This window comes from Anas platyrhynchos, chromosome 3 (genome assembly GCF_047663525.1).
Source record: "Anas platyrhynchos isolate ZD024472 breed Pekin duck chromosome 3, IASCAAS_PekinDuck_T2T, whole genome shotgun sequence".
Taxonomy (NCBI): domain Eukaryota; kingdom Metazoa; phylum Chordata; class Aves; order Anseriformes; family Anatidae; genus Anas; species Anas platyrhynchos.
In genome coordinates this window covers 6687715-7662889 of record NC_092589.1, presented here as the reverse complement: position 1 = coordinate 7662889, position 975175 = coordinate 6687715, and the positions used below count along the sequence as shown (strand labels likewise).

Sequence of the window (975175 nt, the reverse complement as noted above, 5' to 3'; positions counted from 1 at the left end):
TGACTGCACATGATTTGGTAACATTCTAAGAATAGAGTTCTCTGGGTTGTAGAGGTGGAATTACCAGGAGAAAACAAAACAAAACAAAAACCAGGAATTACTTGCCTGAGGATATATTAAATGTCCTAGCTGGTTGACAGCTGTGTTTATGCAACATGGCTAGAAATCCAGAGTTTTAATGGAAATAACTGGAAACATGCTTGTGTTAACTGTTGTTCTAAATGCCAGTTCAGGCTTGGACCAGCTTTTATAAATAAACTGAGTCAGAATTTTGCTTTTTGAACATAAATGCTATCTTTTTTTCAGTCACCTGGACATTTTACACGATAGGTATACATAAGAGATGGTACCTGCCTGTTACTGGAGTTTTAAGTCTTTTTTCTATTATGTCCTAGGTTCACCTCCACCACATGAAATAAAATGTGGTGCTGAAGTCCAATATGACACAAGAAGTTGGTGTAAATTTTTTTTGTGCATTGATAAGCAAGTCAAATCTTGATGAGATCCCACATTAATGATTTACAGACAGAAATACAGAGTTTAAAAGTGGAAAGTAGGATTAAAGAGTTATCCTGTGAGATCTGCAAGCATGTCTGGAAAGCCAGTTTGTATTTCGGATTTTGAAGATTATGCTAAAAAATTTCTCCCCAAATCAGTGTATGATTATTACCGATCTGGAGCAGATGACGAGGAGACGTTAGCAGATAACGTGGCAGCATTCTCAAGGTAGGAGGATAATTTAAGGTTGTAGAGTGCGTAAGTTATGTTATTAGGAGATGTAGTGTAATATTCTTTTTGTGTCAACAAAACTTACTTTTTCTGAAACTTCTTTATTTTTTGACTCAAAGAATTCCTTCTCAGAACATCTGTCTCTCTCCTTTTTTTTCCTTTACCTTACATTTTCTATCAAAAAGCAGTCCTAAAAATGCACTAGCATGATCTAACTTTACCTGCATTTTGTGTCTTTTATTTCAGGAAACAAACTTTCCAGTTGTAACCAACATTTCATAAGCTGATGGAAGTGTAGCTTCTACATTTTAAGCTATTATACAGGGAACACATTCTTGTATTATTGTACTTTTTAGGTCCTGAGTCAGTTTTAACACAACTGTACCTCCTAAACTGAGTTATTTTTGTGGCCTTCCCTGGTAAGTCTGTGCAACGCTGCTAAATTGCAGCTTCCTACCCTAGCGGTGTGCTCTGGAGAAAGCTCTGAAAGCCAGTGCTCAGCACTGTGTGGCTGCTGTGTGACTGTTCAGATTTCCAACAAAAGGTCAGCACTTCACCATGAAGTATTGTAAATGATAGGTACTATTGTAAACCAGTTTTGACTTGCAGACCATAGCTCTGGGCTCCTGTCGTCAATACCTCAAATCACTCAACCCTTTGTCCCAGAAGCGCAAGGTCAGCACAGAGTAAAGCAGCAACATTTCCTGTCAGATTCAGTGGATGAGTGTCAAAACTCCTGTCAAATCACTTTGTGTTATGTTGGCTCCCCGTTCCCTGAATCTGTGCTGCAGCTCTGCTACCAGAGCATCATCCCTAGCAGAGCAGAAAGGAGAGAACGTGGCCAGCAGGCTGATCACCTCATCCTGGTTGAGCCCAGTCAAACTGTTTAAACATGCAGGTGTTAACTTCCCTTTCCTTCTGTTACTCTCTGTTGGTGCAGACATCTAACTCTCCTGCGCTCTTCTTTTGCTAATCTCTTAAGGCTTTGTCTTTAATCCTGCTGTGTCTAACAAACCATAACTATTTTTCCCAATTTATCTTTAATCTTTCTCCCTCCCTACTTTGATTTTCTTTCAGAAATGTTACCCATCCTGGCAGCATGGCTAATAGTTTCTGCCTTGAACTCAAACAAAAATGTCAAATGTGGACAGATGTTACATGCTGCATTGCAGGAGTAGTCAGGATCACTCTGCATTTTTTTTTTCTTTTAACATCAGAATAGGGTAGAAATTTAAAGTTGGCACTAATGAAGAGTCACTGAGTGAGCTCAGTCTAATCTCAAGTGGTGTGGATGTTCCCATGCCTGTAGAAAAATTTACTAGGCTGGATTCTCACATCCTTATGGGGTATGGCTCAATTCACCACAGTACCTTCATCTCACAGCACCTGCCACTAGCTGGACTTCAAATCACTTTACAGTGGTGATAGGTATTGTTTGCCTTATGCCTTTGAAATGAAATATCAGCTAAGGGTTAGAGGAAGGGCAGGTATTTGTTTCAGTGCTAACTTCTAGGCAGCTTGCTGGGTTAGGACCTGCACACTCAGAGGGAGCTGGGTGCCTGAAAGGAAACCCACAGCACCAGGGGACTGATTTTGGAATGAGTTAAATGGAGTTAAAAATGGATCAACAGGTTTGAAGGTACAAGTCTTTTAAATTCAGGCTCATTTGTAGCTAAATAGTTGCCTGTAGCTTCTTGTATATCCAGAATTAAGTGATTTATACAGATATACACAGAAAGCTTTTGGCAGAGCAGAATATTAATGCTGTAGAGCAGCAATCCTAGTTACTGCTCCTGTTACTTTTCCACAGGCAGTGAGCAATTCAACTGGAAATCTCATGCAACTTTCTTAAGATTCGAGAAAACTTGGTAATTCATCTGGTGGCATTTCAAAAGTCAGCTCTAATGTTAGGGACATACATAGAAAAGCTTTACAGTGTCAGAAGACAACCACTAACCTACACTGTGACTGGTTATTTCGGACCTTCCATCTCTATGCAGAAGCCCCCATTATCAACTGAAATCTTCTTGTGCTTGGTGGTGTTCATACACAAATGAAATGACTGCTCCAAGGAGCAAATAGAAGCAAGAAAGGGTGTAATGCTTCTTCATTGAATGTTTCCAGATGCCTTGTAAAGGCTATTTACCCTAATAAAACCAAAATAAAATGTTAAGAATAGCACGTTCAGAAGAAGTGATCAGAGGTAATAAACTATAAGGGTAGTGTGTGTATTTTATTTTTTTTAAACTACTGCCTACTAGAGCTAATCATGGTCATAATCACGGTTACACCATGAATCATAGATCTAATCTGTATGGAAACCAGCTAACAAAAAATGAGTATGTCAAGTTGCCATCTTGGTATTAGTGGGGCTAAATGTTAGTGATGAGAGCAGCTTTGCTCTGAAGTTTCCCACTGCAGGAGCAGACTCCTCTCATACAGGCCTTCTTGCATCAGCCTGGTCACCTGTTGGATTCACCTCTTTCCTGCAATCTTTCAATGTATTTTCAGCCTCCAGTTTTAGGCATTCAAAAACTGCAGAGCTCACAGGGAGGCTGTGACTGAGGGTGGTATTAATTAGAAGTGCCTTGAACAGCCTGAGGGAGTGTAACTTTGCCAGATCTTGGTGTGACTGAAATGCCCGTGTACTGGCTTCCTCCTCCTCAACATTAAAGTTACAAGCGGGGGTGGTTCTGGAGGTGGAAGCTGTGTTTCTGTCTTTGCTCTCCCTTAATTTGTCTGAGTATTAGATGATCCTATTCCAGCAGTTGCTCTAGACCATTTAAATGTCTTCCAAAAGGCAGTTAATAAAATCCAAATGACTGACAAATGGGATTTGTTTTATTAAATCATCAAACAATTTATCAACAGCCAAAAAGAGATGGCATGGGCCAGAAATATTGAAGTCAAAACTATGCTTGTTACCTTCCCTTCACTTCCCCTCTCTCTCTGTATAGACCCAAGGTTATCTAGTTTTTAAGACTAATTTCAGCATGAGCAACTTCAAAAACCTTTGTTTTTAATATGATGCTTCTGTGAGAGAAGCATGATCTAACCATTATGGATGCAGGGCTGCTACTCACTCTGGATTCAGTCCCTGAGTTGCATAGTCTTTGTCTTAAACATGTTATTGGTTATCTCCCTACTCCTGAGTGCAGATCGTAGGTAAATATAAAGTAAGATGGACTTTACACCCACAAAGATCACAGAGTCAGATGACTTTGTGAAAGAAGTACAAAGAGCTTTGCTTCCACTGACCAGAGAAATCTCATTTTGATTTCTACTGTCAAAAGTTTAGTAAATACCATTTCAGGACACAGGGTTCGGTCTGTTTAAAGATGTTTACGGTATTTAAATATTTATTGTTATCTATATAAATATTTGTATTCAAATGGAAAAGAAAAAAGCATGAAATTGGACCAAAAGCATGAATTCTTAGCTAGTATTTTTGTAATGCATGGTGCAAGATTGTTAAGGTGAGACAGAATGATAGGACACTTTCTATCTGGAATAAAAAATCAGTCAAGTTTGTGAGCTCTTAATGTTTTTGGCAACTTAGTGGTTGCATTTACAATGGAAATAGATTATTATTAAGGAGAGATCTAGCAAATGAATGGCTGTTGATAAATAATGCAATACCTTTGGAACGGTCTATGCAATTTTTGGAACAGCACGATTCATATCCATTTGATAAAATCACATGTCCTGGCCTCTTGACAACACATGAACTTAAAGTAGTTTGGACTTGTAATTAGATACTGGAGCATAAAATGCCCCCAGAAGACCAAGGTTTCAGATGAAGTCAACGCTAGGTACAGTCATTCTGCTCTAGCTTCCAGTTTATCTGAGATTTGATGTTGGACTGATGAACTGGTGCTTGCATTTCAACATCAGCATTTTCCTGCTAAGGCCAGATAATTCTTTATTCAGTTTCTAAATGAAGTGGAAATGGTACTTGCATAAGTGAGGCATTAAGGCCAGAGACAATCATTTAAGGTGTCAGAGCATCCATTATTCCCTATGGCATCTGACTTTATTCACCTTGCATTTGTTCTGTGTCTGGAAACACTGAATGTCCTTCCAACACTGTGCTGTCTGGTGATTAAATTCACACTCAAGTTGTCAAGAAAGCAACAGGCCTGAATAAAGAATAGATTTTATGACAAGGCAAGGCTTGGTTGGGTGCCTTTGGCTTGATGGCACTCAAGAAATCAATCTAAAATCACCTCTTTCCGCATTTTAATGTGGGTAGAAGTATGTGTGTTTAGGAATACATTTCTGATAATCTGCTGTGACATGTTTTGCCACTGACTTCCCAGTGGCGTTTGAAGATGCTGCATTTTGTTGTCATGTACCAGGAGCTTGTTTATCAGTGACAGCACTGATGTATATTTTCTGTAAATGTACCATCATCTTGTAGCTAGGTATTAAGGGCATTAAAATGATTGGGCACATGCTTTTTTTGACCAATATTTAAATTAAGGCTGAGAATGTGATTGGGGTCAAACAAACATGTCAAGTTGCAGGGAGGGGAAAAGAAAGGAATGCTTGTAATAACAGGTTGGTTATCTTTCTGCAGCGTCTTTCACCTCAGATTTAGCGTGCTCTGAAAAGAATTGTTGTGTGGATGGTGAGACATCCTGGTAGAGAAAATGTATTTTCCACGAGCAAAAGCAGCTGTTGCTTGGCCTTGTGCAGCCATGGTACGTGCCCCTTGTGATGGGAAGTAGAGGCAGTAGGGGAGATTAAGGTTATCAAAGAGGGTTGGAGCTGGGATGGGGCCTTTGCCTGAACACTGTGTCCTTTCCCAAGCACACTGCTAGCGATGCAGTGTGAAGGGATTATTTAGTATGAATTCAGAAGAGAAATGAGAACAGCTGCTTGAAAAATGTGCTAGATTTTGAAAATTTCAGCAGTTTTTCAAAGCTGAAAAAGGGTCTGAAAAATGAGTGCTCTCCTCTTTATCTTACTCAATTGAAGAATAATTTACATTTTGAAATTTCTGAACAGGGAAGGAAAAGGGAAAGCCCATTAATCCCCCTTCACTTTCATCCTTCTTTCAAAACAGCTTTCAGCTGAAGTTGTCTGAATTGGGAGAGCTCACTACCTTCCCCAGTGCAGCACTTTCCAGCCACCAGCTGGTAAGAAAGATGCAGCAACTTGTAATTAGTGATTATAACATGCAAGTGTGGGCCTTGTTTAAAAAGGTGTGGGTGACAAGATAAATAACAAATGTACAAGGTCTTTACAAAATACCTTGCAAATGCTTTTGCTCAACGAATTGGAGGAAGCATGTCTTGTGTGGCAGTCTAACAAAAGTGTGCTCTGGTTACTGGGAAATAATGCTCTTGGTTTATCCTTACTGCTGTTAAGGGTATATCCCTACGGATTGTCCAGAAAATACCTAATTTCAGTTGTTTGGTAAAGGCACAGCTGAAAAAAAATCCATGTTTGATAAAACCTGTTGCTGCTTTTGTAAAGAGCATATTAGTAAGATAATGATCCCTTTGGTGGTGTTTGTGGGACCCAGGAAGTGCTCAGTTATGAGTGTTGATTTGATGCTGGTCTAAAGCGTGTGACCTAATAAGATGCAAGGAAAGAAGAAGCCACAAAATCAATCAGGAGAAATATTTGTTTAAATTCTGGGGCTAATAAATCTGATGGCCCCAAAAAGCTTGTGGACAGAGTTATTTGATGGTACATAAAGGTGAGTGGGAAGGAAAGCATTTATTGCTCCTTATAACAGTGTCATTTCTCTTGTATACTCTACTGGGGGGAGATAGGGGATCTTTGCTCTTTCTGCTTCTTTTCTGAGCTAAAAGAACTAAAGAGATTTGGTTCTTCAGGACTGACGCTCAAATGTGTGCTTTGCTTGCACCATGTAAAAAAAATCCTACAGGTCAGGGACAGCTGAGAACTAGGTGGCTGGAAAAGGGTAAGTTATTTCACATCCTTATGCTTTTGAGTTAGTCTGTAAACTTGAGCAAGATCATTAATGAATTTGTATTTGCTGGGAAAAGATGCCTTGAAGCTGGGAGAAAGCCTTTGGAATGAAGATTAGGAAGAAGGGGGAAAAAAGTCATGTTTTCTTTGTCCCACCCTCAGCCTGTCCTCCCCTAAAAAATAACAATCTGACACAGAAGCATGAAAACAAGTCCGAGGAGACATACTTCCAGTGTGTGTCTTGGCATCGAATAATACAGCTGACTCCCACAACTGCATCTCTTCTTCCAAGCATCATAACCGTCCTTCTCCTCCCTGGGGAGCACATTCTGGAGAATGAGCATGGCCCGGTGCTCTACAGCATAAGAAATTTGGGTCTCATCCTGGCTGTGTCTCAGGCTTCGTATAGAAATGAAAATTGATCTTCCTATAAAATGAAAAGACTTTTTTGTTTCTTTTCTTCCTTCCTTCCTTCCCAACCACCCCCAACCTGCAGCTTAGTATGCAAGCTCAAGCTGACCGCTACTCAGAGTCAGAGCACGGTCTGAAGATAACTGGCTCTGGTTGCTCTCTTCATGCTAATAATAACAGTATCCATCTCCCTCAGGCATTCTAGTGCTGAGCAGGTAGTCAGGTTCGGCAGTACTAGAGATTAAGCTTTTAATTATTTTCTTTAATTAAAAATTCAATAGCAATCATCTAAAAGTGCGGTCTTTCAGAGGGAAGGATGCATTAGTAAGACATTGATGCAGAGCCTATTACTGCTTGCAGAGAACGTTGGGACCTTGCTCAGAGCACACCCCTGAGAGCCAGCACCTGCTGATGCACACCCTCTTGTGGCTTGTGCTAACAGCGGCTGCACCATGACATTGCGTGGTTGATGAGAAAAAGCCCACTTTCACATGTACCCCCATGAATCCAGCCACATTAAGATAGGTTTGGATACTGCCAGTGCTGTCTAGTTGACCCTGTGACAGGGTTCCTTGGCTTGTTGTGCCCTCATTTGGGAGCGGGAAGGAGGAGATAAATTTTTGTGTCCAAACCTGTGATGTCCAGCCTGATTGCATCTTCAGGTGTGTTGTGGGCGTTTTAGTTCTCTTTTGGAGTCAGCTTCCACTTGTACCCAAGCTCAAGGAGAATGAAACCCTGGGTTGGTGTGGTTTCTGGTGGAGGCATTGGAAGCAAAGCAAGGTCAGGAACAGCTGAGCAGATTCAGGGCCAAGTCATTCAAGGACTAGATTGTAATTTAGTCTCTTGGGAAAGTAATTGTGCTACTTGATCTTTTCCTGTACCAAATTACAGTGGCTGTGTTTGGTCTTTTCCTGGAAATCTCAAGTCTTTGTGGTATGACGGGCTGCTCCTGGGGCTGCAGTCACTTTTCAGCTAAGCATGTGATGCACAGCAGCCTGTGTCTGCTGGGGTTGGGGCTTCTCCTGGCCTAGCGGCTCTCAAAAGGTGTCAGCAAAGATATAATGCAGTGAATGTCCATGCCCCTCTGACCTGAGAAAAGCCAAGGCAGTGATCCTGCTCACCTGTTTTCCACTGGAAGAAGTGTGGCAGCTCATTTTTCTCAATGCAGAGACCCAGAGCACAGGGACAAGAAGGGGTGAGAATGCTAGCCAGGCTCATTTTATACAAAAATCCTGTATCCTTTGGCTCCCTGGCCCATCAAACAAGCAACCAAGGGAGCTGAGAGGGTGACTAATTTCTTCTGTTCCTGCACACCTTCCGTCATCCAGCTCTGTCCCAAGGTTTTCTGGGAAGCAGGGATTCACTAAATGTTCTTTTGCAGCTCCCATCTTTTCTTTCAAATGATACCAGCCAACTGTTTTCAAAGGATCTTTGCCTCTTTCGCTCTCCATTGATTTTGGTCCTTTCTTGCCTGCTTGTTCCTTGCTTTGTACGTGTTCTCTACAGCTCCAGGTCGCACAATGTTCTGCTCTAGCAATCTCCTCCCTAGAGCCTTGTTGCAGCATCCTCCCCTCCATTTTTCACCAGTTTTCTCTTGACAACAGGAAAATCTGCTCTTGGACGTTAGGAACTATAATTCCAGTGATGCAGGTATTTTATTCTATTTATTTGTCAGGTGGAAGCTGTACCCCCGGGTGCTCAGGGATGTGTCTGTAATGGACCTGTCAACTTCAGTCTTAGGGCAGAAAATCAGCATGCCCATCTGTGTTGGAGCAACTGCTATGCAGCGTATGGCTCACCCTGATGGAGAGATGGCTACTGCTAAAGGTAAACCGTGCAGCATCCCTGCAGTCCTCTTATCTCTGAATAAACAAACAAACAAAAAAAATGGTGGGAAGGGAGCAGGTGGGCACTTGTTTCTGTGTCTTCAGATGGAAAAGGTAGATGCCCAGGACATCAGAACAGGAGGTGGCTTTGATCTGGATCCCAGACTTAAGGCATACACAGGCTTTGCCCAAACATCTTCAACAGTGGTTGCAGTCTGACACATCAGAATAGTAGTACTTAATTCTCAAGGGTGAAAATGGAGGGGAAAGAATTACTATTAGCTTTAGTCCATGTCACAACAAATACAGATTAATGTGGAGAACTGGACATGGGTGACGCAAAGTGCAGCAGGTTGTGTGACCCAACTGGAAGAGGCCAAGGAGAACATCTGATGTCCCTCTGTGGGTGAGCTGGAGCTGTGTGATGGCTCCAGGATTCCTCTCTTCAGCCCTCTGTCTGTTGTAACTGTCTTCTGTTAAAGATTGTGTCTTTCTGGAGAACCAGCAGAAATATTTTTGTGATCCTCTGTAATAAAAATGCATCCCTAGCTTTTTAGGGCTACGAAAGACTACAGTATTTAACTAGTATGACTGCATTATGTTAGCCCTGCAACTGCTGGCAGGTTGTTTTTGTACCACTTTGGCAGCACCTTTTTAGGAAAGTCATTTGGTCTTGTTTTGGGAATAAAGTGGTAGAAAAATCACCTTTTTAAAAAAAAATAAATTATTAGTTTTTAAACAGAAATGGCAATTAAAATAAATAAATAAATAAAAGCTGCCTCTTTCTGGCTTGAATTTGCAAGCTGTGGATACTTTTTGCTTGGCTGAACAGTCACCTGGTGCCAGAAATCTCCCCTTGGTGTCCTCCTTGCCCACTCCACCAGAGCATCTGTGCTTTCTCCTAACTATGGATGTTTCACAGGCCTGCAGGAATCCTTAATATCATTTTTCATCAAAATAAAAATTGAAAACATCTGTATATTTATACATTCTATAAATGTAAATGTGTATATATTTTCATGACAAGATATGCTTCCTTTCACAAGTCTGTTAATGGACACCAGTGGTCATCCATGTCTTTGCCTCAGAAGCCCTTGCCTATCTTAAGACCTTTTGCTTCAAACATGGCATTTTTTTTAGGACATCCCAGGCAAGAAAAGGGCTCCTCCAAGCTAGATGATACGCAAAGAGGTTGCTGTTGTGGAGCCGGCATCCTTAAAGTGTGTGAGAAATGGGGTATTAAACAGAATTCAAATGTGAAAATTTCTCACTCCTTTAATCCAAGTTGCAGAATGACACAATCTCAGAAGAGGCCACATGGTGTGTCTGCTGCATACAAAAAGCATCAGGGTGTGCGTTTCAATGCCCAAATGCTGGTAGAATGGAAACGGTTACAGAACAGAAGTAGTCCTGTGCATGGATGAGTTATTAATTTAACAGCAATTCCATGACCAATGCAGCAAATGCTAGTGTGAAGTGAGTCTGATTATATGCCCTGCAGTGACAGCTGGTCTTGATTCTTGTTAAAATGCGGCATTGCTGGGAGGTTCACTGTGACGAGCTGCAACACTTCAATATTGTTTCCCAAGGCCTCCAGCAAACTCAGCCTTGTTGTGAGGCTTAGACTTTGCTTCTCAACAAGGAACAATCTGAGTTTTCCTTTCTGTCAAAGGAGGCTTTTTTTTTAATTTATAGTACATTTGGGGATTTATTTATTTATTTATTTATTTATTTATTTATATTTTTTTTGCTAAGAAATTGATTAAGAAGCCAGATAGCATGCGTATTGTATGTGCAGGCACGTTCCACACGATGGAGCTCGAATACCTTGAACTGGTTGGAGAAGCAGCGTCCTGTCAGCTGCGTTAGTGCTGTCCTGGCCTTTGGCAATGCTTGTGAATTATTTCTGGCCCAGGTTATGCTGGGAGGAAACTCTGAAGCATAATACTGTTAAGTGCAAACACATTAATGCAATGTTAAGAGTGAGATTAGAAATATACAAAACCCAAGATTTTTCTTAACAAAAATATCCACCAATACTATGGCCTGGCCACATTTTATATCATAAATCTAAAACTGCATATAGAGTTGAGTGATAAAATAAGGCTAACTACTAGGGTTGAGTTATGGTTGTGGTAGATAACTTAATTTTGGAATTTCCTGACTCTTTTGCACTTAGTTTCAAACTGTAACATGATTATTGCATTTAATATTCCTGGATTTTCAAGCTAGGGGAGAGCTTAGTGTACTGGCAATGGTCTGAAAATGTGGTCAAATAAACATATCCTTGGGAGTTGATAAATTTTTCATCTCTTTAAGGACAGTGTAATTAAAATCACACCCTCTGTATTGCATTAGCATTTCTTGTAGAAAAAGTCCTCAGTTTTGTGCTCTGTTAGAGGTGGAGCAGGGCAATTGATGCCAAGCTTTTGGTTTGACCTTATAAGATGACAGGGATTAGCTGTAAAGTACACGTTTGGCTTAAAGCTTCCCTTAAATTTGGGACATTTGGGATCAAGGGTTTTGTTACATCCAACTTCTCTTAAACTTAGTGATACCTCAGAAATACAAGTGGCCAGGCTGTTGGTTGCTTTAAATCCACATTTGTTTCATCTGCACTGGTTTATGCAAGGCAAGAAAGTCTGATCCATAGTCTCATGGCTTTTTCTGAAAGCAGTATGTACTTGTAAGCTTGAATTTTGGCTCAGGTGTATAGGAAACAATGCATACAGCTGTTGTGATGGTCCTTACAAAGCACAGCGTGGTCTGAGCCTAGTCCCCTCCTGGCTTGAGTAGCTGTAGGACCAGGCATCATGCATCCTGACTTTCACTGGGGGGCATAGCAGCTGCCCAGAGGAGCGCCCACAGTGCACGTGTGTGCGTGTGCCTGGGCACTACCCTGCAGGTGCCACAAGAAATGCAGCTGCCAGGTTGGGATTGAACCTCAGAACCTTGGATTCGCGTCATCTTCACCTACAGAACAGGGTGGTGCAGGTAGAAATAGCAACTTTTTTTTTTTCCCTATGTTTTTGTATTTCATCAGCAATGTCTAGTCCTACCAGTGACTTCCCTTAAGCAACAGCATTGTGCTTTGATCTGCTCTGCTCTTCCAGTGTGTTTGCCTGCAGGCTGCTGCATAAATGTCCTCTCTGGGGAGAAGGGCATTGATGTCATGCTGTCTCTCATTAGGTAAAACTTCCTTTGCAGACCCCTTGCTTCAGGCAGGAGTTGTGTTTTGGGGAGCTGCTGTTTCTCCTTGAGGGAGGCTGCTCCACAAATGACCACACTGGTGTAAAGGAGCATGTGTCTGACTTAAAATAGGTCAAAGTCTTGCCACTTGCCGTAAACACACCTTCATCAACAATTTGGTTTCATTAGTAAAGGTTAATTTTTGGGGAAAAAAAAGTGTTGAATTGTGATATTAAAAGTTCCTGATGGTAGGCAATTGAACACAATGTTTGTAAGTTACTCCAAAAGTTAACTCCACTCTGAACAGTATAAGCTGTAATTGTGGTCAAAACTTGTATAGCTTCAAATTCCAGAGGTTCGATTTTGTTATACTTGTTGGCTAGACTTTATATATATAGTCCATACAGGCTGCAATAAGTTTGCTCGTCAGTTTTCTTTGACATATCTAAAAGGACATGGAGTCCTTCCTTATTGAGTGCTTTCTCATACTTTAAACCATTTCATGGACCTGGCAGAAGTTATTCTTTTTTTTTTTTTTTCTTCTTCAGGGCTTTCTTCAAGTGTATTCCCTAGCATTTTTGTTGTAGTTCGTCTGTGGCAATTTTTCAAATACAGGATTTTCCTTTTCAGTAGAAACTGAAAAATTGGGAGGAAAATTGTTTTGGATTAACTGAAACGTTTAATTTGATCCAAAAGGCAATGTTTTATTTCACTTTCCTACTAGCTAATGCTTTTAACCATAGCTCACTTTTGAAACAAAAGTGTTAGCTCAGAAGAAAACATTTCCATTTTGAAAATATCAATGCATGACATTTTGACTTTGGTGAATTTTTCTTGTCCTTCCCACTCCAATTTCAGCTTCTTTAAAAAATATTTGCCAAATTCAATGAATAATCTTAGCCACCATTAAAGAGCAAAGGGCTGTTCTCTAAACACTTTTCAGCATAATTTTTCCATTTTTTTCCCTTGTTTGTCCATTGGAAGATTCACTGTTCCTCAATGCAAATATATTCATTTCCATCCTGACTTCATGCTGTACTTGCAAACCAAAGTGATCCCCATGTTGTTTTCTGTCTGTACTCGCCCATGAGTACAGTAGCACTCATGGTCCTGTAAATAGGACCCACCTTTAAGTACGTTGAAACAAAATCTTGTGCATTATCCAGCTGCTTAGCAAGAAATAGCAAATTTTTTGAAATCTCACTTGATCATGAGCAGATATGTAGCATTATTTTATCAAGATTTCTATTGTTATATAGTGATGCTAATTGCATAACGCTGTCTTAATTCTTACTGACTGATTACCTTGTATTCTGTTGGTTTAGCCCGTAAGTGGTACTGCAGTACCTGACTTTTCTTAGATTTACTGAAAATTGGGCTGAACAGCTTAATTGTTTTCTTGGCCGGATCTTTCAAAAAATTTGAATGCTAGTTGTTTAGATCTGGTGATTTTATGTTTACTCTGCAATTGCTCTCAAACAGCTTTCTGAGTTACTGCTGACTCAAGAAGGATTTCACCATCACCTGTGATGCATCTGCACAGTCTGCTTTGCCAAATAGAGAAGAGGAATACTGGCTGAAAAGTGTTTTTCCCACCTGTTTACTTACTGTCAGCTCTATCATTTTCACCTAGACTGGGATCAATACCTTTGCTCCCTTGGCTCCTAACAGGCTTCTGAAACACTTTTTGTTTCTTTAATGCTGCTGAACATCTGAATTCAGGTTTCTTGTGCTCATCTGATGTTTCCATGACTGAGCAAAGTATTTTGTGATCTGCTGGTTTTTGTGCTCAGTCCCATGGTGACAACAGCAGGACTTTGCACCCATCTCTCACTTGCTACTTATATGATCTAATAAAATAAATTTCAGGGTATGGCTACTACACAGAGTCATTGAAAGGAAAATATTCATGTGGGACAACACGGGACCTAATCCTCACTCCCCCAGAGATGTGTATGGCCAGGGGACTTAATGGTGCAACTATATACAGGTGCTCTGGCATGACAGCCCTTCAGACCTGGCAGCGTGTTTCCCTGCTGCCTTCCTGCCCAGCTGACAAAATGTTGTGTCAACAAGCTGTCGGCCCAACTTGCACAGAGAGTTTTGAAAGGGGTAAGTGAGGTAAGTCTGGGCAGGGGATTTCTCAGCCAAGTGTGTTTCGTCAAGAGAGCAATGTTAAGTACTTTAAACAACTCTGTTTCTTAGGAGATGCAACTCAAAGAACATAGCTACTTCTCTTGAGAAATACCACTGTGCCAAAAGGACACCATGTTGATCCCAAACTTGTCCTTTGGCCCCGAACACGGGGACAGTGGATTCAGGGAAAAATGACCACAGTGGGGCTTTTTGACCAACATGCCTCTGAGATGCCCCTAAAAGGCAAACAGTGGGAAGTTGCAGAGCAAGAGAAAAATAGCGAGATTTACCCTTTCCATACAAGGAAGGTAACCCTGACAAAACAAGAAAAGTTAAACTGGGACCTTCTCCAGTGCTCTCCACTGAGGTACGTTGCCTTTGGGTTGCCCACAGGAATAAACTCCGTACCTTTTCAGTATCAGTTAATGTAGTGATATCCCAGCAGAGTTAGGAGGGAAACATGGTTTAAAGATGAAAAAAGGGCTGAGAATCATTATTATAGAGTTACAGGATGGTTTGGGTTGGAAGGGACCTTAAAGGCCATCTAATTCCAACCCCCCTGCTGTGGGCAGGGATGCTTTGCACTAGACCAGGTTGCCAAAGCCCCATCCAACCTGGCCTGGAATGCTTCCAGGGATGGGGCATCCACAACTTCCATGGGCCACCTGTTCCAGTGTCCCACCATCATTGCTCTGTTCTCCTGTGGACTTCACAAGTAGGTCCTGTCCCATGATCAGCCTTGATTCGTTGCTATGTAAAATAGTTTAGTTGAATTCCCCAAGAAAGGAGACAGTCTTGTTTTGTTTGCATTTATCTTTCTTAATGAAAATAAATGTCCTTGTATCTCAGTTCAGGTGTTTCCAGTGGCTCAGGACAGGTGGGAATGGGGCTGAGACACCTGTGCCTATGCAAAGCAGCTGTGGAGCGAAGTCTGTGGAGGTCCTCTTTCTTAAACACCCCATCATATCCCAATTAGAGGTGCATTTGGCCTTGAACTAAGGTGGAGTACAAAGAACTTAAAGCTTTATCGTCCTGATCTTGAAAGCTCCCCCTAACCTCCTGTGTGTGCCTAATGCCATGCTTTCTGCTCTGCCACTGACCTCAGTGGGAACCTGCAGTGTGTACAGAGGTAAATGTATGTTTTGGGCAATGCTCAGGATTTGGGTTTAAAAGATGACCTTAAAAAAAAAAAAAAAAAAAGGTGGTCTGAAATGGCATGAGGAAAGGCTGGTTTAAAAAAAATCTGATGTTTAAACTCTGGCAAATGTCACATGTTGCTGCAAGTTTCCCGTGGGAATACGGATCTAGGACTGACTTGTAATAGTAAATTAAAGTATTTGCAGCACCCCTAAATTGAAATATAAAATATAGTTGTTAGAGGAAATGAACTGCTTCTGTTTTCTTCAACTGCAGTTATGCATGTAAGAAGAAGTATATTTTGGCAAATCCTGATTTGAGGTAGGGAAAAAAACTAGCAATACTCTGAGACTATGTATCGTATTTTTGAAAGCCTACAAAATTGTCAAAACCTTAAAAATGATCAAAATAAAAACACAGGTCAACTAGAACCAAAAGCTGAAATCTCCAAAACTTTGAAAACTGTTGTGTGCATAGACTTTGAATTTGACTGTGAAAATAACAGAATCCTTCAGGTTGGAAGAGACCTCCAAGATCACCTAGTCCAACCTCTGACCTAACACTAACAAGTTCTCCACTAAACCATATCACAGAGCTCTACATCTAAACGTCTTTTAAAGATCTCCAGGGATGCCCAAAATATATGTGTTGAGCCGGTGCTTTAGCAGAGAGTGGTTAACTATAAAAGTAGAATGAGAGAGGAATTTTGTGAGTACACTCTTATGAAAACTCCATAGCCTAATTTGGGATAGTTGAACTTTGATTTTTATCAAAAATCTAATCTTAAATAAGATGAAAGTGTTACCTTCTCTATTGCCACATATCCCGGTAAGTTGAAAGGATATTTTTTGTGTGTATTTAAAATGGTATTTTGTGTTTAAAATCTTCTATTCAGTGAATATACTGTGTGGTTTCTATTTCCATTTCTGCTTTTGCAATTGTTCTTGTGTCCTTAGGGCTGTATATATTCAGAATAAAAGTAAGAATAGAAATAAATGGATACCTACAGACAAATTGAACCATAACATTTACATTTTTCCCTTATCTGATCTGAGAGTTTTGCAATTGCTGGGTTAGTAACCCCTCCCTCTCATTCATGAACTCATATTTGACAGAGCAAAAGGAATGCTGCTCCCTTGTTTCTTAGCATCACTTAATGGACTTGATTGAGTAAATCACTTACAATGGGATTTGTGACAAACCACCACAGCTGATCTGAGCAAGATTTTTATTATTATTATTATTTTTACTAGTGACTAGTGTGAGCTAGGCCTGGAATTTTAAATCGGTCAATTGTTTTCTTTTACTCCTCTGAATCAGATTTTATTTTGAGTCAGTTAATATTTATACCTTATTTCAGTTCAGATTTTTGTTCCTGTATGTTGTAGTAAAGCAAACACAGCAGCAGCAAGAATAATTGAACATGACTTTAAAATTGCAGTGATTGAAGTGGAGGGCTGTGGTGTGATGCCACTCACCTACCTTTAATCATTTACATGTGATGTATTCACTGGAGGCTGCCTTTATAGACAATGAGGAGAATTATACCCTGTAACTATTTCACTTCACTTCACTTCAAATGGAGTCTAGGAGACTATCCCATATGCACATGCTTGTATTTGCTCAGATACATCAATCTTAATAAATTAGGCAACAGATGCATTTCCAATCTGATTGACAATGGAATACTATAAAACAATTGACCTGTGAGGATTATTCAGCAAAGACTTCAACAGTTTGACCCACTTAGCTTTTTGATTAAGTTGCAGCCTGATTGCAAATGACTGGTTTGCAAAATACAACACAAATCGGTGGTTTCTAATGCACCTTTTCTTTGGGTAGCCAGAGGGTGAAAAACATTACCTTACCTCAGGTTCCTGTTCGGGCAGCACAGATGCATCTGTATTGTTTTGTGTTATATGCTGTCTCTTGTGATGTATACCTTTTTTCTTTTTGGGAGTAGAAGGTGATTTTAAGTGGGCAGCACTTTCTGAAGCTTGTTAGATGTTTCTTTAAGCTGCTCCTTAAAATCTGTTGATTCTGCAGTTTGCAGCTCTTCATGAGGTAGCAAAACCTGCAAGACAAAAGGCATGGGTATTTTCACTGATTGAAAGCTGCCTTGTGGCTGTATCCAATTTATTTGAAAAAGCTGTTCATAAGCTTCAACCCTGAGATTTGTAATCCTTATTTAATAAAATGCTGTCATAAAGACCACTTTTTAATGCCTTCATGGGCTGGAGATGAGGTTTTGAAACAGAGGTCCATTTACATTAAAAAAAAAAAAAAAGCGTGCTGTGGTAGACCAAGAAAAATAGGCTTTATATAATATTTGAGTTTTACAGTGTTATTTCCTTTATTTTACTTTAAGTGATAGATTACTTCTAAAAGAATAAGTCATATATTCATAAAAATGTAGTTGTATGAGGTTAGCTGGTTTGCAGTGCAGCCCAGTTTGGAAATCACCCTGTGGAGGTAGCTGGCACAGAGCCTTGAGCTGCCTGACCCCATCTAGGATTGTTTGGTGATGTTTGACCATGGGGCTGCCCACACCTCAGGAGTGATTTCACTGTACAGTTATTGAAGGTGAAGGAGGGAAGTGCAAATAACATTTGCTATGAACTCCCCTCCCTTTGGCCTCTGTGGAGATTTTTGGACACCACTTGTCTGTTGTACCTGCACATCTTCTTTTTCTCCTTTAGGGACTCCTGGATGGGGACTGCCACTTGGGGTGTTTCTCTCACTTTCAGCAAGACCAGATTTTTATTTTTAGTTTCATTACTTTTCCAGAAGAGTGAAGCTTTATGTGCAGGATCAGGTGATGGATGTTGAGACCCACTCCTTTAGGTCATGAGATAGGATGCAAAGATGTCAGAGGAAACACAAGTGGAGGTTCCCCCTCAAATCTTTAAAGGCCCACCGAAAAAAAGCCTGTAGAGGCATTGAATCTAAGCATCACGTTGGCTCTGATCTTTGGGTGAGAGTGTTCATAACATTAGCTTTGTAGTCTTAGTTTACCACCACTCTTCTGAAGGTTTGGAGCTGGATAGGAGCCCTGTTCAAAGATTAGTTGGAACAAACTCATCTCTCAGTTTATCAGTTGGAGAAAATGTGATTAGCTACCTAATCTGTTATTGGCTGAGATGTATGACAGCACCCTTTTTCTTAAGTTCATAAACATTTGTACTGTGTACCTACATATGTTTATTCAGCTTGCACTATTTTACAAGCAAATACTTCACAAACTGATGTTTTTTTCTGTTTGCACGAAATGGTAAATGAATAGCAGAATGATGATTTAACATTTTGCATAATACAATATCGAAGAACAATCTAAAAATGCAGACAGGGAGGAAATAAAATTCGTTCATGCATTGCATGCAAGAAACTGAAATGTTCCCCTGTGAAACCAACCATCCTTACAGTTCAATATTAATTCATATGAGAGGGACAATGCACTTTAGCTGGTGCTTTTGGCTTACATCTGTGGAAAGTTCTTCTGTGGAAAATAAGAAGCCCTCAATCTTGAGGCCAGTAGCTACCTTTTTATAATCAACAAGAGCTATAAAAACAGCAACACTTGCTAGGCAGGAGATCTTGGACAAAACAGGGATCACATCTGTGTAATAAGGTTGCCTGCTGGACTGTGTCCTTTCTCTCTTCTGTTATTATGCCCTGAAACACCCTGTAGGGATGAAAACAGGTGCTTGCTCAGAAAAGTCCTAGGAGATACCTTTATTAAAAGTGCTTCATGCTAGCGAACATCTTGAAGGGGGGAGAAAGTAGTCAAAGTGCTATGATAAAAACTTGGAAAAGTAGCAAGTGCTCGAGGGGGCACATGTGGCAGTGGCAAGGAGGACCAAAGAGCAATGTTGACAATGATAGTCCTGAAATGCCAATCTGCAGCAATGTGGCAGCATTCCAAAAGCTGGAAAAATGAATTTTTTTTGGGGGGGGGATCATTTAAGACTGTGTGTATGCAAGTATGCCCTTAAATGTGTGCTAAAATTTCTCGACGAGTGTTAGCCAGACTCTAGGGGCTTACAGACAGACCCCCCATAGGATGAAGAATTAGTAATGTGGGATTAGGCTTATTCTGATTATAATGTCTTTTATTTCCAGTATTAGAACAGGAATCATCCCAAGCATGCACACAGCAGTTGCCAGAAATTGGCCAATGAACACAGAGAATAAGCCAGAGAGCTCTTGCAGCAGCCCACTGCTGTTAGTAACTGCTAACTATTAACATAGCATGCACTGAAAGACTAAAAGCACATTCACGCTGAAGAAAGGCAGTGTGGAAGCACATGCACTGACACTCTCTTATGAGCCAAGTGCTCCTGTTTAGAGGAGCCTCTGTGTTTGGGGCAGTCTTGAACATGACCTTGTGTTCCTCCAGCCTGCCAGGCCATGGGGACAGGAATGATGCTGAGCTCCTGGGCGACCTCTTCCATCGAAGAAGTTGCTGAAGCAGCTCCTGACAGCCTTCGCTGGCTGCAGCTTTATGTGTACAAGGACCGGGAGGTTACCAAATCCCTAGTGAAGCGTGCGGAGAGAGCAGGTTACAAAGGGATCTTCGTGACGGTGGACACGCCGTTTCTCGGAAGGCGCATCGATGATGTGCGAAACAAGTTCCAGCTTCCTCCCCACCTCAGGTAGGTGCCTGCCGGTGGGATGTGGGATGAGCATATGAGTTGGTACACTGTACAGACCCTGACTAATACTTGCTGAAGTGCTGGCAGAGTGGTAGCAGCCAAAGATTGGCTGGAAGGGTAAGGAATGAATGGGATGTGCAGGACTTGGATTTGCAGCAAAACAGAGCTAAAATCTTGCCAGAATCTTGTACTTACAAGGTTCTGATACTGCCCACAGTATCAGGACATATTTTAAGAGTACTGTGTTTGCTCTTACTCAGAATCTGGAAATGAAAACAAAATTGAAATTAAAAAGAAGAAAAAAAATGTATTTTGAAGCATTGATTTGAGTTCTGAGTGAAAGTTAGTTTTGAATACTACTAATGTATCTGAAGTGCTCTTCCAATGTCTCCTACAACTGTTATGTATGTACATGTATGTACCATATGTAACATGAACATACCAAGAAATAAAAAATCACATCCTGAGGTTCTTCATTTTCATAATACTCATTTCAAAGGTAAGCTATGGGACTGCACAATAAATCTGATTGTTCACCTTGGAGGTATAAAGCTCCAGAACATGGGCTGTCAGATCCCATGCCTATATTCTAGTCCTTGAAGCTAACGTGAGATAGTGAAGACTGACAGAACAGCCTTAACTTTGCCTCTGATTTCTATATTAAAGTACAATCTTATGAGAAAAGCACCAGAAGACGCAAAAATCCCGGACAAACCTGACAGTAAAATGTAGTCCGCTGGCATGCATATGCCCCACGTATTAATCCTGCTGTAGATCCGTGATTGACAAAGCTTTGTTGATACACACTGAAATTTTACCCAAGGAGAAGGTATTTTTAAGAGCTTTTTTTAGGGGTAGTATCATTTTAAGGCCTGGGGTTAAAGATAAACAGTTTTTGAATGAGAGTCAAATAACTCAAGAAATATTTGAGACAAGCAATAGAGCATTTCTGAAACACTTTGACCCCACCTGACCCACCAGTAACAAGGTTTTGTTTGATTGAACCATATGAAATAATATGAAGTTGAAGTAATTTCTAAAGGTTAAAATTCCTTCAGATTTCAGAATGACTCTCAGTGTTTTGTTGCAGAGTTGGTGGTGAAATTCTCTAGTGTGGGGCTCTGCTTAGTTATGTGATAACTTTTTCTTGGCTTCAGATTTTCAACAAAGTTTCAAAGCAACAACAAGGTGCCATTGTGCTCAGAAATGTATGTAAGGCAACATTCATTCAAGTGTTGATCTGTATTCCACAGTCCAAGAAAAACAACAGTTATTTATATAATCTTATCCATGGTTCTGTTTTTCTCTGGGTACCCCACCCTTCACAAACCAACAGCTGAAAAGCTGAATCTTGCTGAGAGCCTGCTCCTTTCTCATTTTCTTCTTTGCTTGGAGCTGAACAGAAAACCCGTGTGAAATGTTGCTTGTTACAGGCATGAAATCAGCAGTGAAACTAGCCAGTTTCCGTGCAAAAATAGTGTGTGTTCCCAAAATGTGGAATATGAGTATAAAATAGCACAACGTGGAATGACATGCAATTTCCAGAGAACAGAGCAATCAGCCTGGTGTGGAACAGGGGTGTCCTTGGTGGTACTGGTGTCACTGATGGTGGTTTGGTGTTTGTGAGCGCTCAGGCACTCAGTTTCTCTATGCACCCTCATTTCCTCCTCTCCTGCTTTGTCTAGTAAGACTGAACTCTGATGCCAGGGGCTGATACTTACCATTTGATTCCTAGAACTGATTAGATTGCTTTGGTGCTAAAGAGCAAATAATAGCTAAAGTTTTCATGTGAGCTTTGTTCCCGTACGTTTTACAAGCAAATATACAAAAAAAAAAAAAAAAAAAAAAGATGAATTGTACACAAGAGGAACTGTCTGGATGTTGGTCTTGTCAGCCAGATGAAAATTCTGATTTCTTTGCAAGGCTTCATGCAGTTCCATCTAATTCATGGAACTTAGGAAAATTTCCTTTCCTTTTTCTGCTCTACCATCTACATGTTGCCCTATTTCCTTCAGTGCTTGAATCCCCTGGATTGGGGTGGGGGAGAAGTGGCAGGAAAATACTTGCTGTGTGAAAACTAAGGGCACTTCTGCTACAGATACGGGTAAGTAGAGGTGCACTTCTTGATGTCTGTGGGTCTTGGATTATGTTATGAAAGATCAATGTTCCCTTGGTACGTGTAGCCTTTGCTGCTCAAGAATCTGAATAGCCCACAGTCTGATGCATTTATCCTCACAGTGCCCCTGGAGATGCTGGGAATCTCCATATGGTGGGAAACTGAGGCCAAAGGAGTGGCTAAGGGTTGTGCCCTATTTTGCACGCGAGGTCTATGGCGGGATAGATGGTTGGGCCCAAACCCTAAATTAGTCTTTTCATTGGGTTTTGCCTCCTGATTGTGGATTTGATGACAAACCTTTAGATTTTGGACTTCATTCTATTTCCTTCAAAAACATTAGGAGTGCTGCCTTGTGCCAAAGAAATTTGCACCAAAGTTAACAAATGTTTTGCCAGCTGAAGATCTTGACTTTGACAAACCCTGATACAACATCCTGGGGTAGGCTTTTTTGCTCCTGCCCTACAACACAACACAAATTTAGCACAGGTGTGTTGAATGCCGGCACTAATATTTTTATGACTCCAGTGAATATTTCTCAGACTATTTTTCTGTGTTCTTTGTCATTTTAGATTAAAAAATTTTACAAGCAACAACTTGGCGTTCTCCTCAGGAAAAGACTTTGGAGAAAACAGTGGACTGGCTGTCTATGTAGCCGAGGCAATTGATTCAAGTGTTAAATGGGAGGACATCAAGTGGCTTCGAGGGCTGACCTCACTGCCCATCGTCATGAAAGGAATCCTCAGGGGTGTGTAGTTCTACTGCTTCCTATGGAGCAGGCAAGGCGCTCTCTTGCATAAGGTCAAAGAAGGGGGTTTTGCATTTTGCTGGTTGAAGGTACAGGTCAAGGTTTGTGGTTTATCAGGCCTGAATAATAATAATAATTCTATTTAAGTTCATAGGTTGGTGTAACATCAGTCGTATTGGAAATCACATAGTCAGGAAGATCAAATATTTTACTTGTAAACCCTCACTCTAACATGAGTTGTGTGCTACTTAAAGGAAAGCTGGATTTCTGTTCTGTCAAAAGAGCACTGAGGATGGTAAAATAACTTCATTTACTATGGATTATTACTGCAATCTTATTGATAACTACGGCATTGAGAAAATCATTTAGCAGAAGAATTTTAGGGAGTGCTCCAGGACAGAGAAAAGAGAATAAAAAGACTGGCCATCAAAATGGCTGATAAGCCAAAATGAAAAAATATTCTGCTCCAGGATTTCAAGTGACATTTCTAGTTTTTTTTTTTTTTTTGCTTAAAGACAAAACTGTTATTCTGTGTTGAGATGAGCATTTGGAAGGACGAAGCCCTAAGTAGTTTCCCAGTATCTTGCAATTTATTTTTTTATTTTTTTATTTTTTTTTAACTGATGCCATAATTTCCCTCATGATGTTGCACTCCCAGTTTTGGAAAGGAGTATTTTCTTATTACTTTTTTTTTTTTTTTTTTTTTTTCAGCTGATGATGCTAAAGAAGCTGTAAAGCTTGGGGTAAATGGTATCCTGGTGTCAAATCATGGAGCACGACAGCTTGATGGAGTCCCTGCAACTGTAAGTACTGGTGCCAGTATGCAACAAGTCCTCTCTGTCTTCGGCTTCTTGTTTTCTTCTGCTGAATACATGGTAGCTGGAGGAAAAAAACTGTAAATATATCTGTCTAATGCCTTAACCTATGAGCCCGTCTCCCTCTCTTTCCTTCTCTTTAGTATGTCACAGCATACTTTGAGTTAGAATCAGCCTCCGCTTTGTCAGATCAATTGAAAAATGCCTGGAGGGTTTACGTGTGACTTTCTTCAAGCTACCTGGGTACCCTTTCCTGGCTGCAGTAGCCAGCACTGGAATCCAGAGGAGCAATTTCAGATAGCATATTACTGGCAGTTACACTGTTAGAAATTAGGATTATTTTTCTTTTTTCTACTCTTGTCTTTTTTGTCTTCCTCATTCCTTTAGAAACCCTTTGTTGCAGTTTGTAGATCACCAAAGATTGCACTAAAGATGCTATCCCCTTTTAATATTCTCTGGAGACTTCTGAAAATTTAAGTTAACAGAACAGCTAAAGACAGAAGGAAACTCTCCCCTTTTCTCCTTTCAAACCTTTTCACCTTTCAAAAAGGTACAGGGTGGTTAAATTACATGTTTTTTCCTTCTTCCTTTTCCTTGCTATGCTACCCTGTACATCTTCCAAAGGTAAAAAGGAATTTGAGAAGTTCTCAATTGACAAAAATGAAAGAAGTAAAGGAATGTGAAAAAGGTTGTGTTCAGGCTGAAGGAAAACCCCCAAAATTCCAATCATCACTCATCATGCTTCATTTGGTGTGAGAAAGCTGCACAAGTAAAGAGAGAATGAATGGGAGGAGAATCAAAGCCCAGATATGACTGTTTCAGGATTCCTGATGTGCCCTTGATGAAAAACCTCCTGTTTTCCATGAGGATTTTCTGGAGGGAGGAGACAAGCCCTTTTCCATTGCAGAATGTTTTGTATGTGAAGTCTTAGCAGTTCAGCCCTGCAGGCCCACTAGTGTCCCCCCCTTCTTGCTCTGAAACATTTCTACTTTTCTCCTTGGGGGCAGCTGAGGATTTCCCCAGTTGATTTCATTCACCAGCTGATCCTTCAGAGGTCTTCACGTGGACCCATTGATTACCTGCCTTTTCAGAGGGTGGGTGCCTAATGCTTAATAAATTTATCTTCTTTAACTTCTGTCTTCTTGTCACCTTTTAAGAATGTATGCCTCAGTTTTACCGAGCGTATTGGAAAAATCTTGGGCAAGTCTGTGTGAGGTAACCCAACAGGAAGAATGTATGAGGATATTGAAAAAAAAAAATTGAAAAATGAGAACTCAAGAAACAGAATTATTATTTTTTGCCAAGTAGAACAAATTAAAATTGTGAACTACTTGTTTTGAGTTATTCCTTTGCAACACTGTTCACTGTGCAGATGAGAAAGCACTATCAAAGCTGGCATGTTCACTGGAATTCATCTTACAAAGGACTATTTCACAATGCAGTTTTCATAATGTAAATATCTGTATTGGAATACGCAAAGTGTTTCTGGTTTTGAAACAATTTCATGGTTTTCCAGAATGTGAGCTGAACCCGAGCTGGTTAATATTTCTAGTGTCTAGTTACACATTGAGGAAATCTATGTTTTAATTATTGTTTGCATCATACTTTAGTTATTATAGCACTTTAATGTTGGTACAGTTTGTCAGGATGTAGAAAGTGGTCTCTGTGTATGGAAATAGATCCAAAATATGTTTGGCAAGAGAGCAAAACCAAAGGGAGGGGAAAAAATCACAGCAAGTGCCAAACTTCAAGAAAATTTTAATCCAAATCTAAAAACAAACTGTACTTTCACGTTTTTTCCCTCATCTCCTGGTCATTTTTTATCCATTAGAAAGGAAATGAATTGCATCCGTATTTGAAAGACATGAATTTGTATGCCTTTTGTCTTACTACCACACACTGTTTCCAGTCTCCTTAGTACTTGGCTTCCAGTTCTGTGTCTTTCCTGATATTCATGAAAAGGAACTATTGAGGCATTATAGGAACAGTTGCTATGTAATGCTTGAGCCTTGCATTCAGGAGGTTCATCTCTTCCTGGGACTTCTTGCATGGTGTTGACGTGTTAGTAAATTCCCTGGTTACTTGTCTGTACCTTGGGAACACTAAGCATTCTTTTCCCCCTTACCTTTACCAATGGTGTAGGGAGTAAGGGGAAATTGGTAAAAGCAATATACATAGTAGAAGAAAATAGTAGATATAGTAGAATAATAGTAGAAGAAAACATTTTCCATCTTGCTCAAAATTCAGAGAATGCTAGATTTTCCTTATATTAAGAAGCTCCTTCTACAACTATTCCTGTAATCAAGATGCATTTTCAAATGGAAAAACACATTCTTTGTTTTTTCTGTCAACTCTAAGAACAAGTTCCTCATGACACATCTCTTACTCAGTGTCTTTATGTACTATGCCCACTTTTGTGTTCCTTGGTGCTAGCTGGCACTCATTAAAATTAATGATGACTTCAAGGAAGAAAGTGAAGATGGTTATTTAAAAAGCCAGTGATTCAATTTTATCCCCAGCCTACTGAACACTGAAGGTTTGGGGAGGGCAATATCAAGGAGCAGACCTCATCTGTGCCTGGTATTTCTTAAATTCTTCACAAGTATTTCAGACTGGCTTGTGTTGGATACATGTGATAGGATTAGATGGACATTTTATGTGATCCTGCTGATTCTCATTTTATTTATCTGACTGTCCAAGTAAATTTGACCTTTTTGTGTATCCGCTAACATTCTAAGTCAATTCTGTTTTTGAACACAAAGCTGTATTACTAGTGCATACAATTAAGCAAGCAATTACTCATTTAGCTTTTTTAAGCTTGAATTCAAAAAATAAATTGTGCTGCAGAAGTGGACGAGCTGTATTCCTGGTTTCACTCTTCTAGATTGATGTCTTGCCTGAAATCGTTGAGGCTGTGGAGGGGAAGGTAGAGGTGTTCCTAGACGGTGGTGTAAGAAAAGGCACCGATGTTCTCAAAGCGTTAGCCCTGGGTGCCAAAGCTGTATTCATCGGAAGGCCTCTCGTCTGGGGCTTGGTTTATCAAGTAAGTCACAAAAATCTCAAACTTATGTTTTTAGATACCTAGACTAGCTGTTCAGGCTTAGTGTATGTGCACGTGTCTATGTGTGCCTGTAGGGGTGTGTGTGAGAGAGGGTTTCTGAATGCATGTGGTTATCCAGATCTTTATAATAATCTAAAACTTTCTATCAAATCCTTAAGAGTCAGGGTTGTCCATGAAATGTTCTTTATATGTTATCTGTATCTACACACGAGCTACATGTACATATAATAGTGCACGTTGTTTCCTAATTGCCTAGGGTGAAGAAGGAGCAAAAGAAGTTCTCCAGATGCTGAAGGAAGAGTTTCGCCTGGCAATGGCCCTGACAGGTGAGACTTGTTTCCTCTCAGTAACAACCACCTCTGTCTCTCGTTTCCTCAGAGCTTTCACTTGCCCTGTGCAAGGTGCTATAGTAACCTACAGAAGGGAGATAGAAATGTAGTATAAACAGATTAAGCTGCAGAGAGATGAGAAAAGAGACTGCTGTTAACCCTGTCCTATACATGGGGAACTGAGTAGATTAAAGTAAAAACAAGTATAAATGTTTTTGACAAGGAAAGTGATAAATCCATAGAAAAGTAGTGGCAAAAAAAAGTCACTAGGGGGTGGTTTTTGTTTGATGATGCAGATAGAAATGCGATAGGAAAAAAAAAGAAAAGCTTAGAATGGGATAGAAAAGTGAGGCTTTTGACCAATATGTAACTTGTCCTCTAGGATGCCGCAGTATAGAAGAAATTAGCAGGACGCTGATACGAAGACATGACGTATTGCTTTCCAAGATTTAGGTCTGAAGGTGACCATCTTGCCTGTTGTACAGAAAGTATGCCACCAAATAAAAAGCAACTGTTTGCTCTTTGGGCCTCAAGCTGCAGTCCTGACTGAGAAGGGGTCATTTGTAAGACATCACTTGCCGAAGAAAGTACATGAAGCAAATTTTACAGGTGTTTCTGTATTCTGCTAGGCTCCTATGGAAAGCTGCTCTGCTGGTAGTTGTGACTAGAAATCAGTCTTTATACAAGATCGGCACAAAAGCTACAAGGTGTTTCTGCAACAAATGTTAATACTAACTTACAAACCTCCAATAATTTTTGTTAAAATGAAACTATAAACAGAAATGTTCTGATGGCAAACAGCTGCTAGAATATAGACATTTAAAATGTAAAAGATATTTCTTGCTCACTGTTTAGAGAGACTACGCTGTAGATCAAAGAGTAAATTTTGCTTTATGAACAATGCCTTTTCCCTAGCAACTACGTGCTATTCCTTTTTAAGCATGTGGGTTTGTATGATGTAGAAGCTCAGAGGACTAGTAGTTGTAAAGAGCTGAACAGCAAAGCAAAACTGGGGAAGTTCTGTTCTCTGACACAAAGCCCGTTGCAATCAGACATCCACTATGCTTGTGTGTCAGATGTGCATCAGATTCCAGGTGTGTGCAAATCCTTGCAGTCCTAATACCTTTTCCAAACTATGCTGACAACACCCAGCTTGAGCCATAATTCATGATTTCTACCTGGACTCATTTACTGACAGCTTTTTAGATTATTAATTGGTTAAGCCTGTGGTGTCCTGCATCACTACTGCATAGAATTGATAGGTAGAGGCTGGCTATAGACCCCAACAGACATATTGAAAAGTTCCTTCTCACTTTCCATGGACAGAGAAACTCAGTTGCCAGCAGGTCACTATTCCTGTGTTATGACTGTAAATATAACTGAGTTTGATCCATCCCTTTCCATCCTCTCTCTGTTTTTCATAAAGATGGGAGAGTTTGTAGGATTTGCAGTCATGTGTAGAAGAAACTTGGATAATCGAGGTATTAACCCAAGATCTTAGTGGGAAGATCCTAGTGGCTCCATTCAGTTTCCATGAACACCCTTTATAGAAAGCTGAGCATTATTCACTTTATGAGGAGGATCAGATAAATACAGGACATGCTTCTCTTCTTGGAACAGTCCAAATACCTACTGAATACAGGAGAAAGAACATAGGAATATCTTCATATGGCAACCTGTCCCAGAGTGAGCAAAGAAGGTAAGACTCTATGAAACTCATCTTCAGTGAAATTAAGAGTGGCTCTTCATCTGTCACACTCTTGTTGCAGGTATGGCAATATTACTGGAAGCCGGGAGATAGGCCAAAGCAGAATGGTTTTGAAAATCATGTTCTGGAAATAGAGTGTTCATTTTTAAGGAGGATTAAAAAAAAAAAAAAGTGCCTTTATTTCATTGTTCCAGAGTCACCGACATCACCGTCTCCACCATTTGTTTTCCATCAGTGTCAGAAGAACTCATGCATTCTGATTCTCCCTTTTTGCTCTGTTTGAAATATCCCATACTGAGCTTTAGAGGCAGCATTGTAATAAAATGATGGAATATTACGATGTGAACTTAAGCTGGGACTGGAACTCAAATCGGGGAGAAAACCCAAAAGGCCACATGCTTGCCCTTCAGTTGTAAAATTTGTACTCTTATTTACTGCAGAATGTAGTGTGTTGTGTGAGGGTTGCGTAGCAACAAAATAAAGTTTATCTGTGTAGAGAAATATGAATGTTTCTCAGAGCATAGAGAAGCATAATTTCTACTGTTTACTGCACTTATCATATCTGTTGCAATGTGGACTGTGTCAGATGTCAATTACAGACTAACTTCAGAAAGACTGTTTATTTTAGATAATATAAATGTTACTTAAAAGAGAGGGGCATAATATCTTCTGTTTACATGTTTAAGATCCATTTCTAAAGTTCAGAAGATGCAGTTTCCTGTCTTTGCCCCAACCACATTCAAGAAAAGTTCTGTAACTCTGTGGTCCAGGATAAATTCTGATGGTGAGGAAACTGGGTTTGTTACTTGTGCGTAATTAACTATTTCTAGTTCCTTTGGGATAACAAGCTTATTTTTTTTCCTGCTTGTTATCTGAGAATTGTCTGTCTGCCTTCCAGTTCAACCCTAGTAAGAATATACATACATTAAAAATCAAAATTAGAGCCAAATACTGAAAGGCTGTGAGACACAGCTAACAGACATCAAAGTGATTTGCTTGGTAGAAAAGAATTCAAGAGAATTTTCCTAGATTTGGAGACATCCAAATACAACTGCTTCTGGAAATGATTAACAAAAGGCAGTTAATCTTTTTGGTTTTGACTTCAGGATAGAAAGCAGGAAGACCAATGATAGCCTCCTCAGACAATTTAAATGCTGAAAAATGTCCAGTCAAAGCAAAACTCTACTTTACAGTTCCTCCACCTGGAGCTGAGAAGAAATCATATCACACCTATCAGAGTAGTGGAAGATATTTCTAGAGTTTGTGAGGGTGTTTCTGAAGAAAATACAAGCAAATAACTAAAGAAAATAATAGATACTTGTGGGATATGTTAAAGAAAAAATAGATTATTTTCCTATGAAGTAACAAGCTCTTGGGAACAAGTCACAGCCCTCCAATCAAGGCACAGAAGAAGGGCAGAAACAGAAAGTGTTTTGCATTTCTGATGCTTTAGTATCCTGATGGTTTTAATTGTAAAATTATTTTCTGAATTTACCTTTGCTCTAAGTTAAGCCACAGATACCAAAGGAAAATGTCTGCATATAAAAAAAAAATATGTAGCATTGTGTATTATGTATCCAGTGAGAGAGGGTCATTGAATCATATTTACCTACCCAGAAAGCCAGCAGTCAACTGATGTGCTGGGTGCTTTAAAAAAAAACAAACACACCACCACCAACAAAAAACAGTCCATCTGGGAGGCTGGTAACTGAACTGAATGGGGTTTCCTAACCACCTTTGAAGTAGACCTGTAATATTCCCTGAAATAGAAGATTACAGCTCTTATTGAGAGAAGATTTATTCAGTGTTTTGCGGAGAGGAAAGATCCAAAATCAACACCTGAGAGTGTGAGAGATGAGGAAGATCCTAGACTTCTGAGGAGAAAAGGGGTATCTCCCAAGACCAGAAGATGTGAGGTAGGGTTTTACATTACTGATTTTTTTTTAATCCAGCCCTTGTGTAGATTTCACTGGTGATGTCAGCTTGGAAGACTGTTTCTGGAAGTGTTCCCACAAAGTTATCTCCTTGGCGTCCATGAGCTCGTAGAGGACTAAACCCACCAGAGAGAATACAGAAGAGCACAGTGCTCTAGAGAGGATATGTAGAAACAACTGGGGAGATGCTGAGAGGCTTCAGCTCTTGTCTGGAATCGCAACAGGTTAGCCCATTTTCTAGCAATTACTACCAAAGACAGTCTGTGTCAAAGCAACGAGGTCAGTGAAAGAGCCTGTGACGTTGTCTGGACGTCTCGCAGAGCACATCAAAGCTGGACATGCAAGGAGCAGGACCCTCCTCGGAAAAAAACAACATGCTTCTGTGAAAGATCTTGAGCAGCAACACACAGGTGGTCTGTGCCTGGAGGACAGGTTTGGCTGTTTTGGGAATGTACTTGCCAGGAGAGATGGACAGTTACATACAGCAGAGGAGAGTGCTGAAGTGTGGAAGTGCAGGGCTGTAGGCATGGCAGTCTGTTAGGCAGAAGGTGGCAGGAGTCAGCTGAGGCTTGTGAGACCATCTGACCTTTCAGATATGAAGTGAAGGAGGAAGTTAGTGTAGCTTTGGGATAGATCTTACACCCTCACTCAGCCCAAGAGTTCTTTGAAGCAGAGGCCTGCTGTTTTTTGAATGTTTGGAGCCTGCGCACGGGGTGGGGAATCCAGTAAGTAAATAATAGGAGTCATAATTCAGTTCACTGAAGCTGAAGAGCTGTGAAAGACATGATCTGTTTTCTTGTGACCTCCACCTCTTGCTGTAACTCTGGGACACATTATTGTATTTTGCTTTTTACTGGTGGCCAAGTCAAACAAATAGCTCTGGAACTGGTAAGAACTCCACCTCCATCCCCAATTTTTCAGGTTAGGCAAGAAACTTGCCTGTCTTACAGAGAATTTCTGAACATAAATAAACAGACACTTAGAGTAACTCGGTTTGATAAATGGGCAGTGTAGGTCAGGGCCTGTTGGATATGCAGGCAACTCAAAGATGAAGCAGAGCTGGGGAAGTAAGCAGGAATGGCTCTGCTTTTCTTGGCCCCTCAAATGGTTTTCAGGCTGAAATCAAATACTGAGAGCACGAGGAAAGCTGCCTTCTGAAGTCATGATTTTGCACTGAACCTCACTGTAAGGATATCTCTTATAAAGCTACTTTTGATGTGGAAATTTGGCTCCCAACCACACTGAAGGCCATTATAAATAACCACTTCATCACGGGACACACAGAAGTTGGCTTCCTTGAACAATCCTAGAAAGCAAGCCTAATGTTATTGAGCCATAACCTCAGCTAGTGTAAATCAGAGAAGCTCCATTGACTTCATTAGCTCACACTGATTTACACCATCTGTGACTGTGGCCCACAATACAGCAAGATATGTCAGCTTTTAAATTCTATCGCTGAGTGTTGAGCAAAACTGTTTTTAAAACAAGATTGCCAATCCCAAATTTAGATACTAATGAGACACAGCACTGTAATTGTTCCACGATGTCTATATGCTCCATTTTGTTTTCATTTTGCCTTGCTTCTGTTTTTCTTATCTCCTGCCAAACAGAGGGAGAGTACCACATATGTTACATTCATAACAAAGATGTTTTGCTTCTTTGAGAACATGTCCTCCAGATGCAAAATGCCTTTGTGCTGGAGTTCAGCTTCTTTCTTTGCATAGGTATGTTGGTTGTGTGTCAATATAAGAATGCCCTTGAGGACCAGCCCCATGTTTCTCCAGGCCCTGGAGTTCTCAAAGGGGCACCCAGAGGCTGTCCCTGCTGGACTTCAAAGGTCTGATTTCCCCTCAGGGATTTCCAGCTCCTAAGTCATTGTTTCAAATGGACAGGAATGCCCTGAGACCATCAATCCATCTCTGTAACAATTCTGCTGGGTGCTCATGGAGTTAACTCTATTGAGTAACCAATTGCACTTGCGGCACCTTTATGGTATGCAATGCTGGTAGATACATACAGATGGCTTGTTCGGGCAGGGAAAACATTCATATAACTAGATTGACAATGATTAATATTTGTTATTATTTTGTGACAACAGCAGCTGCAAGTTCTAGTCAAGGTCAAGACAGTATTGCTCACTGCAAAGATGCTTTGCTGCCAGCAGCAGTCTCTACCCAGTAGAATCTGAAGTATAAATTGATAGGCATGGGAAATCTTTAAGAACAGCCACTACGACATCAAAGGAAAGTGCAAGAATCCTACAATAAGCCCATGTGGCAGAAAATTAGTTTTTATACACATTCAGGGTGTGGATTGTACACTCTTCTAATCGGTATGGCTAGTTCAGTGTGTTATTTTTATCGGACCCAGAAATCTAGCATAGATGTGAGATAAGCAATCTTCATAACAACTGAGATCTGAATCACAGAATCATCTAGGTTGGAAGAGACTTCCATGATCACCAAGTCCAACCTCTGACCTAACACTTGCAAGTCCTCCACTAAACTAAATCACTGAGCTCTACACCTAAATGTCTTTTAAAGACCTCCAGGGATGGTGACTCAACCACTTCCCTGGGCAGCCCATCCCAATGCCTCACAACCCTCTCAGTAAAGAGTTCTTCCTAAGATCCAACCTAAACCTCCCCTGGCACAACTTTAGCCCATTCCCCCTCATCCTGCCACTAGGCACGTGGGAGAACAGACCAACCCCCACCTCGCTACAGCCTCCTTTAAGGTATCTGTAGAGAGCAACAAGGTCGCCCCTGAGCCTCCTTTTCTCCAGGCTGAACAAGCCCAGCTCCCTCAGCCGCTCCTCGCAGGACTTGTTCTCCAGGCCCCTCACCAGCTTCGTCGCCCTTCTTTGGACCCGCTCAAGCACCTCGATGTCCTTCTTGTAGCGAGGGGCCCAAAACTGAACACAGTACTCAAGGTGCGGCCTCACCAGAGCCGAGTACAGGGGGACGATCACCTCCCTAGCCCTGCTGGTCACACTGTTTCTGATACAAGCCAGGATGCCGTTGGCCTTCTTGGCCACCTGAGCACACTGCTGGCTCATATTCAGCCGACTGTCCACCATCACTCCCAGGTCCTTCTCTGCCTGGCAGCTCTCCAACCACTCATCTCCCAGCCTGTAGCTCTGCTGGGGGTTATTGCGCCCCAGGTGCAGGACCCAGCACTTGGCCTTGTTAAACTTCATGCAGTTGACCTCAGCCCATCATTCTGATTAGAGAAGGAAATTTGACCAGCAGGACTATCTATCGTACCCAACCTTTCTTCTGAGTCTGTAGACTAAGTAGGGTCTCTATTGTAAGTTTAATACAAGGTGTCATTGACTCCAGATGTACACGTCTGCTGCCACCGGGTAGCTAAGAGTAGCAAAAAATACTGAATTTAGGGTAAGTCATCTCCCTTTGACAAGCATAAGTATCCATTCAGGAAAATGGAAAAACTTTTTTTTTTTTTTTTTAAATAGAAAAGTGCCCTTCATATATTCTTTAAAAAAGTTACAATCAGAAAAAATTATATTAGGAAAAGAGAACTTGGTCACAGTCTTAGGAAAACACAACAAAATATATCTGCAAATAAAGAATAAGAGCTGGCAACAACCCACCGCATTTCCTTCCTGCCTACTGGCAAGTATATTCCACAGCTTCTAATCCATGACTGTAGGTTCAGGGTGCCAGCAGTGCTTGATCCAGCTCTGCTTTGTTGCAGCATTGCATCTTGCTGCATCCTGCCTACTGCCGCCATTTCCAGCTTTTGCTGCAAAGTCCTGAGGTTTGATCTCACAAGAAAGTTGGAATAAGAGACATGTCTGGGACCTTTGGGCAGAGCCTTTGCCATTTGCAAATACTTCCAAACAACGTGTGGACACGTGGGTGGTGGTGAAGGGCATTTGGCCAGAAGGTAAGAGTTCCTTTCATTTTTCAAGAACCCCTTAGCATACCCAGTACTGAAGTTGAAGTCTTGTTATAGTGGTTTCCCAGATGGGACAAGGGAATCTGAAAAGATGGCAATTTGGCATGAGCTACAGGTTGCGTGCAGTGCTTCAGCAGCACTTTGTGTCAGTAGAGAGAGCATGGAGCACATTGTCATGGCAGAGGATCCCAGTTTCCAGGCTGCATGCTGCCTAAAGAATTTAAAAACAAGGCTGGCAAAGACCTTAAAGTACTGTTGTCTACGTTGTTATCCACTCAGTGGTGTTGTTCTGTGGCCAGAGAGGTTAGGGATTGCTGCTCCAGAAGTTCTGCTGTAAGGGTCATGCATTTGGGTAAATAAAGAAGCCCCCTACCATTACAACATTTGTTCCACTTCATCTGTTTAGATGCTGATGCTATCTTTGTCTAAAATGTTTAGGACCAAATCTTGAACTAGGATAGCTCTGTTGCAATCTGTGGAGTTGTACTGATCTCTGTCAGCTGAGAATCTGAACCTACGGGCTCCTCTCTCTATCCTCCCAAGAGACAAAGTTTTTACCCATTTAAATGAAAGTTTTGTGTGCACCCTACCAGGCCCATAGTATTTGAATTTGTGATATTTGCAGTTATGCAAGGTTTTCAAATGTCACTTTTTATTGGGAATTTTGAGACAACAGCTGGAGGAAAGCAGCAGGTTCTGTGCTGAGACCATAATGATTGTTAGCTTGGCAAGACTTGTACAGTTATCTTCTGAACGCTGCCAATGCTTCCCAACCAAAGTTGTCCTATTACACAGCCAATATTGAATATCAGAGCTTGCTCTTGTGTGAATGGAAGAGCAAACAGCCCTGGCAAATGACATACATACTGAAATGAATGAACGAGTGCTTCATGACTTCTTCGCTCTTTATGCTGTCTATCCATAAACTGTACCTTACCTGGATTTTCCACCTCCCAACCTCCTCATTTTATGTTCACTGTTAACCTGGAAGTCTGCTACAGCTGTGCAGCAGGCCTAAAAGAGATCTCTGACAGTCCTAGCCACAGCTTATTTTCTGGCTACACAGTGGTGCCAGAGAAACTCTTAAGACCTCACGGTGCATCATTAACAGTGTCTTCTCATGTTAGTCTATGGATAGTCACTCACAAATAGTTATGCGAAGGTTCATAACTGCTGCGTAACAGACTGCAAAACCACACATGACCTAAATAATTTACTGGCATGCTAATGAACAGTAAACCCAGACAGTTTAACCATCTGCAAGCTCTGCTTTTTATCAGTTTCAAGTGTGTTGGATTTGGGTGTTGTCATCCTCCGACATAAATATATGCTTTTGATCTATCACAGAAAGGCCTTTTTACCATAAAGATAAGTATTCCTTTTGATTCTCAATCCTTTTTCCATTATTGCTCTGATATGGATGGGAGTTATATTGTCAGTTATTATAGAAGACATAGAGAGCATTCAAAGAACAAGGAACTGTAGGGTATATCCAGCCCACAAACCTATTTATTAAGTTGTGTTGCTGCTTACTGGTATGATTGAAAATTGTTGGCCCTACATGATGAACAAAGATTTTGGCTGCAATTTCAAGTGTGTGTTGCTGCTGTGGTCTATAGAGCTACAATCGTAGCACAGTCATGGAAAAAGTCTCCGTTCTGACTGAATCTTCCTTGTGATGCACTAGATAATTTACCTTGGAGGATTTTTCTTCTCTCTGCCAGAAGCTTTTTAGTTATGAATAAAGGAAAAATAATATGTATTCAGATACATAGCTGTATGGCTCTCCATGTATTAATGTATCTCAAGCTTTGTTGTTTTGGATGGTTAGAAAATCGCAGACTGACATTTTCTAGAGAATTCATAAGTTTTTTAAAAGCATAATGTTTTTTATAATTTTAAATAGTTTTATTTATTTATTTATTTATTTCCACAGGAGACAGCCATACTAAATAGTATTCTTTTCTTCACTGCTTTTTCAGTCCCACCTTTGTGCTGCCTTGAGAAAATGGCTACAGAAGAAATTCTGCTCGCTTATGCAGTTCCAGACACTTGCATTGCCCCAACAAGAAGCTTTTAAGCAGAATGGCAGCATGTAAACAGCTGAAGAAATGGGGTCATCAGCCTAGAAATAACTTTGGATTTTTGGATATATAGTGATTTTCTGCAAGAAAGCAACCACCATGTAACTTTATGGGGCATTTGGTGTCAAAAGCAGCAGTTCCCGATGTATTTGTGTCAGTGCAAATAAAAGTGTACATTGATGATTATTGAGAGGGTTGAGAGAGGATTGGATCTTGGTTTGGAAGTAACAGGGAGATAGTTTTGAGGCTCTTTCATCTCAAAGTAAAGACATACAGGATCCAGTGGCTGGAAGCTGGAGGTATGAAAAACAAAGTACGGGATTTATTTTAGCAGCAAGGGTTATTAGTGTTGGAATGTTCCCAAGGGATGTGGTAAATTGTCCATCCTTTGTAGTATTTAAATGAAAAATAAATGTGTTTCTAGAAGATATGCTCTATTTTGGCCACAAATTGTTGGAGAATTGTTGAGTGAAACACTGAGTTTTTCATGGTGGAAATCAAATTAGATGATTACAACACCTCTAAAACCTACCAAGACTGTCATTTCCTTTCGATTTTGTTGTTGTTGGTGGTGGTGGTGTTTTTTTTTCTCTCTTATTTATGGCGGAATTGGTGTGAGACAGGGAAGATAGATAAGTTTGCATGACTTCAGCTACAAAGGAGTGTACCTGATCATGAATGGTGCTGAGCCTCTTTATCAGAAAAACACTATGACCATTGGGATTTAGGATTTTTAAGCCTCCAAGATCCAGTGATGCTTTGGATAAGCTCCTCCTCTGGGTCCATCAATACCGCCTTTTTAGCTGGGTTAGTACCTTGTTTAATGAGACTCAAACAGGATCTGCACTGTTTTCTTGCTTTTCTGCTTTTGACTTTGCTGGTGTGGGTACATCAGATACCTTGTTGCCTCACTGACCCATAGTAGGTTTGAGAGCATAATTCTAGGCTTTGTATGAAGGGAACATTTGTAAAGCAGCAGTCTCATGCTAATCTGCAGAGGAAAAGCACGTATGACAGGCGGTGGGGATTCCATTTCTCGGGATCCAGAGTTTAAGACAGGCTTAAAGGAGTCTTATTAAAAGTGTTTTCCAGTGCATGTGGCTCCTTCTGACAGCACCCAGGTGGTTCAGAAACCAGTATTAAGAATAAAAGCTGTTTCTCTTTTCTGTACAACAAATGGTTCAAGTGTCTGGTATTTGATTCAGAAAGGAAACCTGCAGCAGTCATGTCCCCTGAAATAAACCAACCAACATTTTGAGCTGCCAACACTTCTGTCTATTACGTCAAGGCATCACAAAGTTTAAAGCATAGCAAAGTAATATATATATATATGTTTTTCTGTAATCCCAGGGTAAATATTAGGTAGACAGTATTTCTGCTTTGTGCATTAAAAACCCGACTGAATTTGAAAAGCCTGCAAGTGCACTTTGGGGATTTTGGAAAGTGTCATTTGGCCATGAGCTAAGACCAGAAGCTGCCATTTTGCAGATGGGGCAGGAGGGAAAGGCGTTTGGCCTCATTCATAACTTCACAGCTACTGCAAATATCAGCTGATGAATATTTATGTTATGCCTGGCAGAGGCTCGAAAGGCAAACGGGGGGAGGAGCAGAGGGGGAAGCTTAAGTTAGGAAAATGGTCGTCTGAACTCTGTGGGATTTCTTTACCAACACTTTCCATGCTTGAACAGTAGCTGCTGAATGAAATCATTATGCACTGAGCCCCTGCGCAGGAAAACAAAGTTTGTCAAGACTCTGTTCGTTAGCACCTCGTACTTTGTTTGAACCTTGGACATTTGCTGGACTCTGTAAATGGAAACTTTTTTTTTTTTTTTTTTTCTCAAATCAAACACACTGTAGAGCTAGCCTGTTTTCTTTTGTTTAGTCATTGCTACAATGGTGATGGTGCTAATGGTAAAACAGTGTCTCATCATTGGAACAAGAGGGGTCAGACAGAACATGAAGTGCTGCAGAGTGGTGAGGGTACTGAGGAGGTCCTGCTGCAAGACCAACTGAGATAGCAAATATGGAAAGGATTAAATTAGGTGTCGTTATTGAACATACCTGTAGCCTTTAACTGTGTTCAGCTGTGTCTGTTGGTGTCTGTAGGCTCATCTCCCTTGCCAGGAACCCACTTGAAACTGGATCTGTCCTTCAAGTTGCTGCACAGCTATTGATAAGAAGAGAAGTAGAAATTGAATGATCTGGGCATAGAGCTGAGAGATAACAGAAGCCAGAGATGCTTTCCTCTATACTGTGCTAAATTTAGAAACAGCACATATATTGTGTTGCATTTAACTGCTGTGGGCAATAAACGTTGGGTTAAAATGAAAGTCATATTGTTTTTCACAATATTTTTTTTTCTACAATAATTCCTTCATGTGTTGGCAGTCTCCAATGTTACTGCATTAGTCAGTACAACACCCAAATTTTAAGGAAGCAAAGCAAGTGAGTGCCCTTCTCCTGTCAGATATGCCATAATTCGAAAGTAAGGTATTTCTTCCTATTTGTATTAAGATTATTTCAAGCCAGCCATTGAGGAAAAAAATCCAAATCTCTTCCCTCTGCCTTCACCAGGCTGTAAATTAACAGCAAGGAGCAGCTTTGAATAAAGCTCATGAACATGACTTCACTGTTTGGATGAATCAAGCCCAGGAAGGAAACTGGCTGAAATAAGTGACTGCTGAAAATCAGGTAGGGTTTCCTAAACAGCCGGTCGGCTGCGGGTGGCCAGGCTGAGCACCTTCAGAGGACTGCAGGTCGGAAAGCAGTGATGTGGGACTGCATGAAATGCAGTCTTTAAAGGCAGGCAGCTTGAGTTAGGTACATAGAAAATACAGAGGTGTCCAGAATGAACCAGTCACTACAAGAAATTATTCCCCAAGGGCTCTGCAAAATTTATTAGGCCCTGCTCTATAGGAGTAGGGAAAAGCCTAGATTTTGTCCATTACACTTCTTCAGAGAAAGAGCCTGCAGTTAAATTCCTGAAGTCCGAATTATTCGCTGTCTGGGAGGTGGCTTTTTACTGAGATGACTTATTCAGAGGTATTTCACTTAAGAAGGAAATTATTTATGAAAAATCCATGCACAGGAGGTAGCAGCGCCTTCACACCCCTAGAAAACCACCTGCGAGGCTGCTGTGCTCCTTCCCGCCCTGCAGGGAGATGCCTCTGGGTCCAGCGTCCCGAAACCAGCAGATGGTGCTGCAATACACCAAGTGTGAACTCTCTGGAAGGAGAAAACTTTTAGCGCTGGTGTGCTGGGGCTGCCCCCGGCCCCGCTGAGGCAAACCGGCTGCCGGGGCAGCTCCGTGTGCTGGCAAACGCCGAGGGGGCAGCTCTGCGTCTCCCAGCCTGGAGGAGAGAAATCCCAGCGCACCCACAACGCTGACCCCATTATATGCTCCCCACAAACACCTCAAGTGGTTTCCAGCCCCGGGGTCCCTTTCGGTTTGACTTTTCCTCACAAGGCAGAGCAGCAGTGGGGTGGGGGGCGGCTGGCAGGGGCAAGGTGTGCAATGCTCACAGGTAGCTGGTGGGGAAGGCTGCCACCCCCTGGGGGATCACCCTGCTTGGGATTTGCCCTGGCAAGGGGTTTGGCTGGCAGCACGGGGTTGGGTTTGGTGGGTGCCCCTCAGAGAGGGCAGCCTGGCCCCAGCTCACCTCCTTAATGGCGAGCTCCGGGTAATGGCGGTGGCTTCGTGCCTGCGGCTTGGGGCAGAGGTGAGTCCTGACCGGAGTGCTTAGGGTGCTTTTCCTCGTAAATATATATAAAAAAAAAAAAAATAACAACAAACTAAGAAAGAAATTATGATGTTGTGCCCAGCACTGCATCTCTGCTGCCAGGCTGGCCCACAGCCTGCCCCTCTTCCCCCTGCCCCGGAACCCTCTGGCACCTTCCAGAACCTTCGGGGAACGCTGAGGAGATTCCGCGCTCCCTGGCAGCGGGGGCTGCAGCAGTGCTAAAAACTGAGGGAAAATGCCCCAAAAAAGGGGCAGCAGAGGAACGAGAAGAGTTCTAGTGAACAGTAGAAGTGCACACATGACGCTGTGAGCAGGTAAGGCCCTCTGTAAAGCACGGCGGTGTTAACTGGAGGTGGCATGGATGGGGTGCGTTGTCGTTCCTCCCCTGTGGAGAATCCTCAAAACATTTGCCATTTATTTCTGAGGTTGTCCCTGCCTGCCAGCCCAGTGCCTGGCATCTCGCTGCCATGAGGAGAAGTGGCCGAGGAGCTGCTTCACAGGCGGGCGGCAGCAGGGACAGGGAGAAATATGCTCGGGGAGGGACCCGACAAGGCCGTGCAGCTGTTTTTGTTATACCACCAAGCTGTAAAGCTGAAAAATGATTTGAAAAGCAAGAGATGTGCCGGGAATACTGGCGCGTCCTGCTTATGGGCGCTTGGGGCATTCTGTGTAAATTGAACGTTTTCCCCCCACCCCACCCCCCCCTTTTTTTTTTGGATGGCTTAATATCGTGGAAGGGAAGAGCATCAACATGCTTGGAGTGCAGAGCCTCTTCCCTGATCCCTCTGGCACAGGACTGCACCAGAGTGAGCTGAGGACAGAGGCTGCTCCCTGTCTTTTCATTGCTTTAACCCAAAGCTCGACGGTTACTTCAGTGCAGAGGTTGCATATGAGAAGGCCCTTAGAGACCTTTTTTTATGAAAACATCAAATAAAGACAAAATCAGCCAGGACGAGGATAACTTGTGTAACCCGACAGCAGAGGAGGGAGCTGGCACAGACAGGAGGGGCCCTGCAGGAGATGGAGCCATGTGCAGGGGGGACACCGGGCCCCTGGGCTCTGCCCCTGTATTTATTTGTGTGCTGGTGCTCTGCAGACGGTCACAGAGCCCAGCAGCAAGGCTACCTGCTGCCCCTTTGCAAGTAAATAACAATGTGCAACCTTCTTTTTTTCACTGCAAGATCATTTGGTAATTGTGAGTTGAGTGTATGTGGAGATAACCCTTTTTATTTATTATTTTGTTTTATTTTTTCGGTCTGCTTGGAAGCCTGCTTCGAAGGTGACCCATTTGTTTCCAGCCAAAGGCACCAAGGAAAGCCTGCCCCCTGAGAGGAATTACTCATTTTAGTGAGGGAAAAGGGATGGAAAGACAATCATTTTGTCTTGTGGCTAGTGCAATATGTGACTCAAAGCGTTAAGCAAGAGTACAGTCATGATAGACTCTTCCTCGCATCTTGAATTAAACGTGAGAGGTGTCAGGTTGAGATGTGAAGTAATTCCCCTGAAGCCAGGTTGCTCTGGCTGTATATCCAAAGCATCTGGAGTTGGAAGTTAGTCTGTAACCCAGAGAAAATGGAACCATTTAACAGGCTTATTTCTATTGCAAACACAAAAATTTGAAAGCCTTTGTTGTAGTCTGTATGTTTTGATTTAGCAGATAGAAAGTGTATTTCATGCAAGAATGCAAGAGGGTGCTGCGGAGGTGAAGCAGCCTCATGGTGTCAGGGTGTGCAGCTGCGCTGGAGGCTCCTTCTGTGGCTCAGGCAAAATTTGGGAACTATCCTCCTCATTCCTCATCTTGTCCTTCTTGCCAGGCTCTCCCCCGTCATTCTTGGATTTGTACAATGCAGTTTTGGACTTGATCTTGGTATGGGAAATGGGTGCCAACGTTCCTTTTGCAGGATAAGTATTGTGAGCTGTTTTTCCTGTCCTTCTCTAACGTGCCTGTCCATGCCCCTTCTCTAAGGGATTGAGGGGTTTTAATCAGAAGGCAAGGATGGATCTTTGCAGGGGCTCCTCATGTGTATGAGAGGGAATGTAGAGCTGAGCTCTGCGCAGAGGATGAGTAATTTGTTTCAGCTGGCACTTTTAGATTTCAGAATATGACTTTAGGCTGAGTATGAGGGACAATAAAAATAATTATTCTATAAAAATTGGAGAGTTACGGGAAATCCAGTAAGTCTCCCAGAAAACTGAAGTTTGTTTTGAGAAAATGTGAGGAGAAAAAGAGGAATTGGACTCTCTACCTTTGTGTTGAAATTAAAAAAAAAAAAAAAAAGTTACTATAACTTTTATATATATTTTTTTTTCCTTTGGGAAATTTCAGTATAGAGAATTCTTTTGTTACCATGGGAATTTTATCTTCCTGTTCTGTACAACAGAAAACCTTGATTAAGCAGACTTGTTTCATTAGGATATTCTGCCATTTCATTAGAATATTTCTGCTGGGCAGCAATTGCCCGTGGGGTTTGCTGGGTACTTCTTGGGAAAAATGATGCTGTAGTCCCACTGTGCAGGGGCCTGTTACAGTGTGACCGTGGTGCTATCAATTGAGCACTGGAGAAGGATGTGCATTGAGAAAAGAAAATCCACTACCACTGTCATTAATGGCTCAAGTCTGTGTTCTTAGCAGTGACTTTGCTTGTCCCAGTCTGTACTGAGGCTCTGGTAGCAGTTTTACTGGTGGTACATACTGAGGTGGTTTTGCTCTTGGAACAGTCTGTGTGCACTTGGTTTCTCTCCCTCCTATGCAAAGACACGCTTATCTGGAATGATGGATCCCGGTACATTACATATAAATATATATATATATATAAACAGAGCAGCTGTTGCAAACACGTCCTGCACCATATATGTGTTTTCAAACCTACAGGTTGCTAGTATTGGTTCAAAAGAGGCAAGGAAAGTCACACTTAGAAAGAACGTGAGTTGCAGAAGTGTCTCTCTATGTCATTACTCTCTTCCCTAGCCTTACCTCTTCCTCCCCTCAAATCTCACATTTATGGTTTGGGGCTGTGAGCTTGAGCACAGGTCTACCTTCAGGTAGCACATGTGGAAGAAAGTGAAGCTTTAGGTAGACAAAAATTCTTTCTTTTTTTTTTTTTTTTTTTTCTTTTCTTTTTATGGAAGCCACTCACTGCAGGAAGTGTCTTTGAAGAATTCTGGCTAGGCCATCCTGCGTGTGGGAGAGCTGCCAGGAGGCTGAGCATCTCGGTGTGGGGTTAAAGGGACTGCGGGGTGAGTTGGGGCAAACTGAAGGTGAGCGAGCCGGTCTGTGAGCTAATGTCCTATAGAAAACAATGTTTTTCCTCCTGCCCAGAAATGCTTTGTGACTATTTACACACTTAATTCAGAGCCAGTCACAGGATGTAGCACACTCATGTGACTCCTGTTGCATTGTATTGCTCTAGATGATGTTTTTTTTTTTTTTAATGAACAATAATTTCCCAAAACATGTTGTCCTGTGTTTTGCAATAGGGTGGTAAAATACTGCTTTGTTTGTCAACTATGGGATATACTGTGGACAACAAACGATTTGTTGTCTAGCAGACAGGAATTTCACTTGTAAGAAATGCTCTTAATTTGGCTTTAAGAAATCTGCCTTCATTTTATTTATTTTATTTTTCCATGGAAGTCTTTTGAGAATAAGATGAATTTGGATCAACTCTCCCAAAGGTAGTGACAGTAAAAGGGTGGCATCTTAAGCCACAACAGATTTGACCATAATTTGTACAGCTGCTTTAAACATTTTTTTTTAGCTGTGACTTTATTTTTGACTTCAAAGAAAGTAATGCCTTGCTTTGGGTTGTGACATGCAGTTCTTGTCCCTGAAACTGGACAAAACCAAAATGGATAACTCAGGTCTGCTTTGGAAGGGTTTACAGTTTTCTTGTGGAGGTTGCTGAACTTTAGGAGATCATAATGTACGTCCCACCCAGGAAGGTGTCATGTGGTTTGAGGTTATATTTTCTACAGCTCTTCTCATGCTAGATTCATACTTAAATGGAAGCCCAGCAAGGCAAAAGCCAGGTGTTTAGGATGTGGCATTGGTGACTCAGTAGGTGGTACATTTCCTTCTCCATCAACATTAAACAAGTGCCCTTGTGTGGTAACAGGGATGGGTTGTTTCTTGGCTGACATGAAAAAAAAAAGCAAGGTCAGTACCAAGACTCTGGGAATTGTACAGGAAGGTCTTCTGTTCTCTGCAGTGGTTGGGAAATTATTCTCAAGATCACTTAAACTGAACAACCAGCACCTTTTAAAATGAAAACTAAAAGGGTTGTATTGCAATAGGAGCTAGAAACCACAGCTGATGTCAGGGTCCTGTTGTGCCTCATACTCCCACAGACACTAAGATACCCCGTTCTTGCTCTTTGGCTCCAGCTGGACCTAGAACAGCAAACTTTGGAGTCTTGACAAAATGAGAACTTCTCTGAGTTCAGTTCACATTTAAAATATGTTTTAGCCACAGAAAACAAAAAAACTTGTTATCGTAAACAGAAACTCAGATTGTACATTACAGTTAAGCAGCAAGTAGCAGCGTTTGTGTCTTCTGAGTTACAGCTTGTATAGGCTCTCAGTCTTGTTTGAAACACCACAGCGTACTGTGCAAGTGTAAGGGTTTGAGCTTCATTGCCTGCCAAGATTACAGTAAATTCATGTTTCGTCTTCCCGTGGAAGTTACATCTGCATTATTTCTTTTGCTACACCATATTATTATATAGGATTATGTAGTATTATATTTTAAAAAGTTTCAGGAAAAATGTGTATGTCCTTCTGAATGCCGTACCCCTCTTAAGCATCTGCCTTACAATCAGTGAGGGTTGGGTCCTTAAACTCCTTAGAGGCCTTTGAAAACCCTGTCAAGTCCCTATCTGCTTAAACAGATTTGAAAAGCTGATCTGTAGCCTCTCTCTGCCTCATTTGCACCGTTCTGTAATAACATAAAGAAATAGCTGGGCTCTTCTGCTAGAATTAGCCATCTTCTTGACTTCAGTGCCCACAGAACAGCGTTGGCTGTCCAGTGGAAATAAACCTTGTACAGCTCCCAGTATTTTATAAACAAAACACAGCAGTTATGCAGCATGAATAATTTATAAACTCACGAAAAATCTTTTTCCTACTTTCAGACAGCCAAATAATAGGCAATGGTCAGGACACATTGCAGGTGAGTATCACGTGGCTCACTTACAAGAACAAGGAGCAGCAAATCACTAATCTTGGGATTTTTTTTTATCCCAGGTGGTAGGAATTAAAAGGTGATATTCTTATTTACAAGGTGATGAAAACCTGTGTCCCATGTCATGGTCTACGCAGAAGCAAGGCTCCTTTTGAGAAGCAGATCAGGAAAACTTACTGCATTTCCTAACAGAAAATGAGGAAGCCCTGGTGGTGATGATACTTCTGTCAGTCATTGCTGGCTGGATCCAGCTCTTCTACAAGCACTAAGTAGTCTGTGGCACCTGCTAGTGAAGACTTACTCTGGAGAGCTAGGAGGAAAGGAGCATGTGTATGTATGTCTTCACTGGTAAGCGTAGGAGCTGGAGTAATGTTTCCACTGTAATGTAACTGTGTGCACTTAGTATATTTTAAGAAAAGAGCAGGAAAAATACCTGGAGTTATATCCTGATTAGTCATTTACAAAGGAACTAACACTAAGGAAACTCTTCACTGAACTGTAGTGCTTACTCATGGTGAAGTGGTACATTATGATTTCTTAGCTGGAGACTAATCTGGGGATTAGTGCTGCAGAGAGACACCCAAAGGATGACTAGAGAGGGAAACAGGGGCCCTATTCGTTTTGAGCTTCCTGGCAATTTCCACTTGGTGCGAATGTTAGAAGTGTTTTATTTCTCTGGTGAACTTCTGTCATTTTGAAAAGCTGAGAAGCATTTGGTAGGAGGGCTTTAGTTTTCTGGTGTTCTATGGAAAGCAAAGCTTCCCTTGGCAGAATGAGGACCTTTCTGGTGGACAGGTTGCTTTAGATGTAAATGCTTCCTATCAGCTCCACACATCTGAAAAAAAAAAAAAAAAACACAAACGAACAACAACAACAAAAAAAACTGTTTCTGAATAATCTTCCCCAGTGACAGTGAAGTTATTTCAGTAAATCTCGTGCAGGCAGAACGCGCTGGGATTGTCATACGGCTGGGCTCATTGCAAACTGTCCAACTTCAGGTTACTTTTAAGACAAGTAATTTACATTCCAAGACTCTTCACATTGCACAGGAGCAGCCACAACAGCACCTTGTTTTTGGTAATAAATTTACTGTTATCTATAATGACTCCTGTGATGTGAGGCATTATATTGAGCTATGTGATGTAACAGCTATGATTGCTAGGGCCTGCAGTAAACAAAGAGCTAGTGTTTTTTTGCAGAGAATAAAACTGATTCATAGGAAAGTTGTATAAGTTCCTGCATGCTCTACTGGCCGTGATTTGAAGGTAGTTTGTGGTCTTTCACTCTCACTCAAATGAATCCCAAATTTCCAGCAGAACTTTTTTTTTTTTTTTTTTAAATACTTGAGTACTGATAAAGACACAGTTCTTTAAAGTTTACAGGAGCTGGGTAGTTTGAGTGGCAGCTGAATCTCCCTTCAGTGCAGAAAGGAAGGTGAACTCGAGTGGATGTGAAGGTAATGTGAGATACAGACATGCACTACGTGACAGGAAAATTTTCTGCCGGGTTGGTGTGGCTGTCCTAGGAAGTGCTGGAGTACACACTGAGATGTGAAGATGTTAAAAGATCAGTTTCTGCAGGAAAGGCTGGAAGGTGAGCAGCAGGGAAGCGATTTGTCAGGGAACCCAGACCGTCACCCAAAAGGATCTCACAGGGAAGCAGCAGGAGTTGTGTCCTGGCATGCTGTGGACCTGAATTTACTTCTACATTTGCCAGCACTGCATTGGCTTAGTATGGTGAGGAGCACTGAGGAGGAGGTGAACAGTGTGGGGCAAGGAATGGGAGCCTGCAGCTGATGGATCCCATGCAGCTGCAGGTTCTCCTATCTTCCCTCAGTCATCTGTGGTGCCATTGATTCTCATGACCGTGGGATTTTGCTGTGGAAGTTAAGTTTTACAAATTGCTATCATTTATTTCTAATTATAAATAGTAATAAAAACAGAGACAGTTTCTGGGCTTAATTAATCCCTCGCAGCAGGATTCCCCCTTGACACCGATCTCTGTTCCAAGCCACCCTCTGGTCCTCTTTCTGTACTAAACTCTCCCTTCTCCAAACAGTAACCCTGTGTTACAAACAGATCCCAGTTGCAGAATAATGCTCCACGGTGTGAATCCCACTGTCTCTCCTACCCCAAGACTCTCCTCCCTGAAGTTAATGTATTTTGAATTTTATCAGCTTTCTTTTTTAATTGTTTTATTTTAATGTGAACACCCTCAATTTTAATTTAATATTTTTTTTAATCATCAGCCAGCTCTGTCAGCCAGCACAGGAGGCTGCCTCTAGATAGATTTTGGCCATCATCAAGTTACGAGTCATCAGCTGAGCTGTAGCAACTGATCACACGTGTTTTTTTTTGACTGATGCCTATAATTAATATGAATGGGAACTGCATGTACAGCTTCCCTAGTGAGATTTGGACTTCTTGACCAATTTTAAAATACTTTTTGTTTTGTTCATTTTACTCTAGAGACATCTGTTTGTTTTTATTCCAATGAAAATTAAAGAGCTAACCTTGGTCAAAGTTTAAATTTGTTATTAATGTTACATTATATTTTCAGAAATTTAATCAAGCCTAAGTTCACTCAAGGAATTCAGCTCCTCTTAATAGCTCAGCCTTCTCTTTTTCAAAGTTCTTCATTGACAGCTTGTGTTGGGTTTTAGTGAGCAGAATTAAAACCAACATCCTGCTCATTGGAGTTCAGGGTAATACTGAAGGCAACGCAACCTCGTGTGCTCTTGGAACTGGCTTTAGGAACATGAATTCACAAGCCAGTGTATTTACTTCCCCTCAGTATCTATCAGAAGATCATATTTACATGTGAGGTTGAAATTTAACAGCCCCTCTCCCCCCTCCCCACAAAAAAAAAAAAAAAAAAAAAAAAAGATTAATTTTAATGCAAGTGAAATGCTTTGCCTTTCTTAAATTGTCATCATCTGGATGTCTGTGGAATTGTCACTGGTGGAAAAGGAATTGTTTCTGTGGCTGCACAGAAAGAGCAGTTTTGATAAGGGACTGAACGGTCTAAGTAGCAGCTTTTTTGTACTAGTGAATTTTTTGAAATTAAGGAAGTTGGTCAATGGAGCCTGTGAATGGGAGAAGGGGAAATCGCTCTGTATAGCTGCGTCAATACACATCCTGCTGTATATCACTCAGAATAAGACTTTGCAGCTTAACATGTGCACCTCTGAAATCTTACATCATACATCTTCAGCGTTTCCTCTATAAAAGGATCAGAAAGTTCTGAGAGGGCTGTTTGCCTGAAATAAGTTATTCAGTCCTGCATCCATCTAATCCAAAGCTTTTCCATCAACACTAGACCAAAAGTTTCCTGTTCCTTGGTTCTCTGTGGTCTACCTTCTTACTCACCATAACCTCCTGACTGCCAGGTCATGCATGACTTGTAAGTTCAGACCTGCATTTGATTATAAGACGAGCTCCTAAAACCCTTAATATGGTTACTAATTCCATTGGGAAAGGCTGAAATAAAAGTATAAAAACAAAATGTTATTTACTAAAACCCCCATTTTAGTAGTATGTAAAAAAATGTCCAGCTCCATCTAAAACCAGTTTTTTTCATCTTATGATAAAATAGTCTGGTGGCATCAGAGGGACACGTACTGTATTATTTTTGCCCCATTCAAAATGGCTTTAACTCTATCTTGTCTCAGCCAGAATTGTGGCAAAAGGGGTCTAAAAGGGGGCTATAGTAGCCACACTGAGAAGGTCATTTTTGCTTAGGTTGTTGGGTTTGCTCAGTTAAACCCTGGGGCTTAGTATCTAAAGAATATTTGATTAGCTTGGATGAAGTACAAGTGCTTCTCTGCTGGAAGCCAGTCCTGATAGCTGTTACAGGATGGTTCAAGGTACTAAAACTCTGAATGATGGCAAGTTAAAAGGAAGGAAGACCTTGCTAGGCTTGCCCCTGGAAGAAATGTCAGAGTCAGAACGACTCTGTTACTTCAAGGAGGATGAGCAGGAGGGCGTTGGGGTGCTGACTAAGGCTGACAGAGCCCTGATGGCTGGGGAGGTGGGAGTTATGCACCGTTTCCATTATGCTAACGTCAACTTAAAAACACAAATGCCCATCTTTGTACCTCTCCCTGCTCCCCAGAGCCTTCTAGCAGCTAAAACAAGTAACAGCCTAGCTGCCCTGTTCCCCCTCCCCAAACTCCGCGTAGCATTCAGCTCTTAAGTCTTTTAAGGTGAGCACACAGCGGGGATGGGAGTGAGCATTATGAGCAACAGGGTGCATATTCTTCATGCAAAATAATATGAGATACTGGCAGAGGCTGTGAAGCAGTTCCTTTGACTTCCACTGAGAGTTTCTTGAGACTGGGAGCAATTCATGTAGGGGAGATGCTAGTAACAACGTGTCAGGCAAGGGGGAACAAGCTATGAGGGGAAAGAGAACTAACTGGCTGAAGTACATGTGGTCAGACAGCATGAGGGATGGAGTGAGAAAAAGACAGATGTACGCCAGGATCGTGTTGCTGAGATGCCTCTCAGGCTGTATTTTCTCCTGATGGTTCTTTTTTGTAAACCTGCGTGTGTGTCTTGACTTCTGGGGAGTTGAGAAGGTGAAGCCCATGCAACTTCCTGGAAAAGCAGTGGGTGGCAAAGATACCCTTTGTGTTTTCAAACAGGATCTGTAACAATGCCCTGATACAACATGTTGAATAATCCACTTCAGCCTTGTTTTATAGCTACCTTTAAAGCTTTGAGGAATTGACATTCATTGGCATATTTTTACTAAAATTTTCCTTGGTCCTGACTTCTTCTGCCATGGTATTATCCCTGTATCTGTATTTTAGAGATTATGTAACAAAACATTAGGTTTCTTGACTCTCCAAATTTACTAGAATTTGAATTATGCTAGTTAAGGATGAACAGTATATTTCATTTTACTAGCTCCGTTCTGATTTTTTGCTTGTTCATTTTATCAGACTGAATTTAGATAAAAATTGGAATTGAATGACAAAAAAAAACACAACAACAAAAACCCTTTAAAATGTTTTATTAGTTGTTTTAAATATGATGTTACTGAACATATAGGAAGGATGTTTTGCATGTAAAACTAAATTGTTAAATGCAAAATAAAGGAATTGAAAGGTCAGCTTCTGATTATCATGTACTTCAATGCTTCAGAGTCCTTAGGCATCATCATTTTATTTATGGATTGTAAGAGGAAAACAGGCTTTCCTATTCATACAGGGATTGTAAGAAGGAAAGAAATCTTCCTTCTTTTTTACATCTCAGTCTCTTTACCAATTCTGAATGAACGAGTCCTTTTAGAGACCTGATTTAATGAATGAGAATTTCTTTTTTCCCTATTTCTTTTTTTTTTTTTTTTTTTGGTAGGAGAGGGCCTGCTGTCAGAAGCTAGTTATCAGTTCAGTAAGTGTTCTAACAGTTCACCAATATTGGTCTACTCTGTGCTTCAACTTTCTATGTGAGCTTAACAATAAATACGTGTACAGCATCATACTAGTTTAAAAATGCAGTTTAAAATAATTTAATAATTTTGGGGCTTGAGCTTTACCATGGATTTGTCATTATTGAATAAGCATTTCTTTTTAAACAGGAAAAATATCTAAGTGGTATTGAAATGGACAAATTTATATTATTCTTAAACTATTTTTGAGCCCTAAAGGAAGGAGTCGGAAACACACGTAATGCTGATGTAGGTCACTTTGTACTGGGGAGTCACAGCTAAACTCACAGGCTTTTTTCCTGGCTATTTGAATGTCAAACACAGCCACCTGTGGTGATTCTGGTGTTTGTGCACTTCCCTTTTTCACTAGGCTGGTGTTGTAAGCCTTGAGGGACTTCCAATCTGTGTCTACATTGGTGTAATAATGGAAATGGGATGCTCTGGATCGAACCCTTGGATAAGGAAAATCAGATCTTTTCATAACAATCTGTGGATGGCCCACCTAAGAAGGCTGAAAACATGTATGTAGGTTTTAGAAAAAAATCACAAATGTCTTTCTACTTAGCTTTTGTATCGATAACTGGTTGTTTCATCACCATGACATGAATTTAATGAGCTCTTTTGTTACTGAGGCACTGTTTACCAAATGGTTGGTTTTAGGAGCCATTTTATTTGTAATAATTCACTGTTCAGTAACTTGGCTCATTGTCTCAAGACAGTTAGACAAACGCTTGCTCAGAGAATTTTCTGCACAGGTACTCCTGCTCCTGCTCTTTCTGTGCTATTGCCTCTACCTGAACAGATGGAAGCAGCATATTTTAAATCTGTGAAAGTCAAATAGAGGAAAATACAGGCAGATTCCTGATTCTGCTGATCCCAGAACTGAAAAGAACAAAGAGCTATCAGGTCTGCAATTTGTGAAGTTGGAGTCCTTTTGCATTGAAACAATTCTAAGACCTTATACTGAATTCATTCAAGTTGGTTGCAAGTCTTGCACTGATCTCAGTTGAAGGTTCAGGCCCTAGTGAGATTAACAACATAAACAACGTCTCTAAGAATAAATGCCAAAGAAACAGGAAAAGTGGACTAAATTTCTATGTCTTTGACTTAGGTCAGGAAGAATGAAAACAACAGGGATAGTGTTCTTTTCACAGAGAAATGGACAGGAAGCACAAAGTGTGAAATAAATCTATCGTGCATTTCCACTGCTGTTTGTTGGAAAGCAGTGAGAAACTTTTTCCTGCCTACTTTACCATGAGGAAGGAAGGGCTGAACAACAACAACAAAAAAATCTGGGCTTTAACTCATAGCTTTTCTACAGACCTTTTATGTGACCTTGAGCAAGTGATTCTGAGCATTTTAGTGGCAAATAGAGGATAGGAAGGTTTTTTTTTTTTTGTTAGCCTTAAAAAAAATCTGTCTATTCACCACTAAAAATGTGAACTTTTTTTTTCTAACTTACTTTCTAGAGAACGAAGATGGATGGACACCTACAGAGACATCCCATCCCTTCCCATAGATGGGATGAATTGTCATTTGAATGTACACATCTCCTTTGGCAGTACAGCTAGGCTTTATGACCAGCCCTTAGTTAGTGGCTCACTTTTCATGTCAGACTCTAAGCATGGGCTCTGTTCAGCCCCTAGCATGTCTGGTGTCCTGTTTTACTTGTTCTTATTTCACTATGAAATATGACCTGGAAGCAATGATATCATGGGAGGGTCAGAAGACCCTGTCAGGGTGGCTCTTAAGACTCATGGCTTCCTGGGATCAGTGATACAGGATCAGTTGTTGCATAATACCCTCGTTAAAAAATTATTTCAAATGTTCACTCACGGCATTTGCAGAAACTTACAGAAGGTTGGTTAATTAAACAAACAAAAACATTGCTGGAAACAGAATTGTTCTCAAAGTGGTTTTGTTTTTTTTTTTTTTAGGCAAGTTTTACTCAGCACCATTTTGCAGGTAATTTGCAGCTCTTTTTGTCCACATGTATAGTGTGACATGTTTCCACCAAGCCCAGACCCATTTCCATTTCTGTGCAGCAATCGTGTCAAACACATGGTTTGGCACAAATCAAACTGAAAGCATGAAGTGGGCAACTAGTTGACATTCATACCTTGTATGTTTATTTAACTGGAAATGAATAGACTTGCTGTTTTCTGGACTGTTTTTCTGAAGAGAGCACATGTATTAGAGATGTGAAAGACACGCACGCACACTCAGAAGTTTGAAGCCCTTGGGCTTCTGTGAAATAATAGGAATTAGACTGTACAGTCACCACCAGAAGCTTTATTGACCAAGACTGCTGGGTGACATGGTGGGCCTGCAGAGGTCCAAGTGTCTTGTGTTTAGTAGTCTAGGATTTCACCCATCTCACATCGTGTAGCTGCAATATTGGACAAGTTCTTGTTGTCCTGAGAATAGTTATGACTGTGAGAACAGAAATCCTAAACACAAAAAAACAAACAAACAAAACCCACTGAAATTCTAAGCTGTGATTGTCTTCTGTATGTGTGCTTGTGTATTATTTCTGGCTACCATGGCATTTTTCCTATGAAATTTGGCTTTGTTAGTTGATGGTATTGCTTTGGTCTAACCAACTACATTTGCAGACCTGGGCTGCACAGACCATTACAGAGGTGAACAGAGGGGTTTTTAGCAAATAACCTCATTAATCTGCTAAGGTTTTTGCTCAGCAAGAAAATATTCAGTGTGCAGTGTCACAGTTCTCTGAACTCCTGAAACTGGGTGGGATTTGTCCAGCTTTTCACGAGCTGGTTTTCTTTCTCGTCACATGTTCTGTGCTGTTTACCACACATGGGTTACAGATGGTAATTTCAATTTAGAAACCCAAATGTAATAAATTCAGTAGATTAGTATTTGGCCAGGATTGAGTACTGAGATTGTTCAATTGACTATTATGGAAAACACATCAGCCAACCTCATCTCTGACCAGAGAGCAGTGGTTCCATCCCCTTACAAACAAAACCTTTGTTATGTCTTCCTTGCACTATGGCTCTGGTCTCTACTGTGCGTTTGTTTCCAAAGCAAAACAAAGAATTCATAATCCTTGGCAGTTTGAATATTTCAACTTGGATTTTCCTGTTATACAATTTACCTACTAGACAATGGAATATAAGAGATGACCTCACTGCAGAGGAACAGTATGTTTTCAGATGCATTCAGCCCTATTTGTTTCTGGTTCAGCCTTAAACAAGAGTGAACTCTAAAGCAGAGTCTGAGGATCTGGGCTTTAGTGCTGATATCCCTTACTTTATGCAAGAGGAGCACTCGTGCCTGCTTATTTGGCTATAGTTTTCAAGAGATACTAGAGTTTGGAACTTTGGGGTTGAGGTTTGGGTTGTACCATTGTTAAATATTAAAGAAAATAAGGGCTTCTTTTTTAAGGTAGTTTTGGAAAAAGGAAAATCTATTGCTATTGGCATTTTCAAACTTAAATAGGATAATATGTACACACAGATACTTATTAGTACATACTTTGTAGTCCCTGTTATTTCATTATAGGAAAAATCTTCCTGTTTTACGAATACAAACACACATAAATGCATGATTTCGATTCACTGTGATAAAAATATGGAGGAATAAGGATAATCGGCAAGTATCATACAGCTTTTGATTGTTTTACCCGTATTTTACCTGTTGCTTTCCTCCTGGTTATTTGTAACGTGTCTAGACTTCTGTCTGATTTAATGAAAAAATCATAATGGCAACAAAGATTTGATTTTTTCCCTCCAGGTTTTTCACCAAACTGACATTGGCTTGGAGTTCAGAATGAACACCTTCATGCTGTGAAGATAGTCTGGAAGTCCTGTCATGTTGCAGGTATGTACAGGTAGAGATTTTAGCTTTACAGTGAAACCATCATGCCACTTAATTTTCCAGTGAGTCATAATATCAATTCCTTATTATTTTGACCATTCTGTTTACACTGGTTTTAAGTGTTTTATTTAATTTATTCCCCAGAATTGAAAACAACATCCAAAGATGCATAACAGTAGAATGTAGAAGAAGGAAAAGTAAAAGGCTGTAAGGTACCAGTTTGCTGTTTGATTTTTGTCCTTTATCAGTTTAAACAGCATGATCTGTTAACTGCACGGTCATTGGTCATAACTGGGTGGGCCTTCAGAAAATCAGCTTTTAACTTAAAAACTGAGTACACTGCCTAGGTGAGGACCGCATCAGTATTAGTCTTGAAAAATGAGCAATGAATGACTTTTACTTTTTTGATGAATATTTGTAGGATTAACATATAAAGCTGAAAGTTGAACAAGCAAGATGAAGTGAAAACGGAAAGAATGACACAGGCTCCTCTGCCAATCACTTGCTGTCTCAGAGAGTGCACTGTTTGGACAATTAGTAATAATTATTTATTTTAGTATTTTAGGATGTCAAGACCCTGACCAAGACTGGGGTTTTGTTATGTGTCACACCCTGCTCATGTAGGGACAGTTCTGCTCATAGGAATTGCAAAGTGTAGGAACAAAAATAAAGGCACACAAAGGTGCTATTTGTTTCCACAGGGTGATGAAAAAGGTTAAGCAGCAGGACAATGGCACAGCCAAGAGTAAAGCCCAAGTGTGCTGACTCCTGGTCTTGTGTCCTGCTTGCTGAACATTGCCTTCTTTAGCAGGAAAATGGAAGCCAAAATGCTGCAATAGTCTGGGGTGGGGAAGGGGTAGCAAAGAGACAGAGAAAAAACATGTTCAGCTTTTTATGTAACTACCATAATCAGGACTTGGTACTCAGTGACAAAACTGCCTGTCCATTTTTTGTCTATTGAATTTTGCTACTCATCTAAATTTGTTAGTAAATCTTGACTGCTAATTCTCACCCTATTTCAACATTTCCCTCTACATAATCATGATATAGTCTGGTACTTCTTTTAATTGTTTTATAACTTTCCAGTGACTAATAGCATATACGTACAGTAGGAATCTATATATTAGACAAGTTCAGCATCTTGTGCATCTTTAAGTGGTGAAGTGATGAAAATTTAAAGCCTGGCAAAGTCAGCTTTTTGGGAGGAGTTGGCCAAATATTCTGTCCATTCTCATGAAGCTTTTACAGACTGATAAACGAACAGTCATTGCCATAACCATTTACTAGAACTCTTTTTCCATTTCTGACAGTGAACAATACTGTGGTGTCTGCAGTGTTCATTGTGCTCACTGTAGGAAATGGATAAAGCATACTATGCATATGGTAATAAAGGTGAGTGCCTGCCAGTTTCAGATGTATCTGATGAGTACTGCATGGGTAAGAACTGACATGCTCAGAGTATGATAGGAGCGCTGGGCTAGGAGTCATTTTACTGAACAGTGCATTGATTTAACTTCTACCGTTTACCACTGAGACCTAGATTTATGTGTTTATAGTCATTTCTATGTTAGTGCGTCAGTGCTTAATGCAGATCAGTTCCTTCTGAAGTAGACAGGAACGATCAGATTTCCTCTTTACTGATGGGTGAACTGGAGCCACAGAAAGACTTCATGATTTGTTCACATAGCCAGCCAAGACAAAATATGGGATTCCCAATTCCCAGTTTGTTATTCTAGTGATTGGTGGAGGCTGTTTCCATTCCTCAACTGTTAAAGAACACTCCTTCCTATTCCGTATTCTGAACTAGAACAAATTGTACTGATCTGACCCCAGTTGTAAAGCTATAAATTTAATTTACAAGGTCATTTATATGGGAGGAGATGTAGTGTCAAAATACAAGAATCTATGCAAGGAGAAAACAGAAGAGGCATAGATAACATAACCCCCATAAAATGTCTCCATATGTGATTTGTGTGGAAACAGTTGCACTGAGATCAGAAAGAAATCTGTTGCTTTTGGCAAAACTGGTAACTCTACAGCTCAGTAGTTATTAGGGCCTCTGTGTGATGCTTTTTGAGCTACGGACTTATCTTAAATACTTCCTGTTTTACAGCTTTTAGCCCTGTCAAGATGTATGCCTTAGTGTGATTCAGTTCTGTTGTTATAATGATATCAAGATTTAAAATGAACAGTTAAAAGATTAAAAGATAGTCTGGCTGCAAGCATGAAGATGAACATAGTTTGGAATGGAAAGTAAAAGACTACAGAAGCAAATTTCAGACTGGAAGTTGATCTGGCAGTATTTTAGGCACTCTTTGTTTTCTGTATATGTCAGTCAAGTGAGCCTGTCCTCACTATAACACTCATTAGCTCCAAAAAAACAACCCTTTTTGCCATCAGCTAGCCGCAGTAATTCTGCATGGTCTAAAACAATTGCAGGAGCAGATAGAAATGACCAAATTGAATTCATCAGATTTGAAAAATATTAAGAATGTTAATGCAGGAGTAAGTAGAGAATATGCACCTCCTTTGTGCTAGGTGCTGCACACAATTACGTATGTGCATAGAGGTGGTCTGCTGTTTGGTAGCTACAGTAAGTGATGTTAAACAAAAAAATGGAAATACCTGTCTCTGTTTTAGGTTGTGGACCCGTAGGGCTCATTTTGAAGGTAATAAAGGAAATTATAGCTGCATTCATGTGGGACTATTTGGGGAGAGAGCCTTGAAAATAAACCTTTATTTGACAAAAGGATCTGGCCATATGTGGTCTTCCAAAGGCAATAAAGGATCTGACCATTAGTGGGAAACACTACAAAAATTTCATCTTTATAGTACTTTCATGAGCTTTCCAGGACTGACAGTGTCCTTGTATCTCAAGACTCTCCAACCCTGTAAAATGCATCATACCAAATGACAGTAAAAAGCTATCAAGTAACCTGATCTTAAAATCACAAATCTATGCACTTGGAGAAAAAGAAAAAAAACATGCCAAAGCAGAGTTTTTAATTCCCCAGGCAGTACAGATAGAAACCTGTAGGATCTTTTATGGGACACAGTGCGTGCTCTCAATTTCTGTCATTTTCATGTATCAGGACACTGAGGTGCTACTGAAATGTGGCAACGTAAAATAGAGAATCAGGTAAATATCCTAAGAAAGTACAGCGGAACCAGGTGTTTTTTATCAGCAGTGCTTGAGGTGTGGGACACCACTTTTGCCTAGAGGTTCAGCTTTCTTTCCCGAGTAATGTAATATGCATCTCAAAGAAACAGATATAGGCATGATTGGAGTTCTTCTTGTCTGAGGTTTATCTGTACTCCAAAGAAAATACTAGCTGGGAGAGAATGGGCAATTCCCATCGGTCTGTAAAGCAAACTGGGATGGATGTGGCACACTTGTACAACCTCTGTGTTAGAACTCATAGAAGTATTAAAACATGAGATTCTGGTGAAATACAAACAGAAAAGAACACCCAAAGCAAGAAAAATGAAAGGGATCTGCCCTTCCATACAGCTTTGTGCTCCATTTTTAACTCCCAATACAACACAAGTGTAGCACTGACCTCAGCAGCATTTGGGCAACTGTTTTCCCCCAAGCCACATGTGATGACTGGAGTACTTGATCTAAATTTATGACTTGCTGTTCCTTGTTAGGCTACAGCTTCCAGCCTGCCTGGCAGTGTTTTTGGTAAAAGAGCAGCCTCCAAGATTAAGATACATAATGCCTCTAAACGATGACTGTTACACTTTCTTACCTGACTGTAGAAAGGAAAAAAACAACAACTCAGAATTGCTTCTTTTTTAAGTTTCCTAGTCTTAGCTAGGATATGTGAGGAGGGAAATGGTTCTAATTAAATTAGTGGGAATTTTGCTGTTATCCTGCAAGAGATCAAGATTTTACCCAGGCCTCAAAAACAGGCAAGTCTGAAAGAGTAGGTAGAGTGCCTCTTGTTCAGCTTTGAAGGCAAACACATGGGCTAACCTGGGTAAGCTGGGCATACTTCAGTATTTCTTCTTCAGCCACTGGAAAGATGAGAGAACTTCAGGCTGTTTTGGAAAGTGAAGTTATGACTTAAATGTCTTAAAATAAAGTGTGAAGGGATGAATGAAATAATGGACTAGTTCATAAACTTACAATTAGTCACGTGGTCTCCTCCAGTGTAAAGTCACCTTTCTCCTTTCACTGGCAGGTTTTGTTGTCAGATGTAGTTAATAGTCTAATTAAATAAAAATAAATTTAGCATGAAGTTTTTGCTGGCCTTCCTCTCACATTCATGGAATAAGTGAAGAGATACCTATCTGACCTGGCCCTATGACACATGGGGCCAATCAGTCAAAGGGTTTGCTTTATAGAACAGTTGTTTAGATAGCAATTCACAAGATTTACACCGGAGATAAATTAGACTGGACTCCAAACCACACCATCTCCCTTGCTTGTCATAAGGTTGAAAGGGGAAAAAAAACATTTGCGAAGGGGTAGAGGACTGGACAGGAGCTGAGCTCTTACTCTTGCTCTGCCACAGAAGTAATTGAATGTGTAGCTGCTCTAGGCTGCATTCACATGTATGGCAATCGGATATTTCTGACTGTGCTGCTGAATTTGATGCAAGCATGGGCACTCAGAAAGGTGCTGATTTACTAACTCTTAAACTCAGTAGAGGTTCTTGAAGGGATGCTGAAGCAGCTTTGGAAAAAGCAGCTTATTTCTGTTATTTTGGGGAGAAGAGAGCTTCAGTGGCAGCAAACATACTGTAATAGACTGAAGATTTTTTGTATTGTGCTTAAAAAAAAAAAAGAGAGAAATCTGTTTTGAGCTGTTATTAGTTGTCACTGTGCAATTGAAAGGTCAAACCTGATGTTCTTGCTCAAGCAAAACCCTTCTCGAAGCCAATGGAGTTTTGCCTGAGAAAATACTGGATAGAAACATGCACAAATGTCAGCACTGGGACTGGATTTGAACTGTATTCAGGCACTAGTTAAGAGAGTTCCAGAAAAAGCTCTAAATGTAGAAAGAATGCTACCTTTAAAGGGTAGTTTTACATAAGAAATATGAAGTGATATCCTCAGTTTACAAACTCTTGGGGATGAGAAGTAAGTGGCTGTAATTCATGGCTCTGCTCCCTCAGTTCTAGAGATGCCAGTTATCAAAATGTTATTAAATAAGTCTAAGGTCAGTCTAAATGCTACTCCTGCATGGAGCAGCTGGCTGTCCACAGCCTGACCCACTCCTGAGCAGGTGGTATAAACCTGCCTTTCAGTTCAGACCCCTTCACATTGCCTCTGCAGCCATACTTCCCAAAAAACGTGAAACAGCATGAATATTTACAGCGCAGTTAGCCATATATAACACAACAACTAGGAAATGCTAGTAGAAGCAGGATTCATTTACGTAGCAGCTGCATATGGGGCTTTGCTGCACGTCTTCTCATCCTGAACTTGGTTCCACACCAAAACGTGCCTCCCACATTCTGATCTCTTCTGCTGTGATCCTTGTTCTGTAACATTCACGAGACTGTTTTATATGTGACAGCTTAAGCACAGGCTGAAACATTTCTTATTTCTGGTAAAGTTCTTAATCTGACCTTTGCAGATTTGGTCTAAGTACCCAATCATACGACAGAAAAAGTAATGACTAATTTTGGTAAACAACTTACACAATGCAGTGTACTAAATTAAATTGTAAAAAGTTAACAAAAACTTCTCATAAGTTATTCTGGGAGGGAAATGGCAAAGAAGTTCACAAGTCCTCTCAAATAAATCTGAGAATATCTCAAGCTACTCACAAACAAAAGAAAAGAGATGGAGATTTTCCAAGGAAATTATTTTATTGCTCAGCTCTATTCCTGTCCAAAAGGTTGGGTAAATGAGTAGTCACTTCTAGCTTTTGCAGTTTTAATTTCTAAGCAGGGCAGGACACAGAGTAATGAGTCGCTTGTGAATACTCCCAACACTGAGTGATGTCTCCTGGAGGTGGGATCAAATGTTTGCAAGTCTATAGAGAGTCCGATCTTCTGTTGCTTATGAGACATTCATGTTGACTGTTCATAGTGGTATTTTATCTGTTCCAGTTACATTGGCAAGTACAATGGATGGAGGTGAAGGCGTGTGGAGGGGTTCTTGACTCTTAAAATAATAATAGTGATGGTAATAATAAATGCTGGTGAGACTAAACTAGATATCAGCTATCCGTGCATTAAGTCATAACTTAGTCTTTGTACACAGATTATTTTCATATGCTGACTATTTAAAGGACAAGCTAAACTAGATTAAATAAATAACACCCCTTTACATCAAAAGACAGAAGTATTTCAGGCTCTTCACTTTATTGAGAAGTGGCTTGCTCACAGTGTACAATTTTCTAAATGGTTTAAAGAGCATAATTGTAGAGTTTTGTCTACTGAGACAGATGAAGGTGTAATAAGAGCCAACCACTAGAAGAAGGAGGATCCATTCAAAGTAGGGGTAAGGCTGCATTTTGAACAATAAGGGTATTTAACAACTTTGAAAAAACATTGTCTAGGAATATGGTGGATCTCCTTCACTGAAAGTCTTTAAATCAAGAATGAAACTCTTTCTCATGACTGTGCTTGATGCTGTAGCAGGAGTTATAGGCTTGACACAGAAATTACTGGGTGAAATTCCATGGCTTGTGTCATCCAGGAGGCCTGAGGAGAAGATTACATTTGGTCTCTAGTGGCCCACTAGTGCTTGCAAAGCATTCAGCTGGATTTCTTCTTCAGCATATGTGGAAGAGGAAAAGTAACATTTCTTATATCTGGACAATAGATGACAAGTGGTTTCCACTGGAGCTACAGATCAGGTTTCCCTTAATTTTCCAGGCAGTGCACTAATTTGTCAGGGAATAAGGAAACTGCCAAAGGACCTTTTGGTTGTTTTAAATTTGTGCAGCCTTTCCCCTCCTCCCACTTGTTCTCCCCTCCAAACCCAGTGTAGAGGTAAACAATGCATAAAAGTAGTCTACTGGTCCAAGTATGAAAACATTGGCACTGAGTAACTGTGTTTGCATTGGGCATCCTTTAAATTATATTAATAAAAAGGTGACTGGATTTCTCTGAGTACTCTGAAATGAGTTTTGAAAGAAAACAGCTTTTAGCAATTCGAGAGAAAAAAATACATATATTTCATTTGCAAATGGCATATATTGACTGAGGTTGGCCATAATATTTATGAATAACCATAGAAACACGACAAACAGGATCTACACAGTTACTTCCAAACTTCATTGCCAGAATCAGTATATTCTTATAACACTCCTAATCTGATATACCAGGTAATGGCAAATATTACGTTCACGAAAGAGAAGAAACAAACAGGCGCACTCCTTAGTGAAGTTCTTCGGCAAACAGACCAACACTATGCACACACTTTGAGCAGACCGTAACCTGTTAATTAAACCACAGAATATCTGCAAATATTTACTGTGGTTTGAAAAAGCTATAACGGTACATAAAGTAGATTTGCTTTACATTTCAACACACTTGCTGGTGAGAATAAATGATAGGAAAAAAAAAAAAGAAGGAAAAATGAAAACAAACAGATTGTTTCCAAAATCCTACCAAATATGTGATCCACTGAAATTATCAGACTGTTAACTGCTTGTAAATCTGCCTAGACTGGGGATGTGAAATTATTTTTAGTGTGACAGTAGAAACCTTTCTAATGCTACCACTGTGGCACCGTGTCAGCCTGAGTAAGAAGCAGCAAGAGTGGCATAATAGTCAACTGAGCAACCTGAGAACAAGGCAGTTTAGCAATACGTAATTTTCTTTCCAAATAGAAGAAGTATACTGATGTAATTATGTTTACAGCCTGTGAACTTCTGAAATCCTAGCGAGAGTAAATCTGAGGACACTGCCATCACCTTACATAGTCCAACTAGCAGCTACATAATTTTCAAAGAACATCCAGAAGCCTGAGAAGTTTTGCTCGGCTGCTTAATAGGGTGTGTAGAGCTCTGTTGTACTTAGTCGAAATGATACATCTCCAGCATGACAATTTGGTATCCATTACTGTTAATATCCATCCTGCTGAATCGTATTTTGTGCTTCCCATAAATTGTAAACTTGGTCCAGAATGGAAGAGCTTGAAATAAATGCATTTTTAGGTTTTTTTTTTTTTTTTTTTTTTTTTTTTTTGGTTCATTTATTTATTTATTTATTACTTGCTGTCTGGTTTGAGATTTTGGGACTGATAGGGGATGAATTTGCTGTGGTCTCATGAAGCATTCTTTCTTCTGTGTGAGAAAGTGGCTTTTGCATTGCCCATACATCAGGCTAAGTTATGGTGTCAGCAAGGAGGGCTTTTCTTTGGAAGAGAGCAGAAGAAGATGTTATGGAGGTGTTCAAGAGACTGGGAGAGCTTTGTTCCTCTCTGCCCCTTGTGGTTTTGCTTCTCATTGTGCTATAGATTGTTTGAATCACTGTCCTGTTTCAGACAAGTTGTACAGGCAGATGCTGGGCACGTGGCAGGATTTCAGATTTTCGTTGTTGTTTTTGTTGTTTTTTTAATGGCACTGGAAAAAAATGTAGATTGCAGAAGTTCAGCTGAGCATTTCTGCTGTCATCCTTAGCAGGGGAAGAGTAAACGATGTTGACACAATCATCTTTTGGTTTCAGATTTACTCTGCTAGGATGGGAAAGACAGGAATTCACATCCCTCAAATATTGTTTCAAGTTGTCTACAGACTAGAGAAGCACTACACTGCAACAGCTTACTTTTTATTTTTTATTTTTTCTTGTAATTACAAGAAAGGATGATTGAATTTCTAAGTGTTGATTTCAGTGGGAATAGAAATGTAAAGACACTTTTGGAAACTTGTCTGTGATTTATTTTAAAAATTAAGCTTTAGATTTTTAATGTCAGTTCTCTGAAAAATGTCAATGATGGAAAGAAAACAGTTGGCCATTCATATTCTACCTGAATAATTCTGACGAAAATACACATAGTTTTGTGCAAATTAAATTGCTCAGAGGTATAAAGACCTAAAAAATTAAACTTCAGAAAAGTGAAAACTAGTTTTTGAACATCAAACTAAAATGAACTCTTTACTTAACTCTGTAAGTTGTACCAATTCATTTCTCCAAGCTTCCCGGACAAGATGAGCGTTGTCTTCCAAGCAAATGACAATATATTATACAACGGTGTTGTATGCAACATAAAATGGCCTCAGCTTTTTTATGGAAATGGGAAAGATTCTCAGGCTTTCTGTTCCCAGTCCAGTTTAATTTCAAGTCTCATGCTCAGTTTCACTTTCGGAATGCCCTAAGAGAAAATGTAATTTAGACTAGAGCTGCATTTGCAAGTTAATGGCACTGACTGTAATCCTTCAAAATGATAGATACTGGAATTTTCCCCCCTTTACAGGAGGAATTGCATTTCTCAGTGTCACATAAGGAAAAGAAACAAACATGCAGAAACAGCAACTGGCCTTCAAATCTTTGAAGATACATTTGTGTTTCCAAAACTGAAGCAATTTTCCTGCCAGAAATCAATGCGACCTGAAGTTAGAACCCCTGTATCTGTGCACTATTTACAGCGTTGACTTTCTTAAAGACACCATTCTATGTATTATAGAAAAAATTGGAATTGGAGTGGGAAGGCAAGAGATCATCAAGCAGGCTAGGGGTTTCTCTGTCATACAGAAGAAGTTTAGACACAAAACTTGGCTTCTTTTTTTTTTCTCTTGTATTCTGCATACTGCTAACTGTCATCAAATGTTTAAATGCAAGTGTTTGTCAGTTTTGACTTGTTTTGCAGTATTGTATCTTCTTTTGCTATATTTCAGATGGATTGATTTGCTGCCATTGTTTTACTTTTACATCTATGCTGTGCATTCAAGGAGGTTCCTTGCTGAATGGCCATATCCTCAAAACATTGTTCTTCAAGAACCTTTGAGGGTAAGAAATTGCTGTTTCCACCTGAAAGAGGTGGTTAGAAGGATGATACAGAGCTATTCTGATCTCTTCCTTCAAGTAGCACAAACCCTAGCAGCAAGAAAGGAGGCCTAAGAAGGATCTGCCATCCATAGTCAATACAGGGAAGGTTGTTTCAATTAGAATAATTAAACCCCAGACCCACACTCACCATTTCTGCAAAATTATCTCTGTCCTTCATTGGAGCTAGATAGGGAAGGTAATTCTGTCACTCTGAGACTATTGGATGGGGACAATCCTCTCACTTAAGCTCAGCCCAGTCAGTGAACAAAGGTCAGAAAATCCTAAAAACACTGGAAGCAAAAGCTGGCAGAACAGCATCCTGTCTCTCCTGGCTAATAAATACAGGTGGTCTCTGCTGTTAATGGAACTACTCGGTGTCTCCTTCAAATAAAGTGCATATCAAACTCATAGAGAAATGTAAGGCTTTAGCTGTTCAGACGAATGGTACTCATCCTGAGGGAATAAGATTCATTACATCCTTGCAACACAGGGCATAATTCAGCATCAGTTGCATGGATGTTGTACTCAGAGCTACCTGTCAATCTTCACCAGGTTATTTCTCTTCCAGATGACAGCTATCCGTTCAGCATTAATGGAAGCAACATGCGCAGAGATGCTTTTTTTTTGCCACTCTACAGTGTCTTACAGCCACAGAGTTGAAACCTCAATGCTTACATTGCTGGACTTCGCTGCAGCTTCATCAGAGTGAAGTACAAGGTATTACTAGTATAGTACAGGAGGAGCAATATCCCCAGAAATCTGGACAAGAACATTGCCTGGAACAATATTAGTAGCTTCTCCTGTCCCGTAATGTGTTGGAATATCTAATACGAATCAAACCCTATTTATGCTAAGGTATTGCAATATTGGATGAGGGTCTGGTGTCATCTGTTTGCTTCCTTTAGTTTTGATTGCCATGCTGTAGAGGGGACAGAATGGGGGAAATAATCAGGGCATGCATTTAATACATGTGGAAGGTGATTTTCCTGGGCCATAGATGGTATATCTGGGTCTTGTCAATATTTTTCTCTGCTCAGTCTTTGCTCAGGTGCCTTCTTCCAGGAATCTACCCTTTCATGTGTGTTTACTGCCTTTAAACAGGGAATAAAACCAGAGGGGAGAGGAAAAATAAAAACATGACACATAGTAAAAGGAAGGTTACTCCTTTGTTGGTGTTTTGGGGAACAGTTTTGTGTAAAGATTCTTAATGTTTGTTTTTGCAAAGAGATATTTACCTTAAATCTCAGGTACCTGACAAACGAGCTGGAATACCTTACTGGATTGTATCAAGACTGCTTGGTGATGCATTGACATTTGGTGTCATGACTCCATTAATCAAAAATATTTTGGAGGAAATTCTTCCTGGTTCATTCATCCACAAATAATTTACACTGGGAGCAGTGGGTCTAAACCTCCTTGGCAGTCTGAAATCGAGGAGCATGATGAACAGCTAGCCTGGCTCCTGACTGACCAGACACCCACTGCTTACCAGGGGTCTCATTTTTTTCAGGCATGCAGTTAGTCTGTTGTGCCTGGAGGGAGCTCACAGTAGATATTTGTGAATGATAAAAGAAAAAGGGACTGAGGGGCCAGGGACTCAACACAGGCTCTCAGGTGAAAGAAAGCACAGTTGTTAACCTTCCTGTGCCTGATATGTGGTTTGTCAATTAGGCAGCAGAAGCTGAGTTGGTTGTATATTGACCTACAAGCATTAAACAACTGGCTGGGAGCCATATCCTGTGAAGACTGCACTGTCTTTTTGATTTAAAAAGCAGCACCACAGTTGCAGTTCCACTTAAGGCTGGTGTTTTTTTGTTTTGTTTATAATTTCAACTCCTATTTTGAAACATAGTCTTTAATAAAAAAAAAAAAATATAGAAAAATATCTTTCACCAGGTGCGCTCTGACTATTTATTTGGAAAAAAATAAAAATGATTTTGCACAGAAGTATCCAGAGTTTTCCAAAGGTTATTAACATGCATAGCCATGCCTGGCTTGACCGTGCAGTATGCTCCTAGACAGAATGACAAAGCTGGAAAAATGAAGTCAAGGAAATATGAGCTGATTTATTTTTTATGTGTAACAAGCTAAACCTTGATCCAGTGCATCTGTGGAGCAAAAGAATATTTATTCAGTTCCACCATCAAAAACACTGACAAACACATGAGGTGAGTGTGAATTGTCTCAGCTGAACTCATGTATTCTCCAGACATAATTAAAAACTGGCCCAATTTTTAATGTGGGCTACTTAATTGGATGTCAGAAATTCCACATTTGGAGGTTCAGTTTGACCTTTAGTTACATAAAAGAAGCGTTTAAGAGCCTCCAGTGAGTGTCAGTGTTTGAATGCAGATGCCATATTTGAAAACTGTGCTCCTTTACAATGATGCATTCCAGGCTAAAAAGCCCTGATCCTGCAAACAGTTTTGAGCAGGCTTCAGCTTGCTGCCACTGACACCAGGCTGCTGGAATCCACTCATTCCAGGCAATGGTACACTACTGAAGATGAGTACATATAGGGAGCAGTTCAGGTCTAAATTAGCAAGAGATTTTTCTCTCATTTAAGTACACTGTAAATTTGAGAATTAAAAGGTGGAGATTCAAAAATGAAAGAGAAAGTGCTCAGATAACTCTCTCTCCTAAATGCCAGAGGATTTGTCGGGGAAAAAAGCAAATCAATTACAGGGAGGCTTTCAGTAAGTGGGAAAACTTGTTAAATAAAGCTAGTGTGACCAGGTGAAAATAGGACTTTTGCATACACACAGGGTTGTTCTTAGTCCAGTCAGTCTAAAGGAGTTATATAGCAGTGACACCGGGCTAGATCACCTGTAGTTCACACCGCCAACTTAAGGAAGAAGCAAGAGATGTAGACAAGTATTCTTGTTTGCAGCTGTTGGAAAAGTCAGTAATCCCTAGTGAAGGGACCCAAAGGAACACTTTTGGAAGAGGGAAGACCTAAAGCATCTGAAGCTGCTTGCTCAGTGGAGCTTTGTCTGTGCCTCATGACATGGAGAGACTATTGCAGCTCCCGGTATCTCAAGCTTGGCTTGTGTCACTACATTGCACAGCAGGGTTAGGTAGGCTTGCGTAGGCTGAGGCTCACATCATCTACCTTTGCCCCCAGTCTGTGATTCTGTTTCTGGAGTTAAAAAAAATTGGTTATGGTACAACATCAAAAAATTAACTCATAAAATGATTTTTTTTTTTTAATTATTATTTTTTTTAATGCTGTGATCTGCCTACAAGATTTGCAAATGATGTGAGAGCCTCCAGATTCAGCTTTGGTTTCTAATATTGCTTGGATCTGTATGTGCAGGTTCCCCTTTACTATGATGTTATGCTGAAACATGCAAACTGATGTTCTTGTTCCAGTATCAATTTGTTTTGGTCAATTAAATTAACAAAAATGTAGCTGTACGGGTAAAGATGTCATCAGTAAAAGGCATTGCTCTCTGAAGCGTGTTCCTCACTTGCCAACTACTACTTGGCAGGAGTGAACAGAGGAGGTCATTAGTTTGGTACTTTCTGGAGAAGGATGCAGTGTGCTTCATACAAACTGCAAAATGCAGGGGAATGCCAGACTACTGGCATAGAGTTATTTCGTTTGCTGAGCACAGGGGATGTTAAATATCTGTAGATAATTTTTCTACTTTAAACAAATGTTCTTACTGTGTATGGCTTGTAGTTCACATAAGGCAGATAGATGTTCATGGGAAAACAAAACCAGGTGAAAACTGGGCTGTCTGTCAGTCAGGACTGAAAGTGCTCCTATAACTTGGATTGCATCCGTAGTTCTTGGTAATGCAGCTATATATGAAAATCAGTTTGAATTGGCTGGTGTAAGTGTAGGAAGTACTCCAGCAAACAGGGAATTCCCCAGGAGAATTATGTTTGTCTTTAAAAGTAGTTCATTGTCTCATTCAAAACAAACAAAAGAGTTTCACAGATAAAGAAATGTAAGTTCTTTCCAGGAAGGAAAAGTATTGCATGATAAATAATGTGTGAATTGGATAATTCAAATGGTGTGGATCGTAACCTATGGAATATAGAGGGGAGGGATCTACAATCTTATTATTTGTAATGGTTCTTAAATCACACACAATAAATGCTTACAATATTATGACCAAGACTTAAAAGAAAAGGCAGTTTTAAAATAAGTTACTTTTGTTTAAAAATAATCTAGAGTGCATGTTTTCATTTTTTTTTCTCTCTGTAATTCTGTGGACTAAAATCTGAAAGAAAAGGAGCACCCAAATTCCCAAGATTCCAGAAAGTGGAACTTCCTTTCCTTTTTTTCCTTTTTCCTTTTTTTCCTTTTTCCTTTTTTTCCTTTTTCCTTTTTTTCCTTTTTCCTTTTTTTCCTTTCTTTTTAGAAGAAGCCCACCCAGTATCAGAGTAAGTAGCAAAAATGAGTGTGGCAATCCTCTTGTCACACTGAATTTCCTGCACTTTTTTTTTTAAACAGATGATGGCCCTGGTGAGAGGGTGAGACTGTGTACAAATGTTTGTGGTTTAGAGCCCAGTTTTCCAAAGAGAAGTCCAGAGTACACAATACGTCACCTGTTTGTACTCCAGCTCCATGAGGAAACTAAGACAGAATTATACAGCGTTTCCAGATCAGCTCTCCCATGGGGCTTCAAGGCTGAGTTTTGGTCTCTGCAAGACACAAAAATGTTTCCCCACATGAATTCAAATATTACTTCTTGGCTGTACAGCGTGCTACAGGCTTTATCCACTGGTGTTACACTTTTATACTGTTTTAACCATTCCCAAACTAAGGTGGGGAGTGTGGGTTTGCCAGTGTAGTATTAGTCTACCCTTGACTAAGGGAGTATTTGCATTTCTTGCTATTACTGCTAAGTAGATTATTCACTGTTTGTGTGAAGCAAATTTATAATGTCTTGCAAGGTTGTAGCGCACCTAATGAGAGACAGAGGGGATTATGCCAAGTGGGATTCCTCTACCTCCAGTTTAATCCACTTTAATAACTGACTTTGGGAGCAGCAGAAATCAGACCTAATATGTATGGTTTTATTTGATGGATTGTGAATTTAGAGCCCAAATGAATACCTGGGCATGTCAAAAGAAAGGTTGCTGTTATCTTCAGTAGCTTTGGAGGATATCCCAAAATTCCCTGAATCCTACCAACAAAGACTTTACTGAAATGAGAACGTATGCTGGCATGTAGCTCCTCCTCCATGCCTTTCTCCCAGAACGTAGTGCCAGGCTGTGAAGGGTAAAACTTGCCCTGTAAGAAAGAAGAATTTGATGACAGTATTCGGCTTCTTTGTGCCGATAGTCAGTAGGAGGATCAGCTAGTGTCGCAAGCCCCACTGGGTGTGTATGTTCTGTCCCATGGTCATCTGTATCGGAGCACCCATTGGCTCCTTTCCTGGCCATGCTCCCTGCTTGAAAGACGTATGCAGGCCATGTTCTTGTTCCCAAGACATGGAGCAAGTCCAGCAAGTGGACTTGAGCACACCTCTTGTGTCAGATTTCTGAGAACAAACACAGAAGGAGCACGGAGCACAACTATTGCATACACAGATGCAGAAGCTAGTTATAGATGGGTCTTTTTATTAAAAAATTTACTCACATACCAAGCAGATTCTGTGATTATTATTACAGTTTTTTACAGTTTAATTTTTACAGCTATTTCTGTTTGTTTAGTTGTAAAAGGTCTTTGGCTGGGTGGCTTTCAGCTCTCAGGTGACATTGATACCACAGGCAAGCTGTGGTCATATGTTCAGAATCCTTGTGGTCGTATTTTGTCAGGAATTAGGGAAAGAATAAGACCTTTCTTCTCCTCTCTGTGGTTAGAAATACTGGACAGAGGCATCTTGCTGGTGTTGTTTCATGTTTGTTCATTTTGGTGTGGACAATGGACAGTGTCAGTCACGCTGCGGTGTCAATGGAGCAGAAAGACTAGGCAAGGAAGGGAATTGATGTGCATGCTTTGACTCAAGGGAGTATATGCTGTGCAAGTCAATGGAGAAGGCAGGCTACTAAGCCACTGAGTGTTCCCTTTGTACATCAGATTGTGATTTTTGGCTTTTTAAGGCAACTATGTGAGCAAAATACAGCAAGGGATAGATTTTTCACTAGCCAGCTCCAAGCTCTCCTTTGCCAAGAAACTAACGTTAAGTGCAAACGGAAACCCAGTCATATACAAGTGCATGTTGAACTTCAAGGGATGGAAAAGTTGTGTGAGACCCAGAATCCATGTTTGCATTCTTGATGTGTGTGCTTTTTTTTTCCTTTTTCTTTTTTTTTTTTTCCTCTCTCCAACAGAAAAATGGGATTTGGAGTGGGGAAAAGAGGGGAAAGAAAGAGCTGGCAGAATTGATAAAGGAAAACACTCTGACACTACCTGACCATAACCTGCATTTAACTGCCAACAGAGGCAATGCTATATAAACACGAAGCTCTAACCAAGCGTTACTGGCTAGATTTAGTTTTTGTTTGTGTGTGTGTGTTTTTTTTTCTTTTCTGCCCTCAGTGTTTTTGTTAATTATAAGCTGCAGCACTGAGAATATTTAATTTTGTTGAAAGGATGTGTGGTTTTCTGGGTGGTGGGTGTGAAGTAGCTGAGCGTGCTACAGAGGTGAAGTGTCCAAAGTAAAGATTTTAAAGCATTAAATGGGTCCACCTAAGCAAGTGACTTGTAGTGTTGAGACTTATATATAACTTTACCACTGAGGCCAGCTTTAGGGTGTTCCCTGCACATACCCTTCTAGTTTCAGTGATATAACTCTAGTTCAGCAAGGGTGTTCAGTTACACCATGATAAATGTATATATACCAATTTTGATTATTGTGCTGATATATATTTACTGATTTTAAAACATACATGCAGAATGCTAGTATTATAAACTAAGGACCTTTGTACAAACGGTGTGAAGACTGGGTCTGTGTGAATATCTTTGTTGAATATACTTTTTCCTATTGTTCTATGCTATGATTATACCTGTCTGCTTCTGGAGGCATCTGCTGTAACCTAGAGGAGCTTACTGGTGTAAATGGGAGGCATCTACTTTTCTATCAGCTTCTCTGGAAACTTCAATTATTTGTCAGGACAGAGTGAAGGAGAAAGCTGAGTTTTCAGCAGCTGTTGAAGCCATATGGAGCTCTAGGCAGCTGATCTGCTTCTGCATCCTTTATACTTACCTTAAGGCTGAGGCTGCCATTTAATGCTCAAGGAACTTAATGCCTTTTCTCTCCACCCCCACCTGAAACACCAGCTGGGAGTTCTGAAAAGATGTAAGGCCTATCGACAAATAAGTCAGTCCTAGGTCACTTGGTGCATTCTACTACAGCTACTCTAATCCCTGTGAAAGGATAGCTTGAAACTAGCTAGTTCTGTGGGTACAGACTTCTTGTAAAGTGCTGTGAAACAAGGCCCAGAATTTTATACCCTTTGTTTTTTACCAGAAACCCCTCCAAAGACTTAGTTTCAGAGACAAGCTCTTATTTCTACTTACGGCTTAAATACATATATATACATGTATTTATATGATTCCTTAGAGAATGCATAGAGCTTATCTGTTGGCAGGAACCAAGAATGAAAGTTCTCAGTCTAGTTATTTTAATTTCCATTTTATTTGTCAGGAGGTGGCTGCAAAGACTCTGTAGATGTCTGTCCTCCAGCTGACTACAGAGGGATAGGATGCTCCAAACTTAGACATCTCCTCTAAGTCCCTAAATGTAGATAGCAAGAACCTGGAATGAATGAATTTCTGTGGTCTTATTTTTTCTCTTTACTTATTTTTCCCCCTTTTTAATGAAAAAAAAGTTAAAAATAAAACAAAAACATTTTTACAAATAGTGGCCAAATCATAATAGCATTTTCCTGTTTCTCTTGCTACCATTATCCATGAAGAAAAAGACGTTTTTTCTTGGAACACTGGATGTGAAGCTGAAATGACCATATTAAATTCAGAGTAACTATGGCTGGAAGACAAGAACCAAAGTCATGCAGGCCTTTGGAATTTAGGTTTGAAGGGAGAAAGTGATAACACTAGTCACAGCTTCAACTTTTCAGACTCAGCCATGGGCTCTGAGGGTTGTGTCTGCTCAAATGATCTTCAATAAACAGGTTAACAGCTTTTGTGGCATTTGTATTTTCCAGGTTGATTCTACTTTTGATGGCCTGTTTATCTCTACCTGTATGCTCAGGGAAAGACAGTCCTGCATCACTTCGGATTTGGTGAGTTTTCTTTGGGATGGCAAAAAAAGAAAAACAAAAACTTTAAGCTGAAAGTTCAAATCTAGCATAAGTTGATATCAAACGAAATAAATGCTTTGAGACAGGTATTCATCTGTATGCTGATACCTCTACAGAATGGTGGAAAGGTGTGGAATATCTTAGGTACAGCAATACAGTGAGTCTGCTGTACCTAGCTAGATTTTTATAAGATTGGCCAGCTTCATGGTGTCTTAGTGGCTGTTCAGTTCCCATAGATTTGCTTGAAGTTAAGGCTGATGTTTAAAAGCAACAACAACAAAAACACAGACAATAATCTGTCACAGCATAATGTTTATTCTGCCAGTGTTTTGTCAAAATAGAAGCCCCCCAAAACAGCAGACCTGGAAATAAATGTTTCTGAGGTCTTAGCAGCAACTGGATGGTCTGACTATTCAACAGTTGTTATCCGTTATTGAAGACTACTGCATGAAGGTAAGTGTCCACAAAAGTTAAGTACTGGAGGTTGCACTTCTTTAAATAAAAGTGCACTCATTTATACACCTTTTAGCTTCACTACGTAGTTATTAGTTCCCATATTAATGAGCCACAGATTATTTGTATACATGCCTTGTCTCCCAGTTAATTGGTTTTGTATTCCTGTTAGCTTCAAGAATGCAAATATATCTTTTATTTTGCATTTTTATACTTCTTGAGCTGAGTTTTAGAAGCAAATGATCATTGGTCATTGTATTTTGCTCAGGAACGGAAATAAAATGCTTCATTCTGCACCCTGGGAAAATTTTCAAGAAAACCTAACCTACGTTATACACTATGAAAATTGAAAATGGTCAAAAGTTTAATGTTTTGAGCTGCTGGAATTCCACTGAAACCTAATCTTCAAGCTTGAAGCAAAGGGCTAAAGCAGAGCTGTTATATTTTGTTGTTACTAGGTCAGCACACAAGGATGCCATCAGTACTTAGGTAGCTGAAAACTGTGCTTTGCAAGGTTACCAAATTTGCACACGGAGCTGGTCAGAGAAACAGGAGGATACTGTTGGGAAGCACTTCAAATTCAGCAGTGATATAGTGGTGTTATTTGCAAGGTTAAGTAGAACTATTATTTAGCTATTCTCTCTGCTTCCCTCAATCCTCAGCAAATTAGGTACAGCAAATTTAGATACTAAACCAGTTTAAATTTTTAAAATTTCAGTAATCATGAAAATTGGGAACTGTTAGATATATTTTTATCAAATGCATGTGTTTATACTCATAAAAGCCTGCCAATTTTATATTTATGTTCTTAGACAAATATATGTAATGTGTTTGCATTGATATCCTTGTACATAGGCACTTTTGGGATCTTATTTGTTATCCTAGTAATAGGTAGAGCAGAACAACTTACAAAAGTCTTGCTGAAAGAATAAGTAATGGCACGATCAGACACACTGGTTATCATCATGCTCTGCAGCATTGTGACAGTGGAAGGAGCAATGTATATTACATAGAAACATAATCTTGCCAAAGCTGAATTATATAAAAGGTTTAAAGTGATCTAAAGAAGGAATGAAGAGGGCTGTGCTTTCCAAAGACATTTGTTCAACATTTTCTGACATCAATTGTCATGACAATAGGTGGCACCCTTATGCCAAGAAATACCATCTTGTTTAGTTTAGCTATGTTTCTCTGGATATTTTTCTACTGCCTTTTTTTTTTTTTTTTTTTCTAATTCCTTTAATCAAAATTATTGGGATTAAAAGCAAAAGCAAGTTATCAAAACAGATTATTCAGTGGGAATATAGGGGACATGCCTAGAAAATTAAAATATAAACTCCATTCTGATTACACAGTATAGCACGTCACAACTATCACTACCGCTCTGTTGAGGAGGAATCTGAGAATTTAAAGTATGAGCATGTACTGAGTGATGCATACAAACTGTGTTAGTGTATGCTTTATAATTGATTAATTTGACTCCTTTGGGAGTACTTAAAAAAGCAAGAGAAACAAGATGTGTCCTGTTTTATTTTTCCTGTTACACAAACACTTGGTTGCATGGGGATATCCAGATGATCTGAAACTTACACCTGTGCAAAATCAGAAAGGGAATCTCATAAGAACGAACCTCTCTCAGTAGAGTTTTTGTCACTTTTACTTCCAATGTGAGGCAAAACCTGGAAAAAATGTTAACCAAACTTTGTCAAACCACAAGCATTTTGGCTTGCGGTTTGGATAAAGGTTCAGGTCACTTCTCACTGTACCCTGAAAAGACCTTATTCACTGCTCCTCTGCTGAGGTTGAAAGGAGATAGGAAAAGGCAGAAGAGAGAAGATTAAAAATGCCTAAATGCATTGCAGAATCATGGAAGAACACCACTTATTAGAAAGTGTGAAAAGACATCAGTTTTTATTGTATATTTATGGAATTGTGTATAAGAAAAGAAGAGTTTTGCTAAGCAAAAAATTTATGTTTGTTTTTTTCATGAAAATAGGCTTTAAAGATCTGATGTAATACTGGGGACATAAATTGTCTCAGGCCTGCAGATGGCCCATAAAATTTGCAAAGCCTTGACCATTTATAAGCTGGAATTAGATCAGAAAAAGCTTCAGGATTCATTGAACTTTGCTAGTCTTGGCAATGTCTCTGTTACACTTTTGCTGGCATTCTGTTTCATTCTGACATTGCAAAAGTATCGTCTTATGGTGGTAATGCAAAGTTGAAGGGGAAAAAGAATTTTGAAAGAATCAACAGAGCTAATGAGGTACTATTTTAATTTATGAGGCATAGTTAACACAGCTGTTCTCTTAGGTAAAATTTTGCTGAAGTAGTTATGATACTATAGGCAAAATTAAAATTTCCAGTGTTCCATGAAATGTTGCTTATTTAAACCTCTTCCTTTCCCTTTCATCATCTCATACTGTTTTTTGTAGTTTTTTTGCAAAGGAAAAAACATTGCAAATTGTACATTGGCAAATTGTATTTGGTGCCAAAATGGGTATGTTGATTTCTGCTTAACATTGCTCATCTGCAGCAATGAGTCTGGTTTTGGACAGGTGGTTACAGAGCCAGTAGGACCCAGAGGCTACTGCAAGTCAGTTAAGTCTAACACATTGTGCTTAAAGTGTCTCCATTTAACATCATTTACCAAACACTTTCATAAGCTCATCTTGGACTGACAAATATCCTATTGCCACTGTTAAGTGTTTCTTGTAACATTGTCATATTTTGCAGGGTTTTTTTTTTGTTTGTTTGTTTTTTTGGGGGGAGGTTGGAAATACGAATACTAAACTTCATTATAAATTGTTTTAGGTTTTAAAAAAAATCTGTAAATTCTGTTTGTTAGAGCATAAAAACAGCTTAAGGATCTGCGTCTTTCCAACTGTTTCATGTGTGTGAATGTTCTTTCTGCAGAAGATATGCATATTTCCTGATAGAAATACGTGTAATAGCTTTGATCCTTTGGTATGATGCATTTTAAATATTCTTTTCATTATCAGTGAGAAAGAAAATAGAACTAGATGGAAGGTCTTTGTCAGTGTTGCTGATAATACTCTAACATAGCTTTGCCAAGAGAAAAGATTTATTTATTTATTTATTTTTAACAGTGCTATTAGAGTAGGCAGAAGTCATTTCATTGCAATAGTTATTGGTATGTGGGGGGGGTTGCCAGTCCAAACCTCTTCCATCGAAGCTGTCATTTGGTAGAAATACGTTGTGCTTTTTTAATGGGAAAGTAATTGAAATGGAAAAAATCAATTGTCTTTTCATCTTTCATGAACTAACTTCTGATAAAGTTTTTGAGAGCATAAAATGTTACTAATCTGCAATTTCTGAAAAAAAAAAAAAAGAAGAAAACATACTCTGTCTATTGAGGGAACGGTGTGATGGGACTGTATGGAAGACCCCTTTCCTATTGTATTTTTCTTTCATGACTAGAGTCCTATTTATCTGCCAGTGATTATTTCCCCTTGTATTTTGCATATACAAATCATTCATATCAGACATAAACTGTCAGACATCAGTGGTAAAAACTAAGCACCAACTCTGGGCCAGACACAAAACTAAGCACCAACTTTGTCTTTAAATAACACTTTTCCTGAAGAAACTCTTTCTTCGTACTGATGCATGATGAAAAGTGCAGACTTGGAAAAGTCAGTTGCTTTTGAGGGACCTTGCTTTGTAATGATTCAGATATAGGATGAAATGGTAGATTTCTGTATAGCTGCTTCTATGAAGCTTGTTGTACTCAATCTCCCAAAGTACGTGGGCATCAAAACAGTCTACTCGGGATAAGTTGCATAAACAATATTTCATAAATGTTTTAGAATTTCTAAAATCAAGATCCTGCCTACTCTAGTGCATTCAGTATTATAATTAGAAACTATTATGATATTCAACATTATAACTCTATATATTATAATTATATTCAGTGTTACAATTATTTGGTGTTAGAAATAAGATAGTTCTAAATACTACTTTCAACTTTGGTCTTGATAGGATGAAATTTAGGACTTTCTAGAGCATACTGCACTCTGGCATTGGAGCTGACATTGTCCTCTGTCATCTTTGTAGTTTTTCTTTAAGATAAATTATTCATATTTTTCACATTGCAGTCATGTTTGTGATTATTATTTTTATTATTTTTGAAGTAATTTCACAGTAATTTTTACTGGTTACTTTCAGAAAATTGTCCTAACTTAGAGTCTGAAGTCTAGGAGTTAAAAATACTTACAAAAGTAAATGCCATGGTGTATCAAGCATGGGAAGAGCCCTTCTTCATAAGAAAGAAAGAGCTTATTTACAGCTCGTTTATACGTGTACAGTGTATGAAGTATCTTGGCTCATTGATCAGCTAGCCAAATTTTGTATAAAAATAAAGTATTCCTCAGAAAATAAAATTACAGATTGTGTGGTTTGCAGGGAGTTGCAAAACTAAATGAAGCACGTTAAAAATACATTTCTGGTCTAATTCTATTTTCCAAATCCACACATTAAATGTAAATGTAATAGTGCAGGTTTCAAAACCAACAATGTTCTCCTTAGAACTCAACATCTTTGTTTTTAGAGAGCTGGGAGTTTCCATGAGTGATGCTGTACTCGTAGCACACAGACCTGGATGTGGGTAGTATGACACTGGCTTTAACCTAGCACTGAGAGCCCAGGAAATCTTGAGCAATATGAAAGCCAAAGCTAATGTCCATGTTCACAAGCTTCATTAAAAGTTTCTCAAGGTTTTTGGTTTCTCAACTGTGGAGACTCGGATTTAAATTCCAACCTACATTGGAACCTTTGGAGGATATACATACTTTTCTGGAAAAGGGTCTTACCATCTCTGTGTTACAGCTCTCTATTTTCTGCTTGTGGATTGTGCCCCTTTGGCAGTAAGCTCTTCATGGCAGAGTAGTCTCCTTCTGTTGATGTATACAGATCCTTGCGTGAATGACTCTGTGGGTCCAGACCTGCTTTTTTCTTTTTTTTTTCCTCAGTGAACAAGACTCTGGAAAGTAGCGATGTAAGTCAGCTGAGTGAGTCTCAGTTTTTAGGGTGGGACAGCCCCCTCAGGTGTTGTAATGATGTGAATAAGTAGTTACAGGAGATGCTAAATTACCCAGTGAAGTAGCTGTGGGATTGAGGTAAGCTTAGGCTTTTGTAGGAGTGTACAGCTTCTGACGTGCTCAGTGAGACAGACTTTTGGCTTTCCCTTATTTTGCTTCCAGCAGCACAACAGAGATGTAAAATGATATGTTGATGCTACAGAGCAGGTCACTGCTTATTACCTCCACTTTCTGTTGCCTCCATATTTAGCAGCAAGCGGTTAGATAAGGCATGATAGACCTGCTAATCTTCAGACAATCTAAGTGCCTTTGTGCATCAGACATTTCCACAGGACCTGTGGGGAGACAGCAGTAGGGTTGACCACTAAAATGTGCTATTTTATTGGACATGGGCAAACAAATAAGGTTATGGTCAAAGCGGTTAACAAAGACCAAACTGGCATGCTACTTGCTCATTTTTCTGAAAGCTGTGTGTGTGCTGGGGAACTTCGGGCCTAGCTAGAAACCTTGGATGCTGTTAATGAGTCTCTGTGCTTTCGTTATGAGCCTTCAGTGCAAGGTTAGAAAGAAAGAAATCCCAGACCTGTTCACCATGCTGCAGAAAACTTATTTATCATGCACAGATCTCTGGAGAAGTCTCCCACCAAGCTGACATTAACACTGACAGCCAGATGTGCAACTCGGATCAGAGCAACAATGAAAATAGACTGTGGTTTACAGCTACTTACAACAATAAACAGAGCATATCAAAGGATCCCCAAAACACACTTTCTCTGTAGAAACCTACATGGTTTTATTTTTCCAGTCTCTAACTTTAAAGCATTTTTGTCTTTTTTTTTTTTTTTTGAAGAAGAAGAAGAATTGAATAGCTGCAGATTCCTACCAGGGACAATTGTCAGGGACTGGACTGAACTTGCTGGTCAACCACATCCATCCCAAAGAGACTCTGTGCATAGTCAGCAAAAGCTTCAGAAAAACATTCCTTGCCAAAATCTACTTTCTTAAATTTATGATGCATTTTTACAGGGACATTACTTTATAAGGCTCTTCCTACTGCCCCATACAAATCATTACGAATGTCATTTTATATGGCTTCAGATGGACTGTGTGGTCAGTCCTTTGCTTGACTGTTGGTGAGTTCATCTAGCTGGTTAATGGGATGAAACAAGACTGTCCATCCCCTCCAAGCAAATGTTATTCTTTTTTATAGGTAGACACAAATAACATGAAATGGCATGGCAAAATGCTATAGGAATCCTTTGAAACACATTTCAGTGCGTAAACATTGAAAGTGAGTAAGGTGGAAATCGAAGTGTTTCTCTGTTAAAAATAAATAAATTCAGCTATGCAAGCTGATCCAGAAGAAATAGTCTGTGAACAGGAAAGTGACAAAAACAACTTTAATATGGAAGTGAGTAAAGCCTCTGTTTCAGCTTGCCTCTTTTTTTTTTTTCTTCTTCTTTTTATTCAGTCCTGAATCTATTTTAAATCTTGAGCATTCTTCTAGCTTCCAGATTTCAATAAAGTTGAAAGATGCCTTGTTCTCCAGGGCTCATATCACCTTACTAGGAAAGCCAGGGAGGAGGACTCACAATGTCTTCAATTATAGAGCTATATCTTCATGTTGACATGAAATTCTTTGCTAAATTTCTGGCAACAGAGTTGGAGAAACTTATTCCCTAAATTGTTTCAGCTGATCAAGCAAAATCTGGAATTCTCTCTGTGTCCTGGAACTTCAGAAAGCTGATAGTTTGTATTATCCTGAATCAGTCAAACTCATGTCACTTTCCTGGAATCTCTGTGGGCTGAAATACTTGGGTATTTTTACTTTTGCAGACATCTGCACTCCGCCATGGGATTAAACGTGAGAAAATTTTAGTTGTGTTTTATTGCTTCAGAATAGTTCCATGTAAGGCACTCTAGGTGGAAACAGCAGACAAAAATAATTGTCTTAGATTAATTTCTTCTATTCTGACCCTCCCCTTTTTACCTTGATGTATTACTCCTACAGGGTTGTGGATTTTCCTACATTAAGGTAAGGATGATCATCAGGTAACAAAATATTGACATGATAATTTCACCCATGTGTGCTACGTCATCAGATTTCAAATAACCTTGCAGAATGTCATTCTTTCCTTGCTTCTCAGAGGTAACAGTTTAGGAAGCCAGTTGTTAAGGGTGTCGGGAAAAAAAAAGAAAAAGCCTGCAAAGACATCTGAGTTGACTGAATTACTGGAGAACGAAGGGCTGATTTGAGGAATTTGCTGAGATGCAATGATACTTCTTGTAGCAGCCTTTGTCTCAGGTGGCTGTTGACCTGTGGTATCACATTGGGATGTACTCTTCTCCAGCACTGAAGATGGAGCTCTGTAAGAAAGAGAGATGCAGGACACACTGTTAAACACAGTTAAGGAGGATCCTGCCTGTAAAGGCCTAGTGATTATGGAACTCTGGGTGTGGACAGTTGTGATCTCTTAAGTTTTAACTTAGATTAAAATGCTCAGAAAGTAGAGACCAGAACTGAGTGACCTCCTCCTCAGGCCATGCAGATTCTTTTGCTGAGTGTTCTGAAGACCCAGAGAGCTTGACATCCTTTGCTGCACAATGGTATGGCTACAGAAAGGAAGAGGGTTAGTCCTGGCTGTGGGAATGCAAGCTTAAACATGAGACTGAGGAGAACATAGAGCTCATGCCTCCTGCTTTCAGGACGTGTCCTGTTCCCTGAGTTACCTGTGAGAAGGGCAGACAGCATTGTCTGGGTGTTGCTATCATCATCTCCATATTTATCCTTGCTGTAGCTAAACAAATAGATATTCCACTGTGGCCCTCTATTCCTGATATTTTTGACAGACTACAGATTTATCAATGAGTGGAAGCGGGGTAGAAGCTGAAGTGCTTTCCTAACTGGCTGGATCATCTTTACATGCTATAACAGACAAGTTCTTGTGGTCATGAGATTAAAATATTACAAGTTTTGTTTTGAAACAATGACACAAGGAATGTTCGCAACGACTCCTTGTGCAGTGGTTTGTGATTTAGCTCATGTTTGGAAACCACAGTTTCTAGATTGCAGGACAGCTCATAGCTTGGGAATTTCCAAAGCAACCATTAACTGGAATGTCAGTTTATATAACTGTGCCTGTGTGAGTTTAAGATTTGTCCTGTTACAGGTGGCGGTGGTGCTGGGCAAGGGGATGGAGAAAAAAAGGAAACCTACTGCAGTTCCTTTTGGGTGGGTGTGGTGGAAATTCAAACATTCATCTCTCACCCATCATGTCTGGAATTAATCTATCTGTCTGGTAAACCGAGTATAATCATGGCAAGAAAATGTATTTCCTATACTGAAGCTTTTCCTATGGGCCCCATCCTGCTTCTTATGAGGTCAATGGCAATGCCTTTGTAGGCTTCAGTGAGGCAGGGCAGCTCGAGGATGCTCTAGGTTCTTCTAGTCTTAAATGGATGCAAGAGCCTCCATTCCAGAGAGCGCTGTAGGGGAGCTCCGTCAAGGTGCATAGGCACCTGAGACACTGATAGCACTCTGAGGTGCTTAAATACTTGACACATTCAAGAACATGAGCAGCTTCCTTAGATCTCTGTGGTTAATGTACAGCTCCACATGCTGAGGTACTTTTATACTACCAATTTTTTTGTGCAACCAATTTCTTCATTCTGAAGCTAGACATTGCAAAATGGATAGGATTGGAAAAGAGGGGAGAGAGTGTTTGAGATCCTTCACTAGGAAAGAGAAATACCATCTCTGTTGTGACTTGGTATTATTTATTTATTTATTATTTATTAGGGTAAAACAATTACAGTCCTTGCAGAATACTGTGAAGTTATTTCTGACCCTTCGGTCCTATAGAGGAGCCCCACTGCACCTATACATTAAGTATCTAACCTCAGGCAGGGGACGTGGTTTCAGACGCACCTCTTCAATGTTTTGCACAGCGATTGTTAGAAATCTCAGGCTGAGATCTCTTTCTTTTTTTTTTTTTTTTTTTTTTCTTTTTCCTTTCAGTTTAGGTGAACTTAGGCACCATTAATGCTAGCCATGCCTGGTGGTGCCCAGCTCTGCTACGGTCTCTTATACCTCCTGAAACAAAAACATGCAACTCCAGTCTCTCTACAGTGTAATACTGGCTTAAATACTAAGAGGTAATGATAAAGAAACAAAAAAAAGGACCATGATATTACCACTGAATTCTTTTTACTTGCCTTCTCTTTCACTTGAAGGTGACTGCTTATTTGTAGTTTTAACTCTTTTGGAATTCAGTGCTTTTAAACTCCCAAATAAGAGGAACACCTAGCTTTCTTCACTGTCTAATTAGTGCTTTTTCTTTAGTCACTAATGATTCTTTGAAATTTTCCTCGTATTTATCGTGATTAGAAATGTATGTTTTTAAGGTGAAAGCTTTGACTGCAGTTTGGTGTCTTTGGCTAAGACATCTTTTTGATGAGAACCGTAAATATTCAAGGATTCTTAAGGATGGTAAGAAATGTTAACATTACAGATATATTTACAGAAAAGTGGTGCAAGTGCAGTAAAAATGGGTGGTGAAAGCTAATGAACTGTAGAAAATTAATGTGCTGTAGAAAATTAAAAGCTGCATTCAGATTCAAGACCCTCATGCCAGAAAATGTGGCGACATGCTTTCTTCATAAGTACGAGTTAGCAGAGTTTTACAGGAATCTACTTCTGAACCTGGCATAGATATTTTCCAGAGATAAACTGCTGCTCAGACTCTGCAAATCTGAAGATTATTGGACAAAGAGGGACAGTAGTCCTCTCTTCCGAGAAGATCTTGAAATATTTTGTGGAATCCAGAACTTTTGCTAATACATTATAAACGTAAGAAAACAATGATTGAAAGGATTTTAAGAGGATTTTTATCTCGACAAGTGAGTGATGCATTTTAATGCACCATAAACATGTAACCCTCACCTCTTCTGCATTTCAAGGTAACATATTGTTTTGTTTTCAGTTTACCTCCCACCCTCTAACTGTTGTTCTGTTTTCCATTACTGCAGCTTGCAGTGTAACAACAGAATTGTTGAATCATATGAGAAGGGTCCAGCAAATCTTATTTGTTCCACCAAAATTCTTTCCATGTGTTCAAGCTTCCTTTTTTCTTTTGCTAATTTTTGTCAAGAGCTTCATTTTAGTCATTTCTCCCACATACTGCAGGCTAGCATCCTTCCCTCACCACTGACAGGTTTTCAGGTCCTACAAGAAGTAACCAAAGCCCATTGCACTTACCACATCCTTTGAAGAATGTAATAACTGCGCATAACTAAAAGCTGCTCTTGATAAAAGCAGAGTACAAGAACAACAACAAAAAGACTTAAATAATTGAGCATGATTCAAATTAGAGATGATAAATGGTATGAGAAGAGAGCTAGGCAAGAGGTAGACCTCTCACTGATGTTGGAGGAATGTTTGATTTTGAAATGGGCATCTACACAAAATTAATTAGCTGAATTCAAATGAGGGAAAGCATCACACCTCCAAGATAAATTAAGCAAGCTTGTATGGGAAAGTGCAGGGCAATGTAGGATTTCGAGCGTGTTTTTGCAGGAGGTCCTTTGAAGTCCTTCAGCTAGAGCTCAAAATCACGCAGGATTTCATCAGGAACTACTGTGAACTTCATTTGCTCAACAACGCATTTTGTGCATATATGTTTGGGGGCAGGTTTCCAAACATTTAATGCTTCTTTCCTTCCTTTGGGAGAGGATAATTTGGGTCATTGGTCTCTAAAGAACTTTTTCCAACAACGGTTTTGATTTGTTCAAGGAAAGTGAATGGGAATTCTATTAGAAGCAAATGCATAACAGAGACATCTACTACTGCCCTTTAGCTGCTGGAGACTTTGCTCTTGTGTGTTTTATTCACCTCATAAAAAAAAGCTTAGAACCTTGTAAAAAAAATACATATCACAGAAAAGATGTGAGACTTAGCACAAATATATGCCACACACATAGGGTGGTCTTTTCTTTGTGTGTATCCAATAAACTTCCTTTTTTTTTTTTCCTTTTTTTTTGCATGTTGTTTTTGCCAGCTTCCCATTGTTTCCTCTTATATGAATTTATTTTGGCTTGGGCCATGCTGCCTCCATTGTTTTTGTAGGGTTCTCCTCTCTCTACGGATTTATGGTTACCCAATAAAGAAAAATGTGTGAAGATGCACTTCATTATCAGAACCAAAATATGTAAATGTTTGGAAGAAGTAGTGGTTGCATTAATCTTAAGTAAACTGCAAAAACATCTAAAACTTAAAAACTTTATACTTTCTAGACACTATATTTTGGTACAAGACTAAAACTTACGCTAACAAAATGCTGAGGATGAGAGGACTGGAGCTGAGATCCAGGGCTGTCACATTGAAGTTTTGGATCTGGAAGGTTTTGAAAACAGTGTTTGAAAATAGGATTTGAAAATATTTGGTTCATATTCATAGGCAGGCCCCAGAGGAATCTTTGCATTCTTCCAATGGGTCAAAGGCCTGTACTAAGCGAGGTGGAGGACTCTGTGTGCTTCCTCACAGCCAGTCATCCACCAGTACAACTACTGTCCTCATTGCCTCTGCAGTTGCTGTTCCTTATTTACATGCACACTGGAGAAGCCAAAGGCTCCGTGAGATGTGGATTCTGAAGCATGGTCTAAATTATCTGTCTTTTGCAAGGCAGAAGTTTGCTTTTCAGCACAGTCTTTAATTGCACAGAAGTTAGGCAGAGCATTTGTACCAGCATGCTACTTATTATCAACATGGTTTTAATTTGAGAACTTAAAAAAAAAAAATAAATCTATTTGAGATTACTCTCCTTTTTTAAGATGTTGGACTTTATTTTTCTTAATCTTCACTCAAGCTTCCTGCAGAGGAATAATTCATCCATGACAATCCTCTGTCTATTTTAGTATACTGTTATACATATGAGATGAATTTGCAATGCTGTTTTTTAGTATAGATGTAGGCTTCCACAGGTCAGAAAAGCCCTGAAAATCGCTATTTTGACCCTACTGGGTATTACTGGCCTTTGAAATCCTACCTGCAACCCTTCCTGGGCCCCAAACCTGCAGTTAGATTAAAACATTCGAGAGAAAACGATAGTTTGAGCAATAACCCTGTGTTGCCATTCTTATGAAGGAAACACTATAGCAGTCTCTGTAAATTGATTTGTTTTTTATCTGTTTTGGTTGTGGTTTTTTTCCTTCTTCTAAAAATGATTTTGTTGTTGTTGTTCGGGGAAAACACTTAAAGATGTTACTCTTTAGTTTTCCGTTTTGATGCATTTTGGTGTATGTGTATGTTACAGGCAATGTTCTTTGGCCTCTTTAGTGAGATGTTCTTTGCACAATCTAGGTCTGAAGAACTAGAAACCTTCGGAATGAAGGTTTCAACAATTTCTGTTTCATATCAGGTTGTGTGAAATTCAGCTTCTACGTTTAGAAGTAGCTACATAACAAAAAGTGCATTTCTTCATCTCTTTCCTTGTCTTTCACCTAAGTGTGACCGTTTATTTTGTTAAAATGCAAGTTGATCCCAGTAGGTTTTTGAAAGAAGTTGATAAACTGTGATTTTTCAAGTGGTGTTTACTGTATCTATTTCTGAAGTCATGATTGTAATAGAAACTTCATGGGCATTCTGAACACGTTGCTGGTGATGTCAGAGATCTGTGAAAACCTGAAGAAGTTAAGCTTTAACGATGCAATGAGCCAAATATATGCAATATGAAGTGAGCTCAAGGAAGTCCATAAAGCAGTCTGTAATAAATAAACAGCATAAATCACTGAATGTGAAGCCCTGCCTTCCCAGTGGCCACTGCTCTGTAAAGCTGGCTGAATATTCTGCTTCCATGAGATTCCTCCATGGAGGGCTGTAGTTGGGAACTGTAGGACCCTGTGTTCTCAGCAGTTATCTCTTATTTGTTCCAGCAAGGACATTTCCGTCTCATGACAGCTCCCAGGCGTCTGAAATTTTTCTTTATTCTGCCTTGGAAGGAAGACAAGTTCACCCAAACCAATGGTGCTTTCACAAGAATAAATGACTTCTGTTCCAATCCCAAATAGAAAACCCGATGGTTTTGGCAAAACTTTTTTTTTTTTTTCTTCTCCTGAAAGTGACTAGAAAGCTTTCCTGCATGTTAGGAACATTACTGTGAAAATCTTTTTCCATGGAACATTTTAACAAAGCTCTATTCTTTCATGTAGAAAAGTTCTGTCAAAAAATTTCTGACCATCTTCTAAAAAAATTTTCATGAACAGTTTCTAACCACCTTGCTCTGATTTGCGCTTCCTTCTGGCATGCTTCTCTCTCTGAAATGTGCCTACTGTCCTTTGGGCAGCAACATTTCTGTGGTGAGATACTCCTTTCAAGACTGATATGATACTGCCTGAAGTTTTTGCCTCTTCTCCTCTCCTTCCATCTAAGCCTTTCCTCATTGTCACTAAGGAAGTCCCCACAAGGAAACCTGTCCATTTCTATCCATGGTAACTTACTCATAACCAGTTCTGTATTTGTGTCTAATTCAACTGAAATTGGATAGTGGGCTCAGAAGTTCCTGGTGGGGGGGAAACACCCACGCCCACAAATGCAACATGCTCTCATAAGCCTCATTTCCTTCGGAAACCAGCTAAAAGCCACAGAAGTGTAAATTACTTCATGTGGTGAAAGACCTTGGCAAAAGAGGCCCCACGGTCCAGTCCATGGTCTGAATTACATTAGCAGCAATGCAGATGAGCTGCAGAGACATCAGGGCGGCTGAGTCCAGGTCCTGCAGCCTCAGCAGTAAAGCTGTGGCCTGGGGGGTCAAGATTGCAACAAAGATTATGAGGACTCTGAAATAAACAGTCCATGCTTCTTCTGCCTCATTGGCCATTTATGCTAGTCTCAGTGCAATTTTTCCAAAAAGTTAATGGGAATTATCCTTGCTGACTGTAGAAACACTGTTATCACATACTGACTGTTGCTATCTTTGGTCTTTTCTCAGTGTTGCTGTCTGTCTTGAATGGAATCAGGGAAAAGATGTCTTAGTGGAACTGAACTTTGCAACCTTCTTTACTTAAATAGGTTTGAAACTGGTTTACATACAGAGAAAAAAAAGAGAGTTCACAAATGTCCACCAAGAATTTTTCCTTTTCACTCTCCTCAAGCTGTAATTGTTTCTCTTTGGTGGTCTTAAACCCAGAAGACTCCCTCCAGAGTTCTGCTGCTCATGCCAGATGCCTGCAGTGAAATTCAAGGGTGGTAGGAATGGGCTGCAGCCATTATATGACCACAAAAATCTCCTGATGATTCAGAAATTTCATTTAAACAATAAAAAGCAGGGTACAGATAACAAAGAAAAGAAGAATAGAAATAAGATGCAAGTGTGTCTCTCCTTTACAGTTTGTGGGCAACATCTGTTGTAGCTAAAGATTTCATTAGCGCAGCTGTTGTCTTGCACTGTCTACTTTATACTTAGCTCTTCCTGTGAAAATGCAATACGCTAAGTCTGGGCTTACTGCATGAGATGCCCTGGTCTTCAATATTTACATGCCACTTTGTAGATTGGACTATTGTCTATGTAAAGCTTTAGGGGCTATCTAGCAAAAAAGGGGTGGTGGTGGAAGGAAGTTACTTGAGTCAGCTGCTGTGGGAAAGAAGGAATAAAAAATTGGAACATTTCTTTTTATATGCTTGGCAATAAAACTGAGACCAAAGGCCAAACTAGCAGCTGCTCATTCTCATTGAGATGTAGCTATTTCTTGGGGAGATCCTGAGTCACATTTTCCCCCTGTGACAACCATGCTAATCCACTGATGTCAACTGAGGAGGCATCTGACCTCGTGACTTTTCATTAGCGATGGTATGGCTGCAGAACTACAAGAATTGCTCCTCTAGAGCAGAAATCCTCCCCTGAGTGTTTCTGATGTATGCAGCTTTGTTGCTGATGCCTGTGATACTTGCTCTGTCACTTGTAAGTCAGGCAGTCATAGAAATGGGAGTAGTGCGAATCAGATCCACAGCTGCTGTGAGACAGCAATTTGCAGGTGTAGCTTTGCTGCACAAACTAGCGGAGTGAAGGCAACCAACTCTCAACTCTCAACCAACTCAAGTTTTCTCTCCTTACATCTTTTTTCATGCACATCTGTTGACATAAGTCCTCATGGTGGGAAAGGGAAATCAGAGCACAGGAAAATCGTAGAAGTTTAAACCAGTAACTGCCTGATGTTGGACAATACTTCAGAAATTGTCTTCCTGAGGGAGGCAGCTCTGATGAGATGAATAATCAGCTTTTCCTAAATTAGGAGAATATCTTAGGTCTTGCTAATCTTCAGCCACCTGTGCTCGTTTCTTTGATATTCCTGTTTCAGGTGTGGCTCCTAGGGCCCTCTGGTTGCTTTTTATGAGAAGAAATAGCGCACTGTGTGTCCTGGTGTTAGCTGTGAACAAGATGACTTGTGAGTCAGTCATGACTGTTTATAGCTGGTGACAAATATTTAAGCATGCAGAGAAGATGGTAACAGTTTTATAAACCTACGGAATTAGCTGTCATCTGTCCATGAATTTTGAAAGACGTGAATTTTAGGTTCTGCTGGAAAAATTATTAATATTTAAGGTTTGAGAGGTATGACCAAGAAGTTTATCCTACCAAAAGAAACATTCCTTTTGACCAGAAGCTAGCAGGCTGCTTGTTTCTGTCTCCCACTTCTGAGCTAGGAAAATGCTGGGTGTGCTGCTCCTACAGGCCCCACCGCAGTGTCAGCTCTGGCAGTTCAGATCCTTAAGGAGTCCATCCCTCCTAGGAAGGGGTACTGGGCTTTGCTAACACATAAATGGTTGTCTGGAGTCCCTTCTTCCCAAGAATGCACACCTAGCTTTGTAAGCATTAGAATGATTTTCCTTACCTGTTTGATATCTTTGAAGTTGTTTGTGAGTCGGGTCTCTGCAGCCACTGGGTAGAGAAGACAGGGGGCAGAGAGGGGATGCTGCCGGAGCATTCCCACACTAGGATCGTAACTAGTAAAGCTTCTGTCTGACCTGTCCAAAATTGTACTTGTGTTATTACACACTTGGAGTGCTGATATTCTCCGACAAGGTCAAACGCAAGTTAATTGCCTACATCTCTTTTCTGGTTGTAGTGTCAGTCGCACTGTTCCAGTTGAATTGGTAGTTGCTTTGTGCTCATTTGAAAAACCAAATGGCTGCTGCAAGGCATGGAAATGTTTTGCCTATGTGGTAACAATATTCTGAATCCTAACTTTGAGCTTTGTGTACTGTAATCAAGAAAGTTATCACATAATAATTCAGGGAAAATATTTCCATTCAAATAATCTTCAAGTGACCTCAGACATGTTCTATTGCATTCTCTGGTACATTTTTAACATGTTAGTGGACTTTTATATCTCATTCCATTTGTGCCTTTCTCCTTGGCCTCTCATGAGATTTTTTTTTGTTTCATCTTACTCTTCATCTAGCAAACAGGGTTACATGAACAAGATTTTAAAAAAATATTTGCTGTTGGAAAGTAAATTTTAATCAGTCAGATGGCTTCCATGTATAACAACTGTTTAAAAGCAAACAAAAAATTATGGGGAGAATTCCATACACAAATAACTCTGGGCTTTAGCTTATATTCCTTATCCAAATGAAAATACATTGAAGTCTCTTAGTTCTCTGCAGAGAACGGAGAGGAACGTGAGACACGGAGGATCAAACACTGATTCTGTTAAATATGGCTTTTTACCCCATTTACAAGACAGTGACTTACTTCGATATTTAGACTCTGATGAAGTAGTATCAACTGGTAGCAATGTAATTAAGGAAAACACCAAATGAAATTCTGTACAGGCTTACCACAGACTTTTGAGAAGGTTTATTATTCGTAGGCACAGTAGCAATGAAAGCTTCTCTTCCCAGGTACATTAGTATAAAGCATGATGTATATCTACCGCTGTAAATGGAGTTCCTTCACATCTGCTCTGTGCATCACATAAGGTTCAGATGTCTTTGAACAACACTTAACATTCAGACTCCTTTACTATCCCAACATATTGCTGGCATGCAAAAGTTACTGCTTAAAGTGAATCTGATTAGTCCTCAGGCAGATAGCCTTCTAATGGCATTATCTTCAGTGGGCTTTAGGCTGACACAGAGTAGAGAGGGCTCAAGCCTGTTGTCTTTATATCAATCCCAATGCTAATGAGAAATTAGAAAAGTTGCCCTGGACATAGTCCTGGGCAACCTGCTCTACATATCCCTGCTTGGGCCGGGGGTTGGACCAGGTGGTCTCCAGAGGTCTCTCCTAATCTTAACCATTCTGTGATTCTGTGAAAACGCCTAGTCCTTAACAAAAGGACCAGGCAGGATTTTTTTTTTTTTTTTTAGGAAAGTATTACCATTTGGAAATGCTGTTTTTTATCAGGCAAGAACAGCTTTCAGGATAAAAGTCAGTTTCAATCAGTTTCTAATTTCCATACTCAATTTTGAGCAAAACCAGCACCAAGTTACACTTTGGACAATGTTTAAATGAAAGAAATATGTATATACATTTCCAGAGCTAAATGATTATTGGAGATTCAAACTCCTGTTAAAATAATAGGCAAAAAGGTCAGCATTAAATACCATGTATCCCAAAGGAATAATTTCAATTAAATATTCATATTCACATTCACATTCATATTCATTCAAATCTACACACTAGTAAATAGAGAAATGGAAGTCGTGTATCAATATCAAAAAAGTTCTATCTTCCTGCCATTATTCCCCTTTTACAGATGGAATGACTGAGGCAAAAGAGAAGAAACAAATATTCTTTTCATAATGTCTAAGGAAGGTAGGAATCTAAAGGTACATCAATAGGCTCATGCTATTTGTGTTGTACTGTAACAACAGGAGATGCAGTTCTGCCTAAGCGCTAAGAGTATTTGCATGGTCACAGCTCTTGGAGCACAGGCAGATGAGTTTGTACCTAGTTGTCCCAGTGTAGGTAGCAATATCCTGTAGAAGCTGCACAGTGACCCACAACATTAAAAAGCCATTGTCTTTTCCAACCTGGTGTTTATATTTGGCCTGTTGATAACTCTGGAATGGGCTTATTTGCTTGGATGTGAAAACAGAGATGAGTGTTACAACTTACCCTTCACTTGTCTAGACCACAGAATAACGTTGGCTGCAGGAGAATGGCATCGGTCTAACTTCTTGCTCAAAACAGGGCAGCATCAAAGTGGGGTTCGCTTCAGAGTTTGATGGGGTTGCTCAGAGACCAGACTAATTCACAAGGTTTGGAAGATGTTTTGAGCAGATTTGTACACCACCTCTGCACTTTGGGAGAGGAGACATTTTACAACTGATTTGGATAATGCAGGCAGCAGCCTTCCAGGGATGAACAGTAAACGTCCCACAAACTTTGGCTTTTGAACTGCTGAGAATAAGGATAGAAGTCATCATCAGGCTTGTATGTAATACCTGTGCAAGCAGACAGCTGACAGAGCAGCAACAAATGCAACAAGATGTGTCTGCTTGGTGGCAACAGCTGGCTCCCAGGAGGAGATGGAGCATGGATGGCATGGATGCAGCAGGTGGAGATGCTGCTGGCAGCGTAGCTCAAGTGTTAGCAACTGGATTAACAAATCTTTTAAAGACAGGAGCTAGCAGGAGTGTGCTTTGTTCTCTCTGAGCAAACGGTGACAGTAGCTAAGTGGTTCTCTGATGAGCTGGCCACTTCATCTCCCCATTATGTGTGCGTGGCCCAGCCAGGAGCAGACACTGCCCTGACCACGTAGCTGTGACATGATGCTGGAGCCCGGCAACATGCCAAGCGGTCATGAGAAGGACCAACCATCCCCTGAAGCATCTCTTCGTCTTCTCTCTAGTCTGCATGAAATTATGCCCTCCTGTTCAGGCTGGCCATTCTGAACTGGCGTGACCTAACCGAAGAGATGCTCTGACAGTGATTCCAGGAAAGAGATGGATCCCTGGGGAAGCTGGTTGTGTACAATGGCTTGTGACCTCTGGCTGTGGCTGAAGCTGAAATGTTGTAGTGGGGTGTGGGTTGCAGAGCTCATGCTTGTGGAACAGTCTGCTCATGCAGTCTTGGCATGGATGGGGATTTAGCACCGAAGCACCACGTTGAGTTGGTAACTGGCTCATGAGGAGCCGTGCAATGGCTGTGGCTGCATCTGGATTGCCCTGAGAGAAGACAAAGGAAGCTAGGGAGGGGGTGAGAAGGTATTTTGTTTGCAGACAGCGTCATTGTGCTTGATTGTGCCAGGCTCTACTGGGCCTGGAGGGCTTGTGCCTTCTGTGCTGATGGCAGCAGTGGCCTTGTGGCTACCTGATCAGCCCCTTGTTGGAGTGGGCAAGGGAAGGCCACCAGGGACTAGCAAGGAGCAGATGCAGCCCAGATCTGGACCTAGGAATGTGAAGCTTATGAAGAATCAGTCTGCCAGGAGTCAGGGATCTGGTTGTGTGTGTTGATGTAGAGGGGTACTTGCTCTCTGCAGTGAGTTCTGCTCTGGACATTTTGGTCCTTTGCCTATGACTGTGGTGGAGCTAAAAAAGATGAGCTGGATATTTTTCTTTTAGAAATGTCCTAGAGGGATAGGCTGTGGGACAGTTTAGATTGTGGTGTTAATAATGGAAGAATTCAAAGACAATTGCTGGCAGAAGGGGAACTGGAAGCTGCCCAAAACATTAGTATTTCCAACTGCAATGGGAGCACCAGCAATAGGCTTCCTCATTACCCCTTAGCGCAGCACACACATCAGCAATAACAATGTAGGGCTTGGTGGAAGAGCCAGACACTTCTGAAGGGTATTTCTTCTTTGTGATGACAATGCAAAATAATGAAAGCAAAGTATCTGAATATTCTGGCTCATAAGAGCCAGATAGCAAAATCCTGGGGAAAATAAAAAAAAAAAAAAAAAAAAGGGAATGGAAAGGTTTTTGTTTTGAACATGAAACAAAATACATGTTTGTCTTTTGAAGAGGGAGCAATATTTGCTCAGTCCAAATAATTGGGCCTTTGCAAACAATATGAAGCTGTGACAGAATTCAACAGTCAGTAAGCACTAGTGGCTGGATCTTGTCAGCATGCAGAGTGGTTGTGGATGGCACCAACAGGTCTGAGCTCAGCTATGAACACAGCATGGACTTGTACCACACCAGAGAACATGGTCACAAGATCCAGATTCTGTGCTTGATCTCACAAAACCTGGATAGAAGAGAAAGCTCACACTTCTAGGCCGAAGTAAAATCTGCTAGAGTAAGGAATTGCAGGTAGTAAACCATTTGCATTTTACGGGGAACAATGTCTGTAAGAAAACTTAACATTGCAATCATTTGCAGAGGTTTGCATGAGTTTAATAAGTTGTTGCAGGAATTATGGACATTTTCCAGAGACTCCCAGTAAATGTATCACTGCTTAGCAGAGGATAACCTATACAGAGGAGTGGTAGTACTGGCAGAAGTGATGCTGAAAATATATCAGCACTTGAAAAGGAACTGAGAAGAGAGAAGGCAAAGAATTCATGTCTTACCAACTAATTTTTTGTTTTCCAGAGCTGGGAAATAGTGTGTCTGGTCTGTTGCATAGGAAGGGAATATGGAGTCATGGCAACTGAGTACAGTGAAGCCTTGGAGTACAACTGAACTGAACATCTATGTTTGATTGAAGGAGAAATGAAAATACACCCTACAACCTCCCCACACATTTCCTCCCCTTCCCTCTCTGCATACCACCTGCGTGAAAAATGGCAGAGATCATTTTTAGAAAAACGCCAGAGATCAAAACAGCTGTGAACTTCTCGCCAGCCCCGGTGTCTTCCTAGGTGCAGAGCTGAACTTCTGTCTCACTTAAATGGGCCTGGACACAGAACATGAGATACCGGTCTTGATGCCATCCACTGTATTTATACAACAACTAAGAGGGAAAATACAATGCACAAAATAGTAGTGGCTTCCAAGAAAAGAACAGAAAAGGAAAGAAACGAAATGAAATGAAATGTCAAAATTCTGTCCTTTTGTGGATTTGGCAGCATTTGCTCCAAGACTGGCAACACCTGGTAAGGGTGAGGCATTTTGGGAAGCATTATTCTTCTGTGGGATGAGAGCATGTTTTCACAGGGTTATGTGAAGTATATTCTGCATTTTTTGTGTAAAATCTTTGGCTTGGAGCTATTTAGGTCAGTAAGAATATCTAGAAAAAATAGTGAAATGTGATCGGTGTCACTAGTTATGCCAGCAGATCGTCCTCCTGCAATGCGTGCTCTGTGGAAATGTCCTGGACATCTGGGATTGGAACATAAACTCTCAGTAGCTTTCTGACTAGGAAAATGGCTGGTTTTAATCAGAGTGTACGCACACTTGAAGTAAGTAAAAGACTATGTAGCAACTTTCACCTTGGAAAAACTCACCCATCTTGCCACCAGCCATGGACAGGACACTTGCTGAGCAAAAATGAAATTAAATCTCTTCCAAATTTCCATGTCATCCAGACTCAGATTACCAGGGAGGGGTAATCTTTATAGTGGAGATGAAAAATAAATGATTAATGGAAGCATGGAAATGGTTTATTTGGAAGGCTATGAGCCCAGCCCAGATTTTGATAGGAAGGAAAGTTAGGTTCTCAGCATGCAAGTGGGAGTGTAAGAGAAATAATCCTCTGAAAAAACAGTCCTGGGACTTATACCAGAGACTAGACGTTGTTTCTGAAGTTGGGTCAGTCACTAGTGGCAACTCAGATTCCAGGCTGGATACTGAAATGACCTGAATTTAAGGCTGTTAGTGCTGACTACGAGATACGATGATACCAGGATGTCTTGTGAATTACTCAGAAACAGCAGTCTTTGTGCTGGGGCGGTGGCCATCTGCAGGAGCAGAGGCCAAGATGAGATGACATTATTTTGGGAATGCCCAAATCAGATACATCTAGAGCTGCTCTGCCAGAAGACTGCCAGAAGAAGGCCTTGGCCTCAGGACAGAACTAGCAGCTGTGTTGAAGCCCTGCCCTTGGAGAGAGATGACTGGGCTGTGAATGTAGAGATGTGGCACAAAGGAGAAGAGTGATTCTAATGCTTGTTGTGTTATCTAGACTCATACAAGTAGTGCCATGCTTTGCTCCTCCTGTGCTTTCATCCTGTTTTGCAAGTGGAACCTCAGCTTTCTCTCACACTTTTTTTTTTTTTTTTTTATTGTGCCCTTTGTGGTCTAGAAAAGCACAGTGGTGATGTCCTGCCTGGGGTACTTTGAAGGAGAATTTGAGGAAGGAATGAATATGGACTATTCGATGTTTGTATGTGTGTGTATTTGTAGGGTGCTATCAAACAAATAAACTCAATTGCTTGCTTCAGAACTGAAAAACTACTTTGGAAAAGGTTCTGTCAACAGTGGAAAGAAGAATCATGTGGAAGAGGGAAGGGTCTAAGAAAGGCCCCCAGCAAAGAAAAGAAGGCAGGCAGCTGACTGCTGTAGGAGGGTAGCTTCATTTAGGAGAAGCTGAAGTAGAGAAATTCCTTTCTCAATGTCCAGTTTTGGACACACGTGTGTTTTCCTAGACTTTTTCTCTATGCCCTGTGTAAACAGAAATGGTCTTTCTCTCAACTGGAGGTGATGTTGCGTGGTGATCAGGTGGCCAGTAAATACACTGGAGAAGGTAAATTTGAGCACAGTGGTTTCTGGAGCTGAACCACAGCAAAAGTTCAAGTGATTGTAGTATCCTTTTCCTGCTTTGTTTTTTTTAGACAGTTGAATTGCATATTCTGATTGCAGACCTCTGCAAAACCATGTAGCTCATACACAATGCAAAGTAGAGGTAGCCTTGACAAATGCATGGTCTGCTGTGTATAGATTCTCTGTCTGTGAATGGGCCTCATTCACTGAGTTCTGCCTCACTTAGAGTCCCAGTGAAAAAGCATCTGGTTATGTCCTTTAGGGATGTACTGTATGAACTGGCTGAACCTTGCCTGTGCTGCCCATTTATGTGGTCATTTTTCAACAAAGGAAAACTTTGCATGGTGTGTTACAGGCCATTCAGGGAGCAGATCTCTCAGAAATACGTGATGAGTGCTCAGGATGTTTGGGGCAGAAGAGTACAGAAAAGCAACTTGTGAAATTGTTGGCAAATAACTGAGAAAGCATATTGTTTGCTATAAAATAAATGAACAAAATACAAAGGCTGTGACCTAAGACACATAGAAATAACCTGGACTTTGTCAAGCCTGTGTGCAGAATTCAGCTTGACATGATAGAAGCTGAACAGCTATTATAGGAACTAACATAAACAGAGGAAATTCTTTAATGGTGTCATACTTAGCAATAATGAAACTGGCTGTCGCAGGGAGAAGGCTGATGGAGGTAAGCAGCAAGCGTTCCAGAGTTACTGCCTGTGCCATTTTTGCCTCTGTTCTCACTGGCCCCTTGGAGCTGTCCAGCAGAAGTCACACAGGTGCTTTGTGGAGGTGTCCTGGGGGAGGACGAGCCTCGAGCTGATCTCAGCCAAGGCACCCATGGTTGTTAGCGTGTTTCTAATGGACAGAGAAAGCCCTGGCACACATCTGTTTAAACAATCATTTATCTTTCATGGCAATTGGCCAGAAGAGCTGAGCAGCTTTCCTCAGAATTTCCATCCTGAAGAAATCCTGACAAGTTGATGCTTCTTGCAGTTCCAAGTCTGAATTAAAAGAAAATATAGTGGAAGATTTCTGAGTTGAAAAGTTCTGAAGGGTTTTCATGAGAAATAACTACTCAGCAGAGTGAAACAGTTTGGTCCAAACCAGTCTGTCCTTGCACTTGCTCCAAGTTAAGTCCTGGAGAGCAGTGGTTTCAGAGCTTTTAGCTTGTTATTTTGCTTTTCAAGTCATGAGCTTGATTTGGTTGGTGCATTTTTCATGTCAGTTATTTCCACCTTTGACCGTAGCACTGGATAAAAATGATGTTGCTAGTGTGTAATTGTATTATCATGAGCTGTGCACAGATCAAGACTTGTGACTTCATTGACTATACAGAAGCTTTTCTTAAATGCATGAAAAGAAACCACACTGACAGTGCTTTGGCTTTTGTTTCTGATGTCATAAAAGAGATGAATGTGATTCCTCCTCTAGCTTTGTTCTTGAACAATAAATGAGGTCAGCAAGACAATTCAGACCGAGTATGCTCCCATCAGAAAATGGGATTTAGCTAAAATAGAAATAAATCTCTGCATCTGTTCAGTGGTGGTGTCCTGTAGGACCTACAGTTAGTTCCAGGATTTTCCTGGTTTATCATCTCCCCCAGGACCTGTGTGGCATCTGCATTAAACTGCAAAATTTGCTCTGCTATTGCACTGCTTTATGAGTGATGAAGTCTGGCAAAACCAGCAGGTTTTAGAGATGCAGATGCCCTAAGTCACCTGGCACTACTCACCTTCAGCAGTAGTAGGGATTCCTTCAGGAATAGTAGGGATTCATTTATTCATTGAAATGGATGTTGACCTCTAAAAAAATATTTAGGTGTGATTTTTTTCTGACAAGAATTCTGTGGAAATCAGTTCTTTCCTGCAGAATAATAAGATTTACTTGTCATTTTTCAATGGGAAAAAGAATTCATTTGATTATTTTTTTCTAATTTGTTATTATTTTCTGTATGGAGGTGATGAAATTATTGGTAATGGTCAAGGTGATAGAGATAACCTACCTCCATCTCTTCAACTTCCTTTATTTTGGTATGTTTGCAGTCTTGGCTCCATATTTAACCTATATGGAGAGTGGTTATGTACCTTTGAAATGTGATTGGGTGAACCTCCTAATTTCACATGTGCATGAAGCAAGAGTGGAAAATGATCAGTTGCTCTGTTTTATCTTGAGACGTTGGAAATAAGATTATTTAGGCTTCTGCCTAAAATAGCTTGGACCTGGTTTCCCAGTATGCTGCTAAAACATCAAAATACCTCTGTTGAAATCAGTTATTTCAGAATGCTTGAATGAAGGCAACTAGGTTTAAATATTTAAGGTACAGGCAATTTCTGTAGGAAGATAAGTCTTTAGGGAAACTTTCAAATACCATAATACCCCTTATTCTGCATGGTTATCAATTTTTTCTCAGTTGTGGCTTCTGTGGAAGGCTAATTTTCTCCATCCCTTGCTCCAAGAAGTTATTATTTTCCTTCACCCTAAGAAAATAAACTTAATGGAAGTACATATAAACATGTGCTTCAAGCTGCTCCAGTAGGGCCCAAAACAGTATGGACAGAAGTATTTCTAGTAACTTCAGTTTGATCATTTCCATTCAGTCCCATAGTGAATGACAGTTTTTTTTTTTTTTTTAAAAAAAAAAAAAAAAAAAAAGAAGGAAGCTTTGCTGAAGAATAGCAGTTGGTATCTGTAAAATGAATCCAAGTGTTGCTGGTTTCCATTGTTTAACACAGTTGTGTCCTGGGTAATACCTGTAGCAGTTTACTCCTGTTCAGAAATACTGATCTGCATTGAATCCTGTTTGATCTTTAGCTCCAGATGTTACTTCCATAGCTATGCAAATTCTTTACAAGAATGATTTAACCAACTTGGTTCCTAGGAAATTATTGCTTTCCCTGAAGCATTTGCAATGGTATCTGAACAAAAACGCATATACAAAGCAAGTCTGGAGAGTTCCAGTTAAGTCTACTGGGTTCAGAGGGCAGCATTCTTGCCTCACCAGCACTGTGTAAGTCAGGTCCACACATCGTGCTATGGAGTTTGAACAAGTCTGACGAAAAGTCAGATCAACCTCCTCAGCTGTGAATGGCTTTACAGGTCATGATCACATTTTGGCTTGTTTGTGATACGAACACATAACCTTACACAGATGTGTCTATACAGACTCCTTGTTTGGGCAGGTTTTCTCTCGATGATGTGTCATGCAGCATGCCTCTTTGCTCTAGCCAAGCTCAGATAGGATGTAAATCATAGGAAGTTAGGGAAAAAAAAAAAAAAGAAAAAAAAAGTGTGGTTGAACCACAAAACCAATTTCCAAGACAGAAAATCAAAAATAGAGATGTTGCAGAATGGGATGCCAAAATGTCCTTGCCATCTGGGAAGAGGCCATCGGGCAAATTTCATAGAAATTTTCTGTGGAGATGTTACAAACGGCAAGCGTTTTGCAAAGCCTGCAAAAATCTGTGTATCCCTTGATTTGGATGGCTGTTGGACTGGACTTTGAGTGGCCACTTAATATCTTGATTCTTTATAGAGAAAATGGCGTTATTATTTCCCTTAGATCAACTGTAGCTTTTTCACCTGTGTTAATTGTCACCACTCACATATGAGCTATTTGTGTAGAATGGAATCACTGGTACACAGGAAGCTGAAGGTGGTGGATATGTTTCCCCCTTACCCTCCTTGCTGCACAGGTAGAAGAAAACAGCACTGAACTCTGGTGTTAGCTGCCAGTAGTTACCTATTGCTACCTGGATTGCCAGTCCCTAAAGCTTGACTCGCTGTCAGAAGGATGTGACACATATTTGCTGCAGTGTCACAGTGTCATAACATCCAGAAAACTACCCAAAACAAAATATTCAACAATTCAAGAGGGAGATTCATTGTTCTTCTTTTTCTCTGCTATCACAAATATAAGATGCTACTTTTTATTGCTTAGTCTTGGGCATTAGCTGTGGCAATCTATTTAATAGCACCGTTTTTTTAAAGAGTATACAGTCCAAGGAAAATGATCCTTTGGTGTAAATTGACATCATTTCACTGATTTCACTACTGAGACAATCATTTGTATGAAGTGAGTATCATACCTGGAGTCTGTATCTCCGAAGGTCACAGGTGTATGCTACACCTCCTGAACCTTCTGCACTCATATTCAGTGCAGAGGTATGTGAGATAGCTTGACCATTGAAGCATAAATTGGTTTTAAGAGGACATTGCATTCACAGACATGGAGGTACCTGAGAAGACCTGGACATATCTGTGGGTTGAGCAAAGTATCCCAAGATTACAGAGCAAGGAAAAACTGTAGACGTCTGTCTGTTGGGCTCCCATTTTACCTGATAAATATCTGACGGTTTGGTTCAGTTACCTGTCTTTGCTAAGGGGATTTTTTTTTAATTTATTTTATTTTTTAGCATTCAGTATGACTGAGAGGGAAGGGGAGGGTGTTATTTCTCACCTGGAATAACACAGCTCTCAGCTGCATTTTTTATTTTTATCAGAAGAAGCCCAGAGTAAGAAGAGTACCAAGTTAAAGGAAACAACAGGAGTGTAAATGTCACTTAAGCATATACATCTGCAAGCCATTCTATCCTGAATGCTTGGAAAATTTGTTGCCTAAATACTGCTTTTTCTTACTCCTTCCCTGCTCTGTCTAGCTCTGATAATTTTCAGCCTTGGGACAGAAGGTGGGTGTGGTGCTCAATACCAACAGTACACCATCACTGCAGAAATCTTTATAAAGTCCAGATATTGCTCCATGCAGAGCAGTTGAAAAACTCTGTCTTGAGACAGGCAGGTGGAAGCCTCGGCAAGGAGCCCAATGCAGGAACTAAACCGTTGCATGCACAGCCCCATTAAAGTACCTTTCAGTTTGGAAACGGGAAAAATGCCTTAGGCAGACCATTCTCAAAATAGCATTGTGGACACAAAGCCAATATAAACATTAGAAGCTCTTAAAGTGCATTTGTTTGAATCATGGGTTTGAATTGACTCCTTCACCACTGACAGACAGTGCATCTATCTCACTTGCAGCTCTCCAGAGGATTCTCAGCTGTTTGCATCGACACAGAAACCATTCTTCAGGGAGGTTTCTGTAACATGGCTGTTTCTAGAAGGTAAAAGGTCAAAGCAAAATTCTAGAAACCTAGCAAAGAAAAGACTGTGACAGCCCTGCCCATCATCTGTGTTGATAGAATTTTCTTGCAGCAATTAGCGTTATTTATTTGTTTTTACAACAGCAGCACTAATTTACTGTTATTAGAAGCGCCAGCTGTGGCTGGGGTTCCATTGTTACAATCAGTGGAGGGTCATGGTGTAATAGGCAGGTCCTCTCTGAAATGTTAATGCTTTATTCTGAGCTGCAAGACAGGGTATGGGAAACAAGAGGGATTCTTCTTCTTATCCTGCAATTGGAAAATGGTGGCATGCGAGATTTCACAAGTAGTCTAGGGCCACCCACAGTACAGAAACTGTAAGCTGGGGGTTGTAAATCTATCAGCTTTAATGAGGTGTCTGGCTAAAGAGAATCTCATATGAGCCCAGTTTAAAAGTTAAACAGAGAAAGCACTCAAAGGTGCCATACCCAGCATACTGTGTGTCCTGTTGATACTGTTGAAGGCAGCACAATGTCTCCACATACTCAGAGTGCACATGTGTGAACACTCACCCTGGTCTAGATCAAAGCACGAAAATGGCAGATTTCAGCAGAGGACGAGTTTGCTGAAAACGCAGACCATACAGCTCTGAAATGACAATTTGCCTCCTTTTTTTCCAGAGTGAAGCAGAATGTATGTAGACTGCTTTTTCTGGACATAACAGCTCTTCATACTGTAAGTCTACAGCTTCTTGACCTACTCTTTTAGGTGTTTACCTTCACACCTGCAGCAATGCAGGTGCTCACGGTTAGTTGTATGATGTTGCCTGGCTTTCACCAGGAGGTCAAATACAAAGCATAATGAGAGACAAAATAGTCTAGCATATGGTGGTAGAGACGGCAAAAAGGAGTGAAAATGAAAATGCTTTCCATTGTGAAGCAAAGAACTTTTAAAGGTTAGTTCGTGAACTCTTAGTGGCTGGACGTTTCCTGTCTTCCCTCATTCTGTATTTTCTGATATATGAAGTTAGGATGTTCCAGATGGAACAAGCTGCCAGGATGACGAGAGGTTGTTTGTGCAAACTGAAAGCCTGAAATGTTTTCCTTTCTTGGGTTTGGGAAGATGATATTCAGTGGTAATATTTGCATTGCTCCAGCTCCTGAAAGGAATAGATTGCCAAAGTCATGCAGATAACCCCTGTTGTTGTCCTGCTTCAGTCCCTGATCAGCTATTTTGAGCAACTGCTTGTGGACAAGCAGCAAGCTGAAGAGGAGAAGGTCTTTTCTTGCCCAGAAAGATGGCAGAATGCTGCAGAGAGGAGCTGAGTTAGTGAAGGTACAGGAAGTCACTTTTCATCAGTCTCCATTTCCTTACTGGCATTGTGCATTGATGAAGTTAGGGTGAAGATATTATCACAGGTTTCCCAACATACAATTCTAATGCTGTAAGGCTGATAAGGTATCTGAAGGACAAACAAGGAACTCTTCTAGGGATGAGCCTGATTTGCTGCCAGGTGAGGTCAATGCAAAGACTTCTGGCCAATCCAGCTAGGCTTGTTTTTTACCACAGTAATTAAATGTTTGTTGTGATTCTGCCTTCCTGTTTCACCTTCCAGCAGACAGTAATCCTTTAACATTGCAAGTGTTCCCTTTTCTGAAAGTGCTGTTTTTGTCAGGTGGGGTGGGAAGTGCAGACTGCATCAGGCTACTCTTGATGTTCCCTGATTGGGAAGAGACTTACGGGCAGTCTGCTGGGACCCTGCTGCTCTTGACGATGCAAGGACCCATGAATTCTCCACAGCACACCATTATATTCCTTTTTGTGTGATCTGAATGAAGTTGTCCCCCACACAAGAGCAGAGCACCTTGTCATCAGGTACGTGTCTGATCATGGACCGAAGCACACGCTTGTACTTATAGCGAGGCAGCTTTCATCTACCGGCAATGGGAACGTGGCAGAGAGGCATAACTGAACCTCCTAGAAAGAGGCAGAATAGCTTGAACAATTCCTCGCTGGCGGCGTCTCGGGGACCCGCAGGACACAGCAGTGCAGAAGAGAAGCAGACTGGGTGAGCAGCCCAGCCCAGGCCTAGGGCAGAGATTAGCCACCTCTGATGCAACTTACCATAAGGCGTTGAGGCAAAAAAATAAGGAATCCATTACTTCCCTCTGTCTTGTCTGTATATACTGTACTAATAATTCACAATGTAAGGAAAGGAAGATACTCCTTTAATTAGGTGTTAAAACAGGCTACTTCTGGCCAGTCCCATGTGATTGGAAACACTTTGTTCATCACTATCTAATTTTCCCTGAAGTGTTCATCACATTTGTTCTTGATTTTTTGCAGATGTTAAGTAAAGAAACTCCTTCAATTTCAAATAAAGAACATCCTAAAAATAACTGATTCTTAGGAATCAGAAAAGTACCTAAAACATATCCTAATAGACTTTTGTTTTTTTCTTTCCTTCTTGTCACTACATTAGGGAACTCTGAAAGTATATCTGCTGTGGTCCCTAGCAGGAGGTGGACTGGCGTTTGTACCTTTAATATCGTGGCCAGCCCTGAAGCCCTGATCAATTTGCCAAAGCTGGGGTAGTCTTGGTTCTCTTGTTGCTTTTATTTGTTTTTGTTTTAAATTAAGGAAAGACGGTGCTAGGCTCCTAGGGAAAGGCTGGTTTGTAAGCTGTATGTTTGTGCTGTGTTTATGGAGAGCTGTAAGCAGAGGAAAAGCTGGACTGGGAATATACTGCTCTATGAAAGTGAGCTGTAGCAGTTCAGGTCTTGGGACAGCACTCTTTTCATAGCGTGATGATGTTAAGTTGAGGAATACTGCCTGGGATGAAAACCGTTGCTGTGAAGGTGCCTCCTGAGGAAAAAGAAATCACGTGGGGAAGCAGCAAGGGATGGAGTTCAGCAGTTCAGTGCAAGGTTTCCTGAAATCTCTGAACTTTCCCCCTTGGAAAAGAGAAGTCTGCTGAGGGCACTGCTGAGAGTAAAGATTGAGAATGAAAGGCTGTGCAATGCAGCAACAACCCTGATCCTCCAGCAAGTCCCTGGTGGCAGGGAAATGGGGCCTGGCAAGCTTACTGCAATCCCTGTCAAGGCTGAAAGATGAGCAGAGATGAACTCTGATGAGCTGGGCTGGGTGTGAGATCCCAGGTTGCTTCTCCCTCAAAAAAACCTTCATTTGAATGTCTGGGGACTTGAATAATGTGCTTGCTGTTCCCTGTCTTCGGATGGCAGGTGAAACCCTGCTTCAGACACAGGCAGCCTGTGGAAGTGATGCAGCCTTAGAAGCTGTTCTGGAATGGTAAGTGTGTCCGGTGAGACCTATGTTTGGCTGTATGGTGCAAATGTCTTTGATCAGCCTGTTTAGGATATCGTGGTTGTTAATATCTTTGACAGAGATGGTGGGCAGTGGGTGATATTATTTTATGAACGTGCATGTAAAAAGGTAGAAGTGCAGAACTGTGAAAGTTAGCCTTCTACCTTGCTTTGCCTGCGTGTGCCCTCTGTCTGTAGCTCTCCACAGTGTGTTCTCTGCAGCTAAGGAAAAAAAATAAGGCTGGCTTGTGGTGCAGTCTGATACTTAAGCCTTTTTTTTTTTTTTAAACTGATGGTGTGTTGTTGGGAGAGTGTCTATGAAGTTAAAGCTCTTATCAGAAGCAGTGATGCTTTTAGTATAAAGAGAATGTTGTAAATCCTGGAGTACTGCATGTTCAGAAAAAGGGTGGCATCATCTACTGACATGCTTTTTTTAAGCTGATTCATCATAATCTGCAGACATTTAATGGTCCAGATGAGTTTACAAGTGGTTCATGTCTGACCTCTATTTCTTTTGCAATTTGAAGGATTATGACAGATACTGAAATATATTGCTATTATTAATGGGAAATGGCTTGAAATCTTTTGTCCTAGGATGTAAAAATTTCATTTTGCTTTTGTTAAAAAAGAATAGTTAAAATACATTTAACTCATGGAGCATAAAACATGACTTGTCATCATCATGTGTAAAGTGATGGCCAGTGGGTTGCTAATCGACAGAAACATCTGAAGCTTGCATGAAACTCTTATGCAGCTTTCCAACTGCTCATGCCTCAAGTGATTTATGGGAAAGTGGATAGAAGAACTAGTGCATAAGTCTTGGCTGGAAAATCGCAATGAAACACTACTCCTACTACTGTAAGGGAGCTTCCCTGCCTAAGCCAGTTGTAGATCTAGACCAGGTTGGGCTGATGTGTGTTGTTTGCCAAGACCACTTGGCGTACAGGACTTGCTTTGAATAGTATGTTCTCGTTGATCATGTGAGTGGTCAAACTGGTGGTGGTGGTGGTTACAGACAGCACTGGTGAACTTGCTAGCCCTCCCAGTGTCTTTGCTTGGGGCCCTGGGAAGGCGCAGGATGATTCCCTGCATTTCACTTCCTGAGCAAAAGATGCCTTTGCCACACCTGATTCTTGTTGTAACTCTGTAATATGCTGCTAAATCCAGTCTTTGCTGCTTCTTTCATTGATATTCTTCCCTTCCTTATAATGCTGAGAGGTGGGAGTTGGGGAAGGAACCAGAAGAAGCATTTTAAAGCTATAGGAATTCCCTTCTCTTCTTTCCCCGTTCTTGATTTTTGGCCAGAGGTATTTAGTCATCCCTTTCAACTAGTGGAGCACGCAGAGTGACGAGGAACACAAAGTCCCAGGAATGTTAGTAATTACTTTTTGCAGTCAAATATCCAGGAGAGTGAAAATACTAGCATAATGGTTTGCCAGTTCCTTGTGATACCTGATGCAAATAATGCCTCTTTTTTTGAAGCAGGCTGTGGTTTGGGTGGCAGAGGGGGCTAGGAATTGTTATTCATCAAACCCAGCCCTTTCTGTAGTTACTCTATTCCCGTATGTATCGGCAGGGATGCTGACCAACATGCATATGGTCCAGAAGCTGGCTCACCGTCTAAAGCATAGAACTTGCTGGCCTGACCAGAGTTCTGTAGTGACCAACGTTACTTTGTGTGCACTTTGTTTGGGTTTTGCTTTTCATTAACAATTATACTGTGGTCTGTTACGACTGGATCCTGTGAAGCTCTGGTTGGATCAGGAAATTATTTCTGGTTGGAGACCGCTGAATCAACTTCAAGAGAGCAGGACTGAGCAGGTAGCAACATCTCAGCAGTGGTCTGAGACCTGCCCCTCAAGGAGATGCAGGGAAAACACTGCTTGGGAGTAGCCAGCCACAGCTGAGAGCAGGATTGAAAGACCTTTGCAGGGCCTGGGCAGAACTCCAGAAGCCTGTTCTGAAGGGGAAGGGGATAGGAGGAACGGTTGGTTTATGAATGTGTCGATTGTCCACGGGAGCTGAGCATAGGAGATGATCTAAGAGCCAAGCTCTGGATGGCTCAGGGTGCCATTGCAGGCTGTGTTGGTGAGGCTGTTGCTTGCCACTTGTCGTGTCCCTACAGAGTAATGGTCCTGTATCCTGAGACCTCATTAGGAATACCTGACTCCTTCCCCCCAAATTTATATGCACACATACTGTCTTGTTTTACTTCCTTCTAGCCAATGTTTTGGCTCAAGTGATGAATGGTGTGGTAGAAACCTGTCTTTTCCCTCAACCCGTCAGCCCCAGAAGTCTGAGGGAACTGGGGGGGGCCTCTGCAAAGAATTTCTTGATCAAATATTTTTTCAGAGTCTCAGCAGAAAGACCATAAGAAACATACATAGTGGGGAGCAGTAAATGCAATGTGTGCACTCTGTAATGGAGGAATAATTTTTGACACTTGCAGCTTAAATTGAATGTTTTTTTCTAACCTCACAGCTTTTTGGAATTTCTGCCCTCAGAGATTTCCAAGACTCAACTAGACAAGTCCTTGAGCAACCTGGTCTAATTACACAAGCTCTGAATTGGGGGTTGGAGTAGATGACTTCCAGAGGTCCCTTCCTGCTTAAATTATTGTATAATTTTATTAAGATTTTCCTATACTCTGGTACTTTTCTCACCGGGTGGTGTGTGATATGTGTTACACTATTTTGAAAGGGATTTTCTAATTCATTGAAGTTGTTCACACTGAAGTAGTCCTTAAAAAGATTAATAAACATTATAGTACACCACATTATCTTACCATTTGTATGCTCCTCTTCATATCAGTTTTTGACTGAATTCTTGGCTGCTGTAAATGATTTTAGCTATGTGGATGGTTAGTTGCAACACATATTTAAATTTTATATATTCATGTGTGAAATTCATCTTTCTAAGTACTGTGTGTCCAGTGTGCTCTGGCTAGAAGGAGATCTAGAACGAGAATCTTGGGGTGTTAAAGTTATCTGGGGTGTTAAAGTTATCTATTAGCATCTAAGTGCATAAGGAATACCTCTTTCTAACCTGGGCTAAGACCCCTTCTCGGGAGGGGAGCAGGGGCAAATACAGTTCAATATTACTTCTAATCTCTTCCTTGATGCTACTATGATTTAAAATATCTTGTGTAAATGAGAGCTAGGTCTTAGCATGCTTCATTTTAAGATAGGAGTCCAATATTTATTTAATGTTAACCGCTTTCAAGCTGGTGAAATGCCATTGATTTTTATTGGCAGAGAATTTGCCATATTCTGCAGTGTTTGAGGGTTGACAGATTGAAGATCCAACCTCTGCCAGTTGGCTTGGAGGGAACACCAAACCTTGGATGTACATAATCTTGCGGGAATCTTCCAGACTGCTTCTGGAAATCGGGAAACATTTCCCTGAACTGCTGATTGCTGGAAGACTACACCGCAGGAAGGATAATTCACTTGCTTTTTTTTCTGTTCCTAAACAGCTGTTTCCTGGACATGGCTGGAAACAGGGTACTGGCCTAGAAGGACCTTTGATTTGACTCATTATGGTGGCTGTTGCTTCTCTGTGAAGTAATAGCCAGTTGGAGCTATGCCTAATAACGGTTGGTAAAGGAGGATCCAGACAAATGATACAGCTGGGGATTAAGAGAGGTTGCATTGATGAAGAGTTATGGAAGTGGTCTTACTTGACTGTTGAAATGAAGCTTAAAATTGCTGCTGTTCAACAAATACTGCTGCTGTTCAACTCATGTTGCTGGCTAAAATGTCCCTTGATTTTTAAGGTCTTAATCATATTGCTCTGACAATCAGCAAAATGGCCATATTATGTGGACCACAAGATGTCAACAAGACACACCCACTGTCCACATTTGGCAGATTATTTTTTCTAAAAAGTGAAATAACAAGCTCCAAGAGAGCCAAACCAAACCCAAAATGAAGACAAAACCAGAAGGACCATACAGATGGGTGTGACACTGTGTCTATTATTTGAAACAGACCTTTTTTCAACAGGTCTCATGACACACTTGTCCCAAACTGGAATCTCTAAGTCATCAGGTTTATGGTAACAAATGACTCAAAGTGAGCAACTCCTTCCCTTCTTCTGAATGTTCAGGTTTCTTTAAAATTTAACTTCTATTGTAAGATGAAGGGAGAAAGAAATTGATGCTTGTCTAACCTCAAACCTCTAATGCAGAATTCCATTATTGGTGATGAATAGCATGTCGTGGGCATACTAACTGCAAAATGTTTTGATAAGGTTGATTCACACCTTAATTCTGGCTTATCTCAGACACACTTGGGGCACCCAAGTCCCTCTTCTGAAGGACGTGAAAATATAACTGTGCTTCAACGTATGAGGACTAAAGCAATCGGAGAGCCACCTGAAAACATAACTGTTGTTACTGGATAGTTTCTACTTACTTTATCACCTATCGCATGACTATCAAACAGTATAGGCAGCTAAATCTTCATAACCTTTTGTGCTCCACTGCTAATGCAGAACCATTAGTCAATTCCTGGTATTAACTATTTAAAGACATTTTTTATTATTCCAGAATATAAATCAATAGTATAGTTGTTCGTAACATCTAACAATGTTATGTTTCATTTATAAAATGGGCTCTCAACAGTTGTTTTTTTTTTTCTTCTTGATATTAAAATATTAGCTACAACAAAAATATCTGCCTAACTTTTTGAGTTAAGTATCTCTTGGGGTACCTCATCCAGTTTTTCAAATCTGCCACAGTCAATTAAGGATCACAGCACTTGCTTATTTCAAGTTGAAATTTTGTGGCAAGGATGTTATTAGAATGTGTGGGATCTTCCTTTCTCATATACTGGTGTTTTGGAAGCTACCACGTGTGCTCTTCATCTTTGGCCGTAGAGAACAGAGTGGGTAGGCAAAACTTTCCATCAGTTCATGACATGCGGTCAAAGTCACATTTCAGCAGGCACTAAAAAGATCTCACTCTGTTTAAGTTGGTTGACATTCAGGGTTGGAAATGAAATCATAAAAATGATTCCTTATTACATATACACTAAAGTGCTCTCTTCTGCAATAACTTCAGAAAGGAAGTTAAAGTTTGCTTTAATGCATGGTATATTATTAATGACAGCTCATCTAAAAATCCTCTTCTGTCTGAAGGAGGCTAGAGAGTATTTACTCCAAGCACGCATTCAGAACTGATAGGTAAGCAAGGCAAGGCACTTAAACTTTTTACATATTGAAACTTTACCTAGAATTTCTGTCTTGTATCAGCAAAACTGATTTGTGTTTTCTTTGTAGAGGCTTTCTGTATCACAAAGTACTTTTTTTTTTTTTTCAATGTCTTATCCAATTTCATGATTATACTATTGGATCACAAATTCTGTTTCTCTAGTACCGTTTCTTCCTATATTAAATAATTATTGTATTTGTGATTAGAGGTGTCCCAAAAAAGTGCTGAGAAGTGTGTGGGCGGGTGCTTTTCTGGCAAACTACTTTCTAAAATATGTCTGGATGGGTTTAAAAATATATTTCAAACGAGCCTATGAGACTCTATCATGGTGTAGGGTGATCCTGTCAGGTGTCGTGTAAATATAGTTCTATAAAAATTAGCATCTGCCATGGAAGGGTATAATTTTCTTCTTTCCTTTCAAATTTTGTATTAGGCCTTATTGTCTTTTAGAAGCATCAGTAATAACCTAGTGTTTTTCCTGTGTGCATTACTGGCGATGTCTTGGTTTTTAAGTATCTTCTTTGTGCATTTAAAAAAAAAAGAAAAAAAATGATGTAACAGAACATGCAGATTACATGTTGTGCCAGGCTCCATTTGGCACACGCAATCAGACTGATTCACTGTGATGAGTTATTGTGAAGTTCAGTGGACATGTGATAAAATATTACGTGGCTACTTGTCAAAGAAACTTACAGCAGCACTCTCGAGGCACTTCTTGAAAGGGAAGGGAAAGCTAATGGGGTCATCTGGCGTAAAGCTCTTGGTGGTGAATGAATTCTGACGCTCAGATTGTGTGACTTCTGTGTTACTTCACACTCTGAGCAGCAGTGCCTTGCTGGCCTCTGGGTTTAGCTGTGATGCATCACATCTTTTGCCCATGGCAAAGTGTAACAGGGAAAGTTGTGTTGATCTGATTTCCACATTTCAAAGCTGCAGCTTCTCTGGTATCAGAAAGCTTCCCAATGGACTGAAAGTGTAGCCTCACGTCTTACTATGACCTTCGTGTGAAGGTGTCTGTATTTGTGGGGCAGTCCTTTCTGCTCGGTTGTTGCAAATCTCACTCTGTAAGGGAAAACGCATATTATTGGTGACAGCCTGCTCTGATCTTTTTGTCTCCTACTGCAGACAGTGCAGTACATCGTGGTGATCCTTCTTAAAGGTTTTCAGAGTCTGACTGCCTTTCAGGTATCATACGGTTTCTTTGGACATAGAAAATAAAATTTCTCTCAGCGGCAGCAAAGACTTGCTATGTGTTGTAGATGAAGAGCTGATCAACCGGTGTGGTTGTGTGCAGGAACAAATATAGATGGGAGAACACCCAAGCTGTCTTAGAAAAGGGTCAGAAGATCTCAGCAACCTATTGCAAGCTGGTAAATGACTCAAGGATACGATGGCATAAACCAACAGTAATGACTTAATGACTTTAGTTTTACGTGATTGGCAAAACTGTAGGAAAGCTGAAAGAAGTGACTTTTAAATAGTAGAAAGAGTGGTTTTCTTTTGCTTTCATTACCTTTGGTGTATGAGTATGCATTTCCTAAGGAAGATGCTCTGTATTTGCAGACTGGGGCACTTGCCAAGCACTGCTTCTATTAGAATAGTAAATATTTGTTTTTGATTGAAAGCCCAGTAAATATTTGTGTATAACCCATATGAATAGTTAGGGGCATTTTAGAGCTACAGCTAAACAGACACAGCCCTGCACTGGCCTTTCTGGAAAGTTTTCTTCTTTTTTTTTGACAACTAAGTAATATTTTTGTGGGATGAAACCAGAAATGGCTGCTATGCTCTGCACCTTCCAGGGATCTGGAGGTAGGAGCCATGTCAAAACACGCAAAGATGATCCCCAAATGCTCAGACTTTTCAGAGCTTGAATTTTGAGAGGTGAAACCTTGATGCAGCTCTCTGTATTATAGGCCCATCTGTAACTGTAATGTTGGTTTATGCTGTAAATTTATTTATTTATTTATTTTTGGGGGAAGGAAAGCGGCAGGACGGAGGGGTGGCTATTTGAGATGCACTGTGAAAGGGCTGGTTGCTCCTTATTCTTGAAGTTCATCTGGGAATCCTGGTTCTTTCAATAGATTTCTGTCTTTCTGCTTGCCTACCAGACGTGCATATTCTCTTCTACTGGGGTCTAAAAGGTTTTGTTGTTTTTTCCTATATTTAGCAATCATCTTGCTGGGCCTTTACAAAAATGGCTCTTCAATGTATACAACCACTGCAACATTAACCATTTGTGTTTAGCTGTGACTTTATCTGTGGTTCAGTTTTGTTCTGAATTCTTCTTTGTGGCAGCATCTTCACAGCGGCATAAATAATGTAATCAAAATGCCTGCTTCATTCTCCTGCTTTGACAGAAGCCCAGTGCTCTTCCCAGAGTCATTAAACTGACGTGAAAACTGGGTGCGAGTCAAGCTGTCAGTGATTTCCGTCTCTGTTCTTCATATGCTGAGGAAGAGCTTATGCAGTACGGTTAGTCTGCTGCAGTATGAGGTCAGCAGCAGAAAGGCAGAAAATGCTGTCCTTGCTGCTGGTAGCCTTTGCAGGGGCAGGAAGGGATGGTCTCTCCTCTTCCTGTTTGGGGAGTGTAAAAACTGTGGGAAGCCTAGAGCAGGGGGTCAGGGATGGGAGGGCTGAGAGTGTTAGGAAAAACAGTAAGACTGAGAACATGCATGTAACACTGGAATAGCAGCTCGCTCCTCAGTATCTGTGTGCAAGACTTTTAGTCGAGAAGGAAATGTTCCACACGCGTTCTTATTTCACGCTTGCTCATCACAGGGCTTATTCATTTCCTTAAAGCATCTGGGGATGACTTTTGTCTTCACAAGACTTGCTCAAAGATGACTTCTCTTTTAGCACAATCTAGCAATTTTCCTGATAGCTTCCTAAACAGGAGGCATGCCTAAATATTAGAGGGGTGTAGTGGTAACCAGATCATCAGTATGTAGGGTTAGTCCAGTTCCATACAAGCCATATCCAGATGTGCAGCACACTAACACTACTTCAGAACAGACTGTAGAGTATAGACTCTTCCCTGGGTTTGGGTCCAGATCCTCACCTTTGAGGAAAATCCAAACCTGGAGAATTTTCAGGTGTATTCACTTCATGAATATTTCCGTGATGGGGGCTCTATAGGAAACCAGTCTCTACAGAAATGAAAGAATAATAATAATAATAAAAATAGCAGCTGAATGGAATGCAGTACTTTTGGAGCATCTTCTAGCTCTGAGCAGGATCAAATCAGGCTGTCACCCCTTACAGATTTTCTCTCAACCTGTCCTTAATTCTCCTAATGGTGGATGTTCTGTCCAAGAAAAACATTCCTGTGCTTCACTATTCTTTACTTTCAATGTTTTCTTTAATATGTGTAACTTAATCATATTTCTATTTGTTCTGACCACCGTGGATTAATTCTTTCCACTTTTTTTCAGCAGCTCATTTCTCTTCTCTTTAAGCAAACCCAGTTCCTCAGTCTTTTGGCAGCTTGTGATTTCTGAACTTCAGACCATTCCCATGACTCTTCTCTGGAATTTCTCTAAATGGTCCAAATCAGGGCATAATTATTCAGCTGAGGTCTTACAAAAGCTGAGTGAAGTGGGCACTTCATATGCCTTGCAGTTTTTACTCCTGCTCATATGTTCCAGGATGATGGTTACAATTTTATTTATCCAAAAATCTGGTTCTCTTCATGTAGGCAGCAGTTCTGTACAGTCCTCACATCTTCTATCCATGTAGTGGGTGCGTATTCCTACTTCAGTGTAAGAACATTACACTTAGTGAACTTCCCCTGATGTTGTTTTTATTGTACATTTTATTATTATTATTTGGGATTTCAGTTCTCTAAGGCAGATTCCCCTTTAGCTGCATCGTCATCCAAGTTACATTTAACTTGGTCAAAATCTTACATATTAGAACTGTAGATGGATGCAATTTTAAATCCCATTTTGACTTAAATTCCTGGTCAGTCCATACAGGAAAGGTGTAGTAAGAGCGTTGCATCCTATTTTGAAGATGAGGGAACTAAGGCTCAGAGGAATCGGGAACTTGGTCAAGGTCATGGAGAAAGATGTCAGGGGAATAGGGTCCAATCCCAGCTGTGTCAACTCCCAGACCAGCGCCTTAACCACAAGCCCATCTTTCTGCTCACTTAGTCTTTCTGTCTGCTTCCTGGGCAGAGCCGGAGGCCTTGGTGAAAGATCAAGATACACTGTAAGCAAACTTGTGTTTATTTTAAAATGTGGTACTTCGTAGGCTCTCAGATAGTCAGCTTGGCTGCTGAGTTTCTGGAGATGTTGGTATGCGTCATGGGGGTTTATGCTACATTGGTATGTGCATAAACCCTGTGACAAATACCAGTGTAGCCAAGGCAGGCTTTAGGAAGCAGGAGGCACCTCAGCTGGAGTTGATTACCACTTCTGTATATCCTGTTGGCTTGGGGAAAATCTGGCAAATAAATGTTGGGAAGAGTGGATACTGAGAATAGGAAGGAATTAGTGGTCATAGAGAGGTCAGAGTGAGTGGCACAGCTTGTTAATATTAGTCCTGAAGCCAGATGGGCTCACAAGATATATTGAATTTGGGAAAGGTGATGCACTGACTCCATTTGGATGCCTCTCCTATGAATTCACTGTGACATTTGGCTAGACCAGCTTCATAGTGATCCCAGCTGCCTTGGTTTAACATAAGTCCTGGAAGTTAGAGAGATAATTATGGCACTGTTTGTTTTTTGGCTGCTTATCACAGGAAGTGTGCACCTACTTCACTGGTGGCCCATCTTGCAACTCTGTTGAAGTATTGGGCCCTGAAAACATCAAGCAAATGTCAGTGAAGGATAGACTTTCTGATGAAGATTGGCCTCTCTTGCTAGCTAGCTGTTATCAGGTATTTATTTCTGAGAAAAGATGACAGCTACTTCCAAGAACATCATCTGGTTTAACCTACTCGGATAATGATCCAGCAAAAAAGCGCCATCTCAAAGAAATTTCTAGCAGTGATGTCATTTGCAGAGGAGATCCTTATGGATCAAGCGTCTCTGCATTGCCTAACTATGTAAGGTTCTAGGGTTAAAATTGTGCCGTGCAGGTTCTGAGCAGTCCTGGAGTGTTGAAACGGTAGGGATGAGGCAGGAATGAGAGGTAATGATGTCTGGGAGAAGCACCTATGCTCGAAGCTCCTCCAAGAAGCAGAAAGAAAGAAGGGGTTAATGCAGCTTGTGGGGGAAAACAGGAAATGTCCCAGCTGGAACTGATTACGTCTGCTGTGTAGACTGTGCTGCTCAGATGGGAGACACATGGCAGAGAGGAAGATGTGTTGCTTAGTGCACAAGGATCTGCCATCAGCAGTGAAACGGGCCTTCTGCGGTGGTGAAGCCTCCCACCATATTTAGGGATGGATCTGCTGGTCTCTTGGCTAAATGTCAGGTCACACTTAACCTTTGCCACTGTCTGAGGACAAGACACATGAAAGAAAAGTTGCCCATCTTCCAGCACCTGGCCAACAAGCAGGCCTGCCTGCTGCTGTGTGGTTTTAGAGCTGTCCGGTGCCTCACCGTTCCTGCCCGTGTGCCTGTATCTCGAGGTAAGACCATGACACAAGACGGCTGGGCAGCTCTGAGTATTCAGAGATGGGAGTGTGACCGAGGGAGCCCTGCTGTCAAACGGCCTCCTGCAACTTGACAACTGCCAGGGGCATGTTAATTGTGGCTGTATCTAATTAGCAGGGCACATGACCTCTGCACGAAGTCCTAGTTCATAAGCAGTTACAATACGTACTAATTTCTTCTGAGTCATCAAAGCAGGTTCATGCTTCTTCTATAACAAACAGAGCCATGGGCACAATCGCGTGTCCAGCAGTGGTTAGTACCAGGATCTGTGCATAATACTCACTAATGAACAGCTGTGGGACAAGCCATCTCCAAAATACTTGTTTGTGGCTATTTTGGTTTTTAAAAAGCATTTGTTACAGAGTACATCCTTTTTTCTTTCTTTCTTTTTCCTCCCCACATTATGTAGCTGAGGCAGGAGTTTCTAGAAACACTCCACGCTAGACACCTGCTTGGTTAATTTTCTCCATCTTTACAAGGTGTCTTGCAACCTCTGTCAGATCCTGGAGTTTCTCCTTGGACTCTGTAGGCAGCAGCTGGGGAGTATCAAGGCTCATGCGCTCAGGCAGGGCTTTGATGTTGCTCCAGTGATACTGTTGATAACACCTGATTGTTTTCCATCTCGATCTCCTCAGAAATTGAATTTGATCGGACACATGTTAGGCCCTGTAAAACTAGACAAAGGCTTCTCCAATGGGGCTAAAACAGCAGTTGCACAGCTTTTGGTTTTGTTTTATTTAATAAACTGGTACTATTTCTCCTTTTTTTCCTCTTTTGCTGCATGTGGTGGTGCTGGTGGAAGAAGCAGATGTGGGGAGAGACAGCTCATGCTGGTGAGAGAGCTGGTTGCATTCCTGCTAATTAGAGCTGCATAAAGCAAGTCATTTTTACCTTTAAGTAAGAAATTCTGGTATTACGGCAAGAAATTTGCAGCTAAGCACTATTCAGCGGCCCTGACAGATTCAAATCCACTATCTGCTTTGCACTACAAGGGCTCTTCTACCAAACTGCTTCTCCATTCCATAAAGAGCTACTTCCCTGATGGTTTAGGCTTTGTCAGAGCCCGGAAAAGTGGAAGGTTGGTGAAATTCCCATTTCTGAGCACATCCCTCAAAGTTCTGATGCTGAATAGATTTGAACAGATAGAGTTCTTCATCTGTTCTGGGAAACAAGACGGACACCTTTTCTTGTAAAAGGAAGGTGGGCATTTCTTCCACAGCTTTAAGATCTGCAATAGCCAGAGGCAGTCCTTCCTGCTTATTTGAATCTGACTGGTGTAAAAAGTGACCGAGTGCCCACAGCTGGGGTCAGATTGCTGCTTTTTTTATTTATTTTTATTTTTGAGAGCATTTTTGAGGTGATACTTAGCATTTACACAACAATAGCTGTGGAATTTCAGAGTCATTTCTGCAGAATGAAACCCACAGATGTATGGTTTGAGGAGACTGTTCTTACACGTACACTAGTCTTTGTTTCTTTTATTCCTCATGGTAAAATTGAAATGGTGGAAAAGATCCCCCACATGGGGATTTGACGGGGAGGCAGCCAAGCCTGACACAGACAAGGGAAATGATTTAGTGGTTCTCTGCCACATAAAGGTCTTGGAGAGTGGAGGTCTCGCTGCCAGCCAGCCCCAAACCCGGTAGGAGAATGAAATCCTCCCCTGAGCAGGGGGCGGGCACTCAGCCTTTTTGCCACTTGAAAGGGCTGGGTTGAGACAGAAGTGATGCCTAGGCCTGGCTGCTCAGGGGTGCATGGCTCCTGCGGAATGGTTCTGCTCAGGGTAACGACGGGTGGCAGTGCTGGTCCGGTTTGGTTTTCACCTACCGGTTAGGGACATGCACAGCTTCAAACGCTGTAGTAATTCAATTGACTTGATCCTGTGCTGCTGAAACCACTGGTAAAGCTCCCGTCTTAACTTTCAGCACAGCGCGGTTGATGTTGCAGGAGCCGTTGGGGATAGGAAATGCAGCAAGATGGGAATTGTTCCTGTATTTGTGAAATACAAATAGCTGTATCATAGTGCAAGGCTAATGCTAAAGTTTCTCACTTGGTTTTTGCTCCAAGAATTTGCACTCAGTTTGTAATGAATGGGGAGATCACTGGCAGCATAGTAGAGGGAGTCTGTACTGCTCTGCTCGTTTCTAATATGCAGTAAAGCCTGAATACATAACTCCAACTTCTTTCCCTGGTGGAGTTTGCCTTGGCTTGGTGACTGGGCTGCTTATTCAGTCGCTTTTCTGAGTTTTATCAGTGCTCCAACACTCTGGCAAACACTTCCATGTCTCACATGTTTGTGGCCCTTGAAATTTTTCTTAGATTTGTTTAAGTGTGATGACACAGATGATGTAAAAGCTTTTTGCTGGATAATTATTTGAGCCTTAACATCTTTAAGTGTTTTGTGATGTTCTGCAGCTCAGTATGTGACTCGCTTTTATTTTTTTTTTCATGATCTGCTTTTGTGGAGATCTTGACATCCTCTGCTTGCTCATGATGAAACAAATCTGTAGGCAGAACCTGAATCTTTATGGAAAACATCTTTAGTTCCCTTAATGATGATGTTTTAAACACCACTGATAATTAGATTCTAAGTGACTTGCTGGAGTTCAGACCAGATCTTCAAAAGATCAGTGACCTAATGATTGAATGGCTGTTCTGTTTAAATATTTGCAGAAATGTACTACCCAGTAGAAGATTTATGATGCAGCAACTGAAATTGTTTTAATTGTTTTTGATGAGTAAAATGACATCTAATTGGACAGTAATTGAGATATACCTGAAGATACTTCTCAAACATTTCAACCTCACAAAAAACAAATGATGTTTGCAGAGTTCCAATTAGTATCCGGATAAGATCTGAAGTCTATTTTATTAAGTATGTTTTTTCTTATTTGCAAAAATAAGGGTCAGGCTGTTATGGTTAAAAGAACCACTGCCTTTGTGCCATTCAGAAACATGGAGGTACGGGGGTTCCTTGCTGTCTCCTCAAATCTGAGCCTTGTCTAGTTTTGGCCTAGCAATAAAAATTACAGCAGTGCTGGTGAAGACTCACCCCTTCATCTCTGCCCAGTTCCTTGTGGGATATGCTGCAAAAAGAGCACGGACGTGAAATAGGGTTGATGAACTGGCTGCTGCTGCAGCACAGCCCTGCTAGGCAAGTGACGCCAGCTGGAACAGCAACACGGCCATGGCCAGGGGGACAGGAGAGGTGGTGGGACTTCCCCTCTCCTGGCTCAACCAGGCCAGGAAGGGAGATGGCGATCTGAAGTACAGGCTAATTTTTAGCATTTTCCCCCTCTTTTTTCCACTGCTGCAGTAGTGTTTCATTAACAAACCTTGCTGATGAGACCAGATGAGTCTGTAACCCACATGGGAAGGGAAGAATGAAAATAATTCTGATTGAATTCCCACATGCTGTTAGTGACACAACGGGAGGCAGTAGGTGATACTCAGCGTGGCTGTAGCTAAGGATCTGGGTCATATGTAACTGAGGTACTCAGTGGCCTGGCCAGCTGTAATGGGAAGAAAAATATTACAAGTTTTTTAGCTGATCTTATCCCTAAGTTGAGAATAAAGTCCCTTTCTCTTACAGATGAGCAAACCCCAGTCCAAAACAGGGAATGAATTTCTGCATGTGGCTTAATGGGTAAGAGAATGTAATGTTTTATATGTGATTCAGCATTCTGGCTCCCAAAAGGTTATTCAGCTAGTCTAAAATATAATATGCTTGGAACAATGACAGCACCCCTTCTGTTATATTGTAGAAACTTTTGCAGCATTTTGTTAAGGATCAGTGAAAAATGAAACATTACTCCTTAATCCCTAAAGAGTCATCTAGCAGAGCAGTTGAAATGCACAAGGAATAGTTATGAAGAAGAAAATAATGGACTTGCTGTTTAGCCCAACAGAAAGTCTTAGGTGGCAACTCCTGTTTTGCCATGAATAGCGATTTCTCTGTGGCCTTTTATTTTGCGTTGATGTAGGTCAGTAGAGCAGCAAAATTCATACACAGCCAGCAGTCAAACTGATGGTTAGTTATATACCTGGACAGAAAAGGCCTGCTTTCTATCTCTGCACTTGTAAATTATGAAATGTTTACATTGGGAAGATTGACTTAAGTGTGTGGAAGCTGAAGACCTGCGTGTCTTGAAGCCATCCTAGCAGAAGAGCAAGGCATCGTCAGTGCAGCAACCCTTGTATTGTCTTCTGGATTCATTGGCAAAGAACGAAGTAGTTACCAATAGACTACTGGACTTCACAGTGTGCAGAAGTTACACTGGGGGAGGAGATTTCTCAAAACTATAAGGCATTGGGGTAGGTGGTTCCTGCTAGGTTTAATTTGGGGATTGGGATATTTAGTTCTCCAGGTGGCTCCGAAAACTGTACCCTAACCGGCATTTAAATGCCTGCTTTCAAAAATTGCTGATACTTACAATGCAGTGTTAGATATTGACCCAGACAGGGCTGTAGAATGGGATTGCATTTCAGGAATGCATTTAAAATGTAAGATTTAGTGTTTTCCAGCTCCCCCTTCTCTGACACTAACATTCCTTGGTTACTTAGATGCTTAAAATTCTCGTCATCAGCCTGCACACTGGGGTAATGCTGCTGTGCTTTGTGCTGCTGCCACAGTTACCTTGGGACAGAGGAGGATGTAGACATGAACGCTGACTTGCTGCTCCTCTCAGGGAGAGCTATGGGCTGTGCAGAACCACTGCTAGTGCGGATCAGCTTGCGGAGGAGCTGTCACCAGCTCAGTAAATTGACTAATGCTATCTCCCTTTCAGCTTGGAAGGACTGTGGCTTGGACAATCATGCATCCAGATCCTGCCTAAAAGCGGATTTTAAGGCTATGCCAAAAACTTAGCATTCAAAATGCAATGCCTTACTCTGGCCTTCTTAGTCTAGTGCATGTTGTTCTGCCTTTTTTTAACTAATACTGTGGATCTCATTAAAAGGTAAACCAATATCATAGTATGCTATTGACTTGACTGTGGTATACCCTATATTTAGAACGGATGCCACAGTATGGTATTTATACTGTATCCTGGCCAATGTTTACTTTTAATGATGCCATCTGTGCTTCAATGTTGCTCTCTTTCAAAGGCTTTAAAATGGGTAAAAGAAATTCAAAGTAGGAACTGATAGTTAAAAATGAGTTGCAATGTCTTTGACGTGCTGTCCATTGTCAAAGATTTTGCAGAGCTGTGTAATTCCAGACACAGTGATGGGACAGCCGCCACTATAAAACTCTAGAGAATTCACTCAGCTAAAGGGGACCCTGGCATATGAGAGCAATAAGGTAATAAAAATAAATAATCAACAGTGGGTTTTTCTTTAAACACACACAAAAAAAGAAGGAAACCCAAGAAAACCACAAAATCCTCCTGCCCCAAACAGTATAAAATCACTGCAAAACAATCAGACAGCTAGGAGGAGGGAGGGAGCTTTGCATTTTGGAGCTGAGCATGTGTAAAGGCAGGGTCTTCTGGCTGAATGCATCCTTTAAGGAACCTTCCTTTCAGACGAGCTGTCTGTCATTCTGGGACGGCTGCTGTCTTAGCAAAGCATTGCTTGGACACCGGAGGGCAGATGGACCTTGTAGCTTTATGACTTTGGGTAAGCAGCTCCTTTATAAGTGAAGACACTAAAGGAGTGCTTCCAAATAGTATTGCTGAGGAGTGCAGCACATAGAAACTCCCCAATGTTATGCTGGATGTTTTCCTTGGTCTGTTCCCTCCATTGGCTGAGTTGAGAAAGTGGCCAGCAGGTGAAAAGCTGAAGGTGCCCGTGCTGCTGCACAGGGCTATGTGCTGCTTCTGCCCTGCTGAATGCTTGCAAAATGCTTCTGAACATACACATAGGTGTTTACAGGTCCAAGTGGGAAAGACCATGCTCCAAAAACCTCAGGGGCTGGCAAGTAATGTAAGAGCAAAGCTCTCTCCAAATGAGAGCATTGATTAAAACATTAGTTCTTATTATGACTGATTATTCAGTGCATCTCCTGCAGAACTTTGTGCATAATTCTGATTTGTATGCTGTAGTTTTTTGGCATTTTGAGCCAAAGCTGTAAATAGACAGACTTGGAAATATGAGTTTAATTATATGGTATCATGCAAGTGTAATGTTTTTTCTTTCTGATTATGAAGTTGTTGGGCACCTTTTGTTTAAAATACTATGCATTTTCAGATGGATATTAAATAAGCAAGCTGATCAGGATGACCACCTTTTTAAAAAAAAAATAAAATCATGGAGGAAGGGAGGGGAACCTCTCCTGAGCCTTGTGCAGCTGCCTGTTCAAATTTTCAATGGTGCATAGAAACTGCAAATAATGTTTAGGACTGATACTTTTTGCAGGCCCTGAAGGGGCATCCCATGATTTACTTACCAGAGAAGAGAAATGTTACACTGACAGAATCTGTTATGCAAATACAGACTTGCACTGGACCAACGCTGGACAACTCTTCAGCTACTGGTGCTCTTCCTTAGCTTTATAGGTGGTCTAGATCGATGGTTAGTGTAGCATAACGGTAGTAATTATGATATCCTGTCTCATGGTCCTTGATATGGGTGGGAAGACCCAGGGAAAAAGGAACACATAATGCTTACTGGCAAACTATAGATGCTTACACAACTTATCTAAGGCTTATATAAGGCTGTAAGCAAAGATCTGGTCAGGAATATCCCTAGCTGGATAACCATAAATAAATACATTTATTTATTTATTTATTTATTTATTTTTAAGTTGTTTGCTAAATGGAGTGAATAACTTTGCAAGTTTTGGGGGCTGGAAGGAGAAAAGCTACTTCTGGTCCCTGTACATAGCACTCCCAATTTGCTGCGATCTACCAGGATTTGGGCTTCAAATGGAGTAGAAAGACTGTGTACCTTGCAAGGGCAAACCCTTTAGTGGAATTAATTGCACAGAAAAAAACGTGTGGTCTGCAGGGTTGTGAGAGCAGAACTTCTCTGTGGGACATGGCCACAAAGTCTCACTGCTGGTGTGTTGGTTCTCAAATTCACTTCTTTTATCTGCAAGGTGAGTTGTTCCGCATGCCCATTTGTTAGGCATTGGAACAGGCTGTCCAGGGAGGTGGTGGAGTCACCATCCCTGGAGGTCTTTAAAAGACGTTTAGATGTAGAGCTTAGGGATATGGTTTAGTGGAGACTGTTAGTGTTAGGTCAGAGGTTGGACTCGATGATCTTGAGGTCTCTTCCAACCTAGATGATTCTGTGATTCTGAGGGTGTCTTTGCTCATAGACAAGGAGTTAGTGGAGAGTCCCTAATTAATGCCTGCAGTTTTTCTCAAAAGCTCTTCATCACCTAGAAAGCAGTACTTGTTTATAAGGACAGCCTCTCAAGAAGCAGAAGGAAATTTCCTTCTGCTTCTCCCTTCTGTCTTTGAATACTGACCTTATTTATTCTGCCAGAGGTTTGCTGAGCCCTGGACACAGGCAGTGTAAATGCTCAAATCTCTGTGTGGAAGAAATGTAATTCTGAGCGACTGGCTACAGCTCGCTTAACAAAATGTTGTTAAGATGAAGTTGGGCTGAGTAGCTTTGACCATGTGAGTTGTTAAACTGCACCGTACTCTGGAAGGAAACAAAAACTAATGGAACTGATATAACTTGGAAAGGATATGGGATACCAATAACAAATTAGCATTTCCTATTGCCTTAGATCCTATTAGTAGTGAAATATAAGCTGCTGCTTAAAGGAATTTACAGTAGGTCGGCAGATTACATGTAGCTGCTGCAGATAGACTCAGTGTTGCTTAGTAGTAGATAATGGGGAAAAGTGAACTCCAGAAAACCTCTGGCTCCTTTCCTAAGCATTTAGGCAGCTGAGTTACTGGACCCTTGCTGGAGGCTGGCTGTGTGTTGGCCCAAGTGTCTGAACGATGATTTCTTCAAGTTATTTCCAAGAAACTGCACACTTTGCATGGCTCCCCGTGTCTCTTTCTGTACCAGGAAAATGCAAATTAACTCTGATTAAACTTTGCCGATGGTATCTAAATCATAAAGCGTCCTGATAGATTCCACCGGCAACTTGGGCAATGAGACTGGCGGGAGCTCTCCTCTAAGAGCCCTGAGGCCTTCAAAACCAAGGGACTGCTGGCAGGACATCCAGTGCATGGCTCCATGGGCTTTTGTATTTCTGAGAGCTAATGAAGCAAATGAGCCTAGGAACAGCCCCAAGGCCCTTGTCACTTAACTGGATGTGATTTGTCAGAAAACCAAGCTGTAAATGTTAGTCCTCTGTTCACAAGCAAGAAAGGCTTTTTAGCTGCGTAAGGAGACAATGAGGGCTCAGCCCAGGTGATTTGGCTCTGAGTGAAACAGGGGGTGCTGGTGGCTTTGTGCAAATCCACTTCTGGTGGCCAGCAGTGATGGAGCAACGAGTGTGCTTCCCATTAGCAGCTGTTGTTACACAAGAGGACAAATTGCCTCGCTGGCAAGTGATGTGGGTCCTTTGCCAAAGTCAAAAGTTTTGTTCCGTGTCAAAACTGAGACATTTGTGCATTTTCTCAAATGTGAAAAATTATTTTTTCCTAAGTTGTCTTCAGTATATGGTCATTTCTAGGACTGGGCTTTGACATGGAAGGCCCTGTAAGACTGGACAGCCGAAACAAGACTTTACTGCTATGGGACTCCTTTGTTTATCTTTGCTTCTTTGGGAAAAATCACGATGGAGGTACATCGTTAGCCTGCTGGACTCGTTGTTTGAAGGCTCCATAGCTGCCACCTGTGAGGATTGATGAGGGTATAGCACTAACCAGTTGGATGGTGCCTGATTTCTGTATTAAAATTGCTGGTGTGCTGCTACTGGCTTTGTTGCACTGTGGGAAGAGAGGGAAGGAAGGAGAAGAGGGAGGTGAGAGATGGGTGAGAGAATAGCAGGGTGAGAGAAGTCACCCCTGGTGTGAAGTTATTCAGACAATCAAAACTAAAGCTGCCAGTGCAAAAGGCTGCAGAAAGATTTCATGACAGTGGCTGACTAAAAGTCAGAGTAAGTGGTACATATTGGGGGGGAAAAAGCTTAATTTCACAAGGTGCAACAGCAGACTTTAAATTATCCATTAGACCTCAGGAGTGAGGTCCTAGAACCAGCCAAGGCAATGACTGGAGAGGACATTGTTTTGTGCTCAGCAGGCGTAAATATGGCAAACATCACTTTAGAAATTGTCAAGGAAGAGTTGAGAAGAAAACAGTGAATGTTATTAGACCATTGTCTAAATTTATAGTGTGCTAGCATCTGAATTGTCCTAAGTGGTCCTCATCACCCTGTCTCAGAAAAGATGCAGCAGAACTGGAAAAAGTGCAAAGAACAGAAAAAAGAAGTTGCCTGTGTTATAGCATGGTCTTTGTATGAGGACAGATGAACTGCGCTAATGCTCATCAGAGGAAAAAGTAGAACCAAGCACAGGCTGTAATAGAGATCAGCATTATGATGAGTGATTGGGGAGAGGGAACAGGAAGGAAATAAAAGATTTTTTTCCTATTAAAGATGACATAGGAGCAGCCAGTGAAATTCAGGGAGAATTCAGAATGGATTCTTGCTGTAAAGGTATACATCCACATAGTAGAATTCATCGCTAAAAAATGTGGTTCGAAAGTATCTCCTCCTACCCCACAACACCAAATAAATAAATAAATTTTAAAAAAGGTAACTGTATTCACGTAGGGGAAGGCTTTGGGCTGTGGAGCAAGGCCTGTCAAATGCAAACTTTTGTCTCCGGAGGTCCTGTGCCAGAAGCTGGGAAGCCACAACAGAAGAGGGAAGAGAATGCCTCTATATACCTGCCCCTTGGTGCTTTCCTAAAGAACAGCAAGACCTAGAGAGCCTGCAGCTTAACTGATGGGTGGGTCTTGGGTTATATACACCCAGACTTCAGCCCGGGTGAGGAGCTTATATTCCTACCCTGCAGTCTATTCCAGACACCTCTTTTCCTTCCCTGAGAAGCCAGTGCTGTAGAAAAGATGCTAATATCCTAATTTTTATCATCTCTTACTCCTAATTCCCTTTGGTCTTGTAGGAGAACTCCCAAGATCTTACGCTTTTGGTGGGAAGCGAGGTTTCCTCTCTGGGCCTGAAGGCAGCGAGGAAACCCCCAGCAGCATGCTGGCACGGTGTTATCCACTGCCCGATCAGTCGGGTTGTATGCTCTCCCTCAAGCTGGAAGGGCTAACACTTGCCGCAGCTTGAAATGCACCTGTGGGGAAGTTGTGGTTGGTATCCTTGACTCTGGCAGCGCGGTCTTCTTGTGGCTGTTGCAAAGGCCAGCATCAGTACGGAAAAGGTGGGGTCAAATTAGCCCCTTTTTAGGAGGTAGTGCTTTTATTCCTGCCATTGGGAGGAGGAGATGGAAGTGTTTCACAGCACTGGCGGTGCTGGTGATTGTGCTGCCTGTCCTGCCAACACCAGGTCATGTAACTGGGGCAAATGTGCTCTTCCTTAAGCAGTTCGGAGGCTGCTGTGTTGCAAAAGAGTTTTTGGTGCCTGAAACATGAGCCACGGTATTAGCGTGTGCCTTTATGTGTAGCTTCTAACCTTGCTGTGAATTGCATGTGCGTTGTTCTGTCTTGTTTTTTGTTCTATCATCAACTGGTACCAGGGTGTTCAGGACATTTAAATGGAACTGAATGTTACCATTTTTTTTCAGTGCTAGAGCCTTGTCTTGCTGCAGATTTTTCTAATGTCACTTTCTCTTGCTGATTGCTGGTGAGATTTCTGACCAGCTGCTGATAGACACAAATCTCTTTATGATTTGTTGCAATGGCTGGAGTTAATTCAGAGCAGAAATATATCTCAAAGAATTGTTGTTTCCCCTTGTTCATAGCAAAGCATGTAGAGCTTCCAGTGCCCGAGAGCACGTATGGCTGCTAACCGAACAACATCCTGTTCAGATCCATCCTCCTAGCTATTGATCACAAATCCTGCGGCTGCTGCTACTGTGGTATGTTTCCTCCCTGCTCCACCCACTCCAGGCTGCTGCTGGTGGTCTCCCGCTCCATGCTTCCTTCATCAAAGACCAAACTGTCCATGTTGCAGATGGTGTTAATAATAACAATTGTCTCCAACAGTGCTAATGGCCATGGGCTCCGTTTCATCCATCTCAAATGTTTGAAATCATCTTCTAGCACCAACCACACCTTCTTCAGTCAGCGCAGTGGGGCGGTTTTGGCTTATGCTGGAAATGCCAGCAGGGATGCTAATGATGAAACGAAATCTTAATTGCAGTACCCAATGGATTCCCCGTTTCCACTCCTTCCTCAATGCTAGCAGTGGAATGAGATAGCACCTATGAAGCGAGATCTGAAATTGCAGTGGTAGGAGTAGCCCACTGACTGTTGATCCATCTGATGTGAGCTTAGAAACTTCTTCCAAAGATTTGTTTGAGAAATAAATCTATTTCTAGGCTTTTTATGTGCTACAAATAAAACCCAGAAAGTGAATGGAAACCTTCAAATGCAGCCTTTCTTAAGTGAAGGTCACATCTTGATTTATGGACAAAATTTACTGTTTTCAATTTTTTTACCAGTTCTCCTGTTTCTTTGACCTATTCAGTATCTCTGAAACACATCCTCTCTTTTTCCAATATGCAAAAGTAGGAGTGGAACACTGAGGAAAGTTGTTGGCCACTTTAGGAACGACGGTAGGCTTTGAAAGAATAAAACTCCTGTGATAAAGGAGGCTGGAACACTCAGTAAGTCACTGAACACTCCAACTACATCAGTAAATGTGACATTCCTCTGTGCTGGGTCTGGCTCAGTGCACAGCACTACAAGGCCTTCCTCTGGGTGACATTTTCAGCCCCTGAGCTGTTACGGGAAAACATGAGATAGTTCTTGGAGTTGTCTTGTAGAAAAATTGGGCCAGGAGTCAGCTGACAAATGCCTTATTTTAGGCTTTTCCTCTGCTCTGCCATATATTCATATGGATCTGCCTACTCTTATCCACATCTCCTGAATTTCCTGTCTGGTTTTATAGTTTCTGATCTGCTTTCTGATTTACTTCCTTAGGCTGCTGTGCTGGACGCAGTGGACCAGACAAGTGCAGGCTCTCAGGTGGTACTAAAATATTACCACAGTTTGAACAACAAAAACTTGTGAGTGTAATGCCCAAAGCACAGCAGGCACTGAGGAAGGAAACAAATTACTACTTCTGGAATTACAAAACAAACAAACAAAAATCCCACTCCCTTTCATCTCCTGATTTTCACAGTGCTATGCCCCTGGTTCAGATTTTTGGGGACTCAATTATTGTGTAACTGGAGAGTAAAGCTTTTTCAAAACTAGGGAAGAGAAATTCTATTTGACTGTTCCTGTGGACTTCGAAACTGCTAAAAGGTAATTGTTACAGGTTTCAGCCTTAAAGGGGAGTTTGCTTTAAAAATCGACTCAGAAAAATACTCCCTCTATTGTGTTTAATCTAGGCAGTTTGTTGCATTAAATGTGTGCTTTCTTCAATGCTTTTTTTCCCTCTTGGAAAACAGATTTTCAATGAGGAAGTGTCTTCTGAATATTGATGGCGGATGCCAGCCTCAGTTTGAAACAATTGCAAATTAAGAAAGAATGAGCTGTCTGTTTTGAATCGCAAGCTATTTACAGGAAAAGTAGCAGTTCTCAGTATTCCATGCTGACCCTAGAACCAAACACAATCAGTAAATATTCTGGTCAAAGTAATTTTTACAGTCAGTTGAGTTATGCAAACTCTCCTTGGAGAAAAGCGGGAGGAGAGATGACATACAGAAAAAGCCCACCAACGTGACAGTGGGTTAGAACAAAGCTTTCAGGGGCATTCAGAGCAATCCTTCTTTTCTTGTTTGAAGGCTGCAGCTACACTCCTTGCAATCCACAGTGTCATTTTCCAATAAATCGGGAGATGAGGAAGAGGATGGATAGAGTCACAGAAGGCATGGAAATATGTAATAAGTATGGCTATGCGGCTATCACCGCAGTCCTTGCGTTTGCCTGGCGTACTTTGCTGTCTTTCTCCATGAGCTTCTAGTTTTGCTGTTTTTCCTTAACTCTCAGCATCCAGCATAAAAGGCTTAAACCCCCAGGCCAAAATGCCGGGTGGAGTAAAGCAAAGGAGTTTCTCAAATGAGATTTTGAACTAGGTCACTTTAGGGAGGAAGATGCATTAAACCGCTGTCCCTCTGCAGAGGCTTTACTAGAGCTGTGAATTTCTATGCTCTGGAGTACCAGTCTTTGTGGGATTTCAGACTCATCTGTTACAAAAGGCAAATGACCCTGATTTGAACTTCCTCCAAGTCTTCCCCTTATTGCTCGAAAGAGTTTTTTCCAGCCAACTGAGCAACAGTTCAATCCCACCCCTTCTCCCTCAAACACCGCTTAAGTTACTGAAAACTGTCCTGTGTATTGTAGCTAATGTACACCGTATCTAATGGCTTGAGCTGTGTCTTGTTACTTGTGGCATTTCTGGCAGAAGGGATTTTTGACTGCTGTGTGAATAGTTGCCCAAGTTTTGCTGCTGCTGAAGAAGGGATGCTCTCAAAGCTGCATCATTAGCAACGATTTCACAGCAAGGATATGAAGTTCTCAGAGCCAGATGGCAAAGATTGCTAATCTCTGCAGGGTTTGCCTGGGAGACAGAATCACGAAGGGATCCCTGTTAACTTTTTGGATATAGCTATTTAGTAGAAGAAACAGTGCTATTTCTCAGTCTGCTCCCTCATCTTATTGTAGGCACTGACATTGCTCCTGCTCTAAGTTTCTAATGACTTCTGTGGTCCCCAAAATCTTCCACTCGTACTCCTTTCAATCACCCCCTACTGTTGGTTTATTCTTCCTTTATGTTAGACAGAAGGGGGGCTAGACTTTAACTGATCCATGCTATTTGTTTCACAGACTGCCATGAAGTGTAATGGGAGCTGAACACCTCCTTTTCCCAAATGAATATCTGTGGCTTTTCTCCCTCCTTCTGTCTTCAGGAACCTCTGTAACAGACACCTGGTCAAAACCTTCTCCATCAACACCACCCACCATCAGCTCTACTGGAAGCAGCCTTTGTCTGATGGAATTAAAGCAACGCACGATGGGAGCCTGTTTTGTCCTTTATTTGGTTAGGTCTTACAAAATCTCTGATAACTGGGAATAGAGAATATCTGCAAGTCCATTGTGAAACTGCATAAATTCAGAACTTAATGAATTGTAATTAGTGACATCATAATAGGCTCCATATGTTAGTAAGTCATTTAGTAAGAAATACAGTTGTTTGCCATTCTGTGCAGCACTATGACAAATTAGGATTCAAACCATACAAGCCTCTGTCTTTCATGGATCTCTTATACAATATGTTTGTCAAGAATGTACTGATACGAAGTGATGTGCAAAGCAGGATGCACGGAACTGTTCCGTCTTGTTTCCATGTTGCCTCTTTGTATGTGAGGGAATCAAGTACATGCGTGCCTGGTTCTGTGGTGCAGGAGGTTCAGGCCATCTTGAGGCTTGGCTAAAGGAGTGCTCAGACTATAGGTTACCTTCTGTACTTATTTCAGTATATCCTGGACTTACAAAATAACTGCTTTCCAGGGAGGGAAGTATTGTCTAATAGATTTGGTTGTCATGCCTGAAGGTGCTGTATAAATGACAAACAGACATATGTTTGTATAATCTTCATTACTTTTAACACAGCTCAATATAATTTCACAAAATGTTTCATTTATTTTTATTTCAAAGATTGTGACAGTTAGGATTTTGAAGTACAAGTTGCCATCTGCAATCAATTTATGATCTCTCCCTAGTGCAATTGTGGAAAAAAAAAAAAAAAGAAAAAAAGAAAAGGAAAAAAGAGAGAATTATTTGGAGTAAAAAGCATTGAAAAACAAGTAGAGTGGAGTAATAGCACATCTGTTTTCGTAAGAAATCATGGAACCTGGACTTTTTTCAGTGTGGTATTTTACTACCACATGGCTTTAATCCTACATCTGGGCCTGTTGTTTTATGAAATATTTCCCACAGATGATGTCAATTATAATTTTTGTCCCACTCGTCAATTTACGGACTTTTGGAATAAGACAAAATGAAACAACCAGAAAAAGAACAACTTATGTGGTCTACTCTCTGACAAAATTATAGCTGTGTGATACACTTCTAAAATCAATAACTCTGTTAATGATTAGCAGAAAACATTGCTTAGTTTATGAGCAGAGATGTGGCCCACACTCGCCAGATGTTTGGCTCTAAGTTGCATTCTTGTTTGCTGTGTATTTACCAGCAGATGTTCAGCAGTTTATTTAATACCTCTTGTATGAGCCAGTAGTAGGTCTAAGTCTGTGCGACATTTATAAGCCATCTGCCAGCAATACAGGTGGAATGCTTTTATGATTTTTCTCTTCCCTCTCTCTCTCTCTTTTTCCAGTGGTGATCTATCAGTGAAATCATAGATAAGTCTTTATAGATTTATACAGCTATTAGGAAATAGAGCTCTTATCTTTATAGGAATACCGTAAAATGTATACCTCAACAGATGTCTTTTAGCTGTTCTTTTGTAATTACTATTTTTACGCTTCTTAACCTACAGTATTATATGGAAGATCAGATGAAGCTCTTCTCCTCAGAGAGGTATTCCAGCTGTTTTTAAGTTTAGACCTTGATTCAGGTATTGATGTTGCTAAGGCTCATGATTGTTGGAGTCTAAACTTTTTTTTTTTTTTTTTTTTTGCATTGGTCTTTGAAAGAGGGACCTGGGCAAAGTAAAGATCCAGCTTGCGTTCCTGGCTTTCCCAGAGTTGAGGAGTATTTGAGTTTAGGGTTTATAGTGAACTAGACTTAAATTGTTTCAATGCATGGGCATGCAAAAATTCCAATGCTGGTTTTAGTTGGAAATGCTCATGGGGTCTGATCCAAAGCCTATTGAAGTGAAAGACTCTTGTTGACCTCAGTGGGCTTTGGATCAGGTCCATGGAAAAGTGTTTCTATGAAAAGAATGCATTTACTGTGGCCCTGATTCAGCAAGGTATTTGAGTATGCACATAGTGTTTCAACATGTGTATGGTCCTGTTGATATACACATGTGTTTATTGTTACGCAAAGGCTTGCATATCTCCTTGAACTGGGGCCCTCAAGAGCCCCCACCCTGTCCGAGTTGGGTGAGGATTTATTCCCTGGTAGGAAGAGAGGCTTGGCCCCAAGCTCCAGAAACCTACTCTATGTAAGGGGAATCCGTACAAAAAGCTTGTTTTCCTGGCTCAAGGCTATCCCGACTGGCTCTCCAGGAGCATAGCTGGAGTAAGTAATAGGATACTATCCTGCTTCTGATTGTGTATTGGACTAGACTGTACTTCAAGAAATGGGACTCAAGGGAGATAGTCAAGGGAGCATAGTCGGGCAAGGCAGTCCCTGGTGCCTGATAAACTGCAGATTCATAAGATATCCCAGGCTAAAGCTACCAATAAATTGCAGAACCACATCACAAGTTATATTATCATGTGAATTTAATTCTTATTGTGTATTAATATCACTTGGATATATACATGCTTCTCCTGAGCGTTTGCCACAGTGTCCAAAACTGGTACATACGGAAATGCTTTGATGTGAATAAATGAACAAACAAAAAAAAAACCTCTCTATTGCTGTTTTAGAGGAAGGAATATCTAAAGCAGACTAAATACAGGCAACAGACAGAAATGGACATTAAAAGGTATATGGTGATTGGAACTGTCATTGATACTGTCACTGTCTACTACATATTCTGGCTGTGTGAAGTGTTGAATTTTTTTTTTAACTTTGTTCCTTTCCTTGTGTTTATCCCCTTTATATCCCCCAGTCAACTCCCAGTCAGTCTGAAAAGAAATACTTCAATTTCCAAAGAATAGCTTAGGGTTGATGGAAAACACCTGTTGAAGGTGGGGAGATTGTGATCTGCTGAAATAGTTCTAAAATATTTCTTTACTTCTTTAAATTAAAAGTATCATCTGTGTCAGTCCTCACTCAGTTACAGTGTCCGCTATGGTGGATATAAAAGCTAGATGAGCCATTCAGCCTCCAATCTCAGTGTAATCCTGTGGCATGAGCTAGACCTTTGAATGTGTACAAGAACACACACTAGCGGTGCTTTTCCTTCTCTACACAGCATTAGGGCTCGCAAAGAGAGCCCAGTCCTTCTTCCTGGGAAGTAAGTCAGTGTAATTTTCAAAGCGAGCCTCAAAAATAAGTCTAAACTTAAGTATGGGGCTTTTAGACCTCAATTTATTTAGCTGAAATTAAGGTGCTTTGAGCATCATGTAGACACTTGCATGCAAGAAGACACCGGGATGGTTCCAGTTTGCTGACATGCAGAATGAGATCTAATGGCTGGTCAAAGTCCCACTGCTTCAGCCTGGAGTGAAGGTGAAATTTCCTAACAGTGACGTAAGCAAGCCCTGGAACAAATTAAGGGGGAAAAAAGTATTATTTCATCAGCACTTAAGGTTCTCAGCGTGAAAGTTAGGGACTTGATTCGGTCTCCTGCAGACAAGACATCTCCAATGGCACTTAATACCTAAGGTCTTGGAGAGACTGAGCTGAGGCTTGCAGAGTCAGCAAGGGCTCATAAGAGTGCAGGCACTTGTGCCCTCCTGGAGGAGCAGCCCTAAGTGTCTCCATGCAAGCAATGGAAGCAAACCCTACGTGCCTGTCTGAAGCATACCAGTGCTTTAATCAAAAAGAACAATGAGAAATTATTTAGTATGTTAGTATTTGTTCCCTTCTTAGGGAGAATATAAAGATCTATACTGGTCTCAGTGTGTCCTAACCCCATCAAAATGTGAAACTATAACCAAATATCATGTTTCAGGGCTTCAGCCTGCAGGACTTGAGAAGGATTTATTGTTTGCTTTCCTCTGAGACACCAGATTTTTCCCAGCTGGAGACATGACACTGGAGGTAGGCCAGTGTTTGGATGTGGTACATAAAATCCTCTTTTTGCAGATGACTGGCTGGTCAACCTGATTTGATTACCAGATTTGGGAAGAAATTTTTTTTTGCATCACTTGATGTGGCACAGAGCCATAATACGGTGTTTTCATTAGAAGGGCAAAGCAGACAAGACTCCATGGTATGGGACATTAAAGGAATTAGCTGAGCCCACTGACAAAGTCTTGGTTGTAGTCAGGGCTTCAGGGGTAGATGCCCAAATTCAACCCAACCATGAGTTCGGTAAGGTGTCTCCTAGCCCTCTCACCTCTGTCCCTAGGAAGGGAATCTAGGCTGGGCTTCACTTACAAATCCTCAGGCAAAGTTTCTAGCACTGATATTTGCTGTTCAGTGTAGTCATGCTTCCCCACCTTGCTAGTCCTTGGGCCTTTTGGATGCCCAAGGTCATACTGGCTAGTTTTTCTGCTGTTGCATAAATGCTTTGTTTCCCTCCCTCCTCTGGAGAACAAGCCTCTTCTAGCTTGCCATGCAGCTAGGTGAGGAGGCAGGAGTCCAAAGTGAAGTGCAAAGGGGTTCATCTTCCTCTACATCTGAAAGCTCCCTTAAGGACCAGGGGAAGCTCCAAGTTCTGGTAGCAACATTGTATGCCACAATGTGAAGCAAGACTAGCACCTGTTTAAACTGAGAGACATTCCTGTCTCTATTACTCAAAGGCATTGCGCTTGATGCCCTGGAGGCTGCCTATGACCAGCTCAGATTGTATAGCCTCCTCTGGCCTGATTCAATCAGTTGCTGACAAAGCCTGAAGAAAATAGAAGCAGTGGGGAAAAGTGTGTGGATTGAGATAGTAAGTGCCATCTGCAAGATCAGGATGTTTAGTTGAAACACATGGAAATGGAGTGCTCAGATCTTCTAGAATACTTTGGAAGTCATTGGTATATCTAACTGCACTCAGGCTGTATGGGAATCTGGAATAATGTTCAGCAGCAGGATCTTTTCAACTGACTGAAACAAAATAGCTGTCTTGAAACTGCCTGTTGACAGAAATCACAGGTTTTCAATTAAGCTTACCTTGAAAAAATGCTTGCTTTCCAGGGAAACCTTTTTTCTTGAAACCTAGTTCTTGAAATTCAAAATGTGTTTCCATCTGGATAAGCTGCAGGGGTGGTGTGGGAATTTGTTGGTATTCTGCAGCTTCAGATTCCCATTCATTTCTCTAGTGTGTGTCCCCCCAGGAATTAGGAAATACAACTTTGGTGATGCAGCAGCTCTTGTCTGGAAAAAGGGAAATCAGCTGTATCATGGGGCAAAAAGGGAAATGAGAGTATGAGACTTGGAATTCCATCTCCCAGGGCACCATGCAGCAGCATTTCCTAATGGAAATATTTTGGGTTTTGGTTGAAATATTTTGGTATTTGAGTTTCAGCCAAAACATTGAATTTTTTCCTTTGAAAAATTGAGATGAAAACTATTTTGTATTTTCCTTGAAGTTTTGCCCAGGAAAAATAAAACACTTTCCAACCAGCTTTACTGAAGATCACACAAATCAGACTCTCCTTTTTTTGACCATTTAAGCAGCTGTTAGAGGATTAAGATGGATGCTACAGGCAAGGAAAAAACTTTAAAAGGCAGTGCATCAAAAAACACTAAGGTTCAATTTTTGTGTTTTTTGTTTTTGTTTTTTTTTAGAACAGGGCTTCAGCTGTGTCAGTGAATTGCGTATATAAACACAAAGCATTAAATGTGCCTTCTAAATGTGAAATTGTGCATGAAAGCTATGAAGGTTTGTCTGCCTCTTCTGTTTTGTCTATGTTAGTATTTGCGGGTAGTCTATACCAAGATACATACAACACTTCAGCATAACTGAAAATGCTCATGAAAATGTGGCCTATCTCATTGAGTGCATTTCCTGGATCCCTCTTTGCTTACCAACAAGGCAAAAGAAGAGAACAGAGGTTGAAGCTCTCAGCCTGCACGCTCTTGCAATTTTTTTACATTATCATGAGACCATGCCCAGCCATTTGGCATACCAGCAGATCAGCATAGTGTCTGCCTGTGCTCTCTGTGTGTGCGTGTTCCTTGTAGTTCTGAGTAACAGCCAAAATGTATGTTAGAATAGATACAGCACAGCCTCAGCTATGAGCATCTCTCCCTGCTTTACTATCTGAGTCACTTTGCCACTAGCAGAAGGTAGTGTTAAGAGTGACTCACTCCTCCAGGCCCTGATACGGCCCACGGAAGGTGTACAGAGTTGTGTGCCTGGTGCTTCTCACTGCTCTGCCTCCAGGAGTGAGCCAAAACAGCACCTGGGGGTGTGTGCACTGCTCTGCTCTATCATTCTCTATGCAGGTCATACACAAACAGTGTGCACTTACATGAACGTGCTGGTTCTAGTTGAGGTTTTGTTGTGTTGAGAGATGCAAGCAATGGTGACTGAAGAGTGGATTCTTTAAGGGAAAAACTTGAGAAAGAGCTTATCTCTATGGGATGTTTATGAGTGGAACTGTAACTGTGTGACTTGAGCAACTGCAAGTCCTGCATGGACAGTCTCAGTCCAAAATAAGTCTTATTCCACTTAAAGCATGTCACCAGCATACAAGGAAAAACACTAATTTTTCAAAGCTTTAATGATATATTGTGGCCATGCCATTGATAATTATGGTCTACGTAAATCCCAAGACAAGGTTAAATCTATCCTCAAGGCACCCCAACCACAATGTGTGTTGCAATGAAGCTCCTTCCTGAAGATGGTCAGTTGTTATTATAGGGTTTTACCTAACATAGAAACAGCATTTTGTCCTCTGATGGAACTGCTGCACGAGAGGATGAAATGTTACCCATCCACACATGCTCGTGACAGTGCAAAGACACAAATGCTGTTTGAGGTGGTTTATGTGATCTCAGTGCACCTCTGCCTGCATCGTGGCATCTTCCCCTAAGAAAGGCACAATCCCTTGACATGATAGAAGGTCAGAGCAGAAGGCCTCTTACCTTTGATTTCAAGTGTTACCTTTTTGAAGTTTAGAACCATCATAAAACTGATAGAAAATACCTGAGATTCTTCTAAAAGATTATGGAAGCTCGTATCTGTACTGATGTGGGAAAATGCTCTTCCTCCTTACCCTGGGCATAGGGCTACTTGCCACAGGTGTAGCGTGACTCGAGATGGGCAGTGTTCTTTCACTGCAGTACAAGACCGAGACAAAAATATATGTAGCTGATGAGGGTTGCTCTTTGTACCACCAGTGATGGAGAAAAGAAGGATGCAGATCTGGAGACAGCTAAAATATCCTGGGTTGCACAACTTGAATGTTGGTAGTGACAGAAGCCTGCATGCCTGGAGAAGCTCAGGTTATGCATCCTATGAACGTTATGTGCAAGCTATTTGGTACTTGCAATTGGAGGTCGGTGCCAGGAGTTTGTTGTGAGTAAATGGTGATATGTAAATGGAGGAAATGCCCATACAGTGTCACCGTGATTAGACAAATAAAACACAAGTCCAAATGTGGCTCTCTGTGTTTAGGATTTGAGGCAGGTAGTGCTAGAGCACTTACAAGATTTGTACTTTTGAACCTGCTGTATGCATGTTCTGAAAATCTTCAAGTAATGGGCAGGAATTCAGGTAGTCTTATCGCAGAAGTTAAAGAGCTAAGGCAGCTCAGATCAAATCACTTCCTCATTTACCTTCTAAAGGATCCCGGTTTGCTGTCTGCTCTGTCAAACACCTTGCACAATCTCTTCCATATCTGTTGCAAATGGATTAAGTGACATTTATCTGCTGATACGGGATCTGCTGTAGGAAATCAGGTACTGTTATTGCAAAGAGCACGACAGCATGTTCATGGGTCATAAATTAAACTCCTGCCTGGACTTGCTTAAGTGTGGTCCACAGAGGAACACAGTTTCTTGGTTTTGTTTTTTAGGTTGTTAGGGTGTGTTTTTTTTGCTTGTTTTGTGCTCCTTGTATTAGAAAAGTTGCTTACTGAGCACAAATAATTGCCATTGCTGATAGTGTTATTGCAAAGGAGAAAGGTCCTAGAGATAATTTGAACAACTCTATCAGACCCTCTGATAATTTAGAATTGGCATTGAATACAAGTGTTGTTTGCAACACCAGCTATCAAGCACAGTTTCAAAAAGTTTCTATGTCAGTGTTGTGCCTTCAAGGCGTCACGATGGTGACGTGATGTTGTGTGTGATCCTCTGCTATCAGTGACCAAATGCCCCAGAGTGGAGAGCAGTTATTGAAAAACCACTAAGTGCAGACATGGTTTCAGATACTTGTTGGAAGTTATTTAGACAGAAGCTATGATCTACCCTGTTGGAATTAATTCGTGGACAAAAATTAGTAATGTATTTGTAACTGTTTGTTATTTTCACATTAGGACATGAGGAAAACCTAGAGCAGGTAATGGCTGAGCACAACTTCACCTGAATCATAGCCCCTCGAGGACTCTGCCTTGTGCATCCAAAATCAACCAGAGCATTGCTGTGTGAATACCTGCATGTAGACACAGCCATTCCAGGGCAAATCATAGCAGCCTCAGCATAAATTTGGTAATTTTAGCAGTCTGTAATCTCTCTCTTTTTGCTCTGATTGCTTTCTCACTGTTTATTATCACCAAAACTGCATTTTGCTTTTAGATTCTCTTAGTTTCTCCTTAATGATCAAGATCAAGCTCCCTCTGCCTGCCCTTTTTGCCTTCCCTGGACACCATAATTTTGGAAAGGTAGCAGTACAACGGGTGTTACAAGAGGTATCAGGAAGCCTTAAATTCCCCTTTGGGGAATCTTTACAGCTAGTAGATTTTCAGTAGGAAAAAAAAATTCTAAAACATAATCTTCAAAGTTTAGTATTTACTAAACCCACATACGATTCTTAACATTTTTCTTACTCTTTTATCCATTCTTTCAGCAATTTAACTTGTGTTTCTGGATAGGCTTTTTCTCCTGCTTGCTTTTCCTGAAAAATCTGTGCCTTCTGTATTGATATTCCTGTCACATGAGTTATGCCATTGTATCTGTTTTGCCAATTAACCTATAATTTTGGTTCTGTACCAATGCTTCCAGTTCTTCCTTTTCATTTCCCATACTACTTGCATAAATATGCAGATATCAGCAAACCAGCCCTCCTTTTCCCTTTCTGTCCCTTCTATAACCTTGTTATCACTACCCACATTCCCTTCCCAAGGGTTAGGCATTCTTCCAGGTCACTCTGTTCCCTGGTTGCTCTGACATTACTTCGGCAGTCAGTTATACATGCACAACCAATGTCCAGGCAATCTCTTCTCTGAACTAGGCAGTAAACTTTTTTTTTTTTTTGTCTCATGTTTTTTTTCCATTTGTATGCATTGTTGGGAGGATGTGAAGAGTCTGAAAACAAAAACAGAATTGAGGAAGGAGCCAGCAAGCTCAAGAAAAATCATTGGTGTGTAGGAAAGATGTAATAAACAAAACAAAATAACCTGCATGCTGCTTTAGGGAAACTATAGTCCAGTGTTTGTGACTTGTTAGGAGAACTGCTGTATTTTATCCTGAGTTATTGGAGTGTTGCAGTGTACCATTACCACCAGTGAGTATGTCTGCTGGTGAGTCTAGGAGGTTTTATAGTCTGTCTTGCACCTAAATTATTGCGAGTGACATAGAACCCCTTCAAATGGGGCATTTGCTAGAGGACTAGTGCTAATGACATGGGTGGTCTGGGGATTACTAAAGTGACTTTGAGTCATTTTAATTTTCCCTTTTATAGACATAAAAGGGAAACCTGTGTGGCCCTACAGGAAGGAGAATAATGAGGGAAGCACTCATTAAATGTGGAAAAGGGATCTAGTTACTCATTTTCAGGTGTGTCAGCATGCGTAGATCCTATATGGAAATGTCAATGTATAAATGAAGGGAAAAATATGCTAAACGTGAAAGCTTGAAATTCTGCAAGCCTTGCACCTGCCTTGTGGTGTGACACATGACAGGGAAAGGGGGAAAATTGGCTGAGTGATGCCAATAAAACACTTGAAACCTAAAATAGCAGTGAGAGTTTTTATATATCAACAATCCCTGTAGCACAGGAGTTTGCTCACTGCCGGGGGGAGTGGGAGCTAATAGGAGGGGCCTTTTGAAACCAAGGGTTTTCCATGTGCTTAGTATGTGCATGACCTCTGCTACTCTACCAGAGAAACTCTTGAAAACACTGCTCACATTCCTCTGCAGGCATCTTGGTCTGGGAGCAGCGCTGTTTCCTTGTCTCTGTTGCAATGAGATGTGGAAAAGCCACTTGACAAAGCCCATGGATGCAGGTGTCTGTAGGTGTCAGGAGATCCTGACATCAGCTTCAGCCACTGCCCTGTCCCCATTCATTGCTTATACATTCGGTATATGTGTTTCTATCACTGCTTCTCCTAACTTCCTGTAAAGGGCCAGTCATGGGTACCAGCTTTAGAGACAGAGGGAAGGCAGCTCATACCTGTGTGAGTTATGGCCAGCAATAACAGCGAGCAGCATCTCCCAAATGATGTGTGTTCTCGTCCACGTGCAAACGTTTTCACATATTTCACATAGTTCTCACTGCAACAATATTAATGTCCTACATTTTATGAGTCCACCTGCACCATCTGTCCCTTTTCAAGCTCCCCTTTACCGCCGTGGTGCAGGATCAGGCACCCTCAGCAGAGAGACACTGGCTGCGGTCTCAATTCTGCGACTATTTCTGAGTGGAAATCCACCAGCAGGTAACACAATAAGGGAACACATGGTAGGAAAATTGTCCGGTGCACAAAAGAGATCCTGGATGACATTAAACAAATGGCCCAAAGTAGCTTTAGAAATGGTTTCATGCATCTTGGGCTGTTAGCTGTTTTATGTTTCCTGTCTGGAACGAAGAGAGAGACAGAGCAAAGGAGTCAGGGCCTTGTTTATGCTCATGTGTTTATTGTATCAGAGACATTTAAGTGGGAGGATATGACAGGTTTTCAAGGGGACAAGGTATGACTCAAATCCAGGTGCAGTTTATTTTCCATGAAATGCATCACTTGCCTATTAGACATAGATTTACCGGCGGCCAAAACAAATCTTGGCAAAGTTGGCATTCTTCTTACCGTAAATGAACAGCATCTCAGCTTGTTATTGTTATTTTACAAATGTAACAGGTGTTGCTGATTTCTGCTCGATAACCTGCTGTTTAAGGGGAGTTGTTTAACTTACACACACAGATAAGTGGGCTGTTGAACCAAATTCATCCCAGGTGTAACTGCAGCATTTCCTTTGGTTCTTAAACCATAGATTCTTATCCTAAATCCTATTTATTAGAGCTGGACACATGTTACCGTGTTCTTCCTAAACTAGTGGATTTAGAGGTGTGTTTGCTTCAAGGAGTTGAGATTATTTATTTATTTTTGGTTTGTTTTTTAAGCTCCAATCATTCTGGTGCCTTCTAGTTGCACTTGTCGAGGAATAAATGTAAAACTTTCTCCATTCTTTGAAAAGTAGATTTTGTTATGTGGACGTGCCAGAAATCTAGGTCACAAATGGGATTTCAGCCTGCAAATGCTCCTGTACTATGTAAGGTAAAAGAAAGCACATTGTAAGAACTTGGAGGGATTCGTTTAGATCATAAATATGTTTTAGAAACCTGTGTCCTTTGAGAGATTAAATGAACATGGTCTGCTTAAGGCACACTGAAGCTACTGCAATGTTTTAAAACTTAAGCTAATGAAGAACTGTCTATAGGCTTCACTGCAGTTTTAGGGGAGGGGAAGAAAACCTGACTTTTTTGGACAGTGGATGTTTAATCCAAGGGAATGGTATTTCCAGGTAGCCTGCCAGCATTGGGTGCTGCATGCAGCACAGCAGATAAGATCTGCTACGCAGTTTAAAGATATTTGAACACTCCCAACATTTCTGCATGCTTCCAAAGAGAGAAATACCACAGACCTGAGGTTATGGGTGTCTGTGTGTTGGGTTTGGTGGGAGGGAACAGATTTGTCCAGTCACCCCACTGCACTGAATCATTATTTCCAGAAATGTTACCTCCTGAGTCAGTCAGTCAGTAATTTGGGGGTATCCACAAGTCCGTGCCTGTAGGTGGGTATATAAGTACTCACTCGCAGCTAGTCTAAATACCACTGGCAGGATAACCTCTGCGTGAACTACTGTGCAGCAGCCCTTTAGGAGCTCGGGAGTTAGTGTGCCTTCAATGGGCCTTTGGTTATGCTAAAAACTGCCCAGCAGCTACTCTTGTCCGTGGATGGAGACAGTTTCACTAACTTACAATTTCATAAGCTAAATCATAATAATGCTTTTACAGTTATGTCAAGTTCCATCTCCAGCATGATTCATCAAAACGGCATGCGGATCACAGCCCCACATAACGTTGCTGGCTGTTGTATCTTTTGTTTTGGTTTTGACTACAATTGCTGGTCTTTCCCATAAAAGTTTTTGAAGTTTTTTTTTATTCTTATTTTTATTTCTCAGAAGAAATAAAAGCAGCAGAGATGTCTTTCTGTGTGGCTTTGTGAATGGAGAAGATACGCTGCCACTCGTGCTGCCGGTTGCTACAACAGTTTTATTGCTGTATGTGCTTTAAATCGTGTACCATAGATTGAGGGAGTTTGGGTTGGTTTGTTTTTAAGGTTTATTTGTTTCTGTGGACTCCAGTTGACGTGGTGGCCTCCTCTGCTTAATGGTATATTTTTGAAATTGAGGATGGTTTCTGGTCTTGAGAGCTTTACAAAGTCAGCAGACACAACAGGCAGACAATATGTTGGAAAATAGCGTTAGCTGCACGTTATTAATGCACAGAAGGCTTACAAGAGAAATTAAGCCACCAGCCAGTAGGTGACACAGAAAAATTGTGGCAGAATTAGGAACTATTTGATTTTAGAAGTGAAGTGAAAACCTTGTACTTGAAAAATGTCACCAGTTTCATGGTTTATGTTCTCAGACTGTCTTTCAGTACATTCTGGTGAACTTCTAACAGCCCAGTGACAAACAGTGCCAGCAAGAGCCTTGCAGCATGTGTATCCAGTCATGCTGGGTATGCAAACATGAGAACGAGTCAACCAAGCAGAAACGTGTTTGTTTGCTTGTTGAAAATCCAAAGCAGCCCATAGCATACCTGATCTTTTTTTGCTGAATTTTGCTTCATTTAGTGGCTTGTTGCATTGGCTGTGCTCATTGCCTAGCATTTGAACCCCTTCTTTATCTTCGGTGATCCGCGGGAAGCTCTCTTCAGGAAAGTCACATAAAGCTTTGAATTCTGCTGTGCGTGCCAAACGATAACCAGGTTTTTAAAACATGTCTGAATAGTCTCTAATTTATCCCAATGTGTTCTTGCCTTTATTAATCTCAGGACAGTGTAGAGTGAAGGAGAATAAATTTGTGTAGTTGCTCTATTTTATTGGCTTTTTCTTTGTGTGCTCTTAGAGAACAGAAGTTTGATCTCCGCCTTTGTATTCAGAGCGGGAGAAGTGTTAATTCCTGGGGAGATCTTGAGCTACTCCCAGGCGGGAGCTTCCTGCCCCCAGCCCTTCTGAAGAGCTGCAGACGCTGCCAGCAGAGCTGCCTCCAGGCACAGACACCCAGAGCACCCTCACTCAAAGTCAAGACATAACCAAGCGGGTTTGGGTGTCACTGTGAAACAACCTGGCAATTTGGTTGTGGCAAGTCTCTTTCTTCTCCCGTGTCACTGGTTTGGCTATTGTCCCCTGAAAACTGCAAATTTATAATTGCTTCCCAAGTCTCTTCCCCCTTGTTGCTTCCTACTGCCAACTCAATTAGATGTGTCTTAACTCATCTCCCGTATCCCGGACAGCTTTTCTCCTGCACTCCCCATGTGTTGGCGACATCCCCCCTTGTCCAAACACCGAGGTATTGAGGCTGATTCCAATTGCTCTGCTTGCTTGGAAATGCAGCTGTATGAGCTAGAAGCCATCCTCTCCTTCCCCATGATACTCTTTGGGGTCTAGGACTCCTACAAACAGCTGTTGTCCTCTTCTCTACCTTTATTCCAGTTGTATCTTGCTCTGGCAGCTGCCTTTGTCAGACAGGGCTTTTTTTTTTTTGTGTGAACTCAGTGTTCATGTTGCAAAATATGCCTCCGTGAGACATGCTGTGCAGATGGCAAACAATAGCTGTCTCCTGCTGGGGAGGAAATCCATTTGTCACTGTTTCATCATCGGTCCCCATTGTGTCGCCTTCAGACAAACCCATTTATCAAGACAAGTTCCAAAGTGCTGGCATTTACCAGGGATACTGCACAACCCCTGTCTGCTTAGCTGCAAGTCCTCCCTCTGTGGTTTCTAGCGTTGCTCTTTGTTTCCGTTACAAGGATGTCTAGAAAGACCACCTGAGGTCAGCAGCCTGTTTGCAGGGGATGTTTAGTTTTCCTCCCTGAGTGTGTTGCTGGTAAAAAGGACAGAATCTAGGACCTTTTTCCTGACAGCCTGTTCAGCCTAAGTGAGAATAGATGGCTTTTATTTAGTCAGATGAAGTAGGATGGGAGCTTGCATGCACTGTCCTCTATGTGCTGCCCCACACACCTGCCAAATACCTCATACTGAGAGGAGCCCATCTTGTAGACTTTGTGGAAATGGCAGGGCAAAGGTGTGGAAAGGGGCTAAAAGATGTCTTTGTGTGTATCAGGGTAATAGCAGGGTCTAGACAGCACCCAAGTTCTTCTTTTCAACTTCCTGTCCACTTCCTACAGCTTTCTTCTGAGACTGGATTCTTCTCTGCTGATGTACTGATACCTGCAGAAAAATGCAGGCTCTGAAGGAACGCCTGTGGTCACACAGCCAACCTGCAAAGCACAGAGCATGGGGTTGTAGCTGCAACTCCTGCAGCCCAGGGGAGCAGCACTCGATGTCGGGTGGCTGTGCCACGAGATGCAGCGCTGGTGCCAAGTGGGCACCATCTCAGGAGGGACAGTGGGTACAGCAGGGTCTGTCCCCGCACCCCCAGGAGCCTGCCGTCAGCACTGGGCTGCATGCAGGAACAGTTCTGGCAGTGCCAGGTGAGCCTGGCACAAGTCTTTGGTCTCAAGCTTCATTTAGATTTGAGGCATTTTCAGCCAAATTTTTGCCTGTTATAGAGTAACAGTGAGGTGTTGCCTGCCATGGGGAGACTCAAAAAGAGGCTACGAACTGGTTGGGTAAAAGGTCCTTGAGATGGCAACAGCTGTGACAAAAGCAAAATCAGGTATTAAAAATATCTATGTAAGAAAACTGACGTTGAATTTTGGGTAGTCTGCAATCACGAGAACGCAGCTGGGAGAGAGGCTGTGGGGTTCGTTCACACAGCCAGAATGTGCTGGGGCAGGAGGGCTTATCCAGAAACTGAAGCGAGGATCAGGCAGACTGGGGGTTATCTAGGAACACTGGTGTGGGGACACTGTGTCGGAGGCACTGAATTAAGGGGTTTCTGGCCAGGGTGTTTAGTGAGGGAGTGTTCATAACAGTAAGCAAGCGGATGCTGCTAATCAGAACAATATGGAGCAGGCAGGCACCCTTCATACTGCCGGGCTTTTCTTTTGCCTTTCTTTTTCCCGCTCCCCTCCCTCCCCAACATGTCTATCATGTACTGTGTGAGGGCCTGGTGATGGCGCTTGGCACACCGAAATCCGCGAAGATAGGCTGCGTTACAAGAGCCGGGGACACAGCACATGTAGGCTTAATTATGAAATGTGCAAATAAAAGAAGTGTTCGGTGTACCCGAGAAATCACGGAAAGGTTTAGTGTTTCACCAGGAAGCTGACAGCACCGCAGTGGACCACAATTAAGACTTTAAAATATGTAACAGCATTTTTATGACATCAAAGTGCAGTTGCCGCACAAAGCAGCGTTTATGAAAAGATCCCTGCTCTTCACCCTACAATCATGATGTACATATTGGCAATAAGGAAGTCAGCAATAGCTATTTACTGCTCTCCTGCAGCTGTGGACTTATAACTTAGGTCCCTAATTAAGTAGAAGCAGGGCTAACCACGAAGCACACCACAGTGCCTTAAAATGGCTTTCATACTGCGGAAATCTGGTGTTTGGTTACTCCAGAGAGTGGGTTTTTTCCCCTTGAAAACTATATTTGCACATTCAGAAATAATTATCTGGAGATTAAAAAAAAATGCTGTCTTGATGCACCAGGAGATCTAAAGAGCTTTTCATGGAAAGCATTTAAAAAAAAAGAATCCCACTCTATTCGGGAGATATTGACACCAGCCCCAACTTTGTCATCAAATGTGAGTGATTGTTAGCAAAGAAACTAGTCATGCTGCACAAAAGAGATCACAGCGTGTGTGTAAATCTGCATAATCTAATTGACTATCTTGGGAACGTGATCTTCAGCTGTAAAAACCCGCTTTTGACAAAACAAAAAAGTTAAAAAGGAATGTCGCATCATTATGTTCCTTAAATGTCACAGGAACTGCAGTAAGTGCATCTTGGCAGAGGCGAGCCTACATCATTAGTTCCTCTCCTGGTTGCTTTTAGGTTTTTTGTTCCACATGGCCTGACTTGACAGGACAACAAATAGGCCTTTTGCATCTGTACACATTTATTAGTGGATTTTATCGTTGGACATCAAGGAAATTGAGTCTCATCTAAAGGTTTATGACTGTACACATCTGTGGATTTTACTGCCCTCCTTTCAAACAAACAAACAACAGCAGCAGAAAATTATTTTTGGAAAGTACGCTCTAAGATTGAATAATCATTTGATGTTCGGAGAGGTCCTTGGCTGTTTGGCCAAACGCTTGCTGAACATTTGTCGAGCACTTCGCTGACTGGCGGGGGGGGTGTGTAGGAGGCTGGGGGCGGGTGGTCGGGCACCCTTCTGCCCTGCATGAAAAGGTGATTTGTGTAATCACAGCCTTTCTCTCTACCCCCAGAATAGCTGGCTTCTGACAGATCATGCGTAGAGACGACTTACAGGGGAATAACCATCCGCCTTTGTGCATACAGCAATTCTGCCTCTAACCGATAACATGCAAAGGGGCATTAAAGTGGGGCAGAATATTGCCCTGTGCTGCCCTTGCTGTGGCTTATTAAGGAAGATTGCAACTCCTTCCAGTTGGTTGGTGGGAGAGGCTGAAATCTAGCTAAGGGAAAGCAAGGCCTGGACGGTCGGCATGCTGCACTCAGTTAAATTCCTGATGATATTAGTGGGTGAAAAAAAAAATGTTGAAGATTTCCTCATAATCAAATGTCAGGAACTTTACACCTGGCTATAGTCTGAGCTGTCGTATTTAAAAAATAAAATAAAATCAGAATCCCAAAACAGATCTTGGAAGCAGCAGCTGAGCGTAAAATGCAATGGTGCATGCCTGACATTTCGGAGGAGCTTAAGCAACGCGTTTGAGTGAATTACTGCCTAGTTTTTCTTAATGCTGTGTTTATTCAGAAATGTAAAAATGGGAGCTTACATGCAAACACTCTGAAATGTTTTGCTGATAATAATTTAAGATTCATAACTCCTAGTTGTCATTGGAAAGGGGCTCTTCGAGGTAAAAATTGAGGTCTTAAGTTAATGGAGCTTGTTTTGATGAATTATGCTTTGTTCATGGATATTTTGATAGCTAACATGAAGGAGGACTGGAAGCTGATTTTTAACTAATTTTTTTTCAGACTGGGGATAAGGATAGGGGAGCACTTTAGCCTAACAGGAGATGCTTGCTATCTACCTTACACGAAGGGAGTTGTTTCATCAAAGCAGCTTCAACCTGCTTTATTTCAGCTTGCAGGTGTTTCACCTGTGATGTTCTTTTTAATGGAGAGGCTGACTGGTAGAAAGAGCCTGAGAAGACGGTGTTTGTTAATCCTGGTTTTGTAGTGAGAAAACAGGACTCTCAGGTCACCTTACAGACTGGTTTTTACTCTGATGTATGCTGATAGATTTGCTTTGAGGCAGGCTTTCGTACACCAGACTGTTGACAAAGTGCCTGGAGAAAGTGGAGAGGAACACTTGTCACTTCTGTGCAGATTGGTAAATGAAAAGCAGGGGCAGTGGGTTCAAGTCTAGCAGGAGGAAAAGGCTCTGCACACAGCAAAGTCCACTGAGCTGTGCCACACTGCGGACATCAGTTCAAGAGAATTTGTGAAGGTACTGGACAAGTTAAAGAAGAAAGGAGATGTCTGGTGAATGCAAAGGGTGACACCTCTGCACGGTGATGTTTTGACACCTAGGAGAACACTCTGTGGAAGCATTACAGCAGAGAACTGCACGTCACTCACAATTTCATCAGACATGTTTTCTTGGAGGCCCCAGGAGACAGGCTACCAGACTTCCCTGCTGCATCCCTGGAGAGAGGACAGCTCTTCCTTCCCGCTGTGATCACGATGGTCCACTTGGAGGCCCGCTTCAGGACAAGTGCCGTGCTTGGTCGTGCTCCTTTCTGACTGCCAGAAGGTCGTGACAGCGCCTGGAGCCGGGCCAGGGCCTCCATACAGACCTCCCAAGTCCCCGCGCTGTGGCCTGACCTCAGGATCGGATTGCATTGTCATCCCTGTTTAAATAGGGCTGCCTGGATAAAGAGAAAGCTGTATGTAAAACTAAAATAATAATCATCTTAGAGATGTTTAGCCATCGGTTTCTCCATGGAGCCCAGCAAAAAGCCCCAAGAGCAAGTCTTCAGGACAGAGGATAGAGCAGTGCTTATGCCTTTTGGTGTGCTGTTGCAGCCAGCTCATTTAACAGTTCTGCAAAGGCAAAGTTTAAAGAAACAGTTGCTTGCTGGGAAGAATAAATGTATGTTTTCTCTATACCACACAGTGCAAGTGAAACTGCCACTGAGGTGAAGAAAGCCTGTGGCAGTCCCTCTGCTCAGTCATTTGTAAACCTTTGAATGAGTTCCCAATGCGAATTGTTACTCCGCTCTGCAGTGGGCTACTTTTTGGCCAGCTCAAAGAAGCCCCAGAAAATATTGCACCCATATGCGCTTTTTTTTTTTTTTTTTACATTCTCATTAAGTTTATAAAAGCCACAAATTTAGACCATCTGTCCTATAAATGTTTCTAAACTACACCAAGATGAAAAAGCTGTTCTAGCTTTTTGATATAAGCGGTCAGCAAACCAAACACAAAACCAGAGCAAAGCAAATATTTTCTTGTCATACATGCTTCCCAACCGTGACGGATGAACTGTTATTTTTGATGTGTGTTTGGATCCAAATTTTTGAGAGAAATGCCTCCTAGATATGCGCACTTAACACCAAACCAGTTTGATATGAGGAATTCTTGTTGGGGAGGGGGAAACAGAGGGAAAGTTGCACCACATGCTGCCTATGGACTGTATTAAAGAAGCTGTTTCTTCAATTATTCGTCTTCCAGCTGCCCTGGCGACTGCTATAACAAAGCCATCCCAGGCATGGACTATGTCAGCCCAGTCTCGGGGTAAGGTGTTCACGCTTCCATTTGACCCACCTCTCTCTTGGATGTCAATGCAGGGATGTTCATGGTCCCCATGTGAGACTCCAAAGTGTGGCTGGAGCACGATAATGAAGAGAGGCTGTTTGCAGGGCCTGGCTGACAGGTGGGATTAAACCCAGGTCCTTGTTCACAGGCAAGCTCAACAGCAACCAGGCTATCGAGAAAAGGTTCAGTGAGGCGAGTGGTAGAATGTGGAAAGCTCACTTGAGTTCCCTTTTCCTGGCGTTACTATGGACACAGCAAATTCCCAGTCTAAACCCTTTAGGAATGAGAGGGCACTGTTAAAATTGTATATTCTGCTTTGGTATTTAGAGCCAAGTGGAAAAAAAATCAATCTGACTGCATCCAACTGCCTTTTTAACTTCCTCTGCTGTTGACACATAACTGCTTCGAAGGCCAGATCTTCACCCAAATATTGGGTCGAGGGTGTCTTAAAGATGTAGGATGGACCCTGACTTTATATAGAAAGATATCTTTCGCTGTTTGCTTTAGGTATTTTACAGCACCTATGACTGCAGCTCCTGCAGGCCAAAGCACAAAAAAGCATAAAGTGTTGCATGTGCAAGCAGAGCTGTTTAGTTTGTTTGTTTTTTGCTTATTGTGTGTGTGTGTGTGTGCCATTGAACTCAACTTGCCTATCTTCAGCCATTGTCTGTGCAGGTATCCACAGCTGATATTCCTTTGGGCTCTCCTTATCATCAGTAGGATTGCACTTAAGGACAATTCAGCTAACCTGTTTTAATTGTCTATCTTTGTGGTAAGACGTGACTTAAAAATGCTTATTTTTCTCTGTTGTGTGTCTGGGGGCAGTTGAGATAAATGGCTTGTAGATGCCTACGCTTGGGCTGAGGAAAGCATCCTGGATGTCAGTTCTCTGTTCTGCTACCAGCTATTTTTGCCTACAAAGCCATGGTGCAAAAGCACGAGGTCCTAGTTAAACAAGATAAAAGCTGAGCTGCCATCACCACTGCCATCACTGCCTGACTCTTTCACGGTATTTGAGGTTTCTGCATCTGCACTTGCCCAGCTCAAGTCCAATTCCAGAACTGTACAGCTCTTCTGACACTTCACCTTCTATTTCATGTACCTGCAGGTACCGTCCTGCCTGCTGGTCGCCTCACGGAGCTCTGCTCCTCATTCTGGGAAAATGAAGGTTTATTCTTCTGTCCTGGGTTTGGGCTTTGACAGGTCTATCAGTTTTTATGGCAAAGCAGTTACTTCAATGAACAGCAAATCTGCTGAAACAGATGTGTCCTCCATGAGGTTGGGACAAATTGGCAAACAATTTTGACTTAAAAGCTCTGTGTGGACAGAAGAGATGTTGAAACTTTGTCAGTGCTTTATTACTATATCCATATTTGGGGAAATTTGAAACATTTAAGTTAGGTTTTACCTCAATAGAACTTCTGGTGCTTTGATTTTTCAACTTTTAAACACAGAAAGGGACCTTTCAGGAGCAGGAATGATTTTTTTTCTTTGCCTGCAAAGCCCAAAGCTTGCATTTGACACAACCAAGCTGGGCTTCTTTCCCTTGTCACCCAATGGATTTGTTGGCTATTTCCACAGCCTGAGTTGTAACTGCTGGGGAAAAACACTGCTTTCTGGATCATGGCTCTGTTAACAAGAGAGGCTGGGCAGTGCATCAGGGTGCGATATGTGTCGTGTGATGTGCCTGTTTCCTATGGGGTGCTCCAAGATCACCAGGAGTCTGTAGGGGCACCAAAGGATTTTCTATTTATGACTTGGTGGGAGTTTCATAGGTCATCTGATTCCTACAGCCTCCTGTGTATATCTAGTGTTCTATAGGAAGTGCAGTTACATTATCAGCCTAAGACTGTGCACTTTACATACAAATCCTTAAAAAAAACACACAACTTTTAACTAATGTACCTATAGATGAAAACTTTACATGCACGCATTTGCTCACATGCTGGACAAAGATCTGAATTCACTGCTGAATTGCCTTCCTGATCCGCCAGGCCTTGCAGCCAATCAGCAGCTCTTGATAAATCAGTTTTTAAAAAGGAAAAAAAAAAATTGGAACACCTCTTAAGAAATGAAAGCGGAAGATTGAAAAGAAACATTTTAGAACCAAGAGAAAAAGCGCACAAAGAAACCATTTTGCGAAAGATTTGGAGAAATCATTAACTCTGCTCCTTCCCCCACTAAAAAGAGTGGAAATACAAATTGTCAGTGTTCTCTTCAAAGGTTTGCAGAAGTTCAGCGTGCACCAGGCTAAGCAGTGACATTTTTTCTGTTCATTCATTTCCAAAAATAAACAGGAAATTTTGCATTTTCATTCCGTCTAGTGAAACCCCATTACAGCCCTTCCTGATTTTTCTGAGGGTTTTCCCCCTAATGCAACACAAACACACGGGCACATGCATTACTGAGTGTCTGAAGTTGAAGTGGGGTCACTGATACTGCCACGGGCAGTGCCGTGCTTGTTTTAGCCAGGCTTTTCAGAGCCAGGCTTAGATCCCAGATCCACACCCAGGTGGGCAGCCATCCCTCCTCCAGTCCCCCACACATCCTCTGTGGGCTTGGGGGGGCTGCAGTGGAGGCCAGGAAGGGAGGAGGAGCGTAGGTGTCACGTACCCTGTCCGGTTATGAAAGAGCTCAGGAATTTAGGACACCAGCGAAGCGCTCCGGTTGGTTGTCAGTGATGTCAGCTAATACCTTTGCCAGTACTGCCCAGTAGCTGCCTGCTGTATTTCCGATGCATCGACATACTTCTAGCAAGTTGCTTTTCATTCTACACAGCGTGTTTCTTTCAACAAGAAGAAAAATAATTTATTTTACTGCTAGGGAGAAATACCCTTCTTTGAAAGAACTCTGAAAACCGCAACAGATTCATCCTGTTGCATCAGGCAAGTGTATGTGAAGGTTTAGTTTTAGGAGCTGGATCCAGTTGTTGCCCTCTTCTTTGGGTTCATGTGCCTGCAATGGATGCATTTAATTGCTCATTTATTTATTTAGTAAGTCACCAAATACCGGTGTCAGTATTCTGCAGCCCTCCACTGTCACACCTCTGCCTGACTGTATTCTACAGCAGAAGGATGCTGACTGCTCTATCTGTTGTCTGTACCTGTTTTACTTTTCTCTTGAACTGGGGATGTCCTTAATTACTCTGCTTATGGTACGTTAGCTGCCAAAATTTGAGTTTCCCCCCCCCCCCCAGTGCAGCAAGAAAGCAACAAGATGTTTGCATTAGTGCAATCAAAGTAGGGATGTGCTGTTATCTTCCCACTTTGAAAACAGAATTGAACTGGTGTGAAAGGTACATACTGACAGAAGTGATGAACGTGTTTGATGCTTTTATAAGTAATTGTACTTACACATCACTTAACATGGTTGAATTGTACAAAAATGCAGAAAGATGCAATTCTTTCTATTGCTTTGTGTCACAGCAGTATTTACAGAATCACAGAATCACAGAATTTCTAGGTTGGAAGAGACCTCAAGATCATCGAGTCCAACCTCTAACCTAACACTAACAGTCCCCACTAAACCATATCCCTAAGCTCTACATCTAAACGTCTTTTGAAGACTTCCAGGGATGGTGACTCCACCACCTCCCTGGGCAGCCTGTTCCAGTGCCTAACAACCCTTTCAGTAAAGAAATTCTTCCTAACATCTAACCTAAAACTCCCCTGGCATAACTTTAGCCCATTCCCCCTCGTCCTGTCACCAGGCACATGGGAGAACAGGCCAACCCCCACCTCTCTACAGCCTCCTTTAATGTACTTATACAGAGCAATTTAGTTGCTTTGCACACAAATCGGTAGCTCTAGTGAAGTCCTAGAGTAGTCTATTTTGTCTGGCAGTAATTTATTTCCTCATCATGAGCAAAACAGGTTGAACTGTAGGTCTTCCTTTGCTGTTACCCTTTGCACTAGTGCTTGCTGGAGGTGTGCAGGATAGGAAGATCTAATGCTGCAGCTAGATTCCTATGAACTTCGGACACGGAGCCGTCAAGTGCCATATACTCGTGCAGAAGCAGAGATTTCCATAGTGGGAAATACTGTACTTTCACTCCACGAGTACCACAGAGACCAGCATTTATTAATTATTTGCTTGCTTGGACTTGTTTTTCCCTCTGTCCGTGGGTTTAGATGGCAAACTGAGAATGGCTATGATTTTTTTAGCTGCACTCAAGAGTGCTTTACTAGAAGTACTGCTATTAATAAGGACAAATGACAGAAAACATTGATTTATGTCTCTGAGTACAAAACCCTCAGCAATACTTGTGACACCCATCTCTACACCAGCGAAGGACCTTGGTTCTCAGGTACCAGATACTTTTCCAGCGTTTCAGTTGCCAAACACAGGAATTGATCCAAAGCTCACAGAAATTAACAGGCAGCATTTCTGTTAACTTCAGTGCAATTCATGTCAGACTTGTGCTTTGGAAAGGCTGTTTTGTTTTCCTTCCCTCCCCAAAATAAAACAGGTGGCTCTTGCCAGCAGCAGCGATGGCTCTCGTGCAGAACTGAGTCTCCTCCAAGAGGCACACCATCTGCCCGCTGAGCGATCCGCCAGTTAAGAGGTTCTTTTGCCAAGTCTATTATATCTGCAGTATTTGCTTTTTGACATCTTTGTGTGTATCTAGGAAGTAATTAGGAGTTTTCCTGTCTCGTGTCAGAGGACTGACCCTGCCTGATGTGCTTTTAAATAGATAAAATGATTGATGTGCAAGTTTTCAGTATTGACAGAATATAATCAATTCACTTATCATTGAATCTTCTTTGCAGCGAGGTATATAAGCAGCCCCATAAATAAACAAAGTTGCTATTAAAATGTTTCACCAGAACACAAACCTACCAATTCTCTGAATTCAGTATGATTTTTTTACAGCTGATGAGAAATTGTGAAGCGTTGGACAGTATCTCCCAGTCAGAATGTTTCCTGTGCTGAAGGTACCACCTGTTAAGCCCAGTATCCCTCGTGCCTTCGCGTGTCAGCAGGTAGAGGAATCAGGTTGTGAGTGAATGAAGCTCACAGAGAGGCTAACACCAGTATAATTAGCACTGCCTGGAGATGAGCAAATCAGCATTCCCATATGCAAAGTAGAGTGGAAAAAATACCTGTGGGCCCTTCAGGTTGTGATCAGTAGGGTTTGCTGCTTTACTTGCTTGATGAGGAACAGCTGTGGATTAGCAGAGGGTAATCAGGCACAGCAGACAAGCTGGTAGGGTCATTGTGCATCGCTCCTTTGAAATGCTCAAGTTTATGGGGTGTCAGAGCAAGCCAGGGCATGAACCAACCCGGCTGAGTTATAACGATAGCTCGCATCACGAAGGGACGGATCATCAGCTGGGTGAGATCAGGTCAGTTCTGCTGTGCGGATAAATCTGTTTGCTCCAGGTGGGATTTTGCCCCCAAAAGCTTTCTCCTGATATCTGCCAAACTTCTATCAGCACAAGAATTTGATATGATCTCGGTTGGATAGATGACTTGTCGGTCCTGCAGCCACCCCAAGTGAGAGGTGCTGTAATGGATAGGTTTTAAAAGGAGACCGCACTGAGCCATGACCTCATTTTCAGAAATGACCAAAAGAGTCTGTTTTTTGTGCGGACTGTGTTTTGAAAAATGACTTTTTTCTAGATTAGAGATTGTTTTTTGACAAAAAGAATTTATTTTTAAATTGACATATGAAAACTGAGGGATTTTTTTATTATTACTATTTTTATTTCTCCAGTTGTATGGCTTTAAATTTGTTTCCTGCCCATAGGTGTGTCTTCCTCTTTTTTTTAACTACCCAAATTGAAGAAGTTATAACAGTTGAAAAAAAAATAGAAAACAAATGATGGAAGGAGAAAAGCAAAAAAAGTCTTTTTAAGAGAAGATAAGCAAAAGAATGAACTAAAATAACAATACTGACTACATTATTTAATGAAAAATAATTTTTTACAACTCTGTCATTTAAAGTATTCTTTTCTACTGGGCCTCCTCCCAGTTTATTTTTTGCACAAGAAATATGCAAGCTTGTCTGTCAACGTTTGGTCCATTTCAACTTTGTAAACATTTTTTGTTCCTTGCTTTCTCTTTGCCATATCCCCTCTGAGATTCAGGGTTTGTTTTTTTTAGTTATGCTCTACCTTTTAATTCAATGCAAGTTATGTGAAATAAATTTCTAGACTGGAACTGAACATCTCAGCTAAGCACTTTTGGAGATGAACCAAATTTTTTTAGTGCTGTTATCTCCTTGTGCCAGATCATGGACTTGGATGTTCACCCCTGCAAGACTGTGCAGCAAGTTCAGCAGCAAACCCTGTCCATTAACGCAGGGCTTCTGCGTTCACTTGTGGTGTTTGTCTCACCCAAATACATTTCCCAAATGAGTTAGAATAGGTAGGGGACATTTACTTTCCTTTTCCACCCGTGTTTGAAATTGCTTGGGATTTCTCCCAGTACGTAACAGGAGTTTTGTTTATTTTTTTTATTTTATTTTTTTAATTGAGGAGAAAAAAAATAATAATAAATTGCCGGGGGGGGGGGGGGAAATTTTGTTCAGAAAATCCATTTTTAATGGAAACTATGTCAGGTTTGACATGCTAATGTTTTCCATCATATCCTTTCCCATGACAACTCTCTTAGGCACAGATCTATCAATTCAGATAGCCTATATTGGCCTGTCTTAACCAAATTCAGGTCTTTTTTTTTTTAGATACTGCAATGCTCCATATTTTCTGTGACTCTTTGTCCATCCCACCCTGTTTTCAGCCCCTTTCCTTTCTGAACAATTTCTGTAAATGGTAAGCAATGCTACTCGTCCTGAGTTGGAGGCTTTGCATTGATACCTTCATACAGATCTGTGTTTCCCAGTCCTAACTGTGAGCATCATTTCTCTGCCAGACTGCCTTAGTCTTATTTCAGGACTTGGTCGCCAGATACTACATATCCAGATCTTGTCTCCTATGAGATTGGAAGGAAAAGTTATCATAAAACATTAGTAACTTATTTACAGTTGGCTTGATCAGAATCAAAGTCACGTTTCCTTTTAGCTTAATATGTTCACATCTGCAGTCCAGCAGGCAGATCGGTTGTGTCTGAGCAGGAGTAGCGCTGGCAAGGGTAAGAGCCAACCAGTCATGCCTCGTGCCGGGATTAGAGGCAAATACTGGGGTGCTTGCTGTCGCCAGGTCACAGGAGTTTGAGCTCTGTGGTAAGGTTGATGTCCCCAGTGCCTGTGAGGAAGGTGCAAAATTCCCCCTGGTCCAGCAGCATGGTATAACAGAAGGTTCCCTGGTGAAAAAAAGGCAAATTCTGGGGCATGTGTCTGTGAAAGTAAAGAAACTAAAACAGGGAAATGATGGCCATAAGTCAGCTGGTGCATTAAGAGTTCCTCCTGGATGTCACCAGCCAAAGGCCTTGTCTGTTGATACCTTCTGGGCACGTCTGAACAGAGTGGTCCTTTATTTAATGCAAAACTGGGCATTTGGGAAGAGGCATTTGCAGCAGTTGAGTAAAGATTTGGCCCCGCTCAGACATCATTGCCTCTGCCAGTGCACGCGTAATATAAAATGAAGGTGCCTGATTTGCCCTTTGGCAACGAGACAGCCTGGCTTGATTTTGTTTGTTTTGCAGGTGTTAACATATGATACTACATAAAAGTGAGTTAGTCCCTACTCCTCAAAGAGAAATGAGTAAATAATCAGGGGCAGATGGGGAGGAGGGTGTGGGGGTAAGGAAACATTGCATATTGTTTGCTTGCTGCTGTTTTTCAGCTAGTCCTGCCCTCGTCCTCCCTGTGAACACTGGATAATTTAAGGTCCATTCCCTATAGCTGACCCACACTTCACAGAAAAGCAACAGCATTTCATCAAAGACAACAACAGCCTGTCCCATGCCTGTAGGACTGGAAATAAGATTTGAGAGTGTCCTGCTTGCCATAAAATGGGAGCACAACTCACAGTGCTGCACCTGCACCCTTTTTCATAGTTATGCAATATGCTAGGCCTGTAGCATGCAAAGCATACAGGGGCAGGATCAAACAGTGCTTGCTTCTGCTCCTCTAATACCAGCTTCAGCACACTTTCTGCTCTCTGGAGCTAGTCCCCTTTCAGCCTCGGTATTCCCATCTACTGCTGATGTTAGCGCTTGTTGGGGAGATGCGAAGTGTTCACAGCAAGTCTAAAACTTTCCTTGGGAAGTGTTGAAGTCCTAACATGGAATAAGCATTAAGAAAAAATGGAGATAATCACGTGTTGAAATTTGAATTCAAGTAAAGGTCTTAAACATCTACAAAAGGGTATTGGAGTCCATGGAAATCCACAGGTGCCATAAAGCTGTGGATTTGTACTTAAATGCTTCCCTGAACTGAAGCCTTGTGAGTTGTATAAGTTCTCCTTGCTATAGTATTAGGTGGTGTCATATTCTGTAAACAGATCTCTCCTCCAGACAGCCCTGCTTTAAAAAAAACAGTGCTATAATTCTTTTGCAGATGAGGAAATTGAGGCAGAGAGAGCCTTGTCTGCCTTCTGGAACATCACCTGTAGTAATCCTCAGGAAACATATCAAAAGCTGAGCTTCTCATACACCTCTCTGAACTGCCCTACTGACTTCAAAAACTGAATTACAGCCTGTTACTTTTTTTTTTTAACTTGTATGTGTATGATGTGTAAAAGATTGGGGTTATTACTTTACAAATTAGCCCAGGGTAGCCATGGGAGTTGATGTATTCTAAAAAGCACAGAAAGAACTGGAAGCGTTCCAACTGTTGTTACCACTGATTTAGGATAACATGCTAACTGAAATCGAAGTATGCTCTCTCATAAGTGGTACAATAGTTTAAGTTTTTTTGCTCTATTGCAAAACTTGTAGTTTATGCAACCGGTGTCAATGGAGCTATGGTAACATATGCCAGCTGGTCTGATATTTTTGCTTATTAGTTTTGCCTTGGCAGGAGAAATACATAATACTGTTTTTCCCAAAATATTGGCTGAATATTAGTCATTATTGACTAATTCTGGGGTTAGCCAAGTAGGACCAAGATTCCTTTCAGTAGTGGGAACATCGATCATTAGGGTGAAACAGATTGTATTTTGCTGAAAGAAAAGCTCCTTCTGTTTATTTGTAGGGCATAAACATCCCATAGGGCTGCTCAGAGTTAGAACGGTGTAAATCCATTCTAGCCGAGTGGAGACTCGAGCCCATTATTTTTCAATGAGTGATATTCACCTGTTTGCTTAAATGCTGCCAGGTGGACAGAACCTGCTTTAATAACAAATTTAAACTCCTCATAAACAGAGCTTTAATTTCCCATCTTCTTTGATTTCATGCTGCAGCCTTGAGAATGGTGGGGACATCTGTACAGTTGTGCTGAGGCATAAGAGCAGGTGAAGGAAAAATCATTTGTCCTTATCCCCGCTGCACTGAACAGATTTGCCTGCTCATGAGATCCCAAGTCATATGAGGGGGAGCTAAGTTACACTAATTTTTGGAAAGTTAACACTTTCTGAAACTCGAAACTCAAAGCCTGGCCCTGTTTTGCCTGCAAGTCCCTTTTGCAAACAAGTGGCTCAACTTCAGCAAGTGTCGGCACCCTCTGGCTCTTCCAAGCAATGCTGATTTACACCAATTTCAACATGGCACTTTCAAGCTGCCATGGGCTCGGCCATGGCATAGTAAAGCAGGACCTGCAGCAGATAGGAAACCTGGACAGCAGATGGAAGATGCAGGATTTGTCACAACATGCGTGGTGGTGATGGGGGCGAAATGGATCACTGGGTGGAGAAAAGTCGCAGAAGAAGAGGCAGGGACAGGTATGGAAAATCTCAGTAATTTGTTACATGCATGTTGGTGCTAGTCCTACCTCCTAAATTCATTCAAGGGTGCAGAGAAATGATGGAAAAAGACTGAGACTTTCTTTCCCTGTTGATAAGACGTTTCAGAGCAGCGTCTGGCTGAAGTCTGGAATCAGTATTTTGATTTCAGAGCAGGTCAGACTGCCTCTTGTTCTTTAAAGTGCCAGACATTCAGCTCACAGTAGGGCCTTCATCTTTGTACAGGGTGAAGTTTCTGTAAAAATAATAAGACTCAGGAGAAAGAATTGCAGTAATCCTTCCTGCAGGTGACAGAAACAGGGCTGACCATTTCCAGGTCTGCAGGAGCCTGGCAGGACTGAACGTTAGCCAGAGTCCTGAAAAGACAGCAAGCTGCTTCAGTCCGTCTTAGTACCAGGCTTATTAACAGAGGGTTGTGGTTCCAAGGTAAATGCTCACATTTCTCACAGATGTGCAGGAGAGGAGCTAGTCTTCTCCAGAAAATGCATGCAGCAAGGTTTGGGTTAAGCAGTGTTTTCCCAGCCTTCTAAGTATTTGTACATCTGAGCTTTGCTGCCTGTTTGTAAGGCAGCCTTCTGTGTTGACAAATACCATGTGGCTGGAGCTGCATTTTTTTGATGCACTCTTATTCTTTTAGTTGCTGAATTAATTTAATTTTTGCTGAATTTTTCAGTACTGAATGTGCCCCCTTTATCCTTCCATAACCTGGTCAGCACCTTTAAAAGACAAAATAGCACCTAACGCATTGTAAGCAGTGAGCACTTCTCAGTTGGCTTTGGTTTTACCTGTGCAATGAGTGGAAGGGAAACGAAGAGCCAGACTTCTCAGAAGTCACTGCTTGGTATGTGAATAGTTTTTCTGCTCCTCTTCTGATATATCCCCAAGCTAGGCTATTTCACAGGGGAAATTTGTACTGGTGTAAAAGACAAATTCTCACCTTAGCAGTGCATCCAACACCCTCATCTGCCCTGCCTACTGTCCCTGTGCACTCTGGCACTGTGGCTGAGGTCTATGGGATCTGCCACTGTTGGGAAAACCCTGCAGCTACTCCTCTGAATCTAGCAGAGGCTGCCACCATGCTCATGGCTACAGGAGGGAAGAGGCTTTTCTTTATAATATCCTGTAAGTTAAGATGAGCCAGCAAAGTGATGGTGAGCAGCCAGCCGCTAACCACATCTCTTTACTTAAGCTCATGGTTTTGTTTTAATTTAGGACACTGCATTTTTGCCAGTTTCAGGGTATTCTCATTCAACCCGTTCTAGGGGCTGTTAGAAAACACTGTGTTCCAGCCACCGTCAGGAGGTGTCATTACCAGATGTAAATCCTGGATCAGGAAGACTAGTTTTGCTGCAAACAACTGGTCTGTAATAAAGCACACTTGACCTGCTTTGAAGTCTTCAGATCAAACTGCTTAGGCATTTTTTTCATTCTTCTTCCTGCTTTTTGGTGGTAAGATACCCGTAACGTACTGTACTGTGCAAGTGCCCCAAACTCTTCGTGTCTGAATGGGTGACGTTAGGGATAGTGTGAAGCCATCGGCGGTGTTCGCGCAGATTTCACCCAGTGTAAAGGCACCAGGCTCTGGCCCTGGCTGACCAAGGCCCGGTGGCAGTCCATGGGAGCTGGAGTGCCTACCAAGGACAGCTTCCCAAAGGAAACCATCCCTTTCCCCTTGTGTTGACCCAGATGCTCTGCTCCATCCCAGCTCCGTCACCCCGTAAGGTGTCTTGCATGTTGAGCCTTGGCAGCCCGTTTCACGGTAGGCAGATTTGGCTGGAAGACCAGGGCTCACTTCTGTTCAGGTTTCTCGTACTTTAGCTTTCCATTATAAATGTCTTACTATAAATTCTTGGCTGACCAAAGAAGTTTGGCAATTCCTAACTTCTGGATGCTCATCAAAACCAAAGCTTGAATTTCATCCACCATGAATCCTAGTCTATTTTTAATGCTGCTGTTTGGAAGCATAGCTCCATGTGCTCTTAATAAAATAGTGGAAACAACATGCGGCAACTTTGTAAACAAACTTAAAAATTATTATTTTTTTTTAGAGAGCCAACTTATTTGTAAATAATGTACACCAGATGTTGGCCATGACATGAATTTCCACTATTAGTATTTTTTTTATAGCCCTGGACAAATCACAAGTCTGTGCCTCAGTTCCCCACCCAAAAAAGGTGTGGTAGCTTGTGTGGACACTAATACTTCAGGAACAAGGAGTTACTTAAATAGGAGACAAAATTTGTGCTTAGACCATAGTTGAGAGTGCTGGAAACTAGAGGCTCTTAGGCGCATGGTTTTTATACTTGCAAAATTGCCACGATCTTAGGACTTGTAGCAAAGGCCCAGCACAGTCCAGCCGGTGTTTATGTATTTAGGATATATTTTGGATAGTGCTACTTGTAGTTGTGCTGAAGTCACAGAGTAGTAGTAGAGGCAATAGTAGAGTAATAGTTGAGGCAAAGCTGGCCTATTTATAAATAACCTAAAGGTTATTTTTTATTTTATTTTATTTTTTTTTTCAAAAAAGAAGCCTGAGGTAGACCTATTTGCTAGTTCTAGGCCGTGGGTTTGATTTAAGGATAATGTTTGCCTGAGTTGGGGGCCTGAAGTCAAGTTTCTGGGTAAGACTTGCAAAATGACTCGGAGTTCCCGACCAACAAAAAGTGTTGAGCTGCCAAGCTAGTTAGGGATTACATGCTTTTTAAGGTACTGAACCTAATTACTTAAGTGGTTAGAGACAACACGAAGGTGTTGCCTCAACTGCCAGCCAATTAGGTGAGCAGCCGTAAGCATTTGTCAGCTCCAAGTGATTAGCAGAGCCCTGTGCCATCCCAGGGCTGCTGACCCTTCTGAAAAGTGACTGCTCCAGCCTTGCCAGAGCTTCTGATTTGGGTGTTGGCAGAACCAGCATGGTGATGTGTTTACCAACAGCACAGACGTGCCCATGGTTGCTTTTAATCTGAATTTCAAGCTTCTGAAGCAGATACAAAAACAACTGAATTTTCTAACTAAATCAGTCTTTTTTATGTGTGTGGGTGTGTAGTGAAAGTGTCAGCATTTCTTCATACCTGAAAGCACCCGCACTGTTTTGTTGCTGAGCTCCTCTGTATCTTCTAATAATGAAAATAACAACACCTTATTTTCGTCTCCTTTCAGTGCCATCTTAGTTTTGATTTCAAATTAATTTGTTCTTACTTGCTTTTCCAATGCCTTCTGCAAAGATGCGTGAAAACTGAAGGAGAAAAGACCAGATGTACAGATCAACTGTAATATAAAGCTTCCCAGCCCTAAAGTCAGCACGACCAAATAGATCCGATAGCTCAGCAGCTGAGCAGCTCCCCTTCAGCGTCCCTCAAGGAGAGATAAAAGAGCCTCTGGATTGTTAGGCAGGGTTTAAGAAACCTCATGCTTTCATTCATCTCGGCACAAAGTGGAGTGGATTGTAGCTGCACACCTGCAGCTGTGTTCCAGTTTGACCTTTCTTGCTATCCCTGCCAAAAAATAGATCTTGACAATAAATTCAGAAGAAGCTGGTATGCTTTGGAAAACAATAGCAGTGTCTTATTTCTCCTTTATTATTTCCACATCTGAGAGGCAAGTATAAAAGAGGAAGCAAACCCTATGTGCAGGTGGAAATGGGGTGGGTGAGATTTAGCAGAGTGCACAGTGGAGCAGGTCGGATGTAACTCACTGCATTTCTGAGGACTTTTTCTGCCTGAGCTAAGTATTGTTTCTAATAGGGAGACCATTTTCCCTGATGGTAGTGTGACCATTTTTTTTTTTTAATCTTTGAACTTTTTTGTTGTTGTTGTTGTTGTTAAATGTAAAATGCTGACAATGGCTATGCCTATAAAAGTGTTTCCTCTGGGTGGGCTGGGAGAGGAATGTGTCCTAAGCACTCCCAGGCTGCATGCTTGTAAGACTTGTTTAAAGTTTCTTTTGCATTGGATTTTCCCCTATTTTGGCAGAAGGGGGTGAGGAAGGTGAACAAACATTGCTGTAAACTCAGTGTAGGTTTTCCACAACTGGTTCTCAGACTAACAGCAGAGGATTATTTCATTGTATTTGTTGGTAGATAAACAGCTAAAAGGAGGCCAGCCTGCTTTCTTTCCCCCTGAGGTCCAAGGTAGGATGCAGGGAGGTAAATACAGCCCTGTGCTGCCGGCGCTGCAGGGCACACAGTGGCTGGAGAGGGTTTGAGAGCATCATTCAGGGCAGCTCTGCCTCCACTAGCAGTACTGCTTGCCAGATTGCTCCAGCAAAGGGCTTATGCACCAAAGGAAGCATCTTTCCACCCATTTTGTTGGTTGTCTCTGGGTACCAAGTCCCCATTGCTGTCTGCACGCTTCTTTTTCTTGTTGCAGGACCATGCCATTTTTCTTCTTCCCACTGTGACTCCATCCCTCAAACATCTTTCAAGGACTCTTCCATTTTTATCTGCTTGCACTTAGCCCTGTTTTTTTGTTTTGTTTTGTTTTGTTTTGTTTGTTTGTTTGTTTTTTCTTTCTGTGTCCCTTCTCCTCTTGGTATGAAGAAGGAAGGGTCTGTTCTGCCCATTTTGCTTGCTCTTGCTGAAGTCAGTGAGACGGCTCCTATTTGCTGAAGTGGAACGGAGTTGGGCTTCTTGCTGTGGGATTGAAAGTACCTGCTGATTTTGGTTTTGGAATGGAGGTTCACCTTGTGACTCTGGCTGCCTTCAGGAAGGGGCATACGGATAAACATGAAGTCGGTGGAGATCTCCGTTAGGTATTATCCACCCATTCAGTGCAGAAATGGTCTTGTTTGAGCCCCCCAGGTAATTGGCTCTGTGTTCAGGAAGGAGCAGAAAGAGCCCAACAGCTCGCACGGGACATTTTGCAGTTTGGGAATTTTCTGACTGGGGAAAGAACAGTGATTTTTTCAGGACTTTCACTACTGGAGGTGGTTGGAGTGGTTTTTATTGCTCAACACATTCAGCGTGATGAATGCCACATCTAAAACTAAAAACACTCTGAGGAACAATCAGGTTTGGGCTCTGAGTGTGGGGTGGTGGGGCACAGGGGGACAGCCAGCTGTGAACAGCCCCAGGGGGCTGGCTTGTCCCATAGGCCCACCCCTTCCTCGGGGAGGGAAGCAGGCAGCACATGTAAACATGTACCTTGTGTACCTGATGTAATTTTTCAGATGTTCCTGCTCTCTTTATCTCGATATTTGCAGCAAATCCAGCCCTTTACTCCAAAGCATGCATGTGGAAAACTCCCCCCCCACACACACACGCTTTGGACAAACAAAATTATTGAGAGAAAATTTTCCCAAACGAGCTTTGTGACTAGGGGAAAAATGTAATTACTACGTTCAAGGAAAATAGACATTTTCCTCTAATTAAAAATCTGATTTTCCACTGGGGGGAAAAGAAAAGTGAAGTTCAACATCTATAGTCACAGTATGTGCTTGAAGTGCGTGCAGAAAATTGCACAGATGGCAGCTCTGTGAATGAGAAAGTGGAGACAGCTAGAAAGGTCAAACTGTTTGAAGGCTGCATATGCATGGACTGCTTTTTAACATCCCTTGGAGATATTATTTTTTGGCTTTTTCCTCCTTTTACTGTGGAATTTTCCCCCTTTTTACCCCTATTTAGACGATTTAGAAAAAAATGTGAAAAAGGCAGGGAGGGGAAGTCGAAGGAAAACTTAATTATATTTGAACCACAGGCATTTTGAAAGAGCTTCTTATTCTATCTTGAAACTTGCAGGACTTCTCTCCTCCCGCCCCCTGCATTGCAGATACGTCCATCGGCCACCAGTTGCCACGTTAATCCAGCCTGCTGCTGCTCCGATAGCCTGCCCGCTGGGAGGTAGGCTTCATGCGATTGAGAGGTGTCAATTTGGCTCTGCAATTTCAGCATAGGGATGAAGAGCCAGGTTAATAAGGAAAGTGACCACAAGATCTAGCCAGCAGCCGTGGTTTCTCTCCACGCTGTTGGGTGTGATCGTGGCTAAGGGCTTGGGTCGAAGGGAAGAACCAGGGGAGGCCGCGCTCCGCTCGCACAAAGGAGGTTCTGTAGCTGTCTCAGTGGTTGTCCTCTTTCAGGGTGGTTTTGCATTTATTTTTTTTTTTTTCTGCTCTGAAGGCGTATTTCATGGGACACTTCACAGAATCAATGAAACTCATCAGCAAATGGGTGCTGTGTGCACCAGGGCTGGAAGAGGCAGGCATTTGTTTTCACTGCACACCAGGGGCTTTCAGTCCTGCACCGACACCGAATGGGTCATCCTCCTGCCGATCAAGAGAGGTTTTTGCACAACCACAATTTACTCTATAGATACAATTGGTGCTCTGGTAAAAATGAGATAAAAATCCCAACAGAAGATTTTTTGACTCTAAGGTGACAGGCCACAGCCGGTTAGTAAGCAGCAAGCACTAAAGTCCGGAGATAAAACATCATCAATGATAAGGCCTAAATTATCTTCCAGTCAATTTATTTTTTCCTGCACATCTGAAGCTAAACAAGCCCTTCATAAGAGCCCTGCTAAATGCACCATTTCAGAGTTTGTAGATAATGCTTGTTTAAAGTACTTAAACTACCAGCCCCATGAGGGAGGCTGTCCTGTACAAAATAAGCAGCCACCCTTTGGATAACTGTTCCTGTACAGAACCTTACAGAAGGGGAACTTGCAAAAACTGTGCACGGGCTCAGACAGTGCACGTGTCTGTGCAAGGAGTTTTGCCTGTACTTACGGAGTCAGCCTCAGGCTTTCTGGTGCTGCGCATCAGCCCCCAGCAGCCCTGAGAGATCGGCTAACGAAACGCGAAGGTGTTTGGGAGGTAATCATGGAGGAAGCTTGCTCTTTAAGCTTCCCTCTGCCTTCTGAGCCTTTTTGTGGGGGCTTGCTGCTGTGTTGTGTACAACCCCAATGGCCAAGGATGCATTTTTCTGCGTACTGTGGAGTCCACAGAGTAACTTTAAAAAGACAAAATAAAAATCAAAAGCCCTGCATCTGTACCTACTTTCCAGGTACATATTTTCAATTATTTAAGTTTGTTATAAAGGAGGACAAAATAAAATATGTTGGTCTTCATGCACGTATAGCAAAATGAATATGGATATTTCCCTGTCTCACCTGCTTTAATTGCTGGTTCTCTTTAGGCTCTTTCAATGTTTTATTTTGTTGTATTTATTTTTTTATGATGCTTAGTTCAGTAGGAGCATGCTCTCACTTAGTTAGGATCTCTAGTAACTACTGTAATATAAGTATCAGTATTTTAAAAAATAAATTAAAAAAAAAAAAAAAAAAAAGGAAAAAGAAGAGATCTGACCTACAAATGGGCCCACTATGGAATTTCAAGCTTTTGTGGTTCATGTGGTTTGCTGTCGTTTAGGGAAGTGACAGTGTTCTGTTACCCCAACTCCTGAGTCAGATCTGAGTAAGATTTCTGTATATGACAACTCTGTTGGTTTCTTTTTTAGTTTCTAGTGGTCTAGGACGAGCTGACGTGGGCAGTGGCACCGACTAAATCACACTCTTGCTGTCAGTGTTACTTTGCACAGGAAACTGATAGGCTTTATTGGCAGGTACGTTGTTCCTTCTCTAGGAGGATTCACTTACATCGTGTTATTGGAGCAGCTTCTTATTACTGGCTTCTCTTAAATGTGGATGATGTTGCCTAACGTTACATTAAGAAAACCAGACTCCAGTTGACTCAAGTATTATACAGTCAGGGGACTATGTTCTTAGTGTCCACATCGGTTCACACTGATGATGATCAGGTCTCAGCCAAGTTTAAAGACTTAGTTCTAAATGGCTTATCAAAGATCAAATAATTAGGTAGTAACAGGCTAAGGAATAAAGCCTGGCTATCCCTGATCGTTAGTCCTCCTTTTTCATCACTCAGCAAGATAGCCCGCCTTAAGAGGAGGAAAATGTTGCTTTGTCTACAGAGCAAACTCCCAGAGCCAGGGGTTTAGGACAGCATCTTCTGATGTATCCACGTATGGAAAGCCAACAGGAGAAGTTCTGCCCACGTTTACACATACGTAACCCAAGTTTGCCGTTAACTGAGTGCAGAATGCTGTCCTGCATACATAAATATATTAGAAAACATGTGTGTCTTATAAGGATCGTACTACTGGTTTTCAGCATGGTTTTATTTAATGAAAGTTAACATGATATATGGTAATTGTTTGTGCAGTTATGAGTCTTTGTTGACGTAAGCATGCAGTCATGAACCCACTCCTAGCACATGGTTTTAATTTTTTCTTTGTTACTTTCACAATTTGACACTCTTAGCCAAATAAAATATTTTTTGAGAATTGATTGATGAACATGCCCTGATTTATAACAAGACTGATTTATAGAGCATTAATAAGAATAACAAAGTTTACCCTAAGATGACTTAGTCTTTCTTTTCTGGTTGCTCACTAATGTGGCAGGTGATAGAAGATAGCAAAAGCATTGTAATGAAAAAGGCAAGGCAAAATTCCAAATTTGTTCCACAGGAATCCAGGAATGGGAAAACTTACCATATACTCTAATATTTGGGCAACTTTCGGATGACTGCAGTGGGTCTGAGTAATCTGCTGTGGAAATGGTAGTTCCCCTTTTTTAAAAACTGTTCTAGTGGTGCTGAATAACATAGGTGGCTTGGAACTTGCTTGCAGTGGAAGTGAACTAAACTTGATGATCTTAGGAACTGATACCTTTGTAAACTGTGAGCGTTGGTATCGGCACACATGCCTTCATCGGGACGGGGAGGGATGAGTGAAATGAGACAGCTCACAGTCTCCAGAAAACCAATGCCTACTGCATCTGGCACAGCAGCAAGACAAGTACTATTCTAATCTCTTTCTGTCATACTTCCTCTGTAGACATGGCTTTTGTGAAAATTTAATTACATCTCATAAAAAATTACAACAGAATGCAATAAAAAAATTGACATGAAGAAAGAAAATATGAGGCTGAATAAACACCACGATAGTATCCATTATATGATAGTTCTTATTGTAGTTTTGCTCTTTGAGTGCTTCATCAATTTAGCTATTTAAAAATCCCCATATTTGATCCTTTTCCTGCAGCAATCAAATCTTTTTAAACTTTTATACATAGATCCACTCTGTGGAGCTTGTGCCAGGTGACCAGCTTCATCAGTTCGCGTCGCAGGATTAGCAGAGTGCCGTCATGGTGAGCTTCTTCCATGGGCCTGTTCCTCAGGGCACCTTCACCCCACCTTGGTAAAAGCATCCCAGCCTCAGTCCAGCACTATGCACACCAAAGATGAAATTACTCTAGATGACTGAGATTTGGGGGATTCTTGTACCTGTCCACTGTGCTCTGGGCTTCCAATTTTAGCTCATTTTAGGTGAGCCACTCAGCAACTGCTAGATAGCAATGGCCCTGTCCCTGCCATTGGGTCAGATTCAAATCAGTGACCTGTAGCAGAAAAATAATGCAGGCTGCAGCCAGCTCCTTAGTTATACAGACTTCCCGTATTGCAGGGAATGAGTTTACGGGCTCCTATTTAAATCTGCCCTTTCTCGCTTTTTCAGTATCACTTTCTTGCTTTGCTTTTTGGGCAAAATTGTCAGGGAATTTGTGCCCTGTCTCATAGCACCAGACTGAAAATATCATTAGGGATTCCTGCTAGGGGAGCAGTTCTCTATCTTGCTGTGTTGCTCCTTCTTCAATTTCAAACCATATGAGGTGAGGCGTACTTTCTTTATTTTGAAAAATCAGCATTTAAACCCTTAGCAGGTGCTCTGGACTAATTTAGAACCAACACTTAATTTCATCTGCAAAGCAGGCCTCTGTGTGTGCTCAGTTGTGGGGTAGGTAGGGAAGGAAGTATGAGAATAGCGTAGAAACATTGTCTTGCACTGGGGTGAGTTACAGAGCTTTGCTACAACCTGACTGCGGATGGCTGCTGGGGTTCCTATGCCCAAGACAAGTTTCCTCCAGCTCAGGGTCCCCCTCAGCTTTCCCTTTCAGGTGTTAGCTTTGTTTTGTGCCCTTGAGCATCGTGCTGAGCACACATCCTTTACAGAAATAGGTTGTCATCTTGGTGTACTGTGATTTCTGGCTGTGTTAATGAAAGTTTTCTGAGGTGGAAACAATGAAACATAGGGAAAAATAGAAGACAGAGGGTATGCACTTTGGTCTTTGCTGGACAGCTTGTCTAAATACGGTGTAAATGAAAGCCATGAAGTCCCTACATAGATTCTGAGTGATCAGAAGGGTTAACAGTTTGGCATGGGGCTGTTTTCAGGGCTTGGATCCCCAAAGGGCTTTGGATTGGTATTCATCTCCCAGCAGCTGTGCCTTTCCCGAGCTGCGATAGCTGTGAGGTCCCTTAGGTCAGCTGTTGACCAGAGAGCCGCAATAGCCTCCGGCTGAGCAAAACGGCTCTACCTGCCAAATCCTGCATTCCACAGCCAGAATTACCAAATGGAAAGAGCAGTGTACCTTCACGTGGGATGAGTAATACCAACCCAAGAAAAGCAGTAGTAACAAAAGAAACGGTGGTTTAAAAAAATAAATAAATACAAAATCTCATGCTGTGCCATAGATCTTTGTGGCCGCATATTTACTTGTTCTGTGCCTCGCTTTCCCACCTATTAAGTACTTAGAGTAAGGCTTCCTTTGCCATGTCTGCGTAGATTTTAAGAGCTTTTGAGCGAGCTGTGCCTTGTAGGAGACTGTACAGATAGTGGCCTAGAAGGGCCAGGCTCCTTCTGGGTGCATGGAGCTGCAGATGGTTGTGCGGTTGAGGTGGGCGCAGCTGAGAGCTGTGCTCATGTTATGGGCGAGCTGGATGCAGACGCCGGATCACACAGCAGCCTGCTTGGGCATATCTCCCATGCTGGCGCCGAGAAGGGATTTGCAGTGCTGCCTGTTGTAACAAGGATTACAATTGTGAGCACGGCAAAACACCTACTTCTCATCTTAAATTTCAAAACATTGCTATAAGGGGCTATTGTCCCCTTATGCACATTGCGCTGCTCTCGCTGGCATTAAATTCTCTGAGCACCAGAGGAATAATAGAGTCCTGTGTATGTATTCTGCATTAGTCCCTACTCAGTGCTTAAGGCACAGCCTGGAAATGAGCCAAAAAGAAATACGAATTTGTGGATCTGAGTGACTTTTTTTTTTTTAATAGCTTCCCAAAAGAGCTACTTGCTCATACTTGGGATTCATCTCTCATGTGTGAGTTGGTCTGTTTGGCATAATTGGCATGTGAATGCGTGCTTAGAGAACTTGTAAACACTAAACAGCAAGGCTAAGAGAAGAATAGAGATACAAGGTGTAAACAGATTTCAGAAATAATGCTTGGGAAAACAGGGTTCAGCTTGACCTACTTTTCATTAGCTTTATTCTTTAAAAAGCAAAGCAGAACAAAGGACTTGACTATTATTTAATTTTTTGGAGTGATTAAAAAAGTGCATGAAACAGTCAATCTGAAACAGAAACCAGGAGAAAATGCCTGACAGCCTGACGGTGAGATCCTGTCCATACTTCAGGCATCTGCTAGCTAGTGCCAGGCTTGGTACCTCACCACAAGTGCAGAAACTGATTAGATCACTCACTGTAGAAAAGAATATTAGTGTATGGAGAAAGGTATACAGAAATATAATGGGGGCTTTTCTGTTGCTATTACTTATGTGAATGGAATTGGGATACCAATGGGGGCAGTAAGAGCAGAAAACCTTTAGTAGATTCTGTTTTCAGTGCTCAGGAGTTTCCATCTCCCACAGAGGTAGAGATGGTCCAAAGGGTAATGAAATCTTCAAGAAAGATTTCACTTAGTCCACAGGGCCTTGAATTGCATAAAGACCCAGCTGTATGAAAGCACTTCAACATGTGTGCGGTTATTAGCACATGAATGGTTTTGTAAGGAAAGATGGTTTGCTCATAATGCTAGACTGAGGCCTCATGAGATCTCCAAAATATATTTTACAAACAGTGTGTGTTGCTTTGGTATCTTCTCACAGATACATGTCCACAGCAGACCTGACTGATACAGGATACTAAGAAATATTTAAAGATCTACCTGAGCTAAGTGCAGGGCAATGAAACCAGGAAAGCTGAGGAGCACAGCATGCTGGACCAAGCAAAAACTGTCTTGAGCCATCTCCACCCCTGCCCTAGCAGTAGGGACTCCAAACATGTGCTCAACTAGGGGGGGAAAGGCCCTGGCAAAGCAGGTGCAGGGTAATGATTTCTGCTTGGCACTGCTGCACTAAGGACCTCAGTGCTGCAAAACCACAATCATACAACATCTCGAGTTGTTCCCTGGACATTGTGCGGTTCTGTTGGTGCTTGCACAAGCAGGGGATATTTGGTGTTCCAGCTTGCTGATGGAGAAACTGAGATGACCTATCTAGCATGTGAAGTTCACAGGGACAGTCAGCACCGTGCTGAACAAAACCTATTCCTCACTGGCACCTGACCCACTGCACGCTGCGTCCTGCTGAGGCACAGACGCGATGCTCCAGCGAGCTGAGCTGCTACCTCTGGGCATCATTTTATGTGTGGGCATCCCGAAGAGAGCCGACTTCCCACTCTTGGGGAAATGCTTTTCCGCGGCTGTTGGCATGGAGCAATGAAGACATCCGGTGGCTGGTTGTGTTAATGGCAGGTGTGTACGTGTTCCTCGCAGGAAGCCTCGCTGAGGTTTTATGTGGCCAAAGGTGCCGCGCCAGCCCCAGCTGAAGCTTCGTGTTGCAGCCACCCACCAAGGCTGGAAGCACGCACCTCCCACACACACAGCTGCGTCCTGCCCCGCTGGGGCTGAGTTAACAACCTGCTTCTTTCTCCCTCAGCACTGTGCTCCTGAATCTACTCGTGTACAAAGGGGGCTGGGAGGAGGTTTCGAGGCTGTTATATTCTTTTAAATCCCCCCCTTCTTTCCCCTATGGTTCTTAAGCAGCAGCTTGGGAGGATTTATCCTGGAAAGCTGGTAACCAGTGGACCAGATGCTCATGTCTGTTCCTCTGGGGACACTCGGCTCCAAGTGCTACCAGTGACCTTTGAGGACTCCATAAAAAAAAAATAAACCGCGCGCTGTTTTCCCATAGACTGTCACTGTGGAAACTACTGTCTGTCTTTGTGCTTCATTCATTTTCAATTTGGCCAGCCCTGCCACTGATATATGGACAAATGAGGAAGCGGCAGAAGAGAAAAGAATACTTGACAGAGGAGACCGGCACATAAAAACTGTTATGTTATGCTGTCAAGCCCAAGTGTGAATGGTGCTGCACCTGGAGAGCGCTGACAAAAAGGCTGCATTCATGCCCAGTCCCTCGTGTGTGGGAAGCCAGCAGACGTAAAGGAGTTGCCGTGTCAAGAGCGTGATTCAGGAGACCTTCCTTGTTTGGGATTAATCATATAAAAGGGAGGCATGAGTAAAAATATCCTGTTCACAAGAATATCCTGTCCACTGGATGTATGTATTGATATTAGCCGAGCAGAGCTGCAGAGAGGTCTGAGACATCTGGGAGATGAATCATCCACATCCAGAACTGGAGCAATTAGCTACATTTAGATCAGCAAAAGGCCTTGAAAGGTGTCTAATTGAGTGGCTTGCAACTGCGCCAGGAAACAATGTGGATTTGACAAGCATCCCACAATTAATTTCTGTATTGACCTAGTGGGACACCATTTGCTAATGTGTACAGATTATCCTAGATAACTAATTCAATTCTTACAGCATCCACTGAAGACATAAGTGTTTTGTTAACTAGGAGGAAAGTAAAGGATGTAGTTAAAGGCAAGTCTTTTTTGCAGCCCATTATTAAATCTGCGACCATTTAAACATAAAACGGAGTTTTTGGCAAGGTCAAGGCCACACATTTCTTGGGAACATAAAGCTCAAAATTCTGCCCTGGCAGCCCCAGTGGTTTTGAACCACTGTGTTAAATTATTTTAAACAAGCACACGTTTACTGAGGACAAATTTAGAAGCATAATAAAGGAAGACATGTCAAACCCAATTCATAGGTATTTAAAAAAAAATAGAAGCAAATTATGTTCTAGGTAGGTGTGCAAACTTAATTTCCCAAGAAAAACAGAAATCATTTCCTTTATAAATACCAAAAAAAAAAAAACCACCACAAGCTTTTGAGCTTACTTAAAATATTTTTTTAATGCTGACAATATTTCTTAAACTTCAGACTTTATTATATGGAATCGCAACGTATGTATTAAAATTTCTGCTTTTAGTTGGACCAAAAATGCAATGGCTGGGCCTGGGAACTTGTTGGCAGCTTGTGATAGGCAAGATCAAGCCATCATTAATTTGTGAAATTCAGAGCTTCACAATTTATTAGCAATTATCCGTGTGTGTGTGTGCATTGTTCTGCAGGAGTGATAGCTTTTGTGTAACAAGTTGAGAAATTCAACAGGAGTGTTTTGGGGAAGAAGGTCTAACTCAGTAAGCAGGGAGGCAGACGTGGGTACCTGTAATGACTGTGACTTTTGTCATTTTCTTGGTAGTCATGTTAGAAGAGTGATTGGAGTTGACTAATCACATTGGACCTGTGGCTTTTCTATCAAAATCCTTTCCAGAATAACAGAAGTTTGTACAGAATTGGCCCTTCTGAGGCACAGAAGCTTATAGCTGCTCCTTCCCAGTGGCCAGCGGTAGAGCTGGGCTGTAAAGCACTGCAGGTCATCTTCAGATAGGCAGATGCAGACCAGCCAAAATTCATTTCTCAGCCAAATTGTAAGTAGGTGAGCTGTAGAGGTCTATGTTTGTAATAACTTCTAAGGGAGGTGTCTGTTAATACAAGGAATGGCTTGTTTTATTATTTTAGTAACGTCAAGAAGCTCTATGGGATAACATCCCACCCATCCCACCCCCGTCAGTGTGAATGTTAGCTCTCAAGTCCCATCCAGCTCAGCCCTGAGCCTGCCTTCTCTTCTGCCAGCTCCCTAAACTCACAGCTCGTGGCAGTATTCATAGCTCACCTAGCTCCATGTTGTACTGCAGGGAGTAGGACTAGGGAGGTAAGTCTGATGTCAGAGGAATGATAAATAGAATTATCAATCTACAGATAATTCCTAAAGTAATTACAAATGAACACGTGGCAGATGTCTCAAGGCTTAAAAGCAGCCCTGCTTTGCACCTTGCAAACAGCAAGGCTTTAACAGAAGTCAGTCTTCAGGGAAGAAATTATGGAGCAGCTTACGTGCAGCAGGTCACTAGGGAGAGCAAACAGAATTCAGGCATTGTGCAGAAATTTCTGTATGAAGTGGCAGGGCCAGCACCAACAGCAGGAAAGACATTTGCCAAGGACTCCTGCTCAGTGCAAGCGTGATTTCAGACCCTGTAGAGCAAGGTGTGCGTGATGTGTCACATCGGTGAGCTGGCACACCTCTACAAACAGGGATGTGTAACAGGGCAGTGGGATGGACTGGAGAGAGGGATTTGTGAGTCAGAGATGGGGGCTGGAGAAAGAGCCTTTAGAAACTGCTTCACTCTCAGCAGGCCAGTTTGCTGCAAGGAGCAGCTGTGTCACATCCCCGAGGCTCAGCAGCCACCAGAGATGCAGTCAGCTTTTCAGTCCATCACCTGGTTTGTTGAAGGGCAACTACAAGAGATCTGAGGGTGAGAGCAGCACCAAGCAGATAAGCTTTGCCATGACTTTAGATAAAATCCACTCTGGACTCGATAAGTGCCAATTTTGGTGACGAGAGCTGCATAAGTAGACACTACTTTTTCTTTGTTTTTTTGTTTTCTTGACAAGTTCTTTTAAGGTAAAGCAGCATTCTGACAAAAGAGAAGTTTCCATGAATTGTCTTTCAGTTTGCTAATAAAAAATGTTCATTCACCCTTTTCTTCTCCCCCTGCTTCCCCCTCCCAAAAATGAAAGCCTTCAACACTCAAGAACAAACAAACGAAAGCAAGTTTTGGCTTTTGTGTTGCTTTTTGTTCATTTGTTTAGCTTTCATTTTAAAATAAATAATTTCATCTACAAAGGTCAGAGCAAGAGAGATGCTCTAGAGGGGAATAATCCCTTCTCCTGCCCTAAGTGACTCCATTAGGAGGTTACCCAGTGGAGCGGAACACGACTCACTTAAGTCACCAGATTGCTTTTGTGACATCCCTGACGTACAAGCTTAGAAAGGGAAATCAGACTGATGCCTGTGACAACAGCATGAGCCCCAGAAAGGGGCACAACAGCTCTTTCCAGGCAAGGAGGGGCTGACAGCAAGAACATATGGGGGCCAGTAGTGGTAGTGGCATTTTAATATCATTAATGTTTTGGGAGATGACGTATGCAACAGGATGGTGGAGTTGCTATTGACTCGAAGTAGTTTCCGTCAACAGCAACAAGAGAAGAAATTAAGGATGAAGTAGCCTGAACTGGTTTGACTCCACTGAGCAGCTGAGGCACTTGGCCCCAAGGCCAAATTTCAGCCTTAGCATGAGTGTCCTCCTGTAATGCACAACGCTAATGTGATGTCAGAAAAGTGTTTACAGTTTATTTCCAGATATTTATTTTAATTATTAAAGTAGAGTCTTGGGTTTTTGCTTGATTGTTTTTTAAGCAAGCAGTTGTAAGCTGAAGTTTAGTGGAGCTAAGTGAGGGCAGCCAGTAGAGCAGATGTTATTGCCATACACGGCAGGAGAGTTTCATCAGGCTCTGGTCACACAGTAGAAGTGTTGGCAGAAATAGGCAGAATTTCTTTTGTACCCAAATGAGTTCTGAATTTCTTGGATCATTTGAGGGAAAAAAAATAAAATAAAATAAAAGCTAGGAACTCATGCATGCAGTTGGTGAGAGTTTCTACTTAACAGTGGCAGATGCAGCACAAAGGCACTGGCAGGTTTTCCTCCATTAAACTTGAGAAGGATCTTCTCCAGCACTGCTGCGGACTCTGGATGTGGTCCCCAACTCTGTGGTTAACTGTGCTGGGGACACAAAGTGAGTAAGAGGAAAAAGATTGTGCAAGAGATTCTCCCCATGAGGAGAGGAGGGATGTGAGCTTGTTTGGCTTGGGTAGACGAGTAACCCACTTATTTTGCCATGAGGACAAAGCCTGAACTTCTCCTAGGCCCAGAAATGATGCAACTGTTCTCCTGAAAATCCCAATGAAAGAATTAATTCACAGGCTCCCAGTTCTTCAAGGCAGCTATACTGGGCTGCCCTACAAGCTGTTTTTTAATGGATCCCGGAAAACTTTGTTGTCCTTCCTGCTTCCCAGCATGAGTTATGGGAAAGCACTGGAGAATTAGTGGTACTCATCTAGTTACTACTCAAGTGTCTGTCTCTGGGCCAGCCCAGGCCAGCTAACAAGCCCACCCATTTAAGTTAAGAATTCCACTTTTGTGTGAGGTGGGACTCAAGTTACAGCATGAGCTAACTTTGCAGTGAAAAAAAAAAAAAAAAACAAACTCTTTCAAAAGGAATTTTCCTAAGGCCTTTCAAATTTTGAAGGAAACACTCGAAGTAGGTCACTTCTTCCTTTCACAATGAGGTGATGTCTATTGCTAACCAAGCTTATTTAGATGAAATAGGAAATATAAAATAAAAGAACAACATTTCGATACTTCAGAGTAACAGCTGGGGAGATTATGGAAAGCTATGGGTTCAGTCGACTGTTGTGCAGATAGACTTTGTGATGATTTCTCTTCATCCTTCATGTACAGAAGCATGTTTTGTAATACTCTGAACACTTAGTAATATGAGACCTCCTTGAAGCAATCTATTAAATTTTAGTGGAGAAGGAGGAAGAGACCACTGCTTTCCGTGCATGAATTATGAGGTGTGTGGATTAGCGAGGGGAACATTAATGAGGCTCCACTGTACTACTTTGCATAGGTTATTAGTTACCCTGTCAATCTCACTGCTGCGGGAGGTCACCAAGTCAAACGATGTAGAAATGGGATGGGTGGTTCTTCTGCCAAAAAAAAAAAAAAAAAAAAAAAAAAGAGAGAGAGAGGTAAAATTTGCTTAAGCTTTGCTTCCAGTTTGCTTGATGCAGGGCATCAGTCAATAGCCTTGATTTTGAAAAAAATAATCCCCCCTCCCCAGATCAAGCACCTGAATCAAGGTGCTTCGGTGGAAACGTCACATTTTCTCTGACAGTTATTGAAAACTTGTCAAGCAGCTTGAAAAACACCAGCTTTGTTTTGTGAGTCCCATGTGATGCTCTGAATTATCTTCTAAGGGCAGAACTCCTGGAAGTTCTCTCTGAAGTTAGAAGTGATGGATCTGAAGGGTGTGACTTCGTGCACTGAGGCAACTAACTCAAGCTCCATGTCTCTGAAGGATCTTCCTGGAGGTCCCTTGGTCTGAATGTCCGAGTACTCCAGTACAACTCGGCGTGTTGGTGAATCCAGTGACTGCTCAGAGTCTTCACTAGGTTCCTGAGAGCTGGTCCCAGAGCTATGAGCCATCCTTAGTAAGAGCTCGGGCGTTACTTCTGGCCACACACATCTTGCTCAATCCATAGGTAAACCTCTCCAACCTATTTTGAGGCAGCTTAATTGGAATGTGTATCAAATAACTACTAATCATGGCTCTGGGGGGAACAAAATTATTTTTCTGACAATTGAGTCATCTTTGTTTCATCTTCCCACAGCTATTCATTTGCTTCAACTCCCTGTCCTGTATCTTTTGTATCCCCGTTGTCCCCCCGCCTCCACTATTGATTCCCATATGTTTTACCTCTGGACTGGAAGTCTGGAAGTCCACTTTGTATACAGTTGGATTCTTTTTGTGTGTGTGTGTTGTTTTGTTTTTTGTTTTTTTTTTCCTTGCTCCCGGGAAAATCCTGTTCTTGTAGCTAATTTATTGTTCCTTTCCACTGTGTGATATCATCTACTTCCAGATGTCTTTTTATGTAGATGTCAATGATTCAGACCTATCTGAAACTGGCATCTGAGTTTTCCACACATGAAAAGGAGCGTGTGTTGGAAGGTATCATCATCTGTTCACAAGACTCAAATAATCTCTTGTGTGCTTGGTATTTGTTGTCCTACAATTAGACTCCTTTTCTAAAGATAATAACCTAATTATAGGCTTTACTTCAACAGTTCAGTGGAATATGTTGGTGAATCATGGGTGAAAGGGGCAGAGGAAGATTCTGCAAATATATAGGCAAAGGTTGGGGTATGACAGTCAAACACCCCTCTTACCTTTTCTCCCTGATCGTACTGCTATCTATTGCTGCTCTGGGTGTCCGTGCAGAGAGATTAGTGTGGTCTCACTCAAAGATTAAAAACGCATGTAATGCATAAAATTAATATGCATAAAATTAATAATGCACAAATTGCAGCATCTAAATGCAGTAATATCTGTAACATGTACCTCATTAAAAAAAAAAAAAGTCTAGTGCATTTTCTTTCTGGAGATCTTTTCAACATAAATAGCAAATTCAGTTACTGATGATTTATTTTGTGTTTGCTTTGGGATCTTGTTGCCACGCTGCTAAACTGCTATCCTGATTAGTCATGGAGAATGCTTTAAGTTATCTGTTTAGCTTTAGTCAAAGAACAGCCTTTGATCACTGTGATACTGATGGGCATGCAAGATCCAATTGGAGATCCGTATCAGTGGCTGTATTTAGTGCCCAGCACTAGGGGCTTCTTGAAAAAGTGACTCTGCCACCTTCCATATAGTTCCAGCTAGCATCACCCATCTGTATTTGGACACATCTGTGTCACCCTAAAGACAGACAAGTGTGAGAAAAGAAAGGGAAGAGCAGGGCCAGGAGAAGAACTAAGCCGCCGTGTTTGCAGTGGCTTTTTTCTCCTGGGGTTACACCAACATAAATCCTGATCTGTAGGAACAGGAAGAGTGCAGTTGTACCCATTTGTCTGGCTTCGTCTGCTCTACGGCTCACAGTTGAAATACTGACAGGAGACACGCCAGAACAGCTGCATGGCGAGAGCTAGGTGGGGTTGGGAGGCGTGACTTCAGGTGCTGAACTTCACCAACTGATTCAGAACACAAACATTTCTGGGGTTGCACATCTGCTAGCTGCTTCGGTTTCTTTTGTGCCTACATTTTGGATCTTGCATTTCTCTGGGTATGCAATTCCAAAACAGGCACAGACGTGCTGCTTTCTGACTTTCATGTGCAGGTGTTTCTTTAGCTAGCCCTAGCTTATCATAGCTCTGGATTGCTCTGAGATGCCCAGCTTTCACCTGGGTGAGTCTCCTTCAGGGGCTTCATCCCCTGACTGCAAAAGTGGTGCAGAGACCTGATGCTGACTCCTTTAACTGTCCCGCTAGATCTGGGCACCTGCTATGTAGGTGATGTCAAATTGCCTAAATTCAGACTTCACGACAGCTCTAGGCGATCTCTAACCTCCCCTGCTTGAAAACATCCAGACTTTTCCAGCTTTTGTGCCCAGTGTGTGCTACAGCCAAGATCATATTTCTGAGAAGGCGTTTTCTACATGTGCTGCGTAATGCAATGTTTATCACTGAAGATAAAATGTATTCGTGTTTTGTCTTCTGTTAACACACTCTTAAACACGCTAGATCCTCAGCTGATATAAATTAAAGTAGCTCTGTGCAAATCAGTGGAGAAGCGCCAGTTTACACTGATTAGGAAATATCTGTGCATTATTAATGAGGGCTTAGATAATGGTTGCAGAAACTTAATTCTTCAGCCAGAAGATAAATAACTAAATAAGATATAAACCAGTAACAAGTGCAGGAGGCCAGAAATACATAGTGATGTGGAAATGTCTGAGATGTAGTTGTTGGCTGTGATAGAGTTTCCTTTCCTAAAAGCCAGGTGGTACCTCCAGGCACACGAGGTTAGCACTGGGATTTGGGGTCAGCAACCCTTTGCAGGCAGCATCAGGAGGTTAAATCTTCAGGTTTGTCTAAGCCTGGAAATGAACCAAAACAGCTATTCCTGAGTATCTGGAATAGCTATTTTGGTGTGTTTCCAAGTACAGGCTGCTTTGAAATGCTAATGCTTGAAGCTGTTTAGCTATTACTTACAGTAAGAAGTAAAGATAACAGCCCACTAGAAACGTGAGGGAATGGGGTAGATGCTTGGAACAAAATATAGAATGGCTTTTATTCTATTATAAATGGTGACTGAGCATCACTGGTTCACACCGAGGGATAAGATGGCTCCATGGCAGTGAGTTTCTGCTTGTGCTTTGGAAGTTAATGATATTGTGTAACGGGGATCTTCCAACATGTCCAGGCTGCTGCTGAAGGGGAAATGTTCTGCTGTCCATTTCATAGGGGGTAGGAAAACTGTCAATGAGATTAAGTTGCAACCAAAAAGAGTCAGCCTGCATAGCAGGAGGAGCTTTCTGGTGTTGAATATGCTGCCAGGGAGGCTCCACCGCTGGATGTGCTCAATAACAAGAAAGAAAGTAACTTCTAGAACAGCACGGGGAGAAATGATTCTGCCTTGGGGTAGCAGATGGGCAAGGAGACTAGCACTGCTTTCTGGGGTGTGTAAGGCATGTATTAATATTTTGACATGCATTTTTTTTCCTGGCATTTGAAGAAAAACAGGCTTGGAAAAACTGAGGATATGGCAAGTAGAATTTCTATACACAAATGAAGAAAATGGTTGAAGCACCCACAGATAGCAGGGCTCTGGATGATCTTAAGAGGACACACCTGTAAGCGTGTAGCTGGTTTATTTGGAGGGCACATGATTTGTATATCTATTTTTGCGAGCACTTACTCGTGTCAGCAGTCCCAATGACTTGACTGGGGTAGCGTGTCCCAGTACCAGCACACAGGGCTGACAGTCTAACCAAGGTATTTGTACTTCCCCTGCCTTGGGTGTGCTCCGGATCCTCAGGTACCGTGTAGCTCAGCACATGTATCCAGGCTACAACACGGGATGTCCTGCAGCATCTTCGCCACCCAGTTACACCCGTCCTGCTCTGTGCACTTCCAGCAGATGCCTGCAGAAGAGGCTACCCCAAAGCCCCTGCTCCGACCAGAAATCCTGCCAGGCGCTGAGGTCAGGCAGGTTGGGGCTTCTTGCAGAAGGTGGCTCCTTGCAGGGCGTCCTGTAGCTGCCCAGGAAGGCTTCCTCAGCATCCTGGGAGTGGAAGGGCAAGCACAGGGCCTGCAGCATCCTCGGCTCGGTCCCACCTCAGCCACAGATCCACCCTTAGGGGAGATGAAGAGCAAGAGCCGGGAGGCCTGGCGGCCAAGGTAAGTGCCGACTGGAACAGGTAGAATAATCACGAGTGGCATGAATGGGCGATCACTCCCGTCGCAGCAAATCAAGCCTGTCACATGGAATCCGGCCTTTTCCAGGGAAATCAGCTCACACTGCGGGCTGCCAGCGCCAAACGAGCTTCAGAAAGCACCTGCAGATCGGAGCGTCAAGCAATTATTCCACTATCTTGCCTAAAAACAAAAAGGGCCCTGCCCTTTGGTCGCCGGCGACCTCTTCCAGCTAACATAAACTAATTATATTTGCGGCAGGAGGAGGAAGGGGGGAGCCCAACCTTCCTGCGGCCCTTCCGGGGGTGCCAGGTTTGGGGGGCGCGGGGGCTCCCCTCGGCCGAGCGGGGCCGGGAGCGGGGCTGAGCCCCGGTGCCCCGGGACAAGAGCGCCTTTGTTCGGCATCACTTAGCAGCAATTACAGCCCGTCAAAACAGTTTTTGTTTTACGACAACGTGTTAATGGGCCCACGGTTGGGTGTGAGAAGTAACCCAAGCCGCCTGCACTGAAGCAGGGTTAGAGGTTAATTGAGACTTTCTAACGCAGCGCATGAGATTTTTGCAACCTTTTGCAGCGAGGGAAGTGGGGAACAAAAAGGAGATAATGTGATACAATTAGTTGGAAAGCAGGAGGGTCAAAATTCCCAGATGGAAAGGAAAACTGGCCAAGTGAATCAGGCCAGATGGGCCACCTGGACCATAACGAATGCCAAAAATAGCTTCAGTCCTTCGTCTGGTGGACGAGGCAGTAGGTGGTATGTCTGTCCTTCACAGTGGATTTAAAAAAAAGAAAGCAAGGTCAACGTTATAAACAGCAGTAGCCCGTTGTGATTTGTATTCCAGATCTACGATCATTAGTACGGCTCATATTTTCATATTTGTTTTCTTTCTTTCAAAGTCATCTGATGTTAACCCAGCAGCCCCTTTCAGGCGCGCTGGTGACACTGGGCTGCTGGTAAATATTCTGAGCTTTCCACCACTTGTGTTGCTTCCCTTGCACGAACCTCGGGAGCATTATTAACTAAAGCATTAACACTTGGAGACAGCTTTGGTGGCAAGGGTTCCCCGCAGCCAGCCAGCACCAGGCCGTTTCGGTGTGCACCTGCTCCCTGCTCAGCTCCCTCTGCAGCCAGTGGCTGCTGTGCCTGGAGCTGGGGAAAGCTGGCGTCTGCTGGGCTGACACTGGTTTTGGTGCCCAGGGATGTGGCTCTGGCTCTGCCTTCCCTGGGCGATTGCTAGGGCTGCTGTGCTCTCCCCCTGCCTCTGTGCTGCTTCAGCTGCTCCCTTCCTTGTCCGTACTCTGACATCTTTCAAGACCTCTCTGCAGGGCAACACATGCAAAACAGGAAAAAAAAAAAAAAAAAAACAACACTTGTATTTGCCTCCCAGCTTGCACTGGAAATGAACTGCAAGGTGACTGGAAGTGCCAAGTCATTTTTGGCACCTGTTGAGTGCTTATTTGTATTCCTAGAGCCAGTGTGATTAGTTTCCCTCGCTACTTCGAGACTGTATAAGCTTCCTCTATTGAAGCTGAATCATCAGCTGCAGGTGCCTGTAACTTTTTCTGTGTCACGTCCGAATGTTTGGGGAAACTGCACGAAACGAGTGTGACACGCGGGAAATCGTGCCACCCGCATCCGCTGCGGTTTGCTGCCTTTTCCTTGCTGCCCCAGCAGCCTGCACATGCGGGCTCGACGGCCCTCGGTTGCTGTGTTCCCCCTCCAGTGGGCTGGCCGAGGCCGGTGTCTGACCTGGAGCTGCTGCCAGCCCTCAGGTACCTGGTACAAGGTCAGCAAAGCCCAGCTGGGCTTCATTAATGAGGACTGGGCTGGTGGAGAAAGCATTGGCAGGGGGACAACGGCACGGTGCAGCCTTCAGAGCCTGAGCCACCAGCTCAGCAACAAGTTGGTAGAGCAGTGGAGTGCCAGAGCTGAGCCTGACTTTGCTGACCCTGCCCCTCTGGTTTTCCATCTCTCCTTCCCCTTCTGTACTCCAAGAAAAACAATCTGGGGGAGGAGAAGGGGCAAGAGGAAAAATGGGGATGGAGATTAACTCCGGAAAAAAAAAAAGTGAAAAGGTGTAACAGAATTAAGAGAAAAGCAACTGCATTTCATATCTGTGGATTACCTGACCTGCTTCTAGTAACCAAGGTCAAAGTGGCCTGGTAATGGCAAAGGGAGAAGAAAAATAGAGGAGGTTTGAAATAAGAGCAGAGCCCAGCTATTCATAGGTGTAAATGAGAGAAGTGGCTGTGATTTGGACAAGCCTGGCTGTCCTTTGGCAGGATCTGACTGCGTAACCAAAACATTGGTAGCTGTTGAAAATTGTGTGTGATGAACAGATGGGTCTAGGAATGGGAATCACCCATAGAAAACATGATAAAACCCTGAGCTTTCATGGAGGACCACCAGCAGACAAGTCTTGTGGCTCTGTGTTCATCTGGGATCTGTTTCTGTGCTGTAAATATGCCCAAAGTGAACGCTCTTCACAACACTCTGCAGCAAACACTCTGCAAGGGAATTAATGGTGCATAAGGCGAGGAGGAAAGGGCCAGCTGCAGCTCCTTGCGCTGCCGTGTGCTTGGGTCACAACACAGGGCTGTGGGGGTGTGCTTTTCCCCTTTAGCTCTGCTCTGCCATTAGCCACGATGCTTTTACCCCAGGTACCGCGTGAGATCTCACCATACGGTTTTAAAAATACTCCAAGACTAGAATTCAACTACACGATTTTTAATTCTATTAATTCATCCCTTATCCTGCCAGTGTGCAGCTCACAGGAACCAGGGACCCTTTCTTTTCCTTCCATTGAACAACAGGGCTTCTACGTATTGTTCTTGTTGTTGTTAATGATTCATGTGTTGGTGGAGCTGATTTTTTCCCTTCTCTCTGAAGCATCACAGGCTGGCTCCAGCTGAAGGATGGAGGTAGGCTGTTGGGTGACCGATGTGTGCTCATGTTCCTGCTGCTCCTAAGCAAACTTTCCAGTATCTGGTTGGTGTCTCATTTTCTTACGTTTGTTCAGGAGTCAGGGAGGAACTTCTCAGATCAGATCATTAGGAAAGTTTTTACTGTGGTTTTGCCGTCTCATGCTGCCTGGACCGTTACCTACTTCCTTGGTTCATCCGCATGTTTTCACATAACAAATTCTGTATTGTTTCAGTGGCCTCAGATGTAAATGTCTGTGATGTTTCTTTCTGTCCTTTTGCAGTCCTTGGTAATATTCCTGGGTTTGCGGTATGTTGTATTAAAAGCCTCAGAGTTTTCTGCAGATGCCAGGGGGTTTCTTTGGCTTCTGGCATGTGGGACAAACCTTTTGGGGATTCCTTTGGACAAGAGTTCATATGTTGCTGCGCTGTGGGAGGTCCGCAGGAGGTTGTCCTCTCCAGTCTTTTGTTCCTTTCACTCACTATAATTTTACAAATCCAGTAAAAAAGCCCAACCCAATACACTTTTGAGCAAATATTTTTGAATTCTCAGTTACTGATGCTGGGTGTTATCACAGAGCACAACTTTCTTTACTCCTTTTTTTTTTGTTTTCCACGGCCAACTATCTTTCTTTGTGATTTGTTCATTACTTTTAAAGATCTCCTCATGTAAAAAAGAACCAGTGCCTCCTGCTTTACCAGTCTATCCTAGTGGATAAGGTCGTATCTATACAGAACATCCACCTGAATTAGCCTAACATTGTGAAACACAGTGGCTATGTCTTCAGCTGGTGAAGCAGCCGGAGATCTGGCTGCTGGTAAAAACATTGCTTGGTTTAAGCCAGTTCCTGCTATGATTTCTGCTGGGTACAAATGGACCAAAATCTTTAAATAATCCAGAAAAATGAAACATCTTTGGGACTGTCATCTTTCCAGTATAGTTTAACACCATCAATGGCATTAGTTTCAGGTACAGCTACTACCAGAAGTGGTATGCTCTAAGAGCAAATGCTCTAAATGCTCTAAGAGCAAGTGTACGATAAGGATGATGCAGATTTTGAGCGAATGCCATCAGAAAGTATCTCCACTCATCACAAAGGTCATGCCCAGTGATTGTGGCGGACATGCCACAGGAGAGGACTGTAAATAGTAGCTGATCTCTGTATCTATGTGTACAAGATGGGAAATGCTCCTCCTACTGATATTGCTGTTCCTGTACCCAGCAAGGGTGCAGCCACAACCTGGTTCTGCAAACTGCTAACTCAGCTGCACTTGCTTATCACTTGGACACCAGAATGTGTATGTTGGTTTTCTTTTGAATAGCTATTTAGGAATTAAAGCCATAGGATTTAGTTAATTTGTCATCAGAAAAGGTTAAGAGTGTTGCTTGAGCAATAAACCAGTTTAAGGTAATGGCTTTTGAGACTGGAACAGAGCAGTGAAACAGGCTTAATGGTCAGCTCATTTCTCCTCTGTGCATGTTAAATAGTACCCAAAGATTTCCAATAATAAGTATCTTGTTTTAAAGCTTAGGAAAAGCACAATGGGGAATAAAAATAATGGAATAGCAATAAGGCTCCTTGGCCAATGAAACACAGGTTATTCAGAACAAAATCCTGCTTTTAAGGACAGGAGCTACAGGAATACTTCCCTTGACCTTGGGTTGCCTGCCTCTGGAATGAAGATGCAATTCAACTGGGTGAAAGGTATTGCTGTGTATGATCTTTTACCCATGTGTCTTTTTGAAATATTACTTCATTGCCAGCATCAAAATAAGGTGACATTTCCAAATTTGGAGAAGTTTTGATCAGCTTAACAGTCTAAATATAGAAAGGGAAGGAAATTCCCCCCCAAAATAAAAGTGCAGTTGATTTTTTTGTTTGTTTTAAATTGTTAGTTTTTATTAATCTGGGACTTTGGTGACCTTCCCCCCCCCCCCCAAAAAAAAAAAAAAAAAAAAAAAAAAAAAGATCTTGCTGATTTTAACAGTTATTCCAGGCTGACAGTGCTGTAGATGAGGGAGGAGGGAAGCAGTGATGCTCCTCTGAGCAGCGGGTGGGGATGTCGCACCTACAGCACCGCTCATGCATTCAGCATGGGAATCTTCTATGGAAACTTGCTAGCACCCCTGAAAGCTGGGTGTAGGGTAAAGAGCAAGAAAAGTACAATTTCTGAGAGGGAGGGGGTTTTGAAGTCACCGCCAGCTGTACTGCTAAAGACCTGGGCAGACCTGACAGCCCCAGCACTCGGTTTGAGGTGTTTCCAAACACACCATTCCCTGCCTCTTGCCTCAGAGGGAACAGATGGAAAGTGTTACCCGTAAAGCACATTTTCATAGGCTTTCTGGTTCTCTTTAGCAAAAGCCTTACAAAAGTCTTCAGACAAATTAGTGCCTGAAGGTAGAGGAAGTCTTTAGTAGTGCTGGAGAACTGCTGACTCAGCCTGTTCTCAGAGCCGCGTCCGCGGGGACCTGCTTTCTGCCTTCGGCATTTCCACCATGGATGGTGATTCCTTCAGAACCAATTACATTACTCTCAAATGTCTTTTTAACTTTAATGAGTCCAGTTAAATCCTAGGAGTTGCTCATGAGCCGTAGTTCAACAAATGGCAAGCACAGCCAACGCAAGTCAATGTATGACCCAAAGAAAGATCGTAGCAGATAAGCCTGATCTCAGCCGGGATGTGCACTCCTGCATTTTGTGTCCTTCTAATCCCACATCTTCCTGCCCAACACACTGCTGAGCCAGGCCACACGTGTGCCTTTTTGGGGTCTGTGCTGTAGGACATGGCCAGGCCTTAGCTTGGCCATGCTGCAGCACATCTTCCCCGGCCACGCGTGGCTCTGTGCAGGGAGCAGGAGTGCGACAGCAGCACAGGGAAGGGCTTCTTGGGGGGGTTAAATGCATACACGTGTCTATATGTGTGACCATATGCACACCATTAGCTGTAAAAATTCAACAGGGTAATGTGCATACTGTAAAATACACAGTCATTTAAAACAGTCATTTAGACTATTGAGAGTTGTTTGGGCTAGATACTCAGCTGAGCAGGGTTCACATCAGTGCAGCTACTCCGATGGTTTATTTTAACCTGTGCTGATAAACTACCGTGCTTTGCAGAACGTCAGCTTCCAACTGTTCCCTAGGGGAACAGGTCTTCTCTTAAGTGTGGTGTGACACCACCGGCGCTCTGGGCTGCTTGTTCACCATGGCACATGCAGACATGCGGATATGGGGTGAGGCAGGCCGGACAGCATCGCTTCCACAACCTTCTGGTTGCTTTTGGGGTCATCCACAGCCCATAGATGCCATGAGGCTGATCTCCAGGGGCTTGCTTGGGCTTTGCAACAGAGCAAGGGGAAAATTTCTGACTTCCTTGTGGAGTTACTGTAAAACTGATATTACTGTAATGTGGAGGTCAGGCATAATACGGCATGAAAGAAGATGTGGAAGAGGACACGGACACCCACAACGGGAGTGTCGTGCAGAAGCTGTGCAAGGACTGATTGTTCGCTGTCTCATTCAGCACAACACAGCAGTGAAGGGGCAATCTGCTGGGAGCTCACGGGGTACTCACCCGGGCCGTCCAGGACAGAAATGTTTTACTTTGGGGCTAAAATGAGTTCATATCTCCTGTTTGATTTTATGTGCAAAGTCCAGCTTATGTGCAAAGTCCAGTCCATGGCATCAAAAGGATTCAAACCAATGCTTTACGTGCCCAGAACATCATTTTTAAACAGCTATAATTATTATTTTAAAATGAGATTTTTTTAGGGTATTATTTCAAACTGGGAAAATACTTAGTCTTCTGTTAATCACTTGGCAAGTTCAGTTTTGAAGAAGCAAGGCTGTTTTTAAATTACATGAGAACCAAAAGAAGAACATGTCTGGAAACTCTTTAATTGATTCTTTGTATGGTCTATAAAAGTCAAATATAGCTGAACTAATTTTTTCAAAATCTGTTAAAAATTTTGATTCCAAGCTTAAATTCCGTCTGCCAAATTTCAACTCAGAATGAATTTCTACCCTGATGTTGATTTGGAAAAACATTTAAGCAGATGGGTTAATTTAAGCTTTTACGTCATGGGGACTATGCATGTGCTGAAAATCAAGCATGTTTTTAAACTTTTTGCTATGATAAGGAGGGAGATGTTTCATGCTAAAAAAGGTCTTTTTGAGAACTAAATACCCTGAATTTCCATACTTTCAATTGGAGGGTGTGTTTCTCCTAGAAAATAAAATACGATGGATTTAAAGCTCTTCACACAGTGGAACGGAACTACTATTAATTGGAGAAATAATTGCTTAAGATCTTATGCTCTCTGATATGTAGCCAAATGAATATAGCCAAAGAGAAGTGTGCCTCGAGGTAAACCTTTCGGGTCATGATGTCATGTGCTGCTTAACACATGCTTAAATTTCTTTGAGTGAATAGTTTGATTGAAAGGGTGACTGCAGGAAGATCATTCTTGCATGCACTTTAGGACCGGGCTGACCTGGAGACAGGGGAGAGCCCAGCATCTTACAAGAACTTACGGCAGACAAATTAGATCAGCAAAAGGTTAAATGTGGCCATTTTAGAGAAAACAGGAGCCTATCTAGAACGGGAAGTCATGGAAGAGTGTTTATCCAGTCGTATGTGTCTAATCAGGGCAAATTTAAAGGTACATGTCCAAAATACACCTAATTCAGAGCCCACTGAAAAAGCCCTTGGCTTTAAAAGACATTTGATGGGACCTGTAGTGAGCAGACAGCTGAGCTGTTGAGCTTGGGTGCTCGTACAGAAGCACCTGCCCTTTCTCATGTTGGAAAACCTGGTCCCATACCCCAGGCAGAGAGCTGCTGCCTCTGGGAGCACCTCAGGTCAGCCACCGGGGTGCCCGAAACTGGCCTCTGTGGTGGCCCTGACTTCATCGCGCTGGGAGCGCTGCCTGAAATGCAGTTGGTGGGCAGATTGATACATATTGACTAGGACTTGGGAAAATGACCTAATTAATTACCTTAATTGGGGAAATTGGTTGCTCCTTACTTCTGTGCAGAGGACGCAGGGGCTGTTCGCAGCCTGCCCTCAAGGCACCAAGCCACTTCACCTCTGTGCCCGCGTGTTACTTTGTACCGCTTACATTTCTAATTAGAAAGTGCTGCACAGCATGAGCTAACTTTGTGTTGGAGGCACGAGAGCTCTGCTGAGCAATCTGCACGCTTCTAGTGCTCTCTGCTAAAAGTCAAGATCACTGTCTCACCCTCGAGCTGCCCGTTTGGACCTGGCGCCAGGGCCTGGCACTCTGTGTGTCTTGCTGAAGCCCCACTCATCTTCTCTTTATCTTTTCCCATCGCTGAATACCTCCGGCTACCTCTACCTTGTCTCTTATGTCATAAGTTTTCTGCTCCTTGCCTGTAATTCAGAGCCATTGCTGTAACAACTGGGTCAGGCTCAGCTTATTTATTCAGGCTGGCAGAATGCAGCATTAGCAAGGAGTCTGTCTGGTTTTCCTGGTCGTCTCGGTGACTTCCATTGACTTTTCTGAAGCTGTTCATGAATAAAGCAATATAGTATGCCAGGGTTTACAATAGCTTAAGCTCATTAGGCTGCTTACCTAGGGAAAAGGAAATAATACATATTTCCCCTTTGCTGATGGGCTTTTCTTATGCTGAAGGAAAGATTCTGGTGTTGCAATTGCATTGTAGTTCTGTAGATGATCGTAATCTTCCCATTTCCATATGGAAGATGGTATCACCTGCCTTTTATGCCTGTTGTCATTGGTAACTTGTCAAAATTTACCAAGATTTGCAAAAGTGAGAGAGGCAAGAAGAAAAAAAAAAAAGACTTTTTTTTTGTAGTTTTAAGTATTTTCAGACTTTCAAAAAAAAATCACAGCTGTTTCAAATAGTTAAAGAGGAAATCTTCAGAGAATAGAAGCTGAAGAAGTGGAGAAGGACAGGGACATTTGCTTTAGCTGAGCAAAGAAAATAAAAGTGAGGAAAATCAAAATGAAGCACACACACTTTAAGAAACTGAGATTATTTCTGGTTTCAGCCTTAAGGAAGGGAAAAAGCTTCAACATATTTTCCATCAATGTAGTTTTCTGAGTCTCTCACAGTGTGAGGGAGACCCTTCCCCAGCCTCAGCAACCCATCTGAATCCCCGGGAGGAAACAAGAGGGACTGGCTCTGAGCTGCATGGACAGGGTTGGATAGGAGCGCCAGTCTTGCAGTACTGACACCAGGCCATGTAAGCTGAGGTAACTGAATCTTTTCATCTCAATCAATTCCATTCAGCTGCACTGAAGGTCTTTAAATCAAGATAGGATGTGATTTTAAAGGTCTTCTTCAGCTCAATTGTCTGGCATGGGTTTGACAGAGGAAGGGTGGGGTGAGCTCCTCTTTTACAGGATATCACATTGACCCCTCCTAGCCTCAAAGCCCATTTAGCCATACCGGCCACTGAAAAGTCTCCAGACAATGCTGACTCTGAATGGTACCATCTGGACTTCATTTCAATCAAAAATCAGGGTGGAAAATCATCGGTAATGCTCAGACCCAAAGGCTGAGGCTGGAAAAACAGAACCCACCTCGCTTGCAAGAGGGCAGCTCTCGCCGTGCCTGTGAGCACTGACGTCTCTCCTGTGCTGGTGAGAAACCACCCACAGATTCAGAAGTGTTTCGTGTTTTTTTTTCCAGGGTAACCAGAAAGGCATGTGTGGATTATCCTTATAATAGACCGGTTGGCAGGAACGGAATTGTGTGTGTTTAGCAAACAATGTATTTTGAAATTAAACATAATGTATTTTTAAAGCTCCTGCTTGGATTTCTTGCTAAAATCAGCAATAGCAGCACAGGCTAATTTTCCTGGTCAGCAAAGGAGTTTAAAATATTGACTTTTTGTACTCTTCTCACAGCAGTTACAGGTAGCTGGTGTTTATATTAACTCTGTAAATTAAGATAAAATAAGATGTAACGGCTGGTACCCAATCAATGATATTACCAAACTGGGTGAATTAATCCTTGCAAGAGGAGGCCTTTTCCTGAGTATCAGTCCCTGGGAAAGGAAGTGTTGACCAATGTTTGCAGCAAATTCAGTCTGGTGTGCTTACTGCTAGCATCGGCAGGTTGCCAGGCACTGTTTTTATACAGTTATATGTAGAGATAGGTGAATCTCAAAAGGCTTTGGATGTTCGATTCTGATTATTACAAGCACCTGAACGGGCAAACCTTTATCTGAAGGCCAGCAAAGCCTTCTGCTTGCCCTTCAGCTTGTCCTTATGCGCAGGGCTCCCCAGAGCTCCAGGGGCAGCAGGATGTCTTTGGGGAAGGCTGTGAGGAGCATGGCCAGAGCAGGATGTCTTTGATGTGGGTCTTTGTAGCGTGTCTTGTTGACAAAGCCTGCTAAATCAGGTCACCCAGCTGTGCTGCTGAGCTAGAGCAGGTGACAGGTCTGAAGGGACAGAGCTGGATCTCCTGAACTCTACATTGTAGGAAGGGATGCAGCTAAAGGTGGTGAAGGGAAGGGGTTTCCGTGCCCTTCCCCTCCATCCCTAGCAATGGCCAGAATTTGAATTATGCTGGGCTTGGATGTCGTATTGTTATGCTGCTGTATCCAATAGGTCATCTCAGACTGCATGTCTCTCTGGCTTCAGCCAGGCAAAGACACAGCACGGGACCATGCATTGACAGATGATTTTGGAAAGATGCTTATTCCTATGAGCTCTTCTCGGTGACATAAACCTAACTACACTGCCCTTGCTGCTGCTTTTGAGCAAAGAATGAATATTGCTCTCCTGGTTTTTATAAATGAAGCTGAACTTGTGTAGCCAAATGCTTGGGAATTCGGGTTGGCTCTAACGTTTTGCTTTGATGTTTGCTGTTTGTGCTCTTTGTGACTCATGTTCCGACAGGAGTCAGAGGTTATGTCTGAAAATGAAGATCCCACTGTATACTTCCAGTGACGTCCAGGCCCACTTCACAGACACGCAATCAAAACAGATCGTATAGAGGGGATGGGAGCATTACTCAGTGCATAGCGATGGGAGCGGAGCGGGCACTGGGATGCTGCTGCGGAGCTGGGAAATAGTCACATTTCACAATACTGTCCTTCTTGGTGACATTCCAACTATTACAGAAAAGCACCACCGTAGTAAGAGGAAGCACTGGCATCCCTTTGTCCAGCACACAAATAATCTTGGCTGTTCCCAAAAGGGAAGCCAGAACATAGGTATTTTTCTCTTGTTTGTTTTTATTTCACAATAGAATAAATCTTCAGCATATTTTGTCTGTGTGGTGTAGGTTAAAACAACACCACTATAGCCAGAAAATTCTGTATTAGTGTGTGAGGAATATTTCAGGAACGTTGTTATTTAAACATAACCAGAATGCATCTGCTCATTTTTAGCCAACCCCATTGTTTCTGTGTACTGCTCTGCAGAGTAAGTACCATCCAAGAATCTAAATATTAGCTTTTTTCCAAGGCAGAGAATTTAGGAAACCTTCCTGGTTGTTTCATTCATTTTTTTCATCTGTTTTCCCACCAACCTTTTCTCAAGCTGTAGTTATTTTAGCTGTATTTATCATTCTGATGTTGTAGTTTTATGGTGGACAAATAGCACTTGATCTTTCATATGGCCATGACCATTTCCACCTCACTTCTAATTGAGTTATGGAGGTCAAGCCAGGGTCTTTTCTCAACCATAGCCACAAAATCTGAAGTAACCCTGTAAATGTGATGGAATTAGGCTGGCTAACATTGAGCTCAGCAACTTCTGGCCAGGGTGCTCTGGCTGCAGATGAATTTTTGTTGTGGGATTCCTGGAGAGTACTCTGTGTTGTCTTTGGTTCTCACTGTGGTGGCAAAAATGCGTGAAATCTACCTCGAGTGATTTTTTTTTTTTTTTTTTTTTTTTTTTTTTGCCCCTTGACCAATGTTTGATTCTTGCAGCAGGGTTTGTGCAGAGCATGTCCTTCTCTGCCTTGGGATGCTGGGGAAGATGAAACAACTGGGGACTACGGTGCGCATTCTTGGCTGCTTGGGGTAGTGATCTAAGACACGTACCAGCAGAGACTGCTCTTAAAGTAAAGTATTTTGGTATTTGCATGACCCAGTGCGATAGCATGCAGGATGACAGTGGCAAAGGAAGTGAGTCAGCATCCTGGGGAACAATGAACCAGACGGTGGTTCGGCACCATGGAAACAGCGCACTTTAAGATGTCATCTGCAGAAGCACCTCGTTAAGTAGACCACCATCATTAAGAGAATGATGACAGCAGAGGCAATATTTTCAGTTCCCTAGAGGAAACACAGCTCCCACTGAAAACCTCCTGGCAGTCACTTATGGGAAAATAATGTCTTGATCAACATTTTGCTTTAGTACAGGCCTTCTGCTAGTTCTCTTGTCTTCCTGCCCTAAAATCCTCTTTATCTGGCATCCCAGGAACTCTGTGCCCCTGGAATAAATGCCATCTAGGAAGATTGTGCTTCCTGCTCAGGTTTTGCCACAGTACCAGTGTGAATGAAGATCACAAATCCAAGAGCAGCTGTTGTTCAACGCTGTGGAGCAAGGCAAGATGTTGGGCTCCGTCCAGGCCTGATGTAAGCAAGTCTTGCAGGGCCTGCAGTATTGTTGAATTTGGCCTATTTTTCTCATTCAGGACTGGATTGTGCTGCCTACTTGGCTGTCCCAGTCCTTCATCCCAAGCCAAAGGAGGCTAAGACTATTTGAGGAATCTGAAAGTGAAATCCTGACCCTCTTCAACTTAATGGGCATTTTGGTGTTGACTTCAGCAGGGTGAGTTTCACTCCGGGTATCACAGGTGTCAGAAATACTTTCTGCTTTTGTGATTCCTTGTGTAAGATGTAAGACGTTGTTTTCCTTGTCTGCTCAAGTAGAAGGGACCTGCTTGGATTATTTTAATTGGCAAATGCATTTTTCCAGCATCTGTGGCAGAAATAGCTCAGTGCATGAAGTGCCAGGCTAAGAAGTTAAGCAGCCCCTCTGCAGCCTTGCTGTTAACGCCAGCTGTTACTGCCAGCCCCCTCTGCCTGGGTTGTATAATGCCTAAGGTTTTGGTGGCTGCTGCTGTTCTGCTGTTGTTGTGTTGGGTTTTTCTTTATTTTGTTCTGTTTTTCTTTAATTCCTGGAGGTATAGTCTGTGGTTTGGGGGTAGAACAAGGAAATTCTGGTGCCATTGCAGGTGAAGGCAACGTTTCTGTGGGTTGAGGCAGGGTGAGGATTTGATCTGAGAAGTCTGAAGGGAGCAAACAGACCATGCTATGGGCTCGGTGGGTGCTAGTACTTGACATTGCCTCCTCTGGTGTTGAATGTGGAAGGCCCAGGTGTGGGGGGGTTCCAGCAGGCAGCCGCACATGGCTGCAGAGCTCGGAAGTGTAGGAAGGAGGGACAGAGTCCTAGGAGCAGGTAAACTGTTTTTAGCTGTTATGCTGGGTTAATTCCTGGTTCTCACCTTGGACTCCTGGTATGCCCTGAGGTAATCACTCCAGACCAGGGTTTCTATAAGGCAGGTGTAACCCTGTGGGCACCTCAGAAGTGATTTGGAGTCCCAGTTTTCATACAAATCTAAAGGATTTAGAAACCCTTTGCTTCTCTCAGCCCATGCGTGCCAGGTCCATACCAGAAAATAAAACGGGCAAGGGACTCTCATCTATCCCTGAAGGCAAGTGCTCCATCAGTGTCTCACGTCCACGAACTGACTCTCTTCCCTAACAAAGCAATAAACAAGCAAAAACTTTTTTTTTTTTTTTTTTCTGCACAAGTCTCATTGCTCCTGAAATTTCCAAGGATATATGTCCTGTAGAAAAAGTGAGGCAAGGAATCCTGATTTTTTGATGGTTGTGGTTTAATTGTAAAGTCCCGTTTCCTGACCTGAATATGCAATCCCTTTATCAGGCTTTTGGTGCTTCTGGCTGGGCATCAGGGTGGTCTCTTAAAGGGTTTTAAGAGTCCCTGTGCTACAGTTATTACATCCTATTCTATAAATGTTCACCTGGAATCATAGAAGTATTATTATTATTACTATTTTAATTGTTAGGTCAGGGTGCTCATTCCAGAAGGTTTTGTGTGCCCAGTTTCCAGATGAATTAAAGGGTCCTGTTCTATTTGGTAATGTTGTGCAGCAATTAATCATATTTTTTTTAAACATCAGCACCTGTTCCATGACAGCTTCCCTTCTCCCTCCCCCCATTTCTGACACAAGTAATTTATTTATCGAGATTTTATTGTATTTCATAGCTGAACTTACCTTTGAAAATTTGTTGGAGAGGACCTAAATAAATCAATAGTTCACTCAGCAACACCATTAATGTGGTTAATAAAACAAATTTTATAAATTTGTCACAGCCCTTGAAAGCGGTGCCAAAACCTTTTAAATCCAAGCACTACTTTCCTTCCACACCCCCCTCCCACCGCGCTGGTCACAATTTCTGGTTCTGCGGCAGGGTGGCTACAAAACCAAGGCAGATTTTAATTCTTCATAATATGGCAAATACACAAAACCCCAGGTCTGTTGCCCAGATGGCAACATCCTGTAAAACCTGCCAAGTTCACTTCTGTAAAACAATTTATAGTCTTTAGCTGAGGGACTGAAATTAAGTGAGTAATCTTGAAAAAGAAAAAGTTCAGTGATTCCAGTTGAAAGTGCTTTGGCAGAAATAGCTGTTTCCTGCGAGAGAAGGAAGGTCCCTTTGCCTGCAGAGCTGTGTCCATACACTGCCTGTGTTAGCAGAGTGATGCTGATTAAATGTAAGAGGTCACGAGCCCGAAGAAACCAGTTGTAGCATTGTGTCGGGGCTTTATTTGCCTTACATGTAAGACAAGCATCATCCGTTCGTGCTAAAGTCATCCTAGCACCAGAAGCCCCCCGGTGTGCTGACACCGTACCTTGCTCCTCCAGGCTTGGGGCCAGTTTGGGAGGTGCTTCCCTGCAGTTCTGTGCAGCATTTGGAGCACTTCAGAAGCCACCTTTCCACCGGCTTTGGAGGGAACCAGACGGAGCCCAGGGGCACAGCAGCAGGCCCTTAACGTCTGTGGCAAAGCCTCGGGTGCAGGCAGTCAAAACCATTACTAGGAGGGAACTTAAAAGCAGCCATGGAGGAGGCTGGGGCAGCCTGCAGAGCTCCCCTCCAGGCTGTTAACATCTGGCTGGCTCCAGTGTTATCTCCTGCCAGTGCTCCATTAGACTTTTACATCTTCCCTCCGAACAGCCAGCTGATCATAACCAACAGGATTTATTTCAGTTTCCCAACAGGGCTTTTGTTTTTCTTGAAAAAATGACTGAGACCAGAAGGGTTTTCCAGCTGGAAAATAAGACCTGTCAGGTGGAAATTCTGACTGGATCTAAGCGGACACCTGCGTAATCCTTCAGATGTATTATGTGGCTGGAAAGGAGTGGGAGGGCACAAGGAAAATGGAGGGGGCAAGAGAGGAAGCTAAGGAAGCTGTTATGTTCATAGCTGGTTTGCATTTTCCCTGTTTTAACCAAAACTTCTTTGGGCAGGGGGAGATTGAAGGAAAGTAGTACTAAACACAATGAACCTGTATATAGAGTAACGAGGGAATTCATGCTGGACCATAGTTTGTGCTTGATGAGGTGCCGTAACCAGTGGCATCCATGGGCTGCTGTCACTGCGGTACAAAGTGATGTGGGGAAAGCCACCAGGACTCAGATGTCCCTTTAAGTCAGTGAACTTCCATGTTACAGTGCAGTGCCAGGCTGTATCAGCTCTGCCGTTGTGGCTAATTGGGAAGCAGAAGTGTGAATGGAGGAAAACTGCAGTGAATTTGCCTCTTCACCTGCCTTCCCTGTTCTCAATTCTCCCCAGTGGGCCACAGGTAGAGGTCTTGTTATCTGCCCTGGTTCCCAGTCACTGTAGTGGAGGCTGATGTTTCTGTGTAAGGAAACCATGGATATTTTCTTTGTGATAGCATTTTTATGAATGCAGCCAGCCTACATAGCCATCCCGCCCCCCCTTTTCTTTTTTTGAGTAAGAATTGAAAGAAATAAAACTGTATTTAAAAAGTCTGGGTATCTCAGTAAAAATATTTCAGACCTACTCAAGTTCTTCACTTCAAGTTTGATGAGAAAATAAAACAAGAATTTTGTAAAAATGACCACAGTGGAATCCAAGCAATGTAAAACCTGCCCAGTTCCCATGTTGGTCCCGAACATTAAGCAGACCAAATGTGCTGCCTGCTTTGTTAAGGTTCCTGGAGACATTTACTGAGCCTGGAGCTTTCCTTTCGTGGTTGTGCAGGTGAGCAATGCAAAACTCAGCTGGGCTAGTTTTCCTTCTGTATCACTGAGAGCTTTTTATTGGTTTCAGTATTTGTTTGAATCTGAAATGTGAAGAGAATTTGGGAATTCAAAAGCAGCATGAACTGAAACTGAGGAAAATATTTTTACAGCCTGCTGTGACCTGAAATCCCTAAGCTTTGCACAGCTGTAGAAAGAAATCCATTTCGGAGTCTATTATGTTCGGACATGAATATAAAACACAACCGCTCAAGTGCATGTCCCAGGAATGAAGAATTAGGCATTTAGGGAATGCGTTCCCAGCAAATATTATTTATATCTTAATTTATCAAGCTAGTGAAAGTAAATTAAAAGTCAGGGCTGTGGTTTTTTGTCAGTTTGTGCTCAGGCAACAAGGTTACGATGTTTTAGAAGCACAACAAGGAGGGCAGAGGCATTTCCCCCAAGTCTTGCACCGGTGCTGGAGGAAGGGCTGTATCTCACCCCGTGCCTGGTACCCCGGCTCGCTGCTTGCAGCTGGGGCCTCTCACCGAAAGTCATCCTCATCCACATCCAGGCCAAAGCTAAAAATAATTGTACCTGGATAATGAGTTACGAAATAATTATAAAACGTTCTGAACTGTAGCAGAATCAGCATGGGTCTGGAGATTAGCTGCCATGCCAAGACCTAAAACAACTGGAATAATCTAGGCTGGAAACCCTACTTTAACTTGTTATTTCCATGGTTTATAAATACACTAAGTCTTTGGTGTTGGTGGTCGTATTGCATCCTGTTGTTAGCACCTGGAGCCAAGCTGAGAAAATCCCCTTCTTGGCATGCAGAACCCAAAGCTTCGCATCGACATGTCGTTGCCAAATTACAGGGAAAGCATTCTCCTGCCAGGTCACTAGAAATTAGATTAATTGTAACGCAGAAACCACAGGGAAGGGAGAAAAAGCAGAGTTATGCTCTGAATATCACGGCACACCTTGATTGTATAACAGGGAAGTCAGCCTGGAATAGAAACAGTGGGCAGCGTGCACAGAAATGTTTCCTCTGTGCTCACAGCTCCTTGGTAGTGGGCCTTGGTGTGGAAGTGATGAACGTGCTGGTACCGTAACCTCAGGGGAGCGGGGTGGGGAGAGGAGGCATGACCGACACCAGGAGATATTAGTCAGCTTTCCCACTCTTACTTTGTTGTTTGCTAATGTAGGTGGCATCTGAGCTTTTCTCACTGGGGCTAAATGTGAAAATAAGCATCCCTCTCTGACAGCATCACTGTTGGTTATGTTGCCTGTCTCTGAAGCAGCTTTTGCTCAGAGTGTGGGCCGGAAAGGCTCCGCTGCAGCCTCCTGGAGAGGTCAGAGATGAAGCCAGGCCAAGGTCTCTGTGCAGGTACGGACCTGTTGTGCCCAGCCTTTGCTGGAGGGCACAACTGTGGAAATACCCTCCCACCTCACGCTTTCCATGGTGCTGTTGCACGGCTTGGCAGGAGACCAGTATGACTTTGGAGCAGCTCTGATGTTCCCCACGTGGTCCATCCAAGCGCCCAGAGTCGCAGCTGCTTCACACAGGGTAGAGCGCGAGGGCTTTCTGCTTGGCTGCCTAAGCAAACCTTCGCTACTGAGGTGCAGAAACCAGGGTAGAATGGTTGTTGAATGCTTTGTTTTGTTTATTTTCTTCCGCTTTCATATATGAAAATGTAAAATTTCCTTTTGGGCTACAGCCTTTAGGCAACTGTTACCAGAGGCAGTTAACACAGTTGAAGAGATGCAGTGAACGAACTGCTGTTTTGGAATATTTTGTCAACTGGAGGAGAAGCCACAGGTGGATTTTTCACCCACATTGACCACTTCTTGTCTGCTAAGAGAGGGAGTCCTCGGGTAGTCTCAGCTCCTTTGCCCTGAGCTTGCCCATCACTTGCCCCCCTGGCATTTGGTTTGCTGACTCTGAAATGTTGCTAGGACTTACCTTGCTGCCAGCTGGTGCTCTGAGACCTACAGGTAGAACGTGTCAGAAACAGTGCGTGGTAGGTTTTCCAGTTTTATAGCAGGGTGGTATTTCTATCTGTGCAACATCTAATCTAAGCACCTGACATGGAAGGATCGGGGAATGACAAATAGCAAAGAAAATAATTGTTTTATGTATGCATGCCTTATCTGTAGTCATATATGGGTGTGGAAACAGTTGTTTCACGTGTATTCCCACACATAAACATCCTCAGGAGTAATACCAGCACATAGCAAGCAGAAAAAAAACATTAAGATTATTGAGGGAAATGAGTACTTGGAACACAAACAAGTATTCACAAATATTTGCATCCCTCCTGTATGATATCTGCCCATGTTCTCCTACACAGGCCTTCTTCACTGGAAGGAATTCCGCCAGGCATTTAGCTTGAGGAAGAGCTTGAATACTTATCTCACATAAGTGTTACCTTAGCTAGTACAAATAAACATTTTCTTTAGTCAAATTCGGTAATGAACAGTTCTGGAGAAGTGTTCATCCATTGTGGCAGACTACTGGAGAGGGCACAAAGGAGCCAAGCTTTGAATGAAAGCTCTGGTCGCAAGCCCACAAGAGCAAGTCAGTCGCTACCTGCGCTTTGTATGAGGAAGCTAATCGAACAAAGCAGTTCAGATAGGATTTAGTTATTTATTAGATGTGCTTACAGTGTGGAGTGCTTGAGAACACAGGCTTCATTTTACCTATGTGTATCTTGAAAGCAATCAAACGGCTCTGTTGACTTTGGCCACGAGCAGTATCTGTGGAGCAATCTCTCTAAGTCATGCCTTGTGCAGCTGTGGAAAATCCCTCAAGGTTAGCAACTTTCAGATGCAGAGTTACTTAAATGCTGGGGGATGCCTTTGAAAAAAACAAATGATTGTCCAAGAGCAGCCAGCATATGGGTATAATATCAGAGCCAAGATGGGAAGAGAGGAGGATCCTTCAAAGAGGACCATTATATTCTCCCCTATTTTCTGCAGAAAATATTTCCTGCGCTATAAAAAGACAGAATGACTAGTGTGTAACCTAAACCCATAACAGAACGATACTTCAAAGACACCTTGGGCCTGCTAGTAAATTCATGCTACCCACCGTCTATGACAGTAGTGGAGAACGTTGTTCAGCAGTTTCCATCAGCACATGCTTATCCTGTTTTGACATCAGTCTGACTGAGGAAGCTATTGAAACGCATACCTGATTTCCAGGACATGAACAGTCCCATTGATTTCAGCCTGCAGTATAAAACTAGGAACTATCATAATGATTATGAAGCATTCCTGAGTCCTAAACCTTTGGTGATTCATCATCTAGTGTGCCTGACTGTATTTTATCATATAAGCAGCTTCTTTCTGGAAAAAAAAAAAAAAAAAAAAAAGGCTGATTTGTTGCCTGTAATTATAGCTCGTTTGTGATTTAAAGCTTTTCATAGGCCTAGTAATTTAAAGGTCTATCTGATCACCTCTTCCATCCTATTAAAGGCAGTCTACAAAATGCCAGCTGTGCGCATAAAATCGCGTGCCTTTCCACTTCCCGTAGGTTTCTTCGGAATCTTCAGCGTGAGTGAAGTACTAACACAAGCTTAAATTTGGTCCTTGCTTTTTTCTGAGGATGGAGGCATATCGGTCCTCCTGTGTAACAGATGATGCTTCTGTATTGTTCGAGGACGTGAATAATTACAGCATGCATCAGCTCTTAACTGTTGCAGTTTTAGGTGTATTTGTGGCTGGATATTTTTCTGGACTGCAACACCGAAAATGCATGCGCAGTAGACTCTGGCAAACAAGTTCAAAACTTGATAATTAACTGGCTGTCAAAAATTTGGAAGCAAAACACAGGAGGTGGTTAGGAAATCAAAGTATGATGTGTTTTTAATCACAAAACACAAGGAAATTCTAAAAATTTATGAGTAATAAATCCATATTGTTGGTACCAAATGGCTCCCTTTGCAGCCCTTTAATGTAACACCTGTGCTTCCTCCCAGAGAATAACGACCCAGTTTTTGACTGCCTGAGGAGCAGTGCAGGAGTAGGTTTGCAGGCTCAGGAGAACAAAGCCAGGTTCCCAGACTGGGCTCTGCCTGCGCTTTAGGATTCCATTTGCAGTCTGTTTGGTTTGTAATTCAAATCGCTCCAGACCAGAGTTAATGTTTAGACCACAGCCACCTGAAATTTGCTTCGGGGCTGAAGCCCGGCCAGATTGCAAATGGAGGAAACACTTGAGGTTTGCTAAATACAGTTAATAGGGGATTAGTGGCTGTGTTTTTTATGGTAGCACAGGGAGGTCTGTAATAGAAAAAATATTAAGATGCAAATATATAACTTTGGCCGTGTTGGGAAGGATGCAACTGATTTCACTCTAGCTGTCCAGTAGCTATTCTTCCATTTGTGGAAAATGCGAAGAAGGTGGCAGGGCTCTGATGCAGCTTTTGGTGAGGGATGGTCTCCTACGGCTGCTACTGGCTGATGGGAAAGGACCCGGTGGTGGGGTGGCTGGTCTGTGATTTACCCATTTAGCTCCCTGGGGCACCTTCATGGTGCTTGTTCTCAGTGCCTCACGCAGGGGGGCGTGGGTACAGACATTGTACAAATATTTACCACTGCCCCATAAATCACAGAGTCACAGGAACGGAGAGCTGGAAGGAACCTTGGAGGTCTTTGAGCTGTAGATGAAAAAGGATCAAGTGTAGCTAAGCCATACCCACCAAACATTTGTCTTAACATTTTCTTTAAATCTCTGGCAAAGGAAATTCCACATTTCTAGGTTGCCTGTTCAAGTGGTATTTATCTAAACTCTGTCTGCATAATTTCAGTGAAGGAGGTTCCACACTCTTGGGTTGCCTGTTCCAGTATTTCACTGCTGAAGCTGAAATGTTTTTCTAATATCTGCCCTAAGTTGTCTTTGCTAGAGATTATGCTGATTCCTCCTCTTTCCTCTTCCGCGGACGATGAAGAACAATCAATCATTCTTTTCTTCTTAGAAGTCCCTGCGTCTTGGAAGACTCTTGTCACATTCATTCCTCAGTTTCCTCTCCTCCAGACTAAACAACACCCAAGTCTCTATCCTCCCCTCAGATGGCAGATTCAGAACTGCAGCTGGCCATTAGGGAGATTTCTGTATTGCCAAAAATGCGTGCAGCCCTTAGTGGTTTCTCCAGAGCTAAGCGGATTTACCCTTCTGGAGCTCCTTGCAGACTTAGTCCTGAGATTAAGAGGTTCAAAAGCTGGTGTGGGTGGAGGAGGCAACTTGCACTTGGTATGGTTAGAAAGTTCACATCAGTGGACTCTGAGCAATCCCGCTGGTTTTAGGACTTGTGTGTGTGTGCACAAACAGGCTTTAATTTGGCAAAGCTGGATTTTAAAGGATGAGATTCATTTAAAAAAAAAAAAAAAAAAAGAAAGAAAGAAAAGCTTTCCTGAAAGATGGAAAATGAAGAGCTGGCCACTTGGGCAGAGAAGCTGAGGGCAGGCAAGAATCAGAGGGGACATGGGTGGGGTGGGACTGTCAGAACCACCTTGCAGACGTGACTTTTTGTTATCCTTACTAGGAAATGGAAGACTTTTACTTAAAAGCAAACAAACATTCAGACCCCAACCCTCAAATTTCAAAAGGCTCCCCCAAAGTCTAGACCAGCCTGCCAAAGAGGAAGTGTGTTTGTTTGTTTGTTTGTTTGTTTATGTATTTATTATATCTCTAAAGCGAGAGTTCATTTTATCAAGAGCCAGGCTTTGCTTTAGGACAGAGATCTGGTCAGATGTTCAGTCAAAAGAGGCTGTAAGGAGTTTCTGAGCTGCTTTCTTTGGAGCCCACCAGCAGGGAACATGTAGCATTGGAGGAGATGTGGCGCAGGAGCGTGTCTCCCCCAGCCCATCCTGTGGGGTCAGACTGTCACTGCGATGTGTCCCCGTTTGTGCCAGAAGCAGAGAGCAGGGGAGGCTTCCCTGCACCTGCAGCTGACTCGGTATCTCCAGCAAAGTACTGGCCACTCCTGTGGCCAACAAATTTTATGGTGCAATGGCTTGGCCAGGATATCATGCTTTCTTTCAATTCAAGGCAGAAAATACACAAAGCGAGACACACGTGCACCTTCTTTGATATCCATGGGGAGCACTGTTGCTTGCTGCCCAATGCTAGGGATATTGGCACGAGGAAGAAGCTGATATCACAAAACTCTCAGCTGTCTCCTCAATCCGCTTTTGAAGAAGTCTGGATCATAGTTGTGATTTTATGTGCAGTACATCTCTGGCATCTATCTAAATTAAAACTCTCCTCTGTGGTACTGACACTGAAGTCGACTGCTTTGTACCACAGTAGGGGGTCAGAGCTGGGAGAATTCTTAAAACCTGGTTTGTGAAAAGATTCAAAAAACTCATTGCTCTAGTAGGATTTATGTCCCTTCCACTGCCTGCAAACAGGATTTAAATCACAGAATACAGACTCATGTTAACTGTTACTGTTGTTGTTGATCATGACAATGAATTCAAAACTCCTCAGGGACCAATATGATTGTTTGCTTTGACCTGTGGTGTAAAATAAGCCAAAGAATTTGACCTTGCTATATTTATATTTTTTGTCTACCAAGTAAATGAACTATCAATAACATTAATCTGTGACTGAGCCATGAGCGCATCTCTTAGAAAGTCATCCAATCTTGATTTTAACTTCTGAGTGATGATAGAATTACAACACCCAGGAGAAGTTACTTTCATTTGTTTTTAAAAAAATGTATTTCCTATTTGAATGAGATGAGCTTCAGCTTCTAATCCAGAGCTCTGTGTGTCCTGCCTGCTAGATTACACATCCCTCTAACAGCACCTATCTTCTCTGGTCTAGATTTTATAGAATGTGAAAGGAAATGATTGACTTGTTTCTTAGGAAAGAATTGTTTCTTAAAGAACTATAAATGTTTCGGGGGGGGGGAAACGTCACTGTTGCTATTGGACTTCTAAAAATTGGCTTTTAAAAAAGTTGCATTTTAACTAGACATGGTAGTGCATAGCATTCAAGGAAAAGGTACGTACCCAAAAAAGTTTCCATTTGGGGAGCCGTACTGAAAAATTACAAAGGAGAAATTACATTGATTTTAAACATTTTGAAACAAAAACTACCCTGTAGATGTAATCATTTAGCTGTTCTCAAATCTTTCCAGTTTTAATCACATTCCTATTGCTTGGTTACCTATCACAACTTTGGACTCTGAAGTCCTGGTACAAAAGGGTTATCTTTATTAAGCCAATGCTTAGATGCCTCTGTATAAAAAAGATAGGAGAAAAAGTTTGTGCAATATAAATGCTCTTGAAAATACCCTTTGCACAGGTTTAAATGATGTAGAAAAGCTTCAAGAATTCCGAAAGCCCTGTAACTAATGAGAAAGTTGCCATTTCCTTCAATAGTGATTTTATTTGGAGCTTCTGTACTGACTCAGGGAGTCCTTGTCATACTTCTCTATCTGTAAACAACCTCCATATTTTTCTTTCTGAAAGCAGCCACTGAAACCCAGAAGGTTTAATCGGTGTGAGGAAGTAAAGTTCAAAATTCACATGGCAAGGAAGCAGATAGTTGAATAGAAAGTGGGTGTTTGTAAAATACAGATGCAAAACCCAGACATTTTCCTGTTTGGTTCTGCTGTTGGATTTTCAGAAACTACTTTTCTAGCCATTTCCGTGCCCATTATTCTTAATAAAGATTTTACTGGGTTATGAACTATTTTCTTTGGGCCAGGCAAAAGGTGCTAAGATATTTCCTCTGGAATTTAAAGATTCTTTTTTTTGTGAGGGTAGGTATGTTATTCTGCACCGAGTGGGAAGCCTGAAGGGGGAAAACTTACAAATAATTAATTTGAGGAAAGGTAAAATACTGTTTACTCTTTGATTGACTCCTGGGAGAAGGGAGGCAAAAATAAATCAATACATTCCACTCTCCGAGCTCGAACTTTTATGGATTTCCCATTGGTAATGTTTCACGTACTACGGTTAAAGACTGTGTAATGAAGTAGGTTAATATATATAGGAAAGCAGCTATGCCGGCAAGCTTTGCTTGATCTTGGACCAGTAAACACAAGGTTTTCTGTTTAAGTCATTTGTGCCAGCCACCCCTTTTAGACTGTCTATTTTACTTCCACTGCAACAGCCTCATTTAAGCTGTACCTGCCAACTTACGACAAAAAATGGTGTACTTTTAATTTCCCTGAGATCACACACCTTGACATAAGACCACAAAAAAGAGCAGCTTCATGGCTGCTGCTGCTCTTTAATTCTCCAATGTTTCCGAAAGAAGGAGAAAGGGGGGACAGGAAAGAAACCATGCAGGGTGTGCATGAGAGGGGTAGGAGCATGGAGCAGGGCTGTCCTGCTTTCCAGAGCCAGGGCTAAGTGCCCTGCCAGGTGTTGCGCTGCGACCATCCACTGTGCTGATGATGCACAGTCTGACGACTTTAATATTCCTCTGCTCTGACCATCTTATGTGATGAACTCTTTTTCTTATTAAAAGAAGTGGGCGAGTGAAGGAAAAAACAGCAGAAGTAGCCTTCCTAAGCTGCTAGCTTTTTCTGGCAGATGTATAACCCGCTGTCCAGAAGCCCTCTAGCACTGGTGTCTGCTGAATTCCTCATAGACCTGTTCATATTCCAAAGAAAATCACTGCACTTGTCTTCAGCTGTTGCCTCTGTTGGAGGTCCTCACAGAGAAGCCAAGAGCTGGGGTGAATAAGGTCTTGTAGTAGAGAAATAGGCTGGGAGTTCTGGGCTTTTCTCTCGTCTGTGCCATTAGATCCCTACATGCGTTATATTTGAAAAGCGTATATGAAGAGGAATGTAAATACACTTGTATAAATAAAAGTGCATGTAAATATAGATGTTTTATATGAAGAATACAGTGGAAAGAACACTGGGCCTCTTCCTCTTAAGACAGTGCTGAGGCAGTACATTTTATTTGAGGTTCATCAGGGGAAAACTGGAGGAAGGCAGAAGCAAATCTGGCCATGTCGTGAAACCTCAAAGATGCCATGGCCACATTCTCTGAAGAGGGAAGGTGACTAATAATCCTGAGGATCCAAATCCAAATTCTGTACCTTGTTGGAGCTGCTAATGTCTTAACCAGTTGCTAGTGCTTGTATTGCCAACAGCTTAACTCAGCACAGTTGTGAGGTCTGGAGGTGGAGTGATCTCTTTCCCTGTCAGGTCAGGATTCCTTTAAGTCCTTTCTTTTGTCTCTCCCTCAACTATGTTCGTGTGATTAAAGCATTTTTCTGGGAGTCACTGGCAGGCATAATTCCTTGCAGCCTTCCAGGTGTTGCTCACGCGTGTAATTCTGTAAGCGTTATGCAAATTCTCAAAACATGAAGCTGTCCCTCGGTTGTTGACGTAAATCCTTTCACAGAAACTGCCACAACCAACTTCCCTCTTGTTTTCCTTTCAGCTCTTTCTACCAAATTTCTTAATGTGAAATCACTAACAGAATCACAGAAGGGGTTGGGTTGGAAGGGATCTTAAAACCCGCCCAGTCCCAGCCCCCTGCCAGGGGCAGGGCCCCAGCCCCATCCAGCCTGGCCTTGGGCACTGCCAGGGATGGGGCAGCCACAGCCCCTCTGGGCTGCCTGGGTCAGCGCCTCACCACCCTCTGAGTGAAGAATTTTTTCCTAATATCTCATCTAAACCCACCCTCTTTTAGGTTAAAGCCATTTCCCCATGTCCTTTTGCTGCACTCGCTGACAGAGTCCGTCCCCAGCCCTCCTGCAGCCCCCTTCAGGCACCGGCAGGCCGCTCAGAGGTCTCTCGGGTCCTTCTCTTCCCCAGGCTGAACAACCCCGACCCCCTCAGCCCGGCTCCCCAGCAGCGGTGCTGCGGTTCCTTCATCATCCTCAGGGCCTGCTCCAACACCTCCGTGCCCTTCTGCTGCTGGACCCCAGAGCAGGGCCGAGGCGGGGAGGAGATGGCAGCCACGTAATGGCCGCTCGTGCGCCAGCCGCCATGCCAGCGGCCCGGCCCTGTGACTGAACCCGCCGCCTGCCATGGCAGCCCCACGGCTCGCCTCAGCAGCAGGCCGGGCAGGGGGCGGCGGGGGCAGCGGTGGCTCCTGGCGGCTCTGTGGGAGCTCTGAGGTGCGGTGCAGGGCAGCGGGGAGGCGGCAGCACCGCAGGGTCCCTCAGGTAGGTGCAGCCCTCTTAGCTGGCAGCCAGCGTCCGTCTCGGTGTGGATCCAGTCAGTGACGCAGGACCTGAGGTCTCGCTTCAGTTTATACCGCTTAAAATGCAGGAATTGGTACCTCACCTGAAGTGTTTCAGAGGCGGCACCTCCTTCAAAAACGAGAATACAAAATATTTTCCCAGCAACAGTTTACAGATTTTATTTTTTTCATTAAAAAAATGAATGCTCTGGTATTGATTCTGCACTGTGGTGCTTGTCAGATCACTTTGCATTTTTTATTGGAGACTTTAATCTCTTCCCAGTTCCAACAACCATACTATATTATTGTACGCACTCCTCTTTGAACCTACAGCACTGAAAATTAAAGTGCAAATATGCATGCGAACCACCCAAAAGTCATAAGAAGATTATATGAGTGCCTGAAACCACACAGCAGAAACAATGGGGTTGCACAATCCCTCCACGGCGGCAATGCTGAATGTTAATGAGGGATAGTTGGTACATGCTGATACTCCTATAGCTACCCTGGAGCCAGAGCGGTGATTTAAGATGCCAGCGACAGTGTGTAGGTGAGTCTGAGCTGTAGCGTGCCTTGGGGAGCGGAGCACGATATAGCAGGCTGAGAAAATGCCAGGGAAATAAGCCGGTTAAGTTAGAAGCAGAAATAGGAATGGTTGGAGAAAGAATCACTTAAAATCGCCAATCACCAGTGCTGCTTACACCACCTGTAGAGCTCCTATTGGAGAGAATATGACACTGTACGCTGATAGAGTAATGTGAATAACCCAAATACAGAACATATGCTGTCATGAATCAAAAATGTCATGCTTCAGGGTTTAAAGCGATCTCTTAAATATCAGGGATTAAGAGGGGAATTTAGCGATGTGGCATTACCTCTCTCCCATGCCAGAGTTTGTTTTTGCCTTCTGGAGCTGCTAATACTGCTAACCTAGGTACACCTGGGAGCCACTTGGGAAACATTAGCAGTAGGTGTACCTGTCAGAGATGTGCTTCTCAGGCACAGAGATATCCCTCTGGTTTGCAGCTCATCTAACAATAAGCATCGCTCACAGCAAGTTTCTTTTCAAACCCACTGTTCATATTGCGCAGCACAGGGTCCACATCTCCTGCTGGACTCTTAGTCTCTTGTATGTGTTTGTAAGCCTGCACATGTGCTTTTCATTTCAAAACACTTAAAATAATCTGAAAGGTGTGTTGGGGCCTGCGAGGCCGTGTTTGTGTAGCATGATGCCAAGGAGATGTGCAACACAGCCGGGGATGTGGGAGGACAGTGGTCTGGGATGTGGAGGACAGCGGGAGGCAACCCTGCCCTGCTTGTGCCTGAGTGTGAGCTATCGCAAGAACTACAGCAGAGATTTGTCTTCTAAGGAACCTGCTGATGCCTTACAAGGGAGAGATTTGGCCCAAACCGGCAGGGTGGACAGCCAGGAGGCTGAGGCAACAAGGAGAAGCAATGTTATTTTGCAGCACAGACTGGGTTAGTGCTCTATGAAAGTGATAAACACTTTGTGAAAACTTTCCAGCAAGTGCTAATATACTGTTACAGGGTCTCTCCTGACCCACATATTGTTGGGGAGTTCTGAGTTTTATAAAGAAGCATATTTTAAAAAAAATAGAGTGCATGGCCAGGACTAAACTGTTTCATGCAGTCCACAGGAAATGAGCATGAAATGGCAACTCATATTCAAATCCCACTGCACCTGTGAGTCAACACTGCTACTGTCAGCTTCTTGGTTATTATCTGGTTTTAGGGTTTCGCTTAGAGGTCTTGCTCACAAGCCACTGTTTGGCACTCTGTAAACGCCGAATAACTGGTATCAACTGGTTTGTAAGTAAACCCTGAGAGTGAGTGGGGAGGTAGAGTTGAAATTGCATCTGGTCACAAGTTGTTTTTTTTTGGTTTGTTTTTTTTTTTTTGTCTTTCCGTATTTTTTTTCTTGGATATCTCTGGAGGATATAAGGCCCTTGTTTCTCAGCCTATTCATTCAAGGGATGGAGAAAAGGTGAATTACACAAATTAAAGTTTTGGTGTGTTTTACTTCTCCCTGCAACTTTGGAGCACGTCTATCCTCTATGACATGAAATAGCTTGAGTAAGAGGAACCCTTTTCACTTGTTTCAGATTTGGGGCAGGGTTTGTTTCATTTTGAAATTATTATCCTGGCAGAAACTTTCAGGGAAAAAAAAATCTTTTGGCTCATTTTACTCAGCCATTGAGTGATATAGATAATTATGTGTTGTAATTTTGCTTATTACTGGAAACTCTCTTACTGTGACTTTGTGTTTGGGCTTATAGCCTGTCTTGTAGGGTAGAAGAAGGAAGTCTTTTCACCAATAGCCAACTTTTTTTCTTTTTCCATCTCTCCAAACTCCTTGTGCACAGATCTTAGACAGAGACTTGGCCACAGTACACACTTCTATAATTCTCTCAATTACAGAAAACATTTGCACAGAATTATCATTAGTACATAATATTTTGCCTGAAATAATAGCTCAGTTTTACATGGGAATTTAATTTTGTTAATACCCGGTTATGGCATCTCAGCCCTATGTGCTCTCCCTTGATTGCATCTTCTCCAGAGGACAAAAGCTTTAACTTTTTGAGGCAAGGTTTTTTTCATTTTTATTTTTATTTTTTTCCCTATTGGATCCTGTGTGCTTCAGCGCTTCACTTCTTGTAATACCATGCCAGAATATGTTTTTTATAGCCCAGAATATGGTATGTGTAGCTGTATTCACCTGATTCACCTGTTCTTTCAGAAATACTTCAATGGAAACAACCAAAGTATCAGCTGGCAGTTGGTAGTTGTCCACAGCCAAGTGAACCACAGAAAGCTGGAGTGAAAGCTCCTGTCCCAAAACCTCTACCCAGGAGCTAGTGAAGATCGTACATCTACTACTTGGTCTGCCTCGCAGCTCAGGGGCTTTGCCCAGGGATTGCTGTGCTTAGTTTAGCCAAAAACTGAGAAAAATATTTCTCATCCCAGAGACACTGCCCACTACATGATTTATAGTGCATATTACGCTTTGATGAGATGTCCTCTGTGGATGATGCCAGCTCAGTCTGTACAGCATGTAGACATTTTTCACCAATGAAGCATTCATTGAAGTGTCTCTTGGGCTTCCCATGGATAAGACAGGCCAGAGCTCCTTAACTCATCGAGCCCAAGTTGGTCATTCCTCCCCAGCCCCACTAACTCAGAAAATGTCAGCTGTTTTCTAGATAGCAAAGACATATTATCTTCCAATCTACAGCACGATAAACCTAATTTTAAAACTACTTAATCCTTTTTTAAATACTGTTAGGCTCTGTCAGGAGGTTGTGTGAAGGTCATTTCTTTTAACTGATCTTGAAAGGGAAAAAGTTTTTTTGGACTTGGTGTTTTGTTTATAGGAGGAACAAAATGAAGCTCTGCTAATCATGTGCGTCTGGGTTTTCTTGCAGTTTCTGCAGGGTTAGAAGTTGCCTTTCCTGAAACACATCTTGCTGTTGAGAAAGGAAGGTATAAGTACTGCCACACCCCTAAATTGATTATTCTTGTAGGATTTGCTCATCCTATTTTGGCTGTTATGAAACGCAATGGGAGCAATTCCAGCTCGAGCACATCACTCCAGAGTCAAGCAGCCCATGATGTCATGAGGAATTCCTTGTCGTAAGGGACGTCTCCCAAGGAGAGCGTTTGCTCTGCTGGAAAGCAGCCATCCGCCCACATGTGCCTTCCCCACCCAGCTTCTCCGTCCAAATAACCAAACCGAAGGGAGTGCTTTGATTAATCGGAGTGAGTAGGAGTGATGCCATGACAATACAATAGTGTGTCTGCTGTAGACTATTCTTGATTTGCATTTGAATGTTTGCAGTCCTACCCAACTGTAGCCAAAGGCAAGGAGTGATAACCTGTCATGTTATATAAAAACAAGTTTGGAAAAAAGTGGAGGAATACAAGATAAATAGCATATGCTCTTTGGGTCTATTCTTTCCAAGCAGTTCCAGTCATTGCACAAGTTGCTGTTTTCTCTTTTTAATGGAGGTTTTATTTTCGTACAGTTTCCATCTGAATAAAAAAATAATTAAACGAGTGAATGAAAGCACAATCTATTGCAATTTGAAAGGAAATGTGAAATAAGCAGGGCGTTAGGGTCAGGCCCTTCGCAAAAGGACAGGAAAGCGAAAGGGTAAGTGGTATCATTCATACAGGAGCTGGACAGAAAGGCTTCTACTCAGTCAAGGTAGTTGTGCTACCTTAGCTCGTGTCACATGGACGTTCTCTGTCTTTGTTTGATCTGGAAACAGCAGTGAATCATGTCACAGAGCTTGAAAGTTCCCCTCTTCTGTTGAACACATCTTCTGTTCTTCTATAGCTGATTGTCAGTTATTTAAGTTATGCAATAGAATTAACCTACTGATAAAGCCTGTAGTGAAATCTTGTTGGCTCTGTTTAAGCTTGTTTTGTTAGGCTGTTTTAGGAGGCTTTCCCACCATGTGTATTACATAGCCTCAGAGGCAGAGGACTATCCATCCTATAAATAGGGGTAAAATATAGACTGGAGAAGCCCTTGATAAATGGAGGATGAAATATTCCCATCCCTTAAAATCACCTTCAAGGGTCACGCTCTTTTGGGTAAGTTGAATCCCAGGAGGGGATATGTCAAAGTGGAAAGCATGGGAAGTCTTCACTTCCATCATGAGAATGGAAGACTTCCATCAAGTCAAACTCACAGGTAAATAGTTGTAGATCCAAATTATTACTGACACATCCCTCTGTTTTGGACCAAGTCCTCCTAACTACAAGCCTAAAAATGTGAATTCCTCCTCTCTCAGAATAGAGACCGTGGTGCAGTGACAGCCTGAGGACCTCATTCTCTGTACCCCACATGGGCTTTTTCACATTTGGTCCCACTGGACTGAGATTTTTCTCTACTGAACCTTTTGCAGTGTAATTTCCTTTACTCACCCTTCCCATACTCCACAATGTGCCTCATCACTGCTGTCACAGCAGAACAGTGACCAAAGTGGGGACACACAAAGCTGCACTGCTGACATTCCCATTTCCTCATATGCAGTTTTATCCTCCCTGGGTTATTTCCTGATGGATGGCTGTATTGGAAAGCTGCCTAGTCAACCCTCATTTCTGGTACCAGGGCTGTAAAATACCAATTATGATGGCAAGATATGTAGCTTGATGCTGGTAGATGTGAATGAGAGCCCATCATATGAACTTATTCCAGTCATATTTATGCGTCTTATCACCATGTTGATACTACCTGCAATCCAAGCAAATCCCTCCTAGACACAAGATGTTTTAGTTTAAGCACAATACTGCATGGATATGACTTGCTGGCTCCTGGATTGGAGCTAACTTGCTTTTTGCTGGTGCAGAGTGCAAAGCTGAAGGGCTGTAACTGTAGATGAAGTGGAGGTCTGTGTGCTTGTATGCACGTGCATAGACGAGTTAATATTTAGGAACCCCTGGACCCTTGCAAGATGGAAGCCTGCGAGATGCAAACTTGTTTGTCTGCTGTTTTCAAGTATCAGGTTTCCAGTCTTTAGGTCTGAGAAGAAGAGCATGGAAGTGCAAGTTATTCTTACCTGCTACAGAGATACGCAGGCACTACATACCCGATTTTGTTAGCTCTGCAGTTGTGGTAGCCCTGTGTGCCGTTTCAGGCCATTCCAGCTCTAACAGTCATGTAGGAATTGGGATTCTTGCTTTAGTTTGACCTCCTCCAAAGGAGCTGAGCTAAAATAAAACCCAATCCTTCTGCTGAAGTTAGAATTTCATGAGATTTCCATCAAGGCAGCTGTACTAGTCTAAATTTACACATCAAGCTGCTCTGATGCAACTGAGCTCTGCAGATACCTCCTGTGTGTTTGAAAGCATAGCCATAGGTGTGGGATTGTCCTGTGCATGAGAAATGGGTGTTGGCTTCAAAATCCACTGTTCCTGGGGCCTTGCCAAGTCAATCCTAATGGAATACCAGGTGTGCGTATGAGCAAATGTATGTGCGTGCGTGTGTTGAATCTTAAAGCTGGAAATAGGGATGGGCAAATAGCTGTTGAAAAGGAATTTTGCTTTTGCTTTGTTCTGAGTGCAACCTCACAAATTGGTTAATTTCCACCACATAACTATCTGAGAATTAAACCACAAACAATCAGGTAATATTTTTTTTTTCCTTTTAAAAATTATTACGGCTTTTGGTTTTTATAGTGTGGAAAGCAAAGCTATTTTCAAATTTGTAAGCATTCCTAGGTACCCTCAGCATCCCTTCTTGTAACTGCCAGTGAAATGCATGCGATACCAGATCTGTATTTTCTGCTGGGTCTCCTCTTTGATCGCACCTGTTTTCTGGGGGGAGAAAAGGGTCTCCCCGATGCTTCTTCCTCAAGGGGGAGAGCCTGGGAGGCTGAGCATGTCCCACCGCAGCAGCTAAGGTAGAGCAGTGAATAAACCAGCAGAGCTGGGGCACAGGGATGGCACTTTGCTTCTCCTTGCTGCGGAGGAGGCCTCTTCCCAATAGAGGGAGGCAAAAGATAGACAGCAGAGAGCTATTGCTTCAGAGGGAAAGATGTGTGTGGGTGTATAATGAGGGGACTTCACAAATTATTTTTGTTTTTTATTCATTTTAAGGGGCATTCAATTGCTGTAGAGATATCCCATGGAGTACTTAATTTAGGGAGAAGTTCAGATGTGCAGGGTTTAGATTTTGGTGATTTTTGTTCCCTACCCAATGGCAGAAATCATTTTCATAATCTGCCCTGGGGACTACACTGGGTCTTGTACCCTGCTTGTGTGCACAGCCCGTTTTGAAATACGACTTTTTGTTTTGAAACTGAAATAGTTCCAACTAATAACACCTTCCCTTCAGAGTTTCAGAAGTGACCCACCCACTATTGAATAATAAGGCTCAATAACCACAGTTTCTCAGATAGTGTGCAGGGAGCTGCCAGTACTGCTTTGGGACTAAATCAGGAAATCACTGGCTGGTGCTCTGAAGGAGTCTGTTATCCACGTGGGATCATCTACCCTTACAATCTTACATAAGAATGTGGGCTAGAGATCTTCTATTTTGAAGATGTCCTGCATTAATAACAAAATGACTTTACAGATTTGTACAGAACAAAACACATCCGTTTCCAGGTGAAGAAAAGCTGTGCTTCGGTCCAGAGTAGGTTAAAATCACACACTTAAGTGAAATCTGCAGTAAAGGACATTTATAGTGGAAACATTGACCAACTGTTAACAATAGCAGTGAGGCCAGCTCGGCTGTAACAACAACTGGAAATAGCAGGCAGTAGCGTTACAAGGCCATATAGGCCAGGGCAAGTTCTTTTCCTTAATCTAGCCCGAGCATTCAAAGAGAAACTCCCAGAGCGGCTGACTGAGTCTTGTCTCTTTTTCCATTAATTGGCCACGGTTTGGTACTCTGAAGTTAACAGAAATAACTGCTGTGATACTAGCCCAAGCCTAAGCATTGCCAACAGTCATTTTATTTCAGACCTTTCTGAATTACAGTATAATTTCCTATATTGCTTACCTAAGAGACCAGGAAGCTGGCCATGAGTCTGCTTAGTGAAAGTCTCCTAGCTTTACATGACATAAAACTTCATTTCTTCTATCTGTGGGAAAATGAAGTCAGGGCACTTCCAACTAGGATGAGGATATGGGGTGGTAGATCGAGCTTAGAAAGATTCCAGTGATCCAGTTTCCACTTCATGCCCTGGCTGCCACTGTGAGCTTCCCCTGGAGACCGCACAGCTGGGTAACAAAAAAATCACAGCTCCTGTGGATCTTCTTGCTGTATGCCGCCTCTCCCCTTGCAGGTAGGCAGAGATGAGATATGGGGAAAACAGTGTGATGAGATGTAAACCTCACATGGCAGGAGAATTTGAACCTTAAACAGGAATCCACAGTTCAGATCTTTTTTGTGTTCTGGCTCTGTGGTGTGTGATACTGCAGGAGATGCATCCATGGTCCCACTCCTGTACAAGCCACAAGCTCTTGAAGATGAGATTGTTTCCTGCTCGGTGGCTCCCTAGCAAAATGTATCTTAGAGCTACAGCAAACAGACAGCTAGCAATAGCGCTCATGTTCTCTGATGATGTTGATAAGACCTGGAACGTCAGCTTTTCAGGATGATCCAGATTAGTATTCTTCATGACAATTTAAATGCAGTGCATATGTTTTCATAGCAGAGCTTGCTCATTTTCTGGGAATCTGTTGGGCTGTTCCACTCATCCAGATGTTTAATATTGTTGGTGACCTGCAGCTAAGTCTCCCAGACAATTCTAGCAAGACTTGTTCATCCCGTTTCCACAGGATTATGAAGTGCTGTGTAGTAGGTGCCATTCCAAGGGCCAAATTCAGAGGTGAATATAACCGAGTTTAAGCAAGTTCAGTTTCAGAGGCAGTCTCGATTAGTGCAGTCTACTGATTTACTTGCTGAACGTATAATTGAAAGGTCTTCATTTGTACTCTCTAAAGTCCTGCATTTACTAACTTAGACTCTTTTGGATTCGCTGGGCCAAATTAAAAACCGTTGTATATGTTATATTCATCCATTCCATTAATTTCCACTTCCTGCAGATACTCTGTACCAAAGCTTCAAAGATACAAGATGTACCATCCTCTCCCCTAAAATAATCTGTAGTTCATTTTGGTTTTATGCAACAATTTAAATTCCCTTAGATGTTGGCATAGTGCTTAGCTATAAAAGAGTTAAGATAAACATTGTCTGAAAGTAATGATGCTAGCGCAATGCGAAGCTTATTATTACAGTGATGTAGTCAATTCGTTATTACTTTATCAAGGAATCCTTGATTTAAGAGACAGCTTGATCAAACAGATTAAATGCTACATCTCATCCACCTGTCCTCCCACACGGTCTCTTTCCATCAAGAAAAAGTTAAGCCTCTGCAACTGAAATGAGTTTAGGAGTAAAATAGTACAAGTGTTATGTAAAAGGCAAAAATCAGAGGAGTTCAGGTGGCTGGTATTGCAAAATACTTGAATGTTACATCAAATACTTGGATCTTGAGTGCTCTTTTGATGTAAAAAAAAAAAAAAAAAAGGAATTGAAAACCTAATGATATGAAATTTATGTTTTTTAGAAAAAAGCTGCTTAAATTTTCAAACTTGCATCCTGATTTTGCATCTCTTCATTGTTGCTTGGTGATTCTGAGTGATATGAACACGTGATTCTCAACAGCAGCTCGCCCTGATGTTCAGGACCTTTTAATTTGGATACACAGGGCACCACAACATTTAGGACTAGGAATGTTGTCTGTACTTCTTAAAAGCAGAGCACTGTATTTAATAATTTAATAATGGATGAAAGATTAAGGATCTCTCTCTAAAGAAGATAATTCTTTTGCTGTGGAGAGAAATCACTAAGCACATACACATTTATCTGAAAGTTAAGCTTCAAATCAGTAGTAATGCTCCTAATCTCATGTATAAAGTTAAATATCTGTATGTTTTAATAGTTATTAGTTTAAGATAGCTCCTTTTTTCAGTTGGAGTGTTCCTACTTATGCCCATAACATTTATTTTATTTCATATTCTTTGTGGTTTTTTTTCTATCAATAATGTCAAGGTACAGAAAATGGTATATACCTCATGGAAATATTTTTTACATTGTGCCTTCTCCAAACTATCGGTAAATTTTAGGACTGCAATGGAGGCTGAAATTTAAGATTCTCAAAATCAAACTACCTTGACTTGTACTGAGAGTCTGACAGTGAGGTGTCTGATTTACCTTCTCTCTGGCAGAGTAAAGTCAGCTTGTTTTCAGAAAGAAATCAGGAACATCAATTGATAAATACAGTGTAATATGGACTACAAGACATGGGAGTCTTGGTTGCATATTTGGATTATATAACATACGTGCACACACGCACTACGTATGCACGCATGCGTTAGGATTATTCTCTGAGTAGAGTCATCCAAAATCACAAAATGAACACCACGTTTTTCAGGTCAACACTTTGTTGCACAAGCATCCGTGGTTTAGGTACCTCCCATAGGCTTTCACTGTAAGATGGAAATGACTTGATTCTGGTCTTTCCAGCTACCGCGCTTGGAAGCAAGCCAGAAGTATTGAGAAAAGAGAATTATTTTGGGCATTTCAACTTCTTGCCAGAGTCAGCAAGGTGAATAGATGTAGGAATTTGAAATAAAAGCAAGACAAGTTTAAGTCTTCTGACTGTGCAGTTCAGTTTCAAGTTTAGGGCACAGATTTAAAAAATGCTGTTGCCTGAACTCTTATGCCTCAGTCCCCAGAAGGCAGCTGCTCTCTGCATTGCAACCCCCCCAAAAAAATTTATAAAGAATTGGACTGGCAGTAGTTTACTCGTTCAGATCCTTTACTATCCTGGTTGTTCTAGTAGTAGGATTGTCATTCAGGTGCTATATGAGTGTTGATTCTTTTTACATGTAAGAAAAGTAATAGCTGGAAGGAATTCACACAGCTCTAAAAGGTATTTGATGTTGAAATCTGTCAGCTCCATCCAACTGGGCTAAATACAGACAAGAAACCTGAAATGGGATCCAGTGTTCACCCGTAAGAGGTGCAAAATGAAGCTTCTGGTCCAAGAAAACATACACAAAGGTGATACGGTATTGCTGTGTTTTTCTACTCTTCTAATCTTGGATCATGCACAAAAGTCTTCACTGGCCCAGATCTCTGCATTTGGGTGTGCAGCTGGAAAAGTAGAGGAATTAGCCTGAGTAAAATCAAGGATAATCCAACCCGAGGTCAGAACTGATCGGAGATTAGAGAGTGGGCAATTTGTTGTTAGTGGTTTTGAGCACCTCTTAACTTTTTGGCATGGACGTGATTGCAATATTTCTTCAAAAAGCAGGAAGTAGAAGATAAACCTCACATGAAAACCTCTTCCTCTGCAGTTTCTAACCTAATTTTGTTGACAAACCATCTGTATACATTGCGACTTGGAAATGTCAAAATGTTTATTTTCAGTCAAAATGTTTCAACATTTCAGACTACAAAAATGTTCTGAACTTTTGATTCTGTGGGGAAAAAGCTTTGGGTGTTTAATCTTGATTTGAAATGAAAATCATAATTTCCTGAGGTGGAAATCTTGATTTTGGGTGCCTTATTGCACTCCTGTCCCCATCGCTTTGGTGAATGATCACATAGGGAACGAGCAGCCAAAGGCAGGGCTCGGGCTGACCAAGCAGCTAGCCAGTCACTGATGTTTAAAAGATGCCAAATAGTCTTAAAAAAAAAAGCTTCATTTATTCAGTTATTCCAAATAATAAATGAGGCAAGGCTCGTATCTTTTTTCCTCCATGATTAAGCAGAACCTACTCTCTTCCTTCTGGATGGGACAGGTCGCATCCGAACTTGATCGAACCGGCTGTGTTTGGATTGAGGGGAAGTCCCCGTTTCCATGCCAGGGTGCTTGGGGTATTTCTAGCAGGCCACCTGCAGAAGCAACCCCGTTGGGCCATGAGCTGAAGGCTGAGGTAAGGAGGCAGCACCAAGGAGACAGCTTCAAGCTCACTCTGAAGGCCAGCAGGGGTGGCAGTGCTGTTGTCACAGCAGCACAGACATGCTGTTAATGATGGCCCTCAGATCTAATCCTTCTGGAAGGACTTTGCTTCGTAAGACCCCTTTCCATCAATGACCTGGGTTTTGCGTCTCGAGTTCATCATTTGTGGCTGACTTCAAAGAGAAGGAGCTGGCAAAGAGCCTTTGGTAATTCCGGGCGCAGGCTGAACGGGGGATGGTTGCGGGTGGCTGCCGAGGTGGCACTTTGCTCCGCTGCGTTTGCAGCACGGAGCATCTTCAGCAAGCAAACTCTGCTGGGAACATTTGGGAAGGAATGGGCGGGGTGCCAGCAGGGCTTGTGAGCGACACACAAGGTGCACCCTCAGCTTTTGGCTTGATTAACGTGTGCAAGATGGCAATCGGTTGCCATCACGTTAATGCTAGTTAATGACCAGCAATGCCTAGCTCAGTGTGTTTGATAGCGGAGACCTGTTAATTCACTTACTCCCAAGGCTTGCTTTAGCAGATGGAAAAGGATTATTTTACCATATTTTCAGTGGCAATTCAAGTCTATTTTTATCTATTTTTTGGCTTGTGTGAAGGGAGACTGCCACCTGTTTTTTGCAGGTTGTTTTCAGCGCTGCAAGCCAGATTAAAAATTGGCCTAGTTAGTGCTTCATGGAAAATGAATTTGTTGCTCAAGCACAGAATAATGAAAGCATCCAGGGCCAGTGCTGGCGTCCAGCCCTCTGCAGTTGTGTGAACTCTCGCTCCAGTGAGCTCTTCTGGGTCATCGGCATCCCTGCTGCTGGGTCGCGACGGCTGCTCCGCAGGCTGCTCCTGCCTCCTGGCTATGGCAAGCACAGGAGAATGGAGAGGGTCTGGGGGGCTGCTCTTTGCACGGTGCCATTCAGTGCTGGCTGAGATGGCTGGGAGAATAAGGATGCTTTAGCAGAAGGATCTGGAGAGCCGTTATGACTTTTGGGAACCAAAAACGTTTTAGGTGGACAGCCTTGAACAGGGAGTTACTTTCAGTCTCGCTGGGGTTTAGCAACATCTGGTTTCCGAGTTTACCGTTCTCCACTCCTTGCATTAACGGGGACTGTCTCTGGTACAAATAGCCTGTAGTTTTCCTTACCTACTGCCATGCACACTCCAGCATCTCTGAGGCACTGACAAGTCAGCCCTGGGAGATGTTACATGCGACTCTATTTACAAGCACCTGACTCAGAGCTCATTTTATTTGTCACCGGGAACTCCACCAGAAGAGCTACATCAGAGCTTGGCACTGATGTTATTTATTCCAGCTTCTGTCAGAGTGGCTTTCTGGTTTTAGTTTTTTGTTGTTGTTCTTGGGGTTTTTATTTAGGTTGTTATTTTGTTTTGTTTTTTTACAATTCAATTGTCAGACTTTCTTGCTTTCTCCATTTGTACTTCTGGACCTACTCAACAAGCATGAGCTCCTGTATACCAGGTCTTTTCAGTCCTCTTGCACTAATTAACTTGTAATTTCATCTTCAATTTTGCTCAATTTGGTACTTATCCTACTGTAAACACCCATTTGTTCCACTGGGTAACACAGCTCTCCGAACATCTGGGAGTCATCATGTGTCATGAATGACATGATGTGTCCTCACTGTTAGATGAGCACAATGCTAGATCTGATGGATGGAAGAAATGTGTCAGGGTGAAGATTAATGCACACTTCGGTTGTGACTTGTGACTCACAGGGTAAACTTCATTCTCTCTTTCATGGTACAGATCCAAGATCTGCGTTTTTCCTCTCCCGTTTTGGTCCTGGCTTATAGCACAGAAGCTTGTGCTAATGACTCTAGAGCTTTTGATAGCTGGAGCAGAACCCTTCACTTCAGTCTGTTCCAACACATCTAAATAAATCGTCACTTTTGTATGCCACAGCTGTGCACAAGACTTTCTTCTGGAGATGGTTTGCTACCCTTTGGCTAGATAACAATGAGAACTTGATAGTGTTTGCTTCTCGCATGCCTCTGGCAGCGCACGTTGTACATCTTCTTCGAGTGCCCTGTGGCTGGAGGATTAAACAACAGCTGTCTGACAAAACAAAGGCACTAATATTTGATTTCCCTGTTACAATTTCATACTGATTTCTCTTAAAATGCCACCTCGTTCATCATCGCTGCCCACCCATGTTCCAGTAGCACTGTGAGAAGGCCCCTTGGGAAGCAGCAGGATGGTATCTCAATGGGAGGGCTGCAGCTTAGCTCCCTAACGTGTGGATACAGGTGCTACTGGCACGAGCGTGTTTTTACAAGCATAACTGATACTGTAGGAAAGAAAATGCACAAATTCTAGGTTTTAAAGCACTTCCTTAGGCACACTAGATCTAGGCTTTTGCTGTGGCCACTTATTCTGTGTCAGTTATCATCAAGTAGGTTCTTGGCACCTCCTTCAAGAGCTACTCGTGCTTAGATTGCCTTGGGAGAAGAACCAGCTAGAGTGAGAATCAAAGCCCTCTAGCCACTTGTGGCCACTTGTGCCTGAACACATGGGCTGTCTTCTGCCCAGGACACCACAGGTCTAAGCAGAAATGGGATTTAATTTTAGTTTGGTTAGCAAAGAGACAGTAAGCTCGAAATGTATTTTGTGCGGAAATACAAAAGGCAGCATCCAGGGAGAGCCTGAAGGCAGGCCTAGAGCTGAAAAAAGCCTGGAGTTTCAGCAGTTTCCCCCCTTCCTGGCTCCAGCAAGGGCTCCAGTCTGGCCAGTGGCAGCACCAGCAGCAAAGAAGATAGTTAATGCTAGGTCCCTTCACATTTCTCACTAACACAGAGGAGAAATTTGAGGCTGAGACTCCCTGAAAGGCTGTGCAAAGCTGAAAGTTGCAAAGGAGGCCTCTCCAGGTGCAGAAGCATTCATAAACTTCTAGATAGAAGCCTTGGGAATGTGAAAAGGTCACTGTGTTCACTTATACCCTTGCCGTTTTTTGTTTTGTTTTGTTTCCCTTTTACTTTTTTTTTTTCTTATTCTATGTCATTCACCTGGAGTCCTAGATTTTTATGATTTGATTTAAATTTTATCTTTCTAGGAACTGCATTAACTCTAATTACAGTCTTCTTTATCACTATTCATTATTACATATTTGGTGAGCAGGGAGCAGGAAAACATAGAGAAATTATTAGAGGCTGTTTAGAGTGGGAACTACTGCGATGGTCATTAGAAGGGAAATGTGCTATTTTGTCTGTGAAGTTTGTCAGAATGAGGCCAGAGACAAGTGAGCAATAATGAGGCTCTTGAAACCCGTCTGCAGGTGTGTGGCAGTAAAATAACAAGCAGGTGCAGAGAGCGAGTCTTTAATCACAGTCTTGGCAGGGACCTTGCTCAGGGTCTGCCCTGTCTGGCTTCTGTGCAAAGGAGAAAATGTAGTGGCAAAGGACTCAAATGCAAACTGCCCCTTCTCCTTGTGCACCACAGATTCTTTTCTTTCTTTGTTTCCAATGTACCACCATCCCAGAAAGCAGAAGGCTTGTTCCTAACAGCAGGAATAAATGACTATGTCCTTTTCCTTGTGAGAATAGTTGGCTCTAATCTAGAGATAAATGCCCATGTCAACGTTTTCCATAAATACTGCAACAGAAAAAAGAAAAAAAAAATCAGACCAATTTATTTTAGCTACAGTTGTGATTTGTTTTGGATTTCTTAGCAGTAAGTATTTGAGCAGGTTAAGTAACCTTTGTGCCACAGTCAAGGACAATGCAAGGTCCCAGACAGCCTTGGAAACAAGCGGGAAAAAGGTATTTCTAACATTGCAGAATTTCAGTATTTTGTTTAGTTAGTGTATACCAAATTAGGACAAAGATCAAAAGTATCAACATCTACGATCTGGGAAAAGTGAAGGGGAAATAAGCATGCAGCAAGAGAAGATTGTCATATCATGGGACATATACAGGGGAACAAAGCATCCAAGTGGTCCAGAGCTGTGGTTTTCCATCCTCGTGCTCTGAAGATGCACCTCTGGCTCCTGAGCTGAAGCAGCTCTTCTTCCTGCCCTCCCCAGCATTGCTGTCACAGCCCTGCCGGTCTTCTCTCTGAAAAATATTAACCCTCTCTCTTTCCCCTCCCAGCTGCCTCCATTTACCCTGGATGAAACTCCAATTTCAAACAAGGACAAGTTTTGTTTGAAACCAGAGAGATGAGGAAACGATGATTAGCTCAACCCATATGCTCTCATGCCAGAAATTCAGAACATACTGAAAAAAATGATACCTATAGCTGCTGTGTCCAGCCAAAACTAACCAGCGCAGCTCCACGGCTGAATTTCAGCAACCACAGTCCAGACGTACTGGCTGTGGTGAGCTCTCAGACAATAACTACTTTTAGCTGTTGCTAATCACAAAAATTTAATTAGTGAGTACTCATGTTAAGACAACTGCAAGTCACCTGTTGACAGTTGGTGAGGGGAAGAGTGATGAATGACCCCATTCATCTGTTCAGCCCAAGCAGCACAGCACATCAGGCTGCTGCCTTCAGCACCCCAACCTGCAGCCTCTGCTGCAGCATCAAGTTGATGACCTGAAGATCTAAGGCAAGCCCCACACAGGATTGTGCAAAAACCTGTCACTTGTACACCTCTGTCACAAAGCCCTCTTTGGATGGCTGCCATTTGCATCGCTATTTTTTCCCCAAGTTTTTGTTAGTGAAGCTCCATACTTCAACTGTTCCCAATTTCCTAAATCTTAACTGTGCTATGGTACTTGGTGACAAGACTAGGGTTTTTAAGCCAACCATTTTCCCTTTCTGACTCATTTGTGGGCATCTTCAGAGTCTTCTAAAGATGGATGTCATGATGGTTTGTGACTCTTGCTGCATTCAGGCAATCAAGGGATGGTGCAGCCTCTTGCTCTGGAACAACGAGGGCTAAAGCCCCCAGACTTGGGGTGAAGCAGCAAGTGAAGACTTCCCGGTGGCAGAGAGACTGCCTTAACTGGCAAGCTGTCAGGTACTCGGGTGTGAACCTTTCTCTCTGCTGCATTAAGCTTTGAGGAGGGCCTGTTGCAAGCTGAGGCAAAACTAACATGGCTATCTGATCGACAGGGAAGATCTATAGCTCTACACCCATCCATATGGGCATGAAACTCACCGCATGCCTTGCGCAGGGGATTCTTGGAGCTGCTGCGAATTGGTCTAAGCAGCAAGCAGTTCAGACCCCCTACATGTTTAAGCCCAAAGGGCGCTGCAGGAATCTTCTGTGTGGTCTAGCATCTACGACAGTATTAGTTGGGGTTATGCTTGTCCTGCTGGCTTGTTTGCAGGAAGAGCTGTGTGGTCCTCACGGCGCTCTTTGAAGTTAATGCAGTCACGAGGACACAATTAAGATGAGCTCAGAAAGGCTGATTTCAGGTGAACCTAGAACATTCGGGAGGATAACTCGTCTCAGTGCTTGCTGCATGCCTCGTGCACAAAAGACGGAGAACACCTGATAAATTACAGCCATGCCTGAACAGTAGCATGCAAAAACATTTTAGCTGAGATAAATCTCAGCTAGGAAACAGCTCTGCTTCATATTCAGTGAGGATGTCAGCACCACAGTGGGCCAAAACCTCGGAGGTGCTCCCACTAAGCTTATGGGAGCCACAGAAGTTTAAAATACTTCGCTTTATATTATTTTTCTGTTGCTGAGTTGAATGTAACCATCAGTCATATCGGTACCTCATTTCATAATACAGTAAATGATAACCACTCTTCAGAAGAAAACCTCCAGCAGGGCTGACTTGCGACCAGCTCTCGGTTCTCTCACTGCTCCCACCTGCCCATCGTGTCCCACAGACCACATTGGATCAAAGTAGTTCCTTGCATGCTTAGAGGAAGGGAAGGGAAGCTGTGATGTCCAAAGGAAGGGAAAAGGTGTGTGTGTAGCAGAGGGAGAAGCAGATGCTATTTGCTAGCTGGGGTTCAGTATAGCAGCAGAAAGGAAGTGTATTTGAAGAACAGTATTGTAGGTATGTCGGTCCTGCAGTATCATGCTTGAAGGTATTAGGATAAAATGGGATTGGTTGGCAAACTTTCTACAGCCAAGCAAAAGGAAAGAGAAACGTTAGCAGTGGCTCTTGAACTTTGTCAGATTGTGCAACCTAATTAAAAACAAGGGGAAAAAACACTTCCATAGCTACCCCACGCAAATTTAGGAGCATCGGTCACTGGTCAAGATATACAGCTTAGGCTCCATGACGTTTCTGACCAGTTTTTATGAGGATAAATTTAAGGGTGAACATATATCTTTTTTTTCCATTTCTGCTCCTCTCCAATTTCTCTGATTATCGTCTCTCAGAGGCTGTCTCTCCTACCGTGCTAATACAGAGCATATGCATGCAAAAAGCGTGTTTTTTTTTTAAAGTGAAAGCTTGCATTATAGATTATTTTGTAAGACAATCTCAAGAAATGGTATCGAGTATTAATAAAACCCGCTCATTGATATTAGCATAAATGCAAAGCCAGGTAATATTATCACTATCAATGCTGGAACAGTTCCATCACATGCTCTTCACATCTCTGTTTATCTCTTTCAGGTGATCTCAAAGAAAAATGCTCAAGGGGAATTCAGGGACCAGAGATTTAATGGTTGCAGTTTTATAGTCTTTATCAGACCATCAAGGCTGTAATAGAAAGATAGGAGTTATCATCTCCAGAAGTTTTGTCATCTCAATCAACCTTCGAGGGAAAATCATCGCAAGAGAGCCTCTGGTAAGTCTGAATTAATCCAGATTTGGAAAACATTAAATAATTTGTGTTATGTTAACACCTGCAAACTCTAGTCACAGGTCAGGAATTTGCTGTGATAAATAAGAAATCGAAACGAAACACATTGTTTTCAAAAACAAACAAACAAACAAAAACAACAACAAACAAACCAACCAGCCTGAAAGGGTGCTGTGTTATCTAGGCCAATTCATGTACGTGTTTGTTACATAGGATGACTACTTTAAGCTCATGTGATGTGTAGAGTCAACCACATCTTTACAGCAAGCTGGGAGCTCTAAAAATTGAGATAATCCCATTTAAAAACCTGTGGAACAGGAGAATGTACATGTCAGCATGCGTCTAGGTGGTTTGAGTAAGACAAAGTGGTCATTAGGACTGGAAATGATTGGTCATTAGGAATGTCTGTCTTAAAGCTCCTCTCCTGACAATGTGTACTAAACACTGTAACGCGGTAAATACTCATTGTGGACCCTAGCACAATAACTATTTAATCTGTAGATTTAATTAATTTGCGTCTGTTTATTGTATTTAGTGGGAAGAGGTTGGAAGGATTTCAGAAAGAGAAGTACAGCTGGGACTCTGTGGGCTTTGCAGCCCTGACCGTCTCAGTGCTGTACTGGAGTACTTCAGGGTATCTGGTCTTTCCTGAGCTGCAGAGTTCAGAGCTGCCTTTCTGTGACTCTGTCCCTGTTTGACTAAAACAGAACGTGAGCTAACTCAGGTTGTGGCCACAACAGCCGAGAGGGACAGGCAGTTCAAAGGATCAGTCCTGCTGAAGCGTTGTGTGTGACTGTGTGCTACATCCCCTGTACTAGCCGCCCGAAACAGATGGCTGCTCGTATCAGGGCTGTCCATGTTGATTCAAGGTTGCTGTGGAAGCATGCTTACTGTGCGCTCGGCTGGGCATTGCACATCTGGTCAAGGTCTTGAGCTTTATTTCTCTTTCGCCTGATTTGGGACTTCAGAAGCATTTACTCAGTATTAAGCCCAGGGCTATCTTTGTTCCATGAGGCTGCCCCAGCTGGAACCTGTTGCTGGTTGACACAGTCAGATCTTATATTGAGACTATTATATTCTTTGGCATATTACACTGCATTTACATCTTTTAATTCACCCCAGCAAACAGATGGGTTGTTTTAAGAACCATGTGTAAGAGCTTTCATTAAAACCATTAAAGGACACCAGATGGGGATGCAGAATACAGCAACAGGGCTGCTTGCTACCACGTTGGGCTTCTTGAGACACAGTCAGAGGTGCATAGCTCCTGCCATTCTACTTCTGTTCTAAACTTGTCTGCTTTCTTGCATCGTGGTTTCCCAACATTTCTGGATTTGAGCTGCTACTTCTTGCCAAGCAGGGTGAAATGCACATGGATTTCTTCATCTGAGTTTTCCAGATCCTATCATTCAAAAATACGCTTGGTATGGCAAATATGATTTTAGTAGGTGTGTTTTATAACAAAGAAGTGTCAAATGAAGTAGAAATTAAAGTTTTCTGTTTGTTTGTTTCCCAGAAGGTCCACTCTCAAGTTTTGCCTTTAAGTAAACTGAGAGAAAAGGACTTTTCTTAGGATTTTCAGTGCTAGAGTAACTTTTAGAGGTGAAACTCATCAGTGTCACTGAGGTGTTCTCAAGTATCTATACTAGCACCCTAAGTATACTAGTGTCTAGAGAGTACACCAGTGGTCTTAAAACAATAGAGGGATAAGTTTCAGAAGGAAAGTAGATTAGTGGCTCTAGTAAATCTTGACCTATTTGATTCAGATATTCAGCTGAAACTGGTTCAAAAAGCTCTGATCTGTGGACTTCGGGCTGGAAGTTTTGTGAAATAGATTCTGCTATTAGGAGTTTCTCCTGCCACATCCGTTCCTGAAAGAGTGCCAAAACCTCTGGGACACTGTCACAGCTGTTTGGTTTGTCTTATTTATGAGTCTAACATCTGCTAGAGTGACTGCAGTAATTAATAAAACAATTAGCAGTATTTATTATAGTACATCACAGAGCCATAGGAGCTGTTTCTGTATGCCTGTTGTTGACTAACAGTTTTAGCTAGATTTCGAGAGCACATTTAGAAATAACAAAACAGTTCATTTTTGTCAGGTATCGGTCTTTCCTTTAGGAAAATACACAGTGTTTTACTTCAATATACAAAGGTAATATGTTGTCTTCTGTTTTGAAATTATAACCTGAAAAACAGCCTAAATTTTAAGAGGTTTTAAGAAGAGTTAAATAACCTGGAAGAAAACTAAATAAAAAATCAAAGCTATGAACATAATTTTGTTTTTAACATTTTCTAAGAGGGAAAAAGTCCTGTGTTTTGGTTCAAAATCTGCTTTAGCCCAAGGATAACATAACTATATTTTCCAATACCTACAGATACTTGCTTCAGATTCCTTTATAACTTGGTAGTAAAATGTTTTATTGTATCTTATTTCAATTTCTCTATGTGATGAATAATACAACCGCTTGTTTATGTTGAATTTTGCATGTCTCAAGGCAGTTGGAGACTCTGATCAACTCAGCCTTTGCTACAGGTCTCGTTCCCTGGCTGGTCTTTCCCCTGTGCACCTACCCTCAGCTGATTCTCCTGACACCTCTTGTCAGACTAAACATCCCTGTGTAACCTCATGGGAGGCAAAGTGCTCTGTGGATTCCAGTCTGGTAGGAAGAGAAATATTTAAATACCTGTTGGTTCTAGTTCTGCAGTTTAATAAATCAGTGGACTTTCAGGTTTTAGCTTTAAATGAAAATCTGTAATGTACTTCAGAAACTTACAGCACTGAACTATGCAGGCTTTTCTAAAGCTAAAACTTCAGCTCTGGAGGTCACCTATTTTGCCCATCAGCCTATTTTGACTATTTTACAACTCTAGATGCTCTTTTCTTCCTTCACTATCTGAAATTCCTGTCTTCAGACTAGCCCGGACAGTGTGAGCTGAGAGTCCCAGCTGCTCTCTCCCCGGGAGCACATCTGAGCAGATCTGCATCCGCACAAGCAAGTGTGTAAACACAAAAGCTAGCACGCAGACCTTACCTCCTGGTGAACTCTGCCATTTGCTAATCTATCCCTCTTCTAAGTTTTCTCTTGTTTGCCACCTTCTGTGATTTCTTCCTTTAAAGCCTGTGTGGCCTGGCTTCTAGATTCAGAGTGATCTTCTAATACAGTCGTTTCACCTCCAGCTTTGAACATAAATCAGCAGAAAGGTCTCACAGGCTCCTTACGCTCTGTTATGGGAAGGAAGGAGGAATAGAGCAGATACTGAGGTAATGTTATCAAGCTGCCTAAAGTGAGAGAAGAGAATGATAAGAGAAAGCATTGTATTTATGGTTTCTGGCATGTACAATAGCACAAGTCCTATTTGAATTCTTCAGAAATTAGTATCAGATGACTTAGGAACTTCTGGCATATTTGTATCTTAAGTGGTTACAGATAATTTTGCTCAGGCTTTCCTTCAGTTGTTGTACGTGCTACTTCTTTCTGTTTGTTTGAAGGCGGGTTGGGGGAGTCCACAAATTCTTGGAAGACTGGAAAAAAAATTCTGCTCTCACGGAGGCTGAATGTCAACAGGGAAGCAGATCCTACCTGGGATCAGTGGTAGCCTCTCTTCTGTGTGTGTGTGTGTCTGTAAGATCGTGTGGAAAGTTTTGTCTGTATGACTACTCAGTCTGATGTTGCCATTGCTGTACAAATATGCGTGACCCTGCTGCCACCACGTATGATGTGGATATGGCAGACATCTGGTGAGGTAAAGGGTCAGCTTCAAATTAAAATAGTTTTTGTCTTCAATCTGAGTTCTCGCATGAAGCACCTGATTGTGGACTTTATAAATGGTGGAGAAAACAAAAAAAAAAGGTAATATAAAAATTACCTGTAGTAATTTTAAGGCATTGTTGTCATCAGAGCACTGTGAAAACCTTGGTACAAAGGTGCCCCAACAGCTCAGAGGGTGTGTTTCCTTGCTGCTTTTTCTTTGTTTGAGTTTGCCTGCATCTGGTCTGAGAGCTAAGCCCATGCCACTTGTCCTGCAGCCTGCCAGCAAATGGCTGGGAGCGTCAGCAGCCCGGCAGAAAGCAGGCTGTAGTCATACAGGGCTGTGCAAGCGCCGCAGCAGGGACCACGTCCCTCCTGGCAGGGCAGGGAGCCTTCCCTGCTGCCCACGCCATGGCCTCGCCAGGCTCCCACAGTTTCCAGCCCTGGCTTTGGCAAAGGATGCTCCTCTGCCTGATCCTTGCGGTTATGGGTTGGGTCAGCCGTAGGAGAAGCAGTGGTTTTCAATCTCCCTGAGGTCTCTTGAGTCCTAAGGGAATAATAACTCATTGGGATGGTTGGAACTTGACAGGGACCTGGAGGTTTATTACTGTAATTCCCTGGCAGTATCTTTCACCCTTGGGGCAGGACAAGTAGGAGTTTCGCCTACAACAGGAGTCAGAAGTCTTCTCCTACAGGAAACACCCAGGCCAAAAGGCCTCCATCCATGCCAGTTCTTTGGGAGCAACTCACTTCAGGCTCAGGGAATCTCTAACCTAAGAAAGAGACCTGCTAAATGGATTTGTTACTGGCGGGCTCTCCTGGCGGTATCATTAGCATTTCCACTGATCAAAAGATCAGATGCAGAGGTGAATAAAAGTAAACAAGTGAATAAATCTTTGCATTTAGATATAATGATGGTTGGGGAAATCCCCCTCTATTCTTAATCACCAACGCTAAAAGATGTTGAGACAGATTCTCCTTGACATTGAGTCAGTGTTATCTTGACACAAAGGCAGAGAAAATAGAAAATTGCTTTGTGTGCGTATTTTATATCCAGGCTGTTATGAACGATGATGGGTGACTACAGAATCAGGGTGTCTTAGTCAATTTTATGGGAATACCCATCTCATTCTCGTAAAAAATAATTGTTAACATATATAATTTGACTAGATGACTCAGCTCCTCTTACAGATTTTATGTTATGGTGAAATTAGTTCTAAATATATTGTATGTTCTGTCAGCATTGCCTCTTACATGGTTTCAAGGAAAACTCTTCTGTCCTGATGGAGACCAACTCTGTCCTCATTAAGGCTTGTCTTAGATGTACCGCTGTCGTCTTCATGATCATCTTACTCACACACGTGTTCTCGTACAGCTAAGAAAATGTCAGTGGGGAAATAGTCAGTGGGGAAAGACAAGGTGCCGAATGTAGGTTTACAGGTTACTACACAATGTACTGAGGACTGTTGAAATCGTAGGATGCAGTTCTGTGTATAAATGCTGTCGTTCACATTACCGGTTTAGACTTCGTTTTGGAACATTCCAGTTTCTGGTCGTTCACTTTTGTGTGTTCAGTTGTGTGTTTTCTTCAAAGTTGTCTGTTGATTCAGTATAGGCTACAGGTAATACCGTCAAGGGCCCTAGATTGTGTAGGGTCATGTGGAGCAGAAGCCACCTTCGGGCTGAATCCTATTGCTCTTCTCTGTGACTTGAACTGTGACAACCTGTGTGCTTAATGCTCTGGAGCATAATCCGTGTTGCAAGGTGTGGGGCACAGTGCCTAGATCATGCTCAGTTAATACCTTGAAAAGTTCCTAAATACCCTATGGGCATCTGAAGAAATCAGCTCTGTTTCTTCAGTTTCTTTTAACAAGAACGCTAATATAATCCGTGTTAGAGTTCAGTGAAAGTTATTTGGCTTGCTTGGTAGCATGTGTGAATAAACGTGGATATCATTTGCACAAGAAATGCAGGTGAACGTTTACAGTGGGCATTGAAATACATGTAACCAGTAACTTGTACCTTCAAACCGTCATACAAAAATGTATAGATACGTAGTGTGTGTGTGTGTGTGTGTGCATTTCTACTAGGAACGCATCCTTCAGTGTTTCTGTGAGTTCAGTGGGTTGAATGAAACACCCATGAAAGCTTGCCAGCTATGCTGACGCAAGCTCCAGGCCCATCCTATAAACATTTACGCTTCTGAGTAACTTCAGTCACGTACAGACGCTGGGACCAAAGGGATCTCATGGGTCACTGCTTCCAGCCCGCTGGTGTGACGGCAAGTCGTGTAGCGCTTCTCAGAGAATGGCCAAGCTTTATTTTAATGCTTCCTGAGTTTTCGCTTTTCATCACTCCTGATGGAAAGCTTTTCCATTACCTTGTTCAGTTGCAAGTTAAAAACCCTTGCCTCATTTTCAGCCTCAGGTTAGTCATGGACAGTTTCTACCAGTTTGTCCTTGTGTCAATATTGGAAGTACCTCTTCTTCCTCCCTGATGTTTACCCAATGAGACCAATTGCTCAGCTGCAGTTATTTATGTGCATTTGCAGCTTTGGGTCCCTGGGGTGGATATTCACATGTAGTTTAGTTACGTGCAGATAAACAAGCAGAATGACTTGACAAGCCAACCCTTCGGAGTCATTAAAGCAAAGCAGGATCCTGCAGTAAAGGAGATAAGGATTGTCTCTGAAACAAGTGTCCAGCAGTGTGCAGCTATGTCTGGGCAATTGCAGGAGGCTGGCTTTGGAGCTCTGTGATGTGTATCAGGACAAGTCTCCTGCTCGCAGAAAGCACAGGATGCCACAGTCATTATGAAAGAGGGTATCTGAGTCTGTCCCTTATTTTTCTACCAAACAATCTATGTCAGCTGGCAGAGCCGTTCATTTCAACTTCGGGTCTGAACTGAAGGGGTGACTTGCACTTTGGTATTCTTCACTCCACGTTGGTATTTATCGTGTTTGCTGTGAGTGAGGCCGAATGAGGAGGGTTGGACCCTCTTTTCCCACCATATGCACATGGAGGGGCTCAGGAATCACCACATCAGCTAACAGTCTTAGCAAGGAAACCAGAGACTGAATGGAACATATTTGTGAGGATGCTCCTCGTAAATCAGGCTTGATTTGCCATCTTCTAGCTTGCTCCCAATACCTGGATATACCAGATGGGCATATTCCAAGAACACTGCCCTAGTGTATTTAATTTGCATTTAATTCACTCAGTATTTTAAAAAAGAGATTCCTAGTGAAACAAATAATTTTAAAAGACTGGAAATTGAACCAAAAAATAATAGAGATAGAAAGCCATTTTTCTGTAGGAGGACTGAGGCAGGGAGCTTCTGATAGCTAGCTGTAGTTTCTGCTGGCTGCCCTGATTCCATTGTGAGTACTCAGAAGCAGAAAGTTGTTGCTGGTGCAGCAGTACTGGAGGTGGCATTTTGGACAGCACTGCAATACACTTGGAATAACCCCTTAATAAAATGAAATGAGATTTTCATAAGAATGTTGGCATGGCAAACCTGCTCGCTGTAGCTCTATTAGAAAGTTGTTGGCAGTTCTGCAATGCCAGGTGATTTGTGCAGCAACTTGTAAGTGCAGTTAAGCAATGGAGTCAGGTGCCCTTCCCTGAGGCGACAGATGAATCACCGAGGCAGAGAAGTGAGATTGGGAGTAGAGAGGATACACACTAGTGAAGAAGAGAGATGGGAGGAGTTGGGGTGGACAGTGATCAGGGAGCCCAGAGAATGTGCCCTGGTGTTTCTGCGTTGAGCAAGATGCAAGTAGTGGTAACTGGGGAATAAAGATCGGGACCCCAGTTCAGAAACTGTTTGGGCAAGCATCAGTTGAGAGGAGCCTAGCAATGGGTATCAGCAGGGTTTCATTGATTAAAAAAAATGTTGTGAGGTTAGAAGGCCCCCCAATTGTTCCGGTCCCTGGTCTCTAAATGAAGCCTTCTTTGTCAGTCACCTGTAGCTTCCTGACCTTCCTAGTTTAAATCACCTGTATGACGTTCAGCTGTGTCACCTGGGTAGTATGCATGAAGGTTTGTTGCAACCTATTCTTATGCACAGCTAGGTAGCACAGAAAGCATGCCCTATAGTTTTCCTCCACAACTCCACATAGCCTGGTTTTTCCTGGCAGACCATGCAGGGATTTTCGAATGAAATGTGATCTGTGTTGTAGCTTCACAGCTTCAGGTTCACAGGACGGGATATTTTAACCCAATTTTCAGTCGTTCTGCATTGTCAAGTAGCTGATTGTGGCACACTTCACAACTCCAGCCGTGCTGATGCTCTGACAATGATCCTTTATGTGACAATCAGCCACCACCACCGCGGGCAGTGCAGTAGCAGAATGAAGGCTGGAGCTGGGCATGGACCTAGCTGGATGCCTCCAAGTGCATCTTTGCACACCTTTGTGTAGTTCAGGCTTTAGTTCAAGTGTCTGTTGATGAGGATTTGTGTGAGAATTGTTCCACTTTCAATGCAGCTACCAAGGGCAGTACAAGCACTGAACAAAAGTATAAAATACAGGGTGACTGCCTGGGCTGGGATTGTCCATTTTGTCCAGCCCTGTGCTGATGTGCCTTCCCAGCATGAGTGGGTGGTTTGTACTGTGTTTCCACTGGTAGAATACAAATCCAGAGCCCAGTGCTCTAAACGCTTTACCCAGGCAGGCAGGCAGATTTAACGTACCCAGGAAGGACAGTGTCTGCTGGACTGTCTGAGTTCTCCCTGCAGGCTGCTAGGAAGTTTTAGGGGCACTTCTCTGGCCCTCCTTTCCCTGCTTGGTTCATGAGATCTGGTTAAATCAAATAAGGACACACTTTCAGGAAGGTCAGTTTTAGTGATGAATACATACAGTCTTTAAAATGTAAATAATTTAGAAACATGGTGATGTTTTTATGTGTGCTGCTATTTCTTGCGTAGGAGAACTGCATAATTAATTTGGGCTGATTTCTTGTGGGGAAAAAAAGATTGCCTCTTGCTTTTGGGAGATTTGTAAATTTGTCCATCATATCTGATACCATTTCATAGTGTGGTTTCATATTTCTACATACTGAAATGAAAAATCCTTATAAGGCAAAAACAATGACCATTTTTAGTAATTAAATGGCTGACGTTTATGCTCTAGAGTCCATATTCAACACCACATTTAGGCTCAAATTCTGAACCAATTTCCCATTGATTTGAATGTTGAGCTGCATACCAAAATATGCCCCCATAACCTTAACATTAAGCATGCAACACTTCTTGAAAGCTCAATAAAAATCACAGCCTTTATATAGAAGTAAATTTCATTGTCAGTTGAAAAAAATGTATTTGAGAGAAAATGTAGAAATAATTTTAATACCCTTACACTAGACCTGGAAAGTAACATACCTCCTAGGTAAAATTTTGTCAAACCTTTCCTTGTTGCTAAGGTTTTGTTCTGCGATACAAACTAAAAGTTTGTCCGATGTTTTTGAAGGCGATTGTCTTTATCTTTGTGTTCTTCACCTTAGTTTCACATCCCATTCTATGTTCTTCTTTAAACATCATCAGACACGGGGCTGTTTCACTCAAATTAAGCACTAAAAGACAAGGATTAGCATCCAAGGTGCTGACCTGACTGGGAGATGTATGAAAAACTAAAAACAAGGGCTGTGTCCTTAAAAATAATAGGAACAGTATTATTTTAATTAAAATTTACAGAACAGGATTTATGTGAAAAAATATTGTCACCTACAGATCCTGGCAACATATTACAGTATCTACAAAAGATACTTTTATTATAAAAATAACCTGGTTTGTAATGTTCATTCAAATCCTGCTCTTCAGCGTTACTGAAAATCAAATACGTTATACGGCAGTTAGAGTAGCCTCTTTTTTTTTTCTTTTTTTTTCTTTTTTTTAACTGTATTTTGATCTGTCAGTGTTACATAAGTATATTATATGTGTAAGCTGAAATGTTAATAAAAGCCTACAGGCTCTCATTCAAACTAGCTAACACCAGTTCAGTAATCCTCAGAGCAGAAGAGCTCTGCAGCTATTGCAACAGCCCGCCCTCCAAAACATGATACTGTATGTTCCTTTTCCCTTGATAGGATATTTCTGAGAAAGGTTTCACATCCAAACTGCCTTTGTAAACCATTCTTGGAGATTCTAAAACAAATATATTTCTTTATACCTGTAGCTCAAAATTAATCCGGATTTGTATTTTTTTCTAAACACTTTCTGTGATCTAATACCGAAACAATTGAGCCATTGGCAAGTGATCCAAATCTGCACATCAGTGGCAATTCTGAATAGGCACTGCATTATTCATTCCATAATTAAATGAATGAGAAAAACCTCTGCTGATGAGTGTCCCTCACAAGGATTTCATAACTGGGCACTCCGTGGGTTTAAGATAGGTCAGAGTAACTTCATGATGGAGAAAACCACAAATCATCGTAAGAAATGTTATTTGTGGCAAGGCTATTCCATTTAAACAACTCCAGTTTACCGAGCCCCAGCATAAGAAAACGTAGATCTAGTTTCCTTTGGTGAAATACAGCAGGAAATCATTTTTGAATGTTTTCTAAAATGTGTCTAAGAGTTAGGGTGTGATGCTATGGGGATAAAGCTAAGCAAAAGGGATACAGCTGGTTCTCTGTACCTTGCAGTGGAATAAAAACTGAGTCACTCCCATGGAAAGGTCACTGGTTCTCTGAAAGCGGGTTGGGATTTAACATCAGTTATCCAGATGTATCTGTAGTATTCAATATATCATTCATAATTTTATGCAGAAAAATAAGCATATTGAAGTAGACATGATGTAAAATTAGAGCTATTGGGAGTCTTCTCCAAAGAACAATAGGAGTTTTGCTTTTATTTCAACAGGGCTGAAATATATCCCATTTCTCATAAGAAAGAGCAGCAAATAATATTTATTATCCTTTTGATATGGAGCCATTACTGGAAGCCATTATCATCACATTTCAGGTTACTTAATCAGCTCTATGAACTGATAACCCACATAAATAATTGCCTCACCGCTGCCAATAGTGCTCTTGGCACACTATGAAAATAACATTATTCCTTAAGAATTAAACCACAATGAGATTTTAACTGACAGATTAAAGGCTTTCCTTAGGTACCTCGAATATTTCCAAACTGAGCAAATGAGCAGAGCCCCACCATTTTGCTGCTCTGCGATATAGGTGAACTACGGTTGAGCTCCCTGATGGCACAGAAACGAGATGCATGTGTCCAAACATGCCAAGCAAATGCAGATGATGAAAAAGAAAGATTAACTGCTGAAGAGCCACCTGCTCTTCAGAGCATTCCAGCTATCAGGCACACCCCAGCCGATCCTGTAATGCTCGGCAGCGAATCCACGGGACTTCAGGCAGGGTCTCCATTATCTGTTTGGCTCTTTTCCTTTCCTGTGCGGAGCAGCTTACAACTACAGCGTTGTGCAAGACGGTCGTGTTTCATTAATATCCCTTGCTTTTGCATTCGTTTCTCTTAAACTGAGCCTTCCCTCCCTCCTTTTTCTTCTTGTCGGAAATGACCAAAACAGACAAAGCTCGAGCAAAATTTTCGGTCTGTTATTTTTTGTGCTGTCAAATCATCTGGTTATCCTAGGCTGAATGTATGCTTGTAGCCTGCCTTTCACTAGAGGTGAACGAGAATGTCTACCCTGAAAAAAATCCAGGTGTATCAGCATTTTTTCTCATCCTAAATTGTGAGGAGGTGCCAGCCTTCCTGGTGCTACCAAAATCTGCGTGTGGCTAGGAGTCATGAAACACCGCAATGCACAGACAGGAAGGCAGCTGAAGAGGGGATCTCCAGACAGGAGAGGTGAGGGTTTGCCAGGAGAGGCAGCTGCTCCATCTCCTAATGGCAGGGTCTGAGTGACACCGTGGGGGGAGCCTGCAGTGGCAGCAGGAGAAGCCCCGCTTGAGGCGTGTGCTCTTGTAGCAGAAGCTACAAGCACCTCTGCCGTCTCAAAAGCCACGAGGGTGCAAAGGTCCTGGGAATTAAAACTGAAAGCGGCATCGTATTTTTGGCAGCATTTTTCACTTAAAAATAATCAAAAGATGGCATTTGTGTTTTGGCTTAGGTCCTTCCATATTATACCGTACTCCTCTGTGAGACCTCGTGATCTTTTGTGAGTTGTACCCCAGGTGTTGCAGCCTTCCTTCCTCGCCTGTAGTTAAGTATCTGCTGTCCAGTTCTGCTGTATCGCTTGGGAAAGAGAAGAAGGTTTGATAGTTGAGGAGATGAGATCTGGCCAGGGATCTCAGACCTGCAGAAGGGAGTGAGGAAAGAGACACCTGAACTTGAAGTGCTCTGCAGGGAAGAGTGATCTCATACTTGACTCAAGTGGAAAGATTTCATTTAAGCTATTTCACTTTTCTTTTGCAACACTGGGTGGGAGGTTCTACAGAAAACAATTTCTCTTTGAAAAATTTCTGGCCTGATCTACTTGTTAAAATCTATGTTGCTGTATTCAGTTCAGCTCTCCCCGCATGCATAAGCACTGCTTGCGCTGGCAAGTGTCTGCTCTTAGGGCAGGTACCTGAACCTCGGTAGGCAGTCACCCCAGTAATCTTGAGGAATTACCTCTAGATGTCACTCATGAACCCTTCTCTTAGTTGAGGGATTTAAATAAGTAGTTAGGATACCTCTGACAAAGAAATCCTACAATCACCGTGCTTGGTTACCTAAATATTTATATTCTGTGTTTTTTTTTTTTCTTCTTTTTTTTTTTTTTTCTTTACTGCTGGAGTCGGATAAAGGCTAAAGGCAGAGAAGACACTCCAGCAGTGCAGAGCCTTCTTAGCTCACATGGAAATGAATCCAAAGTATTGGTTAAAATAGAGAAAAACTTAACCTCGGTCAAAACAAATAAAACTTCTGTCGTCTTTGATGCTGATTGAGGATGTTGGGAGAGCTCAGTATGAAGTGATAGCTTATTTAGATATTTAGGTCTTGTTCCTACTTGCTTAGCAATAGGTACATGCTCTTGATATAACATTTGCTAGCCCTTGATTAAAATGACTAAGTGGCTATTTCCACACTAGGTAAGGCCATTTCTTTATAAAAGAAATAAAAATTTCAATGAGAAACTTTTGGGCACGTCCAGCGGTAAGGATGGTTTTTGAGGTTTTGACACCCTTACCCATAGTAAGTAGTATTTTATTCAGTAAATAGCTGATCTGCAGAGACTCTCTTAATGGAGTCAGGCACTTCTAGTGCATATAAGAGTATATGAATTCTCATTCAAGCTGTGGCTGATAATTGTTCCGATTTATCTCATGTTCAGAAAAAGTTTGGCCTTGTGCTGTTCCAGTTCAAATGTTAATGAGTGATGTGGTTTCCCACAAAACCTTCATTAAAGTTGTTGGGGGTTCCCGCACTCCTGAACTACTCGAAGGACTTTTTCTTCAATGTTATCGTATTGCTAATATCCACCTTCCATTAAAATCAGAATTATTTGTCTGAAGCCCGCATTTCAGCCAGGACTTCCAGAGGGTTGGCAGTCAGAATGGACAAGATACTAAAAAGATTCCTATCGCATGGTAAACAAAGCTTTTAAAAATAAATAGGCGGTAATGAATGTCTGGCAGCATAAAGCAAACACATTTGCAGATCAAATAGCAATAAAGGCAATATGAATTTATCATGTAAGTAACCTCTTAGTGGGTATGTATACATTCACGTGTGTTTGTATATATATCTATGTATTAAAATATTGATTGATGCCCCTTTTACTTCCATTTTGCTTTGAAAGACAAGGTCCTGTATGGAGAGTTCAACAGCACAATAAAATTCTGTTACTAGAAGTGCAAGAGGCAGTAAAACACTTATAACCGTACCTCAGCTGCTTATGGTCAACAGGTTTTACAAGTGGAATTTAAAAGTAATGGAAGCTGCACTTTGATGTCATCAAAGTTTCAAAGTTACTTAGGTTTTATTTGTAATGAACAAAAATAGATTAAGAAAGATTAAGATTATATAGGGCTGACAGCATCCACAAAAATCAGCAAACTTTTCTAAAGAGTTAGTCTTACAAGGTTTATATGTATGTATAAATATAACCAGGCTCTTTCGGAATACTTCTGGAGAAGAACTGGCAGGTGAAGCCTTCTTTGCAGGCTGTGTGATAATACTCACTCGATGGCAGACACCCAGTGGGAGCCACCTGCTTTCCTAGGGCCCGCAGGGAGATGGTAAGGGCTTTTGGTGTTGCTGGGAGAAAGGTTAGAGTGGTGCGAGCTTTCTACAGCTGCACCTGCAAGAGAAGAAGCTCTTGTTGCTGCATCCCAGGCACAGAGGCTTGGGGAGAAATATCATTTACAGTAGGCAGATTGATCCACGGGGGGTTTTGTTGTTGTTTGGTTTTGCTGTGACTTCACACTTACATGTTTGTGTTGTTTTGTTGTTGTTTTTTTTCCTTGTTGCTTTGTTGTTGGTGTTGCTGTTGTTTTTTGTGGTGTACACAGTGGCTCTGGTCCCTAAAGCTGCTGGGTAATTCACTCCTGATGGTCTAATTTAGGCACCTGGAACACCTCTGTGCCTCAGTTACTAAGGACTGAAAGCAGTGACCACAAATAATCTATGGTGGGATAAGAACTGGGGGAGTCCTTCACCCATATCACTGAAGACACAGACAGGCAGTTGTTAGAGAGACAGTAAGTGTGTCAATACACAGGTACCAATTTTGTAAACGATGCTGGTATTTCTCCCTCAAAAATAAACACACAAACAAAACAGCAATAAACCAACCCAAACATACGTGCAAAGAGAAAGTAGACAGGGGTTAAAAGTCAGGTTGTTAAAATATCATTGCATCAGTTAAAACAACAGGAAAGTAGGGGAAGTGGAAGATCTTGGGGGTACAGACCTGGTTTGAGACTTAGAAAGAAAAATCAGTCCCTGTCTACCCTGCAGGAAGGGTTCTGGGGTGATGGGAGAGAAGTCGATGCCCCTGCTGCTGAAATGGTTCCTTCTTCCTGCTCCTGGAAATGGGGTGTTTTGTCTGGGTTTTATGGAAGAGCATTCCCAGGGAAATTGTGAAGTCTCGGGGATGGGGCAAGTTAGTTCATTTTGCTTTAAAAAACTGAAAGATTAAACATACAAAAACCCCATGCTGGAAAAAATATTTAATTTGCAAAGCTGAGTGCTCCAGACTTTGGACATTTCTGAAGTCCACAGGACTCATCCGGCTCTACTATGACTGATACATGGCTAAAGGGTGTGTGAAGAATGCGCTAAGGAGGATGAAACTTAACAAAATTATAAAACAAAAATCCTGACAACAAAACTATCTGCTCATTCCTGTACCACAGAAATGCTTAGAAACTATTTCCAAGTTCCTGGCATGATTTCTTTTTGCAAGAAAAAACTGGAAAAGGTACAAATCGGGTTCATTATCTTATCGTAATTGTGCACTCACTCAAATGATGGAAACCATTTCTGAAAAGGTTTGTTGGTGTGGCAATCTTGGAGGCTTTTTCAGCTATGTGGGGATGCCTGCTGGTGTTGAGCACATCAGGCTGAAGACGGCAACCAGACACTCCAGGAAAAAAGGACTTAAAGAAAAAGAGACCGTGTAATTAGGGATTATATCGTAGTGCGTGTGCACAAGGGGACAAAATCAACCTTTGTGCCATTGCTTGGACTCGAGCCACTTGACTGAAGTGCAGCAGCAGTAGGTCCTCCCAGTCTTGGAGCCAGTTTCGCCCTCGCCTGTCCCACCGCTGGGCTCTCTCCGCAGCCATTCCCGTCCCCAGCTGACATCTGATGTCTCACTGACATTTCCCAGCGCTCGGCTGTTACCAGGGATGTGGTGGAGAACTGCTGCAGTGCTACGCAGCCAGGTCATGCAGGGGTGGAAAGGGCAAAGGGAGGTGAATTTCCTACTCCTGTGCGACCAAGCGCTGTGGTTACCCACGTGTGAGCTCTCTGTAGGATGGTGGAGGTCCCGGCGGTGGAGATGCCGCAGGACCCGCTCTTACTGGAGTGCCGGCAGCGGTGGCGTGATGAACCCAAGGAGGTTGCGCTCCTATAGACAGCACCAAGAAGGAGAAAGGCCAGAAGCAGGAAGCAGCTGGCTGCACGCCCCGGGAGCATCCCGGGGATGGCACTTCAACCCGTGTCCTTCAGCCCTCCCCCCTGCCAGCCCCACCACATCCCCTCTCTGCCCTGTGATCTTGCGAATGAGGGGGTGGCTGTGCTGCGAGAGGAGGGCACGGGCCTTCTGCTCCGCACGTGGGGCTCCAGCCAGCGCTCCAGCTCTGGGGAAGACGCACCAGCGGCGCGCGGTGCAGCACCACTTCAAAGCAGGCTCTGGCAGCGAGTCCGGGAATCGTCTGGCGGGATTAAACCACGTTGGAACCATTTTGGAAAGGGTTCGAGTCTTTGATTCTTTCGTATACAAATCTGACATCAAAGCAAAGTCCTGGTGTCTGTCAGATACGTCCTTCATCTCCAGATAGAGATAGAACAGCCTCCTGTCAGTCAGATAGCACAATAATTAGACAGCGTGATAATGCATTTGTCCCGGTGCTTACAATCCTTGATCATATATTGCAATTATGTATACAGGCCACAGCAGCCAGTGTCTTTAATTATAACCTTGATGGCAAAATGATAGCGAGAAGGAATCTTCCTAGGGGGAGAAAAATAAGTCTTTTAATTCATTTTTATAGATCCTTGCTGAATATAATAGAAGGCATTAATATGGAAGTCCTCGAGTGTTTGTGTGAAGTGATGAACATGTGTGTATAAACAAGCAGCGGTGTGTGGATATTACATTAATACAGGCCAGATATTAGAGCAATATGAGATAGGTACCGAGCTAGATAGCAAGAGCAGATAGCACAGCATTTACTTTTAATGGTAATCTGCTGCCCTGGAAATTCATTTGTAAGTGCATATAATAATATAATTATTATTGATATTCACTGAGGGTAGGTTTTCCAAGACAAATAGGAGGCTTAAACACAGATTTCTCATTCATTTAATCGGTAACTCCTAGGTCACATTGCAAATCTCAGCCAGAGAAAAACAAGTGGATGATATTAGCTCTGTGCAAGAAACTGCCCCTGTATGTGAGTGGACAAGGCTGCTGAATCAGGAACCTAATGGCTTATACCCAGTCTAAGAGCAAGTTTGTTGTTTGTTTTTCTTTAACATACCATTTATCTGCAGTTGTATTTTTAGAATTATTAGTGCATTATGAAGTTCCTGACTGCAATAAATAAAGGAAACAAGGGATAGCTGTGGGTGTTGGGAAGTAGAAGTTGGTTGTAAAAGGTGTAAGTGCAGGTGCTTGAGATTTATCACATTTCCATTGCTCAGTCTGGAGTCACAAAACACCCACTGAGTGGTGCGTGGCTGGCTGCTGGTCCAGCCCGGGCGCTCCACAAGCTCCATTTCTGCTCCTGCACAAAAAATTTGGCTGTGTCACCACATCCTTCGCGTGGGGTCCCTGTGACCGTGCCTGGGGGAGTGCCGGGACTGGGTGCACCATAGCCTGGGCACCTGTTTGGCTGAAATGTAAAGAGAGGGTTTTTCCAATGGACTGTTTTTCACCGAGGTTACACAGTGAAAATCAGTCCTATTAAAATTAGATATTTTCAAACCGAAACACCTGGGAAAAAATTATTGCATTGGGAAAACTGAGGTTAAGTAAAGATATTATCATCTGGTTACAGAAGGCTGCGCAGCCACCTCTAGATGTGTCAGAACATGGACTTCCCTGTGTCAGGACACGAACTGCACCTGAAGGTCTAGGCTCCCATTAGCATCTTTACTCCCATCACCCTCCTGAGGCTGAGTTCAGCTGCAGATGAATGCAGTGCGGGACCAGAGTTAAGTAAGCCGGAGCATAAACCTGCTTGGCTGTGACTGTGTGTTTGCTTAGTAATGACCTGCACTGTGACTTCTATTAGCCTTGTTTGTTCCTTGTTCTTCCATACAAAATTACGTGTTTATAAGACAGAAAATTCCCTCTTGCCCCTCCGCATCTCTTATTCTTGTAGGACCTCTCCTCTTCCTCCTTATGTCACCAAAGGACTTTCTTCTCTAGTTTCCCCTTAGGCCCTTCCCAGCAACAGTGTCCTCCAGATTATGTTCTGTGCCTACTTAGTCTCTGAATAATGTAATTCCTCATTGTCAGCAAACCAAATGTGTGGTATATTTAGAAAATCAGGCTTGCTAGGCAGCTGAGCCTGTACTGCCCGTGTCCTGGGTCCAGACTCCCAGGAGGTGACTGCTTAAGTAACGTGGTATGGGTCCTTCAACGAGCAGCAGATCTCAGCAGCTTGGTACGCATGACCAGAAAGGCTGAGATGCACCGTGTGTTTGCCAAACAGCTGTGCTGACCTGGTTAATAAGGTTTATGGTTTAGAAACCCCCTTTCAGATTGAAGGCCGGCATTTGGGCCCTCCAGACGTTCACATGATGCCATCGATGGTCTTGCAGTTCTTCTGCAATTCTCCTTCTCTACTCCCATTTTTTCCAGCCCAGAGCACCAGCCAACATGTTTGCAGAACCGTACAGGAGAGAAGGATTCCCATGGAAATACCCCATGGAAATTTCCCCTCCAAGATTAGGAGATGAGTCTCTGTACTGGAGAGGCAGGCAGATGCATGGGAGGCAGCTACAGGGCTTTTCTTACAGTCTCACTCCTCTTGTGTGTTGTGTGAAGCGTTTGCTCCTAGACTTTAATCGTACCGTCACAATACACTAGCTCAAAGACACACACATTTATTGATGTAAAATTTCCATTTTAAGTAGAAGTAAATGTCTTTCATAAAAAGTAAAGAAAGGCTTTTCAGTCTTATGATTCCAGAGAAGTTTCTATTGCAAAACCATAACCGTGTCTTTATGCTACTAGGAACCTAGATTTAAATTTTAAAATCAGCTACAGTAGACCAGTTTTCAGCTGTCAAAAACCCAAGTGAAAGCACACAGAAATCAGAAGACCTTTAAGCCAAGGGTTGTTTATTTTGGGAAAGAAAGCCAGATGCAGACATTACAAATTTCTGTTCTGTAAAAAAAATAGTGATGGGAGTTGCTCGACTAGCTACATGTTTTGATCTATTATTGTTGACTCCTTATGGCAATATGAAAGTGTCGAGGGGATTCGGCCAACTAATGTAACTTTGTATGCCATATATAAGTGTATATATGTAAATATCTATATGTAAACATATAGATGTAAATATACATGCATATGCATAAAAGTAACTGGTAAGTGCAGTATTTCACGTTATAAATCATTTCTTCAGCCATCCATTCCAATAACACCCAATGCTGCAGATCTTATGGAATATTCCGGCTTGGCTGTGGGTGTTGCCTTGTGTTGGTGGCCCCGTGGGGATGGATTAGCCTTCAAATGCATGGCTGAGGAGCTGCAGGGGGAACACCACATGCTCAGTTCTTGCAGAGAGGCGAGGGGAGATTTATCAGCAGCTTCCACGAGGTTAGGAATTGCCTCGTGAATATTTACATGTGAAAAGAGATAACGTGTGCAAATGTATCCAGGACAGCAGGTCACTGCTCCGGCATCTCCTGGGTTGGAGGTAAACAGGAAGCTCCCGCAGAGGGAAGCGCTGCCCCTGGCGGGGGACAGAGGGGTGAGAAAGGCAGCAGGTGAGCAGGCTGGAAGAGGCTGCCGGAGGTGTTCGGCAGGTGACACATTTCCATGGCTCCCGAAGAACAAGGGGAAGCGATAGCAGCCATCCTGAAGGCAACAGCAGAGGGAGGCGTAGCTTGAAGCAGCTGCAGGGAGTACAGGGCATAGCTCCAAAATGTCAATCTATATTTCATATAAAAATAGTGAAATAATAACAATCATAGGGTAAAGCTAGGGAAATGCTGAACTATGCTGCTGTAATTCTAACAAGGGCTTCTGGTGCCACTGTAGGCCTTAGGAGTCCCAAGGCTAGTGACAGAGTTGTTCTGTGGTTTGCAGTTGCTGATACGAGTTTTTGATACGCTTTCCTTCTTTTCCTTTTGTTGATGGCTTAGTAAAGGCAACCTGCCATTATACAATTAATTAGTGGCACTACCAACTTCAAAAAGACATTCTTTATTTTACTTGCACCTAAAACCAGCAAAAGGGGTGGTTTGACTCTTTTTACTGGGTGTGTATTCATGGAGTAGTTTGCTACAAATGGCTGCAGAAGCAAGGCGTACCTGGCACCATGTGGGCCTCTACAAGACTATTACCTGCCTTCCACAAGTGCTACAGCATGGCTTGGTGCCTACCCTAATTAGGAATAATTAGCTCAAGCTCTGGTGCAGCTGTACAGGGTTTTTTTGTGTGTGTCAGGCCTACACCACACATCTTCATTGCCTTTGCTTTTGCACTGATGCTCTCCAGCCCTCTGCTCACAACATGGACTCTTCTGTGCGCAGCCAGGTGTTTGCTCTCCAAGGTCTTTTTGCATTTCTTCGTGTTTCTGGGAGGAGAGCGTGCAACTCTCGGCTTTTCAGTCAGAGCTCCCTGTCCTCCGCCTGGGGCTGGAGAAGCAGGAAGGGGCCAATTCCACATCAGAGCCATCTGGTGAATCCTGATAAACCATCAGACTATTTACCTTTATTGTTCCTCCAAGCTGCATTGCATGTGTTCTTGGAAGTCACCGTATTTATATTTCATTGGAGATGAGAAGGATTAAATAAATAGCAGTGGTGGATTTTTAGCGCTGGTAAGAAGATCTCTATGGCTAGGAGCTTTCCTCCATCTGAGATCACGTGGCTTTCTCAATTAGGCGTATATCTTAGGGAATAACAATAAATCATTTGAAAATGGGATCTGCCCCTTGGTAGGCTACTGCTTTCAATTACGTTTCGCAGAGTTCAGCCTATCTTCTACATCAACCAAACAAGCCACAGTTGTCCTGAAAAGCTCCAGGTTTTGCTCAGCATAGTGTGAGCATGTGCCACCAGCCCAGGGGGCCCCTGGAAGTGGAAATGCTTTGGTTCCAGCAGCTGTTTTCGCAGAAATACTTCGGGTGTTTCCTGTTCTCTGAGCAGTCGTAGACTTCAGATCCTTTCTTTTTTAACTGTAGTATTTTAGAGCATCTCTACTCCTGTTCCTTTCTCCTTCCCGCTTGCTACTACAGGCTCTGTGAAACCTGCTGTGTGCAAGTAGGCTCTTTTTCTTTAGAGACACTCTTTGGAAGCTTTTCTGTCATTGTTTTTTTGTTTTGTTTTGTTTTGTTTGTTTGTTTTTATATTACTGAGGTTGTTTCAAGGCTAAAGAGGTTGTCATGAAGAACTGAGTCTGTCCCAACCATCAAAAACATCAGATTAGGTTTCAAAGTCCCAAGGTGCTTGCACTTGGATCTCATTGTGTGCACAGCTTGGGCAAGTTGGGAGTCATCAGAGAAAGCTCTGCAGATGCCACGCTTGCCCCAGAGCGTGTGGGGAGCATCACCTGGCTTCCCCATCTGACTGGCACCAGATGCCTCCAAAGGGGTGTTCAGCAGGTGGGTTGGCTCCTATGTGTGTATCAGGGTCTTAGCTGGGAGTGAGGGCAGCAAGCATGGAGCTGTTCTGTAAAACAAGAGGTAGGTAATTTCTGTCAGCTGCCATCAGGATGTTCAGCACCTTCAGCAGATCCTTAGAAGTATCAAAAAAGGGGAAATGAGACATTTTACTCTGCGTAGTGATTTAGCAGTTTTAGGACTCTTGTTCAGAACCCTTGTACCTCCCAGACATTTTTTTTTAATCTGCTTTTTGCTTTAAAAACTTAGGTGACTAAATATTCCAAATATTTTTCAAGAAGCAATGCTAATGGAAAAATGGGTCTTAGTTTGGTTTCATTTCTGGTCTGATTCTTAATGGCGTTGATGTTTCATAGGGGAGGAACTTTGATACGGGTTATTTTGTTAGGTGTGCTATAGAAATACGAGAGGAAGGTTTGTCTGGGTGAGAAAATACGTTTTTTGAAGTCAGTTAGCTTGCTAGACAGACCTCTAAACAAGTAGGTATCTTCTGTTTGAACTTCATGTTCACATTAACTGGTGGTGTTGCTTCCTGATGCTATTTAATGTAGCAAAAGTTGGAGAGTCAGAGCTTACAGCAATGCCAACGTGACAAATTGGGGCCGTCAGCATTTCTACAACTGCCTTTTCTATATTTCTGTTTTTCTAAAACCAAATTTATATTTGGAGCCCAAGCAAACATGACGGCATCACGTAATCACCTTTCCAATCATTCCCTTCAGAAAGCGATTCCTTTCATTTTGTCCTACAGCCAGGAGAACCGAGTTATAAAACAGCTTAACGCTAATTCTTCTTACTTTGACGAGGGCTAATTAAATTCATACCTTTTTGAGTAAGCTGTTAAAAGCCACAGTTAATCAATGTTTTGGCTGATGTGTCCTCATTAAGAAATGTTATTTTTAGCAAGAAATAAACCACACTCTTTAAAAACAAGCACATAAAGCAAGCACACACCGACTTGCTGTTGCGATCTTCGCTGGGGCCAGGGTACTTACACAGCACATAGTTCACCTGGAGTTGTGTGAAGTGGTTTATTCTGCTGAAAATGTGCTTTGACTATGACTCTTCTAAAAGGAGGATTATTGCCCAAGGGGCATTGTATTAGTGGGGCTGAGACGTCCTAATTCCAAACAGTCATTAAGCAAATTGGAAGTAATTTATACTGTGGTGAACAAACTAATGCAAAGCCCGCCAGCTGTCTGGCCCTTCCAGTATGCCTTCAGACAAAACTTTGAAGGTCGGTTCGGGAGCAGTTTCTCTTCCAGTGCCTTGTTGTTGTGACTGGAGGAGGACAGTCGAGTTCGGAGGCAGAAGCTCAAACATCTGCATAGTTTTGAGCATGTGAGCGATCCCATAGGAGTCAACGAGGCTACTTTAAATGCCTAGAATTAGGCATGTGCTTAAGAGCTTTGCTGGATGGGAGCCACGGTAAGAACCAGCCCCAACTGTGACCTAAAATTAAACTGGAACACTTTAAAGATTAATTAAGGCCTTGTCTACATGGGAAAAATTGTTCGTTGTGGCATGAGAAACTTTCTTCTCATGGCGTTTGTGGCCCAACTGGATTCAGACCATTAACAGCGTAGTCGGCTCTTATGAGGTTTCCTGACCGCGTTCGGGAGGTGTGGAGAGTTTGGGAACGCACCCAGTGTTTGGAAGTGCATCTTTCATTTGCCAGCACAAATGAAATTTGTATACCTTCATAGTCATCCTTATGATAGTATCGGCCTTTCAACTCTTGGGAAAACGGCAGAACCATTCACGTAGCCAGAGAGCAAACAAACAGACACATCATACACCTTCCTTTTTCACCACAACTCTTGAAAACCCTAAACACCACAAGCTGGAACCATTCTCCTTCTAAAGCTAAAGGATGTGAGGACTTTGTGGATCTCACTCTCTTTCCCAGAAGACATCTGCTATGGCACTCCAGAGGGGCTGTGGAGTAGTCATAAATTGCACTTGCATCAATTTGTTGCCCCTTTTGACTGCCAGAAGAGAAGAAGGGGAATTGGTGTGTGTGTGACCAAGGCATTAGGAAGTAGTAAACATCCCATCCCAGCAAATAAGCCGATCCCTTCGTGCCTGTGGCACAACGCTGTTCCTTCAAGCCCATTCCACAAGGACAGAGTGGGGAAGCACAGAGCTGTGCCTGCAGAAACCGTGACGTGTCAGGAGAGGGTTGTTCTTGTAGTCTTGAACATGAAAGATCCCAATAACTGTAAATGGGAACAGAGGGGGTTGTACATGCTCTTTTTAGCCCTACTGCTGTTTTGTTTTTTTTTTGCATAGGAGGGCTAAGCCTGGTTTTGAGTGCCTTTGCTATAAATATTGAAGTGATCACTTCACTGTGACATGGATATGGAGCCTTCTTTCTTCCCCGCTCTGAAGGAGCTCCATGTCAGTGCTCTTTGGGGAAAGACACACATATATTACTTCAGCATTCAAAGAAAGGCAGAAAGTTTTCAGTGCCTCAGTGTCCCTCCTGGGCTAGGCTACACTGAAACTTCCTTCCTCGCAGGCTGGGCTCCTTCATCTATATCCCAGCAGAGCTGGATAAATCTGCTGGAGTGGCTGATGGCCACCCTTCACCTTCAGAGACCAACCATTTGCTCGCAGACAGGGTTGAGTCATCCTTCAGCTGACGAAAATGCTGAACCTGAATTAACAACTCGGCTCTGCTCTGACCCGACACAGACTATGGTGGAAAAGAGGTCTCTGGATAGCTGGAAATACGTCTGTATTTCCAGTGTTACTTTATTAGTTTCTTTACAATGGTTGGCTATCAGCTGGTATTCAGAAGTCTGCTGGCAAATAGAGGGAAAAATAAAGATAGTGCATGTGGTGCCTTGCATTTGTAAAGTGCACTGCAGACCCGAGGAGTAATTCATCACTGCTGCCATCCATGTTTGTGTCAATCTTGAATCGTTTTCTACAAATCACGTACAATTTTATCCACTCAATAAATGGGTCTCAATTGTGCCATTTAAGCAGGGCTTCCTAGAGAGAGCTGGAGGTGGCAAACGGAGTGGGTTGAGGTTACAGGAGGGCTGGGAACGTTTTCTGCTCTGTATCCTAGTAGGCGGGGGGGTCACACAACTCAACTTTTGCTGTGGTCTTCATGGGACCTCATTCTGTCCCTATATTTGCTGTGGTAATGGCTATTTGAGAGTCACAGAGAGATGGAAAATACTTTTGTAAGGATGCAGAAGGCTTCTCACAGCTTCCTATTCACCTACAGCTCTGCTACCTGCATCCAGTTGGGATCAAGCCGTTACACCACCTCCTACATTTGTTGTCTCACCACTAGCAGTCAGAAGTGGCAAAAAAAGGGCTGCAAAACATCCCTGCCTTTCATCTGGGAAAGAGAAAGGAAAGCTTTTATCCCTTACCATTCTAAAGCATGCTTGCATAAAAGCTAAGGAGAACCTGAAACTGGGAAGACTTAATTTATGGGAATAACGAGAAAAAAAAGGTGGCCTGGTTTGATTTTTTTTTCTTTTCTGTTTTAATAAATGTGTTCCTTAATGCAATCAGGGACTCCTCCTGCAGTAACAAGGAACATTGGTGGCTATTTGGGAACAGGGTTTCCAGGACACGGAGGAAAGTCTCGCCTCACATGTGGTGCTAAAAGCAATGGAAATCAACAGATCCAACATCAAAAGGCAATGGAAAAAATAAATTAGGCAGATTTGTTTACATAAATGGTTACACCCAGCATTTTACAAAATAAATATCCTGCTCAGACCCCAAAATGAATTAAAAGTTAATTGGAAACAAACAAACAAACAAACTAGCATAAATAACTTTGCAGGTATTGAGGATTAAAATCTAAGCCTGTCTGAAAAAGAAGGGTGGCTGAACTGGCTTGGATGAAATAAAAATCCATGTGAACCTTTGTCTAAAATTCAAATTCAGTCAAACTCAATCTTTTAAGGTTCAAAAAGATCTTTTTGCTTTAATTATCACGTGTCTCTGTTCCCTGGCTTAAGGTATGACTAAAAGCCATGAGAAGGCTAGTCATGGAAATTTTTGGCTCTTTGGTGTTGGTGCAACGCTGCAGACTCCCAGTGACTGGTTTGTGCATCCGTGCTGGTAGCCAGGCAAGTTTCCCTACTGACAACCCTCTCAGTGGTGTGAACGCCCAGGGCTACCTCTTGGTGGGCATCGACCGCCGGCCGTCTCAGGAGAGCTCACCTCTGGGTACGGAGAGGCTGGTGGTCAGCCCCTAGCAGAGCTGAAACAGGCATTTATTGTGTTGTGGGCTGTGCCCATGGCACCCAGCCTCCGTGCTGCCGGCTCACCGAGGATGTGCAAGTGGGCTGCGTGTTTATTTCAGGGGCTGTGGGCTCCCTGCAAACCTGATGGAGGCACTGCAGGGTCCACCGTAAGTGTGTGGGGATATTTTGCAGACCTGAGAAGACTTAGACACATCTGGCACTGCCCTTGGGAAAAAAATAAAATAAAAGTCAGTGTTAAATCACAATAAAATGAATGCATCTTAAGCACAGTTACATCTGTTAAATTAACGTTGTCCAAATCTGGCACTTTTTATGGGAATGGCATGTTTTCAGTGAGTGGCACTTGCTAGAGCACAACAGGGTCCTTCCTGGTGACTGGGGACAGGTAGCTATCGAAAGGCAGCAGGCGTTGCAGGAGGCTATGGCATGTCTTGTCCTTGTTTCCCCTTTGGTGTCCTTCCCTAGGGACAAACCTAACAATACAGCAGCGAGCGTACAGGCTGGCAGTACTCCGGAATGTGGCCATTTGGCCTCCTTCTTTCAGAAACATCTCTGAATAGACGTTTACTTTTTCATATTTGGCATTACCTGGAAATTATCTGATGATTTAAAATGAGGAAAAAAAAATAGTGTTTTACTCCATGTATCCCTTTATGTCTCTTTTGACTCTCTGGTGTTGGTGGTATGTTTTCAGCTGTTTGGGTCGCTGGGCGGCTCTTGTCTCTTGACCGAATCGCTGCAACATTAGGTGTCAGCATGGCAGAAATCAAAGGGATTTAAAATATCAACGCAAACTTTCAGGCAGGATTTGCCTGACTGTTCAAGTGAAAAACATGGCACTCTGGTCATGAAAAATGAGGAACAGATTCACAGATATGAGTCATCTTGGAAAGAAAAATTGTAAATTGAGCCTTGAATATTGCCGAGGCAAATCTGTGAGCATGGGGTCTTTGTGACTGCTGCTTGGTTATCCATTAAAGAGATTGTTAGATTTTCAGGAGGTATCAAAACCACCGTGTTAGTTTCCATTGGCTGAGGATCTGCCCCCACATGCACTGTGAGGAGGAGCGTGGATAAACTTAGATGGAAGGGCAAGAGATTAAGAATAGGATAGCCCAAAGTAGATGATTTGCTTTCTACCAGAAAAAAAAAGACTGGGTAGAAGTGATAACATTGGCAAGCCCAAAACCATATCACACAAACATTACTCAAGATTTACCATAGATTTTGTGCTACAATAAAGTTATGTTTTCCAACCAAGTATTTATACTTACAGATGGGTTTCCAAGAGCAACATTTTTAGAGCTGCAAGGACAAACGCACTGAAGCCTGGGTAGCTTTAAAAACATCTCTGCTTATCAAAAGGTTTTGCACATGGGGGCTCTGACACAAGCTTTTCAATATTTTATAATTCTGGAAAAAATTGAACCTTTCACCTTTGCGTAAAAGGCTCCATTCAGTTTACATTCCTGTTTGGTTACCTTATTGATTCACTTTTTTTCCTTGGCCTATTTGCACATCACTGGAATACTCTCCTCTAGCTAATGCTACACATCAGATTTGCAGAAATGACTGCGTTTGAGGCACTCAGTAAATCTTCCAAGCAGCTCAAGGGTCAAATTGTGAGAAATATCTGACATAGCTCTGCGGAAAAATGAGAAGAAAAGGACTCAGAACGTGAGAGCCGTAACATTTATGTCTGGCAACCCAGGCTGTTTTGTTACTTTCTGCAAGGTGTGTCAAAACAGAGCATATGAGCGTCTTTGAAATGAAGATGTAAATTGCCATCCCTCTGCTTTCCCCCCTGCCCTCCAGTCTTTTTTTCCGCTTTGTTCTTCTTTTTAATGTCCTCCCCCCACGTCCCTTCGCCTTTCACTCTGCCTGCCAAGGAGAAGGCTGCTAGAATTGCCAATCCATACGGTATATGCAGCTTTTCCTACTGCGCTCCCCTTGCTTTTGCACAAAACCCTGGTCCAAAGCCCGTCACAACTCCAGGGGATTCTTTCCATGCGCTTCCATGGGCTCGAGATCAAGCCGAGTAAGGAGAATTTTTTCCAGCGTGCATCTCTCAGCTCTCTGCCCCACCTGTTTCCCACCAGTCCCCATCATGGGTACTCAATGTAATTCACGTCTAATTACGGGTATTTACACCTCGACCTCAAAGCCATCCGCTTCCACCTGCACCCTGGCCGCCGTGGGCTCGGGGAGCGGGTGAGCGGCTGGCGGCAGGAGGGACACGGGAGCAGCTGTGTTTGTTTGATCTCCTCGCTGCCAGGGCTGCGTGCTCGGGGCTGGAAGAGCGGACGGAAGCTACTAATAGAGGCAGAACTAAAGAAACATACAGAGCAGTTCCAGTGTTAGCAAATACACATCCACGGTTTGAAAGAAAAGAGCTCGAACAAGAGGGAGAGAGCACAGGGGGAAAGCCTGAAGAGGCTCTGGTAACTACAGCGTAAATACAAACAGACCCCGTGTTGCTATGTGTTCCCTGAGGTTTCCAAAATGTTGAGAGAGCTTGGCTGCAGGCTTTCGCTTCCTCCGGAGGTGGGGAAAAGGCAGTGCAAGGGGGCTAAGGTGTTTCTGCAAAGACCAAAGCTTTCCGCGCAAGGAAGGGAAAACCATGAGGGCCTCCCACGCTTTTGGTTAAGATGGTTTGAAACAGCAAACAAGTGCAAAACAGCTATAAACAGGTTCTGTGGAGGATGTTCGTGTGAGGATGTGTGTCTGGAATCAAGCAATTCTCTTCAGGTGCATGACACGGTGGCTTCAGGGATTGCTTTGAGCAACCCAAATGGGCTAGGGAATGAAATATAGAAATGGTTAGGGTTTTTTCACATGGAAACAACAGCTAGGCTTCATGTACAGTCAGAGAGAGGTTTGTGGACTCGGTACTAAATAATGGTTACCACAGCAGAGCATAATAAGCAACTATGGCTGTGACTTCCCACCTCTTGCAGTACCTGTAGGCACCTGGGGGTGCTCGGTCCTGGCTGCAGTCAGAGCTGGAGATGGTAGGTAGATAAATTCCTGGGGATCTGGGGACCTGTTTCCAAGTTAAACTGGATTCCTAGCCTCTGCGTGTATAAAATGAATTTTAAAACCTTCTATTCTGAGATGAAATTGTTGAAAGTGCTCTGCCACCCAGGCATCTGGGGTGAGCACAGAGGGACAAAAAAGCGTAGGAATGGTCATCCTGGGCTGCACCAAAGTCTCCTGTTTCCAACCTGAGCTATTTGTGGATGTCCAGAGACCTGGCAAACAAAAATTGTTTAGATAGTCTTGAAATCCTTCAGCTAATTCCAGCTGAGGAAACGTCCAGATCCTGATGTGGTTTGAATGGTTGGGAACACCTAAAGGATCTTGGAACATGTGCTTGCCTAGTCCAGCTTCCCCACGGATTTACTGTTGTAAAGGTGATTGCTGGCGATACCTACTTTTGGCCAGCTGCATTTGAAATATTTCGTCTGAGATTTGTTGTGCTTTGCACACAGAGTGGGCAATCTAAAGGGAGGAGGGAAACAAGGGGAAAAAAAAAATGAATGTACGCTGGTGGGTCAGGCACCCCACCTAAGGCTGCCTGCTTCAATGAGGTACCTGATTTGTCTTGGGTTTTCTTGGACTCCCTCCAGCACTGGCTGAGGGAGGAAGGTGACTCCAGGAGTGATTTTGGTCAGGGTGGGCTGTGCAACCCTGCATGCTCCAAGGGCTTGGGGACCTTCAAAAGCAACCAGGAGGTCTCTGAGATAAGTGCCTGAAAACAGATGAGATGGATGGAACTGGCTGTAAAATACTCATCCAAGATCAAACACAAAGTCCAGGAATTTGACTCAGAGCTCCTGGATTGCAACCCAGGACGTTAATCACACAGTCCTCCTTGCTTCATGGGTTGATATTCTCCTTTATTTTGTACATGGTATCACCAGCTTGCCATGGCTGTCATGGCCTGGGGGGGGTCTCCAGTCCAGCCTCCTGCTCCCAGCAGGGTCACACTGAATACAGGGCAGGTTGCTCGGGCTTTGGCCAGGTGGGTTTTGAAAACTCAGGTTCTTCCAGAGTAATTGTGCAATGAAATCTTCTATCTTTCTTTCACCAAATGTTACCAAAATATTGCAGAATTTGCTCCTAGAGTTGCTAGTGTCATACCTGCTTTATTTCTCACCAAGAACCTCAGCTACTGGTTCACATTAAATATTCTTAGAAAGCGGGAGAAAAAAAAAAGTAATTAAAAAAAGCAAAAGAAATTTATGAAATGCATATTTGGTTATGCAAACTTTTGATGAGAGTATTTCCATTTATGTGAACACTTTGGATGATTTAGAATTACTTTTCCTTTTGAGTCCATTATTCCAGACTACCGTGCCCACAGTAGTGGAATATCTCAGAGGGACGGCAGTGGAAGTGTTACGTTGCTGTTTTACGGGAGGGGGAGTGAAGTGCAAGGCTTGTTTCCCGAAACAGGAGGCACTTCTGGGGCCTAAAGGGTCCTGACACTCAGCCTAGAGCCGGATGGGACGAGCGCTTGGAAAACCTCAGTTTATCCTTTCTGCTTACAAATCTCTCTCAGATTAGATGATGGTCCTAACCCTAACAAGCTTGGTGGGGAAAAGAAATGATGAGCCAGAAGGAGCTGAAATCCAGCTGCAACCATTGCTGCTATCTTTTCTTCATCCCTCTTAACTTTAGCCTGATTTCTCCAGCCAGATGTTTGTGCAGTGCTTTACGGGTGCCTTGTTCTCTTGCTGCAACAACAAAACCCAAATGAGCAAGGTGTTTCTTGCGGGGATACAGGTGCTGTTGCATGACCTGAGATAGACTCCAGCAAACTCTGAGCCCCAAAACCAGATCAAAGTAAAAACGCTGAGAAATACAAATGTACGGCCTGGGTTTTGGCAACCTCACACTGCACCAGCCAGTGCCTCCGTAGCCGACGCTATCAACACGGAGCTGGAGACATATCCTGCACAGACAGGCAAGGTTGGAAACAGCAACCCGTTACTGCGAATGGGTTTTAATAGCAGAGAAAAATTAGAGTAGCAAGTTGTCGAGGGATTTCAGGGGATCACAGTTAACTTTCCAGTAGCAAAATTAACTTGCCGCTCTTTCCTTCTGCTATTTTTGTAACAGTGTTTTCTCATTGACTGATTATGATCTTTCTAAAGGGGGAAAAAAAGGGACCTGGCAGCATACTTGGTTTGAAGGGCTCAAATTAGGAGTTATCAAGAATCTCCCTGTAGCCAAGCAGCTAATTTCAGTGGCAGAACAAGAGAGCTTCTGTTAACGCGCTGTGCTGAACTCCCGCTGCTCTTTCCATGGCAGGTGTGGGCCCAATACCTGTTTATCAAGAGTCTTACTTATATAAAAGTAAAAGTTCAGGAAACTAAAAAATCTGAGTCACTGTCTGCTGAGGTCCCAAATAAAATAGTTTTATTTTCCAACCAACCCAGTTTTCCTTATTTAAGCCCAAGGAAAAGAAAGAAAGAAAAAAAAAGCTTACTCTGAACCCTGACCTTTGGAGGTGTATTCCCCCCTGGGTGATTCATCTGTTTACCTTAGGACAATTAAATGTGAGTCAGTTTAAATAAACTTTAAAACCAAAGGAAAAATATGCTAAAAACAGACCTGACCCCACCCCTTCTCCTGTTGGGGACTAACCGAGAAGCATGAAAAAGCCTAACACGGATCACATTTTCAGGAAAACCCAGAGGAATGTGGAGCCAAGCGGGGAGTCCCGGCGGTCCCGGCCCCGCGCAGGAGCTGGGAGGTGGAGCTGCTCCGGGAGGGACCACGCGAAGGCTGTCCCCACACGGCCACCAGCAGCAGCCGGCCACCACTGAGCAGCTAACGGGAGGCCATGGGGGTTGTTAACCCCAATGCAGTAGAGTTAAGTGCTTCACCTTGAGGCTGCCGGTGGCTACAAGGAATTTGGGTTCGGTAATGTCCTGACAGCTGGAAATATTTGGCATTGATAGCATTGCTGCTAGCTGGGGAAATGCTGCAAGCACCCAGAGGTTTGCAGCAGATAAAAAGGAGATAAAATCACCAGAGAATTATTAACTGAGGCCGATGGGGAAGAGCAAGAACAAACCCCGCTTAAATAAGGCAGTGCTAAATGCTAAATGTCAGGGTTTATGCCTGCAAGAAATGTGGCAGCTGCAGGGTGTAGCTCTTAAGAGGCCATTAATGGAAAGAATCAAAGCTGTTCTCAAACGCTTCAAGCAGCACTGCCAATGCCCTTAACAGGCATGTGTCGGCTCTGAGACTGCCTGAAAAGTGGTGGGATTAAACAAAAAACCTCTGTATCTGAGGATGTTTGTCACCGACTTTTTGTTTCGGACCTGTCAAAAGCACCTTGAAACCACCTGAAGGCTTCAGGAAAATAAAAGTGAGTTGGAGAAGCTGCAGCAGAAAGCTGCGAGACCTCGGCTCTTGCAGGAAAACACCGACCACCGTGTGAAATTCATAGCATGACCCCGAGAGCTGGGGACGCTGCTGAAGAGAAACGTGGCCTACCCTTCTCGGCAGACACAGGCACGGGCTCGAGCAGTTCCTCGGCGTTGCTCTGCAGGAGGAAACCCCACAGTGCCCCTGTCCGGGGTGTCCGGAGGTGGCAACGGGGTGAGGTGCAGTGCAGGCGGGATGCAGGCGGGGAAGAAGTCCAGAGACTTTTCTCACCTTGTCAAAAGTGCTCTCTTTTAGAGATCAGGCTGGGTGCCAGGATGTTATAAACCGAGGCAAGTTCGTTTCCCTTTGTATTGACACCGTGTTCTCCCCTGTGTGTCCCTTGAGTCAGGGCTGAGCTTTGCAGGATGGTTCAGTCCCGACGTTGTTTCTGACGTTGTGCTTTCTGGTGGCTTTGGGGCGCAGGGACTCTCGTGGCTGGGGCTGCCAGAAGCTGCCTTTGTGAGGAGGTCTGAGGCAGCTCCTGCCTGTGCCATGCATGCAAAGCAGAGCAGCAGTGAGGATGGACCAGCACCGGCTGAGGCTCTCCCCAAATGCTTTTTTCACGTTGTTCCCTGGGGGAGCCTCATTTTCCTGGGGTTTGGAGGTGCGGGAAAGTAAGATGAGATGGATTGCTGGTAACAAAACCTTGTGAAAAATGGGAACGGTCCTCTCTTCATCAGCGTTCAGGGGTGTGACTGCCAGAGCCTGTAGGTGCTCCTTCCCCTGCCCGTGTGTGAGCAGCCATTCGCTATCGGTTTTGGCAGCTGTGTACAACGAGCACAAGTGTAGCCAGCATGTAGACATCGACTCCCAGCTTTAAGGGTCTTCATCTACCACTTGGAGCACTTCTTTCGAAGGGTAGACAGCCTGTAGGCGAGCAGGTGTGCTCCCAGGGAGCTGAGAAGAAGGAAATTCTGGACATACAAATTTCATGGGGAGGAGGCAGTGCAAAGGCAAGTCTTGTTCCTTGTCAAGGCACTTTAGCTGTGTGACCAGGTTTTGTGAATGCCAGGGCTCAGCACAAAGCTGCCAGGCTGTATTCTGATCCCTTCCTGGGTGTGTGCAGGAGCTGCTCTTGGTTTCCTCTTAAACAGGGCAGAGTGTGTCAGGCAACACAAGAAGCCATGGGAGCTCGAGAGGTAAAAATGCAGCCCTCCTGCCTGGTTCTTCATAGGCAGAGAATATTTCTTAGGTTTGAGAAAAGGCAGGGCTCTCTCATGGGGAGTTGCAGAAACTAGAAAAAAGCCTTTCAAATGAATTTTGTGACATTGAGATTAAACTGCCTGCACGTTGTTGAAAAGAAAAACCTCTTTTTGTGTGGCTGCTCCTGTGAATCACTTAAACTCAGCATCCTGGGCCCTGGTACAGCGAGTGTTGTGTTGGCCTTCTGCTAATGGGCATGTGTGTGTGCAGCCGTGCCAGCCTGGCCTCTCTGTGCAGATCACCCCGTCCTGCACGTGCTGAGTGAGGCTGCGGAGGCCCCTTCTAGATTTATGGAAGGTCCGGAGGGTTGCTGTCTGATGATGGGTGTTGATGCCAAAACTGTGAGAAATGCACCTATTGCCATGCATCTAAGCCTTGCTTGGTCCCAGACAAAGTGCTGTGTCATGGTATTGTAGAAAAATAAACTGTTCTAACTGAACTGAAACTTACAGATGAAGTAGTTTATCATTTAATGCCTCTAGGGACAGGAGCAAAATCATCTGCACGTCTAGTAAAAATTGCTTACATGCAGAGTACTCCTCAAGAGCCGCACACAAGCCAAGTGCAGACGGAGCAGTGTGCTCAGGCTGGTGGTCTTCGGGAACCAGATCCACCCTTGTGTTGTGCTGTTTGTCCAGCTACTGAGGAAGGCGGGTCCCTGATTTGTGCTGGGTGCTGCTCTGTGTCCCAGTGAGCCGATGTACAAAGACAGGGAAGGTACTTTCAAATCACAAACCCACCTACGAAAACGGCACTCAGCTGGTGGGAGATCTACGCGTGGAGAAGGAGCAAGAGGAGGTTTGCAAGTGGGATGCCGGTGCTGTCTTGCAGGGATCTTGCCGCACTAAAGCAGGCTGTGCAGGCTCAGGAGTGGGTGTAAATGCACTGTAACATTTATGCTCCCGCCCTCTCATCCCAGAATATGAAGATGTGGGTTGTGATGGCATGTTACATGACACAGGCACAATAACCTCATTGACTCTGCCGCTCCCTATTCGTGCTTGTCAGTAGATGGCACTATTTCTATTGCCTGCCCATAAATCCGGCCACATCTCTAGCGCTGGCTGTACGGCTGAGGATTAGGGGAGCAATGGGGTTCCCCCAGGGAGCAGCATTTCAGGGACCTGTGGTGAGGCCTGCTGGAGGCAGGGAGGCGAGGGACCGAGTACAAATGGAAATCCCCCTTCCCAGAGAGCAGCGCTCTCCTTCTGCTGCCTCCTGTAAGCTGGCAGCCCGTGGGGTGTGTAGGTGAGGAGCCTCTGTTGGGAGAGCACCGGTGCTCCTGGGGGCTGCCGTCCTCATCCTTCTCCTGGAGTCCGATCTTGCCCCCCGTGTGGGGACCTGGAGCTCCACGGCTTCCTCCTTGTGGATGGCAGGACCTGGCTGCAAAACCTGAGGAATGAGGGCTCTGTGCTGGCTGGAGAAAGCTGCCGACCCTCTTCTGTGCCCGGCCAGCCGTACCGTGCTGGGCTGCTGTGATTTCACCCCCAGGAAAGACCACGGGATAGCGGGCTCCCCGGGGGGGCTCTGCTCAGCATCTGCCTGCAGCAGGATCTCCTTGCACCTGCGCTTAGGGCTCCATCCTCGCTGTGCCCCACGCACACCTGTCCTGTGGCCAGCAGCATGGCACGGGGCTCGTGTTCAGTGTCAGAGCACTAAGTCATTGGTGGGGCTGTAAAAAAAGGTCCTTCCTCTACCTCTGTGTACAGATGGGCTCAGGAGTCACCCCACAGCGTTTTCTCCTCCGATCTCCTTGATGCTGTTCTAAAACTATATCACTTGCTGCCAGCAGCTCCTCGATTGGTTTAGGCTCCACACCAGCGTTACGTTTGCAAATTATTTCAGGCTGTTTGGGTCAACCATCACTTACACAGCGTGGATCCCAGCTCTTCACCTACAGGACCTGGAGCCAGGCAGGCTGTGCAGCGTGCTGCTTGCGAGCGTGGAGCCCGATCTGCGTGGAGGCAAGGCGTGAGTGTGCACCAGTGGGTAAAACAGAGCCCTGCGTCTTGGCCTGCTTCCATGCCCCGTGGATTTACGGTGCACGTCTAGCAGTGACTCCCAGATGCATCTCTGGACAGCGTTGTAACGCCTTCCCTCAACATTCAGATTTACTGCTCCGCATTAAAATCGCCTCTTAACTGGAGATAGCCTCCTGGGATTAAAGCCCAAAACAATTATCGGACTGTTATAAAAGTCCTTTAAGTAGTCCTACCCAGCCGTTTCTTCGTTAGGTAATGACTAGCCAGAATGTTCCTCCCTTCATTTTCAGACCTCCTCGTTAATGACCTCAAAACAGGTGAGACTGCAGCTTGGTGAGATCCGGGAGCTTTAACATAATGGCTTTGCACTCTGCAGCCATTAGGTCAACAGAGCTTTGCTAACATGCGGGGTGTTTACACAGCTTCCAACAGTTCAAAAAGCCAAAGGAGGATCACAAGTCTATCTTCAAGCCAAAGGGGAAAAAGATTGACACAGGGTTGTAATCATCAGTGTCTAAAAAAGCCTTCTCATCTGTTTCTAAGCATGTTCAAACAAGACATGACTCTTTGTACAACGGGGGCGCTGGGAAGGTGGGCAAATGCCATTCTTGTGGTTTAATTAAGGACCTCGGAGAGGATCTAACAAACGCAGTGCGAGTGGTGCCTCGTGGGTCTCGCTCGTGTGTACGGAGGGCAGAGAGAGAGGGAGGGAGGGGGGGACCAGGAAGGGTGGAAGGGGTGTGGGATGTGCAGGACGGTGTGTGGCAGCTGCTCACAGCAAATACTATTCTCGCTCATGGCTATGTGTTCCAGCCCTGTTGGAAAATTACATCTAAATAACAGATCACGAAAGAGCAACCCTGACAAGGCCTGTAATTTAGTCCCAAGAGGAAATTCTTCATTCATCAACTGTACAAGAGACTAAATTAGTTCTCTGCTGGACGAGGCTTTGCTGGCATCCTGCAGGTCAGCCCTACCTTCAGAGCAGCTCCTGCCAGGCAGCCGCTCCTGCCGGGGACAGACCTGCTCCCAGCGGGAGGGACAGCCTTCTCCACACCCAGGGCAGGGGCTTCTTTCTCCTGTGCATTTTTGGGGCTCTGGGGAGCAACGGGCGCTGCCTGAGATTGTTGGATGAGAGCTCTGCAGAGAGGGTCAGGCATTTGCCCAAGACGGAGCATCACCTGGCGGCAGCTCCCCATCCGGAGCTCCTTGCAGTGGGCTCTGTTGCTCCCTTCAGGACGAGGGAAGATGCTTTTTACTGTAGTAGGTCGTTCACTGGAAAGCTCTTCTGCAGCTCTCTACACGTGCTGGTGTCAAGATCTTTGCTTTCTCAGGCTGTCTGAACAGGGAGAGAGTGCCAAAAGGGCTTCCTGGCCACAACAGCTGCACAGTGCAGACCGCTGAGGTCTGTAGGGCTCCATCCCTTTGCGTCTGGATGTGCATAAAGACACAGGTGTGTTTCTTCCTATTGTTGTGTTAGCAAAATTTTAAAAATGGTAACTCAGTAGATTCACTGTTAAGGCTTTTGTTACAGACAAAACCAAGGTGTGTTAACTTCAGCTGCTGCTTTTACAGGAGCTGCTGTTTCTCAGGTGCAGTTAGCAGCTCCCCTGTATCCAGAGGCCTGGTGTGTGGGTGTGGGAGAATAAATCAAAGACACCCAGGGCTGTAAGAGGTGTACTGGGCAGTTAAAAATGCATCTAGTGGGAACCCCGTGCTGCTTTTCCTTTTTTTCTCTCTGTGCTTTGAACCTGGTTCTGCCACTTTGGCTCCTGCTGAGTAGTGTTCTCCAAGGGACGTCCTGTTTGTATTGGGAACCCGGCAAGGCACTACAGAAAGTCAGGAAGCCTCCAGGGTTAGTCCCAAATGGTAACTATATTACAAAAAGACAGCGTACCTAGTGCAATAGGACCAGAGGTTATCTGCTCAGACACTTCTGTAGAGCTATCCCAATACCTTAGCTTCCCTGTGCTTAGAGCTATTCTGCTATTCTCATGCAAACGACGTGCTCATTTGCAGACCCAAAATTTATTCTTGCCTAGCACTTCAGCCCAGTATCTTCTTTAACCTATTGATAGTTCTAGGTGTTTTTTGGGATAGTACCGAAGCAACCCCCTTGTAGATAATTATGGAAAGTTTTTCTGCCAGCCTGTGCTTTATTTATGTCTGGAAATCCAAGGGCTTCAGTCCCTCTGGGAACAAGCTGGTCATCTGCATGTCCTTATTCCTACAGCTGTTGAACTCCGCTTTGATGGTCTCTCAGCATTTGGTCACAATGCTTTTCCATAGCAACGCATCTTCCAGGTTGGTTAGATATGAAGGTGTTGCCTTTTATTAGTTTTCATTTTTTCTTTCTTTTTAGTTTCCCTGAATGTTCTTTTGCCCTTGGGTTAAGGGATGCAAAATATGTATGAGGTGCTCCCCACCCCCTTCCACCTTTTAAAGGGAATGTTCCTGTCCCATCCCCACTTACTTGCCAGACTTGCAAATGAAACACCCCTACCCTTTCCAGACTCTCTACAGAAACTTCACAGCTGCTTATCATTCCACTTCTCCTTCCCGAACCACACACCCTCTTCTGAATCTATCACTTGCTCTTCTTCTTCAAGGGTATGTAAAGGTATGTTAGCAAATAAAGTAAACAGTTTTCCCTCTGGTCTGAGAGGTGAATCATTATTTAAGGCCTTGCAGGATTTTTTTTTTTCTTTTAGGAGGAGGAACGGGTGACACAAGCCAGGTATGCGCATTGACACAACCTGTTGATTTGCAAAGAATGCTCGTGACTCCGCGAGCCCGAACGCAACAGGAGCACCCAGTGGAAAGTCCTGTTGCTCGTAACATGCGAGTCTGTTCTGCCAATCATTTCTAAGCCGCAGGGAGCTCTGCTGCTCTTCAGCCTGTCATCCCTTGGGTTTGCTCCTTTCTCTGCCACACACACACACACACACAGAGCTCCTGCCAAGCAGCGATCGCACCCATTCAGTCACAGTCAGGGTAACCACCTCTGCCCAAACATTTGTCTCCAGATCAGGCCTTGGCATGGACAGTGGCTCCTATTGTTTCCAGCTACCTCGCTACATAAATGACTTTCTCCTTTCACACACAAAAAGGAGACATCTGACACCCGCTGGCTTTGTGCAGAGCTTTTATTTGCTATAGGCCAGCGACCCAGCTGAAGGCAGCCATCAGCTCCTTTCGCATTAAAGAAACCCCATTACCTAGCAAATGTTCAGTCCGGCTTTCTGTCACATCCTTCATACTTGTTAATACACTCTGTCTACTTACTAGGCTCACTGTACCAGGTATGGAGATTTTTCTTTCAGCTGTTTAAGCTTAGTTCTCCCTGGCCACAGGCAATGACAGGTAATGTACACGCCAAATGCAAGTATGAGCAATTTTCCATTGTCCTTTGTAGGAGGCATTACCTACGCTTGTCAGCAGTGAACGTTGTCTTCCCATTCATCTGCTTGTCCCAGGTTGTTCTGAGTTTCCCTGGAGCCTTGACTAGTGTCAGTGATACCTTTTCATACAGACGTACCTTCTCCCATTTTCTGGAGAAGATATCTCTGTATGAAAAAAGTCTGTTTCTGGGCAAGAGTCACGTATAGCACTGTCCTCTCTAGGACTGCGGCTGAGCCCAGGGCCCTTCTGTGTAATGAGCTGCGTAAGGGGACCTTTTTCTGTTCAGATGGCAGAGAGAAGCTCTTTCAGCGGGGTAGTCCAAGGGAGCAGAAGTGAAGCCCTGGGAGGTGTCCAGCCCAGCTCCAGCACACAGTCACACAGTGGATCTGTGCAAAGGCCAGCCCTTCCCACCTCGCCCCGTCTCATGGGGCTGCTGTCAGGGTTGGCCATCAGAGACGTCATCTTTCTTATCACTGAAAGATTCTTCATTATATCTGCGGGAAAGAGTCCTGAGTGGAACAAAGTGACCTATGTGGAGCTGCACTGAGGATAGTTACAGTGTCTGCTCAAGGCTTTCGGATGCTGTAATGCTTGCTAGATGCAAGGCATTATTATAACTACCAGCAGAGGTGGCAACAAACCCTCTTGTGTCCTCAAAGTTACATTATTTCTGTGTTGTCTCATACCTGGCAAATCCAACTGCGGTACCTTATGTCGCTTTCTTTTTTTCCAAAAATATTGGTTGGATTATGAAAAATGTAGTGGTTTCGGCTGAAGGTCAGGCAGCCCACAAAGTACTGAGAGACTGCTTCTCAAATTCAGGTCTTTGCCACATTTATTGCTCTGAACTCGCTTTCACTTCTGCATCGGCCATTCAGGAGAGGATGAATCTCTCTTTTCATAAAACAGCAATCCAGAGCACTATTTCCACCTCCCTCTTACAGTTACTCGATAGAGTAACATCTTTTCAGGGTATTACAATGAAACAGTCAAGGCATGATTTATTTTTTCATTGAGGGAGGGGAACTGAGTCCTGTCAAGACTCATGCTGAAGGTCATGTACCTTCTTGTCATGGCCTGAGAGCAGATCTCCTAAGTGCTGACCTCTGCTCCCACCGCAGGAGTACTTACTCTGCCTTTTGAGGCAGGAGCTGCTGAAAGCTGATCTCGCATGGCCAGGTGCAGTTGTAACCTGGCAGCTCTTTGGAAATAAGAGTTACACTTGTCTTGCTGGGAACAGTTGAGGGTAAAAGCTGGATTTCATGCCATTCTTTTGGTTTCAAGATAAAAAAAAAAATACAAAATGGGAAGCTGTTTAAGGTGCTGACTCATAACCGTACCCATTCCATGGCCAGTGGCTTCAATCTCAAATTGCTTTACAGAGTGGACCAGAGGCTGTCCTCAAACTGAGCTGTAAAGCAGGCACCACTTGCTAACAGATGGAGCAAACCCAGTAGCCCCAGTGCCCCCAACCCTTTCTGAGCGTGTTTCGGAGCTGCACGTGTTGCCTGTGGCTGTAGGAGCAGCACCCAGGCGGCTGCCTTGCACAGCTGGGAGCTGAGAACTGCGGGGCTCGCCTCGGCGGCTCTGCGCTGGCACGTCATTTTGTGGTATGGCTTCATCTCAGGTTTTCCTCATTTGTGCAAAAAGTGACAGCCTCCTGAAGTATAATTTACTTTATAAAGGCTGAAAAGTGCTCCGCTGGTGTCAGCTCTGGGTCCTGGCCAAGAGGGAGTTCATGAACTGGTGAGCTTGTAACTGGCCCCAGAGCCTGTCAAAGTGTTGTGCAAAAAAGCAGTGCAACCACAATTCACAGTTAGACAGCTAGGACTTTTTCTTCTTCATTGCATCCCAGGACACTACTAGCCTTTTGACTGATTGCTTAAAAATCGTGGCAAGGTAAGTGCCCCAGGTGCCATTTCTGGCTCTGAGCTGAAAGCCGTCGTCTGGGACACGTGGGCAGAATTTGAGGGACCTGCGTAGGTCTGTTCATATTTGGTGTCCATGTCTGGAGGAATGAACTGTCTTGTTGGGATTTCTCCAAAGGGATATGGGAGAAGAGATGTTCCTGAGAAGCTTTCAGTCCCTGCACAGTCCCGTGTTGTGGGTGGAGCAGGCAACAGTGAAAGTCTGTGGCAGTGAGAACTTGGAGGAAGATTTTCTGCGCTTGCACCTGATGATGTGACCACCAAGCCACATCTTTTCTTTGCAAACTCTCAATGCGTGCAATACATGCAAAGGATTAAAAGGGGTACGTGATTGCTCCTCAACCATAGGGGCAGCACTTTGAGCATCCAAATAAGTGAGTGCTCACTGCAGCTCCTGGGCTGCAGTGTGCTGAGCTGGAGCCTGCCAGGTGAGTGGTCACTGTGGCAAATCCCCTGGACAAAATCTCAAACAACTCATTTGTTTTTTCCAAGAGTTGCCAGGACACTCACGCTGCCTTTAAGTAATGACATAGATGCTGGGGACTTACAACTGCATGCGCTCATGTTCAGCACAATTATCTTCCTCTCATATTATCTTTTATTTTTCCATGAGAGCCTGCTTCACTGAGCCTCTCCACTGCCAAATCCGTAGCATCTGCTTTAGAGCACTTTACCAAGACAGCAGCATGTGTATTGCTGAGTATTTAGATGGGTATTTAGACACCCATCTCACCTTGATGGCAGGGAAGGAGGAGCCTGGATGCTTTGGGAGGACTTCCACTGTGTGTCTGCTGTGAGCAGGCTTCAGAAATGTTCTGCTCCGCGTGAGCATGTGGAGAAGCTGATATTGGTCACAGCCCAGAGATAAGTCAGCTTTATTGCTGATTATCTCAGATTCACCTTTTAGAGGATGGGCTGTTGCTGGAAGATAGGGCAGCATTGCTGCTGGTTGTCAGAATGAGAGGGGAGGGGACTGGTGTGCTTTTTGGGAACAAGACAGATTTCTTCTAGTGATGGCAGTAATTCAAGCAGGCTTTCCTATGTGCACTACTTACACACATTACCGTGACCTCAAAGCAAAACACCTGCATTCAGATAGGCAAAGGGCAAGGTAGAAATTTTGCCAGCTGTCACTTTTCACTTGATTCCCCTATTTCCAACCTTGTTGTGTGAAGCCGGGTAGATAAGCCTATGGTAAGCATACACGTGTTTGCCTTTGTGGATGCATATATGCATAATTCATGCATATCATTCATGATCCCCAGAGGCTTCGCTAAATATTGTTGTTTTACCACCAGACTGATTGCTTTTGAAAGACTCAACTGGGCATGCAAACTGGAATCTGCTCTCCATCCAAAAGACATCACTCACTGTGTAAACAGTTAAGAGGATAAGAGGAGATGGTGCCTAGATCCCAGTGCTATATGGCCTCATAATTTGGGCATCAGGGAAGTCACCAAATATGCCTGTTCTCCCTCATCAGGGTAAAAATCAATACTGAGATAACAGAAAAAAAAAAAAAAAAAGGAAAACTCAAAGGTTTAATGCATACAAAAGCTTTTGTTTACTTCCTAAATACTTACCATTTGTAGCTATTATATTTCTATAATATTACCCTTTGCGTCTGTGGTGTTTGTTATTTTTCTATAGACACCGTTTATTTTTATTTTATTTTTATTTTCTCTGCATTCATGATGGCAATGTAATCTTGTGGTGAAGAGTGGCACTGTCTACATTCATGTTATGTCGAAAAGTATTCCTTTCACGTTGAAAGTTCATTGTTAACGCTGTACAAAAAAAGGATAAATAGGTGTTCCAGCCTACTTTCCCTGTACTACTCCTTATTTTATGAGCTTATATTATCTCCTGTTTTTCATCTTCTCTTTCATATTGGCCCTACCTAGGAAGGTTCAGGCATTTGACTGGGCTGGTATTTTAAAAGCTTCACAGCTATGGTAGGGTAGATGCAGGACATGTTCCAGGAGCCCCTTTTTCCTCCATATGGAATAACTTATGCCAGTATAAAGAAAACAAATATTTTAAGAGAAATTATACCAAATCCCTTTAGTGTTTGTTTGTTTGTGTGCTATCTTCATAAGCTATAGAAACGGGAGGCCCCCTTTTAACCTATCTGCTACCAGAACCGTGGGACAAGGCTATCTTTTAGGCTGCAAAAAAGAATGCCATGTGAATCCACAGCAGAGCTTGTGAAAATATAAACGGTTTAAATGAATTTGAGTTAAGTTTAGGTTTTAGAAATTCGTGGGCGTGAGTAAGCTTTTGTTTGCACTCGGACACACAGTGCTTCGTTAGTTTTAATTGCAATAATAAACTACATATGCATGCTTATGCATATGCATGTGTTGCACACACACATGTGCCTCAGAAGTGTGCCTATTTCTGAAAGCTTTTAAAAGACTTTCCGTACAGAGAAAGCAGCACAATAGCTCTAAAAGATCCACAAAGCAGCAATCATTAATAAGCACTATCGCCAATGAACATGCTTCTTCATGAGCTCGGCAGTGTCCACAGCTTAGAGGAGCGACTAATGAACCTTATCTTTGCATGAGATAATGGTTAGGACCAAACAGGGGAGGTGGAGGGGAATTTGACCACCCACAGAACAAATACCATTATCAAAGTGCAACTTATGCCCCAAAGCGAACTTGCTCGCCGGAGTGACATTTCTTCTTGGCATTTCATCTGCTCTGCTAGGTGAGGATCAGGGAGGAGGAGGGGAGGGAGGGAGAGAGGGAGAAAAGGAGAGCAAAATAGCCCGGCTGACATTTCAAGTGAGTAAATAACCTCTGCGGGAAGCCGGCCTGCGAGATGTTTCCACTCGCAACGTGTAATTGCTGAGTGCAGGTTGGGGAGGAAGGCGGGCAGGGTACCATTCCTGGCCCTGGCCCTGGCCCTGTGGTGGGCTGGGGAGGCTCCGGCAGGGCTGGAAATCGGGGATCAGCCTTGTCAGGTCCCATCGCATCAACGCAAGGAATGGCAAAAACTAGGATTTGTTCCCACTCAGGGTGCCACTGGTTCCTGCAGCCCTTGGGACGTGAAATCAGCTCAACTGAGTGAAAAAGGCAACGTGTCGTTCTGCTGCAAAAGGCTTGGGCTGAGTCCCCCATGAGTACTTCTTGCATAGCAAGAGAAGCCAGCACCGAGGAGCTGGCTGCTCTGGGGAGAGGGGGAAAAGAACACTCGAATCTCTCTTGGAGGTCCTGTAGGATTATGAGAGCTTTTGGTTTCCCTGTGCATGTTCAAAAGGAACGTCTGCTTGTTCGTACCAGCCTAGGAATCTGCCTCTATCTTACAGTATCTCTTGAGAGGATACGTGCTCTTAGAAAATGAACTACTTAAGGTTGTGAACACTTACCATAACAGCTCGAAAGATGGAGATAAAGGGAGTTCCTCAAGGCATTGAATAGTGCATCTTCTGTCTGAGAAGTGGGTATCTGGGCACAGCACCCCAGGCAGCTCCCCGTCTCGTGGGCCTTGGCTCTGTGAAACTGCAGGAGCCAACAATAACCAGCACATCCTGGTAGAAAGCTAACAGATAAGAAGGAAAATAAGGCTTAAGCTCTCAAACCAGAAAAACAAATGTGAAGGTGGGGTTATGCACAGAAATACTTAGAGGTGTGTTTGTCTTAATTGTACGAATATTAATTGCTGTCTGAGTAGCAGTTAGGATCAGCGGAGGTGAATCTGATCATATTCTGCAGGAGGGGTGCCCGGTGGCAGTACAGCACTCTTGCCCCCACATTTTTTCTGATCAAACAATGTCTGGTCAACTGCATCTTCATAGGAAGTGTAATAGCGATGCAGCACTGGAAAAGGGAAAAAATATCCTGGTCTGAAAGAGAACATGGACAGGGAATAGCCCTTTGGTGCCATGTGCTTGGTGCCGTGTCTGGCTCACTCCCATGCTTCTGCCTCTGGTTCCTGCTTGTGGACACACAGGCACTTGCCCACTCCCTTATTACAGATGTCAATAACAGTGTGAGTATTGGATCAAAACAAAACATTCAGTGCTTCTCAGTGACTTTGGGCTCCAAAGCTCTGCAGTCGTTGCTCACAACGTTAAGTGGTTGCATATAACGTTATGTGCATGTGGCATGAATGCTTTTGGGGACCACAGGAGTGTTCTTCCACGGCAGTCAGCTCACGGATTTGAACCTTGGTGATTAATGCTACTTCAAAACAGAACATAGTCCATCTCCCAGACACCTTTCCCTGGGCCCATGCTCTGTGAAATGTAGTGAAACACGGAACATTGTCATAGGAAGTGCACACCAGTGGGGTTTGCTGAAGTATTCGTTGTGAACGTTCCTGCAAATGGAGTCCCTTTTGTAGGTTCCTGCAGTTGTCGTGAATCATTCTCTACTCGAGTAAATGTACGTGATATTCAAAGGTCAGGAATAATCTTCTTAATCTTGTTTAAACTCCTGTTCTGTGACAGTCTTAGAGGTGCTCAAAATAACTTTTCTAGAGAATATCACAAAATAACTAGGAAATAGTTTTACAAACTGATAGTTTTCAACATTTGATTTGTCTTTCTACAAAGCAAAACCAGGCTTATGAAATACTTTGAGGCTTTGCTAAACATTCTCATATAATTCTAGTTGAAAATCTGGTTTTCATTCATTCTTTTACAAATTATGTTTGTCTTCTGTAGGAATGATCAGATTGCTTTCCACGTGGGATACATCGATCCATGTGGCTCTGAAAGAACTAAAAAATATTACTCTGCATTGCAGTGCAAAAATCTTACTTTTATCAAATAAAGCAATAAAATTAGTGCTTTGTCACAGCTATTACTCAGAAATCCCAGTAGATGAGCATGCTAATTAAGGTATAAAATGTTTTCGACCATGAATAATCATCAAGGAATCTACTGAAGTAGGTAGTACTGACAAAGACTGTATCCTGCTGCTAGCTTTTCTGAAAGCTTTCTTGAATGTGTTCTCACTTGAGAGAAGTAAACTTCATTTGTTATGTCTGTTAGATCTTTTACAGCCGCCACTATCCCAGTAGCTGCAAGTATGTTACAGTTTAAGAAGAAATCTACTTTCACTGGACAGCTTTCAAATTAATCTTGACTGCAAGGAAATTGGGCTTGTTGCATTTCTGCAATTCTTCACCCTTGAAAGGCAGCAATGAGGATATAATGAAACTCTCTTCATCTCTCTAATTAAACGTCTTGTGACCAAACAAGAGAGGGGTAGGAGTGGAAATACCCAACCCAGTTAGGTAATTGCTGATAATCACAAACCTGCTCTCGGTGCTTGAAAAACTGCAGGCTGAGGGCTTAATACCTGCGCGGCTGCCTGGGGCTGCCCGGGACCAGTTATCTCATCCGCATTCTGCAGCCCGGCACGAGGGTGAAGGGGAACCACCACCCTGCGTGCAGAAACATGGCCCTGCAGGGAGGTAACGAGGTATCCGCGAGACAAAGAAATGCCTTTGTGCAGGAGCTGCAGGAGCGTGCTCCTGTTGCCCACGCCGCTATTGACCCCATCTCACGAAAATTCACATGGCAACCCGAGGGGCTCCAAGGGCTGCTCTGCATCTTCGGGACAGGGGTCTAAGCTGTTACAGTCCCTGCTTGTTAGATCCAGGGGAGCTTTTTCCAGACAGACTGAAAAGCTATGGTTACAAATGATCACATCTACAGGAACTGGGCTACAGGATCTTTGACACATGGTAGTGGTTTCCCAAGAAGTGTGAACGTGCTCGGGTAGGTGCTCGTAGCCTGTGGTGGTGCAGTTGCCATTTGGGACTCCAAAATGGCTGGACGACGTCGAGGTTTATCCATCTGTAGCCGTCATGCAGCCAGCAGTGCTGCCGTACCAGGTACAGGGCTAAAAGTGACATTGCCGTCCAGTGTCCATGAAGCAAGTAAGTGGAGCATATCTTAAGGAATTCATTAGAAGAGTGCCTCACTGAGGAAACGAGGACATTTGACTGATAAAAATAATTCACAATGTTTTGCCCAAACAATTTAGATCTTTCAGCTGGGGACATCTAAGGTGGGAGTAACACAGTAGGTGTTATTTACAGAGATTTCCATAAATAAACACAGAAAATTGCTCTAGGCTTATATCTTCCTTTTCATAAGCATCTTCCCGTTTTCCATAACTCTTCAGCAGCTGCATTAGGAGGAAGCACCAAAGTCCTGCAGTTCCCTTAAATATCTTTGCAAATCCCGGAGCAGAGCTGCTGAACTACACAGAGCAGAGCACCACATTTTTTTCTGGTTTTGCACATTTATTAAGAAAACGGGAGAAGGTGCTGTCGGTGGGTCCTTCAGGCCCTGCACAGTGCCATTCCCTGCACGTGAGGGATGCAGAAGTCCGGGTGCTGCAGATCTCATTTACAGGCAGGTGATCCCAGCAGGACCAATGTGAACATTTTGGGGAGCAGCTTCCTACAGGGACTTTTTTCCAGCGGTTTTGCTCAGTCAGCAGAGGGCAGACACCTGTGCTTTCCCTTTATTCTTCTGTCCCTACAGTCTTCGCGCGAACTGGAGGCTCACCGGTGCAGGTTGGTTTCTGACTTGTCAGCCAGGTTACTGGAAACAAGAAGGTGAATCTTGAGCAAGCCAGCAAAAATCTCCCCCCGTCATTTCTGACCATTTCTGGCAAGCCTGTGGCGTTGAATGAGATACCACCGATCCTCGCGAGGGAAGGGAAAATGTCCTCACCCCAGTGTTGTTGTGGCTGCGACAGGGAGGCAGCTCTAATCTTTTCTCAGAATCTGTGCGGTTGTTAAGTAGATCCTTCTCATTAAGTTAGTCTGCTAAATATCCTTTACTCGAACATACAAACGGCAGCGTTTGATGTTAGGGAAGTCAAGGAAATACCAAAAGCAATACGTTTTTTTTTTTTTGTTTTCCATCATAAATTGTTTTCATCGCACAATTGACAGTGAATATTCTGTACTTCTCCGAGTCACTTCATTGACTCATTTATCTGCAGAATTCCTTTAAAGTTTAACAATGCAGAACTAATTTTGGTGACTCAGTAGCATGAAAATTGTTATTTTAAGTGCCGCAAAGGTATTTTCCCTGTGGATTTTCTAGCACTGAGGCAACGTTCTGAATGTTTTGACTGCTACTTTGTCTGACAATGTAAACAGACAGGAATAACTTAATGATTAACTCGTTATCCTTGATGCATGCCTTGATGTCTCATCTTGTTATTAACAGTTTGGCCGTGTTTTGAAATATATACAATATGAAGCAGAGCTAATTTTGCTCTGGCATGCTCTTTAAGACCATTCCACAAGGTTTTCCAGCCACTGGCTGAGTGTGGTCAGTGACGGTGCTCTCTATTAACACCCCAGCAACTTGCTCCGGCACTTTCAGCTCTGTGAGATTAAACCCACTAATAAGGAACTGTTCATCAAAGAGCTTGAATATGTGCATAAGTCCATCCTTATTCAGCCTACTATTCGGGCATATGCTTACCTGTAGTGCACACTTGCAAATTTGGCTTAAAGCTGCCAGACTCCTATTTTGCTGGTTGGGACTTTGAAATACTTCCTGGCACCATATCCTGTTTCTGTCATCTTTAATAGTTACCTGTCTATCACTGCCATTTCCACGCACATTCCTCCTCTGAAAAGCACTTTGTGGAAGACTGCAGCCTGATATAAGATCTTGGAAAAATCACATTTGTCTTTGAGCACGAGTGCTTTCTTGTTTTCCGTACAAACTGGAATGTGAAAAAATAACAGAGCGCTTTTTTCATCAGGGAGAGTTTTTAATGCCTTTTCCCCCAAACAATTCAGCGTGATGGTATCATTCTGTGCCATGCAGTATGATAATACCATTCTGTGCAGTGGTTTTCTTTTCACCTTTGTCACATTTATGAGATGATGTGGGCGCTGCCTGCGATGCACTGAGCACATTTTAAAAAACACCAGTTGATCCCATTAGCATCCAGACAGCTGAACGGATAGGCAGCATTAACAGAGCCTAGGCTGAGTGACCCCAGAGAATAAGAAGCTCCCCAAAACCCCTATTTCTGGTCCTTGGAAAACATGATAAAAAGTTCATTCTCTGCTAGTACTTTATGAATTGACGTACCTGAAAGCAATCAGTATGTGAAAAATGCAAACTCAGGCATTAAAATGAACAGTAAAACAATCATAAAAGCCGCGGTGGGCAAAGCCCTAGCGCACACTGCTATTTCCAGCAGATGGTGGCGTTAGCAATTCCTGTGTTCGCTGCCTTGTCCTCCAGCGTGGAGTTGCCCCGTTTCTGATGCCGGCTCTGTCTCTCTGTGTGAATTCAAACTCATGAAATAAATAATAGTAGCACGGTTATTAGGACATTTCCTCCAGAAGCCACTAATACAAAATCGCTTTGCCTGCCGTTCCCATTCTGCACAAACCCACTTCACAGCTGAAACAGTAAGAGTCAGGCTAGTAAAATGAAAAGAAATGACCTGGCTTTATTTAATTCCTGTCTGGCAAGTGCCAGGCAATGACCAAAAACCCCCAGATGGATAGACAAGCACCAGTGATAATGTTGAGAACTAGTTGAGAACGGGCAGCATCTCTGCAAACACACGCTAACAGCAGCAGCAGTTGTCAAAGCAGCACCTGCCTCTATTCCGTGGTGTTTCACCTAAGTCCTTCTTGTATGCTGTTAGGATTTCCCCTTTACTTTGGACTCCAAATAACTCAGGTTGATAAAAACGTGTCTTTGTACATCTGATAAATACCTCAGCAGGGAAGACAAGGTGCTGTAGGTCCTCCCGAGTGCGGATGGTAGCACTGCAGCCTGGGGGTTGTGGGGCTGATGGGGAAAAGGAGCCGGCATGGGCAGTGAGCAGGATTTGGTATCTTTTACCTGGTATGGAATAAGAAAAACTCAAAGAAAAAGAGAAAAGTACGCAGGCAGTAAGTGCCAGCCCCTCCATCCGCAGGTATCATTATCTGTAATTGAAATAACTGCATGGATATGAATACACATGCATTCGTGTTCGCAAGGTTTACCCAAACAACTTTGATTGTAAACAGGGCTCTTGTGTTCCAGAAGCACGTTTCCGTGGCAGATACCGACATCTGCTGCAGAAATGTGAAATCACTGAAGCTCTTTTGACTCAAGATGAAACGCGAAGTCTGGGCTACCTTTTGGCAGGAAGCTGTCGGAGACCCGATATCTTTTAAAGGACTTTAAAGGAACTTCAGCTTTGTGGGAACCCTAAAGGAATGTAAACTCTGCAGGAACTGTGGAAAACCACATTCAGCGCGTCTTCTGCAGACGCACGCTGTCTTCTCCAGCGCTAGGCTTGCAGCCGTCGGTGTGCAGGGTGGCTCTGGTGGCTCCCAGCCCTCTTGCCTGGCTCAGCAAGGGCGAGGAAGCGGGGGCTCACGGCACAAAGCCCCTCTCTCGGCCCAGAGGCTTGGCAGAGGAGCAGAGATGCTGAATGTGACCGGGTGCCAGATTAACTCCGCCTGAACTGCAGCTCTCTCCGCAGGTGGGAAGGCAGTCTGTCACAGACAAAGCCTGCCGAAAATGCATCTGGGGTAGCTGAGTGTTTGTGTTGCATTAGCTTCTGGCACGGCCTCTACTGTATTTATTCTTCCGCCCACCTACCTTCCACAGAATAGGGATGTATGCAGTCACCGATCTTATCACCGCCACGCTTTGATCCAGCTGGGATGTTAGGGCCTTTGGGAATTCCCCACGTTTGATAATTCCTGATAGTTACTTTTAAGAAAATACCAGCTGAAGGATGGGGAGGGATTCTTTAAATTCCAGCAACTGCCTGAATGGCAGAATTTATCAGGCAGCCAAGCCAGATTTCCTTGGAAAGAACACATTTATTTTGAAGTGTCACATTTTCATTGTGTTCAGCAAGCAATATCACTTAAGGCCAAAGAAACCCAGTCGAACAGGACATTACTAGCATTTTTAATAAGCACAGGAGCCAGCCTGATAAAAGCATTATGAGACATATCTAAGCTGTGAATAGCTAAAGACTGGCTTTATCCCGAGAGGTAACTCATTACCCCTTTACGTTTAGCTTTCAAAACACCACCTCGAGAGAAACGTGACCCCAAGGAAATCTACTTCAGGAACGCGTGTGGCCCCCATGGCAGCACTCCGTGCCCTACGCCCCGCTGCGAGGCAGCACCCAGCCATCACCCCGCTTCATGGAGCAGCCGGGAAGATGCTGGTGCTGCCATCAGTGCCTGCGTGGCGCTGAGCAGCGTTCCCAGGCTGGAGGAGGAAGTTCGTGGCAGAGCAGCGCATGGGAGCGGGTACCCGCTGCGCCCCGTGCCTGCCCTAACCCAGGGGTAATTTTGGGCAGGCAGGGTGCGGCTTCCCACCTCCCGGTAGCAGGCAGGTTACGGGGCTGTCAGAAGGTGTGTGTGTTTGTTTGTTTTTCCACGGGGTAGCATCAGGAGAAAATATCCATCATCTGCCGAGACCAGAGGCATTCCTGAGTGAAAGTGTGGGCGGCAGCAATGTCATGCCGCGGCTCTGGGGAGCTGTTTGCTGTGGGTTGCTCCCAGGCTGTGTCCAGCTGGGCCCACGGCAGGTTTGGGCTTGCAGACACGGAGGATCTCGCTGTGGCTTTGTCTGGCTCTTTGGGGGAAAAAAAAAAAAACAAAAAAAAAGAAGAAGGAAAAACTACAAAACCGAGTGCTACGGCTGCTTGTAACCGGTCTGTTGGTTTTGTTGGATAGCAGCTTAAGCCCCAGATGAACTAATTCAAAAGATTTAAGATCTGAGAGGATCATTAGGAAATCTGTGCTGACCTCCCAAGAAACACAGGGCTCTCTCTCATCGATGCAGTTCCTGCACTAAGTGTCTGATGGCAGCGGTGGCTTTGGTTTCCCCCCCCCCCCCACCGCCTGCCTCCGTGTTCTTGGGTGCTTCCCGACCTTACCCCATGTCCTGTACTGGGGGAACTGGGCGTGCAGGCAGGAAAACTTGATTTCTTCTGATAAAGGCAACCTCTGCTACCTCTGGCCTTACTGAGAGTCAGTGCTTTTTCCGTGAGAGAACTAAATTCATGCTATTGGAAAAAAGATATATATATTTATTCCTTTGTGCACAGCAAGCAAAATAGGGGCTAGGGACCCCCCAGGTGGTGGTACAGCAGGATGGAGGGATGAGTGCACACACGTCCTTTGGTGGTTACAGCCATAGCAGGCAGCAGGGACTGGAATATTTGCCTTTTGTGCTTTGGTTATATTCAGCAACAGCTCCTGTCTCACCCAGGAAATATGCCTGAGAAACTCCTTCTTCCCACCACAAGCAAACACCCGTAGTCCTGTTCCTGAGTGAAAAGAAAACAGAACCGTTTCACTTTATGTACATATATTCCCACGCAATTTAAGCATTACCTGCTTGTAATTGCTTGAGAAACGTTTTACAAGCATCTGCATCAGGTGGAACATCTTTATTGTGGGAGACTTCTGTAGGGAGGCTCCATATGCTACTGATCACAGGCCCTGTTTTAAAGCCCACTGGAGTCCATGGGAGGGATGCGCCTTTCCCATGTCTCCCGCGGCCTTTGATCACGGGCACTATGTGAAAGTGTTGCAGGACACCCTGCAGCCTGCTCCTCCGCGGTGTGTTTTCTACCTGCTTTGGGCCAGGTGCTCCCAGCTCCCCCAGCACCTGTGCCACGAGACCCCCGTGTGCAACCTCGTCCAGTGGGGGCTCGAGAGGTCGAACCCGCACAGCCTACAAATGGACAGCACGGCGTAGTCCCTTCCCAACGCGTGTGAGGCTTTTCGAAGTCCTGGAGCTCCTCGGCTTGTTGGGTTTGCACCTCTGCTCTTCTCGGTAGGGCCGCAGGGGTGGTGTGGGTGGGATCGCTCCTCTCCCTTGCTCTTCGGAGGCTCTATGGCCATGGCAGGGTCGCCCAGCAGCCTGCAGGTCTTTGCGCGTGTGTGCAAACCTCCCTGCCATTTTCTGGCCTTCCTGACCTTTCCTCAAGTCTCTCTTCTGCCTGACCAGCCTCCGGGAGAGCAGGCAAGGGATGTTTTTGCTGGCGTATTTTGCTGCATCGTCTTGGTCCTGCTGCAGCTGAAGCAAAGGGGGCAGGGGAAGTATCTCATCTCCAGCACCAAGGCCTGGCTGCAGGAGAGTGCATGAACCAGTGCACGATTTTCCACTCCCTTGGAGATGAGCAAAGCTTGGAGGATATTCCATGAAGAGCTAAGGCACTGCCCAAAGCTGGCTCTGCTGTTCACCTGGTGTAAATCACCAAAGATGTGCTGGTAAGCAAGGCCTCCATATCAAACACACCAGCATTTTTTGCAAGTACTGCAAAACTCCTTTCCCCAGCTAGAATTACTCATGCTAAGAAAATGTGTGATGTCCCAAGGACTGACTAATTTGGCATCCCGAGCTCCTAGGCCAGTATCTCTGCTGCCAGGACTTTTATATTATCAGTTCCATTCATTCCTGCAGAGGGCTGATGGGGTGTGATAAAGCAGATGGCCGAAGTCCCAGACAAAGGCCAGGCAGAACAATTAATGACAGGCCGTCAGCCCCACAAAGGGCATGATGGGCCCTGGATAATGCTGGCTCTGGAGGGCTGCTGACAATAACATAAAACCTCTCCCTCACAATGGAGAGATAAGATACAGTACTGTAATAGGAAAGCAATCATCACAAAATGCCATCAATTATATAAAAGCTACAGCAGCGGGGGACTGATTAAGTATGGCCCTGTTGATGCCTTGACCTACCTTGGCTGAGCTTTTTGCCTGGCTTCTCATGACAAGTCAGGTTGGGCACTGGAGAGGCTGAGGCTCCCCTACCCCAGTTCTTTCATCAGTTTTTGGCTCATGAAATTACGCGGAATAATATGCTTATTCAGGTTTTTATATCTGTGCGCCTATTTTATTACCTTTTATAATGCATACAGGGTCGGATCAGCTTGCAGCAGAACAAAGCTAATTACACCTTTCATTACCTAAATATAGCATAATGACAGAGTGTCATTCAAGTGTGGCATTGAGCTGAGAAACCTCATGGCAGGCTGGGACAATGGCAGAGGTTATTCAGCCCAACCTGAATGCCGCCGGTGCAGCGGGAGCGGGGCAGGGTTAGTAGACAGGTCACTACGTAAATTACAGTATCCCATTGAAACCATGAACTGCTCACACTGCTCTCATCAGCAACTGTATCTTCCCCAGGTAGGAACCTCCAGAGCCAGCGTTAACCTCTTCTGGCCCTCCTGCTCACACACACACAGACACACGGCGATAGTTATAAGACCTGAGAGCGAAACAAGCCCCTGATGCTCTGTGGTGCTGCCTTGCACCCCAAACCCAGCCCGCTGAAGCACAGCAGTCGATGGCCATTTCAGCTCCCACCCTGTTACGGTGCTGGGTGCTTACACCCCAGCATTTGCCATTGCAGGCTATTCTCCCCCTTGATCACAAGCTAGGCACAAGGCACGGGGGGTGAGTGGTGCGGTCCCTGTCCCACAGCCAGCAGGTGACCATTGCAGCTGCTGCTGAAATCTTCACTGCTGGCTGAATTTTGTCCCGGGTGACACGGAGGAGGGTTTTCCTCCAACATCGGTTGGAACCCACTGCCTTCACCTCTCCGTAAGGCATACAGGGATGGTGGTTTGCTTTTCACTTATTTCTTTACACATCTGTTAATAAGAGGCTTCCCTCATTTTTAATAAAGCGGTGGTGAGAGCAAAGGCCGGCAAAAGCAGTGTTCTTAAAAATGATTATCAGAAGCTATTTCATTTCTGCCAAAGCAAGCAAATCACGGAAAGTTTCTACTTTCCTTGGAGTGCTTCTGTTTTTCATCAAAATGAGAAAATGAGACATTTTCATTTGCGAATTTGTTCAGGAGTCGAAGAACATTCATTCCAGTTTTCCAAGGTTCTTGCTGAGAATTTCTGCTGGGCTTAATGGTTTTCTTCCTTATCTTTTTGGCTGAAGAAAAAATATTTCCATAGCAAGTCACCCTTTCCCTCCCTAGTTTTTCCCCAAAAGGTGGAAGGCATTGCCAGGCTGTAATTCCACCGCAGCACTGCTGCCTACATGAAAAATCAGTAGGGCCACGAACCTACGATGGGAGACAAATGAGGCTGCTTTACACCTTGGATGAATTTCCAGCTACCATGAAGAGGGACATATTCTCCAGTACTTCAAGAGCTCACGCTGGTGCTCGTTTCGTTTCTGGGAGAGAAGTAAGATTGAAGTGTATTCTCCTTTGATGGGCTGGTATTTTTTGACAGATTGAGTTAGTTTGTGGGTTTCTTTACATAGGTTGCATCATTGGTGTTGAAGCAAGGTGTTGTCTTGTTTCTCTGTTTCTAGAGTAGTAATACTTTACTAGGAATTGCTTTTTTTGTGGGGAGGGTGTGGGGAGGGCGTTCTTGGGTCAAAGGAGAGTTCGAAGTGATCACCTGGATGTTTTGCTTCTGCCTCCTCTCTTTGCAAATGTGCTGGCAAGGTGCTTTAGAGTCCCAAAGAGTCCCGAAGGAGTCCAAAGATTGAACTCTGGAAGTGTCACCAGTTCTTTGCTGCCTGAGGGTCCAGAATGTTCTTGAAAAGCTGGCAGATAATGTTTTCAGTGGCCACAGGACCAGCAGTATGTGGCAATGTGGCAGTGATTAATGTAATAATGTGGTCCACTGCTGGTGTTCATCAGAACAGTCTCATGACCACTTTCATGGAGTTCTTGCTTCTTGTGGGTGCTGCATCTTGTTAGTTCTCCTCATCGGTTCTGCCTCCTGTCTGGATTCCTTCCTTCCTATTTACTAAAAGTGAATCAAATGAATCCAGTTTCCCTTTTTTACAAACAAACAAACAAACAAACTCTTCCCCCAGATACCAGCTGTTCCTCTTGCCAACTCCTTTGCTTAGGGCTGGACACAAAGCAGCACTGAGGTCAGTGCAAAGATCCTGGACTCTGTGGTTGTAGCACCGGGATCGTAGCAGGAAGTAAGTGAAGTGTCTCTTGCAGAAAACCCAAATCCAAGGCGTGGAGGAGCTGAGTGCTTTGAGCAAGGTGGCAGGGAAAGCCTCTGACGGGACAAAAACTGAACCCAGTTTTCTGAAACTGCAGATGAGCACCCCAGCAGCTGCTCACATCTGCACAAATCAGTCTGCTGCCGGCTGAGTCCACATCTCCATACGGCTTCTCTCTGCCCATAGCCCTGAAGCCTACACCCTCCCGGAGCTTCTGTGTTTGTTAGGTCCTGGGCAGGATCCTGCTTTAGAAAGTACGGTTTTATCTCCTTCGTTGGCTGCTCTGTAAAAACAGTGCTCTTTTGCTTCATTCATCTTGGAGCTTCTTGAGTCCGGCAAAGAAAAGCCTCATACACGTATTTATCATGTGAACCTTGAAGAGCTTCAAGGACCTCCTTGATTTATTAATTTTCAGGCCAGATACTCGGGCATTTTCTTACTGATACAGCAAACTGTACCAAGAAAGCAGGGGGATTGGACGTAGATGGTCTTTAAGGTCCCTTCCAACCCAACCCGTTCTGTGATTCTGTGAAACTAAGAGGGCGAGCAGGGTCCTCTGGTGCTTATCTGCTCGAGGGACGCTTACTCCCTCATCTCTGTTTCAAGCCTTGACCAACTTTGTAGTCACTCTTGTGAAAGCCTGGCTGGATCAGGGGATGCTGGTGGGTTTGGCAGGTTTTCAAACTCACTTTCTGAGCTTTAAGTCAGCATGGGAAATCCCAGTAGTTCTGAAAACACACATACACTCTTTTTTCCCTTCTCTCTTCTTTCTTTCTTTCTTTCTTTCTTTCTTTCTTTCTTTCTTTCTTTCTTTCTTTCTTTCTTTCTTTCTTTCTTTCTTTCTTTCTTTCTTTCTTTCTTTCTTTCTTTCTTTCTTTCTTTCTTTTTCTTTCTTTCTTTCTTTCTTTCTTTCTTTCTTTCTTTCTTTCTTTCTTTCTTTCTCTTTTTCTTTCTCTTTCTTTCTTTCTTTCTTTGTTTCTTTCTTTCTTTTTCTTTTTTTCTTTCTCTTTTTCTTTCTCTCTCTTTCTTTCTTTCTTTCTTTCTTTCTTTCTTTCTTTCTTTCTTTCTTTCTTTCTTTCTTTCTTTCTTTCTTTCTTTCTTTCTTTCTTTCTTTCTTTCTTTCTTTCCTTTCTTATTTTTTTTTCCCCTCTTGGTCTGCAAAAGCCTTCCAGCCTCCTTTTTTTTTTTTTTTTTCATTTCCCTTTCTGCTTTCGCCTTTATCTCTCTCAACTGTTGTAGTTACATCCTCTGATGATAGCAGGAGTGACCCCCTGGAGTGACCTTGGAAGATTATTACATTAGCTGCAAATTTTGAACCTGGGCCAGCCAATGCAGTAGGGATTGCAACTCCCATCCTTTAAGTGCAGGAGGATTAGCGCTCGGGAACATAAGTACGTTAACCCACTCTGCAGACACAAGTGACCATTCCTTTCTCTGCGTATCTCTGCATTTCCCCCTTTAAGACCAGTTGGGGAATAGAGCTTTGCTATTTCTGTTGAGGTGGTGAAGGGGAAGAAAAAGACAGCATTCATGACAGTCGGGGCAGAGCTGCATTAAATAAAGCCTCCATCTTTCATTCTTAAGCTCAGCTCCAGGTCCTTGATGAAGACAGATTTTTCAATTAGACAGGCAATGTTTGTTCTAATATTTTATATATGAACCGCTCAGCTGACATCTTACCCAGATTTATGAAGGAAATCGAATACAAATGGGAGTTTTAATATAAATTTATTATTCAAATTTATCACATATTTCCGCAAATAAAAATTATGGTTGCCTCAAAGAACACATTTTATAAAAAAAAAAAAAAAAAAAGGAAAAAAAGGAGTTGATAAAGTTTCTTTCCAGCCGGTGAATAACAATATTGTAAGCTAAGAAAGATCTGTCATAATATAAATTATAACACACATGGAATACATTTCCCATTGAAGACAATATTTCTTTCTTATACAAATGTTGCACTCCTTCATTGAACTGAAAGGAAGTTCAGGAAGGTTGGCAAAACAAAGTAGCCCATTTTTAACACTATACAGAACAAAGTGTATTCTGCTGCCAATTACCCTTAACTGAAAATGACTGCAGCTTCTGGGAGACGCAGCCAAGGGTCACGGGTGGTAGAAATGCTCCCCAAAGAAAAAGAAATGTCAGGCGACATTCACACTTTAGCTATTTAAAGAAAAGGATGAAGAGAATTTAGGGGAATAAAAGGCCCTGCAACACCCGTTTTTAGCTGTGGGGAAATTGCTCCAATTAATGCCAGGCCATTGATAGCACGCGTTACCATACGGCTTTCCCTCGCAGATGGCGTACCTAAGCTAGGAAGAGATTAATACAGCAGGGGCTTTTCATCTCCACTCAGACTGAGAAGGAAACAGAGGGAAACTTCTTTATTTTATAAAATGAAACGTTAAAATGAAAGATTTATATATTTGGGTTTGCACAGACCAAAGCATTTAGCTTCCTTACTCAGATGCAGTGGCATGGTTTAGCTGCATTTCCAGGTTCCTGCATTTCAGTTAAAATTTCCCTGTTTTCCACCTTTCTTTTTGACTGGAAAGCAGCACGAGATGTGGAAGGTGATCAAAACCCGTGAGAATACTTTCAACTTTCCTGCACTTCACGTTGGTAAAAAAAAGAGGGGGGAGAACATGAAAGATCCGAGCAATAATGTCAAAACCATTTGTGCTAAGTGCTTCAAAAACTGAAACTAAGTGCAAAATATCCAAAAAAAAAAAAAAAAAAAAAAAGGTTTTGGACAGTCTTCACTTCTTTTTCATTGACTTCAGTTCTAATACCACATACATGGGTGCATTTACAAGTTGTTGTGCCTGCTGTACTGGTGCTTTCATGAGAAATTTCAGCCAGCTCTGCTCGCACCGTGATGTTACTCAGTGCCTCGGTAAACCAGACACCAAGCAGACACATGCAAAGACAAAAGGTCATATACCAATGGCATTTACTAGTGTGCAAATCAATGGTAGAGACTGGTGGGACATTGGGAGCGTTGGGGTGTCTCACCCTGCTTGATATCAGTAGGATCTGGCATCCCTGCAGGAGAGAGAGCTTATCTCACCGAATGGAGCCACCTACAGAGGCTGACACTGCGAACCACGCGTGAACTACTCACCCTGGTGCAGGGAAATGGGATCAGTAAAGAAGCCTTGTCTTCTGGGCCATGAAGGCACTTTGGAAGGTGAGCCTGGACGCAGAGGTGTGCATTTGGTGAGGTGGTTCCCACCTGATTTTCCTATCTGCAATTAGTTGGAACTCAAATGAATTAACAGGCCCAAAGTGTCTGTCCTAGTGAGTACCGATGTTAGGTTGAGGTGAATGTTTTCTCATTGCTGTTTTAGATCCACGCCCTCTTGTAGCACTACAGGGGAAAAATTTGTGCTAAGACCCTGGGCTGCGTATTTGAGTGTTCTTGCCCTGAAGGTGCTTTCTTGGCTGGCTCAGAGTGGGATTTTCAGAAGGCACAAGACTCTAGATCCCTCAGGGACTGAGTCTCTGAGCTCCTTGTGCCCAGGCCAGCTCACTTCAGGGTTTAAATCTGATTCAGTCAGATTTACCCAAAGCTCTTGACCGGGATGGGTACTAACTCCCACTGACAGCAACAAAAGCATTGTTTTAGAAGCCTTTGAAAGTCACATTTACCTTCTGTTTAGAATTGTAGTTGGTCAAACACCTTTAAAAACACCACTTGAAAATCTGAGCAGCACAGAGCAGAGCTGGGCACAAATACCTGTAACTCCTGGAGCACGTGCTTGACTGAGAAGCACAAGAATAGTTCTGGTGCTGTTTGAGGCTTAACATTAAATTCTAATGACTGTGCTACATTTCGTCATGTAGTTTTCGAACAGGAACCACTTCTACTGTTAGTTGCACCCATAAATCAGAGGAGGCTGTTGCTGGGTCAGTGTGCTGAGGTGTGACGTGGGATGTGTGACTGCAGAGCCAAACCCAAATAGCAGCTTAGGAACAGCAGCAAGAGGATGGGAGATCTCCCCACTGTTTGCATTTCACTCTGAAATGGGCTGTATGGCACAGATGGGAAATAGAAAAACAAAAAAAAGGAGATTTGATGTATATATTGCAGAGTCCCTTAGCAGTCCAGTTGCTTCTGCTTCTCCCCCAAACGCGTAGACCCTCTTCTCCTCCCAGGGTCACAGTGGCTGCTTCCAGGTGCCCACACACCCTTCCCGATGGCCCCGCTGTCCTCACCAGCCCCGAGGCAGCCCACCAGGCAGGGGCTGGTCTGGGGGACAGAAGCACAGTTCAGAAGAGAGCCGTTGCTTTTTTTCCCTGTCACCTCTGCTGTCCTCAGCAGACGTGAGGTGTGACCTGGCACGTGTTTATCTACCCTGAGACATCCTGAGTGAAGTCTCCACAGGATCAGGCACTCAGGTCAACTGGGGCTGGGGCATTTTGCACTGTGTGCTTCTTATATCCAATTTACAGGCAGGAAAACAGAGCGTAGACCAGATTAGGAGGAGGTTGAGAGTGTTTCTTTGTGCACATAACTGACACAAAGGACAGCTATGCACACCCCAAGTTATCTGTGAGGGCCAAACACAGCAAAAGGATGAAGGTTTCAGCTAAGGTTGCAATCCAGGAAACTACTGCTGCTCAGGCTCTGGACCTGCCTGTCCTTGACCGCAACATCCAGGGAGCAGCTCTGCCTTCTGTGTGCGCTTCAGCCTACCCTGTGTCTCAGCTTTTGGCCAATATCTAGGAATAACGCATTGCAACATCTCTCTTGAAAGACCTGGCACCACTGAGGCATTCAAAGCACGGTCCTGCTACTGGGTTCAGCATAGGTCGTGGCCTTCTTGGCTGTTTTCTTTCAAAAGTAGCTAATTGTGCCAGCTGCCTCCCGTCTCATGGCCTCGAGGTCAAAGGCTTGGCCAAGGAAGTGAAGGGTCTCCATTCGGCCCAGGAGGAGAGGACCCTGAGGAGGAGGGGAAGGAAGGCGAGCCCTTCTCTGTTCTTGCACCCTCTGCCCGTGTGATGGAGACGGAGCAGCAGCGTGGTGCTGAATGCAGCCTCGAGGTGCCAGGGGACGAAGGGAAAGGGCACCCAGCCGGTAGGTAGGCTTCCTGGCTTCTGATCCCAGCTCCTGAGATTTTTTTCCCTGGTTTTTCTTTTTGTTTTGGTTTATTCCAAGATTGTTTATCATCAAATACGTAAACAGTCCTGGGAGAGCTCCCCACACGCAGCTGAGAGCTCTGACCACGGGGCGGTTGTGCAAAAGGCAGGGCATTCCCACCCGTGTCTGCCTGCGCCTGGGAAAAAAACAGCTGCAAACACTGACCCTCCTGAGAGGGGCCCGAGTGAACGGAGGCACCTCCCCAGCTGCTCTGACTCAGGCGCCTGCGGCAAGCCAACAGGGTGGCAGGTCACACACATGGCTGCGCTCAGCGTTTTCTGCTGGCTAACACCACAGGCTCGCCGGGGCTGGCAGGACCCCTGGAGATCATCGTGTCCGCCCACGCTGCTCGGAGCAGGGACAACCAGAGCAGGTTGCTCGGGGCCGTGTCCAGTCTGGGTTTGAATTCCTGTGTGGCCGGGGACTCCACAGCCCCTCTGAGCAACCTCTTCCAGGGTCCAGCTGCCCTCTGTGTTCCTCCCAGGTTCTTTGTCCATCCTTGCACCTCTTACAAGCTTCCTCTTCATGCCTTGGTTTTGTTAGGAGCTTGGTGTTTATGCCTGCAGGTTTCCTGCTACCTTTGCTTGCTTTCCTGCTTCTGGGGATGGGCTGTTCTTGAGTTTGGAGGTGATCCCTTAAAATCATCCCGTTCTCCTGAACCCCTCTTCTCGCCAGGGCCAGACCTGCTGTCCTCCTCCCACAGCCGACGGCAGCCTCTTGGGTGCCCTCCAGCAGCAGATGTTGCCTCACCCTCAGGGGTTACCACGAAACCATCGCTGCTGAGAGAACAAGGCAGTCACCCCTTTTGACTGGCTTCAGACTCAAAAAAAAAAAAACAACAGGGCTGACTTAATGCTTTTTAATCTCAGGAAGGATCTAGTTTACTCCTGAAACGTGATAATTAGGAACCCGTCCGTCCTTGGGCCCAGCAGCCTCGAGCTCGCTTTCTTGGGCCGGTGCTTTTGTGCTTCGGTGGCAGCCATTTGTCATCCAAGCAAACTTAACCTTTTCATGCCTTAATTTTGCCAGGGAAGACGAGAGGCTGAGGCTGGCCACAGGAGCTTCCCTGCACCCACGTCCGTGCAGGGCCAGGCGTGGTTCATCGTGCTCCCCGGGCTGCTTTGCCTGCCTGCAGTGCCCCTGCTCTGCAGCTGTGCTGTACTCGTGCTGGATGAACGCTCCTCGGAGCTGTGTGACACTGCACGAGTTGCCAGGCAGCTCATCTGCATGCTTTCCTCACCGTCCGTAAAATCCATTATCATCGTAGCTCTGGCTAATTACCCCATAAATGTTCCGGCTAGGTCAATAAATTACCCTGCCCTTAAAGAGCTTATCATGCTTGGTGTAACATGTAGGTCTATGCACTTCTTTTTTTTCTATTAAAATAGTCAGAGTATTATTTATATGGCTGGGGCTGAACTATGCCTGAACTGTGAAAGAAGCACTACACTATAAATAAAGCGCGTTTTACTGTCCAAAGACTTCAAACCGAGCTCGGAGCACGTCAGTGTCTGTCTAAGCCATCTAACTTTGCTTACTCTCTACTCCAAACAAGCAGAGGGTGGACGGACACGGTGTGTTTGGGAACACTAATACGTGGTGATCTGCTGTGCAGAGGCAGTGGTAGGGCTTCGGAGGGTGCTTTGGTTTTGAGAGGTTGGTGGGTGGACCATAGCACCCCACAAGATTTCTGGAGATAAGAAGGAACTGCTGAATTTCTTTGTGGAGCTACATCGGGTATGCTGGAATATGTATGTATTTTGCTATGTCACCCAGGTTGATCTGTAACTAATTTGGCAGGGAAAAGTGTTTTGTTTCTACCAGTATTAAGGAAAATTCATCAGCATTTTTAAAGCAGATGGTTCTAAAGCTGACACTTACTTTAAGTGGTTAAAAATATCAGCTTGGTTCAAATATGGAACACAATGGCATTTTTTTCTTCCAAAGCGAGCACTTCCAGCCAATTCTTTTCTTTAATGTTTTGTAGTATTTTAATGGGAGGTCATTTTAAAAGGTTTTCATTTTTTCATTCATGTGAAAACAGCATTTCAAAGGGAGTTTCTCAGAGACATCCAAGGCGTGATCCAAAGCCCAGCTCCAGATGCGTGCCTAGGGAAGCGCGCCGGGCGGGCGGGAGGTCTCCTGCGGTGCCCTGGCTCCGGCCCTGCTCTCATTAGAAACATCTGCACTCGCTCTGCACAGAGCCACCCAGGCACCCACCCACGCACCACAGGTGCAGGGCACTCACCTCCGCGCTCAACGGGGCTTAAGCAAAAGCCATAGCAACCAGCTATACTGCTGTGCCTGGAGGACAAATATCTGGGGTTTATCCCAGCAGAACAAATGCAGCTCACTCGATTTGCCCTTCGTTCAGCAGCTGATCTCAGAGCAGCTGAGAGAGGCAGCGAAGGCGTGCGCATGGTTAATTCCTTCTACAGGTGGCGCAGCTCGAGGCAGGTGGCCAGTGAGGACTCCGGGGGTTTGTGCCACTGCTAAGGCCATCTGTGGCAGCAGCCACCTCTCTGCTTTGTTTCTGGAGGGGGCTGAAGACCCATCTTGCCACCGCAAGCGTGGCGTGGGGCTGGCAGCAGCACTCGAGGTGTGGCGCCGTCTGGGGATAGCGGGAGCCCTCGTGCAAGGTGCAGCAGGGGGTAGATGCAGCCTTGGTGTGCAGGGTCCCGTTAACGTCTCTGTCTTTGAGTAGACAGTAATTCGGTGACAAATTAACAGCATAAAGACACTTCTGCCTGGGAGCATTGGTGTGTCCACTGAGAGCTTTATCTCAGCTTCTGCAAGGAGCTTGGGGAGGTCTGGTGCATGTGGCACCACCTCCAAAGCCTGGCCTGTCTGAGGAATACACCCTGCTGCCCGTTTGCAGATGAGGGGGGATGCGGAGGGATGGATTTTGTAGGGACACAGCTCTGAGCTATTTCCCTGCCCTTCTGCAACACAACGGCACTTGGGAGGGCTGAGGCTTGGTCTGGGCTGTGCCTGCAGTTCCTTCTTCGACCTCAAACAAGTTGTTCTCTTTGGTTTAGTTCTCCATTGCTAAGGTGACCACGACGCATTTCTTAATATCTTTTTTTTTCCTCATCTGCTTAGGTGGTAAGGTCTTAAGGTTACTTGTTAGCTAGTGTTTGCTCTGTGGCACCATGCTGAGCACTCAGACAAGGGGGGATTTAGGTGACTGTACCAGGCACAAACAACAGCAAGTCTTCCCACCACCTGCTGGGAATTGCCACTGTCCTTTCAATTTTGTTTTAGAGGACTGAAACATTCGTAATCTGTAGGAATATTCATGTGTATGTTTTGGTTTTGTTTTTTTTTTCATTAAATATATATATATGTGTATATACCTATTTATGAAAACAGCTCAGCCATTACTTTCTCAAGCCCTTCCTGTCTTCTCCTCCTCCTGATAAATTCATCCCAGGCTCTCCCGGAGTGGAAAACTCAAGACTGAAGGGGAATATGTTACCTGAATGAAAAGCTGAAATATTATGGAAAGTTTTGTAGTTGTCACTCCGAAGCATGCACATTTTGTTGCAGGAATTGTTATTGGGGTTTTTTGGTTTTGATTTTTTTTTTTTCCAGCTCTGAGCAGCACCTCTGTGCCCAGCATGACTTGCAGTTGCACAAACCTTGCAGTGGGATCTGTTTAGGCCACAAGCTACGGGTGAAGCCATGCACTCTGTCTTGCCACTTGTGTTGTTAATGTTTATTCGGATGGGACTGATGCGTGTAGTTTGGCGAGACTTCTTTTTGTTGTTGTTGTTTTGACACAAGAAGCTAAGGAAAAAGATTGACATGCAGCTCCAGTAGCATGCATCACCTAAAAGCATTGCCTCTGTTTTGCTCAGTTTGGTGTAAAAGGAGCTATGGTGTACTTCTTGCCATCGCTTTTGCTAGGTCAAAGAATGATAAACTGTTAGCAGTGTAATTCAACAGCCTTCCTTTTCTCAAATATCAATTAACTGCAGTTCTGAAGAGCAGAGCTTGTCCCTGAAGAGAGAAATGTATCTCAGCGCACTGGAACGTGCTCCCTGGTCATGTATATTAGCATTCCAGCATCTCCTGCCTTGCAAGATGAACTCTGATTCTGCATGTTCTTACCTGTGTGTGTTGGGCTAAGGTGATTATATATTAAGCTGGTCTTAGGAGTTGTTGATTATAAACACACAGAAGTTTTTTGACTTCAGGCCTCAACACTACAAAAGAAGTCAGGTTTGGAGAAAATCATTTGAGCAATGTAAACTCACCAAGGCAGATCTTACAGGTGGGGCTTTTAATTATTTGTAAACAAAACCAGGCAGTGTATCTCTGTTCAAGTATGCATCAAGTAGAAAAGATTCGTCTGTGGTTGCGCAGTTGGTGATATTTAAATAGCTGTGATTTTGGTAACTAGAAGGAATGTTTTCTTGAACCAAACAACGTCCAGACTCTTCGGTGAGCCCACCTCATTGCTCATGCAAGGTTTGCTGTTATTTAAGAAGTTGGTAGGTGTGAATTTTTTATATTGAGGAAAGAAGACGACTTATCTGTGGTGTGTTTACTGTTCTCTATTCCTGTGATGGAAACATTGAGACTTAGAGCTGGCGATTTAGGTGCGGGATTGTGTCTGTTCTCTGTCAGTACCATTCCCATTAAGGTGGGGCTGTTTGTTAGCCTTTGCACTTCCAACACTTGGACATGATTGCAATGACCTAGGTGGTTTCCCTGTGTGATGCTGTCATCTTCAGAACTGTCTTGGCCCAGCAAACCCTGAAGAAACTACACTCTCGGTCTACTTTTTTCCTGCCTCTGAACAAAGCTGAACTCTGTATTTACCTAAGGCTGGTCCTGAGTAGATGCTTCCCAATCTATCCTCAGCAGTGGATATGGGTATGACTTAAATGCTTTTTTTAAAGCAAGATGTTTCATTTTAAATGAACAGCAGAACAATGTTAAAACTGTATGCTCTGACTGCCTCACTGAAATGGTTCTTGTTTACTTCAGCAGGAGATGGGTAGAGCCCATGTCTTGAGTTTGTTAGGTTCTTTTTTTAAAAAAAAAAAAAAAAAAAAAGGTTTATGGACTCAATTCAGCACTTCCCCAGTCTTTGGACTCATACAAAGACCGTGTCTTGGGATTGTTCTGTAACAGAGTGGATAGATTAATTGCCTTGGTTTCACTTCCTCTTGCTATTCTCTTCAATATCTCTTCGTTCTGAGCATCCCTTCTGTCTATTCTTTTCAGATACCATTGTGTTGTCAAAAGAGACTTTTCACAGGACAATGAGTCACCAAGCCCTTGCAGTGATTAACTATATTTATTTTCAAAAGCCTTCAGAAGGGGCCCCCTACCAAGCAGAGTAATCCAGTCCCTCATAACACAGGAGTTGTTCTAAATTATCGAATTTCTTTCTTCTGCTCAGTTTTGGGTGACACGTTTAGAGAATCCATCAAGCTGCTTGCCTCCCCTGGGCCACCAGCTTGTTGTGAGCCTGCTGGGGAACGCATCACGGCTCTGGAGGGCTCACCCATCCCTGACAAGTGGCTCCAAGCACACCTGGGGGGGATCAGGATCTGGTACCGGGTTGCTGCCCTGACATCCAGAAATGTAATGGGTGAAATCCCGGGCCTGCCTGAAGTCAATGGGAATCTTGTGGTGGGCTCGAGCAGAGCCAGGACGTCACCCAGTATATTTCCCAGCCTCCTGCCAGGTGAGTGTGCGAGGTCAGGCTCTTTATGGCCACGCCACGCTGCAGTCTGGAAGCCCTTTACTGAGCCTGTTGGAATCGCTGCTCTGCTTGGTATGGAGATTCAGTGGGAAGCCCTGCCTGTGTTGTCATGGGTAAGAACCACCAGAGGGTGGACGTGGAGGCCACGGAGGCCTTTGCTTCTTGCAGGGTGTTCTCCCCAGTGGGGTTGATGGTGGCGGCTGTTGTGTTTTTTTGATGCTTTTTAGTTTTGTTTTGTTTTCTGGTCTTATTTATAACAACCTACTCTCTGCGTGTTGCATGTTCTAAAATAATTTGGCCTTAACTCCTGCAGGATATGTGCACATGTTGCTGCCTTTTTTATTTTTTTTCTGTGGATAGACTTGATCCAAAAAACTTGGATCCTGGAATTTGGATGCAGCCGTAAGCGAAGGGTCTGGCATGGGAGGGGGTGTTGGTCCTGCCTGCCCCGGGAACAGCAATGAGCTGACTCCTTCTTTGCCTCTCTCAGATGTTCACTGATGGCCCGCGTGGAGGGTTATCATCCAGGTCTACCTGTTGATTTCTTTCCCTACCATAATATTGGAAATTGAGTTGAAAAAATTGTTACTTTGACCAAGAAACTAGAGTCAAACTAAACCAACAAAAACAGGAAAGTTCACTCTGAATTTCTGGGATGAGAGCCAGTTCTCAGCCACATGTTGTAACTGCATTATTTATGTCCTTATTTATTGACTACATTGGCACCTAGAGTTCCCCATCGCTGCCTGAGGCCCTGTTGCAGCGCATGTAAGAAGCATAACAAGAGTGAGTCCTTTGCCCTGAAGACCATACAAGGCAAAACAACTGCACGTACGTACGCACACAAAATCCCACTATAAATCCCATTTTGTGGAGCCTGAACTGAGGCTCGCTCGCAAGGTTGAGGTGAGAGGAAAGCCAGGGTGCCCTGCTGTATCCCAGGTAGGGGCTTTAGAGGCGGTCACAGCTGCAATAATACGCGCTCTCCCTCCTCTCCTCTCTTTTCATGAATAAATCTCTTCTCAGCATTTCCCCTGTATCTTACTCTCCGTTGCCAGAAGCAGTGCCACCTCTGGCACTGCGGCCAAGAGGATTAAGGGAAGGGCAACTTCCCTTTCTATGTTTCCCTTGCTTCAGTGGTTGAGGGAAAATATTACTATTGTATATATATATAAAAAAGTTTCTGGAGTTGAAGCTAATTTATTTCAGTTGCACTTAAAGTATATTGGGGGGAGGGGGAGAAGGGACACCAACTGTTGTGGATTGCAGTTTAGAGTCATTTTTCCTATTGCTCAGGTACCTGTGATTTCTTTTCCTTGCTGAGGTTTCAGTCTCTTTCAGCCCAAACTAGTAAGGTACAAACGTGGGTTTCCCCTAATAGCGAAACACAATACCAAATCGGGAAGCTTCTTGAAAGGCTCGTAAGGGAAGTGCACAAACATCTGGTTGACATTTAATCTAGAAATGTCAGGCCTCAGCATTTCCAACCCAGGCTGACAGTTCCTTGGGTTGGACACCAAAACATACTTATTGAAAAAATACAGGGAAGAGGTAGATCAGAGACCAAATATTAAATTGGAAAAAGTTGTTGTGTTTTTTTTTTAAGTGAGTACAAGCTCTGTCTGTAGAAACCCTTGTGAGTTCTTGATTGTAATCAGCAAAACTTTAAAGGAAGGTGGTTTGCTGTGAAGAAGTCTAGACTTAGGCTTCTTGCTAAGCTGGGGGTGACCTCTGCTAAGCCTTCTGTTGCTTGAGTAAGTCAAACTTAACAGCAGCTGGCCAGATCAGACCCTGGGGCTGAGCAGACAGCAGAAGGTCCCCAAATCCTCTCTGCTACACTCTTGTGCTGGGTATCATGGCATGCTCCTGTCCCGTGAGGGGGACCTTAAGATTTACCTTAGAGCACGCTGGAGTTTTCAGTTTAGCAAAGGATTTATTAAGAGGTGATACCTGTGTTCCTCACTCTCAGGGCTGTCCAAACCCAGCCTGCCAATATTTTACGCCTCCCTAAATTCCAGCTCTTGGTGCTTCTTGTCAACTGGCTGCGCGCTTCTCGAGGCACGTGGCTGGTACACAGCTCTTTGCTCAGCTCTTTTGTGGGGCTGAAGAGCTTTAGTTGCCCAAATCCTGGAAAACCTCAGTCTTAAATGTATGTTTAAATCCCAGTTGAATCAATGGAAACTAAGTATATGCCTAGAAAATGCCCTGCTCGCTTGCTTTTGAGAGCTGGCACAGATTGAAAATGTCAGGGTTAAGGTCTGATTGCAGAGCTCGGTAAGATTTTCCCCATTTTAGAAAGAAACAGTAATTTTCTTTTTTCCAACAAGTGAAAAAATAAGGAGAAACCATCTCCTAAAAATATACTGGTTTTGTTTTGATTTTTGGAAGGGGTGACTTTTTTTTTTAAACAACAATTTTTTATCTACTCTCGTGAATACATTCTTCTAGTTTTCACTTTTCTTGCTTCGTGTCCCTCAGCATCCATAATTCTTGCCCATCTACTTCATCTTTGGGGGAAAAAATGAGCAGATGCTGACATGTTATTCCAGATGAGGTTCCACCATCTGCCTGTGAAATAATAAGGTTTGTATTACTTTACTGTCCTGACCTCACGTTCTCTTGGCTCCGCCAGCGAGCCGGAATGCTGCTTGTGCAGAAGGCAGGGATGCCCTCAGCTGATTTTTGACTCTTCCACAACACAGAAGTCACTTTAGTCCACCCAGTGTCCTGTATCCGGCAGTAACCAGCAGCAGATCTCCTTTCCCACTGCCCTTTCAGCTTCCTTTAGAAAATCTTTTTGCTTAACGGTAAGTCCTGGTCCTGAGTAAGCTAAATAATTGTGTTGTAGTTTTCTTCTGCCCACGTCGATGGTGCATGCTGCAAACAATGTCCCCGGGCATGATGTCGGTGTTCCTTGCATTCAGCTATGGCACAAACAGGCTGACTTTTAGAAGATGCGAGATGTGATCTGGTTTTTATTGGAATTGGTGCTCAAGTTCCCATTCCAGCAAAGCTCCTGGCTCACAGCGTTTCATTTGCGCTGGGTTAAAACAAAGGTCATTAGAAAATGTACCCAAGAGGCCAAGACCTGTTTAAATACACATTAAGGGATGTAATGTTTGAGGGAAGTGTAGTTAAACTGAGTAAATCTGATAGGAGACCATGTCACCGTAGCTTTTAAGGGATGCCTCAGACTTCCAGAGCCTTTGTTTATTGTTGGCTGATCAATAAACGGGCTCGGTTTTGCTCTAGCAGAAGTGGTGGGGCGGGGAGAGGACGGAGGGGGCATGAAAACAGTTCGTTTCAGGAAACAGTTTCATGTAAGCTCAGCTTGTAAGAATCACAAATTGAAAAGTTCACATGACTGGAAGGCAAACTCCTCTGGCTGCGTGCCAAGTAGGGAAATGAACAGCGTTTGCTGGAGGAGCTTAACCCCGGCTGGGGACGGGAGGAGCGGCTGCCGGGGAGATAAGCAGGCACGCTGCGCCCCTTGGAGCCGGCTTCTCCCTCTCTGAGCCCACGTTGCCACCTCCACTCCCCAAGGGGGCTGGAGCTGAGCAGGATGATCCCAAAGGGCATGGTTTTGCACTGCTGCTCGGGGCCACATGCTTACGGAGAGGCACCTTGAGAAGGGGTTGCTCAGGCACGGGCCATCCAACCGCCCATTTGGCCCCTTGTTTCGGCCCCTTTCCAGGTGGTGTGGAAAATAGCAGTCCCTGCTATGCCTGGTCGGCTGGTGCCATCCTGGCCCCACAGCACTCCTGTACTGCCAAGCCAGGTGCTGGGATGACGTTTTGAGGTCTGCATGAAGTCAGACCTTCCCCTGGTCGCTGCCATCACCCGGTGTCTGCGGCATCCCATTCTGATGGGGTGACGAAGGAAAAGCTGGAAGGGCTGGGGAACAGAGGGGCCATTCCCTCTCCTCCTCCCCTGGAGGATGCAGCAGTTAAGGAGATACAAAGGCTGTTAAAAGATTAAATTGGAAAGCTGCTTGATGTGTAATGGCCTGCAGTAAATGGGGGACAAATCTGTGAAATTCCCAGTTTTAGTTAATATCTTTCAGTCTTTGGTTGGACGGGAATGAAAGAAAAACTGGAACTAAAGTTATGCGTGAAATTCAGTTTGTGTGTAAATTCTTCACTTCAGGGGGTTTGTTTTTGTTAACCTCCCAAAGTATTGCTTTAAGTCCATGCTCTAGCCCTGAGCGGGATTGGAAGCTGGTTACAGAACATGGAAGAAAATGTTTTGATTTCTTTTATCATCAATAACTCACTGGAAAAGAATTCCCAAAGGAGGGTAGGTGGGTGTGTATTTACACACACACTTCTTAACTTCCACACAAAACAGTTGTGGTTTTCAGCCAGCGATACTCTAGCTATTGAACTGGAAGCTTTTTTGCCTTGAATACTGTTAATACAGGACCTGGTGTGACGGGTCCCGGCTGTGCAAGTCGCACAGACCCAGGCTTCAGCTTCTTGCAGAGTTGGGATGCGTTTAGATGGGGCCATGGGTTATGCCCCAGCTCCAGGCAGTACCTGCTGTTTGGATATGTGCAGATGTGTCTGGGAGCGGAGAGCTGAACCATGGCTCCAGACCAAGGAATACTGCTCTGTGCTGAGCATCTCTGGAAATCCAGGGCTTTCCTGGAGTAAGATACCCATTCCTTAGACCAAAAGGCACCCAGCTCTGGTAGAAAGCCATGGAGAGCTGGTTACCCACCTGCCCTTTTGATACTGAAAATATCATTCCTAACTCAAAATATCATTCCTAACTAATTCAGGAGCTTGTAACTTTGGACATACTCTTCTTGTTCTCTTGGCCAAGATCACTTGCAATAAATTAAACCAACGGCTGTCCTTGCTTGATGCCAAAACGTAGAACTAGAAAAAACGTTCTCAGGATGCTGCAAGAAGCCAGCGTGTCAGCCCAGTCCTGTAGCCTGCACACTTCAAAGACAGAAAATTCTTCTAAAAATACCGACTATTCCTGGAGAGCCTAGAGAGACTTGCTTCCCTGGTCTCTTTTGTGGACCCTGTAGCTGAAATCTGTGGCTGGGGACATTGGCTCGCCCGCCGCTGCTGCAGAGCAGCGATACAAGAGGCTAACCTGGGGGCACGAGGTGTCCTCCAGGAGTCTGCCTGCTCGAGCAGTCAGCACTTCACAGAACTGCAGAAGTGTGAACGGAACATCACCAGTGCTGCTGCAAGGATGTGCCCAAACCTTCTTGGATGTTGAAACTGCTGCAGAGCTGCTGGAGCACCACCTGCGCCACGCTTACATTAAATAGTTTAGAGCTGGGTTGCAGCAGCCGACAAAGTGAGTTGGCAGAGATGGAAAAGGATGAAGGATTAGACCTTAACGGCTAAGCTGGCTGTAGGAAATTCCTGGCTAAAAGGCTGGGACTGGCTAGGGCACGTGGACGTGCTCCCTGAAGTGCAGGGGTAGCCGTGCGTCGCGGCTGAGCCCCCGCACGTTGTCGCCCTGGCGTGTAAAACCCCCGTCCCCTCTGCAGCACTTGGGCTCCTGCTGCTTGCCGCCAGGCCCGAAGTCACCACGGACCATGCAAAACGGATCGGGGGACGCCGTTTGTGCCTGGTGGAACGTATTTAATCATTTTCCCAAAGATAGCCCTGCGATATGAATGGTAACAGGATGTTTATACCAGAGATAAGGCTGGGATGAAATCCTACCCCTCTCTGGGAGCTAATAAAAGCAGAGATTTGGAATTAAGTATCACTTTCTCCGAGCTGCACACGAACGAGGAAATGGGGTCAGAAGGGCAAGCTGCAACGTTGTAGGCACTTTATCTAAAACATAAACATTACTAGAGTGCATTCTGACCAAATTAACTCTCTCAGATCTGCGATGTTAGCATTCCTGTAGTACTTAAGCCTGCCAGCTTTACTGCTCCTCTGACTGAGGGCTGAACTCCAAGTTGGAGTTGACACTTGCGAACAGGGCTCTTGGTGGGGAGGGTCTGCCGAACCCCTCCACAGTTAAATGTCCTCCAAAGGAATGCCAATGGCATTGCAAAGGAGGGCAAAAAAGGGGGGATGGTGGTGGTGGCGTGGAAAAAATCATCGCAGAGCCAGAAAGAAATGTGATTTGCTCGGACACGCACGAAATCCTGAAACGTAGAGCTTTGGTGCTTGTGCAAAGAAAACCGGGAGTGTTTGCTCTGCTACTGTTCGCAGCACAGCGCTGGGAGGAAAGAGGCTGGGCTTCAAATCCCAGCCCTCCTTCAAGCCCAAAGAGAGCCCTTTGATTTCAGGCTGGGTGATTTATTTCTGCGCGATGCCAAAAGCTTCCTAAAACGAGGACACAACTTTATGGGGAGGGAACAGTTTGTCAAGGCTACTGGGCTGCTTGGCTAAGCCAGTATCTTCTGCACTTCGTGAGAGGCTTTGCGCAATTCCTGTAAGAGTGGGACATGGATGCTCCAACCAAAAGCAAGGTCCCCTTGTTCCAGGCAGCCTCCAAAAATCCCTCTGCGAAGGGCAGAGAGGATGGGGAGCACATGCTGCCTCTGTACGTGCCACAAGGGACTGGTGGAGCTGATGCCATCTCCATTGCAAAAAGAGCAGAGAGCCTGGAAAAACGGGGAGGAATACAGCATTAAAATTAGCACCTCCCAACGATCAGACAAGCACCGGGGAACTGAATTGCTTCTTTGCTCTGGGGAGGGGGCAGAGGAGAGCAGTGCGTGCTCCACGCCTCTCCGCGGAGCAGATGGCTCCCCAAAACAGCCACGGACCTCAGGAGGTACGGGAAGGGTCAGCAATGGGGCTCCTCACAGGCCTGCCTGCAGCTGACCGTGGTTGGCATCACTGTCCTACTTGAAGTTCTGCCCTGTCTTCAGTTAGTTAGTTAGGGAGGGTTGCACCCCGATTCAAGGTAAAAAGAGGAGGATGTTCGAAATGCGCTTGGGCAAGAGAACCATCCCTTTGGGTTGTCTAAAGTAGATTTTCCCAGCACCTGCCTGGAATTCCTTCTCTAAAACATTCTTGTTTCAACTGTTTGAGACTTTAGTGATGCCAGAAGTATTTCTTACATTGCTAGTCTTTACTTTCTGATCACCTCACTCCTTTCTCACAGCGCTGGGAGCTGCAGCCGTCCCGAGTGAAGCGAGTTGCCCAGACTCCCACCAGCAGCCAGAGGAGAGACAGCCCAGATCCAAAGTCCCAGTCCCTTCTTCTAAAACCCCAAAGCTACCTTTTCAAACTCCTTCCCGAGGAACCTCTCGAGTTTGTAAACCTCCTGGTTGTTTTTTCTAACACAGTCGCTCGAATTCTTATCATAATTCCTTATCTATGGCAAAGAACAGTGTAAATGCCTAGAGCAAAATCTCAGCTCTTCCGGGAACAGCTAGTCCTCAGTTCGAGGTGGTTTGTGATGTAGATACGAAGCTATCAGAGCAGGCTTCACATGGCAGTGGGTAAGAAAAAGCCATCCTTTTGCCAACTGATGTCCAACAGAGTCCTCTGGAGGACTGTGCTGCCACAGCATCCCCTGGCTGGGCATCGACGTGTCGCTGCAAGGTGCACTGGCAGATGCCAGGGCAGCGATCGATCACCTTGAGAGCTGAGCTGAGCAGCGCCGTAGGAAGCACGGGCTGCCAAGGGATCGTGCTGCCAGCTCGCTCCTTTCCTTGCTTTGTTCCCAGCGGCCCAGCCTGGACCAGCTTCCAGCTGGATCCTGGCCCTTTGGAAAGGGAAGGAGACTGACTGAAGCTGTGCTTTGCTCCAAATGATAAGTATGGGGGAGAAAAATGGGAAAGAGTTTAATAAAAAAAAAAAAAAAAAAGAGCTGGGAGAAGTTCTTCAGATGGTGCAAAGCCATGTTGCTGTCTGGAGAGGGTGCGGAGCACTGCAGGTAGGACCAACAGAAAATCACCATTTTCTCATGCTCTTCGCCTTGGTATGGTGTCAGATGCTTCTGGGAGCCGAGTCAGATGGGTCAATTCATGCTGGCCTTTTTATCATATAGAGGACATGACATTCCTAAAGTTTAAAACCACGCAGTGAAAGTCCAGAGCTTCTTGAGCTAGTCCCAGGCTGGTCGTGTTCAGGAGGAGCAGCGAGCAGCGTGCTGAGCCCTGGCTAGCAGGGGTCTCGCTAGGTGAGACCTGCTCTCCTCCCGAAGGCCGCCTGTCAGTTTTCTTCTCAAACCACAATCAAAACACCCCTGTGTTCTGTTTGAGACTTAAAACAGCCAGTGGTTTGCTGCTTTCACATAAAGGGCCTCTGTGCAGGGGGTTGTATGTCTGTTAAGACACTGGGGCTGGTCGCCCCTTCCTGAGCTGGAGCTTACAGGGGACCGGGGGGCTTCCACGCTGGCCTCCCCACACGGGAAACGAAGCGGTGCTGGGGCTCCCGACTGTGTGGGGGCTTGCTGGGGGGCTGCTCAAAGGGATGTGCTTGTAGCCCTCCGGCCCCATGGCTGGGGCAGGGAGCTGGGCTCCCAGCCTTGTGCCCATGGACGTGGCCACCTCTGCCAGTGGCTCCTCAGCTCTTTCTCCCTTCCCACCCGTGTGGGTTCGGGGCCATGCTGGGCTGGGGCCAGAAGCACCCTCCCCTCTCCACCACCTCGGAGCAGCTGTCAGAAAGTTGTTTTGGAGCTTGGCAGTGCTTTGGGGAGGAAGCCAAGCTCTGCATCTGAAATAATCAGAGTATCCTGAAAAATAGGTCTGTCTGACGGGGCTTCTATATTTGGGTTTCTGTTCCTAGTGGTTGCACAGAAAGACTTGAAAACATGCACTGTACAGACCAACAAAACATAAATCTGTCTTCTTTAAAAAATTGCAGTCACTAGGCCAATCTCATCCTTCAGTACCTAGCGAATGATTTTTGAATGCATCCTTCTGGCAAAACTGAATACCTCCTTATAGCTGCAGTAGATAAGTTTACATCAGCTTATCCCCAAATGACTGAGTTCCCACATCGGCCTGTGCAAACTGCCTTGATTTCTTTCAAACAAAATAATATTGTGCAAACAACATAGCTTTATCTAACTGGGCTGTGACAGGTTTCAGGTTTCCCACCCCAGCCACCTTTTCGCAAGCACAGTGGGGTGTTTCAGATTGAATACGGCTTGCAGATATTTTTCTCTCTTCTTGAATTGCACTCATGTGCAAGTTCGTTTACGTGGGTGGAAATTGTGCGTGTAACCCCCTCGTTCTAAACTGTTGGAGATGACCATGTATTTATTAATTTAAAACCAGGTCGGTGCTGTGGTTTGCGTGGAAATTGCTGAGCCTTGGTCAATTTTTCAGTGTGAAATCCTCCGGGAGATCAGGCCCTGAGGTCAGCTCCTGCAGCAGCTGCAGGCTCGGCTGCGAGGGGCACGGAGCAAAGGCCACCAGCTCTAGTGCCAGCTGGGACCTGCGCTGTCACCTCTGCAAGAGTTAAGGGGTAGCTTGTGCTGAGTGTAGCTATACCTGGCCTAGAGTCTGCTTTATCACGACCCCTTCTGCACGCTTCCTCGGCAACAATCAGCTTCTTCCTCGTTAGGCAGAGAACCAGGCCTGGCTGCGTGCTGATTGCTGCACACAAGCTGCTTGGCCTGGCTCGTGGACACCCCTGGCTGGCAGTACCAGGGCCATCTGCCCAGCATCCAGGTGACTCTCCCTGGAGTTATTCAGCTTGTGAAGAGCCTGACTGCGCCCCGGTGCTGTGGAGGCCCCTCGGGTGGCTACTTGGGCTGAAGGCACCCAGCTTTCCCACCTGCAGTGGGGCTGCATTGAGGCAGCCCGAAGGAGTTTGGGACGCGTGCTCCACGTGCGGACAGCTCTCGTGTTCGGCACCACGTGTACCCCCAGCTGTGGAGGTGTTTGCTGGAGAGTGGCGAGGGTAAGGAGATCTGGCCTCCATTTCTGCTTCTGCCATTGGCTTCCTGTGCAGTTTTCCCACAGGTACGGGGGGCTGTGTCCCCAGAAGGCTGAGAGGACAGGCCAGCCGCTCAGCCCTGGGCTGCTGGCCTCCCTGGCCTTCGGTTATCGCAGTGCAGGAAGGTGCCTCCTGCCCCCAGCTGCCTTTCATTGCACCTACAGCATGAGAGCACCAAGTGCATGAGCCGAGGGCTCCGGTCTTCTGCAGCGCAGGAGGGCTCCAGCGGGAGCAGAGGAAAGCAGCCCCCGCTCTTACTGGTTAGTGGCAGCAGTACGGGCGGCTCAGGAGCTGAGAGCCACCTCCTCAGAGGCAGGTTACCACTCCCTGTAGCTCTTTTCCTAAACTGTTTCCGATTTATTCTGACTAGTAAGAAGTGAACATGTATGTGGAGATACGCCGTACGGTTCTGGACCCGCCACTTCTCTTCTCTTTGCCGAAATGCACGTTTATTTAAAAGTTCAGTGCGGGTAAGCTGAGCCAAAACCCTGACGTGTGCTCCTGGTGAATGTGCTATAAACATTTCCCTAATACTCTCAAAGGTACCCTTTCTGTCTGAACTTGAGAGCAGGTAAACTTCCCAGAAAACATTGTAGTCAATGAATTTTTACATCACAGGGTCCCTCTCACACTCCTTTCCTGTGTTCTTTTTTCTTCTTTCCTTTTGAAGTGGAAACCGTATTCATTTTCAAAGTAGATATGTGCAGTCAGCAATGATGAAAACGAAGGTAACTGTCAAAAACACTGCCAGAAGGGATTTCTCCACTTTAATTTCTGCTTACATTATTAAGACAAGTAAATTATCTTTTCATGGAATGTTTCCTTTTTTTCTGGAAGCACTACTGATAAATGATGTAATATTCAAGGCCCTTCTCCACAGCTGTTGGAGGCCCAAAATTTTGATTCCCGACACCACAATAGACACAGATGCCAAGTAAAACCTTAACCTGACTTTCATGATTAAATGTGATGGTACTGCAGGAGGAAATAAGGAGTCTACAAATATTATTCTGAAAGGAGTTGATTCAGCTTCTCCCCACCCCAGTATTTTGGGAGCCTGCTGCTGCTGTTCCAGGGATTAGGAAGAAGCCAGGCACGGTTCTGGATGGGTGGCTGAGAGGGGCTTTCTGTAGCTGCATGCCAAAACACTATTTAAAAACCACCGTGACAGGAGCAAGCTAGCTGCTGTGTCAAAGCCGACTCCTGCTATTTTTATCACTGAAATCGTAACCTGTTCTCAGGAAGGGATTTCTTTCCATGCTACTTTCAAATTCATCTTCAAAACTCAGGGGATTTCTTTTGGGCTCGTTTAGGAAGATGAGTAGCCTGGGGAGAAACTCCCGTAGGCTGACAGGATAATACAGTGCCTTTTTATGGCAAGGGGTCCCTTTTCTTTTCTTTTTTTTTTTTTCTCTCTCTTTTTTTTTTTCTCTTTTTTTTTTTTCCTTTTTTTTTCTTTTCCCTAAATTCTCTGCTGAAGTTTGCATAGCAGAGGCCAACTTTGCTCTGCATCTTAGATAATTTAGGTCGGTTGTTGACATTGTAGCACAAGTAGCTTATGGTGTAGGTAAGAGCTGCTTAACTCATTGCAAGAAGGGATGGATACGTTTCCCCCTGCCCCAACATAAACAGTCCCCACGCCTTCCAAGCAGTATTTGGGAGGTTCTCTTCACATCTGACACTGTGCGATTTACTTCCCTTGTCAGGTGAATGGGTTTGTCCCTGGTGACCAACACCGGTGCCACGCAAGTCCCCTGTGTCCCAGGGCTGTGTTGCCCTGCTGCTTCTTGCAAGAAGTCTTGAGCACCAAGAGCGCCAGCTTCTGCTGCTGTCTGCCCTCCGTAGGCAGAAACGCAGAGTGCCTGGGCTGCGTGGGAGTCAGCTCTGTCCTGCTCGAGGGCCTTGCCCTTTTGCTTCAAAGATCGGGAGAAAAATGATGCCGTTTCATCACTGTAATTGGCTGGAGCCTCCTTGTTTGTCTCTTTTCTATCTAGATAAGCAATCTTTAAGGGGAAAGCTGATTCATAAACTCATGGCATTTTAGGCCTAGGAGGCTGTTATGGCCACAGAGCAATTAACAGGTTGTGGGATCACCTAATAACTCTCGTCTTGACGGAAGGAGAGAGTCAGTCCGGCTCTGGCTACCTTGTTGTCTCGCACCTAGCCTGAATGCAGGCTGCTGGGCTGGCTCCGTGGCATCTCTGCCAGCTGAGCAGAGCTCTGCCCTGCCTCTGTCTGGCGGGGTAAGGAACAGTGGGCTGGGATCCAAGGGCCCAAAGAGTGAATTTCAGGGGAGCATCCACATGAAACATCTACCTGGCTCTGGGTTAATCTTTACTGCTGCTCTTCCTTGAAACCATTCCTCCGAGCAATGCTGATTTTAAATGTGAACATCACCCAGAGGGGTGGGGGAGGGATATACAGAAAGAACCACTGAATTTCAGGGGTTCAGACCTAGGTAAGGTTTCTCAGGTTAACTATCAAATAAGTTCAACTAGAAAGCTGATTATTCTTTTCCTGATACTGTACACCAAAGACATTTTGGATCCAAGCCACATTCACTGGAGGACAACTGCGTGAGAAATTTTAACCAGACAAAATACTTTTTTGGAGTTCCAACACGTCTTGCTAATATTCACAATCTTCATCTGACTTCTGAGGGTGGTCTGCCTGCTGACCATGACCTCGCCCAGTGCACGTGGAAGCACGAGAGCTTTCAAAAACTGGAAAAGTTTTGCAAGGGGTCGTCTTGGGCACGTGTCAGATATGAGCAGCTGCTCCATGCAACTTGATTTTATTAATTCTGCCGAGGATGTGAAGCCCCCAAGGAGAACCCAGGAGCTGGTCTGTGTGCATTGCTGTGCACGGCAAAGAGGGAGGAACAGGGAGGTGAGTGGCTTGTAGGGGGAGCTGCAGAAGGCTCGCAGTGGGCAGAAGTGCCAAGTTAAAGCATTGAAGACATTGCATCGACATGGTGCAGTGAGCACGGGTTTCTCTCAGAAGATCTGTAAAAATGGGAGAGGAACTGCTCAGTTACTCAGAGCTTACCTAAGGCATTTCCCAAGTGCTTGTTTATCCAAACGCTAGCTCTCAATAAGAAAATACCACTTATGTAAGTGCGAGGAGGAGGAGGGGAAAGGAGTTGTCGTTATGAACAGCCTCTGAAAACACCCAAACCTTTCCCCTGGTGTTCAAGATCCCACTCAAAAAACCTCTCAAGTAACAGCAAACGCCGGGCTTCCCAAGGCACCAAAGACCCGACCTGTGGCCATTCACACCCTTCAGTAACTGTGCCCTGGGACGTGATGGGCTCCAAAATATCTGGTCTCTTGTGAACTATGCTCAAGATGCATTAAACAGCAGCTTCTCTGGTAGCAGCAGCTCCAGAGGCAAAACAAGCGAGGCTAAACACGCGTGTGATTCATTGCACTGACTTCAAGTTGGGTTTGGATGCAGCCGGCACAGCTTCCTGGTGTGGCAGTGCTCCCCAAGAAAACCTTACGCATTCTAGGTGGAGGTGTTGACTTCAGCGCATGAAGTCAAGCGATGTTTAGCAACAGGCTTTGATGAGAGCAGGACCGCTTCTGTCACATCCCAAAGACATTACCTAACCATCTGCTTTCTAAATTCCTGGGAACTGCCCAGCGAGAGACTAATGGAGCCAGCCAGACACATGCACACACCAAAATGAGTTCTGCCGAACACCTGGGGCCAACACCTCAGCTGCTGTAGAAGGGCAGCAATGACACTAAGCTAATTTATAGCAGCTGAAGATTTGGCCCAGGAATGCTATTATTTTTCTATTTAAAGCGGTGCTAGCAATTTGCAGGAGTTTGTTATTAGGAACGGGCCAAATATTTCGGAGGAAATTATGGAGTAATAACAACCACAGAACCTAAATTAGTTGTTTTTAAGTTATAAGAGCATAAAATAATAGCATCTGACACCACTAACCACTATTCTTTTTTGCACTCCTTAAAACTTCAGATGCGCTTTGCCAAACCAATTGTTTCCAAATTCTGTCAAAAATATTGTCCTTGGGCAGAAAGCTTGGATGCTAAATTTCAACCCAGTATGATTTTTATGGCTGAGTGACAGAAACCTTGAAAAGGGGATTTATAATGAATACAACCTTAACTACTGTGGCGTGAACAGTGCTGCAATTCTCATTAGCTGAGCTTTTTTTTCCCTTTTTTCTCAGAATTTCGGAGGGTGGGGCTGGCTGTAGGAAGTAGTTGACTGGTGTGTACGCTTCTGTCATGGCAGGAAAGGAACTCAGCAGCTTCATTTCCCCCTTTCATCTCTGGACATCTGTCTGGGTTCAAAGATTGTTGTGGGTCTGAAGCAAGAGGATTTCAGTAGGGTTTTTCAGGCCGTGGCCACGAGCGTGGGCAGGCTGCGCGTACAAGCCGAGAGGTTTCGGCACCAGGAGCTGCCTCTGTCCTCCTGTTTAATGAGGTTTATTCACCGGAGGATGGCGGAAGGCTGTGGATTTGAAAACAAGCCTTAGCAAAGGAGGAGGCAGAAAGACCAGAAAGCGGAGCATCTGCCAGGTTCCCATTCCGCTCAGCTTTGCTGCTAAACTCCAGTTTTCAGGCTGTGGGCAAAGGAAAGTCTCTGCCTTTGTGTATGTTAAACACCAGGTGTGCAGGGTTGGGAAGTGGGAGTGGAGAGCTGGCTGGAGGATTTTTTTTGCTGTGCATTTGGACTTTGGTTTCCCAGGAGCAGTGAGCGCAGTCACGGAGCTCTCGCAAGAGGTGGTACGAGTGCATCCTCCATTTGAAGGCATCTGTTCAGCACGGCACAAGGTTCAGTGCAAAAAATAAAGCCTTGAGAAACAGTTTGTTAAAGAAACATGAGGCTTTATAGCTCCGCGTAGCTCTGAAGCAGGATTGTGGCCTTTCTTTGAGAAGTTCCCAGTGTAAATATCACCTTAGGTATCCAACTTAGCAGCTCTCCAGTTGGGACCTCAGCCTTGGTGGCAAAAACTAGATGGAAACCGAAAGCCCTGGAGTACAAAATGAGTTCTATAGTGCACCGGGTCTCCCCAGCACGGTCTGCGGGGATGGGAAGATGGCACATGTGGTGAGTAATGTCATAATCATCACACAGTAGAAAACAAATCCAAGCAAAAGGTCTTAGAAGTCTTTCATCTCTACTTTCCCAAGCCACAAATGGCGAAATCCTCACATGTCTTGCTCAGATTGCTTTTGAAAGTTGAGAACTTCCGTCCTCAATGGGAGAGGCAGAATGGGACTGAAATTGCCCTGTTAATGAAGAAACCATTAATAATAACTGCCTCTGCTGAAAGCTGTTCTCATGGTGCCTTCTCTTGGTGCCTCTGGTAGGAAGGGAGAAGGCTTTAGCGATCCCAGAAGGATCTGTCCTGTCTGACTATAAAACTCATACAAATTCTTTCAAGATGATGAGAGAGGCTTCCCCCAAAATGAGCAGCCCAGTTCACAGCTTCCTAACACGTGTACTTTGCAGCTGATGGTTTGAAATGCTTTATCTTGCTCTTGGCATCTTTTTTTTATGAATTGTTTTTTTTTTTTTTTTTTTTTCTCTTGTAAAAAGAAAACTTTGTGGTGATTAACTCAGGAAAAAGCAAATGAAATCTGAGGAACTTGACTGTCACCTGGATGGGGAGGGGGTGAATCCAGTTCAAGGTGAAGACTGCGAGCTGAGCGCAGCGAGGTGCCATCCCCCAGCCCTTGATACCTAAATACACCCGAAATATTGAAGTAGCAGGAGACTGGGATGTATTTCAGCAGCTCGCTGTAGGTTGTGCATACTCTGCTGCCATCTGGCTAGCGTCGAGCCCTTCGATCCTACCTTGGCAGTACAACGAGGAAGCTTTCCTTGCCTCTGTTTTGCGGGTGGCTGGGAGATCGCTTCACACGCTCACACACAAACACTTGCAAATATTGCTTCTCTGCCACAGTGCGGTGGCTCACGTACCCCAGTACACCACTGATGTACTTGGTTCAAGAACTCTCTTTTATTTTTATTTTTTCACCAAGGAATGGCCATTTAGTGCATTGATGCAGCCCTTGGTCTTCAGCAATTTTCTGTCTTCAGAGCTTTGGGGGTCTGTGTGTGTGATCTCCATTTGACTGCTAATAGGGGCAGCCTAAGAGAAAGCACCTGCCCGCATAAAGGCGTCAGTGCATGTGCTTTGCCTGGCCTCTTCTTTGGGACCTCCTCTTCCACCCGCCCTGTGCTTGAGTAATCCAGAAAGGGCCGCACCAAACCAATGCAGGGCAAGGGGAAGCGAATAAACACCGTCGTGTTTATTTCTATCCTCTTACTATCAGATGCAAAGAACAACTTCAAAGCAACACATAACTGAGTTAGGTGATGCACCAACAATAATTAAAACGCCCCTGCAGGAAGTCGTGTCATTGAAAAAACAACTGCTTCAGAAAGCAATAACAGTTTTCTGCCAAAGGCGTGTGAAGCTGCTGTATCTGGGCCTTGACGCAAAGAAATAAAACTAAAAAAAATGGCACTTGCTTCAATCCGTCCCTGCTCAGGACAACTGAATAATTCTGAGACTCTGCTGGTTACCGAGGTGCAAAATTGAGGCCCCAGCAGGCTGTGACAGAGACATCTCTGAGCAGAGCAGGCTTATGCAAGAGAGGAGAGGCTGTTGGAGGCGTCTCCTGGGGCAAATCGAAATGTGAGGGCAGTGAAGGGGCTGTGTGATGCCTGTCTTGGCTCTTGGAGCATGAAGCAGAGTAACAGTGATGTGCTGTTACAACATTGCTGAGCGTCTGCAGCATGAAGCAATATTCAGGTGGGAAACATAGATGGCTGCCCATCATGAAGCACTGTACCGGTGATGGGTTGCACAGAGGCTAAGTAGGTTGCCAGCTCCACGGCCCTGCCTGGACAATCACTGCGGCCAGTTCAGTGTGACACCAGCTTGTTCTTGTCTTCAGCAAGCAACATCCAAGCCTAACAAGCCAAGCAAAAAGCCCCACCAGGCTCTGGATCATGCTGGTGGGCCTTTGTCACAGCTAGACAAAATGGTCCTTTACTATTAAAAATCATCTGTACAGCTTGCTTTACAGCCCGCATAGCTCTAGCTTTCTGTAGATGCCATAAATCTCAGTGCTCTCTTCTCCCATTTTTCTTTTTATAGTCAGGATTGGAAAGGATAGATGTTGCTGAATGATTATTGTGCTGACTTTGGGAGCCTTTACTTTGATGTCAAGTTGCACTGCTTATTTAAAGAGTAGCAATTATAAAGGGAAGGAAATTGTTGAGGAGATCTACCTGTAGGAAAAAAAGAAAAAGCAGTTGCTGCTGTTTTCTAGTTTATAAATCTAGTTTAAAGCACAGATGCTTAGGAAAAAAAAAAATGAATACATGTCACTTCGAAGAGAGGAGTTATTCAGAGCTTGAGCAATAGGCCCCAACAATGAAGTTAAGTTGCAGACAAAAACCATGTTTTATCAATCAACTGCTACTTTTAAGTTTGACAGCTTTTGTAAGCAGGAAAATGTCAATTACATAAGATATTTGAACCTGTGGAAATAACCCATGGAAACACAAAATGTCTGTTCACACATCAAAATGATCCAGACTTGAAGGAAGTTAAAAACCAGAATGCACTAAGGAATTATCTGACGGAAAAATGGAAACTTTGTTATGAATTTTCAAGAAATATTGGCTAATTAATTTCTTTGGTGAGTTTATAAGGTTATTTAGGATTGGAGAAAATGAGGTAACTTCCCTATTTTTCCTGATGTGTAACAGCTATGGAAACACTTTGAAATGAGTGTCCCATCATTATGAATTCATTTGGTTATCCTTTTAATAACAATGATTGTACTCAGGCACTTTATATGAATGTTACATCCCATCTCTTTCAGGTGCTGCTTGGTCACTCCATTGAGCATTTGTCAGCTGGGTCTTATTAAATTGCCATTAAGGAAGAAAGAGCTAAATACCTAGTAACAACATTGAAAGGGGAAAAAAAACTAAAAAACACGTAGGCTTGGACCTGGAAAATTAGTTCTTATGGAGTAGAAAATGCTCTATTGAAGTTAACAAAAGCACTGAAACGTACTGCTACCACGCATCGCCGCGTGCAAAAAAACTGCCCAGAGCCTGGTTTGACAGAGCCCGGTCACATGGATTGACTCAATGTTTGTTTTTTGCCCTCAGTCTGCCTTTGTGGGATGTAAACAAGACGAGATCTTTGGTAATGGGTTTTATTAGATGCGACTGATGTAGCTGGAAAAAGCAGATGCAAACTTACAGGCTTACGGGCTCTTCTTCAGGTCTTCTTCAGAAGCATGTGATTTAATACAGCGTGTTTTGGGGAGTGTTAGACCAAGCTACCACCATCTAGCAGTGCCAAGCAGGGCTGTCCGCATGGAGACCTAATAACTAGTAGCAAGTTTACTGTGAATTCAGCTGCCAGCGCACGTTGTCTTTGCTTTACGAGTTAAGCTGAACATATTAGGATGGCTTTATATCTGCAGAAATGCCCATGCAGAGTTGTGATGCTATTTGACGGCTCTGATGAAAATAAGCAAACTCCTGTTTAAAACTCTAGGCGCAGGAATGCAAAATTAGTGCCTGAAATTATACAGTCAAACAAATACATTTCCAGCAGCGAGGAATATAGCTTGTAGCTTATTAACATATCTGGGAAACATTTCCCTTTTTCCATGGAAAATTTAACATTGTCATTAAAGACTAAACATTTTTAGTCTAACCTGGAAAGTTTTCAGCACGAGGCTGCAATGGGAAAGTTTTCAGCCAAAAATCTTCTTTCTCTTGTAGATTTTAATTTTTATTTTTTTTATTATTTTTTTTTTTTTTACATTTTCTATGAAATGTTTTTCCATTAGCTAAAACAGACGTATTTTGTCTTAAAAACAAATCTGATAGAAATACTTAATAGCACAGTTAAGATTATTTAGTTTAGGAGGATAACAAGCTCTACAAGTGGAGGACCCTCATCTTGCACATGGCCTTAGCATCAGGCACCCAGAGTCCAGCGTTTTTGCCTTTTTGCCTCAAACTTCTCTCCTGCCAAGGGAATGGTGCTGCATAGCCAAAATCTTCTGCAACCCCCCAGCACACTGATGCTCCACGAGGGACTGAGCATACGGCAAGTCAAGCCCCAGCCCCGCACAGTCAGTGGCTTGCCCAGAGGGAGTGGCCACAGGGCCACGCTCAGCAGCCTTTGGGTTACTTCAGAATTGGCTCGGAGGTGATCCAGGGAGCCTACAGCCAACTTTATGCCAGCAAAACATCGCAGCACTGGGAGCTCTTTCCTTACCTCCCAATGTAAAAGATGACTCTGGCTTCTCACCCTTGCTAACCAGGCCGAAGGAGACACTGTGCCCATCTGCTGCCCTGATGTGGTGCAGCCCTGCTGAGCACCACCTCCCTCAGAGTAGCCCTGGGTGCACCCAGGTTATGCCCTTGCCAGGGTGCTGCATTGCACGAGCAAAGGGCCCTCCCGTGGAGCCACCCCAGGAGCTCAGCAGGTGAGCTGTGCTAACGGGATTAGTGCAATTAACCCACCTGGTTAGTGTATTTGCTCATGGCAGTGCTAACTAGCCCTCACTCAATCATCAAGCACCATGAACGTGCTCTGAGGCTCTTGCTACCTAGGGGAGAGCCTTTTTAGGATTGTGGAGCACTGGCTCTGATACTCATCTTAGAGCAAGTTCCCATCAAGCCTCCTGACATCATTGGGTATGATTGCTGACACCTGTTTGGTAAATAAAATTACATCAGATCTTTTCAGCACCAGGCTGTTAAAAGAGAGCTCTAGCGCAGATGTAACCTCCAGTATGAATAGGAGAATTCATTAGGCATCAAGGCCTTTAAACTCATCAGGGTTAAACAGCAATTTACCTCACACCATAACTGTTAGCAAGTGATTTAGTGACAAGGAATTGACGAGGTACATTTCCCTGGAGGGCACAATAAATAATTTTTTTTCATCCCAAAGTGTTTTTGCAGAAATGTTTATGTAGTCAAGTATTCAAAGTTAATTCATTTCCAGTAGTTTGACAGAGGGTTTTTTTTTTTCAGTGACCGATGAAAATCTTGTGTGAGTTCATCTCTTTTTACAGTATTATTTGGTGAACTTTTCCTGCATGATCTAATCTCACAGTGGAAAACTAAATAAAAGTTTATTGGTAAGCAGGAATGAGTTCACTGGCCTGCTCAGCTGGCATTATAGACGAAAACAATGCTTTGACGTTTTGGAAGTAGTACTTTGCATTGGTTTTGGAAGCTGCGTTGGTGATACTAAGCAAATTGGATGCAGCATTTCTAATTGTGCCATAGATGTCCTTGGGAAGCCCATCAGGGTGATCTTAGCTGACTTTCAGACTCTCCATTTCTATTGCAGATGGAAAGAAGAAGCCTGCAGCTATTCCAGTTGTCACACAAAATCTTTCCATTACTGTTTAAAGGGTTTCTTTACAGTCGTTTGAGTTTTGTTTCTGCTTCTTTCTGCAGAGGCTCGTTGAATTGAGTAATAGTGGGAGGCCATCCTGGGGCAAGAGCCATGTTCCTGCAGACACCTTCCAAAGGGACCAAGGTAGGAGGATTTCTGTGCTTCCTTTTGGATAGTCCAAGCAAAGAGCCTAACTCAATTAAAAATAATAATAAAAAAAAGTCAAGGTTTTAGTAACTGGATCTCAGATTTACATCAGGTCATGTGTCATCATGGATAAACTTACCTGTGGGGGGACTTTCCATTAATACTGAACTGATTCAAAATGAAAAAACTTATTTTAAGGTGTTTTTGTGAATTTTGTTGTAGTTCTGTAGTTTTTGTAGTTTTGTTGTGATTTTTTTAGTAGTTAGTAAAATGGAAAGTTTCATGGAGAAAATTTTTGAGCTTTCATCACTCCAAAATTTCTCCCAACAGAGCATTTCCAGCAAGCTCTAGCTATTAATATATGTTAAAGCGAATGGCAAATGGAGGGGAGTTTGAAACGTCAGGCTGGCAATGGTTAATTAAACAGCACTTTGCTGTGTGCCCATTAAATTCAAGTAATGCCACTCCAGTTGCTGATTTAAGGCTTTTGAATGACAAACTACTTAGCATGAAGCTTGATTTGTGATCATTATTGACTTAATTCACAGCTTTCACTTTCAGAGCGGTTTTGAACTTCAGAATCCTTGGGTTAAACTTTTCAGTTCATTACTTTTTACTTTTTTTTTTTTCTTTTTTTCTTTTTTTTTTTTTTTCGCCAAACTAATAATCTGCCAGGTCCTGTATGGAAAAGGGCATGAATTTATGTTGAGTGTCTGTTACTTTTTACTGTGATTGATGTTTATTGTGATCTCTGCCAGGGTGCAAGTCCTGTTGCATCTTTGATAAAATGTTGGCATAGCAGCTTTTGACGTTCACAGCAGATGGTTTTGGTGGTTAGTTTCTCACAGTTGTGATGGCAAAAAGCAGAACGATGCCTTCAAACAAAGTGTGGGTTCCCTGCAAGAGAAAGCCTCCTAGGCTAGGGCTAACGCGGTACATCGCCGTGGTGTGGCTCTAACAAAATGCAAAGAACCTGAAATCCTATCTGAGCAGCGTGGACTGAAACTTCTCATTTTCTCTTCTGTGCTGAGTTAATGCTGTTCGCGTATTATGTAAGTGTCCTATTTTTTTGAGAGTTTTGCATGCAAGCCCAGTCTTAGAAGATCTTTTGTGTTTTTATGGGCAAGAAGTTTATGTTTTAACCGCTTCACATGCAAGTAGGAAGCTACCTACTTCCTAAAAGGATAGCTCTGTCCCATCAGCAGGGTCCCAGGTGCTGCTGCCAGCTGGGGATGTCCGCGTGTCCCCCCTCAGCTGTTGTTACCAGATGCAGGATGCTCTCTTCTAGCTCTTTGCCCAGGGGGCCTGCGTGGAGGCGTAGAGGTTGTGCTGGAGGGAGGGAAGGTATTTCGCAGCAGCTTTGGGTGTCCCCAGCAGCCTCTTTAGTAGGAATCTCCCGCTGCAAAATTTCTAATCAACTGCTCATTTCCACTGAAAGCTGCGCTTGCAGTGACCAGACCCTCCAACGTACTGAGATGCCTGAATCACTCTGTGGTGAGTAAGCCCCTCTGGAAGCAGGATTTAGCCTTTTTAAGCCATGTAAATGTTTCTGCAAATCGCATGTTGGTTCATGCAGTAACGGGTGCTGATGCTTTCTTTGGCAGTCACGCTGACGGTCGTATTCAGAAAGCTTCAACCGGTTGTTTTCCGGTCCTTGCTAATATTTTGGGTCAAGAGTCATGTCTGTCAAACCCTTCCTATAGCACTTGCAAGCCTGAAATACTTTTTACAATGTTAATGAGGATGGGAGAGGACTTTTCCTGTCCTGGGAACAGGCTTGGCATAATAGTTTTCTTGTGTCCATGTAAGATCTGTTCTGTTGATGGGGTGGAAAGAAAAAGCCCCTACAAAAACAGTACTTGGAGTTTGCTGCTTTCTGTACACACATCCCAGTGGCAAATGACTTCCCTCCAAATGCAAGCTCACGGTGAAAGAAGGCAGCAACAAAAGCACCAAGGTAATCTGGAGGCCGTGAGGGAAACATTCCTTCTTCTGGCTGCCCTATCTAAATCCCCGTGGAAACACGGCGTATCATGTTTTAATCCCCAGAGGTTTCCTGCACCATGTTATTGGCTTGGGCTGCTCGTTTCCCACCCTCAAGCAGGCAGAACGACAACACGGGCTGCTGCTCTTGTGTAGCTGTGTGGCTTTTCCCAAGAGTTAGGAGATTTTGCCTGCGACCAGCTTCCCACTCGGTTGACACCTCCTTATCTGAAGGCCAGGCGCTTGCAGAGGCGGGCAGCGAGGCTGCGAAGCTCAGCGCTGCCCCGAGTGCTGCTCCTGCGCTCCGCTGCCTCCGAGGGATTATTTAATGGCTTGTTTCCCAAGGGGATTAAGCTGAACCTGATAAAAGGCGCTATCAGCATCCACCCACGCAGACATTGATAAGTGTATATTCCATCCGAGCTGCCCTCCGTTTCTTTTCCAAGCTAGACAAGCTCCAGAGCAGGGATTTCTGAAAGCATCCAAGAGGCTCAGCGACACATAAGCTGTCTGATTTTTCAGCAGGATTCGTGGTCCTCTAAAGACCATCTCTAAAGATAGCCAAAGATGACAGAGTGTTTGCAAATACTCGTTCCTGTTCTGGACAGCCGTTCGAGCCGGCCACATTCGTTCCCCATTTCTTGACCATGTCTCTGGTTTAAGATGTCTGGGAATTCACGCCAAAACCCGTGCCTTCGCACCAGCACCGATGCTCTCTTGGGACTTGTTCCTGGTTCTCTGGTGGCTGGCCAAGAATCAGCACCTAGTAATGAGCAGCCAAAGCAAGCAGCACGTTAACATCCCACAAGCTATAACAGATGAAATATCTGACAAGCATTTGCGATTAAAATAGGATTTATTTTCTTTTTCTATGGTTAACAAAAGAAAAAACGAAGGAACAGAAATGAAATGCTCTGAATGCTGGTGTTTATCCCACTTGCATTTTTTCATCTAATAACTGAGCTGTATAGATTTAGTTGATACTTTGAAAATTTGTTTTCATAATTGAGATGGGGAAAATTATGTATTTTTAAAGCAATTGTTTTCTTTTTCTATAATAGCTTGTTCTCTCTAAGTAGTTACATCAAATTGTATTCTGAGAAATAATTGATAAAAAGGGCAGAATTCACCTATTTTTCTTTTTAAAAAACCAACCAGCTCTGTTCTGCTAAGTAGAATTCCCTATAATATGAACTATATGCATTTAGTTTTACTTTCCCTCTAAAGGAAAGAAGAAACTTGATTTCCTATTACAGGTCCATCCTAATAATGCAGTTACAATGTATTTCCAGTTGCATAGAATTTCAACCAATCCATATAAATGGAAATTTAGTTGCTTAGATTTGCTCTTCATAGACATCGTTTTGGAAAACTGGATGCCAAGTGCAGTGCATTTTGCTGTGCTTGGTCCTGCAGGAGTAAGTGGCCCTGACTTAGGGCATATCCACAATTTTTCTGTGTAGCACCTGATGTAGTATGGCTACCATCTCTGGGATATTTGTCTATCTTTGGGGTATCTAACTGTAATTTTCACCTTGCTCACACTTTCCATCCCGGTTGCAGATGAGCGTTAACAAGCAGGACTGGATATAGGCCAGGTGGGGTTGCAGATCACGCAAAGGCAGCAGGTTTTGAGATGTTTGCGTGCCCAGAAATAAGAAGGAAAAATGTCTAGCGTAGATTGTTTGACAGCTGTGGAGCAGTATGGCAGTGGAGCATCCCGAATACCTGCAGCCAGCTGTGCTGGCTGTGTATGTCAGGATTGGCACCATGGAAAAGCAGAGAGAGCTTTGAGCTTTCCTCCCGGGGCTCTACATCAGCCATGCTTCTCCTTCAGTATTTGGTCTCCAACAACACCTGGTTTAATATAGCAGAGCTTGATTGTGCTTATTTTTATGAAACAAAAATGCTGTCATAAACGGGTTTTGATCGTTGCTGGTTGTAGCCGCAGTCGAGCAGTTGCTCAGCAATTGGATTTGCTGCCTCTTGGCGCTTTTTATATAACACCGCTGAGGCTCAGCGCTCGCATGGGTTACGCCAGGTCAGCTTTTCATTCCTTTCTTTTTTCTTTCTTTCTCTCTCCCTCTCTCAATTTTTTTAATCAAAAAGATTTTTTATTGGTGCTCTGGAAAAACAAACACAACACACCGCTGCGAGTTTTGTAACTGAACCAATAAAAAATGAAATTCACTGATGGATTCTTTAATAGCAGCGAGCGAGCCCAGTTTCTAAATGGATTTTATATTGTGCCGCTGTGCATAAAAACCACGCAGCGATAGCCCTGTGCTGGGGGGGCTGCGCGCAGGGGAGCACCCCCAGACCTCTTGTTCCTCATCCGAAGGGCCTCAGGTGGGGGTCTGGGCTAAATGCGCTCAGGAATGGAAGTTGCCGAGCCCCGGTGCCCTCAGCCTGCTCTGAAGCACACGAGCTGTTCCACTCGGTGTTGCCTTTAGCGGTTGCTTTTTGTACACCCCACTTGCATCTGCCCGAGGTATTGCTTTCAGAGCCTCAGCAATTTTTATAAAAGCTGTTTTAAACACTTCCCTTTTAATGAAACAGTCCCAGAGAAAACATTTAGAGCAAGCTTTTCAAAGCCATTTAGGAACCTCTAGGCAGGAGGAGGTGCCAGCTTGGACTCCTGAAAGCATCCCAGCATTTCATATTCCCCACCAGGCCTTTCGGAGGCTGTCCCAGAGCCCAGTGAGGACGAGGGTCGGGCTCAGGCTGACTTCAGGAGGAAAATCGCTCAGGACTGACACAAAACAACCCCGTCGCTTCGCAGCAGGCTCCGTCCCCATCCAGGGGATGCCCGTGGGGCGCCGGGGCACTCCTGCAGAAAAGGCAGCTCTGCCTCCTACCAGGCGCTGGGACATGGAGCACGACAGTGAGTTCCTGGACATGTGTTGCCTGGCTCCCAAACAGAGAGATTTTTGTAGCTTTTGAAAGCCAGTCTAAGATCTTGCTCCACAAAGCACCGCAAGAGCTGCAGAAAGCACTGGCCGGCTGCTGGCAGGATTGGTTTATAGGAAAATAACCGAGGATAAACGCGACTGTAAGTCCGTCTGTCATTGCTGTGGTCCGAGGCTTGGCAGCGTCTCCTCAGGGAACACGGCTTCAGGACTTCTGTCCTGCTCCCTCTCTCATTTTTTTGGCTGCTCTGTTTCATGCCCAAAGGTGTGGGCAGGGAGCAGGGAAAGCCCGGGGCAGCACTGGGTTCACGTGGGGCTCCGCAGCCCACCAGAGACTGCACCTCACCCAGACAGACCGCGTTGGAGGGGGGACAAGGACCCCGAAAGGGGGGAGAGAAGATGCTCATCTGTCACGGAGCTCACCGGCTGCCAGGATGGGGAGACGCTGGGGCTGTGCTGCTGGTTTGATTACGCGGGGCTTATCTACCCCGAGTTAGGGCTATTATCTGCACCGCATTGTGCTCGGGCCCGGTCCAAAAAAAATACATAGAACAGCTGTGGGGCTGTGAAAATTATTTTCATCTGTTTGGCTTTAAAAAATGAATTTACATCAATCTTTCCATGGTTCCCTCCCACCCACACCCTCCCCTCTCGTTTTAGCTATTCTTTCGGAGAGGCGAAGGAGAGCTGGTCCAGGGGAACATCCCCATCCTGCTCTGTTGCTGTGTCCTGTGGCAGACATAAGAAATGCAAAGTAGGCTCAAGCAGGGAGGTAACTCTCCTCTCTGGGGACACGTTGTGGGTTTTCATCCCTTTCCGTTTCCCCTGTGCCGAGAGGAAAGCCATGAATGCACCGATGACCTCTTGCTGATGCTGTAGGCAAGAAGGGAGCAGGGCAGGTGGTGCTGAGGCTTCCCCTTCTGTGTCCCTCACCAGTAGGAGGATCCCAAGCAGGGCATGCAGTGCCCGGAGGAGCAGCTGCAGCTTCTCCAACTCCTTTAACTCTGCTGTTCGTTGCCTGCTCCTTGGGGGGTAATTTTTGAGGGGGGAAACCCCATTCTGCCCCGATCAGAGGACGTGCAAGCTCTGCTGCGTATTTCTGTCTTTCCTTTGAGTCACTGTTCAGCAGCCACTGCTAACCCAGGTTAGAGTATCCTTAAAAAGTACGGATCCTGTAACTTCGGATTGTTTCACAACATTTGTTTGTCTTTTTTTTTTTAACAGCTTTTTTTTTTTTTTTTTGATTTGTGCCCTTAAGAAACTGGTGAGAGGAGAGCTCTCCTACCAGGCTCCTGTAAAGACACCCGTGTGTGCGTGTGCGTTTCTGTGTGTGTTGTACATAAATAATCACAGCCCGGGGAAGTACTGCTGGCTTCAGGCGAAGCCATGTTTTTGCTCATGGCATTATCAGAGTTCATCTCCTGTGTACTCTTAATTCCTAGAATCCAAAAGAGGGAAGAGAAAAAAATAGCATCAGGTGTTTTCTGTTTTTTCCTTGCTAGAACACCATTTAATCTTTGTTGTAGGGTGAGAAGGTGAAGCACCAGACCTCAAAGTAGGCTGCAATAGGATTCTGGCAAGCTTCCCACACTGTAAACTCCATCCATAGGCAACACTTGGTTCGTGCCAAGTTTGCGTAGCTAAAAATGACTGGGCCCAAGTTTCAAAAGTGGCTATTTGGCAACAGCTAGCACTACATTATTTTCGTCTTAGCAAGGAAAAAAAGTCACATTGTGAATGACAAGGAAAAGGAGGTTGGCTTAGCTCCTTCTGGGTAAATCGAAGCAACTTCATTGCTGTGATGCTGCCCTCCTTGTAAAGCGTTTTTGTACCCGAGGACGGGGTGCAGCGGGCAGCAGCAGCAACATGCTCCTGTCCTTTCTGCCGCGCTCATCACCCTGCTCTCTAGCATCGGCTGAAGTCCGTGGAGTCGTGCCAATTTTCCTTGGCTTATCTGCCTTCCTATCTTGTTTCTCAATTAGAGGAAGTAAATGATCCTTTTGTTTTCGTCTCCCCTTTCTTTGGGAAACGTTAAAGATGGGCTCAAATTGCACTGGGGCTGCACCGCTGGGGAGCCAGATGGCTGGTGGGGGACCTGGAGGTGACTCGGGGGCTGAGGTCTGTCCTCCCCGAGGTCTGTCCTCGTGGCCTGCCTGCTTTACCACCAGCTTGCAGCGAGCCCGAGTGCTGGAATTGCAGGAACCACGTTCAGCTTCCGTGCCCTCGCTGCAGTAGCACCTGTTTATGCTATTTGGCAAGCTCGAGGAATTATGCTCTAATATTAATTACGTTATCTCTAGTCTGCCTTCACAAGTATCTTTAATTATTTATTAAAGTCATAAATGAATAAGAGGAATAAAAGAGGAGGTGCTGGCCCTTACCGCACACCCCCCTCGGGTTATGCCATCTTCTAAAGCATCCGCCACAAGCTGTTGTCGGAGAACCTCTCGGCAGGCTTCCCCTTGGTGATAGCCGACTTGGCTGAGGTAACTGAGAGGCAGAATAAAAGAGCTCCCAGTGGCCATGGCCAGCTCGCCCCCAGCAGCTGAAGCAGGCTGTGTGCAGGGCAGCGGTGTGCCCCATCCCTGCACGCGCTCAGGTTGCCAAAGAGGCGCTGGCAGTTGTGGTTTTTCCCTCTTGTTAATAATGAATGACGATCCCGGCATGCCAGCATCGGTTGGCGAGTGCCAGCAGCTCTCCCACTGCCTTTGGTGGGAGCTCACTCTCGATGCACTGGAAAGGATGCGAAGGCCAAGGCTTTCCATGAGTGCAGATGCGAAGCGCTGTAATTCCCAGGCACCAGATACCCAGATCTCTGAAGGAGGCATAACCCGGGGGGAGGGAGGGCAGTTGTTCAAATCTTGTTAAAACCTCATCCTGCTGTAGGGTCTCAAGTTTGGCATTCAAAATCATTAGCACTCTTTAAATTTGGCCTAAAAATCCCTATGAAAAGTTACAGCACGTGCTGAGTAACTACTTTTCACAATGTAATAACTTGGCCCTTTCAAAGAGTAGGTTTTAGAAGCACATATTACCGACTATAGGCCTGCCAAATTTCTTTTTTCCTTTCCAAACTCCAAGCAATGATTCATAGAGACTCATCAATTTTGTCTCTAATAAGGTGCTGTTCTCCCGTTCACAGAGGTAAAGGAAAACAGAGCAAAATTTCGAAGAAAGATGTTTTGTCTGGGAGTCGGGTCATCCCGAGCAGTACATGAGAAGCGTTCTGAGGCAGAAATAAACCCCACCACATGGTGCAGCATTAAAAGTCATATTTTCATGTGAATTTAGCATCTGCACAAGCATCGGGTTGATTGTACTGAGGTCTAACGTGCTGTTTGCAAGTCAGTAAATCGACCATTTGTTTGCTAATGTACCTTTACCTGTACCTCATGTCTGTGTGCACACCGCAGTCACCTGAGTGACACCAGTGGTGGGCTGGGCCCACCGATGTGAATCACCGAGTTCTCCAGCGGTGAGTTCATTCATGCTTTACTCATTAGTAAAGAGTTGCTCGTTAATAAAATCAGTGTGGCTTCTGACAGAGCAAGGACATGCCCACCCAGGGTGAGGCTGACGGCATCGAGCCCCTGGTGCCAGCTCCTGGCAGTGCCCACCTTAGGGGATGTTTCCAGGGGCTGGGAAGTGCTGGAGTGTTGCATCTGCACGGGTCACATCTGTCTGTTCACCCTGCCTGGGCTTTGGGCTCAGAAGAAGAGTCTGGAAAATTAGCACAAAACCCAGGGAGATTAAATATGAATGAGATTCAGAAATCTCTTCAGTTTCTACATCCATCAGCCATGGCTGCTGTAAAAAAAAAAAAAAAAAAAAAAAAAAAAAAAAAAGTCATTTCTTTCTTCCAGTGCCTTTTCTGATTGCTGTAAGGGCAGTTAGTTGAGAGTTCATCTCCTTGTCTCTTTCTGGTTCCTCTCAAGGCTCTGCTAACCAAAGCTGACCCAGACCCGTGCAGCTCCCTCCTCTTTCTCCAGAGTCTGAGAAAGGCCAAGTCTACCTCACTAGCCATCTTTTTTCCTAAGTTTCTGACCAGCTGGGCAGTTTATTTCAGGGTATGATCAAATTCCAAGCCACAGTGTGAAAATGTCAAAGGTCCCTGGAAAATATGTAATTACATTTGAGATTTGGAGGAAACAATTAATGAAATGGAATTTCTTGGCCCTTCTTTCCGTCGGATGATATGTAGTAGCTTGTCTGTGAGCCGAAGCCTGACTACACTTATGGCACAAAAGAGTTTTTATCATTTTAAAACTTAATTATATAGGCTGTAATTAAGCTATATACAAAATGTCTGGTTCTTTGAAGTATATTAATTTTGGGGAAGTTCTCAAGCACCCAGTAGCTGCAGAACAATCATGAAAGAAGACAAGGCTTGAATAATGATGACAGTTGCAAGCCACAAATAATAGGAACAACCTTTCCAAAACAAAGGGTTTCACATTTTCCAAAAGTACGAGCATTATTATTTGTGTGTATTTGCAATTTGTACATGCCTTGGAGGGACTAACCTCAACTATAGTGCTTGAAATAATTGTGGGATGACATAAATGGGCACTTTTCTATTGAGGCAATCGTTTTTCTCGCAGCATGCCAGTTTTTGTTTACTATTCAGCAACTGGAAACGAAAAAAAGTCTTAAGTCTACAATAACCAGGACAGGGTACTTGCATAAGCTAATATAAGCTAATATTTTTGGTTTTAAAAAAAGTGGGGGGGCTGCTAAGTGGGCATTTAGTGCATGTATTTCTGTATTCCTTGCGGGGATTGAGCAGTCCAGAGGGGGCTACTTTCTGCTGCTCATCCGTACAGCACCTAGCCAGGTCCATGTCCTACAAGTGACAGAAATACAGGTAATGAATTCAGCACGGACAGCAAAAACATCTTTGTTTCAGCCTTTACTATGTGGTCTCTATTTTAATAATAGGTCCCCAAAACCATTTTCTTTCAGGCTAAGGTCTGTACGCATTTGGAGATGAAGGACTTTATTTCTTCATTTAAGGGGCTGCTGTGAGCTTTAAAATAAACACAGTTCTCCCTGGAAATCTGAACTGTTTCGCGTTGCCTCGGCTTCTTGGCGTGCTGCATCTGGCAGGCCACCGTGCACGGTCCGGACTCAGGGCTTCAGCATCTTCTCTGGCTTCTCTGCGCCCATCCGAGCACTTCTTCCTTCTCTGTGGCTGGTTGACAGCAGTGAAATTTAAGCCGCTATCAGCAAGTTTCAGCGTGCCAGCCCCTCTGGGGAGCAGGGCAGAGAGCCGTGCCTCTCTGAAGGAGGGAGCTGCACTGCAGGCAGACGGTCATTGTGCACATAGCCACGCTGCTTGGGACAAGGCTTCCCACTCCAGCTGCCGGAGGTTTGCAATCCCATGGATCTGCTAGCAGGAGAAATGAGTTGGGCTTTTCCTGGGCTGCTTCAGGCAAAATCCCCTGCTTAACTTGTGTGGCAAACAAAGGGAATTGCGGGCCCTCAGATGTCTCTCCTGGCATGAAGAGGCTTCCCAAACATGTCCATAGTCCTTCCAGGGATTTGGTTTCTGATCCCTAATATTCTTTCTGAAGAATTCTCTTTACTTACTTCTCTCCAGAAAAGGTTGACTCAAAATAACTTGTTTTCATTTGACTTTCTCTGAAACTACTGGAAAAGTTTCGTTTAGCTGTGGTCTTTATAAGTAGTTCCCACTGTAAAACCAAAAGCAAGATTCTTAGTCAAATGCGAGGCTCTTTAAAACTGAACCCGGGTACGGAGCAGGGAATCGTTCCTGTTCCCTCTGTCTGTGGGAACCATCCTTTCTCTGCTTGCTCACAGCAATGGGGAAGTTAATGGCCTATTCCTGGCTTTCTTAGCCACATTTCCTAAAGGCAAGTTATAGCCTGGGAAATTGGCTGTCAAGCCAATAAAATCATGTGGTTGCATTAGGCCTCTTTGCACTTAAACGGGCTTAGAAATAAAGATAAGCCTGGTTAAATGGAAAACTCTTGGTATTTAAGCAACAGCCATTTACGTTTCTTTATTTTTCTTTCATTCTTTCCTTTCTAAGGGAGTTCTGGGGCCTGCCTTGATGCAGAAATGCCAAAAACTACCCCAAATTTCGACTTTAAACTGGAAGGGTGAGATCTTGGGGATGCTTACATGAATTCAAGTAATTTCCTTAAAACGCTCACCTCCGGAGAGGAAGGACGTTCTCAAAGTGGAAGCTTAAATGATCTTTCTTCATCAAAAAGTGCATATTGGATGTACCCATGTGTATTTCAAAGTCCCCGTACGTGAGCTTTATTAAAACAAGCAAGTCCGTGGTACCACACTGGAAGTTTATTGTACATTAAGAGTCACATCAGGGCAGCTGTCTGCATGCGATCTGAGTAGGAATGCACTTTATGTTTCCAATTACAGACAATGAGCAATTAATGCGCTGAAATTGAATGAAAGGGAGGGACTATTTACAAAACCCCTGCTTCTTTCTCTTGCTCTAACCCGTAAATCACTTTGAAAAAATTGACGAACAATTCAAAAATTGCTCAGAAGCTGGAGGAAATTAGTAGTAATGGGTCTGCGTGCATTGCAACAAACCTCTCGTTTTCATAGCAGCAAGCAGGAATTCTCCGTCCCGGGTCCGTGTCCACCAGCGGCGTCCCGCTGTGTGTCTCTTGGGCTGCAGCGAGTACTCCAGCCTTTTAGAGGAGTGTATAAAAATCCAAACCTTTCGAGTTCCCCTCCTAATTGGATTTATGTAATTTTAGTTGCAGTGGGGGAGGTTCTGAAAGGGACAAATAGGACGAAAGTGCCCTTTTCCGTGTGTTTTTAATTGCCTCCAGTATGCTGTTACTTCCACAGGTAAAAACTGAGCTTAAAGTCTCGCTGTGCCAGGAATGTCTAAGCACACAGTTAAAGCAGTGCTGCTCTTTTAGCCTGGGCTGTCTACGGACATAAGGCAGACAAGGCTCGCAGGTAAAGGTAATCTTGTTTGCTAGGGCAGCTCGGGCAGCTGGAACAACTTTTGGGCACGCAGAACTACACAGAAAAGGCTTGTGTGCCTGAAAATGTGATTATTTTTTCCAGCCGTTCTAACGAGTCCAATTAGGGTTTGTGGGGAGAGTTAGCTTCATTCTCTGGCAAACAGAAAGCAGAAGTAAATAACACATTTGAAGATGTTAGGAAACATCCAGTTGGACAACCTGTTAATTCTGGCCTATGGAATTGCATTAGGAGTTGTAATTGTCAGAAGGCTGTGTTTGGCTGTGGCGTGTCAGCCTCCTCGGCCTTGCTTCAGGAGACGTGGATCCAGCAGCCCGAGGCAGTGAACCCGGGGCCACTGGCCCTTTGCTCCCACTGCCCTCACCTGAACGGGGCTGCTCTCGCTTCTACCCGCCGCTTCCCACCCAGCTGCCAGCATTAGCATGTGGCACTCACGAAAGGAGGAGCTGAGCCTGCCAAAACTTACATGAAAAGTGCCGTGATTTTTCTTGAAAGGAATTAGATGACGGCTTTTAATCTGCTTTCTTAATTGCCCATTGTGTTTATTGTCCTGTTTATCAAATGGTACGGCTGCACTTGCGGCTTTGCAAGTACCTGGGCTGAGCTGAGAGCTGACTTCAATCAAAAATGTTAGCAGTGGCTAGGCAGAAGACACTATTTCTAATGGCTTCACAGCAGATTAATTGAGGGATTTTTGTTAAGGCTTCTGAAGGACAGGGCTAGGTTGCTAATTCCACCAAGCTGAAGGCTGGAATTGGGTTCCCTCCAAGACGGCAGCTTGTGTGCAGGACAAAGCGATTCTTGGCGTATGGAAACCTAATATTGGATCGGTCCCTGGTGATCTCAGAGCTGGAAGTGAACAGGCAAAGAGCACAAGTTCATTGCGACTGTCCAAGTTGGTTGAGTTTTTTTCAAAGTAAATGTGTTGTGGTTGGAAAATGCTGATGTGTCAAATCTGAAATGCCTTACAAGAAAGGGTCAGTTTCAGACAATTTTTCATTTGAAGAAAAGGCAAGGTAGAATGTCTCAAAATTGTTAAAACAAAAAAATTTGGCATTTTTCAGGTAAAAGTTATGATTTTACCATCTAAAACATCATGCTGTATAGAAACATACTCTCATTGTAGTAAAAATATTGGAAAATGGTTGTGTGTCGAAATCCTAATGACACATTACAGAAATGAAATCTTTCAGTTATTCTAAATTATTCTTTTAAACTTTCACAGCACACAAAATTGCCAAGGTTTTTATCAGAACGCACAATAGGAACTATTTTCAATGCATTAAACGTGATACATTCAGCAAGAACTGATTCTCGGCATGTTTAAAGTCTGCTTGCAACATCATTTGTTTCGGTTCAGAAGAGCAGCGTTACCTCAAGGCTGGCAATTTCAGAAGCTTCTGACTTCTGGACTTTGTTTTTATTTATTTATTCACTTTGGTTTGTCTTGAGTGTGGTCTGGCAGCAGGGCCAAACTTTGTCCCCACCTACAGGGGGTAGGTCTTCTCCATTTGAAGCCTGCAGTCCTTGCAGGAACAGTGCTTCAGGATCCGTTCCTGATGCCAGGTAGGACGAGGTGTAGGTCCTTTCTCCCAAGGCCAAGGAGCTGCAGTTGCAAGAGGGAACCATCATGGCTCAACCTCAGTTCCTTCCCTGCTGTGCACTCGCTGAAGCTGTTGACTCGCAACACATGGTTGTCATCCGAGCTGCCAGTGAGCATCCCCAGTGTCCTAACCAAGAAGCAGATATTTTCCCAGTGGCTAATGTCATTCATGCAAGGAAGAAACATTAGAGAAGCACACAGGCTTGAAGCACTCCACTTGGCTGACAGCTGAGAGCTAAGTCAGCCAGAGAGAGGAAGAGGCACCAGATGGTCTCGGGGACTGCATCCCACTGCGGCGTGGAGCTGGGAGGAGAAGGGGAGAGCCACCCTGTCCGCTCACCAGGATGGAGGGGACTGTCGCTCAGGGCAGCGGTTTGCCCCCTGGCAGATGCTGTACCAAGCAGAAGGGAAGTGGGCTATAAGCACAGCAGCCTGCACCTCTCTGCTGTGTGGTGGTGCCTGGCCGGGTGGCAGGGCTGAGCCTGGGCCCTGGCAGGAGCTGTCTGGGCTGGCCCTGCAGAGCCAAGCTCTGACCAAGGCAACGCACACCAAACTCAGGCCTGGGGGTTCCTCTTCGCAGGGTCATCTTCCCAAATCTAGGTCACCAGAAAAGGGCTGGTTTTGTTCCTCTGATAAGCCAGTGAAACAACAGCTCTTCCTTCTGAAGCAGAAAGTAAAGGTTCAGGAAAGGGTTTGGGGTGATTGCTTGGTTCTTGTTTCTTTGCCTGCTTTTACAATTCCAAATTTAGCTAGGACAGGCATTTAGCGGTCTTCTTAAGGGAAAATGGTCTGTTAAAGTATCTCAGGAACATTGTTTCACTGTAATCAGTTACACAAGTTTAATAGCTAGAAATGGTTTCAATATTACATTTTTTATTTAAATAATAAAACCATATGTTAGTGGGATAGCATCATAAGGAGATAATTCGGTGCAGGGAACTGTTACTTTGTTTTGGAATTAGATTAAGTCATAAATAAATACTACTTTGTCCTTAAGTTAGAAAATCGTTCCCATCCAAACAGCCTCTTAAGACATTTTCCACCTGTTAAAGGACGTGTAGTATTGGGAGTCTTTCATAACAGTGGAAACTGGCTCAAACTTTCAACGGGTTTGTAGAAAATAAACCAGCGTTGATTTATGAGTTGAACTACGACAGGGAACATGTAAGCAAATAAAAACAATGAACTGAGAAAAAAGCAAATATACTGTTGATTTGGCACCGCATGAATCATTCGGGCAAATCTGAGAGGAACAGGAGGAACGAGCTTCAGAGTGATGGATTGGGAAAGGGGATCTGATCCCTGGGTAATGAAATGTGAGGGGGTCTTGCCTTATGCTATTGACCTAGAGGTAGCCTGGAGGAAAGTGATTCCTTCTGACTATACAGTGTTAGTTAAAACAATCCCCTGGGCTCAAATATCAGCTATTAAAATAAATTCAGGAGACAGAGGAAGCGATGTTTATAAGTTGGAAGTTTGAGCTGCTTTTTAAACAATTGTGGATCTACAGATTCTGAACTGGAAACGTGATACGGCGGGAAGAGGGCAAGAGGAAATGACAAGAGGGTAAACTGGGGGTGAGGTGGTAGAGCAGGGAACTGGGAGGCAACGTGGTCTTTTTGGGGGCGGAGGGAGGAGGCATTCTTGCAGGGCCGAGCAGAGAAACTCCCTACACATGCTCTCACCTCACCTTTCTCCATTCAAAGTGCTGTCACATGGGGACGCCACAGAAACTCAGGCTGCCCCAAAGATAACAAGGGCTTACAGCACGTCTGGGTGTGTTTGGATTTTCAGCCATGATTGTGAGAGTTGGTCACTATTTTCCAACAGGAGATTTTTCCTCCAGAAATGATTTTTCATTGAAGCTGAGATCTCTTATGGAAAAGTGAATGTGGCTTGGTTCTGGAAAGAAAATAATAATAATAATAATCAGTAATAAAAACAAGGATGTCAACATCATAGCAGAAACCTTTCAATTTAATTGCAGCAGCACCAACAAAAGACATCTTTAACAACAAAAGAAATCTTTTAGTTGACCACCAAGCAATTTTGGTTTTGGAACAAGCGTGTTTTTTATAATTGTGGCATTTCCCTTAAGTGATCACTTGAGTTTCAGCACTACTCCAAAGCATTTTGGAAAACTGAAACTCTAATTTGGGTAACAGCATGACCCAAGCATTACAGGGATGCACTTGAAATGGCTTCTCCTCTCCTCTCTGGCATTACCCTGTGATGTGATATCCAAGCAAGTCGCTTTTCCTGCCTTGCCTATTTCTTCTAGCCTGGAAGCTGATTAAAGCAGGGGAGCTCTCTTTTGCTGAGCAAATACTCTTCCACGGTGCTGTTCCCGTTTTGGTCTCGTACTACTCTGTGTGTATTTATGTATATGTCTAAAAGTGTGTATTGCATATAAATACAGAAATGCAGGCAGGAAGAGTTATTAGTGGGTTTTCTCTGCTTACAGTTATTCTGTTGCTTCCCTAACAGGTGGATTTGTTTGTTACTCTAAATAATACAGTGAGTCTCGGGGTGTCAGAGCTTCCTCTTTCTTTCTTGATGCTAGAGGTATCCCGTGGCTTTTCCAAATGACCTTTCACCATATAAGATCTCATCCATGTCTGATAATGACACACAAGCAAATCCCCCTCTGCACTCACATCCCTATCGTATCTTTTCTTGTACTTAATAGTTCCACGTGGTTGCTTCAGTGGGAGTCTCATCATCTATTCCTCTGCGATTTATGAGCAGGATCGGTGCCTGGAATTTCCCAAAGCGCCAGGTGAAAGACAGGCTCAGAGACCCGTGTATACAATTCTGAAAAAAATGTGAAAGGCAATGAAATCTGAGCTTGGGCTTTCAGAGACAACTTGACAAGTCAATTGCCCTGTTAGGAGTTGACAACAGTGACCCTGATAGTAGAAATGATCCGTTTCCTCTGTTTTAATTTATCACCCCAGGATTCTGAGTAGCTGCTCAGTAGCACAATCTTCAGATACTGATATAGAATCAGTCCCAAGTGGGACGTTTTGTCAAGGGAAAGTTTACAGTCCTAAAAAAAAATAAATAAAAAAAGCCCCAGGAATGCACAACATGTTTATTGTTCAGAGCCAAATCTGATATATGTGAAGCCTCCTGTTTTAAAATTCCTTGCAACATATAGGATGTCTGTGCACATTGTTCCTCTCTCTTTTTAGGCGTTTCAAACAATGTTCTCAAATACTGTCATTCTATAACGTAGAGAACAACATCCTCAGTCATTCAGAATTAAATGTGGACAGAAAAGCCTGTACAGAGTATGTCTGGGGACAAACAAACAAATGAAAGAATTTGTTTCAGTAGCATGCACAAGCTTCTTTTTTCATTTCATAGGGCACTGATGGAAGGATGCTTAGTTTTGTAGGCCTGTTCTTGAAGCTTAGAAATTGTGAAAGCACTTCCACAAATGTTACCAGGACTTTTACAGTCACACTCAGAGAGAGAACAATCAGGAGAGACAAAAAAGGGAGAAAAATCAGGTTCATAAAAATGTACTTAAAACAAGTACTTAATGTACTTAAAACAACCTTTTTATACATATATATTAAACAGAAAAAAAAATCAGCAAGTAGATAAATCACAGATGCCAAAGAAAAATTCTGAATTAGAAATTCACTCTTGCCTGGTGCTTCTGCTGCCTCTCTCCTGAGCTGCTACACCAGGGGACCAGTGCTCAGGCTCAGTTTGGGTACCACTTCCTTCATGTCACTAATCCAAAACACATTTCACAGGTGAGAAACTGAGCCCCGGGGATGTCGGAAGGGCAGAGGGGATTTAGGAGTCTGCTCTTAAATTAGGAGCCTACTTTCCCTATACAGCCAGTAAGTGCCCTGCTCCTGAGAGTGCTCTGAATCACCCAGCCCAGCTCACTCAACTGGCTATAATGGAAGCCTGAGCTCTTAATATAGGCATTGAAATTAGATGTTTGAGTTAGATGGGTGAATACCCCCCCAGTGCAATGCATCCAGATTTATACAGGAAGTCTGTGGCAGAGGCAAGAATTGAACCCAGCTTTCCTGTGACCATCTTTTTATTCCCAAGCTTCCAGTTAAACTATAATCCATCTTGAACCACTTACTGGAAATAGTTCCCTAAAAATAAATTGAAAGTCTAAGTGATCAGGAAGTTTACCTAAACTTCAGAGGCAGGTTAATATGAGGGTACTTTGGACTGACTCATTGGACCGGCTCTTCTCGCAAAGCTCACTTACTCTTCTCTGCGGGCTTTCTTCAGTCCTCTGCTCCTGGAGATGGGTTGTTCCTGCGAGGTGCATCCTTCCAAACCTCACCTGGTTTGCCTCATGAAAAACACGCACCAGTGAGACTTGGACAAATGATTAAAGAACAAGATTAGGGGATCTCAGATGAGAGAGGTCCACTTTCTTTCTTACCTGAAAGGCATTGCCAACACAGATTGAGTTCTTCAGCAGCTGAAGGAGGGAATGTCACAGCCCTCGCGTGGCAGCTGATGGGAGGTTTGCAGCCTCTTGGTACTCCTCTGACAGTGCCATGGGAGGGCTGGTTTCCAAACCATCTTCCTATGCTAGTGGTGTTATCCGTAAGTGGCTCTGGAGTGGGTTTGCTGGGAGAAATCAACCTGTAATAAATTTGAGAGGTAATTTGGCCTGTTACACTTGTTGCTTCGCTTCTGAGCATGATGTGTGTGCTGCTAACAGAGACACGACTGTTAAATATGGTCACAGGACAAAAGTTAGACGACATCATTAAATTGCTATAATTATTATTTTTTTTAACTTAGCTTAGCATAGACTCAGAGCAAATGCAGGGAGGCGCACATTAGCTGCAGAACAACCTGGTCTGTTTCAGAAGGTGCTGGTGTCCCAAATGTGCTGCTGCTGGTCCCAAGCTCTGCTTGAGGGTCCTCTGTGAAGCCATGGCATGAGCCTGCAGCGGCCCCAGGCACTGGTGCTTAATGAGTAAGGATGTTTAGTTTGAGGGTAGGGATGCCCAGTGGTCTGGGAGAAACCCTGATGACTGTCAGTGGACTGTTGGCTGTGAAATACCACCAGAAATCAGGGATGTGCGCCGTGCCGCTTGCAGGGCGGCATCAGCACCCAGCCGATGGGAGCGTGGAGAGCGAGAGCTGCAGAACTGGCTTCAGGCAGAGAGCTGCAATGCCTGAGTGTGGCTGATTTTCAGCGTTTGCCCCCATACAGCAGACAATACCATGGAATATATTTTAAGTGTTATACATGTATATAGATATATGCGTGCACGTGGGTGCAATATACATGTGTTAAGAATATTGAATGAAAAATACATGAAAGAGTTTAAATTCTAGTGACGGTACTGATTTCATTGTGTTTTAGGGTTTCTGTCTGGAAGGGAATTGCAGATTTCATGGGGGAAGTGGTCATTTGTGCACCATCCAGAAGCAGAGCTGCCTTTTTTAAAAGGAAGATTCATAAACCAATTCCATCCAGTCCGAGTATATAAAGCCAGGCATTGCCTAAAAGCGGTTGGAAAACAGCAAAAGTTTTTTTTTTTCACCCTAATGTATGTGAAATCTCCATGGGAATGTTTACATTAGACAAGTGCCTGCCAGCTTTACGAGGACAGCTAAATCCCTGCTGGGGACCTCGTATACCACTGAGCCTGTAGACAGAGATAAGGGCTCACCAAAGCATGACGCAGAGCCTCTCTCTTTTGTACAGAAAGCAAAGTGGCCTGGTTTTCGGGGATGCTCTGTGTTGCTTTCCAGGGGAGATCTAGACCTTGGGGCGGGGTTTTTGCAGTTAGTTCCAAAACGCATGGTGAACCCAGCGCTGATGAAATGAAAGCCCAGCTCAGGGTAGTGTGGGACACCAGCTGACCAGGAAACCTCTGAAGTTAGGTCCAAAAAATGCCATTCAGCAGCATGTGGCTGTGGTCCCCTGTAGAGCAAGTCTGTAAGTACCATCTCTAGAAAGTGGATGGATGTGTTAACGTTGCCTGGTGGTTCCCTACTGCTCTGTTTTTCTATTTCGGCCCCAGCTTCAGGGCAGGATTGCAATCCATAGATGTCCAAACGGCAATAAAGGTGCTGTTGCCGGGGTGTGGGGGTATGTGCGTAAAGGAGGAGGCAGCTCGCAGCACGGCTCTGTTTCTAATCGAAGGCCTCTTGGAGAATCCCCCCTGGTACCCAGCAAACAACTGCACGGATCGGCTGTGGAGAGGCTGCAGAAAGGCTGTGCGAGAGGGAGAGACGGAGATGTGGGGCCAGTGGAAGACCAAAACGGATAAAAAAGGCAGGAGGGCAGTGGTGTTAACTCAGGCCACGGGAGTAGTGCTCCAGAGACAACATCCTCTTTCTAATCTTAGACTTCCTCGGGAGATCCGTGTGTCTGGCTGTGCATGGATAGGTACCTGCACAAAAACGCGCTCACATAAGGCGAAGAAAAGGCACCCACAGTGCTTAGAGCCCCGAGGCTAAGGGCTGCACACAGCTCTGCTCTGAGGTTTAGGCTTGCTGATGATAAATGTGCTGTTATTCTGGCTGCAGATTTTTATTTCTGGGGATATCAATTGAATTCTTATTATGAAAGCAGAAAATTGGAGTTACATCTGGTGACTGACGCATGTGACAGTATCACTGCAAGGAATTCCAGTTTCCTGAAGCTTTTCAATTAACTCGGTGCACTTTTCCTCAGGTGCTACGTGCTGGGTTTTTCAGCATGTGCCTGCTTCCAAGTTGTAAATCAACGAGGAGGTTATTGTACTTTCGTAGGAGCACTTGTGCCAGTAAAATGAAACAGCAAATAATAAACCCCAAGGAGATTTATATAGCCTGAGTTGATGAAACGATTACTTTCTCATTCCTAGGCTCTCTCAGAGAGGTGGGTTAAAAATAACTGAAAATTTACAAGAGCCTAAAACCGAATCTGAAAAGTACAACCTCAGCAACTTATTGGGCTCAGCCTAGCGAGCGCCAGATTTACTGTTTGCAATTTCTTCAACTTGTTCGGTCATTTTTATTATTTTTTTTATTTTTTTGTTCAACTGCCCCCTCCCCAAGTTGATGACAAGCCCTGGCAAAAACATCTGTGCAAATAAAGCAGGGGAAAGAATGAAGGAACTTGGCAAAGAGCCCCACGTGTCTGCTATGGCAAAAATGTATGATAAAAGCATCCCTTCCCTCAATAGCCCGGAGTCTCCGGGGGTCACTTCTCACGTGGCGCATGAGGAGCCTGCTTGGGTTACGGCTGCCGGGGGCCTCTGCCGGGCACCTTGCTCTCCTCGCCATGGATGAAGTTTCAGGAAGAGGCTGAGAAACCTCCACAGCGCTTTCAGGGATGAACTGGGAGCCCGAACCCAGACCAGGAGGTGACCTCTCCCCCAGGTCTCCTGTCCGTGCTCCCAGCACTGCTTATGGCTCACGGGCGGTGACTTCTTTCAGGCCTGTCCTGGTTTCAGTTAGCACAGAATTAATTTTCTTCCTAGTAGCTGGTGGAATGCTGTGTTTTGGCTTAGGATGAGAAGAGTGCTGATAACACCCCGATGCTTTAATTGTTGCAGAGCAGTGCTTATACTAAGCCAAGGACATCTCAGCCTTTTGCTCTGTCCTGCCAACGGGCAGGCTGGGGGTGCAGTAAGAGCTGGGAGGGGACAGACCCAGGACAGGTGACCCAAACTAGCCAAAGGGGTATTCCATACCATCTGACGTCATGCTAAACAATATATAGGGGTGGCTAGCCGGGGGGAGGGGGCCGGACTGCTCGGGGTTAGGCTGGGCATCGGTCAGCGGGTGGTGAGCAATTGCATTGTGCATCACTTGTTTGTACATACTATTACTTTCGTATTATCACCATTGTATCATTATTATTATTATTGTTATTATTATTTTTGTTATTATTATTTTCCTGTCTTATTAAACTGTCTTTATCTCAACTCACGGGCTTCACTCTCCATTTCTCTCCCCCGTCCCAGAGAGGGAGGGGGGAGGGTGAGCGAACGGCTGCGTGGTGTTTAGCTGCCGGCCGGGTTAAACCACGACAGCCTTTTTGGCGCCCAACGTGGGGCCCGAAAGGTTGAGATAACGACAGATCTGACCAGAGTGTGTTAAACTAAAATTGGTGTAAGGATTAGACCTGCTTAATAGTCACTTGTCATGATGCTGATTGCTTTAATCTCAACTCTGCTGCGCCTGTTTTCCAAATTGAGTATTATAGTACATTATTTTCCGTATTTTCTCTCTGTAGTGTTGTTTATCCTCTCTGGGCCCTGGTTTCAGATCATTATGGTACTGAGTATTATAGCAATGGCTTATGAGACGATAAGATATCTGGTCATGACTCTAACTTGGTATTCATACTCAGTAACATCGTGGACTCTGTACTTTGGAAACAGTATCTTGGGAACTATTAGCAATTATACCTATTGTTTTTCTCCATTAGAGAGTCAATCTGTGGAGGGAAAAGGGGAAGATAATTTTTCTTACTTGATTACTCTCCCTTTCTCCTTCACCACCCCTGTATCCTCCTGGATCACTCTGCCTTCTCCCGGGTCAACTGCTTGGAAGAAAATTAATTCTGTGCTAACTGAAACCAGGACAAGGCCAAATGCCTCGGCAGTGACAGGAGCAGAGACTAGATCTGTGCTTGCCATCGGCATGCCCAGGAGCAGGGCAGGGCAGAGAGGGATGAGTGGTGCTTTGGGAGCGATGGGAGGACTAACCACGTTGCTCTGAAGAACGCGTGTTGGTTTTATCCCTGCCTGATACGTCGGCTTGATAAATGCTCTGCTGACAGCATTGGGATTAAGCTGACAGCACTTCCCATTCAAACCAAGCCCGGAGGTCCCACGGTCAGCTGCAGCTGGGGCTCCTTTGGTCAGAAAGCAGCAGGATGGTGGCCGTATCCTCCTGTCACCGTTGGTGCTGGCAAGGCCCTGATGAAAAAGTGCATTCCCCTGGTTTTCGCTCGGCTTGTGCTAGCAAATAAACCCAGCAGCCCCTCCTCTTGCACAACTAAGATGCATCCGTGTCCTGCTCGCTGTCTTCCTCCGTTCGAGCTTCCTGGGTGCCTGGGAACGAGTCTGTCCTCCCGGTGAGTCACTCCTGACTCAGAGCCGCGCCGAGGGCATGCCGGGGCCCCACGCGCCCGGGGACAGGCAACGGCGGCCGCCTCTGCGCGACCCCTGCAGCACCACCTCGCTGCCGAGACCTCCTGCAGAAAGCAGGGACGTGCTCCAAAGCTGCGCTGCGGGGAGCAGCTTGGGGTTTTACAGCCCTTAAAACAGTGGGGTTCATCCCTCCTCTGGGTCACGGGCAGCCCGTGAATAACGCGCCCCAGGTTGATGTGGCAAATCCGGCCCCTCGCGCTCTGATCCTGGTGGGACCACCACAGCCAGCCTGGAGATCTGCACCTCCCCGGCCACAGCCGCTGCTGCAAAAAGCTTTCTTCTGCGTTTTCCTGTACAACTGTTGTGGAGTTCACTGAAAAGATGGGGGAAAACGAAGAGGTTGGTTTGTTCTCTACCAGCAGAGGTATTTTCGTTGTAAATGAAGAGCGTACAGGTGGGCTGTTTGTTGGCAGGATTGATTCCTCCGATGGAAAGTTCTTCTTTCACCTCAAAACAGACAACTCTACGAGCATGTTTTTTTTTCTGAAAATCTTTTTTTTTTCTTTATTTTTTTTCTTTTTTACCTAGAGCAGTGTCAGGACATTGCTTTCAGCTGGCCCCGTTCCCCTGGGTGTCGCACTCCTCGCCCCGAGGGCGCACCCCGGGGACCCTCAGGCCCTGCCTATCAGTGCCACAGATCTTCACATTGAACGTGGTGGCTAAAAGGAATAGCGATATGCGTTTTAATGGGCCAATTACCCTCTGAAGGTTTGCATGTGATTCTTATTTTCGATGTTATATAAAAGCTAAGGGTGGGATTTTCAAAACCACTCAGTGCTGGCTTAATTCCGCTCCCATTGAAGTCAGTGGGGCTTTCTTACCCTTGACTGTAATAGGAGCAGTTAAGCCAGCGCTGAGTGCTTATGAAAACCACATCCTAAATATGCTCCCAGACCTCACCCATATTTCTGCTTTCATAGCATGAAATTTGTTTTCATCATATTACATGTGCTGGAATGCTGATGTCTAAGGGAAGCTACTAGGGATTGAGTTCGATATTAAATCTGACCGGGCTTGGCTTTGTGGGTCACAGCTAAAGCGTTCCTGTAAGTACAGCGTAGAGGGCTCATCACACAAATAACGCCAGCGGTGTCAGGACAAGTCAGAGCTGGTCACGCCCCGACTTGTCCCAGGTGCTCAGGGCTTAGGGAAGGCTCGGGAAGCACCTTGTTCTCCAGGCAGACACCTCCTGCAAGGACCAGACTCTGCCATGGGCCATCCCGGTATCCATGTCCTTGCTCCCGGAGGTGGCAGGGAAAAGGAGTCTGCTGGGAGCGTTTTTGGGTGGGCTGCACCCAGAGTGGTGCTTCTCATGGAAATCAGTGTCCCAGAGTGGCTTGCTTCAGCGAAAGTGGAGGGGAGCCTTGGGCCATGGGTCCCTGGAGCTCTGTTGGCTTGGGGAAGGACCAGCCTTCTGCGTACAATGCTGGGAAGCAATGGCTGCGGGGATTTTTAGGGAATCGGACTTTGTGCAGAATGGAGTTTGGGCAGAAAGTGTCTGTTTAACTCAGAAACGTCAGCTCCTCGCAGAGAATTGCCAGATTGCTGATTTGGAGAACCTGGTCCTTTTTTTTTTTTTTTCTTTTTGGTGTTTTTTGTTTTGTTTTGTTTTGTTTTGTTTTTCTTTTTTGCATGTGTATTTGATCTGTGAGAGGAGGCGGTTGCTATAAAAATGTTATTTGGATTCTCAGATTCTTGATAAAAAGTTGACGTTTTCTGAAGGAAGAAAACTGGTTCCCCAGCCGTACCCCTTAAAGTCACTGTAGCACGTCGCCTGTCAAGCAGGCTGGCAAAATCCTGTGTTTTGTGCTCAAGTTAATTTGGAAGTGACCTTTTCGGGGGGGAAAGGTGGCTGTGCCAGGGGACTGTCTGTGCTCAGCAGCACTATGGGATGTGACGGATCCCATCCCGGTGACCTCCATCGTTTCAGGATTTTGTCAGGATCCTGGTGGAGACTGAAATGACACCACCAGTGAAAATCCAGCTTAGGGAAGAGCTCCCACCCCAGCCTCCATAACCCAGGGATGAAACCAGCTGGGAAGAGCTGCGATCTCTTTCACTGTGGCCAGGAAAGTCATTTTGTGTTCCCTGCGCAAGCTGGACTGAACTTGGCCCATGGATGATTGTTGCTGTCGATCCAAATCTCCCAAAAGGCTGGTGTATTTTCTTGCTAATAAATGTCCCACAAATGTTTTGAATTTCTGCACTCATTAGGGCTTAGGGAGGCGATTTGTCAGGACCAAAGACGTCTTCTACAATAAACCAGCAGCTGTCTGCAAAGGGTGAGGAGACATTTGTTGCCGTGAGCTGAGTCTGCTGTCAGCAACCAGGCCCCTGACCAGCCCTAGTAAATGTTTTATTGATTTAATATTAAATTAACTGCCCGGGCATAAGGAGTGCATTATTTTTAATGGCATTCTGATATTAGGGACTGCAGTTTGCTAGAATGCACCTGTAAAATTAGTATCCCCTAGTATTCTGCTGGAGCCATAAAACGAGGTGCTCTTTGTGCACGGCGCTCTGAAGCTCGCCGTGGGTAACGTGACACGGCGCTCACTTGCAGCCCCTCCAGTGGCTGCACTGATCTCTGCCAGGAAGGGAAGAGGATTTGGGTCACCTTGGAAGGCTTATTCCAAGTTCATCTCTGCTGTGCTCCGAAAGGGGTAAATGGAGCCTCTGAAGCCTGGGACCTAATCCCAGAGCATCTTGTCTGGCCAGGCATGGTGCCACACGGCGGTTTCTGTACAGGGCGCTCAAAACGCCAAGGCACCTTCTGGAGGTCAGTGTTGGCACCAGCGACCTTCTCCTGTTTTTTCTAGTTAATGCAAGAAAGGGAAAAATTCCAATAAAAACTTATCACTTCTTCAGCCCCAAACAAACCACTCTGTAATGTGGCTGTCTTTTAGGGAAAGAGAAGGAAGCGTAAGAATGAAAATGTTTCCTGATTTCAGAATTCATGCTGTTTTGGTTTCTTGTTTTTGTTTTGTTTGTTTGTTTTTACTGGGTTATGAATTTAGCAGAAGAAAAAATTGACTCATCGCAAATTGTGTTTTGTTTAACAACAACAACAAAGTTCAAATAGCATCACCCAGCTGTAGTTCTTATCATTCTTTACTTCTGGAAATTAGGGCATAAAGAAAGAAAATCTATCACTGGGAGCAGAGGGGATAGTTTTTGCCTAAGTTCTGCTCTCTAGTGCAACAGTTGCTTGGGTTTTCTGCTGAGTACTGCAGCCTGTTTCCATGTGGTGATCTCTTGTTTTTATCAAGCTCTGCTATTCAAGTACAAAGCGAGAATTTTTCTTATGTCAATAACATGCACCTTGCTGCTCCACAATTAGTGTTGGTTTTGCTTAAAATTACTATGATTGCTCTTTTGCTATGGCAACCTTTCTCTTTTTGCTAAAACACGTACCTAGTAAATGTTGCATTTGGTTTTATGAAGGCTGTAAAAATGTCACATTTGAGCTGTTTATATTTTTTAACTCCCTCAGAAATGGTTAATTACAAAGTCAACTCTTCTTCAATGGCATTCAGATGGGGATTCCAGGGAATCCCAAGATTTCTGAGGGGTTGCTTTGCATTGATTTCACAGCAATGAATCGCAAAGCTGAAACAATAATGGATACAGGACAAACCAGCAAGCACAAAGCCATCATCTTAGTACTTGTAAGTACTCGGTTATAAAAATGAAAACACTAAATTAAAAGTGTGTAATCTTAGGGAACAAGGAAGGGTACCAAACTGCGCATGTTTTGTCAGTAAATTAAAGACTGAATAGCTAAGGGGCTTTTCCTATGACTGAGCGGTTGAAATAATTTCAAGCAGCAAATCCAAGTAGCACAGCAATCTCAGGGGGTGGGTCATGATTAAAATGGACACAATGGCAAAATCTGATGCAAGGCCTTTTTCAACCACTTCCTTACAAGATAGCTCTTTGTAAATCTTGCTTGCAAAGGCACAAATGATCTCTTTTCTGCTTGCTTTCTTGGGCATACCAGTGAATGAAAATCACGTGTTAATATTCCTCGGGGAAATGTTGACAAGAAATGTTTATTTTTGTTGTGGTTTTCCACAGAAAATACAGGTGTTCTTTGCAAAAAACAAATAAATAAATAAATAAAGATTAAACAAAAAAAAAAAAAAAAAGAAAATTTCACTGAACTTTTTCCTCAGAGTTTTGGGGACCAAAATTCAAATAGATCTTCTTTTCTAGAGAAAAATATGGAAGATGAGACAGAAAACTGAATCATATCTTAAAAGGTGTCAATTGTTGTCTGTAGAGATTGTTATTTCAACAGACGTAGTTTCTGTAGGAAGTCTCAAGAAAAAAGTTCACAAGCTCTCTCTATGAGAGATCCTTTTCGTTGTCATAGTTGTTATCAAATTATAATGAATTTATCAGAAGACAAAATCTACCCAGCATCTCTCCATGGCTCTGACCCATGTGGATGCACCAAGAGCACAGGGAAAACCATGCAAAGTGGCTGTGTGTTAAGGTTCCTGTTGAATTCAGCGCTAGATTGAATCATAGAACCATTTAGTTTGGAAAAGACCCTTCAGATCACCAAGTCCAACCATCAGCCTAACACCGCCAAATCCACCAGCGTCTTAATTTTTTCTATTATGATACCAACATTGCTCTTCCCACTTTTCTGCCACTTTTCCTCATGATGTATATGACACTAATTTACCACCTGTCGTTTTTGTTGAATTGAACACTTTGCAAGAGGGCCCGCATTTTGCATTTTGGGCCATTTCCACAGACTTAGCAAAGATGGGGCAGCTTAGCACTCGTTTCGGGAGCTAGTCGTGTGAGTATCCTGCCCATTTTGTGCTGGCTCTCAGCTCAGCTTTGAGATGAGGATTAGAAAATTGTAGCAAAAGGTGGGTGACTGCTGGATGATCGCTTTTGAGTTGACAAATGCAGATAATTCATTGCCCGGGCAACTTGAGTTGACAGAGTCAAACCATACTTTTTTCGAAGGATGTGGTGGATTTACTTATTCCTGTTTCTGTATTTGATTTACTACCACATGATTTCATTAAATAAGAACTTATGGGGATTTCTGCCAAGCAACTTTAGGCAAGGCCCATATTCCACAAATCCCTAAATTTGAGGGTGGTGGGTGGGGGAATCATCATATTTTTCTAGCAGATGTCTGTGCTGCCTGTGGACTAGAGTTCGGGGTGGTTTGTTATTACTGTTGTTGCTTTAAAACCCTTGTAAAATGATGTTTATTTTCCTCCCGTTAGATAATGAACTTGATTTTTTCCATCCAGTAAAAATGATGATAACTTTAATAACTATTAATTCTCTTAATTAATTGCGACATTGCAGTGAATAAATAAGAAACCTTCAAACAGGCTTGAGCTGGTTTCAAATTCAAACAGAGCTCTCTCTTGCCCTCATCAAGTATAAGGCCACACATCTCATGTTTGCTGACATTTTGAGGTAGATAGAAGTGTGTAAGAAAGTTCCTACCTCCATGGCTGGATAGAAAATCCATACCGTGGTAGCTCAACTGTCCAGGTCATGTTAAATTGTTGTGGAAAATGAGAGAACGCAAAGAAGAAAATGCCAAAGAAAATGCAGTGAGAGAAGAAAAAATCATGCAAGTTGGCCAAGAAGTCAGTTACACTTTTTGGCCCAGGTTCTGGAGTGGTATAAATCCTTACTGTTCAGCTTCGGGGCAGCCGTTCTACTTTGCAGTTTTCAGTTTGACCTGAGCAAAGGTGGTCACAGTCAAAATTACACGTAGCCACAAAGCAGTTTAGCTCACTTTTGCATGCTGATCTTTACCCTCAAATGTTGTTTGGAGGACTTTGGAGGACCAGTTAGGGTGAATATGATTAGGGTGCATTAGGGTGAATATAATGCAAACCGAGATCTTAGGAGCAACATGCCTCCACTGAAGGTCTGGTGTGTGAGACGTTGGTCTCAATTTCTGAGCTAGGTACCCACTCCTCTGTTTGAGAAGGATTTCTAAATGTCACCTAACAAGGAGAAGTTAGAGGCATTTATGTGATCTCTGCCCGCTGCCACCATCTTCAGTAGACTCTGGTTGTTGCTCTGAAATGCTCCAGAGACGTTTCTGGGAGCTGTTCTCTGGAGCCCATGCCAAGTGCAGCTCATCTGAACCCAGGGCTCCAAGTCGACGTGCGCAGCCCTCGGGCAGAGCGGGCTGGGAAGGCCACCTGCTAACTGTTAGCTTCAATGCTTCTTTTTTGTGCTTTATTCCTCTGTCCTTGGTCATTTCAGGTCTTGGCTTCAGGTGACAAATGGCACCATCGACCGGCTGCCATCCAGCAGCAGACGCTGCTGCTCGCCTTCGAAACCCCTGAAGTGTTCTGGTCATTGCCCCAAGAAATTGTGTTTACATCATCTCCAGGAGACATCCGGAGTTAAAAAATGGCCAGAACAGCTTAGTGCTTTTGGCTTATTGTTTGAATATTTAAAGACATTGCATCTGGAAAGTATTCCATTAATTTGTGGCTAGCACCCATATATCAAATCCATGAGCTTCCAAGTAAACAGCTGTCACTGGAGCTGCCATGGAGGGAAATTGGCACCGCTAGCTTGTGGTGAGCAGAGAGGGAACATGCTGGTACAGACTAATCCAAGGAGGAAACATTAACCCAGATGTGTAGAGGACAATGAATGAATTGTTCCGTAGAGCTCCTCAACTTTTCAGCTGCATTAATGTGAGACACAATTAAGGCCTCAGACTGTTCTGTTCGCTCACACACATACACAGAAGCATGCATATCATCATAGCCAGAGAGATGGGGTTGCATACTGCAACTATATGCCATAAAACAGCCTTCAGGTCATGCCTAGCTCTGGATTTCCTAGTGCATCAAGGATTGCCTTGTCTAGCTTCCCTCCAGCCATAGGAAAGGGCCATTCCAATGCTGCCACCAGTAGCGGTTGTGACCTTGCTGTAAGTTGTCCATACCAAGCCTTGGGAAGTGATTCAGCCTAAAATTAACTCCACAAATGAAACGTAAGGTTCATCTTCAGCTAGTGCCACTTCCTGAACCAGGTTCCTCTGTGCCCATGCACACAAGAAGTGGATCGTGTGTGCAAGGAAGAGAGGAGACTGTCCGTGGTGGTGGCAGCCTGTCTTTAGGCTGGTTCAGCCACGTAAGCATCTTGTGGTGGGTACTCAGCCTGAAAAACTGAGGAATCCAAACCATCCATGCCCTCCTCACAAAAGACACAGTAGGCTCAGCACCCATCCAGACCCTGGTGTCGTGGGGAGACGTGCAGGGTGTTTGCCACAAAATCTGAGCTGCTTTGGGGCTCTTGGCAGTCCTGTGTCCCTCAGCTGGAGCTGTGCTCAGCTCAGAGCAGCGCAAGAATTGCTACCTGAAGCCAGGTGAAATGCCGAGCCAAGGACCCGGCTTCAGTTTTCAAACGCCGCCGTTTCTGGCAGAGCTCTTGTTGTGCAGCCTAAGGCAGGGGGGCGAGGGCTGGGTGTTTTCGGTTGTGTGTTTGATCAGTGTGCTTTCCACGTGGTGCTCAAGTAAATGAACTAATTAATTAAGAGGAATTGTACATGTGGAAGAGGGGCAGAGGTGATACTGCTGCTTACATTTTCGAAGAAATGTTCATCATAAGGGATGTTTGAGGAGTATTGAGAAACACCACACTAAGATCGGCCTCTCTGGTGGTAGGTGCTGGGGGGCAGCCGGGGAGCAGTGGAGGAAGGGCAGCGAGGAGGAGGGCTTCCCTTCTGCGCTCCAGAAGGGAGGATCTGGGGCCAAGGGACACGAGGTGGGGCCCCAGAGGAGGTGGCCACATTAGTCCCAGGGGAAGCATGGATGACCTGAGATGAAGGGAAGAAAAGGAAGGGAAAACCTTTCCAACTTCTGCCCAACAGATGCTCTGGCATCTACTCTGGATGCTCTGGCTCTCCACCGGACTTGGGGTCTACCTTGTGTTTACTAACCAGCCCAAAGTGGGTTTGAACTGGTGACCCGAAGGTGAAGGGCTCTGCATCTTATTAGAATTACTGTGAGCTGCTGAATGAGTCCCCCATGGCAGTTAATATTTGATTATGGTTCTAGAAAATGTTCAGCTTTTACAATTAGTGTCAAAGCAGTGGTAAGCCCCTCTTTGATTCCTGGGTGTAGGCTCGTGCTTTTCTTAACCTCACACGTATGCTGGCATATTTACAGTAAGTGCTCAGGGGGTTGGGTTTTTTTATTATTATTTTTTTTTATTTTTGAATTAAAAATGAAAGTTCCCCAGGGAAATTATGCAATGGGAAATAGCCACTTCAATAAACTTGACTCACACATTTTATTGATTATGGTAAATTTAATTATTCCATTTAAACCTTGCTTACACATAAAAAAAAAAATAATGTATCCTTCCTACATGTTTTTTCCTGATTTTGTATCCTTCTCTACAAACCAAACATGTACTATATATTATTCTATGTTTTTAGAAGAGAAGCACTCAAAGCTAAGCTTCTCCCCAATAATTATAAATTAAAATGAGAAAACATACCATAGATGGTATTCAAAACATCCTCAGATAGAACTTTGAATTGTTAAACAGCAGTAATTATAGCTTTTAAATATTCTTTTGCCTCTGCCTTATATTCAGTGCACCGTTTTTGCTAAGGGAGACAATTATTCAAGTGCAAAGGATGTTAAAAAAAAAAAAAAAAAAAAACACAAAACAGGTATTTCTCCATCTCAGTACTTCATTAGGTGATACCTTTCTTTTTCTTTACGCTCAGATAATACCTAGCGGCCTTGATCTTTTGGGGAAGCCACTGCACTAGGGTCTTTAGAGGCAACAGTCAAAAGTGCAGCAAAAGAGCTGGTCCCTGGGTCATTCCTGGGTTTTAACGTTTTTGCTCGAAAACAAAATTTGAAAAATTGCTACTGGGTATCTTTCTTTCCCTTTCCCTTTCCCTGAATTCTTGCCACTCTTCCTGAACCACTTCCAATGCAGGCAACCATTTTTCTTATATATATTTTTTTTTCTCCTTTTTAAGCTTAAGAATGGTCTCTCCTTCCTGAGGGAATTCAGTCATTCATTACCTTCTGACTTCCCATGAAGAGGAATCTGTGGGACTGAGGGCAAAGCAGTTCACCATGGCTAGGAATTAGGCCATAGAAAGAAGAATTAGTTAGAGATGAAAAATCAAATGTAATTCACGGTTTTTGTACTGCCTCTCGCGTGAGGGGACCATTCTGAGCCAGCCCATCCCAGCAGTGAGGCAAATCATGGTTTGTCTTCCTCCTCGAAGCTGCACAATTCAATGTGGAGTGCGATTTTTGGGGTTCTGACCAGCTTTGAAAGCTGAATGGGGCCAGGATTTGCTCAAGTCATTGTTGTTTCTAAACACATCTTCCATCCAAGTGCTTTCTCAGGGCTGTCAGACGTGGGATTGTTGGAATCCCATGGCCAAACTCTCATCTGGTGAAATCTGAAAGGGAGCGACTTACTTCAAGGGAGCTGCACCTCTTTGGTCACTGCGGTGAGCATGGGAGAAACCGGTGAGTTGCTCCAGTTTCTCTCTTGGCAGCACCTTCGGCTCAAGCACAGTGACCAGACCAGCACCCTTCTGGAAGTCTCTTCTTGGCAAAAGATGGACTGGGGAATACTCCACAAAGACCTCAATGCCATTTCTGTCCCCGGGTTTTCCACATTACAGCATCAGTGACTCAACATAGGGGATGCTTCTCCCGTGGCTTGAAACAAAAATTTGGATGCTCTGTATCCTGGTGGGTTACAGATTTATTTGCTTTATTCAAAAAGTATAGCTGGAATTAAGTACTTACATATTTCTACATGACCTACCCTTAAAAATAACTACTATTTGATGTAAACTGGCGAGGTTCCCTTGAGTTAAATGGATTCACTCCAGCTTGCACCAGATGAGGATTAGGCCCCAAGATTCATGCAAGCCTGGTTGTGATGACCTTGAAAAGAACTTAGATTAAAGATGAGTTTGGAAGCAAACCGATTCGTAAGCCTGGCTGATTTAGTTTGTTTTTCTGGCAAGTCCTAGTTTTCTGAAAATATGACCTTGTTACAATATGTATTACACCAAATCCTTCACTTAATGAGCCCATTGCCACAGATGTCACTCTCCATGCCATAACTCCCCAAAACATTTCAATTTCCTTCCCCATAACTGTCACCACGCTTGCTCTGGCCGCCGCAGGGAGGAAACTTAGCCATGTAGCAGATCCCAGACTCGGCTCTTGGCCTAGATGACATGCAGAAGAGTTATTTTGCAGACGGACCAACCTAGGACACGTGTTCCCGCTGGGATCGGCGCTCTGCTCTCCCCTCGTGGCCTCCTTAACGAGAACGCGAGAGCTCAGACCAACAGCCAGCTCCTCAAATGGCAACAACAAAAGCCTGCTTGTCGTTACCCAGGCTGACTCAGAAAACAGTAGAAAAGGGGATTTTTTGACAGAAGTGCGGATCACAGACTCGCGAGATGCAGCTTGTCACCTAGCGCTGCCAGCGATGCTCCGTGTGAAGTTGTAAGGTCACCTACTTGCTTCCTGCCTCAGTTTCCAGAGCTGTGGGGATAGTAGCATCTCCCTGTGGGCCGTGGGCTCTGTGAGGATTAATAAAACAGGAGATATGGTGTGTAGCTCCTATGGTGTTGGTGGTGATAGATAGAGGCATATAAGCAACACTTCAAATGACGTACGAGCTGGAATCCCATGGCAAGAAGGAATTCTGACATCTGACTTGAGAGTTTAGGAATCACTCCAGAAAGAAAAACAAAAACAAAAACAAAACAAACAAACTTCCTTCTTTCCTCCTAAAAAGCTGTTGTCTTTCTTCCTGCTTTTCACAGTCTTGCATAGTGATCTACATGAGAACCTCAAAGTACTAAGTTTTGAAATGGAACAATTGCAGAGCTCTTGATGTTTCTCTTTTTCCTTTGGATGTTTTTCTTTCAAAGCAAAGTGTAGTCTAAAAGGAATCTACTGGTGGGACTGCATATTTCAAAGAAATAAATGTGTATTCCTTATACAAACCCTATATAACCATGTAGGTATATGGTTCTTTTATATGGCTCTTTTGAAGCTTTGCCAGCCATTTCTATTTACCACTGCTTCAAAGAAAGCGGAGCAGAGTGCCTGTGGAATCCCAACACACAGAGACCTCGAGGTTGGAAGGAAGTTGCAATATTATTTCTTCCCCTGCCTTTTATTGTTATTATTACAGTTATTACTCTTACTAGTGGCAATAGCAAGTGCTGCTCCAGTGAGGTGCCGCATACCTTCAGCTCCCATGGGAGTCGCTGACAAGAACAAACACTCCCATACGGGTTACCTGCCCTTGATGTACTAGCAGTATGGCCATGGCCAATTCTGCCCACCTTCCAGCTCTCCTCTGAGTGCAGGAGGAAGGTCAGAACTGCCAGGGAAGGAGACGTCTGGGAGGGAAAACGCTTCTCATGGGTAGAGGACCCCAGGACACTTTGGGAGCAGGCTGAGGTAGAACACCTTCTGCAGTGCCTTGCTCCTGGTTAGTGCTGCAGACACCAGTGTGCCAGCCACCTGTCTCATTGCACAGTGGCACTTTCTCACATTCCTGCGAGAATAAAGAGCTCCTCTCCCCTTCTCTGTTTACAAGAATACCATGGTTTCACAGGGAAAAAAGACTTGAGTTTTCCACATCCCTTCCTCGTCCTTTAGCCTGTTTGATTCAATGATTAGTTTTATACCCTGTGAGATGGACTCACTTTTTAAGCTTTATTTGTTTTCCTTTTTTATTTTTGTTGTTATAGGTTAGTTCAAGAAGAAAGTTTGAAGGCCTTGTCTACTAGATGGCACATGTGCATAGCTTTCTTCACTTTGCCGTCCCTCTACGAGATTTCATCACGCTTGCCTAGAACGTAATCTGCAACACCCACCACGGAGCTGGTCCCAAGGCAAAGAGGCAGTGGCTCACCACGTGCCATCCTTTCTCTTAAGATCCCATCTCCTTCTGCGTGGCCCCAGTTGCGGGGCCAGCAGGATGGGTTCCCCACTGCGCCGTGTTGGTTGGACGTAATCGCTGTAACGCCACTGAGCAACACGTGGCGAACAGCTTTATCACCAAGGGCAGCCAGCAAGCCGGGATGGATGAATGGGAAGCAGCTTCCAGCAGGAATGCTCCTCCGTATTTTAAGTTAGTCTTTATTGGAGAGTTGGGAAAGAAGAGATTGTTTTTTTTTTCTCCTCTGTGTGATTCATTGTAGCTGGCGCTATCTCTCACGGCACAGAGTGGCACCAGATAGCTGGTGTAAAAGGTTGTCCTCAGGGATATCCTTTTAATTTCTTAATCATTGAAAAGGCCAAAGATAGCTTGAGAGTCCAGCATCTCTAGGCAGCTGATCTGAAGCAAAACTGGAGAGGACAACCCCATATCCTGAGAGCCCTCACCCAGCCCCATTTGACCACATCACAGCTGAGTTTGTGGTCGGCCAGAAACCCCATCTTTTGTCCCTGCAGAGCTCAGGCATGCCTTCAGACAAGTGCTCTACTCGTGCTCTATCTATCCTACATGCTCTTTTTCTGAGCACCTCCCGGACTTTGCTACGTTTATCCTCTTAGCACCTCTGTAATTATCTCTCTTGTAACAGATGAGAAACAGAAGAACATGGAGATTTTGCAATTTGAGCTGAGGCAGGCAGGAGCTCTGGCAGAAGAAGAGGCCTCCCGAGGGGTGAGTAATGTCCTTTTGACAATCCCATTAGACTTCTGTTTATTCTAATGTACCTAGATACAAACCCCCCAAATTAAGCCCAAAGCATCTTGTAGACAGCAAAGTCACTCTTTGAACCTGGTCTTCTGGGAGCAATGGCAGGGCTCTCCCCACTGTCCTTCCCAGTCCTGCCATAATTCCCAGAGACCAGATCTGCGAAACAGTTGCATTCTGTTCCAGTTTGAAGGATCAAGCCTTATTTATACAAGCAACATAAACATCTCTTTCGCTTGACAAATACACAGAAAATTCAGAACAGCTGCAGTCATTGTGTGCAGTATTTTTCAGAATAATGCTGTGCACTCACAACTTTATTTTAACCAGTGTAACTGGCATAGTGAATCAGATGGCACTTGGCTTTAAATATAGGCTTACGGTCAGCCCTAGTACCAATTATATCAACGGGAACTTAACCAGGTATCTGAATATAGCATTAAACCCTAATCAGCAGCAGGAGTTGAATACAAGAAGTGCTGAGTGGAGAAGGAAACCCACTGGATAATGTCCTTCAGGTAAGGCACACGCTTAGCCAAACGGAGGGCTCTGTATAAAATCAAGTGGAGCAATGGAAATCAGATCAGCAAGGCCAGGTCTGCCTAACGAACATCCTTCCCAGTGTGTGAGTCAGCGGCAGGTTAATTAGGCATAGCTAGGCAGGGAGCAGCGGTTATGACAGGAGAGGCTTTAATTGATAGGATCATTTTCAGCACAATAATATTAATTAGCAATTGCGATAGGGAACATGAGGGCAGGCGGAGCACTTTCTGTCAAGGTATTTTTGTAAAGAATTAGCGTGTATAAACACCCATTGTAAATACATAGCCCTTGTCAGGTGTAATAAATGCCTTGGCACATACCATCCCTTCTCACAATGGAAAGATAATTAAAGACAATTGCACACTACAGTGTTTCTCCCAGATGCTAACTGTGTCACTGGAGAGATCTAAACAATTATGGTAGGAAAATATTGGGTGACTGTTAATAGCCATTTCCAAAATGCAGACAACAGATAGATTGTGAAAAATGCTGTGAGCATTGAGCCAGCCATGGAAAAAGCTAAAGGAAAAATACATTTCTGAAGAGAACATGGAAATTTGAAGTGGGAGTTAGGTGCCTAAACATCTTGGAAGAACTTAGACCCCAAGCTTACTGAAGCCAAATCCCACCCTAGCCTGCAAATGCTTTCACAACCTTCACATTTCCTCCTATGTAAGTTGTTCTTAGAAGCTTATACAAGAAGGGCCGAATCCTGAGGACATTACTTACCGGAAATTTCTAGTCATGTCACTGAATATTTACTACTGATAATCCTAGTAATAATTACCATGAAAAACTGTGTTATATTACCTGTTACATTTTATTATATATTGCACTTATATTATATTATATTGTATAACTCTATATTACAGGTCTACATTACATACCTGTAATATTATGTTCTGGTAATTAAACCAATTAAAGTGCAGTTATGATTTCACTAAAGCCCAGAAATATGAGATGTCAATCAATTCGTTTTTTATCTAGACAAAATCTTATCAAAGCCAAGTGATTCAGTTCTTAAAACCAAGTGTTCTTATGTCTGTGTCTCCATTCATGACGCATAGAAAAACAGTCCAGAAAATGCCTGTATAGGCATATATGACCTGCACGCACAGTCCCCGTTGTGAAGCAAACTGCTACCGGATAACATTTTTAGCTCCTTAGTGCCTGTGATACATCTGGGAAGGCTCTTCTGTTAGTATCATAAAAATTAAAATATATAGGAATATTTCATAGTTCTTTACAGATCTGGTATAAGCAATACACAGCCCTCTGCTGAGCGTGTAGGTTCTGCTCATCTTCCCTCAGAGGACACCAGGACAACCTAGATGAGCTGAGCTCCCTAGCTGTGGTCAGAGGCCTTTTTCCTGGGTGCAGAGTCGGCAGGTCCAGCTCTCCCTCCAGGCTCTTACAGGGCTGAGAGGTGATCCTGAATTAATTCCTTTGAAGTTGCCCAGGACTAGTGCGTGCCTGCCTGGAGCATGACATTATACTCTGGGATAAACATACTCAGGGCAGAAATCTTCATCCCACTCAAGTTCTCCCATGGCTCTTACAGTGCGGGTAAGAGTTTGGGCAAAGCCTCACTGCCGTCCCAGTCAGCTGCTGGAAGCTTGTTTCCTGGGGCTGGGTAATGGCACTTTTGGGGTTTGTGCTTTGCATTAAAAAGTCATTTGGTACAGCCACGTTCATGATCACCAAAGACAGCACCACGAAAAATTCCGGTTATGCAAAGAGGCATCAGAGGAGTGGCAGTGACAGAGGATTAATTGAGCTGGGCTGTTTCTCACACTGGCCAAGTGTTTCCCCTAATGTCTTGCACTCTGTTTCACGGCTGCATTGCTCTAGATCTGTTCCAGGCGGAGGGCAAGGACCGCGTTCACACGTTGTCTGCACAGCATCTGCACCATCATCAGGCCTTGATCCCAGCTATCATCTCTAAGGGGGGCACAAACATAAGCAATAGCAGTAATAATAATAAGGATAATGCCAATGAATGACTGGTGATAGTTACCTTGTAATATGCTCCAGAAGAGCTCCACACATCAGTTTCAGCTCATCCACGCAGGGAGGCTGTTTATGTTCATATTGTCGTTCTGACAGGAGGAGTTGGAGAGCATGGGGAGAAAAGAGAATGTGGAGTGATTTTTCTATTGTGCCCAACGAGATTATGATCAGAAGAGGAGGAAGAGAGGAAAATGTGGATAATATTTTTATTACTAAAATAAAAGAATTTGAATGTAATCATAGCAGTTAGGGAAATGTGTTTTTAAAGACCTTGAGAGAAGTCATAATGAGAGTTTACTTTGTAGATCTAATCACGGTTTACAAGACCATATGCCAGTTCCCAGTGGTGTCCATAGTGAACAGCAGGACACCAGTAATTTTCCAGATGTGGCTTCACCCCCCAGGAGGAGAACAAAACCAGTGAGAAGAACTGGAGTGACCCAGCACTGGGGGAGCCTCTGAACTGCTCTCCATCCTTTGTCTGGATGCCCTCACGAATAGTTTGGCTGTTGCCTGGTAACATTGGCATAAATTCTTCTGCAGTGTGACTGGGAGAAGCGCGGGGACGGGTCATAGGACCGATTTTATGGAAGAGTCTTTATGAAACAGGGCTGAAGTGCACATGCCATGACATCTGTCCCAGATACCTGATGCGTATTCAGGGCCTCATCAGGATGGTGGGTGAGGGTGAGGATGCTGGGTGCCAGCAAGGCACTACTGCCTCATGAAACGTCCCGTCATACAGAAGGTCACAGCCTCAACTTCTGCACTAAATTTCCTGCAACTTGAATGCTTGCATACTTGCCCCCCCCTTGGTCAGATCCATCCATCATCCACCTTGTGTGCCCTATTGCACTGCAGTGGGAGCACTCTGCTGGTTAGAGCACACCAGCAATGCGGACTTTGCAGGGGACTACATTGAGTCACCAGGTCTTTTCCCATTTTTGTTTGGCCTTTGTTTTGGAGGAGTGGATATAAGAGGAAAAGACATCTTGAAGAAGGTGAAGAAACGATGTTAAGCAGGAAAGGAATCTCTGGAGTCACTCGATCTCCTCCGGAGGTTGTTCTTGCAGCCTAACGCCCTTGCTCCAGGTTGCTCTTTCCCTCTGTCTCATGTGCTCTGCCCTCTGGTTTGTGATTGACATCAACCTGGGGAAGGGAATTGTCGCAGATGACACAGAGGTTTGTGATTTCACCAGTAACTGATTCATAACTTAACTTCGGGAGATCAGGGAACACACTAAGACCCATGAGAAGAATAACTTACACTGTGTGGATGGTAGCTGATGTCTAGGCATTGCTTGTGCTGTGGTTGCAGGGAACATACTGCCATTTCCTTTAAAAACGCACAGGTCATGATAGCCAAATCTTTACACAGGAGGAAGGGCTGGAGTTCCCTAACGAGCTGCAGATGGAAGGAGGAAATTGTAGGCAGAGACACCGAGTGGTCACCCCAGGGCAGCGATGCATCAGAGGACACGGAGGCCTCGTTCTGCTTAGCCAGAGGAGCTGCCTGCCCTTGCTGCAGATCACGGCAGGAGCAGCGGAGTCAAAGAGGAGAGCAGCCCCCGCGGCTTTGTGAGGAGCGGCGTGCTGCTATACGCATTACCAGGGATTGGTCGAGAGCCTTGGAGAAGAAAAGGGAAAAGCCCTCATGGGAGATGGTCTATTTTTAATGAGCCCAAACCTCTTCCACAAATTAAGTGAAATATTTTAAAAGGAAACAATATTACTTTGGTTTTATTTGTTTCAGCTACTTAGTTACAGCTCCACGTGGACACAATTAATGGAGGAAATAGAGTATTTTATAAGCCCAGGACTCTGAGATAGATATTTTGTGACCATGTGAAATTTTTTGCCCTAATCACCGCACATTCCTTGGGAGAAGGTTGTATATTGCCGAAAATTATTAACCTTGGTTCCAAAACTGTTATGTCTAGTCATCGAATGGCAAAGGTTAAAAATTGTCATGGCATTACTCACTAATGAATTTTGCCCTCCGTTTTTCATTAAAGTCCCTGCTGTCCATCTCTGGCTCAGGTCTGTTCTAATTCTGTTCAAAGTATTCCCCTGCAAGAAAGAGAGAAATGACCTTTCCACTGGAGCTAGTTTTATTTCTCAGATCCTTTTCAGACTCCCCCTTGTGACTTCATGTAAATCACTTGGATGTTCAATACCTCATGTCTCCATTTTTTAATGGAAAGAATGTGATTTCCCCTTTATTTGCCCATTTACGTGATGAATTTCTCAGGACAACGAATCCTCTTGTGTGGGTGGTATCTAACACCAACACATCTGATCTTTGCTGCTCAAAGAAAAAGAAATCAAGGTAAAACCTGGGGATGAATGTTGTCTGGATGAAGAGTTTCTTCTGTGCTTTGACATGCTTTCTTGGTGATGGAAACAATGAAGAAGTCATCCTTAGAAAAAATAATGTATTCTTACTCCTCTGGGACTGCCTGAAATATCAGAGACAGGAGCCGTGAAACACCAGGTCTGGGCTTTCTGGCTGCAATGAGCGTGATGGCCGGGTGTGATTTCTGGATTTCTGAATGGAGACAATTGATCAGTTCCTCGGATGATACAAGCCTATATACCTCGTTAAGCAGCCATCCAATTCTCACAGGCAGACGTCAGTATTCTCCCTTTTAGCTCTCAGACCAGCGCTGCTGAGAAGATTTCACTGCAACAGGCTATTACATGGAGGTAAACAGCATCTTGTGGACGCAGTAATCCGTGCAAATATCCTGGCAGCTAAGCGCAGCAGTGCAGTAAATAAGCAAACAACCCCAACGCCCCTTGCCCTCCACCGTGCCAATAAATAGAGTTTACTGTACACATCACTCTTCAGGGCCGCGTTGGGGTGGTGTGAATCCATTAGTAGGGCAAGGGTGAGTGACTTCTGACTTCAGTGACCCTTAAAGTTAATCCAGCATTGTAGGGGCAGAATTAAATGTGATGAGCTCAGAAAGTGTGATAAAACCAGATTTAAGTGCACAGCTGGGCAGCAACCTATAAAGGCAGAATTTAAAACCGTAATAAAAACTTTGTAATCTAATTACGACGGTAAAGTTAAAGGTGAGGTATTTGCAGCATGATTCACATGCACCACGGCTAACCTCTGACATCTTGAATATATTATGTGGTTTCTTCACTACAGGAGTAATTTTTTAGTTGCTCTCTTGCACTACATGGTTCCCCAGGTTTTATTCTCAGTATCTTTGGAGGTTTCAGGACAGGACAAAGCTGCGGGTCAGCACTTGGCAAAGCATCTGCTTTCCTGTGCGTCTCGCCCCAGGCTTCTCATGGGGCTGCTCCTCCCCGAGCTCGGGGCACCAGCACCCAGGCACGCAGGCAGGGGCTGCGGCAGGTGCACACCTCCAAAAAATCGCAGTGCAGTCTGAGGAGAAACCACAGCAAGAGCACGCATATCCCAAGCCGATTTCAGCCTAGCTAGTCTTAAGAGGAGGGAGGATGCAGAGCAGGATACAGGCTTGGATGCAGGAGCTGATCGCCAGCAGGCAGCTCCCATGGAAGCCCATGCTGTCATGTCTTCATTGCAATTGGCACCTAATTAACACCGCCTCAGATATGCAGTCATCTCTCTGATTTCAGTGCTGGCTTGTCCCAAGACCAAAGCAATGGGAAAAACCAGCCCCTTGAACTCTGCCTGATGTTCCTTCACTGCTGCCAGTGGACAAGACTCATTTTCCCCAGCTGGTGGGCTTCTTTCTGGGACAGGCACTGAAAGCTGTCAGATACGATAGCAGCCTTGGGTCCAAGTCTAGCCTCTTTCACCAGAAAGGCCACAAGGAGTTAAATATTCTGAAATAAAGGTCTTTTTCCTGGGTCCCATTAAGTGTTGTCCAAAATCCAGCGAGCACTGCATGCTATGGGGGTGTAGCAATGGGATTTAAACAAGTTTGCTCAGCATGGTTACAGCTGGGCAGTTGGTCTAGGAAAAGCAGCTGGGAAGTTCACTCTTTTTCTTCAGCCAGCCTGTCTCAAGACAGAAATTTCAAGTCATTTAGAAATCTGTTCCATGAGATAGTTTTGACTTTTCTTTTTTTCTAGATCCCCAACTGGAACAACAATGTCAGAAGAACATCTCTTTATATGAAGCATGAAAAACTATATTGTAATTTTCAAACTGACAGAACTTGGGGACTTCTTAGAAATCATATTATATTTAATTTCATTTCGTTTTGCTTGAACTTAGCCCAAAGGTTTCCTTTTAAGTCTGATTGACACTAAGCAATATTCATACAATGTACTGCTCACAGGAATTGTTCATGGAAGTGTTGTTTGTGGAATCAGCATCCCAAAATAAACTACATCCTCCCCCAGTGCAATGTGCACCCAGCTAAACAAGATCTGTAAATATTATTCTTAAACTGATTAAATATTTCCCATATTTGTGAAACCTAATTGAAACAAATCTGTTGCTTAGGTTTCCCCAGTATGTAATCAAACAGTGTTCTTCCTGAAGGAAGTTAGTAATTTTTCAGAAACTGTGTTTCAGAATCTGTCCTTCTTTTTCCCCTTTTCTCAGGCTTGGAGGTGAACAGCAGATCCACCAAGGACAGTGTGCAGGAATCAGAGTGATGTTCTCTCTCATGGGAAGAGGAAGGTAAGAACCAGTAGCTTTAAAAAAATTATTAATATCAGCAATGGGCGGGAAAGAGGTGTGGGGTGCTCTTGGACCCCACACCTGACGTTTGTGGTAGCTGGCATTTGCGGTAGTGGGCATATCCCTGTTGTTATTTAACAAGAAAGAGAGGGGCTTTCTATTTTAGAAGGAGAAAAAGATGCTTTGTGCATAGATTGAGGTTCTGTACAGACTTCTGCCGCTCCTGAGATAACTTCATCCCAAACTCTGCTCCTCATACAGCCATACAACAACTATACCAGGGCAGAGCCCTCCGTGGGAGACAACAGCCTGTAAACTGCTGGGACTACCAGAGAACACCACAAACACCATAAACCACCGGAAGGAGCCCGCCAGCTGCAGAAAGGCAGCAAGAGGATCAAAAGAGCAACATCCCAGGTACAAACAGTGAGATCCTACTGAGCCCAGGCCAGCAGCCACCCACTGCATGCTCCAGTGGGTTTAGAAATCCCATCCTGTGCAGCAGCTCCTACACGCCTGAGCTCACTGCACTGCAAAGAGAGCAAGGGAGCATTTAACACCCTCAGTCTGCAAGGCACAGACAGGAGGTGGTAAATACCTTGATAAGGAAACTGCAGTGAAAATACCAGCTTTAGGCAATCCAGATTTTATCAGGGAAGTATGCAGGGATGAGTAACTACCTGACATGCAGATGTACCTATGCACAGTGCCAGCAGTCTGCCAGTCCACACATCTGGCCTCAGGCATCATGCTCACATTTTCAAACCCATGTGATTTGGGGGTACACTGGGGTGGGAAGATTTTTGCATGGAGTTCTCACTTACACAATGTCAGTGCCCAAAAGGAATCTGCAGCTCTGTGTCTGGGATAAGATATAGATTTGATGCTGGAGATCTTTTTTTTTTTTTTTTTTTTTTTTGATATAGGAAGCTGCTTGGCTTCTTAATGCTATTAATAGCTCTTCTTGGCAATGGCATACATTTCACAGCATGGGAATCCATGTGTGACAGGTGACAAAAGGACCCTGGAATACAAGGGCCCAGCAAAGTCCTGAAGAAATGAATATTGTGTATTGTTCAGTAAATGAGTGGCGTCTTCTGGCCCATAAATGTCAGCATGAGACCTAGACAAGATCTGTGTCTGGTCCCATCACAGTCTGTGCAACATAAATCACAAATTTGGTTAGAGTGGTTGGAAACTGAAGTACTGCAAACTGTCTTTGGGGCGCAATGTGTATATTTGCACTTGAGGAGATAGGGGAATGGTCTTAGGGCAAGAGGAGCTCGGAGCTAGACCTGGCAACGTGAACCAGGAGGAAGGAGAGACAGCTTGCTGGATTGATAAGGGGCTGGGGCAGCGCTCGCAGCTCTGCCATGCCAGGGGCTCGGCTGCTGACGGGGTGGGGATGGACTCTTCCTGGGGTGGTGCTTAGTGTGGCTAATGACAACCAGAAGTAGGAGAGAGAGGCCCAGGAATGGATAAAGAATAAATTGGCTGCACTATGTACAGAGAGGGCCAAACAGATGTTGGGCCTGATCCAGAGCCCATTGAGTTAATGGAAAGGCTCCCTTTGGTTTCGTTGGACACTGTATCAGACCCATTACAGCTTCGCAGGAAGCAGTGGAGACCAAGAGTAATAACTTGTGGTGACTGGAGTGGTGTGTGTTGCATAGGTGTGGGCTGTGAGGTTTTCATGGTGAAAACAGATGGGTCTTCAAGACCTGTCCATTTGGCCTGGCTAACCTTCCTGCCTCGCCTCCCCCACCTTATGGGAAGCAGTCTCATGCGGTTTTGGTCCTCTGGCCAACATTTTGGCATGATTTTGTGCAGAAGTGCCCTTCTCCCTTCTGTCTTCCCCCTCCTTCTTGATGAGGTTCCGCTGTGATCCTGTGGTGTCCCAGAGCTGAGAGACCAGTGACTTGAGCTGTCCGCAGAGAAGGAAGGAGCAAGGCCTGCTGAGGACCGCTGACCAGGGAGGATTTTTGTTGTGGACCAACAAGAAACATAATGTAAAGCAGGTGTTTCTGCAGTTGTGAGACATTTATAAAACCAACATTATCCAACAAGTCTCCCACTCACATTCTCATCCACATGATATGGCAAGGTCTCACACGAAGGACTGCAAATAGAAAACATCTCTTTGTACTAGTTGGCTTGCAACCTGCACTAGGGCCTCTCTCCCCTTCTGCTGTCTGTGCTTTTCTGTTTATTTAGGTGTGTGCTTTTGTTTCTGTTTTTACGTTTAGCACAAGTGGAAAGGAAATGGAATTTTGTGCAGCTTAGGAGCCTGAGAGCACACTGTGTTTGGATCTTGGGCCTTTATTTGTCCTCATGCCATAGGTGCAGGTGTTCACAGGCCAGATCCTCCACCAGTAGAAACTGCCCCAGCCTCCAAGAGAGCTCCCTCCATCTGGCCAACACATTTGAGGAGGTTTCTGATATCCAGAGGTGCAGACACAGGGCAAACTTAGGCCAAATTGTCTCATAAACCCCTAAACGGGGGTGAGAACTTGCAGCTGAGCAGCAGCCATTTTCTCCTGGTGACAGTACCAGGAGGGATGGATTGACCATTGCATACAGAAATGTGTCAGCATACTGTAGAGGCTGGTTCATTCAGGGTCATTACTTTATTGGAAATGTAAATTTGGGAAAAGTTTAATTTAGTCCATTTTGTAGAGAGGCAGGGAAGTAAATTATCAGGGTAATGTCAGGTCTCTTTCAGGACAGCCCCTACCCAAACACAGATAGCTTTGTTCCGTATCTTTCTGTCAGCGAGGGAAATGTTCATGGTGGAGTGGGATTCACTTGTATTGCTGAGAGAAAAAGCTTTGTCTTTCTCCTATGAGAAACTCTGCTCTGAATGGGGCTCATAGTTCACAAAGGTTGTATAAGGTAGAGCTTGCTCAGCATCAGGACCACTATACTGATTTATCCCAACTGAAGACCTGCCCCGGTGTTCCTTCACATACCCATAGTCCGCAACTGGATTTTCAATCATCCATTAACAAGCTGTATTCATGTAGGTTTCATTCCTAATGTGCCCCTTTGCGTGCACATTACTGCTGGTTTGAGCAAGGGAACCCATGCTGGCACTGGTGTGCACACTGCAGTGGGGCTGGGCTTGGCTCAGGATGAGCTGGGTTTTAGGTACATAGCAGGTCAAAGTTGTGACCCTACAACAACCAACATCCAGAATAAAATCTGTCACTCTTAACAATAATAATGCACTTCTAGCCCTGTTTAAAAAAAAAGGTGGTACTGAAAAAAGCCACTAAACTTTTAGTGTGAGGTAAGGGTCAGTGTATGGCTGGATAAATAGTCTGGCAGAAAGGTTGTGTGGCAATTTGGCAATTGTACCACAGCACAGCTGAAGGAGGATGCCTGAGCCCTATGTTCTAGTCCTCTTTTTAACCATGCTGGCTTGTTTACGTTTGGGTGGTAGATGGGTGTATCCCTTACTCCAATTTTTGGCTCATATCTGTCCACTTGGATGTCAATGTAAACTGCTGCAATTATATCCTAATCGTGTCCCGCTATTGGAAATGATTAGTCTGTTCGTGTTCCATAAATGCTGGCTGGCTTCACCTGGCAGTGGCTGGGAATTGTCATGGCAGATATGAAAGGCCAGAGAACATAGGGATTCATAACTTTATGTGAGCTACAGTGTTTTCCAGGTGGCAAAGCCTAACAAGACTATTCTATTGAATTTAGATATAAACAGGATGCTGGAGGAGAAATGTCAGCTTCTAGACTGGGATTCAGGTAGCAATAGAGCGCACAGGTATTTTGAGGCAAGGGCTGTCTTACTTTGCTGTCTCATTCAGAAAGTTAATTTCTTATTAAAATAAGTCACGGTGTTATGGGGGATTTTTTTAATTTCAGATTAAAGTTCATAAATATCCAGATTTTATCATTAAATGGCACTTCCCTTTCCCACCTCCCCACCATGGCAGCCTTTGCTCTTCCATACCTACCAGTTCCAGTGGGTGGAACTGGATGTAAAACGTAGCCAGTGTATTAACTTCAAGGCTATTTATTCTACAAGAGAGCTCTAATTCCAAATAACACCGATGCCAACCTTTTTTTTTTTTTTCCCCAGCACTCAGGCATACAACACACTTTCCTCTATTGGAGCTCATCATTCCATAACTCCAGAAAATGCAATATAAACTTTGGCTACTATGCATGCTTCAATTTGAAAACACAGCAGTGATCTGGGATTTTAATTCAAGCAAATTTGAAAGTGGATTAGAAATAGGATCCAGCTGCATCTCTAATAGTCAAAAGACAAATTAGCAGAACATTGGAGTTGAAATGAACTCCATCTTTCTTTTTGCATTTTCCCCCCTTTTGCTTAGACCTAAAATACCATAATTAAATTGTCATTTGTTCCTTACCTTGGTAGAAGCTCTCCCCAGCTGAACACATCTCAGTTTCCATCCTAAACATTTACCTACAGCACAGGGTTGGGGGAGGATGGGGTTATTACTTGTTTGAAGAAATTAGAAATCAGAGGTATGCACAGCCTGTCTGTTATAGTCTTCAGCGTGCGTGTTGCCAGGCTCTACAGGTTATACATCATTAGCGCACAGAGTGTCCAGGAGAGCCCAAAGCTTGTGCAGGTGTGTTGGCAAAGCTCACACCACTTCCCTCCCTCCTCCCTCTCTGCTGCACTTCCAGCAAGCCGATACTTGAAACTCGATGTGGCAAAATCGCAAAGAGCTCTTCTAAACTTTGTTAGCTCGAAGCTCACCCAGCAGACGTGACTGTGAGATGGCGCGTGGAGCCTGGAAGAGACTCACTGGAAAAACAAAACCATTGAGTCAAAAGTTTAGTGTGTTTTTCCATGATTGTATGAAAAGAAAAAAAAAAAGTGCATGTGTGTTTTTTTAAGCACTTTCAGATATTAGAAGTTTAGTGAACACAGAGACAGTTTCTTCTGTTTTTTCTTTTCCCCTGCCCTTGAACTTTCGGAATGACTATAGGGAATATATTCCAGCCTGTTTTCAATGACCCATTCATATGGTGGTTTTATTTCAGCTTTTCCCAAAAGGGAACAAGCTCCATTCTATCTCTGCTCCTGGCATTAGCTGCCATTATTTGTGCATCCCACTCAGATAATCAATAAAGTGGATGGCATCTGAAAATAATTATGTACACAGCTCTTCCCCCACTTCCAAGACGGAGACAGAAGCTGGGAAAGGAGCCTTTGCATATTCAGCACTTGTTAAAGGAATGAAATATAGCGTTGTGTGTTATTATTGTATCCCGAAACCTGGGCATTCAGCAGCAGTTCCTTTTGACTCTGGCCACACAGCACCTGATCACAAAGCTAGTCATCCTTGCTATCTTCCTTGGCTTTGCTAGAAAAGTTGCCCTGTCTGCTTGCACGGCATGCCAAAGAGCAAGAACTGTCAGATGGGTCTCAAATGTACCAGCAGTGGCTGTGGCCTCCCTCGGGGAGGAAGGATCTAGCTGCGTCCAGTACCCTCCTTTGTTTAGGAGACACCATCGCAGTTGCATTTTTACAACCAGATGTTCTGGCCCCAAGCAAGAGCTTGGTGACAAGTGGGTGGCCTGTGCAGGGCGTGGTGTCTCTCTGTAGGATGGGATGAGATTTTCCAGTGAAAATCATGTTCAATCCTGAGCTAAAATGGTGAGGCTCTGCCTTTATACTGCTCATGGCAAAGTCACCAATGTCCCTACGGCTGTCGCTGCCAAGGGACCTGATTCAGGTTCTCCATTACCTGTTGGAGTTCTACCGGCCAGGGAAATAGGTGAGTCACCTCATTTGAGACGATATTTAATGACTATCTTAGGAGGTTTGCAGCTTCAGCCTCCCTTCTTGCAGTGGCTAAGAGGAGCCATTGGCAGGAACCTGAGCATTTCCAATGCAACCTGCCCAAACAGCAGCAGGTACCAGCACCAGGCCTCCGAGCCGAGCAGGTGCTAGGAAAAGGAGAGGCATGGATTTTGCCAGGGCACGTTGCAACTGCAGTGTAAGGCTTTCTCTGTTTAGTCCTTCAGCTCTGGAGGAGCTTCATGCAGTGCTGTCACAGCGGGGACTTGATCCTGGCTGTGGCCCTAGACAGTGCCAATAACACTGCTTTTATTCTTCTTTCCTGAGAGTCTCCTCATGGCCTCTGCTGAAGACAAGAAGAGAGATGAGGTGCAGCAGTGGTCTGACCCAGCGTGGCCCTTCCCAGATATTTCATTTATACCTTTCTCTCTTCCACTGCAGAGTCAGGAAGAAAGCCGTGACTCTGCAGCCAGGAAAACCTGTAATGTCTGCAAGGGCTTATGGCTGGGGACATCGGAGTTTGGCAGCTGCCTCCCCAGGAATGAGCTGAGGACACTGAGCAGTTCCCTGCTCCCAGCTGTTGGGTGCCAGCAGAGCTATTTCACATATCCGGAAAGCAACAATTACAAGGGAGCAATTATTTTTTGCCACTACTACAGGGTCACTGCTATCTCCTGATCTAGGCAGCCAGCAGAAGTGTTTGTTCATGGCTTGCTCCATTGTCCATCCCCAGCTTTTCTCCATGGCAGTACATTGTTTGAGATGTTGTTTAAATCCTCCTGCCAGTCCCAACAATGCCTCACGCAACCCCAGCATGTCAGGAGCTTTGAGGCCACAGAGAAACCAAGCCTGCTCAGCCCAGCACTGTTTGTTGCGAAGTGTTTGCTTAGTGATTAACTCATGCACGGACATACACAGCCACAAATCTCCAGGTTGTCTCACAGCCCTTTCATTCAATTAAGTCTGTTGACTTAGTCTCATTTTGAGCAGTAACTGGATTTAGATAAGGCAGTGGAAACCAAAACATCAATTGTGTGATTTCTGGCCCAGCCGGTATGCTGATCTGAGGGGAATGTTTGTGCGGGTGATAACCGAGGTAGCACAGTGATTAGGACAAAGTCATTTCGTGCAGGGCTCTGTAAAGTAAAATCCGCTCTGCATTAAGTACCAGCACGGGCCACAGGGAACCAAAGGGAGCTGCTTGCCTCTGGAGACTCACTCGATGTGCTGTGCTGTGACCAGCAGCTGGCAGTGGGGAGGTCGTGGTCTGTCTGCAGGAGCAGCCGTGGCAGGGCTGGGGCAAAGGGGCTGTGCTGGAGCCCAGCTGATGTAACCCTGACCGCTCCTCTGAAGCCACAGATGCAGGGAGGTAATCATTGGGATTCAGACAGTTACTTTTTCTCAGCAGTAGCCTAAAGTTATTCCGGGATCATTTCTTCCCACGATCTCAAATTTACATTCAGTTCCTAATGGAGTTGGTTTGTCCAGCTTGAACCAGCCCTCCTCACACACATCCCTAGGAGGAGGAAATGCAGATGGCACAGAGTCAGCATCTCCACTCCTTATGAGTCAGGTGGCCCAGACAGAAAAATCCTCTACTCTACAATGGGTGATGGCTCCCTGTATCAGAAAAGGAAGATATTCTATTTGCAAGCATACGTTTTTGTGATAGCCTCCTGTGTCTTCTACTGGTGACACACTACAGTGAGAAAGCATACTGGGAAACATACATACATATTTGTCAAATGCATATTTCAGTGCATGACTTTTTTGGTTGCATTCTTTTCCATGTTACTGTTAAGCTAATGGGGAACATGGTTTTTAGGCATTCCTGATGTCCTGAAGATTTTCAGCAAGATTTGTGGAGGAACAGAGCAAGAAAAGCTAGCCAGAAGACATTGCTTCCTGTGCACATCAGACAAGGTACGCTGTTAGAAAGATAGCAAATATCACCTTTCTCTTTCTTCTTTTCCATGGTAGGGAGGGTTTTTTCCCAAATTATCCTTTTCCCTCTGACATTCATCTGTCAATAAAGAGATCATTCTAGCTTGTTGCACTTTGCTGATGGAAACTGAAAGGGGGGGACACATACATTGTTCAAAGCAACGGGCAGCGTGCAGCCTTGGAGCACATATTCCTTCAAACAGTACAGCTTCACCACGGGAGGAATGTGTTGCTTCAGAGAACTTCTCTTCCCAGGTCCTCCCACCTTGCTTGTTTCTCTTTTGGGCCATGCAGCACTTTTCTTAGAGTTAACGTTTTAAAACCAGTGTTTACTGAGAAAAGCGCTGAGCCCATGTGCATGCCGTGGGGTAGGAATGGGGAGGAGGTGCTGAACACCTCCAGACACCGAGCCAATATTTCATGTCACCGCTCTGGGCTTGGAACGAGAACCACCACAACCAGCTTCAGCCATACCACTATGTGCACTCACAGTCACGCTTATTATTAGACCTTCCTATGGGGAGTACAGCACGCTGGCACGTGGGCAGAGGGTGTTTTAGTGCCTTCAGACACTGCTCAGTGTTTCCATCAGTGACTCGGATGACAGAGTGCTTTTGGCCTCACCGCCTTGCTCCCTGTGCAGACGCCCTCAGCCTGTGACTGGTTTTGTCCCAGCTGCTGCCACCAGAAGCAGGACAAACACATTAAAGGGTGCTTGCTCTGGGCTGCAAGGCAGTGGCTGCTGCAATGCCATCGCCCAGCGGCACAGCTGCAGAGCTGTGCCCAGGCTCGGCGGGTGAGCACAACGCAGTGTGCAGCTCCTGGGACCCAGCAAGTGGCTGGGCACATGTGTACACACACACAAACACTTAATTGTTGGCAACTTAGCATATATTAAACATCTTCTGGTAGTGATGAAAGATGGCATCCTCCCAGAGTTTTGCATACCTGTGAGCTAATCAGCCCTTTGTGTGAAAGCGTAGGTGGGGACTCTTCTAACAATACAAAGCTGATTAGCTCATCATCTTGGCTTTAGGGGCATACTGATGTGCCCATCCTGCTTTTAGAGCTATGAATAATCTGGCTTCACTGCCGTCTTCTTATAAAAAAAAGGAGAGAGTGTAGTTTCAGGGCTTGGTACTCAAGCCTGTTTCTCAGTACAGGTGATGAGTAGGTATTCGCCTATTATTCACTGGTATCACTCTTGGCTTCAGGTCTCCTTTGGACAACTGTTGGTATCAGAAATGATATCTATCTGACAGAAATAATTGCTATTTTTCAGCCATTGGTTGGAATAACACTCTTGCAGATTAGGTAGGAGTGATTCACTGTCAAACTGAGAAGGTGCACCAACAGGAGCCTGTGGCGGTCACTGTTCATTTACATCTCTCTGTTAATGGTTTGGATGGTGGAGCAGACAGGGCTCTCACAGTAGGATAAAACAATGAAATAGGCTGGAAGGTCCCTCCCTATCTGTGGGAGGGGAAGGGGATTTATTTTAAATGTTCTCAACAAACTTTAGAAACAGTCTTACATGAAAAAGAAAGTGCATAATCAAAATGCACATAGGCACCTGGTCTTGGTACTGGAATTATGCACGGGGAGCTGGGAGAGGAGAAGCTCAAAGTCTGGCATGTGATGCTGTGGCCAGAAAGATACTTGTTATTAGGACAGGTATTTAGAGCACTCCTCGTGGGGAGGTCATTGTGGCGCTGGAGAAGCCCAGACCAAAGATCTGCGCTCCCAACTTTGAGTAAAGATGCAAGCACACAGGGAAGTCTGGAGGAGAACAGCAGAACTGATAAGACTTTTCAGAAAAAAATATGACCTGAAAGGAATTGTTTTTTTAATTAGGTTTGCTTAGTCTAGAAAAGACAGAGGACAGCTAGGAGAGACTGCACATGTGGGGACAGTAGCTGATAGGGGTATAAAAGGATATGGTGGTCACTGGGTCTGTCTGCATGGGGAAGAACAGGATCTAATTGGCTTTATTGGCAGCAAACAGAGGAGGTAAGAGTTCAGGAAAGCTTTATCCATAAGGAAAGGGAGACACTAGCACTGATGTGAGGCATTGGGATCTCCACCACTGGGAAATCCCAAGAGTTTAAACAAAAGTACAAGAGGAATGGTGTGGGCACAGGCACAGAAAGATGCAGGAGGGTCTCTCCATATCTACTTGCCTTTGGTTAAGCCCGTTCTTCAGAGATTGTTGCTTTGGTGGTGGTAGCAGGAGGCACGTGGGACACAAGTTGCTAAAACAGAAAAGATGTTGATAGGGAGGTATGTTTGCACAGAACATGTTGATAAGACAGGAAAAATGTTACCGTTGTCAGAAACAAGAGCCAGCAGTTTTAGATGTTCTACTTCAAAAAAAAGTACATTTCAGGAAAATGGATCCTTTGGCAAAGCATCATCTTCTATTAAACAAAACATTTAGATGGAAAAATTTGCAATGAGCTCTGTAGATTAGCAGCCCAGAAATATCACAAGACACCTGAAGTGCAATTGCTGATACTGGAGGTGGTTACTTTTTGCCATTTGGGATTAAGCAGAGGTAAGACAGCAGCTCTGTATGGAATGGAAAGGTGGATGGAGAGATTCTCAGGGGAGCCTGGGAGAAGCTTCACCTGCAAAAAAGGGCAGCGCAAGAACAAGTATGCAGAAGGGCTCTGTGCAGTAACGTGCCAAATTAAGGGGGAAATGGTATCTTTCACAAAGTCGAGGAAGGGCTGCGGTTAAGGGATGAGAGTCAGAAACCCAGCATTCAAAAACTGCCAGTTCTCACAAAGCCTGCCCTTATATGTACTCCGTCCAGGAAACTGGTTAGTGGGATGTGAAACTACCATATGTTTTTGCAGATGCTACAAGTATGTGTGTTTTCCTTACGTATATATGCTTTATACCCACTTTTGAAAATGGGTCAAAGCCTTCCAGTCCTCCAGCATAAAAACTCTGGAGAGTTTACAGATCCGAGATGCCATGATTACTGTTTCTGGACAGTAATTTCGCTTTCCCCTATTGAGGCTTGGAAAAACAGGGAAGAGTGCAAAAGGAGATCCACACCAAAGATCAAGGCAGGCACATCTGCCTGGCTGTCAGATTTCACGCCAACAAACTGGAAGAAAATTAAAAAATCCAGGCCAGATCTGGTCCTTGCTCTGGAAGTACAAAGAGGTCTGAAAGGCTCCTACACAGGCTTGGCGTAAAACCACCACAGAAACTCCTGTTTTTCTCTGCTCTTGCTATCCTTTCAATACAAAAATGCCAAGTGAATACGAAGGAATGGCTTCTTCTGGTTAAAATCATCTTGGGTTTGTATTACTTGAGTGAAGAGGTGGTTGCAATGTCTACCTCAGCCCACCACAGCTCACTAGCAGCTCTTCCCAACACTTCAAGTCACAGGCTTACAGCTTCAATCAACAGTCCTGCAAGTGTAGGAGCTGGGGGACCACTAATGCTCAGAAGGTGGGTTTTTCACCAAAGCCCTGGGAGACTGGCACCCTGAGACACCATCAGGTGTGGAGGATGAGCTACCTTCATCATCAGCTTGCTCTTACATTCAGCTTTCCAGCACAAAGAGCCCCAAAAGGCTCTGCAGTGGGGGCAATATGACACTGCCAGATGATTGCACATTGCCTCTTAATACGACGCAAATTGTGTTGTTTGTACGCCATTACTCAGTTCCAAATTACAAGCCTTATCTCCCAGGAAGCTGAGGACGGCTCTATAGTTTTAGAAACCTCATGGTAAAAGGGTCAGGTTTTAAATATAGGGTTTTCCAGAAAGACTATCTTAAAAACATAGTGCTGTTCAAATCCTCTGCTTCCTTTAATGCTATTTTCAGGTTGTTGTTTTTCAAATTAAACATTAGGCTTAGCAACATGCATGAGATGTTAGATTAAAGGGACACTGCTTGGGTTTTCCATCTCAGTCTAGAAATAGCTATTCCATGGGTGGGCCAGGTGAAGTCCACCAAGGTTATTGTCGCCTGACTTCCCCCGGATTTCTGGGTGGGGGAGAGAGAGGGGTGACTGGCAGCTTGCAGAAAAATCTGGCCAAGAGCATTGGGCCACATCCTTTGCTGAGGTAAATCAACATCATCTGAGTGGCATTTCTGGAACCATGACTATTTTCATCGGGATCAGGCCTTTTACATATGGTGAGGAAGTGGTAAAGATCACAAAGGGAAGGAAAGATATACATGCATGGCAAAAAGCTATGGGGTTTTCCTATGTAGGTGGTGTCATTTTCTCTAAAGAATTAAAGCGTGGCTTTCCCAGCACTCGTTCCCTTTAAGGATGCACGCTGAGCAGCGCGTCCCGATAAGACAACAAGCACAGATGCCCGGAGGAAGAATACTGTTGTTGTGAAGACACAGGCCCGAAAGGCAAAATGTCTGGATTTTATTTGCAGCTCTGCCACGAACTTCCTGGATGATCGTAGCCAAGTTAACCAGGTCCGTTTTTTTTTTTTCAGGCAGAGTCTGTGCCCTCCCTGCATATGCATGAAGCCCACATCGCCTTTCAGGACTTTGTGCAGAAGTCCAAGAAGCACAAAGCTGCAAAGAAATGCTGCCGCCTACATGCTGCCCCAGTTTCCCCAGGCAAAGGGTGATGATCTGGTGAAGCCACTGAATCCGTGCCAGCAGGGATTTGGATCCAGAAGCAGGCAAGAGCATCAGAGCAGCTGTGCTGCTCTGGATCAAAGCCCACCATCCGATGGCCCGTCACTGGCAGCTGGTGGAAGCAAGTGCCCAGGGAGGAGAACAAAAAGCAGGGTGAGCAGAGCTAGACATCCACACTGTGCTTTCCTGGCCTCTAACCACTCGAGGCAGGGGGACTTGCAGAGCTAGGAGTGGTTTGTGTGAACTTAGCAACCCTCGAAGGATTTCTAAACCTGGGAGCATGAGTTGTCCAGGACAAGCTCTCGGAAATGTTTAGCTTCCTTGGTGCAGGGCTCATTTGTTCAGCTCTGCGTCAGACCTACTGGGTCACACGGGGCTTTTGTAGCTGCTACAAAGGAGAGCCTTCCCTTCACTGTGTCAGCTCCCTGCCGCTCAGGAGGAAGTGATGCTGCCTGCCAGGGGGTTGAGGCTAAACACACTGATGTTTCCTCATGCCTTGGAAGGGAAGAGAAGTCTGGAGAGAATTATTGTTGTGATGTATAGGAGCTTTGCCAGCACAATGCCCTGTAATAACAGCTACTCTTCCTTCAGGTCATTAAGTTACAAATTTTTTAGTACTCTTGCTCATGACAAGTAGATCCCAGGTTTAAAGAGATGTTTTCTTCCTCTTTCCTTTTCCTGACTTTCCAAATATATTTTGCAGATTTTCTTTTTTTTTATGGCAGTGTATCCAAATCTCCCTGTTCAATTTTTCTTCCAGATCTTTCCTCAGAGCCAAAAGGCTGTAACCAGATAACCAACACATTTGTTCCCTGTCTCCATGGCTCAGCAAAGCATTAGGAGATCCTCTGAGGAGCACTATAAATGCTGAAACCAGATTCAGAATGAAGGTCTACCTGCTCTCAGAGACAGTCTTGCAGCTGCTTTGTCCAGCCACGAGCAAGCTGCACCCTGGAAGCCACAGAGATGAGGTACAGTGGTGCTGGTTCCAAGCTTTCCCCCCAGCTCGTGGTGGGGTTCATACACCTGGGCTCCAAATGGTGTTAACATGGCTACACAGCTTTGGTGTGGAGATGGCTTTTGTCCAGTTGGCTGAGAAGGGGGCTGGATTGACAGACAGCTGTTTGCATCGGCTGGTGTAGACATGCCCAAATTCTCCTAACATACTACTGAAGGGTACTCAGATATTACAGTGATGAGGGCAGTCTGAGAACCTGTTTAGACCAGAACATGGGTTTCAGTGGCAGTTTTCTGGCTGATTAATTGGGTGACTTTGTGCAAGTCTCGACTTGCTGTTGCCCTATCCAATAAATGGGAATAGCAGCATTTGCTTCCCTTCGTAAAACACTTTGAGGTCTATGGATAATCCTCCTCCTTTTTCCCACCCATGATGATGGGACCAAGTGGAATCTTACGACACACCGAGTTTCTGTGGTCTAGCATTTGCCAAGCATTTGAAAATGACTCTTTGGCTTGAGTTTATTATTGAGTCTGTGATTGCCACGTGATTTCTCATGGAAGCTCCTAGTTTAAATCAGGTCACTAAACAACCAAAAGTGCATGGGATTAGGAGGGAGACTGAAGTAGTCATCAGGAATCTACAGATCCATGATGACCTAAGCGTCCCGCCTGGAGCACCCTGCAAGTGGTAACCACACATCAGTAATTTTGTCAATAACCAACAACATTTTGTGGTTCAAAGATCTGCAAACATTTAAGAGTGGAAAACTCTAAATAGGAGAAGATTTCTCCTTAACACCACATTGCTCTCTCCATTACCCAGTAAGTTGTGCATGCAGTAGACACAACTAGAGAAGGATGTCTTCGTAGGGCATTTGGAGGTGTTCTCACAACCTAATGTTCAGCATGTGGAATTCAAGGACACTACTGCTGTGGACAACTGATTTTTAGGACACATTTTATCTTTCCTTGGGGTTTTCCTTGACCAGGGATGTTTTCTCATATGCTCGATATATGTTCTTAGGTCTCACCCCTTCCAGGTCCCAAAGGGATGTGTTACCGAGGTTATGCTATTTTTTACAATGACCTGAAAGAAAACTTAAATCATCACAAATAAACCTTACAGATGAGTTGGGAACTGAAGAAGAGAGTAAGTAGTTAAGAAAAGAGGTCACAGACAGAGAGATCTTCCCAAAGAACATTGTGAGGCTGTATGTGAGACTTGAAGAGCTAGGAAAGAGATTTATATCATGCAGCTCGATCTAATGAGCTTACAGAAGAGAGGCTAAAGGATGGCTTGATCACAATCTCTAAGGGCTCACAAGAGGAAGAGAAACATGGAAATGAAGTAGATGTATACAGAAATACTGCAGCTAAAACTTAAGCTCAACTTTTTTTTTTTTTTTTCTTTTGGGGGGATAGAGCAATAGCTAAGTTCAGAGCTATTTCTTTTTTGGGTGAGCAGGAGCAATAGCTAATTTCAGAGCAATGCTCCAAGGCGTCTGCAATAGCTCCTGTAGTCCCCAAGCAGGTGGGGGCAGGTGTTTAAAAACATACAGTGTAGTTCAAAGAGGAACAAACTGGAGGGTGTCTGGAAGCCCTTGCCAGATGAGGTGCCAGATTATGTGGTCTTCCCGAGTCATACAGGTAGTGAACCACTTTGTTTTGGACTTCTTCAGCCACAGTAATTTAAGAGAATGCCACATCTTGCCACGTATCAAACAGAATTAGTAAGGGGAAAAGTCTTTTGAGAAGAAAGAGCATTTAAAAGGCTCTCAAATCCAGATAGCTTGAGGTATCTGAGGTAGCTTGAGCTACCTCCTCTCTTGTCCTTTGCCTCAGCCATATCATTATGAGATGACAGCATCAGAGTTACCTGCGAGAATTTCTTCCTTTCAATTGCTTTAAAAAAAAATAAATAATAACATAAAAAGAGTCCATCAATGATTACAAATAGAAGACTGGTGTATGAGCTACTGAGATATCCCAGAGCAGCACTTAGGGTCTGCTCCTCCGTTTGAAGAGAGAAGTGTGGGGGGACTCTGCTCCCAGCTGGGCTGGACCCAGTGGCTGCGTATTTATGAGTCCTATCAGATACCATCTGTCCATACACAAGCTATGTTTTACTTATAAAGTAAATTACATTACATGGCCTATAATGTACGTTTTCAAAGGGGACCCACCTTAAAAACATTTTGTTTAATAAAATAACTTAATTAGAAGAGAGCTTCTGGCTGATGTGGTTGAGGCTGTGATAATTTTTCCTTCTCAAATCATTTTCTCTGTTTATTATACTTAATTATAGTGTAATTATGTATCCATCCTCTAGGCAAATTATGCAATCAGAAAATGTGAGTGGTTCATTTGCCACTGCATTTGGAACCAGTGTTTACATCCCTAGTATAAAATATGGGCATCATTTCTATTATTTATAGTATATATGGATATGCATATATATAAAAGATGTTTCACACAGAATGAAGCATTGGTGTAAAGATTTTATTGACAGTCATTTTTGCATCATCCAACTAATTCATTTGTGGCCTGCTAATACTAAAACCATCCAAAGCTCAAAGTAGTAAAATCTTTATACCCTACCAGGAATTTTCTCAAACATAAATCCTGCGCAGCTGAGGAACATAGAAGTTCCTCGGTTTAGCCTCAGTTTTGGGGGGTGGATAATTATTACTTTTAAGAGTTCTTTTTTGCATTTTACTTTTTAACTTTCTGGCCAGAATTTCCTAGCACAGCAAGAGAGGAAGGAACCCTACAGTATTCAGTTACGGGCTGTAGATTTCTGTTCAAGTCATGAGTTCAGACTAACCTTTTTGTCCCATGTGCTTCATGAACTTTCTAGCCGTGGCAGCACTGACTTTTAAAGGCTAGGCTGCTCTCCCTCTTTTTTTTTTTTTCTTGATGGGAATTGACAGATTGTGGTTGAACGTAGTGAAAGACGAAGCCAAATGTCCAAACTTTGAAAAACCTTTTGAGATTGATGTTTTCTCCTTCCTTGGCCAGCTCTCAGCGCAAATTCAACCTGGATTTCCTCTTGGCAATTTCAAGCTCTCTTCGTGTGCTTATTTTGCAGAGATGGGGCCGCTCACACCAGTGGAGCAGGAGGGGAAGAAAATGCTTCTGTGGGTGAAGCTCGGCCCAGTCCTGTTGGCATCAAGCGGACGTGTTTGTTATAGCTGGCAGAGAGGTGAGCCATCCCTACAACATGGCAAGCCTGCCTAACTGTCACCAGGCCAACCCCACAGCTGATGGAAATCTGGGTAACTATTTGATCTGCCCCATTTTCCCCATGCTGGGGAGCTGGTCCTACCTCTCCCGTTGTCGCTCATCTGCATAGTGTTCTCCACGAGTGTCTTGCAAACACACCTTTGCAGGAAATAAAAGGCCTTGACGTGGTCTAGCTTCCACCTCGTTCCCTGCAGGCAAGCTGGTATTATTATGAAGAGCCAGAGTTTCTCAGCCACGTAGGCAAAATTGAATTTTGCCACACCACAGCTGAAGAGCCAGGACCTGCCTGGAGAGCGAGCGGTGGGGAGGTCGGGGCAGAGACGGGCTGGGTGGGGAGAGCTGTGAGTGTGGGACCCAGGGACTGGGGTGATGGGAGAGCTGGGGGTGGCAGTCCAGGCCCCTGGCTGGAGATAGGAACCGGGACTGGAGAAATAAGATGATTTCTGATCCTCCTCTCCAGCCCTGCAGCTCCCCCATGTCGACAGCGGCCTCAAACACCCTTTCCACCTCCCCACCCTTGAAACACAGCCACTGCTCCATTCCTCTCCCTGGGAGGGGTGCTGTCAGTTGTGGTCTCTGAGGGAAAGGCGCTACCCCAGCCCGCCTGGGATAAAGCAGTGGAGTGCAGAATCAAAGCCCAGATCCAGGCAGATACTTTGTGGTAACTTAAGATCCAATAAAAGTCCGGGAAGATTTTCAGAGGAGCCACCAAACTTTCCCAAGTGGTGGTGTTCCTCCATCCTAACCCACTGACCCACTGGGGAGCTGCCGGTCCTGGCAAGTCCCCGTGCACAGCAGGTAGGATGAGATGTGCTAACAGCTCCCAGTCTGCAAGCACGCAGCAGCTCTGCAGAGCACTGAAGGACCACAAGACCAGGCACTGACTCAGTCCACGGCGAGCAGGCATGTCCCCAGAGCAGGATGAGATGGGAGCAGTAGGTACGTAAGATGTTTTTGTTTTTTTCCTGATGTTATCCCCATTTTCCCAGGTCCCAGCTTCAGACAGCCGTCTGCCATCCGCTTTGGCCAGACACCGAGACGCTAGCAATTGGCTGGCGTTACTGTCATGAGCAAAGGTATGGCACTGTGAGTTGTCTGAGCCTTGTCAGGCTTTTCCCGCAGTGATTCTGCATGGTGTGAAAGAGGTTGGGAATCGGAGAATGGCTCTCTGGCTGATCGGCCTGCTGCCAGAGGAGGATTTGTCCATGATAGTCTCACTTGCTTTCGGGGTGTGGCCTGAAAGGGAAGGTTTGAGACAATATTTGTTGGGGTTTTTCCACTCTTTGTTGTGAAACCTTTGGTTTTCTCATGCCTTGATTTTTGGAGTATGTGCCTTAAAAAACAATATGACAAATGCCTAGCTCCAGGTAACGCTTTGCACCTAGAAAGAATGCTGGGTTTTCTGGACTCAAATGATGGGGAGGCTGTGATGCCGTTTGCCCAATGTCAGGCAGCAGTCTGAAAGCAGGGCTCGGAGCAGAAGCTGACTGTCAAATCCCTGCCCCTTCCATGGGCTCCACCATCCCTTCCATCATTTTCTAGTTTTGTTTCTCCTTGCTTTCCTCAAGAAAAATGAAAGGAGAAAATTAAATAGAGATTACGAGCTCCAGCATCTGTGTTAGGGGAATCTGTAGCCAAATGAAAGGTGACCACACTAGGTCCAGTACTGGCTGTTGATTCTTAAGGACCTCTTACTGCAGAGTGAACTGCTTCAGAAATCAGCCTGAGGGCTGATAACCCACAGCTCGGAGTGAGAACAAGGGTCACCACTCTTGATCTGAGATTTAATCAGTTGGGTTTCAGTTATCAAAAAACAAAGCTCATAAAAGAAGCCTGACGTTTTTATATCTTGCACTACTCCAGTGAAAGCTGCGCTCAAGATCAGGGAAGACAGAAATTATACATGGGAATGAGATCTCAGTGATACCCTTTTTGAAGCCTCTGGATGATCATATAACGCACAAACCAAAGCCCTGAGTGGTTTATTTTGATGTGTGGATCCATGCCGTTACCAGTGAAATGAAGTCCGTGCATCCTGCCCGGCGGCATGTTTGTGCAATCGGTGTGAAGGGGCTGATCTAGCAAGCCTTGCATGAGAATTTTTCTTTCCCATACGTGCTCTCAGGAGGTGTTAATGCTGTGCTGAGGAGCTCTGCTCATGGACTAGGACTATGGTGTGAAATGTGATACTGTCACGTCGTGGAGAAAATGCTGTCACCCCCATCGTCAGGATGGATATGTCTGCTATAGGCAAACTCATGATTGTTAGGGCTTCCAGACAGCTAGCGGGGGGCAGCAGCAGCTCCCTGGGACGCCTCAGCCCCAGCAGCCTGGCCCAGCACACAATGAGCCTCATGCTCGTGACAATATCTGAACTTTTCTAAGTTAAAGCCAGCAGAAGTGGCTTTCCATTCAGACCTTCAGTTTCCATGTTGACGTGCCATTATGCCATGAGGCAGCCCAGGAAGAATACTTGGGCGTGCTAGGCAGTGGGGTGTAGTTCATGTGGCTCATGCACTGTTACTGCAGTGGAGATGTCACGAGTCAGTGTCTGCAGCTACCAAGGGCCAAACTGAAAGCTCCTCATTAGTCAGAAGCAAAACGGGGTGAAATGGGCTTTGCCCACGTTAATAAACTTTGTGTTTTAAACCACCACTTCCCGTCCAGTCAGCAAAACCCAACCCCTGCTGTTAGAAATTACTGCTCTGATTCTGGGTGGGTTCACAGTCCTGCTCCCTCTCACAGGCCGGGCTGGCACCTTTCACCTCTGGAGAAGGTTTGGACAACAGGCATCCAGCTGAAACCCCATGTCCCAGCTAGAAGCAAAACACGCCTTTAAATCAGCTATGGGGCACATTTCCCAAATGCTCTGCTATCTCCGGTCCCCTCTACTTTGTCTGTGAAACTATTACTTTGCATAATAGAAGGGAGAGACGCTCTGACCATCTGGTAGGCAACGCCATGTATAATTTAGGTTGCTTCACTCACTCTCCCATCAACAACAGGAAAGTAGATTCCTTCTGGTTTCCCTTGATCTCTTAGCCCTTTGCTACAAATGCAAGGTCCCAAGCAGCTGCGGGGGAGTAAACTGCATCCTGCACTGGGCCACGGCGTTTTGAGGGATGCCTCTGCTTGTGGGTGGGACCCCATCACAGCCAGGTTGTTTCCTGATTCTGCGTGAGCAAAGGGATCATGAACTCAGTAAATCCCCGCCAGGAAAGGACAGCTGGTATCAATGGATCTGCAAATTCCCCTTTCCCCTCCCAGGGGTTCTCCAGGATGGGGATAGCATCTTCAGGGCTCTGGGGAAACACTGCCATCCCCAAGGAGCCCCTCACCGCAGGGACCGAGCCACCTGCTTGTCCCATTGGCGGTCTTCTCAGGCAGAGCAGCTGCCAGGAAACCTGCAGCAGGGAAACCACCATTCGCTGCTATTCCTCTATGTCAATTATTTGGGCCTATCCGGGCCTGCGCACTTGTTTTTCCACTCCTGGTGAGCACGGTGAGGTGGTTAAGGCCCTGATGCTGAAGTTTATGGCTTAAATCAGTGGGATTATTCATGAGGTCAGAGATAACCGTGTGCTTTTATACCTGGCTAGAACGGCGTCTCAAGCTGACGGCTGGGAGTCAAAAGCTCTGAGTCATCGGGTCCCTCCTCGCCTTCCTGTGTGACCAGTCTGCCCGTGTCTGCTTCCTTGCCTGCCGCAGAAGGAGGATGGCAGTCGCTTTTATCTGATGGTTACTTTCAAATGGCCCTAGAGGCCTCTTCTGGTCTGATGAAAATTCAGTAGAAGCTGGACTAGCGTGGAAAAGACAGCAGGACATTTAACTAATGAACGCGCTGGAGCTCAGGAAAGCAATTACATCTTTTCTTCCTCCTCCCCACATTCCCACACGGGTTACTCAGAGATTGCTGCAGAATTTTCTCTGAGCAAAGAGAAGTGGAAGGCCATGAAAAAGCTGAGATGGGTCCCTCGGAGCTGAAGGAAACCTCATGTGGGATGGTGGTTTGGGTGCCCCGTACGGCAGATTGCTACGCTAGCAGATTCCCAGCAGTAGTTACACCTTAAAAGAGGCCCCGCTCAATTAAAACCCGTGACCTTGATTCTGCAAACCTCTTCTTTACATACATAGCTCGTAAAACAAAAAGATGCAGAAAAACAAGAGAGGGAGAAAGAGGCAAAAAAGAGGGCCACTCGCATATATTTTATGTCCCACTACACAACAGTTCCCCAGGGAAGTGTGCGAGAGGACTTCTGCATTTGGCTTGCACACCTCTGCTTGGGTAGTGCGAAAACCTGCGTGCAGTGCTGTGTACAGCTGCCGTAGCCATAATATGCAGGGCTGAAACCCTGGAGAGGAGCTGTGGGCGTCCTCCCAGCTGCCCCATGCTTTTGCAGACATTTGTAAATACAATTGCTCTCACTTTCCATTGATAGAAATCAAAAGGCAATTAAGAATCAAGCTCTTTAAATTGATAAGTCTCTTGAATTTGAAACATTTTTCATTCTTTGGCTGGTATCGCTGCCTAGATTAGATTATTTTTTTAAAGGCAAGATTAAAATAAACAGTATTTGTGGTTTAATTATTTGAATGACTAAGAAGCTCCAGCTTTATTTTAACTTCACAGAGGACTGGGAGATGTTTTTAATGATATGTTTGACTCGCATAGAATCTTTCATCCAGGGATCTCAAACTGCTTTTCAAATAATTAATTAATCCTTGTACCTTTCCATGAGACAGTTTTATCTCTGACATTACTGATGGGTAAACAAAGGCACAAAGACGTCAAGGCACAAACTGCTTTCCAAATATTAATTAATTAATCCTCACACCACTCTGTGAGACTGTTACTGTCTTTGGTGTTACCAATGGGTAAACTAAGGCACAAATATGCAAGCAACTCGCCTGAGGCCGTGCAGGTGAGTCAGTAGCAGAGCTGAGAATAGCATATGACCGGTCGAAGCCTTGGCTAATTGTTTCTAGCAAGTGCTACGCCGTGCTTCTGACAACAGACCCTGCAAGCCCCTGCGTGAAGCACAGCTGAAACCAACTGCGTTTCTGAAAATATCCCTCCTTTCTGTCTCCTCCCACTGGAGGCTGCCTTTGCCCACGGTTGCCTGCAGCTCCTTTTCAGCTCGTAATGACCAGTGGAAGCCCACGTTGCTGTGATGACAAGCGGTTGTTGGGAAGTACCTGGGGAGTTTTGAGCTCCTCCAGTGATGGGGGCTGTGCAAACGCTTTGCCCTGTGGCTGGGGGCCCCAGGAGAGCAGCACGCAGGTTTGCTGGTGTTTGCCCCTGTACCGGCCCCGTGTGGCACCCTGGGGCCAGGGATGCCCCAGGCTCGGCCACGGCCCCTCAGCAGCCAAGAACACCTTGCGTCCTGGCACGGGCTGTCAGCTCGGGCTTCAGCAGGTATTTAGCCCACGGAGCAAGAGCTCTGTGTCCTCTCCATGAGGAAGAGGAAAAGCACTCTCTGCCCTCAGGAAAGGGCTCTCCTTCCCATCCAGCCGCAGCAATTTTCCATGCAGGCACCTGAACCCTCACCATGCTCGCATCCCAGCTGAGCTATTTCAAACATGGGCTTGGCCTCATCAAATGCCGTCTCATTTCCACATGAAAGCGCTGGAGGAATACGAAGCCAGCTCATCTGTATTGATAAGAATTTGGCATTACTTTCCCCCAGTTATCTAAGCTTTCTGTGTACATTAATCACAATGCACAAACCAGGAGCTGGGGGGATGCATCTTCCCAGCTGGCTTTCCCTGGGCTCGGGCAGTAATCCGCCTCTGTTTCTTTTTGCGTGTGTTTTTGTTGTTGTTGTTTTTTTCTAAACTTCCTTTTTCCAGTTCCACTCCGCTGGAGCCTGATTGCTCCCTCCCCTCTGCAATTTGGATGCCTCATTCTTCTTGCTCCAGCTCTGATGCAAGCGCTGCGCTGCCGTGCTTGCCAAACCTGGCATGAGTACCCACTGCTAGTCTAGACACCAGTCTAACTGTAGCGCTAATGCTAGGGTTTAACAGACTGATCTCGGCATTTGTCATAGCTCTGCCCACGGTCATCGCTTTGATCTTTATCCTTGAAAACCACAGCCATTGACAAAGGTAAAATGAATTTCTGTCTTTGAAAGACTTTGATGGCATTCCCGTGTTTTGTTTCTTTTTTTTTTTTTCTTTTTTTTTCTTCTCTTATTTGCTCTTCCAGCTGAACTTCATCATAACACTTTTGATTACAGCTGCAACTCCAGGACTGGCTACAGTTGTTCTTTCTTTCTTTCTTTCTGCTGTACAGCCATTTAAAAATCTAAGGGGGAAATCCTGGGACACTTCTGAGACAAACTGCCAGTGAGTGTAATGTAAACTTTAATGGGAGTCAGCGACTGAGGGCCCTCAGGATTTGTCATCTTGAATAGGGCCAAGTGCCAAAAGCAGGAGAGAAGGAGAACTATTTGATATTAGATTTCTAGTTCGAAATCTGCACTCTGCCAAGTACTATTATTTGCCTCCATGTAGTACCTAGAGGTTGAGCTGAGACAAGGGCCTTCTATTAGACGTTGTATAGACACGTTGTAAGAGATTGCCTCTGCCTGGAGGTGTTTATAATTTAAATAAACATGATGAGCAAATCGAGTGTTACTAGCTCCATCTTCTAGATGGGGAAGTGAAGGAAAGGAGCGTACATACCTCGTCCAAGGTCACACAGGGGACCTGAATTCATTGGAGAGCTCCAGGTATGACAGCTGGTGATAATGTCCCCTTTGCCAATGAGCCCTTTGGCTCCAGAAGCAATGGCTGGGCTCTCACCATGCAGCTAGAGGTGCCTCTCGTTCGTAAGGATTTATGACACTTTTCCCTGCTTGGAGTTGCAGGATTTGGCTCACTGCGGGGGAATGCTACACAAACTTCCCAGCAGCTCAGCCACCACTAGAGAAAAAGCTGCTTCTGAGCCAATTTTTTATTTTTTTTTGTAATGCTGTAAAAGCCAATTGTGAGATGCCTCATCCCTTTGAATTTACTGTAGGAAACAAGCTACGTGAGGAACCTTCAGCAAGGTACTTCCACCAACCTTCATGTAGGAGCAGTGATGAACTTCAGTGAAGCCAGACGAGGTGGTCCTTCCATGGGGCCTGAGATAAGAGCAGGAGTTCACAGAGCTTGGGTTTAATATCATGCACAATGTAAAAGTAAATAAATTCAATAGGGAAGGCTTTGATTACAGGATATACACAGCGCATTATTTGCACATCTGTAAAAATCTTCCAAGGGCTGTGAGTGAAATCCAGGTTTGTTGAAGTCAATGGGATTTTTGCCACAGACAGCTGTGGGGCCAAGTTCCCCCTAAACACTTGCACATCCTTTCCCTGTTTTCTAGCACACAGGTGATGCCAATGGGACTCAGCAGCTGCTGGAGAGGAGGGCAGTGAATTATAGCAGCACGGGGAGGAGAACTCCAGAGGAGTGAGTGATGCTAGCAACTATGAAAGTCCTGACAGTGGTATCACACAGCCCATCCAGAACAGCCTTCAGGGTAGCCAGTCCATAGCTAGGAGAAGTTGTTTATCAAAAATGGGTTTTGTTCAACACACAGATAAATCTGCCTTCAAAACTGGAGCTGGAAGTTTTCCTGTTCTCATATACATGTATAAATATCACATAAACACATACACATAGCTGGCAAATAAAAATGTTGTATGTAGGTATAGTGTGTACGTTTTAGATAGCAAAATGCATATATTTTATGCATATAGTCATGTAGCTATATATTCCCAACATCCATAAAAACGTATTTTCCTGTTTTTTCCAGCCACTTCACCAACTGATTCACAGATGCCAAATGTTGACACAATATGTTAAAGAGCAATGTTGACAGTTTTCCATGGACAGTTTTCTGTAGTCTCGGAGAAGCTCTACTCTACATTTCTTCTGAGATTCAAAGGAATTTGATTAACATTTTGCTGTTGCCCATTTCTGACTATCCTGATTTCAGCTGGGACTGGAGGAGCACTTGATGAGTATGTCTCTTTTGTTATTTACAGCCTTGTCAAAACGATGAAGTAGCAGGAATCTCCTCAGAGAGCAATGTATCACAGCATTTTTCAAGATGATTTCCAAATCAAAGATGACTTCCAAGGAGCAGCAAGGGTGTAATCCTGGAGCCAATCAAGCCAATGGCAAAAATCCCACTTTTTGCATGATATTCTTAATGAAGCCTCTGAAATTTTGGAGTTTCATATATTATGGCTAAAAGATCCTGTCCAAACTCAGCATCTGTGAGCCTTACAGAGGCATGACCCCAAAAAGAAGTGATGAAAAATGTCCATTTTAAAAACAAATATCCCTGTTTATAATGAGACCAGGGGGAAAATGGAGAATTCAGTACTTAATACTGACACCTGCCACTTGCAAAATCTCTGCACTGCTAGAAACAAATATTAGTGAGAGTTTGGAAACTTTCAGTCACTCATTTTTTCCTCCTTCACTTCCATTTTGGTATGCCTTCACTTCCATCTGGTACGCCTGCCCAATAACATCATGGACATTGCTGAAATGTCATGATGAACTTTGTTCGTGTACTAGTTCCAGGTGAGATGGCCTTGGGAGTAGCTATAATTCTTAACAAAACAAAAGAAGTATTTGCCAATGTTTCTGGATATAGTTGTTATTTCCCAGGCACAGAGACTCGTCAGAGCACCCATAAATATCACTGTCATTGAAATCTGATTTCCAAGTTCTTTCCTGCAAATGCCCACCGGCTGTGAAAACCCAGCCGAGTTTTGGCTGCTGGGTTATAAACTCCTTCTGGGCTGTGCTTGGTGTCTGGCACAGCAGCCAGGGGTCTCTGCCAGTGCAATGGGGTGCTACAAGCGTCATAAATGGCCAGGTTGATTTTTGCTCTTCCTTGAGCAACTGAAAGAAACTGGGCTAGATAGAGTCCTGGTCCCAACAAATACAGAAGTTCTGACATTGTCATATAAGGAAAATCCAGTTTCTTAGAGAAAACCTCAGACAAAATAGCCATCCCAAGATATTTGTTGATTTATGCTATATAGATGCAAACAAAACCAATGTACCTTACAATAAATGGGTTACTGAGCGTTACCAGAACATTTCCATATCTGATTTCTAGCTGGTAGGCTTGGTGTTTTTTTTCTGTTGGTGCACATCGGTGAATGAGAACTTATTTTCCAATTGAATGAAAAATTTTGCCTCCAACAATATTCAGAAACCATTGAAAGGTTTAGAGCTCTCAATAGGAAAAAGCTAAGAACAGCAGTTCAATTATTTTCTGAGAGATTTCTTCAGTATTGCACTCCCCCATCACCTCAAAGCTACAGAGAAGTAACATATTAACCGAAATAACAAAATTAATCCATGTCATCAGCAGTTTTCATGGGGGAGAGGAGTAGTCCCTGGTTATTTTCCCCGTTTACTACTTACACTTAAATCTGGTTTTAATCCAGCTCTGACCTCCGTCAGTGGCTGCTCTGCAGCATCCCGAAGCCACACGGGGCTGGACTCGGAGCTGAACTCAGACTCCAAGCAGGCCATTGCAACTCAACGCCGTGTATTAATGACAGTAATAGCAATATCCTTAGAGCCTACTGGAACCTACTGAAAGCCAAAATTAGCTCAGCTGAGCTGGAAAGGCCTCCACCGATCCTCTTAGCAAGGTATGTGAACACAGGGAGCAGGACGCGGTGCGGGCAGATGCCAGCTGGGCTGACACAGGAGAAAGCCCGCAGGGTGTGCAGAAGTGATCAAGGCTCAGCATGCTGGGGTAGAGGAAAGAAAGCACGGCTGAATGGCACCGTTTATGTCCCGAAGGAGAGCCCAAGTGCCAGCCAGCGCCAGGAGATAAGGAGAGCCCCACAGAAGGGCACAAAGGTAGCACTGATGAGCGGTGCTTGGCTCGGCTCCCACAGAGGTCGCAGCTGGATCCCCTATTAGCTTTCCTCAACACAGCGTTATTGAGATTATGCTGAGCTACTTGGTGGTAATGCCCCCCTCCCACAGACCTTTCACGAGAAAACAGAAGTATTTGATATTCCAGGCATAAGCAAAGACAATCGAAGGCACTGCTGTCTACTATAAGCTGGAGAATTTGGCTACAAGTATACAGAGTCCAGCAAAGCACGTGGCAGGGTTACTCTGTGAGTAAACTGATGCACGAGCCTGCAGGATCTGCCTAAGCAGAAGCAGGACTGAAACCTGGGTCTGTGGTGGTGTGTCCTGGGCTCTGCTGTGAGAGCCTCCACTGGAAATAGTGGATAGCTCCACTGGTATAAATGTGTCCACTCTGAAACTTAAAACATTGCCTATATTACGACAAGGGGAAATTCTTAGTTATTACCATTTCTCATCATCCTCGTGGAGCTGAAGTCCCACACAGCAGCCTGGTTCATCACACAAGGAAGCCTCTAGCGTGGCATTGTTGTCCTTCTTGTTCAGCTCTGTTTATTTTCCAGTTCCCATCCAATCGGCTCCAATGAATCAAGGTGGGAGGAGGTAAAGCAATTGGAATGGTCAATTTTTAAGGCTGCGCTGAGCATAAGGTAAGAAAATATCATAAATTTTATTTCATGCCTTCTTGCCAATTGTTAGAAATGTGCAGTCCATATGAATTCATATAACAAGGAGGGAATGTTGGGAAAACCAATAAAGATTTTGTGGTCTTAACTATAATGAATGTAGTTTGATATAGAGTCTGTTTTTCACTGCATGGCAAAATGAATCATAAAATACTGGACCTTGAAACTCCTGCATTTTTTAACAATAGCCTGGGGACAGTTTACAGTGTAATGAATTGTAATTAACCCACCTTCAAAATCTTTTATGAGTATTTTGCCAATTAGCTTCGCATGCTTGCTAATGACTCATGGCCAGCGCATGTCTTTACAGAGCAGGCTTTTACAGCACACGCTAGCCTGTTAAGTCAGCAGAAGTATGCAGGACGGTGAGGTATACACAGGTAAGGCCCAGCCAGTCCTAGCAACGTGCATATTTCAACATTCAAAGAGCTTTTGCTGTTCTCTCAGACCCAAAATAACTGTAATAATGTATAGCAACGTCAAAAGGCTTTGGTTTCCAAAGGATTGCGAGGAATGCAAAGGGCTCAAGTCCTGACATCTGTTGTTACTTAGTACTAACATATATAATGCTGCTAATTGCTGAGCCATCTTTGTTTTCCTTACTTAGCACTAGGGTTAGAATTATTTTATTTTTGTGGTTCATGGCTTCCTGCCACTTGCAACACAAAGTCCACTCTAAAGAAAATAAAACAACTACCAGGCTGCCTACTAACAGTGTGGAGGGCTGAATTTGTTTCTTCCCCCTCTTTGGCTTTTTTTTTTTTTTTTTAATTCAAGGGGAATAAGTGGAGACGTGCCCCAGACAGGACGAGCAGAGCTGGGACCTGAGCAGCATCACAGCAAGCAGCCATGTGAGCCAGTATCCTGTCTGCTGGTGTAGCCAGGAGGAGATGCGGAAGGAGGAAACTCAAGGAGGAGGTACGGCGTGATCCTTCCCCAGCTGTACCCTTCTTGCTTCAGGCAATCCGTGGTTTATGGACTTCCCAAAGCAGAGGCTGCCTCCAGACCAGTGTGTTTTAATAGCCACCCATGGACCTATCCTCCTCAAATTTTTTTGATCCCTTTCTCAAGCCATTTATAACTTTTGGCCTCCGCAACATCCTGTGGCAACGAGTTCCACAATTTAATTATGCTTTGCATGAAAAAGTACTTCCTCGTGTTGGTTTAAACCTTCTTGCGTGAATGCTGTGTCAGGTCCCCTTACGAGAAGCAGTGGACAACCATTTCCTATTTGCCTTTCTCTATATGTCATTCACGATCTGACAGATCTTCACTGTACTGCCTGCTTCTATCACTCCTTTCCACCCTGAAGACTCCTCATCTAGTTAGTTTCTTGTCTTTATGGAAGCTGTTTCCTACCTCTCCTCATCCAGAATGCTTTCATTTCTGTGTTTTCTAGTTCAGTTCAACCCTTCTGGACTTAGATGACCAGAAAACACACTACCATTGCCGTACAGTTTCACTGAGGACTGCTATGATGACGTTTTCTGTTTTGTTCCTTCCTGGTTCTTTGCCAGTTAATTCTTAACATGATGGTTGCCTCTCCTGATGGACTTTACCTGATGTTTACACAGGACTCCAAGCTCTCTTTGCTAAATGTTGAACTGAGGTCTCATCCACGTTGAAGTGCAGTTGGGGTGAGTTTTCTGCATGTGCTCTGCTTTTGTTGACACTGCACTACATCAGTCATTTTATTGCCCAGTCACTCAGGATCATGAACTCTTTCGGCAGTGCTTTGTGGCCAGATTTAGTTTTACAATGCTGAATAATTTGCATCGTCTGCAAAATTTCTCATCTCACTATTCATCCTTTTTACCAGGCTATTTATGAATACGTCTGAACACTGTCAAATTAGTATTGCAACGACCTCAGTTCTAAGTAATGCACAAAACCTTTCTCTTGTACAGAGAGATGTGGCAGATGTCCTAGCATGAAGCCCTGAGGGGACCCAGTTGTATCCTCCAACAATTGTGAACAGAGCTTCATACCCATCTTCCAGAAAGACATCTTTTAACCTGTTATTACTCTGGGAAATAACTTTATTTTCCCATCCTTTATCATGGAGCCTCGATGCAGATAGTTTTTAGGCATTTGTGTTTATTGGTATGACTCTCTTAACTCCTCCAAGCATGTTATCAATATTGAGTGGGTAAGCTGGAGAAATCTCTGATAAGGAGTCCCATCTGTTGTGTCAAGTATTTCATTCCATAGCCAGGGATACGTCATTTGTTGGCCTATTATTTTTAATAACTATCAGATCATCTTTCCTTGATGATCATAGTTTCACTGTAAACCATGCCAACCATCAAACAGAAGGACCTCAGATTAGAAAGACTTCCCTCTGCCCGCTCTCTTCTTCATGCTTCATGAATGGAGGAGGAGGAGGAGATGTCAGAGCCCAACAGTATTTTCCTTTGAGCAGTGATTCCCAGAGCTTTGGTGTAGGCTGGAAGCAGAAACACAAAGACTTTGGTTGAGCTGTTGGGTTCCTCCAACCCCATACCCAGGAAGGTGCCCAGCCTCAGCCCAGAATCATGCAAAACAGCTGATGTTGAGCAAAAACTGAACCAGCATCTTTGGCTAGTCAGGAGTTTGACACTGTACTTACTTAAGTTGGGACGATATAAGCTTAAAAATCATGCAAGAAAACCCGGGCTGATGCTTGCTCTGTAATCTGATCCATCAGCCAACGTTCAGCCTTGTATCCAGGCCCTCTCCTACCTTGAGCTATGTTGTGTTTGATTATCATTGTATGCTTTTCAATGTAGTAGTAATTCAAAAAACTCCACCTGAGACTTTCAGAAGTGATCATCACTGGCCTCAATGGGCTACTGAGAGCTTAAGGCAAATCTTCGTGTTTTGGAGAACTTTCATGCATGTCACACATTTATATCCTGGGCAGCTTTTTTACCACATAGAAGTCAAAGGATTTCCATTATCAATATTTCCTAAAAAATTAAAATGTCACCAAATGCTTAGTCCAGTAGATTAAATCCACAGAATAATTTGGAGTTAATTAACTGAATTAAAGATAATGCAAGTTATGTACCCTTGAGTACAAGTTGAGTACAGTGCTTGGTGACGCTTTTTTATTTCCACATCCAAAGACTTCTGGTTTTCAAATCTAGGGAATTATGTCCCTTCTAAATTCTGAATTTATTTTGTTTTCATTTATCTCAGCAAAGGTGACCGATCTGGTCGCACACATCTGAAATATTTTGCATCTTGGATCTCTGAAAAGCTGAACTCATCCTGATCTGCTTACACAGATCAGCTGAAAAGAGATTTTTTTTCTCTTTACTGTACCGCAGTATAGATCCATTTCTCCTGGAAGATCAGCTCTCACAGCAGTGTGAAACCAGTTAGCATCAGCGAGCCATTTCCTCGTTTCACAAAATAGTGCCACTTCTCTGTTGTCCCAGATCATTCTCACTCCCCCGTCAGCCAGCTGTCCAAGTGGTTTAGCAGGAAGGGCCAAACTTGTGAACTTAACCCAGACTTAACTTGTGCCTCATCCTCGAAAGCTGTGCATCTGCGAGGTGTCCCTGGAGGGCTGTGACTCAGCTCTCCCCAGCTCTGTTGTGGTGCCGGACCTGTCACACCAAGTCATCATGAGGTGCTGAGCGTTGCCCCACTGGGGTTGTTCTGCACACCGCTTTCCTCCTGGAAAACCTGTTTGCTGGCCATGCAGGTAACACAGTGCAGAAAATTGTATCACAACCATGGGAGCCTGGTACTTGGAGCAAACCAGGAAGAGGAGCCAACACCTACTGCATGAATTGTACAATTCCATGAATCTTAAGGGTTGAGCAGCATGTTTGGACCAAAACTTTTTTCCAAAGAAAAACTTCAACTTAAATATATTTCAAAATTCCACTGATCATGCCATACTGACCTGATCTGCAAATTTCAACCTTTTTTTTTCTTTTTTTTTTTTTTTCCTCTTGTTAATTCAGTGGGAGCTTTGCCTGTTCTGTGCAGGACTGGACCATCTGTAAATGTCCAAGTAATGGCAAAATATTCGTTCTGTCCTAAATAAGATCAATATGTCTACAAACTACAGGGATTTTCAATCCTGCTATTTCTACAAAGTATGGACTTTGCTTCACTGGGGGCCTAATCCTGAATCAGTTTACTTAGTGGGAACGGTGGCATTAAACTAAATGAGAGCACAATCAGACCATGCATTATTTCAGCCAAGCTAACATGCCACAAAAAAATGTGTAGAATCATTTATTAAAAAAAAAAAAGAGAGAGAGAGAGAGAGAGAAATTAAACATATGGTTAGATAATTACTGGGAATCACTGAACACCTACACAGGATAGTTGCAAGCATGGAAATACTCATACACATATTTGAAGTTATACCACAGATTCCTTGGGTGGGTTTCTTTGCCTTGCTGTTTTATGTCTGGACAAATAATTTGGATTGCGATTGCTCAGGTAATGTAATCTGAAATCATGTTGCCTGTGTAGCAAACAGAAGTGAAAAGAGAGAACATTTCATTTCTGTCTAACACGAAGCAAAGTTCACAGCTGCAGCATTTCATTCCAAGCAACACCATTGCCTGTAATGCAGCAAAGCACGGCGGAGGGGGCACTGAAATTATTTTTCTTCTGCCAGAGCTAAGGCATGACTTTTCTTTTGGGTGGGGGAACTTCTTATCAGCTCCAGAGCATAAAAGCGAGCAGTGTTGCCATGCTGTGATAGAAATTGCACATTGTGTAACTCCAACAAACTGCCTGCCATGCTTGGAGCCATTATCTTTGTGCACAGTGGCACAGAGGGAGTGTGAATGTGGTAGCGTGGGATGGGAGGTGTGGAGGTGCAAAGGGCTCTCAGACTGGCCAGGTAAATCTTCTCAGCAGCTCCATTCTGCTACTGTGTGTTTTCTTCATCAGTTGCAGGGCAGTGATCTGAGGACCAAACCAAGCAAGGTGCAACAAAGGTGGGCTAATGCCTATGTCCTACAGAAACTCTTGAGACAGATGAAACCTTGCCACTGAATAACGTCTATCTTCTTTATCTTCGCTAGCACTTAGCCTCTAAAATTTGGTGGAAATTTCAAAAGCTGGAAGTGGCCATTGCATCCTTGAGTAAAATGCTGTCCCTTTTACAACCAGCCAATTCATGCATTTGTCTGTGAATTCCCCAGTCCCCAACACAGGGCACATTTCTGCCCTTTTCCTCTCTCCTCAGAGCGACCTTCAGTCCCCGCCCGCTCCCCACATCAAGCACAGGTGGGTCAAAAATCAGTCCTGGTAGGAACACATTTTGGTGAGTGCACAGCTCATGTTTACACACAAGAAAGAGCTTTGCTGCACCAGGCACTTTGATGTCATCTACGCCTGAGCTCTCTAAAACATATCCTATCTGAGTAGCTCTGAGCTAACCTGGAAGTTTGAATGCAATGTGAACAAACACAGATAGCAATTTCTCCCCTCCGATTTCCCCAAAAGCATTTCATTTCTTTGTGGTTACCTGCATTATATTGGTCTAAGTATTCACTTTGTAGGCAGAAACATATATTTAATCCCTATTTTTTTCCTGATAAGTAGTTCCTCTGATGTTCTTTTCCAAACCTATAGACATCTGCTAAGAGCCCCCAGGCATGATTCCTCTTGGGCTATTGCTCCTTGAGCAAGAAAAGATTCACAGCGGTAGAGTATCTTCAGGTTCCCTAAACACCTAAAATTTAGTGTGGTTTCTCTCTCTCTCTCTCTCTTTTTTTTTTTTTTTAATAATAAATAAATAAAATTTTGTCACCTAAGAAAGCCCTGCAAATTTTAAACCTCCCTACATTAAAACAGAGCCATCTTCCTGTGAAGACAATACAAAAACCCTGCAGACAGGGTCAGTTGTTAGTTTTGCTTGAGTGCAGACCTCCATACCCCCGCCAGCCTCCCTGGCTTGCTGATAGAAATGCTTCTTTCTCATGAGCCAACCCGAAGCTTCAAATGAGAGACAATGAGAATTTGGCACATTCCCCTGCAAAGGATGATCCCAACACAACCCGGCTGCTGCTTGGCACGCGTCTCCGGCTTCAGTACAAGAGACTGCTGTGTCAGTAAGTTCAGGCCCATTTTCCCCCACCATGCCATATGAGCTTTTCTAGCAAGCTCCATCTTAAATGAGAAAATTGTTCGTGCTCGCTCTCACCAGTCGTTAGGAAACCTTTCTCTAATTTCTCTAATTTCTAAATCCATCCACAGCAGTTTGTATTACCGTTTTCGTACCAGAGCATCCCTTTGCCTGAAGAGTTCTTCAGCTTCCTTATTTTTTTTTTAACACATTTATAGACAGAAATCTCAGCCATTGATTTTCTCAGCTAATCCCTCATGGTGTCCTTACCCATAGCAGGCCCTCCTGTCCTTGCCAACCTTGGTAGCACACTTTGGCATTTGCTTCAGCTTCAGCTCATTTCTTGTTGCTTGGTGAGCACAGAGGGGCACCGCGTTGCGCCGTGTTGAAGCCAAGCTCTTGTGTGTACCCGCTGTGCTGCCACTGTCTCGTCTCTCCCTTTGGATTGCATTTCCCTTTTCATGGCTATGGCATAGTTGTGACTCAGAGTCACCCTGTGATTACAGGACACCAAAGTCTTCTTCCTCCCCGAGCAGCTCTAAGTGCACAGCTCATTACAGACTGTTTTCTCAGTAACAATACCCAGCTCTGGTGATTTGCATTAGCTACGGCTCTGGGCTTCCTCCTCTAGAAGAGCCAGGGCTTTGCCATTGACACCAAGTGAAGAACCAGCTCTCAGTACTCAATGTGTTGAGGGGAAAGAAAAAAGTAATGAAATAAAGACAGCCAGAGCTGCATCGCAACCTAATGTGTTATAGCACTACCAATCAACACAGGGACTTCTCCTGCCAGCTTGGAAACCAGATAGAAGTAGAGTGCTTCTATTTTAGCATTAAAATGGAAACAGGTGGGAAGGACGGATGGGATTTATCAAGCCAAAAAAAACCTTTTTTTTTTTTTTTTTTTTAATCTGAGTGGAATGGAAATGATAATCCTGCAGTGTTACTGTGGCGCTGCACTATTGGCCTTCCCCTTGCTCGGCCTTTGGCAGTAAGGATTCAGTTGCAGTGAGGCTGCAGCGTCGCAGTTTACTTCCTCACCCAATCCTAGGGCTGCCCCTCTGTGAGTTACTACACTGCCTGGCACAGCCAGAGGATGCGACTGAAGAGAAGAGTTGAGTTTTGCAATGATTTTTTATAGATGGCTAATTGAAAAAAATGAATAAAAATGAGCTGCTGGATATTTCATTGCTTAGAGGGTACAACATCTCTGGTTGGTCAGGTAAGTAATAAAATGGACTACCAGGTAATGCAGTTATCTTGATTATTATTGATATTATATTATCTTTATTGCCTTTTTAAAACTATTTGCAGTAAACGGCCCTGAGTCTGAAATTATTTTAAAGCACAAAAATATTTAGTGATCCAGCTACTGAAAGGTCTGTGATAGACTTTTGTGTCCGTGTGAAATGCCACTGAAACCAAATGGCTCGGGCTAACTGCGCGCACTCGGACCAGCAGACAGCCTGTAACACAAGCAGGATCCGTACCAGTGACGTGTCCTGTGTGCCCATCTCGCAGGGCACAAAGAAATGGTTGCTCCTTTCCTGAAGCTGCTTACAAGTAACTTCTTTATATTTTTAGTTGGAAGGAAAAACACTTTTCTGCTATGTTAAGGTTTGGAAGTGGAGTCCTTTTATGTTATTATTATAGTTACTTTTTTTTTACTTTTTTTTTACAGTTTTATGCTTCTTTGTACTTCTTGGTTTGAGACGGAACCAGAAGTCCAAACAACAAAGTGTTTGCAAAAGTCCTGATGGTCGGGAGATCACTGAACTCCTTCAGACCAAGAGAGATGAAAAGCTTACAAGAAAAGTTGCTCTCCAGAGGCTTTCAGCCCAGTGACGAGGAACCGAGGCAGGCTGAATACACTCAGGGCGATGAATGGAGGGAGGAAACATTCAGGTACCTTTCAAATACGCAACCAAACAATCTGAGGTTTCCCTGTCACATGCCTAGACGCATGTTTCGAAAGGGTATAAAATAAAAGAAAGAAAAATGCGCTGTCTGGGAATTCTTACCCTGTGACTGTTGCGCAGCCAAAAAGCTGGGTAATTCTCTTCAACTGAATAAACATCGGGGGGAGTCTGAGAGCAATTTGGCTCCAGAGCAAATATTGTTACCAAATTCTTTGCACCTGCAGTGGTCAGGGAGATGATAATACACCCTCTCCATGTCTTCCTATCCCACGCTTTGGAGCACAGCCACGCAGTGTCTCACGTCTGCTGCAGCGTACATGTTTGTGAGGGAAGGACTTCAGGCAAGCCCCTGCTGGTGGGGCTGCAGTACGATCCACAGCCCAGCCCCTAACACCCACTCTCGTCTCGGTCCCCAGCAAACCCAACACCCCGACACGACTCGAGAGCAGCAAGGCAGCTGCACTGCCCCTGCTGCGGCCGATTCTCAGCCGGTGCTGTGCCGGCTTTGCACCACGCTGCCCAGCTGGGGTTTGCCACGGCGTTACTTGCTAAGCAGGGTTAAAGATAATAATGAAGAGGTTAAGGGCTTTGGCTGCCATAGCTTCTGCTACCATTCTACCAGCCTAGGCACAGATACCAAGGAAAAACACACACTTACCTGGTGCAGTATGGCTTGCCGGAGGCTAGGTTGTGTTACAGCGGTGTGTGTCCTTGGTGCCCTGCCTGACACAGCAAGATGCATGCCACTAGTGAGGGAGCACCCCCAGCGCCGCTGTGACCTCAGCCTGCACCTAGCAGAGGCACACTGGGGATGGGGTGGGCAGCGCTGGCACCGCCAAGTCCATAGCAGCAGGAGAAGCCAGGAAATAGGGAAAAAGGCTCCATTCTGCTGGGCCAGCAAGGCTGGGGACACAAGAAGGTGAACTGACACCCCTTCCACTGCACAGGGAGACCAGGAAGGCATCTGGACCTCTACAAGGGGTGCCATTTGATTTTCTGGACTGTTTCTTAGGAAACAGAGGTGCCACAGGACCTCAGTGCCTTGTCTATAAAATGGAGAGCATTCCTGTGCCCATCTTGTCACACTGGTGTGTGGCTTAGTGTATCCATCCACCGAGGAGCAGCTGAGGGATTGAGCCACCAAATGCCACCAAGGCAGAGAAACACTCACACCATCATCGTGTGGGCTTTGCACAGCTGGGCTGAAGGTGAAATGAAGGAATTTGGTGTCAGACTCTCTACTCCAGTCACCAATAGCGTCCTTCAGCAGGGATTTGAGGACAAAGCAAATGGAAAGGATAAAGAAGAAATGAGATGGAGTTTCTCCTGTTCCTACCTTAGACACACTGCGGGATAATGGCTTACAGAGCAAGGGATCAGCTTTGTGTGAGTGCGTGAGCTGGAGTCCATCAGCACCGTGGCTGCTCAGGTAAGGGAGCTTCAAGACAAATCCGGAATAGAGGATACTTCTAATATTTGTAGCATTTTAAAATGTTCCCACTGTAAAACCACTTTTTCACTGGAAGACTCTTAGGCAGATATTTATAAAGAGTTCTTGTATCATATTTGGAGATTAAATTCAGTCCTAAGTCATAAGGTATTGGTTTTATGTTAGTCTTCCCATATATTCGACTGTATTTCCCTTAATACTTAGTAACTGCTGTGTTTTTTTCTTGTGGAGGGAACTTTTTAAGTTAGTTGCATTTATCAAAAGGACAGAAAAAAAGTGGGTACAGTCAATGTTCTAGTAAAATACTTTTGTCCTCAGAACACCATCGTTTGCCATGCAGCATAGCAGTGCCATAAAATTCAGCCACTTAGTCTCATACATAGTCTTGCAGTTTGCATGTAAAACAACTGCCTCTTGGCTATACCCCTGGCCCATAAAACCGCACATCAGCCACTGCTGTGGGTTTCCCAGGAAAAAAGTGCACGCACACATAGTTGAACAAAAAAAAAAAAAAGTGTACACACACATACTTGAACGAGGTAGTACTGAGTTAGCGTCGTTGACTCACTGTCCCCAAGCTCCATCCCACTAAAAAATGAGTGTTTTATATCCATGGGGAGTTTCATAGTAAGAGAAACTCGCTACGTGGTATACTTAATGCATTAAAAGACATTCTGTTTTGGAAGAACTACGCGTGCATGCAGATGCACAGACATATGCCTTTATCTTCTAGACCAAGGGTCTTGTGGTCATGCCTAGTCCATGTTTTTGATAAGTAAAATAAATCGGACTCCTTCATGTCTGCATCAATAAGCAGGTTTAAGAACAGGTGACAACAAAGCAGCTTGGACTCTCACTGGGAAATAAATGCTAGGTAAAGAGAAAGTTGCACCTCAATGTGAAGACAGTCATCAGATTATTACGAAGGAGGACAAAAAGAGGAGATGATGATGATGAGTTACAGAGCCCAAATTCAAAGGAGTTTATGCCAATTTTTGGTAGCTAAGTAGCTGTAAAGACTACCAAGTATTTTCTTAAGATTACTAAACATATTAGCTGATAATTGTTAATATCTGTCCATGAAAATTAACCCCGTACAACAGAGCAATTTAATCACTGCAAATCCACGTTGGCAGAAAAAGAGTTCTGGTTTTTGTATCACTTGGCTGAGCTAAGTAAATGAAAACACGGGATATTTGGTTGATCCTCCACAAAGCTTTTGGGACATGATGTGATCAGAGAGGAACAGGACAGTCTTGTGATTAGTTCTGAATGGCGAGAGTCCCATGCACTAAACTGGGCTTATGAACTATGCTACTTCCAACCCTGGTTGTGGCACGTATTTGCTGTGGTGTGCAGCGAAGCCCCATGAGATGAGACTAATCCGCTTGGCCTATTTTGTCCATTTGGACATGGAGGAGAGGCTCTGGCAACATAGGCATGCAGTGCCTGCAGCAATACACAAATAAACAGTTTAGGAATGAACCTGAACAAACCCTGATGGTTTTTTGCTCAAATGAGGGTGATGTGGAAAGCTCTTACCCAAACCCCATGCATCACAACACATTTCGCTCCTCTCACCACGCTGGCAGACCCAATCAGCCCAGTAATCTTATCCACCCTGCTAAACCCAACCATTAATTTCTGCTGAAGACGTACTCCCACAGAGGCACAGAGGAAATATGCTCAAAGCGTCCCAAGCCAGCATCGTGCCATTGCCCTAAAGGAGCAGCCCCATTAGCAGAGCCTCTGCTATATTCAACCCAGACTTCCTAACAGTATCACATCATAAAACCATCATGCATCTGGCCCAGATTTAAGGCACAGTTGGCAGTATTTGATACAAGAAAGAAACCAAGGACTGAATTAGTATCCCATGAGGTTGTTTTTTTTCAAGTCACAGATGAAGTGCAGAGCCATGTGGAGAAGTCCTCCATACGCCTACTAACCCTTCCCAAACGAAAGAAGGGCTGTCTAGGTTTTATGTTCTTTGAAAATACCACTTCATTACCGCCCCTTTACTTGTTGCCAGGAGAGGTTAACGAAATTACTGAGGGATGAAACATACTTGAAACATTCTTTCTGGATCATCAAACAGGATTAGCGTATGAATTACACTCGGCGGTGCAGCACACCTGAAGGAGACGGGGCTGGTGGGACTGCACGCTCCCCCGTCCGTCGCCTGTGTTAACAAGGACAAAGCGCAGTGCGCGGGGTGTGTGCATGCACACGTGGCTTGTTGGCTACCAGCTGGAGCCTTTGGAGGGGAAGGAGAGGCAGAAACCAACCAAACCAAAGCGCTTGCTGCCCAGGGCTGCCTGAACCATGGCGCTGCACTTCGCTGCTCCTGACACGGAGTCTCGCTTTTGGCAGAGGCTTGGCCAGTGCTAGTCTGGCCGTGCCATGAGCGTGGTGCATGCAGCTAGAAATCCCCAACGCACACCTGAAGGGACTTGCCTCGCTGCCGGCACGCGAGGTAAGGAGGCAGGCCAGGTGAGCGCCACACGCTCTGGGGAAGCTCATCTCTCCAGGACTTAACTCCTCACCAGCAAAGTCCGCGCTCCTTTGCAGCCTACTGACATGACAACCACCAGTTAAACCTTCAGCAGTGAGTAGTTCGCCCTGTCTTCTCCTAGCTAGTGTGGTGTTTCCAGCTCCTCACCAGGTAAACACTCTTCCTACTGATCTTTTTTAACCTATCAATAAACTGCACGGATTATCCAGAGCTTGCACAGTTCATGTGGCACAGGATGCCATCGGTCTTTGCTCTGCCAGTGGCCCAGGCAGGCGCAGCTGCCTCATTTATTCTTACCAGTGTTTTGGGGTGGTAATTTTTTTTTTCTGATTTTTCTTGTCACTTTTCACTAATGGGTTACAAAAATAAAGCTTTGCACATATCTGTGCTTAAGAAGAACAATCTTTCATGTAAAACACATTTTATAACATCACATAGATCAGAACCCAAAGCTGCTGCTGCAGAACGAGATGGCACGAAGGGTTTCTTCTTTCGGGCCAGTATTTCTGGTAGGCACCTGAAAACCAAGCCAGCAGAAGCAAGAGCCTGCACTGTGTTCAGTCAGCACTATTCCCTGTGTGCTGAGGCATATTTGGGTTTGGAGCAGGGAGTTTGTAAATTCAGCACAGGAGAAAAAAAAATGACTTTCACAAAGGTGGCATACACGACTTAGCAAGGGGTGGTTCCACCCTCAGCAGCATCACCTCAACCAGCGGCTGGACTTTTCAAGTTGAACAGCACATCCACCAGCCATTGCTTTGAGATATGTGTGGGGGAGAAATACCTGCCAGCTGCAGCGATTTTTGTCTGTAAACGTTCATTTGTGAGTGGAACTGGGCTGCTCCAGCTGCAAGGACCCTGTGCAGCCTCCATCCTTCGTACCGAACGCCCACCTCTCCATGGGGATGTGCGACACGGAGAGGAGGAAACAGTAAAACAAATGCAGCCGGTGTCACACCGTCCTCTTCAGGATAGGGATTGTCTTTCATATGCATGTATACAGCGCCCAGCATCAAAAAGATCCCAAACCATGCTCTGAGTCCTAAGACTGCACTGTAATAGCAATTATTTGATTTCAGAGGTTTAATTCAGGTGCAACAGCCATCCGGTGCTGCCAGACGAGCTATTGCAAATTGCTGCTGTCCACTGAGACAAGACGAATGTTGATTAATCTACAGCATTTTTTACTGTCTTGTGTTTTTTTAATATCTCACTTCTGATCTCTACTTAATGGCCTAGCAAGTTCCCTTGCTGGTTAGAGTTATTTAGACCGCCCTAGCAGCCCAAAGCATTTATGGTCAGTGTAATTTAAATCTCTTTGTTATAGTCCTAGGAATCTCCTGAAAATAGAAAGTAAAACTAATGGGAAACACAAATGTTTTATAGATTATACGCATGTCTTTAAGATGTAGTAGCCAGCTAAGCAGAAGGTAGGGGAAAAAAGCAGAGATCAAAATCTAGGTCAGAACAAATGCTGGGCAAGAGCCCATGCTGTCAAGTCCCTGGCCTCCCTCAAGAGAAAGAATGAAAAGAATATTTTTATTTTTTTTAAAGGCGGAATAATGGTCTTTTCAAACATCCTATGTTTGTAAAAAAGACATTTCAGAAATGCCATTGCTCCATCCGTTTCTAGGACAACCACTGTTACCACTAATTTTACAGGTGCTTCGTCACCTGTGCTGCAGAGCAAAGTCCGCAAACTGCAGCCCAGCCAGCTCCGTCTGGATGTGAGGAAAAACTTCCCTTCCACCCTCAACCACTGCGATTAGTACCAAGCTACACACACGGAGCAGCCGGGCACCGGCACCCCCCTTTGCCGTGCCTGCTGCTGCCCGGGGCTGGAGGCTCCCCGGAGTGCCAGCGCTGGCCTTGCAGGTGAGGGGACGGCAGCCGCGGCCGTTTCAGACTGGGGTTAATGCTTGGCTGAAGTCACGTCCTTAGGCTACACTTCTCAAATGTGGCAGCGTAATTTTAAAAGCCTCACTTTGAGAAGTAACTTAAGCACTTAAATGGTAAGTCTGAGTGGCTTACAGTGAGATTTACACCCGCAACTGCCTTTGGTTCCCCTTGACGTGGCTCCAGCCACTTCACTTGTCCCACTGAGCCACCAGAGCTCCTGGGCAGGGACCGCTGCCTCTCGCCCCATGGTGGGTTTTCACTTCATGCCTAAATCCCTGGCCCCTCTGGGTTCCAGCACGTTCGAGGTAAGAGCTGCCCTTTTTATTGAGGGGCTGATGCTGCGATCCTTACGGAGCTCCCTTAGCTCGAGAATGATTAGGCACCAAGACGGGCTGCTCTGCCTTGGCTTTCGAAAGCAGAGTGGGGTTATGTGACCTGACACAAAATACCAGCATTTATGAGAGGAACTGGCCACAGTGTGAGCATAAGAACATACCAACGTCGTAGCTCCCCACCCTTTGATCTTGGTGCTTTAATGATTAATTAGTGCTAAAGTACTGGAAAAATACCTCACTGGAGGCAGTTTAAGCTTCTCTTTGTATAGATAAAAACTGCGATTCACATAAAAGGATAACCCGGAAATGCAAGACAGAGAGGGTGAGATTAAAGCACGAGCCTCTGTTCACATGCAGATGTTTGCCCAACAGGACAAATTGGAGAATCTGTTGGGCTTTAGGGAGCGTTTCCATTAAACTGCCTACATTTTCCGTCACATTGCAAGGAAGGCTGACTGTCAGTGCAGAGGGAAATCTGTCCCTTAGAAAGGTGCGTATGTGTTTGAGGAGATTTGAGCTTTAAAGAAACATCACATCCTATGGCAGTTTGCAGAAAAGTAATCCTTGCCTCCAGCGTTTGAAAAGAAGCCATTTCCCCCTTCTGCTGTCGCAGCTGCGTGTGTAAATGTTTCCAAATATGCTTCGGGCTCTAAGTCCCACTACCACCAGTGCTCAAGACGAAGCATAACGTGGGAGGGAAAGCTTTTTCTTGCTCAATCCTGCAGAGTTTATGCATACCACACCAAAAAATCTGGTGCTGACCTTTTTAGAGGCAATGCACCCGGTTATACCACTGCTCTCCCCCTTCTTGTCTGGCCGACCGTGTACCCCTCTGGGTGCAAACGTTCAGGGATGCAGAAGAGGCCAAGACCAGGCAATCTAACCAGCAATGGTTTATGTGCCTCCCCAGCCAAAAAAACAGGCAATGTGGAGAGTCTGTGACCCAAAGCTGACCACAGTGTGTCTTCTTTTAACAAGCTGTGGCTCACAGCCCACCGGCAAAGGGCTTGGGACAGGGCTGTGCCTCCAGGCTGGTCTTCCACTGCTGGCTGCTAGTGTGAGCAGTCACAGCTTCCCGGGGAGGAGCTGTGTGCGTGGCCAAACAGAGAGGGAGACCCTTCTGAAATGGAGTGATACACAGCTCTTAACCTGAGTCCAGCTCAGCCCTGAAAACACCTGGTTTATGGCACATCTATAACAGCACACTTGGAGACTGCTGCTCGCAAAGCGCTACTAAGCAAGTGGCGTTGACATTTTTCATGGAAAAAAAAAATCAGGAAAGGTTTGTTTGGGTCTTCTAAATCGACAATTTAAAATGAAATGTTTGACTTGGACTCTATAGCAGTGAAGTGCTTTTGTGAAAGATGCCGTGCCACCACGTGCCGTTTGGACGCTGCCCCACCACCCCCTGTGAGTACAGCTGGGCTGTGGGTCTCAGGGTTGGTACCGTGCGTCTTGGCACCCAAAGCCCGGCAGTGCAGAAGGACCAGGAGCACAAGGCACTGGAGCTGTAGTGCCATTTGGTTTGCTGGTGCACAACGAAACGCTGGGACACTTCCTGGGAATATTTTCTCCCTTTACATAATCTGTTCCATAAACACATCGCTGTAGCACAGTTGTGGTCTTCTGGGGAAGAAAACAAACGCTGACTTTCTCACAGGACAGACATTCCAGTTCTCAGTTCCCATTTGCCAGTGATTTTAGGATTCATTTCTCCATATATTCGATGTTTCCATCCATAGCAAGGGTGTGGGATAACCCTTAATTGATTCGCTTTGAGATCATCACATCAAAGCTGCCCTTGAAGTACAGATCATTAGCGTTGTATTGGCAGAAAGTAGATTTTAATATTAACTAGCAGAGCTACTGGAAGTGCTCTTGGTGGAACCTGAAAGGCAGAAGAATTGGCCAGGCTTTGCATTCATTACGAAAAATTGAAGCTGAGCACAGGTCCGGTAAAAGGGCAGGCAGCTAAGCCTCGGAGGTGAATCACAGCCCATGGTTAGGTAGCCCAGGGGCAAGGCCAAATGCATTATTATACACCCGCGTCACATGAAACAGGAAAATTGTTTTATGGTTTTGACATCCAAAACCACTTGGCTTTAGATGAATTCCACACAACCCCCAAATTGAATCGAAATCTGAGGTAGGAATACAGAATTCATAGCCTGTGTAATGACAGATCTCTGCTCCCAGAGCTTTGATCCTGTCCTGGGTAAGCTGAAGGGAAAGGTTGGTATAAATAGCGTTAGCTACAAGAGAAGAACTCCAGCGAGGAGGATTTCTGAGCACGCAATGTCAGTTGTGTTATGGGTTTTGGAGAGCAAGGATCCCGTCCTTCCCCAAAGCAGGACATGTACCTGGGCAGGGCAGAAACCCAAGGCCACTGATCTCAGGGTCCTCGCCTGCACCCCGAACTGCCACTCCTCGGGCATGGCAGACACCAGGCTGTCTGCTCAGCCACAGGCATAGGGGATAAGGCAGCATGCATGCATCTGCTTGCAGGTATCTGTCTTTGTCCCTTCTCCTTTTCTTCTCCTCCCTCAGTTCTACCTTGGTCCCAAGACTTTGTCCCTCCAACCTGTCAAAAAACAAATTTCAGCTTGAATGATGAAAATGTCAGCATTTGCTAAAGACGTGTGAAAGAAGGATGCCTGAAAAGTCTGGAAATAGGCACCCAAAGATCCTTATGTACACAGCAGCAGCAGCTATAGCTCGCAAAATTGGATGAGATGTGCAGGCTGGAAAATGCAATGCACTGCAAGGCAAGCAAAGCAAGCAAGTCCAGGAGAGGGTACAGGGAGATACAGAGTTACAGGCAACATCAGCTGGGCAAGGACCTCTGTCATTCACCTCCAGGAGCAGCAGCCACCTCCAAGCCTGGTTAACGCTCTACGAAAGCAGAAGGTGCCCGTACAGACTGCGCAGAGTGTGCTCACCTTGCCCCGCCAGCTCAAGGCTGCTTGTGGTCATCAGGAAGACCCCGAGTGTGGCTCCACTTCCAGCTGCCCCCCAGCACAAGGAGCCTCCCGGCCCTTTGGAACAGAGGGGGCCAGCATCAGCCCCCGTGCTCAGCGTCTCTGCCGCGAGGCCACCCAGCCCCAGCTCCTCCTGGTAGCTCCATCTGGGTGGGATCTGAACCTGGGGTCCGGGGGAAAACTTGAAGTCTGGCGAATGCCTCATCCTGCTGGATTTCAAAGAGGACAGCTCTGCAGGGCTGGGAGTCGATGCTGAAAACAGGTCACTGCTAATAAAACACAAATGCTTTGCCCTAAAATAGTGAGCAGTGCTTACAGAACTGGAGTGAACAGAGACAACACTTCTTAATTCAGCTCTCAGTGCTGTTTACCCCTTAGGATATCCCAACAATGTTTCCTTCCAGGGGTAACTACGAGGAGATATCCACACATCTGCCTGGCTTGCGAGGATGTCAGGAGAAAAGCTCCCAACAAAGAGCCTATCTCACCTCACACCCTAAATGCAGAAAGCCTCGGGGCATTGGCATACCTTTGTAAGGAGCAAATTCCTAAGTCGAGGGCTCTCTGCACAGGAACACCCTATCCTCCAGCACCGGCACATTTAATCCCCAGCCCCATCAGGCAGCACTTCCCACCACCCACAGGTCCGGGGTGATGGAGTGATCCCGTTAGCTCCTCGTGCCAGCAAAGCTCAGCCCCAGAGCAGCGCAGTGAGATTCAAAGAGCTCCAGGTGCGCCTGTGACACGCAGGCAAATTTTGCAGCCCTGCAGTTCCCCAACTTTGTCTCTCAAAGGCGAAAAAAGGAAAAAAAAAAAAAAGGAAAAAAAAAGCGATTGCGTGGTTAGCACATCCAAGGAGCACTCTGACACCTCTAACTGTAAGCGTGGGACCACTCATTATTTCACTATTTTTCTTTTCTGGACTTAATAAACCGGGATCTGCTGGTATTGTCACAAATCCAAACTCTGATCCTTTAGCTCAGTTTTGCAGTTCTGGTGTCACATATGTGTCCTTGTGTGCTTCCTTGACGTGACTTTATTTGAATAGTTCCTTTTCTTGTGCTGGTTATCTTCAAGAGATTTATCAGAACAATCCAGGCTGGTTCTGTTAATGAATATTAGGAAGGCAAGATAGCCGTTCTGCTGTATTTGGATGGGGTTGGTATCCATATTCATTTATTTTTTTAGGCTCAATCCAAAATGAAAGGCAACTCCTGCCCTATTTCGGAGGGATAGAGGAGTAAAATAGAAAAATAATTCCAGAAGCTGACATGGACCCAAACCTGCACTGAAGAACCAGGACTCATTTTTTCTGGTGGGGGACTCTGGAGTGTCTGAAAAGTACGGAAGGAAAAAAACCCAAACCCACTGAGACCGAAACCAGCTCCTGGGTGGCCCCAAGGTGGTGTGGCCGCTGCAGGCATCTCCTCGCCAGCACCACATCTCAGCGTGTCAGAGAGCTCAGCAGCAACCCGCCAGAAGCTGTGATGGGCTACCCAAAAGTCCAAAAGGCAGGAGGAGAACCAGATGTTGGCGGGGAGGAGCGCTCTCCCTTTGGGTTGCCGCAGGCAGACAGGTTCGGTGACTGTTTCATTTGCTTTTCCCTGGCCCCCGCATGCCAGGTGCTGCCCCTCCTAACCCTCATCTGTCCCCGTGGTGGAGCACCCCATCCTGCCTTCCTGCACAACGGCGCGAGCAGCTTCTGCACTTTCATCAAGAGAAGAAAGACAATCTCATGGCCGCGGGGAAGGATTAGAGGCTGGTATCTGAGTCCTATTTCGGGCTACGCTGTTGGGCAAATCATTTAAACTTTCCATACTTCCTTGTGTAGAAACTTTACATTTGGAGAGGAGGAAATCAGCGCGCTTCCTTCCCCCTTTGAATTAAGTACGTGTCAATTCTTTGTGAGATGCAAAGGGATGGAAAGCCCACACAAACACGCCTGCAGATGCTTTTCTCGGGATTCTATAGCTAGAGGGTCCCATTGACATGCAAATGCCAGGCCCTTCCCAATTACACACGGTTCTCCTTCCTACACCTCGGATAACCTAAGCTAAAGGAAGCAGAGTCTGTATGGAAATAACCATCCCCTTCCAAACTTCACCTATTACAACTGGTACCTGTAAGTGCACCTGGGGAGGCCTTGCTGACTGCACACCCCTGTGTGACACGACGCCAGAGGGGAGTGCCTCCTGCCACCGAAGCACTCGGGGGACCTCACAGCCGTAACCTGCCCCCGGGCTGGCAGTGGAGGCGCAGGGGCACGGCCTCTGGGCATGAAGGGAGCTGCCACAGCCTGGTAAAGCTGCTGCTTCCCACCTCCAGCTCTGGCGGTGAGCTTGGACGTAGCAGAGGCTGGAGCCTGCCTGCAGGAACCCCGCGGTAGGAAGCTCGTAGCAGGAGAAAATCTGGCTTTCTGTCTCCTGTCATTGAAGCTGGGTCAGAAAACTGGATTTGCGTGCACGTGCATCTAAAACACAAAGCCGGGACATGGATGCAGCTCTGCCCATCCCATCTTAACCCTCCTCAAGAATCCAGCTAACAAAATCACTTCTGGTCCAACCCAGCCCTTCAGGGTGTGGGGGCACTGGCCCCAATTTATCAAAGGAAAGCCCCCGCTGTTTTGCAAAACCCAGGCTTATTTCTCCCTACTGGTGTCCCATTTCAGCTACAGAAAATTGCTGTCTAAAGGTGCAAATACCATTTTTTGTCAGTGTATCAACAAACAATGCACACTTGCAGCTCGTTTAATTAAAGGGGCTAATTTCCTTCAATTGTCTGTTCAGGCATTGCACAGGTGTTCTGTTTCGGAGCGTATTAGTACACGGTGCTCTGAGCCTAAAAGCTAATTTTTAACTTAACCTAATAATGTCAGAAATAATGACCCGTGATTACTGCCTTGTGAATCAGACCCTATGATACTTAAAATAATTAGCATCAAAGCCTAACTGGTAGCTTGCTAAATTCATTATCAGCCATAAACCATCAGCGCCGAGCCCAACTTTATACTGAATGCTGGCGCGGGCTCCCCCCACCTCTTGGAGGCAGCTTTTTAACACGTTCAATTTAGAAATGTAGTTACCAATCCAGGGTTACCAATCCTGCGTGTGTGCCACAGAGCAGAACAAGCAAACGCCGGTCCCTGAGAGCTAAACACAATTTCCTGTGTCATCTGCTGAGCCCAAGCTGAGATCTGAAGCTGTCTATGCTTGAACCTTCTCCAGGTGCTCAGCTTTCCTGATGTAGATCTGCCTGACAAATGACAACAACAACAAAGGCCCCAAAACAAGCTGATGATCTGGAGAATTTCCTCCTCGCATCCAGGGAAGTTCAGAGAAGAAAATCTCTCGGCTAGGATGTGCACCTGATAATACCTTCTCACAAGCGTTCCCACCCACAAAACAAATAGCAAAACCCGTTGGCTTTGGGGTGTAAACCAAATTAGAAACAGGGCTGGGAAACCTACCAAATACCCACAAGGAGTTTGGCTAAAGGACTCCGATGCTCCTGAATATTTGACTTGTTGTTCTCCCACTAAAATCACGGCGAGTCCAAAGCCTAAGGAGTCACTTGCTTTTAAAATGCTATGTCAGGCCTTCAAGCCTGTTTGGAAGTTTGCGAAAATTTTGTCCCGATGCTATTAAAAAAAAAAAATAAATCCTCAAACACAACCACTTTGAATGCCAGAGGTCCCTAATGTCCCAGCTCTCCTATTCATCCCAGCTGCCCCATTACCACAGCCCTTTACGAGCGAGTCCGTGTAAGACCAGTCACGGCCAGCAGCTGGGAGAACAATCACTAAGGAAAAAAAAATATCCTGGACCGAAGAGGTTAGAAAATATTTTTGGTGGCTGATCATGATCCTGGAGGTCACTGCTGCTTTGGTTAGGGCCTAGCATTGCCGAGCAGGCTGTGTGCAGAAGTCTCTTGGAGCTCCCTTGAGTTCATGGAAGATCCCAGAGGAGGTTTTATATGATTATGAGTGTTTCCAATATTCACTCTGGACTATTAGATTTTTATTTCGTTTCTATTGTTAATTACATTTTTGACTACCCTTTAGCTGTACTGGGAGACATTTTTTTTGCAAGATCATTAAATAAACCAGTAAAAATAAAGTGCTTTGCTGCTAAGTGAAATGACTCTGTTAAGCTTTCATCTCTTTTCTCCTCTCTAAAGACTTTGGGCTTTTTTCAATAATTTACTTCCTTTTTTTCCAGCAAGAAAAAAGAGAAGAATGGAGGGGGAAAGAAGCAGATGAGAGTCACTGTCTAACCTTTTTTTTTTTTTTGACAGAAAGCAGGTACCTCTGTACAGATAGGTCATTAGCATCTCAGAAAATTGTCCAGCTGGTTTGTTGTTTGTTGTGAGGAGCTGCGGCCAGTGCTGCTTTACAGGTGGCAGCTGCTGGAAAAGCATCTCTCCCCGGGCCCAGTCGTTCCCTGGTGTCATAGGGGGGGATCTTGGAAGCCAGGCTCTGTGCCCACCTCTGGTTTTGTCCCAGGCTGACATGAGGTGAGAGCTTCTGCTAAGGCTAACACGTAATGAATGTGAAAACGACAACTGCTGTATGGTCCCTTCTGGTTTGGTTTTGGTTTTGCCCTTGCTTTTGGTTTTGTTCTCGTTTTTGTATTTTAATCCTGTGGCCATTTAGCCTGATTTGAGTGCTAGAGCACCGATAATTGCAAACAAGCCGACGGCCCCCTGACAGTGGCCAGGGCTCCCGGCCAGCGCCTCCCGCACAGCCCCAGCTGCTCCGAGGCTTCCTTCCCTCCAGACCCATCTTCTGCGACGCCTCTCGGCCAAGCAGCTCCTCCACCTTCCTTGCTATTAGGTGGAGCTTGGAGCACTTCACCTGCCCTTGCAAGTCGGCGAGCAATAAGCCTGCAGCTCCCTGCGGGGCTCCAAAACCTCCCGCGAGGGTGGAGCAGGAAGAGGCTCCTGCCGTCCTCCTGCCAGCTGCCGCGGGAGAGGTGCAGCCAAGGAATGGCAGCCGGGCGTGGGGAGGGAAATGGATGCTCGGAGGAAGGCAGGGGGAAGGAAGGGGAAAGGAAAGGAAGAAAGGGTGAGAGAGGGGCAACAAGAGACAGCAAGACAATTTTAGGGATTATAATTTGGTATTATCTAACTACTGGGATTGCTTCTGCAGGGTTTTATCAGGGCTGGTATGTGCTGAACAGGAGTAAGTACACTAGCAGAACCTCACCAGAGCACCACTAAAAGGAAAACAAAGACAGGTCTATGGTTCACCTGGAAGGAGGAGGGCGCATATGCACTTGGATAGCCTAAGGAGGAGAAAAAAATGTCTCTGAAGCATTTGGCATCAACTCCTCGGTATCCCCACAAATGCATTTCCCGCCTGTCTGCAGAAGTCTTTGCATGTTCCATATACAAAACCGTACACCAAGATACATGCAGGACTCCACGGCAGGCACACAGTGTATAAATCCCACTTCTTTCCCTCCACACAACATGATGTAACCTAAAAGTTACTCATTGCAAGTTGGTAAGACTTTATTCAGTATGAAACGAAAACCATGTGGCAGAAATGTAATCATTTCTGTCGCTAAAATACACTGCCCTTGAAGATCACCTTGCTCAGGGTTTTGTTCTACGGCACCAGAAGAAGTGGGCTGGGGTCTAGGGGAAAGAAATTGTTCTCCACAAGAGCTAGAGTTGCTAATCTTCCTCTTCCAACCAAACTTTGCATAGCAGTCTGTGGGAGAAACTGAAACACGGGGCAAAGCCTTATGTCTAAGAACATCCACCACCAAGGCTTTTACACAAAGTCTGGCACTGGCCAGTGATGAGGGATCTCACTGCAGCCACAAACCTGTTGTTCCTCCCCCTTTCCACACACCGTACGCACAGACATGCAGACTTAGTGGCTCTAAGCTCAGCTCGTGCTTCTCCCAGTCACCTGTGTCCCATTTTTGAGTCTGTGCCTGACCCCAGAGCACAGCGGCTCTCGGCTGCTGTTTTGGGAAGAGGAGCAGGCTGCAGCTCTCTGGGCTACGCTTTGCTCCCAAGACCACCTGGAAGCGTTTTGGTGCCCCTCTCCATTTGGCCATCCCCCACTGGTTGACCTTCCCAGCGCCCGGTGCCTGGATCCTCAGGGGGTGAGAGCCATTAGAGCCATTGCCACCTTGCTCAGAGCTGTTCTGATGGCTCCGTGCCATAGTGCTGGTGGAAATGATCCTTCAAGAACCCCTTGGGGTGCATTACTAGTTCACAAGGAAAGCTGCTGATAGAGGTTCGTGGTGTAACCAGCCATCCTTAGGACCAGAGATGAGTGGAGGTGTTCAGTCAGAGCTGTCCCCTCCTGTTCCCACGTCAAGGAGCTCAGCCAGATCCACACCTGGGCCCGTTCTTAGCTCTGATGCTCAGCAAGCTGCAAGGACTTGGGAGCTTCTCCATATTGCTTATAAGCATCCATCAAAACAACTGCAAATGAGTTATGTTTCAAGTATGCAAGAGCTTGGGTCTCTATGCCAAAAAACGATTAGTGTTCTCAGGCTTCCAGCAATGCAAAGCAGAGTCTGAAATGTCCTGATGAGAGATATATGCATTTCCTCTTAGACAATTAATATTAGGGGTGGGTTTTATTGCTATTCTTTTTTATGTTGTTAACATCCTGCCCTCTTTCCTGGTTCCTCCCAAAGAGCTACAATGCAATTTGCAAAACTCCCCTTTGTAAGATGTAAACATTTACTAAACATTGTCTTTCCACTTTGTATTATGACAAAAGAATAGAAGTCAAGATGTTAAATATATTTCTGTATTTGCATCTGAAAGCCCCAGGCCTTCCTGAACATACTTGTAGATAACTTCCATTGTTTTGAGCACATTACCTTTTCTGTTGATCATCATCTCCATGAAAATCCAAAGGCGAGGTCTTTGCTGCAGCACCACGTAGGTCCCATTTATTACTCAGAGCCGTACAGATGCGTGAATGCCGTGTGATGATCATCCGTGTTATTCCACCTCATTATTTAATACTGAGACACACGCAGCCTGGCTCGCAAACTCACCGCTGGGGATTTGCAAATGAGTGGCCAGCAGATCTTGCTTATTCTCCAGCGCAATTACGGCTGAACCCGGGGTTGAAACTACTTCTGCAGAGGCCATTCCCAGAGCTGTCACACGCTTTGGCAGCAAAGTCTTGGGTGGTAAGACTGATCCGACTGTCTTTGTGGGACAGCCGGGCTGCATCAGCTCTCGGGGGGCTGCAAAACAGACTCACCAGCTGCCTGAGCAGCCCAGGAAGGCAGCAAGTGTGAGTGAACCCTGAACCTAGCGCACAAACCTCCAGCAAGCCAAAAGCTCTGCTGAGTTTTCTCTGAAGCCAAAACACCTGGAAGCACATCAGTCGCTTCCTTCTCGTCTCTGCTAGATAGAAGAAATCCAGTGGCTTCATCAGCTCTGCTTGGCCAGAAGCCTTCAAAGTTAAGACAGGACCTTAAGCCTAGTTTTGACGGAGATGAAGCATGGAGCATCTAAAGCCTCCTTCTCCAGCCTTCTTGTGAACACCCCGGGCAGACTTCTGCCACCACTGCATGGTGGCATGGTGGCACACCCACCACGATCTCATTTTCTCTTCTTTTGCATTTGCTTCCCTCTCTGCTTGCTGTAAATATGTTCCTATGTTTTACAGGTGGTACAAAATGGCATTACTTTGATTCATGTTACAATGTTCTCCAAAGACTTAAAATAAAAGCAATTTTCACAATTGTATTTCATGTCTTTAAGCAAATGCTCTTCCTTACACTTTCTTCCCCATTCTTGTGTGTGTGTGTGTGTGTGTGTGTGTGCATTTTTTCATGAATAAAGAGCATAGTTTACCTGCACAAATTCTTTAAGCTTAATTATTTGGAAGATTTCCAGTTAAAAGTCCTACTGCATAAGCAAACATCATTTAGAGAAGATCTGCTTTGTGTCACCTGGCATTTTTCTTCAAACAACGTGAAAATCCAATCCAAGGAGATGTAAGAAGAGATGCGCCGACTGACTCCCCAAAACAGATGGGACTTTGGGATGTGACTTTGCAAAACTGATTGGTACAGGGGGGCATTTTTCTAAAGATGGGTTTTCTAGAGCTACGGCAATGGTTTCAGAGCAGACGTACTTAAATCTCTTTAACATCACACCACATCCACAGAGGCACATCTTTGTGAAATTTCTGGAGGGAGGTGGGGTTGTTTGTTTGTTTCAAGTAGCCTGTTAACCTCGTTTTCTGCTGCAGACAAAGCCTTCAGGCCAATCCTGCAAACACCTCTGGTATTGTTCAGAGCAGTTGCCTTTGCACCTGCCAGGAAATTTGTAAGATCAGAGACTCAGATCCACCTCTTGCAACCTCTTTGCCTTCCTGGAAACTCCCCCAAAATAGCTGACTGGGTAGGATTAGGCTCTTGCTTTGGAAGTTGATTATGTGATCTCTGTTTCTTTCGGTCTTGCCAGCCAGGGCTTACCTCCAGATGAGTATTTCAGCACGTGCTTAACCTTAAGCAACGAGATACTCATGCTTATAGTTAAGTATAGGCTTAAAAATTTTGTTGGAAGCAAATCACAAGCACATTCTTACATACTTTTCTGGGCTGGGCCTAACCAGAGTTCTCCTGTTAAAACGGTCTTTTTTTCTTTTCTTTTTTTCTTTTTTTTTTCCCCCCCAACACTTATCCCACCACTGTAATTTCCCTCTTCAATAACGCTCTCCATCTGCTCCATTCCAGCGCAACCAAAGGGAAATGACATTTTTGTCTATGGCAAGTAAATCATGACTGACAACAACCTGGTACATCATGCACGGCTCCGCAGAAACAGGCAACTTCTTCCATTCCAAGCAGCTGGCCCAGACGGGGCTGTCTGAGCCACATTTCTGGCCGAACCATCGCCTCTTGTACCCCTCGTGTCCTCTGAGTGCTGCACTACCCACACGGGTGCCTTACCCAGGTTTTTGGGGGAAGCTGCCTGCTCTGCTGAGCGGCGAGGAACACACAGGGAAAGCAGCGTCCTAGCAGAGAGTTAATAGCGTTGCACACGAGCCATTTCACCTACAGCAAGAAGTGAAAGCATGCGACTACACCCAGCAAGTGATCACAGAGCACCCTGCAGGGAATTTGCTTCCATTTCAAAGAGAGAGATCAAAACCCACAAAGAAGGGGGATGGGGGGGGGGGGGGGGAGAGGGAGAAAGAAAGAAAGATGCTCCCAGCCTGTGCATGAGATCAATGTTGGGCCCGACCTCATAAGTTTTCTGAGAGGAAGGGAGAGATATGGACAGAAGAATCAGAGAGCACCTTCAGTGCCTGATTATTTATGGGCTGGGGTTTGATCCTACACACTGCGATAAATGGGAGGTTTGCCACCGACTTCAATGGAAGCAGAAACAAGTCCTATCACCTTGAGGTTTATTGGCTGTCTGCAGAAAGTCTTCACATTTATATAGAAATTAAATAGAGGATAATTCGATAGTTTGATGGTGACGTCGCGGTTCTCACATTAAAAGAGACACAAATTTATCCTTTGTTTTTTTATGGTCTTCTTTTTCCTGGCCTTTTTTTTTTTTTTTTTAAGAAAAATGCTCATGTTTCAAGGGAAGACTGATAAAAATGGGATGGTCGTGTGCATAAAAAAAAAAAAAGAGGACTTACAGCTCAGTCTTGTCCCCCTTCCTTCACTCAAGGCTCAGAGGCTCAGTAGTTTAAAGCAGTCGGCATTAGTGGTAGCATCAAACAAGCCATCCTGTAAGAGTTCCCCTCCTGTGCCAAAAGCAAAAAAAAGGCTGTCCTAGTTTGAACTACGCCAAATAGGGCATTTGGCCTTGAGAAATGACTTTAAAGAGCTGAACAAAAAAATTTAACTCTGTGCTCAAAGCCTGTGTTTGGGATATATCGATCAGGCTGAGAAGTCAGCCATAGGTGGCAGAGCCAGGCTCAGGACTCCCTGCAGCTCCTTGGGAGCTACAGACCCAAATGCCTGCCATCTCCTTGGTTGCTTAATTATTAATTATTAATTTTTGCATTCTTCCACTTGCTGCAGCCAGTTAATGCCACTACAATGACCCGTTCCCCTCTGATTGAGTTTGGGCTCAGGAGCTTGGTGGCAAATATGTAAATTAAGGACCTTATTACCATCAACATAATAAAATTACCCATCTCCAGCTTACTGCTGTTAATTTCTCCGGAAACCCAAAGCATGATGCGGTGGCAGCTCCTCGTGTCCAGGCAGACCAGGACGGGGCCCATCCCCTGCCCAGCAGCCACGAGGCACGGGGAGGGCGCATGGAGCTGACAAGCAAGGGGAGAAACTCAAGACCACCACCAGACTCTGCAAGGTGGCCTTTTCTTTTGGGGACCTTTTGCTCGAGAAGCCTGCACCTGCGGGAGGGGTCCTGGAGGCAGCACTGATGGCCCATCAGCCTGCAGGGTGTGGGGGCAGCCCTGGAAGAAGGGCAGGTAGGGACGGGAGGAAACGCTTGAGGTTGGCACAGGAATGAAACAGCCCCGATCCCTCCTTCTCCCATGAAAACATTACACCACCTAAGACTATTAATTCTTAGCAAAACCCAAGAGAAACCTTGGTGTGGGCAACAACAGCAAAAAAAAAAAAAAAAAAAAAAAAATCTTTAAAATGAATCGTGAAAAATACAGCTTGACCAAAACTATTTGAATTCGTGCCATATTCTGTGAGGGTTTCTGTCTTGCTTTGTTTTGTTTTGTTCTGCATTGTTTGATGCCTTCTTGGGGGAGGCGGGACAGGCAAGAAGAGCAAAAACATTTCAAATCGACCTGAAAGGATGTTTTTTTCCCCTCCTGAGATTTTTCCACTTTGGTTGGCGTGCTAGCCCCCACAGCCCCACCGCTTCCAGCCCCCCAGCAGCTAAATTGCCGGGGCCGATGCCAGCCCCGGGGCGGTGGGGCCGGAGCTGCCCTGCACCCAGACCCCGCGCTCGGCCCCCGAATTTCCCCGCCAGAGGCCGTGCTGCGAGCTACGGCCGGTGGCTGCTCCGGTGAGGAGACAAGCCTCTGCTGCGAGATGCATAATCTCCAATTTATACAGAGCTTTGAAAGGCATCCAACGGTCTAATTGGGAGGCCCTTAAATTAAAGTGGGGATGGGATTTGGAATCCACTTTAGAGCTTGCGGTTTGGAGGGAAGCATGGGGATCCATTTCATCTGTGTTGATATCAGGGGAGCCCAATATAAATGTTTTCTGGCGCTTTTATTCCTCCAGCCCTGGGGTTTACATGAGGGTTGGCTTTTTGTTCATTTTTTTTCCTTCTTCTTCTCCTCTGTTGTTGTTTTTTTTGCACTCTGAAGCCTCTTCCAAGTGTAATTGCAAACGAGGTGCGCTATCGCAGCGTCTGGGGCAGCACCTCTCCGCTTGCAGCGCTGCTGCCAGACCCAGGCATCCTCACAGCCGTCACCCCACGCCTGTCACCCCGCTGCCGGCGGTGGCCCTGCCTGGATCCCGAGGCAGGACAGCGGTGGTACCTATAGGAAGCCACCTCGTGCTCCTGCACTGCCAACGCGGTGCCATCAGCACAGGGACACGCTGCCGGTGGGCGGAGGAGAGCCAAGAGGTGCCCACTGCAGCTCCAGCCCTTTCCCCTCCAGCCTGAGCTGGGTTTTCACAGCTCCGGCGTTAAAAGCACGCTGTGCCCTCTGGCCTCGGGCTTGGGAGACATAGCTCGGGGATGGCTTTATTGGCCCGCCGTCAGCAGGAAAGCTCTGTTGCCCTTAAGCAACAGCTTTGCAGTTGAGGCAACCGCGGGCGGCAGGAGAGAAGGGGGGTTCTCCTCTGCACATCTGCTTTTCATCTGACTCCGCTGGAGAGCTGCAGCCACTTTGCATCGCTCCCCACTTGGCCCGATGACAAGGACCCCGTGGCTGAGTGCACCCGAGCGCTGGCTGCAGACCCTGCACTCCGCCACCCTTTGCTCACAGCACAAACCTGGGCTCTCATTCAACAGCCACAGAAACACGTCTGCTTCTACCCACCGGGAACCAGAAGCCAAAAGGGACACGTATTTTCCACCTGTCCCACTGTCCCGGGCAGCATACGCCCAAAGGTGAGAGACTGCAAGGGAAAAGCTCACCACTCCAGGCTTGTGCTTGCAGAGCCACCAGGCGAGCAACCTGCCACGAGCAGAGGAGGGCTGTGCATGGTCCCACAAGCCCCCGCTCAGGTGCCACGGCATGGCCGGGCTGATTCACAGCGTTGGAGAGCTGACCTCTGCGTATCGGGAGTGCCGAAACGTGTCAGCAGCTGCTCCATGCGGCCACTTCTCCTTCTGATCTTCTAAGAAGATATTCAGCAAGCGACCAGAAGTAAAATGATTTGAGGGAGTGGGAGTTTCCTTAACTTCGTGTTTTTCCTGCCAGCACTGAGTTATTTCTCCTCGCCACTTGAGGTGGTTTATGTTCACAAAAGCCCTGCAACAACAATGCCGTGCGTGAGCAGGAAATTCCCTTCCCATCACAGCGACACAAGGAGGAGGACAGGGAGCGTACAATGCATGTAAAAATATAAACATGAGAAATGACCTCATTTGTGCCAATGCTCAGCCTGATTATATAGGTTCGTGGCCAGAAGTTCTCCCAGGGCCTTATTTTCGCTCTCCCCTCCACTGATGTGCGCTCTGATCAAAAACAGGATAGCATAATGAAATAAGACTTGGCCTCTCCTCTCGTGCTTCCCCTCCGACTCCTGAGCCTCCTCCCTGGGCAAGCACCACAGCGGCTCCCGTTCTGCCAGAGCTGGGAGGGCAGGTTGGCTTTGGCCCCGTCCCCACGGGGAGCAACTGCGCAGGCTGAATGCTCTGGCAGGAGTTCCCTGGTGGGAAACACACACGTATGAAAATAAGGGAAGGGCTTGAAGCTAAAGTCCTGGCAGGAGATGCAGAAAAACTCGCCCTCATCTCCCAGCTCTCCCTCGGTGACATCTGGCTAATCCTGGGAGGCTGCAGATTACCTCTGTGCCCCACCACTGGCACAGCAAAATATTCCTGCCACCTCTCCCCCCTCCGCAGAGTGACCTCAGAGCTGTGCATCTTTTGGGATGACACACCGGGGAACACATCTCAGCTCCAGTCGAGCTCTTTCTGGCCAGTAAAAGTCACAAATCCGGTGACATCCTGACCAGAGAGGAGGTTGAACCGCCAGGTTTCTGCTCTGCAAGAGGCTGTGACATTTTGTGAGAGTGCGTGGGGGGAGCCACTTCAGAAAAATAGAGAGGAAAATTTCCCACAGAACGGAAATTACTAAGGATTTTTTGTTTCATCTTAAGGGGAAAAAATGCGAAATCTTTCCACTGGATTTGTTTCCTTGTGAAATAAATAAATAGCTGGCTCTTTCGACACTTGAGGATTTGCTACTTTACCCTGCCCTGGGGTCACGGCGAGCATCCGGCACCCTGGTAGCAAAGAGAGGCAGGAGGCCCTGGTGGGGTCCCTGGTTCTCCAGCTGAGATGCTTGGGGCCAGAGAGCCCCCACTAACCCCCCACATTGGCCAATAAGCTCCACATTGCCCCAGATCCTCAGCCCAGGACCATTCCTGCCTGCTGTGAAGTGTACAGCGCCCATGGTCCTCCACCACGTGGCAGAGCAGGATGGCACAGCTGCCCTGTCCCCCCAGGAAGAGGTGTCTGTCATTTGGTTATCTGCCTCCTGCTCCCCTGCCAGTCCCTTCCTTCATTAAATTAACACCTCGTTATAAAATGCAAGCTGCTTTGTTCCTACAAATGGTGCTGGAGGGTGTTTACTTTTCTAATGAATATCCTGTGTAGAATGGAAATCTGTCCCTGGCAGTCCTTAACAAGTGCTTCATTAAGCTGTTTGAAAAATGTTCCTTTCTGTTCTTCTTTGAACAGGTTACACTTTGCTCTTTTAAGCTAGCTTTTGGCTGCCTCCCCATACCTGAGAGGATGGGTGGAGAGGTGGCCATCTGCTCCCAGAGCAAGCAGCCCTTTTAATCCTCAGCAACAGGAAATGTGCTGACAGACAGCGCAGTCTCTACCAGGTAAAAGAGCATCCCTCTGCTGATAGTGGCAGTAGGGACAGCCTGGCGTGGCAGTGCCCGGAACGGTGTGAGAAGAGAGAGGCATTCACCTGCACGGGGAGCTACGAGGGTCATGCTCTTGCAGTACCATTACAGCACCAGGGAGTTCAAAAGCATGCCAGAAATAAGAAAAGAGGGATGGTGGATGAGGAGACCAGACAGTCAAAAGTATGCAAATCCTGCTCAGAGTTAGACATAGACTTCAAAAACTGCTTGTCCGGGAGAGCAGTGTGAAACTCTTACAGGCAAGGGTGCTGCTAAGCGTGATCGAGTCCATCTCCTAGTCCGTGTTAGCAACGACAAGAAATCTGCTCGTATTTCTGCTGAGTAGAGCTCAGTCTGAAAACTGTTTTTCAAAAGCTTTGGGATAGTGTTTGGTGAAGCTTCTTCCCAGATCAGCAAAGGGAACAAGGTACCACGTATGGTGCCTTTCACCCAGAACTGAAGGAATGCTCACAAAAAAGCAGAAAACGCAGGGCATGTCCCTTTGGGGCAGGAGACTCAATGCTGTGCCGATGAAACCAGACCATACAGTGTCCCCACAAAGAACTGCATGTTCTGGGCTGATACATTGCTCATTTCTGTCTCCAGCCAGTCCCACGTACAAATGAGAAGCCTTTAAAATCCCCCCACACACCTCAAGGGTTACTTCCATGGGTGTCCGAACTGATGCCTCCTCCTCTGCCAGGCAGATGCCAGTGATCACAGCTGCTGAGATGGTACCAAAAATCTGCGTTTGGGACCTACAGACTGTGGCTAGTATCAAACCTAACAGAGGGTTTTAAAGGAGAGAACCTATATTGCTTTGAGGGTGAGAAAACTGCACTAGTTCAAAGCTAATACAATCTCCTTTGCCCTAGAATTACTTCAGGAGTCTAATTCACCTGGATGAGCAGGTAACACGCTAGAAAATTGTATGCAGTCATGAAGCGAGGCTCACTCACCAACCCCACGAGCCCTTCTCTCCCTGCTCCACTACCATCTGACATGACTCCTCCCAGGCAAGAAAGTTTGGGGAGGGTTTCACTTCTGTCAGAGTAAACATGGGTCCCTCTTTTAAAAGACCTAATCACCTTTGGGGAAAACGATGCCAGCACGATGCAGGTACAAAAAAAGCAGAGCAAAAGCAAGTTTTGGTGGAAGCATGTGTCTCTTTGGGCACCACAGGCACAGGAGAACTGCAGTGAAGTCGGTGCAGATTTACACCAGGCTCCAAACCTGGACTGAAACATGCAGTCAGTGACATGAAATCAGTAATAAAATTTACAGAATGAGGAAACAAACTGACTTCCTAACCAGCCACCCCATTAAGATACGTTCCCTTGTTAAAGCTGCCTTGATAGAGGAGCTGATAATTAACCAGCCGATGTCTGTACTGTACCAGCACACTGTCCGGTGTTATCTGACCGTGGTCTGCAGAGATAACACCGGACAATGGCTGCTTGGAAAGGTGGCAAAATGGAAAGAAGTGCTGGAATGCCTGCGTGAAAAAATAACGCCACTATTCAGATACTAAGCTACTAAATTCAGCTGCTCCACATAAATACTGGTTAGCTCGGATAGCTTTCCTAGCAGATGATATGTGACTTTGACTGAAAGACCAGTAGTCCAGCTGTGACCTCACTTTGATTTTGCTCAGTCTATTAGTTCATTCATCAGAGAGGAAAAGGAGTCCATCTGCCACTGCCAAGCCAGATATCATCAAGCGTTTCTTTTAGCAAACCCTGAATCCAAATTCTGGCCAATAATCTGGGCGAGGAACCGCTCCAAACAGGGCGAAGAAGACTTCTCACACAACCTAGAGAAAATATTGCCTAGAATAAACACAGGTCCTGCCTAACAGGCTGTAGGCCTGTCTGAAAACAGAGGATTTTGGCTTTTCCTGTGGCCACATGATTCCAGGCGGACCATCCACAGGCTGCCTCAAGCACTCACACCAAATTAGCATTGTCATCATCTATTAATACATATGACCCGCGACTGAATACTTGTAAAACAGGACGGGGCTCATTCTGCCCTAATTGACCAGTATCCATTAGGAATAGCTACACCGAAGCTGGTGGAGTCTCTTGGAGCTGAGATTACAATCTAACTCGATACCTCTGAAGATTTTTTGTTACTTGCCACTTCATATGAGCTAATGACCAGCTCTGCCTCTCTTGTAAAACTCCAAGAAATGTGTAGCCTAAAGAAATAGGTCTGCTTTTCTGCCTATTCTATGCCTATGGATCAGGTGAGTCTGACTTCACTTCCACACACAATTCAGTCTCCCAGAAAACACTGGAAGATTATACTGAGACATACTTAAAGATGCTATTTCTAATATTTTGTCCTTTTAATTGCCGTGGCTCTTTATGATACGTGCTCTGGGAACAATGGCAAAAAGTGCCATCTGAAAAGTTGTATTTACATGCACTTTACTCTTCTCGGCAGCGGTAGCAAGGTTACGCAGGGAGGAGGATAGGACAGAGGCGGGCCTGCCTTCCCTACCGCCAGTCCTGCAAACCCATCACATCAAAATATGTGGCTGAGCACTGTTTAATATACATTAAAAAAACTAGCTTCAAAGGCAAGCAGGAAAAATAACTAATCAACCCTGTTCCTGAAGAGAAAGGGAAGGCGTTACACTGTAAAGAGCCTCTTGCTCCCTGTTCCTGCACAGCCTTCAAAACAAGATCTTGAATAGCTTTATTGGACCTCTGAACATCTCTTCAGGGCTGGGCTAATGAATCATAGCTAATGCCAGAGGCAGTGGCGGAAAACTTGTCGACCTGCTTCACATTCTGTTCTCTTGCCATAAATTTGGAGAAGAAAAAAAAAAAAAAAAGAAAAAAAAAGGAATAGTGCATACAAAGGTCTCTCAAAGGTTTTGGAAATTTGTACACACTCCTTACCCAGCCAGGCCTGCAGGAGCTTCACAGTAATTACATTAAATAAATCCTCAGTGATCCCACCAGCAGCAGAGCCTGCTCAGCCAGGTTCACCCCCGGGACTGTCACCAGAGCATGTGGAGACCTCCAAGGCCAAGGGGATCAGCGCTCCCTGGGCCAGCTCTGCTCCTCGGGCAGTGCCAAGGCCGTGATCTCCAGCAAGTGCACGTCTGCCATCCTCCCCCTCACTGCAAACCCCTCACAGAAAGCGGAGGGACGGCGCAGGCTGGAGGAGAAGCATCGAGCGGCCTAGGAGCAAGGGACAGAGCTAGGCCTCACCTCCATTCCTACCTCAGTTGTCATGTCAGCTTTTTGTCCCTCGACATCTCCATCATTTGGCAGCCCTGGGCTTTCCACTAGCGTGCTCCTAGTGCTTCAGAGCTTGCCATGCATTGCTCAGCCACCCTCCTCTGCCCGGCAGTGGCATTTCCTCACACCAACCATGCTTCCCCCTGACCGGAGCAAAGCGATTACGTCTGGGGCTACCACCTGAAGGGAGGCCCCACGGCATGTGTGACTCCACACTCGCCTGCAGCTTTTGTAGCCAGATGTGCCAGTGGGGAAAACAAAACAAAACAAAACAAAACAAACAACTCTAATGCAAAAATTCATCAGAAAGGTAGTGGTTCACCTCCAAATTGTGTTTGATGGGCTCAAAGCAAAGCAGGGGGCACCGTCTCCTTGCCCATGGCAGGGGGTTTGGAATCAGATGATTTTTAGGGTCTCTTCCATCCCAAACCATTTTATGATCCTACTTCAAGAAAAATAGGGATGTCTTCTAAATATAATCCTTTTCCTCTCCACAGCAAGCTAATCAGAGACCAGCTCATTAAGATCACAGAGCTTGCATGTGGAGCAAAGCTATGATTAAAAAACATGCAGGGCCTGATCTGTGCAGCTGTAAAACAAACGAACAAAAACCTGAAAAAACACCAAACCAGCCATCCCAAGAGCCCTAACCGCTACAATATCACTTCAAAAGCCCCCCCACGTGTAGAGGATATGAGAATTAAGGGTCAATAGATGCAGCAGAAACCAGGGCTGGCTCCCTTTGCCCTGAGTTCAGGCCTTCCCGCTCCGTGGTGGCACTGTTGCACACTAATGGAGCACTAGGGCAATAAAAAATGCTGCAGTGGCAATAAACTCAGTCCCTATAAACTTCTGTTTCATCACAGCAACGGGCTGGATCTTGGGTGTGGTCTGAAATTAGCCCACGTTCACCAGGCTATCAACTGGAGTCAACAGCTCAACTGTGCTGAGCTTTGTAGCTGCGTGATGTTTGGAAATACTCGGGTGCTGTTCTTGGGGAGAGGGACAGAAGAGTTGTTTTAAAGCGGGGTGAGAAAATGTCTGTATAGGAATGGTAAGAAATAACACAGGCAGGCAAGCAGTAAGCTCATCAATAAACAGAATCGATAAGATAAACCCTTCAAAGACTGGCCCAGGGTATCCTCACTAGAGGCAGAGGAAACCAAGCATCCTCTCAGCGTGTATACATGTACATCAGCAGGGGACAAGGACACAGTAATGGCACTTTGAGTCACCTTTCTTAAACCGGCGTGGCTGACCAGGAACATTCTAATGGAGATTAGGCGGAAACAGAGAGTGTTTCGCTACTGGAAGGAGGGCCGGGTGACATGGAAAGAATACAGGGATGCTGCTCGTGTCTGTAGGAAGAAAATTCGTGTGGCTAAAGCACACCTAGAGTTGAAGCTGGCTGTGTCTGTGAGAGAAAATAAAAAGGGTTTTTTTAGATATGTGAATGGAAAAAGGAGAACTAAAGAATACATAGGGCCGCTCCTTGACAGGGAAGGTCTTCTCACAGACGATGACATAGGCAAAGCAGAGACGCTTAACGCCTTCTTTGCCTCTGTCTTCAATGCCGATGATGGGCTTCGGGACCCAGGGTGCCCCGAGCTGGAGGACCGGGACGGTGGGGATGACAAACTCCCGACCGACCCTGAACGTGTGCGGGATCTGCTACTCCACCTGGATCCCTACAAGTCCATGGGTCCGGATGGGATTCATCCCCGGGTGCTGAAGGAGCTGGCGGACGTCATCGCGGAACCTCTCTCAATTATTTTTCAACGATCCTGGGAGTCTGGAGAGGTCCCGGTAGACTGGAAGCTGGCAAATGTTGTGCCGATTTTCAAGAAGGGTCAGAAAGAAGACCCTAGCAATTACAGGCCTGTCAGTCTCACATCAGTGCCTGGTAAAATCATGGAGAAGATGGTTCTCGAACGTATTGAGGCGCACCTGGGGGACAAAGCAGTCATTGGTCCCAGCCAGCATGGGTTTGTGAAGGGTAGGTCCTGCCTAACTAACCTGATTTCCTTTTATGATAAGATCACCCGTATGGTGGACCAAGGGAAACCAGCTGATGTGATTTTTTTGGACTTCAGCAAGGCTTTTGACACGGTTTCCCATAGGATCCTACTGGACAAAATGTCCAGCATACAGCTAAATAAAAACATCATACGATGGGTGAGCAATTGGCTAACGGGCAGGGCCCAAAGGGTTATGGTGAATGGGGCTGCGTCAGGCTGGCGGGCGGTCACCAGTGGGGTCCCTCAAGGCTCCATTTTAGGGCCGGTACTTTTCAATATTTTTATAAACGATCTGGATGTAGGAATAGAAGGCATTTTGAGCAAGTTTGCTGATGACACCAAACTTGGAGGAGTTGTGGACTCAAATGAGGGTGGAAAGGCCTTGCAGAGGGATCTGGATAGGTTGGAGAGCTGGGCGATCGCCAACCGCATGAAGTTCAATAAGAGCAAGTGCCGGGTCCTGCACCTGGGACGGGGAAACCCTGGCTGCACGTACAGACTGGGCGATGAGACGCTGGAGAGCAGCCTAGAAGAGAGGGATCTGGGGGTCGTGGTAGACAGCAAGTTGAATATGAGCCGGCAGTGTGCCCTGGCAGCCAGGAGGGCCAACCGTGTCCTGGGGTGCATCAAGCACGGCATCGCTAGTAGGTCGAGGGAGGTGATTGTCCCGCTCTACTCTGCGCTGGTGCGGCCTCACCTCGAGTACTGTGTGCAGTTCTGGGCACCACAGTATAAAAAGGACATGAAACTGTTGGAGAGTGTCCAGAGGAGGGCTACGAAGATGGTGAAAGGCCTGGAGGGGAAGACGTACGAGGAACGGCTGAGGGCACTGGGCCTGTTCAGCCTGGAGAAGAGGAGGCTGAGGGGAGACCTCATCGCAGTCTACAACTTCCTCGTAAGGGGGTGTCGAGAGGCAGGAGACCTTTTCTCCATTAACACCAGCGACAGGACCCGCGGGAATGGGGTTAAGCTGAGGCAGGGGAAGTTTAGGCTGGACATCAGGAAGGGGTTCTTCACAGAGAGAGTGGTTGCACACTGGAACAGGCTCCCCAGGGAAGTGGTCACTGCACCGAGCCTGACTGAATTTAAGAAGAGATTGGACTGTGCACTTAGTCACATGGTCTGAACTTGGGTAGACCTGTGCGGTGTCAAGAGTTGGACTTGATGATCCTTAAGGGTCCCTTCCAACTCAGGATATTCTATGATTCTATGATTCTATGAAACTGAATTCCTACCGACTTTCCGTATCCATGTGACAAAGGCATATCGAAGAGCACCACTTTTACAGAGGAGGGAAGACCCAAGCATCTCGTACAAAGATGACAGCAACTTGAGGTGCTCAGGGAACATGAAAAGCAATTACTGTGAGGGTGAAAGTGTGAACCTGGAGCTACAGTGGAGCTCTCTCTGGCCCTTCCTACACCATGCCTAGCGCCAATGCCCCAGCACATCATCATCTCATCGAGCCTCTTCTGGCTTCTTAGAAACTTTAGTCAGAAATTCCACCTGTTTCAGTCCTAGGGAGCGTCCAGTCTTCTCAATAGTTTTGTAGAAAAAACAAAGAACAAAAACTAGCAGCAAAAAATAGTGATATTGGTTTTCTTACACTACACAACAGCTGCAGAGCAGCTGCGGGAGAGCCCCACTACTGCCAGGCACCTTTCCAAAGGCTTAGAGCACAGGATGAGCCTGCACCTTCACTCACACCACTCCTGACCCTGCACCTTGCACGAGCCTCCCACGCAGATCCCCGTGCTGAGACTACTGTACCTCCTCAAGGCCGTAGCTGCTTGCAGATTTGCCAGTCCTCAGCTACGCTTCATGCCTGGCCCCATATCCTCCAGAGCTGCCAGCTTCGAGTGTGACCTTCAGGGCCTCCCTGAGGGCCGAGAGTTTTACCCCAGAGCAGGAGCAGCTCGGGGCTGGGCTGAGGAGCAGCGTGTTGCCACCCCAAGGGTGCTGGGACTGCAGGGACACCTGCCCTGGGGGGACTCTTCTCCATCAAAATGCAGCAATGCCACCAAGGCCCAAGACCCAATTCCTTCTTCGAGCTTTTTTTTTTTTTCCTCCTTTCTTCGCCTCACTGTGGTTCTTTTTTGGTCAAATTATTCCAGGGAACTCTTTATTTTAGTAAGAACTCTGATATCATTCCTATTAGATGATAAACATTTATAAGCCAAAGCATAATTCCAAATACTTAGCCCTTAGGTAAACACTAGAAAGTAAAGGTCAAACTGTAAACATCAGTATTTTTGTAAAGATTGTGCGCATTCATGTTTTGAATTCTTGTTTTCCTTAAGTAAACCCCAGGCAAGAGATAACAGATGCCTAATTTCAAAGATCCTGAAAGTTGTAATTTGGCACGCAATGGCATGCGTTGTAATGAAGTTTACAGAAGCACTCTCTGAAGCGTTCACACATGAAAAATTAAAGTGGAGATAGTTGTTTTATTTAAATTAAACCTATTTTCAGAAACCTTTTATCCAGCCATAAACTGCTGTGGAGTAGAAGATCAACATTTGCGTCTCCAAGTTCTCTTCCTAATAACAAGCCACTAACGCGGCGCGCTCTGCCTGAAAGGACCATTAGGAAAACATCTCTTTGCTGGGGGGCTTACAGGGATGTTTGCTGCTCACAAAACAGATAAGAAAAGACTTAATGTACTTGCAAAGCTGAGCTCTCGAAAGTGATGAAAAGCCAGGGTTATGGTAAATGGAGCAATTTTCCCTCCTCTTGCACCTTGTGCCTGAGTAGGGACTCAGCAGTGGGATGACCCCGCTCCTGTTTTCGCTGCAGGGTGTGCCCCAGCCTCGGCCAGGGCCGGGAAGGGGCTGCCCTGACCCTGCGGAGCTGATGGATAATCGATGGGAGCCTCGGCATGCACTGCGTGCTCCCGGGCTGGCCTCGCTGCACGTGACTCAAGCCCAGCTGCAGCAGCAGAATGAGCCACGTCCTCAGCTGCTTTGCCATGGAGCTCTTGACGCTATTGCTTAGGCGCGTCACAAAAATGTATCTGTGCTGTTTCCCAACGAAGCGCAGGGACGACCTTTCCCCCATTTTGGAGGCTGGAAAGCAAGGAAAGAGAAAGAGGAGCTGAAGGATCCATAGCTCTGGGGATGGTGCAAAGGCTGGGGATTGCCAAAGGCTTTTCATTTCCCAGAGCGCTAAGGCATTTGCTATAAGCCAGCTCTCCTGAGCTTCTATTGCAATTGTGGCTGCTCAGCATTTCAGGTCAGATCCCTGGGTCTCAAGTCAGATACCCAGAATATGAGGAACACTTAATTGGTGACCACCCATGAAGAGTTTGGTTTAAGCGACTTGCCTGGAATCACTCTGGCAGAAGCACTGAGAGCTCCAGCTCCCTAGCGTACATCTGAACAGCCTTAAATATTTTTTCGTCTTTCCACAAACCCCCACCTCATTCACTGTTCATCTTCCCCCTCCTGCCAGAAATGGGGTAGAGATCCTCGGGACAATAGTGTCTTTTACTGCACAACCCTGATTCTTTCCACAAGCAGGTCTGTAATTGTAGTGGTCTAATTAAAGGCTGTATCGTAACACAGAAGACGGGAGCAGGCCTGGGAAGAGAATTAAAGTTGCAAGATAATTTTGGTACATCCTAAGTGTTTTTAAATACAGTTCACACACAGACACGCACACACACATGCATATGTGATTCCCTTGACTTCAAAAACTCAGAAATCAAAATGAAGCTATAAAAATCCACTGTATCACTGGAAACAAATTCCAGCAGTGCTGGGACCCCTGGAGTTGAAGCTGACGAAGTACCTGTGCGAAGGCGAGCTCCTTGTCCTCTGCAGTGCAGGCAAAAGAGGGCTGAGCATGCACTTGTCTGGGGGCTTCGCAGCTACTTGCTGAGCTGGGTGAATGCAGGAATGACCAGCTCCATTTCAGGTTTCTGCAGGGAAATATGCTGAGCACAAACTTTTCGACTATCTCCCAAAATGCAGAGGCTTCCTGCTCTCTTTTTTACTCTATTGTTCGTGCATCTATGCACCAAGGGAATGTAGGAACTCTCTGCAATCATCTAACCCTCTCCTGGGACTAGAGGGAGGCTCTCAGCTAGAGACACAGGTTTTCCTGAGATTACTCCCATCCTGGAAATACAGCTGCAATTACCGAGCAACTCCCTTCTTGCCCATGCCCCCTCCATCTCTGCAGAGGACGTGCCCGTCACGGGTGGGGGCTGTGGGGAGCAGCCCGAGCTGGCTCTGCAAGGATGGTATTTTTCCCTCAAACATCAGCGGAGCACGTGCAAGCTGAGAGGTTTGAAATGTTCATTAAGTGGCCGGGTTTGGCAGGAAAATGAAGTGAAAGTCACTCTCCTGCCAAATCTCAACAGCACGGTGGTGCTAGAGCTGCTCAAATTGGAGGATATCTTAATGTTTCAAGGCAAGCTAAACTTCTTTTCCCCTTTTTCAAAAAAATAAAAAATAAATAAAAAACGGCAGTGCTAGTCCCACATCAACCACATGCTATAGACACATACGTGCAAAAACACACACACACCGAGCAGCACTGCCATTGACATTTTGACATTGTTAAGTGAAGAGATGGGCTTGCTCTGATTTACTGCAAACTTCTGGGAAGTTTTATATATCAGATCCACCCTTCATAATTACAGAAAACAGTACAATGGCTGAAACTCCTTCCTGCAATATTTTAAAAATGATTTCCACTATATTTGCCCACGTGCCACCAATAAATAGGGCTTTTGTACCCGTCTGGCCAGAGCTTTTTTTGTTTGCTTTGCTTTTACTACGATTATTCCTTTTGATTAGCTGTCAGGCACAGCTTTTTTCTTACTTTGCCTCACTTGGCTGTGGTTGAACAACTTATCACCTGTCTACCTCAAACAGAGAACTTACATTTTAGCCTCACAAAGTTGGATGCATTTTCTTTGCAGACCGACTACATACATCATAGGCAAATAAAAAATGTGCAAACAAACTACAAATGGATTACGTGGGAATAAGAAAAGCACAGTAGACGGGTACAAACCTTTGCATTTAAACTGTTAGGAACAAATAACCATCTTATTAAATACAATATAACTGCCTATATTTCATTCTACAAAAGGAAGGCCTCTTGGAGACAGGGCCTACCAGCAAAATCTGGTTTTACTGGTCTCACATTGGACAGTAAAGTTGGCAGCAGCTGCCAAAGCTGGGACTTCAAAGAACTCAGGATTTGCTGGAGAAGATTCAACCAAGTCCACCCCAGGAGCTCTCCCCTGACCTTACGTAGCACCAGGTATGTGAGAAGAGAGGAGAAAAAAAAAATCTTCCTTCCCATTATACTTCTAGGGCTGTGATTCCCACAAAATGCAATTATTTTCCCCAGTAAAATTCAGGACTAATATACATACTTTTGTTATTTCAGACTAATTGCTTTTGTAATTAGGTTTAAGCTCTGAGAGAACACTGTCCACAGCTGTCTATTTTCTCTTTGGGATGTGTCTAACGAACAAAGAAATTGAATCAAATACAATGAAACAATAGCTAAGGAGTACATAGCCTCATCAGATATAAGCACCAGCAAACAATGGCATTTCTCTATTTCCCATCGAGGAATCTGTAGGACGAGACAGACAGCAGCTATTTTTCTGAAGGCTTGAGCAACAACAACAACAAAACCTCCTTAGGCCATTTGTACCTAAACTGCCTTTAAGGTACTACAAACATTTTCTGAAAATCACAAAACTTTTCAGTTTTGTTGACTGCTTAATCAATTCACCAGGGCAGCAGAAAGCAAAAATGCTTTTGGCTCAAACAGACAAGAAACTGACAAAAAGAAAAGAAAAATATGGGCTTCTCCATAAAATGCAATTTCAGTTTAAAAACTTTCCAGAGGAAACTTTTCTTTCAGTTCTGCCCTTGGTTCTCCTACCACCTTCCTCCTTTCCCCAAACAAGTATTTCTACTTCAATCAAAGGCAAAAAGGGGAAAAAAAAAAAAAAAAAATAGACAACAAAAAGGAGCCTGATTTTCCAGAACACCCAAATCCCAGCAATCCAAAGAAATTTCCCTTTGAACCATCTCAATCTAGACACCCAAATATTGAGACACACATAGATATTGTTATTCAGATCTGAAGTGCTGGCCAAGGTTTGTATTTCACCGGATGATTAGTATTCTAAGATGGCAAAATATGCTTGTACAACCAGCTCGGGAAGCACAGGGATCCCTGCTGGCTGGAGAGTCCCCGGCAGGTTGATGGAAGCAACCAACCTTTGCACTAACCCATTTCTGGGCTTACAGATCTTCCACCAGAACTCTGAGGGGAAACATTTGGCTGTCTGCTCAAGCATACACTACTTCAAGATGGTTTTGTAATAAATGCCATTAACGTTGCACGTTTGAGAGGTCTTGCAGGTTGCAGCATAACCTCCTGAAACTCCGCTCAGTTACACATTGACTAAGTGAACAGTGTGGAGTCTTGGATTTCACCATATTCGGCCTGAATGAACCTAAAGCAGCACAAAACTTGCCCGGTATGAGCCAGCACCAGCTAGATTCTCAACACTTCAGCAGCTAACGTTTCCCTTCAGCGTCACTGAAGTTTGGGAGGTTTGCTTTGGTGACCTGTGGCCTTTCTTTCTTCCCACCCGCCTCATTCTTTCTTTCTTTGCTATGTATGTTAATTTGGGGAAAATCATAGCCTAAGGCAACACACCTGACTGCTTCCCACCCCAAAATCATTTACCATTTAATGCACGGTTACATTCATTCTTCTGCCTTTATAGTTCCCTAATGAGCTTGAACTGCAATTAACAAAATGATTGCGTTCACTCCAGTACAATGCACCTGCAAATACCAGGATGGGAAGTCATATTTAAAACAAAAATACACTCGGTAAATATTTCAGCATAAACTTGATATTCTAGCATGGGCTTGAATTTTAACAGGTGTCAGTGGTTGCAGTTTGCTGTCACTTTTTTATTCTCTTCTAATTGGTTGAAGGTGTCCCTATATCGTCAGCTCATCCACGGCTCAATGGTTCTGTGAGCAAAAAATACAAAATACTTCACTTTATTTTTCTACTGAAATAACTTTTCATCCTGTATTTAACACTTTTTCTTGTAAAAATTCTGATTGAAGCTAGTATTATAGCTTCTTATCTGCAAGAAAATCATTTTAAACCCATTGTTAGGATTAATTCAAAACTGATATTTATGAGAAAAAATGCCTGGAATAAGAGTTGTTTCTTACACTATTCCACTGATCTTGGTCACAGCACTCTAACAAGTCTGTGACCTCCTAATCTGCATACTGCAACTGAACTCCCACATATACATTTTTAATGATTTTGGTGAAAACATGATATTTTCTTTTTCTCTGCTTGTTAAATGGAGCACAAACAAAAATATCTCATATATGGAAACAAGAACTCATTACATTTGTATTGATCCATCTACTGCTCTTCCTCATTGCCTTTTCTCTCTGTTGCAGACAGAGGTTGGACAGAAGCTCTGGAGGTCCTCCTGGCCAGCCTCCTGCTCACGCACAGCAGGGCCAGCTTCAGGTCACACCGGGTTGCTCAGGGCCACATCCAGTCTCCAAAAGTGGAAAATTCACAGTTCCTTGGGAATAAAGTGCTAAACCACTGGTGCAGTGCTGAACTTTCTCCTTATATTCAGTCAGATTTCCCCTTGCTGTTACCTGTGGCAGCTGCCTCCCGTCCTTCCACTGCACACCTCTGAAGCTGGCTCCATGCCCTCTATACCCTCCTTTTGGGTCATGGAAGACTCTCATAAGATCCCCCTAACTAAATAAGTTAGGATCCTGCAGACCTGTTCCCCAACCTTTCCTCAGCTGTCTCCAACCTTACCTGTGTCTCTATCGAACTTGAGGAGATTCCTGTGGGCCCATTCCTCCAGCCTGTCCCTCCAACAGTCCCTCATCCTCACTTGCTAGCGTATCAATTCACTTCCCAGGGGCTGGTGCCAGCTGCAAGCTCACTAAAGCAGCACTCCGCGCTCTTGATCAGGTTGCTGATGAAGATGTTAAACCCCAGCAGCCCCTCGGCACCTTCAGATGCACCCTGCCCTGTCCCATGGGTTTGTTAGTGCCACGCTACCTTAGTGATCTTTAGTTTTCCTCTAACACAGGTACCACCTCACCTCCAGACTCTGCCACTACGCACAGAGGCCTGCAAGCAGATCTTGCCAGTAAAGGCCCCCAGCAACACACTGAATGCATCAGCCTTGTCCCATGCCTTTCATTGCTGGCCACAGACAGCAGAAGGCCCTCATCCTCCTTGGCTTCCCCTTTGTCACTGACATACCTGTAGAAATGATCTGCTCACCCTTCACAAGCCTTGTGAGTTCCAACTCCAGCTGAGCTTTGAGTTTCCTAATTCTGTTGCTACACACCTAGGCAACATTTCTGTGCTCCTCTTTGGTAGCGTGTCCCTGCTTCCACCTCCATGCTTTTCCTTTTTGCATTTAAAATCAGTCAGGAGTTCCCCATTCAGCTAAGCTGGCCTCCTGCTTTACCTGCTCAGCTTCCTGAACATCAGGATGGACTGTTCTTGTGCTTTGAGGAGGCTGTCCTTGAAGATCAAGCAACTTTCATGGGTCTCTCTGCCCTCTAGGGCAGACTCCCAGGAGATCCTGCCTACCAGCTCCTTGAACAAGCCGAAGTCCACACTCTTGAAGTCCCAAGTGATTATTGCATTACTCGCCTTTCCCTCTTTCCTCAGGTTCTTAAACCACCATCCTATGATATTGCAGCCAAGTCATCCCCAAACATTTCTTCCTTATTCATGAGCAGCAGGTTGAGCACCGTTCCTCCATCAGTCAGCTCATCCAGCACCAAAAAGTTTGCGCTCCATGAGTCTCCTGAATTGCTTACACGCCATCAAGCTTCCAGCAGGTAGGGGAAGGGTTATGGATCTCCTAAAAGGGGTTTGCTTAGTATCAGAAAAGTGAATCCTCTTCTTGGTAACTGGAATTTTGCTTGTGTTAAGAGCAGAATATTCCTATTGTGACCTTGTAAGCCACGGTACTATCATTGTACATGTAAGTACCCTGTAGGATCACAAGTGGAACCTGTATAATATAAATGCAGCGATTACAAGTGACTCTGGAAGGGGTCCGTTCAGACTTGTGGAGGATCTCTGGAGTTCTGTACACAGTGTAGAAGTGAAGGCAACGCAACACAGAATTAATGCCTGAAGTGTTTGCTTATTGCCAACTTAGGCCAGTGGGTGAGCAGCAGTGGCTTGTGCCAGGAGCTGAGGAAGAGGCATAACGTGACCTACCTGAGTGAGGACAGCTCCCAGCCAGCCAGTCTGCCTACTGCACCTGTCCAGAGGGCAAGGCCAGGAAATGAGCAAAGGAAGAAGCATTTCTGTACCTTGTGGGCCCTGTCCAATCCCCCCAGTCAATGACTGTCAGAGTCTTCATTTCTTATCAGAAAGACAGGATCTGCAGAAGTGCCGCAGAGTAGCATCAGGAACCTGACCCTCTCTTTCTGAAGGACTCGGTTACTGGCTGCAGGCAGCACCTTTGCTGGCTTTAAATCAGGCAGTAGGTAGTTTTTTGGACTTCTGGCCAAATGCTCATTCAATCTTTCAACCCCACTGAAACCACAGTAAGTATAAGGCAAGCTTGGCCTTCAGTTTGAACTGGCTCGCACAGCTTACACAAGCTCAGAAGAAGCCTGGTGATGTAAACGAGTGCCTGATTTGGCTGTGACTCACTCACCCTGTCACACAGCCTCAGTGACTGATCTGTCCTGGCTCTTCAGCAGGTGAGACTTCCGAGGAACTTCTGTCCATACACTGGCTGTTAAGACATTTGTGTCTCCTGGTCATCAATCTCCCTCCTATGTATCAGACGACCTTAAACCCCCCTGCAACACCCCTACTGCCACCATCCTTATTTGAGCACTTCGTAATTTTTACCGCATTTGCCTCCGCAACTGCCCTGCAGGATGGATTTCCCCCAGGTAAATGATAAGGCAACAATGGGAAACTAAGGGCCAGATTTTTTTAAACAGAATTTAGTTCAAGTTGCTGCGAGTTTCAATAAACCTTTACTTTGCCTCTGAGCTGGGTGAGCTCACAGCCCCTGATTTGCTTAGTGCTCTGGATTTGTAAGGGTTCAGGCAATGCAAAAGTGCCAAGTTTCACACTGTTTTGCACATGAAACCATAAATCCCTCTCCAGAACCCCAGGGGCATGAGGGGGGCTGTTGTTCAAAAGGTTCATGAACTTGGGCAGATATCAGAGCTTATAACAACGTACTAAATTAAGTTCTGTCCAAAACTTTTTCATGGGCCTAGCCTACAAAATAGCTAATAAGAACATTTAAAGTTTTTTCCAGAATTGGGCCACTGGCAAAAACAAAACAAACAAAAAAGAAATATTGCCATATTTCATTCTTAGTTTTATCTTTTTTGGTTAATTCAGTGCATTACTTTCTCCTGGTAAATGCACAGGCAGTTTTCTTTAGATTTTTTAACTTTTGCAAGGTATCTAGATGTGATTCTTTCCTACTTTGTTTTTAAGGTAGGCATCTACCAAACCAAGACAGAGGACCACATTCCACAGGATGAGACTACATGAAAATGTTTACTTGGCCTAATCATAAAATAGTTATTCTTCTGAAAAATCTTTAGTACACAACATAAAGTAACCCTTTGCCAGTATTCCTTATCTGCTCACTTCAGTAAAAAGCTAAATCAAAGTAATAGAAAAATCTTAAGTAACAATAGTTACCACCCCAAATCCATTCTATTACTCCGATAACTCTGGCTTTCAGTGAAAACAACCAGTTTTCACTATCTTTTTCCAGTGAAGTTTTATAGAGGAAAATTTGCCATTCAAAAATCTGGATGTTCACTATATTGACTTGAGAATAAAACTGAGAAAAATATTTGCTCACCTATTCTGCAGGCAAACACATCGGCACATTAAAAAAGCGCTCAGTTGATAGTTGCTTTGAAAAGCAAACTTCAAGAGAAAGGCATATCTTGCCAGCCAGATTTGAGACTTCCTAATGATAAATAACAAGTTAGTCCATTACGACCCTAGCATAATGCCACTCATCCTAACAAGGAGAGAGAGAGACAGGTTTTCTTGCCTACAAAGCAGTCATTCTGATAAGTTAATACACAGAGCAGTGGCAAGGACTCTGGTTTGATTAATACCGAAGTCATCACTGCAATGGATCCAGCTGAAGTTGTTCAGAGTAGCACAGCTCTTCCCTCCATATTTGTACAGTGAAACCTCATTTCAATGTGTATTTACCACCAACTTGCCAATAACTACCATAACAAGCAGGATCAGATATTCTGACAGCTTATAGCATGACACAGTGTTTTGCAAGTAGCTTGCAAAGCACGTTAGTAACAGAAGTGCTGAGGGGTGATGGTCATCTCGAGAGCCAGTGAAGAACCCAGGTTCCAGGACCTTCAAAACATTTTTCCATCTGGACTGACATCCTTCTGGGAACAGCAGCCCTCTGCCTCTTAGAGGAGCCCTCTAAGCCTTCCACTTAGCTCTGGGAGTAGCATCAGTGGTTACTGTAGACAGCTTTTCATTCCCTGCCTGCCCAACACACAAAACTGGCATGGCCAAAGAGAGAGTAGGGAAGAAAGAGAAAGGAGGAAAAAAAAAAAAAACAGAGAGAAAAAGGAAAAAAAAAAAAAAAAAAGGAAAAGAAAGGGGGAGAAAAAGGAGAAAAGAAAAAAAACCTGAAGGAACCTTTAATCTCTTAAGGGAAAAAAAAATCAGCAACAACAAAAAACTTATTAATGGAATGTTAAGATTGTGTATTAAACCCACAAAAGTCAGAAAATGAAGGATTTAAAGACTCCCGTGGCTCTTTCAACCCTTCCCTCTGCCTGCGTGCATTACAGGCTTTTCATTACACACCCATGTAACACTGGGCAAAGGGACATAACCGTAGGTGATGTTTAAGTGGGAGCATGGCTTGTTATGAAGTAAAGCTACAGAAATGAAAATGTTAATAACTAGTTGCTTTATCTTGTAAAAGTTTAATATTCACTATTAAAGAATGGCAGGACACTAAAGAAATGGCAAGATGTTGTTATGGACCTAAATGAAATATTGAATAAATGAGCTGTTCTCCCCAGTAAATATTTTCATTGGAGTTTATTTGCAGCAGAATTTATCTCCCCGTGACCCCAATATGATGGCAATATATCATGGTAAGTAACTATCCCCCAGTTTATGCTTGTGTGTAAACAAGTCTCACTGAAATAAGCAGTTTGCCCTGTACCAAACACCCCCAGATTTTTCAGTCCCGTGCCTGCAAAATTCAGCATGCTCCCTCCTGCTAAACCCTCTGCACGCTCTGTGTCTGCCACACTTGGAGTAGCTGCACACTTCCCACCCAGTAACACGCACATCCTCTTCGTGAGCGAGGAAATACTATTATCCTGGCTGTACAAATGAGAATTCTGGGCACTGAGAGATTAAAGCTAAGCATTTCAAAGCATCCCAGTTAATTAAAATGACTGGAAAATGGGTGTCCAAATTGTTTAGATACCTTTGAAGTCTCAGAATAATTATATTGCTCAAGGTCACACAGGGAGTTTATGGCTGACCCACAACTTGAACCCAGATTTCCAGCGTCCCACTCCAGCACCTTAATCACAAAGCCATCTTTGCTTTCCAATTTAATACTGGCCAGACCTGGTTCGCATGCAAACCTGTTACCAGCGGACGAAACCTGTTATTATGCCATCTAATGTAGCTATCTATCTCTACCCTACAGGATAAACAGCAGCGCATTTGGGCATCTCTAAATTCCTTCAGGTACGTATCATTAGAAAACACTTAGGAGGCAGGGAGAAACTATTTGAGGATTAGCACAAAACGACAGCGAGGGGCCCTCCCGATGGCGCACTGCAACCCTGCAGCACAGTGAGGTTTGCAGCCTCTCCACTCCTTAGTCTGGTGGCCCTGCTGCTTAAACTAGCCCTTTTTTTCTGATGCAGTATTTGACTAGCAGCATCTCTTTTTAACAGGTTTGGCTGCCAAAGCCAGTCCTGTTGCTATCAGCTTGGCTGTGAATTCTCTACCTTCTGTGATAAGGCCCGCTTGATGCTACAGCCAACAGTGCTGCCATGCTTCTTGCCACCAGGCGGGCTGGATTAGAGTAGAAAATAAACCTGCAGAGATGTTAGGAGCAGCACCAAGACTTCAGCAGCAGAGCATCTGGTGGAAGAGCCCTCTCCCAAAGAAAAGCTCAGGAAGGCCCTGACAGAGAAGCCTCCACACCACGCAGACCGAGGAACTTGTGCACGCCGCGCTGCCAGCCGCTAGCGCTCAGTGCCACACGTCAGCCTCTCGTCGCTGCAGTCTTTGCACAGAAGAGGGCTGCACTTCACAAGCCAGTTTTGATATCCACTAACAAACCTGACCTCAGCTTAATTTCTCTTGGGCATACACTCTGGTTACGCACTCCTCTCATTTCCAGCTGTAAGTCAGAGGCCAAACAGCCTCTGATTGTTGGCACAAAGCATCCGGGCCTTCGAATGAACCGATGCGGTTACATAAAGCAAAGCTCCCCAGGTAGGATTCAGTCTCGGGTTCTCCCTAGACACACCAACACCCTCTAGGACGAGGAACGCAATGCAGCACAGAGATCAACATAAGGCACGCACACACTCAACGTGCTGACTCTTTATCACAGAGGTTGCTAATTTCCCATGCTAAGAACAACCTTTGGAACTAAAATGAATTATGAGTCTCATTCTGAGTGCATCAAAGAGTAGACAGCCTTTTTAAAGTAGTCGAGATCACCTCAGCTGTGCTTTTGTTATCTAGCCCAAGGTTAAGGATTTGGCCTTGGGCTAACAATTGGCTCAGAAAACCAGGATCATATAATGAGAGTTCCAGGAAGAGAGAAAAACCAAGGCTTGGTAAAGGCACATTCTTCAAAGTGTCCCAGCATCTGACCCTTTTTTCCCCTCCCCCTCAGATGAATGGGGTAAAAAAAGAGAGGACTGAAGCCTGAAACACTGAAGGATGTATTCACATACAAGATGAGCTGGAAAGACATTCCAGATCGTTCCCAGACACTCAGGCTTACAGAACAACAAACTTTCCTCACCAGTTGGATGGAAAAGTTGGCAGTAAGCCGCTGCATGGCTAAGGTCTCAAGAGGAGGCAGCTGTTGGAAAGGGCAGCACCTGGTTTCTTTTCTTTGATATAACACACAAGTTAGACTACTTCGATTTAAAAACCTGCAAAAACAGGCTAAGACCTTCCAGCAGGTGAGAACTGCAGTAGCTACCTGCCAGTGGAATGGCCTGCTGGGTTACACAGAGCTGATCACAAACTATTGGCATTTTTTTTTTTAGGTGTTTTTTTGTTTGTTCTTGTTGTTGCTTGGTTGGTTTTGGTAGTGTTTTGTGTTGTGTTTTTTTTTCCAGAACCTGCACATGGGAGAGTCACAGACCACTTTTCCAACCTCTGCTGCCGACAAACACCAGAGCTCCACCCACGCTCTCCACTCCAGTTTCCCAGGCCTTGGTCCTTCTCACCAAGGAACTCTGCAGTGGGCAGGAATCAGTCACTTAGCAGGTGTGTAGGATCTCTCTCTAAATGACTCTGCCCTCTAGGGTACATTTGGGTTATATTTTCAAAGATGAAAATCTTTTCATTTGCAAACCTGGGAGAATTCTTTGCCCAACCTGTCAAAAAGTAGTTAACAACTAGCTATTTCCTTTAAAAAAAAAAAAAAAAGTTAAAAAAATAAAAATAAATCACCAGACCAGGAAAAATAAATCAATTAGTCTTTGATTCTCCCCTCAGTAACAACATCATCCAGAACATAGGCTATTGCTAAACCTAAGTAACTAAAAGTGTTGATGGACTTTAAAAATACCTGCAATTAAGAAAAGGAGGGCTTCAATTTCATTTCCTTCTGAGTTTTGGGTCTCAAGGTGCCATTCTGAGGCTTTTCCCCAGAGTGTGAGGAAATTTCTTTGTAGGGATCTCAGATTTTGTGGTGTATTCACAGCATTCCAGCAATGGATGCTTTAAAGTAAGACTGCATGATGCCACTGGTCTGTACATTGAAAGCTAAAATAATAGCTACTTTTCCGCCATTCCAGTAACCTAGGCCTTGAACAACAGGAATAAAAGACAATCAATAATGCCAATAATATTTTGCAGTACAAAGCTGCTCATTTTCCACTTAAAGCTGCTGGGCCTATATTTTTTTTCACAGTTCCTGGGCTGGGAAAACAGCTTCCACACGCATTAGGAGCCGGTCCAACGACAACAGTTTGTGACATCAAAACTGCCTTCGTGTCAATACTATGATGTCAGCTGGAGGATCAGGACCTTTCATGAAAATGCACAAGGATGCTGGACTCTTAAAAGAGCAAGCTTCCTTTTAAGTGCAAGATCTTTTCCTTCAAAGGAAAAGAGAAAATGCAAGCAGAAAAGTTGTGTCAGAACTGTCCTTAAAATAGAATATTTAAAACTATTGTCAGTGAGCAATGTTTATCAGAAATAATACACACCCTGCCTCTCTTCCTAATTCCTAACAAGCCAATAACTCCAATGGTCTATGAAGTCCCATACGAAGTTATTGATAAGTCATGAGAAAAATGCAAAAGTCAAGATTATAATGAAATGAATCATTGTTTCTGGCTGTAAAGCAGAGGCATTCTGCTCAGCCCGCGTGTTTGGTGCAGTGGCAGGTCAGACATCCTCTCCCCTTCCCCCTCCCATCACCATTGGCCTTGCAATTAAGCTTCAATATGCCTGTGTGTATATTATTGATGTGGAAACAGCTATTTCCATCATGCCGCAGACATTCTATACTTTTGAAGTCTGTGGTTACAGAGTCATTATTCCGTACAACACTTTCCCATCACTAGGGTGTGCAGGATGCCATAAAAAAATGTTTTTGTGAAAGTTCCAAGCTACTGGAGTTATGTCAATAGTTACCTTAAATACATTCTTTTTCATATGTGCTCTCCCTGCCTTCTGAGGCTTTGCTTTAATAAAAAGAGCCAGATTGTCTGAGAATGAACTCAGTAGAGCTACGCGCACTTGCAGATCTGGTTGGTATTTCCATCTTTTAATCTGCATGTTGTTTCCAGGATGATGATGCTAGTAATAGTAGTAGTAGTAGTAATAATAATAGTAATAATAATAATAATACATTTGCCTCTGTTTGTAGTGAAACTCTGCTGGAGTTGAATGCTTTGTTTTAATGAGACACACTGAATGAAGCAGCATCCTGCAGTGCAAGAAGTACATGTCAGCTCTCCACCGCCTTGGCATTACAACCCAAGCTACAGTACAATATTCATAATTTTCTTGGTGATCTCCCAGAAAAACCTTCTTAATTTAATCTCTAATGGGATTATCAGCCTCATTAAATTGTAAATCTGCCACAGTCCAGCTGTTGTGGGAACCTGAACTTTTGTTATCAATTCGCTGCTCTCATTTCTCTACCTGAGGTTACTTCAGAAACTTTTAACACTTTCAGCTTCAAAAGCCTGCAGGCCTTTCCCCACTTCCCTCACCCCTCACTTCTTCCCTGCCTTGTTGCCAGCTAAAAAGCCAGACAGCTGCTTCTTTCCTGGAGCTCAGCCAGTATACCCAACCGCTGCCCTAACCCAGTCCAGTTTCTGCACCAAGAGCCAGCCACGTTCTGCAGAAGCCCCCACGGGAATGAACTGTGGGGAGCAAAACCCATCGCTGCCCTGCCTTACGAGCCGAGAGCCAAGCTGACCCACTGCAAGTTTCATTGCTCTGGAGAAGTCCAACAGCTCTCAGCCGCTGTTTGCCTGTCGAGGGCAATACAAGCCCGGGCAGGCAGCACAGCTGAGCCTTCACAGCACTATGTAAATACAGAAGCAAATGAGCTCTGGCCCTCAGACTGCTGGCAAGTTACAAACATGGTCCCTGGTGCTCCCAGGTGCAAACAACGCGTGCAAAACTTCGCAGCCTTCCCAAACTAAAATTCTTGCTGAAGGCAGGGACAAATTTCCCTCTGCGAATAAGACAGAAGCAGGAGAAAAGCAGTGTGCCTGCTTTGGTAAGCGCGCACTGCACAAGGCTGGTGTACCAAAGGGGGCTAGACCCCGAGAGCCCTGATATGTGCCTGGATTCCAAAGAGAAAAAATTTCCACCCTAGGAAACCACTACCGCCTGTTGCAGACACGGCTATCAGGAGTACAGCTCATGAAGGACTAGCACCAGAGAGAAAGGGAAGAACCAATCTTACAGTCATTTTGGCATCCTGTTTGTGCCCAAGCAAGTCCAATGTAGTGGACACACACAAACTGTTACTTTTTCGTACACCTGCAAAATCTCTTAGGAGAAATAAAAAAAAAAATAGAAGTTCAGCAGAGTAAAATATATATTCTAAAGGAGCTGGGATTTTTTTTTTCCTTGTACACAGTAGCTTAATAAAATAAAAGACCACCACTCTTATCCAACAGCCTCCTTGCAGCAACCACATGTAAACTCCGGCTTGTGAACTTAACTTCTTCTTTTTCCTATGTAACTAAAAAACAAAGTGGTTTGTGCCTGTAACAACCATTTATAACATTTTAAAAATACATTTTAATGCCTTTGGCTTTTCATCCTCATTTTGAGCAGCTTAAGTCAACTGGGAACAAGCCTTGTGGTTCTCATGTTCTCGCATTATAAGAACACAACAAATCAAGTTCTCATAGCAGCAGCGTGCCCTACTGAAAGGGGAAAGGTTGCCTTAATGTACAGGAGAAGAGAAGCATTCCATATCCATAATTAGATAAATAATACTTCAGGCAAGATATGGCACCTTTAAAAGTGCTTTTTCACTCTTGAATTTTTTCTCTGCTTGTTACTACAGAAACCATCTAGCAACCAGAATCTAAGACAGACTCCACCCAAAACAGAGAAAAACAATATAGACAGAGTAGGCTTTTCCTCCATTTTTCCCCTTCTTTTTTTTTTTTCCTCTTTCTTTTCATTCCTTTTCTTTTTTTTTTTTTAAGGGGTGGGTGAGTGCTAAAGAAATATATCTTACTGTGCAAAGGAGAGGAGCATTTTACATGCAGTTGAAACAGTAAAGCTCTGATTACAGATGGCAGAAATGAAAGCAGGGAATGAGTAATGAGCAATGAGAAATGCGTAATGCGGGATGAGGATATAATTTCCACACATCGGCTAAAGAAAGGTTTACACTCTTAAGCAATAAAAACAAACCATTAAGCCAGACCTGCACTGTCAGGAAGTATAAAACAGTTCTTGAAACTCTGCAGTTACTATACAAAAGCTTTTCATAAACTTTTGTTTCCTGATCTTCATAAAACATTAACATCAAGCTGCCATATGGCAATTAGCTGCCTCCTGAAATCAATAAAAAAAATCAACAATTTAGGAATAGCTATATAATAAAATAGTTCAATAATTATCCTCTTATAATAGTGTAGCAAAGTGTGTCTAATATAAATGCAGTCCAGATGAGCTCCATCTTCAAAGCTGAGAGTACAATAATGTTCCTCTCCAAGCCTCATCAGTACTGATTGCACCACTGCAAGACCTCTACCTGCCTAGCAGGGGAGCAAGCAGGTGATATGGCAGTCTGCGGACACCCAAACCCAACTGCCACGTGAGCAGGAAAGGTCTCGGTGCCTGATTATGACGAGCCCAGGTTAGCGCAGCAGAACGGATCCTGCTTGGTGAAAATGGCCAGTGCTCTCAGGAGAGCTTACCTCAGCTGAAGATCTTCCCGCGTCATTTTTACATGCTGCTGACCACAGAAGTCCAACTGAATTTTGCGCAAAAATTATCAAGCCACTCGACAAAGCTGTTACTGATTCTCAAAAGGACAAGGAGAGATGCTGATCACATTTGTGTTTAGAGAGATGCTTATCTGAAATGCACAAAGGGTGACATTATCTATCACAATCTCTGCCTATATAGATTATATTAAGTGCCTAGAAGCAACAAGTTTAGGGGAAACGGGCTATAGAGTAACAAAGGCAGTTTTGCGTTCTAGATCTTCTGCTTTTTCTCCTCTTAAGAGGAAAAAAAAAAGCTCACTGCTTCTTGTAGAGCACTGTAACACTAATAAGTACTAACAAACTAAAATAATTTCTAGAGTATTTTGGTAACGGCATACTTTTGGTGTTTAGGATTATTGAGCAGTCATTACCAGACTTAGAAGAAGACTTATCAGAAAAGAAAAGAAGAAGACTTATCAGAAAGGCCACATTTCTCAGGAGGGCTGTCTGATCACCAACACTATTTAGCAGAGTCCAGGAACCCAACTGAGGTGTAAGATGATTTTCTACTACCTATGTAGGAAAGCCTCTGTTTTGTTTCCTTTCTTTAAAAATCCTACTCAAACTTCAGTGCAGCACTCTCACATCTCCAATCTAGAGAGTTTAAGGGTTAGGAATTTAAAAAGATATACTTTGAATCCAATTCTGCAGAAATTTGTTGACTTGCCAAGCTTGATGCATGCATATTTCCTCCTCAAAATCAGTACGGAACTGCCGATTCTGTGACTAACACTACCCGGGCATAGCAATGCTTAGAGGAGTGGATCTTCCTATGTTTACAATTACCCGTTGGCCTCACGGTGTGTTTTACGAAGGATGCAATTCTCTGTCAAGCAACAGGAAGTTTGCCTTTACCAGGAACGCAGCATCACGTCATGAGCCAGCTCCTGCTCATGCATAGACAAGCGCCGTAGCCAATTTTTTTAAACCAAGATTACCATCAACGTGTTCTCATGCCTTAGAGGAGATGTAAAGCAGTCGCCACTCTGGAAAAAGCCTCCCTCAGTCTAGTTGCACTCCCTGGACCAGGAGCTACGAACTTAAGCCTGGCAAGCTTGGAGCTCAGGATCTGGTTAGACATGCCATGGGGTCCTCACTGATTTCAGCAGGCTTGGGATCGAGCCTTTTCTTCTCATAGAAATGGTGCAATCCCTAATTTTTCAGCACTTTACATCCAGCTTTTGAAAAAAGGGGTTATAGAGTATGATAGCGCCACTGTACCTTGACTGGCACAACCATGTAAATAACTGGCAAATAACCAATAAATTCTTGCAGCACCTTCGCTGTGGCACATCCTGCGACCTTGCCAAAGTGACAGCCGTCATCTCACCCATCACCACTAACACTGGCGTGCCCTTCCTAACAAGCAAAAGGCAAACCAAAGCTCTGCACCAAGAGACTCCTGCCCTAAAAACAACACAATAACCAACAAAACAGCACTGGTCTCTTAAAAACACAAATGAGAGGAGGCTGACCACCCAGCAAACTTGCAGGCTACTACATAGTATCAGCGTGACCAATAACACAAGAACAGAGCCAAACTGCCCAGCAGCAGATTGCTCTCTACTAGTTACTAAAAATAGTGCTGCTACAAAGAATGCATTAAGTTTTTATCTCACCACAGAAGATTACATCTTGCCCAATATATTTCTGAGCTCACGAGACAAAAATGGAAGCAGCCAACACGAAGTTAGGGTTAGTTTTTCTGTCCTCTCTGCCTATTGTGCTTTCCGATGATTAGCAGCAGAGGAAGCGAACTTTTCTGTAAGAGCACCTGTAAGACATCACCAAGTTGCCCTTCTCAGCAACAAGCCTGCCTACTAGTGCCTTTTCCGTAACCCAGAGGATTCTGGCAACCAGGAGGAGTCTGGGGAGGGTCATGACAAAGAGGAGGAGGTTTCTGTTAATAGAAGGTTATACTAGTGGGAAGCCAGAATCAGATTTCCAGTTGACTTAGAGAGGTCTCTAATGGAACACCCGTGCACGTGGCATCAGAACGTGCTGCCTCGGTTCACCAAATCCAGAAATTGATCCACTCCTCAGGACACGAAGCAACACAAGAGGGCTCTGAGGTCTCCAGAGGTGTCAGCACAGAGTCACTCCACGTTCACTACACATGGCAGACAGCTCCCGAGATAGGCAAGGACTTACCACTGGTAGTCTAACACAATTTCATTCTGCTCCTGGCTTTGGTGCACTTTGCAGCGGATCACCAAGAAGCCGTTTTAACCTACTTCCCTGCCATACTATTTCAGCGTAACCTTCATGCAACAAGCAACCCAACCTCTGCATGCTCATTCCATGTTCCTCAACCAGCGAGCTGACTGCCGTACCAGTCCTTTAACATGCAACAGGCACAACGAGTAGTAGCTTCGATGCTGAGCTCACCAACTGCAAATCACGCTTTTGCCCCTTGCACAAAGAATTTAAAAAGTAAAAGGATGTAAGCACGAGTTATCCTGGTGACGGCTGGACAAGCGAACCATGTTTTCTTACAGACTGGACTTTTCAAAAAGACATAGCAGAGTTCTGTGATTTATTATCTGAAATAGATTTAAACATTTTTGGAAAAAAATAAAAAATAAAATAAAAAAAAGCTTTCAAACACAAAACCCTGGAAAGGAAGACAAACTAATCTGCAAAACAGCAAAACCATCAGCTGAGGTTAGATAGGAGGCTGCATGACAACAACCTGCTGTATGAAGGGCAAAAATTGAAGATTAATTTCACTATTACACTCCACAGAAGTGAGCTCTCATCTGAGGTGAGGAAGTATGCAACGCTTTTTCAACTGTTAAAGACAAGGGCCAGTACAAATACGATAATCATTCCTCTTTAGCATACATAATCACAGAAAAAAAGATGACATTTTCATTTTTATTATTTTATATTTGGCCAGGACTTTTGAAGGAAGGACTTTTAAAGGAAACATCAAACATTCACTTTTCTGTAGGTCTAGAAAGGACTCAGTCTTCCCCCACCCCCACCTCCCCTAGGACTTCTATTGGCCCTTCTTATATTCACTCTGCAAATTAGTTGGGAATAGCAGTATTTATACTAGATCAGCAATGTCTGGTTCTTATCCAAATGTTCCACCTAAAGAGGATGCCAGTTCTCATGGATTGGACAGCCCACCCTGCAGCATTCCTGAGAATTGTACTATATAATAATCTTGAAAGTCAGCAGAGTGGATTATCCACTTTTTTCTGGACTTGAACTCGTGACCTTAACAGTAGCACAGCAGAAAGCAAATGTGCTATGCACTTTGCCATAGTAACCTTCCATGTATTCTTTTCAACTTAAATACACACAATTGAAACAGCTACAATTTTGGAAAATTATGTACAAACCCTATATTTTTTTCTTTTTGATTACATATAAATACAAATTAGCTATTCTTCTAAAAAGTGGTTATAATAGTAAATAAATACAAAATAAGAATCTGACCATTATACTTCATGTGCTGGGGTTAAACCCATATAAAATGTACAACTAAAATACATTTAAAATCTTTAAAGGAATATTTCTCTGATTAAAATATTTGTTTTCCCAACTTTTTCGTAGACATAAATATATTTTCAAAATAGTTGTGTTTTTTTTTTTCTTTCCATTTCATTACATAAATAAAGTCTTCATTGGGAAATATTAAAGTGTCAGCTTTTTTTTTTTTCTTTTTGTGTTTGTCTAATATATTTGCTGTGTTAGCGGCACCCACAACCCTCCACAACCATATCTTGATAGTTCTTTAATACAACTTTTTCGTTCTCATCAAGGTAGAGCATTGAAATAGCACTCAGTTCTGTCGGCACACAGCAAGCCTTGGGGATTTTGGAATTCACTGAATTGACCAAAGTCTGAACAATGGCATGGTTTGTTGAGTTTAGATGGTCTGCCAGTGGAAAAGGACATTCCCCGTGGCAGTAAAAGGCACTATACCCCGGCGGGGCAACAATCCAGTCATTCCACCCCACATCATTGAAGTCCACATATAACGGATGCCTTTTGCAACTGTATTTGTGGCGTTTACGCTGTTTGTGTTTCACTTGACGCTTTTCTCTTTTATGAAGCGGGTGTCCCTTGCCATCATGCCCAAACGTTACTAATAATGGCCTGAGCTGAGACCAGCTATCTTCATCCTGATGTAAAGACCTGCTAATCCTAACGTGCCTCTTGGAGGCACTGTTCTCTTTGTCCAAGTGAACCACCTCTACCACAAACCCATGATTAGGTTGTCCATGTGCAATCCACCTCAAAACAGCTGGCGTTACATCAAAACTTTCCCATTTACTTGCATTATGATGCACCAACCTGGTGTCCAAAAGTCTTGTGACAGGGTCCTTAGAGGTGGCTGTGGCTGGCTTTATAATTTCATAAATATTAATACGGTGATGGTAGCTGCTGTTGTTCTCAAAGGCTCCGTGCACCTGTTTCCGAAAAATCTGGAGTTCAGCTGAGGTGATAGACTCCTCATTAGGGATGGAAGTTAAATTAAAGAAGAAACGCCGTGCTGTTTTCCCACTCGTTTCTGGCAGTTCTTCCAAAACTTCTAATTTGATTAAACAGGGAGGGGGGGAAAAGAGAGAGAAAAAAAAATCAGGAACTGAGACAAGCAACCAAACCCCTCAGTTAGTCTGCTGCTGGCAGCTTTCAAATGACAGTTCACACACGTGACAAACAAGATCTGAAAGACTCGCAGGCAGAACATACCCTCTCCCTTGTCTTTCTGTTTATTTATGCAAGCATGTATAGCATGAAGTTAAGAACGCTTCATTCATTGTTATGCGCTTTGATTGAATGCTGGTGCCCTTTGCATTCCAGGTAGTTATAATGAGTGGCAAGGAACATGAAGCACTACGCTGGAATTCAAGGACATCAGTGAGAAAACTCAAGCACTGTAGTTAGTGGAGGCCTGATGAGAATCATTAAAACTGATTGAGGATTTAGGGTAATTATCTCATTTCGGCATTTTTCGAGAATACAGCTCTAACGTCAATCCCTTAAACTCCATTCTCAACACTGGAACTCCCCAATTTAGGTAACTTATTTAATCTCGATGTAGGGATTTTTGTGTCTTAATTAGAGACAGCAAACTCAACATCTGTAAAGGCGCTTCTCGAAGCACACCCTAGTGTTTGCTCGAAAGGACTGTAAAGAATGGCAGGAGGGTTCAACTGCTAAAGGGGATGGACGGTGAAGGGATGACAAAACAACAGGTTTTCAAAAACAAAACAAAACGCTAAACCCCGTGCCATTCTCCCCTTTCAGCCAACAAACTCTTGAATGGGACTTCAGGGGGAGTACAATGTATCTAGGGCTGCTATGAGCTATGTTGTTGCTAAAGGGACCAAAATGATGGCAAGTGTTTGCCCAGGGAATTCCCTCTAAAATTGTGATTTTTAATTCTGGTGCTAAGCATCCCAGAGAAAGATTCACTTTCTGAATGGCTGCAGGAACTGGTGCAAGCAGCTCTTAGTCCCATAACCATTCCCTGCTGGTTCCAGCAGGACTTCCAGTACAAGGTCAGGCTCGGCTTTATGGCATTTCAGGACCAGACCAGTACTTATGAATAAGGCAGAAGCTTTGAGTGGTCACAAACCAAACTCCTGCTTTAGTTAAGTCATGAACTGCGAGGGAGAACTCAATGAAAAATTGGAGTGACACTGATTTTTTCTACATTTTGTGAAAATTGGAGAATAGCTTTTATGTCAAAAAGAGTCTGTCGCAACACTGCTACTTCAAACATTCTTGCATCTGCCTCCAAACCGTAAAGGTTGCCCTCGCAGCTCCTCTCTCGCTTAGTGCCATGCCTGCTGTGCTCAGGTTTAAAAGGAACGAGCCACGCGCTGGCTTTTCCCCCTTTACTGCTGAGTGTTTACTTTCCACGTAGGGAAGCAGGCTACAGCGAGAGGTTACGTTTCACCATTCACCTCCTTTCCCACCATGGTGCTTTCCACTAACCACCGCCTCCACTTCTCCGAGGCCACCTCTCCTTTTCCCATCGGACCCATTACATCCTAGCAAACTTCTTTTTTTTTCGCCCCGGTTTCGCGCTCGGGAGCGTGGGGAAATCACATTTTCATGACTTTTCCAGCGAGCCCGCTGCGTGCCAGCACCAGAGACTAACAGCCAGGAAAGATTACAACCTGGGGAAACGTTTCCCAACGAGCACGCGAGCGACGCGCGCCACCGGCTCCGTGGGCCCGGGCGAGGAGCTGCTCGACGGGAGCTGCTCTGGGGGAAAGGCGCCCACCAGGGCTGGGGCAGGGGGCCCCGAGGTGCTGCCAGGGCCGGGTGCCCAGCTCGGGGGCTGGCTGGGCACCCGCTGCTTAGGGCCGAGGGGCCTCCGGCAGCGGGCGGCGATGGGCTGGGTGGCGTGGGGCCGGGGCTCGACGGCTCCTCGCAGGGATCGGCCGAGGGTTTCGCTCGCCTCCCACGGGGATTAGGCGGGGATTAGCAAACTCGGGCAGGCTTCGAATTGGAAGCGAAAGCTGCGGGAGCCGCCGCGCCGGGGCTGACAGCACCCAGCCGAGACGCAAAGCGCCGGGACCCCCCCGGCGGGGCTCCGCGGCCCCCCCCCGGCCCTCCCCGCCCCGAGCACCCCCCGGCCGCCCCTACCTTCGTGGTGGAAGCTGCGCACGGTGTTGGCGCGGCTGGCGGCCCTCTCCAGCGGGTAGCCCAGCGCCGGCGCTTGCCCCAGCCGCTGGCCAGCGTGCAGGCGGTAGAGGTCCAGCATGTAGGGCGGGATGACGACGTCCTTGCCGGGGCTGGGCCGCCGCTTCAGCCCGAACATGTGGAGCAGGCGCAGCTCGAACTCGCCCAGGAGCTCCTCGGGGCGCTGCGCGGCCGGGGCGGCGCGGCCGGGCTCGCCGAGACGCCGCCGGCCCCCGGGAGGCATGAGGCCGGCCGCGCCGCCCAGCAGCACCCGGCAGAGCAGCAGCGCCAGGAGGGAGCGGGTCGCGGCACCCATCGTGGACCTGCGCGGGGGAGGAGGAGGAGGAGGCGATGGGAGGCAGTCAGCGCGGGCAGGGGGGGGAAGGAGGGGTGGGAAAAAGGGGGGGGCACGGCCCGCAAGGGGGTCCCACCCCGGCTGGGGGAGCCCCGTCGGGGCGGGAGGGTCCCGGGTCCCCCGCGGCGGGGGACGGAAGGGGCCAGGAGGGGCCGGGGCGCCCCGCAGCACACACGGGGGCAGGGGGCCGGGGCCGGGGCGGCCGCTGTCAGCCCGGCCGGGGGCACCGAGGGGCCGGGCCGCTGCCCTCGGGGCGGCACAGGTGGGAGCCCTGCACGGAGCCACCTCCCCGCCGCGCTGCCGGCTGGGCACGGCTCGGCTCGGCTCCCCGGGCTGCCCGCTCCGCTCGGCTCGGCTCGGCTCCGGGGCCGGCTCCGCACCCCCCCGGGCCGGAGAGAAAGGCAGGGTTATTTTTTCTCTCGGCGGAGCGCGAGGAGGGGAAGGAGGAGAATACAAATCCTGCTAGGTCCTCAGCCAAAGCCGCAGGACGTTCTTCTCCCCCGGGAGACTCGGCGCCGGGTTACTGCTCCCGGCATGGGGAGCGTTAGCGGCCCGGCCCCCCTCTCTCTTGCAGAGCGCCGGCACCTCCGCCGTGGCCCTCGGAGTCATCCTGCGGGAAGGCTGGCAGCGGCTCGGCGACCGCCAGAGCTATACCTGTGTGCAGCAGCAGGGGTTGTGTCTGCAGGAGGGTTTTCTGCTCTCGGGGTGTTTTTCCCGCATCACTTGGTGTTACTCCGAACTTCGCTGCTGCTCCTCTACAGCTGCCGAGCAGAAACCAGAAGTTCCCTGAAGTGCAGTCCGCCCCAGAAACATACTTTTAGCAGCCGGTTTGGGAGGCAGGAGGCAAGTCCCGGCCAGGGAAGGGCTTCTCCCTTTTAAAAGCAGCGATCGAAAAGTTGGTGCTTCTTCTTCTTCCTCCTCCTCCTCCTCGCGTGTGTGTGCGTGTGCCTGCCCGTGAATGGGTGCCTATGTGTCTACGGAGTTCAAAGGCTCCTTGTGAGAAATGTCCTCTGCATCACCCGCACCGCACAGATGGACATTTACCGGCACTCCCGCAGCACCATTGAGCCGAAGCTTCACTTTTCTCCGCTCCCTTAAAAAAGAAAGAAGGAGGGGGGGTGGGTGGGGGGGTGGAGGGAAGGGGGAGGGAAGATGAGGGAAGGAAAAAAAAAAAAAAAAAAAAAAAAAGGGTGGGGAGAGCAGCCCGCAGCGGCTGCGCTAGGGGACAGCGGCGGGTGCGCGGCCGCCTCCCGCCCCGCGCCGCACCATGGACGGGGCCGGCCGGGGCCGCGGGGCTTTTTGTGGCGGCGGTGTCACGACCCCGGCGGCTCGGGGCCGGCGCCAATCACAGGCGCCCTGTGGGAGCGGGCTGCGGCCCCGCACGGCTTTTAAGGGAGGCGCCGCCTCCCGGCCTCGCTCCTGCCCTCCCCGCCTCCGCCCGCTTCCCTCCCCAGCCCGCCTGAGCCGTGCCGAGCCGGCCCGGGTCGCGGGACGGGGCTGGGGCAGGTCCCGATCCCGGTCCCGTTAGGACGCGGCCCGGCCCCGCCGTGCGCCCCCAGCCCCGGGGCGAGCCCGGGCTCCGCCGCCGCCCAGGGGCCGGGTGCGGGGCGCGCAGGGCAGCGGCAGCGCCCCCGGCCCCGGCCCCGCAGCGCCCCTCACAGCCGCATCCCGCGGCAGCCCCGACCCCGGGGCCGGCTCCCCACTTGGCCGTGCCCGGGGCTTTCCCCGCTCTCCCCCCCCGGAGAGAGGCGTCGAGGCCGGCCGGGGAGCCGGGCTCCGCTCCGCTCCTCTCCTCCCCGCTGCGCTCCGCTCCTCCCGGCCGCCTGCCCCGGCTGCGGGTCCGGCCCCTGGCGGCCCGCGGGTTTTTTGGCTGTGGCTGCCCTCCAGTGGCGGAAAGGAGGCGGCTCCTCCGCCGCTCGCCTCCCCTCCGCCCCGCGGCACCTGCCCCCAGACCCCCGGCTCGCAGCCCCCCAAGGCTCTCTCCGCCCAAGCCCTGCTGCCTGCTCCCCCTGTGCCCGCCCGCCCCGCGGTGCCCGCATCCTTTGCTGTGTGCGTGGCCCAAGGCGATGCCCTGCGATGTGGGGAGGGGAGCGCTCCTGTGCTGCCCCGCAGCTCTCAGGGGCTTCGTTTGAAAAAGCCCCGGCCAGCCCGTGCCACCTGGACATGGAGCAGTAACCACCCGGCCGGCTCCATCGCCAGCTCCTCCTCTGGGAGCAGCCTTCTCCCTCCATCTCAGGGCTTCTCCACACGGGAGAACCGCCGCTTTGAGGCAGGAGCCTTTGGGCTGGGGCCTCTCGGCCTTCCTCTCACCCTAGGCCGCCCTCAGCTCCACCAGCAGAAGCTCGCTGTGGGGACACCGCAGTGCGATGTGACCCCAAGGGCTGCTGAGGCTGTCCCGTGCCCGCTGCTCCCCGGGGACGGCCGCGGCAGGAGCGGTGCCACAGGGAGCTGAAGGCCCTCCGCGCCCCGGCAGCCTGTCCGCTGCGTCCCAGGGCAGATAATGTTTAATTTTATGACTTCCTGCAAGTCTTTAGCATGAACTGAAGGTGCGTGCGGTGTGACTTCAGGGTATGCCAATTATGTAAATCAGCACTAAAATAACAATGGCAACGTAGTTTACACATCACTGACATTAAATGAGCGCTTCAACTTCTAATTGCCATTCCAGTTCAATCTGCAGTGGGTCATGCCAGGAAATAGTCATTTCTTGCCTCAACACTTACTGCCTGTGCCTGGAGCATAGGCTGTGCTGTGTGCCCGGCGAGGCTTTATCTCCGGGAGCTTTCTGTGTCAGGACGGTGAGCCCTGGGAGGGAGAAGTGTGCTTGTGGTTGCTCTGAAGGCCTGGATCTGCTATCGAGAGCTTCTTGTAGGTTTGCCCCTCTCTGCTTTTAAATACAAGTTGGCTCTCACTGTCATCTGTTGTCTTGGCCGTGAGAGACATTGCCCCTACTAGTTTTTCATCCCTTGGTCTATTCAGTGAACCAGTTTCCCTGTTTGTTTCCACGAGGCCCCAGAAGACAACAGTGCAGCACTTGTGACGTGGCTCCCGGCCCCTGCACGAGAACCTCCTACATCTCAAGCGCCACCATGGCTGAGGCCACAAGTGAAGGAGGACCTTTGGCAGACAACATCACACACAGGTGTATTCAGAATCGCTCTGTGCGGTGCAAACACACCGGGACGTGCCCACCCAGACTCAGCTCCCCAAAGGAGCAGTGCAGCAGATGTAACACCCTTGTCGCCTTCCCACCACATGGTTGTGGGGAACCAGAGAGAACAAAACCAAAGCTAACCTGGCCGTAATTCCTGGTGCTGCAATTCTGCACAGGCTCCGCCAAACCGAGGAGGGAAGCAGTGCCTCAGCTCGAGTCAGCCCCAACACAGCGTCATTTCATCCTGCAGATCGAGCCTGCTGAATTCCTGGTGGAGAAACCCATGCTCACGCTGAAGAGATCCGGTACAGATGTGGGGTTTTAGGAAACCTGACCATGCATATTTGTTAATCTCCTTTGTGAAACTTCATTTCCCTGCTCCTGAACTTTGTATAGTTGAGTGGACTGATTAATTTCTTCTTTCTTTCCTGTCTCTGCGCCCTACTTTTCCTTCTTTCTTGGTTTAGTGGTTTTTTGGTTTGGGGTTGGTTTTTTTTTTTGAGCCAGTGAGTATTCAATGAGCAACACCTGCTTCTAAGGTTTCAGATCCAGGTGCTCCTTGCAGGCGTCCAAACACAGCTGATAGATCTCGACTTTAAGTATTGTTAGGTTTTCTTAGTGAAATGATGGAAAAGTACCCATTCAAGGATAGGTTTTGCAACACCCTGAGTGCCCTTTATCAAGCCCTGAAGGACAAGAAGAAAGTGTTTTTTTTCCCACAGCATTTTCTTCTCAAAAATATTATACCAAATGACATTTATATATTGCCACCAGGTAGTGTCTCTTTCCTGGCCTGGTTAAACTGTGCCCACCCATGGCACAAGAATTCGGAAATCTTGGGGGCAGGAGACTTCAGCTGGAGGACCTAGGTTAGAAATGCTCACTGGGGTTTCTGGCCGTTACTGACAATCCTTACCAAAAGAACCCCACAATTTCTGGTCTAGTTAGTGTTGTGGGTCTGTAGAAACAAGCCCGCTGCTCTATGCCTGTCAATAGCCAACAGTTTTACCGCTGACTTCAGCAGACCAGTTAGACCAATGCTGAGAACTTTTAAAATTCCCACTTTAGACTACTTTCCCCCAGGTATGATGAACTTTTGACATGATACATTAATAGCAGAGAGCTTTTTAGTATATATTTTGTACGCTTTCGTGACTAAACCTGCCTCTTATGAAAAATCTGTGCTGAAGCATAGAAAATATACGTGATACAGCATCAAATGCACTTCTGAAAATGAGTTAAGATGTGTTAGTGATGTTGAGGTTTTGGCTTCATAAAGGGTGGAGATTATCTGAAAGCTTTTCTGTTTCTGGACTCTGCTTCCTGCTGGCATCTGTGTGAATATGATGTGTGGTCATTCTTTAAAATACTACTTAATGCTGTTTTCTGAAGATGTATTTGACTTTTGGTGGTTTGTCTTTTAACATCCATCAGTTGTCTCTGCTACGCAGTCTGTCTCCTGTTCCATTAAGGATGGATTCTCACTCAAAAAGGTTATTTATAAGACAGTCATTTGTTTCTGAAGAGGGGAAAGGCAGTTTATTCAGAAATGTCTATTTCATTCTTATTCACCTTTGCTGAAATCTGGCAGCTCTTCAAAGCTGTTGCTGTGTTTCACAGTGAGTCTCAATTTCATTCATCAAATCTTGGCTCTCCTTCCGTCATAGCAGCAAGAAAATTGGGATTTATCAGGAAATACAACCCAGACCCAGTATTTTCTACACTTCCAGGACGTCTCCCTTGCTAATGAGTGATAACAGTTGTAACGCTGTTACATCCGCAAATGCAGGCTGCAGCAATCAGTTCACATGGCTGCACAACTGTCATATCCTACGACAAATTCCTACCAGTTGTAACTCCTACAATTGCTGGGGAACAAGGAAAAAGGGAGACTAACACAATAACATTTTGATGTGTTAAGCATCAAGAAGTGAAAAAATGCTCAAGCACCTCTGAAAGCCTGGAGAACAACCAAGATGTCACCTGACAGATTTCTAGGCATCACATCATTTATATATTTCTAATTACGTGCAGCATGAATAGCCAGAGACTGTCAGACTAGGAAGATGTGGTAGGCAGTGAACCGACTACAATTCGGGAGACCTCAGGTCTCTCCTCGGCACTACGTGTCCTTTTCCTTCCCCCCATGCCTCAGTTTTCCCACCTTGGAAGCGGGGATGGTGATGCTGACCCCCACTTGCAGGTCGCTGCAAGACCTATTAGGAAAAGTGCTAAGACCTGGGCTTTGCTATTGTTTGGGGCTCAACAGTGGGTTAATGCCAGTAGTAATCTCAAATATCTGGAATCCCAGGGCTCAATCTCACCCTCAAGTCAGTGGCAAAATTCCTGTTGGTTTTGGTGGTACAGGCTCACACGTTTAAGTAGCAAAGCGACCAGGATGCTGACTATTCCAGTCCGAAGACTCAGAGCAAAGAGAGATTTTTTTAATTATATAAGTCTTGGTAGGAAGAAAACGAGGTGAGGGCGTTCCCCCACATAAAAGAGAAACAGCTGTGTCATAGATGGTCCACTTCAGGAGCTTATAATTTCATGACTGCACAGATATTGACGTCAAGTAAAATGGAGGATAATATAAAGCTACGCATGTCGCCTTAAGAAGTGCATATTTCAGCAGTGAAACTGGATCATGTTTTGCAATTAAAATAAAATAAAGGCAAGCGTGACGTTCTGTTTAAGCAGATTGTCTGTATGAAGGCTTTATTGTAGCTGCAGATTTAGGGCATATGAAAAGGTTTTCTGTGCTCAGTTGCAGGATGAAAAACATTGCATCATCAGGCATTCTTGTTCTCTAACACTTCTTTGCCAGTGTGCCTTTGATAATGAATGGTTGCAATTTTATTTTCTGGTCTAAAGTCATGTTTTCTCAGGTCATTATCATTCCAATTTTTAAATATCCTCTTAGAACTAGACAGGACTACGGAAAGTAATAGTAAAGCTTTGTGCCTGCTCTGCGGCATGTGCTCAGCACAAGTGATCAGCTGCTGCACCTGCTTCACACTGGGAGCAAAGCTATTTGCTTTCAATTATGTCCCTTGTTCCCAGCTCTGCCCAGTTTTCAGAGAAGCTCTGATGGCAACAGGCCTCAGTTCTAGCAGCACCCTGTGACTTGTGTTTGGTTGGTTTGTGCGTTACAAACCTTACTGAAGGGGTTTCTTGGGAGAACAACATCCTTTCACCCTTCCCAGGCCCTCGTCTGCTCTGGTGCTGCACAGCTCCCTCTGCGGCGGTCCTGCGAGAATGCTCGAAACTGCAGGAACTGATTAGTGGCACATGTTGCATTGTGTCGTGTTCATCCCCGGAACATCTGCAGCCTGGACATCACAGTACTTCTCCTCCCCATTCTTCTCCAAGAGGAGGAAGAACTGCTACCCCATTTTACAGAAGGGGAAAAGCAGCAGAGAGCAGCGAAAGACTGTTTTTTTAAGAGGTATACAGAAGCCCGAAGACCTATATAGGTCACAACGAGATTTTCAAGGATGCATAATCAGGTTAGAGACACAAATTCCCAAAACTTCAGAAAGACGTCAGTAGCTGGCTCATGTAGACATTTTTGAAAATCCCAATCCCAAATCCATTATCCAATAGTTGCCCGAAAAATTCTTGCCATGCTTTGTCCACAGTTCTTCTGAAACCCGTAAATCCTAGCAGGAACAAAACCGCCTCATTCAGCTACGGAGAAAATCTTTGACGTGGCAGGAGACTATCTGTGCTGGGGATAGAGGGGTTTTTACAACCTCGGCCAGGACAACAAATGTATTGGTCATCATTTTGACACACAGGTTTGTTCCCAAGCCGGATCAGTCGCTGCAGCAGAGGTGCACGTAGCAGTGAACTCCCTTGCATGCTGTGCCGTCACCTCCTCCCTTTTGTCCTCCCTTTTGTTTTTCTCACCGCTGAAGGACGGAGCGCTGGGTGGGAGCTGTACAGCCAGTCTGCTTGGCGCTTTGGGGAAGCTTGGACCGACCTTTATGTTCCCTAACACCTTCCACGACCTTCCCTCAGACTCCTGCTCTTCCTGCCGTCTCCTGCGCTTCCATCTTTCCACTGCCACCAGTTCCTCCGCCACAGCTGCCTCCACCTGACACACGGGTCCTGGGAGCACCGGCTCTGGCTCCCCTCCTGCTCCCACGACCCACAGCGGTGCAGCCCCCCGGTCCCCTCCCTGCCACCTGCCCCAGCACACCCCAAGGCTGTGCCGTGCTCCTGTCACCCCCTGCTAAGATGTCCCTCAGTGGGAGCAGCTTCAGACCCCACAGTGCCCTCGCCCTGCACAAGAACTGCTTCCCTAGCAGGCTCACATAGCCTTGGCACCGTGTTCCTGTGGGTTTCCCTGCCTTACCTTTTCTGTTTTCTCTGTAGCTTTCACCCGAATGCAGTCCATAAACATTCACATCCACTCACCTAGGTATACTAAACACTGCATGCGTGCCTTCAGTCAGCCATGGAATAAACTCCTTTCACAGAAATCCAAATACCAAACAAACAAACAAGCCATGGGGAACCATGGAAAAACTTCACTTATTTCGCACCTCTACCCTTCTCACCTGCTCTCTGTGCACACCCCACACCCCTGCGTGCAGCCCCACCAGCCACTGGGTGTGAAAAAGGGAAAGGAACCATCCCCAAATTTCTCCTGCCCCTCTTTGTCCCCCACAAAAGGCAGCCAGCACGCGAGTCAGGGAAGAAGCACAATCGCTGTGAGCCCCAAATTGCTACCTCAATCCACTTCAACCAGACTGAATGCATTCAATAAGCACTGGTTCAGATGCTCACGCAGCCTGGGAAGAACCCCGAGGACCTAGAAATGAATGTTATGAATAAATCCTTCAAAACTTAGGGCCACTCTCTCCATACCAATGGAAAGCTGAAATTCCAAGTTGCGCAACTGAATGTGACATTCATTTCTGCAGCTGCTGGGAAAATAGTTTCCTTGCAAGATAAATTTAATAAACAGTAGAGTGTTTTGTATCTATTTTTTCCCTAAGCAACTTCTGAAATGTCGGATGTTAATATTAAGGAACTTTGACAGATTAAAAAAAATGCATCCCTGTAATAATATGTAAATAATATTTTTTCCTTCCCTCCATTCATTTACAGTATTGGACAGGTTCTGACACAGCAAGCTGGATCTACTGAGGCCAACATTGCTAAAAAGCAACTTTCTCAAAACTCTCCAAATGAAAATATACAGAGATTAAATAAAATAGAGGTTTTATATTTAGCCAAAGTGATTTCACAGCTAACCCTGAGTGAATGCCATTTGCAGTACACTGCCATGTGTGTCCAGGCAGCCGGACGCATATTTTATGTTTTCTTTCATTAGAAATAATGAATTCTAATTTCATTAGAAATAAAAATTCCTCTACACTGGATCACGATCAGGCTTCTACCTGAAATGTGTCTCCTGCATTTAACAAGCCCTGTAGGCTACTGCCCAAAGTAGCACACGGGCCCTCTGCTGCTGTGCTCTGCATCGATTTCCCTTGCTGTGCACCTCGGCCACGTTGTGGTCGGCCTCTGTGAAGCTGCAACAATGCAGGTGCAGGAAGGTGTCTGAGTTACGCGTTCTGCAGGTAAGTTCTGCATCCTAAGGACCCCAAAGAGGTGCTGCTGCTATATCGGCAGCCCCAACACGCCAGGTATCAGCTGCTGCAGCAGACAGCTTTAAGGTCTAACTCCATCTCTTTGGCTTTTGATTTGTTCTATGGCTTTCTGAAAGCACCATGAGAGGAGATGCCTGAGCTGCCCCAAAGGAATCATTTATAACCAACGTCTCCAAGCAGAGCAGCAGAAGGAATATCCCCCATGTGTTCAGAGAAGGTTTTCTTCAGCGTCCCTCAAGAGTAGTGTAATTGCTGCTGGCAATGCCTACATTTGCCCTGCTACTGACAAAGGCATTTTTAATACTGCTACCTTGATATAAATGATGGAATAAAACCAGGAAAGGCACACTTACCCAGCTAAATGATGGCTTTGCTCTTTTCTGCACAGCTTTTCTCTTGTTGTAACATTTCACACCCTAGGAGTAGAAAACACCCCAATGTCATATCCCAGGCAGGAAACAAAACCCTAAGCAGACGGTTGGGAATTGACTCTAATCTCACCCGTAATGGGCCAGTGGCAAGGGCATTTGGAAGTCAGCACCTGCAGCACAGAGGGCTTCAGACACCACACTTGGCTTGCAAAGACAATGTGAGACGAGTATTTTGGGCCAGAAAGGTGGATTTGGGGGTCAGAGCATCTATAGTCTAGCCCCAGGTTAGTGGAGCCACAGCTTTTGTGTGTAAGGCACTGCTCACACCTGCACTAAGGGAATTCAGTAGAAACCCCAGTCTGGCAGCATCCAAGTGGCATCGTATCGCTGTCTGCATGACAGCTCAAAGACTTGCCAAAAAAAGTACTGCCTTCGTGTCCCTTCTCTTCCAACGGGGAATCACTCCATGCTCCTCCTGGCCCTGCTGCACTGCCAGGGAAGGAAAATCCTCTTCTTTCAAAGCCCAGGGCAAGCTTCCACGGGAGCAAGCTAGACCCACAGCCCTGTTTATATCTCTTCCTCTAAGGCTACGTCTCTACTAGTAAATTAAGTGTGCCTGGGAACATTCCTGGGCACGGAGGCCAACTGGCATGGAAAAGCCTGCTTCGCTGCTGGCTGCTTTCAAACTGCTGCGTGGGGATGGGCCCGAGACTGCCAGAACCAACCATGCCTGGAGACCCTTTGGGACAGAGCTTCTTGGCCTTGCTCAAAAGCATACCAGAGCTGTCCTGACAGCACTACCAGGCAATTCCCTGGGCCTAGAAGTGTTCCCAGGTGATGCTTTATTTATAAATAAAGCACAGATGTAGCCCAAGGCTGTGCCTCATTCCCCCTGCTCAGGCATCACCTGGAGGATGCAGAACAGGGATTCACCCTATCAGCCACTGGCCAGCTGGTGGTGATTTCATACAGCAGGTCCTGAGGATGCCTGCCCCACATGGCTGTTCCCACAGAGGGGCTGAAGGACATTTCAGATAGCTACAGTGCTGCGAGCTGTGCACGGGCTTGCTGAAACCCATGGAGCTCTGCATGGGCACCCTAATAGCATGTACCCAGTGTAGTTTTGCGTCGTATTTGGTCCACAAACCTGATGCCAAGAGTGCAGCCCCAACAATTCAGGTGCCCCAAGCATGGGCTGCCACCATCCCTCCATTGATTGCCCCAGCCCCAGCTCCCCGCTCCATCTCCTCTGCCAGAAGCAGAGCTCCTGCAGCAAACAGCTTGAAGAGCTTGAAGAGCTCTGCCTGAGAAGTCACGCACTGTGCTTCGGGTAGTGGAGTCCTGGTTTGGGTGGGAATTTCCACATTACATGTAAGTTCTTTCCATTATATTTAAATTACATGTAAATTCTTCTAATAATCAAACCTCGTTAAATCTCAGTTAAAATCTTTAACTTGTAAACCGGGATTCCAGAATCTGTAGGAGCTGCACTCCCTTCCCTGCCATCGCTGAAGGTACAGTAGCTAACATTTCAGCTAACGTTGTTTTGTTCAAAATCAAATGAGGTTCATATTAAGCCCACAAAAGGAAATCATGATTGATGATCTGGCCTGCCCAACTACAATTCCTTTAGTAACAAAAATATTTTGTAAGTTCATTTATTATTGAGATCAAGCAATGAGTCTGGAGCTACAGAAAATGGTTCCAATTAGATTCAAGTAATTGCCATTTTGAGTGAACATGAGCTTTTTTGGATAAAAAAAAAAAAAAAAAGCCAATAAAAGCTCAAGTAAGCTCACATCTGAGATCTAAGCCTTCAAAGCTTTTTTTCCTCCCTCCTTTTTTTTTTTTTTTAAAGTGAGAGAGACATGCCCAGGGAGGATGGGGGGGAGGAGGCGTACGGGTGCATGGAGAAAAGAGGAGTGATTTTCCCAAGCTGATTTTTCTTACCGAGTGACCCAGGCTCCCTGGGAATGCTGCCCATGTGATCTGCACCGACGGGGCAGCGGCAGCGCAAGCACAAGGAGCGTCCGCAGCACCATGAAAATAAGCAGCCAACGGGGGAAAGCCTGTAAAGCACAGATTTCCTAATCTCACTGCAGTGCTCCTGCAGCCGAGGGAGAAGTGTCTTCTCCTGCAGCAGCCTTCAGAGCAAGCGCTGCAGCACGTGAAGGATGCAAGCAGTTTCGGTGCGGTGCCAGCAGTCACCGCAGAGCACAGGACGTAGGAACCTCACTAGGAGCTGTGTCCCAGGCCCCTGCACACCTTTCCTGTGCTTTTATATTTGTCTAACTTCAATCGAGAACTGCCTGGGACAAGTCCTGCTGCTGGAGAAGGTCAGCCTGCCACCAGGGGCTCAGCAGAGGTGGCGTTCTGCTTTCATGGCATGAAGAGCAGTGCCACAGACACATGGGCTCCTCCAAAACAGGTTTCTTACCGGATCTCACATAAATCATAACACCCAGAGCCATCACTACCGCATCCCTGCACAGTACTGCCTGCTGGCAGGCAATGGTTTCAGAGACCCTATAACCCACCCCCAGAGGAGACCCTAAGCATGGAGATTTGGGTGGTACAGAAACTATATGGAGCTGGATCGCTGCAAGGGATCACGGCAAGGGAAGATGCAGGGTGCCCTCCTACACTGATCAAAATGTGTAGTTACTAGTAAGAGAAAATACAGACACGACTAAAAGAAATCCACTCCCATGCCCGTGCCAAAAAGCCCCTTATCCCCGGCAGCCCTCCCAGCACGATGGCGTGCCCAGTAGATAAGTCACAAATAACACAGTCCTTCCGCACCCCGCTACCCAGAGAAGCACTGATCAGAATTGCTTGAAGCACAGCTTGAAACAATTTTCCAACCTGCGCTGGGGGGGCTGAAGTCACCACCCTCCTTCTGCGCAGTGAGGAACTTCTTCCACCCATGGACACGTGGATGCAAAAGCAAAGAGGATGGGGTAAGACAACATTTCCATGCTCCACGGGCAGCAGCCACGCACACACAGCTCATACAGGCGTTTCATTGAGCACGGTGTCAGCGCCCACTATATTACCTGTCTCTCACCACAAACATTTGCCTTCTGCAGGGTACTTCCCATGAAGACCATGAGTGGTCAAGGAGTTATGAGCGAGGGAGGGAAGGTGGATTGTTTCTGATTTCAATACGTTCATTTCTTCCTTTTATTGCCCAGATGTCATCATCAGATGCTCAATTTCCTGTGTCCACCTGAAGGTCTACAAAAGTTCTCCACCGCCTCTATAGATGATTTAATCTCTGGAGTCCAATTTGCTAATAATTACATTCAGATCATAAATACAGATTTAGATTTTTGTACAGCAGCACAGAGCTTCTTTCGTGTCCGACTGCACATCAATATAACACAGAACACTTTCTGCTTCAGCACAACTTTGGTTCACAGCTTCTTAGTGCTCCTGGTGGAAGTCCTGGAGAGAAATCTGAAGTCAGCCTGGAGACCTATGCGGCTCAGCTCAAACTGTGTCGACTCACAGAAGCTGAAGACCTAGCTCCTCTGAGAAGTGTTCTTACAACACCTCAGCATTTCTGGGGCCAGTTCCTCATCAAACCTGCCAAGAAAACTCGGACTCTTTTCTTTAGAGACAGCCTCCCGTGATTCTCACTTGATATCTTCAGGTTTTGTTCTAAGCTCGTAAATATTTTTCCTTAAAAGTGGTTCAAGAATGGAAGTTTTAACATACGGGACATGTCAATATTTGGTTTCATTAAGAAACTATGGCCTCCTTGTTCTTGTTCTACAAGATTTCCTTCCCCCCAGAGCAGTTACCCCATGAATGCAGAGAAGTTCCCCTCTGTAGTATCAAGGCAGGGAAGCGCAGCCACCCAAAGCACTGCTCTGGACGCTTCCAGGCATGGCCCCATCTCCTTCAGATGCTCCCCGACACCATGGGGATGCATTCAGGAGCGGCATCACACCAGCTCCTGCCCGCCAGAAACTCGGTGCTGTGTGTGTTTCACTCCAGGCTGGACCACGGCTTGCTCCCCAGAGCCTTCGGGTGGCTGAGCCCCACGGAGGATTTCACCAGGACCAACGCAAGCGAAATCAGTCAGCTGCAAGGTCCCTGCAGGAGCTGACGGTGATGTCTGTCTAACTAAAATGAAGTATCAATATCCTAGCTCACACTCGATGAAAGAGCCATTCTGAATTATTTACTGTATGTCATACTTCAGGTTTTCATTTCAATATATTGTGAGATGTACGATAAATTATTTATAAGCGTGGCAAATTAAAATGCAGTTTCAAATCCACCTGTAGTTTTTCCGCTTGGGTTCACAGTCCAGTTTGCAACAATCGGGTGCTAATCTATTTTTGCTAATGGTTCTTCAGCTAGAGAGACATAGAGGCATACAAATTTTCCATTGAAGTCAATCTTATCCAGCTTGAATCATTTAACAGCCCGTCCTCCTTGAGATATCCTAGTGAAATACAGCTTGGGCAAAAGGGGCAAAGGTACCTGCAGCAGGTGAGCCCGCAGCTGTTTCCCAGCTTTACCCAGGAGCACACAGTGCTGTGGGGGCTCTTCCTCGCTCCTCGAAATGTCTGCGTGTCTCTGTCAAACAGGCACTTCAAGAGCGGTATTTTATTTTCTAATTCTTTCTCTTCCCTTTCTCACAGGTGGTTTTGTAGGAAGATCTTGGAAACACGCTTTGTTTTAACATGTCCAGGCATACGTTTCTTTGTGTAGGGGTGGCAGTGAAGAGTTTTGTCTTCTACTCTGAGATGTCACATATTCAATAAAGGAGTTGTTGCTTTGTCTTCTAACTCATTTTTAGACCAGCCTTGCAAAGCTCTTTGTATCTACTTGTCAAGATATTTTTCATCCTCTTTATGGCAAATAGAATAAGGAAACGGATTTTAATATTCCTCCTATGGACCTCCACAGAGACGTGTCTTCAGACAAGAGCCCAGGTGGCAGTGATTTGAGCTCTCTTCATTAGTGGGCAACACCTCTGCAAAACTGCAATCTTCTGAGCAACACAACACACAACACTGAGCCTTGAAGAATGATAAGTTTAAGATCCAATATTTCCTGACTCGCCAGAGCTCACAATGGAAAGCTTTGTACTGGTTGAGGGGAGAAATTCCAAGTTTCTGTCCATGAAAGATCCTAAGTTCTTTAAAAATCATGACATGTTTATGCAGAGTAAAACAATTTTAGGCCCATTTAGGACATTCTGTCCCTCCGAAATCCACACTGCTGAATCTGTCCAGATGATAGGAAAACTTTTGTTGCAATAAGAACATGTTACAATACCTACTATATTTAAAATCTTCAAAGCATCTGACACATACCTCTATACAATGGTCTTGTTTAGTACCTTGTTAGCAGTTTTGTTTAAAACAGAGCTGTGGTTTATATTTTCCCAAATCACAGGACTCCCCCAGAGGTATGATGATGAGAACTGCTCCCAGCTGGGAGTCTCGCTATGGAAAGAAAGTGCCATCAGACACGGGGGCTCACAGAGCCTCGAGAAGTTTCCCACACAACATCCTGCGTTTGATTTGCTTTTGCCCTACCAAAGGCAGAGCAGAAATGTAGAAAGAGCCCTGCCCACAGTGCTGGCGTACTTGGGAGCAGCAGCCGATGGGGCCCTGAAGCAGGCATCCCCTGCCTTGTGCCCCAGCACGGGTAGGGCAGGACAGAGCAGGAGCTCCCTGCAGCCCCACTGTGCTGGGATCCCATCGCCCAGCCCACAGCACGGCCCCAAATACCAGGGCAATACCGGTGGGAGGCCGTTAAGTTGCTGGGCAGGGATGGAGCAAGGAGCCCAAGGGGAGCGGGGGGCCAGGAACAGGTTAATTTTGCCCTTGGAGTCAGAAAGGCATCAAAGCAGAATTGCTACAGAAGGGAAACTGAGCAGCTGCCAGACCCAAGAGCTGCTGCTTTACCTGATGTTAAAAAGGGAAAGAAAATGTCGTTTCCTTTGGTTTCTTGAGAACCTGAAACTGGATTTCTGCCAGCATGAAGAGAGCCCATTACGTACACCCTTATATATAGACAATGTCTACAGGTACCTTATCTCTGGGAAGTCTCCAGCTGAAAAAGCCTGGCTGAAAGGTGCGGCTCCCCTTTTAATGTCAGCCCCCAGGGTGGCACAAATGGTGACTGTGTGGGTTCGTTTCTCCTGAGCAAAACGTGAGGTTGCAGCAAAGGGGAGTATGAGATGGCTGGAGGTTTTCTGGTCCAGGGGAACGTCCCATCGGACTGCGATCCCGTTACATACTCAGTCTGCACCAGGTTTCATTTAGGACATGGGCAAATCATTACTCGCCCTGTGTCTCCGTTTCTGTGCCTAAAATACTGAGTGGAATAGCTACCAGGCATTGGACATCCCAATGTATGTACTCTAGGATGTGCTTACTATCTGCATTGCCCAAGACTTAGTCAGAAAAAATAACAAACATTTGATATTACAATAATGGTAGCAAACTGTGAAAGTCTGCAATTACATTAAATTAAAACCCGGTGAGGTTCACCATACTCCAACGGGGTTGCATGAAACAGGAAGCATATTACCATCAAACTGTGTTGCAGCTGAAGTATTTTAGGTTTGGGACATTTGGATTTTAAAATTAGAAGTTGAAATTTACACAGAGACATACTTCAGTCGAAACCTTACATTTCACCAAAAAACTACCTTTAGCAATAGATTTTCCCATTCAACTCTGTTACACTGCACCATTGTTTGTCGGACTTCTTTCCCTGCTACTTCTGGTCTTCTTTGTGAGCACAGCTCAGATTTTGCATCTGCTTTTTTTCCTGCCCAACAATCAATCATTAGAGTACAAATATCTTTAAAAATCAAAGCCAGAATCACACTGTGGACCAATTGGGTTGGCTGAAGCATTTTACACACAAGAAGTAAGGACAGCAGCACATGCCTGAAGTTACAGCTCAGAGCTTAATTAATACCAGGGTTTTTCACCCTGCTATTAATACTTCCCTCTTGAGCTGAATGGGACTTGACCTTGTCACAACAAGATCAGGGCAAGTCTGTGAAAACAATGTTATGACATCAAAGCCAAAACAAAGGAATGTCATCGCATGTGTTGGAGGAGGATGTGACGGGGTCCTCTGACAGAAGCCAAACAATGTCAGTGTGACACCGAGAAACCTTCTTAGCCACCAAGCTGGTGGAGAGAACCACTGCCATGGGAGAATCTGGAGGACAGCAGTTCCTTGAAATTCCAGAAGACGTGGACTTGATCCTCAGCTGGTGTAAACGGACTGCACTTTAATGGGGTTGGACGGATTTGCATCTGTTGGAGATCTCGTCCACTGCAACCAAACTGAGGGAACTTGTATAAATTAAAATACCACCCCGCCGAAGGGCATATAAATTCATGAGCAGCATGCTCGGGCATTGCTCCCCATACCTCATAGTGTAAATAAGGCCACATCATATTTCATTTGTGGGTAAGAGCTCTCAGTTCCTCGTGCCCCTCTCCGGCACGAAAACCCCCACTTAAGGCTGGTTACTTTTCCACCTGATGCTTAGCTGGAAAAGCCTCACTGAGCAATCACTGTTCTCGTCAGCTACCGCCTAGAAGGGGGGGAGTTTCCCCGTGCCCCCTCCCCTTCCCTCGAAGAATTAACAGTACGGCCTTAGAAGGGGATTTTCCAGTATAAACAGACCTGAGCCAAACTCTTCTGCTGGCCTCTCCATGCCCCAGCCCATATTTGCCCCATGTATAATTACCTGTGGATTTCACCTAGAAGACAGAGGATTTCACTTATAACCCCAAATAGGCAGGCTCTGACGTAATGGCAGTCTGAGGAATATAGGTCAGGGAGGTGGCCTGGCCACTGGAAATGAATTTCTGAAGCAGAATGAGCAACCTTGTTAGAGGGGAAGATAGTAATCAGCAGTGGGCCTTGGATCTAAACATTTCACCTCCAGCACTCTTGCAGCTACAGCCCTCATCTGTTTCGCTTTCCTATTTTAAGTTCCTGACTCATATCCTAAATATTGACTTCTATTTTTCTATTAGCACTGGATTTTCAGCCTCCATATTGACTTTGACTGTACCTATGGTTGATATTAAGCCTCTCAGGTCAACAAACTTTTATAGCTGTTAGCTGCTGAAACCACACTGGGCAGGAACTGGCACTATAGAGCAGTAGCTAGAAGCAATATTATTGGGAATTATAAATTATTCCTCTGCCTGAACTTTTCCTCTTATTAACATAGCTACATTCATTTTTAAACATGTGGCAAACGAATCGCACGGGGAGGACAATTGGGACTCTGTGATCTTGGGAGCCCCCGCCACCACCAGTGGGGACGGATTCTCCTCTGGGAACAGCGGAGTAACGCAGGCGAACTGACAGCAGGGGTACGGCAGCGTAATCGCAGCTGGAAATACCTGTGAGGACAGACAACACCCAGCCCGAGGATCAGAAGCCCCAAATCCATCTTAGCTGTACACACAGGCTCTTAATCTTCTCCTTTGGCTACTATTTTAGCAGGACGCGTAACTGAGCTGTTGCAAGCCAACATCAGAGAGCCCTGACCATCCATCATTTGTAAAACACTTAATGTATGGAAGAAACAATAACAGCATTAAAAGAACATTATGGCGGTGACAAAGCCAAGCCAAAAAGTGAGGAAACACAGCAATTAAGATTAACTTATGCCTCGCGGCCGAGTCTTTTTCTGCAGACCACATGCTGGCTTTTTGCACAGGGCCCAAGCTCGGGTGCGGGGCGCACAGGAGGTCCAGCTAGCCACAAGCTGTGCCAGTCATTTTGCTAGCACGGGAGGACTGCAGCGGTGGGACGTGGCAGGAATGGTCTGCTGCTGCATCCCTTGGACATCCCGTCAGGCACTGCCGACCCCAGCACACGTCCCTGCACAAAGAGCTCCCCAAAAGGGCTCGTTTCCAGCCAGCCTCACCGCCGGGCAGAACGTGACCCGGACCTATCTTCAATTTTCAGTCCGTGCCACGTTCAGTTTCATACTTTCTCAAAAGCAGTTATCTCCGAGGAAATGATTCCTGGGATGATAAGCCATGAATGACTTATTCAGGCAGTGTTTTCAGCCCTTCATCAGCCTGCTAGATCTCACACTAATGTTCCAGTCCTTCACATACTGATTCATTTTTCATGTGCTACCAGGCCTTTTTCAAGCAACGACTGCCAAACTAATGCGCTCCGGCCATGTAGTAAGCTATTTCTTTCCCTTTTTGTTTTTCTTACCCCATACCTTGAGTACAAGCCTGAGGAAGGAAGGAAGGGTCTGTCAGAGACGTCGTGTGATACTTGTGATTTATTATGGCTTGCTGGCACACAAGTCCCTGCAGGTCACCGGACCCTCCCCATGCTAGGCACCGTACTGATGCTGCGCGGGGCGATGTGTCAGCCAGTACGGGGTGTCCTTTTCCCACACTTTTTAACTGGAGAGGGGTGGTTTCCCCCCTCAGTGATGGGAAGGGCAGCAAAGGTGCAGGCTGACTACAGGGGGAAGGCACAGAAGAAACCGTGCAAGTGCCTGGAGCTGAACCCAGACCCGCAAGGCCCTGCAATGCCTCTGTCTCCCCAGCACGTTCCCAGTCCTCCCAGCTCTCAGGGCAAACCCAAGAAACACACTTTTCCCTTGCCTAAAGTCTGCAGATTTACGCTTTTCAAGGATTTACCACTTAATGGCAAAATTCTGGCCCACAATTACGCTGTGTTCTCTCTGCCAAAGCACATCCACGGGTTGTAATCAGAGAGCGCTTTTTTCCCATCCTCCCTCCAGTCTTGCCATGAGGTGGGAGAAGCCGTGATGGGTTGCAGTCACCTCCCCTCCCCGTGCCAGGCGGGAGGCGTGCCTGGTGCCAGCAAGCTGCAGCCCAAAGCTGGGTGCTGAGCAAGCCCCGTTCTGCCAGCACACAGCACAGCCCCGGCGGGCAGCCCCGGTAAGGAGACGCGCGGGTTGCTCAGAGTGGTGGCAATTAAGGGCAGCGAGGAAGTAGCATTTACCCTGCTCTTAACAGCCCGGTTTCATGTGTAACCCCAAAGGTGATGCCTTGAACACGCGCATCCTGTATTTCAGCCCTCGCAGCGGGCGTGAGCTCCTCTCCCAGCAGTCTGGGAGGCCTCTGAGGAGGCCTGCGATGGGTGTTGGGAGGCATTGCGACATACAGCGGGCGTAATGACAGCCAGATAGCTAAAACCAATCCTTCTGGGAACATCCCTAGCCCTTTAGCTCCTAATTCCAGCTGTACATTACCACAGCAGCAAGATGGAGCGAGATAAGCCTGTTGTCTTAATCAGACCTCCACTATCTGATCAGCGTTTGGACTGCACTAAGCCAGCACACTTGTTTCTGTGCTGCCCCCCTGCTCTGCAAGCAATGCAATTACCGAGCAATTCAAAAGACAAGACGGGAAAAAAATAAAAAATTGCTTTGCGAACTCCCTGCTGCCATTACGGTCCCAAGCGAGGCAGCCCTGCTCTGCTGTGAGCTCCCAGGAGCACCACTCGTGCTGTGAACAGCTCCTCCTTACCCCATCACTCCACACATGGGACACTATCCCCTTATTACCCTCACCCAGGGCCCTGACCTCAATTATTAACTGCGTTTAGCAAGGACATTATTAAACCTGACTCTCTGCTCCCAGATGAGCTATCATGTGTCTCTCCTTAACCCAGCAGGAACCTTTTTCTCACCCCATGCCCTCCTTATTACCCTTTAATGTGCCCCGAAGCCTCTGGAGCAACCCCATCCATCCCAGATAATGTCATTTCTAGAAAGACAGTTAAAAGGGCAGGAGAGCCCATTCCTGCAGATTTTTCCCTAACTGGCTCCAAAGCATCTTCCCATTTCCTTTCCAGTTTCATCACCCATCTTTAGTAACAACTTCTAAAACCCAGCAGGCCTCTCCCCTCACAGAGAAGTGAAGAGCTGCGGATTTGGGCATGGCAGTTTTTAGCAGGACGCTATTTCCTTACCCCCGTGAAAATGAGCGCAACTGTCCACTACGATTAAAAAGCAACCAGATACTAATAACTAACTACTAATTAGCTTACACTTCGCTGGCAGCTCTCATTGCAAAGAAAAAGAGGAGTGTGCCTGAACCCTAATATGAAATGTCAACGAATGTCTCCGCTTTTCTGCTTGGCACAGGCCGCTCGCAGCGTGCCGATGATGTGGGAGCAGCGAGGGCTGGCGCTGGGCAGCGCTCCCCGCTCCTTCGGGTTGCAGCTGGGCCATGGCCCTCGGTGCAAGCTGCAGCTCTTAGGGCAGCTTTACTTCCTAAGCAGCTGGAAAAGCCCGCTGGAGGCTGTTCTGGCAGCTGAACCAAGGAGACCTCAGCAGCCTCGAAGCCTGTTGTTGCCTTCCTTGCTCCTCTTCTGGGGCTTTTACAACATGATACAGCAGGGCTCATCTCATGTGGCAAGGGGATGCCTCCCTGTGTCACCCTGCAAACCCCCAAGCCCATGGGAGACCCTGGGTTAATGGGTAACCTCCAGTGGCTGGAGATACCTGCAGCGTGCCTGCGCCCCGCAGCAGGGCCACAGCCTTCACAGAGCCTTTGCAGAGCAGTGGAGCTGCCTGGCCGGCAAGGCAGCTTCCCACCGCCTCCCTTTCCAGCCCCAGATGTACAGGAATTCCTCGCTGCAGTGCCCCGTGGCTTCACTCGACACCCCTTGCGGTGGCACGCCGCCCTGCTCCGTCCCCCAGCCGGGCAATCCCACGTCCCTCCCTGCACCGCCTCGCGAGAGGAAATCTGCTCGGGGCTGCACTTCTGAAGCCAACCGCCTCCCTTTTCCATTTCCATTCCTGTCCTCCGCTACATCCTCACACGGTGCCCGGCACCGCAAAGTCCCTGTCTCCTTCGGGGCTGCCATACTGCAGACAATCCCTGCTGATAAACAGCTGGAAGGCAGGCAAACATCCACCAGACCTACCCTCGGACTTATGGTGAGCAGCTGACGAGCACAGCAGCCCTCGGATACAACACTATGACTGAATATTGCAAGCACGCGCCGAACGTTTTGTGGATGAGAATGCTCCCTCCCCTCAAAATATTTGTTTTCGATACCCACAAAGTAGTATAATGTCATTTAGCGAGGAAAGTTCTGGCAGTCGGTGCGCAGCCTGGCAGAGCTACAAGTCCTGTAGGTGTTATGATACACACGCAACATGTTTTACAAATAGAAAGTGGTTTCCAGAGTTCTTTAATATATTCTAATTTCCCCACCTCTGCCCAAAAAAGCTGCAGTTATGAAAATATGGTTGCATACTGAAATATTAAACTAGAAATGTGAAGAGAGTTGTTTTTTAAAAAAGCTCTCTTTTCAGCTATTTCTTCTTCTTCTTCTTCTTCTCCTTTTTTTTCTTTTTTTTTTTTAAGTCAGGTATGTTTTTAGCAACTTAAACAGGTTGGGTTACCCACAAGAAGTAGTAATTTTTCCACCTAGCAGATTGAGGTATTCATACCTTCTTTAAACAGTTCTAAATTTATTCTCCAGTATTATTCAAATAGAAATATTTGCATGTACACCCTGAATCGGATAAAACCCTTTCAGTGTTAACCCATGGGTAGAAACCACACAAATGAAGCAGATTAACAAAATGCACCTTCTTTGAATCCAAGCAGCCTTTGGAAGAAAGGCTTCCAAAATCCATGCTGCCTCCACCGCTCATTATTCTTTATTAGTTTTACAGGAGAATCCCGCTCAAGAGCAAGGCCAGTACCGGGACAACGTGCAGTGAGACAGACCCCTCACCTGAAGAACTCGCTGGCTAGCAGCCAGCTGGGTGTAAGAAGCTCTTGGTCTGTTTTACAGGTGGGAGACCAACATAAAAAAGAGCCGGAATGAGAAGTGCTCGGAGCCACGCAAGGCACCTCGGTGAGAAGCAAGCATCGAGCACCTCTGCCTCACCCCAACGCCTCAGCCACAATGCTCGGCTCCCTCCTGAACCAAGTGCACCAGCTGCTTCTTGTGAATTTGCGAGGTGCAGAGAAGCCAAGCTGGCACTTTTCAAGCCCCTGAGGTCGCCAGCTTCACCTTCAGGTGAAGTGATGACACCTTCAGCCAGACCCCTCACAAGACCACAGAGCAGAGGCACTAAGGGGTCACACGGAGCGGGTCTTGCTGCCTCCGTCAGCACCAACTTCACAGCGTCCACTTGCACAGCAAAGGGGTGTCACCAATTTCCTCAGGAAACCTGAATGGCTGGGCCAAAAACTGCGTCCTAACAGTTGGGTAGGTATTTCCATCACCTAAATGAAGACGTTTTTGGTTTGTCTCGGGTGACTGTCTCCAGGAACTACACTTCTCACTTCACTTTCTTGGGATTAGCAAATAAAAAAAAGTTCCCCGGGGACTCCACACCTATGAGAGGGGCAAGGCTGAGGAAAACTGCAGTCTGCCACAGGGCCTGGGGACTGTGATTCCTCAGGCAGAGGACTTCAGGGAGCAGGACCTGGAAACTATTGGGAGGCTTTCTCAGGCTTCGCAATTTCTTTATTCCCACAGCCTACAAAATGCAATCACTGCATGCAATCCCAATACACCTGTTCACAGTGAAGAGCAGCCTTTCTAATCCCCAAGACCCACGCATGGATGGTCTCCCAGACTTCTTGTACATCTAACATGTGAGGCAACCACAGAGCCTCATGTAGGTTGTGATGGGGAGACCCTGTCAGGCTGCACTGCTACCGGAGCGGGGGTGAAGCCATGCTGGGAGCGGGGCTGGCAGTGAGGCACCTGTGCAGCAGCTGCAGGTCACGACCACAAGGTCTATCTGTAGCCTGAGGACAGAAACTGAGAGAAGTTGGTGCAAATTATGCGAATTACCCAAATAATGCTTGCTGGAAAATTACATCCCCATTCTGCCATCCGTTAGCCTGCAAGTCGCTCCTCAGACAGCAGAAGAACGAATACCAAAATAAAATATTACTCAGCAGAAGGTGGGGCTGACTGATTGTGCCTTCAGCATTTCTTAACTGCTTGCAAATAAACTCCCATCTTAACAACTCTATTTTTTGGGCCAGGTCCTCACCTGGCCAGCTTCTTGGAGCTAAACTCAACAATGCTGTTTCAGGCTAGCATGAATCCATGACTTACAAGCATTTGCTGATGGTTTCTGCAACCCGTTGTCTGTCTCCAGGTTGTTTGCCAGATTCAGTAGGATTTCTCTTGGTACTTCCCACCTCCTGCTGCTGCACAGGGGCCCCAAGCCACTGGGGTCTGTATGGGGAGCCCAGCTTCGCTGCACCCACCCAGTCATCGGTGGAAGGTTTTACACCTGGCTCTTCCCCTGGAAAATGTGACCCAGGAGATGTAACCCCGACCGTCGGTCCAGTCTCCAGCCCAGTTGAGTTCCAACCCAGCAGACCATGCGGTTAAGTCCCGAGGGACTTAAGCATGTGCTTAAGTGCTGTGCTGGATCAGTGCCTTCACAACCAGTCCGACTGCTTTGTTAGCAGTGCTGAGCACCAGGGCTGAGCTCCAACAGGAAATAGCAGCTTCCCTTTGAAGTCCTGCCACTGATGTTCACGTAGGTGGGACTTCAAAGAGGAGCCACCGCTTCCCCTCCCAGTATCGGAGGCCCCAGTGTTAGAGAAGCAGTAGTGCTGGTTTTAATTGCATTAAGGGATGCTTTAGGGCGGACGATTCAGCCCTTCTCAGTAAAAGGACAACTTTAAAAGGTTCCCACCTGCTGGCAAGAGACCCAAGGAAAGGTTAACTCGCATCCCAGAATGCCCTTTAGAACACAGGTCTGTGGAAAGCAATCTCTTCCCCTCCTGCTAACTGTTTTCCCTGCTGACACTGAAAACTACCTGGTGAGCTTCTCATTTACTCTGGAGCTGCACTGCTGGCCATCATAAGGGTCCCTCGCCAACTGGGACGTGGACAAGGAATGGCCAACCTCAGCTCCCATAGCAGAGATCACTGAGCCAACGCCAAGAAATACCCCCACAGGCAACCTAGATGGCTGATTCTGCTGCTGACTGACTGACAATCATACACGAGAGCACATTTAACCTCTCTGTATCTCCTCTCCTTGAGGGAAAACAAACCAGAGAAGTCCACATCCTATATGGTGTAAATAAACTCACATTACACCAAAACCTGACTCCACTTTTCCTCTTTCCAGTCTTGCAAAGATTGCCAATATCCAGCTGTGCTCTAAATCTGCAACCAGAAGCAAGACTCAGTCAGACGGGAGAGGGATCAGTCCACAAATACAGAAAGCCCTGAGAGGCACTGATCACTGAATGCAGTAGAGAAGCAGCTAGCATTCCCAGGAAATAAAAATAACTGTGTGCAGGGCTTGCACTGATTTGCAAAGCTCTTCCATGTTCATTATGCTGTTTTTCTCTTACCTGAATTTCCATTTCATATCCAATATATGCAATCTGTATTCCATATATTTCTATATTCAAAAGCCAGCTATGTAAGTAGGCATGGATTCTGATGGAAGGTGAGTAATTGCATTTTATTTGAGGGCTGAGCACTTTGCGGCCTCATCACATGGAGTTCAGCTGAGCTTTGCTGTTCAGGTCGCCGACTTGCCGTAACCTGGTCATCTCACCTGACCATTTCGTATTTTGTACCTCTGCACACAACCCTTGCATGTTGTTTGTGGAACAAACCTGAGTCAGCAGCAAAGCAGTATGCCAGTGGGGAGTAATAAGAGGAGGATGTTTACCCCAGTAAAACCAGCTAAGCACAGATGCACCCCAAAAGTGCAGAGAGAGCTTGATGCCCCCAGGGGCTGAAAGGAGCAGCAATATCCACACAGTGTGACAAGACTGGGCTTGACCACTCAAATGATCCCAAATCCTGACATCTGTCCCAGTGTGAAGAATCACTGAAAAGCTGAACTGAAATGGTTTCTGGCTCTGGGAGAAAAGATCCGTGGGGAAAGACACGGCCACATAGATATGGCTTTGCTTATCCAACTCAACTACAGAACAGCGTGTATGGAAATGCTTGAAAAATTGACTCTTTTTATCAACAGAAAAGTGTTTTTTTCGATAGATTTCTCCTAAAGTTTTAAACTTTTAACATAAAAATGCCACTGTGCATTTTCGGTCAAAATTACGCAATTATACTAATATTCTGCAGTTTCCCATTAAGAATTCCTTGGATTTAGGAGTCTGGGATTTTTCATTGCTATTCTTTCTGAATATTTAATCAACGTTTTCCACTGAGGGTGAAAAAAATATTCTGTCCAAGTGTAGGTTTCCTCGCAAGGTTGAGAAGGGCAAGGGGAAGGAGGGGGCGCTGTATTTTTCCTTAAAAACACAAACATTCTCTTATAACTTAAGTCACCGCTGCACTTGTAAGCCTGACAAATTTAGAGGACTTAAAATCAATCAATAAAAAAAAGAGCTTGACCACAAAGGAAGTTCTGGTCAACCCTTCAGCTTTACATCATAGGCAACATTTATTTTATCACAGCCTTACAAAAATTAAAATAGAAAAATGCATCTTCTTGGAAAACAGTAGTTATTTTCTTCCCCTGCTCAGATATTTTTATAAGCCCAGTTCCACCAGCCTCACTCATGCTGAGAATCACCTTACCCTGCAGAGCAGACCATTTATTTAGAGGCAAGATATTATGTCCCAAGCAGGACACTAAGATGCCTCCACCCAACAAAAACTCTACTGTGCAGCTGAGCTGGACCAACCTACATCCCAGGTCCAAGTCTGGTTTGAAGCATTACCCATACTGTCTGGATACTGGCCTCTATAAATAAACAGGCAAGAACGTTTGGAGAAGAGGTGAAGCCTTTCTCATTAGTTGTGAGCAAGGAAGGAAGTTGTACCTTACCAGAGACTGCGGGAATTCGCAGCTCCCTCCTTCCCTTAATAGCACTGCTGGAGGCAGAGAGGAGCAGGGCAGAGCAGCCTTACAGGGATGGTCCAGCAAAATAGCCAGCACGACCTGGGAAATGAAATACCGCACATGAGTAAGGGTGGCAGAACTTGCCTGACAGATACCTTTCTTGCTGGCTAATCATAACCACGATTTATAGCTGTTTCCATTAAATCTTAATAAAAGGACACAATGGCACAGAGGCTGATCCGAACGGCTGGCAAACATGTCTTAACCCATCTTTGTTCACAGAACTGGTTCCGATGTTTGTTACCTCCCTGCGGCCCCTGCTTGTTTTGGTTGTTTACACGGATTGGCTTCAGTAAAACTGCCACTGGTCTAGGAGGAAACTTCTGGTCAGAAGACACATAAACAGAGCTGACCAGGGCTGGTTTCGATGTTCGGCTGGAGCGCAGCAGCCCTACATTTGAAGGCCTGATACAGCTCAGGGAGCTGGACTAGGATCTGCTAAATCCCAGAGGGATACCTCAGCTCCCAAGCAAGAGGCCACTCTTGGATGTTGCTTTCCTGTAAGAGTCATTTCAGGCTGGATACAAGTACTGAAAGATTTGCTGCTACCAGTGAGACCAGTCCAGCAGCCCGGAGGCCAGAACCCCGAACCAGAAAGAGCAGGGACTGGCACTGGGTCTCCCATACGCCAAATGAGTGACTTGGCTAGCTACTGGTTTACTGCGGTAATAAGAAAAACAAAACCTTGATGGATCCTGTGTCTTTCAAGCAGAACGGAAAAAACTTGAAATCTCACAACCTCTTGTGCAACAGGAGAACCATTTCCTACTCGCTGCCACAGGGGGTAAATCTGCAGGGTTTATCACCTCGTGTCGCCAAAGTCAGAATCTGGCCTGCTGCCTTCCACCCTCATTCAGAATGCACTTTCATCTCTAGTATAAACACCGAGACATATCAAAAGCCCTGTTGACAGTACTGCTCTCATTTTCTGCTTTCAGAAGTTGCCAAAATGTACAAAATTAAACTCTCCGAGTCACAGTAGGCTGTTTTGTCAGTTTATCCAATCGGTAACGCAATACTATCGTAACCTCTATCATTCTCACTCTTCTTTTTTTCCTCCCCCACCCCCTTTCTTTCTTTCTTAAGCAAGAATTTCCCCTGGAAGGGAGCAGAGTTCCTCCAAAAATTAAATCATAGCATCAAATTTCAAAACCACAAATATAAATCAAGTACCGTTCCATTGACACGGAGGAATATTGCTTTGCACGACATGCTGCAGGAGCACTGTCCACGCCACAGTAGGTACTCTAACTATTACCACAGCTATAGTCTAAGGAGCTAGAGGAGCTTCTCTGGGAATTTCCTCTGAAATTGCAGGAGCTGGAAAGGAGCACTGACTGCTCCACTGTCTCTTAGCTACTACCTAAAAAGCACATTTGAGAACTAGCTCTGTGTTTCTTTGGTGTTTTTCCTTGTTCCTTTCAAAACTAATGAGAAATTCCGGACCTCAAAAAATACAGAATTAGGTCCTTCCTAATTTCATTAATGAAAACACGAGCAAAATAAGCAGCACCATTTAACAAACTGCAATTCTGTGGAAAACTTCTAGGAAAACAGGAGCAATGCCAGACGTTTCTCCAGCACAGGAGTTCCTAAGCGAGGAAATACATCCCCACAGTAAGGCATGCATGACATTTCCAAATGACCTTCACTTGAAATCAAAGTGTAACATACATTACCTCAGTACATAATTCATTCTTAATCTATTAATGATATGACTCATTAACGTATTAGTAGCAGTAGCGGTGTTAATAGTAGTAATACTACTGCTAATGTCATTGCCGTGCTAACAGGTTTCAACATGCTCGTTCTTCTACTCACATACAACAAAAGGCTTTGCGACCCAGTACCACAGAGGTGGTGAGACACGGAATTTGATAGCCCTACCGGTTACTACATGGGGTGTCTGCTATTATCTCTTCTTATCTCCCTGAGGAGTCACAGATCTAAATGTGCAATCAAAAGGGTCGGTCAGCGGTAAGATCCCTGACAGTATCTTTGCTGGACACTTTGCTGGACTTTTGCAGTCGAGAATGTCTTTTTCATATTCCTCCGATGTTTCTGTAATTATGCAATCAGGTGTGAAATGCCAATGTAGGACACACAGGGCTGTAGCACAGATTTCTGTTTCTCCCAGTTGCAGGAATACTCTTACCTCAGGGAAAGATTTTATGAAGTCATTTCGCAGAGCTTGTCAAGAGCTACCAGGGAAAGCTAACACACAGCATAAGAAAAGCTGTTGCATGTCTGGTTTTCTACCCTCTGTTTCCCTGCTTGGATATCTCACCTGAAAAGAGGTCAGAGGAATTGCTCTCTTAGTTTGGGACTTCCAGAAGTGCAGTTCCCCTGACCTCGGGGCGAGGTCTGCGTTCACCCACCGGGCCCTGCCAGCACTGCCACGCAGCCAGCAACGCAATGATTTCTGACCAGGCTGGTTGGTACAGAAAGTACTGCTCACAAGAGGTGGGCTGAAATCCAGAGTCTGGTTTCAAGCATCTTTAAAAATTTCCTGCTTTACAAACCCAGCTTTAGGGTCAGGCCCTTCCCTGGTTCTAGAAAACTAGGAAAAGAAAACTGGGTGGTATCCCTGGCCTCATGCACTGGTAAAATCTGCAAGCATGGGTCCACCTGCCCCTCTCTGGTCATGGAGGTGAAAAGGAGCCATCCTGTCATATCTTGCCACATATCCCTGACTCCTGCATGCTAGGGAATCCACACCTCAGCAGAGAATCAGCTGGGAGACACAGCTGGGGTGGAAAATATCCACAGCAGCATTATATAGGAACAATAAAAAGCAAGACTGTAATTATCTTCCTGCTCACCCTCACGGTGCTGCAATGAGGTCTCTGCCACGAATGCCTGATCTCCATACAAGGGCTGTGCATCTCAGCATATCCTAACAGTGACCGCACTACAGGTCTCACCACAAAGCCTGTACGGTGTAGGGCACCATAAAGGTGTAGTGCCCGCCAGCCTTGGGCCTGCCTAGGGCTGCTGGAAACCAAGCAGGGCAGCCAGCTGGGGCTCCAAGCCCCACACAAAGAAGCCAAACAGCAGACTGCAGCCTGTTCCCCGCTCAGATGGGCATCTGAAGGACACCCGTGGAGGTGGTTGATCCCGATGCCACTCGGCTGCAGCCCCAAGGCAGCTCGGTGTCCCAGAGAGGGGTCACCAGCCCCGTGCCAAGGCTGCATGGGATGGCAAGGGCCATCCAAGCATCTGTCAATGTTTGCCATCACGACTGGTTTATCTGGCTCCCACCTGCCAGCTTTTTGGAGCCCCCAAACTGTTATTATCAAGGAGATTGTATTAAGTACTATGTGTGCAAGTGAGTAAGTAGACAGGCTCACCCCTCAGGAATGGGAAAACAAAGTCTCACAGGCAGATCTCTCCTCCTCCCTTTCCTCAGGCTTACCTTTATTTTTGGAGACAGACCCAAAATCAGTCCAGCTCCCCCCATGCCAGGCGCAAGGGACAAGGCCCCAGGATCCTTCCTGCCCATTTTTAGCCTTTTTCACAGCTTTGCCCAGGTCGCCCAGCTAACGGGCTGAAACCCGCTCGCTGCACGTGCTGTAACTGCAGCCTTGCCACAGCTGCCTGCCTGCCTCCTCCTGACCTAACAACCCCCGGCAATCTTCCACTGGGAAATACAGCAAGTGGGGGGTTTTACACCCCTGAAAAAAGGGAAAAGCCCCCGATGCCTCTGTCCCGCTGTGCTGATAATCTGATATTGATAATCTGGAGAGTCTGTCCTGTACACATACTGTATGGTGGCCCACATTCTGGTGGGGGAAACACACTGCTTGGTCACACCGTGCCCCCAGCAACCCTTCTGCTGCGACCTGCAGAGGGGCGAACTTCACCTGTGCAGAGCTTTTGTGAAACCTCCACTGCTGAACCCTGCTCCTCTGTAGAGGGGGGGACAGTCCTCCCAGTGCTCCTGCGCTGTAGGAACATGGGCTTTTACATTCAGGCTGCTTTATGGAGGCTCTTGAGAGGAGAGGAGAGCTCCTAAATTGAAACCACATTGCCCAGCCTGAGCCAGAGCCTGCTGCATGAGCCCTGTCTACTCCCCGAGTCTTTCCAGTGCTGCCTGCTTCGCAGCAAGAACAGGGAACAGTGGGGTTACAGATCCCAGGAATCTGCCAGCATGGAAACAGGAACAGCTAACAGCTTAAAGCCTCCACCAGAGCTCAGGGACGCTCTTCCATCTTTCCAGGTCTTGGTGGGTGCACAGCGGTCTGAACAGCTCTTTGTGTCTGTAGCTGCTACAAGAGGAACACCTCTCCTCTTTTTACTTTTTTCTTTTTTTCTTTTTTTTCTTTTATTCCCAAAAGAGAAGCTGCTGGGACGTGCTCACCATCTCACTCTCTTCTGATAACCCTTTCGGCATCCTTCCGTTTTCTGGTGATCCAGTTGTTACCCCCTGAAATCTGATTCCTGATCTCAGCCCTCTCTTATCAGCTCCTTTCGCTGAGGAGTCCCAAAGCAACGGGTTAGTTTTAATCTCTGCGCTCTTTCTCTGTCCCCGAGGCCTCGTTTTGCTGGGGGAGGAGGTGAGTGACAGGGCGGACGTTCGGGGGGGAAGGGGCTGCCATCCATTAACTCGCTCTTATCTATCTATTCATCTGCCAGGCAAGACAAAGCCATGATTGTTGCTCCAGCTGACAGACCTGCGCTGGTTTCACTCCAGCTCCTGTGGGCCAGGGGCGCAGAGGAGATGCAGAGCCACGGCCCAAGCGCAAGAGGCCCCCTTCCACGGGCTCCGTGCTGAGCTCTGCACCCCACATCTTCCCGGCTGCTGGTACCCAAAGCGAGCCCACCCAGGCCACCTGCTCCCTCTGGCTGGTGTCTAAGTTCTGTTGGGTGTATACATTTGGTCGGGTGCATAAACCTGCCCTGAAAACATGGGATTGACTCTGCGCCACCCCGGCATCCGGCAAACCCGTTTGGGGCTGTGCTCTCATTTAAGCAATTATATGGGATATAGGGTGCTAGAACATGAGTTCCCTTATCTCTGTTTCCCACATCACGCCCTTTCCTAAGGCAAATTGATGCAGCCCCATTGAAGCCGAGGCACTGACTGACACTAGCTGAAGATCTGGCCCCGATTCTGCCATGCTTTGCCTCTGGGTAGTCATTTACACCTGTTCGTCGTGCACAGGGCGACCAGCAGCAACCGCTCGGGGTGCGCAGCACTGCAGCCCCATCCCATCGCCTTCAGAGCCTGCCGTGCCCCGCACCAATCCGTGGCACGGGGCCCCGCTCCCCCCGCATCTGAGTTGGTTTTGGCGTTGCACATAGGCATCCTCTCTTCTGCGTCTACTAACCCCTGAGACTGCTGCCAAGTCTCGTGAAAGAAAAAGTTGTGACCCAATTCCTGGAGGGTGACTTGGTGTAAATAACTCTCAGTGGCAGGACGACACCCTCCTGAAATCTAGCAGTGCACTTGTCAGCCCGTGAAGTGTGGAGCCAAGAGCCGGTCCCCACACAGCTTCACACGCCGAATGTCTTTTCCTCCCCTTGCACACGCAAAATCCCTGGCAATTTCCGGAAGAGCTGCGGTTGTGCAAGCCAAACAGGGCTTGGCTTATTTTCTGAATCATCCAAATAGAGCCGGTTTGCATGGACAACATCAGCTTTTGAGCGAGGCTTGCCAGGACTGAAAAAAAGCTTTATGCCTGAATTAGACCCCGGTTCCTGCAGCTAGCTGGCTTTCCTGGGTTGCCCCTGCAGCCAGCTTTAACCTCGGGGCTGTAGAGTCTTCCAGGGACTCTGCAGACCGATGCCCGTGCCCTGCTTGTAACACACCTGCAGGAATGGAGGCTGGACTTCCTCTGCCTTTTTACTGGTCTCGGGGACAGCCTGTTGCTGGCGCTATTTGGCAGCCTCAGAAGAGACTGTGCAAACAAAGCTGAACATGGGCAGCCACCAACAAACATCTCCATGGCCTCTGCTTTTCTTGGAGGCTTCCAGGTATGACAGTCACTCTGTTTTTTTCCATTGCCATCCAAAATCCAATCTCGATCTCAAACCAAATGGATCTAGCATTTAGATCTAAGGCACCACGGTTAGATCTGTGGCTTGCTTTGGGCTTCTAATTTCCATGGGGATTTGCATAATAAAATACAGTAATAGGCTGGGCATGTACAGCGAGCTGTGGCTGTGAGCCAGGAGCTAATGAGCTCTATTGCAGACTCTTTAGCTCCGGACAAGTCACTTGACCTTCCAAAGTCACATCATCCCCATCTGTGAAATGGGGTAGTAATACTTGCCTCACAGGGGTGTTGTGAGGATTAATTAGTTACTGCTTGTACATCACTTTGATGATCTTAAGAGCTACATGCTTCTTAAGTATTGTTATTATATCATGGCTGGGAAGATATTGCAGCTGGGGCTAAATCCCGCCCTTGGAAAAAGATGCGTCTTCCCCCACGTCTTGTAAAATCAGCTGCTGGGCTTGCGCAAGGAGCATTTATATAACTTTGGTACCAAACAGCAATATGCACCTCGTACCTTTGACGTTGCCAAATCCCCAGAACAATATCCTGCTGGCAGTCATGTGGTGCACCCATCCCGGAGCAAACAGCTTTGGGCAGGAGCCCGATTGCGAGCTCTTTCTCTCTCTTCCCCCATGCCAATCTCTCTTGAAATTAGTAAATGTTTCCACCAGGCATTTCAGAGGTGACCTCAGGTCCAGAGCTTGGCGCGCCACACAAAGCCCCTGGGCACAGCAGCCCACGGAGGACACGCTGCGCGGGACCACGCGCCCAGGACCGCCGAGCGTGCTCTGCGCAGGGCAAAGCCACGGCAAGTCTGCAGAAAGACACAGAGACACAGATGCGCACATGAACGCAGCCAGGAAAGGTAAGCTCCCCTCGCCTGAGCTCTATCCCTCGGGTTGGCACTTCTCGCTCAGCCTTACACTCCCCCCGTATGCTCTCTGGAAGGCAAAGCCCTTTCTCCTCCTCAGCATTTGGGCCTGAATGATAGCAAATAGCGCACAAAGAGAAGGATTTCACTGACTGCACCGGGCTACGACTCAGGATCATGAGGCTCAAACCACAGCATCCAGCCAACTCGTGGAACACACAGGAGTTACGCATCCAAATTTCAGTGACATTTAGTGGAAGTCGGCCAAATGGCTCCCTTTGATTCCTTTGAAATCCGAGCCATAACTGTCACTGCATCTTAGACGTGTGAACTGCTCTGAGAAGGCTCCCATATAGATTAGACCGCGATCAAAGAGTTCCACTAAACTGAATTGCACGAAGATGCAGAGCTGAGGCGAGGCTGATCGGCAACAACAGTGTCTGCAAAAGAAGCCCCCAGACTAGCAGGTTCGAAAGGGTTAAAGAAGAAAGTTGTTTGGGTAGACGGTGTACATTAACTATCATTTTCAGTCAGCATGCAATGACTAGTTAGCGGGGCTTATCATCCTCAGCTATGTGAGGAATTACAATAAATGCCTGAAATGCAAGCAGGTTTCCGGCTTAGGTAGGTAAATAATGGGAGCCACTATTTTTGTCTGAGCTGCAAGAATTCCCTGCACACACACACTCCCCTCCCCACTGTAACACGTCCAGCCCTACTCCCTGCTGCTTGCCAAAATGAGGTCCTTTCATGCTTCCTCGGGACTTTGCTTTGTCTGCAGAAGTAGCCAACTCAGGACTTCCTCCTTGGTGGAAAGCAAGAGGTTACATTTGCTGCACTCATGCGTTTAAAATACTTTTGGAACGCGGTGACCGAAGGACGAGTGGCAGGAGGTACGAGCAGCTCTGAGACAGGGACTGCACGATTTGTAGGGAAAAGGTAACAAACAGGCGGAGCGGAGCTGTGGCACTGTCAGAGCCTGGTAGCGACCCTCCCTCTGCCTTCGGTGCCATGAGGCTTCACCTCCACAGCGCATCCCGCACAGAACATGCTCTCAGACGGCTCAGTGCTTCAGCTGCTATTGGAACAGCCAGTGGAGAAAAACACCGCCTGCCTCTGCAGGATAGGAACAGGGTAAACTTTGGAGAGCACTTAGTAGTAAATAGGGAATAGAGTCATTACAGTCGGGCAGTTTATTCTCATTTAGCCCAAGGCCCTTTTCCCTGCCCTGGCATCCCCTGGCACGTGCCTGACCTGGCCTCTCTCAGAGGCCCCTTTGAGGTTTGCGCGACGCAGCCTTCACGCGCCAGCTCACGAAAACCCCGGGCGCCTGCCCCAGGAGGGGAAGCAGGGTGGGATCCTGCGCCTTGTGCAGTCCCGCATTGACTTGGCCATGCTCCAGGTAAGAACCTCAGCCCGTGAATGCTCCAACTGATGTGAGCCACCGCTGGGGAAAGCCTGGCAGAGGCACAGAGCTGGCGGTGCCCGGAAGGGTTAACCAGCAGCAGGGCTCACGGCGTGTCCTCCCTCGTTCCTCCACACACGCCGTACCTCCTCGCAAAGTGAACGTATTAACACTGGCATGCTCCCACACACCGCCTTGGCTCCCCTCCAGGAAATCATAACCCAGCTATTTGGCACACAAGGCCGCAATTTTATTTACACAATCAACTTCTTGATAAACACAAAACTTACAAAATATACCACACCCTTAAAATATATATATATATATATATAATAAAAATAAAAAAAAAAAAAGAAGGAGTGTGGGGAGAACTGCAGTAACCTGAATGTCTCGGCCAGAAGTCCAACCCACTTGATTTGGTAGCCCTATCCCCAAAGAAGTCACCTGTGGCTACATAAGGGCTTGCCCTGGCTTTGAGGAAGGATCCTACTCAGGGAGGACATGGAGGGGCTCCATGGGGCTGGGAAATGCGGGGTGCATTTGTGCTGCCCCAGGCAGGTTTGCTCCTGGGCAGTGGGGAGTGCAGGCACCAGTGGCACCCCCAGCCCTCACACCCCTCGCCTGGTGTCGCCACTGCTCCCGGTGAGCATCTCTGTCCTCTGATGAGGGCAAGAGTGCCCCACTTTTCCCATCACCCCAAAGCACTGCCAAACAGCTCTTGTCCTCTTCTCAGCGTGACACTGTGGGGAGGGTCCCGTCCCTACAAACGTTGCAGCCTTCAGCTCCATGCCCCTTAATCAGTCTGAGCAACTGCAGGTGGAAGTGTAGCTGTCCTCTGGGGAAGGAAAACATTGCTGCCAGGTTTTCTGGAGACACGCTCCACTTTGCCAGAGCACCTTAGCTGGGAAGCCTCAGTCCCCAGCAGCCCCAAAGCTTCGGTTGACCCCTTCAAAGCTGTCCCCTTGCCTGGCTACTTGGCAAATGGCTCAGCCTTGCTCCATTGACTCTGCAGATATGGGAGAGCAGGGCAGCACCTGGTGCAAGCTCTCCAAAAGCTGGGGCTGATGCTCGTTCTGCCAAGCTTCAAACTGCACCAAGACATAAGCATTAAGACAAGGAGATGCTTATCCACAGCCCAAACCCCACTCAAGAGAAACTGCATGAGGAAAAATAATGGGCCAAGGGCATTAAACTGATTTATACTGGCTGAGGATCTGGACAAATCTACTTTATTCCTCACAGATAAAAAGATCTGCCCGAGGCTAATAAGCTTTTGATAGTTTCGGAAACAAAGATTGATTCTATTTATACTTTTTTTTTCACAAATAGGAAGAATCACCTTCAAATACCTGAGACACACTGCAATCATTTAGACAGATAAACATCTTGATTCCTAGAGATAACAGAAGCTGAATGGTTGGCCTCAAAACCAAGCATTCGTGACAATTCTTGAAACAAGAATGTTATTACTCTCCATTTCCACAACAATTTACATGCGACTGCAAAGAAAACCCTTCTCCCTGTGCAGCTGGATCATGTACTCTAAACACGCTGCCCGCAGCCTTGCCACAGTACCTGAACACCCGGAGCTGGGTGCTGCCTGCCAGAGATTTTCCTTCTCTTCACAGCTTGGGAAGGGAGAACACGGGTTCATCTAAACAGACAGCAACTGTGATGGCAATATCTCGTGCTACACAATACAAAACAACGACCACGTGTTCGCTCCCCTCTCTCCCTCTCCAAAAAGCAGCAGTTGAATAAGAACCACCATGATCAGTCAAGAGGGGACCTTGTCCTTGGGGACTGCCCCTCAGCTCATGAGGCCAAGTCCCAGAGAGCCTGCTGTGGGATGCTGATACAGCTGCTCCAGTCCAAGCACCTGTCAGTGCTGTCTTATTTTTGCAGTACCCATCCCTAAGGGTCTTGCACTCACCTCCACAACTAAATATTTACAAGGGGTAATGTAGATGTTTCCTATCCATTCAGCTGCCCATCAACAACAAGCTGTGCTTGTATTGTGAAGCATCATCACAAACACCAGGTGTTGTTGGATTTCTCTAGAGGGGTCACCTCCCGCAACTTTACAGCAAGTAGCACCACAGCTACTGGTTTCCACTCAAATCATTCTAATGTACCTAGGAACCTCATCTCTAACTTACAGTCAATTTGTATCCCTTGTGAATGCAGGGACTTGAATGCCTAAGAAGCAAAAACCAGAAGGCAACTTTCCTCCAGCTCTAGGCACCAAAACGGCAGGATTTCTAAAGCCGATCTCAAGATCCCACTTTTCTGAATGCTGCCATATAAAAGAGAAACAGCTCTCAGTACGCAGGTGGTTAATAAGAAGCGCTATAAACTGGTGAACCAACTGAACTGGTTTGCTGGAAGTACGTTCTGCAAATAGCCTCCTTAGTGCATCTTTTCATCTTACATACATTACATCCAAAAGCCAGATGCCTTGTCAGAAATGACACTGGGACACCACGTGTTCCCGGCTGCACACAGCCGCTTGGCACACTGCTGCTGCTCAGTGCGGGCAGGCAGTGGGTGCTCCAGCACGCAGCAGCAGCCCGTGGCCTGTGTGCTGCTGGCTGCGTGCAGGCTCCTGCATGGCCAGAGCAGCAGTGGTGGCTTTTTTGCAGGGCAAAAGTGGGCTGAAGAGAGCCTACAGCTCTCAGGAAAACCACCTCTTCCAATGTGATCCATCCGGGAGGGATCAGACCAGTGGCCGACAGCATCACAGCTCTCTGTGCTGCTGAAAGTGGGGAGACAACACTGGCAGCATCAAAAGCACTGAGTGCTCAGAGCTCCTTGACACCTCCCATATCCTTGCCAGCATTTGCAAAGCTAAAGGGTTTTGCAAAAGTGTGTAGCTTTTGGGAGAGCATAATTTGGACCAGCAACCACTGCCCCTTCAGAGTGACACTGGGGTGAGGAGAAAACACGAGTGATCTTCCACCTCACCATAACCCTCACACCGTGTTTGCCCCCCTCTTCTCCTGCATCTCTGCAGAGGTTGAGATGCCGAGACCAGGGGGAACCAGGGCCCAAATGAGAACTTCATGGCTCTGCAAGAAAGCTCGGGGACCTTCCAGCTGAGGGACATTTCCAACAGAAGCACCCGTGGTTTGTCGGAAACGGGCTCCAAACTGGCCTCGTCAAGCCTCTGAAATAAGAGCCACAGGAGGGCAAGATGTGGAGGAGGACTTCAAGGGTGCTTTCAAATGAACTGAATCAGAGGTTTACCCAACCCCGCTCTTTCAGAAGTTTCTGAATAACGCACTGGCTTGAACCACTGGAAAGAAACAAATAAATGAGCTGGCAACTTTCACAGGGAGGAGCCTTGAAGCCCAGTTCCCAAGACCACGCCAACCAGCTCGGTGTGACAGCATGCAGGAATGAAAATAGGTAGGTAACATTAACAGAAATACACTGAAACTTAATAACAGCAGCTTGTCAGGACATGCAGCGAGGAGAAATGGCTCATAATAGCTCCAGCTTGTATTATGAATGTTTCAGAGCCACCTGGCTACGCGAGCTGCCTCAGCTCAGCTGGTGTTCTGTGTACACCGTGCTGAGCCACGCTGCATGCTCCGCAGGGCGGCCGTCAGGCTGCAGCCCCAACATCTGCAGAGACATCCCAAGAGACACCGCTCCGCTCGGCAGACCTTGCGTGTCTTAGGAGAGCAACGCAGCCACGAACAGAGCCTCTGACGAGCTAAGGCCGTGTCCTCCTTTGGTGTAAATCAGCAAGGCTCACTCGGGGCAAGCGGAGTTGCCCTGATTTACACTGCCCCTGCGCTGCAGCCCCATTGTATGAACGCTTCCTCGCCTCGGTCACAGCTCCCGTGTGTCTGTCAGGAGCTTCCAGCAAAGGCACAGCTCGTAAGGGAAAGCAATCCCCCTGCCTTTCCTCTCCCGATCTGATTCGCATACAAAATGGGCTTATGAACTCAAAAATTATGGGAGGGATTCAGGGAGGAGGAAAGGGAGACACAAGAGCCCTTTTATTTTGCGTCTTATTCACAATGAAAATTGGCACAGAAGCCGACCACATACATTAACATAGTTTGGGCAAGTTTAACTCTCATGAATACATTTCTGTGGAAAAACTATGTGACTATGGAAAAATCCCCTCTTTTTTGCCACTTGAAAAGATAACAGGCTTCTATGTGGAACATACCCAGAACCTGCCTGATTCAGAGACATGGAAATACAAAGATGAATAAGGCTGAGTTTCCCATGCTAGGGGCCCATGGAAAGTGAGAGGGGAGGAAGCAGTAAGGAGGCCCATTGACTCGCCAGGAGGACTTTCATCCTACAGGTGAAGGAAGTATTTGAAGGCACGAGTAACATTGCAGGCCTGTTCCAGAGCCCATTTAAGTCACTGGCAAACATTTCATTGACTTCACTGGGATGTGGGTCAGGGCTAAACAGTTTTCAAATATAAGCCAAGGCTATTTCTACATCGCTGCGTAATGAGTGTGATTCAAAGCCATTCAAGTGTGCCCAGTGCTGGGACTTACCTGCTGGCTGTCCGCAGCCCTGGCTGCTAGCCTGGCTGCTGCTTGGGCGCAGATCTCCATGTGAGAATTTTTGAGAGGAACCACTGAGGAAGAGCTGAGCTGAGAGCCTTTTTGGAGGCTTGTTTGGACTGAAGTGTGCACTAGACTTCAGCCACGTCTAAATCAGGCAGGCTGGAGGAAGAACAGCTCTGGCCAAATGTGCCGGGGCAGCAACTCCTCTCCTTCTGTCCCATACCTCACCTCTGCTGCCCCTCGCCAGGCTCAGGCTGAGGAGGGCTCCCCACATGTGCTGCGGGGTTTGCAGTGGGCTCATCTGCTGGCCAGTGGGCCCCTTCCCTTGTGTGGTGGTAGAAGTGTACCTGGATCCCAAACCTGGAATTTAAAGCCAGCCCAGCCCCCAGCTACATCAGCGTGTGCTGGGACCTTCTCACCCAGCCCCAGCCCAGATGCAGCCTTCCAAGTCCCGCAGAATTGCCTGAGTTACACAGAAAGTGGCCCTCTTCTTACATCCCTAACTGCAACCTACAAGCTATTGCCATTCCTATATCGGAATATGGGAGGAAACCCCTTCTCCTTTGCTCACTGCCATCCCACAGCACTAGCCTTGCTTCAGTGCCCTGTTGATGGCTGAGGACGGTAACCTCAGTGTTACATATTTTCTTTTGAGTGAGCGTCTGCTTTATTACTAGCCTATCTGATATGACAGCTTGCATTACACGTCCTTCAACAGACCACTTGAGTAGCACACCATTGTATTAGGCCTTTAATATCTTTCTAATTAGTTTAATAAATTACTAATTGAACTCTTTAAATGACTCATATTGGTGCAGTGAGTCTCACTGTACAGAAAATTCAGCGATCTCAGAAGAGGATACACCACAGAATCATCCTCTCCTGCTAGGTAACACGAAGTTAAACTGTGGGGTAGGCACAGGACAGGGAATTTTCCCCCAAGATTAGCAGTTCAGAGCCCGTACCGCTGCGACGTATCTAAGAACCACATCTTTTGCACCTGCCTAAACGCGGAGTTTCCACTGATGTCAGCGTGCGGAACAAGCGAGGCGTGCAGACCCACACATCAGGGGCAATGGATCTGCAGAGCAGATCAAAAGGGAGCGTCCTCCCGCTGGGGCGAGCCCGTCCATAGTGCTAGCTGCTGCCATCGTGACACTCAGCACACATCGCCGCTGATGTCACTGCTAACTGTGGTCCCACTGGGGAAGTGGGGCTTGGCAGCGAGCAGCAAACAGGATTTCTTATGGACTGTCCAACAGTGACCACTCCAGCAATGCCAAGAGGCCGCCTTTGCCTTTTCCAACACAACTGTCTTTAAATACAACCCAGGACCAATGTCTGCACCTGGCAATAGCTTGGCAGCTGGCAAAAAGTAACTGAGTCTTTCAGGATCTGTTTTGCACATGCACAATTCGCTGTTACTGCGCTTGCTCAGATGTGTCTGCCTGGCCCTTCACTCACTGAGCTGCTGTTTTTTCCCTAGCAGCCAGCCTGCTTGCCACCTCCCTCGGAGCAAAGGATGGGGCTGTTCTCACCTAGCTCCCAACAGTGCTGCTATCTGCATCAGCTCAGCCACATTCACCTCCCAGCTGAGTTAACGGAGGTAGATAGGCACTGCTAGGGAGTACAGCGCCCAGCCTGCGGCAGATACCTACCTCGGGAGGAGATTGGTATCGCTCCCCAACAGCTGCGAAGAGCATTTAGCTCTGGATCGGCTGTAGATGTCCACACAGGGCCAGAGGAATCCCACCCCAAGTGAGTGGTCAGATGCTGAGCCGCTGCTGCTGCTGTGATGGGTTAAAAGCAGAGTTGTTTTACTGAACAGCTGGCCCTGTGTGTGTCCCCTGCTCCTCGCCCACCGATTTGGCCTGCTTCTAAACTGTCTTTTATGATTGCCCCTAGCACAGGAACCTGTCCCTGCACCTCCAACAAGCAACAAGAACATGAAGACCGCCACGTGTGCACAGGCAGAGCTGCTCTAACACAAAGTCTGGAAGCAGAACTGGTTAGCCAAGTCCTTACCTGCAGACAAAAAGTCCCAAAAGGGACCTTTGTAGACATCTCAGCTGGTGTCCTGCATTACCAGTCAGCCTTTCACCCAGCAGATCTCTGAGCTTAGAAAGCGACGTGGTTCCCTGCTATAATTATGGGTATGTATGTTCCCACTGGATTCGGCACCACTGGTTAACCAAACATCACGCATTAGCTCCTCGGAGAAAGACTATTTATTTTACCCACACAAGGTTTATCTTGTAGGAGCCATCAACTTTCCATGGAAAGATCAGGCTCTACTATACATCAGGCATTAGAGGCAGCTTCTAAACTTTAATATCTCCAAAGGAACAATAACTGTGACCCTTCCAATATTTTATATTTGCAGACAAGCGCTATGAACTCACTGGGATCAGCAGGTGGTGTGTGTTCAGCTGCTCGGAGCAACATTCAGCCTGCCTATTCCCAGCGAGGGCAGCTGACATCAGAGAGGCAATGCCCCGTGAATGTGCCATTCAGCGGACAGGAGGGCCCACAGTCTGCACGTTGGAGATGAAAGTGTTTGTAACATGCAGATGTTTTCCATGCAGAGGCCGAGCAAAGTGATGGACGAGCTCGTGTAAATCTTGTGCTGTTGCGTGTTTGTTGTTTTAGTTGTTGTTGTTTAAATTTCTCCCTCACATGCCCCCATTTCCTTGCCTTGTGTGGAAGAATGATAGCATTAAAAATAATGGGTTATATCCGTAGCTGATATAATTTGGTGTGACTCCAGTGACTTCACAGAGCTATGCCTGTTTATACAAGCTGCAAGTTTCTCCCATCAATTTAAAGCTGTACAGATTTACATCACGGGGAACACGGCTGTTTGTTTTTTCCCTCGCTTGATTAAAGGGTCCTCCCACGGCCACATGAGCCAGAGCAGAGCTGAGGTGCTGAGCAGGAGAGGTCCACGGCTGTACCCACCGCCGCCTCTCCTTGTTGGCACGTAGCTCCGTGCCCTCCCCACCTCCTTGAGTCCCAACACATCCCAAATGTCCCTGAGCCCTGCGGAGGACGGGGCCCTCTTCACCACCAGGGCTGGGGGTAAAAACTCCTGCTGTGGTTGATAGGGGGCAGTGACCTGGATGCACAGGTCCCTCTGCCCAGGTGATTTCCTTAACCACCAAGCTAATGGCTATTTTTAAAAAGTCCTCCTTCCCTTTCATTTTCATTTCATGAAACATTTCGAGACGCCTTGCTTTCATCTTCCTATGGAGTAAAAACACATTTCGAAACCTGACCATTTTCTATTAAATGAAATTCTTGTGTTCCCACTTGCCCTAACCAGAAGTACTGTACCATCACATCCGCAAAATATGCTGCATTGTGCTATGATCTTGTGCTGTTCTGCAGAGAAACACGACAAGGTTTCATGTGGCATTACAACCCGACCTCACTCAAAATTCCCCTCCTGGAAGCAAGCACCCATCCACGCACACAAAGCATGAAGCCAGACACTTCCCTTTCGGAAACAGTTTGCTGAGCAGGCTGGAGAGCTTAAATGCTGCTGAAAACAACAACAACACTGCTGGACAACAAGCTGACCCAGCCTGATTTGGGGATACACTGAATAATCCAAAAGAGCAGGTGACTTAAATACCAAATTCCTTGCCACATTTACTGATTTAATGTGACCACTAAAGTTCTCCAGGCTTTTTGGAAGCCCTAGTTGTGATTGCAGGAACCAGTATGTCCAAGACAATTCCGCAGGTTGAACGCTGTCATTAAAAGCGTGACCTGTTCCTGCTTGAGGCAAACGGTGGAGTCCCTGCAGGAGTGGGAGTGAATTAACTGCCTGTACCATCCATCACAGCAGGAGCTCTCCCCTATGAAGCAAGACCACTGGAGATCTCTGAGGCCACGGTAAAAGTCTCACATATTTTCCAATTAAATCTGAGCTTCATACTGCCTAGTGACCTGCAAGACGTGTTTGGAGTACATTTGCTGGATGAATTGAGAGAGCACCCAAAATGACGAGGGAGAATTCCTATATAAGGACAACCTTTTCACCAGGAAAAGTGGTCAAACACCGAGACAGAGGTCCAGAAAGATTGTCTCCGCCTCAGAGATCTTCTAAACATGATGGGACAAGGCCCTCAGCTACCTGCTTTGAGCAGGAAGCCCTGCTGCTAGATGATCTCCAGAGGTGCCTTCCGCCCTTAACTATTCCGTGTTTTCATGAACATGATCCCGATGTTTGGGAACCACTGCAAGAGTGTGAGACAACCTCTCAGGGGCAGGATCCATGTCCTGTTTCTCAGCCATAACACTATTTAAATAAGAAGTCATCAAAGAAAAAGCAGGTATTCTTTAATATTGCTCACCTGCAGCCCCAGTCACGCCTATTCTCTAAAGCCCCATGCTTAACGCGGTGCCTATTTCAGGAGGTGCCGAAGCCTCCCAGTTGAGCCCGCTGCATGTGGAGGCCCTTCCCGCAGGGCTCTCCTCCTGAAGCCCACCTTCCCAGCAATGTGCCTATGTGCCGCATGTACGCTGCTTTCCACGTGCCCTCCTGCTCTGAGATCAACGTTTCCAGCCTGTTCCTCCTTCCCCGGGGCTGCTGACTTGCTAGAGGTTAAGTTGCCTCTCAAACAGCCCCCTTCCCACTTAGCCTGTATCCCGGGATTTTCTTCCATGAAAAAGGCACTGTAAAGGCTCTGGGCCCTGTGCTATGATTTACACTTTTTCATCTCCTGTAGAAAGCCTGCCGTGTATGTGATGATACCATTCAGCGCCGTTTACCTGAGAACTTAAAAAAATACCGTCGGAGGTTGTTTTTTCCATATGGGTAAATAGTAGGGGTGGGAGTATTCCTTATGGGAAACCTGGAACAGTCGCACTCTGTCGGCCTGACATTTCCTGCTGTAATTGAAACTTTTGATGTTAAAAATTCCATTTACACAGTGTCTCTCTAAGCCAGGCAGGGAGAAGGGCAGAGGTGGGCGCAGCGTTAGCACACAGTTTCCCCAACTCCCCCACTGCAGCCAGTTAAACTGCAGCAGGTGAGATGCGTAGATGTAAGGGCAGGAATATGAGGAAGGAAATACCAGCTGAGTTAGGTAATTTGGGTCAGAGGAAGCCAGGCATAGTTACAGAGGCAGGTAGAGATTAAATCAGCTTGAGGCTCTAGGTCTTCGCTCCTGCCCATGCCCCTGCCCAGGAGGGCTGGGAGAGGAGCACCCGCACGGTGCTGTGCTCGCAGGGATGCCTGGGCTCCACCTTGAGAAGAGGGACAGAAAAAAACAGCTCCCTCAGAACTTCTGGGGACTTCTGATCCAAGCTGCTACGTAACCCCTTAGGTTGGGTTTTCATGACCTGCCTAAGTCTGCCCTGTGGCAAGTTACAGGGCGCTTGGCCGAGTGTCTGCAGAAATCCCACCCGAAGCTGCGCGGCCTGACCCTCAGCCTGACCCTCGGGCAGAGTGGCCAAGCCTCGGGCAGAGACCCAGACAGAGCAGCCCCCTGCCACCAGGCCTCCACTTCCCCCAGCACCAGCTCCAGGGCCCACCACAGCCTGGCCCCTGAAGACCAGCACACCGCTGCTCCCCACCAAAGGCAGCCCAGCAAGCCTGGCCAATCTCAGCTCGGTTTATCCATGCACAGGGCTGCTCCCAGCTGGGGACGCATCTCGTGGGTCCACAGGGCTTTCAGCCAGCACAGCTCACCCGTCCTCTCCCTCAGCTCTGCAGCAGCTGCTGGCTCAAGTCCTGCCTCTACCCCTGGCTCTACCCCACCCCAGGAGCTCCGGTCGTTCCCAGCCCTCCAGCGAGGCAGACGCCTACCCTCCTCCTCCACGAAACCTCCGGCAGACTCTCCAGGGCTGAAGAGCAGCAGCAAGAAACATCTGAGTGCTGGTATCGCCACTGGCCCCAGCTCCCGCTAGCAGCAAATACATTAATAAGACAAAGTACGGGACAAAGTGGAATCGTTGTGAGTAATGGACATAATTACATTAGCTAGGCAAAGTAACTTTATGTTAAGAAACATTTTTGGCATGCCATGAAAAGTTTAAATCCTGTCACACCCCAACAGTTACAAAAGTCAAAGACAACATAACATGAGCTTTATTTTAACTGTTACATGCATTTGCATAAAAATGCTTCTTCAGAACGATGATACAGCCTTGCTTCCCTGTTTTATTTTTTTGCTATTTTCCTTTTGATGCAACTTTCTTGTATCCTCAAAGGCATGAAGCAGAACAGGAAACAGTTCTGCCTGCAACTCTTTTCTCAGGCACCTTAAAAAAAGAAAGCTCAATATTGTGTGCTGAGCTTCTTCAAGATATCCACCGACAAGACAGTAAAAAAACCAAGAACCTAGCTTCACCAATCATTTCTGAAGATCTGTATCTCCATCGTCAAATATGTATCTGACCCTCCAGCCACAACAGTGACAGCCATGGCAGTGACAGCCACAGTAACAAGCAAATGAAATTCACCATTATTCTTTCTAGGAATCTTTACAAGCAATGGGCAGCACGGGGTAAGAAAACTGAAGCTGGTCTACAGAAACAGACATTTTAAAAAGGAAACAAGTGACTTATTTGAACAGCTGCTCACTTTAATTCTCATTTCCAACCCTGTAACATACATGATAATCGACTATGAACTCAACCCACGCCTAGGAGTACCACAAAAAGTTTGTTCAAAAACTATTCGGGCCTTAAAAATACTGATCAACTAACACATTTTATAATGCTGACTTTCTCAAACTCAGTCACCATCACTAATGACGGTTTTTGTTGTTTCAGATTGCACAAAACATTTCTTCTGAGGCTAAATGGATCTTTTTTTTTTCATTTTTGACAGACTGAATACTTCAGGGGTAAAATTAATTTTGAAAGCCCTCATAAACCAGAACTGCAGGTGATCCCAGTACCCACCAGTTGCTCCTACATCTCCACCAAGAAACCTTTCGCAAGAAGATTCACAACATGTGTTCCAGTCTTCCCAGGCAAAGCTGGGACAATGCCTTGCACAACAACCATTTTTCCTACTACAGCAGCATCGAGAAGCCTCCTATGGCTGTGGCTCGCAGGTGCCCATCATTCAAAAGGCTGCCCCTTACCTGAGGGGCTCAACTGAGAGAGAGAGAAAGATGGGAAAACAAAACCAAAGTAACTTGCCTAGTGCCGTGCAGCAAACTGACAGCAGTCTGGTTCACCTTGACTCTTCCTTCAGTGACCTGTCTGATAGGAGAGCATGGTCAGACTCAGGAGAAAGCCTTTATTTTGGTTTCACCTGACTTATTTCTGCTTTGGGAGCCAGCAGGGGGTTGCCAAACTGCAGCAAGTACAGATGTAAAGGTCTTCAGCAGATACCCAAGGGAAACCAAGAAAAATCTTTGTCTTATATTGATCTTGATCTTTGTCCACCTGGCACAGAGGGGAACTCCCAGTGTACCACTAGCAGAAGCCACATACCAGAAATTATCAACTGTGAAGTAAAGAAAAACAAAAAAAAAACTGAGGAGGTAAAAGAGATACAAGGTAAATAGGAAAAGAGAAGTGCTGTCAGGACCTGATGGCAATACTTAGCATAAGAGTTGTGGGAGTCTCTGGTCTACTGCTATGGGTAAACATTTGTCCAAATGACAGCACATGGTGGAAAATTATGTGAGATGGGCCAGAACTAAGTCGTGATTGATGAGCCTTGGAAGAACAGGACCTGGCTCTCCAATGTTGGTTTTGCAACCTTTGATCTTTATAGCCACGCATTATAAAGCGGTTTCAACTTGTAACTAAATTCCTGACATACTCAGCTGTAAAATCCAGACCTATCCTGAGTAATAAAACAAATACATAAACTGGAACTTAGGTGAGAGAGTCATCTTTTGCCGTCACTTAATGCTGGGAACACCTAGAGCTCCTTATAGTAGATTCAGTAGGAAAGCGTAATTTTAAGAGCGGCACGAAAGGATTTTGGCTAGAAAAAAATTCATTGGGCTGTACAGACTACATCATTAATCCTGCTTGGCCAACTTACAGTGCCTCTAAAGGGCACTGCAGAACAGGCATCTTGCAAACTGTTATGTGCACTGTAAGTACACCACGTGATGTTCATCAAATAGGACTTCTATCACACTGTGTATCAGAGCCACGGGCCTTCTGCAGAAACATCATTCTAAGAACTTCTTGCCTACTGTGGATATAACCAATAAATCAAGGCAGTTGCACAAGCCACAACCTAGGTGGCATTAATTAGATCAGTGGAAGTTATGATCCAACCTAATTATCGCTGCTACCCCACCTACGTTTAATTTCAGTGTTTCTTCCTATCTTTCCCCCAGAGGGTCAATAGGAGAGCTAAACTGCATGCTTCAACAGTGTCAATCTCCAGAAGCAGCACGAAAGAGCGATGTTTAGTAATTATGTAAGTGCAAGTAAGGGGAAGGGGACTATCACGAGATGGGATCAGATACCGCACAGCAAGGGGAGAAAGAAAGAAAAAAATTCACCCTTTGCCCCTTACGCACCTTGAAGCTTTGCACTGGGACAAGAGGTCTAGGAGTTGTGCTTCCAGACCTGACCCAGCTAGGTATCTACATGTAGAAATCACTGTAAGCATATGGGCTGCCATACTGAAGTAAACCTGATTTCCCAAAATTTTTAAAATATATTGAAAATGGCCTGAATGGCATGTCCCAGGGGAGGGAAGGAAAGGTCAATGTACCGAGGTGGGACCTGGGGCATCTCTGATGACATCTATGCAAGTGCAGCACAGCAGGAACAGATGTGCAGAAACATCTGAAGAAACAACTGGCATCGAAGACTCAACAGCCACACTCTGTGCATTACCATTCTGTGCAGGTTTTACTTCAGACAAGCTGCAGTCTAGCAGCAGCAGAAGCTGGCACAGGTTGCCCCATGCCAGTGCAGTCCCAGCGAGCATCCACCGGCTTTGTGCCACACCAGAGGAACCCAGTTCACACCCTCCACGACAGCACTGAAACAGAGATGTGTAGGTCAGTTGGGGATCACTAGGAGACCTGCTGCAGAAGCACTCTGTTGAGCTCAAATAACAGACTAATGCTGATGCTGGGCCCCTTTCCCTGCTGGGCATGGCCAAGTGACCGGGGAGATGTGTGCTGCTGACCACCGACAGCTCAGACTCCACAGCAAACATCTGAGATAGCGACAGGGCAAGAGCCACAGCAGTACCACCAAGTCGGTGCAATGCCAAGCCTGGGCTATTCAACACTGCTGAAATAGTCCAGCATAACAGCCCTGAGGTGGGTCTGTGCTGGCCCAACACAAGTGTCACCACGCATGGGCAGCCAGCTCGCCGGCACGGGGTGTGCACTCCTCGTCTCCGTCACTCCCTCTGTCAATAGGGACAATTTCCTACGCCGGAGTCTCTGAGGGCTGTGCTTCAGGAAGTAGGAGTCATACAAATACAAATACAAATCGGAAACCAAGTGTTTGCAAGACCAAGCCCTGCATCACAGTCCAGGATACGGTTGTAACGGGAGTACATGGCTGAAGGAGAGTAGCACCTTTGAAATGGTGGCTGGATGGGCCTTGTACAGAAAGGTGTCAGGCCTTTGGGGCTCAGCACTTCTCTCTGATTGGAAGTTGCACCATCACAAAGAGGCTTTCTGCTAAAAATTCCCAAAGACACTCTGTTGTAGCAGGTCAATTGGTTCTGTTCTTCTTTGACCCCTCTCCTATGCCTCTGGTCTTCCCTACCCTTACAATAAAACATTTTCCTTTGACACAGTGCAGGGCTCTGCTTAAAGAGAACTTGGTGTAACCAGGTGTGTTCCTAGCGAGCTGCAGCCTGCAGCACAAAGACACCACTGTTTGTCAGAAGGCCGTTCAGTAATGTTCACTCGGCAGAAGAGACCAACAGCAGGGCAATATCCATCAGCCCCCTGCATTCGCTGGTACTTAAGGAGAGGTCAGTAGCTGTATCTTTCTGAGAACCACACTTACCTTTGCACAGCCAAAAAAAACAAACATATACAAATTTCACAATGGAAACTTTCGGTGATATCCTGCCACGTGAAACCTGAGGCACCAAAGAATATTCAACAGCCAAGCCTGATAATCTAACTACTGATTTGCCCGCCTGGTTGGGTGCAGAACTGTTGAGATAATATTTGGTACCTAGCAGCAAAAGCTGTCGTATTCCAGTTTTTTCATGCCTCGCTGCTATAGAAAGGCCCTGATTCACACCACTTCATTATCTGCTCTCATTTTTATAGGCAGCCAGAGGGCATGCTGGATCCTCAGTTTGTTTGTCTGGATCCACTCACTAGTAAATTACGTGTAGTGAGCAATGACGTGCACCTGGACATTTAGTCTGAGCAGCTTCTTTACCATTCAAATAGGTTGTGCTTCCTTAGCAAAGAAAGGCAACAGATCTCTCTGAAATGTTTTTTCTTTATATTTTTGTACTTCTAGGAGCTGTATCATAAGCAGACCAGAAGTGCCAAAAATCAAGGACAAAAGAGAAGAAAGAAAAGCACAAGACTTCCCCATAAAGCACTGTCATAATCAGTGTGCTGCGAACACAAGGATCCTACAGCCAAGCCCACAGCCACACGATGGTGGCAATCGAAGTGGTAGTGCTTAATATTTTGCTGTATAGTTAGACAAGAAACACTACAGAGGAACAGAGATATTTAAAGATCCAACTAAGAAATCTGCAGCAATGTTGTGAGTGCAAGCCTGACATGTTGTCTGGAGATCCAGAAATGGAAACAACCTTGAAATCTTCCTGGGACCAAGCCTTTAGCCCCTCCCTGGTTCTCTTGGAGTAATCAGTACATATAATTTGCTATTGTAATAAAGGGAAGTGGGGCAGAGAGGGACTGATACAGGATACAGACAAGGCCTGGGGTATTCCAGTGAAATCCTCTTGACGTATAACCCTTGGAGACCATGGACAAGTGGTGAGAACCAGAGACACAACCCAACAGATCCTTGCTCGACTTCTCCCATCATTAGCAGGGTACCACAGAGAATGGAGTTTAAAATGTCTTCTAAAATAGCTTTAAGGATTGGAAATCTGATAAGGCAAATACAAGTGGCAAAGCTCCACTGACGTCAGCGAGACTTATATAAGGCAAGATTTTGTAATGGTAAGAGAAACACTGGATCTGAAAAGTCCTACATGCTGAACAAGGCTGTTTTCTGGGTTAACCTCAGCACAAGCCGTGGATTTGTCCTCAAAGCAATTTCCCCCCTGCCAGAAAATAAAATAAAAACTGAACTCAAGTCTGTTTCTGCAAAAATTGTCACTTGCATGTAATTTAATGCAAAACTACTCACGAATAAGGCAACCAAGATATTAACATTGAATGATGCTTTAGAAACTAAAATTTGAATTTATGCATATTACAATTTGCATGAAGAAAGTGTAACTGTAAAAAAACAGTACATTTAGCCAGTCCTGGGACAATATGGCATGGGAGTCATTCTTCCCTCATACAATTCTTCTTTTCAAGACGATCTAGTAAGTTGGTGTGAATTAACACTGGTCATTTGAAATCAATTGGGAAAAAAAAAAAAAAGGAACTATGCCAAATTACATCAGTGACGGATCCAGCCTTTTGACTTCAAGTTATCCTCAGTTAACACTGGCGTAATCAGAAAAAGGCGACATTTACTTCTCTGCCCAATCAAAATAGCCTGAATATTGGCTACTTTCAGAGAACTGCCTGAAAACATTCCACAAACCATGAATTATTCACAGTATTAAACAAATAATTGTGACTAGTAAATAAATATTTGAAAGTAATGGCTGGTTCATAGACCATTCAAGCAGAGTGTAAGGGGGAGATATTCATCATATGAATTACCCATTAAGAATTATTGGCTCAGCTCTAGTTATAACTGATAAACAGTCATGTGGATAACAAGGCAAGTGTTTGGCAAGTCTCCTGCTTTCATTCGCAGCAATATGGCTTCCTTTTCAGCAGCCACATAAGCTCAACTATTTATCCCACTTCTACCAGAGAAACTAACTGCTTCCAGTGCACCTGAAAGGCGAGGGCTGGCTCGCAGTTTCCCTGAGCCCTACTTGTCTGGTTAAATTCCAGGTCAGGCTGCAGCCCTCTGACAGAACCACATTCCTGCTGTAGTTTCAATTACCTAAATTATTCTTCACCTCCTGTCCTAAGCATGGGCATATTTTTGATGGCCCTGGCTGGGAAATGTGAATGCAAACTGCTACCAGATGTAGAGAGGAAGAATGATTTCAGATCGGACGCACTAACCTCCGAGTCAAAATATCTGAGACTCTGCTGTGCCACAGGCTTTCTGTAAGCCACTTAGGCCCAAATCCCCAAAGGTATTTAGGCTTTTAACTCCTGTTCATTTCAGTGAGAGTTAAAAGCCTAAGTACCTCTATGGCTCTGGGTTTGAGCCTCAGAGGTTGGCTACACAGCGTGAGGGTATCCGTAGGACCGGGCAGGCACAGCAGAGCCAGCTTTGAACAACCTGGCTCCTGCAGAAGGGCGAGCTCCTGCTGTTGGTCTCCTCCTCAGCCACACGTGAAATATAATGTGATCGGGGAGAGCTCTCACCACTGGATTCCCAGCCCCAGCACACTCACAGAAGGCCAGGGTATCTTCCCACAGCACGGTGTTGTGCTGGGTAGGTGTAGCCCCCACACCTCAGAACTACACTGCGGGAGGAATTAATACAGCCAGCCACATTCACCCGGTGCCCAGGTGGGCAGCACGCAAAGCACCGGCAGCGAGCAGGCTTGGTGCAGCCAAACAATCCTGCAAAATCCATTTTAATGCAGCTTTTCAGAAAGCAGCTTCCACTGGCCACAGAAAGGCAGCAGGGGGCTGTGCAGCATGCTGTCGTTTAAATACCTGGCATCCTGCATTAACAATGCCAGCACAGCATCTGACTGCGTTGCCAAAAAGAATCAGAGCAAATGGTTAACGTGCAGTTATGGTAGTTAAAAAAAGAAATGCTTCGCTGCTGCTCTATTGTCAGTTCTGGCAAGCAGCACTGGGGAAGCCAAACACTGATAACATTGCTTTATTGTTCATGTAGGTCCCAACCTTAACATGCTACATCTGTATCTTCTGTCTCAAGAAGTTGCTTTCTTTTCATCAAACACATTCCAGAAGTCAACAGTAAAAGCACTGACAAGAGACAGCAGATTGATCCATTAACTCTCACTCACTGCTAACAGTTCCTTGGCTGAAATCGGACCCTGCATTCCACTTGGGAAGATTTGGTAAGTTCAAAATGTAAACATGCTTGCAGGATTTGGTTACTGCTCTCATACACTGCAGCTCCTGCCACAGCTTAACAGGAGGTGCTGGGAATCTCTACAGGTGCTGTGCCTCTTACTTTATACACGTGTAATTAAATAACAAACAGGACAAGCCAAACGAGTCCTATGTGCCATGTGTTAATATTATACTAGATTCTCAGTTAGTGCTAATCAATGTGGTCGCAATGAAGGACATTACAGTACATAGCTCTTTCTAATATGTCTAACAATAATAATAATAATAATAAATAATAATAACGCACTGTCCCTTTGCCAGAAAAGATGTAATTAAGTGAGCACATATTTTCCCTTTGGAGACAGGCCCTTAAGCATCTTCCTTTTAACAGCAGATAAAATGAAAAGTGTTGCTTGCCGTGGCTCTGAATTTGCTTTGCAAAACCAGCCTTTATTTTAAGCTAGATGTATCTAACAATGCTCCTTTGTTGAACTATTATCCTCCATCTGTAAGACCAAAGCATACAGGGGCTCTGCTCACAAACCAACACTCCAGTGCTTCGGTCGCTGTAAAAACACAGAGCAGAATGCAGGCGCTATGCCAAAGACCCACCGTCACTGCGATTCTCAATTTCTTACCCATCTGCTAACAAAGCTGCACAGCGCAGCATGGGCTCCTCTCCTACTGTGGCTCTCTGTCCCCCTCTACTGACTACAACAGGCGGTCCCGGGTCCAATTCCTGCATCCAGCGACTCAGCCTGTGGTGCTGTTACCCTTGGAGAGGTGACAATGCACCTTCTGAGAGGCTGCGAGATGCTGGCTTATCCTGGGAAGAAGCTGATTTTTCCTGTGCAGCAGCTGGACAAACAGGGTTTTGTCCAAACAGGCCTCCGAGGTCGGCTTCTGCACCGCTCACAAAACAGAACAGGGTTTTGTGCTGAAAAACTTGACGTGGAGGTAAAACATCACTGCAGTATTCCAGCCCGTCCCTTAATATTGTGATTCAAAATGGTGTCTTTGGTGTCCCACGGGAAATGAAGCCATGCTTCTTCTCTACGGGTCAGGTTCTTGAGACAGATCTTTTCCAGAAAGGTCATCTACTTCAGCTGAAGACTTGCTGCTTTTCAGGAGCTTCCCTTTTTGATATGACAATGGCATTTCTCGTAGAAAGCAAGCTTCTTTCAGAAGAAACACACCTTATCCAAGGTGTATCTGACCAAATGCCCCCTTTGTGCACCTATGAACCTATTACTAGCCTTTGTTTTTTATGCAGACTGCAGTACCATGTCCAACCCCACGTACAATCTCATGAGAAGAGCCAGTGGAGATTGCTACAGACACTGGGAGCTGCTCCACTGACATCACTGGGAGTTTTGCCACTGATTTCAGTAGAGTCATGATTTCATGCAGGACTCTGCTGCCATTGGACTCATGGCTTAATTACATGACTCTTTACTTAAACTGGCTCTGGGTTTCTGTGCTGCTGATTTCCCTCCAATCTTGCTCCAGGGGTTAGTTCTGACTTGTTACAGGGGCCTGTTTGAAAGCTTCATGTTTCTTATGCTTCCCTTCTTCCTTTGGTATTGTACAACTAGAGCTGCACTTCCCTCTTCCAGGCGTATCTGTGTACAGATCATCCATATGTACATCTCAACACTTGGGTTGTCTCTCCTCTGTTGTCTCAAGTTTCAGATGTTTTTCACTCTTCCCCTGTTCTTCTCTTTTCCGTGATCAGGTCTTTCCATGTTTAGCACCCTTCTGTAATACAGCTCTATAAACAGATGCTAGCTGTCAGAGAGCGATCTGGGAAAAATGATTTGCTTTAAGTTTCCAGATCATTTTGGCCTTCTGGTGTGACCCTTAAGAAGCCATTCCATTTTCAGACCCATCTCTGCCTGTACAGAGACATCCTGCCCATTCAGACTGCAAGTCCTTCAGGAACCAGCGCTGGTTTTGCTGCCTGTCTGCACAGCAGCAAGAGCAGTGGGGCCGGGGGTTTGTGCAGAACAGGGAGCACCCCTGTAGTAATTCTGGATGGAGGATTCCTATTGCTCAAGTTAACTTACAACACCTTAATTTGCAACCAGGACTTTGTCCGCCTTGCAGCCAAAGGCGTGAGAGCAACACATTGACCACCTTCACTCTAGCTCGTTTGGATACCTTAAGCAGTGGAGACACAGTGTTCAGGCACCAGCTCTTGCATATGTATGCCACATCCTGGGCAGGCTTGCCCAGCCTGCCCTAAACCCTGTGAAGATTAAAGCTAGATGCTATTTGATTATCTGTGCTGCAATCGTACCTCCCAGTTGCAGCACAGGGGCACAGCCAGTGACCAGGGGACCGTTCCTCTCTCCGTGCTGCGCTGCCAGGAGCACGCTGAAGCTGTACAGGAAGGAAACACCCCTTGTCTGCAGCCTGCTTGTTTTGTTCCAGAGCAGCCTGAGTGTTGTTAGCAGCTCACAAGCACTGTGATGTTCCGATCTCCCCTTTTCTTCCCCAGGCCTTGGAAGAGAAGATGGGCTTAAGACTGGAACAGCTTGAATTTATTTTAGCTGCTTTTCCAGAAAGGATCTGTTAAAGAGAGAAATGCACTTTTGCATGAAGTTGTCCATAGCGAACATGGAACGAGGATGAGATGAGCTACCATGAATATTTCCAGAAATTGAATTACCACTTTTCTCATCCAGTTTAGATTTTACAATTTGCTTTCACTTACAGAAGGGATGTGAACCTCTCGAGAGTGACTTTATGCCTTCTGATGGGTTTGCTTTCCTGAGCTTTGCTTTCCTCAGATTCTTTACAAGATGCTCAGGTCCTGGGACTAGATGCTGAAAACGAGTGCACTTCAAGAAAAATGCCAGCAGCTGCAGCCACGTTATGTATGAGCATAACTAATGCAAAGTAAGAATAAGGCCCATAAGGGCTTGATTCTGCAACTATGCAGAATCCATGAATACAGCCACGTACCTTACCTGTACACAGAACTGCAATAATAAGTAAGAGAAAGGAAAGAGTAATTCAGACTCTTCAGTTTATAGGGGCTTGCTATGGAAATACACTAACAGAGCCTCTGAAAGCTAGACCCTTTGAAGAAGTCTCAAGTCCCAGACAGGGAACTTCAAATTGCAAACTGCTTCTCATCATCTCTGCCTAAATTTGCAAAAGTCAAGACAGGGCTGTAGCTGGCAGAAAACTAACCTTGCTAAAGCTGTACCTGATTATTCAGACACATTTTCAAAATGAGAACTATGAAAAAAACTAAATCCAAGCACTTGTGAATTCCTGTTGACCTGCTGCATAACTGCTTAGTGTCACACATTCAAGTTCGTCCAACAATGTACGTGTTAGCAGGGCTGCATCAAAAGCTTCAGTGTCTGAGTCTGGCTAAGCAAGCACAAGTTTGGATACTTATTTAAAACTTGTTTGTATCCCTTAGTTCACGAAGCCAGGGTGAAAATGTTGGAATAATCCTTCTCATGAGGTCTCCAGTAATACCTGCATCCAGCTAGGCTAGATAAACACTCAGAACAAGCTTTCAGACCCTCCTTGCTCTGCCTCCCAGGTCCAGCTGAGACCCAAAGAGCAAAGTTTTGAAGTAGGACCAGTGTGGGGGGAAGAAAAGTTTGCTAAGTCTCGGTAAGCATATCCATGAGCCAGGGTTGAGTGCCTGCATCTTCGCATAGTGACGTCCAAAGTCTGGGAGAACCACAAACAGGTGTAACCAGCTATACGAACTGTAGGCTCTCCTGATAGAAAAATACAACTGCATATGTGCTCAAGCCTCTACACTTAAGTAATTGAGGAAAATAAGCCACTTTTAATTTTAAAAAGCTCTCAGCTGTGTCCTTAGTAATTAAGATAGCATGGATGCAATAAATCAGTCCATGTGCCAACCCACAGAGGTCAAATATAACCAGGCAGCAAATTATAGTAAACATTTATGAATCCCTTGTATATGGCACATGACCCCACCCACTCTCTTTGGCACAGCAGTTTGCTGTTGATTGCACTGGTCCTTCTGGCATTTCATGTCCTCATGCGAGTCATACCAAGTAGCCTCCCTGAAATATTGTACCTGAACATGATCAGACTCATTTTAATCATTGTGTGTATTTTAAATGATGACTAACACTCTGAGAGGATGAGAGAAAGCAAAATGGTCAGGGAGCGTTTTTTTAAAAAGAGGAACAAGGAAAATGTAATCAAGGTTTCTATTTAAGCAAGGAGAAACTCAGTGCACCTTTCTGCAGAGGAAGGATGGTCTTGTGGCTGAAATACAGGAGAACGGCGTAAGAGCCAGCAAACCCATGGCATGCCTCCAGGATAGCACTGAAAAGCCAAGGCAAAGTCCCTGTGTGTCCAGAGTTCCTCAGCTCCCCATCTTCGAAACAGGAATAATTATCTTTTCGTACTCCCATCCTTTATCAGTCTTGCCCATCTACACCAAAAAACACTTCACTGAAAGGGACTGCCTTTAATTAGGTGTCTGTGTGTGCTTAGCACAATAAGGTGCCAATTTTAGCTGAGGTCCCTGAGAGTTCCTACCTCGCCACTGCACCAGGCATTTACTGCAGGGTTAATGACCAGCTGAGATTACTTGATATTATTATTTCATTTGTACTGCTGTCACACCTAAGAGCACCAGCCACAGACCTGAACCTGTTCTGTGTTTGCATTTAATGCATACTGAACATAATGACAGTGCCTCTCCCAAACAGCTTAAAATTAAGTCTTACTCTCCCTTCCCCCACCAGTGACTTGCACGGAGTTTGCTCCACATCTGCCAATGTGACAGCTCCAGTATCTCCCTGTGCCTGCTCAGATTAGATACAGGTAACACCTGAGAAGTGGAGATGAGATTCTGGTCCCAACTAGAAGGAAAGTGAGACATCTATCTTCTACCAAAAGGTTTAAAGAAACAAAAGCATTTCCTTTGTTTTTAAGTTCAGTCATGCCCTACTGATAATTTTGTTTTGACAAAAGGCAAAAGAACCCTCCAATAAGACAGACCTATGAAATAACCTTATGTTTTGTCTTCAGAAAAGCAATGCATTTTGATGGGGTTTGAATTTTCACAGAGGGTTACGCTGAGAGAAAGCATTCCTACTTTATCCCCCCCTAGAAAACTTTTGACCCCAAATTTCCATCTGCTGCCATTCTCAGCCCTGGTAGCAAAACAGAGGGCTTTACACACAAGTACCAGGGGGCTGGGGTAGGAAATCCACCATCTAACCTTTCTCTTTAGTTCAGTCAAAAGTGCTTGAAGCCCCCCTCACGTTACAGTATCTAGGGAAGCCCAATGCAAGATAGCACATGCTGCATTCAGGAATACTTCAGGCACCGAAGTACAGTAGAGCGTCTGGTAGGGGATGAAAGAGATGGAGATGTGAGATGTCTTGCATTTGTGAGCCATTTCCTTTCCTTGTGGTGGCATTGATGCTTGAGAGAGACTCTTTCTTTCTTCTAGTAAAAAACCTTTCAAAGGAGCTTCCTTACCAGCTTCAGATGAAAGGACAGAAGCTGGCGTGAATCTCTCTTCAGCATCAGTAGTCACCTGCTTTACACTTTGCACACACCTGGAGAGTCCTGGAACACAAGAGACACCACCTGGATATTTTTGGTTACCAGAAAAGTTCCCAGAGCAAGTCTGGGACTCTTCATAAACTGCCCTTTCACCAGCAAATTCAGAGGAGTGAAGTACTTTCTCCCTTGCCTTCCCCAAATTGGAAAAAGAGCTTGCAATTTCACATGGTTTATGCGGACTCCTCACCTTGTGCAGAGGTGCATAGCAGGGAGAGCTGGGACTGCAGGGCAGCCTCATCCCCACACGGCTCAGCCTTTCCTAACTAGCAAGCAATGAAACTTTCCGAAAAGGGAATCCCTTTTGTATAAATGTCAAAGAAAACAAGGACTCCCTTTCAGAAAGGACACTGGAGTGCCTATTATCTCACAGGACATTCTCCTACAGGTGTCCTTCACTTGCTATTTGTCTCCCAGCGCTCACCAAAACCTATATTTGATGAGCTTGGAATATTACACAAGATGAGGCCTACTCAGACATCCTTTTGGAAACAGTCAGCCCCTTGAACTGAACCATGTGTGTGATTCATAACGTATTCACTGCAGGCTGCGCTCACCCACAGATGTGCTCACCCACAGGAAAACCTCCGAGCCCATCAAGGGATCCTTTCCACACTCCTCAGGCAGGCAAAACTTCTGGTGAGTGTGCTCTGAGAAGAGATAAAAGTTCTATAGAAACGGGCTCTGAGAGAGAATACCATAACATACCCAGTATCTTCTGAGCACGGCTTGCTCAGTTACTCATCTAACATATATATTTGTAGATATGCAGCAAATTATCTAACAAAGATGTTGGATGCAATTTGTGCCCTTCATTGCCTTCGCTGGGAGTGTGACATGCTGGTATCTGACACACAATTTAAAAAAGCATGGAAGGCTTTACTGGCACACTTAACATTGCTGATACTTACACTGGACCACATAATCTTCATCAGATTATATAATTTCCTAGATTGTAATCTCTAGCTCATCCCATGTGAACTAATTTAAAACGATAAGAAATTGCCAGCCCCATAACCTGGTAATGTCTAAACCAAGTATCTTCCAAATTACTCCAGATGCTTGTCTTTAAAGCTTCCAGGGCAAGCTATGCTCAAGTTTTGGAATAAAATTTGAGGGGCCAGAAGGCAGAAGTCTCTGTGCCAATGCTATTTACATTATACGGAGAGCCTGTAAGTGCAGACATGGGTGTGACGATCTAGGAGATGCTGCTATTAGAAAAAAAACAGAACAGTAGGACTCTAATTCCCACAGCTGCAGTAAATGAAATACAGAAACACGAACCTGAATAATCACTAGTCAAATAAAACCCCAGAAGGCATTATTTACAAAATCTCATCATTTTTAACCAGTGGTATGATTTGAGAGGCTTGACTCATGACTTCTTAATGCTTTGGGTTAGCAATGCTAGTTGACATTTCCAGTGGCTGAAGTGAGCTGTCCTTATTATAAAGTCAATCATCTGTCTACCTGGCAATTAGCCAGGAATCCTAAAATTAACAGCTTTTTAGGAACCTGCCCATGACATATTATTCATACAGACAGCCCCTTGTTCTGGAGCGCTCTCTCTTAACCCAGCACAGGGAGCAAGGGAGAGGAACAGCACCTGGCATGTGCTTCCACAACAGGGTCCACTGTTTCCAGCAGGGTGCTGAGTGGCATTTCAGTGGGCACATAAATTAGAAATGTTTCCTACTGGTGCTACAGCTCTCTCTTCCAAAGAAGAACTGGATTCTTCATTTCTGAAATGTTTCTCAGTTGTCCTGAGGTATTTTTTTGGAAATCAACCTTATGTCTGCGGAGATTACTGTGACAAACACTGGCTCACCTCCATCAGCGCTATAAAGCACCACCGGCAATTTCAACCCCACATGGAGGGAGATTTGTTCTCAGTGGGATCATCTGATAGAGCAGCGGCCAGGTTGGCCACAGTTCCATAAACAGGAGCAAGTCCAGAGCTGATTATGTCTTTCCATTGATTGAAGGGGACTTCTGCAAGGTCCACTAGTTTTTCCAGCGTTGCTGATTAGAAGTGGGCAAGGTTCATCTGTTGAAGAATGTTGGCTTCTTCTGCTAACTCAATTCAACTGTTGACAAAATTTTGGAGCTTTCACTGAAATCTCAGTTTCACTGGAAATCCTAAACTAAACATGGTGATTGTGGATCAGAGAGTGTCTTTGATTAAAAAACAAAACATTATTTCAGATGTTGAAATTCTCTTTTACATTACTTCTTGCTTATGTAACTTTTTGAAACCCCCTCCCAAAAAAAAAAAAAAAAGTTGGACACATCAAAAATATAGGAGGAAGGGATTTTTAAAGTGTACTTTTTTTTTTTTCCATATGGAACAGACATCTCTAAACTGCTAATGCATGCAGACACAAAGCAGTGTCAGTAGCGTTGCTAACATTTAGGAGATGCAGGTATCGCTCATCCTGGAGATCATGCTTTTTACAGATAATCAAAGGATTTTAGAAATGGGCCAGCAACATTTGGAATAAATCCATGAAAACTAGATGAAAATTGAAGATGAGAAGTACTGAAAAAGTAATACTGCATTAAAATCCATCAGACTTGACTGTAGGGCTCAACCCAGATATTCTTACCCACACAGAATGGCATTTTGATTCCGAGCCACTCCAGTAGCGAACTGTGGGTGCTATTTAGGAAGAGTAAAGGCATTACAGCCTGGCCCACTGTTATTTAGAAATAGAATTGTAATTGTGTATTGAGCTCTTATCTTAGGATGAGGTAATCTCCAGTATGCTGATGAAGGTTTATCAACTGGGCTGGTAGAGCCCCAGGGAATGACAAAGGGGAGAAAGAATGGGAAGGAGACACATTGGCTATGAAACACTCCTTGCTAGAACAAGGAACAATAGTGTGCTGCAACTGGAAGGAGAAAAAAAAATACTTCCTGGGACAAGATACCTTGCTCAGGTATGATACTAAGAAGAGATAAGCAAATTTTCAGTGACAGGCTGAACACTGAAAACACAGCAACTCTTGCAGTGAGACACGAGGCCTCTCTAAGGCTTATGTTTCAAGTTTCTAAGTGATTCTTGCTTCAGCTCAGAAAAGTATTTGTTTCTTGGGTAAAATATTTAAAACAACTTGTTATAGGAAGTAAATATTCAGAACCCTTTGACGACCAGAGACCTGCAAAATCTCTTAAAACAGACACCCCGAACCACACACCATTTCAGATTTCTCTCAGCTTTTTCCACCTAATTGAATCAGTAATTTTCCAGCCAGAAGCTTATCAAAGCATCACTCCTCAACAGTTTAGTTCATATTTTCTGGCTACTCTTACCTGAGTAACAACGATCTCAATAAAAAACAAATTAATTTCAGATCTGCTGCTGGAGTCAAGCTCTCTGTAGGAAAGGAGTCCAAAATTCAAACTCAGAGATGGAGTAAATGCTATTCCCTACTGAGAATGCTCAGAAGGGGCTGGGGATGGAAGAAACTGCAAAGTGATAGGCAGAAAATGCAAGAACTACAAAGAGATGCAAGGCAAAGAAAGCTTCACACCCAAAAATCTCTTTTTTAAAAAGCTTTGACTAACGCTGGTTAGGTTCTTCAGGAGGCAGCGTGGAGCAGAACAAGGACTCTGCCAGCACCTGGACAGCACGCCTGCACCACAGCCCGCAGAGAGCCCAGTTCACATCCTCTTTCAGAAGGAATTTTGTGTATGACTCCGACTGCCAAATTCCAAAATGTCTGTTTTGATCTTTAATGCTGTTCTTACAACTTCCGTAGAGCCTTCCTGTTGGGTCTATTAAGCATCAAGGTGCTGATACAATAATCATTTCCACAGAGGAAAACAGATGTCACAAGAACTAATAAAGCACACAAAATGAAGATGTGGAGAAGGCTTCCTGCACCTGTACCCAGAGCAGCGTCATGGCATTGGGCTAAGCCTCTTCACTGAGCACATCACACACGGTGTAAGGCATGCGTGGTCCCGTTACACTCCCCATGATAGGAGCAAATCCCTCAGCCAACCTCCTGCTGCAAACCCTGCCCTTAAGTAGGGGTGAGGCTCGCTGAGAACTCGCTTGCTGAAGCACCGTGGGTTTCAATTCTTCGCTGCCTGAGACAAGATAGTTTAAAGGGGTCTGAGCTTTTATATTCCAATTACCATGTGCTGGAAAACCAGACCTGAGACCTACTGTCCCATCGGTGATAAATCTTGTTCAGAAATAGGTTCCCTCATTTCCAGACCTATTTTTTTGCCTGGAAGCAGGCTACAGAACCAAATTCAGCTTCTGCCATCTGCTTGAGCAACCCCATGGAAACGTGTGCACGAGGTTCTCCCAGATCACATACATGTACATCACAACGAATAATGGTGATCTTTAGGGCTCTTTGTCAACCTGACAGCTCTTTCACATATCTTGCAAGAAAGAAAGGAAGAAGAACTCTAACAGACCTTGTACACCTTGTTGATGTAGATGGCCCCTGTGGCAGGCATCCAGCCACAAACTCGGGCACGCGCTGCCAGCTCTGCCTAGTGCTGACCTGGACTGCCAGCTAGTGACAAAAGCAGCTGTGTTGGCACTCAAAGACCTTGCTGAATACCACCATCTACTGGCATAAAATAACGAGGAAGGAAAGGAAAGGAGTGGGGAGAGGAGAGAAGCAAGGAGGGAAAAGTGGCTGAAGCAAAAATAATAGCACAAAGAAGATAAACCAGAAACACCCATGAGAAAATGAAAGACCGTGAGTATCGAATGAGCAACAGGCAAAAAATGAAGAGTAGAAGAAAGATGGTGGGAGCGATTTTCCTGACAAATTGCAACTTGCAGCTGGCCATGAGTGCTGGGCAGAAGCCTGGGGACACAGCACCAGGGCCCATCTGCTGGGAACCACCACAGCCCTACTGCAGGAGGTGCTCCTGGAGCTGGCAGGGCTGTGGAGAGCATCTCCTGCCACAGCACAGCCCCCAGATGTCCCTGCGCTACAGAGCTTCTCCGCCAGCAATAATGCTCACCCCACTATTGATCTGAGCTAGATAGGAATTTGTCTCTAAGACACTAATGGCTCCATGTGTCATTACCATACTGCTCGAGTCATCCACCCACTTCGATCTGCAAGGCTGTTATCACGCTGATTGCTCTACGTACACCTTCCAGGAGCGACTTCGCAGTCATCCACTCACCCAGAGTCATAATTAGAGACAGGAATGTACTATTGCAAGAGAGATTTAATATTCATTTGAATTCTTAACATTAATTTGCTTCAGCTGTGTGCCAGCCCCCTTTCCATATTTGCTTTCAACAAATATTTTAACAAATTAATTTTCTGGCAGGAACAGTTGTGGAAATGGCATGTTTAGAGATGCTTCCCAGAGCCAGTGTGAACACAGGTATGGCTCCCTTGCACGGGGCAAGTCTACAGATACGTGCTTTTAATTGGGGCTGGCCAATTCGGGTTTAACTAACAGTGAGGGCTCTCAGATTGCTTTGGTTTATCTGATTTAATCTGAATTATCTAGCTCAGGTCAGCCAATCCAAATTAAGAACACACCCCTGTTTTGTGCTATGGAAATATCCATCAACCCTAATCTTTCTCATCACATTCAGGTCATAAAGACTATAGGAAAGACTTTTCCTTTTCTTCTCATCCCTAACTACCCCACAATCTATTCCCTTTCTAGACCACAACAGCCCTGGAATTCGCCTACAAAAAGCCATAAAATACAACTGCCAAATTAAAAAATAGATACATCAAATCCCTTTCTTATAAATCCCTGTGCAAGGAAAGGGCTTGTTCACAAAAATCAGTGATTTCATCAGGTCTCTCTGAAAATGTTCTTTTTTTTTTTTTTTTTTCTATGTAAGAAAGGTTGTAAAATTAAGGAAATAATTTTCCACTTGAACTTGGAAAATGCTGTGACTTTCTCCTCTCTCGCTGCCATTTTACCTTCCCTCGTTCACCCTAGCAGCATGTCTCATTTTTCTAGATTGGCTTATTTTGCTTTTCTTTTCCTATGCCTCCTTCACTAATTTATGCCTCCTTCTTTCAGCCTGACCCATGCTGTCCTCGTAGCAATACAAGAAGAGCTTTTAGCACACCATTCAATTATTTCTTTACAGTAACATGTCAGACCTCAGCAGCACCTGTGGCCTGCTGCAGTCTGCTCTCCCCTTCTCCTCCACCAAGCCTCAGGATGGAATAGGACCTTCAGGCTTTGCCATCACACCCTCTGTTCTCACATAGCTGCTGCTCCTCCACCTCCACGGTAGCCAACTTTCTGTCCTTCACCTTTCTGCTCATCTCTCCCTCTGGTTTTCCCACTTCAGACAGACTCTTGCTCTCTCCTCTTTACTTCTCTTTCGTCACCCTGGGCTGTGAGCCAAATGCCTCAGGTCTGATGGTTAAAAAAAAAAAAAAAAGAAAAGAAAAGAAAAGAAAAAAAGAAAAGCCCAACTCCAAAGGTCTGCACAGAATTAAACCATGTTTACCCCAGATGGTTTGGATGGTTTGGAGACAAGAAAAAAAAAAACAAAAAACAAAGAGTTCAGATACAGTGAGGACTAGATACTCAGACGTCTGAGTAAGCAATAACCCCAGAAAAGATCCCAGGCTAGTTTCATTCACGTTGCACTAATGAAACTGGATGGTGGTAAGGATGAAGGCTGGGATTTTCTAAAGGACTGAAGGTAATGTTTTTTAAAGTTTTTTACTGACTCAGGAGTCAAAGTCCCATTTTCAAGAGGAAGTTAAGAGCAAAAACCCCCTTCTGAAACCCAAGTTAAGTCTACCAGTCAGACTGGCATTCCCAGATCCTGACTTTGCCACCACCTCATTTCTTTGGAAAGTCCCCGAGCGTGTGCCTACCTAGTGGGGAGGCACGGGCTGTGTCTTGGCAGGAGTGAGCAGCTCGGTTCCAGCCCTGTGCCCAAATCCCAGGCTGACTCAGAAATCCAGTGACTACCCACTGGATCTGCGAGGTACACAACAAACACGCACCGACTTCATCTCATCCTGTGGTTGCTGAAGCCCCCGTAACCCAGCTTAGCAGCTCCTCCTGCTGAAGTTGCTTTGCTTTGTGCAAGATATTGGGAGATTCACTGGGGCTGAGAAGAAGCCCAGAATGATTCCATAGCCTAGAGATCAACGTTCCCCCAAAGGTGGGAAGCTGTTTTTCAAAGCCCAGACTTGACACTTGAAGGATGTGATGGGGAGTAAGTCATCAGACCTCTTCAGGTTTTCTTGTCGTTTGTTCTGTTATAAATGAGGAAGCCTTACTTCCAGGAGAAGATTAATGGCACGATGAGAGAGAATTCATTTCCAGAGACAGACCCCTTCCTCACTTCGGCAATACAAGGCAGGATTAAACAGTCTTGTTTTTCTCTTCAGTTGTGTCTGGCTGCGCCCAAGGTAACTGAAGGACTCTGGCAGCCGTGTAAACTTTCCTACAGCTGTCTCCATGTCCTCCACCAGAAGACCCTGGCACTTGCTCTCCCCCAAGACACGTACGGCACAAATTTCAGAGGTACCTTAAGGCCAGATGTTTACGGATATTTACATCTCCAAAGTGCACTTCCTTAAAACATTCCTCAGCGCATTATCACTCTATCAATTTTCAATTAAATTTGTGCTTCTGAGTCCCAGACATGCTTTTTGAAAATCCTAGTCTTGCAAATAGTTAGCAAAAAGCACCGAAAAGACCGATTTTGAAACAGTTCACCATCCACACTTGAGGACACATTCTCACATGCACCCAGTTTTCTGGCTGATGGACCAATGAAATGCCCAGATTTACAAAAATGCCAAGTACGCCCACTCATTCTTCACCACCCTGCTCTTTGGGAAGGGCAGAATTCATCACTGCTTTTCTGAAGTGAGCGTGGGGTTGAGCTCTTTTGAAAACCAGGCCCTATAATGTTGTGCTGTTACCTCTTTGAATAGCTCCAATCATGTCCAGTTTTGCTGGCAGAAACTGAAGCTTTCCAAGGCAGCAGCATCTTCCTTCCCACGTATCCCTTCTGAACTCAGCAGCAGTAAAGGTAGATCATCAACCAATTACTTTGAAATCCCACCCTCTATACCATGTCACAGCAACTCAACACCAATTAAATTTTGGATCTTGAGTCTTTGCAACAAACTGGCAGTTAATGATCTATAGGCAAAGGCTGCTTGACAAGCATGGATGAAATGTAAAGCCGTATGTGAAAATCACCATCCTTTCATATACAACTTGTGAAGAGAAGGAGGAAAATATGAATCAAATTAGCTATCATTACAAACAGTGGTCTGAAAATGAGTCACAGATGTTCTGATGAAGAATGGCTTTTTTTTTGTAACACAATTCTTCTGAAAAGTGCCCATTCTGCATGAAAAAGATCCTTTTCCCCCTGAAGAAACTGATTGTTCAAAATATTGAAGTATTCCAACCATGCACAAAGACATTTCTGCATGCCTTTGCAATATGCTATGGGAGCTGGACTTTATTCTTTGGTGTTCATCTAAGCCAAACTCCTTAAGTGAATTACATTTCAAATGTCATATATCTATCATCTTTAAGGGAGGAGACCACAGAGGATCAGTCCAAACAGAAGCCAGGTTTAAAGTTTAAAGCCAGGTACTATGGCAGCTTTTCCAAACAGAAATATTCTGGTCTTTCACCTTATATTTTCTTGTTATTCTTTTTGTTTGTTTGTTTATCACTATAGCTGCAGTTCTTTTCCTTACTTGGTGTTTATGCTACGCATGAATCAGTAACAGCCATGTGACGAGCAGCCAAGTGATTTGATGAAGGCACCCTTCAACATGTACATCTGGCCAGCAGCACGCAGACCCATGTCCAGCTCTGTGGACACAATCCTCTTACCACTGCAAGGGCTAAGAGTAGGTAAGATTTTCAACATGTGTCCATAAGCCTACAAATACAAAACTCCAGCCAGACAAGTGCTTTCTTCCTTCTCCTAAAATATAATGTTTATTTTTTTATTTTTTTTATTTTTTTTATATTTTTTTTTTAACTTTTGTGCCTCATTCTTCCCTATGCCATGTTCACGTAGCCTACCATCAAAGAAAAATCACAGCAAAATGAGATTCAGGACCGACACATAACCACTAAGTGTACTACCTCATCCCTCATCCATGAGGTTTGTAGGTGGAACAAATTTCCTTCATTAGACTAACTAGCATCATTTGAAAAAGCAAACAAGCTTTCAGAAGAGCTCACAGGCTTTTCCTCCAGATCTAGAACAGAAGAAGCAGAATTCAAAACTATATGCAACTTTAAAAAAATAAAAAATCTAGAGTTCAACTTAATTTGTACTAGTAGGACCACCTTTGACAGAAAAAGCAACTGCTATATGTGGAGGATCTTTGCAGCATAAAGCTAAGGGTGACAACGTGATAATCTCTGTAGGATCAGGGAGAAGAAATAATTTATAGCTGGTGGAATATGAAGGTGCTGTAAGTGGGGTAGGAAATCCAAGTATACCCTAAAACCTTTGACTCGGAGCATTTATGAATTTCAGTTCCCAGGAATGGCATTGGAAAGAGGGTTTCTCTTTTTAAGTACAAAAAGCACTTTGATGATTGAGATGAGAAAAGCCCTGTGAGATAAATTATCAGACTGAACGTAAATTACTGAAACTTGCATTTCTTGTTTTGGGGGGACACCCCAAAACTCTTGTTTTTGAGGCAACCTGAATTTCAGGCTCCAAAAACATCGATAACAAAGCACAGGCCAGCCCAGTTTCCCTTGCTGACCTCTGGCAGAAGATGCCTGCTCTCCTCTGACACGCCATGTGGCTACAGACAGAAAATCCTGATTCTTCTCCAATGAAGAACACTTTCTGTACAGCCACTCCAAGCAGAGAACCAGAAAACACTGCATAATGCAGCATGATTCCTTCTGAAGGTCATCTAAATCGAGTAAAATGGAAAAGTGGTCAAGTTCGGACTAAAGCTAGGCTTAATATGTTTTAATAAGAAACAAAGAAGCCACTGTTTTGCACTGTATTGTTCAGGCTTGCCTTTAGGCACATGTGGAAAAATGTTTACTAAATAACTAAAATACTTAGCAGTGAGATACATTTTATTTCAAACTGAATTTCTTACAAGTGCATACATGCCAAAAGGGAAGCAAAAGGTCACCAGCTTTTTCTGGGCACAAAGCTGTCAGCATTGTTCTGCAGATACAATCCCTCCCATTTCACCACTAATGAGCCATGTAAAATATCCAAACCCAACCGATTCCTCTGTCCAACAAAAAAGCAAAGTGGACCATCCCACACCATGAGCAGGAATGGCATGGAGGGGGCTCGGGGCTTCAGTCATGTGTGCTGGAACCATGCAGCAGTGATGAGACTAGGGCTCACAAGGCAACTTCAATCCTCATTCTGCCACGTGAGCAAAGATGCTTGGGCAGTGCCTGGCCAGAAGAACTAGGTTAAGAATACTTCCCTCTGTCCTGCATTAATTTGCTTGATCCACTTTAAGCAAGATGCTCCAGCCACACTCAAACTTTAAACCAGTCCTAAAAACAAATGAAAATGGAGGCACAAGTGCCATCCCATCCCTTTCCCAGTCCTTGCCAAGTTAATTGTTGTATGTATAGCTAATTTAACTCAGTTTTATTTTTTTGACAAAAAAAAAAAAAATACATAAAATGATACATCAAAGCTGACTCATTATTGCAAAAGCTTTTCATTTCAAGTAAACATCTCATTCTTTTGGAAAAACACCTCTCAAAAAATGCCTGCTCTGCTTTGCATAGGACTCTGCATCTTGCCAGTCAGGCTGAAATACCGACATCTCTAAGTCACTTTAGAAAACAGAAAGAAGAGCTTTTTTAAATGTTGTTCATGCATATCAGATCCCCCACCACAACGACACTGTTGGAGTTTGAAGCTAATGCCAGGGAAACATCAGGCAGGACTGAAACCATCTGTAAGGTACAACATGTACCTGCCAGCGGCACTGCTTCCAACGCAAGTCCCTGCCATTGGAAGTTATCTCCTGCCTTAGTTATCTACTACCTGTACTTTTCTGTTTTTCTGTCAGCTGCAGCTAACTCTCAGACTATGACAAAACACAGCACTCAGCACACTCAGCCTTCACAGCACATTTTGCTGAAGAACCTGCTGCCATTCCAAGTAGAGCAGTCAAACATACCGGTTCCCAAGCTCTTGGCATTTAAACACCAGAGTGCTGAGGTGACATATTTCAAAATCTTCTGTCCCGTGGAAGAATCGCCTTCTGAGAAGAAAGCAGTGATCCAAACCCTGCAAGCTATCACCAGGAATGCTGCCCAAATATTATCAGAGATCCTGATAACAGGCACCATCCTAAAATGGCTATAATTAGCTAACGCCACCAGCACCACCACTTACCTACTCACAGAATATTCCCAATGACTGCAAGTTTGTTTCAGGCTTCAAGATCCCTTTTAGACTGAAAAGAAACTACCGCAGCCTTTTAGCCAAAAGGTGTGCTGCCTGCAGTTACCAACATCTCTCCAAGCTCCTGCATTCTCAGTAGCTTAATTTCTCCTGCTGTTGGTACTGGTGAACACACACGTATGTGAAGAAGCCACCTGGAGCCTTCTGCTTGTTTGTGCACCCTCACTGAAAATCATTCCCATCTGTTACACCTAACGTGATCCCTACTGTGGTAGGCCCTACAGGTACCAGGCAAGAGCAGAGCACTGCAGAAGCACGCAGCAAAAGACAGTCCCTGCCCTGAAGAGCTTACAGGCACAGAGAGTGGCTGCTGCAGCAAGACACGGTGCCTGCTGGAACGTCTGCCAGTACTATGTGGAGAACGGAGGTGTTCTTGTGGTGGAGTTTTGTAGCTTACTCAGCTTGAAATCCTTCTCTGGGACCCATGGGTGGCAGGTTGAAAGGCATGGTTCTAGCCCCCAGGATTTCTCCTGTCATGGAAATTGTCGCAAACCATGAAACTTGGGGAATATTGCAGGAGAAAACCCAAAATAAGGTGAGTTGCCACTGGCAGAGCAAGGACATCCATCTAACAGCTCCTGCAAGACTCCCCTTTTGAGCTGGGACTAGACAATCTGATGTTTCAGCTCTCTAGAAGATGCAACGCAAAAGGGTTGCTTTTGCATATTTGATTTGCAAAGCCAGGACACTCGGACACGATCAGGCAATCCTCACTCGTGCAAAGAAAAATGTCAGTGAGAGCCATTCCTTCAGTAGATTCAAATCACAAAAAGTAGCAGATTTTAATTAGAGAAATAATTTAGAAAGAGAATTTGTTCTTCTCCAGTCACAAGACTACTTCTTTTGATGCTACTTCCCTTAATTCGTAAAGGCTGCTACCTTTTCTGACTTAACAGGAGCTGTGTATTTAGCTGCTCCCTGTACATGAAACTCACCCTAAATCAAATGGCAAAACATTTGTGTATGAGCTCCTGTGAGGCAGTAGTTGCCATTCTCATTCTGTCTCTTCACAGGAAGAAAAATGGATTTGCCTGCAAACAGGAGAAAGCAGCTCTTTGCAGGTTTTTGTACTGAACAGTTCAAATACTGAGGAAAATGGGAGGTGTGTTTTCATGGTCTAGGGGCAGAACAAACATCCTTTGGATACAATGCCATCCGTGGGACACTGTCAGCTGCTCAGCATTTAATACAGGGCTGTATTTAATATAGGGCTATATAGCAGTTAATGTTTAATATAGGGCTGTGCCTGGTAGCCGTTTATGGCTTTTAATGCTTGGGCATGCAATCAGAGGTACCACCTACCCACCAATCTTGAAAAGTAAAAATTCTCCTATTTTTCAAATATTTTTAAATACCTCCAGAAGATTTTTCCCAACTGTTGACTTGCTGAAGTGAGAAGGATTTATTCCTCAAACATGAGAGAGAGAGAGCTTGGTATTTCCAGGAATGCACACCTAAGCTTCTGGTGAAGATGGGAGCTTAGGATATAGTCTGCTGGTGAGCAGGACCTGAGTTAGGCAAGCCTATGTGAGCCACTCTACAAAGCAAGGGTATCCTAATGATCCTTCATCCCCCAGCACCTGCTGAGTCTTCAGGGAGCGCACCCCACGGCTCCCCGTGCTCCCACAGCTCTCACCCAGGGAATCACAGGGGAATTTGCCTCTCCTTTTAGACACAAGTTGGGAGCTGTAAAAAGGCACTGAAGGACAAGCCAGGCTGGAATGACTTAACCTTCCACCCTAAGTGCAACAAAATCAAAGCCCATGCTCTCAGCTCTCGCTCCCAGTAAGATCTGTTCCTGTTGAGAGAAGCGCTAACCTCACTGCATGACTTTGCATGGGACAGAGAAAGGATAAAATACAACAACCTACTAAAAGCCCAACCTGACTGTGCAGTGAAGCCACAGGCTGTAGATCAAAGGTGCCACGATAAAAGCGAATTTGAGCATTTCAGAGCTTGCAAAGTGACACTTGATTTTTTTAGAGAGTTAAATCTGACAACAGCGTATCAGCTTTCCAACAGCAACTTCACTGATAACGCAGCTGCAAATGGATGTCCTACAAGCAAACAATCAACAGTGGATCTCTGCAAAAAGGAAGCTCCAACGAGCTTCTCAGATCTCTCTTCAACTTCTAATCAACTATAAAGAACAACAAAATTACAGAAGCAGGAAATAATGCTTCCTACCCTTTCATGAAAATCCTTTGAAACTCCTCCACTAAAGCAGAGCTTTAAATAATTTCCTAGTTATAAAACGATCTCTGCTCGTTTTCATCAGCATGCCAGTTTCAGTGTCTTGGAGAACTCTTCTCTCACCTCAAGCAAATGCATACCCACGTACAGTTCCTAAGACTCATTAGCCGGCTACTGAGATTCATTAGCTTTTGTTTGCTACAGGAAGCCCTTCTAGTGCTGTCTGAATCGGTAGAAGAAGAAGAGCGTCTCAGGAGATCTGAGTCAATGATTGAAACAGGACTCAGGAGATACAAATGTGTGTTTTGGTTCTGTCTCAGGGAACCTGTGTAATCCTGATGAGGTCATGGACAACCTTACTCTGTCTCAGCACTCCAGCTACAAAACAGAGTGGTAATTCTCTGTCCCAAAGCAATCTTATGGTGCCGAAATCATAAAGGCTCGGCTATTGTAGGGCTGCAGCACTCATAAATATTTCAAGAGAAAGAAATCAGAAGGGAGGAAAAGACAGGGGGTTTAAGTCCCTTTTTTTCACTCTGAGAACAAGCATGGAATTGGTAAAACCAAGTAACGTGATCTTACTGAAATGATGCCGTCACAGGCAATGCTCATCATAACATAAAGGCAGCTGCGTGGAGAAATGTGTTTCTTTTTGGCACTGTCTGTTCTGTTGGTTGTCACACAGCCCCAGGAGCTGAATGAGTCAAGACATGGGAAAAAGAAAACCATCAACACGACAACACTCAGTTTGCCTGCTACTTTCACGAACTCTTCAGCTAAGCCCGAGGTTTTCTAACTCTCCAAGGTGTGGACATAACATGTTTGCAGATACTTCCTCTCTGTTCACACTAGTGTTGGAACTTGACACCTGGTGGCATAAGTAATAGGAGGTTGAAAATAACAGTAATGAAGCCTGATACTCATATGTGTCAGGAGGGACTGCATGAAACACCCCATCCTGTAATGGATCCTGAAAACGGTCACACCTTCCGTTTCCAGCTCCAGAGAAATTAGTGGGAAAGCCTGCCTGTAAAACGATACAGATGTTTTGGGAGGCCAGCTGCAGGTGTGGACAGTTACCTTATGGCACATCTTCAGCTGATGTGAACTAGTGCTGAACTTTACAGAGGCTCTGGCCCTTTCTATGGAGTACCCAGGAGCTAACCAGGTGGGAAGGGTTGGAAGAGGGGGAAACCAGTTGTCATGGACAGTTTAAACCAAGTTATCTTACTGACCAGGTGTTATTCCCAGCTGCCTTGTGGCAGTGGATTTCCCTTTGGTGATGGCAACATGATGAAGGATAATAAAACAGCAAAGACGATTCATTTCTCTCGCAAAGAAAGAACAAAAAATAATGCGTATGAGAATACGGAGGCTAACAGTGAAGACTAGCATGCAGTTTGGCCCAAAATTCAAGTGACTACTGATAAAGACAACAGCAAGAAAGACTTAGACTGACTTACTAGGTTTAAGACTCTAAGGAGAAGAGCCTTGGAAGATGGCTCTAGCCAGAGCAAATTTATTAACCTGACCCACAGCCATATAAAGTACCTGGCTGTGCACAGGAACACAGCCCTTGTGCCAGTTCAGTGTGGCACAATCCATGCCACCTCAGCGGCAGGCACTCAAGGCTGAACACTCACTTAAGTCTGCTTAACAGGCACTAAGTACATGTTGCCTTACAGAAAGCAGAAAGCCAGCAAACATACCGGATATTTTGGGGACAGATGTGCCATGGCTGTTTTTTCACCCACCGCCGCATGTGCAGAGCTTTTCTTTTTGGCAGCACAATGCCCAGCATTTCGAGCCCACGGAATCACAACGTTTATTGTCTGCCAGATGGGCTGTGAGGTGTATACTGCTCATAATAGGATTATGCACGTTGTTTATTGTTTGAAAAATAATCCAAGCTTTATCCTCTGTACTCTTCTAACAGGTTTCCCTTTTATACAAATTAGGAAGCCCAATTTTTCATTTGTAATACCTGTTGTAGGTATCTGCTTTCATCTTTACAAATGATATTGCATTCAGGCACATATTACAACTGTATTAAGGGTAAACCAAGTTTTTTTGCATGAGTGGAAGCACAAAGAGTGTATTATTATATGGAACTATACATACTAACTCTGATCACGTACCTGTATTTATCTGTGTCCCAGAAATAACGAACAAGGTATGACAAGGGAGTTACAATATGCTGCTGTTAAGCTACAGCTGTTAGCACCAGTGCAAGAAACTACTAGTCTCCTGGAAAACACTTAACTTTGGGTGTATGCTTGCTGTTACTGAAGCCAATAACATTTAAACTTTTCAGCCTAGCTCTGTGCACATGCCTAAGTGATTATCTGAATTGCAAACTGCAGCTCACCTAGTCTTCACGTTGTGACTTTTTTTTGTAGTTATTGATACTTTCAAGGATTAATGGGTTTTAAATACTGACAGCCTTCCAAATTAGGTAACTTCTCATCACTTGATCAGCAATGCTGTATTAGATTTTCATGTTCCTCTAACTTCCAACTGTGACTGCAGGAATAGAACTACTTGCCTTAAAAAGCAAGATTCAACGTGATTACTGCTGTTCCTCAAGTCATATCTGCAGATGTTGCCCATCTATCAAAGGTCTTTCCATTTCACATTCATCCCTTGCTTACCTCTTTGTTGAATCCTGACAGTAAGAGCCTTTGAAGTCCACCCACACTTCATCCAGCAGCCAACCCAGACCGTTCACCAGGCTGTGTGTTCACTGCCAAGAGTGCTGAGAGGGCAGCTGTGCAGTCTGGCCAGGAGGTAAGGGCCGAGAAGCCCTGCGATGCAATTCACACGTGGCTGTGCGAGAATGCTGCTAGTAACTTCATAGGTGTGATATTGTATAGAAGGGGCCAAGTACATCCTATTCTCAGGCTTGTGGGAGGACCCTGATCAAATGACTTCACCTTTCTGTGCTTCTGCTTCTTCATCTGCAACACAAGGATCCCAGTATAACCCTTTTTCCCTGCACTATGAAGTGCTCTGTTTCCTAGGCTGCACTCCCAGATTCCTTGTGCAACCAAATGGCTCGTGTGATCAAGCTCTAGGGCTGGCTTTAACTGGGTTGGTTGGAAATCAGTGCTTTGGAGACTGCCAAAGCTCACTGAGGAAAAAAGTCCTGTTGATTCTCACTGGGTTTGGATCAAATGTTCAGGTACCATTTATCTTCCTACATTGCCACAGTTGCAGAAATTAGCTAGTGCTCCTGCAAGACACTGCTGGGAACACCTCTAATGTACCTCTTTGATACGAAAAGGCCCTAAAGCTCTGACCTTCAAGGGATTCCAGACGTCAAGGACATTGATTGTAACATTCACTTGTCAGGTTTGCTGTATTATTTTTCTATCTATAGCTTGAACTAAGCTTACTAACACTACTACAGCATCAACCCGAAGGTCAAAGTGTTGGAATGCCACTGTCATACATATAACTGATGTGACATTCCTAAATAAGCACGGATAAGCTTCAAAACAGCGAAAATCAGACATATATATTACTGAATTGGAATCAAACCAGCAGTATAAATCTTCCATTTCCCCTTACCCTGCCACAAAGAATCGCGACTTAGAATCACCCACAGGTGGCAGTACTTCAGTCGCTGACACAGTTGCGCAATACCCACACTGGGATCCTGCAGAGCAAAATGAGCTGCAAAAGAACATTGGGATTTATGCTGGTGTTAATATGATTCCTTAGTCAAAGCAGCTGTAAAATGAATGAAAAAATTGAGTGAGTTTCCTTCAGCTACAGATACTACAAAGGAGAGAAAGAATGAATAGTGGGCCTGTAGCCACATTTAGCAAGGCAAAATGTGGAATATTACCTGATTTTAGAACATGAAATTGAAGAGAATTAACTGATAGATATTTCTCAGTTCCTCTCCAACTAAGAGGAACGAAAGGATTTGATAAGCTATGGAAACTCAATTACGAAAACCACAGCATTAACTCTTGTGATAAGCAAGCAGTTATTTTTCTTGAAAGAGTTCATTGTTCATGAGTAATTTAAGGCAAATTCCAATTCAGAAAAACACATTTCATATCAAAACCTAATACAACATCCACCAGTGACATGAAACTCAGGGCAGCAGAATTTCTTTTTTTTTTTTAAGGCCTATTTCTTCAGGTCTATTTTGAATGTCGATTCATAAAAATATTACTGTAGTCAAATATTTTTGAAGCTGTGATTTGCTAGTGGTTTGGCTCTTTTGGGGATGGGGAGAAGTTGAAAATATTTTTGGCTTAGCTACAGGGTATGAGCTTATTCTTGCATTTGACCTCCTCTGTACAGCATGGACTCAAACCTTGATGCAGCAAAAGTTCCCTGAAAACATACTTGACCGAGGATCTGTTGTGTCAGATGTTGCATAACAGTGGTGAGTACTTTATGTTGGCAATAATCTACATATCTCCATCTTCTTTCCTCTCCCATGTTCCCCAAGTACTGCTCAGGACTTTTTAAGATGTTGATTTTGTATCTTTTTATTTCCTTCTGAGTGAACTTCAAAAAGTCTTGTGTCTTCCAGGTTTCCTCTACAGCCACTTAAAATTGGATGGTGAAATTCTCCAGTAACTCCTGGAGCTCATGTACTGAGAAGGACCATGAGAACTGATAAAACACAAAAAAGAAGACGGCTGCATCCCTGTTGTATTCCATCTCCCTGCTGAAGAATTGCTCGTGTCCAAGTCAGTTGAGACCGCTGACCAGCAGGGAACCTGCAACATCCCAGAATCACAGTTCCTGGTCACAGAGCAAGACTAGGACACCTGGGAGAAGAAAATGCATGACGCTCAGTGCAGCACAGAAAGCACCACCCTTACACAGGATGTCAACACCCTGAGGAACAACTGCCACCAGCTCAGGTTCTTCCCGTTGCACTGCAATTTGGCTGGGCCCTCCTGGAGCTACACAATCAAGCCCTTATTATCCTGCTAGTTTTACGATGACTGTTCCTCCCAGAGCACTCCTTTACTTTCTCCTTTTGCTTCTCCATTTTCTACCATTCCTTTAGCAAAGGTTAAGCCAACTTAGAGCTTACAACAGGCACCTCTGAGTCATCCAGGAGCCTGAGCATCTCTGCTTGCCTTCAGAAGGATGACAGAAAAGGCGACAGCAATGAAAGCTTTTCCATGCAGTGTCCCACGCAGGATGCCCAACACCTTGACCTGCAGACCTTCTCCCATAAGGACACGATGACACTTCATTCTCTCGTAGCATCATTAGGTGGCTCGGTGAGAGCTACAGTGTCAAACAAGGGTGTATCTGTCAAACACTGCCAGTTGGGATGAGGTCATCTGGCCAATGAGACAGCCCAGAGACCATTTGCTTTCACCTAGACTTCAAAGGCTGCATATGCTCACAGCCAGTAACAGCGTGCTCAATTCCCACAAATGACCCACGGATGAGGTACTTCACATCTCCTTACTGAACCTCTGACCCACCCATTGTCCTGTCCCTATTTTCCCCTCAGCTGTCCAACTGGATACCCCAAATAAGTTAAAGCTCAGTGCCTGAGAGTCACAGAGTGCTGGCTTTCCACTGCTCTAAAAGGCAAATCCTGCACTCTTATAAATATTTCTAAGCTCCAACTCAATAAACAGCCCCTTCATAAGAGTGTAAAAATAACCGAGCTGTGCTCCAAGACCTCTCACAGTGCTGGAGAGGTGCAAAGGGTGTGCAGTGTAAATAAGAATCAGGTTCACAACTTCTAAGCACGTTCTTGTTTTCAATTACACTTAGATTTGTTTCAGCTTTAATATGAAGCTGGAACTGATGCCAGACTATTTTTAAATCCCAACACATTCCTGATTAGTTGTGAACATCAGCTACTCTTTTCCATGCTCAGCTCACTACTTTTAAAAGGATGCAGAAAAGGAGCTCGGGTTTAGGATCTGGTCTAACAGAGAGGACCTGATCTCTTGCAAAGAGCACAGGTGCTTCTGTGTTAAAGTATTAATCAACCCAAGTCCCATGTGACTGTTTTATTATGTTGGTACGGCAAGCAGTCAGTGTGGGGTTTCTTCAGAAGCTCATGAAGTCACTCCATCTCTTTAAAGCAAAAATAATGACTCTCCAGCAAACAGTAAGAGTTGGCAGCCGTGATGTTGAGATGATGTAATTGTACACAGTGGTGATGTGAGATTTTTCTTGGTTCCTAGAAGCCAATCCTGCAGAGGTAATCATAACAACAGTATTTGCTTAAAACTTTTGGACAAGAAAGGAGACCAAGGTTCTTGCACAAACAAGGAGTGAACACAGAGAATGAAAGGTCAGAAATTGGCTGTCAGAAAGGCAAGCAGCTAAGGCCAAGCTCTGGCGCTGAAAATGCAAGGTAGCAAGCAATGCAAACAGCACATGTTTCCCCTGCACTAACACGTACGTCTTTATATTCTGAGCACACCAGGACACTTCCCTCTCCACACCTCCTCTGCTAACAGCTGATTATCTTCTTAGTTTTGCCATAGGAAAAATGATGGTATGGAATTATTTATTATTAGTAGGCTTCCCTAGAGTAAATATATGGCACTGTATACATTGGCAAAAGGAGATGAACGCCTAACACTGCATCAGTGACTCAGAGAACCAGCTGCCGTGGTTTTACCAATAGTGGTAGATTGAATGAAAAACAACGATTAAAAAAAGAGCCATGTTTCTTTTTCCTGCAGCTGAAGAGAATAGACTGGAAGGACTAGGCAGGTAGGACAACAGGATAAGAAAACTACCTGGTCACCTAAGTTCCCCCATTCTAGTTTGTTTCTTAGGTTTGAAACATATGAGGCATGATTGGCTGTGTTCCCCCTAACAGGTAAGGTACTTCAACTTGCCATTTCACTGAAACAGGTGATGCCTCTAAGAAAGTGCTGGGCCACACTAGCCTGGCCAAACTCCTTCTGCAACGTGGCCCATTCTATTACAGCTTGTAATTACTGCTGCACAGATGCAGCTATTTATAAGTGGGAGCAGCAGGCGCTCCGCAGTGGCACTGTAGGTTTCCCAGTCTGCTCCACTGCTGGAGCCTGATTTTGGAATAGCTAGAGATGGACTCAACAACCTGACAAACTGAAAAAAAAAAAAAAGAAAAAAAAAAGAAAGTAAACAGAGGTTACCTTCCTAGCCCTTAATAAAGCAACCAGGTAATTAGTGTATTTTCTGCAGTGATCACCACTCTGAATGGCAAATAAGCCTTCATACACTGTGTTACTGTCTCTCACTGGCTTTTCTCCTTTAATGGTTTGCGGGGGCAAAACGTCATTTAGGTATATATAATTTCGGTCACTTCAAACTCCTCCTAGATTCACGGGCACTGAAAGTTGTGCCTTATGTCATCCAAGAGGTAAAAACCCTCAATTTGCAACAAGGCTGGGTGTGCCCTACCAGTAAGATTCAGCATCACAGGGAACAAATGATCACTGTAGAAGGAAAAAAAAAATAGGAGAACTTATTTGCTGCAGATTAAGAAGAACTGGATTCATTAGAAGGCTTTTATTTTGTTGAAAATCTAAGAGATTATCTGCAAATAATAGCAAGAATGCTCTTACTTGTTTCATATTTGCTTCACGTTCTTTTAAAATTGTGTACTATTTTTTTCCCAACATTAAAGTTAGGGTGTTCTAGACCAAGAGACTAATGACTGTAGGAGTGCTGAAATGCAGATAATGTAACCATTAAGAGGAAAAGGAAGTTTAAAGTCTTTTGGATTTGCTTTATCTTTATTGACACAGACAGACAGTATTTCTGATAAAGGGAATCTGTTAAGGATTCATGTTATTTTTCCCTTCAGTGACTTTATCAAGAGCTCTTTACATAAGTGTGTAAATATACATGTATATTTATAAACAAATGTATATAAACATACATATAGTATATTTCCTGTCTGTGTTTCAAAGTTGGAGAATACAAGGGCTAAATATCTGAAATGTAAAAAAAAAAAAAAAAAACAACAAAAAAAAACTTGAAAGTAATCTTTCCAGCTATCTTGAACATCCCTCAGAAGCAAAGATGACACAACTCATTTTTTTTCACTGTTCTGGCCAAAACTACAGCTTTTTCTGTTTGAAAACATTGGCTGAAGAGTTCTGCTTTAGTTGTCTCGTGACCCCAATCTCTCCTCCAGGCCTGGCTCTGCCATGTGTCCCAGAAGGTGGGACCTGGGTGCCCACAGTTGTCCCCACTTGCTGCCAGGCAGCAACGGTGCACCTTACAGCAGGAGGGGCTGGTCTGCAGAGCAGAAGCCATCCAAACTGTTCAGGGGGCAAAGCAGAACCTTTGCATTATCCTACTTATTTCGGCCTAGTGATGCTAACCAATTTTACCAGTGACACAAATACTTATCCTGAAAATGAATCAAAGCCAATGGATGTGACAGGTGAGTTGGCTACTAAAATGCAACAAAATTCAAAAGAACCCCTTTTCTGGGTTGCAAACCTCCACTCGACTCCAGCAATTGCCATTCCTACTGCTGACTGTCATGTGGATGGGCACTGTGGCACCTCTCCCATCTGAAAAGGAAAACCCAGAGCTCACAGCTGCTGCATGCTAAGACTACTGAACAAAGAGCACTGGGCAAACCCAATACACACAGACCTACCGTATTACAGCTCCGGCCGCTGACACTTCATTGCTGCTCCACATAAACAGACGTCGGAGTTCTGTGGGTTATTGACCGCTGTATATTTTCCCACTGAATCATAATTACAGATTCTCTTTTACCGGCTCTGCTAAGTAACCCTCTGATGAATCTGATTCACGTTGCAGACGCAGCATCCACCAGACCTCAAAGTGCCCCACTCTTCACAGGGCCAGCCCAGGCGTGAGCGAGCCTACAGTGAGCAGGGGCAAGGGTCTGGGGCTCGTGGATGGCCCTGCCGGGTCCAGCCCCATCAGATGGCCTCCCCCACAGGTGGACCTGGAGGTGGCTGCTGAGCTCTCCCACACGCTGATTCCTGGAGGGGTTGTGGGCACAGGAGGATACTGCCCCGATACTCTGGTGCTGGTCAAGACAGTGAGCACCAGTCCCTGGAGTGCTGGCTGAAAGGCAGCCCCATTTCATGTCCCTTCCTTTCAGCACAAGGCCACTGAAACACCTACTTCCAGAAGCAGGTTCCTGCCTCCCAAGGCCCACGGGGAGGTATTTGAGGAAGGCCAGGCTCAGCACCAAGAGCTCTGGACGTGGGGGCACGGCGGGGGGAGCCCAACTCCTAGCCTGAGGCTGCGGATGCTCGAGCCCTTTTCCGGACCAAGTGCTAAGGAAAGTTTCCCATTACTTCACAGGCTAAATCAAGTGAATGAATACTCCTCACAGTTGCTTTTCTTCAGTTTTCCTCCCCACCACGGAGACTCCTGAGCTGGCAAAGGCCAGTGTCATTCCACTGAGGTCGATGGAATGATGCCCGTTTGTATCAGCTGATGATTTAAACCTCTAGACACGCTCTCTGGCACACGTTTCTTTTCCACCAAGCCTGGATATAAAGCAGAATCTAGAACATATGGAGGTGAAGACACGTGCAGCTGGTTTAAACTCACACTTCCACCCTTGCAGCTGTGCCAACACTACAGCAGCAGCAGGGGTTTTGCAGAAACCGCTTCAATGCAGACATGTCCCCAAAGGGAAGGAAAAAACACCAGCACGTACGTCAGTGGGAAACAGACAGCAGCAAGCAGCAACAGCACAACTGGCACCGGGGTGAGGTTCTGCCTGCCCCCCACCATAACTCTGCCCACCTTACTTTTTTGGACAAGTAAGCACTGGAACAGCTACAAGGAAGATCCGACACGCAGCAGTGGGGAAGAGATTGTCTGAGGGGACCTTCCTTGTAAAGAGAAGCTACACGATGGAAAACTCATGAGAACTGCTGGCTGAGGCAATCGCGCAATGCTGTAGCATGTTTGGGGAGGAATTCCAGCTTGACTTCTGCAATGATTGTCTTATGCCCTCAGGCATGAGGTTTTATTACCCTTATCTTGGCAAGCATGACATTTACTTATTGGCCACAGCCTTCATGCAGGGAGGGAGGACTGGCTTGCTACCACTCTTGACTGGGTGGCTGCTAAGCCCAGTTTCCACCTCAGTATGTAACCAGCTGTCCCAAAAGTTGGAGGGCAAAGAGAAAAAGTAGATGAGGTCATGCCTCAGCCCGTCTACTTTCAGCTGAAGTCACGGAGGAGCACAACCTGAAAGGAAATAACTCCCCGGGGAGCCCGAGTGCCCAGGTATTTGGAAACCAGTCATCTTGATGGAGCATGGCCGAGGAGGACATCCCCACCGAAATGAGCCAACTGAGGCCAACCCTGAGAGCCCGATCCTGGAAGGGTGGATTTCTGAAGTACCGAAGAAACTGGAAAGTGCATCCTGCTCTGCTGCTCACTGAATGCTGCTCCAGCCACATTTGAACGTGGAGCAATAGTGACATAAAGTGGCCTGCTGGGTTAATCACAGGTAGAAGGTGGAAGCAGCTCCCAGGAGCCCAGTGCCTTATGATGCTATTCTGGCCTGGCATGCTGTAAGAAAACCAAGCCCCACGTACTACCTTGTTCTTTGCACAAGGGCCACCAGAGCCCTCCACGTGTCATAAATAGCACTGCATTGCATAGGAGGAGCTACCTGAAACACTGCCTGCTCCGTTTCATGGGCAAAGCTTGCAAAACAAGAGAGGCAAGTAGAAGAGAACAGGTACAACATGCAAAAAGGTTGTGGCAATATTTCATCCCATCCAGATGTCTGGTTCCCTGAAAATAAACAATACGAGCAATAACAACAAAACCTCACTATCGCTTCTGTACATATGCCGTGCAGTCTTTGCCACAACCTGGCAGCCAACTGAAACCTTAGAGATCAGCACACGGGAAGTGTTGCCAGAGCAATGAGACCAAAAGGAAGGGAAATATTAAAGATGGCTTCATTGTCTGACTTGCCTGTCAGGACCATCACATCAGTTTAAGTTGTCTGCAAATATTGATCAATATCTCAATATTAGATAACGCTGTTACATGTCAGCACATACATGACAACTTTTCACCAGAGTCCTTTTCTATTTTATCCCCATATGCTTATTATTTGTGTAGTTTTATTCTAATTCTTCCAGGAGTATATTTGTCCCCAGGCGCCATGCAGTGCACAAGACAGAATGATCCCCGTGTCAGTTAGGGTTTCCACACGGTAATTCGACACGCATTTCCCTTGTTAACAAGATCATAAGTATTAGCTATAATTACAGGCAAAGGCATGTACATTATAAAATGTAACTTAAGGTTGGTTCGATAAATTAAATCAGTATTTAGCAAAAAAAAATCTCAAAAATATTTTCTGTAATTGCAGCATGACACTGATCAGCAGCTCAGGCTGGAATTCAGGCCTTGGATTTATCATCCAGTCAACTGACAGGGAAATGCCTCCCCTGGTCGGGCACAGTTCTCTGGGTGCTTCCTCTCTGGCTGTGAGAGCTCGCAGCAGGGCTCGCTGTGGTTCAGGACAGCACGGTGCAAGCAGCATCACTTCTGTGCTAACAGAACCTTGAGTTCACCAACGATGCTGTCACAATTGGAACTATCTAAGAGCTGGCAGTTTTAAGGATCTGAATAAGACAATATGCCTCATCTGTTTTATTTTAGAAAAAAAAAAAAATAAAGTATTTTGCTTGTAAAAGCTTAAACTTTACAAATTTGAACTGTATTATATATTGCTTGGGTAGCACGGAGTCCAGCTGTAAGCATAAATACAGGGAAGCATAAATTATTTTTAGCTAATGACAAAAACACATGTATCAGAGCCACACATTGAAGTCCTTATTGTTTGCCTCTGGGTATCTCTAGAGTTAGAAAAAAAAATGTTGAAAATAGAAATCAACAATCAATATCAGTGACTTGTAATTAAAAAGCAAAATTATAATTGCAGCCAGAAGTGGGATGTAAAGAAACACTTGCTGAGAGAAGCTGTTTCACAAAGTTTCTTTCTTTTTCTTTTTTTTTTCTGAAATTTCAAAATGGGTAGGGGTTAGAACAGAACACAGAAAATAAACCACATTTTTTAGAAGTTTCCTTTTTTTTAATTTTTTTTTTCTGGAGAATGACTCTGTCTCTTTGCTACACAAAGACTCTTTAGTTTGCTTGGAACCTGAAGTGTTAGGCTAGTTACCCTGCTGTCCTATCTATTCACACAGCCAAGAGGTCCCTAAAAGAAATCCAGTGTAAAGAAGGTCCATAGGTCCTTATGTTTGGAACTGAGACGTGTATGAAAGCAACATGAGCGAATCACAGCTTTGAGGTGGATCTGCCTCACTCTCCTGTTCTAATAAGCTCCCCAAATAAGACTCAAAAATTCAAGCTGGACTTAAACAGCAACCTATTTAATTATTTTTTGCCTAGCAAAAACTCGAGGCAAATATAAGATGATAGGAAGGGGACATAACCTGTGATGGAAGGATTGTAACTGGAACTCTCCCTGTCTCTTCTTCCTTGGCCCAAACAGCTCTGAGCTGCAGCACGAACACGCCCAGTACATGCAGGGACACACTGCTGTCCCCTGTGTCCCCACACGCTGGCAGCTCCCTGCTCCCCAGCACATCCCCTCCTTCTCCCACCTTGTCCTCTGCTGATGTTTCTCTCTCTGAGCAAGCACTATGAGGCAGTGTAACATGTACCTCATGTCTGGGACGCAAACAGCTTTGGGCTAGGAGTGCCCCAAGTGGACTTCCTGGAGCTATTCAAAAATAAAATAAAAATAATGAGAAGGTGCAGGCCGTAGGATCCTTGTGGTGTAAAAGCACCAAGGCCATGAAAAATGTCCCTGACAGCTGCTGTTCCACAGCTACAGACATGGACATCGAGGCCTGAGCAGTGGAAAGGTGCCGCACACAGCCCAGTCCCGCACAGGTCTCCCCTGCTCCCCGCCCGCTCCATCAGAAAAGGATTTAATTTCAGGGTCTGTTCACTGATGTTGCAAAAGCAAGCTGATCCTTCAGGATTAATATGCAGGGAAGTTATCAAGCAGGACCGTATAACAACACAGATCACCACCACGACACAGCTTGAAAGGTACAAACCGGCTGCAATTTCGAGGCTTGACGCGGGTTTGAGTGGAGAAATGACTACGTCATGGCAAAGGGGGAAAAATCCACAAGGCACAACATCCTGCTAACCAAAACCCCATCAATTTTTCCTGTTTCCTCAGCAGAACACCCCAAATACCTTGTTCTACGCTGCAGCAAGCCGAACTCCAAAGAGTTTGGACAGCAGAAATAATGACACAGGTTTAAGGAGGTAAAAAATCCTTCCTGCTCTTTGATTAACTGGGCTTCTTGATGGAGTTAAGTGCAAACAGCTGCCTGGACTTCAACTGAAAAGCCTAAATCTAAACACGCAGTGTTTACATAACCCAAACTTCTAATCAGGCAGCTGGATAATCCACCCATTTAAAGTATCCCTAAGAGTTTCAGGGAAATGTGATTTTCTTACAGCTAAGCCAATCAACAACCACTTTAAAAAACTCCAGCTACCGAGTTACTACTTTCGAACAGCGGTCTCAGCGGGATGGGGTCACGACCCCATAGTGAATCACAAAGCAATTTTGGTGGGATCCTTCCCCCTTTCTTTTTCTTTTTTTTTTTCCTTTTTTCTTTTTTTTGGGGGGAGAAGGTACAAATCTGAATCTCTAATTTCCTCTGCATTCAGTCGCTGTAAGGTAATAAATTAGAGGAGAGAGGCACACAGCAGTGCTTACACACATGCTGGCATTTGCTTGCGGGACCTTAATCCAAAATCCTGTGAAACCTTGTCCACATCCAGCCGGAACCAAGGACCTTGGGAAAGGTACCACAGCCATCACTGAGAGAGTCCCGAATTTTTTATGGAGAAAAGGGAAGAGAAACAGCACTGAGAAACTAGAAGATTTAGAGGAAGACCACAGCACTGATATTTACAGGACTCACTATTCTTTACATTGACAGACACATTCACAGCACTGTTAGCTGGCCATAGCTCGCAGTGCTTAGGGCCCCATCTCATCTCCACCACTACAGACCAAACACGGAATTGTTTTACCACCATAACTCATTGTAAGGTCAGGCTTTCAGTTCCGTTTATCTGTTTGGCTGAAATATTTGCACCTTACTGCAGTTCAAGATTACTTGTCGGATATCCTGATGTAGGTCTGTCTTTTCCTAATCTCATGGAGTCCCTCTGCTAAATCACATACAGTCACACCTGATAGTTAATTAGCATCTCGACACAGATATTTTCCCTGGCCAGTACCACAGTTATTAAAAACCTGTTCATCCACAAACCCACCAGCAGTATATCTTATAATTCAACTCAATTTTACGTGACCCCAAAGAAAGCGACGCTGCTTGGACTAAGCAGAGAAACATGGGGTTTGCTCCTGAGTCTACTGCTGAGCTATGGGGTGATCCTGGGCAACTTACTGTACTTCTGGGCCTCTGCATCCCCACCTGTAAAAGGAGCCTGGTGATGTTAAGCTTTCATTTGAGACATGGGAAAGCAAAATTACTTATCTTCAAAAATAAACCATGATGTTCAAGCTGTATTTTATAACTGGTGAAATTAACTGAAAATAATGAAAAGATTTCACTTTTTCCAAGCAAGAAGGAATCCTTGTACAACACGTGGCAATGCAATAACAAAAGCGGAAGGATGTGCTTTTAGACAGCCCTGATAAAATTAGGCCATAGGGGAAATAAACTTCACTCAGTTTTTCGTCATTTTGCCAAGACCCAGGCAGAGCACTAGAGGTACAGCACTGGTGAAACAGCGCTACATAATCCCTTTCAGATTCTATGCCACATATTTTAATTCCTAGCCAAAAAGGTTGAAAAGTTTGGGGCCAAAGCTGAGGAAGAACTTTTTATTTTTTTTAGAATTATTTCTAAATATCTCAATGTGGGAAGTAACGTGGCAAATTTTAATCCTGAATACATGGCCAAAAATTTCCTGTGCTTTCCAGTGATAGCAAAGATGCCTTTCAAGTAACTTGAATATACTAGTAGAAAAATGAAGAGCGGTAAAAGCTTGGCTCAAGTTTATTATTCAATTATTATTCAAGTTTTCCAATCATTTCGCCTTTTTATGGATAGGTGTTCTTTCCGCAAAGCAGCCCAGGAGAGAGCTGCTGCATTAATATCCACTAACTCGTGCTGAACTGGGTGGTCACAGTAACAGGCACACACTGCTCCTCACCTCCTCACCCAGTTTCTATTGTCTTTACCAAATGATTTAATGGCTAACTGTGGGTGGATGGCAGTGAGAACAAAACCGTTCAATTAGATGGGAGAAAACCATGTCTTTCACTCTTCAGAGTGCCCAATGTCATATCTCCGGAGTGCCAGCTGTCATATCTGCTCTGTTCTTAACTCTAGCTGGTTCCTACTGGGTACCTACAGGGTAAATTAGCTGCCCCCAGCTGAATTGTATAGCCTACTCCTACCCGCAACCCTGAAATTCAGCACAGTTCGCGTTTTTCTCCTAGTCCTGCCATCTATTAGTTGTGTTAACCTTAGGCAACATGCTATGCTTTTCTCCAGTCCGGTCAGTGGTAACTTGGTACAAATAAAAGAGCTACCTTGCTTACACTTCTGTGCGATGTCTCACCCACCACAGCTCCAGCCAATACTGCAAATTTAGATGCTGATGTGTAGCAGCAATAGCTCTGTCTGCAGAAAGCGAGGTGCAGAATAGCTGGGTGTTCCAAGGCAGCAGCATTCCAGCTGTCAAACCGGCAGGCTCAGCCCTTCGAGCGAGCACAGAGCCCTGCTGTGTGCTTCCAGCTGCTCCGGCCCCAGCTAAATCACAGCGCTCGGACGCAGCCCCAAGCCCTGCTTAACCTCACTGTGCAGCTCTGTGAACACACCAGCATGTGAAGCGCCCCCAGCCAGGGGCAGGGTGCAGAACCAGACCCTGGCTGCTTGCTGACTCGACGTGGCACCGTCCACAGCTGCAGTGCGTATACTGCTTTCATTCTGTAGGGGTTTCCAATAAACCCTACTTTGAGTCTGAGAGCAATAAAGGGTAGCTATTCTGTACAGAAAACATTTCTTATAGTGAACAATTATATATTCAGAATCTGCTTATCTGGTTCAAAATAGTGCGTGTTTTTTTTTAATAAAAGCCTAGTAAGTACAATATCCAAAGACATGAAATTCAGATTTTTTAAACAAAGTCTTCTTATAGAAACTGGATGACCAATTTTTTCTCAAAGCAGAGTATCATATTATAGAACTGCAAGCGTCTCAACTCCATACTTGCCTGTGTTTCTGTGCAACTGGAGGGAAAAAAAAAAGTTACAAAGGAAGACCCTTACAACTGCAGAATCATGCGGCCAGAACTAGGTACAGCCTGCTCCTAATTTCAGTGGATGCTCCACCAGCTGGGCCAGAAAACATGCCCAGTTAATGTGCATAAAATGGGTTTTCGCAGGAGAGGGAAAACCAGGTTTCTCGCAGGAATTCAAAGCCAAGCTATCTTCTCCCCAAAGGAGGACTAGCTACCGTCTGTCATCGGTGTGCTACTAACAGATTATTAGTCTGCTGACATCTCCATCTAGACAAAACTAGTAAGTTGTCTCAGGATGAGAGGCAACAGTGAGTGAAAAGGACTTGCTGTGATGTGGTGGTGGCAAGCAGGATTTTTTAGACATCTCCACTTACTTTGTGATAAAATGCTTCTAAGATGGTGTCACTTCCCTCCCAGACAGCCCAGCTTTTCTTAGCGCCTGATACCGAATCAGTGACCTTCTGTGAATCGGAGCTAATCTCAGGATATGCCACATCTGCAGCAGGAGGAACAGCTGAGCAACACTTGTCCAGGCGTAATTGAGCCTCAAGATTGCAGAGCAGAGCGTGATTAATTGGCTGAAGGATTCCTGATAAAGAGGAAGAGGATAATGACCCGCCTGGGTCAATGGGTGGTGCTCGGCTTATCTGGAAGCATAACAGGCAGTAAAAGAAATGCTCCTGATCAAGGTCACAGGGAACGGTGACAGATTCTGTGTGTGAATTTGAGGCATTTCAAAATCACATTCCATAGCTGTGCACGGGGTAAGTGTACTTAGGAAGAGTATCTTAATGCCTTTTATGGTCCTGGCTCCATGGTCATTATTCACAAGAGTACTACCAGGAGCCTAATCCTGAGAAGCTCTACCCATCAGCTTTGCAAGCACTTTCATACAGACTTGATTGACTTGCAAAAGTTAGATTTAATCCAAGGCAATTCTCACTTGATTTTCATTGGGGTATTCCAGCTTGTTCCAAGGTCCACTTAGAAGCAAACAGGCAATGCCACCTCACTGGAAAATGGGAAAGAGCCAGCTGGAACCACTTCTGTGGTCAGCAGCTGTGGTGACACATACATGTGACTCCTGGCTTAGGAACTACTCTGGCTCTCTAGGACCACTCAGCTACACTGAAAAGAGCAAGTATTGTTTCTACTCCACACACCCTGCTTCTCAGCAACCAGGACGACCTCTGTGGTGTACCCTCAGGAGAGAGAAGCCTTCGACATTTGTAAGGATGGACTTGAGAGCAAGTGCTGATTGTAGGTCCATTGCAGCCTTGTGCTTCAGGCCACCAGGGTGCCTTGAGCGGAGCAGAGACACACTGTGCAATCAGCTTGCAGCAGCCACGTTGCCGGAAATGTCAGTTGGGTAAGTTCAGGTACATTTAACAAAAAGACATTAAAGATTCATTTAAATAATAAAGTAATACACAAAAGATACCTTCGATAACATGGCAGCAGTCTGCTCTGCCACACGGAGGACTCACTGTGTCTTACACACAGTGCATCTCCTCCTGCCTCTCTCTCTAAAGCCCAAACAACTTTGACTCCCTGACAGCAACACCCCAGGGGGTTCACAGCTGCCTACCTAGCCTGACCTCTTCCCCAGGACAGGTAACTCTGCTCTTCCATACTCTTCAGAAGAAAAACAATTTGTTTAATCAAACAGTCCACACTCCCCCTTTCCTGCTGCAATAAGAATTTTACCTCCATCAAACAGCTGAAGAGATTTCCTTTTAAATTCTAAATATGCATGAGGGAGCTGAGCCCCGTGTGCTTCATGACTGCACTCCAGCTGCCTTGAGCCTCATGATATTTTTTTCATCTGCCACACAGATTTTCATACGCTGAGGTTACCGCTCAATTACACTAGTGCTTGTGGAAAATCAAGAGGATGGCAGTTTATTGGAAATAAGTGTGAGGTAGAGTCCTACGGGGAGGAAAGGCACTCTTTGAAGCTCCAGTCCGCATCGGTTTACTCAGGCCACACAAGAGAAGGTGTGGTGGGTCACCAGCTGACACATGCTCGGAAGAAATCAGAAGTCACACTGTTTCTGGCGCACAGCCAGATGGGCAAAGCATCAACTAGAATGGGATTTTTAGTCCTTAATGTGAAGTTTTCCACTTCAAACAACCACAACGAGCAGGCCAAATGAGCTTAAAAGTCATTCAGGACTGACACGGAGCAAGAAAAGCAACAACAAAGAGTTTGCAACCTACTGCACTTTCACGCTTTTTCTGTTCACTCTGCAGGCAAATAGACACATTCCTAGAAGGGAACCTAATTTACAGGCCAGGCAAACAGTTCATGCTCTCACCCAGTGCTCCCATCCCTTACCAGGCCCATCGGGCAGCACGTGTCCTCTGAGCAAATGGGAAATGGCCAAGTTGCTGTGAGCAATCGGTAGCCTCACCCTGCGAAATAAAGCAGAATTCAAACTGGGCTCCCCTTGAACAATGGCACAAATACCTCCCGTCTCCAGAGAGAAGGGATTTGACTACTTCCTATTTCGCTCAGAGAAGATTTATAGCTGATCATCACACAATAAGTGCTGGGTAAGGCTTATTAATCCTTCCAAACCCACTTCACATCAGTGACGAATTCAAACTTATTTGGTGCATAAATCATAGGGTACGAATGTGTTATGTTTCCCCTCCTCTTTGGCTGCAATTCTGAATCCTTGAGGGTTTTCTTTTACAACCCCCTAATCTATTTATGTGGCCCCAAACACACCGAATTGAATTCTAGTTTATAATCTCACTTCTTGCTCATGCAGCACTTTCCCTCTCCCCAGCTCGTAGCTTTCAAGTGTCCCACTTTGTAGCACGCTGCCCTGCAATGAGTTCTCAGTAACAGAGCTCAAGTCCAGCTCTACAAGCAGCTGAAACTCACCTCGTGCTACAGAGCCCTCTGGCACTACTGAAGCACAGAAGTTACAAGATTAACCAAGGGCATTTGCAAGGTGGGATACATAAAGAAAAGCTCAGCGACCTGAGCTTCGTTCTCCTACAAAAAGTCTGGATGTATTAAAAATACAAAACAGGTTATGGAGGGTATTTTTCTTCATGAGGACGACAGCATTCTCTAAAACAGAACGAGAAGAAATGCACAGAAATGGTCTCCTTCCAACACAGCTCTTCCCTTTCACACTGTAACAACTTACGTGGCCAGAGCCATCCATGAGCAAAACGCTGCTCCCTTGGTGTTTAAGTGTTGGCACAGCAGGATTTCTGCTACTGCTCAGCAGTAGGGACAGTAGGCCCTGATTTTACCTGGTGAATCTAGATGCTGCTTTCTCATATATCTTTTAAAACCGTGTTCTTATGTCTTTTCTTACGCTTTCTGTGTTTTTGCTGCAAAGCCTAGCCTGGGCAAAACAATGTGTGGAAAACATGAGTTTCATGTTCTCAGAGATAAAGAAGCCTCTACACACGGATGCGCAGGTCTCCAATATTCTGATGCTGCTATTTCCATTCACGTCTACCTGCACAAGCTGTGCTGCCATGAGTGAGGCTGTTCTTCCTGCAGCAGCTAGCTGCAGCTCTCTCAAACTCATAAAACCATGTGATTTGGCCCCCAGATGGAGATTGGCATCCATCATAAATACACCGTGTTGTAACAACAACTGGCTCTTCAGTTTCCTCTACAGCTCTGCTTCGTTCTTCACCTCTGAGAGTACCATCACCGTTCACCAATCTGATCTGTTCAGAGAATACAGTCAACAATTAATCCAGCCTACAGGTATGATTCAAAGATTTTGCACCACAGTGAATTATTCCAGAGCTTCTCTCTTATGTTTAAAATTGGTACACCTTATTTCCTTATTTGGTCTCTATTTGTCTTGCCTTTGCTTTTATATGAGCTTCTCCAATAGAGCAACCAGGGTGCTGATATCAACATTTTCTACCTTACTCTTTTTTCTGTTTTCCTTTGACAGCTCAAACTGAGTTAACGTGTATCTGCAAAAGCAGCTCCCAGTTGCTTCACAAGGTAACACAGCTGGAGATACCAGAACTGTAGATATTTCCAGCAGTTGCCACTGAACCATCATATCTACCATCATTTGTTTAGAAGAAAAAAAAAAAAAAGGAAAGAGAGAGCCACAGTCTATACCGGGTTTGAAACTGGGAAGCCACTGGTCCTCATAATACTGAGAAGTATCCAGGAAAAGCCTGGCTTTAGATTTACACCTTTCTCTCCTCTGGCATTTTTCATCTGTGTATCTCAAAGCATCTCAGAAAGCAGATCAATGTCATTATTCCTGATTTATTTGTCCAAGGTCACCCAGCACAGACACAAGCTGAACTGCAGTACTCTGAAATGCTGCTCAGAACCACACAGGCCACGCACTCTCCCCTAAACAAGCATTAGCTATAAGTAAGGAAATTTAGGAGTCACTAGAAGTTTCTAAGATAAATGAAAACAAAATAAGAACAATTATAAATGTAAATGAAATAAGAAGCAGTGTGTCTGGACTGCTTTTTTTAGGCATCTGTCTTGAGATTTGCAGCACAGAAATAACATCTCGCTGACATCACAAGTATGTAGTTCTGTGCATTGAGAAAAACCTGCTGTTTATTTGGATCTTTTGAAGTCTAGTATCAATATAGCTTCTTAGTCCCCAGAGTGTCCTCAAGGTTTGAGATGTATATTTTTAACTTCTGTGCTTACTGACATTCCATTCACACTATTTAGCTGTTCTCCCCATCGGGGCTTCATCAGCTATCGCTCTGATTTTGGCACCACTGGGCTTTATTTGCTTTACCATTTCCTAAATGTCTGTGTGAGGAGTCATGGCCTGCTATGCCAATTAGCTCACCCCCACACAAACTGTGTTAACTTCAGAGCTAAGGCTCTTTGAGTGTATTTTTGTATGAAGGCAATCAGCATAAACCAAGGAAATCAAGTCCTTTATGTTTCACACCTCGAAGATGCATTGACAAGAAGATTACAACCACGTGAAATTGCAACTTGGTCTCGTTGTCGATGGTCTTGATGACAAATAATTGTTTTCCCAGCAAAATTCTTCACTCTGTGTGACTTCAGATAGTCACAATATACCCATTTGGACACTGTATGATACAACACCAGAGAAAAGCAGAGCCTGGACTTGCTGTGGGTAACTAACTGCTCACAATGTGGTACAAAGATTAAATAGTTTGGAATTCAGCGCTGTCCAAGTTGTTGTATGTTATCCCGATAGCAAAACACAAAGAAACCCAACTTAGATGCACCAACCAAGTTGGCAGGAACACAGAAAAAAATTTTTAGCTTCCATAAAGACCTACTGAAACAAGAGCTTCCCAAATCTCTGCAGGTATGTCTGTGACTTTTCCATCATCAGCAGCCTGCTGCTTAGGGAAGCAGAGCATTAGGCTTTCTTTAAAGGAGGTTTAAAAGCCCCTCTGTTCACTTTCAACTATTCATCACAGTCATTTGAAGTTCTCTTTTGCACCCCTCCTTCTTCTTACTCACATCTGGCACTGCATGTTACTACACCGCGACCATAAATAACAAAGAAATGATATGGAGATACTGGATGTTCCAGTGTCCTCATAGCCAAGTATTCAATAAATTCCCTAGGTTACACTACAATAAATATACAGGAGAAGAAGGTGGTGGTACAAAGTTCCCTGTTCCAGAACACAGCTTCTAAATAGCACGTTGTTATCAGGGCAGCAAGCATGTAGGCTAAAAATGGTTCTGAACAGCATCTTTAAAAGGTTTTCTCCTTCAGTGAGTATGTTTGCATTTAGAACTACAGAGCAGATGAGATTTAGCAATATCATTTTAGTAAGGGATGATCTCTGTCAATGTTTGTCTCCGGGCAAAATAATATGGCATTTGCATCTCCTACATACAAGAGGATGAAGTGGGAGAAGGCTGTTTTTAATTGCCTTTGTTCCCTATACACTATACAAGGTCTGTATATTGTCCCAACACATTAACTAGTTATAAGGTTACATGAATTATACCCTGTAACGCTCTGCATGAGCACTTCTGAGCATTTCTGCATGAGCGAATGACAATCCACCATTCTTAATGTCTGCTGTACATACATACCCTATTCCACGATAGATTTGTCTGATTATGGAAACAGAAGGGAAACTGTAATCAGTTTTGCAATTTTTCCATATGACAATTGAAATTACACTGACAGCATGAGCCCTGTTACCTTCCATCTTCACCATCTTCCATCTTCACCAGAAGCACATTTCTGCCGGCATACAGATTTCTCTGAAAATCAAGCCCCCTTAATTTAAGGGTAGAGTAAAGAGACTTTAAGAAAATGGGTTTTGGCCACCGTGGTTATTAAATGTTTCTTTGAATGCACAATTACAGAATATGGCATTTTGTGTTTCTGTAGGTAAAGTATGAGCACTTTATAGTCCAGAACAGACCTCTCAAAATTCTCATTTCCATACATTTGAGAGGAAATAATTCTCTTGAGAATAGTTATGCCTGTTTTCTCCACAAAAGCTATTTACGGTTAATCACTAACGACAGATTTGTTCCAGATATTTTCTGAAAATGTTTTTGAGTTCCAGTGTCCTAAGGACAAGTACCACTGTAGTGGTATGCTAATGAGAACTGACCACAGAAAAAAAACATTCCAGTTCTTCAGTTCACAAACCCATACAAGCCAGGTCTCACACACAGATTAAAAGGAGTGAATCTCAAAAGTTTGTCTTCACCCCCACAGTTTCCAGTGAGCTCATGAGAAATCTTTTCAGTGGTCTCACCAGACATTCGGCTCAAACCTTTCTTGGCTGCCCATCTTAAATTCTCTACCTCATTTTAATGAATACTGTTTTTCAAAGTGATTTGCATTTGCAGGTAGAAAGTTGCCTGTGTATTCCAACAGCAAACTGTGTAAGTGAAACTCAGGAAAGATGCAAAAGGAGTAGCAATATAAGACAGTAAAACATTTGCCTCCATCCTAGCAGGGAGGCACTCAGGGGTTAAACTGGACTACAGTGAAAGAAATCACTGGTGAAGGGTTCATTTATTTACATTCCCTTTAGAGGAGCCTACAAAGACATATATCAACAGAAACAAACCATTTTAGTACATTCATTGACTGAACATCCATCAGTGAACGTGATCTATGCCAGCATGTCTTAGGAGTGACAAGATATTATTATAGTAGTGCCAAAGGAGGAGGGGGGCAGGGGAACGAACAAAAGGGAGTGCTGATCCCTGCCTTAACAATGAGCCCCTATTCTCTTTCACTGCACCTGAGCTCTGAGGCTTCAAAACCAATGAACTTTTTCCATTGCCCACTAACAGATAGGCTGCGGTTTGCCTCACCGTTGGTGGTGTACCAGCTCTCAGTGGTATACTGCACTGTTTCCTTCAAAGGAACCCTTCGTCTTACAGCATCTCCTGACTACTGTATCTCTTCTGCTAAATAAATGACATCATCTCACTCAATCAGCCACATGCGGCTTCACTCCTTCCCCCCTTCTTCCCACTGTTTGCACTCGCTGTTTATTTTTTTTAAGCACCTCACCCCCTATTAATCCACCAGACAGTACAAAAGATCCAGTTGGGAGAGAGAGATTAGAGCTGTAAGCACTCAGGCTCTCTGTGAAACACCTGTTTCATTCAACTAAAAGTAAAAAAGCAGAGAGCAGGACAAACTGCTGGTGGAAATGGAGCTGAGAGAAAACTTGCAGTGTGATGAGAGCTGCCAAACTCTGGATAGCGATCTTCTGGCTTTCTTCAGTCAGTAGCGCCAAAAACACACCCTTCTCCAATGCTAAATTCATGCGCCTGTAACAATGGTAGGCTCCTCACTGACTGTGTCCCTGCTCTTCAACTCTGCCTGAAATCTAAATTAAAAGGACTGACACTGTCTTAGAGTTGGAACTATTTCAATCAGCTCCATTTCTGAAGCATCCTCAGCACCAAGACAGGATCTTTCCATCAAGACTTACAGCATATTTTTGAGGCATGGCCAAATGTTTTGTGTTTTTTCTTTCAACAGTAACAAGCATCTATCCCAATTTTGAAAAATGAGTAATTAAAGAGAACATGAACATGGCTTTGAACTTCTGTAATCATTTTGGTTAATCATATAAACGTAACACCAGTGTTCAGAAACATCAACATGTATAGAAAGGGTGAGTAGCTAGATGGCTGCTGGATTTATCTTCGCTGAATAGAGGTAAGTGGCAATACACAAACAAAAACACCAAGTGGCATAGCATGCTTCTGAGTCATTCTCTTTCTTTTATGAAATGTGAGAAAATTATATACCAAACAGATTGCATAAGCACCACAGGCAATAACTAAAGCTGGAAGAAGGCCAGGCTACATTAATAGCTGCTATTTGATCTAGTTCAAGATCCCTAACTACCCAATACCTGATGAACTCAGCGGAAAGGTTCCTATCAATTTCAAGAGGTGCTGTACAGGGCCCAACATGACTGTCAAACAGTGCACGGAACAAGGAGCAGAGCTGATGCTACACCAGTTAAGTTCATCACCACACTGCAAAGCAGGCCATGGTAATATTCGTATTTCAGGACTGATCAGCTGTTCCTCTTTCCAGAGGAATCTGGCCTCAAGTCCTGAAATCAATGGAATTACTCAAGGAATAATGCACCACAGAACCTGAATATTTATGGTAAAATCTACCGCAGCAATTTCTAATGTAGTGTGATCCAAGAATTCTGAATAAAAGATGAATAATGCACAGACAGACCTTCAACTGATATAAATTGGCCATTTCACTTCTAAAGCAAGGGGGCTGCAATTTGTAACAAAACTACAGCCTACCCTTTTCAAAATTAAAATATTTTTTTTCAGTATTTAAAGCTAAGAGAACAGCCTTGCTTTTACATTCTTACAGTATAATAATAGCTCATTTCTGTTGCCTTAAAGTGCATTTTTTTTGCTTGTTATAAAATTGTAGAAATCACAAGAAACTATTCAGGTTCCAGTTGGTTTCTTTTAAGTTTCACCGCTTATATATTAGTAACTTCTTCAAGAAGTCCCCAGAAGAAATGAAGCATGTATTACATAAGGAATTTTGTACACGAGTAATATAAAACTTACCTTTTCTTCTCCTTTCTAATATTTTTAATTGATTCTGTGAACAACACACGGAAACAAAGATGCTTATCTGTGTGTAATGACTGTATGTGTATGTAGGTATATGCCTGTATCCATCTACATATGTTGTTGGAGCAATAGTCATCGCTTCATGGCTCATCAATAGCAGGTTTTACTCACCTGATGGGCAATTTGCCATTGGGGCCATGCGCTCTGTCAACACCCCTTATCTGCCCTCATGCCTTTCTTCAGATCCGTAGTTAGGGGTAAGAAAAGGCTGGATATCTGTCTCCTCCTAAACACAATAAAATTAAAGCTGTGATTAGCAGTCAGCCCTGGACAACCAGGTTACATTCCACTCCGCATCCAGAGCCAGTGCAGAAGTGAGAGGCCACTGGCACAATACACAACCCAAAGAAAGAAAGTTAGCCCCAAGGCATTTCAAGCTGTGAGCACAACTCAAAATAAACAAGAATTAAGCTCATCCTTCCTTCAGGAGGAAGAATTACAGAAAGGAGTTCATGGGCGCACAGCACCAGGGCTCCCGCAAGTATCTGGCAGCTGTACCTTGCACCACACTGCCACTGCCGTGTGGTAATTTTTCTTCATTTGGAGCTTTTCAGGGACGTGGTGGAAACACAGACACCCTGACACGCACACAAACCGCTGCCATTCAAGCCTGGTCTCTTTGCTAGCACTTACTGTGCTCATTTTCCACTGAGGACAAACACTGCCCACACGCGCATGAGGCGGCACAGCCCGCTGCGGCTGCCAGAGCAGGCCAGAGCTGGCTGGAACTGGCTGGAACCGGCTGGAACCAGACAGAACCTTCTAGAACCTGCCGGAACTGACTGGAACTGCCTGGAGCCAGCCACACCTGGCATGGGGTAGCCCCAGCCTCTCCTCACAGCGGCCCCTGTGGCTGACGCCTGGGCACCAGCAGCCGGCACAGGGAGCAGCTGTGTCTTCAGACAAAAATGGGAGGAATTTACCACACATTCTGAAGATCCTGGAGAAATTAACCACAAATTCTGGGTTCTGAAGATTTTCAAATAAACTGCGTTCCCAGGCATGGGCTCTGACTTTGCAAATCGCCCCATTTTGCATTGTTGTCAATTCTGTTACATGCCGCTGACCCTTTCAATACAGACCCTCGGTTTAATGCTCAGGATTTCCCCTGATATCTGGTAGTCCAGAAAATGCTACAATTCTAAATTTTTAGCAGGAATTTCATTTCAATGAAGCCAATAGAGATCATCTGTCTTAATTACCAAACTCAAGTAAGCAGCTATGTCAAATGAATTAGCAGCGTGCACATAATCCCATTACACACATTCTCACTAGAGTATCTGCACCTCAGCTGACGGATCTGTCATTAACACAAGCACATTTTAGCTTTACTTCTAATTGAAACCTTACTTCTGGCCGGCCATTTGGCTCAGAGAGCCACGAGAACTACCTTTTCCATGTTCATAAACATCTCTGCTAGTCCCTGGTGTCACCACCTGATTAGATCTCTGGCACCGCTGGCTCCTCTTTGGCAACGAGGACACCATCGTTTCACCAAGTCTGCGAGCCTGTGTTAAAACTTAGATTTGAGGTTTAAGGCAGAACAGAAGGAATGGCAGATGTCCCATATAGCAAAGTTGCTTTGCTACAGGCCAGCTGAATTTTCATTAGCAAAAAGGACTGATTAACTAATGAGAACGGTCAAGAACGTAGGGTACCTGCATCCAAACTTTGCCTACGTATTTAACAGTAAAAATGATTAAAAAAGAACACAATAGATGGGCCAAGGATGTATATGAGAGGAAAGAGAGGTGATGGTTCACGTTGAATTTAACAAAATAGTGATGTTTTTGAAAAGCAACAGCTTTTCCCCAAACACGCACTGGGGCTTTCCTGCCTCTGTCAGAGTTCTGGTATTTGGATGCTGTCTGTCAGCAGCTTCTCATCCTCTCCTCCCAGTGCTCTGAGGCAGAACAGGGACTAAAGGAGAAAACAATTGTGTCTGCCATTCCCGAGGTGGACACACAGCCTTTCAAGTGATGCTTTTCTCTCCCTTTGCTGATGGCACTGCAGAAGGCTTCCAGCAAACTGAGCAGTTCGGGTGCTATCTATCACCTGCCTGCCCCTGAACTGGTTCTTGAGATGTGGCACTCACAGGGGCTCCAGTCAGCTCTTCCTCCCCAAGGAAGGCACTGGCAGATCCGAGTCCCTGCTTCCACCAGGCCCTCCTTGAGCCGGCAGGGTTTAGCTGTTGAGCTGTAACCCAGAGAGCACGTCACCTGAGCCACTCCGCAGGCTGGCACCTTGGCCAAACCAGGGCAGATGCTCAGAAGGGAGGCCAAAAAGACCATCCCAGCATCACCCTGATTTCAAGTCTTTTTTTTTTTTTTTTTTTTAAATAATAAAGATTCTACTCTGAAACAGATGTAACATATTTTATGCAAGTAAAATAATGTATTCCACCTTGTGTTCAGTCTCAAAAATTGCTGAACCATTTCTGCTGATCATTTCCAAAGAAATTCAGCCTGAAGCAGACCTCAGGACATATGATTTCAGCATGCATGGTAAAAGTTTAACAACATTAGAGGCTACTACAATGGAAATTGTTGGGCATCACTGGTTTCACTTATAATAATGAAACTCGGTTGAAAGCTAGAAGCAGCTTTATGCAGTAGTTTTACATAATAAACACCCTTTTTTCAATACCAAATTGTTTTACAGAAACTGACTTCAGCTAAATGTTTTGCCTTTCTGAGTTAATCTTGACTCATATATTTTATTCTCACCGCATCACTGTATTTCATTGTTTCAACTTATACATATATTACATGAAAAAAATGTTAATAAGTACCATGTGTGTATACTGTTATACCTTTCTCAGTATTTCTATTATACTATACTGTACTATACCATACTATAAAATCAGTACTACCAAATGTAATATTTTCAAGTTTCAGAATCAAAATGCTTTGATGCTTCCAAAGTAAAACTTCTCGGAATATCTACTGCACAGGGAGTGCCAAACTGCCACCTGACATGCTGATGGGGTATGCAAGCTGGTTTTGAAACTTCAAATGTTACTTCACCAAAGTTCAACCAATACTACCAACAGCATGTAACACCTAAATGCCCACCGTGGGACTCTAAAGTGCTCGAGTAAGTAGCTCTCAGCATCTGTGAAAATGAGACATCAAGCCAGTGAGAAAAACCAGGGGTTACTTCCTCCAACATGCTACCATCAGGCAGTTTGTACCTGTGTTCCTGTCATTCATCTGGACATTTTGCAGAGCTTAATTCATTGAAGCTTTTTAAGTTACATAACTTGCTTTTACACAAAAGCAGAGCTATCATAACAGTTAGCTGGAGAGCTTTTCACATTTCATTGTTAAAAACAAGCAGATCCTTCCTCAGATATCCATGGCCCTCCCCGATGTTCTTTCACCACTGGCTCTACCCCCATCATCCGTCCCAATCATCTAAACAATAAGATTCATAAAACGCAAACTGTGAGCACAAACATAAGAAGACCTAAAGCTTATGAGGACACACACAGCGTTCAGCTGAAAATCAAACACCCTGAGAGCAGTAAGCCAGGAACCCAGTTTTGTGAAGCACATGTAGAGGTCATTTTGCCATGGAAGGAGGCTAGGGCCATTGCTAGAGTTGCCTGAGAGCTGCGTCAAACTTTGGGGCAGCAGAAATTGTCCTGGCATTATCCTGTCCTTCTGTTTCAATAAGTTTTTGCTTTTCATGTTTGTCACCTCATTGCACGGGCAGGTCTGCTCCTCCCTGTCCATGCCTTACATCCTGGTGTCACTGGCAACAGTGCAAGGCAGGAGCCATCCCTAACTGATTTCATGAATGCTGAGCGTCTTGGAGCACTTCACTAATACCAACCACAGCTAATGGAAAGCACCCTGCTACCTTCAGCATGCTGTTGATCGGGAACTAATACCACATTAATTCAACTCCATAAAGATACATTTTGAATGAAATACAATGAAATACAAAGCCCGCATTCAAGTATCAGTATAAGGAAATAATGCACATATAAATATACATAAATACATGTATTACTTCAATATTTTACAGACGTCTCCCTTATGTAAATATACATTGGACGCTTTGTGCAGTTTATTCACTGCAGGTTATTCCATACAGAGCTCCACTCGGTGCCTGCTGGTAACATTCACTGTTTCTGCTAACAATTCCTGAAGCAACAACTATCTGCACATTCTCCAGGCTGCTAACAGGGTCCTCCAGCGCTCATTTCTCTATTATTACCACACAATCAGTTCCCTTTGGACTTTAAAAAAAAAAAAAAAAAAAAAAAAGATAATAATAATAATGATCTGGGAGAAAATAAAAACCATATGGGACAGCTCTTGCAGCTGGCATGAATCATCCTAACCCCACGGCAGTCAGTGGGCCAGATCTTTACATGGTGTAAGTGGTCACAGTGCCAATGAAACCAAAGCTGGGCTCCAGGGACCAACCTTCTAACACCCTACTTCCCTGCTCAAGCTCAGGTTTTTCATCCAATATCAAGTACTAGATATTACTAGATACTACTAGTACCGTCCAGTCCTCTAGGCTAGTAATTACAGTTATTAAGATAATTAAGATATTATTAAATAATTAAGATATTATTAAGATATATGAAGATATAATATTAAGATAACTGCAAAGCTGTGGTTATCTTGGAAAAAAAACTTCGATCTGCAATTGCTTGTGTAAACGCTTGCTTAGAGGCACACCCTTCCTCCTGCTTTTTGGCCAGACGAAAGTGAGGTGCCTACTCCAAGCTGCATCTCCTCTGGTGGAGACAAAGAGAGACGGAGATCTCCTGCTCTCTTGGACACCAGGCTTCTGCCTCACAGGTAAACAGCATGATGCTCCAATCTCCCTTCCATCAGACCTCACATAATTGCTACACGAAGTTTTCCACGGGCAGGCCTGTTGTCCAGTTCTGCCGGAGAATGGTTTGTGTTAGCAACTCCCTGTGTACTGGGGTGGTAGACAAGGTCTTAACTTGTCAGAGTCTGCTGTTTCAGAAAGCTTAATAAACTGGACTGAACAACAGACTAAAAAAGGAAATAAAACATTTAACAGGCTGGTGTTTCTACCCCCTTCTGCTTTCTAAGAAAGACAAAATAAAAAACAAACAAGCAGTGGCACAAACCGGAGAGCACGCATAGCTCTCCCCAAGAATGCTTCCCCATTAACTTGGTGTTCGTCTGTGTTACCTACAAACCAACATGGTTTCAATTTAGTTTCTTATTAATCTTGGGCATTTCTTTCAACTGCTATTTTAAAAATAGAAACTTCATGCTGAACATTTTAATAGCATTAAGTTTCAAAGGCAACAAGCTGCTGTACTGATTTTTTTTTTCCAAAAACTTTATTGCCAGATGTAAGTACTTGCGATTATTGATATTCTTTGTTTTCCCACAGGTTTCTCTTTTCCTTATTAAACAATATATCTGTATTTAAGCAGCTCCATGAAAGTTTAGTGAGGTCCATGAGAAATCACTAGTCATCAGCCCACAAATCCATCTCACCTAACTTCAAGGCACTTCACCAAACTGCTTAAATTAGGAGTTTACCTGCACTGAACTACCCCTATTCTCAGTGAAAATGACTACAGGGCCATGGAGACTGCAGGTACTTTCATCCCACCTAAATTCTGAGTTGTTTTCTGGAAGTAACTATTTTTTCCACTGGTTATACAGAGAGCTCATGCCCACAGAGGGACTTAAGCAATTACATAAGACTCCAGTGAAAACTGGGAAGAACCCAAATTCTGGGGTCCTCAGCAGTATCAGCAAACAAGCAGAGGACCTGCTAGGAGACCCTTTCTAGGCCATGTATATTAGTTTAAATCTAATTTAAATCAAGATAATAGCACTACTGTGATTGCAGTAGATGGCCTCATCTAAAAGACAGTTTTAGTGGTCTTTGGGTAAGATGGAAAGACCAAAACAAATCAACAGAAAAAAGGCTAAAGTTTTAGTAGGCTTTGCTGCACGTCAGCTTTGCATTCAGCTCTGCTCAGCCTTTTCCCTCCATCACAAAGAAAACCTCACGAAACCACACCCCAGAAGCCAATGGCAGCTTAAGCACTGATTGCATAAAGAAGAGGATCGAATCCTTCATGAGCAGAGACAAGTCTGTTGAGAAGAAAGGGCACGAGCCCACAAGGGAAAATATGGGAACATTACAAAAAAGCAGTGAATTCCCACACACCGTATTTTGAGTTTGGGGAGATGGCAGTCAGTAGCAACCCTGGGGAACTGAAGGAAATCTTCGCATGCAGCTGTGAAATACTAACAGCGATCACACTAAATACAGCATTTTATTAGTGCATGAAGAGATTCCTGCCCACCCACATCTGCTAGTTCCCATCTCCTCAGATAGGCTGCAGCCATCCACCCGATGGGTTCGGCATCCAGCACAGCTTCTTCCACCAGCACCAGCGCTGCTCGGAGCTGCTGTCCCTTCCCCACCACCTCCAGTAACTCATTCCCACCACCCTGCCAGGCATTTCCATTCCTTCCCTTGTGCTAAATGCCAAATCAGCTGTTTATATAGCTGTGCTCAGAGGGAGCAGAAATTTCCAGTGAGGAGATGGGAGCAATAACCTTGTTTTCTATCACTGTTTTCAAACAGCTGCCGTGGGTCCTTACGAGGTAAAATAAACCACCCAAATCTCAAGCAGCTTCCCTGCTACATGACTGGGACGTGTTAAGGGAGCATTAAAAGACTGAGCTTCCTAGTGTATAGGAAAAAAAAGCAACTAATGGGGCTGGATCCAAAGTCCACTAGAAATCTGTAAGTGGACTACCACCGACTTCAGTAAGCTTTGGATCTTCTGTACAAAGCCAGCCAGCTGCAAAAGCTGCTAGAGTCAAAGGAAAAGATGCTATGAAGGAACAGTGGCCTTGTGGTTGAGGTACTGGCATGGTTTCAAGAGACTTGGATTCAGTCTGCAGCTCCACCAGTCCTGACCCAGTGCAAATCATTTAATTTCTCTGGACATCAGCTTCCCTTCTGTAGTGTAGGTATCTAATCTAATGAGTGCAAGGATGCAGAAATTCAGGGATGCCTGTGAGAGAGGAGGCAACTGCATGGTGACACTCAACAGCACCACCTCAAAGGTGTAACTCTGCTGCTGTGGACCCAGTAAGGTCTGTTCCCCCTGCAACAGGGTACACCAGCGAGGGTTTGGCCAGTATCCTCGTTTGCTTTGAGCTCACTGGAAACACCCGCAAGCTGTGACCGCAGCTTTTGCTGCCGTATCATTAACTAGCAGGCTGGACATCAAATATGGCTAATGCAGTGTGGAGGTCAGTGCAAGTTAGCAGATCCATGCTGTGCTCAAAGTTCCTGTGTCCCTACCCAAGAGATTTCATGTAAAGGAGTTTGGGTACGCTTACATGAGCTGCAGCAGCGCAGACACAGCTGTACGACTCCAGTCCAGCCAAGCAGATGAGCATTTATCCAACTCTTGAGCACGCGAACAGGCCTATAAAGAAGTCAAGGTAATACAAACATAATGGTCTTCCTGGGCAGAAGGCCTAGGAAAGGTAAGGCATATTTTCTTGGAGATTCAAGGAAGGTGGTCAGTCTTAATGTCACTGAAACACTCGTTCAGAAAACCCTCCACCAACGGATGTGGCTTTTGGCAGACAAATGCAAACCATCTATTGTAACATTATTCTTTTGTTGTAAGCAACAAGCAGAAGAAATTATTAAAAAAAAAATAATCCAAGTAAAAGCCCAAATTAAGCTCCAGAAATTAAATACTAAAATCATTTTACAGCATAAAAAGATCAAACTGCAAACAATCTGCAAAAGCCATTACTAATTTAGCATTCCCTTACTTCTTTTTTCCAAAGTGCAATTCTTTTCTTCAACCCAAGCATACTTTGCTGGGACCAAACCTTCTCATTAGATTTCCTGTGCTGTGGACTTGATGAGATAAAGCAGTTACTTAGGACCAACAAATCACTTCATCAAAGAAGCCCGTTCGTAAATATTCTCAACAGCAATTAATGTCCTGGTGTAAGGAACTCATTTTGTGCCACATTCCTTGATCAGGCCAAGACCTCCCTTCTAACATGATGGTTGCAGAAGATGGTCTTAATTTTAAAAGAAAGAAAGAAGCCATCCTGGCTCTTGTCATTGCCTCCACGTTAGCTGTTTTGGTTCATTTAGGCAGGAACAAAGAGCCAAAGTTTGGACCGAGCTGTTTGCTCTCAGGAGGGGCATCAGGATGCACCCAGGATGCAGCACCAACAATTTAAGATAAAGGTATTCCCACCCAGTCCTGGTAGGTAAAGGAATTAACATGTATAGCTAGAAAAAATGAAATTGAAAAGTTTTTTTCACATCTCTTTGCATCATGTAAAGGCCTGCCTAGGGAGTGTAAATGCACTGAGTCGTAGTGAATTAGTCAGCTGCAATGCATCTCTCAAAGCTGCACTAAGGCCCAGTCAGTGTGGTCCCTGGTGAACAAAGATACAAAGCACAAACTCAAGAGAAGATACAGGAGGTTACTTTGTGGGCTGGTTTTTGTTTGTTTTTTCCTGCAGATATTAAAACACATACCCTGTTAAGGCACAGTATAATTCTCTCTGCTTTGACAGGAATACTCAAGCACCATTTTGAAACTGTAACACTGAAAGACAATGTGTAGTATTCTTTTTTTCAAATAACAATTCTAGTTCTGCTCTTGTTGAAATGAGTATTCCTCTTCTTGTTTATTTGAATAACCCGATATTACAATGCAATAAAAAGTACAATATGCTAGAAGAGAAAATGGACAAATCATCAAGATTCAGTGATTTATTTCAACTCAGCGTTAGCTTACCAATTAAACAACTTCTAAATATTTTATGGGGTTCTAACCTTATAAACAAGTCCATGAATAGTCGTAAAGGTGCAATTCTTGAAGATATTTCCAGGTTTAAAAAGACCCTCCATTTCTGTAGGGAAAATCATCTGCCATTCAGAAGTCGCTAAATAAATGCGAGTATATGAACTGATTATAAAAGGCCTACTGAACTGGAGTAACAATAATGCCTCAGTCTTGAAAACATAGAAAGTAAATGCAATTTTACATTAAAGATCTGAAAACAAACTCAAGGCTAATATTTTCAGGGGAAAAAAAAACTTTGATCTCTTTTTCTTTCCGGGGGGGAGCCAATATCAACATGAGTGATTTTGTACTATATTCAGGAGTCTTTATGTGGGTTAATAATGTTAAAGTTATTCCACTGCTTTTTCAGACTTTTCTGGAATCAGCTCCTTGGTGAAACAGGGCCCTATTGAAGACTCCTGAATTTGCATAGCATGTGCAAGACATTTAGATTTATATTCCATGTTAGGTTGGTGTGTTTAGAGCTTACTCAGGCATATGCAATTCATTGGCTGTATTGTTATCTTCACAATGAACAAGCACACTCACTTCATCTGCAAGAAATACAGCTTTGAATGTAGAAAATTAAATTTCCATGAGAAAATGTGTTCCATGAAAATTTCCATCAATAAAGGCTTTGCTCAAACATACTGAGGTCGAAAGACTTTGACTTGAGCCTACCTGGGTACACGGGCACTTAGCTAGCAAAACCATGAAATCATTTGTACAGGACTCCTTTGAAAGTGCTCATCTAATGACAATTACTCACACTACAGTTCTGTCTAAAAACCTTTGGCTGTCATGATTCTTCTGTGTTCAGTGATGAATTTGCCCACGGAAAGTGGCAGATTCTGCCTCGAAGACTTTACAAACTCAATGGATAAAGGAATCATAATTATCTTGAAAACACTGAGAAAGGTGACATTAGTGATGAAAAACTGAAGACACTGAATTACAGAGACCATGGAAATGTTGCAACCACCCACAGTTCCCACTCAGATCATATCCCTATGCCCTATGTCAGCGGTGTGACCCAGCTGGCAGAGGATCCCCCACGTGCAGCAGCGATGTAGTTCCCGATGTCTGTACGGCAAGGTCTGCCCAGAAATACTAGAGCTGGACACAAAAGTCATTTAGAGAACTCTGCAGCCGATGGGTTTGCTTTGATATTGGGGGGACACCATTGTTCATTTCTCACTTGCTGGCAGCACCAGAGTTTGTTGGGGGTGGTATCCAAAGTGGCACTAACATTGTCGTTCCCTTAGTTGTTTGCTGTTCTTTGTAACATGTAGAGTGTATGTTACAAGGGACAGGGCAAAGGAGCTTGTACAATCACAGTGCTGTCCTGTGGCAGAAGACCAGAAAATTTTGGCTGTTACGGCTTCCAAAGCAAAAGCAGGGGGAGCGTAGCTGCTCTCACCATGTGTGTCAGAGGGATGCACAGCAGAAAGGAGATCCATGCAAACTAAAGAAGAATATTGGCTCAAGAACAAAGCGGCATCTACAGCCATGAATTAATTTGGGTAAAAAGATTAGAAGAAGGTGAGTCACCAGAACAGCCTGCCAAGGGGAGCTGTGAGGACAAAGAACTCTGACAATCAGCGATGGCGGTTTGAAAAGTTTATGGAAGTGATTTTATGATGCAGAACCTATGATAGCAGCAGGCTGGATTTCTGTCTCAGCAGGTCCCATCCATTTCTGTTCCTAGCTTCCTTTTCAAATTCCTGATCCTGCACCACTACACTGAATAAAAGATTTGCCAATAGTTTCAGTAGAATCGCCTCAGCTACAGCAGAACATGTGCTTTCTGCAGGGCAAGAGAAAGGAATTCATGGATCATAAAGTACTGACGACTGCGTGCTTTTCATTTTCGTTTATTTCATTAAGAACTTAATATTTGTTTTCTAACTGTTTCATTAAGCCATAAAATTTTCCTTCAGGCCATGGGCCTTTTCTTCTTAGCAGTGGCTAATTTGGCTGTGGAGCTGGTGGTCCAGAAGAGAATAAAGTGGACGTCTTAAGAAGATGTGGGAGATGTGCATTACACCATGCTTTTCAACTGTTTCTGTCTTTACTGAGGAGATGTATCCATCAAAGCCTATTAGGAGACTGGATCACAATGGATATATGGCGTGCCGGCTGGAATATACAACACCAGAATTTAAAACAAGGGTAACACAGCTGGTCTGAACTACTGTCATCTTCTATCCAACTGAAACTTTTTCTGAGTTTTTAATACCAAAAGCATTTCAGATGTTCAACTCCCAGTGAAAAAAACAGGGGACAGCTTTACCTTCAAACACACGGTCTGTCACAAATATAGTAATAGTACTGCAGACACACAGGGGGGCTACTTGCTGCTTTATTTACTGCAAAATCACTCCAGATCAGTTACTTATGTGCCAGTCACCTACATCAATCTGAGCTGTTCTTCTGCGAATAAAAGGCTTTATGATTATTCTCTAACTGGGCAAAATAAATCAAGAGGGAGGATATGGACATATGCCTGTCCTGACAGTTTTGGACTACAGAAGGAGAAGGTGATAGCTCTGTGTCCAAGGAGGCTGCCACCATGCCACATAGCTGCTTATTTTTTAATAAAAAATAGTTCACTGGCTTCAGCTCTTTCATGCCCCTCAAAGAAGTCTATAAACTGTTTGTTTTTCTTTTCTCTCATAGTTAGAGCCAAAAGCTTCAATGAATATAATCTTTTACAAGGAAACACACCAGTCAGTACAATCTCGGAGAACCCCCCAGGTAAAACAATGCAGATTTCTTGAAATATGCCTGTTTGCACTGAAAGTGAGAGGAGAGCCACGGAAAGCATTTGAGTGACTGAGTATAAACACATGTGATGAAATAGTAAGATTAAGTATTAAAGCCAGATTTATTTGCAGGAACTATATGACAGAAATCAGTACTTTCTCAAAGAGCAACTGCTGGAATTCTTAGCTAAAAATACAGGACAAAGCTAATAACCTTTAGCATAAGTCTTCTCTCTCAGCATTTTTGGGAAGTGGCTACCCCCAGCATTATCCACCCGTGACATCATTATACAGGTTTCAAAAATAAACAACAAAACTCTCAAAACAACAATTAAACTATAATGAACCAAAATACCTGGCTTGTCTTGGCTTAGAGACAGAAATCTCCAACAAAGACTCGGTATGGACACCTAATAAAGAATACACACCATTGCTCTCATCACAAAATCTGGTGACTATCTCAGCTATAAGTAACAGGTCTCATAAATGTGATGGAATATCACTGAAGCATGAACTAATCTTTTTGGTCTGTGAATATAAAGTGTGTGCCAATCCCAAAATATATTCTATTCTCTTCCAGATCATTAATGAAGAGATCATACACTTCTAGGCACCCTAGCATATTGTTCACTGTACCAGTTCAAAAGCAGACATTGCCATGCGAAAATTATGTTTTTCCAATTGACCTGTTGTTTTCTGTGATCAGTGTTGACCTAAAGAACGACTGAAAATACATTTTCAGTAACTATATCATGAATATGCCAAAGGCTTCTTACATAATGAAATGGATTGGAGACGCGTGGAAGAAAAGAACTGTAAAGAGCAAAGAAATAAGAGAATAATACAATGGGACTTAAAAAGTCTGAGAAATATGGGAAGAAAATAAGTAATAAGAATACATCTAAATAATAAGTAATAAATAATGAATAATAAATAAGTAATAAGTAATAAGTAATAAGTAATAAGTAATAAGTAATAAGACATACATCTAAAATAAAACAACCGGTAATACAGAGCGTTCATAGACATAGGAAATTGCAGCAAAATCCTCTGTCTGTAGAATCAGTGAGAGTTTTCCACGTTTGAGTTGGGATTCCTCCTTTAGAAAGCAACAATGCCAAAGCAAATGCAACTTTAATGAGAAGTAAATAAGAAAAAGTGGCAGGGCAAGCTAGACAGATGATGAACTGAAAGGAACCACCAACAGGGGGGAGGTCAGTCCCGAAAGCAGTGTTATTTGGAGCCCTATCTCAAACGGAGCTGTGGCCGGTGTAGGACTTCCCAGGGAAGAAGACACCTTGATGGGGTTTCACGCACGTACAGCGCGAGACCCAACGCCCTGCACGGCAGGAGGCACCACTGAAAAAAAGCTTGTGGACAAGCAGCACAGTCCTAGTCTAGCACTGCGATGTGAGATGCGGGGAGAGATGCTAACTGTTAACATCTCTACAAGTAAATTAAGTGTGCCTGGGAACATTCCTGGGCACGGAGGCCAGCTGGCATGGAGCGGGCTGAGCCTCCGCCAGTAAACACCCTTCGCCTTCAAAACAGGGAGGCTGCATGCAACCAGCCGACTGAGGATGGTCCCAGGAACTCGCCTGCTGCCAAACCGTACTCGAAAACTACCCGGGGCAGCACTGGTTGGCACATGCCAAAGCCTCGCCAGGGACTGTTCGAACAGTTCACCAGGGCGGGCAGTCACGCTCCCGGCCCAGGAACATTCCTGCACATTGTTTAATTTATTAGCAGAGATATAGCCAGCTCCCTCTTTTCCTCTCCTTGCCCAGGTGAAGTATTTCTCTTGATCAGGACGTGTCGCAGTAGCCTCTGTCACTGATCGACCCCTTCTCCCACCCCCAGCCATCTCCCCTCCTGTTCCCACACGCAGAGCACACACGGGAAGGGGCTGGCTTGAGCTGGCATAACCACACCACGGGTAAGGAATGGCTGTGCAAAAGGCCAAAAGCACGACGTGTTTCCAAACCTGCCCCACCTCGTGTCCACGCAGGGACCTCACTGCACAAGGGTGTCCAGGGCTACCTCTGACTTACCCAAGCATTTGGGTGGTACCAACACCAGCAGCACCCCGCAGCACCGGCTGCCCCGCGCTCACAGTTATGGATGGGCTGCTCCATCTGCCTCACTGCCCAGCATGTTCTTCAAAAAAGACAAAAAAAAAAAAAAAAAAAGACATCTTGAGACTGTTTTTCTGACAGTCATTGCCTTGAGGCACAAAACTAGCAGCACTCCAATTATTTTGTTTAAAATATACTTTGACTAAGAAAAAGAAAACCAACCCATTCTTTTCTCTGATTCAGTAGAAAAGATAACAATATTGGCTTATCCAGAAGAGGACAAGAACTTGAATGAGAGCCTGACATTCAAACGTGTGTGTGCGAGTGTGTGTTTAAACAAAACCCTCATCAGTTTAGATCGTATTTTCTGTTCAGAGTATCATGTACCCTCTAATAAATCCTAATTAAACCCTAAGTTCCAAGCCTAGTGCGAATAAATGTGCATTGACAAGTATATTGAGCGCTGGGAATTCACACGGCTGCCGCTCGCCGTTTGGGATATGTCGATGCACGTCGTGTTGTGTGTCTGGGTGAACAATACGAGCAGCGCCTCACCTTTCGCTGGGGTGCAGCAGCATGCGACGAGCTGGTAGAATTCAGTACCAGGAAGCTTTTGGAAATGGGAGAGGAACCCAAGCTGACATGTGCTGGTGACTCACAGATGAAAACTACCCATTTCTACGTCGCTCTTGGTGCCCTGAATTTAAAGGAGACTTCTCCCTTGCTGAAAATCTTGGGACGCCTTTGTATTAGGGACTCCTGTCCACCCGGCTGTACAGACAGCCAGCACATTTTACACAAACTCCAGTTATTGCTGCAGTGAGGCTTGGTTTAAAAATGGTATAAAGATAGATTAATGTGAGCTACCTAGATGCCAGAGATGATCCTGACATGAATCTGTGGCATCTGCTGGACATCCATCTGTTTGTGAAAGCCTCTTGCTAAAATAACCCCAGTTCTCTTCAGGGGCTGCAGGTTCACGGTCCAGGTGCCCTCCCTAAAGCCTTGCTGCCCTCTTGAGGAGAGATGAACCTGCCAGCCCGAGCTGGGGTCACGGCACGGGGCTGGCATGCTGACATCTCCCCTGTCAGGTGGTGTCCTGGATCCCCCAAGGGAAAATCCCACCTGGCCACCTCCCTGATACCAGCTGAGCTTCACCTCACCCTGTTTATACCTCTGCAAGCCCAAGTGATGCCGCTGCAGCTTGGTGAGCTGAGAAACCACCGCAAAATCCGATTTATGTTGGTTTGGAATACATCTGGAAATAGATGACATTTTGAAAAGTACCCTAGGCATCAGGGTCCATACACTGCACCTGTGAGCCACCTGTAAGACCAGCCTGAGGCTCCCATTACGTTAGCAAATGCTGCGGAGCAATACAAGAGGGTCTGTGGAGAAGACTGTTAAGATCTATCCTGGCCTTAAACCCAACCGATGAACAGATTGCCTGTCAGCATTTGGGGTTTGTTATCTGCACATCTCGTGGCCTGGTCTCATCCAAAAGCAACCCAGGACCCCCGGGAAGGTTCCTGAAGCGCAGTGGTAGAAAGATCCACTTCACAGGCTCAGCCGTGACCCAAAGAGAAGCACGGCTGCACCTGCACAGAGCTCGTGGGGAAGTGGCGTTTGTCCATATGGGCACCCTGAGGAGACCACCTTCAAGGCACCCCCACAGGCCGAAAGCAGCTTGGATTTCCTTGACTCAAGGTCTAGAAAGGGAGCTGGGCCACAGCCCCAGGGCTGCAGCACTGCACTTCTTCACGCCCTGCTGGTTTCAGGGCCACGAGGCTGCCCAGGCAGGAGCTAACCGGGCCCTGTCTCCCACCAGCCCAGACATTCAGCACACCTGCAATGCTCATGTAGGCACAGGAAAAGCGAGATGTGTGTGGAGCTTCAGCTGCCTGGTTTTAGCTATCACATCAGTCACCCACAGCCGCCCAAGGCATGCAAATGCTTTAAAACTTTACCTCCAGTGCCTATGCCAGCACAGAGTGTAAAGGAGGCCCCCTAGGAAACCCTCTGCCCTCTGGGCAAACAGCTTGCCACACCGGAGGGCCCTGCTCTTTGCTCATTTTGTACCTTGCTTCCATGTCTGTCCAGAGCTGGGCACGACAGGGTTCAAGTCTTCCCAGGACACGCCTCGGGTTCAAACCACGAACCTTGCGTTCCTTCTGCCTCGCAGGTACTTTCACAGCTGTCCCACTGACTCCTGCCACGCCAGCCAGGAGAGGCAGTCAGTCATCATCCACAAAGGCTGCTGGTTGCTGCCCCCGAGGGGGACCGCTATCTCAGAGGTAGGTCTGTGCAGCAGTCTCTTTGAACTCTGAAGTCATTCGAACAAGAAAGCGAGGCTGACAAAAGCTGCGGAGTCTTCTGAACACCTCTTCAGACAGCGCGGCTGAAAGACAGACTTCCTCCCCTGTGTCATTACACACACATGCACACACCCTGCCCCAGAACCGGAGTTTAAATTGAGTTCTTTGACACACATCAGAAACCTCTCAGTATAGAATTTCTGAGAGACACCAAAATCCTTCGAGCCAGACCTAACACAGGCAGCCACCTCCAAATTGTTTAATTGCTCTCATCAATCGAAAATGCCTTTTGATTCAAGAACAAATGCTTAGCAAGACCTTGGTGAAAATAGACATAACCTAAGGGCTGAAAAGCAGAGCAACGTTATAATTTTTTTTCCTTTGCAGATAAACAGAACTGCTTTTTAAGTAGCTCTCGAGAAGGACATCTAAGCACTGCTCCCGTGAATAAAGCAGACGGTTCACATGACTACCAGTTCCTGCCTGCTTGCAAAAGCTGCATGCCAGCAAATCTAATTGAAAATAATCTGTGATCTCCACTTAGCATTCTTCAGGAAAGTGCTTTTATCCCATCTTTTCCCATCTCTCCTCCTCCCCTCCAATCTTAAATGAATCACATATTGAATCACTGCAGCATGGCTGCATTTGATCGTGATTTATAGGGCACTGTCTGCCTTACTCAGTATGCAGCCTTCACAGGGAGGAGGTATTCTGGACAGAAAAGAACAGGCTGTCAGCACTCAATAAATTATTAGGAACAGCCACTTCCTGAAGTTAAGACCGATATAAGATCAGCCTCCTAAGTGGACAGGTGCACAGAGGTGTCTTACATCAACAGCTTGCCCGGCACATAATCCAAGTTCTTAATAACTACATTCAGACATGGCATGGAGAAGACAGAGATTTAATGACAGTTGCTAATAAATAACTGGGGAAGCTCTAGGTGCTGCAGAAAGCCCGTTCAGGGCCCAGACCCCACCGCGCTGGCTGCTGCTCTGCACTACTGTAGGTAGCACGGATTACTGCCTTTCCTTTCCTGGAGGCGATTACACAAGGCAGGCCTGTTAAGATAAATCGCCCTGCCCTCGTTTGACAGAAGTATCCAATATTACCAGCAGTCAAGTTTCCAAATTTGCAAACTCAACATAAAGCTGTGTGCAAGAAGTGTTAATGTAACCCTTTATCATCTCTCATCAGCATTCCCCTGCCTATTGTTTCCCCGTTTTCAGCCTTCACTTATCTCCATCACAAACAAACACGGCTATGAGCAGCAGCATGCAGAGACTCCGCTGCACGCTGACACACTGGTACTTGTACGTGCTGATCCACTGCAGTCATCTGAAACCAGTCGTGTGCCATAAGAAAGAAAGAGAGGCAGGAAAGTGTCCCCAGCTAGGACCAGGTAAGGATTGTTTTGCTGTATCTGACAGGAAGAAGGGTGGCTTTGCTCACGCTGAGACGCAGTGAAGCAATGGCAGCAGATCCAATTCTCAGGGGTAAGAAGCAATGCTGGACCAACTACATGACAGCTGCGTGACAGCTGTGAAGCTTTCCAAAGATACATTAAAAAAAGAAAAATACCAAACAAGGACCAATATTAGGAGAAGGTGAACAACAGGTCTGTCTTCTGTCCCTCACCACGCTCTCCTACACCCAAGCTACTGTCTGAGTAGCAATAGCACAGCCAGGTGCTGTCAGCTACAGGAGGCAGCTGGTTCTTCACTTCTCTCTTAGGGGGTCAGTTCAACCCTGGTGCATCCTGCATAGGCCATTACACCCGAGGTGAATTTGGCTGAGTCCTACAGGGTCCACACTGCATTTGTTGTTTGCTAAACACCACCAGAGGGCTCAGCACTGTACAGGAAAAAAGGTCTTGACCTGAAAAACCCTACATCTAGCAACGAGGATTTGTTGGCAAAGCCTCTGATTATATCTTTACAAATTATCATTCTGTTTTAAATATGCTTGGTTTCAAAGAGGAGTTACTGCCTTCATAGCAGAATCACCCAGGAAAACACATTCCCTATCGTTATTCAGATGCTCAAAGGAGACTATTAAATAGCTTTAAACCATTTGTAAAGTAATAGTAGTAATACAGGTAACATGCTCTTACAAAATACACTTTCCATCATAATACAGCCGAGAGCCAGTCACTCTTACAAATTAATAGAACTCCAGTCTATTTCTACTATATATGGTCAATGTACTTGGACTAGGATCCTCTTCCCTAGAGCGATACAGCTGGCCGCTACTTACCCGTGCTCAACGTCTCCAATTCCAGATATCCCATTGCATCTGTGATTTCTGATCAATCCTAGGAGAGAATTTTTCATCCTAACTTCTGAGTACCGTGTGATGCATCTGACACTAGCAAGACAAAAGTCAGCCCCTTGGGGTCTTGTCAAAAAGCAAATGTAAGACAAAATGCTTGTAAGCTTTGATTGAATTACTTCCTCTCTCCCAGCACCAGCTAATGATTCAGAATGATGTTGTGAAATGTATATTTCACTACCTTGAAACAGATACTGTGTTGAGTAGGATTTATAGGTGATTTAACTCAATCATGCCTTCAAAGAAGCATGAGAAAGCAGTGAGTCCTGCTATAAAGAAGAGGGAATATTCAGAGGCTCAGCTAGGGTTAAAGAGAGCATCTCTGATCACCAAAGAGATGAAAAGTGGTCAAGAACGGAAATCACTGCAACTACATGTCCTAAGCTATTGTCTTTCACAGAGGAACTGCCAGAACATGTAGGATTTAGGGCTAGAAATGACAGCTTACTATTCTGATTCATCAACTGGTGTTCGCAGAGGGGAAATATTTGAATCAAAGCTTTAAAATGTTTTTGTTTTACAGTAACATTTTTGTGAAGAGGTAGATGTGAGGGGAGGAACTAACTGCACAGTGCACAGGACAGCACGTTAAGGCTAAAGGAACTTGAATTCCATGCCTAGCTGTGCCAAGAACTGCTCTGTGACAGTGGACAAATCCTTTCACTTCGGTTCCCATTTCTTTTACCTGCTCTACATCTGCCTTGAGTCTTGGGATCGATTTATGCAGGTCTCAGGGATTTAGTGGCGCAAGCATTTCTCAGATCTTCAAATGAGGTTGAAAACACCACCCTTTGGCTAAAAGCCCGTTGTTGCAGAGACTTGTTCAGCACCTGGTACGGACCTCGGCGGGGACTGTAAGGGGAGATCATAAAAGTAAAAATGACGACTGTAACACCATCACCACCATCTATATACAAGCACTTACAGGCACACGGGGTACCAGGAATGTCTGCTCAAATTCGAGTCTGCTGCAGCTGATTTCAGCATCAGAACAGTGTCGCAAGCCCAAGCAGGAGTCCATCTAACCCCTGACTCTGCCCCCTGCCACTAACAGGCAACTAGAGAACAGCAAAATAGTCAGAGCACACATACAGTGATATCTAGCCCGAATACTCTCCCAGCATCTGCAGATTTGTGATTTGTGAATTTCCTGAGCCACAGATGGTGTCTTTGCATTAAACAGTCTTGGCAGATTTTTATTCTTGAATTTTCCAGTCCCTTGAGGCAAGTTAACATGACTTCTTCTAAAGAAAGCACTGAAATTTAATCTAGTGAGGTAACATATCGCAGTCCAAACCAGGGGCAGAAAAACAGATGACATTTTCTGATGATCTAGCATTCAAGGTGACGTTTCAACATCTACACATGAAACGCGAGTGTAAGAACAGCACCTGAAAGCTGAAGGCACGTAACTCCTTGAGAAACCACGCGGAAGGTTGGAGGTGTCCGAGCCCACCAGCGGCAGCCACTGATGGCCACGGGGACAATTCTTTCCCCCCCCCATGAGGACTTTGGCTCAGCTGAATAGAAGGTAAACCAAAAGTCCTCTCCCTTCCCGACACAATGCAATTATTCTTCCAGATTTTTAGACAGATTCTCGGAAGTCTCAAGTACTAAGAGCCACAAAAGGTGTGAGCCTCTCTTTATATACTCTCATTTTTGTACATATTGTGCAGGCACACTGTGAGAGATGATCTCTGTCCAAAACGATTGTGGCTGACAATTTCTCCTTACTTTTAACAGGTTTGGGGCAAGATTATCATCTTTTACTTCACACATGAATTATATGACAGAAAGAGAATTTGAACTTTAAGCCGCAGTAGAAAAGCCTTACTTATTTGGTCAGTACTCTTCCTGCAATTTCATCTTTCTCTAAATATATACAGATATATAAAATATATACAGCATGACCAACAACTTGTGTGTGGTCTAAACTATGTTCAATAAGACACCGTTTTTACCTCTTTGGCATTCCTGGAGAATGAAGACAACATCCTATCAGCGTTCATCCTCCTCATCATAAGCCAAGATGAAATGTTAAGCCCTGAAGTAACAAATTTCATCCAAACTGTGAGGCATCCAATTTAACGCATTCTGCATTTAACATAACAGTCATCTACGAGATAAAGGACGGAGTTTTAGCATCACCCAAAAGAGATGAGGAAAATATTAGCTTCGGTGTAGAGACTGTGAAACACACAAGAGGAGCATCAGAACCACGGGCTTGTCTACACGGGGACACTGGAGGGATTAATTTGAATTAACACAGGTTGTTCAGCTCTGCTAAAACCCTGTGAAAGCAGACTCCTCCCGAGTTTGTGACCTCAGACAGATTTCAATTCTTTCACTTTGAGAATTAAGCTAGGTTGAATTAAGGTAAGTTTTATTCCTGAAAGAGGTTGTTCACCAGTAGTTTAAAGCAGGTTATCGGCCTCATTTTGAATTCATACCTACAGCTAATACGAAAAAAATTTTTGCATTCTTATGCATGGAGAGAAACTTTCACTTAATAATTATTGCACCACAAAGACACAGCTGAGTTCAAGAAGTCGTCGTGCCAGGGTTTATGTACATATAGGAAGGTCCACACACTTAAGAGCCAGAAGAGATGGTTTAGATCATTTGGTCCTGAGCTTTTGTTTAACGCAGGCCAGTTTTTCTACACAAAATCCACTAACTCACGTCTGGTTTGAGAATATCCCGCCCCCCCGCCCCCAAAAACCATTCATTCTTGAAGAAGGGACCATTTCACAAGGCAAATCCACTCCTTGCTTTGGTGGTTTGCTACACCTGCCTCCAGCTAACATTATAATTTAACAACATACTCGTTTGAATTTGTCGAGCTCAGTTCTCGATCAGTGATTCCTGTTACACTTTCTTCTCAGAAATTAAAGCACTTTTAACACTGGTATTTGCTGCCTAAGAAGACCCTTAGCTGAACAGCTTTAACATTGTTTTTTTTACTGTAATTTATTTTAGGTTCTTATGAAAACCTAGAACACAGAAGGGCTTGTGCTATAAATAGCAACGGTGCCCTCTCAGCTCCCATTCATCTCTGAATTCAACAGCTAGCACTGACTCGCATCACGTGGAGCCCCGGCCCATACAAACACACGTACCTAGAGACTGCTGGGGTCCCATACAGCACATTTCTTTTTAGAAACCAAAGTTACTGCTAACTGGCAAAAGAGGATTTTGAACTTGCATAACTGTGCGTGTATACATTTATATACGCATGTGTGCACTGCACGTGTATAACTTCAGTGGATGAAGCAGTAGAGCCACAGCATGAGCCAGTCTGGATCCCACTGCAATTAGTAGAAAACATTATTTGCTGCAGTAGAGAACAGAAATTTTCTCCCTATTCCTTCCCTCATGGTCATTAGGATTGCTTTCACCAGTGGGGAAGTTCTCAGCCCTACAACATGCTGTGAACACTGATCATTGTTAAGTGAGCTCAAACTACTTGGGAAGCACGTCCCTGAGACACAACCAGACCCTGGTGAGGCACACTGCCTCCTGTGGGACATCACAATATGAGTTTGGTATTAAAGCTTTCTCTTCCCAGGTCAGAAGCGAGTAGGAGAATCACAGATCTTCAGCCTCTTTCTCTCTCCTCTTGCATACACCCATAAGTAGAAACCAAATAAATCCCACGCAGATTAGCTGAAGCTCCTGATGACCTGTAGCACTCAATTGATGTGCAAAGCAAAGTCACCAAATTTGCCAGGGTGATGACACTGACCCTAGGACCCAGAAGATGTTCAGAGCTCCAATCTGGGACATTCTCCAGTGCACGCCCTGCAATTCTCACAACTGGGACACGAGCTTCCACAGAGAAAACCTGTTCAACTGCAAGATACTCAACTTGAAATGCCTCCTGAACTTCGGATTCATAGAAGATTGTTAATTGAAATGGTGGCATAGTACACCCCCAGATTAGGCTGAGATGTTTGAAAAGCTACTCACACAGTGAGCGGGGAATTTTGGTTGGCAGAATTCCCAGAACAAGCTGAGAGCAGGCACAGAAAGGCTGCACGAGGCCAAAGCGGCGCTGAGCTCAACCCTATGGTCTCACTTTTGTGTTCAACATCAGCACAGACTTGCTGAATGAAGAGAACTAATGATCAGTGCTTGGCTCTTGACCTTAGCTTGAGGCAGCTGGACTCCTTTCTCCTTCTGACCCAGGAAAGGGCAACCATGTGTTATACTCCTCTTCTCTCTCTTGCACACAGACACAAGTGTTTTCAGACTCTGATGTGGTATATATCAGGTATGCACCATCTCCAGCAGAGAAATGAGAGATGTAAAATACCACCAGATGTTCAATTGCAAGCTTCGCAACCAGGCTTCTGACTCCTGAAAAGATTTCTGCTACAAGGTGAGGGAAGAGATTGCCTAGTAAATAAAATGTTAGTTTGTCAGAGGCTTGCCACACTCACCTGTCCTGGAACAACCCTCACCATCTGCTCTAGCCCTTTACTACCTCCAATAAGGAGCTCTGCCTGAAAAGCTGCACATGGTGGGCACTTTCACCCAAATTTCCTGGTTTTTGAAGTACTCCTTGACATGTTGTGGTTTCAGTTGCTATGGTGATTGATTTGTGTTTAATGAGCTCATGTTATTGGTTGGGATTTTTGTACGGTGAGTCATGCAGGTTTCATTTGGTAAAATTCACATGGAGATATTGCCATCTAGATCAGCACCAGATTAGCTGAGAACTCCAGCTTCAACTCACCTGTTTTAACATTCCCAGGTGAAGTCAACTTTATGATGAGGAAGATAATTGCCTGCAAAGTAAATATTCAGTTAATAATGTACCTATTGTATTGTTGATTTGATGACATGGCAGCAGCAGCCAGTTTTAATTTAACATGACTTAACTATCAAGCGATTGCAATGATATTACAGGAGCTTGTTAAATGAAAATAACCCTGTTCAAATTTGCATGTACATGTGCAAGGGAAAAAAAAAAAAAAAAAAAACAGCTGCTCCTGGGCTGACAGCAAATGGAATTATGTCTTTTTTCAAATTGGTGACATTTAAATATGCCAGATAAGCACTCTGCTGATTGCAACCCAGTGGTTGTGGTCCAAAGGACAGAACATTTGACTGGGAAATCAAGAAACCTGTTTTTGAGTCCGAACTTTCTCACTCTTCTAGCAAATCACTTCATCTCTTTGTATCTCAGTCTGTCCATCTGTCGGAAGGCGGTAACAATGCAGAACTGCTTTGCATAGGGCTTTGAAAACTGGTTGAGAAGGGAAATACGAGCTAGATTTTGTTGTGTGTTTGTTTAGAGCTTTCTACAATTCAGATTTACATTCGGTGTCTAGGCCAGACTAGCTGCTTGTCCTATTTCCACAGGCTAGGTATTGTTTTACGTAAACAAAATAGCTCAAACAGCAGGGGAGGCAGAACGTGGTTCCACATTAAATTGTCATAAGGTAAGGAGATGCTTGATTAATCCAGGTTGCTAATCTCTGTAGGGAACAAGCCGTGTCAATCAAATGCTTGAAGGACACCTGTCATCAAAGGCAGTTGGTCCTCTGCTAGCAAGGGCTCACCCATGCATTTGGTGACCCTATTTTATTACCTTTTCACTATTTATTTTACTGTTTATTTTACCTGTTACACTACAAACTGCAACAGGCCTTCCTAAAACTCAGTTCCTGTCTGGATTGTGGATGTTACAATCCCTGTCCTGAACTGCTGACAGTCTGAACAAAGAGAACAAGCAAAAGAGGCAACAGATGATGAAAAATATGCCTGGGAAGCTCAAGGCATCCCTGCTGAGAGCCCTGCTACCTGCTGTGGCCACATTTCTACTAGATCCCACTGCAGATGCAGCAAACTTTCAAATAAAGAAAGGGCTCTAGCATTTCATCTAGGCATCTAAATAGGGGAAGATCCTCACCAGCTTGGCCTGGGCCTTATAGGAAGCTCTGGCAGAGCGAGGACTTGCCCCGGAGCCCAGGGGTCTCTCCTCCTCTGGCCAGCTGTCCTCGAGAGCTGTGAACCACGGCTCCTAAGGGCACAGCCCATCCTCCCGGAATTGCTGAAGCAGCTTGTTTCTAGCTACATTTTCAGTATGTATTTTTTTTTTTTTTTTAATCACATTGTGAGCTGAATCGCCGATTAGTGCCAAGGAGCTTCTAATTACATAGTAACAGTAGCAATTGCATAACCCTCTTCCAGCTCCTGCAACAGCTCAGCCCCACAAGTGCCAGTGGAATGTCACATTTTTCCATGCTTGAAGTATCTCTTTTCACTAACACTGCAGCCAGTTGCTTCTAATATTGCAGAAAAGAATGAAAAATGCTGGGATTAGACCTCTACAAACCCTAATAGTGTGTTTACAATAGTCTTCAGGTTCATTCTTAACCACTAGGTCTATGACCTTCTAGTAAATTATACTACACTGGAAGGTTTTAGCTGCTGTTCCAACTCCACTGTAAACATGTAAACTTGAGCCATCTGTGCTTTTTTAATATTTCCTGTAAAGCCTATCACTACACCAATCTGTTGTTTCAATTGGCAGCACAAGAAGTCATTGTGTGCTAATTTTTCCCAAGGGCACTTGATGCACTTTATTAAATAGGGTTTTTTTCTTCCTCATTAAGGCCTTTCCACAACAATAAAACCATATTTCGGATACCCAGGCCAGCAGGCATTGTGCTGTTTTGTATGAAAAAAAAAAAAAAAAAAGAAAACAAAAAAAAAAGATCCCAGCTTCACTATGCTTTCACCAAAGAACAATATGGAGGGAAAGGAAGTTTTTTAAGATATTGCAAGCTTTTCTTTTAGAGTGCCTGCAGGGAAAGAGTGAGAAGGGGATGCAAGCGACGAGGGGAAGAATTTGGCCAAACCTCCCAGAAGCAGACAAAGGAGCGGATTCTTTCAGAGGCATCAAAATTTTGCTGGGTCACACACTTCTCACACACCTCAAATTGCTGCTGACTGCTGGAGCTTGGAGGGTGCAAGGGGGAACTGAAGCGCCGAACCGGATCAGAGCCAGGGTTCACCTCGCTCAGTATCCCGTTTCGGGGAGTCACAGACCAGATGTTCCAGAGGAAAGGGAGACGAACCCTGCTGCGGAAGCATGACGGTCTCAGGCCTTCATAAAGATCTTCATTTATTGTATCTCCTGTTAGGCTGCTCTGACCTTTAATAAGGCTGACTTTTCCTCCTCTTCTCCTCCTTGTTATAAAACCTGTTAAAATATTGCTCTCATTGTAGAAGCTGTTTCAAAAGGTCAAGGCAGGCACCGAGGATGAAGCAAAAAGTGGGAATTTTTGGTAGTTCTACTGTGTTTAAAGAATACACTATTGGAATAAGTGACACTCAAAAAGTAGCACAGAATAAATTAGAGGTACATACAGAATAGCCTTTGTGGAAGATTTCATGTTAATTCATTTAAAAATCTTTGCCTGCTTTGAAAATACGCACAGTATATCCTTTTATTCATTTCTCTGTGATGTGATCTATAATCATGGTAAAACTGTTCCCTAACGAACACAGGGGATTTTTGGTCAGGGTGATTTAAGTAGATTTCTGGAGTTTAAGGTCGGAAAGGACAATTGCAATGCTGCAGCTTGACCAGCTGCCTCACACAAAAGGACTGTTTATTGGTTTTCCCCCAAAAGCCACCTTTATTTTCCTCTGAAAACATCACCAAGTTGCACCATGCACTCGCTATCGGTGACTTTGACATACCTCTGCTCACAGAGCTGTGCCAGACGAGGAGGTTGAAGCAGGTGTTCAAATACTAAGCACTGGTCAACTGCCCATAAATTTAATCTGACATACTGATCGGCGAACGCTGGGCAAAACAATTGAACCAAGTCCGTGCACTTTGAAGCTGCTGCTACAAAAATCACAGCTGAAAGGGGAGGAAGAGAGGGAGGGAGCTTCCCAGCAACAAAAACGCACCCGAGCCTTGCAGCTGAAGCGTGTGTGTGCCGCAGAGCGCCTCGTGGGTGCACGGGGCAGTTTCGGAGCGGGGGGAGGCTTACCGCTTTGAATTTGTCAGCTCTTTCTCAACTGGCTTTTAGTCCTGATCCTGAGCGAGAAGAAAGGGGTCCTTGTTTGATAAGAAGGGATGATAACCTGCACCCAAGCCAATAAAAGGGATTAACCCGAGACTGAAGGCTCAATACTGGGTTCTTGCCGATGCATGGTTCAATTAGACTAAAAGCTGTCCTGCTGCATTAAGGCAAGTTACCTTCATTTTCAGCTTCAGTGAAACAGACCCCAGATGACAGGATAGGCAAACAAGGACTTTTTCACTTTTCACAATTGCTTTCATCCTGCATCGCCAATATTATTAGACTTTAAAGAAACTGGAAAAATCAGAGGAGTGTTCAAAGTAGGTGGTCTCTGTGTATTCATTACGTCCGGGCACATAAGGCTGGATAACGCACTTTGTAAGCGCAGCAATGGGGCTTGCAGTTCATTTCTTCAGTTCATTTTCACCTAATAAAATCAATTTTCAAGCCAAAGTGATGGCCTACAGATATTACTTCAGCAGTCCAGGATGTAAACACGTCAGACGGTCACGCACCTCCAGCAACACCAGCTCTCCGCGCCCCGAAGAAGGCAGCCTGGTCCTCGGAGGCAGCCTGCTTTCATCCCAGGCACCTGGGTCAATCACGAAGAAGTGTCTGGCTCTTTTCAGCAGCAGGGGTCAAAACGCTTTCCAAAAAAAAAAAAAAGAGTCTCTAAAAAAAAGAGTCGGGATCATGGCTAACCTTTTGCACACAGGGAAATGGAGGCACAGAGAAGCACGGCTCAGGTAGGGGCATTGCTTTGGGATGATCACACAGGGAATAAATAGCAGGCACAGGCCCAGAGCACTGCTCTGTGCCCTCTCATGCTGTCCAGGTCCCCACACAGTCAGTGAGACTAAGTCATCAGCTGGCTGCCACCTGAGACTTTCATTTTTGTTTTAGCCGTGGTGTTCACGGAACAAACAGACATCAGTCCAAAGCCCTGGAAGCCTGTTTATGGGCAATATGAGCAACTCTGTTGCTATTTCCCTTATAAATAAAGTTGGAGACCGTTCCTGGAACTACAATCTCTCCATATATGCTACCAATGAATGTCAACAGATTGCAAAATAAAACAAGATAAAAGTTACATTTTCTCCTTCCGTGGAAGCTAGCTACTAGGCTGGTTTCTTTTCTGATTGCTCTTTCCCTGGTCAGCCCATGGTAACATCCCATCTCCAGCACGCAAAGGGTTATGGACAGCAATTCTGATCAGCTGCATTCGAGAAATTAAAAAAAAAACCTCCACCTGCCCCAGGAGCCAGGAAAGAAGAACACCGTGCACAGGGCTGGACAGTGAAGGGCAGACTGGGAGGACTTGCTTGGGGCAACCAGCTTACCCTGCCATAGCCTAAACAGGCTGGGATATTTAATTTTTAAAGAGCAGGGAAGAAATTTTTAAAAAAAAAAAAAAAAGAAAGAAAAAAAAAAGCTTGAAAAGTTAGAAAGTTGTGAAAATCGTCCAAGCCCAGGCACAATGTGAAGACAACTGGAAGACTTTTTGCCATTACATCCTTCAGATACTGGCACTGAAGTCATGGAAGGAATGAGGATAGGGTGAGCATGATACATAGACAGAGAACATGTTTTTTATTATAAGCAACTAAATGTTCCTATAATATTGATAGAAATCTTTTTCTTTCCACCAGTCTTTGTACCTAATGGTACAAGAGAAAACAAGCTGCAGATTTCAGCTGCCATCCCCTGGGTTTCAGAGGAAGGAAGATCTCTGCAAAGCGCTCTGCTCTTCCCACACTTATTCCAGCTTCATCCCAGTCAGCCGAAGCTAATTCTTCCTTAGTCCCTGCCCTCCTCCCGGGTGCAATATGTTTTACAAAGAAAACCCTGCAGTATTCCTGACAACCATTCACAACCCTGCTGTATTCTTCAAGAAATGTGCTCTGGGATCCATAAATTGGGAACGAGTCAGCAAACCACCAGGCATTAACTGGATGGGAGATGATGATACCAAGGTGCTGGAGGAATAACATGCCAGGAGTTGTGCATCTCGGCTGAACAACAGAGGGTGAGCCCAACTGCTGGTACCACGTAGTATGCGCCGTTGCCATTGCTATATGATCTTACAAATGAAAGGTGGCAAGGATTAAACGGATATAACAGCACTGGAAGCACTAGCAGCAGTTTGGAAGGGTGGGTTATTTGTAAAAATTAGATCAAGGAAATGCAAACGCAGAGGCATTTCATTTAATGGGCAAGGTTTTTTGCAAGCATCCAATGTTTTTTCCAATACAGTTGGAGGTGTTTCAGGTCACATATAGAAATCAGAATGGAACCAGGGATAATTGCTAGCAGCATCTTGCAGAGCGCTACTGCTACAAGATCCCTGACTCTGAACTGCCTGCTAAAATCTACCAGCAACTGGCAGGTGACCTTAGTTAACTTTGCAAAATCTTGGGGGAAAAATGAGATAAAGAAATCCAATCACAGGCAGGACTACATTTTGGATTTGTGGCTTACTTCTTACCGTTGGTTCAATTTACTAGATATTTCACATCATTCCCCTTCATATTTAGAGAAACTCAAACCTGTTGTGAGGTCAAGAAAACTATTTCAAAAGAGAAAAGCACCAACTGCCACTGAAATACTAATTATTAACAAACAAAATATATATATATACTTTGCTATTGTGTGATGTTTTTCATCAGCAGTTCTCAAAGGCTACAGCTGTATCAGTAAATTCAGCAAGGCCAGAAGCACTGCAGGGCATCGAGGCCAAGCAGCACGTCCCTGCCAGTAGTGGCACGAGGCTTTAAAGTCCCAAACCATGCCCAGGATTCATTCAAGAGTGCTGGCTGGCACAGGCCAAAAGTGTCCAGCAGTCTCATGCACGCAGACACAGACAAGGTGCAAAACTTTATTATCTACCCCATTACAACCAAAGGGTTACTGCTTTAGGAACAGGCTACTGCTCTAAAAATGATGCTCAGAAAACCAGTGGAATCCACTGGTGAGAAGCGCCAAACCAGCGCAGAAATTTCATCTCACTGGGCTGGCATCGGGGCAGGAAGGTCCCGGCCTGCTGCCGCCAGCCAGGAGGAGATGCCGAGCCAGCTCCTGCTTTTTCGTCCCCCTCTCTGCTGGCCTCTCCCTGCCAGCCCAGGACCCGCTTGCTCCGAGCGGGGACTGCACTGACCCTTCCTGGAAAAGCGGTAACTGGAGACCTGAGGAAACAACCTGACCGCAGCTGGAGAGCAGAACTAAACGCTTTCCACGCGCGGTGCTATGAAATGACCGAGTGGCAAATATCCAAACTTTTGCATCGCAAGAAAAATGTCAGAAACTTAAGCCATCCTGATAGCCCAGGGCAGCCTTATTTGCTTGGATTTCCTCGGTGTAAATAAAACCACCAAACAACAGCTCAAGGACTATCCGAGCGAGGCTGCCAAAAGAAACATTACTTTTTTTTTTTTTTTTTACCCAGATCATTCCAGAAATTCCTTTTCCTTGGGCTGCAAGTGGAACAAACATCCTATTTGCTGCAGCATCCTTCCCACTCCAGGCAGGGCTCAGGTCTTCCCCGTTAATCAACGGTCACCTTGCCCTGGGCAAAGGTTGCTGCCTGCGGTGTGTGGGAAACAGGAAAGGCAGCTGAAAAGCTTGCAATGAGGCTGTGGGACTGCTCGCTGCATTCAAGCTGATCTGTCGGTGAGGAAAAGAATTCCTGAAATGTTGATTTTTTTATTGTTTTTTTTCCTTCTAGTTCTTAAAACAAATTGAACTGTGAAAACTTGCTGGAGCAACATTGTTTTTATAGCCGACCACGTAAACACACCCGAGATGGTATCAGCAGAGCTGAACTTCAGCCCGGGCTGCGGTCAGAGCGGAGAGGTCACCGCACCCAGCGCCCACCCTGAGGGGCACGCCGACCGGCTGCTGCCTCACCGACTTTGACCTTGCCTTCCCAAAGCAAAGCTCGTGCTGCCACGTAAAGCTCCCCAGGAGAATGAGAGACTCGTGCCTAGCAAGCGAGCTCCATCTTCCTTGGCAGCTCCCCTTGAGACAGATTTTGTAGGGACAGATAATTGGGGTTGGCATGAGAGGAAAGGGTGACAACCACACATGGACAGCACATGCCCACCTCGCTCCGGACTGGCAGAAGTGTTGAGCCAAAGCAGGTGACTTTTCGGGAATGTCACTGACCTCTCCCTGCAAAGTTGGTCTGCAAAGGCATAAAAATATGCTGCTCTTTGGCCGGGGTGGCACTGCACCTACAGCAGCAGCAAGATGCAAGAGCAGCTCTAAACACAGAGTAATGGTAAAGTGATGAGGCAAATTCCCCAAGCTCCAGCTGCAGCACCATCCTTTTTATCATTCTTGCTGATGAATTTGACAGGCTGATCAGAAGGCAGGAATGATTCCCCATGAATCATTATTATTGCTAACAAGCTGTTCAATTACAGCTCAACTTCAATATAAAGCCAACATTCGCACAGTGCCTGGGGTACCAGGTTTCCGTTCACTCTAAGTGGGCACAAATCAATGTGTTTCACATAACAGACCTAACATTTCATCTTTCTGAGAGGCCAGATAGGTAGAAGAGCCAGAGGAGGGTGCTGCAATAATGAGGCACACTACAGAAAGGCTGCAGAGCACTTCAGAGCTATTTCCTGCACAGAAACACGGGCCCTGAACACAAATGGTCGAGCCTGATGGCTGCAACAACCAAATGAAACTGGGACAAGATAAACTGTGTTTAAATGGCAAACAGCTGCAAGTCCCCGTGGCTGGGAGAGAGCAGGACAAATCTAACTGTACCGCTTGGTTTGGCAGTCGCTGTGGCCATGGCAGTGTGCTTCAGTCCTATTTTAGTGGCAGAGAGGCAAATAATACTGTCACGTCCTTCCCATTTCCAGGCTTTTTGCCTGATCACACAACCTGAAGGCAAGGTGCAAGGGGGGTAAGAGCAATGATGCTACAACTGCATGATCCTGGGTGCCAGCAGACATCCACCAAACTACCCCAGCCTTTTGCTCTGTCTCTCATTTCCCCAGTAGTCTTGAGTTTCCCCATTAAATTCCTGTCACTGTCCAAAATGACAACTTTTTTCTTTCAATAAAACTGCTCGATTAATTTAGGCTCTTTAAAAAGTTTCCCCAGATGTGAGTCTGGCCTTCAGTCCTGTTTGAACAGAGCCTGCTCGGTGCTAATTCGTATTGCAGTTGCATCTAAACAGGAGTAGGACAGCGTCTGGTTTCCAGACTGCAAATCTTTTATCTCATTTTGATTTTAAATCAGCGCTAGTCTCAGCATTATTATTGCTTCGCCTTCTGTCATGCAGTCAAATTCCTCAGTACCCTGTCGGGCCGATGCCTGCAATCACCCTCGTTATAAATACTGTACTTAAGTGCAAGCACTGAGCTGACCTTCAGTACGAGCCTTAGAGCTGACCTCTACATTTCTTCACGTTGTCAAACATTCAGAAGATACAGAACTAATAGGCACACTAATGCCCAAGGAAGAAAGTGAGAACTTCAAACTATTCTTAATGGAGTTAGAACACTTTTTTTTTTTTTTTTTTTAAAGTGTCTGAGAATGTGGCCTTTCACTAACATAAACAGTTTCAAAGAATGCTTGTGTCACAGAAGCAGTGACTGGAAAATCTGTGTAAGAACTGTTGTCATAGTGGATTTCCCATAGGGATTATTTTAATCTAGGGAAGCCATTAAAGACATTGGTTTGACTGGAGGATCTCAACTTTTTTTTTCCTTCCCCCCTCTCCAGACACATACATCAAGCTCTATTGGGCTGTCATGTTATCTCCAGTGCTCGCTGAAAAATCCGTGGCTGTATGAAAAAGAAAACATTTGATGGTCTTGTGAACTGCTAACAGTTACCAGTCTTAAGGCGTTAATAATGCCATAATCTGCGGCTGATAATTATTCCCCCCGTTGGTAATGCAATTTAGCTGCTTAGCACATGGCAGCTATGAAGCACTCCAGATTCTCAAGTCTCGGAGGAAACTGTCTTAAGAGAAAGAAATAATATTAATAAATTAAAAAAAAAAAATTCAAAGCCAAAACGTGCATGACATACAGAGTTCTCGAAATGCAAGGGAAGGAAGGTGTAATGTACTGAAATGTCAAAGGAACAGATCTGCTGAGATGCAAGCCTGATAGCCACTGCTTTACAAACAGGTCCATGTTGGCTGTGGGTTGTCTCTCTCTCAGTGGCTGATATTTATACACTTTTAATGAGCTCTTTGAAAATCATTTTTATTGTCACTTTTCAGACAAGAATTTTTCCTCATACCACAGACAAGGAGTTCGTCAGTTAATGTGGGAGTCCCTTCCAAAAATCATCTTTCTGATCATTTTTTCAGCTCCCCCAAGCTGAATTGAAGGAAGGGCTTGACCAAAACCCACCAAAAATGACAAGAAATTTCCCCTCATCCAGGTGTCACTGAACCGCTTTCAGAGAGACGTGTATTAACACCAGCTCCGGACCAGGGTAAGCAGCATCAGCAAAGGCATCACATTTAACCTGCTTCCAGCAAGCGGAGCGAAGCTGACCCTAGCCACCCTGCAGATAAGGGAGGAAACAAAAGAACTGAATACAGCCAAAGGCTCATTCAGCCAATTCTGCCAGGAGCAGCAGCAGTTGGGGGGGCTCAAGAAAAGAATTAGTTCCTGCTGGTCCCAGGGTGGGCACTGCAGCATGCATTCAAACCACTCAGTTGTAGTGCTTCTGCATGATATAAATGAAAATTCAAAAGTTGACATTAAATCCAGCTGAAAAAAAAAAAAAGTCTCAAAGTGCAAAAACTTCCAAAAATCAACTTTCCAGCCATAATATTAGCTCAGCCACATTATACATCCTGTATATTGTAATGCACAGATTAAATAACAGACAGTAACATATTACATTTAACAAGGAAAACTGAACTGGAAAATGCCTTCTAGTCTCACCCCCTGTATGTGGTTGAGTTGGTGATATAAAACACATATTTTGGGGCTCTCCTTGCTCTGAACTTTATATTCCTTCGCTTTCATATTGTTCTAGCACTTATTTAAAGCGCAGAAGAATTTCTAAGAAGTGTGCGATCTCAGTGACTTCTCTCAGTGACTTCTTTCATTCATTGTAAAAGTTCACTGCTTTAGGAATCAATACCTAAAGCAGCTTCAACAGAGCTACCAGTAAATGCAGCTTCTTTAATTCCAGCAGCCTTCACCTGGGCATCATTCACAGACCAGGGCTTCTTGCATTTTGTCACCAAGTTCCTCTGGACACCAGTGCAAATTCAGCCCCTCAGAGAACGTTTACCAACAGACCTATAGTGGAAAAGCACTTAGACAAACCTAGAACTGGACAGTGAAAGGCAGGAGAAGGTGCAGGCGGTAGGTCCACATAGTCGCAGGTTTGTTCCTGCAGCACAGCCAAGGCTTTTCAGACTCACTGCAGGCCGCCGCAGCAGCACTCGCTGCATTTCTGGTGCTGCTGGCATCTAAGGGCGTTCACAGACAAACTCAAGTGGAGCTCAGCTAAAGGTATCATTGAAATGAAAAATAAACTGTGTTTAATGGTGTTCATAAAGACTAAAAGACAACGTAGATCACAGCACTTTCCCATACAGAGGTTTGCTTCTAAGAGGTTGTTTGTCTGTTTTACTTACCCACCACATTTAAGATTAATGCTTCAAAACTGACTCAGAGGTTTACATTTGATCGGCATGGCTCCTTTTTCTGTCAGGACCAGAGAAGACTTCAAACCAAGCCTACAGCACCCGAAGTACACAGAGCCTCCCAGAATTGCCATGGAGACCTCCCACCCTTGCAGGGCAGGGATGCCTCGCCACACACCCCCAGCATTACAGCGTGCTCTTCTGTAGGGCTTAGCGTGTTGGTGCTCAGCTGCAGCGAGTTACCGGGCTCCTGATCCAACCTGGGGCAAGGCATAAATGTCAAAAGGAGCCCATGCTCCATGAAAAAAGAAACGCTCCTTGCTTAGCTCTACTAAAACAACCTTTCACTCTCAGGAGTGGCAGGCGCACAGGTGCCTCTACCCTACAAGGTTCTTTGACATTTAATCTCCTAAACGTCAAAGTTGTTTTTGAGATGGGTCTCAATCATTAGACACTTCTGAGAAGGTCAACCTTAAAGTTTCCGCGACCACACACAGTCGCCACAACTTTCACAGCTCTATGAACCAGGACGTTCTGCAAGCAGAAATTACGCTTCTTCCTTTCCTTACTCAGGGCTACAAAACAAATTTGGAGTTTCTCTTCAGAGACCTTTCAGAACGCAAAAGTTTGATTAAAACACAAGGAGGAAAATGTTCCTTATTCGTGCTCTCGTAATTCAAAATCCTCTCAGACTTTCCAAAAAATTCACCTTCAGGCTAACAAGAAGCACGGAAAATTTCAGAGCAAAAAGCTTGAGAAAGTTATTAGCAAAAGTTATTAGAGTGGGGATTAGACCTCTGCCTTAACAACTGCGTTTGCTATTGCAACAACTATAATAATTTTTACACAGGGGCTGTACAGCAAATTAATTTTCCTAAGGCATTACGGTCAGACTTAGCAACACTATGTTTGTGTGCACTGACTTGCATATTGCCACCTCATCCCATCTAACACAGCGCTACTTTGGCACAAAACACAAATAAATGACTCTTATGTGGGCTGCTCTGCACTGGACTTAGCTCTTTGTTCTCCTTCCCAGACATGTGTGAAATAAATAACAGCTCGAAGGCAGTTTACAGAAGCTTTTCTGTTTCTAAAAGGCATTATCTGTTCTGCAGCACAACCACATCAAAACAACACTGATGGATACCAACGACATGGGGAATGGTGGCAACGCTGCTTGGAAGAAGACCTCAATTCGGGAGCAGAACAGCAGCCACTGGCACACAGACCACAGACGTCCCCAACTTCAATCGTTTCGGGCAAGAACTTCAGGCTTTGGCCAGTCTCGAGGAGCAGTCCATAACCCCTGCTTCAGAGGGAGGTGCTGAAGTTTGGCTCTTATGGGATGGGGCTTCTCCTCTTAACACCGTGACCGGTGATTCAGGAAGTTTCAGATATAACAACCTATTAGAAATAATGAAAATTTCCTTAGGATTATATCAGGTTTGGGGCTAATTTCATCTCAAACCTCACCAGGCTGAACCTATGCTGTAGAAAATGCAAGGAAAGGTTCCTGGGTTGCTGTGAATTTGGAGCACCTCACCTATAGCATCGGCATCACCAAAGTTCCACACTTTGGCTGAAAAATGCATCCTTCTCTCCATGGACATTACTTAACTGTAAAGTCTATTTACTTTGTGTTGCTGTCTGTTTTCCTACAGTGCTGTAAGAGTGTAAATCCTACTTGAAAAATCCCCTTTCACAAGTTAAAAGTCTCCAAAGGCTTATAAGCTGATGTGAAAGATTGACTTAATTGAGCAGTATATTTTTGATTTACCAAAGAAGCCTTAATCCTTTGATTAAACTGATGTACAGTTTTTAGAGAGATTAGCAAATCTGCAATGCATTAAATTCCAGGGCTATAAACCCATCCTGGCTGTACTGACAACGCAAACATAAAGCTACACAAAACGCAGCTCGTGTTGGCAGTTATTGGGAGCTCTGCTTATTTTGGGGGCTCACCATTAAATTCATGATACTGCACCTATTTTACAGTAGATGTTATAATCCCGTTACAGTACAGGTACTCACAGAAATGATGTGATGATGTCAGTACCAGAAACCTGCTGTGCTATGCACTGACCAGCAACACCGCCCTGTGCAACGCTGCCACCTGCGCTGGAAGGATCACGACAAGCTGAGGAACAGCCCCTGGACTTGAGAGCCCTGTTTAGCAGCTTCATAAGAAGTCTGCATCTCGCCCTCTCTGCCTGATGATCTATATTTTCATTACACATACCCATGCAATGATTTAGGGCAGATAGAAGCATCTGCTCCCGCTGCTCTCCTGCAGCCCCCTGCCCAAAATAGAGCCAAACCAAAGTCAGATGAGGTTGCTGTGGGTCATGGAAACCCTTCTGTACAACCCCAAAGAGAGGCCCCTCCTGTACCTGTGCCAGGCTGTGGTCCTCGAGGCCTGAGTGGGTGATCTGCCGCTACCAAGCCTGGCAGAACAGCAGCTTGAAGTAAAAGTTGTGACGAGGGGGTGGAAGCAGTTCGAGGTTTTCTTAAGACTTGCCGTCAAATAGAAGAGGATCGGCAGACCCCACAAACGGCCCCCGGCTGTGCCGCCAGAGGATGCTTGTGTCTGCCTGCCAGCGCTTGGCCTCCTCGCGGGAAGGATAAGCACGCTGACACTGCAGGGCTGCTCGGATCCCGTGGTAATGGAAGCCACACAAATACCTAAGATAGATGCCGTCCAAGAGCCCGATAACGGTTACATCTACGATCACTCCCCAAAACACCAAATAACTGACCCCAGGGTCATTTCTAAAAGATAGGATTTCCCATCTGGAGCTGGCTGCTGGCTGACAGAGTTAGCATCCTCTGCTGTGACAATGCCTAGGCCGACGAGGTGGCCCGAGAATCAAAACCTCATCCCTAGCGGTTGCCAGCTCACGACCTGGTCGCTATCTGATATAAAGCAGCTATCTTAGAAGTTGTTTGCTATCTCCGTGTCATCCCTGAGCTAGAACGCGCCGCCTCCCCTCACACCACAATCACACGCTGGCTTCCAGGAAACCAGAAGAAGAGAAACCCCCTCCTGGCCAGAAGGCACAGACGGCACGCTTCATCTGCTGGCACTGCGGCAGCCCTTCCTCGGGAGGCCCCAGGAGGCAGAAAGGGGAGGAAGCAGCAAAGCAGGTGCGAGCCCTGCCCCGTGCCCCGCGGGCACAGGTCCTCGGGGAAATATAAGGCTGAGCTTCCCAGGTGATGGGGCAGGAGGAAGGGCTGGCAGGTCGGGTGCGCTCCCAGGGTCCTGCCTGACCCCGGGACCTGCGAGTCTTTTCGTCCTCCCCTGCCCTTTGGTCACTTCAAGCTGTCCCAGCAGAACTCATTTGTTACTACTTACACATCCAGATCCCGACACAACAAATTCCTAGTACCACTGACGGCCTCTCTCCTCCCCGCTAATGGAAATAAAACCCAGCAGTTCTTCTGGAGCTCTGTAAGCTTAATCAATTAATTACAGAGCCCTACCACCAGGGCACACGGAACGGCAGCGAGGGATTGATCCTGGTGTGTCTCTGAGCTTCCCGTACCCTCCTCTGACTACCCAATCTCTTCTTGATTTTTTAATCTTTCCACCAAAACCCACACTGGAGTACAGAGGAACCAGAAAGAGGTCCTTAAGCAGAGCAAATGAATAAACTAAAGACACCCTTGCCAAACATGCAGAAAAATAAATAGGTGGAAAATAAGCCCAGCTCTCCTGAGGCCAGAGCAAGGCAGCACATACTGCTGGGTCACAGGGATAGCTGCAGTAATTACATTTTACATTGCTTTAGGTTTCATTTATGCTGTCAAAACTGTTTTGTCACACTGGATTTTTTTTAATGCATCTCAGATTTTGCTAATCTCTACAAAATCTATCTATCAGTCTAATCAGAGGATCGGGGGGCTCCTTGCTGTATCAGAAATATACTGCTCCATTAAGTCAATCTGTCATGCTGGCTTACAAGTCTCTGGGGATTTCCAATTTGTCACAGGCAGGTTTGTTTGTGTTTGTTTTTTTTTTTTTTCCTGTCCTTGTAGTTGCTAAGCTTTTTTTTAACAATGAGCTTTAGAACAATAAGAAAAAGAGTAGACTTCAAAAAAGGAGATGGCATTAAAAAGCCTGCATTGACCAACAAGCAGCACACGAGCACCTGAAATCCCAGGCAGTCCAGCTAAGAACAGAAAGTGATATGAAAATGGTCTTTGCGGACAAGCTCTCGGTTCCTTCTCTTACACTACATCAGGCAGACTGTTTATCTTCATTTTTAGGATCTTCTCCACCTATTCTTACCTGCATTATCATATATCACCTATCAGCTGGCCTTAGAGCCAGCTTCCAACTCCCAGCAGCCTTCATGCCTATTTACTGCTGCTCTGCAGGAGCACCTTCATGCTTCCTTGCACAGTGTTTCTCAAGCATGCAAGGGACTCTGTGTAAACAAGACAAATCCATTCTACTATCAGCTTTCAAATCCCTCCCTTCAAGCTCTCTTCTGCTCCAGTGACTGCAGGAACACTTGACTTTGACTGAGCAGCCCATGGCTCTAAGCTGTAGGAAGGAGCACTTGGCAGCCCTTTAGAGTGAAAAGGGACGTGGGTTTCGCAAACAGTAGAAGATGGGGATGGTGTCTTCCTCTTCAGTGTCCACCACCACCTCTCCTAAAGGCTGCAGCTTCCGCTGTGGTGTTGCTCACACGAACACTTCTTAACCTACTCCATTCAAGATGAGCCATGTTAGTGAGGACAAACTAATGGACTCGCGTGGGTTGAAGCAGGTATTTGGTTGAAGCAGGTTGAAGAAGGTATTGCACTCACAAGCAGCTGTCTTCTTCCTCTGTGGTTGGATCGGAAGCTCCAGCAGAGAGGCAGGGACCAGAAGCTGGGACAGGCTGTGAGCAGTGACTTTACTGCAGTGCAGCTGCAGAAGGAAGCATCCACTCACAGCCGTGGGCAGCCAGGTGACGAATAAACACAAACTCAAGGAGAAACATAGATGGGGAGTGAGTGTCACTGCTTAATAAAGCCTCCAGGCCACAAGTAGGTACAGCGGTGTTCAAATAGAGGAACATACACTGATTTTTCTTGCCAGTTCTTATGATTTACCCTCTTCTGCAAAAAGAAGTATCCCAAACCAGCTCTGGATACTTATGCTCTAGACATCATCAGAAAGAGCCAGCATCATCTTTCTTCTAGGGAAAGTGGCAAGGACTGGAGGGCAGTACGTAAAGGAGTGGAAATGCAGAGAAAGAGGGAAAGGGCTGAAGAAATGATTTTCTACGGCAGAGTTATATTAATAACCGAGACATATGAATGTTTCCACTGCTGATTTTTTTTAAAGATATTTCCAACTTCGCTATCATTTTGTTATACTCATTTTTAAGCAGGACTCTGCACTGCAATCTGAAACTTCACTTTCCAGTCCCATTTTTTATGCTAGTTTCTTTCTGCTCCTAGAACCAGACCTGTCTGGCACACTTCTTGCTATACAAATAGACTACCTTCTCCTTCTAAAGCACCAGGAAAAACAGAGGCCTGGTCTGGGACTAACTGAATCCAAGCACAGAAAATAAAAGAATGACAATACAATGCTTCACCATCGTACCCAGGCACGATCTGCTGATCTACCTCAAGTTTACCTCTCCTAACCTCCCAGAGTTCTCAATGCACAAGCACAAATCCACTAGCACCAGGCACAAGCTCTCACTATCAGGCCAGTACAGGAGCACAGGTTCGGGACCCCAGCTATAGCCTTTGGCAGCTCCCAGCACTGTGCCTGAGAGCTCCAGCCCCAGATCCTCCCAACAGGAGCACACCAAGTGCTTCGGGAAGCAGCGCTGGTCAAGAACGACTGAAGTCCGGTGAAATCAACAGCAAATTTCCCGAGCTTTGTTATCAGCTCTGGTCCTCAAGGCGCAGGTGGCAGGGAAGCAGAGGAGGCCGTACACCTGAAGGGCCAGGCAGCAGCGCAGAGCGCTCACGAACAGCTCACAGCCACAGCGGGTGAAATATTAGCTCTTAGTCACTTCTTGCTAAGCAAAACCCATTGAAAGCAAAATGATTAAAGTCCACCTGGTGGATTTACAGGGCTTTGTGCTGATATGAGACTATTTAGTCACGAGAGGCAGCCTTTTGACATGATTCAGTTGACTGCCCATGGCATTTGACACACACCTAAGGAGTCTAAGTGGTTACTGCTATTAGCAAAGACTTGAAAAAAGACACTTGTCACATTAGGTCAGCTATCTCTTAACTTCATCCTGTGAAATGTCACCAGTACCCCCGGGCTTCTCATTTCTTATCAGCCTTTCAGATATGTGTAGCTATTGTTTTAGAGCAGTACGAAACAGGGAGAGAGAGAAACGAAGAAGGAAAAGGACAAGTCATTTATTGTGTCTTCCATAAATGAAGAATCGGTTTTTGAACTTTTAAATATAGAACAGTCCGTGCTAGATTTGTGCACTGTACTTGAAGAGGGAGCTTTTACCTGGGGCAGTTTCTCCCTGGCCACAGACTGCCTGTTCAGTCCCCTTGCAGACAGGCAGCTGAAGACTCCTGCTGCAGTGGGGCTGGCACTGAGACCAAGGGCAAGGTCTAAAAACGTAAACCTGTGCCATAGAGCTGGAAAAAGCATTGCCCCTTCTTCCCCTTGGTGGCCATGGGGATGTCTGTCAGGCCCAAGCGGTGACCCAAGGGTAACACGGTAGTGGCTGGGGATGGGCTTCACACAGATATAAACGGGTACACTGCGAAACCCCAAGGACCATCTCGATCACATCCTTGCCAGGTTCAATTTCTTCAAACATAGGACAGGTTTCCTTTATCTGCATGGGTCGTGCACGTTGTATATCTCATGTTAAACAACCATTAGCTTGCTCTGCTATTTCAAGGGCAAAGAGTTCAGCACCTTGCAGAACCAAAATCCAGCAGAGACTTACATCCCATATGCTCAGCCCGCACCTATTACAATCACTCCTGTAAGCAGTAACCATGGCCAACAGCTCATTGTTAAGACATTGATATCCTGCTCGTATATGTGGCTACACCGGGAGAACATTCTGGCAAGAGCATATTATTTTAAGACATTTCAAAATCTAGCTTTTCTGCCTCATTTAATGCCTAGAAAATCCAAAGCCTTGAATTCCTGCCTTGCCACAGGCAGGCTGAACCTCTAAATTGCAATGGGAAAAGGATGGAAGCGTGCATAAAAGGAAAGAAATACAGAAAAAGGAAATGTAGATGAAAGTCTCTTATAATATCTTGGTTGGACAAGCTAGTGTTTGACAGCTTGAATTTATGTGAACATTAACAGGATTGATAAGTCAGGGTCTTGCTGACCTTGGTAGCATTCCAGAAGTAATATTTTCACTAAGGTGAACTATTTCTGGACATTTCTCCAACACTGAACAGAAATATTTTTTTTCTGACACCGGAGTAAGCACAGCTCCTTGTTTCTGTTCTCTGTTAAAAGTGAACAATATATTCTTACCGCAGCCAAGGTCATCTACATTCTTGGCCCTTGGCAGAGTTGCACCATGTTTTTCCTGCTAAATTCTTTAATAAACAGGTCTTGCTTTCCCCTCCTTTTCCTTTCCTGCAGGTTGTGTCCACCCTGCAGACCTCCCCCTGGAAAGCCGGGCTGCTCCAAGTGCAGCCCTGCCAGCAGGAGCCACTGGCTTTCCAACCCAACTTCACGTCTTCCCTGTTGTGTCCACATGCTGCTCTCCTCGAGCAGCACAAACCACAGCTTTGCCGTGACTATTCCTCAGCACTCCTGTCTGATTATAGCCCTTCGAACAGAAATAACTTTTCCTGGACCGCAAACGGGTTCCTCGTGGAGGGCAGTAAAAGGGATGGAGTTAAAAACCAAGGTTTCCTGAGACACAGGCCATCCAGTTTGCTCTCCAAAGTTTCCGTGAGTAAATGAATGTTATTCCTCACCAGCATGATCAGCACCCAAAAGCAACCCTGAGGAACATAAACGCCTTCTCCTCCCATTCTCAGGTGCTGTGGGCACAGTCTGTCAGCCCAACCACACTCCACTGACCAACAATGACTGGTCACAACATGCAGAAAACCCCTCTGAAGGCAGCTTTGCCCCGGTGGGAAGCAGCAGCACAGTTCCCCGGCCTGGCGTGGCAATGATTTATAGCAATTGAGAAATAGCTCATGTAGGCAGTTAAGTTCATTTAACGAGCAACCACAAAAAACATTGCATGCAATCACCTCAAACGATCTATAACAACACAGACCTGTATGCTCAAGAAAATTGCCTGATGATACCGCAGATGTATACATTTATACAAGCTAATTAAAAGCGCTACAGAAGCAGTAGAGAACACGTCTTTAATTACTGGCAGTGCTTCGGATGGCCTATGGCCCACAAATGTATCTCTAGCATAATCATACTCAACTCTTCTCCTCTTCAAAGTGTATCCTAATTGTTTACTAATTTATCTTTAAACTCTTGTACCACGCAGCATGTTTAGTCTCCCACAATCACTGACTCCACAGTTTTGGGGCATGAAAGGGGGAGGGGATGATGTGTTAAAGAAATTACAACATTTGTTGAAAGATTCACTACTTAGCATTTATTTTTACTAACATCTAACAGCATCCTGAGAGTCATCAGGAATCTGTGTTGGTTCTGTTCACAGAACTAAAAGTCCTCCTGGTCTAAAGGCAAGTCCCACACAGCACTCCAATGTACCTAGGGCCGGAGTCAGCACCTACCTTGCCAGGTTCCACTCCAGCAAAACTCTTCAGGCTCATGCATCACTGAATCCTGACCCTATCCAAAATAATACACGATTAAGTTGTTTCTTGAGTAGAGCCTCACAACTCTTCTTGTTCTCATTACAAGCAGTGGTTACCTTGACTGCTGACGTTACCAGGAAACGCAGTAAGCCTTGAATTTTTAAGGTAACAGCAGGCAACCCTGTTCTGATGCTACCTGGCATGTCCTTGTTTGGAGCAGGACATCATTTCTATGTTTTATACTGATCTCAGGCTGAAGTGGGAGAGAGCTGTCATTACGTCATTTCTGTTATTAAGCATAGAGAATGAAGCATCTTTGCTGCCAGGGCAAAGAATTCTGTCACGCTCACAGTCAGAGGTAAATTGAAATTGTGCAAAAGAAGCAATGTTCTTTCCAAGGAAATTTGAATATGGCTGTGTTACAAAACAAGACATTTCCTACAGTTCGAAGTAAAATTTTCAGGTATCTATGTCACCTCCAACAAATAGCTCATCTTAAGCCAGCATTTGAGATGGCAACGTCAAACAACTGAAGTCAGGCAATGCTGAAATTCAGGTTGTTTGGGCAGGTTCTGTTCGGTTGCAATGTCACTTTGCACTAGGATGCATTTTACAACAAGATCACACACTTTTTCCCCCACAAGGCTGTGGCACCACGTAATAGGCAAGAAGAAGTTTCACTTCTTTCCCCCTCGTTCTGAGGTTAGACACGACTGGATTCTTTCTTTTACGGGAAGCTCTGAACAAATGCTGGGAGGAAGAAGCCACGACCCTCGTGGTCTCCTGTGCAACCATCGTGGGCTGAACCACACAGCTGGCAGGTTTGCTTTGCTTGAGAGCACAGCACCACGGCCCTGTTGCCTGCCCAAAGCTCCGCACGCTCTCCTGCTCTTCAGAGACACCGAGCCCAGCCTCAGCTCCACCAGAGCAAGAGGAGAGAGAAACAAGGCAAAAGAACTGCAATCACACAGCCTGAATCAGCTCGGTACATCGCAGCTACCCCACACAAAGCCAGACTAAAGGAGGGGGGCTGAAGAAGACAAAAAAGCGATCGGTTCTGAAGAGAGAGCATTTGGCTTGGTGAATGGGGCTGTTCAGGGGCATCCAGCTGCTCGGGCAGGTACGTGTCTTTATGCATGTGTGGATCAAGAAGAGAAAGATTTCAGTAACCCAACTGCAGCTTTTGGACTGTGCTGCGGTCATGCATTGCTAAAGCTGATGATGTGCCAGCACGAACCGGCTCATCAGATGGGCACAAGCGCGCTCTGTTCTTTGCTATGAAAGTGGCAGATAAAAGACAAGGCATTCAAGTAGCTGACAGGGTAACCTGTAAGTGCCTGTCCTGAGCAATCTACTTGTCAGCTTTCCTGGCTAAGAGAGGAGACGTGTGCCACAGCTGTCAGCTTTGTGTCATCTTTCCTCTCCGCCTTTCATCGTCCTTCATCCCATGAATGGAGGTTTTATTTGACTTTCTTTTTTTGGCCCAGCTCGCAGGAGGAGCTCCTTTGTCCCGCTGCCCCAGTGCAGCTTGTGAGTGTGCAAATCTGGCCAGCTCCGGGAAGGGCTAAATGAAAAAGAGGACAGAAGGCATGAGGAAGCCATCATTGTTCAGCAGGCACACCGAGGCCTGGAGGTGCAAATTCACACCCTGCCCAAAGGTGAGCTGACACAGAGCCTACCCTTTGGGGCACCGCAGGGCACTGACCACCACACACAGGAGCACGAGGCCGGGGCTCTCCTGCCAGGTGATTCCAGCAAGTGTAAATCCTTGAGAAAACAGAGAATCTCAAAGCTGCTTTTATTTACCAATAATATCAATACCATCACAGCCAACATGAGCTTCTGAGTCCAATGTGGAAATCTCTGCACCTTGTCCATTCCCATACTTCTCCCAGGATCTCCTGTTGACGAACATCCTTAAGGATGCAATGAGCATCCACCTTCTTATGAAAGACAAACATCTAACTCCTCAACCCTCTTTCCACATACCACAATTATCCAACGTAAGATGTAGAACAGCTTGCAAAATTCTCTGCCCAAAGGCAGAGAAGTCATCCAAAGCAATAATCGCGTCTTTAGGCAAAGGGCAACTCCTTGATTGCCTGGAAATGCCAATACACACCTGCTGCACGTGTGTGGGAAGCAGGCTATGAAGCTCCTGTGGGATTTTAGAAAAGCTGTGACAGATCAAAAACTAAAGTAGGGCCAGAGACTAGCAAGAACACATACTTGATTTTAGAAAATGGTAGAGCTATGGTTGGAAGACTTGAGGCGAAGAAGGAACATCATCAGAAGTGTAATTCACGAAGCATGGCACTCAAGAAAATACAAAGCATCAGCAACTAGAACTACAACCTCCACAAGAGGCCCTGGTGTCACAAGCAGATGTATTTTATTGTCAAACAGATACTAATGAAGCGTTCCCATTTAGAAATGTCAACAATATTTGACTTTGATCAGGAATATTTCATCATTCCTGGATCAAAGGTTTTTTTCTTGCACTTTTTATTCCCTTCCTTTTATAGAATAAGCCACCAGATTTAAAGGTGCATAAACTTTGATTCTTCACTCTGACCAAGAAGAAAAAAGACCCAGCTGAAATCAGCCCTCCATTCGGCACGAGGGCAGACCCAATGACACACGGAGGCATCTTCCAACCTACAACAGTCTATGGTCCCGTGAGGGTAAATGGCAAAGCAAACACTGAAACGTCCTGAATGGAGATGACAATTTCAGCTCATTTCTCCCTGCTGGCTTCTGGTAGGCAGCAAGTAAAAGTATGTTAAGCTCTCCTCTCCTGTTCAGACCTCCACTAGCTCTCTGACGTTCAGTGTTTGAGCATTAAGCAAGGAAAGCAGAACAGGCACCGTCTTCAAGTGTGGACAAACCACAAGGACAGAAGAAGGACAACTGAATGAGAGAAGGCATTTACAACCCTCTTTGGAAAGGCAAGTGTTCAGCTGGCAAGCTGCTCTCAGCTTTCAGGAGTTACTTGTCAAAGATGCAAGTCCCTGCGTGCTGAGCTCTGGGCTTTTTTAAACCGCCCATTAGAGAGATTAATTTTCAGATAACTGACATGACACTTGCTAGGTTCATACTGGCCATTCTGCTTGGGTGTTCCAGCCCTCCTCTCACCCTGCAGCTGCCCGGCCTCTTCTGCCTGCACGTGCTGCACTTCTCTCCTGGTAAACTCTGCTGCTGTTCTGCATTGTGATTTGCACAACAGAGCATCACTCCTGGCACCTGCTGGATGCCCATTTAACCATCACTGCCATCAACATTAGTGCAGATCCCAAATTTGGAACCCACTCGCCTCCAATGCTGACAGTTATTGATTTTATTTCAGTTTATTTCCATTTCCAGTAGTGGCAGATTCCTCAGGAGGTCATTTAGGAAGTCTAAAATTTAGATCGAAGTCTTCAACAGCTCAAATTTACAGAACTTGCAAAAAAAAAAAAACAGTATGATCTGCAGAGCATGAGATACTGTATAAACCTATTTTTTTCCCAGTTTACAGACTTAATTTTAACAAGTCAAAGAGACGTCTACATACTCTGTTTCTACAGATCAGCAGACTTTAAGAAGTCATCTGTTGAGCTACAGGCAATTGCAGTTATTTAAACCCACTAAGAGTGCATTGTTTGCTTTCCATTTTCCAACATTTGCTTTTAGAAAAGGGAAAAAAAATTTTTTTTTGAAGCAATTGTTATTCAAGACTTGAAATCTTACTGTCATTAACAACAAATAAGAGTAAAGTTTATGGAAAAAGAAAAACTGTATTTAAGCTTGAAAAAGTTGGGAAACAACAAGAAAGAAAAACCAAAAGAGTATTTTGCCTGTCTTAGATATACTTATGATTCCCACCTGCAAAACTTCTATCACCCAATCACCTCATATGCTTATCCTGTCAGGGGTGTTAGGCACAGAGTCTGGCCAACAGATCTGAAAGGTATTTTGGTCACTGAAATGCCCTCTGGAACTGACTTCCAGATTCATGCAGCGCCCTAAATGCCCTCTGGAACTGACTTCCAGATTCATGCAGCGCCCTGTTAACATTCTCTCAACTACCTAAAGTTCTAGAGGAAAAAAGCTTCTTGGAAAAAAAAGCTGGGTTTGAAATTAAGTCTAAAGCACTCTTGCAGAAAGAATCACTTTGGCTCTGGCAGAAAAGAGATTTCTAATTGAGTGAAAAGCACACTGAGGTCAAGGGTTTGTTTGTAATCTTTGTTTTGTTAACACAAGACATTGCTTTACATAAAGTAATAAATTACTACTTTTACTTAGCAGAGTCAGAAATTATTCACAATCAAGAGAGAAACTCTGAAATATTATAGCATAACTGATTTCTGCAGATAGGTGTTCACTGTTTTAAACAAAGGTTAGAGTTGGACCACTACTGATAAGTGTAAAACATTCTCAAGAGATAATATAATCCTACTTAATAAATCATTGTTATTTGGCAAGAAAACCAACCAATGCGGAGGTTTTATCACAGCACTTGCATTTGATCAAGAGCACAATAATCTAATTCAAATCAACACCATAATTAGAAAGTAATTGCTGTCTAATCAGACATCAAACAGACAAAATCACCCTGGGTGTTTCTAGCAAAATCACTTGGTGTCAGATCAATCCTACTCCCTCCGGAGGCTTTACTCAACAGCTGATGGTCCGGAGACTTCCTGAACCCCCTTCAGGAAGTCTCTGAAACAAGACTTCCCTATTTTCCCCAAAAATAGGGAAAAGGATCCCTATTCCCTACCAAGGGAAAAGCATCTACATGTATGCCTTTTCCCACCCGATGAGGAATTATCCCTGCAGACATGATACAGAAGCTTAAACATCCCAGTGTCTTCTCCAACACTGCGTGCTCTCAGTGCAGGACCCAGCACAGGTTTTTCACGGTATGCAAAAACCTTTATGACCACCCCAATGGTTCTTTCCCTTCCCTCTTTCTTTAAATAAAATGCTAGTAGGCAGTGAAATGTTTGCGTAGAGCCAGCTTTTATCCATAGTCTTATTCTCAAGATCAGCACAGTCTCAGCCTGGAAGCTCTTTCCTTGGTTTCCATAAGGCTGATGAGAAAAGCCAAAATCACCGTGGGTGCCACTATTAACTCTAGTCAATTGTTACACACAAAAGGACAATTTTATAAGAAAATTCTTTTGTACTGTGCATCAAATAGCCCTGTAATAATTGTATCTTTCTCTCTGAAGAGCCTCAAAGCAACCTATTTCAAAGGCAGGAAGAGGTAAATACCTGAAGCTCTCTAATTACAGAGCCAGATACGCACAGCAAAGTATTAAAATAAATGATATAGATGAATTATCAGAGAAGAGAGCGAGGCTGATAAACCATATTTAGTATACTAATCCTGAATGTTTGTTTTGCATTCTTTGAGCCTTTTAAGATGACAGGTTCTGATCAACTGCTTCCCTTAGAGGTTGGCAGCTTTCCTGCTCTAGCATTTAATTTCTGTTTGATGTTCTCAACTTTGTGTCAATGTACAAACTACTGTTAAGATATATAGCAGCGATTAAAATAATTCATCCATCTGGTTATAATTAAAGACCTAGTTAAACGTAATGACAACTTGATCTAGCAAAGCCAGCTCTCATCTTTAAAAAGGGCTGCGCACATTCAGAAAGTACTGCTGTAAATGGGTGACAGCCTATTGCAACGTGGCCATTAAATTCAAGTGAATTAATTAAACTTGTTTCATAAAGAAGTCTTAATGACATTTATTGGCAAGGCAAATAAGGCAGAAATTGCAAGTATCTGCAATTGCTCCCTATGGTAACTCGGTGCCTCCAGAAAGCCTCAGCAGGCCCCTCCATGCGCCACGGCAGATACTTGCATTCAGGCAAAAGGGTTTTAAGAATTTGGTACCCCATAAGGATGATAAGTGCTTGAGCAGCAACCAAAGCATTCTCTGCAAGGATGGCTAAAGCTATCTGCAAACCACTCCTTACCCTGCTGACCCCAGCAGCAAACTTCACACTTAAGTCAACAGCGGCTGGGACCCAAACAAGGAACATCTGCACAGGGAGAGCACGAGGGCATACGTGTGACTACTCTGAGCATCACGAACACTCATCTTCTGCAATAAGAAAGATTTGAGAGTGTCAGAAAACGCATCAGAACCATGGATCTAAGATTAATTAACCCAATGAAATAAAGCAAGGGCATTCCCAATAAGCTGGAAGAGCTGGCATCCCATTCCACGGCTCTGCCTATTGCTGGCAACAAGGAAGGTGTTGTTCCACTTCCACTAAATATTGTCTATCGTGGCAGAAACTGCACAGAAGACATCAATCAGCCTACGTCAGAGAAAGGATTTATGTTGTCTTGAGTAAGAGCAGGATCATATTCAGAAGCTGAACTGTGTAAACAACTGATTTTGACTTTCCAGCAGTTTCTAAAAAATTGGAGAGCATCGTTTTGGGTTAATTCATTCCAAATATCTTTCAAAAATTCCAGCAAAGCAGAAAACCATAATTAGTTAGGTTGGGTCCAAACTAAACATTAACTTGATCTTAAGGGATTATTTTATTTTGATTATGAAGCGTTTTAAAAAGACAATTTTGAAACACTACACCTCTCCCCCTGAAATGTTAGGATTTCAAGATCTGCTTGATTTAGGTGATTTTTTGTGGGATTTTTGTTGTTGCAGTTAGAGGAACAATTTGTTTAAAGGGACGTGTACTTGTGAAACCATTACCTTATTGAAATCTGCAGTTTTCCTGAAAACCTTTGTTTCTGCAAGGAAAATTTGAACCCAAGTCAGGAATTGGGATTATTTTTCAGGTTTCATCATTCACAAAGAAATTCTTGCCTGATTTCATTATGCCCTTTTCAATGTAACCTGCAAGTATAAAATGTAGGCTTCACAGAAAACACAAGCAGCAAAAGATCCTACAAAGTTTTACACATTTATCTTTGTGATGCCATTTTAAGAGGGGTGTGCAGTGAAGCCCTGCCTAATCTCCAATTCTCATTGCAGGTATAAAACAAGATGTTGCTGAAAATTTCATTGGTGTTTCAAGTTTTTCCTTTTTTTTTTTTTTATCAAACAGGAGAAAAAAGAAAAAAACACAGCTGCATTAAGCTCTACTTGCTTTTCTTTTAAGCTCTAAAAATTAAGCTCTAGTTTCAGCTTCTATTTTGACCTTCTGTTTTTCTTGAATATTATTGATCAGTTTGCAATACCTAATTGATAAAGACACTAATGCACAGAAGGAACAGTGATCTTTTTACATAGTAACAACGAGCGGTTGATTCTACACTTACTTTGCTTTGAAGTGTCTTGCCAAGCGCTTTTATTTTAGCACAAGGCTCTCATGCACATCTGATGGGTGTTTTTTTCCTTCCTTCATGTGCTTATTTTAATTTTCTCCTTAACAAAAGGACTATGAACACCCTGTCCCACTTTTTCTTCCTTACTAGATGCTGAAGTTTCCTCACACCCAGGCATCTTTTGCACTTGCAGCTCCCAGTAAAGTGCCTAACGCTATGTGATAAAATTGGCAGCGCGATCCTTTTCTGACTCGGATTTGCTCTGCAGATCCCACAGTGCATTTACAGCCATCTTCGGCACACACACCTCTGTTTCCATGCCTGGTCTAGGTCCAGAAGTGGTGAAACACAGGCAGCTGTTAACATTTCCAGCCAGCCAAGTGAAAACCTGAAGAGGAAGAAATCTCCTGAGAAGACCCAGAGTCATGAGGTTTCCAGCTAGCCAGACCAACTTTCAGTGACCTTTCCGAGACAACCGAAAACGCCTGGCCGCTTGTCAAAACTCAACGGCCAGTCCGAATGCTGAAGGAAACCCCTAATAAAAGATAGCCAAAGCAATATCAAAGGCACAAAATCCATGAGATACAAGTGATTTGGTTGTTTTGGGAATAGTCCTTTCTGCACTGCACTGCTCTGTAATTACACGCAGATCCACCAGTTCCTGTTCTGCCCCAAACGTGATATCACGATACTGCCCGCCTTCAACACACAGCCTCAGCGTCTCCTCTAGGACATCTCTTAATGGGCTAAAACTGATCCAAATTGTCAAAATATTACAAGAGAGACCAAAGGGACTGGGAGGGGTGACCTGCCAATACAAAGCCAGAGCAATACTTCCATCAGTCTCCCTTTTTCTTCTCTCTGCTTTACAACCACAGCCTCCAGCCCCCAGGACTATTTCATGCAAGCAAGGATATCCAAGTAGCTCCTAAATCCTTCTAGACCAGTGTCCATCGTCAGTACTGAGCATAATGAACCCCAGCAGCACAAGCCTTCAAGCTGTAAGCCAACAGATCCAGACCCTGACAGTGACAGGGCACCTGGATTTGGGATCTAGAGTGGACTGAGGGTACAGACAGCTCCGGAGGAACGTCTAGAGATGGGAGAAGAGCCGGGGAGGGTAGACAAGGTGCTGGTTCATGAGAAGAGCAGAACCAGGGAACAAATGCACGTTTTGTGGTCTTCCTAGTCTGAATTTCTGTATTTTTGTGAAACGGCACCAGTAACATCAATGCTTTAAGTAAAGAGACGAATCACCCGCTGTGAGAACTAGACTCGGGGCCCGCTGCTGTCAGCGCTCCAAACCCAGCCACTCCTCATCGCCCGTGCTGCTCTCAGAGCCCAGAGCAGCTGCCAGCAAACGCTCCTTTCTGCAGGGATCGCCTCGTGCAGGAGGGGAAATCCCTCCCTGAAGCGTGGTGTCAATGTGAATCAGGCATCATTTGAAAACGATCCTAGGTGAGCAGAGTTGTATTTGATGCTGCAGGTTAGTATAATTCCAAAGGTAAGCCCATTTTTAGCCTTGAAGCGTGTAGGAAGCAGGTTTTCCTGCAGTCACACCGACAGACTCCGAAATCTCGGGGTGAGGTTTGTGCCTTCCTGTGCTGACACACCACCCGTGGGACTAACCCAGCCTGGGCTCCGATTCCTTGTGATTCTTATTATCTGTGACAAAGCAGCAAATAGAGACAAATGGACAACTACTCGGAGGTAAGCGATACACCTAAGTGACAGCAAGGTCTCAGAAGGAAGCAGGCAACTGCTACAACACGCTGGCTGCTGCTCCGAACACCCTCCTGCCGCAACGGGACCGACCTGCCTTCAGAGGACTCTCCAAAAAACCCACTTCTAGCCATGAATACAAATACGCTAGGAACCTGACTCGCTTCAGCCATTCGAGGTCCAGCTGCTTTTAATTTACCTCACTATTCAAAACGAACCACTTGAATTTGTAATTTTTAGTCCAAACAAAAGGCTCTATATTTTGGGGCCAAGGTGGAAGGAGGAGGGGAAATCTGGCTCGCCCTCAGCTCCCGCCGAGCTGACCAGCACAGAAGTCAGGGTGGATGTGCAGCAGCAAACAGGAACTGCAGCTGAGGAGCTGCCCTGGGTGTGAGGGCCCACCACATGCTGCCATTGCAAGCTCTTCTCCAGTTATTTTTTCTATCTCTCCGAGTCCAGCACTGTTCTGCTTAAGATGAGGTGTCATCTAAATAGCCTTACTAGACAATCTCATTTTATTGTCTGGGACACCCCAAACTAGTCCATCGGCTCATTTTGGATTACAGCCGATTGAGATCAGTCATTAGGATCTATCGAATCTGGAGGGAACGGGTATTTTCGAGAAGCTTCTTCATTAGCAGTCTCAATGTAATTAAAAAATTAATTATCCTTGGCAAGTAGGATGCACGCTGTCACACAACATGGCAACGTGTGCCGTGCTCCTAAAACTCTACACAAGATGGAGACAGCATGGCCCAACGGGTCACAGACAGACCAGACACTGCCAAGCAGCCAGCCAGCTCCCCATGGCTGAGCTGCCCCAGGGAAAGGTGCCTACAGCACCCAGCTGTGGCCTCTGCCACCCTTCCCCAGCGTGACACCAGGGAACTGCCATCTGAAGCAACTCACCCACACCTCTGCCAGGCCCCGCTGCCGAGGGGAATTCAGCTGAGCTTTTACCTTCACACTCCTTCCTTTACGCAATTCCTATCTCTTTCCTCACAGGACCTCCTCATCCGAATCTCCTTGGCACACCCCGAGTTGGTCTTGTATCGCCGCGGGAAGGAAAAGCTCAGCGTGGAGGCAATTTGTACGGCGGAGCACGTCATTTCGCCAGTCAACGCGTGCATCTGGCCAGGGTTTCTTGGACTGCTTTACAGAGCAGTGGACGCTGTCCAGAGCACTCTGCTCAGTGTCCCTGACAAGATGGCCATCAAAGACTGGGTTAGGGGTCACTCACCCAAAGCCATTAGCACTCCAAAGTGATTGATTATCATCATGTGTGGTCTCAATCAAGAGCCGGTAACGAGCTGCGTTCATTAATCCCCTTTATATGTTTGCGTAGTCCAGTCTTGAATTGCAGCGAAGAAACGGGCTTCATACTGAGACTGGCACGTTGTGCTGCCTGGCAAGGACAAGAAGTCACACAAGGATTCACATACAGCTCTGTGCCTGGAGAATTTCAGCCCAGGTATTTCTAGGTATCAAGCGGACTGGCTCCACAGCATCATCTCCACACCTCCAAGCAGCACCGAGCTGAAAGCTCTCCCCACAGCTCTGTACTGTAGATTTGTCTGTACTCAGTTTTACGTTTTCCTTGCAATTTTGAGATCACTTTTTTGAGCAGTTATATCCCATGTCACATCCATTCCAAGTTTCTCTCCCTTTTTAGAGCACTACGTTTTCTGTGAGTTCGTGTTTGATGGCCCTGAGTTTGTTCCTAGAGCCTACAGCAAAAGCCTTGTGTTCTGAACATCCCTTCCCCACTGGATGCACACACTCAATTGTCTCGTTTTCCCTCTGACCATTTTCTGCAGAGCCCTCTCGGTGTGAACAGCCAAAGCCATGCCCAACCCCAGGCACCATTTCGAGCAGGCCAGACTTCAGCCGCTGAGCCCTGCGCACGACTCCAGGCTCCTTTCACAAGCATTAAAGCCGTACTTTCCTGCCTCGCCTCCACTCCCCAAAGATCCCCTTAAGGAATTATAAAAATAAAGGGTGAAATTCTGGCTCTGCTGAAGTCAACGGGAACGTTGCCACTGACTTTAATAAGGCCAGGACTGACCTCAGCACTCGGAGCTCCAGCACAAGGCTCTGGGCTTCACACAGAAGGACAAAGGTTTTCAGCTGCGCCACTTTGCAAAATAATCCCCAGATTCCCAACGAGGACATCTTCAATTTATTTTACCCTTTCAGAAGACATTCCCACTGATAAACTCACTGACCAGAATGAGAGAGAGATGCCAGATCTCAAATCCCGTATAAAACACGGAAAACGTCTACAGTAACCTCTCACACAGAAACCATATTACCTGGAAAATGACAATGTGGGGAACTGCACCCACCTAGGGAGCTGTCACGACTTCTGTCAGAACAAAGTTAATAGTTGATGTTAAAAAAAAAATAAAAAATCATTGTCTTTCAAGGTGGACAGTTTGAAAGAGTTAAGTAGAGCTCTTTTTTTTTCCCCCCTTCTTTTAAGAGAGTATTAGTTGGTTAAAAATAGATCTGAATAATAAGTGCCTTTAAGTGTTCCCAGGCCCCCTTTTGTAGAAATGTTTTTAGCATTTCATGTGGGGAAAAAATACACGCCAGTGAAAGGTAACGAAATTTGGCCTCTCAATTGCAAAACAGTAGCAAGTATGTTAGAGGTGACCGGCAAGTAATTATTGAAGCAAATCAAAAACTATGCACTTATACACTGAAACCTACAATAAACTAGGTAGAGGAGATACTGGCCAAAGAGTACATTTAAAAACACCATAATTTTTCTTTTGTAAATCCCTTAAAGACCCATCTCAAAGGCTCTCCTTCACTATGATGCCACAACAGATGTTGCACTGATGCTCTACGCCACAGTGCCCTGCTGGAAGCAATCTATTGGGGTAAGCAAATGCCATGTTCAGCACTTAATATCCTCATTTCATATCCATAATCCAGATGAAGGAGTTCTTTATTTCTTCAAAGGAAAGGCCACTTCTGCTGAACACTCACTCACTAACAGCACCAAGCTAAAAGATACTTGGGGAAAAGGTGCCAAGAAGAAAGTGCTTTCCAGTGAAGGCCCCCCAAACTGCTGTTCTGTTACTGGAAAGAAGAGGAACCAGGCTCCTGGTAATGCTGCCTCGAATGATCTCTACAAAGGCAGGGTCAGGCAAAGGCACGTCCCCTCAGAGCTTCTCACAGGGCAGAAATGGAACTGGAAAGACGCAGCCTTGCAGAATAAAAACGATGATCTCTACACTTGGGAACAGACTTGCAAGGCCCCAGATTACAGCTCTGCTGCACCAGATTAGCATAAATACTAAATGTCGGAGTAAATGCTACGAGCAGTGATGACTTAGTGCTGTATTTATTGGCAAGCGAGCAAATAAGGACACGAACAAAAATTCATACACAACCCATCTTCAAATACAGGGGGAAAAAAGTGCATTACTAAAAACCATACAGGCAAAAGGTCTCGACTGCAACGTTACTGCAGTGTCATGAATGAAGCTGTGAGAATTCACCACTTGCTGGCTCATGTCTAGAGAAGTATTTATCACATTCCCCTAAGTACAATCTGACTCTTTAAAAACTCATGTGGTGAGGCCATGCTAGAGGCAGCACGAGCTCCCAGGCACTTTGGAGAAGAGCACTTGTGTTCACTCACATCACCGACTCTGGAGTTCCTACAGCTGTTTTAACTTAAAGAATCACAAATGGCACTTAGCATGAGATTTTAATATCTGCACAAAGTTTTTTTTTCTGTGCTGGTTCTCAAACTGCAGCACCACCCCAGGTCACAGCACCCTCAAAGAGACTGCTGCCTGCATGCTTTACATTGAACAGCACCCAAACACCCTGCTACGGGCCACTACCAACACAATTACTCCCTGCTGGCAAAAAGGAAACATAAGAAGTGGGCTCCAGCTATTGAGTTCATACAGAAAGGGCAGTTCTGCTGCTTCAGAGGCATGCAGGAACCAGAGAATTCACTCAGCATCACCCCATCACATCAGCCACTGGACTGAGAGAAAAAAATTAAAGGCCCTGTAGAGTAAGTTGGTTCACTCACAAAGACAACTCGGGGCACAAGAGCTTAATTCTTTCTCACAAACCAAACCCAGAAGATGCACTCCAGCTATTAAAGACGGTGAGTCCATGGGCCCAAACGACATCTGCAGTGAAACCCTGGAGCCACACGCAGTGTGGACGTCTGCTCTTCAGCACCATTTCTCTTTACAGATGCACTCATACTGTGCTGCACCCCTCAACGCAGACATAGCTTTTAAGGCTAAGAGACAAGCGTGTTATACTTTAAACATCGAAGAATAAGCAGGGCAAGACCCTCTTCTGATGTAAATTGACATTGGGATTTTATAAGCCAAAGTTCGGAGCTCTACTTCATTTGTTTTTCCTTCTTTAAACAGTCTTGTAACTGGCTCTACTGATGTCCAAGACAGTCTACACTAACTTGAATTCTGTAAAGCTGCAAAGATAGGAGTTGCTAAATACAACGGTTGTTTTGATACACATTCATCTCTCTCTTCTTCTATGAAAAAAAAAAGTAGGGAATCTTCTGTTTCTCAAAGCTCATAGATGCAAGAAAAACAATACAGAAAGTCTGTTGGTCTTATAAAGTGGTCCCCACAACTTATATCATTGTTCATTAGGGTTCAAAGAATTCCAGCAGGACACAAGGTAGAAATGAGTTTTGTTTGGTTTCAAGAATTCAAGGAACCTACAAAATCTATAATGCTGCAATTAAAAATGGAAAAGAAAACAATTTTGGTTAACAAAAAGGAAAAAATTTTAAGACACTCTTCCCTAGTCAAACTTTGGTATTTCCAGTCCTGAGTAGAAGATATTGGGACATCTATGGTATACAGAAATTCTAGATTGAGTGGCATTTTGCCATCAGGGGACTTTGTGGCAATTTTCATCCCATAGTGGAATTATTTGATGTTGAAAATATCTACAAACCAACATTTCCTTAAAAATTAAATGTTAACAAAATATAAGAGTATTACTTTTTTGTTCATTCTTATTTTTTTGAAATAAAATCTCTGGGAAAAAAAAAAAAAAACAACAAAACAAAACATCATGACCATCACTGCATACACCTTTTAATTTTCGTTTTCAGCTTTTCCTTACCCTTTACAAGTTTCCTAGACTTTTTGTCTTCTGAATCTTTTTCAATTGCATTCAGCAGCAATACAGGAGAAAATATAAAAAGGCAGAATGAAAATATCAAAATTCCACAATATAAACACTTCTGTTTTTAATGAAAATGCAAACCGTGTTGTTTCTAATCTCCTAAGAAGGTTGTGTTTTGTCTCAGAAATATTTTTAACAGGAAATGTGAACAAGATATACTGACAACACTCAAATTTGCCTTACCTAGCTTAATTAGCATCATGATTAACATCATAAAAAAGCGGTTTGTACAAGAATCATTGGTGTCAGTGAAACTAAACTAGCGCTAGCCACTTTAAGTTTGAAGAAAATAAAAGAGATGCCTGTTTGTATAAAGTCTTCCTACAGAATTATTTACCAGTCAAATATTTCACAGGCCTAAAAAGTGTATTAACAGATTAAGCTCCTTCTACTCTTTGATAACACATATCATTGAAGAAACATCTAAACTGAACTACTAAGAATTTGGAGAAGAAAGCTGTAACAGGACATTGACCTCTTATGAAAACGCAGAAGTAAAACATAACATAAGGATGATGTTTACTCTGCGTGAGTTTCCTGTCGACACTGTTTATTATGGAGCAATAAACACACTTGGACTGTAGAGATATATCTTTAGAAGAGGTATTAAGAATCAAACAGTTTCTGTAAATCTTCTGAGTGGTATTAACATTCAGATTTAAACAAGGTTCCACACATAACACGCATTTGATCATTTAACAGGTCCATGTCCAAAATATTTCTGGCTGCAGATGTACAGTCAGTATCTGAACCTTCCACTTAGCTTGGCCAAAATGCTGAGATTTAGTCTTATTTTAACTAAACATATCCTAAGTTATTTTTATATGTGTCTCTTGGGTTTCATTTTCACCGAAGCAAATTTCTGTTGTGGTGATGGACTGTAAATGTTTCTTTCTTCCATTTCCCCTCATTTATCCTCCTTCATGGCATTATCTGATAAAACTGCTGTGGACACCCTCACTCCCTCATGCAAAATATAAACAACTGGGATATCAAGAAAATGCACCACCACATCACTGTCCTTGCACTGCCATTACAACTGGTTGGAGTCCTGATAGTGATTTACAGCACTGAGCTGGTGACATGGAGATAGCTCGGACGAGATAACACCGCTTCCTCAGTGCAAAGTAAGCCCCCCCCAGAAGCTCATCTGTTAGCATCAGCACATGTGCATAATCTAGCAGAGCCTGGATCAGGGAAGGATTGAGGAAATATTTCTCCTGGTTATTCATTCTAATTCTTTAGGGCCATAAAATAAAAATGTCTCAGTAAGGTAACTTTGGGAGAAAACGCATTTCAGACTGAAAGAAGCGTTTCATTACATTCAGAACTGGCAAGAGGCTTCCCTCCCCCCTCCCCTCCCCCATTTGGGGACACTTCTTTAAGTTCAGATTTTTGTATTATTATTATTTTTCATTTAATTGAATTTGAGCCTGGAACCCCGTTTCAAAACAAAGCCTAAACATTTCACATAGAAAATGCTGAAATGACAGCTTTCACTTCAGTCATTTTTTCCAGGGTGGGAAAGTTTGGCTGCAATTGTTTGCCAAGTTTGACAAGGTTGACTGCAAACAGCTTCAGTCGAACTGAGCCTGATTTCTCAGCAAATAAACTAGACGGGTGACTATTTGTTTTGCCTATCCGTAAAAATAATATTGGCAATTTCAACATAAACCTTTTGTCGATAGCTGATAAAATACAACATATGTGGAGACATGATGGACGCAGCTTTGTTTTGACAAGGGCCTCGGTAGTAACGGGAGTGAGTGTGGACTGGTGCTAATGAGAGGTCTAAATGTTTATTAACCCCCTCCACGGTGTTGTGCTTGTCCCCTAAAGCACACGCCACAGCCTGGGCTGCCAGTCAGCCCGCCTCTGCACGGCTCCGTGCTGATTTCCATCAGCAGGGACCCTGGGCTCCAGGTCCTCGCTATCTGTAATGCCTATCGCTTGCAGTGCCCAGATAGGGCAGAAGTGGACTCTTCAAACCAGTTACATATGTAAGAATAGTATCTAGCAAGTGTTTGTATACAGCCAACCTTCTCCCACTCCTCAGAAAGTCAATGTTCAGAGCAAGCCCGTCCTCTGACTTGTCAACACAGCTGCCTCACCGCTTGCCCTTTTGAGATTCCAGGCCTGACGGAAGGTGATGGGAATTGAACTTCGGCTCTCAAGAGCACCTGGCTTTGTTATCTCTAAGGGCTCAGGAAGATTTCAGGCACTATCGCTCCATGCCATGTCCTGACACTTGACTCACAAAGTGGCCCTGGTGTTGGCTTACCTCCAGGCCGCAGATAGCGACTGTCAGCAGCGAGGTGAAAATGAATGAGAGGGGAACAGAAGCTACCCCAGGGCTTCTTTTAGGAAAGCAGCGTCTGAGATTGCTGAGGAGTCCTTGCTCTTCTGATTCACTGACCATCGAGGTCTCCTCTACAGAAACTCCAGGAGGCTGAGTTCACACATGCTTTTTTAGTTCATTATCTGTGTCGGTGGCCACGGCAAGAAATTCATGGATACTACATAAAAACTGACAGATTTCATAACAAGACACAAGCTGGTTTCCAGAAACACAGCAGCAGTTGGAGGTACCATACACAGTCCAAGCAGGGAAGTTTCCTATTTTCCCCATGCAAATGGCCCCTTCTTCCGTAAGATAACCATATCTATTATGAACAGATTTACTCTCTATTTACTATCCAGAATGAAGATGAAGATACTGAAAGTTCATAACCCCAGACAATATAACAAATCACGACTGATAATTTGATTTGTTTTGAATACACTTGGGCCAGAAGCTACAGCCCAACGATAATAGCATGACATCTCTCTCACAACAGATACCAGACTACTAAACTGATCTTCTCCCCATTGTTGATACTTGCCCGTGTTACGTGCATAAGACAGATGTAGGAATGCCCTAGGAAGGAGGGAGATACTGCTTTCAATGAGAAAACAGATAACAGTGAAGAAAGCAGCTGCTTTAGAGAAACTTCATTGCTTCTGAAGCATTCAGAACTGTAGAGGCATTTAGTGTTTGCTCTTTTATCAGTGCAGCTGCAAGTGATAATTCAACCTCCAAGTGGTCTGTGCTTTTGTTCCATTTGAATTGAAAAATGCCCTAACAAAAATCCTTGCTTTGTATCAGGATTATATGCTTGAAAAGAACTGAACAAATTGCATTTAGAATGATCAAAATGATCCATTTTCCTTATCGTGTTGCTAGCAGACAAAGGTTGATATTTACAAATCAAGTTTTACCACTACCGATATTACTGTCTGATGCGAACGGAGTGACAAAGCTTTACCAGTCAAATTCCAAGACAGATTTACCCAAAAGAGTTATCTTTATCGTTGTCATCTCAGAGACAGTAGTTGCCAGTGTCATGCACTGACAGCACTTCACCAGACACCCTGAGCATCTTTATCATCTCAATATCCCAAAATAGAATGCCTTCTGTACTCTGAGGTCTCCACGAGACTGTATTTGCAAATCCCATTTCTTTGCTCAAAAATCACTTTTCTCAGGTACTGCAGCACCATGAACATTTCCTTCTCCCAAAGCCTTACTCCTTGTAATGTCTCAGTGTCCTACAGAGCAGCCAGCAAGGCAGTAAGTGCCTCCATGTTGGAGACAGAGACTAAGGCCCAGTTTCTCCCAAGTTTAGGAACTTTGCTCTTACTTTAATTAAGCCCTTCATCTATTTTGAATTAAATCTCACCTTTAGTTAAAGTGACTGCACTGCACATGCAGCCACGAGCTCTCCTGCTGAAGCAATCTGTGTGCACAACATAAGGTGGGTACTGTACCTTGGGGCGTAGTGACCTGACCTCGGTGCCCACCCCAAAGGAACAGCCAGGCTAGTGTTAGGGAGCTCTGTTTAGACAGGTATTTGAGTCCATGGAGAGACTCAGCAGGAAAAACATACCGACAGACACGCCTACTGGATGCTCCCCGCTTCCCAAACAACGCTTTTCCCCAGCAGAAATGTTGATTTAAACTATTCGTGCTAACGTGAGTGCAGGATAAGGTTATGTGATTCTTGGAGCCACCGCACCAGGTCATGAATGATGTAGTAATGAAAAGAAAATTCCTTGCTCATTGCATGGCAAATAAAGACAGGATTGTGAAACCGCTCACTCTGCTGTGCTTAGCTCTGCCTCTGTGGATGCACAGATTCTCAGAAGAGCCCAGCACAGAGGAGGAAGGAGACTTTTGAACACTGCCCCAAAGTCATTTCCCTAAAAATTACCGAGTGCTGGGCACTATGACGATTGGGTTGTGAACATGAGTTCTGATATTTAGGTCCCTGCTTCAAAATCCAGGTCCGTGGTTGCAGACACTGAATGCTGGGCCATGTATCCGTGTCCTGGGTCACGAGTCACAAAAACCTCTTGGGAATTACCCTGGGGCATGATGAAATACCTTCCTCACAGGGTGGCCACCTTTAACTCTCTTAACCTCAAAACAGAGGTGAACCCAAAGAGGCTAGGAGATAACCTCATCATAACCCCAGGTTTTCCCTACTTAGCTACTGTGCTAAAACCTCTCCTGTGGAAGGAACAGTGGCTGCAGGCAAATAAACAGGACATTGTGAGCGTGATTTTCAGGAGAAAATCTGCAGTTTCCACGCACTTTGCTTAGAACTGCAGGTGCCCAACCTCAAAAAATGATAATAAAGGGTCACCTTGTATGCAGAGTTATTAACTAGATTCTGCAGCTCCTCATACTGCCACGTCAAACTGTTGCTGTTGTTATCATTTGTTTTCCCCCAGAACTCCTCTAATTTCCTAGGTTTCAGTGGTCTGGGGATAATCTCCTACAAAGTTTTTTCCCCACAGCACTGATACACATGCTGAACTCTAACTCTTGACTAGGTAGATTCTGTATCTGAAATCTGAAGCTGAATACGAATTTATTTTCATATAAACCTTCCAAAGAGAAGTCTTTAGTTTTGGCTTGGCCTTTAGAGATAAGAAAGAGCTTCCATGGAGGGAGGGAGGGAAGGATGGAGGGAGGGTGTATTTTTAAGGGAAAGCATTAGAAGGGATTTTTTTCCTGGCTTAACTGACCCCAGACTCTAACCTTAGCCAAGCTGATAATTGAGAAAGTAAACTAATTAGCATGTATGTTCAGAACCTGCCCTGCCCCAATACTATCACACTGCACCTTCTTTTCCATACTTCCTCAAAATTCAGTGCAATGAATCAAAGATGCTCCCAGCCTGTATCATCTGCTACCTTTAGGCACGGCAACAATCAGCCCGGCATCTTTGTGCGGTGGTTTTAGAGCACCGGTTGTCCTTGCTAAACAAGCATTTTCATGACAAAAGTCAAGAAATAAATAACAATTTCAAGAAGTTCCTGAAACCTCTATTCTAAGTCCCTTAAGTTGTAAGCTCAAGGAAGGAAACGCCTTTGTGACAGCACAGCTGTAGATTAAAAAGATTCCCAGGGCCTCCTAGCTATTCTGACTCTTGGTCTTTAGAATTATATGAATATAGGCTTAAGACCACCCAAACTCTTCTCCCCCCCCCCTTTTTTTTTCTTTTTTTTTTTTTTTTTGCTAAGCAGAGTGTGCACACAGGCACTGAAACAGAGACCGTTACCCTCCTGTTGGATAACTGTAATTTTACAGTACTAAAGATCAGACAGGCAATAGTGCCCTGTGATGGCAGCTGTATTTACATTCCATTCTACAAGGGAAAGCACGCTGGAGGGGACGGTATATACACTGCATGATGCAGTGGCCTTTACCGAGATGCTTTAACCCACACATGCAAAACCCAGTTGCAGGAATTCATGTTCCCTTCCAAAGCACACTCGGGGGTAACTGACTTTTGTCTCTTGCTTCTTAAGTATGTGGCTGATTTTGCACCTACATCTCAACTCACTACCAGGAGATGTTAACGCAGCAGTACGACATGTTCTGGAGAGCCTGCGTTTGCCTGAGATTAAACAACCCTCGTTACCTCCTATTTTATCAGGATCACTGGCATGATGGTGTGTAATCCAAACTGAAATTCATGATACAACCTTTTGACACTGATTTGTTTTCTAATCGATTTAGGCATTCTTAAACTGATGTGTCAATAGAGGGTCTAAACAAATAGAAACAATCAAATGCTCACTTTTTCAGCAGGAAAAAAAATCACGAACATTACTCTGTTTCTTGTGGTGTAGCTTATCTGTGCTGCTCCCATCTTTATTTATTGTTCTTCCTTCACGCCATGGGTTCTTGGATAGCAAAGAAAAACAGTTCCTGTCTTCAAGAACAAAGGTTGGCAGGGAAATCAAATTAAAACCAGCAATGATATTTGCAGCAGTATAGTCAGCTAAAATAATAATCAGCAGCATTGTTATTTATATTGTGGCTTCACTTCAGGTATCAAGTAGCTCCCGGCCCTGTTACGCTAGCACACTGAACGGAAAGGAAACAGCTATCCCAGGCATATGGAAAGCATACCTGGCCACTAGCTTCAGGTGCTGAAGCTTTAAACATATGCACGTGTCCCACTGATTCCTTTATTACCAGCTGCTTCTAATCACCTACCAAAAGCAGGTGCTTATGTACGTCTTTGAATAACAGATGTACTGTATGTTTCCTGAACCAGGGTGCAAGAGTCAAGATGTGATAGGCAGATGGGACAGGTTGGAGCAGGGAGAAAGGATGCAAGGACAAAGTTCAGAGGTAGATTTATTTACTACATGCCTGTCGCATGGAAGACTCCAGCAGACACTTCTCAGCAGCAGTGGATCCAAATCACAACGTGTTTGGACATCAAGTTTTCAAAAAATTCCAGTCTGATGGACCTGAACAAGGGCATCAGTGTAGTCAGAGCAAAAACATGCGACCATTTTGGCTCCAGTTTAACATCTGCCACAGCCTTTCTTACAACTTTGGTCACCTCTGTTTGCTTCAGCCCCGCAGCAGTGAGACCAGACTAACAGCACCAACCTCTTGCTTGTGGGCTTGTACTGGTAAAGGCACAGATGACCAGACATACTCAGGTTGCCTGGGACTTAAAGTTGTTTAGCTTCCTGAAATGGAAGCAGCTATCTTCACAAGCCTCTGGAAAAGAGGATAGTTACTCCAAAACGTTATTAAAGGCCTTTTCTTATTCAAATGGAAGCACAGACTATTTTTTTGTTTTTTGTTTTTTAAAGGGACACGTTCACTTTTTTTTGAATACCGAAGGAAAACCTGTGGAAATTAGTTATCGGGGTCAGGGGCACTCTGCACACAAATATGCTTGCTCACACGCCCTTGCATGCTCCAGTGTTTCATAATCCAACATCTTATTTTCCTCAAAAAAAAAAATCAGAATATATTATTCATTCACTACGGTCTTATATGAAAGCTAAACTATTTCTTAGTGCAAAATTTTCACTTTTTGGCTAACAATTTGTTTCTATGACACATGGAAAACTGCCATCTTCGCTGGTATGAGAGCTCTTCATTGCTTCTAACTGAGATCCTTCAGGCCAGTCCAACTGAGCCAGACAGGCTCTCAATTTGTACAATTTCAAGAACAACATCCTGCTGTGTCTTCCTATCTTCCACAGCATTCACCTCAAAGAACCTGGGGAAGTTTTTCCCCTCAATGATATACAGCTCCATCACACCGGTCCTGTTTTAGGTACCTGCTGTATGATAAAATCCTGCAATTCTAGCAAAATAAAATTGAAATAATGGTTAAAATGACAGTAAAGGTATGTGAGTTTCGACTGCCAAATTCTGGTCTCACATGTAACATAGGTAAAAGCTGCTGAGTCAGGGGATACAGATTCACAAGAGCCCTTCTTCCCACCTGTGCTCTCCTCATGCACAAGAGGTTGGCTATGCAGAAGGGACAAGACAACCTGAGCTGACACACGGCCCCTCCGACCATAAAAGCATCCTTCCAGCGAGGCTCTGCCTATGTTCATCTGGACAAACGCTGGCCGCAGCCTGTAAACACAGCAAGAGCTTCAAGAGGGGGGAACGGGGAAACTGCTGCAGCTGTGTCACTGGTGGAGGTGAGCCCACCACCCCGCGGCCGGGAAGAACGGCTTCAGGGACTCCTTTCTGCGACACCGGGAATTCCTGCAAAACTCCCATTTCTGACGTGCTGCTCATGTGAAACAGCCGTCGTGTTTGCAAAGAAGTGATCATGAATGACTAACCGGCCGCGCATATATTTCAAGAAAACTTGGAAACAGCCTTGTTGGTTTTGGAAACGCATACACTTGTTCAGGGTAAACTGGCAAGGAAATACTGTGGAAAGTTACCTAAAAACAGAGTCTGTAGTGCCACCTACTGCTTTACTCTGGATTTTACTTTCTGAATTAAGAAATAAAAATATATATAAAAAAAATAAAAAGTGCCACCCTGGAGCAGACTCAAGCTGAGGCAGTCACCCCCTGACCTGATAACAACCCGCACCAGATCCCTGACAGGAACACTGCCACAGGACAATGTAAGAGCTAATCCTGTCTTTGCAGCATGAAAATGCCAGCCCTTCACAAAGCGCTGGTAATTTTTGCTATAATTAAGCTGAATATTTCTGTTCTGTTACGCACACAAATTCTAAAGCTGATTCAGACCCTTACACCTCCTTGGTTTCACCACAGACCAGCAGCAGTCAGTTCCAAAGACAAATTGCACATTGCATGAAAGCACGGTTCATTTATTTTTGAAATAATTGTGGGTTTTATTATTATTTTTATCAACGTTTAACCTTCTAATGTAATTAGAAGCCCTTGCATTCTGCTGCTGCAAAAGACAGAAGACAATTTGCTGACCACCGGTCTGCTGGTCAGTCATTACTGTACAAATTGCCACTAGGTCCACAGCTTCCCAGCCCTTCGTACAGAATTTAAAAAGAAATGACCAACCTAAAAGAAAAACCCTTTGGTGTTTATTTTGAACTGCCCAGTCAAATCTACAGACTGTTCCTTGAACACACATGAATTTTCCTACATGTAAATTCACAAAATACAGGTGATTCTATAAAGCAAACAGATGCTCTGGGATTAGAAATTACAGACCAGAAAGCAAAACACGCGAAAACGTAAGGGGAGGGCTGCTTTTCTCTCCTGGCTAGCAGAAAGCATCAAATAGCTATAGTTAGAATTTGCCACTCAGTATAACATATGAAAAGAAAACACATCCATGTATTCATAAATTCAGTCTGGATTATGGAGCTGAATACCTACAGTGCCTGGATGTGTCTGGTCTGTTTTGGAATCCATCAACGTGGTCCTTAAGTCACCGCTATAGAACTGACACAGCAAGCGTGCGCACAAAACATTTAATATAGGCACCCAAAGACACATACAGCTAAACAACTGCAAGTGGTTATCATCGAAGGTTTAAAGAAGGGATTTTTCCTTCCTCTACAAAGGTTAAAGGTTGGACTGATAACCTCCAAGAGATCCCTTCCAACCTAAACTGCTCCGTGACTCAAGCACTTGCAAGTGCAGAAGCGGACTCCATCACACCTCCGTGTTGGTTGAGTACGGCGGTCTGACCATCACGCCCCATCCCAAACCAGGCCTTGACAGAGCTCTGATTGAGAGCATTCCATGCAACAGATCTTAGGAGACTTCAGTCACCTCAATTCTTCTCAGGATGTGGAGGATCCGACATCCACAGGGCCTGAGCTCCTAAGATCCTGGGAGAAGGCAGGACCCAGGGTCTTGTCGAAGTTTCTGACCTACAAAGCTCAGAGACACAGAGTTCTCTGCAGTCTCAGTGTAATGAGTTAAAGAGTGCTCAGCCACCCAGAGCACAAAACACCATAAGGGGCACGGCCCCAAGATGTCTGGAAAGCCCCCACCTGCCACAGTACGCTGCTCACCAAAGAAAGGTCAACTCCATGGGAAGGGATTTAAATCGCCACTTCACAGACTCCTGCTAGTTTCATTATACCTGTACCTTGCAAAAACTGACCTGATTCCCCCTCTTGTGCCAAATACAAGAGTCCTTCTACGCAGATTAAAGGATTTTGTTGTGTAGCTAATAGGAAGTGTTCTCCAGTTATCTTAACTAAAGAAATTCCATATGCACCTTTATAACAAACACCAAATACCATCACTCTGCTTAGCATCACGTGTTGGTATCTCAGGAGGATCTCATCAGCTCTGATAAATACCTGATGGGGGCCACGAAGAAGAGGGAGCCAGGCTCTTCCCACCAGTGCCCAGCGACAGGACAAGAGGCAACAGGCACAAACTGAAACACAGGTAACTTCATCTGACCATAGGAATTTATTTTTTAACCCATGAGAGCGGTCAAACACTGGAATAGGTTGTCCAGAGAGGTTGTGGAGTCTCCATCCATGGGAATATTCCAAACAACTGGACACTACCTTTGGCAACCTGCACTAGGTGGCCCTGTTTGTGCAGGGGAGTTGGAGTAGGGGATCTCAATCCCCCCCCAACCATTCTGTGATTTTCCAGCACCTGTGATAGGAAATTCCTGACAAGCAAAACATGTCTAAAGGGCGTTCACGTTTTCCTTGCACATTATTGATTCAGTAAGACAACAACACTAAAAGAAGAGGCTTAACTTTTACTTCCAAAAAAAAAGTTAAGAAGAATGAGTTTCAGTATTCAAAAGGAGAGTTTATAGTTAACTTTTTCTTAAAGAATTTGCATTTTAAATGTAAACTCACATTAAGAAATTACATAAACATTTTGAATCAGTTTAAAGAAAATGTTTTGCTTCAGTTAAGCTGATTATTTTTACTTTCTTGTTTGTCTTTTTTCAGTCAACCCACGAAAATATCAATTCATGGAGGGGGAAAGCGAGAAGGGGAAGGATTCATTTCATAAAAATAAAATAATAAAATAATAATAATAATAATAATAATAATAATAATAATAATAATAATAATAATAATAATAATAATAATTTGGGAAACAAAAAGTTCTCCCTTGGCTCAAATGAAGGTCCCATCGTTAACTATCATCTGCACAGTGGCAAAATGTAATTCTTGCTATCAAAAGAGAAAAGGGCCATTCCTGAAGCCAGAACTCCTGCAACTCTTCAGTTTTCCCCAGTTCTTTCTGGAAGTGCCAACTCAATTAGCTGTCAGAACGATTAAACTATAATTAAGATCAGCATAAATGCTAAACTGCACACCAGATGTTATATTTGCCAGATTAACATGACTGTTTCTCTACTTCAGACTGTTCTCTACCTGATCCCTTTGTACTTACAGGATAAACTTTAAAAAGATGGGATTCACGTTGAGCAGTCCCTAACTAAGGTGTCATTGCATAAACTGGATGCGTTCATCTATTTCAATGGTGGGTGCTCATACAAACATTATCCTGGACTACAAAGTTGCTTTCACCTCTGTGTCCCTATCAGAAGGAATGAGACAACTATTGCTCAGTTTTAAGTAGTATTGAATTTAAAGGTCAGAAATGGGTCTGATCAAATACAAAGTGTTTGCAGTTAAAGGAAACATCAAATACTGTCACGAACACCTCACTTTAATTCCATTGATATCATTTCTTTTGTGCAACGTGTGTTAATCTTATAGCAAAGCTTCCAGAATAGAAGACTTAATATACGTAAAAGCATCTTGCTCCCATGCAGGAACTAAATTTGATTCTGCATCTATTTAAAAATTGGCAGGGTACATTAATTATTTCCCCAAGAACAAGGCTTGGCCAACTATCTTTACTGCCTCTGTACAACCAAGCTTTAAGTGAGTCTGCAGTATGTAGGCAACAGCGTGTGTTAAGTCAGCAAGTGGCACTTAAAAAGCACGGCATCAATTCGCAGTACTTAGCAAACAGCCATGGTTTCCGTGGTGGTTATAAGGAATTTGCTTTTGAATCTGCATTAAATAGCCAAATTTTCTACATCCTGTTTGATGCAGTTCAGAAAGCATCTGTTTTGATTAACTTGAAATCAGTGCAGCACGTTAACATCTCAGAGGAAATTAGGTTCATTTAATACGGATTTTAAAGCTGTGCTGCCCTTGCTCTAGTGCTGGCAGAAGGGGCTTTATATTTAGAAGTTGTGCTTCTGCAATGCCCAGCAATGGTGGAAACCATCTCCTCTGAGATTAGGACAAGATATGCTGAGCAAAGATGTTCCCTGATGTGGTGGGTAATAATTCAAGGGAGAAACTGGCCAGATGAAAGCGTTTGACCAGTGGATTAAATCCTGTGGGATACAAAAGGGGATTCTAACTGGGATCCTAAATGGTGTAGTTACCCCTTTCCTCGTTTCCCTTACAGAGGTACAAGATGGTAGGAAGCTTCAAAAAGATGATCGTCTTGGTTTCATGTGCTTGAGGAAAGGTGTGACAAGACAATTCTGAGAAGAAAAGGAAATAAGCTGAAGGAAGCTGCCATGACCTTGTGAGTAAGTATCTCTTCCTGAGTTAAACAGCTTTCCAAATGCGTCCACTGGGGTGCAGCAAGCTGGAAGATGGGTTTTCTCCATCTTTAATTCTCAATTAATTTTCAAAGTTTAATTTTCTTCTGAAGTTTTTTTTTTTTTTTTTTTTAAAAAAAAAAAAAAAAGCTAAAACCAGACGTAAAGCCATTTGAAAATGCATTACTACGGATCTTGTAATTCAGTTGCCCCATATTTCCATAGTATTTTATATGCAGGTATCTCTGGTTTGATGACAGCTCTCAAGAGGTACCACTGATTTCTGTCCCCGCTCTTCTACCCCTAAATCTGTATCAAAATAGTACAGATGCACCAGTGTTAGCATCTACAGAAAATCTTCAGAAGGCTGTGCTTAATGCTCTATTTTCATTAGAGTTCAGAGTACCGCAAGCACAGCTTGGAAGGTGAGGTCTAAATCAAGTGCCCAAGGCTGTCCGTTTGTATCAAAACTAGACTTTGATCCCCCACTTTCTCAGGCCACTCTTCCATTTTTACCTACTGGATGATATCAGACTCCCGTGGTTAAGATTAAAATTACTGATGAGTTTCAGTAAAATTTGGGTGACAAGGCTCTCTCAAGCTATTTTGCAAATCTCCCCCATGCCTATTCAGCTTTCTGAGACCAGGACTAACGAATCAGGTATTTCTTCACATAGGGCCCAGCTCAGCAGACAGGGCTTTGATGGGGGATGTTGTACCTATTGCTGCCGTAATGATGGCTTGTCTGAGATCTCTGATGAGCCTTAGCAGTTGGTGACATGACCAGGGTTTAAGCTTCTTGCTATTGTAATCATAGTAAGGCAATTTTACAGACCTTAGTTTCATATTTCCCCTCTCATTTCAAAAAAAGATCTAGCTTTCAACACAGCTCTAATGATAACTCCACAAAACTCTGTGGTTTTGCTTTGTAGATCATTTAAGGGTTTTGTTTCAAGTTGCTCCACAGCTCTACTGTGTCAGGTCCAAACGAATGAAAGAAATCTCAGAGCAAAAGCTGTTTGCAACTGGTAATGCTCTTCTGGGTTCTTAGTGGAACCACCAATTTTGCCTGATGAGGTTCACTCAAAAGACATCATTGACTTAAGCAAGTCTTTCAGCATGCATAGCAGGAGTCTAAATCTTCTAATGAACCATGAAACCAGGCAAGTTTCATAGGAGCTTTTTGAGAATGCTTTTCTTAATTCCAGCTTCAAATCACCTAACAATTTTGCCACCGATCTCACAATGCACAAGACCCATGGGAGAGTTGTACAAGCTGCTGCTGAAAGCTACGACAACCATATTAGAATATACAGCAGGCCCGGGGAGACCAGAAGTTATTCTCCATCTTGTGAGCCAGAGCCTCAAGCGCCACTCAGACAGCAAGAGACAGGTACCGTTCAGAGCAATACTTGATCTCCTCTAACAAGAACTAATGTATTTTTTGTTGTTGTTTTTATTGTAGATTGCTGATTTATCAATATTAACAATGATGCAACTGTCTTAGATACAAAGAATAGGATGTCTAGATGGAAAGAGGGCCTCCAAGTTGCCATGCATTTTTGGCATGCTCCTGAAGCAGCTTTTAAGCTCACCTTTTTTAGGATTCAAAGTGACAAGAGGTAATTCAGCCACTGAAATTAGGGATCAGTGTTTTGCTGTATCACAGTGTTCTTACATAACTTAGTTACTCCATGCTCGACCTTCTCATTTTCAAGGCAACTGAGACCTCCGACCTTGCAGAGACACTGTAAAATCAAATTATTCTCACCAAAGCTATCAAAAAACATACTGCTGGCCACTGGTCATCACATCTGCTTTGACTGACATTGGAGGTTCGACCAGTTTGAAACCAGCTTTTAGTTTAACCCTGTGCTCCATACAGCAAGGAAGGGAAGTACGAGCAGAATGCTATTAGCTTTACGTTCATTTTGAAAACCAGAATACGTGTCAGCTACATCCCAGCAATGAAAGAACAATTATTTTTGTTTCTAATTGAACAGAGGAATTTGCATGCAGATACTTCCATAACAGAGCTTGGAGAGGTCTTTTTGGCAGATCTGCTGAAGATCTGGTGTGCAACTGCCTGGCGTGCAAAAGAGAGTTTGCTGCAGCTCTGAACAGCAACTTTATTTGTTCTTCTGACACCAGCTCAGCTCCTCTGGTTCTAGGGACAGCAGCTCCACCGAAGCCCAGCTCCCCCTCACTAGCCAAGTCTGGACTGATCTTAAGCTCCCCTTTTACTTCAGCTCAAACAATCTAATCCGTATTTCTCTATAGAACAATTTTGACAAACAAGCACCTATATAAAAGATAAATGAAAGAGAGAAACCTTCTGCTCCTTTTAACATATTAACTTTGAGGACAAAGATTAGAAACCTCTTGGTGAAACGGACTGGAGTCAATTAAGACAAAACATTCCGTGTGTATCCTCTCCTCAAGGCAATATCTGCAGCTAGTACGTAATGCAAACCATGCTAAGCAGCTACGTCGAGCCTGATTTTTGTCTAGCTACCAAGGATTATGACTGAATTTCACCAGACAGAAGTGTGCAATTTTTTTGTCATTAGAGAGCACCCAGGGAAGTAGCACAACAAAATGCTTCCTGCTGCTGTTAAATGCACAAGGCTGTGATTTCAGCTCAGTCATCTGCACTCACATTGAGTAATCCACAAATATTTGAGCATTCTGGCAGCATAACCTCCCCCAACGGTAGCGGAGTCTTTTTTTCTAAATAGTCCAAGACATTTTCATGTTTGCCTTCTCAGGCTATTGATAGTAAACTGCTTAATAGGAGAGGGCATCTGTGATGCTTTTCCTGATTATCGATAACATCTAGAAGGCTTAAACATGGCCTTTCCTGCTCCAGTTTTTAAGGGAAGTTAATTGAGATCAGATACTTAAAGCTGAACTTAACAGAGTAAGCACACAGCCCAGGCTATGGAAAAACGCATGTTAAAAAAAAAAATATTTGGAATAGCTAGATATATCCAGATCAGCCGCACATGATAACTTCAGAGCATTTAAGAATCCAAATGAATGAGCCGTCCCTGATCATCTGTATAGTGCTCACTGAAGACACTTATGAAATACAGGAGAGCACAGAAGAAACCTGCTAGACACTCTCACAAAACAGTGAGTCAACAGGAATAAGAGCAAATTTTAGCAAAATCAGAAGATTTAGAGAGTAGGGAGAGGGAAAAGAAGAATGAGCGGCATCTTGCAGGATACCAAATACGGGTGAGGGTGAGGTCAGTGATTTATTTTTTTCACGTCCTCACCCATGGACATGGCGAGAATAAGGGGCTTAATTTTAAAAACAAGAGGAATTCAATTGAGAGGTCAAAAAGATTTTAAGAAGCTAAACAAGTTACATGAAAACTGTGAAATCACCTGTCACAGGAGACTTCCAGAACTCCTGATAGAATGCTTTAGGCTAATTATCTATTTGATTACCTTCCAGCCCCACCTCCCCCCCACCTCCCCTCTGCTCCAGCACCTCTTCTTGCTCCTCTTGCCCCGCCATCCCATTTCATTTCCTCCCTGCCTCACAATCCCCTTCTTGCTCCACTTCTTCCCTGTTCCTCAAGGGACAGGGAAAGAATCAGATGACTGAGGTTTCTTCCAGACATACCCGTCTGTGATTCTAAAATAAAAGGCATATTAGTAATAACTAAGAATGTTTATCTGCAATTGTCAAAGGAACTAGAATTCTCAACAGGATTTCAAGGAGACTTGATCTCTGACCTGCAGATATTCTCCAGAATTTCTGCTTCAGAAAAGATTAAACAAATTGCACAGAAGTCATGCAGGAACTGGGAATAAACTGGAAATGGTTTTTGCAAATATCCTAACATGCATTTAGAATGCAAAGGAAAATAGGTTCTGATTTCTGATGCTAAAAATAACTCCAAACATTACCCCTCTGAATCAAATACATCACCACTGAAGACCTACTAAGTATAATTCTGGTTGCCCTATGCAGTATTTCCACTGTGATCTCATTTTGTTCTAAAGTAAAACAGGCTATGCACATTTCAGTAGTGTGTGCATTTGTTGGCTGCTAACGAGCTCACCTTGTATCTTTTTCTTTTTTTTTTTTTTTTCCAAAAACTCCTGACTTTATTCAGGACCGAACATTTGCAATATAACAAGCACCTTTTTAACATGTTTTTACCTCACCCGGGAAAAGCCACATGAAAGGAGAAGAGCTTAGCCTCAAGTCCACCAAAGGCAGCAGCATCCCACTGTAGAGTCTGCTTCTCTACATCCACAAAGCCCACTAACTAGCCCCAATATAGCAGAAGCCTGCTGTGTTTGGATCCTCACAGAAGCATGAAACAAGAATCAAGATGCTCATCCTAAGCAGCTCAGAGCTCTGAAGTCAATGGAAGACTTCCACTGACTTCACGTAAGTCAGATAAGGAATTCTGCTTCAAATGAATTAAATGAATTTGTGTTCCTATTAAGAACATTTTTCAGCATGTATTTTGCCACTGGTTAAAGTGATCTCTAATGCTGGGGCTGTACATTTGCTTCCATTCCAGCATCTCTGTTTTCAAGAGTCATGAATAACTCAAAAATGCATATATTTTGTCCAAGGTTTTCTAGCTGTGAGGTAGAATTCTTAGAGATATCAGCAGTTGCTGCATTGTGCAGCTTCCATGCTCTTTTCTAGTTTGGAAAAAAACAGCACCACTGGAAGAATAACCTGTGGTCCTATAGTTTCTCTATGATAACAATGCCTGTGCACAAGGCAGCAGAATTGTCTGCACGTCTGACTGGGGCATTTCTTACCTCTGAGTGCCTAACTGCAACTTCAATATTGTATTACTTTCAGTTCTTTCCATGGGATCTATTTTACAAGAAACTTGCAAATGGCATATGTAACAAATGATATCTATTGCATTTTATTATTCATCTTTTTCCACATATTGACATTTGAGATGTAACCAGGGACTCTGCACAGAATATGTCTGGCAGAAGTGGTGTGTACTGATTAATGTCCTTTCAGTGCTGATATGAAACACATGGGTTATATTAGCAAAGCGATGTATGAAATGATACATTGGAAATTACTTACCTATTCCACGAACATGACTTACCAAAGTCAGGAATGTTCTAGCAATTAACTCTTACGAATGCAGGAGAATTAAACCACTTCTTTCTGGGAAAAGGGTGGCATTATCAAATACCAATAGGCTGTAATGGGTCAATCCTAAAATCTAATAGGTAAATGGCTGTGATGGTGCAGTAGCAAAGTTATATATGCAACTAGCAAATTGAAACAAAGGGGTATTATTATTCCTGTTCAATTCAACTTGAAGTTATTTCTTCTTTGAATTTAGACTGTGACTGAAAAAAGAATCCCTATAAAAGTCCTTAGGTATATGCTTAACTCCTATTAAAATCACATCCCACTGAAACTGTTAAGCATGTGCTCAAATATTTTCCTGAACCTGGCCAGTGGGTACTTACCTGCCAAAGTTCTATTTTCTTTATTGATACAATATTAACTCCACTATGCCGTGGACACAAATATTAGCCAAAATTATTAACTTTTTCTGGATTTCTTGGCCTTAAAAAAAATAAAAAAATCTGGTCTTGCTAGAAGGCTTATCATTAAACCAACATATTAAATTTCTCTGACAGTAAAATCTATCTATAGACATACAGTAACAACAAATTAACCTCAATCTGACATGAATGAAAACAGTTTCTAAGTGGTTATAGTTCCTAAAGCAGAATCTATATGCAATAAATATAATTATTTCACTGAAATTGTTAGCACATGTTTTCCTTTTGCAACAGACATGTTCGCTGTACCATCTTTGTTGTATTGATATGTTCTTTAGTAGCCCGTTCTGTGCCTTTATCCTTGATTTAAATTTATCGTGACACATTTTTAAACAATAGCAGGAAACCTCACTTATGACTTTAATTATAAAATGGTGTTATAAAATTATATCCACATTTTACTTTTGGCAGTTGGCAATCCTCATTTAACATAAATAACCCTTCTTGGCCTCAGCAGTTCTCTTTGGTTGATTTCAATGCTTACTGTATGTAATTGATATAAAAACACAAGGTTTAGGAAGCAGTTATTGGAACTTGTTAAAAGAAGTAGTCAAGTTCATAAACGCAGTCATTTTGCTATGTTACATGCCAAGAGAATTAATAATATACATTTGGGAATAAGGGAGAAATTCTGGCTTTTTAAAGAAAGACTGATGTAACTACAGTATTCCACTCCTATGTTAATTGTTTGGCTCACAAATCCACGGCTTTGTTTCTCTTCCACCCACAGCTGCTTCCAATAATCTTCTGAAAACTGACACACACAGACACATTCACATTATATACAGACATATATTTCTAACTACACACATACACTAGTACCCAAATAATTCCGTTGTTCTATATTTGCTCTTGTTCTTCAAGACCTCACTGTATAAAAAAGAAGAAAAGAATCACATCAGAAGAGGGTGCCCGCGGAAGACTGAAGTTTAGCAATACTGGAGATGAAGCTACTTCAAGTCATTTCCTAAAGGGAATTCCCAAGCAGTTCACACAAAGGGGCTGATTTTCAATTGAAGACTCCTGAAGTTAGACAAAGATGACTTTGTCTATCTCACTTTTGCACTCTGACAGCACTGGCACATGAAGAGGCAGGAATTATTTGGCTGCATGAGCTGTTAAGCAGCTCCAAAGCTGAATCCTCTGATGCACAATGGCCACACAAACGTATGAAAAATCACCTGTACATAATTCAGAGACAGAATGTCATCTGAAAAGCTGAAGCTTAACATGCAAATATGACACTTTCTCAACTTCTATTTGATCATCGCACAGCATTCCTGACAGGATTAAAGATGAGCATGAAATTAAAGGATCTTGATGAACTACAGGCAAAACCAGAGACTGATTGTCAACAGTGCTGGGCCCGTCATAATTTTCACTGAGCTGATGGGAGCCACTTGTTGTCCCTCACTTTTGAAAACAAATCACTTTTGGTTAGGCCCCACTTTAAGTTCTGCCATCCACCAAGGACTCAGCTTCAAGAAGTCTAAATAATTTAAACAAATGTATGAGAAAGAATCCCAAAACACTGAGAAGGTTTTTTTTTTTTAAGCTTCCTTTTGGCTGGTTTACCCCATACCCCAAATAAAAATCAGTTAAGACCAAAGAAGTGGATTTTGAGCTCAGGAGATGGATTCAGCTCTAGGCATATGAAAGGGGCACACATTTTTCCTGCCTCCTCCAATATCCCTACACAGTCAGCTGGTTTTAGGCATCCAAAATACAGCATAGTTGATATTTGCTCTGTCAGTGGCATCAATACCTAGCAGCCACCTACAGGCCAGGCTCTGAGGCTCTATTACAGTGCCTCCTGTCCCCTGCTAGTGAACAGGGAGAACACACCAATACCATCAACAAATACAGAAGAGAGATTTCTTGAAATTTGCCACTTCCTAACAGTGTTGGAAGAAAGAGTCAGCCTGTGCCCTCGGCCACTTCCTAGACCACTCAGGCAGGACAGCCCGAGGACACTGGGATTTCAAGAACTTCTCGCATCCTCCCTTCTTCTTAATCACACAAGGCTGGCCACAACCCGGTCCCTGTGACAGAATGAAGTGCACTAAGTGAATCAGTCCCGGGACTTCCGATTCTTCTCTGTCACTGAACTACAACATCCATTTCAGGGACTGAGACCCCCGGACTTGAGCTGGGCACTGCCCCTGAGAGAGGCCACAGATCAGCCCTGCTACTTGTGAGGAAAAAAGGAGCCCCAAATGTAGCGGCTCCCACCCTACAGCCAGCACAAGAGCAGCTTGGTTTTTTAAGTTTAAGTAGTCTGGGGTGCCCTCTTTCTTCCCTGAGCATCTCCAGGTTTGTGGAGGAGTTAAAAGCAAACCTGAGGCAACGCAGCGTGAGGGAACACGTCGCTCCTGCCTGCCTGCCCGGCTCCGAGGTTTAGCTGAGGAGGCCGCACGTTGTACCGTGCCCCCTCTCCCGCAGCCAGTACGGTGCTGCTGAATAAATAGGAAGCGGGCTGCACCTGGCAGTGGAAGGAATTACTTCAGGGGATGCTGAGACTCAACGGGGCTTTCACATTTCCCAACGTAAACTACGATTTGGGTATTTCTGTTGGAAAGGGGGCGTTCGGCAAAGGGGGCAGTGCTTCCTCCTCACACCAGTACTACATACAGCGCTGATATTTGAAGCTTAGGATGAGATGGTACTTTGTGGCACTTGAGGTTTTGCAGACCTTTTGAACTTCTGGGAGGGAGGAAGAAGCAGAAAGGGAAGTTACAAAGCATGAAGCTCACCACATCTTTCCTTATAAACCTGTTATTTCCTTTCCCACGAAGTAGATTCAGATTTTTTCAGTTCACCATCGTATTTCTCTACATGAAGGCTTATCTCCAATACTGGGTCCAGATGTACTTCTGAGGTGAAGCCCTGCTCCAAACAGTCACAGTGCCACTGAAATCAGTGCTACCAGTCTATGCCTGCCTCTGTGCTTAGCAGGGCTGGGGGGGGGGGGGGGGAACAATCTCCCCCAAGGAATTCACACATTTCTCAGAGGCCAATTTTAAAAATCAAATCAATTTAACAACTGGCTTTGGCAGCATTCAGGAGGCATCAGGCCATGAAATCCCAAGAGAGAACTAAACTAGGACATCAGAAAAGCAACATTTAGTCAGCTACATTTCTCACTTAAAAGCTGATTCCATGCAAATGGAAAAAAGAAGTGGCAGCACAGCTGAGACACTTAGGCTTCCTGACTTAACCAACAACTGGAATCAAAACCCAAAGCCACATCCTCAGCTAACACCAACATGGTGCAACTGAGGCTGATAGAGCAAGGCCTGCTGAGCACATCCCAGCCCTGCTGCAGCCCTTTGCAGCAGCACGGAGGCAGACTGACTCCCCAGGCGCACTGGAGAAGAGAACAGTATTGCTCTGCTTGCACACTTGGGACAGGAGGCCACGGGTTGGGTTTTGCAGTGCCACCAGGGCTCTTCCATTCACGTACCCAGTAGAAACTAAATAACGGAGGGTGGTAGGCATTAGAAGTGCTGAAGGAGAAACAGGACACAGGGCACATTCCCTGGGTCACTATCAGAAGTTGAGCCCTCCCTGTCGGCCCATCACAGTCTCAGAAGTCAAACACTGGAACTGAAGTCAGCTCAAGACCTTCTCCCATCTTCACTTTACAACTTAGGAGGGAATTAAATGACTGCTCCACTCTAGTGAGCACTGGAGATTTTTAAAGCATTATTTTTCATGTCACTGTCATTTAGCAAGTATTTTAAGAAATGAAGTGAACAAGAAATGTATATATTGGCTTAATCTCTATTGGTACCCTCAGAGGGGGTGTGGGGCTTCTGGGGTTGGTTGATTTGCTCACTCTCGGGAAGGATGATGTTTACACACCTTAAGAACCTCCAGAATTACAGGAGCCACCTCCTAGAAGAGACACTTGACTGGACATACACTCTCAGTTCAGATTACAGCTAACTACACAGAACCACGGGCTGTCTTCCAGGCTCACCAGCACCTCGCAGCACCCACACTGTTGTGGACACGACTTAAAGCTGCTCTGTGTCTGCCAGGACTCCCATTTCTGCGACTGGCCCAACAAAGATTCCTTTACATTAAAAGGCTGATTCTCTGTAACAGTGCCCTAGCCCCCACCTCCATATCAGGCATCAGTGAATGGCTGAAGAGTTTTTTTTCCCCTAAACCTTCTGTGACAGCGCTAGCCCACTGCTGCCATCGAGAGGTAACTCCCACTTTTCTCCACTTCTGTTTCTGGGGTTTTAAAAGGCAAAGCAAGAGAGAGCATTTTCTGCAGAAACTTCTTGAACAATAGTGTCCTCTGCTGGCAGCAGCCAGGCTCCCTTTGTCATGTTCAACTGCAGTTAACTTTCCCCGTGCTTTTGGGGACATGATCATGAATAAATCACTAAATTATTTGAACAGGAAGCCAAAAATAGAAGAAAAACCAACACTATAATAAAGTGCTATTTGGATAGTCTTGCTTTACCTCAGATGAGGACAGAGGTCAGGGTTTGCTTGACACAAACTTCCAGTGACAGAAAATAAGTCTGAATATGATTAAAGATTCAGCCTATATTGCTTTATGCCCCAGCAAACAGGGCAGCAACTTGGAAATGGGATCCAGATTCTCTTCTCAGCCTGCCCGCTAGTCTTCTGTGTGTCTTCAGGCAAATCAGGTCTCCTCCATCTGTTTGGATTTTAGAAGCATCAGAAGAGTGAAGACGTTGTTTGTCCAACTAGATGCTACCACTAAAAGGAGCTGAAGTAATTCTTTCAAGAGCACACAAATGACAGGGGAATCCAGGATTTACTGAGAAGTGTTACACATACTAAAAGACTCAATTTTCAGAGTATTCAGGTTCCAAAAGAGGCACACGGGCCCCTACCTGACCTGGGTGCTCCCTGGAGCTCCAGTAACAACGTACCTCCTATCAGTCCTCTCTAAAAACAAGGGAGTTGACAGCTGATGTGTTTGGTGCCACGATGTCCATAAGTGCTGATTCTAAAGAACCTATGTTTCGGTAACACTTCCCTAAAAACCTACTCAATTCTCAAAATAAAAACCAGTATAGCTAAGTTCACGTCTACCGTACCTGATTGCTTCTGGAAACAGGAAAAAGAGCAGCCGGAGGGAAAATCTCCATTTCCATTCTTGGCAGGCAGCTGGTTGTTGTCCCTTGTACTCCTTCTGCGCCTCAAAGGGCAGTCACACCAATCATATATGAAACAAAGCTCTTGTATCCCAATTACCATCAGAAAAAACAAGCATTGTTTTTTGTTCCAGTTAGTTTTAGGATCTACCCATACTCCTAACAGCACATAATGACACGTTTTTCCCATTCCCTGAGCTTGACAATTCTGTTGAAATCCAGGAAGGTAGAAGAATTTATCCGACACATTTAGAAAGGCTGAAAAAACTTTTGGGTTCAGATTCGCTTTGTCACATCCCTAGAGATTCTGTGTTTGTTTGCTCTTTCTTTCCAGCTACACAGCCTAGCCCAAGAAAAAGCCATTACCGCCCCAATAAACTTTTTTCCTTGATATCTGTAGACTACTGCAGCTACACCATGACTACTACAAGGGTTTTTCCAACTTTCTTCAGCAGCCAATGGAAGGAGTCAGCGGGAGAAACCTCCAACACCTGCAAAATGACTACTTTGTTGCTTAAGAAAGCAGAAGCCGGGCTCAGGATAAGGGGACTGTGAATCAGCGCAATGCTTCAGAATTGGCAGATTTCAAGTGTCACAACGATGGTATTTTGGCAAGGGCCCGAGAAAGCCATGCTGTAAAGTCGTATGAGACAAAGTAAAACATAACAACATAAGACAACATAAAGTGAGCAAGTTTCATAGCGAATAAAAGCAGAACTATTTCTAATGATCCTTTAGCTTAGTCACCAATTCTATTTATATGCTTTAAGGGAGCGTAAATATTTTTATCTTCTCTGAGGACACAAAGAGTTTTCCTGTTTCTATATAAAGAAGTCATTTTGGACAGATCAAAACAATAAAGGCACAGAACTCCTGGATGACAGATGCCAGGATGTTAGTAACCATAAATGGTTTTCAAATATGGCCCCATCACCATCCCCCACAGTAGCCCTTTCAAGTGGGAATTACAAATTGCTTACTCGGAGAGGAAATTTCAAACAGGCCACTTATCAAAAAGTGCCAAATAAACCTGTCATTGGGATAGAAGTTACAAACCATTCCTAAACTCTGCAGACATTTCCTGAGCCTGTGAACTCTGATCTTGGCTTCTAATAAACATGACATCAGCTCGCCCGTACTACAGACACAAGACACATGACCCACCACTATGTTATCGCTTCCTCTGCAGTTTCTTCTAGGATCTGTTCTGAAGCACAACATCAATGGAAGACTTTCTGCTCGTTTCAAAATTGGTTTTGGATCAGGTCCTTAAAGGGAGGTCAGAACAAGCACAGCATGGTATCAGTATGTCAGCTACAAATATTATTGTAAGTATCCACTTAAAAGCAATACTGATTCTGAGACATTTGAGGAGTTTTCCAGGTATTGAATTAGTAAGTAGGTTAAGACAAGACTCCTGTTGCTGTCAAGAATTTATTAACTGCTAACCTCTCATCGTAGAAACATAACTGAGCTTTTAAAAACCTCTGGTTAAACATTTATATACTGGATGGCTACTGAATAGCATCTCAAAAAATGCTAAGAATCATTCCAATATGCTAGAAGACTTCAAGCACTGTAAAGCCACTTGCCGTAATTTCCAGAAAAATTTTAGGGGGTGATTAAGATAGCTAACGCTCCATGGTGTACTTTTTTCCACGTAGGTACGTCCTTTGCAGCTAAGTTTTTGTTTTTGAAATTAAAGTTGGAAAAATAGCTTTAAAGCAGAAGTTTATCTCTGGGCTGGAAACCTGCCCAAGTTGCCCTACATGTAGTCCCGCCTGCAAGCAAGACAGGCCATCAACTCAATAAGCTGAGGTGTCAGAACTAGGGCTCTCGGGAAAGTAACTTAAAAATAATATATATTATCAAAGTAAGATACTTGTAAAGACTATGAAATATTGATCCAGAAACGGAGCCTCTACTCCTGCTTAAAGAGCAGACATTTCTCACATACTTGAGTATTCCCAAAACAATTCCAGATCAAACTTGCGACAGAGCTGGCAAGGTACAACATGCACTGAGTAAGAAATTCTTGTGAAAAAGCTTCAACAGATGAATCGTACTGGAGAGGGCATCTCCACGAGACACCAGGAACCCACAACTATGCTGTTACAGCAGACATACCCAGAAAGCTCTCCAGAGACCCAGGAGCATGACTGCCTGGTTTTCATTTCTGCATTTTCTTCTTCCATCCTTATCCAGGCAGAACCTGCCAGCCCTAAAATGAGGGGAACCCCGTTGGTCTGCAGAGGTCAGGCAGGAGGGCAAGCAGCTCTGTAAAGCAAACTGATCACCACCAGCTCTAGCTAACCGTGAAGCAGATGAATGTAAATTGTATTCCAGCACAAAGCTGGAATACACAAAGCATCCTCAAGTCCTGGCAGCCTTGGTATGCAGCTCACCTGCTGAGTATGACCCAAACGTTTTGCTCTTTTCTCATGGCAGGATACCGCCTGCCGTTCCCTGGGACACTACGAGGAGGTCAGAGCGCAACAGATGTGCAAGGAAACCTACGCATGTCCTGCTGCCACAGGATCGAACTGGTCCTCATCAATCTGCAAAGCTCAAAGCCCCGCTGCAAGAAAAGGGAAGCTCCTGCTTGCTTCTGAAATGGACAAGAAACCTGCAGGTTTCGGTCAGGTGGGTTTCACTCCAAGGACCTTTCTTAGGAAAATGGAAAAACTCGAGATTCCCGGCCTCTGTAGTACATTGAGGATCAAAAGAGATGATCCAGTTTGCATTATCTGGAGATTTAGCCTTCTAGTTTCCACCTGTAGAAGCGCATGGATCTATCTCCCCAGTAACAAAAAGGACTGGTTATTCTATACCAACAGCACAAAGCCACAGCACTTCAGCAGAAATACAAAGAGCAGATGATGAAACTGGACTGCCAGGGAGGGGGCCGTGCGGAGCAGGAGCTTACTGGAGGCAGGGGTTAGTCAGAACAGCCAGGCAAAGCCGTGCTCTTGCTAAGGGAGCCAAGTGGTCTTTAATGAACAGGAAAAATATGGTGCTTTGTTTTTAATGAGTCAGCCCGTACCTCCTACCAACACGCTGCGGCATTCATACCCAGAAGGAAGTGTGTCAGCTCTCGAGTCATGCAGCTCTGACGGATTGGCTGTCGCCAACCTAAATACAAACTATGCCCAGCCCTGTTCAGTCCTAACGTTACCGTAGCCCAAGGTTAAGCTCATCGCCCAAGAGCTTTCGAAAATAAAAACCTTTCTGGTTACAAACAAAATATGATTTCCAACTCCAAGCTACTGGGACCATGTTGGAAAGCCCAGCGATCTCCCCGCGCACACTTTTAGCCTCCCAACATCAAAAAGCTTGCAACACAACCTGCCGAAGGGGCTGCGAGCAGAGCCGACCGGCCGTTTAGGAGCAAACTAATAGAGGAGTGGGACTTGTGCTTTTACACTACTGACCTACATTTGCAAATCCCCGGAGGTAATTTAGTCTGGCCTATAAAAACGAAGAGCTATAAAGCCAGCTATATTAAGTTGTTATGCAACAGAAAGCACAGCTGCACTGAACAAAAACAACCTACAAGAGGAGCAAACAAAAGCCATGAAGTTCCGTGTAGGAAAGACTAATATATTTCAACTAACAAAAGACAACTTTTAATTAACTTGTTCTCATTGAGAGCAGAGATAATTAAATTACAGAAACAACCACATTAGTGTAATCAGTTTAGAAGAACCCATGTACAGACAAAGGATTTTTCAAGATCCATCTATAAGGAGAAAAAAAGCTTCATTTAAACTGCTTTCTTTCTTCCTTTGTTACATGCACTCATGTGCTTTCTTTTAAAGGAAAGAAGATCCTAACTCCAATTCAGTTTAATCAAATCCTTGAAAGGCTACCACAACTTCTGAGCCAGTTCTTCAGATATTTTCTGGTTTTGAGATTATTTTTCTTTTTATTCATGCAATTACTCAGGGATCTCACCTTTCACTTCAGCTAGGTATATCTCCCATCCTTTCAGTTGCACAGTAAGACTGACAAAATGACTTGAATGCATCACGAGGGCTCAGAACGTCAAATAAAAAAGTAACAAGCAAAAACTAGTTCTGCCCACTTACATTAAAGCCAGCACATTGGGCATAAGTTAATTTTTGGAAGGATGCAGCTCATGACTTAAGATCTTCAGGGCTTGATAACAGGGGGTCTTCCCAACCACTTCACAAGTGAATACGTTTATTTGGATTAGCTCATCTCTACCAAATTGTGAGGGATCTGCACTGCTTGAGCTGCAGTATCCTTTAGCCAAAAAAAAAAAAAAAAGAAAACAACAGTCCTCCTCTCCAGTATGTAAAAGTAACTCACAGCTTGATCCCTGACAGTCCAGCAAAGAGCTCATATCAGGCTAAAGCATGAAGGAACACCTTCAACAGGACCATTCATATCCTTAAGGTAAGCATCTGTTGAAGTACTTGGAAAACTGATCCAAAATACCCTTATCTTACCCTTAGCAGCTTGTGTTAACAGAAGCTCTGGCAAGGAAAAGCGAATCTAGTGCTGGTGTCCTTCTTGAGGTCTTCCTGCACAGCAGTTACAGGCACGCGGGGCAGAGCTCCTCCAGGAGCAGCCACAAAAACCATGCACGCACCTCCTGGGATGGATGATTAGGTGGGTGATAGGAAGAAGGCATTTTCCATCTGAAGCAATGGAATTATTCTGGAACAGCATCTGCAAGCTTGTAATAGCCCAAATAGAGACTGGCACAACCACCAGCTCCTTTTGCCCTTAATAAACGCCACACAAAAGCATGAATGACATAGAGCTGACACCACCACATCCTTCCTGCATCCACGATTTTCTGCCCAGAAGTTCTCCTGCCATCTGTATCATACAGCTGCACTGATTTATTTTTTTTATCCCAAATACCCTCACTGCAGTTTTCTCCTAGCAATTTAAGGCCTCTTCTGGGGGTAGGTTTTGTATGAGCAGCAAGTTCTACTTTTTGGTTTAAGAGGTCAAAAAGCATCATAAGGCTCCACACAGTTTACAGTCAAGTGGAGGTGTTATATATACATATAAGCTTTCTTTTCCCCTAACATGGTGTTCATTTCCTCCACAAGATGGCTCACGTTATTTCACAAACAAGCAATAGTTAGTGTTGCCCAAACCCTGAATGCGATGCCAAGCAGAAACCTTCAGTGCTTGCTGAGCCCAAAGCTCTACTTAAGTGGAAAGAAACGTCATCCTTTGCACTCCTCTGGCAGGGGAAAGCAGACATACCAGCACGGATCTCACTCCTACCATAAGGCAAGTGCAAGCAAAAACCCAGACAGGAAAAGCAAACTTTCCACAGAATCCTAAACAGGAAGCATGTCATCCGCCATAAAAATTAATCATGTAGATGTGTACTTAAAGCTGTTTCACCCCATGTCCGTCCCATTCTCCTTTAGCAGCAGGTGGTACGGCACATGTCAGCAGCTAACATGACTAAGAAGGCCACCAGACATCCCCTTCCTATGCTGCAGTCCCATTCCCGAGTCCTGCGTCCCCTGTTAACAAGGCTGCAGTGGCACCTGCTGGTCACAGCCCAGCAAGGCAGGCGGTACTTCAGGCTGCTTCCAAAGTTTCTCATATAACAGAAGAGCATGAGTTTTTAAGGCTTCTTAATTTTTTGTTGTTTTCACTGTTAAGTTGCCTTGGAAACATTTTTTAGAAAAAATACATACATACAATCAAGGGCAGTGTCACGACAATTCACATGCATCTTTTTGCATTTTTGAATGCATTTTTTAATAAACATCATCATTTTGATGTTTATTAAAGTTCATGCTGACTAACTCCTAAAAAATTGCATTAGAATAGAAAACTGGTACCTACACATCCTCAGTCATCCCATCCTCCGTAGGGAAGGCAGGCATAAGCATCTTCAGCCCTGGTCAGCAAATTTGCCAAGAAAATTTCATTGAAATTCTTCAGACAGAAAGTTACCCACCCCCCTTCCACCAAATCAAGTGCTTACGAAGCAGTTTCTGCTTTGTGTAATACATAATTTTTTATTACTGTTTTATCAGAGCACACGCATGTATGTATGGCTATGAGGACACAGAAACCTAGCTGTTCCAGCAGCAAGTTATTTCAATTCTCATACTAACCTCTGATAGTAACCACAGCTGGAGTTTGGTTTTCCTTTGTTCCCCTTCCTACAAACCTCAGTTCCCTAGGCAGGGCACATATGACACTGCACCTCAACCAGCATTCACTTGGTTCAGTCACATCTTCTCCTTACGAGGCCAAGCACAGAATGCTATTCCAGATGATCTTGAAGGCCTTTTCCAACCTTAATGACTCTATTCCAGATAGGTCGATCCCTCTTCCGAGGAGCCCCGCCTATATTCAAAATACACACACCACAAGAATGATCCGAGCCGTACACTGCAACATGGTAAGACTTGCATTTAGAAGAAAAATTAATTTACAACTGAGTTCCTGCCAATGGAAAAAACCTTCCTGGGTTTCCCCATGAAAGAAGGGAAAAATAGCTCAACCAACCGAGTCAAGTTCTACGGCCCACGCAATGGGGAAGCCACCACAGAACTGCCTTCCTGCAGGGCAATGACATCTTGCAGCTGACTGTCATCAACAACCAGAGGATTAAAATAACCTCGGGAGTATGAATGTAGCGCTCCGACCAACCCCCAGTTACCAGCAGCATAACTGGAGTCAGGGCTGTTTGATGCCTGTGTTAGCCAGGCTGCTGAGGCCAGGCAAGGCTGATTATTCCCAGCAACTCAGCTGGGATGTTTGGACCTCCCTTAGGATTTGTTTACCATATCATACAATATTTGTATTTCCTCAGGTACTAAGAACGACCTGCATGGGTGAGACAGGATGTGATTCAGTTACAGGTAATAAGAAAAGCTGAAGCCAGGCTGGAGTGAACGATTAAATGGGGCTGACTGTGTACATACATGTTGCGTATGTGTGCGTAACGCTAATGGTTGCCCTCACAGAGTTCCTCTGCTGTGAGTACTCGGCTCGCACTGCAAGGTGAAACCAAGCAAGGGCCGAGTTTTAAGAATGCAGTTCTTAACTCACAGTTTGGAAATTGGAGAATCCAACACTCACTTGATCTCTCAAAGTTTCTTCTGTCACATGGGCTAAAAATAATAACTGGTCCAACCCCCAATTGCAAGCACAGGCAAGAAGTTCTGCTTTGGGTTAGGGCCAGAAAACAGAAGAGATGCAAGTAACCCCGCTCTTATGACAACCCTTTTTAGTCATCTTTAAATATTTCTTTAAAAAGCAATCATCTTTGAAGCAGTACTTCAAGGTTGGAAAACTTTGCCAGTTTTCAGAGAGCTGTGCCCCAGATGAGTTTTTTCAATTAGTTTTTACATGAGCAATACATTATTTGCTCCTTGGTTTGGAATGCGCTTGAATTGTCTTTTCAAATTTTCAAATCCAGACACTGATGTAGCCGCATGAATAGAGAAAGGGAAGTCTTGGTTAAACCTTCTATTTTTAAAGAGCTGGGTCAAGTATTGACAGAGAGTTACACACTGAGATGGGAGAAGCAAGTCTAGCAATATTCACAGTGCCTTCGTCACGAGTTACACAGGGAGGAGAATTGCACAATTTCTCCTTGCCGTCCCTGCTTTCACAAAAGCACCATAAAATCCTGTTCCATGCAAAGTTGTACAGTGTAGGGAAGATCTCTTTGCCTGAGATTTTCCCATGCAGTAGGTCTGTGGGCTTCATCCAGCCAGCAGGGCACAGCTACATGCTCCCCTCAGGGGCAGAGTCATTGCAGTGTTGCTCTCTCCAGTGCCCTGGCCACGAAATGAGCAGAAGGGGCTCCCAGAGAAGTTGATCCTTGGAAGCTGGCACAGACCCCACCACCAGCAGCAGCCCTCTGCGAGCCTCTGCTGCCCAAGAAGACAGCAGTGCTCGGCTCACACCAACCTGAGCCAGAGCTGGGGGCTCTGGGGGACCTTCCTCAGCTCCACCCTGGGACACCTGCACAACCCTGCTCAAAACCCTGATTTACAACTGAGCCGCTCCACAAACTCCAGTCATTCTTCTTTTTGTGCAAACAGAACGAGGACAACTTCTACATCCCCCTGTTTTTTCCTTGGGGCAAAAGACTGTCTTTAGTCAGGCTGCATAGACATATAAAGTTCAATTTCATTCAGATCTTGTAAGTACTGCTGTAATATTTTAAGTGTCTAAAAAGGATGAAGGATGACTTAGGGTAGTATTAATAAAAACAATCTTAAAATAAAGGGTCAAACAAAGGTAAGTCTATTTATCTTTACAGTTTTCATCCAAATAGCCTCAATCCAGCTTCAGATAATATCTCAGAATGTCTCTCCAACTGAGAAATAGTATCCTAAAGAAAACAGTTACAGTAAGACTATGCAATCAAACAAATTATTTTGAACCCATTCCTTCACATTCTAACTTTGGTAGGACTAGTAACAAATCCTGCATTTGCCTCTGGGACTGTTTCTTCACCTGCTCCTATGGTTAAGAGCAGAACTGCAAGAAACGCCCATCAGACACGACACAGTACATTAGCACTAGACACAGCCCAGCACACCACAAATGTTATACTGTACAGTTTTGCTCACCCAAGGTCTCAGAATAATTTTCAACATTGAGGAATATTATTACCAAAATTTACAGATGGAAAGCATTTAGTTGTTTGGTAAGCAACAGACAGCAAATCAATACATGTAACCGACCCCACACAGCTCTGTAGGACACAGCCACTTCTTACTGCAAAGAAAGAGTCATATTACTGGAAGGCCATTACAAACAAAAGGACATCAAATATTAGTTTTAAATACAAGAAGTATGATATGCTAGAGAGCATGGCCTTACAGCTAAAGCTCCAGACTGGACATCAGGATTTTAGCCTTGGTTCCATCCTCTGAGTGGTGTGTAACAGCACATGAGGGCTTGAGTGGCTACAAGGCTATTTCCTATCTGCCAAGAAAGAACTGCTACTTCCTTTTTCAAAGGAAACATGTTAAAATCTGACATGAGATCTACAAGAAATACAACAGAACATGAATGCAGACTAAATCCACTAGCCAACGTCTTATATAAGGCTGTATTTCATAGCGCAGGCATAATACCTTGCAACTCCTAACTTTCACATCTCCACAGCAGGTCTTCAGGCTCTAAGAGTGGAGGAGACAAGTCTTTATTTAAAGGCAGAAGTTTGAAAATCAGCCTGCATTTACTTGGCACCACCTCTTCGCAGCCCTGGCTTCACAGGAGCACAACAAAGGTAACACCATGCATTTCTGGCAGTCTGACAGCACCTACCATATTTGAAAACCAGGCACTAATCATCTGGGGGCAGGGAAAAGGGAGGAGAAGGCAAGACAGTCCAAACCAGGGCTTTTGCTCTGTTGCAATCACTGGGCTAAAGCAAGGCGAAAGGCTGAATGGAAAGCTTAACAGATTAGTTCATCCTCAGTCATTAAAAAAAAAAAAAGTTTTACTTGCAAGTAAAGCTTTGCAGAGCTTCACTGCTTCAGCTAAAAGCAGTCTGACAGAGCTCTGAGTCATTAAATCAGCTGCCTGGGGAAATATACATTGTTATGGCTATTTATTGCCCTCAGCCTGTTGCGTGTGACAACACTGCTCCCACTCACCCCTCGCTATTCCTCATAGTCAAGGGGGTTCTGGCAACACTGGTAAATGACTCAGGCGTTGTGCTAGACATGCCAGTGTTTCATCACAGTCTGCTTTTCAAGCATGAGACAGCCAGAGAGAGGGGGTCAACTTTCAAAATCCTCCAGAAACACCTGCACCCAGAGGGCAGGTACACTCCGTGCAGGCTCGATTCATTATGGATCACTGCTGTCTGCACCTCGGGAAACCCAGACGCACCACCAGACCCCTACCCAGATCCGCAACAGATCCACAACAGATCCGCATAAACTCTCCTAAACAAAACTAAGATAAGCATTTCATTATTTTTCCCTTTAACCAAAGTACTGCTTATAGGACTTGGGTTCAGAGCTGAAGTTTTCCAGCATTTCAGGTGTTTAGACCATGACTACCAATTTAATCAGCTGGGATATAGTCAAGGCATACCAACAGGTAAAGCATTACCACCTTTCACCCTGGCTGTTTATTACAGCAGACTCTAAATATGGAGGCCTACAGATCCACTGTGGTAAAGACCAGCTTTTCCTCAACAACTCTGTAATTACTGCCTAGTGCCCATTCCGGGGTTTACATTGATTTTTCTTCTCAGTAAGGAGAAGGTGGTGGGAAAATAACAGATACCTACGTTACTTCTTTCCCTAGAGCAAATGAAAAATACTTCGCTGTTATTCAGCTCAACAAGAGCCAACTGCCTGCCTAGTAAGTCTGAAAGGCTGACTTCAGAAATCACGTTATAACGTAACACATTCTCTGGAGGAGGAGGGGACACGTCCTCAATTCCCCCACTTTGGTTTTGATGCTGTTACATGAAACAGCGATCCAGTGATGAGCTATAGGTCTGGTGACAGGACCAATATTGTCTCCTCAGCTTTACCAGTGCTCACCTGGAACCTGAGCCAAGAATTTCAGCAACAGTGATAATAGCTCCTTTCCTTCAAGGCTTCGGTAAAATCTAAGTTGCCAGATACCTACAGGGCCATCTGTAATACTTTACCAGAGTCTTCATGCGACTTTCACCTCAAAGGCTACCCTCAGGGTTCATCTACTGCCCTCCAAACTCAGGGCAGCTTTTCTCAAGTCATGAGACAGTGAAGTCAGCAAATGTCTACGAGGAACTAGGGAAAACCCACACTGGCAATGCACTGGTCATCTCCTCCACCCAAGCCCCCTCCGGATCCACTATTGACTCAGCCTGACACACCCTAGTGGGAAAGCCCTTTTAAGGGGAAGGAAGTGTCAGATCTGTGGCAGCACTGCAGATTAGTCTGTGCTTGACCAAAGCACGTGGTAAGCACATCAATGGGAGAGAGATGCTTCCCCCACCCCCCAGCTGTATGCCACTCTCCTGCTATTTATGTATCGCTGTCCTGCAATTTGTTCACTTACTGCCTGTTCACATACCTACCAATAACAGAAGCTGCAGCTTTAGCTGTGATCACACGTTTACAGCACTGTGTGGCTTGTGCTAACATACAAACATCAGCAGAACAGCTAACATAGCTTAGCTGACACTACAGAGTCACAGTAAAAAACTGACCTTCTTACAGCTAACAGAAGCTCTGCTATTCGTTACCTTCCATTGCACCAAGGTTTCATTAATGAAATTAATCACAGGTTACTACCAACATTCACTGTCTGGAAAAAGATCCTGCATTAGCCACACATGAATGCTGCCACGACATATAATCTTTATATGGAGATTCCCAGGAAGAACCACACAAAGAACTGAGCCACATTTCCAAAGTCTCTTTGGAAGCATCAAGCAACGCGCTGGTTCACTTATCTCTGCAATCTGATTCATTAATATCTTTAGGCACTTAAATGGCGGATGCGAATAGAACGTAAGGAAGGCAGACAGGAAAGGAATGGGAATTTGGATAACAGACTCATCCATGAACTGAAATGACCCCAACAGTAATTGAAGTTTAATACTGAGCAAATTTTCTTTCCGTAAATAAAGTCAGATCATAACAGATATATAGAGGCCTACCAAGAAGAGAAGATGGTTCGTCTACACCTTGTGCTTGATAATGGGAACATGAACACAAGAAATAATATAATAGAACAAATCTTACACACCTGCTTGTTGATAATTTTAATAAATTGAAGAGGAGCTGTAAAAAGTATACTAGATGAAATACATTTCTAAAAATTGTAACATTCATTTTTCTGTTTTTGTCACATTACCTTCCCATGCTCTCAAAATACACACTTGTCGACTAAGAAACTCTGCTGTAGCCATTTAGTAGACCCTACAGGAAAACGAATTAAACTCTGAGCTGATCAAGCTAAGTCTTAGCAGACTAACTCAAGCCAGTTAGTCACATGGTACCATCTCTGGTAAGCCCCATTTTTGACTAGCATGGGCTTTTAGCACGTAAACTGATTAAAGGGGTGCAAATGGAGGCTTGCTGTCATCTTCCATACAAACCCTGGCAGAGAACAGTTGTTGCTCGATTACAGTTTTCCCCACTCACTGTCTGAAAGGACAAATCGCAGTTCTCCAAATCCAATTTCCTCAGCCTCCTCTGAGACAGCTGAAAATGAGCACTCTGACTTCAAAACATACCTGAACTTTGCCACTCTTCGGAAAAGAAACATTGCTACCTCTTGTGATTGGGATATCGTTCAACGCTGACTGAAATCCACTTGTCTCCTAACACATATATCCTGGAAGAATTTATGCTAGACTCAAAGAGAACTTACCCAAACTCCGTTGTCTTCTGGCTTTTTTCCCGATCTCTTCTTCATCCAGCTCCTCCAGCTTCCCAGGAATGCACTTCCATCTCAAAGGGATTGGGTGGATTGGTTACAGTTTTCTCCAGCAGTCCTAGAGCAGTCCAGGAAGAACATGCTCCATCCATAGCCCCCTGCAGAGCAGAAGGAGGCTGACATCAACCTCTACATTCTCTTCCCTCAAGTCAGTCATTCACAAGGAACTGAAAAATAAAAAGAGGACACTTAGAAGAGGTCAAGACAGACCAACATGGGGGAAAAAAAAAAGTCAGCATATGTAGATGCTTCTGGCTTAGCAGTTACCACTGTTTAGATCTATTATCACCTTTTTTTCTCCTCTATTTAATAAGGGACTGAAGTTTTACCCAGAAAAGAGAAACTTAACCTTTTTTAAACACCAAATATGACTTTTTCCAAGTTGAGTAGCACCAGACCCAGCTGATTACAAGTTTCCCTAGACCTCTGCATCATGTCTATGCTTAGACAACATGAAACACAAAGACAATCTTCCAAGCTTTGTATCTCAGACGAAGGTAAGACAATACAAGCTTACATAGCCAGGAAGAGCATTTATAAGAATATTCTGGCCCAGGGACAACCTTCCAGGTTTCTCTGACTATTTTTCTAACTATTAACTATTAAAAGTGTCTCAGTTCTGAGCTTCATGTTTCCCAAAGACCTATTCCATGAAAAGTTATTTCCTCATCTATACCTGTATCTATACTTAAAACACAAATCGGTGGCTTGTCAAACCTCCCTACAAAGAGCTAAAAGTTAGCCAACCTTCAAGTGAAGCCACTGCCAAGGAACAGCAAAAGCAGGACTCCGCAAGCCAGATGAGAGGAACAACCCCTCCAGCACCCTAACCAACTAGGGCAGCCACAAAATCACTCATGCAAGGGCTGAAGACCCCAACCTAAACCCACCTGGAGCTTACTAGGTCTATGTGCAGCGGCTGGGATGGTCCAGGTGAGGCTGGTCAGGGCAATTAAAGGCCTGACAGTGCTTCCAGGTGACAGGGCTTGGAAAGCCATGTGCTCTAAAGTTTTTGAGTCAAAGAATGTCTGAGGCTTACGCAGTCTTGACAACGCACGTGCAAACAACCTGAGGAAACAGGTACAGCCAAAGCAGGTCAGTGGCTTACTCCATGAGAGCAATAAAGGGAGCAAACAGGCTGTGATCTTATCTGTGGTTCTGCCGCTTCACATCTGCTTTGTTCTAGCGAGAGAAACTGTTTGCTCCAGAGAGTTTCAAAATGCTTCGTTTCTACCTCTCCAGCCTCTAGGACTGTGGGTCTAATTTGAAAGAACACTTCCCTTGATTTTCCCTGTTTCTCTCTCCTGTCATTTTTTTCACGTACTGTGTTTTACGTGGTCACGATGCCTACCAAACAGGTCACAATGCTTAAGGCAAGAAAGGATTTTTGTGAGAATTTACCTTTCGGAGAAGTACTTGCCCACTTCCAGTCAATCTAATGCACTTTTACTCTGCGCATTGTAACACATCCCTAAATCACAAATATGCCGCTCTATTCTCTGGTACCTCACCCTCAGAACCAAACTTCTTTTTACTACGTTAACCACCGGTCTCAAATCCCTCAAGGAGTTCATCCTAGAAGCAACAACGTTGCTATACCTGACGTGGCTTGACAGCCCTGGAGTTTGGGTATTCCAGTTAAATGAAAATTCAGCAGAGCTCCCTAACAAGGAGGAGGAAAGGAGACTTCAAACAGGAGGAAAGCTTTCAGCCCGAGTCACTGCAGAGCGGCCTATATCCGCGTTGCTACGTTTTCAAACAATCACTCACTCTAGAGTCATAACCACTACAAAGCTACCTGGCGTTAATCTTTAACCTTAACATCATGGTTATGCACACCGGCTTTTGCTTCCCAGTGGGAGATATGGAAGTATTTCCGACGTGGCTTTCTGCTCTTTGTTCTGGAGGCTATCTACCACCTTCCCCGTGGCAGCCTCTCCTCACGGTGCAGCCCCCTCTACCAGCAGGGACATTTTGTGCTTTGCCCAGACTGCTCCTGATGTGTCCAGCCCTTGGCCCGCCGTGGCCCCACTCAAGCGCAAGCACTTGGGGTGCGTTAGCAAGCTGAGCACCCAAAGCACAGTGACCAAAACCAGTCGGCGGAGCCCAGTTATGGCCACAGCTGTGTGCCTATCGCTTGTACTTCGTTGGCTGAGGTGCGAGGGGCTGAGCTGGGCGTTTGGGTGGGTTTCCCTGGTGTTCTCAGCACACGATCAGCCCTCACCCCACAGACAGCACCCGGCCCCGCGCCCCCCTCGCCGACCCGCAGGCTCCTCAGCCAGGAGGGCAGCGCAGGGCAGGGCAGGGCAGGGCGGCGCTCCCCGGCTCCTCCTCACCCTCCCGGCGGCAGGAGCGGAGCAAAGGGAAGGGAAGGAAGGGAAGGGAAGGGCAAAGCAGCGAGGCGCGGCTCCCCAGCCCTGTGCTGCCTGCTGCGGCCGAGGGGCGGAGCGGGGCCGCTCCCTCAGCAGCGCAGCCCCCGGGCGTGCGGTGCGGTGCGGTGCGGTGCGGGGCAGGGCTGGGCATCGCGCTGCTCCTCCTCCTGTTTCCCTTCCTCCTCCTCCTCCCTTCCCGAGCTGCCAGGTACAGGCGAAGGGCGCAGGAACCGGGCGGGAGGCCAGGGACGGCCCGGCTCGGAGCGAGAGGTGAGTGAGGGGCTGGGGCTGGGGCTGGGGCTGGGACACGGACACGGGCAGGGGCAGGGGCAGGGGCAGGGGCAGGGGCAGGGGCAGGGGCAGGGTCAGGGGCACGGGCAGACACACGCGGGGCCAGCGGGCAGGCTGCTGTCCTTATCCCTCCCGGCACTTCCTCACAGGCCCGGGCCCGCCCTGGTGCCGATTTATTCCTTCTCCTCTCCTGGCAGCAGCCGCAGTGCCGCCTGCCCCACAACCGCCCCGAGGCGCCGCCAGCCCCGGCGGTTTCTCCCCGCGGCGAGCCCTTTCCTGCCCTCACACCCTGGCACCCTCCTCTGTTCCCGTGCTCAGTGTGACCCCGGGGGCTGTAAGGGCTGCAGTTTGGGCAGAGCTGCCCTGCAGATCCCCCGAGCAGAGGCACCTCAGGGATGTCCCGGTGCCAGCCCCGCAGCTCCACGCTTGGCCGGAGGGTCTGCAGGCGTGCGGCGTGCCCTGGCAGCTTGGTGTTTTTAGCTTTTAATGCACCGCGGTTCCTTGTCCTTGTTGCCTCTTTCAAGCCGAGGCGGTGTTTGTGCGGTGCCCTCTGAGAGGCTGGGTGCTGGTGGTGTTTGAGCAGCAGACTGAAAGCCCTGCTTCTGAAGAGGAAGCGGGGCCAGGAGCAGTTTTGGGGAATGCCCAAGGGCCACAAGTGGCGGTGCCAGGCCTGTGGCTTTCCGAGCCCTGCGAGCCAGCGGTGTCGAAGAGAGCTTCGCCCACGCCTTGGGCTGCTCGCTTTCACCCCTGTCAGCACAGGCATTTGTACGCAGAATTGTATCCACGAGGGAAACCGAAGAAGAAGAGAAAAAATGTACTCAGGTGATTTTGCTGACACGAGGACAGAGGAGATACTAAATAATGATACTGCCTTGTGGTGAAGTGCAGACACAGGTATCGTTCTGCTAGATTTCATACATGTGCTCTCAAAGTGAAATCGCATGCACATGTTTTCATGCTTAACCAGCTATAGATTTTTTTATTTTTTTTATGCGGTTATTGATGCTTAGGAGTGACTGGTGGCATTCTGACTTTCTTAAAGCCAGGGTTTTTGTTTTGCTGTGCTTAAAGAGTAATAACAACTGACCTCTACAAGTTGTGCTGCCCTTGTACCGCCTCAGCAGCTCTGCCTCCTGGGCACTGAGCCTTCAAGAGAGGCACAGCCCTTGCCCTCCACGACCCCTTGGTCTAAAGCACACCACAGTAAATCCACATGGTGCACAGCAGCACAAATTCAAAATCCCAGCTCCATCCCTGAGGCAGTACAGCCGTAGTTTTTTCCAGTGTACAACACAATGTCTTTATCTACCAAGAAAAAACAGGCTTTTTGGATAAGTACCAGCCCTTGTTAGTTGAGCAACTATTTGGTGAGAAGGTGTAGGCTGGCACATGCGAGAACATAGGAACCACGTTTGTTCCTCGGTGTAAATTGGCCTTTTGGAGTCCTCTGTTGTTTTTGTTGGAGCTCTATTGTAAGTTGTCAGGATTTTAGACATTCAGATTACCAGCACTCCTAGAGCAAAACTCAGTGGTAAGGTGATTTTCCCCCTAAAGGGATGGTTTTGAGCTGGACAGATTGTTTCATTTCTGTTGCTCTTCATTTTTTTTTGCCTCAGTTGAATCTTTAACACATACGCACACACTTTCATTGCCTTTAGGTTTGGAATCATTTTTCCTTATTAGTAGACTGTTGTTACCACCATACCTGTATTATTCCTTTGATACCCAATTTTGTAGCAATAGGGTTGACAACAGCCGTGGCCCTGATCCAAAGGAGTTCAAGGAACCAAGTCTGCAGTATTCTGAGAACAGCTTTTCAAAGAACTTGACTGAAATGGTTAGATGACGTTACAGCTTACTCCACAATAAAAATACTGAATGATCCATAATTTAACAAAATACCAGAAGTCTTCCTATTGAAATTCTTAAGCTGTAGGAAGTTAAGAAGCACTAATAACATTTGAAAGTTTGGGGAAGATTAAGCTGTAACAGGCTGGCTGTTGAGCCTCTGGAAGGGAACCTCTGAACATTGAACTGGGCTTTGCTCTCAAGTAGTATCTTTTGGCCCAAATCCCTCTTCTGTTATCTAATCGGTAACGTAAAGTTTCATAATTACATTAAATTTGGTGCATAGGTGGACTGAAAACTAGAAAACCCTGTTTCTAGGCATGAGGTCCTTAACCCCTAGTTTCATTTTATGTTCACATAACCTAATCTAGTCTGCTCTGTGGTCAGTCCTAGAAAGGGTCATCACCTCTTCTGTCATTCCTTGCGTATGGGAATGGTCCTTGACTTTCTGTTTTGACATAACTTACTACTTTTTTAAAAGACCTGCAAACGTCTGTCAACATTGAGTCGTTTACAAAGAATGCTAGAGGGGATATAACATAGTTATTTTTCATGTTCAAGCAGTCTGTACTGTGCCAAAGACCAGGGTGTCTGTGACTTGGGTTCTCAGATGCTGTTGAAAGTCTCTAGTAAGTGGAAGTCACCCACTTCATTGCCTAAGCTTGCACTGCAAAAGTGAGTTTCTTAGGGTTTGGTTTGACCAGACACTGAGAGCTGATCTGGTGTCTTCTTTCAGTGCTCAAATATCCCAAATCCTTCCTGCAGCATCAGTCACTGTATACCTACAGAGATGCCTACCTCCTGCTTCAGTAATTCACAGAACTCTACTGATCACAACCAGAGCTTCTACTTTGAGCATCCTCTCTAGTTTGGCTTGGCACAATTGCTGTTTACTTGTCCTGGCAGGAGCCTGGTGGGATCTCAGGTGATATGTGCCGAGACAGGATAGGTGCTTACATCCCTGGGCAAGCAGACAGTCAGCTGGAACTGCCGTTACGTGCCTTGATGTTGCTGGCAGAGACACATTGCAGTTACTTGTCTCCCCCTTCGTGTCTACCCAAAGAAGTAAAACTGTTCTGGTTTTGGTCTCATGGGATCAAGCTAGCAGAACTCATCTGCCTTTTGCTGCAAGTATAAACTTCCATTTACAGTGAAAATTACAATTATAAGCGTACAAGTCAAGGAAATTCTTCTGTTCACTGGATAGATTGCAAAAACAGATCCCACCCACAGCTGCAGGCGTTACAGTGTCCTGACTGACTGATTCACATTGCAGAGTGGGGAAACCTGGGTGAAACTGGGCTTTCTCTACCCAACAGGAGATGCTTGATTTAGGGAAAAAAATACATCCAGAATTAAAAAAAAAAAAAAAAAATCCTGCATGCCTGTCTTGTAACAGTAATCACAAGAACAGAGTCTAGTTCAGAGGTAACAAGGTAACACATCAGAAGTCCTGCCAAGGCTGTTGTGAAGTCTTGGCAGCATGGATGTGCTTTGAGACTGGAGAGAAAACAACATGCATTGGCTTCAAAGTATAGAGTAAAAGCATATATATATCCCTTTTGTTTGTATTTGTTTTTGCAGAGCTTACACAGATCTTTGGAAAATGACTTCCTTGGGTGCATATGGGTCTAACTCCTGGGAGCTCTTGGTGTCAGTTGATCACCAGAATGAAGAGAAGCAGAAAGAATTTACGCTACAGGTCACAGGCGACCTTCACATTGGAGGAGTGATGCTGAAATTAGTAGAGCAAATCGGTGAGTAAAGACCTGTTTCATCTACACAGTATTATTAAAATAAAACATGCAGCTTTCCCTCTACAAAAAGGCTTCAACACATTTAGAAATGGCACTGCCTCACTTATGTCTTAGAAACAGTACACCCAGCACGTAGGTGCTGCAGGCTTAGGATTGCTTTTCATGTGGACATAACCCCGGTTTGTGATTAGAGCCCCTATACTATCATAATGCACACAAAACTTTGGTGGTTTTTTTCTTTCAGTTAGACAAATACAGTAACTGTTCAGCTCCCATTCCAGATAGACTTTCTAGGTGGCTAGTTTGAGGGCAATACCAGTAGCTGATACCTGGTTTATCCATCTGTAGCCATCACAGAGAAAGGATTAGTTGTTACAAGTGCGTTTAGAAAGATAGTTTACTGTGCTATAGTAGTACCCTACCGAAAATCTGAGCTACATTATCCATTTCATATATCCAGTAGGGAACAGCCGCTCAGAGCAGAGACTGGCTGAGTCAAAATTGTAAGGAGATGAAAAGTTAAACGCCATGTGTACAGTCAGAGTACATCAGCCCTACAGGCAACCAGGGAATCAAAGTTTCTTTAACTCAAAGCCACCAAATGGAGCCTCCTCCCAAAATAATCATCTGTACTCTGACACTGCAGAATGCTAGATACAGACAAGGTAGTACGGCATTTGATCATTACACCAATGTCACAGGGTCCCATATGCAATGCATTCTTCAAGTGCTATTCTTTTTTTTTTTTTTTCCTGGAAATCTATACCTAGAAGTCTTCGATCACCAAGTTCATACAGAAATGAACACTTTTGCTAGACTAGACTCATCAAATGGGAGTGCCACGAGCTTTGAGTTTCTACCCGCTGCTCTAGAAATACGAGATCTATGGCAACAAAAAACTATCCGTCAAAAAAGAGCCTCCTTGAAACTTTAGTCTTTTTTACATGGCTTGACTTTTTACAAACAAGAAAAGAAAAACTGAACTATAAGAAAACCCCTCAGCAAAAGTCTTAAGAAATTTAAACTCAGCAACTCAAGAATTTCAGAGCTCTTACTGCCAGATGAAATTTTTTGTTTTGAAACATGGGGTTTGACAGAAACAAAAGGGAGACACAAGATATTTTTTTCAGAAGTCTCCTATTCAATGGAAGGACATTTGTACACAACAATCGTTTGTAATGGAAAAACTCCAGTTGGAGATAGTGATTTTATTAAGGGATCCCTTTCCCAGCGTAAGAGCAGGTAGGAAATCTGTGATGAAGAAAATCTAAAAAGCAAGATACATTTCTATTGACTTCTCCATTTACTTAAACACATGATTCAGCCAGCATAGCAAAGGTAGCCTGAGTTTCACTGTGTCATGATGCTAACTTTTCACAGCATTTTTGTAACTAGAAGAAGCTAGTGTACTCAATTAGTGCAAAAAGCTTTCTATTTTAAATAATAGTTAAAGCAAATCTTTAACTAAGTGATTTGCACCAACACTTCTCTTGAGAGACAATTTTCCCAAGAAATTCCAAGACAGGACAGGGCTCTACTGTGCTATAGACACGGAGGAACGCTCTGCCTGGGCGAGCTGGTGAGGAGGAACAAGAAATGGCTCAGAAGACCGAAATGACTTAACCAAGATGACACAAACTTTAGCTGACAATACACATCGTTGGTATCTGGAAGTCATTTAATTTTGGAATTCCTCACAGAACTGTAAGCAGCAATGTTTCATATCCTTCCTTATGTGTGTACTCTTCAAGCTGATCTAGCCAAGGTTTTATACCTTTCAGGTCAGGATACTTAGTGCCCAAGAGTCATCAGACAAAAGACACTGCTCTCTTCCCTCCAAAGTTATTTGTGTAGCACATGAACAAAGTCTTCCATCTGTTCTTGACTCGCAAGCGCTTCTCTATCTGCAAGTTTTCAAAGTACAGAATTCCCATTTTTACTTCATCAAAACACAGGCAAGTCGAAATCAGTGAAATAAGACAGTCATCTCTTTGCAGCCTATCTGTTTTTCTGAGAAGCTTCTGTAGGCAACTCTTGTCAGTCCCTGGTCAGTCACACCAGCCTGCCCGTCTGCACAGACCATTAAAGGATTACCTGTACCATATTGCATCTTATTCGTTCTACCTCCCTTACAAGCTTCTACCTCTGTTGCAAGTTTCTGCATCTTGTGTGATAGAGAAGGTCATCTTATTTATTAGAGCTTGTTAACCCTTTCCTGATTGTTACAGGGCTTACTCCCAACTTAATAATTCTCTTCCTTGATTACTTAAAGTATGTTGCCATCCTTCTCAGTCTAACGGTGCAGCCACAGAGAAGAGCTGAATTACCATGTCTTTCCTGGAACAGCCCTTGGCTGTGTATCACCGAGACTTCAAGGATTTGGGAGATGTGCTTTCCCTGTGGATACCTGCAAGATAAAGGCAATGTGACAATCACCGTCTGGGTTAGAACAGTTAAATCCCAGCAACTGCCACAAGTGTTCAGCAGATGGGGTCTAGATCTGAGGAACTGTAGTCACTACTTTAATGTAAATAAATTCTATGTGCAGAGTGCTGTTTCCAAAGCTGATTTTTTAGCATATTTGCTATGTAATGTATTAATAGCCTTTTTTTTTTTTTCCTAGAAATGACACAAGATTGGTCAGACTATGCTCTTTGGTGGGAGCAAAAAAAATGCTGGCTTCTGAAAACCCACTGGACTCTTGATAAATGTGGGGTGCAGGCAGACGCTAAGCTGCTCTTTACTACTCAGCACAAAATGCTGCGGCTTCGCTTGCCAAACATGAAGACCGTGAGACTGAAAGTCAGCTTTTCTTCTGTGGTGTTCAAAGCTGTCAGTGACATCTGCAAAATCCTCAGTAAGTAAAGCTAAATCCCCTCTGGCAGCTACATTGGAGCATTTTATTAGGTGACTTTGTTTTGATGTGAAGTCCTTACTCCCCTTTTAGCTCAAGGAAGAATTTGATCGGGTTGACCTGGGATGAAAAGACAAAGATTTTTTTTTGCTGTTGTTTTTAGTATCCAGTGCATGTCAGTGTTTCTCCGTCACTGTGATAACTCTGATGAAGAATTATCAGTAATGCTTCCCATGAGCCGCAGGGAGACTGGATAATCAAAGCCCTTTTGATGGTTTTGTAGAGATGTCTGGACTGAATCCAGCTTATTTTATGCCACTGAGTAAGAGCTCGAGCTTATCAATCTCCTGCAGCATCTTTCAGCATAGGCAATCTTACTGATGCCAACTGATTTATCACCTATCTGCACCAATGTCAGTAAGATGATATTCAACTTGGTTGAATATGTATTCATGTAAATATGTGAATATGTGTTCTAAAGTAAACATGTATTTACTTTAGAGGGAGCATGTTTTGAGTGTTCAGAACTGTCATAAACCTCTTTGGGTCAGGGCACACCTAGCTACCTTATAAAAGCCTGTGGATGTGTTGCAGCTCTTTCCCAGGATGGAGCACCAAAGCAGAAATGAGGTTTTGCAGCATGCCAGACCTGTGTGCCCATGATCAATAGGAATAAGTTGAGTCTGCAAGGCATCTTCAGAGTCTTTTGATTTTAGGGCACACCTGATACTCATTTTCCTTTAGATCTTCAAAGCTTAGCCCATCAACACATTCATCTTCAGAAGGAATTTCAAGATACACTGACCACAATGTAGCTTTCAATTTCATCCTTTAGCAGTGGGTTGTGGAAAGGATAGTATGTCTTGATTACATTTAATAGCTCTGATAAAAATAATGCCATAATTGTTCAACTGACATTAGGTTGAATTAAATAGTTGTACTTTCAGACTGTGTTAGTACAAGGACCCTGTAACTTTTCTCAGGAGTGAACAGCATCAGAAATGTCTTTGCTTGCTCCAAGATACAAATATTTTTGCAGATTTTTCTGATTTGCAATTGACAATACATGTCTGAACCAGCAGTGCAGCAGTGAAAAGTGTACTGCCAAGACAGAATCTTTTAGGGGAAACACAAAATTCTTAACTGAAAAATAAACGGCATGAACTTCAAATACAGTGGTTCCATTTCCATTCTTGCATATGAATAAGTCAGGCATTTCATTGAGATTATTACACTCAAAGGTGATTGCATAGCCCTTAGGAAGAATTTTTCCCATCCTAAAATACAATGATGTTTGCTACAAAAGAGGCTTAAATCGTGGCAAAACTCACTTTCAGAGCCCAAAGTCTTTGGCCTTGTCATCAAATGACCGGATTTTCCGTGGGTACTCCTTTCGGATTCCTAAAAATAAGGTTCAGACTGCAACATGGAGCTTCCCCAAATGCTGTTACAAATCATGGGGTTTTTTGGGTGTAATCTTGTAAGTTTCAAATGTTTCATCTTACTTTACTTCCCAAATTGCCATTGTAGATATCAGACGGTCAGAAGAACTCTCTTTGCTGAAGCAGTCAGAAGATGCAATTAGAAAGAAGAAGAAAAAAGACAAGAACAACAAAGAACCAGTTACAGAAGATATTTTAAACTTGTGCAACTCTCCAGTGAGCTCTGGATTATCAGGTAAAAACTAGAATGACTTTATTCTTCAAACTAAAAGTCAAAAAGAGGAAGAAATTCTTCATTATGCAATTAAAAACAAGGAGAACAGTTTAATGTAGGATGATGGTCAGAGACACTGCTGAGTTGAAATTAGTAGCTTCAAGAAGTTACTGAAATCCCCGATACATCAATATTTTTCTCTTGTTTTTTAAATGTTTTCCCTTCCATTGTTGTGTGAAAGGCCATACCAGAAAACAGGTGATCAGCTGTGGCCCTGCACAAAGGATGTCCTGCAGCTTTTTGAAAACATAAATGGAAAGTGGTAAACTACCTATAAGTCTGAAGTCTTATTCTGTGGAATAAGACTTTACTGTTTTAACTTGCAGCAAGTCCAGGTTTGTATAGTAAAACCATGACGCCCACCTATGATCCCATCAGTGGGACACCAGCTTCTTCTACAATCACTTGGTTCAGCGACAGTCCCTTGACTGAGCAGAACTGCAACATCCTCGCCTTCAGTCATCCCATCTGTTCTCCAGAAACACTAGCAGAGATGTACCAGCCTCGGACGCTAGCTGACAAAGCCAGACTCAATGCAGGGTAAGAAGCCTCTCTGAGTTCTTCGTAAGCTGGCTGAACAGGGGTGGCATTCATCCAGCTTTTAAGTGCAGACCAGAACTTGAAAACAAAACCGTGATAGATGGATATATTGATGCTTAAAAACATGCTTTGATCTAGGTGGGTGTTTTTTGGAAATACTTAGACTCTTTTTGATGTTTTTTCCTTTTTTCAGCAGTCTTGGTTAGACAATTTTGTTTTGAAGTGATGAATGATGTAATTGTGCAGGCTCTGGACTAAATTCTGTTGTTAAATGAAGACAGATCCAGTGAAGTGAGTAGCATTGTGGGCAAAGCTAAAGGACAGTTTGGATAGCAAACTGAATTATGCACAAACAAGTGCAACTTATTGAACACTATAGAAGAATACAGAACGCTAGGGGTTTAGTGATGAAGGCTTTTAAGAGGATCGTCTCTGGGACTGAAATACAGACTGCCATCTTTCAGGTCTATGGAGCATTTAACAGTAACTTTAACATTGTCACTGAATTTCACTAAAAGACAAAAGTAGCTGGAATTATAAAACAGCAAATACTGAAGTGAAAAGCAAGAGCTCTAATGATACATGGGAAGTTAAATTAACATCCTATTTCTGGAGAGCAATTAGAAAGAATCTTGCTAGCACAGGTCACCCTGTAGCTATTTACTGCTCAGTTTCTGTCTTCTATTCCTGATGTTCTGAATAGCGCTGGAGAACAAGAACTGAAAGATTTTAGGTATTGTGTTTGTACAGTAAAAGTTGGAAATCCATGTGAATGTTCCTCTTTCTCCAATTATGTGAATTTTTCCCAGACTTGCAGGAATTAGAGCTGTTCATCCCCATTTCTGTTTCACAATTACATTAGAACACTGCAGATGTGATAGCTTTTCCTGTACAAATGATTTTGTGGGTGTTTTTTTTTCTGCAGCTGGCTAGATTCATCCCGATCACTTATGGAACAAGGCATTCTGGAGGATGATCAGCTTCTTCTACGCTTTAAATATTACACTTTCTTTGATTTGAACCCAAAAGTAAGAGCTTCGTTTTTATAGTTGCTCACTGTCTGCCTGCTTTCATGTCAAGGATCTGTAGCATAAGGATATAGAATTTTAGTGAGGATTTGTTACAGGCCCTTCAGAGATCAAATTCTAATTCTTCCCCATAGCTAAGACTGCACTTTTCCCCTCTGGATGTTGAATCACCATTCCTTACCTGAGATAAGATCTTAAGTATAAAGATGAGATCTGAAGAGCACCAGAAACAGTATCCAGAGGGGGTAGTTCACTTTCTGCTTCACGTTTAACATGACAAACTAAGGGGAAAAGTAAATCAACAGTATCCTAAGTGATGTAAAGGTATAAGCCCTATTTTTGAAAATCGACTTAAAAGTGGTAGTTACATTTCACTGCCATTCACTGAATGTTCAGCTTTTCTGTGCTCAAGCACTCAGAAGCACTCAACAAAAGTGTTTGAGTCCTATTTGAAAACAAGACTGCATTTTCTCAAGTTGCCTCTTATTGGCCTTTATTTTCACTAAAAGTCAGTCACTGTGGTTTTGTTAAGCCTGCATTTTTAAGGCCTGGGTGGTACATTTACAGAAATTTAAAGCGTGACCATTGACCAGTATAAATCAACAAGAATTTAAATGTCAGATGGATTTGGCCTTCACATTGTTATTTGCTCTAAATCTGTTTCGTTTCAGGCATCTCATATAAACAGAAGGGTATTTTCTAGTTCAAGTGGCATGTTATGGGTGAAATGCCTTCCCTGCTAAAGATCAAATAGGAGCCTGCAGTTCTGCAGCCCAGACATTTCCATTCTTTGCCCTAGCCATGAAATAACCCAAGATAGCAGTGAGCTATTTAAGTAGCCTTTGAAAGAGAGAGATCATGCTCCCATCCGCCACCTTCTGCCAGCTCTGAAGCTTGATCATCTATGAGTCACTTTGGCTTATTAACCAGAATGAAATCCAATCCATATGCAAAAAATGGAAAGTTAATGCATTTTACAACAGGATCTCACAAATGTCAAGCCAGTGAAAGACTAGAGCTGGAACCAAAGAAGCCAAGAGCAAAAAGAATTTGTCTTCTGACAGTAGCAAACCATTGAATGCTACATTCATGTCAGCTGTGTCACATTAATTTCACTCTCAGTGTGGTTTCACATTTGGTTTAAGCCAGTCCAAAACCTATTACCACAAAAAGGGATGTCTTAATCTTCCCTTCTGCTTCAGCCACGGAGTCCTGCTTAATTTTCTGTTGGATCAGCAAGTCACTCTGAGCCTACATACGATCATGTGAGCTAGTACAAGAGAGGGACAGGAACGGACAGCAGGACAGAAGTGGGGGAAGGAAGGAAACAACCTTTATGGCTTCAGCCTGATGCTCAATCAGTTGCAGCTGATCATGAACCCGTATCCTGTTCAATCTGTCTCGTTACTGACCAGTGCTGTGCTTTTTTGCTACAGTATGACGCAGTGCGGATAAACCAAATATATGAGCAAGCCCGCTGGGCCATCCTGTTGGAAGAAGTTGACTGCACGGAGGAAGAAATGCTGATCTTTGCTGCACTACAGGCATGTACTTGAGCTTGATCCAAGCTGCAAAACCTGTTTTCTCCAGAGGCAGGCACAAGCTAGGACAGGACTTCAACAGAGCCCAGGCCAACAGCTCTCCGGGGGCTGGGGATCTGCTATTGGAGTGAGAAACAATAAGAACATCCAACTAAGATTCAATAGTAGCATGCCGTTATTCAAAGTGAATAATTATACACTTTACAGAACCATTTACTAACAGTGCCAGGATGTAGTACATGGGATATCACTTGGATACCAGTCTGTTCTGAAGGCGTTTACTACGAAGTGTTGCTTCTCATACCAGCTACCACCCTTTCACGTGTTCTTCCTGAAAGTCTAATACGTAACTACATATGCTCACAACAGGCAAAACACAAAGAACAAAACAAAACAAACCACACGACTGTATAGCAATGTGAAGATAGATACACTATGGAGTACGTATACATTTAATGTGATTTGCTGTGGCCTGGTCCCTGACTGTGGGTAGTAAGGCACAAATGTTTATTATTAATAAATCCCTTCCTTTTAAATGTAAATGGAGCTGCCAAAAAGTCACAGCCTGCCACCACAACCACCAGAGACCTTGCTGCCAAGTTTCTACCTAGTACAGATGGCACTTAGGGGTCACAGCCCTAGGATGTTAACGTTAGCAGAGTCAGCCTCATGCAGCACAGAACAGGATGATTAGAGTGAAGGAACATAAATCCTGGCAATTGAAACAGGAAACTCCTGTAGGTAACTGCACTGCAAATCCTCCCTGGCTCACCTGTTTCCCTCTAAGAGGTGCCACGTTGCAGAACTTTGCATAGAACTTTGCCAAGACCCAGATGACAAATAGCCTGTCATCATATATTGTCATTATACGTTGCCAATTGGCATTTGACTCATATTTCAAGTACATTTGACCATTCACATCTGATTCTTGATTTATTTTAGTACCACATAAGCAAGTTATCATCATCATCAGAGACGCAAAATTTCCCTGGTGAATCAGAAGTAGATGAAATAGAAGCTGCGCTTTCTAATCTGGAAGTGGCACTGGAAGGGGGAAAGACAAGTAACATTTTGGTACGTCCTTTTGCATCCCACAAGTGCTTTTGCTGTGTCTAATGTATTGACTGTGATGAGCCTACCTGATTTCTTACCAGAGTTAACAGAGAATTACAAAGTGTATTGTACTAAAATTATTCCTGATTGTTCCTGATAGGAGGACATCACAGACATCCCGAAACTTGCTGATTATCTCAGGCTAGTTAGGTGAGTTACTAAAGCTAATAATAAAGCATACAAAACAAAAAGCTTACCATAAAAGAGATCCCTTAAGTTTTGCACTCTAACGTAACAGTAGATCCTGAGGTTGTAAATACACCAGACAGATCTAACTAGCCTAATATCATCCTCTTCAAGTCTTTCTCTTACTGCTTCTGAGCCAGATTCTCAGCACATCTTTCTAGCTTTTGAGGTGGTAGGGCAGCCTTATCTGTGCTTGCTAAAGGTCCAGGCTCTTTATATTTCTGTGATTTCCTAGTGCTCGTCAGTCATCGTTTCTAAGTAAGAGAGTCTACCATTTTGTTTGCAGTCATATGTTACTTTGATTCATTTTTGCCAATGAAAAACAAAAAAACATTTCAGCTCCCCCTGTGAAGGATTTCTGAAAGCAACCTTGGGTATTTTTTCAAACCAGTTGTCCCTTTCTCACCAAATGTGGCGTCTGTTTTTTCTAATATCAAAATAAGTTTCAAATTGAACTAAAAGTATAGTAAACCAGCTCAGCGATACCTAAATACGTTAACTGTGGAAAGTATAGTTCCACGATCCCATTGTATTATCCTGATATAAGGATTATTTAAACGACTGCACACATCTCAAGTCTACAGTGTTTTTCACCGCAAAGCAGTCTCAGGGTTTTAGAAGGATAAAAGGTATCCATTGCATTAATATTTACTAGATTCGCTCTGTTAACAAGTCATACGTATAGTCAGCAAACTTAAAATTGCACAGGAAAATTGTTAACTGTGGTTAACGGTTAAGAATTATTAATTTCCTACTAAGAACTTGTGTTTGATATGCAAATGACTAAGGTAGCTTATGATGAAAGGGAATTTAAGCCTTTTAAGGTCCACCAGTTACTTGCCTCTAACAATGGCTTGTTGATTTTTCCCCAGTAGCTGAGCAGCTTGCTTTAAAAGCATTCAGCAGTTATTTTTCACCATTAAACATTTCCTAGAGACATGGTAAATCACTTACTAAACCTAACACATTGTAGAAATTTGGAAAGTTGTACATCATTTCTTTAAAGGAACAGCATTTTCTTACTAAAATTATTGGCCTCATTAGAAACCTAAATGCAGAGCTCTGCGTGTCATACTCTATTTATACAGTGAGATCTTATTCAAAAATATTCAGTGTGCACCACATAGCACACTAGTAAATACTGCTTTCACGTGGGTGATAATACTGTGGAGAACTACAATATTATTTCCAAAAAGAATGATTAGAAGCTTTCAAAGAAGTTTTTATTAATTTTTTTGGATATGAAAATATTTTCTAGTCCAAGAAAATCTAATAGTCTTATTCTTAAAGTTTTTTTTTTGCCTGTATTGGAAAATTGAGAGCTAAAATAGTTAGCAGTTTTGAAAATCAATGTTATTTTTGGAATTTAAACATAAAAACCATAATTTTCTGGAAAGGACTACACTAGGAATTCTAGAAAGGCTCTGGAGAAGGCAGGAGGGGGTAGTAAAGCACTGTTTTTCAGCTAGCTGTGTAATCTTCGTATCATCACCTTAGATTTAAAGGAAACTACTACGTAGACAGTAGAATTCTTTTTTTAACTATACCAACAATCTTCGTAGGTAGTTGTGAAGTATTTCTCTACTAAATCAGTGCTAACGCTTCTGGTTTTCTCTCCTGAAATACACTGAATCTTTGTGAGTCTTTGTTGCATTTTTGTGTGACATAGCACTTTGTGCATTTCAGTGACAACAAACATGATTGCTTTTTTTCTTTCAGGCCCAGGAAGCTGTCAATCAAATCTATCAAGCCATACTGGTTTGTTTTTAAAGATACTTCTGTATCTTACTTTAAAAACACAGAATCCTCACACGGAGAACCGATTGAGAAACTAAACCTAAAAGGTAGGAATTTTTTCCTTTCTTTCCTTTCTCTGTTGCACTCATGAATTGAATAGATCAAGAAATCCCAGCGAGGCACAAGAAGGCAAGCACAGTAGTATTTAGTCCTGAAACTACTTTTTCAGTTCCTGATACTCCTAAGCAGGCAGACTGCATCTGCAGAAGAAGCCTAAACAGAAAGGATTCAATAGCTTAGCCCAAATCAAGATTATCTGGACCCAGCTTGTAAAATGGCGTGTACCCCAGAGTTCACTTGAAGACGAGTCAGGGAGAATGTGATCACTGTGGGATCCTTCTCCTGCCAAATGTTTTTACTCTCTGCTAAGTGGCAGAGCTCACCTCTGGCCTCGGTAAACGCACATTGGTGGCAGAGGATTATGGACGATGCAATGGGCAAGAATGCTGTAGGCTGTACCTAGCTACTGCTGTGCAGGGTCACCTCCAAGACCTTCTCTAGGCCTTGTTTGTTTCATGCATGGGGATTTCCACAGCTGCAACCAGCTTTAGGTGCTTCTGGAGGAGAAACAGGGCAGACGCCAGCATTATATATAGCCTCCATCTACATCTGCTTCTGCAGGGACATCATATGTTCAGCATCAGGGAACCAGTGATGCCCAGGATTCATCCTAGAAGAAACCCTTGAAATAGAAAGAAGATTGACCCCTGTGAACAAATGGCTCTGCATACCAATCTGCACATCCTCAGTAGGTCAGATAAATGCATGGTAAAACTAGCCAGGGTGACTGGAACCTCACCGAGGAGCCCACGGCCTCAGTGTTCCTTGACACCAAGGGGAACTGTAGGCTTCCTGACTCCAGCTGAATCCAGCAGGCCTAACGTAGCACCATCAACACAAAATGCCAGGTCCTCAGAGTTCCCTGGGGTCCCTGAACTGGCCTGCTCTGTTGTAGACGTTACCTCTGTCCCATTTTCAGTACTAAGTTGCTTCTGAGAATAAAGTCCAGGCTTTCAAGTCATTTAGGGTAAAATTTCCAAAGCGTGCCTATCTATCTCATCCTCCATTTTAAGTGTTGAACATTTCCTAAGATCAGGCTGAGGTTTTGAGAGCATTGCATCTTTTCTCTTCCATACTGAATAACACTCTGAGGTCAGAGCGCTCATCACCCTGGCAAGCCAGTCCAGGCGGTGAACTAGAACAAAATGCTTTCATTAGGCCTGACTTTTCCAAGTCTTGGCCCTTGATCTCAAAATAAAACAACCATTACATACTCCTTTTCGGTATTAATCAGTACTTAAAGTGAGCGACATCCTAACTAAATACATCCATTTCTTTCTGATTCTCTGTGGTTTAGGATGTGAAGTTGTACCAGATGTAAATGTTGCAGCGAAGAAGTTTGGAATCAAATTACTAATTCCTGTTGCTGATGGCATGAATGAACTGTATTTAAGATGCGAAAATGTGAGTAATGAGACAAGGGAAAATTTCTATTCCTGATTTATTAGCAGATTGTCTAGAAGAATCATTGTCCTGCTCTAGAATTTGTATAGAAAAATAAGGATGCTCCGGAGAGTTTACGATCTATATGTTTAGTAGAACTTAGGAATGATGCAAAGGGGGGTCTAACAAATATTTAATGGCTTAGGGGACAAAAGAGTATTAATTCTATCTTTATGATCGGTTTCCAAGCATAGCTGCTGTAAAGAACAAAAGAACATACTATCACTAATGTCAAAAGAAATTGCAATAACTTTTCTCAGTGGTTTCAGAAGATTGGGATTTTTTCTTTGGGATTTTTTCTCTTCCTTTTTCTTAATTAGAACTTTTCATTCAGATGAGAGTAGTGCAATAGGGATCTTCCATTTGTTTTCAATTTCAATTTATTTTGTTTGTGTTGAAATGTATCAATCCAAATTGTGTAAAACACTTTGTCAGGTGGAAAGTAGTCATGCTATAAAATTTCCATCAAATTTATTCCAAAATATTGGATTTATTTCTGTGAACTAGTAACTTCATGCATCAGACCGTTTTCCTGAAATACTCAAATGGATAAAACACTGATTTTTTTTTTCTATTACCTGCAGCAGTGATAGCACATAGCAGCTGATGTCAGCGGTAGCTGCAGACACACCAAACTCAGCTTTACATGGTGCATTCTTTGGCATGTTATAAGAACGCATGTTTTTAGAGGAATAACACCACTTTCCAGATAAATGGCTTTCAAACATTAAAACCTAACTGGTCTGCAGGCAGATTCTGTAGATGGAACTAGCCCGGCCAGGGAAGAATAGTAATGATATTGTAACTACGTATCCACAGAAATTAAGCAGAGTAACTCCAGTGTGGTTTTATTGCGCATTGAAAGATGGGTGAGCAGCAGCAGTCTTCACATACGGTTTGTCCACAAATATCCAACAATTGTATTTGTTGCAGGAGAATCAATATGCTCGGTGGATGGCTGCTTGTGTTTTGGCCTCAAAAGGCAAAACAATGGCTGATAGCTCTTACCGTCCTGAGGTCCACAAGATCCTTTCATTTCTAAAGATGAAGAACTGGACTATGTCACCCCAGGCTGTCTCTGATCCGGAAAACGTAGATATGAAACCAGAATGCTTCGTCTCATTACGTTACACAAAAAAATACAAGTCCAAGCAGGTATCCTGAGCGTGGCTTTGTGGTTGGGGATGGGTGGTTCCGAAGACCAGGCAGATGATTGCTTAGGGAGGAGACAGGATCCAAGCAGCATTTGGAAACTATGGAGGGATTCCTGGCCATACACTAGAATCACCTCACAATACTCATTTGTCCCTTGAATATTTAGCAAGAGGCCTTTAATTAAACTGAAGACAGGGACAGGTCTCTCAGCACTTCTTCCAAGTACCCCTACATCCACACTGCCTCCTAAGTCACTTGTGGTCTCTTCCTGATGGTGCTGCCCCTCAAAGTCTCTTCAGAGTGAGCAAGGAAGGTTTTTAAGGAAGGGAAGGTTTTGCCCACATCTTAAACAACATTTTCCTGTCCTCCTGGCCTGGGTGCCCCTCCTTCCTCTCTACCTAATTCCTTGTCCTTTCGATTCAAGAGTTCAGCCCAGCTGTCCTCAGGATGCAGTCTGCAGGGCAAAGCAGTAGGGTACCTGCCTCTCAGCATCTCCCCCAATATCCCATCTCCTCGTCAGAGCCACCGATTCAGAGGGGTTTGCTGCAGATTCCACAGCCTGCTTTCAGGACTGGATAAATGACTCCATAGCTAGAGCAGCTATCTAGGGAAGGGGACTTTTGTTACCGTAAAAACATTGGTATCCAGCCTGTGCATGGCACCCAGTGCGCTTCTGGGATGCCTGAACGAGTAGCAAGTGGTAGGTACCTCAGCAAGGAGCCCTGAGGATTTGCTGAGCTCGTTCCCTCCCTCACAGCACTTTGGTTGTGAGCATGACCTGCCCACCTGGAGGGCGGCGGGAGCCCATTTCCCCAGTGTGTGCAGCGTGTTCAGCACCCCAGCAGGATTGTTCTGATGCTCAGCTCAGCTGCAGCCAATGGAGTCTGCCCAAAGCAAGCACGGTCAGGCCCGCTTCCCTCCAAAGGAGGAACCCAGAACAAACTGTCTAAAAGAATTCTGGCCTGGGGTGGGGCAGGTACTGAATGAGAGCAGCCTGTTGCTGCAGGGTAGCTGGATTCGGAGCATTTTTACAATGTGTGCAATTCAGACCTTCCCCTTCTCCAACAGTGAGCCAAGGGCCAGATCTCGCTGTAACACTAGCTGGGCACAGCAGTCTGGCTTGGCAGTACCACAGCAGATGAATCAAGGTGTCAAGGGAAGTCCTTGCCCCAATAATTCTGGAGACATGGCTGAGGGGAGTGGAAATGGACAGAAAATCCCCATTTCCCAGCAAGCTCCTGATACAGAATGGGCCTGTGGGCAGCAAGCAGGGACAAGATCATTTTATGGCGTGCTGGAGCTTGACCCAGTGCAGCACAACCACAAACAGCGAGGTCTTCCTGTGCTGTTCTGCCCTCGTAGCTCAGGATCCGTCCCCAGGTGCTCTCTCTCTGTGATGCAGTATCTGAACACGGCATCACACCGAACACTGTTTGATTTAGTGAAAGCAAGGATGTTTTTGTTCTCCAGTCAACTGCAATCTTTCTCTCTTCCTGTGTTTCCCAGTTGGCTGCTCGTATTCTGGAAGCTCACCAGAATGTGTCCCAGATGTCCCTAGTGGAGGCCAAGATGCGTTTTATTCAGGCATGGCAGTCCCTCCCCGAGTTTGGCTTGTCCTACTACATTGTAAGGTAATCGCACTGCTACGGCAATGTCAAGCTGCCCGAACGTGTTCACGGTCAGTGATTTTCAGGAAGTTCTTTGATTCCCTGTTCTGGAAACATTCTCTTAGTACTTTTTTCCCTACAGACCTTTTTTAATTGTAGTAACTTCCATGCTGCTGCTTTTTCTGTAGCAGTAGCACTCAGCAGTTCCATTCCTGGAGCAAGGCTCCACTATGTCTGCTTCCATACAGATCTGTTGGGCTTTGGCTGAAACAATCTATCAGCAGGATTAAACCCTTCTTGACATGAACTCGCTAATATGCAAAAGAAAATGCAAGTCTTACTGGTGTTCTCAGGTTTGCAATATGTTCATTCACTCCCACTCTTCCTCATCAGAGTATGATAGCATGCTTCCTGCTGAGCGTGGTGGCTTTGGCATTTCATTAAGAAAAGAGTGAACACGATCCCTCTTTTAGGTTAATCTGGAAGTGCAGTCAGAACAAGAAAGGACCCTTCTGTGCTCACTGCACTTTCCCTGGGTGCTTGCCTTGAATATGGCATGGCTCTGCAAGGGTACCTGGCCCACATCCTTTTTCTTGACAAAACACCAAACAAATGAGAAGTGCTTGCACAGCCACGCTTGGAGGCACCCTCCTTCATTTCTTTCCACCTCTTTCAGTGCTACTCAGGAATCACCTGCAGTATAAACTGAGTAAGTTGAAAAAATACTCTGGCACAGAGTCCAGCTGGCACAGAACAGCCCACATCTGTACCATTAAACTCTCTGCTGTCCCCAAAGCTGGCAGTGCCATGCAAACTACCAGTACAGCGTTAGCTGGTAGTGAACACAGACCTAAGCTCTATGTTCCAGCTCCTGAGCCATCCCCGGGAGTTATTTGGGAGCGTGCTGCTTGGTTGGGTTGCAGCCAGGACTCCGCCTGGGACTCTTCTAGCGGTTGAACCAACCAGGTACTTGGGTTCAGTGCCCAGGAATGTGCCCTGTTGGTATTTAATTTACTAACGTGAAGAGGTTTGCCCCATCTGTCAGCACTAGTTCTGTCTAAAAAGTAAAATAAACTGCATTTTATAGGATGGGCAAAATCCCCTGCGGTGAATTTCTACAAACTAACGGGCAGTATCTCAGGAGGTTATTAAATAAGGCACCAGTTGTGGTCCAGGTCACGCTGTCTCCCTCAGGGCCACCTTAATCTAAGGCCAGAAGGCTCAAAAACAGAATCAAAATAATAGAAAATGCAAACAGCAGTCACAGGAGACTTTTTCCAACTTTTCTGAGTGCAGATGAAGGTAGTTTCTTTACCTGAGTCATCTTTTCCCAGCTTTTTCCAGCTCAGAAATCTGTCTGCAAAAAGTTTGGATCATTTTGTATTTATTTTTCATCTCTAGTTAGAAGAAAGTTGAAATGTTGAAATGTTTTGCGATGTGATTTCTACTCAGAAATGCATATTTCGCTAACACTGAGTTGTTCTGATAAGTTAATGGTGGTACATAATAAAAAATATTAAATATTTTGATATGCTTGTATCGTTTAAGTGGAGATAAATGCAAGAACATGTTTCAGCATTATTGAAGTGAAGCAAGGAAAAATGTTGTTGACGCTTTGCCTGTAAAAATAGAATCAAATTCATGCCTTTTGCAGAACAGTATTTAACAGAAAACAATAAATTGGAAAGACGTCAGCCATCTTATATCTTACGCCACGATTCACCAGCCTACATCTTTGCTTTGTAACAAATACTGTCCTGAAGCAGGGCCCAAGCTCTCCTCAGTCCCAGGCTGCTGTAAACTTTCCCACATTTTTTGCACTTTGGCAGGAAGGTTAATGAAATTTTTCTTTAGACAGAAATCATTGCAAACTAAGTCCGCTCAAAGGTTGTTTGGTTGTGTTTTTTTTTTCAGGTTTAAAGGAAGCAAGAAGGATGATGTGCTTGGGGTGTCCTACAACAGGCTGATAAGAATAGATATAGCCACAGGAGACCCTATCACAACATGGAGGTTCTCCAACATGAAGCAGTGGAATGTGAACTGGGAAATACGCCAGGTAACACTGGAACAGCTCTCTGCATTCAGACATTACATTTAAGACATGGGAGGATGCTTTCAGAACATCTTTTTAAACATCACAATGAGAAGATTTTGAAAGTGTTGTGAAATACTAAAATAATCCAACTTTTTTCTTAATGGGTTTTGTAGTCAAAGTTCAGAAAACTAAAAGATCTGCGGCTTATTCTTTGTAAGTTGCCCTTGATTTTGGTGGGATGAAATATAAAGAGTCAAAGGTAAATTCCACCCCATTATGTTACCGCTCTGTCCAGAGAAATCTCATTGAACTCTCTCTGTATAGCCTAGCTCATGCAGCATCCTCTAAACTGCAGTGACATAACTGGCTCAGTGCAAAGAGTCAGGGCTGCCATTCCTGCTCTTCTGAGTGTTCTCAGTGCACCACTAGGAAAAAAAAAAAAAACAGTAAAAATCAGTTTTGTTGCCTGTCTAAACTGGCCTTTGACCACAAGAGGGCCCTGCTGGAGTAGAAAATTAAGAAACGAGCGGCCAAAGACCCTCAACATACGGCAGACACAGAATGTTTTACAGTGCTTGGTTTGAAGAGAAAGTAATTGTGATCCAGCTGTGCCCTCACATTTACTCTGTCTCCCAAACTCAGGTAGAGAAATGCTGCAGTTTATCTCCATTCCTGATCTTGCCACATGTATTTTCTTTAGGTTGCAATTGAATTTGATCAGAACGTGTCCATCGCCTTCACATGCCTGAGCGCAGACTGCAAAAGCATCCACGAGTACATCGGGGGCTACATCTTCCTGTCAACCCGCTCCAAAGACCACAATGAAACACTGGATGAGGAACTGTTCCATAAGCTAACTGGAGGTCAGGAATGAGGCAAACTCTTCCCCTTCAGCTGGCACAGATTAAGAGAACAAGGGATTATACAATAATCTCTTACACCATAGTTATTGTATAATGTCTTTTTTAATTACTGACAAATAAATCCACTGCATGTGTCAATCCGTGTTGTAATGATTTGATTCTTTGCAGTTTCTTTGTTGAATGCTGAAGCCAAGATCGCTGGATGGGGTGTGGCAACTCCATCACCAACACTAGAAATTGAGTTTGTTTTCCTTCAGTACAGCTAGAAGTTTTCCAACGAAAGGTGTCTAGCCACTGGGTACTCCTGAATCCAGTACTTACAGCTGCAACAATCCGTTCAAACAGAACAAATTACTTGAGGATATTGTAATCAAATTTTCTGCTGTGTTACAGCTGTGCAACTCCCACCCTTAAAAAGGCAGGCGTGTAACAGAACAAACACTAAGTACATATGTTTTCAAAGCTCTATTGCTTGTCTACCACTTGTGCTGTGACCAAAAAGCATTCCATCAGTGCTCTGAAGTCCTGCACACAGAGCTATCACAGCCCAAGGAGCAATTACACAATTGTTCAAAAATGTCACACTGTGCCTACTTTCGCCCATGTAAATAGTTCCACAGATGCCACAGGTGGCTAGAACAAAGCATTAATCTTGACAAAACTGGATTCAGAATGTTAACTTTTTGAGGAACTGTGTAAATTCCCAGGTTGAAAAAATGCTTTAGGTACTATTTTAATTTATTTGCTTGTTAAAAAGGCCTCTGCGCGTAGGCCTTCCTTCTGTCTTCTGTCCTCGTTACTGTTTTGCTGTAACGTCTAACTCTGAACTAAACTTGTTCAGAAGTTGAGTTAGGAGATGAAACGCCCGTAGAAATGACCTTTCTCCTGGCTGTAAGGCAGAACACAAGAGATTACTCAGGAGCACCGCCTGAGGACCCAGATCTGTAGCAACCAGCTCTGCCTGCCAGAGGGAGCAGCACACATGCGCTGCGCCGGGAGAACTTTGGTTCTGCCCTACAAAGCATTGTGAGCAGTAAAGCACAGGAGAGAACAAAGTCAGGAGGATTCATTAAACTGCTGGACAAACCCCAAACCGGTTCACATATCTAAAGACATACAGTGGGCAGGTGTTGTCTTATCACTACAAGATGTTACAGAAATCAGTGTAATTCCTGAATGTCCCAGGGCCTGGACAGCTGTCGTTCATCCCGTTCAGTTTTAGACAAACCACGGCTTTATATTTTGCAGGACAGTGAGCAGATGCTGCCTGCTTCCCAGCCTGCTGTACGTCCCTCTCCTCAGCACCTTCTACACAGGGGCTGAGGGACCATTAAGCTTTACTCCAGCTGAGAAGTGGCAGGCTGGGCACAAGCCAGGTAACAGGCCAAGTCTGAACACTGGCAATGTTTGAAGCCTGCCCGAGCCCCTTGTTCGGCAGCAAGAGGCTCCCTTCAATCGTTCACCAGGAGCACAGCGCCGTGCTCGCCACCCTCGGTGCAGAGCTTGTCACAGCTGTCACGTGGAGGAGCTCAACTTGCGACCTGCTGTCTGAATGACCTGAACATGGGAACGCAGAGCCCGGGGAACTGAAATGCAGTCCTTCACACGGCGTGCAGCTGCTGGTAGCGCTGAGCGAACACGCCCATTGCAGTCAGGGCTGTCTTGGCTGAGATTCCAAAAAGCACCAGATCTTTCCGATGGCTGTGCTGCCCCTCCCTCCATCCCCCTGCGGTGTGTCACTGCCTCTCGCACAGCGTTTCCTGCTGCAGGGGGGAGCTCTGCCAGCTCACGCAGGCCTGCCCGTAAGCCCCACCATGTGTCACCTTCGTTTTAGGGATGTGCTCCCTTGCCCCTGTGCTGCCTCCAGCTTTTTAGAACATCAGCTGTCTGCCTCTCGCAAGGCTTGTCGATGAGCGGTGAGGAGTGCTTAGGAGAGGAGTGTTTTCACCCCCCTGCAGTGCCCGTAGCTCCTGCAGCAGCCCACAGGTGAGCCGGAGGGGGATGTCATGCCCCAGGGCACCCCACACTCCCTTACTCATGCAGTAACCTGGTTAAACTTGCCTTCTGCTGCGTGGTGGGCTGTAGTAACTGAGTCACTATCTGCACAGGGCCAGATGCGTGAGAGGTGCTTGACAGAAAGAGTGTCCGCCCTGGAATGGAAGGCACTGCTGAAGAAAGAGGCATTTTGCAATGCAGAGAACAAGAATGTTATAGAGATTAAACCAAAAACCTTTAGGAAACTAATACCTTGGCTCAGCTGTGACTGCATTCTGTATGTCGTGTTTAATTAAACCAACAGCAGGTCGGGGTAAAATGCTCCCCATGTCAGCGGCCGCTGTCTGCTCTCACACACACGTTCCCTGGGGATTCGCTGCTGCCTTCAGACAGCGTTACTGCAGCGGACAGCACACACGCCTGAAACCTCAGGGTAAATAATCCTCTCCCCCTGCTCTCTGCAGGAAAGCATCTTGCTCGTGCTTGCTCGGTGAAGTGACCTGTGAAGTATTTCCTTTTTTTTCTGTTGGCTTTAAGAGCCATTCTCCAGATTTTTCAGGATTTTTTCATAATTAGCCATCGCCTGGATCACAGCCACGGCGAAACACTCATCTCTTAAACTTTACTGCCTGGTACCGTCCTCGCCTTGCTCTCTCCCTATCTCGGTGTCACGAAGGAATGCGGGGCTCATCCCTCTGCCGCATTCCTGCAGGCAGGGGGGGGCTGTGCGGCACGGCCAGCCCTGGGGAGGGGGCGTCTGCTTTAGCTCTTCGTGCCGCATCCATCATCCGAGTGAAGAAAGGCTGACAAGAATGCCTGCCTTTAATGAACATTCCCTCGGGTCGCCACCGAAACTCCCAGAAAAGCACAAGAAGGAGAGCAATAACCTGAGGAAGCAGCACCGTGAGAACAGGCTCAAGTGACACAGTGGGGAAGTCCCTGCCTGCTGCTGCGGGATGATTTCAGGGAAGCTGGTGAGAGAGCTGCTGCCTGCCCAGGGAAACCTCCGCCAGCACCTGGGCAGCTCTCCCAGCTGCACCACGGCAGCAAGGCTCCAAATTACCACTTTGCAGCTAGGCTAAGAGCTGGGAAAATATAAAGCCTGCCCCAAAAATTGGGCATCCAAAAACCAGACAAACGTGGTGCTCTGCACCATGTGAGAGCTTCTTGGTATCGCTCAGAATCAGGCTCCCCTGGGCAATGACTCCACCTCGCTTCCACTTTCACTGCCACGGACGGCTCGCTTGCAGTTTCCAGGCTTACCAGGCCACTCGGCTCAGTCCCCAAAATGAAATCGTAAGGTTGAAGGCACTAAAAGCGAAGCAGAATTTGGCAGGGCAAGTATTTGCCTGCAAAGGCAAAGGGAAGGCAGGGTTTCCACTGCTCTGGCTGAGGCCGGACTTTGCTTCCACTCACCCCTGCAGCAAATTCTTCAGAATTTTTTAACCTGCTCCCGTTTGCCCTTTGAACCCGGCGGCTCTGTGACACTACCTGCTGCTCTGCAGGCACCCGGCCTGCGTGCTCCCCGGAGCGTGGGCCTGCCAGCGGCTCCCCCCGGGTTAATCTGGGGAATTAGCCCCCCGGTTAGGAAACTGCTTGTCCTGCCCGAGAGCCATCCCGCACGGAACAGCGTGTACATCGCAGCCAGCCTCCAAGGAAACCGCAGGGGCTCCAGGAGCCCAGCCGAAAGCCCGTATCTCGCCCTGTGGATGTTCTGGTGTTCCTCAAGGCCCTCTCCCCATGCAGATAATGAATGACACGGTCGGAAGATAAGGCCTGCGTACATGCAGAGTCAAGGTTTTTGTGAAAGCAAGGCCCTTATCTGCACTTTAGCACCAAAACTCACAGGTCTGTTTTGCCTTCCGTGCCACGATCTGTTTTGTCCTCCTAACAGAAAGCACCAACTGCTACTCTCCCTGAAATCCTGATGCTTAATCGGCTTGTAGCAGCAACTGGGCAATCACACTTCTGCCTTTCCTTTGGAACAACCTCTGCTAGTTCATTCCCTTTGAGTTCCTGCCTTTAGTCCCGGCTCCTGCCCTAAGGGACCCGGCTCAGAGAAGGTCCCTTGGTATTTCATCATCAGTCTTACTCACACCAAAGGACGAGCGAGGGAGCGGGAGGGAACTGCCTGCAGCCGTGCAGCAGGGCAGGGGCAGAGCTGAGAAGAGAAGCCCCGGGCAGCAGGACGCAGAGCAGCCTCTGCGGCCATCACACAGCACATGATGCCTCAGGCCTGCTCCCTCGGCTAAAAGCTCCCTGCAGGAGCAGCAGGTGAGAGCTTTGCTTTGGGCACGTCCCAGAGCAGAAAGCCTCCCCAGAGGGCCCGTCGTGTCAAAAGGCGTTTGTGCTGGGGGACCGTTTCCAGGACTTCCCCCAGGTGCAAGTGTCTCGCAGAGCGACGTAAATACTTTAAGCCTTTTATTGGCGCCTAGAGGTACCAAAGCCCACGTCGGCAGGCAGAGCCTTAGCTCTACAGCATCTTTGTCTGCCAGCAAAACACACGCAGTGACTCCTCTCCCCTCCCGGCCCCTCTCCGCCAGCCAGTGGGAGATGTGCGAGTTGGGATGGGAGACGCGGATCCGCTCCCTCCACGCGCTGCTGGCGGCAGACAGCTGGAGCAGCCCTGCCCGGGGAGCGGTGTTGGGAAACGGAGCCCTCCCGCCCTCCTCCTGCAGGGCCGAGGAGCGGGGAAAGCTGAGAGGAGCCACCCCCTCTCCAGGCAGGGGGAAGCTGCTTGCGGGGGAGCGAGCCTGGAACGAACCTCGCCTGCGCTTGTGGGCAGAGCCGTGAGCAGGGGAAGCCGGGAAGAGAGCAGAGACATTTTACGCTCCTCGGCTGAGTCACCCGAGTGTATAAAATCGGGGCCAGGCACCCGGTGCTGCGCAGAGGGGAGGCACGAGGCAGCAGGACTGCTGGGCAGGTAGGTGCGAGCGGCTGCGGTTTAACTTGGGGACCAAGCGCGAATGTAGGACCGGGATCCAGCAGCGCCACCGCTCCCATCCTCGGGCTGCCATGTGCCATGGAGCGGGGAACCCAGCTCTGCTCCCACACAGCTCCCGATGCCAAAAAGTACACGGGTGACCAAAATGTACCGGTCCCTACTTCAGAGCTGAGATGGGAGCAAAAGCTGCGATGGCCTGGCAGCTCCTGGCACCACCCAGGGACTGGCAAGCAGCTTTCATGGCCAGGAAGGAGCCTGCCATGTTTCATACCAGAGGGGGCTTCAGCCGCCCCGCGCAGTGGTAGGTTTTTAGATGAGAAATGATCATTGCAATGCCTGCAAGCATGACAGGCAGCCCAGCAAGTCAGGGGCTAGCTTAGGGCTGTGTTAATGCCTTCCTTACACAGACCTACCTGTGCGGCCTTGGGCAAGTCATTTAGGACTTTTTTTTTTTAATTCTTTTTATGGGTCCTCAGTTTCCTCCTGAGCTTTTAAAATTCTCAGACCCATGCAGGCTCATTTGGTGCTTACGAGTCCCATGGACTTCATGAATTTTTCATAGATGTTTCCCTGTCAAAAATGCCACTTGTTGCCCGCCTCGGAAAGGATGGGGACAAGTGCACCGGGGGGCTGCGATGCCCACTCTAACCAACTGGGGTGGAGCTGGGCGTGCCAGAACTGCCCTGGGCTGTTGCTGTTTCAACCCTTGCTAAGGGACAGAGAGCTGCTCCTCAGGAGGAAAGGCACTGTCACCTGCACACCCAGCACAGCCCAGCCCAGCCTGGGCTCCTGCATCCTTTAGCTGAGTGCCTGGCAGGCCCCCCCTGCCCCAGGTCCATACGCTTACTTGGCACCAACACCCTCACAGAGAACGATCCCGTGCCACGGTTACCCCTGGCCCTATTGCCTGGTACCTGCACCGGACACCTCTTCCCAGGGAGCAGAGCCAGAGACACACAAGCAGGTGGGAAAGCAAAGCCCCGTAACGCGGCAATATCCCTCTCTCCTGCAGCTCGTGCCCTACCAACTGGTATTTGCCCAGCAGAGCAGCACGCCCCAGGCCAGACTGGTCCTGAGCTACTGCTCTTGGTCCTCCACATTTACCAGAATTTGAATTATCCTAGAAAACCACCAACTATTTATTTTATTAGCTCCCTACTGACTTTGCTTGTTCATCGTGTCAGACTGCATGGAAGATTGCAGGCAAACTTATGTGAAGATCACACGGTACTGCTGTCCCAAAGGGCTCGAGTTTGCGTAGGCTTAATTAGAGAAATTAATTACCACTTGCACTGTCTGGGTGCACCAGGAAAGCAGTTATAGATGTTTCACTTTCCAACAGCTTGTAGCTGCCTGGGGGAATGTTAATTTAGCTCTTGATGCTGATGTTCTATGTTCCCCTCCCTGAAACACAGCCCGGACAGATCTCGCAGCTAACTGCAAGGCACGTGGCAGGAGGATGCTGTCCCTGCTGCTCACCCTCTCCCTGCTGGTGAGGAGCACAGCGTCAGGCCCGGCGAGCAGAGCGGAGCCCGCGGCATCCAGGGACGTCACCACCTTTTTCCAGCTGGCTCAGGAAGACTCTTGGGAGAACGTCAACTTCACCAGCTTGTCCTGCGAGGATCGGAAGAACAGGACTTGGATCACCCTGCAGCTGACCAGCAGCACCCTGACGACCTTCCCTGCCTGCCTACCAGAGGCTCTGGAGACCCTAGATCTCAGCAACAACCTCCTAGAAGAAGTGAACGGCACGGAGCTAGCAAGCCTGCCGCGGCTACGTGTCCTCTTGCTGAGGCAGAACCTTCTCCGGGCGGTCAGGTGGGGACCCGAGGCCCTCGGCAGCCTCCTTTTCCTGGACTTAAGCTTTAACAAGCTGTCGTCTGTGCCATCGTGCCACGCTTCCTTCCTGCCCAGCTTGAGGTGGCTGTCCCTGGCTGGAAACCCACTGGTGGAAATCCAGCCGCTGGCTTTCTCCTGTTACCCTCAGCTGCAGTTCCTGAACCTCTCCACAACCCTGCTCGGGCAGGACGACCGCAGGGGAATCGGGGAGTCTGCTTTTGCCATCAGCACATCTCCCAGCGAGGCTACGAACAGGACTGGGAACACCATCAACGTGCTTGATCTGAGCGGGACCTTTCTGGAGAAAAGTAAGTCAGCAAATCCCTCACTGTAAACACGGGGCCTTGGCCTCATCCGCTCTGGTGTGAGCGTGCCAGGCGCTCTCCAGCCAGTCACGTAGCTGCCGGGGAGCAGCCCTCACGCACAGCGGCCTCCCTGAGGATGGGCAGAGCACCAACAGGGCTCTGCCACTGCCAGCCCTGAGGTGAGCTTTGGGGAACACAGGGGAGTCCCTTCCCTTTCCAGACAAACTGCTGACATCGCTCACTGTCTGGCCCCACACATACTCCACTTGTATCTCTGTGCTGAAGTAGCGCAGAGAGGTGTTTCGTGTCGGCAGCCAGCCAGGGAGCTGCCACCCAGCGAGCCCAGCCCTGCCCTGGGCGACTGACACCCGGTTTTTCTGTTTGCCTCCTCTGTCGGCTTCACCCCGTAGCTGAGGTGCTGAGGGAGAGATGCTGAACGCCTTGCCCAGCTGGGGCAGAGCCAACACCTGCCCCCGGTTCTCCTGCACGCTGGTCCAGTGCCTTCCTGGCCTATCCGCAAGGTGTGGAGGCAGCACAGAAGGGTTTTCCCACGTGGATGTGCCCTGATTCCAGTGACCAGCAGTTTAGGAATTCCCCAGGCTTGAGGTTTCACCTCACACAGCTCAGTCTACTTTTATTCTTTTCCCCTCGGCAGGAATCCACAGCAGTGCTCTGTTCCTGCAAAAGGTAAAAATCTCTTTTCTGCTTCAGTTCAACCAGAGTGGACCAAAGACTTGCCCAGTCTCAGAGAGCTTCACCTGACAAAGATGTCCCGACTACGAAGCCTCGATACCGACCTCAGGTCCATGCCTCATCTCAGGGAGCTCAACTGTGACGACTCCCACTCGCTGGGTTTCGTAAGGACAGAGATGTTCGAAAGCACGCCTCGTCTGAGCCATCTCTCATTTCAGAAGTAAGTGGTTTGTTGTTGGTTTTTTATTAAAAAAAAAAAAGTTTATCTATCTCTATGGAGGTAAGTAAACTGCAGGCAGAACAGTCAACAAAGAAAAGGATTTGGAGAGCACTTTAGAAAACTTTCTTTATCAGCCCAGATTAGCATATCAGAAAGCAAACACTAGAGCAGTGGCTGTGTTCTAGGAACCAGTTTCAGGAAAATAAAGAAACCGGTTTAACCAAAAAATAAAAAACTGCCTCACTAGATTGCCACACTGAATTTACACAGCACTTTAGAGCACCAATAGACATACCAGCACCAAAAATCATGACCCAAACTCAAAGACCAGAGGAACAACAGTTAAAGTCACAGGCGAAAGAGAGCATCCTCTGAGCACTCAGGCTGCAGGGGTCACGCTACCACCCTTTTTCCTGCAGCTCCGTCAGGCTAACAATGCTTCCTCCGGTCATCACCTGACGTAGGAGATGTGAGTGCACGTGGTATGAGAGGTAACTGACAGGAGGGTGGCTGGCACGGAGGAAGTCACGTCATTACAAGCAGACTGAGAGAGAAGCCAGAGAAATGCCAGCACATAAAAGCGCAGCTGACTGCGTGATGGCAGCGACCGTCCTTCCTTTCCAGCTGCCACCTCCAAAGGTGTGACCCACCTCTGGAGCCCCTGGCTGCTCACAGAGCTCCTGTTAGGCGCTGGCAGGCAGCGGCTGCCTCGTGCAAGCCAGAGCTGGGCAGGTGGCAGCCGGAGCTCCACGTGCAGACAGGTGCTGGTGGTGCTGCCAGCAAGGGGCTCCCGAGGGAACTGGGGACGTTGCTCTGTGTGCCGTGCACACCCGGGTACTAAGCAGGCTCCAGTTCCTGGAAGGTGGCTCAGCACTTGCTAATGACTGTGTTTGTCATCTTGTAGCTGTAACCTGAGTTCCTTTAATCCCTGGAACATCACTTCATCAGACAGCATCGTCATCAACTTGCATGGAAATCCCCTGCCGTGTGACTGCAGGCTCTCCTGGCTGCTCTCCAAGCCCGAGAAAGTTGTGCTGCAAAGGTGAGGGAGTTCAAGGAGATAAAATAATGCTCTTCAGACATAACTCAAATCTGCAAGTTATTTGGGGACCAAACACTCACCATGATCCAAATTTTTCAGACTCCTTGTGTGTTCTTCCCTTCCTCTAGAGGTAAAAATGCAAAATAAAGTCTTCGTTGGGGGTAAAAACCATGGCTGAATTATACTTGAAAGCAGACAAATGTGATGGCCATATGTAGGAAAGTAAAGTGGTATTAGCTGTGGATTCTACTCCAGGGTGAGAATAGTTTATTTGCTCTTTTTGTCCATATTTTCTGTACTAACAACATAGAAATAAGCTGGCTAGGTGGCCTTGGTGGGCCAGCCCTGGGAGCAGGACCAGAGGACTTTGCAAGCAGTTTCGCTTATTATTTCCTGCTCACCCTCGTATTCCCAGAGCCTCGAGCAGCACAGGCAGCGCACAAGGCCCCTGGCAAACAGCACCATTTGTCCCGGTTGTTTCCACCCTCCGACAGTGACTTTGCCAATGTAGGATCTCCCTTCCTCGGGAAGGGCCACCAAGAAGTTCTGTCACCCACAGTGCCGAAAGCAGGGAGGTAGGGTGTTAAAATCAGATCGCCTCTCATCGGGACAGCCTTAGCATTTGCGTTCTTCACAAAGAGCTGCAGTGGCTGAGCAAAGAAAGAAACTGAGCCCCGTCACTTGAAAGCACACCCCGTGTTAGCACAGCTCCCACCACCTGAGCCAGTTGGCCTTAAGGGTCTTAGGGACCCCTTTACAACTCTCCAGGCAGTCCCCTCTTACCGAGGCATTAAAGTCTGCCCAAAGCCAGGCAGCTGCGTTCACAGTGCTGTGGAAGTCTGTCTGCCAAGCACGGGACTACTGTCAGTACAACCTGGCCTCGCTCTAAGTTTCATGTCTTCTTTAATGGGAAGAGTGCTTTTGGATAGCGGGTTGCCAACGCCCATCCAAAAGGCTGACAGGGACCTGTAATGTTCTCACTGAATTTCTCTGTTCTAACCTGTCCCCTCTGCAGGGCTTCGGACACTTTTTGCAACGTGTCCCAGGGAAACTGGGACAGACCTTCCACTTCTTTTTCACTGCAAGAGCTCTACGATGAATGCCAGGCTGAGAGAAACGTCACGCTGCCCCATTCAAACACACCCTCCACAGGAGACGAAGCTTTCAGCTTTGCCAGCTACAGCAGCACGGCCGCAGCAACGACAGGCTCTGCCCTGCCAACCGAAGACACTCACCCAGGCTCCCTAACTCACAGGAATGCGCCGAGCACAACCGCAGCCAACCCGGCCGAGCTGCTGCTCATTAAAGCCAGCAGTTCCTCCCGGGAGGACGAGGCAGTTTCCGAAGCCGCGAGCCAAGCCCCTTCCCTCGCGCCAGCAACCACCTCCCCCGGTTTTCTCAGAGAGCTGCACAGCCGGACCCCACAGCGCAGCGCCGTGACTCACGCTCGGACAGAGCAGCCTCAGAGGGAGCTCAGAACAACTCAGGAGGCGTCTCCCCGGCAAGGCCCATCCAGCCGGCCCACCAGCGATTACTCCACCACAGCAAGGGGGCACCCAGACGCCACTGACCATTTCGTTCACTCCTTTGCAGTGGAAAGAACCCCGCAGCCAGAGCTGCGCCGGCTGAACTCCACGCGGTCCGGCGCTCACTCGGCGTCAGCATCCACCAGGTCGCTGATACACTACGTGGACGACTACGAGTACGAGGAGCAGACGACAGAACCCCCCGTGCCACAGGTGTACACCTCGTGCGACTACAATCCTTGCAGGCACCTTCAGAGACCCTGCAGCGAACTTCAGAGCGTGTCGCGATGTTTGTGCCCCGGCATGTCGAGGGAGGATGAAATCCCGGACCCGCCGAGGCTCCGAGAGGTGTCTGAAGTCACAGACAGCTCTGCACAGGTCCACTGGTGCGCCCCAAACTCAGTTGTTCGTACCTACCAGCTGATGCTTCACGACCAAGGCAACGAGGAGAGACGGCTCGTCCTGGACAATATTTATGCCACAGCGAGGCAGTACACCCTGTACAACCTGCGGCCGTACACCACGTACCACATCTGTGTGACTGCTTCCAACAAAGCGGGGGCGAGCCAGGTGACAAGCCAGGGACTTGCAGGAAACTCCTGCACCAGATTTCAAACGAAGCCCAGCTACAAGTCTGTCTTTGCCGCTCTGTCTGCGGCAAGCGGACTCTTTCTCATTTCCACAATCATTTTGTCAGTGTGTCTGTGCAAGGCACACAAGAAGCCTCGCAGCGAGCAGTACGGTACGCACTTGGTCTCTTACAAGAACCCAGCGTTTGATTACCCCTTAAAACTACAAACCACGAGTTAGCTCAAGGTGATTGCTGTCCACCCGAGCTCACTGTCTCTATCACTCTGGTACATTTTCCTGAGATCCTCAAAATGTCCTTCAGCAAAACTAGGGTTACTTCAGTAAAACCAGACTGCATAGCCCCTGTGCTTCCAAAGGAGGAACAAAACCAAGAGTTAGGAAAACAAAAGAGCCTTTGGGTTCTTGTTCATGTGCTAGGCAGCAGCAAACCGGGACACTACCCCTGAAGTTACTTCTATAATCACCTACACCAGCACACACTGCACGCAGTGAGACGTTGCCTTGCCAGCTGCCGCGGGTACAGCCCAAGCAAAGCAAGAATCTGTAAGGCATCTCACCAAGCAAGACAGATACTGCTTTTATTCACATCGGTGAAGTTGAATTTACCATTTCTCCTAACGTAAGTACATAGTTATTAGTCAAGAAGAGAACATTCCTGGATGGAACGTGAGAAAGATCTCCTCGGGCTCGGCAGCAAGGTGCTGTGCGCATCCTGCTCCAGCAAACAGCTCTGCTGCCTGCAGCTGCTCAGCTCTAATGTGCATCAGGGACAGAAGCACAAAAATTAATTGCAAAGGGGAAGAACAAGACACCGCAGGATGATTAAGGCAGGACAATCCTTTTGTTCTTCCGCAACTGAGGCTCCAGAGAGCTGCCACAACCCCGAGCCCAGGCAGCGAGCAGGCAGTGAGGAGTTTGCAATGCCGCAGTGCCCCTGAAGCAAGGGGAGCACATCAGCACCTGCTTCACAACTGATTTTCAACATGAGATTATTGCTCGGTTCCATCTGCACATTTAGCAGGCCGACGATTTACCTCATGCAGAGGCAAAGAGCCAAGTAACTAAACCATTTCAGGCGCGTGTTGCTGAGACTTGAAAAATGAAATCCCACCCACTAGCAACAGCAGATATTCATGCAGATGTTTTTCAGGTGTACTTACAGGTACTAACCTCCACTACAAGATGGCAACAGATGCTGAGAATTCAGCAGCATTGAGATCTTTTCCTTTAAAAAAATACAAAATAAATAAATCCAAGAACTGATTTTGTAAGACAAGGTGTTTGTCCTGATCATATATTTCTAACAGTCAGTGTTCAGAGCCCCGTAGGTTTCTGTCTGTTTTGTGCTGCTGTGTAGATGCAATATGTAGAATCCCCCGATCTCAGAGAACGAAGGCTGCTGTACGGTGCAAAAAAGTCTCTGTTCTGTCCATAGTTTTTTAATGCTCCTTGTATTCATGGAAATAAAAGCTACAGACTGGTTCTTTGTTAAAGATCTAGATCTCGGAGCTGTGTTTACTATCTATGTTGCTTAGCTCAAGGAGCAAATTCAACCATTTTGCTGTTCTGGCGCCTTTAGGCATGTAGTTGAGGGACATCTTTATTGGGATACATTTGTGTATCTGATGTCACCAGAGTTTTCATTCTGGATGTGCCGTATGAAGCGGGCGGTGGCATCCTCACCTTTAAGGGCCTGCAACCCTTTTGTGCAAACGGATCCTTTCCCTGCACCAGCGCAGGAAAGGACAGCATTTGGAGAGATGCTCCCTGCATCTTTCCTGCATCTCATTGCTGTGCCTGTCCTCAGCTCCTGCGGCTGGCTGGGCCCCATGGCTCAGCTTCCAGCAGAAGTGACTTGCAGATGAAGGAAGCAGGATGGTGTCGGCTCTGACGTTGCAAATCTCCTCTATTTGCCTACTCTGGTAGTTCATAACTTTCTTTCTTTGGATGTAGTTTCTCGTATTTATTTCAGGTGTTTTTTTCCCCTACTGTCTGGGAGGTCACATAAACAGGAGCAGATGATACTTTACTTTCATCCCAAGTAAGCAAGAACCTTCGACTCACATTACTCCAAAGTGGGGCAGGGATCACATACGCCCTTGTTTGTAAAACAGAGCTCGAGAAGACCTTGATTGGGGTCTTTGGTATTACCAGAAACAGAAACAAAGTGCAGCAAAATAAGAGATCTGTGAATAGCTACATGTAAACTCTTGAAGATTCGCTCTAGAGGGGAAGAGCAGACACTGCAGCTGGAAGTAACACAGATTGTTCCCGTTTAGCTGTTAGCCCAAAGCAACAGGATGCATTTATAGTCAGATTTTGGTGTCTTAGCTAGCCTTTATTACGTTACAAAGTGTAATCATGCTTTCCACAAAGCTCACCAGAAGATCCCCAGGTAACAGGATTTGACTGCACTCAGTGACAAGGGGACCCCACAGCTACCCAAAAGCCTAACAGTGCATCCGATCCATCCCGTCAGTGGGGTGAAGGACGTGGCAGAGGCTGCCATGGCAGCACCAGCCCCTCCAAAGGACGGCCTGGCACACTGGGGAGCCGCTGCAGGCAGGAGTGCTGGTGCTGCTGCCCCCCACATGCCTTGCACTGAGATGTGGGAGTGCTCACAAGTTACTCGTGTGGTCGTAACCGAGCCCAAGTCACTTCTCACAGCTGCTCCCCCGAGCTGTGTGCGCTGATTGCACACCCCTTTTGAAGCCCCACAGAGAGCAAATCACACCCCGACCTCAGAAAAGCCCTACCCGTTGTCCTCACCCAAGCACAGCAGCGTGAGCACATCCTGTGGCTCTCCCAAACGCCTGGTTACCTCTCAGAGCAGCCCAGACATTTTGCAGGCTACTTTCTCACCTTCTCCCCATTTCATAGCCCCGAGAAGGCAACAGCCGACAACTCTGATTGAGCAGACTGCCCTTTGGCTGCACCCCTGGCTGCAGAGCAGTCCCACAGCAGGGACACAGGCGCTTTGTATTCTCTCGTGCTCTTTTAGTCGGGCTTTCCACCTGCTGCCAGTCTCTGTGCTGCTTCACAGGTGGTACCTAGAGCTCCATTTGTTTCAGCATCAAAGATTTGCTCAACATCTGAAGAGCTCTAACAACACACAAGGTAAAGCAGACTCCATGTCAAGCCAAAAAAAGTCTGCAAAATGTCCCCACCAATCCACACCAGAACCCGTGTCTTTTAAGTAACCGCTGCAGCCCAGGAATGGGCAAAATGGCTATTATTCAAACCTGCAATTTTAGTTTAAACAACTGACAACATTCACAAAGTAAGTATTTGGGTATAATGCATTTCTTGGAAAAGCACTGCCTGTCGCTGCTACTAGACACCAGCATACATTTCTAGAGAAAGTGAATCACCACATTGGCCCTTCTAGACCTTTCACTGCAGCTGCACCTGATTTCACAATTCCACCCTAAAAAGGGAGCAATAATCATGCGGGTAAAGTTTTCTTGAAGCCCATCTTACATCCTGTGTATAATCCTTGTACATAATTGCCCTGTTTATCTCTGTGAAAAGATCATTCAGAGGAAGTACCGTGAGCATTTAAATATGTTTTACAATTTTTTGCGAGCTTTTCTTCCTTAAAAATGCATTCCCAAGAACCTTTCCCCTTCACTTGGCAACATTTGCTTTCTTTCTAGCAGTCCAAGCAAAGGAAGACCAAAATAGCCAGTAGTGCATGTGGGTGCATCCCCTGGGTGTCGCAGCAGAGGCACGAGCTGTTCCCTCTCCTAGCTCAGCATTTCAAAAATCAGTCACCGAGCCTCACGGAGCCAACCAGGGAGCAGAAACTCGCAGGAAAAAGGAGAGGATCCCTGAAAGAGCCTCAATTCAGAAAAAAACTGCTCTCTTCAAGGATCAGACACCACGCAGGCAAAAGCCTTGGTGGTTACAAGGGAACCGTGAGGGACATCACCATCTTTAGTGCAACACATGCCATTTAGAGAAGCAGCCCCCCGGAGTGTTCTCTTGGGTGGCGCAAGGTGGGTGGAGAGCCCCGCGCAGCAGAAGGCACATCACCCAGATCCACCTCCGCGATGGAGAGGAGAGGGACCTGCTTCTGAGCGCTCATCTAACTGCCCAGAGTCAAAGCAGCTGAGGGCAGGGTGTTCACTTCACGCTGCCGGCTTTATCGGCCTCATGGTGGAAGGATGCAAGATCAACACCCCACGCTCATTCAGCGAGCGCTGCAGCAGCACAGATGCTCTCCCGCACAGCAGTATCCAAAAAAACTCACTCACCTGGAGGGAGAAACGAGGATGGCTCTGAGGGTTCAGGATCTTGCTTGTCAAGAAGCATCTGGTTCGCACTTTACCTGTGAAAGAGAGACATTTATCACATGTGAGAACACGTTTTGTGTTTGTGGAAGCAGATACTCATGAAAGAACATCATGTTTAAATGCCCAGTACTTTTCCTTTTTATCAGCTGTCCGAAGCATACAGAGTTTGTTCTCAAGTCAGGCAGTATATCAAGAGTAAATTCAAATTTTTTTTAAAAGTAGTCAAGCAAGCCAACAAATAACACCATTATTTTTGAAATATACTCAGGAAACAACCCCTTACAGCAAGGCTGGGTTCTGCTGTCATCTAGAGGGAGAGGGTGGAATCATCTCGCTTAGCTGCCACCCCACAGGGAGATACGGGCTCCTTCACCACGGAACTTCAGCCCACACCTCGCAGACCAAGGCTCACTGAAGCTGGCTAGATGACTGTGTGCACCTGCCGACACTCAAAGAAGCTTTTAAAAGACTTTTTCTAACAGTTTTCATGATAATAGCAAGAGGATACACAACACCTTGTCACTGGCATTACCGGACTTTAAAGAAATTGTGGGATTCTCCACAGAAGCAGTAGCATTTATCCCAATATTCCAGCAGGCGATTCCAGAAATTGCCCTTGTTCAGCTCAGTGCTCTCTAGAGGCAGAGGAACCCCTCCAGAGACCTGATAAAGGCCCAGCCAAACAAAAAGCTTCAGCCTGAGCTTGCAGCTGCGGGTTCTACACAGAAAATCGTGTTTCCTTTGTGCCACTGTTCACCCAGCGATTTGTTTTCTGTCGGGGTGCCCATTTGTTTTCAGTTCACTAAGCAGAAGTGATGAGAACTGTCAGCAGGTCCAGCCCCTGTCCCAGACTACTTTCTGGCACTTTGTCCTCATCTCCAATTCCTTTTGTAGCCTTATGGCCAGGAAGCGCTCTGCCAAGCTGACACCGGGAAGGAAAAGAACAAGAAGGGGATTCCTGAGAAAACCCACACTGGAAAATCAGTCTACAAGAACAGTAAGGATTTTTTAAAATATTGTAGATTTTGGAAACTAGATTTTCCTCATGTTACTGGGGAATATCACAATACTCAGTTGGGATCTATTAAGCAACACTTTCATGCTTAAAAATAATAATAAACACTTTTTAAAGAGTACTTTGATAACGTAGCTACCTTTAAAGTACAGTCTTCAATAAGACAGGTCTAAATCCATAGGAGTCCTTATAGCAAATTCTTCACTGGCTTAGCAACGTTTACCCTCGTGTCTCAGAACAAAACCACCAGAAACAGGGGGTTTTCCTGCCTTTCAGTAGCGCAGCACTGTGTTTTGTGCTCCCTAACCCTCGCACGTCAGTGCTGGATGAGGTTACCCACTAGCATGTATAAAGAGAAGCTGGCACTTTGTGTAATTCCCAGCGTGGTACCACAGTAAGCATTGCTGCAACCCTCTTTAATGGGTGTGCAGCTATTTTCATCTGCTTACAATGGCTCTTTGGGTTTTCTGTTCTTTAAAAAGGTCCATAAGGGAAGTAAAAAACTCGGAAAGGACTAACAAGAAATGGAAAAGGTGCGAGAAGAGCAACAAGTCTTTACAATACACCGCACGCTGGATACACCCAGAGCGGGAGAGAACCAAAGCAAACACAAGAAATGAAAGAATCCCAAGGAAAACAGACGTGAACCGTGGTGCTTGGTGCACGGGGCTCCTGGCTGGTGGGAGCAGTGACGGAGCTGTCCCCAGCTCATGGCTGGCACGGTGCTGGTGGCTCCTGCGAGCTCCTACTGGGGCACAGCGCTGAGACACCACCAGCCGCATCCCGCGGGACGAAGCTCAGCCCAGGAGAAAATAAATAAATATATATATATAATAACCAGGCAATCAGCAGCGGGTAGAGACTTTCTTCTTCTCTGAATGACTGTAACCTACTGCCTGTGCAAAACAGCTTGTGCTGGGAGGGCATTGGTGTGAAACCCATGACACGAGCAGAAGCTGCTCACTCTTACCAGAGCACAGTTAAGTCGTGGCACCTCATAACTTACCCAGGGCTGTTAGGTGAGAGGCTGTCACTGTATTTTTAGCAGTAATTCATGGCGGTGCCATCACCTCTGCCCCCAGAGTACGCTGAATGTGGACGTGGTAAACCCGGGGTGCTCTCCCCAGGCAAGGAGCTTTATTTATTATTTTTTTTTCTCTTTTTTTTTACAATAACCGTGAGCTGTGGAGCTGCTCGACCCGCAGCCGGGCGGGGGCGCCCCTGGCTGTGGGTGCCCTGAGGCGAGCTCCCCCTCAGGGCGCTGCCCCCTGCACGTCCCCTGCCTGCCCGCTGCGATCGCGGCGTTTCGGCAGCGGGACCCTCTCAGCAGCTGCCCCGTAGCCAAATAAAATAAAAAATAATAATAATAAAATAAAATAAAAGCCGCTCCGTGCCCAAAAACACCGGCTCTGCGCCCAAACGAGCCCCGCTCCTCCCCCCCCCCCTCAGGGGCTGCCTCAGGGGCTGCCTCAGGGCGGGTCCGCGCCCCCCGTACGGCAGCGCCCGCTGCCGGCCGCACTTACGCAAGGCGGGAGGCGGCCGCCCAGGCAGGGCGGGCCCCGCTACGCCATTAGCGTAGCCCGCGCTGGGCGGGAAAGCTCAGCTCGCCGCCAGGCCCCCGCGCGGCTCCTTCTAGAAGCGGCGCTGCCCGCCTGCAGCTGTCCGCGCCGTTCGCCTGCTCCGCGGCAGCAGGCGGCGTGAGGGGCAGCCGCTCGGCGTGACGTCACGCGGGGAGCCGGCTGCAAGGACCCGGGCGCCTCCTGAGGGTGGCGGCGGCGGCGCCTTCTGGAAGCTTCGCGGCCACCGGGCTCCATCCGCCCCCATCCGCCTCCATCCGCCCCTATCGGGCTCCATCCGCGCCCCATCCGTGCCCGCCCGCTCCCCCCCGCGTCCCCCCGAGCCCCCGGTCGCCCAGCCGCCATGCCGGAGAACGCGGGGCCCAAGGGCCACGGCCACGGCCCGGGCGGCGGGAGCCGGGGCAAGGGCGCGTACCAGGACCGCGACAAACCCGCCCAGATCCGCAGCAGCAATATCGCCGCCGGCAAGGGTGAGGGAGCCGCGGGGGTGCTCCGAGGGGGGCTGGGGGGCGGCTGGGGCGGCCCGGGGCGGCTGCTGACCTGTCCCTGCCCCTGTCTCCTCTCTCTGCAGCCGTCGCGGATGCCATCAGGACGAGCCTCGGACCAAAGGGGATGGATAAAATGGTAACGTGCCCCAATTCTGTGCATGCTGACACTGCTGGAGGTGCTGCGCGGCAGCAGGGCTGGTAGAGCACCTGTCCCTCTGTCTTGAGCTTCTGTTCCAAGCTTCAAAAATACTCCTAGTTTTGTGACCAAGTTCTGTTAATTTAGAGGAAGTGTCAGTCAAACACATGTCCCAGTCTGAGAAACGATGCTGCCAGGAAAGCTGTCGTACAGCAGGCATCACAGTAACAGATTCTGGTCGCTAATCAGTGCTGTTTCCCCTTCAGATCCAGGATGCTAAAGGAGACGTGACGATCACTAATGACGGTGCTACTATCCTGAAACAAATGCAGGTTTTGCACCCTGCTGCCAAAATGGTAAGCGGTTCTCTGTCACTCAGTGATACCTGCTAGAGCTTTGTTTCCAGGAGAAACGAACGTAGTAGTGTTTCATGTGGATTTGAGGAGCATTACGCAGCAGTGATAGGGCAAGAGATTTTGTGTGGGATGCCTCAGGACAACCTATTGTGATGGTAAGGTGTGCTGTAGAATTTCAGGTCCTTATTGCTTATCTCAGATTCCTCGTGCATAATCCTTTTCCAATACTTTTTAAGCTATAAAATAGTCTAGCCCACATCTTTTTTAATCTGAGAGAAAAGCTGGTGACATCCCAAACCAGTAGGACAGAAGAGAGTCAGAGAAGAGAATGAATTACATTATGACCCTACAATGCAGTAGCTTGGTCTTTTGAAGTATTAGATCTCCTAGATTTGATTGTGGCTAAAGATGGAAATGAGCTACCTGGGACCCTTCTAAAGTAAGGGGGAAAGGTTGACCTGTTAGGTGGGAGTGACCAGTCTTATGCTTGGGAGAAAAGTTCCTTGACTTCTGTGGTTTGTTTTTGTCAGTTTGTTTTTAATGGTTGCTCATCCAGCCATGTAATGCTATGAGAAGTCACTTGCAAATCAGAAAAGATGCGATTAGTGTGAGATGTGATACTATGGGTAGTTCCAGCAGCACTGAATTCTTCGATATCTCTTCTTTGGTAACTGTCAGAGTTTTTGATTAAGGACCATTACATACAAGCTTTTGTTGTAATTCACCGTATAGCTGGTAGAGCTGTCAAAAGCACAGGATATTGAAGCTGGTGATGGCACTACGTCTGTTGTTGTCATCGCTGGAGCTCTTCTGGATGCCTGTTCCAGACTCCTTCAGAAAGGTGAGCGTGTGTATTTAATACAAAAACCTTAGTTATGAAGTAGTTAAGTCCCGTGTTTGGCTGCATGTTTATCGTGAAGCTGAAAGCTGGTGTTAGCAGCTTAAACATGAAAGGTAACTTGAGGTTTCACTTGAGTCCCACCAATGATTAAAATTCTAATTGTTTAGTCTTTGGAGCTGAATACATTACCGTGGAGACAGGAAACAGTGCCTAAGTGATGTGATAGATAACGCCTTGTCAGAGCTCACCTAGATTATACTTGTACTTCTCTTATGGACCGAGAAATACCTAAGAAGGGATAATAAAACTTTAAGCTAGTGGTTCTGCTCTCTTTTTTCCTACTCAGCAAATGTAGCGCTTGCCATCACAAAACTGGGCTTTGAGAATGCCAAGGGAAAACAATATTTTGAGAAAAGTCTTTGCTATGTCAGACATTGCAGGGAAATGTGCTGTACTTGCCCATGAGGACAAATTCTTAGGAACATAACAGCTTTTTTCCTTGGCTTTAACAATAGACAGTAGTAAGGGGAAGCTACCTACTTATGAGGAACGTATTTTGCTAAAATAGTTTATACTTATTCTGATGTTAGTGTCTCTAAATTAATCCCAAATTGCGATGGGAGGTGGGGAAAAAATAGACCATTGGTGTGAAAGTAGGACCAAATATAATCACCTTTTATACAATTCACAGGAATTCACCCCACCATCATTTCTGAGTCATTCCAGAAAGCTTTGGAAAAAGGTATCGAAGTGTTGACCAACATGGCACAGCCCGTTGAACTGAGTGACAGAGAAACCTTACTAAATAGCGCCACTACTTCGCTGAACTCAAAGGTATGGCTGATTCTCAACCTTCGTACCTCCAGGCAGGCTGAGCCATTCAGCTCTTCCCAGTGCGCTGCTGTTCGCTTATTAAGGATCTCCTCATGAATCTACTTGGTTTTGAGACAGCAGCTACCCTCCGTTAGACTGACTTCTCAAAAAGCTGTGGCTGATCAAGATTGAATGGACACACCTAAACGGCATTTCAGTCTGAAATACATAGTAATATTAGCTGCTGAGTCTATATGCAGGCTTAAACTGAAAAATGGTAACAGAAAAAACAGGTGGGATACTGAGAGCTTTTGCCAGCTTCATGTAGGCAGTTCTTAGTTGTGAGGCAGAGGTTCCTAAAACAGCATCAAAAACTGGAGATGAGTTGTTTGCAAGAACTTTATTCCTGTGATGGCTGAGTGTCAGCTGGTTCTAGAGGGCCAATAGCTCCAAAACAACAATGCACTTGATTCTCTTCCCCAGAATACTCCTTTGCGCTGTAGGGTCTCTACAAATGCATTAGTTTCCATTCTGGCAAACTGATCTGGGACATTTTCAAAAGGCTTATTTTAAGAGTTGAAGACAAAAATTCAAGTTTTTTCCGAAGTCCCTAAAAATAGGTTTTTCCCACCAGCATAGCTGTTCTTTCCTGTGAATGAAGTCACTCTGAAGAAGATGACGCGTTACGAAAAGTCAAACTAGTAGGCAATGGCAATATTATCTAGAAATTCGTAGCCACCACTTATCAGTGTTAAATCTCACACTTCTTTATTGTCTGTTGTTAAACCCCTTAGGTTGTGTGTCAGTATTCTAGTTTACTTTCTCCCATGAGTGTGGATGCGGTGATGAAGGTGATCGACCCATCTACAGCTAGCAGTGTGGACCTCAGAGATATTAAAATAGTCAAGAAGTTGGGGTAAGAAGCAGTTTGTGATTAGAGGGTTATGTCTTTATGAAACTTGCTCCCCTAAGTGCTACTCATGGATTGTATTTTTGTTTCCAGAGGAACAATTGATGATTGTGAGCTGGTTGAAGGACTGGTCCTGACCCAGAAGGTGGCGAATACAGGGGTGACTAGAGTGGAGAAAGCCAAAATTGGCCTAATTCAGTTCTGCCTGTCTGCTCCAAAGACAGATGTAAGTTAAATGTAACTGGAGTGAAACCTCTTGCTGCAGTTCTTTGAAGATGCGAATTTAATGACAAAATATTTTTTAAAGATACTGTGTTGTTGTCAGCTCTATTCCATGGCTGTAGTGAAGGTCTGCTGGGTAATGCTTATTACTCAGAACTTGTATAAAGAACTTATGATTGGTATAAAAGAAAAACAGTTTAGAAGTCCAATATTTTGTTATTTAAACAATTTCTAATAATATATTTAGGAAGAAATATCTGGGGGCAGCCTGGGCTGGGGGGAATGGCTTGGAATTAGATGGACTCTGAGGTCCCTTCCAACCCAACCCATTCTGCAATGATTTTATATTTTACTGAAATTGCTTGCTTGCTTTGAATCCCAGGCTGATAATTTAAGCAAACATCAAGATGTTCTGCATTCTTTATCAAGTCAGCAGTGGGTGATGCTTGGTTTTCTTTCTCAATAGATGGACAACCAAATTGTTGTTTCGGATTATGCTCAAATGGACAGAGTACTGCGTGAAGAGAGAGCTTACATTCTCAACTTAGTTAAACAAATTAAGAAGGCTGGATGCAATGTGTTGCTGATTCAGAAATCTATTCTGAGGTATGTCAGTAGCCATTTACAGCTTACTCTGTTCATTTGGGGAACAGCTGGAATTGTTTGGAATATCTGGAAAATGAAAGCTAAACATTAATAGTTGCACTGAGCAGTGTCAGATGGGCTGTGCCGGTGACAGACACACTGGTGGCAGCAGTAGCGTTGTCCGTGTTTTGGATTTAGTAACATCCTCACTTGGTAGTCTGAAGAACTTCAGCATTGCTGCAAAGAAGCATGCAGCTGGCTAGTGCGACCCAGTTATTAAGACAAGCCTGGACTGACTTCTTCCCTCTTGTTTTTAGGGATGCTCTTAGTGACCTAGCCCTACATTTTCTGAACAAAATGAAGATCATGGTGGTTAAAGACATAGAAAGAGAAGACATTGAGTTTATATGTAAGGTAAAGTGAGTTATGTAAATGTCTGTGATGAGAACAGTTGTGTTTAAAGATGACACCAAAACCTGAGTACCTAGCTAATGCCAGTTTCTTATAAGACACACATTTCACACTGAATGTGATGTAAGAGCTGAGAAGGTATTTCCCTGAAAGATACTCCTGTTCTGTTGAGTAGTCACACTTCTTTACATCCACCCCTTACTTTTCTAGGGGGTAGTCCCAGCTGCATTTTACTGTAATACACCAGAAGTATGTTACACAGTATGCTTGCTGACTCTACAGGTCAGATTCTGGATGTATTCTTACTGTTGGTGGTTGTTTTCAGACGATCGGAACTAAGCCTGTTGCTCACATCGACCAGTTTACTCCTGACATGCTGGGGTCTGCTGAGCTGGCAGAGGAAGTCAACTTGAACGGTTCTGGGAAACTAATAAAGGTGGGTGAGTGACAACATGTTAATAGCTTCTTAACATTTTCCAATTCTTTTAATAATAACTACTAACTTGAATGTAATAACTTCAGTACTAAGAAGCCTTAAAGTACCTACTTGTACCTGATGAGCCTCTAGCCTGGGAAGATTGTGGTTTTGTTCAGCAGATCTCAGCAGTGTTAAAAAAGATGAAAATACCATTTTTTAAAATTTTGTCCAGTACTCTTTTTAATGCTGAAACATGTCTTTGTTTCAGATCACAGGCTGCACGAACCCTGGAAAAACTGTAACCATTGTGGTACGTGGATCCAACAAACTTGTTCTAGAAGAAGCTGAGCGTTCGATTCATGATGCCCTGTGTGTCATTAGGTGCTTAGTTAAGAAGAGGTAATATCCCCATTTGGTCAGAGTAATCTAGAACAGTAATAGGGAGAGCTAATTATTTATGGACTTCTGTAACGTGAGGTTTGATTTTAATTTCTCTCCTCAGAGCTTTAATTGCAGGAGGTGGAGCACCAGAGATAGAGCTGGCGCTGCGCTTGAACGAGTACGCTCGCACTTTGAGAGGTATGGACTCATATTGTGTCCGTGCGTATGGAGACGCGCTGGAGGTCATACCATCCACACTGGCTGAAAATGCGGGCCTCAATCCTATCTCAACGGTGACAGAGCTGAGAAACAGACATGCTCAAGGAGAGAAAACAGCTGGCATTAATGTCAGAAAGGTAATAAGGAATTTTGGATAGAATTCCAGAGGTAAAAAAGAAAAAAAAAATAGAAAAATCTTGCATTTTAAAAGAAAAATGCTTAACAGTGGGACTAAAATGAAGAGAGGATAAGCTTGCGTATTATAACTGGAGTCTCCTAGAATTAGTGTTGAAAGAGTATAGCTTGCTTTGTGAAACTACTTTTGAGTGGATACGTCAAGTAGCCACAGAATGCCTCTACAATAATCATTCCTGTTGGGAACCGAAGCATGCAAGCCCTTGAGTGGTCTAATTTGAAGTGGGATGTTGTTTCCAGGATTCTGTTAAAACTTGCTACAACTTTCTAGTTGTAGGCTCACTTGCCCAAAGTAAAAAGTGCTTGTTCTTGTAGGGTGGCATTTCCAACATCCTGGAGGAGCTGGTAGTCCAACCACTGCTAGTGTCTGTCAGTGCACTGACTCTTGCCACAGAAACTGTGCGCAGTATTCTAAAGATTGATGATGTGGTGAGTAGTGTTTGCATCGCTTTCTGCTTAATCTTTTTCATAAGCACTAGGATAGTCACTGTAACCTAAATTGATTTAAAATAATTCTATACAATTTTTAATTTTCTATACAGTTCTACATGATGCTTCTGCCATTTGGCCATCTAATATATATAGTGAGATGCTATAGTGACTAAAAAATAATATATTTGTTACCTATCTTATTTATGTTCTTGTGAACTCTTTGCAGGTGAACACTCGGTAAACTGAATAATGGAAGTTGGGACCGTGTTCCTTCTGTGTAGTCTGAAATGTGGTTTCCTCACCAAAAGCGCCTGTGTGAATTGTCTTAAGAAGTCCACAAAGGCTTACGTACTTTTGTCACATTAATTTAATAAAGTTTCTGGTTTCAACAAGGAAATGTTGTTATCAATAAACCTGCACTAGTCTACCTGAGTCTGTACTGTGTAGTTCTGATGAAAATAAGGTAACATTTTTAACGTTGCTTTCCAGACTATTTAGCTCTTGTAAAAATATATTCTGAAAATACCATTGAACTTCCACAACTTACACTGTATTACCACAGTAGTGTAGAATTGCTTTTCCTTGAGTTATCCACAGTGGAGTGGTACTTACTTTTCATTAGATCTGGTTCAACGTTTGAATTGTAGCTGTAAGAATACTATCACCTTCCTTGCCATGCTTTGTCTTCTGGAGACTGCTTTGGTTTCTGATACTACCCTACAACATCTTTCCATTAAATTTTATTTAAAATTGGTTTTGGTTACCCAGTGCAGCACTCTATTGTAGTATTTAAGTCTTAATTGTTTTTTTGTTTTTTTTTTTTCTTCTGTCATGGTGTTCAACTCCCCTTTCTGTTTAGGAAAAGCCTGGGAATGAAACGGGACAGCTCAAGTAATGTACATGTGTATATACACAAACTCAGGGAGAAGTCAAATTACCAACTATACATTTTTATACTGATGCAAATAATGCTCTATGAAGGAATTCATAGAATAAACATTACCGTCTGTTAGTATCTAAAGGAAATAACTGCCCTTGTTGAGAAAGGCAGTATTGCATTAGTTGTGCATTAGGACAGGAGCAAGCACAGTGCACATAAGTGAGCCAGTTCAGTAGGGAGAGCTGTACCCTACCTCAGCTACCAGGAAAGCCGTGGATTCCCCAGGTTTCGTACAAATAAGAGAGTTTGTGTCAAATATATTTCACAGTTTTGAATGTTTATAATTTTGAATATTTTAAAAATTGTTTCTTCAAATACTTTGCTATGATTTAAAGCTAAGTATGACAATCAGAATATATATATATAGTTAAAGGGACAATCAGTGGGGACAGTAGCATTCTGTGCATGTTATTTAATGCCCAGTTAAACGTACAAATCACACTTCATAACGGGATTACTTACAGCAAACACGTCTCAAACTGACTTTGCCAGTGTGGGTGCCAGCTCTGGTGAGGGCTTGCCCATCGCTTCAAGCTTCCAATTGTGGACACGACTCCCACGCGCTGTGTCCAGCGGCGTCGTTTTTTCACGGGTGTCTTTACATTGTGAAGGGCTGGGATTTCTGGCAGGACGGAGGCAGAGGCGTGGGGCCCCGCCTGCGCTCGCTAATCCCGGCTCCCCCCGCAGCGAGGCGGGCCCTGAGCGAGCCGGGACCGGCCCCAGCGCCGGAGCCATGGCAGCCGTGCCTGCGGCCCCCGGGCCCCGCTCCCCTCCCGGCGCCAGCAGCCGGGCCCCGGCAGCCCAGGTACCGCCGGCACGGGCACGGGGAGCGGGGAAGGGCGGCCGGGGGGAGCTGCTGGGCCCTTAAGCCCCGCGGCTGGCTGAGAGGGGTGGAGGAGGGGCAGTGCCGAAAGCCGGGGGAAGGGTTTGGGGCTTGGCGGGTGGGGGATGATGCAAAGAAAAGAAAGAAAAAAAAAAAAAGTGTGGAAGGGTGTTATGCTATTTGTTGTGCTATTTTTAGGTGAAGGAACTGGTCCTGTAGCTTCTTTAAGCAGCGCTTAACATAATGCAAAGGAAGCCTTTTTAATGCAGCCTAACCTGGGTTTAACAGCACTGGTTATTAAACTTGTGCAAGCTCTCCGAAGGGTGAGCCACCATGCAGCATGCTTACCTCCACACAAGGGCGGGCTGCCCAGCACTGTTTGAACTGAAGCTTGTGCAGATCCCGCTCACGGCACAGCGCGTTACAGAAATGGCTAAAGCAGCATTCATACAGCACCTAGTGACTTGACTTCAGAATGCTGCAAGACACAGAAGGGCGGTTTGTGGTTTAAGGCTTTTTTTAGAGCTATGTACTGAGCAAGGAAGGATTATGCTTTTTTTTTCTTTTTTTTTAACAAAATGGCCAAGCTTTTTTTCTTCTGATAAATCCTTGATCTCATTTCCTGATACAAACACATTGATTACAGAGACAGACTTCAGTAGCCTCAGGATATAAATTATTATACAATAAGATTATTCCATGTGACTCACGTGAAAATCCTTATCCAGGTATCTATGTGGTGTTACTACTTCATGAATTAGACAAATAAAGCAATGTTAAACACATTGTTGCTCTTTATCCTAAGAATCAGAAAAATTTACAAATCTCTTCTAGGATGCTCTTGATGTGGATTCAAATACTGACAGAGAGCAGACCCTCCCTCTACATGGAGACAGTGACAACTGGATAGACTTTTCCAAAATGTGCACTTCCAATCAAGAATATTACTTGAAGCTAGAAGAGTTGAAGAATGCCCATGTGGAGACCATGGCAAAGTTAGAAAGTATGTATCGGAATAAACTCTATTTAAAAGGAGTACAGCCTGTGGCTGTGGCCAGGAAAGATGCTGCTTCTAATGGGTGTTGCAGGTAAGTTTTGGGGTACCTCTTACCTGAAGGTTCTCAAGTGCTTTGCAGACACCAGTAAATACAGCAGTTTTTTGCTGCAGCTGGAAAATGTTACTCTCCCCCTTTCCTATAAGCAGATCATTACAGAAAAGTTAATTAAGTTAATTATAATCATTAAAATGCTTATTCACCTTGAGATCTACAATGTGTACATGGCAGGGACTCGGCAATGTGTCTAGTAAAGCACAGTTTTTTTTTAATTTGCATTAATATTGGACTGGACTCAAAACAGCTTTTTTTTTCTTCTTTTTCTTCCCTTTTTTAAGGCCAACTTGGGAGAAGAGCTCATATCAGACTCTAAATTTGCACAAATCCTTCTCTGACTCTGACTTAAGCGATCCCTTAGGCTCAGGTGTATCTGGTGGGTCTGACAAAGAATTAGCATTTGAAGAAAACAGTAGTGAAACTGGATCATCATCATTTGCTAAGCAACGGATTGAAAAAATGTGGGACGGGTTCTCTGTGGAAGACTACATTGCCCGAACCAAACACAGCTTACCAAACTCGCCGGTCTTCAGAATGACACGGAAGAAGCAGAAGGCATGGTCACCAAAAGTGACTGTGCCCAAGCCTTTCCAGATGACCATTCGAGAAGCTAGAAAAAAAGAACAGAATGTCAAATCAAAGTCCCAGATTGAAATGGAAAATAACTTACTGAAGAAGCAGCTGGAGGAAGAAGCGGAGTGTCAGAAAAAATTCCGAGCTAACCCAGTGCCCGCTGCAGTTTTCCTTCCGCTCTACCGTGAAATCATACAAAGAAATGAAGAGCGCAGGAAGTCTGTGAAAGAGAGAAGCAAACTCAAGCTCTTGGCTTCTCAGAAGCCATTTAAATTCATTGAAAGAGAGAAGCAAAGGAATGAAATTAGGAAAATGCAATTAAGAGACCTTTCCACACCTGAAAAGAAACCAAAACCATTCAAAGCAAAACCAATTCCTAAATGTGTTTATAGTCCAGCTGTTAATGACAAGTTACAGGAGGAAGAGCTCTACAGAGAAATTAGGATTAGAATGAGAGCTGAGGAGTTGCTGCGTAATTCATCCCTACCCACCAGCAGGCTGGCTTTAAAGAACACCAATAAAAAGAAGAAACACAAGTGCATGGAACCAAAGGAGACAGAACATAAACCCAAGATCAAACCAGATGTTCCAGATTTTGAACGACTCCACCAGAAATTTCAGAAACGGCTCCTGCAAAAAAAACAGGTGAAACACCTTACAGTCTGTGAACCATTTGATCTTCGTACTCCACACATTCCTTCAAACAAGGGGAAGATTTTGAGGGACATTCAAGAGGATGAAGAAAGGTTGAAGGAAACACGCTGGCCATACGCCTCTCCAAGACGTAAACCTCAAATGAGAGGTGCAAATTCACCTCTCTCGGGATTTGGAGAATCTAAATCACCAAAAATCACTCAATCCACACAACGAAGGCTACAAGCCATCAGGTGACCACTTTAGTGATGTTCTGCATTTTATAAATACTTAGAGTAGACTTCTTTTGTACTTCTACAGATGTCATTAATTCTTCCGTACAGTGAATATGAGACTTAAATATATTAAGTTTTATACTATAATTGAGTCCTTACACTAAAATATTGAATACAGGACTTCATTAGTATTTGATTTTTCCAAAACCAGTAGTGCATATTTCTGAACGTGCCCACAGGAAAGGGACAAATGACTGCAGTTTCCCAAGTTACACCTGAATCCCTTACAATGGCGTGTATCACATGCCCTTTTACACCAACCCTGTTTTCACTCCTTTTTTTTCCTTTGAATTTCCTTTACCAAAACTTCCTTTGAAGTCTTGCTCTTGTTTCCAAATGAATTTAGTCTTAGTTTATTTTTCCACCCAGGAATTCACTCGAGGAAAAGAGAAAGCTGGAAGAACAACAAAAAAGAAACAGGACAAAGCAGAAACAAAGAACGAAAAAACTGCAGAAAATTGTTACAACTCGGGCTGAGGCCAATGACCCACATCAGAGCCTAGCTCAGATGTCTAAATCCAAATTAGAAACATTCAGGTATTTTGTTTCATTCCCCTGAATCCTGAACCTCTGAATTTACATTGTATGTTAAGCATACAATGTAAAAAATAGCAGAGTTTAAGTGTATGTAATTACTCATTTGATAAATTATTCATTGTACCAGCAGCTAGTTAAAAAGTTAAAAACAAATGTGGCCAAATTTAGTATCACAACTGGGAAAACTGCTGCCCATTCTAATATCTCAGTCTATACCTTCTACTTCATAATGTTACAGACCAGCTAACAGGAGAGTCCAGTCTTTTCTAAATTGACGTACCAAGTAGCAATGAAAGTTAAGTTTAAAAAATGGTAAGGAGAAGGTGTAGTGTAATTGCAGAACACCCTTGAGAGTGCTGGGTTGATAGATGTTGATATGGCTGCACAATTCATTTATTTGTCCTAATAGTTCCCCACTTCAGAAAAAAAAAGCAAAATAGTAGTATTACTTGAGATTAGCACTCGTATCAACAGTAAAGCAGGAAGCTGCCACGTAGTCCAAAGACAGATGAAGCCAAAGCACAGAGAAGAAACAGCAATGGTCTAGGAGAAGTAGGGCTTAGGTAGGGTCCTGGACAGCAGAGATGCATCAGTAGAGATGCAGAACAAAAGGGACAGTCCCTTCTAATTATTGTGTCAGTCAGAGTTCAAGCCTAATGCTTTCTGGACATGACCAGCAGGTACTGTTAATAACAGGAGCTTTATAATGCAATCGTGCCTGGGCAGATGATCTGCTGACTCTGGGACAGAAGCAGAAAGCAACCTGAATTACAGCAGCAAGGTGGAGAATTAGGAAAGACAGTGGGTGTATTTACGGATTTGATTTAAGTTTATTCAACAGCAGACTTCACATTACAGTATTTAGCTTAATCAGATTTTAGGAGTATAGTGAAAAAACTCACACTTAATTCTTCTCTGCACATAAAATGATGCTATTACAAAGCAAGACTCCTTCCCTAGTGCTGATGCATTAAGGGTGGTACAAGTGCTTAACTTGATAATGCTTATTGCAACATGGGCTGGGTAATAAGGTACATTAATGTAAGTGCTCTTCTAACAGATAATTGGGTTTGTAGAAAGCCTTCTGAGAGAGCAAGCACGTAGAAACAATGAAGTTCACTCCCTTAAAATGGTAAATAACTTGCCTTAATGCACAGCCATATTCAGAGAGTGGTAGGGAAAGAGGAGGCGGGGAAGAGAGATGTCCCCGAGCTCTCATACCCGCCCTTCAGTGCCTGACCTGGTAACGCTAGAGCTGGCCCAGTGCAGATGAACGTCGAACCAGCAAGATTTAGGAACTGAGGTGCAGCACCACGTGAACACAGCCATGTTATTTCCAGGGCCTGTGCAGCCCCCCTTCAGCTATGCTTAAGCTAATTAGTGAGTCCTGTAGTGCTTCATGCTACAGCCCCTGACACGTCCTCTGCTTCGTTTGCCAGCACTCCAGGTTGCAAAGAACTTGGGAGCTCAGGTACAACCCTGAGCTGGCTCCATGTGTTCCCACACTGCCTGACAAAATAATCCGTGTTAGAACTGAGGCAATGAACTAGATCTGCAAGAACTAGCTCCAAATTTTATGGGGCCAGTGTTAAAGCCTTAAGGGATGTGAATCAACAGTGCATCATCAGGGTCTTTGTCACACACACGGGATTACAGCCCATGCTAGCTGGATTAGCAAGGACTTGCTATGACCTGAGCTATCATTTCAGCTGACGAAGCAACGGTTCTGTCATCCCACCACACTGAGACCTTGACAAAGCAGCTAGGAAAAAAAGGGTACTATGATCCAGAACATAGCCACCCTTCTTGTGAGAAGAGGGGTTGGTAAAATAGCAAAAGATTCTTCCATCATAAAAAACTTATCTTTTATATATTTTTAAGTAGGACAACATTAAGTTTGTCATAAGCAATTCGACTTTGGTCTGCTGTAGGAAATTACTTCTTCTATTATAGACAATAATCATTTGTTGTATTTCCCTTAGGAATTACGAGAAGCAGAGAATGCAAGAATATTTGCAAGAGTTACAAGAAATGGAAGAAAGAGTAAACCAAAGGCCATTGCTTTTGGAAAGAGTCACTCAGGTTGTCTTGCTTCTCCGTTCTTTTTAATGTCATCTTCAATTACTGTGTATAGCACTTGTAGTCAGTCAAGCATTTTTAGAAGGTATTTGAACACTATTTTTTAGGCCAGTATTTGTCCATTCTAATCTCCATTGCTCCACCTCTGTATAAATATTATTTTTCTGTAAGTGTTCACGGCAGGCTTGCACAGGGAGGAGAGGTGGCTGTTCTAAACATGTCATCTGATTCAATTATAACACAGCTGTAAATAAAACAAGAACATACGGCAAAAACATGAGAGGTTTAAGTTGGGAAAAGTGCTAAGAGAACTCAAGCATTCTTCATGTCTACTGTGAAGCTGAGATGCAGTATTTTAATTTCTCCATTTCCTTACAACCACGTGGTGGTAGTGTAGTCCCTGACTGTGTGACAAGCACAGAGAGATACCAAGTTGTACCTCACCAGTTCCCTCGTCCCTTCTGCGTGTGCTCCTTGGTCTGCCACCACTGCAGGGGCAGGAACATTAATGCGGATTGGACAAGTCCTCCTCACTCAGGTGTTACCTGGAGGTCTAGAGTTCACCCCCTCCATTTCAGAGGCAGAGATACAGATCTAGGCCATTCATCAGAGAGCACTGTAAGAGGGTAAACCAATACCATCTTTTTGAGCAGCGGCTCCCCCAGAGGGATGACAGAAGGAGAAGGGGGAAGGGAGAAGCCCTAGGAAAACTACTTCTGATTTTTCCTATCTGCACCTTCTTTCTCCTCCCTCAGTAACAGCATACAGACTATAGAGCTTTTCATTACCCAGTGGGTGCAGGGAGCAATCTGCATTTAAACTAGTAAAGGAAAAAGGAGGAAAACCTGGTATAAAATTTTCATGTGGTTTTGCCATTCTCCCCTGCAGTTAATAATTCAACTTGCCAGGTGCAAATAAGGAAACAGAGTATTAATAAACAAAAGTATCTGAAGACAGGCCATTTAATGCATTTAGATAATACTTAACCATTGTGTTTTTCCTACAGAAAAATGCCAGAATAGCTGCAGAAAAGCATTATTCTAATACACTGAGAGCTCTGGGGGTATGTCCAGAGTTTGTTTCAAAGAAAGGACAAACAACTAAATTGCTAGGATGCTCCAATGCTGAAGATTTTGGTCTTGATGTCAAAGAAAGGTAGAGATTACTGAAGGCTTTTTTTTTTTTTTTGCCACTACATATCTAGAAATTAGAAAGTCATTTTCAGTGTTGAGAAAATTATTTGCAGTATCTCCCAGGTAAATATTTTACTGGATGTAGTTAGTAATACTAATGCTAGCATTACTGTACATTTTACTGTTTTTTCCTGAATTAAATATCATTTCGTAAATCCAAGGAGAGCACTGGTAATGCTACACACAAGGCATTTCAAAGAAAAATGAAGAATACGAAACATTTTTGGTTGGTTCCTTTTACCAAAAATTCTGGCAGGTTGCTGAGAAGTCATTTCATACTGCATTACTTTTACTGTTTTTTTTTAAGTAAGCCTTATAAAAATACTTCTCAATATGCATTCGATATTATGACATAATATCTAATTAGATATGGAAAAAATGAAAAATAAATGGAAAAATTAATATATGTAAGCAATACTGTTACTGTCTAGCATAAAAGCAGACTCTAGTATCCCCCCTTCCCTTTTCCTTCACCGATTACACCCCAGCCAAGTCTACCAGGATTTGTCCTAGATTACCTGAAGGGCGTAATCCTTTAAAAGCTACTTTAAAACACATTACCTGAAAATAAAAATAACATACAAATTGTCTTTTCAGAGCCAACAAGGATAAAGTGAAAGAAAGGGAATCCTTCCTTTCAGCAGAAGCAGTTGACATCAGCCCTCAGGCTGAGCAGTCCTGCGAGGAGGAGGAAGAGAAGAGAGAAGGTGTCAGAGCTTCCACAAAAGACAGTAAATCCAGTGAAGCAGAGGACGAGGAGGAGACCAGAGCCAGCCCTCACGTTCAGCAGCCTTGCCACACAGGGGAGGCCAGCCCCGGCTCTGACCAACACTGTGAAGAGGAGGAAGGGGAAGCAAAGGCAGGCCTTCCACGTGACCATTCCCTGGAGGAGGAGGAAGATGAGGAGGAGAATCGGTCAAGACCTAGCTCTCAGTCTGACCAGTCCCCTGAGCCGCAAGAGGGTCAGTCCGACCCTGAAGCTGAGGGTGCCTTTGGGTATGAGGATGAGGAATACGAAAGTGATGATTCGGAAGAGAAAGCCAGTGATGGTGAAGCTGACTGAAGGGCAGGCAGACAGGACAGGCTGGTGCTCAGGAACCTATTTCATTGCTGGCGGTGAAATAGACACTAAAGAAAAATTTGTCTTTTTGCTAGTGATATGAAATTTTGTGAATTTAAAGCTCTTAGCTTTGCAGTCTTTTTAGCACAGAAACCTTGTTGATTTTCCAGTGAGAAAGATCAAGTTATTCCTTTCCACCAAGAAAATTACTTTTATATTCATCTTCTTTATTTTAGACCTCTGTGACATTAGTGCAGTTTGGTTCATAAAATTAACACCAAACAGTGGTTAAAAATAATGTCTTGCATGCTGCGTTGTTAACTACTGAGGTCTTAGCACGTTCAGCTTTTCCGTGTACTGGCAAAGCCAGCTGAGATTTTGGAGTAGCAATTTGCTATTATCAATGCCTCTCAGGCTCAAACATCGCAGTCCTTTTGGGCTCTGTTCCTGCAATATCTTCTAGGATGGCAACGAACTGGCAAGGGTTTGTTGTGCAAGACCTCTCATTGTTTTCAGCAGAGCAGCTGTAAGGAAGACAACTGCAGTTAGACAAAATGGCCAAATTCATCTGTGCAGTTCCTCCCTCCTGCTCCCAGGGAGCTTGTTCTCTCCCCACTTAAGTGAGCTGAATTGGTTCAGTGATGGGTCAGAGGAGTGCCAGGGCCAGAAAAGAAGTGACTCCTTTTGGAGGAAACAAGCTGTTAGATCAACTTCAGTGTTTTGTTCAGCTAATATACAAAGAGCGTCGCAGTTGCTGAAGGATGTTACTATAGAGAAGAAAAAAAGATGCACCAAAATACACTGAGAGGAGTCATTTAAACTCTTACAGAGCTTTTTAACATTTGTAGGCAAGTGAGGTAGAAGAAAAGTCAGTAGAATATCTTGAGAAAAAAAACACGTTATGCTACCAGATCTTGTATTACTACCTAACCAAGATAGAAAATTGTGTTCTTTCCCCTCCGTTTTGTTTTAAAGAGCTCTTCCTGTGATCATGTAAAATAGTCCATTTCCATAATAACAAATGCCGACATTAAGTTTCTTTATTGAGATAGTAAGCATACTTTAAAAAGAGAACCTTCCAACTCACCAACTGTAGTTGCATGGAAGTCTGCTAAGGAAGTGCTTTAGTACCTTTCTTCACACACTTGTTACTCAGGACTTCAGCTACTACACAACACAACATGCAAGTCTGTGTTTTTTTAGTTTAGTTTAGTTTTGTTGTTTGTTTGTTTGTTTTTCCCCTCTATTTATATCGCTAGTGGCTTCTCCTACTGTTACTAGCTTTCCTGCTAACCTGTCAAATACAGTGTTAGGAAAGAAAGTAGAAGAAAACATGTATGTAACAAACCACAAATAAGGATTTCAAACAAGCTTTCTCTGCTTAGAGAACAGTATACTATGACTTTGCACAAGCACTCAAAACACGTTCATTGAATAGTAAATATTATATTTCTTAAAACTAACGAGTTTGCAAAAGCATCTGCAATGACTAGGGATATGGGTTTGGCTTTTTTTGTTTGCTTTAGGTTGGGGAAGGGGAGTGTTGTTTGTTTTCCTCAGGTTTCCTTCCAAACTGCATGTAAAAGCACTAACTAAATCTATTATTTCTTCCTCCAGACTTTGAGAAACTGTGTCCTAGTGTTTGGATTTTTATCTTTCCTTTTTTTTTTAATTTATTTTGAAGTGTGGCCTAACTAATATGAATTCTAAACTTATTTGTTTTATTTAAATAAAATTTCCATTGCATATTTATCTTATATTAAAATATTAATCATTGTTTCACAATTAAAATATTAGTTTACAATGAAGTTATACTTGACAATGCCACAATATAAACTCAAGGTTGGTTAGCTTGCGGTAGTTATTATACAATAATTCTGAAAAGTTGTACAATATGTTATTGAATTTAGAGCCACATATTACTGATATGTATCTCTTGGAAACAAGTTTTTGTTTGTTTTGAAAGAAAGCAGACAAGCTTCAGAGTGTTTTCTCATATAGAGATTATTTGAAGAATTTTCAAATCAGTTTATAAAATCTTAACACATTACCAAATTATACATTTATGTTCTTCTAGAACACTCAAGTGAGTGTTCTAGAAGAACATAAATGTATAATTGTTGAGCCAGTAAGACAGAGCATAAGAAATGTCACTGAAAACCTCATTTGAACTAGGAGGTAGCAAAAACAATCTTCAGAAGAACAGATTTAATGAACACATGGATAACTGTGATATAACAAGGAAGAGTTAAGCACAGCTTTTGGAGGTTATGCCTCAACTTTTCTGGCATGTCCAAAAGAGCCAAGCAGAACCATATGGACTAAGGAAATCCTGTTGATATGGTTTAACTAATTGACAATGTGCCATTAAAAGATCCCAAGTAAGCCAGCCTTACTGTACAAGAAGAAAGGTCCTCATGAATTAGTAATCACTTAAGCCATCAGGGAAGAAAAGGTCAATTTTAACAGTGTAAATGCACTTATCAGCAGACATTCAATGAGATTCACATTGTTCAACATACTCAGATGTGATCTGTAGTGCTGAGGCCACAGAGTATTCAATGCTATGATTAAATTCACCTGACTGCAAAGAACATGCCAAGTGATCTTATGAAGTGGAATGACAGAAGAGTAGATATCATTCATTTTTAGCAATTGCAAATAAATGCATGTGAGGGTAAAAAAAATATTCCTAGATTATACGATACCATATACTGGAAAAAATAAATTCCAGCATGAATACTGTGAGCAGTCCTGGCCCTCCCATCTTAAAAGGGATTGATTTATTTGTTATAGGACTGGAAGAATTCAACAAGAATGATCAAAGAAAAGGTGGGGTTTTCATTTGACAATAACATATATAGGATTCTTTAATTTGGAAAAAGAATATTAAACTCTGAGACATTAGGGCAACCACTTTGAGAAGCACAGATGTTGAAAAGGAAAGCAATGTGAAATCTAAATAAAAAAGCTATTCAGTAGTAGCATTACAAGCAAGAAAAAAATACTGTATGGATAAATAACACCCTAAGAAAATATATGGGGATAAGTACTCCAATAAGGATTTAAAAAGGAATGAAATAGCAATGAAAAGTCACATGAAAGAACAAAATGTGGAGAGACTGGTCAGGATGAATTAAATCTCATGAAGCAAGTACAGCAACAAAAGTTTCAGATATATGACTAAACAATAAAAAGAGGTGTGGATACCATACTGTCATGAGATGAACAGTAGGAAGGCCTAAAAGCTAAGTCTTCCCTCCCCAGCACAGTCAGGTGGATGATTTAAAATGTAGATGAGACAAGAAAAAGCTAAAAGGATAATGATGTTTAAATGAAGATGTCTATATTTAATGAAAAAAAATACAGTAACCTCAGCACAAAAATTCAAATCCAGATGAGAGGTTCTGGTAAATTACCAAGATGTAGTATAGTACAATAGGAAAGCAGAATAAAATATGTACTGCTTTCTGTCAGAACTCAAATCTATTTAATGCAATTAACATGGAGAAAAATAATTAATTTGAATCACTAAGGATGATATAATAGAAACATTTTAAGGTAAGAAGCTCATTAAAGGACAGATTCTGAGTTATGCTTTCAGAGAAACTATCAGGAGAGAGATGAACAGAAGTTTCTCACAAATTATTGAATATTCTGACTAGTATTTTAATTAATGTCCAAAACACAGAAGTAGAAACATGTTCAAAAAATTTGCAAAGAAAATGAGGAAGGTGTATTTAAAAAGGATTAAAAATATCACATGGGAAGAAGAGGATCGCTTTGTAGGCTGTACTCTTAAATAAGTATTTCAAAGTCCAGGAATAACTTCTGTAACGGGAATTTGTCACCTAAAGCTATAAGGAGAAAGACCCAGATGACTTTTGGGCAATGGGTAATTGACCACAAATTCTTATCATAAAAAGGAAATCTAAAAATCTAAGGATGTGTGAGGCAAAATATTTCCAACAGGTTTGGAAGAACAGTACAAGCAAGTCTGCAAAGACATCCCTTCTGGGTTTCAAAGTAATTCTCACAATGCTGAATACAAGGTGGAGCCTTCTTTGGAAATTCCATACTAAGCTTCCCCCCCTTGCATCTGCTCACATCTGCCACAGGAAGCACAACACCCAGCTGGAATCCAACAAGGGTATGGGAGCAAGAAAAGATGCCACCATGGACTATTAGACAACACTTTGTGCTTTCAACAGACAACAGCCCCTCTTTTCAGGACGGTGTTTGTCTTTCAGTTTCTGACTTCCAAATCTCCCCTGCATTTCTCTAGCTTTCTTTGTATATATGGTACCACTTCCTCTAGAAACTATCTTCTGGAATTCATAATTACCAAAACATCAAGCAGGAGGTTACGTTCTCTTTTCCTTTAAGGAAAAATGATTGCATCATTACCTTCCTGAATTAAATATTGGAATTACACACAAGGTTACAGCTGCTGAAAAACAGATTAACAAAAAAAAAATTGTTTTTGAAGAAAACTTTAAAAGTCATCACTAATTTGAAATGATTTAACTGTCTCATTTAGAGTCCTCACACTTCCAGAATGGCAGAAAGCAAAATGTTTGCCTCAGTATAGCAGATACAGGTACTCCAAAAAATCAAACCATGCATTAAGAACTATTTCTGAAAGTATGTCTATAGATTTGCCCATAAATTTCTGTCAAACAAGGTTTGTATGCCAAATACATTTGTCCAGAAAGACCGACTAGTCCGTGATTACAAGAGATGGCAGATGCACGCTTACTAACTTAAAACACGCAGATAAAATTGGAAATGGCTTGAGGTCTGTTCAGTGGAATTTCAGTTTTACATCTCTGGTTGTATAATACATGTATTTTGCTAATTACTTGGCTTTGGGAGGAAAAAAAAAAATAAATAAAAAGCTCTTGCATATGCCAGCAAAACTCAAAATTGCTTCTTTCTTCAACAGGAATTCAAGGTATTTCAGAAATGCCAGTTTAAAACTAAGGCTTACAATAGTATCAGAAAAATTCCCCTCCCTACTTGTATACTAAAAAGACCATCGGTCAAATGTAGAAGCATAAAAATCAGGGATCATGTAAGGTGAACTGCGCAGATACAAAGAAAGTTGTGGGACCTGATGGACTGCTTTAGATATTAGTTTTGTATTACAGAGTAACAGCATTAAGAGGCTTCCAGCATGCTAAGTGTGCACAAACTCAGAAATAAATCCCCAATCCAGTCTTACAGGGCATCACCGCATACTTCAGAGGAAGTGCATCATGTTTACCCACAACGTTAATCCTTTCATGGGCAGCTGAACTCTCAGAAAGGGCAGCTTTCTTCCCATCGTTTCCTCCTTGTTTTGCAGACCCTTCCGAGTCAAATTAAGTCATTAAATTAGCCCAGCCAAAAGGAGTGGTTGAGGTTAAAGGACGGGATGAACAAAGAGGACTTCTCACTTTTAGCAGTAGCCAGTTATGATAATCAGTGTCTCACAGTGCTGCATCCAAGGATTAGACACAGGAAAATCCCCCACATGCTTAAGTGGCTGTAGTACAGAGAGGACAGATGTCCACAGGCAAGAAACAGTTTTCTTTTCTGACAATTAAGACTGGCAACAAAACTGTTTAATTGCGTGAACAGATAAGGTACCATGGAAGCCAGTTGCCAACAAGACTAAAACCAAATGTATTTGCCTTTGCACAGCTCCAAACTTGCTACTAATAGTTAGGGCTTACTAACAAGCCGATTACTAACAATAGTTACTAGGCAGGTTAGTAATAAGAAGGTTAGTAAGAGTAAGCAGGTTACTGATTAACAGTAAGTAACCCTACTGCAACACAGGTAGGAAATTCTGGTTTCCAGCATACTGAGCTGTTACAACCCCTGCCATTAGCACATTATTCGGCTCATTACTCTGTTTTCAAACACATCCCTCCACACTCACAGACATACACGGTTCTCGTGAAGGGCTTCTGATAACTTGCTATGCTTTTAGTGTATGTTTCATGCCACTGTACAATTTCTAGAGTGGATATAAACACAATTTCCTTTTGTATTAAGTAGTAAAAGCTAACAAACAAAAATCAGTTCTTACAGCTCTTGCTGCATCTCCTCCCTTCTGATTAAGTTCTTCTCTGTGGAGCTCAGTCCAGTAACACCTTTATACCTGAAGGCACTGGAACTTCTGAGGGCATCATCACAGCTGGTAAAGCAATGAGCAATACCTAAAAGGACAAAGACATTCACAAATTATTGCTTGGCCTCAGTCTAATTAGTTCATTCATTTTTATTCCAAAGGCATTTACAGCAATATAGTAGCAGAGGACAAGCCAACGATCAACAAGTTGATCTGATTTGCTGGTTTAGTAAAACCAAAACTTAAAAATTGTAAAGTCCATAAACATCCTTTACTACATTATGCTTTTCCAGAGCTTGTGGTAAGCAACAATAATATTTAAAATGTACACGCACTTTACATACCTGTGTTCAGCCTAGCAATCCAGCATAAAGTTTCAATAGAAAAGTAATATTTACTCATGACAGGAAATACACTGCAATAAATCAATTTTTTTCAGAAAATCCTTCAGACAGCAAAAGCCTGTTTCTTTAAAGCTAGAATTAAAAAATGTGCTTATTAATCAGCTCCAGAGGGAACAGAGAGCTCATTTTCAAATTCTGGAACCTGTGGTCTCAAATTCTTAACATAAACTTTTAATACAAACTCTACCATGCTCACTCTAGATGAGAATAAAAGTTGAAGTGTCAGAACATCTTACTTACTCTATTGCCTGAAAGTCTAGAAAGGGTATATCTGCCTTCAAGAAATCCTAAAATTATTAAGAAATGCCTATCAGTTGGTTTATAAAGTTGATAATTCAAAACTGCGAGAGTTCCTGAGGCAGTTGGATCAGAAACATGTGAATATATTTAGCAATTAATCATTTAAGCAATTATGCAGAAGTTTGTAGAGTTACCCACTTTGAAGGTTAGCACGAACTATTACTTCCTGTAAAACTGTCCCTTCCATTTTTTCGGTGAGAATTTCCCATTTCCCTTGTTGACCAGATTCATAGTTGATTCCTGGCTGAAACCTTCCTTCTTCTCATATTCTGTTAATGCTAATTTCATTCAGTCCTAGCAAGCTGAGGCTGAGTTTCAGTCTCCCTGGGTAGCTGTCTGGGTACCTGTTTGCCTGCTCCAGCTTGTTGCTTCCCCTGAGAACATGCTCCTTCATAGCACACAAGCTCCCCTGTTCACACAGCCTCCTTCCCACTGAAAGGCAGCTCAGTGCTGCACAGAAATAGCCTTCAGCTTCAAACCAGCCACGCAACTTCACTCCTGGGGCTGAGAGGCTTCTGAGGGGGGTATCTGGACTTTTCGAATTGATGAAAACAGCTAGAGTTATTACTGACACCCATTCCTCACTAACTGCATCCACAAAACAATGAACGCTTCGAAACAAGAAACCAAGTTGCACTGTTCCTTTCAGAAGCCAAAAACCACATTTCAAGTCTGGGGAAGAATGAACCTATTCAGTGTCTTTACATGTTTCTGAACACAGGTATGCAAAACACGTGTACATTTTACATACCTGACCCAATATCCATTGGGCTGCACTGGGACATTGCTAACATCCCTGTATTTCCACCAAAAGCTGAGGCCAAGCTGTGTGAGGGAGATTCTTTCTCAAGGACTTTCTGTAGTTCCTCCACCTTCTCCAGAAGCAAACCATTTTCCATTCTTATCTACCAAACCAGGCATGCTAATATATTAACTCATTAGAGAAAACAGCATCCTCTAAGCTTGTTATGTTTCTGAAGTTACTTACAAAACACAGGGATAATACACAGTAATGCCACTCTGCACTGGCTTGAAACATGGTTATTTCCAAATAGCATTAGCTGGAAAATACCCATAGCTATGAACACCTTTAGCATTGGTGAGGCAGTACATTTTCTTTAAATAGAAAACGTTGCTCAATTTTGTTCAACAGCTAGCTCTTTTTCAGACACCAAGCAGACTGTACAACACCAAAGCCTATCATCTAACCTCCTCACCCTAACGCCCAGCCAACAAGATGCTAAAATGGCACATGATTGAGCTCAGTGCCATTGTTTACCTGTCAAATACACTTGATTTAATACCAAGTTAAAAGAAAATTCACTTTGGAAGATGCTTCTAAGAAACAAATCCCTGCATAAGTCCTCTCTCCAGGAGAGTTGCCACATCCTAAAGGACCTTCCATCCCCTGCTATTGCTGGCAGCCAGCTGAAGGGGCAGGAAATCCAAGTGGGGAATGCCCAGGTACACCAGGGGCCTTCCAGCATGCAGTCTTCCAGAGGACCTTCTGCACTGTTCTCATGCAAGACCTGTCTATTGACACAGAAGACTCCTAAAATACTGGCAAAAATCTTTGAATCCCTCAGGCAGAAGAAGTTCTGGAAGGGCCAAGTATTAGGAGAAATTAGCAAAGGCTGTCCTCATGGCAATTAGCCTGCAGATGAGATTCCTTATGGTTTCTCAAAAGGGAGCTCAAAACAATATAAAGAAACTGCACAGCAAAATTTGTAAATCACCTTGCAGCTACCAAGTAGTTTCCATGAAGTGATAACTTCCTTTAAGAGGAAAAAAAGAACTAACACTTTTCTCAAAACCTCAATAAAACACTATATATAAACAACAGCACAAAGATGCTGAAGTACACAGTTCTTCTGTGAACTTCTGTGCTTCATGGGATTCTCAGAAAAACAAATGAACTTCCTTTTCATTTTTTGTTGTATTCCAACTTAACTCACCACCCCGAGAGTCATTTTCATACATTACCCATTCAGCACAGGCCCTCAGGTCTGCTATTTCCATCAAGCAAGCATCCTGTAAAACAACAGAAATGATCATAACTTGATAAATTATTTGTTGTTTGTGTCCACAAACATGTAAGTATGCACGATTCACTTTCCATAAATGAGAACAAAGGGCTGAGGCAGCATGACATGCTTGCTAAACTACTTGTGCAAACGTTTTTTTTAACCAAACTCTGGTTTCACAGAACAGTTGAATGAAGAGTTTGCTTCAAGCAAAAAGAAGTCTTTTTTCCTCAGCCATAATACACGAGCACATCCCAAACATTTTTCTTACTTTGTATATAAATATATTCATATATTAATATATATATTATATAAATAAATATATATATATATATTAATATATTAATATATATATATGCCCCTGCCACCCAAAAAACATGTGAGGGAGAAGACTTTCTATTTTTCTCCCACTCCTTAAAACAGTTTCTCTTGTTCAAATTTCTGCAAGTTTTCACTGTTTAGTTTCCTGCTTTGTTCCCTCACCAGACTCTGCTTGTGCCAGTGCAAGGGAGAAATGACAATAAAGACAAAAAAGACAAAGAGAACCTCTTTCAGCAGGAGTACCACCTCAAGATATGCATGAAAGGCAGCCTCCCTGAAGACTGGAGGATTCGGTGTAGTCACACAGGTCTGTTTGGGTCCACTGGCTTTACAGGAGAGCAGAGCTGGCTGAAACTGAAAACCAGTCAACCAGTCACCAAAAAAAAAAAAAAAAAAAAAAGCATTGCCAGTGGCAGATTTTCTTTCGTGTCTTTAAGTAATCAAAATCAAGATCCCCCCCATTGCTGGAGCATATACGATTATACGATTTTCAAAAAGAAGGTATCCTTTTTTAAAAAACATCCTATCAGAATAGAAACACAGGCTATGTTCCAAAGGATACAGTCGTTTTCTATATTGGAACTATGATGGAGTCTTTCAGGTTTGTTTTGTTTTGTTTTAGAACTTCCTGTAGCACAAGCCTTTTGGACTCGGTATCCCAGACATTTCGCTGCAGACATGCCTGCTTACACCTCCCAGCCACACAAAGAACAATTCTAACAAGAGGGATTGTACTATATACTGTAAACATTGGTAGAAAAAAATAGAAAGATTAAGGAAAAAATAATTAAAAATAGGACTCTTTGCAAAGGAAATAACTATGTCATTGTTAAAACAATGGTTCATTTTAGGCCATATCTCGTTGCACTTCGACTCAGGAAACCTGAGGACAAATGTACTACAGCAGCTGGTGCTCTGTTTTCACTGCATGCCAGGGACAACACCACAGATTTCAAGGGACTTAATAAGAGATTAATTGGGGGAATATGCTTTCTTAGAGCAAAGTTCTGACAACACCTGCAGCACTGGAGATGATGAAAGTGAAGGTCACTTGGTTGGAACATCTCAGCTCTCCAAGTCCTCCACGGCGCAACGGTTCAGTGAATAACTGCTGATGAGGCCCTGATCCCAGCCCTATGAAAGAGGGATAATGTGGCAGAAAAGCACTCAGCTGCTCGTTTTCAAGCTATCTTATTCCCAGCAAGAAGCCTACCTTTGACTTTACATGAACTGCAAGGATTCAGTTCTCAGGATTTCACTTGCTAGAGGAAAAAAAAATGGTCCCACTCCCTCTAATCACAGAGCAGTGCTGTGACCTGCACCCTCACAGCCCCGGAGAGCAGTGAAGTGTTAGGATGTCTTAACCACTTCCTGCAGTGTTTTGCCAGGAAGAATAATACATCTTCATTACCAACACCACGGTATTTTTTTTAATGCTGTAACAGATACAAAGTTCATACAGAATTTGTTTGCTTCTTTCATAAAGGGAACTCCACAAGATCACATCAGTTATTTGCCATTGCATAAAACTCAGAAGCTGTCTCTCTCTATCCAATGGCAATGGACATTAAGGAAAACTCTGTCCCCCAACAACTTCAAGGGTGCCACATCTGTCCCTTCATCCTTTTTCATCTTCCCCAACACAGAAAACAAGCAAAAAGCCACCTTTCCAGTATATATTTCAAAGTTAAATTGCTTCAGAGCAAGCATAAGAAGTGGGAAGAAAACTGCTGTACACTGGCATGCGTGCATCAACACAACCACATTTCCTCTGATAAGCACCTTCTCATTATCCAGAATCAGTTTTTTTTTTTTTCCTTTTCCCTTTGTTTTTTGTCCTTTTGAGCTCTGACTTTTTAACTCCTCCATCTGAAGAAACAGCTTGCTGTGCTTCACGTTGGTCCTCTGGGCTCGCATCTCCTTTCCATCCTGAGCTCCTTCCAGACAGGCTCGAGTCCTCCATTTTGATTAATGAGCTGACCTTGGTAGGGAGAAAAGACTTCACGAGCTCCATGTTCACTCTGAACTAAAGCTTAAATGTTCTCTGCTCAGCTTTAAGAGGCTGAGCACATACTGGGAAAATTAGGATGGAAGGCCTGGTCAGTAAGGGAAGTGGCTGCTTTGCCACTGACTGAAACAGGGAGCAGGATTTCACCCACATCTCCCTCTGGAGTCATTTTGAACACTGAAAAACAACATTATAGCTGGACATTTTCCACAAGGAGGATTCCGGAATCCTTGCCAGCTGAAGAAATAGGCTATGCTAAAGCTGTGCATTATCTTGTCAACGAGAAGAACTCTCCTATAGCAAGTCCATTAATATTAATGAAATCCTGTCTTTTGTCTCCCTATTCCTCGCCCAAGTCTAATTACATTCTGAAGAAAGAAGTTGGCAAACGCAGCATGCATCATGCCATAAGGCTGCGTGATTCCCCTTTTCCAGCTGTGCAGCATACAAAAGAGACCTGTCTTTCTCCCGATACGCAGGACAGTCGTGTCCACGGTTCTCTACATCTCTCAACTGCAGGCCACTGGAGACTGTCCTTCTGTACAAAGTCTTTCTTCTCTCTATTAGGATTCCTTCCCAACTTCCCTATTCCCCAGGGCTGTAGGGGAATACTCTGACCATGAGGTATACTCATTTCCTGTATCTTAACACTACGATGCTGCATCTTCCTGCTGCAAAGCCTTAAGAGTATCTTCAAACCTCAAAATTCCTTTAAAATATAAAATTGTAAGTCTGTATCTAAAAGAGAAAAAAACAAGACTGACAGCCCAATCAATCAAACCATTCTCTTCAGGAACAGCAGCAACATGAAGATTGGAGTTGATCTGCACGTGAATTCCTGCTGGCTGTTTAGAGGCATTATCAGTTCTGGCAAATGCTTTGTAGACAAGAAGGGCGTTGCCTTCATCCTCGTGTGTGGGTCACCGCAAAGACACAAAGCTCATCAGCTTCTGAACAAATGAAATTTGTGGTTGGAGGCAAAAATAACACTGGTGAACATCCAAGACAGACTGCCTTCATTCTCGCAATATATTTGGCCCACAGAAAAAACAGAACAGAGCGGTGTGCTATTGAAATGAACCGATATCAGGGGACTCTTAGGGTGATGAAACCAACTTTGTTTCAAAGTGCCCACGTGCAGTTGCTCTACACTGACAGCACTGTGAACAAAACAGTTTTCTTAATCCGCTGTACCAAAGAGGTGCATGAGTTATGTCAGAGCCACCTTACGAGGAGGTGCAGGATAGTAGATGCATTAGCACAGGAAGCAATCGGTCCCATCAATAAGGGAACTGATACCTGTCTATAGATAGAAAATGGCTTTTACAAAACAAGCTGTTCTGGCTCATTTAGAAACAAAAGAGAGTTTTATTGAGTTTCTAAATACACAGGTACATGTATAATTAATATTGTCTAACTGCCAGACATTAAGAGTGTTTTAGGATTTTAAACGTTCTCCTTTTCTATTGTTCTTTCCTTCTCAAGACTGCATCTAATAGCTATGTGGAAAAGAAGAGACGTGTAAGTGTTCTGAATTTCCTGTATAGTAATAGGGCCTGGCACACAAAGCCTAAAGGAATGAGTGGAGGGACTATTCACAGAGTCTACTACGCAGAAAAAAAAAAAAAATATTCAGACTTCTTTCTGACCCACTGCTGGATTGTAGGACAGTGGCTTTCTAGCTTCTCCATTCATGAAGTACAATAATATTCATCTACATGCCCAGTACTAAATGAGATTACTGGGCAGAAAGATGTTGCAGCAAATGCAGCAGTACTATCTAGGGCATTTGGAGGGGGAGAAAGAGAGTGATATTAATCATCTCCCAGAAATCCAGCTTCTGCCCGAGACAGGCAGTGAGGCAAGAAGGCACAAAGCATGCACACGCTAAACTGTTTGCATCGTGCTTCACAGGCTGGGTTAGCAGCCTCCCTGGGCTGGAAGGCTGCCCTCAGAGCTCGTGGAGCCTTCACAAGACAGGCCTGGAAAGCGCTGGCAGCACAGGCTGTGACGCCAGCCTGCTGAACACCTGCAGGCCACCCGCTGAACAACGGCCACCAGCCATCCTTCAGGAGAACTAAATTGACCTTCAAGTTTTTGAAGCATATGAAAGAGGCAGAAAAACTTTTAAAAACATTAAAAAAAAATAATTAAATGGTACCTCTACATCAGCATCTCAGTTTGGGTGTGGAGAAGTATCTATTACAAATCTTCCTGTCCCCGCGTCCTGCGCTGTGCTTCACATCACCAAGCAGTCTTGAAACACGCAAATTGGATTCCTTTAGGATCAAATCAATTGAAAGATGCATCCCGGCCACCAGTGGGAGCTAGTTCAAAGTAAAACCCTTGAAACACACACAAACAGGTTGTTGCACTGAGCATTTTCACCTCTCCCAGTACACCACACCTGCTAATGGAAATACTGGTAAAGCCTCCAAGCATGATGGAGCAAAGATGCAGTGGAGGGTATCCAGCAGGTGGCAATCTGCTGATAGATGTGACAGCAAAGAATAAGCAGGTCCCACCTATCACAGAGGGCTCAGTGACGAGAAGGTGAAAACAGAGGAAAGCAGTGCAAAACAAAACTGCTTGACCTTTACCTTATCTATTTATTCTTCTCCTTTTCTGAGAAGTTCAAAACAAGGCAGGCCCTAGACAGGCAGCAAGACTGGCTTGGCTTAATGGATAAAATATTTTCCTAACAGTGTAAAAGCCCACAATCGTTCCTTGAAGGAACATCTACTTTGCACTTCACATATTCCTTGAAAAATATTTTCTTAAGATGGTTTTCTCATAGAACATACGAAAAACTTGGTGGTATTACTCCAGGTAACCAGTTTGCCCAGCAGACCAAACACAAACAACAAACAATGAGTCTTTTCTTATCACTAAGGTCCATCAAGAAGTGAAAACACTGACAAACAGCTGTTTAATTCTATGAGCACCCATTAAAAAACAATAATACCCAGCAGATATTATCCCTATATATCAATACCACAGGTTCCTTTCTCTTCATTTTGTCTCAAAAATAATTAGAAAACCTGCAGTTGTCATAGACCACAGCCAGATATGACTCCATATAGAAGGAATGTTTCTATAGAAGGGGTGAACTACTCCTTAAGCAGCAGAGTACAGCCATTTCTGTGTAGAATTCTCTGTCATGAAATACATTTCAATGTACACTGACAAAGAACAAAGGAAATTAAAAAGAAAAGGCACAGTCCCCTACAGCTGAAAGGCAAAAGACTCACCTTAAGAAAGCAGATCTCTCTATTCTTTCGTCCAAGAGGTAGCCTATGTTCTTTGTGGTCTTTCATTTCAGCTTCCAGTTCCACTATCCTTTTCTCCAAGGCCTCCCCGTCTCTTCTGGACTGCAAAATTAATGTGTCATACTTGTTCTGGATCCTCCTTTCCCTTTTGCACTTGGGACAGTCTGAATCCTGGAGCATTTCAGGTGCAGGTCTTTTGGAGGGGATCTTTGAAGTGGGCAACTCTAATTGGATTTGTTTTTCAATTTATTCTTGCTAGTACAATTGAAGGGCACATTCAAACTGCTCGAGTGAGACCTGAGAAACAGAGAGTGATCGGTCACTACTTTACCTCTATCCACTGCAGCAATGGATTGGGCGAGTCCTGATATTTTCTCCTGTGGCTTCCCTGTTCAAGGCAGGTGGAATTTCTGCCCCTGTATATTTCTGGAAACATCTAAGATTGACACATGGTCTTTACAGTTTTATTTGCAGCTCCTGTGAGGGGTTGAGGCAGAAGTGAATAGGAGGAAAGGAAGTCTGCAGCCATGGGACCCATTTGTAATTGTATTGCTTTCTCAGAAATGAATCATTCAAATCAATTGTGGTATATCTAAAGAAACAAAGCTGCAGAGTTAAATAATAGCTGAATGTGTTTAACTACCTTTGCAGCTCCAGTTTGATGCAACGAAAAAAATTAAAACTTATAAACAGTGACTTATACAGGTATTCGCCTAGGTAGTAAAGCTGTTCCAGAAAAATCAGCGCCTTTCTACATCAACACATGACTGGTATAAAAGCAAAAAGGAGAAACAACTCTTATTTTTGAAGAGATTATGAGGGAAACAGTAGGGTTTTTACAACAGTTGAAAAAGGCCCACAGAAGCAAAATAAAAAATGTAGCACAAACAAAATTAAGAAGTTGAATTTTTATACAGCATTGTTTCTGATAACTAACATCCTCACCTTACCTTAGTCTTATAAAGCTTCTACATGTATGAATCTCAGCTTGTACCAGCGGAAGTCAGCAATAGCATTTGAAATGAACAGAATTACATTCCTCAAATGTAGCACAAGAAGAACATCAGTGCCCATCTCTGCTTGTTATTATTCAGAACGACAGAGTATTTGCCAATCACAGTTTTATTACAATTAGTCTAATAGCGAAAATTCTAGTTTTACCTTTCTTGCATGCTGTTATGGGGTTATCAGAATCAAAAGAGTAATACAATAGTGTTGCATCAGTGCTTTGCAACACATGGTGAATCATCATTGAAGGGTTTTAACCAACAGGAATACCTGATGTTACTTCCAGTTTCCATCCTCAGTCTCGTTGCGTTTCTTGTAACATACAGGGGAAGGACAGCACAATATGACCAGTTCTACACTGTGATTATAATAACCTTTCTCTCCTCTCCAAAGCTTTAAATGGCAAAACTATGTGGCAAAGCTATAGAAAAAAAGAAGGATGCCATGAGTCCTACCAGCACAGTTATACCTTGCTGGTGGTTCTATCCATTTTTATGTCAACACAGAGATAGTAGAGGTATCGTAAATATCAGACTCCTCTAGAGTAGAGGATTTCTGAGTAATTATCACCCCTGGGAGTGAAAATTGGTTCTACTTGTAACTTCCCATGGAACAGGGTAAGAATGGCTTTGATTTTTGCCATCTTTGCAGCTGTCCACACATAATACAAGGAAATACATGGCATCATGTGAAAGCTCCATCAGCTTTCTATCAACTGTAGAGGCTCTAAAGCTTTTGTTTTGCAGACTCAGAAGGAAATTACATCATATGCTTGCATACTACCTATATATTTATGAGCACAAGAAATGCATGCCCAATTCACTTTTCTGTGATATTAGACATAAAAACAGTAAGAGTCAGAGAAGGTTGGGAGAAGTCCTCATTTAAACCTACTCCTTTAGACCTACTCCTCTGTAAGAAAACTAAAAAAAAAAAAGATTCTATAGAAGTTAAGTGGCTTTTCCAGGTGAGTTCACCTATCTACCACATGTATGTGGGTTTTCACAATCTACTGCAAAAAACATTGCCAGGAATATGAAAAAACAATCTGTATTATACCTGCTAAACACTATATTGCACTGGGGATGTCTTCATAGTTTGATGTTCTGATCCATCTCACTTTACAGACATAACTTCATACTTGAAAGAAGCAGTGACAAGCAGTTTCATGAAGAGCTGAAAAAATAAAAAATGAAAATAAGTTTTGATTCTGACAAAGACTGTTCAACATTGCTTCAGGAATGCAGAATAAAATTACATGACAATTACTCTCTTTTCACATCCCTTCCAATGGTTTGTCTTATAGGGTCACCCACATTTATAAAGAAAAAAAAAAAAAAGACAGCAGTAATGCTCAGAACAGAAATGTTAGGGTTAGCACACAAGGAAACTGTTTTTGAGCTGAAAATCCTGAAGTGGAGAAGTATAAAATACCTTACTTTTCTATTAAGTACCGTAGGAATAGTACTAGGTAGCACAAGGAAGGGAGCACTTCTGCAGGGGAAAGCGAGTGTTTTGCACAGCCTTCAGCGGTTCGTCATCCAAGTTCTGCCTCCTTAAATAAGATAGCTCAAAAGGTCTCGTATTTCTGTGGCACTGCTCCTGCCAGCTCCCTGAGCAGGAGTAGGCTCCTGTTCACTCGTATCCAGAAAAGGTGCCAAATGAACTGATGTTTCTGGAATCTTAACCCAAATTATCATTGCTGCATGGGAAAGGTTTGCGTATGACAAAATTATCATGATTAATTGTATTTACATAGCAGAAGTACCTCATGACCACTACGCCTGAAGCCATGGTGGGAAGTGCATTAGTATAAAAATGGTTCCCAAGAGTTTTTGATGTAAGCAATTAAGGCAGAAATGGCTACATTCTTATTACAAATAAGCCTTACAGGCAAAGCATAATGTATTTTTATAAAGACTTATCTATTATTCCAAACACCGTTTCATTTCTTCTAATTCAGAAAGGAAAAAACATATAAATACACTCTGCAGTATAACTAATTCCAGTATAAAAAAAAAAAAAAAGAAAAAAAAAAAGAAAGAAAAGGGATTAGGAACAGTACCTCTTAACCAACTCCTTAGCATTTTATTAAAATTTCTGATATTAGGTAAATGCCAAAATTCATATTCAAAACATATCTGCAGGTCTCCTTATTTAGTATGATTCTCAGTAGACAAATACACATTTTTAAGGCTTCTTTTAAGATATATATTTAAAAAAAAAAGTTCTTTAGACCAGTAGCATCTTATATCAAACTCTTCTAGGTACACTTCTATGCTTGTAAAACCGCATTAGTAAATTTCTGTCCAGTTGTCTGGCTTCAAAGACCTATGTGCAGTGTTGGTGTTTAAACGTGAAGTTACAGGAGTCTGAACAGACAAAATGCAGGATACATCACTTACAGTTCTACAGTCAAGAAGGAAATAAAGCACCTAATGTTCACAAGACAGAATTTCTCCAATCAGAAGTAGCAGGCTTGGAATTTCCTTGAATGTAAGCTTCTAACCATCTCAAGCTTGTATAATCAGGAAGAGAATAAAAGTATAGGAAAGACTCCAGACCTAACTGAACAAATTGCCATGTTGAAAACAATAAATATTAGGTATTCAGGAGACAAAAAGATACACTGACCACTTACTTTTTAAAGTGATAATGAAGTGCAATAATAAAAGACTTTTCAATAATAAAGTTGAATTAGATCTTTCAAAGCACACTAACAAGAAGATAGAAACAAGTTCACCATGCTTTTAATAAGCCAACTCAGGGAAATTAGAATTGAAACCAGGGCATAATAAGGAAAGGTAGAGATCAAAGATAAACAATGAAAATAAAGATAAGATAAACAAGTTTCAAAATTAAGACATGACCTTGAAATCACACATGACCTTCTACATTAAAAATGGTGGCAAGGGGACAAAGGCCAGAGTGTGTCAGGAGACTAAGAATACCTGCAAAGTATTCACCACTTCCCACGGAGGAGCAAAATGTAAAGATCCTAATGGTTTTAAATGAGAAGTACTAAGCATTCTCCATCCCAAATTTCTAGGAAGAACTGCCCTTGGAATTGACAAATCCAGGAGTAAACACTGAAAATAATTTGTGGATAGTATCATGCAATAAGAGCTGCAAATAACACGTCTGTGTTTAAGAAGTGAATGGAAACATGGTTCAGACAATTTAGGACTAGGTTAATAGATCCATAAGACATACAGTTTAAAAATATATACTTTTTTTAAAACAAAGATACAAAGGGGAAAAAAAGGAAAAATGAGATAAAATGCAAGATGGATGTGTAACAGACCAGTTCTCTGCTAACCAGACATTTGTCTTTGATTAGATCTACTTAGAGAGGGAGGAAAAAGGAAGGAGCGAGTGCTAACGGCACGAGTCTGGGAAGTCTCCAGAGCTTGAAGATGGCACCTTGTATTCAAACTTCCAATTGCTTATTTTTTTAGACCTGATCTTGAGTTGCCCTATATCACACAACGGTTTAAGAACAAGGTCAGGAGTAAAACAAAAGAAAAAGCTTAACAGTACTCTCTGTCCCTTACAAGTGAGATTAACTGGCAGATTTTTAGCAGTATGCAGACACCTACCGCACTCTCAAAACAACAAGTCCTGCTTCTTTTTACAAAGCAACTATGGGGCCAACGCTCCCACTGGCTCTATGGAAGCAGACATTTACAAGGCCACCTATATGCCTTTTAGGTCACTAGCTATTGGGATGTAGAAAGATTTTCTATCTTTTTTATGCTTTGTATCTAAGCACATGGGAGCCTCAAGGCCAGTGTTCCTAGACACAACAAAAAGTCGGTAAAAATCCTGCCCCTAGAAATGAAATAGGATCTGAGCAGTACTTCAGAAGTGTTGATTTCTTTTTCACAGACAGTGTTAAATTACACAGTTAAACAACTCTGTTCAACAGCTGATATTCCCAATTTGAACAGCACCGCAGACAAAATAAGATTTCAGTATTAATAGCAATTAACGCTTTTCTGGAAGGATAAAGTGTTAAACAAACAAACCAACCTAGCATTTTGAAGTGTCATGAGCAGAGATTACATCATTACTACAGACCATCTGCTAGGAAGAACACGGAGCAACAGATGATGAGCCAAAATCACTTCTGGCATTAGAGGATAGAGTTCCACTGACTTCAGGAAGTTTATCCCAATGTTCCTGTATGCCACAGATTAATAAAACAACACACGCTACAGACTAGCATAGGTGAAATACAGTTAAAACCACAAAGATCGATATAGTGTACTCATTTAGAGTCACTTGTTCTTTTTACTACATAAAAAAATTGTTGATGCTAAAAATCAAGACTGTGACAACTACTCACATAGGTTAATACACTAAAAAGTAGGATATTTCTGTAGAGATAAGAAGGAACATATGGTCCTTGTTGCCAGCAAAGGGTCCCTTTGAAAACAATTTTCCTCAATCTGATTTGCTTTACAATTACACTAAATCCCACCATGATTGCTCTCATAGAGCACTTACAGAATTTGACGTCCCTTGAAGATGTATTTTTCCTTCCCCTGGTTACCGCCCTTATTATTGATTTCCAGATAATCCCTGCGGTTACTAGAAAAAGGTTTTGGCAAGTTTCCCCAGAGGCCTGCAGATGCCTATTACCCTTATTAATAGAGCATCCTTTCACCCCCTCAGCTACCATCCTCAGTTACTGTTTGGCTACGCATACATTCTGCTCAGGGACCAGCAGGAGAACATTTAATATCCTCTCAATAACAAACAAGAAAGGCAGCAGCTGCTGGCCTCAGCAGAGGGTCTGCTCAGGGAACTTGTCCCGGAGAGAGGTCTGGCTGGACCCAGCTGTAGGACACTGAGCAGTTCCCCCCCAAGGCAAAATGGGCTGTGAGAAATTTGGCCCATTTTGTTCTCTCCCTCTTGGAAGGAGATTACTATTTGAACAACCCTTTTAGCCAATGCAGAAGAGCTGCAATTAGAAGAGTACTTTTGTTCAGGTTTCTGACAGAGAGAGCATATCAGAGAGTGGGGGTGTGTGCGTGCTCTTTTGTTAGAGAAATAATGGACTAAATATTTCATTAACAAATAGCAATCATACCCCTAAAAATAGGGCTGCTAGCATGTAATATGCTATCTGAAAACTGCTTGATTGACTAAACCAAGAAAAAAGCTGCAAGAAACCTTTTCAAGGTATTAAAATTCAAACCTAAAACCTAGCTCAGGCTGCCTGTATGGCATGGGACTCGGACGTGCCTGCTGGCTCCAGCCACAGAGGCAACAGGAGGGGCTGCTTCCTACAGCGCCTGCTGCATGACTGTCACTGCCAACCTTTGTTAGCTGAACAGCCACTAAGGTTACGTTACTGGGTTTTGGATAGTTTTGTTTGGTTTTAATTTAGAGAGAGAAGGGAAGAAAAAAAAAAAAAAAAAAGCCATCAGCTGGGGACTCAAGTTCCCAGCTTCTCCAGTTACCTAACTGGGAGAGGATACCAATTTGGGCTTCAGATTTTTTCTTTCTTCCTTTTCTTTCTTCCTGAGAAGGAAGAGCTGGATTGCAGTCCCAAAATTTTCTCCAAGTGAATGCCAAATCTCATAAACCACAAAGCAAATACAAGGATGCCAAGGCCTGCTGAACATAATTCACTGGTTTTCCCTTTTATTTTGGGGACTGGCAGTCCTGTTCAGAAGATGGGGCATTGACACTTCAGGCTGGTGGCAGAGAGAGAAATACTAAACAGTTAACAGAGCTCCTTTCAAGAAAGGAGCTATGGTTCACCTCCAAAACTGGGTAACAGGTTCCTTTAAAAGAAGCCGCTCTCTCCTTAATCTCCAATTGCTCCAGCTGCCGCTCAGGAAAAGGGACAGTCAGAAACTATCAGGGTTAAAAGCTTCTGCCCTCCCTCCAGCCCAAGCAATCAGAGATGACAAACTCAAACGGTGGCCCCTAGCCAGCCCCTTAAAAAGCAACCAGAAGCGTTTAAGGAAGATCCTTCTGCTGGGATCTGGCTGCTGCCCATCTTTCTCCAACAGCAGTCGCTGCAAGCCCAGCGCTGTGGAAACTGCTTCACGCTGCTGGGGAAAGGGAGGCTTGGGCTGTTCCCATCCCGGGCAGATCGAACACTGACAGTAAGTCTCTTTCTGCTCTTGTCCCAGCTTGCTCAGGTTCAGCAGGGCTGGTACAAAGCTAGACTTTGTAAAGGAAAATCATCCTTGCAACTGAAAGCTTTTGTTCTATCATGAGGAAAAACTGCTAGTTTTCCACTAGCGTGGCTACAGCCAAATGTGGGCTGCTACGTGTGCAGTCATGGGTGAGTGGAATTGAGCACAGTGGCAAGTGGAAGCCCTTGGGGGCTAATAAAAATACTCAATGAGTGCCCATTAAACAGGTGTTAGAACTTTGGGGGGCTGGTCAGATACCCAACAAATTTTCCCCATTTAGTGCCGCAGTGGCTCAGTGTGTAACACATTCCCATCACTTAATTGTCACCACCTCTGCCACAGTTACCTAGGGCCAGTGTGTGAGAGGGGCCCAGGGCTGACCAGAAGCAGCTGAGCCAGCTGGCCGCTTTGAGAAGCTATCACTGGGGTCTCAGCCCACTGCCAAGGCCAGTGTCATTCCTACTGCTGCTGCTCTGCAGATTCAACCAAAAAAAAAAAAAAAGGAAAAAAAAAAAAAGAAAAACAAAACAGGAGTCCAGGAGATCAAGCAGGCTTGATTCCACATCTCCCAAGTAACAATCTTTGTTAAATGCTTAAAATATTTTGCATAATTTAGTACGTGATTTAAACAAACAAACAAAACAATCACTGGTGCATGGAGATGTTTTTGACTAAATCCAGTGGAGTTCTGTCCTCTGCCCAAAATATAAACTCTGACACTCTGGAGATTGGAAACAGAAAGGCTGACAGCTTTAACTCTTGCAGTACAAGTGGTTTCACTGAAACACGATACCAAGGCGATAAGGCTGAAACCTGATCGCAGTGTGACTTTCACAGATTAGAATGTCAATCCTGCTACTACCACATACTCCAACTTCAAACACCAGCAGTTAAAGAGACACTTCATTTCTACCGCATATCTGTTAAAAAAAAAAAAAAAAAAAAAAAAAAAAAAAAAGCCTCATATGAGAAGCGCCTCTTGGTTTATTTATAGGCAAAACAGCTGTTTTCTGCATTCCAGGATCTAGGCCGAGGTCTGCTCCAAGTCCTGCGTGTACTGACACCGCCTGGGTACAGAGTTACCTTGTGTGGAAGAGAAACGTGGAGCCCCTTGTGCAAGCAGTGAAAGGCACCTTCTTCACGCTCACACCTCTGGTGACGTAGCTTTGTTCATGATTTTCTTTAACCACAAGAAAAGGGATACTTGTTTTGGTGGTGGTGGCAGACTAACCCAGGTCTGGAACTTGCCCTAGATCATTTTGGGAAAAAAAAGAGATATTTGTCACAGCTACTTTCCTATTTCCCTCCTGAAATGCTCATTATTAAACATAACAAGCAAAGGCAAATAATAGACTTCAGCCAAATTGGCTCATTCAGCTAGGTAAGACGAAGATATGTTCTTCATCTGCACACTGACACCTGTGTAAAATGTCTCTGCTCTTGTCACTTGTGTACCTAGATGCTGTCATTTTCTACTACTCCTGCTTGGACGCTTCACCTCCCCTGCTGCACAAGTGTTGGGTGCAGCATATCCTGCGGTGCAGCTGCCACTCTGAAGTACCAAATACCACCTACCTTTGTTAATTAACACTGGGTACCTGAATGTGTTAGGACAAACAGGCAAAAACATGCATTACACATACAAATGCCTCCTTTGTGAAGATCTATAAACAATGAGGGCTGTCTTAAATTCTTTTTCACTTTATTTGTTCTTAAGGAAGCAATAGTATTCATTGCAGCTAAAAGTTTCTTGTTCTGTCTAAACATTTCTCTTATAGGGATTCACACTCCTAAATCTTAGCATTAATCTACATTTCTTTCCTGTTATTTTTGTTGTTGTTGTTGTTTGTTTTTAAGTTAATATCCTTTTGGAGGGGTTTTGCATAATATATTCAGATTTGTTATCGCTTCACTCACTTTAAAAAAGTTCAGTTTATGGAGCTGGTCCTTAATTTTTGTTTAATAAATATTATTAGATTTTTTTTATTTTTTATTTTATGTGTGTGTCCTGTTCTGCTATCATCAACATTTTGCCACCCAGCAGCAGATATCTGCAGTGTTGCAGCCGGTCTCATGTTGGAGGAGAAATTGCTGACATGTAAATTGCTTTGCCTTATAAGTGCACAAACTACATAGAGTCAAATATCCATAAGCAATTCCTTCTTCCTGGGAATTTCAGCCTAATGTCTTTGCCTGGTTCTCAAAAGCCAAGTGTGCTTGAAAAAAAAATAAAAATCAACGAGCAAGACAGAGAATAAGCCTTCCCACCACTTGCACAGTTTCAGACTGAACCTCTCTCTACGCACAGTCGTGAATAATCCCAGTGAACTGTCTGCACAATACATCTTCCCAACACGGAAGATTTACACATACTGCAAAGAAGAACATGAAACTCTGGTTGCTTGCTTCACAATTTGGACTCTTAAACCAAGTACATATGGCAAATTCTCCAATTAAGTTAAATAAGCTCTGTAGTTTACAGGGGAATGCTAAACTTACAAAGCAGCACAAACCAAATGCACTCAGATATTAACAGATATAAACAGTTGGTTTAATTAAACCATACAAGTTTGAGTGTAGACAAGCCCTCCCGTACTTACTGGAAATGTATTTTTAAAAGCACTAAGTTAGCTTTTTGCCCCGCCTCGTTGCCCAAACACACTCATCCTGTTGCCCAGACAGCTTGCAGGTTTTGTGTTGAACCGTACAGCTACTGCAAAGCAGCTGTCGGAGGGGTTTGCAGTGGGCATTTGCCTGCAACGTGAAGCATCTTCCTGCCGGTAGCCAGCACAGCCAGCACAGCCCTCACTGCTGCTGACGGCCTTCCTACTTTGGCAGCCAGCAGCTGCTCTCACTGCTGGCCGTACAAAACCTGTACTAAATTGAACCATGGACTGATGCAATCCCCAGCTGGCCGTCAGACTGACGAAGCAGGCACAGAACGGCCAGGGAACTTCTCACAGCCCTCCTGTTACTCTCGGAGTGTAACTCTGCTGAGCGTAACCCCAACAAAGTGCAGGACGTGGCCCAAAGGTTTGCAAACTCAGCCTAAGCACAGTGCGTTCAAATGGCAGCTCTGTGTATCTTCCTTCTCTCTGTTTTCTCTGCCTTCTCCAAAGCTGTAACCAACCACTTGGCTCTTTTTTCACACAAGGCTGCCAGCTTCGTTAAACACATCCCAAACCTGGCAATCAAGATGCAGAATACTGGTGTTTTGCTGTCTATTTTTGCAAAGCCATTCATTTTCCAATGCTTGCAAGCCAATGCTATTTTCCCTCGGTTAACTATTCTGTCATAAAGGGCAGACGAGCTATATTCCTTATAAAAAAGTTTCCAACTATCCCTCAGGTGCCTTGTAATACATGAAAGTGTTTGTTTTTTTTTTCTCTGGCATTGCCAGATTTGCAAGCCAGTATCTGCACGTAAAACATACTCATTTATTCTGTTCTCTTCTCTTCATCGTTTCACTCAGCTGATATAAGGCAGGCCAAGTTCACAGTGCCTCCCTAACGCTGTACTGCTGTTCACTCGCTCTTCCAAAGGGAACATTCTCTACATCTATTTAGCAAGTTGGTTTTTAAAAATAGGCACACAAAATCCAGTGCTGAGTTCAGGATAATTATGGGAGATACAGCAGGTGCAAGTATTCTCTTACACAGCATTTTCTGATGATACAACAAAGATAAAATTTACTTGCAAAGTGCTTAGAGAGATTTTTCATGGTGCTTCTATAGCAAACAGCCTACTGTAAATAAGTTTGGCCAAACTAGTAGCTGTAAGTGTCATTTCCGAGGGATGTTCAGCCATTTTAGTAAGCCAGCCAGTATTTTCACTCCCAAATCCACCACTCTCCTGTCAGATGAGCAACCTCGATTTGCATCACAGACAAGTTGGCCCAGACTCAAGGCACTATTCAGGATCTTGATTTCTTCCAGATCTAGGAGTCAGGGCCTTAATTGCTTCGCTGAGGCAAGTGCTGCGAGGCCAAAACTACTGTTTTAGTCCCTGCCTGAAGAGAGAGAGCTTGCTAGGAGCAAAGCCACGAGCCACTCAGTACGACATAGTGCACGAGGGGCTATTTCCCCTGATGGATTTACCAAAGGGAAACTATCACCAATTTTCAATGGCATCCCAAGTTTGTAACATCATCCCAGTGCTTTCATGATATGGCAACCAAAATCCCTTTCACCCTATGAGTACTAGAAAATGTTCTTGTTTCAAAAGGTCAACGTATACCAGACAAGATTAAGCTTTCTGAAGGGGGCCTGGAAACTGTCCCCTGCTCTTCTTTTACTTGCACGTTTCTCCACACTTCCCACTGTCACCCACATCTTGCTCTCACAGCATTCCCTGTTGGAGGCAGAGAATTTAAGAACAGCAGAGGTTCAGTAATGGAAATACGCTCACAGAAGATGCATCTCAATTTCATTTGTTATAAATTTGGAGTTGGGATCAGACACGTAGCCTTACATGCACACACACCCTTTGATTGTGTGAGGGTCCCAGAAATTAGCTGTTGGCGTTTATAACCTAAAAATCTCGTGGAATAACTTTTCTGGATGAGAAGTTTGTTATTGCTTAATCTCTTTCCTTTTTTTTTTTTTTTTTTCTTTCTTGCACGAGAGTTTTATTTGGACAGCAGCTTCCCTTTTCCAATACAAGACTGATTCATACGATTGAATTCCACCCATTAACGTAGTAGCTGGTTGATCCTGCCGAACCCATTTTGAATCAATCAGTATAAAGATTTATCTGTTTTACAGTGAGTTTTACACATCTGTTTGATTTTCCTGTTCAGCAACGGAAGCATTGGGGAACAGGTTTCTTCTGCACAGAGACAGCCATGAGCTTTTGACACAAGCTGGGGATACAACCTCCTCCTTAACACAAAGACCTATTTCATATCCAAGTGCCATCCGCTTGACGGGTATGCGAGCTCCACGAGTGGCAGCTGCACAAACTGGGAACCCTATCTGGGTCAGTCCCGACAGGATTTCTGGCACATCAGCTCTCTTTGATCAGATACCCCTGCAATGTGTTATGTCCAGCACTGCAAAGCCTCAGCTCAACAAGCCAACGTAAACCTCCCCTCCTCCAGCTGATGCTCTCCTGACTGCTAAGTCCCCAAGCCTCACCGCTGTCTCTGCTGCAGTGAGATGTAACCAAGTCCTTCTGCCACCCTCCAGTTCCCTTTGTGCTGGCCATACTGCTCACCTGACATCCTCCTTTTCAGAGAACAGAAGAGTACTTCAGAAAATAATTGCTATAAAAACATCAGACACAAATACATATTTTTTTTCCAAGTGTCAGTGGCACAGCAAGCATAAGCTGGTAACAGATTTTCCTTATAACTTCTCCCTTACAGCTTTATTTTTCAAGACCTCAAAAAACCTTTCTGCTTCAACATTTTAGCAACAGGCATCTCATCTATTATAACGCACCAAATCTAAATCCAGCTCAGCTCCATTTATTTTACTATCACGTATAATAATGCTTCAAGCTACCAATTTAGAAGCAAGTTTTGGAACCGCCTGCTTGTAAACAATTTTTACAAACAACCTAGTTATGTAATTATTTCCACAGTTTTCTAGAATGTAATCTGTCTTCCTAGACCTTTTTCCCTGAACTGTAAGTACTAGGAAGTTCTTTGTTTCATCTTTCAAGCTAAACAAAATGAACAAAAATGGTTTTAGACTGTTGATTTTTTTTTTTTTTTAATGATACAAACTCAAAAGATTTTTTAATTCCTTTTGCTTAAATGCTCTGTTGAACTACTATCCAGGATATAAGGCGTTTTGGATGTCTGTATTTACTAATGGTGGCACAAAGGCAAAAATCCAAAGTTGTCATTTCTGGACTGCAGAAGGTAAAACAGGAGTACACGCAGCCAACAGCTAGCCCAGAAGTTTGGAGCCATTCAAACTTAGCCCGGTTACAGCCATCATAGCAAAACGCTTATTTAGTGTCCTCAACAGGCACAGGGGTTTCATCTTTCTCCAAAAACATCCTACCTCAGGCACTAAACACTCACGTTTTCAGTGTCTGGTCTGAAATCCAGCAAGGCCAATTCCCGAACACTTTTGCAGAGCTGCTCTGCTCAGTGTTAGCAGCCAGCATGCCTGAAGTATCAGGCGTTTCTCTCTCTTTCATTTCCTTATTTGACTTTGCTGACCCCGGCTGTGATAACGGTAAGTGACATCTTGTTCCCAAGGACTCCACTTCTGCCCGGCCCTCACGCTCACAGATGTCCCCGCTGAGGCTGGGGGTCCCTTTGGAGGCACGGGAGTGCAGAGGGGGGTTTGCAGCCGTCCGATAAAAACAGATCCCCTGTAACCTGCAGGTAACCTCTGGTCAGCAAAACCGTTCTCCTGAAGTTCCCAGCCTGCTTCGCAGCTCACTTGGGCACTGAACCTGATTGATCATTTTGTGGCAAAACAAAAAGCTTGGACAATTAGCATTTGCTGAGCTGTAGGACAGCCAATGGGCAGAGCTGAGCCAAGAACCTCTGAGAGGCCAGTTTCAGGAGACCCCCCCCCCCGTTACTTCCACCCCCATAACAAATACATAAGATGAATTTAATACACGTTATTGAAATAACCTGCTAACCTTTAGCATACAAGCAGTACTCAGGGGTTCCTATGATATTTTCCCCCTCTAGTACATCTAGTGGAAGTTTTGCATTATTTCTCTGGCTAGACAGAGATGCCTCTGCCGTGTTTAAAAATAGCAGAAAAAGACAAATACCCCGATTCCTCAGCACCAGCTGCTTACGGTTGTTTACAAATAATTGATGCCTCTATCAATCCAACACAATATCCTTCTACTATTTCCAAGCAATTAGTGCCAACGCTTGCAGAAGCAACTTGTTCTTTTTGTTGTTGCTTGTTTGTTTTGGGGTGTGTGTGCATTTTTTAATCCAGCTTTTTTGTCTCTTTTGCTTGTTTTCCACCATCTATTGCTGTTACTTGTTCTGGACACTTAATCAGAAGTGGCACGTATGAAAAAGAGATTAGCCATGCAAATTTAGGTGCTCAAAATGAGGGGAACCCCCTGAAATTCTGGATGGAAAGCACCTATATATGTCCACAAAGCTAATTGGTAGCCTTATTGCTGGATTTTCAGAAATAGTGTTTTACTCCCCTATTCTAAAGTGCTTACTGCACAGCTTTAGTCCGACCATTTCAAATTCTTTAAAGACCATCCAAATGCAACTCTCCGCTGTAAAACAAAACACGTTTTTCAGAAAGTGCTTCAGTTGACAACTGGAGAATGATGTCCCTCCAAAGGGATCCGGCCTTTCAGCAAATGGTGTTTGGTTAGAACACAGCAGGACGGGCAGCAACATATATGATGATCTCTACTTTGTCACCTTTCTTCTTACAAAACAGCGGTCCTGTCCAAAAGGGCGCAGTCAGATTTGCACAAAAGGCTTAATACCTCACATTAAACTAGGATAAATCATACTGCCTGACAAGCACCACAGACAAAGGAAGTTTGTGCAAGGGATATCGCCAGACAAAACCAAAGGGTGTGCTGTCAAATTGCCTCTGCTGTTTGGGGAGGGAGAACAGTGCGGACGGCAGATTCCCCAAACCTGCTCTCAGTAGCAACCCGGTGCAAAACACGTTGAGGCCACGGGACAGGATCCCGAGGCTTTGGATCAGTCCTGTGAGAATCTAAACGCTGGACGAGCTGCCGGACTGTGGCTTCTGTGGGATGTTGGTGCCAGGTGAACGGCCCAGGTTTCAGTCTGCTGTGGGGACCCCCACCCACAATAAGCTCTGGCAAAGAGAGGTCTGATCTGCTGCCAAGTGCTGCTGCAGGGGCTGTCCCTGTGCCTGCACACATCCCCCCCAGCCTCTCTATCCAAGCACTCAGTTAAGCAGCAAACACCTTATTTATTATGCTATTCAGAAACAAAATGACAACATTCACGCAGCCTCAGCCAGAGCAACATCTGTTATTCGTGGCACTTCAACACAGCGCACCTACTGCCAGATTCAAAGGCACCAAGCTACGAGGCAGAAACCAGGAGCCAAAGTGGGTGAGCAGGGAGGAAATTTCCTTGCTAGGTAGGGTCCAGGGGACTACAGGCGTACTCCAAAGCACAGAGATTAAATAACTTCTTCGCAACTTGACAACTCTGAGCAGCCAGACCAACACCATTATCTATTCTGCTGCAAATCTGCTTGTGACAAGATATATATTGCAAGCTACAACAAGCATCAATGTTCACATCATCCTTGCCAAGTTTTAAAAAAATATATAAATGACAGAGTGCAAAGCAAGCTGATCCTTATGAGAAAAACAAATCTCCAAAGACGGACATCTCAAGGCCTGCGTTCTCACATCTCCACCCAGCTTTCGGGAATAAATGTCGCAGTGTATCAAGGAAACACTTCCTTGGGACACTGTGCCAGCAGCCAGCAGCACATCTGTGTGAGAAAAGGGAGGCGTGTCAGGCAGAGGACGGTGCACACAGCTGTGCTGGTCACATCCTTGTTATGAAGCCGATGAACTCCAAACTTGCACGTGCCCTCAGGGTAGGCGTACCTTGTAGCTCCAAAGAAAGCAACTGATGTAAATGCTCATCAACAGCTCTAGAGGCAAAAAGTCGAGAATGTTATAAACACCTCACCCAGATGATACAGAATTACTGCAAGCATACGAAAATCAGGACACTGTCATTGGTCTAATTTCCACCAAATTCAGATCCTTCTCTGAGTAAAGCCTGACAAACGGTTAGTAATGACCCAAAAACATGACAAGGCTTTTCCCCTCCCAACTGTTGCTTTACCCGTGGTAGACAAACACCCATTTAAACTATATTGCTACCAAATATTTTCTCCTTAGAACCTCTGCTTATTTTCTAAATAACCTCTCTAAATAAACCAAACAGAAAGGAGGACTACATTTTAGAGATGAATAAATAGGCCATTATTATTCTAATACAGTGTTCTTATATCCCACTGATGAGAGTAAAAGCCAAATAATTCCCATGGAGGAGGAACAGAACTAATGATACACTTTTCAGCACTTACCATAAGCAATTTTTATTGCAGTAATGGGGAAAAGCAGCGGATTTCAGAGCACATAATGGAAGGCAATTTTAAAATCTGTTTTAAAAAGGGGTGATGCACACAGGTAGTTATATTGGCAATCCTCTCTACAGCAGCAGTGACTGATCCACCCAAAGAAGCAGACCCTGTGACCGCTTCCTCTCCACTGTGTGTCTGCATATTTGCTCAAAGGCCAATAATCTCTCCACTGTATGGAGAGATCACCCATGGAAATGTTGTGCAGCGAGATCACCAGTCTCAAATAAATCTACGAGAAGCATCCAAATTAACTTCATAGAGAAAGCAAATAGAGGCCAGGCCCCAGGCTTCCAGCCTTTTCTCAGCTTTTCCAATAAATCTCGCTCCTGGTGGCTGATGGTGGCTAAAGGTTATCACAGCCTTCCCAGGGCAGCACAAGGTATGTGGAGGAGCTGTGTGGAGAGCTTGGTGCCAGCAGCAGTTACAGAAAAGTATGAGCACACAGAAGAGTATGGACAATAAATCTAGCCCTTTGCGTGGAGACTGAATTTATTAGCATTATTACTAAACTTTCAGCTATGAGCTAAACAGGCAAGTAACCATAAACATCATTAGCTTTTTTTTTTTTTAATTTCCCATCTGCATCTGTAAGATAATGTAAAACCAGTGAAAGACCACTTATCCGTGCAAGTGTATCAGTCTTCCGAGCACAGCCAGGGAAAGTGGCTGCCAGCCAAACAGTTCTGAAAATACAAAACAAAACAACAAAAACCACCAGGGCTTTTCAGCAGATACACAGCATCACTACACACCGAGTGAGGAAAGCGGAGCATTTTCAGACAGGCTTTCTGAAAAAGAAATCGGTCACATCCTTTACTCTCAGGCACGTTTTGGCACTGATTTTGGTAAGAGCAACAACTGAACCCAGGAGGGCTAAGGTGATAAAAATAAAAATATATATATATATTTTTTTTCTCAGTATTACTTGTGCACATCCCAAGCCGGACGAAGGCAGGAAACAAAACAGATTGGTACTTCTTATTTTTTTCCTTTTGCTTTTGGAAGTGTCCCAAATTATAGTACTGAAGACACTCGTCAGTGTGCTGAGGTTTTCCCGCTGACCATCACACTGGCACAGATGGCCAGGCCTGCCCAATCTCATAGCAATCAGAAGCAACAATATAAAGGCAAACAAGAACAACTTTTGCTTAAGCGGAGGTGTGAACCTGTATCAGTGTATGGAAAAAAATACTTCTTGTCTCTGTGCAGACTTCACAAGCAAAAACTGGATCATATAGACCCAGGAATGCCAACATCCAGGAGCAAACAGCTGTACATAATACCGTTATGGGAACTGCCCAGTGGGAGTTCAAGGAAATGAAACGGAAGACAGGCTGGTTATGAACCCTGCCTGTTTCTTTGCTCTGTTTCTGAGCTCTCTCAAGGTCATGGATCTCAGTAACTGGGTAAGTAACTTTTATTGGATGGAGCAAAATGAAGCACCAGGCCAGAGGTGTGCTTCCTCTAGCCAGGACAAACTATTTGATCCAAACTAGCACCTAAAGGGCAGGTCGTCCACATTTTAAATGTCCTGTCTTTTCCTCAGTAATTTGCTGCATCTTTCCTCTTCCAAATTTGCACAACATTGCTTAAAGTTGTGATTTTTTTTTTACAGTCCCTGCCTCCTCTCCTAGGTTCTGCATTCTTTTTTAATACAATCCCAGAAGAGGTGGTTTGCGATTACCAGCTTTTCTTCTTATGAGCTGTACCAATTTAAATTATTTTATTCCTTCCCTCAAACATCTATTCAGATACTCTACAGCCTTATTAAGGAAGAGACTTACTGTTTAATAAACACCTACTTTTAAGACGGAGCTATATTTCTCACCCTTGAAACAAGTCTCAGCTGACAGGTGGACAACCAAACGGGTTTTAATTTTCAGTATTAAATAGAAAAAAAATATTTTCTTCAAGTTTCAAGTGAAAATTTTGTCTCATCTGTCCTATATTCAAAATTAAATTCACATAAGGATTTGTGCAGCGCGGCTACAGTCTGAACTCACAGCATCCTCACATCCAGGGGTCTCTACGCTTATGCAGTGGCACTATGTGACGGGTCGATTCGTCCTGTTATTCCTCCAGAGTAGTATGAAGGGAGCAAAGATCTGTGTAAACTCCTAGAATAAACACAACTGCCTCACTACAGACTTGGTAAATTATGGTTTGCTGAAATGGCAGAGATGGCAACAAAGTCAACAGTTATGGAAAAACGTCAGGAAAACTCACTGGCTATAAAAAAATCTTTTTTTTTTTTAAATCTAAAATCAATCTGTGAAGATGCAAACTGCAAAAACTGAAGCAATTCTAAACTAATTTCTATTTTTCTCACCCAGCAATTCCTGTTACAGTCACATCAATGATAGCTGGAGAATGAAAATCACATGTTTTTACTAGAATTTCTCTGAATGGTTACTTACCAAGGATCAGAAGCACATTGGAGGAACCGGGTCTGTCTTTTGCCAAGACAAATCTACTCAGATAAGGCTAGCTTTAAGACAATATATACATCCTGCACTGGAACAGGCATTGCTCCCTGCAAGCAGAAACAGGGCTCTCTCTGTGTGGACAAGATGCCCCAGTTGCTGTCAGCCATGGGGTTTTGCAGCCACTGGCAGGGCAAGGATGGCTGCATTGCAGGCAGGAAACGGGGCTGGGACCCCACTGATAACCCACCCTGCAGCCCCCAAGAAAAGATAAAGAGCTGAGGCTGCTGTTGTTGTATGAAAGGGGAATGCATTCGATAACATGGAAGCCTCCCTCCCCATCAGTTATTGCCCCCTTATTCCTCACAGCTTTTCCCCCTCCACCTCACCAGAGCAGGGTGTCCCTGGGAGAAAAGGAGCGGGGAAAACCCTCTTTAAAGAGGAAAAGTCTTTTTAAAGAAGAAAAATGGGTAAAAAGCAAAATCAGAAGGAAAAAAAAAAAAAAAAAAAGACCACCACTAAGCAAACAAGGAGCTGTGATGGGAAAGGGGGAAAGGAGAAGAAACAAGAAACATGAGGATGAGCGGAAAATGCAGACTTTGGAAAAGACTAAAACACCACAAGGACAAATAGTAGGTCAGAGAACAGAGAACAGACACGGGGAGGTCATGTTCAAATTGTTCAAATTTTACTGAAAGTTTGGTTTTCTACAATGACCTTGATTGTGGGTTGATTTAGTTGCTTCAGCCAAACAAAAACAAAACAGGAAACTCCACAATTGACCAAATCAGAAAACATACAGAAGAGAGAAAGGAAATGCCAAACATTTGAATGAGTTTGGCAGAAATTCAAGTGGAAGAATTGACTCCAGTTGACATTTACATTTCTAGGAACAATGATTTTCTTTTATAATTCTTTTTGAGAGATTTTTCTTATTGGTCTTGTATTTCAACTGTTTGGTTGGGAGAAAATCTTGCGCTGAAATATATGATTGCAAAACCAGGTTGGTGTATTTTTAAAATTCACTTAAAAAAAAAAATACTAGTAGTTGTTTCAGTATTTGGTAACCTAAAACTTCAAAATCTCAATGAACTTTGTCCACATTGAAAGCATGACAGCATCTGTCAACCTGAATTATTTTAGAACGAGGCCACACTGACTTAAAATATCTGTTTATGCACAGCACATGGTAAATACTCAGGCAGATAACATGGAATACGCTTTCAGATGTATTTGATTGCACTAGCATAACCCAACAACAACATTACAATGCAGATTTTCTTTTTTCTTAGTCTAAAGCAAATACAAAAGTCAACAATATTGTGCTTGAGTTTTTGCAAACAGAACCCAAGAGCATTCTGAGTTCCTGCACTACATCAGCCAGCAGAATTTGCCCTTAGTGCACCAATATAGAAAGTAATATCTTATGTGTATACCTATGCTTGCATGTTGACATTTGTTCTGTATATAAAAACTTTCTGTGCATAGTCCTAAAATTTCACAAAGGAAACATCGCCTTGATAAATAACTTTTCTTTTACTATTTTATGAGCTACAATATCGTATCAAGACTGTTAGTATTTTTTTTTAAGTGACTTAGCCATTTGCATGATCATAATATACGAGCAAATGCACTGAAAAGCATCAAAGTAAAATTAACTACCTCTTAATAACGAGGCCTCTTCCTATCACCAAGTGTTGCTGTTTCCAGGAGGACTGGGCAGGTGGAAGCTTAATTTAGTTGCATAACATTCAAGACTGCATTTTTTGTGCACTAAGAGCACCTATTGACTTCAAACAGGAATAACAGGATCTCAAAATAGGGCATAAAATGTGCAGAGCACTGAAAAATTAGTAACTCTGCAAAACAGTGGCAGTTGATCTAAATATACTGCATAGTTCTTGATGACTGGCAATAGGAAAAGCACAAATGTAAGAAAGTGCCCTGTATTCCTCCCTAGAGATAACCTGTTTGTTATTTCAAGCCAGAAATCCAAAAAAAAATTATGGATCTCTGCCCAAGTGCACACATCTGTCTCAACAGTGTCATCATAGGGTTGACTCTACACATAGCAAGTCAAAAAATGTTGCTACTTGTGTAAGTTTCATGCGAGACATTTCAAGAGTATTATTTTTTCAAACTTGCCTGATGATCAGTCTTGTGCACACTGGGATCCTGCCAGGGAATTGTCTTTTTTTTATTCCTACCAATGGGAAAGCAAGAGAAAAAAAAGTGTTAGTAGACATAAAATAAGAATGGCTAGACAGCTCTAACATGTGGCAAAATATCAGCCGTCCTACTGCAGCTAAAATACAAAAAGATTACATTAAACAGGAAAGAAGTAAGAGAAATCTAAGTCTTCCTATTTGGACAAGCAATCCTGTCTTTACTTTTCACCTGCCAGCTCTGGCTGTGCACAGCAGTTAAACGCGCCACGCTCACAGGCTGGAGCTATTGTCTTGTAGGACTTTTGTTTAGTCTGCAGAAGATGGCTGCCTTAAACAATAATAATAAAAAAGAACTTTGTATTATCAGAACTCGTGCCAAGCAGCAATAAAGCATTTTTATGGCTTTTGGATTTCACGTGAGGTTCTGATCTGTAGCAATTACCTCCTTCCAGCACGTGTGCCCCCTCTTTGTGGCTGACGGGGAACGTAAAGCCAGGAAAACTGATACTGGTTATGCATGAGCCACTTCAGTGTGACTATTGAAGGCACATTGGCTACTCCTGAGGTTTAATCCTCACTGCTTCACCTGGGCAGAACACTTACAGATCTACAACAACTAATTGACCGTTTCTTTCTGCTTTTTTCTCTTCCTAGAGAATATGATCATGTCCATATCTCACTGGCACATGCCTTCATGAGACCAACAACAAAAAAAATAGCGAGTTACAGGGGGGATTGGTTTGGTTTTTAAATTTAATTTCAAAGCCTATGAACATCAGGTAATAATGCAATACATCTGAAACAGAATTAATGCGCTCCAGATAGAAATAGAGAATCACAGAACAGTTTGGGTTGGAAGGGACCTCAAAGCCCATCTAATTCCACCCCCCTGCCATGGGCAGAGCCCCCTCCCAGCAGCCCAGGTTACCAAAACCCCATCCAGCCTGGCCCTGAACACCCCCAGGGATGGGGCAGCCACAGCTTCTCTGGGCAGCCTGCTCCCATGCCTCACCACCCTCTGAATAAAGAATGCCTTCCTTGTATCTAATCCAAATTTACCTTCTTTTCATTTAATGCCATTACTCCTTGTCGTATCACTACGCTCCCTGACAAAGAGCCCTTCCTCAGCTTTCCCATAGGCCTGGTTTAGGGACTGGAAGGATAACATAGGGTTATTTGGAAAAATATACTTCCTACAAAAAAAGATGTCTCTATTTGTGTCTAACACTGGACTCACTGCTGAAATTGTTATTTTAACAGGATGTTGCATGTATTGTGTTAGTCTCTTACCAGGGTTTTCATTTTTTCTTGCTATTTTAAATATGTAAATTAGTATAAAAGGAAAAATATTTTGCTAAAAGTTCAGACCCACTAAAAGTAAATATTCAAAGTGCTGTACACTGAATCTCTTAAATGATTGCTGCGTGACATTTTCAGTGTATGACTAATTTGTGACTTTCACACCTCTTATCCAAATGATCCTAGATATCCTTGGCTTTTGAGAAAGCTGGAAAATGCATATTTATTCCAAAGACAGGCATGGAGGGCCGCAATTCTTTTAAATCCAGGACTCAAATCCAAGCTCTGAGATTTAACCCTGCAAGTTTACCTAGCAGTAGTTTGCACCAAATTCTGCAAACCCAAATTCCAGATAGCTGTAGATGTGAGCAATGCCATAGCAAAACTGAAATTGATAGATTTGTGCATTTCTAACAAATCTCAGCAAAGAGCTCAAAAAAAAAAAAAAAAAGTGTTATTGCAATGACACCTGGGGAAAAGGAAAAAAAAAAATATATATATATATATATGCAAGTGAAACCTTAGAAAAGAGTTTGAACTGAACCCTTTCTTCTGAGCTGAGACGGATCATTCCAGAGCAATACTTTCCTCCAGGATACCTACAACTGCTTAATCTGTTCTGTTTTGCAGGGGAAACGCATCTTTTCCAAATGGCTGCACCGAATGTAATTTTCCACGCAGGTTCAACAAACCGCAATTACTGACATTTCTCCTCCCAGCAAAGAAGGTGAAAGTTAAGTGTTAGTTTGCAAGATGTGCTGAGCCATCATTAACACGACTGCTGCTCTGCAAAGGCACAGCAACAGCAGTTGCTGTTCAGTCAACAGCAAAATGTTTGTTTGCTGACCATCTGAAGTTACAACAACTAGGCAGGTTACTCTTTTTTAACATTAAAATGAGAAGCACAATATTTGACGTAGAGTTTTCATGCAGGAAGAAAACATAACTTAGGGAGATGCTTATCTCTACTATTGCTGCTCCCCAGCAATAACCACAGAATGTGGTATAGAAAAGCCGACAGGATCAGATTAGGATAAGGTTACTTTATTTAGTGCCTACAATTTTAGAAACAACTGGCGTTTCAGCTGAAAGTCATCAACAGAATAATGTCGAAGTTTCACTGCATTGACACCAAGGAATTTAGATTTACACTGCAATGTGATGAAGAGGAACTGTTACCAGCTATCTCTGAGCTGCTGCTTGTGTTTATCTTTATTACAGAGAGCGTTTAGCCAAGAATCAAGACTAGCAGTTCTTTAGTGAGGCTCTCATAGCTTTTTTTTTTAAAAAAAAAAGCTGAAATAGTACAAACATTTAAGAGAAGATTTCTGAAAGCTCAGAGGTGACTTTCAGTGGAATTCATACCTCTGAATCACGTAGGATACGTAAGGAGTTTCCCTGGGAATTCCAGGGGAATCTTTAGCTACTTGCTCAGTGTGATTTTTAGGAGAAGCGTTCACTTACAAGTCAGGTTAGCAGATTGAAAACACTGCTCCCTGAGACATCGCCCAATTTTACAGCAGCTGTTACCTTAAGCCTTTGTAGTCATTCAGATCTAGTTGCACTCCAGCAGTCCACTGAAGGTGACAGCTTTGCACAAAAGATTTACTATACCATACTAATACAATTAAGCCTTAAAGCCCAGATCCTTTAAATTATTTCAGATGGACAGACTGTCAGTCTGTACAAACATCTGTTGCAAGAGGCCTCCGTCCTGCAAGGGTTTATTGATGAGAAACAGCTTGCAGAACGGGAGCCTACCTTTGTGTTTGAGCAAATAGGTGCTGAGGATGTTTTACGTGCAACAAAACATCACCAGTGGGCTAATTGCTGAGCGATCCTTTAAACCTGCTGCTTGGAATTCCTCAAAGTTCTGTCTTGTGACGTTTTTCTGCTGGTTTTCCTCCAGGGGAATCAGTCCAAGGGACGGTCCAGGTTACTGCACCACAGCCCATGAATCAGTATCACAACCAGTGAGCGTGAAATCACAACCCCAAATTAATGGGAGCGCTAAGCAGGCCGTTTACAGGTAGTTCTCAGCTCGTGAAAAGCCTCATCTTTCAAACTGGGATGTTCTCAGTTCTGCCCAATTTATTCTAGTTTTGACTTAGAAAATACTTGGAAAGCTGAAAATGTATTACAAGTTATCGATAGTTTTGTACAGTCGTATCCTTTTAAGTACTGTTGATATAAAAGGACTCTCTTTATATATAAAAGGATATAAAAGGATCTCTCAAAACAGCAATTCCTGTCTCCTACTCTGGCTGCAAGCCATGGGGAAGGAGCAAGATAAATTCAATTAACAGCTAACTCAGGGTTTTTGTTTGTTTGTTTGTACCAAACAGAACACTTACAGAATAAGCCTTTGATCTTTGTTTTTAGAAGCTGAAATCTTTGTTTTTCCTCACCTCTTTCTTTTGTTTTCTTGAAACAGGAGATAGGTTGGGGCTCTGCAACCACTTGGCAGAGAAGAGAGGAGCAGAGGCGGGGATGCTGTCCAAATGTTCTCTCGCTGTGATCATAGTTAATAAAGCTTCTGTGTGATCCAAAGCTGTACTTGCATTATTATGCACTTGGAGTCCCCATGTCTCCACCCAGACTAATAATTAAACACTGCACATTTGCTTAGATGCCTATCTAAGGCAGTTCAGCTAATCTAGCTCACTCCAAAATCCAACAAGCCTCAGCTCTGTCCAATCTGTTTTCAATCGTTCCCCAAAGTTCCCCCTCATGATGCGATTTCCTTCCTAGAAGCCCACATTCACATTGGCTCATTTTCAGATATCCTTCATCCTTCTGTACATTGAATTAATTTACCCCCCTTAATTCTAACCATAACAGCGCAAGACCTCAGGTTCATATTTATCACTGGCAAATTCATTTTTTTCTGCAGATAATATATATTTTGACACTCAAAGTGCAACTAAGTAAACGCAGGGAGTACTCCTGTATGGCAGGAGTTTTCTTGTCATTCCTGCTGAAACAAGTAGAACTAGAGAGTAGTACTCAAAAACTTTGCACACTTCCTTCTCATGATTTTAGAGACTAGTGGAAGAAAACTGTAAACTGCAGAGCTGAAACAGAGAACAAGTTTTATCAACTTTATGCAATTCAGCTAAGCATCTACACAAACACGAGTCACTGGTACAGAGCACTTCAATCTCCATCTGCTCTTTCTCTCAGCAGGGGTTGTTTTATGTGGCATAGCAAAGAGAAGGCTTGGATGTGGGAAAACATCGTGTTCTAAATAATGTTAAGCACTTCTGAAAACTGTCAGAGGTATCTTTCTTCGATTTTCTGTGCCTAAATACTTGTCTAAATATGACCACTGAGTGCCACCAACACTTCTAATGGGACTTCTAGAAGGTAAAATGGGAGAGAAAAGTTTTCATAGTGATGCACACTCTGCAAAGTTACATACAACGGGCATTTAAAGATTTAAGCTCAGAAATACAGTGCAGGCATGTCCCTCTGTGCTCTTTGGGCATGACGAGCCATTCCAAGATCCCACAGTTACCACATACGACTTCAATACACGCCCCCAATTTTAAATTGCAGTATTGTTTCATATGCTAAGCAATATACTCTTATGCAAAGACATTACATAAAAGCTCATTAGTATTTATCACAAACCAGTTGCTTTCCTGCAAATATGTCAGCCAGAAAAGAAGGACAGGGGAAGGAGCCTCCTTGCAAGGCTGCACAGGTGAGCATGCCACCTGTAGAGAGCAGGGCCCTGCCTTGCAACACGCACACAGGCTGCTCAGGCCAGGCCTCAGCTCCCCTCTAGGACCTCTGCAGCTGTGCAAACTGCTCTGCAGGCTTCTCAGGTGCCACAGCAGCTCCGTGGGAGCATTAAGCAGGACCCAGGCAAGAGAGCTTGCTTTTCATGAAGCAGAGCAATCCTTCTCCAGCCTCCAGTCCCGCAAGGTCATTGCCTTGGTGAAGAAAGAAGGATGCTGAGCTCCTCAGTGAGGAACTTGATACCTCGTGACACGAGGCCCCAACCTCTGAGTGACTGGTCAAACAAATGTCCTTACTTATGTGTGCAGCCTCTGCGACACCAGTGCAACTTCCTGTGTGAAGAAATTACTTTAACAAGAGTTTGTTAAGAATGGGAAATCTTTAAAAAAAAACAAAAAACAAAAAACAAAAATAAAAATCCAATTCTGGTCACAGTAAAAGGTGCTGATACGAGAACAATGCACTGTGTCTCAGTATATTCTCCAGAGCAATGCCCTTTATATAATGATCACGAGTATAAAACACTGGCTGTGACTACTTATGCTTTTGTTTTGATTTGTCCCCGTCTGTCTGGGAAAAAAACATTCAGTACTGTGTGCTTTCAGTCAGCTCAGAAGTGACATTTCTGCTACCTCAAAAAAACCCTCCAGCCATGCAAAATCTACTACTAGTGAAAAGACCTGGAATGAACCTATAAACATATTTCATAACATGAACTGTAAACTACGCAAACACGTGCTCTGTGCTCCAGCTCTCCATGCAAAAGTGAACTTCTCTTCAGGTTTGCAGTCCACCATTCAAAATCAAAGAAAAGGTAAACCACTAAGCAGCCAATGCAGTTGCAATGCATTGCAACTGACACCTGATGCTGTCAATTTTTTTTCCCTCTCCACTAACTTCATTCTCTTGTTTCCTTTTGCCTGCTATTTGAAAAGACCTAGGATAGGATTTAGAGTTGACGTGCACACACAGTCACTTATTCTTTCACCATAGGCTTGACTCTAAACAAAGAGCTAGCAACAGACACCATCTGTTTTGACAAAAATAATGGCACCTTTCCTACTTCTATAATAATCCAGTTGCCAGAGAAGGCTCAAAACCAATAACTTAAACCTACAAAAAGCAGACATTTTCAAGAGATTGATGTGGCCTCTGACATAAGTGAAAACTCTGCAGTTATGTCCCTACCCCAACTGCACCTTCTTTCCTGGTACCATTATCGCTCCTGTAGATGTTTAGTTCTCATCACAACAGCCTATTTCCAAGTCCAAAAAAATGTCTGCACTTGTTCCCCCACAGCTTGCAAAAGAGTTGACAGGGTAACAGCTAGCAGAATTGTCCCTATTATAAGCAGAGGGATTTGTGAAGGACTGTGACTTAGGGTTTGTATGAATATGAACCAGGATCTGCAGCATTTGTATGAATGAATGGGTTAGTTGGTAACATCTGAAAATACTTATTTCTTATCCTGGCTGAGATGCAGTCAATTGTGTCAGAAGTATGCCGCAGTCTGAGTAAAGCAACAGAGAAATGGCGAAATAGATGAACTACAGGACAACAGGAACAAGCAACAACATTTAAAGCTGGGTGGCATAAGCACCACAGCGCTACCGCAGATCACAGTAGTTTTCTCAGATCTCACCTGTTTTCTCAGTGGTCTACAGATCCCCAGCTTATACCAGGTAACTTACTCAAGCAAGAAGATCCGAGTGGCTGATCATACTAGGCACATTCATTCCACAAGAAATACATAGAATCACACGATGGCCTCAAAACCCACTTCTTTACCTCCTAGGTCTCAGCATTATTTTAGAGTCTAAGTACCAAGCAAACCCCCTAACCTACTTTGAAATTACCTAGTGGAGCATGTGCTCCAGTTTTCCAGGGAATAAGCAAGAAAGGAAACGAGGTCTGCTTTACCCAAGAGAACATATGCGGTGAAAGGTAGCGTGCTGCAAGAGGTAAAACGAAGGCCACACATCTTGCGTGCTCCGAGAGCATTCATGCTACTATAGCTCCAGCCATGTGTGCATCTGCAGCTCATGCCGAGCAGTATGATGCTGCTCTGCCTCCTTACTGATGCAGAAAAGGTACATCTCTAAATGTTTTTTGAACCCAGGAGAGATCCTCAGGACTCTGTATTCCTGTCCACTTCCCATTCCTAACCCAGTGCCAATACTAACAGATCATTTCAGAGCATCCAAAGGAGCATCTTCACACCTACTTTTCTTTCCATTAATATCCACAATGTACCAGTCAGATTCCCAAAACCCTGCTTTTGCACAGAACAGTTCACAATGCATGCAATAAAAGGACATGGGATAGGCACACCTGTCCCACTGGCCTAGACAACGAGTACACAAGTTTATCTGAAACTTGTGTAATCCTCCTCTTCTGGATGGAAGTACCCCTATCACAGCTGGCTCCCTTTGGCAGAGGGATTCTGATCTCTCACATGCCACAATAAAATGGGGTAACTCTGCTGAGATTAGCTGTCAAAGACAGTACTTAAACAAATCTAAATGTACTATCTGAAGTTTGGAAAGTAAACCAATCTTTCTTTAAAAAAAATAAATGTCTTAATTTGGATACCAACCCTTCCTCTCCAACACAGGTAAGTTTATGCAATGAATCGAGACTGATCTGGAGGGTCTTGTCATAACTCCTTCACAACTCATGACAGTTAAAGAAAAACATTTTTTCTGTACTTTGGGAGACTATGTGAAATGTTACATGTTTATCCAAAATAAATAGAACCTCTGAGCCTTTATAAGGAGATTTCTTGCTAGTGAAGTATTAGTAATGCTGAAAGAGAAGACCAAATAGCTGTCCAAACAACCACATCAAGCTGCATTCACATTTATGTATGAACACCACACAAAAATGAGTCAAAATATCATGAGGCAAGAACCCAGCATAGATCTCTCTTATGTGGGTAACAAAACATTGTCTCGTTCTGATTGTATTGTCATATGGAAAGGGAAGTTTTAAAGGCAAATTATGTTTAATTTAACTTGTGTTCCACTTTTAGAATTCTATTATGACTTTTAATTGCAGGAGCCCAGGTGAGATTCATGACAAGCCCAGCTGAAGTTTTCTAAAAGCTGAGCATCACCAGTTCCATGGTAAAATGCTGATGCTTCCTTCATCCGTTTGGATGAAGCAGGTGAATCACAATGGTGACTTCATCAGAAGCCATCAGGCAATTTTACGCCAAGAATAACAATTTATTTCAAGGATATTCTTTTCCTTATTGAAGGGAAAGAAATGCATGAAATGACAATAACAGGCTAGAGCTTGGATTTCACCGTCTGCCAACAGATAGATCACAGCTGTAACTAGAGGGAAAGTCACCTTGAAGTGTAATGCAATTCCCAGACCATTCAAGGTCCAGAAGAAATCCATTTACAGCTGAGAACTATATAAATATCACAAGCAAGAATGACAGGACAGTAACATGAGAAGGTGAGAAAAGAAAATGGACTATTAAGAGAAGGGAAATGAGGAAATACAGATCAGGGATTCGTTGTTTGAAAGAAAAAGCAGTCATGAATGAAGCCTGAAGTGGGGTTTTGACGTTTGAGATGCTCCGCCAGGAAAGGGAATGCAGCATTACCCACATCTAAGAGATTTTCTTGCTTTTGGCTCTTCATGATTTCAAGTGGAAGCTGGATCCAATAAAAGGTAGTGTAAATATAGTCTTTAAAAAAAAAAAAAAACTCAGGCGGAAAATTATAAATGCTGGTATAAATGAGAACAGAAGCTTTTATTCGATAACCAGACATTTTCCTGGATAATTCACAGATATAGTTCTCCAGTTACAGATATATTCTTGCCTGGCCCAAATCAGAGTACTCTTCAAGCCTTATTTGTGCCCTTTGAGGAAGTGCTTAAGGGCCACTGCAGCTATGAGAGGTTTCAGGGGCTGTGCTTCAAAAGAGCCTCACCTGGCACTCAGGAAATAGAGGAAAACAAGAACAGGGAAAAAGAAGGAAAAATACAGTAGATTCTGAGAGAACATTGTGCTAGCTCCTACATTAGTTACCCCAAGACTGTGAGGCAAGTCAAGCATCTTTGGTTAACATGTTAGAGGATACCAGAGCAAGGTGACTGGCTGATTTTGTACAGGCTACTAAGCAAGTGCTTTCCTGACTACCTGTAAGCAACAAACAACACTGTGTACAAAACGATTCAGTGAATAAATAGCAACAGACAACTGAAGAGACCTCTTCCATGCTGGGAATTTGCTAACAAAAGTTGTAATGAACTGCAATTAAGTTTTGAAGTCACCAAAAGAAGGATTCAAGTTGGAGCTGAATCCTCTTCAATAATGTACCAGTTTAACTCTGTTGTTTAATTTACATTTGGAAATTCAGATTTTGGTTGTAGGTAACTTGCGTAACAAAATTCTGTATGAGGTCTTATGAAAGGGAATATGGTATTTATTAAAAGAATCTGACTACACTGGCTTTATTTACTCATACTCCCCCACTTATATACCCACAAACACCAAGTATATTTATCAGAACATTTTATGCTCCAGCTCTGTTGCCCGTCTTTTTAGCACTTCATCTTTTGGGTTAGTTACTTTTCTTCATTTAAATGAAATCACACATGAAGTTCTGTAACCATTAACGTATCTTTCCTTTTAACCCTTGTTCTACCATATTCTCTGGAGTCAGCACAAATCCCCACCCCTCCCATCCCAATCTTAATGTAGATTTGGGATTTATTATTTTTTTTTGGGGGGGGGGGGTGAGGAATGGGGGTTCTTTTGTTTATTTCATAAAATAACAACATGTTCAGTACCAGAAATAACTGTAACATTAGCACTACAAGCTGCAGTTAGAAGTTAGGATATATAAAAAATCAAAATAAACACATAAGGTAGTATTTGTGATGTGAGCACAGAAAACAACAAACTGTTCTTCATTGAAAAAAGTCTACTAAACATTTGTCCCTTGGAACAATTTTGGACATGTAACATTGTTCAAAGAAAAAAAGCATGAATTCCAGCCACTAAGTCTGACCTCAGTTTTTCAAAGTGTTCCAATGACCACAAATTATTATGAAACAAGTGATCCTAAATTTCCTTTTATGGAAAAATATGATTTTTGTTCAAAGACTACACTTCTGCATATAATTTTATCAAAAACTACAGATACAGCATGTAGCATCTGCATAACAGCATTTCATTCATTTCATCTGTCCAGTTCTTTGTTTTGGTGGAAAAAAAAAAAAAAAAACTCTACATGAGGAATAAATACATAGCAAAGCTTAAATCCCCAGCAGAGCCTGGAGACAGCAAGGTAAACAACAGTGCCAACACTCTGTCCCAGTGAAGACATCTGACAAGCACATTAGTCACAACAGGCATGTTTTATTGATTATAGACTGTCATATGACAGTCCTTCTACTATTTATGCACAATTAGCATCAAGTTTCATCCTGGGCTATTGCCACTTCAGATTTTATTTTACTTGGATCTCACTACACGTGAATGTATCTTCAACAGCTGAATTCCCCAGTGTGAGAACAGTTTTTTCTTGAGACTGATGGGATATATTGTCAATGAGGGTATAAAGACACCACAATTCATAATTTGTGCCTTTAATCTGCAACTCATACTGAAAAATGTTCTAGATAAAGACACAGATGTGAAGTCAGATTAGGGCTTTCTTTGGCTTTTCACAGAAAAAACAAGACCAAGTTAATACTTGACAATGTTAACTTGCACCTGCATTATGGCCAGCTCAGGAGAAAGGCAGGCTAAGCCCGGCCAAATGCATGAGTAATCTCAAAAGAAAATGGCATGGGTGGATCAGAGCACTCTCAAAATGCAGGGACTAGGACCCCTGATTATTAAACCACTTTCTCAAATGATATAATGTTAGTGTCTAAAAACACTTGAGAACCCAGAATGCCAGACAGGGGCAGTGAAAGTCCACAGGTAGCTGTTTGGTGTCCTTCAGATTTGAAGCAGAATTTAGTTTATGGTGTCTCTAACAAAACAAACAAAAAATCACATATGAGCCTTGTGTGCTAGTACTTGGATTCAACTGTTTTAGAGTCTAGTAGAAGATGTCACATTATACCATCAAATTCCATGACGTGTGGGTATCATAAATACAATTAAAAGAAAAGCTTCAGCTGGCACTGGTAGATAAAAAGGAGACACTAACCTAAAGGAAACCCAGGCTCGCTGTTTCACAGACCCAGCCTTAGTTCCATGTAGATTTAATCAAGCTACTTTTAGATACTCTCTCTTCCATGAAGCTTTTGTAGTTGGTTTATCACTGTAGAATTTGACTATCTTGCTCTTTTCCCTTCGCTGCCCTGCAGTCACTGCTCTGCTAAGCTTGGGGGCATTTAGAACATCACAGAAGTCCCTGTGACATGAGAATAAGACCAGGAAACAGCATATAACACCAATATGCTAGCAGCACAGCACATTAATATTCTGTATTTCTACAGGAAGCACAAACACTAAGAAACATCTTTGAACCTCAGGGTCTTTTACATTGCCGTGACGACTGTGAAGAATTCCCCAAAGCACTACAGAAGCATATGGTAGGTAAGAAGCTAAACCCAAAATGTTAGGACACGGGAAGAAATCTGCATTGGTCTTCAAACTTCCTGACTCCAAGTACACATATACGAACAAAAAGGAGTTAGTGTGTTTTAAAACAACTGGAGGTACGGTATTCATTTTGTACTCAGAAATTTAAACATAACATTAACAGCTCCTGATACAGTAAAGAGTAGTGAAAGGCGGTTTTTTTTTTTGGAGGGGATAAGGAATTTAAAAGACTTGAAGTCTTCCATGCACATGCATGCAGTTATTTTTACTGAGACAAATCTACAAACCTAAGCAAGATTTCTTCTCAGAGCAGTGGTTGAATATGCAGACAAACTCAAAACAATTTTTACAGTCTCCAACTGAGAACTGGTGTTAGATCACTGCCACCTCTCCTAAGTAGGTCACATAGTCCTCCTAATCAGTACTCTCGTAAGTTGTTCTTTTCCTGTGTCCACTCATTGGCCACGAATGGATTTTAAGTTAAATTCGTAGTCAAAATATAGTGTTGTGAACTGCAATAGGGAATGTTACTGCTAGAGGCGACCTTCTGCAATCTCAAGGCAAGCTAAACAAACCATCCCCTGCATGTCGCTGCCACTCTGCCAGGCTCCCACTAAACAACCTCCTGTACACAGATAGTATCCAAGTTACTCTGAAAGCAGCCTGGGCTAACACTGGGAACAAACTCCGTTGAAACGCAGTTGTGACAGAGGTCACATAAATCATCTCTAGCAGCATGCAAAGGGGCTGTTCAGAACTGGAAAGGTAATGTCCATTTGCATGCTATTTATTTTTTACTCTGCCTTAAAGCTTGAACAAAACCCTCAAGAAATGGAAACCGACTGCCTTCAAACACCTTCAGAATTTGCTCAAGGTAATTCTAAATAGCCAATCATCCTCCTGGTTACCTGTCTTAATAGAGCCATGAATTCATCTAAGGAGCATGTTGCAATATCACCTTTAGAGTGTCACACTCCGCGAGGCTGACATGTCTGTCTGTAGTCAGTCAATACTACAGAAAATTTTGTGATGATGCTACTAAGTGTTGCCTGAACTGAGAACCAGGTTTTCAAACTGAATGGTAATTTGTATCTGAGGCCCACAAAAGAGAAGGATAGAAAGGGAAGAGATTTTCTTCTCTTTGCATTTTAGCCATCTGGTTGCTGGATAAAAAATGATCTTTCCACGTGACGTAACTGGCTGCTCTGTTTGATCAGGTTCCCATACGGCAAAGAAAGTTTGAGGGGTTATATGCCAATGTTTGTGCCTGGAATATTTTCGCCCCAGGGGTTTCTCAGAAAGCATACTTCCCTGCATGTACTGAGACTTCACAACCAAGCATCAGATGTCTTATTTATTTCAGTCTTCACTGGAAAGACTGACAAGAAACTTACCGAAGCCAAATCCAGTTTAGGGGCAGAGATTCAGTTCAAAATACTCATTTTATCTGTTTCATTGATATGGGAACAGGGCTGAAGAAAAGCTGTCAGAGTCTGTCCAAATGGTCAGAAACAAAGTACAGGAGCTACTTTCCAGTCTTGTCTTCCATTTGGTCACCTATGGACCTTATCACTACAGTATTTTATGAAACAGATCATAATGAAGGCCTAAAGCTAAGAATCTCATGGGTAACACATTATGATTAGTGTAGAGGTTTGGAGCTGGGCTGATGACCCAGCTAGATCATCAGTCTAGAAGCTCTCTCACTCCCTTTACCACAGAAAAGCGGGGTACACATTTCAATCAGCCTGAATTAGCCTGCCTAAAAAGCTGTCTTTGTGTAAACTGTGGATTAGAAGCATTGTATAAAAGCATGGAAGTAATGTTTGAAATGCTGCAGTTATTACAAAAGGTTGTCATTCACAACTCAAGTGATATCCACCTAGACTCAGTGTTAACACTGCCTCACACAAAGCAGTGGTGTACAAAACATTAGCAAGGTGATAAATACTATCTCCTAGTAGTTTGCAAGACATTTGTGGAGTACATTCCCAGATCTTACATGGTTTAATTTTAAAGTCTGCTACCGGTGTGTTCTGACCAGTACAGTAATTTACATCTACGGTGATGATCTACACTGCTGCTATTTTGTATTGTCTGCACTGGATCAGAACATCAGGATTCAGTCACCAGTTAGCGATACAATTTCCACGTACTTATAACCACACTGGTTGCCCCTTATTTTAAATTAGCCTGAACTGATGTGGCCTCACTGAAACTTTGAATTGTTCCACCTCTTATCTTTTCTGATAAAAGACTTTCTACACACAGATGCACGTATTCAAACACACCATAAAGTATGTCTGTAACACTGGCTGTATCTAAGGAGAAGAGCCAAACCACCTTCAGCTACATCACAGAATAGATTACTCCTGGTTTAGGTCTCACGAGGTTCCAAAGATCCCTAAGATCCTGACCACTTCATCTTTCCGCTGCCTTTATAAACTGACAGATTCGTAGCTGACAGAACTGATTGGGGGGTCACTTAATCTTTTATATTTTATAAAGAATTGTATCGATCATTACAAGGTATGCGAAGAGGAAGTCATATTTAGCAGTAAGGAATTTAACATACTGGAATGGCTGTGGTATTGACTGTGATAAAGGCTGCATTTCATGAACAGTTTGGAAGTGTTTCTAAGGGAGCTAGATTACAGGAAAAGAAAGGACAGAAAAAAAAATAAATCTTCTTTACTACTGAGTAAAGAATAAAAAGGTAATGAATAAAAACAAAAAGGTAATGCTCATCCTATGCTATCAGGAATGGAAATTATCTCCCAGGTTAATTTTGTGTGGAACTTGAGCTAGAGGTGAGTTCGGTACATGCATACGCAGTGCGAGATGCCTGGGCTCTGTCTACACCACGCAGCAGTTTTGTCCCCAAGCCATGGGACATGGCTGTGGGTGCCTAACCCCAACTAAGCAAGACTGGCAGGGAACGGGAGGGTCTTGCAGTTGAAAAGAAAAAAGGCCAGAGCCTGATCCTACCAGAATCCCTCATGATGCTGATTAAGTCATTTGATATATCTGACCTTTCATTCCTCATCTCCTCAAAATGGGAACAATAAGGACACCATGCCTTGTAAATTCAAACTACAGGCTTTTTGTTGCAAGGAAAATGATGGCATTTACTTTCATAGTATCTCTATCGTGGGCATTTGACTCTAGGCAGCACCTGCCAGAATGAGAGCTCAGTCTTCAAGCACTGTTGAAACATGAGCAACAACGTTCGGTTTATGAGAAGGAGAAATTTATCCTTTCCAGAAAGCCAGACCCAAAAGATGCTGCATGACCCCCCAGCTCCAGCTGTAATTGTAACAAGAACATCACGAGGTTGTTCCTCCTATACTTCCTTTCCATCTTGGAGGTTCACACTAGTTAATGAAACCTGTTTGTATGTGTAGCACACTCGTTCAAAATGCAGTGGGGAATTATTACCTCATGCTGGCCAAACAATTCACTGGTCTGTTTACAGAAAAACTGTGCTAAATAGCTGGACTGTTGTCATGACCCTTCACCCAGATCTTTTGATAGTAACGAGAATGCCATGTAAAAATAAATGCCAAAGCTTAGAGAGCGTCCCTACTAAAAGCAGCTAGTGGAAGGGGAAAGACAAATAAATTCCATATTATGCTTAGCGAATTAATTTATTTGATAGACAGCTCTTTCTTGGGAATGAATGAAAAAATCACTTCAGCATTTACTGCTTGTAATGAATGAAAAAATCACTTCAGCATTTACCACTGGTTACTGCTCCACATCCCTCTGAAACCTGACTAGCTTCAAGCAGATATCATTGCATAACTGTGTGCACGCTCTGATACAACACGGTAACAGACAACAGCTCCTGAACTCAATTCCAAGTGAAGCCCCTTCCAATTGCTGCAGATCGCTTTTCTCTGAGTCACACTTGCTATCGTTTTTCTGCAGAGCTGTCATGCTTAAGACCATGGTAATTTACATGGAACAAGTCCTGGTAAAACAGCATTGCAGAATCTGACACTGTACGGAACAAGTTTAGATTAGAGTCATTAAAACAAATTTCCCTTATCATAAGTGTGTCACAGATGACCCCAAACTCTCCTCAATATTGAGCAGGGCCTTTGCAACAACACTTCCCAGAGCAACAGCTAGGACTCACAGGCTTTTCTACACCGAATCTCTCCAGCAAGTATCACGTTTCTGAATGAGTGGGGCATTTCTTGCAGGAGAAGCGATCCTCAACCCAGCTACAGGCTGTAAATTTCCACTGCACCTCATTGTGCGCCGCCAGGCTGGCTTGACCTTTCGGCAGCACGGCCCCTGCCTTTGTGCCGTGTTTATGTGCATTCCAGCAGCCCTCCGCGCTCCCTGGGCAAGGTTAAAGCTGGGGGGACGAGGAGGAGGAGAGTCGGGGAGACAAAAAGTAAGGGAAAGAATTCAAACGGCAGATGCAATCCGGAAGCGAGGCGATATGCTACGCTGTCCCTGCTACAAATAGACGAGGCTGATTTTGTTTCCAGTGGAGTTTGCCTTGCAGGTATCATAAAGCAAGGAGAATCAGGCTCTCTGCCAGCTGTTTTGTCATGACCACAAAGCACGCTGAACACGGCTCTTTTCAGTCAAATCCCTTACCTAATCAGCACATGTGGACCTGTGCCGATTTTGTGAATTATGGCCCTAAATGCAGAGCCCTCTACTGCAAGAAGTAAAAATGTCTGAAAAAATAAAAATAAATAAATAAAAAGAGAAGCAGCAGCAGCTGTGAGGATTTAAGTAACTGCCACGCACAAATTTTTGGTGACAGATTTGTAATGAAGGATACACATATTTCTCTCTTCTGTCCGTCCTACCACCAAACCTGCTCTTACGTGGAAAACCCAGCTCCCATCACCTCCTGTCAGCCCCCTGGGCCAGGAGCCTGAGCCCATGCTGCCAGCCCCACCACTGAGGAGTAGCCAAAGAGGGGCAGAGCCACAGGAACCACACAGCTGCCTCCAGCATCCATGCCCTGCCCCGTGCTTGGCTCTCAAGTCCAGTGCAAGAGAAACAGATGGCTGCTTTGGACACTTCTGTCATCCTCTACCGCTTTCTCTCACCTTGTTACCATAACGAGCCTCTCTCAAAGTGCCGGACCCTGTGCTAGGCTTCTTCAGCTTCCATCTCAAGACTATAAATCACAGGAGCAGAGTGAAGCCTGACTCAAACTTTGCTGGGCTTTAAAAGCCAGCTGCCTGCTCCCTGCTGTCCCGGGAGGGGAAGGGGGATGCCACATCAGGTACGTGAAAGACTTGGCTGTATGAGCAGCAGCAGAAGCCATTCAAGGCTCAAGGAGGAGCTTGGGACCACCTTTCCGCACTGATACTAAAAGTGGGGCTGTACAGTCAATATGGAAGAAGACAAAAAATACTTGATGAAATTTCACTTTGGTGGGACAGGAAGGCTTGCCTCTAGTACTCACAGCTGATTCCATGCCTTTAGCATGTTTTTCCTCGTTGATATTAATTTCTGTGATTCTTAGATTATCACTAATACTCTCCTATCTTCTTCCAAAGGTTACTTAACTTGTCTTAACCTCATGACTGAATGATAGAAGGTATAAAGATCCATTACACTCAGCTCTTCATAGCTTTCTGCTGGTCTCCATCATGCTAGTCTCCTTCATGCTGTCCCCCCAGAATGAAATAAACTAAGCTGCATGCTGACAAATCTAGGTCAGGAATTGGTTGGTGCATCTTTTCTTGTCTCAGCAAGGAGAAAGACTGCTATATGTCATGAATTTTTCTGCAGATGTATTTACAGCAGTGATAGTCCTTGGGAACCTGCTCTTGGAATTGATGGGAACCTGCCACGATGGCAGCCTGTCTAGAAACAGGTATCACTTTTAACATCTTGCTTAAAAAATAAAAATGTCAGTGAAAATAGAAGATACCATCAAAAAACGAGGGCTGCAAACAGAATGAAAAGTAAACATTAAAAAATAAAGAAAAAAAAAAAAAAAACACACAAAAACATAAAAATAGATGGACCTACTAGAAACAGCCTACCTGTGCAACTATTTAGCGTTCAGGCAGTGCCCCTGGACTGGAAGGACCCCAGGCACTACTGAAAAGAAGCTAGCAGTGGCATAGTCAGCAGGCTACACTGCGGCTCCATTTCATTCCTTGTGAGAAACACTTTGTTCTCTCAAAATTATATATATATATTTTTCTTTGTGTGGGTGGGATGTGGGAAAGGGTGTAGAAATTAGAGAACTCCAAGTAAAAAATTAGTCAAAGCTTCAAAGATATGCCCACCCAGGCGGATGGATCAGAGAAACATACCCAGCAAAAGATAAACTGTCTTCATGCCTGGAATTCCTAAAGGATGATCTAACAACTCCTCTAATACTAGAAAAGCCACCAATACACCTAGGCTGGGGGGCATATGCAAGAGGGCTGTACTTTGCATTGACACAACCATTAAGTGAGGAACAAAGGCGTTTCAGTGAAAAGGAAACCTGGTCTACACCACATTAAAGAAGCTTACAAATATATACACACAGCACATGTAAGCTGTGTGGGCGTCTCACCAATTACAACAATGACAACCAGACAAATGCAGAGAAAATACACTTCTAATTTAAGAAGAATCATTGATTAGTGAAAAAGCATTCCATATTTGAAATGAATTAATTGTAAACTAGGTGGGTGGTAAATACTGGTCCCCGTTAAGGCTCTTTTCTTCCAGTGAACACATGCAAGTATAGTGTGAATGTATTTGTAAGTCTAGAGAACTGGATTGCATTGCGCACCATTTGGAACTCAAGCCAGCAACACTGTTATAGATCTATTGTTAAAAACACACTATTTTTCAATACCTGTGATGCAGTAGTGTCTATAAGAAAGTCTTTGTATAGATGATCCAGAATTTGGAAGTTTGTAGTTTTCTCCTGAATTTCAGGAGATGACAGACAAATCACACTTAGTAGAGTAAATATAAGAGTTAGCTTCAAAACTAAGAAGCAGTTTCAAACGTTGCACAGACTAACTTTTTTTATTCCACTAGTACAAAGTTGTATAGAATTAGATTCCTGCCCAAAACGTCTTAATACTTCCCATTGTAGTGAATCTAAACCAAATTCATAATATCTTACACATAAAATAAAGTAATATTATTAAAGTCATTACAAGCGATAGTAAGGAGGAAGGTAGGAATTAGAAACTTTTTCCAGTTTAGATGCTGAAAGAATGAGATGTGAGAGCCCATCTAACCGATATTTATTTGTACTACCTAGAGAAAGACCAGATAATCATTATAGGAAATAAATCAGCTATATTCAGTTATCACAGCAATCTCCTAAAAGGAGATTTTAGGTGGTAGAAACATACCCAAAGAAGCACCGAAAAACAGGACCAAAAGATTGGACAGGATTAAAGAGTGCTGGTTGCATGTACATAGTCTGCTGGTTGGTGTACTTATCTGGCCATGCCCTGCACCTCATCAGCCTGTCCTACCTTATTCAATCCCATTCTCTTTCCCGTGTTAGGGACCTTCCAGTGAACGTGCATGTGAATATACAACTGCTTGCAACTGGAATAAGACCATGAGGGGAAAGCAGCTGCAGAGCTTCCCTTCTCTCTCAGGCTGAATGACACAATTTCATCTATTTTCCTCCAGCTGTAGTAGTGACCCCACCACCCCCCAGTGAATTCCAGCAGTTTGAAGGAAGAATATATAAAGAAAATTTAAAAGCTTCCATGCAGGAACAGAACGTTGGAACTCAATTGACTTCAAACAAGACTGATGGACCACTATGTATTCCATCTGTATGAGCTATTGCTGTGTTATAGCTCTTATGATCAGTGCAATAATTAACTTTTTTTCCCCCCATGGATATTCATGTTAACTGTGCACTTACTACAATGTATTTTCCCGGGTATAGTAATCAGTCATGAAGAAGGAAAGGCAACTATTTGAGGCATCTACCTGCGAATACAAGAAAGACAATTTGAAAAGCTGCAAGTTTTAATAATATCTTCGTATCATCACATTTAATGCATTTTTTGTGCTTATATAAAATCCTATCTTTCTGGAATTAATACTACTTTTTCTTAAATATTTAATGTTTAATACAGTAAATTAGTTCATTAAATTGTAATTCAATTTTTGTAGCTGTGGTTGCATCAGGAAACTTGCACAAACATACACATTAATACATATATACCTACACATTTAGATAATTCCAAATTAACCAAAACTTAAAGGATCTGAATATACTGAACCTCCCTAAAATTTATATTTTATAGACTTAGATAACCAGTTACAATATGCATCAAAACCAATTTAAAATATATTAGCTCTTTATACAGGATTTTTCATTAACAGATCTCAGGATTTCATAGGAGGCCAATAGGTATCTTACAGACAGAGAAAACTGAAGCAATGTGAGGAGGAATGATTTATTAGAAGCAGACCCAAAGCCTCCTTGTTTCTAGGCCAGTTGTCCATCCCACAGGCTACATTTCAGCCGAAAATGAGTTCTTGATTATGTAACCAAGCGAAGCATTTGGACCCCTGAACACAATACTGAAGTATACAATCTCCTCAGAACACATAAGTGTTTTTCATTAATATTTTCTTGGTTTTACTCCTTTTTTTTTTTTAAAGAACATCCATAACTAGAGGGACACTAGCATTTGTGGATCCACTGTTTATGCCCTTGAGATAACTAAGTAACAAGCAACAGTAAGAGAAAAAACTCATTGCAGGATAATCTGAATGTATACAAAATGTGTCAAATATATGAGTGATAACATTAATACTGAATTGATTAAGAATTGAACATGGAATCTGAGCTTTATAAAAATCACAGAAAACGCAATAGCCTATTATTAGGCTGCAGGATACAAAGATTGTTCAGCTAAAAGGTCTTACGTAACTGCTATACTGAAGTTGACCCCATACTGGCAGCTTTATTACTCCAGGCTTAACATTGAAATACAGGGAAAATCCATAAGGAAGCATTTTATTTATTTTTTAATACTGTTTTATAAGTAAAGATGACAATGGGATATAGTGTAATTATGAATTATTATAGAAAGTACAAGTCCATCTAACATGTTTAGACAGAACATGTTCATATTCACAGGACTCTATGCCACCAATTCAGACAGGTAAATTCTCTTGAAAAAGGACTGACCTACCTGCAAATGCTTCCAGGCTCTATCAAAATTAGGATAAAGTTCTAGGCTGAGAGGTCAGGGGTGTGAGAAGGGTTAGTGCCTGCACTTTCAGTTAGCTCATCTTTAACGTTTGTTAGCACTTAACACAGAAGAGACAACTACACTATTTATGGTGAGTTTCCTACTTTTTCACGCTGTATGCTTCAGCAACAATCCAGTCTGAACTGAAATGCAGATCCTATTCAGACCAGTAGATGGCACAAACCATTTATTTCACTATATTCATCACAATATTTATTGTAATGTCAAAGAATCACCTATTACCTTCAAAACAGGATTCGCTGTTTTTAGAATAAACAGGGATGTATAGGAACACTAAGAAACTATAATCTTTAAATGACAAGAGGCACTTACATGAATTAGTCCTAAAAAAACACTTAAAATAATACAAGTATTCTACTATGCAGATGCCAAGTAAATAACCATGCAATAAAAATAGTTAGCAAATACATTTGCATTTTAAGCTTGTTGCATATTCATAATAACTGATAATACTCTTAAATATGAAGAGCTTATACAACACTAAAAAAAAAATCTAACATGAACAGACTATGTGATAGCTGTGCAAAAGATACATCAGCTGGTGAAACTTAACTTCCCTGGGTAACTGACTGAAAAGTGACTAACCGATTTCCTATAATGACAAACTCCGGGAAAAACCTACCTCAGTTGACAAAATGTCTTGTGCCTTAGAAAACAAAAAACTTCAGCAGGAAAGGGTAGAAGCAACACAGATCGGGTGTAACTGACAACTGGGGGAAAAACTAGCTCTTTATTTTAGAGCTAGGAAAAGGTTTAAAAGAAACAGCCAATAATTGAACCTTTAAAAAAAAATAAGAGTTTGGCAGGTAAAAATCAAGAGCTCCAAATATATGTCTAAAGCAAAAATTCTAAGTGAACTTATAGCCAGTCATACAATAGCAACTTTGAAATCCACACCATTTCAGAGCCAAGAGAAACAGACTTTTCTTCCACTGTATAAGACAATCAGAAAGTTTAAAATGCCAAAAATACCTAAATATTTGGAACTGAATCAGTTCATATGCACGCATACTTGCAAGCATACTTCCACATAAATCATTCACGACAGTCATGGGTTATCAGGCTCTGCAGTGGATCTTTCTAAACGAGAAAAACACGGTAAAACAGAGTGTTTGTGTTTCAAAAAGAACACAGCTCCTGAAACATAGCTGTTGTTTGCTTCACTTTTATAAATATGTGTTGGAAAACTTTAGTTCTTGGAAAGAAAAAAGAACAAAGGAAGTGATTCACATTGAAATACAGGGCAGGGGAAATGCATCTTTCCCACTCTGTAGAACACAAAGCTCATTCCCATACAATTTTGATAAAATTCTTGGAATACTAGAGCAAGAAGAACCAGACTCCATTTTTTAAGCTGCAAAGATAACCTATAGCTACATAATTATAGGACTTAATAATACTTAATTTTATATTTTCAAAGAAATATTGTGACATCATGTCACTTTACAGGGCACACCACTTATAGCAGTTATTTGCTGCAGGAGTACATTAAATGCTATGCAATCATAGGGTAAATTATCCTCATATCTGTTGGGCAAATTACAACTTAACATGAGAAAAATTATAAATAATGTGAAGATTCATGGTTTAATTACTTTAATAGCAAGTAATTTATCAAATAATTAAGAAAAAGAAAGAAGCAGATGAGTAATTGGCTGGAATATACAAGCAAGAGTATTTTTTTGCACTGAGCCAAGAACTCCCAAACTATAATGCTAATAGTATGTGTGTCTTGTTTTTCCCTCTAATCTAGTACAACTTCAGGCCAGCAGAGCCCCAGGTAGTGTTTGTCCCTCCTACCTCTCAGTAAATCATGCCATGAGTCAGTTCAACGGGTAGACCCGAAGGAGAGTTTTGGTTTTGATAATTTGTTTTCTGGTGAATAAATCCAATTTTGCACTACTTGCTTCCTAGATCCAATGCAACAGAAGAGTTGTGAACATGCAGCCAGACATGAAAGAAGCTAATTATTCTCTGTAGGAGCCTAAAAGTAGGCTTTAAGGTAAACCTCCATAAGCTAGCAAAGAGGTTTTGTCTTTATTTTTAAAGGACACAGGGAAGCAGGAAAAAAGCTTTGTTCAAAGTTCAAATCCTGCAGTCTCTAGAGAAGAAGGAAAATGCTGGATCAGAAACAGGCCAAAACGGCTACCTCAGCAGGAGACAGAAGGAGGATCAACAAGTGAAATTGCTCTTTGACAATGAGTATTGCTGAGATGGAAACCACAAACTGCTGGCTGACAAAAAGAATAATGACAATTAGAGTCACATGTTTTAGATACAAGATGCTGCAGCAGACTGATTTATCCCAGCTGAACAGTAAAATAACCTTGTTACTGGCTATTTCCTTATAACCCCGGCTGAAAAGGCCACTCCAGCCTACAAGAACTCTACACATTAACGTTTGGTGGAAAGCCTTCTTTTAGTAGAACACAATCAACGTACTCCCAAAACTTCAGTAAAAGCATTTATATTAACAAAGGAAATATGAACTGTGCTACAAAGCAAATACTTAAAAACAAAGCTAGTTAACGTGATGATAGGTATGGTTCCTTGAGAAGACTTCAGAGGTTCCTTGTCCCAACACTGTGACAGAAATAGGAAGCATATGGGGTTTGCAGATTGGTTAGCAGCAAGTTCCCAAGACTTTCCAAGCTCCTCAGTTTTATCTTCTGAAGCAAGAAAAGACAGCTTTTACAGTGGCTGAAGTTAACTTCCCTGGATTAGGGACTACTCTTCAAAGAATCATTTAACTAGAGGGTTTTTCTCTTGTCAAAGAAGGAGAAAAAATGTCATACTTAAGTGTTTTAGCAACATTCACTACAGAAAATCTGTCTGGAAACAAAGAACAAATACAAAATTAAATAACTCAATTGATAAATGTTGGCTACAATCTCCAGATGTTTTCCCCCATCTGCATCTCAAACACAAAAAAAAGGAAGAAACAGAATAAAACCTGCTTCTTTGGAGCCTTATCATCTTCTGACATATGCTAATTTGGCAGCCCTAGAAAGCATTCAGTTTCATGTTGTGACAGCATTTTGTAGCTAACGTTTGACTTCCGTTTCAGGTCAAAAATATTTCTTCTGCAAACAAGAGCAAGGCAAAGTCCGCAGACTCCTCAACTCTCCCTTAGGATCGATGTTGTGAGACTTCTACATTATTTTTTGGCCTGTTTAGTAAACTTGAGGAATAATACTTGTCTTTGGCTGGTGTGTGTGTGTGTGTGTGTGTGTGTGTGTGTGTGTGTGTGTGTGTGTGTGTGTGTGTGTGTCTGTGTGTGTGTCTGTGTGTGTGTGTGTGTACTTGTGCCTTGAACTAAAACTGGTGATACCTTCAATCGTAATAATTATAAATACAAATTACAGTTCAGACATTTCCACTTTTTTCCCTCTTGTGGGTAGCTACTGCAAAGCTACAATTAACCTCAATTAAAAGCAGGGATAAACTTTATACAAAGAATATGCTGTGCAGGTGTTCTTAACGAGAACAGCATTTGGCACTGTTTGATCTTTTTGTAACAGGGAGTTCTGCTGGGATGAAAATGAAAGTGGCTAAAGCTTAATCCAAGAGGAAAGTATCTTTTTCCTCTATACAAAAAGGGATTTCTCTAATAAAATGTACCTAGAAAGATTAAGATCTATTTGCACTCTAATTAGCCTGAGCAGCCTCATCTGAGACCTCACCCACACACACAGTCTTCTGGCACGTTTAATCGCTGGTGGAAACCTCCAATCCTTTTTCTAAGCTGTGTAGGCAGGTCTGTGCTCAGCCGTGCCCTTGCTGTGCTTGTCTTCAGTGGACTTTGGGAGCTGACCTCCAGCCTGCCTTATCACCTTACGTTTGCATCGTTTCTGACAATCATATTTCCGAGGAGCACTGGGCTGCTCCCAGAATCTGCCACTTCCACCAACCCTGCCCTGTCCAGCTACTAGAAAGCAGATTTTCTGGAACCCTTACCTTGCCTTTTCTGGAAACAATTCCCTTGAGATATGTTTAACACTCCTGCCACTGGTACTACTTCCTACTGATTTTCCTGTGATATCACAGCTCTCCAAGTAACCTCTTGTGGACTACGCAGAGTGGTCTTATTTGCATCAATTACATAACTTACATGGAAAAAGCAGTGTTTACCTATATAGTTTAATCTTTATGCCATTAATCCAGCTTGCTAACCATTTTCACTTAAAGAGTTTTAGTTAACTGTTGCCCAAACTAAAACGTATCAGACTACACTGTACAAAAACTATACAACTTCCCTTGAAGTCAAAGGGTTTGAATTTTGACTTCTGAACTTTATCTTTCATTGAAAGCCTCCCTCTATGTTTAAAAATACTTTATGTTAATTTTTTAGTTGTATACTTTTAAGGGGACTTATTTTGCATTACATTTCAGACATGCCATTAGTTCAGGATGAGAGCAAGCATCACTACCTGATCAGATGGCTATCAGCCTGGAAGCATCCTCACCTAACCCAAAAAGGGAGGTACAGCAGAAGACGCAAATAATGGTCTGGGAAAGTTAGGAAAGAGTTGGGAAGCTTTTTTCCCACTCCAAGAAGACACATTTCATTGTCACTCCCCCTCCCCCCCCCCTTTTTTTTGTATTCTCAAGCTACTTTTATATGCTGTTTAAATCATTACCAACATGCAATGGTGCTGAAACACTGTTCTGTCATTCCCCTTCCCACCTACTCCTAGCTACATACCTGTCCCTCCCAGCAGAAGTGATATTACAGCCACAGCGATGCATATCCAGGTTAAAACAAATCACTTTGTCAGGTTAGTTTTCAGTGCTAGCTTAAAGCGTACATGAAACCATGGCCTCGTTAATCAGCAAAATTCATCTAATTACCAGAAGTCACAAGGGATGACCCTGCTACCGTAACATTTCACAGCTTCCATTCCCAAACTCCATGCGTTGTGTTCTCCACTTTCATCAAGCTTGTGACCCAAATACTAGCACATACGGACAAAATCCTATTGCCCTTGAGACCCAGTTTGCATCTGCAATGGTCTTTTGCTCATATATTAGTGCTGTAATGCAGAAATCTCTCACCTGATTCCATCACCTTTCCCTTTTACATGAACTATTTTCCACATGCTATCAACAGAGGAAAATGTAGTGTCAGGCTGGGAAGATTAAGGAAAGCCTTCCTCCCACCCCTTTTGTAAGGCTATTGCCTGACCCCCCAGTACAGGCATACCATGTCTCAGCCCAATAGATCTTTGTTTTTCTGAAATTCTGAACAGAACAAAATTGTCCAAGTGAGAAACCACCATTTATTCCAGCTAAACTAGATGTTTTAGTTTGTGTTTTCTGACAGACTCCTATTTGATATTACTGGCATATCTCTTACAGAGGAGGGAAGCTTTGCTAATAGTCTACTTAGGAAATCACAGAGCTTTCCCAAGCTCTTATCACTAACCCAACAGAGCAGGGCTAACAATAGCATGGTTACTTCCAGAACAATTTACACTACCCATTTTCTTTCAAGAAGCAACTAAACTATTCTGAAAGGTTGTAGATAATACTTATTTACAATAGATGAAACATTTTGATCTTTTCATTCTCTATTTCCATGGGAAAATCTCCGTGATTTCCCTTGAGTTCTCTTTTTGTGTGCAGTCTAGACTATCATAATAGTTTTGACAATTATTTTTATTACATAACTTTGAAAAACAGACTCTCATAGAATTTGGTTGTTAGAAAAATCCTGCTCTGAATAAGATAGGACAATGTGTGGCTTTTGAAAAAAAATAATCATAAATTCCTCTATTGTTGGTTTGCTTTCAAAGTTGACTTCTCAGTCTAGAAAAGCTAAAGCTATATTTTAGAGCATGCCAACCACCAATATATATATAAGGAACTTTCCTTTTCCTATACTTCTTCCCGTGCAAAAGGAAGCAAGTAAAAAAGTAAAAATAGGGTTTGGCCTTGAACAACTATTCCAAAAGATGCTGAAATGATCACCCCAAACACTAAAAACTTGTAGATACCACTGAAGCTAGCTGATAGAGACTTGTTAGAGCTTTATGTTATCCTAGTCACTCTCAGTTAGAATGGAAAAAATACTTATGCTTCGGAATTCTCCCATGAATGAGTAGTGAATGATGAGGAATCATTCTCTAGTCCTATGGGCAGTATGTATTTCATACCACTCCATTAAATCAGGTGTGATAAATATTTGTAAAAAAAAAATTGATTTTGTATACAGGGTCATGATGCTAAGCTGTTTAATGAAGGAGTGCTCATCGCTCTGCCTCTGAACTAGACAGGAGAGACAGGCAGGCTAACATGACATTTTAAATTTTTGTAATAAAAGGTTGCTTAAGGTGCGTTTTCTGCTAAATATCTTTATTATAGACTATTTCTGTTTCTATGTTGACCTCCTCCACAATTCAACCTTCTGGACTACTTCTCTGTATTATTTCACAGTTGGAAAGGATAAAAAAACTTGTTAGTGTTAAATGTTAAATAGAACAGATTCCTGCTAATAGATTATTGATCATACTTCAGTGACCTTTTGAACATCATGGGCAGGATGCCCTTCTCCCATTTAGGCTTAAGGATCTAACATATTTTAAAAATATTAACATTACAAGCTAGTTATTTTCATGAGCGAAATTGTTAAATTGGGATGCACATCTGCTGTAAGAGGAGGTAGCATCTCTGTTTTTTAACCATAGACTTTATGGAGTATTTTATCAAACTCATAAAACCCACTTACAAAAAAAAAAAAAAAAAAACAGTAAAGTTCTTTATTATTCTGCTACAACCACAAACTTATTTGGCTGAATAACTATGAGAAATGATTTTCTACCTCCCTATTTCCTCTAATCTTTAGGTTAACAATTTTAAACAAAGCAAGAATGGAAAAAAAGTTACAAGTAAAAAGGGTATATGTATTTCATGCACAGTGTCCTACAGACCTTTACTTATTTATTTAAGTTGTATTCTGACATGCAACTTGAAACTAAGATTCAGAATCCCAAATCCTTTTCAATCTAAGATGTGGAACATCAGAGCTCTAGGTTTAAGGCTAACTGCTGTTAGGTGACACCTAGTTAAAAATCACACTACTGCTAGTACGTATTTCACTTCATAAGTAAAAAAGAATCAAACTAAAGATCCTATAAGTACACAAGTTTTTAACCTCATTACAAACCTAGTTGAAATGGTTAAAGGCACACCAGGTTTGCATCTGTACAACACTGTCACACTGTGTTAATCTAGGCTTTCATCCTGATCCAGACAGCTCACTGGAACACTTACAGGGGAACACATGCTTCTAATTACCAATTTTCTCAGTGCAGACATATATTAAGACCTGCATTTCCCGAATCATTGAAATCTATTTCCCAGCCATCTTTCCCGCAGTACCATAAGGCAAGATGAACTTAAGAGGACTGTCATAACCACATACAAGTTCGCTGTCAGTACCTCCTAGCACCTTCTTCACACACATCGCATTGAGAAGTGATTGCAGTTACTTTGACACGATGTCTTCTTACAGGGAGCAGGGAAATCAACTTCTGACATTGCAGGTGCCATTGACAGCACCCTTAGAAGCATGGTAACCTCTGTCACAGAAGGATTGTGTCTTGTTACAGCATTGTTAACCATGCACAGCACAAGGTTCACACAGCGTCTGCTTCTTGCTAATTCGTTCTCTGAAGAACTTGAACTTGTCTTGCCCACAGATAATCCGAAGCCAATGACAAGCTTTTGTTTTCCAAAGTTTCTGAAAGTTTGCATCTTTTCCTTCTTGTAAATATCTATCTAGTGTTTAGATATTGCCACAGACAGTAGAGGAGTCTCATCTACCACGTAACTGAGTACTGACTGGGCCACTGAAACCCTCTACTTACTAGTCAAGTAGATCAGGAAATTGTCAAGTCTCAGACCCACAATGCTCCCTTTTGCTTTGAGGTTGGATGATTTTACTCTTTCCTTTTAATTCTGGGATGACTAGTTTCTGGTTCTATCCTGCCTACATAAGAAATAGCTTAATTGTTCATAGACACTTAGAGCTTGCAGGGATGTTTTCTTCCACTAAACCTGTACAGAGGATTCTCACAAGGGAAAAAGTTTTCTATGGACAGGAATACTCCTGATTTTAGTCTTACTTTTCCCTTTAGAGGAGAAAAGGGAAGCCACAGAGGAGCAGGATCAAAGATTAAGTTTAGTCACAGGTATGAGTGAAGAAAGTGTTTTAAAAACATAGATTGCCAAAGGCTAAATGTTAATTTATTATAGTCTGAAAAAGAGAGATCAGTGAAAATACAGTAAAGCACACAAGAAAGTCTCTAAATCAAAGAGTTCCATATGAAAATCTGAAAAAAATAGAACATTTAAATGAATTGGATCAGAACCACTCACACATTAATCACACATTTATCATTTACAGCTGATAGATTCAGGAAGCTGCACCTTTGTCTTCAAAAAATTTGGGAAGAATATTCTAGTTTTCTTCAGTACCGACTTACAGCTTTCTATTTTAGGGAAGTAGTTTCCTATTTTTTTTTTTTAAATATCCTGTCTCCAAGAAAACACTAAGAAATGATCTAGTTTCTACTCCTTTCTTACCCCCTCTTGTCCCCCAAGATATGTAATTAGTTGACAGATTTCCACAATGAACAAGCTAAAGATACATATTTTGGAATTTAAGTCCTGTGTTCATCACTTGGGACACATTTTAATTTCACAGGCTGTTCAACGTAAAAACTAGGAAAGTGTCCTAACAGAAGGATAGCCAGGTTGTTGAGGGGGACAAGTTTCTTGTTCTTTCCCTTTGTCTTCCTACCTCTGGGCATCAATGCTATTCACATGAACTTGGCAAGCCAGATGTAGCTTGAAAAGGAATTCCACTATCAGCAAAAACACCGCAAACATTACAGCTTGAAAAGATTGTAGAGGCAGAATTTCTCCCTTGTAATATACATCCCAGTGTTATTTGGCTCTATCTCAAAACCTATTTTTCAAGAGTCTGTACTTACTGTGAAAAAATTTAATGTTTTTTAGTTTAATGACTAATAACCTTTAGTTACAGTTATTTAAATTACGTGCTTATCTTAAAACCTTCATCAATAGTGTTTATCTTAGGAAATTTATTGGTATGTTCCCACCTGTTTTTCTCTCAGCCACTTTACTGATTTCATTCCTCTGTTCTCTTCTTCCTAAGAAAGAAGTAATTAACATATATTTTCTGAAATTGTGTCCATCTGTTTGTAACATACTGATAATGATATACTCAAGCCTACCTACAACATTCCATGAGTGGTCTCATGAAAATTATATTAAGAAGGCCACTCCCCTGCTACTGTTCAAAACAATCCCCACAGATATGCCATAGTTATATTGTCCTTTTCTTCACCCAGTCACTGAACAAAGACATCTAATCTGCTCCCCATTTGCTCCCTTAGCTATTATTGTCTTTCAAGTTTTTCCTTGTATTGAACTTCTCACTTTTTTTCCAAGGACATATCAGTTTGTATTTTTCCTCTCTACTCAGTTACGTTCAATTCCCTGTTTCCAAGATTTTTGGATTATGTTATTTCTTATTACAGCTTATAAAACCTTCTAACTTAAGATCATCTGTAAACACTGTTAAAAAATCATTGATCTGGGATTGAGAGAGGGAGTTAAGAGACTTTTAGTAGATAGGATGCTGATTAACGAATACCTAGATTGTTGTATTAAGAATAGATGTTGCTTAATGTCTTTGCTTACTACTGAGCAAATTAACTGAAACAAGTCTTGGGGCCTCTCACAAAGGATAGTTCCTGACAAAAACGGGGAACCTGTCTCAAGAACTGGCTGAGTCCGACCCTGTGGTTTGGACAAGAGCCAAGGAGCAGCTGAGTCTGCACAAAGGCAGGAAGTCAACCAGTGGTGATGGTGGAGAGTTATCAGCCTTCACCCCCACGACCCCTGGCAACCACCACCAGGAGAAACTGGGCAAACGCAGCTTATGGAAATGACTTCTTGAAACTAATTTTAATATGGAGTGGGGATAGGTCATGCATATGTATAGGCGCATTGGGAAACTTCATGCACACGTAACTCTTCACTGCATATAACCCAGGCGAGTTGCTGCGTTGGGACGTGCATGACTTTGGTGGGACTGCCTCCCGTGCTGCCCAGCTGTACAATCTTACCGGTTGTGGAGTCCGTTTTCTGCACGTCAGGATGTTCAAGGCAGATGAGTTGTTTTCTTCCACACAAGAATAAATTAAAGTGCAAAATTAGTTTGGTCAAATTTGGGCTGGGAAGGTAAAGAGCCAGAAGTAATTGAAGAATAATTTGCGTACATTAGAATCTCTCCCAGTAAGAAAAAAAAAAAACACAAAACAATTAAAAACAACAGCAGATGCTCAATGAGAAGAGGAATGCTTAGGTGGGGATTAGTTCTACCATTTCTAGAATGATAAAGTAAGCTTGTAAGGCCAGACCGAGTTCGCTACATTCAATAATTAGCCCATCATATTTTCTGGTCCCGTTACATCAGAAAATCATAGAACTAAAATGACAGCTGCATGAGAAAGTGTGAACTACGAGGCCACCCAACATCTTTCCCTGCTTTCAGAAGAAAGTCTTCACAAAAGACATTGCGAGGTCAAGCAAGAACTCGGCAGAAATCCCAGCCCCCCCGCCCCTGAATAGGTTTGGGAAAGGACCTTTACTGAAGAATGAGGTAGAGGCTGAAGCTGTTTACAGTGACACTGGTGACATTAACAGATTGCTTGTTGTGCATTCCCCAGACATCCTTGGAAATTTATAGCTGGCAATTTCCTCTGAATGCCTCATTCCCTTCACTTCACCATTACACAACACCTGCTTTTGCTTTTCCTTTCCCTTACTTCCCTTATCTGTCTCTTTCTCCCCTCCCTGCTCTGCTTATTAATCCTTCATCAAGTTAGTGTCACGATCTCTTTACAGGGTGATGTTTTTTCTCCTACTTGCATGACATTATCTGCTTTTAGAACATCACCTTTCTGAGGTACACGCCACCTAATGCTAGTACACTACATTAGAAAGTAGTCCCGCTCCTGACAAACCTCGAGAGACCACAAGTAAGCATTGTTCGAGAAGCTCTTCTGCTAAAACTCTAAAAGTGCTAATGACAAACTACTAAACTGATAGAGAAAATTTATGGGAAGAGTGTTCAGAAACCCCAAAACTATCAGAAATTAAAAAACCTAAAACTAAAACAAACAAACGAAAACACTTGCATTTGAGATAACAGGACGGAAGAATGCTACACAGCTTTCCAGCTTGTAGGTGAAAGCTAGTAAGCACTTCTTGCTAATCCACATCATCTTTATTTCGTGACAAAATTGGAGCAGTGGCCCATCCCTTCATCTATGAACAGCGTGTGCAAGGATTAGGAAAACGTTCAAAATATTCTTGCTGCCACAAATTGTGGGGCCCTGATGAAGAACAAATAGACTAAACTATTCACTTAATTCTGCCTACACCATTCCAACCTACACCATGTTTGCTGCTGGTTTTCATGGGAAGTTAAGATCTCCTCATAAAAGGTAGGAAAGCAGATCCTTCACGTCTCTACAGACGTGGGTGTAAGGTATTACACAGGACTAATTTACATTCACTTCAGTTTTCCTTTGGCAAAGGAAAACTAAAACTAAATACTCCCACTTCCCAACTTCACTCACTGTATTATGCATTTCTTCCTCTGCCCAGGGGTTAGTATCAGTGATACTGGCATACATTCACAAACACCTGAAAAATAAACTCACAGCACCCAGGTTTAAGATCGAGTAGCAGAGATTTGATACTTTGGGAAAGATAAATATATTAAACCTGTAAACACTCCTCCAACGCAGTTCCATCATATAATATGTGCTAGTGGGGTACAAGATAACTAATCATTTCAACATCTATTTCTTTCAGAGGCCACAAAAGATTTCTGACAGCATTTATTAAAATCAAAATTAGTGATGTCGATTGAAGAAAATCATCCGACCATATCAGGAGTTAAACTATGTTTGAAGACCAGAAATAAGCAACATTTTCACATACAACAATATCAGGGAAAGTTATATACACCAATGGGAAACTTAAAGTTCTCTCAAATCACTCAAACTGGAAGGGACCTTAGGACATCTCTGCTCAATAATCCAACCTCCTGCTCGAGCCACAACAAATGCTGAATTCAGACCAAGCAGCTCGCAGCTTTGTTATGCTTATTTTTACAGTGCAGAGTAGTCCCCTCATCTCCAGTAGGAACCTCCCACTTGCATTTATGCTTGTTGCCTCTTGTTCTCCAGCCATGCATTTCAAAGAACTTGGCTTGCCCTTTCCTGTAAAATTATTCTGGGCACTGGGGGGCTGCCTGGGTGTCCCCTCAGCCATCTCTTTTCCAGAAAGAAGCAGCCCAGCTCCCTCAGCCTCTCCCCCTTCTTATTGCCTGGCCTCTGAAGAGCTCCCATGGAGCTTTCAACATGTTTCTTGTACTGAAGGACCAAAAACCAGGCGTTGTGCTCCAGATGCAGCCTAGTGAGTGCCAAGCTGAAAGGAATAATCACTTCACTTCATCTACTGGCTACACTCCTGTTGATACAGCCCTGTACAGTTAGCTTTTATCACTACCAGGGCACATTGCTGACCTGAAACCCAACCAAGTTTTCCTATTCATTTCAGCAAGGCCTAAATTCCAGACTGAACATATAATAAAGAAGACAACAGGCAGGGAACAGCAGCAACAAAACACCAGGCATAAGCTTACACATACCATTGGTCGTTATTGTATTAGAAAGAAGTTGAGATCCATTTATCCTGTTAAAAGAGATGCTTTTTGCATGACTGCACTCCGTTTCTGAACCATCCTTTACCAAGCTTCTTACAGAAGAGAAGAGACGAGTACTCTGTCTTCTCATACTACAGCTTGTTTGTAATAGCCACAGCCTGCATAAAGATACGAGGGCCTTTTCCACCAAAGAATTTAAGAGTTATCTGAAATAAGCAGAGCCGGTGATAACTGCTTCCTACTACAGGATAGCTAGGAACTACCCCCCTGCTCAAGCACAGGATACAGCTTACTAACTTGCCAGACTAAGGCCTGGTTTACTGTTAGGATTTTTAAAGAACACATTTCATTCTGGGATGTTACAGATGCAAGCGTGAAAATCTGCATTTAACCTTCCATCTGAAATAATTAATTTAAACAGAAATAGTGAACAGTCAGTTTAACAAACTAATCTAAAGGATTTGAACTCTTCTCCTGCATAAAAATACAAACAAAAGAAAACAGAAAAGGAAACCTTCTGCACAAGCCAAAGGAGTTAATATCTGACTTTCTGGGCTCTTACATCAGTTTGTTTTGAACACCAGGGCTAGCTAGAACATCAAAACATACATAGACACACTGTTTATTCTCAGTGCTAGAATTACAACCCTGTTTTTAACCCATCAGCAACTTGCTACATCTATTCATTCTGGTTTTGAATTACTTACAAATTCAATCCAACCAGTAGCAATGCTATCTTTATTCATAAGTCACGCTGCCAAAACTACAGATTTGTTAATTACTAGACAAGTCAACCCACGACACTAAGGTAAACAAGGCGATATAAAGCACTACTTGCTAACATCATGACAGATGTCACAGGATGCAGTTACTTTTATCTGCGATTAAAAATGTGAGTGTTCATATTCCAACTATTCAAGTTCTTATACTCTTCAAAAACTTCCCTTCCCTCATAAAAAAGATATGATTTATAAATCATATGCAGTAAAAATGGAGCTCTCTGCTGTGATTGCTTTAAGATAACAACTATTATTTGTAAGAAAGCCTCAGAGTTACAGTTTCCATTTATGAAGGGCAGAGTAATTCAGAATTTATGAACTTGACTACAGAAACAACATCTATCTGTGGGTAACAAAGCTTCCATGAACACCTTCTTGAATTAAAGCAAGCTAAGTTAATACACAACTTTCAGTCACACCTCCTCCTGCCCTTCCACCTGACCTGTGACTATCCTGGAAGCAGGGCGATTTCTTCAGTAATACATCACACAGGACCTAATTTGGGAACATATGATCTTGCGTCTCCTCAGCTTCTGCCTGAAAAACACATTCGGATATCAGTGTTGTTTTCCTGGCCTTCCCAGAATTATATATAAAAGCACAACACAAACCCACAAAATGAAGACCAAGGAATAAGAACCCCCACAGCACTTTTGGAACCCGTAGGGCTGTTGAGAATCATAGTTAGGAATAGAATATAAGTAGCTGTAATGATGATTTTCTTACTGCTAGAAATCTTCTGGGAATTACTCCAGGAACAACCTTAGTGCTACATCTCACAGAAGGAATGGGTTAAACTGATAGGAAAAACAGTTCTTGTACACAGCCCACCAGTTTAATAGCTGAACACATACAATCAGTAAAGGTGGAAAGCTAACGAGAAGACTTCAGAAAAAGCAGCATACACTTCCTTTTTGTAATTTATCAGCAACAGCACAGTCCATAACTGTCGAGCTCCTTTCTGCTAAGATACATACTTCAAACTACCAGTAATTTAGCAGTGATCTTTACCTACTTCATTTGAGATTTCTGCATGATCCTGCCCTATGCCTTACATTATTACTATTAGGGAAGGCAACTATACTGAAGGTGGTTTTCCTGTACTAAGATGAGATTGGTGTTGCTAGGCTAAGCATTGTTTTAATTACTTGGTTTTGCCAAGCTTTCTCTTTGGTGATTCTCTACCAGCAAAGAAGTGCCCGTTCAAATTGGAAACATAATACATCATTGCTCAATATTGAGTATCAATCACGTGAAATGCCTTCCTTTTTTGGACTGTGATCTCAAAAGCTACTTCAGCTAAAAAAACTAGTGCACTGGGGAACAAATAACCTACTGAGAAGGTATAATTCTTAAATTCAGTTCTGAACTATTCCACATACTTCGCAATTTCATAATCTCACATGGCATTGCAGAGCTAGTAGCTTAGTTCATTTAACATAACAGAATAAGCTCCCAGCATGAATATATATAAACCTATTAACGGACCCTTAGTTGAAAAGGTTAGCTCCCACATAAACCTACTAGCTCCTTAAACTCCTTTGTAGAAGTTAATTGATTTTTAAAGAAGCATGAAGCTTTATTTAAAGGCAAACTTTAAGGTTCTGGCAGCAAGCACTCAAAACATTATATATGCTGTCATCTATAATGCAAGGAAAGTTAAGTAAATTGTAGGGATTTTTTTTTTTTAAATCACCAGTGTTCTCTGATAACACTTCAGCATTCACATACAAAAAAAAAATCAGAAAAAAAAAAGGTTTATGAAGCTGGTGCTGTAATTATCCATTAACTTCAACAAATATTGGAATATTTCTGCCAAGGACAACAGTTTTAGAATAATAAAGTAGGAAAAAATTAAAGATTTATACAACTTGAAATAATGAATTTAATGTTATTGAATTCTTCATTTTATGTCTGTATGAATTACTCTACAAGACAGACATTTTGTGGACAAGTGGTCCCACAGGAAGCCACCTTCTCTCTCTGTTATTATCCTCAGCATTCTATGGCCAAGTATTTCTTTCTATACTCCTTTCTGTTCTGCTAGTGTTTTTTCTTGTTGTTGTTTTGTTTTTTTGTTTGTTATAAAGCCATGGAGAACTTATCCTAGAAGGTTCAACCACAAGCTTCTTAGAGCCTGTAGACAAAAACAAACAGTAACTGAGAGGCTTATATTTCACATGCTAGGAGCTCAGACTATTAGGGCAGACCACTTGAAATCATAATTGATACAGAACACATACATGTTGACAAAGGGGCACACACCCTTCTGTGTCTCTTCATTTTCCAATTCAATATAGTAACTCCTATTTTAATAACTCAGTGAGGAATCAAAGGGCTTATTTTCATTAAGCTAATTTATTATTAGCAAACAACACTAGTAGCAAAAATTAACACCTATAATACCCCATTTAATACTCTGGGGTAGTTAGTCTCCAAAACTGCTAAAAACAACATACACCTTTCCAAAAAAAAACCACGTAGTACTCCCAAATCTCTACTGTGGTTCCACTTTGCAGAAAAAGTAAGCACAAAAAAACAAAAAAACAAAACAAACAAACAAACAAACAAAAAAAAAACAGCGAAAAGCAAAAGGTACCAGCACAGTTTCTTACAACTACAAGATTAGTTTTTTCAGTTCATGAAAAAATAAATGAGGATGACTTTAGAAGACTTTTTGTGAGCAAAAGTCAGCATTTCTAAGAAGATAGACTTCCTTGTGAAGTCTCAAGCTGAACACACAGAGGAAAGTACAAATCACTTTAAAAAACCTGTGCAAATGAACTTAAGCGTAAACTTTCCCTGCCTTCTAACTGGCCATAGCTCTGGTGAACAACACCTCAGAGTGCTATGGAGGAAGTTTCCATTCGATTCTACCAAGATAATTTGGTGTCCTACAAATTGAATGCACATCTTCTATAAACAGTTTCACTGACAGTACATTGGTGTCCCAGGACTATCATCAAAAGGAAAGCTTTACCTTAGACTAGGTGGTAAGAACTGCAGTGCTTGTTCCTGGGATAAATACTTTGTAATGTTATCCTCCCCTCAGAAATTATTCCTTTTTGTAAAAGCTCTAGAACTACTATCTCTCCAGATAAGGCTTTGAAATAGGTATGCAGATACCAAGTACTTTCACTGAACACAAGTTTTAATACAGCACATTTGTTTGTACAACAGAACTCACACCAGGCTGTTTTTTAACACGAAATGTGCTAAGTTCATTCCTGCACTCCTTTTGGTGACAGTGAGATGCACAACCACAGCTGCTGAGCCTACATTACCCCTGAGAACCCAGCCCGTGCCATAAAATCACCCCATCCATTCCCCACATATGGCAGACGAGTGCTCCTTGCTCGGTTAAAGCCTTCTCTCTCCTCTGTGCCAGGCAGCTGTGCCTGAAGCAGTCTGTGGGGCACAGAGATGCCGCAGAGAGCCAGACGCCCAGATACATGCTGATAGTGGGACGAAACTCCCTTCATGCCCCAGAGGCCTTAGGGCAGGATAGGGGCCAGCCAGGGGTACCTGAGGCAGCACCCTATGCCTTCAGAGCCCAGCCTGTCCCCTGCTGCCAGCCTGGGCCCACACACTCAGAGGGGCTCCCTCAGAGGTGTGGAAAATGGACTCCACCATCAGTGAGATTGTACAGTAGGGATGCTTACTGAGCGCTGGGCAGCACGGGGGGCAGTCCCACCAAAGTCATGCACATCCCAACACGGCAACTCACCTTGGTTATATGCAGTAAAGAGTTACATTTGCATGAAGCTTCCCAAATGCACGTATACATATGCATGACCTATCCCTGCTTCATATTAAAATTAGTTGCCAGAAGTCATTTCCATAAGCTCCTCCCATCTGCGTTTGCGCAGTGTCTCCTGGTGGTGGTTGCTGGGGATCGTGGGGATGAAGGCTGATGACTCTTTCATCACCCCCTGCCTTTGTGCAGACCCAGCTGCTCCTTGGCTCTTGTCCAAACCACAGGGTTGGCCTCAGATGGTTCTTGAGACAGGAACGTTTTTGTCAGGAACCATCCTTTGCGAGGGGCCCCAAGACTTCTTGTTTCAGTTAATTTGCTCAGTAGTAAGCAAAGACATTAAGCAACATCTACTAGTTCAGTACAACAATCTAGGTGTTCATTAATCAGCATCCTACCTACTAAGATTCTCTTAATTCCCCTCTCTGTCCCCCCTTTTCTAAGAAGTTAGTAAATTCTTTACTACCTCTAACCTTAATTCAGTGTTTCCCTATCTAACGTCCCTTCAAGATATTTGTTAGACTCAACTTTACATCTTAGTTGGTTCTTTTTTGATTCACTGTAGGAAACTCCTGTACTCTTAAAACACCATAAGGTACATCGGATCACCACGCAAAGAACCATGGACAAAACTATGACCACAATTATTATGATAAACAACTGCTTCATTTCATGATTATGAAATCCCATAGGCCTCATCATGAGAGGGTTATCCAGAGCAGTATGTGTTCTTCTTCATAAAGTTCGGACTATTCCTGGAGGTGGTCCAGCGAATATACCACCTGAGGTAGCCCCCTATACAGTGACCCTTCCAATCTGAGGGCAAGCTTTTTCTAGCACGCCCATCTCCGCATAACCAATAGAATCTGATCTGTAACTTGTAGGTTTGCACGAGAAGATTGAGGCCATGAAATCCTGAGTTCATATTATCTTTTTTTTATTGGCATATATCGTGACTTCTGCAGTTGTCCGGTTCCTGGGCTAAATGGTTAAGTGGACCTGTACCTATGCATGGGGAGCTATCATTTAAACATCTGGTGTATATGTTAACATTCTTGTGTGGGAGTAGTTCAGGTCTTTCCCCTAGATGTTGATGAACGTCATTGCCAAAAGGACAGGTTCCATTTCTAGGGTGCACAAAGCTCAGTGTTCAATCCATACTGGGTATACCCCATACTAGGAATTCTAGGTTGCCTTTAGGCAGCAGCACGCACACCCAACAGTCAGAAAAGTTGAAACTATCACTCACTGCATGGGTGAGTTTCACATAAGTATTGTGTTCCCACTGTTCTGGTTCCTTTATCAATGATACCAATAAGACCGTGAAAAATGTAACTTTCCTGGTTGCATCTGAGTAACCTTCCATGGAGTCTTGGGTGTCTTTTTCAGCCTGGTGTGATGGATTCATGCGTTCTGCTCCTTGATTCTGACCACTGTGAAAGAGGTAAGGAGTACCTGGAATGGTCCTTCCCACTGTGGTTCCAAAGTATTTTTTCCTACAAGAGTCTTTACATACACATAACCTCCAGGTTGTATATTGTGCACTAGTCCATCTCCAGCCCTCTATTCCGTAAGGTCGTCCATACAAGATTTCAAAGGGCTCTAGTCCTTCCTTCGCCATTGGTCTAGTTCATATACTGGTTCATTTTTTCTACTTGGCCACTCGACTGAGGTATGAAGATGCCAGTCTATACCCAAACGGCAGCTAATTTGTTGTACCACTTTGAGATAAAGTGTGGTCCTCTGTCAAAGGATATAGCTACTGGAACCCCAAGATGTGGTATTATCTCTTGTAGTAATATTTTAGTTATCTCCCAAGCCTTAGATGTTCTGGCTGGGAATGCTTCTGGCCATCCTGAAAAGGTGTCAGTTAATACCAATAAATACCAATACTCCCCTTTTCTTGGGAGTTCTGTGAAATCAATCCGCCATTGTTGTCCAGGCCCATTACCTTTTCCAATTTGGCCCATTTCTGGCTTGGAGGTATTCTTGGGATTAGTCTGGAGGCAAAGATCGCATTGCTGAGTTACCTGTCTCACTGTGGTGTATAAGTTTCTGGCCACAATTTCTCTGATTAGATGTTTATACAGGGCTTCTGCTCCCCAGTGCCTTTTCCTATGCTCTTCTCTTACCAAATGCCATATTAGGCAGGAAGGAATAATTAGCTTTCCTTGTGGGGTGTGAGCCCACCCTTCTTTGTTATACAACCCTTCTCAATACAAGATGAGTTTCTGACCCTCTTTAGTTTATTCTGGCTTACCTTCTAGGGAAATTCATCCATCAAGAATCAAAGCCCCTTCTATATTTACCTTGGTTTTAGCTACTTGTTTTGCCTTTCCATCCGCCAGCTCATTTCCTCTTTCCAATTCTGAGCTCACTCTCAGGTGTGCCTTCATGTGCATAATCACCACTTTCTCAGGGAGCTGGACTGCCTCTAACAGTTTCAGGACCTCCTCTGCATGCTTGATGTTTTTGCCCTGAGAGTTTAATAATCCTCTTTCCTTCCAGATTGCTCCATGTACGACCCTGAAGGCATACTTAGAGTCTGTATAGATGTTCACAGTTTTGCCTTGGGCCAATTCCAAGGCACGAGTCAGAGCAATTATTTCCACCTTCTGTGCAGAGGTATTCGTGGGCAGAAGCTTTGACTCCATTATTTCTTGGCTGGTGGTGATGGCATGTCCTGCATGCCTCCTACCACTCAGAACATAGCTGCTTTCATCCACAAACTAGATCTCCCCATCTTCCATAGGACTGTCTCTCAGGTCCAGACGGCTTGCATATGTTGCTTCAATAGTATCCGAGCAGTCATGATGCACTGATTCTCCTGTGTTTCCGCTGAGGAAAGAAGCTGGGTTTACAATGTTAGTGACGATCTCCACATTGTCCTTTTCTACCAGTATCGCCTGATATCTCAGGAATCTTTGTGGAGATAGCCAATATCCACCTTTTGCTTTTAGTACTGAGGATACTGTGTAGGACACTAGTACAGTTGTTTTCTGGCCCAGGGTAAATTTTCAGGCTTCTTGTATGTTCAATATTACTGCTGTGACTGCTCGTAAGCATACAGGCCAGCCCTCTGCAGGTGCATCCAATTGCTTGGAAAAGTAGGCAACTGCTCAGCACAAGATCTGGGCCCATATTGATAATATTCCCAAAGCAATCCCCTGCTTCTCATGGGAGATAAAGAAAAATGGCTTACTCACATTGGGAAGCCCTAAGGCCTTCTTCAGTGACTCAAAGGCTTGCATGGTCTCCTTGTCCCATTTAAGGTGTTTCTGATCAGTGGTTGTTAGTGCATATAGTGGTTTAACAAGCAGTCTATAGTTACAGATCTACAGTTGACACCACCCAGTCATTCCCAAGGAAGTCTATAACTCCTTTACCATCTGGGGTCTCTGAATTTGGCACATTGCCCCTTTACGGGCCTGTCCCAAAGTTCTTTGTCGAGCACTAATTTCATAGCCCAAATAAATCACCTTACACTGTATTACCTGAGCCTTCTTCCTGGATACTCGGTACCCTTGGAGCCCCAAGAAATTTAGCAGGCTCACCGTCCAGCCATACAGCCACCCTCCATCTCAGCAGCAATCAGGATATCGTCCACATATTGCAATAGCTTCCCTTCCTCAGACAGGGCTTCCCAAGATTCCAGGTCTTTTGCAAGTTGATTACCAAAGATGGTAGGGCTGTTCTTAAATCCTTGTGGCAACATCGTCCAAGCGAACTGAGTCTTATGTCCACTTTCAGGATATTCCCATTCAAATGCAAATATCTTCTGGCTAGCTTCATGGAGAGGGAGGCATCCTTCAGGTCTAAAACAGTAAACCACGTTAGTTTGGGTGTCAATACAGTTAACAAGGTATATGGATTTGCTACTACTGGGTGAAGGTCTTCAGTGATCTTATTTACAGCTCGTAGGTCCTGGACCACTCAATACAAGTTTACAAACAGGTAATATGGGGGTGTTGAAATCAGACTCGCATTCTTTTAATAATCCAAATAGTAAAAATTGTTCTATTACTGGCTGAATTCCTTCCCTATCTTCCTTCTTTAGGGGGTATTGTTTAAATCTTACTGGTTGTTGACCTTCCTTGAGTTTAATCTCAAGAGGTGGAGCATTCTTTGCCTTTCCGGGTACATCGGTGGCCCATACCCCAGGATATACTTGGTCTAGAATCTCTTCGCTGATTTTTCCTTCAGTAGGAAGACTAGTTATGGATAGACTCAGATTTTGAATGTACTGCTGATCTTTTACCTTCAGAGTAACTTCCCCTTTTTCAAATGTAATCTTTGCACCCAGCTGTCTCAACAAAGCTCTGCCTAGAAGGGCTTTTGGGGAGTTGGGCATAGACAGAAATTTGTGGTTGCCCCATTGTTTTCTGTGAGCTTAGAGGCTCACAGAAATATTCCTTTCACTGTGGCCAGTTGCCCCTTTCGCCACGATAGCCTGATGTCCCCTGTGGACTGACCCAGAAACAGGGAGACTAATGGTTGTATTCCTACCTCTGACCAAGGTGTGCTACAATGCATTACAGCCCTCAGTTGATCCAGGAATTCAGATTGGGACTTGGAAGGACTCTGTTTAACTGAATATAAAGCTGACCAGTTTATGGTTTTTGGGATGGCCATCTCCATTCCCTTTGAAATCCAGTCTTGATACTCCTGCAATTTTTCCATATGTGCAGATTTATTAACATCCCACTTTGGGTCTTGGAGAGGGAAGTATTCCTTAACATCCCCTCCTATAATCCAATAATGGTCTCCAGCCAAATTCCCTGCTGTTTTGAAAATCAGTTGCTTCTCTGTCTCAGTCATGTACTCATTAATAATAACTGTATGTCCTTCCAGTCAGGGTTATGCTGTTTTACAATGAAATGAAAATATTTGGTTATACTTACCGGATCAGTCCTGTAATCCTTTGCAATCCTTTTCCATTCCCCTGAATCAGCAGTGGAAAACGGTACTTTGATCAGCATTGTCCCACCATCAGGCCCGACTTACTGCCTTTTGGAGAGGTGTTTGTAAGGCTGCGGGGGCAGATTTCTGCCTACTACGGGAAGATATAGGACTGTCCGGGTGAGCGGATGTTCCATCCAAGTCCACACCCTGTTCCTGTGGTCGAGGGGGAGGCTTAAACAGATGCATTAGACATTGCTCTGGTGCTTGATGAATTTTATCTGCTTTGGTACACCTTCATCCAATACTGCATGCTGAGCAACACCGCCTCAGTTTACCTCCAAGCTCCTTCTCTAAGCCCTTCTCCTACACGAGGACTATGCTGCATGCCAAACATCTCTGTGCGATTTACCAGCTGCCCTGGCCACACGTATGACTTATGTGCCCTTCTTATAACACATACCGCTGTATCCACGCCTTCAGGAGGTCATTGTCTGCTCCCACAGCGCGCAGCTGGCTGCAGAGCTTCCTCTGAGGAAAATGCTCAGGGGGCACCCAGGGGTGTCTGCTTTGTACTCGATCCCACAGTCAAGCAGAGAGCCTCCTGGCTGGTTTTATGCACTGATGTGCAGAAAACAGACTCCACAACCAGTACGGTTGTACAGTAGGGATGCTTATTCACCACTGGGCAGCACGGGGGGTAGTCCCACCAAAGTCGTGTGCACTTCAGTGGGGCAACTCGCCTCAGTTATATGCAGTGAAGAGTTACGTGTGCATGAAGTTTCCCAATGCGCCTATACATACGCATGACCTATCCCCGCTTCATATTAAAATTAATTGCCAGAAGTTATTTCCATAAGCTCCTCCCATCTGCGTTTGGGCAGTGTCTCCTGGTGGTGGTCGCCAGGGGTCGTGGGGATGAAGGCTGCTGACTCCTCCTCATCACCCCCTACCTTTGTGCAGACCCAGCTGCTCCTTGGCTCTTGCCCAAACCACAGGGCCGGCCTCAGCCGCTCCTTGAGACAGGCTCCCCGCTTTTATCAGGAACCATCCTTTCTGAGGGGCCCCGAGACTTCTTATTGCAGCTAATTTGTACAGGAGCAAGCAAAAGGCGTTCAACAGCACCTACTCGTTCGATACAACAACCTAGGTGTTCATTAATCAGCATCCTACCTGCTAAGATTCCCTTAATTCCCTTAAACTCCCCCACTCCCCTCACAGGGGCTCCCCTGGTTCCCCTCACAGGGCGCCCCCCCCCCCGCACCCCCTGAGGCGCGAACCCGCCGCCCAACGGCCGCCTCCTCCCCCCCCCCCCTCAAGAAGCCCACGCGCCGCTGACGTCACGCCGAGCCGCCGCCCAATCACAGCGCGCCGGCACCTGCGCCCGCCGTTTGCGAAGCGGAGGCGGGCCCGGCGTTGAGCGACAGCTCGGCCCGGCCAATCAGCGTGCGGCGGCCCGCCCCCCTCTCCTTCCCCCCCCCCTCCGCGGCTCGGCGTTGGACGGACAGCTCCACCGGCCAATCAGCGCGGAGGCCGCTGGCGCGGCGGCCCGCCGGGCAGCCAATGGGAGCGGGCGCTGGGCGGAGGCCCGAGGTTTCCAAACGCTCCGCGGCGCCATGGGCCGCAAACTCAACCGAGATGGAATCTCCCGGTCTGAACCGGTTTGAGCCGGTTCCGCGCCTGTGGCACTAGGAGGGGGAGCCGCGCCGCGCTCAGTCCCTGCCGCCGCCGCCGCCTCGGCCGCCGTGCGTGCGACCTGCTCACAGGGGGAGCCCGCGGGGGGGAGCCGCCGGGGGGCGAAGTTCGCTGCGAGCCGGGGGGCGGGCGGCGGGGATGGGGCTGCCCTGAGCGCCCGCCGGGCTGAGGGGAGGGCGGCGGCGGCAGCGGGACGAGCGGCAGCCCCCGGCCGCCAGCACCGCCGGCACTGCGGGGCCCGGGGCGGCCGGCGGCGGGGCAGGGAGCCGGAGCCGGAGCCGGCGGGGCCCCGCGGAAGGTAGAAGCGGCCCGGGGGGGCTCGGCGGCGGCGGGAAGCCCTCACGGCCCCTCACGGCCCCTCACGGCCCCTGGGACCGAGCGGAGAGGCAGCCGCGCACCCTCCCCTTGATTTTTTAATTCACTTCGGGGGTCGTCGTTCTTTTATTTTTTTTTTTTTTAATTTTTTTTTTTATCGTCATTATTCTTTCTTTTTTTTTTTTTTTTTTTCTTATTTTATTCCTTTCGGCGTGTGGTTAGAAACTTGGCTCACCTTCCCCCCCTCCCTCCCCCCTTACTTTCCGAAGGAGGAGGCTGCGAGGAACACGGAGGTGAGGGCGCGGAGCGGGCCGGGGGCGGAGGGAGGGCCCTGAGGAGCCCCCCTGAGGGCTGGGGGCTGAAGGGAGGGGACGGGGGGGGGGGCTTGGAGGCCCGGGGCTGCGAGCAGCGGGGACCCCAGGCCGGGCACGGGGCCGCGGCGGTGGGCTCGGGGAGCTGGGGGGGCCCGAGGGGGCCTGGGGGGGGGCCTCGGCCTCGGTACGAGGGGGGCGATCGGGCCGGGGTTGGGTCCGCGCGGGGGGGAGAGCCGGGCCCTAATCTGTAAATTATTAGGAGTGGAAGTTTCCAGAAATATTTTTGTGTGTCTGTGCAGCAGTATTGAAACGTCCGCCCGCGTCACGTGGGGGCCCTGTATAGAGCGCAGGGCTGGAGCGGAGGCAGGCAGGGAGAGAGGGAGGGAGGGGAGGCAGGCGGGGAGAGGGGGGCACGAGGGGGAAGGAGGGGCCCCGCCGCCAGCCACCCGGCCCCCGGCCCCCACCGGGGCGAGCCCGGGGCTCGGCGGCCCCGCAGGAGGAGGACGGTGGGGCCTGGGCACCGCTGGGGGTAGATCCCCCCCCTCCCCATGCCCTCTGTGGGGCAGGGAGGGAGGGGATGGGTGCTTGGCCATCCCCGCCGTGCCAGGTGCTCCGCTGAGCAGCGTGGGGCTGGGGGGACGGCCGAAAGATGCGAGGAAATGGCTGGAGGAGGGTGGCTCCCTCCCCCCTCCGGCGCTGGGCTGGCATGCGGAGGGCAGAGCGGCTCGCCCAGGGTGGCCTAATGGCTGCCCCCCGGAGCTCTGGGTGCCTGCGGTGGAGGTATGCCCCGGGCTTCCCTGGGAATGCTCTCAGTCTCGCTGCTGCGAATCAATGGTCTCGTTCCCGGGCACGACGTGCTTAAATGAATCGGGTGTGTCTTAAGGAGCTAATGGTTGTTTCAAACTGAGGGTCCAGGGTCATGGAGAGTTGGGATAACTGTGTAAACAGTTCTCTGCAAATGCAGTTCTTTTGACCTTCGGTAGACGTCATGTTCTTGCTGTGTTGTAGTTTAGTTTTTTTTTAAACTTTCTGTTACCACACTTATTGCCAGTGTTGAAGAATTGGTGGTGGTGGTGGTTAGAGGTGAGATTTAAAACTGCTCGCATTCAGGCATGACGGGGAAAGTGTAGGGGCATGGTATGCCAAAGGCTGTGAGCTTCGTGTGGGTACGGTGCTGGGAGCAGGAGATCAGGTTGGTTGCCGTTGGTATTGACCACAAAGCCGCCATTTCTGTCTTTCAGTTTGCAAGCAGGCAGGTCATTTTGAAGATAATGCTGGGAGTGGCAAAGGGCCCTATTCAAAACATTTCCTTTTTGCCTCCATGTGGTTAATAACTTCTGCTTGTCACATGGCTGCTCGTTTGTCTTCTTAGGACTGCGTAAAGACCACTGAAGGGGGCTCGGATCTAAACTGAGTGGCCCTACCCAAAGAATCACAGATTTAAAACGTTCCTCGTAGTCTGAGGGCTGCTTTCCCAGCTCCCGCTTCAGCCATGGAGGGCAGATGCAAAAGGAGAGGGGCGTGCCTGCGAGTACGCGCGGCTGGTGGTGGGAGCGATCATGCTCTACGCTGCGCAGCGCATTAATTGGTTGGGTTTCCTCCTAGCAGCACTGCTCGCTGCCCCTCTGCCAGGTGAAGTCTTGAAGTACCCTTTTAAGTTAGAAGAAGGAAATCATCTTTCCCTGCTGTTTTGTTCCTTGCTTCCGTATGTAGCGATTCCCAAAACTTTCCGAGCTGGGTGGAGGACAAATGCAGGGTTTAATTAATTTTGGTTTCTATTTGATGTTTATTTCCTCGTATTTTTCCAGGGAGATGCTGTAAAAAGCCTGACTGGATAATACCATGGACCCCTCAAAATGATTACACTAGTGCAATAATACTAATTGCATGAGTTATTTATTCAAAATATTACTAAAATATTATTTTTTCCCCAGTTAATATAATTCTAGATAGAAGCAGACAAAACTGCTTGATTCTACTTGCAAATGTACATTCTAAACAAAAGATTTTCCCTGTCTGCATGTTACTGTAGGACTTTCACTTAATTAGCAATTGCTTGGGTTGAGTCACAGGTTTGTCTTGCTCTTCACTTTTAAGCATAAGACTTAAATATGTAAGGGATGAAATGAGTTCGTATTTCCCCATGAAGCTATCCAGTAAGAGCAGAACTTTTAGCTTGCCCTAAAGAAGGGGTGGGTTGGGTACATTGATTTCTCTTGTTTTCCATGTGGATGCAGTTTGTTTCCAGAAGAGATGGATTGTGTTGCTTTGAACATGCTGATAGCGCTCCTGTAACTTTTTGAATGACCTTGCAGTTCTCCAAACTTCGGGGCATTTCTCAAAAGAGTGGTTCGGTGTGAAGCTTGTATCTATATGGAAGGCCCTGAATAGGAGGGGGAGAGAACTGTAGATAAGAGGGTGGGAATGTGTTACCGTTGCTGTGTGAAGAGGGGAATAAACTTAAGCTATTCCCAGCAGGGGTCTGGTTTAAAAGGAGTGGAGTGTAGCTTCTGATCTGCACTTCCTTGGGTTTTGGCTTGTCTTGTTTGGGGGTGCCTTCATCTTGTAGCAGTTTCTGGCTTGTAAGCATCTTAATGTGCATGGTCACACGTGCTCCATCTAATTTCCTTTGCAAAATGTTGAGGCTACTAGATCTAAGGCAAGGAGTCGGTGTGTTATGGGACCTGAAACCTCCAGAGGGCTTTTCCATTCCAGTGTGAAGTTCTCTGAGGTGCTATGCTGAATTAACTGCCTCCTTACTTCATCTTGAAATGCCTTCAAACAGGCAACTGCCTTAATTTCAATGGCAATGGCTTGCTTGTATGTAGATAACATGTGAACTCTATCCAAGCATATGAAAAATGACCTCTGTGGCTAACTTCTTACCACGTTTGTAAATTGTTTCACTTCCATAATGGGTTGTTTAAAAGCTTTCAGAGCCAGATGTGCATGTTGGCCTTGAAAGCTTAAAATTCTACTGAGATGAGTAGGATGGGTATGGGTCGTGTTCCAGAGTCACGGAATGGTTGCTACTGGGTATTTCTACCAGCAAACCTGGTAGTTTTTAAAAACTTCTACTGGTTTACAGATGTTCAGGGAACTGTAGGGGCTGCTGCCTGCTTGGAAAGAAGTTGCTCAGCTTGCTTGATAATGTGGCCCATTGATTAGTCAAACTGCTATTATGGGTTGTGCCTGCTGAACACGCTGAGAATTCGGTTGGGGCAGTAATGTGTGAATTTTAAGTATGGGTTTGTCCTTGTGTTTAACAACGGTGGGAGTTTTGTGTATTTAGTGCTGCCTAGTACTGCTAATGTAGCTCACCTCAATCAAATGAGGTGTTTAACTTGAAGCAACTACTTTACAACTGCACCTAGTAAGTTCCTATTAATTGATCAAAAAATTCTTTATTTTTCAGTAATCTATGCCAGCAATTATGACAATGTTAGCAGACCATGCAGCTCGTCAGCTGCTGGATTTTAACCAGAAACTGGATATCAATCTTTTGGACAATGTGGTGAACTGCTTGTACCATGGAGAAGGCGCACAGGTAATGTAGACTTTGAACCTATGTGTATGGACTGTGTTTGACCTTATAGCTAATCAGTTGAGCAAAATTAATTAACTTGAATAAAAATCAGTAATATTAACAGATTTACTCTGCTATTGACTAGAGTATCCATGGTGATTTATGTGCCCTTGTTTAAAGCAGGCCTTTATGCCCATTGAAATAACAGAAAAATGATAGTTTAATGTGTGTTTTCATTTCTGTCATGCCTCTGGCTATTATAAGAGATGAGTGAGTATGACTCGGTGGGGGTGTTGTTGCTTGCAGCTCACCTTCTAGGCCTTTGTTCATCAGGAAAGTCTGAGTTACTGTTCTGGACAGGATTGTGAAGCTATAAACTCAATATTGGCCACACTGAATGATTGCATTTAAGAGAAAAAAGAAGTGCTGTTAGAACATTTATACTTACAAAAAAGTATATGTATTAAGAGAAGATTTTGTCCTTTTATCTATTTTTTTTCCCATTACTGTTTTCTTCTGCACGGATTCTTCTTGTGCTCTTCTCAGGACTTAGTGCAAATTGTGAAATTTGAGTTCAAATCAGGGGAGTGTGTGTCTGTGAGCATATGTTGTCTTGAAAGTGAATTTTATATTGCTTTTATCTAGTTTCCAACTACTTGGGAAAAAAGGCTTAATGTTGAAAGCAAGTATTGCTACAAGGGTGTTGGCATAGATCCTCTTCTGGCGAGTTTTTAATTGTCCATGCTTAAGAAATTGGGAGTTTCAGTGTCAGGCATCTTACTAAGATACTCTTGCACAACAATAAAAAGTGAATTAAAATGAGACAAAGTAGCTGATGCTTTTCTATTCCTTCCTTCCAACTATTGGAATAAAAAGAAAATATACTTCCTTGAACTCATTTTGTGTATCTAAAAAAAGTTTTGTAAGGCTTTCTAATGTGAATTCCTGCGGGTTCTAAGACCCCATGTTTCTTTTTGGAAATATTTATATTTTCAGTTTTCCTAAATCCAAGTAGTTAGCTGTAGCTTTTTTAGATGAGTGTCACAAAGTGGCTTGTAGCTTTTGCCTTCGGTAGCATGGACTTCCGAGTGCTTGTGTTGTAAGTGATATGCTTGTTTACTGACTTACAAAATAGGCGCTGTTTGTAAAATTTTTTGGTCTGAATTGACCTTAAAACATAGGAAAGAGATATAAAGAGAGTAGAAGATTAACACTAAATACAATGATCAAATGGCCATTGTTGTATTGGGAGAAATTATTTCATATAAATCAGCTGGGGATAGTTTTGTGTATTTAGGAAATCAATGCAACAAGAAACAAATGCAAGAGGAGGCTATTAACTGCCAAAAGGGGATCATGATACAAATTTACAAATAAATGGACTAATATTTTCATGTAAACTTGGCTTGCTATTTTAGTATTTTCCCAAGGGTGTAGATGTTTTTCAGTGAATGTCTGTAAGCTTTTACCTCTTTCAAGAGAAGTTCAAAAGTTCCTGCAGGAAAAAGCACTTAATTGCAGAGTCTGCCAGTTCAGAACATGGTTTAAAAGGTGATGTGAGTAATAGAAATAGAGGAATCTAAATATTGGGATCTTAACAGCATTGTGTCTGGAACAGGATAAAGTAACATGGAAGAAAGATTTAGGATGCAGTCTGGCTAGCCCATGCTGAACTTACTTTCAAATCCACCTGACTTCTTCCCCATAATTCTTAGCATGCCTCCTCCTGCTTAACTCTTACTGCAGCTTGCAAAACTATCTGCACATCTGTGTTAGGCAAGTAAGAAGCTTTGTTCTGTCCTTGACTTCTAGATTTTCTTCTGTTCTTAGCTTTTTTGGTGTACTTTCTGAAAAGAAAGAATGCCCCTAACAACTGAAATAGCTTTGGGACAACTCAAATGGATGTTTAGCTGTATTCATCCCAGACTCTTTAATTCCATGGGTCTGTTAGGCAGTTGCATGTTTGGAAGCTTCGGTCTTGGTTAAGCATTGCTGTTTGTATGAAACTATGGGAGCTGATGTCCAGTAGCGTAAGGCATTGGTGGGTATGAGAGTGAATTTCACAGGGCTTGGGAGAAGGATAGTAAACATATGTGTATCTTCTTGGTATGCACGTTTGATCATGTGATATGTTACTGGTATTAGAAGCACCAAGGAGGGTCAGTGTAAAAACATACCCAAGTTCAGCATGGCTGTAATACAGTGATTCTTTCCCTCTTGAACTGAACTTTCAGCATAGAACTGCTGGATGTTTTAGCTCTGTGGTACTGTGAGAAAATGGTTATGCTGCCTTCTTAGGTCAATATAATACCCAGGTGGTACTGCTCCAGGTTGAACCTACAGGGACTTGGTAGTCCAAGTCAGTAACAGACTGGGGAACATTCTGCTGCGCTCAGTTTTCTTCACTGGGGATGTCAGGATTGTATAGATGCCTTTAGACATCTTTTTTTATGTGCTCTCTTAGCTTTGGATTTTAATTCCATAAATTCCATACACAATTTGGCTGTTGCTTGTGTTACATGTGTATTGACTTTGAGTCTTGATGGGGTTTCTGTCTTAATGAACAAGTGTGTTTTTTATACTAGTTGATAATTAGCTGAAGTATGTTCTTGTAGCCAACTAGGGGTCTGCATGGCTATAGTAGGGTGTAACTGGTGAAGTTAAAGCTTGATCTGCTTTGTAATTCCATTGAATTGGCTCTACAGTGCAGTGGGAGAATGAATTAACCTATGTTAATTGCCATGTAACTTTTTCTCATAACTTTGAATATGTTCATCCTGTTGAGAGAGAGCATCTGGTGCTTGTAGGTGATGCAATTTGCTGCAGGATTTGTCAGTACGCTGCATTTTTGGAAGTGGCTCACATCATTTGGCTTCTTAAAAAGATGTTTATGGACATCTAGGCCTGAAAAGGATACCTAAAATTAATTCACCTGTTTCAATGCATAATTGCTTCAGATGAGGAGTTTTGGCAAGTTATTGAAGCCATAGTACCTAGTATAATGATTGCTTGTGGCAGTCCCAAGGAGGAACAAACTGTTAATGTAACCAGCTGCCCTGCTGCCCCCCAGTAAGTAGTTACTGTTTTTGTAAGCTATTGGATATATCAAGGGATTCCTCACAAGCAGGGATTGGAGAACTTCAGTTCTGCTCTGTGATTCTTCAAAATAAAATCAAAAGTTCATATGTCAAGAACTTTGCATCATGGTGCAGTACTCCTTGAAGCTGGCTGGTGTCTTATATAAACGCTTCCAGTAAAAACTAGGAAGTTTGGGTACCCTAGAATAAAATTTTATCTAGAAGAGTTCCTTGGATGGCAGAAAGCTGCTTGCCCTAGTGTGTTGTGTGGCTTTCTCACATCTTCACTGTTGGTCTAGAAGAACTATTCAGGATTGAAGAGGGAAGTAAGTCAATGACCATCTTGCACTAGTGTGTTCCTTGAATTTGATTGTTAAAAGACCTTAATCGACACACAGAAGGAGGTTTAAGTGACCTGTTGCTTCTGATTTAATTCTAACTTGTGGATACGTGATTTAAAGGTGACATAATACATGAATGTCTTAGCTGATAGTATATTTTTTCTAAAATAACCCAATGCTAATGCTGTTTTTTTCCCAAACTTGTTTATAGCAAAGAATGGCTCAAGAAGTCTTGACTCACTTAAAAGAACATCCCGATGCATGGACAAGAGTTGATACTATATTGGAGTTCTCTCAGAACATGAATACCAAAGTAAGCAAATCAACTTTTATTTATTTGGTTTTCCTCCTTCTTCCATTCATAAACTTTGAGGAAGGTATCTCATTTTTAGCCATAGTCTTTCTTGATTCAAACCACATTTTTTTATTGTCTTGTTCCCAAAGTTGGCTTTAGATGAGAACCATAAATGGACAAAATATTTAAATCTCCTCTTCCGTTGACAAGTTTTTTCTCCTAAAAAAAAAAAATTGGAAATAGCATTTTTCTTTTTTTTTCTAAGCCACATACATGCATATTGCCAGTTCCAAAGATTGGTGTGTGTATACATCGAGTAATGGAAAGTCTCCTAGAGCCACATTTTGTCCTTGGGTAAGTGCTTGGCTGTCTTTGATGTTAATGAGAGCCATGTGCACATAACTGAGGAGAGAATTTGTCCCTAGGTATATTGAAGACCAAATAGAAACCTTATTAGGCCAAGATTTTGAGCAGTCAATGAAAGTGAAGCACCCCAAACTCTTTGTATTATGAGATTAGTCTTTACTAATATGCAGAACACATTTGCTTTGTACTGCTATTTAAAATCCATCCATCATGGTAGAGACTAAAGGGACAGCGTTCAGTATTTGTCTACCATTTTCAAGGCTTTACCAAGATTTCTGCAGTTTGAACAGAAAAGTTGATTGAAATGTATTTTCACTGTCTTAAGTTTGATGATTACCTTAACTAATGGACATGCATGTTTTTCTGCTTGATACACATTGTGTTCGAACAGAAAATGATCATGGTTGGATGGTGTCTGAATTCAGGAGGATTTCATGAAACCAGTTCAGTTCAAATTTTTTTAATGCTCTAAAGTTCAGGGGAAAACAGTTTAAAGAACTTCCTCAAAGTGCTAACCTATAAGTAACAGTGTTTGCCTGTTTGCTTGCCTGGTAAACTTTGCTTTTTATACTGACAGACATTACTAATGTTTAAGTTGATTTATCAACAGTATTTTTAAAAACTCAAATTTGTCTTGTGAAAAATGAGATGATTAGAGGAACAGAAAGAAAGCAACAGGTAAAGAATTCTTCAATTTACATAAATTGCAAATGATTTGGTGCTAAATTTATGCACTATGACATTTGGCTTTTATGCAATCATATTTTTTTCTTTAATTAAAGCTGTTAACACTACCTGATATTAATCATAATGTTCCATTATGTTGATTGCTTGTAATAGGAAGAAAAGGGGTGTCTTCCTGTGCAACTGACACAGCTAGGCTTTGACGGCAGGCCTCCACAAGGTCTACCCTTTTGATTCCCTTTAACTGAATTCTGTTCATCAATTGTTTTTGTTTCTTGGGAGGTGGGAGGGAGGGGATTTGGTGCATAGAATAAGTAATAAGGGTGCCATAGAAATTTCTACCATAGGGATCATTTCATGTTTTTTTCAGTCTTTGCTGTTACCTGTCCCTCATCTTCATAACTTGGCAGTGAATCGTTGTTAGATGATTAGAAATAAACCAAGAGCAAATGCATATTGGAAAGACTTCTGTTTTGTGCTTGTTTTAAATGTGATAAAGTGTGTTGTTTCACTACTAAATAAAAAGTACACCTCCAGTACTTTAGATGGCAAAACTTACAATTGGCATCAGTGACTTTTTTGGACTTGGTGTATCTTTTTTTTTTTTTTTTATCAGGGAAGTACCAAAAATAATTATAACCATGAAATCAAATAAAAGTTAAATGGAAAAAAACCAACATGGCCCCTTGCAGTATGTTCAGGCAGTCTCACAAAACCTTAAAATATGGTACGGCAAGAAAGATGCATAGGTAAAGACTGTATACAGTAACTTTATTACTGTTGCCATTTCATTTCACGTGCAAATATTAGAGAAAAATGAATATTATTAGTGCTGAGGAAAAGATGAGATGAACGCAAGGCTAGCAGAGGGCAGAATTGAGATTGCATGTACCAAAGAATGAGTAGAAACCTAGACAAGATGAACCTCTATGGCTTAAGGTACGTGAGTCTAAATTAGATACTTGAGTGCATATGGGGAGTATAGGTGTGGCAACTTGCATGCCAAGGTGTGTTGGGGGAGACTGAAGATGATTTCTGCCCATAGTTTCTGTCAAGGTTTTCCTCTAAAAAATGTGTTTGGTCATCTGATGTTGTTAAAATGAAATAAGGCTTGCCATTCTGATTTTGAGGCTGAGTAAGTTGACTTGGGGGGGAGCAATGTGGAAGCAAACATAACCTTTTCGGTTAGATGAAAAGGCTATTAATAGGTGTGCCTGTACAATCTGGAAATAAAACTATAGGAAACTTCCGGGAACTATAGGCTAACTTCAGGAAAGTTAGCACTGTCTGATTATCAATGGCCATACTTCCAATGTTGTTAGAAGCTTTTCTAAGTATATTTAGTTTCATTAGCCTGGATCAGGTGCAGATGACATCTACAAATCCGTGGCAGTAAGTGAAATAGCTTCTTTTGAGGCATTTTACTTAAATTGTTTCCATACATTTTCCTGTATGAGCATCCCCCTTAATTTCTTTTAGTTTTTGTGTGAGATGACTATTGTAAATTTGTAGATTAAAATCTAGTTGATAACCTTTTACTGCTGTTAATGAAGAAAAGAATACCCTGCCAATTTTCTGTTATTGCATAATTTTTTTCCTCTGTACCCAAGACTTTGGAAGATGATGCTATTCTAAAGACACTATTTTGCAGATGCAGGATCCTCACGTGAAGCTGGTGGGAGCTTGGGTCACAGAGGGAAGCGAAGGGGGAGGGAATGTAGGTTATGTTAAGATGAGAACAGCAAAAATGGCATTAAAATGCAATGTAGTTTGGGACAGCCTACATTGTGTTCTTTTAATTAAGCTGAAGTTTATATGATCCCTTTGGTTGAAATGCTTATGATCCTACTTTGTATAACAACTAACCATTTTAAAGAAGAACTCTTATTCTCAGCCAAACTTTTAACTGTAAAAACGTGAGTTTACCTTTCAGGCATTGATATGATACTTTTTTCTTCTTCCTAGGCTGCTGCTGTTTAAAGCAAATGCAAAATTCCCTGTCCAATTTTCTCTGCTGTCTATTCATGCTAATGGGGTTTTACATATTAAAGCTTTTTGATCACATCAAAACTTCTTTCCCTGTTACTTTGAGTTGGCAGTAGGGATAAATGGGCAGAGGGACTGGCCTTACTGATTACTTTGCATACGTAATGTTTTCAGTTAAGAAACTAGGAAGGAATTCCTGAAAGGTAAAAAGATTTCCAAGAACTTAGTCACATTTTTATTGTTCTTTGACTGAGCACAAAAGTTCATCTTTAAATAGTAGAAATAGCTGCCATATCGGGGTGGGTATTGAAATTGAATAAACCTGTGGGTTGTCTTGCTGTTCCTAAAGTAACACACCAGTGAAGTTTGGGAAGTACTTTCTAAAGAAAGTGTCAGAACATGTGATGCTAAGACAAGATTTTTTTTTTCCAGCTCTTAGAGGAACGATAGGAAGCTTGAGACCATCCAAGCTGCTAAATATTTTAGGAGCCTGGTTGTGGTAGTACTTGAACATGTGAGCAGTCATTTATGATGCAAATTCATATCTGGCTGCTACTTTCTCTTTTCCAGATAGCCAAAATTGTCTGCCAGAGGGCTTTTCTTTTTCCCTTTTTTTTTTTCCTCCTGGTGTGAGCATGATCAAACAGCAGGACTTAGTATAGCAAAAATAAAACAAGAAAAAATGCATGAAACCTCAGTAAATGGGTGAATAGACATGTTTAATAAATTTGTTAGTTTAATGTTCTTGAAGTCTTAGATATTAAGCGTGAATGTCTGATTGAATGAGAGTCCTGATCGTTAGGTAGTCCTACAGTAATGTACTCACATTTTGCTCTTCTCCAATTTCAGTATTATGGACTGCAAATCTTGGAAAATGTGATAAAAACAAGATGGAAGATTCTTCCGAGGAACCAGTGTGAAGGTAGGGAGAAAATTTTTGCCTTGTCTTCTAAAATACATATGCTAATTGAGATTTAGGCCATCAGTCCCCACGTAAATAACTTCCAAGTTCAAACACAATGAGGCATGTCTCCATGTCTTGCCCCTTTTGCCATAGTGGTTTCAGTAGGATGGCAAGCACCTGAAATTCTAAGTGTCATGGGAAGGTAAAAGGTGGACTGATACTTTTAAAACATCATCACTTAACATTGTATTGATTTGTAGGCCAAACTTAATCTGAAGAGGCTTCTGGGGCTGGCTTCTGGCTTTGAAGTGGAGATGTGGATTCTCTGTGCTTGGCAGTCTTCAGCCTGTCTGGGCTGTATATACAGCCCCACCAATACGCGCTCATTTTTCTGATAGACTGCTGCCTCTTGTAGCATATGCAGCTTTGACTCTTTTGAACTCGTAAGCAGTCACAATTATTTTAAAATAGAAATGGTATTTAAGTAGAGTGTCTTGTTTGTTAATGGTCATTCATTCTTTAACGCAGTGAGGTACTATGAAGTCTTTTAATTTGTGTACGTGTATGTACAGGTAGACTGCAAATAAACTGCAGTGTAGGGCAAACTGCAGTCTTAGTCACTGCAATGAATTTGCAAGCCCTAAAACACAGGGTTCTTATTCTTTCTTCCCTTTTGGCTTGCAATATGTGCTGAATTTTGAAGGTTTGTTAGTACAGTTACAGTAAACAGAGGTACCTCAGTAGTACAGAATTACCGCACGTTCACAAAGCTTTCTGTCAAGTCATGAAACTTAGCTTTCAGAGCAGTAAGTATAACTGCTTAAATTCTTGACATTTCAAAACTTAAATGTTGTCACCATTCTATACTTGTCTTTTTACTAAATACTGGCTTTGGAACTCATTAAAGTTATTCCAAATTTCCGTGTTCTGCTGCGAGCTATTTTTAAAGTGTGAAGCTGTGCTTTGAAGTTTTACTGCCAGTACTTAAGTTCTGAAACTATATTGATTAAAATGCACTTGTAAATGTTGATGAAAACAAATGTGGCGAGGGAGGTTTCCACATCTTTGCAGTTATTTTCCTTACCTCACCCCAGTAGGCTGACAGGTATAGCGTAGCTCTTGAAGTCAGTTTGGTTTCGCATTCCTTCTGTTAGCGGCAGCATTAGACTTGTATGAAACAGCTTCAACTGAGGCTTAAATACAGCTTTGTCTTTTTAAGAAACAAGCCGAGCGGTCACCCTGAAGTTAAGTCTTCTGTGTGCGTTTAGTAGAGTATCTTCACATACTCATATATCCACGTTCCTGACTAAGAGCACTTGGTTTCAGTGTTTGGAAGTTGTTCTCAAAGATTTTGACTGTTGGAGCAGGGCGGGAAGGCAGTAAGGAGTAAGTGGTTTTGAATTAGGTACAAACTCAGCTTACCTAGTGTCTGCTGGTGGAAGAAGCTATAGTTGAGTAGGAGGAGTAAGAGGTAGACTTGCTTGGTAGTTTGGTGCTGGACAAATGCCAAATAGAGAATATAATTCAATAATCACAAGTTGTAAAGATACTCAATGCATACACGATAATTGGTGGTGGTATGATGAGGATGCTGGCTGTGCTTTGGCACCTGCTATCCCATCTGTTCTTCAGGTGCCAAAGCACCTTTAGCAAAGTACCAAGGCTTTACATGACTTCAATGCATTCCGGAAGTGATATATTTGAGTTAGTGTTTTGTACTTTTATTTTGCTGTCTGCAGTCAAGGTAATATTGTTTGACTAGTTGCCCTCTGAGAAGATGGCAACATTAGATATACTATATATAGCGCGTATATATATATACTACACTATATACGTGTATAATAGATACAGTACAATGGAAAAAAAAATAATTACTGTTGGAAGTTCTGCAATCATTCAATTATAATTTTAGGAATTCTGTTCTTATTTTGTCTGATTTTTGCCCTTCTGAAAATGGCAGAGGAAAAGATTATCCTTCATCCTAACAAATGAGTATCTTTCGTTCAACCTTTCAAAACATTTGTACTTGTACAGAGCCAAACTGAAATTGTGAAATTGACTTAATTTAGGGGAAATGAATCAGATGGCTTTTACTTGTCTGGTTTCTCCAGTGCATTGATGGAAGAGAAGCCAAGTGTGTACCATCTCATTTGGTCCATCTCGGCCTCAATAGTAAAAACTATTGGAGGAAAAAAGATAAAAGTAGCAATAAACCTATCTTGATGTTTCATTTCTGATCTGGTTTAATCTGGACTGTGGCCATAGTTGCAGCTGGCTGGTAAAGATTGATGGTGGGTGGTACAAGAGAAGTTGCTCCTAAATTCCTTCCAGTGGTTTAATTACTTGGGAGCTGAGAAGACTGGTTACATTGAGGATTCTGACCCCAGTATTCCCTATTGTTGGGGGGAATTTCTTATTTAAAGTGTAACTACTAAAATATGGGTTCAGGGAACAGAAATGTAATATAACAAAGTAAAGTTTAGTAGCAAAGCTCTTCATGCAGGTTACCTCAGTTGATTTCTAATTGTGCCTTTAAAAAACTTGTTATGCTTGATTTGTATAACAATCATAGCTGATGAACCTTACTTGCCTTATGAAGGACCTAAATCAATTTATTAGAAAAGACTGTTTTTCCCTTGTAGCAACAGCAGTGTTTAACAATTGAAGTCAAGAGTAGATCTAACTTAAGCATCGGTGAAATAAAAAGTTACTGAAGCAACCTGTCTGAAGGTTCTCGGAGAAATAAACCAATGCCATAATTATGGAGCCTGAGCCGTAACCTTGCTTCTCAGATTTTTGTAGCTGTACTTGAAGCTGTACATCAGAATGTCTTGTTGGGTCTTGAGGCTAGCCAGGGTTTATTGCTTCTGACTGTGTTTAGGAGGTTTTAGCTTCCAGCCTAGAATTCCAAATGCTAGAAGGGAAATGGGCTTTCTTCAGAAGATGTGTTCTTTGGACATGAACCTCAATTCCTAAACTTACTCTTATTTTTAAATAGCTTTTAGCTTTGAGCTCTTCTGGCCCTGTTGCCTTTTAACTTGTAAAAAGTTACTGTATTCCTCAGGTGTTGTTGATTTTTTTCTTTTTTTTTTTTTTTTTAAAGATTGAGAATTGTAAGCATTTCTGGAGAGTTCGTCTTGTGTGTATACAAATGATGTGGTGTGTGGTTTTCCTTCAAACCTTATTGAGGCTGCTTCAGTATAAGAAAGCCAGGCATATTCCAGAACACCCGATAAGGTGGTGAACTTGTTTATTTCTGGACCATTTTAATCTATAGAAAAAAAAAATCAGTTTGAGGTGATGCTACACTGTTTTAAACACCGATACTCTGTAAAGTTGGTTGTTTAATAACGCTTTCAAAGGATGTCATTTGGTCAAAGTGCTATGGTCTTGATAGGATTTTCTCTTTCAGTGTGAAAACCTGCCTAGAAATAAAAGCTTCTTGGTCTTACAATTTGGAGATACGTTTCATTAATCCTGCAATGTGAAATGTAATTTTGTTCCTGTGAACAGAGAGAGCTTGTATGGAGTGTTTTGAGTTGGCATGGATAAGCACTTCCTCATTATGAAACCTGAATTGCTTGTACAACTTTTCTCATTTTCAAATGGAGGGGGAAAAAAAAAACAAACCACTGAAGTGTTCAGAGAGATGCAGTTTTGTGGCTTGTAGGAAGGTCCTGGAGTTAAGTACACAGCTTTTGATGCAGTGGAAACTGATATAGAAGAGATTTTTCGGTGGAGAGATTAGATACCTTAATGGAAATTTCTGGCATACTTACGAAGAGATGATTTTTTGATGGTGTCTGTGATGAAGGGGCAATTATATACATGGCACTTCTGGGGAGGGAAAACAGGCAAGATCTATCCTTTGTGCTTTTTTAAAGAATTTTAATCACTTTTTTATACTTGTACTGAAAAAACAAATAGTGAACCCAAACAAAAACTGTTTGGGAAGGATGGTCTTTGGGACAGGAGAGGAATGCATTGTCAAAAGTAAAAAATAAGATAGTGCTTAAGCTGCATAACTAGTCTTAGAACACTCAGTTAAATGTGAGCTTGTACACATACAAACCTCTCTGGAAGGAATAATCCAGCTTTATGATTTCAAGCTCTATTTGTGGTTGCAAGTTAGTTTTCGTTGGACTGTCCACCTGTTCCACTTCGGTATTGTCTTATTTAAGCAAAAAATGTGCTCGTTGTAGCAAAGTAGTGTAAACTCACATTTGCAGCACCAGCTATAGCAATTTTAAACACTTAGGAAGTGTTGTTTGTGCTCCATAATTGGATAAAAGGATGTGCTTGTGCATCTTAAGTTCAAGACATGGTTTTGTCTATAGGTGTGTACTTGCTGACTGTGTGCACTCACGATAACGTGCTGTAACTCTGTCATGATAGGAGCTGCTCTGAGAGCAGATTACATAGCTTAGATGAGATATAACTGCTTGTACAAGCACATGGAAAGATAAAGCTGAAGGATATTTCACACTTATCACTTTATACTGGCCGCAGAGCTTAGCGATGTTAGGGAATGTGATGTTCCTTTCTCCCCTGTCAGTGCTAACTTGTACAGATTGGGTGACCTATGAAAACACTTTTCCTTCAGGAAGTCTTGTGATTTCCCTTAAGTCTGTAGAAAATGAACTTCCACATAAGGACTACATGTAATGCTTGTCCAGAAGCTTTGTGAAAGGCCTTCAATCGGAGGAGTATGGTTGCAGTGTTCTGCTAGTGTCCTTGCTCTGTCTTCCTTCTGTACGTTGCTTACCAGATAATTCTAACAACAGTTCTAGACCAGGCCTTCTGACAGCAGCCTGGCTGGACAGTCTGTCAGTGAACTGGAACGTGGTCTGATGTTGGAGCTAGGCTGATGGTGTAGTTGTCTGCTGTGGGACACAGCTGAGAAGGAACCCCGGCTTTGAGCAAGTACTGGTGCTTCTCTGGCCCTTCAGTGAGCGGGGTTTGGGCAGCTAAGCTGGTGCTAAGATAGCTCAGTTTCAATGTTGTTTTGAAACTTCATTGGTAGTTTTCTACTAGCTGAGCCTACAAACCAGTCCGTGAGCAGGAGCTGCGTCTGCCGGTGCCTTCCCATTGATGGTGGTGGAATGCAGAACAGGGACCTTTCCCTGGGTTGTCATGAGATGAGCGTAGTTGTGATGTCGAATGGTCCTTGAAGGGTGTTAAAGGAGGGGTCTGGACTTGGCCATTGTTCTTGCCATCTTCGGGCCTTGTTAAGAGCTGCTGTGATTGAAAGGGATCTCCTAGGCTTGTGTGGCTTGTACACGTGCTTTCCTCAGGTCCTCAAAACACATTGATTTTAGCAAATACAAGGGACTGTTACCCTCAGTTTCTTGGACTCATTCCACTGAAAAACGTCAACAAGCATATGTGTTGATTTCTGTAATGATATAAAGATAAATACCTATTTCTTCTACTCAGAATTATTTCCTTTTTCCTATGGAATGGTTATAAAAACCAGAGCTATTAAATATAGAGGAGAAACTATAGTACTTTTTTTCTTTGCAGAAAAAGGGTAATTACGGAGAAAATGCAACTTATGCCAAAAAAAGCATTAGAGAATTGGATGGCTGCTATGTTTGAGGGATTAAGAATGTGACTGTTCCCTGGATGGAAGACCTTAGAAGCTTGCAGCATGACATTTGAAAACTAGTGAGCTGTTCAGGTTGTCTGAGCTGTGGTCACTGTTTTTTTTTTTTTTTTTTTCAGTGGAGAAGGTTTGGAGCTGAGCAACTGCTTCCACTTGCAGATCTCACAGTGAGATCAACAGTAGCATGACATTCAAGTTGCAACTGAACAGCCTAATTCTATCAATGCAGCAAGATAGAAAATAGACAGTTTGGAGTAAGAACAATGTTCTTAAGAACAACATTCACTTTCTAGTTCTGTTTTTAGAATGAAAGGAGTTGCAGCAATAGTCTTCCCTCAGTGGTTTGGCAGACAGTTAAAATAGTTTAGCTTCTGGCACTGCAAGCCTCTTTCCGTACTATTTTGGGGGCTTTAACATCTCACTTACGAATTACTGTAATGCTTCATCAAACTGTGGTATGTTGTGTTTTGTTTTTTTTTCTTCTGAAAAGGCCTCGATTGTTAGGTCAGGGCCGTGATGTCAGAGCAAGTCCAGTGCTTGATAATAACTCCAGTGGTTGACAGTGATATGTTTTGTTAATGAGCATGCTTCTAGAGTCGCGTGGGTTGATCCCAGCTGATAATGATGAAAACTTCAATTTGTAGTTGGAACGACCTGCAGGACAGCTACTGTGTACTATACATCTAATAGCTTAAAGTCTAGACGTACTGCTTCCAAATTTCAGGAGAATGCAATTAAAAAACTGAATGAGCTGTTCCTTTTGCTCAGTCTTGAAATGCAAAAAAGGGCTAATTTTGGCCAAGTAAGTCCTAAAAATGTTTTATAATTTAGTGTAGTGGCTGGGGGGAAAAGAAATGTCTTGAATATAAGGCCTTTGTTTTGCTTAAATGACAACTTTATTTAAAAAAAAAAAAAAAAACAACAAAAAAACAACAAAAAAAACGCTTCTAAGTATGCATTTTGTCTGTATGCGTCAGTTGACTGTCTTGCTGAAGAAATGATTAAAACCAGATTTTGGCTCTGTTAAGCTTAATATTAAAATATATACATGCTCTAAAACTTTTTCCTGTGGCAAGAGAATTCTTTTCTGGTTTGAAATGTTTAATCCCTGATACATTCAGTTTGATCATTGTGTCAAAGCTATAATGAAGTAGAACCATTAGTAGTGCTCATGTGGTTCATGACTCTAGATCCTCTGTGCAAGCCTTTTCTTGAAGTTGGACACTTTGTAGAGGATGGGTTTTAATATGTATATTGTGATGAAAAGTCACTCGGAAAGCCATTGTTCCCGTGTCTTCAGTGCTTGATAGGTTAGTGGTGGGGAGGGAATTGAGGATTAGGTGGTAAAATGGGACTGTAGGCAGTATAGGTTGCTATGGTCTTTTTTTCTTGTGGTGAAGCTGAAAATTCAGGTTATTTTAAAACACTTTGTGGAAGTAATGCAATGAAACAAATGATACAAATGCAGGCTGTTCCCAGTTGACATGATTTTAAGCAAAAAAGGCAAAAACAAGCTCCAGTTTAAAAAAAAAAAAAAAAAAAAAAAGTGTTCTGTAATACATAATAACCTTGTGACAAAAAGAACGTGGTATTCCAGATGCAAATACAACAGGCTACAGTGGTGAATACAATTCTAAGTAGTATTCTTGCAAAGCTGTGCAGGCAAAACTTTGTAAGCTGAGGCATGCTGTTCCACTGGAGGTGTGTTGTGTGAATTCCCGGTGTCGGAATGGATGTGTACACCTAAGTACACTGGAGCATCTCAGAATCGTTACATACTGTAGAGGTGATGTCCCAGACATTGGCTGTAATTCTAGCCAAGTTGTTGAAACTGGAGACATGCTTAGAAAGCTGTTCTTATTCTTGGAGTTTGTTTTATTAATAAGGTGTTAGTCAGAGATGCTGGTGAAAGGACTATCTTACTGTATTTTGTTTTGCCATTGGAAGCATTGGGCTAAAGCTGTAAGAATGTATTTGCCAACTTTGGAGTTGTTAGGTATGACCTGAAAGTGGTAATGGGGTGGAAATGCAGTTGGCTGAGGGAGCTCTACAACAGCACTTGTAAGAACTTATCACAACACATGTTGTGACGGGACAGTGCTTAATGCCATCTTTCTGTCTTCAGCCTAATGCAGTGTTCTGCAGTGCTACTGATGCAGGGTTCGTTACATTTTCTTGCAGCCTTTGGGAAGCTGATAGGTTGATGGGGTGTAAATTACTATACTTATAAATTCAGGAACTTATTTAGTCCTTAGTCTGATTTTCTTTTATGTCAAAATAGCTTAATCTGTAAACCGTTTTGTACATCTGAAATTCTCTTGCAGAATTGATACAAAGGTGAGTTTTTGCTATATAGCACGCAAATCAAGAGCCATGCACACTTATACATGAATATTTGTTCCTTAAAGGTGCTTCTTTTTAAAGATGAGAGAAGAATTTCAATTCAGAAGTATTTATTATTACATTAATGTCATTCAGAATAGTTGAAAATAAATCCTCAATTCTTCTGCAGGTATAAAAAAGTACGTTGTCGGCCTAATTATCAAGACTTCTTCTGATCCTACGTGTGTAGAAGTAAGTGAAGTATTTTCAGGGGAGCAAAAGGGAGGCAAATGATTTGCATAATCTAACTTCTCTTTTCTGTTCTCCAGAAAGAGAAAGTGTACATTGGAAAACTGAATATGATTCTTGTTCAGGTAAGTTAGACTTCATGAAGTTTTGAATCTTGTCAAAAAGTATTTGCTTTTGCATAAGTACCTAATGTATGGGCGTTTCCCTTTTCAGATTCTGAAACAGGAATGGCCAAAGCACTGGCCAACTTTTATAAGTGATATTGTGGGAGCGAGCAGGACTAGTGAAAGCCTTTGTCAGAACAATATGGTGATCCTTAAACTATTGAGCGAAGAAGTGTTTGATTTTTCCAGTGGCCAGATAACTCAAGTGAAAGCTAAGCATTTGAAAGACAGGCAAGTATATATATTTAGTCCCTCGTAAATAGTGTCTACTTTGTGCCTGCTGCCAAGTAGTTTTTCTCGCTGTGGGGTTTTCAGTAAAGACCTACATCTGTCTAATTTTATTGCTGAGATTTGTAGAATACCGGTTTTTCTTTTAAAGCAAGATTGTTGGGTGGTACCAAACTTCGTAAGTATATTCCTGCATTATTGCAAATAGCCTCTTTTGACTGATGGTTCTAGCCTTTTAACAGAGATTTCAGTGTTTGAAGACAGAATTTCTAGGCACAGATTTTGTACCACTTCAAAAATAGAAAGTGTTGTTCCCATCAAAACTTCTAAGAAGTTGGGTGGCTTGTGAATACCTCCATGGATGTAGGCCTTCAGAACTTGTTCTCTAAAAACAGACACTTTGGTTAAAATGGATTGTTCATGGAATGTGGAAATGATTAATTTTTGACTTTTGTTTCTTACAGTATGTGCAATGAGTTCTCTCAGATATTTCAACTGTGTCAGTTTGTGATGGTAAGTATTATTTTTAAATTTTTAACCTTTCTTCCATTCCACCCCCTCTCCATCGTGCCGAGTAACACCAGACTTTAATGTGTTCTTACAGGAAAACTCCCAAAATGCTCCCTTAGTTCATGCAACATTGGAAACCTTGCTACGATTTCTGAACTGGATTCCTCTGGGATATATATTTGAGACCAAGTTAATCAGCACACTAATATACAAGGTATTTATGTAATTATTGATGGTTCTTTAATTCTAAAGTTACAAAACTTAGTGTGCAGCACTCTTGTAAAATGCTTTTTTCTTTTCTCAATAGTTCTTAAATGTTCCCATGTTTCGGAACGTCTCTTTGAAGTGCCTCACAGAGATTGCAGGTGTCAGTGTAAGCCAATATGAAGAACAGTTTGTAACACTTTTTACATTGACCATGATGCAGTTAAAACAGGTAAGGTTCTAGTGAATCTGTTTTCTTTTTTAAAAAAATAATCAACTTCTGTAGAACCTACTTCAATTTACAAATTAATATTCATTATAGAGATCTTGATAGGAGAAATGTTTCTCTTCATTGTGTCCTCTAATAGTATTTTTTTGCTTGATCAGAAGATGTTAAGTGTATTTTCTAGAACTCTAGATTACATCTGTATTTCTGATGGACTGTTTGATTTTGGTTAATTCAAGAGCTGCATTGAACACTTGGGTTGTCTGATGAGGAAAGTTGAGAGAAATGCAGCAAACTTTGTTCTACATAGCACATGAGGCCTGAACTGTCTTAACCTCTACAAGCTGCTGTTTTAGTGTTAGAAAGTGGTGGAAGTTTGTCACGTAAATCCCTACTTCTAATTATATAACTTGCTAATTCCTCTGAGCAGTTCAGATTCTTCAGGTACATGAGGTTGTATCTTTCCTAGTTATAACCATCCACATCAGATGCAAATACAAGTGGGCTGTTCTGTGGTGGTTTTTTTTTTTTGTGTCTGTGTGTCGGAGGGAGGAGGTAGGTTGAACTTGTGCATGGCAGTGTTAAATCATCCTTTGATCTTTTTAAGCATCATATAGGACGGATACTGTCTTTCTAATTTCTATGAGAATGTTCATAATGTTAAAATTACGGATGTTTCTGAAGAACATTTTGAATAGTGTTAAAATGCAGTTATTTTTGAACAAGTTCCCCATAAACATGTCTACTGATTTGAAGGCAAATTAGCTTGCTCTGAGAATAATTCATAGTAACGTATTATTTTGGGGGTATTAGTGGTATGCTTAATAGCTTAAATCATTTTATCATAAAAATGCTACCTTCGAGACTGTGGCTTCACTTCAAATCTGAATGTTTGAATAACTTTGACTTCCAGTACTTTTATTCTGAAGATTACAATATTATGGTATTACTGTACTTCCTCTTCAATGATAAGTAGTATAGTTTTCCGTGTATCTGGTAAGGATGACTTATCTTAAACTTCAGAGTGGCTTGGACTATACGGCTTACCCTTTCTGGAGGGTGAGGACTGTTAGGAGTGAAATTCTATGCTGTTCCATGTAAACAGTTTTTTACTGAAGTAACTGTTAGATTTGCTAGAGGATACAAATGTTTTGTAATCCAGTACTTTTTCAGGTGCTTTTCTTGATTAGCAAAGGTACCTGGCAGCTTTGTGTATTGCCTTCAATCTCTGTTGAAATGTTCTTAAATACTGTATGTGACAAATGATGTGGAATTTATGAAGAAATGCTGTATTGTCACTTCCAAGCCTGAAGGAAATTAAGGCCATTTTAAGAGCTGCATTTAATATTATGAAACTCATGCCTCTCAGCAACAGATGTACTGAATTCTTCAAAGAAGAAATTGAACTGTTACTTTATTAGTGATAACCATGGACTATAAGTGTGTTGCCACAATATAAATTGGTTTACTTCTGTTTTTCTGACATTGAAGTATAAAGATGAGTTTGTGATGCAAATGAGCCAACGTGTGCTTGGTCCGCATTTGGGGGAATGTGTAAGAATGTGTTTCTTTGACCTCTTTTCCTTGATTTTGTCCAGTTCCAAATGTTCTGTTCAAAACCATGTTTCCCTGTAACTTCTTCAACAAATTCTGTCCCCTGAATTCTAAGGTTTAAGTCTTAAAGGTGCAGGAGTTAATTCTGCTTCCAGTGTTGTATGCCTTGTTTCTTTTGGCCTATTTCTGTTCTGGAATACTGGCTAATGAGGGGAACCATGATTATTTTCAACATGTCATTGGCTACCCATAGATAAGTCTTCTAAGATGCAGGTAATTTTTGTCAGGAATACGACAGCAAGCTATAAGCAGACACTGGGCTCTAAAATTATCTTGTTTTCAGTTGTACCTTGCAAAAGGAGATTGACCAAGGGTAAAAAATAGTTCTTACAGAAAGTATTCTGTCATCCTGGGGTTACATATAAAAGCATTTATCTTTCTGAATCTGGAGAATTAGTAATTCAGTGGGCTAGCTGCTACCACTAGTTGCTTCTGAAGCCAGCAGTTTATTAGCAAATAGTACTTACGCTAGGCAGGGGAGGTGCTGCTGTTGGCTCAGCACATATTATTTAAGCTCAAGCAGATGCCACAAATTTGTACTAAGCTTTACTTTTTGAGGATAGGGGAATAGAACATGGTGCTTCACATTTGCCTGTCTTAATGGAAGATATCTTCATGCCAAAGCTTTTTTGAGTGCTTCTTAACAATTAGGTTGTCTATTTTTTAACTATTTTTCCTGTATTTATAGTGTTAGTCCTTCTTTGAAGTGCTTTAGGAAAGGCATATTGCTGTTCGTGTTGCATCTCTTTCCTGATCCCCCCCACTAAAGACTTCAGCTGGAGCTATAGGTTTTTTATTTAGTTATAATTAGACTTAAAGGAAGATTTTTTTTTATGCAGACACACAAATTACTGTGTGTTAAGTGTTTGAACACTGTCTTATTTATTTTTTAAGATGATACTCTTGATTCTAAATGCAAATACCCATGGCCTAAGTTTTTTTTCCTTAAGAAAAGTTGAATGCCATCTTGGGTATTTAGCATGTTTTGCAACTTGCAGGTTTTTAGTGTAATTGTTGCATCTGAATTTGAAGCAAACTTGCATTTATTTGGCCTGAAAGAATCAGGACAGTGAAAACTTCTTCTTTACCTCTGAAGAGACTCACCAAACCTTGAATATTTTCCAAATCTTTCTTATTAATTTGTAAATATTATTTGAGAGGTCTTTCATGTTGTTTTAAAGTTAGGACAATGTAATGTTACTGGGTATAGGTAACACACCATTTTGTGGAATGGCTTTGCCCAATGCCAGCAGAAAATGTCTCTGAATAGGGTAATATTACCCTTGTCTCTGTTCTTAAAAGGGGTAGCATGTTCATGTATATGTTCATGTTTTCATCCTACTGTCCATTTTGGAGACAAGTATGAAGTGAAGGAGCAGGAAGACATTTGGAAGAGGGCCCTATAAAGGGGATGTTATGAAGGCTTTTTTTCCAAAACAGTGAAATAGTTGTTAATAAACAGTATTTCTACTTGCTTACAGGACATTATTGATCATGTCTATCTTTTTATTAGATGCTTCCTTTAAATACCAATATCCGACTTGCATACTCAAATGGGAAAGATGATGAACAGAACTTCATTCAGAATCTCAGTTTGTTTCTCTGCACGTTCCTCAAGGAGCATGGTCAACTTATAGAAAAAAGATTAAATCTGAGGGAAACATTAATGGAGGTAAGTTGCTTAGTTTATCCAGTTTATAAATGTAGTGTGTTCTCATACTCAAAGGATGTGATGGTATAATCTCTCGATTCCTTTGGGAGGAAAAAAACATTTTTTATAATTAGTAAATCATGTGAATACAAGAAAGTTTCCAAAAATTTTTTCCACTATGCTTCAATGGTGTTTTAGTTTCAATGATTCTATATTAGAAATTAAGCCTAAAAATCATAGGTTTTTCTTTCCTCGTTCTTAATTGCTCCTCCTTGAAAGTGTAAATACATCTTTAAAATAAGTTGAGAAATACGGTGTATTCTTTTCCATGGGTCTTTACAGACGATATTTGTTTAGCACACATACACAGATAGTAGTTGCTACAACTTCTGACAGCTTGTGTGTGAAGTAAAGTAACACGCTTTCTCTTCATTCAACATCCAAACTTGTTTTCTAGGGTACAGCGCATGCCGTAGTTCAGCTCTCCTGTCTTGGTGTAGCTTCTTACCTAATTTGCCACTTCCCAAAGTTTGACTGAAATGCTTAGAATGTTGTCCTTGAGGATTATATTCAGTTCCTGTGCAATAAGCGTGACTGCTATACGTTGCCTTCAGTGCCAGAGCTCTAGCAAATTGCTACTTACTGAGCGCACTTTATTATAGTGTTACAGGTCTTGGCAGAGGACCCGTGATCTGTGATTATCAACTATCTTACAGCAGTTGCTGAGAATAAGACTTAGTTATCCTTCCTTTCTGTTTTTCCCTTTCTTTTTTTTTTTTTTTTTTTTTAACTGTGAATAAAAGATTTGCTGAGGATGAGCTGTTCTGTGGTGACTTCTTTGCTAGCTCCCTCCCACTGCTGAGCTCCAAGGGGATGAACCTGGCTCCATAGCCCCTTGAAGCACCACTTCCAGTGTCCCAGAATTGAGCCTTCCGCAGGTATGGAGGCATAGGGCGAGGAACTGCCCTGACACATGTAGAAAAACAAAACCACAGTTTAAACCTGGAGACCAGGTGTCATTGGGAGGGTCCATCTTTTGCAGGTGCACTACTTCTAATCCATCTGAATTCTAGTCAATCTTCCATCTATAGTATTCTCAATACATTTCTCCTCCAGACAGTTCTCTACCCCCCCAAAAAAAAAAGTTTATTCATAAGCTTGTTTAGGAAATAAACTAGAAGAGAATTCTTAGTCCATTAATGAAAAAAAAAATCTGTTCCTGAATAATTGCTTAACTCAAACTTCACAAACTTTCACAAAATAGCTGTCAGTCAGGGACCACTGCTCACGTTTTGGCCTGTGTTGAGGCTTTATTAAGAAGATAGTGTAAACAGCCAAAGTTGTTGCCTGTCCTGTGGAAGTGTTTGTAAGTTGTAGTGCAGTTTTTATATCTTGTCACCTGTCCTGTTCAGTGTGACCACGTTAAAATATTTAACATCTTTAAAATAGATGTCTACAAATTTCAGTTCTGAAGGAGCAAATTTGACTCTTGTAACCCATGCTGTAACAGAGCATAGTGCAAAAACTTTTTAAGGTAGCTGTGTAATTCTAACCTATTTACTCTTGCATTGTGGAAGTAGCTGACCACCTAGGAAACTGTTCCAGAGTCATTGGTGCCTTGTAGACTAGTGAAGGAAGGTAGATATTCAAAGTGAAATTGCCAAGAGAAATTGACCTGTATAGGGCCGATACAGGTCAATTTGAGTCCCTCTTTTGATGTAATCTGATTCAACATCTTTATCTACTATTACTATCTAAAGTGCTTTGAGTTGCTGTAGTATCTGAGCTTTGAAAATGTATTCAGATTTCATTGCTTCATTCTGTTTTGTTCACTGGTGGGGTATTGATTTGTATTTTTCACCAGGGATTTAAAAATAAGCTGGGTTAAAAATGTTGGCATATGTAGTTGGTATCTCTTTCAGAACAGCATCCTTTTCAGTCTGCCTGGTGGCTGTTTTGTCAGTGAAGTAGAAAATGTTCTAATAGATCTCTTCCATAGAATGCAAATGAGTAGAATGGCTTTGAAGGTTGTCTTCAGGATATAAGGATCTCCAGAATAAAGTAGCAGTAACGATCTTGGGAGTAGCAGTTCTTGAAACTAGTAGTTGAGGGTTTTTTTAAGGCCTAAAACAAAAGGTCTTGAAGAAGCTCAGAGGGCATGATTTTGATAATACAGATAATGGGCTGATGTGGCTATTGCATTTTTTAGACATCTAGGCTATTTTAGGTTTAAGAATTGACGTATGATTTCCAAATAACAGCAGTTGACATAGCGCTTTTTTTGAGTTCTTCTGGTTGTTACTTGGACTCATAAGTAGTGTCACTTACGTGTAAATGCACATTGTTCTAAAACTTTACACTAATTCAGCATTTCATCAGCACTTGGATAATTGGATTCAGAGCAATATGGTTTTGATATGATTCTGTGTTCAGAAATAATAATTAAGTGTTTGAAACACACTCTTCCAGGCTCTTCATTATATGTTACTGGTATCAGAAGTTGAAGAAACGGAAATTTTCAAGATTTGTCTTGAATATTGGAATCATTTAGCTGCTGAGCTCTACAGAGAGAGTCCATTTTCAACATCTGCTTCTCCATTGCTTTCGGGAAGTCAACACTTCGATGTTCCTCCAAGGAGGCAGCTTTATTTGCCTGTATTATCCAAGGTGATCGTTGCTTAAGTAAAGATACTGTAAAGGTTTAGATACTGTCCCTAAAGTTAGAAACTTCACTTTATGTAAGGAATAACTTCAGAAAACTTGTTAGTTGATTCAACTCCAGTTATTTAACATGGTGCAATTTCCAAAATTATTTTAGGATGACACCAGTACATGACTGGAGTATTAATACAGAGTTAATTTGCTTTAGACACTGTGTATAAACATAAGACTAATTAATAAAAGAAAAGGAAAAAAGAATTTATTTAATGACTAACCCTGTTTTCTTCCATGAAAGCACTAAAGAACTTACTTTTTTGTAATAGACCTGCTATATAGGGTTTGCATAGTAGGTTTACTAGATCCTACTGACAGTTTCTGTAATTACTGGTTTACAGCATGGATCTTGGTGGGGTTGAGATTTCTCAACTAAGTCAATTTGTCATAGTATTAAAAAAGGACTTGGTTGTGTAAGAGCTGAAATTAAAATTGTTGAAGTCTTGATTGTTGGAGTTGGAGGAAAAAATGTTTGTATTTAAAAGGTGCCTAATGCTACAAACACCTTTTGAAGTTCTAGAAGATATGGTACTTTAAATTAAAAAACAAACAAAAAAACCAGCAACTCTTGTTCGTGTAGAGAGGGAAATCAGCAGGCACTATTCTTAATGGCTTTTTAGTTAGCATTAGAATATCTCCTTCCAGGTTGCTGGTATATGAGGTGACCTCATGAAGTTCTGGTTGTACCCTTTATTTTCATGCTGCAGTGCAATTCAATTCAAACTGTTTTCTAACATGCAGGTTCGATTGCTAATGGTTAGCCGTATGGCTAAACCTGAAGAAGTGCTAGTTGTGGAAAATGATCAGGGGGAAGTAGTACGAGAATTCATGAAGGATACAGATTCCATAAACTTATATAAAAATATGAGAGAAACATTGGGTAAGTGCACTAGCTGGTGTTCTTGTTCTGTAAGTCCGTGGAGCTGCACCAGCAGCATGTATGTGTCAGATGGATAGCTCAGGTAGATCTGAATTACATGGGGAGGAAAAGGATCATCAGTGAGTAGTAGTACATACACAAATCGGAATGGTAGAGGCAGCGTTGGTCTGAGGCTTTCAGTTTTGAGCACGTAGTGCTCCTGTATGACTTAAGTAAGCAGTACTATACTACCCAATTTTTGTCGCTTGCCTTTTGCCATTGGAAAACCTTGTTATCTTTGCCAAAATATGTCAGATCCAATGAAGCTTGCATGTGCTTCTTGCATTTATGCACGCATACGTTCCCTTTGTTATCTTTTGAAGCCTCATGCTCAACTGTCGACCTTGTTAGTAGTGAATCAGTAGTCCCTATGTATTGTAGAGAACTTAGGGGTATGTGTTTTTTTTAATTGTATTAAAATTGCTACCGCATGTCCTCATCCTTAATCATATTTCAATACAGGTTGATATTTACAAGTTTAGTTAGTGTTTGATTTCTGGTGTTAATTATTGGTTACAGTGTATTAATCTTAATGGAAGATTGGCTTTTTAAAAAGCAAGAGCACAGTGAAACCTGCATTCTAAGGCATTGTAAAAATCTGTTGCCGAATATGGCCTTAAACTGCTCTTGATTTCTGGGGATTTAGAATTTTATATTACAGAGCTGATGCAAGTGTATGAGTTGTGATACCTGTATCTTCCCATCCAGACTTGTTCAGGAGTACCATCTCCATTTTAATGGCAGATTTAATGACACAGGAAAATTGACTGACTACTTAACACAGCATAATGTCCCCAGTAGCTAACCAGTCCCGTATTTTCTATAGCCCACGAGTATGAATGTCTTTCAATTTAGTAACTTTACTGATTGATGCACAAGACCTTAGTTAACTTAAATTTTTGTATTGTTTCCATACCTTCTTTGAATAGGGTTTTAAAAAAAAATCGGGTTTAAAGTTCTAGTTTGTTCTGTCATAAGCTCACAAAAGAAGCGTTATGCTTAAATAACATTTTCATTGTCTTTTTCTTAGAATACAGCTTTGCCTATGAAGATGTGATCTGGCTTGTTGTTTGAAAATGCACCTGCTTAATGTTAATTGTCTTTCAGTGTATCTTACGCATCTGGATTATGCAGACACAGAACGAATAATGACTGAAAAACTTCACAATCAAGTGAACGGGACAGAGTGGTCATGGAAAAATTTGAATACCCTATGTTGGGCTATAGGTTCAATCAGTGGAGCAATGCATGAAGAAGATGAAAAAAGATTCCTTGTTACAGTAATTAAGGTATCATGGTGCAGAACTAATAGCATTGTCACACTTTTTTATTTCTTGAGCATAAACTACATTTAAAAAGATACTGCTTTAACATTTTAGCAAGCTACCTTGTATAGCAAACAAGTTAATTAGAAAAATGTAACGGGAAATGTCATATCCCGAATTTAAGGCTGATACTTTTTTCAGTCGTGAACAATGCATTAGTCCAAATAACCTTTTTCCCTGTGAAAATTGGAGGGAGAAGATTCATTCTGATGAAATCTTCGGTATTTCCAAAGCAAAACGTAAGGAAAAGGATTAATAATGAAACGAGTGGCAAAATAACCCACGTTATTTTTGACCAACAAGAACCCTCCTTTTCTGCCACTTTCTTGACACTCCTTGATCAAAGTGAATTTTAGGTAAATATGTGCATGAGAAGAGTGCAGGAAGAAAATGTTTTCTACAGGACTACCTTGCCTCACTCTTAACATCTCATACAAACTTGTACAGGGGATTTAGTTTCCTCTATTTGAAGTGTGGCATCTATATCATTATTAATATCAGCTGGCTGGCCAGTATTCAACACTGAGGGTTGCTGAAGTCTACCCTGCAGAAATTATCAGTTACATCTAAAATGCAGATTTCATGGCTGAAAACATGGTGTTCCTGATTTAGTTAAAACTTACATAACAGCTCCAGTTGTAAACTATTTTTTGAAATTATTTGGGTTTTGAACTTGATAATGGGAACTACTTTCTTGTATCTTTGTTACAGCTCACTTCAGCCTTTTATACTTATCTTGTAGTGCTTTTAATTGAACTGGACAAGCCTGGGGAGGAAACTAATAATATGTTATATTGTAGGATCTCCTGGGACTCTGTGAACAAAAGCGAGGAAAAGACAACAAAGCCATTATCGCATCAAATATAATGTACATAGTAGGTCAATACCCACGGTTTTTGAGGGCTCACTGGAAATTTTTGAAGACAGTAGTCAACAAGCTATTTGAATTTATGCATGGTAATTATCTTTTTCATTTGCTCTTAACTTTTTAAAGAGAAAAAGTTGATGCTCATACATATGCATGTCTAGGGAAAAATACTAAACCAGTAATTGACTTGACTTAATTTAGAAACCCATGATGGCGTCCAGGATATGGCTTGTGATACCTTCATAAAAATAGCACAAAAATGCCGCCGACATTTTGTTCAGGTTCAAGTGGGAGAGGTCATGCCATTTATTGATGAAATCTTGAACAATATTAATACAATCATCTGTGACCTTCAGCCACAACAGGTATGTTGAATTCAGCAGTGTGGGTAAATTTCTAAAGCCCAATAAAAATTTACTTGACTGAAACCTAGGAAAGGTTTTTCAGACTTGAACTGTATTGCTTATTTTTTTCATTACTGACAGTGCTATGATGTGAAGAGTACATTTGGTTTACATTATTAATATCTTAATTAGGATTCTTGTAAGGGGAATTAAAGTGTTTAGTTAAAATCCTGTTTTCTTGAATGTTTTTACAAGTGAATAACATGCTGAATATAACTTTGAGGTTCTGATTTGGGAAAGAAGAGTATCTGACTATAATAGATAGGTCTTGTATGTGCAGGAGTGAGGGGGTACTTCTAGGGAGGGTGCACTCCTTTAAGAGAGCATAGTGCACACATGATGGATTTCAATGTACTGAAGCCTTTGGTAGAGTAGGTATTAAGTTCGAGCTTGCGCATAAATATTATCTTGCTCTTAAGTTAGCCTAATGTTCTGTAAAAGAAAGAAATGGAGATGTATCCTGAGAGTTAAAGGCGTATGCCAGAGCTTCTTCACTTCAGGATATGGTGGCAAAATGAAGGAAAACTGCAGGATGTACATAGTGACATTTGAAGGGAAGGGAACGGAGCTTTGCTTTAAATGTGATGGAAGTAAGAAAAGAAGAGAGGTCCTGTAAACTCAAGTGGGAAGAAGGTGTTTAGACAGTGGAAACCCATTTTCAGTCTGTTACATGCTAGTTGAGAACAATATAAACTCTTCTGTATTCTTTTAACCTTCCCCTTTGACTTCCTTTTTCCAATCAGGTGCATACGTTCTATGAAGCAGTGGGATACATGATTGGGGCACAGACAGACCAGACTGTACAGGAACATCTGATAGAAAAGTACATGTTGCTCCCTAATCAAGTATGGGACAGCATAATTCAACAGGCAACAAAAGTAAGCCCATAAATTTTAAGTGCATTCTGTGTTGAGGTAAAGAAAACCTGCTGTTTTTTTCCCCTGCTATTAGGTTATACATAGCTGTGGTGGACTTCTAGAAAGCAATGGTTGTGACGTGATAGTAAAAGTGTTGTTTGGAGAGAGCATGTTAAATGACAATACTGAATTATATCTGATTTAAAGGACAATTTTTTTTATTACTTTACAGAACATGCTGCTTTGCATGTTCTGTAAAGGAGAAGGAGAATTTTGAGGAGAAGGGAATTCTATGCAAATGATTACTTCTCATCAGAAAAATGGCTTTTTTTCAAGACTCCCCTTTGCCTGGGCCACATGTTCAACTGAAGAAAACTTCAACTGAACTTTTTATGAAATTAAAATTTTTATGAAATTAAAACCCTGAATTAAACAGCAGCACATATAGTGTGTAAATTTCAGCAATATGTTCTTCAATGCAGTGTAAGATAAGTTAAAGTGATAGTTGTTGCACTAAAAGATAAAAGGCATTCTTATTCATTAAACAAAATGAACTCCAATTTTTTGACAGAATGTTGATATTCTGAAGGATCCTGAAACTGTTAAGCAGCTTGGTAGCATTCTGAAAACCAATGTAAGAGCGTGTAAAGCAGTTGGCCACCCCTTTGTGATTCAACTTGGAAGAATTTATTTAGATATGCTGAATGTGTACAAGTGCCTAAGTGAAAATATTTCTGCAGCTATTCAGGCTAATGGTAAGAAATTCTACATTGTTCTTGAAAATGGGACTGACAATGCATGTAATCAGGTTTCAAGTACGTTACAAGGAGGCTAATTTACTGTGTGTTTTTAGTGTTTGGGCAAGTGGAGAATGGCTGAAAGTGTGCTTGCTTAGGTGATTTTTTTGTTGTTGTTCACTGGATGCTTTATTCAAATAAAGAAACTCTGTTTCTGGAGGGAGGAAGGCTATATGCAAGAAAGCTTGTGAAAGATGCAAAACACTGTAGGCACTTGCTTAGAACTAATACCTGTCTTGCTGAGGCAAGTTGTAGCATGCATTCTTCTAGCTTATTCTGGTTTTTGAATACGAGGAAACTATCTTTGAGTTGAGTCTCTTAATGTTGGCAGAGTTATAGTCTGGTACTGCTACTGAATAGCTTTAGTACAGAAATGAAGTACACAGAACTACAGTGAAGATGCCTCAAAGCTGTCATAAAGCAGACCAGTAATCACTGAGAAGGAATTGTCAATTACCTGACCAGTTTTTGCTAGATAAGCTCGGGCCTATGGTATCCAAGTAGAATGTGCTGCTACGATAGTTCTTGACAAGATTAAATGAGTCAGTTATTGGATTAGTCATCTGTGTTATGACCAATTTTCTTACCCATGCAGATGACGCTAGATGGAAGTGTGAATGTTAAGTAAGATTTTGTAAGTGAGCAGCTGGTTGACCTTGAAGTAGCTTCTCAGAGTTTGGAATAAAACTGGCTGTGAAATCAGTGTTTTGATTCTGCAGCTCTAATGGCCAGAACTTTTTTTTTTTTTTTTTTAATGTTATGAAGCAGTTGGTAGGACTTCTAGTATGGACATGCTCCTAGAGCAGCAACTACTGCGATTGTGCTTGCCTCAGCATATGTTTTTACAATTGCCTCTATTTTGCCCATGATGTCTCTGGTGCCAGAAGCAATTCTACTCTTGTTTCCTTGGCTGCAGTCTTCCAGGGTTTCCCTTGGATGTACTGTAATGGTTGTATGGCTTTGCACTCAATCAGAACAGGTTTTACCGATGAGATTACGTTGACTCAGTGTGAGAAACAACTAAGAATGAGGCTCCTTGTGTAAACATCAGTCTGAAGGATTAGGTCTGTCTGGGGAGAAACGAGGAGCTTGCTTTAGAACACTGAGTATTCCCCCTGTCACTTAATGAGAACCAGATGTAAGCTTGGTCCAGATAGTAAGATGAATGTGCAAGACTTCCTTACTTAAAAAGTGAGTTGAAGCTTTGTTTTGGATCTCTGCAAGTAGGGTATTGTCCGTAGCACTTTTATAACACGAAGTAGCAACTTGGACCTATGGAGCTAGAACAATGGGGAGGTAGTTCTTATCTGCAGAATATGTGTAAGTCTTCATGGGTATAAAAATGAAGAATTCTGAGTTTATGGTATCAATTGAAGTGAAATCTGTTTGGTACGCTTTACCCAGATTAAGTGAAGCTTTAAAACTTTTCAGGTGAAATGGTAACAAAGCAGCCTTTGATTAGAAGTATGAGGACTGTAAAAAGGGAAACTTTAAAACTGATTTCTGGCTGGGTGAGCAGGTCCAATGATCCTCAGATGGTAAGTAAATTTATTTTATACAAATAGCTCGTAAGACAAAACCCTGTCCTTCTTTTGACTAAAGAGCAGTCAGCATCAGCACTGTTCCTGTTCACAAGAACTTGTTTCAGGAGGACTAAAATATGAAGGATGAAGTGTGATCATACAGAGGTAGGCCTGAACTGTTCGAGATGCTTCAATTAATTTTAGCTGAGGGTGATCCTAAGGGGGGAGCAAGGTTTAAGAGAATCGTCTTGCAATCACTGCTGGATGGATGCAGTGCGTGGGAAGTTTGTGTAACATATTCCTTTGTTAGGAAAGGTATCTCTGTAACTAAACAATTAAGCTATAACCTGTTCACTTGAGACTTTGTGCAATAACTGCATTGTTATAACCACGGCTTGCTTTTCTATTTAGGTAGCTGAAAACTTTGTTCCTCCCTTGTTGGATGCAGTTCTCATTGACTACCAGAGAAATGTGCCGGCTGCTAGAGAACCCGAAGTACTTAGTACTATGGCTATCATCGTAAACAAGCTGGGTGGACACATTACTGCTGAAATACCTCAGATATTTGATGCTGTTTTTGAGTGCACGTTAAATATGATAAATAAGGTATTTAAATTTAAATTTTGGATAAAGCACCCTCCCTAGAAACTGAAGACAAAAAGTGGAGTTAGGAGTTGTTTTTCTGTTCCAGGAACTTGGAATGTCATGCTTCTGGAAGCAGAAGTATACTTAGTGTAGGGCTAACTACTAAAATTAATAAAACTTTAACATTTATGAATATAAGTATTGATCAGCTCTTTGAGTGTTTCCTCACTGAATACCAAAGCTGATGCAAACTGTAGCATAAAAATTGCAATATGTACTTGCATAATACTCGAGTGCTACCAGCCGCTTTGCAATAGGGTGGAACCAGAAATTGTACCCCTGTAGTAACAGAGGTGCTTAACAAGCGTTGAGACCATCTGTCTTAAATCTGTGCAGCGAGTAGTGCTTGAGGTTGTGTGCTGACAAAATGTAGCTCAGCCTGTCAGTGTTGTGTAACGCTAGAAAATGGTTTGATCAAGCTTGGGTCATGAAAGCGAGGGAGAAAAAATTATTCAGAATTGTAACCTTTGCTTTGTATTCAAATTTATTTAAGCCAGGGGCCTAACTGCTGTTCCATATTGGGTATTGACTCTATCTTCTTAGCAGGAGATACCCTGATAGATCTTTCATCTCTTCAGGAATTTTCACTTTTTTTTCCCTCATTATTTTTTCTAGGATTTTGAAGAATATCCTGAACATAGAACAAACTTCTTCTTGCTACTCCAGGCTGTAAATTCTCATTGCTTCCCAGCATTCCTGGCCATTCCACCTGCACAGTTCAAACTTGTTCTGGATTCTATTATTTGGGCTTTTAAACACACAATGAGAAATGTTGCAGATACAGGTAAGCTGAATTTTTAAGTATGAAATATGCAGACTTCGCTTGCAGTATCAGATGATATTTTGTGGTAGACTACCACTTCTCTGTATCTTTTTCTTTAGTCAAATACAGTGTTCTAGTTGCACAATGCTGTATTGCATTTGTACAGAAATGGTATTTTCCTGTCTTGGTTTGAAGCTGACAATCAGGTATACATGGATGTGCTGGAAGTTGGAGGGGGTTTCTCTCCCGCAGCTGCAAGAGTGCCCTGGTAGAGTTTCTGCTTGCTGTCTCTTCCAGATGTGAGGGTTCTTCTTCTGAAATTGCTAAACTGACGCAACAACTAATTGCTGCTAAAGCTGGTGTTTTAGCTCTGCTTTTGTTGTGCTGCCTGTGATGTTTGACTTTTTACCTCAGTAAGACAGTTGCTGAGTAACCACTGAAAAACCCAACAGAAAAATAAACGCCTGGGGTGAACTCAGTCCGGGAGCCAGCTTTGGCAAATGGAAACACCTTAGATTGTGAAGAATGGTGCTTCCTTTGGACAACAGCAGGTTAAACTTGAGGTGAAGTTTCACTGAGCAGATGTATCAAGGGAGGCTAGGAGAAGCTGTGTGTATGTGCTCCATTCTAACAGCATCTTGACTACTGGATAAAAAAGTAGCTGTAAAGCCACCTAGTTTTCAAGTCAGTAGTAGAGTAGAAGGGATTGGAAGAAAAGATACCTTTTGAGTGTCATTTGAGCTAGTAAGCTATCTGTGTTCATGTAATTTTCCTTTCTTAAAGTTGAAAATACTTCTTTGCCACAGGGTTTTTCACTTCTGCTGGCACCAGGAGAGTGGTGCAGTTGTTTCTTTACAGTTCTGCTATCTAACACTAAAAACGAAGTCAGTGCTGCATATGTAATGTGGCTACAGCCCTCTAGCGGCTACCTGAGAAAATCATTACATGTGTAATGCTTCTCAATGCCTATCAGAATTTCCTGGGACGTTTGCCCCACTTCAGAAAGGCAGAAAGACACACGGAGACTTTAATCCTGTTTTGTTGGTCATCTTTGCTTTTACGCATATTTTCCAGGACTTCAAATACTTTATACTCTACTACAGAATGTTGCGCAAGAAGAGGCAGCTGCCCAGAGTTTCTATCAGACATATTTCTGTGATATCCTCCAGCACATTTTCTCAGTTGTAACAGATACTTCACATACTGCTGGTAAGAATGCATATATGTGAGCCGGTTGATAAAAACAATCCTTTTAAGTGTCAAAACAATGTTACATAACCTGTTCTTGAATAATAGCAATAATAACAGCATATGTATAACTTTGATCCGTTCAGGTTTGACAATGCATGCATCAATCCTTGCATACATGTTCAACTTAGTAGAAGAGGGAAAAATAAGTACTCCATTAAACCCTGGAAATCCAGTGAACAACCAAATGTTTATTCAGGAGTACGTTGCTAACCTTCTCAAATCTGCATTTCCTCATCTGCAAGAGTAAGTGCGCTGTGGTTATTTTATGCTTTTGAGTGGTTTCTTATGTCCTGAAATGCTAACTGATGTGTTTGTTTACTGTTAGTGCCCAGGTTAAGCTGTTTGTAACAGGACTCTTCAGTTTAAACCAGGATATCCCTGCCTTCAAGGAGCATCTAAGGGATTTCCTGGTCCAAATCAAGGTATGTTAAGTATGCTTTATTTTAAGAGATTTAAAGAGGAAGGAAGATGCTTGCTTTTATTTTAAGAGATTTAAAGCAGGAAGCTGATCTTGGAAGTTATGGGACAGTGGGTTTTTTTTGAGGAGATAAAAGTCTACTGCTATTCAAAATGTCAGGAGAAATCTCTTATGACTTGAGCATCAGTGGATGGTGGATCATGCAATCTATTTCAGCATGACTTATGTGTATAAATTGGGATCAAATACTTGATACTGCTTGCACTTTGTGTATACAATTTGTCTAAAATGGCTGCAAAACAGATTGTTTCAATTCTGCTTGGGACTGGGGCATGTTTTGAAACATACCATAGTAGTACTTTGCCTTTTGTTTTTCCAAAGATGCTAGAATTCAGGATGATTGTAGGAAAACACGTGTTGAAGTAGTGTCAAGACTACGGTAGTCAGGTAACTGAAAGTGGCAATGATGCTGTTCTAGTGACCATGTGCTTGAAAATCTGGTGTGAGATGTGGTGAAAATCTTACAAAATTTTGCATTCCTTTATATTAATTCTGACCTTAAGAATGGACGGCAAAGCAAGCAAAAAGTCTGACAGGGAACGTGAAGGGAAGATGTTTCCTGCATTATTCTGGTGTACTCTTCCTAAAGCGCTTGACAATAAACTAATGATTTCATGTGAATTATACAGGAATTTGCAGGTGAAGACACATCAGATTTATTCTTGGAGGAAAGAGAAACAGCCCTTCGGCAGGCTCAAGAGGAGAAGCATAAACTTCAGATGTCTGTACCTGGCATCCTTAATCCACATGAAATTCCTGAGGAGATGTGTGATTAAAAAATAATAATAAAACAAGTTATGCAGTTTTCTTTCTGTACAGCTACTTTGTTGTGATAGAAGAAAACAGCACTTGGATATTTGTTGACCAAAATGATGCCAATTTGTAAATTAAAATGTCACCTAGTGGCCCTTTTTCTTATGTGTTTTTTGTATAAGAAATTTTCTGTGAAATATCCTTCCATTGTTTAAGCTTTTGTTTGGTCATCTTTATTTAGATTTGCATGAAGTTGAAAATTAATGCATTTTCAAAGTAATTACTTCATGCCCATTTTGTGGCTAAGGGGAAAATAGGCAAAACATAAGTTGTAAAAGACTATATTGCAAAATTATACAATTTCCTGTAAGAGTATCGATTTTTAATTTGGGATCACTTTCTTTCTAGCCTGCCCTGCAGCCTAGGAGAAAAGGTAATGAGTAAAACAGATTTAATTAATCGTTATGCAGAGGATTATAGTGCTGCATTTTTTTGATCAGTTAGCAGCTTTTTGGACTTGAGTGGTAAGGCTAGGCTACATGTATTTGCAAGTTGTATGGCAAGTTTGCAGCAAGATCATGTGCATATCATCCCATTGTAAAGCAACTTCTAAAGAGTATGGGAACACAGTACAGTTAGTTATTTTTACACAGTTCTTTTGTTTTTGTGTGTGTGCTGTCGCTTTGTCGACAACAGCTTTTTGTTTTCCTCAATGAGGAGTGTTGCTCATTTGTGAGCCTTCATTAACTCGAAGTGAAATGGTTAAAATATTTATCCTGTTAGAATAGGCTGCATCTTTTTAACAACTCATAAAAATAAAAAAAAAAAAAAACTCTGGCTTTTGAGATGACTTATACTAATTTACATTGTTTACCATGCTGTAGTGCTTAAAGAACACTACTTAAAAGCAAAATAAACTTGGTTTACATTTATTTTTCTTTCTTCGGCTTATTCTTTCATTGGATGAAAATGCTGTAATCGTATCAAAGATTCCTATCCTGAAGGCATAGGAAAAGTTCTTTGAGGTCTGGATAGCTGTTGCTTCTGGCTTCCCTAATCTCAAGGACTTTGGCTATGCTCAAAAGTTAATACAAAATAAGTTGGGTTCTATTTGGAAGTACAGTAGCTGTTCTGACTTACCTCCATGACTAAAAATATTCCATACTACATTGCTATAAAATGCCACGAATAAGGTACTCTTGCTCTCTATATGGACTCTTTGTAATTTATTTCAAAGAGTTTCTGCACTGTATCTTGACTAAACAATTGATACTAGTACATATTAATAACGCATATAGACAAGATCTGCAGTTATTTTTCTACCTAAAGTTTTGTAGTTAAATGATTTTCACAGATTTATGGATTACAGATAAGAAAAACAAGCAGTATGAACACTAAGATGGTGTACAGTCTTGGCTTCCCCATGTTTGTAATGTCTTTCCTCTGTTTTCTAACAGTTGGCATTAAAGTCTCCCAGTTTTTTCCATTTCTTTGGTCTTGTAGTCTTAGGATTGTTACTGTGATGCAAAGTATAACTGTTCATGCAGAGCTGTACAACAAGGTTAGACAGATGTGGAGATGTTTTATGTAAGTTTGGATACTGTAGTTAATTTTGTACTGTACATTCATTTTGAAGTAGAAGTGCATGAAGTAGCAGTGTTCATAGAGAAATTAGCTGTGACCAGAATGTTTCCAGTCTTATACTACTGGTCTCATTCTGTTTGTGAACATCTCTCCATTGTTCAACTTAGCTGGCCTTAAAAAACCAAAGCTCCTACTGCTGGAACATCATTTATCACAAATACTGTGATTTGAAAGTGCTAAGCTGTAGAGAGAAGGTTCCTCAAACCCTTTATGACTAGGACTTAAAATATAGCCTACCAAAATTGTTAATTACTCTGCTAGATGCAAAATTCCATTTTTGTCATACTTGTGCTTTAAGCTTTTCCATGTCTTCCTGTCCCATTAAGTATGGCTTTCTGATCTCATAAGGCAGTATGTACTTTAATAAGCAGTTTAAAATACTTGAAGTACTGTTGAAGGACACATTTGGAATGCCCGTTAAAATTGCTTCTGACCAGGCTGAGTCGCAGCATTATAGAGCTACAGATTAACAAAAGCTGTGCAGACCAGTAAGAAATTAAAATGGAAATGCCCCCAACAGTGTGACTTCAGAATGACCGTATCCCATGAGTCACAGAACAAGATTAGTTCTGACGTGCAGTGACATTAGCAGTACAGAGAAAATAGCTTTTAATGAAAAATACATATACGCCTTTATGTACATCTTTAATGTTCAAGACTGAAGCAAGTCCATGACGCTCATGGTCTGATGTTAACTAAAGGATTAAACCTGACCTACACCTCCAAACAACATCTTAAATGTATTTTTGAAAAGGCGATTCAAATAAGAGTTGTTCCATTATTTTGATACCTTTTAGATCATCTAGTAACAAAATTTTAATGTTAGTTTTCACTTCCCTTTTAAATCTAAAAAAAACTGTGGTGTTATCTTCAGAACTGGTGCCTTTTGCTGATCTCTGCAGATGCTATAAAAATTCAGCTTATGCAGAGCTCTTGATACCATTAAAGACTTGGGGGGGAAGGGTGTGTGCGTATTTCTAGTGAAGTTATCCTGAATGTGGAAAATAACTATAATGTACAACTAAGAAAGTTCCAGATACTAGTTTGAATGCACACTCTGGAAATGAAAATAAATGGATAAAAAGCATGAACCCATCATATAAATAACTACAACTTGTAATTATATGTAAACCAATGTTTACTTTGTGCATATTTCTATACAGATTTTAAAAGAAAAACAATAATTCTATGTACTCTAGGTACACTCATTAACAAAAATATTACAGGGTGTTTTCTGTGTTTACATGACTTGATTGCCTGTTAGCTGATGAAGACACCCCCAAGTACTTGTTTTAGGCTACCATGTGTTTGCTACTGTAACTGAAGCAGATTATTTTCCAAAGCATTTTAGGTTAGTCTTTTTTTTTTTTAACTTGAATAATTTGGTGTGTGTTAATCTGATTGGTTAAGTGAACTATTTTCCAATAAAGTTAATATTTATGCAAAAAGCTTTAGAAATGCTCATCACTCAAGGAATGTTGAAGAGTTGCTTCCAATAGGTTTTAGCACCAGAAAGGCCATAAAACTGTGGGTTTCCTCATGGGGGGGAAATCAGGAAAAGATGCTGCATTAGAATGTGTGGAGGCTGACTAACGTGAGGGACTCTCATTAGCGCTGTTTGTGCCTCAGAGCCCATATGTTCCTTTAGATAACTGATTATTGACACAGGTATTATTTATTTGGTGAAAGTATACTTAGATTTTTTCCCTTTCTCCGTGCATGTGTCTTCAAATACAACAGAGCAAAACTATAGAAAAAAAAAATTGTTGCCAAACTTGAGTAAAAAAACATACCTTTCTTCCTTGCCCTTTATGAATGCACCTGTGTATGATTTCTTGTGACTGAAGTTATTTTTTGACTTTTACATTTAGGAGATCTGTGTTTCATTGTCCAAGGCTGACTAACCAACAACGTTCTCTTGGAAAAAAGCTTAGCTGTTTCAGTTGATGAGGGAATCATTTTTCACATGAGCTTTCTTAGGGATTTTAAGTATAATGCACCTTAATTACTTAAAGTACCTGAAGCCACTAATCATTTGAGTGTGGGGGGAAGATCCTGTTTGTATTTTAAAAATGAAAAAAAATCATGAATATTTCTATTTTCTCCAGTGCAGATACTATAGAAGGAAATGGGTAATTTCAGATTTTTCTTTTTTCAAGCCTCTAAATGAACTATTTCATAGTTTGGGATCCTAATTGGTAGCGTCCAAAGATACTATGTAAGAACGATAATGAGTCAAAAAGCCTGGCGTTTCCTGGTGAAAACACTTACATGAGACAATTGACGCTTTGCTTCAGCTTAAACTTTGATGTTGGCCGGATGGCAGAGGACCTTTTCTACTGCTGTTGCTATTGGAGAACAACAAAGATGAACAACAGCGTGGTCTTGGGAACTTTTAACTAGGTTAGGACTGTGTACCTTTCACCTGTTTCTTGCCATTCCCTGCTTTCAGTATTTAAAAATTTGCATAAGATTGCTTGGGCTGCCTGATGGAGCTGTTAGTGTGCTGTAATAGATTGCTGCTATGCCAGCTTGATAAAGGCAGGCAGAAATGTATACTTTTTAAAAATAGAATGTAGCTAACTCAGCCTCTTTGCCAGCAGTCTCTTCAAGAAAACTTTCTATCTTATCCAATTAGAACTTGTACCTGCAGTAGCATTTTTTGTCTGCATACGTACCTGCACTGTGTCTGGTCTTGCACTGCTCTTGGTTTTCATATGCGTCTACCTGTGAGTTTCTTTATGCTGTAAGTGGGAAAAAGAAGATAGAGCACATAAAAATAATAATAAAAAAAATGTGGTTAAGGGAGGCACACATTCAAAATTACAGATACAAATGAGAATGACAGAAGTCAAGAAGCTCAAAGTGACACTTGTATTTTCATTTCATTAAGTTAAATAGCAATTTTTCAAGTCTCCCATCAGAATATGTAAAGGGGCCTACATTTTTTTTGAATACCATTTAAGTCTTGCTCTTAAATATTGTCTCAATTTTTTAATAATTCTTTGCAACTCTGCAGGTATTTGTGGATCTGTAATTTCATGGAAGACCATCAGGACCATCATTTTATTTCTATATTTAGTCTGTGAACTCCATCTCCAGAGCTCTACCTGTGAGCAGTTTGCTTCTTGGGTTAACTTCTTGCAACTGAAAAATCATTATAACAGATTTCTACAAGGACAGTTACAAATGCATGCTTTACCAATGAAGAGTCCAAAAGAGGTCCAAATGTATGGAAAAGTTGTGCACATACTTTAGAGACTTCATTTAAAGTTGAAAGACAGTTCATTTACTGATAGCTCTTGTTCTCAGCATGAGTGAGAGTACTGTCTGCTTACATTTGAATCAAAAGGATGATCAGTCACGTAACAACTATTTTATAGACTGAAATAATCAAAATAACAATTGAAACACTTTGAGAGATTATCCCAGAATGAGGCTGGGTACAATCCTCAGACTAAATGAAGGCAGGCTAGGAAAGGCTGAAGCACTCCAGAAAAAGAAGAGTGGCCGTGATCAGCCTTACCACCTGAAACCCTAATCCACATCAGTTTTTTTTTTTTTTTTTTTTCTTTTGGCAAATGGTTATCTTCATCTTTTCCCTGAAGAATGCCAGGATTACAGTATTAATCCAGTGTTGGTACACAGCAGGACTCATTTTAGAGAGAACAGGTATGTTTGCAAACTCTCCATCCAGTCCCAAGTTTGGATATAGAGTTTTACTTTTGTTCAGGTCTTGCATTTACCTTCAATTACTTTGGAAAAACTGTGCTGGCAGTTTACCAGAGAAAGTAGTTCCAGATTAAGAGCAGCAACACAGTCAAGGGAAGGAAAGTGGGCCTCCTGGGGTTCAAACAACCTTGCAAGGACGGCACACAGGGAACAAAGGCCAAGAGAAAATAAGCAATGAATAGATGAACCAGCAGCTGATGATCACTATCACCAACACTTACAGCTTCTGTTTGGAAGCTAGCGTTTAATTTTAAAACTGCAATTTCATCTTTATTTAAAAAAAAAAAAAAAGACTCTTGTGTGCAGTAAAAAAGTATTTGGCAATGTTCCAAGTTTGTACAAAAGTAGGAGACACTCAAGGTCATCCATACTCTTCTGTTGAATTCACTGAACTTGGCATGTGATACCATGCCTCAAAAGGCCCCTTTCCTCGTGCTGTCTGGTGTGTGTGGCTGTGCAATCAGATCAAAGAGATGATTTGTCAGAAAACAATCTTTTGAGATGTTTTAGCAGTTAATTTTTGCATCCGTGATCAAATGGACTGCAAGGTCTGTATAAGGAAGGAAGAGGGCAAAGAGAAATGCAAATTCAAATTAGATTATGCAGAGTGGAACTACATTTTCTATAAAAAATGTCATCCTTTTCCAGATGCAGATGACTCACGTAAATTGAATAGCCATTGATTCATTCCATGCTAGCAGGAATACCCATGCAAAATGTTGCTAAACATTAGGGAAGCAAATCAACCTGATTTCTTTGAGATCCAGTGTTCACAGTAGCTTGCTATGCCAAAGGTAAGATGCTTTATAAGCTTATCTTTGCACAGACCCAGCTTGTAATTACAATAACAAATTCCAATAATAGTAAGAAGTAAAAGGTATTCCAGCAAGTACTGAAACTATTCAGCATATGACATATTTCAAAGAAAAATAATTGAAATAATGTCATAGACTCCTTAAGGGTAAGCTAGCACAGTACCAAGTGAAAAAAATTACATTATGCCTACACGTGACAAAAAGCCTCTGATCTACCTTTTCACAGATCTCAAGCTTTGAAAACTGTTTTAGAGAAGAAAGGTGGGTGGTGATGCCTTACTTCAAGCATGGACGGAATGTGATTATTTTCAACTCTGGACTGCTCTTTTCCATTATACAAGCTTTTAGGCTACCTGAAGGAAATCACAGAACCAAAAAAGCAGCCCTGCAGGGCTCAGTACCTCTAGGAACATTGACTACAAAAGCTTGTCTCATTTTGAAGCAGTGCTGTTCTTCATTGTCTTTGCTTAAACTGAACTTGATCATTGTTAGGAGAGCATTCTGCATACGTGAGTGGGAGGTTACGTACACAAGCACTAGCGTTGTTATCAGAACCCACATAAATATGTATATGGCAATCAAAAAATAACCGGATTTCAGCAGTGACAGACTCATATTTTTTATTTCCTCCATTTAAGTCAGTCACTGAGGAACACAAAACAGCTACCCCTTTTTTTTTTCCTAACTTGGCAATTTTGATTTATTTTACTGTCTACCAAACTCCACCGCATCTGCATTGCAGCTATTAATAGATTTGTTTCCTTAATCTTACGGACGAGTAGGTAGCACCGCTGATCGCAGTGCACTGGCCCGCCGCGGGGCGGTACCACACCACCAGCAACCACCGCGATGCAGCTGCGAACTGCATGGATTCGGGAAGACCAGAGTGCGCGTGTGCACGATTTCGTGGGTTTAAAAAAAAAAATTTTTTTTTTTTTTAAACAGGAAACTGCCGCTCCAACAATTGTCTTTCGGAGGTCTGAAACGGCAACTCGGTGTCTCTGACAGACAGTTACGTGGTAGTTGTAATCGGCATAAATTGTGAAATTTTGTTTAGAAAATAAGAAACTTACGTTATAGGATAACTTAAAAGCCTTTTCATGAAAATGGGGGTATTTTCAGCTATCTATAGAAGCGGCACTTCCCATTAGACATCTATAATGCACTGTCTACCAAGGCAGCAAGCCCCTCTTTCACCAGGATCAAGAACTCCGCCGCACAGGAGGTAAAGAAAAATAAATTAAAATGCAGTTATTTGCACGTAACAATACCGTAGCACCTCGAGTATTTTATTTTCGGGAGGCCGGGCTCGGAAGAGCCCCCCCGGCGCCTCCCGCCAGTCACCTCAGCAGCCGCCGCTCGGGCTCCCCTCAGCAGGGCTGGGCGGGAAGGAGATGGCCGCCGCGCCTTCCTTCCTCCCCTCGCCCCGCCAGAGGGAAACGCCACTACCACGTAAAAGACGAGGGACCTCCCGGCCATAGGCAGCCTTCTCGCGTCGCAGCGTGCCGACAAAGCGCTCGCTGGAGCCCGGCGCGACGCGGTAAGCGCTCCCTTCAGGCCGGAGGTCCCGAAGGGCCGCGGCCGCTCCCCTCCCGCCGCGCCTCCCTCCACCTCCCTCCCTCCCGGGCCGAAGAAGCGGCCCCCAGCCCGCCTCAAGAGTTTAATAACGGCGGGGGGAGCACGGAGCGAGCCCGGGGGGCTCGGCCGAGGCTGCCCGGAGCAGCGGGGCAGCAAGCGGCGCGGCGCGGCTCCCCCCTCGCGGGAGGCGGGCGCGGCTCGGCGCTTCCCGCCCTGCCCAGGCTACGCGAGGCGCCGCAACCGCCGCCGCCATTTTAGCCCGGCGGCCCCGGCTGCCGGCCCGGCCCCTTCCTCCTCCTCCTCCTCCTCCTCCTCCTCGGCCCGGGGGGAGGAAGGCGGGGCGAGAGGGACGGGAGGAGGGACCCGGCCGCCTTCGCCCGCTGCCTGGTCGGAAACTGCCGAGCTGAGCCCGAGCGCCCCGTCCTCCTCCTCCTCCTCCTCCCCCCCCCTTCGCCGCCGTCCCCTCCTCCTCCTTCCCCCTCAGCAAAATGGCGGCGCGTGGAGCCACTGGGAGCCAGTGAGTGACTCGGCTTCTCCTCCCCGCCGCCGCCGCCGCCGCCACAGGCTCATTTGCATTGATCAGCCGCCCCATCCCCCCCTCCCCGATCCCACAGCGGCCCCGGCCTCTCCCCCCTCTCCCTGCCCGGCCCTGCCCTGCCCTGCCCTTCCCTTCCCGCCCCCTCCCTCCCCTCCCCCCGGCTGACCCCCGCCCCGGCCCCCATCAATCATCAATCAGCAGCACCGAGCGGATCAATCAATGGTCGGGAGGAGGCGGCGGCGGCGGCTGCTGCTGTTAATGAACAATGTGTGAGAGCTGCGCCGAGCTGCTGGAGGTGTTAAATGAGAGTAAGTGCGGCCGCCCTCCCCCGCTACCCTCCCCCCCGGCGCTCCCCGGCCCGGCCCGGGACCCCGCGGCCCCCGCAGGGGCTGGCTCACGGCCCCGCTTCGCCTCCTTCCTCCCTCCCGCCCTTCCTCCTTCTCCTCCTCCTCTTCCTCGCCGCCGCCAGGCTCGGGCCTCCCGGCCGCGGGGTGGCCGCCGAAGGGGCGACCTGCCCGCTGCGCGGCTCCCCCCTGCTCTTCTTCCTCCTCCTCCTCCTCCTCCTCCCCGAGGCCTGTCCCCGTGTCCCCCCCGGTTTGGCCCAGGAGCCCCCCCAGGGGTGCGCGTGTGTGTGGGGCCGGGCGGGGACGGAGCCCGCCGCCGGCAGCCGCAGCGGGGCCTAGCTGGCTCCGGCTCGCTGAGGAGCTGCCCGCCAGCCGCTCCGGGGGCTGCTCGGCAGCTGGAGGCCGGGCCTGGGCCGGCCGCCTTTTAAAGAAGGCGGCTCCGAGGGCTCCTGCCTCCCCTCGGCAGCCCGAGGGGAAGGGACGAGGCTGGGAGCCGGCGCCCTGAGGAGAGCGGCCGGGCTCGGCGGGGGGCTCCGCCTCGGGGGTGCCCTCCTGCTGCTCACCCCCGAGCTTCCCCCTGCACAGGTGCCGGCTAAAAAACGGGGAGGGCCGTGGGGGGGGGCCGGCAGGTGGCCCCCCGGCGATCCCCGGCTCGTCTGGGGCACGAGATCGCCGAGATCCCCTCGCCCCCCCCTGCAGTAGGCCTCGTGTGGCCCCTGCAAGCCGCTGGCGGCTCTCGGCGGGCTGCGAGGCACCTTCCTCCCTCCCCGGGCCGTCTGGGGAGCTGCTGCCTGAACAAAGACCCCCAAACGGTATTTCTGGGAGATGCCGAGGGATTTAACCAACTTACCTCGTGAAGTTGGGGGTTAGCGGGAAGTTTGGCTATCTGAAATCTTCAGCGTAAACGTTTTCCTGGTCACACACCACAGTGGGTTTAGAAGCAAAGCCGCTTCCAATAAACTGAAACACAGAATGCTACCTAGAGCGGGACCCGGGTAGAGCTTGCCTTCTTTCTCTCTTCTTTTTATTAAAAAAAAAACACACACTCTCATGAGGTCTAATTGCATGTGGGATTCATTCTGTGCAAAGATCTATCAGTAGGTGCTGTGATAGGTGAGAGTTGGCCTCTTACTTGCTGGGGAAATATGATATTCAGCAGCAGTCAGCATTTTATCTGGAAAGCAAAAACGTGTGTGTAAAACTAACTTTCAGGAGAGTCCGGAGATGGGGATAAATCAGATTCAAAGGTTAGTATCAGAGAACTGTTGGGTCCTTAAAATTGCTGGTTGAGTTCGCTAAGTTTGTAATTCTTATATCTGGTTTGGAACAATCGTTGGGATGTTTACTTAATTTAGCATGTGTATCTTATCTTTTTCAACTGCAGAGGTAGGGAATACTTTGGTATTATGGACTGAGTGCTTATTTAAACAGTAGGCTCGAAATAGGCCTAAATTATCAATGGTGCGCCGATGACAACTGTTTGCTGGAAAAGATAACTTCAGTTGGTTTTGATGGGCTGATACATAATCGTTGTTTAAACTTGATCAAGATTGATATAACTAAATATATATAAAAAAAAATGCAGTGTTAAACTTGGTATTTCAAGAAATCCAGGAATTTCCCATATGAATTTATTTCTAGAACCGTTTCAAGGTAGTTGGGATGTAGGCATGTAGATATTCCCTTATAGATAAAGTAGTATCATAAATCACTACGATACTGGGTTTTTGATAAGCTATGATCTAGATAATGTAATGGATAGTTCTGTGTAATTTAAAATACAAACTTGCTAGTTATGAAAAGAAAATTTGGCTTTTACAGCCAAATTTACTAGGGGAATTGTGCACCATTGTTGTTGTATAATGCAGTTCCAGAAATGCTGGTCAAATAGCACTGGATTTGGTCTTCCATTCAGAGGAACGAGGACGCTTTAAGAAAATATACATACTTTGTGTATGCCTTTGGATACTGAGACATACGATACGGTGCATTGTGCATGTCACCTGCATTCCTGCTATGAGCAGGATTTACAAGGGCGGTATACTTTCTTTTGTAACTTCAAGTTGTATTTTGTGTATTTCTTAAGTGATATTTAATCTTAATGCACAAAAACAATGCCAGGCCTTGGTTTTTAAAGCATTGCAGCAAAAATGGAAAGTAGTAGTGAAGAATGAGGTCATGCCCAAAATGTGTGAGCCAGAGACTGCCAGCAGTTTCCTTTTCTGCCCGCTGAGCATTTGGGATTGCCTCTTCACTGAAACTACTGAAACAGTATTTTGAAAGAGGTCCAGGAAACATCCTCTACTTTGTTTTAGAAATTCCTTGCTAAACTAAATATTTTTACAGAGAGTACATACTGCTCTTTATCTTCATTTGCCCTGATGTTTACAAAATAATTATTTGGTATCAGTTGTATGGCAGGTCACTTAGAAAGCGAATTGACTAACAACTCCTGAGGGATTGTGTGGAAAAGAACATGTGGGGGGCTCCAGTTTTCCTCAGAAGAAATTAGCAACTTATGGAGGACAGAAGGATGGAACTTTGTGATTCTGCAAGCAGCTGGGCATATTTTTATAATGAACATGTTAGTCCCTGTTAACTTAAAATATTAACTCTGCACCCCATCACAGTGTGCAGAGCTGGAGCTTTTGTTTGTCAGACACCTTTGTGTAGGCCCAGGGTTGTCTTGCTGGAGCTCGTTGCAAGATTTGAGGTCCGTAGGCCTGATTTCTAACAGGCAGCCAGTTGGTGGGCATACTTCTACAGTGTTTTGCAAGTGCCAGGTGAGTTCTTGTGGAGTTGGAAAACTAGTTTTAAAATGTATTTTGTATGACCAAAGGGGTGTGTGTGTATTCAACACACAGTTTCATTACTATACCTAAGCATGACAAGCAGGCAGTGTTGCATTTTCTTGCAGCATCTTTACTGTCAGCAGTTAATCTAAGTATGAAACCCAGTAAGTTCCCTGATCTTGAGAATCTTTCCTGAGAAGTAGTAGCAGTTCCAAGTTATGATTTGATCCAGGGACTCCATGAAGCACAATGTCATCTATGAAATAGGCTTTAAAGCAGTTCTTGTATTGCAAGATCTGTTGCTCACTTGAATGGTTTAATTCCTTGCTGAGCACTCTAGGTGCGTTAGCATCACTTGGTTTTCCCAGGCAAGGTTTTAATAGAAGCAAAGTCTGTATAGAGGTTAGTCTGATTTCTGAATTAATCTTTCTCAACATAAACACTTAAGTAACCTTATTTTATTTTTATTTTTTGAGTTTAAGATAAGGACACTTTCTTATAGAAGACTTATAAAAGAACATACTCTCATGAGAAGGGCTCCTTTAAATGTAATTGCTTTCTACAGGAAAAGCATGTAGAAGACATTATGTGCTCTTATGTTAATTTGAAGCGTTCTGTATCCTAAAATGAACCCTGGTATCAATACGCTGTACATTCCTTGGTTTCTTTGGATGCCAGTTCTTGTTAGTCTAGGAGCAATTATATTGAGTTTCATTTGTTCTTCAGTAATATTTACATTGCTGTGCTGTCCAGAGGCCCTGATCAGGATAATTCTGTTTTGCTAGGTACTGTGCAGATACTCATATAATCATGAACTAATTATTAGTTAACTCAGAAAATACAAAAATTAACATAAACGTGTTTTTCTCTCTCAAGTCTCTCACACCACAGTGTTTCAGGTCACTGTGTCACACCGCGATGGTTTCCAGGAATCTGCAAAACTGTTCTATTGTTGGACACTTATACAGCCTTCACTTAAAGGTGTGGAGTACATGATGCTCTGTGATATAGGTGTTTAAGATTGCTGTTGTGTGCTTGGGACTGCCTCTTCTGCGCCTGAAGTGGAAATCTGTGGTTCTCATACTGGTCTTGAGTCAGCTGCGCTTGTAATCCTGGCTGTGACATGTCGTGGAGAGCCTTGGTTGCCTAAGAGGCTTCCCTGTGGGACCGCAGCGGGTGTTGATGTATGTTGACTTAAAACTCCATAGATGGTTTCAGTTTACATTTGTTTTGTTCTTTATGCTTGGTTTGTTTTCATAAAAGTTTTTTTTTTTTAAAGAAAAAAAACAAAAACAGCCACCCACCAGAAAGAACACCAAACTTGGAAAATAGTTTTTAGTATAGAGTGGCAGTCACGGTTTTAGGTAACATTGGCAGGCCTAGGTTATTTGCAGTTCTTTGGTTCTGGAAATGTAAGTGTTTATTCCCAGCGTTCTGCTTCTCTTTCTTCAGTGATTGCCTCTTTAGCCCAACTGTTTTTGTCTAGCAACACTGAAGCCTTATAAAATCAGTTCACATTGATTAGTAGAGGCTTCTAGATATTATTCTGTTGCTCAAGCTTTGGGGCTGTATTTGTTTTTTTTCTTTAATGTTTTATAAATCATTAAAAAATCACCACCAAACACAAGTGAGTTTACTTAAGTATGAGAGATGGATGTAGCACTGCACATGGATGTGCTGCTGGATGTACTACTACAGATTTTAGCCTTCTGTCCATCACTGTCAGCTAGGCTGCAGAACTCCTTCCAACATGATCAGGTCCATAAAAGACTTGAGATACTGGAGTGTATTTGTATAGTTCAGGATAACCCTTAATTGGGATGCTGAAGATGCTTGGCCTGACTTCTTGTCACGGAATCCTGGCATGTGGAGGGTACAAAGAAGAAACTTAAAGGAGGAATCAGGTGTTTACCATGAGGTAGAAAAGAAATAAATATATTCAGAACAGTGCATTGCTCAGCCTGGTATTTGGACTCTGGAGAGGATGAATATTTTATGTTGTAGATGCACGTATCACATATTATTTTAGATAATACATATATTTTATAATAATATCACACGTTGCGTTATCAGCATCACTCAGTCTGTAAGAGCTACTGTTGGGCAGGTGGCTGCCTGTAAGCTTTCGTATCAATTATTTGACTACCTGTAGGTTTTTGTGCAGATCTAAAGTTTCATTGGACTATTTGACTATGCTTGTTCATCTTGTGCAAGACTTCAAGACAGTTGCCTCTGCTGCATCGTGCATTTATTTACTTACTTAAATTCTAATTCCTCAATGTTTTTACATTCAGAACCTTTGCAGAGATTCCGCTGGGGAGTTATTGGGGTAATCGCCCAACTTTACGAAGCTAACCTAAATCTTTGCTTTCTTCCATTGAAGAAAAGCTTTATAAATTATTTATAAACTTTATGTTCGCTGTCTTCCATGTTTACTTTTGTCTTTGACGCATTTAAGGGGATGAGCAACTAGACTTAGGGGAAAATGAACTTTTTCTTCATAGCAGTATTTCCCAAACTGTAGTTATCATGGACTGTGGTGAAGTACTACTCCAAATAAATCAGAATAACCAGCAGAAAAAAATGAGAGGAGGAACTTAAATCTTTTTAACTGTGAACTGTTAAAGCAGAAGGGAAGGTGACACTAAGATAAAGTAGTTTTTACTTCTTGTTTGTAATTGCAAGGCAATTGAAAGATAAACTCTGACTTTCATAGCTGAAAGGCTTCTATTTTTAGCGAGATATTTCAGCTTTTGTTCTGTACAGTGATTTTGGTTCATGCTATTTGATGTGATTAAAAATGATTTTGTCCTGAAACTTTTCCTGTTCAGGCTGCCGAAGACTGGTTCTTTCTCATTGCTCAAGCCGCTTGATCACTGATGCTGAAGATTAGTTACGTAAATCCCATTCTGCTGAGTTTTGTTGTGAGTTATGGGCTGTTGACATGTATTTGCTGAGATTTTTCTCTTTGTGTATAGTGAAATCTTATCCTTAAAGCTTAGGGAAGCTGTAGAAATTGACTTCCTTACTTCTGTTACCATATGTCATATTAAGGAAATTCACTTGCTTGATTATAGTAAAGGTTCACAAGTTTTGTGCTGTAGATGCTCCCCCCCCTTCCTACTACTGGGCCTACACAGACTTTACAGTAATTCCTGCTTAGTTATGTGAATAACTTGAGCAAAATTCAAGAAAGAAAGGAAAACTCTTTCCATCTCTTACCATTTGACTTTTTAAAAAATATTTGAATAGTGTGGAACTTGAAGTCGTTTTATTCCCTGTGAAAACTTCCCGTTACTTTTTCTTTCGTGTCTTTGGGTGCTATATGGTGCTTCCTCTGCGAGGGTAGTTTTCAAGATGTGGAAATCCCAAGCAGTTACTGAGACATGTCCAAGGTGTTGTGTTGCAGTCTGTTCCAGATGTTGTCAGTGCCACTCCTTGGGGAGCCCAGCTGCTGTAAGTGTCCTTAGATGCTCAGGTGACGGGGAGCGCAGAGGGACACTGCTGGTAAGAGGACGGTTGGGCAGGGAGCTGTGTGCTGTGCTTGGGGGGGCAGGACCTTGGAGAGCAGACGCTGGCCCTATTTCTTTTCGCCTGGCCTGCATGGAGGTGTTGCCTGGGTGTTTGGAGGACCAAAGGTTTTGTTTTCTCTTGCATAGAGGGATTTATATGGCCTCAGGGGGACTAGGAGACTTCCTTTTAATTTGTAGAATTCTTTTTTTTATATTTTTCTGCTGTGTTAAATGGTAAGATACGTCCCTCCATTGTTAATGCCAATTTTTCTTTTTGCGACTTTTAATTCCTCGCTGCTTTGATTTATCCATCTGCAGTTTACTTCTGTCTTCCTGTGTTCAAGTAAGGTTGAGTGAGAAGAGCAGATCTCATGTCCTGCAGTTGTGTTCTGTAGACAAGTGACGAGCAGTTTGCAATTTGGCATCTTAGAAATTGGAAGGAGAAAGCAGTGTTTACCAGGCTCCTTCATGTTAGTCTTGTATTTTCTACTTTGAGTATTTAGTTTCACCTAAGTACTTGATAATATTCCTACTCTGTCCTGTGCCTCATCATTATTGCAACCCTTCTATTAGGTGTCTTTCAAAGTTGTTCTTTTTCTATCCTCATTTTTTCCATTTCTCACTTTTCCGTTCTGCTTATCTGCATCTCTTTCTGCTCTTCTCTGTCCTTTGCCTTGCTTTATTATCTTCAGTGTTGTTGTATACATATAGTTTTGTCCCTTCATGTTTCACTGTTTCCTTTAACAGTGTTCCGTAATACATTTTTCCCCTTTCCTGTGTTCTCTTGACCACTGTCTGCTCAGGTCTGATCTGGAAAAGATGAGAAATATCAGTAAGAAGTTTCCCGTAGATGATGGCACCGCTACAGTGGTGTCTTGGTGCTTCCAGCAAGTTCTGTTAAGTCTCCTGCTGTACAGAGCAGAGCTTGCTAGTGAGGGAGATACAGATTCTCAATGTGCGTGTGGAATGGTTTTTGTGATGTACTTATATTTAAAACAAACAAGAACAATAACAAAACACTAAGGAAAAATAGAAAAAGGAAGTTTGCTTACTTTGTTATATACTTTGTTTTAGATTTGCCAGTGCAAGGAGCTAGTAAGTGAGGGTTTTTATAGGCTAAGCCATGCATTTATAGTTGTCAGGATGCAGGGACAACCTGAAAAGTAATCTTACGCTCTTCAGAAGTGGTTGTGTTGATCATTGAATGCTGCATATACAAATGTCATGCTGCAATTAAACGTACTTGTTGCTATTTAATTTCTGTTGTTTAAGCATATGTTGTAACCTTTTTTTTCCTTTTAGTGCAGCAAATTGGTGGCTTCTGTAATCTAAACTCTGAGAAGAGGTGAGAAGCTGTTCTTTTCACCCTGTGCTTTGTACAGAAATTGATTTGCAATCTGAATGCTGAACATGAACACGCAACTGTCAGGAACTCCATGGTTCTCTTAACACTTCATTAAGATAGCCAGATTATTTGTAGTTTTACAAAGCTTTACTTTGTGAATTTTCCAGATCTGGTGTGTTTGGTGGAAGGTGAGCTTCTTGGGGAAATCTGGTGCAAAGGAATTCCTGCTATTTGTGGATAATATTAGAAGAGGAAAGGCTTATCCTGTTTATCTATACGTACTTCCATGCATGTGTGTAGAACTCCTCTGGGAGATGCAGCACTTCATCAACTGGTTGAAGCTGAAGCTTGTTGGAATAAGTCCTTGTGGAAAAAACGCCTTTGAGTGTTGCTTTTTTTTTAAGCTAATTTGTAGGTCTGTAAATGACTTTGCCTGAAATGTCTTGTTTTCAATCTCTACATCTGCATCCACACAGCAGATCGGTTCCCATCTAGGAGTGGCAAAGTTTTAGTAGTTGCTGTTGTTTTTCCCTCGCACCGTACTAGATCAATGTAGCCTACAATTCATTGCAGTTTTATTAACTGACTTGCACTTGAAAATTTTTAATCTATGTAAATCTACAGAAACAGGCAAAACTTGTGTATGAAAACTGAAGTGAGGCAGGGCATTGTGATCTTAAATATGGTAGCCAAAAGGCTAGCTCTGTACATCGCTGTTAAGAACTGGATAGTTTCCTGGAGAATGTGCTATTGCCATACGTGCTGTGCTAGTGAGCAGGCAAGGATGATTTCTTGTAGCTGCCTTTTAGCAGGTTCATGAAGAATAACTGAAGCACACAAGGTTTCTGCAGGCCTTGAGAAAGTTTTTTGTTCCAGCTATGGAAGCACATCACTTCTAATTTCTCGTTTTGTGTAAAACCAGCGTCCTTGAAACTTGAAGTATTTCCCTACGTTCACAAGAGCAGATGTTCCACTTTTTAAGCCACAAGTGGATTTTTCTTGAAAAGGCAGTCTGTTAGCCACCGAAGTGTACCCCTGGACAAAAAACATGGTTCGAGAAGTCGTGTGAGATTAATGTGAGTGCTTTATGCTGTGCTGTGCAGGGTTTGCTCTCTCAGGCTCTGTACTGTGCTCTGTACCAACCTATTTGAGGGAAAAGTAATAATTTTTCATGGGAGCTTAATTTAGTTGTCAGGAAACAGTCAGTTGCCTGTTTATCTGTGACACGTAACTATTAAACTGCTCTGAATTTGTTACAACACAAACCCCTTTATTCTTACCACTACTTAAATTGTTTTTTCATGTTCATGGTGTGGGGAGACTGGGCTGAAAAACTAGAGTTTTCCAGAGCTCTCTTCTGCTGGTTGTCTCAGTTTTTGGCAAATCTAGTCATCAGTTTACATTCTAAAATTCTTGAGCATCGAGAAAACTGACAGCACTTTCTCCTACCTCTGTTTGGAGGAGCTATGAACAGTGCTTGAAATGGGCACTGGCATGTTTGCACAGGAGGACAGCTCCAGAGAAGCAGTAGAAGGGCCAGGATATCAACATCTACTGCGGAATTTAGGAAATCATGCCTGGGAAAGGCTTGCATAATACGTTTTAAGCCACCCTTTTCCATCGCTTGGTATCACAGTCAGGAGGTGTATGGTGGAATTGCATCCCAGGCTGCCTGGCATCTGTTGACACAAGTCCGAGCAGATGTTTAATTTATTTAATTATTTTGCTTGAAAGTATTGTAGGATAGTGCTGGGGAATGTAAGCTCAGAAACTCAATACAAGTAAGTTCTTTTTCTTAGTTAAGGATGGTCTGCATTTTTGCTGCATTGATTGGTTTCTCGCTTCTTTCACAGGTAGGAATACCCTGCTTCTTAGTGTATAAAGCAGTAGTTCTTTTCCTCTGAGACTTTTTGTTGAAGTTTTTTATTAGTAATCTCTGAAATTGGGCTTACACCACAAAGTATTCCATATCATAAGTCTCAGTGCTCTGTCTGCTGATACACTATTTAAAACAGATAGTTCTGATCACATGGGGTTTTCATCGCTAACTGGAAGCTCACCGAGTCTTAACAGCAATATCAGTTTGAATCTTTCCAAAGTGGGTTGGCTTCTAGGTTGTGTGTAGCCACAGTTATAGATTTGACCTGTGTGCACTTGCTGATACTTGACTTGCAAAATACTTGATTATACCAAAATGACACCTGTAAATATGTCTTCTGATGGGAGTGCATGCTTGTCGCGAAACTTAATGAGGTCTTGGAGATGTCTGTATAGACCACAGACGTTGCCTTTAGCAATTTTTCATTTGTTTTGGCCTACTAGCTTTAAGAAAAAAAAAAATGCACTGCATTACCAATAAATTGCTGAATGTATGATGTTTGAGTGAATTATTAAGTACCGATTATTTAGTAAAAGTGACTAAAATTTGAGAATGTGTTTGAAAGTTGAGAGCAACCTTGGTGCTTGCCAATCCTTTCTCAGTATTTTATTTTCCTTTCTGATGGAGGGTTGCTTGTGTCTGTTTTGATGAAAACAAATAATGCCTTGGAGTTCAAATATTCAGCAAGCTGCTCTTGGGCTTTCTGGGGAACTGCCTGAAGCTCTGTTTAGTGTAATGACCCACTGCACGTTTATCATTCTTATCTTGTTGTTTAAGCAGGCTCAGATATACTTTGTAAGAAATAAATTAATATTTGTTTCTCAAATTTTGTCCTTAAAAGCTCAAAACCAGTTATGAGGTGCTTTTGTTATAAATCTGTTTGTAAACGGAGATGGATGCAGTTGTGGGCTCTGGCCTTTTTTTCTTTTTGTTGGGGGGGGGAAGCAATTGTTGTTTTCTGTAACTGATTCATAGCGTGCCAAGTAGTACAGCTAAACTAATTTGCAAGGTTCCCTCTTGAAAATAGAATGCTTCCTGGAGTACTTCTTTTCATTTTTGCACTCCTTGTTACTTTTAATTAAGACTAATAGAAAGCCTCTTTAATTGCACCAACAAGGTTCCAAAAGCTACATTTTTGTTCTACTTGTAAAACAGTTTGATAAACTTTGAGATCAGTGCTTTCACTTTAAAGTATTTTTAAAAGTTTCAGAGCTGGGCTACATGAAGAGAAGTCATTCAAAACCACAGTTGTTCAAGTTGTGATACTGTTTTCTAAAGTAATGCTATTAAAAAGAAAGAATGCAAGTAAGTACTTCCATTTTAAGCTGGAGGTAAGCAACAATTTACCAGAGCATTCATTTCAGCATTGTCAGTGTTAGCCCTAGCTTTGAAATTTATGTTGGAGTAATAAGTGATATGCTAGGAAAGTCTGGTTTTATGCAATAATTGTCCAATCCTGAATTGATTCCTTAAGAAACTTAAAGTGGGCATTGTCAAATATTTATGATGGGCAGTCTGACTCTGTGTGTAGTGTACGTTTAGGTGATGTAAAGCAGACCTGGTTGTATGGGAATACTGCTTTAACTGAGCTGATTTTTTTTTTTTCTATTAAAAGAAGAGGAGTAACAACTTTAATTTGAAGATGTACTCTTCTCAGAATTGTAACATCTCATTTGAAGTTAAAGATAATTTATGACACTGAGTTAAAACAGGACTCTGGAATAAGACTAAAAGAAATGTAATTTTTTAAATAGCTTTTTTCCTTAGTAATGTATAACTTGCCTTTCCCTGGAGAAGCAGGGGCGCAATATCTTTGCAGATGAAAATCCTGAGATAGCAGAAGTACTAGGAAGTACAGTGCACAGGTCTCTTCACAGACATCTCGTGTCTGACATGACCAACCGGTATATATGCTCATAAACCCTTCTGTACCCACGCTTACCTGTGCTGTGCCACCAGGATATTGCTCCCCTCCCTTGAGCTTCCATGGAAATGTAAGAGCTTGGAAACTGCGCTGAGCCTCTGCAGGCTTTTGGCAGTGCCAGGTTCCCCTGCTGCTGGCATAACCCAGCATGAATTGTGGATTTCACAGTCCTACCTAGGCTGGGTCACGTTTCAATTGCTAGGTCGTACTGTGTGGATGCAGCGTCTGGACTTTGAGCTATGGCTGACTCCGGGAACTGTGTGGGTTCACCACCACGTCGTGTCTTAAGCTTTGCTGTGGCTGAAAGATGCAGTGCTTCTCTGGGCCTGAGCTGACTGAAGCAGTACGGTTGTGTTCTGTGTTTCAGGTGGTATATCTAAGCTAAGAGTTTATCTAGGTGATAACTCATCCTCGCTGTTCTGGGTAGAACCAGTTACAGTGTTCCTGATAAATTATCCACTGATCATCCAACTTTGCATTAAAAATAATTTCATGTGGAACTGTTCTCCTCAGAAGCAGTTGCTGTGGCATGTTTGCTTCAGGCAGGTGAAAGTCACATGCTGCTCTGAATAAAGACAGTTGTTGGTTTTACTAAAAGTCCGTGGCCGTTTTAAAGGGGCATTTTAACCCAGAGCAGTCGTGACCTAGCACGTGGAAAGCTTCACGATGGCAACGCTTCTGAAAGATGAGAATTCTTAAGTTTCTTCATACAGCTTTTCAGTGTCAGCTTCTGATATTTTACTCCAGACTGCCTTAGCATTTTACAGTAAAAGGAAAATACACGTTTGCTGGAGAGGGTGAGGGAGATGGAATGGAAAGGGAAATGTATGTTAAGTGAAGAGAGTAAGATTCAAAGAGAATAACTTTGTGGTATTTGCAGGGAACCAGGGAGATGCCTAAAGATAGAAATTACCTAAGATCAGCTGATTGGCCCTGTTCTGGTGAAGCTGTGTCTTACAGGCGGTCTGTCTGATGAACATACCATGGCCAATGCTGCTCTGTGTACCTATGCTGTTTGTTGGAGTATACAATTACAGTAAAACCCCTAAGGCCGTCTGAAGAAGGGCTGTGAGGAACCACACTGAATAACTGTGACTGCTTTTGGGGGTTGCTGGGGCACCAGCTCTAACTGCTTTTACCGTATGCTTTTGCACAGCTTCTGTATTTTCATTCATAAGAACAGGCTGCTTAGACTTGCAAAACTTTCTTGTATTTCTTGAAATTGCTTTTATGCTTAAAAGTATAAGCCTCTGACAGAGGCCAGTAACTTGGTCGTGGTTTGCTTTTCTAAGGAAATGAGACTTAAAAGGTTTGTTAATTCCTATCTTCAAGTATGTTGTCTCTGTAATGCTTGCTTGTAATCTCTGTATACTTTGCTTGGAATTACAAGTTTGCAGGAAACAACTTAATGAAGTTGGAGCATTTATAAATCTAAGAAATTTAGAGTTAGATTTAGACTTAGAAGGAATTCAGGTACGTTCTGGGATGGAAGTGGGCATAGTTACGAGTATGCTGTGCTGTAGTGGTATGATGAGGGTGGCCGCTGACAGCTCAGTGTCATGAATACATCATAGAGGCACTCAGGAGCACCTTAACCATACATAATTTTATAACTGCAGTATTTTGAGTGACAGATCTGATTTTTCATGTGTGAACCCTGGCACTCGAACAATATTTCTAATGCTGAAGAATTAACTGGCTATTTTTAGATAATAGTATATCCTGCGTAGTGTTCCAGTACTTTCTTATTACGTATACCCAATCAATGTTCTGGGGAGGTTTTATTTTACGGAGACTCTGGAATGGAAAGAAGACTTTTTTTTTTTCCTCACTGAAAAGTTATGGGAAAGCATGGACAGTTAAACTATTGCTGTTGAACTTCAGATTGACGCAGTTCTTTTATGTGCTCATCAGTAATGGCATTGTAAAGGTCTAGAAGAACTCTTATGAATAAATTTTAGGCAATCGTGAATCTTTTTTAATAAAAAAAGGAGGAATTCCAGTTGTCGAAGGAGAAAGGGAATGGGAGAGCCTAAGCTCTGGCTGTTGTCTGATTTACTATCAATCATAAACAAAACTCCAGCAAATAACGAAAAACATCACAGTGCATGTATGTGTATAAAATATTTACTGGTTCAATTTGAATGATGGTAATTCTATACAAGGCTATGTATATATTTCTTTTAAGATTAGCGTTGTTGTCCTAATAGTTTTTTGCTTAGTGTGTGGCTCTCATTTCCTCTATTTAGTCTGTATCGGGAAACAATTTCTGAGAATAATGTCCATTTTGAAAGTGATCTATTCTTTCCCATGAGAAGCTGATATCAGATGAGGCCTGGGGGAAGGGAGCAGAATCTGTATACAACCAGAACGTGTTACAGGTTTGAATGTGTAGGAATTGTAATATTACTTAGTGTTCTCTGTTTACCTCCTCCTTTTTAGTTTTGTTTCTGAAAGTAGGGAAAATACACTTTTAAAAATGATTATTTTTACTTGCCATTCGGTTTTGTGCTTAGTGTGATAAGTGACCTTTGGATATAAGATATTCCTCACAAGTCTAGCATGGTGGTTGTCCTTGAGGTCTAATTACAGTCTGTTCCTCTAGCTCTGAAGTTCTTGCTAAAAATGCACTTACGACCTGAGCTTCATTAGTTCACAGTTGAAGTTACAAAAGCTGCAAAGAAGGGGACAATATATTTTTCTCGTCTACTGTAATGTTTTAGTAGCTTTATGAATGGACTTTTTCCTTGTTTAGGAGATCGTGTTGTTTCTAGTACTGTAAAATACCTTTAACAAATCACCCTATCACATAGCACTCATGTTTTCATTTAAGGCTCGCAAAGTGAAGTGGGAAATAGAAACAAGGAGTTTCTTTTTTTCCTGGAATGTGTCAAATTTTTACTTTGACCATCATGGGTTTTTGCCTCTTGTGAACTACTTCAATAAACCATTACGTTTTAAGTATGTCTACTTTTTAAAAATGAAGTATTTGAAAACTATGCCCTAGAAGATAGGTGTTTTTTTTTTTTTTTTTTTTTTTTTTTTTTTTTAAGAAAAGGAAACAAAGAAACCTAAGCAATTCTTATTTTGGGTCAGTTAAGTAGCTCAGTTCATTCTAGTGTGGTGTTACGGTGGCAGAAGGGTCTCTGAACAGTCTTGCTGTGGAGTCAGTGAAATGAGATGAAGCAATTATGGAAAAAGTCCCCATTTCCTACACGGTAATTGTAAAACATTTGGCTGGAATTTGCCTACATACCAATCTTTCTCCTTTCTGCTGGTTAGCCTTCTCTCAGATGGATCTGTTTAAGGCCTTCAGAGTTCAGCTTTTTTCCATGCTCTAATAGTATCCTCAGATTGTTCACCTTTTGATGGGCAGTTGTCCCGGGTGGGATAAGGCAAAGTTACCCTTGTTGTCACTGAAGGTGATAGCTTCCCTCAGTCTTGTTGTCCTCATGCTTTCCTTCCCAGCTCCTCCTGCTGATGAACTCCGAGGGTTCGGTGGTTTACAAAGCTGACAAAAAAAAAAAAAAAGTTTTTTAGTTAGATTGGTGAGTTGGACTTGTTTGGTTCTCTGTTGGGTCTTTGGGTTCCTGCTGGAGGGGTGATGGATGTTGGGAGTAGTGGAAATGCACGGCCACGGGTGCTGTGTGCTGTGTGGACCTGCGGACTGGGTTGTGCTGCTTGTGAAACTGTATCTATAGCAGGGAAAAGCTGTCTGTGTGGGGGCAAGATACAGGAAAAAGGAAGGACTAGAGGGTGAGAAGAAGGTCTAAAAGGAAAAATTTGCTGGAGCAGATTCAAGGAAGGAGCAGAAAGTTGAGCTCTGGGAGTAAGTTAGAGAAGTTACCTCAAATGTTGCTGGCTTGCAAGAGTTTGGAGAAAGAAGCAGCCACTGGACACAGTGGGCAAAGAAGCTGAGCCTAGGAGCGGGGGGCCACTACTGAAAGAGGCACGGAGAGATCTTGGGAGGACCTGTTTTAAAGCTCTGGAGCCCATCTTGTTAATTCTTACTGAATTCTTAATTTGGGTCAGTGTAGGCAGTTCAGAGTCAGCCCTTGTATTCTCACAAGTCTTCCAATTCAATAGCAATAGAGGCTCGTTGTATTTTGATGTCTCCCTTTCAAGTAGGGAATTCATTAGGTCAGCATTTCCGAAAATTTTCATGTTCCAGGTGTGCTTGCTTTGGGTTAAAACAGGCTGCAGCAGGCAGATTTCCCCAGTGTTTAGCCCAGGCAGAGGCTGCTTGCCTCATGACGCAGATGACACATCCCACTGCTCGTTTCTTCTAGGCTGCAAAGGACGGGGGTACTCAGAACAGATAGGAGCACCCAGGGTGCTACTCTGACATGCTTCTGCTGCTCTCAAAGCACACAGGTATGCCCGCAGGAATCACTTCTGTACGTATGAAACTAGGAAACAAGGGAAGGTCCTAGCCACCAAATGAAGTTGCAGGAAAGGGGACTGCCAGAATAAAAGTTTTTGAGAAAGTTTGGTGATTTTTCAGTGCTGGGTTTGAAACACTGGAAGTGTGGGAGACGGGGGAGACAGCAGGTTTTGGAGGATGCTTGAATATGGGAGAGAAGAAGAGGACGTGCTCTATTTAAAAGCAGATGAGTCTGTTTTAACTATTGGCCCATTCAAGATAGATGAAAACGAGCTTGAAAGGTGAGAAAGATATCATTTGGAAGTGAAATCATATGCAGCAAGGGAGTCCTTACAGAACTGACTAACCCAAGAAATGCACAGGAGTGATGAGTGCAGTTGCTTTTATTGCTTTTCTATCTGCACTTCTTTCAATAAAAAATGGATAGAAAGGCTTCATAAGCGATTTTTGCTGTATCAGAAGCTGCATGTGGCCCTAAAGGGAGGTGCTGTAAATCAATGGGTATCCCCAAAGTTGATATTCAGAATGAGCCAAGAACTACAAAGCCTAAGATTTAAGTTCTGGTAGTGCTAACATAAATCAGCTCAGCTGAAAAGTGCCATTTCTGCAGAGGGATAAAAGAGCTTGAGGTAAGGCTCGGTAGGAGAAGCCCTGCTGGATGTGCCGCTGCCCCTTTTGGTAAGGGCACCGACTGAGATCTGATGAAATCCACTGGGAGACCGCGGCCTCTGGTTGCTTCTGTTCTGAGCTTCCTGAGTACTTCCAGGAAAAAGAACAATGCTACAAAAGTACAAAAAAAAGTACAAAGCCAACCAAACAAAACACAAAACATGAAGTGTACATGTTGCCACTCTATTAATTAGCAATGATTAATGAATAAGACCAGTTGAAGTTGATCTATGTGTGAGGTGTAGAATGTATAAGCTTTCTATAAATACCCAATTTCTCCTACTAGTGCACATGCTTTTTTATTATTATTATTATTATTATTATTTTGAGCCAGGGGCATAAGCTTCAGTGTTCCATAACTTTTAGCATCTGCAAACTTCATGTGGCAATTCTAGCTGCTGCTTTGGAGGGACCAGTTTACTTAACTTCGTGTACCTTTCTTAAAAAGAGGGGGTTTGGAAGTGTTTCAAACTATTACAGAGAAAAGGCTGCTCTGGAAGTTGGGTGTTAGTGACTTTTTAGAGCATATTTTTAAGTAGGGAAATGTGGGGAAGAGGCAAGTTCTTATAGATGTAGCAATGTGTGTGCGAGACTGTCCAAGTTAGAAATCAGCTCACTGCGACTCAGTTATTGTCAGAGGTTTTTGTGTCAAGTTTAGAAGAACTCATCTTAATGAAAAAGTTAACAACGTTCAGAAAAACTAGGTTTTATGAACTTACACTGAGTAAGGTGATGGTGGTTTTTGGTGCTACTTTTGTTTTGTTTTGTCTTTTTGTTGTAAGATTGACCTAAGTTGTTTGACAGAGTTGTTGACTTCTCCGGTGCTAAACTTTGGCCTTAAAGTCAAGTGTCTTGGTAATTTCTGGGGTTTAAAATAACAAAGTGTTAAGAGATACCCATGTGGCCGTCTGCTTGTCAGTTTTGTACCTTGCCCAAGTGTTACAAAGGGATCTTCAAGTGAGACAGAGGAGTGTCACTTGTAAGTATCCTCCTGAGACCGTTCTCAATGTTTTTAAAAATTATTTATATATGTATATATGCATATATGCACACACGTGCATATATAATATCCTTATTTCAAAAATAATATAATTATCTGTCTTGTGTGATTTTTCTGAAGTGATGTTCTTCTTAAGTTTACTCTCTGATCTGTGCCAGCAGGATTTCATTAGCTTTAGTTTTTGGAAACCTGTACTGACAGTTCACATGGGACCTTGCAAGCCTGATGCTGGGAAGGAGGTTGAGGCAGGGGTTCTGCAGCGCTTGTTTTGTTAGAGAACCTTTCCCACAAAGCTTACTTGTGAAGGAGCTTTGTAAGCACGTAATACTTGAAATTTCATGTGAAAGGTGGAAATGAATAGATTATTATGAAGTGGAATGGTCAACTTAAAGAAGAACCCTAACATTCTCAATTTGTGTAGTAATTAGATAATTGTAGAACCATAGGGAAATCTAGGGCAAGGAGCAAATGGGAATTTTGTGTTGATAGTTGGAGAAGGGTATGTGGCCGGTAGGCAGAGCCCAGTGCTCAAATATATATAACTGGTGGATACAGAATTGGAAGGGTGAACTACTGATGTTTGGCTTATTAGAGGGTGTAAACATTTTTTAGATGAAGGTGGAATACTTGGTAATAACTCACTGAAAGTTTTCAGATTTGAATTCGGTACAAAACTGTTCTGGTATCTGGCTCTACTAAGTGTGGTAAATGTTTATCATTTTGCTAATTAGTGGTTTGGTACAGTTAAATGTCAGTAAAGCCATGTCTATATTTGAAAACAATAACCAACAGCTTAAGTAGTATGAACTGCTTTGCATGTAGCTTGTACATCTGTTCTTATCTTGATAGTGTCTTTTTCCTGACCTTTATCTGATCAGGAAAAGGAAGTTAAGGTCTCATGGTCATCTCAAGATGCATACTTTTAAAATCTGGGAGAAAAAAAAAGGCTAATGAGTGAAATTATTGAAGATTGATATTTGAAAATGCACATCCATCAATAGCTCCCAGTGGGGCTTATGAAGAGTACTTTATGCTCAGCTGTCTTGTAAATTTAGCTATTTAGATTCTTATATAGATTAAAAAACCTTTCTCTAAGCATCCATTTCTGAAACACTTGTCTGTCCCTTTCAGCTAAAGAATGAGGCATTTTTAATCAAAAGTGTGTGATTAAGGAACATGAAACCTTTGTTTCTACAGTAGAGCTCTGTGGAATTATAAATCGCACAAGATGTCCCTGGTTACTATCATTTCTAAGTTTTCTGTGCTTGAAGAGGTTGCCATTAACCATTAATACAGGGTATTGGATTAGAGGAAGGAAGGAGCTGTTCTGAATGACTAATTTTCACAGCCGTGTCCAATATTACCGCACAATATCTGTTTTAAAGTTAGTTGCATTGAAACTTTATTTCTGGTTACCGAAGGCAAAAAACAGGTAGGTTTGGAAACTTCAGTTTCCACTGAAAAACCTTTGACATAAAGTTACTGTAACTTGACTACTTGTGTTTATTATTACAAAGCATATTAAAAAAAAAATCTATCTATGTTTTGCTTTCTACTTAAATAACAAAGATGATTGGTAATTAAAATACAGTAATTACATGCTTTTTTTTAACACTAATATGTTTTTGTTTTCCTTCAGTATCTGACATTGAAGGTGCTGATGGGTTGCAGCTCAGAAAGGAACATGCGCTCAAGATATTTGCTTACATCAATTCCTGGACACAAAGGTATTTTATTTTTTATTTTTCATGAGTTTGAATATTGATGATAATGAATCTCAACTGTATGTTTCCCTTCATACAAAACCTACTGTACTGTGAACTAGAGCTCTTGTTTACTAGCATATCACAAGAATCTATTTTCAAATGGGTGAAGACACTCCACTTAAATGATACTAAAAGGCTTTTTCTTTCTACTTGGCACCAGAAGTTTTAGATGCTTCCATCACTGTACCTGTGCTGAAAGTGGGAAATAATGAATATTAACTTTGTCTGAACCAATGAAAAAAAAATCTATATTCAAAATGTATATTCTTTAAGTCCTGTAGCTCAAGGCCATGTTTGTATTCCCTCAAGAGAGGCAGCACCCTCTGCCTGTCGTAGTTCTGAGTTCTTTGTCTCTTTTTTCTTCACAAATTATTGTTTAAGCCAGGTTTCTAGATTAAATTCAGTGCTTTGTGGGAGAGGTTTTTTAATCTCTTCTTGATGCTTTCTTGCCCTTTCTTCTTTCTGCTTATTTTTTAGAAATGGAATGTACAATTTTTACATTACTGTAGTAGCTGAGAATTATATTTATGGACTGAGGTCCGTTGTGCTGTATGCAACAGGAGAAAGGCCTCAATTGGAAGACAGCTCCAATTCTTATAGCAGTTGCATCATTTAGTAGAGTGTGAGTGAGAGAGTGATGAGTCCAATTCAAATACTGTTACAAGCATGTAACTTTTAATTTTTGTCTTCATTGAAGCCCCCATGCTTATTGATTGCTTTTTTTCCTCTACATTCTCCAGGATTTAGATCCTTTTAGGGGACTGTCATTCACCTTTTGTTTGGAACGTGGAGAATGCCTTGTTTGCATGGAAGAAGCAAATGTTCCTGTACAATAGGTTCTAGGGTACCTATCTTGGGGGTTTGTGCACCCAGAACATCTTTGGCATATCTAGTTATCCTTGCCCACAACTAAAGCTATTATACAGGGTTTTCTAATTTGATAAGTGGATTGACTTTCTTATTTTATTGATGGAGGAACAGTACGTAGTTTTCTCCTTGTTATTTTCAGTCTACGGTGTATTGGTAGATATTCAGAGGAATAATCTCTGAGTCTATAAAGCGAAGAAAGTGGTGAAGACAATATTGTTTTTTCCCATCTGGGTAAAGGGTGCTAATGTGCATGGGGTTTCTATCCAAATGCAGGTAGAGGACACGAGTTTAAATACTCAGTACAAATTAGAAATTATCTTGCTGCCCTGTTGATTAAAAAAAATAATAATAAAATTAAAAATAAAAAATAATTCTTACACAGCTAACAAGCCTACCAGGTGGTTTAGTGCAGCAGTATTGATAGAGAAATCCAGGTGAAGAAAGGGATTCAGGAACATACTCAAGAACACTATTTCGTTAGCAGTTCAATGACTTTACCTCTAAGATACCTTACGTGTATTTTGAACTGAAATAATTGGATGTTTACAGGGTTTAAGGAAGCCTTTGTGACTCCAACTTGCTGCTAGGAAGTGTCAGTTTTATTTAGACTTCTTGCTTTCATGACTGTCACATATTCTGTTGTTTGAAATGTCTTCATGTGCAGAGTCCTTTTGGTTAGTCACCTTAGTCACCTATGTATTAGAATTTGTCCTTGCTTTCTCGTTACTAACTTAATAGAGTCTAGTCTTACTGAATTTGTCATTCTAGCTGTTTTGATTTTTAGCTACTTCAGGAATTTTTATTTATTTATTTTTTCTCTTTTCTTACAGACAATGTCTGTGCTGTTTCAAGGAGTATAAACATTTGGAGATCTTTAACCAAGTAGTATGTGCGCTTATTAACTTAGTGATTGCCCAAGTTCAAGCTCTGCGGGACCAGCTCTGTAAACATTGCACTATTAATATAGATTCAACATGGCAAGATCAGAGTAATCATGCTGATGAGCCCTTGAATGTAGAAAGAGAGTCTCATGAAGAAGAAAATGGAGAACGGCAAAAATCTATAGAGAAAAAAATAGATTCTGCAAGAACTTGTGTCCTGACAGAGGAGGAGTCTGCAAAGAACACTGATGCTTTTAGCTTATGGAGCACTGATGAGAAGGAAAAGTTGTTGCTGTGTGTGGCAAAAATCTTTCAGATTCAGTTTCCTCTGTACACTGCTTATAAGCATAATACTCATCCCACAATAGAGGTATATCTTATCTTTATGTGTATATTTTTACTTTTGTGAAAGATTATTTATTCTCACTAGACTGTGTTTGATGATAGTTGCTTTCATACAGGATGGGCAAATTCAGCTCTCCTGTTGACTTCAGTAGATCTTTTCAGAGAAACTTTTAAAATGACACATACTCTTACACTTTCTTTAAAATATGCTTAATTGTTATAGGTAATATATTGATAAGTGTTGGATGGAACTGTACACTGAATTATTGTACTGTTTAAATAACAGGAAGGCAAAAAGGGGACTGTAGCGAAGCCTTTCTTCCAGAAGGTAACCCATTAATAGTTTACTAATTTCTTTTCATTACGATCTATGGCTCTAGAAGCAAAGCTTCATAAACTGAACTTTGTGCAAGACCAGACTTTCTTGTTAGAACAGCTGTTTAATTGATGGGAATAACTGATTTCAAAGCAAGTAGCTTTGTTCTGCGAGTCCGATTTTCTGTGATACTTGTTACGCCTACCACTCACACTTTCAATAATGCATTCTGAAAACAAAACAACAAAAACAAAAACCACATTCAAAACTCCTACAAATATTTAACTCATGGTTTCCAAGATAAATATTAGTGTGAACATTTCCTAGCTGAAACAACATAGTTTATGGAAAGCTTGCTTTTTATTTCAACTTGTGATGGCCTCTTAACATATAAACAGCTTATAAAATCTGTAAACAAAGAAGAGCTATATAAAGAAAACTTCTATCCAACAAACTTCAGAGTAAGAATAGAGAATGAAACTACAGTTAACTCATTTTTTTTATTTTTTAATTTTAGTTTCAGAGCTCCATTGGAGCTATGAGTAGTTGAGCTTGCATTTTAAACTTCATTTCAAATTGAAAAGACGTCATCATGCATCACTTTTCGTGTATGCTAGTGGGATCACAATATAATTAGTTGTTGTTGAAGGGATCCTGCCACATTTAACAATATATCTAGTTTAAAATATTGTAGGGTAGGGTGGGCAACAGCAGTTTTTTTGAGTGGGCTGGATTTTGTTCTTATTTTTTCTGCCGAAACACATGGGCATAATTTAACATCGGTAGTTCCACAAATATGTATATAGAGAAATGACACAAAGCTTAGGATTTGTGGATTTCAGTTTTCCCATCATTCATTTTGGTTTGCCTCTTAAGCTTTAACCATACGTAAATCTGTAGTTCTGCCTCTGCAAGTAGAAACTGAAGAGGGCTGATGTATCTCATTATTTAAAGAAAAAAAAAAAAGAAAAGAAAATCAATGCCTGCTTAAGTGATTTAGCTTTTGTACTCCTCTGGGACGCCTACTGAAACTAGTTCCATAGGAATATGCAATGAACAATTCTGGAACAGGTTTTCTATGTCTAAACACACTTCTTTTAAATGACATCTTCATGTATTTTTTTCTTCTCTTTCAATTTCACTTCCAAATGATAAAAAGAAAATATCAAAGTGCTTGGTGAGATTTCTTTTCCACTTGATGTGCAACCATAAAATGATTGGCCGCAGATATGCAGTAGATTGCTGCATTGTGAGTGACTATCACTGTAGAGAGTGTATGTGGTGCATTGATCATTTGAATTACTGAATATGTTCATTCATTAGCTATGCTAAAAATATATAACTTGTGAGGGAAAAGTGTTTTTTTCCCTTTCTGCTAGACTTTTGTGTGCCCAGGTATGGATTAGGGAGGTATGCTAGCTTGCCACGCTTGCTATGTATGTTATTCCTCTTTTTTTATTGGGGTGGTTTTTATTTATTTAAAAGGTCCCGCCATCTACCATCAAGCTTTTTTATTTTTCTTCACAAAATGAGATTTTCTATATCTAAGAAGCCCTAGGGTTTATTCTAAAGTAATAGCGATAGCTATTTTAATGTCAAAACTTTTTGCTACTATAACTCATTTCTTGAGATTGAGAATTTAATTTTGGATTTCAGTGTAGAGCACATCTTAGTTGAATTGGGACAAATTAGTAGTCCCAGTAATGGGAGCATTTCTTGTTTTAAATCAGTCTTAGAATCAAAATAACAACAAATACCTGTTCAAAATGTACAATCAATACTTGTAAGCTAAATAAATTCCTGGACAGAACAAATCCACCAAGAATTCGTGTGAAAAGCCACTAGCTCTCCCTCCTCCTCTGCCTTGGAAAAGGAGAAAACTTCTGATGGAAAAATAGACACTCTCCACTTCAGAAATTCCTTGTGCCGGATTGCTGAGTTGAAGTTCTACAGGTTGATTCATCACGTCCAGTGAGGTTGCACTTTGCCTAGAAATGACCAACTAGGCTGTCATTTAAACACTTCCACTGCAAGGTTTTCACATGGTGTTGTCTTCTGGTAATGAGTAGTGGTCAATATTTACCCTTAGTCTTTGCATACACAACCAAAATCTTTTTTTTTCTTAATGACAGCAAACAGAATACAAGTCTTGAAGCCTAATCCAGGTGTCATTTTACACTTGACCAGATGGAGAAGAACTTTCATATGAAAGTAACAAGTTTTTCCTATTTTAGAAGTCCAAGCTTGATTAAATACAAAAGGAACAATAAACCAAGAGAAAAGGATATCAGCCCCTATGTCAGCCTGTAGACTCTGTCCTAAAATAGTACTGGTTAAGAGCTATTTTTGTCAGTTACACATTTATGACACTTCTGGAGAAAGTGAAGACCTTGTGAAATGAGAAGCAAAGACTGGTTGGTAGCCAGAGGGACTGCGTGTTAGCACCAGAAGTTTCCTTAAACAATTAAGTTCTGACAGCAAAGCGAACGTGACCTTGCAGAGGGCAGAAATGTGCTGGATATGAGGACAGTGAAAGTATGTTACGTGGAAGTAAATCAAGCTTATGTTACCTGAGAACTGGCGAGTATATAGTCTTGACCTGCGTAGAATGAATATGGGTCTGTATAGACAGAAAGCGTGCCTCAGCTTTTCTTAAACTGATCAGAAACATAAGGAAAAATGTCTTTCTACTAAGTTTGTGCTTTCAGAAGAGCAGAGCTGGTTGTAGTCCTTTAGAGGACAGCTCATCTCAGGGCATGAACACTGAAGAATAAAGCTTCAGTGAAGGTGAAGTCTGGAAACACACCGTTTATTCCTGTTGGAGTCTACCATTATTTTTGGTGCCCAGACAGAGAAATCTTTGCATTTTTTAAATGATAAAGAATAGACACACTCAGTATTTTTATAAATATGCTTGTGTTTTTGACAATTTAATATATTTTAAGAGATCTTGCATACAGAATAGTTCAAAACTGTATACTCTGTTATTCAGTTTATACTTACTTTATGCAGCAGGTTTAATGGGCAATTCAGAGGGGAAAAAAGGTTTTGAAAATGGAGGCTCTTAAAATCCTGTAAAGAAAGAAGCAAAAAGATAAAATGCACTCCTGAACTTTGTACTGTCTTAAAATTCCTCTAGACAGGAATGAATAATGAATCTTAAGGGAGTAAGCCAACTGTTCAGCAGTTCTTGAAAGAAGGTGAAATTGAAAGAGGAAAAAATCAGTCATTTGGGTGTCTGTAGTCCTCTGGTTCTTTGGAATGTTGCCATCTATGCTTTTGTTTTTCAAGTAAATCTTTCTTTGGAAGATACCCCTAATTAAGTACCCTCCACCCAAAACTGTGCCTGTGGCAGACTTAAGTTAGCATATTTCATCTGGAGTGGTGGTTGTTAATAGCATATAAGATTCCCATGAGGAATTCTCTTATTTCCTCATAAAGGTGATCATAAGGATTTTTTGGTCTCTTGACTGTTCTGTTTCACATCTGCAAGTACAGAAGTCACATTTCCAGACTCGGTCTTTCAACCGTGACGCTTTCAGTAAGCGCTCACGCACCAAACTTCCATGAGTTGACTTCTCTATTCTAAGAACTGTAGTTTACCTGACAATAATTCTTTCTTTATTTTATTCAAGAAAACTAATGAATTTTCTCACAGTATTTTTGCAGTTTTTGTGAGCATAGCACTGAACACCTTTTCTAGCTACTTGAAAACATACCACCTACTGGCTTCAGAGCTGTTTTAAAAATAGCTGTTATGGTGTCACGAGTTCAGGCATGACTTAGATTTCAGCAGGAGAAAAAGGAAAATAAATGCTTAGATATAATACAATTATATTGAATAATTCAGAACGTTTGTATCGCACTTAATCCCTCCAAAATCACTTGCCTCTGGCATCCTGTGCTATAGTGTGCAGAAGCTTATTCCTACAGAGGTATTTGAAATGTATTCAGGAAACTTCATTAAGAAATTATCTTAAACTTGCATTTGAATTGTGAATATGAGAACTGGGTGTTTGGTACAGAGAGATGGGAAGAAGAAGGTGTGCTGTAACTACCTACAAGTATCCATGGCAATATTGTGGTTTTACAGTCACATTTTATGATAGTTTGAGTGCCCTTTTGCTCTTAGCCACATGCAAGATACACACAGTATGTGTAACAACCCTAATAAAGAAAATTCCCGCTTTATGCTGCCCAACAAGTAGGTGTTGTGAACATTAAAAAGAAAAGTTATTTTTCCAAACTCTTTTCAGTTTAGTACTTCTGGAAAATATGTTTGTCATCATAGCAGATAGCTAACAGATTGATAAGGTGATACAATTCTTTCTTCCTCTTAAATTAGCTTTATCCTGTAAAGAGTATTAGGCACTAATTTTATATGAGGTGTTTCATTATATGTAAAATAATATAATAGTTGAAGTTAAGGAATTATATGCAGCCACTGCACCAGGCTGTACCCCCCTTTGCAGTATTTCTGTTGAAAAATTGCTATTGAGGGTGAAAAGGGAGGGTGGGTAGGTGGGGGGTGAAGAATGATGTTTTGATCCCAGCCTTTGAGAGCCACTGCTGAGATGTTACCTTAAATGTGTATTTGTGTACTTACAAATGCATTTCAACAATAGTAAACTCATAAATAAGAAAAATATGCTTTGGAGTGTGAAATTGGAGCAAAGCTTTAGCTTCTGACTTCGTCTAATCTAGGTTTTTGATTTTTCTGTTAATTGACTATAATACCTGTTAATGATCAGTTGTGTTTTGTTCTACAAAAATGTTTTTATTGCTTCTATTAGTTAATTTTATTTTTTTTTCCTTTTAAACAGGATATTTCTGCTCAAGAAAGCAATATACTAGGGGCATTCTGTGACATGAATGTAAGTTGTCCATTACATATCTCCTAGAAACTTATAATAGCTATGTTGCTTCCTCTGTATAGATTTGTTATGATATTTTTATTTTATTTTGTATTTCCTGTATATCTGAATGGATCTAGCATTGATTGTTCGTATTCTTCTCCTTTTTTATTTTTTAATTTCTCTAGGATGTAGAAGTACCATTGCACTTGCTTCGCTATGTTTGTCTATTTTGTGGAAAAAATGGCCTTTCCCTCATGAAGGATTGTTTTGAATACGGAACCCCTGAGACACTGCCATTTCTTATAGCACATGCATTTATCACAGTGGTATCGAATGTAAGTGTTGTCTTTACATTTTTTTGTACTATTAAACACATTATAACAAGTAAAAGGACTGAAGTCTGGAAGAACTGTAGGAGCAGGGAAGCTGTCCTTGCAAAGTTGTCCTTGTTGGGAATGCGAGGGCTGCTCTCCACTGGGGCAGCATTTCACCATCCAAACCCTATGTATCTCCTGTAGGCATGTAATTAATTTTGCAACTTTGGATCATTTCATCATTCCTAGACATCAAGATTGTAGGAGCCTCAGAAAATACCTGTAAGGACAGTTTCAGATGTCGTTTTTGTTCCTGAAGTTGTGTCATGAAAATATTCTAAGCTGTCTTAGGCTACATTAACTTTTTACCTATTTCCTGTGAGGCACAAGGGATTTCTTTTCCTTTTGGTTTCTTGTGATTTTTTATCATTATAAACATTTGCAGTGTAGAGAGAGCTGTCTTTTATTTTCAGTTAGTTTTAGAATCGATATCTTTCATTGTTTTTCCATTTTGGAATAATAGCTATTTTTTACTAGAAGAATTACAAATGGATTTTAGTGGAGGAGATTGGAGGAGAGAGATTGGTAATAGAAATTAAAACATCTTTCTGAAGGACATATGAAGAGTTACAATAATGTGAATGTGAAGTCATGTCCTGTCCTGTTACATACGGATGTAAATGAAATAAATAGCTTTATACGCCTTGTACAAAGTGAGTTTAACATCATTTTTATATTGGTTCATTGCAGTATTACATGTTTAAAATCAGATCCTTGCTTCCACACATCTTTGCTCCTTCCTTGTTCCGTTCCTGACCAGCCAGGATGATGTTCTAAATAAGTATTGAAACATGTTTGCATAGAGGGAACCAATCACTGAAGTAAAGCTGGTGTTGGTGATCATATCGCTTCCTCCTGATCCTTTTAGTGTAATGGTTCTTCACTTGTAGGTCAGAGAACAAATGAGTAAGGCCATGATGTGCTCAGTAGTTGTAATCTTAGACAGGAGGACTGCTGCAGCACTCTTTATGTTAAACTGTAAAGATAGGTTTTCTGGCCCTTTCTGTAGGATCTGATGAGCTTTCAGGTGATGAGCTGATGGGCTTTTCATCTCTGGCTGTTCTCAGCACAACCTGCTGGTATCTCTTGCTCCAGTATATCAGCTGAGTTTCTGCTGTAATGTCCTGACTCAATTAAGTTAAAATGAGCAGAGAGACAAAGCAGCAAGTTGAACTGTTGTAGCTGTTCATGTTTTCATGTTCTAAATGAAATAGATTCTGATACAAATAGTTTCTGATACAAACTTGTGAGCAGACCAATTGTTATGTGGTACCATCGAGCAAGGCAGGAACTAGTTTATGTTATCTGTTAAATTCATTTTCACGGTAGCACCAACACTTGAGAGTTGGTATTTCAATAGCCTTTATTTTAACGATTATTAAAGGTAGTAATGATGGAATTATTTAAAGTCGTTGGGACAAACGAGTTGTTTAGCTACTACCTTAAATGTTTCAAAAAATATTTCAAAGTCTGTAGTGCAGATGGACTAAACACTTCTCATTAAAATGTTGGGCTTAGTAAGCTCCAGGAAGTGTAATAGATGAAGTTGGAAACAGTAAACCAAAGTCAAATCAATCATCTACTAACAAGCAGTAACATTCAACTTGGAAAGCATTTGCACTGTTTCTTTCACAAAGAATGGTGTATGTCTCATCAAGTGCACTGCAAAGGCTCATTTAAGAGAAGACCACCAGCACAAATCAGTAAATTGTTCAGGGCAACTGAGCTACTTATTATTAGTGGCGTTTCCTTTGTATAGAGGACAGAAAAATTATTGAAAAGATGTTTGTTTGAATTCTTGTATAGAGAAGATCTAGTTTGAGTAAATGCCTTCATCAGACAAGTTTATGTTTGTAATAAAGCCAGCAAATGTAATATAACACAATTTGCATCACCCAGGGAGTTGTCTAGTTGGCAATCTTGGTTTTTCTCCAACTTGCTGCTCGGCAAGATGCTTTCTTAGCAACATTATTGTGGTAGGACTGTTCCTTCTTAAGAGTATTTCTTTGCTCCTTTTTTAGTCATATACCTGGTTCCACCTTTCTTCCCATATTTCATATTCTGTGGTATTTGCTCAGCTTAACTACCTGACATTATGTTGGTCTCTTTAAAGAACTAACAGATGCAGAGAAATCCATGACCTCCAGCTTGTTTTGTGGAGGGTTTAAATATCCCTGGTAAAGTCTGTCATTGCTTCATTCTGAACGATTTCAGTTTTTTGATGTTGTGGAGGAATTGTTGCCCCTCTCAGTGGAGAAGAATTAGTAGAAATAGGCTGACAACTTCAAAAATTTCATTAAATTTTACTGTGTGAATCTTCGTAAGTCAGAAGTACAAACTGTTAAGAGAGACACTGTTTTAGAAATGAATTGTGTTATAAAAAACAGATGATAAAAAAGAAAGAACCTCTGAAGCTGGAGGATAGAACAGATGCAATATATATTGTATCTTAAAAGCAGGTGGAAGCTTAAGAAGTCTAATGAGAGTTGTGGATTTATTAAAAAAAATTATGTCAATATTTAGAAATTATTTTAATTTGACATTTTATTTAATTTAGTATATTTAGGTTTAATTTCATGATAAAAATTACATTTTCCTTTGTTAACATAAAATTATCAATTAATTCAATTCTGAGGATGAAATTCATATGTAACGCAAACATCTAGATGAATGAAATGGCTTGAGAAGTTTGAATTAATACACAGCGAAAATTAAGACAAACAATGAAAGCTATGAAAACAAAATTATAAAACCCTTTTACTACTTTTATTCCATAAAAAAATATTTCCTTGTGGATTGCTGGCTCGCATATGGAAAACAGCAGATTGTTGTGTTCCAAATCAGATTGCTTGAATACAATAGTATCTTTGTCATCATTGCAGTTCCTTGTCAAAATGTTATTTAATTTTTGTTTCTAGCACAAGAATCTTCTAGTTACACTTCCCATATTTGGCATGCTAGACCCTTTTTTTTTTCCTTCTTGAGACCAAGTAGAATCAGAAGCTTATACCAAATGTGGTATTTTTTTTGCAATGTGCAGATTTGGCAGGTTTGTCTTGCAAAATAGGTTAGTATTGTTATTGTGTACTAACAGTCACAGAGTAAAAAGTAAGTCTGAAAATATTTTTTCCAGAACTGACTCAAAGCTATTTGGCTAATTCCACAAATGTTTAAAATAAATACTGGCCATACAGTTTTCCTACTGCCTAATATTTTTCTCTTCTAGCAAGAAGAATAATGTAGAATTTTCTGCATTTCATCCTTGAGTGATTGTTGGTGTTAGCTATTCGGAAGATATGTGTGCACGCATGATTAAAATTATGTCAGTAGTAACAGCTGCTAATGTTTCATCTGTGCTAGATCCCTTACCTGGCACGTAGTTGTCTTTCTGTAACAGGTTTAACAGGCTCAGCATTCCTTTTTGAAATGCAGATGGAACTTCTAACTTTGCCTGTGTAAGTAGTTTGGTTGGTCCTCTTTTCCTCACAGCAGTGCTAAACAGCTGTTTCAGGGTGTTTTTCTGTGCATACATTTTCGTAGTGCATACAGTTTTGCAAAAGTGGTAAAGGCAGTATGGTAAACATGGGAATGCAAATGGGGTAGTAAAAAAACTTCTCTTAATCACTGGTTATAAAACAGTTTTATTTTGTAGGGTATATAAATCTTAAGAAGCAAAGCATCAATGTAAGTCAAATGATTTTACTTGATTTAGGAGAGATTTGTAAGGAACAAGATTCTTCATGGAGACTTGAAAAGAAGAAAGAAAAAGAAAAGAAAAAAGGAAAAAAAGGGGAAAAGAAACCCCACATGGCTGAGCAATGGGTTTTCCTACTTCAGAAACTACAGAAAATTCAGAAATGAGATGTCTGGACAGTATGATACTATTTATACAAAGTTCATATTTTCTGAATGACTAGAAGAAAAAATGCAACTCATGTTTCTAAGTCACAGAAACATTCTTCAGCTAATGGCTTTGAAAATGAGAAAATTAACAAGTTATTAAAAATAACATGAAAACAACAACAAAGCCTTTTTATAGAATGGGGTCACGTATGTAAATATATCAACAATATTTCATTCTTAACATTCTTATTAAATGTCATTAATGAATTTTTTATCTATTTATGTGTTTGCATTATAGATCAGAATATGGCTACACATCCCTGCTGTCATGCAGCACATTATACCCTTTAGGACTTACGTTATCAGGTAAATTTTTAATTTAATAATTTGTTCCTGGGAGGGCTTTTTGATAGCACCTATTTATAATTTTAGTTTACATACTTGCTAGTTGTTCAAGTTATTGCTCTGTCTGTATTATTTCAATGAGGAGAATGAAGGTAATATTTAGAGTTAGTTGGCGCAGCTCCTTCTATCTGCCTAATCTCAGTATCAATCAGATCAATCTTAGGAATAGAATTTTTGATACAACATTCAGCCCCATTCTGATATGTTGTGTCAGGATCAATTGTAATTATTTCTCTTATTGCAGTATCTTCATATAACTGCAGTGAAAATTTACACTGAGGTGATACAAGTAGAAGAGTACTAGGTAGTCACTGAAATTTCATCTACTGAGTTTTAACGCTGCTTTGCATTTTTATGTTCTGTATTTCCAGCTGGCATGAACTGAAGTGTGATCAAAAGTCTACTCGCACTTTTCTGTATCTAACTATATTCAGTCTCAATGATTTTCTTTATAAGCTGCCTATCATGAACACTTTAAAATTAAAGTACTTATAAAAATATTTAATAATACAAGGAGTTTATTTTTATTGTCTTTCCTAGGACAATAGCAAAAAATCTAATGAGTTGCTCATGAAATTATCTGGGGTTTGTGTATCTGCCTGGATGTGGTGAGGGCTGGTCACTGCTAGTAGCCCAAACTTAATTTTTTCTGGTGTAGACAACATAAAAAGCCACTGCTCTTGTGTGTGCCCACAACTTCTCCAAGGCTTTGGGTTTCCTCTATCTGTACTATTAGAAACGTGCTTGAACTGGTCATAGTTTACTTCCCTGTTATCAGTAAACGTGCCCTTGCAGATTACATTAATTGTACCAGTGTAAAAGCGCACTTCAAAAATAGTAATTACATTGGCAACAAAAACATACCAGTTTTTGAACCTCACTACCAGTGAGGTTCAAACCTACCAGTGAGGTTCAAAACTACCAGTGAGGCTCAGAACTATGTTTCATACTTTAAAATGTTCTGGTTTTAATTGTAAATAAGTTTCACTGTGTAGAAATGATTTGCTTGGCTACAGGCCTATCCTGGTGTAACATGGTTTCTACCAAAATTATACCAGCAGACAGGAGAGTATTCTGATCTTTTATTAAAATACATCACTCTTGAGTTACAGTCCAGCTGTGCACACTCCCTTAATGCTGATGTGTTATCTTTGAAGTCCTATAAAAGTAATTATTAATCATGAAACAGCCTGGAAAACAGCCACAGAGGGGCAAGCAGGGGATCTTCAAGTGCTTGTCCCAGTACATATTCAACCCGTAGTTGTTGATGTACTTGGGAATTTGGTTTGTGAGCCTTAACCGTCTTCTTGCAGTGTATGGAAAATAAACAGAGCATTGAAGGATCAACAATTAGAGATAGACTGGTAAGAAGGAACTTGAGTGAGACAGAACAAAGCACCCTGCAGATATTGCTGTTAATTCTCCCTTGCTTGGCATCATAGTTTAAGCATGTTCTACTTTGTAACTGTAGATGTAATTAGGGTCACTTGAATTAAAATGCTTTATTCTTCTGTTTTCCTCATCTCTTTAACGAGTGAAATATTTGCATCTAATTTAAAACATGCTTTGTCAGCACTTTCTTGTCATAAATGGATGTTTGATGTTATTACCAATACATTTGTGTCCATCAGAAAGGTAACATTGATACAGGATACACCTTTCAAAACCACCAGCAGTTTAGAGAAGGATGTTCTCTCAGTTTTCATTTTTTACAATTGAATGCTGATAGATCTGGGACTTCTCAACATTATGAAGTCCAAAACTTTGTGAAGATGCACTTACAAAGTGAGACACGAAGCTGGGAGGCCAAGTAACAAAATCTTTACTGCTGGATCTCTACAGGGGACAGAAGTTAACATAGATGCTTTCAGCAAAATATGGCTTATACAGCTCACCTCATTTGGTTGTCAAGCTTACAGATCTCTCCTCATTGGGTCTCAAGGTCTCCCTCTGCCTTCTACTTCCATATCTGAAAGCAAACATAACCCTGGGCACTGCAAGACAGCACTTTTAAAACAAGTTCTGCATTAGCTTCTGCTGCTCTGCAAAGACATTGAGAGAGCTTGGAGGGGGGTTTAGTCTAGAACGATCCCTTGGCGTTCTAATTAACTGCTCGCACTTTGGAGTGGGCCTCCTGTGTGCTCTGGACCCCACTGTGTGACCCTTCTCCCAGGGCAGGTGACAAATGGAGCAACAGTGCTGCAGAGGCATCTTTTACCATGCTGGAGTGAGGTGGATGTGTGGTCAGTGAGGATGTTATTGGTGTCAGCTGTTACTCAAAGCATCTGAAAGAGATGGGTCCCTGCTAGAAACCTTCATAAGAAGATGATTACATCAAATACATGTTAAGTCGTGGTCCTTGTGTTGATTGGAAATGGCCTGTTGTCTGCATGTTGGAAACCCCTCAACTAGAAATGCAGTTTACCGTGCATGCCCAGATGTTTCTCTTCACTGACATCTACCCTTTGTAGTTGATAATGGCCACATGGTAGATGCCTTCATGAGATGTCTCATCTAAAGGATATAAACTTTGTTAGTCCAAATTGCTGGACTAGCAAAGTTGTCATTGCTCCTGTTAAAACCAAGTCTAATAAATACTATTAATTAGAATAGAGCAATAGTATTCATATCCTGCCTCTGAAAACCCTATGCTTTTGAACAGTTTAGGAAAGAAATAAAAGATGTAAGTTAAAAAAGGCATCTTTTAATAAGGAAGCAAAGTATTTCTGACTTCCTCAGAAGGAAGCTTTTATTGATCACGATAACTTACAGTTCTTCATTTCAAATTGCAAAACTCTCATGATAAAATTATCATGTTATTTGTGATAAAAAGAAAGACAAGACTTAAAGATAGTTGATTCCAGCTGACTTCACGTGAAGATCAGAGGTGAGAGATGTTCTACATAATGCCAGATATGGGATGCTTCACGATAGTGGTAGTTATGAACAGTGTCATTTTGAGGACAACGTTTTTTTCATCAGCAAACTTCATTGAAACGTAGGGTCTCATGGATAGTTTTGCCCTTGAGAAGGAAACAGGCTATCAGTGAAGTCCATTTTTCTAAGAAGTAAGAGATAAACTTGTATGCCTGCTATTGTAAGTGCTTCTATAAACCACTAGAAAGTCTTGGATAGTATGAAGGGAAAGACCTAAAACTCCTCTTTCTTTGACTTCACAGGTGGTATCACTTGCTAAATGTTCCTCTGGTAAAATCTGAGAGAGCTATGTGTAGCAACACTACTGATCAATATCATATTTAGTTCTAACCCCTTCTCTTCCTTCTTCCTCTGTCCCTTTTTCAGACCGATCTTGAGAGATTTTGTTTACAAAGGGTTTGTGTCTCTGCCCCAGTTAGGAAGAAATGAGACGCTCTGTGCTAAAACACACTGAGAGGAAATTGCGTGTGGCAGTTTTCTCCAGCGTTAGCCTTTTAGTCTCAGAACAGGGCACAAGCACAGAGCTGGTGTATGCAGAGGGAGTGGAAGCTCCAAACAGAATTGTTGATCCATGGTGCTTTCTGTGCAATACAGCGAGACAGAATGGAGCTGAAAGAATTCAAATTAATGCTTAGAAGTATTTTTCTTAAGAATTTGAATTTTATGGAAGTACCCAAGACTACTCTTTGCTACTAAATGTCATGAAAAACTCTTGTAATAAGCCTGAAGTTTTCAGTCAGGAGACAATAGCTAGGCACTTAAGTTAATTCTTGGTAATGCTGAAGAGCCCTGACTCATTTGGCTTGATATACTTTTTGTAGCTGTGGTCCAAAGGAGTCATACTATGGGAAAAAAGATTATTTCACAGTTGTGTAGCTAAAGTACTGACGCACGAGACGTGATTGTACGCGTTACATAAAAATGGAAATACACATTTAAAACTGAACTCTATCCCCAAATACAGCAACTTTAAATAGTTTCAGCAGACTAAAACCTCTAAAAATTAATGTATATATGTGTATGTTCTGTTAATACAATTTCATAGAGGTAACAACAACTACTGAGGTGATAGGGTTACGAAGCAGGTAGACAAAAACTGTCATTAAGAGAAGAGGCAGTCTAGTGTGTTTTTGGGGTTTTTTTTTGACAAAAATGGCTGTTATATGAGTGATATGAAGACAACAATATGAAGATAATATGGAATGATTATTCAGTTTATCAAAAATAAAAAGAAGAGAACATCCACTGCAATCATCAGGTTGCAGGCTTAACAGAAGTTTGTTTTTCATGCAAACGCAATTGTGAAACTAATGGCCACAGGTTAATGAGAAATTCGAAAGTATAAAAGGAAGAGATAAATGAATTCACAGTAGTACATAGTTTCATCTTTTTTTTTTTTTTCTTGTAACATACGGGACAAATCTTTCATCTGCTTTTAGAGAGTCTATTTTGGGCTGGCCAGGCCTTTTGTCTTGCTCCAGTGACACTGTTCTTGTGCAAAGCAGTGCAGTAAATTTACAGCTAGTCGGTGTAAGGAAAGATGTGTATTAATTACCAGTACTAGCTAAAGATTTAATTTTTGTTAAAAATTAAGTTATACCAGTAAAAGCATAAAATGGACGCAGTTAACTGATAGAGACGGGCCTAGGCCACTGTATCCTTCCACAACTAAAATGAAGCTTAGCATACTTTGCAAGTTTCAGCAGATTTAATCCTGGTAATAAAAATATGATCATATTTAATTGATGACCAGCATAATAGTGCCAATAAATTTTCTAATGTAGATCCATTTATACTTGGAAAGGCAAGTATGGTATCTTCAAAAGCCATCTGGACATGGCCCTGGTTGAGAAGGGAGTTGGACCAGGTGACCTCCCGATGTCCTTTCCAACCTCAGCCATTCTACATCTGTACTGTGCTTAGCTCTTAGAATAACCTAGTTACATTAAAAAGGCTTAGAAATGGTGCAAATTAACAAACAAAAAGTGCTCTTTCTCTGTAGCTTTCTCTAGACCCTGGGCAAAGCAGATTGTACTGTTGGAGTACTTCTGTAGCTCTGAAAATGCACCTACAGTGTACGTTAAATCATAGAAGTGGAATTTTTTAAAAGCACTATCAATTATATAGTACAGAAATGTGACACAGGTCTGATATAAGTTTAGACTAAATACAATAAGTAAATTAAAAGAACCTTAAAAATATTGCTGCAGTGTAAGTTTTATGAATAAAAGTGGGCTTACATCAATACTTGCATAGGAATCAAAACTTTCATTACATTAACTAGATCAACATAGTTGCTTCACCAAACTTTCTAGTGTAAGTAGGGTTTCAGATGATAGCCTTGTTAGTGAAATGCAGTGAAGCCTCAAAGCATCCTCCTTTCTGTGTAAATTGATCCATGCCCATTCCTGCCTGTTACACACATGCACTCTTTATCTGTTATATGTAGAGTGAGAATTTGTTAATTTCTTTTAATACCTTCAAGATCTTCTGAAATCCTGACAAAACAATAAAGTAGCGCTTAATATGCATTCTAAAATAAAACTGAATAGAATAGTTCAGTTGGAAGGGACCTGCAAAAATCATCTGGTCCAACTGCCTGACGGCTTCAGGGATAACGAAAAGTTAAAGCCTGTTACTGAGGACATCGTCCATATGTCTCTTGAACACTGACAGGCATGGGATATCAACCACTTCTCTAGGAAGCCTGTGCCAGTATTTAAGCAGAAATAAAGGCTTCGGTCATACACGGGCTTTCCTTCAGTTGCAGTTTCACTTTGAGGTAGGGTCAAGTTTGACGTGCTTCCTCAGAAAGATGGCGTTTCCCATCTTGGAAAAAGACATTTCTTCCCCCATAGCTTAAATTATGACTGAAAGGGTTTGGGAACCAGCACTGATTATAGTTTGCATGTAAAAACGTGGAGATAAAAAATGGGCCAAGATTACTGATATTTGAGATGATTACATTTTGTAACAGAGACCAATGAGTTTTTTCACCAGTGTTTCTAATCCTTTCACCTGTCTGTAGATTAGAAATAGGTGATTAGGTTGGGCTTGCTGCTGAACTTTTTCAAATGAGTTATGCCTTTTCATTGCCGCTTTTTGTTTTGTTTAGAAATCATAGCACAGAAGCATTACTTCCTTGCCATTATCTGTTTTTCAGTGCTCAACATAAGAAAATAAATATTACAATTAATAACAGTGAGGAATCTGGTTACGATGGCCCCCAGTAGTCCTTCTCTTGTCCTCCTGTTACTTATCAGTGATTCCTGTCATAGATGCACAGTCTTTGATTATTTGTGCTGAAGTCTCTTTGCTGTGTTTGACAATGCTAAGTATCGTTGAAGAGTGTTTATTTTAAGGCCACTACACAAGAGCTGTGAAAAAGGGCCTCAATCTAAATAAGAATCAGGGCCTGTATTTTTTCTTTTCTTAATTTACTAATGTTTATACAATGCAAATGCAAAGGATTGGTGTATAAATCTAGTTAAGTGTAGTTTAATATCTCTTTTATATTTTAAAAGGTTCTTGCATATATTTGTCCAGTCTCCAAGGATAGATCCAGACTTAGGCTGTCAAACAAATGGATTTTTAACACATTTCTGTGTAGTTAAATCTAGGTTGGATGTAGCCGAAACTTCAAAATACTGAAGGCTTCCAATCTGCATTTCCAAAGAACTGTGTGGGATTCATGTCATTTTGTGGGTATCTGTTTTTTCAACATAGAAATTTGAAGAGGATTAAAGTCAGAAATGTATTTCCTTTTTAATGTATTTTACATAATTCTGTTCTTCCCTGGTGTTTTTTTCATTGTTGTCAACTTCTGATATATTATTGATAGTGATATTTTAACTCGTTACTCCTACAGCTGTTGGAAACACATATTTGCTATAATCGAGATGTTGTTCTAGTTTGAATCATACTCTTTCTTTTCTTCCATTTGTAATTTATTCCAGGTATTTATGTAAACTGTCAGACCAGGAGTTGAGACAAAGCGCAGCCCGGAACATGGCAGATTTAATGTGGAGCACAGTTAAAGAACCATTGGATACAGCCTTGTGTTTTGATAAAGAAAGTCTTGATCTTGCATTTAAATACTTTATGTCTCCAACTCTAACAATGCGATTGGCTGGGCTGAGTCAAATAACAGTAAGAACTTTTTAAAAATATAAATATTTAGAAAAATAATGTTTCTATTGTGTTTTACAATACTGACTTATTTGGGGGCATTTTTAACGTGTGAAACAAGAGAATCCTTGTATATACAGTGTTAGGAAATTACAGTTGTGGTTCTGAATGTAAGGTGTACTGAGAGATATGACTAAGACATGTCTGTGTTCTGCAGTATGTGGAACTATAACACATTTCCCGAACAATTTACCATTCCAAACAAAACTGTATTATAACCATGTTTTGCAACAAGGTATGTAAAATTAAGTCCATTGACATGGCTACAGTTGTTGCTTACAAACACTTTCAGTCTGTTTGGATTTTTACCTTTACAGTGTCTTGACTGTAGGGTAGACATTTCTTCAAATTGTAGGTACCTCTTTTTCCTGTTTGTTTAGTATAGTCTGTTTCTCAAGGAAGTGCATCAATTAGCAGAAGACTGAATTGAATAGGTAAATGTAAATAGTATTAAATAGAAATAGATTAAAACCAGAACCCCCACTCTTCCCTTTCCTATGGAAATGCTCCACATGGCACCAGCCAAGGTACATTGGGCATCCTTTGTCTGTCATTGTTTCCTACATGCGGATTATAATCACAAAGGGATAGAAGTGAACTTTTAAACTTTTTTTTTTATTAACCTGAGCCTTTTCAATTTTGTGTTTTGCTGACACTCTTGTATTTAAGATTTATAGGTCATATTGTCATGTCTGCCTTAATGCACAAAATGATGAATAGGAACAAACTACACTAAAATGAATACACATGTTCTGCTGAAGTTTTTTAGTCCTTTCTGAGCATATTTAACCATCTCTGACTAACAGATTACACAGTATCCCTCAGTGATTCTCTTCATCACTGAGTGTCAGTAAATACAAGACAAGTTATCTGAATCCACTGTCCATTCAGTTTTGTATTTATATGAATGAAAACATAATGCAGTTTGTCCAGCGTAGGCAAGCTGTAGAGAAATTTAATTTTTGGAAGAAATAGTGACAGCATGTATTTGTTACTCTATATGCAATTTAAATACATTTTTGTGACTTTACGTAAGTGCTATATTTTGCACACTCAATGCCTGAATTCTAATTTTCTGTCTTAATTAGTGTAAATTGAATTTTTGGAGTTTTTTTGTGTAAGAAGATTTGAGTTGAGTTGATGAAGTCTAAGGTGGAAATATGGCATATATTTTTGTTTTGACTTTTCATTTCCATGTCCTTTATTATTTATACAGTTACAGATCTCTCATAATATCTGGTAGATGTATTTTAAAATATTTCCATTGATTGGACATAGAAGTAATCCTTCCCTCCTCCTCTTGTTACCGTGTTACAATTTATAAATATGTTACAAACTTGCAATTTATAAATATTATGATATGTAATGTAAAAATGAGATTTTTATTAACAGGTATGTATTACCAAAATCAATATTCTACAGTAGTTTCAGATAGAAGATATAGGTTTCAGCTTGTAAAAACAACCAAAACACACACACACATACAAAAAAAAAAAAAAAAAAGGTATATTGTTTGTTAATAAGTTATTAATTTTTTGTACAAATAGTCTCTAAAACTACTCTGGAACTCTGAGACAGTTCATTATTCTTTCTCATTCAAATAAAAAATTTCTCTTTTTTGGTTCTCTTTTTAAAGATCTCAGGAAGATGTCTTTGGAAGCATCATTTTCTTTTTCTTGTTTGGCTTCTGAATTTTGCTCTACTTTTTTTGGTATGCTTTGCCTGGAACTATTTTGATTGCCAGATTTGTGCAACTTTGAGAGTGAAATTTGAACCAAAATTTTCAGAAATTTTGTCAGCTTCTTTACTGAAGTTTTGTGTCCTCTTTGCAAGCAAGGATCTGCTTACAAATCATTATTGTAGGTCAGTTTAGTTAGGTAGTATTTTCAGACAACCTTATCTATTACTGATGTACTTTCATTACTACTTTTCTGATTTTTTTCTATTCATATCTTTGATGGCTAGAATTTGTTAAAGTAATTCCATTGAAGTGTTCTTCTCAATCAGCACAATTTCAGCCTCCTGTATGTATTTAAGACTTTAGAACCAAGATAACTGCAACTGGAAAATATTTTCCTTTCCTGGACTTCCATTTGCCTAAAGTTGAGAATTTAGCCTTGAAGCAATTTGTCACTTCATTTCTCAAATAGATGTGAAGATTCAAAGAAAACTTGCGGCGCAGTTTTATGCAAAATATTCAAAAGTGTGAACTTTCAAATACACATTTTATTTCAAAGAAGAATATCTTCTCGTTATTTATATGGAAAGTTGACTCGGATATGCATTTCTAACTTCACTCACAGGATCAAGAACAATACAGAGCTGGTCAAATAAGCTCTGTGGCATGTCTAATTATTCCTTTTGCAAGATAAAGATACTTTTGCCATCATTATGGAGAGGGAAATTTTTGACCAAAATCATAAATGAATCTAAACAGATGCATGTGTTCTAACATGGAGGTGTTGATTTGTGTCTGCCAAGAGATGTTTTTTTCCCGCTTAACAGCTAACATGACCAGTCCTAAAATTAAACCTTTCAGTTTCGTGAAACCTCTTGAGACTCACAGAATACGTGCTGTATGGCATACAGGGATTATATTTGCTTACCACCAAATATAGACTTGCCTCTCTTGAGGGAGTAGTGTATGCATAATGTGTCATATCATCTGACTTAAGTTCTTATTTACAAAACAAGGTTGAAGACAGACACATGTAGGTTAATTTTAGCAAAGTGGAAGCTTGACTAGGTTGAATATCAAGTTGGAAATAGCTACAGAAAACTACAGCAAAGTGTAAACCAAGATATACCTGGAATTTTATTTTTGTTGTTACCTTGGTTCTTTTTGATTTCATCTCCCAGTCATCCATCAGTTGAGGAGATTCAGTTCTAAAATACCCTCTTCTCTCTTTACTATTGCATCACAGATGGGACTCATTTTTTTTTTTCCATGTCCTTCCAGTTACAGATGAACTTAAATATGTGAAAATGAATTCTCATAACCGATCTGGGCATCCTTCCTTTTCCAGGTTTTCAACACATTTTTATTTCTGTGAATTAGTGAAAATACAAAGGTAACATTGTAGGGTTTTCCCAGAATAAATTCGGTACAAACTTGCACACTGCTTGTTTATTCTTCCTATGTTGATTTCTAATGTAAAAAGTGTAATTTCTTTTGATGCCGGGGTCTGGAGACAAGAGTAGCTAGGGAGATTGCTTTTTGTTCTTTGCTGAAACTTCATTCTTCTGTTGTACTTTGCAAATAACATGTTTGTGTTAGATTAAGTAGTGTCTGGGCAGAGGCCTCTTTATTTTCTTGCAATCTTTCATATATCTTGCAAAATCTTAAGAGTATGTTACTCTCTTTGCCTTTTCATAGTAACCAAATGAAGTTAAAAAAAAAAAAAAAAGGTTTGGAGGTGAGTGAGGCTAAGGTGGTGCGGCACTATCCCACGTGTACTTTGTATTGCACTGTTGTGCTGGTAATCTAAGACCAGTTGTATAAATGATTTGAACCTTAAAATATGAAAAAGAAAAGCTTTCATCAGAATTCTCTTGGGTAAGGATTTTGTATTGGAAGTTTGGATCAACACATGGCCATAGATTTAAAATCAATAAGGGTCATACTTTGATGCTCTTCCACTTTTTGATACCTTTGAAAACATTTTCGGATGGGGCATGAGCCTTCAGAAATACCAGTGACCTTTCACTTCTTTATTTGACCCAATTCTAATGAGCCGTAACAATTTGTTCATTAAGTTCTGTTCACATATTTTTTCCACTCCTAAATGTATTTCATTTGAAAATATCTATTAATAACTTATCTATAATAATGGTGTAATCAGGCTCTTGTGTCTCACTAATTTTAATTCATTTTCGATTTTACTTCTTCAAAAACATGTTTTCACTTTAAAATTTTTGAGGTTAGGCACAAATAAATCTTTCTGTACAGTCTGAAGGAGATTAACTCACCAGAATTGTAGAGCGTGTGAGCTTGAGATGTTTCAAGAAAGAAACAAATAACTTTTTTGAAGAGGTTATGCAACAACTTTAATTTGAATTTCAAAAGCTTCATTCCTGTGTCTTTAATGTTTTGATGACAAGATGACCAAAAAGTTTCATTATGTAATTTTAAATGTTTAAAAATATCATATACATTTAAAGAATTGGAAACAGTCATCTATATATCTGGAAAGTTGGTTCTGAGGGTTGAAATTAGTATTTTCTATGAAGACCCTGTAGGCTTACAGATGTGGAAGAAAACAGGTGTGATTTCAGCCAATTGTATCAAGCTGCATAGTGGAGAGTTAAAACAGTTTCATGGTCTTTTTTGAGAGCACATCTCCAGAGAAAGTGCATATGGAAAGAAAGCCTTTCTAAGTACTAGAGAAATTCTAAATGTTTAAAGGTGCATATATTTTTTTTTATGTTTTTTAAAATTTAGATCCTGTAGTTTCAACAAAATGTGAATAAAATTTTTGTCTAGCTTTTATTTTAAAATCCCCAGTACTCCTTGTTTACTCTCACTCTCCTCCATCATAACCTTCAGGTATTCTATCGGTCCAAATTTCTCATGCTGCCTTAACCAAAGTTTGAAATGATGATAAACATCTCACTTTTAAAGACAATTCTTTTATAAGTGGTGATGCAATCCCCACAAGCTGTTCTGTCTCATATTATTTGAATCTGTTTTAGTTAACACTAGTAGAAGATTGAAATAGCTGACAGTGAGATTAATAATTATTATTAATGCTAATGATATGTTTAAGTCACGTGGATTTCCAAAGCATGGAGTTCATACACTAACATAGTAAATAAAGTTTCTTTCCTGTAAATAGAGTAAGGCACCGAATTTAACAAAAACCAACCAACCAATGAGCCAACACCCCCCCTCCCCCCCCCACACACACAGAGGAAAAAACACAACCACTATCAGCTACAGCTTTTCAAAATTTTGAATTTTCAAGGATATTAACAAGGAATTTTGGCAACCTAAACAAAATTCCAATTAGTATACAACCACAAAAATCTGGGGTTCATGAATTACTGAGGTGTTGTGTAAACATGGGATGATTAGTGTGCAAGATGTAATACTTTAACAGGGTTTTCATTTCTTTGTGACATAGTGAAAAAAGTTTCATTATATATACAGTCTTCTGTAATTTTCACTCTCCAATTTTATAGGCTTTCTTTTGTCACATTATCAGTATTGAAATCTTTGTTGTAGTAAGCTTTACAGTACAACAATGGGGGACTCAACCCCACTCATTACTTTCTAGAGTGTGAGTTTCATGTCTCATAAGAACCTGTGTGCAGAGTTACTGCTAGATGCCTTGCTTTGATTTCCATAGAGGGCAGAGTTTCCTAACATTATTTAATTGGTTTAATGAAAGAAAGGTTGATTTAAAAAAACAAACAAAATAATCCTTCTTGCCTACTAGAATGCCTGTTGTTTCAATTTCTGTCAAAGAATTGTATTTAAAACCATTGAAAGTATTAGGAAGAATGTTTAGTGTCATTAATATTATTTATTAAAGAGAACTACCTCGCAAAGTATTTAGATAAAATTTTAATTATTTTTTCCTTTTTCTAACTATAGAATCAACTTCATACCTTCAATGATGTGTGTAATAATGAGTCATTAGTTTCAGACACAGAAACGTAAGTAGGAACATTATTATGAATACTTTAAGTGCTCTGTCTGATTGTGGTTCTTTAGTATTGTTATGGATTTAACCCAGTGGGGAGTAGTGATAAGCTGGGGTGTTATCAGAAATATTCTAATCAGGGTGTAATAAATTGTTTTATAATGGTAACTTCAAAATATTTCTAAATGTTTCTGTTTTTTTTACTGTTTTTTGTTTGTTTTGTTTTTTAAAGATAAGAGATAAAGCAACCTTTAGAAAAATGTAGATTATGAAATAATAAACACATCAGTTATCATGTATAAATAAGAACTAGCTAACTCATATGCAAGTAGTATTTTTGCCACCTTAACAATGCTCCAAATAATTTAGTTAAATAAAGCTTGTTTGGCCATCACTGGCACCTATCCCTGTTATTAGTTTTCCATGAATTCTCTGAGGCTGTGCTTTTAGAACTGTGTGTTGTTTTTCTTCAAAATCTGTGTTTGTGTAATTCAGGTGTGTTTCACAATTCTAAAGAAGACTCCTATAAATCTTTGAAGCTTCATGTGTGGGATTGTATTCCAATGAGGAAATGTATTATTTTTGTAACAACTCTAAAATCAATGTTAAAACTGCTTAGGATTTAGACAAAATTATGTCTTTAGGAAGTTGAAATAACCATTTTTTTGAAATAATAGTCGAATTATCTAAAGGATACCAAGGATTTTATTTGTGATATGCTCTTTATGTTTATCTTGGGGGTTATAGCCATGCGCATTATCTGTCTCACTGGAGACACATTCTCCTGTAGCAGCAGCAGTTGGCTTGCTTTTTATGTGGGTAGTTCTACTATAGATGGTTTTCTTTAACACCTGCTTGTTCAAATGTAGCAGCAGTCAAGACCTCAATGCTGTAGATTTCATGTAAATAGCAACTTGAATGTTTAAAGTGGTAATAGGTTGATATTTTTAAAATAAAGAATCGGAATGTAGCACATTTTTGCTTCCATAAAAATATGAAAATACCTTGAGAATACAGAACACATAACTGCTTGAAATCAATTTTTTCATGTAATTCATCATTAAGTCAATAGGTGAGCGTGAGTCCATGCTATCCATTTATTTAAAAGTTAATTTTGATACATAGTGTCCAAAAAAAACCAAAAAGAAACAAAGAATTCTCTGCAAGTATGATGGAAATACCTTATTATGATCTGGCGAGACCTGAATGTAATTTCATTAAGCTCCTGTATACTTCCAAAGATTTGCATTACTAACAAAGATTATTATTTGTTCCCTGAGAGGTGTGTTTTTTTTTTCCAAAGCCACTAGTTGTGTAGCAGTAGAAGTAAATATTAGAGGAGTATAACTATCTTTTAGGCTATGCAAAATGAGCATTTTAAGAAGTGCATTGAATATGAGAGGTGGCTTGGTTAGCTGGGGTATTTTCAGTATTGTACTGCCAGTTGTGGTGTATTGTTACAGTGGTAACAGCCAAATCTCAGTTTTATCCATTTTTTCCCATCCTTCCTTTACGTTAAAACTCTGAAACTAGGGTGATTCTTGGTTAATTTATCTTCTGAAGTATAGTGTGAATGAAATCGTTTTTAACAAGTAGTAACTAATTAAGGAACACTAACAAGAAAAACACTAACAATGTACTATAAGTTTCCTGTAGAAGAGCAGATGTACTATGCAAAAAGATCAGAGTTATCTTAAAGCTGAAGGAAATTGTCAAGTCCTCATTTGAGATACTGCTTTCTTGGCAAGGGCATCTGTAAACAGCCTGTCATTTGAAAGGAATGCATCACGAACAGAAGACCTTCTTTTGCACTTTCGTAGCATGTGATTTTTAAAACCTGAATTCCAGTCGTTCTGATGTTTTACCTGAAAAGTTGGGAACAAATCAATATCAAGTGTTGCTGCTTGTCTTCACGTGTCTTTTGCAATCAGTTATCCTGGTATTTTGCTGGCCAAATAATGGCAAAAGGCTGGTGCAGAGGGATGGGGAACATGTCTTACTTCTGCAGTTTGAACAAACTGCAGTACAAATCTTCCTTCTCATTAGAGACTCTCTTCATGAGAAATTTTTGGATCAGAAAGCACTTACAGAGCTGGCAGTGATTGAATGAGCAGCAAAAGGAAAGCTTTTCATTCCTTTTTTTTTTTTTTTTTTCTTTTTTACTTAGTCAAAGGAGAAAGGAAGTCTAAGATTTATTTTGTACCTTTGTAGCCTCTGCAGGTTTGTCAAAGGAAGATGTTTTCCATTATGTCTGGTCATCCCCATTATGTGTTTTGACTTTTCCAGATGCATTTGGAACTGTCAACCTTTGGGATTTCTGCTTCTGTATCTTGATAAGGTGGGTTTGCGGGAGGTATCTTTTTGTATTTTTTCTAAAAGAGCTATGAGTTAGTTCTAGCTCTTCCCTTTTGTTTAGAAGTATCATCAGAATTTTTTAGCAAATGTTTTGCAACAGTAGCTTCCCACTTTTATCTGCATGGGTTGCAAATTTTTCTGTGGAAAGGCAGCTAAAGCATTTTCTGTCTAGGAAAAACACTGGGTTTCACAACTTTTCATTTGAAAGCAGCAGAAAGCTAAGATAGGGAAATCTGTTCTCTAGCTGTAGGTATTTGCATGTCTTTTTAGATTTAGTTTACTTGACTGTCTTCTGCAGTGCTGAGGGTTTCTGCTGGCTTAGTAGGCATATTGTCCAGTTATGTGCAGTGTCTTAGGGCTCAACTTCATAATATCACAGAGACAGATACCTTTAATTTAGCTGTTCCTGGCTCTTAAGTTTGGCATCAGAGCACTATCTAAGGTACTGAAGAGTATGAAATCTACTGAAGCTAAAAATAATGAGATTGAACAGAAGAGTCTTCAGGTCTTTGAACAGTGATTACTAAAACTATTTTCCTGATGTCAGTTAGTGAAAAATGATCATTCCTTTCATAGACAGAAAGATTTTTTATGCTATTTAGACCATAAGAAGAAGAAATATTCTTTTTTCTTTAATGAGGAGACTGCTGGTCTGTGAAAATAACAGGTATAAAGAGAGATTTTGTTTTGCGTTTGCACTTGGCAGGCAGCCAAGTATTTGAGTTTCAGGATTCAGGTTGATGCTGAGATGACCTCCCTCCTCATTTGAGAACCTGGCTGCCCTCACTTAAAAGCTTTCTACAGAGTAATTTCAGGTGTCCAAAATTCCTTTCACCTGTGAACAAAAAGATCTAGGTTTTCTTCTTTCTCTTCCCTCTCTTTCCTCGTATATTGAGATATTAAACTACAAGTTTTGTGTTGTTTCTTTTTTTTGTTTGTTTTTTTTCCCCTTCACCTCTGTTTTCTTAGCTTGTGTTAAGTCTTCCTTTCTGATATTTTGTCTTAGCTCACCAACTGAATTTATGGCAACACAATTTAAACATCCCTTCCCCTCTGTTTCCACGTTCCAGGAACCTTCTCAGATTTTCTCTGAAAAAAGTGCAGTATTTTTTGAAACACTAATTAAGACACAATTGTTTTAGAAACACTAATGTTTCTTTCTAGTGGTATACAGCTATCTAGTGGCATAGGTAGTAATTTAACAAATATGCAAGATGTTGTCTGATTGTTGTTTTTGGAACCTGTAGAGTGTCAAATAGGAAAGTGCAGGATGGTAAACAAAACCACGGGTATGAATGTTTTTTGGAAGGTGTGTGGTGTTATCCTCTTTGTATTTCTGATCCTATATAATTAAGATCAGTGCTTCCCATGTGTAATTATTGTTGTAGACACTATTTCAGTGACTTAGTCAAGAAATGTTAGTGTTTGTCCTTTGCAAGGTGCTCCTTCTCTTGCTACATGCTTTGTTAAAGGTTTTACGTTATTTTTTTCAGTGATGTTGCTGACTTGCTGTTGCATTTCATACAGTACAGAACTAGTGTGTTTTTGTAGCTTCATGGTGAATTGTGCTGGGAATTGACTGGCTGGATAACAAAAGGTTTTATTTTGGGGGGTTATTTTGCTGTGGGATTGTTTCCTGGATCTGGGTGATCATGTGGCTACCAAGTATTGCGCCACAGCCTTAGATTAAAATGTTTCTAGGACTTTAACCCAGTCCTCCTTTAGGGAGACACTCTTTGAGCTACCAGGAAAATGTGCACACTGTAGTTTCCTTCTGGATAGTTTTATTTACAGTAATGAATGGAATTCAAGCTCTGACACTCACCTTTCATAAATGCAGTTCACAAACATCCAGTTATATCAGAAATTACTTTGCTTCCTCTCCCAAAGTCTCATGGAATGCCTGGGGAAACTAATGTCAAAAATGCTTAAGTTTAATTTCTTGGATCTAAACCAGGTAGTTTTGAAAGATGTGGATTGACTATGAATTCTATTAAAAGTATAGGGAGAAATTAATGAAGTCTGGAGACCATCTACCCTAATACGTTGTGTAGTTTTCCAGCATGAAAAGGATTTAGAGACAATTAAACTGGAGTGGCTGCTACCTTCACTTGTAGCACCTTCACACCTTCATGATGTGTGTCTTTCACTGTTTACCTTTGTATGAAGAGGAAAATTATTCTAAAACCTTTTCAAGAACTTTTTTAGAAGAAAATTTGAGCATCTTTTCACTGAAAATTTAGTTCCTGCTAAATTGCCTGACTCATAGAGTTATTGTATAGTAATAGTCAGACAATAATTTGCAAATCGCTCTGAAAAGTACTTCTGAATTTTGAAGAATACAGATTTACATGAAAGGAATTTTAAAATAGCTGAAAGCCAAAATGAAACCGTGTTGAACAATGCAGGAGATAATGCTTTAATTCTTGTAGTAAAAAGTAATTCTGGGTTGCCCTGCTTTTTTTGCCTGTGTGAAGTTCTGAAGCTGCTTGTGAGTTGAGATGTTCACTCTGAAGGTGAGGAAACATACTGAGGAAAACCAATAGATAAAAAAAAACTTTTTCTGAAAAGGAAGTGTTCAGGAAGTCTGACATACAACATTTACACTGAAATGAGCTTTTCTTGGTAAATTCTTGATTCCACTTTCATGAATATATTTCTCAGTATAGCAGAGAACAAAATAGTGCTGGTAGTAGCTTTGTCATTCAGAAACCCAATATATTTAGTGATCGGTGTGCCTTCAGCAAAACTTTCTTGTAGGAACAATTCTTGCAGGGAAACACAAAAGCTGCATCCTGTCTTTCACAAGGATCCTTTTGTTCTTGGTCATCCTCAATAAATCTATATCAAATGGATGTTTACTTTCAGAAATCTGAGATGTCATTTTAGCACAGTCTAGCTCACTAATAAAATAAGAAAATTTTCTGCCTTTTGAGAAGACATGTTAAAAAAGGTACTGATCCTTCAGATGAATAATCCATTATTTCTCAAAAGAAAAAAATGTGCTGATTAGAGATGAATTGTCATACGCATTTAATAAAATATGTAGGAGCTCACTCTGCACGGAAGTTTTTATTCTTTCTTTTAGAGTAGCCAAAATGCAACATACAACTCCAGATACAATGTCTAACGGACATTGTGCCACTAGCAGGAGTATTCAGCTTAAATAGACCCCGAGTAGTTACGTCCTTTCATATTGGCAATGTGTGCTGAATCTAGAAGTGTTTATTTAGGATCAGTTCTCAAAGATGCAGGTTGGAAAATTCAGGTCCAAGTAGAAACTTCAGCGGTCCTGGAACAAAATTAAGACTTAAATTGGCTTATGACTGGTGTTAACATAGTTGCCTCTTATGGAGATGACTTTTTTCACATATCCAGAAATGCCTCCGTTCAGGTCTCCTGCATCTAGGCGGGTGTATGCTCAGTCATGTGGCCAGATCTGTACCTTTTCTATGAGCAAAATGCAAACTCGGGTGCTTTCTGGCTATATGGTGGTCACGTAGCAGGAGCCCTTCTGCCCACAGCAGGGGAAGGCAATATCAAGCAAGAAGAATGAGCTGGGGGCAAACAGGCTGTAAGTGCGGGAATGTTTTTGCAAGCTCAATTCAGCTTTCAGGACTATGGGTTGGGAAATTGTAATTTAAGACAAATTGTAGTATTTGATGTCGAATTCCGTCACAGATCTTTATGACTGCTTATACGCTACAGGTTTATTACTTCCCAGAAGGTAATGTAATCCGTGTGGTGGTTGGCTCTGCTACCATGAAGACTGTATGTGAAACAGAGGATAGAACATTTTCTTTAACAAAGGAATTAAACTGGTTGCTCACTTCTTGTAAATAAATCTATCTGAGAGCGCTCTGTTTTCTTTTATCCCGACCTTGCAATTGATACAAAGTCTACCAGCAGTCTGAAAAACTCCCTACCGCGGCAGTGCCACTATGGTAATTTCTGCATGGAGGCAGATGGAAAAGAGCATTGTTTAAAGCCATTTTGGTGTCTAAAGGAGACTGGTAGTATATATTCATATGAATGACAACTTCAGCTGTAAAGTCTGCAGGATCACTACACCCACGTGAAAATGTGTTTCTTCAGATTTTGTTAGAAATCCAAGTTCTGAATGAGTACGTAAAATGTATACTCCAAAGTTTGGTTTGGAGTGGGTGTCTTTGAAGTGCTGGGGGTAGTAGTTATTTTTTCCTTTTTTTTTTTTTTTTTTTTTTTTTTTTTTTTGAAATGAGGTTGTAGGAAGTGAAATAGATCTTGATTTTGTGGAACAGACCTGGCTTATCTTTTTCATCCTTTTTGAGCAGATACCCATGCTGACTTTACAGTACAAGAACTTATTATCAAATCATAAATGATACTGTTGGTAAATTGTTAGGTCTTGTAAACCAGTTACTTCTTAACTGTTCACAAAAGAACATTTGATTCCCTATGTCCTGGAATCAGAACAGAAGTAGATAGTATAGGAATGGTGTTGAGTACAGGAACTTTGCTCTTGAGTTCATCCATAGTGATCAAGCACTTTAAAAGAACTGTAGAACTGGCATTGTGCCCCAAAAATGTGAATTCTGCTTGGATAACTTACAAAGGCAATCCCTTTTTACCTAAAGAATCCTGTTTTATTATTGTGGATAATAAAGTCTGGCAATCCTGACTATAACAGTGACCATAAATGCTGCACAGATAGTCGTGGTAAAAATATTCTTCCTGTAGTCCTCTAAGACGCCCCTTCCCTCCCCTCCTCTCCTTGTGAAACAGAGCACTTTTATTCCAGGGCCATTTAAACGAGAGGCTGTGCTTTAAATACTGAAATGTCCTCTAATTGCTTCTGGTGCCAAAATCTGGATAAACAAACGTTCGCTTGAAAGGAAGGAATAAAAAGGAGCTTATGCACTAGTTTCCAGACAGGGCAGCTATTTCTGGAAGTTCAACTTTTATTTTGGAAAATTCGGCTTCCTTGCCCTGCTCTGTTTGAATGTTTGGTTATGAATTTGGCAGTAGGTGAACTTCCCTTACTGCTGTGGCTGAAACAAAATTAAAATTTGGAAGTATCTGTACGCTACATGTGAGTGAGTATGAGCATGTAACACATAAGTTTTTAAAACTATATGAATTGTTATTTACTCGAGAGAATTAAAAATATTCAAGTGCTTTTCTTATAAAACCATTTCCGTCGCTCTCAGCTTTTGCTACATTTGCAAACTCAATAGTTGTTTTGCGATTTCATGATAAACAGGTCAAATAGCAGTGTTTATCAAATCTTACCTCTGAGGTCTCTGGAAGTGGTCTGCAGGTGGTCTGTTGAACTGTATTCAATTAAAAAAAAAAACAATCGTAGTATTGTTGTTTACATGTTTGCTAACAATCCAGAGGGATAAGTGGGAACTGATGTTTGGCATTTGTCTTCCATTTGAACAAAAAAATACAGAGAACATTTAAATGACTGAATGCTTTGTGTTCAAAAAGTTTGTGTATGTTTGCCACAATTACACATATTAATTTGAATTAATTTGAAATACATGCTGTACTAGGGAAAAATCCTGTATGTGCATTATAGAAATACAATTTTACATATATTTCTGCTCCTTTTTCATCTCTAGATCAATTGCAAAAGAGCTTGCAGACTGGCTTATCAGCAACAATGTAGTTGAGCACATTTTTGGACCAAATTTACATATTGAGGTTTGTATAAAATTATTCCTATTATTTTTACTATAAACGTGGAGGAGTAACTTCTTGTTCTAGTAAATCTTTCCTCAATATGTTCTCACTTTGCAGATCATCAAACAGTGCCAAGTGATTCTGAATTTTCTTGCAGCTGAAGGGAGACTCAGTACTCAACATATAGACTGTATTTGGGCTGCAGCACAGGTATATACTATACTTTTAAATGTAATTGCAGGAGTGGTACAAAACAACTCAGAAAATGGCAAGTTAATTTTGTTTTACATTCATAAAGTTGAGTTTCTTGCATTTTACTCTGTGTTTGTCTTAGTGTTTAGCTCACCAAATTGTGATCTTAGTAATTGACACAATTACTTTGTTTCATTAGTTGCAAAATTCTCCTAAGCTACTTCTATGCACTTAACAAATGAAGTTGTTTATTGCAGACGCGGTGTTTTCACTAAGGATAGGGATGGAGAATCTAAAGTAGATGTAATTTTTTTTTTTACTGTTGTGGTAAATTGCTTTGCTCCTATGTAGTATAGATTCCTCTTCAGTTTGTGTTGGTGGGGACAAGGTAGTGAAAATTACAGCAGTGAATTTCATAGTCGTGCTTTAGTGGTGGTGGTGATGTCTACAGAATGCACAAAGATTTTATTTTTCACATGGTAAACCTGGAAACTCTGATAGGCTTTTTTCCTTCAGAAAAATATATTTGTTTACTAATCTGAATGTGTATTTGTGACACTGTTTATTTTGGATTTTATTTTATTTTTTATTTTAGAAGATTTGAATACAGTAGATATATTGATTTTCTGCTGTGGAAATGTTTTCCTTGGTTTCATTCTGCCTTTATCATTCATTAAAAACAAACAAAACAGAAACAGGCCCATTTTGGAAAAGAAAGAAACCTCAAGGTTTCAATGTCAGTTTTTCATAAAAATTACACTCAAAATGAAGGTCAGCAAAATAAAATTGGTCTTTTTAAATAGGTGCAGGGAACAGACTTTTAAACCAGTTACAGTTTGAAAGGTTTTATTTTTCCTGTGTTCAATGGTGTTCGTCTCTAATTTGTTTCATTCAAATACTACTACCGTGAACATACTGAAAACTTTGTAGTCCATTGTCATTATAAAATGCAGCAGGAATGTTAATAAATGCTCATTTTAATAGCATTCACTCCAACAGGCTCAAAATATTTTCTGTATCAGATTAATAATTACTTCAGTTATATTTTTAAAGTGATCATTTATCTTCTTGGATGTTCTCACACTATAGTAGTTCACACTAGTGTTAGAGCTCTAAATTTTTCTCTTCTACACTATTAGAACTTAATATAATTATCAAATGTGATAATTTCTTTTACAGTTTGCATTCTTATTTTAATGTATGGATATTTTCAAAATTCATGTTTGATATCAGAATTAAGTACGTCCAGATTAATTCCTGTAAAGGGTTTAAACCTCTAATGTTGTTTAGAAGGGTGACATCTTCAGAATAAAAGGCCTCAATTTTTTTTTCATTTTTTTAGCTATCTTTTTGACAAAAAAATATCTTCTCTGGATTGAAGTAGATATCTAAACTTCTGTAATATTCAAGGTGTTTTATTTACATTAAAATGCAAACTTAACGTTAGTTATTTTCACCAGATCTCCTAGAACCGGAACTAAGGAAAATATGTGGTAGTTGTAACATGATTTTACTGAACTTCATCTGGTTTTGAATGTAAAAATTCAGTTGAATCAAAATTGCAAATCTGATGTAGTTTAGAATTATTGGACAAATGTTTCCTCATATTTTGTGGAAAGATGGTGCATAATTGCTGCAATTTTATCCATCTTTTTATCAAGGAAACTGTTATAACTAACTATTTTACTGTTCTTGTTATTTTCTGTTTGTTTGTGCTTTGTAGCTGAAGCATTGCAGTCGTTACATCCACGATTTATTTCCTTCCTTGATCAAAAACTTGGACCCTGTCCCACTTAGGCATCTTCTTAACCTCGTTTCAACTCTTCATCCAAGTGCTCACACGGAACAGGTAAAGATGAACAAAATCACTGCAAGAAGTTATTTTAGTATATTCATTGTTACATGTTTGTCTTTCTAAAGGACTGCATACAAGTAGTATTCACTAATGCATAAGAGAGGAACGTATATGAGTAAAATTGTAATGTTTCTTCAAGTAGGCCATTCTGGCTTTGGAATTAGTCTCTTTCTGAGGCTTTGGAGAACTGAATAACCACCATTAGAGTATTTTAACATTATTTCTGAAGTTAGTAAGTGTTCCACACAATATTTCTTAATTTTGTGCATGTTTATTTTGATGCATTTATTTTGATGAACTGTAGTATTGGCACACAGAAATATTAGCAGTGTACATTTGCATACAAAACCTACTGCTTCTTCATGGCACTGTTATCTGGTTTTGTTCACAGACATTATATTTGGCATCAATGCTTATAAAAGCACTGTGGAATAATGCACTAGCAGCTAAGGCTCAGCTGTCAAAACAAAGCTCTTTTGCATCTTTACTCAGTACTAATCTACCAATGGGAAACAAAAAAGGTACGTATTTTTTCCAATTAATATGGTAACTAAATTTTTAATTTTCATAGTCTCCTCATTGACTTTGGACATTAAGGCTGTATAGAACCTTTTACTTAAAATATTTAAAAATACTTCATTTTTAAATGAAGGGTGTAATGCTGGCATATTTTTCAAACAGAACGTGAAATAAAGCAGCCTAAGGATGAAAGCACTAAAACTGTGAATGAGTTTGGAAAGCCTTTTGTTTCAGAACAGTTCTCTTTGTATAAATTAGTATATATATATTTTTACTTTAAATCAAAGGATGATCTATTACTGATCAGTTAACTATTTCTGTTCTGATGAGCATCTATAATTTTATAGATACATAATATCATACAAAATTTTATCTATTTTTTACCCTGTTTATGGTATTACATGCTATTTCTGTTTTGTTTTTGACTTAACTATGTATTTCCCCATGGTCATTACCAAAGGTGCTGCCAAGCCATTATACTGTAGTTCCCCTTCCTTTTCTTACTGCTGATTTTTATGAATCACGGACAACTATATGCTGGCAAAAAGATTTTTAGTAACCTGTTTTTCCATCCTGTTTTATTCCTTTAGAAGAAGAAGAGCTCAGAAGAGCAGCCCCTTCACCTTGTAAGTATAGTTTTAGAAGTACACTACAATCTGATATGTTTGATATTATAATATAGGGAAAAAACTACTACAAGTTTGAAATTATATTTTCATAGAATTACGGAATGGTTTGGGTTGGAAGGGACCTTAAAGATCATCTAATTTCAAACCTCTGCCCCAGAGCTTAAATGCAGAACTCCAGTGGGGTCTCAAAAGAGCAGAGGGGGAGAATCACCTCCCTCAGCCTGCTGGCCATGCTTCTTTTGATGCAGCCCAGGATATGGTTGACTTTCTGGGCTGCAAGCGCACATTGCTAGCTCATATTGAGCTTATTTATGAGAGCTGAGCTTTTTATGAGAGTTAAATGAAAATTATATTTATTATAGAACCTAGCCAATTGATATATCTGTGTTAGATACTGGCACAAAGAGACATCAGAACACAAATTTTATTGTACAATGAACAGTATTAAAATAATTTTTATTTTTGAAGTATTTGGGTTGTTTGACTTGTGTCCCTTGTTCAACTGTTCACAGTTAGAATGCTGTTGAGCAGATGCATGTAACAAGTCAGATTTATGAGGCAGATGTATGTAATGCTGTTACATTCCAATTAATATATAGCACAAAGTAACTGGGAACTGTCATTTTGCATTAGGGTCACCAGCAGCTAGCCCTCAGAGTAGTGACAACAGTGACACCCATCAGAGTGGAGGCAGTGATATTGAAATGGAAGAACAGCTTATTAACAGAACAAAACATGTACAGCAGCGACTTTCAGATACGGAGGTAAGAGTGTAAATCTTACTCTGTGAATTTTGTTACTGAGTTGTTTGATATTAGGTATGGAATTTATTTTTTTTCCCATAATGGTTTCAAAAGCTGAACAGGTACATAACATGCATGCTTATCTGCAGCAGAACAGTGGATAGCTAGAATCTTTGCTTCTGTTCTGCATTGTTTGTACAGACTGTATTGTACCTTGCCTATGAGCATCTGCTCTGTAAAAAAAAAAAAAAAAGTGGGGGTGTGGAGGGAATTCCTGGTTTTAATTGTATTTAAGTGAGATTCATCTCATAAGGGATTCCGTGATGTATTGCTTGTGTTAGTGTCACTCCGTCTGTTTACATTCAAAGAGTATATCTGTTATCATAAAGGTAATACAAAAATTAAATTCTTAAGTCCTTATCTTTCTTGGAGTATTTTGTTATTGACAACCAAACTGAGAGAAAGTGAATGAAAACTTGCATTGCTGACACATTTCCTTATAAGCAAAGAATGGCATTTGAGTGATGATGGTGTTCATTATGCATTTTCAATGGTGTTTTATTTTTCCTCCAATCTTAAAAAAAATAAATACATTTCAGGAGTCCATGCAAGGAAGCTCTGATGAGACAGCAAACAGCGGTGAAGATGGCAGTAGTGGTCCTGGTAGTAGCAGTGGCCACAGTGATGGATCCAGTAATGAGGCCAACTCTAGTCATGCAAGCCAGTCTGCTGGAAGTCCTGGCAGTGAAGTGCAATCTGAAGACATTGCAGATATTGAAGCCCTCAAAGAAGAGGAGGATGAAGAGGAAGAGGATAGGAGTCATAATCCCCAAAAAAGCAGTAGGAGCACAGATCTACGGAGCAGGAAACTGGAATCTCAAACAGGCATTTGTCTGGGAGATTCACAAGGGGCATCAGAGAGGAGCGGTGCAAATAATGGGGCAGGAAAGGACCATGTTTTTAATACTGACTCTGTGACACCAGTGGATAATCGAATTAGAATGCTAGATGCCTGTTCCCATGCTGAGGATGCAGAGCATGACATGGCAGGGGAAATGAGCACTGCTCACATTTCACAAGGGTCTCAAGATTCTTGTATAACTCATACAGGGGACTTTCTGGGGGAAACTATTGGAAATGAATTATTTAACTGTCGGCAATTCATTGGTCCACAGCATCACCACCACCACCACCACCACCACCATCACCATGATGGGTAGGTAGCTTGACATGTCTCCTCATTCCTCCTATAACAAAAATAAAACTGGTGGCAAAATACTTGGTTTGATCAGAAATTTGTGTTGATGTTTTGCTATACTTGGGATAATTTTTCTTGACAGATAGTTATCTCAAGTAATCATACAGTTATCTTTTTGGTTAATGTGATTAAAGTCTTTCTTTTTTTAAATTAAGTTTTTAGATTGAATCAGTATGATAATATTTAACAGTGTTAATGTTGCTTTGTAAAATGCTGTTCTTTAGCTTAAAGAAGTCAACACAGTTATCATGATAGTGAGACCTTCGGCTTATCTATAATTGTTTTTCAAATTGATATAAAGGTCTGTTGTTTAGACAAATGCTTCATCCCGACTTTAGCTTACAGAGGTGTGTGTTTATTTGGATTATATTAGCTGTGTATTGAAATACATGTATAAGCTACGCATTGAATAACTTGACTACATCGTAATGTTTCAGTTGCCTTCTAGTAAAGGCTTTAACTCTCATTTATCAAATTAGTCCACTGTAAAAAAAGTTTTCTTTGATATTATCTGTTCTAATGTTCCTCTTTTACAGACATATGGTTGATGACATGTTAAGTGCAGATGATGTCAGTTGCAGTAGTTCTCAAGTCAGTGCAAAATCAGAGAAAAATATGGCAGATTTTGATGGGGAAGAGTCTGGCTGTGAAGAAGAGCTTGTACAGATTAATTCACATGCTGAGCTAACATCCCATCTCCAGCAGCATCTTCCTAACCTCGCCTCTATCTATCATGAACATCTTACTCAAGGTAAGAGTAATCAAAAGAAAGCAGAAAAACATTGTCTGTACTTCTCAGTTTCATGTAATTTTAAAGTATTCTTCAATGGAAGAGTAAATAAATAATAATAAATTGAATAATCAAATTACTTTAACCATACATGTGTGAAGTTGTATGTGAAAAAGTAGTTGTCCAAAGAAACCACAGTGACTAACTACAGAGATTTTACTGTTTCAAGTAATTAATTTCCAAGGCATTCATTTTGTATCACATTATATGTAACTGTGTTTACCTTTTAAAAAAAAAATAAAATACTGGAGCTTTTAATACAAATTAAAGGCACTAAGAAGCCTAAGAAATGTTTTTGTTTGTTTGTTTGTTTTCCAAATCAGTTAATTGAAATTAAGAGAAAAGTGCTACAGAAATGCTGAGTATTTTTTTCCCTGAAACCTTATGTGACTTTTCTTCTGGTGGGTGGATCTCACTGTGATTTCATACATTTATCATCTTAAATGAATTAACCATAATGGACCATGCAACGGATAACTTCTGAAAAATGAGTTAAAATACAACTTGATATCTGAGGGAGCTTGCCTTAAAGGGCATTTTATGCAATTTTATCTTTCACTGCCAAATCTTCTACTTTTCTTCAGGGTGTAATTTAATATGCTATTGTAATGCTCCATAAGAATTATGGTATCTTTCCATATGCTGCTTTGACAGCTTTGTTTTCTGTGTTATCCTCCTTTTAAATATAACAGGGTGTATGGTTAGTGAAGGGTTTGATGTTTTTCTTCACTGGTCCAAGAGAACCATGTTTGCTATCTTCCAGCAGACAGTAAAACCAGTACTATTTATATCTTTTCCTGAAACACGGTTTAGTGTTTGTTCCTCAGGCATAGTATTTCTTGTTATCTGAAACTGAATAATAATTTCAGCCTGACACTGAAAATTTGGAATGATGTATTTAAAAAGCTTTGTATTTAAAATATTTTGTAAATTGGCATCATTTTTCCATAGATATTATACATATATATTTATACATATTGTTTAGAGAGATTGGAGTTACTGTTTGAGCATGAGGCAAATTACTTTTGACACACCTAGTTTTGAACGTGCAAATGATTACAGTGTTCTGCACACATTCTAAAATTTTTACTTGACCTTGCTGCAGTATGAAAATAGTATCAAATAGTAGATAAATGAGTGGTGCCAGCTGTGACCACATGCAAGAAGGAAAACGTATATCCCTGTTCATGAAAATATGATGAGTTTCTAAAATCATGCACTTTAATACTCTATCATATGTAAAAATAGCGTTTTTTTTTCCTGGTTTTTGGTTAGATATAGAATATCATGCGGTATGAGAGGAATTTATTGAAATGTGCTTTTTACTTTCCAACCATTGTAATTAAAAAGATACCTCCCTTCAGTCCACAGTGCTAAGAATTATGTATAACTACATATATGTTTATATGAATTAAATCTAATCAAATGAAAAAGCAATTGCACCTGCATCTGCAATTCTTAGGTAGTGTTTTTTTTGCACTTGCAGCTAGCCAAAAACAATGCAAATATTACCTGAACTGTCCTGTCAAATTCTTGCATGGTTATAATGTTTTGTCTTTTGTTTTTAATGAAATCATATGCAGAAAAAAATCTGCAACTGTAATGTTATTGTATGCACTTTAAATAGCCAAATGTATAAGTAAAGCATGTTCTTCATGCACTGAGGGAATAATATTCAGTTTAGCTTCTATTATTTAATCTTCTATTTATTTAATAATGGTCTTTATATTTTGTTCAGGACCAGCAGTTCATAAACATCAATATAATAGCAATGCGGTGACGGACATTAATTTGGATAATGTTTGTAAGAAAGGAAATACCCTTTTGTGGGATCTGGTCCAGGATGAAGATGCAGTAAGTTGAATACAAGAAAATAATATTTTTTTAAAAGAAAATAAATTATATGCTATTCAGTGACCTTTCTTTCTATTTGCTGTAGATTCATCTCTCTGAAGGGTTAATAAATGAAGCAGAGAAGCTGCTCTGTTCTTTAGTATGCTGGTTCACTGACAGACAGATTCGAATGAGATTTATTGAAGGCTGCTTAGAAAATTTAGCAAACAACAGGTAACTTAAATTATCTGTTTTTACGTTCATCTTTTTTCAACATATAAGAAACCCAAGTTGAATATGCCAGTTACTTAATGTTACAGGAAGTCAATTTAAAACAGACAAAAGTTGAAGTATAAAAGTAGTTTTAAAAGTGCTATGGATGTGTCTGATGTTCCATTTTTCTTTTCTGTCAGCATCCTGAATTTCCCATCTTGTGCATTTGTCTTTTCTCCCTTCTGCCAGAGCTTGCTGCCCTCCCACCATTTGGTAAACTTGGGTTCACATCTTTCTCAAGCAGTTGAGTGCAAAGTCAAGTGCCTTAGCATAAGCATTTTGAGCTGAATATTTAGATTTTACCTTTAAGTGACTGAGAAACAGACAAGTTCTTACCCATCAAGTCTGTTGTGAGATTTAATTTCTATGAAGTAGCAGCTGGAGGATGAAGATGTACCCTGACTTTAGATAACTTTTAATACCAGCCAAAACTGTGAGATTGTACAGTTTGAAAATGGCAATATTGAGTCTATTTTGACAGTTTGAGATTGATTTCTGCTGTCTCATCTGTTTGCAGAAAAAAAAAAAGTACCCATTTTGGTGAAATTTCAAAAGATTATGAACATCAAAAATAAGAATGTATACGTATATAATTTAAATACTTTAATGGTTGCATTTTAGTGATTCTTTCCTTTTTCCTTTAGATCAGTAGTAGTTTCACTTCGTCTTCTTCCAAAGTTATTTGGTACGTTTCAACAGTTTGGGAGCAGTTATGATACACATTGGATAACAATGTAAGTATACCCCCCCACAAACACACTAAACCAGCAGAGGTGATGACATTTGGAGGACTGCTTTGAGCCTTGCTCTTCTAGTGTGATCCAAATTAACAATGACCTACGATTATCATGTCTGTTATCTGTCCTAGTTGTATGAATTTGCCTAATCACTCAGGCCTACTTTTAATCCTTATAAGCTCTGCTGTCGTAACTGAGGTGAAGACTAATTTTTTTTAACTGTTTCCCCCCAAACCCTGTCAAAGACTTGTCAGACAGTACTAGACATCCAAGAATAGCATATTGTGAAAGGTTGCAATAACTTGATCAGCATGCTTCTGTTCTGATTGTATATCAAATGCAGCTAGGTAATAAAATGGTTTGTAAGAAAACCTTTCAAATGTGAAAATACGTAGCATAGCATTGCTTACTAGAACAACCAACTTAGCTAGTTGATCTAACTGTAGAGAATTGGACTACTTGAATTTCTAGGAAAATTTACACTGCTTATTAGCAATCCTTCTTGTTCATTTTGACGTGGCATTTAAAGAAGAACCCAGTTCTGATTTTTGGCGTGGGTTTTTGCTAAATTAGGGCCTTTAGGAACAGCTTTCATGGGCTGCAAAGGGAAAGTTCTCTGTCGGTTGTGTGCCTGACCTCGTAACTCTGTTATGGAGCCTTATGGATGTAAATAAAGAAGAGAGTGCTGTACTGAAACTTGAATTTATGGTAAATGGAAAATGCAACATTTGATTTATTTTTGTGCATTTTCCTGTAATAGCTGTCTAATTCCTGTGGCTTTTCTGGCATTTTTAAACAAGTCCTAATGCTTTTTGCTTTCTGAATTGAAACAGGTGGGCAGAAAAGGAACTTAACATGATGAAACTTTTCTTTGATAATTTGGTACACTACATCCAGGCAGTCAGGGAAGGACGACACAAACATACGTTGTAAGTGCACAACAGACTTTGACTGTTTGATACTTTATGTTTTTAAACATATCTTTTCTGCTTTTCTTCTGGTGCTTCTGATGCATAATTTTAAAGTAAATAATTTCTGTAATGGCATTACATGCTTAAAGAGAGAAAAGTCTATGAATGTAGTTGCATTTTAAATAGTTTACTTTTCCTTTAAAAAAAAAAACAAAAATAAAACGCAGTAACTTTTTGTCGTGGTTCTGCTCGAGTGGGCAGCCGAGCTCCACCACAGCCGCTCTCTCACTCCCCCTCCTCAAAGAGGAATGGGGAGAAAATATGTGAAAAGGGCTCAAGGATTGAGATAAGGATGAGAAAATCACGCAATAATTAGTGTAACGGGCAAACCAGACTCAGCATAAGAAGACAGATAGTAAGATTTATTGCTCATTACTAACAAGCTAGAGAAGTGAGAAACAAAGGAAAGAAACCAAAAGCACCTCCCCCCCCCATCCACCCTCTTCCACCTCCTCCCCCTGAGCGGCGCAGGGGAACGGGGGAATGGGGGTTATGGTCAGTCTACAGCACTTCTTCTCTGCCGCTCCTTCTCGGTCACTCTCGTCCCCTGTGCTATGGGGTCCCACCCACGGGATGCAGTCCTTGATGAACTGATCCGGCGTGGGCTTCCCACAGGCAGCAGCTCTTCCAGAACTGTTCCAGATATGGGTCCGTACCACGGGGTCCATCCCTCAGGAGAAAACTGCTCCAACCTGGCTCCCCTACGGGCAGCAGCTCCTGCCAGATCACCTGCTCCTGTGTGGTCTCCTCTCCATGGGCTACAGGTCCGGCCCGGAATCTGCTCCAGCAGGGGTCTTCCACAGGCAGCAGCCTCCGTCGGTGCAGGGCCACCTGCTCCACCGTGGTCTCCTCCACGGGCTGCAGCGTGGAACCCTGCTCCACCGTGGTACTCCATGGGCTGCAGGGGGACATCCTGCTTCACCATGGTCCTCACCACAGGCCGCAGGGGACTTCTGCTCCGGCGCCTGGAGCACCTCTCCCCCTCCTTCTTCACTGACCTTGGCACCTGCAAGGCTGTTTCTCACTCCCTTGACTCTCCCGGCTGCTGTGTGGCGCAGCAGTTTTTTCCCTGTCTTAAATATGCTCTCACAGAGGCGCAAAACAACATCGCTTATTGGCTCAGATCTGGAAAACAATGGGGCCCTTCCCAAACATGGGGCGGCTTCTAGATCTTTCTCACAGAAACCACCCCTATGGCCCCCTGCTACCAAAACCTTGCCACGTAAACCCACTACACTTTTGTACTCTTGTGTCATCTTTGTTAGACATTGTTCAATGTTTCTTTACAGATAAAACAAGGATTTTTTGTATGCAAATTAATTTAAAATTGTTATATCATGAAACTATTACTCGAATATTTCTGTTTCAAAATTCATCCAGTTTCCAATATATATGCTTAAAATTAGGTGTTTTTTTTTTGTTTTTGTTTTTGTTTTTGTTTTTTTAAGAAATGATACAATTTCTAGCTCCTCAATTTCAGAGGACTGGATTGTTCAGGTTTTGACATATTTTTAATTCATTATATACTGTTATATTGAACATTTCTCTAATGAGAAACTACTTCCAAAGCTGTTTGAAAGTGGGGTGAACTGCTTTAAATTCATGCAAGACAGTATACTGTTCCACTCCTTTAACCATTAAGCTTATAAATGGAAGTAAAGTCAATAGTTTTATGTAGGTTGTGAAAATATTTTTGTAAAGAAATTAGGAAAAAATAAGTTCAGTTCCTGCAAGGTGCTAATGACAAAATACTGCATTTGACTGTATGAAAATAAAACACACGCAAAAAAAAAAATCTTAAACTCTTCACCTGATCTACTAATGAATGTTCTCTCATTTCACTTTTTTGATGTGGTTCTTTAATGTATATAACTGGAGTCTAGGCTATATACTGGACTGGATGTTCATAGAAATGTTTATATGAAAAAATAACACTGTTGAGGGGCATATGCATTAATGAAAGAACAGAAATTAAATATTGCTCAGTTAAATAACTTTTCTTTTTTATACAAATTTAAATTTTAGATACAGTCACAGTGCAGAAGTTCAGGTTCGTCTTCAATTCCTGACATGCGTGTTTTCAACTCTAGGATCACCAGATCATTTCAGTAAGTATTTTAGTTTAACTTACCAGAGAAGCACCTCACAGTAAAACTTGCATAATTCTTAATAATCAGTGATATTTTAATTAAATATGTCATTTTTAAAATACACAATTTTAACGGACATCACTACCAACCAAAAACTCACTGATTGTCAGCTCTGAAAAGGGAAAAGTCTATGATTTGTCATTGGCAGATGATGCATTTTTCTTCTGCTGCTTCTGAAAACTTCTTGTCCTGACAAAACCTTTTCTAATTTCTCTGTGTGCATTCTTGGGTTTTGTAGAATATTGCCATGTATTTGATGATATACTGAAATAGCTAAAAATGCTTCCCTAACTTTAGGGTTGAGTTTAGAACAAGTGGACATATTGTGGCACTGCTTAGTAGAAGATTCTGAATGTTATGATGATGCACTACACTGGTTCTTGAATCAAGTACGAAGTAAAGATCAGCATGCTATGGGTATGGAGACTTACAAGCATCTTTTCTTGGAAAAGGTATGTAGATAGTAAATCACAACCTTAGTAATTCTAATGAGTTTCTTTACTTACCAGCACAGTTTAAAATATTTAAAATTATTTCTATGAAGTGTATCTCTTCAGTACTCTGGGAGGACCCCACTTGCTGTGTAAATGATTTTTTTTTTCTTTGTGGAGGGATTAAGGGAAGGGATTGGCATGAATTCTTTTCACAAGAATGTTTACTCCAGTGCTTCTGTGCATATAGCCTGTGTGTTGTATCTGAAGCTATGTAGCACTTCATTTCAATTAAAAAAGCCAACCAAAACTATATTTTCCCAAGTGATACACAATTACCTGCCAAAATAAAAAGAGAGAAAAAAGAAAAAAAAGACCTCACTTTGGGAGTACCATTTAAATCTCATCCATGTATCCACTGAAAGTATGAATGTGCCACAGTAGGGCTTTTTACAAGGGGTCCCATTCATTTCAATAGACTATAGTATAGTATAGATTATGTTATTCAGTAAATTAAGCATTCTAGTTCTTTTTCAATATTACACAGTTTGTCTACTTTTTGTAAATGTATTAAGCTGTTGAACTGAAGTTTCATATGTGCCAGCACATTCTCTTGCTGTTTTAAGTTAGGCAACTAATGTTACAATACTAATTTTTATACCTTCTGTATCATTACAGTCCAAATCAGTGGTAGAGAAAAGGGGATTGTTGAAGCTGATTATAGTAGATTATTTATATTGTGTATACAATTCAGTAATATTTTGCAAGAACAAATTTTATTTGTAATTTATTTCTATTTGAAATTTGTAATTTCTAGCTATTCCACCACTGAATTTTATTATTTTTGATACTAAAACATGTTTTATTTAGATGCCACAGCTAAAACCTGAAACTATTAGTATGACTGGCCTCAACCTCTTCCAACATCTGTGCAATTTGGCTCGGCTGGCAACTAGTGCATATGATGGTGGCTCAAACTCAGAGGTAAGCCTACACTGTGTGCTCAAGTTCTTCTTTTTGAGGGAAAGGGAAAATTAAATTACTTACCTGCAACTGTATTTACCTTGAGAACATACTGATTTGAAAATCTCTCAAAAAGAGAGCTATCTCTCTCAAAAGTTTCAAATGTGGGATGGTAAAATGGAAGAGGCCTGCGAATCTCGACCTTTCCTCATGACTTTGGATGTCTTTTGTCTCTAGAGACAGAGATAGGAAACCATGAAGAAAGTGATACCTGTTGCCTGTGCTTCTTTGTGTAGTTTATCATACTCTTTGCATAACTGAACTGTGTTAGCTGTTGTGTTTAAAGAATAGGCTTATAACATTTACTTCTGTAAATAATAAGATTCAGACTACATGAAAATCTTTATGTAGAATTAGGTGTATTTCATTCTGACTACAAATTTGTTTTAAAATATACCTCAGTTTACATATGTTGCGCTTCAGAAGTTTTTTTCTGTAGTTGGTTTTTACTGGGAAACTGTCATAGAAATAAAGTGATAAGTAGGATATTTTCCTGTGAATTAATTTGAGGCAATGATTGATTAAAGATTTCTGTTCTTACAACGAATACCGATAATAGTTGTCATTTTAAGGCTTCATTTAAAATCATTCCTCTTTGTCAAAAATTAAATCTCACTCTTGAATTTTAACCAATTGTCCTAACACTTCAAAGTATGAACATATTTCTGTCAGTGGTAGGATTTTACAATAATTGGTGTTTGCATTGACGAGAACCTGAGCAGAGGAGATACTCTTAGGATTTGGATCAAGAAGAAAATAAAAGCTCTCAGGTCAGAAGGGCTTTACTCCCAGTAAAATAATAAGGCAATGTTCTGTTTGTTTGTTTTCCTTTTGTCATAACAGTTGTGTGGCATGGACCAATTCTGGGGTATTGCTTTAAGAGCACAGTCCGGTGATGTCAGTCGAGCAGCTATCCAGTATATCAACTCTTATTATATCAATGGTAGGAATTTTCACTTTATTTTATTTTTTTCTGTGTAATATGTTCTAAAGAATATCTAACATTATCCTCCTTTTATACTCAATATTAAAATGTGTAGTCTTAATTTTGCGCTTATATAAATTTATTTTAACATTGATATTACAGGTAAAACTGGTCTTGAAAAAGAACAGGAGTTTATTAGCAAGTGTATGGAGAGCCTGATGATAGCTTCTAGTAATCTTGAGCAAGATTCTCACTCAAGTCTGACAATTATTGAAAGAGGACTCTTAATGCTAAAGACACACCTGGAAGCTTTTAGGAGAAGGTAAATAGCTTCTTTCGGTATATTTGGATGCAGAATTTCTTTCAATTTCTCTTATAGTAATGATGAATGAATTACGAGTTACAAAATTACTAATATAAATCATAGTTTCTTCACTTTTCTTTGTGTAAAGTAAGGACAGCAGTGGATATTTTTGAAAGATAATCTATGAAGTTTAAACAGTTACAAAAGCTGACCATATAAAGTATAATGTTGTATGAAGTATAAAGTTGTATGGTTATGGTTCACATTTCTGCATCCATCACAAAAGAAATATTTTTTTCACATTTGTTCAAATCTATTTTTATTTAAAAACATGAGAATACCAATAATCTCTTCTTACTTTGAAAAAAACAAACAAAAAAAAAAACAGAGAATAAGGGGCCAAGTTTTGCTTTTCCTGTAATTGTTTACTGACAGTTTGTGTTAAATAGATTTTGACAAAAATACTTTGTGAATGTTTTTACCTGCTTCTTAAGGTTTGCATATCATCTGAGACAGTGGCAGATTGAAGGTACTGGTATCAGCAGTCACTTGAAAGCCCTGAGTGACAAACAGTCACTACCATTAAGAATTGTATGTCAGCCAGCAGGACTTCCTGACAAGGTAGTTAAAAAGCCCTTTTACAACTACATCCTATGCTGTTAAATTCTAGTAAGTTCATTATGTGCTTCAAAAACCAAAATACGTATTTGATTTCAGATGACTATAGAAATGTATCCCAGTGATCAGGTGGCAGATCTACGAGCAGAAGTCACCCATTGGTATGAAAATTTGCAGAAGGAGCAGATAAATCAACAAGCACAGCTTCAGGAGTTTGGCCAAAGCAGCCGCAAAGGGGATTTCCCTGGTAAGCTATAGTACTCATGCATGTATTTTTTGCCCATATGAGTGTTCATCCATTTACAGCTTAGAAGATCGTCAGTTTTTCTTCCCCAGATATCCTCAGTAATCAAACATTATTATATGCTTTATTTTTCCTGTAGTTACAGTTAGCATCATCCTCACTTAATTAATAGCATTTCTTCTTTAGTGCTATAATTTTTTTGAAATTGCAGAGAAAATGTAGATCTGCCAAATGTCCTTAGATCTGGCCAAGATCCAACTCCTAATAGACTTACTTCTCCTGCGTTGGATTTATTTTCATTGTTGTTTTAATTATGTAGTTTTCTGTATTTTAGATATCCTTTTACATAGAACCTTATTCTATATTTTGTTATACGTACACTTTTCTGTCTATGCAATTGATTCATAATATGAATTAATAATTTAAAGTCCTAATTTATACCCTGCACATATGTATTCCAGTCAGGTGTTGTATTTTCCTTACTCCTGCAACTACTTTTTAATTTATGATCATCCTGTAGCTAAATTGATCATTCATCCTGTTTTTATATTCTTAATTTTGAAAGTCATCTTGTTCCTGAGATGGTCATTGCTTGTTTACAGTGTGATGAATAAGCTTCCTGTTGTTGTTCCCTTTCTTTATGTGTTTCTGAGTGATTTTTTTTATTTTTATTTTTTAGTTTATCCTTTAGGAGAAGGACATTTTCTGAATCATATTGTTGCTATATATTGTAGCGTTCTTAGTGGCTATTGCTGTTTGGAATGTTCTTGTTCTCTGAATTATTTTTCCCTCAATATTTTCTTGTTTTCTTTCTAACTCATTATGAGCAAGAGTTAGTGTGCTTGGGTATATTATCTGAACAAATTGTGTCCATTAATACATCTCTTTCCAACAACACTGACCATTAGGAAATGTGTAAATGTTAATCTGACTTTCTTTTTGTAGCTTTACAACTTAAAAAAATGTTTTAATGAGACACGGTGTCAGTATACCAGCCTTTGAACACTAGACATCTTAATTACCTTCTTGATGAAGTCCGCTTTCTAGCCACTTCTCAGAAGCGAGATACCAGATTCTTTTAATTTTTTATTTCAAAATCCAGCAAATTCAGAATTGCAGCCCTACAGGAGCTGCAATTCAGTCTTGTTACATGTACACAAAATACACAAAATTGACTGTTAGACTTAGGAACCTTAGTCATTCTGCCTCACAAGAGACATCTTCTGTAAGGCACATGGTACACTCTTCTGTCTCAGTGATCTTAACCGTGTCTATTTAAATATACTAGTAGTGGTCAATCTGTGACAAAAACAAACAAACAAACAAGTTCCTGGTTAGGAACTTGAAATGGCTGTCATTCCATTAATGTAGGTAGAAATCGAAACAGAATTTATCAAATTTTAGTAAGAATTAAAATCTTTTTGCTCAGGAGTACAAATTTTTCTCTCACCTTTTTCTTATAGAGCTAAATCTTCCTGTCCTTAATTAATTTTTGTTTTCTCAGGTGTGTTTTCATCTACCACAAAATTCTTTTGAGGTCCCCAAACCTCTTATAACATCTCTTGTTTATTTGAAATTTACAGTGCTGTGAGAAGTGTGAGATTGGTTTTGTTTCTCGCTCAGGTTATTTCCTGTATTCTTTCTTCTGAAACCTGTTACTGGTTTGCTGAAGTGCAGAAGATGGTAGATCTCTGTATTATTTTTATGGATGATGTGTTTGCTCGCCTTTAGCTGTTTGAAATTATTTTGCCTGACTGCATTGATAAGTTTTCAAAGCAGCCTGCTGGGGACAATGAGAACAGTGAGAGATAAAATTTTATGCCCAACTCCATCTAAAACATTGATGGTTTTATTGTTCACTGACGTAACTTTGAAAGACTGACAAATACCAGTTTTCACAAGAACGTCTCACAAATATTTTGGGGTGCAGGATTTGAGGATCGTGTTTTTGTCTGAGATTTCCATTTGTCTGACAGTCAAAGCTGCGTTTACATCTGACTGCAGTGCTGTTGTATGGAAGAGTCAGCACGTGTGTGTGTATCTGCTGTTTCTGGGAAGCATCACCTGAATTTATTGTGTGCACACAGCAGCAGTGGCTGTGGCTGCAGATCACTTTCAGCAGTTACCAGAGGAAGAATGCTGACTGTGTATGCGCTACACTATGCTTGTTCTTGAGGCAGGGAGAGAATAAAGTTGGTTTTTTTTCGGTTTTAACCCATGTCTTTGAATACTGTGTTTCTATAGGCAAATAACATTATGTTTGGAAGCATTTTCAGGCAGCACAACTCTGAGTACTTCCTAGGATCTCTGAATGAGGATCAAAAACATAGGCTTTTCTGAAGGATCCTCTTTGAAAATCCAGTGCTGAAGTGTAGTGGCAGGGTAGGGTTGCTCTTCACTGGTGTGCAGGATCAGTGCCTAGAATCAGGAAAAGCTCTGCAAATTTTAATCCACAACAAATATCTTTGTGCACTGTAATTGGTGATTAGAACTATACAAGTAGTCTGAGATTATAAATTCATTGTAAAATGCACAATGAATGTATATCTGTGGTAATAAGGTTTCTTGCTGGACTGTCTGCACCAAATTAAATTCTTGATCTTTTAATTGTTCAGATTTGTTCGTTGTTCAGAATTCTGTGGAGGGTATTCCGAGTTTCTCCTTTCTGTAGTATTTAAGATCTTCAGTTCCAACTTACATTTGAGTAAGATTATTTATTTTGTCTTTGCTTTTGCTGTCTTTATCACAGGTGTGTGTTACAAAGCAATTTTGTTGATGGTCACAATCATTTTCCCACATTCTTCTGTGTGCCATAGTATAACTTAGTACAAAACATGGAAGTCATGTTTTAATCTGTATTGTAGACACTTCTGTCTGCGAGATTGGGTGAACTCTTACTGAAAATGCTATTTTTAAATACATGCAAGGAAATTTAGTTTAATGTAATAAGCAGTTTTCGTAAGGAAATTGCATTGAGTTTTTGTCTGGTTTTAATTGCTGCTGAAGGATGTACTATTAAAAATGAGTCTTAACAGCACTTTCATTAGAAAATGAAACTATATATTTTTTTAATTGTAGGTGGCCTTATGGGACCTGTGAGAATGATTTCATCTGGGCACGAACTGACAACTGATTATGATGAAAAAACCCTTCACGAATTGGGTTTCAAGGATATGCAGGTATATAGTCACCAACAAAAGTTGCTTGATATGTTACCTTTTTTATGCTGCTGCTGTGTGTGGTGATGGTAGAGGGCACATTTTTCTTTGGGAGCATCCTACAGTTTTCTGCATCTGGTTGTTTCTTACTATCCAAAATGTGCCTCCTGTAAGCTCAAAGTAGTACTATCTGTCCTTTCTGCTGTTGTCAGTCTTTAAAATGGTTAATAATTTTAAAAGCCTGATTCTGGTTATGGATTAGCTTTTGTGCTATTTTATTAGTTTACTGAGAAGTCAGACTGGTACTAGAGGCTTGCCAGCCTGCGTACCAAAATAAGGGATGGATGGGGGAAAAGGAAACAGCAGTATTTACTATAGCCAAAGCAGGCAGCATATGCAACTATATCCTAAATGTCTTAGTGAAAGCAAAACCAAGCTTTAGTTAAGGCAGTTGCTCAAAATGATGCTCAGTAAAAATTTGACAACACAGGTATTGATTTATCTTGATCATTACCATTAAGGTCTTAATTTAGATGCTGCTGAAAACATTCTGTGACTTTAGCAGATGCATTTTTAAAGCTGCCTCTCTCTTCCTCATTGTTTCTCTCTGTTTCTAGATGGTGTTTGTATCCTTGGGAGCACCAAGGAGAGAACGTAAAGGTGAAGGCGTTCAGCTTCCAGCATCTTGCCTACCTCCTCCTCAAAAGGACAACATTCCAATGCTTTTACTATTGCAAGAACCTCATCTTACCACCCTTTTTGATTTGTTAGAGATGCTTGCCTCTTTTAAACCTCCTTCTGGAGAAGTGGCTATGGAGGATAGTGAGGTAATTTAGAGTAACTTCATTAGAATAATTACATTTAAGTCTTACTTAATTTTTCCTATCTAGCTTATTTCTTGTCTTGTGTATGCAGTTGCCAGATATATGTGTTGTATTTATATGTGTATTCATTTTCATGTGTGTTATGGTCAGTCATTACCATGATCTTTCAGGTTTTCATAATGTTGTTATGATATCATTCAGTGTATCCTAAATATTGTAGAAACTCTAAAGAAATAATTTTCACAAAAGAATACTGAGTATTTAATTATAGTGACTAATAATGCGAATTGGTTTGAAGAAAGGTTAGTAAAAGTTTTATTGCAAAAACTCAAGTTATCAAAACTCAAATATCTCTTATATGCCATCATTAGCTTGTGTGAAATCAAACAACCATTAGTATATTTTAACTGGTAGATTATTTTTAAGTTTTACTTACACTCAAAAAATTTCATAACATGTTATAGGCTATATAAAGATAATGCAACTCAGTTTCTTCCTGGTTGAGTGAGACTTCGTGGTCTGTTGATGGATTTACATTAGATAACTTCTCAATTAAGAATAAATAAATTTTTGGACTTTAAATCTTAGCTAGGTTATTTTCACTAAGAAATTCACAGTAAGAAGAGTTATTTTATGATTTGTCAGAGTGCAAGATGTGAAGAACTCCATCTCCATGCAGAAAACTTATCCAGACGTGTTTGGGAACTGTTAATGCTTCTACCAACGTGCCCTAATATGTTACAGGCATTCCAAAATATTTCAGATGAGCAGGTAAAACAGATTGCTTGTTTTATATTTTTATCTTTATTATACATGGATATTTTAGTGTTTAGTGTTTTAGTTGAATTTTTGTCAAAGAAGAAGAATGTTTAAAAGTATGTTAATACATTTAGACACAAGTAAACCTAATAAGCAAACTTAATGATTCTTTCAAAATTAAATTAAACAGATATCATTTTAGTTCACAAAGTTTGTTTTTATGATTTCTTAAAAAAAAAAAAAAAAGAACTTAAATGAATAGTGAATGCTAGTTATCACAATCTTCTGGTTTGACTGAAAACAGTATGTTCTTCATCTGCTGCCTAGTGTGTATAAAATATTCAAAATGTACTGTTTCACTTTAACATCATGGGTGTTATGATAGCAATCCTTTTTGTGTGGTCTTTCTACAAGTTCAAAACATGGCCACTTACTTACTTGTTTTCTTGCCCAACAGAAGGAAAGTTTGCCTGTTTTAAAGTTCTTGAAATACCATATTATTGTTCTTAGGTATTATGTTTCTTAATAGACGCACTGAAATTTTGCTGGAAATTATAATTCATCCAAACAACATTTGGCTTCCTGTACTTTAAAATTGTGTATACCATAGTTTTTAGTAATGTCAGTGGTCTAATCAAATTTCACTGCTACATTCACATTATTCAAATTGAAATTAGACTATTTAAAACATATTTCTATAAATGAATAACAAATAATAGATAAAGCTAAAAACTAAAGTACTTGTCCATTTACTTTAAAAACCCTCTCATTGCCTTTCTTAAGATCAGCATTAAGTTATGTTAATTGTTTTCTGTCTTCTTTATTTGCTAAGGGTAATGATGGCTTTAGCTGGAAGGATCTTCTGCGAATAAAAAGTGCCCATAAACTTTTGTACGCCCTGGAAATTATTGAAGCTCTGGGAAAGCCCAACAGAAGAATAAGACGTGAATCTACGGTAATAGGATTTCTTGCACAAAATATGTTTTTTCTATGAACCAAAGTATATATTGATAATTTGGTTTACAGTATTTTTAATCTTAAACTGTGTTTGTTTGTTTGTTTTTTTGTGACTTATACTTGTTTGTCTTTAGGGAAGTTACAGTGATCTTTACCCAGACTCAGATGATTCAAGTGAAGATCAAATAGAAAATAGTAAAAACACATGGAGCTGCAAGGTCTGATTTTCCTACAGTATTTTGTGATACATATTGTAGTTTTTCAAAAAAAGATGTAAAATGTAAACCCATTTGAAACATTATCTAAGAGTTTCTGATCTCAAATTTAAATAGAATATTTTAAAATTTTTCTGTGTTACCAGACCTGTAGGTCTAACTGAAGTTGGTGATATTTCTGCATTTGCTTTTTCTTACATTGGTTCCATAATATACTTACAGTTTGTTGCTGCTGGAGGGCTCCAACAATTACTCGAAATTTTTAATTCTGGAATCTTAGAGCCTAAAGAACAGGAATCATGGACTGTGGTAGGTGATTATTCACCCTTTTACTCCAGAATAACATAGCTGTCCGTTATAAGACATATGTATATATATGTATGAAATTGGCAACAGTTTCTCAAATGCTGAAAATACAGCAGGCATACCTTTTATTAAAAGGTTTTAAACAGATTTTTAGGTATTTGTTCTAAAATACATTCAGTGTTAGAAACAAATTGTCATTCTTACTCTGTTTATATGCAAAAGATTGCATGATGACTTCTATTGTTCTGTCCAGAAAACTTGGACATCACCATGAAAATAATTACAAATTCCACAACTAAGTGCCTTGTACAGGTCACTGAACTTAAGCAGATCATTTACGTATATAGGTGCTAGACAGTTACCTTCTCCATGTGTTGCTGTGAAATGGTGCTCTTTTTTTGTTGTTAATTTCATTCTCACACTGCAAGTTTTGCTGGTGGAGCTGACCATGTGCTGTACTTGGCCATAGCTGCACAGCTGAGAGCCATGTAAACTGATCTCAAGGGTTACTAAATCAATCAGTGGGTTTTGTCTCTGCATGTGATATTACAATAGAAAATGTTATTTCTGAAGTACTATCTGCTGTCTCCTCGTGGTTAAATGTATTCAACTTGAAAGCATTTCTGTATACCATACCTACTACACTGTGCTATAATTGAATGCAATGCAGGGAAAGCTATTAACTGTAAAGATTAACCTCCTATACTGTTTCCTCTGTGGTATTTCATGCACATAATAACAGAATGTCTTGAAATGCACCTGCTAATAGGACTAGATAATAAGAATGTCCTTCTTGTAAAAAGTAATTTTTTTAATACCTTTCCTCTTTAGTGTCTATTCTTGTGAGGTTTTGCCAGTTAGAGTTCTAGTTGTTTATCCTTTGTAGCTTACTTAAGCTTTTCTTGTCAAATTCTGTAGAAGACATAGAATTATTTGTAAAATAAATCCCTGCAAAAAGAAAAATTCATTTCCTTCTTATTCACAGTGGCAGCTGGACTGCCTTGCTTGCTTGCTGAAGCTGATATGCCAGTTTGCAGTTGATCCTTCAGATCTGGATTTAGCTTACCACGATGTGTTTGCCTGGTCTGGTGTAGCAGAGAGTCACAGAAAAAGAACGTGGCCAGGCAAATCAAGGAAGACTGCAAGTGACCATGTGAAGGGCCTTCATATACCTCGTTTAACAGAGGTAAGAGATAAACAGTGCGTCTGTTTTGTGAATTTAAATGACTCCTTTGTTGTGTAAAGCTTTTATTTTGGTAATAAAATAATATAGTGGCAAACTTACTAGTATTAATCTATATGTTACATACTGTTCTCAAATATAGTTTGTTTTTAAACCTGCCAATTTTAAAAGCTGGAACTGAAAGGTATTTTGATGAATGTGAGCATGTGAAATGTGAATTTCAGAATTCCAGTTTTATTCCTATTTCTTACATTTTGTTTTCCATATTATTAACTCTGTTTTTATGGTAACCTTTCGTAGTTGCTGTCCTCATCCTTGGCAAATACATTTTTATGTCCTTGAGTGCACACTAAGTGTGAAGTAGTTTACTATACTAAGGATATCTGACCAAGTGTATAAACATACTTAAACGCGTAAAACTTCCTCCCAGATTCTTGCCTGCTAATTTCCAAATATAGACCAAGCCTGATATTTAATCAATAGCATTTTGTCATCAGATGGCTAGAGATGCATTCACTGTAAATTGATTGCTCTTGGGCACAGGACCAGTTGTGATTGCAGGAAAGGGCAGATTTGAACTGTAAGCTGGAGCCAAACTTCCCATTTGTCATTGTTACACAAGGAAAGACCCTAACTGTTCTATAGGGATAAGGTATTTTTGACAAAACAGATTCCTAAATTACCAAAGCTGATATGATACAGGGAAATTATTGAATGTATTAGCTTTTTTAATTGTCATCAATAAATATTTTTGATTGCAGTGGATTTGCTATCTAAATACTTTAAAAAACTTCTTTGTAAGGTCTTTAAAGACTTTCTCTTCAGACTTCTCAGATTTGAAAATTTTGTATAGCCTGTCAGAGGCTCTTTTTAAGATTAATAATTTAAGTGAATGTGTAGTCAGTCAAATGTGTTGATCACAAAGATACAAGCGAAATTTACATATCCAACTTCACCCACAACATTGTCCCCTCAAACCTATGATTTTAGAAACAAAGTTAATGTTTTTGGTTTTAAGAAATACACTGGTTTTTTTTACTAACAAGGTTGAGAAGATTATTGATTTTTCTATTCAGTTATGTTGCCTAAGAGGAATAGAATGAAATTTTAGCATCTAGATGTACTCAGTGAAACACAGGATTTTACATTTGCTTTAATAAAAAACAGAATATGACTGTTTCAACTGTAGAGATGTTATCATTTCTCTTTTGCTGTTCCTCCCTCTACACAGGTGGGTTTTTTTTAGATTCACACAGTGTGTATAATTTAAAAAACAATCAAAAAGCTTGTTGTTATATTAACTGGTCTTTTTTTCTTTTGACTTCAATTTTTAAAGGTGTTTCTTGTACTTGTCCAGGGAACCAGTTTGATTCAGCGACTTATGTCAGTTGCTTATACATATGACAACTTGGCACCTAGGTACAATATCTTCTTATTTTTGTTATAAAGCTTATAAAGTGTGCACATTTTCCTTGGCTGTTTTAAATAGAATGAATAGCTCTTTCAGTTGTAGTTCCCATTAACATCCATATCAGAAATTTAAGTATATAGGCATTAGATTTGCTTTTCTTAGTCACATCTTTTTGTAGTTAATCCACACTTACGAATCATGGAGAGAACTCTCAGTGGTCATCAGCAATCAAGCAATCACTGAACTAAACAAATTGCCCGAAATAGTAATAGTAAGAAATAAATAAAATAGAAACAACAACAACAAAACCTACATGTAAAGTAATTAATCACCATAGAATCCCTTATATAACCAGTTGTTCTCCAAGGTATATGACGTGGAGCAACAAGATATGGACAGGATGCTGTCAGAAATTCTCGTACCAAAACTGATTCTTTGTCTCTTTGTAACAATTAGCATTGTCAATTTCAAGCGAATATAAAGGAAAATTTGAAATAAATTCATTTTTAAGCTGCTTATTTATCTGCTGTGTTTGACTTATTTTCCCCATCCTAATGACATTACTTTATTGCTATTGAAATTCCTCTTCGTTTTATAGTTAGTGTGCATGTACTGCAGGCAAAATTTTACTTTCAGAAAATGGTTATTAGTGGTTTTTGTCCTTTTTGCCTTTTTTCCTGAGAAAAGCAATTCTGTGTAAGACTGTATAGTGACAGAGTTGGACTGATTCTGGGGCGGTCAATTTTTTGACACATTCAGTGTTGTAGAATTACTTGATTCCAAATAAGGTATAATGTGTTCTACCATATTTGTAAAAGATTGATAACGATATTTAGAGCATTTCCAGCCAGGTCTACAACTGTGCCTAAATGTAACCTCTAGCTGAGTTCCAAGAATGATTTTAATAATATACAATATATTTTCCATTTCATAAACTTCTACTGCCCTTTTCAAAAACTGTAAGTAAATAAGTACAAGCATTTACAGTAGGTACAGAGTTCGAAAGATCTGCTTAAAGTGTGGTTCCCCATAACAAATGCTAGCTTTCTTCTGTATGCGTCTGTTCTTGGTTCCATTTTATATCATCTCTTTCTTGGGTAATATAAAGTGGTTGTGATTATTTTTTCTTTACTTTTTATCTTGTAGTCTGTAAAGCTTTAGGGGGGTGATTTGAAGTTCCTAATAGCTTTATAAATATTGCTAATTTTGAATACTGCAAGAAATGAATCTTTTTAGGATTACGGTATTAGTTTTCTTAGTTGGTACTTAAGAATAACTTTGTTCTTACTGGCATATGCTTACATTTCTAAGTGGTAATCTGTTATGATCTGTGATAAAGTTCAAATGGCTTTATCTTCTTCCTGTTCAGGGTGTTGAAAGCTCAGTCAGATCACAGATCAAGACACGAAGGTCAGTGCTGCAAATTACTTCTATGCTATGAACTAATAATATTGAAAACATATTGAAGATAACAGGTTATGTGTTTGATTTATTCCACCTAAAACACAGAGAGGTCCTAAAAGACTTGCATGGCTTTCCTTTTCTGGTAATTATTTATATGATAGAAGTTTTGTATGCTAGTTATGCCTTCATCTCCAGACTAGCTGTTTTTGATAGGAAAACCAGCAGTATTATTTTCTGAAGAGCAGAAGATATATGTAGCACCATAATATAGTCACCAACAGTCACCTTTATTCGTGTTTACAAAGATAATTCTGGGCCCAGAATTCCTTGGAGATCCCCAGTCCAGCCTTCCTGGGGAGGATTCCTACAAAAGGTCTAAATGACCTGTGTCAGGTTAGGTTTGTATGAGAGTAACTGCCAAAAGCAGAGCATAGGTGTGCATAAATATAGGTAGGTCTCCTAAGCTTGTACATTGCCTTTGTTTTTTTTTCCACTTTGTTCTGGCCTACAGATGTTCATGGCTATGAACCTGAATTCTCAGTATGCTGTGCGTCACATACGAAAGTCTTACTCTTGGCTGTTAAGAAGAAAAGAACTGATGTGCTAGTTAGTTCAGGGAAATGTTCATGTTAAGAGCTGATGCAACCCATCTCCAAAGTACCAGCTCACTACTTAAGAAGGAGAGATGCAGGAAGGGGTTGTGCTCCAGATTTTGAGTATTTAGTCAAATTAAACTGTGATCAGTAGTACAACGATCAGTATTTAGTAAGCATATTGGTGACATTCTGAGCTGAAGTAGTGGCTTATGTGCCAATAAGGACTTAGTCTTGTACATTAAGATAATTAAAGTAAATGTCGTTTGTGCTAGAACTATGCAACCCTTCAACCTAGAAACCTTATTCTGTTAGAATAATGATACGATTTACTCTCATCTCATTTCCTATTAGTTACTCATTATTCAATGTGGCTCTTGGTGAGTTGGGCTCACTGCTGTTCCTCGGTGAAATCCAGTCTGGCAGACAGTGATCATTTGCAAGACTGGCTAAAGAAGCTTACCCTTCTTATTCCAGAGGTATGTTAAAGAAGAGGTTGTTACTAATTTGTGCATAATATGGAACAAGATTAACTTTGGTTTCAAGTTTCCATTAATTTCAGATCATGTTGTTTCCTGCTAAAAGTAAGCAGGTTCTCAGTTACTTGCAGTCCTGTTTAAGTAATCATTTTTGGTAAAAATACTGTGTAAGATGGCACATTTGTGGTTGATTGCAAACCAGTTTATAAACTCCCATCTTTGTTCTTAGCTTTTGTTTGAAGGTAATTCTTTTGTTGTAATTTGTTGGAATTTCTGGATGATGCCCTCCAACATGGATTAATCTAAATATACTTCTGCCATTGTGTTATTTTTTCAGCCGTACTTTTTATCGCAAAATGGGGTGAATAAGAGTTTAAATAAATATTTGTCATCAGTGAATCTTTGTCTAGTTTTAAGTATTTTTTTTTGTCTAATATAAGACAAACTTGGAAATTGCATAATATGCACAATGGATTTATTTATTTTTTTTACTATCTATTGCTTAAAGGTGCAACATGGACACGATGAGGTGATTGTTATTATCAGCTAATTATTACTCAACCACAGAAAAAACATATGTACTGTCTCCATTTAAAACACTGGAACTAAATGAGGGCAAACTTCTGAAGCTAAATTAGAGATAGTCTAGATTATTTTTTTCCTTAGGAATAAAAGAAGATAATTTTTCTAGTGAAATTAAGTTAACCATATAGTTTCATATGCGTAAGTATAGGTTGCAGCATTACATATATGTTCATACTTTGCCCAGATGTGGTATTTTGGGAGCTGGCTGTACTCTTTACTATAGAAAATAGGTAACTTGGGAGACAAGGCTTTTTTGTTACAAGGGTATCGTCAGCATAGGTGTTTTTAGACGTATTCTGCCTTGATAAGCTGGTAGATGTTATTAGAGGAACTTAATTATGTATATATGGAAGGAAAGTCAAAAAAGAAAAAAAACAAACTTCTAAATAATGTGTGCAGTAATTTTATTTTTTTATTTTTCACACAGACTGCCGTTCGCCATGAGTCATGCAATGGTTTATACAAGTTATCTCTCTCTGGTCTCGATGGGGGGGACTCAATTAATCGGTCCTTTCTGCTGCTGGCTGCATCAACATTACTAAAATTTCTTCCTGATGCTCAAGCTCTGAAACCTATCCGGGTAGGAACTTAGCAAATTACAAGACATTGTTAAAGATATATTTTAACTTATTTCTGTTAATATAAAAGGAGAAAAATGGTAGCATATGCCATCATTTTGTCTGGCATACTGTTTCTGATCTGCTAAGATACTAAGACTAAGATATTAAGGTTTAGATGTTTCGAGAAGCTTCACAGAAGTTACAGCTGTGATGCTAAAGTAATTGATACCTTACTAGTGCTAGGAGAAAAGTACAAAATAGCATTTTGAAAGTGTTGTGGTTCTGGAATTTTAGCATCCACATAAGATGCCGTTAAGGAATAACAGTTGTGTTTTCAGTAAATGCCCCATCTTTCCCTTTTTAAGTCCATAAATAAATCAGTAAATAGTTTTATATTTTATAGGTGTCCTCTGTTGTTGCAGTTAAGTGTTACTGTTCCCCAGTCAATTGTTTCTGTTTTTCTTTTGGGGTATTATTGTCCTCACAGTTTCACTAAATAGAAGAGATTCTACTTTCACACTGTTAATGTATGGAGATTAATAGAGATGGTTTGAACTAATCTGGATGATTTTCCCTAAAGTCAATTAGGAATTGTAGACATACCAATGCATATCAGAGAAGGCTATGCTCACTTCAGCTGTGTAGATCTGAAGAAGACTACTTGTACGACTGTGAAATGTGAACCTTGATTCAGGGGAGATTCTGAGAAAAAAAAAAAAAAAAAAAAAAGGTTGCATTAAAACAATCTGCAGAAGATTTGCATTATTTCACTAGTTTTCAGAAGAGTTCAAAATGGGATTTTAACCAACACATGTCAAACTGATATTCATGCAAATTTTCTTTTGTTTTGCCCAGTCTAATATTGAAAATTTTGCAATTTGCAGTTCTAAGTACAGATTTAATACTGTTGTAAGTTTAAGGCTCTGGCAGATCATCCTGACAGTCTTTCAAGAAAATGAATAAGTATTTCAGAATTAAAATAGAACATGCAGTGTTACCATTGTAAAATTCATTGTTCTTGTAAGGATCTTATCTTAAATAGGGACATGTAGAAAGTAATATTCTTGTAACATTGCATTTATTGCACTGCTTTAATACAGTTATTATTACAGTTAACAAAAGAAATTTTTTCTTTTTTCTTTTTTTTTTTCTCAGGTGGAGGATTATGAAGAAGAACCAGTGCTACGACCAGGTTGTAAGGAATATTTTTGGTTGCTGTGCAAACTGATTGATAACATACATGTCAAAGATGCAAGTCAGGTATGTTTTGCTTTGCAGTCATAAAAATGTTTGTGTTTTTAAATATCTGTATTCATATAACTTTTTTCATTGAACGTGATACAGTTTTACTTAATATATAGTGAACTGCTACAAACTGCTCTCCAAGCATTCCATCTCTTGACTTCTGCTGCTGTTGGTGTTTTTAGTAGCTCATGGTCAAAGGAAGCTTCAGATACACACCCTTTAGAGTCAAGAAGGGAGGGTGCATATAATGCACAAATAGAGTGGGCTATATGAAGTTAAGAGGCATGAGTATTGGAATCATTTAGGAAAGATTGACTCTTGGTAATTTCAGTGAAGGAGGAGGTGAGCAAATATCTGACATTAACTGAAAGAGACGAGAAAAAAATTCAGTTAGAAGCCAATTAGCATAGGTCAGAAAAAATATTCACTCTTTCAAAACATCCCAAAAGGGTTAAAATTAACTTTTTATGCACCTTCTGCAGCTATCTCTGCTGGCTGGACATGCTACATAAGTATCTCTAATTTATTCTCAGTGCTCTGGCAGGAGTGTGGGAAGGGAAGGAAGATAAAGCTATGAACCTTCTTTCTGTAGTGTTGAAAAAAATCTTGTCTGCTAACACCTGATGGTCCCAGTAGAGGCAAAAATTTTGGCCCGTCCATCTTTCTTCCACACAGTTTCCTACCATTTCCATTGTATTAATTCAGTTTCTTAGCTAGGCTACAGTTCTGCATAGTTCTTCTGCATGTTGCTTTCAAATTTCTAATGACAAGCTTCTGTGTGTTCCTGTGAGAAATAACAGTTAAGTATTTAAAATAGTAGTATTCAATTTTTTCAACATGATAATATATTTTTGGCATCTGGAATTGAAAGAATAAGTGTTACTTTATTTGAACTGTATATCATTGATTTTAAAAAACAGTTATATCACATTTATGAAAATGTATTAAAATACTGTTGCAAGAACATTTGAAAGAGTTTTAATTGTTCCTGTTTTTTTTTTTGTGTACAATAGCAAATTTCCATCCAAAAGAATAACCGTAGTTTCTGGCTGGATTTCTAATTCATGACGTACATAATTTTTTTCCATTTATATACCACTTTCTTTCTTTTTGATCAGACCACACTCCTTGATTTAGATGCACTAGCAAGACATCTTGCTGACTGCATTCGGAGGTAAGGTTTAGTAAAGTAATTTCATCTGTAAGTTGCGTTAAATTTATTGTTAGTGGGACAGACAGAGTTTTAACATTTCTTTTATATGTATGTATATATATAGCAGAGAAATCCTTGACCATCAAGACGGTAATATAGAAGATGACGGACTTACAGGACTGCTTCGCCTTGCAACAAGTGTTATTAAGCACAAACCACCTTTTAAATTTTCTCGTGAAGGGCAGGTAAGAAAAGGACCCTGACAGAGATCAAGACAAGGTCATATCTTTTTACTGTACTTTCTTCATTACACCTTTTTACCTAATATTTTGACTGCAGGGCTGAGTACGTGACAGTATGTCATATTTCTAGCTCTAGGTGATTGATGAAAACATGTCTCATTCCTTAATTAATAAGTAGTATGTACAGTCCCTTCCCTTTCTAACTGTATTTAATTTCTGGATAAAGTTCTTACATCCTAGAGATTTTATTTATTTTCATTTTTTATGTCTGAATTTTTTCAGAACAGATCAGTTTTAATTACTTTAAAAAAATAAAATAAAATAACAACAGCTGCTTTTTGACTATCCTGGGACAGTTGTGATCAAAAAGTAGCTTTTAAGCTCTGCACCTACCCAGTGGCAGACACGTGTAAAAAGAATACTGCAGTTCACCCATCCACAAAAAGTTACACATGATCTTTTTCTTCCCTGCTCCAACATGTCAGAATTCAATCAGATAGTGCAAATACAAGATTAAGAGTATTAATTGGAAAATGATAGATCCAGATCTCTGACATTACTTCTTTTCTAGTCTATGAGACTGCATTTTAGGGTGGCCGGTGTGCTAGGACACCTGTTTGAAAAAGGCTGCACCGCAGCACTAGGCTGTAGCCCATAGCACAGTCCAGAACTCCACATACTGGATACAGCTGGTCTGCTGATGAGCTGTAACCATCACCTGGCAAATATGGTTAGGAATGGAAACCAGTCAGATTGCTGCCCCATGAGCACTTGTGGTGCAGAGTTACTACCAAGAAAACAGGTATCCGTTTGTTTTTAATTTCATGCATAGTGGGATTAAAATATAACTCCAAAGCGTGGAGAAATCTGGAAGAGCTTTCGTTAACTATTTTGGCCAGGAGAAGACCCCTCAATATTATTCAGACATAAACATGTGACTGTATTTATAATATTTCGTACTAGTGCTACAGGAATTTCTCTATACATTGGAAAAAGACTTTTTTTACAGTGATTTTTTTGTTTGCTCTGCAGGAGGCTATCTTACATTTAGATTTTATTTAGATTTTACTGCAGCCTGACTTTTTAACACAGGGAAATCCAAGAAGAACATTTATTTAATTACAGTCTAGAAATTGCAGAACAAAATATAATAGTTGTATTGGTAGCTGTACCTTGCAAATGGGAGAGAATTCTATCCGTAAAAAAAACAATTGAAGAAGATATCATGTAGGGAAAAAAAAACAAATGAAGATTCTGTAGAGGTCAAGGATAGAGGGTTTATTGTCTGATCATGTAGACTACTACGATGATACACTACTAGTATGATTTAATTTCAGTTTGTTAAGATTGCAGCCATTTTGTTGATGCAGTGAAGTGAAGGAAGTAGATCATGTCATCAGCCCTGGGCATAAAAGTTTTGAATGAATTGCTGATTGTCTAAGGGATTTTGCTGAAATACCGCTTTCTAAATCAGTTAAATTTCTTCCTTCATGTTCTTTCATAATAGCACTTGGATGACTAATTAGTAATGTTCACTTTAGTAGTTGAAAGGCTGAGGAAAGCCTTTCACCATCCTGTACTTCTTTGAACATATTATAGCTTCTGGAAGAATATGACTCCTTTTCCTACAGACCTAGACAGATTTTGATTTCTTGTTGTCTTAATATTTTACATTTGATACAATTTTATTGAATTAAGTTGACTAAGCAGGACAAAGGTACAGAATTTTAGACATACGCAACTCCACTTTTTAGTGTATTAATCTGGAAAGATAAATATAAATAACAATGTGTTACGAGTCTGTCATCCAAAGGCAACAGGACTCGGTACAGCTGTGCTTTATGCCTTTTATAGTTCAGTTAATATTCCAACAGAGTAGCAATACCAAAACATACTTGCAGTACATATGATACATAAATCAGTGCATGTTTTATGGTTAATTAGTGATTCGTAAAACTCAGACTAGTAGAGCGATTATGTACTATGAGAAACCAGCCTTAAATTTATTAAAAATACATGTGTATGGTTTGTCAAGTTGAATTATCAGTCATGAATCAAGCATAATTTGCCATTCTTTTTCACTGGACATGTTTCTCTTTAGGTTGTAATATAAATAAAATTGTTGAAATTTGCGATTTAAAATGTGTATATGAGTCAGAAAGTTCTATACATGATAGTGGTCCAGAAAGTATACAGAAATTTCTAGAAGATTGGAAAAACATGACTGTCTCATGTGTTCAAACTGCTAAATCTGCTGACGGAATTGTTTTACAGGAGTTTCTGAGAGACATCTTCAATCTTCTGTTCTTGCTGCCAAGTTTAAAAGATAGACAGCAGCCAAAATGCAAGTCACATTCTTCAAGGGCTGCAGCATATGACTTGTTGGTAGAAATGGTGAAAGGGTCCGTGGAAAACTACAGGCTGCTCCACAACTGGGTTATGGCACAACATATGCAGTGTAAGAACCTTCGTTCATATGTAGCTTTTGAGTATTTTGTGGAAAATTAGTCCTTTTGTATCTTCTGTTCATTTTGGTTGTTTTGAATTTTTTGATTTATCAAGTTCAGTAAAGTAAATGGGAGGGTGGCCATTATATGGACTCCTCTTCGGAAGATTGCATGTTTGCGACAGGATTGCTAGCCACCGTTGTGAACAGTACTGCAATGGTGGAATTTGCTTTTCCTCCTCACAACTGAGACACTGATCCTGCTAACAGTACTTCTAAAATTCCCTTTGTAGCTCTGCTAGTTATCCAGCATCACTTAAAGAAGCATACAGCACTAATACAATTTTGTTACGCCTCTTGGCTTTCATGCTTCCTGTTTTTTGGAAACTCAGTTCCTATGTAAAATATGTAAATTACCAAAATCTGAAGCCAGTTAGTATTTTCTCTTTGATTTGCAAATACTTATTATGCATTTTTAGCTTGATAGATTTCCTTTTACATGTCCAGCTTACATTCTGGTAACCTGAGGATTTGTAATTTATTATAATCAATGGAATTGATTTAGTGCCTTACAATTCAGGAAGCAAAAGAGAAATCTGATCTTAATGTTTTGAGTTCTGTAGTTGTATGCCTGAGGCCTTCTGAAAAGCCTCTAAAATGTCATATGCTTAGGGAAAATATTATGAAGAATATGATGTATGAAAATACCTGATATTTGTGTGTGCTGTAAGTGCATCTGCTGCTGCTGAGCCTGTCAGTATCTCTCCAGGTGCAATCATCCATTTTTTTACAGTTAGTATTTTTTAACTCCAAATCCCAGTAATTCAAGCTACTGAAATTTTCTGTAACATTTACCAGTTGCTGCGTTCTTCCAAATATTCTTCTCTAGATTGTTTGTTCCTTTCTGAGTTCTCCAGAATCATGTGGTCCATGCTCCTTCTACATATTCAGTGTATTTCAGTTTCTTGAATGTTAATCTTAATACAACTGGCAGAGTGCCGTTGTCTCTTTATGTGCTATTGACCACAGGACTTCGGATACCTCACTTGTTTTAAAGTCTTGTTATTCCATTGGTGTGAATCAAAGACTTAAAACTGGATTTTTCCTCATTGCTTATCTCTGTAATCTAACTAGTCTTTTAAAATCTTAATCTTAGGCCTGTTGTGCCATTTTACGTAGGAGATGCATTAAGGAAGATGTTAGTAATTTCCATCCTCTCTTTGGTTTTAACATTTTGGTTTTGTGGTTCACTGGAGAAATTTTCGATCCTGCAGCTTGTACTGTAGTCGTCATCTAGTCTGACCAGTTGCTGTCTTTTCTAGTCTACCCTTTTTTTTCCACACCTCTAGCCGATTGAAGCCAAGATGCTCTTAAAAGATTGCTTTAATTTAGTGTAGCAATGCAAGGTACAGTTTTCAAAATGAAATCGTATCTTTAAAGGATATCTAGTGTATTTTCCTTGGGACAAAATAAAGGATTTTAGGATTCTAAGTAAAAATGAGATGTTAAGACTCTATTCAGGTAGTCATATAAAAACGTACTACTGTGTACTGTTCTTCAGACTTGAGCTAGTGTGAGTAATGTAAAATAGTTGTAGTAAAGTTTTAACTTCAGCAGCATTTTTTGGAAAGTTTCCAGTAGTGTAGCTGTCTTTGCTGATGGATGCAAAAAGATTAATGTGTGTGCTTTTTTCCTACTTCACAGCATTTACAGCCATACAGCATTTTTCTGTGTTGAACCAGGTGGTGAGATCTACCATTGTGTACATCATTCCCAAACATACAATTGTAAATTCATTTGCCTTTAACTTTTTGGCTTCTCTTTCTGAAGATCTGATGTCTTCTCTTTAGTATGCCAGTCCAGTTCTTTGAGTGAGGAAGAACATCTTAGCCATTACCGTTAGTGGCTTAAATACCTTTCTAGATAAGGTGCTGGCTTACATTGCCACCTGGCATGCAAGTATTGACCAGAAGGGATGTAATGTTCTACCAGCAATGTCCTTGTCCTCAGCAGAAGTGAGTTGTCCTGTAAGACCATGTCCACGATTTAAAAAAAAAAAAAAAAAAAAAAAAGTTAGAATACATAAATTGATTGAAAGCAGGTGGAGGAAGAAACTTAGCTGTATAAAATGGGAAGGAAATAGTCTATAATTCAATGAAATGATGTCCCTCCTAAACCAGCACTCCTAAAGGAAACAATGCAGTGTCTTCATGGATTTTCAGCAATTTTCAGGAAATTAACTGCTAAGAAGCTGATGTCAGCTGACTTTTTTTGCTCTTCTCAACAGGGAAGGCTTACACTAAATGCGGACTTTGATCTTCTGAAGATGGGATTTAGATACCCTCTATTATTCATAAAATTTCTTGTAGTGTTTTGGGGTTTTGCTTTCTTTAAAGGCCAAAAGTAATAAAAACATTCGGTTCAAGGGAGGGGAAAAAAGACCAGCTGCCTTGCTGGGAAATTCGTTAAGATAATATCTGATGTTATGTTTGGAGCAGAAGCATTATCAGAAGTTGGAATAGAGAAAAATGCACAGTCATTGAGGGGAGATAAATTAATTTTACTTAAAGTAGAATGTGACTGCTGCAAGTTTGGTTACAAGTTCCACATTTCTTCCTGAGAAAAGGCAGTTTTCTGTAATGACAGAGATGAGTAATGAAGATAAGACATAAATGAGGCCAAATTTAACTTTCTAGTTAAAATCCATATGGAAAAAGGAAAGCATTTATTATCACAATGAAGGTAGTTGCTTAAAAGTCCCAGTACAGAGAAAATAGGATCCTCCTGAGAAAATTATTGTAGAATTTTTGAAAGCCCTCTGTCATATATAAGTGGGAGGAAGATACTCCAGCTATTCTCATGAAGTATAAAGAAGTTGTCTGATTTCTCTGCAATTAATACTTGATGAGCCATAAAGAAAGCAATAGGTGTTGAGTCTTTCCATCAGGAAGGGTGAATGCAGATGCTGCAGTTTAAGGATTTTAGTTAGGTGAAGGAATTTAGTGTTCTGCCACGCTAATGACTTCTGCTGGGAGTTTAAACATTGAGAAGAGCTTTGTTTCAAGTGGCTGGTCAGGCCAATTTAACCAGGTAACGTTAGGTCATGCTACTGAGATTTGTTAAAACACGAGAATTAAAACTCTTTCCTTCCCTACTTGAAGCTGCAGGGCTAATGGTAGTTTTGATGCCAATGCCAAAATGAAGATTACAATAATTACTTGTTGTGCAGCAGAACATCCTGTGGGTCTGGCATCTGAGGATCTGTTTAGAGGATGCCAGATAGTTCCTTGAAATTATAGCAAGTAGTATGAATTTAGAAGAATACTTAATAAACCTTTAATCTTTGACAAAGTAATTAAGGCTTTAAAATTTGAATCTTGAGCCCACATAGCTTTCGTGGATTGTAAAAAAAAAAAAAAATAAAAATAAAATATCACACCTTGACTACTCTTTTTTTCCCCCCCTTTTCTCTACATATCTGAACAGAGGTGCTGAATTACTTGTAGGTCGTTCTACATTTTTGGAGAATGACATCCTTGGGAATGAATAACTAAGTTATTGTAAGTTTTTGTGTCAAACCTCTTGCATACCAAGGAAGACAGGCAGCAGTGAATATCTTTGTATGCTAGATTAGCATCTCTCTGATTTAGTGCCTGTGTCATCTAGTTACTTCAGCAGGTCAAATAATTATTTTCCGATTCTATTCTCCTGTGTGAGACATGGAAAGGAAAGTCTGTCAGTGTCTAGAAGCAGTACAAATCACTTAAAAGTGGTTTGTGTAGTCTGGATACCATCTTCTTGAGTGGCAGGTGAGAACTTTCCCATTCTTCCCATTTCTTGGCAGCCATTTCAGAGCAAGGCTTACAGAGAAGAGTCTGTCAGACTTGCTTAACTTGTCTACTGCCATGCTGTTTATGAAATAGATTGTTACGTCTGGTGTAAAATTGAGAGGAAAAGAAAACTTACAGGAAAAGAAAATGTCTTTTCAGTCTGATTCTTTAGTCAATTTACTTCTTGCTTCTCCTATTTTTCTTACAGATTACAGATTTCTTTGGCTTTCAAGTGCAATAACAAACATTCCTTTACCTCCTGTAAAAGCTGTTCCCAAGTTTATTCAAGCTTATGTATGGCGAAGCACTCTTATCTCTGATAAGCATCTATATGTCTTTGGTATTGGTCAAAAAGATCTTTTGCTAGCATGGCATCCATTATAGCAGATACCATTCTGAAACCAGCTGCTAAAAATGAAAGTCTTGCTTCATGTGGGGTTAGCTTTGATAGCAAATGTGTGTTTTGCTATGTGAAAAGAAGGTTCCCTAACTTAAATCTCTGGGTGCAGAGACTCTGTGTTGCTTTCTTTCAGTGTGACACAGCAGTGCATGGGAATGGCTAGGGGAAATGGCGAGTAATTTTGTGTGCTGGGGGAATGACTGGGGTACATTGGGGAGCCTGTAAGTGTTGCACATTACCAGTTATCAGTTATCAGTACGTTGTCACTGCTCCTGATTTAGTCAGTGCTAGTGTTGTGGGGGAAGGAGCGTTCACTATGGAGCTCCTAGTTCACTATGGAGTTCACTAAAGAGCTTTGGTTCCATTTTAATTAAAGCTTTTGCACAATTGTGTAACAGTAGCACTTATTAACATGCATAACACAATGCATTTAATGGGAAAATAAGGTGGACATAAAGAGAATTGAATGAAAGATGAGGGAAGGATGTCAGGCTAGAAGAAGAAAGATTTAGAATGGTTTGGGTTGGAAGGGGCCTTAAAGATCATCTAATTCCGACTCCATAGAATGAGCAGGGCTAAGCTCTTCAGAAAACTCAGTTCAGCAGAAAGCCTACTTTTTGAAGCCTGTGCATCACTTTTCACATCACCTGTTAGCTGTCACTGGTCAGAAGACAGAATTCTAGATAATAATGTAGATAACAGGGTTGCCACGAAGTTGCTACAGAACAAGAGTAATTTTTTTTAAATGCATTTCAGGTTAAAATATTATGAAAATAACTTTATTTATAAAAAATGTGTAGCAACCACTATTTAGAAAATGTGGATGCTCTTGATGTTCAGTTTTAATGAAGAGGCCAGATGACCATTACTCCATGTGATACTGCCCCTAGATCAACTGCAGGAGCTGCCACTTGCCACGAATAATGCATGTGAGAGCACAGCGTACTCATGTAAAAGTACCAAATCATTGCAATCCAAAGTAGCGTGTGCTGCCACACTTTGTTATGCAGAGATTGGAGATGAAATGCATGGAACTGCATTTCAGAGTACCACCTCTCACTTTCTCAGGGGTCTGTTTCACCTTTGTAGAGGCATCTAGAAAGGCTGGCTTATGTATCCAGATACCAAAAATGCTTTCCTGATGTACCCATAATGCATTTTCTTAAAGAGCAGGTACAGTCTGGCTCATGTTTGAAAATCCAGAATGCAGAAACAAGATGTATTTCATTAATGTAGGCATAAAGCTTTGAAATTAATTTATGTCTTTGGAAGTTATTATTGGAATTGATTTTTTGTGCATATGTGCTTACGTACTTCTTCCAGCTTCCCATGCACCTTACAAGTGGGATTATTGGCCCCATGATGATGTTCGAGCTGAATGTAGGTTTGTGGGTCTGACTAATCTTGGAGCAACGTGTTACTTGGCATCCACTATTCAGCAGCTCTATATGATACCAGAGGCCAGACAAGCAATCTTTACTGCAAAGGTATGGTTTGCAATGTTACATTCTTTGTTATTTTGTAAAAGTTTATATTTAGTTTAAAAATATAATAATTAAGTGTAATTAAAAATAAAAAGTTTAAATTCATTTTTCCAATGAAAAGGCTAATAAAATACGGATTTACTTTTAGGACTTGTTTCTGTGTAAAGAATATTTCTTCAGGACTTTAGTTTGCTCTGTGTTAGGTTAAATTCTTCTGCTGATGTCTAAAGTGATTTTTAAAAATACATATTTGTAATGCAGTATCGTCTTAAGGTGGCATTATAACAGAGCATGTTCTCAAACTCATATTTCTGTTGCTGTCAAATAGATTGATTCAGGCTTGTTTTTATATGACTTGTTTGTTGTTATCTCCTAATCTGTCATTTCATTAGAGTAAATGCCATCCTTCTTGAATGTTTATAAAGTCCTTGAACGTGTTACTGGAAGTATTGCAAGTCTTGTAAATTATTCATTGGGTATCTTTCAGAAATATTAATATTATTAATTCTAACTATTTATTGTAACAGAGAAAGCTTCATTTTAGTCCTTGATATCAGTAGTGTACATATAACGTGTGAAACACCCTGACCGGCAGTGACCTCACTGTTTTTTATTGTCACTTAATTTCAAATAGAATATGCAAATCATGAATAAAAATAAAAAATAAAAAAGGAAGCTGCTGGTCTACAAGTGAAATACACTGTGTAGAGGATTGATCAGAACTCCCACCATGTCTATTAAATAGAAAAAAGTATTGCAAAATTAGTACAGTCTTTTCTGATACTTCCCCAAAGTTCCTAGCTGCTGCACATTTTTGGAAAATAGAGTCACCTTTTGCCACAGGTTTAGTGTTAGGCCAAAAAATGAGCAGGAAGTGCTATGTATACATGCAAAATAGTGAGCGTGCTGTGTATTCAACTATGCAATTATTTTTCTTAATTGTCCATAATAAAGGTGGATTTTTATAATAATTATTATTATTATTTTATTTAAAAAGATGATTACTTCATCTTCTGAAGCTCTGCTTTTGGAAAGTTATAAGCATAAAGGTTAAAATCTTTTTTTTTAAATGAATTTCTTCTAGTATTCAGAAGATATGAAACACAAGACCACTCTACTAGAACTCCAGAAAATGTTTACATACTTAATGGTAGGTGCTGGTTGGTGTGAAAGAGGATGTTTTATAATGTGCCCTATTTTTCTTTTAAAAAAGGGGGGGGAGGGAACAAAATACAAGAAAAATGTAGATACCATTCTATATGTGATTCTTGACGTTGTTCAAGACAGTTCACTGATGTTAAAAATGTGAAACATTTCTGAAAAGGTGATGATCCTTGTTGGGTCATCACCTTTTGATCCCTTCTGACTCAGGATACTGTATGATTTTTAGTATGACATAGAAAATTAAAAAGAAAACTGTGGAGAGCTGAGTGTTTTTGTTCTTGGCACCGGCTTTTGTCAAAGAAAATCATAACCTTTGAAGACAAATAGAGAAAAGGAATTTAAGCATGTGGTGCCTGACATGAATCATAGGAAGAATAAATCTAGGTATTTATGTAAGAAAAAATCACAAAGGAATATAAAATAATACGAAGATCTATTATTATTAAAACCTTTAAGAATTACTTAATTCCAAACCAGATAACATTAACAGTGTCTTGTCACATATTGTTAAAAGCAAATAATATGTATATCATGGCTTAGAAGGACAAAGTTCCCTTTGCTGTAAGTTCTGCATTTCCAGTGTTAGCATTGGAATGGGTGATGTATTCTAAAGAAACGTAGTATAACGCAGGTTCCTTCCTCAGACTGAACACCTGCAATGGAGAGCTAGACAGTGTCATTTTATACAATAGAGAAGTCTGAATGAGAATTAAGCTCTTGTCAAGACCCACGTCATTACTGTTTAGAAATACATAAGGACAAACTGCTGTTTGTCATACCGTATTTTGTATCTGAACATATATGCAAAAGCTGGCAAAAACTGGATGTGTCGCATCTTCAGCCAAGTTCTTTTAATACTGGTTCCTTTCATTAAGAATTATTTAATTTTTTTTTGCTAATAATATTTTATAATGAGTATTGTAATAATGATGGTTAAAAATTGCTTCACATTTCATCATTCATCATTAAGGCCCTTACACAACTTTGTTGCCTAAAAGGCACGTGGAGATACTGTATGTGTATTTTTAAATAGACCTTTATATAGCTATGTTCTGTATATCTGTGTAACTTAAAAGTACAAGGATTTGTGGTTGATTTGTTTTGCTTATTTTTCATTCATTTATCTATTTATTTTTACCTAAAGGAAAGTGAATGTAAGGCATACAATCCAAGGCCTTTCTGTAAAACCTATACCATGGATAAGCAGCCATTGAACACCGGAGAGCAGAAAGATATGACTGAATTCTTCACTGACCTGATAACAAAAATAGAAGAAATGTCTCCTGAACTGGTGAGTTACTGAGAGGGAGCAAAAGGGAGCTTGAAAAGTTACAGATTTGCTCGAATATCCTTGACAGAATTTATTAATTCATTCGCAGAAAAATACAGTGAAAAGTTTGTTCGGAGGTGTTATTACAAACAATGTTGTTTCTTTGGTAAGTATTTTTTCCTTATTATTATATATTTAAGATACTTTTTAACCTCTAAAAACAGTTATTTAATTGCTTTTCTCTTTCATTGCTGTGATTCAGGACTGTGAGCATGTAAGTCAGACTGCTGAAGAGTTCTATACAGTAAGGTGCCAGGTGGCAGATATGAAGAATATTTATGTAAGTACTGCCAGACTGGGGTAGATCAGATCACAACTGTAAAAGAAATAAGTCTTTTACATAAGAGACTATACTGTACACTGTTGTATATGCTGATGCTTTTTGTATCTGTACTCTAGTTTTGGTGTATTTCTATGATGATATTAATAGGTAATTCGGTTGAACTGGTCTGTGTTTTCTATACAACGTGTTTTCTATAGCAACATGCAATACTTGTGGAATTAATTAAAAAGTTACAGACAGTAATCATTATTTAGTCCCTTCTGTGTTTAAAAAATGGTCATGTTTTATATGAGATTTGTAAATGTCAAAAGATTTATATATATACATGTATTACTAAATTAATTTAAAACTTCTATAAAATAATTTTAGGTTATCTTTTTTAAAAAAATACTAATCCTCACACGTGGGATTTGGATTTAGAGCACATAAATTCTTTAGGACAGCTCAGAATATTGGGTACCATTTCTCTGAATTGGTTCCTGAAATTTGTGTTTGTTACAGAAAGACCAGATTCTAGAACCCAATCTCAAACTCTTTTCTTAGTTCAATTGCATGCTCTTTCTGCAAATTTTCTGGTAGTTTTAACCACCTTAGTTTCAAAGCTTACAGATAGGTATGTTGATTAAACATGCTGTAAGACTTAGAGAGAGGGTCTTGTAAAGCAGGCTATGTAAGCACAAGATTTAAATATCTAACATAAACGTAAGTTCCTTCTGTATTGTTTGTGATATGTAGGAATCTCTTGATGAAGTAACTATTAAAGATACCTTGGAAGGTGATAACATGTATACATGTTCACATTGTGGGAAGAAAGTGCGGGCTGAAAAAAGGTATGATTAAGAGGAATTAAGCGTTCCTATTTTTTTTTGTTTTGTTTTTTGTAAATTACTGAAATCACTATTTGAATTAGAGCAATTCTTTAGATGAAACAGGACCATGGTTTCATTCAGTTCACTAATGTGAAGGCCTGTGAGGATGTGATCCCTATAGAAATGACCATATAACTAAATAATTGAATTTCCAAAACAAAGACTATAAAATATCTTAGGGAAAGATCACCTAGACAGCAACGTGTTCAAGACCTTTTTTATATAAACAAAAAAAAAATTTAGAAATCAGTAACTTTTGAAATCTATTACTTTTCCAGTTTTTGAAAGAGCAAATTCTTTCAGAGTTTGTTCAGAATGTTTATTATTCATTATGCAGGATAATTGCTAAGGTTTCATGCATAGCCCTAAATTTCTTAGTCTAAAATTGGTAGTTCTGTAATTGTTTCCTTATTTTAAAAAGTCTACTAATAAAGATAAATTAAAATTTTACATCATCTCTTTATTGTAAATAACATAATTCTTAAGAGATGAAAAACCTTGCAGTTGTTCTTATAGCTGTTATAAATAGCATGGGTGAAAGTAGCCTGTTAAAATAATTAATGTGAAGTTTATGAGATATAATACAAGATATGTTCTACATTGAAACTTGTCAGTTACAGGATAACAACTCCATCTAATGAGGGGATTTGCATTGGTAAATTCCTTCATGACTCATACTACTGTATCATTTTAGAAAGCTGTCACTCATGACAAGCAAATTTGGTCTCCCCTCCAAGGCATAGTGATATGCTAAATGGAATTGTTCAGTAGGCTAAATCTGACCTTTCTGCTGCTGGTTACACTACCATACTCTAAGACATTTTGATTGCTGAATTTTATTTTTATGTGACTTTGTAACAGGTTTCCAATTTTATATTTGAATAAATGTGTTGAAAATTGTTGTGGAAACACAATTCAACCAACTAGGCTCTTCATAAATCACAACTATTTTTAATTCTTCAGGGCATGTTTTAAGAAACTACCTCGTATCTTAAGCTTCAACACAATGAGATATACTTTCAATATGGTAACAATGATGAAGGAGAAGGTCAATACTCATTTTTCATTCCCTCTGCGTTTGGATATGACACCTTACACTGAAGATTTCCTCATGGGAAAAAATGACAGAAAAGAAGGTATGCCTCATAAAATGAATTGCAAAGGGGTTTTCTCTTACATGTTTGTACCATTTTCTGTATATGTTATGTATGCAAACAAGTAGTGATTTTTTACAAGAAAATAAAATCAGTTTTAATTGACTTATATTTCCAATTTCACATATTTTCTTTAATACAAGAAAATTGGCCAATTATTTTTTGTTTTCCCTTGCAGTTCAGTTTGAATTATTCTTAAATTCGTTTTTAAAATATGGGAGATAACAAATAGTTGTATACAGCTTGTTACTAGCCTATTTTGATTTTGCTGAGTAATACTTGAAACGGAAAAGGGCTGACTGACTGCTATCATAAATAAGATGTGCTAACTTAGTTATTAGTTCTGATCTCTTCAGTAGAGATGCTTTGGAAAAAACTTAAGGTGTTTTACAAGAGTTGGGATTTCTGTGCCCTTTGTTCTGAGTATGGACTTTCTGGCTCTCATTGTGCACTGATGAAAAGAAAAAATAGAAAATGTTTTAAGCGTAACTTCAGGGGATGTGTGTGTGAGACATACTAATGTTGAAAGCCATGTGTTTATGAAATAACTAAATACTGTGTTAAATTACTTAAGGTTTTAAGGAAGATGGTGAATATTTGAAAGAAACCGAGAGTTACGAGTATGATCTGATAGGTGTAACGGTTCATACAGGAACTGCAGATGGTGGACATTACTATAGCTTTATCAGAGATATAGTCAATCCCCATGCTTACAAAAACAACAAATGGTGAGTTATACAAAGCAAAATTGTATCATTTTATATCTTTAAGTAACTAAAAACTGTTGACTTTGTCAATAACATAGAAGCTATGCGCTGTAGGTTCTCAAGAGCACAAGATTTTGGCATTTGCTAGGTATGCATATATCAATTTATACATCTGTTTTTGTCTGCTGTAGCGGTAATAATTGTGGAGAGCCTTGGATGCAGGCATCAGGAGAGTACCAGGCTCACCTTACAGTGCAGCAAATACTTGATTCTTGGCATGAATATCAAATGCTATTATATTTCATATTTCAGTATATATGAACACTAAGATTAAATAGATCATCCTTCATCATAAAATCAGGTTACCTTTGACAAGCATACAGCAGCATTAATGATTGTGGATTTCGGTCCTTTTCATTTTCTCCATTTTCAGTTATTTCAAACAACAATTTGACTTCTTCCCTTTAAACTCACTGCATCCTGTGTGCCAGATAAGCTGTTACAATACGTAGGTTATCAAGATCTGTTCTCACTGTACTTTTTATATAGTGAATTGTATTCACATTTTAATTTTATCCAGCTAGTGATCTGTCTTGCTTTCTAAGCCACCCTTACACCACCACCACCCTTTTCTTCTTTTTTAACCTACAACATCGCGCTTCTAATTCGGGAAGTTTTGCATACATTGGACATACAGTGGTTGTGAGGAGGGAGAAAAGATGGGGAGAAGTAGCCTGAACAAGGGATGAGACACAGGCATGGGAAGGAGGATGGTCTTCCCAGGTGATGAAACAGAGCAGAGAACTCTCTCTCCCATTCGTATCTAGTTTCATATCTCAGATTCTCTGCTGAAGCCATGCATAGGAGATAAGATTTCTTCTTTTGTTCTCTGTAATATCTGCCTGGAACATTTTTGAAGCTTTTTCAGCCAGTAGGCTAATCACTGGTCCGAAGGGAATCTGTAACAGCGTACAGTGTTCCTTTGCACCATTCCAGTTGAGTTCTACTGATACATGGGATGGATCTCCTCTTTTTAATTTTATTACCGCTTCACACAGATTGAAAAGCAAGAGGGAAATCTACTTGGCTGCATTAGAACTTAATCTCTACCACAGTCATATTAGAAAAATGGGGAAAATAATGTTTCTTGAATAAAAAGATAATATTTTGTTAAAGTGCCGACTTCCTGATTTTATTGAAAGAAAGTGACTTTTAGGATCACTTTTGAGTTTGCTGTGGTTCAAACAAAGCAATAGGAATTAAGATAAATACTTAATCTGAAGAACAATTTTAAATGCTTGTTAAACATTTGTTTTGCCCTGAGAGACAAACAACAGTTCTTTCAAAAGCTTACTCTTTTACAGGTATCTTTTCAATGATGCTGAAGTTAAACCATTTGATTCTGCCCAGCTTGCCTCAGAATGTTTTGGTGGAGAAATGACTGTAAGTTATGACTCTTGTTTTTGTCATGTTCCACCATTCGAATATCTGTTTTGAAGACTTTCATGAACAATTCCAAAGTGTTCACCTTTGGTTTTCCATCTGTTGTGAATGTATGAGAAACATATGCAAGTTTTAGATGACTCTTATTAAACTTTTGACATCTCTGTTGTGCAAGTGATACTTTATCTTAGTTAGATCAGTCATTCTTCCACTACTGATCTGCTTGAAGAGTCCCCCACTCCTTAGGGGAAGAAAGACGGCAGAGTGCTTGCAGGCTGGTGATTCAAGCTGTCTAGTTTTTCTACGCTATCTGTAGGACAGAAGTTGATCCAACAAAGAAGGGTCCTAATTCCTCCCATACTGACTATCGTATTACTGATTTTGTGCATATGAATCCAAATGTTTATATGTGGTTTTGAAAGATAGGTGTCAGAAGCATAGGATAGGTACTATTAATGAATCAAAATGAATTAGTGAAGTCTATAGTGAAGTATAAAGGTAAAATGCTGAAATAAAAAAACAAAAACAAAAAAAAAACGTCGGTTTGTTAAACAGATTACATATACTTAGGTGCCAAAAAGGAAGAGGTATCAGTGAGATAGATGAGACAGGAACTTGTGTGAGAAGGTCAAGATATTCCATAGCAATTCTGAAAAATCAGGATAGGTGACCATAGAAGAAGAAAAAGACTATTTTGAACAAGAAAGAAATTGTCAGCAACCTCTCTGCAACTAACTTGAAATAGTTCACATGCACGTTTACATCAAATTGTCAGTAAATCATTTTTAAAAAATCATTTAAAAAGGTCAAAATTAATGGTGTTACTTTCTTCTTGACAGACAAAAACATATGATTCCGTTACTGATAAATTTATGGACTTCTCCTTTGAAAAGGTATTTCTCTTCTAAACACTTCCTATATGATGACATTTCTACTTTGATAATTTATCTCTCAAAGCAAAAATTATACAGATGTTTTTTTCTTCAAGACACACAGTGCTTACATGCTGTTTTATAAACGGATGGAACCAGAGGAGGAAAATGGCAAAGACTACAAATTTGATGTTTCATCAGAATTGCTGGAGGTACAAGTTGATTTGTTTTAACACATCTTAAAATACTATAGGAAATCCTAAACAAATCAGGAATCTGAGTAAACACAGGAAAACAAGTATAATCTGAATAAGTAGGATGATAATCCTTTCATTGAGAGGAATGTTGTTGATAGAAAGTAATTTAAAATCTCCATAGTACATAAATTTCAGACACTTTCTCATTCTGTCCTGTGATTTTTAGTTCACATATCTAAATAGCTTCATATTTGTAAAAAATGGTAGATCGTTTGTTTTTATTTTTATGAGCACTTAGCAACATTTTCTTAATAGTTGCAGTAGTACAGGAAGTGTTCTCATTAACTGTCATCCTTTTTATCCTTCAGTTCCTCAGCAACTTAGTGTTTTCAGGAGGGATGTAAGTTAGTATAGTATACTATACACTAAGAGTAGCTCCAGCTGCTTCTTTGCACTTCTCCTAGTGGGTTGCGAAACGTAGTTAAACTGTGCTTATTACAAGGAAGCATCAGTCAAAAGACGTTCCCTTCCTCCACGTAGTCATGGAGAGAATAGCCTGAATATGAATAAAAGGAGTAGGAGGAAAAATAAAAGCCACTAACAAGAAAAAAAAAAAAAAGAAAAGAAAAAAGACCACTTGTTCTCCCCAGTGTTGACTGCTCTGACTGAGGATACCTGGTTATTAATATAAAGATACCGTTTATCCTTGTACGGTCTGAGGAACTGGAAAAGACAATGTAGAGGAGCAGAGCATTATACTAGGGATCTCAATGTGCTAAACATATTCCCAGTATGGGACTCACGAGTGGTATCTCTCTTTTTATTATCTGAAAGGCCAGTCAGTTTCCCGGCCCCCTCTGGCCAGAAGTATTGCTTTATCATCTGTCACATGTTTGGTTCTTAACTTAAAAATATCCTTCATCATTAGCCAACAAATCAAATCGTGTTTTTTATCTTCCAGTCTTGACAATAACAGATTTTATCAGATTTAAAACTGTTTTTACAGGAGAACGAGTACCTAGTGTGAAATCCTCTTCTGGTTAATGGTGGAGAATGAAATTTTACTCTCTAAGAACTTAGCAAGAGGTTAAAGAGCTTATCAGGCTTAGGGTGAAAATTTAAACTGTTAGACCTACCTAGCTAGCTAAGCTGCTGGCGCATCTAATTGATCTCAATTAATGAAATGCTTAATGCTTAAAGAGATTTTATTTTGTTATATTATTTGTATACTATTGTAGATATCAAAGTATTGTCTTGAACTGCATTTCTTTTTTTTTTAAGAAATTAGACCAATTCTGAAAATTTCAGCCTGAAAATGTAATATAAGGCATGAGATCACAGCAAGAGGGGAAGGTTCAGAACATTGTTTAGCAGTCATATGGCAGGCAAAACCACCATCTGCTATAGTATCAACAAAGTAACTTGGAGCTACGCCTTTAAAATAGAGGATATGTTCCCAGAAATCATTTTTCATACAAAAAATGTTGGTTTCCTAGCCACAGCAAGCATTTAAGTATTCTTAAAATCATGCTTATGTAGTGAAATAAACTGCTTTCTTGTATCTGATGTTAGCATTTTTTCTTCAGTGGATATGGCATGATAACATGCAGTTTCTTCAAGACAAGAACATTTTTGAACATACGTATTTTGGGTAAGTTTCTTTAAAAATGTAAATTAATGCTTCTTTTCTTCTTGCAGATTTTCATGATTTATTTTAATTAACAAATAAAATTACTGACTCTAGGTTTATGTGGCAGTTGTGTAGTAGCATCCCAAGCACACTACCAGATCCAAAAGCAGTTTCCCTGATGACAGCAAAGGTAAATATTTCAAAAGTGTATTTTGCTTATCTTAAATGGACGTTTTAATTACATTGTAACTGAGGCATTCTGTGATTAATGGTGCTTTTTTTTTTCCCCCCTCAGTTAAGCACTTCCTTTGTGCTAGAGACATTTATTCATTCAAAGGAAAAGGTATTCTATTTACTTGTAAATTTTCATTAAGTAGCTGCATGAATATAGTGAAAAGTGATTGTAATTTTTCATTTCAAAAGTGTGATTTTGAGATGTAGTGAGTACAGTAGACAATACAAAAACATTTGAAGAGTGTCCTTCAACACACTCGTAATAAACACCACACAATGGAAAAAATGTGGAGGTCAGGATTTAGCTTACTTTGCAGAGCACTGGGAACAACATGTCTTGTGTTCTTTTCATTTGAAGATTGTTGGATGATTCAGGTTTTAGCAAGTACTTGTTAAGGTCTAATATAGAGGACATTGTTTACTTTGTTGTGCTCACTAGTTTTAAGCTACAAATAACCAGTGTGAACAACAAGAAAATTGTATTCTATCTGACTATCTGTATTTTCAGTTGACTTTTACTTCTTTCTCATCAGTGGTTCCTGTCCTGGTTTCAGCTAGGATAATACTACTAGTTCTAGAGTGCCTAGGATTAGCATGATTGCAGTTACAGTCAAACAGAACTAAATGGATAACAATTAAATTTTATGTGTGACTTGCATTAGTTCCAACACAAGTACTGTTATTTTTGTGTAGATGCAACACATTTCTAGTTCATAAAACATGCAGTGGTTTGTAGTAGCTATTATGCTTAATCTAACTGATCATATAGATTTTTTAAAAAGATTAAACCATCAATTATTATTTTAAGTTATAGTTTTTTTTCTGTATTTCTTTTTACAGCCTACAATGCTTCAGTGGATTGAACTGTTAACAAAACAGTTTAATAACAGTCAGGCAGCTTGTGAAGTAAGTGACTTAGGAACTCAGCAAAGTACAAACCAACTTTCTATATATTGTTTAACTTTCCTGGAGGTTCGTATCCCTGGAATATTTTGGACTATGAACTACTGTATTTGGCATATTTGTGCTCTATGAGATGAAATTCATCCTCTCTGAATACTGCAGATTCTGGGGAATGACTTAACTTTTATTTTCAGAAATGTATGGTCAGACCACAGGTTGTAATCAATTTGTCACTGGACAAAAAAAAGAAAGACCCTGTGGCGTGACAGCCTTTGTATTTGATTAATTATGCCATACTGATTTGTGTGATTAAGAGGTGTTGGAATGAAATTGGACCAGAGAATTGGAAAGACTGACTAAGGTTTAAGGATTGGAATGGAAGGGACTGCAGCTGAATCCAAGGGAAGAAAGAACAGTGTGCTAAAAGGCTGTGGCATGATGAAGAGGCTTAGAAAGGGAGTTAAAAGCAGCTCATGTCTGACTTAGCTGGAAACAGATTCATGCATCACCTTGCTTGTGAAGCTGAGAATCTTGAACCTCTGATGTGTAGAAAAACTGAAAACTCCTAAAAGGAGGAGGAAAATATGGAAGAATGTTTTTACGTTAAGAAAATCAGGAATCTGCCTGAAGGGAGTCTGGGAAAAAGTAAAACAGGAAAAACTGAGAAACCCCAGACAAAGAATTTACTGTGGTGGTGGTAAAAACAGTTTTGGGATACTGAAGAAAAGTTTGTGGTAGACTTTCTATGACAGTTTGAATGTACAAGGATCCCAGTTGCATGCTGCATCCTGCAGTAGACTTGATTCGATACAAATGAATAAAATTTATTGCTCTTCTACAAATGGATTCTATGTTTTTAAATCATTACATAACAGACGGGGATCGGGCGATAGTTTCATTGGTATGATGTAGTCTTAAGATGCTTAAAATGAGTGAAGGTATTTCCTGTAGTAAATAATATTCACGTTCAGTTAAATTAAAAAAGCAACTTGGATTCTTTAAACTTCTTTTCTTGTGAATAAAATAAAATTCTGGGAATCAGAATGTTATTTGAAGAGTCTAATTATGAATGAGTCATTCTCTGTTGTTGCTACACATTTTCTGCCACTGGAGATAGTAAGACTTTTTAGTAAAGCTCCACATTTTAAAATGCAAAAGGGATCTAATTCAGGAACTACATTCTTGTTTAAACCTGTCCCTGCTCTGCCAGATTCTTCAGCTGATGCTTCATTGTAAGCATCATTTGTTACTCTGTTGACATCACTTTTCAGGATAAATGTTTCCTTCCAGATAATTGAATAATGGCCTGCAGAACACAGGGATAAGAAGATACTGGAAATAAATCTATATTAATGTTTATTGCTGTTGATCCTTATTCCTTTCTTCTCATGCACAGAAGACATTTATATTTCCCTTGGATTAATACTTCCTTATTCCTTAATAATAGTAACATCAATTTCTCTTCAGACTTTAGTATGATGCAAAAAGAAGATTGGACTAGAACAAGTTTGGAACAAAACTAACAAAGTATGTATCTTCTGCAGTGGTTTTTGGATCGTATGGCTGATGATGATTGGTGGCCAATGCAGATTCTAATAAAGTGTCCCAATCAGATTGTGAGACAGGTAAGAAAAGATGTTCCTATATAAATCAAGTGACTGCTTGACCAATGAACAGAAAAGGACAAATATTATGACGCATACAGTGATTCTGAAAGGTTACATTGATACCTTTAATTGTCCTATTCTTTTACATTTTTGCTTAGTGTTTAGAGAATATGGTTGTCCATGGGGGCATTATTGTTTGAAACAAAATCTGTTTTATTGCAGTGCCTTAGTTGTACAGGCAGGATCACAAAATAACACAGTAGATACATAGATACAATTTAAAGCTTATAGAGCTCCCACATAATCTCTACAAATTCGAACATTCTACGTTAAAAATGCTTTTCATTACTAGCTGGTTCAACAATGTTTGAAGATAAGCCTTCAGAAAATAAAAAGTAGTTAATCACGTATTTTCAGTGCTCCTAATGGAAAGCTTCAGTTCTAAACTCTTCTGCCTTTGTGTGTAGGTATAGTTTTAGGACATCATGCCACAAAGTTTTGTTAATATCCTTTTCTGGAAATGTTTAAAATTGGAAACAAAGAAAAAAAAAATAACCTATGTTAGTAGCATTTGAATATTTCCAGATACAACACTATTAATAGTTTAACATATGTGTATATTTTCTTTGCAAGTTGTTCGATTAAAAACTAACTGTACCATTACTTTATCTCACTTGAACCCTTCAACTGGTTTAACTTCTTGAAGTATTAAGGTATTTTTTCCATTTAGAACCAGTCATTGTTTCTATATGCAGCACATCATTAAAGGAGCATATTTCGTGGGAAAACTATGCAAGATCTTAGGCAAAACTAATCCTTGATGAATTTTTCTAAATTTAATTTAATTTAATTTAATTTAATTAAAGAATGGCCTGAAGGAGCTTGCTTAAAATTTTTTGGAAAAAAAATCTCCTGATAGCCAGAGGCAAAATAAAAAGTTTGCCAGAATTATCTAAACATTCCTGAAAATAGAGATAGAAGAAAAAATAATGTTTATGAGCAGTGGTCCTAAGTCATGTTTCTGTAGTATACAGTGCACACCAATATTAAAACTTGTTTTTAGGGTTTTTCCATAAAATCTGTTCATAAAAACCAGGTTTGACTATTCTGTTGAAATACGTGGTGTCAGTACACTAATAAATGGAATGTGGATGTCTTAATCTCAGCTTTAACTTTAAATAATGTAGAGCTGGAAATAGTAGTAGGAGGCAGAATATTCTTTGCTGCAAATATCTGTATTGGCATGTATGCAAAAGAATGAACATGTGGAGCTCATTTACTTATCATTTGCAGATGTTCCAGCGCTTGTGTATTCATGTGATACAGAGACTGAGGCCAGTGCATGCACATCTTTATCTCCAGCCAGGAATGGAAGACTGGTAAAATAATAACACCTGAAAATTTATATATATTACATGAAGTACAGCAACCACTTTTGTCTAATGAATTACTCAAAATGGCCTTGTAAGCTTAAAATTGTGCTGTTTTAATTATTTTTTATTATTCTACCCAAAATGCTCCCATTCATTTAAAATACTACATGTACTGTGGTTGGAGAAGACAGTATCTGTAGGTACAGTGTTTGAAGTATTTGTTCCCTTAGACTAGATTTTCTGCCTGGTTTTCCTTTCAGTATCACTGAAAAGCTGCAAGTGTAAGTTCCTCTACTTACATGTGAGAATCTTGTACATTGGATCCAGAGGCATAGAGGTGGCAGTTAAAATTTGTAAACCAGTACAAGAGGGTGGAGGTTAGAGTCCAGTCATGTGTCGTATAACTAAATCACAGTTTTCAACACAAAACTACTGGATTGTATTTCATTCTGCTAATTACCAAGGAAACTGTCACTTTAAAAATATTTATTCTTTTGATACTTAATGGGAAGAAGAGAGTGTTTTTTCTTTCATGTCTTGGGTTAAGCTTGTGATCCTTACATGTATGATACCTTTTTCTGGAAAAAAAAAATGGAGCTATACTGCCATAACAAAATTCAGGACACGAAAATACAGTTTTCATATCAAAATACAGAATTCAGTTTTCTCTGGAAGACTAAATTCTACATCTAGGCTATATTTGGCATAAGAGAAAGTGTCAGAGATCTGAATATTATAGTAGGGAAGAGTGGAAAACGAAGTTTTTCTGGGGGAAAAAAAAAAAAAAAAGGACAGGGTCAGATGATTTTATACTCCATGTATTGTGTGAAATGTCTAAATCTGATTATGTTTTCAGTTCGGATGACATGGATGGTCCCGTGGAAGACATCGGCAGTCGCTCTTGTGTAACACGTTTTGTGAAGACTCTCTTGTCAATTATGGAGCACGGTGTTAAGCCTCACAGTAAACATCTCACTGAATACTTTGCCTTTCTTTATGAATTTGCCAAAATGGGAGAAGAGGAAGTGAGTATAGCCTTAGATATACGTATGCAATTTATAAAACTACATCTGTATTTTCAAGTAACTCAATATGTACATATTTCAGAGCCAGTTCTTGCTCTCATTGCAAGCCATATCAACAATGGTCCATTTCTACATGGGAACTAAAGGACCTGAAAATGTAAGTTTGAGTATCTTTTGTAATGAGAACTAGTCTTTCCTATCTTTATATATGAGATCATTGATGCTATGTCTCATGAACTATCTTTCAGCTGTTAAATTAAAATTGCTTTAATCATGCAGTATTCTCAATGTTCAGTTGAATCTTATATATAAAAAAGATGCTGAATTGACTATTCTATAAACTACAGTTCTCTGTTTAGTACAAAAATAGAAATTAGGCAGAAGCAATTAAAATTGCCATCGTCACACTGTTAACAACTGATTGCATGTTTGTTTTGTACAAATTAAGCATTTAAACTTGTTTAAGCATTTAAATTTGTATATATATATTATTTTTTTTCCTTCAGCCACAGGTTGAAGTACTTTCTGAGGAAGAAGGGGAGGAAGAGGAGGAAGAGGAAGATATACTTTCTTTAGCAGAAGAAAAATACAGGCCTGCTGCACTTGAAAAGATGATTGCCCTGATTGCTCTTCTAGTGGAACAATCTCGCTCAGAAAGGCAAGAGCTTCTGAAAACACAAAAGCAAATTTTAATATAAGTTAGTTCAAAATGGGGATAGATGGTTTTGTTTTGTTTTGTTTTTTAATTGGTTTAAGCTTTTAACAACATAAATGAGCTTGTACATGGGTCCTTTAAGCTGTTAACCATTTTAAGATAAATATTTTGTCATTGTTGACGAAACAAAAGATTGAGGCTAAAACACTGAATACATTCAGTTGCCCTGATTTGGATTTCCTTTTTTTTTTTCTTTTTTTCTTTTTTTTTAATTTGGTCTGTCGAATTAGAAAATATTATTTTTTTTAGTTTTATGCCACTACTTGTATTTTTCTTGTATATCCTGATACTGAAGAGCATGAACTAGCATTCACAGTCCTGAATTTCTCCTTAACCTGACTTAATAATCTCTGAAGTAAAATGATGAAGGTTTTCTTGTTTTTTTAGACATTTGACTTTATCACAGAATGACATGGCAGCATTAACAGGAGGAAAGGTAATTAATTTAAGTATGAATACGTAAACCTCAAAAAAACGCACATTTGTGTACACAGGTAATTGTAGACAATATACTAACATCTTCATATTTGTTTTAGGGTTTTCCTTTTTTGTTTCAACATATCCGTGATGGAATCAACATCAGGCAAACTTGCAATCTCATTTTCAGTTTGTGTCGGTACAATAATCGACTCGCAGAACATGTAAGTATCAGCAGCTACAGCTATTTGTTGAAGATCTTATCTAATAAGTGTAATGGGATTATTTATTATTTTAACTGAAAAAGCACAAGTCTAAGTGAGTTTTGTTTGTTTTGTTTTTAAGATTGTGTCCATGCTTTTCACATCTATAGCAAAGTTGACTCCTGAGGTATGTAAACATACTACCTGTATATTAAATAATTTGTATTAATATTTTTCTGTTTTAAATTACTTAAATAATCCTTTGCTAATCAAAAATCTTGCATGGAAGATGATCCATGAAAGTTTTTGTGACATAAAATAAACTCTAACTGCGCTGTATATTAAGTTTTCTAAAGCAGAAATCTGGTATGCAGTTTCAGATGGAAGTTTTATTCAAAGCCAAACATGCTTCTAGATTCTCCACCTATGTTAATTAACTTTAAAAAAATGGTAACAGTAAAATGTGTATGTTAGAATAAGTGGAGATAAGGAATTACCATCTGTTTGTTCAAGTTTTGGCTCACTATTCTGCAATTCTGTGCATGTAAACACATTTCTCAGTCAGAATAAATTCCTGCCCTGGTAATAACAAAATACTGAGAGTTCCAAATGGATTCCACATGGAAAAAATATATACAGAGTGGTGAAGTGTATGCTCACACAAGGACATTCTTGTATACTGCTGTCAGAAAAGAAAAAACAATCAGGAAAAATTGAGGGCATGTCAAGCAGAGGTGACATGATTGTGGATGGAAAAGAAGCACATGCAAAATCATTCTCATGACAGCTTTGCTTTGTGTGATAGAATGGGCACTATCAGATGACAGTCTACTTCCCTCCTATCATGCTAACATTTGCTACATTTTTATGCTTTCTTTGCTTTGCACTTATACACATGCACAAGAGACATTTTTGGTGAGGTGCAAAATATAAAATAGCAATAATAACCACTTTACTAAAGCATTGTTAAAAGCTGGGTGACTTAGCAAACTTAAAAAAAATAATACTATATCACATTAGAGTGACCATGTTAGAGGAGACATGTTGCTGTTTTCAGAGGGAAACTGTATGCCAGTAATAATGATCAGTGTCAACCCTCAGAAATGGTGATGTTTTAGATAAATTTTTCAGGATCCATGTTACATGTTCTGCAAATGCTTAAAAATTATAAATTTCTAAGATAGTGATATTACACACACACATATATAAAAACAGAGTCAGCTGTTGAATTCTTAAATGTTGCATAGCTTGATTTTTTTCCCATTGTTCAGAGTAATGTCTGGCTTAAAATACCTATTGTTGTTTCCTTGTAACTATATATTTCTACTAGAGATCCTATCTAATTTGATAATGTTGCCTTGCAGTAGCTATAACCAGTGGGTTAGTTCCATGCATAGCTGTAGTAGAAATAAGATATAGATACAGACAGATGGATTATTTACAGATTAAGTAATAAGGGATTAAAAGCAGTTAAAATGTTCACATCTGAAGTTAGTAGATTTTTTAAAAATTGAAATATTTCGGGATGCCTTTTTGAGTCTATAAAAGAATTAATAGAATAAATGAAATAGATTAAAATGTTTATTTTTATTTTTATGCGTTACAGGCAGCCAATCCTTTTTTCAAATTGCTGACTATGCTAATGGAATTTGCTGGTGGACCCCCAGGAATGCCCCCCTTTGCTTCTTACATTCTGCAGAGGATATGGGAGGTACAACACGTTAAAAAGAAAAACAATTAGAAGCTAAATTGTATTTCTCTTGTTCGCTTTTTTGTGTATATAAAAGGATTTTCCATTTCATTGTCATCTTTGCTGCATCAATTCATGATCTTTTTTTTAAAACCATTTCTTTTCCAAAGGAACAGCAATGGTTAATATATGTTAAAAGTTCTACTCCAACTATTAATTCTATTTTAACAGCATTTTGGTTAACTGGTATTTCAGTTTAAATTTTAGTTTAATGAGAAATTAATTCAAAATAAGGGTCTAGAATGCTGCCTCTGGGCAAATTCTGCTGTTTTTTCTGAGTTATCCTTTTGTGAGGACTGTAAACTGTTTCAAGGTCCTTCTTTGGTTATTTTATTTTCCATTATGTACTAGTTAAGTGAATATTAGATTGATACTTTTTGTTCTCCGTAAAATGATCATTAACATTTTAACCCATAAAATAAGTGCTAATTTCATTCTGTTGACTAATTGCTCTGGTGTAGGAGCATTCTTACTTGCACTTCTAAAGAGAAAAAAAGACTTCTTAACCAAGTGGCACAGGGATACACTCCTTGATCTGAGAAGTAGATCAGGAGTTACAGCTTTCGCTTCAGCTAACTGCTGTTTGAGTTCACGGTTCAGTTTATTGTATTTATTCCTGTCAAGGAACAGCGTGTTCACCCTGAAGACTGATAAGGGTAAACCGTTGAACATCCTTTCCTGTTTAATACCCTTAAAAAAAAAAAAAGGACGGAGGGGTCACAGGAGGAAGTTTGTAAAACTTGTGCAGAATTCAGACCTATGATAAAACAGAGCTACTGAAGTGCTGTGGGGTAGAATATGGATGGCTAAGAGTATTTTTCTCCCAGGTAAGAGCAGTGATAGGATACAAACAGTCAGGTAATCTGGAAAAGCATATACCAGCTGGGTTTGTGATCTGCATATGAGTTAGCTGGAACTGCTGTACCTCATGTAAAAGGAGTTCAGACAGAGGATCTCAAGGTCAAGAATTACACCCAACTGTTCTCTGCGTACAAGGAAGTCATAGGCTATGAATTTCTCTTAGCAATAAGGAAACCTTTGCAAAAGAGTGGAATTAACCTACCTATAACAACAGACAAGTTTATGGCATGAAGTACATGTGCTTCGTGTTTCAATCAGTAGCCACAAAGTTTGTAAATGGTTATGCAATTCTCTTTCGTAGTTCCCTCCTCTTTCTCACTACACAAACTGAACTTAGAGAGGAAGCTATCAGTGACGGGTTTCTGTTGGAAAGGCCAAATGTTAGGTGTAGATGTCATCAGTTCAGTTTCTGGTGTTGCCAGCATGATTATCCTCACCTTGTTGACACATTTGAAGGCTTAGAGAGAGAAATTGTGTAGGCAGGGACAAGAGGCACAGTAGTTAATGCACAGACAGACAGATTTAGGGCACAGAACCAACTTTTGCAGCCCTTCCAGTGTCTAGAAGTCGTTAAAAAATGAGTGATGAAGATGGTGACCAGTGATAGTGTTTTTCTAACATGGAGGAAATTTGACAGATCATATTGTTATTTCTAAAAATGGGGGGCAATTGTTCTTGATGTGTTTATTTTTTAATGGAGATTAATATTTTATAAGCAGGGTTTTTATTGTGTCAGCTGCTCATATTCTTCAGGTGTGTTATGGTAGTAGGGAGAAGCTTCAGAAATGCAGTTACTGCCTGAAGTTACCTATGCAGAGGGAGTTCCTTTCTAATTGTCAGGATACCTACACCGTAAGGTTCATAGAAAGCAGATTAAAAAAACTACCAAATGAAAGAATTATTGGTCTAGTAATATGTCAATAAATTTACAACCCCTTAGAACCAGAAAGTCACAATAACTTACGTTGAGTCTTGTAAGGTTTTCATAATTGTACGATGGCACTCCACAGGCTTTCCATTATCTTTGAAAAACACTAGATGAATGTATTCTTTGAAAATGATAAGTCAAAAAAAAAACATGACAGCATGAAGCTGTATCAACATATTTGCATACCATTTGTTTTCTTCTAACTTGTGTTAAAAACCCTAATTCAGCAATAAGGTTTCGTGTTAGCTTTGTTTGCAAAGACAAGGTAATTAAGTTTTAAAAGTGCTTAACGTTTTAATGCTTGAATATCTTAAAATATACAGAAAAGGACATGTAGAGTAACTTCCTAGACTTGTATTTTCAACAGTTCTGAACAAGATTCAGGGAAAAAAAAAAAAGCAAACTGAAATTTAACAAGTGGGGTTTTTTGTCTGCCATAACATTAAGGTCTTGCTTGTGCTTTGATAGCCCTATGTGATTTTCAAAATATATTTTGAAGGACTTGATAGTTATTTTTAGTTTAATGCAATCAGTAAATATTATCAAAGTTAATGTACTCTTTTTGATTTTTCCATTCTTTCAGGTCATTGAATACAACCCATCTCAGTGTCTGGATTGGCTGGCTGTGCAAACACCTCGAAATAAACTCGCTCACAGCTGGGTGCTGCAAAACATGGAAAACTGGGTTGAACGTTTTCTTCTGGCACATAACTATCCTAGAGTGAGAACTTGTAAGTTAATTTAAATTTTAAAAAATGATTCTGCTGTTGCAGCAAGTAATTGTGTATGGGGTATTCCTGTGACAATTGAAATACGTCTTGTGCTTGTATTTTCCTCCTTTTCCAGTTGTTCTAGGATTGCTATATTTTAAAATATCAACGTTTTACTACATAATATTTTAGATGGAAACCATATTTGAATTTGATTACTGAAATGAGATGTTGGTAGGTTCTTTATCATATGTGGTTAATCTACGTGCTTCAGGAAAACCAAAAGAAGAAAAACAACTAACCCACGCTGTTCTCCATAGTTTTCATCCTATAGTTGCTTTGTAGGTAGGAATAGTACTTGCTCTTCTTTCACCCACCACAGAGTAATCTTCAGTGAAGTCCTTTGAACCTGTGGATGAAGGAGAAGGAAGTCTGTGCTTCTGCCCAGCTCCAGCATATCCTTCCTCTGTAGTTCGTTCTGCCAGGAATCACATTGCCGGGCTATTGCCAAGTTCAGCCGTTCAGGCTTTCCTGTGTCTAAGTTGTGTTGTAAAGGAGATACGATAGCTATAGGCCACTCTGAGCTTTAATACAATATCTGTGGTTGAAAGATGTGGAAACTGGAGGGGCAGCTTTGTAACTAACTCCAGTTGTAAACAGGGTTGAAGAGGTAGTGAGGTCTTGATCAAGCGGTAGACAATTCTGCCATGGAAAACATCTGTTCATGTATTTTTGTTCTGGGATGCATGGTGTTACAGTAGTTAGAACCAAGCAGTAGACAGAAATACAGAGTGAATAGGCCTGAAAGCTAATCTTAACACCTCTTTTAACGAGCTTTGTGCTAGTCTTATCCACACAGTTATTTTAATTTCCAGTGTGAGTATAGTAATACCAGATTCTGTAAAATGCTTTGAAATCTGTATATGGAACAAATGTGTAACAAATTTGTTTTTATTATTTGAAGCTGCAGCCTATCTCTTGGTGTCGCTTATTCCAAGCAATTCCTTCCGTCAGATGTTCCGATCAACCCGTTCTTTGCACATCCCTACACGCGATCTGCCTCTCAGCCCCGATACCACCGTAGTTCTGCATCAAGTCTACAACGTGCTTCTTGGCCTTCTTTCAAGAGCTAAACTATATGTCGATGCTGCTGTTCATGGCACTACAAAACTTGTGCCCTACTTCAGTTTCATGACATACTGTTTGATCTCAAAAACTGAGAAACTCATGTTTTCTACCTACTTCATGGACTTATGGAACCTTTTCCAGCCTAAACTTTCTGAGCCAGCTATAGCCACCAACCACAACAAACAGGCTTTGCTGTCGTTTTGGTACAACGTCTGTGTCGACTGTCCAGAGAATGTACGCCTTATTGTACAGAATCCTGTGGTGACGAAGAACATTGCCTTCAATTACATCCTCGCAGACCACGACGATCAAGACGTGGTGCTCTTTAACCGTGGGATGCTGCCTGCCTACTACGGCATCTTGCGCCTCTGCTGTGAGCAGTCTCCTGCATTCACGAGGCAGTTGGCTTCTCACCAGAATATCCAGTGGGCCTTTAAGAATCTTACACCACATGCCAGCCAGTACCCAGGAGTAAGTAGAATGATACCCAGAAGTATGATTTTATTGTCAGTATTTCCTCTTTTACTGGATTTGTCTTTTAATGAAAGGGATGAAAAGACCTATTGGATATATCCAGTGGAAAAAACATTTTATTTCCTGTTATAAGTAATTGATAATGTGTTTAGATCGGATTACTGTACTTTTGGGTAAGGATTTTTTCCCTTGCGGTATATAGCAGTTGGAGAGCAGATGTTTTTTTCTGGAAGCAGATGCTGATGATTCTGCTATTCTTCAATATTCTGTACACCAGTCTAGTTCTACGAAGCAGGGAAAGAGCCTTTAATGGTCTTGCATTGTAACACATCGAGTTGGAGGAATTCCCAGTAAATTGCTTCTCTGCTTTCAGTTTCTGGAATAGGACCAAGATTTGATGGCCTCATGGTTACTTGGGAACACCTGTGTACCTTTTGTAAAGTATTGGTACGCTGGGAGTTCCACTGTCTCTGCAATAATATGTCACGGTAAAAATAGATACTAGTTAAAATTGCCCATGTGTAATGGTGAAAAATCAGGTTCACAAAGTTTTTAAGAGAAAAATCACAGAGATTTTTTGCCCTCTGTAGAAAAGGAGAGTATACAGTATATTCTACTTAGAACTCCAATCTAGTTCAGCTCACAGATTAAATTTATACTGTGGAAGTTCTGGGAATAGTCCTGCTGCCTTAACTGTTTGCATCTGTCCTTGGAAGTCTCAGTCTGTGTCACAAGAGACTGCAACTACTTTACTACGTGTTTTCGATGCCTGTAGGACTTCAGTGAGTTTTAGCCCAAGCAGCTTCCTGAATTCTGTTATCTAGAGTATGAGAGTATGAATAAATATCACCAGAATATGTGCTTAATCATGGTTAAAAAAAAAACACATCAACACCTTCAACTCCCCAAAGAAAGACAGGAAGTTTGGGCACGTGGATCAGGACTTCCCAGATTCTTCTGTCTATGTATATGTAGCAATGAACTGCACTGTTAGAAAGCACCAAAACATACATTTAAGGTTCAAAAGTATTATCTCAAATATCTGCCATGATCCACACAGTAAATATTAAAGGCTAAAAGCAAACTGTACTGAAGATAGGTGAGGAATATCCGCGCTTTCTTTGTCAGAATTTTATTTTTAGGAACTGTTTTAATTATTTAAGTTTAAAATGTCTGCTGATTTTATAACTTTACTACAAGGGTTAAAATGTTAGCCCATCTGAAGTTGCTTAATATGTTATGTTTTATATATTACTTAGTAAAAGTAACACAGAGGAGTAAATAAGAAGATATAAACCATAACATACTGAGAGATTACTCTAACGTAAAAATTGTATGTGTTTCAGGCAGTAGAAGAGCTGTTTAACCTCATGCAACTGTTTGTAGCTCAGAGACCAGACATGAGAGAAGAAGAGATAGAAGACATAAAGCAATTTAAGAAAACAACCATAAGCTGTTACCTGCGCTGCTTGGATGGACGATCTTGTTGGACAACTTTAATAAGGTACGTTAGTAGTGAAGCTGCAGTGTAATAATTGAATTCTGTTTGAATAAGAACTGCATTTCATAGAATGTGAAGTATGATGAAAATTAGTGTTGTTCCAGATTCAATTGGTTGAAAATATAATTTATTTTAGAAGGTTTCAGCATCTAAAAATTCAGAAGTTATGCAAAAAACAAGGTGTGAAACAAGATAAATATTGTCATGTTTCAAAATAAACACCATGACAAAACTGCTTTAGTTAGAGTCCTTGGGGGGGAAAAAAAAACAAAAAAAAAAACAAAAAAACATTTAAATGTACTAATTCAGCATTTAAGCTGAATGCCATTCTCAGCCTACCATGATTTATCTAGATTTGGCAAAGCAGTAATTTCAGCTATTGTTGTTGATATTTATTATTCTTGGGCAGAAAACTTAGTTAGAAATTGTGCCTATGGAACATTTTTATTGCATCATATCTTCAAATAGTTTTTCATTTCTAGTGTATCTTAATAGCATATCTGAAACTGTTGCTTTTTTTTTTTTTTTTTTTTGGTCAGTATAACTAGAAATTGCCTGTACACATAGGTCAGGTACTGGGATTTTAAAATGAACTGATGATGGACTGAAAGGGACTTGTGAGCAGAACAGCCTGTGTCACTTGAAGGGTTTACATACAGTCATCTCTTGTAGAATGCAACCAGATTTTCCCATGTGCACTGGAAGTATTGCAGTGCTGAGATGAGTGGTTCATTTGCTATGCATAATCCTTTCTGTTCTGCTATAAGCATAAAATGTTCTGATAGAAATGGTTTTACACATTTCAAAGTCCAAATATATGCTTAACTGGACCTATCTATTGAGATGCGTTATTTGAAAAGCATAAAGGTCTGTCTTTAGAAGTACATTTTAAAGTACTTTTTGAAGTACCTAGCTTTTAAACATTTTTGCAAATATTATTTGGGAAATATCTCCTTAAAAGCTATTTATAAGTCACTTTGGACAGCAGGTTGTTTAAAAAGGAAGTCGACATCAGGTATGTCTTTAAATGAAAAAGTTTATATAAAAAAAAAAGAGAGAGTAAGCATGTTCTTTTTGGCCTTCTGTGATAATTTTTAAAATAATAGCATGAGCTTAAAAAATTTAAATATTGGTATAAATTATGAAAATACATGCATTTTTCAGTGTTCTCAATATTTGGATTTTTTTCCTAGTGCCTTCAGAATATTATTAGAATCAGATGAAGACAGACTTCTTGTTGTGTTTAACAGAGGATTGATTCTGATGACTGAGGTAAGTATTCTGCTATTTAATTTTAATGAACACCTCACTTTCTTATTGATTCATTGCTCCTTCCTGACAACATTTGCTTTAAATTGTTGTAATATTGTATCATTTAAAATAAATATATGAAATATGTGGATGAAGTACTGGCATATATGTAAAACATTAAAATCTTAAGGGTCATAGGAAGAAAAAAAGAAAAAAAAAAAAAAGAATTTACAAGACACGCCTGAACACTGATGTAGGAGTTTAAATGAATAAATTTGAGGCAATAAAAATATTCATACTGGATTAAGAAGAAAGCTTAATCGGTAACAGAGATTTGGTAGGATAACTATAAAAGGATGTAGCTTAAATTGGAAAGATGAGCAAGAAATAAATAGGTGATAGATCATTTTGTGTATCAAAGACAGGTACGCTTGCTCTGAAGTTCATAATGGAGAGTAAATTAGGTCTACAGAAAGCTTGTAAATTATGAAAACATGGGAAAAAGATGATGGGAGATATTGTGGTTTACTCTACTATAGATGCCAAACCAAGAAAATGTGTGAGGTCTTTTATGATTTGGGAGTAATAAGAGATTGCAAGAACTTTGAGTTCTTTTGGGAAGAAATGCTTGGTAACGTTTGTTCATCTGCTCTTGGGCATGATCGTCACAGTTTTGTGATGCAGCAAGTGGGGAATGTGACTGGAGAGTTCTAAAGGATTCCAAGTCATGTAGCCACTGACTGAGAAGGTGCAGCTGGGAGGCAGTCTGAGTGAGCAGGAGCAGGAAATGAATCTCTCACTCTTAAGAATGGAAAGAGAGAAATCAGATGACCTTGATGCATTTAGAAAATTAGTTGGTAAGGTGCGATGGCAGCAAATCTGAGAAGAAAAATGTGCAGATACTCAAAGGGCAAAGCTATCCACATGTGAAGAAAGGGTAGGAAGTCTAATAGGAAATGAATTTAGATAAATCAGAAACTCTTTGTTAGCATGAAGAGAAAGAAGAAAACACGCAAAGAGTGGAAAGAAAAGCAGATTTATAATACTGAACATAAAAGAACAAAAGAAGAATGTGAAGGATAAAATTAGAAAGATCTAAGCTGAAAACTGCAACTAGCAAGAGATGTTATGAGTTAATAAGAAATTCTTAGTAGGAAATTGACAGCACAAGATAGGAAGAAAGGGAGGGAGGAAGGAAGAGAGGGATGTTGGGTGGTTTTGAGAGCAGGAGTAACATTTAAGATGATCTAGATGTGTTGGAGAAACTGAGTAAAAATAAGAAAAAAATCATTCTTGATATATGCAGATTGGTGTCACCACGGAGGGGATAATGAACTGGTACAAATCCGTGGTACAAAATAACAGGGCAGGAGGTAGTTGTAGCTGTACAGTAAATGAGATAGTGGAATGGATTGCCTTAGAAGCTCTCAGCACAACTGGAAGTCTTCAGGAGTACTTTGAGCAAACATCTGTCATGGATATATTTAGTTTGCCTTAAGGCATGTGGGTGGATTAGATGATGCTTTGAGGTTGATTTCAACCCTATTCTAATATGGTTTATATTTAAAAAAATATATATATATATATTTAACTTTGTGATGTCACTACTTTGTATTGTCTGGGACATAATGTGATAGAAAAGGCTGGAATTACAGAAACAGAAAAGATACAAATGAAGACACTGCAGTACTGTGAAATTTTAGTTTTCATGAGCTTGTTATAAATATAAGCCTCTTAACTAGTTACAGTTAGTTACTCCAGAATTTGTTGCTCTTTGTCTTGTAAATGCATACATTCCAGAAACTCAAGCTAAAAAGTTAGGAACTTTTCAAGGCTTTATCACATCCAGGAAAGTTTTCCACATAGTGGGGATGGCCATGTATCTTTTATCTTCACTATAATAGAAAAAAGCACCATGTTGAGATTTTGCTTTATAGGGAATGAGATTAATGTTTGTATATCTTTGAAATAGCCCAACAGATTAAATAACTTTTCTTAGGCCTTGTGCTAGAATTTTTGTGGTGTTGGGAAATCAGTTGCTTTTCTTTTCTGATATTTCTGTAAATCACAGGTGCCCACAAGATATTTTTATTAGAAAGGGAGAAATAATTCATCTGATGTATGTACAATCATAATACACAAGTTCTTAGGCAGGACATTTTAAAAAAGAACTACTGTCCATGTCAATCGTATTTCCACCCCTCCCCCCTCATTTTTTGAGCAGAGCTGGCTAGTTACTTGTTATAGACATTATTGTTACAGTAAATCTTACAAATTCAGTTTCCTTCTGGTCTGCACGTGTGAAAAAAATCATGACTCTAGTTTTTGGATTAAGTGAGAAGAACACAAGGCAGACTTACATGACCAAATGCAGGTTTCAGTTTAACTTCCGTAGAAGATTACTTACTGTTCATTGTTACTGAAACTGTATGTTCAGGTCAACAGTTACATTTAGTTGCTGTAAAAGATACCTGGTGATTCATTCTCTATTTCCTTCTTTCTTCCTCTCTCCCCTACCTTTTTTCTTTTTAATCTTTCTCATAGTAAATATGCTAAGTGCATATACAAATTTATTCTCTTTTTAAAATGTCATTATCTTTTGTAACTTTGTGATTACATCTGGCACGATATTCTTTTATACCTTTTTTTTTTTTGTGCATAAAATAATGTAAAAGTGGTGTCTGTAGGATAGAAATGATGAAGTGTGTTAGGTGGCAACATAAAGTGTTGTGGGTTTTTTCTTCGTAGTCCTTTAACACGTTGCACATGATGTACCACGAGGCTACAGCTTGCCACGTGACTGGAGACCTGGTAGAACTTCTGTCTATATTCCTTTCAGTTCTTAAATCAACACGTCCATATCTTCAAAGAAAAGGTTTGATTATAACTCTTCAAAGGATTATTATGTCTGTTGTCTGTTAATTAATTTTCATGACCTAAAACTTAGTATTCTGTCTTGCTTATTATCTATGTTTACAAACTTTCAATGCAGTAGCAGATTATTTTTAAATTGTTACTTATTAAGTTCTTTTTTGACATAATCTGACTAGATTAAGTATGTTTAATAGCAGTAGATCAATGAGATTGAATCTGGTTTTTAGATTGATAAAAATGATAGAGGAAAGAAGATTATTCAGCAGTAAAATTCTGTGCTTCATTTAAAGAGCTTCTGTGAAATTCACTAAGCAGATTTCTGTTTTTTACCTTCGCAGATGTGAAGCAAGCTCTCATTCAGTGGCAGGAGCGAATTGAATTTGCCCATAAGCTTTTAACTTTGCTAAATTCCTATAGTCCTCCAGAACTTAGAAATGCTTGTATTGGTAAGTTGTAATTTTTAAACTGCAGTCCGGAAGGACCTGTTCTATGCAGGTATCTGATTTGCAATTCAAATTTCATTTTTACAAGTGCAAATGCTTATTACATGCTCTGTAGATTGGGATTTTTGAAACTGATATTGTCAAATGTCAATATGGCCATTGTTCTTATTATAAATAATTGTATTTTCATCATTTTAAAGTTAATATTCATATTTTGCTAGGCATGCAGAATGTGTGCACAAAAAGTCAGCCTGCATTTTGAGAGGCCATTGTGCAATGTGGCTTATTAAAAATCAGAGGCATGGTAAAGGAATAAGTCATGAATTCAGGTGTCGGGTCAGTTTACAATCCAAATCTTTCATTAAGATTCAAGTACTAGCAAATGCTCCGCTCAGATATATGCTGAGCAAATTCATCTGAATTAACAGCTTTTAGCATAATTTTTTATGATCTATTTTCTAGAAAGTATAATAAAAATAAAGCTTAAAGAGCTTATGGAATTGAATACATTTGTATTTTTAAATTGTAGGCGAAGACCTTATACATAATGTGTCTGTTTTGCACTAGAAAGGCCTATTCCAAAATCTTTTTCTAGTATAGTTGTTTTTTTTTTTTTAAAAAAAAAATATTATTTTAATGGATATAATCTGAATTCTTACGCATGCTAATGAAGGCCTAAAACTTTGTCCACATGAAACCTTTTCTGTGTGATTTGCATGCATTTTCCTCTTATTTTGAGTGCCTTTCTCATTGTCCTCCTGACTGCTGCTGGTTACATTTTCCAGGCATCAAACCTGATATGTTAAAGAAGAAGGAAAGAGGGTAATTTTATTGAGCTTCTACTTCCTACAAGCTGGCACCCCTCTCATTGGTTGTAGATCTACCACTGAGCAGGTTTGCTGCCAGTGGCAGAGGTGAAGGGAACCTTGACCGATTCAGGTGTATTCACGTTGTGTGTTACTCACAGTAAGCCTACCTCCACAGTGCACCCTAGCAAAAGAGAGATGAGAGTTTGACAATGCATGAGCCATAAGTTAAACTGTCTTCTGTTAAGAAATAACAATTTGTAATAGCAAAAAAACTTTTTGTTTGTAGATGTCCTCAAGGAGCTTGTACTTTTAAGTCCTCATGATTTCCTACATACTCTGGTTCCATTTCTACAGCACAATCATTGTACATACCACCACAGTAATATCCCAAGTAGGTATTTCAGTGATTGTATTTTGAAGTTCTCTTACGCTATTATTACTCTGTCATGTTCCTTGCCGATGTCAAATATTGACCTTTTTAATATATCCCTGTTTTATCCTAACTTGTACTACAGTGTCTCTAGGACCTTATTTTCCATGTCGTGAAAATTTGAAATTAATAGGGGGAAAAAGCAATATTCGTCCTCCACGTCCTGAACTTAATATGTGCCTCTTGCCTACAATGGTGGAAGCCAGCAAGGTATGTAAACACATAGTCTTATCAATAGCTATTTCTCTGTTGTTTTCCCTTTTTATAGAACTATTGTAATAATCCAGTAGCAGAATATATTTACATTTTATTTGTAAACAAAGCACAATTCTTCTTCAAGATGTGTTGTCCTCATATACTCCATTCTAGATGTGCACTCCAGAAGCACCATTTCCCTGCCCTTGGTGATTACACAGCTTCATATTCTAGACATGATAAGTGTTTAAACCTTGTGCTCAGGGGAAAAAAAAAAAAAAAAAAAGCACAGAAAAACAAAATTCAACCAACCAACAACAAAAACACATTCTGATAAACTTCCAATCTGTTTGTAGCATTTATAAAAGAATATTCAGGAACCACCCTGGGATAATCCAAATGGGTTTCAAACAGTGTTTAGATTTATTAACAGACAGTTAAGTCAATCCTCCAGGTTTCATTAGAGTCCGCTCCACCAGGACTCAGACACGATCTGCTCTTTGTTTCGGTGAAATGCCAATACCTGAAATACATAGGGCTATTTTGTAGGGCTTTAAGTCTTTTACTTTCTGTTTTCCCTTCCTGATGGGATGCCAGCTTTGGTGGGGCTACTTTGTAGTCACTTGCCATGTCCCATTATTACATTACCACAGCGGTGGGATTCAACTCACATAACTTTGCCTATCTAGAAGGTCTATGCCCAGCCCTTCCTGTGGTTAATGGAGAGGAATCGGTAACCTCAGAAGGAGGCTGATCCTTCTTGCCTTAGTGATCCGAGTCTGGATCAGTGACACTTCCTCTGGAGGAGTCCCTCTCCATTGACAGCAGGGATTGCTCACACGAGTCAATGATAGATAGCTAAAGTCAGGTAAGATGAATCCCACCTTAACACGAATATGTGTGGACAATCATTCGACGAAGGAAAACTGGTTACTTGCTGTACAGTAGCCGTGGTTCTTCAAGATGCTTTGTCCACACAGATTCTGCGGTGGTCCTCTTGTGCTAACGCAGAGCCCTGTCATGGGGGATTCTTATCGGTGAAGGAATTGAGTGGTGGTTGAAGCCGCCATACCCCTTATGCCCTCAGGTACAGTGGTCGCAAGGACACACTGGGTGCAGGCACAGCCCCAGTGGACACTGCTATTCAGAAAGAATCCAATCTCCTGCACATGGGGCCTATGTGCACATAGATGGGAATCTGTGTGGGCAACACATTTCGAAGAAGCACGGTTACTGTAGGGTAAGTAACCCTTCTTTTTTAAAGCTTTCAAAATGATGCTTTGTGTATTTGTGCACCATCAAATTTACTGTATGACCAAAGTTTAAATAAAAATGCCTAGAACCAGAAATTATCTATATTTTTCCATCATGTATCCAGTGGTAATGGATGTGAAACAAAATAATGTAAATATTTGAACTGAAAAGTCATATTATATGACACAGTACTTTACAATCTATGATGAATTCATACACATTGGGATCCAGAAAATTTCAAAGCCTTCAAAACCCCATCCACAGTTATGTTTACCTGTGTTTTTGCATGCTTATTTTTCATTCATTTGTTTTATATAAGATGGCATTTTGTTTGCTTGAATTTTTGAGATTTCCTTTTGGCTATCTGGTTTACAGAAGCTGATGCCGTTTTGAGTGCATACATCCATAATATATTAAAATACTGGCATACAAGACCCTTGGCGTATGTTTATCATTTGCTTTGGGACATTCTTGAAAATACTGCTTTGAACGCCTGTGAAGCTTTGTCTTGATAAAATTCTGACTTGCACGGACAGTAACTTACATTATGATTTAAAAAGTAGTAGTGTGCCTGTTTACATATCTGCATATGATTTAAAATTACTGCATTCTTTTCTCATCCTCTTCAAGATAAGCTATTCATATAACTTTGCATCTTCTCAGCCTGTTTATTCAGAATCCTACAATAGAGGAAAATAGAAAGTTTTACTGGTGGGGGAATTGACTTGCCATCCCTGCTCCGATCTCTGTTGTTCTTAACAAGGACAGAGCAGCAAAACACAGCTGGACTGGGTTAGACCTGGAAATCCCCATGATGTTTTCCTGTAGTATTTGATGAAATGTTTTAGGTGAAGAAGTGCAGGGATGCTTAGGAAATCTGGTAGCGGTCCAGTTGCTTATGTAGTTTAAATGAAGTTCTCTTAAATCTCCAGGGCAAAGATGATGTTTATGATCGTATGCTGCTAGACTACTTCTTTTCTTATCATCAGTTCATTCATCTACTATGCCGAGTTGCAATCAACTGTGAAAAATTTACTGAAACATTAGTTAAAATGAGTAAGTATGAAAGTTAAACAGCTTAAAGTTTGTGTTTTGTTTTTTTTTTTTTTTCCTGTGGTAGTTGTGAGCACTTCTCCACTAAGTTTTATATTCAAGATTTGTAAGAAAAAGCAGTGCTCGTGAAAATCGCTGCACTAATTGTTCTGGAAATTACTTTTCCTTAATTCACAGAACTGTGCAGTGTGTACAATGATGCGCTGCCATCTTACCTACAAGACTGTCAGGCTTCAGGCCTGTCCAGGAGGGACCTGCGGCAGCCAGTGAGAATTCAGTCTCCTTGCACATTTACAGTTTCATACAGGACTCACTGAAATTGGTTCTTTTGCCGACTAAACTAACTAAAAAGTTAGTTCTTTTTAAATGGCTTTGTGTCAGCTCTACATCATCTCTCCAGTTAATGCCATTTCTGGGAAGTATTATTTATCTTCCCAGGAGCATGTGGACCATCTAGACAGCCGCTGATGGTGTTGATTCTGTTGTAAAACATGGATGTGTCTCACTCCATCTTCTGGGAACCCATCACAAGTAAACCAAATCAGTAACCACCCAGTCACATAGTTTGTACCTGAAAACATAAATACTGTATCAGCTCTGCCATTAAGTACCACCAGTGTTTGGGTTTCCTCCTGTCACAGTGTAAGCGTTGTTTTTCTGTTATGAGCAAGGCATTCCTGGGTTTATCTGGCCGCTCCGCTCATTCTGCCTGGTTCTCTGCAGGACAGCATCCTGCCTTGAGTTGCCCCATGAATTGCACGTCACTCTGAAGGCATATCATGGTGGTTGTTTTTTCCACCAAGGACTCAGGATAAACTGTTTTTCAGTGTGGTAGGTGCAGAGGCACAAACATTGCAGTCACACAAATACAGCTGTTACAGAGATAAGCATTCTGGGAGCTGTCTCTTCAATTCAGTTCTTAAAATTCGGCATCTAGCCAGATTCTAATTACAGACCCAGAAGTAAAGCCAGCTCTTATTTTTTTTTACATTTCATAGCAATACTAAAGGGATACGTGTATTTATTAGAGGTAGTGTAAAAACTTCACAGACCATCAGTCTGATTATAAAAAATGTTTAGAATGTGGTCTTATCAAACGATATGGCACTTTGGTACTGCTTGAGGACTGGTAACTGAATGAGGAAGTGAGTATCTGTCTCCAAGGAAGATTTTTCAATCATTCTCACTAAGTAACTACTATTTTCTCATAACAGGTGTCCTAGTTGCATATGAAGGTTTACCACTTCATCTTGCATTATTCCCCAAACTTTGGACTGAGCTTTGTCAGACTCAGGTAAGCCAGTGGGTTTGAGAACAGAACGGAAATACGGGCAAAAAACAGTAACTGGTACTAACCTGTGAATTCTAACCAGTGGGTATTGCTTAAACATTCAAAACATTAAATGTTAATTCTATTTTGAAAATACCTCTGCTTATGTTATCTTTGTGAAAGGAAAACATGAAATAATTAACAATACTTGATTTGTACAATTTACTAATAGCTGATTGATCTGAAATACTTTTATCATTAAGAACCATGCGGTTTGAGTTAAAAATATCAGTGGGCCTGGATAGATTCCTCTGGCTTAGACAGCTGTTGCTGATGGTGTTAGCGCTGTGATGTAGTTCCAGTGATGACTCTGCAGTGTTCTTTCTTTCTTTACCAGTCTGCAATGTCAAAGAACTGTGTAAAGCTCCTCTGTGAAGATCCGGTTTTTGCAGAATATATAAAATGCATTCTAATGGATGAAAGGACCTTTCTTAACAACAACATTGTATACACCTTTCTGACCCATTTTCTTCTAAAGGTAGGTGGTTCTTTAGCGATAGTTTCTGTTCCAAGCAATGCAGTCAGGTCTGTTATTTCAGTTTAGGATACTGTTTTCACAATTCCATTTTTTTGTGGTTTAAAAAGGATCTACTCTTTGTGCAGGTTCAGGGGCAGGTGTTTTCTGAAGCAAACTGTGCCAACTTAATCAATACTCTAATTACAAATCTAATAAACCAGTATCAAAGCCTAGAATCTGACTTCAGCAACCAGAGACTTGAAATCTCCAAAGCAAGCTCTACTTTAAATGGGGTGAGTCTTTTCTAAGCCGTTCAGTATCATCTAGGAGGCAGCTTATTTTCTGTGGAAGCTCTTCAGTGCTATGCGGCAGGTTCTAAAGAGGTGGGCATTGTTAGCTTAACTTCATGCTTAAGTGGGATTTCTGAGGAGAGCATGGGAGGCTACCTGAACTGTCTGGCTGGGAGTGTTCATCTCCATCAACAAGATAGTCATAAAGTTACGCAGCAGTAGTCTGAGCTCTCCAGAAGTTTCCATTCCACTTGCACACCTTCTCTCGGCACACACAGGATACATACTTGGGTCTCCAAGCAGACAGTGGGAACCACACGACTGGGGGCTGGCTTACTGTAGGAGGGGAAGCACCACGAAATGCAGTGACCATTGGCATGCTCTAACCCAGCAAAAGATGTCATTTTGCAGTGGGCAGCACGGTTTTGTTACCCACTTAGAACAGATACACGCTAAGGTCAGCATGTGAGTAGAGACTGGGAAATTTTGGTACTGTCATTGTATTTATAACTTGATCTTTTAGATGTTCAGAACACATGGAAGCCTCTAGTTACTGCACAGATGTCTCTGTGTGAAGCTCTTACCAGAAACAAACTGGAAATGAGGCTAGTTATGGTTGTTGACTCCTTTTTTTTTAGGACCTCCGAGCACTTGCCTTGCTGCTTTCAGTGCACACTCCCAAACAGCTCAATTCAGCCCTGATTCCAACTCTACAAGAGCTTTTAAACAAATGTAGAGCGTGTCAACAACAAAGGAACTCACTACAAGAGCAAGAAGCCAAAGAAAGAAAAACTAAAGGTTTGCCTTCTATCATGATTTCACTGTAATGCTAAAATTTTACAAACTTTTACAAATTAACCTAACACATTTTTTTCTTACCACAGAGTGTAAGCCATTTCTTGGTTCCAATCCCTGAAACTACACAAGAAATGCTGTTTTATTATGGAACTAAAATTTTAAACAATTACACGAATTGTCTCTAAGAAAATAAGTATTTCTTAATATGGAAGCAGATGATATGTTTAATATGGAAGCAGATGAAAAATGTGAAAGAGATGGCCTGTTATGTGGATGTATGGCATGAAAACAATGCAGTTTTTATTAGTTTGTTTTTTTTCCTACAGACGATGAAGGAGCTACTCCTGTAAAAAGAAGACGGGTCAGCAGTGATGAGGAGCACACTGTAGATAGCTGTATCAGTGATATAAAAACTGAACCCCAGGAGGCACTGACCCCAACAAGCACTTCAGATAACGAGACGCGGGACTCTTCGATCATTGATCCGGGCACTGAACAAGATCCTCCTTCCCCTGAAAACAGTTCTGTCAAAGAGTACAGAATGGAAGTTCCATCTTCGTTTTCAGAAGACATAATGCTAGCAACGAGGTCGCAACACACAGAAGAGCAGTCAGGAAATGGTAAATTTGAAGAATGCAAAGAATTTAAAGACCTGCAGACTTCCAAGGATTCCATTGTAGCTGAGGAGGACTCGGAGTTTCCTTCCACATCGATTTCAGCGGTTTTATCTGACCTTGCAGATTTGAGAAGCTGTGATGGTCAAGCCTTACCATCCCAGGACCCTGAAACTAGTTTATCAATCAGTTGTGGCCATTCCAGAGGACTTTTTAGTCATATGCAGCAGCATGACATTTTAGACATCCTGTGTAGGACCATTGAGTCTACGATTCATGTGGTCACAAGGATATCTGGAAAAGGAAACCAAGCTGCTTCTTGACATTAGATGGAGCATGTCTGCTTTTAAGTCTTTTTTTTTCCCCAAAAAATGCTGTTTGTATAAGTTTTGCTTATTTCTGTTTTGTGCTTCAGTTTGTCCAGTGCTCTCTGCTTGAATGGCAAGATAGATTTATATGCTTAATTCTTGGTCAGGCAGAACTCCAGATTTTTATTTTATTTTATTTTTTTGCATCTACCGTACACTTTCTTAAAGGGCAATCAGATAATGGATATGTTTTATGTAATTAAGAGTTCACTGTAGTGGCTTTCATTTAATATGGCTGTCTGGGAGAACAGGGCCTCCTTGCCCTGTATGATGTAATTTAAACTTATGGCATTTTTACTGTGTATAATATGGTGTCCTCTGTGCCAGTTTTGTACCTTATAATAGAGGCAGATTGCCTCAGATCGCTGTGGTTCTTATTATCAAAATTAAGTTTACTTGTATACTAAACAACCACAAGAAATTTGATTCTGTAAAGAATCCTCTTTAGCTGTGGCCTGGCAGTATATATATGGTGCTTTATTTAACAGAATACCTGTGGAGGAAATAAAGCACACTTGATGTAAAATTAATTGTTTTATTTTTATTGACATGATCAATTGCTATTCTGTGCACTTCATTAAACTGATTGTGATGACTTTTCATTTGTTTATATATGTTGCTTCAGTCTTTGGATTTTTCATCAAAGACAACTTGAAAACTGAAACAGGTGCAGAACGAAACGATGCTCAATTGTATATAATTTATGTAAATCTTGCTCCTTTTTTGGTTTACTGTGCATGCATGTTCAGTCACACAGTTGAGAGGGATTGGTTGTTTTTTACTATTTCTCCAGCGTTTAATAACAAAGTGGTGGAAGAAACCAGTAGACCTTTTCATTTCTTCCCTTAATTTTAACCCTTGTTAGACTATTCTCCCCTTTTTTCCTATGCTGTCATCTTTGACTTTCCTCTACCTGTGCTGCCTCTGGGGCCATGTTCCCACGCTTTCTTGACACCTTCTCCTTAACGTCCTTAAACGCTGGGCTGACTTTATCATCTCTTCTCGTCACCTTTCCTCATGTTATTTCTGAGCAATATCCATTTTGTAGTTAACCTCTCTGATTGTCGGTGATTTTGATTTTAACCTGATTAAACAATTTTTAGCTTCATTTTCCAGTATCTAAGGTCATTTGGGGTTTAAATCTTTATGACATGTCTTTTTATTGACTTTCTTCATTCTGTCTACCATATAATGCAGTTTAGCATCATTTACTTGTCCATGATTCCGTTGTGTGGTGCTTTTATGACTTCTCTTACTCTCTAAATTTATTCTTTCTTTTTTTAACCTTCCGTATTTTTTTTAACCTTCCACAGTCATTTCTGTCTTCAGTTTATGCTTTATATTCCCTTTCATTAGCACTTTTATTCCTGTATTTACAACCATTAAATTAATGTTGGTGAGGTCTTAAGTTGGTCTCATCATTATTCAAACATTAATTACATTTTTACTCTCTTTAGGAATAACCTTATTACCTTCTATGATCAACTTCTCCATAGATTGCAACGTCAGAGAAATCCTCAACAGTTTCTAGTCAGAACTTCTACATAACGACATCAGAATTCATCTATCAAGTCTACCACGCCTTGGAATTTGTGGTTAAGAACTTTGGGATCACACCTCAATTTAAGAGCTTCAAGAAATCAAATTATCCCTTTGGTGAGTAGTCTCTGCAATTAATTACTCTTATTAAAAATGTGCATCTGCGTTTTGTTAATGTTGTTAGACTTCAGCTCTGGCTATAGCATTTTGTTGGGCTTTGGCTTCTCATACAGGATGAGATCATACCATAATTGTCACTGGAGAGCAGGATTCTGTCTTGCGAGGGTTGTTTTTCCTGATACTGTGAACGCCCTTTTTGTACCAAATACAGGTTTTTTAGCAATCATTTCACATATGTGATACAATAGCATAGTTCTTCCCCTTCAGTGTGCAGCTCTGCAGTCTTCAGCTGGTCAATGACTAGGTCCTTTTAAGTTATTTTCAAGATGTTTTCCCCTACGTATTTGTGTATGGGATTTGCAAATACTGTCAGTAGTAATTTTTGTATTTTATTATAATTTATTCTCCCAAAGACATAACTAGCCCTTTAGAATTCCACTGGAAGTCCATTTACTTGATAATCGTTTTTCATTAACAAGGCCTCTTGGAACTTTCAAGTTCAGACTGTTTCAGTGATGCTGTATTTTGGTTTTGGTAGCTCTTCAAGTAAATACCTTTAAATAGTAAAACACACATCCTACATAAGTTGTGTTATGCCAGCAGTTCCCCTTGTAACCCCTTCAAAAACCTAGATCGTATTTGTTTGATGCTTTATTAAAAAATGTTGATTAGCTTTAATTAGATGATGATTCTAAACTGACTGAATACTAGCTTTTCTATTATTTTGTTCAAAAATTGTGTCAAGATTACCCTTATGTTTACCTTTCCCTTTTTCCTTTTAAACCGAGTCTTCCTGCAATTCTACTGGTAATTTTTTCCAGTTTTCTTTCAGTTTCCTAAAAACTTGGTTTTGTACACGGTGTTGCCCTTCTTTTACTTGAAATCATTTTTCTAGTTTATATTTCTTTGCCTTCAGTTTCCTAAAACAAACTAAGTGGTACCTGCACTTGCCATCTCTTCCATATCTGTTTTGCCCTTTGAAGTCTGCACCCATTTTATTCATCTTCCTCTATTGTCCCTTATTTTATATGTTAAGTCATTATTTTTTGCATAGTATTCCCCTCCTTTTACTTTAAATCATTCTTCTAGTTTGTACATCTTTGCCTTCAAGAACACCATTGTTTTTGCCTGTCTTCAAAAAAACTTCCAAGTGTCTTCCTCCCTCTCTTAAAGCTTTTATTTTCTTCCACAGCTCATCCCAACTCTGACTTAATTTGTTTGTATTTCCTCCTAGAGGTCCCACCTCTCATTTAACCCCTTTAAAACTGTTTTTCCTTTCATTGTCCTCACTGTGCATAGTCTGTTACAGCTAGCCCCTGCCTCCTGGGCTTAAATTGTGAAGATCATTCTCTACACCTATTTTCGGCTGTCCTCTAACAACTCTTCCCTTTCACATTTAAATTATTTTTCCTTTTGGCCTTCTCAGAGATGAGGTTGGTTGTCTAGAAACTTACTGTGTTATGAAAGTGTTACATCGCAAACTATTTTCTTCTGTTCCTGCTTTGTCTCTTCATGCTGCTCGCTCTGCTTAGAATGCCTTCTGTACTCCTGTGCCTTTTTTCAAACACACAAATTCCAATACATTTTGTGATTGTTTTCCTCAAACGTTCTTTACCTGTCTCCACGCCTCTACTTTTCCAGTTCTGTTATATTGGGAACTCTTAAACAACCATTAACTTATAAAACAAACTAAATTTATGCTACTAAATTATTTATCATTGTATTGTTACCAAATGATAAGTAATTCCTAACTTTGCTCCATCCCAGCTCAAGGACTGAGGATAACAAATAATTTAACAGTCTTTGATTTTAAGTAAAGTCTTGGGGAATCTGTGAGAATAGGGAGTTTTAATACTCCAGAATAAATCGTTTTGCCTCTCTAAGATGGTGATTGCCCCCTTTATACTAGGTATGACTAGAAGTGCTAGAAAAGCACCACCTAGTACAAGTAAAACGAACACGCCTTCTAAATCCCAATATAACTGAATGCAGAACTTGAACTTTCAGGTCAGCAATACAACACTAATGTCAGCTAAGTTCCAGCACCTACAGTGAAGATGGGCAGGGTGCAGGAATGCTGGTGAAGCAAAACCAAAAAGAGGTCCTTTTTTGCCCCTAAGGACAGTCAAACAGAACTCCTCCTGGCTGTGAAAGCAGAGGAACTCATTGCCCAGTTCTTCTGCTGGGCCAGCCTAAAGCAATGAAGAGGTAGGTACTTAATGTCTTAAATTAAAGAAAGCTTATACGTATTATCAAACTTACAGCTGTGCAGGCCTGAGGGAACAAGAAGAACGCTAACCACAGGTCATCTCGAGTTCACTACACCTTGCATTTAAGAGGAACGCAGAGCTGGCTGGGGCTGTTCCTCCTCGCACAGTCTCAGACCTCTCAGTGGCAGCAGCAGTTTCCTGTTTGTTCTGGCTGTCCCACATCTGGAAGTGAGTGGTGCAACACCCAGGAACACAAGTAAGTCATTTCTTTTTTTACACTGGTGTTTTGCGATCGGTCCAGTTGGATTACTCCTGCTAGTGGAAGGAGATGAGAAAATTCAGGCCAGTAAATCATACAAGTGGACACTTGCGACCCTAAAATGGAAGCTTTTGCTAACTGTAGGGAAAAGTGATATGAGGCATATTTCCAGAAACACACTAGGACTGCAGTATATACTGTTTGAAGAGACTTGCTATTATTTTTTGTGGTTTGGAGAACTAATACTTTGGATGTAAGTAACTACTCTCAGATTGTAACAAAAATAGTCACAAAGTCTCTTAGCGTATATTTAATTTAGGGATCTCAATTTTATAGCTAGATTTTCTACTTTTACCTAAAGGTTGCCCCTTCATCAACCAATATACTCTAGATGGAAATTGCTTTTGTATAGAAAAGGTTAGGCAAATTTTCTTAAATATTTATGAAAAAAGGTACCTGTACTTTTAAAAAATTAGAAAGAGTTAGTAAGAGAGAAGCCTAATCTACTAAAACATGGCATTTATCAAGAGGTTGTTCTCCACCCTCTGTATGGACACCTACAACAAAAGTAGTGCAATGTTTACTAAACAGTCTTTGTACATATATTCTATTGATGTTAGGTGTCTGCTCTTGTTAGTACAACAAACCTCACCTAAGTGCAAAGGGGATAACCAACTGCAAACTTTTAAGGGAAAACCTCTCCTGCTGAAACAGCAGCACATCATTATCTTCTGCATCATTTTAAGTTTGTATGATGGGGTTGTCATATGTTGGTGTCCTGTAAAATAAAATATATGGGACTTAACTCCTATACAAACTCATTTAGTTAGACATATCAGTTAACGGAGAAAGTAAACTGCATGTAAAATGATGCATTTTATTGAATCAACCATGTTTTCCAAAGGCAGCTTGCCCTTTCTTGGTAAATTTGTTTCAAATTGCATACTTAACTCATTTGAGAATTAAGTTATTCTTGCTAACCTCAGTGTGGCTATAATTAAGAGTAACAGTTCCTTACTTTCTATTTCCCAACTACTTGCCTATCAAATTTATCTAACAAACAGTTGTTTGCTAAAGAATTGCAAACAGTCATAAATTATTGGAGTGGGAGATGTACAGAATTTCAAGAGGAAAAAATGAATACTGTTTCTTCCAAATTAAATTTCACACTGAGGTCAAGTAAGGCAGTACAGTGCATGCAGACTTAGCAGTGGTAAGCAATTCGTACCAACCAGATTAACATGGCATTTTTAATAATCTTTCCCTAAAACTGTCTACAGTGTTAGAAACAAATTCCGTCTGCAGTTAAACCAATCTCAAAAAAGGTATTTGAAGAGGCCGCAAACTATATTCTCCACATTTCTTGAAAGATCTAATTTATCATCTGTTTTATAATCCCTTTCAGTTCACCTCTGATGAGTATCCCCTTTCCTAGGGAGACAATTTGCCACTTAATACACTGAATGTTCGAGAACCGCAAATGCTTTCTACTGATTCACGTAGCTTACCTACCTCCGATGGTAGTATTTTACTGCAGTTGAATCATAATTGATCTCTCAAGTTAAGTTGTAGGTAAGTGCAAATGAGATCAATTTCCCCAAGTAAACCTGTTTTATATACATAGTCTGACTTAGAGGCCACCTCATTCACTAAAAATCCATAAATAATGCTTAAATTATATACAGTATTATAGAAGTGGGTCTTTATTCTTCCCACAAATAAATTATACGAAAAAAAATTAACAATGTATAAAAAGTAATGCCCTAACAAAACTACAGTGCTGTTATCATTCCATATTGTCTTTGGATTGCTGCAGTAAAATACGTATTTCTTCAAAATACTGCTTCTTCCAACATTGTCTTGTACTATCTTCGTTAGCAACAGGAACACCTTTGCACTCTAACTGCAGTTCTGTTTCAGCAGCCATATCCTTGAAATTCAAGGTAACCGTTGCATAATGTTCTGAAGGAAGAAAAAAGAACATTTCAATCAAGTGTTTTTCAATGGGTTAAATTAAATGTATGGTAGCTAACTTAATCTACTTTTGCCTGCATCTGAGTGAAGCCTGTTTTCTCAGATGATAATTTCTGTGGACATCAAACTGTTCTCTAAAAAACACAGACTAAGCAAGCTTCCAATTAGCAAGGCTGTTAACTGTCATGTTATTGTTTTTTTTTTCCATGCAAACTGTAGCCTCTGTTAGGGGTCCTCAAAAAGACTCACCATCAGGCCAGTTTCTGCACCTCCACTTCAAGACAATTCTTTGGCTTGGGACCTGGATGAAAAGAAGATTCCTCCCATTAGCCTGTTCTCTGCTTTCGGGATAATTCACACTGCAACTACTGAATGCTAATTCTTCCCTGAAAAGTAAGGAGAGGAACATTATCTTGCATAAGCAAAAACACCACTGCAAACAGTATGGAAATTGCTTTTTGTCTGTCTGTTTGTAAATAAACTGTTTTCATTAAACTCTCAACTTGCTACATTCCATTATTTTCGTCTCTCTATGGAAAGGTCATGCTGATTAAATACTAGTGTAAAATACCGGTTTTACTGCAGACCTTGAAATGGGGGCAAATCATGCTTTCACCCCTGCACTTTACTCCCTGTCATCTGGATAGCTATAAGATACCAAGTCTAACCTCAGCCCCTGTGCACATGGTTTTCAGAGGTTTCAAAAACGGAGCTGAGCTCTAATCACCACTTTTTTTTGGTATTTGCAAGAGCACTCAGTTGGAGACAGTGAAATATATGCCCTGAACAGCAGAGAGATCATTTCTCCAGTTACATGAAGAATAGATTTGGGAGTGTGGTGGTTTAACACAGGGAGATAAGACTTAAACCTGCTTTCTAATACCTCTTAATCTATTAATTAAAAAAAAAGAGAGAAAGATGGTGCTCAGTTCCCTCCCCCAGTGCAGGTCATTAAAGTATAACTGATCCCTGTTCTTTTGCTGGGGAAGAAAAAAAAAATCACATAGTAGCAATTTCTGCCTTTGTTGTAGAGGAGCTTTTCTAATGTCTGTTCAGTTCATGTCAGAAACTTAAGGTACTTTTTAACTCAAAGAAAAAACTGAACCATCTCCACCCCTATTTTTTAAGTGCAAAATATGTTTTGTTTGTTCTCACCAATTCTGCGTATTCACCACTGACACAGCCATCAAACATCTGGAGTTTCCCTCCTTTCTCAGCTTCAATCACAGCAGGACACTTGGAAAACTTCTGTACCAACTAGGAAGAAAAAAATACAGCACAAGTCAGTCACCTGCAACCATACACTAATAAATAACGCACCATATTATGAGACAAGGGAGGTATATAAAGGTATATATAGCTGCAATATTATTTATATGGTATATAAAGCTGCAATATTATTTTGTGAATGTGGCTTTTCTTCCTATTAAGTTGAGGACTAAAAAAGGTCTAAGCCACCCTAATAAGCTCCCATTAAACATGTAAAGCAGAATGCTCCTCCTGCCACCTTACAGAGCTTTCTGCTTGCTATCTCATGAACTTGACAACTAGGTCGGAGAGCTAGCTTTTGTTCAGTGGTAGGACGCCATCGACCTGACACACTACCTCAGCATCAGTCAACTGTTTTCCATTTTCTCCACTGAAATTCCTCAGTGGCTTAAAACATGAATCTTTTCAGCAAAACTTAACAAATAATGACTATCAGAATTATAAATACTTAGTGAAGTTACAAGAAAACGACAGCTCACTAATTTCTAGATGATTACCTCTCTCATTCCATATAATGTACCTAGGGAAAATTATCCTGACACTACGAATGTTACACATTTTATCACTTACACAACTATTCAGATGTAATGAATGCCTCCTTCCTCGTACAACCCTTAAACTCTTCTACTGAAAGCATCACTTACTTCCTTAGTTGTGAAGACGCTGTAAAGCTCATCTGCTGGAGAGCTGAATATTTCTCTCATAACGATCTTCACGGTTGGAATTTTTACACCAACTATATCCGAAGAATGTGGTGAAACAGAAGCCTGTAAAGCAAACAATATTCATATGAATGACAGCAAAATCAGGCAATTTTAAGTTCTGAACGTTCAACCTTACACATGCTGTGTTGTGAGTATACAGTAACTATACAATGTACTTCCACATTTTTGACAGCAGTGTTAATCAAGCATCCACTAATTGAAGTGACACAATGACAAGTAATTCACACGAAAGACATCTGTAAGACAAAGACAGCTAACTTCAGACAGTGGGAAGTGACCAGTGCTGGTGAACTCCACTCTCACCTTGCAGAAGCTCCCAGCCTTACAGAGCACCGTCACAGATACACACTGGTATCCCCACCCAGCAGACCCACACCTGGGTTCTGTGACAGGCATTTCGGTGTCACATGCCCTGATCACAGCAATGAGCAGGCAGTGCCACCCCAAAGACTTCCATATTTGCAGGAAACCACAGGGATACACACTTGTTACCACAGCAAAATCTGCAGGGACTGCACTTACGACAGTATTAAATGTGTCTGACACTTGAAGCCAGCATACCTGCACAGCGTTCCCACTTAGTTTTCTCTCAGCAGCCACATCCTGACCAGCAGCTTTCGTTGGCAGAATCATTCCCAAGGTAAACTCTGCAGTGAAGAAGAGCACTGTTCAGCACAACATTTGAGCCGTACAACCGCCCTGACATTGTGCTGTGTCATGAAGACTGCTGGCCAAAACTGCAGAATGGGGAAAACCACTGGGATGCACAAAATGGGACATTAAAGATGGGAGCACAGAACAGGCCATACAGTTCCAATCTGGTTTCCATCCCTAACCCGTATGTCTTTATTACCCATAGAGTCAAAAAGCAATTTGCACCAAAAATACAGGCTTTTCAAAAATACCTGACCCCAAATCAGTAAGATTTGCCCACTAAGGCATACACCATCTCCATTAACTTCTCAACTATTTATCAGCAAAAGGACAAAGAGGGCAGAGCCCTGTTCTGCTAGCCAACCAGGCAGCCTGCAGGTCTTGCAGTGATCTCTGTGGTCAGCACGTGTAACAAAAATACAACCTGGATCACTACAGAAGCTTCTGGACACTACACAGTTGACAACAACAAAGATCTTGACTACAAGGACTAACATTTTTACCTCAGCTGGTGACAGTCAGAAAGAACGAAAAAAAAAAAAAGAAAAACCCACCAAGGACTTGCCAGTGTGTCACCCATCTCTTTGAGAAAGAAGACTGCATAAAAACATACGCAGCACACTGCCTTACATTACCTGTTTTAAGTGCTTTCAGATAATCTCTGAGGGCCTCTCTGACTTTTGTGGTTCCTTCAGTTCTCATAAGGTCCTTCAGAACATCGCCTTCCCCTTTCTTTTTGCTAACATTTATCTAGAAACAGAACAATGACAAAGTCTAAGACACATCTAAACATTAGCTTTTTGGATTCTGGCAATAGAAGAGAATATTTTGTTTACTATACTCAGGGGACAGCTGCAGTTTCAAGTTCATTATATTCTCCATTTATCCTACCTTTGCTAGAAAAACATCCTTTTGGGTTTTCACTTAAATAAATGCAGTATCTCATTTCCAGAGCAGCTTATTCAAGATCAAGTATAAACGGTTGTCTAATACACAGCAAAGCTGAGGAATCTGTAGAAGCCGGAGTGTCAACTACTATACAACAACCAACTAGGAGAATCCTTAAGTTTTAGGTTGTTTTTTCTTTAGGATTTTAACAATCAGAGCTCTTCTCAAATGTGTAGTTAGTATAGAGTCACAAACAATAATTAGCAAAGAAAACCGTGCACATTCCTAGTAGGTAAATTTGAGAACAGAGATTAAGTGTAAGATTCCAAATATGAAAATGAAAACAAGAAGAGCAAAATAAACTATCCAAGTGCAATTATCCCACTTAATCAGAGCATAAATCAAAATATGATGCCTATACATTGATTAACGCTTTACTTAAGAATTCTGAACCTATATAGCCATATCAGTATTTCACACCTACCTCTGTATCATCTACCTCATTTTCTTCTGACAGGTTAGGAATTTCAACAGATCCCTTATGTTTCTCACCAGACTCTTTCACTGTACCTGTATTAACATAACGAATTCTTAAATGCATTATTAAAAACTATTTCCCCCATCACAAGAGCTTGGAAATCAATTGTTCAAAACTGTTACTTGAAGCAAGTTGCCTAGAATCCAATTTAAAGGAACTAAATAGCATCAAAAAGTCTCAAATGTGTCACAATACTTGCACAGTAAACTGTTCTCAGAACTGTATTTCCTGCATGGGGCAGTCAGTGGGTATACACACACGCACACAGGTACACCCTCTCATTAAGCTCATTTTACACTACCGTTCTGCTCTCATCTTCAGTTGTCAGCTGTTCTAATACTCTCCACTTTCAAAGACATGTCTGCCATCACAGAACATGAATCTAAAAAGGGGGCAGGGGAAAAAAACAAACAAACTTCCTCCTCCCCTAAATTTCTCTGCCCATTAATTAGAAGCTCCCTGGAATGCCAGCTGTTCCTCCTCAAGTGCCTTGAAAGCTCCTACCATACAGAAACATGACCATCAAACACACGTACGTGTGACAGACAGGTGGATGACTGAAACACAGAATAGGCAACTCCACTTGTGAACGTTTGAGAACAATCCTTCTGCTCTTCACAGTTGTACTGAGAACTGCCGCTAATACTGCACCCGTCAGACAGACCGTGCAGGACCAGAGAACACGCTCTGCTCCTGCGTCTTTCTGGGCAAAGGCCCACGGTCACTTACCTCCAGGGCTGTAAAGCTCTACGAGCTCAATACACGGGTTCTGGAGCAGGAACCCTGTCCCGTGCTTCCTTGCTTTAGACCTTTCTGTGGAAGGATTTAATGCAAGGTCTAAGGTAAGGAATGATCTGATGTAAAGTTTTCATTCCAGTGGAGACCCCCTTGCCTTACAAAAGCATTTAGTTATTTAAATTTGTTCACCATTTACATCATGTTAAAATTTCTTCAGAGAGCAATAGCAGAAGCATGCACTTCTGCCCCAAATCCAGTTATCTTCATGCTGTTCTATCAGCAAGACTAAAATCCAAACAACCCAGTGTTAAGCATGACTGCAAAAGGAGAGTTACCATCAAGGCCAGCATCGTATTTATTTGGATTCTCTCACCTTCAAAGGAGCTAGCTAAATACCAACTCCCCTTCATTGCCTACACCCTGAAACAATCGCCAGCCTACGGGGCGGCACAAAGCGCAGATACAACCTCCTGGCTAAAGGTCAAGGCCACACTGAAGTACACAAAGAAAACACTCAGACATCTCTTAGCCAGAAGAGTGAACGGTGGTTAGTAACGCGAAGTGGAGTGTGGTGCAGAGGTTCCATCCCTGTCAGGCACAATTCGATGAAGCACAGCACGGGACACAGGCAGTTAGTCCAGAAGGACAGCCACATCCGCACAGCAAAAGGCGAGCTACAGGACCTCCCTCGGGCTTCTCAGTGTCTCCCAGGAGAACCTGTTAGCTCGAGTAGGAAGCCAAGTGAACGACTTAATCACCCCGTTACTACGCTTCAGAACCCAACGCTTCAGAACCCAACACATGCAGCCTCCTCAGTTTTCTCTCTACCGTGTCCTTCCAGTTCCAGGATTAGCACCAGCAAAACTACAGAGCACTGTTTCTGCACACGTTAAAGCAAATCTTATGTTCAGCTACTCTCCCCCAAAATAAGTGCAAGCATGCAGGAAGAATTTTTTAGGAGCAAAATACAACCTCGACTTCTATCCCTTCTGCTAATTTTATTACCTATGTTAAGAACTCTTAAAATACAGATTCCCTGGTAACACAGGCCAGGATGACAAATTTAGGTTTATATAAAAACAGTGAACAGACTTTCTCTCCTTTGAAAAAAAATGGTTGTCCAAGGGATTGATGCAGATGTTATCTGTGCTGGACAGTAGAGTCCCACCAGTTAACAAAGTTGGTTCAATGTTTTGCAGGTACAGCTGTGGTACGGCTTCACAATTTTACTATCACTGTAATGTAAGCAAAATTATTACCTTTTACGAAAATAAAATACAAATACTCCAGTAGCAGAGCTACTATTAAAAAAAAAAAAAAAAGATTATTTGGTTTGTTTTCTGACAATCCACTATTTTAGGAAATCAACAGTAAAAGCATGCTTCTTGGAAAGACCAACTTATAAAACCATTGTTGCAATACACGTTTAAAAGGACATACACCAGTCCTCATAAAGCTTCCATCACCACGTAGAACCATCCATTAAAATACTCATTACATCCTCAAAACGTGAAAGAGAGAACAGCCATTTTGCTCAATTACAGTGCCATTAAGCACTGTCAGTTCCTCACTTCCTCGGTGCTCTGTAATCCTAATTGCTAAGGGGCATATTTTTCTTCCCAAATTGGACTTTCCAAACTGGCTGCAAATTTCAGGATTTACATCTTTTTGTTCTTAGGTATCCACGTTTTAACTATTGCTTGAATTCCTAGTTATCCTGGAAGACATGCAGAAGGAAATAACAGAAACTTATTGTTTTCGCAGTTTGGTCTTAACTCTCGTTTCTAATTCAGAGCTCTCAGGAAACGCACAAGGTGGTGGCTACCAAATAAAAATCAAACAGCCTCAGCTTATTGCAGAATTTCACCGTGTAGCAGTAAACTCCTTCAAAACCAACCTCACCCATCACCTAGCCCACTGTTGGCTGTCTGCACTTGACGCTGAAGGGCACAAAGATCCAACACGGAAAATATTTTATGAAGAATTTGTATAGAAATGTAATCAACAAAACACTGCATATCCGCCTATTTCTAAGCTTTAGACACTGAAATAAAACAAACAAGACCAAAACTATTAAAAACTTTGATAATTTTAGCTTATTTAAAAAACGGATTGGAAGTATTTACATTGCCCTGATACAAAGCGTACCTCCCGTGGTTTTTTTATGTTTGCCTTCCTTTGTGTTAAGATTTAGACCGCGTGTGTAACTATTTTCTTGGTCCATAACACACTTATAACGCGGTTAGCCGCCGAGGTGAGCCCAACCTAAGCCCGAGCACTTCTTTAAGCCTCCTCGTCTCCCTTCCGAGTTTGTTCTGACGGGAGCACCACCCTCACCCAACCAAACGCTGAAACCACACTCAGCCAAACCAAAGCGGAAAAATAAATAAATAAAGCGATCAGCAGCCGATGGCCACCACGAACCGTGCTGGACAGGGCACCCCAAGAGGCAGCGGAGCCCCGTCAGCAGGGCTTGGCCGCTGCCCTCACCCCGCGCCGCCCGTGATCGCCTCAGAGCCCCCGCCCGGCTCCCCTCACGCCGCCGGCGCCACACGAGGCCCCCCCGGCCGCCGCCCCCGCACCTCTCCATGCGAGCCGCAGGTTCCACTCGTAGAAGAAGATGAGCTTCCCCTTCCGGCTGCTGCAGGACGCCTCGCCCTCGGCCTGCTTCAGCTCGCTGATCTCGCAGCGCCCGGCCTCGCCCTCCACCGCCAGCCCCACCAGCACCTCCTTCAGCTTGCTCTTGGACCAGCCGGTGGCGTCCCGCTCCGTCCTGCGGCGGCAGAGCGGCGCCGTCAGCGCCCGCCGGCCCCCGCTCCCCTTCCCTTTCCCCTTCCCCTTCCCCCCCGTCCCCTCACGGCCGCCCCCGGCCCACCAGTGCCAGTTGTTGACGTTGGTGGCGTCCGCGCGCTCCTCCACGATCCAGCGCGGGTCCCCCTGCCCCCACTTGGCCATGGCGCTGCCCCGCAGCCCGCGGCCCGCCCGCGCCGCCGGACAGAAGGTGCCAGAAGCCGCCCCTCCCCCGAGGCGGCGCTGAGGCGGCCCCGCGCGGCTCCCGGCCCCTCAGGAGGCGCCGCGGCACGAAACGCGCCCGCGCCACCCCTGTGTGAGGGCGAAAAGAGCAGAAAAGGGGGACGAAGGCTCGAGAAACGCCTCGTCTGCCCCTAAGGGAAAGGCAGCGCAGCGGGGAGCTGGCTGTTTTTTTTTTTGCGTTTTGCTTTTGTCTCCTTTTATTCATAACAGACAGAATTAAATAGCCCGTAAGACGTCCTGGGAAAGTAACCGCATCACAACCGTGCCACAGCTCTACCGCTGGTTTTCTTTCTTGTCCATCTCTTACAGCACAAACAGGAGTAGCAAGCATTAGAAGGCGGATAGCGTCCCCCTATTATTACACATTTAATTTTGTATTGTTACAGCAGTCTTGTGGCTTTCATAAAAGTTCTCTTCGCCAAGCACAGCTACTGCGGAACGCCGTCATCATCGGAGTCATTGAGTTCGGATTCTGTATCCAAAATAATGGCCGCTTCTGAAAATTTTACTCCTTTTATTCCTTTGTCAGGGGCAGGTGTAGGTGAAGGAGCTGAGTCATGCTTTGAGGCGTCCTGCAAGAAAACAAAGAACACAGCTGAGGCAAAGCTACCGATGGTAGAGTGGACAAAATCAAAGCACCAGAAGTTGCATCACTTTAATGTGTATTCTGCCTCTGAAGCCTGCAATGAAAGCATCATCTTCAAGGCTGCAAGCTTTAGGAGCAGCAACACACGAGAACCCTGTCCTGTACATGTTCTGCAAAAGATGGAAGAGAACCACCCTTCTTTTCTGCTTCACACAATCCTCCTCCTCCACCCTCCTAAGCAGAGACAAACAGCCCCTCCTCAAAGATGGTCATTACTCAAGATTTTTTTTTTTTTCATGGATGAGTTCAGTCACAAGTTTACAGTTTTTTTAATAATTATTTCAGTAATTTGAAACAACTTTCACTCCATTCATTGCAATTGAAAAGCCAATTGACTGTTTTGTTGTGATTTTGGCAGTGTCTTGGCACTTACATTTCTAGGTAGAGCAGCATTTTCAGAAGCTACCTTTTTTTCTTGTTCACTGCTGATATCTAATAGCAGTGTCTCAAGGTAATTGCACTTTTCATCGGCCTGAAGTGCGTCTTTGTCAGCATTGCCTTCTTTGGTATCCTGCAGGTTGCTAAACGCTATGGTTTCAGTTCTGAAAGAGAGTTAAGAGAATTCATAACACCTTCATCTTGCAAATCGTTACGTGAAAATAATCTTGGCTTGTCTGAAACAGAGAAATACGTATGCTGATTTCAAAATTACTGGAATTTTACCCAGTTGAATGATATGTAGCTTCTTGTAGCCTGAAAGCTTTTTTCCTGCATAAGGCTTAACAATAATGATTTGTGATACAAGATTAAGAGGTATTAGCTCCCTCCAAGCATAGATACTATAGCCTATTACTGTAACAGTTCTTAGAAATCAACATACACGCTATTGAAAGATGCAAGGAAAATCATGTTACCAGAATAACCAAGAAACACGTCTTTTGATATGCTTTTTTTTTTTTTTTTTAATAAATTTGTGGTATCAGCATTCTACTTACACTTCCTTTGTGTCCTCTGGTTTCGCTAGGCTGTTCAGACTTCCATTTTTGTCAGCTAAATTCGGATTATCAATACCCTCCACTTCATGTAGCTTCTTCACCAAGTATTGTTGGTCATACATTCTGAAAATGATAAATGCATTAAAATTAAATTGCTCATTCTTTTTAAAGACTGGCTTTACAATTGTTTTCCAAATAGAATGTGAAATTACTGGTACCACAATTTTAATACACAGCATCTATTTTCTGTATTATTCTGGCAATTAGTTTTGAGTATTGCCTATTTTTTGATTATATCACAGAATCACAGAATTTCTAGGTTGGAAGAGACCTCAAGATCATCGAGTCCAACCTCTGACCTAACACTAACAGTCCCCACTAAACCATATCCCTAAGCTCTACATCTAAATGTCTTTTGAAGACTTCCAGGGATGGTGACTCCACCACTTCCCTGGGCAGCCCATCCCAATGCCTCACAACCCTTTCGGTAAAGAAGTTCTTAAGTTCCTAAGATCCAACCTAAAACTCCCCTGGCCCAACTTAAGCCCATTCCCCCTCGTCCTGTCACCAGACACATGGGAGAACAGACCAACCCCCACCTCACTACAGCCTCTTTAAGGTACCTGTAAAGAGCAATAAGGTCGCCCCTGAGCCTCCTTTTCTCCAGGCTGAACAAGCCCAGCTCCCTCAGCCGCTCCTCGTAGGACTTGTTCTCCAGGCCCCTCACCAGCTTCGTCGCCCTTCTCTGGACCCACTCAAGCACCTCCATGTCCTTCTTGTAGCGAGGGGCCCAAAACTGAACACGAGGTGCGGCCTCACCAGAGCCGAGTACAGGGGGACGATCACCTCCCTAGCCCTGCTGGCCACACTGTTTCTTATGGAAGCCAGGATGCCCTTGGCCTTCTTGGCCACCTGAGCACACTGCTGGCTCATATTCAGCCAACTATCAACTATATATTAATTGTAACAGTGTAAATATGAGCTAACCTCTTGAAAACATTTCTTTTCCTCATCTACATAGTCCTACAGGCATTGAAGTCAGCAACAAAATGTCCCTTGACTTCAGTACACAAGTTAATGTGGTTAGACTTAACACGTGTATATTACAGCGACTTACGGCCCCCTTCACAGCCAGAATTTTCTGCTATCCATATTTCTCTGTTTTTAAAAGTATTTGTTTCTGCTGTTGCTTTGTGCCAAACACAAAAGAAACCAACTTTAAGTTATCTATATTGAGAGGTGCCTAATACCTAGAGTAAAAAGCCTATTTTGATAGACAGCAAATCTTAGGCAATGCTTGATCCAAATATGAACAATTTATCAGATTAGTCTTTTTCAAGTTGACATTTAAAGTAAACTAACAGTTGTCAGTCTAAACTACCTTGTTAAAGTAAAAATATGCATACCTTTTCCTTTTTATAGAAATAACCACATATACCAGGAAGGCTATGAGGGTACAGGCTAGCAGAACACTGAGAACAATAGTTGCAACCAGTTCAGGACTTGTCGAGTCAGCAGAAGGCTCTTCCACGGCAGCGGTAACAGTTGTTGAAAATACCTTCTCAAGTTCCTTCTCAATGTTTGCCTTCTGCTCCCTAAGTTTTCTGTAGACAGAAAATTAAAATGCTAATGATTTGTCAAACCCTCATTTAAGCTTGCAGAGTACTGAAGAAAATAACAGAATTTCACACCCTGGTCTGCCAAGATTGTCTTGTCATGTCTTCCATTCAGGAAAAATTCCGTTTTCTAGCAACCAGTCCTGGTGCTTATGAATTAAAATGATGTAAAACTTGGAAAACTGAATTTGAGAGGTCAGTATCCTTTAAATCCAGATCAAGGCAGCCACGTATAAACAGTTTAGAGACACCAAGAGTGCTTTCTTCAGCGAAAAGGGATCACAGAATCACAGAACCAATTAAGGTTGGAAAAGACCTCCAAGACCATTTGGTCCAGCCATCCCCCTACCACCACTATCACCCACTGAACCTTGTCCCTAAGATCATCCATGCAGAGTGCTTCCTATGACCACAGGCTCTTTTAGTTGTTTCAACCACAACCCATTTCTAGTTACGCAGAGATGTTGAGTCTAGAAATCATTTGCTTTTAAACAGCAGCTCCCCTTAATAGTACGTTTGCGTGAGCATGCGTTCATACCACTATAAGGTTATGAAACAAATGTAAAATACAACTGATATTTAAGTTTTTAACCAAAATTCTGCAATTCAGAAGTGAAGGCAATATCTATGTTAGTGACATTATTTCTGCTTCCATTTTCTGTAAAACTGACTTCTAAAATTTATTTTGCACAATTAAACAGCCATATTCATGCTCTCACCAGACTCTGGATATTACCTTTGAATAAATAATGTAGGCTTTCTGAATTCTAAAAAATCAGTTTGAGCTTTTAGGTAAGTGGCAGATAAACTGTTATGTCATCAAAACTCATCCAGTTGAGACATTAATAATGTTAAGGGAAACACAACCTAGCTGTATAGATGTGATACCCGGAAGATCGATTGTACAAACCTTTTTACGTCTTCTGCAGGTATTTCCTCGTTTGCCTCATCAACAGCAATGATTTTCACGTAGGTTACATCAGTGCTTTCTGTTGTTCTACTTTGAAACTCATTGGAATAAACATCAACAATGTATATATTCCATGCAAGTATATCTTCAATAACTCTGCATTCATATTAAGAGAACATTGTTAATTAACTGGGCAATGACAAATTCTTTTAACAGTGGAAATTAAATGATAGAAAAGTAGTACTTAATACAATATTTTGCAGATATTTAGCATTTTAATCTAAGGATGTCAAAATGCAGGATTATCATCAGCAAAGGAATTAATCTTTTTGCCCAATATCATTGGGTGACTGAGTAGCAGAGAAAAATAATATCTGGTCCTTGTCTCTGAATATTAAACAAAAGTATATTTCATTAGTAGATGCTATACAACTTGACTTTTTATGATAAATACAGGTGGTGATATCTATGGCATACCATGGACAGTAAAGGTGGGGAGAGGGGAAATTTGTTCTCATAATCCTTATTGTTTTCTCCCAATTCTTTAATAAAGAGATTTTCTTGCTGGATCAGACCATTGGTGCCGTTAATCCATCATTCTGATAGAAGTTAGTACCAGCTACTTCCAATAAAGGAGGAGCTCTAGGGCTTCTGTTTAATTTTTACCAACAAGAAATTGGTGGCATAATAATGTCAAACTCCTTTTTCCACTCTTCAAAGCTATTTCCCCTCAAAAGCACAGGACTTGATATTTCCAGTGCTTATCTATAATCAAAGTACTCTGTGTCTTCTTTAACAACACAAAAAGGCCAAAATGTGTTTTTTATTTTACTGTGGCCATCCACACACTGCTCACTAATCCCCTAGGGTTGCAGGGGCTGTGAGACCTTGAAAAGCACTGCTGCTGTGCCGCAAGGGGGATTTTCTCATTTGTAGTAAGAGATTTTGTTTTGACTTGTCTTAGGACGCTTGTCAAAGAATGAAAGATTAGTACATCCTCTATCCTATCTGTGTCCACATGTGTATATTGGGCCTACAATCCATGAAAAATTATTAAGTGAGTAAATAAACTTGTTCCTAGGCTGCTGAAAATTAGAGAAGCATTGAGGTAGGAAGGAATCTCTTGGAATCGTCTAGTCCAACAACACTTGGACATTTGTCAGCTCAGGCCAAAGCCTTACAGGTAAGAACTGCCATATCTTTTTGATGGATTCCTGTGAATTCCCTCAAATTATTCTGCACTACATCAATTTGAAGGCTTAGCTTTTCATGAGGGCTGGCTGTATCAGCTCCCCTGTAGGCTGTCAGACCCCTATCTCAAAGGAGCTCTACATTTGTCACCAGATATTAGATCAGAATAAGGTTCACAGTTTCATAAATACCTTTCTACTTCATTAATGCTTTTTTCAACAACATTGATCTTCTGATTAAGAACCAGTACCACAATGTTGTTACTGGAGCTGGAATCAACAATTACCTAAGAAATAAAAAAAAAAAAAAAATTGCCTGTAAGGTTTTCTAAAAGGCTCTCCACTCCTCCGAGATTGACTTTCAAAAAAAAAGACTCTGCTGGTGATGCTAAGAATGAGAGATCATAACTTTTTACATCAGTAATTTCAGTAGAAATAAGTTTTAAGATAGCATTCTAGGCGATTCAAAAGTTGAAGAACTTACTAAATTGTAAATGAACCAATAGAGAACTCTACTATGCCTGCGAGCAGAGTTTCAGGGAAAGGTTTACCAGATTTTCATATCTTGCATTCTCTTTTCATGCATGCAATTTCAAGAAACAGTTTTCCAAAATTAGGTATAGATAAATAAATCTGGATTTCTCTGCACAATCAGTTATACCTGTCAGTGATCCGCACGCACAAGTTATTATAAATGCAGTATTTAAAGGATGCTTATCTAATTTTATGTTTCAAATCTTCATTGAAGTGGCTGAGACTTGGTGTAAAATGCACCTGCTGTGCATCTACATGGAGGTTCTTGCACTAATAAAGAGGATATCCTAGGGAAATTGCACCAAGGAGGGAGGAAGTGATATCAAATTGTAAACCTGATAACAACTCTTAAGTCAAGGTAAATCTTTCTTTCCAGGGAAGAATAACTCAAGAGTAAATTTATCCCAGAAACCAGTTAGCTCCTTCCTCCTGTTCCTGTGCTCACAGTGATTGCCAAATGGTTCTCTCCAGACTTATCCCAACCTCCCTCATCTCAAAGCCACTTTGTTAATGCAGCCATGGCCTGAGTTAGTTAAGAGGTTAATTTTTTCCATAAGCAGATAATTGGCCTTTAAAAGTCAATTTTCATGTCAACAGATTTTTATCTGTTAAAGGAAAAAGCAATCTTGTAATTCTGGCCTGAAGATATGTAGTAGATACTGGTATTACCGACAATCTCACTGCATGGTATTATTGTTTTTTGGTTGGTTGGTTGGTTTTGGTCATTACCAAACCTTGTCCTTCTTGTATACACAGCTTTGACATGGAAGCAAATCAATACTATAAATAGCAATCTTTCTTACATTGACATTTGTCCGGGCTGTGAGTCCTTTTCCACCTTGGTCTGTAGCCTGGACTTCCAGATTAAATGTTCCAACCTTTCCTGCTACAGAAACTGTAAAAATCTGCCCTGTATTTTCATCGATGTCAAATTCATTTGTTTGATGATTCACTAAGCTGTACAACAGAAGTCCATTGTCTCCTGAGTCTGGATCTGTGGCCTGGGTTTAAAAAAAAAAAAAAAAAAAAAAAAAAAAAGGATGATTATGAGACTCAGTGTGTGTCTTTTGGGCTGTTCATTACCCTTCAGTCATAAAGCTGCAGTTTTTATTCATAAGACTGGACTATTCTAGGAAAAAGCTGTCATAAATTTTCCCTTTGCACTAACAAAGTGGGACACAAGCTATCAGAATCAAACCATGGGTATGAAAGGGGAAATAAATTTCCCATAAAGTCTAGGAGGATTCTACAGCTGCAAGCATAAAGGAAGCAGACTGTAGGAACTGAGAAACCTCAGACTTAGAAAGAAAAATACAAGAATTACTCCATTTTGTAGCTCATTTCATATTTGGTTTTGATGGTAACCAAGCAATTAATAGCACCAAAGAGAGAACAGTAGTCTGTGCAGTATGTAATCCTTGAGGCACCACACACTTAGGCAGTGCCAGGAGTCAGAACAGACTGCACACTCTTCTGACAGAACCACTGGTAGGACAGGTATGGGCCAGTTCCCTAAACACCCCGTCCTTCACCTGCATTATGATAAACCTGGATAGTGGGCAGAATTTGCCTCAAGCATTGGAGAGCAGATTTTTTAAATTAGTCTCTTTTAGCCTAATTTAAATGCGAAAGAAATTCAAATCTTTCAAAAGATTTCTGTCCTTGTGAAGAGTACAGACGGATACTCTACCTGAACTGTAATAACCGGGTACTTGTATGACACAGAGTTCGGTATCCGAGCAGAGTAGACACTTTGCAAAAATGCTGGCTCTTCGTTTACATCCTGCACTGAGATTGTCAGCATTGCCACATTTGAAGCAAACAGGCCTGTTAAACAGACACAGGTTATCTCGGGTGCTGCTCAGCCTCATGTCCGCAACAACAAACATCAGCAAGGCACAACTTCCAGAGGCTGGGACAGGCTGTGGCTTTACAGCAGTATCTCTGCTGCATGTGAGGATGAGGGAGAAGGAAGCGAATGCAGCTGGAACATGCCCAGAGGAGCTCTGTTTGACTTCTGGGACCCTGGGGAGAACAGGCAGTGCAAGGCGAAAGGTGACAGCACTGCTTCTCTGTCAGCCCTCTACAGCTGGCTGTGCTGTATCGGGAAAAGGAGAGCCAAGTTCCTCCAGTTCCTGCTATGGAGTCCAATGTCCAGGTATTACATTCTTTTCTGAGACCACAGTAAGACCCTGTGAGAGCTTGCACCCTTGGAGGAAGGCTACTGCTTTTCTCTGCACAACCTTGACCTTCAGCTGCTTGTCTTTCACACCAGACTTTTCAGTTAAAGAGAATCTTGATTGCAAATACAGAAGGCAAAGAAATATCCTGCGTTCATTGCCTCTGATTCAAGTTGGAAAGCCCTTCACAGGAAAGTTACCTGAAGACTTGACTGCAGCAGATGAGGCATTTACATTTACTTCAGTTAAAATCACATACTGAGAAGTCTCCTCATAGTTCAAATTAATTCCTGTTCTCAGCTCACCACTTTCTGGATCCAACCTAAAATGACCTGTAAGGAAAAACATGCACCTCCGTTGTTATAGCTGCCATTTCACCTGTAGGTCTCTAACCTTTTGTGTCTCATTTTCTCTTAGGATGCTTCCATGCGCCCTCTCCTCTTACAAACATGAAATGCTTCACTACCACTGGCTAAGCAGTGGACGCACCACAGCTTGGGGGGCATCCCAGGCCAAACAAGCCTTAAACATGTAAAGGAGCAGCTAATTTGGAAAATAAAACTGCAGCCTCTTGTTGCACACATTTTCCAAGTTTTCTATCAGTTTTTAATTACTCCTGGTTTTTTGTGTGCAAATGGAGTTACATCAGAGCTGCAAAAGCTGAAGAATGCCAGATGCCCTGACAAAGGTGTGGGTGTAAGGAAATGGTAGACTAAAAGAGATTGGCAAGGAGGAAGCTGCTTGTGTGTGAGAACTTCATCTTGGCTTCCTTAACCCCAAAATTACCCTAACTTACGACCACCACAACCCACTGGCAAGTTATAACCACAACTTTAGCCAAATGAGATTAACAAACTCTCATGCTGAAGAGCTCTGAAGGAAGTTCTTTGTGTGCTTTTATTTTTTTTTTCTCCAAAGAAATGACACATGTTTTTATCCTTGCTCTCCATCTCTTCATTTAAATACAATGGCATCTACCACACAAAAGACAGGTTAGCCTGTTAGCTATTTTAAGTCCTAAGGGAAATAGTACTCACCTTTTTCGTTGCCAGATACAATTGTATAAACAATCGGTTTTCCTAAAGTTTCAGCCACAGCAAAAGTGTAAATTAAATGATCCACTCCCGTGTTTTCCAACACTGAAATGCTAATATAAAAAACAAATGATAAAACATAACATTAAATGTCCCAGCTGTTGTTGTGCTGACAGCCTTCAAGATTTAACTCCTTAAGAATAAGGTAAATGTGGAAAACTCTGCCCCATCCCCTCTAGTTGTTTGCCAGAGCTCAAAACAACAACAAAAACTAACGTCCTTTTGTGCACGTCAAAGGGGACAGAAATGCTATGATAATTATCTTCAACTTTCAGCTTTACTTTGTTTTCCACTACCTGACAAATATGTACCAGTTACATTATGAAAGCCTCACCTGATTTGGCTCTCATTAAACTGAGGAACAAATGGACGGTTGTCGAACACATTAAGAGTAACCACAGCAGTGCTGTTTAAAGATGGAGAGCCTTTGTCCTCAGCCATCACTGTTAACCGGATCTCTTCAGAACTAGGCAGGTTTCCAGTTGTTACTATTTTCCCCTCGCTCGTATCTTCTATCACGAAGAATGCGCTGAAGTTTATATCTGGGAGGATGTGGTATTTGATAAGGCCATTTTGCCCCTGCCATGAAAGGAAGACAGCTTTATGTAAATTTTGCTTGCAGGACCATGCAATTTTGGTGCTCCCAGTCCTTTAGCACAGACTCACCGGAATTTCCATGCTTAAATTGACAAAATGCCAGAGGCATTTTACCTTACTAGACAGAATCAGGACTCCCAGCTACTTCATGCTGAAATTGTAACACTAGAGCAGCCAATGGACAGAGTCATCGTCGTGTTCCCCCCATCCCCGAAAATTAATTTTCATGCTTTCATGCTTCATGTATGGCCCCAAGACCCATATATATTTATAGTCTAAAAAAAATACAAGCTTATATAACAGTGCATTTAGGGAGATTTTATGTCCATAATGACCTTGAGCTTTGCACAAACTTTTAGACTACCGTAGCTCATACAAAAACTCAATAGTTTTGAAATCAAAGTTCATAAATTAGAATATATAAAATAGATTTTTCAGAGAGAGGGTTGGAAGAGCAGGATATTGCTAAGTGAAGTGAAGATTTCTTTTTCTGCTAGACTCTCCATGTGACTTTGGACAATGCGCTTCAGATTCCTCATCTGTCAGAGTGAGTTAGAAATAACTGTTCACTTTCCACGGGTGCTATGAAGCTTTGCCCACACTGTAAAATGTACAGAGAACTATATTTTGATAGTGATATCAGTAGTAATAATGAATTTCCAGGATAAGAAATCCCATTAAAGTACTAAATAAAACTACATGCACTGGGAGTACATGTTGAAGGGTAGGATAAACACTGAAACAAGAAACGTAAAAATGTCTAAATGAAAATTTGGGATTGTCTATGGTAGGATGGGTGCTGATGAAAACACAAAGCAGAAGAAAATTCAAAAGTAGTTTGTGAGTTATACAGCAAAAATGGGGAAAAAAAAAAAAAGTATTTAAAAAAAAAAAGTTTAGACGCGTAGATGGGGGTACTTAGCCTAGCAAGAGAGTAGCCTAAAGGAGCAATGTCAATAAGAATAAGCTAAAGTCCCTTGGGTCTTTGTGGCACCTTGAGGAGAAGTGCAGCCTCCCCACTGCTGTGAGTGTAAGCCATGTTCCTGCCTGCCTACACTCACATCACTTTCCTGAGACAAGCCTTAGGGTTTACCCTATCACTCTTTGCTCCATATTTCTGAAAAATGTTATATTCTCTTCTTCCATGGCTCCGCAGAAGCAGGATCAAACCCTGCCATGAGCATCTATTGTCAGTATATAATCTATAAATTTATGATTATCCTAGGAATAGGGAGGAATAGAAACAAAGTCTAATATCTTCAGAGCTGGACTGTGCCCTACAATCCTGACAGGGTGCAGAGCAGACGACCAGACATGTCTGAAGGATGACAATTTCATTAGGTCTCCATGAAGCACTCTCAGTCTAGCAACATTCATAAAACATTTTTTACATATATAAAATAATAGCAAATACAACAAAAAGGGCCTTTCAATTATTCGCAGCAATCTATCTCAACTGCAGCTATTATAACCAAAGTGTTACATGAAATATTAGGAAGACACCTGATATTCATGCTTTGTTGTCACTTCCAGATGTTTCATCTTTTAAATTGTATAATTAATATTGATTTTGCCATGGTGATCTGACTGACTGATATCTCTCCTGGTGCCTGGACATTACCTGGTGTGGGTGCAGTATGGCTAAATCAATCAGTCAAATAAAATTACTTTAAAAAGCGGAAACAGAATTAGCTGGGGTATAGAGGCATTTGGTGAGAAGACATTTCTATGTTCAAGCCAGCTACATGATGCTTAGTTTTTACAGAATCCTCCATTTCAGAAGTTCAAATAATTTCACAGTCACTAAATTGCTTGAGTACTTATATATGTCCAAAAGATATATACAAGTACAAATCCAAATACTAAGGGGAATAATTAAGGCAAATGTAGCTGGAAAAAAAAATGCCCAAAGTACGTTAGTGTCAGAGCAGAAACAATAAAATTCCTAATTTCCAGTTCACAGTGCTGCTAGTCAGTCACAATTCACTTTCTGCTACAGTTGGTGTTTCACATCCATAGAACAAAGTATATTTGGGCTACAGCTTAAAGCAATGTCAAAACCAAACAGGAGTAGTTACCTGATCTTTGTCGGTAGCATGCACAGTTATGACGTGAGCACCTACAGGATTAATCATGTTTATAGAAGCGGAATAGGAATTCTGATCAAACACTGGAGCATTATCGTTCACATCAATCACTAGAACAGCGACAGTGGTGGTTGCCTATAAAGAAATGGTTTATTTATTAAATAAAATAATTTTAGAATATTTAGGATGTCTTATTTATTTCTTAGTTTTGTTATTTGCATATGCAACAAGAAGTATAAATCGGAATTTGAAAACGGTGTAGTAAAAGACTGCGTTAGATTTAACTTTGTGTACTCAACATCCAAGATCTCTACAGGATTTTAATACAAAAGAGGTAGGAATTTAAATTTGCATTAGGATTCTGCTTCTTGAAAGGCTTCAGAATGGTTAAGAATAGGATGTGTTTAGGAAACCATATGTCCCACTACCTCTGCTAGATGCAGGGAACTAGGGGTGTTCTACTACTGTTAAATAAGTGTATAATACCTTTTCAAATAAAAGAAATATAGCAGGATTAGACCAATTTACTGAAAATTACTTTTGCTGCTATGAAACATTAACACGGTATTTATAGTACTAACTAAAAGCATCAGGCAAGAATTCCTGCACCCCCGCAGAGGTTAGTCAGCAAACACTTCAGGGACAAATTCTACCATGCATGATTATAAAGTATTTCAACTATTTATGGAAGATAATATCCCTCAGCATGACACCAAGGGCAAAAATCTACCCTAACCATGATTAGGAGACTAACTTATGTTGCACAATAACTGTCTTTGATAGACCTACCTCCCACTAGTTCAAATCTACTCCGAAGTGTCACTGTTCATTACAAAGCTCTTTTACCTGATAGAAAGGGGCAGATTTGTTGTTGACTGCATTCACTGTCAGGTTGTACTTATTCATGGTTTCATAGTCTGGAGAATTCTTTATCTTAATGTTCCCAAGTAATTCATCTATTTCAAATATATTTCCTCCATCATCTGAGATACAATCAAAGTTTTATCAGTGAATACATCTTTGAAACACATAATTAACTACACTTTTAAACTTTATGTTTACTTGTATCTTGAGCTCATCAAAACCAGTCTTTAACATCATAGAGATAATGTAGAAGAAAACCAGAAAAGATTGAGTGGACGAGCATTTGAAATGTGAGCCAACAGAACAGGTCAACAAATTCTGCAGATTCATGTCTCACTCATAAATTAATAATGCTTGAGTCATGTAAACGATGATGGACTGCACATCGGAGTTGTGGGGTAAATCTCAAGAAACAAATTCCTCCTACTCTACACAACTCTGTGAGGTTAGAGGAGACCAGAGGTGTTCCTTGGCACTTTTACAGTCCTCTGACCTTCTGTATGCTCAGTCTCATTTGCTGGCTGCAGCAGTCATGAACACTGTAACAAGACAGTGCTCCTACAAAGATCTCTAAGACGTCATGTCGCTGAGTTTATTCTGGTTCTAATGAAGGTAGACTAAGTGGCACAGAGATAAAAAGAGAAATCAGTGTGACTGCTGAAAGACATGGCAGTGACCTTTACTGTCTTTGGCTTCCCTGGACAAAACCACCCTGAAGTCTGTATGCCTGTTGGAAATAAAGGACACTAAAATATACCTAAACCTTATATACATTGCTCTTGATGGTACAAAAACAAATATTTCAATGCCTACAGGCTTTGGTGACAGCAGCTCTAAATCTCCATCTCTGTCAGATTTAGAGGCAGTGGCAAAAGGGGTGCTCTTCCCAACTGTAATTCCATCAGCTACCGCAGATAAATGTGACAAGGAAGCACAAACCAGAGCTCTCAGTCACTGCAGTTCACAAGCTGTCATGTTAATGTAAAATGAAGTTAATGGTCCTTTACATTAATAGCCTGGGCAGAGATCTGAGGTACCATAGTACACAACCTGCTGCCTGTTGTGCCACTTCTGCTGCAGAGGTAAAGTTGTCCAGCACGAGGGTGAAGAAAGCAGCTCTCTAACAGCCCATGATAGTGTTTCAGGTCCCTGACACACTTGTCATACCATTTACATCTGATCTTTGTAGCTGTAAAATGATCACAGTTGACAAGCTGAGGGGAGGCTTAGTTTAGTAGTATTTAAAACAGTTGTAGGTTCTGCAAAAGAAGCTGCTACTCAATAATTGTGAAAGTTATACGAGCATAAATTAGTAAAATACTAAGTCAGGTGAAAGTGAACCTTATTGGCTTATATGGAAAAGAGTTAGGAGCTAACTCACATAATGCTATGTATGCTCATTATAATGTAACACAACAATGTAATAGTTGTTCCAGTGCAGTAAGTGAATCTCTTGTTACCTGTAAGGCTGTAACGAATAAAGGCATTGTCTCCTGTGTCTCTGTCGGTTGCTGTGACTTTTCCAACTACGAATCCCACAGCCACGTTTTCATTAACACTGAATGGAGTCACAACGTCAAACACAGGCGGCCAGTCATTAACATCAATGATGTGTATGACAACTGTGCAGTAACCCCTTTTCTTCTCAGGGATTCCATTATCTTCAGCATATATCACAATCTGAAATTACATGATTATTTGAAAGGAGAAATCATATAAACAGGTATTTGCACTAGGATTAAAAAACTGTGAATTTTAAACTTCAGTGGATTCTTAGAAATGTAAACTCAAGTTCTGAATTCACTTCAAAATAATTAGTGACAACTTCAGGAATATTTGATTAACAACAACAAAAAAAAAAGTCTTTACATACAATCAACAAATTCAGCACTTTTGCTTGAAGCAAAATAAAATCATAAAAAGTGTTCAGCAGTAACAGCAACAGTAAAAAGGATAAAATGGTCATCTTATCTCCAAGATATCAGTCTGGTACAGATTCAAGCAAACAGACAACACTGAATACATGAGCTGTCATTGTGAAGTTAGTTATTCATGTGCTGAAGTGTTTGAGGGCTTGCAAGATTGGTGAACTATGAGCCTTGCTTGAATTTCATGTTAGGCATAATACTCTACAGGCAGCATCTTGCTTTAATAATGCACCACATCTTGAGATACTCATATTCTAAAAGTATGCATAAAATGTTAAAGCAATAGCAAGCTAAATCAAAACAAAAATGTCACCAATTATCCAAGGAGAAGAAAACAAGTTCTGAATAAGTAACAGGTTTCAGAAATTTAAAGCAAACCTGATACTCTGTAGGTTCCTCTTCATAATCAAAGGAGGCGGTGGAATAAAGAATTCCAGTTGCTTCATCTATCCGGAATTTCAGTGTGTCTCCACTGAGAAGACCATATGTTAGTAAACCATTTCTACCTGTATCATTATCCTGAGCCTTCAGCTGGACAATCTCAGTAGCAGGTAAATTCTGTCAATGAAAAGCAGATTCAGGCTGTGACAGAGTTTGGTTAGCTGCAATTTCTTGAATTATGTGATGGAGGGAGGTAGGCACTGCATACACTTATAATAGTGTAAACACTTTAAAATCAAAATTATACAATTCATTCAGCATAGTGAGAGAATCGCTTGTTTTCTTGAATTCACAGAACACAACTCTTTCCCCTCCATGTCACTACCTATGGCAGTGATCTTCAGAAATAAAATCACCATGTTTAATAACTGGTCAAATGTTAATCTCAAGTGTCTGACTTTCTGTTAAGGAATTATTCATAGTTAACAGCCTGTACTCCTCTGAAATTAAAGAGATGTTCTCAACTTCAGAATCATATTTCTGTCTGAACATTATTTGGCTAATAATCATTCTTTTAAAAGTACATAATCTATTTCTTCTGTTAAAATGTTATTTGCATTCATATCGCCAGTAAACATCAGCATTTCACTTGCATGGCTATTTGAGGCCTATCTCAAGTTATTTGATCCAACTTGGTATCTAACAACTAATTCTGTGTAAACATTTCACACGGAAATCAATTTTTAAGGTTGGGAGATGCAATAATAAATCTTCTCAATTCGACTAATTGGGAATGTTAAAAATAGGTGTAATAATTAAAAATATATTTAGCTCAATGTCAGAAATGGACTAGTTTTCAAGTTAGTTGTAGCTGTTAAGAAAGTTCATGAATCAGCTGTTAAACTCAAAGGTGTGGTATACAAAATATAAACATCATCTATGTGTTTTGTTATTTTTAAAGTAACAAGCAGATTAAAGCATGCATAGTGCTGAAAAGTGAAATGTTACCTAGATCCTGTTGCATAATTAAATGCTGTGGCTTCCATTGCAGACTATTGTAACATAATAGCCACAGACTGAAAATTGGCTTGTTTTCTGCCACCAATTACTTAGTGACAAGCAGTCACAGCACGTAGTGTTTGAACAAGAGAAGCATGCTAATTTAGAGAAGACTTGTTTCTGCTAATTCTCTGCAAAAAGGTCCTTTACAAAACACAAAGCGATTCTGTCTGTGAATGTACTTGAAGATGCTCTGTGAACAGAAATGCAACATAGGAGTGGCTACTTTTCCTTTCATGGAGCCCTGTATTAGCAAAAGATTCACTTTTCCTTCAATAAATCTACACTTCTAGACCATTCTCTATGTATTGGGATTTTCAGGTTGAAATAAAACCTAAAATATCACATGGCAGAACAGAAAGTCTGTCTGGTTTCAGTATGTTTACTTGTATACTCAACATAAGTCCCCCCAGCCTTTTTTTTGTTAATTACTATTTGAGAGTGTATTATTGTGATTCAGTTTGGATGACATTTTTTTTTTTTTTTTTTTTTTTACCTCTTCCAATCTTTGTTCTAGCAGAGAGGATGGGAAAACTGGAGGGAAATCATTTTCATCAATGACGTCCACATGCACAGAAACTTCATTGAATATGCTGGCGTTGGACGAGTCTGTTGCTCTCACATTTAAAATAACTGGGAAATCTTCCACTGTCAATTTCTTTCCTGTTTTTATGATTCCAGTGGATGAATCAATAACAAAATACCCTGGTTAAAAAAACAACATAAAAAGAAGTTATTGTGTTTATTATTTTATTAGTTAAAACTGAAGATATGAAGACTTCAATGCAAGCTACATATCACTTATATCACGTGCTACAGTTTTCTTCAAAGAATAAAATAAAATTCAACATGGATTTTCAAGAATGTCAGACATATCCAGGGCTACAATTAACAAAAACAAATAACCAAGAAGGTCGGAATGGGAAAACCAATGAGAAGTTCATTCCACCACTCTCTGTTCAGCTGGTCTTTGTTCCTGTTTCATTAAGCAATTATTTTATTTCCTATGAAGTCCTGTTCCAACTGAAGATGAGGGATGCTGTAGATAACTTCTACGAGACCACAACTTCAAACAAAACATTTTTCATAAAGAGAAGTGCAAACTGACTACAT

The 975175-nt window shown here is 42.6% G+C and overlaps 10 protein-coding genes and 7 long non-coding RNA genes across 49 annotated transcripts in view; 9 read left to right on the top strand and 8 right to left on the bottom strand.

The window, feature by feature from the left end:
• Nucleotides 1-541: 541 nt before the first annotated feature.
• On the top strand, nucleotides 542-28390 carry HAO1 (hydroxyacid oxidase 1). Its single transcript, XM_005010822.6, has 8 exons — nucleotides 542-726; nucleotides 8759-8910; nucleotides 19768-20023; nucleotides 22709-22884; nucleotides 23596-23687; nucleotides 26584-26742; nucleotides 27017-27086; nucleotides 27472-28390. The coding sequence occupies exons 1-8, from the start codon at nucleotides 590-592 to the stop codon at nucleotides 27540-27542; spliced, it is 1113 nt and encodes a 370-aa protein (XP_005010879.1). The 5' UTR covers nucleotides 542-589; the 3' UTR covers nucleotides 27543-28390.
• Nucleotides 8918-40579, bottom strand: LOC140002079 (uncharacterized). Its single transcript, XR_011807956.1, has 4 exons — nucleotides 40395-40579; nucleotides 38797-38902; nucleotides 17240-17445; nucleotides 8918-10856 (listed from the first exon to the last, which is right to left on the bottom strand). It is a non-coding gene; the product is annotated as an uncharacterized lncRNA (long non-coding RNA).
• Nucleotides 40580-40582: 3 nt separating this feature from the next.
• On the top strand, nucleotides 40583-403425 carry LOC110352193 (uncharacterized). 13 transcript variants are annotated; one of them, XR_011807950.1, is made up of 22 exons: nucleotides 45535-46002; nucleotides 53025-53052; nucleotides 54847-54933; nucleotides 55075-55142; nucleotides 64733-64844; nucleotides 65452-65600; nucleotides 73011-73088; nucleotides 225097-225271; nucleotides 311944-312025; nucleotides 346445-346827; nucleotides 347282-347364; nucleotides 354503-354580; nucleotides 354842-354997; nucleotides 362206-362303; nucleotides 366801-367101; nucleotides 367709-367919; nucleotides 370997-371110; nucleotides 372141-372227; nucleotides 374751-381704; nucleotides 382518-382658; nucleotides 389503-389726; nucleotides 390753-391497. It is a non-coding gene; the product is annotated as an uncharacterized lncRNA (long non-coding RNA). The 13 variants fall into 13 exon arrangements; XR_011807953.1 differs by lacking the exons at nucleotides 45535-46002; nucleotides 53025-53052 and adding an exon at nucleotides 40583-40789; XR_011807942.1 differs by lacking the exons at nucleotides 53025-53052; nucleotides 55075-55142 and adding an exon at nucleotides 402142-403425 and having other exon boundaries at nucleotides 390753-391169.
• Nucleotides 179809-181196, bottom strand: LOC140001987 (uncharacterized). The gene is made up of 2 exons (XR_011807821.1): nucleotides 181003-181196; nucleotides 179809-180861 (listed from the first exon to the last, which is right to left on the bottom strand). It is a non-coding gene; the product is annotated as an uncharacterized lncRNA (long non-coding RNA).
• LOC113843073 (uncharacterized) lies at nucleotides 304161-310981 on the bottom strand. The gene is made up of 2 exons (XR_003496015.3): nucleotides 310748-310981; nucleotides 304161-308727 (listed from the first exon to the last, which is right to left on the bottom strand). It is a non-coding gene; the product is annotated as an uncharacterized lncRNA (long non-coding RNA).
• Nucleotides 347949-362198, bottom strand: LOC140002081 (uncharacterized). Its single transcript, XR_011807959.1, has 3 exons — nucleotides 358978-362198; nucleotides 349958-350039; nucleotides 347949-349881 (listed from the first exon to the last, which is right to left on the bottom strand). It is a non-coding gene; the product is annotated as an uncharacterized lncRNA (long non-coding RNA).
• On the bottom strand, nucleotides 382652-554517 carry BMP2 (bone morphogenetic protein 2). 7 transcript variants are annotated; one of them, XM_072035255.1, is made up of 9 exons: nucleotides 554433-554517; nucleotides 540868-540982; nucleotides 470000-470113; nucleotides 453163-453225; nucleotides 451923-452004; nucleotides 447327-450915; nucleotides 444686-445124; nucleotides 443641-443999; nucleotides 439545-441571 (listed from the first exon to the last, which is right to left on the bottom strand). In XM_072035255.1, exons 8-9 carry the CDS (start codon nucleotides 443990-443992, stop codon nucleotides 440727-440729), a joined length of 1197 nt encoding a protein of 398 aa, XP_071891356.1. In that variant the 5' UTR covers nucleotides 443993-443999; nucleotides 444686-445124; nucleotides 447327-450915; nucleotides 451923-452004; nucleotides 453163-453225; nucleotides 470000-470113; nucleotides 540868-540982; nucleotides 554433-554517; the 3' UTR covers nucleotides 439545-440726. The 7 variants fall into 7 exon arrangements, 6 of the variants coding, with proteins under 6 accessions (XP_071891359.1, XP_071891356.1, XP_027309109.1 ...); XM_027453308.3 differs by lacking the exons at nucleotides 447327-450915; nucleotides 451923-452004; XR_011807940.1 differs by lacking the exons at nucleotides 447327-450915; nucleotides 451923-452004; nucleotides 453163-453225; ... (1 more) ...; nucleotides 540868-540982; nucleotides 554433-554517 and adding exons at nucleotides 382652-384186; nucleotides 436954-437114 and having other exon boundaries at nucleotides 441334-441571; nucleotides 444686-445563.
• Nucleotides 554518-635374: 80857 nt separating this feature from the next.
• On the top strand, nucleotides 635375-657621 carry FERMT1 (FERM domain containing kindlin 1). The gene is made up of 15 exons (XM_038177694.2): nucleotides 635375-635919; nucleotides 639373-639545; nucleotides 642169-642402; nucleotides 643930-644076; nucleotides 644442-644655; nucleotides 645581-645683; nucleotides 647120-647227; nucleotides 648167-648298; nucleotides 648438-648487; nucleotides 650243-650367; nucleotides 651678-651784; nucleotides 652757-652978; nucleotides 654485-654609; nucleotides 656500-656641; nucleotides 657321-657621. The coding sequence occupies exons 1-15, from the start codon at nucleotides 635390-635392 to the stop codon at nucleotides 657492-657494; spliced, it is 2586 nt and encodes an 861-aa protein (XP_038033622.2). The 5' UTR covers nucleotides 635375-635389; the 3' UTR covers nucleotides 657495-657621.
• Nucleotides 657622-657673: 52 nt separating this feature from the next.
• LOC140002080 (uncharacterized) lies at nucleotides 657674-675356 on the bottom strand. The gene is made up of 3 exons (XR_011807958.1): nucleotides 674955-675356; nucleotides 672895-672968; nucleotides 657674-657806 (listed from the first exon to the last, which is right to left on the bottom strand). It is a non-coding gene; the product is annotated as an uncharacterized lncRNA (long non-coding RNA).
• LRRN4 (leucine rich repeat neuronal 4) lies at nucleotides 661554-670133 on the top strand. Its single transcript, XM_005016906.6, has 5 exons — nucleotides 661554-662401; nucleotides 663838-664569; nucleotides 665278-665479; nucleotides 666384-666521; nucleotides 667537-670133. The coding sequence occupies exons 2-5, from the start codon at nucleotides 663882-663884 to the stop codon at nucleotides 668855-668857; spliced, it is 2349 nt and encodes a 782-aa protein (XP_005016963.3). The 5' UTR covers nucleotides 661554-662401; nucleotides 663838-663881; the 3' UTR covers nucleotides 668858-670133.
• Nucleotides 675357-675664: 308 nt separating the features above from the next.
• Nucleotides 675665-682359, top strand: CCT4 (chaperonin containing TCP1 subunit 4). Its single transcript, XM_038177696.2, has 14 exons — nucleotides 675665-675995; nucleotides 676097-676149; nucleotides 676416-676505; nucleotides 677238-677346; nucleotides 678038-678180; nucleotides 678954-679075; nucleotides 679163-679295; nucleotides 679758-679897; nucleotides 680194-680290; nucleotides 680613-680723; nucleotides 680974-681104; nucleotides 681208-681442; nucleotides 681816-681929; nucleotides 682159-682359. Exons 1-14 carry the CDS (start codon nucleotides 675869-675871, stop codon nucleotides 682171-682173), a joined length of 1620 nt encoding a protein of 539 aa, XP_038033624.1. The 5' UTR covers nucleotides 675665-675868; the 3' UTR covers nucleotides 682174-682359.
• Nucleotides 682360-683534: 1175 nt separating this feature from the next.
• FAM161A (FAM161 centrosomal protein A) lies at nucleotides 683535-697207 on the top strand. 2 transcript variants are annotated; one of them, XM_027453303.3, is made up of 7 exons: nucleotides 683535-683677; nucleotides 684530-684783; nucleotides 685089-686267; nucleotides 686679-686846; nucleotides 688829-688928; nucleotides 689932-690080; nucleotides 690716-697207. In XM_027453303.3, exons 1-7 carry the CDS (start codon nucleotides 683606-683608, stop codon nucleotides 691179-691181), a joined length of 2388 nt encoding a protein of 795 aa, XP_027309104.3. In that variant the 5' UTR covers nucleotides 683535-683605; the 3' UTR covers nucleotides 691182-697207. The 2 variants fall into 2 exon arrangements, with proteins under 2 accessions (XP_027309104.3, XP_071891351.1); XM_072035250.1 differs by lacking the exon at nucleotides 686679-686846.
• A 15187-nt stretch (nucleotides 697208-712394) lies between these two features.
• On the top strand, nucleotides 712395-714667 carry LOC119716640 (uncharacterized). Its single transcript, XR_005264997.2, has 3 exons — nucleotides 712395-712752; nucleotides 713807-713940; nucleotides 714245-714667. It is a non-coding gene; the product is annotated as an uncharacterized lncRNA (long non-coding RNA).
• A 56447-nt stretch (nucleotides 714668-771114) lies between these two features.
• Nucleotides 771115-810049, top strand: XPO1 (exportin 1). Of its 4 annotated transcripts, XM_072035234.1 has the most exons (27): nucleotides 771123-771288; nucleotides 771823-771846; nucleotides 775283-775414; nucleotides 779023-779124; nucleotides 780313-780376; nucleotides 782992-783064; nucleotides 791164-791225; nucleotides 791303-791347; nucleotides 791436-791617; nucleotides 792079-792127; nucleotides 792219-792338; nucleotides 792432-792560; nucleotides 795682-795840; nucleotides 798289-798486; nucleotides 799276-799414; nucleotides 800561-800742; nucleotides 801579-801735; nucleotides 801848-802011; nucleotides 802794-802928; nucleotides 803479-803662; nucleotides 805136-805242; nucleotides 805639-805833; nucleotides 806488-806656; nucleotides 807710-807844; nucleotides 807970-808129; nucleotides 808212-808308; nucleotides 808994-810049. In XM_072035234.1, exons 8-27 carry the CDS (start codon nucleotides 791333-791335, stop codon nucleotides 809138-809140), a joined length of 2823 nt encoding a protein of 940 aa, XP_071891335.1. In that variant the 5' UTR covers nucleotides 771123-771288; nucleotides 771823-771846; nucleotides 775283-775414; nucleotides 779023-779124; nucleotides 780313-780376; nucleotides 782992-783064; nucleotides 791164-791225; nucleotides 791303-791332; the 3' UTR covers nucleotides 809141-810049. The 4 variants fall into 4 exon arrangements, with proteins under 4 accessions (XP_027309099.1, XP_027309100.1, XP_071891335.1 ...); XM_027453298.3 differs by lacking the exon at nucleotides 780313-780376 and having other exon boundaries at nucleotides 771115-771288; nucleotides 771776-771846; XM_027453299.3 differs by lacking the exon at nucleotides 780313-780376 and having other exon boundaries at nucleotides 771120-771288.
• Nucleotides 810050-817483: 7434 nt separating this feature from the next.
• Nucleotides 817484-944706, top strand: USP34 (ubiquitin specific peptidase 34). 11 transcript variants are annotated; one of them, XM_072035224.1, is made up of 82 exons: nucleotides 817484-817732; nucleotides 836913-837000; nucleotides 838740-839160; nucleotides 839422-839463; nucleotides 844275-844325; nucleotides 844493-844642; nucleotides 848823-848890; nucleotides 855823-856015; nucleotides 861651-861712; nucleotides 869661-869742; nucleotides 869839-869931; nucleotides 871637-871762; nucleotides 872160-872289; nucleotides 872878-872913; nucleotides 873550-873680; nucleotides 874259-874875; nucleotides 875454-875668; nucleotides 877446-877561; nucleotides 877647-877774; nucleotides 878458-878547; nucleotides 879384-879479; nucleotides 881547-881629; nucleotides 881969-882123; nucleotides 882973-883086; nucleotides 883969-884068; nucleotides 884213-884372; nucleotides 884849-884975; nucleotides 885072-885219; nucleotides 888295-888395; nucleotides 888992-889201; nucleotides 889844-889969; nucleotides 890790-890912; nucleotides 891049-891132; nucleotides 891352-891438; nucleotides 892421-892621; nucleotides 893976-894037; nucleotides 895399-895439; nucleotides 896381-896505; nucleotides 897518-897670; nucleotides 898806-898910; nucleotides 900014-900069; nucleotides 900173-900293; nucleotides 902565-902748; nucleotides 908290-908453; nucleotides 909535-909600; nucleotides 910759-910905; nucleotides 910994-911050; nucleotides 911147-911224; nucleotides 911963-912057; nucleotides 913060-913232; nucleotides 913825-913978; nucleotides 915322-915400; nucleotides 916240-916293; nucleotides 916389-916484; nucleotides 918056-918120; nucleotides 918214-918289; nucleotides 918395-918442; nucleotides 919174-919305; nucleotides 920781-920861; nucleotides 922137-922222; nucleotides 923073-923241; nucleotides 923324-923398; nucleotides 923748-923899; nucleotides 924344-924392; nucleotides 924493-924597; nucleotides 924719-924763; nucleotides 926183-926287; nucleotides 928699-928846; nucleotides 929790-930424; nucleotides 931774-931931; nucleotides 933122-933200; nucleotides 935928-936054; nucleotides 936392-936499; nucleotides 937592-937696; nucleotides 937821-937945; nucleotides 939018-939170; nucleotides 940117-940240; nucleotides 941452-941531; nucleotides 941905-942045; nucleotides 942171-942317; nucleotides 942953-943112; nucleotides 943439-944706. In XM_072035224.1, the coding sequence occupies exons 1-82, from the start codon at nucleotides 817690-817692 to the stop codon at nucleotides 944047-944049; spliced, it is 10896 nt and encodes a 3631-aa protein (XP_071891325.1). In that variant the 5' UTR covers nucleotides 817484-817689; the 3' UTR covers nucleotides 944050-944706. The 11 variants fall into 11 exon arrangements, with proteins under 11 accessions (XP_071891325.1, XP_071891328.1, XP_027309095.2 ...); XM_072035227.1 differs by having other exon boundaries at nucleotides 893955-894037; nucleotides 919174-919239; XM_027453294.3 differs by having other exon boundaries at nucleotides 893955-894037.
• A 5203-nt stretch (nucleotides 944707-949909) lies between these two features.
• On the bottom strand, nucleotides 949910-958044 carry AHSA2P (activator of HSP90 ATPase homolog 2). Its single transcript, XM_027453301.3, has 9 exons — nucleotides 957884-958044; nucleotides 957591-957781; nucleotides 954217-954302; nucleotides 953480-953594; nucleotides 952752-952837; nucleotides 952110-952232; nucleotides 951352-951453; nucleotides 950446-950497; nucleotides 949910-950184 (listed from the first exon to the last, which is right to left on the bottom strand). Exons 1-9 carry the CDS (start codon nucleotides 957961-957963, stop codon nucleotides 950009-950011), a joined length of 1011 nt encoding a protein of 336 aa, XP_027309102.1. The 5' UTR covers nucleotides 957964-958044; the 3' UTR covers nucleotides 949910-950008.
• Nucleotides 958045-958307: 263 nt separating this feature from the next.
• Nucleotides 958308-975175, bottom strand: part of LOC101803492 (protocadherin Fat 4) — a 51080-nt gene continuing 34212 nt past the window's right edge. Inside the window, exons 29-44 of the mRNA XM_038176663.2 lie at nucleotides 974559-974767; nucleotides 973001-973180; nucleotides 972155-972374; nucleotides 970677-970813; nucleotides 969822-969965; nucleotides 967481-967725; nucleotides 967090-967199; nucleotides 966253-966384; nucleotides 965563-965699; nucleotides 964676-964873; nucleotides 963531-963625; nucleotides 962149-962304; nucleotides 961029-961226; nucleotides 959623-959745; nucleotides 959061-959229; nucleotides 958308-958613 (exon numbers count right to left, since the gene is read on the bottom strand). Of these exons, the coding sequence (XP_038032591.2) occupies nucleotides 958470-958613; nucleotides 959061-959229; nucleotides 959623-959745; nucleotides 961029-961226; nucleotides 962149-962304; nucleotides 963531-963625; nucleotides 964676-964873; nucleotides 965563-965699; nucleotides 966253-966384; nucleotides 967090-967199; nucleotides 967481-967725; nucleotides 969822-969965; nucleotides 970677-970813; nucleotides 972155-972374; nucleotides 973001-973180; nucleotides 974559-974767 (2597 nt within the window). The 3' untranslated portion in view covers nucleotides 958308-958469. The remainder of the gene's footprint in view (nucleotides 958614-959060; nucleotides 959230-959622; nucleotides 959746-961028; nucleotides 961227-962148; nucleotides 962305-963530; nucleotides 963626-964675; nucleotides 964874-965562; nucleotides 965700-966252; nucleotides 966385-967089; nucleotides 967200-967480; nucleotides 967726-969821; nucleotides 969966-970676; nucleotides 970814-972154; nucleotides 972375-973000; nucleotides 973181-974558; nucleotides 974768-975175) is intronic.

Coding starts and splice junctions, on each gene's coding strand:
- CCT4 (XM_038177696.2), top strand. CDS start 675,869: ATGCCGGAGAACGCGGGGCCCAAGGGCCACGGCCACGGCCCGGGCGGC. Junction 678,181..678,953: donor CTACTTCGCTGAACTCAAAG/GTATGGCTGATT, acceptor TAAACCCCTTAG/GTTGTGTGTCAGTATTCTAG. Junction 681,443..681,815: donor CTGGCATTAATGTCAGAAAG/GTAATAAGGAAT, acceptor TTGTTCTTGTAG/GGTGGCATTTCCAACATCCT.
- BMP2 (XM_072035255.1), bottom strand. CDS start 443,992: ATGGGTGCCGCGACCCGCTCCCTCCTGGCGCTGCTGCTCTGCCGGGTG. Junction 441,572..443,640: donor GCGCAGCTTCCACCACGAAG/GTAGGGGCGGCC, acceptor TAATCAAATTAG/AAGTTTTGGAAGAACTGCCA.
- HAO1 (XM_005010822.6), top strand. CDS start 590: ATGTCTGGAAAGCCAGTTTGTATTTCGGATTTTGAAGATTATGCTAAA. Junction 20,024..22,708: donor CAGCTTCCTCCCCACCTCAG/GTAGGTGCCTGC, acceptor TTGTCATTTTAG/ATTAAAAAATTTTACAAGCA. Junction 26,743..27,016: donor TCTGGGGCTTGGTTTATCAA/GTAAGTCACAAA, acceptor CTAATTGCCTAG/GGTGAAGAAGGAGCAAAAGA.
- LRRN4 (XM_005016906.6), top strand. CDS start 663,882: ATGCTGTCCCTGCTGCTCACCCTCTCCCTGCTGGTGAGGAGCACAGCG. Junction 665,480..666,383: donor AGCCATCTCTCATTTCAGAA/GTAAGTGGTTTG, acceptor GTCATCTTGTAG/CTGTAACCTGAGTTCCTTTA. Junction 666,522..667,536: donor GAGAAAGTTGTGCTGCAAAG/GTGAGGGAGTTC, acceptor TCCCCTCTGCAG/GGCTTCGGACACTTTTTGCA.
- AHSA2P (XM_027453301.3), bottom strand. CDS start 957,963: ATGGCCAAGTGGGGGCAGGGGGACCCGCGCTGGATCGTGGAGGAGCGC. Junction 953,595..954,216: donor ATGAGGTAGATGATACAGAG/GTAGGTGTGAAA, acceptor TTCTGTTTCTAG/ATAAATGTTAGCAAAAAGAA. Junction 952,233..952,751: donor TAAGTGGGAACGCTGTGCAG/GTATGCTGGCTT, acceptor TTTGCTTTACAG/GCTTCTGTTTCACCACATTC.
- FERMT1 (XM_038177694.2), top strand. CDS start 635,390: ATGGCCACAGCTGTGTGCCTATCGCTTGTACTTCGTTGGCTGAGGTGC. Junction 642,403..643,929: donor TGACATCTGCAAAATCCTCA/GTAAGTAAAGCT, acceptor TTGCCATTGTAG/ATATCAGACGGTCAGAAGAA. Junction 652,979..654,484: donor AAAAATACAAGTCCAAGCAG/GTATCCTGAGCG, acceptor TGTGTTTCCCAG/TTGGCTGCTCGTATTCTGGA.
- FAM161A (XM_027453303.3), top strand. CDS start 683,606: ATGGCAGCCGTGCCTGCGGCCCCCGGGCCCCGCTCCCCTCCCGGCGCC. Junction 686,847..688,828: donor TCCAAATTAGAAACATTCAG/GTATTTTGTTTC, acceptor TATTTCCCTTAG/GAATTACGAGAAGCAGAGAA. Junction 688,929..689,931: donor TTTTGGAAAGAGTCACTCAG/GTTGTCTTGCTT, acceptor TTTTTCCTACAG/AAAAATGCCAGAATAGCTGC.
- USP34 (XM_027453294.3), top strand. CDS start 817,690: ATGTGTGAGAGCTGCGCCGAGCTGCTGGAGGTGTTAAATGAGA. Junction 882,124..882,972: donor AGCATCTTTTCTTGGAAAAG/GTATGTAGATAG, acceptor TGTTTTATTTAG/ATGCCACAGCTAAAACCTGA. Junction 918,443..919,173: donor TTATTCATTCAAAGGAAAAG/GTATTCTATTTA, acceptor TTCTTTTTACAG/CCTACAATGCTTCAGTGGAT.
- XPO1 (XM_027453298.3), top strand. CDS start 775,289: ATGCCAGCAATTATGACAATGTTAGCAGACCATGCAGCTCGTCAGCTG. Junction 791,226..791,302: donor CTGATCCTACGTGTGTAGAA/GTAAGTGAAGTA, acceptor TCTGTTCTCCAG/AAAGAGAAAGTGTACATTGG. Junction 792,339..792,431: donor TCAGCACACTAATATACAAG/GTATTTATGTAA, acceptor TTTTCTCAATAG/TTCTTAAATGTTCCCATGTT.